The 1,010,584-nt window shown below is 38.3% G+C and overlaps 14 protein-coding genes, 2 long non-coding RNA genes and 1 pseudogene across 23 annotated transcripts in view; 9 read left to right on the forward strand and 8 right to left on the reverse strand.

The window, feature by feature from the left end:
- The first annotated feature begins 21,488 nt into the window (after nucleotides 1–21,488).
- On the forward strand, nucleotides 21,489–33,707 carry LOC137041800 (rho GTPase-activating protein 20-like). The gene is made up of 4 exons (XM_067418469.1): nucleotides 21,489–21,717; nucleotides 22,320–22,490; nucleotides 33,231–33,395; nucleotides 33,674–33,707. Exons 1-4 carry the CDS (start codon nucleotides 21,698–21,700, stop codon nucleotides 33,705–33,707), a joined length of 390 nt encoding a protein of 129 aa, XP_067274570.1. The 5' UTR covers nucleotides 21,489–21,697.
- Nucleotides 33,708–40,183: 6,476 nt separating this feature from the next.
- Nucleotides 40,184–49,204, forward strand: LOC137041238 (T-cell activation Rho GTPase-activating protein-like). Of its 2 annotated transcripts, XM_067417285.1 has the most exons (10): nucleotides 40,184–40,336; nucleotides 40,559–40,643; nucleotides 40,851–40,904; nucleotides 41,125–41,194; nucleotides 42,490–42,638; nucleotides 43,157–43,318; nucleotides 43,446–43,546; nucleotides 43,923–44,103; nucleotides 44,539–44,647; nucleotides 47,343–49,201. In XM_067417285.1, the coding sequence occupies exons 2-10, from the start codon at nucleotides 40,617–40,619 to the stop codon at nucleotides 48,551–48,553; spliced, it is 2,064 nt and encodes a 687-aa protein (XP_067273386.1). In that variant the 5' UTR covers nucleotides 40,184–40,336; nucleotides 40,559–40,616; the 3' UTR covers nucleotides 48,554–49,201. The 2 variants fall into 2 exon arrangements, with proteins under 2 accessions (XP_067273386.1, XP_067273385.1); XM_067417284.1 differs by lacking the exons at nucleotides 40,184–40,336; nucleotides 40,559–40,643 and adding an exon at nucleotides 40,653–40,758 and having other exon boundaries at nucleotides 47,343–49,204.
- A 5,366-nt stretch (nucleotides 49,205–54,570) lies between these two features.
- Nucleotides 54,571–72,543, forward strand: rsph3 (radial spoke head 3). Its single transcript, XM_067418548.1, has 9 exons — nucleotides 54,571–54,872; nucleotides 57,432–57,519; nucleotides 57,745–57,886; nucleotides 58,636–58,781; nucleotides 69,475–69,678; nucleotides 71,287–71,449; nucleotides 71,569–71,655; nucleotides 71,827–71,899; nucleotides 72,021–72,543. The coding sequence occupies exons 1-8, from the start codon at nucleotides 54,760–54,762 to the stop codon at nucleotides 71,895–71,897; spliced, it is 1,014 nt and encodes a 337-aa protein (XP_067274649.1). The 5' UTR covers nucleotides 54,571–54,759; the 3' UTR covers nucleotides 71,898–71,899; nucleotides 72,021–72,543.
- LOC137041875 (uncharacterized) lies at nucleotides 69,551–74,289 on the reverse strand. The gene is made up of 3 exons (XR_010898167.1): nucleotides 74,216–74,289; nucleotides 72,550–72,732; nucleotides 69,551–69,688 (listed from the first exon to the last, which is right to left on the reverse strand). It is a non-coding gene; the product is annotated as an uncharacterized lncRNA (long non-coding RNA).
- Nucleotides 74,290–74,376: 87 nt separating this feature from the next.
- ezrb (ezrin b) lies at nucleotides 74,377–116,663 on the forward strand. The gene is made up of 14 exons (XM_067417286.1): nucleotides 74,377–74,551; nucleotides 76,153–76,228; nucleotides 81,422–81,505; nucleotides 89,185–89,280; nucleotides 95,074–95,348; nucleotides 95,507–95,590; nucleotides 98,168–98,314; nucleotides 102,843–102,939; nucleotides 106,662–106,825; nucleotides 107,718–107,848; nucleotides 109,155–109,315; nucleotides 109,405–109,497; nucleotides 110,849–111,106; nucleotides 115,408–116,663. The coding sequence occupies exons 2-14, from the start codon at nucleotides 76,217–76,219 to the stop codon at nucleotides 115,570–115,572; spliced, it is 1,767 nt and encodes a 588-aa protein (XP_067273387.1). The 5' UTR covers nucleotides 74,377–74,551; nucleotides 76,153–76,216; the 3' UTR covers nucleotides 115,573–116,663.
- Nucleotides 116,664–118,071: 1,408 nt separating this feature from the next.
- On the reverse strand, nucleotides 118,072–137,279 carry sytl3 (synaptotagmin-like 3). Of its 2 annotated transcripts, none has more exons than XM_067418550.1 (16): nucleotides 137,154–137,279; nucleotides 134,614–134,818; nucleotides 134,253–134,468; nucleotides 133,436–133,503; nucleotides 131,902–131,956; nucleotides 131,728–131,794; nucleotides 131,561–131,633; nucleotides 131,328–131,446; nucleotides 127,141–127,263; nucleotides 126,776–126,942; nucleotides 126,529–126,628; nucleotides 125,922–126,092; nucleotides 122,526–122,631; nucleotides 122,278–122,371; nucleotides 118,943–119,136; nucleotides 118,072–118,290 (listed from the first exon to the last, which is right to left on the reverse strand). In XM_067418550.1, the coding sequence occupies exons 2-16, from the start codon at nucleotides 134,760–134,762 to the stop codon at nucleotides 118,196–118,198; spliced, it is 1,797 nt and encodes a 598-aa protein (XP_067274651.1). In that variant the 5' UTR covers nucleotides 134,763–134,818; nucleotides 137,154–137,279; the 3' UTR covers nucleotides 118,072–118,195. The 2 variants fall into 2 exon arrangements, with proteins under 2 accessions (XP_067274651.1, XP_067274650.1); XM_067418549.1 differs by having other exon boundaries at nucleotides 122,526–122,634.
- A 2,730-nt stretch (nucleotides 137,280–140,009) lies between these two features.
- On the reverse strand, nucleotides 140,010–222,246 carry enpp1 (ectonucleotide pyrophosphatase/phosphodiesterase 1). Of its 3 annotated transcripts, none has more exons than XM_067417288.1 (27): nucleotides 222,048–222,092; nucleotides 220,431–220,503; nucleotides 219,143–219,414; nucleotides 218,974–219,041; nucleotides 218,015–218,143; nucleotides 198,075–198,200; nucleotides 195,634–195,694; nucleotides 191,789–191,886; nucleotides 190,965–191,044; nucleotides 190,595–190,714; nucleotides 179,342–179,451; nucleotides 177,987–178,052; nucleotides 177,688–177,760; nucleotides 177,262–177,370; nucleotides 173,106–173,237; nucleotides 172,240–172,271; nucleotides 172,024–172,151; nucleotides 169,704–169,773; nucleotides 165,905–165,992; nucleotides 159,942–160,126; nucleotides 155,440–155,479; nucleotides 155,193–155,347; nucleotides 149,867–149,993; nucleotides 148,260–148,334; nucleotides 143,008–143,140; nucleotides 141,476–141,620; nucleotides 140,010–140,897 (listed from the first exon to the last, which is right to left on the reverse strand). In XM_067417288.1, exons 5-27 carry the CDS (start codon nucleotides 218,115–218,117, stop codon nucleotides 140,745–140,747), a joined length of 2,409 nt encoding a protein of 802 aa, XP_067273389.1. In that variant the 5' UTR covers nucleotides 218,118–218,143; nucleotides 218,974–219,041; nucleotides 219,143–219,414; nucleotides 220,431–220,503; nucleotides 222,048–222,092; the 3' UTR covers nucleotides 140,010–140,744. The 3 variants fall into 3 exon arrangements, with proteins under 3 accessions (XP_067273389.1, XP_067273390.1, XP_067273388.1); XM_067417289.1 differs by having other exon boundaries at nucleotides 218,974–219,065; XM_067417287.1 differs by lacking the exons at nucleotides 218,974–219,041; nucleotides 219,143–219,414 and having other exon boundaries at nucleotides 222,048–222,246.
- Nucleotides 222,247–224,593: 2,347 nt separating this feature from the next.
- kcnk3a (potassium channel, subfamily K, member 3a) lies at nucleotides 224,594–245,305 on the forward strand. The gene is made up of 2 exons (XM_067417290.1): nucleotides 224,594–224,987; nucleotides 243,493–245,305. The coding sequence occupies exons 1-2, from the start codon at nucleotides 224,705–224,707 to the stop codon at nucleotides 244,371–244,373; spliced, it is 1,164 nt and encodes a 387-aa protein (XP_067273391.1). The 5' UTR covers nucleotides 224,594–224,704; the 3' UTR covers nucleotides 244,374–245,305.
- A 32,134-nt stretch (nucleotides 245,306–277,439) lies between these two features.
- Nucleotides 277,440–314,362, reverse strand: ppp2r5a (protein phosphatase 2, regulatory subunit B', alpha isoform). Its single transcript, XM_067417295.1, has 13 exons — nucleotides 313,716–314,362; nucleotides 302,336–302,532; nucleotides 302,113–302,214; nucleotides 300,178–300,270; nucleotides 294,473–294,603; nucleotides 293,647–293,706; nucleotides 293,296–293,404; nucleotides 288,363–288,416; nucleotides 282,891–282,941; nucleotides 282,647–282,766; nucleotides 281,933–282,060; nucleotides 280,829–280,930; nucleotides 277,440–280,753 (listed from the first exon to the last, which is right to left on the reverse strand). Exons 1-13 carry the CDS (start codon nucleotides 313,870–313,872, stop codon nucleotides 280,537–280,539), a joined length of 1,521 nt encoding a protein of 506 aa, XP_067273396.1. The 5' UTR covers nucleotides 313,873–314,362; the 3' UTR covers nucleotides 277,440–280,536.
- A 1,023-nt stretch (nucleotides 314,363–315,385) lies between these two features.
- On the reverse strand, nucleotides 315,386–336,037 carry dtl (denticleless E3 ubiquitin protein ligase homolog (Drosophila)). 2 transcript variants are annotated; one of them, XM_067417292.1, is made up of 15 exons: nucleotides 335,891–336,037; nucleotides 335,689–335,814; nucleotides 335,499–335,591; nucleotides 335,357–335,418; nucleotides 335,116–335,236; nucleotides 334,165–334,230; nucleotides 333,968–334,068; nucleotides 330,549–330,622; nucleotides 330,270–330,373; nucleotides 326,043–326,147; nucleotides 325,792–325,904; nucleotides 325,618–325,707; nucleotides 318,711–318,849; nucleotides 316,678–317,285; nucleotides 315,386–315,765 (listed from the first exon to the last, which is right to left on the reverse strand). In XM_067417292.1, exons 1-15 carry the CDS (start codon nucleotides 335,943–335,945, stop codon nucleotides 315,649–315,651), a joined length of 1,974 nt encoding a protein of 657 aa, XP_067273393.1. In that variant the 5' UTR covers nucleotides 335,946–336,037; the 3' UTR covers nucleotides 315,386–315,648. The 2 variants fall into 2 exon arrangements, with proteins under 2 accessions (XP_067273393.1, XP_067273395.1); XM_067417294.1 differs by having other exon boundaries at nucleotides 315,386–315,761; nucleotides 316,674–317,285.
- Nucleotides 336,038–336,869: 832 nt separating this feature from the next.
- ints7 (integrator complex subunit 7) lies at nucleotides 336,870–357,440 on the forward strand. Its single transcript, XM_067418551.1, has 20 exons — nucleotides 336,870–337,117; nucleotides 337,260–337,389; nucleotides 337,514–337,660; nucleotides 337,823–337,960; nucleotides 339,042–339,088; nucleotides 339,181–339,380; nucleotides 342,601–342,723; nucleotides 347,326–347,443; nucleotides 350,066–350,200; nucleotides 350,309–350,406; nucleotides 350,752–350,991; nucleotides 351,085–351,222; nucleotides 353,364–353,570; nucleotides 353,691–353,885; nucleotides 354,014–354,117; nucleotides 355,772–355,840; nucleotides 356,035–356,167; nucleotides 356,280–356,378; nucleotides 356,624–356,809; nucleotides 356,956–357,440. Exons 1-20 carry the CDS (start codon nucleotides 337,024–337,026, stop codon nucleotides 357,244–357,246), a joined length of 2,892 nt encoding a protein of 963 aa, XP_067274652.1. The 5' UTR covers nucleotides 336,870–337,023; the 3' UTR covers nucleotides 357,247–357,440.
- A 12,942-nt stretch (nucleotides 357,441–370,382) lies between these two features.
- LOC137041243 (exostosin-1) lies at nucleotides 370,383–818,888 on the forward strand. Its single transcript, XM_067417291.1, has 12 exons — nucleotides 370,383–371,557; nucleotides 373,799–374,866; nucleotides 740,015–740,108; nucleotides 750,585–750,692; nucleotides 751,833–751,952; nucleotides 764,210–764,342; nucleotides 767,304–767,422; nucleotides 769,145–769,240; nucleotides 790,022–790,111; nucleotides 803,711–803,871; nucleotides 814,715–814,886; nucleotides 817,450–818,888. The coding sequence occupies exons 2-12, from the start codon at nucleotides 373,908–373,910 to the stop codon at nucleotides 817,633–817,635; spliced, it is 2,238 nt and encodes a 745-aa protein (XP_067273392.1). The 5' UTR covers nucleotides 370,383–371,557; nucleotides 373,799–373,907; the 3' UTR covers nucleotides 817,636–818,888.
- LOC137041246 (uncharacterized) lies at nucleotides 817,468–829,684 on the reverse strand. 2 transcript variants are annotated; one of them, XR_010898067.1, is made up of 3 exons: nucleotides 829,524–829,684; nucleotides 829,181–829,346; nucleotides 817,468–817,599 (listed from the first exon to the last, which is right to left on the reverse strand). It is a non-coding gene; the product is annotated as an uncharacterized lncRNA (long non-coding RNA). The 2 variants fall into 2 exon arrangements; XR_010898068.1 differs by having other exon boundaries at nucleotides 829,520–829,684.
- Nucleotides 829,685–887,154: 57,470 nt separating this feature from the next.
- On the reverse strand, nucleotides 887,155–930,716 carry gnpat (glyceronephosphate O-acyltransferase). Its single transcript, XM_067417296.1, has 16 exons — nucleotides 930,579–930,716; nucleotides 929,690–929,881; nucleotides 917,559–917,735; nucleotides 913,727–913,856; nucleotides 912,334–912,461; nucleotides 910,221–910,296; nucleotides 909,574–909,725; nucleotides 905,578–905,708; nucleotides 904,373–904,596; nucleotides 899,604–899,855; nucleotides 899,435–899,514; nucleotides 897,954–898,094; nucleotides 897,172–897,271; nucleotides 896,873–896,966; nucleotides 893,676–893,737; nucleotides 887,155–888,779 (listed from the first exon to the last, which is right to left on the reverse strand). Exons 1-16 carry the CDS (start codon nucleotides 930,600–930,602, stop codon nucleotides 888,736–888,738), a joined length of 2,007 nt encoding a protein of 668 aa, XP_067273397.1. The 5' UTR covers nucleotides 930,603–930,716; the 3' UTR covers nucleotides 887,155–888,735.
- A 696-nt stretch (nucleotides 930,717–931,412) lies between these two features.
- c15h1orf131 (chromosome 15 C1orf131 homolog) lies at nucleotides 931,413–949,553 on the forward strand. Its single transcript, XM_067417297.1, has 7 exons — nucleotides 931,413–931,614; nucleotides 932,652–932,902; nucleotides 936,674–936,733; nucleotides 947,006–947,101; nucleotides 947,939–948,025; nucleotides 948,108–948,145; nucleotides 949,287–949,553. Exons 1-7 carry the CDS (start codon nucleotides 931,482–931,484, stop codon nucleotides 949,408–949,410), a joined length of 789 nt encoding a protein of 262 aa, XP_067273398.1. The 5' UTR covers nucleotides 931,413–931,481; the 3' UTR covers nucleotides 949,411–949,553.
- A 339-nt stretch (nucleotides 949,554–949,892) lies between these two features.
- Nucleotides 949,893–1,010,584, reverse strand: part of LOC137041249 (E3 ubiquitin-protein ligase TRIM9) — a 69,208-nt gene continuing 8,516 nt past the window's right edge. Inside the window, exons 2-11 of one of the 2 annotated variants that reach the window (XM_067417298.1) lie at nucleotides 994,600–994,695; nucleotides 990,519–990,641; nucleotides 987,694–987,804; nucleotides 984,608–984,761; nucleotides 980,675–980,743; nucleotides 980,300–980,460; nucleotides 976,410–976,548; nucleotides 974,430–974,733; nucleotides 958,509–958,671; nucleotides 949,893–956,262 (exon numbers count right to left, since the gene is read on the reverse strand). In XM_067417298.1, coding sequence (XP_067273399.1) covers nucleotides 956,218–956,262; nucleotides 958,509–958,671; nucleotides 974,430–974,733; nucleotides 976,410–976,548; nucleotides 980,300–980,460; nucleotides 980,675–980,743; nucleotides 984,608–984,761; nucleotides 987,694–987,804; nucleotides 990,519–990,641; nucleotides 994,600–994,695 — 1,365 coding nt within the window. In that variant the 3' untranslated portion in view covers nucleotides 949,893–956,217. The remainder of the gene's footprint in view (nucleotides 956,263–958,508; nucleotides 958,672–974,429; nucleotides 974,734–976,409; nucleotides 976,549–980,299; nucleotides 980,461–980,674; nucleotides 980,744–984,607; nucleotides 984,762–987,693; nucleotides 987,805–990,518; nucleotides 990,642–994,599; nucleotides 994,696–1,010,584) is intronic. The other variant, XM_067417301.1, reaches the window with a different exon arrangement.
- LOC137042088 (5S ribosomal RNA) lies at nucleotides 1,008,632–1,008,748 on the forward strand (annotated as a pseudogene).

Genomic DNA, 1,010,584 nt, shown 5'->3' on the forward strand with positions numbered 1-1,010,584 from the left:
TAAACATACTGATAACATGTGCTTTCTTTCAGTGAGAGGGACACACAATAGTACAGGCAATATTCATCTTGAGTCTTTAGTGTTTCGGTAAAAGGAAATATAAAAGGAATAAAACATAATAAATTAAATGAAAGACAAATCCATATTTTATCTCTGAAAGCCGGGCTAAGTGAGCAAACCCTGTTACTGCACTCCTGACATGTTAGGGTTGTGTGATACCTCCAAAATCCAAACACATGCCCTTGTTGCCAGTGTTTAGTGACACATCACACATCTCTAGGCCAGACCCTCAGTCACTCCTCAGGGACCAAATATACACTTTAGAAAACAAGAAACTAAAAGCAAAATCATAACTGGATAGAATCATTATAATAATATAGGATAAATATTGATTAAAGTTTTGATTATGAAGTTAATTAGGATATAAATATATACAGGTATATTGAAGCGGCAGTGGATTTCAGAATCCCCTTCCATCCCTCCTGAGGCCAATTTTGGGGTCCCGATGACCCCCCTAAAGTTGGCCTACCAATTTAGGCCGCTTCATAATGTTCCACGCCCCCCTTTTAGTTTATAATCTTTGAAAATCAGAAAATCTCTTTTCCCCTAGGGTTTAACTTCAACCATTATTAATCTTATCTGATTTGGTTTTATCAATGGCTTGATTGATTACAACAAGCACATATTCATCCTCAGGAGGACTACATTAGCACCCCATGTTAAATACCACCCCATTATAAATACCAAGATATCTCATCTAAAATAGGGATTTTAAATACACTTCTTTCAAACACAGATCTTTTTCATCTTCAAAAAAATAGTGGTCTGAAATAAAAATAAACAAAATAAATAGGCAAAATAATCCATCCAATTGCATTCAGTCTCTGCATAAAACATCCTTCAGTTTGCAGTCTACATACATGTACCATCTTAATTACACATCCCCTTCATTTCTTTCCCAAACATGTTCATAACATCCATTTCAATCGCTTTTCCCTGATTTTACTCAAGAACCTTCTTTTTAAGCCCATTTTCATTACTCATCTTTTTTTTTCAAATAGATTTCCACATACTCAAACCTTTTTGTCAAACTTGCTATTTCCATCAAATCCAGTTTTCACTCATGATAGCCCGCATCATATTTAACTTATAATGAACATAACCATAAAATTGTTAATGTTGAAACTTCATCAAAATGACATAATTATCCAGGGATGTGCACAGGGGGGTTGCCCGGGCAACTGCCCATATGCCATTCTCGACTCACGTTGCCCTTCCGAGGTGGAAAAAAATAAATGAAAAAATCGTACAACGGATGCAGAATTTCACATAGGCCTAGATAAAAAAACAAATAAATAAATCGCAAAGCCTCGGTCACTTCCATATTCGGGTACCCGTCCGAAAGTGAAAGTCAAGCAATTGCTTGGGGCACCGAGCTGGCCTGGGGCCTCAAGACAACGACAGGTTAAGAATAAAATGCAACGACAAACTGCTTGAGCGCCCCTTTGATAGTCAATGCAGTAAAGTGCATTGACACTGTTATCGGAATCCTCCTCAAGGGGGCCCTCTCAGTCGTCGCTGGCAACAGCCACCCAACCACGCAATCTCTGCTGCCGGCAAATACAAAACCTCTTCGCGATCATGAAGCGGAATTATGCTTTAGAAAGCCAGTAAAGAAAAAAGAGAAAAAACAAGATAGTGGTAAGTGATAAATTACACTATATAAAATAGCTTTATTTGTACAAAAATGGTGTAATTTTGCAGCAGGTAGGCTAGCAAAAATATGTTAATGTTAGCTAACGTTACCTGCCTGGCAAATGCTGCTTGTAACGAACAGTTAGTGCAACTTTTTTTTTTCGAACGGATGGAATATGTTTACTTACGGGATAAGGAAGAAGCTTACGGGATAAGAAAGATAACTTTTTTTTAACGGGATAAGGAAGAAGCAGATCTGTTCCAGAATAACTGTTTATCGTATTTAATGACATAAAATTGCTAGCTTTGTAATAGGTTTTGATGAAAGTGGCATAGCATGCTATACTAACTATTTTTATGCTATGCATAAATAACCTGTAATAGTTAATATAGCATTAACTATTATTATAAACATTATTTAACCAGAAAGAGACAGAGGAACATGATTTTTTTCATAGCTTATCTTAATGTGCTAGTGTCGGGATATTTGGTAGTAACAGTTTATGCAAATATGATATTATTTTTATAAGTTACCAATGGATCTTGAACAGTTACTTTATTCGGTGTGGCAATTTTTACACTGTTGCATTTTGAAGTACAGTATCAGGACAACGCACAAGTTTTACTGTTACTGTTTATTAACTATTTAACAGGTATTATAGTCATCTGTTGCAACTTCATAATAACCATCCAGATAATGTTTATAGACAGTTTACAAACCAACTAGTAACCCTTAACAAAGTGTTCGGAATATTTGGTCTATCTATGTAATGTTTATAGATGTTTTAAAAATGGTTTCTTAAAGTTTTACAAACATTTTTTAATCATTACCCGTTTATCTGTAGAAAGTTAGCCATGTCCATTTTGCTTGGGGCCCCCAAAATCCTTCTAACTGCCTTGGCTGAGCCTGCATGAGCGGCACTAGAAGGGAGATTGTCGCCGTTGTCGGGTGAGACTTAACGTTGTCGGAAAGGTATAACAAATGGACGATCATAAACTGTTGATGGCAGTTAAATTAATATTGTCTTTTTTTATTAGACTATTGATATTGACTGGTTTGAGTTCTTTATTGGTATAGGCAAGGGAAATGGCCTCAAACGCACCAAAATGCAGGAAATCACATCTACGAAATAAAAAAAATTCTTGGGGAATTTTCCCAGACCCCCCTGCAAAAAAATAGCCCCACCTATAATATTTTTCCTGAGCAGAACATAAATACCACTAGGGGGCATTGAAATAATAATGATAATGGCAATAACAATAATATGTAATTGGACAGATCATGAGGGGTGGGGGTGGGGTGGGTGGTTTCGGTTGGGGGGGGGGTTCCCTTTTTTAGGTCAGAGCAACTGCCCCTCAAAAATCCTGTGCACGTCCCTGTAATTATCCATTTGTATTACATTCAATCAGCTTGTTCACATCTTTATCTTGTGAAATTGTGCTTAATCATCCTCAATAACCAATTATTTCTCAAAATAATTTTTCAAACTCATGTTATTTAGATAATCAAAATCTCATTCAAATCAATCCCATTCAAAATCTATTAATTAAGGATTTCCATAATCTCCCATATTACTTTATAAAGTATTCAAATTTCATCATCAATTTTTAAAAACTTTTTTAAAACAATCTGTATTTTGTTCAATCTATATTAACTTAATATGATGTAAAGTGTTCATAAATTCTGTCAGAAGTTTTATTTTCACAACATTAACTCTCTTGTTTTAACTTGTCACATTATTCTTTATCAAAAATAGTCAGTCTGCTGATGCACCATGTGATCATTATTGTTTTAGTCTTATCTCTACTGCTCTGCAAAAACCAAAATATTATTTTACTCATCTCTCAACTCCAGTCACACAGAAAAACTTAGTCACTTGTTCCTTTAACATTACAGTTTTTTACGATTGTTTACACACTAAAATTAAAATTTCCACACAATTAGCAAAATTTTACTCCAATGAGCAAATGAGCAAAACACCTCCACAGATTTGCACAACATTACACACAATGTCTGCTTCACCATTTGTGCAAAACATTACACACAGTGATTTGCAAAACTCTACACACATTTTCACACCTTAGACACAGATAAGGAGGTTACTTCCTTGTAATTACAAAGCACCGGATGGCCAATTACCACACTAAGAACGAATTGGATAAACACATCTACCAGGTGTGGAAGCACACATTTGCTAATTTGAAAACGCAGCACTCAGGTGTGCTATAAAAGGCAGCAGGTGAGTTTACCTGTCTTCAACAAAAATGGAAGGAGTTAGAAGAAGAAGAAGAGTGAGAATGAGAGGGGGAGCTCAAAGAGGAGATGAAGGCGGAAGAGGAGAAGGAGGTAGAGGAAGAGGCAAAGGAGGTAGAGGAAGAGGCATAGGTAGAGGAGAAGAAGGTAAAGGAAGAGGAGAAGGAGGTAGAGGAAGAGGCATAGGTAGAGGAGAAGGAGGTAGAGGAAGACACCTAGGTAAAGGAAGAGGTAGAGAAGGACTTGAAGGACTAGAACCTGAACAAAGAAGACGAGGACCAAATTTGACTCGAGAAATCCGTGCAACACTTATTGACCATGTTATCAACCATGGACTGACACTGATGGAAGCTGGACAAAGAGTTCAACCAAATCTCAGCAGAAATACTGTTGCGTCAGTAATTCGGACATTTCATCGAGAAAACAGGTAAGCTAACCACACAGTATACATTGAAACTGAAGCTTGTATAATCAATATTGTTTACTGTGACATTTGACAGTAGGCTGCATATATATATTTATTTATTTTTATCTTTTTTTTTTTTTTTTTTACATAGGATTGAGGGTCGAGGACACCAAGGTGGAAGGGGCCCCATGTTTAGTCGTGCACAAGAGGCCGCCATTGTGAACATGGTTTTGGCCAATAATTGTATCAGGCTACGAGAAATCCAAGCCAATATCATCAATGATGACAATATTTTCAATAATATCCAACGAGTCTCTCTGTCAACATTAGGTCGAATCCTAAAGAAAAATCAAATATACATGAAGCAACTGTATCGGGTACCATTTGACAGAAATTCAGAGAGAGTGAAACATCTGCGCAATGAGTTTGTGGAGGTATGCATTGTTCATCTGACTATGGTGTGGTATCATGCACTGCTCATAATGTTCTGTCACAAAAAAATACTGTGCTATAGATATTGAATAGCATCCTATTTTCTTTAATGTGTTTCAGAGAGTCTTGCAAATGGATGCTGTTGAAATTCAACATGAATTTATATATGTGGATGAGGCTGGATTTAACCTTGCAAAAACAGGAAGAGGGAGAAATGTAATTGGGCACAGGGCAATCACCAATGTGCCAGGGCAGCGAGGGGGTAACATCACCCTTTGCGCTGCTATCACACAAAATGGGGTCCTCCACCACCATGCAAATCTGGGACCCTATAATGCAAATCTGATACTTGCATTTCTTGACCGATTGCATGAGATTGTCACAGCATTACACCAAGTGGACCAGATGCGGTACATTGTCGTTTGGGACAATGTCTCATTTCATCGGGCTGCTCTGGTCCAGAACTGGTTCCATGATCACCCTGATTTTGAAGTTTTATACCTTCCCCCATACTCCCCCTTCCTGAATCCTATAGAAGAATTTTTTTCAGCGTGGCGGTGGAAGGTATATGACCTGCGGCCCTATGACCGTTTGCCCCTCATTCAGGCCATGGAACAGGCATGTGATCTTATTGAAGCAGCTTCAGTGCAGGGGTGGATTCGTCACACAAGGCGATTCTTCCAATGGTGCCTTGCCAATGAAGACATAGCCTGTGATGTGGATTAAATCTTATGGCCTGATCCAGCCAGACGGAGAGACGGATAGTTACAGTATTCTTGTTGCTTTTACAGTAGTTTTCTTTCATTTCTGTTTACTTTTACTTTACTTTTCTTCAGAGTTGAAGTGTATGTACTGTAATTAATGCAATATTTTTTATTTGTCTATAGATTTTATTTGTTTACAGTAATTGATATCATTATTGGTTGATTACTGTAACTGATTATGGTAAGAAATACTGTAAGTATTGAAATAAATACTTGAAATATTCAGTCTGCAGCATCAAGTGTTGTGGAGTGCTTGGTAAGGTTATAGTAGGCCTACAGTATTTGTCTACATTCTCCTTATTTCTCAAAACAAATCATGAATAATGTTGTGAGTTTCTCACTATTTTTTGTCACCTAAATTATCTCTTACATACAGTAAGAATGTCTGGCCAAAAATCTATTTTTTTTTTTATTTTTTTTTACAAATGTGTTTTTTTATTTATCACAGCAGTGTGATAAATAACTGGCTGCAATAGTGTATGATCATTGATGACTGTGTTGGTTAAATGAAAACAAATAGCATTTTCACAAATATGTGTATATGTTTTGACTGAAGTGTGTCATTTTGCAAACAATCTAGGAATTTTGCTAATTGATTGTGGTCTTTGGATAATTGTGATTTGTATTTTGACAAAAAGAACTCCGGTTTCAAAATTGCGTGTAAACAATTGGAAAAACCTGTACTCAGACATTATTACTAGACATCTAATGTCCTGCATCCATTTAAGGGATACAAAAATAAAACTTTTTCTTTTAGAAATTATCTTTTTGGTCGCCCTTCTGCCTTCATAAATATGAGGGAATCTCTCGATAATTTAGATACTGACTTCAGCCAATTTGTCACTTGGTCTCTGCCGTCAAGTTTCTAACATTTATATTTACCATTCCTAATCAATTGACATTAAAAAATTCAATTTAAACCCTCAGTTAAATTTGGAGATGGGTGTTTAACCCATTAAGAAACGGCAATCTTTAACTTTATAATTCCACTTAAACTAATCCAGATATTAATTCAAATCAACATCATAAACATGAACATAAACAAATTACAAAAGTAGTCATAATTACCAATAACAGACAGAGCTAGATACCAGTCCACTTAAAGTGCGTCCCATGTTCTGGATCAACTTTTCCAGATTCCTTCAGAATTAGCAGTTTCTTTAAAGGTTGTCATTTGCCTTAACCCATCTGTAATGATAAACACTCATTCTAGAGGTTAAAGACCCCATACACACTATCAGGACAGAACAGTCACAAAGCAACACATACAAAACACAAAGTGCAGTCATCAACAAACACGCACATTAAACATATAACTATGAATTGCTCATTCTCAAAATTTGCTTTTAGTGTTAACTAAAAATTATTTAAACTCAGTTCTTACATGGTTTCTTAACCAATTTCAAATCATGTCTGTTCGTTATTCCTTCGTATTTAGAGAAGTCAGCTGGGTTGTTTTGGTTCTGATATCATTGCTTTTTTGTTTCAGCTTTAGTAGGACGATAATAGACAGAGCACCATCACTGCTTCTCAAGCAGTCTCTCTCTCACTTACACGGATAGTCTCTTATATTAAATTCATTAACCTTTAACCTTCACAAAGTTTAAAAATGTAAATGTTTAACTTTCAAATTAGATCTATGTAATCATCTCAAAACAAGTTATGCTATGAATTTTTACAAGTGATCATTAGTTTGAATACCTTTTGTTATCCAGTCCTCCTCTTTAAACTTCAACAGCTGTCCTTATCTTTAGACACCACCATACTTTCAAATTCTCCTCTGCCATATCTAATGACCTGCCGGATTAAACTCTTGATATGGAAATATTAGTTCAATATCAGTTTTACTGATCTAATTAATACATTTTTGTTCTGGTCTCCACAAAAGTTAATGGCATGTCACCTCATGGTCTCAGCTGGCTCTTGAATGACCCTTACCATCATAACTTTCACTCAGGGTCTTCCCTGGGATTCACAAATAATGCGGTACTTGAGTGAGCGGTATGGAGGAGCCTGTCACAGGTTCAGGGTGTGACACTGACTACGTTTACATGGACAGCAGTAATCTAATTATTGACCTTATTCTAAATAAGACAATATTCTGATTAAGGTGTTTACATGAGTTGCTTTTAGAGTACTCCGTTCATGTTCCCGTTTTACATGTGATAGAACATAGATCGATTATGGCACGTCATTACGTCCCCATGCCACACTATGTTCTCCAACATCCAATCATAGCGTGACTTTGGCAGGTGTGTTAATTTTATGGGCTCAGTAAACCCGCTAACTTCACCTGCGGGTGTCGCTGTTGGACAGTGTTACTTTACATTAAGAAGTATAACAAAACATGCGTTTTTATAATGTTTTATATCTACATTTACGTTGATTTATTTTTGTAATATGTATTGCCTCTTTTTTTTTTTTTTTTTGAAGAGACACTGCCCCTCTTTCCTCCTTATTGACAGCCTACATTTAGAATAATAGCTTTGATTAATTATGAAAAAGGTTTAAAAATCATGACTCTTTGGATTGTTTTTCCTGCCGTCGAGCCACAGGCGTTCACTGAATGACCCATCTGGTTTGCGATTACAGATACAAATTTATTGTATTTTACTTTTACAATGAGCATAATAATTACAACAAAAATAAAAATAGAGAGAGAGGACGCAGTGTTCACAATGAACAGTCAAGTAAAACACACACCGCCCATAGCAACGACGTTTATGGCAACGACTTTTCAGACTGACAGATCCGTAAAAGATAAACGCGACTTTTCCACTATTTGTTACTGTTTTGTACACGTTGTTATATTAAGTATAATTCCAATTATGTTTTATTGGCCACAATATTATCGATGATTGTTGAAAGGGGCACTTTTGATTAATTTTCAAAAAGGGCAGAGGCTCCAACCCACAAAGCCTCCCCTCTGCACTCCCCTGTTGTGCGTAACGTTATGTGTCCTGTCACAAAATGCGGTGAAATCTCCGACACGACATTAATAGTTAGATTAAGGTGTGTACATGTCTCTGATAATGCGACTAAAATAGGCATACTCCACATGTCTTAATCCGATTTATGTTTAGTTAGATTATGACTTTAATCAGATTAAGGTAATTAGAAATCGCTGTCTACATGGTAGCCTCTTAATCAGAGTATTGTCTTAATCAGATTAATATCGGAGTATTGTTGTCCATGTAAACGTAGTCAGTGGCTCTTCCTGTTGTTTGTCTTGTCCTGTCATTTTCCTGCAGCTCGTGATTGGAGTAATTAGCTTGATCACGAGCTGATCTCCCACACCTGTCCCTTGTTCCCTCAACCCTTTATATACCCAGCTGTGTCTATCTCTTGTTGTCAGTAGATCACTTCTTGTCACGTTGATGTTGGATGTCTGCACTACGTTCTGTCTTGTGTCTTACCTGTCTTTTTACTCTGCATTCAGGACCCTTAGATGAGCAGTTGCAGCAAGTGTTGTTACCTTGCTGGCTGGGTCTCGTTTCTTCCTGCCTCCTGTATTCTCGGTGGCCTTTCCAGCCAGCGTGTCAGCTGTGGTGTGCACTGACACAGCGGGAGCACCAGACAGTCCTCTCAGACAGTTTCCAGTCTTTTTGTTGTCTTTTGTTTATTTTTTGGTGTCTCTGGTTGGCCTGAATAAACTTGTTCTTTCACCCGCTATTTGAGTCCTCCCCTTCATCACCATCACGACAGAATCTACTGACCAACGATGGACTCAGCGGAGGAACTAGAGTTACGACGAGCTATTACTCAACAGGGCATTCTGTTGGGACGGCAGCAGGAAGCGATGTCAGCTTCTCATCATGCCATTACAGAGATGTCACGCCAGCTTGCAGATATTACCCAGCAACTCGAACAGCTACAGCCACACCCTGCCGTGGTTCCCTCCCCGAGCCAACCTGACACTGAGAGAGTGAATACCCGCCAGTCTGAACCTCGCCTGAACCCACCAGCTCCATATTCCGGTGAGCCCAACTCATGTCGTTCATTCCTATCACAGTGCTCTTTGACTTTTTCACTACAGCCCTCCTGCTTTGCGACGGAGAAGTCGAGGGTAGCCTTCGTCATCATGCACCTGTCGGGGCTTGCGAGAGAGTGGGGAACAGCTATGTGGGACAATGAGCATGATTGTTGCAGTACATTTGAGGACTTCTCAGCGGAGCTGCGCAAGGTATTTGACCGTTCGGCACTGGGCACCGAGGCGGCACGAGCATTGTCGCTATTACAGCAGGGTGCTCGGTCCGTATCAGAGTACTCTATCGAGTTCCGTACACTTGCAGCATCCTGTGGGTGGAATGCTAAGGCTCAGTGGGACCATTTTCTTCATGGCTTAGCTGAGCACATTAAAGATGAGATTTACTCACTGGAGTTACCCCCTTCCCTTGACGGTCTGATGGATCTCGCTATGCGGGTGGACAACCGGATTTCCATTCGTTCCCAGCATCGAAGGGCGGGGCTCCCTCACAGATCCATCAACAACGCACAGAGCACGGGAATGACTGCATCACAGCAGTTCGGCCGATCTGAGGAGGAACCCATGCATCTGACTGTCGCAGAGCGGCATCATCGTCTCACCAACAACTTGTGCCTCTACTGCGGAGAGGCAGGGCACATGGCGGCGGTTTGTCCCTTAAAGGGGCAACGCAGATCTTTTGGAGGACGACGCATGGTGAGCGTTACTAACACGCTACTGCCATCTGGTGGTCGGTCCACACTCCCGGCTTTACTGCAGTTTGGAGGGGCAGCTCATCGAGTGTCAGCTTTAATTGATTCTGGGGCAGAGGGTGATTTTATGGATACTGGTCTAGCTGAGCACTTGGGCATTTCTAGCTCTCTTTTGCCTGAGCCGATTTCAGCCAGAACACTTTGTGGCACACCCCTCACAAGAATCACTCACTCCACAAGACTGGTTAGCCTCACCATCTCTGGGAATCATTCTGAGGAGATTCGTTTCCTGTTGATTCATTCTCCCTCTGCTCCAGTGGTATTGGGGCACACTTGGTTAACTAAGCATAACCCTCATATTGACTGGGCTCAAAGCTCCGTATTGGCGTGGAGCCCATTCTGTTCGTCTCAGTGTTTGGTGTCTGCTTCTTCCCCATTAATGTCTGTTTCTGTGTCACAGGAGGAACCGGTGAGCCTGGCGGATGTACCAGAGGCTTACCATGATTTGAGAGCGGTGTTCAGTAAGTCCCGAGCTTCATCTCTTCCTCCACACCGTCCGTACGACTGTGCAATAGAATTATTACCTGGCACTTCCCCACCCAAGGGACGCCTTTATTCGCTCTCCGGTCCTGAGAGGGAGGCCATGGAGAAGTACATCAGCGATTCTCTATTAGCTGGCATAATACGTCCTTCTTCCTCTCCAGCTGGGGCGGGGTTCTTCTTCGTGGGGAAGAAGGATGGTTCTTTGCGTCCCTGCATAGATTATCGAGGGCTGAATGACATCACGGTAAAGAATAGCCACCCTTTGCCGTTGATGTCCTCAGCGTTCGAACTCTTGCAGGGAGCAACCATCTTTACGAAGTTGGACCTGCGCAATGCTTATCACCTGGTTCGGATTAGGCAGGGGGACGAGTGGAAAACCGCTTTTAATACCCCGACAGGTCACTTTGAATATTTGGTCATGCCCTTTGGACTCTCAAACTCCCCAGCGGTTTTCCAGGCACTCGTCAATGATGTGCTTAGAGACATGGTCGACCGGTTTGTATTTGTTTATCTCGACGACATCCTGATCTTCTCCCAGAACGAGCGCGACCATGTCCAGCATGTCAGACGAGTGTTACAGCGGCTACTCGAGAATCGCTTATTTGCAAAGGTGGAGAAGTGCGAGTTTCATGCACGGTCGGTTCCGTTCCTGGGTTTCGTTCTGTCGCCTGAAGGCATCCGAATGGATCCAGGGAAGGTAAAAGCGGTTGCTGATTGGCCCACCCCAGAGAGTCGCAAGGCGGTCCAGCGATTTCTGGGGTTTGCCAATTTTTACCGACGATTCATTCGGAACTTTAGCCAGGTCGCCCTACCACTGACGAATCTCACCTCCACACGAATTCGGTTCTGTTGGTCAACGCAGGCTCAGGAGGCGTTTGAAAATCTAAAGAGCCGCTTTGTTTCGGCCCCCATTCTTATCAACCCTGACCCGTCTCGTCAATTCATTGTGGAGGTGGATGCGTCAGAGATGGGAGTGGGAGCGATATTGTCTCAAAGGTCACCTTCAGACGACAGAGTACACCCATGCGCATTTTTTTCTCATCGTCTTACCCCTTCGGAACGGAATTACGACATTGGGAATAAGGAGTTACTGGCTGTTAAGTTGGCGTTGGAGGAGTGGCGTCACTGGTTAGAGGGCGCGGGGGCTCCATTCTTGGTTTGGACTGACCACAAGAATTTAGAATATATTCGCTCCGCTAAGAGGCTAAATTCTCGGCAGGCTCGCTGGGCATTACTTTTCGGCCGGTTTAGGTTTGAAATCTCCTTTCGCCCCGGTAGTAAGAACGGTAAGCCCGATGCGCTCTCACGGATTTTTGAGGCTGAGGCTAGTCCCACTCCTCCTGCAACCATCGTGGCCCCCAGCCAGGTGGTCGCGGCGGTTACTTGGGGAGTGGAGTCCAGGGTCCGTGAGGCGTTGCGCGACGTCACAACTCCCGCAGGGTGCCCAGAGAGCCTGCTGTTCGTGCCGGAGTCGGTCCGGACTAGCGTTCTTCAGTGGGGTCACTCTTCCGTTCTAGCTTGCCACCCAGGAGTGGCTCGAACATGTGCATTAATCAAGCAACGGTTCTGATGGCCTTCACTGGCGCAGGATGCTCGGAAGTTCGTGTCGGCCTGTCCGGCGTGTGCGGTGGGTAAGGGCTCTAACCGACCCTCAGCAGGGCTACTCCGACCGCTGTCAATTCCTTCGAGACCCTGGTCACACATAGCCATGGACTTTGTCACGGGCCTACCCCCGTCTAGTGGCAATACCGTGGTTCTTACTGTGGTGGACAGGTTTTCGAAGGCGGTTCATTTTATCCCCCTCCCCAAACTACCTTCAGCGAGGGAGACAGCGGTCATTGTCTTAGACCACGTTTTTCGCATTCATGGCCTCCCGGTGGACGTGGTTTCTGACAGGGGTCCCCAGTTTGTGTCAAGATTTTGGACAGAATTCTCTCGACAGCTGGGGGCAACGGCGAGCCTATCCTCTGGTTATCACCCGCAGACGAACGGTCAGGCTGAGCGAGCCAACCAAGACTTAGAGAGAGTTTTGCGCTGTGTGGCATCGGCAGAGCCGTCGACTTGGAGTTCCAGGTTAACCATGGTTGAGTATGCACATAACTCACTCCCGGTCTCGTCTACGGGGTTATCACCCTTCCAGTGCTGTTTAGGCTACCAGCCCCCATTATTTCCCTCCCAAGAACCCGACGCCTTTGTTCCATCCGCGCACTCGTTTATTCAGAGGTGCCTTCGTACGTGGAGGCTCGCCAGAGAAGCCCTTTCCCGGACTGGTGAAAGGAACAAGGCGTTGGCGGACCGTCACCGTTCTAAGCCCCCACTTTACGTGTGTGGTCAAAAGGTTTGGTTGTCAGCCCAGGACATACCCCTCAAACTTCCCGCACGTAAACTGGGACGCAAATTTATTGGACCGTACATTATTACTAAGGTGCTTAACCCGGTGACGGTTCGACTCAAATTACCCCCCCCCGTTTTAAGAGAATTCATCCGGTGTTTCATGTTTCCAAGGTCAAGCCCGTTATTCGCTCCCCACTTCAGCCCCAGACCTCTGCCCCGCCGCCCCCCAGACTCATCGAGGGGTTGCCTGCCTACACGGTACGGCGACTCCTGGATGTGAGACGGAGGGGCAGAGGTCATCAGTATCTGGTAGACTGGGAGGGTTATGGTCCGGAGGAGAGATGCTGGATTCCGGCTCGGGATGTGCTGGACCGCGCTCTTATTGACCAATTCCATCGACGTCATGGTGAGTCCTCTGGGGACGCCAGGAGGCGTCCCTGAGGGGGGGGGGTTCTGTCACAGGTTCAGGGTGTGACACTGGCTCTTCCTGTTGTTTGTCTTGTCCTGTCATTTTCCTGCAGCTCGTGATTGGAGTAATTAGCTTGATCACGAGCTGATCTCCCACACCTGTCCCTTGTTCCCTCAACCCTTTATATACCCAGCTGTGTCTATCTCTTGTTGTCAGTAGATTACTTCTTGTCACGTTGATGTTGGATGTCTGCACTACGTTCTGTCTTGTGTCTTACCTGTCTTTTTACTCTGCATTCAGGACCCTTAGATGAGCAGTTGCAGCAAGTGTTGTTACCTTGCTGGCTGGGTCTCGTTTCTTCCTGCCTCCTGTATTCTCGGTGGCCTTTCCAGCCAGCGTGTCAGCTGTGGTGTGCACTGACACAGCGGGAGCACCAGACAGTCCTCTCAGACAGTTTCCAGTCTTTTTGTTGTCTTTTGTTTATTTTTTGGTGTCTCTGGTTGGCCTGAATAAACTTGTTCTTTCACCCGCTATTTGAGTCCTCCCCTTCATCACCATCACGACAGAGCCATTATTAGGGCAGGCCCTGCTGTGTCCTGTCTGGACTCTCGGCCCCTACAAACACAGCGTCCCCCCTTACTGATGCTGCTGGCCTTACAGACATCGGTTCAACTCTCATACACACCTCACATAAAAACACCTCCCTTCTTGGAAGTGCCTAATGCCGGTGACCCCCATGTCTTAGGTCGCCCCCAGCTGGCCAAAAGAGAATCTTATCCGTCTTCGGCGAATCACCCTCATGCACATTGGTCATCGCTTGAGATCTTTGACCCTTTAAAAGGATGGTTTTTTTGGAGCCTTGGGGAAAGTGCATTCAAGAGTCACCAGAGCCATTTAGTCTGCTTACTATAGGTAGAACATGGAGACAGGTTAATCATAACACTACTTAATCACTGATACCATTTTACATCCTTCAAACCGCAACATATTAGTGCGTAGATTATACTCCCGTGAATTTAGCCTTAACAACTGTCCATTCAATTTAATGTCCTGCATGTTGACTCTGACCTGATCCATTGGTCCTGTGCATGGTGGTGGCTAAGATTAGACAAAGATGTTACTGGTCATGGAATCATTTATTTAAAAAATAAATATATACAGGTATATTGAAGTGGAAGTGGATTTCAGAATCCCCTTCACACTCATACCACTAACAATAAACAAACATATACAGACCATGTGCCTTTTCGTGGGTGCAGTTTATAACTGGTAAATCTGTATCTGCAAGCTCTCCTTTTCACTCCCCGTAAACTATAATACCCATCAAAATAGTAGTCCCTCAACTATAGTAAGACAGATAATGTAGACCTTAAACATATTAAAGCTCACAGAATTAGTAAACATTTTTACAAAAACAAACTAAACGATAAAGAAGAATATGAGTAGAAGCCTCATTACGATCGCAGATGATAGCTAACATCCAGGATCAACACTGTTCATGTACCACAGGGTTAGGTTAAATTAATTACAATTGAACCATCTTAATATGGAGAAATGCACTGAAATGTAGACCATCGTTTATGTGTTTTTGATCTGACTTACACCGTTATGTGACGTGAGAACAGTTACCTATCACTAACTTTAATTGTAACAACTAAGTATGACAACCAAAAAAAATCCTGATACCTGGAATCAGTGTGACAGTACCCCAGGAACTTCGTTTTACCATTTTTGTAGCAGAAACACCATCACACCGATGAGAGCATCAGATTTTCCAATGCTTCTCTATGGCGCTGAAACCTAAAGATGTCTGAGTTCCGGTGCCCATGCAACTGATGCTCAACTGCCATTGGCTCATCTGCATTCAAGGGGAGGGGCTTAACAATAGGTCAGTTCTATGTGGCATTGATTCAACAAGGTGCTGAAAGCATTCTTTAGAAATGTTGGCCCATATTTTGATAGAATAGCACTTTGCAGTTGATTAAAATTTGTGGGATGCACATCCAGGGCACGAAGCTCCCGTTCCACCACATCCTAAAGATGCTCTATTGGGTTGAGACCTGGTGACTATGTGGGCCATTTTAGTGCACTATAAAAAAAGAAATTGTTGTTTTAACTTAAAAAGTAAGTAACCTGGTTGCCTTAAAACTTTGAGTTTATTGAAATTGAAAATTTGAGTTGATACAATGAAGGAAATTTGTTTAAAGGGGGGGGGACTCAGTTTCAGTCAATCTCATGTCAATCTTGAGTACCTATAGAGTAGTATTGCATCTTTCATATCTCTGAAAAGTCTTTAGTTTTATTATATTTATAAAAGAAATATAGGCTGTACAGAGTCTTTCCAAAAAAAAACGCGCGCCTGGAGGCGTATCGTGTGGGCCGAGCTAAAGAATGACGAGCGCACACAAAGAGGTGACGTCCTCAAGCGTGGAGAAGAAAACGCTACTCTAATAAACCCAAAATCAACTAATACATATATGATCCAGAATCAGATCCGGAGGATGAAATAAATTGAACAGGAGAAGGAACAACAGCAGGACGTCCATCTCTGTGGTATGTACAGTATTTTGTGGCCTGTCAACATTTGTGTGGGTTTACTCGTGGTATATGATGACATGATTTGGGACTTAATTGTATGCAACTTAACTTTAGCAGTAGCAAGCAAAACGGTTTTGCACGTCAGACTAGTGTAACGTTATACATAGAACAACAATGGAGTAACCGTTAGCGCATTTGAATGACGAAGCATGCTTTGTGAGAACACTAGGTTTATGTTTGGGTGGTTTTACAATAAACAAACTGACACCTATATTGGTCAGCTTAACAAATGTATTTAAACACACACCTAAGATCGCATGCTCCATTGATAAATTAACTAAAGTTATACACGATCGTGTTGTTTACTGATGTTTACTTACATATGAGATACACTTGAAAGCCAACAACACAGACATTTTAGTTTAACTCACCGCCTGTTTCCAAAGCACGACCATGAACCTTTATCGCTGGGACCACTCCGTCAAAAACACTTCTTTGGTAACTGTTGATTTCATGAAGACCTGTGACAGCAGTGACTGTGGAGATCCACTTTTGTGACACGACTGAAGCGTGATGTTGTGAAGCTTCCTGTCATTTCTGCATTCAAATTGGTTCAAATGCAGCGCTGTCTTCCCGGAATGCTGTGCTGAAGCGTTGAAGTCACTTGATGTCACCCATAGGAATAAAGTGGAGCGCGGCGCGACAGAAGTGTTGCACGGACGAGTGGATCTGCACCTTGAGAGCAGTGTTTATGGCCGTGCATTTATTCTCTCTCTCTAATTATGCGCACCCTTCCAGGAGAAGAGCCTGTACGGCCCATACAAGGACATTCCGCTCTGTCGACGTCAAGCAAAACCAACCAAAAAAAAAAAAATCCAGAAACTTGTGAGAAACCGGAAGGACTATTTTTGACACAGAAATACTCCATCAAACATCCAACTTAGTTTTTGAAACTTTGTATATGCTTAGGATGGGAATCCAAGTCTTTAACAGTGTAAAAAGCTCAGTATGTGTAAAAAGCCCCCCCCCCCCCTTAATAAATAGAAACTCAAAATATTATTGTAGCTGAACCACATAAAAAAAATGATAAATCATAAAAATAGCACTATTTGGCATGTTTCACTGCATCATCAAAAATAAAACACACACAGTTATCCAATATGCTTACAAAATATTTTAAATAATATTTTAATAAAGGTTGTCAAATCTCAAAAAATGTTCATTGTATTAATACAATTTTATTGTATTATTTAATTTCAATGAACTCAAAATTTTAAGGCAATCAGGTAACTTTTTTTCTTGATATTTTTTTTTACAGTGTTTAGTGAACTCATTGTCATGTTAAAAAAAAAAAAAAACAATTTGAAATGATTTGAGCTTAGTGACATGGTGCATTATCCTGCTGGAAGTAGCCATCAGAGGATGGGTACATGGTGGTCATAAAGGGATGGACATGGTCAGAAACAATGCTCACGTAGGCCGTGGCATTTAAACGATGCCCAGTTGGCACTAAGGGGCCTAAAATGTGCCAAGAAAACATCCCCCACACCATTACACCACCACCAGAAGCATGCACAAGTGGTAACAAGGCATGATGGATCCATGTTCTCATTCTGTTAACGCCAAATTCTGACTCTACCTTCTGAATCTCTCAACAGAAATTGAGAGTCATCAGACCAGGCAACATTTTTCCAGTCTTCAACTGTCCAATTTTGGTGAGCTTGTGCAAATTGTAGCCTCTTTTTCCTATTTGTAGTGGAGATGAGTGGTAGCCGGTGGGGTCTTCTGCTGTTGTTATATATATAATTAAATGATATATATAATTTCAACACAGACTTTGGTGCACAATCTTTAAAGTGTTTAATTTATGTTCTACACTTCTAGTGTAACCAAACTGAACTGCAAAAACATAATGATTGTTTTGTACATGCCCCTCTGGCTGTACCCTGAAAGTTCAGGTGGGGTTTGCTAGCTGGGTGGATTTAGTTCATTTTTGTTCTTTTGTTGGATTTTGAAACGCTAAACCAGTGTTGTTATTGTGAGAGCTGATCATCATTAGCTTGTAAACAGAGGAGCAGCAGCTTCAATTGTGTCAAGGCAAACATGGCTGAAAAACCCCAAAGAATAAGTGGCTGCCACAGCAGGAAGGTTTGGTCCAGGTCAAGCGGAACCACTCTCTCCTCCCATTTGTCCTCCATTGTTCTCAGGCTCATTAATTACTGCTGAAGATGCCAGTCAAGAGAAGCCAGCATTCATTTCAAACTGGATCGTAGACAGGGTGCTGAAAACTTTTTTCAAAGGCTCCAGTTTAGGAAAAGTATCTTCAGGATAAACAGTGTAAGACTCTGGAAGCGGCCGTGCTGTTAAAAGGTCGCTCAGAATGAGAAGAAGAGGAAGTTATGATGGCACCACTGCCCCCATACAGCCAGTGAGTACCTCTGGGGTGGAGATACCAAAGTTTTTTATTGCTTTTTAAAATGTATTAAAATATAAAATTATATGATTCTATATTTTATGGCTCTATAAACAGCTTACTGGGTCTATAATACTAGCTTTTTATTCTCAACATTTTCATTTCTAATAGGCTATTTTTTTTTTACAGTTTTACAAAAATATATTTTTATGTCAATTATATTTATTTATCTATCTACCATCTATTTGTGATTGTAGCAGAGAGAGAGGCTATTCAGAAACTAGCTTCTTATTCTTAAGTTTCCAATTTACAATAATATGGATTTGTTTTGTATAAATTATACAAAACATATGTTTTGTCAGTTATATTAACTTTAAGACTTCTCAATGTTCAAAATATTATATTGTGCCATGTTTTATGCATGATGTGTATATCAAGTTGTTGGATTAAGCGGCCTATTTTATTCTGAAATATGACCAACATCTGAAATAACCATTTACAAATAGGTACTTATTACTTATTAGCATGCTAATAAATACTGCTACCATAGCATGATTGTATCAGAGTGATAAAATATTGATTGATTAATTAATTAGTATATATATATATGTGTGTGTGTGTGTGTGTGTGTGTGTGTGTGTGTGTGTGTGTGTGTGTGTGTGTGTGTGTGTGTGTGTGTGTGTGTGTGTGTGTGTGTTTGGTGTTTGTGTAAGGAATACAGAATACAGAGAAATATTGTGTGTGTGTGTGTGTGTGTGTGTGTGTGTGTGTGTGTGTGTGTGTGTGTGTGTGTGTGTGTGTGTGTGTGTGTGTGTGTGTGTGTAGGTGTGTGTGTGTGTGTGTGTGTGTGTGTGTGTGTGTGTGTGTGTGTGCGTGCGTGCGTGCGTGCGTGCGTGCGTGCGTGCGTGCGTGCGTGTGTGCGTGTGTGTGTGTGTGTGTGTGTGTGTGTGTGTGTGTGGAATACAGAGAAATTTAATGTCATAGAATTGACTTTGCTATTAATAAAGTGCCTATTTCTCCTTTTTGAAGCCAGAGTCCTTTGCCAATCTCAGACAGACTGATAAATTGGCTCCATGCTATACAAATGACACAGATTTGTTTTTCACTGGCTGCGTGAACAAGTGATCATTGTTTGGGGCTGTATAATTGCCCCAGAATGCAATAGTGCGGAAGAAGGTTCCAGAAAGGCTCTGTAATTATGCCATGTTGCATTATTACTAAATAACTGATGCATGCTGTGCTTGAATAGTTTTTGCTTCTAGTGGGACTCATGTTGAGATTCTTGAACCCTTGTGAATATTAAAGCGCATACTAAAGGAATGCTCAGTTGTTCACATATGAATGCATAATTATATGCACAATGACATTTTACACAATCATTTTAGAAATGCATTTTCTTTATTCAACATGCATGCTTATGGCAAATTTTTGACAGATCTATTTGTGTTTCATAATGATCGGAAAAGGAAAAATGTCAAACAAATATTTTGTCTTTACAAAGTGCATTTTAATAACACTAAATTGAATTATATATAGTGTATCCACTGTTGTACAGTGGCCTCCAAAAGTAATAGGACATTTACAGTGCATCTGGAAAGTATTCACAGCACTTCACATATTTTATAATTAAAAAATAATAAAAAAAATAACATGTACATAAGTATTTACAGCCTTTGCCAATTGCACTCAAAATTGAGGTCAGGTGCATCATGTTTCCACTGATCATCCTTGATATGTTTCTAAATCTTGATTGGAGTCCACCTGTGATAAATTTGGTTGATTGGACATTATTTGGAAAGGCACACACCTGTCTATATAAGGTCATACAGTTAACAGTGCATGTCAGAGCAAAAACCAAGCCACAAAGTACAAGGAATTTTCTGTAGACCTCAGAGACAGGATTGTATCAAGATACAGATCTGGGGAAGGGTACAGAAAAATGTCTGCAGCATTGAAGGTCCCTGAGCACAGTGGCTTCCATCATCCGTATATGGAAGAAGTTTGGAACCACCATGACTCTTCCTAGAGCTGTCCGTCTGGCCAAACTGAGTGATCAGGGGAGAAGGGCCTTAGTCTGGTAGGTCACCAAGAACTTGATGGTCACTCTGAAAGAGCTCCAGCGTTTCTCTGTGGAGAGAGGAAAACCTTTCAGAAAAACAACCATCTCTGTATGGTAGAGTGGCCAGGCAGAAGCTACTCCTCGGTAAAAGGCACATGACAGCCCGTCTAGAGTTTGCCAAAAGGCACTTGAAGGACTCTCAAACCATGAGAAGCAAAAAATCTCTGGTCTGATGAAACAAAGATTGAACTCTTTGGCCTGAATGGCAAGCGTCATGTCTGGACAAATCCAGGCACCGCTCATCACCTGGCCAATATCATCCCTACAGTGCATGGTGGTGGCAGCATCATGCTGGGGATGTTTTTTTTTTTCAGCTGCAGGAACAGGGAGACTAGTCAGGATCGAGGGAAAAATTAATGCAATGTACAGAGAAATTAGTGTCTCCTCTGAATTTGTCTCACAAACATGTTTGTTTCTTCAACGCGCCATCCACAATAAACCTGTCTCTTGCGTGATACTTTGAACTTTTGAAAATTCCTATATCTAATATGTAATATATAATAGTATTTCTGACCTGTAAGGTTGCCAGAATAATAATCATACACTGTTTTTAAATAGGCCAGAGGAGAACTGGCACCCCGACTGAGCCTGGTTTCTCTCAAGGTTTATTGTTCTCCATTATGCCCTGATGTAGTTTCGGTTCCTTGCCACTGTCGCCAGTGAAACTTAAAACTTGTGTTAGTGCAAATGTCACTAAACAGCATTGTTAATATTGATTTTGGTCTGTTTTTTTTTCTTTTTAGATATTCCTCAAGATATGTGAATTGCTGGTTATGTTTGTGCTGCAGTATTAAACATATAAAGACATTTAAATACACAGTATCTGACTTCTGGAATCAGTGTTTATGGAACAAATGGATATCGAATATCATCTGTCTGCCTTTTTCATCTGCTCAGTACAATGTACACTTTTTTATGTGCACACAATGTACTCAAAAATATACCTGATTTTGTACCTATGGTTTGCACTTGAATTAATGAATGAACAAATAAACAAAATTAGTAAAATTAAAGAGCAATAAATACAATAATGATTTCTTTATACAGCACCTGCGGGGTTTGGCTCAGAGGAGACGTTCTGCACCAAACCTGGTTCTAGGAAAGGCTTTAGGAATGTCTTGGAGCCCAATAAGGTATGTGTCTGCATTTTATTTAAAATATACTGTACTAAATACATTAGACTGGATTAAATATTTTAACTGAGTTAGAAAATAGTTTGACTGAGTGCAAAGAATAATTCATTGATATTTTACAAAGCGCTTCTCACCTAAACCAACCACACACTTGTCTGCCTATCACCAGACCAAGCTAAATTTAAAATTGAACATTGGTCTGGGGAGTCTGCTCTGTATTTTCTACTGCGGCATTATTTCAAATAACTCTGTACGCAATTGGATAGTTCCTTAACCAATCAGACCACAAGAGGTGTGATCAACAATGAGCAACAACCAATCGTTTCTCTATATGCCATCGTGCTAAACCCGACAATAGCATGCCAGGTGGGTAAACCAGTCTGTGATTGCTTCCCATAAAAAGTGTAACAGAAGCAGTAGAAAGGAATGTACAGGTTTCCAGACTGAGTTGTCGGGCGAAATCAAATCACCGGCAGATCAGGCTGGGTTTATGTAGTCTAACCACACACTATTGGATTTTCCCTATTGTACTTTTATTTAATTAATCTGTGGTCAAAGTTGTTGCAAGTGTGGTTTACAGTAAGAAATTCTCTCATCTTCAGGGAAGAAGCTCAATGTTTGGTGGCTGTAGATCAGTGTCCCTTTGTGCTGGGATTGACCACTGAGAACTCAGAGCTGATTCTGGAGGAATGTGCTCAGCTCACTGAAGGACTGAAGACCAGGGAAAGACACCTGTTCCTCCTCAGTGATGCCCTGGTCATTGCCAAGATCAAGTAAGAATTGTGAATGCAAACATGCGCGTTAACTAAGGGCGCATGAACCACCCTCCTATATTTAGAGTTGCTTTCGTTTTGACATGAAATGGGAATCACCCAGCAAACTAAGATTGTGACGGGATTCCCCCACATCCATGTCTAATTTAGATGAGACCTTTATTCTTTAACCCATCCTTTAACCTATTCATACCACCAAACCAATCTCCAACCTTACCCATATCCCACTTCATAGTGTTTTGCAATACAATAAGTACAAACACACAATGCAAAGGCCAAATTCACTAAACCATTCATCACAATGAGTAAAACTAAAGAATATAGTTCTTATGTGCAGCAAAAGATTGTTGATCTTCACAAATTAGAGAGTGGATATAAGAAAATAGCTAAAGCATTGAAAATCCATCAAATTTCCAGTCAACTAAAGAAGTTTACTAATCTGCCTGGAAGACTACATGTGTCTATATCGTCCTAATGCACGGTGAGGATGAGTATTTGAGTGGCCAAAGACACTCCAAGGATCGCAAATTGAGAATTGCAGAGATTCGTCTTGGGGTCAGAAAGGCTAAAAACACAGCACATACCCACAAGTTATTTGGGAGGGTTTTTAAAAGAAATCCTCCTCGCTCATCCAAAAACAAATTCCAACATATTCAGTTTTCAGACACTTCAAAAGGGACCTGGTTCTGTGGTCAAATGACATTTTAAAAAATAGATTATTTTTTTTTTAGATGGGTTTGGTGCAAACAGGGACTGTACCCCATGCCCATGGTTAAATATATACCAACAAAAAACACTGACCGCCTCTGCTAGAACTCTTATAATGGGCTGTGGTTGGATCTTCCATCAGGACAATGATCCAAAACAAACTGTGCAGGGGCGTGGGACTGGGGGGATAAAGGGTACTGAGTAACCAGGGCCCGAGGCAGGGAAGTCCGTTTTCTATACATACACATACATGGTACGGGGGCCCAGCACGATGGTTTGTACCCAGGGCCCAAAATTTGGTGCTACGCCACTGCAAATGTGTCACTGAGCACAAAAGGAAGCTTCTGCCATGACCACTCCAGTTCCCTGACATGAACCCTATAGAAAATGAGTGGAGGGAACTGAAGAGAACAAGCGCCAACAAGGAGCTGGGAATCTGAAGAATCTGCAGGGATGTATGAAAAAATGTTCTTTGATCTCTTGTCAGGTGTTCTCCAAACTCATCAGGCATTAAAGAAAGACTCAGAGCTGTTATTTTGGAAAAAGTATGTTGTAATAATTGGGTTCCAATATTTGTGGCCAACGTGAACTACAGAAAAGCATTTATTTCATGAGTTTCCCCCACTTTTAATTGTTTTACTTCAATAAAAAAGTTTAGAATTTTGTATAAAAACAAACAAAAATGTTTTATGTTTAAAAATAAATAAATAAATAAATAAATAAATAAATAAATAAATAAATAAATAAATAAATAAATAAATTAGTGGTGGGCTGTTATCAGGATTAATGTGCTGCGTTAACATGAGACTCATATTGGACAATAAAAAAATAACGCCAATAATTTATTCTCAAAGTTGGGTTGGGAGCTGGTAGACTAGGGAGCTGGGTCTATACCAGCGTTCTGATGTGAGCAGGGGTGCCGTGTAAAAGGTGCTGGCACGCAATTGCACCGCGGTTCATCTCACATCTGATGACGCATATTTAATATGGGTTATAACTTGAAAATAATGCTTTATGTAGGCTATGATTCTGTCAATGGATACACGTGCTGGCTTCTCAGTGATAAATTACAACAGCGATGATAAAAGAAAAACGTGGGCAAAACTAGCTTGACAAGCCAGACCCACATCAAGATGTTTGGTCTGGAAACTCACCATTGACAGGGCTCAATCCGAGGGGCGGGATAAACGGTTGTCTTTTAAACTCCCTCTGCACGTGATAGGATAGCGCTACACCAACCAGGGCATTGTAAACATTCGCCGTATCCGGTCGGCAAAACTCCGAACACATCTTCCCTTTTTAAGAATGACTTCAGTGCCGTTCTTTGTTCTTTTCTCAGAGAAAAGCTTAACTCCAAGTCTTCCAGAGTCGCAGTCAAAGCTGATTCGAAAGACCGCCGTTTGCCAGCTTCTGTGTTAACTACTAGCACAAAAGCACAACTCGGCTGTCATCATGTGAAGCCCCGCCCAACGAGTCTATACACGATGTGATTGGCCCGACCAGAGTTTGTTTTTTACAGAACTGTATTAAGAGTTGCTAGACAACACTCGCGGAAGATTAGATTTTCTGCTGCTAGGGTGTGTCTAGATTTCTAGGCTAGGGCAAAACAGTCTGTCTGTGTAAACTGTTCATGCATGCGAGTGCTTCCGTATGTTCGAATATGACCAGTCATTTCGCCATCATCAGCCAGGTGTGTGTCGAGCCAGAAGACACGAACGAGAACAGTGCGAACAGAGAACAGAGAACTGTAAAAAGATCTGTTTCTGTGCACTCGTCTCAAAGTGCGCACACGTCTCACAGCGCGCAAATATTGAGTTCTCTTTCAAGTTTTGCGCTTGAACGGACAAACTCACACAAAAAATATGTCAACATGTCCATCTTATTGAGTATCCAAGCAGACATAGTCTGAATATGCCTTGAGTGAACTTTATACAGTCGAGAAAGACGACGCATATCCCTGCATTAGGTCTTAAAGGGGCAATAGCCTTTACCGCTCTGTTTAATGTCAAAGAAAAGATAAGGACATCACTCACTGCTCTTGATTTTGTGTAAGTTTAATTAGGATTACTCTTTAATTTTAGCAGTGAAATATGCAATTATTTTACATTTGATTATTTATTCAATTACTCTACCTAAAAACTAATTTTAGACCTACCTGAAAAACCTGAGAAGCATGGTTTATTTTATTAGTATCTTTGCTCAATAGTATTTATTTGTGCTGCTGCTTTTATTTAAATGATTTGTTCTTATTTTCTTTATTTTTATTTGACAGTAGTCCTAGTAAATACAGAACCATACCAAAACCTTGAACCTAAAACCGTGATACAAACCGAACTGTGAGCAATCTGTACCGTTACACCCCTAGCGTAACGTATGTGAGAGGGTAGCACACACATTCTGAAAGCCTTCGGCAGAATTCAGATGAGCCATTTTAATCTAGATTCATTTAAAAATTAATATAGATTAATCTATATTAAAAAAAAAGATCTATGCCCACCTCTAAAATAATTATATAAAATAAATAATTATAATTATAATAATTATAAAGCTAATTTGCTTTGTGAAATACTCATAGAGCAAAAACTAGACTCCTAAAATTAGAACAGACAAAGACATTTTTTTTAAGAGTTTCTCCTGAATCTGCAAGTTAGGAGCTACTTTTAGCTTTAAGAAGTTTTCTGAATACTGCCACAGGCATTAAGAATTTTCTGCCATCTTGACTTCAGCCCAAACAACTAAAAAAGTGATCTTCAAAACAAAACCGAAACTCAAAACCATATCTTTTGACACATACAGATGATACAGTATATTCTGAGACAGAGAATATGTGTAAAGGACTGTGGGTGAAAATTAGCTTTGAGCTAAATCCGGTACAATACATGAAATGGAAACATTTATGTTAAAAATTTTACATGGTCTTTTTTATAAATAAAGTAAAGCCAAGTAAGATACTCAGCTAAAAAAAAAAAAAAAAAAAAAAAAAAAAAAACATTGGAAACATTTTTCAAGTAAACAAGTATTACTACAAATCAGATTATTAATCTATTTACAAGTTGTCATTGCACTTCATAACGGCAAAGTCCAGGAATATTTTGCAGTTTATAGTGACAAGCAGGTGTTGGGGAAAGTACTGTAGTGATGTTGTGGGAGAAGAAAAAAGCACCTTTTCCTCCAGAGTTTCATATTCAGGTATTGTCCAGTTCAAATTTTAATTTAATGTTTAGTTTAGTTTAGTTTAGTTTAGTTTAGTTTAGTTTAGTTTAGTTTAGTTTAGTTTAGTGTAGTGTAGTGTAGTGTAGTGTAGTGTAGTGTAGTGTAGTGTAGTGTAGTTTAGTTTAGTTTAGTTTAGTTTAGTTTAGTTTGTATCGTTTTCTCTGTTACCATTTGCTAACCGTGACACAGGGGACATTTAACCCTGATGTATTTAACCCTGACGTTACCTATGCCCCGCAGTGCCTCCCCTTTCTTGAGTCCACTTTTTACCATGTCTGCTACCACAATGATGCATAAGGTATGTGTCATTTCACTGAATGAAACGAAGCACACTGCCCTCCTATTCCAGTCTCTTCCAGTCAGACAGCTCTAACCAAAAATAATAATCAACAGATGCATAATAACTAGAAATATTGTTGTACAGTTATAAAGATAACAAAAATAAAATGATACAATTATGATATAAATAACAATAACCAAAGATAAAAACAAAGGTAAACTAAAATGGACATTTGGTCATCACTTGAGTAAACTTCAATTTAGAAGCTCAGAAAGCTAATCTCAGGTGTAGTTAGTGAAGAAACAAATCAAATTCTCCCAAGAGTTTTAATGCGGTCAAAACCAGTGACCCAGTATCTAATGCTAAAACACTAGAAGCTCCTTTGATCTGCAGAAACCGTTGCTATTGCATAATGCAGGACCCATGATGAGGCTTATGCAATACCTGTTGCTTAATCTATCAGAGGTGCCGGAACAAAACAAAAATAGCAATTACAAAAGTGTTACATCAAACTTTAGCAATGCACAGATTGCATACAATGCTGAGTGAATTTGGTTTCCTAAGGCTTATTGTGAATTTTACTTTTCAGAGTTTTACAGCTTTTTAAACAGCGTCCTTTAGCTAAAATTAATGAAATAAAAATGTCTCAGAAATAGGGGAATTCAGCTACTTCCTTTTTTTGGTAAATGTGGCATGTAAAATAAATGCTGGTGCTGCATATGCTTCATTCACTATGCACTGGGTATATCTTATGATGATGATGATGATGATGATGATGATGATGATGATGATGATGATGATGATGATGATGATGATGATGATGATGATGATGATTGATACATCAGGGCTAAATGTCCCGTGTCACGGTTGCAGTGTAACTCATGCTGCAACCGTGCTATCGAAAATTTGATAATTTCAAATTTCTGAAGACATGATAAATTTGCTGTCGAAATGAATTGGAATTATGGAGGACACAGGTTTATTATTGCCTATTAATTAGGAACATTTTATTAAAAGCAAAATTATAGTGTAATAAAATTGTAGTGTCACATGCACTGACAACCATATAAACATTTCATTACAATGCTGTCCAGATTTTTGCCAATTCTGTCATTTCAGTCAAATGCAGGCTGTTTCGCTGTGTATAAAACATGCTTGAAATGATTACACCTATGTAAATATGTAAATATTCACTATATTAATGACAAGACAAGACAATCTAGTTTTGGGGGGAAAAAAAACTAAAAAGAAGTAGGCTAGTTCTCCCCGAAACCATGTTTAAAGTTTATGACACACATCTTGGAATTTGGGTATCAAGATTATTTCCGAACTTCCCAGGGGTTAACACGACATCAGAGGGCGTTTATATGCAATTTTTACCTGGGAAACTCGTATTTACAATCATTCTAATAGCACATGAAGGCAGCATTACTGTAATCCAAATTACCAGAATGATGCCTCATGCAGAATGAACAAATAGATACTTTTAATAAACACCAGAAATAACAAAACACACTACACAATAATACTGGGGAAAAAATAGAACAGAGAGAACTGAGGTCTATAATACACAGAGGGAATGATTAACGAAACAAGAAACCAAGCTCAATCAGAAACCATGGCAACAAACTATGAATAAGAACACAGGCAAATGGTGACTGGGAAAACGATGCAAATTAAACTAAACTAAACGGAACATGACTATTATATATGAACTGGACTAGACATGACTGTGAAACCCTGGACTAAAAGGTGCTTTTTTCCTCTCCCACAACACCACTACAGTACTTTCCCTAACATCTGCTTGTTACTATAAACTGTGATTATCAAAATCTCCCTGTACAGTGACAATGTGTAAAGTAATAATCTAGTTTATGATCATACTTTTTAAAATGGTGCCAATGTTTTTTTTTGTTTTTGTTTTGTTTTTGCGAGAATCTCTGTCTAAAAATATAGGTTACTGTGTGTGATAGTTTCAAAATATATGGTTATGAGTTTTGGTTTTGTTTTGAAGATGATCTTTTTTGTTGTTGTTGTTTGGGCTGAGGTCAAAAAGGCAGATAGGGAAAATTCAGAATGCTTGGGGCTGTATTCACAAAACATCTTGCAGCTGAAAGTAGCTCCTAACTTGCCAATTTAGGAGAAACTCTTAAAAAAATCAGCATATCAGCCCTAATTTTAGGACTCCTGCTGTAAGTGTAGCCTATTTCACACAAAATGTAAGAATTTTAGGGGTAGTCAAGATGACTCCTAAGTTACTAAGACCAAATCACAAACAATCCTAAAATGGCTGTTGTTGGCAGTCCACCTGACCACATCAGCAATCTGCCCACACATACTGTACACCACTGAGGCAATAGGCAATAGATCCGTAGGTGCTGAGCCTTTTCTTTAGCCTGACAAGCCAGACCCACATTAAGAAGTTGGTTCTGGGAACTCACCATTGACAGGGCTCAATCCGAGACACGGAATAAACGGTTGTCTTTCAAATTCCCTCTTTAGCAATTGGATAGAGCTGCAACCAACCAGAAAAACATGAAGCTCTGAACTCCGAACACATCTTCCCTTCTTAAGTATGATTTCAGTGCCGTTCTTTGTTCTTTTCTCAAAGAAAAGCTCAACTCCAAGTCTTCCAGAGTTGCGACCAAAGCTGCTTCAAAAGAACACTGTTCACCAGCTTCTTTGTTTACAAGAAGCACGACGAACCTCCTAAACTCTGCCGTCGTTATGTTAAGCCCGCCCACCGACTCTATACATGATGTGATTGGCCTGACCAGAGTTTGTTTTTTCCAGCTCGCAGGTCTATGGAAAGTTGCTAGACGACACTCGTTGCGAATTAGAGTTGCTGCCGCTATAGGGTGCGTCTAGATTTCTAGGCTACCTTTTCTTCAAAAATGCAATAAATATTTTTATTTTTAAATTTAATGTCATGATATATAACATAAGGGGTTCATTTATGTACAGGCAATATTCATTGAATGACAGAGAATAAAACATTGCGGTCAAGTTGAAAATAATGTCCCATTACTCCCGTTGTCTGCACTGATAACCTTGTCGGCAGCCCAGGTGACCCAAGTGTTTGTTTCAGCTCGTGGACATCCGATTGGACATCCCCCCCTTTATCTCTTTAAATCGGCTTCCTGTCTATTCACTGTCCTAACATAATAAAAAGACAAAAATTCCAAAATCAAATCTTTACATAAGTAAAGAAAGAAAGAAAGAAAGAAAGAAAGAAAGAAAGAAAGAAAGAAAGAAAGAAAGAAAGAAAGAAAGAAAGAAAGAAAGAAAGAAAGAAAGAAAGAAAGAAAGAAAGAAAGCCTATATTTGGCATGCTGTCCTAGGGAAGGTGTCCGAGGGTACTCCCCTGTATCCCCAGCTGGAAATAGCAACATTTTGATTTGAAAACCTTTAAATGAATATGGCAACAGTATACCTCATTCAACAATATATGATTAAATCACTGACAGAGATGTCTACTGATGACACAAAATAGTAAACCAACACATTCTCAGGTACCCCAAGATACCCCAAGACGAAACAAGACCCCAAGGTACCCCAAGACGAAACATGACGCCTTGGGGTACCTTTTGCGTCTTAATTGTGACGCGGAAGGCACTTGACCATGCTTCAGAGTTCTATAGAAGTCTATCGGACTACCCTGCACGTCGAAAATTGACGATAAAGGTACGCCCAGTTCATTGAAAAGTGACGACAAGGGGTCCGGGTCAAGTGTCCATATGTGAGGAGTTGGGTGTGAGAATGTGTTGAATAAACAGACAGAGACGGAACATTTCCATAATGACCAATGCAATCTACCCGTTAGCGTCTGGTTTAAGACATGGTTTTTTTGGGTGGTAAATAATGGCGCCAACACCATTAAATTGACTAGTGTAAACCATAGTAAATCACCTTGGATGATTCATTTTAATATTGTCCTGCCAAAAATGTTGGGAAACTCCTACAAATGCATAATGCAATAAGGTCAGCTGTCCACGCATTTGCAGCACAAATTTTTCACTGCGTCATTAGTAAATACTGAAGGTTTTTTTTTTTTTTTTTTACTCCTTCAGAGGTTTTGCACTGGTGCAAGCTGTTAGTAAATCTGGCCCTTAGAGGTAATATAAAATGTTTTGTGATTATGGAATACAATAAATTATTTTCCATGATTTTTAGGGAATAGATTTGTTGGTAGATGTGAAAAGTTGTCTTACAGAGTGCATAAATTAAAACAGTTTGAGCTTCAACAAGAACCAATAACCAATGTGTTCTTGCATATGAAGTACTGAATATTTCACGTTCCATTTGATGCGCTCTATGTATGGGCAATGATCAATGTTAAATAAAGCTTAGCCTAAATGAAATATGTTATCTGTTTAGTGTGTCTCTTTAGAAGGCTTGGAATAAATCACTTGATTGGATCACTTTCACAATCTCTGATCACCAAAGTTTTGATTATTTGGACTTTCAGCGGAGGGACAGTAATCTCTAAGGTTTCATAAAAAGTACTTTCTTTTTTGCTTCAAAGATGAACAAAAGGTTTTAATGTGTTTGGAAAGACATGAGAGTGAGTAAACAGGACAGACAGTGACAGGATACACGTAACATTCAGACATGAGTAGTACTAGTGATACTACAGATAGTGGGTGCAGGAATTGAGGATAACAAAATAAAAATAAACTGTGAAATATTATACCCAAATATACACATACAGTGGATTACCAGTAAAATTGCTATAAAGAAAATTGGGACGACATTTATTCAGACACTTTGACCTGACCATGTTTTGCTTAAGTGTTTTTTCTTTCATTTCTTATGTGACCTTTTACACCACAGACTGAAAAAAATAAGCATTGCTTGGTAAATGGTTGACCTAAATTGGGATTATCTAATTGTCTACTTAAATTTAACAGCTGACAGCTGATTGGTTGATCCATTACACACCTGTCACATGTCTGTTTGTGTTTGGACTTTCTGTTTGTATTGCACAAAACTAGGATAAGGGATTAAGCCGGGATATATTGGTGAGCTTGTCATCTGTATGCAAAATTTAGTACACCGCTGTCGTGTAAACGTACTCTGAAGGCAAACTCTAACCAGGAACAATAACGATAATGAAAGAAAACTAGCGGATAAATTGAGCCAGGATCACCAAGATATCCCGGCCTAATCCCTTATCCTAGTTTGTTCATGTGCTCCTTTGTTCAGTTTCCCGCCACTCCTTTGTTACAATAGTTACCTTAATTATTAGTTCATTCTTTTCAGCTGTGTTTGCTCATTGTGTTTGTGTTCCTAAGTGCTTCTTTTTCATTCTCTCCTTGCTTGTTTACTGTCTTAGTCAGTGTTTGTTGTTGCTGCCTGATTGTCTGTTTGCTAGAAATAGGCCAGGCCTACTTGTAGCATGATGATGTACGGGATCAGATCCAACACGTACTGGATGCGCATGCCAGGTGGTTTCATTCACATTTTGATGAAGTCACATACGCATGCACACAAACAATTATTAATAACATGCTCACGCCATCAGGACACACGTTTTTCATTTTCCCTTGAATGTGTAGGGCCTACTGGCATTTATTTACATTGATTTACCTTGAGGATTAAAATTACAGAGACAATTACTTGACTCATTTTTGCTTCCTCATAATTTAACTGTGTAACTGTGAGAGACAATAGGATAACTTCAGCGTCACAATGACTTATTCATCAATAATTGCTTATTACTATTTATTAGTACTACTACTACACCAGTTAGAACATCATATATACAAAATATTTAACTTAAGACTTGACATGCCTTCCTGCAACCACGGTGACAACCTTTCAAATAAATTCTTGTCATGTTTTATTACCATTTTCTAAACTATAGCAAATAAACTGTGATAAAGTTGAAGCTGTCTGAATAAATTGACATATTAAAGACAAAATTTAATGGCGTGATGGCATGTCCCGAAGCTTGTCCTACTCTTCTGCTACAAACTCAAAATGTATTTTATTTTTCTTCACAAAAAGAGTACATACTATAGTAGTATAGACAAATTTGGGAAGCAGCATGGGGAAAAGGGGAACAAAAGAAACAGGAACAGAACACATGAAAACAAGGTGATACAAAATACAAGTCCATTAAACAGAAAAAAACATCAACAGTATGGTTTACCCTTTAGTAGGGTAAAAGGCATAAGTGTCAGGTATTATAATATACATTTTTGATTGTATTTTGTGGCCAAACAACAACAAAAAAACAAATTCACTTTGCTTTAAGCCCTATTGTACCCATTTATTTTTTTTAGGTTAGTTTAAATAATTATACATTGCATCATATTATGTGTTTTTTATTTTATTTTTTATTTTTTATTGCTTTTGGACTGTTTTATGATATTGCAATCCCGTGTTACAGTATGTGTAATATGTACATTCAGCTACCTTGTCATTTTTATTGTAGGATAATAAGTTGACTGTACATTATGCTACCACACATTTTAAATGTTCTTGGAGATCCATATTGCAAAACATAAGCCAATATAACCTTGCTGTGTTCACAGGTCCAATGCAAGTTACAGACTGAAACACAGAATTGATCTAAAGCACCTGTGGGTGTGCAGCTTTGAAAATGAAGACGAGGAGGCAGAAGATGAGGATACAGATGTTGATCTAAGGACATCCATTGTATTGGCTTGGTCTGTCTCTCTGTGCCTGGTGTCATTCCGGTGAGTTTTTTGTTGTTGTTATTTATTGGGGGAAAAAATGCATTTATTGAATTGATTGAACCTTCATGAGAACATATTCACACAAAGAGCAAACCAGGTGGGTAGTCTGTGGGTATGTTGTCTGATGCTGAAACTAGGCTGCTAACCAAAACAACAAGTAGTCAGGATGCTAGAGTATGATGACAAGTGCAATTAGGTGTATAAGGACATTGCAGTCATTGTGAGATAACGAGTAGGTGTTATTCAGAAGCTGTGTCTCATTTCATTAAATTTCGAAGGCTGCATCCTCCGGAGGACACGTCCTGTGTATGATGCAGTATACGGAGCGTCCTCAGTCAGAATTAAATGAGACGTCCTTTGTAGGACACAGGCTGGAAGTATCACGTTGCTATGCCAACACGTTCAGCCTCGTTGCACACTCACGCCAGTTTATATGAATGAAAATGATTTATAACTTTAAAATTACAATGAAATGTTTCTTGTCTTGACAGCAATGTACTGTTCTAAACGTTTAAAAAGCACTAAAGCGTTGTAGTCCCACAACTATCTGTTTGAGGTAATAGAGCTAAAAAAACAAAAACAAGCTTGAACTTTTTTTTAACGCCACACCTACGCTTGCATATATATCTGGCATTGGTGCAGTTTTTTTTTTCATATAATATAAAAAATATATATATGACGGTTGTTAACGGCGACGCAAAGAATTGTGGGTTATCTCCAGCCACGAAGGCTACACCTCATGCACACTCCGAAATCCTGAGAAAGAAGGACATGTTGGAAGGTCACATTTGGAGTGTCCTACTCACTTTTTTGAAATGAGACGGCCTTATGACGTATGCAGACTTCAAATGCGACCTCCGGAGGACGCAGCCTTCTGAAATGAGACAGCTAAAGCTTCATTTGAAGTGGGGTATGTAGGTGTTCTCACAGGTGTTAGGAGTTGGTTGCACCACTTAGGAGTACGTTGTAAGACAAAGATAGCCTGACTTGAACAAGTAAGAACCCTTAAAGTCACAATATGTAAGATTTTTTTATTTAAATATCCAAAACCGCTACTGTGTACAATTGTTTACAAGAATGTTTAAATCCAGACAAATAAGCTATTTTAACCAGGGCATCCATCCGTGCTTCGCCTGTCAATGACATCATACCTGCGTTACACTCGATTTCTGTTTTTTTGTAGAAACCATGCAAAACACCAAAAGACGCAACTAATCAACACAGTTAATCTTATTGTTTAAATAGTTTTCTTGATTTACCTTGAATAACATGTTTTACCTTGCCTAATATCATTAGGCACACTGTGTGCAACATAGTAGCCATTGAGCGGACGCACAGACTAGCATTATAACTTTCAACACTCAAAATGTATCTAATATGATAAAGCAGCGCTGCGTTACACCACATATCCATGAGTGAATAAGCGGAAGCGTTCGTCTGCAGCATAATTAAAGCTACACTGCTCTCGTGTAGCAGTCGTGTGTCAAGTTTGTCTCTCATTAGCAATCGCTCCAGCGCCCTCTGTTCGCTCCCCCGGCTTTCAGTCCCACCCTGCTTCATGCTTCATCCAAGAATATGATTTCTGCCCGAGGCTTCGGTTTCTGCCTAACCTTAGACATTTTTTTCACCCGACCGAACCTAGGCTTGCATTATGCGCACTACTCTGGTCAACGTAATGACGCTGCCGTTGATTACGGGAAGGTGTTTGTGTCACGTTGCAACAAAGAAAAACTGAGAGCGAGGATTCAATTGCAAGAATGTTTATTTATTTGAAAAATAAATCAAATCAACAATCAATGTAAACAGGATTAGATTCCATCTTGGGGTGATACTTAAAATCTGTCCCAACCACTGCAACTTTATTACAAAAATTCCTTACTGAACCAGGGGCAATAATAATTTAAAATAATAATAATAATAATATAAAAGTTTATTTGAAAATAATAGTATAACGGTGTGTAAAAGGTGCATATGATACTTTAGACACAGGCACTTGATTGCGAGAATTATTTGTGATGGAATAATTACTTTATCGTGCATTAATTTGAGTTATGATGGATATAATGGGAGTGGCTTGATGGAGTGCAAGAGATGCAGATAATTTGATCTTGACCATTGAGAAACTTTAATTAATACTGCCACGTAATAAATCTGCTTCAAATAGTTAAAACTTACGTTTTTTATTCAAACATTAAAATAAAAATGTAAAGGCTGTACAAATACTATAAAAAATATAAATAATTGGGAATCATGTTTATCAAAACAGTGCACATTTAATTTATCTAACCTTTATGTTGGTTTGGTTGGCTTTCCTTATAAATGTCCTGAAATTTGTGTTGTTTTCTTTTCTTTCTTTTTTTTTTCTTTGTCAAGTTTTTTTTGCCAGGTGGCTTTTTTAATTGTTAATTTGTTAATAAAAAAAATAATATTAATAATAATAATAATAATAATAATAAAAAAAAAGCAAACAGGTTCCCTTTTTTCATATATATATATATATATATATATATATATATATATATATATATATATATATATATATATATATATATATATATATATATATATATATATATATATATATATATATATATATATATATATATATATATATATGAAAAAAGGGAACCTGTGAGCAGAAAATGTGTTTGTTTGGCAGTACTTTCAGTTAAAAGAAGGTGATTCAAGTCGAGCTACATATTCACTTTGCAATGTCGATTTGGCTCGTGGTTGCAAGGACCCTAAACAATACACAACATCGCTGCTGTTCAAAAATTTGCGCATAAAACATCCTAAGAATACGAGTTGTCTATGAAGGAAGACCATAGCCAAAATGCAGCAACGGTGGTACATATCAAAGTAACATCCACATGGAAAGCAGGAACCAAGGTCTCCCAGAATAACAGAATAACAGTGCATCCTGGTGCCATGTGTTCCCCAGGTAAACGACACACACGCACACGGCCATCCACACAATGTAAAAGAAAAAGTAATTCAACAGACCAGGCCACCTTCTTTCACTGCTCCGTGGTCCAGTATATGACATGAATGCAAGCAATATTACATTTAATTTGGTGTTTAGGTGATGGGTAATTTTATTGAATGTGCACTTGTAGTGGTGATATAGTTACATTGTTCTGTAACATTAAAGGGTTATTTTACCCAAAAATTAAAAAAATGTCAATGACTCACCCTAATGTCGAAACACATTCATCTTCGAAACATAGTTTAAGATATTTTATATTTAGTCCGAGAACTTTCTGTCTCTCCATTGAAAACATGTGTAGACCATAGACCGTAAACCACACAAGTTTGCGATGATGTTTATGGATGTTCGTTCGAATGATGATTTCGGGAAACACAGACTAGAACTATGTCGATAACAATGAAACTAATAATGCTTTTGGCTAACGATGATTTTGTATTTTCATTTAATCTAGCAAACAATATAAATTGGTATGTTTATAGTCATTGTCTGTTTTTTATATGTGCCTTATAAATACTTGCCCTTTGTAGTGAACCTTTAAGCTGGTCCATTAGCTAACTTAAGCCAAGGTAAAAAAAAAAAAAAAAAGTGGTAATTTATCGTTAGTAGTTAGCCGCAGGCTAGCGCCAACATTGTGACAATGACGGTATAGTTAAGCCATAAGTAAACAAAATATTTTCTGTAAACTGTAGCCTGATTCAATGGTTAGGTGAAGTTTGATATCTGGTAATTTGACCTGTGGCATGCTGCAGACTGTCTTTACATTAGCGCTTTCCCATATGACTACAGTAGATCGCGTTGCTTTTCTGACCCCATGCTGCGCACGCATCTGCGACGTTTACAAACACTGAAGGGGTCTATACTGTCCCTTTCCGGAAGGACCAGAAAGGTAATGAAAACATCATCAAAGTAGTCCATATGTGACACCTGTGGGTTAGTTAGAATCTCTTAAAGCAACAAAAATACATTTTGGTCCCAATATAACCAAAAACTACAACTTTATTCAGCATTATCTTCTCTTCCGTGTTTGTTTTCAATCTGTGTTCACGACTGCATCGTGACGCATTGATGCTGCGAACATGGATGCTGTGGTTTGAAAACAAACACGGAAGAGAAGACAATGCTGAATAAAGTCATAGTTTTTGTTATTTTGGGACCAAAATGTATTTTCGATGCTTCAAGAGATTCTAACTAACCTACAGATGTCATAAATAGACTTCTTTGATTATGTTTTTATTACCTTTCTGGTCCTTCTAGAAAGGGACAGTATACCGTACGTTCTTTTTTAATGGAGAGACAAAAAGTTCTCAGGCTAAATATAAAATATCTTAAACTGTGATTCGAAGGTGAACGGAGGTCTTACGGGTGTGAAGCGACATTAGGGTGAGTCATTAATGATATAATTTTCATTTTGGGGTTAACTAACCCTTTAATTAAGTATTAATGAATTAAGATCATTAGTAATGTGTAACTACATCAACATGAAATAAAGTTTAACCTAATTTTTGTCATCCTTTTAAAGGTTCACTGTAAAATAAATAAAAAATTAAATTAAATTAAAAAAATCAGGTCTCCATTGAACATTTTCTAGTAAATGGTTACATCTAATTTTTTTGTTGTTGGCCAAATTGAATTTCTGTGATTTAATTTTGTATCAATTTACAGAAATTCAATATGGCCAACTAAAAAAAATAAATGTAACAAATTAAATGTTGCCTCGTTACCATTTGTAATACTTTGGTCAGTTAATAAGAACAATTTATGTAGTTTTATATTATTTATTTAAATAAATTAAAAGAGCCGTTTCATGTCTATCCTTGAATCATTAACTAGTCGAGGTTGATATAGAATTTAGAAAGTAATTAAATGCTTTTAGGAAAGAATAATTTGTACAGTAATCTAATTACACTATTTAAGATATAATAAGTTACTAGTAATTCATTACTTTTTTAGAGTAACTTACCTAACACTGTTCATTTATAAAGTCCATAAAAGTGCATCTATCCATCATATAACTGCTCCACACGGCTCTTTAAAAAAAAAAAAAAAAAAAAATGTAGTCTATTAAAACTATATAGACTAAAATAACTAACTTCCGGCGGATTGGCCGGAATTTTTTTCATCTGAAAGAAAAATGTCCTATACTCTATACTCGGATTTGAGGGTGAGTTAATTACGGGCTAATTTTCATTTTTGGGTGAACTAACACTTAAAGAAGCTCAAATGTGCTGTGCAACACATAATAATGAACCTCATTGGTTCCTGCGGAAGCTCAAACATGCTGCCTAACACACAAGAATTAATCTTATTGGTTCTCGCGCGTTAAGCGAACATGCTCCGTTTACCACAACTGATTAGTTAATGAATGTGAGTCAATGAATGTTTAAATAAAAGTCTAAATGAGCAATTTTCTAATAATGCGATCGTTTCTCCAGATAGTGTTTGGACTAAACCACTCGATTCATATGGAAGAATCAAAGTAGTTGCTTAGCTGTCAATGGAGGGACAGATACCCCTCAGATTTCATAGAAAATATTTTTATTTGCGTTTCAAAGATGAACGAAAGTCTTACAGGTATTTGAGGGTAATTAATTAGATTTTTGGATAAACTATCCATTTAAATTAATCTAAAAAGATCCACATTTATTGCCTGAGAAATGTCTTATGTAATTAATCAAATTAGAATAATACATTATAATGAGCCATTGCCAAACAAATGAAATCACTATTACAACACTGTTATACTACGATTACAATATGATTGCTCAAGATTATTGTTAAAAATATATATATATATATGTATATATATACTGGATGTTTGTATAAAATCAATATCACATTTGCAGTCATGCTCATATATCTGATATCAGCTCTATTGCTCTTGTGATATTGCTTAATTATATCATGTTATACTATAAAAATCAAGATCTCATACAAGTACTTTTTTGCAATTATATCTTAAATTGGGCATTTGTGTTAATTATCGAGACATTTTTGACAGAAAATCAATCAATTTTATGGGGGATAAATGCCTGACCCTGCACAACAGTCACAAAAGAAATCAAAATAGAAATACGTTATTGATTGTATTTAAAGTAGTAAGTTGTACATCCAATCACATTAATGATGTTATCAAATAAAACAGACAATGCACTGGCAATTTAGCAATATCCTCGCAGCTGACCAGTCTTGAATTACAGAGTCCTCTTAGTCTGTGATCTGGACAAGACCCAATATGCGTGGTTGAGACAAAACCGAGACAAAACACAACTGAGAAATTGCACTGATGGTGTCTGTGACAGTGCACCAGTGTGCATAAAAGAAAAAGTCAAGGGATATTCCATTGCTAAATCTTGCCAAAATTATTAAAATTGCATATTTTTTTTAAATACTATATTTTTTAGTTTTTCTGTTATTACCACAATGTTAGGGTTTAGCATTTGGTATTTCATAAAACATATAGTGGATAATTTAGATATGTCATATTTGTGCACATAACCAAGTCTAAAATAAGATGTGATAAAGGAAGAGTTTAAAAATATGTAAGTCATCTTTTCTGTAGAAAGGGTCCATGGTTTACACTAGTCCAAAAATACACATGATTACATCCATTTCACAGTCATCCTATCACGTTTCCTTAGGCCTAATTTTACTTCGACTTCTAATGATCAAAATTTAACTGCAAGTCGTACAGCTAAACTTTCCACTTGTCACCTAGCCACACTCTGAAATGAGGAAGTGGTAGCTGTAGCTGTGATGCTGCTTCCTGTCCTCATGACTCACTGAGACTTTCCTGCCCTTTCTGTTGTAAAGAGGTTGAGCGTTTGCGGCCTCTTCATATTCACAACATAATCACGCGTGTTACACTCTCTGTGGATTACTAACTCACACCATGCTGTTCTCTCACTTGCAGTCTGCCTGAGCTAAAGGATCACTGGTTAGATACTCTACACAGGTGAGGTGTCATTTAGTACAAATCATACATACTAAATTTTAAAATTCAAGGGTAACAATGTATTATGCTAAAAAGTGGATTTAGACTCCAGTTAAGGACACAGAAGTCTACTAGCATGTTTAGCGGTGTTATACTCGGGAGTTGTTTTCAAACCCTTCTTGCTGTAAGTCACTATATATGTGTGCAGCATGACAGAAAATACCATTTCAAATGTCATTGCAGGAAAACTGCAGAGGCAAGATCGAGTACAGGCAGCAATTCTCCACCACCCAGCGTCCTCATGAAGGTGCTGAGTGGCAATACCACGGTACGCATTCTTCTGTCCCTGATTCATAAACATTAGTGATCAGATTTCCAAGGGTCTAACTGCATAAATGCTTGGAATGGGATATTTTTCTTCTATGCCTTTTATGTCAAATGATGTAAGTCTTCATTCTTGGTCTGTGTATGGAAATATATTTGGGTCTTGCAGTCCAGATAAACAACTAGCATTTATTTTGCTTATGTCTTGCAGAATAAAACTCTAAGCGGAGTTGGGATGGACTCTGGCGTAGAGTTGCCTTTTGATGTGAGCACTCAATTTTTTCTCATATTCACCACTTCAGATTAGATTTATACCTTTGGCTAACACTTTCTTTCTTTCAAAGACATTTGACTACAGCAACAAAAATAAGTACGCTAAAAATAATGAAAATAGTATATCATAGTTTTGACAGTTGCATGCGTTTAATTTAAAGTCACACCCTACTACTTCTTCATGCTCATGTCAAACATGTGCCTGTTTCCAGGGCGACGGCAAAATCTCCACCCTCTCAAAGCAGTTTCATAACCAGGAGGCACATGCACAGCAGCCCATTGGTGAGTTCAAACTAGTCAAAATGGCTGTTCAAAACCACATGTTTGGTTAGGTGCCCGCCAGAAGAAGAAAAAAAAAAACATTGAAACTGGGTGGGAGTGAGAAAAAAAGTACAAGAAAACAAAGGTGTGAAAAACACATTTTGAGGACATTGCTATACTCTTAAAAATAAACCGTTTAGTAACACTTGTACATGTACTTACCATTGTAATAACAATAAATTATGCATAATTACATGCAACTAACCCTCACCCAAACCCTTATCCTACCCTAACCCATAGTAAGTAGTTAATTGATACTATTCAGTACTTAAAGGGATAGTTCACCCAAAAATGAAAATTAGATGTTTAGCTGATTTCCCCTAGTGCATCCAACATGTAGGTGTGTTTGTTTCTTCAGTAGAACACAAATGACGATTTTTAACTCCAACCGTTGCTGTGTGCCATCATATGCCGTCATATAATCATGTGAATGGGTAAGGTTCTATGAGGGCCCAAGAACATAAAAAACAACATGCTTAGGCAACGTGCACAAAAACCCTGCTGCTCCTGATGACACATCGATTTCTTAAGACACAAACCGAACAGTATTTATGGTGTTTTTTGTTTTGTTTTTTTTTTACCTCATATCCAGGCGAGTCTCATCAAGTTTTCCCATCGGCTGTAACTTCCGTCTAGTGAGGTCAAGCTGCGGCGCGATCATAGGTATATACCATGTAGATTCCTCATTCGACCGATTTGCGCAGGCACTAATGAGGATTCTATATATATATATATGATCGCGCCGCAGCTTGACCTCACTAGACGGAAGTTACAGCCCATGGGAAAACTTGATGAGACTCGTCTGGATATGAGGTAAAAAAAATAAAATAAAAAAATAAATAAATACTGTGAGGTTTCTCACAGAAATCGATCGGTTTGTGTCTTAATAAACCAATGTGTCATCAGGAGCAGCAGGGTTTTTGTGCACGTTGCCTAAGCATGTTTTTTTTTTTTTTTTTTTTGCTCTCAGAACTTTACCCATTCACATGATTATATGACTGGAACACAGCAACGATTGGAGTTAAAAATCTTAATTTGTGTTCTACTAAAGAAGCAAACACACCTACATGTTGGATATACTAGGAGTAATCAGATAAACATCTAATTTTCATTTCTGGGTGAACTAACCCTTTAAATATATAATTACACTGTGACATCATAAGATAGTGTAACATAAACCTCTTTTACTATTGTTCAGCACAAAATTAAGATAATTTGAAGTATTGCTTATCATGTATTTTTCTTGGCTTCAATAGAGCATGGAGGCAAAAGGAACTTTTTCCCATTTAAGCTGAAGAGAAGCTCTACAAACCCAAGCGTTTCTGCTCATCCTGGGTCCAATGCCAAGAACTTGCTGTTTGGACGACATCTACAAGATGACACCACACTTCCAAAACCAATTACTGTACGTCAATGTATTATACAGATATATCACAGATATATCATTGTTTATGTCATGATTTTTTTTTGTCTAAGAGCAAGTAAATAGCAATCTGTCTTCAAAAACATCTCCACCACAGATGCATTTAGTATACATTAGATGTTTCTTTTGATATGTATCATGCAATTTCTTGCTAATCTTATCCAGACCTCAATCAATTTTTTTCTAGATCATTCTGATTTGAGCCAAAACAACAACCGGTTAGAAGTTTTTTGTAGAATCAGTCAAAACCCTTGCCGAACAAACCTTGAAAACTGATGGCATGCAAAAAAAAAAATTCAGACATGAGGTTATTAAATTCTGATGAGATTATGAAGACATTCATTTGTCTTCTTTGGAATAAAACACACAGCTCAATCATGCATGCACCAGAAAGATAAGTAAATATGACACATTTTTGATTTCAGGGTCAGTTTCGTGTTGACTTCTGTTTTTAAAACCGGTAGAAGATTCCTCAAACTTTGTTTTTGGTCCTCCAACAGGAAACACTCCTGTTGTTGTTCAGGAAGGGTCCACTTACTGAGGGTGTTTTCAGAGTACCATGCAACAGCAAAAACCTCAATGCTCTCAGAGATCAGCTGAACTCTGGGGCCGAGGTAGACATGGACGCCCTGCCTGTGACACTCCTGGTTGGATTGTTGAAGGTGAATAATACACTCAGTTTATGTTAGGCCCGGCCTTTGCCTGTGTGTGTCTCTTGTCAACGCCTCTTCCATTTCTGAGCTGTCTGTGAAACAGTGAGTCATTTCTTTAATTTTACTGAACTGACAGATTTACCTGAGGGAGCTCCCTGGAGGCCTTCTGGTGTTTGAGCACTATGAAAGCTGGATAAGTGCTCTGGAGAAAGAGGATACTCTGAGTGAGCTGACAAAGTGAGTAGGACTCTCTCTCTCTCTCTCTCTCTCTCTCTCTCTCTCTCTCTCTCTCTCTCTCTCTTGACCTAGCTGTAAACTCACAGTAGTTTCATGGTGAATGGTAGAGAGAAACTGTGAGCAGATGTGGGCTGTTTAAAAAAAGTCCCCCTGGCACAGACAGGGTGATAGTAACGGGACTTTTCTGTTGGCTTTCAATGTACTCTTCTGATATTTAAAAATAGGGAAATTGGAAGCTAAAGTCTGGCCACAAAATGTCAGAAATGTAGTTCTGTTTTTGTCCTTCCTCCCTTATCAAAATTAAAATGGGAGGGGTGATTAATAGAAAAATGACCTAATTGTTTTTATTTTATTTTCTGTTGCTCCCTGCTCTCAGAATGGCCAAGAAGTTGCCCAAAGCAAACAGTCTTCTCCTGCAGCACCTGCTGTGCCTGTTTCGCCACATCAGTCGGTGTTCAGAAACCAACAAAATGGATACCAAGAACCTGGCAGTGTGCATTGCACCAACCTTGCTGCATCGTGACAGCCAGCCCCTAGACAGGGATGATGTAGAAAAGGTCAGACACTTGGCTGCCCCCCCCCCCCCCCCCTTTTAAATAAAACTTCTAATCTATTATATCATGAAAGGGTTTCTTGAGGTCTGTCTTGGTGTTGAGTCTATAGCACTTATAACATATTAATACGTATTAATTAACATAACATATTAACATAACATACTAACATATAACTTAGATTCTCGATCTTTGTCTAAGCTAGAAAATATGTCAGAAGTGTCTGCAATTTTTTTTCCTCCTTTTTTTTCATGATACACCTCTGCAGTCTCGCTTTGACTAATGTGTTGATTTAAGATAAAAACATGGCAGTGTTGTATGCCTGGTGTGGTTTAGATACATAAGAAACCACAGCACCAAAAGCACTCTGGCACTGAGTTGCACACAAAACACAACACAATATTTAAGATAAATTAATGTTAGTTTTATTTTGTTTTCTAGGTCACAGACCTTATCCAGTTCCTAATTGAAAATAGCTTCGAGGTATTTGGAGAACCTATCAAGAAGCTTTTTGATGATTTAGAGGAACAGGACTCCATAGACAAGTCAGGTAAACAAATCTTAACTTTTTGAATAAGAACAGAAATTCCTAAATGTACTTTAAGATCTATGCACCATTGATAAGCCCTTTCTGATGAGATATGAGACGATCAATCAATCAATCAATCAATCAATCAATCAATCAATCAATCAATCAATCAATCAATCAATCAATCAATCAATCAATCAATCAATCAATCAATCAATCAATCAATCAATCAAATCACTCAATCAATCAATTTTATTTGTATAGTGCTTTTACAATCACGATTGCTTCAAAGCAGCTTCACAGTGTCAAACAGGACAATATTGCAACAAAATTTTATTTGACTGTAGAGTCGTTCTGGAGAAAACAATTATGTTATCAGCTTATTTTAATTTATCATAGAGCGAAAATGTTGGCAGATCAGTATTATATTTTATAGAATTAAATAAGACCTAATTAATTAATTTTATTTGTATATTTAGTTGAATAACTTGGATCATAATTTTAGTGTCCCCAATGAGCAAGCCAAGCCAAAGGCGACAGTGACAAGGAACCAAAACTCCATCAGGGGATGATGGAGAAAAATAAACCTTGGGAGAAACCAGACTCAGTCGGGGTGCCAGTTCTCCTCTGGCCTATTAACAAACAGTGTATGCTTATTATTTGGACCACCTTACAGGTCAGAAATCATATTAGACCGGAATTTTCAACATTTCTGGGTATCACGCAAGAGACGGGTTTATTATGGATGGCGTCGATTACACAAGAGTATGAATACTTGAAAGATCTGAGTTTTTGCGCCGGAGAAGGGTTTATTGAGGATGACGTGCGGTTGAGGCAAATTCAGAGGACACCAATTGACACGGCTCAGTAGACACTCCAGGATGTCACATATTATGTAATGTATTAAAACTAAATAAACAATATCCAACCTATCAAGAATCTCAACAAGATTTCCACCAAAATATTATTGTAAAGAGCATGAAGAGTTTGCATTTAGAAAGATGCCTTAAGCTGATTTTTCTGCACCACTAGTAGTGGGAAGTTCGGATCATTTTACTGACTGGAATCTTTGAATCTCGTTCAGAAAAAATAATGAATATTTTTTCAAGTTATTTCGTTAATTTAAGCAGAATCTAATTAAAATGTTACATGTTAGATTTTTCAACACATTTAGTACTTTTGGAATAAAAAAAATACACTATAAGCTAATGCAGTCATGGCCAACTTTTGAGAAAAAAATAATTAATTGCTTAGCTTGCTTCAGGCTATGCAGTCAGTTAGTTCACCTCACTTCCCGATCCAAATCGTTCTTTCTTTATTCACTTCACATCAAATCATGTCTGTACCCTAGAAAGATTAGTACAACTTTCGTGACTTCTGTTTCGAGCCGTTAGTTCCGTCATCATGTCTGATCTGGCCGTGACAGCCTCATATGTAATGCATGTGTCCGGAAACAGAAAAGATGAGTTTATCTCTCAAGTCTTCGAGTCATTGGTTCATCAAGTCCCAGCCCCATAGGCAAGGCTATGCAGTCACCAGAAACAGAAAAGATTAGTTAATCTCTAGAGTCTTCTCATTCGAGTCGTTCGTTCAAGTCCCCATAGGCTGACTGCAGAAACAGTTAATCTCTCAAGTCTTTGGTTCTGACTCTGAGTCTCGTTCTCTTGTTACATGACCACTTACCGGTTCAGTGTCTCGCAACAGTATGCAACATTGCAGTCGGATTATTGACTAATATATTTATTATTATAAAATCATCAGAAGATATGGGCAATAAACTTTTATTATGCCTATCCATTCTGACCAACCCAATGTGTACAGGATTCATATGAAAATCAATTATTATATTAGCTAAAAGAAAAACTGAACTTAAACAAAAAAAAAACAATGCACTTGTTTGTGAGGAAGGTTGTTAATTAACTGATTTCTGTATCCAATATGGCTGTCACGTGACAAAAGAACGAGACTCAGACCGAAGACTCAAGATAGAGTTTCCTTTGACTGCATAGCCTTATCTATGGGGCTGGGACTTGACGACTCAAACCCGAGACTCGAGAGATGAACTAATCAATTCCGTTTCCAGTACAGAACATATGGAATGTTGCGTATGCGCGGTCAACACAAAATGAACGGATCACTCTCTGAGACAACCGGTTGTTCTCAAGTCATATTAAAGATTCATTCAAAATGAACAAATCATTCATGAACAACACATCACTATGCACCACTAGTCTGGGCAAATGGAATTGCATGACCTCAATCCCTATTAGAAAATCCATCTTACGCTAGTGGCTGTGTTTTGCAACATGATAGCTAGTTTTTAACTAAACTGGTCAAGTGCTAGTCCTAAGCAATAGCTCCAGCTCAGGACCAGCTTAAACAAGATCATGATCATCTAAGGACCAGCATAAACCAGCTCAAACCAGCTGCCATGCTTCAAAACTTAATTTACCAGCATATGCTGTTTTTTCAACGGGATATTAGTTAGTTTGTTGCTGCTTCAAGATCTACCAGCTTGAAAAAGTTAATAAATAGCTTGGAACAGCTAAAGACCATATTAGGCCAGCTACCATGTCTCAAAATACAGATTAGGTTGGATTTTTCAGCAGGGAACAGAAGTCTCCCTTTTACCAATGGCAACACTGATAGTCTCAGTGAAGTCTTGGATAGCATGACAGAGCCACAAACACCTTTAACGCTGATTTATTCTCTACAGATTCAGCCTCCTTGAGGTCCCCCGAAATATCCTTTGATGTCCACCAGCATGACTCAGCGTATGACAGCACAGATCCTGATGTTGATTGTGACTGCATGGAAGCTGAGAGCCAGACTCAAGAGGACAACATGATGCTACATGGGAGCCCAGGCCTCAGCAAGATAGGACGCTCTGACATTCAGTCCTGTTCCTCTGATGCGATTTTTGATGCTTTCACAAAACCTTTCAATCGCCGGTGCTCTGAGCCCTCCATTTTCCCTTCTGCCTCCATGACGGGTTTAAGAGAACTTGCCCGCAGCCATGATGATTTTTCGACAGAGAAGGAAGAATTTGACAACCAACCACTCAAGAAGCAGAACTCAGATGACTCCTTCTTGCATCCCCACCGCTGTGAAAACAGAAGATCCAAAATGTCTCTCAAGAAAGTGGTTGGAAGTTTGAACATGCCCATCAGTGTGTCTTCTCCAACATCTAAGGCTGGTTCCTGCCCATCGTTTTGTTCCTCAGATAGCACTTCGTCAAATCTCTCAGAGCAATCAGTAACCTCGTCACCACTACCATCCCCTGAAAGCCCTCGCAAAAGCATGTCTACTAGGCATTCATCCTTTATGAGTAAGTCTAGACATAACCATGCGCAAGGTGACCTGGAAGTGACCAGACGATCCCTCTCAATGAAGGCCAAAAGCATTGGAAACTTTACATTTAACAGAGGCAGTCTGAAAAAGGGTGAGTCCCAGAAGGAAGTTGCCTTCTCTTGTGGAACTCTCCAAGAGGACTCACAAAATGAGACAGAGAACATTGATGAGCTTGTCCGGCGTCGACGGCCTCTCTCTGCCATCGAAGTTTTCCAACAGGTGGACAGTCGTTTGCCATGCAGCCCCCCATCCTATGAGCAGGCGCTGCAGACTGGAGCACAACCGGCCCCTCCGCAGTACAGGGCCATGACGGTCCAACATGCCAGAGAGCTGGGCAGGAAATCTCGCCCCATATCTATGAACGACTACCTACTGGACATTCACAAAGTTAACGAACCCACAGAATGCATAGAAACATTCACAGAAAGTGATCAATCAGTGGAACCACAGCCGGTATTATTCCGGCAGAGGGCAATGTCTGAGTCAGTATCCCAGACAAGGCACGAAAGAGTGTCCCGCAGGTGTAGTCAGCCTGTGTTTGAGGAATTCTCCTATGCTAAGGAATCTTATGTGTGAGTGCTTCTTTTTTAATTGCAATACTGAACTCCTGCTAAGATTTAAAGGTGAAGTGTGTATTTTGTGTGCCACTAGTATCTCCTTGTTTTCAAACAGGTTTCCTAAACACTCCTCCCATCAGTCAGACATCCCTGCCCCAAACTCGCGTCACTGGTTGAACCACTGTTGCTATGTTAGCTTGGTCAGAATAATCAACCAAACAGAGCAATGTTTTGATAGTTCCACAATGTTTACACTTTTCAGGTAAATCAACCCATAAAATGGCTTCCTTATAGTTGACTCTTATAGTTGAAGTTAACCTGGGATAGGAGAGCCTATTTTTTTTACATAGAACAATTGCACACTTCCGCTTTAAAATAACCTGCAACTGTTAAGCTCAACTGTTTGACTTAGTGACACATCAATGTGTTACAGTGATTTTATATGCTAATATTGAATCATTTTAAACTCTTGCCAGTATGAAGCTATGTAAATAGACATTTACACCAATTAAATTGTATAATATAATAAAATAGTTTATGGTGGTAACACAATCATTTTAATGTAGTCCCAATGTACAGCTGTAAATTACAAGATTTCTGTAATATTGCTACTCTTCATTTCACTACAATAAAGGATCTTAGAGGCCACATTGCTTGAACTCATCTCTGACAATCTCGAAAACTCAAAGCTGTTGAGTTTTATTAGGGTTATTTCACCCTTAACACTGGGCTATTGAGTAACATTATTTGCTTCCAAATAATAATTTGTTCCTAATTAATAATGTAGAGGTTGCTCTATTCCTTGCAATGAATGAATGAAATAATGAATGCTACCAAAAGATTGCCAGCTTTATAAAAGCAGCAAGTCACATGATAATATCAGATGATATGACTGATATTTCCATCAAATTTAAATCTAGCTTTTATGATACTTCGCTTCTTTGTTTGTCACTTTGCAGCTGTTATATTAAAAAGAGTGGCCTGAATAGAAATTAAAATGTATCTTTAGTGTTCCACAAGAATAAAATCAAATTCTTTGTGTTTGAAATGACATGAGATTTTTGAGATTACAGAATTTTAATTTTTAGGTGAAATAATTATTTTGAGATATCAACAGAAAATCCTTAAAAGAGGTCATGAGGAACTTTCAGAAACCATCCTTTCATACAAATGGCATTTTGAACAGCCCTGTTCCCCATCGCTGGCAAGGGGTTGCATAACATAGAGAACAAAATGTCATTGAGAACAGCGTGTTCTGCATTGGAGAGGAAGTCAGCGATCATGTGGACTGATTTGGTTTTTCGCTGAATTTGGTCTGTCGTCTCACATATCTACACATATACCCCTATTTCCTCCTCTGGCAGCCTTACTAAGAAAAAGGCTGCAGTGTGTCAAATGTCACTCAGCATGGATTCTATAGTAATGTGCACACACTAATATTAGTCTGTAATTAGTAGTGCTAGAAAATATTCTCAAGATCCGTATCAAGACACATGACATACAGTACAAGCAGCATGCTCTTAAGCATCAAGCTTTTAAGCATCATGCTCTATATTAATATATAATATAGTCAGTTTAATAGCAATCAACAACTGATGCAAACTTTTTTGACATATTTATAAAGTTCACCTCACAAAGTGGAAATGCCTTTCAGGTTAAGACGTTGTGTTTTCAAAAGTCACTAAATCTTGGCAATGCAAGCCACTAAACAGTCATTAAAGACAAAACAAGGGACAAATGTTACATAATGAAACTGTGAATAGTAGCATGTGTTCATGGACAGAGGTCGCTTAGTTACATAACACAGAGGTTCTTCCTCTTTGCTCATTATAGAGTGATGAATGGGAACTTTACATAATGAATGTTTTAAAGCTTAAAGTTAAATTAACAACCAATTAGTGACTATTCAGCGACACAAGGTTTGGATTACCAACAAATCCAAATAGGGTACATTCATATTGAATTTCTCAAACAATGCACACAAAACCAATGGCATAGTCTAAACAGGCAAACGTTAACAGCAATTACGACGACTGAAAAAGATGCTCTAAAAATAAAATGAGTAACGAGCAGAAAACACAACAGATCTCGCACACACTGTATTATGTAATGAGAAACCAAGATAAGTATGCATAAACAATGGAAAGGACTAATGGAGGGAGAACCAATCATGTCATGCTATTTTGTAGTAACAACAAAAAGATAGAAATATATGTTATAAAAATATTTTAGCGTGCAGCAGTAGCCACAATACCGTGAGATCTGCTGAAGTAATCAAGCTGTGGTAACCCATGATCGCTCGGTTCCGCTAAATATAGGTTTTTCCTTGAAGAAATAGTTCACCAAACTTGACCATTTTCATCTCATTTACTCACCTTCAAGTTGCTGCAAAGCCATAAGGTTTCATTGTTACAGTGTATAATATGAGGCAAATAATTTTAATCATGATTGTTATTTTGGGGGGATTTGGCTCATTCTGAACTGTTATTTTACGGAAAAAAATGTCTACTTTTGTGCTTCACGTTGTTGGGTAAACTATCCATATAGTCCAGTGACTAAATATATTTAAGTAGTTAGTAAAAGGTTGGGTTTTTTTACATATATTTTAGAAGGCACAAAAATATATTTATATAAGTGTTATTCAGTATCTGATAGTGTTCTTTCACAGGAAGTTCACATATTCAGATCCAGTGTTGGGGAAAATTACTTTTTTTAAAGTAAAGCATTACAATATTGCATTACTCCCTAAAAAGTAACTTTTGCATTACTTAGTTACATTTTATGGAAAGTAATGCATTAAGTTACATTTCTTACATGTGCTTGGCTTGCTTGTACTTGCAGAGGTATTTTTGGAAAATGTAAAGGCCCTTTTACACCAAAAGTGAAATGAATAAGCCTCCGGCTGTAGGAAATGCAAATTCACGCCTGTAGCAGTAAAAGTCGCAGCTCAAACAAACCTTTCAGCTGTGCTGCCAATCTGGATTGTATAATGGGCCTATAGGATCCATTTTTGCTTATTGGTATTGTTGAATTGGATCAGTGAAGGTCAGCAGCAATGACATTGGTTAAAAAAGTGAGATTGAATACACAAAGTATATTTGCGTTATTTAACAAGTAGTGCATTTTTACTCTTTATATTATTTTAAGGAATACTTAATATGTTTTGTACAGCAAGATGATTAAATGCCTGCTCACATTTAGTCTAGGACTACAATACACATCAAGTTCACTCAGTTCACACAAAAACAATAAGTACTCTCAATTTCTCACATGGGGACAAGAGAGTTGTCAGTCAATAAATGGGAAAACAAAGTAACTTGCGTTAGATGTTTGGAAAAAAAAAACTAAAATATTTTGTTGCAAATTTAAAAGTAATGTGTTACTTTATTACTTGAATTAAAAGTAATCATATTACATTACTCGTGTAACTCATATGATACCCCTAGCACTATCTGGAACAACATTTAGGCCTACTGTTACTCTAAGAATTACCTTGGTCCGTCCCAAGGTCTCGTTTATGCTCACAGGAGATTTTGGCTAAAAACAATGCTTTGTAATATTAATGTTAGAAATGCTTCAAAATGAAACAGAACATTTGAGTTTTAAAAAAATAACTAAAAATAAAAATAGTTATACACCACAGACGGATGTTTAAAGTTCACATGCATAAAAAGCATGGCAATCAAAATGCATCATAATGCTTGATAATGCACACTGTTGTAACTTGTTGTACAGGCTACGGTTTAATCATGGCCATGGTGTTGTTTACAATGAGCACTAAACCCCCAGTGTACATTTGCGGTGATTTTTGTTAGCACGAGCATCGGCCTTTTGTTTTTTCAGACTAAGAACCCAAAACCACTTCCTTGTGTCACACATTTGCATTTTTTTTAATTCAAAAACAATCACTGTAATAATAATAATAATAATAATAATAATAATAATAATAATAATAATAATAATAATAAATAGGAAGTATAAAAATAATGCTAAAAAAACAAACACTAAAAAGACTAAATGCTCTGAATGTTTCAGGCAGGCATGACCAAAATACACAAGTGAAAATGCCCCAGAAATCAGTGTGAACTCCATCTAAACATGGTGGATGGGACAAACGGAAAGTTAGAGGCCTTGAGTCCTACTATTACAACATCAAAAAAAGACAAGGTTTTTTACATCCAGTAGATCTACATATATTTTGCGCAGTGCATGCATTAGTAAACTTACTATGTTCACAATATTATAGCAACTGTAAACCTGCCTTTTTCTTGTCAGGTTCTGCAGCTGCTCCCGTGCTCCATCTGTTCAGTTTTGTTCTCAGAAGGCAATATGGTTTCTGTCTCCCCCTACTGGTTATTACGTTGTGCACATTATCAGATTTGAATTATTAAAGGGTAACTAAACCCTAGAACAACTTTTTTTAGTTAATGATCTGCAAGAATGGAGCTTTATTATTATTGTTCATTGAGTCGAGTAAATGTTTTGACAGTTGGGTTTAAAGTGTTTAAATTCTATAATATATGGTGTAAAAACGTCTTAGTGCTGCCCTCTTAAGGTTGAACGGTGGCTACTGCAGTTGAATTTTCCTATTGGACGTTATGGTACTTCGTTACGTAGGTTTGTACTTCCAACGGCTCACTACCACGCCCCTGGCGGGAACTCACAACGCCCCTGGCGCGAGCTCACCACACCCCTGGTATAAAAGCATCCTGTTTCAGTTCAAAACCTCTGTAGCGAGTCAGGAGTTGTAATTGCGAGTATAGAAAATTATCAGGATAGCATATATTATCATCTAGTTAGCACAGCCATTTGTATAGTTATTTAGATTAATTTGTGTAGCCTAGTTAGTTAATTAGCATAGTTGTTAGTGTAGCATTGTTAGAAGTTCTCTTCACTTGCTTTCAACATCCTAATTAAGAAAATACAGATATATAATGCAGTTGTAAGTACATGTTTAGCTTTTCTTCTGATATTTTTGCCGCCTGTCATGTCTACAGATAATTTTCATACCTCAGACGCTTTCAGACAAACCCTGACACGCAAATGGTTGCCGTGGTAACAAACAACAAATCCGTAACGTGCTAGACTGCTGGCGTATGTAGTCTAACTTTTATTTAATGCATGAGGAATATTTAATATGAGGAAATCGGTTGTAATAGGCTATTAGGTTTGAACTTATTGATCCTGCGCTTTTTTAGTGGCATTCAGTATAAGGATATGGCTGTTCAGTGTTCATAGATTAGTTAGTGATCTCATTCTCTCTTGCGCTGCTGCTTCGCTAGCATGAATGAATGAATGAATGAATGAATGAATGAATGAAAGCATCGTCCGCATCGGGAGTTAAAGGCAGTTTGAGCCTACAAACTCTGTGTCTACAGACATTTCACCCTCCTCCAGTCCACTTGGAGAAAAGTCCTCTAGTTTAGATGACTGCTCTGTTGCAAAACTACTGTCCTCACTCCAGTCACTATCCATCTTTGCGAGTCTGACAACTGTCAAACAAGTTGTCACTACGGGTCTCAGGTGCACGCCCCCCGCTCAGCGCCGCCCTCGTCTCGTCCCCTCTGCCTCCGCTGGGCTCTGCCCACTTTTGCAGCATTTTTCAAATATTGCCAGAGGGCGGAGTTAGGCTGTGAACAGGGGTTTAGTTACCCTTTAAACAGATATATTTTGTTTTCCCCCTCTGGTAAAACTTTAATTATTACACTTATGTGGTTACTGACACACACTGACTAATGACTTGTTTAAGCTTCTCTTAAACTTGATTTTTCTTCAACACGTTTTTTTTGTTAAGAGATTATTATGTAAATAAAGAGTTCATTGTTTTACGTTACACTGTTATGGGATCATTTTAAATACATTTTTGCTCTTTGTGCAAAATGTAAAACTTTTTTATTTTAATAATTACAACAACTAATTACAGTAAACTAAAAAGTATACTGTTCAAACTCAAAGCATTTGACCCTTCGCTAAGCCCCGCCCCCCGTAGTTACGGTTGCTAAGCCACGATTGGCCTGTGGTGGTATCCAGGCGTGGGGTCAAATTAAACCTGTTTATCCGAGCCGGAAGTAAACAAAGCGGACCGCTGTTGCTAGATTCAGTCGTCATGGTAACAACAGTAACAACAACTGTAGCAGCAATAGATGCCAGTCCAGCTCTCAACAACCAAAAGTTAACAATTTCAGCCTTCAGACACACTTTTGATATCACAGTTAAAAGGAAAAAATGGCATCTAATTTACAGCCACAACACGAAACGCAGAGCGGAGTTTACACGTTTTCCAGCCGTCCGCGTGCGGTTCCCAACCGCAACAAATACAGACAAGCCGATCCGCTGCTGTGAGTCATAACGTTACACCACATCTCACTTCAGCTTGCATATTTTGACAGTATAATAGTGTAAACACGTTGAATGTAATTTATAGACTGATACATTTAAGATGTTCCTATGTTTTGACGCAATAACTTCCTGACACATATCAATTGATTATTATTTTTTTCATAATTGTTAGTCCTTTGAAGTTTGAACATCGGTAATAAGCCATTTTGGGGGTTTTGTTCTGGCATTTAAGTTAGTTATTTTACTGTACAACACTAACGGTAGTAATAATTACTTGGATAGAGTGTTTGAAAGACTGGAAGAGCACAGTACTGTAAACCAGACATTACATTTAATAATAATAATAACCGGTAACTGTTATTGTAATATATGTTATATATATATATATATATATATATATATATATATATATATATATATATATATATATATATATATATATATATATATATATGTGTGTGTGTGTGTGTGTGTGTGTGTGTGTGTGTGTGTGTGTACTGTGTATAATTATTATGTAACGTTATATATAAATATACACACATGCATATATATATATTTCAGAAATATTTGCATGCATATACTGTATATATAATTTATCTTATAGATAAATATACATTTTTAGAAAAAAAAAATCTTAAATACATGCATGTGTGTATTTATAACGTTGCATAATAATTATACACAGTACACACACATATTACAGGGTATCCGCGGGGTCTTGAAAAGTCTTAAAAGGTGATAAATCAATTTTGGGAAAATTAAGACCCTTATAAAGTATTAAAAAGTCTTATCACGGCTTTATAAAGTCTTAAATTTTGAAAGTATTTTGTTCAAGCTTTGTCAAAAGAGTTTGACTCCAAAAAGTATTTATGAATATATTTATTTTCATCCCCATAAGTATTAAAAAACAACGGGGCGAGCAGTCTGAGATCGGCTCGGAGCGCGCGCGCCACGGATGGAAATAAGCACTGCCACCAGCCAAATGCGGCTGATTTAGAGTTGTGGCGGGTAAACTCGCTTCACCTACCGAGCTGTTTCACCTCTTTGTAAACTTTGTTCAATGCATGCCAGTGCTGCCGTATGTGCGCAAATGACCAGTCGTTTTCTCCGGCATCACTCGCGTGAAGACACGCTGTTAGACTCGCGCGCGCTGAGAAAAGATCTGACGCTGTGCATCATCCGAGAGCGCGCGCGAGTCTCACAGCGCGCAAATATTTAGTTTTCTTTCAAGTCTTGCGCTTAAAAGGACAAACTCACACAAGAAGTATGTCATCATGTCCATCTTGATGAGTATCCGAGCAGACATAGTCTGAATATGCCTTAAGTGAACTGTATAGTATGCACAGTCGAGAAAGACAAGCATATCCCTGCCTCAGGTCTTAAAGGTGCAGTAGCCTTTACTGCTGCCTGAGTGATGTCCTTATATTTAGTTTGACATTAAACAATGCTCTTGATTGAATAGCTTTTGTAAGTTTAATAAGGATTAATCTTTCATTTAAACAGTTAAATATGCAGTTATTTTACATTTGATTACTTCATTCAATTTCTGTACCTTTCTGCAGGCCAGTAGGCCTGTACATTATTATTTAATGTACACATGAGTGAGGTCGAGTTAAACATTCTAGTTTGAATTTTATTTTTTCGGTTTTCGGCTTTTGTTTCTTCTTTTTTTGTTTCGGCCAAGAATTTTGATTTCGGTGCATCCCATTCTGACAATGTTCTGCTCGGTGTGTTGTCAACACGCTTCAAAGATGCCAGAACGAATAGTTTCATTCTTGGGACTAAAAACCATAAAACTGGAAGCCATAAAAGACCACAAATCATCGTGAAAATGTCAGTATTTCATTGAGACTTGAGATTAAATAAACTGCCCAAGTATTGTAGAGCTTGTAGTATTAATTTGTTAAAAACAAAAAAGTGGCTGGTAAAAACATGGAGTGGTAGACTTTAAAAAAAGTTAATTTCCATCCCTGGCGAGCGCAGTCTACGGGTGACGTCATGTATTTGGCGAAATGCGCAGTTAGGTAATGTGTCGCCCACCATACGTTGTAAAACAGATAAGCAATATAAACAATACAACATTTTCCTATGATAGAGATTTTAAGTTTACATTCGACTACAACTGTTTATTAAAGGTTTGTTGCCGATTAGAACTTAAAAGTGCGATGAGGTCTTAAAATATTTTGAGAAGGTCTTTAAAAAGTCTTAAAAAGGTATTGAAATTAACTTCAGGACTCCTGCATATACCCTGTATTATGTAAACGCAACTTTTATTTTGTATGCGATTAATAATTTATTTAATTGTATGATACATTTCTCCCCAGCACTATTATATACACACACATACACACACACACACACACACACACACACACACACACACACACACACACACACACACACACACACACACACACACACACACACACACACACACATTAATATATATATATATATATATATATATATATATATATATATATATATATATATATATATATATATATATATATATATATATATATATGTATGTATGTTTTCTTCATGGTATGATGCAGAAATGAAGAACAGAGCAGTTATGGAAACATCATGTATGATCGACGTGTTGTCAGAGGAAATACATATGCTCAACATATCCTACCCACTGTAAGTATCAATGCAGATAGATTAGAAATCTCTCTTATAATACAAGAGTTCTTGTATATGTGTAGTCTGACTGACAGCATAATGTCAAAATACCAGAGAGTACAAACCAGCCCAAAAAGCTCATTACTATTATGAACCATAGGACAATGTATGTTTGTTTGTATGATACTGTGATAAGAGATGATGAATGAATGGAATATAAAAGGATATAAATGTGTTTAACAGACATCTCAGCCCGATCCAGTTGAGTTCCTGAGACAGCAGGAGGCCAGAAGAAGAGCTATGTCCAGAAAACGATTGAAGGAGCAGTTTGGCCCGAAAACACCAGAACCACTAGAGGGCAGAAAGAACATAGATTTACAGACAGGTATATATGAATGATTTTGCTCAGTGAGCAGAGCTTGGGTCAGTTCGCCCAAAAATTAAAATTAGCCTATGATTTACTAACCCTCAAGTCATCCAAGGTGTATATGACATTCTTCTTTCAGACGAACACAATCAGAGTTATATTTAAAAAGTTCTGGCTAATCCAAGCATTATAATGGCAGTGAATTGTTTCGTTTATGAAGTCCATAAAAGTGCATCTATCCATCACATAACTGCTCCACATGGCTCTGGGGGGTTAATAAAGGACTTCTGAAGAGAAGTGGCGTGTTTGTGTAAGAAAAATATCCATATTTATAAGTTTATAGACTAAAATAACCAGCTTCCGGTAGAAGGTTAGTACTAATTTCATTCCATAAAGTTTTAAATATGGATATTTTTCTTACACAAAAGCATTGATTTGCTTAGAAGACCTTTACTAAACCCCCAGAGCCATGTGGAGCAGTTTTATGATGGATAGATGCACTTTTATGGACAAAAATGACCCAACAGTCACTGCCTTTATAAAGCTTGGAAGAGCCAGGACATTTTTAATATAACTCTGATTGTGTTCGTCTGGAAGAAGATCATCATATACACCTAGGATGACTTAAAGGTGAGTAAATCATGAGCTAATTTAAATTTTGGGGTAAACTAACGCTTTAAGTGTAAATCTCAGAATGGACATGCATCTTCACATGCATGTAAGCCCAGAAATCAATTGATGAAATCTCTCACTGATGTGTTATTTAGAGACGTATCTGGAAGAGCTGAGTGATCGTATAGAGGATGTCAGTGTTGAATGCCAAACAGACATGTTCCTGGACAAACCAGCAACTCCCCTCTTCATCCCAGCCAAAACCGGACGAGATGCAGCCACACAGATAGAAGAGGGAGAGGTGCAGTATAGATGCTGCCAATTAGCTTTTTTCTAGATGCTTTTTCTTTAATCCCCTCATTAAGTTCGATGTCACCAGGGTCAAAACGATTTACCAGATGCCAAAAGCAAACAACAAATCACGATGTACTGAAAAACTACAGCAAAATCATGAACCTAACCTTTATATCAATACAAAAATGATTCATCTTTTATGAATTGTTAAAATATTTTATAACAGGTTTTATTCTGGGTTAGATATTGCAAACCAAAACAGGACCAATCAGTTGTGAGTAAAGTGACATGTATCTGAAGCCATTTGGTCATTGGTCTGGTCAAATCATCTGGTCCTTGGCAGGTCCTAAAATTTGGTAAATACAATCTCAGATGAACAACAATACATGACATATTAAACCGTGACATGGTTTATTTACAAAATCTAGACCAAACCGGAGAAGCAATGTGTGACAAACTAAGAATATCCTAATAAGTATACTGCTAATCAAATGCCTTTGATTAATTGATCATCAGCAGGTGTGTTACCTCTATAAAAGCAAAAGTTTTGGCAGTTTGCTGGTCTCATGCGTGTGCTAACACAATGCCATAGAGGAAAGACATCAGTGATGATTTTAGAGAACCAATTGTTACTGCCCCTAAGTCTAGGAAGGGTTACAAGGCCATTTCCAAACAATTTGAAGTCTATCATTCTTTAGTGAGAAAGATCATTCAAGGCTGGAAAACACTCAAGACCAATCTTCCCAGGATTAGAAGTCCCAGCTAATTCTCCCAAGATCAGACTGTGCAATGCTCAGAGAAATTGAAGAAACCCTAAAGTCAGGGCCGTGCACAGACATTTTGAGGGGCAGTGGCCCAAACCAAAAAAAAGGGGGCACTATAAAGGGGTTGAGTATCATCTTAATATAGAGAATGAATAACAGACCTTTTACCATCATACTGTAAATACAATTTTTAGGCTTTAGTGCTAATTTAATGTTGTTGTAATTATGCATCCAAAAAGTTTTAAGTTTTAAAAGTTAAGATTTAAGTAGCAAATGAGAATCACTAAAATTATTGAATATATTTTGAAACAAAGGTCTTGTTTATGATTTTTGTAAATATTACACAACAGTTTTTCAATAACAGAATATGTAAAAGTATGGGATGGGGTAAAAGGCATATTTAACATGATAATAAACAGCTGACTGACTTTAACATTTGTTGACATGACATGATTCAGATGGTAAATATAATATATTAAGTTGGGTGTCCAGTCCACCTTAGAGATAATCATCATATTTATAATAAATAAAACTATATATAAATAAGTAAAACTTTATTAAATTATTATGGGATCTCATTCATTCAGTGTTTTCAGATTATTTACTTAATAATAGTTTCTGTATTTTAAAAATATTTTTATATTAACATTTTATTATTTCCTGAACAATAATGAATTATTTTATTCATAAAAATAAAAAAAATACTGCAAACTTTGCTACAGAGAAGTATGACATTAGACATGATTAAAAGCAAATTTTTCTTAGGTTGTGCATTTAACCCCATTGTAGGCTACCCTATAACTTATTTATATTTATAATATCCTTTTACTTTTTTTAAAATTGTGTATACAATTAATATGGTCTTAATAAAATATCATAAATATGACGCATGTTATAGATACTAGTAATAACTCATAAAATGTATTAGAATCTGAAATATATTTTACAGGAGTTAAAGAGTGACAAACTGTCAGATAAATATTCAGTAAACAGTGTATGACGATATAGCCTCTGGCATGCTGGAGCTCTGAATCGATGTTTGCAATGTTGAAACAAACAAACAACTACCAAACTACTAATTCCGCGGTTCAACTACTGGATTGCAGCCTAGTTTGTCATATACCTGTTATTGGGATGACATTCTGGAACTGCAGTCTCAACAGAGAGCAGACACAGCAACAGACTGAACGATGCTGCGAAGCGAGCGGGAAAACACTGAACGGATTAGCTGAATTAGTGGATTTTTAGAGGGACAGAATGCTTTTATGGGAATCTTCTGGGGGTGAGGGAGGGAAGGGATACAAGCAGAGGGGCGCCTTAGCCGATGAGGGCAGAGGGGCAGTGGCTCTAGCCACCGGGCCACCCCCCGGTGCACGGCCCTGCCTTGAGTTACAACTCAGACTCTACAGGCTTCAGTTAACATGTTAAATATTAAAGTTCATGACAATACAATTAGAAAAAGACAGACTGAACAAGTATGGCATGTTTGGAAGGGTTGCCAGGAAAAAGCCTCTTCTCACTAAAAAAAACATGGAAGCCCAGGTTTGCAAAGTGGCATCTGAACAAACCTCAAGACTTTTGGAACAATGTCCCTTGAACAGACGAGACCAAAGTGGAGATGTTTGGCTATAATGCAAAATCACCTCATACCAACTGTCAAGCACACTGGTGGAGAGGTCATGATTTGGGCTTGTTTAGCTACAGGACCTGGGCTCCTTGCAGTCATTGGGTGCGTTTACATGCACGTTCTTAAGCCAATTATGCCCAATAAGCCACAATGAGCATGGTCATGTAAACGCCGTAACCCGTTTTTTTTTATCAGAGGAATGTCATAAATGGCGTATGCATAAACAGGTCGGGACAGCTAGTTTTCTTCCTCTTACCTCGATTTCGTTCTGCATGTAAACGCATTCACCTGCTTTCTGTCGGCTTATTGAAGTGCACTGATAAAAACAACTTGTAAGATTTACTTGATAAAATCTTTGTAACAATTTGCACTCAGTTTTTCTAAGTAAAATTTACTGCTGCGATATCAAGTACAACTTACTTGCCAATATCAAGTAAAATGTACTTAACTATAAATGTAACATTTGCAAAGACATTAAGTAAATGTTACTTAATTATATTTAACTTAGCATGTTGTATTTATTAAAAGTAATCAAGTAAATTTAATTTTAAAAGAAGCATAACTATTGTGAAAATTTTATAAATCTGTATTATTTACTCTTATGAAGTAATTAAGTAGATTTTATAATGTTTGTCCATTTGACATTTTGAATTACTTAGTTGAATTAATTTATATTACTCACTATTATTATGTAAATGTTGCTATTTTAAACCAAATAAATGTAATAATGTTCTCTGCATCAAATACATTTATCACAAATCACACATAAATACAATGAAGTTGAACAGTTTATTATGTCAAAATTTACAATTAACCATTAAATCAGTAATGTTCACATCAACTGATTAAGTAGTTAAGGTACATTCATTATAATTTACAATAACTGTAGAATTAACCATGTTTGGTTCAACTAAACATCAGCAGCCAACAGTGGCATAACTAACATTAAAGGGTTAGTTCAGCCAAATGTGAAATGTATCACATTTGAGTCCAAAAATAACAAAAACTACGACTTTATTCAGCACTGTCTTCTCTTCCGTGTTTGTGTTCAATCCTCAAATAAAGATTCAAACGCGGAAGAGAAGCCAATGCTGAATAAAGTCGTAGTTTTTGTTATTTCTGGACCCAAATGTATTTTGGATGCTTCAAGAGACTCTAATTAACCCACTGATGTCTCATATGGACTACTGTGATGATGTTTTTATTCCCTTTCTGGACATGGACAGTATAGTGTGCATACACTTCCATACGCTCTCGGACTAAATATTAAATATCTTAAACTGTGTGTGAAGATGAACGGAGGTCTTACGGGTGTGGAGCGACATTAGGGAGAGGAGTTAATGACACACATTTCATTTTTGACTGAACTGAACTAACTTAACCCTTTAATGACGAGCACATGCATTGTCCAGCTGAAACAGAATGGTCACTTTTCCTTAATGCTCATTCATCGACTGGATCCTCTCAATCAGCTCCATGGACGACCATCTTAAGGATATGTTCAGCAGCAACACTGCGACTGTCCTCCTGCATACAGTTTGTAAGAAAGAAAGAACACAATTCCATTTAAGAAATAGAATTACATTTATAACATTACATTTAATTTTCATTAAAAAGGTGACCGGACCTTCATGTCGTTAGCTCACTAAAATAGAATTGCTGACATTCATGCACTTGTTGCTAACGTTATACATCAATGCTTATTTGGTATCAGAGTTCACCTGCCATCCAAACTTTCCTTCTTTAGTGCAGAGTGCAGACTAACTTATGCTTTGATATAATAATTGCTGTGAAATTTTCAGTGGATATAAAAACAACTAACTTAGACACTTTTAAAAAATGCTAACATTAGCTAGAGGACACACACACAGGCAGCCAGCACTTAATCACGGCCAGCTAACATTAAATTATTTTGAAGTTAACCAGACAGGGTGACTTTTTCTACAAGAACGTGGCTAACTACATTTAATCCCCTCTATCTTTGACTAAACACCAGTCTCAACTTTATAGAAGTGGATAATGCTTTAGCTTTAGCTACCGTTATTGTGATTAAAACTCACTTTTAGTCAATTTTAAACCGTAACATCTATGCAATAATCAAACCATCAAAACGAAGAACATCGTTATCACAAATCTAAAATAGAAAGGTCAGAACTTACCGAGAATAAGTCAGCCATGTAAAAGCGACATCCCAAACCGACCGTCTCTGCCACTGAACCGGATCTTTTTGAGCAACAACAAAAACGGCCGGGCAGATTCAAACACACTTTGCTTTTCAGATTAAAATTTACTTAGTATTTTTAGGTGAATGTGCTGTGACTATAAAACATTAAATACTATTTGTAAATATATAGTAAAATGTACTCTTTCTTCTCAGTTAATTTATTACATTAATAAATTGTGTAAATTTTACATAAGATATATAGTTCCAACTTAATCTTGATTTTACTATGTATAAATTACATGAATTAATGTAATAGATTTTACAATACCACAAAGTCATTTTTTTCAGTGTGCGCATGTGTGATAGGTGACAAAAACGCAAACTTAGAGCAGATTTAAATTCATCCAGAGCGAGCTAGCGTTTTTTTTTTAATTAAATAAGGACATAATCACAAACGCAGACTCTTTTAAGACCCAGAAAATTATAAAGAGGTGTTCTCTTTTCTCATGCAGCAGAAGTAGCCTAGAAGAGGTTAAGTCAAAATGCTGCATAACTGCATAAGGGATAATATGAGCCGTAAATCTCCTGCTGACACTGTGCACGCTTTATTTAACACCACAACTGACGTAACATTTGAAAAACATTATTATTTTTGACGTCACTACAAGGAAATAACTCGGTTTATTAATAAAGTAATGTAAACGCGGTTTACTTGCGTTGTCAGTTTACTGGTTTGCATGCAAACGGGGAAAACTGGTTATTTCAATAAGCTGATTTTTTGGAGTTATCAGCTTACTGGTGTGCATGTAAATGCACCCATTGAGTCGACCATGAACTCCTCTGTATACCAAAATATTCTAGAGGCAAATGTGAGGCCATCTGTCCGACAGCTAAAGCTTGTCTGAGATTGGGTCATACAACAGGACAATGATCCTAAGTACACCAGACAATCTACAACAGAATAGCTAAAAAACAAAAGAATCAAGGTGTTGCAATGGCCCAGTCAATGTCCAGACCTCAACCAGACTGAAATGCTGTGGTGGAACCTCAAGACAAACAAACAAATGCCCACAAACCTCAAAGAAATGAAGCAATGTTGTAAAGAAGAGTGAGCCAAAATTCCTGCAGAACATGTGAGAGACTGATAAAGTCATATTGAAATCATGTCTTGTTGTTCATCTGAGGTTGTATCTATCTGATTTTAAGCACTAAAGACTTGGGGCCGTATTCACAAAAGATCTTAAGGCTAAAAGTATCTAACTTGCCTAATGGAAACTAATGGGCGTGTCAGTCCTAGGGCCCTATCTTGCACCCAGCGCAATTGACTTTGTACACCGACGCATGTGTCATTCCTATTTTGCACCTGCGCAAAGCGTGCTTTTCCCTCCACAGAAGCACGTCGCCAAACTAGTGAATGTACTTGCGCTCCCTGGGCGGTTCAGCGCAAAAAAGGAGGCGTGTTCCGGCGCAAACAATCCCTGGTGCTATTTTGCTGTTCCATTAAACAATTGCGCCACTGACCAGAAAAAAACCTAGTCTAAAGTCAGCGCATACACTTTGCTCATGTAATCTACACAGATGCAACAGTTATTTTTGCAAATCATAAATTGTTACACTAAAAAAATATTAACACATGAGATGACGGAAATCATTGTGGTGTGCCACGAAGATGTGAAAAAATAGGCATACATCTAGCTTACAAATTATTCAGGCTAATTGTAGTAATTAAGGATCAGACCTGTTTGCCCAATAGTGGCAAGACATATATGTATATAAGGACATCTGACAAATTGGTTTGTCCATCAAGAACCAGGAAAAAAAATCGACTGAAAAACTGAAAAAAACTGTTTAACTGTTTCTCCCATCCCCATACAACACAACTTCTCTGTCTTTCACTGCTCTTACAAGAACATCAGTCTCCTCGGCTGTGAACCGCTCCTGGCGTGCGCCTGGTAAATACGCCATAATAATAGCAATCCATAATGGAACTTGCGCACCTGCTTTTAAAGGAAATGTTGGATGCCGCTCTGATTGGTTTATTCACGTTACGCCCAAACCACACCTATGAATAATGAAGCTACTTCAGACCAACCCATTTTAGATTTGCGCAAGAGCCATTTATCCCACCGGGAAAATAGCAACAGCGCCGAGACCCACCTACAAAGTTACTTGCGCTTTGACACTTGCGTTTCAGATCGTTAAAATAGGGCCCCTAATGTTAGGACTTCTAAATTGCTCTTGGAGTATTTCACAACGCATTTTAGCACTAGAACTAGCTCCTAAACCTGTGAAATGCTAGGATTAGTCAAGAGGACTTCTAAGTCACTAAGGGTGCTTTCACACCTGCCTCATTTAGTTTGGTTAAATCGTGCTAGAGTTCATTTCCCTCTTTGGTGTGGTTCGTTTGGTCAAGTGTGAAAGCAACAATCACACTCGGGTGCGCAACAAAAGCGGACCAAACAAGCATACTGAGAACTCCTTGAAGAGGTGGTCTCGGTACGTTTTCAAACAAACTCTGGAGTGGTTTGTTTGTGGTGAGAATGTGATCCGACCTTGAACAGAACCAACTGCCAAAGTACTGATCATTTTTGGACTAAACCAGCTGCCATAGTCTGCTGCGCTGACATTATGTGCATGACACTACTTGATAGATCGTTGGCAATATTTTCAGAAGATGAGCATATCAGAGTTAAGAATAATTAATGCACGCCTTCACTTGAAGTGACGAGTGATTACCGTTCGCAGTGCATTTGAACGTTATTTTCAAGTCGCATCCGCACTTCATTTAAAGAAATGTATTGTTTGCATTCTGTGGTAAATACACACAATGTAGTAGATTATGGCCAGGGACAAAACCAGCCCGCGCAGTCGTCTCTCCATAGTTGTGTAGTTTGCTGGCTTTTCCTAGCCTAGAAATCTAGACGCACCCTAGCGGCAGCAAATCTAATCTGCCCGCGAGTGTCGTCTAGCAACTCTCAATACTCTTCTGAGCTGTAAACGCCAAACTCTGGTCGGGCCAATCACAACGTGAATAGAGTTGGTGGGCGGGGCTTAACATAATGACGACGGCCGAGTTGCTTCCATGCTTCTAGTAAACACAGAAAGTGGCGAACGGCGGTCTTTCAAATCAGCTTTAACCGCGACTCTGGAAGACTTACGTCGCATTCACACGGGGCGTAGGCGTTAACGCTTCCCATTTACTTTAAATGGGTGACATCATCCGTTGCCGAACTGAATTGTGGGTTCCATCGCGGCGCTTCACTCGCGTTGCAAGCGGCAGAAGTTGAAGAATTCTCAACTTTTCAAGCGCCAGCACAGGCGTCATCCAATCAGATCGCCGTATGCAAATATCCTACAGCAGACGCTAGCCAATTGCGTTCATTACTGCTCCGTGAACCATCCAGACCACAGACCGTTAAAAATCCAGACGCAGCTCCTGGACCACTACGTGATATTCTTCCCGCTGTCGGCGCTTTTTCAGGATTTAATGTACTTAACAGCTTCGTGCACCTGTGCAGTGCGCTGACAACAACTACACGGGCAATCGCACTCGCACATACAACCAAAAAAGGCGCTTTTTTGTGTTGTGTTTTGGTCCAAGCGGCAAGTTAATGTGATTGGCTGTTGTCACTATGACGATCGCGTCAGCACCCAGCTTCAGCCACGCCCTCCGTCAAGCGTTAACGCCTACGCCCCGTGTGAATGCGGCGTTAAAGTTAAGCTTTTCTCTGAGAAAAGAACAAAGAACTGCACTGAAGTCATTCTTAAAAAGGGAAGATATGTTCAGAGTTTTGCCGACCAGATATGGTGAATGTTTAATCTGTCAACTAGCTCCGCTTCACCTTCGTTGCTCTGGTTGGTGTAGCGCTATCCTTTCCCATGCAGAGGGAGTTTAAAAGACAACCGTTTATCCCGCCCCTCGGATTGAGCTGTCAATGGTGAGTTTCCAGACCAAACATCTTGATGTGGATCTGGCTTGTCAGGCTAGGCTTTTCCTTTTCTGTTGGAATTTTTCCACACGTAAATTCTGACCAATCGAAAAGCAGTTTAGGAAATACGGCATGACCAATGAGTGATGTAGATGTTGTGCCTGCATTTTGGTTTGTTTCAACTGGTTCGGACCAAAGCAATCAGTGTGGTGTGAAAAGGAACCAAAAAAGCTGAAAAATGCAACAATGTATAATTGTTTGCCCTTGGTTCGGACCAAATGAACCGAACTAGAGATGTGAAAGCACCCTAAGACCAAATCACAAACAATCATAGGGGCTGTTGCGAATCTTTCTCCCCTACTTTCTCTCTTCCACTTTGCATCTTGTGTACGCTGTCCTATCATAACAAAAAATCCAACAATAATACATATTTGTTTAAAGGGGTGGTTGCATGCGATTTCACTTTTTTAACTTTAGTTAGTGTGTAATGTTGCTGCTTGAGCATAAACAGTATCTGCAAAGTTACAGCGCTGAAAGTTCAATTAAAACATAAATATTGTATTTTAAAGTATTTTAGTTATGTCAGTTTATTGCCTACAAAAACGGCTAGTTTGAACTACAACGAGCTTCTTCACGGGTTGGTGACATCATAAACCCTTGCTAGTCCCCGCAGATGTGACTTCTGCCCGTAATGGTAAGGGGTGTGGTGTTTCCGGACAACCTGTGCTTGGCACTTCAGCCTATAAAAATACAGGAAACTACATTTGGCCATCTAACCAATCTAAGACCATTGCGGACCAAGCAGGAAGCAAACAAGCCGCTCAAAGGACAGTGGAGCCAGCGGTGTGGAATAAAGGTCAAATATAAGAAAAATACGGCGTATTAAGTATATATATATATATATATATATATATATATATATATATATATATATATATATATATATATATATATATATATATATATATATATGTATATATATATATATATATTTTTTTTTTATATATATAAAAAAAAGAAGTATTAAGACATGTTATACTGTGCCCCATAAACACAACCACCCTAGAAAAAAAACATGGAACCACCCCTTTAATAAGAATCTGTTTACAGCTATTTTAATCCGTCGCTTTAGTCCACTTTCAACCACTTTAGTCCTGATTTCTTCGAGGAGCGGGTCTATGGGTGGGTAAATGTAAGATCTTTTAATCTAATGGACAAAATAAGTTTGTGCAATTTACATATGAACAGTGATGCCAGTAAGTTACTTAGTAACGCAGTACTCTAATCTGACTACTTTTTTCCAGTAACGAGTAATCTAACGCGTTACTATTTCCAAACCAGTAATCAGATTAAAGTAATTTATCCAAGTCACTGTGAGTTACTATTTGAGTAATTTTCCTTAGTAAAAAATATATTTCCTCTTGCGTCTCGGGGAGAGTATTTTTTAAAGAAATATTTTTTAATTTCAACTTAAAATGTCAAAATGTCATTGTTGACGTTACTGTTAAAAATGTACTTTCAATTAGGTGAGTGTTGGCAAAACGGTTGTCATTTCTATGTTGAGGTGGCAGGGGTGTTGTCACAACTACTGAATGTAACTAATAAAGTAACTTGTAATCTTACTTAGTTACTTTTAAATTCAAGTAATCTGTAAAGTAACTAAGTTACTTTTAAGAGGAGTAATCAGTAAACAGATTACTTTTTTAAAGTAACTGTGGCAACACTGAATATGAACGAGACGATATGATGACGATCCAACATAGACAATGGAAAAATATATGGAGAGCATCAGATTTTTTTTCTGTTCTGACAGCTGCAAGACCACGCCAAAAACTGTGAGTGCATTTTAGAAATCACGAAAGGTGAGAGAACAATGTGCTTGTATCTCTGGCTCACAAGGTTTAAATCTGGCTAGGGCACTTCTCATAATGTTTACACATTAAGTCAGTCTGCCTTTCACGGCTGTTCGAATACATTCCACCACATGAGCGTCTACACTATGAAAGCAGTCTGGTCTAATGCATTTTGACTATCTCTGAAAGTAGTAGAAAGTGGAAAAGCTCAAAACGTTTTAGACCCTGTCTACGCCTGTATTTAGCGTCATCCACTTGTGATCTGAATGACCAATATACATCTTAACACCAGGTGTAAACAGGGCCTACATCTGCTGATCAATACCCAATGGTAAGATTTGCATTTGTTTGTCTTGTCCACAGCTGTTTGATTTTAATGTGGAGGTCCAGCCCGTGCTGCAGGTGTTGGTGGGGAAGACAATAGAGCAGGCATTGCTGGAAGTGCTGGAGGAGGAGGAGCTTGCCAAACTGAGGGCCCAGCAGCAGACATTCAAGGAGATCCGTGATGCTGAGCTGGTGGAGGTACAGAGGCTAGAGGAGAGGGAACGGCGCCTCCGTGTGGAGAAGGTGAGAATCACTAGAAACAAAACACCACATGATGCTCAGACAAAAACATCATGTTTGTGGTTTTAATTGAGTCAGAGGTAAAGACTATGGCAACAGAGAAACAGTCCAAAGAAACAAATGCGTTGTCTGGAAATAACGGTACAATTTAGTGGCTAAATGTAGGTGCATTGTGGCCTGAACTAGACTTTATTGTACTCCAGTTAAGTGTGAAGTATTTGTTCTTGTATTGGTTGCTAAACTAAAAACCGCATATTTAATTAGGTGATATAATGGTAATACATAAAATCTACTTGCACTCCCAAAAACTGCTTCTTGCCTTACTAAAAACAACTATGATAATACAGGTGTTAAATAACAAGCCATGACCAATACTCACATACGGTGCACAAGGTCAAAACACATCGGAGTAAAGGCCTGTTTACACCAAAAATGATAACTATAAACATAGCTATAACGAGAACTATATTAAAGGATTAGTTCACTTTAAACTGAAAAGGTCCTCCTGATTTACTCACTCTCAAGCCATCCTAGGTGTATATAACTTTCTTATTTCTGATGAACACATTCAGAGTTATATTAATAAATATCCTGACACTTCCAATTGCAGTGTCAGGGTCCATTGAGTTTGAAGCTCAAAAAGTGCATCCATGTATCATAAACGTACTCCACATGGCTCTGTGGGGTTAATAAAGGCCTTCTTGGGTGAATGGGGTTTTGTAAGAAAAATATCCATATTTAAAACTTTATAAAGTAAAATATCTAGCTTCTGCCAGACTGCCTTCCATATTAAACTTACGAAAAAGTGTAACACAACTTATCACTAGAACGTAGCGCAAGCGTTTTGACCCGTGAAAGGCGTATACGTTACACTTTTTGTATAAGTTGATTATGGATGGTGATTTGGTGAAAGCTAGATATTTTCTTACAAAACCCCATTGACTCGCTTTAGAAGGCCTTTATTAACCCCATGGAGCTTTATATGTTTTAAGCTTCAAACTCAATGGACCCCGTCACTGCCATTATAAAGCTTGGAAGCATCATTGTGTTCATCAGAAAGAAGAAAGACACCTAGGATGGGTTAAAGGTTAGTAAATCATGGGGTAATTTAAATTTTAAAGTGAACAAATCCTTTAATGTTCACATTATCTTTCTGTCTATTCTAAAAATAATCTTGCCGTTATGCCATCTGCCACTTTAAATTCTTAAGCTCTTTAAAGCAGGAATGATTCAATCTGGCTGTAAAAAATCTATCTGAAAGTAATTTTAACAATAATGTTTCTCTGTTCCCTTATCATTATATGTGTGGTGTGAACTCTGCTATTCTTTATATTTATATAATGATTTTAGAACTATTTTATTGTTATAGTTATTGTCCTTGGTGTGAACAGCCCTTAAAACATATGACTAAAATAATGCATAAACATGAATGAAATAAACCAGTAAAAAAAAAAAAATAACAGTATTTTACAGTAAAATTGCATATCATGTAAAACCATAACAGTTTTTCTTCATTTCTTGACCTAAACTAAGGAGGCAAAATATATTTTCTGAGTGGTAATATCAATATTTAATTGAATGGTATTTTCAATGTATTTTAATGCAATGCAGGAGAACCGGATAAAGCAACAGAAGGCAGTGCTGGAAAAAGAGAAGGAGACAGCAGATAAAATTGCTGCGAGAGCATTTGCTCAGCAGTACTTGTCTGATTTGTTGCCCTCAGTCTATTCCAATCTGAGGGATTGTGGGTACTTCTATGACCCTGTACAGAGAGGCAAGTGAATGAAAAACAGAGAAACTTAATCTCTGTATTAATTAACTTCTATATCATTAAATAATTAATACATGAATTGCCAGTATACTGTCTATGACAGTTCATTATCTCTGCTCCAGATATAGAGGCTGAATTCCTCCCTTGGCTGATGGAAGAAGTCAGTAATACTTTAGAACACAGATATGTAGCAAGAACAGTGCTTGACAGTAAGTGCATTTTTATTTTATTTTTTGTTTTAACTTTTTTTTATGATTTTCTGGTGACTAATACATAATACAGATTATCTAAACGATCAAGTCTGTTATTATCTTGGTGAGATCTGTTAGGCTGTGATAACAATATTTTGGGCATAATTTGAATGTCTTGTTCTTCCACAGTGCTCATTCAAGACGTCACTACCCAAAGATTTGAGGCCTTTCAGGTGAAAAAAAAAACTGATTTCCATTAGAGGTAAACATGATCAAAAATGGAATCACTTTATCACATTTGTAAAATAAAAATATGTTTTAAGTAATATCAGTTTAATTAATAGTTGAGGTGAAGAGTTAACCTTAGTCTATTCTCATTTCAGGTCATACCAAGAAACCAGAAAGACGCTGGAAAATATTAAAGGGTTCATGCATTCTTTATAAAAAATCTAATGAATTTTCATATTATTATACATATAGTATTCATGAATATTATCTGAATAAAATTGCGAAAAAGATACATTTTTATTTTATACTGCTAACTAGATTTAATCTGTCACTAAACTGTTCAAGATCTGCACTGTAGGAGGCGCTGCGGAGTCAAAAATACTTTCCTTCACTCAAACTAAAAATCTTGGCCACATTATTGCTGTAATGCAGGTGTATTGTATGGGAAACTTGTGATCGACTCTCCTTAATATTTAGAGTTTGTAAAAGCGGCATTATTTGAAATATATTAATGGCTCGTTTTTTTTGTTTGTCCTCCCCAAATGTGTTATGATGTACAAAGAGCTGTCCTCAAAAAATTGACCATGATATGTACTGAGATGATGTTAGCCCTCGTTATGACTTAATTAAACTTAATAAAAAAGATATATTTTTAGCGGAATGACTACTTCATTTTCCGCCTACCTGTCCCGTCTGGTCCTTTGACTACTAAACACCGTGAAGTGAACTGTTCGACGGTTCCGCTTCAGCTTTCATTTACCTCGCCTATATACGGCTCTATTTTAATCCTGCTTCTCCATTGGTCAGCTGCACCTAAGACCACGCCCACTACGTGAATCGGAGTTTCACTTCCGTCAGTACAGCTCTCTGCAACATAAATAGAAACAGGCGTGTTGATATAAATACATCGTTAAGGAAAGACCTCTGAGTCACATCACAGTGTACTTACTTATTCAGAACTCAACCGACGTAAATGTTAAAATGACCTAATTACTATTGTACATCATTCAAACATGAGGTTTCAGAGTAAACACGACATAAAAGCTGGACTGGGAGACCTTGTATGGGCAAAAACGCCATCTATTCTAGACAGTTTCTATAGAACTCTCTCTCTCTCTCTCTCAGATAAACGATTACCTTTAATAATTCAACAGTTTGCAGCAGTCATTTGAATGAAAGAGCTGAATAAGCTTGACCTCATGTTACACATACATTTTTGTGAGAAATTTAGCAAGCACAGGTGCAATGCCTCATCCTTTTCACATTGAGATGATGTAGTCTGTAGTTATGTAATGACTGTACTAATGGGTCTCTAGTCTAGTGAATAACTGATCAAATTACCTGTTTATCATTCTTGAGGTTAAAGCAGTGGAGAACACGTTTATTTAGCTAGCCTAATGATGATGTACTACGCAATGTTCTTATTTTGTACGATTTTGTTATCTTTGATTTAGTCTCCAAAGTAGCCTATAAGCACACACTCACATAGGGTGAATTTAGGTTGATTGGCACATTTTTTTGCCATTGCAATGACTGGGGAAATGTTCCATTCAACATATTAATCTATCTCTCTGTCAGACAAGCGAAAATTACAAGCGTCATTATATATTATTTGTAAGAATATGCTAATAGAAAAGCTTATGGATCAAATAATATAAGAAATGTGCAAATGTTTGAGTGATACAAGGGGAAAACAGCACAATATTCTCAACAGAGTATTGAAGAGCAGAATCAAGTAATGATTTTTTTTTAGCTGTCCTAGATAGCACATGGACTTATAAGAATGAGAGTATAACTCACTTTTTTACATTTGTGTATAACATGTTCAAGTTGTGTAAAGTGAATTGTGTGTGTGTGAGAGAGAGAGAGAGAGAGAGAGAGAGAGAGAGAGAGAGAGAGAGAGAGAGAGAGAGAGAGAGAGAGAGAGAGAGAGAGAGAGAGAGAGAGAGAGAGAGAGAGAGAGAGAGAGAGAGAGAGAGAGAGAGAGATGCTGTCTTGTAGCCATAAAGCCAGTTCATTGTATTCAACTGATGGCACAATATCTTGACAATATAAAAACTTCCAATCAACAAATAATAATGATAATAATAATATACAATATATCCTACAAAGAAGGTATACCTGTACAGAGGGGGAAATCTTATGTAGCCTAATATTCATTGCCAAATGTTAGATCTGATATAGATAGGATATATATATATATATATATATATATATATATATATATATATATATATATATATATATATATATATATATATATATATATACATACACACACACACAAATCGTACATGAACAGTGCCACATTGTTTTACCACCTTATAATATTTCTGAACGCTGCACTTACGTTTGCAAGGCACCTGTTCCTAGTACCCAAATACAGGACATTATTCTGTCTTTGAAATATTTTTTTTTTCCCCCAAGTAAACTTCTGACTCTTGATGTAAAAATGATGTAAAAGGCTTAGAAGCCATTTGAGCAAGGCGCGCTACTCATCGTATCCTCCGTTGTGGGCGTCGCGCTCGCGCCGCAGCGTGTCTCAAACAGGAACTGGAGTCGCTGTCATTCAGCCGCGCGCACAAAGGTGAGCGCACCGTCAGCCATATTACCACCGCCGGACTCATTTCCTTGGAGGGAGGGGAATTTTCGACCGAAGCTGGACTGAATTTACACAACGGCTCTGGTAAGATTTGCTCCAATCGATTATCGCCTGGGTCAAAGACCACAACACAGTTAATGGGTCATTCGCTTCTCTTTGTACTGACGCCGCCCAGTTCAAAGAGAAATCTCTACCAACAACAGGTGTTGCTCTGATTATGGGATAGTCTATATCTTGCCATAATGATGGGATGTTTTATAAATAATGAAAAATAAAAATAAACCTTATTTGAAGATTACCGTTACCACGCGGACAGTTAAGCTCGATGGAAGTTTTTAGTGAGAATACGTTTAGGAACCGGGGGAAAAACGCGCGGTTTTTACTTTAATTTAGTAAAATTTCGAAACCGGCTGGTTTTTATTACGCTCGATAAACGCTAAACGTGCGTTCTTCTGCCGGTGCGATTGGAACAAGTTTCCTGCACTATTCAGCAGCGTCAGTCTTTGGTGAAACCATATCGGTGTAATCCGAATCCCGAACGAATGACTCTTATGAGTCAGTTCCTTTTAGTGAATCCAAAACATACATCAGGCCTGATAAGGTTACCAAATGAATGACTCTAATGAGCCGGTTCTTTTTAGTGATTCAATAAATACAGTGCGAGCAGCACAATGCTTCCCGATATCAATATTTCCATGAATCAGATCTTTATTAGAGCATGAAAACATGTTAAAATCTTTCGGATATGTTACAGAATTAATTTGACTCGTTTACTGAATGTGTGGCATGTTGGCCTATTAACTTACTTGCGACTCTTGATGTCCGACTCTTGAACCGAAACTGCTATGCTAGTGTGCTATATATTGTAGCCTACAGTGTAGTTAGACACTGGATGGTGGTTGTTAATATGAGTATGCTACACATTTTGATGATATCCGTGCTATTTTATACACGCGCATGGAAGTATTTTACCGTATTGTTTTGAACGCTCTTAAAAATAAATGTTCCAAAAAGGATAGGGTTTCACAAAGATCCCTCTTGAGTGAACAGTTCTTATAAATAACGTTTTATTAAGAACACACACACACACACGTGTGTACAAACACAAACATGTTTTGCATTTAAAAGGTCCCATGTATTTTAGAGGAAGGTTCTGCATGGAACCATAAATGCAAATAAAGACCCTTTACTTTTAAGAGTGTACATAAGCGTATAACGTGAAGTAATTCGATGTCAAAGCATACTTGAAGAACTGTATTATTTATGATTCGCTACACCCTATAATCTTTTCTGTTGAAAATAAAATATAATTTAGAAAGACAGCTGGGGGGGGGGGGGTGCCTTAAGTGTCTTTCTGTAGATTAATCTCTTGACTCAGGTACCGCTAACTTACATTTTATAACTGAAATATTTGGCTGCATTCCCTATTAAGGGGTTGATCTTTGGGAAACAGAGACTGGAGCAAATATTTGCAGAATGGGGTGGGGACTGGGGTGGGGATCGGTGTTACCTATTTTGGGTGAGGCTGTTACAATCTTGAGTTCCAGTTTTTAATCGTGATTCATTTGGCTGTACATTGGAGTGCGTCAGGGTTTATTCTCACCGATGTTTAAATGACAGACCGACTGGTCGTGAGTCATTCTGACTAGCGCTGCTCAAACGCGTTTCTCTTCTTTCTGCTTCAGAGGGAGGCTCCGTGGAAACTCGCATTATTCTGACGCTTTGACGAGACCTACAACAGGATTCAAAATGCCTAAACCTGTAAGTATTCTTCGAGTCTTATTGCTAAAGTGTATTATTGTATAGAAGGCCGAGGTGTTAAGAGTTGTTTCAACTTGAAATGTTCTTTTCTGATAGAAAACGTGTGTATCTTGACTTTAACTTAACATGGAATGAAAGTTCTTATTATACATTAAAATATGTTGTAGCTAGTTTATAATATATTTATCTATAAACCTTATTACTCACTGTATGCAAGTTTTTGCTAGCAAATTCTATCAGTGCTTCTCACGGAGTTACTTCTCAGAGGCATCGTTTATAAGCTTTTGGATTATTTATACCTGCTTTTGGCTATTTTATCTTTAACGAAGTTGTAGTACTGAGAATGTGTGACTTATGTAGGCCTAGTTAAAATGTTTGAAGCAAACACCATATTGAATTTGCATATAAACGTTTAAAATAGCAAGTGCGGCGTGAATCATGTCAGTTTGTTTAAGATGGTAACAGCGTTGTCAGGAAGAACACAGAGGAAATGACATCATCTGCTGCTTCTCATTCATCCCTGGCCCTCAGCACTGCCTGCTGAAACACTGAATACAGAGGCTTGTTCTTAGTGCCATGGTCAGTTTGGATGGGATGGAAGTGGAGGATTTGGGTTGAACGGTCATGTTTCAAGATTCAGTCATTTAGATGCTTTTAAATTGAGATGGGTTTTCAGTAAAGTAATAATTAAATAATAACATTATTACACATTTGATTTGATTGTACTCTGAACCCCCCACAAAGAATATGAGGGTTTTAGTTTTCTATGTTATGTCTTAATATGTTTCATAGCATGTTTCAGGTGTGTCTATAATGAGCACTTTCAGAAGCTGAGGGTGTTTCCTCTCAAATCTTTGTTATCATTTGTTCTACTGAATAATTGATAACCAGACAATGCCTGTCACGCCCTTTGGTGATGTAGTACAAAAGCACATTGTGCTGTAATCAATGTGTTCATGTGGTCTCTTGCTTTCAACACTATTGGTTAAGTTTTGGTTTAGGGAAGGTTAGAGCTGCACAATTCTGGATAAATTGAGAATCACTATTTTTTTTTAAGTTTCAAACGGAGATCACGATTTAAAACAATGAAACAAAATAAATTAATTTGACTAGAGTTACTGTTAAAATGGTTATTGCTGCCGTTTATTTAAAAAAATTCATGTCATTTTGATTTTTAAAAAATGTATTATTCAATGACTCACTCATGAATACTTCCCTTTTTTCATTACTGAAAGAATCCTCATTTTTGAACGAATCTCTGAATGAATAATTCAATGAAAAATACATTTGTTTAGTTCACTTTTCGCCACCTACTGGTGCCACAATGTAATCGATACAATCTCAATTTGAAGCGCCAAGTTAATTTCAAGTGATATTTTGTTCGCTTTTATCATGGACCTCAGTGTTTCTATCTGAACTATAAACTTTTATCCCAGTACTTCTGTCATCATTTGAATATTTGTAACACAAAAACAGTGGGGTTTGAAAACACTGTTCGTGAAGCCGTTTTATACCAAAACATGACAACTGCGCTCTCTTGATCAGCTGCAGCACCGGCGCAGATTAGTACGGAATGTTCCGGTGGGATCGTATCAAAGGTTTAATAAACACGGATGAATCGTTGTCATTTTGTTATGATATTGCATATGTGTTTGAATAGAGTTCATGATCTTTTCTGGGGGCGGCAGTGGCTCAGTGGTTCATGTAGGTTGTCTACAAACCAGAAGGTTGGTGCTTCAATCCCCGGTTCCACCTGACCAAGTGTCGAAGTGTCCATGAGCAAGACACCTAACCCCAGTTGCTCCCGATGAGCTGGATGGCGCCTTACATGGCTGACATCGCCGTCGGTGTATGAATGGGTGAATGTGAGGCAAAAATGTAAAGCGCTTTGGATAAAAGCGCTATATAAATGCAGTCCATTTACCATATAAATGCAGTCCATTTATCCTTTAACGATTAATCGTGCGGCTCTAGTGAAGGTGGTTAAGTAAGTTTAACAACAGTACAGCATTAACCATTTAGTGCCACACATTGGACATTTAATTTCTCTCCTTCCATTACACATACAACACCCAGCATAAAGAAATGTTCCATCCATTTCATGCTGAATCCGCCTTTTACCGCCACTCATTGGACATTTCACCAAATTGTCGAGAAATGTGCATAACACAGCCTAATATTTGTCAGAAATGTCTCCACATGCCAGTTTTTCCAATGTTGCAACATTTTAGGATGATAAATATAGTCTTTAAATATTTTGATGGGCATCATTTTGATGATCTACTGTGTAATTCAGGACACTGTTTTAAAAATTCCAAAAATTAAAAGTTCCAAAAGGTGGTTTTCACAGCGATGCTATAGAAAAAAACATTTTAAGTTCTCCAATTAACCTTTCAGTGAATCGTTCTTAAATGTTAAGAACATTTTAATAATCTATAGATCCTATTTTCACTATTGTGCAAGGGAAATGCTCCATGGATATTCTTTGTGGAACCGTAGATGGCAATAAAAAACTTTTATTTTAAGATAATTGTTTGTAGATCAGCAGTAAATGTGTGTGATTTATATTTTTGCAATAAAATTTAAGCAATAAAAAAGGATTTTATCATGCATTCTAAAGAGTTTTAACCACCGTAGATAATTTAGTCTGATGACGTATATCACCCAGTGATGCTAATTGGAACCTGAGATTGGTGACTGTGCTTGATTTCGCCAGTCGGGCTGCTAAAACCTTTCTGAGAGCAATGCAGAGAAATGGTTAGACTATTAAAATGCAGCCTGATGCAGGAGGTGGACCAATGGGAGGACGTTTCTGAAAGAGATCCTTTGTTTTGCTGAGTAAATGGATACCCCTCCATCTCCCCCTCTTTGGCAATTTGGATGCCAGGCTTTAAGCTGAACTCTTCACCACTAGATTTCAGATGTACACCGCAGCCCTATGATTCCTTTTCCTTTATAATTCTTGTCGGCGGATAGTTTAGATCAAGTTATGCATTTGTGTTGTTAGTTAGTTGTGTATTTTATTTATTTAGCCTATTAATTAACACCAACCACGGATGTCCGTGTGACTGTATGATTGTGTATGTGAAGCCACTGACACAGTGCTGTTTTCAGGAAAGGTCCCAGCAGTCCTCTTTAAGCTTGGTACAGGAAGTTCTTTCCATATTATAACGCTTGTGGTGTTGATTGTGCACTACAACTGCTCACAGTCACTTTATATACTTGTATGCTGAGCAGAAATTATGATATTTTATAAATGTCTTGATATTAATAGCTATACATTTTTGATTTGGTGCTTTTATTCAAAGCACTGTACACATAAGAATAATGCAAAAAAGTAGTGCTTCCATTACCAGAGTAATAGAATGCTAGAGGTTGGATTAAGCTCTTCTAGCGAGAGTTGGTTCTTCCTCTAAAGTTCAGAGAATGCCTGTGGAAGTTCTGGAAAGTGACTTTGTTCCACACTGTGATGGCATCATTAATGCATTTGCTATGAAATGGCTTTTTTCACAAAGGAACTCTCAAAAAAGTAATTGTTTCAAGGAAAATCTTAATATTTATGTAATAATCATAAGAATTAAGACAAATTAGAAGTAGTGAGAGGATCAAGATATGTTCAAGATATGAAACAAGAGATGTACACATTTCTTCTTAGTTTTTTTGCTAAAAGATTCTGAAATATTGAATCATTTTCATTTAAATGCACAAATAAGCATTTATATTATTTATTACATTTAACAGTTTATTAATATTATAAAATGTCACGCATGGACCAAACAGTTTTCTGATTGAATAGCAGTGGTTCAATTTCGATTTATGACCTTTTAAAGGACTAGTACACCAATTTCAGCATTAATCAATTATTATAATAACACTTATTATTATTATTATTATTATTGTTGTTGTTGTTGTTGTTATTTTATATTCCATTCCATTATTGGTTCTTTTTTCCATAGCGTTGCAATACAAGCCACTTTAAAAATGACACAAAACTATAAAAAATATTTTAAAAATCATAAAAGTAGTCTGTATGACTCGATGCTGTAGTCAATCCAACTCTATGCCTTATTCCTGAATCCATCTACATTCATCATAATTGCTTGGAGAAAATGACATGTGCTTTCTTTAAAATGACCCCTTTTGTGTTGTAAAGAAAGTCATACAGCATTTGAAACAGCATGAGTGCAAGTAAATGATGACATTTTAGAATATATTTATTTATTCATTAGTGTAAAGAGTGGAATGTATTGTCTGCATTTTGTTTTGATCTGAAAACTTGTTTGAGTTTCTGTAATGCGTAGTTATGATTTCATAATGAAGCATTTGTTTTGAAGCAGTTAGCAGTTACATAATTAGAAGTTGTTGTTCTTTTTTTTTCTTTTTTTTAACCAGTCTGCACACACCCCAGTATGGTGTGTCTGATTCTCCACCAATATTCTTTTTTTCTCTCTCTCTCTGTCACCAGTGATGGTAATCACGTGAACATGAATCACTGAGTTAGAATTGCATTTTACGATCGTGCTTAGATGGGTCATTTTAACAATGGTGATGTTTGTCTGTTGGAAATTTCTCTTAGACAGCTGTTTTCTTTCCCTGGATGAGAACTGCATTTAATACTTTTTCCTCTAGATGTGATAAAAAAATGTATTGGCTCTCACAAATGAATCCTTGTTCCTTGATTCTGTGAGCCTGTTGTTGTCTGTTGTCTGAAAACGCCTCTGTTTCATGTTTCTTGGGAAATGGCTTAAAAGTCACTCTTTGTCTCTTAAAATGGTGCAAATTTGATTGTAGAGCTTTTGCTTGTTGACTTTGTCCTGTCAAACATTAACTGTAGAATAGATTGGCATTTCCCTTTTTCAAATAGTGGCGGAGGCACATTGTTCTGCCTAGCCACTCCTGCAGTTTCTTTCAAGCCATGTCTGCTTGAAGAATCACAGTCAGGGTCATCTGCTTACTGCACAGTCGGACTTCAGTTATCAATAGATCATTACTGTCTCCATCAAAGGGTCAATTATTGTGATTTAAAAAAAATTTGGTCAACATGGTTGTGATCTCATCATCATCAGATGGAAAATTGTTGTAACCATCTTGTAATAGACGCCCATTTGTTGACCAACTGTTTCTCTATTTAAAAACAGATGTCAACAGTGGTTGCTAATGAAATTTCTCTTTTTTATCTCTCTCTCTCTTTAGGTAAATGTTCGCGTCACTTCGATGGACGCAGAGCTGGAGTTTGCCGTTCAGCCCAGCACAACTGGCAAGCAGCTATTTGACCAGGTCTGTAATAAACCGCCACACAAGACATAACTGCTTTTAAAAAGTTCAGTGGTTACCAATGGTTTCCCTTCAAATAAACATATTATTACATGATAAGAAATTAGGGATTCACTGAAACATAATTTGCTGAAAATTAGAGGTCGATCGATTCATCAGTTTTGCCGATTAATCGGCACCGATAGCTGATTTGTGGAGCAATCGGTTATCTGCAAAAAAAATCCATCTGCAGCCGACAGAGATATAAACATGCATACATGTTCCTAGGTTATAGCTAAAGAAAGATTGATTGAGATCTAGTGACTGGAGGCCATTTGAATATATGGTCATAAAGGGATGGACATGATCAGCTGCAATACTCGAGGAGACTGTGGTGTTTATACGATGCTCGGTTAGTAGGGTCGCAAAGTGTGTCAAGAAAACATCCCCACAATTACACCAGCAGCAGCCTGAACCATTGATTCAAGGCAGTATTGATCCATGCGTTCATGTTATTTATGCAAAAATCCTACCATCTGAATTGTAGCCTCCGTTTCCTGTTCTTAGCTGACAGGAATGACACCCAGTGTGTGTTTGTTGCTGACCATCTGCTTCAAGGTTTGACATGTTGTGCATTCAGGGATACTCTTTCTTTCTTTTCTTTTTTTGATTACTGTTGCCTTTTTATCAGCTTTAAACACTTTGTCATTCTTCTCTGTCCTCTGGCTTCAATAAGGCTGTTTCGCCCACAGAACGGCTGCCTTCGGGAAATTCTCTTATTCAACCATTCTCTGTAAACCCTAGATGGTTGTGTGTGAAAATCCCAGTAGATCAGCGGTATCTGAAATACTCAGACTAGCCTGTCTGGCACCAATAACCATGCCACATTCAAAAAGTCACTTATACTTCCCCATTCTGATGCTTAGTTTGAACTTCAGCACATCGTCTTGACCATATTAGGTACATTCTGACAGGATCCCTACACAGTGTTCCCTGCTCTCTACTCCCTGAGCATGGGATATCCATTGAAGTAAACTTTGCTGACAATAAATGCTCGTTTGGAACGCCCTTCAACATCATCAAAGAAAGGCAACGGCAGGGTGCGGATTATGATGAAACAAATAAATACTGTATTTTAATTTTAGGCAAGGCAAGTTTATTTATATAGCACATTTCATACCCAATGGCAATTCAAAGTAAATTCAAAGTGCTTTATATAGAAATTTATTAAAATAGTGCTAACATATGCATGACAAATAAGAATACCATGTGTAAGAAATGATAATAAAAACAAGGATAATTAAAAAGGTTGTAAAGAAAATTTGAAAAATAACATGGTGATAAATAGATCTGCCTGATTCTCTAAATTCGGGGACCCCTATCTGAGATGGAAGAGATGGCAGGGTTCGCAATGTCTCCTGGAACTTATAAGTTAGTCCAAGAACTGCTTTAAAAAATGCATATAATATATACACATCAAAACTTATGTTTATTATATACATGTATATAAAATTGATGTTAAATTGATGCTATTGTAGCTATTAATTGACTATTAACAGATTTGAAGCTATCATGCTAAATGAAACTTAATTTTAATTTGTTTAATGTATACGTGTCAATCCATGATCGAGTAGTTTAGAATGTGTTTACACTTTATTTTAAGGTATTATTGTTTCAATGTAATTGTATTTAAGTACCGAGTAATATTGATTAACTACATGTGCTACTTGTATTATAGGATTAGGGTTTGGTTGAGGGAAATAATGCATAATTTAATGTTATTACTATAGTAAGTACATGTAATAAATGTAAAAATGACACTATAAAAAATTGGGACCTACTTTATATTTGATGGCCTTAACTACTAAGCAGTAACATTTTAATTAATCATTTAATACAATGCACTTATTGTGTACATACATGTTTTTACATTGTACTTACATTTTTAAAAATACCTGCATGTAATTAATTACATTTGTAATTACACAGTTGGCACTTCCCTTACACCTAACTTTACCCTTAAACTGACCCACAACACCACACCTGTTCCTAATTCTACCCGTATCCCACCTCAATATCAGCAAGGTGTTTTGCAATACAATTTGAACACAGTAAGTACATTGTACTTATTTTTTGATGTAAGTACATAGTACTTTAGTAGCCTGATGTCGTCATACTCAATTCTAGAGTCTGAAACTGCTCCATTGGGCTGTGATTATGGGGCGTGTTTCAACCGAACCAAGAAAGACATCAATTGGATAGACCTACAACCAATCAGAGCAACGAAGCGACACATTGTCAAATGTCAACATAGTTCATCTGCACTGTGTTGCCAAGTACGCGTTTTTTCCGAGGGTTGTTTTCTATGTCCGCGGGTTGAAGCGACTATTATGTGATATATAGACCCATGAGTGCGAATTTTAGCAGTTAACCTTGCCAAAATAACACACATTTTACCCCCTAAACGGCATTTCCCCCCCGGAGAACCCCCCCGAGAAGCTATTGTTTAGGGCTAGTAGTTGGCGGGTTTTGTTGTAAAACCCTGGCAACCCTGTCTGCACATGCGCTGGAATCAGGCTGGAATACACAATCTTTGCCGGTGTTGTAAAAAATAAAATAATTAAACGATATACAGAGTAGTGTTGTCACGATACCAAAATTATGACTTCGATACGATATCAGACTAAAATATCGATATATCGATACTAAAACGATACCACAGTAAATAAATAAATAAATAAGATAAGATGCTTAATATGACAACAGAACTTGTTATTATTCATTGTTATTTTTTACTAAAAATTCATGTGGCCAGCATGTTCCTTAGGGTTGGGCATCGTTTTGATTTGAACAATTATTGATCAATTACTATTAAAATTATCTCACAATTTTTTGCTATCTCAATGTATTTTTTACAATGGGGTAATTGTGTTGCAATAGCTTACACACAGCACAAGATGCTTGATTTCGAATGGTAAATTGAATTTAAAAAGACGAGTAAACGGTAATAAAATAAGAACAAATAAACAGATTACAAACAATAGCACAAATAAATGCAATAGAATAGAAGATACAAATTAAACAGACTGCTTTATTTTTTCAGGTAAGTCTAACATTAAGATAAGAAACTGAATTAAAAAAATGCATAGTAATTACATTTAAAACAACATTGGATAATGTTCTTTGGAAAAAAATTCAATAGCGTACAGATGAAACTATTAAAGTTACTCAAGTTGATCAGTCAAGAGCAGTTGATCGTTTGTCTTTTTGTAGTTTGAATAGCAAATGACTGCGGTCCCTTTAAGACTAACAGACGCATGGATCCTGCACTGTTCCTGTTACTCGTTCTTCCTGAACTGTTTGCGACTGTGTTTACGTTAATACTCTTCCAGATGTGCACTGATAATTCTTTGAGTGTATTTGACCAATAATAAGCTGGAAAAGGAAGCAAATGTTTGCACTTGTATCATGTCAGAGGCGGCTTTATTACGGTAGGCTATGTGTGTGTGCGCTTCAGATGTGGAGCACGAAATCTGCGGGGATTAGTAGAATTAATTTATGTGCAATCCCGCGCGAAATTCAGACCGATCACTCACTAACACTAACACACTGTCATGAGGAAAAAGTCCAGCAGAACGCGCGTTCGCCGTGCTCAGAGGTTAACCGGGCTGAGTGAGAATATGCCGGTGTGTGTGTCAACTCGCTGACGGTCAGAGAGGAGAGCGCAGCTGATATCGATACTGTAAAAACTGAGAATCGTATCGTTTCAGATATTCCAGTATCGATATATATCGAAATATCGATATTTTTGACAACACTAATACAGAGTACTTACCCAACATGATAATCATTTCTGAGAGAAATTGTGAAGGTGAATGCATATACAAACAAGCTCTCCATTTAGGATTCGAACAAATATAATCCAAGCCCCTTTGATGACGTGGATGATTACATTACTGTTGATCATCTGTCTGTCATCGTCTAAAGCCCACCCTGATGATTTCATTGGTCCGAACAGTTTCTGTTCGGGGATAATTACTCCTCTATGGAATAAGGCCAGACTGAACTGCCCGACCTAAAAAATTTGTGGGTGGGGCTAAGTTCGGCTGGCATCCAGGCTAGTACTTTAGGCCACCTAAAGTGGGGCCAAAATGTTTTACCTAATACGGAAATGTAACATTGATCGTCATTACCATTCATAAATGCTCAGTAGTTTGTATAAGAGTAGAAACATTTGAGCGACAACTCGATTTATCGATGTTCCCTTTTTCCCGTTAGCAGCACCCGTAAGTGTGTTTTAAAAAGAAATTCCCCCCAAGAGACAAAGCAGATGGAAAATATGATCCCAATCCTCAATTTAAAATGACTGACAGAAGTTGCCCTGGGTGTAAACTAGTGTACATGTAAAATATTTCAACCTATTTAATGTAAACACTGGCTGAGGGTTAAATGTTTGTTTACAGTTAGATATGCACTCCCTCTCTATGTCAGATAATGTCAGATTCATGCAGATAAATCCAAATTCAATCGCAAATTTTATTTTCCTAATCTAGCTTTAAAGGGTGTCCCTACACTTATTTGTATTATTGGGCACAAGCCCCAGTAAAGTTGTAATGCTAAATCTTGTCTGTCAACAAGGTTACCTTATACTGAGTACCCCAGTAAACATCAAATGGCAAATTCTCTTTTGTCTGATTAGATTTATAATCTGAACTAGTACAATTGACTTTGGATTGCTTCTTATCTAATTAATTAATTCAGTTAACGAACTGATAGAACTTTAGTTTTTTCAGCAAATATTTGACTGCAATCAATAAGTGTAATATATGAAAAAGAGACTATTTGATTTGACTCAGTTTTTTCAATTCCGGTTGTGTAACAGACAATGTATACCGGATATCTGCAATCCATCAATTTAATCCCTCAGTGACAGCTTCTCATTCTATTCTCATAATTCCACAATCTGAAACAAATTCATGTCATTCAGCTGAGAAACGGAGGAAAAAGTCTACAAACAGTTATGGAGAGAAATGTTAAAACGTAAATCAAGAATACAAATGACACATTTACATGTATTTTCATAGTAAAATACTTATTGCTTAAAAGGAGTGCAATGTTAGTACATGGGTTAACCACAAAAATAACTTGAATCCAACCTTAAAGTGGATTATTTGAATATAAAGTATAAATATAAAAAAATGTTTTAAATCATTTGTAATTTTAATTGTTTTAATTAACAACAACAACCAGTTAAGGACATCACAGGGCAAACTCAGACTACACTGGGCAACTGTCTGTCAGTAGCACCAATGCCTATGACCTAATTTAATTACCGGCTTGGTGACAGGGGATAATCCCCTGCAAATAGAAGGTCCCACTCACCGCGAAAACCTCACAGGAAGGTTTTTTCTTCTTTAAAAGAGCATATCCCTTGAATCGTGACTCATTGACCATTACACCAATGTGCTCATTGACTGCCAGCCACGACTGTGGAAACAGTGAATAAGGGGCGTTTCTCTCTGAGCACACTAGTTTTCCCAAGTGGAACAGAACCAGAACCCACTTCAGAGTAAGTGCTCTTAAAGAGGCAGTCATGAACTGTGGATGGCACCCAGCATAGATGAGAGATTTTCACTGAAGCCTCTGGGAGTCCAGCTGTCCATGCTGGCAGGCTGGAGTTAATTCCCGGCAAAAACATGGAACTCTAAAGTGCAAAGCCGTACATGACTCCAGACTACGACTAGTACATTTTCATTTTCCGACCTTTTTTCTCGCCAGTGCGAGTAAATTATGTTCGAGGTGGCACTGGTGCGACCAACACGTTGCCCAACTGACAAGAGCTGATATTTCTGAGCTGCGCGGTGCGGACCATTGATCAGCTCAGACCAACAATAGACAGCACAGCACGAGTTCAGAATAGGTACTCGATCATGTGACACTGTACTACACAGCACTGGGAGATCCAGTGAGAAAGCATTTGAATTTGCCACAATAGTAATAACAACTATGTGACATCTAGTGATGTTTATAGAAGGATTTTCAGTCCACAAATCACCAACATTTACCATGGATTAACACTACATTTAACCATGGTATTGTAGCAGAAATAGTCAAAGGTTTTTACATTTACTTTATATTAATTTCATGGTTCATACAACATTTTGAGAATGAAATTCAAACACTTTTCAAGGATTTTTAAGTGCTTCACATGTTTTCCAGCACTTTAAAGCTCTGTTACTAATAAAAGTAAATTGTATCTGTATCTCAACTCAAGCTCAGTGATTTGCTGGGCATTTATAAGAAATAAACGTGTAACATTATTAGTTACTGCACTTATTAATTCAAAACAATAGTTATTTTATGATTAAATGACCAAATCAGTCGCTCTACCATCTGTAGAACTGGATGCTATTGTCTGGATGTATGGTCTGGATGTTTTTTTTTCTTCTTATTGGGTTGAAGTATTTTATTGAAGCTGGTTATTGCTAATTTTATGTCCTATCTTTTTATTTATTTTTTAGTTAATGTATTTAATGTATTTATTATTATTATTATTATTTTACTTAGGTTGAATCCACTTTGTCGAATAGCTTTGACACTAAGCTTAGATATGCTTATAACCTGTTTAGCTGGTTTACAACATTTCTGCTACGTCCTTGTCACCAGTTTGGATCTTTTTTTTTCTTTCTGGGATTTAGTATGATTGTGTATGGTTCTAAAAGGTAACAGAAACTCTGATTGGTTGAAATTTTGTTTTGGTCAAAGGCAGATGTAAACAGTTGGTTTCTGTTTCGATTCGAATCTTGATTTCGATTCAGTTTTTTTTTCTTTTTCTAAAGTTCTCTTCAGCTACATTCCATCAGAAGAATATAATAAATACAGTTGTTTACATAAAAATTGTTTGATTGCTAGAGTAAAATGCTAATTTGTTTTGACCAAAAAGAGACTCCCTTATTCTACAATTTTAGGATATTTTTGCTGTGAGTGAGTTTGGTTGTGTGCTTTATAGACTGAATCTTATTAGGCAACTAATTTGTCTGTCATGTCATCGGCATGTGTATGTGCACATGCTTTGTGGGTAATTCTTTGGTGTCAATCACCATTACACTTGAGACATAGATCTGAGAGAATGAAACCTATTAGTAAATTTGTACCTAACGCTTCCTGCAGTGCAGTATGTGTGTCACAAAGTTATAGATGGTACGTGTTCTGTTGTTTTCATTGTATTTGTTAAACATTTTTGTTGGTTATACATACTGAATGTTTGACACATACTAGATTAATAGGCCTATATTTTATTTATTGTATACATTTATTATTCACAGTATCGCACATAGATAACATATCAGTGTATTAGCAAACCATTAAGTTGTGTCTATAAAGAGCTCAAGTTGAGAGAATGAGGCATTTAACCTTTGTGGCACATTAGTTGTGCCATGTCTGAAATGTACGCTCCCATTCAAGTTTTCAACGTGGTTGAATGTTGAAAAATGTTTAAAATTCTAAACTGTAGCATGCTTTCAAGGTCAAAATTGGTAAAACTAAATGGTCTATTTGGTGATGGAATGGTGGTAAAAATAGTATATTCAGTAATTACTGTTGTATTTCAAAGCACCAAACATAACAGTCATAAAGCAGCCAGTAACAGCTTAATTCATTCATCTCTTTATTGTGTATTAAAATGTGTCTTTTTTTCCTGACAGGTGGTGAAGACCATTGGGTTACGTGAAATATGGTACTTCGGACTACAGTATATGGACAGCAAAGGTTACCTTACATGGCTGAAACTTGATAAAAAGGTGAGAGAGTTTATTAACAACACCATAATATTCAGATTTTCACAACAGAATGTGTGTTTTAATAAACCTTAGTCAAGGTTTTCATTTTCATCTTTGTAAAATTCAATATGGCTTCTTTTCAATATGTTGTGCTCTTTTTTTCATAAATATATTTGAAATGTAAAAATCTGAATCCTCATGCGCACATTCCCTCTAGGGCTGGGCGATATGACGATATTATCATATATCGACGATGTCTAGCAAATATGTCGATATCGATAACAGTCAGTGTTATCAGACGATAATCGACATCATAAAAATGACGACTGATAAACTCACAGGACATTGCGTTGCCAAATACATTATAAATAGTAGTTACCATACACTCACCTTTTTAGTGTGTTTGGTGCATAACTACAGTAGCCTATATGTGTTAAACAGGGTATCCGCGGAGTCTTGAAAAGTCTTAAAAGGTGATAAATCAATTTTGGGAAAATTAAGACCCTTATAAAGTATTAAAAAGTCTTATCACGGCTTTATAAAGTCTTAAATTTTGAAAGTATTTGTTCAAGCTTTGTCAAAAGAGTTTGACTCCAAAAAGTATTTATGAATATATTTATTTTCATGCCCATAAGTATTCAAAAACAATGGGCGCTCAGTCTGAAAACGGCTCGGAGTGCGCGCGCCAGGGATGGACATTAGCGCCGCCACCAGCCAAATGCGGCTGATTTTGAGTTGTGGCGGGTAAACTCGCTTCACCTACCGAACTGTTTCACCTCTTTGTAAACTTTGTTCAATGCATGCCAGTGCTGCCGTATGTGCGCATATAACCAGTCGTTTTCTCCGTCATCACTCGCGTGAAGACGCGCTGTGAGACTCGCGCGCGCGGAGAGAAGATCTGACACTGTGCATCATCCGATAGCGCGTGCTCGTCTCACAGCGCCCAAAAATCGAGTTCTCTTTCAAGTCTTGCACTTACACGGACATACTCACACAAGAAGTATGTCAACATGTCCATCTTGATGAGTATCCTAGCAGACATAGTCTGAATATGCCTTAAGTGAACTGTGTAGTGTGCACAGTCGAGAAAGATGAGCATATCCCTGCATCAGGTTTTAAAGGCGCAGTAGCCTTTACTGCTGCCTGAGGGATGTCCTTATATTTAGTTTGACATTAAACAATGCTCTTGATTGAATAGCTTTTGTAAGTTTAATAAGGATTAATCTTTCATTTAAACAGTTAAATATGCAGTTATTTTACATTTGATTACTTTATTCAATTTCTGCAACTTTCTGCAGGCCAGTAGGCATGTGCATTATTATTTAATGTACACATGAGTGAGGTCGAGTTAAAAATTCTAGTTTGAATTTTATTTTTTGGTTTCTTCTTTTTTGGTTTCGGCCAAGAATTTTGATTTCGGTGCATCCCATTCTGATAATGTTCTGTTCAGTATGTTGTCAACACGCTTCAAAGATGCCAGAATGAATAGTTTAATTCATGAGACTAAAAACCATAAAACTGGAAGCCATAAAAGACCACAAATCATCGTGAAAATGTCAGTATTTCATTGAGACTTGAGATTAAATAAACTGCTTAAGTATTGTAGAGCTTGTAGTATTAATTTTCACATGCAGTTACACATTGTCGGTTAAAAACAAGAAAGTGGCTGGTAAAAACATTGAGTGGTATACTTTGAAAAAAGTTAATTTTCATCCCTGGCGAGTGCTGTCTACGGGTGACGTCATGTATTTTGCGAAATGCGCAGTTAGGTAATTTGTCGCCCTCCATTCGTTGCGAAACAGATATGCAATATAAACGATACAAAATTGGCCTACGATGTCTACATTCGACTACAACTGTTTATTAAAGGTTTGTTGCAGATTAGAACTTGAAGTGCGATGAGGTCTTTAAATATTTTGAGAAGGTCTTTAAAAAGTCTTAAAAAGGTATTGAAATTAACTTCAGGATTCCTGCATATACCCTGTTAAAGCAAAACATTGAATTATGGATAAGACGTTGGTTGTGTTTTCATTATACACGGGCAAAGAGAAGCACGTTGGCTTGGCTAAATGTTTTAAAACGCTCTAAAAATATTATTTCCTATTAGGCTAAATTATAAATATAATAGCCTATTAATAATACAAACATTAATCAAACATGGACACCTGGAAAACATTTAAAATAGTCTACTAACGCTAAAAATAAAACGAAAGAGAAACCCTTGGGGGAAAAAATAGCTCAACGGGAAAAAAAATAGCTCAACCTTAAACGGTTGAAAATGTCTATAAAAGCTAACCATAGGCCTGTATTTTAAATACTATAAAATAAAGGTGTCAGAATAAAATTATTATAATATAAAAAAATGAAAGAAAAATATATTAAAGTGATGTAAAAATGTGCGTTAAACTCACAGCTCGTGCAGTGACGGAGCGCAGTATTCTGAACAGAAACGCATGAGCTGCTCGCGTCAACACTGCACTTTGCTTCATTACATATTTTCGTTTCGAATGCTTTGTTTAAAAGTGGACATTTTAAGCTTTCTATGCGCATATTTCTCTTGTCTGTGAGGCAAGTAGCCTGCTGCGTTTCGGTTTATTTATGAGACGCGCTCAAGTTCATTAGAAATTAAAGCGATCACTCCCGCGACATAAACACGATTCATGTCTTCCATTTCCATATTATTTATTAAACCCAGGCAATTGGCCAAAGAAACCTTTATTAAAATTAAGATACAATTTAAACAAAACGAAAGAATGCTTTCTACAAAACAAAACTTAATATTAAACTAAATATAACCACCAAAATCATTTCTGACTCACTCGCATCTTTGCACTTATCATAATCAGATAAAATGTAAAAATACTATTATAATAGGCCTATTCAAACATAATATGTAAAAAGAAAGAAGACAAACATTGTTTAATGGCTACAACAAAGTGAGCTACAGATAAATGTCTGAGCTGGATTTAATTATTTTACAGGTGAGCGGTTCACGAGCGCGTCTGTGTATTATTGAGCTGAGTCAAGCCAAGTCAGCTTTATTTATTATATACTAGTTCTTTTACAATGACGATTGTTTCAAAGCAGCTTCACAGTGTTAAACAGGAGAATATTGCAGCAAAATTTGATTTCCAGTCGTTCTGGGAAAACAGTGATGTTATCAGCTTATTTCGTTAATTTTAGTTTTAACATGAGTCACACCGGTCCGCTTCGCTCATTACAGGCTCGTTCTCATAATTACAGTTAATGTGCCGGGCCGGGCAAGGCTCGGACAGAACGAGCACAGGCTCGGGCTTGATCTTTTAGGGTCGGGCTTGATTTTTTGAGCACGATCTAAGCTCTAATTGACATTTACGGTGCCATTGCTGCTCGACCACATATCCGTCGTCTTTGAGAAGCGGCTGCAGAGCGGGGCTCAAACGCTACTGCTGGGTAGTGTACGTGGATATGGCTGCGGAGATTAGTGGTTCACTTTCTTTCTTTTTTTTCTTCTTCTTTTTTTTTGCAAAGCCTGCAGATAGCTTCTGTAGAATCCACTGGTTCACCATTTGCATTTGGTTTAAATCCATAATACTGCCAAATTACTAATGTACATCTTTTCTTGGATATTAAGCGTTGTCCTCCATTTTATGCCTGGAAAATTTTGTGGCGCGCAGGGGAGTGGGCGGGATCAGTGCGGAGTAGATGATATTATCGGATATCGCGATATTTTTGAAGGCGATTATCGCCCCCCCAAAATTAACATATCGCCCAGCCCTAATTCCCTCTCCATATACATGCCTTTAACCTGTTGGCCTGTGACACAGTCAGTAGGTTAAAGATTGTAATTATGCGTTTCCTCATTGTTGTCTTTCTATAGCAATACACTTCAAAGCAAAGAAGAATTTCTTATATAGGAAAATTAATTACTTTTTGTGTTACTGATTTAAAGTTTTAAAAAGAGTCTTCAGAGTTGTCAAACATACCAATACGTCTGGTGTCAGTTGGTACAAAAAAAAGTTGACAGCACCAGCATTACTGCAGTACCCAGGTATATTCTCTGTTAAAAAAACTACTTTTAAACACACTCGTTCGTGTGTTTGTTTGTGGGCTCCATCAAAGGTCTCTATTTACAGTGTGTTTTTACAAGCGTTGAGCATTGTAGCCAATCACAATCATATCTGTTGATCTTTTGAATGCAGTGGCCAATCAGAGATGCTAGTAAGTAAGCTGGCCAGAATCCGCTTGACATCGATGAAAACATCAACACTATCCGCACAATCCTGAATCGTTTTAATTACAACCAACAACTGTGAATAAATTTTTTTTTTTTTTTTTTTTCAATTTCAGTCTATATTTCTAGTCACAGTTATCTAGTAAAATCAGTTTCCTAGAAGGACTGTTGTTCTAATAAGGTTTGAAATGTTTAAGCAAATGCAGGTCATAACTGAGGTTTTAACCCACCATCAATCAGGAGCAGTAAAACAAAGAGATTTTCAGAAGAAACTTGTTAGGCTTCATTCCTCTCGTAAATGCCTCACAGATCAGAGCTCAAATGGATGACAGAGCAAGAGAGAGAGAAAGAAAGACAAGAGCGAGCACTTGTTTAACCCTGAAATAAAAGAGATCATTTAAAGGGCTCCCTGCGGTTTTCCATCCAGGATGAAAGCTGCATGGTTTACATTTAAAAATGATTAAAGCAGTAAATAAAGCCATACAAATTACATTTGTGAAATTACAGTTATACTGTAATAAATTGGTAACCCTTTACAATAAGGTCCCATCAGTTGTTTCAACTTTCAATGAGCAATTCAGCAATTTGTCTCTTGTAACGTTGGTTAATACAAATACAACTGTTCATTGTTAGTTCATGTTAGCTCGTGTCCATTAAACAATATTACCATAATTCCTCAAATAAAAGCCTGTAGTCAATGAAACGTCGGGTCTCTGATAGTAGGAAAATTAGTGTGGGATAACCTTCTAAGTGCCTTTCATTTAATGTGCATTCAAGTTCATCATAATATACAGTAGGGCTGTACCGTGATGGCTGACCGACATCATGATGGAGCGCAACCATCCTGATGCCACGCGCCCCATTGTGAGTCTTGCCAGTGTGACACACACTTAATCCTGGTCTCTTCTATAGTTAACCTACAAACCTTTGCAGAGATTGCTCTGATAAAAAAAAAAATAATAATGACATCTGTCCACTGGAACTATATTGCATTTAATTTAAAGCGGTTTATTTAAAGCAATTTAAACAGATGGAATTAGAAATATAGGCCTGCCCCTATCAAAAGCCTGCTTCAAATAAAAGCCTGTTCCCTTCTGCAGTTCAGGTAAATAAAGACCCGGTCTTTATTTGAGCAATTACGGTAGCCTATGCAATTGTTGGTTTTAATAATGTATTACTAAATGTTGAAATTAACATTAATATATTGCCCAGCCCTATACTACACTCTGTTTTGTTTTCCATTTCTCACTGACTTAGAAACCCACTCTTGACTGGTTCTGGAGCGGGGGGCAAATATTTTGCTCTGCATCTCTCACATAGAATCTCATACAAATAGTGATATTTTACTGTATATAAGCACTCATGCTGTTTGGTCAGTCAGTTTTAAGGACCAAAATTAACTGGTGTATAGAGAGAACCATTCAAATTATGTCATGCTCTTAAAGATTTCGACATTTCTAAAGTATTTCCATCAATGATTGAAGTCCTAAATTCTGTTTGAGCTTCATAGACAACAAAGAAGGAGAACAACTGTCAATCGGATGTGGCCTAAATGTGCATATTTGGTTGATACATTCATGAAATCGACACATTTCTTGCAGGTCTCTTCTCAGGATATAAAGAAGGAGAACCCAATCCAGTTTAGGTTCCGGGCTAAGTTCTTCCCAGAAGATGTGTCAGATGAGCTGATCCAGGAGATCACTCAAAAGCTGTTCTTCATGCAAGTAAAAGACGGCATTCTGAGTGACGAAATCTACTGTCCTCCAGAGACTGCGGTGCTTCTGGCCTCCTATTCCGTGCAGGCCAAATTTGGTGATTTCAACAAGGAAATGCACAGGCCTGGATACCTGACGTCAGATCGCCTCCTGCCCCAACGGTGAGTCACAGAAGCTTGGGTTAGCTGGGGAACGTGCTCCTGGAAGTACATTATTTGAATTCTGAATTCATTTCTTGTTTCCAGATAACGAATGAATGTTTAGAAACAAAGCCTTGTCGCTCCTGTTTCATTGTACATTTCAACATTGTGTCCTGCAGGGTTTTAGACCAGCACAAATTGTCACGGGACCAGTGGGAGGAGAGGATTCAAGTGTGGCATGAGGAACATCGAGGAATGCTCAAGTAAGTTGACTTTCTCGCAAAAGCTATCACTTTTACTATGACATCATTTTATCCGACAACACATGCGGTTTTGTGTGTGTGTGTTTTTTTTAATTTTATAGCAGATAATGAGTTTATACAATAATAATAAGTTTATACAATAATAATAATCCGTTATAAAAAATAAAAAATACGTTTATACAATAATAATAATACATTGCAAGCATTCAGATTTTTCGTGGCCAATTCCAACGTTTTTTTTTGTTTAAAAACAAATGGACCAATTCTAAAACTGTCAAAAATAAGCGACAACCAATCACATTTTTTTTTTCTATACAGGCCAAATTGGCCTTAAACAAAAATATGTGTAGCCATCACAAAGAGAGACAAAGATCCTACACACAAGCATGAGGCGAGCAGTTTTTTTTTTTCTTATTTAAATTGGATTGCATAATTTACTACAAGATTTACAGCAAAATCAGCATGCTCTGACTTTGGCTTTGTGAAATTATGCTACATAAGACAAGCCTGTCCTTCACAAAACATAAATAGACCGACTGGATGAAAATGCGAATTCATTCTCTGCCATCAGGTAGCAATTAGGAAACGTTTCATTGGTTACCGCTGTACACAAAGCAGCGCTGCACTTATTAATAGGCTACTACTTTATACGGAGATAAGAGGAAAATAAAATGCCATTAAAACTTTTCTGAAGACCGTCAATTCACTTCAGTGAAACGTATTATAAACGGCAATACAATATTTATATTTTTCTTTTGTGAACAGTGAGATTGTTCCTGGTAGACTACAATATTTTATCCGCTGGCGCATCTGTGTTCTAATTTTTGTGTCCTTATTCAGCGTGTGCCTCTGTTAACGTCCTTTTTACAGACTCCCACACAAATGAAATTTTGGAAAATGTTTGCAAAGCAGTTTGTTTGTAAGTCTGGAATAGAGATCAGCCAAAATAAAAATAAAACCCATTTGAATGGCCGGTGCCTGTGGACTAGTCAGTGTATCTCTGTTTTATATTATTGTTCAAATCATACCCTGGGCCGGATTGGACACCTTTCTGGCCTGCAGGCCGTTTGTTTGACACCCCTGTCCCCTGCTATAGGGTCACGTGAGCTTTTCAATGTTTTTTTGTTTTTTTAATTAAAATTACTTTTGGTCTTTAACTTTAAATTTATTTCAGTTTTTGCATTTCTAATTATGATTTTTATTTTATAATTTAAAAAAATGGACTTTCATTTACATGACATGCATTTTGAGGGCCTGAAAATGCTAACTTTTGAAAAAGGGGTTCAAAAGTTTTTGAAAAATATTCTGATATTGTCTCTGTGTAAACTACAAAAACATGTGAGAGAATTTGTGAGAACGGTGACATCATGCGCTTGTGTACTATGTGTTCAGTCTATAGGTGCGTAGTGTTTTTTTACAGCATGACATTGCTAACCACTGGCCTGGCAGCAGAATACAGTGTTTTAGACATTTTCCCGGATCCTTGCGAACGGGGATAATTTTAATAACCGTGTCATCTGTACAAAGGGAAAAAAATCTGTTTTTAGTAGGGCTATCAAAATAAATGCGTTATTAACGCATTAATGCAAATTCATTTTAACGGCACTACATTTATTAACGCCCGATAAACACAGCGTTAATTTTCTGTTTGATCTGTGGTGTAGCATGTAGTTGGAGAAATTAAAGGGTTACTTCACTGCTTTTTCATATTAAACTATGTTATTCCCTTAACTAAAACGAGTTGATACATACCTCTCTCGTCTCAGTGCGTGCACTTAATCTCTCTGACGCGCGGTGATGATCTGATAGCATTTAGCTTATATTAGTGAACATAGTGAATGAACTGGGCTTAGTGGGCTAAGTTAAATGCTATCAGATCATCACCGCGCGTCAGAGAGATTAAGTGCACGCACTGAGACAAGAGAGGTATGTATCAACTCGTTAAAGTTAAGGGAATAACATAGTTTAATATGAAAAGGCAGTGAAGTATCCCTTTAAGATCAGCCATAGACGTAAAAGATGCAGCAGCAAACATTAATAGGGAAAGAAAAGGGTTAACATTAATATTACTATTCTAAACCAAAAGTGCAGTTATTGCCTACAAGCTACCATATTTTCTTTTTAAACTTTTATTAGACTCCAGGTCGAAAGAAAAGTGCGTTTTACACTGAGCACATTCTCTGCAGTCCGAGCGTGATGCACTGCAAGCTCACTCTCACTCATGTCTGAGGTAAATCATTAACACCATCAACACTTACAGTACGTGTTTTGTTGAACTAAATAAATTCCAATCGGCTAAAACGAATACGCAGGTTACTTTTCTGAACAAGAGCGCTCCCAAGTCTGTTTCTCACACTGTTCGCGTGAATCGCGGCACAGTTTTAGCGCGTGCACAAAATACCGGCAGTTAAGCATTATGGTAATGTATGAAATATTTAATCTGTAAACCCTAGTAATGACTACACTGTGATATACTACTACCATGTTATAACATATTGTGCTTAAAGATTTTTGTCATATCACCAGCCAGCATTACAAACCAAAGCAAATAATTTTGTTTGTTTTATTTGTTCCTAGAGAGGATGCAATGCTTGAGTATTTGAAAATTGCTCAGGATCTGGAAATGTATGGGGTGAACTACTTTGACATCAAGAACAAGAAGGGAACGGAGCTGTGGCTGGGTGTGGATGCCTTGGGCTTAAATATCTATGAGAAAGACGACAAGTGAGTTCAGCCTTTCCCCACAATCATTTGACATTATTCAAATCTGAAGTGCAATTTCAACTGCAGGTCACCTATCTTCAATGTGTTTTCTTCTTCTTTTAAATTCAACTACAAAAAAGCACTGCCAGTACCATAGTAAAATGATGGTATTGGTTGTACTGTATATACTACAAGTACTGTATGGGTTAATGTAGTACCATAGTATTTTGTGGTATGCCTAGCTACTTAGTAACACCTTTGCCTGCACATCCATCACCCCCTTTAATTTACACCAATCTGTAAAATCCAAGCTATTGAGGAGTGTTTTTTGGGGATTTAGTTTGCTTTGAGGAACATGATGTTCTTCTTTCAAGTAACATCCATTTTATTCCCATTGTTTCCATAAACAGAGATCTCTCTGTGTGTGTACATAAGTGCAGTGGCGACTAATGGCTTTTCCCCCACAATGCCCTCTATTTTAACCATAGCAACAAAGACTGGTTTTTCAAGCTGTGCAGTCCTTGAAAATGTTGGGCAAGGATTGTGTGTGTGAGTGACTGAGTGAAGGCTTTGCGAACACACATGTTGCACAACGACCTGTGAAATAGTTCACATTCATCGGATCCTTGCTCGTGTTTGTACGGTGTTAAGTGTTGTGTTAGCTGTGCTCTTTCAGCCACTGGCCCATATCTTTAGCTTCTCAGTCATAAGAAAAGATCTGTCTTAGAACTGCCAACATGTCAGTCTCCAAAAGCACATGTTCATAGTTCAACATTGAACGCTATGACATGAAAGTAGAGCTGCACAATTCTGGGTAAATTGAGAATTTTGTTTTCTTTTTTCAAATAGAGCATGATTCTTTCACAATTATAAACAGACAACTAAACAAAGTATTGGAATTTACAAGAGGTTGTTACAAAATGTTAATTTCTGCATTCTATTTAAAAATATTTCATTTAATCTGAATGAATAAATAAGAACATTATGAGTGAGTCACTAAATAATTAAAGACTTGTTCCTTTACTACTGGATGAATGAGTATTTTTGAATGAATGAGTGAGTGGCTGCGCCTGAAATCGCTTACTCTTGAGTAGTCACTTATTTTGAATAAGTAATTACTTTGCGACCACTAAAAAAGTATGTTCTGTAGAGTATGTGTAGTATGAATATAATCTGGATGTACCACATTCACCATGTTGTCATTATCATGTGACCTACCAGCGGCATTCGCGTTGCTTTACTGCCATTCACAAATCCTCATGGGATGTGGTAAAGTGTCCATCATATGCACACTTCAGAACCTCACAGAAGTTTAGTAGGTCATCCGGAGACTTTTTGCCTTATCTTTTATGATTACTGTGAATTGGGACATACTGCACGTCACACACTGTTTTTCGCCTAATTTAGTAAGTATGCGATTTCAGAGGCAGCCAATGATTCAATGACAAAAAAAAATATCGCCCACTAGTAGTATAACAACAGGGTATCCGCGGGGTCTTGAAAAGTCTTAAAAGGTGATAAATCAATTTTGGGAAATTTAAGACCCTTATAAAGTATTAAAAAGTCTTATCACGGCTTTATAAAGTCTTAAATTTTGAAAGAATTTTGTTCAAGCTTTGTCAAAAGAGTTTGACTCTAAAAAGTATTTATGAATATATTTATTTTCATCCTCGTAAGTATTAAAAAACAATAGTGTGCTCAGTCTGAGATCGGCTCGGAGCGCGCGCACCAGGGGTGGAAATTAGCACCCCCACCAGCCAAATGCGGCTGATTTTGAGTTGTGGCAGGTAAACTCGCGTCACCTACCGAGCTGTTTCACCTCTTTGTAAACTTTGTTCAATGCATGCGAGTGCTGCCGTATGTGCGCATATGACCAGTCGTTTTCTCCGTCATCACTCGCGTGAAGACGTGCTGTGAGACTCGCGCATCATCCGAGAGCGCGCGCTCGTCTCACAGCGCGCAAATATTGAGTTCTCTTTCAAGTCTTGCACTTAAACGGACAAACTCACACAAGAAGTATGTCAACATGTCCATCTTGATGAGTATCCTAGCAGACATAGTCTGAATATGCCTTAAGTGAACTGTATAGTATGCACAGTCGAGAAAGACGAGCATATCCCTGCCTCAGCTCTTAAAGGCGCAGTAGCCTTTACTGCTGCCTGAGTGATGTCCTTATATTTAGTTTGACATTAAACAATGCTCTTGATTGAATAGCTTTTATATGTTTAATAAGGATTAATCTTTCATTTAAACAGTTAAATATGCAATTATTTTACATTTGATTACATTATTCAATTTCTGTCCTTCTCTGCAGGCCAGTAGGCATGTACATTATTATTTAATGAACACATGAGTGAGGTCGAGTTAAACATTTTAGTTTGAATTTTATTTTCCAGTTTTTGGCTTTGGTTTCGGCCAAGATTTTTTATTTTGGTGCATCCCTACTGACAATGTTCTGCTCGGTATGTTGTCAACACGCTTTCTTTGTTGGGACTAAAAACCATAAAACTGGAAGCCATAAAAGACCGCAAATCTTCCAAATGCCACATCCAGGTAAAAAAAGAGCACACAGAGCCCTACTTATTTAATGAAATGTATATCAGTTCATGTTTTGTGTGTGTATAAGCGAGAAAGAGAAAATGTCAGTATTTCATTGAAACTTGAGATTAAATAAACTGCTTAAGTATTGTAGAGCTTGTAGTATTAATTTTCACATGCAGTTACACATTGTCAGTTAAAAACAAAAAAGTGGCTGTAAAAACATTGAGTGGTAGACTTTAAAAAAAAGTTAATTTCCATCCCTGGTGCGCGCCGTCTACGGGTGACGTCATGTATTTTGCGAAATGCGCAGTCCGGGAATGTGTTGCCCTCCTTATGTTGCAATATGCAGTATGCAATAAAAACGATACAAAATTGGCCTACGATAGAGATTTAAAGTCTACATTCGACTACAACTGTTTATTAAGTTAAAGGTTTGTTGCCGATTAGAACTTGAAGTGCGATGGGGTCTTAAAATATTTTGAGAAGGTCTTTAAAAAGTCTTAAAAAGGTATTGAAATTAACTTCAGGATTCCTGCATATACCCTGAACAATATAATGTCAATACAACCGTTATTTAAAGTCAAGTTACTTTCAAAAGGTGATTTACTTTTTAACTGTTTTCAACAGTGATTACAAAAATAAAATAACAATTTTTCATCATGAAATGATCATATTAGATAATGATTTCTGAAGGATCATGTGACACTGAAAACACAAAGAATGGAGTAATTATGCCGAAAAATCCGCTTAAAAAATCACAGGAACAATTATCTTTAATTGTAATATTTCACAATATTACTGTTTGATGAAGTTAATGCTTCTTTGGTGAGCATAAGAGACTTCTTGTAAATAAAAAATAAAAGATATATATATATATATATATATATATATATATATATATATATATATATATATATATATATATATATATATATATATATATATATATATATATATATATACATATATACATATATACATATATGCATGCATGCATGCATGCATACATACATACATACATACATACATACATGCATGCATACATACATACATATATGCATGCATACATACATACATATATGCACACACATACATACATATATGCACACACATACATACATATATGCACACACATACATACATATATGCACACACATACATACATACATATATGTATATATATATATATATGTATGTATGTTTTAATGTTTCCAAAATCTTGACAGGTGCTGTATGTAATAATATAATAGTATATTTATTTATTTACTTAGTCTAATATTTACAAATATAACATTTTCCTTAAATGGTAGGATAACCAATTAAAAATACTCCATGCCCTCTTTCCACATGAGTAAAAAAAATAAACAGGCACATTTTCACATCTTTAGCAGCTCTATTCCACTCTAGACCAATTCAGCACGACAATCTCTCTGGAACTCTATTCCCACTAGAGCCAAGCATGAGACGGACTGTAACAGTCATAGCACTACAAGGACAAAAACTAGAGCCCTAGGATCCAGGATTTTTCACACCTTATTTATAATCATCATTTATTTGAACCATTCCTGCCAATTGGTTTACGGAAGGTTTGTGGTGTGTCGTACAGGTGGGCCACAATAGCATTGTGCTCTCTTTGCTATGCATAGAGACAATCTGACATGTACCTTGGAAGGTGCCATTGTAACGACACTCCCATGAGCTCCACAAAGACATCTCAGCACACTCCTCACTGCAATGATGTCATTCGCTCACGTTAATCGCAGGCCCTTCCTTGTCTTTACATTCCTCGAGTATCTCAGTGATGGACCGCCATGCCTGTGGTACAACATTCTCACTGCATTACAAACTGATCTCAGTGCTAATATTTAGCTTTTTGCTCAGTCAGCAAGATCTGATAGCTGTTGTCCACTTTTTAAAGGGGGATTTCTGGTTTACCGTATGATGTTTGTTTTGCATGACTGTATGTTTGGAATGAAAAGATCTCATGATTTCATCATTGTCTTCACAGACTCACACCAAAAATTGGATTCCCCTGGAGCGAAATAAGAAACATTTCCTTCAACGATAAGAAGTTTGTCATCAAGCCTATAGATAAAAAAGCTCCAGTAAGTGAAACCAGTAGGCTAATTGTGACACAAGCCGCCTTTCATACCTCACAGTCCCAACTGAAACTGAAAAACTGCTTTGACGAGAATAAAACTTGTTTTTTATTACATTCTAATTGACAAACATTTTATGTCGCGCCAACATTACAATGTCTCAGAGTAGGGTTTTGGATAAGTCTAATTTAAGTCATTTTTGGATTTAAAAAAAGCAATGAACCATTATTATGATGGTAAGAATTGTATACTAATTCACTAATTATATATTTGAAACATTGAGAATTGTGAACTTTATGTAAAAGGCTGTTAAAGCACAAGATGCTCTTTAAAAGATAACATAATCATCAGGTTCTCACAAAAAGTGGAAATACACAAACACTTATGTAGAAACAACTTTCTCTCAGCTATTGCTGGTAAATTTCACAAAGAAGCGATAAGTAACATGCTGATTTTTATACGTGAAATCTTGAAAGAGTGAAATAGTATTTTCTTGTAAAACGTATAATAATCTTGGCTTTATTGACAACTTCAAAAATTCTATATGTGTAGATATATGTGCTTAATGCATCTATAAAAATATTAAAAACTGGTGTTTTACAAAAAAAAGTGCAATTAAATAAGTCAATTGACAATTGATGCCTTTGTATATATGCCATACTGTATAGATACTATATATATACACTGATCAGGCATAACATTATGACCCATATGATGGGTAAAGTGAATAACACTGATTATCTCATCATCACGGTGCCTGTTAGTGGGTGGGATATATTAGGCAGCAAGTGAACATTGTCCTCAAAGTTGATGTGTTAGAAGGAGGAAAAATGGACAAGCGTAAGGATTTGAGTGAATTTGACAAGGGCCAAATTGTGATGGTTAGACGACTGGGTCAGCATCTCCAAAACTGCAGCTCTTTGTGGGGTGTTCCCGGTCTGCAGTGGTCAGTGTATATCAACAGTGGTCCAATGAAGGAACAGTGGTGAACCGGCAACGGGGTCATGGCTCTTTGATGCATGTGGAGAGCGAAGGCTGGCCCGTATGGTCCAATCAAACAGAGGAGCTACTACTCAAATTGCTCAAGAAGTTAATGCTGGTTCTGATTAGAAAGGTGTCAGAACACACATTGCATTGCAGTTTGTTGCGTATGGGGCTGCATAGCCGCAGACCAGTCAGGGTGGCCATGTTGACCCCTGTCTACCGCCGAAGGTGCCAATGGCGTGCACGGAGCAATGGAAGAAGGTAGCCTGGTCTGATTGAATTTCTGTTACATCACCTCGATGGGCGGGTGCTTACCTGGGGAACACATGGCACCAGGATGCGTTATGGGAAGAAGACAAGGCGGCAAGTTGGCGGGCACAGTGTGATTCTTTGGGCAATGTTCTGCTTGGAAACCTTGGGTCCTGCCATCCATGTGGATGTTAATTTGACACATGCCATCTTCCTAAGCATTGTTGTAGACCATGTACACCCTTTCATGGAAACGGTATTCTCCTGTGGATGTGGTATCTTTCAGGAGGTGTTGACTTGGCCTCCAAATTCCCCAGATCTCAATCCAATCGATCATATGCGGGATGTGCTAAACAAACCAATCTGATCCCATGGAGGCCCCACTTCGCAACTTACAGGACTCAAAGGATCTGCTGCCAACATCTTGGTGCCAGATAGCACAGCCCTCCTTCAGGGGTCTAGTGGAGTCGGGATGGCTGTTTTTGCAGCAAAAGGGGGACCAACACAATAATCAGGAATCATAATGTTATGCCTGATGGGTGTTTGTATATTATTGGTTGACTTTACTGCGTTGCCATGATGCTTTGTTTGATGTCAACTAGCCACTGGTGATGGCCTATAGAGGGCGCAACTGGTTAAGACATTTTGAAGTCCAGTTTTACACCCTTTTTCCTAACAGTTAAAATAACAAATGCATATTCTGAGAGTGCTCAAGATATGATTATACCACCTGGATGCTCAAAATTGGTCATGTGAATGCATGTTTTAAACAGCTTATTGTTCACGCAAGTTAATCACCGTTCGAAATTAATGCATTGCTGAATTGTAGCGCACACATCGCACGATGGCATACACCAAATCATTCAGTAGCGCAGAAATATGTCAACACTGTTCTGTAATTATTGTTATTTTTTCATATCAATAAAATGGCGTAGAAACTGAAAAGTTCTAGCATATATTTCTTAGTAACTAAAACCCACAGCTTCACTATTAGCAGAGAGATACTTCCAGGTATAATGAATTCACATGCAATCGCTCTCACTAAATAATGTATTTATATAAATGTAATCTTTATTGTGCTACTTTAACTGTATCTGATATTAGCCCCTTTCACACTGTACGTCGGACCCGCAATATTCCCGGAACATTGCCGGGTCGCCTTCTGTGTGAAAGCAACCACGTCCCGGAATTGATTACCGAATTGAACCCGGGTCGGGGACCTAGTAACATTGCGGGGTTCGATCTGGGATGAGCGCAGTGTGAACAAAAGCCAAAACTAATGCCGCAACGTGTACGTAGTTATCGTGCGACTCCTCAAGCTTGTTTTTTCAATAATACAACCCTGCAGTGCCAGAAGAGCTAGTCGGTGTTTTAAATGCAGAGAGTTTTCGTATACAAAATAAACTAAAATTAAACAAGCAGAAATGTGCGCAAACTGGACACAAGTCGAGACCACGGAGCTCCTTACTATCCGCGCTGAAGCTGAGCTTGCTCGCCATTATACGACACATCCAGATGTCATGTGTCAACTCGATCCGGGACCGTTACGGGTTGTGTGTGAAAGCGCAGATATTACGGTATTTCGCTGGCTGTGTGAATGGACCAAATCGAGCGGCCCGGGAACAAATGCCGAGTCGCATTATCCGTGTATTTGCCAGAATCGCAGTGTGAAAGGGGCTTTAGAAATCTATGAGAAGTATAACCACCTGGTATATAAGCTGGTATATAGGAGCAATAGCCTTGTGGGCAGCGCTGTGTCATCATGGCATAGCTGTGCACAAGCCAACCCACATTTGAGTCTCAGCTAGAGGTTCAAGCTGATTTGTTCATTAATGATGTCCTCAGCGACCGCGATTAATCACACAAATGTTGACTTTTCGACATTAAAAAAACTAAGATTCTGAAGTCATTCTTCCCCTAGTACTTGGACATAATAAGATTCATGTACATTTTAATCTGGTCAGCTTTTCAGCACTGTGTTTCAGTGTGACTGTCTAAATTTTTTTATTGTTTTTATTAATTGAATATAAAAGGAATAATAATAATAAAAATATATAAAAACTAAATACAAATTATATTCATACATTTTCTAAAATTAAAAAGTCAAGGCTAATTCAAAATAGGTTTAAATAATGCGGTATAAAAAATCCTAAAATAACTGCAATGTGACAAAAAAAAGATGTTGCGATGACTATGGCTTTATTTTGACACACACAAACAGTAAATCACTGTAATGCATGCAGTTTCACAGTGACGAGTCATTAGTAGTAGCAGTGCTGTTTTAGCTGATAAACACCAGCTCTGACAGGCAGACCTCCATTGAGCGTTATCTCTGAGCGTCAGAGCAACTGCTTTCTGTAGGACTTACATTTATATTATACCACAACTTTATTATGCTAATACACAGACTTATCAGTCTGATCAAAGACCAATAAATTGGATGATTCATATTCCCTGCTTCTATATATCTTGTCTCTTCCTCCTTATCCCTGCAGGATTTTGTGTTCTACGCCCCACGTCTGCGCATTAATAAACGTATCCTACAGCTGTGCATGGGGAACCATGAGCTGTACATGCGCCGCAGGAAGCCGGACACCATCGAGGTGCAGCAGATGAAAGCACAGGCTCGAGAGGAGAAACAACACAAACAGATGGAGAGGTGAGAATGAATCACCATGGCGATGTGAGGACTGATGCCGTCTCATCAGCAGATGCTGCCGGATATGTAACCGACCATATTTTGTGTAGCATAATTTTTTTATTACAATTTTATAACTAGAAATTGTGAATTGGCAAAGCCTGCTATTTTTTTTTTTTTTTTTTGAAAGTGGATTAGCAAAACCTGACTTAATTGTATCTTTAGTTTCAATTTTGGTTTATTTATTTGGTTGTCACATTTTGCTTTAGTTTAGTTTAGATTTTTGTTTTGTACTTTTCAGTTTTGTTTTTTAAAAGTCTTGAAATTTAAAGGATGTATTAGTGGTTGCTAAGGTGTTCTGTGTGGTTGTTCGGTAGTTTCTAAAGGTTTTGAGGTTTGTGGTACCTTGGTCTTTTGAAAGATTGCTAGACAGTTTCTAGGTGGATAATTAAATAGATTGGTGCTGATTTAGCTGTCTCAAATCAGCATCAAATAGCCAACTTATGATATAACATTATGATAACCATTAAACTTTGTGGCATTGTCTTTAGTCAACTCCAGTTGCTTCGTTTCTGCTCAATCTTTTCCATATGACATTTAAGCAGTTTTATATGTAAATGACCTCAGTTACGATTGGCTAATAGTGAATTAAGGTAAATCGCTAAATACTGAATAGATGGTGATTGTGATGTGATGAAGCCAACAAGATTTCTGAACAAGCTAATCTTGCAGCAGGTCAAGGAGTTTTGAATTATTAACATCGGACTTTGAGCAAGGAAGATTTTTTAAGTTTTGTATTATATGAGCACTTTAATATGACTCCCTTGGCAGGTGAGAGATGACTTGTTTTTGGGTGTATGGCAGTGTCCTGAGCAAACGTCACCATGTCTCTTTGGTTGTGCCTTATCTGCAGAGCTCAGCTGGAGAGTGAGAAGAAGAGACGAGAGGCCATAGAGAGAGAGAAAGAGCAGATGGAGAGGGAGAAACAGGAGCTGATGATGCGACTTATCCAGTTTGAGGAGAAGACCAAAAAAGCAGAGAAAGGTAAGACTCCAGGGTCCAGCATGTTTGTCTTTAATTTGTAAAACAATGTTTTGTTTTGGTTAATATGTTCATACCTAATGCAAGATAAGCATTTCATGGCTGCGTTCACATAAGCAAATGAAACAATCAACATATAAGAGTTGTTTTGAATGCGAGGAAAATTTCCAGCTTTATCATGTTTATACTTTTAAGAAAAGGCCATTTTTAACCGTTTATTTTTATGAAACAACACAATATGGATTATAATAAAAGCAAATATATCAACTAATCCAATGATTGCTTTATTTGTGCTTTTTTTGTGACTCCATATGGAAAATGTGACTCATAATTAGAGACGTCAGGCCAGATACAGTCACTAGTCTTTTCAGTTTATGTAACCTTTTGGCTTGTTATTATATAAAAAGGAGACAATATACAAACACAAGGTGGTGTCATACTGCACCTGTTACTGAACTGCTGTTCACATGTCATGTTTCTTTTGTGCTTGCCACAAAGCTTGTCTTTTTGATATCCAGTTTGAGACTAGATTATTAGAAAAAATATTTTTTCATTCAGAAAGTTTTTCTTTGGATTAAATAATGTTCCTGAATCGTGTGTCCATACATGCCAAAACCACCCGCCATATCTGATTATACAAAGTCCAACAAAGCTTTCTGAATGATCTAAATGTATGGGGCTCTGTAACAAAATTACATCTCTTCTGCCTTTTCTGCAGACATCACTCAGCTTAAAGGACATATCTGTCATTATTAATGTCAAAATCCACTTTCTCTCTTTTAAAGAACACAAAAGGAATTATATGTAGCAGAAAGTCCAAGCTGCTTCACATACAATACAAGTAAATGGCGGCACAGCTGTCAAGCAAGAATTCAGTGAATAATAGCTTAAATTTTAGTTTGTTCCTCACAAAGCTATTATGCACTATATTCTGTATCTAAAGCTGTATGAGTTATGAGTATTAATTTTATGGTGCTTCAGACTGCTTTTTGAAGAAAAAGCAGCATAAAAATTTACTAAACTTCTCCTTTGGTGTTCCATGGAATAAAAGGTCCTACCATGACATGAGGTTAAATGAAGACTGAATTTTCGTTTTTGGGTAACATATCCCTTTAAAGTTGACTAATTAGAGGGACTGCTAAAGCATAATGTGGTCACCACTATTTAGTGTTGAATCTGTGAACTATTCATTAACATCACAGATGTGCAATCATGACGGAATCACCACCTTGCACAGTGAGGCCTAGACCCATATTTAGGATGTATTGATAGGTTGCACTTTAAATGAAATCTGGTTGTGTGTTTTCAGACTTGCAGGAGCAGATGCAGAGGGCCGTCCAGCTGGAGCATGAACGGAGACTGGCAGATGAGGAGGCCGCCAGATTGGAGGCAGAGAGGCAGGCAGCCCTGCTCGCAAAGGAAGAACTGGCCCGTCAAGCCCAGGACCAGCTGAAGAGTCAGGAACAGCTGGTGAGAGTTTAACACTGTTTCTCCAAAAATGACTTTGCAGCCAAAATAGTTATTTTCCATTAACAATCCTCCCCATTCATTTCTCTCAGGCCGCTGAGCTAGCAGAACATACTGCTCGAATTGCACTCCTGGAGGAGGCCAAAAAACGCAAGGAGGAGGAGGCTGTGACATGGCAGCACAAAGTAAGAGCATTAAGACATGAACCTATATGGGAATCATTTTTCACCCTTGATGAGTTTGCATTACTGCAAAAGTTTGTAGTCATAATCTTGGTGCATTCTTGAGTTCTTCATAGGGCTTGGCGATATGGCCCAAAAAAATTATCACAATATAATTTTCCATATCAGTCGATATCGATAAATATCACGATAAATGTAAAAATTTTATTTCTTTAAAGTTTAAAGGCATATTTTTGCTCCTGAGTGAAAGAAGGTTTTCAACTATACTTTATTGTCAAAACATGACAGACACTTCCCAAACAGGTGAACAATTTATTAAAACTGAGGTAGATTTATTTATTAAAATATTCATTGTGGTAAGCATTTTTTTGTACTCTACACTGAATAATATCATTACTTAATTGTGTAAGAAGTAAAACACTAAAAAAGGCAAACGGGCAAAAAAAAGCGTTTTAAGTTAAGAAAAATGTTGAGTTCCCCTTCTCTTGCCTCACCGTGCATCTCTCTCTCGCTCTCTCTCTCTCACACACACACACGCCCATCTCACCGACACACGCACACCACACCGACAGTGGGCTGGTCGCGAGAGGAAGGAGAGAGCAAAGTTCAGTATTTGTGGATTTCCAGTAAGGGCTGTCTAGTCTATTTTATTCATTTTAAACATCGAATGACATTATTTCTCTTTTGATACAGGCGATGCTGAGTCATTAATACATCACCAAAGACAAACAATTACGATAGCGATGTACAAGTCCGATATTTTAGTGATTATAGTTTGGTAACGTTAGCTTGCAAGTCATGCACTAAAACGAACAAGGTGATTAGCCTGTGCGTGAATGTAGTTATTGTAGATTTACCGCTGTGTTGGGCTTCATGTTATATGGAAGAACTTCGAAGAAGCACGATAATTTAATAATTAAATTCCGTGTGGTGAACCTATGATAAGCAGTCCACGTACGTCGCTCTGTTTTTATGTCGGATGGGATCACCAAACCACTGAAGTTAAGCAAACTAACTTGTCAACTATATCGGTGTCCTCCGAATTGGTTGTGAGCTCGGAGTTTTCTTCACTACTGCTCATTTTTATTGCTCCACTTCACTTCGATCCTCCAAGCCTGTCAGTCACTGACTGTAAACAATAGCGCATGCTGCACCCAAAAGCCCGGTCTGCAATACGCATGCGCAGCATTACGCATAGCGCATAAGCATTATATTGAGAATTTATCAAACTGTGTTATCATTTTATCGAGAAAAATTATATCATGATAATTATCGTTTTATCGCCCAGCCCTAGTTCTTCGGTAATTGGATTGGTTGAGTCTGATCTTTTTGGCGTTGGAATGTTTTCTTCTAGGCGAAAGAGGCCCAGGATGACCTGGTGAAGACCCGCGAGGAGCTTCACATGGTGATGGCGGCACCACCTATCCCTGTCTCTCTCCCTCCACCACCACCACCCGCCTACGAACCTTATGACAATGACTATGAAGATGGGGAGGAAAGCAATGGTAGCTACAGTGCAGACCTGCAGACAGGAGGATTCCATGACCACCGCAATGAAGAACAGAGAATCACAGAGGCCGAGAAGAATGAACGAGTTCAGAAACAGCTGATGGTAAGTTGCAGTAACAACTGGTTGAACTTTACTAGGCTTCAGGATTAAAGCCTAGTGCAGGGGTAGCCAATCCTAAACCTTGGAGGCTACCTTTCTTTATACATTTATTCCAACCCTGCTCCAACAAACCTGTTCTATTTAAGTAATCCTGAACACCTTGATTAGCTGGTTCAGGTGTGTTTGATTAGGGTTAAAGATAAAATTAGCTAGGCTCTAGCCCTTCTGGAGGAGCACAGTTTGCTCATATATATCTTTAAGTCTTAACAACGTTCTTAATGGGGTTTGGAGTTAGGGTAATCTTCATGCATTTTCCATGCACCCATCTGGAAGTTCCTAGGATGCCTATTGCTTAGCAGAGATGGTCTTATTTTTGGGAGATATGAAGGTATGCAGCTCTACCTTTGGAAAAAGCGTAACACTCATTGAATTTCATTCAGAGTTGTGCAACAGTCAGTCACTGTTTGCAGATACCATAGAAATGAGTGTCGAAGTGTCATAAACTGAATCAAACTTGTTGCACAATTATCTGATTTCTCTCATAAAACATGAGCAAACATGTTGAAGATTAGCCAATGGGCTGTCGATTCATTAAATAAGCCATTTCCTCACAAAAGCAGTTTATTAAGTGTAGTGAATACGCTGATTCGGGTGTGGCTGGAGCTAACTCTGCAGGACAGGAGACCTCCTAGAGCAGGAATGGACACCCCTGCTCTAATCCAATACCATTGAGCCAACTAATCAAAGTCTTTGGGAAATGTAAAACTCCTCTTGCGTTCTTCCTGTAAAGTATCATAAAAGAAAATTATTGCTCCTGGACCAGGGGTATTCAACCAATTAATCTTGAAGACCTTGATTAGATGGTTCAGGTGTGACTGATTAGGGTTGGACCTCAACTCCGCAGGACAGTGGGACTCCAGGAGCAAGGTTGAATGCCTCCTATACAGCCAATCCTATACAACATTCCTATCAATTAGTCATTGCTCTCTGATTTTATTTTATTTTTGTTCAGGGAGGAAGATCCACTTTCCTGCAGAGTTTAGTTCTAACTGTAGTCCCTGAACCATCTTATCAAGATGTTTTGTATTTAATTAAATCCAGATGTATAGAAGCAGATTTGGAACTAATATGTATGAATAGCTCCTTTCTCACTGCAAGAACTAATTTTTGTTTTAAGAACTAAGTAAATACTCACACATAAGGACCTATAGTTCCTCTTCACCATTTTAAGAAACTGTTTAACCTTCCCCTGCTGTCAGTTGGTAGTCTTCATTGCCTTTCCAACTCCCATATAATTAACATAAAACAAACAAAAGTATTTAAATAGTTTATTACACGGCTCTGTGGAATACTTGATTCTGATTGGTCAATCGCGCATTCCAGCAGTATGTTATTCTCAGATAACAACCACCAAATTGAATAACAAGCCGCTCATCAGGTACTACGAGTTATCTTGACCGGCACTATTTATATGCTATACGTGTCACTCCGCTGTCGTTAACTGTCTTGTGCCATCTTGAGACTGAAAAACAATTAACCACCACAGGTTACAATGGAAGACTTCAAGGACGAGAGCTAATCAAATATTTAAACTCCAGACAATACTTCATGTCTTACTTACAAGTAGCCATATAATAAGTGGAATAATGTAATCTCTTAACCCATTTAAGATAAAAATAAAAATAATGGAACCTCTTCAGTGACTCAAGTGATAACAACTGGCTGGGTGTACATTATCCCTGACATAAAAATGTGATCCATATCATGCCATCATTGTAGTTATGTTGTGCACAGAAATAATGTTAAACTAAAAACTGCAATAGATTGTCACTACGGGGTTCTCAATGCAAGAGAACAAACTCTCTTCAGGTGTGTAGGTCCTCTTAGGGCTAGACGTCTTCTTAGGCAGTACAGGAACTATATCAGAAATCAGCTAATGTAACTCTCCATTGGGGATTTTTACACAGGATGACTGCTTTCATAGTTCCAATAACTATTGGCCCACTTTTTAAAGGTCCCATTCTTCGCGTGTTTTCGAAGCTTTGATTATGTTTACAGTATGCAATATAACATGAGTTCATGTTTCGCCTGTAAAAAAACCCAGTATTTTTCACACAATTTACTTATCTGTATACCGGTGTTTCCTCTGTCCTAAAAACGGCCTGATGATTTCCTTGTTCTATGAAGTCCCTCCTTCAAAAATACGTAACGAGTTCTGATTAGGCCAGCGCTTCCCGTGTTGTGATTGGACAGCAGCTTAGTGCACGTTGCCCGGAAAGGTCCCGCCTCTTACCATAACGGGTAGATACGCGCGCTCAATGTTATTGCAAAAATGTCTATATTGCCTTATCAATTTGAGCCGGAATCAGACCCGGAGAATATCGAAGAGGATTGATTACAACCTGCTCAGGAAAGACTTTTGTTGGATGTTTCAGAATGGTAAGCTGTCTATTCAGTAGTTTAAACTGATCATTACAAACACCAACAATCGATGGTGTCTGAATGAATTACTACACTTTTATATGCTAAGTTTTTCAGATTAGTTTCAATTACCATCTAACGTTAGTTAACAAAGCTAAACAGCGTTGCACAAACAACTGTTAAACGGACCAACTTAAATAATAAAATACACTTACCGGTTGTGGTCCATAAACATCTTTTAAGAATAATCTTTCTGCGAATCCGGCATTAAACTGATTGAGATTGAAGAAGCAGTCCTCAGCAAAATGTGCTGCACATAGTTTTAGATTGTGATTATAATTTTCCGGAACCGAGTTAAACATAAACTGTAGCCATTGATCTCTACGTACAGCGTCTGTGTGAAGGCCAAACAAAGGTGATTTGACTCCGGGATGAAAATAACAGCGTTTCAATGGCATGGCGACAAACACACTCTACAAAAACAACGCTTTTGTAATTTGAATTTGCGTGTTCTTGTGGGCGGAGGGTTCGTCAACAAACGGTTTTAGTTGCGTCATTAAAGCAGGAAGTGCAGGGGTGTAGTCCAAACTGGCCGTTCGCTGTAGGCTTTGAAAGGGAACTTCTGTTAAATAAAATATCTCGCTTGGCATTGAACTTTGAGCTTTATAATTTTACTGGTATTATTTATGCTCTAACAGCAACATTACACACTAACTAAAGTTTGAAAGATGGAATCGCAAAGAATGGGACCTTTAATGTGTTCGCACCTCAGGAACTGAGAACATTTTAAGAAATAGGAAAAGCTTGTGGGGGGACTACATTAGCTCCTACTTTAGAGTAGGGTGACTGTCTAACCTAGAACAATAGAACCTACCAGTGACCTAAAGGTAGGCTGATTGGCTGAACACATAGGAAACATCAGCAACCACTCTACGAAACATGGAAAGTAAGGTACAGCTTCTCAATTGATCTGTGTCCTCCATCCTCCAGTTGTTGAATGCCGCACTTAAATTCCATCGCTGTCAGACATCTTATGTCACTTCAGAGTTCTTACTGCTGTTGCTAATGCAACCAGGAAAGTGGCCCTAGGAGGACATGTAGTTCTCAGGGGACCGCCCTGGTGGCTAGTTGCTATAACTGAGATCCTATAACTACTTATGAGTTGAAATGATTATCCCTGCGCTGAAACATCTACCAGAAAATTGCTTTTAAGAGACTGATTTTAAGAGAAAGTTGAGGTTAGGTTTAGGGTTGGATAGACCTTGAGATATGCTTGGTTGATAGGAAAGTCTAGCTCCAGGGATTCTACAAACATGTCCTTTGTTTGGTCCGTCAGGTTGTCTCATATGATTACTGTAGTACAGCCAACAGATCTTTGTTGGTCCTGGACAACATTCTTAACAAGCAGATTTTGGAAATAGGATTAGGCTTAGGTTTTAGGCTGGGGTTGGGGCTCGTCTTTTAAACCTATAATATCCCTCTGCCTTTGTCTATTCCTTACCCCAACTATTAACTACAGTTAATGTGATTCCACTAAGTAGGTCATTGTCCTGAAACAGCATTACTATCAAACAATCTAAACCCTAAACCACAATTTATTCCTAACTTAAATTGGAAGGAAACCAAGTCAATAAGAATGTCATTAACTAGATATCCAATTGGTATGGGTTAAGGGGTCTGACATTGCGGTTGTTAATCCAGAAACATGTCCTACTTGGTAAAATCACATTAACTGGTTTGGATAGGGTTTAGGAATGTTTGTTTGACACTGACAGGAAGTCCTACTTGACAATACCACATAAGATGGATTCAGAAGTGATCGTACTCTTCAGTCATAGATCAAAAAAGCATCACTAAATTTCTGACATTTATCTTCTTTACAGGCTCTGACCTCGGAGTTGGCCCAGGCTCGCGACGACACCAAGAAGACTGCGAATGACCTGCTGCACACAGAAAACATGCGCGTCGGCCGAGACAAATACAAAACTCTGCGGCAGATCCGCCAGGGAAATACTAAACAGAGAATTGATGAGTTTGAGGCCTTATAAAATATCTGGACCAGGAAACTTTGGGAAGGAGAGAAGGAAGGAGTCTCAAAGCCCTTGTCAGTTTTCTTTCTATCCCTACGTCTGAGTGGTCAATGCAAGAGGCACAACCTGCGCTCAAAACCACGACCAAGTGCGTGCACGTACATGCACACGGTAATGAAACAGATTTGAGGTGTGTGATATACAAATACTGGTTCAATATGCACAAAAAAATGAAATTATTTTAAAACAATTTTTTTGTGTCATTTACATTTATATATGTAAACACAAATATGATGTTTACCCCTTAATGGTGTACATCTAATTTCACAGCAACACTTCACAATAAGGTTCTATACTTAAAGCGTTAGTTTATGCATTAGGTATAATGAAAAAAGATGAACATTTATTAATGTCTGTTAATTTATTGTTCATTCTTGGGTTTTAATGCATTAGTTGACTAGTGATAACAAATAACTTGTAATATTAATGTATTTATATATGTAGCAATTCACATTAACCAAGATCAATGTGTTTGTGCAAGTATTGTTTAGTTAATTGTGATTAACTAATGTTAACGTATAGAGCCTTATTGTAAAATGTTACCAATTTCACAAATGCACACCACTGATTTTCACAGAATGTTCTGAAGTAAATCATTTTGCCATAAAAATAGGAAGCTGAATATGTAAACGCGTGCCAACAATGCATCCCCTTATGTTAATTATGTTATTAATTCAATAATCTGGCCAAAATATAACTAGTTTGGGGTTGTAATAAGGGGTTGTACTCATTTTTTTTTTTTTTTTTTTTGTGGTTTTTGTTTTCTTGTTAATGATCCACTCAGCACAGGGCTTGGCAGTATGATAATTTTATGTATTGTCTTATATTAAAACTCTTTCATTCATGTTGAATATGGCTTTTGCCAGAATATTTGTTATAGTGTTTATTTATTCTGTCTTTGGGTTATTTAAGGTTTTGGGGTAGATGCACTTTTGCTTCTTTACTAATGACAGATGACTGCAGATTCATTTGTTTATTGATTCTGTACTGACCTAAATGATGATTGAGTCCACATACTTAATACTTATTAGCTAACATATTTGAAATAGATCCATATACAAGTTTTATATTTATATTTATATATATATATATATATATATATATATATATATATATATATATAAACTTGTATATATTTATATAAAATAAATAAATTTAGATGCATGTTAAATCATTAGATATTCTGCATTAGATACAAACTGATTTTTATGGTTTTCAATTGAATTTGTTACTGAATGTTTATGCCATGACAGACAGTGGGATAAAGGATGTTTTTAAGAAGCTTTAATAACCTTTTGTAATCTCAGTTTACTGTATGTAACTGAATGGATTTTTATAAGTGCTGTGTTGGTGGTTCTGTGAGCCGAGTGTTTCTCATTGACTTCCTATAGCAGCTCTGGATATTTTAATTAAAACTTAAATAGCACAAATCAGGTAGTGTTAAGACACCTTTGCTCTGCTGTAGAGACCAAATGTAAAATATAATCACACAAGAAGAGACATTCAGCATTTTGAGTGATATACCCATAGGCAAATATGGCATTTTAGTCAATTGTTTCTATGATGCCTGTAACCATGCAGTGCCACTTTCATAAAAATAGGAAAGTATTTTTGTTGTTGCATTTTTTTTTCTTGCCATGTGGCAAGTTTGTAGGGCTTACATGTATTTGTTTCCTCCAAATGATGCTCATTATTACTGACTTAATCACTGTTAATTCCTTAATTGAGTTTCCATAATCAGCTGGTTTCATCATTTGTTTTAATTATTTTGACATCCATGCAAATAAGCTTTTCACACTACCATCCAGTGACAGGGCTTAAAGGGATAGTTCACCCAAAAATGAAAAGCCATTCACTCTCCCTCAAGTTATTCCAAAAGTTATTTTTTTCTGCTGAAGAAGACAAAAGTAGATATCAGTTGATGGTAGCCATTGATATTTCCCTCCCTATACTATGGTTTGGTTACAGATTCTTCAAAATAGATTTGGTGCTCAACAAAAGAAACTCATACAGGTTTGGAATAACTTGAGGCTGAGTAAATGATGATAGAATTTTTTTTTGATTAGTTCATCTTGAATTGTGGTACCAATGATATAAGAGTTACGAACTCATGGTAAAAACTAGTTGACCCCTGGTTAACAATATGAAATGTGAAAAGCCTGTACGTGTATAATATAAGAGTTGTTGTTATTATTGTATAAAGCAGTAGTAATATAAACTCAAGTATCATTAAGCTTCACAACAACTGGATTTATTTATTTTCCCCCAAAAGGTGTTTACTATTAGAAATAAAGCTTTATGATGAACAGATCTGGGTGTCTTATTTAAGAAGTTCCGTATATAATACTGTACTGCACGCCATTTTTGTGGATATATGCAGTTTATTCATTTATGAAATAATTTATACACATGTATTACATGAAATAAGAATAAAAATCTAAAAAAAAATACATCAATATGGTTAATGTCTGAAGAAATAGGCATGAGAATGTCAGGATTCTGTGACCTTTAAGCTCTTAGTGAGCATGTGCGCACAACTGCCAGGATCTGTGGGTTTATGGAAAGGATCCACATTCTTCAGTTATGACCTCATGCTTGTGCTGACATTTCCTTGAAGTGGAAGAACGAAGTCATGCCACTCTCCTGGCTTCTGCTGGAGACGTTGCCATGACGATTCTACCAAAATAAGGAGACAGAGTGACATACAAGCCCATATTTTGTGTGTTTGTACGTGTGCAGACAGTTTATTTTTAGAAAGTCTAACTGGTGCTCATTTATAGATGCAAATAAATGAATTCAAATACTGACATAACTGGAATCTTAATACCACTGAAAAGTTTGAGGTCGATAATTTTTTTTTAAATTCTTGAAGTCTTTTATGCTTACCAAGGCTGCATTTATTTGATCCAAAAAAAATACAATTTGAAATAACTTTTCTAACAGACTTTTAAATGTAATTTATTTGTTCAAAGCTGAATTTTCAGCAGCATTACTCCAGTCTTTAGTGTCACATGATCCTGATTCTAATATGATGATTTGATGATCAAGAAACATGATCATCAAGATAGTGTGCGATTTTTTTCAGGATTCTTTGAGAACAGCATGTATCTGAAATAGAAATCTTTTGTAACATTGCAGCTGTCAATTTTGATCAATTGAATGCATCCTTGCTAAATAAAGGTTTACAAAAAATCTGAAAACCTCAAACTTTGCATTTGGAGTAGATCATTTTAAAGCTGTCATGTACCTTTAGTTGTTAAACGTTAAGTTGTAAATACCTTGTAATGTTTTGTTTAGACAATGATGTTTGTGTGTGTGTGTGACTCACCGCCGGACAGTCTTGCCGATCTTAGAAAACGGTCAGCGAGGCTGAAGGTGTTTTTCTCCCATAGGTTGATCTGCAGCGTGGCCTGTTGGAGCTCCTGGTGCGTGACTCTGTCGAAGTTTATTTGGAGAGAATCAGCACTCTTCTTCAGTGAAGTTTTCTGCATCAGTTCTCTCTCTCCGGGAAGGCAAAGAATCCTGGGAAGACGACAAATTAATGCAACTAACATCAAGCCAAGTGCCACATATGCCTTCAGTCATAGCAAGTGTTCTTGGCACACAAAATAAAAAACTACATTTGTGGAGAGGAGATTAATATCCATTGTTTATACAATACCAATAAAAATTTGTAGTCAGTCTTTTCTTTATATCAATTATTATGCGATTGTTCCAATCCACAAGGAGGCATTAAAATAATAAATCAGTGTCAGTGAAGAATTTTAAGTGACGCTTTATTTTACAGTGTCCTTGTTTCATATGTTACATGTAATTATGCATAATCTACTGTTATTACTATAGTAAGTACATGCAACTAACCCTCAACCAAACCCTAATCCTGCCCTAAGCCTCTACTAAGTACATGTGGTTAATTAATATTACCCAGTACTTAAAATATATAATTACACTGTAACAATGACACCTTAAAATAAAGCATAACCGTGTATTTCTAATGCTACAAAATATTTCTGTTTCAAATAAAGGCTGTCTTTTGAACTTTTTTTTATCATCAAAGAATCCTAAAAAATTATGTTTCACCATTTCCACAAATATATTAAGCAGCACAACTATTTTCAACTGAGATAATAATCATAAATGTTTAGTGAGCAGCAAATCAGAATCAGGATATCAGAATGATTTCTGAAGGATCATGTGACACTGAACATTGGAATGATGTTGAAAGTTCATTTTTGATCACAGGAATAAATTACATTTTAAAAATATATTGAAATAGAAAACAATTGACACCTTTCGGCAGTGAACAGGGGTCAGCATGGGCCCCCTGACTGGTCTTTTGATAGATACTGACCCCTGCAGACCAGGAACACCCCAGAAGAGCTGCAGTTTTGAAGCTGCTCTGGCCTAGTTGTCTAGCCATCACTATTTGGCCCTTGTCAAACATGCTCACATCCTTACCCTTGCCCCATTTGCCTGCTTCTCATAAACTGACAAAATGTTTACTTGCTGCCTAAATATATCCACCCGCTAACAGGTGTGATAAAGAGATAATCAGTGTTAATAATTTTTACCTCATAAATGCCATGCCTGATCTGTGTATATTTTCTTTTTTAATATTTTGTTTATTAACATTCTGTGGTGGTATTTTTTTGGAATAAAATACATTTTATAGGCTAATCGTTTTTAGGCTAATTTGAGGCTAATTGTATAGCTAGCATTTTATGTAGGCTATCCCAAATACACACAACACAATTATATGCCCATATACAATTGAATAGACAATTTTTTTAAGTGTTAACTTTTAACATTAAATTAAATCATCTGAAATGTATAATAGTATTTTGTTTACATGTACAGTCGCAACGTATTAGTTAATTACAGTGAGGAAAATAAGTATTTGATCAGCCTGCTATTTTGCAAGTTCTCCCACTTGGAAATCATAGAGGGGTCTGAAATTGTCATCGTAGGTGCATGTCCACTGTGAGAGACATAATCTAAAAAACAAAAACTTTTTTTTTTTAAGTTAAAATGTAACTATTTATTTGTATGATACAGCTGCAAATAAGTATTTGAACACCTGTCTATCAGCTAGAATACTGACCCTCAAAGACCTGTTAGTCTGCCTTTAAAATGTCCACCTCCACTCCATTTATTATCCTAAATTAGATGCACCTGTTTGAGGTCATTAGCTGCATAAAGACACCTGTCCACCCCATACAATCAGTAAGAATCCAACTACTAACATGGCCAAGACCAAAGAGCTGCCCAAAGACACTAGAGACAAAATTGTACACCTCCACAAGGCTGGAAAGGGCTACGGGGAAATTGCCAAGCAGCTTGGTGAAAAAAGGTCCACTCTTGGAGCAATCATTAGAAAATGGAAGAAGCTAAACATGCATGGATTGGCAGTCCGAAGGAAGATTGACAGTCAAGATCTCACCTCGTGGGGTCTCAATGATCCTAAGAAAGGTGAGAAATCAGCCCAGAACTACACGAGAGGAGCTGGTCAATGACCTGAAAAGAGCTGGGACCGCCGTTTCCAAGGTTACTGTTGGTAATACACTAAGACGTCATGGTTTGAAATCATGCATGGCACGGAAGGTTCCCCTGCTTAAACAGCACATGTCCAGGCCTGTCTTAAGTTTGCCAATGACCATTTGGATGATCCAGAGGAGTCATGGCAGAAAGTAATGTGGTCAGATGAGACCAAAATATAACTTTTTGGTCCTAATTCCACTAAACGTGTTTAGAGGAAGAAGAATGATGAGTACCATCCCAAGAACACCACCCCTACTGTGAAGCATGGGGGTTGTAGCATTTGCTTTGGGGGTGTTTTTCTGCACATGGGCCAGGGTGACTGCACTGTATTAAGGAGAAGATGACTGGGGCCATGTATTGCGAGATTTGGGGGAAAAACCTCCTTCCCTCAGTTAGAGCATTGAAGATGGGTTGAGGCTGGGTCTTCCAACATGATAATGACCCTAAGGACACAGCCAGGATAACCCACAGGAGTGGCTCTGTAAGAAGCATATCAAGGTTATTGCGTGGCCTAGCCAGTCTCCAGACCTAAACCCAACAGAAAATCTTTGGAGGGAGCTCAAACTCTGTGTTTCTCAGCGACAGGCCAGAAACCTGACTGATCTAGAGAAGATCCGTGTTGAGGAGTGTGGACCAACATCCCTCCTGCAGTGTGCAAACCTGGTGAAAAACTACAGGAAATGTTTGACCTCTGTAATTGCAAACAAAGGCTACTGTACCAAATATTAGCATTGATTTTCTCAGGGTTTCAAATACTTGTTTGCAGCTGTATCATACAAATAAATAGGTTTTTTTTTAAATTATATTATGATTTCTGGATTTTTTTTTTTTTTAGATTATGTCTCTCACAGTGGATATGCACCTACGATGACAATTTCAGACCCCTCCATGATTTCCAAGTGGAAGGACTTGCAAAATAGCAGGGTGATCAAATACTTATTTTCCTCACTTGTATATGGGTAGCATTCTAATCAATGCAGGAAAACTATGAGAAAGGATAGTAACGTTAATTCATTGTCTTTTTAAAGGTGAAACTCTTTCATCATTTGTAGTGAAGTCGAATCATTTTTCAATGTCTAGTTGTGCAAAGTTTACAGGACCTTACTATTGTTATTGTAGACTCACCCCTCAATGTAAGCTGTTTTCGACACGGAGAGCAGCTTCCACACTTTAGTGATGATGGCAACTTTGAGCTGTCCTGAAGTTCCAATCATAATGTCTGTATAAAGATTGATTGCAAGTGTTTAATTGTCATTAATTTATATATGATAAGTGTTTATAACAAGCACTGAAACAAATATGTCATTAAAGGCCACAAAGTGTAGTATATATTTGTTTTTCTATGTGCTGTCCCGTGTAACAGAGTGTCGTACCGTCACCATGTTTATGTGGGTCAGTCTGTGGAAGGAACTGCAGTTGTGCTTTAAGCAGCAGCAGCTCTGAAGTGTTCAGCTCCACATCGCCATCCAGTGCATGTCCCTGCTATGACAGAACAAGCTTTAGCATTTGCCTCTGGTTTCAGATCAGCAGATAGTTTACCTCAGAACATGAGCAGACGTTTGCATGATCATGTTAATTTGCTCCTTACACTTCCTGGCAATCTATTTTACTTCCTTTTACATACTTGTTTCTGGTGCCATTAAAATTTGCATAGATAACCGTACTTTATTATATGCACTCCCATTTTCGGTTGAACTGATGTGCAAATTTCATTGCATTTTAGCTTTAGCTTTGCTACTCTAACCATAGTTTAACCATGGTATTTGTTGTAAAACTGTGGTTATATAAATGTAATCAATTAGCCAAATAACCATGTTACTACACTTTTACTTTGATAAAACCATGGGTAATTTTCCTAAGAGAAGGACAGTAATTTGGTCCCACAATATTTGGGTCAGTCAAGGCAAGGCAAGTTTATTTGTATAGCACATTTCATACCCAATGGCAATTCAAAGTGCGTCATCCAATCATTTAAAATATTTACTGCTCCTGATCACCCCTCTGCTTATTTGAAAGGTGTATGAAATAAAAATAAAAAATAAAATAATAAAATAAAATAAAATAATAAAATAAAATAAAAAAATATAATAAAAAAATCACTTGCCACATTTTGTATTGCTTTTTCCCCATAACATTTTTAATAATCATAAATTAATCATCATAAATAATCATAATCATTTAAATACGTAAATTCTCAGAATTCTTAAAATTTTAAAATTTTAAACCTTTTCTTAAATTTTGTGAGATCAACTTTGGAACAACTTGGTTAGGCTTTGATTTTCTAGCTATTTTTGAGCCATAACAACAACAACAACAATTGTTATTATTATTATTTTAGTACATTTGCTTCATAGCAAATTTAAATTTATATAACAATGTTTGCATTGCTTTAACTTCTGCAATAATCAGCAATTTTATTTAATTTCAATTAACAACAGAGCCTAAATAGCAATATGACTGAAAAAAAAGATTTACTTTAAAAACCATTTTCACTCAGAAATCTCTTGAAAATCTTACAAATAATTACATGAAATTGGCACATAATGATTTGACCATGAAATGTTGCAGTAGAAATATTATATATATATATATATATATATATATATATATATATATATATATATATATATATATATATATATATAATAATAATAATAGATTTTATTTATAATGCACTTTTCATTCCGAAGAATCTCAAAGTGCAACAAGGGGGGGGGGATAACAACAAAAAATGAATAACAAGTAAAAATATAGAATACTACAAACAATCAACCAACACAGAAAACAGAACAGAAAACAGAGCCGATGGTGAACAGAAACAGAGCTGATGGTGAACAGAAAACAGCTGATGGTGGAAGTCTCTGTTAGCTCCGCAGCACACTGGTCCACTCCATGTTTCAGATTTCTCCCAGCGGCAGTGTCCCGATGACATCGCCGAGGCAGGACAGCTGAAGACCAGATGATGGGTCTTCATGACGATTCAAACGATGGGGATCGCCGCAGCACCATGCAGGAGGCAGAACATTTTTTCGGGCACTTCTGTGGACACACCGGGGTCGGCGCAGAAGTCCAAGCCGCTCCACGGCCGCAATGCAGGGCGGAACAGCGGCGCAGCCGAGAAGCGGAACATCCCAACATCATGCCGGACGCCGATTACGATGGCCCAGATGACGCTAGCCCGGTGCAAACTTCAGCCACCATGCAGCTTAAGCCCAAGGGAGACCACCAGTGAGCAGTCGCGACGAGAAACATCAAATGTCCACCAAACCAGAACCAACCAACCGCAGCAATTCAAACGTAAACATTAGAAGCGGTGGAAAACGGCGAAACGACGAACAACGTCCTCTCAGTGGCTGCCAGCAATCAGCAACAGCCCCAATTGTAGCTCTGACTGTTAGACTAGTCACAAACATAAGGAAATAAAATAAAATCTAAATCTAATAATAGTACATTAACATGATCATTTGTGGGTGGAGAAGCGGCGAACAGACGACGCCAGCGTCCTCTCCCCCACGTTATTCTAATATATCTAAATGTATATATATATATATATATATATATATATATATATATATATATATATATATATATAATACTATCTTATAATATCTTCAATTATATTATATTATTATATATATATATAATTGAAGATATTATAAGATAGTATTATATATATATAATACTATCTTATAATATCTTCAATTATATATATATATATAATAATATAATATAATTGAAGATATTATAAGATAGTATTATATTACATATATATATATATATATATATATATATATATATATATATATATATATATATATGTAATATAATACTATCTTATAATATCTTCAATTATATTATATTATTATATATATATATATAATTGAAGATATTATAAGATAGTATTATATATATATATATATATATATATATATATATATATATATATATATATATATATATATATATATATATATATATATATATATATATATATAATACTATCTTATAATATCTTCAATTATATTATATTATTATATATATATATAATTGAAGATATTATAAGATAGTATTATATATATATATATATATATATATATAATACTATCTTATAATATCTTCAATTATATATATATATATAATAATATAATATAATTGAAGATATTATAAGATAGTATTATATTACATATATATATATATATATATATATATATATATATATATATATATATATATATATATATATATATATATATATATATATATATATATATATGTAATATAATACTATCTTATAATATCTTCAATTATCAGTAACACTTTGTCCTTGGTACATATTACATTTAATAACAGTGCATTATACATAATTACATACAACTACAACTGTAACAAGATATGTTTGTACATTACTTTAACAGTTTAAGTTTAACTCGTTGAAATAATGTGAGCAATTGCCACTTTTTTATATGAGATTCAACTAACTTTTCAGTCAGTCTTATATAATTTAAGTATAAAAAAACAGTGTAAAACCAAGGTGTGGAATTTAAAACCGTAACTGAACCATTAGTTTTGTGCCTTTTTGTGGGTTTTTTTTTCCTTTTTGTTTGCTTTTTTTTATAGTGCTGGCTATTGGTTTCCATTATAGTATGTTTGGTCTCAGTTTAAGAGGGTACACAACTTGCCCAGTAGAATTACAGAAGCAACTGACTCAGCTTAAGAGCAAATCATTTCATAATGCTTTAATGAGATCATATGAGTTTCATTGATCTTACCTTTGGACCGAGTGAATTCCAGACGGAGCGCTGACTGTCCGTGCTCTCCAGGCTCAAGTCTGCCAGACGGACGAGGGTCTCACCCAGAAAGAGCTTCCGCTTGAGTCCTCTGGAGTGCCAAACTGTGGCCTGAACTACACTGCTGACCAGCTGCTCGCGCTCAAGCACACACTGCAACACACAACACCTGCATGATGACCACTGCTCTGACAAACTCCACTGATAAACCTGCTACAAAGAAGTCATTAGAAACTGTAAAAACTATAGGCACGCTACTTAAAATGTGTACTAATGCTGAATGCTTACAATTAATGCATAACATTGACAAGAAAAAAAAAGGCAATTCAATTTTAAATTATTATAATATAAAAATATATCAAAACAAATGTCAGGTGTGATTAATCGCAAAAAAATGACAGAAAATGTGATTAATTAGATACTTTTTTAATCGATTGACAACACTAATATAAAACTAGCTGGCAAAATTTGCTGTACTATTTGATGTTAATTAATATACTAAAACAACTCAAATCAAACTAAAACTGACATTCAAAATTTAAAATAAAATCATATTTATATATGATAATTTGTGCTTGTAAATACTCACTGTAAATGTTTCGTTGTAAACCGGGTTATTTCCCCTCTTGACTGCTGTTTTCATCTTATTACTGTGATATTTCTTCGGAACCAAACGGATCTTTACATACCTGTTTGTTCAGAAAGAAACACCATTTCTTATCAGGCCAACTGTATATGAACAAAATATGTTGTAGCAATGTTCTCCTAATGTTTTTCAAACATTTATATTAAGTCTGTAATACACAGCTAACTTGCACTCCACAAAAAGAACTTACGGATGACATTTCTTCTTCATATCTCCAAGCATCAGATTTTTGCAGGCTTTGATAGTTATCTCCAAACAGGACGTCCTGTTGTTGTACCCAAAGGCAAACTCTATTTCTCCAGTTATACTAGTGTTTTCAAATAACCCACAATCCATTCCTGTGCTGCTGTTGCTGTCCTGTACAAAATATGTTTATGTTATATAATGATGTTGATGTTATGTTGATATAAAACTGTGAGCTATAATTAATGTGGCACACATGCACCTATAGTCTGTTAAACGTGATGCCTTAAAAGGCTATCTTGCAGACTTTTGCACATAGCAGTTATCTGATTAAACAGAAAAAATGATCAAATACTCAGATTGAATACTCACCCTCTGCTCATCGCTGTATGCGGATGTATACGAAACGTCGTCATCTGTTAGGTAAACTGTACTTGATGAAGCATACTGCTCCGTGTCCTGGGAAAGATCGGGAAGACTTGGAGCTTTGCACAGCTGTAAAAGGAACAAAATCAATTAGGACATCGCGCTAATGTCAAACTCAAGTCAGTGTCATTAGTGTCATAAATAATTTGAAACAAACATCTGAACATTTGAAAAAAGCAAGGTAATAAAGCAGGGTTCCTCAAATCGGGTCTTGGAGGCCCACGGCCAGACTTAAGAATGGACACTATATAAAGGGACACGTTCCTACAAATATTCAGTGAATGTACAGTGACTACTATTGTAGTGAACAGCACATTCCAGGGCCCAGTTTATGGCCGGGCCCCTCTTTGCCCATAACAGTGGACAAAGGTTTGCTACATTTTGATTGGATCTTGTTAGACTAGCACAAACAAAATGTCCAACGGCATCAGATAAAGATGCTTGGACAACATCCAGAAACCTCTTTGAGGGCAAGAAGAAGACCTCTAGTACCAAGCCCAGGAAGGACAGGACTTCTCATTGGTCCACATGCAGTTTCTGCCCTTTACCCATTTAGAGATGGATCCCTAATGACCTGATTTGTGACGGCCATAAACATTCCTCGGGACCTCAGCAGTAGTGGGTGAAACAAAGAAAGACCAAAACTGATCCATCCAAATCCATTCACAACTATGTTTGGAAACCTTAAGACTGATGCAAATTACACACATCCATTTCATACTTATTCAGAGAAATAAGTATTCTCAGTGACAGCTATTTGTAATGCAACATCTTCCACAAATTCAGCTGTTAATGAACAAATGAATGAACACATGACAGTTCAATCTTTTTCCATCATGTTTGGTGTCTATGTGTTTAGTATATTGCCAAGGGTATTCTGATGGTGGTTTGGAAAGTGAGAAATGCATTGATGAACTTTAAAGACCCTTTAAAGACTTCTAACTGTGTACAGTATGCAAATGAGTTCCACAGGGGAAAGAAGGGTGGGCCACACTGTGTGCCCTCTCTGATGCCAGCAGCCAATAGCAACACTGGAATGGAGAAGCGCCAAATTGCAATCTCCTCCTATTCGGAAAAGGATAAAGGTACCCTTTCAATAGACACACCAGGTTCTGAGTCTTCTCCATGTGAGAGACAAACAGTTCACCAAGTTCTGAGTCTGTCCGTTGAGGATTAGACTGTGACAGAGCAATCAAGTTCTGAGTCTCCACATCCGAGAGACAAACAGTTTACCAAGTTCTGAGTCTGTCTGCCGAGGATTAGACTGTGACAGAGCAACCAGGTTCTGAGTCTCCTCCACGCGAGACACAAACAGTTCACCAAGTTCTGAGTCTGTCCGCCGAGGATTAGACGGTGACAGAGCAACCAAGTTCTGAGCCTCTGGTTTAACCAGAGAGACAACACAAGATCCGAGGATCTGAATCTACAGATTGTGAGGCAGTGACAGATACGACAACGTTCTGAGCCTCCAGCCTGTGAGGAAAGAGACATTAACTAACACTACGTTCAGAGTTTTAGTCCAGCGAGACGACTACAGCATGTCTCAAGTCTCCATGCTAAAGAGATCAGAGCAGATTGACCAACTTCTGAGTGTCTGGTCCAAAGAGGCAGAAGACACAGAGAGACATTTGCAACAAGGTTAAGCTCAGGAGAGCAAACCTTTACTTCAAGGTTCCTTCGTCTGCGTGTTCCAGGTTAAGGACCTTCTGCACCTACTTCAGGGCCTCATCTGCGTGTTCCAGATTTTAGGTCCCTTTGGTGCCACAGGAGATCAGCATCCCACAGATCTTCGTGTTCAAGGCTGTTGAAACAGATTCCAGCTCCTTTCTTCACTGCACTGTCTCCCAGCAAAACCAGTGGAAGAAGTCATCACCATCGGACTGCTTACTCAACCACGTGGAACGTAAATATCACTTATCCAAACCTCTTTCTAGAGACCTTGGCATTGTTGTATATTATCAGTATATGATTTTCTAATTTACATTAGAGGTAATATAACTGATGCTAGTTAATAACAAATAATCTTTCGTTTATTTGTTTGATACATAATAAGGTTCTTCACCTTAATTTCAGAGAAACAGCAGTTTATCTTTCCATAAGATAACGTAACTCTTCTATAGCCACACTTAACTTACTCACATGTATTTTATGCATTTTACGCACTTTATTCCTTTATCATTCATTGTATTCATTTAGTAGTTGTGTTAATTGTTCTGTTTATCTTTTGTTAATAAAATCTATTTTATTACAATTGTGTCTTCCTTGTGCTGATAAGGCAGAAAAGGCTCTACAAGTTAGAAATCTCACCAATCTTTCAGATAAATCAGCTGACCAACTCTCCCCCCTTTACATTCATTATAAATGACTGGGCAGCCTCCTGTGCGGAGTGTTCTCATACAGCCAAGGTAAAAGACCTTGACTAGTGTCCCAAACTAAGAGGGGGGAAGGTGGTCATCTGATGTACTCATAACCACACATTAAGTGACGTGTGATCCAAAATTCACAACGTCAGCGGTGACGTGAGTACCAATCACTACCTTACTTAGTGTCCTTGGGTGGACAAAAGTAAAAATCACTACACTATAGTCGCGTTGGAACAGGAAAAGGCCCCTCCCCAAAATGTTCCCACAATGTTGGGAGCATGAAATTGTCCAAAATGTCATGGGATGCGGAAGCTCTTGAACTGAGCTCCTGAGAGCGACCCATTCTTTCACAAATGTTTGTAGAATCTGTCTGCATGCCTAGGTGTTTGATTTTATACCCCTGAGGCCATGGAAGTGATTGGAACACCTAAAATTCAATGATTTGGAGGGTTGTCCCAATACTTTTGCCAATATAGTTTAGGTGATATGTAACTACTGTTGTTTTAATTCTGGCTCCATCTGAAATGGGGCATAACATTGAGATTCGCTGAGAAGTCAAAGTAAATACGTAAGAAAACTACAGTTTTTCAAAGACGTGCATTTAGTGCATTAACAGAGTAAGGTAAGTGTTTGAATCACCACCTATGTGTACGGTTCAGCTAAATTATAAAGTTTAGCTTCGTTAACTATGAGGTCAAGTTGGCACGATCATAGATACATAGAAACCTCATTAGGGCCTGCGCAGATCGGTTGAATGAAAAATCTACATGGTATATATCTATGATCACGTCCGTTTGACCTCATCAGATGGAAGTTATAGACGATGGGAAAACTTGATGAGACTCGTCGGGATATGAGGTAAAAAAATAAATACTGTTCGGTTTCTCACAGAAACCAATCGGTTCGTGTCTTGATAAACCAATGTGTCATCAGGAGCAGCAGGGTTTTTGTGCACGTTGCCTAAGCATGTTTTTTTGTTTTTGTTTGTATGTTTTGCTCTCATAGAACTTTACCCATTCACATGATTATATGACTGGCACACAGCAACGGTTGGAGTTAAAAATCTTAATTTGTGTTCTACTGAAAAAAAACACCTACATGTTGGATGCACTGGGGTAAGCAGATAAACATCTAATTTTTATTTTTGGGTGAACTAACCCTTTAACTGCAGACCGGAGCGCTGCTTTAAGTGATGCCCATTTCACACATATTCCGTTTGCAGTGCGTATGTATTTTTTTCCATACCCATGTTAAAGCATTACAGCTCTCACACATGCAGACACGGTTCCAGGAGCGGTGCCTATACAGCAGTACGGCGATCGTTTCCGCAACATGTCTATTTTTTGCTGTGCTGGATGCGTTGAATTAAAGTGACAGCGCAATGTTCGCATGAAAATAAACATGTATTCACGCAGATATCTACTAATTTCGACACACACATATAATTTGGATCTAATTTATAATTCTACTCTGTTTCAAAGTCATCATGTGGCTTTTTACCCAGGGGAAAGCAAGAAAAACAACATCATACCTGCCATTTAGCTAAATGAGAAGACATAATGGATAGCACTCGTCCTTCCTCCTTTCTTGGAGGTGGAAAAACAAAGTTCTTTACAGCTTTTTATCAGACCACTTTTAAATAATGAGAGTAAATTTGAAGTGAATTGGCCACATCCCACATGACATTGTGTACAGATCATTTGTTTTGTTTGTTTTTTCTTAATTCAATTCGACATAAAAAATCAGTTTATGAACAAGGCCAGCTCTTACGTTGATGGCTTTCTCGAGGTTACCCTCTGATAGGCTCTTGCGCCTTGAGTTCATGCGTCCGTAATCCACAGTCAGCTGACCCGCTTCCACGCTCAAATCATTCTGAGACTTGGAGAGCTCTAACAACAGGAAAAGACAAAATAATCTGGATCAGGCTGTTGTAGACACTCTTGCGGATGTCTGAGTTATTAAAATGTTATTACAATTAGAAAGTTCTAGTTTTGTTCTCTTACTTTTAATGTGAGCACTGACAGACATCATAAGGTTCTCCATAGATTTAGTAAATGGCTTGGATGTTTTGAGATCCTATATACAAAGAAACATACACACAAACAAATTATGAGGTTATGAGGGGGGAAAAAAACAAAGAAAATCAAATAATGCATTTTATTCTTTTCACCTCCGATCTGTTAAATGATGGGACTTCTTTAAAGGGAGGAGGAGTTGGGGGAACGACTGCAATGAAGCTAAAACAAAATGACAAAACACTTTTAAAAGATTGATTAAAAACTGATTAAAGAATTGTCATAATGTAAAGGTGGTTGTTATAATGTTCTTAAAAGGAGTCTCCAACCTGAGCCGTTGATAAGACTGTAATAGTTTGTCTCCGGTGGTCTCGTGACTGTTTTCTAAAAACACAAAAAGACAGCACTCATGTTTTAATATTAAAATTTATATAGTACCACATTTATTTCAACACACATCATGCATACATTTTTTTTGCTATAAATTATGGACATGTAGCCTAGAAATCTAGACGCACCCTAGCGGCAGCAAATTTAATCTGCCCGCAAGTGTCGTCTAGGAACTCTCAATACCCTTCTGAGCTGTATTCCCCTAACTCTTGCCGGACCAATCACATCGTGTATAGAGTCGGTGGGCGGGGTCATAATGACGACGGCCGAGTTGCGTTTGCGTGCTTCTAGTAAACACAAAAACTGGCGAATGCCAGTCTTTCGAATCAGCTTCGACCGCAACTCTGGAAGACTTGGAGTTAAGCTTTTATCTGAGAAAAGAACAAAGAACGGCACCGAAGTCATTCTTAAAAAGGGAAGATGTGTTCGGAGTTTAGCCGACCGGATACGGTGAATGTTTAATCTATCAAGGAGCTCTGTTTCACCTTCGTTGCTCTGGTTGGTGTAGCGCTATCTTATCGCGTGCAGAGGGAGTTTGAAAGACAACCGTTTATCCCGCCCCTCGGATTGAGCCCTGTCTATGGTGAGTTTCCAGACCAAACATCTTGATGTGGGTCTGGCTTGTCAGGCTAATGGACATGGCATCTGAGGACTAAATCTTATTTTTCTCTTTTATTAAACCGTTTTTGAAACTTTTTTTTTTTTTACATTATCTCCAGATTAAATTATAGTTCTTACATACTAGAGGATGCACATGCACACTCTTCAAAAAAATGTGCTTAAAATCTCTTGACAAACTAAAAGACCGTTCGGAAGTCAATTGATTTCAGCAGTTTGCCAGTTTATTTAGTTTTATGCTAGTCGCTTCATAAAATTGTAGAGCCACTGTAGTGAGATGGGCTTTTTTAACAACATCTTTAGTGCCTTTTATGGGTCTTGAGAGAGGAAATGACATTGTTGCCAATGAAGGCCTGTCTGAGCCATCGGATTTCAACAAAAATATCTTCATTTGTGTTTCAAAGATGGGTGTCGAACGACATGAGGGCAAGTAATTAATGACAGATTTTTCATTTTTGGATGAACTAACCCTTTAAGTTCCCCTTTTTTATTCGTCTCTTAGGCTACAGATTATGTATCTGTTTGTGTCCATGGTTACCAATGGTTTGCAACTCTGTTTAGTTTCCCTTGTAGCCTATATAGCTCTGAGTTAAAGATTATTGAATTTATAATAATGAGTCATTCATGTGGTCATTCATTCATGTGTCATAATGTGACCGCTACTTTCCAAATATATGAGGTGAATTAGCATCATTATTCAAGCATTTTTACCTGAAGAATGTAGTGGACGAACAATCAAAATTCAGTAGGCCAGTGAGCCGTGTAAAAAATGCTCAGTGTTGAAGTGTACATTCAGTTTGTTCAACACGATTAACCTCAGCTATTGTTCCTAACCATTAGCTAAAGGAAACAAACCTTTAACATCTGGAAATTTATTTGCTTGCTGTTCCAGAAACCATTCACCAGATTTGATCTTAAATTCCCTGGAGGAAAAATAAACAAATATTAATTATTAAACCTAAGCATTGTTGCAGACCATGTACACCCTTTCATGGAAACGGTATTCCCTGGTGGCTGTGGCCTCTTTCAGCAGGATAATGCACTCTGCCAAAAAGCAAGAGGGGATGGTTTGGTTAGGTATGGTTTGAAGAGTGTTGACTTGGCCTAAAAATTCCACAGAGTGGGGTGTGCTGAACAAACAAGTCTGATCCATGGAGCCCCACCTCGCAACTTACAGGACTTAAATGATCTGCTGCTAACATCTTGGTGCCATATACCACAGCAACCATTCAGGGGTCTTGTCTATACACCATATTAGATTGTCATAATGTTATGCCTGATCGCTGTACATTAGTTAAAGTGAACTAACAATACTTCTACAGCCTTTATTAATCTTAGTTAATATTCATGTCAGGAATTGACCTAATACATCAAATGTTAACATTAGTTAATGCACTGTGAACTAAAATGAACATAAACATTGCTTAACTAACATTAACAATTTTACCACCACCGTCAAAAATAATTAATTATGTCTGCTTTCCTATAATACACACTAATTGCGACCACTTCACACTAACAGATAACACACACTCATTACGACTACTTCACACTAACAGATAACCCACACTCATTGCGACTACTTCACACTAACACGCAAGACACACTCATTCAAATTCAAATTATATTTGAAGGTTTAGGTATACACCCATGAGAGATGTATTGTTTTTACCTGAACGCATGACACATTGTGCACTTCCACTCTTTTGCAGACCGGACAACCCGACAGCTGTTACAGATGCGGTGGCTGCATCCACAGCACACCGAGCCACAGTCCCATAACTTTCCTAGAAGTCGCTGACAACGTGCACATGATCTCTGACCATATGGACGCACAAAGGTCTTGTCACTTTGTCGATAGATACTTTGAAGTTCTACCTTTAGCCTCCTAAAATAAATGAGATTTTACAGTACACATCTTATTTTTCATAGTACAATGCATATATGTTTTTTTTATGCACACCAACAAACAAGTTCTTAGGAATGTAGGGAAGAATAAGGACGTTAAAACTGTTCAACAGAAGTTTTCGGACCTGATTCTATCTGCTTCAATGGTTCGTAGTGCTTTGTCTCTCTGAAGAACCTCCAGGACTCGTTCTCTCTCCAGAGCCTGGAACAACCCGAGGTCCATAGGGCAGAGGTGATGGTGTCGGTTATCCCAGTTTTTTTCTTCAAGCTTCATTTTCTCCACAGTTCAGTTCAGTTCAGAAGATGCAGCTCTGCTCATATTCTGAAAAACTGTTCAATGACCAACATGTTGCGTTTTTTAAATTTGGCTTTTCATTATAAAATAATGTGCACAATTAGTACAATTATTTTGTGTAATACAAACACTTAAAAATAATATTTTTGTGAGCTCAGTCATTGTAGCCCAAGTTGCTACTAACCCATTGTGAAGTAAACTATTTGGTGATTTCATATTCATTTCTACGATATGATTCATATGAATACAAAAAAAGTATAATAATAAGCACGGTCCACCACTAAACCTAACGCTCAGCATGGTATACAAATACAGGCAGCAAAAAATAATTATATGAATATAAATCATATTATAACAGCATGAATATTAGGCTGCTGTCACTTTAAGACTGAATGCATGGACCGAATATATAATCGAATATACTTGCCAGCCGCAATTAAAAGCCAAGAAGAAGAATATACCGACACACATCCGGTTTCTTTCTCAACTGTACACTTATGACATAACCGAGAGAATACTTTCTAAGATGGGTATTTTGACAATTTTGTGTGTATGTGTCCATTCAAACTCAAATAAAAGAGGAATCGATTCGGCGTTGGAGTGCTGTCTAAAATGTACTTCTTTCTTTCTCTCTCTCTCTGGTGTATGTGGCTGTACGCACAGATAACAGCATGCAAGTCCTGATTTGCACGTGTAAAATCGTTTGAATGTTTAAATTGTCTAGATAAATACACATCCAAATGATAAACTTTTTCTCTATGATGGTTAAACTGCACGGGCCTGGTTTGTATGGATCATGGATCAACTGTGATCTGTTGCACCCCTATTAAAGGAACACGTTGACTTTTTGGGACTTTAGCTTATTTACCGTTTCCCCCAGAATTAGATAAGTCCATACATTCCATTCTCATCTCCGTGTGTGCCAAAACTCTGTCTGACGCACACACCGCTAGCCTAGCTTAGCACAAAGACTGGAGGTAAACGGCTCCATCTAGCCTACTGCAAAAAAAAAAGACAAAATACACTAACATTTTTGATAACGTTATACCGATATTTTGTCACTTTTTGAGAAGTAGGCTAGATGGAGCAGTTTACCTCCAGTCTATATAGTTCCTTCAGTACTATCAGCAGCTAACGTGTTTCTCCAGACCTTATTTACCCTTCTCCAGACCTTATTTACCCTTCTCCATCCCCAGCTCCTCCTCTTGTCAGTCAGGATTTGGTATTCTAAATTGAACTAGCCAAAATTCCTGAATTATTCTGTATATTTAATATCAATATTAATGATATCTGCAATACATCATGTTGGTTCTGTTCTGTTTTCCCTAAGAGGGGTTACCACTGCTCTCCCTGCTCTTATACATGCTAGGCTGCGTGGATGTGCAGGGAGTTCTTCCCCAGAACAGAACCTTACCAGCAATCCAAACTATATGCTAAAAGTCAATCAATCATCTTTGACGACAGTGGTCCTGACAGAATTGTCCTTCTGACAATGTGAGACAACGGTGAAACTGAGTCAGTAGACCTTCGAGTGTGGGAAGAGTCTGCTGTCATTTCCCACGTTCTTCATGAACTCATTTACGTGAAGTCACTTCATTGCAGGCTACTCATATCTGGCGAACAACGCTTGTCATGCAATGATGGGGTTATGCGGGAACCCACAATGTCTGGTCTCGAGAGCTCGGCGTGAAGGGCTTTTGCTGCAAGAGCAATTTCCAGGAAAGGTTTATCTAAAAAAATGCCACACGTATACGAAGATCTGACAACCTAGTTCACACTGATTAAATGCCCTAGTCAGAGGGCCTGTCTGACATCCACTTATTTTAATTATTAAACACTACAAAAAATAAAACTAAACATATCCACAGTGAATGGTAAATCTTTCAACTAAGCTACATGCATCACTCTAAAATTTTCAGTTTTTGTAGCCAATGATCCTTTAATATGATGATTATACACAATATATTGTCCTTACTGTTATTATACTATTTGTATCAGTTAACATCATTGTTTTCAAAATAATCTTTAAGCAGAATGAAACATGAATGTTTTCCAATTTAGTAAAACCGTTGTTTTGAACATATTCCATATTTAATTAATGTATTTTGCATACATTAGCATTGGCAACCTTAAAAATACATTGTCTTCATGGAAAGCTCAACATATTAAAATTGCAATAATATTTTGTAACTTTAGTAAACTTTGAGTAAATACTAAAACTTACAACATTAAAAAGTTTGCTGACATCAATGTACTTCTCTAAAACACCCTGCTGCTAATATACGTTACCCTTTACTCAAACAAAATTGTGCAGCTTTGCTAAAACTGCTTATAATCGCCACATTGATGTGGTATTGCATTCAAGCTTACCTTTCCAGCTGGTTTGAAGTGACAGCTCAGAGAGCTTCAATCTCAACTCTATATAAAGACACGACGCTGGTTGTCATGTCCACTTCCTTCCTGTTCACACGATGATGACATGTGCGTCTTTGAAACTGAATTAAACCAGCACAATTATCTTAAATTTAGAGTGCTGTGCAAGGCCAACATTTGATTTTCTTTAAAGTGAAAGTTTGGAGCTGCAAAATCAATTAAATAATAAACCAGATCATGCAGATTGCAGCATTCCATTATTTATTTATATTTTTTCTAACATGCTTTTTACCTTGATGCATTTAATGTCATCTTTTTTTAATCATGAGGAGTTAAAATGATATTTACCAGTGTTGGGCCAAAGTCATTACCTGATTGCCTAATCTTAACCTGATTTTAACCCCACTCCTAATCCAAACCCCTCCCCCACAATTTTGGCGTAATCAGATTACTTTTTTTAAGTAACTTGTAAAATAACAGATAACAGATACAAAATTACTTAAATTAGCTTCTTTTTTTTATAAGTAACTTTATCACATTTATTGACGGACACCTTGTAGCAACTCATAATATAATATCTGCACATAATTGAATAAGATAATTTACATTATGTACTCTGTGCAGTTAGAGTTGCTACACCCATCCTGTCCCCATGTTGAGAGAAATCAAATTCTCATCCGAATTAATTTTTTGCACGTTAAAAAAAAAAAAAAAGACCGTTATGTCAATCACGTTTGCACTGCCTCCGAAATTATCATCCATCATATAAAAAGTTCAGATCAGGTTTAATTTTCTTTGTTTTTCGCATTTAGCAAACATTTTGAGAGATGTTTTGACAATTCAGAACCATGGATGACGTGGATGTTGAATACAGAAAAAAACGACTCGTGCAAAGGACGTTATGTGCACTTTGTAAGCAAGCATGATGGTTATTGTAGTTCTAGGCTAAATGTGAGCAGGCATCATCTCACTTGCATTCCAAAATGAATAAAAACAGACATGTAAACTCAGAATAATTACACACACAGGGGCGTGGGACTGGGGGGATAAAGGGTACTGAGTAACCAGGGCCCGAGGCGGGGGGGGGGGGGGGGGGGGCCTTAGAAGTCAGTTTTCTATACATACACATACATGGTACGGGGGCCCAGCAAGATGGGGCCCAAAATTTGGTGCTACGCCCCTGTACACACATATAGCTTGATGTATTAATTAATAACCAAAAATGACTTTAGATAAACATCACATTTGTATTTAATTTTTTATCATTGCTGAAGTGAGTGTTGAACTTCATTCCCCTGCATCCTATTCTATATATATATATATATATATATATATAGGCTATATATATAGGCTATATATATATATATATATATATATATATATATATATATATATATATATATGCTGCATTTATTTAATAAAATAAATGCAGTAAAAAACGTAAAACAGTGAAATATTATTCTGATGTAGCCTACATCATCTGTTCGCTACGTGAATATAGTCATTTATTTCTGTGATCAAAGCTGATTTTATCATAATTTCTCCAGTCTCACTAATCATTCTCTTGAGGATTTGATGCTCAACAAACATTTATGATTATTATCAGTGTTGAAAACAGTGAACAATTATCTAATAATGTTTTGCATGTCTAGTCTACAGAACTGTAGACAAAAAAAAACCCTCTTTGATTCACGTAAATGACCCAATTGACCAAGAAAACGGCGATTGTCGCCGAAAAGCGACAAGTTTGCAGGTCTGATCCGTTTTCAATGTGGTGTCACTGTTCCCTCCTTCAGGGAACGGGGAGTAACAGAATATTGTAACACATTACTTTTAAATAACTTTTATTACTCTGTGATATCATTTCCTGTTGGTTGTCTTGCCACTTGACAGCAAAAATGTGTCTCAACTCATTCAGCCTTTTTAATATGATTTTTCTTAATGATTTTAAGATGGCTATACCTGTAAAATGTATGCAATGTCTTTCCTCATGACCTAGTTTCTCTGTGTTGTTGACGAGTCATTTTCACCTGTTCTCATTCATTACCTCATCAGTTCCCTTGGTTTGCGGCATGTATTTATACCTTATTTAGTAGTATTTCAGTAGTATTTATCCTCACACTCCGTTCACGTCAATTTTAGGGGCTGTTATTTTCAACAGCCGTTTTATGTATTTTGGCCATTCATTTACATTTGTGGGGCCTGAAAATGCAAGCTTTAGAAAATGGGTTTCAAAGTGCAAGGTTTGAAAACAATACCTTTATAGTTTCCATGTAAACAACAAAACCATGAATTTGGACATTTTTCACAACGTTGTCCGCTGTAACATCGTCGTCATGTAAACATACCCTGAGTTTTGTCATTATAAATACCATTATTACTGTTGTCCTTCGAATTCGTGAGGAATTCATGTTTTTGTTTAATCTCTTATGCTCACAAAGGTTGAATTTATTTGATCAAAAATACAATAAAAAACATTCTAATATGATATGTTCTAATATACGGCCATTTAGTGATCAAGAAACATTTATTATTATAGAAAATTCAAAAGAACAGAATTTATTTGAAATATAATTATTTTGGGTTACACTAAGGTGACATAGTTTTCTTTGACTTAATTAAATAAGAACTGAGTAATATTACTTAACTACATGTACTTACAGTTAACCGTTGGTTTATGCATAATTTACTATGGTAATTATATGTAGTAACGTATAATTATGTCACCTTAATATAAAGTATTAGCATCCTTTGTAACTTGTCCATAATGTAGTACAAATCTTATTGCAGTGGATAGTATTGACAGTGACACTTAATGGTATTTAACCATAACAAACTGCACAAAAAAATACATACACAAATATTAAATATTTAATCATTATTCACCAAATGAGACAACCTACAACATGCTAATCGCAACTTACACATTGTAAACCTTGAATAACAAAAGTAACATATAAATGTAATAAAAATGTTGATGCAGATTTATTAATATCAAAACTGACCTGAGAGAGTGAATCAATTAAATCATCAGAAAATTACAGTGACATCAATTTTGGTTCTTTTGTTGATGTAATTCTTCTTTCTGGCCTGAAGAGGGAATAAAAGCCACCATTATACTAGAGTAAATGCATCTTGAATTGACTTGGACATGTTACAAACAGCTGGAATGAGCATTTGCTTCAATTGTTGTAGAACAATTTAATAAAACCCTTTGAGACTGATTCCTGTGGAAAATGTGGCTTTCCTGTTGTTTGCGCAAAAACTTTTGATACAGTGTCTCTTTTAGATTCTTCTTTTTTTTGTTGAACAGGCTGAATGCAGGAACAAGTCCAACCACAAATCACTAACATATGTGTTTCTTTTTCTTTTCTGAAAAACAGAATTTCAGTTACTCTAAGATTGCTGGGCAGTTTCTAGGACAGTCGGTACTTCCCCAGTTATAAATAGCCTCTGAGAATAAAGAATTCATTAAAGCAGGGGTTTTATTTTTCCATTTTAGGAGTTCAAAGACTCTCTGGATGAACTTGTGTATTTGTTTCAGAGTTTGTTAAAGCTCGACTGCATTCCAATGTTGAAATATGGTTCCTAGAACGTCTTGAGTGCAGTCTTGAGCTGTAATGTTTCAGCAACGGATATACGATCATGGTAAAAGCTCAAGCCGGTCAGAAGCTCTACATCTCTGATTCGAGCCACATGAAGCTGAACCCAGTCCTGGAGCCATGAGTAGTCTGAGCCATTCTGGAGAAATAAATGGGGGAAAAAAAGTTAGTGTGTAAAAAATAATTGCATATTGACACAAGAGAGAGAAATCTTTACCCGTATTTGATTAATCTCCGGAAGTTTTTTTCAATACCATGCTTACAAAAGTACAATACATTTAAGAATACGTATTAATATACTTTAGAGCAAAATAAAAAAACATGCGTCTCCAATTACATGATACAAATGTATTTTTTGACCAGTTTTAAAGTAAATCCACCCTTTTGTTGGGATCCGTATAATCCTATTCAAATGTATTTCAATCTTTATAAAAAGTTTTGAAAAACAGAAGCCTTGTCTGTGAATCCAGGGCTATGGGTTATTAAAATATATAAATAAATATAAATATTTAAAATGATGATCAAGTACTTTACATGTGCATTACTACACACTAATGGATATTAAAATTACTTTTTAGTGTCTCAGGTTCACTTACACAAATGCATCGAAGAAGTTAAAAAAAACTGTTAACAAGTTACCTAACAAGCAAGTTACTCAACTAGTTCCTCAATATAATCTTATGGTCGCTGTGGTTTTGATCATGGGTGATTACATACATGACATGTTTCCAGATGATCAGGTCGATGAGGAAGAATGAAAGACACCGCATCTAGAGGGCCACCACACTGTCGAAAGGACAGGGACGAGTTCTTACAACTTGTAAGAATCACAAAGAAATGTGTAGGAATGGGCACCCCGTTCCTGAAAGCAGAAGATAAACATCTGAATAAAGAAGGAATTCAGTCTTACGCAGTTTTAAAATAAACATTTGGCCACCAGTGGGCAGTATGGCCATTTGTAAGGCACCATTAAAGAAACGAGATGGAAAAAGTTGCTCTAGGCCTAATAAAGCAATTCTCATTTCATATAAGCAGATTTTTAGCTGGGGTCCACATGCCATCTTATTCCATCCGCTTAGGGTGTTCACACTTGGCATGTCTGGTTCGATTAAAACAAACCCTGGTGCAAATGCTCTGTTAGTGCGTTTAACGTGAGAGTGCTGCTATCCAAACACAGGTGTGCACCAAACAAGCAGACTAGGGCCGCTGAAAAGATCGGTCTTGGTTCGCTTCCAAACTAACGCTGGTGCGGTTTGATTGAAATATGAACACAACATGGAATAAAGACATGTAAAGGAATCAAAAACTGGGAAGACGACTGGGTTTCTCCCAAGGTTTATTTTTCTCCATCATGCCCTGATGGAGTTTTGGTTCCTTGCCACTGTCGCCTTTGGCTTGGCTTGCTCAGTTGGGGACACTAAAATTATGATCAAAGTTATTCAACTAAATATACAAATCAAATTTATGAATTAGGTTTTATTTAATTCTATAAACTATAATACTGATCTGCCAACATTTTCACTATATGATAAATTAAAATAAGCTGATAACATCACTGTTTTCTCCAGAACGACTGTACAAATCTTTTGTTGCAATATTATCCTGTTTGACACTGTGAAGCTGCTTTGACACAATTGTTATTGTAAAAGGCTATATAAATAAAGTTGATTGATTGATTGATTGATTGATTGATTGATTGATTGATTGATTGATTGATTGATTGAAGATGAGACCCTAAATAAGGACAGAATGCTCAAGCATATTGTTTTGTTTCTTTCTCGTCATAGTCGCGATGTTGCCCATTACTGTTCGTTACAGGGATCAGAACCACATCTCCTCGCATCAGTTTGTGTGTGACAGAGGGTTTCCTGCCGCTGTTTTGACTCCTTAACACATTTTATAAGTTCTTCACAAGTTCTCAGCAAGTCAAAAATACCATCATATGCAGGCTCCGCATATACAATGAGCACATTTAGTCCAGCACACAGCAGTGTTTTGGATGTTTGGTAAGTTCCATAAAAAACAGTCAGGTTGTGAACATGCATCCTTTAGATTCGGTGTTAAAATGCCAATCTGAACGCTAAGCAGACCAGGACTAAACACACCAAGCGAATTGAACTATAAGTGTGAACATACCCTTAGACAGAAAGAGATCATGTGAAGTGAATGGTTTTACATAAGGCAAACCTGAAATAGTTGTATATAATTATAGTTTTTTATTTGTGAAAGAGTTCATTTTGCAAACTTACGGGGTACCCTTGTTCATGAAGTCATAGTTCCCATCAAAGTCGTTATCGAAGATTGGTCCGCTCACAACATTTAAACCGTTTAGCTCTTGTGAATACTTCAACAGCAGAAAATCGTGGAGGTGATTCCAAATATCTGTTAAAAAGACAGAAAGTATGGGGTTTATGTGACAATAAATTATATGATATCAGAAAACAATACCCAATACAGTGATAACCGAACATAATTAAAGTGGTAGTGCTGAATGCTGGCCACAATTCTGTTTATACAGGCTTAAAGTCGTTGACTGGCTCTTTGATACCAATCTTTCATTTGAAAGGCACGTTTCTAGCATCTTAAAAATATATCTAATTTACGGCACATGCTTTCGATGCAAAATGCTGAACAGTTAGTTCATGCGTTCATGAGCTCAAGGCTAGATTATTGTAATGCTTTACTGGGTGGTTGCCCTGCTCGCCTAATAAACAAACTCCAACTAGTCCAAAACGCAGAAGCTTCAGTTCTTACTAGAACCAGGAAGTATGACCATATTAGCCCGGTTCTGTCAACACTGCACTGGCTTCCTATTAAACATCACATCAATTTTAAGATTTCGCTTATTACTTATAAAACACTAAATGGTTTAGCTTCCCAGTACTTGAGCGAGCTCTTAACACATTATACTCCACGAGATCTATTGCGGCCTCAAAACTCTGGCCAGTTGATAATACCTAGAATATCTAAATCAACTGCAGGCGGTCGATCATTTTCCTATTTAGAACCTAAACTCTGGAGCAGTCTTCCTAGCATTGTTCGGGAAGCAGACACACTCTGTCAGTTAAAACCGAGACTAATAACGCATTTCTGTACTATGGCATACACATAGAATATTTTTGATTGATTTGATTAAAGTGGTCATGACATTCATTTTCTTTTTAAATTTTATTGTTCCTTGAGGTTCACTTATGATGTTAATCAAGTTTTTAGCTAATGATCCATTTTTAAGTAGTGGCTCCTTTAAGGCTTGTCACAGTCTAAAAAAAATTGGTTGGTTTTTGTTGGTTTAACTTAAAAAAGTAAGTAACCTGGTTGCCTTAAAATGTAGAGTTTATTGATAAATTATTTATGTGATAAATCATGAAAATAGCACAATTTGGCTGCTTCATCACAAATAAAACACACATTTACCCAATTTGCTTACAAAATCTTTTAAATAATATTTTAATAAAGGTTGTCGAATCTCAAAAAATGTTAATTGTATTAACTGAAAATTTTAATTTCAATGAACTCAAAATTTTAAGGCAACCAGGTAACTTTTTTTCTAAATATTTTTTTACAGTGCAGTGAACGGTAACTGTTATGATTGGCTAACATAGGAAACAGTATCAATGCCCACTCGCTATTGCACGAACAACAGTTTTGAAAACATTATCCATATAAAACCGTCATTTGCAGACAAGGCATTATGAAATAATGAACTTATGGTTTGTAATGCAGCTGCTCTCAGATCAAATACAGCTACTTCATCTTTTAACCAACGCTTCTTTGCGAACTATCATTACGCTGTGCCTTGCTGACAAAACAAAATGCTCCGAACAAACATATACTGTAACATCTGATGCGATCTGGGATGCCATTAAAATAAACCATCCACTTGTTTCTGACCGTGGTATCTTTCTGAAGTCTCTATAGAGATGCAAACAAGCTGTTTAAACTGGACGTGTCAAAGGGAATGTTCATTCACTCTTCCGTTTGTCCTGTTGTCGGCAGACTCAAGCGTGTGGAGTATGTCAGAAACTAAATGAGCACATGATCCAGTGTAGCCAGCGTCAGTGATGGTAATGGTCTATGTTTGCTTTTGACACGACACTCACATCCAGTGTAGGCAAATGTCAGCCGTTAAGCATCTATGATGTGATGATGATGATGTAAAACTATTCGTCAATGTCTTTTCAGTCATATGCAAATACAACTTACTTATGTGACATCACAGATCCCACAATATCAAAAAGACATTTTTGGAGGTTTTGTTTATAATGAGGAGGTCTTTTTTTAGATATGAAACTTACAGGATGTTTTAATGATACAAACACCTCTTATAAGATGCAAATTTATCCTATTATCCATTGTCTGGCCATTGCGTGCTGATCAGGCCCGGCTGGTATGCATATGTCTTCCTTTTTTTACTGCGGCGCTGATAACAGAGCTCTCTGTGTTGTAATACAAATGTGTCAGCCATTGCGGTATAATGCAAGAGTTTACATATGATATGAGATGTAAATAGCTACCGTGTTGATCAGATATTTCTTTAAATTGTATTATTAAATTGCCAGGCAATTGACAAATGACCAATCCTGAGTGGCAAAGTCATTCTCCAGGCCGAGAACGGTTTGTGATTGTGCTGTGTTGTACCAGGATCAAGTGGAAATACAACTGGGACTGTTCTTTACCGTTGGAACCGTTCACCCCGATGGTGGAAAAACGGCTTTGATTTCTCATGTCATGACCCCTTTAATAATCCTGATGTGTTTCTAACTTCAGCAAGTTACAAATTAAGCATTTTAACTGACTGAAACCAAACAAGTTTTTGCAAAAGAGCCACAAAGGAATGATGAAGAGCCATAATGAATCATGTTTACTTGGGTTCTTTTGTATAATATGCCTACGATAAATGCACAACGATACACTTGTGCAATCAAGCCATAACTGATAACAGATACATGTGTAGTGAAATACTGGTGCAACCAGTAAACACCACAAACGCATTCTGTTCACATTCTTTAATTGTCTCTGTAGATGCAATAAAATACATTCATAGTACTTAGTCTATCAGATGAACGATTTCTAATGGAATACAGATGAAGTTCTACATGAATGTCATGACGGAGGAGTTAGTGTGGGAATGAACTTGGTAATCTTAGATCACTCTGATCTAAACACTTGCACAACACAAAATGAAGAACGTGTTTACCACACAAAGGTGTTGCAGTTACCACTGATGAGACTCTGGTTAAAGCAAAACATTAATTAATTTGGCATATTGTGTAAATGACTCAATACTGTCTATAAATGCAGCAGATCTGCCTTCATTATGACTTGTAAGGATTGCCTGGATTAAACCTGAGATAGCCACTGGAATTTTACTACCGTCTATTACAATTGAATTTATCTGAAAAATCATTGAGAAGCACATTTTATATGTGGCAGGTAAAGAAAAGCAACCAATATTTTTGCTTTTTTTGTCCAATTAAATAGGATAATTTGTGGAAGTATGGAATGGAGGTATACGATATCTGGATCTCAACTAGAGGGTTGTAGCACAATAATGGGCTGCAGCTCTGTTCTTGTTTCGAAAAACAAAACAAAACAAAAAAAGAACCCTAACCCTTAATAATATGATAAATAACGAGAATTATATACTAACCATATAGATGCATAGATAGGATTGTCAATATTAATTTAAAAGGGAGGAGAAAAGTCAAAGTTGCAAGACAATGTTGCAGTTAACATCTAAGGCTGAGGATGCATAATTTTTTTAATTTACAGTTTGCTTTGTAAAAAAAATCTGAATTCCCCTAACATATAGTTATTGTAACCTCAAACTAAAACCATAAAAAATGTCATTACTCAAATTAAAATACATTGAAAACTTTATTTATTTCAGCTAGTTGCCAAGGCATCATTTCTCATTTTTGTTGAAGTTGCCAATATCTAAAAATAAATAACTAAACTAAATAAACTAAATAAAACGAAATAGCCTAACTAAAACTTAATAATAATAATAATAATAATAATAATAATAATATAAATATATATACACATACATACAGGCATATATTTAAAAAAATACAAAGACAAAAAATTACTACAACTAACGAAATGTAAAATTAAAAATAAAATATCACAATTTTATTAAATTTAAAACAATAACAAAGATAATAGTATATATCAATGATATACTATCATTGATATACATTGTATCATTGTATTGATAATGATAAAATGATTTTAAAAAATATATAATAAAATAACATATTTTATGTCACATAAAATCTCACTGAGAAGCCAGTGCTATGTTTGTCTACAGTCTCACACAAACAGAAAACAGAAAACAGCAGCTCTTTGGAATGTTCCTAGGTGTTTTTTTGGCAGGTCACATGCTCCTGTGGGACTCCTTTCTTTAATTTTGGTATAAATGCGGGCTGGCCTCAATTCAGCTGTGATCAACTGAATCTAATCATAGAGCAGCTTTTACTGGGCAGAATTTACCTTTCCAGGGAGTGTTGCATATCTTTATAAAATACAAAAAGCACAGCTTTTCAAAAGTCTAAATTAGTTCAAATACATTTTTACAATAATAGATACAGGTAGTATGTTGGCAAATATTTTTTACAGCACTATATAGATAATGTTTTACACCCATGCTAACAGAAAGGTTCATGAAACAATTTATCGTGTAATATCTGGCATTGTATTTGCTAAAAGTAAATGTGCATCATTCAAAAGTGTACATTATGGGTGGTGTCAAGTTGGACAATATCTTTTATGTTGTGATTTCAGCATGACTTTGTCTCACTTCTAGTTACACTTTTCCAAATAGAAAGTTGTTTAATTCTTACTTTATGAGTTGGAATGCAGAATTATAGCTGTTTGAGTAAATCAGGCAACATGTTTATTGCTATCTGGCAGCCATTCTAAATTCAAAGTTCAATTTTTTTTGATGATTAATGGCAATTGCACTCAAGACCCATATTTCTTAGTTTATGTTGATGTCAATGGCTGGTCATCTGAAAAAACTATTCAGTATTTTAGGATATATATATATATATATATATATATATATATATATATATATATATATATATATATATATGATGACAAAAAATATAGATAATAATGACTAAAACAAAAGCATTCCGAGAAGTCCATGATTGAATCCTATTAAAACCTGTGTTAAAACACAATCAAGGGGTCACAAAGGCTACAATTTAGTTTTTTTTGTTTGTTTGTTTTTTGTTAGTATTCCAGCATGCCAATAACTTTTAATTTACTTTTAAAGTACACAAGTCAACAGCAACTCTTTTGTAAATATTCATATGGGCAGTCATAAAAAAAATGCCCATGGTACCATGCAGTTCTTCCCAGAACAATAATGCAAATTGTATAACAAACCAAAAAATACTAAGCAAATAAGAAACAGCCCAGTTATGAGGTACTCTTTCACTGTAGTCTGACTGTGTGTTTTTCTATAAGTAGAATATAAAACACAACTTACCTTTGAAAGCTGGAAACATGGGCACCATGTTGCTTGTAATTAAGGAGTCTGGCTTAGTTCCTTTAGGACTGAAATCTGAGAACAAAAAAACATCTTATTAAATATCTATGTTTTTTTTGTGCTTAAAGGGTTAGTTCGTCCAAAAATGAAAATTCTGTCATTAATTACTTTCCCTAATGTTGTTTGACACCCGCAAGACATCCGTTCTAGCCTAGAAATCTAGACGCACCCAAGCGGGAGCAAATTTAATCTGCCTGCAAGTATCGTCTAGGAACTCTCAATACCCTTCTGAGCTGTATTCCCCTAACTCTTGCCAGACCAATCACATTGTGTATAGAGTCGGTGGGCGGGGCCATAATGACGACCGCGAGTTGCGTTTGCGTGCGTCTAGTAAACACAGAAACTGGCGAACGGCGGCGGTCTTTCAAATCAGCTCTGACCGCGACTCTGGAAGACTTGGAGTTAAGCTTTTCTCTGAGAAAAGAACAAAGAACGGCACTGAAGTCATTCTTAAAAAGGGAAGATGTGTTCGACCGGTTTTGCCGACCGGATACGGCGAATGTTTAATCTATCAACAAGCTCTGTTTCACCTTCGTTGCTCTGGTTGGTGTAGCGCTATCCTATCGTGTGCAGAGGGAGTTTGAAAGACAACCGTTTATCCCGCCCCTCGGATTGAGCTGGCTATGGTGAGTTTCCAGACCAAACATCTTGATGTGGGTCTGGCTTGTCAGGCTACATCCGTTCATCTTTGGAGCACAAATTAAGATATTTTTGTTGAAATTCGATGGCTCAAAGTTCATTGACACTAATGTCATTTCCTCTCTCAAGACCCATAAAAGGCACTAAAGACGTTGTTACAAAGTCCATCTCACTACAGTGGCTCTACAATAATTTTATGAAGTGACGAAAATAGTTTGCGTGTGCAAAAAAAGCCCCTAAATAATGACTAATATAGTGATGGGCCGATTTCAAAACAAAGTTTGGAACTTATGTTATGAATCAGCGCATTGATTAGTGATTCAGATTGCGTGTCAAACCGCCAAACTGCTGAAATCACGTGACACTGGCGATCCGAATCATGAATCAATACGCTGATTCATAACGTTGGAAAATTTGTTTTCAATTCGGCCCATCACTGTATAAGTCGTTATTTAGTTTTTTTTTTTGCACACAACAAACTATTCTCGTCGCTTCATAAAATTATTGTAGAGCCACTGTAGTGAGATGAACTTTTAACAACGTCTTTAGTCCTTTTATGGGTCTTGAGAGAGGAAATGACATTGGTGTCAATGAAAGCCTTTCTGAGCCATCGGATTTCAACAAAAACGTGTTCCGAAGATGAACGGAGGTCTTACAGATGTTGAACAACGTAAGGGTAGGTTATTATTGACAGAATTTTCAATGTTGAGTGAACTAAACCTTTAATACAGAATACAGCATAACACGTACTTAATTCAAAGTAAATTTTAAAACAGTTATAAATAATAATTTATATCACCCATTGCTATAATTACATTTCCCAAAAGCAGTAGAGGGCAGAAAGTGAAATGAATTGTGAGTTTTGTTTAAAGATCTTAACATAAATATAGATATCCTGTTGGACTCACTGGGCGGATACAGGAGGCCAAAGGTCAGAGTGGAATTGTTCTTATAGAATGAGCAGGACTGTCTCGCACTGGCCTGCACTCGCACATCAGCACGCACACACGGGTCCGCTGAGGGATGGATGCTGACCTTTGTTTGACAAAGACAGAAAGAAAATTAGCGATCAGAGGAAAGAGTGCTTACTTGAAAATTAAAACACTCATCAAGTGTATGACGCAAGTCTTGACAGAAACATAACAGAGAAAATGTCTTCATTGCTATTCAGTGAATAGGCATTACCACATTACATTTGAAACATCTTTGAGCCTCGTGAGAAAGGCCGGTTTGCTTTATGTTGAAGCAACACATCTCTAATCTTGGCTTAATAGTCTTAAATTGTGCTGTATACTTCAAAATAAATACTGTTTAGACAGCTTTACAGCTCAGATTAAAGTATTTGAACAAAAATACAAGCTTAACCTTTCAGCTTTTAAATCTGATTAGGCAATATTTTGTGAGTCAAGCTTGTCCTTGAAGTTACTCCGATACAAAACAACAAACACTTTATTGCAAGATCAGGCCTGAGGCCTACCACTCTGGAAAAATGTGTGATGTCATTTCACAATCCCATGTTGTGGCTTGCATTCTTTTTATGAGTCAAGAGCGCTAAATATAACGGTTTACTCTAAAGATGATTTAATTTAGTTCACCTAAAAGTAAATTTATATTATCATGCATTCAACCATAGGTCATTCCAAATCCATATTAATACAAAAATATATAAATAAATCCCCATGGAACATAAAACATAACTTTTTCTTTCCTGAAGAATCTATTCTATTATTCAAATCAGTTAAAATATTGTTTTAGGCTGGTCATTAAAGGGGTACTTCAGCGCTGGGAAGATGAATCTGTATTTAAACTGGGTCATTAATGTAGTAGAAATGTGAAATTATTTTTGAATTTGGTGCCTTCTAGACTGAGAAAAGACAGAAAATGTATTTTTGTCTCATGGGGATGAAAGACAACAGTTCCCAGAATGCTTTGCTGCCCTGTGAGGCCATTCCCAAAGCCACCGCTACTGGATTACAGTGACTGAGTTGGAGAAGACACTACAATTATACAGAGGTGGACAAAGTACACAACTCTATTACTTGAGTAAAAGTAAAAGTACTACTGGTCAAATATTACTCTGTTACAAGTGAAAGTTGTAAAAATAGATTTGTACTCAAGTAAAAGTACAGAAGTATTTGTTTTCAAAAGTACTTAAGTATTAAAGTAAATTTCCTTTTTTATGCCAATGCATTATTTTATTATTGTTGTATAAATGCACACTGTCATCATGGTTTAAGCCATTCAGTGATGCTCCATCTGAAATACTACCATACGACTAACTTAAACTAATTTAAATACTTGTATATAATTTACAAAGCTCTTTACAAAGCTGCTGTCACTTTAAGGCCAAATGCACGGATCCAATACACTGATACACATCTGATATTCTCCCAACTTCACTCATCTCTTTCTCACAGATGTATATATTTTTAATATTTTATAAGACATGCACCAAGTGCATGCCAACTAAACTAATCTTGATTTTTTTTTTTAACTGAAACATACTTTCAAAGTATGGCTATGGGTGCACACACTTGTGCCTAAGAACCGTCTTCTTCCATTTTGCTATGAACAGATCAGTGTTCAAAAAAAGTTGGGAAAATGTATATGACTCTATAAGAGCGATTCCTGACAGACTGTCTGAAACAACAACAACAAAAAAACCTTTAAAAGAAGGAAAAAATCATCCACCGACTTTCAGAGCTGCTGCAAAAAGACTTTCGACCTAGATAGAAATGTAGTGGAGTAAAAAGTACGATATTTGTCTTTCAAATGTAGTGAAGTAAAACTAAAAGTATCCTGAAAAAAATATACTCCAGTAAAGTACAGATACTCAAAAAGTGTACTTAAGTACAGTACTCAAGTACTCAAGTGTCTGATCCAGGCGTGTCTGATCCAGATCAGATGGTGGACCTGCTCCTAGACATGACCAAAACATCCCTGAAATGTCTTGCAGAGATTGTGTTAATTAAACTCCCACTGTAAATGCCTCATCAACTCAACATCCTCAATAAACCCGTCTCCGGCGTGACGACTCCAATCTTTCGAATAATTTTACGAATATATTTTGATCTAATATTACTTCTGACCTGTAATGTTGCCAGAATCATAATCATACACTATCAAGGTTTCTTTCTCCATTCTGTCACCTGAAGGAGTTTTGGTTCCTTGTCACCGTCGCCTTTGGCTTTTGGCTTAAATTTCAACTATATTACTGATCTGCCCACAGTGACAATTGAAACAAACTGGATGACATCATTTTCTCCAGAGCAGCTGTACAAACGAATCAAATCTGTTGCATTATTTTCCTGTTTAACACTGTGAAGCTGCTTTGAAACTATCTGCATTGTAAATAGCACTTTATAAATAAAATTGACTTGACTGAACTTATATGCTGGTCATTCCTTGGAAGACTGGCACAGTCAAGCTCCATAATGACAAAAACACCATAAAAATCTACTGAAAAATTCAGTAGCTTTGTTTAAAGAACAGGCTAAAAATGTAAAATGTTCTGCTGATAACAATTCTGTTTAAGTTAACTTATAACAAATTAAATGTAGGTCTATTTCTGTTTCTGTTTCTGTTTCTTTTCTGTTTCTGTACTGTGTGCTCATCTAGGCCTTGATTTGTTTTGCACTAATTAGTTTGTCCACAAGGTGGCAACATTTCCCCAGCCTCTTGAAAAAGAAACAGATGAGACAGAACAACAACAAAAACAAACTTGAACTGCATTTGAAGCAGTCCCAAATGGCACCCTAAACCCTCACAGTCTTCATACGAGTCTGCACTTTCATTACGCAACACCGTTTTGACTGTCGTGAAGAAGTCCGCTGTGGTACCCGCATCAGGGCAGGCTCTGCAAAAGTGTGCATCATGAGCACCCTCACACGGCAACCTCCCCCAATTTCTCTTGAAGCCAATACGAAAGTGACTCAAACTGCAATTCATCGACTGGCCGCTAGAGACAGACTCCAAAAGGGAGAGGAATCTCATTGAGTCCATATTGGGTAACAAATTCCTCATTGGGAAATTTGTCAAAACTCCCAACTTTACAGCAGAAAAAATACTTGTTTACAGCCTGGTAAAAATTGTGGTTTTGGTTCATATAGCTAATTTTGTCCTTTATGACAACTGAGAGGGGGGTGAATTTTTATAATAACTATATAAAGCCTTAAAGTTCTGCATAATTAAGGGCATGGCCACTTTGACAGGTGGATAGCCATTTGTCTGCAGTCTGTAACTGCTGAAGTCACTACTGAAGCAGATTTTGAGCTTAAGCTTTCACGTCAAAACCGAAGTAAACTTCCAGTATGATTCATGTTCATTATACGGAAAAGACTACATTCTTCAAAAACTCATCTTTTGTGTTCCATGGAAAAAACCAAGCAATTTAGATTTGTAAAGACATGAGTGAACGCTTGATGAGCAACTCGGTCACTGTCCCGTTGCGTCGAGTGTTAGCGAGTGTGATGATGATGATGATGCCAGAGACCGTGATTTACTCCGCGGTCGGACCACATAATGAGCAGCACATGCTCTGTGTGGTCAGAAAATATGACAGATGGCCTTCCTCTCCTCCCTTCAGCATCATCATCAAACCTCTGCACATTTACAACTTCCTTTTTGAATGCCACTACAAATTTCCCTTGTGAAAAATAAGTATTTAATTGTAGTGTAGGCCTACTTTAAAAATGTAAAAGTGTATTTTATATATATATATATATATATATATATATATATATATATATATATATATATATATATATATACACATTTTTTTTTTTTAAACAAGTAGTACTTGCAGATAACATAAATATGTACATATTATATTAAAGGGGTGGTTCCGGGTTTTTTTTTAGACTTAGTTGTGTTTATGGGGCACTGCATAGTATTACATGTCTTAATACTTCTTTTTTTTTTTTACGCCATATTTTTGTTATATTGGACCTTTATTCAACCGCTGTCTCCACTGTCCTATTAACGGCTCGTTTGCTTCCTGCTTCTATGAAGCCCATCCCTCCGAAAAACGCAATGGTCTTAGATTTGTTAGATGGCCAAATGTAGTTTCCTGTATTTTTATTGGCTGACGTGCCAAGCACAAGTTGTCTGGAAACACCACACCCCTTACCATTACAGGCAGAAGTCATATCTGCGGTGACCAGCAAGGGTTTATGATGTCTAAAACAAAGTAAAATATATGCTTATTTATAGCGTTTTATTCTATTAAAGTTAATATATTTTCAGTGTACTAAATTCCAAAATCATCATTACAAATGTATAATTACAAATATCAATAACACGATATTAAAGTATATTTTAGTAACCACAAAATCCTTGTCTATAAAATATTTGGCAGTACACATAAACCATATTTCATTGTAATGTACACATATTTCATATTTCAATGATAATATAATTTAAGTAATAATAGTAATTATGAAATTAAATGCAAGTTATAAATAAAGTTTAGCTATATATTTGACCTATAATACATGTATCATTTAGCTTGCAGCTGTCACAGTTATTATGTTCAGTTTGTTTTAGTTTTCATGGATATTCAGTTTGTTTTCAACAGTCACGTGTTCCTTTTTTCTATTTCCCGCCGCAATCTGTCACCATGGTATGCCAATGTGTACACCGTTAAATTTTTTTCAAAAATATTTTTGTTTTAAAGTTAGCCCTGTAATGATCTGAAAATGTGTAGTTAACTTAAATCTCATCTTATTACAGAAAAAAAATATATCAAATATCAAATATCAAAATAAAAAATATCAAATATCAAATTGATATGAAAAATATCAAAAATATTTTGATATTTTTGAAAAATATCAAAATATTTGATATTTAAATATTTAAAATATCAAAATAGAAAACCCCTGCTGTGCAAAATTGTAACAGCTTAAAATGAGCTAGTCATCCGTATGCGACCGTACTCCTAAAAGGTAACTCAATTAACTTTTAGCAGATAAACATGTACACATTTAAAATTTAAAGTCACTTTTAGGAGGATACTGTACACTACATGACTCGTCTTGCTTTCATGGGTGTATCCAGTTTATGTCAAATAATTAAGTGCGCTCTAGAAAAAGACTGTTCCTCACTTTTCATTATAAATAGCACCACTGACTAGCAATAGCCAGTCGCAATATGTACCAGCCTGTACACTTTATGTTTCAAATACGTCAACAAAGAAAGCCTGTGGATTGATAGTTGGCGTTGTAAGTCTAATCTCACCGTTGCATTCAAAGAGTATGAAACCCAGAGGGGCATCAGGATGTCTCTGCTGTATCCGCTGATGTACGCACTGTGCTGGAGAATACAGTAATCCGACTGCTCCTGAAGGACACGCGGGAGTCCGTAAGGCAGATGAAGAGGCTTGACACTGCTGTCTATTAAGGGATTAAAACAGAAAGTTTCACTGTATGATTTTGCCACTAAAACGATGTCGATATGAACTATTCCTGACAAACTGTTTACTTACCTGAGTTTGAGTTGATGAGACGTTGGTCCATGCGGCTAACCTGAAAACGTTTTTGGAAATGTATTTTAGCATATTTTTTACTGTTGAAATAAGCAAACATAAGCATACAAAAAACAAACCAAAAAGAATTGGATTTAAATAGGCCAGTACTTAAGAGCTTATGACTGGATCATTTTTGCAGTGATTTATATGTGTCTAGCATGTTATATGTTTGGAAAAATATGTTCTTCTAACCCTAATTGATGGAGTGTGTAGCTTTTCATTTCTTAAACAACCATGTATGAAGACATATAATGGCCATATTCCAGGTCAGGATGACCCTATCAAGAGTCATCATACTCAAATTGTGAAAGAATGGTTGGGAGAATCATTTTCACTCAAGAATTGGCACCTCTGAGTCCAGACCTTAAATTCATTGAATTACTTTTAGATGTCCTGTTGTAAACTTTACAGTTCTGACGTCAAAAAAAAAATGAGCCTAATGAATCTTGACATCTTCATCCTGGAATATTATTGAACATTTTGGAGTCAGTTTATATATATATATATATATATATATATAGAGAGAGAGAGAGAGAGAGGGCAGTGTATATACAATACTAAATCATTTAGAATGGTTAAGGACAAGTGACTTTACTCACTTCCCCTTCCAAAAAACTGGAAAGCTATGTGATTGTGACAAACCACAGGAAAAAATAAAGAAATCCATACAACACCACAAAGCCAAAAGTGAATATGTGATCTGGGTTAGCACAAAGAAACAAACAACAATCATAACTCAAAGAAAATTACACAGCAGAACACCCTTAAAGAGACTGACAAAACATCCACTCTATAACAACATTTAACTGGAAGATGTACTAATGCTAAAGGGCATGAGCCGGTTTCACAGACAGGGTTTAGCCTAAACCAGGATTAGGCATTAGTTCAAGTAGCTTTAATAAACATAGACTAGAAAACATATTACTGGTGTGCATCTTGAGACAAAACAATGACACTGACATATTTTAGGATAGGTCAGTAGAAGTTTCTTTTTTAGTTAAAACAGCTCAAACATGCATTTTAGTTTAGGACTAGCTTGAGTCTTTTCTGTGAAACCAGGCCGATATGAACCTCTAGCCACTTTTTCCATAATTGTAATAGGTAAAAGTAATATAATTGGCTTTCCACATCAATTAATCTCATGCAGCGCAACTGAATTTAATTTGCACAGCCACATGCTATACGAGATTTGAGGCTTAAATCCCATGTTAATTAACAAGCACTAAGCAACAATAGCAAGGAAAAACTACAAGAGTAAGGAGGAAACCTTGGGTGGAACGAAGAGGAAACCCAGCCTGCTGTTAGGAATGAGTCATCTAATAACAGCCAGTTCAAAGACACAGGATTATACCATAAAACAAGGCAGCCATTCGTTTCAAAGCCTCCGCTTGGCCTTTAAAGGGAACTAGTCTTAGCCTGGAAAATGTCTATTAAAGCATGCTCAAAATGTCCTTAAATAAAGCATCGCAATCTATTAATTATATCATGATCTGTATTAAAGTGCCCCTATTATGGTTTTTCAATATTACCTTTCACGCAGTGTTATATAGTTTGTTTGTGAATGAAAAATGCCAAAGTGAATGACAAATAATGTCGTTTTTGTGTCCTGAAAGAGGGGTTCTGAAATCCACTGCTGCTTCAATATACCTGTATACGTAAGCCTTAATCAGTATTTATCTTCCTATATTATTATAATGATTATTTCCAGTTATGATTTTGCTTTAGAGAACCACTGATTGTTTCTTGTTTTCTAAAGTGTATGATTGGTCTCTGAGGAGTGACTGAAGGTCTGAACTAGAGATGTGTGATGTGTCACTAAACGCTTGAATAGCAACAAAGTGTTGTGTGTTTGGATTTTAGAAGTATCACACACCCCTAACATGCCAGGTGTGCAGAAACATTGTTTGCTTAGCCCGGCTTCCAGATATGAAATATGGATTTGTCTTTCATTTTTATTATATTTTATTCATTTTATATTCCCTTTTACTGAAACACTAAAGAGTCCAGAAGAATATAGCTGAATAATGAATATTGTAATACTGTCAGTACCTCTCACTGAGAGAAAGCGTTATCAGTATGTTTTAAGAACATTTTAGTTAGAACTAGAGCTTAATCAGCTCCCACCTTGGAGAGACTGTGTATCTATGTGTGTGTGCAGTATTCTGTTACTGATCAGTGTACAATAGACATCCTAAGGCATGGATGGACTTGTTTTTCTGGGCAAGCTGGCGCCTGCTCCTGCTCCAGACCTGGAAGGTCACTACGGGCCTAATTATGGGGTTAAAGCATCAACAAGCGACACGTCTATGCATCTGTTTAACTGACAATGTGTGGAAATTTACCATGACTGTTAATTTGCTTGGAGCCAATCAGAATAATCCACCTTGCAGTAATGACGTGGATGAGACAATTGTATGTAAGACTATGGCGGGGCGATGAGACGGGGAGAGAGGGAGCGCGGCCTACGAACTCCTTTTGAGACTTGAAGCTGGCTTCTGCTGATCAAACTATTTTTCAGTAATTCTTTCTTTAATTAATTGCACTCCTGAGTCTTCTTTTTTTACTTCTGGTATTGGGTCATAAACTGTTTAACCCTAACACTCCTAAAAGAAAGAATCGATTCTAAACTGCCTAAATAAGTTGCCAGCATTTCCAGTCTCACTTCCTCTTACATACCTACATAACCATGTAAGAAATGTACATCATGCCAGTCTACAATCTTCATTGGCTACTGGCGAATGACGTCTACTTTGACCCTCAAAGAATGTAGTTGTAGCTGAGGCCAGGAAGAGTTTGGTTTGTGTTTTCGACATGTCGAGAAGATGCTGTTTTTTTCACTTTTCATGCACTTCAAAACCAATGGCATTGATTCGTATCACTGAGTATTAAGTGCTGGTGAAGCATCCAGAGCTGAAACTCATATATGGTAATAGGCACTTTGTTTCCAACATGCTCTGTAACCTGTAGACCATTCACAACAGATACTTGGATCTGACCAATCAGAGCAGAGCAAGCTCACAGGAAAAGAGGGGTTTATCTTTGAGCAAATCGTTTTCAGAATCTTTGATAAATAAGGTGACGATGTAATGTATATTATGAGAAAATGCAATTGTTTTTAGACCTTGGATGCATGTAGACCTCCAAAACAAAATTAGAAACCTATAGAGTCCAGACAGATATACATCAGTCTGCCCCAAAGAAAGGTTCCTCTATACCGCTCATCAAAAAGAAAAAAGAAAAAAAGAAACCCTGCATACATTGTGTGAATGCCAGGGAGCAGCCGAGGGAAAGTTATGATGGTAAGAGGCATTCATAATAGGGGCACTAGGGGTACATCAATATGCAAAACGATATAAGAGATAAAAGAGGTTCCAAAAGAGGGTTTAAGCAGCAATAGAAGAACCGTTTTTGCTTCCCCAAAGAACCTTTCAATGAACAGTTCTTAAAATAACCTCTTTTTCTTAGTGTGAAGAGCATATTAATAATCTAAAGAAACTTTTTCCACTATAAAGAATCTTTTGTTCAATGGAAAGGTTCCATGAATGTTGATACCATCTATACCAATAAAGAACCTATTTTTTTAAGTGTACATGGTACAGTACAGCAGGCTGAATAGGAAAACAAGCTCTTTAGAAGATGCATAAACAAATAGATTTGAATCGTTTCACAATCTCCTGATCACCAGTGTTGTCTGGACTGGCTTTCTTTTACCTTGTGTTGTTTTGTTCATGGTTTTTTGAGGCCAAGGGCACATGCAATCTCTACCTACTGGAATCTGCGTAATCTGACTTAGTGTGTAACTACTTAATACAACAGCATTTGTACTGTCATAAAGTAATACTATTCTTTACAAACAAATATCTTGGTTACTGAGGAACAAACAATGTAAGTGAATGGAATCAAATTTAATCAAGTTGAATGCCAGGGCCAGCCATCAAACACTGAACTGGACTAGATTTAAAAAGCAACAGTATGAACACATTGGGGTCTGATACCACATTCCTACTAAAGTGGACCTAAAGGATCTGAGTGCTCTTTCAGGGACAGTTTGAACGTAAAGAGAACTGGGTCCTTTTGCACTCGGTTCACTTCTTGGTCCACTTAAAGGAGTCTGAGTTCGGTTCTTTTAAAGAGGACCCAAGTGTGAAAACACCCTTAATCTTAAGCAACAAATGAAATTGTTTTAAACCACTATAGAGTTTGATTAGTTGCAAGGCCTTTTACATTAGCATCAACAGATATGAAAAGCACTTACTCCTTTTTTTAAAATTCAATAAGCCTATTTGTTCAGCTAACATAACCATGTACAATTATATAGTTGCATTTTAGTACAGTCATTTAGCATTGATTTTTCTCTTAGCTGTCTGCAACCCTTAAACAGATCCAGATAAACATGTTTTACATAACAAAATCACGGAATGAAAAATGCAGAAGACTTGAATAATGTATTTGATGCCAACCTCAGCCTCAGTGAGGGAGTCACAAGTGCAGCCTCGGGGGTCAAGTTGTTTCCCGCTTACAGGGGTGCATGTGGATGGAGCAGAGCGCTCTGCAGGGTACACCGGCTGATGGGGTGGGTTCTTCAGCAGATGGTTTAAACTGCCGTGAGTTCCATTATTGGGAGCAGGAGGAACGCCCAGTAAATCTAAAGAGAAAAAAGCACCCTCAGTTGATACTGTAATAATATTGGCAAACCAGATTTGGCAGATGTGCAAATTTGTGTCCGTGCTCTGGAGAGCATCAACTGCATCTATTTACAGCAAGTTTTTGCAGTGGTGAGTGATTTAGCTAATCACAGATAGTTGTTGATCTCTCAAACGCGATCAGAATCTCTGTTAAGCTATTAAGTGCAAAGTTAATGCAGGCTCGTGAAACCTGCCATTGACAAGCAAAGTCAAGACATGAAGTAAGTAAGAGATTTACTGTTGACAACTTCCTTTTTATAACTTTTTGAGACCACGATGAACTGACAGAGCAACAGCGTTTTAGTGATCGTAGCAATCTTGGCTCACTTTCAAGGCTACAGTCTATAGCATTCATTGAATAAAATGATTGTTGCTAAGATGACCAACGGCCAATTGCATGCTGCAGAGTTTCGGATGTGACATCTTGCCACTCTGCACAAGACAGAAATATCCCCCTGAGACCCAGAAAAGAGTTGGGTTTTGGCTCTGTAGAGGATACTTTATATATTATTTATATATTTTAGCGAATTTCTCTGACAACATACAAAGTTTTAAGTCTGGATATTCTTATGACATATAAGACATTCTTATGAAAATATTACATTGCATGTCTTTTTACATTACATATTGTCCCAAAACACATTAATATGCAAATTAGTTACAGTGTGTGCATTTCCTAAAATGGGAATGGCATTTATGTCTATGTTTACACACATATTGCTAAAGTAAAACTGTATAAAGATGATTCTCAAGGTTTTGAAAGATACAGAATAATTTGATATACAAAGTGTTTTTCTTTTTTTTTTTAAAGCATACAAATTGGCATACAAATCTTTTTTTTATTCATGTCTTTTAATTTTCTAAATAAATGGGTTCTAGTTTCCTCTACAGATCTGAGAGTATTTTTTTTGTTGCTCCAAACAAAGCTGACCAGAAAAAAGAAAAAAAGTCTAAATTCACAAAACCTTTTTTCTGGTTCTTAGGAAAATTATATGTTAAAATACTTGTAATGCATTTACGCAATGTAAAGACAGCCTAATGTTCTTGAAATACAAATTATTGGTAAAAGTGATGACCTGTAAGTAAATAATGATACATTTCTCCCTGTATTGCAATGATGGAGCCGTTACTTAGCCTGTACTTCACACGAGCACCCTCTGTAATTTCAGAAGTACCATCAGTTATTTGATTCTGGAACCGGGCCTGATTGGCTCATCCTCATGTCATCCCAAACAATAACTGACAGAATGACAGAATTTTCATTTTGTGTGAATTACCAGGAAGCAGCAACCATCTATACCATAAAGCTTGCCAAATTAGGTTGTCTGGCTGGAGTAAGATTTTGATGACATTGGTTGAAACAATGATATTCCCCTATTTGTGGTTTTCAGGATGCAATAAATCTTTTTTTAATTTTGTCTTAATGCAACTTACCCAAATACTTCAGCCTAATGTTGTACTAGATAGGCTTTTTTAGAAACTTTTTTTTTAGAAATTTGAGTGTTCTATATAAGTCCCCTAATCGATGTGCATATAAAAGCCTGTGTAAAAATGTTCATCATATAAACCATGTCTCTTCAGATGAGTTTGATTAAACCACTGGATTCATAGGGATCTCTTTACGAACACTTTGATGTGCTTTGAATAAATTGATTTTCAGTGGAGAGACAATTTTTAATAAAAAAAAAAAAATTATTCATTTGTGTTTCAAAGATGAACAAAGTCTTGTGGGTTTGGAACAAGATGAGATTGAGTAATTGATGACAGTTTTCATTTTCATTTTTAAAAGAGCTAACTTTTCCCCTTCATCATATATCCTGATGTTAACTAATAGTGGCATGCATAAAAATCAGTGCCCTGTTTCGTGACAGAAAGTCATATTTTGATTAGAAACCCCGTAATATGTTGATTTTTGTTTTAAAATAATCAGATTTAAATAATAATTGCACATTATTATAATATTTACATAAGAGTATTACATTTGATCACTAAATTAACGTCAGTCTTTTTAAACACCAAGGAGAAGTTGTTGTCCTGCTGCTGTTGTCCTGCATTTTTGCTGAAAAAAAAAATGTTAAAAGCCTTGAATGTGCGGTTTACATGACATCCAGACATTAAAACTGTGACATGTAGGGTGTCAGAAAAATTCACTTAAATATATCTAATTCCAGGGTCCCAAGAGGATATAAAGTCATCATGTCTCTTCAGAAGACTGTTTAAACCACTTGATTAATGGGGATCTCTTTACAACGTTTCGGGTCTGTCATAGAATTTCAGTGGAGAGAGAAATCTCTCAGATTTCATAAAAATTTGTTTGTGTTTCGAAGATGAATGAAAGCCCTGTGGGTTTGAAACGAGATGAGAGTGATTATTTTCATTTATGTAGTATATAGACCTACATGTTATAGTATACAAAAAGTGTTGTAGGCTATACAAAACTTTAAAGCAGAAAGAGTTTAAAATGACTAAATTACAATATGGAAAAACAAAATGCACAATCTAAGTGTACAATGTGTGAATGTGAACACACATTCAGTATACGAGCAAAAACATGGTACTGTCATTTATTTTTCCTGTAGGCCCTAAATCGAATGACTTTTTTAAGGATCCTGTTATAGTTACTGTAATAACAATATAATTTATTGAGTAAGTGTTATGATTTGAATGTAAATTATTGTGTTTATCTCTCTCTCTCTCTCTCTCTCTCTCTCTCTCTCTCTCTCTCTCTCTCTCTCTCTCTCTCTCTCTCTCTCTCTCTCTCTCTCTCTCTCTCTCTCTCTCTCTCGTCATGAATGTATGCACACATTTTGTAGTTATACCTGTAGTCCGGAAATGGTACACTATACATGAAAAATGGTAAAGTGTGCATAATTGTAATGCGAGTTGCATTGGTTGGGAAAACATCTCGCGCTTCCATTAAAAATAAAAGCTTGTTAGCATCCAAGCGGTCCAAATTAAACACAATCCCTTCAAAAGTTAAAGACAAACTAGGTCATGCTATTTTATTTTGCATTGTCTTGCTACTTTGCATGATATTTAGTTGGGTAGTGTGAGGCAGAGCCTGAAAGCCTATGTCTTACGCCTAAATATGTGAGAGCTGGCAACACTGTAACATACTGTCGATACTATTTGTGGCCTCAAATACCTTTTCAGGATGCTTGCATATAGTGTAACTAGAGCGAACAGAGAAGCAGAGTGGGTGATGAAACCAGACATTATGTAACAGCGTTGGGGAAGCTTTGAAAATGCAGCCTGTCAAGTTACAAGCTGGTCATAATTTAAAGTAGTTCATCAAATCGGCACTTTAAAAAGTACTTAGCTATGCCTAACTAGAATCTTTTTAAATACAACAATAAGATGAGATCAGAGCAGTATTTAACCGGCACAGAAACAATGAGGACATCAGACATTATTAAAAATGGCATGAAATGAATCTACAGTATTTTCCAAATGCATGTTATTAATCTCACTATGAAAGATTCATCATTAAATAAAAACTGACCTTGTCCTTTTTAATCAGAATGTCATCACTCAATCATTTAAACTGCCCCGTCCGACATTTATATATTTATTATTATTTTGATAATTCATTTCTCTGAGTACATCACAATACTGTCTTTACTTCTGTACCATAGCGACATTAGCTTTCCGACTGAATTTCCTCTAAACAATTAAAAGACATCATCATAGTTTTAACTCAAAAACATAGCTGGAAAGTAGCATTAAGATAAATATTACATTAGTTTGTATTTTTTTTGTGTGGAATAATAGAGCCCCTGAGGTGATTTTTCCCCACCATGTCCCTTTGAGGGCTCCGTAGGAAACAGACAGCTGGTAAAATACTTAAATGTCTTGTTTATTGACCTGTCATAAAAAAGTAATGTCACACTTGCAATCATACTCCTGTTAATATTGGAAAGAGACTCAAGCAAAACTGGTGAATAAGTGACTCGCTAAAAGAAAATGACTTGCTTAGTATAAGAGAAAGTGGATATTGTAGGCGAGTGAGTTTAATTATGACCTTAGTTACTTGGCTGTTAAGCTGTGGGTACAATTCAACTTGTAAATAGCAATTTAGCATTAGCAATTTTTTGTAGCGTCACTGACTTTTAGTTCCTCCCCAAATGTTGTGTCAGAGAATAATTTGCCAATGATGGCCACTTTGTTTCAAAGTGGGTCATTAAATTCGTTGCAGTGATTGTAAATGACGGAGGCCGTCGGCGGAAAAAGTCTCATTGTTCTGCACAATTTTCCACAAGGCTTCTTTTGGATTTAAACCAATATGAGACCATAAACATTACTATGCAAGTCCTGGCCAGTTGGCATTAGTATATGTCGCTAAATATAAAACCTTTTATACCTGCTAAAGACTGTGTGAATATACTGGAATCATCATCATTTAATCTCTTAAGTCCCACATTCTTTGTTCCAAATCAAAGAGGAAGAGAATGAATCATACACATACAAACTGCAGTACGCAGCATATTTTAGCATTAGCTAGGATAAGGACAAAATTCCCACCAGCGGTTACTCAGCCTTGTGAAAAGAAGTGTGATTGAATTATTGAATGTGCGCTTGTGGTGTACTTCAAACCTTAAAAGTCGCTTAAAAGACCCATAAGACTTTCGTTCACCCAAAAAATAAAATTATGTTATTAACTAACCCATAAGATTTCGTTCATCAATCGGAACACAAATTAGGATATTTGAAATATAAGAAATCCAAGGGCTCTCTGACCCCTCCATAGACAGCAATTTAATTAACACTTTCAAGGTCCAGAAAGGTCGGAAAGACATCAATAAAATAGTCCATGTGATTCTAGTGATTCAACCTTAATTTTATGAATACTTCTTAGTGCGCAAAAAACAACGACTTTATTCAACTATTTCTTCTTGTCGGTGTCATTCTCCTACGCTGTTGATGTAGTAAACACAGTGTAGCGCTTCTGAATTACGTCAGAGCTACGCCAAATGGGGCGGCTTACCATTGCAGGGCTCAACGCTAAGGATTTTTTCTACTGGCCTGGTCGGGCCAGTGGTTCACATTTTTACTTGCCCTGCCAAAATTTGTACTGGTCCAATCACAAAAAAAGTTATAAATGAAATAAAATAGGCCTAGTTATTGCTTTTGTTGTTTTTGGATCAATGTAACCTTAATAAATAAGGTTGACTCCAGAAAGCCTAACATATATAAATATTTTTTTTATATATTGTTAAAGACTAATAGAATTACGAGCAACAGCACAAATACAACAGCACAAACATACAAATGAAAAAGTTATTTACAGTTTTTTCATGAAGGTCTGAAACTAGATTTTCAGGTAGGCTACAGATGTAGTAATCAAATGTCAAATATCACTATATATGTATAAATTAACCCTTATTAAAGTAAATCAGTCAAGAGCAGTCGTCTTTTGTGAGAACCCTAAACTGTAGAAAAGAAGAAAACGCTTCCCTGCCATTAACGAATGTTTGTCGGATTTCCTTGTTGTCACGGTAGGGGGCGATATTATGCATCAAAGGCAGCGAATAAAACATGCCGCTTGCCAGAAAAAATTTGTTCAGAAAGGTTTTGACAATTGCTGTCAAAACCACCCTATTCCCCTTTATGTCGTAGGTTACGGCATCTACTGCGGGGGGCTAACTCCAGGAGGATGCACTTGACATAACACTTGAATATCCAATGAATATGATGAAAGGAATTTCTTTCATAAGTTCATGATACCAAACAGAACATACCGCATAGAAGGTTGTAGACTTCAATGTTCTCGAAGGGAGCCACAGTCGTCTTATAATGGATTCCTGGTCCATACCCGATAAAAATGGCCTGCAAACAGTAACATTTAGTTAATTAAATCAAACTTAAAAACAGAAACTTAGTTTACACTTGGCATTTGCATCCATCCATCTGTCCAGCCATCCATCCATCCATTCATCCATCCATCCATCCATCCATTCATCCATCCATCCATCCATCCATCCATCCATCCGTTCATCCGTCTGTCCATCCATCCATCCGTCCATCCATCCATCCATCCGTCCATCCGTCCATCCATCCATCCATCCATCCATCCATCCATCCATCCATCCATCCATCCATCCATCCATCCATCCAGATTTTAAAGTTAGTCTTTATCTAACTTATCTGGTAATTATTAAAGATGTTGTTTCAGAGAAAATATTTGTTTGCTGATGCCACTTACATTTTGTTATCTAAGGCAATGAAAATTAGACATTTTCAAACTGTGGCTTTAGTTTCCAAGTACTATTTGGGGCCCCTGGATATGTCAACAAAACACCCACAATAGTTCCAAAAATACAGACCACAGTTAAAAATAATGCACTTATTTTGATTTGTAGTCACAGAGAGACACACATTCCACTCGCCTCTGGCTGAAACATGGAACATTTGAGCTGTGTAAACTAGACTGATCTCATTTCCTTGACACTGAGTAACAAAGAGGAAAATGATCTTCATTCCGCCTAACAGGAGATTTCACTTTCACTAAGATGGCCTAAAGTAAAGCTCCCTGTCGGATAAAAACATCCCTGTGTTAGTGACTAGTTTTTGCAATTTACCTCAACCAGTTAGATCATTGCCTCTTAAGAGTTCCCGTAAGATGTTTTTGTAAGCCCTTCCAGCTGCATTAGACATTCCTAGACAACCACATAGACCGGGGGCACAGATGACTAGAAGTACACCCACGTCACAGACATAAACAAGACTCTGTCAAAGGTCCAAAGTGTGGCTTGATTGTGTGTTTAAAACTGCAATCTGAACACCTTCCAGTTTGAAGGAACTACAAAGTGTGAATTTAGCACAAGACTTCTCAAGTTCTTCTCAATGGACAAGAGTTCATTTAAAGGGCATGTCTGGATTTTTCTCAGTTTTTGTGGAGAGACCCAGGGTATCATAATCCCCTTCATGGGAATTTACCCAGATCCTTTAATATGAATTCAGTATAATCCCCATCTAAGTACTTGGTCTCCTAAACCTCATTACAATCCAGCACAGAAGCATTTGACTAGAGCCTCAAGAAGAAACTGAAAATAGAAATGTTTATTGGCATATATGACAGATTTAAGCAATATTTTCTCTGGATTTAGGGGATAATGCTTAATTTTGTGGATGAGGGTTTATGTGGATGGTGTGGAAGCTAAAAGAGAAGAAAACGCTAGAGCAGCCAAAAGTAGTAACGGAGAACTTATGGGGCAACTATCAACCATTTTCTTAAAATAATTAAATACTGACAAAAAAATACGGGGCACTGAGACTGAGAAGTAATAATTCATTAATGTAACAGTATTTAAAAAAGCTCTTTATTTCTAATATTAAGACATTATTTAATTGTATACAGAGGCCTAGCTCCCCTTGAGAAAGAAAGTGTGCTTAAGTGTATTGAATGTGAACATCAAATCTGTGTACAGTGAAAAAAAACCAAAAAAAAGTTTACGGTGTAAATAAAAAGTGTACTCACAGATAATATGTTAATTATAAAATAAAAGACAACCTAAATATACTTAATGGCCCTCATTTATCAATCTTGCGTAGAAACTGGTGTATATGTTGGCGTAAGATTATGCTTACACTCCTCTCATCGCCTGATTTATGAAGCTGTGCGTACCTCTGCAATCCAGGTGTACGCAATACCTGCCCTTGATAAATGTGGCGGCTGAAAACGATCATCATTAGAATAACACGCCCCTATAGATTCAAGTCTCCGCCTCTCCCTCGCCCTCATTTTACGCCATGGACAAACAGAAGACGGCAAAGAAGCAAAACTTCTCCAACGTGGAGATCGGGCGCGCTCAATCATCTCACTAGTCCACTAGTCAGGGCACTGATTAGGACAAAAGTCAATGGGCTGACTCCCTGATCAGTGCCCTGATTACTGAACTAGTGAGGTGAGGTGACGCGCCCATCGAGACCATCACCAGGGAAGTGGAAAAATGCGAAATTGTTTTATTTGGGAGTTTAAAGAGTGGGATTAAAGGCACCTACAAAAACAAAATATCAAATTCAACAAAATCAAAAAAAGACTCAAATTACGAGTACTGTTAATAGTGTGGAGGTTGAGAAGCGCACTCCAGCAGTTTTAAATAGCTGTTTGGATGAGAAATTACCTATGACAATGCATTATTTTTACAGCACATGTTTTGAAACAATAAGCATTTAATTTCGTATCATGGCACATGTATTGGGCTGTACAATAGTGATGATGATGTGATGTGGAGTACCATTCATTCACATTAATAATTACATGACAATTTGTAAGATTCTTTTCTTTATTATTTAAAAGAAGAAGGTCATTTTTATTATTTTGTCAGTCTGAATTATTTTAGTCCCAGTCCGTGCGCAGCTGCCGGGCCAGGCGGGCCTGAAACGTCAGATAAAGCGCACAGGCTCACGACTGGAGGAATACATATGCCTACAAATCAAACGCTTTGGTAAAGTCACACAAATTAAACATTGACGTTCTTGTTGCACAAAAATAAACACTGAATGTTGTGGTTTTTAAAAGTGGGTCATATAGCATATCTTGTCAGTGCCTTTTGTGGTGTTTGGAAGAGTTTTTCTGTGCATTTCCGCACTAACTCAAACGTGCGTACACCACCTCCTGAGTTGCCGTAGGATTTGAGCGTGCCGTACGCCAACGTCCATATTGATAAATCTCAAAGTCACCGTGGTTTTGGGTGTACGCAAGGTGTACGCTGGAAATTTTGTGTACGCTCTTTTGATAAATGAGGGCCAATGAGAGCACGCGTTCAAAAATGTAATAGAGATCACAGAAAACGAATCCATATGGTTTCTCTAGACTTAGACTTACAGAAATAGATTTTAAACTTCACTTATATTACTATTATTATATTGATTCCATTATATTCACTTTAATATAAACTTCACATAACTTCACTTTAATTTTAACAAATTGAAATTAGACTTTTATTCACATATAAACATTTTTCAGCTCACACATCAGTTATGATAAACAGAAGCTCAAACATGTTCGCTTGACGTGTGAGAACCAATGAGGTTCATTCTCCTGCGCTACGCAGGCAGAACATTTGAGCTTCCGCAAGAACCGGTTCAGTTGAGCATCTGTTTATGTTCACTGATCAATTTTGATATGAATAAAAGACTAAATTAAATATGTTCATCAAATAAAGCAATCGAGTCTCTTCAGAAATAGATTTGTTTTATGAACTTTTTGTGTAGCTGTCAACATCTTCATTTGTCTTCTGAAGTTGAACGCAAGTCTTACAGGTTTGAAACGACAAGTATTTTTCATTTTTGGGCGTACTAACCCTTTTACACACTTAAGTGCACTTCTAAAAAGTGCACTTTGTAATAATATCACATTAAACGTTTTACTTTACAGTACATTTTAAATCATGTTTTGGGAAGGAAGGCTTTTGAACCACATGTTTCAACACAATGGGCCAAGAAAATCTGCTAAAAACATCAATATCACTTGCAATTTTTTTTATTTACTTGTATAATATAAGTTTTGAATATGACAGTATTTTAAGAACCAACCTGCATGTTCTTGAAGACATTATCTGAACCATGGAAGCCACCGCTGCAGTATTTAATTTCACTCGGTTTGCTGTTGAACAAGGTGGGGAAGAAAAATACTTTACAAAAATATTAAAGTACTGAGTACATGCCAGCTTGAGAGCTGATAAATTAAAACAAATCTTCAGTAACACTTTATTTCGATGGTCCACTTCTACTCGTTCGCAACTACATGTCAATTACCAGTCATTAGAGTATTAGTAGACTGCTTAACCCTTAAATGCATACCTCGGGTCTTTAGTGACCCGGGACTTCATTCACTAACACAATGATGAAATTATGTTTCACTCACAGTTACCGCAGGCAGAAAACAAAAGAATAAGATGTATCATCAGCAAAACTTGAAATGGCTCATCGATTTACTGCAGAGCAAGTACTGAATGCTATTAAATATTAGTGTCACTGTCCCTTAATGGTGGGTCTGGTGAGAAAAGGTGTTAGTGAATATGAGGCAGATGATGAATGTACTGGGAAATTAGCTCTGACGAGGAGAGTGATGATGGTATAAAACATCTGCTCAAACCGAACCCTTCCAAGCTCCAAACGGTAACAATAAATGCTTTATTTTATTTGTCTTACTTTAATATCATAAGAGATTAATATTATCGTGACAGGTAGAGATCCATAATATCTGCTAACATTTTTTTTTGATCATCCCCAAACACAATCTACTGAATATAAGTAGCGTTCTTAGCCTGACAAGCCAGATTCACATCAAGATCTGGGAACAAACCATTGGCAGGGCTCAATCTAAGGGGCAGGATAAACGGTTGTCTTTCAGAATCCCTCTGCACGGAATAGGATAACTCAACAACCAACCAGAGCAATGAAGAAGTTGATAGATTAAACTTTTGTCATATCTGGTTGGCAAAACTCTAAACACATCTTCCTTTTTTAAGAACGACTTCAGTGCCGTTCTTTGTTCTTTTCTCAAAGAAAGGTTTAACTCCAATTCTTCTAGAGTTGGGGCCAAAGACGATTCGAAAGACCGCCGTTCGCCAGCTTCTTTGTTTTCAAGTAGCACACAGAACCTTCGTAACTCTGCAAACATGTTAAGCCCGCCCACCGACTCTATACACGATGTGATTGGCTTGACTAGAGTTTGGTTTTTACAGCTCGCAAGCCAACGGAGAGTTTCTAGATTAGTTTAGATAAATTAGATTTACTGCCACCAGTGTTGGGTATTATTTATAAAAATAATTAGTTATAGTTAGTAGTTTCTTCTCACAAATAATAACTGAGTTAGTAACTGAGTTACATCATTATAAAAGTAACTAATTACCAGGGAAAGTAACTACTGTTTTACTTTTTTTTAATTACATTTTCAAATATGTCAAATAACTTGGATACCACAATATTAAATATGTTAAAGTAATGATTTGGACGCTAAATAGAATAAATTATTATAAAACATTGTACATTAATCTACACTACTGTAATGTTGATGTGAGAGACACCTATTGAATTTAATAAATTATTGTAAATATTATCAGTACTATAGTAACATTATAGTGTAAATATTGCCAGTTCTATACTACTCCTTTGGTAGTCGATCTCACGTTATCACCTGGGTTCTTAGCCACTAATTTAGTGGCAGCATGTGACGATTTGTTGGGTCAATTCATTAGATTAGAATTACTTGCCACAACATGGAGAAACTCTTTTCTTCATGGGCATAAGTTGCACATAACATAAACATTCTTATCTTTCACCCCAACGAGGGAAAAGTAGAGCTTATACTCCTTTGAAGTCTTTGGACTTGCCATCGCTCTGACTCCTCCTAGTCATTGGTGTGTGAGACTAAGCGTGTGTGTGTGTGTGTGTGTGTGTGTGTGTGTGTGTGTGTGTGTGTGTGTGTGTGTGTGTGTGTGTTGCACATGTGTGTTGGAGGGTGGGCGGGGTGCACATAACTGATGATGATTGGTGGGTGGAAGACAACCACAACTGATGCTGTTTGGGATAGGTGGAGATCACACACACACACACACACACACACACACACACACGAAACAAAAACTTTGCAAGTCCAGCTGTTCGGATGAAAACCGCTTCAGCGATTACTTGTTACTGAAAAAATTAATTCTGTTAGTAACGCCTAATGAGAGTTAGTAAAATGTCTAAAGTGGCCTATCGAAATAAAGTGTAACCAAATCTTTAAATGCCTTCAATCAGATTCAAGTTACCATTTTAAAACGGAATAGTTCGCACATTAATCGGAAACTTCAAAAAGGTAAAACATATTTTTACAAACTCATTTTGACATGAAGAGTGCCAAACTCACAGTGCTGCTTGCCACTGTGGCTGCATGTAGAGATGCGCTCTCTCGATACGGATGCTGTTTGCGAAATGAAGGCGTTTGGGGAGGTGCTCTTTCAGGTACGGTCTCATCGGCTGATCAGGTTCTCTGCACTTCAAACAGAAAGAAAGAAATTCAGCAAGATTAAGAAGAAAATGCAGTTTATAAGTGAGGTGTGGGGATGCTGTGACATGATCATACCGAAAGGTTCTTCACCAGACCTTCATAATCAACTGCCAGATGAATACAGGGAAAGAGAAGAGATGGATGGTTTGACTTGCATTTAAAGGAAATAATACTTTTTATAAATGAGTGTTTCTTCAACTATGTGCAATTTAGGCCCGCTTTTTACACTCTCATGATATTTACGCTACTGTTTATTTTGGGTCAATAGAAAGAAGTCTCTTATGCTCACCAAGCCTTATTTATTTCATTAAAAATATTGTAAAATCTTATTACAATTTAAAATAACTTTTATATTTTAATACATTTTAAAATGTAATTTACTCTTGTGATGCAAATCTGAGTTTTCATCTTCATTCCTTTAGTCTTCAGTATCACATGATCCTTCAGAACTCATTCTAATATGCTGACTTACTGCTCAAGAGACATGTCTTATTTTTATACATTTTGAAAACAGATGCTTTGTCCAGGATTCTTTAATTAAAAGTAAGTGTTAATTTGACATGTGTGTATATAGATACTATTGTCTTCTTGTTAAACTAACTTTTGATAAAGTTTTATTAGGGACAAAATTGTTGGTTGCAGTGGAAATGACACCACAACTGTGGGTCAGTTGCAACTGTGTAAAAATGAATTCAATTTAATATTATATAAGTTATGTATGATTAACATGGGTATGTTTTTATGGAGGGTACAACAAATAAAGTCAGCATGTGGCATCTGAAAACTAGTAAACCTTAATGAATAATCCATTTTAAAGTTATAATGTGACCTTTATACTGCGAACTGGCAAGACGCAATTAAAAATTAATAAATCAATTGCTGCAATAAAGTCTATAGTTGAAGAAACACTCAAAGCAAGGACGCGTAATCTATCTGCTTACAGGAGAAGAAGTCATCGGGCAAATGTCTGGGCCGGACTCTCGCTGCAGGGCCCTGTATGACAGTGATGTCATCAGTGTTATCCAGATAATTGGAGACGTATGCAGCTTTCTTACATGATGCCTCCTCCATCCCTGCATGTTTTATAGACACAGAGCAAGACAGAAGCATTCAAAATTAACTTAATTTAGATTGAATTCATGATTTATTCACCCCCCTGTCAAGGCAAACAAATATGAATTATTTCACACACACACACAAAAAAATCTGTCAACTATCACAAACTTGCATCACTTGAAAGCTAAAACACTCAAGATTCATGTTCTGAATTCGTTTTTGCAATAAATACACCAGAGAGGAAAGGGTTAAATGAAATGCTGAAGCAGTGGCTATTTAAACATTAGCATAATAAACGGGGTCATCTTTCATCTCCTTTTGTGCAGATCAGATCGGACGAATCTACGAAACAACAGCATACATTTCTGTGTAAGAGTCCACTCTTCAAAATGCATCCCACTTTTTAATCTAAAACAACAACAAAATAAGGGAAAAAAACTAAAAATACTCCATTGTTTGCATGTGCGTTTTGAGTTAGAGTAATCAACCATGTCCATTTTCAATGAAATAGCGATTATAATAATTATTCTGACGATCTCCCCTGTACTTTGGACCGTTCCTGTCATATTAAACCCTCCCAGGTCTCTCTCCTTCAATCACAGGCTCTCTGATAACACATGATATAAACGGAGCATGTTACTGGCTGCTAAAGCTGTCAGTCAAATGTATCCATGGTTTTCTTTGGATAAAGCCAGTCAATGCCTCGCCAATGCATAGCCAGCATAGATTTGATTGATGGACGTAGTAACGAATCAAAAGACATTATTTTGCGCAGTGTTTGTAAGATATGTCTTAAAGGGTTAGTTCACCCAAAAATGAAAATTATTTAATTAATTCCTCACCCTAATGTCGTTGGACACCCGTAAGACCTTCGTTCATCTTCGGAACACAAAAGAAGATATTATTGTTGAAAGCTGATGGCTGAGAAAGGCTTCAGAAAGGCCTCCATTTGCATTCAGTATATTTCCACTCACAAGACCCATGAAGGCACTAAACACATCGATACAAAGTCCATCTCACTACAGTGGCTGTAAAATAATTTTACAATGCGACGAAAATAGTTATTGTGCGAACAAAAATCAAAATAACAACTTTATCCATGAAGTTATTGACGTGAACTCGACACATGCGTGAGAATATGACGCAGATCCGCCCTTCAGATCTATGGTTCAGAAACATGACCCGGAAGCGAAGAGGAGCCCCACTATCGTGTGAGTTCATGTCCGAGATGGACTTTGTATTGATGTCTTTAGTGCCTTCATGGGTCTTGTGAGTGGGTCTTGTGAGTGGAAATATACTGAATGCCAATGGAGGCCTTTCTGAAGCCTTTCTCAGCCATCAGCTTTCAATAATAATATCTTAATTTGTGTTCCAAAGATGAACAAAGGCATTCTCGATAGCATCCAATAGTGGCCTGCCAGTTTTAGCACACATACAATCGCACACGCGCAGACTATATGATAGACTGTTTTTATCAACTAACTATGAGTTTTTTACACTTGTAAGTTCTGTAAATAGTTGCTTTAGATTTCAGGGACTGCAAATGCATTATAATTAGCAATTTATTGCAGATTTATTTGAATAACAACTACTCTTTACAATTACAAATGTTCTAATATAATTGGCCTTCTTTTTGAAAGGACGCCTAGTCTTTTTTTGACATAAAAGCTAACAGAAGCTACATTTTTGAGAGAATCGTCCTCAAATTTGAATCAAAACATGATCAGACATTCAGTTTTATATGCAATTAAAATTTAAATCTCATATTTTTTTCATCCATAAGGAGAAAAAAAAAAAAACGTGAGTCACTTATATGCATATTTCCCCTTGTTTTACTCTGTTCCTATACTACTTTGAGTTATTATGACTTTTGGGTAACATAATTTCAAGTGTCTGTTTTAAATGGATATAGACCATAGGGTTTAAGAGCTGCTGACATTTTTGTTTGGGTATGTAGTTTTTTGAAAATTCTCAAAAACAGGGGCACAGATTAAGAGGTTAAAACAATAAACCCAACATAATGTGTTCACTGTAATATTGTAACATTCAACATTTTTATCTCTGACTGACGTGTCAAAGAAAGCATATGCAGTGTATTCAGAAAGTATTCACAGCACTTTTTCCTCACTTTGCTCAATACTTTGTTGAAGCATCTTTGGCTCCAATTACAGCCTCAAGTATTTTTGAGTAGGATGCTCCAAGCTTGCCACACTTATTTTTCGGCAGTTTCTCCTTTTTTGCAGGACCTCTCAAGCTCCATTAGGTTGGATGGGGAGTGTTGGTGCACAGCCATTTTCAGATCTCTCCAGAGATGTTCAATCGGTTCAATTCTGGGCTCTGCCTGGGCCACTGAAGGACATTCACAGAGTTGTCCTGTAGCCTCTCCTTTGTTATCTTGGCTGTGTGCTTAGGGTCGTTGTCCTGTTGGACGATGAATCTTCGCCCCACTCTGAGGTCCAGAGTGTTCTGGAGCAGGTTTTCATCAAGGATGTCTCTGTACATTGCTGCATTGATCTTTCCCTGGGTCCTGAATCGTCTTCCAGTTCCTGCCGCCGAAAAACATCCCCACAACATGATGCTGCCACCACCATGCTTCACTGAAGTGATTGTATTGGCCAGGTGATTAGTGGTGCCTGGTATTAGCCAGACATGACGCTTGTCATTCAGGCCAAAAAGTTAAATCTTTGTTTCATCAGTTAAGAGAATTTTGTTTCTCAGGGTCAGAGAGTCATTCAGGTATCTGTGGGACCTTGATAGACAGGTGTGTGCCTTTCCAAATCATGTCCAATCAACTGAATTTACCACCGGTGGACTCCAATCAAGTTGTAGAAACATCTCAAGGATATTCAGTGGTAGCCAGATGAACCTGAGCTTAATTTTGAGTGTCATGGCAAAGGCTGTGTACATGTGGATTTTACCTTTTTATTTTGAATAAATTTGCAAAGATTTCAAAGAAACTCCTTTCATGTTGTCATTATGGGGCATTTTTTGTCGAATTAAGGAAAGATAAATAAATACATGTAATCCCTTTTGGAATAAAGATGTAACATAACTAAATGTGCAAAAAGTGAAGCGATGTGAATACTTTCCAGATGCACTGTAATTCACTGACAGTAAAGGCTTCCAGCAAAACCACCTCTTCTCTTATTATATTCTTGAGCGAGTACTAATTAAACTTCAGCGATGCAACTGTGCAGCACATCAAAACATACAAGCTCAATATGCATTCACAATCATTTCAACCACAAAGGCAGAGCGGCACATACAATTAAAAACCCAAGAGTCAAAATAAGCATGCTAGCAAGCCACATGGCGCACTTCAAGGGCAGAGGACACATGTGCAATCCCACACGCCTTTAATTTACCCCAATCACAAATAAAAGACACACGTCAAACAGATGACGAATTGATGAACTTCTGTGCCCACCCAGTTAACCAGTGATATTTTAGCATCGAAATACTATTATAATTTTTAATCATATTTTGAATTGGCTTGATTTTCCCGGTTGCAATTTAGTTTTAGTTAAGGTTTTATTCATGTTGTTTTGTGTATTATTATTATTATTATTATTATTATTATTATTATTATTATGTTTTTTTAATGTCTGCATATATAGGTTGTATTATTTTTTCAGTTTTAGTTTTAGTTATTTTCGTACATTCGAAATTGATCTGAATTAATCGTAGACGTAGCCTAAAACAAATAATTTCAAAGGTTTGCATTACAAATAATCCTTATCTGTCAGTTTGGCTGAATGAGCTATAAGAAAGTAATTCATGTTCTATATCCAGATGTCAGGAGAATAACGTAATGCTTAATATTTGAATGTGATAAGAATATCTATGGCACAAGCTCTTAAGTCATAACCCCCCCACCACCACTATACATCCCATGAAAAATTCACTGGAATGCAATATGAATCTTGTTTTTCTCCCAAAATCCTCACATTTTTCCAGGTTACCAGTGTAACTGTTTGTTCATACACACATTTAAAAAATGTATGCATGACAAACACCCAAAAAAAACATTATAGTACTTACCATGGTCAGACAACAGAACCAGGTTGACACATTTGTGCAACTCTCTTTCCTTAAGACCCTCCATCAGCTGCCCTATAAGTCTGTCAACATTGAGCAAAGCCTCAATTACCTGCGACACAAAAATCAAATTACAACTCTGAATGAAAACATTTCACCAGCAGTACCATACTGATTATGTACAGTATTTGAGAGTGCTAACACCAAACAACATAAAATGCTGGCTTTTATGTGTCTTCTTTGCAGTCATGAGAGCAAACCATTCATAGTTTATATCAATCATTGCAAATTGTCATGTATTTCACTTCATCAACAAAAAAAGTAACAACGACTGTGTTCCATTTAAAGTTTCAAATCCTAAATCAATTGCCCCCAGACTCAACAGAAATTGAAGTTTGTAATTTTTTATATGTTTTGTCTTCTGTGTACCTGGCTACTCATTGGTCCATATCGATGACCTGCAGAATCAGGCTCTTCGAAGTATAAGGTGTAAAAGTCTGGCCTAAAACAGAGTATATACACTGAAAATTAACTGATTGTATTCAAATCGAAGATATTATTTAACGCCCCTAAATGCATACATTTATAACAACAAACACTTTTTACAGGTTACGTAAGGCAGAAATAGCTCTTTATGGTAAGAATTGCAGATTTTTACAGTCTAGGCAGATCAAAACAAATTTAAAACAAAATCACCAAAAGAAGATAATGAAAATAAATAGCTGTACCTTTCTCCTTCAGGTAAATGCAGCCATTCAAAGATTTTTGCCATCCTCTTTTCAAAGGGAATGTTCCTGAAAAAACACAGTGCATCTTTGTTTCAAATCACAATTGAAAATAATTATTATTATCTTGATCCCTATTATTTAAAAAAAAATCTGAACTTTTGATGGCTGTTACTAAAAAAATCTTCTATTGAGTTCAGCAGAATTATTCAGTCATAGGGGCCCTATTTTAACGATCTGAAACGCAAGTGTCAAAGCGCAAAGCGCAAGTAACTTTGTGGGCGGGTCTCGGCGCTGTTGCTATTTTCCCGGCGGGATAAATGGCTCTTGCGCCTGGCGCAAATCTAAAATGGGTTGGTCTGAAGTAGCTTCATTATTCATAGGTGTGGTTTGGGCGTAACGTGAATAAACCAATCGGAGCAACATCCAACATTCCCTTTAAAAGCAGGTGCGCAAGTTCCATTATGGATTGCTATTATTATGGCGTTCACAGCCGAGGAGACTGATGTTCTTGTAAGAGCAGTGAAAGACAGAGAAATTGTGTTGTGTGGGGATGGGAGAAACCCACCCAAAACAGCGTCGGTTAAACAGGCGTCAGTTAAACAGTTTTTTCAGTTTTTCAGTCGATTTTTTTTCCTGGTTCTTGACGGACAAACCAATTTTTTCAGATGCCCTTATATACATATATGTCTTGCCACTATTGGGCAAACAGGTCTGATCCTTAATTACTACAATTAGCCTGAATAATTTGTAAGCTAGATTTATGCCTATTTTTTCACATCTTCGTGGCACACCACAATGATTTCCGTCATCTCATGTGTTAATATTTTTTTAGTGTAACAATTTATGATTTGCAAAAATAACTGTTGCATCTGTGTACATTTGGCTACATGAGCAAAGTGTATGCGCGTTGTGCACGCTATACATTTTGGTCAAGCATGCGCCCTTAAAATAGCATAATGAACAACGCGCAATGCGCCACTGACTTTAGACTAGGTTTTTTCTGGTCAGTGGCGCAATTGTTTAATGGAACAGCAAAATAGCACCAGGGATTGTTTGCGCCGGAACACGCCTCCTTTTTTGCGCTGAACCGCCCAGGGAGCGCAAGTTCATTCACTAGTTTAGCAACGTGGTTCTGTGGAGGGAAAAGCGCGCTTTGCGCGGGTGCAAAATAGGGCCCATAGTGTTACCTGCTTCAAAGGTTTCAATAGGTTTTAAATATACTGCAATATAAAGTGTTGCTCTTAATTTTGGATGTGAATTATAGTCCTCACAGCACTAATGTTTTGTTTTAAAATGCAAAAATCCAGTTAGTAACAATGTTAAAACAATACCAATGCAGTATTGTAAATATCCACCTGTCATACTTCTCCCAGAAATTTGGGTATTTTCCGTTGACTTTCACATCGGATCCAGGCCAGAAGAAAGTTGCTGCTTTTAGCTTGTTTCTCATGGCTGTGAGCCAAACCTAAAAAGAATCACAGGAAGACCTGAATGAGAGTGCTGACAAAACACCTGCACAAGCAAAGCAAGACACGAGAGAGCCTTAGACAACTAAAAGTAAAGTTTAAACTAAAAGTTATTTAATACATATTATTAGTTACAAACCTGATTCCAAAAATGTTTGGACACTGTACACATTGTGAATAAAAACAGAATACAATGATGTGGACGTTTTAAATAAAATAAAAAAAAATCAGAACACAACATACGACATACATTTTTAAACTGACAAAAAGTATCATTTTAAGGGACTGAGCACTCATAACAACTTGGGTTGTCCTTGTCCTCTTTAGTCCGGATGACATGGCGTCCCAGTTTTCCAAAAAGAACTTCAAATTTTGATTCATCTGACCACAGAACAGTTTTCCACTTTACCACAGTCCATTTAAGTGAGCCTTGGGCCAGAGTTTAGAAGTCCACGTTTAGACATGCAACTTTTTTTTTTGACCTAGAGCGTTTTAGTCGGCAACGGCGAATAGCACGGTGGATTGTGTTCACTGACAATGTTTTCTGGAAGTATTCCTGAGCCCATGATGTGATTTCTATTACAGTAGCATTTCTGTATGTGATGCAATGCCGTCTAAGGGCCCGAAGATCACGGGCATCCAATATGGTTTTCCGCCCTTGACCCTTACGCACAGATTGTTCTAGATTCTCTGAATCTTTGGATGATATTATGCACTGTAGAGGATGATAACTTCAAACTTTTTGCAATCTTTCTCTGAGAAACTCCTTTCTGATATTTCTCCACTATTTTTCGCTGCAGCATTGGGGGAATTAGTTATCCTCTGCCCATCTTGACTTCTTTTTTGTGACTTACTTTTTATTAGATTTCCAAAAGAAACACACAAGAAACAAAAACAAACAAAAAAACAAAACAAAACAACAACAACAAAACAGAAGAACAAAACAAACATAAGAAACTAATTCTGTCAGCACTGCTTACATAACACATGAATATTTTAGAAGACATAGTTATTCCCTAGATATGAATACTTTACCATGCCAGGGAGATACATCTATATACTACTACCTAATGAAGAGGTCACAACTGCATTTTACAGCTCTTTGCCAGGCCTGTACCATTCTTGGTTTAGCTTTATTAAATCTAGATAAGGAGCATTCCATTGTAACTATTTGTTGCATATTCAGTAACCACAGTTTTGAAATGTCTGCCTTAGTGTCCAACCAAAGTGCAATTACTGATTTCTTTGCAGCAGTGAAACCCGAAAAAAGAATAATTTTGTCTACTATACCAAGGTTCAAGGAAGAGACATCATTCAGCAAGCACAGGCAAGGATCCGGAGTGATCTTATGGTTAATCAGTTGTTCTATGTCCCAACAAACTTGAGTCCAAAAATGATTAATTACTGAACATTAACAAAACATGTGATACATCGTACAAGTTACGGGAACTTTGACACATAGTGCAGTTAGGGTCAGATATTAATCCCATTCTGTATCGTCTATATGGCGTCGAATAGGCTCTATGGATAGTTTTAAAATGAATAAGTTGATGACTCCAATTTCGAGATGTTTCACTCATATTTGACCATACCGAGAGTCAATCAGGACAAAGTCCAGCCTGCTCTAAGTCTTTTTCCCAAACTATCTCAACTGATAAACATTTACACTGTGTTTTAAAAAAAGAGAATTATACATTTGTGAAACCAGGCCTAGACTCTTTTCCAGGATCGAACGTACAAATTCCAGCGTACAAATTCCCTTAGCAGCCCAGAGTGGGCATGTGAAAGGTTTCTTATCTGTCAATATGTTAGTATTATTCCATAAAGGGTAGAGTTTATGATATTTAGGTACAGTTTCAAACAGTTTCTCTGCTTTTTTCCAAACTGTGAAACAATTAGCAATTATAGTGCCAAATTTAACTTTAAATCTATTGCCTTTTAAATTCGTATATGGAAGATCTTGAAGCCTGTTCGGCTGTACCAGTGCGGTCTCTATGAATTTCCAAGGCACCTTGCAATTCTAGTCCATCCAGACCTTTAAAGCTCTTAGTTGAAATGCCCAGTAATACAAGTAAGTTAGGACAAGACAATCCTTGAACTGAAAACTATTAAATTAAGTGGAAGTCTTAATTCTAGCTTGTTTATTGTTCTATATAAATTTGGAAATTAAAGATTAGATTTGCTCAAGAGACTTAGGTGGGGGTGAAATTGGGATCAAGAAAAATAAAAAATTGAGACCTGGAAGAATGTTCATCTTAACGATGGAAATTCTTCCTCATAAAGAAATTGGAAGATTACTCCATCACTGTAAATCTTCTTCTCGCGGTCACCTTTTAAGAGATTTCCCTATAATTTTTCTGACAGCTTTGTGTATATTTGAATTCCTAAATAGGAGATTACATTGCTTACAGGAATGGAGGAAGGATATTAAACATTAGTGGCAGGTGAATTTAGTGTGGATTTATGCCAATTTATTTTATAACCTGCCAGATTCTTAAACTTATTGAATAGGACTAACATGTGTGAGATTGATATTTGGATTTTGGAAAGAAACAGAAGAATATCGTCTGCATAAAGTGATGTAGAATATTCTGAACCATGAACAACAATGGGATATATGGATTTGTGCTCTCTTATGGCTTGGAAGGGGTTCTAATGATAACGCGAATAATAATGGTGAGAGAGGGCAACTTTGCCGTGTGCCCCTCTGCAATGAAAAAGATGAAGACTGACAGGTACCTGTAATAACAGAGGCCAAGAGAGTTTCGTATAGAATTTGTATCATAGATCAAAATCTTGGACAGAACCCCAAATGTTTCATTACTTCCCACAGATATGGCCATTCCAGCCTGTCAAAGGCCTTTTTGGCACCCAAAGAGAACACAGCCAAGTCTTCAGTATACAATTCTGCCCTTTACAAAATGTGAAACAATCTATGGATGTTGTCTGCAGCCAAACAACGCTTAATAAAGCCCATTTGATCGGAATGAACTAATTTATCCATTACCTTTTCCAATCTTAGCGCAAGAGCTTTAGCGTATAATTTAATACCTCCACATATCAATGATATGGGGCAATAACTGGAGCATTCCATGGGATCTTTTCCATCTTTTAACATGGAAAAGATCCCATGGATCGATATGATATATGATATAATATCAATATATATGGCATATATATGCTATAGCATAGTTTATAGAATCTAATATTAACACTCCTACTGTGTCCCACAAGGCCAGATAGAGCTCAGGGGGGATTCCATCTGAGCCTGGGGACTTCCCTTTTTGAAGAGATTTTACTGCTATCTTTAACACTTCCAATGATGGGAGTCCTCAAAAAAATCTATATCTGCCAATTGTAATTTCTGTAAAGTAATGCTATTAAGAAAGGCTTTGCATTTATGCAAATCTACAGGATTATCAGAAGTGTATAAACTCTTATAAAAATCATAAAATACCTGGCATTTATTGAGCATTTTGCCTCATTTTGTTTCAGTTTCCACGCTAACAAATGAGAGGGTCTGTCTCCCTGAAAATAATATTTTATTTTAGTTCTATGCACGATGAACTCAGCCTTGTGCAAAGACAAAGAACTATATTCCCCCATCAGAGCGGATATAGTATTACTTCTTTGCTCCGTGAATTGTACTTTTTGTTGTCCCTCCAATGACTGCACTTCTTCTTCAATCGCCAACATTCTCCTCATTCTAAGTGCTTTCAAATTTGAAGAAAACGCTATACAAGACCTTATAAAACACTTGCAAGTCTCCCATAATATTTGTGGATTTTTACAATGTGATCTGTTAATCTCCAAGAACTCCTTAATCTGTTTTTTAATTTGCACCATAAACTCTGAAATTGTCAACAGACTGTCATAAAATCGCCACCTATACAATTTGGGAATGAAGGTAGTAATATTGCAAAGTATTGGAGAGTGATCAGAGATAAGAATGGATAGCTTTGTTATATATGGAATACTGTTAATCAAAGATGGCGAAACACATATCTAATCGAACCTAGAATATGTGTGGTGACGAGCAGAGTAAAAAGAGAAATCTTTCAAATTGTCATTTCTAAAGCGCCATAAATTAACTAAGTTTAAATTGGATATAAATGTTTTAAATGCAAGCGATGAGATTAATGGAGAGGATTGTCCTCCACATGAGTGCACCACCAACTTGAATTGCCTGTTTTGAAAACGATGGACATCTACAGATTTAAAATGCGACTCTGGAATTAATGCTATGGATACAGATTTACGCTGTAAAAATTCCAAGAATCTTGTACGCTTGATGGGAGAATTTAGCCCGCGTACATTCCAACTAATAATATAGAGCCCCGCCATTCAGACCGAGAGAATAAAGTAAGTCATACAGAATGGGATTTTGAAAGTGTATCTCCATGCAACCAAACATTATGATATCTTTTACGATCTTGAGTGAACGAACAGTTGTGCTGACAGTTATAACTATGTACACCTACCGTCAGGTCATATAGCGACCCCAAGGCTTGAAGAGAAAAAAGAAAAGCAAAATCACGAGCCGTGACTCTTTTTAGAAGGCGATAACTTGGTTTCCTCATTTTCCCTGATTTCTTCACATGATGTCCCGTGCGTTATAAATAAAATTACTTAAACTCAAGTAACCAGACCAAATACACAATGTCCAAACCCACATATCTTTCAGGGGGACGTAACGTTACCATAACTTCCAGCCTAGGCAGTCATCTCCTGTACATCATCTTTCCAGAGATTGCGTTGATGTCCAGTCATTGAAGCTGTTGCTGAAGGCTTCTTACCCGGAATTTCCTTGGTGTCGAGGAATTTCTCTGCTTCTTCTGGTGTTTTGAAGATTAGAGGTTGGCCGTGATTGGTCAATTTGAGCTCAGCTGGGTAAACGAGCAATGGAGTGAAACCATCTTCTTTCGCACTTGGTTGAATTCCATCCACTTCTTTGCCGTCTCGTTACTGAAGTCGGGATAGAAGGATAGGATTTGTTCCTTGTGTTTCACAGGGTAAGCCTCTCTCGCGCCTTTCAGAATTGACTGCCGATCCGCGTAATCCAATACTTTGAAGATCAAAGTGCGAGAGCGCAAAGTTTCAGTTTCCCTCCTGTTGTAAAGACGATGTGCTCTCTCAATTTTAATCTCACGACCAGCCAGGGAGAGAATCCACAACGGGTAATAACCTTCTTGAGAAACCCAATCGGATCCGATCCCTCCTCAGATTCCGGTAAGCCCACTAGCCTCAGATTCGAACAGCGGTTCCTGTCTTCCATCTCCGTTAATCTAGCAGAGAGGGATGCAATCTGTCTATCATGGTCTCTAATATCTTGATTTTGAGCACGGACCGTGGCATGGATGGAATCAAATCGAGAGGATTTACCCAGTTCTTCAACATTACGGGTGAGACCGCTGAAAGATTTGTTCGCCTGCTTGACTTGACATTTCAGATCTGTTAGTTGCGGTATCACCAAATTATCTACAGCTCCTTTAACCGCTCTCTGAACTGCCTTATCGAAGTGCTGTTGTTGCTCTGTCAAGGCCTGTTTAACAGCTCTTAAAATGGCGTCATCGAGATCCTCGGTTGATAGGCCTAGGATTTCTTTCGGTCTTTTCTTAATTGGGGAATCTGTACATTCCCCTTTTGTTGCAGATTTGCTAGTTGACATTAGTAATCAGATGAGTTCAATTTTTAGTACGGATTTCTCCAATACAATGACTTTATGGGGATTTGAGGACAAGCATAAAAACGTACAAACCGCATCGCTTGTCGGGGTCACGTGACTGTCAGAGACACTGGCCCTCATTTATCAATCTTGCGTAGAAACTGGTGTATATGTTGGCGTAAGATTATGCTTACACTCCTCTCACCGCCTGATTTATGAAACTGTGCGCACCTCTGCAATCCAGGTGTACGCAATACTTGGCCTTGATAAATGCGGCGGCTGAAAACGATCGTCATTAGAATAACACGCCCCTATATATTCAAGTCTCCGCCTCTCCCACGCCCTCATTTTACGCCATGGACACACAGAAGACGGCAAAGAAGCGAAACTTCTGCGACGTGGAGATCGGGCGCACTCAATCATCTCACTAGTCCACTAGTCAGGGCACTGATTAAGACATAAGTCAATGGGCTGACTCCCTGATCAGTGCTCTGACTACTGAACTATTGAGATGATTGAGACGCGTCCATCGAGACCATCACCAGGGAAGTGAAAAAAAAAAAAAAAAATTGTTTTATTTGGGAGTTTAAAGAGTGGGAATAAAGGCACAGACAAAAACAAAATATGGACCCAAATTACGAGTACTCTTAATAATGTGGAGGTTGAGAAGCGCACTCCAGCAGTTTAAAGCTGTTTAGATGATAAATTACAATGCATTATTTTACAGCACGTTTTGAAAAAATTAGCAATTTCGTATCACGGCACATGTATTGGGGTGTACAATAGAGATGATGATGTGATGTGGAGTACTACCATTCATTCACAATAATATTTACATGACAATTTGTAAGATTATTATTATTATTATTATTATGATTATTATTCTTAATGACGCTTGTTTTTCAGAAGAAGAATGTCGTTTTTATTGATTTTATTATTATTTAAAAGAAGGTGGTCATTTTTATTATTTTGTCAGTCTGAATTATTTTAGTCCCAGTCCGTGCACAGCTGCCGGGCCAGGCGGGCCTGAAACGTCAGATAAAGCGCACAGGCTCGCGACTGGAGGAATACATATGCCTAAAAATCAAACGCTTTGGTAAAGTCACACAAATTAAACATTGACGTTCATGTTACACAAAAATAAACACTGAATGTTGTTGTTGTGGTTTTTAACAGTGGGTCATATAGCATATCTTGTCAGTGCGTTTTGTGGTGTTATGACTTGTTTTTCTGCGCATTTCCCCACTAACTCAAACGTGCGTACACCACCTCCTGAGCTGGCGTAGGATTTGAGCGTGCCGTACGCCAACGTCCATATTGATAAATCTCAAAGTCACCGTGGGTTTGGGTGTACGCAAGGTGTACGCTGGAAATTTGGTGTACGCACTTTTGATAAATGAGGGCCACTGCCACTCTGAGAGGCTCTTTTTATACACAGTCATGTTGCCGATTGACCTAATAAGTTGCAAACTGGCCCTCCAGCTGTTCCTTATATAACTTTTCCAGCCTCTTATTGCTACCTGTCCCAACTTTTTTGGAATGTGTAGCTCTCATGAAATAAAAAATGAGCCAATATTTGGCATGACATTTCAAAATGTCTCACTTTCAACATTTGATATGTTATCTATATTCTATTGTGAATAAAATGTAAGTTTATGAGATTTGTAAATTATTGCATTCCTTTTTTATTCACAATTTGTACAGTGTCCCAACTTTTTTGGAATCGGGTTTGTTCCTGTGCATCAAGAGTAACACATTACAGTAAACGTTACTTGTAACAAACATTCTGCAAATCAGCTTTTTAAAATAATGATTCATGTTGAGGCAATTTTTATAATAAAAAAATTGTATCAGTGATAATATAGTTTCATTTCTAGCCTTCTTTTATTGTGGTTTAGTTATTTAAGTACTTTGTCTTCAACCTAAACAAAAATGAGAATTGTTGCCTGGGAAACTAGCTGAAAAAAGTTTACTCGGTAAATGTATATATCATTTCAATTACAATTTTTTTTTTTTTTTTTTTTTTAGACTGGAAATCCAGCTTCATTCATTCATAGTTCCTTTGGAAGAACAAAGGTAAAAACAAAAAATGGTCACTACTAAGGATGTCTAATTGTAGATTGTATTTTATTTGTGGGCATCAGGGAACCGCTATCAATATGCGGTGTATTCACTTTTTACTTTCACTTTCCAGTTCACAATCACATGCACCCTAAAGAGAGTGGCACAGCTGACAACACATTTTACACGATAAAATATTTGTCAATGGATCTGTTGCACACCAAATTCTCTGATATCATCCTGTCAGTCATCTCTCCTTGCCATCTTCACGTGATACGTGAAATAATGATGTACTGACGTAACGTAACCAACATTTCAGATTTAGGCTTAGGACACATTCCTAGCTACTATAGTTAAGTACATATGGTCATGAAGAAGCACAAAACAATTCAAGCATTCAGAAACCACAAAGCCATCTCTGTAATTACACTACAAGGCAATATATGGGATGGATTCTAACCCAGTCATCAAGGTAACACAGGCTACCACTGAATGTGTATGTCTTGCACATTTAAGAGACCAGTAGTTCAAATATTTAGTCTCAAATGGCAACAACTGCCACTTTCCCAAGCAAATCTATATCTCCTTCTAGAAGCCCTCACACTCCACATATTTCAGCACCATGGACGGGGCAAAACAAAGGCACATAGAATGTCGAGAATGAAAATGTATAAAAAGAACAAGGGTTCCCAGTGAAAAGTTTAAAGAAGTTCAGAAAGCTCTGGGCAGCAACAAACAGGATATAAAATACAGCCAACCATTTGCTTCTTGATTGCAAACATGAGTAGGTTGCAGTGTGTTTAACATCTGCGCACCATCCTTCATTACGCTCAAACAGCTATCTTGATGAACTCAACTCAGATAATGATGATAATGGTGGGAACAGAGGATGGGTGTGACTTTCCTCTTATCCCACACTGATACAGGAAGCAGTTTGGACAATTTCTACCTCAAGAGATTGAAGAAAGTTCCACTCTATATTAAATAAATAACAAATGTGAGATTTAAAATAAAAAATGATGATGGTCACAGTCCAAGCCCAATTGGGACGTACATAAAATTAGATGGCTTATTTTGCATTGGGTTTGGTGTACTGGTGTTACTAACTAATACTATTTAACAGTTTTGTTTAAATAGTATATTTGCTTTTATGCACATAAAAAATATGAATCTTTACAATAAATTACTTTACAATGAACTTAAAGGCCTTCTGAAGTGGTTTTAATTCACAGAATCTACACTAAATGAAACATTGACTAATTAAAAGGGTTTAGTTTAATTTTCTACTTCTACTTTTATATTATAGCTAATTTAACTTTTGTTTAAGGTGAAATTAAGTTGTAAAATACAGACAATTATTATATTTACCTATATTAGTATAAAATATATTAATTAGGTTAAAAAGTTTCTCTGGTTTTACTATTTATAGGTATGTGTTTGGGTAAAATTAACATTTTTATTTCATTCTATAAGCCACTGACAACATTTTTCCCAAATTCAAAATAAAAATATTTTAATTTAGAGCATTTATTTGCCAAAAGCAACAACTGGTCAAAATAACAAAAAAGATCCAGTGTTGTCAGACCTCAAATAATGGATAGAAAATAAGTTCATATTCATTTTTAAACAACACAATACTAATGTTTTAACTTAGGAAGTGTTCAGAAATCAATATTTGGTGGAATAACCCTGATTTTGAGTCACAGCTTTGATGAATCTTGGCATGCTCTCCACCAGTCTTTCACATTGATGTTGGTTGACTCCTGGTGCAAAAATTCACGCAGCTCGGATTTGTTTAATGGCCTGTGACCATCCATGTTCCTCTTGAACACATACCAGAGGTTTTCAGTGGGGTTCCGGTCTGGAGATTCGGCTGGGCATGACAGGGTCTTGATCTGGTGGTCCTCCATCCACACCTTGATTGACCTGGCTGTGTGGCATGGAGCATTGTCCTGCTGGAAGAACCAGTCCTCAGAGTTGCGGATCATTTCCAGAGCAGAAGGAAGCAAGTTTTCTTCTAGGACAACCTTGTACGTGGTTTGATTCATGCGTCCTTCACAAAGACAAATCTGCCCGATTCCAGCCTTGCTGAAGCACCCCCAGATCATCTGCATCCTCCACCAAATTGTACAGTGGGTGCGAGACACTGTGGCTTGTAGGCCTCTCCAGGCCTCTAATCTAACAATTAGACAACCGGATGTTGGACAAAGCTAAAAATTGGTCTCCTTACTCCAGTCCTCTACAGTCCAATCCTTATGGTCTCTTGCAAACCTCAGCCTAGCTCTTCTTTGCTTCTTATTGAGAAAGGGCTTTTTTCTCGCCGTGCACTTCACCCCAGCTGCCTTTTGCCATTCTTTTTTGTAGGTCACTTGATGTCATCCTATGGTTGTTGAATGACATTCGAATTAGTTGGCTATTATTCCGGTCAGTAGAGAGTCATCTTCGTCTGTAGCTTTGTTGTCCCAATACATTATTAATAATTGTTACGTCCCTAGGGCCATAAGAGTATTTTGTTTTTTTTTCTTTCCTGTTTCTTTGAGGTTTTCCTTCTGTCTCTTGAGCTGTCACTTTAACAGGTGGTGATTGGCTCTCTGACCTGTCAGTCATTCCTGCGGACATGATTGGCTGTGCTGCCATGAGGGTGTGCTCTTCTCATCCCATCTGATGCTCAACACCTGTAGAGTACTCTTCATAAGGGACGTGCTGCTGCAAAGCGACAGACTGCTTTTTGTTCTGATTATGATTTGTTATATCTGTTTTGGTTCGCTTTTATTTTGAACTTTGCTTGTGTTGCCAATTTGCCTTTTGTCATCTCTACCCTTTAAAACTTCTTATGTGAGAGATTTGAAGTCCTTTTGAATAATGTTAAAGAGAAATTCAATCTGGATGGAGACAAGGGGCTATGTAAGAAGTCACGTGACATATATGGGCACACGCAGTTTAAGGTTGATTGTTTAGACACACCAGGTCAGTGGGATTGTGCCACACCCTGTATTTTTGTTTGGCAGCTAGAGTAGGGAAGTGTAAGGGGTCATAGACGCTGAAGACTTTTTCTTTTCTCACTTTAGGATTAGTTTGAAACCATTTAGCAAGGCTCTTTTGATTATATTATTTTTGTTTCTTTGGCACAATCTATTTTTTCCCTTGGTTCTCCCCAGATCCTATTTGTATGTATTTTTCTTTATCTTGGGTTTATTTATTTGTGGTTACTTATTGGGTTTAATATGAATTAAACTGTTGTTTAAGAAGTTATTTGTGTGGTCTCATTTCCTCATCACACACAGTGGGCATCGCAGGCATTATTCTGAACTGGGTTTAAAATGTTACCCTCCTCCAATCCCTAGATTGTTACCAGTCAAAGGAGGATCATAACAATTTATTGTCTTTTTTTTTTTCATATGTGTGCATATACTCACTGGTTCACCCAGGTACCACGAGGGATTGAATTTCTCATCAGCTCTCAAACTGAAAGAGGCATTACGAGTGACATCATACATCTTATTGTCCACAATTCCATGTGATTCTGGATAAAGACCCTGCAAATGAAAAGCGCTTTATGAAAACTCTTTCACTCAGAATAAACTTGTCTGGTCTGTAAGCAACCACTGGAACTAACAGCAATTTAGTAATTTGTTAGTCTTACCCTGAGTGACGTTTATAGAAAATGATTCAAATCAAACATATAAACTATCTACTACAGAAATCAACAACAACTGTCAATACATTTTGATGCATATGTGTAGTTCCTCATGATAAATTGTGGATTAATTTCTACCTGTCACTTACTGTCACTATGGTGTAATGATTTGGGAAGGTCTTGGTGGGATAAGCAGGTCGCATATATGGCGTGGAAGTTCCACATTTCTCTGAGGAAATAAAACATAGCATTACCTCAACCACTTAAAATGGTGTACTAGTTGATATAGACCAGTCAACAGAGGAGGTTGGGGCCCACAAGGGGGCCTCAGAAAACTTCCAAAATCGTTTCAAGATGACAAGAATATCATGTATTATTAAATTGTATTCAAGTCATCTCTTGAATATAATTTATTAAATTATATTCACAATGACTTGAATATATTTTAATAATAAATGACAATCATTTAAAATAAGGCAAACAAGGTGAAAAGTAGAAATTGTGAGTAAACAAATTATTTTATTATTATTACTATTTAATTATTTATTAAATATCATCACTTATTTTAATTTATGGATTCTCCAAGTTTTGGTAAATAAAAAAAGTGTTCCAGAGGTATTAGAGGAAACCTATCAGTCTACATGGGGAATTGAATATTTTTGTGAACAATGGGGTCCTTCAAAAGAGTCGAAAACCACTGGTTTAGATTAACCACAGCCACAGTATCACAATTGATCTCTCTTGACTTTGTGAAGACGTGTTTCTGTTGGTTTTAATAGTTACCAACAATTTAGTCAATTCAGTTATTTAAACTGGCATTTGACTCATTTTCAGACTGCCAAATGTGAAGATATTTTAATCAAAATTGGATTAATGAAAGGAGTAAACATTTTGTTACCACAATGTTCAGTAGATGCTTGTAACAGATATGAGACATACAGCCAGGGTCAAACTTTGAGTTAATGTAACATACTGAGTTTGCTGATAACAGGAAGCAGACTGCTGTATGCGTTCATGTATCCTGCCCTGAATCCATCCAAAGACACCAGCAGCAATGGCGATTTCGAAAACCTGATGAAAAAGACGATGCATTTTTTAAATACTCATCATGCCATGGAAAAAAGTAGCTTCCTCTTTTAGTTGAAGTGCCCCTGCATAAGTAAAAATAGCAATAGGAAACACGAGCAGTTTCACCCAGAGAAGAGCAGATGTTGGTGTATGTCTACAGGCAGAGCCCAAAACACCATGTCACACCCAAAACGCAAAATCCAACATTCTCTGAAGTCTACTTCAATTGCTAAAAGATCTCAGTAAAAAAACAAGCTTGCATGCTCTAACGGTTGCTATCACAAAATGTATTATTTGTATTTGTTATCCTCTATTTGTTTTGATGATTTACATAGTGATTTAGACAGACTTTAAGTGCCAAAATATTACCAAGAGCGTAATATCCCTAACAATTGTTTTTGTCTTACTCTCTTATATAATGGCAACACTATTAAGTTACATTAGCATTCCCTTCTGCTTCAACACATCTCCTAAAAAACCCATCAGCTCCCCATAACCATATCCTTCAAAACTGAAAAGAAGATTGTGCTGTTATAAAGACAAAATTATGCATACAACATTAACTCAATTTGTTGTGACTACTCAATTTCAAACTATAATAAAATAGGTTAATACAATTAAAGGATGTGGCACGAAATGCACAAGCCTACTGTAAAACAACACACAATTTTCCTGAATATTATTTATTATGGCTTCCCACTACACCTCATAATGTGTTTTTATGATGAGATGCAATCAGCGCAAGAACTGTGTTAAAGTCTTCTCAACAGAGCATATGGCTCATTAAGTTGTCTATTTGTGTTTTTGCCAGTGGAAGTCATTACAGGCACATCTGGATGTGTTTCAGAGTGAGTTTATAATAGCTAATGGAAAAGACAACACTGACCACACAGTCCATTTACACAGACATAAACACACACGCCTAAACATCTCGCTCTGCATCTAAATAGATGCATTTATATACAGTGCCAGTCCACATGTGATTTAAAGCTAATTTAAATTAGCAAAGGCTGAGTAAGTTTTGGGATGATGAAAATGTAAAACAAATAATTATGATATACAATAACATACATGTTCACAGGTGATCTAAAAACTAGGAATTTCCAAAAGCATTTTTCCTTTTTCCTCTTTGATGCTCACATAATTCGTCAAGGAAATAACAACAACATTAAATTATTCAATAAAAAAAAATGAAACGGGAATGGGGGTCCTCTGGTGGAGTGTGCCTTCACTCCTAGGGGGCATGGCAGGCCCTGTACCTGGTAAGCCAGGAAAATTGTGTCCACTATCCAGTGAGACAACCTCTGCTTGGAGAGAGTCTTTGCTTTCTGCTGCCCTCTGGACAGACAAAGAGCTGGTCTGAGGTTCTGAAATACAGTGTTCTGTCTACTTAAGTGCACGTACTGGACAGAACAGTGCCAAGGGTCTGACTCCTCCAGTGGCAGCACTTGCAGGTTCACCACCTGATCTCTAAAAGGAGTGGTGGGAACCTTGGAGATACATCCAGGCCGGGGTCTCAGGATCACGTGATATTTAGCCGGCCAGAATTCCAGACACGTTTCATTAACCGAAAATGCCTGCAAGTCCCCTACACTTTTGATGGAGGCCAAAACAATTAAGAGTGCTGCCTTCATAGAGAGGAACTTAAGCTCAACAGACTGCAGTGGCTCAAAGGGAGAACCACTGCGAAGGCCCAAGAGGGCATCTGTAGAGGACGCTGTGGTTTTATCCTCCTCACTCCTCTAAGGAACCTGATGACCAGGTCATGCTGTCCTACCTTTTTTGAATCCACAATGTCATGTTGCACAGAGATCGCAGCCACGTAAACCTTTAGGGTGGAAGGAGACAGCGTTTGTTCCAACCCTTCTTGGAGGAAGGATAGTACAGACCCGCTCAGGCATTTTCTGGGATCTTCTCAGCGAAAAGAACCCCAGGTGGATGTGACCAGACCAGACATATTGATGTGGGTCTGGCTTGTCAGGCTAAATGGATGTGGCAAAGTTACTATATTTGGTCTTGACTTAAATAGATCTGCTACTATGCTGCTGCTGTTGAATTATGCTGCTGCTTCTCTAGACACCCAAAGCGCTTTACATAGAAGGGGGAATCTCCTCAACCACCACCAATGTGCAGCACCCATCTGGATGATGCGACGGCAGCCATATTGCGCCAGAACACTCACCACACACCAGCTTATGGCGGAGAGCAGACAGAGTGATGAAGCCAATCAGGAGAGGGGGATTATTAGGAGGCCATGATGTACAGGGGCCATTGGTCAAATTTGGCCAGGATGCCGTGGTTACACCCCTACTCTTTATCGAAGGACATCCTGGGATTTTTAACGACCACAGAGAATTACGCCTTTCGTCTTTCTCATCCGAAAGACGGTGCTCTTTGACAGTATAGTGTCCCCATCACTATGTTGGGGTGTTAGGACCCACACAGACCACAGGGTGAGCACTCCCTGCTGGCCTCACTAACACCTCTACCAGTACAGAGACTTGTTACTACCAATACATTTACAGACATTGCTGTGAGCCTGTAAGACATGCTGCTGTTGCACAAATAACATACATTAAATAACCCTGTAACAGATCTATACAGGTGGAGCAGGGGAAGGTGGAGGGTTTCTGAAAGTGACAGAACTGCTAATAGCAAAACAATGGCAAGTATTTTGAGCAGCAAGCTCATTGTCTGCTGATGTCACTGCAACCAATCAGCTGCACTATGTAGATAATGACTTGATCACTAAAAAATGCTCACATTAAACTCAAGAAAAACTGTGTAATGAGCACAGGCTAATTACAAGCTAAATGCAAAAATATGCAACGTTTTTGGTTGAATTTTATGTTTACAAAAATTAGTTCATCAAGCCCTCATCTAGAGATCCCAAAGCTCCAAATAGAAATATCTACAATTATATTTTTTGTATGTTTTCTGAGATTTTTTCTCAACAACTAGCCCTTCCCCTAAGCAGTGGTATTGTAATGAGCAGCATTCAACTTTGTGAACATCCATAGCAAATTCCCTATAGCTACTCTCTGTTCTCTGTGAGTCCAAAACAATGAAATGTGATTTCCAAACTCATGCTGATGTACAGGGATTTTAAGGTATGGTTGGTAGTGGATCTTGTTTTGGATACTTCAGAAAACTTGACTTTAGCACCCAAAATGTACTTTGCTTTTTCTGTTGCTTTCAAACAGGTGTAGCTATGTTTGTGTCTACTTACAACAAATCCTTTATAATTTTGAAGATTAGGGAATAGAATAGAGAAAATGTAAAAATATCAATAACTCATTTATGAAAATTTGCTCATCGTGAATAATTTTGCCAGCACGTCACATTTTTTAAAATATTAAGTTAAGTATTTGCTTGTTCATGATTACAGCTCACCTGAATTTGTTCTATGTCATTAGACAAGACAAAAGACTCTCTGAAAACAGTTTCCCAGTGATTTTCTTTTAAAATCACTGTCTGTGAATTATTTGGCTAACCAACAGTGGGCAGCTGTTTTAGCTTTCGATCATGCGAATCCAGGGATATAATTTTCAAAGGAAGCAAATACTGTTTTATCCCAAAAGTTGGTAAAAACATATTGTCAAAGGGACATGGTGGTCAACACACAATGTGTCGAAAGAAAACATTCAAAGCCTTATTAAATGAAACGATAATGTTAATTTCTATGTTTTGACTTAAGGATAATAACTTGATACAGAGCCACATATCTCATTTATAAACAAAGTCTGTTACCCAGCAGGACATTGAGCAGTCCTGATGTCCTCACAGTCCTCTTCAAGCCAAGTTTTTTCACCTGTGAAAAAAAGAAGGAAGAGAAAGCAAGTATCAGTAACTCGAAACTCTGGCCAGGTGTATTTGTTCTTTCAGTGTTCAATTGTCTAAAGTGTACTTTGACTTAAAAGTGAGAAGGTGAATTGAAAGGGCAATGAGGAATAATTCAAAAAGGTTTTGTTTAAGGGTCGAATACTTGTTTCCCTTGTTAAGATGATAACACAGCACACTGACTCTGAATGTTGTTGCCAAATCAAACAAGAAAGAAGCCAAAGTTAAAAAAAAAAAAAAAAAATACTGGAACTTCATCACAGCCTTCTAAAGATACAAAAAAATGACATTGTCCATGCACTTATTTTCAAGTGATAGTAATTAGCTGTCAGGGGCTAATGCACCCACAAGAACAAACATGGCTGTGATTGTGTACATAAGCGTTAGTGTAAGTGAGACAACTAGTGGAATTATGAGCGGACACAGCCAACATCTAAAAAGGTTAACACATACATCATACTGTATGTGAGCAATTTGTGTTTTCCAACTGTTCAAAGTTCAGTTTCAGTGTTTTAAATTCAGTTACAGTGAAATCTTAAAACAAAAGAAGGCAATGCTAGTTGTCACAAGGATTATTTCTCAAAAGGTTTTGAGTAAAAACTCCTGTTATTCAAAAAACTCTAACAGTGTTTTTTTTTTTTTTTTTTTTTTTGTATTATTATTTTCATAGTTTAGAATAATTTGTAGAAATACAGTTCTCCAAAGTAACATTACAGCATATTTTCCATGTCAGGTCAATGGGTGCGTTTATAGCATGCTCTTAAGCCGATCATGCCCAGAAAGCCGACAATGAAAATGGTCATGTAAACGCGGTAACCCGTTTTCTTTCATTGGAGTAAGGTCATAAACGGCGTAAGCATAAACCGGTTCGGACAGGTCGTTTTTTTCCCTCTTACCCCGATTTCGCACTGCATGTAAACGCATGAACCTGCTTTCTGTCGGCTTTTTGAAGTGCGCATGTGTGATAGGTGACAAAAACACAAACTTCGAGCAGATTTAAACGCATCCAGACAGAGCAAGCTAGCGTTTTGCATGAAATAAGGACATATATCAAAAACGCAAACTTTTTTAAGACCCAGAAATTTGTTAATATGTGTTTTCATCTCATGCAGCAGAAGTAGAAGAGGTTCAGTCAAAACGCTGCATCTGGAACTGCATGAGGGATAATATGAACTGTAAATCTCCCGCTGACATGGTGCACGCTTTATTTAACATCACAACTGACGTAACATTTGAAAAACTCAGAGTCAGATATGGACATTATTATTTTTGAGGTCAGTACAAGGAAAAAAACTTGGTTTATTAATAGAGTCATGTAAATGCGGTTTACTTGCGTTGTCAGTTTAATTGTTTGCATGTAAACGGGGAAAACTGTTTATTTAAATAAGCTTATATTGTGTGTAACCAGCTTACTGGTGTGCATGTAAACATGCTCAATGTGTGTGTTCATGTTTTTCTATCCCAGTGCCTTCAACCTGAATTCACCAACACCAACTCGTGTCACCGTGGGGACCAAAATTGAGGTCCCCATGATGAACAAGCTTATAAATGACACATCATTTGTTTTTTTGAAAATGTAAAAATGCAGAAAGTTTTGTTATATAGAAATAAATGTTACACTTTATTTCGATAGTCCGCTTTAGACATTCTACTATATATAAGTAACTTTGCGACTACATGTCAGCTAACTGTCATTAGAGTATTAGTAGACTGTCAGTAGACTGGTAGGTTATGGTTAGGTGTTAGGATTCGGGTTAGTAGAAAAAGTTGAATTGTAGTTGCCAAGTTGCTTATAGTCAGTAGAATGTCTGTTGGGGGACCGACAAAATAAAGTTTTAGTAAATATTAATCAGACAGTCTACAAATACTCAGTTACTAATGACAGTTAGTTGACATGTAGTTGCAAAGTTACTTAATAGTTAGTAGAATGTCTAAAGTGGACTATCAAAATAAAGTGTTACCTAACACTATTTGAAAACTTTTCTGTACATCACACCCGTAAATTGACCTAAAATAATCAGCTGAACATTTGTCAAAATATTTAAAAGAAAAACAACTGGCAATGAAACCACCATGTAGGGAAGCCGCACTGCTCTCTATCCTGCTGAGCGGAGATAGGCCCGAATAACTTCAGGGAAACCCTCCAGATCCATCACAACTTAACAGACGCTATGAGCCGTTCAACAAAACAGATACACGTCTGTTCAAATCTATGAAATAAACCTAACCAGCTTGAGGGTTTTATACAATCCTTCTGGGATTGTAGCAATCCAAAATGTCTTTCACTTACACAACATAAATGACAACTAATGAATATGCAGCTATGGAATAGAAGAGCAAATGCCATGTACCTTCACATGTGCTCTTGTAGTTCGAGCAGCAGTCACCCACTTTCACACAATCTCCAGAACAGGAGCAGAGGCTGCTCATCAAGCGCTCCTCACCGCAGCGGAATTTAGAACATGTCCAGCGTTTACCTGGAACACAATGATGGATGATAAACAGCATGACAGAGATGTGGGAAGATTATGATAATTTTTATAGTGATTTGCACAGTGCATTTAGTTTCAAAGCTGTTTGACAGAAAATGTGTTTCAGTGCAATATCAAGACATACACCGCTGAGGATCTGGTATATATGACAAGCCTTCAGAGCGGTATAGAGGAGTGTATAAGCATATTTAAAAGCAGACATTTGATTAAAAAATATCTTTATAACTATTTATAGTTAATACTATAGTAACTACATGCAACATGTGTAAGAAGAACACTGTAAAATGAAGTGTTATCATAATTAGTATTAAAACAACCGAAATTCAAATTAACTTTAACTTGAAGAAACTCAACGCACAAGGGAAAAAATGTTAATGCTGTTAAATCAATTTCAAATTTTGTAAAGTTTTTAATTTCAGATTTTTTTTCAAAGGAACAAATAGTGACACATGCTCAACCATTAAATTGTATGATTTTGTTCATTTTATTATGAAAATCTTCGACCATATGGGAATCAGTGCTATTTTAGTATCATTGAGGTACTTTTATAGTTGTTATTAATATTTTTAGGGTGGGTTGCACTAACAATGATTAATCTTAAATATAGATTAAATCAAGGTCTATCTAATAATTCTGCTGTATAAAAATAAGCAGCTTTACATTTAAAGGGGTGATGAATTGAGAAATCAACTTTCCCTTGAGCATTTGATATATAAAAGTCAATCGTTATATAAGAATATACTGCAAGTTTCAGAGTTGAAAACATACTTGTTAGTCGATGAAAAGCTTTTATTGACACCAGGCCCAGAAAACGGGATCTCTCAAATTGATCAATGACGTATAGAATGAGGAAAAGCTGCCTCAACAGATAAATATGTACAATATGCCTGCTTCCGTAGCCCTGCCCACCGACTCAGATTGTGTTACTGAGCAAAAAACATGCCAAAGATAGCAAGACACTGTGCTGTGCCTGGCTTGCTTAAAGGGTTACTTCAGCGATTAGCATATGGCTTTCTATCAGGAGAAACCCTGGAGTATATTCGAATGATCCCCCCCCCCCCCCCCCCCCCCCCGAGACGAGAGATATATGCATTTTATTTCTGGAAAAATTACTCCAGTGACGCAAATAGCACATCAATTTGCATAATCTGTAAACATTTTGGCCAGAGGCTAAAGACTAAAGCCAGCAGAGGGAGCTATTTCTGCATGTTTTCAACCCGTGCATGGGGAGTGGGACCGCACTCACAGCTCGGCTCGCAGCTGCAGGCATTCATGTAAACGGAGCGGCCGGCGGAGGTGCTTTAACTTCTCAAATTAATTCCCATTAAAAGTTAAGCTTCCAAAGGCATGAACTGAAAACGCACCAGACTGAACAAGCGTTGAGAACTACTGCCGCGAGTGCAGATGCGTTTACCTTAGCTCTCATCACGAGAGCTCTTACCTCAGCTCATTCATCATGATGAGTGTAATCTTACTCCTGTTGCGTTTGTGACACTCACTCAGCGGCTAAATACCAATATATTGAACAGACACGTTCAGTTTTTAATTGTAGTGTCTGTTCCCTAACTGAACTGATTTTATGAAGATGAACGCAGTGGTGGGAAAGTGATCAGTGATTCAGAAGGGGTGGCTTTGGGAGTGGCCTCACAGGGCCGCAAAGCATTCTGGGAATTGTTGTCTTTCATCCCCAATTAGACAAAAATAAATTTTCTGTCTTTTTTTCAGTCTAGAAAGCACCAAATTCAAAAATCATTTCACATTTCTACTACATTAATGACTCAGTTTAAATACAGATTAATTTTCCCAGTGCTGAAGTACCCCTTTAATTTCAGTGCAGAATCATTTATAAACAAGACAGGTCAATACTGGATTTGCAGACCTATTGACATTAAAACACAATGCTCTTCCTTCTATATTGGATCCGACAGGAATGGTGCAACACACTTATTCGAGTAAAATATGTTTTTTTATATGTATTGCCTTGTTACAGATCGTTTTGATTATGTGTACATGAACACACCTTAGCAGGCTGTCACAGGACATGACACACACAGGACATGACTCGGACATAGGGCAGGAAATGACAACCCCATACCGGACTACCAAAACGGAAGCCTGTCGGCAGGCCGGTGAATCTTAGATAGTGAAACAACATTAATTTCTTGATCTGTGTTGTTCACTCCCTTGACTTGATAGGGCGCATGTGCACCTGTTTGTGTGTGCGGTTCGCGCTTATATCCACCGATTGTGGGGGTCAACTCATGAAAAAAAGTATATTCCAATAAATCACGGGTGGATGAAAAATAAATAATTGTGTTTGTTTAATAAATACATTAAGAGCGTTGTCATAGAATCATTCTGGTTGCCACTTTTAAAACAATCCCTCCCTCATGTGAACTGAACTGACAGGGGAGCAGAACCTCATTAAATATGCAAATCTTATGCATATTTCCATGCTTATGAAATCGGAACGTGCTGCTGCAGTTTTCATTCTCTGCTTGATCAGTAACGGTCTCTCTGCGTAGCACTTTATAAGGACAGCTGGCATTTTACATGTTTATTTCCTTTATTGGCAAGAGCTACTTAGTCAGAGAGAGTTTGGTCAATGGAATATTAACACTGTTGCTGTCAAAGGCGAATCCATCATGGCGGCGAAAATGAATCTTTAATGGATATTTTAATCGCAGGTTAAATACTAATCCTGATTTGTTAATCTGGGTTTAAAATCCACCCAAAGAATGTTTTTAATTTTAGTTCAATAATTTAGTTTAAGCAATTTTGCTGCGTGTTGTCATTATATATATATATAAAATTATTATTTATTTAAGTTATAGTTTTAGTTATGTATCGTTATACTCAATGAAAATAAGAGGTTTTGAACTTTTTCATTTTTGTTCTTCTTTCTTAATAAATATTATTATTATTATTATTATTATTATTATTATTTAGTTCTAACTATTATGAAAGTTCTATTAAATATATATTATTATTTATTAGCTGTATCATAAAAATGACATTCATCAAAAACATGAGTGTTTTTCAATATATTCCACAGACAAAATGTAGAAAAAGTCATATATGTTTGGAAAGACATGAAGCTGAGTAAAACGAACAAATTCTTAAAGAAACCATCTTTTTAATCACAAACACTGAGGTCTAGCATCTGCTGGCAACATAATGATTATGTTCAGTGGTGTTTGTAGTTAGTAAAGGTACTTATCAACATCTGTGAATCTTTAGTCAAAGAAAGAAGATGTTACACAAGATAAAGCAACAAAAACTAGGTCTGTGGTTTTTTGTATGTATGATAGCAACAGCTGCAGATGCTTTACTGGCAGTTAAGTTCTATAGTATAGTAAATGAGAAATGAGACAGCGAGACAGGAAAAGAGTTGCTGTCAGCAAAGCGAAAGTCACTGATCCTTTATGTGCAATTCACCAAAAAAAAAGCAAAATCCACCCCTTCCGCACATGCAGTGCACACAGCAGGCGCCACAGAGATGACCGTTTGGCTACTGTGTTGGAAAATGGAACAGATTCAAAACATCAGGAGGGAAAAACTACAGGGAGTGACTTTGAATCCAAACTCAGAGACACCCAGTAACTCCACAGAGCTCTAACACTGTACTGAGGGAATTTCAGCAGGTGGGTGTTGTTGGTACAGACATTCTTGTTCCCAATGTTTGCAAAGTCAGACCTTTTCTGGGCTGTTCCAGACCTGCATAAATGGTCAGTGTCTGTACACACACTTTAAATAACTTAAATTTGCCTTTTTCTATCTCAGACACACAAACACAGATGGTTTTCAGGGCATAATTTAAGGCTTCCTGAAACTGAAGAGTGGGAGTGTGATGTTGCAGTACCATGACCCAAGGGAGAGTTTACACCGTCTCAGGTGATCCATTCATAAGAGAACAGCACAAAATACCATACAAGAGACACTTTACAAGACCGTTATATTCATACAAACAATGGCCCTCATTTATCAAAAGTGCGAACACCAAATATACACCTGGCATACACCTAAACCCACGGTGACTTTAAGATTTATTAATATGGACGTTGGCGTACGGCACGCTCAAATCCTACGCTAGTTCAGGAGGTGGTATACGCACATTTTGAGTTAGTGCGAAAATGCGCAGAAAAACAATTCCTAACACCACAAAACGCACTGACAAAGATATATTATGAACAACTGTAAAACAACAACAACATAGTAATTATAAACTTCAGTGTGTATTTTTGTGCAACACTTCAATGTTTAATATGTGTGACTTTACCAAAGCATTTGATTTGTAGGCATATTCCTCCAGTTGCGAGCCTGTGAGCTTTTGTAAGGCCAGACAGCTGTGCACCGTCTGGGACTGGAAATAATTCAGACTGACAAATAATAAAAATGACAGTCTTCTTCTTTTAAATAATAATAATAATGACATTTGTTTTCTAAATAACAATTAGCGTCATTATTAATAATAAAAATCATAATAATAATAATAATAATTAGAAGAAGAAGAATCTTACAAATTGTCATGCAATTATTAATGTGAATATACTCCACATAACATCATCATCACTATTGTACATCCCCCAAAACATGTGACGTGATACGAAATTAAATGCTAATTGTTTCAAAACACGTGCTGTAATATAATGCATTGTGATTGGTAATTTCTCATCCAAACAGCTATTTAAACTGTTGGAGTGCGCTTCTCAGCCCCCACACTATTAACAGTAGGCTACTCGTAATTTGGGTCCATATTTTGTTTTTGTGGGTGCCTTTAATCCCACTCTTTAAACTCCCAAATAAAACTATTTCGTTTTTTTCCACCTGATGATGGTCTCGATCTCCACACTGGAGACGTTTTGCTTCTTTGCTGTCTTCCGTTAGCCTAGAAATCTAAACGCACCCTAGCGGCAGCAAATTTAATCTGCCCGCAAGTGTCGTCTAGCAACTCTCAATACCCTTCTGAGCTGTATTCCCCTAACTCTTGCCGGGCCAATCACATCGTGTATAGAGTCGGTGGGCGGGGCCATAATGACAACGGCCGAGTTGCGTTTGCGTGCTTCTAGTAAACACAGAACTCTGTGAAGACTGCGACTCTGGAAGACTAGGAGTTAAGCTTTTCTCTGAGAAAAGGACAAAGAACGGCACTGAAGTCATTCTTAAAAAGGGAAGATGTATTCTGAGTTTTGCCGACCGGATACGGCAAATGTTTAATCTATCAAGGAGCTCTGTTTCACCTTCGTTGCTCTGGTTGGTGTAGCGCTATCTTATCGCGTGCAGAGGGAGTTTGAAAGACAACCGTTTATCCCGCCCCTCGGATTGAGCCCTGTCTATGGTGAGTTTCCAGACCAAACATCTTGATGTGGGTCTGGCTTGTCAGGCTAGTCTTCTGTGTGTCAATAGCGTAAAATGAGGGCGTGGGGGAGGCAGAGACTTGAATATATAGGGGCGTGTTATTCTAATGATGATCGTTTTCAGCCGCCGCATTTATCAAAGGCAAGTATTGCGTACACCTGGATTGCAGAGGTGCGCACAGCTTCATAAAACAGGCGGTGAGAGGAGTGTAAGCATAATCTTACGCCAACATATACGCCCGTTTCTACGCAAGATTGATAAATGAGGGCCCATTTCCTGGGGTCCAAGCTCATTTATAAAACAGTTTTTTTATAAGTTCATGCAGGAAAGTAATGGGTTTCCTTTTTCACATTCTTTCAAGTAATAAATAAAGTCTTATCTGATTGAGACCTTTCCTGCTCTTTTGGGGGAAGGTCTGTTATTTAGCATAAAGCATTTAAAGCTTATTTGTTAAATCTAACAAGTAAAATTGTGTGTCACTTTTGACTAACAAGGAAGTTTTCAGCTCTGAAACATATGTTCCCTTTCGGGGAACTCGAGCTGTGTCGAAACGCTGTGAGAACGCCTCTGCGTTAATGCGTTGTGAAGCGCCTGTAGAACCATTCCATCGGGAGATCGATCGTCGCCGACGTGATGACGTCGCCGACGTGATGACGTCATCAACCGGAGACTATAAAAGGTCCGCGAACACAAACAGGAACTAGCTTCTGAGCCTTCAGCAAGCGATCTGTGTGAACCTGTCTGTCTATTTGGTGTTTTTGTCTGTCTATATCCAGAGATTTTCCACCCTTTTGTTAAATATTGCAGTATATATTAACAAACAAAGAGAAAATAAAATAGATAGAGTAAAATGGCGAGTGAAAGCAGCTTTAAGAGGTGTGTTCATCCCTGCCCACGCTACATCACGAGCGGGGATACACACTCTCTTTGTGTAGCCTGCTTGGGAGCGCAGCATGCCCAGGCAGCCCTCGAGGGGGCTGCTTGCGAGCACTGTGAGCGTATGCCACTGAGAACGCTGCGCTCCCGCCGGGCACTCTTCGAGGAGGGTGCCTCGGCTCGTGTTCCCCGCGGCTCTGGTCCCGCTGCTGCCGAGGCAGAGCGGTGGCTTCAGTCGTGGGGTTCACACATGGACTTTACAGAGGGGTTTGAGACGGGCCCAGCCTTATCTCAGCCCTCACCTGTATCGTCCAGTGTCTCGTCTCGGGGTTTGGTAGCCCGCTCTGCGGTCTCTTCCTCCCTGGGCGGGGCACCGGTGCTCCAACTATCCAGCTCTGAGGAGGTGGACGTTGAGAGCATCGCGACTGAAGACTCGCCACTTCAGTCACCCGCTAGTGAGTTGAGGTTCTCACGAGAGCTGTGGCCAGGTTAAATATAAAAATAAGGAATGACTGGCTGGCTGAAATATCTGAATCCCATCGAAATCAGAGAAAACGAAATTAGATGAGCGATTCCTGCCCTCTCGTGCAAAGCATCAACGTCCTGCCATTCTTCCCTGACCTGCACACCGAGGTGTCTAGGTCATGGAGGAAACCGGTATCATATAGAGTGTTCAGCCCACATACATCTGCATATAGTAATATATTTGGGCTGAGACACTATGGTTATGGGGCGATGCCGAAGATCGAAGAGACGCTTGCGAGCTATCTCTCGCCTTCAGCTGCATCGTCCCTGGCATTTCCCCTCCGAAGGAAATCGGTGCTTACCTCAGCACACGGTACCCGTCTTCCTTCGGTGCCCACAGGGGGCCGCGCTGCTAACCCCGCCGCAATGTCAGGGCGCAGAGGGTCTCCGCGGGCCACCTGAGGGTGGTCCGCCCCCTCCTCGGAGGGCATGCGAGCAGTCAGGTCAGGTGTTCCCTGCCGGTTCGCCGTTTCAGGGCACTGCACTCGCTGCTCAAATTACACCAGAGGCCAGCCTCGAGAGGCTGGTTCCCTTAGTTTCCCCTCCGTGGGAAGACGGTGCTTACCTCAGCATACGGTACCCGTCTTCCTTCGGTACCCTCAAGGGGCCGCGCTGCCAACCCCGCCGCAATGTCGGGGCGCAGAGGGTCTCCGCGGGCCACCTGAGGGTGGTCCGCCCCCTCCTCGGAGGGCAGGGGAAACAAAAGGACGCTGAGGGTAGTCCCCTCCGAAGGGAAACGGTGTTTACCTCTGCCTACGGTACCCGTTGTCCTGCAGCGCCCTCTGGGGGCCGCGCTGCCAACCCCGCCGCAATGCCGGGGCGCAGACGGTCCCCGCGGGCCACTCGAGGGTGGTCCGCTCCCCCTTCGGGGGGCTCCCGAGCAGTCAAGTCAGTCGTTCCCTGCCGGTCTGCCGCTTCAGGGCACTGTGCTTGTTGCTCAAAATACACCAGAGGCCAGCCTCGAGAGGCTGGTTCCCTTAGTAGATTTTCTAGACGAGTGGAAACGTCTATCAAATATATCTCAGTGGGTCCTGCAGATAATAGAAAAGGGGTACGCCATTCAGTTCAGAAGTCGGCCACCTCCTTTCTGCGGTGTCCTACCTACAGAGGTGGGCCCGGAGCAGGCTCTGTTAATGGCACAGGAAGTAGAGACACTCCTGCAAAAAGGGGCTATAGAGAGGGTTCCCCCTCCCAGCAGGGAGTCTGGCTTTTACAGCCGTTACTTCATCGTGCCGAAGAAGGATGGGGGCTTACGCCCGATATTAGATCTACGGCTATTGAATCGCTCAGTGGCCAAGCTCAAATTCAAGATGCTTACACTCAGACAGATTGTAGCGCAGGTCAAATCGGAGGATTGGTTTGTCACCATAGACCTCAAAGATGCGTATTTTCATGTCTCCATCCTTCCACATCACAGGAAGTTCCTGAGGTTTGCCTTCGGGGGAGAGGCATACCAATATCGTGTACTTCCCTTCGGTCTAGCACTGTCACCCCGCACGTTCACCAAGTGTGTGGATGCAGCTCTGGCGCCGCTGCGTCTACAGGGCATCCGCATACTGAACTATATCGACGACTGGCTGATTCTAGCGAATACAGAGCAGATGGCGGTTCAGCATCGAGATGCTGTTCTCGGCCACATGTCGAAGCTGGGGTTGAGGCTGAACGCCAAGAAGAGTGTGCTTTCTCCGGCTCAGAGAACCACTTTTCTAGGTGTGAACTGGGATTCGGTAATTATGCGGGCGCAATTATCGCCAACACGCATAGCATCGGTCCTGGCAGCCGTCAGAGAACAGAAGCTAGGCCGGGCCGTCACTGTGAAACAGTTCCAGAAACTGTTAGGTCTCATGGCAGCAGCGTCCAACGTGATACCTTTTGGCCTACTGTACATGAGGCCACTGCAGTGGTGGCTCAAAACGAAGGGGTTCTCCCCGAGGGGAAATCCGCTCCGCACGATCAAAGTCACGCGGCGATGCCTACGTGCTCTGGTCATGTGGAAAAACCCGGGGTTTTTATCTCAGGGTCCCGTGTTGGGGGCTCATGTTCGTCGCGTAACGCTAACGACAGACGCCTCTCTCACGGGCTGGGGGGCGACCATGAGTGGTCGCTCGTCCCAGGGTCTATGGCAGGAACATCAGCGGCACTGGCACATAAATCGGCTAGAGATGCTCGCAGTGTTTCTTGCATTGAAACAGTTCCTGCCCGACCTCAGGGGCCACCATGTGTTAGTCAGGACAGACAACACGTCGGTGGTCGCCTACATAATCACCAGGGGGGTCTGAGGTCCCGTCCTTTGGACAAATTGGCACATCGGATCCTCCTGTGGGCCCAGGGGAAATTGCTGTCAATCAGGGCAGTATATATCCCCGGGGTCCTAAATCAGGAAGCAGACAGCCTGTCGAGACAGGGGCCGAGGCCCGGGGAATGGAGACTCCACCCAGAGGTGGTGGAGCTCCTATGGAAGGTTTATGGGAAAGCGGAAATAGACCTATTTGCTTCGGCGGAGAATTCCCACTGCCCGCAGTGGTTTTCTCTGACCCATCCAGCCCCGCTGGGGCTGGATGCCATGGTACAGGAGTGGCCGAGGCTACCTCTGTACGCCTTCCCCCCGATTGTCCTGCTTCCAGGAGTTCTGGAGAGGGTACGCCGGGACGTGGCCCAGGTACTTCTAGTGGTTCCGTACTGGCCGACCAGAGTATGGTTTTCGGACCTGATATCCCTCCTGGAAGGCTCTCCGATGGAGATTCCGACCAGGAGGGATCTACTCTCTCAGGCGGGCGGGAGATTCCTGCACCCACGCCCGGAGATGTGGAAACTGTGGGCCTGGCCTCTGAGGGGGCTAGGCTCATAGAGGAAGGTCTCTCGGCCGAGGTCGTAGAGACCATCCTTCACTCCAGAGCTCCGTCCACGAGGAAACTGTACGCTCTGAAATGGAAACTTTTCTCAGCATGGTGCAGAGAACGCCAGTGGGACCCAGTTAACTGCCCGGTTGGTACAGTGCTGGAGTTTCTGCAGGCAAGGTTCTCGGCAGGGTTGACCCCCTCCACAATAAAGGTGTACGTGGCGGCCTTGGGTGCCTTCCACGTCCCTTTCGGTGGAGTGTCTTTGGGAAGACACCCTCTGATTACACGTTTCCTCCGTGGCACTTTAAGGTTGAGGCCTGTGATGCACTCGAGGGTCCCAGCATGGGACTTAGCCATTGTTTTACGGGGCTTGTCCGAGCCTCCATTCGAACCCTTGGAGGAGGTTTCGGATAAGTTCCTTACCCTTTAAGACGGTATTTTTGTTGGCTATTTCATCTCTAAAGAGAATAGGAGATATTCAGTCCCTGTCTGTAGGGCCCTCATGTTTAGAGTTTGCGCCTGGGATGGTGAAAGCATTTCTGCATCCCAGGCCGGGTTATGTCCCCAAGGTTCCTACGAGCCCACGGGGCCCCATCACTCTTCAGGCATTCTGTCCTCCTCCTTTCACGACGTCAGACCAGGAAAGATTGAATCTGCTGTGCCCTGTCAGGGCGTTAGATACTTATGTCCACAGAGCTGCCCTGTGGAGGAAAACTGATCAGCTGTTTGTCTGTTTCGGGCCCCCTAAGAAGGGGCCCCAGTATCTAAGCAGAGGATGAGCAAGTGGGTGGTCGAGGCCATCTCACTTGCTTATGAAGCGGCCGGGCAGCCGTCTCCACTGGCTGTCCGGGCGCATTCAACCAGGGGTATGGCTGCTTCAAAAGCACTTTTGTCGGGGGCTTCCCTCCACGATATTTGTAACGCGGCCGGATGGTCGTCTCCTTTAACCTTCGTCAGGTTCTATGAAGTAGACCTGGCATCTACAGTTGGGGCACAGGTACTCTCGTAACCGTGTGCGCTTCGGCTTCACACATACGAGACACTTGGTCCTATGGCGATGTGGGTATAAGCGTTCTCACAGCGTTTCGACGCAGCTCGAGTTCCCCGAAAGGGAACGTCTCAGGTTACGTATGTAACCCTAGTTCCCTGAGGGAACGAGACGCTGCGTCGCCCTGCCATACTCCCGGCGTGCCCGTGATCACTTACTTCAGGCTTTATCAGAAGCTAGTTCCTGTTTGTGTTCGCGGATCTTTTATAGTCTCCGGGTGATGACGTCGCCGACGATCGATCTCCCGATGGAATGGTTCTACAGGCGCTTCACGACGCATTAACGCAGAGGCGTTCTCACAGCGTTTCGACGCAGCGTCTCGTTCCCTCAGGGAACTAGGGTTACATACGTAACCTGAGACGATATTCTTATATTACGATGACGTTTTATATATCAAAAGCTCAAGGGAAAGTTGATTTGTCAGGTCATCACCCCTATAAGATTCATCCTCACCTTTATTTCTAGTTTTATCCTATAAAACTAGACCCATTCTTTGATGTGCAAATTCACATGGAATAGTAAAGGAGCAGGAATGTAATAATCTGTTTAACTGCATCCTAACTTAAAGGGGTAATTTCTCCCCAACCAAAAATTGTATTACTGGTTATTTCAAGAGCTTTGAGGGTCTAGATCAGGGTTCCTCAAATCTTACCCTGGAGGGCCAACGCACTGCAGAGTTTAGCTCCAACCCTGATCAAACACACCCACTTGTGATTTTCTAAAGATTCTGAAGACATTGATTAGCATGTTCAGGTGTGTTTGATTAGAACTAAACTCTGCAGGAAAGTGGATCTTGTGGGCCAGATTTGAGGACCCTGGTCTAAATGGATAAGGATTCTAAGGTGCCCTGGAGATCCATAGGCCCCGTTCACACTGCAGGCAAAAGTGGCCCAAATCTGATTTTTGGGGGGTCAAGTGATCAGGTGAGACCTCTTCAGAGGTAGTGTGAACACTCAAATCTAGCCCAGATTTGATTTTTTCAAATCAGATTAAGACCACATACATATGTGGTCCTGAATCGGACCCAGATCTGATTTTTTCCAATGCGGGCGAAGTGTGAACCATCAAAGCGGATTTGATGCGGATATGATGCGTATTTTGCGTCAATCTATGTCGACATTGGTCACAATTATGCACCAGCGAGTTAGCACTAGACACAACAGACACAGACAGTAACTTTAAAAACTTGACTAGATATGGAGGACAGCGATGGAGCGAGTCAGTTAGGTGTTAGACCTAATTAGTATATGGGGAGATACTTCAATTCAAGCTTCACTAGAAGGATCCTACCATAACCGCTCCGTTTTTGAAAGCACACGAAATGGAAGAACGGGGACACAGAAAAACGTGGCTTCAGTGCCAAAGGAAGGCGAAAAAAGGCTAAAATAACCAACTTTGCTCTCTTTCTTTTTGTTGTTCTCCTCTTCAGCACCTGCTCATTAATGTTATGGCTTCCATTACACAAACATGTTTAAATAAAAGCGAAAATGCTTACTTCCTCTATAACCTCCCAAACTTTAGTGCAACAGCGTGCTGCATCTAATGTCATTGATATTGTTCTTTTGCACATGCGGGTTAGTTTGAAACCTGAAACAGTTCACACTGGAATCAGATTTAGGCCACATTTTAAAAGGTAATGTGAACAGCCAAACAAAAAATCAGATCTGAGCAAAAAAATCAGAATTGAGCATTAGGTATTGCGGTGTGAACCGCATAGAGATCTCGATGGCACAACCTAAAATACTCCAGGATTTTTTTATATTTACATTTAAAATGTAGAAAGCTTAAAGATAAAATGGTCTGTTTTTGTGTTGTTTTGAACATTTTTATAAAGAAAATCATAAAAAAAAAAAAAAGTATTGATGTTGTACAATGAGGACATTGCCATGTTACCAGTGCCTGAATTTTTGTACACAATATACTGATTCACAATCTAGGGAACTGATTGAGATGCACACTCTCTTTAAATGTCCTAATGTTCCTGGACTGAGGTGAAGGACTACCTACAGTACTGTCAATCAACTACTGCACTTGTTTTAAACTTTGCCTTAAAATATATATTTTTTAAAAACAGTCTGGTTGGAATAATGAGTCATTCCCTGCTGTTATGAGTTGAGGAACATAAAAGAGGAAGTTTAGCAGAATACGGCTGACAAGTGCCAAAAAAAAAGACAAAAAACATCATAAGTCATCCTTGTGACGTGTTCATTATATAAGCATTCCAAAGAAAAAAGAAAGTCTTAAAGATTTCGAAAGTTACTAAATTATTATTATTTATTTATTTTTGCTTTATTAGCAGGCAGTAACAAATTGACGTCATGAAGTCAAGGAATCAGACACCCTCTCCTTGAAATTTGAACAGTCAGATTAAAAGTATTGTTCAAGGAATGTCCAGTTCACTTTGCAGCCCTATTTAGGGCATCCATCTATTCGAACAAGAAAATCACATAATCTCAAATACTGCTTGCCATACTAACATTTAAATAACATATTACAAACAAACAACAAAATCTAAAATGAACTGTCCCATAAACGTTGTCTTCTTATTTCAGGCTGGACTGAGCGCATGTACAGTCCTAAGTCCTACGTTTCTAGAGCAATCGGAGCTTCTAATGGCAGCTGCAATGATGCAGCCTTTTGGAGATTGGCTCTTTTATTTAGAAGGCAGGACTTATTTCACCATAATACATGGTACACTTTCTCTCATTCATAGTAATATGAGAGCACCGTCTTGGTATCTAAAGCCTTTAGTCAGATGCATGTTAACACTAGGTGTGAACATGGTCTAAGAGACAGAGCTCGTTTGGACTCGGATTTTGTTTCTGGAACTTGAAACCGCTTCCTGAAAAGCCTGAAAAACTACCATTGGTCGGTGACCATATACAGATATTTTTACTATTATCTCATATTTTTTCGATAATTTGGGTTATTTTGTTGCAATATCTTACACAGAACAGGGAGGCTTGACATTTTACTGCATTTAAAAAAGATGCAAATAAACAGTCAGTAATAAATAAAAAAATTGAATAAAAATAAAAAAGAACAAATAAACACAAAGTTTTCAGGTAGGTCTAACATTAGTATAAAGGTACGAAATACAACACAAATGAAATGAATGAATAAATAAAATAACGCTGTATAGTCTTCATTGTAAAAATCAAATGTATTCAGTGAAGAACAGTACGTTATTTTCTCTGTCTTTTGTTTTTTGATTAACGTGACATCGCTTTATGATCATATGCAAGGATCCAACAAACTCAAACACAGTCAGGACTGTACTTACAATGGGAGTAGGTCACTTAAGCTGTTTCTTGCCCCTTTCTTTCTTTTCTTTTTTGAATAAAAGATAATACTTACAGCTGTGCAGACCAGACATTAGGGGGGGGGGGGGGGGGGGGGGGGGGGAGAGATGCTGTTTCATGCATACTGAGCTTTTTACACTGTTAAAGACTTGGATTCCCATCCTAAACATAGACAAAGTTTCAAAAACTAAGTTGGACGTTTGATGGAGTATTTCTGTGTCAATGCTCCTTCTGTTTTCTCACAAGTTTCGGAGAGTTTTTTTTCGAGTGTGGGTCCGCTTGACGTCGACAGAGCGGAAGGTCCTTGTATGGGCCGTACGAGCTCTTCTTCCGGAAAGGTGCGCGCGCTCGTGACTAGAGTGAGAGAGGAAATGCACACCCATAAACACTCTCTCAGTTGCAGATTCAGTCATCGTTATAGTCCACGCCGCGCTCCACTTTATTCCTATGGGTGATGTCAAACGACTTCAACGCTTCAGCACAGCATTCCGGGAAGGCAGCGCTGCATTTGAACCAATTTGAATGCTAAAATGACGGGAAATGGCACATCATCAACATCAAATTCACGAAATCAACAGTTACCAAAGAAGTGTGTTTTTGATGGAGCGGTGACGATAAAGGTTCACGGTCCTGCTTTGGAAGCAGGCGGTGAGTAAAACTGCTTCAAATGTCTGTGCTGTTGGCTATCGTTGCGTAAGTAAACATCAGTAAACAACACGATCGTGTATAACGTTATTTAATTTATCAATGGAGCATGCGATCTATGGTGTGTGTTTAAATACATTTGTTTAGCTGACCACTAAAGGTGTCAGTTTGTTTATTGTAAAACCACCCAAACATAAACCTAGCGTTCTCACAAAGTGTGCTTATTCATTCAATGAATCCGGATCTGATTCTGGATCATAGCTGTATTAGTTGAATCTGATCGATAGCCGTTTTCTTCTCCACACTTGAGGACGTCACCGCTTTGTGCGCGATCGTCATTCTTTAGCTCCGCCCACACGATACGCCTCCAGCCGCTCGTTTTTTTCCGGAAAGACTCGGTCCAGCCCATATTTCTTTTATTAATATAATAAAACTAAATACTTTTTGGAGCTATGAAAGATGCAATACTACTCCATAGGTACTCAAGATTGACATGAGATGACTGAAACTGAGTGCCCCCCCCCCCCCTTTAAATCGCTGGGGAAAGTGTTCTTTTCTCTATGCAGGGAAAAGGACACTGATTAAACCACATCCTCCCTGAAGGGAGGTTAACATATGGAGACTGCATCACATGGACTCAAGTACCACATGTGAAAAGAAGTCTCTAGTGCTCAGGAGGATGTGATCAGTTCGAACTTCCCAAAGGACTTACTATCCATGAAGTGCTGCTATAGCAGCCACATACACCTTTATGGTGGAGGGGAATAATAGCCTCTCCAGCCTTTCCTGCAGGAAAGAAGGCACTGACCCGACAGCCCATATATTTGCGTCTTCACTTTGGGAAGAACACCATTTCATGAGTTCACACTTTTACTATTTACATATAGTATATAATATGCATAACAGTATTGGGTGTGCTGTCTGAGGAGAGGGCTCCGAGCTCTGTATTTGGCCTGAACCCAGAGTACTCCCCCCATAGCTCTAGTTAGGAAAGTAACCAGGCAAGTGTGGAGGGAGACAGGGTGGTGGAGGGATGCTGAAAAACTGTTGAGGAACATTGGTGAGTTGACTGAGTTTATATGAGCCCCCACTTTTGCTGATTGGGTAGAGCTGTTGATTACTGACTGCTGACAGCTGGTTGAAAAGACATGATGATTGGATTGCATTTGAATGTGTTCCTCCCGGACTTTGTTAATAAAACATAATTTAGTTAAAAGACGTCACTTCAAAGCTTCGTAGAGGGTAATTAGGCTTGAGTGATAGTATCTGCCATTGGTGATAGTCCACTCAGGTCTTCCGCATCCTGTACAGGGACCAGCCATGGAGGTTCCAGAGATCTGAGCACAGGTGCCAAAGTGTGCCCTGTCTCTAAGTAAGAAGGTCCTTAGAGGAATTCTCCAGGGAGTGGACGTGAGAGCTCTGACTCCATTCGGATAAAAGAAATGAGAACTTGTTCTTTTCCCAGTTGATCCAACCAGCTGAGGTGCAAGCACCAGGTCCCTGGGTCTCCACAATAGGTTTCGAGATTGAGCTAGAATTGACCAGTCATTGAGATGAGAATGTGAATGTCCAATTTTCTTAACTGGGCAAGGGCAGCCTCTGTGACTTTCATGAAGACACAGGGTGACAGGGACAGCCTGAAGAAGAGGATCTTGTGCAGATGTGCTCATCCCTCAAAGTTCAACTGTAGGGACAGTCAGTGCTGAGGGATAATCAAGAGATAAGAGTATGCGTGCTTCCGGCCTATCGCTGTGAACCGATCTTGATGTTGAACGTCAAAATGCGCTTCTGCGTAAGCCTTTTGGACAGGAGCCCATGCACTCACAGATCAAAGATTGGCTGCAACCCACCACTTTTCTTCTGAATGATAAAAGGCTGTAAAACCCATGCCTCATTTTGGCTGGTGGGACAGCCTCTGTTGTGGCCTCCGCACACAGGAGAAAAATTGGAAAGGATGCCGTTGAAAATGGCAAACTGAAACGAGTGAAATTGTTCTGATGAGCAAGTGTGATGGGTTGGAAACACTAACTATGCACCAAGCTCTGCCCAGGGGGCACCAAGGGAATAGCAGTTTTTGATATACCTCTAGTGGATGCATCGTGACAAAGCAGAGCAGAGACCACCATGTCGGGAAGTTTTGCTTCCAGATCTCCTGGCTGAGGTTCTGAGATGTTGAGACACCTTCCCTGTTCGAAGAGTCCGCAATGGATTGGTCTGCAGGTCCTTCCTGCGGGGTGCGTACTTTCTCGACATATCTCTCTACAAAGTCGAGCCATAGCCAGGGTGGACATCACCCAACTGAATGCCTGGAATCTGACCCCCACCAAGCGCACTTACATTTTTTAATATAACTCTGATTGTTTTAGTCTGAAAGAAGAATGTCATATACACCTAGGATGGCTTGTGGGTGAGTAAATCATGGGGAAATTTTCATTTAACTATCCCTTTAAGTTCACTTTCAGGGGAACTGCCTAACTCATCTGCGAAAGAAACGAGCGTGCTGAGGAATGGAAGGCCCATGGGGATTCACCCGGTGGGAACACTTCTATTGGTACCCCCCCCCCAATTGCCCTCAGTGCTTGCCACCGCGTTCTCATACCAGCAGAAGGACCGGAAAAGTCACAACTGAAACCTTCCCATGGCCAAGCTATCGCAATGAGAGCATGTATCACCCACAAAGGCTGCTTCAGCAACTGATTCAGCGATTGTGACCATCTAATGGTCGAACACATCCAGAAACAGGATGTCTGCTCTTTTAGAGGAAATTCCTCTTTAATGGAAAAAAATTTATCTTGCTAGACAATGTGTTGATGTCACTACATTGACATCATTGAGTGACAGATAGGGAACACAAACACAGTAAGAGCTACCTTATAAGAAATTGACTGACACCTTTTTTCATGTTTATTACTATAAAGCTGTTTGCTGTTCAAAGCAATCTATTGTATAAAGTGGAATATAAATAAACATGACTATGTAACTTAACTTGAATTCCAAATTACAGATCTGGTGCAACCATCTATGCACATCTTGGCAGTAGAATTGCCATTGGCTAGTACATTTAGAAATCAAAAGAGTGACGGTAATAGATGAACGCTTGTGCATTAGTTCCACCCACTACCTAATGACCCGGCAGTGGCTTCTGCTTGTTCTTAAAGGCTGAATAATTCCAAATGAACTGCTGTTTTGAGAGGAAAATAGAACAAAGAATATAATTTACATGTAGCGTGTCAATTCTGCATGATATGTACGTCTCTCTCTCTCTCTCTCTCTCTTTCTCTCTCTCTCTCTCTCTCTCTCTCTCTCTCTCTCTCTCTCTCTCTCTCTCTCTCTGTGTGTGTGAGATAAAAACAAGTCTGGTGCCTTTACACTACAGTTTAGAGTGCATCAAATATATGCTGTGAAAAGTATGCATCCACTGAGTTGAATTGCAATAGTGAGAGAAAGTCTAAAGTAAAAGTCTCAAGGTCTCAGTAAGAGTGTTCAAGACGAGAGAAGGTGGGTGAAAATATATCTGTGCAAAACAGTTACTGCAACAGTCACAGATTTTTCAAACTTCTTTTTGCCCTTAAAGGGTTAGTTCACCCAAAAATGAAAATTCTGTCAATAATTACTTTCCCTAATGTCGTCCGACACCCGAAAGACCTCTGTTCATCTTCGGAGTACAAATGAAGATATTTTTGTTGAAATCCGATGGCTTAGAAAGTCTTTCATTGACACCAATGTCATTTCCTCTCTAAAAAGCATAAAACTGTTGTTACAAAGCCCAACTCACTACAGTGGCTTTACAATGATTTTATGAAGCGACAAGAATAGTTTTTGTGCGCAAAAGACTAAATAACGAGTTATATAGTGATGGGCCGATTTCAAAACAAAATTTGAAACCGTTATGAATCAGCGCATTGTTTCATGATTCGGATTGCGTGTCAAACTGCCAAAATGCTGAAATCACGTGACATTGGCGATCTGAATCATGATTCGATACACTGATTCATAACGGTTTAAAACTTTGTTTTGAAATCGGCCCAACACTATATAAGTCGTCATTTCGATTTTTTTGTGCACAAAATCTAATCTCATCGCTTCATAAAATTATTGTATAGCCACTAGTGAGATGGACTTTTTAACAACGTCTTTAGTGCAGTTTATGGGTCTTGAGAGAGGAAATTACATTGGTGTCAATGAAAGCCTTTCTGAGCCATCGGATTTTAACAAAAATATCTTAATTTGTGTTCCGAAGATAAATGGCAGTCTTATGGGTGTCAAACGACATTAGGGTAAGTAATTATTATTGGTAGAATTTTCAGTTGTGGGTCAACGAACTCTTTAAAGGGTTACTTCAGTGATTAGCATATGGCCTTGTATCAGTAGAAACCCTGGAGTATATTCAAATAAATGTGCTTTCCCCCCTCATATCCCCCTGAGACAAGAGATTTATGCATTTTATTTCTGGAAAAATTCCTCCTATGATGCAAACTGATAATATTTGCATCATAGGAGGAATGTTTGGCCAAAGGCTAAAGACTACAGCCAGCAGAGGGAGCCATTTCCGCATGTTTTGAACCTGCGCATGGGGGATGGAGATCACACTCACAGCTCAGCTGGCAGCTGCAGGCACTCATTTAAACGGAGCTATGGTGAGCAATGTAAGTCTTTTAACTTCTCAAATTCATTTCTATGAAAGTTAAGCTTGCAAAGGCACAAACTGAAACGCACCAGACTGAACTCTCGTTGTGAATGTATGCCGTGAGTGTAGTCGCGACTACCTCAGCTCTCATCATCAGCTCATTTATCTGACTCCTGCAGTTAGTGCTCAGTGCTGTGATACTCGCGCAGTGACTCGCTCATTACATTTAACAGATATGTTCAGTTTTTAATTGTAGTGTCTTCTCCAACTCAGGACCGTAATCAAGTTGGTGGCTTTAGGAATGGCCTCACAGGGCAGCGAAGCATTCTGGGAATTGTTGTCTTTCATCCCCATGAGACAAAAATACATTTTCTGTCTTTTCTCAGTCTAGAAGGCACCAAATTCAAAAATAATTTCACATTTCTACTACATTAATGACCCAGTTTAAATACAGATTCATCTTCCCAGCGCTGAAGTACCCCTTTAAGCAAAGAACGGAAAACAACTTTGCCATGAGTATATGATCTTTAGAAGGAGAGAGTTAAAGAAAGTGCAAAAGAATGAGAAATGTCACTTACTTGGTTCCAAACACACTTCCTCGTAGTCCTGGCAGCAAGTTCCTTCATTTACACATGCAGAATCACAGTGGCACGCTCCATTAGCATCACGACTTTTGGACATGCAGCGATTTTTACAGCTATCAGTAACTATCAGACAGAAAACACACAAAATAAAGAGCATGTAGACAGAATGATATCTCAAATATAACAATACAGGGCTTCATTACTATGATCAATGACATTTAAAGGTAATTACACAATGGATGAAATATTACTCACAGATTATAGATTATATACTTTTTACACTCACCGACTACTTAATTAGGTACACCTGTTTAACTGCTCATTAACGCAAATATCTAATCAGCTAATCACATGCCAGCTAATCAATACATTTAGGCATTTAGACACAATGGGTGTGTCTCATTTCGTTAAATTTCGAAGGCTGCGTCCTCCGGAGGACACGGCCTGTGTAGGATGCAGTATACGGAGCGTCCTCAATCAGAATTAAACGAGAAGTCCTTCGTAGGACACACAGGCAGGAAGTATTACGTTGCTATGCCAACAAGTTCAGCCACGTTGCGCTCTCACGCCAGTTATATGAATGAAAATTATTTATAACTTGAAAATGACTATGAAATGTTTCTTGTCTAGACAGCAATGTACTGTTCTAAACGTTTAAAATGCACTACAGTTGTAATCCTGTTTACCACAACTATCTGTTTGAGGTAATAGAGCTTAAAAAAAACAACAAAAAAAGCTTGATCTACTTAATTTAAACACCACACCTATGCTCGCATGAATATCTGGCGGTGGTGCCGTTTTTTCATATAATATTTAAAAAAATATGACGGTTGTTAATGGAGACGCAAAGAATTGTGGGTTATCTCCAGCCGTGAAGGCTGCACCTCAGCACACTCCGAATTCCTGTGAAAGAAGGACGCATTCGAAGGTCGCATTTGGAGAGTCCTACTCACTTTTTTAAAATGAGACGGCCTTATGACGTATGCAGCCTTCAAATGTGACCTCCGGAGGACGCAGCCTTCTGAAATGAGACACAGCTAATCTGCTGAAGGTAAAACTGAGCATCAAAATGTGGTTGAATGGAGGTTTAAATAACTTTGAATGTGGCATGGATGTTGGTACCAGAAGGGCTGGTCTTAGTATTAACTGCATATATTGGGATTTTCATGCACAACCATGCCTGGTTGATGCCAGAGCTCAGAGGAGAATGGCCAGACTGGTTTGAGCTGAAAGAAAGGCAACAATAAAGGCTTGGTATGCAGAAGAGTGTCTCTCTGAATACACAACACATCGAACCTTGAGGCAGATGTACAGCAGCAGATCATCACACTGGTGCCACCATGTCAGATAAGAACAGGAAACTGAGGCTACAATTTGCATGGGCTCACCAAAACCTGACAATAGAAGATTGAAAAAACAAATCTCGATTTCTGTTGCGACACTCAGGTGGTAGGGTCAGAATTTGTCGTAAACAACATGAAAGCATGGATCCATCCTTTCTTGTATCAACAGTTCAGGCTCTTGCTGGTGTACTGTTTAAACGCAACTGTGTACCTAGTTATTGTTGCACTGTAAAAAAAAAAATGTTGGTTTTTCTTGGTTTAACTTAAAAAAGTAAGTAACCTGGTTGCAAAGTAGAACAAGTAACCTTGTTAATAAGTAGAAAATCAAAATATTTTTGTATCTGAACCACATATAAAGTTTGATAAATCATGAAAATAGCACTATTTGGCATGTATCACTAGTTTCACTGCGTCATCAGAAATAAAACACACACTATTACCCAATATGCTTACAAAATCTTTTAATAATATTTTAACAAAGGTTGTCAAATCTCAAAAAATGTTCATTGTATTAACTCAAAATTTTAATTTCAATGAACTCAAAATTTTAAGGCAACCAGGTAACTTTTTTTCTAAATAATTTTTTACAGTGTGGTGACCATGTTCATCCATTTATGACCACAGTGTACCATCTTCTGATGACTACTTCCAACAGGATAACACACGTCACAGAGCTCAAATCATCTCAAACTGGTTTCCTGAACATATTTTTACTGAACTTAAATGGCTTCCACAGTCACCAGATGTCAATCCAATAGAGCTCCTTTGGGATGTGGTCGAACAGGAGATTCACATCATGGATGTGCAGCCAACAAATCTACAGCGACTGTGCAATTGTGTCATATCAATATGGACCAACATCTCTGAGGAACGTTTCCAGCACTTTGTTGAATCTTTGCCGCAAAGAATTAAGGCAGTTCTGAAGGTGTACTAGCAAGGTGTACCTATTAATGTGGCCGATGAGTATATGTAATAAAAAATTATTAAGGGTGATCTTTAATATTTCAGTCAAAGGCTGGCCTAAATTCATTTATGACCAGAAAAACAATAGCAAAATGATATTGTACCTTTATCACTGCAGCGGAGTTTCAGTATAAATATGATTGCGAGAATTAAAGCCAGCAAGGCGAGCAGAAGGACCTATAGAGAAACAAACACAAGAGAAAATGTGTTCCAAAATTATAATAATCTGATTTGACACAGAACCATTTCTTCTTATTAACAGCATTGAAAATGTGCTACTTAGTATTAATTTATTTTTCTTTCTTTTTGTCTTTCTTCAATTAACCCCAAATCTTTGAATGCTACTGTATACTTAAATACATTACACATCTTGACTTCTAATATCAAGCTTCTAATGAAATATGAGACCAGAATAAAATAATGATGCCTAAGGCTTAAGCAGCTTTGTTAAATTTAGAATGTTATGCTAAACAAAAATCAGGTATTTTCTGTCAATTCGTTTAGTATTCTTACAGTAATGGTTCTTATAACAGCAATGCATAACAAGTATTCAGTCTGTTGGTGACAACCATTTGCTTAAATGGGGAGAAAGAAGCATTCAAGTCAATACGCTCGTCTAACATTTAAAGTTTAACCTAAAGCTGCCAAGATCAGCTATAAGAATTGCACAAACCAGCCACTAATTAAAACTTGCACATGTTGAAATGTATCTATTAAACTAATTATTTGGAATGATAATCGTTTCGAAATATCAAAACAAAGGATTGTTACAACTTGCCGCCCTAAAAAGCCTCATAGGAAATAACCTTACGAAACCTCCACTAGCTTAACTCAAAGGGATGCTGTAAATCTACATTACACAGTGAGGTACACTGGCTTCAAGAGGCAGTTAATGTCCAACATTTCTCCAAAGCTCTGGTGCAGCCAGTTACTTGTTTTCAATGCTTTGCTGCACAGTAGAAATGTCCATGACCTTTAAAGATTTCATTCATTTCCGTGACTCCCTTATTTTTCCAGGCTTTCATCGACCGTGGGAAACCTCAAAAAAGATGATGAATGATAAGCTAAATCTCAGCCAGCTAAAAACTACATTTAACAGCACAAATGATTAAATATACTCTACAAAAACAAAGTTGAAATGACACAACAACTTTACATATAATATAATTTTCCTAAAAACATACATAAAAAAATACACATTTTTTATTTTCTTTTTTGATTAATTACCTCAAGTATCTATAGGCTACTCATGCAGCTTTACTGAATTATACTAGTTTACACTATACATTGGTCTCGTGGAAAGATACACTCTTAAAAATAAGGGTTACAACAGAATGCCATATTAAAATAACCATTGTTGGTTGTCTTTCAGTGAACATTAAGATTTTCTTTTCTTTGCTTTTCTTTCATTAGTGTAAAGAACATTTTAATCTTCTAAAGGAGCTTTTTTCCACAGGAAACTTCTGTGCAATGAAACTGGTTGCAGATGTCAAGGTTCATGGAACCAGATGCCAATAGAGAACTTTTATGTTTAAGAGTGTAACCTATTTAAACCTACTTCAAATAGGCTAAATAAGATATATAACAAAATAAAACATTTATCCTTACACAAACTATGAAAGTGTAAAGGTAATATGAATACTTTCAGTCATGAGTTGCTTGTTTAACCTAGTTTCACTGGCTTTCATTTCCCCCATACTGTCCCATGAGACTTCTCTTACCGCAAAGAGGATTTTCACGTATCTTGATTTTGTTTTTGCGGCGTTTTGTGTCCGCTTGGACCGCTGTCCTGTCCCCAGTAGGTTGGCTGCGTGCTCGCTCATGTGTTCATCCTGCTTGGTTGAATCCATTATTGATCGCGCGGTCAATGTGTGTTGCACAGGTTTGTTTGGCAGGGAATCATTTCAAACTTTGTTCTCTAGTGACTTTGTAGCTCGTGTAGTGAAAGGACCGCCCAGCTGCAGCCTACCAAAAGGTAACATGAGCAGCACATGCTTCGGTGTAATTATATTGCAACCCGGGAATAGGCACTCGACTGGGGCGAATAGGCTACTGTTTGCACTGAAATTGTTTTTTGTAGGCTAATATATCGATATAAAGTGCACCATACCGTCTTTGACTGAATTACTAAAGATTATTCTCATTATTACCGTAGCCTATCTGGTAAGTTACATCAGGCCAGCTATGCTTGTTTTCTGGAGGGAAAAAAAAACTTGTTTGGGTAAATTACACATAAATTGAAAGTAAACCAAGTGCCGCATTTTTCTTCTTACAGAGTGTGTTAGATTCACCCTAAGGTAAAACCATTGAACTGGTTTGGAAATGTGCTTTGCATTAAGTTTGTGATTTGAATAACATAACGGCTATAAACAAATCTTAATAAGTAAAATATGCTGCAAAGTGTCAAGCCTTTCTTTGCCCATAAAATAGCTGAATACATTCCACATGAATTGGTGCATGTTTTGTGATGACCTCAATATGCAAAAGCTGGAACTATTGTAGCCTACTGCGTGTAATGGATTTATTGCGCATCTACGCCCTCTCATGGACAGTCACCGCATGTACACTTATTCGTTCTACAGTCTTATTGTAGAGTGGTGGATAGATGACTTTGGCCCATCCGGTCATCAAAAGTATTTAACTTTCTGTCTTAAGGCTATATGACCTAACAAAACATGTGAAATGGTTTCGGCATATTAATAAAACATTTTTTTTTAATTAAATGAATAAGGTATAATAAGGTTTTTACCTGTAACCACTAGTTTGATTAGCATCTTGTTAGCAGTATTCCAATCCATATGAATATGGCAGTGCTTTACAGCTAATTATTATTATGGAATATATGTGATACATGTTGTCCGTATTTGGGCAGAGCCAGTGGGGCTGATTATCTGAGCTGACAGTATCACATTCCTAATTCATTTAGTCTCACTTACCGCATCCTTCAGGATACGGGGGAATCTAATTAGAATGAATACAAAGAGAGGTCATTACATTAAGCTCAATTATTGATCAACATCAATTTCTGTAGAGTGTTATTATTTTAAATGATATGGTGTGTGCCAAATTAGGGCAGTTTTTGATGCCTTTTTTTAGATTATGCCATTTAATGCAATTTTCAGGTGATATAGGCATAGTTAACTACCTTTCACCTGAAATGTTTTTAGAAGTAAAAAAAAAAAGGGATGGTGATTTTTAATGTAGCCTATATATGAAATACTTCAAAACAACCAAGAACAATTGCCTTATATGCATAATTACAATAATTATATAATATTGTTAAGTCCGTGGTCCTGCTGGAAATGCCTTTCGTATCAACTTCATGCTGCTGCTGTTGTTGTTGTTGTTTTTTGGAACATGGGACTGCTTTAACCAGCTCATTCAATATCTACCAGCTTGATTTCAGACGCACAACCTGGTAGTCCAGCTAATCCATTATCTAGAATAGCTTGGATCAGTTCATGACCAGAAATGACCAGTGTGTTGAAACCATGTAAAACCACTTATACTGTCCGTTTGACCTCACAACAGCAGATATCAGGAAATATACAGGCTAACTGTTGTATGACATGGTTCATAATGGCCTGGTTTCATAGACAGGGCTTAAATTAAGCCAGGATTAGGCCTTCGTTCAATTAGGATATTTAAGTAGCTTTTATAAATATGCCTTAGAAAAAAAAAAAAAAAAAAAAAAAAAATATATATATATATATATATATATATATATATATATATATATATATATATATATATATTTTTTTTTTTTTTTTAAACAGTTTTAAAAGCTTAACCTGAATGCTACTGTCTCACTTCAGTTATCTGTAAATAAAATGCAATTCTGCAACAATACATAGGCCTACATTTTGTAACGGATCATTCAGTCGTTGAATAATTGAATTATTTAAAGAGGCTTATGTTTAAGACGAGTTAGTGCTGGTGGATTTTTCATGTACTTTGTGAGATCAGTTTTAGCTTGATCACCTCCACTATGATGATGTCATGCAAATGTATTATTGTGATGAATCTTATTTGACCCACTTTACCTGATGTCTGTGGAAGCCACACTCGACAATGTAGCCTATAGCTACAATATTATAGATAATACTATTTTTTTTAATAAGTGCTACAGCATGATTCCTTTTGGAAATCCTCCATTTAAAAAAAAAAAAAAAAATCTATTTGTAAATGAACTGTCTGTTTTGTACCACTGGGAGGTTATGAAGATGAAGCAAGGCTGAGATCTGTTGACTCAACAGGCACATGTGCACCCGTGGTGCTGAAGGAACAGCTCAGTGAGCCCCGTCGCAATGAAACAGCCCGGTGCTTCCTCATCACCACCAGTCTTCAAAGTTTGTGGCTCATTTCGTTCGCTCTGACCATGAAGAGACAAAACATCAGGACCCTCGTGTTGATCATCTGCACTTTCACTTATTTGCTCGTCGGAGCGGCTGTTTTTGACGCGTTAGAGTCCAAAATGGAGATCACCCAAAAGAAGGTCCTGGACGATCGAAAGCGAGAGCTCATGGACAAGTACAACTTGAGCAAAGTCAATTTCGACGAGCTGGAGCGGGTCGTGCTGCAGCTGAAGCCGCATAAGGCTGGAGTCCAGTGGAGGTTCGCAGGTTCCTTTTATTTCGCCATCACGGTTATCACGACTATAGGTATGTCAGACCTTTAAATCTCGTCTCAATCAACTTATTTTTTAATGTATTTTTTTTTTCAACTTTTTTATTTCCAGGTTCCTCATACAGCGTTATGAACATAATTCATAAATTAGTTTTAGATCGCCAATGTTGTAGCTACAACATGCGTGATCCGTGAGCGTATTCATGTCAGTTTGATTGGTAAAACGGTCAATTTAATGTATAATAAATAACAATATTTAAAATACAACACATATTTTGTAGTCTACGCTGAACGAATCCAAAGTGTAAAGTAATTTCACAGCCTTATAAATAATAACAATGGTGAAAAATCCAGTTTAACCTAGCTGTGTGTGGAACAGGCGAAATTCAAGATGGTCATTGGCTGGTCAAACTGGCTGTTTGTCGCTCTTAATTGGTCATTAGCTGGTGTATACTTGCAATTAACTGTTCCATTGAAGATACTAGATGGTCTATGGTCATTTGTTGGTCATGGTTTGTCTAAGCTGGTCATTAGCTGTTCGAAAGCTGGTATATCATTGTGGACCAGGAACAAATCTTCTACCAGCTGGTCATACTAGCTTAAGGTTGCTGGTCAAGCAGCTAATGACCACCTTTCACTATAGCATGACAGGCTTAAACCAGCTAGAAGGCAACTATTTTGTTCCAATACACTGCAACCAGCTTAAACAAGATTTTCCAGTAGAGACCTGTATAGTTTGTGTACTTAAACTTACACAGCCTCAGAGAAAGTCATACACTTCCTGTAGGCGTACGTTTGACACTAGACAGCTCTTGAAGAAACAGACACTGCCGACAGAACAGGGAAGTTTTTTAATTCATCCAAAGATCATCCGACCGTGTTCAGTGACCATCCTTCATCTGTCCGTCTCAGTGTCTCAGCAATTGGTAGTGAAAACGCTACCCTACAGTGTGACTGGCTTCATTAATACTTCATTAATTAAACACATCTTTCTAATTCTTGTATATTACAGCTGCTTATGTATGGCCTCATTAAATATTTGTACTACATATATTAGAACTGTAGGCTATGACACCACAGCTAAAATGATTTTTTTTAAAATTCCTAAACATTTTAATACATATATTTGTATTATATATGCATAATACAAACATCCATTGCTACATTTTTAACTTAAAATTAATGTTCAACAACCCAATTGACTTTTTTTTTAAAATTAAATATTGTCCTCTTTGTCATTTTTAATCAAAGTTCCCCTTATCCCTAATTGTATTAAATGCTGTAGTGCACTTTAAATGAATATATGAATTTAATATTAATGAAATAAAAGGATACTTAAGTGTAAGAGAGTAGACTTTTATCTGTTTCTTAAAAAGTGCACTTTGTAAAAGTGGCAAATTATAAGGTTTATTTTAAAGTTAATATGTATTTGTGTTGTGCTTTAAAGAAGAATACTTTATTTTGATGTGTTGACTAATTTTTAAATCCCATGTAAAGTACTTAATTATCATTTGACTTGTTGTGTCTTATTTGATATTACATTTTAATTGAATATATTTTAAAGTACTAAAATGCACTTTAACTATTTCAAAGGCAATTATGAAATTAGAATTACATAGACACACTAAAGTCCTACGTAAGTGGGTTGCAAAAGAACTCTAAAGTCAATGCAAATGTATTTAATATCAATCTAAACAATACTACATATTCATTTTATTTTAAGTAATATGCAATTAAATATTGTGTTTTATTTCCATAATAAGTTCTACTAAAGTGTACTTCTTTTGCTAAAGGGTCCTCCCAGATTCAACCCAGATCATTATGTAATAGACTGTAAATCATAATAAAATCTCAACCCCATTTTAGGATCCACAAAAACTCAATTAATGTTTCCATTGTCATGTATGCTGTGTTTCCTCTTATCAGACACATCCATGGTCTGCTCTGTTTCATGTGTCTGCTATAGATCAGGTTTCTGTGTACACTTGCCATGAGTAATCTAATCATCAGTTAAGCAATCAGCCTGCCAGCACCTTATTGTCAATGCAGGACACTCTGTAAACAAGGAACTGTTTACTATCTGTGGTCTGTGGTATCAGCTTAGTACACTGAGCTAACCTGATCCATTAGTCTAGTGGAAGTTCATGCAGCAATTGTCAGCCCATTATTAAACAGAAACGTAACCACCATATATTGAGAAAGACATGTCCTCCCGAATATGAGTCAACAGGTCTCTTGAATATTTGATTACATCCTTATTGCCAACAGGCTAGTTTTCTTTTTGCATGGTGACCAGATCAATTGATTTAAGATAGGAAAACTATTATAACGAATGACTCGCCCACAAAAATAAATCTATAGATCTTTAAATGTTTTTAAAGATTTTCTAAATGTGGCCTGTACCTTGAAAATTCCGAACAAACTTAAAAAGCTTCAGCCTTCTTCAGCCAATGACTTTATCACAATTAGGAACTAACTTAAAGAGGTGAACATGTATTATTTGTATTGTTGACATTGAACTTCTGTTGATAATGATAGCATTTCTAGCTAACACTACAGTCGTGATTCATAGTTGTCCTAGAACCAATTATTCAATTAGTGAGGTTGACTCTTTTAGCATTTTGAATTATTTTAGTGGCTTTGCTGTGGGATGCTGATAGCATACTGGTAAGTTAAGCTGTTAAACCTAAAAAATACTCTATGCAAGTATGTGAACTCAGACGTCTGCTAACGCTTACATAGGGGTGTAATGTATCGTTAAACGATATATCCTGATATAAAAATTTGACAATATGTATAGTTGATGGAAACTATATGATTTGCGATATAGAGTTGTTTTCCCCTAGACTCCACTTGCTGTAGTAGGCCTATTTATAAGGTATAATTCACCCAAACACAAATATACCACAAATTTAAACTCTTTCATTATGTACTCACCATCATGTACATTTTTCATTTAACTTCCAAACCCAAATTAAAATATCCTTTATGAAACCTGAGGGATTTCTGTTCCTCCATTTAAAGTCCATTATACCTCTCAAACTTAAAAGATCCAAAAAATGTCATAAAGGCATCGTAAAAATAACTAATCAAGTTGAGTGTCTCATCCAAATCCAAGTCTTCTGAAGAGACACGAACGATGGTTTATGATGAACAGATTTACAATGATCACATACTGTAGTAAACATGGACTTGCAAATGATTGCGTGAGAGTGAATAAAAACGTAAAAACAACATGAGAGTGAGTAAATGCAGGATACAAATTACTGGATGAGCTAAACATTTACAGTTTGAGTGGTCATTTTGACATGTTTCTTGCTATTAGAACTGTGATTGATTGCATTGATCGTGCAAACAACATTTAAAGTGGCACTCCTTAGTGAAAGCGCAAACATCATTTAAATCACCAGATCACATTTACACTCACCTAAATGATTATTAGGAACACCTGTTCCATTTCTCGTTAATGCAATTATTTAATCAACCAATCACATGGTAGTTGCTTCAATGCTTTTAGGGGTGTGGTCCTGGTCAAGAAAATCTCCTGAACTCCAAATTAAATGTCAGAATGGGGAAAGAAAGGTGATTTAAGCAATTTTAAGCATGGCATGGTATGGTTGTTGGTGCCAGATGGGCTGGTCTGAGAATTTTACAATCTGCTCAGTTACTGGGATTTTCACACACAACCATTTCTAGGGTTTACAAAGAATGTTGTGAAAAGGGAAAAAACATCCAGGAGGTGGCAGTCCTGTGGGCGAAAATGCCTTGTTGATGCTATAGGTCAGAAGAGAATGGGCCGACTGATTCAAGCTGATAGAAGAGCAACTTTGACTGAAATAACCACTCGTTACAACCGAGGTATGCAGCAAAGCATTTGTGAAGCCCCAACACACACAACCTTGAGGTGGATGGGCTACAACAGCAAAAGACCCCACCGGGTACCACTCATCTCCACTACAAATAAGAAAAAGAGGCTACAATTTGCACTAGCTCACCAAAATTGGACAGTTGAAGCAATTCTATTGCAAGAGTTTGGTGTAAACAGAATGTGAACATGGATCCATCATGCCTTGTTACCACTGTGCAGGCTGGTGGTGGTGTAATGGTGTGGGGAATGTTTTCTTGGCACACTTTAGGCCCATTAGTGACAATTGAGCATTGTTTAAATGCCACGGCCTACCTGAGCATTGTTTCTGACCATGTGCGTCCCTTTATGACCACCATGTACCCATCCTCTGATGGCTACTTCCAGCAGGATAATGCACCATGTCAGCTTGAATCATTTTAAATTGGTTTCTTGAACATGACAATGAGTTCACTGTACTAAAATGGCCCCCACAGTCACCAGATCTCAACCCAATAGAGCATCTTTGGGATGTGGTGGAACGAGAGCTTCGTACCCTGGAGGTGCATCCCACAAATCTCGATCAACTGCAAGATGCTATCCTATCAATATGGGCCAACATTTCTAAAGAATCCTTTCAGCACCTTGTTGAATCAATGCCACATAGGATTAAGGCAGTTCTGAAGGTGAAAGGGGATCAAACACAGTATTAGTATGGTGTTCCTAAAAATCCTTTAGGTGAGTATATATATATATATATATATATATATATATATATATATATATGATATGTTGCAACGTGGGGGAGAGGACGCTGGCATTGTCTGTTCGCCGTTTCTCCACCCACAAATCATGTTAACTACTATTAGATTAGATTTTATTTTATTTTATTATGTTTGTGTCTAGTCAAACATTCATAGCCACAATTGGGATTGTTGCTGGTTGCTGGCAGCCACTGAGAGGACGTTGTTCGCCTTTCGCCATTCTTCACCGCTTCTCTGATGTTTATGTTTGAATTCTCGCGGTTGCTTCTGGTTTGGAGGACATTTGATGTTGCTCGCTGCGGGTGCTCTCTCTTCTGGGTGTCGGCTGCTCACTGGTGGTCTACCTCCGGCTTGAACTGCATGGTGGCTGAAGTTTGCACCGGACTAGCGTCATCAGCTAGTCAGCTAGCGTGATGTTGGGATGTTCCTGCTTCTCGGATGCTGAGTCTCGGCTGCGTCTCTGTTCCGTCTTGCACTGTGGCCGTGGAGTGGCTTGGACTTCTGCGCCGACCCCCGGTGTGTCCACAGAAGTGCCCGGAATGTCTGCCTCCTGCATGGTGCTGCGGCGATCCCCATCGTCTGAATTGTCATGAAGACCCATCATTTGGTCTTCAGCTGTCATGCCTCGATGACGTCATCAGGACACTGCCAAATTGGGAATATGTAGCAACAGAGCCTCTGGCGCTGGGATAAATGTAATACATGGAGTGGACCACAGTGTACTGTGGAGCTTACAGAGACTTCCACCATCAGCTCTGTTTTCTCTTCACTATCAGCTCTGTTTTCTCTTCACCATCAGCTCTGTTTCTGTTCACCATCAGCTCTGTTTTCTCTTCACCATCAGCTCTGTTTCTGTTCACCATCAGCTCTGTTTTCTCTTCACCATCAGCTCTGTTTCTGTTCACCATCAGCTCTGTTTCTGTTCACCATCAGCTCTGTTTTCTGTTCACCATCAGCTCTGTTTCTGTTCACCATCCGCTCTGTTTCTGTTCACCATCAGCTCTGTTTCTGTTCACCATCAGCTCTGTTTCTGTTCACCATCAGCTCTGTTTTCTGTTCACCATCAGCTCTGTTTCTGTTCACCATCAGCTCGGTTTCTGTTCACCATCAGCTGTTTTCTGTTCAACATCAGCTCTGTTTCTGTTCACCATCAGCTCTGTTTTCTCTTCACCATCAGCTCTGTTTTTTGTTCACCATCAGCTCTGTTTCTGTTCACCATCAGCTCTGTTTTCTGTTCACCATCAGCTCTGTTTTCTGTTCACCATCAGCTCTGTTTCTGTTCACCATCAGCTCTTTTCTGTTCACCATCAGCTCTGTTTTCTGTTCACCATCAGCTCTGTTTTCTGTTCACCATCAGCTGTTTTCTGTTCACCATCAGCTCTGTTTTCTGTTCACCATCTGCTCTGTTTCTGTTCACCATCAGCTCTGTTTTCTGTTCACCATCAGCTCTGTTTCTGTTCATCATCAGCTCTTTTCTGTTCACCATCAGCTCTGTTTTCTGTTCACCATCAGCTGTTTTCTGTTCACCATCAGCTCTGTTTTCTGTTCACCATCAGCTCTGTTTTCTGTTCACCATCTGCTCTGTTTCTGTTCACCATCAGCTCTGTTTTCTGTTCACCATCAGCTGTTTTCTGTTCACCATCAGCTGTTTTCTGTTCACCATCAGCTGTTTTCTGTTCACCATCAGCTGTTTTCTGTTCACCATCAGCTGTTTTCTGTTCACCATCAGCTGTTTTCTGTTCACCATCAGCTCTGTTTTCTGTTCACCGTCAGCTCTGTTTCTGTTCACCATCAGCTCTGTTTTCTGTTCACCATCAGCTCTGTTTCTGTTCACCATCAGCTCTGTTTCTGTTCACCATCAGCTCTGTTTCTGTTCAGTTTTCTGTGTTGGCTGATTGTATTATTCTATATTTTTACTCGTTATTCATTTTTTTTGTAATTTTTTCCCTTTGTTGCACTTTGAGATTGTTTGGAATGAAAAGTGCCTTATAAATAAAATATATTATTATTATTGATTATATATCGCACCAGTTCTGAAATTAAATTACGGCTAAAGTTTAAATGCTTTATCATGTTTGGAAATAATGTACCACCTACACTAAACCCTACCCTAAAACTAACCAACAGCTGACAAGTGCAGTGCTGTATCAGGGGAGCTACTGAGCAAGTTTACTATGTCAGAAAAGCCATATATGAAGCTGATAATGTCTGAAAAAAGTTTTCGCTTACAAATCATGCAGTATGGTAAAAGTGTATTGATTCAATCCTCTACAATGCCAGTAAATCACTCGTGTATGCGATTAAATCTTCACTCTGGGCAACTAAATAATAAAATAATAAATCTTTTTACTAGTGCAAGTGTGTTGTACCATTCCTGTTGGATCCAGTATAGAAGAAACTGCATGTTTTGTTGTTTTTGTTTTTCACTTCAAATCCAGTGTCAGAAGTAAGGTTATGCAGTGACTGTGTTTTTCCACAACATGGCACTGCACAACATTTTGCACTCTTCTAAGGCATGTTTATCACTTAGTTGCTCGATCCAGTGTTAGCATCACATTTTATTTACCTACTACTTGTCATTTTTGAATCATTGGGCGAGGCTACAGTGGTAATGATGTAGATGTAGGCGCTAATCTTCAGCGGAAGCTGTCTTTCACTTATCTATAGGCACATTCCAAAACGAGTCGTTCTCTGGCCTTGGTTCCAAAAAAGCTGTTTTTGGAATAACAAGCACGTTTTCAGTCCTGAAACTTACAGTATATTCTTTTAGTATGATGATTTCTTATATGTCAAAAGCTCAAGGAAAATACAATTTCTCAGTTCAGGACCCCTTTATCATAAAGTGATTTTGCAGTACTTCAAATCAGGGAATGAAATAAATATCCAACAGGAGTTGGATAAACCTGAAATCAGCTTAACAATACAGTTCCTGAAGATTGTGTATTCAACTGTTCAGCCAACCCATTGGTTTTAACAATCTGCAATTGAAAGATGTTCATAATATTAGTTTACACATCACTAATATCAATAGCACTGAGCAATATAATATGCTGAAAAAATATATATCAATTGTTCAGCACAGATTCTGAGGGACTTTTAATTCCAGAATGTTGATGTGAAAGATTTGGGATTAATACAGTTCCAGGGTCCAGCGACAGTACAGCAGGACACAAGCACCTCTTCTGCCCTCCTCTGCAGGGAAGGAGTGTTTTGGATGGAAAGAATGTGAACCGAAAAAATAAATACCCTCCTGGCCATCAGAGCAGCAGGTCATACATCAGTCGGAATCTGTGGCTTTTTGCCCTTTATACATTTTGGATGACTTTTCACATAGAGAATCTGTTGATCAGCTTGATAATGTCCCAACTGAAGTTTCAAAGGGACAATGAAGGAACTATGAAGGACTTTTATTTGCTGCATTTTTTATACGCCACTTTCCCCAAAGCATATTTATATTTTACCAGCCACCTGGTCAGACCTTTTTTATGACAACAGTGGTGCTAAAACACACTTATAAAGGAAGTTATATAGCGATTACAAAATGCAGTGCACTGAATTTCCTGCCTTAATACAAACAGAAAAATCATTATTTGCTGATAGCATGTACAATATTCAGTTTACGGAGATACAATATTTACAACTAACTTAGTTTTTCTTACAATCTAATCCATCAATATTGTATCCAAATATATTTGTTTTATGCTGTTATCTCACAGATGTTTCATTGTACCATAGATGTCACTAGATGCACAATATTTAAATAATGCAGCCCTGCTTTGGATGAGATACTTAAGATGCTGGATATCTGAGAAAGAGATGTTTAAGCACTTTAAGAGTAGAAAGACATGTCCTTGTGATGTTGTTGGCATAACTTTGTACAGTGCAAGATGCTTACGTATACTATGTGGATACATTTTCACAAAGTGACACATGGCCAGTTGACAGTGACAGCATTGCTGATGCCTTGCATGGACAATCACTGTCATTAAAGACCCCCAGCATTTCTGTATCTAAACAAAGCTGTGACCTTATATAGCATTATATGATATATCATATTATATTATTAATATGTCCTGCTAGGGGGGTGTAATACTGAAAAATAAAATAAATGAAATCTCAATATTTTGTGTGATTTTGTTGATAATTATCAGATTAGTGAGTCATTGTGATGGTACCTTGGCAGGTTTAGGACTGCTGTGGACAACTGACTCCTAAAGTTTTTATTACAAAAAATATACAGCTGCGGATGACATCTTATGACAAGAATTCATTCACTGCTCATTATTGTGATGCATTGAGGTATTAAAAGGTTAGTTCACCCAAAAATGAAAATTCATTTTTGGGTGAACTAATCCTTTAAATGAGTGCCCTCTGTAACATCCGCTATGGTTTTAGACACCACTTCAAATGGCTGTCCTCTTAAATAGCACCCTATTTAAGGGTATAGGGGGAGATATCAGACACAGCCTGTGTTGCTCAGGGAAACAAAACAGTTCTGCTGAGGCTTTAAAACTAGTTTCATTGGCGAAATGAAGCAAAAACAATATGCAATATAGTTTCTCAAATTAAAGTTACTTAGTGATGAGCCGAACCTGAGAAAAGTGTCTGACCAGGTGTGTGAAGTTGCAACATTAGGCATCATCAAGGAAATATTAGTGGAGTTTGATGGCAGGGAGGAAAGCCCCGCCCACAACCTTGCTGCTTTGAAAGTGGTGGAATTATTTGGAGGGTTTGTTAAATGCATTTTGAGGAGGAAAATGACCTGTTTCTCCAAACCCTGCTGGTTCCTCCCAGCCCTATGCTGCCTGTGATCCCTCCCAGTCGCTCCGCCCCTGTCTTCTAACAGCCCGTTCCCTGCCTCCACTGGTTCCATTCAGCCCCTCTGCATCTAATACATCATTATATAAGGATCTGCCTCAGTACTTAAAGTCACCAGCTCCGCCCTGTAAGGAGGATCCCCTGGCTCCTCCTTCAGCCTCAGTAATCATCACTCCACTGCGGCTTGTTGAACCATCGTCTCCACCTTGGCTCCTTCCTCTCTCGGCTCCACCGGAAACCATCATCTGTGTTCCTTCATCCCACGGCTTCACCTTGGTCAGACATCATCCTAACTGCCTCTTCGGCTCCATCTGCCCCCTGGCTTCGCCTTCGTCCTCAGTCTCACCCAAGGGGGTAATCTAGCGCTCGGAAAGCGTTCCACCCCTAGGGGCTGCCATTGCTAACCAAGCCATCACCTGCTGTTAGCATCCCATTGACTCCCATTCATTTTTGAGTCACTTTGACAGTGAATAACTTTACATCTGAGACGTTTAAAGACTCCATTTGTCCATTGTTTATTTCTAAAGAAACACGACAATGTATAAAAGGCTCCATTACCTTGTAAATGGAAATGGACTGCATTTATATAGCGCTTTTATCCAAAGCGCTTTACATTTTTGCCTCACATTCACCCATTCATACACCGATGGCGATGTCAGCCATGCAAGGCGCCATCCAGCTCATCGGGAGCATGCTGGGGTTAGGTGTCTTGCTCATGGACACTTGGTCAGGTGGAACCGGGGATCGAACCACCAACCTTTCAGTTTGTAGACAATCTACATGAACCACTGAGCCACTGCCGCCCCAAGATACCTTAGTGTAGTGTAAGATAAGATAAGATAGTGTAAGATACCTTGTATCTTACACTATCGCCCCGCAGAAGCTGTTTTTGTAAAAATAGGCTAACGACTGCGTCATAACCAACGCGACCCTGTCGCACAGTTGAGAAATTACCGTATAGACAGGAGGAGACGCTCGCGGGCAATCTTTTACTGTCTATGAGACAGTCGGGGGGACGTGGAGACATAAAGTCTGATAAAGTCAAGGAGGAAGAATGGGGAGAAGCCCATAGTGAGCCAAAAGCAACGGGAGAAAATATTTAAACAACGTGATTCAGCTTTCACTTTCCACATCTACTAGAAGACTCACAGCTGTCAGACAGGAGGCTCACGTCACATCTACGTCGTCAAGCTCAGCCTGAGCCTGCGCAGTTCGCTCAGCCATCAGGAAGTGAGTGCCCCTAGGTTGACTTCATTCTTTCGCCGTTGACGTCAATGGGGTCGCTGTGTCCATTTCTTTTACTGTCTATGGTCTCACCGGCTTCAGTTTTATCTTCAGTTTTCCCCTCAGTTGTTCAGTTGTTATTTTTCAACGCAAGGAGGGGGCGAACATTTGGTTTGCCAAAAATAGCGATTATCTCAGTAAACACAGTCGGCTTTGTCTTAACCGAATGTAAGCAGTTGACAAATGAAATCGGGTTTCAGAACAAAATAACATTTAAAAAAAATCACCCACTAAACTTGACAGAATTACTTTTGTATCTACAAATCCAATTCCAAAAAAGTCGGGACACTGTACAAATTATGAATAAAAAAGGAATATATAATATGCAATAATTTACAAATCTCATAAACATATATTTTATTCACAATATAATATAGATAACATATAAAATGTTGAAAGTGAGACATTTTGAAATGTCATGCCAAATATTGGCTCATTTTGGATTTAATGAGAGTTACACATTCCAAAAAGTTGGGACAGGTAGCAATAAAAGACCGGAAAAATTAAATGTACATATAAGGAACAGCTGGAGGAACAATAATTATTAAGTCAATTAGCAACATGATTGGCCAAGAGTTTGAAGTTATCATCACATACAGTGCATAATATCATCCAAAGATTCAGAGAATCTGGAACAATCAAACAATAAGGGTCAAGGCCAGAAAACCATACTGGATGCCCGTGATCTTCGGGCCCTTAGACGGCATTGCATCACATACAGGAATGCTACTGTAATGGAAATCACAACATGGGCTCAGGAATACTTCCAGAAACAGATCACAATCCACCGTGCTAATTGCTGTTGCCAACTAAAACTCTATAGGTCAAAAAAATAAACCATATCTAAACATGATCCAGCATTTTCTCTGGGCCAAAGCTTTTTTTAAATGGACTGTGGCAAAGTGGAAACCTGTTCCGTGGTTAGACGAATCAACATTTGAAGTTCTTTTCAGAAAATTGGGACGCCATGTCATCCAGACTACATAGGACAAGGACAACCCAAGTTGATATCAGCACTCAGTTTGGAAACCTGCATCTCTGATGTTATGGGGTTACATGATTGTGTGTGTGGCATGGGCAGCTTACACATCTGGAAAGGCACTATCAATGCTGAAAGGTATATTGAAGTCCTAAAACAAATGCAATCCAGACATCGTCTCTTTCAATGAAGACCTTGCATTTTTCAACATGACAATGCCAGACCACATACTGCATCAATTACAACATCATGGCTGCTTAGAAGAAGGATAAGAGTAATGAAATGGCCAGCCAGCAGTCCAGATCTTTCACCTATAGAAAACATTTGGCGCATCATAAAGAGGAAGATGCGACAAAGAAAACCTTAGACAGTTGAGCAACTAGAAGCCTGAATTAGACAAGAAAGGGGAAAACATTCCTATCCCTAAACTTGAGCAACTTCTCCTCAGTCCCCAGAAGTTTGCAGACTGATATAAAAAGAAGAGCGGATGCCATGAAATTTAAAATCAACTTATTTTTCCCTTAAAATTATTCATTTTCTCAGTTTAAACATTTGATATGTCATCTACAGTGAGGAAAATAAGTATTTGAACAGCCTGCTATTTTGCAAGTTCTCCCACTTAGAAATCATGGAGGGGTCTGAAATTGTCAGCGTGGGTACATGTCAACTGCGAGAGACAATCAAAAAAAAAAAAAAAAAAAACAGAAATCACAATGTATGATTTTTTTAACTATTGTTTATGATACAGCTGCAAATAAGTATTTGAACACACATTTTCTTCCTCTAAACATGTTTAGTGGAATTACGACCAAGAAGTTCTATTTTGGTCTCATCTGACCACATTACTTTCTCCCCTCCAAATGGTCAGTGGCAAACTTAAGACAGGCCTGGACATGTGCTGGTTTAAGCAGGGGAACCTTCGTTCCATGCATGATTTCAAACCATGATGTATTAATGTATTAACAACAGTAACCTTGGAAACGGTGATGCCAGCTCTTTTCAGGTCATTGACCAGCTCCTCTCGTGTAGTTCTGGGCTGATTTCTCACCTTTCTTAGGATCATTGAGACCCCACGAGGTGAGATCTTGCATGGAGCCCCAGTCCAAGGGAGATTGACAGTCATGTTTAGCTTCTTCCATTTTCTAATGATTGCTCCAGCAGTGAACCTTTTTTCACCAAGCTGCTTGGCAATTTCTCCGTAGCCCTTTCCAGCCTTGTGGAGGTGTACAATTTTGTCTCTAGTGTTTTTGGACAGCTTTTTGGTCTTGGCCATATTAGTAGTTGGATTCTTACTGTTTGTATGGGGTGGACAGGTGTCTTTATGCAGCTAATGTCCTCAAACAGGTGCATCTAATTTAGGATAATAAATAATAATAATAATAATAATAATGCGTTCGATTTATATAGCGCTTTTCAAGGCACTCAAAGCGCTTTACATAGAAGGGGGGAATCTCCTCAACCACCACCAATGTGCAGCATCCACCTGGATGATGCGACGGCAGCCATATTGCGCCAGAACGCTCACCACACACCAGCTGATTGGTGGAGAGGAGACCGAGTGATGAAGCCAATCAGGATATGGGGATTTTTAGGAGGCCATGATGGACAGAGGCCAATGGGCAAATTTTGCCAGGATGCCGGGGTTACACCCCTACTCTTTATCGAAGGACATCCTGGGATTTTTAATGACCACAGAGAGTCAGGACCTCGGTTTAACGTCTCATCCGAAAGACGGATTGGAGTGGAGTGGAGATGGATATTTTAAAGGCAGACTAACAGGTCTTTGGGGGTCAGAATTCTAGCTGATAGACAGGTGTTCAAATACTTGTTTAAAGCTGTATTATACAAATAAATAGTTTAAAAATAATTTATTGTGATTTCTGGATTTTTTTAATAGATTATATCTCTCACAGTGGACATGCACCTATGGTGACAATTTCAGACCCCTTCATGATTTCCAAGTGTGAGAACTTGCAAAATAGCAGGGTGATCAAATACTTATTTTCTTCACTGTATGTTGTATTCTGAATAAAATATTGAAATCTGAAATATATCATTAAACTATATTTAATTTATACAGTGAATAATATTTATATGAAGATTGTCATTAAGCTTGATTATTTAATTTCTGTAACTGAAACTTCAAGCACTTAATTCTTAGCACTCTTCTTACTTTATTGCTAACTGTTCACTTGTATTCAATATTTTTTTATGTATTTATATCATTAGGCTTGTAGTTTTTGGTGTGGAATATCAGGTGAGAATTGTGAAATTTCAATGCTATCTATTGTGGTTGCTTAGTTATTGTAACATATTTAATGTATTATTTAATATTTAATCTGTCAAAACAATGAAAAAAAGTATTTCACATGATATTCACAGTCTAAGGATCCACTCAAGTAGCCTTGGCCAACCCCCTGCCACCCCATGTATAAAAGTCTAGTTCATTCACTGCATTACATAGTTTATTCAAAGCAATGAAATAACATGACTGTACAAAAAAACAAAAAAAACAAAAAAAACATAACATTTAGAATAACGTTTATTAAAAAAATATATTATGTTCTGTGTGAACAGCTTGGTTACGGTTTTGACATAACCAAAATCTTTTCTGCATTGAGCTTCTCTATTCTGACAATGAACAATCATTTTTAAATATTTTAATATTTTATTTTAAATGAACAATACAGCAGGATTATGTGGATAGGCTAGGAAAAACATTGAAATGCAACATGACTTACACCATCATTACATCTCATTCAAACTGATAAGGCTGTCTGACACAAAAAAAGTTTTACAATAAAATATATAAGTAACTAATCAGAAACCATGATAACTAGCAATGAACTAGAACTCGAGACAAAATGGCAATGAAACAAGACAATTGAAACTAAACAGAACATGATAATGAAACTACGAACTGTGAGTGACATGTTTAAATCAAAATAAAACAAAGCATATGACATTTGAAAAAGTACATGATTAGGACAGGTTGGAAAACAATATCATCTTTAGATAAACTAAAAATCTCATAATTCCATTGGTCCAAATATGAAGCACAATGTAAGGAGACATTAAATTAATCAAACATGACAGTAAAGACAAATTCAGTGTTGCATCACAGGAATACATTACATCTTAAAATAGAAAAGTTATTTCAGAATATTTGTTATTGTATTTTTGATAAATGCAGCATTGGTGTAAATGTATTTCAAAATTGATTTAAATCAATTATATATATATATATATATATATATATATATATATATATATATATATATATATATATATATATATATATATATATATATATATATATATATATATAATATAAATGACTGATGCAGTAATACTATATATATATATATATATATATATATATATATATATATATATATATATATATATATAGTATTACTGCATCAGTCATTTATAATCAAGTACCCAAATTATTTTCTTACAGAAATGAGAAAAACAAATAGCATTATATAATAACAGTACGCTGCCGCACTGGTTAGCCTATCTTGTTTTTCAAGAAGATATGAAAGATTAAAAGTGACAGCAGCGGGATATCTGACCAGAGTCTTGTCAGCCCTTAAAACACTGCTAGAGTTACATATAGCCTACTAAACATAACTGTTCAGCACGTATAATTCTGCATATACCCGCAACATCAGTGGAGAGTCCTATAAAGCAATTTTATTTGTGCCATATGATGATCTGATTATTAATAATTTCATTAATCCTAGACATAGGGCTGGTGAGCTGACAATGATGTAATTCTAATAAAGGTGGATGCATCCCAGATCAGCCTTTGATTTTGCCTTTAACAAACACATGCACCCCACACACATACATACACATACAGGTATATGTAACATTTTTTTCCTTATATTTATTATTATTGTTCCTCATATATTTGTCCCTTAATATAGTTTATATTGTAATTTAAAGAATGGAAAACATCTTTAATCCTTTATTTCACACCATCCCTTCCCCCAACACCACACACTCATACTCTCACACCTTCTCTAAGTATTTAATCCCCAACCCCTTTATAATATGTGTTCAACTACTGAATGGATTTGCACTGACTGCAGCACATTTGATGATAAGGTGAAATAATAATTCAGAAAAAAAGGAGTTATTTTAGGAGATGTAAGCTGAATGGATGGAGAGAAACAGAGACATGAAGATGAGCTCTAAACAGCAGCCTGTATGTGCAGATGGCTCGACTGGGCCGCTTTCAAAGAAATAATTCATGCTGCTTCTATAATAAGAGCAACTGGACTCCATCATAGCGCAATGCAAATACAATTACAGATGGTCATTATGAGAAGAAGCAATGTGAATCTCAATTATAGAACATTAACAGGTGCAGGGAAAGTATAGACATTGTTATAACATCTCAGGTTACACCTGTAACCATGGTTCCCTGAGAAGGTGATCAAGACACTGCATCATGTAGTTGACACTATGGGAACATTCTTCGTGACCCTGTGTCTGAAGAATGTGTGCTACACACCAATCTTGATTGTTGTCTGAGGGTTTTTATTCTATTTTTTTATTCTCTTTACAACTGTTTCTATTTTTATTTGTATACATTGTATTCTTATGCATTTGTTATCTTCATTTCTATGTAAAGCACTTTGAATTGCCATTGTGTATGAAATGTGCTATATAAATAAACTTGCCTTGCCTTGCCTTGCCTTGCCTTGCCTTGCCTTGCCTTGATTGGCTACCACCATCAGGTGATATCACAGGGGTGCCTAGAGAGGATGTCCTCAACTTCAGTTGTCTGAAGAAAGACATACAGGCATGCCTGAACTATGCAACGTGACACAGTGTCTTCTTCCCCTTATAAGGGAACCATGGTTACAGTCCTAACCTGAGGTGTTCCCTTTTAACCTTCTTCATGGAGTTGACGCTATAGGAAAGAAATACCCACTACACCATACTGAACAAATGCCTGCTCACCATGCGTGTGAACTGCCCATGAAGTTAACTGTAGCCAAATCATTGCCACATAATGCACACGACCAAGAACAAGGTTATGCCTGCTGCTCAGTCTCTGCCGAGACTCAAACTGGGGTTGCCGCGGCCATCCGTTCAATGGGGAAACCTGTTCCAAGGGAGCACAACATTAAGCATTTTGTCCATAAGACCAGGAGAGGCCTCAAGAGAGAACAGTGTTTTTTCAACTGGATGCTCCACCTAGGTATATAGCAATGTTCTTCACACCAAACTTTACTTTTGAACCTAGGAAAGTGCTCTAACCAGAGTTGGGTGACATTTGTCTGTAACCTCTGGCTGAACTCAAGGGGCTACTGAGAGGGCAGAGTGCCATGGCGCTCTTGTACTTCCCAGACCAAGAAGCTCTTATGGGCTGATGGTTGTCCATTGCTACGGTTCCAGCGAACTACCACTAGTTGCGACAGAGTCCACTGTTATACAAAATATTATCATTAATAATAATAATAATAATAATAATAATATCTTTAATAATATATTTTATCCAAATACTCCTCGTGAACTGTTAGGAAAATATGCTATTATAGTTCCACTCTATGTCTGTACTTTTCTCCTCCAGGTATAGACTGGAAGGAAGACAAAGGGTAAGAGCCAGCCCATTACTCCAAAATGAATGTCATTTGACAAGAAGCAGATTAATGCTTCTCAGCCCCATGCCACCAAAGGTAACACAGGAGCAAGTGGGAGGCTAAAGTGGTCTTCCAGTGCTGTTTAGCCTAAAGGGATGCTGTGCCAGTGCTTAAACAATGTTAAAGCCCAACTCTACCAATTCAATATCCCACACAAAGCATATCCATATCAACTCCACAGCTCAAGCCTCCAGATAGATGAATACGAAAACAAGTATAACAATTACTGCATTCTAGCATTACTGCTACACTACAGAGATGTACGGATGCATCACCAATGTGTAAAAGGACCCAATAGACAGTAAGTTGGAATGCTAATAGTGAAATCCCATCACACCATTTGTGTGGGGCAATTCCTCTAGAGGTGACATACTCTATAGATGAAAAGTGGGCCACGAAAATATTCACACAGGACGGAGCAACTCAAGCTCAACCGCCGCTTCCCTGCATGTGTTAATCAGGCAAATTCTCCTGTAATCCCAGACTAATGCAGTTCCCCCCGGTGAACACACACTCCATGAAAAAGCCCAATATCAATCTCCTGCAGGCAGAGTGCTTCTCATCTCTAGAAGATATTTTACGCTCTCCTCTTTTTTCCTTTAAGTCCTCCTTTGGCTTCTTGCGAAGACACCACCTCGAGCCTCAGCTCCTCAAAGCAGGGGCACGGGCAGCAACTTTCTCCTTTTGACCATGTCTCCTGCTGCTGTGTGTGTGTGTGTGTGTGTGTGTGTGTGTGTGTGTGTGTGTGTGTGTGTGTGTGTGTGTGTGTGTGTGTGTGTGTGTGTGTGTGTGTGTGTGTGTGTGTTTGTGTGTCAACAAAAAATACTTATTAGGAACATGAAAAGGACCTTTCTTTGTGAGGGTTTGCCTTTCCTATGCTTCCTGGAAGAAGGGGTAGGAAGTTGGCAGCCTCAGGTGACAGGAAGGAAGTGGATACCTTTTTTGTAAATCCTGTAGTTGGTTGTTTTCTTGCATATCATTAAGACATAAAACATTGATAACATTTAAAAAAAAACTTACAAAAAGGATCTATCTATCTATAGTTGCCGATGGGCATAAATTTAATGATATAGAATTGTAGAATAACTCCATTTGGAGTGGGCTTTGCAGAAACAGCAACATTACACACTAAAGTAGAAAATGTCAATTATAATAGTTATAAAAATGAGTTATGTTCTTTTTATTTTCTAGGATATGGTCATGCGGCTCCCAGCACGGATGGTGGGAAGGTGTTCTGCATGTTCTACGCTCTCCTGGGCATCCCCCTCACCCTGGTGATGTTCCAAAGTCTGGGTGAACGCATCAACACCTTCGTCAAGTACCTGCTGCACCGTCTCAAAAAGTGTCTTGGCCTTCGGCACACCGAGGTCTCCATGGCCAACATGGTGTGCATCGGCTTAATATCCTGCATGAGCACGCTGTGTGTGGGAGCAGCGGCCTTCTCCCGCTACGAGGACTGGAGCTTCTTTCATGCATACTATTACTGCTTCATTACGCTCACCACCATTGGTTTTGGGGACTACGTGGCCCTGCAGAAGGATAATGCGCTACAAACCAACCCCCAGTACGTAGCGTTTAGCTTCATGTACATCCTCACAGGCCTTACGGTCATCGGGGCCTTCCTGAACCTGGTGGTTCTGCGTTTCATGACTATGAATGCAGAGGATGAACGCCGTGACGCCGAACAGCGTACGTTGCTGTCCCGCAGCAGACAGACTGGCTGTGGCGGACCCATGTCCGACCCACCGTCCTCATCTGGTGCGGCCCACGGAGGAGGATCCGGGAAAGGGTTGTGTAACGTCTATGCCGAAGTGCTGCATTTCCAGTCCATGTGCTCTTGTCTCTGGTACAAAAGCCAGGAGAAGATGCGCTACTCAATTCCCATGATAATCTCGCACGATCTGTCCACTTCGGACACATACATGGAGCACAGCGAGGCCTCCGACGCCCTTCACTCCAACGGCTGCGTGTGCAGTGCCTTGCAGGAGCACTCCGGCACCAGTTCAGTGTACACAGGCCTGCTCAGCCCAGCACATTACCAAAGACTCTCAAAACGCCGCAGCTCCATCTAGAGGGCTGGAGGATGTATTGCATGTGAATCTCTTTCGCCTTACAAAACCAACCACTGTTATACTTGGGGTTGAAAAACCGCTGCTTCTAAGCTGCTCGGATCCTCTGTCAGTCGAATAGATGTAATGTAGTGATAGACGGGGGAGGGCGGCCTGCCAGCAGGTGCTGCTTGAGGACCGGAGACAATGAAGCGTGCAATAAAAACAGGTTAAAGGCCTGTATTTTTTTTAAAGTACACTTTGAGGTTTTCGAGTAAAGGCAAAATGCAAACTGCTAGCTCTTCAGTGAGCTCAACGGTAAATGGAAACAAATGCTGGTCTTTCAAAATCAACAAGTCCCAAAGTGTCAGGATCTTCTGGTTTTGATTTGAAGAGATAGTTCTTGTGATGCAACCATTTCAACATTGAATACATTATTAACTTTGCAGGAGTTATAAAATAATCATAGTAATAAAACAAAATAAAATATTTTATAAAAACAAACAATCATCTTGAATGAGAACCTGGCTAATAATGAGTGTAGACCTTATTCAGGGTGGTGCAATATTTCCTTTCTGAGAGGAATAGAATTCTGCAGTGATGATGTATTTTTGGAGGAAAACTCGGAAGTTGTCATCATGCTGGCTCCCTCAACAAAAATCCTGTAGGTTGTTTTCACCGGCATTTGGATTATTGCAGAAAAATAGGCACTGTGACCAACAAAATTTTGGTTCATCAATAAAATCTTTACAAATTAAAGGGATAGTTCTCTCAAAAATGAAACTATCCCATAATTTATTCGTCTTAGGTGAGTTTCTTCTGTCAGCCAAACACAACTGAAGGTATATTAAAAACCGTCCTGGCTTTTAAAAACTTTTTAATGGGAGTGAGTAGAACCTGATATTTCGAAGCTCAAAAAAGTGCATCCATCCATCCATCATAAAATATATCCACACAGCTTCTGGGTGATAATAAAGGCCTTCTGAAGCAAAGCGATGAATTTTTGTAAGGAAAATACCCCTATTTATACCTTTTTAAACTATAAACACTGGCTTCCCGTAACGGCTGTACGTGAGTCTAGTTCCGACGGCAGAGTGACCTCTGACCTGACGCATGACGTACTGACGAACGCAGAAGCTCAGAGGATAGAGCAAAACAAAACACTGAGACGAATGAGAAGTCTAAAACAAGAAATTTTACAGAGAAATGTCAGAGGAGCTTAAGTTTGTTACCCAGCCCTATTTTGAAAAGCGAGAGGCGTCTACTCTCACCTAAGCTTACACTACTCCTACATCCTACGTCATGCTTCAGGTCAGGGGTCAGAGGTCAGCCTTCAGCCATAACTTGACTAGCATATGGCCGTTACCGGAAGCCAGTGATAATAGTTTATAAAGTTATAAATATCTATATTTTTCTTGCAAAAACACATTTCTTCGCCTTTAAAAGGCCTTTATTAACCCCCTGGAGCTGTAGGAGTACTTTAGTGATGGATGGATGGATGGATGGATGACTTTTTTGGGCTTCAAAATCTCAGGCTCTATTCACTGCCGTTATAAAGCTTGGAAGAACCAGGGTATTTTTAAAATAGGCTAACTCAGATTGTGTTCAGTTGAAGGAAGAAACTCATATACACCCAGGATGGCTTGAGGGTTAGGGTTAGGGTTAGGGTTAGGGTTAGTGGATAATAATTTTTTTTGGGGGTGAACTAAATCCTTAACACAACTAAAAAAACCTTAACACAACTATATACGGGTTCAGAAGCCTAAATAAAAGCCATAAAGTTAAGCGTAGGATATAAACAAACTACACTATGCTTGGATGACATTTTTATATATATATTTAATATATATTTTTTTATATTTAAAAATATTTCCCCTGAATTTTCAAATTATAAGAGTTAGAAAGAGCAAGATAATCACAAGCCACACATCACAATTTTTTTTATAAATCACAACGTGTGACCACCCTATGTATTTTAAGTTTTAGAATAAAGCATTAAACTATATTGAATTTGTGTTCACTGCAAACCTCTTTACATGCATTTAAGCAAAAATCCATAAAAAAAAATAAAAAAAACATTGAATTTGGGACATTGGAAACGAAAGTGCAAAAATGCTAATCGGTTTCCCGGTTTTAGCCAACAAAAATAATTTATCCCTGCAGCACTCTATGAAAACAAGACTGTGAGGGACAGATGTACAGTGAGTTCAATAGATGGTATAGCTGTTTAACAACAACCGCTTTCCGGAAGAAAAGAAGAAGAAAAACCTTTCAGTTGTCAAAAACTCCACAAAGACAGCCGTGAGTTGAGAAAATTACATAACCTTTATACAGCACAGGTCACTGTAAAGATGTAATATTATCCCTCACAGCTGTTTTTTCTGTATAAAATTCAATATGGCGCCTAACCTGACTAAGGTCTATTCGCTTTTGTTTTCTTCCACATTTAAACTCAAATTCACAATGAATTGTACTGTTCATCTATCCATGTGTTTTCTGTTTTTATATCTGCTATTATTTTAATGTATCACCATGTTTGTTTGTCTGAATAATTATTTGTTTGCGTTATTGTAGCTATTGTAACATCAGTTTTTTAAAATTATACTGGATTATATAACTACATAGGAATATATTGTACTTGCAGTTGCACTTTAGATGAAATCTATTAGTTCAGGGTTGTAACCAGGAGTGCACAGATAATCCCTTAACATGTAATCCAAATGGACCCTATTTACTTTCTTAAAACACATTCCTGGTCCTATTGTGCACAATTCATCAAGTTGTTCCAAAGAAAAAGAAAAAAATGCTTGTTTTTGTTGTAATATTTGATTAAAATGTAATAACTTGGTCTGCTTCTGAAACTATTTAAAAATTGTTAAAAAACGAAACCAAGCCGTGTGCCCAACAGCCGGACCGCCATTTAGGCCTCGTTTTGAACTGTTGTTATTGATAATGTTTATGCTGATTAAAATAAGCATAACAAAGGTTACATCCATAATATCAAACAATGATTTGAAGTTTGATCTTGACCTCAGGCCTCAGGCATTCTGCTATTGAATGACCACTTGTACAATCGAACATATATATATATATATATATATATATATATATATATATATATATATATATATATATATATATATATATATATATATATATATATATATATATATATATATATATATATATATATATATGTATATATATATATATATATATATATATATATATACACTGTATTGCCAAAAGTTTTGGGACATCTGCCTTTACATGCACATGAACTTTAATGACATCCCATTCTTAATCTGTAGGGTTTAATATGGAGTTGGCCCACACTTTGCAGCTATAACAGCTGCAACTCTTCTGGGAAGGCTTTCCACAAGGTTTAGGTGTGTGTTTATATGAATTTCTGATCATTCTTCTGGAAGCGCATTTGTGAGGTCAGGCACAGATGTTGGACGAGAAGGCCTGGCTCAGAGTCTTTGCTGTAATTCATCCCAAAGGTGTTCTATCAGGTTGAGGTCAGGACTCTGTGCTGGCTAGTCAAGTTCCTCCACACCAAACTCGCTCATCCATGTCTTTTGTGCACTGGTGTACAGTCTTGTTGGAACAGTAAGCGGCCATCCCCAAACTTTTCCCACAACGTTGGGAGCATCAAATTGTCCAAAATGTCTTGGTATGCTGAAACATCAAATGTTCCTTTTACTGGAACTAAGGGGCCAAGCCCAACCCCTGACAAACAACATCACACCATAACCCCCCCTCCACCAAACTTTACACTTGGCACAAAGTCAGACAAGTACCGCTCTCCTGGTAACCGTCAAACCAGTGGCAGCGTGCTTTACACGCTCTGTGATTTTACGTGGCCTACCACTTAGTGTCTGAGTTACTGTTGTTCCCAATTGCTTCCACTTTGTTATAAAACAGTAGACTGTAGAATATTTAGTAGTGATGCAATTTCACAAATGGACTTATTGCACAGGCGACAACCTATCACAGCGCTATGATTGAATTCATTAAGCTCCTGAGAACGACACATGCTATCACAAATGTTTTATAGAAGCAGTCTGCATGCCTATGTGCTTGATTTAAAGTTTTTGCCATGGAAGTGATTGGAACACCTAAATTCAATTATTTGGAGGGGTGTCCCAATACTTTTGGCAATATAGTGTACTTGCAAATCGTTTTGTGTTGACTGTAACTGAACAGCAATAGTGTTTTTAATATATTTTTATTAGTACACAATTTGTAACCTTGTATAATTACATCAGGTCTGATGGTGTTGATATTTGAAAATGTACTAAAAATTATATTTTTTAGCATCAGGTTTAAATGTTTTGTGTATACATACGTAAAATTATATATTAGGGGGCATAAATTGACTGCCATTAAACTGCACTTGTAAAATTCAAAATACTGAATATAACATCACTAATTTTTAGAAACTGGATATTTAATTGTGTAAGTGGAAACATCCGTGGCTTGTACTATACTACCATTGTACGCATTTGCAATTGTAGAGCAAATAATCAAAAGGTCACCACTTTCCCTTTAATGACCTTCAACTATCATCTCTGTTTTCTAATCCAAACTCATATCCAGTTCCGAATGTGAATTCAACAAAGATTTGGAAATATAAAGCGGAATAAAATGTGCATATAGATCACATGGGCCTGACATGAACTTACTAGAAATGTCAAGTGTGCTTGTTGTTGCTACTTTTAGCACATAGGAAATATAATCAAAGAAATATGTCAGGAGAACAAGTATAAATGTTTAATGTATTAACGTCTTAGTCACACATAGTTATGTGCATACAATAATATAAATAAGGCATCTTCTGGTGCTTGTCACATCATGTTTATAAGAACGAGTTTGACTGTTTGCTGGGTGCCTTAGATCGTTATTAATGTTTGTTCTGTAATGTACAGTTTGCACATCGCATGATAGAATTGAGTGTAATACCCAAAATTTTTATATTTTGCCTTGATCCTGTTTGTTCTTTCTTACTTTGCAAATCAAAGAGCATCCCTGCTAATGCTACTCTACCTCAGAGGGTTGAGTCAGTGTGGGTTTTTCCCGTCTTCCTAATCTCCCTTCTCCCTTTCTCCTGCAAAAAATAAAAAAATAAAAATAAAACGTCAGTTCCGATCATCTTCATACAAGCCTCTTTCTCTATTTGGGAATGAAGCTGCATAATATGTCCACCTAGGGGCAAAGAAAGTATTTGACAAGAGGTTGGGCGGAGAGCACAAATTAAAGATGAGAAGAGTGTTTGTATGCGTGTTGAGACATTGAAATGTAAAAATTTCAGTTGAACAATCATTCACTCGCTACATTGCTGTGTTTCTGCAGTTGAAGGAAGGAAGAAGAAATGTAGGTTTTAGAATTGGAAGAAGTTCATGTTAATGAATTTTGCTTCATTGTAAAGAGTTGCAAGAATCGTACTATTGGCCTTCTGTTCTCAAACATTTCTGGCTGAATTGATTGTGTTCAAACATTCATTTGAAATGGGCCTGTTAAATGCTATTCTTAAAGGATGTATTTTTAAAGTACCGTAATTATTGTATTTTGCGATCATAATAAACTGATGTCCCCAGCTGTCTGTTCAATAAATACATGATGTTAACTATGTATTAAGCTCTTTCGTCTTCTGTACTTCTGATTATCAGTCAGTTTCTGCATTTTAACAATTAAGGGTACATTTACACAACAATGATAATAGGCCCTTAAGTTTTTTATAAAAGAGCTATAACAATCCTTATGGGTCATATCCGCATCACCCTGATGTCAATACATCTACTTTTCTCAGAATCTCAGTTGCAGCTCTCTTAAATCAACAACAAGCAGGTGAAAACACAGCACTCGCTTTAGACACTTGCAGTGTTGCGGTGACACCACTGGGGACTATTCTGTTTTTAATTTTTAATTTTTTGTGTGTGTGTGCTTTAAGTGCTTTCTATGCCGTGCTTAGTAACAATTAAACTATGCTAAGCTGTGTTGTGTGTACTTGTACTTGTCCTCCGGTTCACCCAATTTCTATATGCCCCAAGCAAAATTAATCATTATTTTCATACAGGTTTCCTAAACACCCTCGCCCCTTCCCTTCAGTCATTTGTCGAACAAACATATAAACTACATTGCTGGTTTAGTTTGGTCCGTTTTACACAAGTAATTTGTCTGTTCTAACCAATGAGACAAATGGCTAAATGAAAATGCACTTTTACTTTCTTACAGTAGGGGGTGCTAATGGAAATAAGTAGCATATTATACTTCTGTACTTATCTAGCCAAGAAATCTAGACCTACCCTAGCGGCAGCAAATCTAATCTGCCACGAGTGTCATCTAGAAACTCTCAATACACTTCTGAGCTGCAAAAGGCAAACTTTGGTCGGACCAATCACATCTTGTATAGAGTCGGTGGGCGGGGCTTAACATAATGACGGCGGAGCTGCGTTTGCGTGCTTCTAGTAAACACAGAAGCTGGCGAACGGCGGTCTTTCGAATCAGCTTTGACCTCGACTCTGGAAGATTTGGAGTTGAGCTTTTCTCTGAGAAAAGAACAAAGAACGGCACTGAAGTCAGTCTTAAGAAGGGAAGATGTGTGCTGAGTTGCACTTTAGATGTTTTATTTTATGCAATCCCAAATTTATATCTAGCAGTTTCTTGCAATTATGACCTTTTATTTCAAATTTTGAAAATTAATCAAAATTCTAATTATTTCTCACAATTACTCAACAATTCTTCAAAACTTTTTTTAAATTTATTTTTTGCAATCCCGAGTTTATATCTTGCAGTTTCTTTCAATTGGGGCTATTTATCTCACAATTCGGCCTTTATTTCTCTGAATTGTGAATGTTTATCTCACAATTCTTACTTTTCCCCCCTCACAATTGAGAGTTGATATCTTGCACTTCTGAGTTGTTTTCCTCAGAATTGTAAGAAACAAAATCTGAAAAATCTGAATTGTATGTTAAAGCGATATATATATATATATATATATATATATATATATATATATATATATATATATATATATATATATATATATATATATATATATATATATATATATATATATAATCCATATTAAAAATCCATATTAAACCCCGTGGATCCCAAACCCAAAATCCTGGCGCGATTTTATATATATATAAGTCGCGCCAGGATTTTGGGTTTGGGATCCACAGAGTTTAATATGGATTTTTATGTTTATGTGTTTTTTACTCTCCTAGTGGCTCTCATAGAAATACACACCATTGACATGCATTATACAAGCAACGGCTGGAGTTAAAAATCTTCATTTATAGTCTCCCGACGAAACAAACACCTACATCTTGAATGCCCTGGAGGTAAGCAGATGAACATCAAGTTTTCATTTTTGGGTCAACGTGCCCTTTAAAGGTCGCAATTACTTCCATAAAAAAGAGATTAAACCAGCTCTCCATAAACAAACTGTGTTCCATTGATGGCATGGGAATGTTCATGTAGGTCTGAACTGACGCATTAACAGACATTCATTCAAATTCCAATGTTTATCTCACACCAACATTTTGCACCAAAACATGTTTTGATAGTGACACATATACCCAAGTGTGTTTATAAATTAACTGAAGTGATATGCACATTATTTTTTTTAGAAGTAACAGTATTTTAATTCTTTAACAGCCAGTGAACTGTCTAAGGGGCTGTTCACACAGAATGTGTTTTTGCATTCCACAGCGCTGACGTGTTTGACCTTTGCAACTTGCGCATAAAATGAACATACAGATTGACTTGTTGACGATGCAAGATGATTAACAACAAACAAATGATGAATAATGCAACCTTTAATGGAAAATATGTAGCTATCATATTGTGCAAACATTAATATAACTAAAAAAAATCGGTGCTGATTTAATACATTTTAAACACTTTAGAAGTCATGCGGAATCTAAAGCCTTGCTTCGCAAAGAGAGAAGAGTTTGAAAGAGTGGGAGAGTTTGAGGATTTGGGGGATGATTAAATAATACAAACACAGCTCACACAGCTGTGACATTCCTCTGTCACGTGAGGGACTCTGGGAGCCTCTTTTATGTCTCCAACTTCAGCTTCTATCAGCATCAAAAGCACGACTCTCTTTCCATGTCAGCTGAGATTAGATGCCCTCACGTTTCAGGCGAGGACAAATCTAAGATCATAAATTAAGCAGGCATTAAATAATAAAAAGTCTGTGACCGAGTTTATGATTTATTGAGGCGGCAGACAGAATGTTTAATAAATGATAAATTACGAGTATTTTACAACCTTTTCTTTCAGCATTGCACATTTAATGCTCTGTTGAGTGTTTGTGTAGCAAACCCCTAACAAAATCAAATATAGACACATATAAACACAGGCATTTACTGTCTTCAGGGAGAACTGAAATCAAAATGATTTTACATTATGTTGTGAATAAGAAATGCAGAATCTAATGAGTTCTAACATCTAAATGGCATAGTTTCCTCATTTTTTGTCAGCGCCCTAGACATCCTTTATTTAATCATATTATACCCATTTATACATTTGTTGACCATTTCACAGTGTAAGGGTTTCTGCTGATGTATGTGACAGAGCCCTCCGGCCCCAGGAGTCCTCGGCTCAGACTGTTACGTAACGCTGCGCCTGCACTTTTACTGATGTTTCAGCATGTGCTCCAGGATCACTTTGCACTACCCCGTTCATGCTTTCTACATCATTTCCTGTGCAATCAAATAAATACAAAAATGTTCTGTTCTAACCAATGAAAAAAATAGCTGGATGAAAAAGTGCACAGTCATTATTGTTAATAATAATATATTTAGCTTTACATTTCAATTAATAATTAATTATTTTTTATAATTTAATTATTAAATATTACAATTTGATTGTATGTATTTATTCATTAATTTATATTTTGAATGATATATAAGCCATTATTGAATGCCAATAATAATAATAATAATAATAATAATAATAATAATAATAATAATAATAATAATAATAATGTCATCATAATGATTAATTATTTATTTAGCTAATAATATTTTCATTAAATATTTCTAAAACATTTATTTCCATTTAATTTTCATTTGATTGAATTGATTAATAATAATAATAATAATAATAATAATAATAATAATAATAATAATAATATTAATAATAATAATAATAATAATGTTTCAATCATTAAACTTTCATTAATCATTATTCAACTTTTTAATTTATTAATATCAAGTATTGATGTAGCTCATAATTTATTTATGCAGTTTATTAATTAAGATGTATAATTCTTTCAAATTATTTATGTCCTATATATAATTTATATAATCATATATATATATATATATATATATATATATATATATATATATATATATATATATATATATATATATATATATATATATATATATATATATATATATATATATATATATGCAGATCAGGTATCATGGTCAAATACACATTAATGAATAAAGGCCTTGTGCTTTGAATGACAGCAACCTGTTTGAATGAGGTTGATCATGAGGCTCACCAACAGAACATTTCTGAATCAACATCCTTTGTTTTTTCTGGACCAGTCTGAAATACCAATCACTACCAAGAGCTTTTAGAATTAGTTATGACTTAAATCAACAGAAGGAACGGCAGGTGTGGCGCTTTAAATCCACTGATAATTTAGAGGAACAATTCCAAAATCATATTTTAGTCTCATAGATAGTAGAAGGAAATCTTCAAGCGACAGTCTCTTCTTGCCCCTTTTAACTGCAGCTTCAGGACTGTCTGTACAAACACAATTTATGGCACTATTAAAAGACCAAGTACAAAAAAGTCAAGCAGTACAAATACATAAAAAAAGAGATAAAGAGAGACAATAACTCATGGTTAGTCCTAAAGTAGCTCTAAATAACTACCTACGTGTATAGCCTACCAAATTAAGTCAGGAAATAAAGACTTGTTTAAGTGTATCATTTCCAAAAACATGTCTTATTTGACGTTACCATAGGACTAAGCGGTTAATCAGCATTACAAGCTGTCCAGCTGGATTTTATTACTTTTTATTACAAACAAACCTTGATGAAGCATTAAAATATCCTCTCATCTCGTTTGCTTTTGCGTCAGTGGTCTAAAGCAAAAGGTTAATTGAAAGCAATGGGGTTCCTGAGAACATCAATATAGCAACTCTGAGGGGAACGACTGACGTCTGTGGACTCACAGGGGTCCTGACTGTCCTTCAGTCGCTACTTGACATGCAGGGAATGAGAAGCAGATCCCTGCTAATTATACTCTATTTATGGCACTATAATATAGTATACAATATACAGTACTTTAATAATATAATAAAATGGGCAGATTACATTTTACTGTCCAAAGAGAAAATGGAGAGTTTTATATATTGCACATGGACAACCCTTACAGAAAAAACACATGAATTTCACATGTGATCACATGTGTCCACATGTGGAAAACATGTGTCCACATGTGCTCATGTGTGATCACGTGGAAAACATGTCACCACATGTTGCAACAAAACTGGCACAGGACGATCAGACGATGAAGACGATCAGAATGGGTAAGAAAGGTTATTTAGGGTGACTTTGAATGTGGCATGGATGTTGGTGCCAGATGTCAGCTGGTCTGAGTATTTCAGAAACTGCTGATCTACTGGGATTTTCATGGATATCCATCTCTAGGATTTACAGAGAATGGTCAAAAAGTGGTCAGAAAACATCCAGTGAGCAGCAGTTCCATGGGCAAAAATGTCTTGTCAGAGGTTAGAGGAGAATGGCCAGACTGGTTCGAGTTGAAAGAAAGGCAACCACTCATTATAACCAAGTTATGGAAAAGAGCATTTCTGAACTCACTGCAGATGGGCGAAAGTAGCAGAAGACACATCGGTTACACTCCTGCCAGCTAAGAACAGTTAACTGAGGCTACAATTCACACAGGCTCACCAAAACTGGACAATAGAAGATTGGAAAAACCTGATCTGTTGAGTCTCGACCTTCAGGTAGGGTCAGATTTAGATGTTTTGCTCATTATCTCATTAGTTCTTGTTTTTTAAGACCCGAGTTCGCCTTATTTCTTTATCTATTCTAATTTGTATTGGATACTAATTTTCCTTCTTCATGCACTTTTTACACACAACCATCCCATAACAGAACAACAGATCAAAAATAACGAATAATTGGCGTTACCTGCAGAATTACTGCTATGCTTGGAGCAGGGAATGAATTCACCCATGCATTCCACTGTCTTGAGGACCGATCACTGTTTTTTAATTTATTTTATCATACTAGCCTCAATGCACATCTGCCTGGTGTGGGTCCTCGGCGGAATTTCGTTGAGTTCGTCAAGTGGGTGCTGGTGAGCTGTGACTCTCCATACACTGTTAAGCTCCAATGAGGAAGAACGCTGCTCTGCTCCAGCGCCTCCAGAGACCAGTCTGCCACCATCCATGAGCGACACGACCGGCACAACAAAGTTGCATGAGCCCACCGCAGACTGCGATTGAGCATTCCGAGACTGAAAGGAGGACAAGTGTATACATTGTCCCGGAGCATTGTCCCGGAGCCTGAGCCCAGCGAAGTATCTGACCAAGTGCACGAGCCGGCAACACCATGGATCGTCACTGAGGGAGTACTAGAGGAGATTGAGGGGAGGGAAGTAAGTCCAGCCTAATACCCTGTGGCCATGGAGGTGATGAATAAAGTTGATGGGAGGTATTTGGAGGAATTAAAGAACTTATTTGAGGAGGACATAATTGACTGGTTTGGGGAGTAACATTACCCAATGTTCCTCCAGCGTTACCTGTATCTCCAGCATTGCCTGTGACCACAGAATGCCTGCTCAGCCTCCCACTTCCATCTCCTCAAATAGGCAGCTCCTCAGCTCCACGTTCACAGGTGTCCTTCAGATATGCTTAGTTTCTTTAGGCCTCAGCTCCATCCAGGTTAAATAATCCACTAGCTTTGCCTCCAGCCTCTGTGTTCACTGCTCCACCTTAGCCTCTAGACACATCGCTCTACCTTGGCTTCTCTCTCAGCTCTATCAGAAACCATCATCCATTAGGCTCCACTGGGCTCCCTCATCCGTCAGGCTGTGCCTTGGTTGGACATCGTTCTGCCTGTGTCTTCGTGTTCACCGGTTCCACCTCGGATGTTCTTCACTGCGGCTCCATCTCGGTCTCCAGTACCATCGGTGTTGTGTGGCCTCTTTGGCCGGTCAGTTCCACCAGTGTCTCCATTATTGGTGGCTGCATCTCCACCGGTCATCCCCAGGGTGCCTACCATCAAGTCACTGTCACCATGGCTCCTCCCTCATTCACCTCAACCCTGGGGCCCCATCCTGGCTGGCCTCTGGACCCCCACCTGGCCCATGGTCTGTATTATGTGCCCTGGACTGTTTTTTTTTTCTGTTGCTCTATTTCCCTCTCCAGAGTCCCCGTTCTCCAAGGATGCGCCATTTCGGGAGGGGCGTACTGTCTATGCTCTGTCTTAGTTTTCATTGTGTTTAAGTTCTGTCTTCCCTATGCTTTTCAGTTGACCCACTTAACCAGTATGTCTGATGTCTGTTTTGCTCTTTATTTCATTAGTTCTCCTTGTTATTTAAGCCCTGAGTTCTCGTTTGTGTTGGATGTTGTATTTTTCCACCTTCTCCTGAGTGTTATTAAAGTGTTATCATTATTTTGACTCTCATTCGTTGTGCACTTTTACGTGCAACTATCAACTTGACAGTTTTCACTTGTTGGTAAAAATGTAAATAGATTTTCATCATAGTTTGTCATTCAAAACTGTTTTTTATTAAGTTATTGTTTTTCGTCTATGAAAAAATGTTCTAGACTGAAAAAAATTAGGACAAATATTTGTCAACAGAATTAACTGACAACAAAATGCAGCCAACAAATCTACAGCAACTGTGTGTTGCTTGTCAATATGGACCCAAAATCTCTGATGAGTGTTTCCCGCAACTTGTTGAATCTATGCAACGAATAATTGAGGCAGTTCTGAAGGCAAAGGGGCCAAACCTGGTACTAGAAAGGTGTACCTAATAAAGTATACAGAGTAGCTTCAAACCTCTTAATTTTTTCACATTTTGATATATTGGTGCCTTATGTCAAACTACTTTAGGGGAGAGTGGGGTGAGACAGTTTTTACATTTGCTCCCATCTAAGCAAGCTAAAATGATATATCAGTAAAAATGTACACATTAATTCAGGATGTTTCCTACCAATGAAAATTATGAGAATGTATTCAGGATGAAGGTCAAAGAAAATGTGATTGTTTTAAAAAGAGCTGTCTGTTCTACTTTATAATTAAGACATGTTTGAGGATACAAGCAAAGACGATTTTAGTCCTGTGCAAAAAATCTAATGTCACTTTTCCATTTGGCAGGGCACCCCTGCCAAATTTAAAAGTGACATTAGATTTTTTGCACAGGACTAAAATCGTCTTTGCTTGTATCCTGCATTGTCAATGACAGAGGCTATGTCGTCACTGTCAAAGTCCTGGACACTTTAAGAATGACTGTCCTAAAGCAGGAAGCCCTGCGACTACCTCAGACACTGCACAGTTAAACCAAAGAGCACATGTGATGAGAGGGGTAGTATAGGAAATTTTAATGAAACTTCCCTCACAGATAAAGCAGATGTGCGAAACGTTTTTGTAAACAGCTGCAAGCTATTGCCAGAAGACAAAACTGTGTTCTATGTGGGGTCTCAGAGAGTTGATGGGGCAAGTGAGTTGTTTTATACTCCTGTGACAGGAGTCTTTGTGACCATTACACATTGAGAGTGTTATTGGATTCTGGTAGTATTTCCTGCATGCTTAGTGAAGAGGGTGAGTCCAAGTTCCAAGTAATGTGGTCCTGGTTGGCTATGGTGGCCTTACGATTCAGCCAAAATGCACTTACTACTTGGAGATTGAAGTCTATGGATTTAAGTTTGTTGTTCCCACTCTTGTGGTGCCTGGACAAAGAATTGAGTTCATTATTGGAAACAATGAGATCAAATGTGTTCTGCAGAAGATGAAATTGCATGACAAGTACTAGAAACTTAATTCCTGCAAAAACAGTAATCCTGAGTTTGGGCTTCCGAGCTGCATCTCCTGATGCTCTCTGCCTCAGCAGCCTGATGAACTTGGTTCTGTGAATCTCTGCCAGGCAATCACTCTACTTCCCAAATGTGAGTGTCTTGTTTGGGGCAAATTGCCTGCTAGTGTTCCCCTTTCCCAAGGAAGCACTGTTATTGTTGAACCTACCACTGCATGTTCAGCACCTAAAACATTCTTGTCAGACGAGTAGTAACACCAATGTGGGGTGATCGATGGGTGCCAATGAAGATACTGATCCCTAACCCAAATATCAGTGACACTTCACCGTAACACTTAACTGTCTGATATTTCTTCCTGTCTGGCCATGGAAGATTTCACTGTCATGCAGGGTCTGAGCAGAACTCGTTGTGATGTTTCTGATTCAAATCCCCTGATAATTGACTCATCCTTTAATCCTGCACAGTTGTTGAAGGATCACGGTCTGACGGACATTGACATTGATGGATGTGAAGTTTCTGAGATGTGGAAGGGGAAATTGACAACTCTTCTTGGTTCCTACAACAAGGCAATAGATTTTGTGCACAGGATCCATCTTCATGATGAGCGCCCTTTCCGTCTGCCCCATCGTTGCATGCCTCCAGCCCACGATAAAAAATTGGGAGAAGTGTCATCAGAGATGGAGAAGAAAGGCATAATCAGTAAGTCCGTCAGTGAGTTTACATCTCCTTTAGTGATGGTCTGGAAAAAAAGACGGTAACCTGAGGGTCTGCACTGATTTTCGCTGGCTAAAGGATAAAACCATGAAGGGCGCCCACCCTCTACCCCATCAAGCTAACTTTCCCGCAGCTTTGGGTGGTAATGCCCTTTTCAGCACCATGGACTTAACTTTGAGATTTTACAACATCCCACTCCTTCATGTGTCTGACCGACTATACACTGCATTCACAACACCAATGAAACCAATGACAATGAAACGCGCTATCCGCTCTTAGCAAAATTGGCATGCAAATACACCAACATGCTTCACCATGTACACGACCAGACCGGATTACTTTTGAGTGTGCGTCCTTATATGATGTAAGTTACACAGTGCGCGCCACGCTCACATGCACCGAGCTATAATGTTGACAAGAGAGGGATAAACTTTTTATTTCGTAAGAAGTTATGAAGATAATGTTGGCAAAATAACACTGTCCCTAAACCTACACATGTAAGCAATCAATCAACTACGTCAACTACGCCTGACATTAGGGGTTGAACGGCTTCCATTTTTTTAAAGTCGACATTTATTTGATGAAAGTCGAGTCGACGTCGACTAGTCGCTGATGACGTCATTAATAAACAAATAACCAGGTGCCTCGAGCTGAGACTCGAACTCGGGTCTTCTTGTGCACAGGACAGCTATGGCATATGACACAGCACTGCCCATGAGGTTATTGGTCTAACATGCTTTTGTATCAGTTCTTTTGTGTTATGGTCGTTATATTTCTCACAGAATTCTGCTCCTTCTGAATAAGATAAAGATAAAGTAGCACAATAAAGATATGAATGCATTAGTGGGTGATTGTGTGTGAATTAATTCTACCTGGCAGTGTCTTTCTACTAGTGAAGCTGTGAGTTATTATCAAGAAATATATGCTTTACAGTTCAAGCTATTTTATTGATAAATCACAGAACAGTGTTGATAATACATTTCTGCGCTACTGAATGTTTGTGTGAGGCGCGCGCAATCTCCACGTGATCAGGCTATGTGTGTGTGTGTGTGTGTGTGTGTGTGTGTGCGCGCGCGTGCGTTGCAATGAAGCACGCAGTTTAGCGCGATTAACTTACCTGTACAATAAGCCTGCATTCTCCCGATCAATTTTAAGCATCCAGATGGTATAATCAAACATGTCTTGTGGAGAGCTCACGCAGTATACATTTTATTTGTCATTTTTAACTGTTCAAAACAGAGCCTGCGTGTCGGGAAATTGTTTATCCTGTTGCGCCCTCTATAGGCAAGCGACTAGTCGACGTCAAGCTTAAAGCGTCATGACAGAGCATTAAGGTCGACTAGTCGATTAGTCGACTAGTCGGTGCAACCTCTACCTGACATTAGAATTTATTTTTTCTGAGATGATTATTATTACAATTTACAACAAATAAATAGCTTTTATAAAACTGTATAAGTCCTGGTGACCGTTGAGAGTTGCTATGGCATCCGTAAACCCATTCTAGCTGCTGGAGAGAACGGCATCGACATCTGATGCGGTAGACAAATTGAGAGCTGTGAAGATTGCATATAGTGGCACTTCATATCGATTACGTTGATAACCTGCTGTTTCAAACATTAAGTTAACAATTTAATCGATGTGACAGTTATGTTACGAACCGTCACATTTGACTCACATCATAACCGTCATCACCAATTCTAATACCGGCACACCCCTATTCATATATAACTGCACTTCCCATGAAACAACTAAAATTGCCCCTTTCTATCTGGGGCCGTATTCACAGAATATTTTATCTTACCACTAAGATTTCTAAATGGCAGTAAAAGTTCTTAGTTAGGAGATTTCTCTTAAATTCACAAAGCTTCTGAGAGCAAATTTTACTAAGGAATAGAAAGAAGTCTTAAGGCTTGTTCGACTTCACCTAGCGATGCGCAGACCGATCGGCGGCTGACTTGAAGCAGTGCATGCCGGTTAGAAATGTTGTCCGACTTGAGACAGCATTGACAGCACGTGACTGTGACGTATGTCAACAAAGTACCGCGAGAGCGATTCGAGAGCAGCCGGCTGATGCAACCACTGCAGATTCTCAAGGGGGACTGCAGGTGGATGCAAGAGCTCTGATGACGACACAGCTGATCCACGATTGGCCGATTCACCGCATGACAGCGAACACGTGCGTTTCGTGTTTATTCTAAAACCTTACGTTATGCTAATGCTCACAAATTATTTATTTATAACAGTAAAACCTCTTTTCGTGTAGCCGCGATGTTATATCATCATGCTTATCAAACTAAAACTGATAAAAACCGTTGGCAACACTTCATTGATAGTGTATGTTTATATGTTGAACATTAATCTTGTCCAAATAGACGCTTTATTAAACAGTACATAAAGTATTGAATGAAAATATCATTTGAAACATCTGTGTATTTGAGAAATATTGCATTTATTTAACTTCAGCTGTGATAAAGTTTGCAAACGCAGTGCAAGCGTCACCACGGGAAGCAGAAAGTGTCCGACTTCTCGTCTCCGTTTGCAGCTCCTCTCCGCCTGCACTCGGCTACTCTCGCCGCTCGCATGCATCCAGCCGCAGCCAATGTCGAACACACCTTTAAGCTAAGAGTAAGGGCGGGGTTGACCTTGTTGCAATGGATGATGTCATCACGCTAGCTAACTATGAACACAGTGATTGGCTGATAGGGGAGGAGTCTCTGTCAGTGATTTAATTATAGCTATATTTTGTTGAACAAGGTTTTATGTTGCCATATTCAAATAAAATGTTTAAAATACATTTTTTGCCATATTCAAATAAAGATTTAAAAAAGTAGGCTAAGTAATAATAGATTTTATTTATAATGCACTTTTCATTCCGAAGAATCTCAAAGTGCAACAAAGGGAAAAAACTAAAAATGAATAACAAGTAAAAATATAGAATAATATAAACAATAAACCAACACATAAGAGAAAAGCTTTTCTGAACAGAAAACAGAGCTGATGGTGGAAGTCTCTGTAAGCTCCACAGTACACTGTGATCCACTCCATGTTTTACATTTCTCCCAGCACTAGAGGCTCTGTTGCCACATATTCCCAATTCAGCAGTGTCCTGATGATGTCGTAGTGGCATGCCAGCTGAAGACCAAATGGAGGGCATCGCTGCAGCACCATGCAGAAGGCAAACTAAGTTTTACTAAGTGCCTAAGTTTTCCGGGCACTTCGGTGAAAACAGTGTTTCTGAGAAACACACCGGGGTTGGCTTAGAAGTCCAAGCCGCTCCATGGCCGCAATGCAAGAGGGAACAGCGACGCAACCGAGACTCAGCAGCCAAGAAGCAAAACATCTCAACATCATGCTGGACGCTGATGACGCTAGCCCTGTGCAAATGACACCAATCAACCGGCAACCTCAGCCACCATGCAGTTCAAGCCCGAGGGAGACCACCAGACAGCCGACACCCAGAAGAGACAGCAGCCGCAGCGAGCAACATCAAATGTCCTTCAAACCACCGTAACAATTAAAACATAAACATCAGACAAGCGGTGGAAAACGGCGAACGACTAACAACGCCCTCTCAGTGGCTGCCAGCAATCAGCAAAAGTCCCAAATGTAGCTCTGACTGTTAGACTAGACACAAACATAATAAAATCAAATCTAAATCTAATAGTACAGTTAACATGATTTGTGGGTGGAGAAGCGGCAAGCAGACAACACCAGCGTCCTCTCCCCCACGTTCAAAGTTAGGTGTCACTAATTAAACTAGTATAGGCTACTCACCTAATTGTCAGCCTCTTACATGTCTGCATCTTGAGAGATTGCAGAATTTAAGCGCTAATTATGTTTTATAAACAAAGTTTGTGAGGAGCACATTCAAATGGTCTATCTAATCAGTGCGAAAGGAGGCGTATATTTATATACTCGCCATACGTTAGTTAGGTCAACAGTTTTCTGCATCCCTTCCTCACTCTTGGTCTGCGATACGGGGCAAAACTAGGTTTGGGCTAAATTTACAGATCTGAGCCCTTAATCGATTCAGACATCACGTCAATTATGCTTATATGTTTTACTTTATTCAATTATTTAATTTGTAAGTGTCTTCTTTTTCTTTCAGCTGTTCCCTTCAGGGTACAGGTAAAAACGGGTAAATTCCCTTTTACACAGTGAATCATCTGCCTCCATAAAGTCCTACCCTCTGTATCTTCTTCTCTCAGACCGACTACCTTCATGTCCTCCTTCACTGTATCCATAAACCTCCTCTTTGGTCTTTCTCTTGACCTCCTGCCTGGCAACTCTAACCTCAGCTTTCTTTTACCAACATATTCACTCTCCCTCCTCTGAAGATGTCCAAACCATCTCAACCTGGCCTCTCTAACTTTGTCTCCAAAACATCTCACATGTCCTGTCCCTCTGATGTACTCATTCCTGATCCTTTCCATCCTCGTCACTCACAAAGAGAACCTCAACATCTTCAGCTCTGCTACCTCTAGTTCTCCCTCCTCTCTTTTCCTCAGTGCAACTGTCTCAAAACCATACAACATCGCTGGTCTCACTACTGGCCTGTACACCTTTTCTTTCATTCTTGCTGGTACACTTTTATCACACAACAGACCTGACACTTTTCTCCACCCATTCCAACCTGCCTGCACACGCTTCTTCACCTCTTTTCCAAACTCCCCATTGCTCTGGACTGTTGACCCTAAGTACTTAAAATCCTGCACCTTCTTTACCTCCTCTCCCTGTAACCTCACTGTTTGTGACGACTACTGTGTTAAGTGGGGTTTCCCTAGTTTGAGAAGACTGGTTGGCTGGCTCTGCCCTTAACTGGCTGTCTTCAGATGGTTTGATTCAGCACACCTGCTGCTAAATTCCTGTTGAGCCTTGTTAAAAGGAGTCTGTGAAAAAGACCCAGGAGGCGGCAGGCTGGACTTGATTATTGTTTTGCGTTTGTTTGACTTTGGTACATCCAACACTACAACAGCACATTACCATTTCATGCATTCCTAACACAACACACTGATTCCTGACTGTTACATTTAATACTGTTTCTTTTCTGTATAGTTCTATTTTGTTAATAAATTTCATATTTTATTTAGGCTTTCATGTGTGTCCCAATCTTTGTTGCGTCCCTTTGAGCCACGGGGCGTAACACTGTTCCACTTGGTTCCCTCTCATTTACACACATGTATTCTGTCTTGCTGCGACTAACCTTCATTCCTCTTCTTCCATGCAAACCTCCACCTCTCTAGACTTTCCTCCACCTGCTCCCTGCTCTTACTACAGATCACAATGTCATCCGCAAACCTCATAGTCCATGGAGGTTCCTGTGTGACCTCATCTGTCAGCCTGTCCATCACCACCACAAACAAGAAGGGGCTCAGAGCTGATTTTTGAAGCAGTTTCATCTTTACCGTGAAGTCCTCTGTCTCACCTATGGCACACCTTACCATTGTCCTACTGCTTTCATACATATCCTGTACCACTCTAAAATAATTCTTCTCTGCCACTCCAGACCTCCTCATACAATACCACAGCTCCTCTCTTGGCACTCTGTCATATGCTTTCTCTAAATCTACAAAGACACAATGCAGCTCTTTCTGACCCTATCTGTACTTCTGCATTAACATTCTCAAAGCAAATAATGCATCTGTAGTGCTCTTTCTTGGCATGAAACCATACTGCTGCTCACAAATGTCCACTTCTCCACTTAGCCTTGCTTCCACTACTCTTTCCTACAAATGCATTGTATGGCTCATCAGCTTAATACCTCTGTAGTTTCCCCAACTCTGCACATCTCCTTTTGTTCTTAAAAATCAGCACCAAAACACTTCTCCTCCATTCCTCAGGCATCCTCTCACCCTCTAAAACCTTGTTGAACAACCTATTTAAAAAACTCTACTGCCATTTCTCCTAGACTCTTCCATACCTCCACTGGCATGTCATCAGGACCAACTGCCTTTCCTCTCTTCATCCTCTTCAAAGCTCTCCTAACTTCACTCTTGCTAATACTTTCAACAATCAATCAGTAGAGTCAACAATATTTGCCTCTACAACTCTTCTCTCCCTGTCATTTTCCTCATTCATCAGTTCCTCAAAGTACTCCTCCATCTTTCCCTCACCCTCCTGTCACCTGTTAAAACACTTCCATCTCTATCTTTAATCACTCTAACCTGCAGCATATCCTTTCCATCTCTATCCCTCTGCCTCGCCAACCGATACACATCCCTCTCACCTTCCTTACTATTTAACATTGCATACATGTCCTCATACGCTTTCTGTTTGGCCTTTGCCACCTCTATCTTAACCTCACACTGCATCACCCTATATTCCTGTCTACTTTCCTTCGTCCTCTTACTGTACCACTTCTTCCTAGCTAACCTCTTCCTCTGGATAGTCTCCTGGACTTCCTCATTCCACCACCAAGTCTCCTTGTCTTCTTTCCTCCTCCCAGATGACACACCTAGCACCTTCCTACCTGTCCACATGATCACTTTGGCTGTAGTAGTCCAGTCATCCGGAAGCTCCTCCTGACCACCTAAAGTTTGTCTCAACTCCTCCCTGAAAACCACACAGCACTCTTCCTTTTCCAACTTCCACCACTTTGTCTTCTGCTCTGCCTCTACTCTCTTCATCTTCCTCACCACCAGAGTCATCTTACACACCACCATCCTATGCTGTCTAGCTACACTCTCACATACCACTACTTTACAATTGCTAATTTCCATCAGATTACAGCGTCTACATAAGTTATAGTCCAGTTGTGTGCTCCTGCCACCACTCTAATATGTCACCCTCTATTACTGCCTCTTCTGAAAGTACATGTTCACCACAGCCATCTCCATACTTTTAGCAAAGTCTACCAACCTCTGTCCTTCTGGGTTCTTTTCCTGAAGACCAAACCTGCCCATCACTTCCTAGTCCCCACTATTCTCTTCCCCAACATGCCCATTCAAATCTGCCCCTATCACTACCCGCTCTCACCTCTGGGAACCGTTTGAATCTTTATTTGAGGATTGAACACAAACAAGGAAGAGAAGACAATGCTGAATGAAGTCATAGTTTTTGTTATTTTTGGACCAAAATGTATTTTCGATGCTTCAAGAGATTCTAATTAACTAACTAATGTCACATATGGACTACTTTGATGATGTTTTTATTCCCTTTCTGGACATGGACAGTAAAGTCTGCATACACTTGGATAAATATAAAATATCTTAAACTGTGTTCCGAAGATGAACGGAGGTCTTACGGGCTTGGAACGTCATTAGGGTGAGTCAATGACATCAATTTCATTTTTGGGTGAACGAGCCCTTTAAGATGTTTTGTGAATACGGCCCCAGATGTTCGGGAGGTTGCCGAGATTACCTGTTGACCTTATGCTTCAAAGTGTGCTTCGTGATGAGTCAGTCTGTGATTATAATGACTATGTTCGATCACATGTCTATGATCTACAGTCTGACATGGCACTGGCTCAAAAGAACTCTACTGCAGAACAAAAGCATCAGTCTGATCAGTACAAAAAGAGTCAAGGGACTACCTCTGTCATTTGGCGATCAAGTCATCATTGCCAACAAAGGCTGTAGAGGTAAAAGGAAGCTTGCTGATCAATGAGAACCCAACATGTATTCTGTTGTTACTTCCAAACCCTCCCTGCACATTTATAAGATCTGTGACAGATCTGGCTATGAGTGGTACATCGGAACATCGGAAGTGTTCCAAAGTGGTACATCGGAATCTTTCTTTTGCCCGTTAATTTTCTCCCTTTGCCCACAACATAGTCTGAGTTTTCTGTTGGTAAAAGTGTTGGTGATGATCCTGTTTCCACACCTTCTCACTGATAACTTGTCACATGCAGAATCCATATCAAACATTTCCGATGTTGCTACATGTTGGGATGACCACAGCTTCATGGGTGCAATCTCAGTTGTCCAATCAAGAAGAGCCTAATGCACAAATTGCTGTGTCAGTAACTGATGACAATACTGTGGCTGGTGCTGGTGCTAATTCACCCCTTACTCATGTCCCTGCCAGTGAACCATTTAGGCAAGATCCTGTAGCTGATTTAAAGGTGTCATGAACTGGCTTTAAAAAAAAATGTATACTGGTGTCTGAGGTCAACTTATGATGTTTGTGTGGTTTTTACATTCAAAAACATCATAACTAATAAGTAATAGGCTATTTTCTAGACTGGTTTTGAGGCTCTCTCCAAAACGCTGGGTTTTGGTGCATGCAGCACTGAAGACTTGGAAGTAAACACCCACGGCTAGGATTGGATAAGATTTGCATATTTAATGAGCTAAGATTAAGAAGCAACCATAATGATTATCTCGATCATAGGGCTTGGAGCGTCTTTATCAAACAAACGCAATGTTTTATTTCTCATCGACCCGCGAATGATTGGACTATTATTTTTATATTACACATAGCCCACAAGATCGGACGATATAAGCGTGAACCGCGCGCACACACACACATGCATGTACGGCGCGCGCCGCCCTTCAGATGTCAACAAGAGAGAGAGAATAGCAGAACAAGGACGGAATATTAAGAGATTGATCGGCCTGCCGGGCTTTGCGAGCAATGACCCATACGTGTCTGAGTCCAGCGTACTAAAGGTATGCTCTGTTAGACACGTACACATAAGCAAAACGGTCTATAATAATGCAATACTATCACATATAAAAACACGTTTTACTCACGTGTGTTGCACCAATCCTGTCGGATCCAAATCCAGCATCGACCGGAGATTTGTTTACACACACGATCCCACAGTGAACTGAAGTGAATATGTCTTCCCCATGTGAGCTGGAACATTATAAAAGTTCAACCACTCATTCCTAATATTAGGATCAGAAGGAAGCTTATGCAGCGACTGTGTTCTTCCACAACCAGGAATAGCGCAATGTCTTAATCTTCCTCGATGTATTGTTGTTGACCAGCTGCTAGCACGAGCCCTCCATGAGTCGGTGAGCGGGGATACTGAACTTCATGTGCTCATTATTATGTATAGGCGGTGTTTCATTGCACACTGACGTCAGTAGAAGCACAGGACCGTTTGTTGAGCCTGGTGTCTATAAAAGCCTTTCTTTGACTAACAAGGAAGTTTTCAGCTCTTAAAAAATTCAGAGGATTTTATTATATTACCACAACCTTTTATGTATCAAAAGCTCAAGGAAAAGTTGATTCCTCAATTCATCACCCTTTAAATACAGGTGATCCCTACACTAACAGGCTTGTTAGAGTAATTAGACCTGTTTATAGGCTGATTGAGTCAATGGTTCAACTCGAAACGTTACTTGGTGCGGAGTCTATATCTATACTGATTTTATCCATGTTTAAATCAGTGTATTGTATAGTACTGTCTCTGATGATACTGTCATTACTTGTATTTTCTCATGTATATCCCGTTTAACTACCTGGTCTGAGATTGCTCAAAGAGTAATGGGCACTTTGTGTATGCCTACAAAATGTGTTGAAGTTTGGAAGTTAGAACTTTCTTTCCTCTTTTGGTGGCCTATGATGCTGTTTTAAAAGTGTGAACCATGTAATTCTAGTGAGAATTTTGTGTAAATTCTGGAGGGGTGAATGTATGTATGTTTCCTGTTAATTTTACATATTGTTTATTGGAATTCACCCAAAATTGCTTATATACATATACCTGAAAATTATAACCATATACATATACATAATGCACTGGAGAGGAAGATTATTTTGGGCTTTTGTTAATCTTTTTCAATCCTTAGTTTAATTAGTTGCGTTTATACTTTTCAGTCCAATTTATGTATGTATTATTAATTTACTCTGTGTGGGTATATTTGTCATTTTACTCTTTTGAGTGTTTTTTTGTGTGTCTTATTTGGAAACAAAGCACATGGTGACAGGTGTTAATATTAATTTTAGGAATTGAAGGTGACCTGCATTGCATTTAAGAGGCTGTTTTAATGTTCACTATCAGGTGTGTTTTCTGTTATATTCATTTCTTGTTAAATGTGATGTATCTCCCTCTTTGCATTGGTAATGCGCTGGAGAGGATTTGAAGGTGACTCACATTGCATTTAAGAGGCTGTTTTTATGTTAGTTTTCAAGAGTAAAAGATGAGCGAAACTGCAATTGCTGTCCTGTTCCTTATAACAACAACAACAACAACAACAACACAGAGAACAGACCAGTTACACTTGGAATACAACCATCCTTTCTAAGCATCGTAAGAATTGGGTTTTACTGCTAAGATAAAAGGGGAGATCCAAAGCCCTGCAATAAAACTCACTAATCTGGAGAGAAGATCTCACAGAAAGAGTGTGAATGCCCTGCCCTGCCCCTGCCTGTAAATTTGTCTCAATTTCACTGCAGTCACTAGTAGGATGAGAGATTGAAACGTTTAAAATTCTGGGCTCCTCTTTGACTGGTCTCTTCAAAGATATCTAAAGCCTCTCCCCCGGAACCAGGTGTTGTGTTGCAAATATTTACAATATTTTTTTCTGGTCTGAGTATTTATGGAAGGGTAGCAGAGCTGCCATTTGGGAACATTCTGTAGCCAGAACCCCCATGCCATGTTGTGTCTGAGTCCTAGTGGCACTCACACACATGGTATTGTTTGTGCCAGATACCATGACTCGTTGAAACTATTTTAATACTACTTTGTATATTTTTATCCTGACAGTTGTGTATCATGGATTCGTGTTTAATAATGTTATTTAAGCTCTGTCTGGCCCAAATAAATATCAATCTTGTATCAGTCTGAAATCATTATTTTGGTAGTGTTGCATGAGGAGTTTGTAGGAGTTTCCGCAAATCTTTCTGTCAGGACAAACTCATACGGAGGACCCCATGAACTGGAGCATGGCGCTAAGCATGAGGGGCAATCTGATTTCTGACTGTCGCTGTTATTAATAAGTTGCAGCTCTCGTGACTATGGTTTAAATTACACTTGTTGTTATGAGTAAGCATGTGCGACTCACTTAAAGGTAAAATAATTCACTCTGCAAACCTCTATAATAATAGAACTGACTAATTTGGATCCGTGAGGTAATGCAATTATTAATGGAGTCAGATTTAAAATTCGATATGAATAAATTCGATATGATAAAATAAAAAAGTGCATTGTCACCGTCCCACAGGTAGGATGCTTGGCTCTCTTTTTTTCTGGACTTTTTTCGTATCCTATATTTTAGTAATCATCATAAATTAGGTATCATTTGAAAGCCTACGAACTCAAAATTCATCCTATGAAAACCGTTTTGAAATCGGACGATGCTTTACCATGTAAACATGGCTCAAATTTCCTCCCCTAGTGGGCGATGTCATGTTTCATATTACAAAATTGAACTACTTTATAATCAAAATCTTTTCTAATCTTGACAAAACACATATCGTCGGAAAGATCAGAGTCTCAAGGTTCCATATTTGGTTATATTTTGTGATGGAAGTGATATTTGGACAGAACTTTACAGGAAAATGCATTAAAAAAAAATCACTGTACTGTGGATTACACCCGGTGGCTATTTTTAGTACTGCATCTAAACAAAATCTCATGGGAACTTCAGTTTTTGTGATATCAACTTCAAATTTGGAACACAACTTGGTTAGACATATGGTTTTGATTTTATAGTAATTTTAGAGTACACCATTTTTTGTAAAATATATATTCTATATTCTATATAAAATATGTAGTACAGTATTTTTAATTTACAGTTAATTTAAATTCTATAACTTTTTTATACTTTCATATTTTGAATTGCGTTCATAATCTGCTGAGTGCTATCTTTAAAACAAGACCAAACTGAGGTTTATATTCCAATGTATTCTTGAATTACATCCATTTAAGTTTGGAAGTGCATTTTCATGTCTATTTTCAAAAAGGGGGGTGACAGTTAAGGGGTTAACAGGAATACTGAAAAATCGTACACACAGAAGTCCTTTAACCAGGCTGTTAGATTCCGTCCTTGGGCGAACGGATGGACCTTACACAATTTGTGCGCCATAAGAGATGATGACTCCTCCACAGACCCTGAGCTGAGTGGCCTTTCATAATGCTCCCTAGACTGTAGGACCAAGACCAAGGTATGAAGGCACCAGTGCATAACCTTGATCATCCCACCACAGCAGAGGTTACAGCAGGCCAAAAGGTATCACGTTGGATGCAGCTACCAACAAACCCAACAAGTTTCTCTGAAACTATTTGACTGTGAGTGACACGAGCTTGCGACAGACGGACATACATCACTGATTCCCACACTCTACCCAGAAAAGTGGCCCGCTGTGCTGGAGAAAGCATACTCTCTTCTTGGCCTTCAGCATACGCTTGATGAAGGCCATCTTGATGCCAAACCACCATATGCTTTAAGTGGGCTAAAACTGACCAGTTGTCTAATACATTTAACATAAGGATGCCATTTTGTGAAAGCGCGAGGTGATAAAGCTAGACCAAAATGAAGAATCCGATACTGGTACGCTTTGCCCCCGAAAACAAACCTCTGGAACTTCCTATGTCTTTAGATCTATAGTGAAAAACCAGTCCTTGGATCTGATTTAAGTCACAATCACAAGATGCAACACACTCTTTCTGCTGCGCTCTGTATAAGGAGGTTGACAGTTGGGGCTGCTTCCGTTCAGCACCCTATCCCTGAGCCAGGCGAGAGATGTAGCAGTTGAGCACTTCGGCCTGCTTTTTATCATTCTGAAACCTCTCGATGCCCACCTCCATAGCGTCACTGAAGAGGCCAGGAGGAGAGAATGGAGCTTCTAAAAAAAGCCTTTGTAGGGGGTGTTTTTCTTTTTGTGGCGGAGTCATCCGAATAGAAGCAAATCAACACAGCAAAATATAGAGGTAGCCTTAATAAAAAACATAGTCCAGAGCATTCAGAACCTCGGACAGAGCAGAAGGTTCACCTTCGAACAGGACAATGACCTTAAAGGCTTCAACATACTCTACAAGAACAGAGAAAAAAGTTCTTGCTACCAGGGCAGCCTGGAGTTCTCGCAGCTTGTTCTCGACACGTCGTCTGAGCAGAACATTGTTCTTGTGGGGGTCCAAGAACTATTGTGTGATTGGTCACACATTTAAAGTGGGCGTGGTTAATGCGGAGAAACGCAGATGATCAGCACTCGCTTTTCTCGTGAAGTATGGAATGAAATGGCCAGAACAAACTTTGTTCTTGTTCTTACCACCTCAAAAAACAAACGTATTTGTTCTTGCAGAGTATGTCGCAAGCTTAAGTGCACAGCTAAGACAATGCGTGGCTTATGGACAACTCTGTGAATGTCCATGAGTGGCCCAGCCACCCAAACAGCAAGATGGTGTTGGCCCAGATCTGGCCCACAAGTGGTACGTGTGTAATCCTACACACACACATCCGCACAAAATTTTATTTTGTATAGTACAATTTGGAAACGTTGTCAGTTGTCCACACTCTGAATCTCTGAAATAAAGAAATGTATTTTGGAAAGACACTAAAAATTGTATTTTGGCAATCTCTTGAGTATATCACTTATTATTTTGCAGACCAGGACCCCAAAAGGAGGTAAATAAAATATTGTAAATGTAAATATAACTATTTACATTTTTAATGAATGCATGTTTTTAATTTGATGGTAGTTTTTCAGTCCTATAGTGAATAATAATCACATAAAATAATAACAACAACAACAAATAATAATAATAATAAATATTATATTTTGAGCATTAAGACTCAATTATGACTAATTAAGAGTATTATTATGTTTAATATAAAAAAACTTAAATACATTTGTAAAAATATCAGGATGGCATAATACATGGACACGTCCTGCTGTGCACCTTGACAAAAATAATTTAAAACAAATGTTTTTAATGTTCTAAATCTTTATAATAATGCATAATTAATTGAGGAGGTCATGGAATATGTACTTTTAATTCATTTGTCACATCACGCATGCTGATTACATGTGTGGGGAAATAAAAGTTATAGCATTTGAAAAAAAAAGTCAGTTTCATATTATGTTGTGTCTAGTCTAGAGTATCTTTAGTTCGTTTAATTTAACTGCACAAAGCTAGAGAATCATCCACATCACTGGCTGCCATGAGGCGGCCAGTCAACCTTTAGAGAATACGTTTTTGAGCCAGTATTTGTCACTGTTACCGCTGTAGTCATCTCGAGTGTGAGATGACCTAGAACTGTAGCCTTTGGTATTGCAGGAATATTTATTGGGCGTGAGATATGCATTCAACTCAGAGCTGCAGAGTAGCCTATCATTATTTATTTTTTGTGAGGCGTTGATCTAAAACGAAGCGGCTTTGCTTAGACGGTCCTTTCCTGAAACCCCATCATGTGGACACAATAGCAGGTTTGAGACGCCACCTTCTGGACAATTTTAGATAACAAAAATCTGGAGATACACTGCTTTATAGAAACGAAACTGGGTAAACATTGAGGAATGAGAGTCACATAAACAACAGATCATAATATAGTAATACATACAGTATTTCTCATGCAATTAAAACATTCTATTTGTTAAAGTTTCTATTTGAAATCCCAAAAGGGACATCCATCGATCTATCCATCCATCCATCCATCCATCCATCCATCCATCCATCCATCCATCCATCCATCCATCCATCCATCCATCCATCCATCCATCCATCCATCCATCCATCAACAAAATAAGAAATGTGGAAATCTGTATCCTGTTCATTATAAGGATATAGTTACTTCATCCTCTTCGGTTAAAGACCTGGGTGTTATATTAGACAGCAACTTGTCTTTAGAAAATCATATTTCATATGTTACAACAGCCTTCTTTCACCTCATAAAAATCGGAACATGCAATTTCTGATACAGAAAAGCTAGTTCATAAATAACTGGCCTTGTCTTAGATTTATATAAAGATTAGATAATTGTATTAATGAGAAATTTATACAATTATTTAATCAATCAATCACATGGCATTTGCATTTTCGGGTGTGGTCCTGGTCAAGACACTCTCCTGAACTCCAATCTGAATGTCAGATTGGGAAAGAAAGGTGATTTAAGCAATTTTGAGTGTGGCATGGTTGTCGGTGCCAGACGGGCCGGTCTGAGTATTTCACAATCTGCTCAGTTACTGGGATTTTCACACACAACCATTTCTAGGGTTTACAAAGACTGGTGTGAAAAGGTAAAAAAAACATCCAGTATGCGGCAGTCCTGTGGGCGAAAATGCCTTGTTGATGCTAGAGCTAAAAGGAGAAGGACCAACTGATTCAAGCTGATAGAAGAGCAACTTTGACTGAAATAACCACTCGTTACTACCGAGGTATGCAGCAAAGCATTTGTGAAGCCACAACATGCACAATCTTGAGGCAGATGGACTACAACAGCAGAAGACCCCACCGGCTACCACTCATCTCCACTACAAATAGGAAAAAGAAGTTACAATTTGCACGAGCAAAATTGGGCAGTTGAAGACTGGAAAAATGTTGCCTGAGTCTCGATTTCTGTTGAGACATTCAGGTGGTAGAGTCAGAATTTTGCGTAAACAGAATGAGAACATGGATCCATCATGCCTTGTTACCAATGTGCAGGCTGCTGCTGGTGGTGTAATGTTGTGGGGGAAGTTTTCTTGGCACACTTTAGTCCCCTTAGTGCCAATTGGTCATCGTTTAAATGCCACGTCCTACCTGAGCATTGTTTCTGACCATGTCCATCCCTTTATGACCACCATGTACCCATCCTCTGATGGCTACTTCCAGCAGGATAATGCACCATGTCACAAAGTTTGAATTATTTCAAATTGGTTTCTTGAACATGACAATGAGTTCATACATGGCATAAAGCTATATATATATTTATATTATCCTTTTTCTTTTTCTTTCTTTTTTTTTGGGGTTGGTTGGCAAGGGGGTGTAATGCGTTACTCCCAACACTGGTCTTGCGTCGCTCAACTTTCTCTTCACAATATCCCACAGATTCTCTATGGGGTTCAGGTCAGGAGAGTTGGCAGGCCAATTGAGCACAGTAATACCATGGTCAGTAAACCATTTACCAGTGGTTTTGGCACTGTGAGCAGGTGCCAGGTCGTGCTGAAAATAAATCTTCATCTCCAAAATGAACCAGGCTGGGAGTTTTTAAAAGCCTCAGGAATCTTTTGCAGGTGTTTAGAGTTAATTAGTTGATTCAGATGATTAGGTTAATAGATCGTTTAGAGAACTTTTTTATGATATGCTAATTTTTTGAGATAGGAATTTTGGGTTTTCATGAGCTGTATGCCAAAATCATCAGTATTAAAACAATAAAAGACCTGAAATATTTCAGTTGGTGTGCAATGAATCTAAAATATATGAAAGTTTGATTTTTATCATTACATTAGGGAAAATAATGAACTTTTATCACATATGCTATTTTTTTTAGATGGACCTGTATTTTTTTTATATATATATATATATATATATATATATATATATATATATATAGTAAATAATTATTTAAACAAATCGGCTGCTCATCATCAGAGGATGACATTTAGTGTTATATTTGTAATGAATTAATCTCTCGCTGCTAACTGACCTTTATTTCAAAGTCGCCATGATTAAAGCAGCTCATTGCTTCCATCATCCATCATGACAATAACTTACCAGATCATTAATAGAGCCAGTCGCTTCCGTGCATAAATAACATTTCAGGCCTTGCACTATTGTGGAGGAGTGAACAACACAGAAAACAAATATAAAGATTACTTGAAATGCTCTTGCCATATCATTTTACATATGCTAACACTTAACCAGCACTGGACACAAGCGAAGACAGGCTGCAACTTACAAACCAATTATCAACTGAAATAGAACTAATTAACTGAAAATAGAACAATGTTTTCCATGAAGCTAAAAAGACTGCACAAAACACTGCGCTCGCAATGCTCGTCTAATGTAGAAACGCCTTTAGTGTAGAACTATATTCTGTTAAGAACTTTTAAAAAAAAAGTATATTTTTTGCACAACTGAAATCTGATTGACAATTGTCTCTATTTCAGCTGACACACATTACTATCCTAGTTATGCAGCAAGATTCAAACTAGCTTTATGCCATGTAACCATAACATTTTTAAATTATATATATATATATATATATATATATATATATATATATATATATTTATAATAATAATTTAATATAATAATTTAAATAATAATGAATTCATAATTCTCAGTATTGATGTTTTACTGTATTGAGGAAAAATCCAATGTCATTGGATTTATTGTGATAAATGTCATTTATTCATGTGATGCAAAACTGAATTTTCACTGAATTGTCATAATGATCCATCAGAAATCATTCTATGCAAATTTGGCTCTAAAGAAACATTTCTTATTATCAATGTTGAAAACAATTGATATTAGCTGCTTAATATTTTGTGGAATCCACCATACATTTATTTCAGGATTTATTTTTTAAAGGAGAACCCTTCAACTGCATAAAAAAAAGGAATATTAACATTACTGTTGATTTTGATCCTACATCCTTGCTGTATAAAAGCACTTTCTTTTAGAAAGACATTTTGAATGTAAACTTTTGAACAGTAGTGTAAACAAGTTATCAAAGTATCAAGTAAATCACCTTTTGAATGTGACGGTGCTTCAAATAACGATTGCATAAACCATGTTCTACCAGTAGGTGGCGGCAAGTGACTGTTAAAAGAATAGTTCACCCAAAAATGATAATTCTGTCAGAAATGTACTTACCCTCAAGTTATTCCAAACCTGAATGAATTTCTTTTTTTTATGCTGAACACAAAAGAAGACATTTTGAAGAATGTCGGTCACTTAACTGTTGATGTCGATAGTATTTTTCTCCCCTACAATGGAAGTCAATGGTGTCCATCAGCTGTTTATTTCCCCACATTCTTCAAAATATCTTTAATTGTGTTCAGCAGAAGAAAGAAATTCATACAAGTTTGGAACACCTTAAGGGTCAGTAAATTATGACAATGTACATTTTTGGGGTGAACTATACCTTTAAACAAATTTAATTCATTCAGTAATTAAACAATAGAAGTCATTATAAGGGAGTCATTGAATAATTCATTAAACATATATATTAATTCAAATTAAAGTATTTTTTAATAGCTTGCAGCAATTAACTATTTGTCAGAACCTTAAGTAAATTGAATGTTATAAGAATCATTGGAGAAGAAGGAGAAAAAAAAAAAAAAACGATTTATCCAGGATTGTACAGCTCTACTATCTACTGATGAATCACTGAAATGATTGTGCTATGTTTGGTGAGTGCAATCATTAAGGGATAAAAGATAAGAGTCCCACAGTAAATGAGGAAGCGAAGGAGAGACCACCGCATACAGACCACTAATAGGACATGTAAAAATAAACAGCAGCCTTGCATTTTAATGCAGGATAGCACATTACAACAAGGTTACTTTACACACTCACAGCAAAAAAACAAACAAACAAAAAAAACATTGCTTTTATAACATGAACACCTATAATATCATACTGCATAGCAATGAGAACATATTTGGTTGAAGCAAAAGAAAACATAAAATTGAATGACGGAATGTCAGTGAGTCTCATTTATAATATTTTTTAACTATAGGTTCTTTACATATTAGGAATTATTATATTTTTTGGGGAAAAACCTGTTATCATTCTTATTATATGTGGGGAGTGTTAGTTATCCCTGAGTCAAGTTAGAACTACTATATGCTTGTTTTAATCCCAACATGAAAATGCATAGCCAGTGGACTGAAACGATACAGAACAAAAATATTTTTTTATTTATAAAATCTAGTATTTTAAGATGTTGCATTTATAATGCAAAAGCTGGTATTATGAGGAAAACAAATGAAACTTCCACAAAAAGAATAAGAAAAGATGATAAACAGATGCAAGATTTCAAAGCAGATTTCATGCATCAGGCAGATTCAGCTTGAATTGAAAGAACCAATGAATGTTCTCACAATTGGATGGTGTTTTGAGAGCAGGTTCACTACATATGTGCTTCTTTAAATAGCAGACGTTTCACTTTTTGTGCATTTCTAAGGCTATTTTTTGACACTTCCAGGGAGTATAACTTGTTTATCATGTGAACTAGGCATCATACATTAAAATTCAGCTCAGGTCACATTTATGGTAACAAATTTCAAACGCACAATTCATGGTAGTGTTTACTTGTTGGTAACATTGACATAAAGTCTTTATATATTGGATTATAAAATTATTTCCAATGCATTCATTATGCTTTGTAATGCACCTTATAATGCATTGTATGGTCTCATGAATAATTCTAACTAGTTACAATACTTTATAATATTCATCTTTTCATTGTTACACCTTCAGAAAGTATAATACATTAATACACATATTAAAATGCGATTAAGTTACATTTATTGTACTGACTTATGAAACTTATGAAAATATACAATGCATTATAATGTACATTATGCATTCCTTTATAATACGTTATATATAAAGACATTATTTAAAGTGTTACCCATGTTGACTAACAATGAGTAATGTATATTTTTTACACAATTAACCTGTTCATTAACTAAAAATGCTAACAGATACAATTTTTGACAAACATTTTTTTTTAGTAAATGTTGAGATTAACATTAATCAAACCTTACTGTAAAGTTGGACCAATAAATTAACTCAAGACATTTTCTCTAATAATATAACAAATAGTATTATATTTTTATATTTTTTATTTTGATTAATATATTATACAGTTTTGCTTTTGCTGTACATTTAAAAACAAGACAAAAGTACTGATTAAAAGTGCAGTCACATTAGCAAAATTTCATAGGCAAAAAAGATCCATAGTCTATGGTCAATATTGTCATTTTTAAAACCAAGCAGCTTACTGTTGGTCAACGTGGCGAATCCACATGACTAACTTGAAATCATTGTGAAATCTGTGGGGAAATCTTTCGTCCTCACACAAAATTTCCAGTTCCTATTGAAATTACTGAATTTCGCAAATTTAAAATTTGTCGCATAAATGTGACCACACCTTAAAAAGGTACACTATGCAACTTATTTTTTGTTAAAAATGAACAAATAATGAGTCAATACATCATTTATCCTTCTTCCAAAACATTTAGTCTTACCGTGAATTACTATGGCAAGTCTATAAAAAGTATTATATTTTTAAACCTGACAAAATGTTTTTTGTGGGAAATTGCGTACTTGCATCCCTCGCCCGAGTGTCTCGTCATATCCATAAATAAGGAAAAGTTGCTCCGGCTACTTGACGCGTGGCTGGTGTGTGCGTGGCATAGTTTAGTTATAACAACGAACGAGAAAACGTGACGTGGAGCAGCTAAAATCTCCAACCTCTGGGAATCACCCGTTTTAAACAGGTGAGAGTCTGCTGGTAATGCGACAGAGCTCGTCATAAAACAAGAACCAACATGGGCGTTGCTTTACGGAGATGGTGAGAACATTGGGATTTTAAATGTGTAAAAGCAACACAGAGATGGCCGTTTTATTACTCATCATGTAAGTAAGGTATTTTATTGAACAGATAAATTGCCATATGTAGCTCTCTAACAGAGTTCACTGGAAAGCATTATTTACTGTGAAAGGTCATTTCATTATGGTTGTTGTAGCGCTGTGCTGGAATTGATTAAGGAAGTCCTGTACCTATCAATGGGTTTAGCTACAGTTACATCTTAAGCTAGTCAGCTTGAGATCCTATCCATCTAAACTTGATAAATCTCTTAAAAGATTTATACTTAAATTTCTGTGTCCAGATGCGTCTTGTGCACAGTCGTATCCGCATAGCTTTCAAAGTATTCTCAACCGTGGATGGCTGAGTTAAAGACATGTGCAGTATAGTTGTTGTGACTCTTCTGACTTTCTGGCGCATAAACTGTTATAGGTGCACCGGTCACGCGGTCTCTCAAATTGGGCTGCTATTCTTGCATATGCGCTGTTATAAGCGCCCACTAACCCTTCTGGGTTCCGCTGCACGAATGCGGACACCCGAAGTATACTTTGGGCTTAAGCCTAGTAGTAAATGTATTATGAGCTGTAGGATTTAACAATGTTCATCCGCAGAGTCGCGCACCAAAACAATTTTCTTCCGCAAAAATGCAGAGTTTTGAGTTTTGAATAAAAGCTACATAGTGTACCTTTAAGAAAATATTTTTTTCTGAAGTGTAGGTGAACATCTTACATCTTTGATTAGACAAAAAAATATATAATATACTATAATCACACTTTACATCCAAAATAGACTTACATACATAAAATATATTACGCTTTACCAGGAGAAAATATCATTTTGATTTAGTTTTACATAGGCTTTCAGGGGGGCGGGGACACCTTTACATTTTCATGTTTAAAAATGTAAAGGTTATTGCTCAAGGTCCATATCCTTTACTGCTTTCTAGATTTGTTTACATTTGTAAACCAGCAAAATACTGAGTAAAGAAAGATACAAAAACAATTGGGCAGTGTCATTTGGCCCAGGGGTCGCTCTCACTTCTTTCAGTAATGACTGCTGCTGTGTTTTCATCCTTTTCATGAAGGAGGTTGTTGTTATTGTTGTTGTTATTGTTGCTGTAGGTGAACTGCATCTCATGCCTGTTATTCTGGATGGTTGATGTCTCTTGCAGTCTTAGTTCATCCAGCTTCCTCCACAGTTCCTCACGTTCTTGCTCTTTCTTCTTCTCTCTGAGGACAGAAGTGATAGTAATCATGAGCAGTGTCATTTTAAACAAAATGCAAAGAGCAAAGATGTATTCTTACCGCTGTCTGTCAGATTTGTATGAGGCCGTCAGTTCATCAAACAGTTTGCTGTTCATCTCCATCAGTGTTTTTAGTACATTGTACACCAGGGCCACGATCGTCCTTGAGACAATGTAGAGATAAAGAGTTTACAACACACCTGTACTGTACGTCATTTCTTTACTGTGAGACTTAAATGTACATGTAGAATTGAAGGTTCTAATCATTTAACATTTGACTTTAGTATATTAAGAAAATAAAATCTCATATCTACCATATTACAAAATCTCAGAGTACAAATATCTGTCCATTTAATCTGCATTTATATATTTTTGGAAACAGCAAAAGTTAACAATTGTATTTAACAAATATTTAAAATGTTACAAAATAATTTCTTCAAATAAATGCTGTATCAAAAAAATAATATTCAGTGTATTAGAATGATTTCTCAAGGATCACAGGAATAAATTACATGTTTAAATATCTATAGAATATATATAAAATAATTTAAAACCTGCTGTTTTTACTGTTCTTTTTAATAAATGCACCCTAGGTGAGTAGTTCTTTCAAAAACATAAAAGAATTCCATCAAAACCAAACGTATGAACTATTATATAATTTCTGTTCCACAGAAGAAGGAAAAAAAAAAGAGTCAGTTTGGGTTTGGAATGTCATTAAAGGCAAACTATGAAATAATTTTCACAGTAAAACTTTATAATAGAAAACATGACTCATTTCTAAAGAATTTATTCATCTTTGTTAATATAGATAACAATATTTAACAACAATAACAATATAAGTTGTATATGTATTTAATGGACCTGAGCTGAGTTGCTATAACTAATAGTTATATTTTTATTAACTAACATAAATATTAAAACAGTATTTATTCACATTAACTAACAAATACTATAACAAATGTATTGATCTTTGTTTGTTAATGTTAGTTAATGCATTAACTAACATTATGCAATGAAACCTGTAAAACGTTACCATTTTCATTTTTGGGAAAAGTATTCCTATATCTACATTATAAACATTTTCTTTATACATTCGATCCCAATTTGTGCCAGTATTCAAATGACAACAGCAAAGATTAAGCTAAAAAAAAAATCCCAAACTTACGGGTTCCAGTGTTCTTTGGAGATCCGGTACAAGTTTCCAAACATGATGGGAAGAATTTTGGCATTATTCTCCTCGATTAGACTCAAAATGTACTCATTGTTCCAGTAGTACAGTGCTCGTTCTGCTACCTGCAAATACCAGACAGCCAGATTAATAACGAGAGCCAATCGTTTATGCTTAAATGCACAGTCAAAAGATTTAAAAATAAATAAAAATAATAATACGTTAATTAAGCAAGGACATTAAATTGATCAAAAATGACAGTAAACACTTTGTTACAAAATATTTATATTTAAAATAAATACCTGTTCTTTAAACAGTAGACTTCCTATTCATTAAAGAACCCAAAAAAGCAGTTGATAATAAGACATGTTTATTAGAATGATGTTTGAAGGATCATGTGACTGAAGAAATGCATGTAAAAAAAGTTACTGTTTTTACTGTATTTTTGATCAAATAAATGCAGCCTTGTTGAGCATAAAGGCTGGAAAAGACTACATGACTTTAGCCCAGATTTACAGTCAGAGCCAGTTTGCAGATTCAAGTTGACAGATTTCACAGAAAATCATGTAGTATATGATGATCACAGACTTTTTTTAACTTCAAAGTTTGATTCCATCCAGTCAGCTGATATCAACCTGTTTTATAGTGTGTCATAGTGTGATAAATTGGACCGGACAGCTGACTGACCCTGATCAAAAGCTTACACTGTACCTGAAAATGAGGGCTGGCTACACATTTAGAGATTTGCTTAAATAAAGGCTCCTGAATCTTCTTGAACTGAGTGGGTTCAATAACATCCAGGATCTCTTCAATTTCCCCTAGAAACATGACCTAAATAAAGCAGAGAGACAGAACCCAGGAACTCATCAGACATGTAATTCAGCAAACATACACTGTTGTGCATTCATTACGGTCTGTAATTATTGTTATCAAGTCAGCTATCAGACGGGCTTACCTCTTTCTGACTACATGTCTTGGGCCAAATTTTCAAAAGGCCACGAACCACCTGAGGGAAAACAGAAAAGACCTGATAAATTTAGCAGTCCTAAAGAGTTACAAAACAAATATTTAACACACACACACACACACACACACACACACACACACACACACACACACACACACACACACACACACACACACACACACACACACACACACACACACACACACACACACACACACACACACACACACACACACACACACACACACACACACACACACACACACACACACACACAATGTTTAAAATAAAGAAATTCATAGAAATACAAATCCTTAAAAAGGTATATCTAAAAGGAAGTCTGGATACTCATTTGTGGCTTTTATTTGTTAAATCTTAGTATTATTTTAAATACATGCTCTATACTTGGAAACTATGTGTAATGTAACCTGTCCTCAGCATGTCACAATGAAAAACTGTCAAACAAAGTGTTTAAAAATGAAACAAATTCAAAAATGTAGTTATGAATAGTAGTGAATAAATGTTTTTTTTTTTTCATTACACGGTTCATTAGCGGAGAACTTTGTCTACAAATAAATCTGTTTCTAATAATAATTTAATGTATTATTAAATAATAAAAACAAACTTCTAAAACATGTTTTGTCCCTTATCTTAAGATTCATTCTGAAAAACAAGTGAGAAATAGAAAAAGTAAAAAACAAACAAACAAACAAACAAAAACCATATATAAACAACAAATAAAAACACAATTTATAAAAGTTTATCATTGATTAAAATGAATCTTAAATTAAATCTGGCCTTACCAAATAAACCAAAGGCATATAGAGAAGAAAAAAATATTTGTACATGTATATATTTTGCTTTGTATTATTATTATTACTACATGAGGTATTTTGCTTAAATTAGATTAAAATATAGAATATTACTTAAGACCAATACAAAGAAAGGATTTTTAGAAATCGTGGCCAACTGGAAAGTATGAACATGAAAAGTATGAGCATGTACAGCACTCAATACTTATTTGGGGCTCCTTTTGCCTGAATTACTCCAGCAATGTGGCGTGGTATGGAGTCGATCAGTCTGTGGCACTGCTCATGTATTATGAGAGCCCAGATTTCTCTGATAGTGGCCTTCAGCTCTTCCAGTCTGGCATATCGCATCTCTCTCTTCACAATACCCCAAAGATTTTTTATGGGGTTAATGTCAGGCAAGTTTGCTGCCCAGTTAAGAACAGGGATACCATGGTCCTTAAACCAGGTACTGGTTTCTTTGCTACTGTGTGCAGGTGCCAAGTGCTGTTGGAAAATGAAACCTGCATCTCCATAAAGTTGGTCAGCAGCAGGAAACATGAAGTGCTCTAAAACTTCCAGGTATACGGGTCTGTGTTGACCTTGGACCTCAGAAAACATAGTGGACCAACACCAGCAGATGATATGACACTGTGGAAACTTTACACTGGATTGCAAGCAACGTGGATTGTGTGCTTCTCTTCTCTTCCTCCAGAATCTGGGACCCTGATTTCCAAAGGAAATGCAAAATTTACTTTCATCAGAGAACATAACTTTGGACCACTCAGCAGTAGTCAAGTCCTTTTTGTCCTTAGCCAAGGCAAGACGCTTTTGATGCTGTCTGTTGTTCAAGAGTGCCTTGACACAAGTAATGCGACAGCTGAAACTGAAAAGCTGTCTGTGCGTAGTGGTTTTTGAAGCACTGACTCCAGCTGCAGTTCACTCTTTGTGAATCTCCCCCACATTTTTGAGTGGGTTTTGTTTCACAATCCTCTCCAGGGTGCGGTTACCCCTATTGCTTGTACACTGTTTTCTACCACATATTTTCCTTCCCTTTGCCTCTCTATTAATGTGTTGGACACAGAGCTCTGTGAACAGCCAGCCTCTTTTGCAATGACCTTTTGTGTCTTCCCCTCCTTGTGCAAGGTATCAGTGGTCGTTTTTTTGGACAACTGTCAAGTCAGCAGTCTTCCCCATGATTGTGTAGCCTACAGAACTAGACTGAGATACCTTTTCACAATATTCTAATTTTCTAAGATACTGAATTTGGGATTTTCCTTAGATGTCAGTTATAATCATCAAAATTAAAAGAAATACAATATAAAATATATCAGTCTGTGTGTAATGAATGAATATAATATACAAGTTTCACTTTTTGAATGGAATTAGAGAAATAAAACAACTTTTTGATAATTTTCTAATTATATGACCAGCACCTGTATAATAACTATATTAATAGTAAATTTCCACTATATAATAGTGAATTTGGCACCTTCCCGTCTTCTGATTGGCAGAATCCATTTTTCATTATTCCTTATTGGAGAATCCTGATAATGGAAATGTTGGTCATTTTGTCTACGTTGAGTACCCGACAGACAGATCAAGTTGCTGAGCTATTTTTTTATTGCGTCTGACAAACATCTCTCAAGGATCAGCGGTGCCATTTTTCCTGCTGTTTACTTGTGGTTTCTAAACCCAGAAACATGACAATCATTCATTGATAGCTCTGCCTTAGACATCACTAAGTTGGGGATTTACTGTATTCTTGTGCAAAGTCATGAGTTCATTCCTGCTTACAGGCAAACACAAGTGGTAATGAGCTCTCATCTACACTCATGAACACAGTGGCTTCCCTACGGTGGGGACCACGTCCTCAGAATCAAGTCACTGTTCACGCATGACTGTTCAACCAAACAGCAGCGGCCGTATATAATCACAGCTGAAAAACACACTCCATGGGAGTGCAGATGGCTCGAAAACCGAATGCCAAGCCAAACCTCCAGAAGCTCCTCAGCATCTTCACACTGCATGGTGTCTGAGGAAGTATGGGATGTGTACAGCTGAGGCTGCCGCAGCCTAGCGCTTTAACATCTGGCAAAGTTTAAATATTTAAATCCCTCCAGCGTCATCATTTTGCCATTGTATACTATCATTATTGTATCATAAACACGCTTAAAGTTACTCTAGAGGGATTTTCTCTGTAATAAGCACAGCACTGTAAGTCAAATTAGTAAGCCACTCCATATCAATTTCACTCACACTGGCAAAACATCGACTATAATATAATGAAATATCTGCCATATTGTGCAAATAAACAAAAAAAAAAAACACATTAACATCATTTACATCTCACAGATAGATGATCTTAGAAGTCATGAGTTCATCACATTGAGCATCTATAAATGGCACAAGTGCCTGTAACCCTGGAAGGAGGAAACCTTCATTCTAACCCTTTAATCCAATTCCGCTTCTCTGTTTGCCATCAGATAATTTGAAGCCGCTAAACTCCTGGAACGTTTTCAGTCCAATGATCCAGTAAGTGAATTCATACACATTCTTTTTTTTTTTTATCTGTCCAAAACAGCACAAAAACAGTACTGAAAATCAGGCTGATTACATCAGAGATGGCAGAAAGAATCAAGACCTACGTTGTGTTTACAGTGAATTATTCATTCCAGTGCGAGTTTCGAGCGTCATATTCTGTGATTGTTTCTGAGGAGCGTGAGCCCTCGTCCCACGCATTGTGGTGTTTGAAGTATAGTCTGAACGCAACGTCAAAATACCCCAGCTCTGTATGGCCAGATGATACACAAAACTACATATCTCGGGTGGATCAAGCAAACCAGCATATCGTTAGTAAAGATTTTAATGGATGAGGATTGCAATCAAGATAAAGAAGGCCGTAGTGATGCATTTATGTAGTGACACATTTCGGAACATTGTTTACACACACACACACACACACACACACACATGTTTGTTTTTGTGAATTGTGGGGACATTCCATAGGCGTAATGGGTTTTTACTGTACAAACCGTATTGTCTATCCCCTTACACTGCCCCTACCCCTAAACCTACCCATCACAGGAAACATTCTGCATTTTTACTTTTTCAAAAAAACTCCTCCTGTGGGATTTATAAGCATTTTGAAAAGTGGGGACATGGGGTAATGTCCTGATATGTCACCATTTTCTGTAATACCTGTGTCATACACATGTTGTTATACACATTTTTGTCCTGATATGTCACAAAAACAAGCACACACACACACACACACACACGAACACACACACACACACACGTTATGATTTGTCATTTGTTTAGTAACACTGAATGGATTTGTTTACTTCTGTTCGGTATTGCAACTTAACTAGTCTTAAATGTAAAAACACTCTTTGCTGTTGCACTGTACACACTGTGAATTCTGTTTTTTTTTTAATAACTTTTTATTGTTTTTTTTTATATAGGTGCTTTTTTGTGTATAAATGTATGAATTATATCTCCTTATATCATTTTATTATATGGTGCCCTTTTGGAGTCTCCAAGTGTCCCCTTGGTAAATATGAGCAAAGGCGGCTGTGAAGATAAATCTGGATTGCTTATTCTTCTGATCTTTCATTCAAAAAATTCTAACCTTTCATTGAAGTTAAATAATTGGAAGTGGGGGGGGGGGGGATCAAATTATGGAATACGTGTTTTACTCCAATGAATGTTGGCCACAAAATTATTATGAGTATAAAATCTCCAAATTATATTCCCATTTATATTTGTGTGTTTTTTTTGCACACCAGGGTGACCACAGGAGAATAAATATGAGGAAATACAAAGGGCAAATCCCCATTGATTATTCATCACAATGAGTAAAAACAAAGAATATAGTTCTGATAAAATATAGTTCTGATCACCTACATCACCACATGTTGTTTGAGAGGGTTTAAAGAAAAATCCTCCTTGCTCATCAAAAAACAAACTCCAGCATATTCAGTTGTCAAACACAACTGGAACTTTTAAAAGAAACCATGTTCTATGGTCAGATAAAAACATAAAAATTAAAAAATATATATACTGATAAACCATAATATTAACGTGACAAAATTACATAGTGTTAGGGGCCCACCCTTTGGTTCTGTGACCGAGATCCAACATTTGATGCTACACCCCTGCCCACAGTTAAATATACTGATCATTAATGTTGTCATAATATTTTTAGCTGGAGGTCTTGGACATCTTGTTCAGATACATGGTATCATGGATTCTAGCAAATAGGAATGGTCTCTGATCTTGTCAGGTGTTCTCTAAACTCATTAGGCATTATAGAACAAGACTGAGCTGTTATATTAGGAAAAGGACATTGTAATAATTGGGTGTGAATAATTGTTGCAAACGTGAACTAGAGCCAAACATTTATTTCACACTTTTAATTGTTTTACTTCAGTGCAAGGTTAGAATTTTGTATTTTTTTTAAATTAAAAATATAAAAAAGATGAGATTTATTTTCACAGCTTTCTTTTGCTCATATTAAGCAACCTCCAGAGTGCAGCTGTAGAAAATAGAAAGTGTATGGGTGAATGAAATCAATTCAGATGGGCTCAATGTGGGAGCTTTAGTTGGGTTGTAGTGGGGTGGTGTGAGGGTGGTGTGAGGGTGAAGGTGGGAGTGAGGTGAGCAGTACCACTTCAGTGAGGGTCGGGTCCTTTTCTAAGAACTGAACCACACAGTAGGCCAGCTGAAAGACAAGGTCAATGGTGAATGTGAATAGAAAGGATGGTCTGTGCAACAAAACAATCAACCTGCCAAAGATTTACATTTCAGCATACAAATGAATAGAAAATAAAGTTGGATGAATTGTTGTTGCCCAAAGCCAGTGTGCAGATTTTGGGCAGTTGAAGTTGAACGATTTTGCTTGTTGTGTGTGGTAGTGTGTAATCCTCAGTCTTTTAATGCAGTCATGGGGACCGACCATCCTTGCAAATTTTGGACGTCTCCCTTATCAGACACACCCAATTGACCATATGCATGGTTACTTCCTGGTTTTTCGATAAGCCAGCTTGGGAATTCGCAGTTAGTTGTTAGCTCTCATTCTATAATTGAATGTTATGATTAAAGAACATTTGTTCATCCTTCTGAGACTGTCCCCTTTTGAAAAACTGAACGTTTCAAGATGTAGGAAATACATCATTTAATAGAAAACACTTATTTAAAGGTCCTGTTCTTCGCGATCCCATCTTTCAAACTTTAGTTAAGTGTGTAATGTTGCTGTTAGAGCATAAATAATACCTGTAAAAATTATAAAGCTCAAAGTTCAATGCCAAGCAAAATATTTTATTTAACCGAAGTTCCCTTTCAAAGCCTACAGCGAACGGCCGGTTTGGACTACACCCCTGCACTTCCTTCTGTAATGACGTCACTAGAACAGTTTGTTGACTAACCCTCCGCCCACAAGAATACGCAAAATAGGGGGCGTGGCCTTGTTGCTCTCCCACGTGGAGAAGAGCGCGTGCATCTCCCAGTTATGGTAAGAGGCGTGACCTTTCCGGGCAACGTGCTCTAAGTTACGTATTTCTGAAGAAGGGACTTCATAGAACAAGGAAATCATCAGGCCGTTTTAGGACAGAGGAAACACCGGTACACAGATAAGTAAATTGTGTGAAAAATACTTTTTACACGCGAAACATAAAGTCATGTTATATTGCACACTGTAAACATAATCAAAGCTTCAAAAACACATGAAAAACGGGACCTTTAAAGGCCCGCTGAAGTGCTTTGGAACGCGCCGCATCATTCAATGTGTTGACGTGATATCCCCTGAAGCGGCTCCAGCTGTTAGCAGCTCCTCCCCTTTTTTGAAACAGCCAATAGCATTTCGTTAATAATATTACAGTTTGACTAGAGCCTTTCTTTGGTAAAGCCAGTTTCCTCTAACCGTTTATCATCATAATCTCCTCCATATCGCTTTGAAATGCAGCGTTCTGTGCAGAATTCAAATGGGTCGATATGTTTGTTGTCTACGTGGACTCGCGCATATGATCCACGCTGCGCTCTTGTGTCTGCAGTCTAAATTTAGACCAGAACCGTTGGTGTGTTTGTGTGTGTGCACTACTGTGGTTTCAACTAACGTGAAAACAGACTTCATTCACCTCAAATGAAAGTATATTTACACTGAATGGTTCCCTATCACATATAGTGTGCTATGTGCCTTTCACTATGTAGAAATTAGTAAATGTGTGTTAACAACTGACCGATTTCAGCCTTAGCTTTGGCAGTGTAGGGGGTGGGCTTTAGAATTTAGAGAGCATTTGATTGGACATAAGATTTGATGAGAAAGTGAAGTCTGCGATGATGTCATCAAAATCAGAGTTTTCTTTTAACGGAAGTGAGAGACTGTACATTTTGAATGCATATATCTCCTAAATGCAAATTTTGTCATTGTTTTGGAACATACCAGCTTATTCATAACTTTAAGGCTAACACAGTCATACTAAAAGCTAAACAACTTAAATTTTGATTTCAGTGGACCCTATAAAGATCAAAAAAGAAATGAATTACCACTATAAACAGGAGATGGCGACAGAGGAGCATTTATTTGCTCATATTAGCCATTTCCAATAATATTTTTTTCCACACATTTCGATTTTGAATAAATATTAAACTTTATAAAAATCACTAGGTTTAAAAAAATGCCAAGGTGACAAATAAAGTAAAGGTTTTTTTTCTTTTTTCGACTGAATTTAACGGAATTTAGCACTGCGCTCTCTCTTTATAATCACTGATAGAAGTTGTCAGTCAGTGTAGCGCAAGCTAAATTGTGTTTTGCCACGCTTCCCATTTTGTTCAATGAATCTAACTAAACAATAAATCTTTAAATTATGCTTTTTTCACACGAAAGTGAAAACTGATGGTTGAATTGAATTTTGCTGAGGAGGAACACCAAGGGACGCATCTTTTTAATGTTGTTTTTATGTTTGAATGAATAAATCTAATAAATTAAAGCTTGGCCTGACTATTTAAGTGCCTACATTCCTATTATAAGTTTAGTATTACACTATTGAAGCTGCTAAAGCTACATCAGGACATTGACAATACTGACACACCAACCTGTGAAATTTCACCTGAAGTTTTCCAGCTGGCTTATAATGTATATATCATTATGGAAGTTCTGTGCATATGGTCAATTCAAGTCTTGCATTCTGTATTAATGAGCCGATGAGTTGAATCAGGTGTGTTAGATGAGGGAGATATTCAAAATATGCAGTTGGGGTTGGATCCCCAGGACAGGTTTGAGAAGCACTGGATTAAAAGAAGATGGCCTTTTTTCCTCTCTAACCATTTACAAACTTGGCGATTGAGTGATGCCTAGTGTTTAAAAATCTGTTCAGATTTTAAAAGTTGTGTAGTGTGTTCCAGCTTTTATTATAGGAACGATATACTAAATAAACAAAATCAAATGGGTTTACACACTCTTTTTTCCTGCAACTGTATGCAAAAAATAGAATATGTAACATGTAATTTATAAAGAATATCTACAAAGCAAGTATTTTTTATATATATGTGTGTGTGTGTGTGTGTGTGTGTGTGTGTGTGTATGATATATCGTTTATGGCTCATACAGTATGATATATAAGAGAATGTGGTGCTCACATCCTAGGAGGAAAAATCACCAACATTTTATTCAGAAGAGCAAAAAAATTCTGATTGCTTGTAGTGTAAATCAATGAGATTTTTATAACAGTACAGTAGACTGCTTGCATAAAATGCACAAACATATAATTTGTCACTATATCTCACAATAATATGTTTTAGTAAGATTATATTCAAAGGTGCAGTAAGCGATTCCTGAGAAACAGACACGTCCCTTCATTGCTCCGCCCTAAAAATGCACGAACACACAATGCAGTGGATGTCTTTTTATCATAGCTGAAGTGAAGCAAAATAACGCTTTACAAAAAATAAAACGAAGATGACGGACAAACAACAAGCAGAAGTCAGTAGCACACCAGTTTCCGACTGAGATCTATACCATGAAGCCGTTTTAGGTGGCTAGCCAGGTACACTTAAAGGTACCCTTTAAGGAACTTAAAAAAGTTCACCCAAAAATTAACACAACCATTCACTACCATAGTAGGTGAAAAAATACTATGGTAGTGAATGGTTGCTCTATCTGCTTTGTTACAAACATTCTTCCAAATATCTTCTTTTGTGTTCAGCAGAACAGAGAAACTCCTACAGGTTTTGAACAACATGAGGGCAAGTAAATGATGACAAAAAATTTTTTTGGGTGAACTATCCGGGGTTTTAGGTACCATGAAAGTGGCAGGGCTTCTAGCGGTGTTCATCACCATTGAAACACAGCTAACCTGCATTGGGGCTGGTTGTGTTCAGGGTAAGAGATCTCAAACTGACACATGTATGATGCAATGTCACTTCCTCATTTTCTTCTTCAAATTAAAGGTTACTAATTAAAGATTCTTTTTTAAACAAAATCATATGATGATTATTTATTATATATTATAATTATTATGTAAACTGATCAGGCATAACATTATGACCATAAGTCAATAACACTGATTCATCACGGCAGCTGTTATGGGTGGATGCTACTTTGTCCTCAAAGTTGATGTGTTAGAAGCAGTGAAAATGGGCAAGCGTAAAGATTTTAGCAAGTTTGATAAGGGCCAAATAGAGATGACTAGATGACTGGATAAAAGCATCTCAAAAACTGCAGCTCTTGTGGGGTGTTCCTGGTTTGCAGTGGCCAGTATCTATCAAACGAGATCCAAGGAAGTGGTGAACCGGGGACAGGGTCATGGATGGCCAAGGCCTATTGATGCACGTGGTGAGCGAAGGCTGGCCCATGGTTTACGATCAAACAGATAAGCTACTGTAGCTCAAATTGCTCAAAAATCCATGTTTCAAGGCATGTGATTGACTCTTTGCTACCATGTCACTTGCATGTGTAAACTCCATAAATTCTGGATCAAAACCTCAAAAAAAATTGATGATAAGCAACATGTTACCAACAAAGCCAATATTACTAACATATGAAGCAGAAACAACACATCCGGCCTTCCTGCTTAGATCTTTCCAGGTCTTTTTCCAGTGATATTCCTTTGACCTTTTCTCTTTAACCCCTTTCACATGGCACATTGGTCCCAGAAAATTGCTAGAGTGAATGCAAACATGTCCGGGGAATGGGGCTCTAGTAACATTCTTCACGCTGTGGAGAAAATTTCACATTGATGTCACCTCTTTACAGGATCTTCAGGGGATAAAGTGTGAATAAGCCAATCGAACGATCGTGGAAAAAATCCTGATGAATCTCTGCGTGAAAGGGGCTTTTGTAATGTCTCTCGGCCATCTCTCTTTCTACAGTCGGCCTTCAAATCTCCCTTTTGCTTACTCTCTCTCCTCCCTCATCATGAGTGAGCACACCCTTTACTGCTGATTGGTGTGTTGTGCTGCTCAGTCTGTTCCACTTTCAAAAGCGTTTCTCAGAAATCCCTTACTGCACCATTAAATGCTAAGTTTTATGATAAGAGCTCTTGATCATTTAAATCATTAAAACTTGTTTAAGGCTTTATAGGGTCAAGCACCAACTCTTGGTGTACCTGTGCGTGGAACAGTGCTAGTCCTTTGGCAGTGTGCAGGGGAATGAGGATCTTCATGAGGAACTGCTTGTGTTCAGCCTTCAGCGGCAGAGCGAAGCCATTGATGATACTGCGATTACAAAAGCATGTGACACAACTGATGACATGGAGGCCTGAAGGTTTAACATTAGATGATTGAAGCCAGTAAACACAAAAACACTTCTGCTGCTGCCACAGGGTTCAGGCTGAACCTGGAGCCAAACAACTTTCTACGCAGCATGCATTCTGACTGCACTTGCGATTAGATGAACTATGTGAACAGAAAATTACTAAAGATGCATTAGCGTGGAAGAAAATGAAACAGAAACTCACCTGCCAAGAATCTCGAGGAATTCAGCAACTCCATTAAAGTGCTCAGTTTCATAGAGGTATCTGGGAAAAGGATTGGGGCATCCATGAACAATTTACATTTTCAATAAAATATCAACATAAATGTGAAAAAATTTTGATCCAAAATTCGTATTTCTCTGCACATTATTAGAAATTCATAAATCAGCAAGAAAAACTTTATATATTTTTTATTATATATTTTTTATAATTAAATATTTAACACATTTTATAGTCATATTTCCTGAAATTGGAAAGCTTACTATCACTGTAAGTTGAGAGACTGACACAGCTTACCCCAAAACATTTCACACACAGCTTTTTGGAAACATTATTTAATAACGCAGAGATAATCTTAAGCCAAATCATTTACATGGAAACATTTAGCTTAGATCAAATTTATCAACCTGCATTTATTTTTTACTTGAAAGCTTCACTGTTATTGTGGGGACATTATTGTGGGGAAAAACATAAAACTTTAAACATTAATATAGTCAAATATTGTTATTACAATTAAAAAAAAAAATTCTATTGTAATATATTTTTAATAGTAATTTATTCATGTGATCAAAGCTGAATTTTTACTCCAGTCTTCAGTGTCTAATGATCCTTCATGAATAATTCTAATATGCTGATTTGCTGCTCAAGAAACATTTATTATTATAATCAGTATTAAAAACAGTTGTGCTGCTTATATTTTTAGGACTCAAAAGAACAGAATTTATTTAAAGCAGAAATCTCCTGTAACATTCTAAACTTCTTTACTGTCACTTTAGATCAATTGAATGTGTCCATGCTGTTGTGTTCTTACCTCAGAAAAATGTTGTTGATCTGTTTCCGAATAAAGGCACGCAAACCCAGAAATTTCCCGTAGATGCGATGCAGAATCGTTTTTAGAAACTCTCTCTCACGAGGATCTTCACTGTCAAACAGTTCTAAGAGCTGAAGAAAAAATACATTTAGTATTTAACGAGTTACATTTTTCATAACAAAAAAAAAAAAAACATTGCTTTGCCATTTTCTCGTCTTGCTCTAATTCTCTGCAGTTTTTTTTCTGCCAACATCTTTGATAAATTGTTACACATTTGAAATATGTCGGAATTATTATCTTTGAAATGTATCATTACGCAAACTTTTACATGAGGAGAGTCTTAGCATGACAAAGGGACCTATCATACACCCATCGCAATGCAGCGGCAGGCGCAACGCAAGTGTTTTTTTGCTTGTTTCAGTCTGGCGCACTTATTTTCATGTCCTGTGCCACCTTGTTACACACACCAACAGGGACTAGCAGCACACAAACATTTTAAAAATATTAAAATGATTCCTCTCTAGAAAACTGTTCAGTCTTTCCGCTCGCAAATTATCGCCATGTAACTAGCCTTGGTGCGAGCAAAAATGGCTTTTAAAGGGAATTGGAGATGAGACTCTGGTTTATTGCACCTTTACACCAAAAACACAACCATGACTAATTAAGAGACTAGGGTAAACCCTTTTAGACCATTCACCTGTCATGCAGACCATATTTCCCTTTGTTAAACTAGCAAAAGTGGATTCGGATACGCCCTGAGTGCACCTGCGCCGTGTCCTTTAGACCATGTGATTAGATTGTTAAAATAGGGCCCAAAGCTACAGAGCAGTGGTATGTGCAGGACCTGAAATGAACACCTGACCACGCGCCAAATGTGGGTGCATTTTGCAATTGGTGGGTAACACTGTCAATCTTTTTGCTGCATTCGCAGGTAGCAAATGAGAATTGAGTTATTCATTAGGGAGCTTGAGGGGATGCGGCTGCTGTTTCGGAACATTCATGCTATCGGAAAGAAAATGAGGCCATTCTCCTACTACTTTGGATGTGCGAGTAAGTATTAAATTGTAGGTGAGATGGGATGATATAATGCAACGCTGACGTAGGCTACAGCACAATGACAGTTGCACAGATGTGTGTGCGTGTGCATGTTGGGAACCGGTGAGAAAATGTCTGGAACCTGGTAACGTTACCAGTAATAATAATATTAATTTAGTCACTGTAAATAACAGCTGCCAGGACCAGTCTACGTGACTAAATTAACCATCAACACAGCCACGTGTGATTTTTTTACATACAAGCTGTGGTAGGTCTATATCGGTGGACTCAGATCAATGGCAGACAATATATGACTGTCTGTGACATGGGAAATCAATGAATAAAAATATATTATTTATTTATATTCTAAGAGTTATTATTACTTATATTGATTTTGTTAAAAATACCTTTTTTTAAGGCATTTTTTTCTAAAATATGCCTTTATGAGGCAAAAAACAAAAAAAACAAAAAAAAAGTCACTGTGACTGGTTTGGTTAAGTCACTGTGGCAAGTTGAATTTGGTCAAAACAGTTAATTTCAGGTTCTGGGTATGTGCCAAAGCTTGCCTCCTCTTCTGCAAAACAAAAGTTTGTACCTTTTCTTAACAAAAACATTACTTTTAGGGCATAATATCAGTAGGAGAACTGGGATGCAACAGACTATTATATAGACTGACGACGGCACGGTTTGATCTTTAATTTATTTTGATAAATACAAATTCCCTCCCAAATGTAGAGGTTGAATATTCAAGTTGTTAATCCATTTTCTACCTCAGAATGTCAAAAACTAAAAAACTAGCCGCATACTTTTATGTTGTTGCCATTTTCAAATTTTCTGCTTTCAATATTTAATAATATGAAAAGCTAATGAACACAATGCAACAATCACTAACCAATAGTTATCTTGTTATTATTTTTCAAAATTTTGAAAGGTATTTTTATTTTCAAAATACAAAAAAAGTATCCAAAGAAAGTAAAAAACAAAAAACATGGTAAACCAACACAGTCTTAAATTCCTTTCAAAGCAGTTTGTTACCATTTGAAACTCTTAAATGGACCATTTCATAGAATGGTTTTGATCTGGCAGCATCAACTGTTATGTCACATTAGACTGTCTGCACAGGAATGTGTTATGTAATGCTACCTTTAGCCCCGAGACAATGAATCCCTGCCATGAGAGATGTATTTGACAACAGCCTTTATGCAACATCACATTATAAGTAAATGAGTCCAACCTCAATCACATTCATGAGACCATTAATGATGTCTAAAACATTACTGACTCTAAATCAAGATTTAAACAGAAGTAAAAATGCTCTTCATCCACACGCAGGGCTTATTTCAATAGATCACTATGAATAAGCTGGAATAAACGACAAGCTGACCATAACTTTATCACCCGCTAGTGTAAACTAAAGTTAATTGATCATTAGGACCACAGTACATGGTAAATATATGGAAAATATAATAATTTTAGATTCCATTCAAATATATATATATATATATATATATATATATATATATATATATATATATATATATATATATATATATATATATATATATATATATATATATATATATATATATATATTTATTTTTTATTTTTTTTATTTTTTTTTTATGTCATAGTTTCCATAAAAATAACAATTTTCATAGCACATCCATTTGGATGGATGGATGGGTGGGTGGGTGGGTGGATGGATGGATGGATGGATGGATGGATGGATGGGTGGGTGGATGGATGGATGGATGGATGGATGGATGGATGGATGGATGGATGGAAGGAAGGAAGGAATGTATCTTAAGCATCAAATCAGCATATTAGAACAGCAGTGTTTCCACCGCAGGAATTAGGAACTTTGGGGTGTACTCTCTGTGTTTTTACAGCAGGGACCAGGACCTAAACAAATTTCAGTGTAAAATGTCCCACTCAGAATGTCCCTGCTTGTGAGATAGTACTTTGTTCAGGAGCGGAAGTTGGGATTTGAACATGCTGATTGATTGACACCACACAGCATTTTATTTCACCTACCATTTTTAAAAGTATGTTGGGGCACGTGCAGTCAGAATTTCAGTGCAAGATGAAGTTCAGGCTTTATTTAGCTTATATGGAGAGGACAAAACCCAACAGGAACTAGAAAGTCGTGTGCAGTTCTAAGTCAAGCTTAAATGTGTCACTTCTGCACAACAGAAGAATGACTCTTTTTGTCTGCTGTCTGTTTAACCCCTGTCATTTTGTTATCCATCCCAGCTTGGACTGCAGTGCTGCCTCTTTCCTTCCTGTGGCGTAAACAGGGCACTATTTAAAGCAGCCCAGGAAACGCTCACATCATGGAAACTAGCCTTTACTACCTTCCACAGTGAATCTACATTCCAGAGCATTCAGTGCTCTCAGGGGGAATGACTGGGTCGATATGGACAGCTGATGACCCAGTGGTTCACACAGGGACAGGGATTGACTGAGGCAGATCCAAGAGAGGACGAGGCCAGGCCTGTCTCCCAAGCATATCATTTCATATTTCAAAATATATTCTAAAAATCCCCGAACCTAAAAATCCCAGAAACATTACACATTTACTTTAGGATCACAACTGATAAAACCGATGTGACTTGTTTTAAGAGAATATGTGTTGAATGATTTTTTGTTTTTTTAATTCCATTGAAGGAAGCCAGAGAAATATCAAGTTGTTGCATTTTTGCATTCCTTCCTTGCACAATACAGTTAGTCCACGGTTCAATTCATACCTCGGTTTTTAACCATGGTTTTTGGTTCGGTTTGTTTTTTTGCTATTCTGTTCTTAGGCGACAGGAACAGAAAGAGGTTAAGGTGAAAATCTTTTTATTGTAATATTCTTTTCTTTATTTTCCTTAAAAGACTTGAAAAACCTTACTTAAACTTAAAAATTTACTTAAAAAAAACCTTGTACACATTCCTAGTGTATTGTATAATATAAAATAAATGTATATAAAGATTTAGCTCAGAGATGTACAGAAGCAGTTAAGGATGAAATTGAATGAATAAATGTAGGCTAAAATTAAAACGACAGTCTTGAATATTGATTGAACGCTACTGTATTATTACTTTATTCAAGAGCAGTGAGTGATTTTTTTCTTTGTCTATTTTAATACCTCTAATACCTCTATAATTTTAGAGGTGAACTGTCCCTTTAAGGACAAGAGTTCACATTCACTAGTCTGTGCTGCTAAGACCCGCTTTCATCTCATTCAGACTTGCGATTATACTTTTACTTTAGACATATCCGACTGTGTTTATATATGTTGTGTTTGACAGTCATCACTTGTCTGACAGCCGCGAGTGCGCTCAGTGCATGCTAAATGCGAATGAAATGTTTAACCGGCAAGGCTTTAAAACGCAGCTAAACACCCTCTAACTTTAGTGCATATGATTGGATATTTGCTCATATCAGCGTGTAGACTTACAGGCACCCTCAAACAGAGTCGAAATAAACTGAGATAAATATTTCAAATGAAGAGAAATAAACATAATTAATTAAATGCAAAACCGAATTGAACCGTGAATGCCGTACCGACGGTTCAATATTATATTGAGTATTGTGGCATCCCTAGTATGTACGATTGTGGCCAAAACTGGTATTGCAATCACTTTCCGCTGTTACTGTTAATGAACATATACATATATATATATTCTAGGGGTGTCCCCGACTAAGGATTTACACATTTGAATCAGAATTGTCGATTCTTTCTGTTTACAGATTCTTTTTTAATAAAGCGATCAAAACTGCCTGCCAACTGACAGACGAACTGACAATGACTTTCTTATTTAGGTTTAAATAAAAGGTAATGTGGTGGATAAATATTCATAATCCCTTTTCTCATAACATTTTAAAGCCTCAATCGAAATACAGAACATCACACAGATATATAAAAGGACATTTTGATAAATAAACCTAAAAAAATACCAACCTAGAGAGGAAAAGAACACTTCCAAGAGTGAGGAAAAGAGTGTTTACATTCACGTTCTTAAGCCGATTGTGCCTAAAGCGGGTCGCACACCGTACGGGAAGCTCAGCACCGCGCCTCAGGTATCTCACACCGGACGCGCACATTATACACATGCAAGCTCAATTTTGAAACAAATTCTGACAGAACAGCTGCACGATGAGTGTATCTTGTAGCACAGGGTGAAATCAGTACATTGACAATTTGAGGTAAATAAAACATAAATGTAATAATAAAACCTAGAAATAGCGCTCTGTGGTGTGGCAGGATTTGCTACCTCTTCATGACAGGCACCAAATGCCGCCATCGGTGTATGTACACTCATTGAATGTGTTTGAATTTTAAAGCTGCGGCACGGGCCCGAAGCTCAGTGCCCTTAAAAGGGTTGCACACCGGACACGAAGCTCAGCGCCCTTAAAGGGGTTGTACACCGGACGCGAATTGTAACACCTGCGAAGATTCGACCGTGTGATCGGTGGTCGAATCTGGCTCCGCATATCGATGCATCGAATCTTCGACTATTCGAGGTCACCCCCAATATATTCTTATTGTATATATTAAGTCTTAATACTTGATGCAACATTGCTTCAGGTAAATGCATTTTCCTTGTTTTGAGAAAAAAATAATTTCTTTACTGCTACTTTAAAAAAAATGTAATTCATGAATTAACATAAAAAGCACATATACCTGTAGCACAAACTTCTGGTCAATGTAACGTTTGGCAGTACTTGGCTGGAAGTCTGGATTTTCTAGGAATCGAAGGAAAAACTCATACACCAACTGAAAAAGAGACACAAAAACAAGAAAACAAACAAACAATACACAATTTAATGCTTCCAAAATGTATTAAACAGATATTAGAACATATTAGGGATGGGCGATAAAAATGTGATATAATGTTTATGCGCCAAAAGTGGAACGAAACAGTGCTACTCATTTGAACTTGTGATGCATGCTATATCTGCCAACATTTCAGTGTTTACAGTATTTTTTGTTACTATCAAATGTAATATATATATATATATATATATATATATATATATATATATATATATATATATATATATATATATATATATATATATGGGCCGGGACTTTAAACGCGTTAATTAAGATTAATTAACTATGGGACTTCAATGAATGAGTTTCGACGGACCGATTATACTGGAACACCAACTAGCGCTCACCTCACGAGTCACGACAACAACACATGAACGAAGAAGCTGACGAGACCGCTTTGCTTGGCCCCCGGGGATGGGACATTTTGTTTTAAAAAACGAAAGGATGGAAGCGTCGACAAGAGCACGGTTGTGTGCAAGCTATACAACAAGGAATTTGCGTATCACCGCAGCACATCGAGCCTCAAATATCACAAATATGCTTTTGCTACACTTAATGGCAAACATTGCACTGGTCTGCTGGACTGAAATAAATAAATAATATTTTGTTGATTAAGCTTATGTATTCAGTCATTATTCAATGGTATACTAAAAATACATGTGAAAAGTTACTTCTCATTGTTCCAGGTCAAATATCTATATACAATTAAAATGCGATTAATTACGATTAATTAATTACAAAGCCTCTAATTAATTAGATTAATTTTTTTAATCGAGTCCCGGCCCGAATATATATATATATATATATATATATATATATATATATATATATATATATATATATATATATATATATATATATATATATATATATATATATAGTATAGTAACAAATTATATTACGTTTGATAGTAACAAATATATATATTCATACAAATACCATAGAAATCATATATTAACATTCTACCACAGTAGTGAGTGTTATATGTGTGTTTAAATCTAAATGCATGATACTATGGATGACCAATGGTTAATTTTAATAAAAGTAGAGTCCCAACTCAACCAAAATGATATAAGTTACCTTATTTGGGTATTTTATAGAGGTTATAATTGTTTTTGTTAATGAACACAAATCATCCCAACTCAAGCATCTGCTACTGCTACATAACCCTAATGTCAAATGTGGATTCCTAAGAGACAAAACAGAAGCCTGCACTGCAAACTGTGATGGAGACTCGTGTCAAATTCAGGCTACACAAACCTGTTTCATGATTTGAAACATCACCAGTTAGAACATGCAGAAAGAAACTGAGAACTTATTTTTTTCTATTAAGAAAAAAAGACAAAAAATGTTAGAGATTTTAAGATTTAAAATTTTTTTTAAATTTTTTAGATTTGTGACATATTAATCTATTTAGCAATTGCAATTAATACAATTAACTGTCTGGTTGCTACAATTTTCAATCGGGGTAAAAAAGCTTCCTTTAAACTTGAAAGAAAAAGGATTTGATATGTATTGTGATAATTATCTATATCAACTGATATGAAAAAGGTTATCATGATTCATGGTATTTTTCTTTGGCCATATCGCCCAGCCCTAGAACAAACTTTTCAGAATTTACATCGAAATGATATTCTTTATAACCTTCACAAAATGCTGGTCTTATACAGCAAGTCTTAAAGTTGACGGTTTAATTTATGTACACACTATGCTCTCTATGAGGTAAAATGAAAAATGCAAAAAAAGAGCCATAAAGTGTCAGAGCACCATACAACAGCTAACCTGCATGTGTGGCCAGGAAGGTTCTAGAGTGGGTTCATCTTCTTCTGGGTCAAAGTCTGGGTTATCACTGGGTGGAAGTGTTCTGAAAACATTTGTGCTAACCTGTAAACAGAAACAATTTGGACTTTGCTTTGGCTATAAATCACCAAGAAGGAGATGATTATTTTTACTAAAAACAAATAAATTAATTTTAAAGGTTGGTGGACATCATATAAATGCTGACCATGGTGGTGATCTCAGGGTAGACAGGCTCCACCAGAACGCCTCTGTTAGTGGACACATAATCCACGAGTTCACTGAGAGTGGCCCGTTTGGTCTCTTTACTCTTTAGGTCCGTCACTGTGTCGTAGAAGTCGAACATTACGCAGCACTGCTGTAGTTTCTGCATGAACAGCTCATGCTGCTCTGTGGAAGACGCATCTGAAACAATGAAGAAATCATGTATTTATTCTCCTGTACTGTCCAGTTCAATAAATCAACATTTTATGCACAAATGAAATGAGATCAATGGAAAGCTAAACAAAAGCAAAGCAAAAGCAAACCAAAGCAAAGCACAAAAACAAAAAGCAAAGCAAAAAAAAAAAAAAAAAAAAAAAAAAAAATCAAAACACAAAAACAAAGTGCAAAGCAAAAAAAAACTAAACAAAAACCAAGCTACAAAGCAACTCAAAAACAAAAAGCAAATCAAAAGTAAAAACAAAGCAAAGCACGACAAATATTAAAAAAACAACAAACATATGATGTTATGAACAGAGAAGTTATGCTTTAACGTAAATTCACACCCCTCCGACAGATGGCAACAGACACTTTGTCAGGTTTTACTCTTTTATTAGTGTTACACCCTTGTCGGAGTCTGTCAGAGCTTGTTTTTAGAATGTCTCAGAAAAGACGTGCTGTAATCAGGTGACTGTCGGCATTGGTGTGAATTGGCCTTTACAGTACATGATACTAAATGATCAAAAATATCTAGACACTTCCTCAGTTTTTGCCCTTTAATTTCAATGAAGACAAGTCTGGTTATAATTGTTTTTACCGGAATATGGTAACATAACATTTACATATTTAATAGAAAAAATTTTTATATGACATTTAAATCAACTTGAACTGACATTCTTAATAAAACATGGTTAATGTTGCAATATATTTTTTTCTACCACATCTTTTCCTTCCCATCGCCTCTCTATGAAAGGGGTGATGAGAAATCAACTTTCCCTTGAGCTTTTGATGTATAAAAGGTCATGGTAATATAAGAATACTCTGTAAGTTTCAGAGCTGAAAATTTCCTTGTCAGTCAAAGAAAAGCTTTCAAAGACACCAGGCCCAGAAAACAATCGTGTTCGCATCTTGACGTCATCGACTGATGAGACAAACCTCTACAGAATAATAAGCACGTGTAATTCAGTAGCCCCGCCCACCGACTCATTGGATCACACTTGCCAGCAGCAAAAAATATTGCGCTATTCCTGGTTGTGGAAGAACACTTTCGCTGCATAAGCTGCCTTCAGATCCTAATATTAGAAATGCGTGGTTGAACTTTATTTTTAATGGAGTTCCAGCTTACATGGGGAAGACAGTAGTGTTCATTTAATTTTACCGCGGGATCGTTTGTAAACAAATCTCACAATGCTATTCTTCTATATTGGATCCGACAGCAGGAATGGTGCAACACACTTATGTGAGTAAAACGTGTTTTCTATATTTAATAGTATTGCATTGTTATAGATCGTTTTGCTTATGTGTACGTGTCTAACAGACCATACCTTTAGCACGCTGGACTCAGACATATATGGGGCAGGGCTCGCAAAGCCCAACGTCTCAGTGCTGTGTGTTTTCCAGATGGGGTACAAAAACGGAAGCCCTTTGGCAGGCCGATGAATCTCGTAATATTCCTTTTTTGTTCTGCTATTCCCTATCTCTTGACTGGGCGTTTATATACTTCCAAGTCTTCAGTGTATCACGCCCATCAAAACCCAGCGTTTTGGAGAGAGCCTCAAACCAGTGTAGAAAATAGCCTATTACTTATTAGTTATGATGTTTGAATGTAAAAACCACACAAACATCAATAGTTGACCTCAGACAATAGTTTAACAAAATTTTAAAAAGCCAGTACATGACACTGTTAATGTGTTGGACACAGAGCTCTGTCAACAGCCAGCCTCTTTTGCAATGACCTTTTGTGTTTTGTCCTCCTTGTGCAAGGTGTCAATGGTCATCTTTTGGACAACTGTCAAGTTGGGGGAGGGGGCGACACCTATGGGTGATTCCCATGGACCACCCCCACTTCCCTCTGGTGGTTAAACCTCCCCACCCAAGAATCATGGGCACTCATAAACAATATGAATTGAGAATTACTTTTTTTTTTTTTTTTTTTTTTAAATCTGCATAAAATGATTCAGCTCAACCCAGCACATATGTTTGTAACAGCTGTGAGAAACTTGAGGCTGGTGTGGCGTGCAGGTGACGCTCATTAGCACTCGCACTATTGGCCTCGCCCCGTTCCCATGGCCCTCATTCCCTCCCAGCTTGCCTCAACATTTTATGAACATCTTGCCATTTCCACCCAGCATTTTTTATGCAGTATCAAAACATTTGCATAAAAATAAGTGGATGGAAACAATGTCACTGCTTGCTTCTTGTAGAGAAACAACACATTAAATCAAGCTACAAGGAGAAACAGTCCCACATGCATCCCATGCGCAGCAAAGAAAAACAAATCTCCTCAATTAAAATGATTAAAGGTTACATGCATAATTTTATCATGACTTTTCATGTGGCTTCAGAACATAGTGTACGAGTCATATGCCTTTATGGTCCCCAATCCACGTTCATTCCCCATATGTTGCTCTACCCTATTGCCTGCAACCCCTGGGCCACCGAAGTTCCTAGAAGTACTTTGAAGGATCTTATCTTACATAAGACACTATAATACCAGTGACCTCAGCTGGGTTAGTAACACATGAAGCGGTCACTCATAAAACTGGCTGCATTACTGTAGCATTTATTAAGGGTTAAAGCTTACTATCATCGATTTACTCAGTCCATCAAAACAATTTTAGCACATGCTATTAATTTATAATATTTCTTCCTTGAAATGTAAGTGCCATAGGTTATACACTTATTTGTAAGCTTTGATGGTCTACTTTCACATGGACTATGGAATCTTGACTGTAATAGACGGTAAATATAGTAAATACAACCCATGTCCAAACACTGTGTACACCAATAATAAATCAACAGTGCTCTACAAATACATAATGACATTTAGTTGAACTGAACTTTGACCGTGAACAGCGTAAATAATTCATAAGCCCTGACATTTGTGGCTCTATGATCAGAATATTAGGCTTAAAATGCTTCACCAAAACTAATTTTGCATTGTAAAAATGACCAATACAGGACATAGGAGGTTCACAAAATATCACTACAAAAGTAGTGTGGTATCATAGATAGGAAATTAAAACTTTTATTCAGCAATGATGCATTAAATTAATCAAAAGTCACAGAAAGATTATAACATTGTTACAAATGCTTATTTGAAATTGTAATAATATTTCACAACATTACCCCAAACATTTGAACAGTAGTGTACCATGATACCGTCACTAAACCATGGTACTGACACACAAGTTTTTTTGTTAGTAAATTCAATGCAGATAAAACACAATGTATAAACACTAAATAACGAAAAGAGTAGGGAACCGAAAATCAAAACCTAGGTCAGGAATCGGATACTGGTTATAAAATTAAAATTTCGATTCCTCATCGATTCCTTTTTATACATTTTAATATGGCTTTAAACTAATTAAGTGCAAGTAGACCCACATGCTGTTTTCTGTGCCACACACACACACACACACACACACACACACACACACACACACACACACACACACACACACACACACACACACACACACACACACACACACACACACACACACACACACACACACACACACACACACACACACACAGAGCCGCCTTTCATACAGTATAGTGCGCAATACATTCTTTAATTTTTCCTCATTTCTCTTACTGCATTACTTCATGGTCCCAAGCAGGAAAATCTACTCTTAGACCTTTACATAGTTTATCCAAACGGGCTATAAAAGTGTTTAAAAAGAAACCTGACAGACATCATCATTGTCTTATAATTCAAAAACAATCTTTTTTACCTATAATAACTTTGCAATATTCCACAATTGTAGTTTAATGTATAAAATTGTGAATGATAATGCACCTCCACCTCTACAGATGTTTGTTACATTGTGCAATGACAGTTTAAAACAAACAAGATCCTCGGTAAGAGGTGACTGAAGTGCCTTTTAGGAAGACAGATTTTGGTCGATCATCCTTTTCTGTAAAGGCTGTAAGTCACTGGAATAGTTTACCAAATAATATTACATAGTGTACTACCTGTGTCCAGTTTAAATTTCATTTGAAAAGATTTTTAAAGGCAAGTCAGGTTTGCGATCATTAATTTTACAAGGTAAACGATTCTTAACATGTTCTGTTACTGCGTGTATTCTATTGTATTTAATCTGTATGGTATGTTTTTGATGATTTGGTGTCCTCCTGCCCAGGAACAACAGATGAAATTAAGCTGTGTAGCTAATTATGGGGTAATATTTTATTGTCCACTGTCCCTGTCAAATAAAGAATAAATAAATAAAACAAGAACAAAGTTCGTTCTAGCCAATACATTCGATACTTCACGAGAAAAGCAGATGCCGATCATCTGCGTTTCTCCACATTAACCACGCCCACTTTAAATGTCTGACCAATCACACAATAGTTCATCAGACACCAGCAAGAAAAAAGTTCTGCTCAAGCGATGCGTCGAGAACAAGCTGCTAGAACTCCCGAACCAGGGCTGCGAGAAAAAAATTACGTCATTTTGTTCTTGCAGAGTGTGTTGAAGCCTTGAGAGGCTCTTTTTGTACCCAAACATGTTGCCAATTGACCTAAAGTCGCAAATTGGTCCTCCAGCTTTTCCTTATGTACATTTAACTTTTCCGTCCTCTTTTGGAATCTGTAGCTCTCGTGAAATCCAAAATGAGCCAATTGGCATGACACTTTATAATGTCTCACTTTCAACATTTGATATGTTATATTCTATTGAGAATAAAATATAAGTTTATGAGATTTGTAAATAATTGCATTCCTTTTTTATTCACAATTTTATAGTGTCCCAACTTTTTTGGAATCAGGTTTGTGTATTAGTTAGGCTAGTTGTTTTTGCTATGGTGTTTTTAAACCATAGGCAAAAGTTCCTTGTGTAAATGTTCTTCAGCCTGTTGATATTTGTTCATGGTATTCATATACAATGAAATATTTTTGCACTAAGACTTGTAAATGTGATTATCCAAGTTTTTTTTTTTTACCTTATTAATATATTTAAAAAAAAGGAATCGATAAGTAGAATCAGAATCGTTAAAATTAAAGCAACACCCAAACCTATAACAATACAGGCTAAAAAAAAGTCCCTTTATTAATGTCACCTAAAAGTTTTTCTTTGTGTCTCTTTTTATACTGTATTTCTTACTGTCACAGTCTATCTGCTCCAGGCTTCTGTAAACTTCATTTCATGATATTTTTACCACTCAGAGATGTTTTAACAGTGAGAGGACAGCAGTAGAAGCCACTCGCACTGGAGCTGGAGGGGTTCTAACACAACACAACCCCACTGTTGCTCTATTAATACACCTTATGCAACCGATCTAAAGGCCAGTGGCCCTGTCTTTCCCAGACCACTCCTGCTTATAGAGTCACTGTATTCATCAGAAAATGGTGCCAAGTGACCATATAAAATCGAGCGAACATCAAAAACGTTTTTATTGATTGCCTTACTTTTATTAGTCCACACACACACACACACACACACACAGAGGATGAGTCATTGAATTTATTGAGGTTCCCATCAACACCCCAGGCGACGTGTGGTTGCCATGGCTACATGGCCCATCCCTGGAGAGTTATAATGTCAGTATAAAACAACTGTACATTTGTTTTGCAGTCATGATTGTTCTTATCAGAAGGCTCATTAGAAGTTACAACTGCACTGATGCATAGGAACAACATTTGAATTTACTTCCCGAACATTAAAACAAGTATGTTCTCTAGTATCAGTAAGGTTACTAATCTATGAATGAAAAAATGTGTCATTTCACCACACTAGAGTGCTGCAGGTATGGGCGCCTCTTTGTAGGCCAACCAGCAGTTAGCGCCACACTACTTCCCTCAACAAAAACCTAATATCATTTTTTCATAGGCTTTTGGCTTATAAAAACAGCTCTGTGGTTAACAAAAGTTCATGATACTTTTGTGCATCAAGACCATTTTTCTCAGATAGACAACTTTAATGAAATTTGAAGCCTTCATGCAGTCACCAGAAGTAAAAGGTTAATGGTAGGTAGGTTATCAAAGAACTTTACCACAGTCCCATGACTTTAACGTCACCCAGTGGGAAAGGTGTGTGTAGGGGCTGATACAAATAACATTGTATCAGCAACACTACATCTGATATTACCCCCCAAAGAAGAAAAATATATTAAGTAAAATATATTAAGTTATGATTCATTGTTCAACTTATCGATTACATAAAGCAATGTTCAATTTTGGCATCCAAACACAATATTTCGTTAGTGCCAAGATTGTATGTGAATAAATGCATAGATCTGCAAACTTTGCTTGTATTCCCTAATGGTGTTTTGTTAAACGTGTCAGAAATTCTCAGTTCTAAAATGTCCTTGTATTTTTTTTCCCCTCAGTAAAACCAAATATCTTCAGTGATTGTATATCAAGAGCAGGGATTTTTTTATTTTATTTTGTGAATTCACAGGAATAAATAGAAAGTCTCTGCAATTGCGTTAAGCGATAGATTAAAGCAAAATAACAAAAAATGATGTGCTGCTAGTTAACTGGAGATGTTACGTATGAGGTCAACACCATCCCCTAGCTTCCAACAACTCTTTCAGCTTTTATCTTTAAAGCATTTCCCCGAAAGTTATAGTTAGAAAAGTTTATAAGAGCACAATAAGCATAACAAGGCTGTCAAGTCACCTTCTATAGCTCTTTTAACAATATATATATTTCAGAACAGCTTTACAGTGATAAGGAAATTAATGGAGGAGAGATTGCTTTGGGTACATGAACTATATAAATATATATTTCTCAGCTAAAGTAAGTTTTTGATTAATTGTTTTTTTACAATGGAAATTAATCAGTTATTCACTTTGGGGCCACTTGCATGACACCATTTTAAACCAAAATAGAAAACTCTCTCAGTGCGTTCTAGGCACTCATCCGCAAGGCAACCGCTCCCGGCAGGTAGAGCACGCAAACCTCGAAACAGGTTTTGAAATAGTTTTGAAATGATACCATCATAATCTTTGTGTAAACTTAAAAAATGAAAAATGAATAAATAAATCTGTGAGAATGGTGATGCCATGCATCGAAGCATTACGTGTTTAGTCTATAGGCAAATGTGTGCGCACATATTCAAAATAGGTTTGAATACTTGTACAGGCGCGTAGTTTTTGCTTTACAAAATGACTGCCAAAATACTGGTCTGGCAGGCATTATATAGTGTTTTGAGTCATTTGCGATCATTTTGATAACGTGTGTGGTCATGTCTAGGCGCAGGTCCACCATCTGATCTGGGTTCCGCCTGAATCCAGCAGACTACTGTAAACCTTGGGATTGACAAAAGCGTACTGAGCTTACCTGTTCAGCGTGATGATGTTTAATGTCCCAGACAGCATCAGTAATACCATTTAGCCACTTGTTGCCTTTTTCAAGACATGTAACCGCTTTAATTTAATTTAAAAAAAAAAAAAATAAAAAAAAACACAGACCTTATTTCAGGCATTTATTCACAAATCCTCTCAGTTCTCGATTCGGTGAGTCAGTCAGCTGTTGAACTGAGAATTGCTCGTGACTGGTAAATGAGTCATTCAGACAGGTTTTGCGAACTGGTTCAACCAATGGTTTGAAAATAACTTTTTTTTAAAGTGAATGTTTTGAGTAGGTTTTTTTTAGATGATTGAACTTTGTAGAACCCAAAATAAAAACTTTGCCATCAAATGACCAACTCAAGAACAGGCTCTGACAAAACAGACATTACATTTTAAAGGGTAAGTTTAACTAAGGTATAGTTAACCCAATTCATTGAATACTTACGCACATGCCGTTGCAAACCCATTAGACTTTTGTTAATCTTCAGAAAACAAATGAAGATCTTTTTGATGAAATCTGAGAGCTTTCTGTCCCTCTATAGACCGAAACACAACTAAAACTTTGTTTAGACGCTTCAAAAGATTTATAAAGAGATGTAAAACTAATACATATGAAACAAGCAGTTTAGTCAAAATTTTCTAAAAAGACGATTGCTTATAAAGAACCAATTGAATATAGTCTTTTATTCACATAAACATTGAACAAAGAACAAACAGAAGCTCAACCGTGCTTGACTCACAAGAACAAACCTCTTGCAGAAGCTAAAATGTGCTGCGTAACACAAGAATGAAAATTCATTGGTTCTTGCAGAAACTCGAACTTGCTGCCTTTACACATGAGAATGAACCTCACTGGTTCTTGCGGAAGCTTAATGGTCCCGTTCTTCGCGATTCCATCTTTCAAACTTTAGTTAGTGAGAAATGTTGCTGTTAGAGCATAAATAATACCTGTAAAATTATAAAACTCAAAGTTCAATGCCAAGCGAGATATTTTATTTAACAGAAGTTCCCTTTCAAAGCCTACAGCGAACGGACGGTTTGGACTACAGCAGGAAGTGCAGGGATGTAATGACGTCACTAGAACCGTTTGTTGACTAACCCTCCGCCCACATGTACACACAAAATAGGGGGCGTGGTCTTGTTGCTCCCCCACGTGGAGAAGGGCGCGCATTAAGTGCTTGCATCTCCCCGTTATGGTAAGAGGCGGGACCTTTCCGGGCAAAGTGCGCTAAGCTGCCGTCCAATCACAACACGGGAAGCGCTGGCCCAATCAGAACTCGTTACGTGTTTCTGAAGGAGGGACTTCATAGAACAAGGAAATCACCAGGCCGTTTTTAAGACAGAGAAAACAGCGCTGTACAGATAAGTAAATTGTGTGAAAAATACAGTTTTTTTACACGTAAAACATGAACTCATGTTATATTGCACACTGTAAACATAAAGCTTCAAAAACACGCGAAGAACAGGACCTTTAAACATGCTGCGTAACACACAGTGAACATCATCGATTATGGTGGAAGATCAAGCATGCTGCATAACACAATAATAAACGTCATTGGTTCTTGCCGAACTCAAACGTGCTGCGTAACACACAATAATGAACGTCATTGGTTCTTGCCGAACTCAAACGTGCTGCGTAACACACAATAATGAACGTCATTGGTTCTTGCCGAACTCAAACGTGCTGCGTAACACACAATAATGAACGTCATTGGTTCTTGCCGAACTCAAACGTGCTGCGTAACACACAATAATGAACGTCATTGGTTCTTGCCGAACTCAAACGTGCTGCGTAACACACAATAATGAACGTCATTGGTTCTTGCCGAACTCAAACGTGCTGCGTAACACACAATAATGAACGTCATTGGTTCTTGCAGAAGCTTGAACGTGCTGCGTAACACAAAAATGAACCTCATTGGTTCTTGCCTAAGCACAAACGTGCAGCGTAACACACAAGAATGAACCTCATTGGTTCTTCTGGAAGCTCAAACGTGCTGCGTAATACACAAGAATGAACCTCATTGGTTCTTGCGGAAGCTCAAATGTGCTGCATAACACACGAATGAACCTCAAAAGTGCTGAGTAACACAAGAATGAACCTCACTGGTTCTTGCGGAAGCTCAAACGTGCTGTGTAACAAGAATGAACCTCAAACATGCTGAGTAACACAAGAATGAACCTCACTGGTTCTTGCGGAAGCTCAAACGTGCTGTGTAACAAGAATGAACCTCATTGGTTCTTGCGGAAGCTCAAAAGTCCTGCGTGACGAATGAACCTCATTGGTTCTTGCGGAAGCTCGAACGTGCTGAGTAACACAAGAATGAACCGCACTGGTTCTTGTGGAAGCTCAAACGTGCTGCATATGCGTAACACGAGAAATAACCTCATTGGTTCTTGCGGAAGCTTAAACGTGCTGCGTGACGAATGAACCTCATTGGTTCTTGCGGAAGCTCGAACGTGCTGAGTAATACAAGAATGAACCTTACTGGTTCTTGTGGAAGCTCAAACGTGCTGCGTAACAAGAATGAACCTCACTGGTTCTTGTGGAAGCTCAAACGTGCTGCATATGCGTAACGAGAATGAACCTCATTGGTTCTTGTGGAAGCTCAAATGTGCTGCGTGACAAGAATGAACCTCATTGGTTCTTGCGGAAGCTCAAACGTGCTGCATAACACAAGAACGACTGACACTGGTTCTTGCAGAATCTCAAACATGCTGCGTAACAAGAATGAACCTCTTTGGTTATTGCAGAAGCTTGTACATACTGCGTAACACAAGAATGAATGTCATTGTTTTTTTGTGGAAGCTCAAATGTGCTGCGTAACATGATGAGAATGAACCTCATTGGTTTTCACAAATCAAGCAGACATGCTTTAGCTTCCGTTTATCACAACTGATGTGTGCTGATCAATGCGAATTAAAGCCGAAATCCAATCTATTCATCATATAAAACAGTCAAGGCTCTTCAGAAAATGTATTCACGGATTAGTTTTGCAATCCCTTTATATACTTTTTGAAGCGTCAAAGTGGTAGGTGTGTAGCTTTCAATCAAAAGATCTTCATTTGTGTTCTGAAGATGAAAAAGTCTTACGGGTTTGGAATGGTGAGCAATTGATGACAGAATTTTCAATTTTGGGTGGACAAACCCTTTAAAAAAATCTTTTAACCACAGGGGAATTGATTTTTACCATCAGCATGCAAATAATCTTAAATAATCATGTTTAACAGTGAAATTCCTGGTGAAAAAACTACATTAATGTGTGCCATTTTTTGAAAAATAAAATAAAATCCACCAATCAGAACACTTTTTTTTGTTGTTGCTTCAAATCAAAGTTTGTAATGTTGTGAACAATTTAAACTTATATGAATGTTATAACTCTTTAACGAAGACTTTCAAACTCCCTATGGGAAAAAAATACCTCTGGAACCATGGCCACCGAAAAAGTGGGCGGACACTGATGCCCTTTATTGACCGATTTTAAAGAACTGACAACCATTTGACTTCCAAAGGCACACAAAAATGACAGGAAATGTGGGAAACCACAGGTTGGACCATAAAATGAAGATGTTTCCGATGATAAGAAGAGAATCTGAGAAATAATGTTGACAAAATTTGTGCTTACAGTTTACACCCAAACACACACGATGAGTCTCCCAGAAGACAGCTGGGCCTGCTGTTAATACTTGAGGCTTATCAGAAATATAAATAACTTTCAGGTGTGCTTTATTATAGTTTATGTGTATCATCTATTACTTTTAGTAGCTTAGGCGCCCATGGCACCACAATGCAGTCTAGCTACTAGGCAGTTCACTAGAGTTTGAGACGGAGCCTGCGAGTCTATTTACAGCGCTTTATCCTCTTACCTTTGAGCTGTGGGAGCGCCGAGATCTCCGGAGGCGCAGGCCTGCTGCTGTTCGCCGCAAACTGAGACGAGCCCTGACAAATCCTCTGTCTTTGAGCCTTCCTCACAGATTTCCGCGTGAATCCATCCACTTTCTCGGACGCAGATATCGCCGACATTTCAAAGCAGGTCTATCCAATGAGCTGCGTTTACAGTGTCTGTATGTGCCCTAAACGTTTTCTATTCTGACTGACATCCCATTGATTGTGCTGTACATCAAACTCACGAGACCCCATCTAATGACACGCACTGTCGAGCCACTCATGAAGGCTGCATGTTCTCCGAAAAATCCACACGTATCCTCCGATAATTTGGTAACGCGTTAATGTAAAAACGTAACGTTAGTCAATTGTAGATTTGTATCATGCTGGAATGTTTAAACTCGTCAAAGACGTCAATAAACCTGTTACTCCACGTAACACAATTCAAACTCAGACGACATACAGCCAAAACACCGAGTCATGATTATCCAGTCGCTTGGCACAAGCTCCATGTATTACCGAAGCGAGCAAAGAGTTTAATGCGAATCAGCCGGGCCGTAAAATTCCTCGGATCCGCTGAACTTCATTCAGCTGCTGTTGCGTCTCACTGGGGTCTAAAAATAAAACCCCGTGGCGCTCTTGCGAGACAGAATATCCATCCAATGAACGCTCGCGAAGATAGTAAGCTCCGCCCCTTGACCAATCAGATTCTTGTTTTAATGGTATTTCGGGAAATACAAGTCAGGACTCAGGAGGAGGTTCTGTATCTTCGAACTCACAACAGGCAACACATATCCAGAAACGTTAAACCACTCAAAATAATAAATATACAACAAAAAACACAAGCAGATAAAGTACATGTCAACGAGAACGCACAAAATAGCAAGTAAGTAAGAGTTCGTGAAACTTGTATCTACGTCAAAGTAACGTTCACCCCAAAATGAACTTGAAATACAAAAACGCGGAGGAAAAAAAAACCAAGCAAACAAAAAAACATTGCTCATCGTTCCCAAACCTGTATGAATGTATTCATTGGACCATAAAGAGATTCACCTGTTTTTTTGACACTCATTTTACATAACATCTTCACAAAGAATAAAGGCACATAGGTTTGAACATTTTCATTTGGCGAATAAACAATTGAAGTATACAGAATGGGATAATTTGAAACTGGTTAAAACTGAACTTCAATCCAAAAATAGAATAGTCGATCAACCATGCTGAGGACCTCAGGCAACAACAAGAACAAGTAGGGTCAAAACACAGACTTGAACTATCAGGTCAAGTCACATTCCAGACAAACCTTCACATCATACAGTACGATGTAAAAGTGTTTAAACAATTTTTAAACTCACTGTAATATTGATAGTCAATACCTAAAAGGCACCGAGCTATAATTGGAAATTGATTAGTTATGTAAAGTGCTTCTTTACAATCAATATAGAGCTCTGAAAAATGTGACCTACGTTTAAGGACAGACAAGCTTGAATAAGCACCTTTGAAAAGCTAAAAAAAAAATATATATATATATGAAGTACAAACACTACACTTATTAGGGTTATGTTGAATTTATATAAATGCAAATGCTTTAAAATGCTGGTTAAATTCAGTAAAGTGTCTTTTTCAATGCATCACAGATAAACGTGGAAGCTTCAGAGGACATGTAGAGTTTAATTATGGTGCCAAATAACTTCATCTAGTTGTTCACAAATGATTATCAATTTGACCCTTCCCTAGAAAATGAAACTTGTAAATATATAAAAACTTACAACTAGATAAAAATATACACATCACATACATAAATACAAGTAGTATCTGCATATTTCTTCTTGGTTCGATACTTTTGTCTAAAGAAATCCCAGACTTAAACTGTGTGTCATGTGTTAGACACTTTAATCTCTCCCCACATAATATTCAGTCTTGGGTTCTTTTAATAAAGTAGCTAGAGATTTTTTTCATAGGTCTGGAGGGTGATGCTTTTTTTGTTGGCAGTGGAGAAACAACTGTCATGGGACGTGGTGATACTGCTGCCTAAAAAAAAGAAAAAGAAAAGTTATGAAGAGAACAATTCAGAACTACTAAAAACAATATGGTTAAAATTAATTATGGTGCAATTGCTGATAGAGTGGTTCATTTGAATAAGCGAATCTGAACCCTGGCATGCGCCAAACAAGCAGACAGAGACTAGGGCTGTGAGATATGGACAAATATCTTTAGGTTTACTTTTCTAAATGATAGTGATGACAAAGCAAACCAGGACTAAAAGTATAATTTTAATATACAATATAATATTTGGATGGATGGAGAATATTAAATATTTCTACAGCTCACTCAGAGCAAAAAAAAAAAAAAAAAAGTTAACCTTTTCTATTTGAATGGCTACATTTTAAAATCTTATTCCTGTGATAAAAGACAGCAAATATTCTTATCTCTGTGCTGCTTAATATTTTTTATATTAATATTTTTGTGGAAACGGAGATCATACCTTTCAGGACTCTCTGATATATTTGAAAGCTCAAAAGAACAAAATTTGCTTGAAATAATTAAGACTGTCATTTATTGCATCTTTACTGAATGGAAGTATTAATGCATGTATATAAAATCAATAGATTTTACAGTTGTATCCTTGTTTGATTGTGTCATGTGCAATGCTTCTTGGGATATGTAGTTAATTACCACAAAAAGACAATTGATAAAAAAAAAGTTGCTATTCATAAAACCTCAGAGTTGGTTTGTTTGGGTTATGGCTTAGAACGCTATTAAAAATTCAGGATCCAAGAGCACTATATTTGATTATCTAGAATGAAGACCTCAATATTACCTTCTTCTAATGGAATAAAAATCAACACATCTTGGTATCAGTTGTCATTTTAGACAATCATTTAGATGGACAATAGTTTTTTCTACTTTTTCAAAGTAATGCATTTTCATGCATATACTTACTGAAGCGCTGTGTGTTCTTGCATCCTGCCGTTTGCTGCTGCCATTCGGGCTTTTGGGTTGGGTCGATCCTTTAAATCTCTGGCTAATCACAGACAGCCAATCAGTCCTTCTCGGAGAGCTGTTCTCTTTGCCAGTGCCAACTTGATTAGTCAAGCAGAGCCTCTCATCTGTTTGCAAACTGAATAAGTCACCTTTCTCCTCAGAACAGTTCTCTGCATTCAATGAACTCCTGCTCCTCTTTATGCTGGGATATAATTCAGACACCCCGTCACTCTCCTCTCCCAAACCAGATAAAGCACAATCACCCGTTTCCAGTCGTCGCTTTGCACGCCGTTCCGAGGAAGGGCCCTGGAGGACAGGAGTGAGCACCGTACGAAGAGGAGACGTACCATTGACACCTGGGGAACTGCTGCGGCTGAACCATTGCTGGATAGACGAGGGGATTTTGGGGCTGCTGGGCTTGGCTGACGGTGCAGAAGAAGTGTTTGATGGGAGGGGTAAATCTGCACCCGTAGGTGCACAAGCAGCAGGCTGGGGTGAAGCCAGAGAGACGACCCTCTCTGAACCAGGACTTTTGGCTGGAGTGAGCTCAACAGGGCTGTAACGGCCTGAGAAGACAAATTATAACGCATAAGTACCAATTTAAACTCATCAAGAAACCAAATATTTGATTTATAAATTTATAAGAAGGCACTACTTAAAAAGTTTGGAATAATTAAGATGTTCAATGTTTTAACAACTGTTAAATCTACCTAAAAAGCACTGTTTATTTCATAGGTATATTTGTTCAGTTCTTTCAGTTTAGTCTTTCATTTATGTTGGGCTGCTGATTCAGTCTCTGGTCATTAGAAATGATTTGATAATGCAGCAATAAACTAGCTAGTAGGCTATAAGTTAATGTATGATTTTTTTTACTTAGCTGATTTAAAACATGACCAAAACACTATCTATTTAAAATGACAATTTTTAATTAAATAATTGACAGATATCGGCATCTGTCAATAATTATTAAAAGCAGTATCGGCCCCCCAAAAAAATCCTATCGGTGCATCCCAATTTTAGATGTAATTTATTCCTGTGATCAGCATTATTACAGTAGTCTTGTCACATGATCCGTCATAAATCATTCTAATATGCTGATTTGATTCTTAAATACTTAGCTCACCAAATTAGCATATTCTAAAGATGTCTGTGAAAATGTACTTTGCCATCACATGAATAAATTATATTTTTTAATATTAAAATAGAAAGCAGTTCTTTTAAGTTATATAAATTTCACAATTTTAGAATTTGTATGTGTTTTTAATCAAATAAATGTTGCCTTAAAAGGTCCTGTTCTTCGCAATTCCATCTTTAAAACTTTAGTTAGTGTGTAATGTTGCTGTTAGAGCATAAATAATACCTGTAAAATTATAAAGCTCAAAGTTCAATGCCAAGCGAGATATTTTATTTAACAGAAGTTCCCTTTCAAAGCCTACAGCGAATGGCCGGCACTTCCTACATGAATGACGTCACTAGAACAGTTTGTTGACTAACCCTCCACCCACAAGAACACACAAAAAAGGGGGCGTGGTCTTGTTGCTCTCCCACGTGGAGAAGGGCGCGCATTCAGCGCTTGCATCTCCCCGTTATGGTAAGATGCGGGACCTTTCTGGGCAAAATGCTCTAAGCTGCAGTCCAATCACAACACGGGAAGCACTAGCCCAATCAGAACTCGTTACGCGTTTCTGAAGGAGGGACTTCATAGAACAAGGAAATCATCAGGCCGTTTTTAAGACAGAGAAAACAGCGCTGTACAGATAAGTAAATTGTGTGAAAAATACTGTGTTTTTTTTACACGCGAAACATGAACTCATGTTATATTGCACACTGTAAACACAATCAAAGCTTCGAAAACACGCGAAGAACGGGACCTTTAAGTGAGAAAGGCTTCTTTCAAGAACATAAAAAAACCCAAATTATTCAAAGCGTTCAATGGGTTGTGTTTTAAACACACACACACACACACAAATAAATAAATATAAAAACCTTACCAGGTGTTCTGGTTGGTGACTGAACTTTACGAAGTGTCCAGCCTACGATGTTTGGGTCTTGGTTCAACGAGTTCTCTCTATCCGATCTGCGGTTCAGGCGCCAAATCCTAACGGTGTTGTCATCTGAACAGGAAGCGATCTGAAGAGAAAGTGATGGATGTAAACAATATGTAAGATGCAGTCTTAAATCACTCTGAAGGGGTTCTATTCTGCAATAACAACCGGCTGGATGTACATTATCCCACAGCTAACAGTTAAAATATTTTAGATTTTACGCAAAGCTTTCGCGAAGAAAAACAGTCCCAAACTACTTTAAGCCTTTATCTATTGCTGAAAAGATTTTAGTTTTTTTAACATACATGTTGAAATTAATGCTGAAACACAATGCAGTTCACCCATAAATTAAAATGAGCACATAATTCACTCACCCTCACATTATCCTTGGTGTGTATATTCTTCTTTCAGATTAATAAAATCGGAGTCATATTTAACCCCATGCCTTTCAAAAATCGCATTCGGCCCCATATTACTATTTTTCAACATTCACTGCTCGTTAAAACATCGCGCTCTTACTTTTTCTGGACAAACTCAGTATCATCAGTAGAGATGGGTATCGTTAAGGTTTTAACGGCATTACTACTATTACCAATACTGCTTATCGAGCCGGTACTTTAACGGTATCCTTATCGGTTCATTTTTTAGAGTTTATTATAATAAAAAGAAAACTTAAGAAAATAATTAACATTGCTGTTTATTTTTCTATAGATATTTTACATGTTCAGATTATAAAGCAATGTTTAAACAAATATTAAACATCTATCACTAGTGCATTTTTACAGGCATTTTTTTATTTATATATGCATACGATAAGAACAAGAAAAAGTACAAACAAATGGTCAAATAAATACAGTAAATATACAATAGAACAGATACAAATAAAATACGGTGCTTTAATTTCAGGAAGGTCTACTAACATTACTGTTTGGGTAATGACCTACAAAAGATATCTAATAAACAAATAAAATAACACAGCTTGGTTTTCACTGTACAAATTAATAGATTAATGCTTTTTAATCTTTTACTAGCTGCGAGTATCTTTCTCTTCGCCTTTTGTTTGATTCACATTAATGACACAATCGTCAGGGTTTATTAGACGCTGCCCCTTTAAGACCGAATGCAGATCTTAATATACGTAATATTTTGTCCCAACTATAAACGCCCATTTAAGACATAAACTGTGTTTAAGTGAATACTCTTCCAACGGTCATTTTGACATAGGCTATTCGTATTTGACATTGACGTGTATTTGATGGTTTAGACATGCGCGCACAGCCTAAAGTACTATAATGTGCGAGTTGCAGTCGGTTTCCAAGCGCACGCGCATAAGCTGCCTTGAAGTTGGAAACTCTTTCGTGGATTATTGTGCTTTTAATAGTTCTATCAATTTATTAACAAACACGTACCACAATTTAGCAACAGAGACTAATCAATAGAGACTGCATTTTACAATAATTACAGATTGTGTTGATTCTGACGTTAAGTTTAGGGTTTAGGAGGAACCAATGCTCACAGCTGTGAAGGGAAGGAAGTTACGCAAGACGGAACGTGGCAGTTTTAATAGTTTTACCTCATATCTATTTTTAATTCCTGGCAACCAAAATCGAAAATACAATAAGATTAATATCACAGACCTGAAGTGTAACCAGACTAGGGGTGGGCGATATCTCGATATTTAAAATATATCGAGATATTTTTTCAGCTCGATATGGATTTGGACATATCGTATATATCGATATATTGTTTATATTAAATTCTGATTCCGCCACTTTGCTTGTTTGCCTTCTCTGTGTTGTGCTCGCGGAGCCTCGCGCGCCTCCCGCCTCTTGCTTTTGTTCCCCCTCCCCTCGCGTGTTGTCTCATTGATCACGGCTGCTTCCACAACCAGGTGAGGATTAGTTATCATGTTGACAAGCGCGCACGCTGTTCAGGACTCAGTTTAGAGACCATGTTTTCCTTCTAACACAACCGCTTGCTAAAATTCATAAAGAAATATTAATGTTCATCATAGTTCAAATCGCACATTTCACCCACAGTCAGGTGATTGACACTACTGGTGCGAGACGCGGTCGCAATCATGCCAGTTTATGATCTGTGTCTAACTGATCGCATAGTTTTCGGTTAAAATGTCAAAATGATCGCATATCATTTGAAAACATTTAAAAAGTATTGCAATATCATTACTATTATTATTTTGTCAGCTTTATCACGGGATTATGATGAATAGGTCTATTCACGTTTTAACCAAGAGTGAAAAACGCGACATCCCCGGTGTCCTGAGACACAGTGCTCTTCTGTAAGTTGTACTGTATCATATTATCATATAGCCTACCTTCTGACATTCATATTTCCTTCTGTAACTGGAAAAGAAGTGAAATTCAGCTCATGTGTAGCCTACATGATCTGCATGATGAGTTTGAATTTTGTCAAACTCATGACAAACATCACTGTTTGAATTTTGATACAAATTTAACAGGAAGTGGTGTTATGACAAACAGTTTATTTATATCACAGTCATGCCCCCATCTTTCGGCAAAATGCTTACTGTTTACTTTAACTGTAAAAAAGGGAGTCTTTGATTCATCTTTTGAAAGCATGAAATAAATGAAAAGTCAATATTATTTATTTTCTTTTACAGTTAAATTATTATTATTTATGTAATCAGGGAGTTTTTTATTTTTTTTTAAATGTCGCAAAAGCACTTGACTACCTCTTTGCACTTCAATTAAAAAAAAAAGGTTTTTGTGGTATTTGGCATATTTGTTTTTGCTGTAGTTTTTAGGGGGTTATTTTTCCTGTAAAGATATCGAGATATATATCGTATATCGAGATATAGCAAAATATATCGAGATATATTTTTTGCTCCATATCGCCCAGCCCTAAACCAGACTAAACTTTTGTTGGCCATCATCGTTACTAACAAGGACTGTCGTTATTATTGTATAATAGAGACTCTCTCTCTATTATTGCTTATAGAAACAGGCAGCAATATAGAATCTATAAAGCAATTATAAATAGTATGTGTAATTTCGACATTGCTCCAGTACCGACAGCAGAACCGATAGCATCAGAGCTTATCGATACTGCGGTCTTTTATAATTTAGCACCGGGGCTGATTTAATACCGAGTTTCGGTACCCATCCCTAATCATCAGACAGATTAAAGACTCCAGCGTCGATATTTGAACACTGTTTATGATAAAACTGGGTTGCAGTGACATTATTTTCTTAACCCCATGCCTTTCAAAGATCGTATACGGGCTCAGATTACTATTGTTCAACATTCACTGCTCGTTAAACATCACACGATTACTTTATATGGACAAACTCATTATCGTCAGAAAGATTAAAGACTCCAGCTTCGATAATTGAACACTGTTTATGATAAAACCTGGTTGCAGTGACATTAATTTCTTATGTCAGGAGTGCATTATTATCGAGCTGTTATGAACGATAGATTATCAGACTAACGTTCATTCCCTCTCGTCTGCACTGGCTCATTTGTGTTCACAGAGATAGCAAAGAACAGCTTTCAGTTTAGCTCTTAGTTCAAAAGTGCTCATATGTGGAGAAATACTGACATTTCACGTTTGCAAAATATTTTGCCATACAGAATACCATTTCCATTCATTTCTCACTGAATAACTCGATATAAAAGAGTTAAAACATGCGGGGAGCTCTCTCTGGGTCTCTTAATGATATGCATCAAATAGGAGTCATCAGGTGTTCATTTGCTCCCTGAGCTGTCAGTCATCTTACTGCTCAACACCGCCCTCCGCATGACACACTCCTCCTGTGTGGACACTCATTCTGGCACTGTGAAGAACGAGTCTATTCTACATTTCTACACGTGAACTAAGAAGCTAATCAACACTAGTGATCGACCGATATATCGGATTCCCGATATTTTTCCCCATATTTAAGCATTTTCCCATTATCGGGTATCGGTTTTGTAATATCGGATTTTCCGATAAATGGCGGCATCTTGTGGACGTTTTGAGAATTGCATACAAGCGAACCATTAAAGAACTGCGTCTGAAGGGAGATTATCAACAGCTGTGTTCAGAGGTAAAATAACCTGCATCCCTTAATTAATCAACTTTGTTTAACATAACAGTTATGCAAAATTGACCTCAAATAAGATGTTGATATGTATAGGTAGTATAAACTTGGCGCTAAAGACAAACTCACTAACGGAGTCAGTCAGGTAATCCGTCATCATGTCACAATAAAGATGCAACTTCACATGAATGAAATAAAACAGCCATGAATGAGAGCATGTTGGAAATAAAAGCGCCAAACTTATTTCTCTGTGTTTATTCTCAGTCGCATTCAGCCGTTCTCTCACGGAGTTGTTGTTCCAGCATATAGGCTAGATCACCATGTAAACAAGACCGACTCGTTTAAAACTCCTTAAACTATATTAACGTCTGCTATAGGCTATAACATTTATATAATAAACATCTAATTAATTACAGCTCCGTGAAAATTAATTATTACGCCACGAATGAGCATGTTAGAAATAAAAGCACCAAACTCTTTCTCTCTCTGTGTTTATGCTCAGTCGCGTTCAGCCGTAGGCTACTCTCACCGAGTTGTTGTTCCAGCATAGGCTACTGTACATGTAAACAAGACCGACTCGTTTAAAACTCCTTAAATTATACTAACGTCTGCTATATGACATTTAACATTATATAACATTTCGTTGTTTTATAATAAACATCGAATTAATTACAGCGCCGTGAAAATGAATTATTAAACCTATCTCCGCCAGACGTGTGTTAAACGCAGAGATGAAAACAGCACCCTGTCATCAGCATAATTCAGAGACTGACACAAACATTCATTTTGATACCGTACTAGATGAGATTGACATAAACCAGCGAATACATCAGTTTTTACAATGTTTGCATAATCCAGAGAATATTCACCCTTTAGTCTATTAAACACTTTTAAAACTGTAGTTTAAAATGAATGCTTATATTTATGCTCATAGTTACGGGGAGTTGATAGACAACTCTCATTTATGTTCTCCATTTGAAAACATTAGACTTTATAAATGTATTTTGCCTGTTGTTAATATGGCTGTATTTATAAATAAAAAGGTAAAACAGCATTAATGTTAAAAAGACTTTGCACAGTATTGAAAAAAAAAACAATTCTGACTATTTATTGATGTAAATTGTTCTGTATGTAAGTGAAACTGCAAAAATTACAGTGTTTAAAAAGCTCAGTTCAGTTGCTTTAATTGTAAAAAAAACAAAAATAACACAATAAGTAAATATCGGTTCTATATCGGTTATCGGCACAAACATGCAAATAATCGGTATTGGTTATAAAAAAAATCAATATCGGTCGATCACTAATCAACACGATAATTATGGAATAAGGTTTTTGTGTGATTGTTCATGTGATTTCAGCTATTTTATATCAATAATGGATGTTTAGATTATGACTGCTAACAGGTGTAGCGATTAGCTCCTTATAAAATGATAAATATAACATGTTTTAACATCACCATTCGAATAAAATCCCCATTATATCGCAACAGGAAACTAATAAAAACACACGATTGTGGTCTAAAGTGAGATAAAGAATAAAGGTGTAATTGTAATGCTTTAAATTTTGTTATGTAGCTTGATGCTAACTGAAGCTCTAATGCACTTGTTCGACCAGGAGCTTTTGTCTATTTTGTTACAATAATTCACATAATGTGCTTTTTTAAAAGTTTTTTTTAGATAACTGTGGCTTACCAAAGGGAAATACTGTGCTGATAATGGGCCATTTAGGCAGGCATACATGTTATAATAGATTTGAATAATGGCTGTTACAAAACAAAAGATTCATAAAACAATAATGAGGATTACGTCTCAGACATTCAAAAGTGTGAAATGATCATCGAGTGAGCACATTGTAGCATTAATTGAGCTGTTCTCCTCGCCAGACAAAGTACTGCAAACATGTCTTCAGGCTAACAAACTTATTTGATAAAAAAACATCTAAAAAACAATCCAGACATGGTCTTAGATGTTAAAGCATGAGCACACTTGTGCCTTCAATTTAGTTGTGTTTATAAGTCCATATACTACGTTCACATTATATTTTTATACATGAAGAAACAGCTCTGTTTTTGAAGTCCATTAAAATGCATCTACCCATCAAATAACGTGCTCCACACAGCTCTGGGGGTTTCTGAAGCAAATCGCTGCGTTTATGTAAGAAAAATTTCCATATTTAAAGTGCCTTCTTGCAATTCAAGATGCATGCATGTATGTATGTACAGCCTTTTGAGCTGCGGAGGCACTTTCAACACTTTTCCCAGAAGTTGAATACGAAATGCAATCGGACGAAATGTGTGGAGCACGTTATTTGATGGACAGATGCATTTTTTATGGACTTCAAAAACAGAACTACATCTACGGTCATTAAAAAGCTTGGATTAGCTAGGACTTTTTAAATATTTTTTAAAGACTTTTTTTAAAACTCCGATTTTATTTGTCTGAAAGAAGAATGTCATATACACATAGGATGACTCGAGGGGGAGTAAATCATGAAACGCCTTTAAGTCTTCTTCATTGTAACTAGTGGTAGTTAAGTGTTTCAGTCACACAATGGCACCAGATAGTCGACGACAGTGCCAGCGGAGTGACAGGTTTAGCATATTAGTACCGGTGAAGATAACTCATAGTACCCGGATGAGCGGTGTTTTATTCACTTTTGGCGGTTGTTATCTGGGAATAACATACCACTGGAATGTGCGATTGTCCAATCAGAATCAAGTATTTCACAGAGCCGTGTAATAAAAAAACTAATCTGGTGGATGTATGGACAGTCATTATAAACGTGCTTACCTTGGTGAAATCAGTGGGGCACCAGGCCACTGATGTGACTTCCTGGCTATGGCCCTGAAGCATCATTGGAGCTTGCTTTGGGTCTGAAATCTGAAAAGTTGTGTGCAGACAGTGACCACAGATGTTCTAAGACTGAATTCACCTAAATTTCTAATCTTCTTGGTTCTTCATTACCTTCCATATGTATGCATGATGGTCACTCGAACCACTGGCAAGGAACTGGTCATCTGGGCTGACACTGGACTTCACATAAAACGAGGAGTTACTGTGGCCACTGAATACAGCAACTGTGAAAAGACCAAATGTAAAAGCTCAGTCTCATTTTGCATTAGCCTATAATGATCATTTTATTACACGCCTAACAAAAACAGATAGGCAGAACAATTATAACAGACAGAAAGTACTTAATTATAAATGTACATTACCTGGAGTGGTTTTTAAACCACTGACATTGAACATGTAGATATTGTCATCTGTGCAATTGGAGAACAGTCTGGAGCCAGTAGAGTCCAGTGACAGACCAGAATAACCTGCAGATCAAAACGTCAGTGAAGATTCAAATGCTAATTACTAATGCTCATTAATGGGCATGAGATGAATGGGAAACATTAGGGGGGCAAAAGCTGCCGAGTTTCCTGATGTGAGCCGTCAGCTCTGCTACAGGTAGGACACGATGAGAAACACCATGAAACAGGAGAGACTCTCGGACATTGCAGTTAACTACTGAACTGAATTGAATCATGCGGATCTAGATAAAACAGTTAATCACTTTGATGTTGTGCCTGTTAGCTCTTTAGAGTGGAGAAGCAGATGGCATGCAAGGCATATTCAATTATTATGATTAGGCTATTTTTATTATAAAAATGAATATTACAATTAATTTGGCCCACAATACACAGCCCATCAAAACATAACCTACACACAGCTAGGATATAAGGATTAGTTAATTGTCTCACTCATTGCAAAAACAACTTCTTTAACATTAAATACTGCTCAAAATAATGGCACAGAAGCGAAAATAAAAGTGATTTTATTCTCATCATCTCAAAGAGAACTTTTTACATTCAGTTTCTGTAGTAAATAATTATCTGCCGCTTGAGACTACTTAACCGGCATAACTCTTGCCCATGTGTGACCCTGGACCACAAAACCAGTCATAATAGTCAATTGAAATAGTATACATTCTCTGAAATTGGAATAACTAAGCTTTCCATTGATGTATGGTTTGTTAGGATTGGACAATATTTGGCCAAGATTCAACTCTTTGGAAACCTGGAATCTGAGGGTGCAAAACAAATTGAAATATTGAGAAATCGATTTTAAAAGTTGTCCAAATACAGAGCACTGATAGAAGAGCACCAATTGAGCACTGCTGCTCAATGACAGCCAACACATCTAACGTTATACCATCCGTCATGGCAATGATTTTACAATGATAACTTTTCAACTTTGAATCATGAACTGAACAGCGTGTAAATATGTTGTTTACAGTAACGTTACAGTTTGACAGATGAGTACTGATTTAAAAGTCGATTTATTTAGGCAAACACAGTAATGTAGAACCCACTCAAAATAGTCGGTATCATGTTTACTACTCACCCGCTGCAAAATAATCATACTTCAGTTCTTAAAATGTATACAGGTCCTTCTCAAAAAATTAGCATATTGTGATAAAGTTCATTATTTTCCATAATGTAATGATAAAAATAAAACTTTCATATATTTTAGATTCATTGCACATCAACTAAAATATTTCAGGTGTTTTATTGTTTTAATACTGATGATTTTGGCATACAGCTCATGAAAACCCAAAATTCACCTAAAAAAATTAGCATATTTCATCCGACCAATAAAAGAAAAGTGTTTTTAATACAAAAAAAGTCAACCTTCAAATAATTATGTTCAGTTATGCACTCAATATTTAGTCGGGATTCCTTTTGCAGAAATGACTGCTTCACTGCGGCGTCGCATGGAGGCGATCAGCCTGTGGCAGTGCTGAGGTGTTATGCAGCCCAGGATGCTTCGATAGCGGCCTTAAGCTCATCCAGAGTGTTGGGTCTTGCTTCTAGACCCAACAGATGAACCATAGATTCTCTATGGGGTTCAGGTCAGGAGAGTTGGCAGGCCAGTTGAGCACAGTAATACCATGGTCAGTAAACCATTTACCAGTGGTTTTGGCACTGTGAGCAGGTGCCAGGTCGTGCTGAAAAACAAAATCTTCATCTCCATAAAGCTTTTCAGCAGATGGAAGCATGAAGTGCTCCAAAATCTCCTGATAGCTAGCTGCATTGACCCTGCCCTTGATAAAACACAGTGGACCAACACCAGCAGCTGAAATGGCACCCCAGACCATCACTGACTGTGGGGACTTGACACTGGACTTCAGGCATTTTGGCATTTCCTTCTCCCCAGTCTTCCTCCAGACTCTGGCACCTTGGTTTCCGAATGACATGCAAAATTTGCTTTCATCTGAAAAAAGTACTTTGGACCACTGAGCAACAGTCCAGTGCTGCTTCTCTGTAGCCCAAAAGTGGCTTGACCTGGGGAATGCGGCACCTGTAGCCCATTTCCTGCACACGCCTGTGCACGGTGGCTCTGGATGTTTCTACTCCAGACTCAGTCCACTGCTTCCGCAGGTCCCCCAAGGTCTGGAATCGGTCCTTCTCCACAATCTTCCTCAGGGTCCGGTCACCTCTTCTCGTTGTGCAGCGTTTTTTGCCACACTTTTTCCATCCCACAGACTTCCCACTGAGGTGCCTTGATACAGCACTCTGGGAACAGCCTATTCGTTCAGAAATTTCTTTCTGTGTCTTACCCTCTCGCTTGAGGGTGTCATTGATGGCCTTCTGGACAGGGTTGGGTCGGCAGTCTTACCCATGATTGCGGTTTTGAGTAATGAACCAGGCTGGGAGTTTTTAAAAGCCTTAGGGATCTTTTGCAGGTGTTTAGAGTTAATTAGTTGATTCAGATGATTAGGTTAATAGCTCGTTTAGAGAACCTTTTCATGATATGCTAATGTTTTGAGATGTATGCCAAAATCATCAGTATTAAAAAAATAAAAGAGCTGAAATGTTTCAGTTGGTGTGCGATGAATCTAAAATGTATGAAAGTTTAATTTTTATCAGTACATTATGGAAAATAATGAACTATCACAATATGCTAATTTTTTGAGAAGGACCTGTATTTATGGGGCGGCAGTGGCTCAGTGGTTCATGTAGGTTGTTGGTTCGATCCCCGGTTCCACCTGACCAAGTTTCGAGGAGTGTATGAATGGGCGAATGTGAGGCAATATGTAAAGCGCTTTGGATGGCCATAGGGTCAGTTGAAAGTGCTATATAAATGCAGTCCATTTACCATTTAAAGGTGCACTATCCAAAAACCACTAGGCCAGTGTTATATATTTTGTTCAGTTGGAGTACCTACAATATCCCAAATGTTTCCAACTATTCGTAAATTGTGAGAAAATTGCTATTTTAACAAAGGACCGGGACGTTTCAGCGTTTGAGGAAGTCGCCTGTCAATTGCGTCATATCTGCGTTACCCTCGGTTTCGGGTTTTATTTTGCAGGAGCGCTTTACTCTTAGGAACGCACGGAGTAACGTCATATTTTCAACACACTTAAATGTATCTTATATGATAAACAGAGCTGCATTACCTCAATCATAACCGGAAGAGCGGATCAGTGCAGGCGCCCGGCGAATGTGTCTCGTCCCCTCATCATAAAAGTTCCGGTGTTCGCGAGGCGGGTATTTGTTTAACAATCGCTCCAGCAGCCGTGCTCAGCTCCACAACACTCGGTCCTGCTCTGCTTTACACTACAGTAACGTTAATAACCGCATTAATGAACACGATTTCTGCCAGAGTCCTATTTTCCTACGGCTGTGAGGTGAAGACCGCATGTCCCAAGATGCTCCGCTCACACTTGGCGTCATCAAACTACGCATTTGTTTTAAATAGACGCCCTCCAGTGGACGGAAAGCTGCATAATGCACCTTTAACAAATTGATTAGAAGCCTTGTCAAATTACTATCGTTTTCAACTTGAAACTGGTGAAGTTGTCTTTTAAAAACCATTTTAAATCCTGCATTACCTTTTCATACAAGGTTATAAATTCATATAAAAAAAATTAACCTGCAATATGCTCTTTAATATCCTAATAATTTTTGGCATAAAATTGATCATTTTGACCCTTGTTGGCCATTGCCGAAAATATACCTATGTGACTTGTTGCTGGTTTTGTTGTCCAGGGTCACATATGATATAAACTGGCTCCCCCTCATGGTTTAAGTAGTTATAAATATATAACTACATATATAAATATATATACATACATACATACATACATATATATGTGTGTATATATACTTTTATAACTATATATATATATATATATATATATATATATATATATATATATATATATATATATATATATATAAGTATAAGTAAATATTTTTAATAATTGCAAACTGGCATATAATAACCAGTTGCTTGCAAAATGATGAACAAACAATAATTCACACATTGGGTGCATCATTTCCTGAGATAAAGTTATTAAATTAAATAGGCTAAATGAGTAGCCTAAATAAAAAAAAGAAATGAAATAAACAAGTTACTTGACAGACAAATGCCACCCATAATGAGATGTTTACCTAGTTTACGTGTGCAGGAGCCTGGGTAAGGATAGGTCTGCAGAGGGAGGGGGTTGTGGTAGTATGCAGTGTAGTTCTTCCGCAAATCCCACATTTTAATGATTCTATGACGAGATCAGAAAGTTATTGGGAAATTCAGCTCACATCAGCATTTCAATTTTATTCAGAAATTAAATTAAAAAGTGTCACTATTATTGTGACATCCAGACAAAAAGTTCCGAATCATGAAAGTAAGTAGTAATAAGAAAACATCTGTACAACACTGCTTTGTGCACTCACCCATCTACTGCTCCTGAGGAGATGAGCTTGTTCTCATCACAGAACAAAACCACCGTCACACCCTGCTGGGAGTCCTGAAGACAGGGAAAGAAGAAGAAAAACAGGTGAATACCTTCTGTTGTATTGCATTTAATGAAAACACAGATGAGGTGTGATATTGACAAGAAAGTAACAATATCTTGATATTTTCTGGGATTTTGTTTATTATTAGACAATATTTTGCACGTTTTTGTGCTAGTACCCTGGCAGGTTTAGTATCGCTGTGGACAACTGACTCCTAAAGTTTTTGTTATTCATATTTTGTGCAGTGATTAGGGCTGTGCAATTAATTGTATTATGAATTTGATTTCTATTTTAGCTTCCAAGATTATGAAAATAAGAGAAAACAATTATTGTTTATCTGTCCAGCGCACCATATTCACAGCAGCACGCTTTCAATCCTCCTCAAGCCAAACTTAAAGGAACTGTTGGAAACTCAGAAGTGAAGACCAGGAGAACTTGGGTATATCTTTCGGGCAGGCGTTCCTCTTTATTGAGAACACACTCTGTCTGTGGCTGCAGTCATCCAAGTCTAATTCTAAACAGTATACATTGCAATTTATCCACATTTCAGGGGGAGGGATTTACACAGTAGCGGAGGACACAATCGAAACGAATGCCAATGTTGTATAGGTAAAAGCAACACAGCCCATGCACTTCAGTGTCACCAGTCCTAATCCTATCAGCATAACTCTGCCAATCAGATGCATAGATGCACATGTAATCACTCTGACAATGTTGCTTAAAGATCAGTAAGTGCATTAAGACAAAAGACTGATTAGCTTGATCTCGTTAGAATGTAGTCAACCTGTACCTCAAACCTGTAAAGCTTTAGTTTGTATACTATTACATTGGAACCTTGATATAACATTATTGATAACTGCATATTGACGAGTACAAATAAAAACAATGCAGATTAAGACTAGGCGATTTCCTAGGCAGATATTGACTTGGATAGGTGAAGCACAGACGAAGCACTGCTATTTGGGCGCAGAGATATGACCCAACACATTGCGATTGCTCAACAGCCAGAGGACGTGAGGATTGGAGACGTGATTTCTTTGCGCACAGGTAGCAGTTCTTTGCCTGTCCTTCCCCATAATATAGTCCCAAATCAATATATGTCTAGGAAATTGCCTAGTCTTAAACTGCATCACTATCTGTACTCGTGAATACGCAGGCCACAAGAAGTAATTAGGTGGGCGTTTCTTTTTTTGGATCACTTTTACTCAGGACATGCTAGCTGGCAATATAGGATTTCATTCATTATGCTAAGCTAACAGTGACACTGTCAAACTAAAACAATGCATGCACTAAGACAAAAATGCATTTGCCCACCTAAATGTAGGAAAGAAGTTGAATAAGCCCTATTTCTTAAAATGGTGGAGTGCTCCTTTAACATCCAAATCAGCCGAATAAAGGCGGACGTACACTGCGAGTTCGGACACTCAGGAAGTTGATTGAGATATTGCACATGCTATGAGTCAGTTAACTTGAAAATCGCGTCAAAGCAGCTGGTACACGGCACAAGAGTTTTCACGCTAAACACAGAGACCGGAGCTTTCAATGTTGCAGCTATCTTTGGATAGGAAAAAAATAAATATGCATGTGCAAATTATTTGTTGAAAAGCAGAGAAAGCAGCTATTTCTTTTAACAGAAACAGCCAAATAGAGATAGAGGAACAGTGTGGATGTGTGCATGACAGTGTACGCACGCTGTATGGTTGCAGCCACTGAGCTATAGCCTAATAATACTTGATTTAGCCTGTGTGACGTGGTTGTGTATGATTTGGCAATAGGGAACAGTCTATACCACTGTTGTGAATTTTTTAACACATCTGCGAGCACGTACAACAGTGTAAATAGCACTGTGTATGCCTGGCTTTAAGGAGTGATGTAAAATGTAGTCTGCTATAGTTCAACCTTTCCCCCTCTGAGTCCACTCATTAAAGGTTAGATCGGGCTCAAAAAAATCAAGCCCGACCCTACCCGAGCACGCTGTGTCCGAGCCCGGCCCGACACATTAACTGTAATTATGAGCCCGAGTCCGATTTAAACCCGACCATTGTTCAATACGTGGGCGTTTTGACGAGAATGAGCTTGTAATGAGCAAAGCGCAGCGAAGCGGACTGGTGAGGCTCATGATAAAACTACATTTAGCCGAATAACATTTTGTTGCAATATTTTCATGTTTAACACTTTGAAGCTGCTTTGAAACAATCGTCATTGTAAAAGCGCTATAGGCTATAAAGTTGACTTGACTCTGCTCAATAATCCGCAGGCGCGCGCTCATGATCCGCTCACCGGTAAACTGATGTTTGCTCAAATCCAGCTCAGACATTTATCTGTAGCTTACTTTGTTGTTGCCATTAAACAATGTGTTTTTTTTCCTTCATATTTATGTTTAAATATTATAATATCATTTTTACATATTTCATCTGATTATGATGAGTGAAAAGATGCGAGTGGGTCAGAAATGATTTTGGTGGTTATATTTAGTTTAATATTAAGTTTTGTTTTGTAGAAAGAATTTATTTCGTTTTGTTTAAATTGTATCTTAATTTTAAAAAAGGTTTCTTAGGCCAATTGCCTGGATTTAATAATAAAAAGCAAATAGCAGACTATAATCGTGAGGTGAAGTCATGGGAGTGATTGCTTTCATTGCTCATGAACTGGAGCGCGCATCTCATAAATAAACCGAAACTCAGCAGGCTATACTTGCCTCACAGACATGAGAAATATGCGTAGGCTATAGAAAGCTTGAAATGACCACTTTTAAACGAAACGATTTGAAGATATTTAATTAAGCAAAGTGCAGTGTTCACGCGAGCAGCTCCTGACAGAGCGTTTCTGTTTCTAATGCTGCGCTCCATCACTGCTCAAGCTGTGAGTTTAACACGCATTTTTACACTAATCCTGATTTGTGCAACTTTGTAGCCCTCACATTTCTTTCTTAGTTGTTGTATTAGTTCTTACTTTGCTAAATATGTATATATAATTTCTGATTATAGCATAGCTTTCTGCCAACCCAATTAGACTAGTAAAGTAGGCTAATGATTAAAAAAAACATACGCTTGATCACGGGCCCGGCCCTACCCGACCCTGTTGTTGTTGCAGCCCTCAACTGATGTTGATGTTGACATGTGTTTTAGCCTGCAGCTCCGCACTGCACCTTTCTACCAATCACGGAGTCGGTATTGTTTCGGCATCCGGGTTGCCATTTCTGCTCTAGTTACCACAGCTACAAACGTTCCTGCTGGATCCTGCAGCCTATCTGGAGACCTCAAGTCAGTGGGGAGGGGAGAGGGGATACACGTGCAGTACCAGTTTTGGCCACAATCTTACATACATTTCCTTTAATGTAAAGTTGTTTGACTCACCACAGGGGGCGCCATCCCACGTCTCTTCTTTGTTTGAGGTATATACCTTTCAGGTTTCATATGGGCACCGCTGATCTGTTTTACTTGCCTGTAGAAACCATCTGTGATGGAAGAAAACATTTTTGGTGAGCTTCAGAAAACATTGACTGCCCTGACTGCCCTATTATTAAGCATCAGTTGTCAGAATAATAAAGCACCTTTTTTACTGCATCTTGTATCCCAAATCATTATGTTCCCATCTCTGCCTCCAGTGCTAAACACAGCTGTAATGAGAGAACAAGCCATTAAAAAAAATAGCAGTAGCAAGTATGCAGTGCACATTAATTCATGCCAACCATTCAGGGTTATTTTAGTATTATTTATACACTATTATAATATTTAGGTTGGCTTTTATTCTTATATTTTTCATTTAATGTTTTAGCCATTATATGTGTGCTTCTGCTTTTTGTTTCTACTGAGATTTAAATTAGCACTATGTAGCACTTTTCCGTCCGCTAGAGGGCACCTATTTAAAAGAAAGGCATAGTTTGATGACGGCAAGTTTGATTGCAGAATCTTGGGACATGTGGTCTTCACCTCACTGCCGGTGGAAAAGAATCGGGATAGGGCTCGGGCAGAAATCATGTTCATTGATGTGGTTATTAACGTTACTGTAGTATGAAGCGGAGCAGGACCGAGTGTTCAGGGAGTTGAGATCGATTGTTACGCAATCTATGATGGGACACAGTTGGGGGACACATCACTTTTATCATGATGGAACACGGTTGCCAGTGCCATTTCTGCACTCACCATTCATCATCTTTACAATGATGAGTATGAGGTAATGCAGCTCTGTTTATCATCATAGACACATTTAAGGCTGTTTAAAATGATATGATGGGACTGCGTCATAAAAATCTACATAGTGCACCTTTAATTTTAGTACTTCAACTTTCAGTTAGTTGGCAGAACTAAAGTTCTAAATGCAAAGTTTTCAGAGTAGTGTCATCTAATAGGATTGAGAGCACTGTATTGTGGGTTACAGTATCAGTATACTACACATTGCAAAAATAGTATGTCATTCAAATATTTCATGCACAAATAATTTGCATTATGCATGGAGCGCAACTTAAACAGTTGTAAGTCTTGTGATGATCACCAGTAGTTACCTCTCTCTTGCTTGGAAAAAGCCACCGATTTAAGACTGCATTGATGTCCTTTAAAAGTTCCCAGCAGGTCACCAGATATAATATCCCACAGACGGGCTGTTTGGTCACCAGATGCCGTAACCTATAAAATAATATTCCCATTTAAAGCAATGCTTACCATTTATATAAAAAAAAACTGAGGATTTAATTTAGTCAGAAGCACTAAAACCATCTTCAAACAGAAGAATCAGGCAAAACTCACCAAACTTTGTGTACCAGGAACCCAGGCAATATCAAAAACAGCATTATCATGTGCCTGCCATTCTGCAAAACAAATTTTTAACATGAGTGATTTGTATGGCTTAAATAAGTAGCCAATCTTGAATCTAGGCAAACAAACCAACCTTTTAGGACAGAGCTCTGTTTTTCTCCAGTATTAAAGATTGTTACAAACCCTTCCTCATTTGCGACAGCAAGGTCGTTCTGCTGGCCAGGGGCTGGGCATTGCAAATAAACCATCGAACAGTTTAGTCATTATACAATAAGTTTCTGACTACATTTGAGCTCATTGTGAATGTTGAATTAACTGTGTACCAGAGGAAAATGTGCATCCAAACGGCGGGACAGCCGCTGCTGAGGCTCCATATGAAATGTGTTCATCCTGTCGAGCACACTGATATCCGTCCAGCAGAGAGGACAGCGGATAGTCCCGACGCTGACCTGGTTATTAAAGCATGCCTGAGTGTAAACAGTGTGATAACATAGATTCCCATTGACATATGTAAATGGCACTCACCACTGAACCTTCTTTTTATAACCCCTCGATCAACAACATGGTGAAAAAGAGTCATTGCTCCTGCTGGAAAGACGTTTCATTCAGAAGTGGTCGGTTTCCCGCGAACAATGAAAAAGCGCTGAAGACGAATTCCGCGCGAGAACGGCGTTCGCTGTTCTGATTGGTCAATACGCCAGAGTACCGGAACTGCTGGTTCACAACCGCTTACAACCACTTTGCCATGCTTGCCACCAGAGGCACTATGTGGCCCACGACTTCCCACTCTAACGTTACACCTCTTATTTTAAGCTTTTATTTTTACTTTTTATTATTTATTTTTTATCGGATGCCCAAATAAATAAATAAATAAATAAATCCCGAAGCTGCTATTGTTTTAGAACAAATATTTAGTTTAATTTAAATTTGACAACTGTTTATCACAATTTATGGAAACCCATTTCCGCAAAATAATAAAAAACAAAAAAACATGCTTTGGTAAATCATAATTTATTATGACTTAAAAAGTCGATATTATGACTATCGACTATTTCATTAAAATATATAAATAAAATAATAATAATTAATATTATTATCATTATTATTATTGTTATTATTATGACATACTAAAACCATAGACTGTAAAAGACTAAAACATACGAGATGAAACGTAACTAGCCATAAATGTAATAATAAAAAAAACGTTAATATATTTTTTTTTATGTCATTATTTCACCATTTTATGATCAGTTTTTATTTTTTGGCCTGAATTGGGCGTCGATACTGTTTAATATTCATTATAGGGGAAATCATTTCATGTAACTTGCTATTTATGTTATTTTTTTATTTATTTGTAAGACTGAGATAAATAAAGCAGAGCAAATTGATTTTTTTTATAAACAGAGACTGAGACCAATCAGAGTTCACGCCGACACATAGGCCCCGCCCTCTTCGGTACCGGACAAGTGAGCAGCTTCTTGTTGTTTTCGCTTCAACGGAAACTCGACGCAACATCGTATCCTGGCCACGTGACCTGCACTGCAGCCGGGTCACCCCCTTCAAACTTCATGCACCAAGTCTATCTAATCTAACGAATAAAATATTGATAAAAAACAGCATTTCGTTCCAAATTAATCGCAATCTTATAATATCTAATAATGTCGCTCTCCGCGGCGCGTTCTTTTTTGTCGGAGGCGGCTTACGGCGAGCAGGAGCTGGACGCCAATTCAGCGTTGATGGAGCTTGATAAAGGTTCTTTATAAACACCACACAGTCACACAAGTGAATTAATGTGTTTTGATTAAATGATGCACAACTTTGTTGTTTACTTTCAGAGAGAATGAAATAGATATCATGCAATGTAATTCCTATTGCTATTTTTGCACAACTAAAGGTTTAAGGTCTTGTAAACTGGGAGAGCAATGTGAAGCCGTGGTCCTTTTCCCCAAACTCTTTCAGAAGTATCCCTTTCCCATCCTCATCAACTCTGCCTTCCTGAAACTTGCAGATATCTTTAGACTTGGGTAACTGCGCATATTCAATAAAAATCAATATTTATTAGCTTTGAGGCTGTCTATATACAGCTATTATATATAAAGGGCTCTTTTTCTGAAAACGTATTCTATAAATTCACCCCTTATAAATTAGGAACAACTTCTTGCGACTCTGTGTGCTGAAGGTCACACAGCTGAGTGAGAAACACCTGGAGAAGATTCTGAACGTGGATGAGTTTGTCAAAAGAGTGTTTTCCGTCATCCATAGCAATGATCCTGTTGCTAGAGCAATAACTCTCAGGTACTTTCATTTTATTTGACAAAAGTCATATGTTTTTTGTCAGCTTCCTACTAATGTTTAATTAAATTTCGCTTATCAGTTATTCTGTCAAAGACCATCCCAGGGAAAATGTAACTGTACACACTGTCAATATATGTTTTTGAGTTTTGTCCATTTTGACAGGATGTTGGGAAGTTTAGCCTCCATTATTCCAGAGAGAAAAAATGCCCACCACAGTATCCGGCAAAGTCTGGACTCTCATGATAATGTTGAAGTAGAGGCGGCAATTTTTGCAGCTGCTAGTTTCTCATCACACTCTAAGTAAGTAAAAACCGGCTTCACACCACACAAACACAAATTATGACTTTTATGAAACTACTATTTTGGTCAGGTACTAGTTCATTATTGGCAAAATATTAAAAGGAATTAAGAAGCTTTTGGTGTGGAAATTTCTTTGAAATGTGAATATGTATATGAATTGTCTATATTTAGGTAATATTTCATTTGAAGAGCGGATCAACAAAGATAAGAAATAAATAAAAAGTAAAAAGGCAGTCACAAGAAGATGGTTTAAGACAGAGCCATCAACAGTGTAGGAATAGAATATATTACACAATCTATTTATTTGTATTTAAAGACCCAGAGAGGGGAAAGTAATTGAATAAATGGACCGAACATATCAAACCCATATGATCAGACTTTTATTGAACATGGTCTGTAAGGTAGTTCTTTTAAAAGTTAATAAACCCCACTGGTTATATTATGATGAGCTATTATCTGTACATTATAATTAGCTGTTATAAATAACTGCTGTTAAAGGGGAAAATGCAAAAGATTTAGAAAAAAAAGATTGATGCATGACATGCATATCTGACAATTGTGTAACCGTATTCATGTTTTTGTTTAATTTTAAGATAATCAGTGTTAATTTAGCATCAGTGAAATACTATTAGTTTTTGTATATATTTTGTATTTCATGTTTTCTTTTACATTTTTGTTAAATATTTAGTATTTTTTTAATATTAGGTATTGTTTTTTAAATGTTAGTTCATTTCAATTTTATTTAAGTTATTTTACTACAACAAAAAATGTAATAAACAAAACGAAGAAGATAAATGTAGTTGAAATAAAAAACTAAAATACAAAGAGATTTTTTTATTTCAGTTAGCTTTTATTTATTTAGTTTTAGTTTTGGTTAACTATAATAACCCTTGACATAATGAACAATCTTTTTCATTGAATTTGTTTTTCTTATATAACAGAAAAAATAAAATAGTGTTTTGATAAAAGAAAATTAATATTTAAAAAAGTTATTTAATGATTATTATATTAATCATATTATATAATAATAAAGTGGATATTAACAGATAGATAACATCTGAATTTTTGTCTCTTTTTCCAGAGATTTTGCTGCAGGGATTTGCAACAAGATTAGTGAAATGATTCAAGGTACGTGATCTCCTCATGTGAGTGATCTTCTTTTGATCGTCCTCATTCGTGTAAGTGCTCCCCGGTCTGATGGATTGTGTGTTTGATTGAAGGATTGGACACACCGGTGGAGCTGAAGCTGAAGTTGATTCCGATGCTGCAGCACATGCACCATGATTCTAGTCTAGCGTCGTGCAGCAGAGAGTTACTCCAGGAGCTGGTGTCCTCCTACCCATCCACAGCCATGCTCATCGTCACTCTGCACACCTTCACCCAGCTGGCCACCTCCTCACTCGTCGATATCCCTGAGCAGGTCAGATTATTCCTGATGTTTTCATACTGTCTTAAAGAGTTATTTCCCCAACTAATGAAAATTCATGATTCATCAATCATCAAACACCAGGTTTTTGTTGGACAATGATGCAGTTTAATAGCCTAGATATCTAGACGCACCCTAGCGGCAGCAAATTTAATCTGCCCGCAGGTGTCGTCTAGGAACTCTCAATATCCTTCTGAGCTGTATTCCTCACAATCTGGACGGGCCAATCACATCGTGTATAGAGTCGGCGGGCGGGGCCATAATGACGACGGCCGAGTTGCGTTTGCATGCTTCTAGTAAACACAGAAACTGGCGAACGGCGGCGGTCTTTCGAATCAGCTTTGACTGTGATTCTGGAAGACTTGGAGTTAAGCTTTTCTTTGAGAAAAGAACAAAGAACGGCACTGAAGTCATTCTTAAAAAGGGAAGATGTGTTCGAAAGTTTAGCCGACCGGATACGGTGAATGTTTAATCTATCAACAAGCTCTGTTTCACCTTTGTTGCTCTGGTTGGTGTAGCGCTATCCTATCGCGTTCAGAGGGAGTTTGAAAGACAACCGTTTATCCCGCCCCTCGGATTGAGCCCTGTCTATGGTGAGTTTCCAGACCAAACATCTTGATGTGGGTCTGGCTTGTCAGGCTAGCAGTTTAATTCAGTTGCCTCAAAATAGCAACTCGCCAACAATGCACCTGAACACCCTCTCGTTTTAAGACCATGGGCGCAAATGCATTTGATATCTAAACAACGTGACGCAGGACATGAAAATGATAATTGCATCAGGCTGAAACTAGCAAAAAACATTTGCGTGTATGATTGTATGATAGTATGTTATTCATCTAAATAATCCCCACACACTGAATACACGAAAAATGGACGAGACTTGGTTGAGTTGCATTAGCGATGCTATTTTTTTTTTTTTTGACCTTCCTAATGCTGACATACGTTACATGTATTTTAAACACTGTTGCTGAACATTATAGTCCCAACGTTTGTGTGCTGCACATTTTATAGATAGCTTCCAGAACCACAATGAAGGCTTCACACAAAAGCTTCTCCTGAAACGGAGCAGTACCCACTTTTGTTGGACAATCTCTTGAACTTGAAAACATACCAGTCTGAAACATCCTGTGAAATACATGCTTTTAAAGTCCCTGCATGAAATCTGTTCCTGATGATCCTCTTGTTTGTTAAAGCTACACTGTGTGATATTTTACCCCATCTAGTGGTGAAAAGGTATATGAGCATCCAGTGAATAATAGTTTCTTTTCCTCTCAATTCTGATTTTGTTTTAACTGCTACGGTGGCTGATTTAGTCCAAGATTAACATGGCAATCCCCCCTCTTCACATTTGACACGGTGCCATCGAGTGTTAAAACATTTACAGGGTGAATTTACAGGGTTTTTCCTGGGTCAGAAATGGTCTTCGGTGGTGGCTGACCAGTCATGGTCATCCACACACACGCATACACGCGCACACACACCCCAACAGTAAAAGTACCTACCCACGTGATCTGTGAGCCCAATACTGACAATAAATGTAAAATAAATGCAAACATTTTTTTTTTTGCTTTTTGTTGCTCATCTAATTTTGATATCTCGTTATGTATGATGTCTTGATGTTTGTTTCTTTAGTTCCTAATTTTTACACAGTTTGCATGGTTTACTGATTCATTATTTTGGCAAAAATGATTAAAAAGCAGCATTAAAAATGTAATAACAAATAGTCTAATTCTCTGCCATAAGCAATTTAACTTGCATTGTTCTGCTTTCACCTTATTCCAGTCGAAACAAATTTTTTTGTGATAATTTACTACACATTATCAATATAAATATTCAAAATAAATACATGAAAATACTGTGGATTATTAAGACTAATTCTTACTAACCCCTCTTGTTTAATGGGGTCACACTTAATTCTCATTTCAGAGGTGTTAATGGGGTCACACTTAATTCTCATTTCGGAGGTGTTGTGAGTAAATGATTATACACCGATTCATGAGTTCAGTGTTGGACAGATCAGTTCATTAAAATGAATCGGTTCAAATGAGTCATTAGTTAGCGAATCGGACAAAAGCAGACGCGTTATGTGTGAACCCAGACTCTTAAAACAACGCAAAAGATTGATCACAGAAAACACTTCATAAGGATATTTTTCCGTTTATTTGAAAGTATGGTTCATGTCAGCTGCGTGTGCAAAACGTCTGTTAAAAGAGGTGCACATTTTTTTTTTATTTTTTTTTTATTTTTATTTTTTTTTAGCTTAATTCACATCCAGCAGTAAATCAGAGAAAATATTGTGAGAACGCGCACGGATTCAGTCTTTTACCATTTTGTCAGTTCTGTTGATTTTGATTGAAATGCGCGAGTGAGAAAGAGAAAGAACGGTGATGGTTTTGAAGACAGAGAGAGTGCGCGGCTCTGCTCATTCTCCTTCACTCCGTTAATGAGGGCACGCGTTAACTGAGTGTCAGAACGAGCAGAGGCACGCTCATTAGTAATCTACATCAATTTATAAATCACAATAACCCATCAAATTAAGACTTTGGCGGGACAAAAATTTGCTTTGGCACCCGCCAAAAAAAATTAAATGTAGGAAAAACCCTGATTTATGGGTGCGTCCCTCTTTGGCAAATGTACTGTCAAGATGGAGGGGCAACATGGCGACCAGCATCCGAACCCCTCACCGTATGTATTTTCAATGGCATATTATAAACTTAAGAGAATACTTTATTGCTTGAAATAAGTAAATATACATTAATGAGCACATATATTTTTAAAGTGTTTTTAGCTAAGAATAAACTAAAAAAGATCTTTCTGAGTCAAACTTGAATCGTTTTGAAATTGACGCCATCTTTAATATTATTTACATAGAGCTTGTGGTTATGGTAAAAGGGCTTGACATTTTCCAAACGTGCTATGCAGTGGCAATCACAACACACTGGGCTTGGTAACCAATCACAGCACATTTCGTATTTCAGAAGGAACAGGAAATAAATGATTTGTTTGGGTAAGACTGGGAAGAGAGGTGCTGTAATAATGTAATATGTGAAGAAGAAAAAAAATCTCAGTAAGAGGGAATAATAGGACCCCTTAAAAAAAACTGCAGCAATTAACATTTGTCAGAACCTCTATTAAATGACATGTTATTTTGATTAGTTGTCTGTTCAGAATCATGGTCTCTGTTTGAAACAATGCCCCCTTTCTTGTCTTGTAGATTCGTCTTCTTCTCCAGTACTTGAAGGAGGACCCCAGAAAAGCAGTGAAAAGACTCGCCATTCAGGATCTTAAGCTGTTGGCTAAAAAAGCTCCTCACTTGTGGACCAGAAAGAACATACAGGTCAGAGAGTCATAGATTTTCATGGGACAGTCAGTTGGTTCATTTAATAATAATAATAATAATAATAATAATAATAGATCTTATTTATAACGCACTTTTCATTCTGAAGAATCTCAAAGTGCAACAATGGAAAAGGGAAAAAATAACAAAAAATTAATAACAAGTAAAAATAAATAGAATAATACAAACAATCAACCAACACATAACAGTTAAAAGCTTTTCTAAACAGAAAGCAAAGCTGATGGTGGAAGTCTCTGTAAGCTCCAAAGTACACTGTGGTCCACTCCATGTTTTACGTTTCTCCCAGCGCTAGAGGCTCTATTACTACATATTCCCAATTTGGCAGAGTCCTGATGACGTCATCGAGGCATGACGGCTGAAGACCAGATTGAGGGGATCGCTGCAGCACCATGCAAGAGACAAACAAAAGTTTTCCGGGCACTTCTGTGGGCACACACCGGGGTCGGCGCAGAAGTCCAAGCCGTTCCACGGCTGCAATGCAAGACGGAACAGCGGCGCAGCTGAGAAGCGGAACATCTCAACATCATGCCGGACGCTGATGACGCTAGCCCGGTGCAAATGACGCCAATCTACCGGCAACCTCAGCCACCATGCATTTCAAGCCCAAGGGAGACCACCAGTGAGCAGTCGACACCCAGAAGAGAGAGCAGCCGCAGCGAGCAACATCAAATGTCCTTCAAACCAGAAGCAACTGCAACAATTAAAACAAAAACAGCAGAGAAGTGGTGAAAAACGGCGAACGGCAAACAACATCATCTCGGTGGCTGCCAGCAATCAGCAACAGTCCCAATGGTAGCTCTGAGTGTTAGACTAATCACAGTCATAATAAAATAAAATCTAAATCTAATAGTACAGTTAACGTGATTTGTGGGTGGAGAAGCGGCGAACAGACCATGCCAGCTCAAGTTACTAAATTTCTTACTACAGTGAATGTTTATACAGTGAGGTATTTGATCACCCTGCTATTTTCCAAGTTCTCCCATTTGGAAATCATGAAGGGGTCTGCAATTGTCATCATAGGTGCATGTCCACTGTGAGAGACATAATCTAAAAAAAAATCAAGAAATCACAATATATGATTTTTAAACTATTTATTTGTGATACAGCTGCAAATAAGTATTTGAACATGTCTATCAGCTAGAATACTGACCCTCAAAGACCTGTTAGTCTGCCTTTAAAATATCCACCTCCACTCCATTTATTATCCTAAATTAGATGCACCTGTTTGAGGTCATTAGCTGCATAAAGACACCTGTCCAACCATACAATCAGTAAGAATCCAACTACTAACATGGCCAAGACCAAAGAGCTGTCCAAAGACACTAGAGACAAAATTGTACACCTCCACAAGGCTGGACCGGGCTACCGAGAAATTGCCGAGCAGCTTGGTTGAAAAAAGGTCCACTGTTGGACCAATGATTAGAAAATGGAAGAAGCTATACATGACTGTCAATCTCCCTCGAACTGGGGCTCCATGCAAGATCTCGTGGGGTCTCAATGACTACGTTTACATGGACAGCAGTAATCTAATTATTGACCTTATTCTAAATAAGACAATATTCTGATTAAGATGTTTACATGAGTTGCTTTTAGAGTACTCCGTTCATGTTCCCGTTTTACATGTGATAGAACATAGATCGATTATGGCACGTCATTACGTCCCCATGCCAAGCTATGTTCTCCAACATCCAATCATAGCGTGACTTTGGCAGGTTCATTTTATGGGCTCAGGAAACCCGCTGTAACTTCACCTGCGGGTGTCGCTGTTGGACAGTGTTACTTTAAAGTATAAAAACCACTTGTTTTTATAATGTTTTATATTTACGTTAATTTATTTTTGTAATATTATGTATTCTCTTTCTGTTTTTTTTTTTTTTTTGAAGAGACACAGCCCCTCTTTCCTCCTTATTGACAGCCTACATTTATAATAATAGCTTTGATTAATGATGAGAGAGGTTTAAAAATCATGTTTTTTCATGGATTGTTTTTCCTGCCATCGAGCCACAGCGTTCACTGAATGACCCATCTGGTTCGCGATTACAGATACAAACTTATTGTGTTTTACTTTTACAATGAGCATAATAATTACAATAAAAATAAATAAAAAATAGAGAGAGGACGCAGTGTTCGGAATGAACAGTCAAGCAAAACACACACCGCCCATAGCAAATCGTTATGGCAACGACATTTCCGACTGACAGATACGTAAAAGCTAAACGGGACTTTTCCGCAATTTGTTACTGTTTTGTACACGTTGTTATATTAATTATAATTCCAATTCTGTTTTATTGGCCACAATATTATCAACGATTGTTGAGAGGGGCACTTTTGCTCAATTTTCAAAAAGGGCAGAGGCTCGAACCCACAAAGCCTCCCCTCTGCACTTCCCTGTTGTGCGTAACGTTGTGTCCTGTCACAAAATGCGGCGAAATCTCCGACATGACGTTAATAGTTAGATTAAGGTGTGTAAATGTCTGTAATGCTCTCCGATAATGCGACTAAAATAGGCATAACTCCACATGTCTTAATCCGATTTATATTTAGTTAGATTATGACTTTAATCAGATTAAGGTAATTAGAAATCGCTGTCTACATGTTAGCCTCTTAATTAGAGTATTGTCTTAATCAGATTAATATCGGATTGTCCATGTAAATGTAGTCAATAAGAAAGGTGAGAAATCAGCCCAGAACTACAAGAGCTGGGACCGCCGTTTCCAAGGTTACTGTTGGTAATACACTAAGACGTCATGGTTTGAAATCATGCATGGCACGGAATGTCCCCCTGCTTAAACCAGCACATGTCCAGGCCTGTCTTAACTTTGCCAATGACCATTTGGATGATCCAGAGGAGTCATGGCAGAAAGTCATGTGGTCAGATGGGTCCAAAATAGAACTTTTTGTTCATAATTCCACTAAATGTGTTTGGAGGAAGAAGAATGGTGAGTACCATCCCAAGAACACCATCCCTACTGTGAAGCAGGGGGGTGGTAGCATCATGCTTTGGGGGTGTTTTTCTGCACAATGGGACAGGCAGACTGCACTGTATTAAGGAGAGGCAGACCGGGGCCATGTATTGCGAGATTTTGGGGTACAACCTCCTTCTCTCAGTTAGAGCTTTGAAGATGGGTCGAGGCTGGGTCTTCCAACATGACAATGACCCGAAGCACATAGCCAGGATAACCAAGGAGTGGCTCTGTAAAAAACATATCAAGGTTCTTGCGTGGCCTAGCCAGTCTCCAGACCTAAACCCAATAGAGAATCTTCAGAGGGAGTTCAGACTCTGTGTTCCTTAGCGACAGGCCAGAAACCTGACTGATCTGGAGAAGATCTGTGTGGAGGAGTGGGCCAAAATCCCTCCTGCAGTGTGCAAACCTAGTGAAAAACTACAGGAAATGTTTGACCTCTTTCATTGCAAACAAAGGCTACTGTACCAAATATTAACATAGATTTTCTCAGATGTTCAAATACTTATCTGCAGCTGTACCATACAAATAAATAGTTTAAAAAATCATACATTATGATTTCTTAGATTTTTTTAGATTATGTCTCTCACAGTGGACATGCATCTACGATGACAATTTCAGACCCCTCGATGATTTCTAAGGGGGAGAACTTGCAAAATAGCAGGGTGTTCAAATACATATTTTCCTCACTTTATATGTGACCTGTGCTGACAAAATGAGTCGGAATGCGCACAGAATAATTTCGAGCTACATTCAAAACAAGTTAAACATTTTGAATTTGAGGTTATCTCAAAAATGACTTAATTAAGCCCTCGTCTAGCAATCCCAATGCTCCAAATAACAGTTAAACATCTAAAAGTATCTAGAAAGAGAAGTACCTTTCCTTTTGGTATCATTTTAAAGTGCAGTATTCCAATTGTGAATATTCATAGCGAATTCTCGATGGCATGAGTCTGAATCAATGAAATGTGATTTTCAAACTCATGCAGATGTAAACAAAACGATCTTGCACGCTGACTGACAGATCAGAGGCATGTACTCAAAGATGCCTCAGTCAGGGTGTGATCCCGATATCCACATATACACAATTACAGCATTTCAAAATATCCATCTTGGCGAGTATTCACACAAACATTATCTGTTATGTTATGTCTTAAATTAATATTTGGTTAACGATTGGGGAAAAACATCTGATATGTAACATTATACTGTGCAAAAGAGATGTACTTTACAGTATGTCTTAATATATAGGCTGTCTGTCTCATTTATGTTAATCAAACAATTGTGCCATCATGGAAAACAAAAGTTGAATATATATTTTTCCAATATATGTGGGTTTTGACTTGATGTGTGCCACATTTGGTGGATTTTAAGATATGTTTGTTAGGTGATTTTGTTTTGGAACCTTCAGAAAACTTTAACTGGATTTTTCTCAAAATTGACTTTGTTGATTTTATCGACTTAAAACAAAATGGAATGGGGTAGACTTGTTTGGCCTGATTCCAACAAATCATACTTAATTTTGAAGGTTTTTTTCAACAGAGAATGTGAAAAGAACAACAACTCATTTTTGAAAATGTGTTTATTGCAACATCATTTCCAAAATATGTGCTTTTAGGTGCTATGCGAGTGCGCTCTCAGCACCCCGTACAACAGTCTGAAGCTGGGAATGCTGTCTGTCCTTTCCACACTATCTGGTACCATCGCTATTAAAAACTACTTCAGCCCTAATACAGGTATAAACTCAATCTATATCAAATATATTATGTTAACTTCATTAAAAATGCATTTATGCAAGTGTATGCCAAAGATTTCATGTATGTATTTTTTCAAATATGTATTTCTTATGTAACAACATGAGTTAAAAGAAACACAGCAACTCTTTGGGCCTTTAGCTTATTCACCGCATCCCCCAGAGTTAGATAAGTCCATACATTCCGTTCTCATCTCAGTGCATAGACATAATTCTGTCTGACGCACCCACTGCTAGCCTAGCTTAGCACAAAGACTGGAGGTAAACCGCTCAATCTAGCCTACTGCTCTAGCCTAGAAATCTAGACGCACCCTAGCGGCAGCAAATTTAATCTGCCCGCAAGTGTCGTCTAGGAACTCTCAATACCCTTCTGAGCTGTATTCCTCACAATCTGGACGGGCCAATCACATCGTGTATAGAGTCGGTGGGCAGGGCCATAATGACGACGGCCGAGTTGCGTTTGCGTGCTTCTAGTAAACACAGAAACTGGCGAATGACGGCAGTCTTTCGAATCAGCTTTGACTGCGATTCTGGAAGACTTGGAGTTAAGCTTTTCTCTGAGAAAAGAACAAAGAACGGCACTGAAGTCATTCTTAAAAAGGGAAAATGTTAGGGGTGTCAACAATAATCGATTTGGCGATGCATCGCGATGCAGGGCATGAACGATTGAGCATCGGTGCGGCAAAGTGCCATAATCGATTATGTCACTGTTTATTTTCTGCCGGACGATAAAGTTGTGAAGTTTCAAATACTTCCGGTTCCGGGAGAATAACAACAACAACAAGGAAGATGGCTGAGGCGGAGGGAGATGACCGCGATAGACGGGTTATTAAAAACGCGCTAACGACCCGAGGTGTTTAGGATTGTTCGTATATATATTTTGCACAATAATAAATTCATCTATAATGATATTTATTTATTATTTAATACGGCGCAATTCACCTTTATTCCACAAGGTGGCAATGTCTGATACCCAATGATGAAGTGACGTTTCACTCATAGTTACCTCTGACAGAAAACGAAACAATAATTATAATCTGCAAAACTTGAAATGACTCAGTGATTTACCGCAGAAAGCAAGTACTAAACACAATCATATGTTAGTGTCACTGTCTCTTGATGATGGATGTGGTCAAGAAGCTGTCAGTGATCAAAATATTGATTTTGAAGACATTGAAAATGAGTTTGGAGAATATGCTGGAGATCGCGAATATGAGGCAGATGCTGAATATACTGGTAAACGAGCTCTGACGAGGTCATTAAACATCTGCTCAAACTGAATCCTTCCAAGCTCCAAAAGGTAACGAAATAGATTTTATTTTATCCTTCTGTAGCTGTTACTCTAAAATCAGGAGTTTTATATATTATCACGACAGGTAGAGGTCTATCCATGTTAAATATAGATCCGGGTCGCTAACGACCTGAATATGTAAGAATGTTTGGTGAAACAGTCATGCATTTAAGGGTTAATTGCATTTTATTTAATTTGATTTAATTACATTTTATTTTATTTAATAACTTTTATGTCAAAGATACAGGAGATACATAGCAGCCAATACAATCTGTTGTTTAATATCTGCTTGTATTGCCTCATGACTGATGAAAAATTTGCTTTGTGTGCAGTAGAATTTTGATGCATCACAATGCATCGTAGAATCGAATTGAATCGAATCGTTACCTGGTGAATCGTAATCTAATCGAATCGTGAAGGCAGTGCCAATGCACACCCCTAGAAAATGTGTTTGGAGTTTAGCCGACCGGATACGGTGAATGTTTAATCTATCAACAAGCTCTGCTTCACCTCCGTTGCTCTGGTTGGTGTATCGCTATCCTATCGCGTGAAGAGGGAGTTTGAAAGACAACCGTTTATCCCGCCCCTCGGATTGAGCCCTGTCTATGGTGAGTTTCCAGACCAAACATCTTGATGTGGGTCTGGCTTGTCAGGCTACTACTGCTCAATAAGTGATAAAATAACACCAATATTTTCCTATTTACATGTTGTGATGTGTAGTTACATAGTGTACTAAGATTGATGGAAAATTAATAGTTGTGATTTTCTAGACTGATATGAATAGGAACTATACTCTCATTCCTGTGTAATAATCAGGGAACACAGTGCCTGAAAATAGTCCCCAGCACCCTCTCTGTGCAAGCAGGCTATCACGTTGATTATGTTGACGGAAGTTTGTCTATTTTTAGGCGCTGCGTAATATCATTGAGCTGCTGCACCCATGGTACGGCAGCAACGTTCGTTGATTATTACGCAGGAATGAGAGTATAGTTCCTAGCCATATCAATCTAGAAAATCACAACTTTTTATTTTCCGTCAGTCTTGGCACACGATATAACTATACAGATCACAACACGTTAATAAGAAAATGTTGCCATTATTTTGTCACTTATTGAGCAGTAGGCTAGATTGAACCGTTTACCTCCAGTCTTTGTGCTAAGCTAGGCTAGCAGTGGGTGCGTCAGACAGAGTTATGGCACACATGGAAATGGTATGTATGGACTTATCTAACTCTGAGGGATACGGTGAATAAGCTAAAGTGCCAAATTCCACTTAAGTCAGCATGTTCCTTCTACCACTCTCTGGATGACACAGGTGAGGCGTCTCCAGCACCCCGTCACACTGACCTGGTGAAGCTGGCACAGGAGTGTTGTTATCATAGTAACCTGTCAGTGGCAGCCCATGGAATCACTGTGTTGACCAGTATCGCAGTTTCATGTCCAGAGAAAGGTTGGTTTCTCCTCACCAATCATTTAATTTATATTCATAGCCTTCACTTTAATATAGAAAATGATTAGACAACAAATAACTTTGTTTTTAATCTAAATATTTTGTCAGAGGTCATCCAGCTGGAACAAGAAACAGTGATGGGGATGGAGTCTCTCATTCTGCTCTGCAGTCAAGATGACAGTAAGACTGCACAGGCAACACTTAAAGTGAGTGTCTTTATAAACTCATGTGCAGTAGTGAGTTGGTGACCAAATTGTGTTTTTCTTCTTCCAGGCAAGAAATTAGTTTAAACAAAGACAAAATTCCCACCAAAAATACATGCAATAAACAGAAAGAGTTTTTATGATTCAGTTAAATTTTAGTTTACTGGACTAAATGGAATATTTGTACGCTTAATATTGATTTGTCGCTCTTAACCCTTTAAGTGAACTGCCAAAAATCTAAAGGAATCTTTTAGAAATGGTGAAAAACTAATTCCACATCAAGTGCACCATGTTTCTCCACTTCAGTGTATGCTGAGTCTTGAACTCTTAACTTTTGTTTGAACTCAGACGGCGCTCACCTCTTTGGTGAAGATGTTGAAGAGCTGTCCTCATCTCAGTCAGAGCTCTGTCGATCTCCTGCTGGGGCAGCTGCACTGCGCATGTGACTCCGCACGGGTGCTCATGTGTCAGGCTCTGGCTGCTATTGCCACACAGCAGCCGGTGCTGGCAGAGGGAATGCTGGGAGATCTGCTGGACCTCTTCAGGGTGGCAAGCCACAGAACCTCAGAGAAACAGCAGGAGCTTCTGGTGAGCAAATACAGAAATGATGTCCAACTGTAGATTTTAAAATTTTAATTTTCCAAACCTGTCAAGAGTGATTTGTCTTGTTGCTTTTCTTAGGTTTCCTTGGCAACAGTATTATTTGTGGCCAGTCAGGCCTCACTCTCGGCTGAGGTAAAGACGGTGATCAGGCAGCAGTTGGAGAATGTGGCCAATGGTTGGACTGTGTACCGCATTGCCAGACAGGCCTCTCGCATGGTGAGCTAGGCCATGATGGGGAAGGAAACCCATTTTGACTTAATTAGCTAATGTCGATTATGAATTATTAGCCTGAAAAGGGTTTAAAGTAGTGCTGTCAGCGTTAACGCATGTGATAGATTTCAAAATCCTTAATGCGGTAAAATGATTTAAAGCAATAAATGTAGTCTTATGCATATGTAAAATAACGCAATAACCAACATTAAACGGCATATACATCAAAACTGCATAATGTTACTGAATGAAAGGTCATACTGGTTGTAGTCTTTGAGTAAAAAGCTGAGAAATGTAGTTTTTGTCAGTGTTGGTTTTTTATGAAACTTACCCATAGTCAAGTGTTGATAAAAATGTAAAAAATGCATGAAGCTAGAATATTTAGTTGTTTTTTTTGTTTAAAAACAGACGATCTGTTCTTTATTTTGATACATTGCATGTTCAGGTATTCATACAACCAATTATGATTTTTTTTGTGGAAAATGGAGAATGGAGGTGGCTGACAACTTAAAAAAAAAAAAAAAACTGGCAAACAGCTTTGGTTACCATTGACCTCCATTGTATGGACCAAAAAAAAGAATATACTAATGCATTACTCAAACTATCTTCTTTTATGTTCTTTTGTCTTTTTAAAGGGATACTTCACCGCTTTTTCATATTAAACTATGTTATTCCCTTAACTAAGACGAGTTGATACATACCTCTCTCGTCGAGTGCGTGCACTTAATCTCTCTGACGCGCGGTGACATTCAGATAGCATTTAGCTTAGCCCACTAAGCCCAGTTCATTCACTATGGTACCAAACAGAGATCAAGTTAGAAGTGACCCACACCTCCACGTTTTCCATATTTAAATAGTTACACAAATAGTTGAACGATCAAGTATGGTGACACAAAATAAAACGTGGTGCTTTTCTAAGTGGATTAAAAAGAAGAACTATAATGTATGGCCTTTTTACACATCTCACATCTGTGTAACATCTCACATCTCCCCCTCCCTCTCTCATTTCTCTCAAAAAGGGGGAGGGGGAGATGTGAGGGAGGATGTTTCAGCCGGGACTTTTTACTGCACCGAATTAAAGTACTCTCAGAGGTGTTATTCCGCCATACATTATAGTTCTCCTTTTTAATTTGTTTAGAAAAGCGGCACGTTATTTTATGTGACCATAATCGTCGACCAATTGATCGTTCAACTATTTGTGTAACTGTATTTAAATAGGGAAACCGTGGAGGTGTTTGGTACTTCTAACTTGATCTGTTTGCTACCATAGTGAATGAACTGGGCTTAGTGGGCTAAGCTAAATGCTATCAGAATGTCACCGTGAATCAGAGCAATTAAATGCACGCACTGAGACGAGAGAGGTATGTATCAACTCATCTTAGTTAAGGGAATAACATAGTTTAATATGAAAAAGCAGTGAAGTATCATTTTAACCCATGTAGTTACCTTATATTACCCAGTACTTTCTTAGATAAGTACACTGTATATACACCTACTGTAAAATAGTGCAACCGTAGTTTTGATTCTTGTATACGTCAATGATTTTATGATTATATTAATGTACAGACTACATGAAATATATATTACTTATACAAAATTAATGAACCCTTTAATGAACTGCCAAAAATCTAAAAAAGATGCTTTAATGTTGAAACACCTAATATATTATCTTTTACAAATAAAAAAAAGTGCAAGGACTTTTTTTTTTGTCTTACCCATTTATGTTTCTTTTTTTTGTCTTTTTTTTTTTTACATTTTGCTGAACCATGTGTTTACGCCAGATCTTGTTCTGGCATTTATTTAGCTTTTTCAGGATAAAATCATTTCAATGATGACAATGATACATACACTCTACTGTACTGTACAATTTAAATATATCTATTTTGTATTACAGTTGCCAGGCTTCTGATATTTGGGCCATTGTAAAAAAAAACAAAAAAACAGGCAATGCACAAATTCATTCTATTAAATATACATGTTTCTATATACATGTATTTCTGTTCTTTTTTATAATTTATTTATTGTGACCTGGATAGTTCTTGACAGTTTTCGTGAGATCCATCCAGACAGGTTTGTTGGTGCATTTGCGCTAGTAGCTGAATACAGGGTAAAATGGCTGCTTTAATTATTATTATTTTTGTCCACAGGGCTGCCACGATTTTTCCAGGGAGCTGTACCAGAGCCTCCGCACTCGCGTCGCCTCAGAACATTTCTACTTCTGGCTGAACAGTCTAATGGAGTTCTCTCAGGCCGAGCAATGCCTCAGTGGGCTTTCGGATGGAGACTACAGCGCAGCCATGAGCGCCATCTCTGAAGCACTCAAATCCTACCAGAAGGGAATCGCGTCTCTCATGGTCAGGACCTGCCAGTCAAGCTCTTGTTTTTTGCAACTGATTTTGTCCATTGTAGTTATTTAGATACTGAAGCACAGAACAGTTTTTTTGTGACTTATTATAATCATATTCTGCCTTCAGGCCGCCAGTACGCCGCTGAGTCCTCTGGCATTCCAGTGTGAGTTTGTGAAGCTGCGTATAGACACTCTTCAGGCACTGTCCCAGCTCATCTGCACCTGCAACAGTCTGAAGACCAGCCCACCTCCTGCCATCGCCACCACCATCGCTCTGTCTTCAGGCAGCGAGCTTCAGCGCTGCGGCCGCATTTCAACACAGGTGCTGAAGCTCATCTCCGTGTCTGTATTGTTTGTGCATTTTTATTTGTTTCTCTGATTTCCTCAGTATTTTACCTTAATCATGTATATGAATTGTTTATATGGATTGTATGTTTTTCATTTGATCAGATGAAATTATCCATGGATGAATTTAGAAGTCTGGCGGCTCGCTATGCTGACCTGTATCAGTCTTCGTTTGATGCCGACTACGCCACCCTCCGTAATGTTGAACTGTATCCTTTTTTTCTTGGGGAACGATCTGCAGCAGGCTGCATAAAATTCTTAGATTAGTCTTACAAGGTAAGGGGCTTTCACACTGAGCATGATAATGTGACACCAATGTATGTTGTGATGACGCTCTTGAATTGAAACAATAGATCCCTATAAATCTTTTCACACCATCCGTGATCAATCTCAGTGCATCAAAGTTTTTTTTGACCAGTGTGTCTATTAGTATGTGATTTGGAGAGCTTGATACAGTGTACAGAGCTCTGGTTTCTTCTGTGCGAGTCTGTTATTAAGTCGGGTGCATACTGTGGCCCACTGCACGATCTGGCTGCCTGAGGCATATTGTGCAAATCCTAAAATATTCCTCTGATCCTAGGCTAAAATCTGACGTCGTTGATCGTTAGTTTGACATGTTCACCGGTAGCCGATTAATGACCGCTGCGATACAATTTTACCTCAGATGAAATTCTGGCAGGGTCAGATTTGCTGCACAATCATGTATTGTGACTTCTCCTACGGCGACCTTCAAATATCTCTGTTTTTCAAGCCAAAATAAGACCAGAACGAGAGCTAGAGATTTCTTTGTAGCCACCATTTCAGTCCCACGTGTAATGCAGCTCTCTGTCACCAAATGCGTCATTGAGTGATGATATAAAACACGAGTTTTCTTGTGTGCGTTCGTCTTTAGCATGCCTTGACTATCATACAGTCTGACATTAATGAAAACTGAGATCTTACAGTGTGACATGGCTTACAGCGGCGATCATGATCGTACAGGATTTTGAAAAATCGCACCGTGCGCAGGACCGATTAGTCAAAGTAGTGTTAACCTATTAATTTGCTTATACTAACATTTATGTTGGACCTTTTATTTAAAGTAGCCTGATTTGACCAGTTGAGACATGCCTTCACCAGCACCTGTAAGAGCTGTATTTGTGACCAACTACAAAAACAAAGACAAACTACATTAAATAAATCTTAATGTTGAGAAAAAACATTCCATTTTAATAATCGCTGGGGTCAGGAGAAAATTCACCAGTATTTATTTTGTCGGAAACAACTGTTTATAAAGCATAACATATTTAGCTGGACTGTAATACTTCTACCCCTTGAGAAACTTGTTTTATTCTGATTATACTTTTGAAAACCAAGTAAATTTAGTTTAGGTTTTTAGAAAAAAAAAAAAAAAACTTTTTTATTTTGTAATAACTAAACCTCACTCTGATCATGAACATGGTCATACAAGCTGGAATGACGTTCAAGAAAAAAAGAAAGGGACGTAGACGTATAGAGTAGTATCGCATCCTTCATATCTCCGAAGAATAATTTTATCAGACTTCTAAAAGACAGGTACGCTGTAACGAACATACACACTAATTCGAATTCAAATCTGTAAAGAATCTTGGCTTGTTGATAAGACCTAATCAACTTAATGTTAAATTGCTGCATCTTAAATCGCACATTGTATAATATACTTATTTTGCTATGTAATGCATGAATGATTTGTTTAGATTAGTGATCAAGTTTATAATGTTTTATAATGTTATATTATGGTATAATATTTTTGAGCTGTTGTAAATATGGTATTTGCAGGGCCACAATAAATTAATCCTCAACTGCTCTGCCAAACATTTGTACTTTCCTTAAAACTTTTCTCAGACAACAGCAAAGCTGCCTGCTTGTATCTTATGTTATTGAGGCTTTAATAATTGATCCGCAAACGGCCAGGTAAGAATACTTTACACAAAAGTACATACTTTACATACAACTTAACATAAAACAGATGCTTTAAATATATAATCTGGGATATCAATGTTTGTGAGATTTTAGACAGAATAGCAACATGAAGGCTCGTAATATGTTTGTATAATAGTTTTTAGGTTTAATATTTCATTCGCATATCGTACTGACATATGGTTCAGCTTCCAGGAGTTTGGCACACATGGATCAGTTCTGGCAGAGAGCGAGTATGAACTGAGAATGCTGGCTGTGTTCAATCACGTCCTGGAGGAAGTGGAAAACTTAAGCAGGAAGCACCCTCCTGTCTCCTACCTGGTAATGTAGAAGTGTTTCCACTGCTTGACATTTTCCCTATCTGCAAATCTGTTTGGAATCACTTTTTTGTTTTTGCTTTTTAAAAATTAGTTTTTTTACTATCCGTTTCAAGCACACTGGCTGTCTGTGTGATGCTGTCATAGCCATTTTGAAGGTACCGCTGTCATTCCAGAGATATTTCTTCCAGAAGCTTCAGTCCACCAGCATTAAAGTAAGTACACCAGCAGCCATATCACCCTGTATCCCAAGATTGGTTTCCCACTGAAACTAAGCAGGGCTGAACAAAACATGTTTGCTATTAAGTAGATTATTAAAATTGAGTAGTATTTGAGTACAAGTCAGTTGCTCAAAATAATAGTAATAGTATTTTGTGTTCAAATCATGAATTTATTTAATACATTTCAAACTTTCTAAAAGCTTAGATCTTTATATAATTTTTTAATTATTTTGTTTTAGCTTGCTCTCTCTCCATCTCCTCGTACACCCAATGAGCCAATCCCAGTGCAGAACAACCAGCAGTTGACTTTAAAGGTGGAGGGGGTGGTGCAACATGGCTCCACTCCAGGACTGTTCCGAAAGATTCAGGCTGTCTGCCTTAAAGTCAGCTCTACTTTACAGACAAAACCAGGAACAGACTTCAAGGTGGGTTCAACCCAGAGTCCCAAGTTTGAACTCATTTTGTTCCTTTGGATCACATTGTTGATTACCTAAGGCAGTTTTTACCAGCTGGTATGTAATATCCCCCAGTAATAGGTTTCTCATTTGTGTACTTGTTCTTTGATTTTTAGATTCCTCTTGATTCCAAGACCAATGAGATTGAGCAGAAAGTGGAGCCTCATAATGATTACTTCAGCACACAGTTCCTGCTCAACTTCTCCATCCTGGGCACACACAGCGTCTCTGTTGAAGCCTCAGTTGTAGACACCAGTGGGATTGAATGGAAGACGGGACCAAAAACCACAGTATCAGTAAAGTCTCTGGAAGACCCTTATTCCCAGCAGCTACGACATCAGTTACAGCAGCAGCAGACCGGGCCTCAGCCGGGACCCCAGAGGAACATATGTGCCCGCTTCCAGTGAACTCCAACCTCATCACCTGTTTGCTGCCTTTATTTGACAGATTTATAAGCATTCTTGTTTGTGTTCTCCAGTGTTTTGTACACGTGAGTGAGTGAACTGCTATCTGGCTAGTTTTTCTTTGTGTAATATTAAAGGGTTACATCACACAAAAATGAAATTGATGTCATTAATGACTCACCCTAATGTCGTTTCACACCCGTAAGACCTCCGTTCATCTTCGGAACACAGTTTAAGATATTTTATATTTAGCCCGAGAGCATATCCAAGTGTATGCACACTATACTGTCCATGTCCAGAAAAGGAATAAAAACATCATCAAAGTAGTCCATATGTGACATCAGTTGGTAAATTAGAATCTCTTGAAGCATCGGAAATACATTTTGGTCCAAAAAAACAACGACTTTATTCAGCATTGACTCTTCCTTGTTTGTGTTCAAACCTCAAATAAAGATTCAAACGGTTCTGAATCAGTGAATCGTTCAATGATTCGGATCGCATGTCAAACTTTTGAAATCATGTGACACTGGCAATCCGAATCATTGATCGATTCACTGATTAACAACCGCTTGAACCTTATTTGAAGAGAAGACAATGCTGAATGAAGTCATAGTGCATATTATTTTTGGACCAAAATGTATTTTAGATACTTCAAGAGATTCTAACTAACTGATGTCACATATGGACTACTTTGATGATGTTTTTATTCCCTTTCTGGACATGGACAGTATAGTGTGCATACACTTGGATATGCTCTCGGGCTAAATATAAAATATCTTAAACTGTGTTCCGAAGATGAACGGAGGTCTTACGGGTGTGAAACGACATTAGGGTGAGTCATTAATGACATCAATTTCATTTTTGGGTGAACTAAGCCTTTAATAGGCTCACATGTTTCTTCTGTTGTATACCTCCATAAGTCTCTGTGTACATGCTTAGTAAAATAATTACACTAAAATTTTCCTTTTTCATTAATGGGTCTCCTTGCTTGGTTTCACTGTTATGGTGGATTGGAAAAATCCTAAAGAATGATTTCCTTCAGAAGTGGAATATTACTTCCTCTGTAAGTGTAATACTTTAACTTAGATTTTAGTTTTGTCAGGTACAAATTAGTCCATTAATTTTTGTGGTAGATATATTAAAACCCTCATATAAGGATGGCTTTGTCATCTTGGATTTTAGTGACCAGTTCATTTTGGAGCTACAGGGGTGAGTGAAATTAAGGTGCGGAAAGGGGAAATTGTGTGAATATACGATTATCACAATGTCCACAACTCAATTGTGATTTTTAGTTTAGCTAGCATACACCATGATCATAGCCACTAGCCAGAGCTGGACTTAATGAACCAGTAGGAGAAAGGAATGAGGAGAAAATTAGATTTACACTCCAACACACATTTTAAACTGCTTATTCAGTTTACAGTTATCAATTACAAACAGTCATGCAGAAACAAATTCATTCACACATGAAAACTAGCAATAATAAATTAGCAATATAGCAAACTCAGTATTCCAGCTATATGTTTACAAAATAGTTTGTGCTAAACATGGATTACAGATGGTCAAATGTTCTATTCAGTTCACATGTAAACTCCTTTTCACAATGATCGTAATATAAATATAATGGGAGCATTGCCATTCTAAATCCACTTGCACTTATTTCCATTGAAGCAGAAGATATTCTCTCCAATAATATAATACAACAGGTTTTACACCAATGGTGTCAGATGTTAAAGCAAAACAGGTATAAAGTAATCAAGACCAAACAAGACATTATCTCTCAACTAACTATTTATCATTTGTAATGGAAATATAAAATAACGCTTAAAGAAATGCAATATTTGTCAGCAGTATCAGAAAATATATTTCGGACAAAAAGTCTTCAACTTTTTCCCAGTAAAAATATCAGAAAATATTTTGAATAAGATACATTTATTTGAGAAGCAACACTGCATAAGATGTAAAGACTTGTTTTTCATAGATTGTAGCCTATCTTGAATTTAAGTATTTCATTTTACTGCACTGATTGATTTAAATTGTTTATATTTAAAAAGTAGAGAAAATACACCTGTATTCAAGATACATTCTCTGAAAACTAGTACTTACATTGTTCTATTATTTATATACACACACGCATGCACATGTCGCACACACACACAATGGCACTGTTTCATATTCTGTTTGAGTGAATTCAAAGTGTTGTTACTGCATGCCTGCCCAGAAGGAGAAAAAAAAAACATTGGAAAACAGCAGTGGACAGAGCCAGAATGGAGCCCAACAGAGGGCACGAGGGCAGAGGCCAGCAGGCCTTTTAATGTTAACTCAATTGACAAGATACAGTGAAGCACTGGAGATATGAAAATAAAAAAGGTAGAGAAAGAATAAGAGAGTTGGGTGTAAAGATGAAGTTAAAGAAGGAAATAAATTTGGAAGAACATAGAGAAACAGGTAGAAAGGAAGAGAAAAGGGTAAGGGAGAGGTGATGTGGAAAAATTAAAAACTAAGAGGAAAAGAGCAAGATCAACATGAATATGAGAGGGCAGGAAGGAGAGGTGAAAAGAAAAAGAAGGAAGAGTGACAAAAGGCCAACAAGATGAGGAGATGATGATGCAGGATGCAGGTGAAGATGAGAAAAAAATAGACAGGCTGAAGAAAAAAAGAAAGATGATCAGTCTGGGGAGAGAAGAAGTGAACATGAGTAGGATGTTAAAAAAGTTAAAGAAAAGAGAAAGAATGAAAAAAAAAGATGTTGAAAGTGGAGACCAAGTCACCATTTTGAGGTCAATCCTCAACTAGCTCCAGCCAAATCTCTGGCTGGTCCTTCATTCATAGTCATCAGTGAAAGAACTATTAAAGGTTAAAAGGGTCATTCGACACCTGGCTCCACTAGCCACCGAGACCAGACCTCCTTCATCAGGGGCAGAACCTTTGCAGGTTCAACGATTATCTCAAGACCCGACGCTACCAGCCATTGAGATGAAACCCCTGCCTGGTTCTTTCTTCATAAAGTCATCAGCAAAAGAACCATTGAAGGTTAAAAGGCTCAGTCAACACCTGGCTCCTCCAGCCATCAAGACCAGACCTCCTTCATCAGGGGCTGAACCTTTACTTTTGACACCTGGTTCCACCAGCCATCACAACCAGACCACTTCAATCAAAAGTTACGCTGTTGATGGTTCAAAGAGCCTTTAGACATTTTGCTCCAAAATCAACTGTAATGAAACCAGTTCTTTTATAGTTAAACCCGACATGGTTAAAAAAACATCTCAACACCAGGCTCAACCAGCCATAGAAACAACAGCAGTTCCAAATAAGCCAGCTTCAAAACTAGTAATATCCTTCTCCACTTCTACGTCCTCTGAATCACAAAAGGAGGAACCACTAATGATTAAAAGGACTTCTCAACACCTGACTCCACCAGCCACAAAACCGTAAAAGGAAGAAGTTGTCCTAATGGACATTGAATCTGAAGAGGATATGGAGAACACAGAGAAGACAATACCTCTTAGAGAACTGAGTAGGCTTAACACAAGCAATTAAATCAAATGCTGGAGACTGGGGTGAAACAGGATGGACTGATTGGTAAGTTGGCGAATGACAAACACCAAGCATCTAAGAGGCATATAGAAAAAAATTCCATCCTGTGGCTCTAAAACAGTCGGATGACTCTGGGAAAAGAAAATGTTTAGACTCCTGTTATAACCAGTTCTGTAAAGATGGAGTTGACGTGCACTTCTAGTTGGTAAAAAGGAAAACCTGCCCCAGTCGACAGATCACCGAAGACAACATTATGAATCCTAAAATGAAAAATTGAATTAACCTTGCCATAGTTAAATAACAAGAGTTCAGTACATGGACATCGCATACAGTGAGTCTCAAACATCATTGCATCCTCCTTTATATGTAAATCTTGTTTGTGAAAAACACCACGGAAAAACAGGCTATTTTCAACATAATGCCAACTGCGATGCAGTCGCTGGGATCATTAATATGTACGCCCCTAACATTTGCATGTCAGCCCATGTTCATTGTCAGGCGGAACTGTGCAGCCACTGGGAATTCAGCAGATAAACAAGTGTCAAGCGAGGATAGCGAAAACGGTAGATCATGGAGAAAAAAAAAAAAAAAGGTTATGTTCCAGGCTTTTTATACCTTTCCCACAGATAAAAAATGCCAGTCATGGTTAATGTTTATTTACAATCGGATACCACACAAATTTAATTCAAAGTTGTTCATTTGCTCGGCCAATTTCACCACAGAGTTTTTCTAAGCTGGGACAATATTAAGCAGGAGTCGCTCAGCATCTAAAACTGAAGAAAGGGTCGAATCCATATTCCTGCAAACTGTGTGTAGTGATTTTATCCACTACTTGACTGTCAAACCCCTTTCTGATTAAATAGAAATGTTCTTAGTAAGACTACTGTGTTGTCTAGATCCAACGCAAGACAGTAGCAATTGGAAACTCCAAGTAGCTCACATAACAGTTTGTCAAATGACAAAGGTTAATATTATTTCCTGCCAGCATTGTCATAAAATACAACAGTAGATATGCATGTTGATCCCTTTTGACGGATTGAAATCGCCTAAATTTCATCATCAACACATAACTCAGAAGCGAACTATGTTTACTACTACTGTTTAGTTACAGATCGCTCACTCGATCCTTGTAGCTAACGTCACCTTCTCCACCATCTAAGTTGAAATGATAATCATTTGACAAGGCTTCCAGTCAATTTGTTAAATAAATATACATTTTTGAGAACTGAACCCTGGAATACTGGGGGTGGCAGCACTGGGGCCTGGCTGGCCAGGGGACCTTCAGGGTGGAGCCATGGGCGGCCATGGCAGGTCAGGAGCCGTGGGCAGAGCTGGAACCTGGGGGCGGGGTCCAGAAAACTGGGAGCGGGCATGGGCAAGTCCCCAAATTCTATGAGCCACCGCTCCCTTGGCTCTGGCGTGGTTGCATCCATCATGGTCAGAGGCATGGGCTTCTTGGCGGCCCTCCTCTTTCGCCTCTTGGGCCTTGGGGCAGGCAGGGCTACACGGGATGGCCCACTGGAGGGATAGATGGCGTTGGCGAACTGGCCAGGCCACGTGTGTTTCTGATGGAACTGGACGAGAAAGACACACAGTCTCTGGTTTCTCTTCAATTTTGAACTCAGAACAATTTCGGAACAAAATCAGATTGATTGTCTCGACCAGGGAATAGGTACACGCAGGTTCTAGAAAACAAATTGTGTCCTCTTCCAGACCCATACTGCGTCCAACGGGGCATCTGGCCAGTTCACCAGATAGGCAAGCTCAGAGAATTCCTCCACATACCTCTCCAGCGGGCGTCCGCCCTGCCTGAGGCCCCACAGGCAATCCTCCGCTGCTGTATACGTAGCTGGGGACTCAGGAGACAGCGGGATCAAGAAGATGCCTATCTTAGAAAGGAAGTCTTGGCAGTTGGGTCCAGTCTTCTGTTACAGGTGTTGGATGCAGCAGAGACGAGGAGATCCAGGACTTCCAAACAAAACAGGCTTTATTTAAACCAGACTCAAAACAGATCATCAAACACCATTACCTTAACATGAGACCAGACAAAGAGTGACTGAACAGGGGAGAACTAAATACCAACACTGATGACTAACTAAACGAGGGGGACAGGTGAAAACGAGGACAATTAACTAAACACAGCTGAAAGGAACTAAACTGATGAAGGTAACTGTGACAACGGAAAAGTGGCAGGAAACAGTACATAGGAACATGTGACCAATTAAAAACAAGAAGCACAGGGAGAAAAACACAACCAAAACAGACATGGAGGCCTGTTGCATGAAGCTATCTGAACAAACTCTGAGTTTCAGAGTAGGTTTAGAGTTGACAAATCCAGATAAATTCAACCTGGTTTAGATCAAGTTCAACCGTTTCTCAAAGCTCTGTATAAACTTTCTCTGTCAACTCAGGTTTAATCCAGAGTTAGCGATCAACTCTGAAGCGCGTGCACCTGAAAGTGTGACACGTGCAGCAAACAGCCAATCACAGTGTCCGTTTGATTCATTTCTCTTCTGAAGATTGAGAGATCGTTTTGAAAATTACTATGAAATGAAATGTGTTTACAAGGCAGGAATAAACACTGCTGTTGCAGAGAAAGTTTGAGAAGCAGCTGAAATAATATCTGACTATATCAATGCATGATGTGAATAAAGAATAATGCCTAATAATTAGACGGATGGTATAGATGTGTTAGCTGTCATTGAGCAGCAGAGCCAATCAGAGCAGAACTCTGCATTAAATATTCGCGACCCTTCCAAATAAGGCACAAACAGAGCATTACATCCCATAGGGGCAATTTCTAGGGTTGTAAATGGACATATATGGAGCATATCGGGACAATTTTTGACCTTAAATAAATCACATACCCTCTATTTAGATATCAGAGAACAATTCGTAATATTATTTCAAATCATTAGAGCACCTTTAATAAACAAATCACAAACAAAGTCAAAATAAATGGCAGGACACCCCTACGCTCAAAAAACATAAAAATTAACTCAATTAAATCATCATAATCAAACAAACATAGTTAACTGAAAGATTTTGGGGTCTGTCAACGGGAGGAGGCATAAAGAACTCTTCATGCCACAAGAACAACGACAGAATGAGCTCCCCATCTTCGATTAGTGCCGCCCTTTTAAACCGGCTCATCCGTAGATTCACCAATCAGGCTCCTCCAACGACAGCCATTCCCTGCACACATGTATACAAAGAAAAAACAACCCATACAAAACAGATACCAAGAATCGTAACCCTCCAACGCTGACACTTTACAAAAAGCTAAGGAACTGGATGAACAAATGAGGAGGCTGTTCTGCATAGACTACAACCAAAGTCCCAAGAGACAGCAGAATTTGGGACACGAGAAGCCTAAAAACAAGATTTGGTCCTGTTTAGCTAGGAAAAAACACAAGAGCTGTTTGAATAAACCCCAAAGGAAGAACCCCAACCCCCCACCCCAGAATTCAAAGTCTGCCTCTCCAAAAGCAGCTACTCTTCACCTCTGAACTAAGATCGAGATGCTCTTCCTCTCGGACAAAACCTTGCTCACGGCAGGAGTTGAAGAAAAAATGATTTTCTGCTTCAACGCGATTCTTTCTTCAACAATTTTGAATCGATTCTGGGAATTTCAAAAGGATGTGCATTATTCTCGTGTGCTAAAAACTCTCAACTGTAAAGGAGTTTTCTAATGCCTTTACAGAGTCTTTATCAAGGTCTGTTTCGAAAGCTCCATCGCATTGCCACAACACTGAGGAAATGACTTTGATGTTTAATGAGACATGTACAAAATATTCTAGACACACTTGCACCACTGAAATCAAAGGTTGCTAAACTTTGCTTAGATCCATGGTTTAGCCATCATACCCGTGCTCTCAGGCAGGAGTGCTGTAAAAAAGAACGTAAATTGAGAAAATATATGCTACATGTCTCTCTGGAGATTTTTAGGAACTGCCTGTCAGCCTATCAACATGCAGTCAAAGCAGCTAAAACGGATTACTTATTGTATAACTATAAGTTTACATAATCCAAAACTGCTGTTTAATACTTTTGATAAAGTGATTAACCTCAAAACATCTTCCAATCCAGATGCTACCCCTAAGTTGTGTTTAGAAACTTCTAGATTTTTTTCAGGAATAAGACTGAGGTTCTATATTCTTGTAGTGCCTATAATGCCTCTAATTCTTCCAATCCTGCCCCTAATAATGTACAGCTAACACACTTTAAACCAATTGGTCTTAGAGTTTACTAAAACCAACTAGCCTACATCACCAGTGGCTATCATGCAGACATGTTTTTAGAGAGGTGTTAAGATTAGCCCATCTGTTTTAGTTCATTGAGCACTGGCATTATTCCATCCTGTTTTAAGCATACAGTTATTAGACCATTTCTAATGAAAGCCAAGTCTTGATCCGTCTGATTTGAATAATTTCTCAGCCGATCTCCATAATACCTTTTTTTGTTAAAGTGTTGGAGAAGATTTCTTCAACTCTCTGCATTCTTAACAGATGATCTTCATGATAAATTCCAATCAGAGTTTAGGGCTCGCCATTGCACAGAAACTGCCCTCCTTAAAGTGACAAATGGCCTCTTGCTCACTTTGGATTCAGGTAACTCTGCTATTTTAATTCTGCTCGATCTAACCACTGCCTTCGATACAATCCATCACAGCATTCGTTTAGATCGTGTAAAGCATGAGGTTGGGCTAAGCGGCATGGTTTTGCAGTGGTTCTATTTGTATCTCTACAATAAGTCTGTTTCAGTTAAAATTGGCATTATTCATCACCTTCAGTTCCTCTACCATTGGGCTCCCACAAGGGTCCATATTAAAGGGATAGTTCAACCAAAAATGAAAATTCTGTCATCATTTACTCACCCTCAAGTTGTTTCAAACCTGTATGAGTCCCCCCCACTTGGTTACAAACATTCTTCAAAATATTTTGTTTTTGTGTTCAGCAGAACAACGAAACGCGTACTCGCAAGTAGTTGTGCAGGGACAGAGCATCCAGGGTTATCAAGGACATTGCTTCTGGGCCTAGAGGAATTGTGGTAAGAAAGACTTGCCATCTGTAGGCAAGTATGCCAAATGCGTTTTCGACAACACTTCTAGCTCTTGATAGCCTGTAATTGTAGACACGCTGGTCATTATCAAGATGTCTGAAAGGGTATGGTTTCATTCATTATCCACCTCCTCTGCAACAAACATAAAGGATGACCATGGTTGAGTCAGAAATTACTTTAATTACTTCACAACTGCTAAGAAAGTTCATTGTATATAGTATGTTGATGTAATGTAGGTGTAATCTGGACATGATGATGCGATGTAACTGACGCTGTAAGTCACTTGATAATGACAGCATGGCAACTGACCAGTGTCAGTTACGTCGCATCACCTACATTCACATATCCTCTCCTCTGGCCTCATAGGCTAGTAAAGTGTCCATCATTTGCAAGAGATTCATACGCTAATTTAAAAGAAAACATGTTAGATGGACTTTTTGCATGGTTGGATGGATGGATGGTTTTTGCACTTGAACTCTTCGCATATACACTCACCTAAAGGATTATTAGGAACACCATACTAATACTGTGTTTGACTCCCTTTCACCTTCAGAACGGCCTTAATTCTACGTGCCATTGATTAAACAAGGTGCTGAAAACATTCTTTAGAAATGTTGGCCCATATTGATAGGATAGCATCTTGCAGTTGATGGAGATTTGTGGGATGTACATCCAGGGCACGAAGCTCCTGTTCCACCACATCCCAAAGATGCTCTATTGGGTTGAGATCTGGTGACTGTGAGGGCCATTTTAGTACAGTGAACTCATTGTCATGTTCAAGAAACCAATTTGAAATTATTTAAGCTTTGTGACATTATCCTGCTGGAAGTAGCCATCAGAGTATGGGTACATGGTGGTCAAAAATGAAAGGAGATGGTCTGAAAAAATGCTCAGGTAGGACGTGGCATTTGAACGATGCCCATTTGGCACTAAGGGGTCTAAAGTGTACAAAGAAAACATCCCCCACACCATTACACCACCACCACCAGCCTGCACAGTGGTAACAAGGCATGATGGATCCATGTTCTCATTCTGTTTACGCCAAATTCTGACTCTACCATCTGAATGTCTCAACAGAAATCGAGATTCATCAGACCAGGCAACATTTTTCCAGTCTTCAACTGTCCAATTTTGGTGAGCTTGTGCAAAATGTAGCCTCTTTATCCTATTTGTAGTGGAGATGAGTGGTACCCGGTGGGGTCTTCTGCTGTTTTAGCCCATCCACCTCAAGGTTGTGTGTGTTGTGGCTTTACAAATGATTTAATAATGTGTTCGATTTATATAGTGCTTTTCAAGGCACTCAAAGCGCTTTACATTGAAGGGGGGAATCTCCTCAACCACCACCAATGTGCAGCATCCACCTGGATGATGCGACGGCAGCCATATTGCGCCAGAACGCTCCCCACACACCAGCTGATTGGTGGAGAGGAGACTGAGTGAATAAGCCATTCAGGAGAGGGGGTTGATTAGGAGGCCATGAAGGACAGGGGCCAATGGGCAAATTTGGCCAGGATGCCGGGGTTACACCCCTACTCTTTTTCCGAAGGACATCCTGGGATTTTTAACGACCACAGAGAGTCAGGACCTCGGTTTAACGTCTCATCCAAAAGACGGACTGCATACTGCATACCGGAATTTACCGCATACCTCGGTTGTAACGAGTGGTTATTTCAGTCAAAGTTGCTCTTCTATCAGCTTGAATCAGTCGGCCCATTCTCCTCTGACCTCTAGCATCAACAAGACATTTTCGCCGACAGGACTACCGCATACTGGATGTTTTTCCATTTTTACACCATTCTTTGTAAACCCTACAAAAGGTTGTGCGTGAAAATCCCAGTAACTGAGCAGATTGTGAAATACTCAGACCGGCCCGTCTGGCACCAACAACAAATTGCTTAAATCCCCCTTTTTTTCCCATTCTGACATTCAGTTTGGAGTTCAGGAGATTATCTTGACTAGGACCACACCCCTAAAAGCATTGAAGCAACTGCCATGTGATTGGTTGATTAGATAATTGCATTAATTAGAAATTGAACAGGTGTTCCTAATAATCCTTCAGGTGAGTGCACATATAAATACATGTAGACCACTTAACGTGAACTGCAAAGAGTTTGCTGTACATTTTACAGTAACGGCAGCAGTTTGCTATCAGAATTTTAAACCAGCATAACAAAAATGTTCCTGGAACGAATCGCCTATACTCTGCCTTTAAGTGTGCTTGTGGCTGTTTATTACTTTTTGTACTCATGTTTAGAGGAATGACAAAGCAGTCTTACATCTACCACATTTTCCTTTAGGCTACTGCTACTATAGCCCAAGGACATACCTGTGATCCAGACAGGTCAAAACCTTTTTGAAATATTTAATATGAGATTCAGTACCTTGCTCTAGAAATCATATCTGTAGTTAAAAATACTGTAGTTAATTGCATTTATATTGTTCTATGTTTGAACTCTCAATTGCTGTGGTGGTCCTGATAAAACTCAACTGTGTTGAAAAAGAGAGAAGAGAGAAATATTTTCGAAATGTGGAAGCATGTGATTATAGATTTTTTTGTTTTTGTTTGTAAAAGTGGGTAATGGGGTTTTATTACAGGTAATTTAGTCTGCACATTAGTTCTGTTTGAAGTACTGATTAGTTTATGTATTTTATCATATAAAAAATTGCTACATTGAAAAGGCATATTTCATCTTAAAATCCTCACAGAATAGAATAAATAAATGTATATAAAAATAATAAAATAATGCATTCAAAATAGAATGCATTTTTATTAAATGCATTTTTATACTGTATAGCAAACAGGTACAGATCAATCAGAAAATACCACAAGGTCATAATGCATCAGAAAGGTTATTCCAAATATATATAAAATATATGAATAGACAAATAAGAATCTTCCCTAAGGGACAGTGTATGTGTTCATACATTTTTTTTTTTTTTACAGGGAACACAAACGTGTTGTGTACTCTGTTAAAATGGAGTATTTGTCAGGAAGTAACATCCACCACTAGATGGAAGCATTTATCTCACAATACACGCATCTGCTCATGAGAGAGCTCAGGGGTCTCTGGATGAACAAATGGTCCCACAAGCTGAGTGATTCCTGTCTTGTCAAATTCCTTTTTTTTCTTTTTTTTTTACATTGCATCTCGCTCTATCACACACCATAGACTGTAAAAACACACACACACACACACGCACACGCACACACATTTTTCCATTGTTTGATTATAAGTTCCTTACTTATTATAACTGCTGATTTTTTTTTATTTTACTTGTATTGGAGACGATCATCTGTTGTGAATATAATGGAACTTAGTTCAGACTAGCTTATTAATTTAGCACTAAATGTCGGCCAGATAGACTGACATCGTCTGATAGTGAATTATGAATATAGATTTATGATTTCTTTACAAGGACTGTAATAGTCTACATTGAAAATAGGTCTACTTTGTGCCCCCACAAGTTATGCATTATTTTACTATTATTTAACTCTTCTTTATTACAATGATACACAATCTCATTAATAAAGCTCTGTCATAATAGGGTCATCCTACTTTCAGGATGTGGGATTTCTTGAAAACAATCTTATGTAATTGGTTTCAACACTTTATCTTGTTACATTGTTACATTTAGATAAAGATGATTTTATAGTCAACTCTGATGATTTTATAGTCAACTCTTTTTTTTTTAAAGTTTTTTTTAATTATTATTTTACAGTAAACAATCAAATCTTCCTGAAAACTATATTTGAACAAACATTCCTTTTTGATTGCGCTTGTTGCATAGTGACCTTAAACCAAGTGCTAGCAATGGCTAAATTAATTTTAAAATGAACAATTCTGTTACTTTTTACACTCTTTTTAAAATAAAGTTTTTTTTTTTTTTTGTTTTTTTTTTGTTGTTGCTGGTTTTTTTTGTTTTGTTTTTTGCAGTTAAGTCATTAGAATAAATAGCAATTAAATAAATAAGGTTAGATAATTGGATTTACTGTAAATACAGCACTGTAAAAAAAGAGTTGGTTTAACTTAAAAAAGTAAGTAACCTGGTTGCCTTCAAATTTTGAGTTTATTGAAATTAAAACATTGAGTTGATACAATGAATTTTTAATTTCAATGAACTCAAAATGTTAAGGCAACCAGGTAACTTTTTTTCTAAATATTTTTTTTTACGGTGAGGTAACAAATATAATATTGAAATTTAATTAATTAATTAATTTTATTTTTAATTTTTTATATATTGCAGTGATGTCATTAGAAGAACCATTTTAGATTCCACAAATCATTTTTGAGTAAACATGTTTTTAACCTAGTGTGAAGGACATTTTATTTAAGAACCTGCATTGGAAAGGGAATGGCTTCTTCATTGAAGATGCCAAATATATAGTTTATCAACAATTAAACATGTGTGTCAGACAGTTAAAATAAATTGACTTAGAACACATTTTCAGAATGGAAAATACATCCTTTTTTTTTATTATTATTGCCGCGGTGCATCAGAAGAGGGTACCATATAGTTTTTCCATGAAGATGTTTGCAGACAGTCTCTCGGTTTGTCGCGCGCGTCATGCTTTCCTCGTGTCTACGCATCTGTCGGTACTACACTGCTCTTCTTCATGACCGTCCCTTCTCCCAGACAGCTTTCTCTGCTAAATAACAGTAAGGACAGGCTCGATGACGGTGGGAGGTTCAAGCTCACAGAGATGGTGAGCGGATTCGCCAACTCTCCTCAGAAGCTCGTGCTCCACGCCTGATGGTTCTGAAGAGGGATTGTTTATAGAGCCAGGCGTGCGATAGAAGGTGTGCGTGTTTTCGCGGGCTTGTCCCGGTAAAGATGCGCTGGAGTGAAGTGACATTCAACTGGCAACAGCGTTAACTTTAACGCCATGTGCTTGCATTTGTAGAGGTATCGATAAAGATGAATTATCACTGAAATGTCAAGCGAGCGAAATCGGGGTTCGTCTTGGACTCTATGCACGTGGTCCCACTGGATTGACTCCGGATCAAACTGTGAGTGACAGCTAACTTCAAATTAATCCAAACCGTCGGAAGGACCTCGATTGAAACCTGTGGTTCAGGCTAGATTATCCGATGCTGTCAGAGTCTCAAGGATGCTGTGAGACCACATGTGGCGTGATGAGAAGTTTCGCGTTGGGTTTGGAGAGTTGTAAAAGCAACTTGAGCGTTCAGGATGTCTCAGGAACTCTGCAATGGATTTTGCTCTAAAACCTGGACATTTGTCCAGAGAGATAGGGGTGGATTATCATCACGTTCGTAGAAGGGTCTCTTTCTTGATTCTGGAGATACGCAAATCTGCAGGTTGATTTCATGATGTATCGAGACTTGTGGATGGAATGTCATATAATGAAGACTCAATGGATTTTTTGAAGTTGCACAGTGACAGCCACGACAAATGTGAAGATATTTAGATCAAGAATGTAATGATATGAACAGACAACAACAAATATGTTGCTTTATCAGGGTAATAGATTCGGACAGCGTATGTTTTTCTGTCAATTTCACTTGTAATCGCATTATTATAAAGACTGACGCACAGAATCTTTGCTTTATGCATACAGAAATGGCTGGTAAATACTCGGCACAACTTATAATAATGCGCTGACTTGAAAGCGCTTTAATTTACTAGATAAAGTTGAGAATCATTGAAGTTCTTCTACTCATCAGTAGATGATTGACGCTTCAACAGGTGACAACAGGTAAAACATCTCTGTCTCTCTATATGAACGCACTTTCAGTTCAGCATGTGATATAGGCTATAAATCAATTTATAGTCAGCTAATTTTATTTTACTGTAGTTTATTGTTTTTAAATATTGCCTTAGTTTCTGGAGTTTCCAAGTGAGGTGAACAGTCAGTAAATGTTTTTGGTACTGGAATAGCTTCACTGACTAAATAGAGATTTTTTCTCTCTTTATATCATCTTTATAAAGTGGCTGCACATTTTTGTATGTTGTCAGTTTTTTTTTTCTTCATTTGACTATGTTCTTGCAGGGCTGGGGGCAAAATTCGGCACTGGGCAAATAAATCCCATCCGGCCCATGGGTTTCTCCGTGAATGCTTTTGCTGGGGATAGGGCCTTAGTAAATAAATGAATACATAAAATAGGACCAGAACAAATCTTGATAGGCCATCTTACAGTTAACAACCTTAATATTGCATTTCTGTCACATAGAAATGCACTTGACCGTAAAACACAGATTTTGAGCTAGGATGCTGCGAGGTACATTTACTGCTATTAAATTCTGTCATTATTTAATTACCCTCAGGATTCCGATCCTGTAGCTTACGACTTTCTCTCTTCTGTGAAATACAAAATAAGATATTTTGAAAAATGTTGGTAATGTTGATAACCAAACAATATGTAAAGAAAGTCATTTAGATCTGGAATGATATAGGGTGGGTAAATTAGGACATTTTGGTGTGAACGATCCCTTTAAAAACAACATTTGTAAAGAGTTAACTCCTAATATATTTAAGATATCTTTCACCAGGCTCTCACAATTTACTTAAATTAAAATTCATTAGAACTATTAAAAAGTTCATAAAACATTTAAAGAGAGAAAAAAAAGAAGCCTTGTCCTCATGGGGTCTAGGATTTAAAGCTGTTTTGTTAAATCATCCTATTGGCCTAATGAAATGTAAAGTTCTTGCATGGAATCCAGGGTGCTTAGGGTTGGATTTACTTCATAAATCCAGGCAAGATACATTGTACAAGACAAATACAACAAAAACCAGTGGGCCACTGTCACTGCATGATGGGCTAGTCCTTGGCAAAAAACTAAACAAAACATTGTATCAGCCCCAAAGTGCATCGGCCCACCGGGGAAATGCCTTGCATGCCGGATTTTCAATCCAGCCCTGAGGCTACAACTGTAAGTCCTTGAAGCCATGGCTCTTTAGTAGTATATGTGTAAATGTGTGTTACACTTTATTTCAAGATGTCATTGTTACAGTGTAATTATATATTTAAGTACTGAGTAATATTAATTAGGTACATGTACTTACTAGCGAGTTAGGGTAGATTTGGTTGAGGGTTAGTTGCATGTAATTATGCATAATCTATTGTTATTACTGTACATGTAATGTGTAACAATGACACTGTAAAAAAAAGTGTTACCTAAATATGTATATATTATATTGGTGTTTTCAAAAGTTTCAGTTACAACAAAGATTACCGTCCGAGTGCACTAAATAGACTAAATTCCCAAGCCTTTCTTAGGTGGTTATAGTGCTCACACTGTAAAAAAAAAAAGGCACATTTTGAACTTTTGCAGTACAATCAACTTGGATGTTTAAGTTATTTCAATTTAAATTATGGTAAACTGACTTTAAAAAATGAGTTACATCTTGTATAACTAATAAAAAGAAGTTTAACATTTCTTACCTTATTTTGATGAGTTAAAACAATGTAAAATGTTGTCATAACTTATTGAACATATTTTTTTTACAGTCCATAATTACTTATTACTTTATTATAGATAAACACATTACAAATACATGGCACAATACAAACCCCTTAAGATTTACTTTGAAAAGATAGACCTCCCTGTAAGTCGCTGAAGAATTTGCATACTGGTTAGCATAATTACTTCTCAAAACAAATTATAATAATTATTAAACATGTACAGTAGGGTCTAAAAGTCTTTTATTCCGTAGTTTACAATTTAATCTTTTGGAAATCAAGTTGGCTAAATCTTGTGCAAAAGAGCTTATTTAATTTAGACATATTTCTTCTTTTGACTTCATAACATCTTTTTGTGTTCAGCATTTTAAAATCTTCAAAATGTATGCTTTTTAAAAAAATCCCATATCTCAATTTGGACTTTTTTTTCTTCCAGAATACAGACTGTATTCAGATGTAGTTGCAATAATAGATTCTGGATTTTCATTCTGGTGTGTAAAGCTAACATGAGCGTCTCTGTATCTCTCTGTTTACAGTGGTCCGTGCAGTATCAGAATGCTCATACTGGTATGAGAGCTGGTCCCGTGGGTTTACTGTCGACCCTCTTTGCTTCCTTCTTTTCCTGCCCTGCTTCTCGCTGTCCACATGCAGGCGAAGAAGCGATACCTGCTGGTATCTGTGGGGGCCTGTAGCCTGCTACTAGCCTACCTGTGTGGCCTACAGATCGGTGAGTTCCAGAACCATGCAGAGCTTTATGGAGTCTCACAGATCCCTGGTGTCCCACCACGTCCGCCTCGCTGGCCAGAATGGGTTGATCCTCTGCAGACATACCTGGGTGAGGCAGAGCAGGAAGAGGACGGGCCGCTGCTTCTTCATCAACACACGTCTCCTCGCGAGAGGCGAGAAATCCAGAAGAACATCTACAAGAGCCGACGATGTCGTATGGACACCTGTTTCGACTTCCAGCGATGCGAACGGGGCTTTAAAATCTATGTGTACCCCCCTCAGAAAGGTGAAGCACCCTCGGAAAGCTACCAGAAGATTCTGGCAGCCATCGAGGAATCGCGGTTCTACACAACGGACCCTAATGAGGCCTGCCTTTTTGTACTGAGTATAGACACTCTAGACAGGGACCAGCTGTCCGCTCAGTATGTACATAATGTCCGAGCCCGAATTCAAAGCCTCCCTCTATGGTACGAAGGGAGGAACCATCTGATTTTTAACTTGTACTCTGGAACATGGCCTGATTATACGGAGGAACTAGGCTTCGATATCGGCCAAGCCATGTTGGCCAAGGCCAGCACCGACATGGACAACTTTAGACCACATTTTGATGTGTCCATCCCTCTGTTTTCAAAAGACCATCCTCAGAAAGGAGGGGAAAAAGGTTATCTGGTTCTTAACAATGTCCCTCCTTTACGGAAATACTTGCTGGTCTTCAAAGGGAAGAGGTATCTAACTGGCATTGGTTCTGAAACCAGAAATGCTTTGTATCATATACATAATGGGGATGATATCATTTTATTGACTACATGTAAACATGGGAAAGACTGGGAGAAACATAAGGATGCAAGGTGCGACAGAGACAATGAAGAATACACAAAGTAAGTCCAACATTTTCCTGTTTTTATCACGCTGGTGCAAAGATTGTAGCTTGTCTTTAAAGGAATAGTTCAGCCAAACATGAAAATTCTATCATGATGTTGTTCCAAAGCATTTTTTTTGTTTATACAATGAAAGTGAACAGTTGAAACATTCTTCAAAATATCTTTTGTGTTCCACATATTCTAGGTTTGGAAGGAATAATTTACTGAATCATCATTTAGTAAATCAATCATCAATCATTTAGTAAACAATGGCAGAATTTTCATTTTTTTGTGAACTATTCCTTTAATCTTTGTGTAGAATTTACAATGTCAGTCACGCTAATGAGGTGCAGATTGTTTGTTTGCTCGATTCATAAGAATTTTTTCAGTTTTGGCTTTACTTTTCTGTTTGGTTGTTTAAAGGTTTACCTGAGTAAACAGCATTGAGGATAGGAAAGCAAAATGGCAGTATTTAATGTCAGAGTGATTTAGACTGTTGCTTGTTTTGTACTCTAGACTGTAGTGTTCATGTAGTTATCATGGGAATACCGCTATAAATGGAAGTGGTGTTGCATTTGTCTAGCTCAGGAAAAAAGTACTGTGGAAAAGGACTCTAGAGGACTCTTAGGCTGAAACAAAGCCAGTCTTCATCTTTTTGTGACAAATAAATGAGAGTGGTTTGTGTAAATGCACCGTTTAGGTGAGATCTATGTTATAGTTTTTAATTCTCTTTGGTACAATGATAAAAAAGTGATTGCCTTATATTATAAGTACGTGTGTGCAATGCACATAGTTGATTTATTTTGCTAAGATGCGAACATTGATTGCCATGTGCAGCAATCAGTGGCAGTAATATAAAGCAATTTCATCTAGTTTTATTTGATACATTTTGTGTTTATGTGTTGTTCTGAATAATTTAAATGGGAACTATGCCCCTTTTTACAAGATGTAATATAAGTCTCTGGTGTCTCCAGAGTGTGTCAGTGAAATTTCAGCTCAAAATACTCCACATATAATTTATTATACCATGTTGTAAATGCCCATTTTTGAGTGGAAGGAAAAACATGCTGCAATTTTGTGGATGTATCTTTAAATGCAAATGAGCTGCTGCTCACTCAACCCACTTTCCAAAGAGGGCGGAGCCTGTACAGCTGGCAAAAACGAACTAATGATCTGTTTTAATTATCATCTCTGTCGCAGTCACGCTCACGTGACATTGCAGTTCTTCATCATCATGAACGTTTATTATCTGCATGTGTTTTAAAGCCATATCAGTCTAAATTTCTGATAAATGGTTTTCTAAGGGCACACACCTGAAGTATGCACACAGAAAGCTGTGTCAAATGGTGCATCTCGTGAGTATTAAATGTAGTTCGCCTTCACATCTTATTGTGCTTAAACTGTCAAATATACACAAGGTTATGTCAAAAACACAGAGTTCACATAAACACAGTCGGTAATGTCTGTGGAAGTGAAATCAGCGTAACACAGTACTTACTGCTAAATGTGCTATTAATATGAATCAAACAACAAAAGAGAAACTAAGAAACACTCACTGCTCTTGATTTAATAACTTTTATTAGCTTTAATAAGTATACATTTGTTTTACTTGAAGGCTGCTGTTGAATGCTCTGGCGAGGAGATAAACATGGTGGATTGTGTTCAGCTTAGGGTTGCCATTGTGATGTGCCTTTCCGAAGATTATGAAATATTATTTCATGTGTGTGTGTTGTGTGTGTGTGTGTGTGTGTGTGTGTGTGTGTGTGTGTGTGTGAGAGAGAGAGAGAGAGAGAGAGAGAGAGAGAGAGAGAGAGAGAGAGAGAGAGAGAGAGAGAGAGAGAGAGAGAGAGAGAGAGAGAGAGAGAGAGAGAAAATGGAAGCAAGCAGAATACGGGTGATGCAGCGCCATCGTGCACCTGCAGTTAAAATCTTAGCTCAGAATTGTCTTTTGAGACAGGATCTTTTCTCTGACCCCTATTGTATAGTATGACCAACACAATTTTAGATCGATTAAACACACACTGTTCTTTCCTGTAGGCCAGGCTGGCAGGCATAACATGCCAAGTTGGTGCTTCTTCTACAGACTGCTTTATGCTCGCGTGTCACATGAACGGACTGTAATCGCAGCTTTTGCGGTTACAAAATTGTGTTTATTCATGTCGCGATATTATCGCAAATGCAAGTAATCGCTCAGCCCTAGTTCAGCTCACTCAGGGCTGGGTCTTTGCTAATAAAGGCAACCGTCAGCAGTCATGGGCGGGGCCTAAGCATATGCGATGTCACATTGCATAGAAACTGCAAATGGCTTATTCTGAGACACTGTTTATGATTTATGGGGATTAAAAAAAAAAGCAGTGGGTGTATTTTTACCATTATAGGATGTTTGTGTCACACACACTGCCGACACACATTTATGTTTTTCAAATTAAGTTAAATTTTGCATAATAGCCCCCATTTAACAGATTATTTATTTGACTATGAGCTAATTAAGACACACACATCCCCTGGGTCTCTCACTGTGTTTATAATCAGCCTTTCAAAGAGCGGGCTGGAACTACATTTTACGTTTATATTAAGATATTTTCTCTAAAAAGGCATACGTATTATATCCAGCTTTGTTTTAGTTGTCCCTGTTTTTTATTGCAATGTTTGTAGTTTTGTTACAGTGTAATTACATAGACATATTTTCTGAATGTTGCAAGAAAAGCTGAATTACAAAGATGAAAATACTGTGTGTGTAATAGGTATGATGGTTTTTAATTGTGGCAGATGGCTGAGTGTGATTTTAAACTGTGCATTTTAAAGATTTTAAATGGTGCAAATAAAAACAGTGTCTAAGATAATTAAATGTTAACAACAGTCTATACACTACACAAATTTGGAAATTAAATTATCCCTCATTTTCACCTTATGCATTCATGACTCAATGATACAAAACAAGAGTTATAATTTACCCGGGGAGTATAACAAATAGGACAGATGAAATCAAAGAATTTTTGGACATTACATTCGATTTACTCACTGGTTTTGCAAATGTTCTTTGGGTGTCCGAAAGGTTTTGACAATTTAGTGTATTAAAGAGTACTGCATTAATGTATACATGTAGAGTATTAAAGAGTTGGCAAGATTTGACTTTTAAGTAATTGATGGATCATCAGACTGAAGAAAGTAGGGTTAGAAGGTCTTGCAGGCTCTGATACTGCAAATTAATTGAGAGGATTTCAGAGAGGCAGAAAAGTCAATAATTGGCCCTCAATTGAATTAAGCAGGAGCTTAGAGTTACAGAAAATATCCCACACACATACTTGAATACAGGTTCTCCATAGGTGTAATGGTTTTCATACTGTACAAACTATAAATTATATCGCCCTACACAAACCCTTACCCCTAAACCTACCCATAAAACAAAACTTAATAAAAGTAAAAAAAAGTATAAGATGTTTCTAAGCCATTTGATTAAGAAGGACACAGGAAGTGTCCTCATAAACCGTGTTTACATTGTAAAACCTGTGACATTATATTGCCTGCATTTGTGTCCTCATAAACCGCTTATACCTGTACACACACACACACACACACACACACACACACACACACACACACACACACACACACACACACACACACACACACACACACACACACACACACACACACACACACACACTTCTTCTGTGCCAACCTGGTCTTACTGAATTCTGTGAAATGAACACGGACCCTTAACTCAAAATCTGTGGTAGTTTCATGGAATCGCTGAAAATTCTGTGATGGGTCCACAGAAGGGATGCCTATGTAAGTCAAAGACAAGCAGTAGGGGTGTAAGAAAAAATCGCGATATTATGTTTGGCGATACTGTATCGATTCTCAAAAACGCTGTATCGATATTTATATATTTATTTATTTATATCCAAGATTCGCGGTTTTGTGTTCGGTTTAAACCAGACTGTATAACACCCAAGCGCTAGATGGCAGTGTTATCTCAGACCGTATAACTGACGCGGAGCTGGAGAAGGGCAAGGTAAAAGTGCGTGCATCGCTACTGTGTTTGCATTAGCAGACCCAGCTCTCAAGACGATAGCATTATTCCGCTCCTACAGTATACAGAGCTGAAGCAATGTGCTTCCCTCGCGGCCACTTGCACTGCTCGTGAACTGGAGCGCATCTCATCCTAATTTAACGAAACTCAGCGTAGGCCTCACAGACATGAAATATATCTTAAAGCCGCACTTGGCTACTTTTGCTCTCGGGGTCCCCCTACAGTTTGGAAAAAATAATGTCCTCAACTACTGTCGTAAGATCTGTCATCCTACAACAGGGGATGCCATCGCACGTGCATTTGTTGACATGACAACCCTGATAGCCCTGAACTAGTGATGCGCGGGTCGTCTCATAACCCGTGGACCCCATATGTCTATTTAATGGTCGCGGGTGCGCGGCGGGTTGTAAAAATATATACAGTGGTGCGGTGTGGGCCAAATAACTTCATAAAAGCGTCCCGCGGGTCGGTGCAGCACTAACAGTTCCCCTGAACACTGCAAGAGGAGTTCAGAGTTCTTCTGGCGTCGCGTGTGAAATGTCTTCATCCCAGGTAACGTTACAGTCAGTGGCATATGTTTCAGCATGTCATATGAATATAATTTCATGGGTTTTATTTTTTTCAAACACCAAATCATATCATTAACAATAAGCTTTTTTAGCGAAAAGGATTGAATATTCAGCAGCCCAAGCTTTATCATTTGTTCATCTGTATTATATCTGATGATTATTTGTTGAACATCAATTACATTTTTACTGTTGAAAGGTTTTGATGTTTTTTTTTATATTTACTATTTATTTTGGGGAACAGACACTAGGTGAAAGAGTCTATGTGTTGGAATGTATAGCCTATTTTATTAATGAAGTGCAATGTTATTTTACATTTGATTACAGTGTCTGTACCTAAATACCAGAAAATGTTTATTTCAATTGTATATTTGTTCAACTGTATTTATTTGTGCAATTGCTAAATTTGTTTATATATTCTTTTTTAATTACTGGGTGTTGACTTGTCTTTAATAATGCTTGAAATTTATATTAGTTAGTGTAGTTAGGGCCCGAGCAACGATGATATGAGGATCCTAATGGAATTGTTCGGTCTATTCTTCTTCGTTTAAAAATAAATTGCATTTTTGAGGGCCTAAACATGCTCGAAAACTTACAAAACTTTGCACATGCGTAAGAAAATGTGAAAATGTACATTTCATATGGGTTTCAGGATTAAGTGAGGCAAAATGGCTCGATGTCTCTTTGTATTAATTTTTCCTGTTATTGACATAATGCATGTCATTGACAAGATGCCCAAACAGATGCTCTAATAGTTTGAATATTCGTGTTTATTTTAGAGGGCCATTTCCAGATAGGGCTGAAACGATTAGTCGACATTGACAACAATGTCAACAATAAAAATTTGACGGCAAATATTTTTGTTGTCGAGTAGTTGTTTGATCTCATGTGACCTAATGCAAGGGCCTGCAATATCGCGATTTGACCGCTACGGCGCTGTAGCACTAGAGTGTCATGCAGCCCTTGCAAATGCTATCGTGGTAGAATAAAACAGCTCAAATTATGGCAGTGCAAACTAATCCGATCTAGCAAAGTGTGGGAAAGTTTCACAAAACTTCGAACCAAGAATATTGTTGTGTGCTATACATACAAGGGGCAACTTGCTTTTAACAGAAGCACGACGTGCATGTTGGAGCACTTAAAGATGAAACATCCCAGCACAAGAGGAGCTGGTGAGATGAGAGTTCTCCAGCTTAAGATAACTAATTAGCGGAAAATCTCTTTATTAGAGAAGACAATACTACTTATAATAGTAATAATATTAATAATAATGATTAAAGTATAAATAATAATTACAGTACTTTGATTTATTTTGGATAGAATAAAGCTTGATCAAGCTTAGGAGTCTTGTAACACTATTAGGTATTATAGTCTTATCACTTGCCTGTATTTTGTTCCACATGCATGATGACTTACAAAAGGAGATAGGTTCATTCATGTCAGTTCTGGTTTATACTGTTAATTAAAAGGTGAATGAGAATCTGTCAGCTCAATTGTCATGTAAAAAAGATTGTAATTTTTATACTTGTAATAATTGTTTGCAGATTAATATTCTTTGTGTCCTGAAGTAAATGTCCCGTTTAAGCAGCACCTATTATTGATCACTTTTTCGTCGGAGGAATTGCAGCTGTTTTTTGTTTGTTTTATTCAACTGGAAGAGAACAGAATATTTAAACAATGCGTTGAAGGCATTTGTGTGTGATTTTAGTTGGAAAAAAATCTGAGAACTTAAAGAAGGACCTGTTTAGTTGGCTCAAAGTTCATTAAAACAACCATTTCAAAAAGCTAAAGTGATTTTCTTTTTTTATATTATAGTTAGTATATGTATACCTCAATGTTTTAACTAATTGAATAATGGTGATGGCAATAATGGATTAGTCGATTAATCGTTCTAATAATCATTAGATTAAAGGTGCACTATGCAACTTTCCATCCACTAGAGGTCGTCTATTCAAAGCAAATGCGTAGTTTGATGACACAAAGTTTGAGCGCAGCATCTTGGGACATGCGGTCTTCACCTCACAGCCGTTGAAAAATAGGACTCAGGCAGATATCACGTTCATGAATGCGGTTATTAACGTTACTATAGTGTAAAGCAGAGCAGGACCGAGTGTTGTGGAGCTGAGCATGGCAGCTGGAGCGATTGTTAAACAAATACCCGCCTCGCGAACACCGGGACTTTTATTATGACGGGACGGGACACATTCGCTGGGCGCTTGCACTGATCCGTTCTTCCGGTTATGATTATGAGGTAATGCAGCTCTGTTTATCATATAAGATACATTTAAGTGGGTTGAAAATGATGTTATGACATTACTCTGTGTGTTCACATGTTCACACTGTTAAGAGTAAAGCGCTCCTGCAAAATAAAACCCGAAACCGAGGGTAGCGCAGATATGACGCAATTGACAGGTGACTTCCTCAGATGCTATGCTGAAACGTCCCGGTCCTTAGTTAAAATAGCAATTTTCTTACAATTTACAAATAGTTGGAAACATTTGGGATATTGTAGGTACTCAACTGAACAAAATATATAACACTGGCCTAGTGGTATTTGGATACTTTACTGCAAAAATACTACATAGTGCACCTTTAATCGATTATCAAAATAATCGTTTGTTGCGGCCCTATTTCCAGATGTTTTACTTTACCAAACTCCTCCTAGAGATTCAATCAGATCAACATCATAATTGGTCAGTGTAATATAAGGCTTTTATGACATTAAATTGTGAAGATCTTGAGTTTTCCCTGGAGGGCATGTCGTTGTTGGCCTGACAAATTTCGATGTTACGCCATGAAACAGGAAGTTGTTGAAACCCAGGCCAAGTCCAATCCGCCCCAAACTTAAAAAAGTGTATCCATCCATTATAAAAGTAATCCACAAGGCTCCGGGGGGTTAATAAAGACCTTATAATGTGAATTGTACTCCCGCAGTTCAAGATGCAGTATGTGTGAAACAGGCCTAAGTCAACACCACATAACTCAAAGAGGCAACAAGCACAACACTAAAAAATGACCTTGTAATTCACATGATTTATGAATGCCGCACTGCATGCAGGGAACCAGAGTTCTGCTGTGTAAAATGTGCAAATCCTAGAGTCTAATGAGGGATGAAATTTGAGAGAAGGCACTGAGAGCTCCACCAACTTCTTCTCACTGGTCTCACCACTGGACTCTTGATGGAAAGTTCACACCGACAAGTTTTCATTATCAAGTGAGCCAGTCAAAGAGAGCCACGTTTCGGAAGATGTCGAGTCTGCATTTGTGCCTACAGTGGAAGATGGAAGACAAGAAGGAGGAATAAGGTGGAGAAACAAGGGAGAACGAGCCCCCACTGATAAGATGTATTGATAGACTCTAAATTAGAGCAGCTCACGACTGGGTGCTTCCTAGAAATCCATCACACTCGAGAAAGAGAGACAGCATAAAAAGAGAAAGAAAGACAGACGTAGCGCGAGAGAGAGAGAGAGAGAGAGAGAGAAGAGAGAGAGAGAGAGAGAGAGAGAGAGAGAGAGAGAGAGAGAGAGAGAGAGAGAGAGAGAGAGAGAGAGAGAGAGAGAGAGAGAGAGAGAGAGAGAGAAGCCTGCTGTTTTTTAATTAGGGTGTGTGATTAACGTGATGTGTTGTTTTTTAGCCTCAGAATCACACAAAAGGGAAGTGATTACAAATCCCAGTTATACCTCCAAAATTAATCACCCTCTTCAATAAACACAGCTGCTCAAACTTTGAGAGCACACTGCTGTGCGGTATTGAATCCTAAACTTTTATGACAACCAAACTTGAGAAATTCGCCATTGCATGAAAATTACCCAATTTGTTGCAGTGTTGTCATCCCCAACCCATTCTCACTCCCAAGGCGTCAAAAACCGAAGCATGCTCAAGTGCCTTCTGCGTCACAATAAAGACGCTAAAGGTACCCCAAGGCGTCATGTTTCGACGCGCTGTGTGTTCCATTCATTTCAGTGAGAAACCTTTGGCGTCATACACAGACGCACTGGGTATTAGTAATGTTATCGTCATGGTGAAATTGTATTAGTTTATAAATTTGCCATTATGACATGTTAGAGTGTGTTTTTCAATTTAATCAGCAAGCATAATTTTATTTACATTTATTTTATTTACGCTATTTAGACATGCTTAACATATAACCCAACCCCATCCCATCCCTAAACCTACCCATTTGTCTGAACATGATATAAAACACAGGATATAACATACTACTGCATCCACGAGTTATTCAAAAAAGTTAAATAATCCAAGTTTTCCGAGGCCAAACGATTGATTTGCATGAAGAAAATCCCCAAAAGCGATCAGCATCTCCATCCGCAGAAGATCATCAACAAACACATCAAATTTCAAATATTGGCGCCGGTTACGTGAGATTTCATAGTGAAATTGCATTGGCTCTCGTATGTCTTGTGACCAATTGCGTCATTACGTCAGCATTGATTGTAAAATGTCATTGGCTCTCGTGTGTCTTGTGACCGATTGCGTCATGCTCAGGAGTCTTTTGAATTATTTGAATGAGTTATGAATGAGTTCGTTCACGGGGCAGCGGGATCATCATTTCAGCGATTAAAACATCAAGATCAACTCAGTTCTTCACATGAAGATATCGTATGACTTCAGAAGACTTGGAATGCAACATGAGTTAATACTTTTATACTGCTTTGGTCAGTTTTTGCAATAAATACTTGTGACTGTACATTTATTTGCCTGTTATGTGTTTTATATTGTTTAGATATGGGTAGGTTTAGGGTAGGAGTGGAGTTAGTTGCTCCAAAATATAAAAGTAGCCTTTAAATATTAATAAAATCATGTCTGCTTTTATAAATGCAAATAATTAAATGCGTCTGTTTATGACGCCAAAGGTTTCTCATTGAAATGAATGGAGCACCCAGCGCGTCGCAAAATGACGCCCAGGGGCACCTTTAGCGTCTTAATTGTGACGCGGAAGGCACTTGACCATGCTTCGGATTTTGACGCCTTGGGGGTGAGAACGGGTTGTCATCCCCTACTTGAGCAGGGCAAGTTTGCCAATTATTTATGTAACTAATCTACAAATTGTGATGTTTTTCTTCATGACATTTTCATTCATTTTAGTTTTTTTTTTATTATTTATGGCAAAATGACATCTTATTTCAGTCAACAAAATAATTTTAATTGACGTGCTATAACTTATAACTTCTTCAGTTATAACTTCTATTGCGGTCTATTTAATGTAATATCTCAGTTTTTTTAAATGTACTGCATATACAAAGGTTAAAGTGAAATTTTAAGTGCCTATGGCGACAGCATAATCAGGGCGGCAAGAATGAAAGAGAAGGTTTTTTAAAAAAAATCAAATTTATTAAAAATATATACACTGTAAAAAATTTCTAGTGCTTTCAACGAATTATTATTTAGTAACTAGTTCCACAGATTTTTTACGTTCACTCAATTTTGTTCAAGAAATTGTTACCTGAATTAATATTTTTTAATTGGCTCAAACTTGACTTCAACATTAAAATGTATCAATTATTTTTCAAGTTAACCTGATAACCGTCACGAGGACGAGGACGTGCTGAAACTCTCTTTGCTTAAATTAGCTCAAAATTACTATCAGATGTAAGTAATTACCTTGACAAACTATACATCATTAAAAAGATCTAAGACTAAAGTTTAATTTTGTTACCTCTGTTTTATTCTCAAAGTCTTATAATGACCGTAATGTGTTAATATGTGCCAGGAGTTATGAATATGATCTTGGGCGTCGCTACCTTTTGATTGTAATATGCGCGTCATTTGCTCCCATTCATAAAAAACTCTTCTCTGGTCGTCATGAAAACACTCGACAAAACAACTTCCCTCAGGGCTTTTACTTCAAATGTGTGCAGATGTGGAGAAATATTGATAGATTCTCACATGTTTGAGTCAAATTTCTATACAGAGAAGTATTTACCTGAATTAATAATTTTTAGTTGGCTCAAACTTGACTTCAACTTTAAAATGTACGTTTACTCAACCTGTTTTTTATAATTAATTCAACTAAAACGTTTTAATTAGGGGTTTCATTTTTAAATGGTTTTAATTGTTACTAGAAATTGCAGGTGAACTAGTTAAAACATGTTATAGTGAGGATAAAAACAAATTAAAGCACATTGTATCATATGCATTTATAACATTTGGCATACAAACAATACATTTTCATAAGAATTAATTTCACATTTCTTTAAATAATAAAAAAAAAAGACCAAAGCCCTTGTCACTTTTCTATAATGTCTTTAATGCACTTTTAGTTTTGAAAATACACACACAGTCAAAGTAGATCCAGTGGAGCATTCTTGCTACTTGTCAGTGTTTCAGCTGGAAAAGGGATAGTTCACCAAAAATTAAAATTCTGTCATCATTTACTCGCCCTCATGTTGTTCAAATCCTGTATAATTTTCTTTGTTCTGCTGAACACAAAATAAGATATTTGGAAGAATGTTTGTAACAAAGCAGATGGAGCAACCATTACCATAGTATTTCCCCCCCACTATGGTAGTGAATGGTTGCTCCATCTGCTTGGTTACAAACATTCTTACAAATATCTTATTTTGTGTTCAGCAGAACAAAGAAAATTATACAGGTTTGGAACAACATGAGGGTAAATGACAGAATTTTCATTTTTGGGTGAACTATCCCTTTAAGAAGAACTGACTGACTTGGATGAGAAACTTTGCAACGACAAAGCATCAATGGATATCTTGGTCACACCCTGTTGGAGAAAGAAAGAGAAAAATTAATTATAATAAAAAAAATATATTCTTTATACATTTTATCAATATTAAGAATTTACTTGCATGTGTGACTAAACTAAAGTTTAGAATTCGTCTCACTTAAGAGGACGATGAAATGAGCGTCATGGTTATGTTGTTCCCTTAATTTACAGGACAATTTCAAAAGTTATTCAACACAACCATGTAACCCTAAATAGCGTACATTATTTGGCCTACATTAAGTTACACGTTTGACATGTTTCAGTAAATTTGCACGTATAAAAATCATCACCACGGCACCTTGGCCTATAGCTAATGAGAGAAAGTTCAACAAACTATAGCTCAAAGCTAAATATATAACAACAAAACAAAACAAAAAAGATGTGAAAGTGCTAAATTAACCCAAATGTTCACATATTTTATATATATACAATTTAAAAATATTAACATTTAACCAAACCAACATGAAAACTATCCTTCTTGTTAAAATGTAAACACATAAAATAACCCAGACAGCACCATAGTGTCTAGGCAGACACTTTCTTGCTGTCTGAAAACATTGAATAACATAATACCATTTGGTAGGAAATTTGAACAATATTGTTAGTTGTATTGAAGTATTTGTACGCTGCGCTCACACCAAGTTAGGTTTAGCTTTGGTTTATCGTTTATCATGCGCTGATGTTGTGTATAATGAATTCATATGTCATATGTATGCGTTTGGATGACATAATTAACTCACTGTTGTTCACTGCTTAGCTTCATCTTGAGTCAATCTTCTATATTTGTTTGACTATGATAGGATTATTATTAGAATTTTCTCCTTCAAAACATTGTTAGTGCCTTTTCTAACGTCTTATGGTGTTATTTTTGAAGAAAGCTTAATTAAATATTCATTAGATATTTTTATGCATTTTTTTCACAGCTGCTCCTGTATCTAAAAATGATTATGCGATATAATATTCAGTTACAGCTACCTCTGGTTGACTCTTGTTGTGCGCTGAGCATGGAATGCTGATAAACAGTGACAACTGGAAATATATTTGATGAAAGTCAATGATGATCAAGGCTTTAGTCGGCTAATCAAACACAGAACACAACACTTCAACAGAGCCGAATTTCTTCAGAAAATTAACCACTGTGAACTTATTGATGTTGCTGAGCTCAAATTAAAATTATACCTCATCATCACTTCTACTTTTTCCATATACAAGAACAGCTGACTAAATGTGCTAAATTAAAGACATAATCAATATATAATACAGCTTTCTTCAGACATAAACATATAGAATTACAAGCGTGGGTGCATTTTAGCCAGCAAAGTAATCAGGATGTTGTGAGATGAAGTTTCATGATGCCTTTTGTGTCAGTGAATATGGCAAATGTTTCTCATTGAAAGCAATGGGGTTACTGGGAAAACATTGCACTATAAAATGGCGCTTTTGGTGTCGACATAGTTTGATTTCATAGCAAATCTTTTTAAAGTGAAAATCTGCAGGATAACAAATTAACAGAGTTACCAGCTTGGCCTGCTGGCGGCTGAGAGATGGATCGCGCTTCTAGCAGGAGATTTTTCGATACATAGAGACTTCTGAGATTTCAATAGGCATTCTCAGCTGTTTGGGAGAACGCTGCACTGTGGGAGACAGCGGAAAAGAATGAGAGATACAGCATGAAGAGGCATTCGACAGAAGAATAGTGTAAAGTGTTCTGAAATGTCAGTAACAAACCCACCTACTGGGAAAGAGCTGGTTTAGTTACTGTTTGTCCAGTAACAGAATATCTATCCTTTTTTCTCCCTAATAAAACTTTCTCAGCTCCTGAGGACCAAAACTACATGGAGAACATGGAGTCATATTTTATAGTTTTAGTTTTATTATAAATTCTCATTCTGACCTTCAATAATGCTTCAAAAATCTGAAAAGAATTGGTGGTTTTTGAGAAAGTGCAATTATGTTTCCACCCTCAGTTTACTCATTCATGGCCTCTCATACTATTTTATGTTTTGGCAAATTACTGGTTTATTCACATGAATTCGTACAATACAAATTTTCTATCGTTTTCTAATGTTCTATATTGTCGACAGGCTTCAGGGCTGGAGTGGTAATCTGGCACACCGGCATTTTCCCGGTGGGCTGACACACTTTGGGGCTGATACAAGGTTGTTTATTTATTTTTTTGCCATAGACTGGCCCATCATGTAGCGACAGCGGCCCATTGATTTGTCTTCTGAATTGTAAAGGCAAAGCGAGAGAGACCTCCTTTCCTCCATATTCATAGACTGTATCCATATTAGGCACTGTTTCATAAAGTTTTATTTTGTTATTTTTGAGCGCATGGGAAATTGCAATACGCGAATATCCATACAGTGCTGCCTCTGACGAACTTACGCTGCGTTTCTGCTTCTCTATGAAGTGATGAACTCAGAATTTGACTCAGAATTTTGTTTTATACAGTCATGTGATATGGCAACATTACAGGTTATATGGTGAATCTATGTAAATCCATGACAAGGTAAATTGGAAAACGACAATAGGCTACACACAACTACAAACTTGTCACTTTAGCACAGTCACAAAAATGTGATAACTTACTCACCCTAATGTCATTCCAAACCTGAATACAATTTTCTGTGTAACATGGAAGAAAATAATTTGAGTCTGTTATTTGTCTCTACAATATTCAATGTTACCTTAAATGGTTTGGTTGCCAACATTCATCAAAATATCTTCTTCTGTGTTTTACGGAAGAGAGAAAGTCCTTTAGGTTTGGAACGACATGAGAGTGAGTAAATGATGACAGCATTTCAAAGCAGTACATTTACTTTACTGCTTCCTAGTTTCAAAATCAGTGCTTTACTGTCAAGTGCATTTCTGTGTGACCAAAAGTGCAATATTAAGCACTCAATAATATCCATCATTATTTGTCCCTGTCCTAGTTTTATTTATTTACCTCAATTTAAGGCCCTAACCCCAGCAATTCGTTCATGGGGGAATTCAGCTGAATTTTAGCCCTGGCAGGCTTTCAAAGCAATTTCATATCAATGCCACGATCCGTTTTAACAGTATGCAACATTGTATATCGACATGAATTATTAATTCAAAATCAGCTACGTGCATATTTTTACCTGTTAATGCTATGACGTATTTCCTCAGCACATGGTGATTAAAGGTGGGGTAAGTGCTTTCTGGTAACAGTTGTTAATATTTCAAATCACCAAAACAAACACGCCACAACCCCCAAAAGGGTCTCGCCCTTATTTTGATAGCGCCTCCACACACACGTAAACCCAGAGGCATCAACAGCTATGGCAGAATCTCTGTGTATCTAATCCAGGTCGAATATTCAATGAAAAAGTCATCCCTTCTATCACAAAAACACAAACCATTCTCATGAACAACTCGATAGTACACAAGCACACAGTCCAGCTAACGACATATTACAATTATGACAAGATTAGAGTTACAGCGATCACAAAATCACAAACAAACCGTTCTCATGAACAACTCGATAGTACACAAGCACGACAGTCCAGCTAAAGACATATTACAATTATGACCAGATTAGAGTCATAGCGATCACAAAATCACAAACTGTTCTCATGAACAACTCTATAGCACGAGCCGACAGTCCAACTAACGACATATTACAATTATGACAAGATTAGAGATAGCGATCAAACTGTTCTCATGAACAACTCTATAGAACACAAGCACGACAGTCCAGATAACGATATATTACAATTATGACCAGATAAGGGTTATATAGATCATGAAAAGAGTAAACAAACATATTTTAGGAGTATAGTATGTTACTTGTCGGAGACATTTGCTGTGTCTCATTTCGTTAAATTTCGAAAGGCTGCGTCCTCCGGAGGACACGTCCTGTGTAGGATGCAGTATACCGAGTGTCCTCAGTCAGAATTAAACGAGACGTCCTTCGTAGGACACAGGCAGGAAGTATCACGTTGCTATGCCAACACGTTCAGCCTCGTTGCACTCTCACGCCAGTTATGAATGAAAATTATTCGCTCCGAATTCCTGTGAAAGAAGGACGCATTCGAAGGTCGCATTTGGAGTGTCCTACTCACTTTTTTGAAATGAGACGGCCTTATGACGTATGCAGCCTTCAAATGCGACCTCCGGAGGACGCAGCCTTCAAAAATGATACACAGCTATTGTGTGAGCTGATGCTTGAAGCACACAGTGAGGAGATTTAGATGCTCCATACGGTATGGAAATGGTCTTTATCATCGCTGAAGTGAGCCACAATACGATCGCAAATGGACTAACAAGTGAACATGACACACGAGCATAGTCAAGCAGCATATATTAGGCTAGTTGTCGGCTAATGTCCGTCATGTGTGACGCATGTGTTTTGAATAATGACATGCACTGAGCGAGAGCGAGCGCTCTTCTCACCATCAATAGCAGACACGCCCCTTACCTGCTGATTGGCTACAAGTTGGTTATTCCACTCGCCCCGATTCCTTTTTCTAAAACGGTTTTGAAATAACACTTACCCCACCTTTAAGGGAACATCTGCCAAATCCACCAAGGGTTAAAACGTATAATTTCTATTAATTATAATGACTTTTAACATTTAAAAACAGACATGTTCAAAAAAGTAATGTAATTTACTTTTACTCACAGTAATTAAAAAAAAAAAAAGTGTACTATACAAGCAAGATGACAGATGATCATATATAGTAAGTTAATCTGCCCTCTAGGCATTTACTATAACTTTGTAAATATAGTTCATTTGAATGACTGAATGAATTGACGTTGATATTTTTAAACTGTGAGTGGGATTTGTAGTCCCTTAAGCAGCCTGGCAAATATACAGCAAATATCAAACCTAAAAACAACTTTACTGTGCTATGAGTCAGGAGCATTTACTTTGTGGCTTGATTTCGTTGTGTTGAGTCTTGATTCTGTTGTGTTGTGAACTTATGTTTGCTTTTTAAATCCCGTTGTCTTGTGCACTACTGGACCACTGTAAATTATTTTATCATGGGATGCGGTTAAATATACTTTTTGGAACCCAAAAGAAGTTACCAAACAAAATGTCCAGGTTGCTTTTTTGCAAACAGCTGCGTGAGACTTTGCTAAACCTTTTGTTTTTTTTTATTTCCAGCATTAGTCATGTGGGTTGTGAACAATATGAGGATGAGTAAATGATGACAGAACGTTCATTTTTGGGTGAACTATCGTAAGCTTTTCTGGAGAGCTACATTTTGCTGCACCTGCATGGTCTGTGGCTAAATTTTGCTTTGCTTGGATTTTAGAGTGATCTGTTTCTCCAGACTGTGGTGCCAGCACTCTTAAACATGATTTACTCTGTCACAGACAGCCTGTGTTCACACCTTCATTTCATTGAGTAGCCACCTGAGCCCATTCATTGTAGCACAGCCTGCATAACTGCATGACTCCTTGAGAGGATTTTACCTAATCTGTGCAGTATTACAAACACTTGTATTTGTATCATGAATGCACAGAACATAGAAAATAAGTATGTTTTAACTGCAAGATAGAAACTATATTATTGTTCCCTTTCTGTGCCTTCAGCAAGTACTGCATGTGAACTTTGTCCTATATATTATGGGTGTCCCCGACTAAAGATTTACACATTCGAATCAGAATTATCGAATCTTTCTATAGTCGACTGATAGTCAAATCATCTATGTGTGTGTGAATGGGTTGGGAGGGGCACGACACTAGTCAGCAAGAGGGAAACACTTTTCCTTTACACACTGCACACAGCAACACACAGCAATTCAGATTTTAAAGACGTGACACGGCGCTGAGCTTCGCGTCCTGTGTGCGACTCCCTCAAAGGTGCTGCACGGCAGATGCGAAGCTCAGTGCCAGGCCACGTCTTTAAAATATTGAGCACCCGCATATTGCCAAAATGGTATAATCCTCGTTTCATAACACCTGTGAAGATTCAACTGTGAGATCGGTGGTCGAATCCAGCTCCGCATATCGATGCATCGAATCTATCGAATATATATATATATACACTGTAAAAAATTATATGTTCAATAAATGTTGAAAAGAAAAATGCAAATAGTGCGCCTTGTTGGCAAGTGTTATTCGCACTAGCGCCGCCTAACAGTACAATAAAAAACATGCAAATATCAGCATCTACAGTGGTGCAATCAGTAGAGTGTAAGGATCTTTGTTTTGACGCGATTGACCCGCAGTTTCGAATCTTCCTTAGAGCTTGCTCTTATCCCTTTTCCCATCATATCACACCGGAAAGCCATTTACTTTGAATAAGAATTAAGAAAATGTTTTAAAAGTGGAAATAAAGTGTCTAACGAAATGTTTAATATTAATAAAAGCATTTATTGGGTAGTGTATGTTTGCATTGCATCAGTTTTCCAGTCAACTCAGTCGGTGTCCAATAAAAGCAGTCCACATAATCTGTCTTCTTCATGAAAAATCTTCCTTTATGCCTGATCCATTAATAAACAAACATCATCTTAAAACTTAAAGGTGCCCAAGAATGATTTGAAACAATATGTTAAATTGTGTCTCTGATATCTACATAGAGGGTATGTGGCTTATTTAAGGGCAAAAATTACAACCCTATAAATTGTATAAATAGGATGTAATGCTCTGTTTTTGCCTTATTTGGAAGGGTCATGAATATTAATGTTGAGCTCTGCTCTGATTAGCTTATTTCAGAGCTATTCTGTGAAAAGAACACATATACTATCCAGTGTTTTACCCAAACATGTCCAATCTGGCAACCATATATGCACGTGAGCTCTCTCTCACGCGCCGGTGAACTGAAAACACCAATTAACTAGTAAGCTGCATTTTATCAATCTCCATTGACTATCGTTTTAACTTATATGGTGGAAAAGGTGACGTTTGCTAGAAGGATCACGTGAACGAGCAACGTATCTACGGTTGTATTTTGTAATACAAAATAATATTAACCTGTCATTAGACACACTATTTAGTTTGGTATGGTTCTTGGAGTTTCCTGTTGTTACTGTACTAGCATCTTGCGTTATCTAGACAGTGCTGTCTCTCTAAGAAACTTTCAATTTAATCAGAAATTGTTTAAACAGCTAGTCAAAGTGGATAAATTACTGCTTGCAGGAAAATAGTTGCCCCTTTCTTCAGTTTAAGATTCTGAGTGAAGCTCGCTTGAAATGGGATGAACAAACAAATGATTTGTTGTGGTATCCGATTATAATAAACTTCAACCATGTGTCATGAAAGCCGTTTTTGCTATCTTCGAGTGTCTTGTGTACCATCAGTAGATTCGGCTTGTTTGGTACAGATACAAATGTTGGGGGCGTGCATATAAATGATCCCCAACACTTACGTCATGGTTGGGTTTATGTTGAGAAGCACTTTTTTTTCGTTTTTTTTGAAGGACTTTTATGGTCCATAAAGGCAGCATCCATTTAATAATTTTAATAAATATAATAATTTACACTTGTTATTATTTCATCATGTTAATGTACTGAAGTGCAAATAGTATGTATTTGTCCAAATAAAGTATAAATTGCATGTTATTACTATTTACAAATATTACAAATAACCACTTTTATGTGGTGTAAATAGAATCTATTTTCGGTTAGTAAAACTATTTCACTTTGTAAATAGCATCCACGGCTATTTGCACTTCTAAGGTATTTACTATCTTAGAAAATATGCTATTTTTGCTTTGTGCAAATAGCCGCTGACTATTTTATTTTGGGAACATTTGGGCCCACCAGGACTGCCAATGCATAGGGACCTTGTGCTACGCCCCTGCTAGATCCAGATCAGATTCAGAACGATGATCAAACACAGATGGAGTATATCAAGTCCATCAACACCCCTAAAGCTTCAAAGTCCTGTAGCTCATACTGGGTCGACAATTCAGTCAGCACCATTAGGAAGTTTTGATTGATATTATTTTAAATGTTGATTATCACATTATTTGTAATATGCATCTGCTTTTTTGCGTCTTCTTCATCTGTGTTTTGATCAGGAGATTCTGTACTCATTTAGAAGGGTAATCGTGTTTGGCGTGAAAACGTTTTCTCACAAATAAAGGAAAAATCTGTGTTTGACAGAGAAAGAGTTAAAAATGTATATATTTATTTCAAAATTTTGACTGGTAGTGTACCTCAGGACCAGAATTGTACCTCAGTACCTTAAAATCAACATCAGGATCAAAGAAGCAAGGCCATAGGCATTGGGAGAGAACTATAAGGAAGACCGACAGACACACACACATTCACAAATGTGTTGTGTTGGTTCATCCTTTATCTCCACCTCCGCTATAGAATTAAATGCTTTGTTGTTCACTGAGAGTGTGTGAGCTGCTAACACTTGCACTCTTTTAAATGAACTGGCATTCTTGTCTGCACTGAGAGGTCAATCATTTTTCCTGTACAGTTTATGAAAAGTGACATCACCATTAATAAAATTTTACTCTGCTCAGCTGTGTCAATTCAAATTCATTCTCCTGTCCAAAAAACGAACAAACCTGCAGTTTCAGCCATTCTTCACACGACTAGACAGCAGATGAGTCAGGCACTTATTTACCTACATTACATTTTTATTTCTAACAGGTTTCAATCCTCAAGGAGGTCATGTGGCGATATACTAGCAGTGTTCTGATTATGGTGGTGCTTGTAAAAATGAAAGATCAATATGTTTGGATGGCTGGCCTCTGGTTTTTTTTGTTTTTTTGGTCAGAATATTAAAACATCAATAGAGCAATTGCAGACTTGATGAGTAGTTTCTTTAGAGAAGAAATAATACAATCTCCATGCTTGTCCATTAACTTTTATCAGTGTGTTAGGCTTGTATTTTTCAATTTCTAAAGCCATTACCAGTCACTATTCTTTTTTTTAAATTACATTTTACTTTTAAAGTTCAACATATTCATCAAACAAATGCTTAAATTATTAAATTAAGTACAAATAAACTATGTAATTCCACAATTAATATGAGAAAACTGAATGCGAAGAATAAAACAAGATTTAGAAAAATAATGATATAAGTATAACATGATTAAATATTACCCACATCTTCTTCTTTTTCTTTCGGCTGTTCCCTTCAGGGGTCGCTACAGGGAATCGTCTGCCTCCACCTTCCTATCCTCTTTTATTACCCTCATAACTATATAACATAACTATATAACATAAATATTACCCACATAACTGTGTATAAAGTTTTATTTAATGCAAGGAATCAACATTTTATTCTAAAAAAGTGAGCAGAACTTTAAGAAAAAGTGAATGCTAAAAGTAAATGCTAGTAAAAACATAGAAAATCCATGTGAAAAATGAAAATAAATGTTAAATAGTGTATTATAAAACATTGCTTATATATTTGGGTTATACGTAGAATCACAACACGTAATAAATATCAGCTCTTTGGAAAAATGTTAGTTATTTTGCAATTAATTGCTGTATATTTTCTGTGTGTGAGTATTTTCATTTCTTCAGCTGTGTCTGAATTATTTCCTAACATTTTTCTTGAGAAAACGTGACAAGACTTAACAAGCGTTGTTTCTGTCATCTAAACAGCACACACACACGCACGCACGCACGCAAGCACGCACGCACGCACGCACGCACGCACGCACGCACGCACGCACGCACACACACATTTTTTTATGTTTCAGTGGAATGCGACTATATTAAGGTGTGGAATATATAGATAATACTGTGACATAAACAGAATACTTGAGTTCACAATGTCAGTAGTGTCAGTATTTATCTGCTCATACTATGGATTTGCTTGCTGAATCCAGCATTATACCCCCATGATGTTGTAAACACACTAACAAGTACATTTAAACTTATTTTATATCTTTATAATAAAAAACTGAATGCTGACAATATAATCAAATTCACTCTGCAGGAGTCCTATTGTTGGAAAATTTTATTACGTTCTCTTTAGGTCCCGATTAACAGCATTTCCCCAAGAGATTATAAATTGATTTTCACGACTTAATAATTGGACTCAATAATTGGTAAGAAAATCCTATACAATATATTTTTGGAGCAACATGTACATTCATGAGCAGCTATTTTGCAAACAGACTGGCAATGACCCCGGGATTTTCTCCAAATGTGCAGTGTGTAAACTGAAAGCCCACAGAGCAATTTGATGTTCGGTCCCCTTTAGGATTACACAAATTCATAACCGTGTCTAAATAGATTTATTTCTCATAAGCCACTACTATGAAAATGTAATATATAACATACCCACATTCAGCTCAGTAAGCATTTAGCGCAAATGTTAATTTTCATAAATGTCCCTCACTCTTTCCCATGCCGTTTTTGAGTGCTGGCATTTATTTAACCACAACTTGATTTACAGGATTGTCCATGTGCCTTCACCCCAGAATTCCCTCAGATGAAAATGTGAACCAATCACCATCAGTGGTGCATTCATTACATCATCTCAGCTGTTATTTACCATGACATGGTTATTGATCTGTTCTTATTCTGAGTATATTCCTCTCCGGAAATCATTTCATCATAAATTGTATAACTGCATCACTGCCCCAAACTCTTCATTAAAGGCTGCAGTTAGTGAAAATGGTTGATAAATCAATGCAACTGCCCGCTACAGTATGTACAAGTTGGCTTTTCTTATAAATATTGCCAGTTCCATGTGTATGGATTCCTTTTTCCTGTATACATTCAGTTCATTCACAAAAGAAAACAGTAGTCTAGTTATAATCAGCCAGATTTGATAAGAAAATTACTATTTTACAAATTGACAATTTTGTATGAATTTAATATGACATGACTTGTATGGAAACATATAGGTTTTAGAAAAAAGAAAGCATGAAGGCCCACCCCTAAATGTAACTGTCTGTGGGGCGTAAGAAGATCATATGAAATAAGATCTTAACAATTCATACAAATTAACAACCGATTTGCCCAAATGGTATTTAAAGGTTGTAATAACCTTGTAACAAACTATGCATTCCTGAAGAAATGACAACCTTTCATAGGTGAGAATGTTTTGGAATGACGCAGGTTTTCCAAACAGATAGGTTGGACAAACAATCACTATCAGAGAAATAGTAAACCCCAAAATGGAAATTCTGTCAACATTTACTCACCCTTGTGTTGTTTTAAACCTCTGTGATATTCTTTGTTCTGTTAAACACAAAATAATTTTAGTTTCTGGTCCCTATTTTGGCAAGGGAAGGCAAAACAAGTTTATTTATATAGTACATTTCATACACAATGGCAATTCAAAGTGCTTTACATATAAATTAATTAAATAGTGATAACATATGCATATGAAAAAGAATACCATGTCTAAAAAAAGAAACAGTTGTAAAGAGAATAAAAAAAGAAGATAAAATGGTGATAAATAGATCTCTATCAGTTTGATACTAAATTCGGGTACTACTATCTGAGATGGAAGAGATGGAGCAGATTCACAATGTCTCCTGGACCTTACAAGTTGGTCCAAGACAGGCTCCTGTAGGGGACGTTACCTTTTCCCCGCAGGGCCTCCCCTTTCCTGAGTCCACTTCTTTATACCATTAACAAGCAGAATGAAGCGAAGCACACTGCTCGCCTTTTCCAATCTCCTCCAGTCAGACAGCCCTAACCAAAAATACTGTTGACCCCCTTTCGCCTTCAAAACTGCCTTAATGTAACATGGCATTGATTCAACAAGGTGCTGAAAGCATTCTTTAGAAATGTTGGACCATATTGATAGGATAGCATCTTGCAGTTGATGGAGATTTGTGGGATGCACATCCAGGGCATGAAAGTCCTGTTCCAACACATCCCAAAGATGCTCTATTGGGTTGAGATCTGGTGACTGTGAGGGCAATTTTAGTACAGTGAACTCATTGTTAATTGAACTTGTCATGTTCAAGAAACCAATTTGAAATGAATCAAGCTTTTTACATGGTGCATTATCCTGCTAGAAGTAGCCATCAGAGGATGGGTACATGGTGGTCATAAAGGGATGGACATGGTCAGAAACAATGCTCAGGTAGGATTTAAACAATGCCCAATTGACACTAAGGGGCCTAAAGTGTGCCAAGAAAACATCCCCCACACCATTACACCACCACCACCAGCCTGCACAGTGGTAACAAGGCATTATGGATCCATGTTCTCATTCTGTTTACACCAAATTCTGACTCTACCATCTGAATGTCTCAACAGAAATCGAGATTCAATTGGCCGGGCAACATTTTTCCAGTCTTCCACTGTCCAATTTTGGTGAGCTTGTGCAAATTGTAACCTCTTTTTCATATTTGTAGTGGAAATAAGTGGTACCCGGTGGGGTCTTCTGCTGTTGTAGCCCATCTGCCTCAAGGTTGTGTGTGTTGTGGCTTCACAAATGCTTTGCTGCATACCTCGGTTGTAACGAGTGGTTATTTCAGTCAAAGTTGCTCTTCTGTCAGCTTGAATCGGCCCATTCTCCTCTGACCTCTAGCATCAACAAGGCATTTATGCCCACAGGACTGCCGCATACTGGATTTTCCCTTTTCACAGCATTCGTTGTAAACCTTAGAAATGGTTGTGCGTGAAAATCCTAGTAACTGAGCAGATTGTAAAATACTCAGACTTGCCATCGTCTCCACCATCTACAAGAAAGTCCAGTCATCAGTCAGTTAAGGTTTCATCATGTCAAGATATCATTCTGTGTTCTGCCTGTGTCCATCATCTCTGATAATACACTGTTTCACGTTACACTTACCTCTGTGTCCTCGTCTGTGTCTGACAGCTGGCATCTTTTCCTGCATTATTAAAAATAAAAGACAATTACGCAATATGTTTACAAAATCTTTTAAAACTACACTATGTAACTTTTTTAGTTTATTCTTAGCTAAAAACACTTAGTTCTTTCAAAAATATATGTGCTTATTAATGTATATTTACTTCTTTCAAGTAATAAAGTATTCTCGTAAGTTTAAAATATGCCATTGAAAATACATACGGGTGAGGGGTTCGAATGCCGGTCCCCATGTTGCCCCTCCATCTTGACAGTACATTAGCCAAAGAGGGACATACACGTAAATTCAAGCTTTGCTTTTCGCATTTTAACACTTGATGGCACTCATTGACGAGGTCGACCTGGAAGCCATGTTAATCTTGGACTAAATCGGCCACCGTAGGAGTTAAAACGAAATCGGAATTGAGAGGAACAGAAACTAATATTCACTGGATTGTCATATACCTTTACACCGCTAGATGGGGGAAAATATCACTCAGTGTAGCTTTAATATTATTTGAATGAAGTGTTATGTCAATTTTTCAAAAGTGTTCATTGTATTAACAAAAATTTTAAGGCAACCAGGTAACTTACTTTTTTTTTTAAAAAACATTTTTTACAGTGTAGCTGGCTAACAATGCTTGCGGGAAACGCAGCCCAGGTCAGTTTGAACAATCTTGGGTATTTTCCAGTGTAAGTTAAAGCCTATGCAGACCTCTAGTACATGCATCACTTACCCGTGCATTTTTCGTCATGTCCGTAAATAGAGAAAAGTTGCTCCAGTTACGTTGTGTTTGGTGTGGGAGTAGCATAGTTGAGTTGTCACAACGAGTGAGAAAACTTGACATGGAGCAGCAAAACAAGGCCATCGCTGATCGTGATGGTGATTTCATCTGAGAGGAACCCACCATTCATACCCCAACTACGGCCCTAATGCTAAATCTTGAACCTCTGAGGAATCGGACACTTAAAAAAACAACAACTGCAAACTGAGGAGAGTCTGCTGGCAAAACTAGAACGCAACAGAGCTTATAATAAAGCAAGAATCATTGATTTGGCTTTTCTGAGATGGTAAGAACTGAGGCATTTGAAATGTTGTAAAAGCGACACAGAGATGGATGGCGTTTTTATTACTCAACAGGTGAGAAAGGTATTTCATCGATCAGATAAATCGTCATATGTAGCTCTCTAACAGAGTTCACTGTAAAGCATTGTGAAATATAATTTCATTATGGTTGTTGTATCGCTGTGCTGGAACAGAAGTAGCGTGTCTTATAATGGGTATAACTATAGTAACATCTTCAGCTAGTCAGCTTGCGATCCTTTCCATCTAAACTGATTAAATCTCTTAAGCCTAGTAGTGAATGTGAACAGATTTAACTATTCATCCACACAGTCACACAGAGCCATCCAAATCAATGTTCTTCCACAAAAAAGCATGCAGTTTAGTTTTTTTAACAGCTAGAGGGACAAAAATTACTTGGCGTACGTTTAACTATAGAACATAAATATTAAGTAGAACAGTGTGTATTTTGAATGTTTGTTGCATATATATGTAATAATAGATTTTCACAATACTAAGGTCATTAAAAAGCTGTCACACACATTTAAAATGGTCAGTTGTTTTTAGGGCTGTAATGAGTTTGTATTGAAGTGAGGCTTAATGGATTTTAATTACTTTTTAATTATTTACATTTTTGGCACACTGCAATGCTGGAAGAAAGGAGAAGCATTGGATGCTATAATGTTCTTTCTGTCAGCATTATGTTTCAGTTTGGTTACACACACGCACACGCACACACGCACAGTCGTGTTTCCATATTTTATGGGGACTTTCCATAGGCGTAATGCGTTTCATACTGTACAAACTGTACATCCTATCCCCTACACTGCCCGTGCCCCTAAACCTACCCATCACAGGAGACATTCTGCATTTTTACTTTCTCAAAAAAACTCCTTCTGTGTGATTTATAAGATGTTTTCCTCATGGGGACCTAAAAATGTCCCCACAAGGACAAGGATTTCGGATATTGCCATCTTTGTGGGGATTACCAGGTCGCACGCACGCACGCACACACACACACACACACACACACACACACACACACACACACACACACACACACACACACACACACACACACACACACACACACACACACACACACACACACACACACACACTTTTTTTTTGTGTGTGACATATGGGGACATTACATATGGCATAATGTTTTTTATACTGTACAAACCGTTTTTTCTATCCCCTTACTCTGCCCCTGCCCCTAAAACCTACCCATCACAGGAAACATTCTGCATTTTTACTTTCTAAAAAAACTCATCCTGTATGATTTATAAGCATTTTGAAAAGTGGGGACATGGCCAATGTCCTCATATTTCACCCTCTCCTTGTAATACCTATGTCATACCTATGTCATTATACACATTTGTGTCCTCATATGTCACAAAAACATGTTTTATGGGGACTTACCGTTGCATCCCATTCTCACTCTCAAGGCGTCAAAATCTGAAGCATGGTCAAGTGCCTTCTGTCACAATGAAGACGCTGGTACCCTTAGGCATCACTTTATATTGACGTGCAGGGTACTCCATTCATTTCAGTTGTTTACCCAATGCGTTTACCCAATTTCATTCTTTGCATTTGTAAAAGCAGACGTGATTTTAAAGGCTACTTTCATATTTTAGAGCAGCTAACCTAACTCCTACCCTAAACCTACCCACTTCTAAACAATATAAAACATAACAGGCAAATAAAAGTACACTCACAGGTAAAAACTGACCAAAAACAGTATGAAACTATTAATTCATGTTGCATTCCAAGTTTTCTGAATACAATGTTTCATGTAAAGAACAGTTGATCTTAATGTTTTAATCGCTAAAATGATGATCCTGCCGCTCGGTGAACAAACTCATTCACATCAAATGGTACACGACTCTTGAGCATGACAATCGGTCACAAGACACACGAGAGTCAATGACTTTTCACAACGAAAGCTGACGTAATGACGTAATTGGTCACGAGACAATGCAATTTCACTTTGAAATCTGACACAAAAGGCATATTTGAAATGTGATGTGTGCAGGATCTTCGGCGGATGGAGACGCTGGTTGCTTTTCTGGATTTTCTTCACACAAATTAATCGTTTGGCCTCGGAACACTTGGATTATTTATACTTTTTGAATAAATTGTAGATTCAGTCGTTTTTGCCTGTTATATCCTGTGGTTTATATCATATAACACACAAATGGGTAGTTTTAGGGATGGGGTGGGGTTGGGTTACATGTTAAAACATAAATAAAATTAGCATAAATAAAATTATGCTGGCTGATTAAGTTGAGAATCACACTCCAGCATAATGGCAAAATCATAAACGAATACAATTTCCATGACGATAACGTTCCCATGCCCTGTGTGTTTCTCATTGAAATGAATGCAGCACCCAGCGTATAGAAAAATGACACCTAGGGGACCTTTAGCGTCTTCGTGGAAGGCACTTGACCATGCATCGGATTTTGACGCCTTGGGAGTGAGAACGGATTATCCATAGACATAATGATTTTTAAACTGTACAAACGGTATGTTCTATCCCATTACACCTCCCCATCACAGAAAAAAGGTTCTGGATTTTTACATTTTCATTTTTTTTTATATTTCTAACTTATTTCTAAGCTGTTTTCCCAATGGGAACCAAAGATGTTCCCACAAGGACAAGGATTTTGGATATTGCCATCTTTGAGGGGACATAGGATTCACCTGGACCACACACACACACACACACACACACACACACACACACACACACACACACACACACACACACACACACACACACACACACACACACACACACACACACAAACACACACACACACACACACAAACACACACACACACACACACACACACACTGAACAGACAGAGCATGACAGTATATTTTCCCCTGAAAGAGGGGTGTCTGAAAGTCCATTGCTGTCTTCCTTAAAGTAAGTGATTCTTTTCTGGTGACCCAAACTCTCCTCTATCAGTTCATTGTAACTGAGATGTTGTAAGTGATAGTTTGTCCCTGTCAGTGTTTTCTAGTTACCTGCAACTTTGCGACTTGAACTACACTAAAGTCCCTTAGGTTCACTCAGCGGCCATCTTGGGCCATATTATTCTAGAGGTGGTTTTAGAAAATTGATTGGGTCTTTTAACTGAAAGGCAGGACTTCTATTAATTTTTCAGTAAGTGGTGGACTGCTCATACTGTCTGTCATGACACAGATAAAGTATCCTACTAATAACCATAAGAGCTTTTTTCCAATTTCATCGTCAACGACAATTGCTTCGGACTGTCATGTTGTTTTCTCACTTGATAATTTGAAGGTTCCAGTTGTTCCTTACGAAAGTGGCATTGTCATCTTCCAGGGCCACGGCATAAAACTGATTTAGAGGAAGTATTTCGGAACACTTGCTGTATAATCTGAGATCTTTTGCTCCCTCTCTCCCTCTGCTCTGCAATTTGAAACTCGCTGTCATGGGCATTAGAGCAGACTTCAATCCATCCTGGACTGGCGCTCAAAGAGCCAGGCAGACTGGAGGAAATTGATCAGCACTGTAGTTAAGATTGGGAAGTAAATATAGCAGTGTGTTGGAATGCTACACCATGAGATAAGCGTCTGAGTGCTGTGTGATGCTACCTGATGTTACAAGCTTTATTTTGGAGTCACGAGGACACGCACACACACATGCTCTGACAACGAATACATTGATCATGTAGTTGCTTAGCACAGTATACATGTATCTTTGCATGGATTTATCTGTCACTCAGGGGCATTGATTGACACAAATGGCATCCGGGGCTTAGGCCATTTGAGTCATATCAAAATGCAAAGATACCTAAATGTATAAATAATTCATACAAAATATACACTATATACACTATCATTCAATGGTTTGTGGTTGCTTTTTAAAAATGTTTTTAAAGTCTCCTGTATGCTCAAAAAGGTTGGATTTATTCGATAAAAACACAGTAAAAAATGTATGTGAAATATTATTACTATTTAAAATAACTGTTTTCTATTTTAATATATTTTTTAATTTAATTTATTCCTGTGATTAAAGCTGAATTTTCAGCATCATAACTCCAGTCTTCAGTGTCACATGATCCTTCAGATATGATGATTTGATGCTCAATCAATTTATTATTATTATTATTATTATTATTATTATTATTATTATTATTATTATTATTATTATTATTATTATTATTATCAATGTTAAAAACAGGTGTGGGCCAAACAAGATTAATAAAGATGTGAATATTTCAATGTCTTTATCGGTGTAGTCAGTAAAACGTTAGGCTCAAGGATGTAGGTTTTCACGTGATCGACCCAGGTTCAAATCCGTCTGCCGAGCTCGCTCTTCCCCCCTTTTTTCCATCACATAGCACACCAGAAACGCATTTACTTTCAATAAAAATTAAGAAAGCGTTCTAAAAGTGGAAATAAAGTGCCTAACAATAATAAAACCATTTATTGGGTAGGGTAGGTTCACATAAAAGCCAATAATATTTGTATTCCGTGCAGTATGTGTATGTTATGTGTGCTAAATGTTGCTCCTGGTACTGTCAGTGGAAGCAAACTTCCTCTACTGAGGACAATAAAGTATACATTTGAAATCTGAATCTGAAATCTGGGTTAGTGGTTGGTATAGGGAAGGCTTTTATTCTCCCATTAAGGCAGCATCCATTTAATGATTTTAAATAAATATAATAATTTACACTATGTTATTATTGCATTATGTTAATGTACAACAATACTGAGGTGCAAATAGTATGTATTCATCAAGTATAAACAGCATCTAATTACTATTTACACATAATTTGCAAAGTGCTACAAACTGCTACTTTTACATGTTGTAAATAGAATATATCACTATTTTCACTTATGTTATTTCACTTAGTAAATAGTGTGTAAATAGAATCTGTCAGTAATATAGTTGTAATTTAGATGTCCCCAACTGACCAAGCCAAAAGCCAAAGGTGACGGTGGCAAGGAACCAAAACTCCTTCAGGTAACAGAATAGAGAAATAAACCTAGGAAGAAACCAGGCTCAGTCGGTTGTGCCAGTTCTCCTCTGGCTAACGGACAGATAGTGTATGATTATGATTCTGGCAACATTACAAGTAGTCATATTAGATAGGGATATTCAAAAGATTGGAGTAGTCATGCTGGAGACGGGTTTATTGAGGATGTCGAGTTGATGAGGCATTTACAGTGGGAGTTTAAGGGTGCGTTCACACTTGTAGTTCGATTAGTTTGGTTAGTTTGGTCCAGACCAAAAAACAAAAACAAAACATATAGTCCTGGTCCGCTTAGCGTTCACGCTGGCATTTTTAAGAGCGACCCTAAAGTTACCGAACCAAAGTCATAGGGGTACGGTCACAGCCTGGGCTTATATGACATAGGAGCTTGCTTACCCATTCAGAACAATGCTGTGTGCTGGATTAAACGCGTTCATTTTATGCGTGTACATATGGCATTATTTTTACCCGCTGAGAACTCATGAAGAGCTCATAAAATGTTCAAAACATTCAAAACAGCACCAGGATTTCCGCCGCTGTATGGAGAGACAATATTAATATAGAGACGGCAGTTCCGTCGTCTGTACCGTCAAATGGGCAACACAGGTCCTTTTGATGAGTAGAACCAGGTATGCTTTTTGTGCATTTTTTTCTAGCATTTTCTAAACATGCTGGTTGGACCAAATATTGATGAGGCACTTCCTTGTTGCTCTACGTTTGCTCTCTAACGTTAACGTTATTCATTTTGGATACACGTTCTTTCCGCGTCATCAAATCAGCTGACTATGCGTCGCATCTTGTGACATTACCTCCTGTTTTTGGTTCGTTTACATGTCTTTGGTCCGTGTTGCGTCAATATATCAATCGAACCGCTTGTTGGGTGCGCACCAGGGTTCGGATGGCAGCGTTCACATATGTTCAAATGAACCGTACTAACCGAGCAATCGCACCATAGATCGTTTTAATCGAACCAAACATGACAAGTGTGAACACACTCTAAGTCTCTGAAGACATTTCAGGGATGTGTTGGTCATGTCTAGGCGCAGGTCCACCATCTGATCTGGATACGGCCTGGATACGGCTGACTGCAGTAAACCTCGGGATAAACAGAGAGACTAACATTAGCGTAGATGTCACTCTTTTTATGATGAAACGAGTGCATCTGGTGTTATGGGAAGTGTTCCCGGTTCCAGCTGACCTAGTTAAAGGAACAATATGTAAGAAATGGATTTTAATTAATCATAAAATGGCCCTGATATGTCACTAGACGTTAAGAAATCATGTTAATTTCAAATACTTATCACTGACAAAAGAAGTCCGGCCAGGATATGGTCATTTAAAAGTTGTTGTTGCAGCAGCCCTTAACTGATGTTGATGTTGACATGTTGTGTTTTGGCCTGAAGCTCCGCCCTCCACCTATCTAACAATCACTGAGTCGGTAGTGTTCGGCATCCGGATTGCCAGTTCTGCTCTAGTTACCACAGCTGTGGCTATAAACGTTCCTGCTGGATCTTGCAGCCTATCTGGAAAACTTGAGTCAGGGGGAGGGGGAGAGGGGATACACCTGCAGTACTAGTTCTGGCCACAATCTTACATACACTTCCTTTAATGCAGCCTAAAACAATCATTTACCTGATTTGAATAACACAAATTGATAATGTTATGCCACAGTAAAGAGATGTGTTTTTAGTCTAGATTTAAACTGGCAGAGTGTGTCTGCTTCCCAAACAATGCTAGGAAAAGGCTGTAGTAGACATGATGGAGCATAATGTGTTAAGAGCTTGCTCAAGTACTGGGGAGCTAAACCATTTAGTACTTATTAGCAAGATTTATACAATATTTAATAGGGAGCCAATGCAGTGTTGACAGAACCGGGGTAATATGGTCATACTTCCTAGGTCTAGTAAGAACTCGAGCTGCTGGTCAAATCGATCTCGCTCTTCAGTGGTTTGACTTTTCTGAAGGAGTAAATAAAGTTTAAGGTATGAGAGTCCACAGGCCCGAGTGATGGAAACTGGACTTTAACTGTATCTGTAGTGAAACTATTATACAGTAGTTCATTATGCCCTGGAAGAATATGATGACACAATGTACTGCTAGCTCATCTAGTATAAATGTGTGTGTATGTGTGTGTGTGTGTGTGTGTGTAGTGGGTCTGTGTGTGATATAACAGATGGTGAGCAATGTGTTTAGAGGCACTCTAAATTTCAGCAGTGAAAATAAAGCCCAGCTGCGGAACCCAAAGCAACTCTGCAATCACAGAGCATTGTCTCACACTGTCTCATACACGAAAGCTTCCTCAGCTCTTAATTCCTTTCACATGCAATTAAAATCGTTCCTTTTCTCTCACTCACACACAGCTTGTGCTTTGAAATGCGATCACAGGGTGGCTTGTTCAACAGAGGTCTGCTCAGAACAGTGTGATCTGCAAATGGTTCTCTATTTTTTGTTTTTTTGTCACACCCTATGGTCATAATCTGAGTGTCTGTCAGTATTGTTGACAACCTAATAATATTGAGTAATACAAATAAAATACAATTTATATGTATTCATATTGCAGATGCTTTTGCCTAAAGCAACAAATAATAAAGAAAAAACAAGCAATTTAATATGAAGGAGTATTAAATATTAAAGGGATGTTAACATTTTTTATTGATATATTTTATTGCCTTTTTTCACTTTATGCCTAGCCTGACGTCGTCATACTCAATTCTCTTGCTGTTTCAAAATCTCACCTAGCTTTCCTTAAAGACGGTCAAGTTCAGTTTGTGCATGATTACATGATATGACAATTTTTTAAATACTGTATCCTAAATTGTGGATAATTAAGCTATATATCATATTCTGAAGTATTTCTGGAGTGTTAACGATTCAAAGAAAAACAAAACAACAACAAGAGCCATATAGAACCTAAAACCGTGATACGAACCGAACCGTGGGATTTGTGAACCGTGCAGTTTTCATCCATTTTATTTGTTGTTTTTGGTACTTATATACAGGTCCTTCTAAAAAAATATCATATTGTGATGAAGTTCATTATTTTCCATAATGTAATGATAAAAATTAAACTTATCATGAAAAGGTTCTCTAAACGAGCTATTAACCTAATCATCTGAATCAACTAATTAACTCTAAACACCTGCAAAAGATTCCTGAGGCTTTTAAAAACTCCCAGCCTGGTTCATTACTCAAAACCACAATCATGGGCAAGACTGCCGACCCAACCCTGTCCAGAAGGCCATCATTGACACCCTTAAGCGAGAGGGTAAGACACAGAAAGACATTTCTGAACGAATAGGCTGTTCCCAGAGTGCTGTATCAAGACACCTCAGTGGAAAGTCTGTGGGAAGGAAAAAGTGTGGCAAAAAACGCTGCACAATGAGAAGAGGTGACCGGACCCTGAGGAAGATTGTGGAGAAGGACCGATTCCAGACCTTGGAGGACCTGCGGAAGAAGTGGACTGAGTCTGGAGTAGAAACATCCAGACGTGTGCAGGAAATAGGCTACAGGTGCCGCATTCCCCTGGTCAAGCCACTTTGGGCTACAGAGAAGCAGCACTGGACTGTTACTCAGTGGTCCAAAGTACTTGAATCCATCCATCCATCCATCCATCCATCCATCCATCCATCCATCCATCCATCCATCCATCCATCCATCCATCCATCCATCCATCCATCCATCCATCCATCCATCCATCCATCCATCCATCCATCCATCCATCAGGTTAATAAAGGCTTTCTAAAGTAAAATGATGCGTTTGTGTAAGAAAAATGTCCATATTTAAAAACTTAAATAACTCGCTTCCGGTAGACGGCCTATGCAAGTCGATTTATGTCAAAAAAGTAACCCCTGACATGATGTAGAAGTAGCGTAAGGCCAACAAACTCAAGCTCCTCTTCACTGATATCGAAATCCTCCATTATTTCTCTTTAAAAATGATCATTTTAGATTTCTAATTTGTGACCTGTGTTTTGTTTTGTTCTATCCTCTGCGTTTCTGCGTTCATCAGTACATCATGCGTCAGGTCAGGCGTTACTCTTTCGCCATAAATCGATGCGTACGGTTGTTTTTTTTATATTTCATAAAGTTTTAAATATGGATATTTTCACTATGCTTCAGAAGGCCTTTATTAACGCCTTGGAGCTGTATGGAATACTTTTATGATAGATGCGTGCACTTTTTTGGGCCATTCACTGCCATCATACTGTTCGGATTAACCAGGAGTAGGAATCCTCATATTGACCGTTTAACCGTTAAACGATAGTAAGATTTTGACCGATTAATACTAATCAGTTAAACGGTTAAAAAATATAATTATTATTTATTTTAAAAAAAATTACGCATGTTTGTTTGTTTGCATCATGGTTAGAAAAAAAACTGTATTTGTTAACTTTTGTTTCACAGTCTATGGTTAACTCACAGGGCGCGTTGAAAGAAGAAGCCTATGTGGGAACATTTCGACAGAAAAGGTGACAAATTTACTTGCAAAATATGCTACGCATGACTGTATGTGTTATGTCAAATTTTGCTTACACTTTTTAAAGTCACATTTTGTAATATTTGCGTTGTTTTATTTTTTGTAATATCAATTATCATATAGTTTTTCTAATCCAGTTTTTTGGGGAGACACTGCCTCTTTTGCCTCACCGAAGGAGGCACTAAAACCGACCTTCCCACCTGTTGCTGTATCCCACATCAGTATCAGCAAAAGTGTTTCGCAACACAATAAGTACATTGTGCTTGTTTTTTGATGAAAGTAAATAGTACTTAAAGACACCTAATATAAAGTGTAACCTTTTAAAAAACTTTTATTTACATATTTGTATGAATGTTGTGTGAATTTTTAAGTTTAACAAGTTGATATATTTCCACTATTATCATAATAGAGTGAAAATAGAGTTTTAACCGGCATGAAATCATCTCAGCTTACATTTTTGTCAGCATAAAGCAAAGAGGTGTGATACAGAAGCTGATTATATAACTGTCACACTGTGATTGGCTGAAGATGCTCTGACTGAATTATTGACATGTATTTGATATGCATTTTGTTGAAATTGCATTTCAGTCTTCTAGGGAGGGAAGTCTTAAATTGGAAGTGGCACACAACTAGCTCGTGTTTCTTGGTCTATCTGTCATTCTGTCAGTTATCTGCCTCTCTCTTTCTCTCTTTCACTCCATTGTCTATATATATATATTACTGGAGCGTTAGAGGCCAACTTTTGGTGAGACTTCATTAGCGTATAAGGTAAGATCTAGGGGAAAGGAAAATAGCTAAATCCGTGTGAAATGGAAAGGATTAGACCAAGTTTAATTGTCAGGTATATGTTCTGATTTATGGACTTTAGGGCAGCATTACCCCATTTTCAACTAAAAACTGATTTTTTTTGTGTGTGTTTTGGCTGTTCATTTATAAAACAATAGCGTGTCTGAGATCAGGCGGACAATATTTAGGCAAGACCTGGAAACTTATACAGGAAGAGAATTTAAAAGACATGTAAAGCAAATAAGTATCTTAATGAAGGCCTTAAATGTTTGTCAGGACAGTTTTAGGGGTACAGTTCATTAGAAGCCAGTAGAAGTCATTGGAAGGTCCTCATCATAAAAAGCAAAAAAACAAAACAAATGTGTGTGTGTGTGTGTGTTAGTATGTTTCTGTGGTAAAGTAAATATGCTTATATGGCAGCAATCTCTGTGTTTAATGGACTCTGCTGGAATAGTGTTTATACAGCATTGCTTAATGCCTCCAGCTGCTTTGTGTTCTGCATCTAGCAGATGTGTCGCTGTGTGTGTGTGTGTGTGTGTGTGTGTGTGTGTGCGTGTGTTTATGGGTATGTATGTGCTAGAACTGTACTATACAGCATGTTTATACATATGTGAAAAGGTAATGTAAACATACATTTTATTAGCACAGATGTATGTTTTTTTGCCAGTCATTTGAAGGATTTGTGGTTAATTTTACAGCCTTTACTGACAGATGTTTTTTTTTATTTTTTTATTCGGGGTGCTTTTGGGAAACACCCCTAAACAAGAATTTGCTGACTGACTGTGATTGAATGAAAGCCTTTTCAGTAATAAACCTGGTCAAATGTTTTTAGTGAACTGCAAAAAGAGACACTGGGATCAAAATTACACCATTACTGGTATATTCTTTTAGTACTTTGGCATCAGTTACAGTTATGTTGATATCAGTTAAATATTGATACGTTTGGCTTTTTGAAGACATCTCAAGTCTTAATTGGATACATTTAATAGCAGTTTTTGCATTGTAGTGTGGCCAGTAAAAGCGGATATATTATAAAATGTAGTTATTGTGGCACATTCTGTACCCATAAATATCTATGTTTATACCAGTATGTGTGCCTGCTATGTGCTATTCTCTCGCACAGTTTGTTAGAGATAAATGTACAAAATTCAAATGAGATTTAAAGCTGGGCGTACATGGTACGGTTTTTGCTGTCGTACGAGTTTCCAGGCAATTTTTTACATGCACAACCACGTCACGCCAAATAATGCACAACCACGTCACAGGCTAGATAGATGAGTATTTTTAGGCTATTAGCTCAGTGGCTGCAACCATACAGTGTGCATACACGCACACACACATTTGTTTTTGTGAAATGTGGGGACATTCCATAGGCATAATAGTTTTAATACTGTACAAACCATATTTTCTATCCCCCTACACTGCCCCTGGCCCTAAACCTACCCATCACAGGAAACATTCTGAATTTTTACTTTCTCAAAAAAAAAACATACATATTTTACACATATTTTATCCTCATGTCATACCCATGTCATTATACACGTTTGTGTCCTGATATTTCACAAAAACAAACACCCACACACACGCACACACACACACGTACACCTGCACTCTCGCTCTCTTTCTTTCTCTATTTCTGTTGAAAGGAATGACCGCTGTTCTCTGCTTTTCAACAAATCATTTGCACACAACACATTTTTCTTTCTTTTTTCTATCCGAAGTTATAACAGCAACATTGAGAGCTCCAGTCTCTGTGTTTAGCGCGAAAGCTCGTGTGATTGCCACGACTCGCTGTGCAATTCACTCGTGGCATGTACCAGCTGCTTTCATGCTATTATCAGGTTAGCTCGTAGCACGTGCAATATCTCACGGCTTCCCAAGTGTCCAAATTCGCACACTATACGCCCGCCTTTAAGGGCTCCATTTGAAAAGATCTGAGCACATGGTCTGAAGCGCATGTGGCAGTTGCACATAGGGCATGTGTGAATCCACTTGTGTTAGTTTAATGACGGGAGAAACGGTTGGCGTGCCAGACGCATGGTCCAAAAGGGTTGTACATAGTCTCTTAATGATTAATGAGTGTTTTAGGCGTAATGTGCAATAAACAAATTAGTGTCTTGTCTCCCATTCCCTTTAAAAGCGACTTGCACTTGCACTATGGTGGATTCACTATTTACGTGGCGGAATTTGTGTCCTCCAGAGAGGAATCTTTTATTTTTAATATTTAAAAATGTTTTTGTGCTGCTGTGCATCCCTGTGTGTGTGTTTGTGTAATAAGTAGAGTGTACGCACGTTGTGCACCGTCCTATAGGCACATACCACTAACATACCATTGAAATAATAAAAAAAAATATGGCGCTGTTTTTTGTTGGTACAAAAACGAGTGTAACGCACGTAAGCCAGTAAGAGCTGTGCGTATAAACCTCACTCCCCTGATCTCTGTTCTCTGCAGTCTTTAGCGTCCTTGTTTGCATGCCGGCCTCCCATGCTGGAGACCCCACTCGAAACAGGTAGGGTAGGACCTGTTACACCGTAACTCACCAGTAAGTAGCAGTGCTTTTTTGCTAATAAAATGATTGTGCCAAAAGAATAGCATGATAAATGTATTACATATATTCTCTTGGTATCATCTCAAGGAGCTTTTGTTACAGTATACACATGATTAAAACATTTTCAGATGTTTCAGTGTGGACATGCAACTTTAGAAAATTGCTTATATGTGCTAATATGGGAAGAGGGTTTTGAAACAAAACATTTTTCAAATGCATCTGGATTTATTCAGACATATTCTGAACACATAAATGAATAAAACAAGCACAATGAATGTCATTTAATATTATATACACTATATATATATTTTTTTCAACTGTACATATACAGTTGAAACACTTTTTTAACTGTATATATATATATATATATATATATATATATATATATATATATATATATATATATATATACAGTTGAAAAAAGTGCCAGTTGAAGAAATCACATTAATAATAAAGATTATTAGAGTTTAAGAATGATCACAATGCCCAGGGCTTACACCCAAAGACTTTTAGAAAAGTTGCTTGTGTTGTTTGACAAATGTGATGCATTTAGTAGAAAGAACACTGAATTCTAAAAGAGTGAGGTGAGTAGAGACAAGTCGATAACCATAATTGAAGGCAGCGGAAAGAGACGGATAGATGGTAGCACCTCAGCCAGCTGGAAAGGACAGAAGAGTCACGGTGTGTAGCGTGTACCAGAATATGTGCTGAGGTACAAGCGACAAAGGAAGTGAGATCTGGAACCGTCGCAGCTATTGCCCACAGATACGACCTCACGGTTGGGTTAGAAGCTGGAGGAAGGTCGGATGAGATGCGAAGAGGCAAAAGATCAGAGACCAAAGGGAGGAAAATAAGTAGAGAGTGACAGGTAGGACGTCCCGCAGATGCAGTGGAGGGCATCGAAGCTGCAGCGAAGAAAGACATGGAAAAGAAACAGAGCGGAAATAAGCCAAAGCAATTGCAGCCAAGCCATGGTGGTCAATTTCCCGCCTAGTGAGAAAGACAGGGTGTTAAAAGCGGCATGGCTATTGAGTCCCCAGTGGTTGTCGAGTTGGAAAAGGAAATGCGACTGGTGCCATGGTCACCGGTGGAGCAGAAACAGATGGAGACGGAAGGATAAAGCAGTTGGCACCAGTGGTGGTAGTTTTGATCTCATTGAATCTTTATACTTTTTTTGATCCTGTCACCAAAAGCATTTGTTCCGGTTCATTACTGAAAAGCTTTTGTTCATTTTCTGTCAGTCACCAACTATGCTTAGGCATCAGCAAGATAAAGGAGTCTGACATTTTTATTCCTAAATTCATTCGAAAATAATTTCCACCACAGAATTTTATCAAACAACCTTTAGGCTGCAAAATGTCATTTTAGAAATTGCCCTAAATGTCCAGGATGATGGTCCTCAAACAACCTCTCTAATATTGGACAGACTGAGAAAACCTCATTTCATGTGCAGTGCTTTTCAACATACCACTCAAACTCTCAACCTTAATTATAGTTCACAAAACTCATTTCCCATCATCCACATTCATCAGTGGATGTCCAGGGAGATTTTCAGACAATATGAATGTGTGTAAAAAGTCAAAATGATTAATATATCTATGGGCGGGAAATTAAAAGTGACCCTAAATGCTTATGGTTTACATCATATCAGCAAATGTGTTAGGAATCAATAATTCCTATTTCCAAAATTACTCTGAGGCTCCTCGTGTCTGCGTTTCCATTAAATTGGTCGATAATGTTTCATCAGAGATGAGGGCATTAGTGTTGCAAGCTACTCTTTATGATGAATATCACTGAAAAAATGACAGATATATCTCTTGTGTGTGCTGCCATATTGTTCCATTGTGTTCAACCACAAACTTTTAACAATAATAAACTCTAATAAATAGAGTTTTCAGTGTACTTATTTTGGGGTTCTTTAAAAACAAACCCAGGCTGATTGGAAAGCCATGCATATTTTTTTTTAATTAAGACTATATATCACACATACTTTTAGGCTACAACGGCCATGATTAGTTTTTTTCAGAAGTTGCATATAAATTAGAATTTGGTAGCCTGACAAGCCAGACCCACATCAAGATGTTTGGTCTGGAAACTCACCATTGACAGGGCTCAATCTGAGGGGCGGGATAAACGGTTGTCTTTGAAACTCCCTCTGCACGCAATTGGATAGCGCTACCACCAACCAGAGCAACGAAGGGGAAGAGGAGCTAGTTGACAGATTAAACATTCACCGTATCCGGTCGGCAAAACTCTGAACACATCTTCCCTTTTTAAGAATGACTTCAGTGCCGTTCTTTGTTCTTTTCTCAGAGAAAAGCTGAACTCCAAGTCTTCCAGAGTCGCGGTCAAAGCTGATTCGAAAGACCGCCGTTCGCCAGCTTCTGTGTTTACTAGTAGCACGCAAGCGCAACTCTGCCGTCATCATGTTAAGCCCCGCCCACCGACTCTATACACGATGTGATTGGCCCGACCAGAGTTTGGTTTTTACAGCTCAGAAGGATATTGAGAGTTGCTAGAAGATACTCGTGGCAGATTAGATTTGCTGCTGCTATGTTGCGTCTAGATTTCTAGGCTAGTATTTAGGTATATTTACAGACAAAAAAAAAAAGTTTGGTTACCAACATTCTTCAAACTTCTTTTATATTCCGCAAAAGAAAGACAATGGTGAGTGAATGTAAATAAACAGAATTATCAGTTTAGAGCAAGAATTTTCATTTTACAGAATTTTCATTTTAGAGCATGAATTTTCATTTTACAGATTTTTCCTTTTACAGAATATCCATGGCAGTAACTGTTACTTAAATTTAACTCAAAAAAATTAAGGCAACATTTTCAAACTACTTTTTGTAAGTTTAGTGAACTTCTTGGTATTTTGAGTTGGTAAAAATCAGTATTATGTATTTTACTGTATGCTAAAAAATTAAGTAAAGTCTAAAAGATAAAGCAAAACATTTGAGTTTAACCATTGTGTCAAAGAGCAGCATATTGACCAAATCGCACTTAATTAAAATAAGTAACATTTAAAATAAAATAAAAAATTAAAACTTTATTTTAATTAATTCATTGACTCCTGCATTAATGTCAAACAATTAAACAACATTTTACTTCTGTGAAGCTGCAGTTGAAAAATATGACAGTATTTTTTAAATCAAGTCTATACTAGCTAATGGAAGTCAAAAGGTTAATGTTGGACACTGGTTCCTGCACATACATTTGGGTGTTTGTATGAGTATTATTGAGCCAGACTAACCATTTACCCCCAATTAAATGACAAGACAAGCTAACAATCCTCAACTCCAGCTCCGTACTAAACTCAGACAGACATATGATTGATATCTGAGGAATAAGTGCTTTTCCCCAAAAAAAGTTGAACTATGCTTTTTAAACAATACGTACATATTAGTCAGAGATGAGCTCTTGCATCTCAGAGTCACGTCTCATCTTCACCACAGAGGTACTTGGATCCTATAGTTGGTAAGTGAATAATGAAAAACAGAATCTTGCAGGCAATATAACATACAATGCACTTATCAATTTGGATCTGTACTTATTCAACAGAGCTTAAATTAAATTAAAATTAATTAGGAGCTGTAACCTTTTTTGTTGCAATATTCACCCAATTAGGCAAGACAAGAGAATAAAGCACTTATTGTATTAATATTCCCCTGCAACATTGTTACCACTTTTGCCTCACCCGGATCAGTTCCAGTAACAAGTTCTTGATGCATTGACCAACCGCTCCACCCTTCGCACTAAACAGGTCGAGAAGTGTTGACATGGACTTGTCCATCTGGGACATAAACACTGATTCTAGTGGAACTGCAGCACACCTTTGGAATTCTTCATTTATCTGTAATACATCAATTGTTTGACTGTTATTTGGAACACTCAAAATGTGTAAAGAATTGGCCACCTTTCATTTGAATGCAATCCAATAAATAAACAACCTTGTTCACTATTATTTGCCTTTTTAGAAAAACTGAGTGAGCAGCATGTCAGTCATAAATCATTTACCTGGAATAGTTCAAAGAGAGCAGGTCATCTTTCTTTAAAATTTGCCACATCTGGGGACTGGACAATCACTTCCATTCTTCTCCAGCTATATGTCCTAGCCATCATGTCATTTATGTTTTTGACACCTTTTCTTGCTTTTCTTGTCTTTGCTGGTACAACAGCACTGCATTTTAGAGGCATTCTGACTGACATAACCTATATTTGTCACCTATGAACTGTATAATATGTAATATGGCCTAGGTAGTATGTCTAGGGCGGAGTGTCTGCATTAAATGCATTATTTTCCCACAGCCAATTAATTAAAATCAATTTGTTAAATCGATAGCCCTATTTTCACACAAATTATGATTGTGAGGGCAGACTGTTAATACAGACATCATTTGGATGTTTGCCTCATATAATCAGCTCCATATGTATGACTTTTCTGACATAGTCAGTAAAGATTACCGAGACTTTTACCTTCTGTACCTCAGGTAATACTAATCCCGTTCGAATAGACCTGCTGTAAAAAATGTATGGTAAAACTCCGTCATTTCCTGTTTAAAAGTTAAAAAAGCGCATTTCGCTACCTTGGAGGCACTTGAAGCATTCGGTTGCGTTGTAGGTGGTGGGACAAATCTGGAAAATGTCCAGTATTTTTCGCATATCATTTAAAGCAAAAAGAAGATCAAAAGCACTTATTAGAGGCACAACACATTTTAGCTCTAGGAAAGTGTCTATTACCAACATAATCCAATCAGAATCGTTAGACTGGACCTAACTGTTTATTAAAACACATATATATTGGAGACAGAGTTCAGACTGGCGCTCAGGTTGTGTGTTTGCTCACGGTATAACGCTAACGTCTTACGCACATGACGTCAAGGAGGTGCGTAAAGCGAGTTACTCCTCCCACTTCTGCTAGTTTTACTGAGATGTCTTATCCCGTGCGAATTGGCCATTAATATTACAGACGTCCTGAGGTAAAATGACTTTACCCCCATGTCCCCATGTTAATCTAATCCCGTCCGAATAGGGCTATAGTAAACTTGCTCAGCATCTAACAGCTCGGGTACAAGTTCTGTGAAACACGATAAAAGAGCTCAAAGAATTGTAGAAGCAAACTAAAATGGCAAGGCTTCAGCAAATGCATTTTCCCCCTCACATTTGCTTTTGTTAACACTATTTGTTAGGTTTAGGGTAGGGTGTAGTGTAGTGTAGGTTCTGTTTTAAATACTATAGAGCATTAATCTTTTACCGCCGCCTACCAGATATTTCCTTCCCGAACAGGCTACACAAGTACAACCAATGTATTACATTGCCAGATTCACATTCATCTGTTTAAGAAAAAACTTCCGCTTTAGAGACAATGTGCTACATAATCGACAGTACAGTTTTAGTGTTTTAATGACAAATTACAAGATGACAAGCTGAGGCAAACTCTCAGGTTTGAGAATAACAGTTTATACAAACATTTAACTGAAAATGACAACACATACAACAAATAAACTTTTCCAAGGCTTTTAAACTGTTGAGGTGATACGGTTGCTAACATTAAAAAAAAAACCCTGCTTTAATGTGTTTCTCATTAGCAGAATACCGGCCTGTTAATTCATCGAATTGATTTATTCATCTTGAAATGTTTCACCCTGGTGGCTTCACCAGTGTGTGTGTGTGTGTGTGTGTGTGTGTGTGTGTGTGTGTGTGTGCGTGTGGACTGGACAGGGCACATGGCCAGTTTCTCTGCTAAAAGAGGGATAAGTAATTAAGACTGCTATTCTGCTCGCCCACCATCTAAGACTGCAGCTAACTACTTTTTTGCTCTCTCTTGATATATTCATCAACACCAGCTATGGCCTCAACACATAGGTTCTAACCCCTTTTTTGCTCAGTTGGTGATCTAATCTATTGGTATGGGATTTTTCTTTTTTTACTTTCTCATTTACATTTACGTCTATGCTTTTGGCACAATGCTTTTATCCAAACCGCCTTACATTGCATTCATGCTCTATATTGCCACAGGAACTTTCATTCTTGTTTCTTGGGTCCTGTTTACAGCAGGGAGAGCTTTAGGGCCCTATTTTAACAATTTGAGCGCATGGCGCAGGCGCACATATGCCGTGTCCGAATCCACTTTTGCTAGTTTAACGACTGAAAAAACGGTCTGCACGCCAGGCACATGTTCCAAAAGGGTTGTCCCTAGTCTCTTAATGAGCCATGGGTGAGTTTTGGGCATAATCAGAGTCTCATTTGCCATTCCCTTTAAAAGCCAGTTACGCTTGCACCATGGTGGATTTGCATGGAATTGGTGAGCGGAAAGACTGAATGGTTCTCCAGACAGGAATCCTTTAATTTTGAATATTTAAAAGTGTTTGTGTGCTGCTGCACGTACCTATGTGTGTAATAAGCAGAGTGTACACATGCTGTGCACCCACTTATATGCACTTATAACTAACATACCCTTTAACCGCTTGAACTCCAGGACCATTTTTTGAGATTTCTCCCTGGATTTGGCCTACTCAAATTGAAAAGCTTCCCATACACACATACAGTGGTCTAAGTTAATTAAAAATGGCGTCATTTTACAGGAAAGCCTTTGCAGTTACATACAACACTACTAAAAGTGATAAACATGTAAGTGCATGTTGTCTAAGCTGTAATAACCCCCCCAAAAAGTAGGCACTTGTTGATTTAAAAAAAAAAAAATTCATTTTTGAAAGTGTGTAACTCAGGCTCTGTGTGCTCTAGGAACCTGCAGACAGTCTGTGCTATTTCCAATAAATTCCAGAAAATAGTGCAAAAAAGTAGTTTCTCTGTGCCATGTTGTATGCAAGATTTATTTAAATGGGTCTGAAGGGATGACCCCCCCCCTCTACCCTGCTACCACCCCCACCCACTCCCACCACCATATACAGTGATGTAAATGCAATATTACAGTATCATTACATTAATTATGTATGCTGGAAACATCCCAAACTGTCTGCAGGGTGCTAGAGCACACAGGGCCTGAGTTATACACTTTCAAAAATGAATTTATAAAAAAAAAAATCAAAAAGCGCCTATTTTTTTGTGTGTGTGTGTGTGTGTGTGTGTGTGTGTGTGTGTGTGTGTGTGTGGGGGGGTTATAACAGCTTAGACAACATATACTTACATGTTTATGACTTTTAGCAGTGTTTTACGTAAACAGCAGTGTTAAGTTGTGCTCTTAAATGTGCTCTTTAAGGGACATCCTGACTCAAAACTGTGATGTGTGTAATGTCACAGAAACTCAATAAAATATGTCCACTACGGTGGGCAAAGATCTATTACTGGGTCCCAGAACCTTTTCTTCTAAGAGTGTATGACTTCCATGAGATCTCGAGCTGTCAGTTACACTGCCCCTCATCTGTAAAACTTGCTCACAGTATATCCGAAATTGTGACACTTTTTCTGTTTTTATGTCTCGTCTCAAAACTTATGTTAATAGAAACAAACAAAAAAGAACACATTCATGTACTTTGAAACATTATGCTGTGCTAAACCCACATGTACAACTGTACAAGACTAGAGTCACATTTATGCATGGTTGAGATCATTTTGTGTGTGTGTGGATAACATGTGGTCCAGGACAGAAGCTGCAACAGCACATACATGCACAGACAATGGTGCTTCCTCTTATGATAAATGAGTCTGACCCTGTATCTCTCCGCTTGCACAACGGAAACACAGCATGCTGTCAAACTGGCGTGGCCATGCTGTAGATTCAGCAGACTCGCACACAAAGCCACAAATGCAGCCTCGCACACCAACACAAGTGCACTGTTCATCCACACACAGCCATCTGTAAATGAACAGCATCAACCAACCTTATTGTTTATGGCATGCAATAAGATGTTCCATTGTGGTGTTTTAACAGAATCTTAAGTTTTGCTGAATTTTCAAAGCTTTGCCTGGAGACACCCACATAATTTTATTTTTTCTCATTCACAGGTTTGCCTCTGTCATATATTTCTCCTACAGGGATTGTGATATAGAATTAACGTATAATATTACACTCTGGTCTACTTTATCTAACCGTCTCAAAAGCTATGTTTATTTCCTGTTTCGCCCAAGCCCCTCCTTCCAGAATACAAAATGTGCTCTGATTGGTTAGCTGGCCCAGTGTGTTGTGATTGACGCACGCACCTCTTGGATTGCGTTCCAGAAATGCCCAGGCCCTGACCATAACCGCGAGTTGCATCTGCTCAGGTGGAAATATCAATGATGCTGTACATTTTGCCACACAAATTCGAGCCAGATTCAGACCCTGAGAATCTTTACATACAAGATAATCGAGGAGAAACTTTGCAAGCACGGATTTTGCAGGGCGTTTCAGAGTGGTAAGTTCCTAAGGATCGGTGACCAATCTTATAAAAGCGAGAGCTTACAAAAGCGAGAACTAAACACTACATTGATTCTGTTAGCTAGCAGAGCCAAACAGCTCTGTTAATAAAAAGCACAATAAATAATGAAACATACTTACAGGTTGTAATCCATAAACAACTGATTGTCCTGTCAGAGTGGGAACTGCTTTTGTGGTCTGCCAACATTGTACTCTCTTAGGTTCTGGAAGCTGTCCTTCATAAAATGTGCAGCACACAGATAAACATTATAATGTTCTGTTTTATGTATTTGTCCACTTTAGGAAGGCAAAACAATAAGGTTTTGGAACCGGGGTAGAAAAAAAGCGTCTCTTTGACATGGCATAAACACACTATTAAAGCAATTCTTCTTCGTCTTCACTAACGCAGCTCAACCAGCCCTCTGTTTTTTTTCCCTTCTTTTTTTCGTATTCCGTGGTCAGGGATTATTTAAATTAGTGACATTGTGACTTCACAAGATCCGGAAAAAGGGCATTGTAGTCCCAACAAGCCGTTGGTTATAGTTCTTTAAAGGGGATAGTTGCCCTGTCCAACTACACACACTTGCGGTCTTTGCACTTGACCACTTGTAATTACATTACATATTTCCTGTATTTTATTTTTGGTCAAATAAATGCAGCTGGTGTGCGTACACCATTAAAATCATAAAAATAGAATTATTGGATTTAAAACTATGATAATCTAAACAAAAAGCCCAATACTCATTACCTATTTCAGTATTTATTGTGTGAATAAAAAAAAAAAAGAAGTCATTTACACAGATGTGTACTGTTACAATTTGTGGTCATTTCCACCATGTCCAACAATTTCGCCCCATTTCTTCAAAGGTTGGTGGACTGTTTACAAAGTAGACAATATTATCAGTTAAGAACTTTGCATTTTTGCATTGAAACAGGTCGACAGAGCGGAATGGAATACAAATCAGGTGGTCTCACAGCACCAATAGAACTGCTGTTCAGTAACAGGACCAAAGATACACTTTTCCTTACATATACATTTTAACCTCAAATCCTGATGTTGATCATAAAGTCAACTGACACGCTGTTCCACCAACTACCCTCTCCTTCTTCAACAGTCTTCCCAGCTACTTCAGAAACACACATACACTTACAGCACTTTTTTACATTGTATTTAAAACCACACACGGACAAGCTGCTTTTAGCAGTTACACACATGCTCATACACGCACAGACAAACTCACACTCTTTGCTGATGACAGCAGATGCGTCCTACAGCAGAAGGGTGAATGTAACATTTCATCAAGGAGGGAATATTTAATGCTTCTACATTCTCCCGTTCCCCTCTTCATCCATAAATAAAGCAGGTGCTCGCTGTACGATTTTTACCACCATTTTGCTGTACGAGACAAATTTGGACTCCACTTCTTTTTATTCCTTTCCAGGCCAAATATTGCTAACTTTAGTGCAAGTGTTTGCTTGGGTTTGTGTTGTGCCATGTACATTCCGCGAGATTGAAAATTCACAGCAGTTTAATTCCTTTTAAAGGTCCCATGGCATGTGTTTTTTGTATTATTTAATAATGTTTCCTGAGGTGTACTTATACTGTTAGAATGTTTTTGAGATTTGTATGTATAATTTAGAAATAAAAGGCATTTTTTCTATACTGATATTAGCCCTCTGGCTTGAATGCTCTGTTTTAAGGGGCATGTCTGCTGTGAGACTTCAATGAAAACACCCACTGTTGTGATTGGCTGAAATCTTTGCATTTGAAATGAGATTATGTAGCAGAGGGGGCGTGGTTTAACCTGACAAGCCAGACCCACATCAAGATGTTTGATCTGGGAATTTACGATGGACAGGGCTCAATCCGAAGGGCGGGAAAAACGGTTGTCTTTCCAATTCCCTCTGCATGCAATTGGATAGAGCTAGAACCAACCAAAGCAACATGAAGCAGAGCTAGTTGACAGATTAAACTTTCGCCCTATTCGGTCGGCAATACTCCAAAAAAATCTTCCCTTTTTAAGAATGACTTTAGTGCCGTTCTTTGTTCGTTTCTCAGAGAAAAGCTTAACTCCAAGACTTCCAGACTTTCAAAGCTGATTCGAAAGACCGGCATTCGCCAGGTTCTGTGTTTACTAGAAGCACGCAAGCGCAACTCGGCCGTCATCATGTTAAGCCCCGCCCACCGACTCTATACACGATGTGATTGGCCTGACCAGAGTTTGTTTTTTACAGCTCAGAAGTGTATTGAGAGTTGCGGCAGATTAAATTTGCTGCCCCTAGGGTGCGTCTAGATTTTTAAGCTAGGCACGGTTTAGTGAGGCGCAAGCAGCAGCTGTAGTACTGCCAGTCGAGAGAGAGACAGAGAGCTGGGGAAAGATTGCTGAGAAAGTGTTATTGTACCGAGTTGTTGATAGCGCTGTGAGTGCAAGTTTATTTTGTTTGTATCTGGGAGTTCTGAATAAATACAAGTGAACTTTGCAATGTTATTTCTCTCACGAAATGCTTTCACCACAGCTAACAACAAACACGATATCGACATGAATACAGTAAAAGCTTATGTTGGGCAGTTTGGACAAGTATGTGTGGTTGACAGGTCTGAACATTATAAAGAGTGTTCTTTGATCGCTCTCTGTAGTTTCATCATTTAAATAACAAATTTGTTTCATGCTACTAACAGAAACGACGTGAGTTGATCGTTTTAGTTACTGGTCACTGATTCACTGATGCATCAAGACGGCCAATGGCGGGACAGACAGTATTAAACGATTTAGAAAGAAAGAACTTGAATGATTAGCTACACATCAGAAATCACTGATCACAGATCAGGCATTAATGAACGCTGTTACTCACTGTTTGTGGCGGGGCTGTCGAATCCATATGGTAAAGCCTGTGCTGACATTGCAACTGATAAGTAAGGGATAATGTACACCCAGCCTGTTGTTATCGCAGAATAAACCCCGACAGAGTGATCAGGATCTTGCATCACTCTGAAGGGGTTTATTCTGCGATAACAACCGGCTGGGTGTAAATTATCCCTCTTATTACACGGCTACTAGTCACAAATAAATAATTATTAGACACAAAATATTGACTCGAGATTAAATATTTTATTAGCTCTTACGCAAAGCTTCCGCGAAGAAAAACAGTTCCAACCTGCTTTAAGCCTTTATCTATTGCTGCTAAATGTTGAAAATGAATGCTGAAAGGGTTAGTTCACCCAAAAATGAAACCAAACCTATGATTTACTCACCCTCAAGTTATCATAGGTGTATATGACATTCTTCTTTCAGACAAATACAATCAGAGTTATATTTAAAAAGTCCAGGCTAACGTTAATCCCAGCAGTAGTTGTAGTTGAAGTCCATAAAAAATGCTGCTGTCCGTCAAATAACGTGCTCCACACGACTCCGATGGGTTAATAGAGCCTTCTGATTCGAATCGATGCGTTTGTGTAAGAAACATATCCACATTTAAAACTTACTGTTTACTGCAAATACTGCAAAAAAGGAAACCTGCCTTGAAGTCTTCCATTGTAGCCATGGCTGTTTAAGTATTTAACAGCCACAAGATGGCGCCAGCGTTAAGCATAGACGTAGTACCGGTCAAGATAACTCGTAGTACCCGGGTGAGTGGTTGTTATCTGGAAATAACCTACCACTGGAATGCAGGATTGACCAATCAGAATCAAGTATTTCACAGAGCCGTGTAATAAACTGAATTAATTCTCTACTAATTCTCTGGGTGGGCAAAGCAGAGGAAAGGGAGGAAACTTTTCCGGTTATGACGTCATAACAGGAGAATTCAAGACCAGCTCGTCTGAGCTCTCATTTTCTCAAAGGCAGAGAAAGACAGCCAGAACTCTGTTTACAAAATTATCAATGTCTAGCTACTTGAGGACAATATTCAGGCAAGGGAAAATCTTAGCGATAGTTCACCATCCTCTGCTTACCCCCAGGGCATCCAAGATGTAGGTGTGTTTGTTTCTTCAGTAGAACACAAATTAAGAACTCCAACCATTGCTTGTATAATGCATGTCAATGGGGTCTTGATATGATATGCATTATACAAGCAACGGTTGGAGTAAAAAAACTACAAAAAACAACACAAATAACTCACAAAAAAAGTCAGGAATATTGGTGTGATTTAGAGTCAGATCTTCGTTTCTGTAGTCATGTAAAAGCAATAACTAAATCAGCATAATGTCATCTCAAAAATATTGCAGGAATTAGATGCTTTGTTTCCAGTCAAGACTGGAACGAGAAACGTGTTCATGCTTTTATGAACCAGCAGGGTGGACTATTGTAATGGACTCCTCACCGGCACTTCCCACAAAAAAACATGAGAGCTGCAGCTCATACAAAACTCTGCTGCCAAGATTCTGAGCAGAACCAAAAAATATGACCGTATCACACCAGTCTTTGCATTGGCTTCTATCTAACATTTAGGAATGCTGTTACTTGTTTTTAAATCACTCAATGGCCTAAGATTTCAATACAGACATGTTCATTGAATATAAACAGATCACTGAGATCATCAGGAGCTAGTCACTTAGAAATACCAAGGGTTCAATCAAAGCAAGGACAGTCCGTTTTTAGCTATTAGGCCAGCCGCAGCTGGAGCCAGCTTCCTAAACAGATCAGATCAGGTCAGATCTGATGTGATCCAACTGTAGTTACATTCAAATCCAGACTCAAAACTCATCTGATTAGCTGTGCATTTACTAAATGAGCACTGTGCTACTATACATCCGACTGACTGCACTTTATCTTATCTGTGTACCATCTTTTTATTTTATTCCTGCTTTTACTTCATCCTTGTTATGCTCTGCTTTTATTGTTATTTTTATTTCATATGCATGCTATCCTTATATTCTATATCTTTCTGAATATTTTATGATTATTTTACTTTATTTTCTATGTAAACCACTTTGAATTACCTCTGTGTGTACCTTGCCATAGTAAACTTTTTTAGTAGCTCACAAACTAACAAACAAACAAATTAAATGTGTGTGTGTGTTTGTTTGTGTGTGTGTGTGTGTGTGTGTGTGTGTGTGTGTGTGTGTGTGTGTGTGTGTGTGTGTGTGTGTGTGTGTGTGTGTAATTTTAACACAATCGATTAGGTAGGTCTCAGGTTGTCACAGTGTGTAGTGCAGCAGAGATGAGGAGATCCAGAACTTCCAAACAGATAGGCTTTTATTATAAGATACACTGGACAGACCACCAAACACCACTAATCAGACTTGAGACTAGAACAAGGACTGACTACACAAGAGGAACTTAAATGGCAAACAGAAATGAGATCATTAACAAGACACAGCTGAACTAAACTAGACTAACAAGGGAAACCATGGAGACAAACAAGACATGTGGCAAGTGCAAAAACACAACAGAAACAGACTACACATGTGACACAGGTAGTGTACGTGGTACTTTATTTTCAAACGCAATAGAGCATTAACCTTTTTGTGCCACTCACTGGACATTACAATAAACCATTGCCAGATTCACATTCATCTGTTTCGGATAAAACCGAGCATGCTTTTAGTGCCACTCACTGGACATTTCATGTTGAAAGTGTTGCATGAAGCAATGTGATATTATTCAGCAGAAATGTTGCCACAGGCATGTTTTTCCAATGAGTCTGAGTTGCAATTTCATGTTTCAATGAGAATGTCAGAACGAGACTCGATTGATAATGCAAAACGCCCAGTCAACACTCTTGTCTTAAGTTACACAATTTGACGTCTGTTCATGTCGTAAAGTCTTCTTGAACTTTTAGCTATTTCAGCTAATAAAAAATCTGTTCTTTTATGTAGACTGTCAGATTATATATTATGAGACTTACAACATCAACTATTTAGGCTATAGCAGCTTGTAACTAAGACCAGGGCCCGTATTTATCAAGCTTCTCAAAGTGCTATTTTAGTCTTAAGTGCTGAAAATTCATGAAATTTACTCCTACTTTCAAACTTAAGTATACAAGCAAGTTATCAAATTTCTTAAAGCTAAGACTCACTCTTACTCTCCCAGTTAAGACAGCTCGAGAGGTCTCTCAAGTGGTTAGGAGTTGCCAGGGGCTTGTGATGGCGCTGACGTGCGCAAATCTTTCAATAGAGGGAGAATGTGTTCGAAATGTTTGACGACAAATAGTTAATCAAACCGTATCGTTTGGACAGAGCAGACATCATCTTTTTCAGTGCTGGTTAATGTTGGGTTTTATAAAAAAAAATTAAATAAAACACTTTTCGAGTAATTCAGCAAGCAGTAGCGATCGCTTCTTCCTCCTGCCATGTCGGTTTTCTTTTGGAATCCATGGTGGCTGATTATATATATAAAAAAATCTAGGCTATGTATAGGCAGGTCATTTAACAGCACACCAGTTTAAAAAAATTAATTAAATGGATGAAAACATTTAAAACATTTAAAATTTGTATATTATAATGTATTCTCTTGAAAACTTTGTGTATTGTGTATTGGATGTAAACTCCTTTTAGGAATTTCACCATTCAATGTGAATTTATCTGAGGATATTCATAAATAAGGACATCTATTCAGTGATTGGTTCATGCCTATGACTAGCCTAGAAATCTAGACGCACCCTAGCGGCAGCAAATTTAATCTGCCCGCAAGTGTCGTCTAGCAACTCTCAATACCCTTCTAAGCTGTAATCGGCTAACTCTTGTCGGGCCAATCACATCGTGTATAGAGTCGGTGGGCGGGGCCATAATGACGACGGCCGAGTTGCGTTTGCGTGCTTCTAGTAAACACAGAAGCTGGCGAACGGCGGTCTTTCGAATAAGCTCTGACCATGACTCTGGAAGACTTGGAGTTAAGCTTTTCTATGAGAAGAGAACAAAGAACGGCTCTAAAGTCATTCTTAAAAAGGGAAGATGTGTTCTGAGTTTTGCCGACCGGATACGGCGAAAGTTTAATCTATAAACAAGCTCAGTTTCATCTTCGTTGCTCTGGTTGGTGTAGCGCTATCCTATCGCGTGCAGAGGGAGTTTGAAAGACAACCGTTTATCCCGCCCCTCAGATTGAGCCCTGTCTATGGTGTTTCCAGACCAAACATCTTGATGTGGGTCTGACTTGTCAGGCTAGCCTATGACATTATCCAAAATTCCATTTGTGGGACAGCAAAGTGTCGTAAATCCACAAGACTAGCACTTAAGATTTAGTCCTACACTTTACTTAAAGTATGATTGGGACGCTTGATAACTAACTTTTAAGCGCAGCTTTGAGCCAAGAATTTTTTTACTCTTAAGTCAATTCTTAACAGTGTTCTTGTGAGTAATTCTAAGATGTTTGATAAATACGGGCCCTGGTCAAGATTGACAGCATTGGCTGGCCTTTTCACATTACAAATTGTATCACATTCTGACATCCTCATTGATGCGTGAAATACTGCAAAACCTAAATTGAGAATGTGTGCAAATGATGTCAATGTTTTGCCTGGAAACGGAAAAAGAAAAGAAAAAAGTCTTAGTTGATTTCATACAATCTGACAAGCAAAAATCATAAAGGATAAAAAAACAAAAAACACCTGGTTTAAAGAGCTAGAGGAGCAGGAATGGTGGCCAAATGGTCTAATGAAAACTCCAAACTGTGGCTGTTGCCTGTCATTTTGACAGATTTGCATCTGATTTTGCTGAAAATGAGTAGGGCTGATTAGTAGAGATGAAACTGAATAAGCGCTAATGATTGACGTAAGAGAGGGAGTTCGGCTAGAGAGTGGAATGAGAGACAAACATATACGCGCAGCACGCGAAAGCGCAGATCATGTGCTGAGGTACAAAAGAAAAGTACGTTAAACGAGGTCAGGTGTTTATTTATTTAAAAACATTCGCTCCAGGAGAGCTCCATTGGTGGTGTGGTTCATTCTCAGCTGCTGCTCAAGGGGATTGTCAGCACATGTGAGATGGCCCAAATAGCAGTGACACTTTCTTTAAAACATACATGCTGTGACACCATCTTAAAAACCTGCATGATGTGACACCGTTTTTAAAACAGGTTTGCGGCATGAAGCCTCATTCTGAGCTGTAGTGGGTCTATGGGTTGCTTATAGCAACAGTATTAAAATGATCTTTACTGTTTCAAAAATAATAGCAGTAGATGTCTGAAGAACTTGGTTGATCGAGCTCAAAAACGATGCAATGTGAAGTCTGTAAAATGTAAATGTTTTGCAAGAGTAAAAACTGTTGTGCCAGATGTGAACAGGAGGAGATTTTACACCATTACCTTTGTAATCATTCATTGTCATCCTGCCAAACAAGCTGCAGAAGACAAATGATGCTATGCAGTGCTGGCATTTGTTGACAGAAGGATAACTTGCTATGTTTTACACAACTGAATTTGCAAATGTTAGATAAAGAGGTTTAATTATCATGGCATATGCGACCCATTTAACGTTTTCTTTGCCTAAAAGTAAAGTTTATCCATAAATTTGCACATCCCTTTGGGTGTCACCATGTTTGTGTCTTTGGGAAATTAAAGGTGCAGCATGTAAGGATGGCAGCTAGTGGTTGAAATGGGTCCAAATTCATTCCGAATTAAAAACAAAAATCCCCGCCCACTCCTCCAAAGACCCAGCGCTCACACAGATTGCCAGTTTGAGGACACACAACAGGAACGAGCACAAATGACAATGGAAGGCGAGGAGACTTACACACTGTAAGTTGATGGGTTGATTTATCTGCATTGTAAAGTGCTTCCATTCATAAAGATTTTAAGATGGATGCCAAGGCTGGCAACGTGCATTCTCGCACAAACCAAAACAAAAACGTTCTGACATGGAATGCATATTTTAAAGTAAAATAACTTTTACCATGCTAAAACTTTAACTTTAATCATGCTGCAACATTGTTCAGCGTGTTTCCTAAATATCAGTATGTTTGTGCTTTAGTACAGTCAAAAACTTTTGGCACCTTTATGTTGGATTTGAGTTGTGGCCTGAAGCCTGATGTAATTTATTTTAGTTTCCAAAAAGGAAGTTGGAATTTCAAACTTTCTGAATTAAATAAAAGTATTATAGTACACCCTTAAAAAATAAAGGTGCCAGGAAGCACCAAAAATGGGGTTTCACAGTGATGCCATAGAAGAAACATTTTTGGTTCCCTAAAGAACCGTTTTGTGAAACCATTTTTTCCCCTAACCATTTTATTGTCTAAAGAACATGTTTGCACTACAAAAAACAGTTTGTGCAGTGGAAAGGTTCTTTGGATATTAAAGGTTCTTCATGGAACCATACACCCTGCCAAAGATCCATTTAAGAACCTTTATTTTTAAGAGTGTAGCATGCTATTATGGTTTTATTGGCCATGTTAAGAACCAGATATACTCTGAAGTTCTTTTTCTTTCTTCTCTTAGTAAAGAAGAAATACCTGAGCATGAAGGTGTCACAATACAGTTGCAAAAAAATTGTGAGATAGGAACCAAGTACAGCAGAAAAATGTTTATTAACAAAACAACTAGCAACAAAGCACTCCAACAAGAACAACCAGTAGCTTAAAATGTGACGACAACAGACAACTGAACTGGACTAAACACAGGACTTATAAAAACTGGGACTAACGAGTTAATTGACAAACCTGAAAAGAATACTAAATCGATGAATGACCGTGGTGATAAACAGGCAGGGAAAAGAGAATGGTTGCGTCCGAAACCTGGAAAATGCTGCCTCCGTAGGACACATTTCAAGGCAGGAAGGCATCAAGCCACGTGCAAATCGAATGTTAGCTTCACTTCCTGTCTCCTGAGATAACTTCATCTGATTGAATTTTGAAGGCAGGATAGATTAGTGGTAGCCTGACAAGCCAGACCCACATCAAGATGTTTGGTCTGGAAACTCACCATTGACAGGGCTCAATCCGAGGGGCGGGATAAACGGTTGTCTTTCAAACTCCCTCTGCACGCGATAGGATAGCGCTACACCAACCAGAGCAACGAAGGTGAAACAGAGCTTGTTGATAGATTAAACATTCGCCGTATCCGGTCGGCTAAACTACGAACACATCTTCCCGCTCTTTGTTCTTTTCTCAGAGAACAGCTTAACTCCAAGTCTTCCAGAGTCGCGGTCAGAGCTGATTCGAAAGACCGCCTCCGTTCGCCAGTTTCTGTGTTAACTAGAAGCACGCAAACGCAACTCGGCCGTCGTCATTATGGCCCCGCCCGCCGACTCTATACATGATGTGATTGGGCAATCCAGATTTTGAGGAACACAGCTCAGAATGGTATTGAGAGTGCCTAGACGACACTTGCGGGCAAATTAAATTTGCTGCCGCTAGGGTGCGTCTAGATTTCTAGGCTAGATTAGTGGTGTAACGGATCACAAAACTCATGGTTCGGATCACATCAAAGATCACTAGTCATGGATCGGATCATTTTTCGGATCAGAAAAAAAGGGGGAGGAGACGATTGTTATTTGCTTTCCATTTAGTGTATGAAAAATTTGGGTGTTAGCATAACCTAGGTTATAGTTTTAACCAATATAAAATAAATAACCAGCTGAATAAATCACATTTTACGTTGTTAAAGTGTAACATGTGAAATACAACCTGTGATGTAAAAATGGGCCTGAGCATATAATGAAAAAAACAAAAAACAAGATTAGGATGTCAACATTCTCAGGGGAGAGAGAAGACCTCATGCCTGTTTAACAAATAATCATTATTTTTATTTACAATCCAGAAGTTGGTACTGAACATGGCTCGTCATCAATGCAATTCTCTTTCTAGGTCTACACTTTAAAGATATCATGTTTAAACAAACTACAATTAAACAATGTTTTATTCAATGCATTACTTTATATTTATATAACCTAGTACCTTAGAAACTGGCTAGACTATGTTAAAACAACAAACATTTTAAATTAGAACTTACATTAGACAATAACAGCCAACTCGTTTTTTCTTTCATTTTTTAAAATAGTTTTAAAAGAAATCCTGCTTTTTCCACCTTCCACCTCCTGCTTTTTCCACCTCCAGAGAAGAGTGCTCTCCATTATTTCACTTGTTTACCTAAAGCTAAAAGCCATTTTCCTTGCTTTACCCAAGGCAAAAAGCCATGTGTTGACTTTGAAACAGAGTACACTTTACATTATACAGTATACATACGTGGGGAAATTACTAGATTTTCACATCAATACATGTTTGTTGCGCTGTCCCTTTAATTCAGCGCGTTCACAGACTCGGTGCAGAAACGATTGCCGCACTTCGCACTGACTGACCGAAACTGCGTGCAGTGTGAAAACTCTAATCTTTTAACATGGTACGGAAAAAACACGCACCGCAAACAGACTACGCTGTGTGTAAAACGGGCATTAGCAGGTGTCGCTTCAGATAGCCATGCTCGATGTAATACCACTTTAATTCATTACATTTATATAGAAATCAGTTTGGTGAGGTGCCTTCGTGCTCAAAACACCAGGTTTATGCTTGCCTATTTATTGGTAAAATCGTATTAAAACCACAATGCACTGTTAATCATAAACCTTTACGATGCCAGATTCTGTAATTTTGGTCAAATGCAGGCAATTTTCACTGTCTGCAATACATACAATAGCCTACACTTCAAATGATTACTCGTGTATGTAGATATGCGCTAGATTATAGAGACAAGAATGGACGCTCTAGCTGTTTTGGGGTAAAGACTGAACACAGACATGAACAGAACAGAAAAGCAGAAAAAAAAAACTCTAAATATGAACAAACAAATGCAAAATGTGACAAAAGAGGAAGCCACAGAGCACACCTACCTTTTACATCATCACCACAGACTTATTAGTTTGAAGGTGTTTACCAGCAGGAGTGGACTCAGATTTTTTTTTTTTTTAATATATTTTTCTTTATTGATATCAGGGCATTTAGCCTCTGCTGGTAGATGTTGTAACTACACCATCTGGTTGCAAAAAACATCTCTCAATTAACAGCCTTTCAAGATTAGCAATGTGTTCTGCCGGGAATTGTTTTTTTGCAAGCAACATATACATTGCAAATGTTTATGATATTATTGTCAATTTTTTTAATCATGCTGTAGGCATAAAATGAATATTCCCATCAATCAGCACCTTGTGCAATAGTTAATTTTTTTTCAGTGAGATTGAATGTAATTACCATTCAAATATACCAAGTATAGTATATACTCATATTTACAAATAGTATATAGTATACACATATAGTATTTCTATACAAATATAGTATGGAAAATGGAAGAATATTTCACACAAAATTGAAATTTCTGTCATTAATTACTCATCCTCATGTCGTTCCAAACACGTAAGACTTTTGTTCATCTTTGGAACACAAAGGAAGATCTTTTTAATGAAATCTGAGAACTTTCTGTCCTTCTATAGACAGCTACACAACTAGCAAGTTCATTAATAATTATAAAACTAATCCATATGAATATAGTGGTTTATACCAAATTTTCTGAAGAGACACAAATGCTTTATACGATAAACAGTTTGAATTTAGTCTTTTATTCACATATATTTTATTCACGTTCATCAAAGCATGCTTCAGCAGTGGTAAATGAAAGCTCAAGCATATTCGCTTGATGTGTGAGAACCAATGAGGTTAATTATTGTGTTACGCAGCACGTTTGAGCATCCATATTCTCATCCCTTGAAGATAAAACAATAACATATGGTCATAATGCACTTTAAATTTATCTGAAATAAATATATATTATGTGAAGATAAATTACAAAATTACAAGGTGTTGATGTGTGTGTGAGAGAGAGAGAGAGAGAGAGAGAGAGAGAGAGAGAGAGAGAGAGAGAGAGAGAGAGAGAGAGAATTTTTTGAATTTGGCAATCCATTTATTACAAAATTCTCAAACTCCAGTCACAAAATCAAATATATAAAGAAAATACAATTAAAAAATTAAAAATAAGATTAAAAAATAATAAATAAATAATTACATCAACACTTCTGAAATGGCAATTTCATTATCAACTAATGCACATAGCACATTTTCACAGCACCACTCAATTTCAAAAACATTCAACGCACCCATTAATTTATAAAAGTTAAACTCAATTACAAGTCGGGATTTTACCATTTTTTTAAAAACTGGTACAAGTTCTTTGTCCCCTTTCTGTTCGATTTTATTCCTCCTAGTTATATAGATGGCTAATTTTGCAATACCAACAATAAAATTTAGCAATTGACATTTCATTTTTTCCTTCATACTATACCTACAACCAAGAATAAAATCCTGCCTTGTAAAACATACTTCAAAAGATTCAAAAAGAAGCTCTAAAAGGTTAAACAAAACAGGAAGTCTCTTACAAAACATAAAACAATGAAACACAGTCTCCCTTTCATTGCAAAAAGGACAATTCTCACTTACATTTGGGTTCAACATTGCCACAAAAGAATTAACCGCTACAGCTCCATGGAGTATCCTCCATTGAAGATCACCAACTCTTTTAGGTAAGGGAGGTTTATAAAGAACCCTCCACACTGGTTTTGTTGTTTCAGTCATTTCTAACATGTCTCTCCATACAGTATCACTTCTGTTCTTTAACCACTTAATATTTGTCACCTTCACAATACTTCTGTACAATATTTTGCCTTTCGCTGCAAAAAAGTCTATTTGCTCATCAAATTCCTTTAACAAGGGATTTGTGTAATTTGATGAAATAAAATCAGGTACAATACTTATATCTGGGAAAAAATCTTCACAGTCTGGAAATATACCTTTCTTATTATACTCCTCAAGTAAAGATCTTTCTTGTACATTCATGGCCCCCTGCAGTTTATCTAAAAAGCGTTTAATAAAACGTGCAGATTTTACCTTTAAAAAGGCTGAAACTGCATCTACATCTTTGAAATCAGGACCTGCATTATTTATGACGTGTTTCAGTTGTAAAGATCCATTTCTGTACAGCAAATCTTTAAGACCAGGTATTTCTTCACCAGATACATCGAGCCGTGCTCCACACACGATAGGCTCCTCAAGTAGCCAGTATAGGGACGTTAATGGTTCCATCCACTGATGTTTAAACAGACTCCATACTTTAAAGAGACTTCGATAAAAAACAGGAACTCCTCTAAAATCAAGTTTTTTGGAATCCATTAAAAACAAAGCAGTGTCCAGGCCAAGTCCACTTATTCTGCGTAAAATGCATTGAGCCACTGGTCTCCATACCAGTCTTTCAGATCCCAGCAGAAACTTCTGCAGAAACTGAAGACGATAAGCAGCACATCTACTTGTCAAATGTACTAAACCTTGGCCTCCATCTTCTTTAGCAAGGAACAAGACACTTTGAGGGATCCAATGTAAATTGTCCCAAAAGAAGTCCACCATTTCTGCTTGAATTTTAGATAAAAAACCAACAGGAGGGTCACCGCATGCAAGTCTATGCCACAGGGAGGAAGCCGCAAGATTGTTGATAACAAGTGTGCGTCCTTTTAAAGACAATTGAGGAAGCAGCTATTTCCATTTTTTCAAACGTCCTGTTACTTTATCTGCCATCCCTTCCCAGTTCTTCTGTATGAAAGAGTCATTGCCTAAGAAAACACCAAGGTATTTTAACCCATCTTTTCGCCATAGTAAACCTCCAGGTAGAATGGGATTTCCTCCCTCCCAATTCCCAAGCAATAAAGCATCGCTTTTTCCCCAATTTACAATTGCTGATGAAATATCTTTAAAATCATTAACAGTTTGTTGTAAAATTTGAACATCATCACTGTCATTTATAAAAACAATAACATCATCAGCATATGCAGACAAGTAAAAAGCAGTGTTACACAGTGGCAATGTCAAACCCTTTAACTTGCTTCGTAACATAAAAAGCAGGGGTTCTATAGCCAGCACATATAATAGCCCAGACATGGCACAACCTTGTCTGACCCCTCTCTGTACTTTAAAAGGGGTACACAGACCACCATTGATTTTGATCACACTCTCAATGTCACAGTACATTGTTCTGATCATATCAATAAAATTTGAATTAAAACCAAAGGCTTGTAATGTATGCCACACATAAAAGTGTTCAACGCGATCAAAAGCCTTCTCTTGATCCAAAGATATAAGGCCAGTATTAATTCCAAACAGTTTTGAAACCTCTATTACATCTCTGATTAGAGTTATGTTATCAAAAATTGATCTATTTGGTATGCAATATGTTTGATCGTATTGTATCACCTTCCCAATTACTTTACTTAGTCTTGTAGCCAAAGTTTTAGACAGGATTTTGTACTCCGAGCACAAGAGGGAAACAGGCCTCCAATTTTTTATATTCTGGAGATCACCTTTTTTGGGCAATAGAGTGATAACTGCCCTTCTGCAACTTAGAGGAAGAAAACCTTTACTCAGGCTTTCATCAAACACTGTTAAAAGATCTGCACCTATGATGGGCCAGAAAGTTTTATAGAATTCAATGGGTAAACCATCAATTCCAGGAGATTTCCCATTCTCCATGCTCATCATTGCTGTATAAAGTTCTTGTACCGTCAAAGGTAATTTCAAACTTTCATTACTCTCTTCATCAAGTTTTGGCAGACCTTCAAAAAAACTAACAGTCATTTGTTCATTTGTTAAATCAGCTGTATATAATTTTTCATAAAACTGCACAGCAACCTCTCTTATCTCTGAAGTTTCAGTCACTTCCTGTCCTGTGTCAGAAAACAAAGAATGAATTATTCTACTTTGACTATTTTTTTTCTCCATACTGAAGAAAAATTTGGAAGGTGCATCCATTTGTGTAACTTTCTGGAAGCGTGAGCGAACTAACGCTCCCTGTGCCTTAATGTCCAACAAGTTTGACAATAAAGTTTTCTTTACTGTCAGAGCTTCAATATATTCTTTTTTGCCTGTAGATGCAGACAAACTGTACAGATCAACTATCTCAGCCTCCAACGTATTTAATGATCGTGTTATTTCTCTTGTAACATTAAGAGTGTATTGCTGGCAAAAACTTTTAATTTGTATTTTCCCGCAATCCCACCACTGTTGTAGAGAGCTATATAAATGCTTTTGTTGCTTAAAAAGTCCCAAAAATAAATAAAAGAATCTTTAAAATTTTTATCATCAAGCAAAGATGTGTTAAAATGCCAATAGGCACTATTTGACTTAACATTTCTCACTAATACAGAGGAAAGAACCGCACTATGGTCAGAAAATCCGACAGGATTAATCTTACAAGATTTAAAAATATTATACTGGTGCTTGAAGGTATAAAAGCGATCAAGACGTGCCAAAGACAATAAGTTATCCTTACAGTGAACCCATGTGTATTGTCTTAACTTTTTATGCATATTTCTCCAAATATCACAGAGATCAAAAGTTTCCACTAATTGCTTAATAACCCTTTGAGATGCAACATGTGGTTCCAAATGATTTCGATCTACTTTATCATTCTCCGTACAATTAAAATCTCCACCTAAAACTAAGAACTCTTCTGTATTCAGGTTTTTCAGAGTAGTGTTGATTAAATTTAAAAACAAAACTCTTTCTGCTCCACTATTAGGAGCATAAATATTTAAAAACGCCATAACAATCTTTTCAAATTTAACAACAACTTTTAAAAAACAACCTTTTTCAATTTCCTCAAAATCATAAGAAACTGGAGTCACATTTTTAGAAAATAAAATTGCCACGCCTCCACTAATAGAGGATTTATGACTAAGGAAAAGTTGACCTCCCCACTCTCTTTTCCAGTCCACCTCATTTCTTTGATCGCTATGCGTTTCCTGTATGAACATAATATCAACAGACTTCTGATTGATAAACTCATACACCATCATCCTTTTCCGAACATCTCTAGCTCCATTTATATTTAAAGTTCCCATTCTTAGCTCACTCATTGTATTATTAAAGTTCAACAAGAAGCTAAGAGGGAAAAGAGCTGAGATCAAAAACACCAAACTCGGGAAATTAAACCATAGCGTTCTTCTCATCTCTAAAAATTTGTTTTTTTACCTTGTTTACAAACTTTCTTAAACGATACACTTCAAGATCAGAAAAAGCCCCTTCTTTAATCAAATATCTGGTGTCCTTCACAAACTGAGCACGGTTAGGAAAGTAATCCTCAACCTGTACACCTTTTACCCCCTTCGTTTCCTGAAGAAAAGCACTAATATCTTCAGCTTTATACAAAAGGGTCACATTTTCAGTTTGAGAACAAGCAGAAAACTCTGAACAAACAGAAGCACTAGAGTCCGAATCATCATCAACCGAACTATGATCATTACCACATTTTTTTACTTGTTTACTGTTTTTATCATTTCGACCTTTTTTCCTTTTAATAGGAGTTTTAAAAGTCGATTCAACTTCCATGTCCAGTTCACAGTCATTCAATCTGAAGTCTGCAGTTATAACTTCACTGTCTTGTTCTTCAAGTACAGATACCGCATTACTCAAGCCCACCGCGATCTCTGCCGCCACGCACTCGGACTCGGACTCAACCACCACACCTCCATCAACCGCAGCAGCAGCAGACACCGGCGACAACCCCGCATTACTCGCTCCCGCGAGCGGCTCGTCTAACGGTATAGCTGCGCTAGCTTCGACCTCTAGCGGAGCGGCCGCGGATGCGCTAGTCTCACCGACAGCGCTCCCCGCTTTATCTGCGTCAACCTGCCCTGTGTTTTTGTTAACTTTATCAGGGCAGCTACGAATGAGGTGCCCGATCTTTCCACAGCCAAAACATTTGATCGTCGTATCAGATGATGCAAAAACGGCATAATCAAACCCATCTATTTTGAATTTAAAAACCAGCTCAAGTTCATCTTCGCCATTTTTTAAAATCATAAACACCTGTCTCCTAAAAGACACGAGATGTTTTACCAAAGGCGATTTACACCCGAGCGGAATTTTTTTGATAGGGGAAACAATCTTTCCATATCGTGACAATTCCTGCACGATAATCTCATCTTTTACAAAAGGAGGAACGTTTGAAAGTATTATCTTCTTGGCTGGAGTACTCAGAGGAAACACCGGCGTGAGTGAACCTTTGATTACAACACCATGTTGTACTATTTCATTGGCCTTCTCGATCGTGCTAAAAAAAAGCACAAGCGCATTGTTCATTCGCGAAGCTGACACGATAGCTTCATGACCCACAACGTCCCCTACGGCCAAACAAACATCTTCCACGTTGGCATTAGAATCTATTTTCACTCCATGACGCCGAGTTAAATGTTCAAAACCCATTATGTTTGGAGTCGTCATGCTTCCCAGCAAGAAGCGGGAAGCAGACTATCCTCACAAGGTTTAACCAACAAAAAAACAAACAAACACAAACAAAACACTTACAAAGAAAAAAAGTTTGAGAACTCACTCTTACCAGCCACAGACGGCTACCACTCTCACTCACACTCACCACGCTCCGCCCACACACTCCCAGCATGCACGCGAGAGAGAGAGAGAGAGAGAGAGAGAGATGGGAAAGGAAAATTGAAGTGAATGTGCAATTTAAGAGAGAAATGTGATTTTTATGTGATGGCCATACAAAAATGGGTGGTTACACAGCACGTTTGTGATTCCACAAGATCCAAATAGGTACATACTAATGTGTTAATGTGTTACGTACCACGTTTGAGCTTCTGCAAGACCCAATGAGGTTTGTTCTCGTGCGTCAAGCATGTTCGGATGAGCTTCTGTTTATGTTCGCTGATCAGTGTTTATGTGTGAACAAAAGCCTGAATTAAATCTGTTCAGCGATACAGTTTCTTTCGTTAATTTTGAACTAAACCACTCAATTAAAGGAACTGTATGTAAGAAATGTATTTCAATTAATCATAAAATGGCCCTGATATGTCACTAGACATTAAGAAATCATGTTCATTTCAAATACTTATATCACTGACAACAGTAGTCATTTAAAAGTTGTTGTTGCAGCCCTTAACTGTTGTTGATGTTGACATGTTATGTTTTGGCCTGAAGCTCCGCCCTCCACCTAACAATCAGTAGTGTCAGTAGTGTTTCGGCATCCGGGTTGCCAGCTCTGCTCTAGTTACCACAGCTACAAACGTTCCTGCTGGATCCTGTAGCCTATCTGGCAACCTTGAGACAGGGAGGAGGGGGTGAGGGGAAAGTGATTGCAGTACCAGTTTTGGCCACAATCCTACATACACTCCCTTTAATATGGATTAGTTCTACAAGCTCTTTTTGAAGTGTCAAAAGTGGTAGCTGCATAGCTATCAGATGAGAGAGAGAGAGAAATATCTCAGATTTCATCAAAAAGATCTGAAGATGAACAGAAATCTTACAGGTTTGGAACGACATGAGGGTGAGTAATTAATGACAGAATTTTCATTTTTGGGTGAACTATCCCTTTAACAGTTACTTCCCCAGGCATTATACCTCTTTAGTTGGCACTAAGAAGGTCTATGAAGCAAACAAATGAGTCGATCCACCCCTGCCCTCCATCATGCTTGTAGGATTCTGGATGTTGTTTTTACAGTAAGTCATGCTCTGGGTGAGGCAATACGCTAATTCATTAACACCGTTGTTTGCTCAGTGTGCCTGACTGACAGCAGTAGATAGTTCCTGTTCTCTCTTTCATTCCCTCACATCTCATGCCCTACTCGTTTAACCCTCCTCCAAGAGCTTCTTCAGTCAGGTGAGACTCTCACCTCTCTACAGTGTGCGAGCGAGACAGCGAGGTCGAGCAAACAGCTTGGGTCAAAATAACAAGCATGTTTCCGTGTGATGCGTTGTTCACCCTCAATTTCACACCTTCTCTCTTTCTTTCTTTCCTTCTCTAGCAGCTGAGTTGAATGGTTGTCAAGGCTGTAAGGTGGAGGATTGTGGGTAATTATACTGAAGCAGCTGAACAAGAAAGTGAGTGAGGGATAGAAAGGCACGTACAATATGTAGTATGTGAAAATAACTGTATGTGATAAGAGTAGTGTGTCTAAATTCATAGTATTCATACAAAAGGTACTAAAGACAAAAAGTACCTGGATGACAGGTGAGAATTTTTATCCCATGAGGCCACAGGAGAGAAGTTGTGAAGGACAGTGCTGTAATGCAACACTGGTAATCACATGATAATGACAACACAGCGGATGTAGTACATCCAGATTAAAGTCATACTACGTACATGCATAGTATATCAGGTGGTGCAGGGGTCACATGATACAAGCAGGACATTTAAGAAAAATCCCAGTTTACATGTTGTAATTACGAGTTCTACAAGGACATGAACAATTTTTACAATTCATCATATTCCAACATGATGTGAATGCCTTATTTGTGTGTAAAATTACAAATTGGTGGTTTTATTTAAATTTGTACTGTAGAGTTTGCATTAAAATGTCCAATGTGTTGAAAAAAGTAAACATGAAGCTCCACCCCTACACTGTAAAATTATTTAGAAAAAAGTTACCTGGTTGCCTTAAAATTTTGAGTTCATTGCAATTAAAATTTTGAGTTAATAATGAAATTTTTTTGAGATTCGACAACCTTTGTTAAAATATTATTAAAAGATTTTGTAAGCATATTGGGTAATTGTGTGTGTTTTATTTGTGATGACGCAGTGAAACATGCCAAATAGTGCTATTTACATGATTTATCAATTTTTTATGTGGTTCAGATACAAAAATATTTTGAGTTTCTATTTATTAAACGAATTTCCTTCATTGTATCAACTCAAATTTTTAATTTCAATAATCTCAAAATTTTAAGGCAACCAGGTTACTTACTTTTTTAAGTTAAACCAAGAAAAAACAACCAATTTTTTTTACAGTGTACACGCTGTATAGGATGTTAGCATATCACACAAGATTGTACGAATGAAACTGTACAAATTAATTTACCAAAATGTAAAATAGTCTTGATGAGAGTGTGTTGGATTTACGAAAATATACTGAAACCAAACAATCACCCAAAAAATAATTTGTTTAGTAATTTTTAAAAAAATCTTTATTATTAGATACGTTTTTTAAGCGAGAGGTAAGGAAATATGGGAAAGCCCTTATTTGGGCATGATTCGGGCGTGTTTTATGCAAACTACTTTTTATAGCATGAATCTGAATAAATAACGTAATGTCTCCACATTAGAACGAGGGTAAGAACAAATTTTTGCACTTACGCATCCCTTGTGATGCCCAACCGATATTTTGTGTCAGAACAAATTGTGCAAACTTAATTCATGAATGAGGCTTGGTGTTTTTAATTCTGTCTCTGACATTTCTGAGAAATATGTATTATGAGTTAGGTTAGCGCACCAAAAAGTATGTTAGTTGGGGATTTGAACCTTCACATAGGCAAACACTTTGCCACAAGACTAAGGCCCGGTCCATACAAAGCCAGAGCTTTCCCTATCCAATCTTTTTTTTTCTCGTTTCAAGAAGTATGTGCATACATACGAAAGCAATAAAAACGACTCAAAACTATGTCGTATGTATGCCGGTGTTACCCCTCCTGTTTGAACCGCCCGCTCCAAGCGGGACTCAAACCTGGGTCTGCCGGCATGAGAGCCGGACACTCTAACAAGGAGGCAAAAGGTTGCAACCTCTAGTGTCAGTCACTAGAGCGTCTCAGCCGCTAGAGCATCCCTTGAGGTCAGAGGAGTGAGGTTTACGTGCACAGTGACTACTAGCTGGCTTCTGTTACCCTCATCCCCTTAAATCTCACTCCCATCCAGGTCACGACACCAATGTAACCCCTCCTGTTCAAACCACCCGCTCCAAGTGGGACCAGACCCAGGGTCCGCCGACATGAAAGTCGGATGCCCTAACAAGCAGGCTAAAGGCTGCAACCTCTAACGTCAGTCAGAGGAGTAGTGACTACTTGCACAGTGACTACCATTACACCAGGCCAGTATGTGGTGCTGTAATTCTGCCACAGAAATACACTAAAAGCGGAGAAGAAGAGTTATGGGTAGAAAAGGTAAAGCAATGGTAGGAAGTGAGGCAAAAATTGTACGATAAAATAACAATAAATAAATGTAGTACTTAAAGGTGCACTATGTAGTATTTTTGCAGTAAAATATCCAAAAACCACTAGGCTGGTGTTATATATTTTGTTCAGTTGAGTACCTACAATATCCCAAATGTTTCCAACTATTTGTAAATTGTGAGAAAATTGCTATTTTAACTAAGGACCGGGACGTTTCAGCATAGCGTTTGAGGGAGTCGCCTGTCAATTGCGTCATATCTGTGCTACCCTCGGTTTTGGGTTTTATTTGGCAGGAGCGCTTTACTCTTAGCAGTGTGAACAAGTGAACGCACAGTGTAAAGTCATAAAATCATATTCAACACACTTAAAAAATTTATCTAGTATGATAAACAGAGCTGCATTACCTCATAATCATAACCGGAAATAGTGCAGGCGCCCAGCGAATGTGTCCCGTCCCGTCATAATAAAAATCCCGGTGTTCGCGAGGTGGGTATCTCTCCAGCTGCCATGCTCAGCTCCACAACACTCGGTCCTGCTCTGCTTTACACTACAGTAACGTTAATAATCGCATGCATGAACATGATTTCTGCCCGTGTCCTATTTTCCACCGGCTGTGAGGTGAAGACCGCATGTCCAAAGATGCTGCGCTCAAACTTTGCGTCATCAAACTACACATTTGTTTTGAATAGGCAACCTCTAGTGGATGGAAAGTTGCATAATGCACCTTTAACAGATGTTGTTTATTAATGCCTACATTTACCCCAACCCCTACCCCAACCCTAAACATACCCTTACAATAATGCAAATACGGTAATTAAATGACGCAAATATTGATGTGTGCATGCCCAGTGCCCGTAGTCGTATCCCTTTCTAATCTTTCACCGTGCCAGACGTGGTGGGATGACATCGCAGATTCACAAAATATACAAATTGGCTGTACACACAAAAGCGCAAAGGTATCGTTTCAGATTTATCCCCTCTGGGACCACTTGGTTTAAAAAATATCAAATTCATGCTCCCAAAATGCCGGATCTGTGTGGACGAAACGCTGATACGGTACAAAATGTATACGTAAACTGCTAAATGCGTCTCCGTGTGGACGGGGCCTTAGACATATTTATGTCATATTAAAGGTGTAGTTCACCCAAAAATGAAAATTCGGACATCATTTAGTCACGGTCAAGTTGTTCCTGTATACATTTCTTTGTTCTGTATGAACACAAAGGAAGGTATTTGGAAGAATGTTCAGAAGCAGATCTCGGCAGCCATTGACTATCACATATGGAAGTCAATGGCTGCCGAGATTGAGATTATCTGCTTGGTTACATTCTTCCAAATATCGTCCTTTGTGTTCAGTTATAAATAAGTTATTATGATTGCTTCACAGACACACAGGGGAATTATTCAGTGTTAAGTTAAAAGGCATTTCATTGAATTGCTTGGTCTGCGCTTGGAGAATAGAGTGGGATGAGTGAAAATACGGTGTCCTAAATATACGTCTAAGATCCAACACATAGAAATCTTTTATTCTCATGTTTTTTTCCATCTTTCTCTTATTCTGCTTCATGCCACTTGTATCCGCACCGCTCTCCTCCATTATTTCTTGCTTTCTCGGAAAGAACAGGCCCGAGGAAAACAACATCCAAGCAGTCTTCAAACCCTGTAATGAGAGAACAAGCAAAGCTCAGGGCTTAGAGAAACAGACACCTGCTCTCCATCATTCTGGTGCTTCTGTCTTTGATTCTGCCTGTGAAGCACTCTGATTTCTGTTGGGGATTTCACGCATGTTTTTTGAATGTCAAATCCCTACAGAACTACAAAGTGAAGTGACTATTCAGATCCCATTAAATAAAGATGCGGGACCACTTAAGGGCCTCTTCAAGGCTCAGGTAAGATCCTGACTGACTCATTCAAATAGTCAAAGTGAATAAAAGGTAAAATACACCCTACAAAAGAAAAGTCTTTATTAGATAAATTGCACAGCTTCTGTAAACTATAGACCACTTAAATGGTTCATATAATGAGGAATTGTTTTTTTTCTTCTCTTGATCTCTTGAGATAAAAGTGTTCACTGTACTGTGAAAATATACTGTAACTTCCAGAACTCAAAACAACGATGAAACCAAGCTGCAGCAATGACTTGTTCTGCACTTCTGCAACTTTCTCCAGTCAGACAGAAGAATATTTCAACATTTATAGACATGAGAAGACTTATTTAATGGGTCAAAGACATGGTGCCGATTTTTTCTCCTGTTAATCTGTTAATTTATTCAAATGTACATTACAAATCACTTGGATACACCTCATTTATGATATTCATGTTTTTAATTATTTATTTATTTACTTTTTATTTATTTATTTATTTTTTACAAAAATGTCCAGGTGATACAAATGACCTATTGATAAGCCCCTCCCCTCGAATGGCGATGCGTCAATAGCAGTTGAGCATCACTTGCACGGGCACCGGAACTCGGACATCTTTAGCTTTCAGCGCCATATTGAAGCATTGAAAAATCTGATGCTCTCATCGGTTTGATGGTGTTTCTGCTACAAAAATGGTAAAACGATCTTCCTGGGTTACTATAACACTCATTCCAGGTCTCCTGGGAGGATTTTTTTTTTGTGTGTCTAAGTTACGATTAAAGTTAGGTAACTTACTGTTCTCACGCAACGGTGTATGTTAAATCAAAAACACATAAACGATGGTCAACATTTCAGTCTCTCCACATTAGATGGTTACATGTAAATGAATTTAACCTAACCCTGTGGTACATGAACAGTGTTGATCCTGGATGAGATCGTAATGAGGGTTCTCCTCATATTCTTCTGTATCGTTTAGTTTTTTGTTTTTGTTTTTTGCAAACATTTTTGATATTTCTGTGAGTTTAAATATGTTTAAAGGGTAAGTTCACCCAAAAATTAAAATGATTTCATTAATTACTCACCCTCATGTCGTTGGACACCTGTAACACCTTCATTCATCTTCGGAACACAAATTAAGATATTATTGTTGAAAGCTGATGGCTGAGAAAGGCTTCAGAAAGGCCTCCATTGGCATTCAGTATATTTCCACTCACAAGACCCATGAAGGCACTAAAGACATCGATACAAAGTCCATCTCACTACAGTAGCTGTACAATAATTTTACTAAGAGCCGAGAATAGTTTTTGTGCGAAAAAAAAATCAAAATAATGACTTTATCCACCAAGTTATTGTCTTCCGTGTTGGTCTCTGACGTGAACTCACCTGGAACTCATGAGATAGCGGCGCTTCTCCTCTTCCGGGGCATGTATTCGAACGGTGGAGGAGCTTCATATTCTCGCGCATGCGTCGAGTTCACGTCAATAACTTGGTGGATAAAGTCGTTATTTTGATTTTTGTCCGCACAATAACTATTTTTGTTGCATTGTAAAATTATTGTACAGCCACTGTAGTGAGATGGACTTCGTAACGACGTCTTTAGTGCCTTTATGAGTCTTGTGAGTGGGTCAGTGGAAATATACTGAATGCCAATGGAGGCCTTTCTGAAGCCTTTCTCAGCCATCAGCTTTCAACAAAAATATCTTCATTTGTGTTCCGAAGATGTGCGAAGGTGTTACGGGTGTCCAACGACAGGAGGGTGAGTAATTAAGGAAATAATTTTCATTTTTGGGTGAACTAATACTTTAAGGTCTACATTATCTGTCTTCTTTGAGGGACTCCTATTTTGATGGGTATTATAGTTTACGAGTAGTGAAAGGTAGAGCTTGCGTGCAGTTTATCGGATTTGTTTTGCAGACAGATTTACCAGTTATATACTGCACCCACAAAAAGGCACATGGTCTGTATATGTTTGTTTATTGTTAGTGGTATGAGTGTTTGTGTCATTTGCTGTGTATGTTAATAATAATGCAACAGTGAGAGAGAGAGTTTGTAAATGAGATGTTAATGCGCACGCTTTGTTTGTTCAGCTTTTACAGTGTTTTTTTGGAGTGAAAAACGATGTAATAAACTTTATAAAAGTAAAGTTTGGATCAGTAAAGTTTGGTCACAATTCAGACAGGGTATACGCTACATTTTGTGTCCAAAAACAGTGCTGTATGTAAGTTTTTCACTTTATGCAAAAAAAAAACAAACAAAAAAAAAAAACATAATATGCTTGCAGATATTAAGGAGAACATGCTATAATTCACCTATACTTGTTTCTCAGAAAACCAATGCTCATTGGCTTTTTAAAAATGACATGTCTATGAGTGTACTACTTGTTTTAAGTCTTATTATTACTTATTATTATTACTATTTTGGTCTACTTAAATTGTAACTATACAGTGCTACATAAATAAACATAAACAGACAAAAACAAAAAAGCCTAATAAAAATCCAATTCTTAAAAGGAAAATAACTTTTGTTTACAATGTTTTTCTCTTTCTTTTTCTTTTGTTTAAGAATCTCTATTAAAAGTTATTGTTATTTAATGGACATGAGCCAAAGACTTTATATATAGGAAGACAGTGCACTCTGATTGCTTATGAATGGGAGAAAGTGCAACGCCAAATATGGTGAATAAGCCACGCCTTCCAAATGAAAGAGCCAATTGTTGATTAGTAGAGTCATCATCAGTCATTACAGCTGCTGTTAGAAGCTCCAGGTTGCTATAGAAACAGGCAGTGTTCTGAGACGCGCGCTAAGGATTGTGCATGCGCATTAGCTTTGTCCAGGCTGAAAAATGATTCATGATTCCATGATTCAAGTTTTTAAAATTTATGAGACAGTGTTGTTCTCAGATTTTATTGGGAATTTCAAATATAAAATGTATCCGTAAGCTTGGTAAACAGTTTTGGAGAATTTTATGTTTCCCCATTCAAAGAGATAGGAGCTACACAAAGATGGCCGCCGAGTGAAATGACGTAAAGTTACTTTGCCTGAGCTAACATGAACTAACAATGAACAGTTGCATTTTTATTAACTAATGATCATCTAACAGTTGTATTGTTCATTGTTAGCTAACTAAAGAGACCTTGTTGGAAAGTGTTACCCATACATTTGAATTGACTTGATTACAATGTGCCTTTTGTGGTGATAAACAAGTAAAACTTCAAACTTCATTATAGCAGCCTAAATGAAATTCTCTTTCAGAAAATATTTGCATAGTTAGTGCAATTTAGTATCTGTTAACAATACAGCAATTGAACATGCATTAGACCAGAATGACCATTGGATGAAGTGGAACTGTTTACCATATCTAAAACAATAAATAGGTGTCAGACAGCATGCTAGGTATCGATTTGGAGTGTGTGCCAGTGTATACATTGAGTATAACCTATAGTATAGACTTTGTGTGTGTGCGTGTGTGTGTGAGTGTGTGTGTGTGTGTGTGTGTGTGTGTGTGTGTGTGTGTGTGTGTGTGTGTGTGTGTGTGTGTGTGTGTGTGTGTGTGTGTGTGTGTGTGTGTGTGTGTGTGTGTGTGTGTGTGTGTGTGTGTGTGTGTGTGTGTGTGTGTGTGTGTGTTTATTGATTGCTTGGCCCAAGGGTGTATGGATAAAGGGTCTGGTCCATAATGAAAATGACTGGAATGGAATGAGTCACACAGTAAATAGTGCGAAGCTGATACATGACTCCAAGTCACTAATGGCACCGACATAAATCCATTGCCAAAGTTACCTATAGCTTATGCTCTGAAAGCACCTCACATTCAGCCTTTGCCTGTCCCAGAAATCCCAAGACATTTTGTGTGCATCGCATTATTTTAACTCAGAGGAAGCTGTTCCTTTCATTTGTCCTTTATATGATCCGCATTATGCAGTAATGATATCATCGTTTTCCCATTAGATATTAAACATAAAATAGCTGTGATAGTAAAATTAGAGAATTTTGAAGAAAGAAGGGAGAAAATAATACAACTGCAAATTGTCTGTACCAAAAAAGCTTTTCTTTAAATATGATAATTTCTCTTTTTATCCATTTAATGCTTGTTTAATGAATTCATATTTTATTCATTTGGAATTCTACAAAGTACTTTTGAGTGAATCATAATAATTTATCTTCGATGTTTTTCTTGAAAGCATAACTGTTCCTAACTATTAAAATCTATTATATTAAGCTTTAATGCCATTATTTTACCATAATCATTGACTAAAATAGAGAAATAATATAGGCTTACTTGTCTCTGTCTATAAAATTCTAAAACCATTCCTGTAAACTTATTTTACAGAGCTGCCATATGGAAACATGCAAAGTTTCTAAATTTACAGTAAAACTAAGCTGATTTGTCAAAAACAGCAAACAGAAAGCAACATCACATTTCAAGTGAAATACAGACTCACCATGTATTTTCTTCGTAAACTGAAGCAGAGGCTGCTATTTATAACAGATTAGTTTGATATTGGAAATGTGACATGTTGCCTGATGTTTTGTACATGCACATATGCTCGGCTAAAAGTGTCACCTACACAAATTGCACACAAAAAAAAAAAAAAAAAAAATTAAATATGAATTTCCTCTTCATTAAAGGCAGAATTATCTTTTCAAATACCTCCTCAAGTACCTGGATCTGGGTTACATTCCCCCTGAGCAAGACACACACCTGTGGTTAGGAACAGGTTTGCCAAGCCTGTGCAACAAAAGTAGCCCAATGGCCACATTTAAAAGTAGCAAAAAAAAAAAAATAGCCCAATGCAATTTTCTCCATCAGGAGGCCGAATTCTCCACTGAATTTGTACATCTGTGGGGTGTTTTAAAGCAGTGAAATCATATGTACAGAGCTGGAAATGAACCCATGGAAACAAAATTTACCCGCAGCAACAATTTAAATTAGCCCAATTACTTGGGAAAACCGCAGACTTGGCAACACTGGTAGGGAATCGCTGCATGTCATAGAGGGGGAATTCTCTTTGCTTTTCAAACCTTAACCTAAAAAGATGCCATCAACACCAACTGATACTGATGTCTGCGAACAAAAAAAGAGGAATGTTAAGAAAGAAGGAGGAAAAGGCCATATAGGGGTAAAAATGTTAGCAAAAAAAGACAGAATGTGCTTTCTTATCAAAGCGCCACTGCAATGTGTCATACAGGATTGAGAAATATGCATTGAATGGAGGCAATTATTTGAGCCAAATGTGTCTATTTTGTAGGAGACAATGCAGCACAAATCATGCTGCAAGATGAATGTGTCTCTCAAACCAGTGAAGTTGAAATATTTCTGTTATGAGAGCTCTGTTTCTCAAATACAAATTCTCATTGAGAACTTCACTCCAACATTCTCCCTGGAAATTAAATACTAAGCGGTGAATGGTTAACAATAGGCTTTCAAGGACTTCTATTTACAAAAAGTGATTTGTTTGTGATGTTAATAGGTAATAGGTGCGTTTGTCTTCATGCTACGCAGGCCGATTGTGGGTTCCAGTTGAAGGCAGAATGGAAAACGGAGCTGTCAAGTCAGACACTTTCTGCTTCCCCTATTGTGCCGATTGTGCTCTTTTTGTGTACTTTATCACAGACAAAGTGGATTAAATGCAATATTTGTCAAATACACAGAAGTTTCAGACCAAGGCCTAAAAACACGTGCCAAGCACCAAATGTGAGTAAAAATTGCTGCTACGAGTAAATGCAACTCTGTCACTCGCCAGTTGGCTAGTAACATTTTTATGAATTCTAACAATGCTTGAACATGAACAAATGTGAATGAAGCTTGATCAGACAAATTCACACAAAATTATATAAAACTAAATGAGCAAGTATCCTAGTAAACATAGTCGGTCATGTCATAAAAAGTTAACAAAGCAAACAAATTAGTAAGTGACAGCAGCCTAATTCCCGTTGCTGTCTGTTTTTAATGTTAATCTATGGAGCCCCACACATGACATGCAGGAAAAAATAGTAGGCTAAATAGTACACACGATTTACTCATTTGTTCCCTTAATTTATAGACTGTGTACACAGTTTACTAGGCTAATTCATTCCCGCAATTTGCTAGCCTGACAAGCCAGACCCACATCAAGATGTTTGGTCTGGAAACTCACCATTGACAGGGCTCAATCCGAGGGGCGGGATAAACGGTTGTCTTTCAAACTCCCTCTGCACACGATAGGATAGCGCTTCAACCAAACAGAGCAACGAAGGTGAAACAGATCTCCTGGATAGATGAAACATTTGCCGTATCCGGTCGGCAAAACTCAGAACGCATCTTCCCTTTTTAAGAATGACTTCAGTGCCGTTCTTTGTTCTTTTCTCAGAGAAAAGCTCAACTCCAAATCTTCCAGAGTCGCGGTCAGAGCTGATTCGAAAGACCGCCGCCAATCGCCAGTTTCTGTGTTTACTAGAAGCACGCAAACACAACTCGGCCGTCGTCATTATGACCCCGCCCACCGACTCTATACACGATGTGATTGGCCCAGCAAGAGTTAGGCAAATACAGCTCAGAAGGGTATTGAGAGTTGCTAGACGACACTCGCGGGCAGATTAAATTTGCTGCCGCTAGGGTGCATCTAGATATCTAGGCTAGCAATTTGCTAAATCGGGCGCACAATTTAGTAAATCGAGGGAACAAAATAGTAAATTATGCGCATGATTTATAAATCGAGGGAACTAATTAGTAAATCGTGCGCACATTTTCCTTTTTATTTTCTTGCACGTCATGTGCGGTGCTCCATATTAATCAAACAACAAAGGACAAAGAAAAAAAAATCACTTGCTGCTCTTGACTGAATCATTTTGGTAACTTGAATAAGGATTAACAGATGTTTAATTTATACAGTGAGGACCATTACATTTCTGGACCTGGAAACTGCTGTTAGACCTTCATGGAAAACCTGAAAAACACTGTTTATTTCATTTCTATCTTTGTTATTGTTGTATTTAGAGAACAGATTGTGAATTTGCACTGTTATCTAAAATGTTTTATTGACAATAAGAAAATATTGGCCGGTACATTTTCTTAAGTTAGTGTTAGTCCCTGTTTCATATGTTTTTATGAAACAACAGAAACATTTTTCATGTACTGCTTAATACAGAGCCATCTGTACAGGAATAACGTTATTTAAATATAAATAAAGTGTGTCTATATATTTTTTATCAGCGTTATTTTGATGAACATGACACAATATAACATTATGGTTACATGAAAATAGCTTTTAATGTTAGAAAAGTATGGATTTGTAAGCATTAGTGGTAAGCATAAACACAAAACACGCACACTTTATCTTTATCATTTATCATTGTTGTCATTTATGTTGTCAGCGGTGAATCCAGAATCGTGAAACATTGCATACGTCACAGTGAAGTGGTGTCAGCGTTGTTCTAAGTCGGACATAATTTCTAAGTGGCATGCACAAATTTAGATGCGATCAGTCTGCACAGTGCCGCATGAAGTCGAACACGCCTGATGTTTCCTTTGCTTGCTATTTGCAAGTAGTAATTTAGGGACTGGGGAGGGAAATTATCATTTTAGAGGGCGTTTGATTGACCAAAAATCTGTTTGAGGGGATGACCTTAACTCTAACTGTCATGGGCTAAAATGCACAAAACCAATTTTGATTTCATGTTTTTTTTTTTGTATAGAAAATGTACTGCTATTGAAACCTGGGCATGACTGTGAAGCCTTACTCAAAGTGGCTGTCTTTTATAATTTAAACACCCATCCGTTTATTCTCTTTAGTAAACTTGTTTATATCTAGGACTGAGCAGAAGCTCCGCCCCACCACCTCTTTTAGCAGCTGATATATTAATGTAACTCAAACAATGTCTTGTGTATGACAGATAAATAAATGATGAATTTTGCTGATCTAATGCATCATTCAGGAAGACCAGAGAGAAACGTGAGATAAAGCAACTGTCAGATGGAGAGGATCTTGAAGAGAGAACAAAATTACATTTCTCTCTATTCTTTTTGAGTCTTTGTTGATTTTATGATTAAACAATGACTAGCATCTCGCCTCTACCTCATCGCCCCCCTATTTTTTCCCTCCCGTCCTTCTCTTTTTCTGCTTCATTCTCATCAGATTGATCATCATTTATATGAATTTGGCTGGCTAACTGGATGTCACATTGTACTGACATGATGAGTGTTGCTGTGGCAATACAGCGTGTCCAATCAAATAAGCTTGTATCATCAGGACATTGCACGCAGCAGAATAAATAACACAAAAGATTCCAAAAATAACCTCTGATATCATAATTTTTTTTAAAAAGACAGTGAAATTTTCACGGGAACTGCAAGCACAACACATCTACCAGAAACATATATATATATATAGCCACATCAAGTCTTAGTTTTTTTAATACAGGTCTAAAAAAATTAGCATATGTGATAAAAGTTCATTGTTTTCCATAATGTAATGATAGAAATTAAACTTTCATATATTTTAGACAACTTAAAAACGTGAAAATAAAGACTACAAGAAACAGAACCAAATACATCAACGGAACTCTGCAGACGCGGACCCGGGTCCAAAATTGCATCATTAAGAATATACTTTAAATTTAAAGTATGTGTGGAGGAGCTCTGACTTCATATGTGGTACCATTTTAAAGCTTAGAATGTCTACTTTCTGTGAAAACACTCTCCAACTTTCAAAAATGGTCTGTGTATAAATGTGTGTTGTAACATTAATTAGTAAAATTCTAATACCAAAATTAACATTGTAAGAAAGAATGATTAAGTTAAGTTCTGGTTGCCTGGTAGTACTTGCTAACCTTAACCACATTTCAAGATTGTTTTTGAATCAGAATTAATTGTTTGGTGTAAATTAGCTACAGCTTTCTGCACTAACTGGAATTCGAACAGGAGACAGGTAGTTAGCCGACATCAATGCACAAGCTATTATGCTGATCTATAGACAGTGAAGATGCTGAAAATCTATGAGCCTGAGGAAATGTGTGTCTGAGTGAGGAACTGCAGTTCCTGGAGAGAGAGAGAGAGAGAGAGAGAGAGAGAGAGAGAGAGAGAGAGAGAGAGAGAGAGAGAGAGAGAGAGAGAGAGAGAGAGAGAGAGAGAGAGAGAGAGAGAGCGTGTGTTTCTTTGTTTGTTTATGTGACATATTTGGACACAAATGTGTATAATAATATGGGTATGACATAGGTATTACTGGAGAGGGTGACTTATGAGGACATTACCCCATGTCCCTACTTTTCAAAAGGCTTGTAAATCATACAGAATGAGTAAAAAAAGTTAAAATGCTGAATGTTTCCTGTGATGGGTAGGTTTAGGGGCACGGGCGGTGTAGAGGGATAGAAAATACAGTTTGGACAATATAAAAACCATTACGCCTATGGAATGTCCCCACATTTCACAAAAACAAACATGAGGACAAAATATTTAGTTAGTTTAAAGCTGCAGTCCGTGACTTTTTGCACTCTAGTGGTTAATAAGCAGAACTGCATGCGTCTTGCGGAAGAACATTGCAACCGGAGCTACTTCTCTCTGTTTATGTCTATGGCGGATCACGCAGGGACTGTGCTCCTCCGCACCGGTTCCTACCAGTCTGGCCTGAAATAGTCCCAATATAAATACTTATTATAAGTGTACCATAATGATTCAGGGTAAGACAAAAACACGGTTTGAAAAATGGATTAATGTTGTACATTCTCATTATATAATTTTTAATAATCTTGGAACACAAAAAAAGTTACGGACAACAGCTTTAAAAAAAAAAACAAAAAAAACATATATATATATAGAGTACATTTCTACTGCCTCGTGTGCAGCCCAAAGTGGAGTACAAAGCAATTAAGGAAACCAAACAAAGACAACACAAACAACAACATAAAATTAATATTAGTTATCTCCTGGGACAAAATCAAACGGCAAAAGTGTTTCTTTAAAGCCGTTCACAGTGGAGACAGCGCAGATGTCAAATGGTAAATTATCATGTAACCTAGGACGAAAAGGCATGTTCACATTTTCGCTTGAGTCCGGACCGCTGTACTTAGAGCATTAATTTATCTGCCGATTTCAGATTCTTTACTGGCTGGTGTAGAATAAATTGCTAGACCATTTAAAATAAAATAAAAATATTGATAGGGCCTTGAAGTTGATCCGATAACTGATAGGTAACCATTGAAGGGATATTAAAATCTGTGATCCAGTTCCTCTTTCTCATACCGGTCAATAGTCTATCAGCGACATTTTGAACCAGCTGCAATCGATTCACCAATGCCTGAGAGAGTCCTAAATACATGACATTACAATAGTCTAGTCAGGATGAAATAATGAATGATCGTCTCCAGATCTCTAGATGAGGGCATAGGGTTCATTTTAGCTATTAATCTTAAGTGTTAGAAAGAAGTTGTCACCACAGCAGAAAAAAAATACACCCAGATTTTTTGTGTATAGGTGAACATTTCTGGAGAGTGGCTCCAGGTAGCTAGAGATAATTGACAAAGTTGAGGGCCAAAAACAACATCAGTTTTGCTCTCATGTAAGTGGAGAAAATTCTTACATTCTTAACAAGAGGATGTAAAGGGGCATACAATTGAGTGTCGTCAGCAGCAGTGGTGTGTAATCTCATATTTTCTGAAGATAGACCCCAAAGGTAACATATACAGGGAATAAAAACCAAAATAAAATAGGACTCAATAGGGACCCTTGTGGGAGCCCCCATGATACATGAACCGATCAAGGAAAGGTGATGAATGGTTACCAAATGTAACTGAAACAAACCTGTTGGAGAGATACGACTGGAACCAGCACAAGACCATGTTGTTAAGCTCAAACTCCTGCTGTAGACAATCTAAACGAATGCTGTGATGGATTGTATCGAAGGCAGTGGTTAGATTGAGCAGAATTAAAATAGCAGAGTTACCTGAATCCAAAGTGAGCAAGAGGCCATTTGTCACTTTAAGGAGGGCAGTTTCTGTGCAATGGCGAGCCCTAAACTCTGACTGGAATTTATCATGAAGATTATCTGTTAAGAATGCAGAGAGTTGAAGAAAGAATCTTCTCCAACACTTTAGACCAAAAAGGCATTGTGTGGATAATTATTCAAATCAGGCGGATCAAGACTTAGCATCTTCATAAATGGTCTAATCAAAGTATTATTAAAGGTGGATGGAATAATGCCAGTGTTCATTGAACTATTCATGATAGTTAAAACAGGTGGGCCAATCCCACTTAACACCTCTCTAAAAATACCTCTTATTCTCTGGTGATGTAGAGAAATTAGCTCTATCAATTTATTAAGATCTATTGGATTAAAATTTGTTAGCTGGGCCTTATATGCATATGCACATGTATATGCACAAGGAATACAAGTATATATAACCTCAATCTTATAAAAAAACAAACAAAAAAAAAACCACACATCTTATATACACATATATATACACGTTATACACATCTCGAAAATGCCTTGGGGTTAACCACTTTATCAAAAGTATTAAATAGCAGTTTTGGATTATGTGAATTTTTAGTTATAAAACCTGGGAAGTATTCAATTGTTGCTGCTTTGGCCGCACACTGATAGTGAGACAGGCAGTCCTTAAAAATCTCCAGGGAGACGTGTAGCATATCTTTTTTCCATTTACATTCTGCCTTTACTCTCCTGCCTGAGAGCACGGGTATGATGGTTTAACCATGGACGTGAGCTAAGTTTAGAAACTTTTGATTTTAGTGGTGCAAGTGTGTCTAAAATATTTCTATGTCTCATTAAACAACAATGTCATTTCCTTCGTGTTGTGGCTTCCAAAGCAGTCATGGCTAAGGACTCTTTATAGGCATTCGAAAATCCCATCACTGTTGAGGGCTTTATCACATGAGAATAATGCGCATCCTTCCGAATGTTCAGGGCAGGGGCCAATATGGAAGTATTACATCAAATGTGACAGGCATATGATCAGTATCGGTGTTACATATTAAGGCCACCCGACAGAGATCAATGGTATGTATGTGTTTGTGTGTAGGATGATTCATATGTTGAAGGAGGTCAAATGAGTCAGTGGGGGTGTGTTTACATGCACGTTCTTAAGCTGATTATGTCTAATAAGCTGACAATGAAAATGGTCATGTAAACGCGGTAACCCGTTTTCTTTTATCAGAGAAAGGTCATAAACGGCATAAGCATAAACCGGTCGGGACAGGTAGTTTTTTTTACCCCGATTTTGCGATGCATTTAAACACATTAACCTGCTTTCTGTCGGCTTATTAAAGTGTGCATGTGTGATAGGTGACAAAAACACAAACTTTTTAACACATTTAAACACATCCAGACCAGAGGTGGTAAAAGTACTCAAAAGTTATACTCGAGTGAAAGTATATATACCTAAATAAAAAAATACTCCAGTAAAAGTAGAAAGTCCTCCATTCAAACATCACTTGAGTAAAAGTACAAAAGTATCAGATTTAAAACTTACTCAAGTACCGAAAGTAAAAAGTAAATATTCAAATTAACTGTAAATATCAATAATTAAGCAGATAAAATCTTTTGGGACTGATATGCAATGCTTTAATTGAACAAATGATAAGATTAGATACTGCAATTAAGAATTTGTTAGATTTGCAATTAATAGGAGACAATGAAGCACCTTAACGCAGTATAGGGGTTAAACTTAAAACAGACATGTTCCATAACATTAGCTCCATAAAACAGATGAGGAGCCAAATATTAAATAATTCAAAATTAATTCAAAAGCCATAACCACAATGACATATTACGTAACAATTAGTTAATAGTCATGTGCCACAACAAGTAAAGTCATACTATAATTTGCAAATTGTTATGATAAATGATTAATTAAACAGACAACTGAGAGTCGGAATGCATGGCTTTGAATACATGAATTTACATTATTAGTTCATGTAATATGCTATTAGGGAATTAATGATGTCATATTTAATTAATAGCAATTCATATATTACTTAATCTATTAATCATATCGAATGTTCATTAGTTGCTGATGCAGTAATCATTAATAAATGGTTTAGTTCTTCATTAGTAATACATTAACTCATGCTTATCTGTGCATTAGTTAGGCATGAATTATAATAGTGCACCTGTATTGTAAAGTCTTACTGATGTTTTACTAGTAAATTGTGTGCCGCAAAATAAAAAAGTTGGGGAAACACTGAGCTAACGTTAGTGTGGCAAACCTGACTTGTCAGCTTTTCCAAGTCTATACCCGACTGGCAGGGCCGGCGCGTGCCTATAGGCGAACTAGGCAGCCGCCTAGGGCGGCCGCTCAGCCAGGGCGGCAAGAGAGAGAGAGAGTGTAAGCGAGAGAGAGAATTTTAAAAAAATGTATTTGTTAGTTTTACATTAGGTAGGTTACAATTATCGCACTTATATCAACAAAATGTTTTCCCACTCCATTAGTATAAATTTAAAAATAAAAATTCCCGCCCGGCCACGCCCCCACCTCACTTAGAGCGGCATCGATTAGTATATGCGTGCAAAATACGCTCGACTGGGCCATCCGTTCCGTGAAAGAGCGCTTTCCGCTGCTTCGAGACCATGGGCGCGTATTTGGATTTTTGTATGACATCGCATCTCTCAAAGAAGAGAATAGCCTACAATAGTTCTTCAGGATTGCTTAAGACTGGAAAAGGCCCTGACTCATGGAGACTCACGGGATGTTGATAGGCATAAATAGTTTGAAGAGCTGACTGCTTTGGGTAGACGCCTGGTTGCTGGATCTAAACCACTGGATGCACTTAAATTCATCTGTGAAAAAGGGATGGAATACATTTTTCTGAGCCCGATCTCACGAAAATGCGTATAAATAGTTTGCAATCTCGTGGAATGTATACGCCAAAATGAGTTTTGGCATGCATATGGTACGTGGTTTTTCGCGTGCTATGATACGCACTTTATGGCGTATTATACATATGAACCGTATTATTAGGGTTATGGCGTATAATACATACGCATAAAGTGCGTATCATATGCACGCAAAAAAGATTTTACACTCTTACTATTTATACGCATGACCATGAGATTGTGTTGATTTTTCCAAATGGAAATTGAGGAGATTCCCCCCTTCTATATGTAAAGCGCTTTGGGTGTCTAGAAAAGCGCTATATAAATGTAATGAATTATTATAAATTATTAATGAATTAAATGTTTTTATAGCATTGAGATTGCTTCTCACTCTCCCCGTCACTGTGAGCTCAGTTTCTCAAAGCTTAAACTGATTAAAAATCATCTCCGACGTACAATGACACAAGACAGACTCAATGGACTAGCAACAATTGCAATTGAGCACGAACTTGCTGAAAAAGTTAAACTCGAGGACGCAATCAAAGCCGTTTGCCGCTGCGAAAGCCCGACGAGCACGCTTCTGAAATGTAGGCTATTATGTGAATGTGTGTTTGTGTGTATCAGTCAAGAAAAAAATCGAAACCTCCAATGAGCTAAAAAGTTGTTTGCATATGTTTAGTTTTATTCTGTACACTGTCTATTATAAAACAGAAATGATATGCAGCTGTAGCACTGAATACTTTTTTCACGTTCCAGAATGAAAAATAAAATCTGAAAGCATGCCTGCACGTTTTTATTTTAGTGTAATTTTATAGATAAATAACATATTAACTTGTATGTACATGCATCTTAAGGATATCTAATTGTGAGTGTGAGGTGGGGGCGGCACGATCGTGCTCTGCCTAGAGCGGCATTTGAGCTAGCGCCGGCCCTGCCGACTGGATCATCCATGACCGACCAGACCGGTTTGTGTAATAAATACTTAATACTTGGAGCGGGCATGGGGAAATGTATTGGAGTAAAAAGTAAACTTTGCCTTTAATATTGTAGTGGAGTAAGAGTAAAAGTAGATGCAAATAAAATATACTCAAGTAAAGTACAGATGCCCGAAAAAATACTTAAGTATCAAAGTATTTTTACTTGATTACTTACCACCCCTGATCCAGACAGAGCGAGCTAGCGTTTTGCATGAAATAAGGACATATATCACAAACGCAGACTCTTTAAAGACCCAGAAAATTGTAAAGATGTGTTCTCATCTTATGCAGCAGAAGTAGAAGAGGTTCAGTCAAAACGTTGCATCTGTAACTGCATTAGGGATAATATGAGCCGAAAATCTCCAACTGACACAGTTCACGCTTTATTTAAAGGGGTACTTCAGCGCTGGAAAGATGAATCTGTATTTAAACTGGGTCTTTAATGTTGTAGAAATGTGAAATTGTTTTTTAATTTGGTACTTTCTAGACTGAGAAAATTTTTTGTCTCATGGGGATGAAAGACTACAATTCCCAGAATGCTTCACTGCCCTGTGAGGCCATTCCCAAAGCCACCACTACTGGATTACAGTGACTGAGTTCAGAAAGTACAATTAAATACTAAACGTGTGTGTTCAATATAACGATCGAGTTGCCACGTGAGTCTAACAGCACTAACTCAGATTAGGAGTCAGATTACATTTAATGTCATAAATGAGCTGATGAGCTCTCGTGATGAGATCTGAGGTAATTGCGACCACATTCGCGGCATACATTCACAACGCGTTTTCAGTTCATTCCTTTGGAAGCTTAACTTTCATAGAAATTAATTTGAGAAGTTAAAACACTTACATTGCTCACCATAGCTCTGTTTAAATAAATGCCTGCAGCTGCCAGCTGTGCTGTAAGTGTGATCTTCCATTCCCCATGCGCAAGTTGAAAAAGTGTGATAATGGCTCCCTCTGCTGGCTGTAGTCTTTAGCCTCTGGGCAAACATTCCAAAGATGACGCAAATATCGTCAATTTGCGTCAGGAGAGGAATCCCCCCCCCCCATTGCATTCCCCCCCCCCCCAAAAAAAAAATGCATAAATCTCTCGTCTCAGGGGGATATGAGGGGAGAAAGCACAATCACAATCATTTGAATATACTCCAGGGTTTCTACTGATACAAGGCCATTTGCTAATCGACATTTGAAAAACTGAGTCAGATATGGACATTATTATTTTTGACGTCACAAGTCACTGGGCTGGTGTGTGTTTCCCGTACAACGGTGTAACTCACTGCTTAACGACCATAGTACGTTGCATCGTTGAAGAAATCAACTAGTTAGTCACCACTATTTACCAAAACCGTATTGTCGCAAATCTGTCATTCAAACACATTGGTTAATGATGTCACACAGGTAGCGGAGTAATAACTGCTTTTAATGAATTCTTTTGAGATCGAATTCATGCTAATTTTTTTTGCTATAAATTATGAACATGGCATCTGAGGACTAATTCTTATATTCTCAGTTCTGTTGCTTTATTTCAAGATTTAATTGGATCGTTCTTACATACTAGAGCACGAACGCACATGCACACTCTTCAAAAACTGCACTTTAAAAGACATAAATTACATTTGTGTGTATTCGAAATATGTACTAATTGTCAGTGTGCTAATTTTGCTCAATATAAGGATTTATTAAGTCCACATGTTGTGCAAACAATAAACTCTGCTTCTAACCACAGCTCGAGATCTGTCGTTGCAGCCCCATAAGTTTGTGACGCTGTTTGCGAATGTTCGTTGGAACGATGGTTTCGGGAAAGACCGACTGGTTTAACTCTTTGATAATGACGGAATTTGCGACCATGGTTGGCTATGATGCTTATGGGAAACACACCCCTTGATAGTTGAATTGTCAATAATTGTAACTCAAGTGCACGGTATCGTGTGAAAGGCAAGAGATGTTTGTTAATGTTATATACGTATATATATATATATCTTGCCTCCGTCAAGGTCCAATAATCTGGGAGAATTCAAATAGCCACAATCCACTGGAGATGAATCTGCTAATGGCTCCAACTCTCCAGCCTTGAGCCAGGTTTCCGTCAAAAATAAGAAGTCTTGAAATATAAAAATTATCTTTTAAAATAAACGATTTGTTACAGATGCATCTCACATTTACAAGTCTGCATGTTGTGAACTAGTGTCTGTTAGCACAGGAGGTGGTTTATGTCCCCACAAAGATGGCAATATCCAAAATCCGAAATCCCCCCAAAAAGGGGAAGACACACTAACTAAAATACTGGAGTTTAACAAGATGATTAAGATGCAACAGTTGTCATTCTGACTATTTGGAAATGCTACTGAAGCTCTATGATTTTATTTTATACTGTATGAAAGCAAAAAAAAAAAAAAAATGTTAACAATAATTGGGAGTTAATTGTCTGTGACAGTTAACAACCCATAAACACAAAGGGAGACATTTCCTCTCCCCTCAGCTATTGCTGCTAAACCTAACAGTAAGGTTTTGTTTGAGCTATCAGATGTGTGCACCTGTTTTAATCACTGTATACCAGATGAACAGATTTCATTCCCACTGATGTAAAAAATATGAAATGTAAATTGCAACTCAGCTTGTTGTATGCATATTAGTTTGTCCATGTGGCTGTGTGTTACGCATCACGTTTGAAAGTATTATGGGTTTGGAAGAGCATTGTACATGACAGATTTTTATTTTTGGGTGAACTAACCCTTTAAATAAAGACTGAAATACTCGTATCTATAAATCGTAATGGTTATGCGACCATGGCGTAGTTCGTTTATAGCATACATTTAGCTTTTTACTTGGCCGTTCGTATTTGGCTGTCAAAATTCATAAAAGTTCGGTTCATTTGTGAAGATCATTTTGATGAACGAAATGTGTAAGAATAAGGAAGATACCGTCTGACAGGCAAACGTTGTGACTAAGCTCAATTTTAGTTTTTAGTTTTTTCTATAGCGTCCAACAATTTTTTTTTTCTATGTCGTTATCATTACAGTTGTAAGTTTACTTCATGTTTAGTTATCGTTGTATTTTATTCTTGTTATTTTTTCATTGTACTGTATATATCCTGGAGGCAGATGATTCGCTGTGGCGACCCCTGATATAAAACAAAACTGCCTAATGATAAGATATAAAATAATTTAAACTGTGTCCCGAAGATGAACGGAGGTCTTACGGGTGTGGAACGACATTAGGGTGAGTCATTAATGACATCAATTTCATTTTTGTGTGAACTGACCCTTTAAGAATAAATACACTATAAAGCGGGGCTGACTTCATTTTTGTTGAAGTACACACAAGTCTCATGAAGTTGTGTAACAGACATAGATGCAGTTCTATGACATTAATGAGGCAGACTTGTATGATATTAATGAGGGAGAAGTATGAATAATAAAGACTTGCATGTTGTAGTTGTTGCAGTTGTGCCCTTATTCTGTCTGATCCCTACTCTTGAACTCTGAGCAAGAGAGCATGCTGGGATATTAACCACTCAGGAACACGATGAGGTTATCCCTCTGGACAGAGCCCTTGGGGCCAACAACATGATTGGTTCTGACAGCCCCCTGGCCCACTGGGAAAGAACTCATGTCCTCCGGTCCTGAAAGAAGAGCAGCGGCTTGGCTGTGAAGTCCCAAGATGATGAAGAGTTTGTCTTCTGACCCTGACTGAACCTGTCAGAAGAATGATTTTTGAGGATTTAAAAAGAGATATAAAGCTGTTTGAATGACTCAGGTTTTGTGATAAAACGGAAGTAATCTTCTTATATTTACATCATCTAAATACTGTATTTTTTTTCAAGTAAAATTTTTAAACAAGTCATGGAAAAAAATGGTGTAAGATTAAATAATATATTAGCATGAACAGATTCTGTTTAAGACCACAACAACAACAACAACAAAAACCTTTTATCTTCAGAATAAGGTGGCTGAGAATTTATAGACTATGATTTGTGGTCTTCTCTGTGATGTTCTGCAGATGTTGCTTCTTTTTTATGTTTGGAAGTGTCTCATCTCCTCTCAATTTTTTATTTTTAATTTTCAGACCTAGCAGGGTACAGTTTTAAGGCAGTTTGAGGAATGTCATGTTTCTCCGAGACATCTTTACTAACATCCATTTAAATGTATGAAGTTGCTTCCTTTTTCAGAGCCGTGATTCAGATCAGACCTTGAGTGTAGGAGATTTCCTTATAAATCTTTCATTTTTTACAAACACCGGAAACATGATCTTTACTTAGCCATGGTTTTAATGCAACTGTATTATTTTGATTGGAATTTCCTGGTAATGTGTCTGTGTCTGTATCTTTTTGCCTATATAGGTTTTTACATAGCTTTGTAAGGGTGAGCTGGTGACCATGCCAACAATGTAACATTGCGTGATTTGGTTAAAGGCCTCATGCAATCAAATTATAAGTTTTGCAGCTTTTAGTTTCTGTCTATTAACATTGAGGTAATATATGCTAATTAGCAGAAACAGACTTTTATAAACTACTGTTCAGAAGTTTGGGGTCATTCAGATTATTTGAAAAAAAAAAAAAAAAAATTCTGAGTTGACCAAAGCTGCACTGTAAAATTCCGAGATATTATTACAATTTAAATAACTGTTTTCTATTTGTATATATTATAAAAATATTTTTTACTCTAATGACAAAGTTGAATTTTCAGCATCATTCCTCCAGCGTTACATGAGCCATCAGAAATCATTAATGATTTGGAAAATAGAAAGTTTAAAAGAACAGCATTTATTTTGAACAGAAACATTTCTGTCACGTTATAATCTTATTGGTGATCCTTTTAATGCATCCTTGTTGAAAAAAACATATAGTGACCCGAAAATTTGGAATAGTGTTTATGTACTAGGAAAACAAATTAAAGATAGTCATGACTCATCATGCACTACACAGATTTTTGTCCAATCAAATTTTCTACAAAATGAGAATGACCCTTCCACTGCAACCAAATATACTATGGTGAAAATGACACCAGGTTTCTTTCAAATGCACATACACAACCTTTTGCCATAACGTGTGTTTTTTTTTTTGTTGACTGATGGTCTTTTTTTTTTTTAGAAGGTGTTCGATAGTAGTTGTAGAAGTCAGTGTAAAGACTGTCCCCTGTTGGCACCACTTCTTTGTGAGGTGTGGTGCTTAACCTTTTCCTTGCCATTGATGGACATTACCTTCATTTATGAGACGCTTCCCCATCATTGATGGAATTTTGCACCTTTCCGTGTTTTCAATCTTAAATGGTAGGGGGTGTTATTACTCATCTAATACACATCTTCTAAAAGAATAATAAATCTCCTAAACAAAACACAGACGAAAAAGAAGCAAAAACGAGTGATAGCATATGTAAGCAGATGCATATATATAACATTTAACAGCATATGCATCAAAACTGGCTTTGTTACTGAATGAAATGTCAACCCAGGATGAGCTATTGGACTGTGAAGCTTTGGGAGTGTTGATGGACTTGATCTACTCCATCTATAATTTGATCATCGTTCTGAATCAGCTTTTGGTTCAAATTGTAGCTTTTTTTAAACATGAAACTTACCCACATTCAAGTGTAATAAAAAAGAATGCATTAAGCTAGAATACAACTCTGTTCTTTCTTTTGATATGTTGCATGCTTATAGATATTCATACAACAAAATATTCTGGGGGCCATGCAAATTTTGTGAAAATTCTGAAAATGCTAACAGTGGCTGGCAACTTTTTTTAAACAACACTGGTGGAAAAAAGGGTTAATTACAACTTTTCAGTTGTAAAGTGAGAGCTAATGGGCTGTGGGCTACTTGTGAGAGTTATTTATCCCGTTTTTTTTCTCTGATTCTGTCACGGTCAGAGTACTTTATCCAGAGTGTTTAAGAGCCCTGACTCCATTAACTTTAATTGGAGCTTTATGGCTAAATTAGCCAACAGGGGCTTAAAAGATAGTAAAGAGAGGTCATCTATGTTAGAGCCACCTGCTAAAAGGGGATACGGCTCTTGATTCTCTTGGTATGTTCAGAATAGCATACAACAAATTTTAAAGTATGTATGCAATATGCGATTTCTCTGTAACCTTAAATTCCAATAGCGTCTTGCCTAACACGTTCTCACTCCCAATGCCTGCTAGGACCCATCTGCATCCATTTTGAACACACAGGGAACCCCCAAAAATGCATAAAAGTATTTCAGTCAGGACCACTTTAAGAATGAAATTTATTAACAATCTTTAATTTGGCGAAAGGCTTAGGCCGAAGATGCTCAAGCTGCCTTACTAGACAGCTCAAGATACATCCTTGAAACATAATCCCCCAGCCTTCATAATAACCAAAAGTTTCTTAGCATATATTACAGAAGAAAGATACAATGGTAACAATAAAGTTCCACACTTAATCCAAAACTCGATAATGAAGATACTAGGAGGTGAAGGGGTGGAGGTGGGTGTAAATGTCTGAGCAACAGACTGAGGAACGTGAGTTTGAATGAGCTTAAATACTAAAGCTGATTAGAGTAGGTGGAGTAATAAATCAGCTGAGCATCAGCTGATATTTTTTAGCGATCAGTGTTCTGCCTGAACTATGCTTGAATTCCATACTAATAACAATTTAATGATTACTTAATCTATTAAATAAGGAATAATTGACGATGGGCCCTTGAATTATTAGAAAAATAATGCACACCGCTTAGCGTAGTGACCACATCACAACCTCGGGTTTGTATTATTTTTCTAATAATTCAAGGGCCCGTCATCAATTATTCCGCTTATACTATGGTTACCACACCTCAAGACATCGATCCGATTATATATTTAAAGGGATTAGTCCGGTTTTTGTACTTAAATCGCTATTGTGGGACTATTTCTTCCGCATCTCATCCAAGTTGAGCCGTTTATAGCACTCTACTGCAGTTATTAATGAAGTTTTTAGAGAGAGAGAGAGAGAGAGAGAGAGAGAGAGAGAGAGAGAGAGAGAGAGAGAGAGAGAGAGAGAGAGAGAGAGAGAGAGAGAGAGAGGTTTAACAAGCACTTTATTACTCTATGAACCTTACATCATACTACAATCACTGACCATTATTTTTTAAAAAAAGTTTAAATAACATGAAAATTTTACAAATTCACAATAAGCATATCATTTTGTACTATACATAGTACCTCATTAAAACACCATACATCACAAAAGAAAACCACATTATTTGTAAGTCTATAATAAGCAAATTCAATTTTCAGTCTTCCCTCTACCAACCGTCTAAACATTATTTCAGGATCTATTGTAGCAAGTTGTAGGCCTTTGTTCTTTCTTGTTTTCCAAATTGCCAGTTTAGCCACTCCAATAAGATAATTAAGTAAACATATTTTCCTCCTCATTGAAAAATTGTATTTCATTCCCCCAATAAAAACTTTATCAGAAAAATCCTCATTAAATCTTATGAACAAGGTCTCAAGTAAACTAAACAGATCTTGTAATCTACTACACCTTAAAAATAAATGTTCTAGGTCTTCCTCCAACCCACAAAATCGACATTCCCCTACTACTGCTGGGTCCAGGTGTGCCACATGTCGGTCTGTAGCTATGGCCCCGTGAATAATCCTCCACTGTAGATCCGCAGTGCGCTTCTCTACAGGGGGTTTATACAGGGTCCGCCACCTGTCCCGGACCAGAAAGTCTGGTTGTAAGAGCGCTGACCATCTAGAGGCTTTTTGCTTCTTCAAAGAAACTTGGTGTGTGGTCTTAACTGTAGTGCAGTAGATTGCTTTCTTAGATACCTCTTTAAAAAAGTCCAGCTGAGGGGTCCTGAAAGATAAAATCGAGTCTGCAACTTCACCGTCTTCATCTTCATTTATTACAGGTGAAATTTTTATTTCTGGGAAAAACTGCCCAGTTCTCATGTCCTCCGTTTGTCTCAGTCCTATCCAAGTCCGGCAGCTGCTCGGTAGTGCATCACAGATTTCGTCTTTCAACTTTGAAACAAGACGCAAAGACTTTAACCCCGTCATCTCTCGAAGTGTCTCAATGGATTTCCAACCCCTCTCATCCAGAAGATGTCCAAGTTTCTGAATCCCATTCCTCAGCAAACATCTCCTCACACTTATGGAGGACAGCAGTCTAGACTGGATCATTGGGTTGAAAAACAAAGGTTCCTCTGGAGTCCACTGTCCTTGATCAGCCATGTCCCGCTCCACTCTAAAAACAGTTCTCCATGTCTGTATCATAGACTTATAAAAGGGTGGAAGCTCTGACAGGCTCACTTCCTCAAGATTCATTAAAAACAAGTGTCTATCAAAACCAAGTCCTCCTGTCTGCTTCAAGAAAGCACATGCAGTTTTGGCCCATACCACATCTTTGTTGTAAAGAAGTCTCTGCACAGCTTGTATCCTAAACGCCCGGATCCGACTCCTCACATCCACCAGGCCTTGACCGCCCTCTTGGACTGGTAAATAAAGTGCAGCTGCACGGATCCAGTGCTGTCCATTCCAGAAAAAATTAACAAATGTCCTTTGAATCATAGAGATAAGTTCCTCAGGAGGCTCCATAGTTATAGTCCTATGCCACAACATCGACGCAGCGAGCTTATTGATAACCAGAGCTCTCCCCCTATAGGACAATTGTGGCAATAGCCATTTCCATTTCGACAATTTAGCACACACCTTCTCCAGCAGACCCTCCCAATTTTTCTTTTGAAACTGATCATTCCCTAAAAAAACCCCTAGTGCTTTCAAACTATCCTGTCTCCACTGCAAACCACCCGGAAGTTGAGGAAAACCCGTACCTTCCCATTTACCAATAATAAACCCTTCACTTTTAGACCAGTTTACTCTAGCAGAAGAGGCTTTTTCATATATTTCAATAGTTTGGTCTAACCTTAAAATGTCGTCTTGGCTTTTGATAAAAACAGTTATATCATCTGCATATGCAGATAAAAAAAGTCTACAATGGTCATTTGAATTAGGAATTACAACTCCTTCAAGACTCTTCCTCAGCCTGCACAACAAAGGTTCAATAACCAAACTGTATAATTGACCGGAAAGTGGACATCCTTGTCTAATGCCTCTCGACACAGTTATTGGTTCACTTAATCCACCGCCTGCTTTGACCAGAACAGAAACATTACAATATAACAACCGGATATAGGATATAAATCTGTCACCAAACCCAAAATATTTTAACACATTAAAAAGATACGCATGATCAACCCGATCAAAAGCCTTCTCTTGATCCAGAGATAGAACTCCCAGATCAACATGATAAAACTGATTAATGTTAGTTATATCCCGTAATAGAAAAAAGATTATCCATTATAGATCTTTCCGGTATACAATACGTTTGATCATTGTGAACCAACAAGTCTAAACAATGTTTAAGTCTATTTGATAAACACTTGGAAAAAATTTTGTAATCTGAGCATAACAAAGATACTGGTCTCCAGTTTTTGAGGAATCCCAAGTCCCCTTTCTTTGGAAGCAGCGATAAAACTGCTCTACGAAGACTTATGGGAAGAGTTTCATTTCTTATACTGTCCAATAACACTTCATAAAAATCATGTCCTATTATTTCCCAGAACTGTTGATAAAATCTATAGGTAGTCTATCAATTCCTGGGGAACGGCCAATTTTCAACTGACGCATTGCTTCTGTAAGTTCTTTAAAAGTGATTAGATTGTCCATTGCCTTTTTCTGTTCATCTCCAAGCTGAGGTAAGTCCTTAAGCAAGTCATTAACACTTTCAGCATCACAGCTCTCAGCACTGTATAACTGCTTATAAAAGTCTCTTGATAAATTCCTCATTTCAACTGGGTTTGAGGTTACCGACCCATCCTGACGGCGAAGGTGACACATTTGTTTTTGATTAACAGTTTTTCTTTCAAGATTAAAAAAGAAAGCACTTGGAGCATCCATATCTTTGATAGTGCAAAACCTTGCCCTTATCAATGCTCCCTTGGCCTGCTCTTGTAAAAAAGAATTCAGTTCTTGTTTTTTTCCTTTCAACACATCACAATGTACACCATTATTGTTTACAAGATTATTTTCCAACAACTCAATATCCTTTTGTAAAGTTTTTACTGTTGTTTTGATCATATTTGATGTATTAAAAGAATAGTTCTGACAAAATAATCTTATATTCGCCTTTCCCACATCCCACCATTGACAAAGAGTCTCGAACAAAGACTTTTTCAACTTCCAGTTACTCCAAAACACTTTAAAACTTTCACAAAAATAAACATCATGCAATAATTTAACATTTAAATGCCAATAATAATTAGCTCTCAGTGTCTTCTTTACATTTAAATCCAAAAACACCATATGATGGTCTGAAAAACCATTAGGATAAATACAGGCATCCATTACTCTATTGTTCCACATTTCTTTCACATAAAACCTATCCAATCTTGCACCACAAATTCTGTTGTCACACACTTTCAACCATGTATATTGTTTCACACTGATATTTCTTGTTCTCCAAACATCTATTAATTTACATTCATGTATAACTTTTAACAGTGTATTACTTGATTGACTATGAGGCTCTTCTCCATTTCTGTCCAGAGTAAAATCTGTTGTGCAATTCCAGTCCCCACCAATTACAAGACACACACTATCATCATACTTCTGAACTCCATTTCTTAATTTCATAAAAATATCCTGGCTCTCAGGACCACTATTAGGGGCATAAACATTAACAAACACAAACATTTGTTCATCATATTCAATTTCTATTAACAATAATCTACCTTCAACAATTTGTTCTACATTTAAAATATTAACATTCATGTTTGCAGAAAACAAAATGGCTACACCTGCACTATTATATGTCCCATGGCTCAAAACAAACTTGCCTTTCCACCACATACCCCATTCAATTTCATTATCCTTATTAGTATGCGTTTCTTGTAAAAAAGAAACATTAACCTTTTTGATTTTGAGAAATTCTGAAACCATCGCTAATTTACCCCTGTCTCTTCCCCCATTGATATTTAGAGAACCCACCCTCAAAACATCCATATAAGAATAGAAATATAGAGTGAGTAGGGACAGGAAAAAACAGCAAAGTGTAAAAGTCACCATGTGATATTTAATCATCTTGATGTCTTTGAGAAACAAGTTTATCCTTTCGCAATTTTGTTACCATCTTCTTCAATCTAAATCTCTTTTTCTTATCCAGGGCCTCATAGCTGACTGTTCTTTGTAACAACACTACTGTCGCGACGAATTTCTCAGCATCCGGAAAAAAGTCTGACACATCAACGGTCTTACCAAATGTCGAATCTAGAAAGTCATTTATCTCTTGTAAAGTATACACATCTCCCATTAACTGTGACCCCATATCAGAAATCTCAGAAAACGTGTCATCATCTTTTATCTCTGTGTCACAACTTTCTTCATCCTTTGAAGGATCAACATTAGCACTCTCCAATTCACCATATATCTGGTCACTCACAACATGGTTCATTACATCACTTTCACTTAATTCTGTTTCAGCAACCATATTTTCATTTTGACCATCATCGATAACACTTTCAGCCTGTTCAACAACTTGAGTGTCACGTTCCTCCACAACTGGAGGCAGCGTGTCCTCTGAGGCATTCGCCATGACGACCGCAGCACTCGGCCCGGCGTTTGCCCCACTAGTGCCAGCTTTATGTGGGCATGTTAGTCTCTTATGACCAACATCCCCGCATTCAAAGCATTTCATGCTTCCAGCGTTTGCATAAATCATATATGCCTTTCCCTCATACATCACTCTAAAGGACACGTCTAAATTCGGTTCATTCAAAAACATGAATACCTGTCTTCTAAAGGACATTACGTGTTTTAACGCTTCGTTTTTACAGCCGAGTGGAAGCGTTTTTATTGCACTAGCAAACTTTCCATAACGTGAGAGCCCTCGCTCAATTTCATCGTTCGGAATAAATGGAGGTACGTTTGATACAGTTACCTTAGTAGTTGGCGCAACGAGTGGCGAAACAATAACAAACTCTCCACTTACCACAATTCCATTGGTTATCAGGCGGTTAACTTGAAACTCTTCCTTCACAAAAAGGACTACCGCCTTGTTCATGCGAGAGGCTGATACAATATTCTCGTACCCGATCTCCTCTCCAACAGCCATCAACACATCCTCCACAGTCACACCGATCACAGGAACGCACCTGACGCCGTGACGAAGGGAAACAGGTGGCGCTACCCCTTCAGAGAGGGACGCCATCCTGATCCCAACCAAAAACTACACTAAAGTCTCACTGAAAAAATATGTAACTATCTTTTTTTCCATTCAAATGTTTTATTATTTTAGAAAAAACAGGGTGGGGAAAAAAAAGATTAAATAAGTTTAGTATTAGACAGAAAAGCCCAATAAGTCACCCTCTCCACGTGGGAAACCCTCGACGCCCAAACCTCTCGCGAGAGAGAGAGAGAGAGAGAGAGAGAGAGAGAGAGAGAGAGAGAGAGAGAGAGAGAGAGAGAGAGAGAGAGAGAGAGAGAGCTTGCGTGAGTAAGGCTACCTCTGTGCGTCTCTAAACAGGGCTGTTATTAGATCGATAGTGAACAAATGTAATGTGTAGCCTTTAAGTTGCTTTATGTTGTTGTTTTTTTTAGTCCTGTAATTTCCGTTATAACTGTTAACTATGCGAAGTGATATGGAACTCAACCTCAGAATGTTCATCAGCCAATCAGATTCAAGCATTCAACGGCCCTGTAGTATAATCATTGTAGAATCTGCATTATAGTTACTGATGCACTAATCATTAATAAAGGGGTTAGTTCACCATTAGTAATACATTATCTCATAATTATCTGTGCATTAATTAAGCATGAATTAATGCATATTAGTGCACCTGTATTGTAAAGTGTACACCCTTTAAGCATATTTTCGGACACTTAATTGCATGTTAAAAGGTATTGTAGTTTACATTTATAATAAAGCTGAACTTTGGAGTGTTTTTTTTGTGGACCCACTTAAAAGACAACTCAGACGAATTTTTAAGTTTATCTTGATCGTTATATCTTTGTGAGTACAGTCTATATATATATATATATATATATATATATATATATATATATATATATATATATATATATATATATATATATATATATATATATATATATAAAAACAAACCGGATTGGTGCTTGCAACACAGAGTTATTACAGTTAATGCCCAGAGCCCCCCTCAGCTAAAACGGCAGCTTTGGGGGCATACACGTAAAGGGTGTCTTTGTGCCTCTTAATAGACACAAAATGCAATTCAAATGTCTGTCCAACATGAACAGGACCCTTACATGACAACGAGATGCTTTTAGCCACTTAGCCATTGTTTAAATTCACCTGTTTTAGGCGGCTAGCTGTGTTTCGTGCTGAAGTCCCGTGGGAACGCCGTTGTAGCCAGAAAAAGGCAAATAGTCCAGTCGAGAAGAGCATCGTGTGTATGAAGAGGCTCTGCTCATTGGCTCGACGGTTCGACGGTCCGCCGTATCGAACGTGTCTGAGAGAAACGGTTTTCGATTCTGTACTGCTGATCTGAGGTTGCTGCTCGTTCAGTTACTCGCGCATACTCAGTATCAGCGGCTCGTGAGTTCATCAGATCTCTCAGCAAAACATGTCTCAGTTCAGTGAACGGTTGGAGTTACAACATATAATTCAAGACATTAGTTTATTTATATTCGGAGGGACTGTCACTCATGTCAGAAAGTGAGTAACTAAAGTAACGTGTGTGATCAGCGCTGATTTGAGACGCAAACCGTTTAGAACGATTCAGTCTGATTTGGTGAAATGGTTCGCCCGGTTCACTAAAAAGAACCGGTTCAAAAGAACGATTCGTTCGTGAACCGGACATCACTAGAGTGATGATCCGATCGGGCTCACGAGTGAAGAAGAAATTGTTCGCGTTTGTGCCTTTCCGAATTGTAAAAACTTGCAGCAAACACTTGACTAACTTACACAGAAACAACACAGCCGGGCCAGTTGAAGAAAAATGCCATTCCGTGGTTAAAGACGGGTGCAACCACTGTGGAGGTCATGTAAACTTGATTTATCCTTCCATTTGGGCACACACGGCTTGAGGAAAGATGTGCAGTAATTTAAAATAATAGTGCTTTACACACACAATGCTCTTCCCAACTGGACTGCCTTTTTTCCGAGTCCCCACAGGACTTCAGCGCAAGACACAGCTAGCCGTCTAAAACAGGTGAATTTAAAAAATGGCTAAGTGGCTAAAAGCATCTCGTTGTCATGTAAGGGTCCTGTTCATGTTGGACAGACATTTGAATTGCATTTTGTGTCTGTTAAGAGGCACAAAGACACTCTTTACATTATGCCCCCAAAACTGCCTCTTTAGCTGAGGGGGGCTCTGGGCATTAACTGTAATAACTCCGTGTTGCAAGCACCAATCCAGTTTGATTTTTTTTTCTCTATAGACTGTACTCACAAAGATATAACAACCAAGATAAACGTAAAAATTTGCCGCAGTTGTCCTTTAAGTTCATCTTTTAATGTCATGTCATAGATACTTCTATGGTCTTTGAAATATGGTTTGTGCACTGCCGAATACTGACAAGCATGGTAAACTAAATAAAACATACTTTAATGTCACTCAGTTGGACAGCACTGCTTTCAGTTACATCTGAATCAAAATGAATGAGAAATGATGATCTGTGAGTAAAAAAAACTTAAAGAGGAATTTAAAGAGGGCCTTTCCATTTCAGAAGCCAACACACTACTGCTAGATAATATCAGCTGCCATCGCAGACCTCTCTCGTCCCTGTCTGTGAGGAGATGAGAGCGAATAGATGATTGAAGCTTGAACAGTAATATCAAGGTGTCAGTTTGAGGTCTTGCACTCATGTCTGTAGTTATGGTGAAGGCTCTGAGCATGAGTCTGTCTGGGGCTGAACTGCAGTAATTGGGGCTCATCAACAGATTGCTGTTGGTAGAGTCAGTTAGTGCAGAAGTGTGATTGAGGAAGGACTGGAGCTGTAATACCAGCTAATTAGCAGCTGTGTAAAACAGTTTCTCAAACATCAGCAGCCCTCTACTGTACAGTTATAGAGCTACATTTAACAGACCCTCCAGGCTCTTCATTAGCTCCTCTCACCCTGACAGGGAGATAACGCAGGGTCATGTCTTGTAAAGCAATGACTGTAAAGATGTCAGTCTCAAAGTAGGAAGAATGTGAATATGTGTGAATGTTCGCTCTCAACACATACTTAATGTATTGTTGCGGTAGCTCTTTATTTTACAGTATTGTTCCGCATGTACATACTATGTACTTATTGTAGCAATTATAAAACATGGGTTATTACTAGGTACTAAACCTAAATCTACCTGTAAATAAATGTAAAAAAAAAAACATTACCTACATAACTTTAACCCATGTCGTTACCTTATATTACCAGTACTTTCTTGGGTAAGTAGTACACATACTGTAAAATAAAGTGTAACAATTGTTGCATCGCGCTCAGACTGCAGAGAATGTGCTCAGTAAAAAACAAACTTTTCTTTCGACCTGGAGTCTAATAAAAATCAAGCAGAAAATATGGTAGCTTATGTAGGCTATAACTGCACTTGTTTCAGAGCAATGTTATTGTTAACCCTTTTCTTTCCCTATTAATGTTTGTTGCTGCATCATTTACGTCTATGGTTGTAGTTTCTCCAACTACAGGCCATGGATCAAACAGAAAATGTGCGCTGCATTAATTGCGTTATTTTTGACAGCCCTAATATTAATACTGTTCGTTTCGTGTTTTAAGACATAAATCTGTCGTCAAGAGCCACAGTGTTTGATATAGATTTGTATGTGCATGTTTTTATTACTCTCATAGTTCTCATAAACTCATGTGTCACCAAGCATTATATGACTGACTGCAGCGGTTGGAGATAAAAAAAAAAAAAAATTACTACAGAAAAAACGTCTCGGTTACGTATGTAACCCTCGTTCCCTGAAGGAGGGAACGGAGACGTACGTCAGAACTGAACCGACGAATGGGATCTTACTTTAGAGACCAATCCTACTTCGAGCATCTAACAACGAGCCAATGAAATTTGGCATGCGATCACGCATTCCACGCTCCGCCCCGCAGCGCGGGTATAAATAGGAAGTGGAATGGTAGATCAGCGCTTTCTCCTGCTGAGGAGCCGAAAGGTGACCGGACTCCCAGCGGAAGCACAGCATCTGGCGACGGGACGTACGTCTCCGTTCCCTCCTTCAGGGAACGAGGGTTACATACGTAACCGAGACGTTCCCTTTCAGTCGGTCACGTTCGACGTACGTCAGAACTGAACCGACGAATGGGATCCCTATGGAAAACGCCAGGATGCTGGCCCTTCCAGCGTCCTGCTTGAGCGCACTGCACCGTCTAGTATGGTACGGAAGTCAGGGCTCCAAGCAGGGAGTACAGTCACTGCTGTTTCTGCAAGACCCACTCAGAATGACTATTGGATAACGCTGGGAAAGCGTGCCTACCTCGTTCTTGAGAGAGAGGGTACGCTGCGGGGCCACGTCCTTCAGGGAAGGAGAGGTGGCAGAATACACATAAGGACTAACCTGGCAGGGTAGTGCAACATATGGCAGTCTCTGGGGTGGTTCCAGCCTGATTGAAGGGGGGGAAGAACACGCCCAGAGACGACAGAGCGGGCTCTGTCGAGGGAAAGACACGGGGCTAGCCCGAAGGGTAGCTGGAACCGTGGAAGAATACACATATGGGGTTGCCGTGAGGGAACCGCTACATATGGAACCCAGCCTACAGCCACGTTTCACAAGCATACGGGTGCAGGCCTGGCGTTAGACGGTCCGCAAAGTCTGACACCGGAGGGGTGACGGAGGAGCTCGACAGGGTTAGCCGGTTTCCCGGGGAACACAACTGGAGACAATAGACGCACGTATCCGGCCCAGAGGGCGGGAGTGGCGTTTCGCAAGCCGACACTTAGAACGGGCACTTAGCGCTCCTGGCCCCTGGGGGCGAGGATGCGGGAAGATACCGGCTCTACACGTAAGCTATAGAATCTAGCAAACGTGTTAGGTGTCGCCCAGCCCGCAGTTCTACATATGTCTGTCAGCGAGGCGCCTTGAGCCAGCGCCCAGGAAGAAGCAACACTCCGAGTGGAGTGAGCTCTTACACCGAACGGGCAAGGCACGTCTTGGGACTGGTAGGCCAAGACTATAGCATCCACTATCCAGTGGGCTAACCTCTGCTTGGAGACAGCCTTTCCCTTCTGCTGGCCTCCGTAACAGACGAAGAGTTGCTCTGAGGTCCGAAGGCTTTGGGTCCGGTCAACGTAAGCGCGAAGAGCGCGGACCGGACACAGCAAAGCCAGGGCTGGGTCTGCCTCCTCCGAAGGCAGCGCTTGCAGGTTCACCACCTGATCCCGGAAGGGAGTGGTAGGAACCTTGGGCACATATCCGGGCCGGGGTCTCAGGACAACGTGAGAGTTACCTGGCCCGAACTCTAGGCACGATTCGTTGACCGAAAGTGCATGCAGGTCCCCTACCCTCTTGATCGAGGCCAATGCCGTCAGGAGCACTGTCTTCATTGACAAGATTTTCAGCTCACAAGACGCCAAAGGCTCGAAGGGAGGGCTCTGAAGTGCTCGGAGCACTACAGCTAAGTCCCAAGAGGGTATCGAGGATGGACGAGGAGGATTTAGTCTCCTCGCACCTCTGAGGAACCTGACGATTAGGTCGTGCTTCCCCACGGACTTACCTTCTACTACATCATGGTACGCTGCTATTGCTGCAGCATATACCTTGAGGGTGGAGGGAGACAGCCTTCTCTCCAACCCATCTTGCAGGAAGGAAAGCACGACACTGATCGAACACCTTCGGGGGTCTTCCCGGCGGGAAGCGCACCACTCAACGAACAGGTTCCACTTCAGAGCATAGAGGCGCCTCGTAGAGGGGGCTCTAGCTGAAGCGATGGTATCTACGACAGCTTGTGGTAGTCCATCTAGAACCTCCGCGTCCCGTCCAGGGACCAGACATGAAGATTCCAGAGGTCTGGACGCGGGTGCCATAGCGTGCCCCGTCCCTGAGAAAGAAGGTCCTTCCTCAGGGGAATCGGCCAAGGAGGGGCTGTCGCGAGGAGTGTGAGTTCTGGGAACCAGGTCCGGTTGGGCCAATACGGCGCAACTAACAAGACCTGCTCCTCGTCCTCCCTGACCTTGCACAGAGTCTGTGCAAGAAGGCTCACTGGGGGAAACGCATACTTGCGTAGGTCCCGGGGCCAGCTGTGCGCCAGTGCATCTGTGCCGAGGGTACCCCCGGTCAGGGAATAGTACCACTGGCAATGGGTCGAGTCCGGAGAGGCAAACAGGTCGACCTGTGCGGCTCCGAACTGGTCCCATATCAGCTGGACCGCCTGGGGGTGGAGTCGCCACTCTCCCGGAGGTGTCGGCTGACGAGAGAGCTCGTCGGCTGTCTGGTTCAGCACACCAGGGACATGAATGGCCCGAAGCGACCTCAGCTGCTTCTGACTCCACAGGAGGAGGTGGCGGGCGAGTTGGAGCAGACGACGGGAGCGTAGACCACCCTGACGGTTGATGTACGCAACGGCCGTGGTGCTGTCCGTACGGACCAGTACATGCTTGCCACGCAGCGGCCCCTTGAGGCGGCGGAGTGCCAGATGTACTGCCAGTAACTCGAGGCAATTGATATGCCAATGCAATTGCGGCCCCGTCCACAGACCAGCAACTGCATGCCCGTTGTACGTGGCCCCCCAGCCTGTGGTGGAGGCATCCGTGAATAGCACAGCATGCCTGGACACTTGTTCTAGGGGCACCCCGGCCCGGAGAAACGAAGTGCTGGACCACGGGCTGAAGGTTTGGCGGCAGTAAGGAGTCACTGGGACCCGGTACTGACCGCTCTGCCACGCCCACCTCGGGACTCGGCCATTGAGCCAGCGTTGAAGCGGTCTCATATGAAGCAATCCGAGCGGCGTGACCGCGGCTGCAGATGCCATATGCCCCAGGAGCCTCTGAAAGAATTTCAGTGGGACCGCTGTCCTGCTCTTGAACATATTCAAGCAGTTCAACACCGACTGGACTCGCTCCTCGGTGAGGCGCGCCGTCCGGTTGACCGAGTCCAGCTCCATACCGAGATAAGAGATCCTCTGTGTGGGACAGAGTTTGCTCTTCTCTCGGTTGACCCGAAGGCCCAACTGGCTGAGGTGACTGAGCACCAGGTCCCTGTGTTCGCACAACTGGTCCTTCGACTGGGCTAGGATCAGCCAATCGTCGAGGTAGTTGAGAATCCGAACGCCGCGTTCTCAGAACGGAACAATGGCTGCCTCCGCGACCTTCGTAAAGACGCGGGGCGACAGGGACAGCCCGAAGGGCAGGACCTTGTACTGATGTGCTTTCCCCTCGAACGCCAAACGTAGGAACGGTCTGTGTTGAGGGAGAAAGACACACGGAAGTACGCATCCTTCAGGTCGATCGCTGCAAACCAATCCTGGGGACGGATGCATTGGAAAAATGCGTTTCTGCGTCAACATCCTGAACGGGAGCTTGTGCAGGGCCCGATTCAGAACTCGCAGGTCCAGGATTGGTCGTAACCCACCCCCTTCTTGGGCACAATGAAGTAGGGGCTGTAGAACCCCGTCTTCATATCGGCTGGAGGAACCGGCTCGATCGCGTCCTTCGCCAGTAAGACCTCGATCTCTGACCTCAAGACCTGAGCATCGCTGCTTCGCACGGAGGCGAAGAGGATGCCCCTGTACTTGGGCGGCCGGCGCGCGAACTGAATCGCGTAGCCGAGTCTGATGGTACGGATGAGCCAGCAAGACGGCCCGGGGAGACCTAGCCAGGCCCCCAGAGACCGTGCAAGCGGGACCAACCGCACCACAGACGTGCCCGGGGTGGGGCAGCGAAGCGGAGTACTCTGGCCCGACTCGGGAGGCCCGGGGGCGGCCCGAAGTGTTGCCTAAGCACTCCTGGTTTGGACAGAGAGTGGGTGAGAAGGCCCGGGGGCGTCCTCTGAGCCCACTCTGCTGCCCACTGCCCGGAGGCAGGAAAGTGAAGCACTCAGCCCCGACCCGGGAGGCCCGTGGGCGGCCCGGAGTGTTGACTGAGTGCTCACGAGAGAGGAAGTGTGTGGGTGAGAAGGCCCGGGGGCGTCCTCGAGGCCCACACAACTGCCCCCTGGCGACGGGAGGGTAGGAAAGGAGTGACAAGGCCCGTGGGCGTCGCACACTGTCAACCTGACCCTCTTGGGACCCAGAGAGAGAGGAAACTGCTCTTAAAATGTGGGTACCGCTGGACTCCGGAGAGCCAGTGGCAGAACCGAAACCAGTCAGGGCCCCCCGGTCCTCCTCCGGGGGGGTGGGGGAGGGATGCGAACATCGTCTCCCCCGAGCAGCTCCTGTTCTCCCTAGCCGGCCCGTCTCAGGGCCGCGTCCCCTACGCTTGCCTGCCGGTTAGCGGGCCCTGGACGGGTTGGGCGTCCCTCGCGTCCGGCACCCTGCTCCTCCAGTGGAGGCTGCTGCTCGGCTCTAGCAGGGTGGAGGCGGACGCAGGAGGGAATGCCCTCGGCGACGAGCCGGCAGAGGCGCTGCGACCGACGACCGAGCAGCTGGTCGTCGGCACCCTGGTGCAACGCCTCCGTCTGCTCTTGGGCCACCAAGAACTGCTGGGCAAAGTTCTCGATGGTGCCGCCGAGGAGGCCAGCCAGACAGACAGGCTTTTCTTGCGCATATCTGCCAGGTTAGCCCCCTATTCCTGGACCACTAGTGTGGACATCGCCTGACCCAGGGAGCGTGCAGTGATTTTCGTCGCCCATAGGGCGAGGTCCAACACCGCACGCAGTTCCTGCACAACCCCTGGGCTGGGACTACCCTCGTGCGTGCAGGGCAGAGGGCAGTGAGAGAGGGAAAACAATGATACTTTTTTTTTTTTTTTTTTTCATTTTTGGCCCTTTTGACCCTCCATATTTCCCTCTCTCCGATGCAGCAATTGACATCTGTCCTCTGCCAGAGCCAAAAATGAAACGCTAGCCCTTTTTGTCTTTAGGATCAGCGATTCCACCTTCAACTACCAGCAGGCATGCGAGACAGTGAACGTGGCCGTCAGAACGGCACACAGCGCACTGAGCGCTCAAGCCTCTATGAAGAAGGCAAGGCGAACAATGCCCTGACGTGGTCGTGTTCTCATGAGAGAATCCGTACCACCCACGAACAGAGTCTCAGCATGCTTTTGATGCGATAGAGGAGTGGGGGCCCGAGGGGATTTACCCGGCGGGGAATCCCCACTGTAATCCTCAGGCCACCAGCGCTTATCAGCCAAAGTAGCCCTTTTCCAGTAACACTAGAAATGAACTAGATCGGGGGATAGGCGAAGGGACTCGACCCCATCTGAGGTTTCATAGTCTCGACCGCGCATCTAGAGCGCCGACTGACGCGCGCCGGTTGTCGTGACAACCACCGCTGTCAGCCGGCCGCTCGACGGCACACGGCGCGCTGAACACTCGAGCCCTTTATGAGAAGGGGGAGACGAACAACGCGCCGACGTGACCATGTTCTTTTACCAGAACATGAATCACCCACGATCGCAATCTCACATGCGCTCGTGGCCGTCAAGAGGACAGGAAACAGTTGCATACCAGGAATACACGGTTTGAATGACATCTTGAAAAAGACGCAGGGTCAAACCGTGTTGCTCTTTTGTGAATGGAAAGCTGCTCTTTTAGTGTGCTGAAGCACTCAGGGAGATGACCGCGGCTCCACACAGTTCGTTCTGCAAGCCTGTGTGAGCTCTCAGTGATGTGTATTTGTGTGTGTAACGCCCAGCGAACCAACAGTTTGTATAGGAAACGCTCAGCGAACCAACAGTTTGTATGGGAAACGCTCAGCGAACCAACAAGCTCCTTTAGATCGCTTGATCACTGATCAGACGGTCTCTCACTGATGCGCCGTATCACCCGCACTGGCAGACTCTCTCACTCAACACTCTTTGACTCGTAGTCAGACACTCTTCGTAGGAAACAGTAAGCACTGCTCGGCTCCGAAGTAGAAAGCGCTGATCTACCATTCCACTTCCTATTTATACCCGCGCTGCGGGGCGGAGCGTGGAATGCGTGATCGCATGCCAAATTTCATTGGCTCGTTGTTAGATGCTCGAAGTAGGATTGGTCTCTAAAGTAAGATCCCATTCGTCGGTTCAGTTCTGACGTACGTCGAACGTGACCGACTGAAAGGGAACTCAACTATATCTTAGATGCCCTGGGGGTACGCAGATAAACATCTGATTTTTTGTTGTTGTTGGGTGAACTATTCCTTTAAGAAGAAAGTCTACTAATACTCTAACCACTGCAAAGCAACTTGACATGCAGTTGCAAAGTGAACTATTGAAATAAAATGTTACAGTAAAATTAAGCACACCTAGACATGGTCGAAATACAAACAAAGTAAGTACAATGTTCATGTGAGTGAGACAAATTGCAGAAAAGAATGGCAAACCATATTAATGTTTTACATGAAGCTGTTTCCCTATTGCCCTATCTGATGTAATTTAATGTGCCTGTACTACTTGTACACATTTATTGTAGATAGTCTCGAGATATCGTGCTTGACGAAGAATAACGGAATAAATGCTACGTTTATAACAGCTTGCAGAATAACAGAAACATTACACTTTATTTTGACTGTCCCCTTTAGATATTCTACTTACTATAAGTAACTTTGCATGTCAACTACCACTAAATAAAGTATTAGTAACTGTTAGGTTAGGTTATTAAAGCCGCACTTGGCTACTTTTGCTCTCGGGGTCCCCCTACAGTTTGGAAAAAATAATGTCCTCAACTACTGTCGTAAGAGCTGTCATCCTACAACAGGGGATGCCATCGCGCGTGCATTTGTTGACATGACAACCCTGACAGCCCTGAACTAGTGATGCGGGGGTCGTCTCATAACCCGCGGACCCCGTATGTCTATTTAATGGTTGCGGGTGCGCGGCGGGTTGTAAAAATATATACAGTGGTGCGGTGCGGGCCAAATAACTTCATAAAAGCGTCCCGCGGGTTGGTGCAGCACTAACAGTTCCCCTGAACACTGCAAGAGGAGTTCAGAGTTCTTCTGGCATCGCGTGTGAAATGTCTTCATCCCAGGTAACGTTACAGTCAGTGGCATATGTTTCAGCATGTCATATGAATATAATTTCATGGGTTTTATTTTTTTCAAACAGCAAATAATCACGATGCTCACGTTTACAAGCCAGCATCATTATAGTAGTCTATTGGTTACCGTTTTACAGAATCTATATGATACTTCAGTTCAATGTTTGAGTGGTAGCTCACCGTAACAAGCATGACAGCATCGGTCGGGCACGCCTCCTTCAGCTCACGCCAACGAGCAAACGCTGGTCACATGTTGATCCTCGTCCTGCCTTTAATCCCATCACTTTTTCGTTTCCTCTTATTGCGTTCCTCCAACAAAACCTTTTCTTTCTTATTTGTCTCTGCTGTTTCGGACATGACTATATTAGCCGACGAACAATGTTGGGCTTGCACGTCCGAATTTAAGGAAGTGTGTGTGTTGGTGGAAGTGACGTATATGCCGTAAAGCTGTCGAATTTTGTAGTTCTTTTTGTTCTCGGGTTACTACCCGGACCCGAAGTTTAAAAGTACGATTAAAAACGATACAGACCCCATCAGGCTATGGCAGACGTGTCATTCAACCTATTGTAAGTCGATTTATCATCACAAGAGTCTTAAAAAATATATTATGAAGGTTGAAAAGTTACCTAGTGCTGCTTTAAGTAACTGTTAGTTTATTAAGCAGACAGTATATTAATACTCTAATCAGAGTTAGTTGACATGTAGTTGCAAAAAATGTCTATAGGGGACTGTCAAAATAAAATTTTATCGATTTATCTGTGCTGCTTTTATTGAAAAAGGTATACAAGCTGTGCCAACTGCACACTGTACATTCACAATACTGTCTGTAAAAGCCTGTTCATGCAGTTCTGTCCTGTGCTTTAATACTGCCTCCCTGCAAAAATCCCAAGTGCCCTTCTTCAATTCAACACGTTATGAATGAAATCACTTTCTCTTTGCCAAAACCTATTTGTGAATAGTTTCGATTAAATCCCCACTCCCATACGGATTAAAGATGAGAGCTTTTCAGAAGGACAATAGCCAAGAGTCTCCAAGAAGCTGAGAGAGGCCGTGCATTTTTCAGCTCAAACCGCCATGAATCATGTTAAATATTACATGAAGGCTGAGCGTCTCTCTGGCAGCCTGAGAGTGGTTCAGTTTCAGTGAATCCTGCTTATCTGCATACTGGGTACATTGAGACGCTGCCTCGGTTAAACACCTCTAAACAGTTTGAAGAAATCCAGGTTAATTGCACTGCAGACTGTCAGAGAGATTTTACAACTGGTTTTAGGCCAATGATGTGGGTGATACAAACTAATAACCTGAAGCTTCTGGTTTAATATTAGGCTGGAGCCCAGATATTACATAATGAAGACCAATGAGTACAGCAGCATGATTAATTGTTAAAAGATTGCGATCTTTATCCAAACACCCATGCAATCTTATTCCTAAATGACTGCGATTCTGTGTCTCAACCAGATCTTTCAGATCTGTGTTGGGGCTGCTGCTGACCTATACAGAGAAGTTGTAATGTATAGGAATCAAAAAGCTTCACAAACAGTGTTTTCAACCACAGTTTATTTATTTTTATTTTTTTCAAAAAGTTGCTGTTAAACAAATCCATGTCATTGTGTCATTCATTCAAGAGATTTGGTTAAATAAGGTTTATTCATCCAGTAATTAAACACGTATTTATGAGTGAGTCAGTGAATCATTCTTTCAAACCATTTAAAAAAACATCTTCCACTTAAAAAACATCTTCCATCTGTCCACTTATCATAAGCATTTTGGGCTTGTTTAAGCTTGGCTCAGAGCTATTGAGTTAATGGAGTTATTAAAGTAAGCAGGTGTGACTCGTGATATTTTTGTCTTATTTTCAGCACAAAGCATTTTGATTTATTTAATTTTTTTATTGGATTGAATTTTATTGTTCTTGTTTGCCAATTTGCTTATAAGATCTGGCAACACGAGCGAGTCAAGGCATGCGTCCCTTGATTTCTTGCGCTGCACAAACAGACGAGAGATAGCCTACATCTCTGCTGCACGTTAAAATATGTGTATTTTAACATTTATCAAAGATGTATCTTTCGCCTGTCATTTGTTATAAATCTTGTCATACGTCACTAACACCCGTTTCACACATACTCCGTCTGCAGTGCGTGTGCGGTGCGTGTTGCGTGTGCGTTGCAGGATCCGCGCGCCCTGTTGTGCTTTCACATATGCTGCGTTTGCAGGCCGCAACTGATCCGCTGTTACATACCACAAACACAGCATTTATTCATTATTTTTCTAAATGAATTCATTATTTATCTAAAAGTTGTTACTGAACATGGCTCATCAGAATTGCAATTCTCTTTGTTTACTCTTTCATAGAAGTCAGGTTAACGTAGCCTACTACATTTAAACAACATTTTATTAAATTCATTAATTCATATTTATATAGCCTAGGACATTAGATTTAGCTCACATAGGCGGCAAAACATAGGTTATGGCCTAAAATCACAAACATTTTAAATTAGAAACTTATATTGGCTAGTCAAAAACAGCCAACTCTCGTCTTATCTTTCATTTTTAAACCATTTTAAAAGAATTCCTACCTTGTTTTCCACCTCCAAAAAAAGAACGAGTGCTCTCCATTATGGCACTTTTTTTTTAACCTAAATGCCAGTAAGGTGTCGTTTCCTTGCTTTACTTGAAAAAAAAAAACACATGCTGACTTTGAAATGAGTATATTTTAAATTATATGCATCTGTACATGTTTATTTTAATGCGAACAATCTTCTATCGCTTTAATGCAGCAGTGCAGCACAGCAAAAAATAGACTCGTTACGAAAACGATCGTGACACGGCTGCAGACGCAACGCACCCGGAACGGACTGACGGACCGCATCCGCGTGCAGTGTGAAAGCTGTAATCCGTTAACATGGGTACGGAAAAAATACGCACCACACTGCAAACAGAGTATGTGTGAAACGGGCGTAACAACTAGTTATTGAGTTTGGCCGTGTGTATGTGACCATTGTGTTTTTAGTTCTGTCTCCCTTGATCCTTCCGTGACCTAGTTTTTCTGTTTGTTTAGTCATTCTTTTCACCTGTTTTCTCATTAATAATCATATGAAGCTCCCTTTGTTTGTTATTCTTCATTCTCTGTCTATTCTTCTCAGTGTTACATGGTAAGATGGTTGTGATTCAGTTTCCCTGAGCATTGTGAGTTTTGAATTAAAGACTGTTTCTGCTATTTCCTAGTCTTTTTGAGCTTCACAACCATACCATAACAATATGAATGTGATCATACACACACACACACACACACACACACACACACACACACACACACACACACACACACACACACACACACATATTATGAATCTGCCATCAATTTGCCAAAACGTAAAGTAGTTATTATGAAATGCCGAGCCAGATCTAATGGTAATGCATATAAATAGTACGAGTGTGCAATCTTGTGGAATGTATACGGCAAAATGAGCGTTGGCGTGCATATGGTACGCTGTTTTTCGCGTGCATATGATACGCACTTTATGGCGTATTATACGTACGTACGAACCACCCACCCCACCACCCAACCTACCCAAGAGCGTGTCATATCCATGCCCTAATGTCCGTATCATATGCACGTGAAAAACTGCGTAGCATATGCACGGCAAAACTCATTTTGCCGTATACATTCCACGAGATTGCACACTCTTACTATTGATAGGCATTATCATGTGATCATGTTTGAAATGCCATAAGAGTTTGTTGATATACATGCTTTCATCCAAAGTACAGTATTTTTAGGGTGTTTTCACACCTATAGATTGTTGTTTTTTTCCCGAATTTGTTAATTTGTTACAATGTTGCATTTTCTTGCAACATTGTAACAAATTAACAAGAATTGACAATAATGTAAAATGTGTACCTTGACTACAATGTAAGTCGCTTTGGATAAAAGCGTCTGCCAAATGCATAAATGTAAATGTAATGTAAATGTTCTTCTTGGTTTGGTTCGCTTTCAAGGGGAAATCTTTCAATGCTTACCGAAATGTGTTAATGCAAGTCATATCTCTCCTCTCCTCAAGTCACATCTATCTTTTCCTCAAGTCACAACTCTCCTCTTATTGGTCAGAGTTTCCTCTGTGCCATCCATCAAGGTGATTGACAAGTTTGCTCCATGAGCTTATTGTGGCTTTATTTGTAACTGTCGAGACAGATGCAAACACTATACAAATACAGCCATCATTCCAGCTGTTAAGGTGCAGTGTGTAATATTTATGAGGATCAATGCAATACAAATGCATATAATATTTTGACAGAAATGCAATATACTAATATACATAAATGTTTTCAGTGGTGTATAAAGACTTTACATAATTCACTTTTTTTTTTCATTACCTTAGAGTGAACCATTTCTATCTCTATACACTGCGGGTCCCCTTACAGTGAAGTCACCATTTTGCGCTGCCATGTTTCTACAGTAGCCCTAAACAGACATTTTAAACAATGTTGTTAAATTTCTAGTCAAAATAATTATCATAATTTAATTTTTTTTACTGTGATTTAAAATTTTAGATTTAGGTCATTCTGTCCACCTCTCCAGGCATTAAACAAGCAAAAATTCCCTTACCAGGCTTTAACTTTACCCACTACACCTCATTACTTGTTGAGCACAGGTTTTACCCTGCAGGCATTAGGCCACAGGCTGAATGCTGTACACAAGTATAGGGGATAAAGGATTGAGGCCGCTGACTAAAACATTCTAAAGCTAACCAAAAACAGGTAGACGAATAATTCATAAAGCCGTGGTATTTAACAATGTTCCCGGGAGCTCCTGGTAGCCCACATGGAGCCTGTCACCCACAGAGCACATCCTAAAAACAAGCCTTGAATTTATCCTAATTTTGTCTTTACATCTTTTATAATACTGGTATGACATTCTAAAAAAAAAGTGCTTAATATTTCATATAACATTGAAAATATTTTAGAATTTTAATCATGTTTTCACACTTCACATGAGTTTTATGTCCTTCTTCTCATTGGCTACCCAGCAAACTTGTCCGAAGGTGATGTTTTCGGTTCTTATATATGGATTAAGTCAAGTCACCTTTATTTATATAGCGCTTTTTACAATGCTGATTGTTTTGCATCACAGTGTTAAACAGGAAAATAATGCAACAGAATTTGATTCGTCTGTACAGCTGCTCTGGAGAGAACAGTGATGGCATCCAGCTCTGTTCAGTAATCATATAGTGTGAATACAGGCAGATAAATAATATAGTTGAATATTTAGTGTTCCCAACTGAGCTAGCCAAAAGCCAAAGGTGGCAGAGGCAACGGTGTCAAGGATCCAAAACTCCATCAGGTGACAGAATGGAGAATGGAAAACCTTGGGAGACACTAGACTCAGTCGGGGTGCCAGTTCTACTCTGACCAACAAACAAACAGTGTATGATTCTGGCAACATTGATCGGAGATCGGAGCCATCACGCCGGAGACAGATTTATTGAGGATGTCGCTTCGATGAGAAATACAGGGGGGGGCCTAATTGACATGGTATCTGCAGGGGTGCGTTGGTCATGTCTAAGCATCCTCCATCTGATGCGTCCTATCTGCATGTGCCCCAGAGCTCAGTCATATAATAGACATACAGAAGTCGTCTGAGTCATATAAAAGACTGTCATATAAAAGACTATCTTTTGTACAGCTGCAGAAATTGCCATGTTTTTCATGGTGATTAAATGTAATTTAATAATTAACTGTTACTTATCCAGTTTTTTTTTTTTTTTGTCTTGTTCTCATTCTGTTGCTTTAGTATATGTCTTTAGTATATAGCACAATGGCTCGTATCAATTGTTTTGACTGTCCCTTATGAAAAAACAACAACTACTGAACACTTTAGGATACTTTAAAAAAAATATGAATTATGTAAATGATATACAATGATTTATTAAAATATACTTTTAAGGACCTGTTTACACCTGGACACTTCATGCATTTTCACTGAAAAATGAAAATTATGTAATTTACTCACCCTCAAGTTGTTTTCAAACCTGTATGAGTTTCTTTATTCTGTTGAACACAAAAGAAGATATTTTGGGGGGGGGGAAATACTATGGTAGTCAATAGTTGCTTTATCTGCTTTGTTAACGACATATAACGACATAATTTTCATTTTTGGGTGAACTACCCCTTTAACGGCTGTACATAGCATTCCAGACTAGAGGCTGACATTTTTTCGGGAATCCCACGGGTCACGGGAATCCTGCGGGAGTCCCGCGGGATGGGAAATAAAATCACTATTAATCACGTGATTGGGACGGGAGCAGATTTTTTTTTTTACAGGGAGTGGGCGGGACTGGGAATTGTAATAATATGATACCATCTATACAAATATTGTTTATATAAATTAACTATATCTTTTAATTTTTAACTTAATTCGGCCACCCAAAGACTTTAATCACCGAAATACGTCCAAAATGTTGTGATGACGCAAACAGAAACCGCGACCTGCAGGTGCTTGTCTAATGCAACATGTCTGCGGCGTGGACGTATGTGGTTCATCTCACATCTGACGCATCTATGGTGAACTTTTTTTCAATGCATGCTAGTGCTTCCATATGTTTGATATTCGACCAGTCGCTTTCACTTTCATTACCCGCGTGAAGAGCCAGAAGACGCGAATGAGAAATCGCGTGGGCTGTGACTTGTGAGAAGCGCACTGGTCTCACAGCACGCAAATATTTAGTTTTTTTTCAAGTCTTGCGCTTGATTGAATGGACAAACTCACTAAAATAGTATAACAGCGTGTCCATCTTGATGAGTATCCTAATAGGAGGCATATTTTGTATATGCCTTAAGTGGACTGTTACTGCATACAGTTGAGAAAAACGACACATATCCCTGCATCAGGTCTTAAAGGGGCAGTAGCCTTTACTGCTGTCGGTTTAATGCAGAGCCGAACAGCCTTATACGCTCACTATGCAAGCTACGTAGGGCCCCGCAATTTACTCAAGGCCCCGCCTCCCCCTCGTGTCAAAGCACGTCAATCAATGTTGTAAACACTGATGATAAAATTAAGTGGAATTATCCTTCTGGCCATGAAAAGAGGGAACAAACACCACGAGAGTGAATTGCAGGAACAGCAATCAGGTAAACTTGTGTTCTCTCCTCTCCAAGTTTGATGTCAGTAAATAACAGTAAAGTTAAGTTGATGTGCATCTCTTCTGTTGTCTTGCTAAGCTGGACAGGCAGGCTAAGCATCTCTTGGTCTGTCTAGCTAGCTAATGCCAGCCGCTTTCAGGGCTGTGTTCTGTGTCTTTGTGCCTCAGAAATAAAAATAAGTTTCTTTTTTTTTTTTTTTTTTGATAAACGGCAACGGTCTTTGTTTACTGCAGCTCGGAAAAGATCCACGTCGCGCATGAACATGCGTTCATATGCGCGTGCACGAAATGAAACGTGTATTTTCCAGCAGAAATATCTGTGTGGATACCAGACCGACAGAACAATATATGGGCATGATGGTCCTCCTCCTCATCATAAGTGCACATAGGCTACATAAGACAATGATTATCTAGTCTTAGTCAATGTTTAGTTACAACTCTAAACTACTGCACAAATTATGCAAGATGGAAAGCAATGTATTGACAATTTGACATTGATTGACTATTGATTTATAGGCTATACTGAATGTAAAATGGAAATAAAAATATTAATTAGCTGGACATACTGGTCAATATGGATGCACATCCCTCAGTAAATAATAACAATAAATCAAAATGTATTTTACATGCATAATATAATACACAGTAGCATCCTATGGCAAGCCATTTTAGCTTTTATTTATTCACAATTTATGCATTTTTAATGTCAATAAATGTTCACTATTTACGATATGAATTCTTGATATTAGGTATGGAATTTTTACTAGTAACAATGTCTTTTTGATGTCAGGGATTACATGTTCACTTGTACAAAAGTGAATTCTTGATATCAACAATCATGTCATCACTCACAGATTCTTGATATCTGAATCACTAGTTTGTTAAACATTACAAGAGCCAAGCCATAGTATAAATAGTATTTTATTTGAAAATGTATAAAAGGAAATCTGGGGGAGCCAGTTTGAATGGGTCTGATGCTGTTTATAAAATGTATCTATAATTTGCAAGTGCTATACTTAAGTTTGTACGTAGAGGAGATGATGGATCATCTGCCACTACAAGCACAGACCTAGATGATCCACATACATCCTCAGCCAGTACTAGCACAGAGCCAGATTCACCAACAGTAAAGCCGTCTTCAGTAAGTACTATCTTAAGATTCTATAGAAAATACTCTTCAATAAATATTGTTTGTTTGAACCTCATTCTTTGACTGCTTTGTTCAAAGGAGGGAGGATTGTATTGGGAGCACTAAGGTGTCAGGTGTAACTGCATGGCAATGGCAAATGGTTTAAATAGCTTACGGGTCAGGTAAGTGGGCCCCTTAGCAGAATTTTCCTAACCAGGATCGGCTCTGGTTTAATGTCAAACAAAAGATAGACATCCCTCACTGATTGAATTGCTTCTGTAAGTTTCATAAGGTTTATTCTTTAATTACAGTTAAAAATGCAGTTATTTTACATTTGATTATGTTATTCAATGTATGTGTCTTTCTGCAGGCCAGTAGCCTTACATTAGTATTTAATGTACACATGAGTGAGGTCAAGTTAAACATTTTATTTTGAATTTTATTTTATAATGTGCGTTGTCACAATGTGCTAAATAAATATTTGCATAATTTATAATTGATTTATTATTTGAAACTTTAATATTAATTTGTGAAATTGCATTGCCTTGGTTTTAGTGCATAAAATCTGTCATAGCCCTAAATGCAATGGTACTAATAGGTGGCATAATTTATTTTGGTGTTTTGGTTTCCTCTTTTTTGGCTTTCGTTTCGGCCAAGAATTTTTGATTTCGGTGCATCCCTAGTCTGAAGTAACCAAAAAGATGGCGTGAAAATGCATAAGCCAGCTGCAAGACATTTACTGTGTGTGTTTGTGTATGTGTGTGTGCCTGTGTTTGCATAGATGATTTATGTGGAATTTAATGTGTGTGCATCATTATTATATTGAACTGAAACCCATATTAAATAAAATTACATTTTGGGTTTTTATTCAACTGGGCATGGGTAAGCTGTGATCAGTACTGAATTTTTAACTTTAACTGACAGATTCTGGCCAAAAAACAACAACACGGGAACGGGAGGGATTGGGAGTCATTCTTCTGGTATTGGGATGGGATGGGAATTTCCCCCCGTTTTTTCGTGGGATTGGGATGGGACGGGATTTTTTTGTGGGAGTGGGATGGGAGAGGTTTGAAAATCCACTCCCGTGTCACACTCTATTCCAGACCAGAGAATGTGTGGAGTGGAACAAAAGCAAGGAGGAGGTTTTACTTTTTTACAGTCTGTATTTTTTCTCTCTCCGTGATTGCTCGGAGAAGGTTCCACTAGTGTTTGTTGAGAGAAGAAATGGAAAATCCAAGTCCAGCTGGATTAATCAGTACCATGGAATGAATGTCTGATCCAGTCAAAATCTAGAATGTAACTCTGAGAGAAAATTAACAATATTTCACTGATTCAGTAACTTTACATTATTATTATTACACAGACATTCATGCCACTAGGGGTGCTAGTACTCTAGCCTTCATTTACAATAAGTTTTCTCTTTAAATGTAACTACTGTCAACGTTCAAAGAGAATCCTGTTGAAATTTGGTGCATAAAAACACATATGGTTTAATGGTATATAGGTCACAATCACCCTCTCGAGGACCGAAATCTATTTCTGAAGTATATATGAGCATGTCAAATGGGACTTTCCATTATTTGGTACAGTTGTAAGGTGTGATTGTGGCCTTAGAATTCATCCCTTAGGTGCTGGGTTTGTAATATGGCATGATAATGTGTTTGGCCTCAAAGCACCACTTGGTGTCTGTCATTTTTATAACCTTGTAAAACATGACAGTCTAATTTTCTCTCAGCCATGTGACACAGCAAAACCTGCATGCGTGTGACAGAATGAGGTGTCTTAAAAACATTAAGCTGACAGGTTTAGATACAAAAAAAACAAAAAACTGCAAAATAGATTGCTCTTAGATAGAGCAAAACAAAAAGTGGCATCGGGGATTACCCTTTTAGCGTGAGTTGACTCGCGTACCGCTGACCGCTGGAGGCTAGTTATTTTGGTCTATACAGTTTTTAAATATGGATATTTTTTCAGAAAAAAAGCAGAATTTCATATACACCTAATTGAGGTTGAGTAAATCATGGGCTAGTTTTGATTTTTGAGTGAACTATCCCCTTAAATAGGAAGGAGAAACCATGGCTATGTCCGAAAGCTTAAAAATGCTGCTTTTTAAGCTAGGAAGGCATCAAGGCATGTCCGAATCGAATGTTAGCTTTACTTCCTGACGCCTGAGATACCTTCATCTGATCAATTTTTGAAGGCAGCATAGATTTATCCTTCACTGCCTTTGATATCCCACAATCTGGTGCTTTCCATTCTGTTACAGTTGAGCTATAATAATACAAAAATTTGGTGTCTGAAAGTTGCGGTTGGTGGTCAATTTGTGTGTAAATGTACGTTTGTTGAACGTTTTCCACTTCTGCTGTAATTTCTATCGAGAAATTACTACTGTAGTGATTACATGTTTACTTAGTTACCAAAGCTCGCACTATTTTTCCATGGATCATATAAAGCAACAATATGTAACTTTTCCGTCCGCTAGAGGGCGCCTATTCAAAACAAAGGTGTAGTTTGAGGACGTCAGGTTTGAGCTCAGAATCTTGGAACATGCGGCCTTCACCTTACAGCCGGTAGAAAAGAATCGGTATAGGACTCGGGCAGAAATAATGTTCATGAATGCGATTGTTAACGTTACTGTAGTATGAAGCAGAGCAGGACCGAGTGTTGAGGGAGCTGAGCAAGGCCACTGGAGCGATTGTTGCCAAACACAAGGCTCGTGAGCAACGGGACTTTCATTATGACGGGACACAGTCGCGGGCGCAATTTCTACTTTTCCAGTCATGAGGTAACTCAGCTCTGTTTATCATATCAGATACATTTAAGTGTGTTTAAAATGGTGTTATGACAATACTCTGCTGATATGATGTTATGTCAGTGGCTGCTGACACTTGTTGCACACTAAGAGTAAAGCCTTTCTGCCAAATAAAACCGGAAACTGAGGGTAACACAGATATGACGCAATTGACAGGCGACTCCCTCAGACGTCCCGGCTCCTTGGCAAAAATAGCAATTTTCTCACAATTTACAAACATTTGGAAACATTTGGGATATTGTAAAATTTCAACTGAACAAAATATATAACACTGGATATTTTGCAGGATATTTTACTACAAAAATACTACATTGTGCACCTTTACAGTTCAGTATACAAGAGAGGGCGCCCTCTGGCAGTTAGGAGTGGGAACATCGGACCAGGATGTTACAGCAGTTAAGATTTATTCCTAAGAAGTACTTTTAAACGTTCATATTAGCGCTCCCCGCAGTCGCCACCTGTTTCACACAGCGCTGTGCTCAAACTGCGCACCACCTCATTCACTTACATCTATTTATTGCATAAATTGTTTTTCTTTTCCTCTCTCTGCCTAATGTAAACAATCAGGCTTTACACCACATTTCAATATTGCCTCCATTATCTCATCTCATCTCAGAAGCTCCACATATTTTCTTCGGTTACCGTGGTGATCCGTCCTTCGTGAGGTTGTCATCACAACGGTTGTTGGTATTCCACCTGTGGTTCTATTCCTGACTAATGGCCGCCCCCCTGATGGAGCCTCACACAATTATACACCTCAAGCACGGTAGCTTGCCTTCAGCAGCTGCATATAGAGGAGAGCTCAGCGTAGATGACTGTGTCATTGTGACAGGGCTTATGAGGACTGTGCTGATTGTTGGCACCAAGGAGGTCCATAACACGTGACAAAAGCTATCCGGCAGCATTCCCATTCATCTCAATGGCACAGATAATATAATATTAATGAAATAATGGGACACTTAAGTGTACTTAAAGAGAGTACACTTTCATGACTGTCTATTAACACACTTAGGGTGTGTTCACACTTGGCATGTCTGGTTCGATTAAAACAAAACCTGGTGCGATTACTCTGTTAGTGCAGTTCATTTCAATAAATATGTACGCTGCTATCCGAACCCTAGTGCGCACCAAACAAGGGGACCAGGGCCACTGAAAAGATGAGTCTCGATTCACTTCCAAACTCCACCCCGTTGCGATTCAAATGCAACATGGAATAAAGACATATAAAGGAATCAAAAACAGGAAGACGAGACCCTAAAAAGGATAGAAATGCTCAAACATATTTCTTTTTTCTTTTTTTGTCATAGCTACGATGTTGCCCATCACTGTTCGGTACAGGCATCAGAACAGTCTCCTCGCATCAGATCTTTTAAATGTGACAGAGGGATTCCTGCCGCTGTTGTGACACCTTTTCACATTTTATAAGCTCTTCACAAGTTCTCAGCTGGTCAAAATACCATCATATGCACATACAATGAGAGCATTTATTGTAGCGCACAGCACTGTTTTGAAAGTTTTGTCTAAAATAGGCAATACATCATAGAAGCTGCCCAATCACGTATTGTGAACGTATCCCTATATGCCTTTAGGTTCGGTGTCTTTTGGTTTGGGGATACAAATGCCAATCTGAACACTAATCGGACCAGGACTAAATGTTTCTTTTTTTTGGTCCGGACCAAACGAACCAAGTGAACCAAACTACAAGTGTGAGCACACCCTTAAGTACAAAGATAAAATAAAAAATAAAAAATAAATAACGTTCTTGGTAATAATGTCAAATAAAGAAATTTTACTTTACAGAATCAAGTTTTAATCAATCAATCAATCAACTTTATTTATATAGCGCTTTTACAATCACGATTGTGTCAAAGCAGCTTCACAGTGTCAAACAGGACAATATTGCAACAAAATTAGATTTGGCTGTACAGTTGTTCTGGAGAAAACAGTGATGTTATCAGCTTATTTTAATTTATCATATAGCGACAATGTTGGCATATCAGTATTATAGTTTATAGAATTAAATAAAACCTAATTCATAAATTTTATTTGTATAATTAGTTGAATAACTTTAATCATAATAATCTTTTGTTGTACTTAAAGGCCCGCTGAAGTGCCTTGAAACACGCCGCATTATTCAATGTGTTGACATGATTTCCCCTGAAGCGGCTCCAGCTGTTAGCAGCTCCTCCCCTTTTTTTAAACAGCCAATAGCGTTTTGTTAATAATATTACAGTTTGACTAGAGCCTTTCTGTTTGGTAAAGCCAGTTTAACAACATTTAACAAATGTTATAAATACTGGAAACCCTTTATTTTACAGTGTCCTTGTTACCCATGTGACATGTAGTTACTATTGTAACTATAAAATGCATAATTACATGCAATTAATCCCACAACAAACCTAATCCTAACCCTCTAGTAAGTACATGTAGTTAATTAGTATTACTCATTGCTTAAATGTATAATTACACCATAACAATGACACCTTAAAATAAAGTGCAACCTAAATACATGGACATTTGGCAGTACATTTTACCAGTTCACAATGACGACAGTTAATTATGAAATTAAAGATGTACTGTTGTTGGGGTCAGTTTATTTGAACTATAATACATTTTCATTTAATTGCAATTTGCACGTGTCTGAAAATATTATCTTCAGTGTGCACTAAAAATATATAATTGCCATAATAAATAATCTTTTTAAGAGTATGCTAAAGTGGAAGTGACCACACAAATGTGCAAACACTGTGTTAAATTTGGACATGAATGGCAACATATTCTGTTCTCTGTATTTTATTTATTTCCATCACTTTACTTAAATCTAAACCATAAAATGTTAAAATTAACAAATTCCTTAATATAATATCAAACATATCGATTAGCCTAAACTTTGATGGATAGATTATGTAAATAGATCCCATGTTGCAGTTTAGGAACCATGCAGTTTGAGAAAATTGGTAAGATGACGTGTGTTATGTTAATGTTTTGTTCTGTTAGCTTGGGCCATTTTTAGCAAACCTTTGTTCATTTATTTTCAGTTGGCTATTTGATTGGGCTCTGTGTAACGTTTGATGCCCCATGTGCGTGCTGATGCGCTCGTCTGTAAACATTTCAGAATGCCTTCCTAGTTGCTTGATTAAAGCGGGCTTTCCAAACAAAAAAAACAGACGTGTCATTGGTTTATGAGAAAAAAAAATAGATTTCAACTGTCGGGCTCGGGTCAGGCTCGGACATCAATATTTTAATGCCTGTCGGGCTCGGGTCGGGTTCGGTTACTGCTCTGGCGGACGCGGGCCGGGCTCGGACAGAAAAATGCTGCCCGATCCGCACTCTAATATATATATTGAGATGACTTTGAAAAAGTGTTCCTATCAACCTGAAATACATATCCTCTGTAATGCACTTTTAGAATGTACTACTGTTTATGTATTTTGGAAAAAAATGAATACTTTTATTCAGCAAGAATGCATCAAATTGATTAAAAGTTACAGTAAAGACATTCACAATGTTATGAAATTTCAAATAAATGCTCTTTTGAGGATTTTACATATGTGCTACAGACCAAATCTTGTTAATATCATCCTCTACTCCATCTTTTCATAACATTAAATATTTAATATGTTTTTTTCCCCCCTATTCCTTTTCTTCTAGACATGTCAAGAGATTGTAAGTCTAACCTTCTCAAATGATCATATCGATTGAACTGTTCCCTGGAAACTCATTTTGAAACTTCTTCCAACCAACGAGAACCTTTTCCGTACCTGAGTCAGAACATGAGCTGTCCAGAACACAGAGGGTCAATGTCACACAGAATGTCTCACCAGATTATTGTAAACTGCCGAATAAAGTATCCTGCTGTCTTAAAAAAAAAGCATTTGTTAGTCCAAACGGCAACAATTTCCATCTGTATCAACCAGGGGGGAAAATATACTTAACAATTTTTTGTGAGAATATGCCCCGATAGCAGGTGTATGTCACATAGGGTAAGCTGTCACAAAGCTGTTTTTGTATTTTAGTCTTGTTTTCCAGTGCAAATATCATTAATGAAATGCATATAGATTTCTTAAATCAAGATACAAAGAAACAAAATGACTACCTGCTGTCAATCAATGAATAAAAAAACAATAACATTTTTTATTTGACTAATTATTTTTTGATTAATCACAATTAAAATAAAATATTTTATAATGTAATAATTTCACAGTTAATCTCCAAATTAATGTAGAAACATAAATATTTTAAAAACATGTTTTATTTTAATACTGAGGTCTCAATTAAATTAATTTTTGTTTTGAATTTTAAACATTAATTATAGTCATTCAACATTAGTGTTGAGAGCTATCATTTTTAACATTGCTTATGCTCCAAAAAATATAACAACTTTTAATTCAAGCGAACTTAAAACAATCTTCACATAAACCCATAATATATGTGTCCCTCACACCTTTGTATCAGGTAGGGAATATACAGAAATTGAACAATTAACAGTCTACAGTGCATAAATTATAAATTAAATATAGATTATGCCTTATTAAAACTGCAAAAGTTCTTTGGCCAAGAGCAGTAAGTCATTTTCTCTATTACATCTATAAATACGTTTATTTAAGACTTCTATCTATCTATCTATCTATCTATCTATCTATCTATCTATCTATCTATCTATCTATCTATCTATCTATCTATCTATCTATCTATCTATCTATCTATCTATCTATCTGTCTGTCTGTCTGTCTGTCTGTCTGTCTGTCTGTCTGTCTGTCTGTCTGTCTGTCTGTCTGTCTGTCTGTCTGTCTGTCTGTCTGTCTGTCTGTCTGTCTGTCTGTCTGTCTGTCTGTCTGTCTGTCTGTCTATCATTTTTATCATGTGTGTTTTAATAGCATTTACATGCGTTAATTGGGTTAAATATTTTAATGCATTGAAAACAATTCCTCACATGTTAATGTGTTAACCTTGACAGCACTAAAAATTACATAAGATAAAAAGTAACAAAATTAAGTGACCTTATGCTTAAAATGATAATAAAAACATCTGTCAATGTTGTGCATTTTCCCCCTTAAATTCAGTACATTTTTCTTATCCCATCCTATTGTCTTTATTTCTGATAGTAAATTATTATGGTATGCTTTGGCTCATTTCGACTCATGTACAAACCCGATTCCAAAAAAGTTGGAACACTGTACGAATTGTGAATAAAAACAGACTGCAATGTTGTGGAATTTTCAAATTTTAATATTTTATTCAGAATACAACATAGATGACATATCAAATGTTTAAACTGAGAAAATGTATAATTTTAAGGGAATAGTTTAATGAAAATAAGTTGATTTTAAATTTCATGGCATCAACACATTAAAAAAGTTGGGACAAGGCCATGTTTACCACGGTGGGGCATCTCCTCTTCTTTTTATAACAATCTGCAAACGTCTGGGGACTGAGGAGAAGTTGCTAAAGTTTAGGGATAGGAATGTGTCCCATTCTTGTCTAATACAACCTTCTATTTGCTCAACTGTCTTAGGTCTTCTTTGTCGCATCTACCTCTTTATGATGCGCTAAATGTTTTCTAAGGGTTAAAGATCTGGACTGCAGGCTGGCCATTTCAGTACCCGGATTCTTCTTCTACACAGCCATCATGTTGTAATTGATGCAGTATGTGGTCTGGCATTGTCATGTTGAAAAATCCAAGGTCTTCCCTGAAATAGATGACGTCTGGGGCCCTGTCCACACGAAGCCAGCGCTTTCCCAATCCGATCTTTTTTTTTTCCTCGTTTCAAGAAATATCTGTGTCCACACGAGATTACAAAAACGGACTAAAAACGATGTAGTTTGCATGCCAGGCCAGTGTGTGGCGCTGTAATTCTGCCACAGAAATACACTAAAAACGGAGAAGAAGAGTTGTGGCTAGGCAGGGGTATAGCAGTGGTCGGAGGCAGCGGCGTAGCACCAAATTTTGGGCCCTGGGTACAAACCATCTTGCTGGGCCCCATACCATGTATGTGTATGTATAGAAAACTGACTTCTAAGGGCCCCTTCCTGCCTCGGGCCCTGGTTACTCTGTACCCTTTATCCCCCCAGTCCAACGCCCCTGGTCGGAGGTGAGGCAAAATCTCACAATAAAATAACAATAAATACATTTGCTACTTAACAGATGTGTTTTATTAATGCCTACACCTACCCCAACCCAAAACATACCCTTACAATAATGCAGATACGTTAATCAAATCGCGCGATATTGATGTGCGCATGCCCAGAGCCCGTAGTTGTATCCCTTACCTCTTTCACCGTGCCGGACGTAGTGTGATGACATCATCGTTTCAGAAAATATACGGATTCGCTGTACACACGAAGACGGAAGATGATCGTTTTCAGATTTATTCGCTTTGGGACACGGTTTCGAAAAATATCGGATGCATGCTTCTAGGGCTGTACTAGAATAATCGAATATTCGAATATTTGTTCGGTGAGGTGGCATTCGATTTTCAGTTTTGAGATTCGAATATTCGTTTTTTTTTTTTTTCAACATGTGACTTCCGTAGCGGATTCTCACTCATGCTTGAAATAATAATAATAAATAAAAAATAACACCGCAACATGTTTTCAATAAAAGCATTGCGCATTTTAAAGATTTAAATTAACAAAAAGTCAGAATAAGACAAAATAAATCCCTTATATAGAATAAAACTAATTGTAATAGATTTTACATTTTGTGTCATTTTAAAAACAATTCATTTATTCTTATTCAACTGTTTATAAGCATGCTACTGTGTTCTTTATTTATTACAGTTTGTTGAAATCACTGTGTGTTACTAATTTAATTTCTGTTTTGGGATGCTTTAAAGAAAGGTTCGTTATTAATACCTTATAAAGTTCTTGCTCTCAACAGACTTTGTGTTTTGTATCACTTGTGCACTGTCCGTTTTCGGAGCATAAACCTGCCCGTGTAATGCGTACCGGAAACTGTTCTATTTAAAAGATTATTAAATGTTTATTAATATTTAAAGAATGTGTGCCACCTGATCATATTGCACCAAATGCAACACTGCACTCCACTGGGTCTGCCGCAACGCATTTACAATGCCAAAGAGTGAAACGTGAAGTCGTGAAAGATGATACAAATGCAAACCGACACTATTATTATATATTTAGCCCCACCCACCGAAGCTTCGAATATTCGATATTGATTGCCACCTAAGCTTCGAAGCTCAAAAAATGGCATTCGAAACAGCCCTACATGCTTCTAAAACGCTGGATCCGTGTGGACGAAACGCTGATACGGTAAAAAATGTATACGTATACAGCTAAACGCGTCTCCGTGTGGACGGGGCCTATATGGGGGCATATGTTGTTCTATAACTTAAATATACCTTTCAGCATTGATGGTGCCTTTCCAGATGTGTAAGCTGCCTATTCCACACAAACTCCATGTCATTAGAGATGCAGGCTTCTGAACTGAGTACTAATAATAAAATTTAGAAACATATAAAAGCATAGAAAACAACATTTGATGATATCTATATTCTATTGTGAATAAAATATAAGTTTATGAGATTTGTAAATGATTAAATTCCTTCTTCTTTTTTTTTTTTTTAACAATTTGTACAAAGTCCCAACTTTTTGGATTGGGTTTGTATGCATGTATAAGCCAATGCTTATTGCTAAGTGAGTTTATGACTTTCTCATATAAGCCTATTAATCAGTGTACCGTTTAGCAAATCATGCAGGTTGTTTTGCCCATCATGACTATAAGTGGACCCATAGGAAAACCATAGGGTTCACATTTGATTAGCGTTATATCATATGCTAAAAATAAGCCATAGAGAAGGAATCCATGAGAGAGCCATGTTTCTTTCCACAGCGAGTTAATGAAAAGAAAATATTTTTGTCTCAGCAGAATTTTCGCTTATTAGGACTGAAGCTGGTAGACTGGGTGTTATAGTATTATACAATGTCTAATGGTTGTTCTTAAGCACAGAATAAAGCGGAGAGACTAAAACCTTGCTTGTTTTCTAAAAGTTGGAGCTACAGGGATATGGCATAAGGTGGATCTTAGTAACTTTCCAGTTTATGGGTCACAACAATCTGTTGTGTTTGCCACTGCAAGCTGCTTCTGGAACTGCCATTACAAACAAACTGAAGCAGCTGAGGCTTTGAAATGTGGCTTTCTGAGTTGTTGTCACTATTTTTCAGGACATTGCAGAGATATGCAGACAGTTACCTCCATTAGTGTGCTGAGCCTTCTGATTTACAGGGAAAGAGTGTAGGCTTGTGTATGTGCTTGCTTTGTGTAGTGTTAAGTGTCATTTGATTTATATTTTACAAACCCAGGCACAATGAAAATACGTGACTTTTTGCAAAACTGCTAAATACCTTTACATACATTTCAGTAAAACACCAACAACCTTTATTCCATTTCGATTAAAGGCACAATATGTATGAATTTGTGGATTCAAATATCTAAAAAAATGTTTTATACATTTTGTTGACTTGTGTACTTACATTATCCCAAAAAATTCCAAGAATGTTTAAGTGAGATAAGCTATTTTAACCAGGACACGGAACGTTACCCTCAATTTCCAATATTATTTTGGAGAAACCATAGAAACACCAAGACGATTTAATATATGATGTGTTTTATTAGACAGATGAGCAACTGATTTTATACATTCATCGACAGAAAACAAATCACTGTTATACAGCTCAACACAGTTTGCCTTATTGTTTAAATCACGTTTTTAATGATTTACCGTGAGTACCATGTTTTACCATGCCTAATATTAATCTAGCAGTGCGCAACAATTGTCTCATAGTAGCCGCCGAGCTAATGCACAGGAGCATTATAATATAACTTTCAACACACTCAAAATAATGTCTAATATGATAAAAGTTCTACGTACACATTACCAGAATAACAGAAACGGGTTTGTCTGGCTATCACCAGACTTAGCTAAATTTAAGATTGAACAATGGCCTGGGGAGTCTGCTCGGTATTTTCTACTGCACAAGAGGCATAATCAACGAGCATAATTCAAATAACTTTTGGGACAATTGGATAGTTCTTCAACCAATCAGACCACCAGAGGTGTAATCAACTGGCAAATAAAAATAATTTCTCTTATATTAAACCCGCCAATAGCGCGCCAGGTGGATATGCCACTCTATGATTGGTTCCTGCAAAAGTGTAGCAGAAGCAGTAAAAATGTATGTTAAAAATTAAATTTAAAATTTTCCAAACTGAGTTGCCGGTCGAAATCAAATTGCCAGCAGATCAGTCTAGAAATGGATGTCTACAGCATAGTAAAAGCTCCGTGAAATCCAGGTCTCATCAAGCTACGCTTTTGTTTTAAATAAGCGACCTCTAGCAGAGAAAAAAAGATAACATATGGTGGCTTTAAAGGTACAAATTATAGATAGATAAAGACTTATTTGCTTTCAGTTTCTTGCACAATACTGTGTTTTGATCATAATACCATGATTTATAAACTAATACATTTGGATGTTTGCATCACATAACCAGCTCCATATGTATGTTTTTTTCTGATATAGGAAACTTGCTCAGTAGCTCCCTTGATACATCATTGCGATGCAGAGCGCTCGAGTACAATTCCCATGAAACATGAGTCACGACGCTCAACAAAAAGCTCAAAGAAGCAAGCTAAAACAGCATGTTTTTTTTTTTTTACACATTTACTTGATTAACACTATTGGCTAGCTTTATGGTAGACTTTAGTGTATGCAATACATTATTCTCAAATTAAATAGAGCATTAACCTTTTAGTGCCACTCACTGGACATTTCATTTCCTATAGGTGAAATGTAGCCGACATCAACTAAAATAATACAATTTTGCCACAGTTTTTTAAATATGCATATTAATGGAATATTTACATTTTCCTCCGAGATAAGAGAATGTAAATTATCACTGAAGAAAACATATATACTAAGCAGCTTTAATTACATGCAATTCTCAACTCTAAATTACAGGCTTTGCAACATGTGTTATGTACAGTGCTATTGTTTCCTCACAGATTAGTATCATCAGGATGTTCATTGAGGCCATGCTGTGAAAATATTCATTAACTCCACATGTGTTTTAAAGGTTTTTGCATCGGTATGTAAATAGCTTCATTTAGTGAGAGGTCCCATGCGTTGAGGTGTGATCTTTGTTCTCTGGGTTTACTTATGCTTCCATAAGACAAGGAATGACTCACTAACAATGCAATATTTATGTGTATCTACAAATGTGAATGACTCAGCTGACTTATTTTCATCACAGTTGTCCAAGTGGTGTACAATATTTAGCTAAAGCAGTTCCTGGTAGATAAACAGTAAACATATACACATATGAAAACAATACCCAGCTTTCTTTAAAAATTGCTTTTTTTCGCCTTGTCAACCATTATCATTGTAACATATTAGACAAAAGTTATCTTTTGTCTAAAAACAAGAGTTTTCTATGGAAGCTTGTTTCCGCCACTGATTAAACAAAGTAATTGTGACTTTTTCGTAAAATCTTATTTAATCTCAAATGAGAGTTTACATCACACAATTTTGACACTTTTTTCAGAATTGCATGATATAAACTCACATAAAGTCAGAATTGTCAATTGTTATACAAACTCACAATTGTGTCAAAAAGTCAGAATATAAACTTGCAATTCTAACTTCTTGAATTGTAAAATTCTGAAGGAGAAAATGAGTAGCATATGTCTCACAATTATGACTTTATAACTTACAATTTTGAGTTATAAAGTCTTAATTGTAATATATAAACTCACATTTGTAAGTCACATTGTGAGTTTATATCATACTATTCTGCCTTTATAATTCACAATTGCGAGTTTATATCACACAATTCTAAGAAGAAAAAATCTAAATCACGAGATAAAAAGTCAGAAATACCTTTTGTACCGTATTGTTCTCAACATAAGATAATATTTTAGTCTTAAGCCCTATTCGCACAGTACTAGTATTATCTGGGGACCTCTGGTGATTTGTAATAATTGCAGAGAATGTCTTTGATCTTAATCCCGTGCGAATTGGCCATGTCTGTAATTTGTAAAGTAAAAATTCCCCCGCAAATTACCTACCATATTTCGCCGAACACCGATATCCTGTGATAATAGTAGTCCCGTGTGAATCGACATCCCTGTGATTTGGCCAGGATTAGGCGGATCAAATAATTGTTATTGCAAGTTTTTTTTTTTTTTTTTTTTCTGTGAGCATTTCTATCTTTATCTTTCTCAAAGAATGGAGTCTGCATTCATAATGCGCACCATAATGAATTCCCGTGCAGCCACACAGATTATACTTTCACTTTAGAATGAGGATCAATTTGGGAGTAAACTGATTGAAATGGTGTGTTTAATATTAACATTAATACTATTCTTAATGAAAAACAGAACAGAACAGTACAATGACAAGCTTGTTTAAATAGGCGCTTTTACATTTCGCTCTGAACCTGAATCTTCCGCCGTCTATTGTCAGCTTCTCACTCGCGATAAATGAAATCTGACTCCTGCCGCCAGTCTGTCCTCACTTCATGGCGTCTGTTCTCTAACTGAACGAAATTATGTTTATTTATTACTATAAAATAATCAAAACGATGCCTGTTTATGATTTCATACAGCTATATCTATAACAAAGTCTTGACATTATATCCGAGAGAAGTCAGTAAATTTGAGAAAAATCCCAGGCTTTGCTTATCTGGTGCGAATGCGCCACGCAAAACTCAGATGTGGAGGAGTAATTTCTAAATCACAGATAATACTAATCCTGTGCAAATAGTGCTTTAGAAATACTCGGGTATTCTAAAAAAAATTCTTTAAAAAAAACGGGTTTGTCCACACAAAGCCAGAGCTTTCCCAATCCGATTTTTTCACTCCTTTTCAAGAAATATCTGTGTACACACGGGATCACTGAAACAGTATGTTGGATAGTTCTTCTTTATTGCCAGTATGTTGCGCTGTAATTCTGCCACAAAAGTACACTTAAAACAGAGAGAAAGAGTTGTGGCTAGAAGGGGTACAGCAATGTTAGGAGGTGAGGCAAAATCTCACGATAAAATAACAGTAAATACAGTTGCTATTTAATAATGTGTTGTATTAATGCCTACACCTACTCCAACCCTAAACCTACCCTTACAATAATGCAAATACGGCAATTAAATGACGCGATATTGATGTACGCATGCCCAGTGCCCATAATTGTATCCCTTTAGTCTTTCACCGTGCCGGACATAGTGTGATAACATCACCGTTGCACAAAATATACAGATTGGCTGTACACACGAATTTACTGTACACACATATTTATCCACCCTGCGACCTGGTTTCAGAAAATATCGGATTAAATACGGTAAAATACTGATACGGTAAAAATGTATACATATACAGCTAAACGTGTCTCCGTGTGGACGGGGCCTTATATTCAGGGTCTAGACTTTAACGCCAATAATACACCCGCGACAATAGGAGGTGCCCAATATGTCCAAAAAGACTCTGCCAAGAAATATAATGTGTCAGAGTGTAATGTTAGAAGATCGCGACCGCAAAAAGATTAAATATGCAAACAGTCAAAGAAAAGCTTACCATCTAAGAGTCACATGACTGTCATGTTTGCGTGCCTCACTGGCGGGACCAAACTTCCCACATATGTGATTTTAAAACGTTAGTGAACTGTTGATAGGCTACATGGTTTTCACTATGAGATGGGTAGACTAATTGTTACTTTCAGATGGTCTACAGGTTATTTTAATGGTATGCCAAAATACATTTTAACAGTATTTACCATACTTTCAATACTAAATAAGATATAAGATACAAATTTTGGTCTTTAAAAGGCCTTTTCCGAAAGGTACATTTTGAAAAAAGGGGGGTCGTCTTATAATCAGGGTCACTGAACAATATGGTATTTTTTTATTCTGTGGCGGAAACAAGATTCCATAGTTTTCTGCAAATTTCTCGACTGCCACTTTTTATTATGGCTCTGGGGCTCAAACCGCGCCTATTCCACTTAAATGGAGAAACAGTCCTACTTTTCATCATAAATGTTCCACATGCTGCAATAATGTAGCTGAGCAGAGATATCTCATAGATAACAGACAATGGAGTACAGATACAGATAATGCATCACCTTACTTAAATATGCACGTTTAATAGGAGATGCTCCCAGAAAACGCTCCATTAATTCAGGTTTCGGTTACAGTTGAACCGGCCGAGCTTTGGCGCGCTGCTCAAACTCACTGTAATCAATCATTGGAGAGCTCTGTGGCGTAGATTAATGCAGGACTCAATAGAGCTCTACTGTAAAAGCATCTGTGTAAATCAAACCCATGGCTGATATCCTGAGCACCACACACACTCCCAGTCAAACACACCATGCATTTTCTGTCAATATCACATCTAAACCGGATGGTACCCTGATCTTGAGATGCTATTCTTAAAGGTTGCACTCTTACTACTTGATACAACTGCAACTAAAATAAAAAGCTAAATGCTACTTAAATACTGCATTTTGCTGAAAATAATAAAGAAAAGAAGATGACGAACATTACAGTGTAAGCTACAGTTAAGTTCCTGTTAAACACTTATTTTGCTGTGCATCTTTAGTTTAACTGCAGTACCGAGAACTGAGTTCCAGACAGGTCAGCAAAAGGCGGTGTGTGTATCAGGTTGATAAACACTTGAGTCTTGGATAAGTCGATGTACAGCAGTCTTCCAGAGTCAAAGTGTGCAGACCTCTCGACAAACACACTGCTGACTGGGTCTATTCACCGAGCTGCCAGAGCGGAACACTGAGAGAGTATCGCCACATGTACACAATGCAGAAAGAGGAAGCACTTCAGAGCACTTCTCGTTCTTACACTCTTCATGAGTCTAGAGTACCTCTTTCTCTTCCTCATGTATACGGGCACAGTTCGTAAAGAGTGCTTATCATGAAAAAATTGTACGCATAAAAGTATGTTTTTTTTTTGTTTTTTTTTCTTCATATGGCAGGTGCCCCACAATACATTAACTGGTGCTTTAATTAGTGAGAGCATGCAATAAACACTTTTTTTTTTCTATTTATGAATCTTTGGTGTGGTGTTTTTTTATTTTGTGTGTGTGTGTGTGTGGGGGGGGGGGGGGGGCATGTTTTTGTGACATATCAGGACACAAATGTGTATAATGACATAGGTATGACATAGGTATTACAAGGAGAGGGGGAAATATGAGGACATTGGCCATGTCCCCACTTTTCAAAATGCTTTTAAATCATACAGGATGAGTTTTTTTAGAAAGTAAAAATGCAGAATGTTTCTGTGATGGGTAGGTTTAGGGGCAGGGGCAGTGTAAGGGGATAGAAAATAATGTTTGTACAGTATAAAAACCATTACGCTTATGGAATGTCCCCATATGTCACAAAAACAAACGTGTGTGTGTGTGTGTGTGTGTGTGTGTGTGTGTATGTGTGTATGTATGTGTGACCTGGTAATCCCTACGTTATGGGGACAAAATGTGCCCACAAAGATGGCAATATCCGAAATCCTTGTCCTTGTGGGGTCATTTTTAGGTCCCCATGAGGAAAACATCTTATAAATCACACAGAAGGAGTTTTTTTGAGAAAGTAAAAATGCAGAATGTCTCCTGTGATGGGTAGGTTTAGGGGCAGGGGCAGTGTAGGGGATAGGATGTACAGTTTGTACAGTATGAAATCCATTACGCCTATGGAAAGTCCCCATAAAACATGGAAACACATGCGTGTGTGTGTGTGTGTGTGTGTGTGTGTGTGTGTGTGTGTGTGTGTGTGTGTGTGTGTGTGTGTGTGTGTGTGTGTGTGTGTGTGTGTGTGTGTGTGTGTGTGTGTGTGTGTGTGTGTGTGTGTGTGTGTGTGTGTGTGTGTGTGACTGGTGCTTTAATTAAACAGAAATGTGGCCAGACAGATGGAGTAAGCACACCCTGTTACATATTGTATAAAAATGAGTGCTGCATTTCAAGCTTGGCTTATAACAAAGTGTATAGTTACATTTTAATGTGTTTACATGCTTTGTTATGATGCTTTGCATGCGAACTGCAAAGTCATTAAAATATAATTTTTGAGTGACAGAGTCATTTTAATGTGGGAGGGGCCATGGAGATTTTAGCTGAGCTGTATAGCTAAACAAGTTGAATTTATTATTTGAAGTCATTTCATTTGATTTTATATGTTATGTTTTATATTTATATATTATTCAATAAAAGTTGGAGGGGCGATGAAGCATTTAGCTGACCTTTAGCTTATTTGGTTTTGTTTGAAGTTAAACTTATTATTTCAAATTACTTTTTGAAGCTACTTAATATTTTATTTTATTTTAAATATTTTATATTTGGCATATTTTTATTCATCCATCATCCATTCTACCACTTATCCTAGGGCTGCGGATTTCAGCAAAAATGTGGAAGGGACCGTGAAGCATTCATCTAAATTTAGTTTCGGTTCAAGTTGTATTCTTTGAAGTTACTTTTTGAAGTTACTTAATATTTTTTCCCACATAGCAGGTATTTGCAGTTGGAAAAACAGGGTCTAGGTCTATAAGTAGTCCACTATAAATGACCTTTATGTGCATAAACTACTAATAGAGATGTAATCGAGGGTAATTGAACTGTCACGCTCACAGATGTGGTTTTAACAGGTGATGTTGATGGCTGCAAGTAAAACAAGATGAAAATGTAGCTAGTATTTCTTCAAATGGAGAGCTCAAATTCTATTCATGCATGTTAAGTTATATTTATGCTTCATCCCTGCCACCTTATTAATGGTGATCAGTTCCTCAGGGGGAGCAGTTTGATTTTAAAGGCATTTAAAACTCTGGGATTTTACTGCCCAGCATCTCTCATATCTTTTACCTGTAGTTCAGTAGGAAACTACTCAGTAGAGCAGAAAATCACTGGTAATATTACCCCCTGCTATTTTTAAGCACACAATTATTTACAATGCATAAAAAAAAAAAAAAAAAATCTATATATTTTCCATTTTCATTACATGAAGCAGATTTTAAATCTTTCAACCCGCAGTGAGATGTCAGCAGCAACCTCACAGTCGGTTAATTCTAAAATGGAAATGATATGATCGCATAACAGCTTTGTGAAGGCCCTTGGGTTTATAAATGCGATTTCTCCTCTGTCCGTAAAGGAGATCGTACACACATCATGAATAAAGCTATATTTCCCAAATGAATTGGTGAATATGTTTGGAATGGAGTACTAATGCACTTAGAGGTTATGTTCACTGCACAGTGTGTAGAAATATATGTTTCAAAATGTAGCATGATGCATTGTCACATGGTTTCACTGCTTTGCATGGAGTTATGTTGGAAATAAGTTCATTGTTCAATTTCCGTACCTTTTTTTTGTTGTAAAAATGTCAGTCAAATGGCAGATGAATTCCATGAGATACCTCTTCATGTCTTAATTGTGTCTGTCATTTCTCTATGTATCATGTTTTTGTTTTTATGTCATACATCCATTCAAATTGGATTGATTGGATGTGATTTGATCAAAATATCTAATTACATTTCTAAATACTTTTTAACTTTCTATTTATCAAATAATTCTGAAAAAAGTCAAAGAGTTTCCAAAAACAATTAAGGGTATTTGTTACATGTATTTACCATAGTAATAACAGCAGATTATATATAATTACATGCAACTAACCATCAACCAAATCATAATCCTACCCTAACCCTCCATTAAGTAGTTCATTAATATTACTCAGTACTTAAATATATAAGTACACTATAACAATGACACCTTAAAATAAAGTGTAACCCAATTAAGCAGCAATATTTTCAACATTGGTAATATTAAGATGTTTCTTAAGCACCAAATCAGCATATTAAATTGATTTCTGAAGTTTGGAGTAAAGGCCAAAGTATACTTTACTTTTTTACTTGTGCACAAGGGTAAGCGCGCAGTAAGTGTGACTTAAATTTCGTCAAGCAGGTCACACATGCATTTATTAATTTTTTTGCAGTATTTACAGGGGTTATAACTCGTGCCGAGAGATTGCTCAAGAACGCCTGTGTATGCGCAATAGTCAAAAGAAGGGTACACCCCTGCAACCCCTCCAGTTCGAACCACCTGCTCCACGCGAGACTTGAACTCGGGACCACCGGCATCAGCTCCAACTAGCAGGCTAAAGGCTGCAACCTCTAGAGTCAGTCGCTAGAGCGCCTCTTGAGATCAGAGGAGTGAGGTTTACTCGCACAGCAACTACTAGCTGGCCTCTGTTACACAAGCAATCACATCATTACCACATGGCACAAGCTGATTGGCCTCTACTTATCCTGCAGCCAATGAGATTGCTTTCTCAACAATTGAATATTCTGGTTCAGTGTTTGTTGCAGGCTAGTCCTGCGCTACCAGAGTTCCCCTGAAACCTTCCACTTCCCCCAACTTCACCTGCCTATCTGCTACCAGTTTATGTACTGTATATCAATTTATGCATCATCAGCATATTTTGCATGCTCACAGCAGCATGTCTGTATATCTAGCAGTAGCATATATACTAGCAGTAGCAGTCTATACTTGCTCTGCATCTAGTCAAATATATTAAAGGGATAATTCACCCAGAAATTTGAATTTGATGTTTATCTTCTTACCCACAGGACATCCAATTGACTTTGTTTCTTCAGTAGAGCACAAGTGAAGATTTTTAACTCCAACCGCAGCAGTCTGTCAGTCATATAATTCATGTAAATGGTAACACATGAGAGTATAAGAACTATGCAAGTTAAAAAAAAAGTGCTCATACAAATCCATATTAAACCCTGCGGCTCGTGATGACACATTGATGTCTTAAGACACGAAGCGATCGAAGTGGGCTAGAAACCGAACAGTATTTACCTCTAACAGTATTTACATCCATGTTTTTTTTACCTCAAATACACTACTATGTCCAAACAGTCTTCAGCCATATCATGTACAGACCTCACTAATCGAAAGTGAAGGCTGTTGGACATTGTGGTTTATTAGAGGAAAAAATATATATTAATACTGTTTGGTTTTGCGGACAAACCGATTGTTTTGTGTCTTAAGATATCAATGTGTCGTCACGAGCCACAGGGTTTAATATGGATTTGTCTGTGCATGTTTTTTTTATTTTTTGTTATTTATTTTTTTACTCTTATATATTTTGTTACCATTCTCATGCATTATATGAGTTAAAAATCTTCCTTTGCCTTCTACTGAAGAAACAAAGTCACCTAAACAAATAATGTTCATTTTTGGGTGAACTGTCCCTTTAACATTGCCACATTTGAGAGTTGTCATGATTAAAAAATATATAAATATATTCAAATGTATATACGTTTCCTTAGGTTTTCAAATTACATTATATAAATTAATTTTATATAATTTTTTTACACAATATAAATATATAAATATATATATATAATATACTTTTAAACAAATTGAGACTATGAGTATCATCCCTTCCACATGTCAAGTGTGGTGCAGTGGATAGTGGGATACTCAGTAATCCATGCAGATTATTCCTTCATCTTTGATAAATCCATTTTTATTCAAATAAAAATGTGCATACTGCAGACATATTGCATACTGTTAACATTTCTTACAATCATGTGTTCTATTTAAATGTACTTTTATGTCTGAAGCTATTTAATTTTCTAACATTTTTTTTCATTTGTATGTGTTTTGTCTGTGTGAAGCACCGATGTATCCATAACTAATTGCCCCAAAGGGAAAAATAAAGCTCTAAACTGAACCAATTAGTACTTAATAGCATACAGTATATACTGTGTCTGTCTGTCTCCAGGAGTTGAACCACATTGTCCTATTAAATGCATTTAACCCAGAACTGTTCTTTCAGAGTGGTGCGGCGTGCGACCTAATAACCAGACAGCAGCCGCTGCTCCTCGTGCCCGCAACCCTGCGGTCGCTGTCTTACATCATAAGGTTTCGAGAGAGGCAGATCCCAATTAGTGTGTGAAAGAGAACAAGCAAACTCAGGTCCCTCCTCATTAACCTTTGTCTGTAGCTTCCTTATTACTAGGCCAGACCTTCTCTCTGAATCCTCATTACAACAGAGCGAGACCCGGCAAAAGTTCAGCTGTCGGGATGTGACGTTGTAGTTTGCCTTTCTGTCTTTCTTGTCCTCCACTTCCACCTCTCAAGCCTCCCTCCGTTCCTTTCCGTAGTTTTCTCTCTCTTTCCGAGGCAGACTAATAAAAGCCTCTCTGAGAATTTTAATGTTTCTTTGCGAGTGTATGCGTGACATTTAAAGGCTGTAATCATGGAGGGAGTGAGGTGGAGTGGGTTTAATGGGGGAGCCAGTTGAGGGCAGGCGATAGATTAGATTAGGTTAGGTTGGGTTAGGTTGCCGTGTTTGCATTAGAGGAGTCATTGTCTATGACATTGTCTATGAGATGTTCTTTTTCTTCTGCTGATCCTTTTATGAAATTTTTAGGAGTAGCTCACTCATAAATTAATCTTCAGTTATTATTTACTCACCCTCATGTCATCTCGAACCCGCCAGGGGCCAAACACAGAATGCCTTATGAGGAATAATAAAAAAGCACTGCACACAACAAATAGAATTAAAAAGCTTCTAGTTTGGAGCCCCACGCATGTCATGCAGAAAAATAAATGGATGTTGAAGCCTGACATTGAGCACTTTTTATTAAGAAATTGTTAATTTATATTTTTTTTTCTTAAAATTAGGGAAATAATCAATATGGAAAAAAATCTTTTTGGAAAAAAATCCAGAATATCTTGTTGTTTTTTCATGCGCGGCGCTCCATATATACTGTCTGTTTTTGATTGGCGGATTTTTGAAGCTGACATTTGTGAGCTGCGTTGTGTGTCAGCTGTTAAACTTCTTTTAAACTAATGCATTGTCTTTAAAATCACTGAAAAAGCAATGTGACCTGAGATTATTTTCCACAGCAGAAATAAACGATGGGTTTTGTAATGACATGAAGAAGAGTTCATTGCAATTTTGGGTGAACTACTCCTTTAAATTCTGCCCAGTTTCATCTTTTTTCAGCCTTAGACCTTTACAGATCTAACCTGACATGGTCATACTCAATTCTAGTCAGAATATGAGTCTGAAACTGCTCCATTGGGCTGTGATTATGGGGCGTGTTTCAACCGAACCAGGAAAGACCTCAATTGGATATACCTACAACCCATCAGAGCAACGAAGCGACGTCAACAGAGCTCAACTGCACTGTGTTGCCAAGTCCGCATTTTTTTCCCGCGGGTTGTTTTCTATGTCCGCGGGTTGAATTGACTATTATGTTATATATAGACCCATGAGTGCGAATTTTAGCAGGCAACCTTGCCAAAATAACACACAATTTACTCCCCAAACACCATTTTTTTCTGGAGAATCCCCCGCGAAGCTATGGTTTAGGGCTAGTAGTTGGCGGGTTTTGTTGTAAAAACTTGGCAACCCTGTCTGCACGCGAGCTGAAATCAGGCTGAAATAAACGATCTTTGCCGGTGTTGTAAAAAAATAAAAGAATTTAATGATACACATTGTACTTACCCAACATGATCATCATTTTTGAGAGAAATTGTGAAGGTGAATGCATATACAAACAAGCTCTCCGTTTAAGATTTGAACAAATATAATCCAAGCCCCTTTGATGACGTGCATGATTACGTTACAGTTTATCATCTGTCCGTCATCGTCTAAAGCCTGCCCTGATGAGTTCATTGATCCGAAAAGTTTCTGTTCGGAGATAATTACTCCTCCATGGAGCGAGACCAGACCGAACTGTCCGACCTAAAAATGTGGGCGGGTCTAAGTTCGGCTGGCATCCAGGCTATTACAGATCAGTGTATCAGGATAAACAGCTTGACTTTATCATAGTGGAGAAAGTGGAATAGTCAGAAGTATGTTCCCCTCACTTTTCTTTACAGATTCAAATATACCCTAGTCGTCATTAAATTACTTTATCTACATATGAAGCTTTTACTGTATGTCAGAAAAAAGTGTACATCATTAAACATTAAGTAACATCTAGTCTCTGGATTTGATCTTTGAAACATAATAAAGGGATGGGCGAGACACAACCTCATGCTTTTTGACTGTTTCAGTTTGTGTAAATCTACTTGGGGTTAAGAGTATTTATGGTAACACTTTAGAATAATGGTCATTATTAACAGTAGTTACGGTAATGTATTAACTAACATGAACTAACCATGAAAAGTTCATTTGCTACTGTATTTGTTCATCTTTTTCTTTCCATTTTGGCTTTCCGTCCAAACTCAAATCACATTTTAAGTCAACGAAAACATAGCTCCAAAGCGGATAAATTTGAATACGCATCTTCGCGTCATAGTGTGGACTGTGAAGACGGAGGTATTTGAAACTGATGATGCCTGTTTAGTCATGTAATGCATATTGTACCAAAAGATATGTATGTTTATACTGCTATTGTGCCAGTTATGTGCTATTCACTTTTAACACAGTTGCTAAAATACATAGTTTGCACACTTCATATCACAGTCTATATAAGTACCTACTCAAGAAAGTATGTGATTTCAGATGCAGCCATTTTGTTCCTTTGAAAAACCCACAACCTTGATGTAGTAAGTACCATGATCTGCCAGCTAGGCTACAGAAACACTGAGTTTTGTTTGAGAATGAGTATTAAAACCTTTTTGCATTTCTGGCTCTTTCTCCCCGAAGTCAATGGGAAAATTGCCCGACACATGGTTTGTTATTAACAACCACTCAAGATATTTCACGCTTTATTCAACAGGTGGGGGGCAAATCCTATTCCCGGAGATATACCTACCTGTCTGTAATTATCAAGGGCTTCTGAAGAGATTATTATTATTATTATATCTTCTAATTTTGACAGCACTAATGTATATACATATATATGTGTCTGTCTATCTATCTATCTATCTATCTATCTATCTATCTATCTATCTATCTATCTATCTATCTATCTATCTATCTATCTATCTATCTATCTATCTATCTATCTATCTATCTATCTATCTATCTATCTATCTATCCATCCATCCATCCATCCATCCATCCATCCATCCATCCATCCATCCATCCATCCATCCATCCATCCATCCATCCATCCATCCATCCATCCATCCATCCATCCATCCATCCATCCATCCATCCATCCATCCATCTATCTATCTATCTATCTATCTATCTATCTATCTATCTATCTATCTATCTATCTATCTATCTATCTATCTATCCATCCACACACGTATATACATATATACATTAGTGCTGTAATTAAGGCTTAGATTTACTCACCTAAAGGATTATTAGGAACACCATAGTAATACTGTGTTTGACTCCCTTTCACCTTCAGAACTGCCTTAATTCTACATGGCATTGATTCAACAAGGTGCTGAAAGCATTTTTTAGAAATGTTGGCCCATATTGTAGGATAGCATCTTGCAGTTGATGGAGATTTGTGGGATTCACATCCAGGGCACGAAAGTCCTATTCCAACACATCCCAAAGATGCTCTATTGGGTTGAGATCTGGTGACTGTGGGGACCATTTTAGTACAGTGAACTCATTGCCATGTTCAAGAAACCAATTTGAAATTATTCAAGCTTTGTGAAATGGTGCATTATCCCGCTGGAAGTAGCCATCAGAGGATGGGTACATGGTGGTCATAAAGGGATGGACATGGTCAGAAACAATGTTCAGGTAGGCCGTGGCATTTAAACGATGCCCAATTGCTACTAACAGGCCTAAAGTGTGACAAGAAAACATCCCCCACACCATTGCGCCACCACCAGCAGCCTGCACAGTGGTAACAAGGCATGATGGATCCATGTTCTCATTCTGTTTACACCAAATTCTGACTCTACCAACTGAATGTCTCAACAGAAATCGAGACTCATCAGACCAGACAACATTTTTCCAGTCTTCAACTGTCCAATTTTGGTTAGCTTGTGCAAATTGTAGCCTCTTTTTCCTATTTGTAGTGGAGATGAGTAGTACCCGGTGGGGTCTTCTGCTGTTGTGGCCCATCCGTCTCAAGGTTGTGTGTGTTGTGGCTTCACAAATGCTTTACTGCATACCTTGGTTGTAACGAGTGGTTATTTCAGTCAAAGTTGCTTGTGGTGTGGCAAGCAGCGGGGCGAGGGACAGCGAGAGCGGGCCGGTGACGAGTGGTAATGAGTACCAGCTGCGTGACACACCGGTCTCGTCTCGTGGCCAATGTGACGGGAGCATAAAAGTAGGAGCCAAGGCAGCGGAAGACGAGAGAGGACCAGGCCTGGACTTTACGTTATGTTTTGTTTACGTTTTATTGATGTGTGTCTGGGCAGTCGTCCGTGAGGGTCTGCCCGCGGTTTAGTTTTGTTTTGTTTATTTAATAAAAGTTGTTGAATGCTCGCCGGTTCCCGCCTCCTTACTTCCATCTACGAACTTTATTACATTGCTCTTCTATCAGCTTGAATCAGTTGGCTCATTCTCCTCTGACCTCTAGCATCAATAAGGCATTTTGCCCTTTCTTTGTAAACCCTAGAAATGGTTATGCGTGAAAATCCCAGTAACTGAGCAGATTGTGAAATACTCAGACTGGCCCGTCTGGCACCAACAACCATGCCACGTTCAAAATTGCTTAAATCACCTTTATTTCCCATACTGACATTCAGTTTGGAGTTTAGGAGATTATCTTGACAAGGACCACACCCCCAAATGTGATTTTATATATATATATATATATATATATATATATATATATATATGTGTGTGTGTGTAATTAAGGCTTCATAATATATGAAAGTTGTGTTCATTTGTGAAGATTATCATGATGAACAAATGTGGAAGAATCATAAACTTTTGTTGGTCACAGTGATTTTTTTTCCTGCAATAATCCAAAAACTAGTTGAATTTTTTTTTTTTTTTTTGTCAAGGGAACCAGAGTGATCCGATCTTTCAGGTTGAAAACCAATAAAAACATCAAAACTTCACAATTTTGCATACTTTAGTTTCTAAAGAATACAGCTAAAAAGAAAACAGACACATAATTCGAAAATGAAATGAACCATGATGAAGGTCTCTACAGTGGAGGAGTGTGATATTTCCGTATGCTTTTCTTAGTTCATAAGGACTGAAGTGTTTAGTGATGCTGCCCATGAGAACAGTGTTTTTCTCTGTAATAAGCGTTTGCGTTGAGACCAGAACCCCTGCTGTGGAAATATTTACTGGTGCATTAAAGTGCCCCCCACACACTCCTTTTTCTCTCTCATTTGCGCTCCCTCTCCCAAATGCACTTACCGTTAGAGCGATCACAGGAGGAGGTCTGCGAATGGGGGGTCGCCGGTAAAACCAAGCGGAGTCTCTGTCAGTTTTATTGATTAAAGCTGCACTGAGTAAAAGAGGCTAGTCCAACCCCTTAGAGGGAGATCTATTCAACCTGCCGTCCAAGAAATGCCCGCGACACAAAAGCTACATTAAAAAGAATTCTGTGACTGCCATGTTCTTCTCTCGTGAGGTTTTCCTCTCTGGCCCCACCTATCAAAAAGGGGGAAAGTAATTCTAACTACAAAAGTACATGTTAAGACCTTTTTCTGAAACTGAAGCACCAGTGGAACAAATAAGTCCTCACTGAAGACCATGCACAATGATGTAGTGGATTATATCATGTATGCTATTCATGTCAAATCTAATTTATTTGTATAACACATTGAGTCAAAGCAGCTTTACGGGAAAATGTGATGTTAATGTTAATAATATCTTAAAGGGGCCATGTGTATATATATATTAGGGGTGTCCCCGACTAAGGATTTACACATTCGAATCAGAATTTTCGAATCTCTCTATGGTCGACCGATAATCGAATCATCTGTAAACCATAGACCGTAAAAAATAAATGGTATAAACGGGTTGGGAAGGGCAGGACAGTAGTCAGCAGGAGGCTAAGACTATTTTTATTTTACTTTACACACGGCACACAGCCACCACTTTTAATAAAGTGATCAAAACTATACACTACACATTCGTAAATGAACCGTTCTCTCATAATATTTAAAAGCCGCGATCGAAACACAGAACATCACACAAATATATAAAAGAACATTTTGATAAATAAACCTAAAAAAATACCTGCCTAGAGAGGAAAAGAACACGTTGAGTGCGTTTATATGCCTAAAGGGGGTCGCACACCGGACTGAAGCTCAGCGGCGTGTCTCAGGGATCTCACACCAGGCAGACGTGAATATAACGCGCCGCACGCAAGCTCAATTTTGAATCGATTTCTGACAGAAGAGCTGCACGATGAGTGTATCTTGTAGTAAAGGGTGAAACCAGTATATATATATTCACGATTTGAGGGAAATATACATTTAATCGCCGCGGACAGGCGTTGAATGCCGCCGTCGGTGTATATGTATTCGAATTTTAAAGGCCGCGAGCCGCGACACGTCTTTATAACACTAATATCGAGCACACCCATATTGCCAAAATGGTATGATCCTCGTTTCATAACACCTGCGAAGATTCGACCATGAGATCAGTGGTCGAATCCGGTCCTGCATATCGATGCATCGAATCTTCGACTATTAGGGGTCACCCCTAATATATATTTCTTTGTAAACCCTAGAAATGGGTGTGCGAGAAAATCCCAGTAACTGAGCAGATTGTGAAATACTCAGACTGGCCCGTCTGGCACCAACAACCATGCCACGTTCAAATTTTATTTATTTTTTTAACCCACATTCTGACCCTCTCTCTTAAATTATCTATTTTACTCTTAAAGTACGAAACCAGGCTAAAAATAACTATCGTTCTAAAACGTTTAATAACTTTTAAACCACAAATCTAATCTATATGCTATAAACTCCACCGTAAAGAGGAGAATCTCCGCTTTTCAGAAGCATTCAATTTCTTGCGATTGATCATTCAGAGGCTCCTTAGTCTGTTGGGTGCATCATTAAAATATGCAGCGTCAAGGAAACAACACTGAGCCAAAAATAAATGATTTTTTTATCATTAGTTCCACCCCATGTGCCCAGATTCGTTGAAACTGCCCAGATTCGTTGAAACTGTCATCAACTCAACCAATAAACACAGTGTTTGGTCTTTTGAACCACCAATCACCAGTTTCTCTGAAAAAATAATGTAAAAGTGAGTGTGAATTTGCATGCATGATAACAGAATTAAACGTGTGCGGAGCAATCTCTCACATAACTCAACACACAAAAGTCAGTATTTGTTTGTATTTGTGTGTTTTACACTAGCCTGGTTAAAACCAAACCATTCTCAGTAGTAACTGACTTATGGTCTGGCAAAGCTTCATAAATAAATAATTTGCAAAAGGGCGTCACCAACGGACATCGCTCAAATGCCTCTGGGTGTAATTGGATAGACCTAGAACCAATCTTAGCGATGAAGGAGATGACGATTGCAGAGATGGAGAAACAACTGAGACTCTGACAGCAATCTCTGTTTGTGATTTCGAGGAAGATGTTGCAATGACTTCTGACGACTTTTGCAGTTGTTGAAAAAGAAATATGATAATAGCTGGTGTCCACCGCCACTCTGTCAACATTTTAGCCAAATTTGGAACACCTAATAGCATTTCAGACTGACTGAAACATCTCGGATTGATGGTAGAATAGAAAACATCAAGCTCTGATCGAGTTTTAACAAAAAGGAAAAGTTTAAATCACTTAAAACAGAGTGGAAAGTTATGTGCGTTATCTACTGACGATGTGTAAATTAAAGAACACAGACACAGATGGATAATTTCTATTAATGACTAATGCAATTTACCAAGAGCAGCACAGATTAGCATCTAGTTTAAGCAGTGGTGGGCTGTCAGGGCAATCAGGGCCCTGTCAAAATAAAAATTAAATGTTTTTTCATAATTAAATTAAATGAATGGTTGTCTGTATGTGTCTAAATGTTATTATTGTCTATTGAAAGGAACAATATATGTAAGAAATGTATTTCAATTAATCATAAAATGGCCCTGATATGTCACTAGACATTAAAGGGGGGGGTGAAATGCTGTTTCATGCATACTGATCTTTTTACACTGTTAAAGACTTGGAATCCCATACTAAACATAGACAAAGTTTCAAAAGTTAAGGTGGACGTTTGATGGGAGTATTTCTTTGTCAAAAATACTACTTCCGGTTAGTCATAAGTTTCGGCAAGTTTTTTGAGATCATGCGTCCCCTTTGACGTTAATGGGGGCGGAATTTCCTTGTATGGGCCTTACGGACAATTCTACCGGAAGCGCGTGAGAGAGAGAGAGGGAGAGAGCGAAAGTAACAGGCTACGCCCATCAAAGCGCTGGCTCGTAGGATGCTGGACAGGTGATGTGCACAATTACAATGTCACCAAAAAAGTGCGTTTTTGGTTGCCAGACCAAGACAGTCCTGCACAGATTCCCCAAAAACCCCGCGTTAAGGCAACAGTGGATGTAATTTGCTTTTCCGGATCAGCAACTGAGTTGCGCGAATGTTTATATCTGTTCGCTGCATTTCGGTGCCGACTGTTTCATAAACAAGGCCCAGCTCGACGCCGGATTTTCCCGATCGCCTAATGCTGAATGATGGAGCAGTCCCAACGTTAGAACCGCAGGCGGTGAGTGAGACTGCTTCAAATGTCTGTGTTATTGCCTATGCTCATCAAGTAGCCCAAACATGATCACGTATAGTTAATTGATCAATGGAGCATGCGATGTGTAGTGCGTGTACATTTGTTTAGCTGGCCACTATATGTGTAACTTTATGTTTGTGTATTGTAAAAGCACTCCAAACAACAATACACAAAGAGGGGGGAAATATGTTGAACTAAATAAGCGCGCTTCTTCATTCAAATGCGCTACTATTCCGTGTCTTTCTATGTAAACACTAACTTAACCTGCCGTGCAAAACCAGTCCGCTTACTGTCTACACAAACCACGCGTAAACACACAAACACACGTGCACAACTGCACTTCCCACATGTACACCTTCAAAGACAAAAATACGACGATATAATTCAAGTATAAATATGTAAATAACACAAGCCGCTAAGCATATTATATAGTTAGTGTATAACTTGTACCACATAGAGACGTCCTGCTCTAGTCGTTTTTGTTGCTGCTCCTGTTCAACTGCAGCCTCTGGGTCTGATTCCGGATCATAGATGTATGGCTGTATCTGATTAAAAGCCATATTTTTATTTTGAATAAAGTTTTTTTCCCGCTGTTAGGGATGACACAGCTTTACGACGCACTCGACTCAACACAATAGCAGCAGCGAGCACACGTCATTATTTAGCTCCGCTCACACGACACGCCCCCACCCGCTCGGCTTTTTTCGGAAAGACTCGGAACAGTGCATCTTTCTTATATAATTATAAAAAAATAAAGACTTTTCGGAGATATGCAGGATGCAATGCTACTCTATAGGTACTCAAGATTGACATGACACTGACTGAAACTGAGTGTTTCACCCCCCCTTTAAGAAATCATGTTAATTTATATCACTGACATAAGAAGTCCGGCCAGGATATTGTCATTTAATAGCCCTCAGCTGATGTTGATGTTGACATGTTGTGTTTTGGCCTGAAGCTCCGCCCTCCACCTTTCTACCAATCACAGAGTCAGAAGTGTTTCGGCATGGATCTTGCAGCCTATCTGGCAACCTCAAGTCAGGAGGGAGGAGAAGAAGGGATATACCTGCAGTACCAGTTTTGGCCACAATCTTACATACACTTCCTGTAATTATGTTATAATTATATTTCCAGAAAGAATTTCGATGTGAAATAAGCTATGGCCGCTGCGGATGATGGGCTGCGTGAGCTTCGTGTGCATCCTGATGTCAAGCCCCCTTGAAGCCGGTAACGTTAACTGACAGGCAGTGTTTTTTCTGATATTCTTGTTGGTCTTGTTGATTGTTAGTGAAGGCCCTGACTGAAACCCCATGCTATGCTACTGAGTTTAAGACTTAAATAATGAAGCAAATACCAGTTAATTAACTAGCGCAAACCTTAGTTATTCACCCTGCATTATTCATTAAAATACTCTCCTCCCATACATTTTACGTCTGAAAGGGAAACTCCAAAAAAATGAATATGCAATAAGGTCAGCCGCCAAAAAAACCCTGCCCATGCCTTTTCAGCGCATGTGTCTTTAGTAAATCCTGACAGTAGTTTTTCAGTAGCGCAAGCTGTTAGTAAATCTGGCCCCTAGAATGTCACCAAAATTCACTGCAGTGGATCAAATTTAAAAAGGTAACTTTGAGATAATGTTAAAAATATAAAATAATGTTGTGCTGTTGTGTAAAAACAGTATAAATCTCAAGTGTGAGAAACAAATCCACATAGATTTAAAATCACACTGCGACATTTAAGCCTACTGTGAGATATATCACATTGTAAGTTGTAAAATTGCCATTAGGAGAAACAAAGTCTTGATTGCGATAATTGCACTGAGACATTTCTTCAAGCTTGAGTACTCCCTCCATCTTCCATGGTTTGGACAAACGGTCCCTTTTGTGTTATGGTTTCTGACTGAGTTTTAAAATTGAGCTGTGGATCTTCTATAATGGATTTTTCTGCACATCTGTCTGCACTTTTGCTCTCTTGTGAATGTGGTGGTGTGATTTGCTGTTGCTTTTTGCAGACAATCTAACGTTGTCTCTACCTCACAGCTTTTTGTTTATGATCTTTCACTTTGTCGCTGTGTCTTTCTCTCCCTTCTCTTTCTGCACACTTGCTCTTGTGATATTCTTTTTCCTCTCCTGCTTTTAAGTCTTTCTCTCTCAGCAGGGTTTTGAGGTTGTATCAGGTTGAGCTGGCAAAATGGAATGTGTTCTATTTTTTATTATTGTTTGTCTGTGATTTTCTGTGTTCCGCCCTGTTCTCACATTCCCAAACTCGACAAATCTACAGCCGTTCTGTACTTTGTTAAAAGTACAATTTCGTACAAAAAAGTACAAAATCGATTTCTTACTATAAAATTAATTATCTTACTACAAAAGCATTTAGAATTAAGACTCAATGAATATAGAATTTTTGATTTTGTGACTATTTCTGTTAACTTTCTGTTTACTCCTAAAAGTTGGCAAAACTGATTTTTGCAAATTTTCAATTGATACATTGTCTTTAGAATCTATAAACAAAATTATACAGATTTATACAAATTATATACAAAATGATACAGAAAATAATAATTTAACAATGTATCAACAATGAATATGCCTAAATAAAAAACTAAGATGCCACATTAATAACATATACTGTATAACATATTTATGCAGATATGTTTTAGCACACTAAACGCTTAGTATGGAGGCAAAAAGGAAAAATCATGATTAAGTGTTCCTAAGTAAGACTCTTGTTCTATTTACTACGGTCACGGTGTTACGGTCTACAGTGTGCATTGTTGTAGTAAAAGATAGGAGCGTCCCAGCAGGAACATTTATAGCCGCAGCTGTGGGAACTAGAGCAGATCTGGCAACCCGGATGCCGAAACGCTACTGACTCCGTGATTGGTAGATAGGTGCAGGGCGGAGCTTCAGGCCAAAACACAACATTTCAACATCAACATCAGTTAAGGGCTGCAACAACAACTTTTAAATCACAATATCCTGACTGGACTACTGCTGTCAGTGATAAGTATTTGAAATTAACATGATTTCTTAATGTCTAGTGACATATCAGGGCCATTTTATCAGAGATGTATAAAATACTAGAGACCCAGACTTGAGTAAAAGTACAAGTGCTCTATCAGAAAACTGACTTGAGTCGAAGTGGAAGTGCTCTTTAAGCAACACACTTAACTACTTGAGTATTCAACATTTTTTGTACTTAAGTATTGCAAGTAGTTTATTTAAAATTGTACTACTCAAGTACTGAAAGTAAATGTATTGTTAAAAGTAGTATTGTTTATGTAGTTATTAAAGAAAGTTTGAACATCATATTTCAAGTTTGTTTTGACTTTTTGACAAAATTTTGTCTAATTTTCTACCATTTACAATTTAATAAAATTAACATCTAGCTAACAACAACTTGCTTTGCACTTTTTTCTGTTTTCACCTCACTCCAGTCTAAACTAGGCTACATTTTTTTTGTAGGTAATTTTTCTACACAACACATTGAATAACCTGAAAATACTGTACTTCATTAAGATTAAATTAATGATTAAGAAAAAAAAAAAAAAAAAAAATGGGGTAAGCACACATATTCTTATTTCAAGAGTAAATTATTTGTTTGTAACACTTTACAATATGGTACGATTTGTTAACATTACATTAGTTAATGTATTAGACTAATAACTAACATGAACTAACCATGATCCATACATTTATTACTGCATTTATTATTCTTTGTTAATCTTAGTTAATTAAAATACAGCTGTTCATTGTTTATATGTTACGTCACAGTGCACATTAACTATCTAAACAAATAGAGAGCAAGACAGCGCTCATGTTGTTGTTAGATGGCGCGCGGCCGGGAATTATAAATTTTATAACTATAGGCTACAAATTAACAATAGGTGAAATTGTGTGCTTGAATTTGTTATCATTATCATATGTTGTCATATATATGTCATTTACAGGTCCTTCTAAAGAGTCCCTCAAAACCACAATCATGGGTAAGACTGTCGACCCAACCCTGTCCAGAAGGCCATCATTGACACCCTCAAGCGAGAGGGTAAGACACAGAAAGAAATTTCTGAACCAATAGGCTGTTCCCAGAGTGCTGAATCAAGGCACCTCAGTGGGAAGTCTGTGGGAAGGAAAAAGTGTGGCAAAAAACGCTGCACAACGAGAATAGGTGACCGGACCCTGAGGAAGATTGTGGAGAAGGACCGATTCCAGATTCCAGACCTTGGGGGACCTGCGGAAGCAGTGGACTGAGTCTGGAGTAGAAACATCCAGAGCCACCGTGCACAGTCGTGTGCAGGAAATGGGCTACAGGTGCCGCATTCCCCAGGTCAAGCCACGTTGGGCTACAGAGAAGCAGCACTGGACTGTTGCTCATTGGTCCAAAGTACTTTTTTCGGATGAAAGCAAATTTTGCATGTCATTCGGAAATTAAGGTGCCAGAGTCTGGAGGAAGACTGGGGAGAAGGAAATGCCAAAATGCCTGAAGTCCAGTGTCAAGTACCCACAGTCAGTGATGGTCTGGGGTGTCATGTCAGCTGCTGGTGTTGGTCCACTGTGTTTTATCAAGGGCAGGGTCAATGCAGCTAGCTATCAGGAGATTTTGGAGCACTTCATGCTTCCATCTGCTGAAAAGCTTTATGGAGATGAAGATTTTGTTTTTCAGCACGACCTGACACCTGCTCACAGTGCCAAAACCACTGGTAAATGGTTTACTGACCATGGTATTACTGTGCTCAATTGGCCTGCCAACTCTCCTGACCTGAACCCCATAGAGAATCTGTGGGATATTGTGAAGAGAAAGTTGAGAGACTCAAGACCCAACACTCTAGATGAGCTTAAGGCCGCTATCGAAGCATCCTGGGCCTCCATAACACCTCAGCACTGCCACAGGCTGATCGCCTCCATGCCACGCCGCATTGAAGCAGTCATTTCTGCAAAAGTATTGAGTGCATAACTGAACATAATTATTTGAAGGTTGACTTTTTTGTATTAAAACACTTTTCTTTTATTGGTCGGATGAAATTTTTTTGAGATAGGAATTTTGGATTTTCATGAGCTGTATGCCAAAATCATCAGTATTAAAACAATAAAAGATTTTTTGAGAAGGACCTGTGTGCATATATATATATATATATATATATATATATATATATATATATATATATATATATATATATATATATATATATATATATATATATATATATATGCTATCTTAATATAAAAATGACTTAAAATAGAATAAAGCAAAAAGACAAAAACATTGTTGGTGACTAAAAATGATCATTTCATGACTCTATACATTACTTTCTGAAGACAGTGGCATAATACAGTGACATATTACGTTTTTTAGCCGTATTAAAACAGTAATCATCTGTATGGGTAAATTTTACCTGCTGGCAGTTTTAGGTATGCGACCCCTGGGGGTTCTAGTGTTAAAAGCCAGTTGCTCTTGCACCATGGTGGATTCGCTATTTACATGGCGGAATTTGCAAGCGGAAAAACTGAACGCTTCTCTACCGTGGAAACGGATCCGCATCCAATGACGCCACAACTGCTTGCTCGTCATTACTGCAAATAGGTAAACTAATTCTGATACATCCACTGACTATCCTTTATGACATGTAAACATTTTTATATCTATGTACACAATAATCTTTTACATTTTAATCCTTTCATTTTTCTTATTCAATAATGTTTGTGTGCTGCTGCACGTTTGTGTGGTGTGACTGTGTAATAAGCAAACTGTGCAAACGTTGTGGACCCGACATAGGAACATATTACTAATGCGGCCTCTAAATAACAAAACAAATATTGCAGCGTTTGCTTTAGATCAGGTTTTTGTTGGTCAGCTTTGAAATAGCAACGCACCAACTATGCGCCTGAACACACATCGCTCTCAGACAAGCACACCCATGGCGCACAAATGGGTGCAAATGCGTTTGCTATATCAACAACGTGGTGCAGGAAATGACAATGATAACTGCGTCAGGCTGAAACTAGCAAAAAAAAGTTTCAGCCTGGTGAAACCTGGTGCCTGGTGCCGCATTGGGTCGGGTGTATGATAGGGCCCTAAGTGTGTGTGAATTACCTGCATTTGTGCTTCGGCAGCATCTCTACTAATAGCAAAACTGTACGTTTATCGTACTGAGAAATGTCATGTAGCTTTTAAGTTGCTAAACTATTTTACTGATTCTTTTTATTGATTCTACTAGGGGTGACCCCGAATAATCGAAGATTCAAAGCATTGATATGCGGAGCCAGATTCGACTACCGATCTCAAAGTCGAATCTTCGCGGGTGTTATGAAACGAGACATTCAATGAGTGTAAACACACCAGTGGCGGCATTCAGCGCCTGTCCACGGTGACTCAGGAAGTTGTCTAAAATCCTGCCGCGCCACAGAGCTCCATTTCAAGGTTTTATATTAAATTTAATTTTCAGTCAATAAACTGGTTTCACCCTGTGCTACAAGATACACTCATCGTGCAGCTGTTCTGTCAGAACTCGATTCAAAATTGAGCTTGCGTGTGTATAATGTGCGCGTACGATGTGAGATACCTGAGGCGCGGTGCTGAGCTTCACGTCCGGTGTGCGACCCGCTTTAGGTACAATTGGCTTAAGAACGTGCATGTAAACGCAATCAATGTGTTCTTTTCCTCTCTAGGTAGGTATTTTTTTAGGTTTATTTATCAAAATGTCCTTTTATATATCTGTGTGATGTTCTGTATTTCGATCAAGGCTTTAAAATGTTATGAGAAAAGGTTTATGAATGTTTATCCACCACATTACCTTTTATTTAAATCTAAATAAGAAAGTCATTGTCAGTTTGTCTGTCAGTTGGAAGCCAGTTTTGGTCGCTTTATTAAAAGTTGTTGCTGTGTGCAGTGTGTAAAGGAAAATAAAAATAGTTTTACCCTTCTGCTGACAGTGTCGTGCCCCTCCCAACCCATTCACACACACATGATTCGACTATCAGTCGACCATATAAAGATTCGACAATTCTGATTCAAATGTGTAAATCCTTAGTCGGAGACACCCCTAGATTCTACTCTTTTTGATTCTTTAACTATTTAACACGTTTCTGTGCGAGTGTGTGTCTCCATACTGTATGCATGTTTTGAGTGGGAGAGATAGTGGGAGAAAGAGTATGTGCTGTCCATTCATCATAAAATGTAATTATTTAAAAAAACGTTATAATTTGTAATTTGTATCCTATTGTTTACTATATTTATTTGCTTGGTCAGTGTTGTTGTGGGTTTTGGTTCTTTTGCTGTTTTAGTCTTTGAGGACCTTTGAAATAACTGAAATCATTTGCCGTTTTGATACGGAACTGGTATGTAGTAAAGACCTGCCTGGAACTTCTTAAGCCATCTGTTTCCCTGAAAAAGAATTGCACGCCTAAGAGCACTCGTAAACCATATTCAATTCAACGGCCTCGTAGAATAAATATATATATAAAGTGTCCTTTCTGTCCTTTCCACCTCCGCTGTGGATCTGTGGAAGGTGTGCAGTATGTGGTGTTTTTTTTCTCTCTGTGCTCTGTAACCAAATCAGTGACCCATGGTGAAAATTACTCACCCGTCCGCTGACATGGATGGAGTTCCACAGATGCTCTGTGTTGCTGCGGAAACATCTCTCTTCCTTTTCGTCCACAGGTTGGATTCGGTTATCACTATGCCACTTAACTTCCCAGCTTGAAGTGCAGGGAGGATACATCGCAGTTGTGTTTTCTGGTTTGTTGGTTTAAATGGCACTTTTTGTTGTGTTGTAATGTTCAGAGTTTATCTAAAATTATATTCGTTGAGTTGAGTTTTCTATGCTGTGTTGTTGATGCTCTTTAATGCCATACACCGATTGGTCTGTGCAACGCCAAAATGATCTGTGTCGCTGCATGTTGATATTTCTGTGAAGCCATGTAGATGAATATATGCACATTTGCAATAGTTTGGATGTTTCGTTTGAGCTGCACATTGAACATTGTGGTGTTGGGTGACATCGGGGGCGTTTTCTGTATAGAGCTGCTGCAAAAACACTGTCCATTGTTAAAGCTCGATGCGTGTCTGATTTTTTTAGTAACAGCGATGTATTGTAGGATGTGTGAAACAGGCTTCAACTTGATGCTCTGCAGCTCCATGCTCCATTGTTGGATGTCACCTAAAAACTGAGGATTTTTTTCACACCTTTATTCACACCTGTCTTCAGCTCTGAGTTACACCTGTGTTCCTCTAAACCTCTCTAGACCTTTAAACCCTTTGAAACATCTCAGCTGCTAATAGAATCTAGACAATGTATATATGCCTGTGTGTTCACAAAGGTGTTTCAATTCCCTTGTGGAGAAAAAAGTACACTTTAGTCCCATAATTTAGTCACTTTGTCCCATAATTTCCTAAAAAGCTTTAAAGAGCCAGGATTTTTTTTTAAAATTATTATTATCTTTTTATAATTGTGATAATTGTTATAATTTAGTATAATTGCCGGTTGTGTTGTTTGGATGAAAGAAGAAAGCCATATGCACCTAGGATGGCTTGAGGTTGAGTAAATTATGGGATCATTTAAATTTTGGGGTGAACTAACCCTTTAAGTGCATTAAGCCTATAGGCAATTTCATAGTTACTGATTAAGCCAGGATTAGGACATCGTTCAGTTAGGACATTTAAGTACCATTTTTTTTTTTTGTTGTGTAAATATGCCTAAAAAATAAAATAAAAACATATTGCAGCATTTGTACACAGAGTAAATGAGGTCATTAACAAGGCACAGGTCAAAGACATGACTAATTAGACAGACTGTTGAAAACCCGGGCTGAATCCAAAACTGGACACTATTTGTGGTGTCCGAAACCATAGTGGACATGTTTGAGTGAACTCATTCAATCCCACATTGCGTTGCAATAACGAATGTACAGCCGATCTACACACAGCCATATCTGACCTCACACACTGGTTTTTATTCACTCCTTCAAGTGAACTGTATTAGTGGACTAAAGTAGGGAATAGTGATTGAGGGTTTAGGAGACGATCGGATTCAGCCCAGGTCACAGAAACTCACAAGCACAATGAAAGAAAAAAAAACAGACAGAGCATAGTGGAGAGCGGGGGACAACCTAACATTTTTTGTCTCAGTTTGTGTAAATTTACTTGTGGTTTAGAGTATTTGTTTTTCCCCACATTAATTGCACACATGCCTAGTACAATTATTTGATTTTGTTTCATTAATACAGTGTATACTTTTTTCTCGATTTACCCTGAAAGTATGAAAGTGAAATGTGACAATATGCCTCATAGGTGAGGTACATTGCAACATGTGAGGGGCACATTGTAACATGACCAAATGGTCGATTTGTCTTATTTTAAATAAGCAAACAAACTGAAATGTAAAATAATTCACATCCCATTTCTGCTATGGTTAAATACTATGTATAATAAGTAATAAATATATCTTCATAATTGTGCAGATTTTTCTCTCTCAACAATATTGATATGGCAACTAGTAAATACACAAAGTTTCTTCATCCTGGCATGTGTGAAAGGTTTTAAATCTTGTGGGTTACAACTAACCATGCATTAGGTTATGCCATGCGCTCCCCTATATTCATGTAACAATAATGTCTGTGTCGGGGTCCACTGAGTTTGAAGATCAAAAAACATATCCATCCATAATAAACATACTCCACACAGTTGAAGTTGAAAACGGATGGCGGTCTGGCAGAAGCTAGATATTTACTTTATAAAGTTTTAAATATGGATATTTTTCTTACAAAAACTGCATTGATTCGCTTCAGAATGCCTTTATTAGCCCCTTGAAGCCGTGTGGAGAATGTTTATTATGGATGGAAGTGCTTTTTAAATCTTCAAACTCAATGGACACCGTCACTGCCAATAAAAAGCTTGGAAGCTTCAGGATATTTATCAATATAACTTATATATAACTTATTTAGAATATATCTTCTTCATCAAAAGAAGAAAGTCATATACACCTAGGATGGCTTGAGGGTGAGTAATGAGTCATGGAATTTACACATAAGCATTTGATTTTAATAATATTATGTTCTGCATAAAATATAAAAAAACATAAACTATGCTTTTAAGATTTGTAGTATACCACTAGTGCACATTTAATACAATTAAGTGTACTTTTTTCACAAGCATCAAATCACCTATAACAATACCTTAAAACCTAACAATTTATGAAATAGTTTTGCTTGAAAAAGTGTGCTTGTGCTATTTTTCTTTATAATGAATAGCACTTGGTTTAATGCTTTGTATATAATGCAAAGACATTCAATAAATGTCAACGTGTATTGGCATTATATACTGTCTCCCATTTCTATCGATATAGGCAATAGCATCAGCCACTGAAAAATGCATATTGGTCAACCAAGAAGAATTGATCAGACTCCTGTTGTGGCCAGAAAGGGCACAGCCAAACAGACATTGTGACCTCAGTTCTTCTAGTTTGGCGAATAGAGACAAAACGATATAATGTTCAAACATGATCCTCATGAGAGGGAGGAATTGAAAGGGCCAGACAAAGTGAAAGTGTCATAACAGAGTCTGTGTTTAAGCCTTAAGTTTTACAATATATTTCAAGTTAAATTCTTGCTGTGAAATACAGTAAATCAAAATATATTCATTTAATTCCCAACATGGCATTTTTCAAACTGCAAATCTGTAAAAAATGTTTCTCACTTACGATGTTTTACCTCTAAATAATACTTTATGTAACTTAAAATATTTCTAAATTCACATTTAATGAACACTCCAGTCATCTAATAAAAGCTGTTTGATTTTAAAGGTCCTGTTGTTCGCGATTCCATCTTTCAAACTTTATTTAGTGTGTAATGTTGCTGTTAGAGCATAAATAATACCTGTAAAATTATAACGCTCAAAGTTCAATGCCAAGCGAGATATTTTATTTAACAGAAGTTCCCTTTCAAAGCCTACAGCGAACGGCCGGTTTGGACTACACCCCTGCACTTCCTTCTGTAATGACGTCACTAGAACCGTTTGTTGACTAACCCTCCGCCCACAAGAACACACAAAAAAGGGGGCGTGGTCTTGTTGCTCTCCCACGTGGAGAAGAGCGCTCATTAGCTGTGTCTCATTTTAGAAGGCTGTGTCCTCCGGAGGTCGCATTTGAAGGCTGCATACCTCATAAGGCCGTCTCATTTAATAAAAGTGAGTAGGACACTCCAAATGTGATCTTCGAATGCGTCCTTCTTTCTCAGGATTTCGGAGTGTGCATGAGGTGTAGCCTTCGTGGCTGGAGATAACCCACAATTCTTTGCGTCACCGTTAACAACCGTCATATATGTAATTGTTATATTATATGAAAAACACTGCCAGATATACATGTGAGCGTAGGTGTGGTGTTTAAAATGTAAGTTCAAGCTTGTTTTTGTTTTTTTATTACATCAAACATAGTTGTGGTTAACAGGATTACAACTGTTTAGTGCTTTTTAAACGTTTAGAATAGTACATTGCTGTCAAGACAAGAAACAAGTTAATTTTCAAGTTATAAATAATTTTCATTCATATAAACTGCCGTGAGTGCGCAACGAGGCTGAACGTGTTGGCACAGAAACGTGATACTTCCTGCCTGTGTGTCCTACAAAGGACGTCTCATTTAATTCTGATTGAGGACACTCCGTATACTGCATCATACACAGGACGTGTCCTCCGGAGGATGCAGCCTTCGAAATTTAACGAAATGAGACACAGCTATTGAACGCTTGCAAAATACTGAGTTTTTTTACACGCGAAACATGAACTCATGTTATATTGCACACTGTAAATACAATCAAGGCTTCAAAAACACACGAAAAACGGGACCTTTAAACGGAGTGGATTGCCTCGTGCTGAGATCACATGACCAGATACTTCTTGTTTAATTCCAGTAACCTGTTGTTATTGGACACTTACATGTATACGGTATTGGGGAAGTTACTTTTAAAAGTAATGGATTACAATATTGTGTTTCTCCCTAAAAAAGTAACTAATTGTGATATTTAGTTTGGAAAGTAATGGTTACGTTACTTTTGCATTGCTTTTTGTTACCTGGGATGGGCTTGCGTGTTTGTTTGTTTTTTATAACAAATAAAGTTCTATTTTTGTTAAATGTAAAAGGAAATGCTCATTAACGCAGTACAGTAGAGTGCACAGCTCAAACAAACCTTGCAGCTGCCATTCTGGATTGTAGAAGAATAGGATGCAGAAGAAAATTCAACACTCGTACTTCAGCTGTAAAAAATAAAATAAACAAATACAATGTTTGTAACACTTCATTTTTTTAAGCATAATTACCTAAAGTGTAACCATAATGTTTATCTAACTTTGCTCATTAGTATGGTTGAATTGGTTCACTGAAGGTCAGCAGCAAAAAAAAAAAAAAAAAAAGTGTTAATAATGTGAGAATAAATACATAAAATTAATACCGGTATGTGCGATTTAGGTGTTTAATCAATTATTGATTAATTGATTAAACTATCTTTTTACCACTATGGTCGACCATTATCATTTTGGAATGCTGATATGGTTCCGTTCTGGGCAAGAACTCCCTGTGCATCCATGCAGCCTAGCATGGATAAGAGCAGGGAGAGCAGCGATAACTCCCCTTAGGGTTAACAGAACAGAACCAACATGACGTATTGCAGATATCATTAATGTTTATATTAAATGCAAAAAATAATTCAGGAATTTTAGTCTGAATCAAGGGGAATTAGAATACCAAATCCTGACTGGACGAGAGGAAGAGCTGCCCTTACAGAAAAACCACATGTACTTCACGTGTGCAAAAACACATGTGGTCACTTGTGAAATTCATGTGTTTTTTCTGTAAGGGTGGTGATGGAGGAGGGTAAATGAGCTCTGGATAAATCAGTCAGCTGATTAACATGACCTGCCAGAACTGACGCTATATACTTGATGTGTGCAAGTGGGATGTGTAAATGCACGCTTACATTTAGTGTAGAACTACAATAACCATCATGTTAAAGGGTTAGTTCACCCCAAAATGAAATTGATGTCATTAATGACTCCCCCTAATGTTGTTCCATACCTCTGTTCATCATGGGAACACAGTTTAAGATATTTTATATTTTAGTCCCAGAGCATAATGCAGTCAATGCTCACTATACTGTCCATGTCCAGAAAGGGAATAAAAACATCATCAAAGTAGTCCATATGTGACATCAGTTAGTTGATTAGAATCTCTGCACTTGCTTCCCATTTCTCTCAATAAATAGAAAAACAAAGTAAATAATTAGAAAAACGAACTCAGATATTTTGTTGTAAATTAAAAATAATGCATTACTTTAATAGTTTAGAGTCATTTGATTGTGTAACCTACTTTTATTTTAATGTGTTACCCTCGAAACTGATTATATAATAAATTAATCTTAAACTACAAACACTCTTTTATAAAATGACAATGGTAATAGAAAACGTTTTCTTTTTATCTGTGAATTCTCTTTTGTTGACATAACTAACTTGGCAGTGGATCTGTAGTTCACAGCATGCTTTGCAAAGGACTGCATTCAAATAATAATTTTAAGGATTGAGTGTTATTTTATGTGCTTTTTAGTAAAGGGAAATCTTCTGTGGATTCCCTGTAATGTGTTTGTGTGTACCGTTGTACTGGAGAATGGTGCTTGCACTTAGACTATGCTAATGTCAGTACTGACACCAGTATTTTCTTTATTTGTTCATGTACATTGCTTATAGTGATGAATAAAACTAAATTAAATGATGTTAACTTTCTTCTATCATGAAATCATTTAATGAAGTGTATTATTAAAAACTGCACTTACAACAGTTATTCTTGCTCATTTTAATTATTCAAACCTGAAGTACAATTCATGTTTGGCATTTCAATTTCAATTCAGTACTGAATGGAATTCAATTATGAATGAATATATAGCACAATATTTTCATTTAGAAAATATGAATGAAAATACCCCCCCCCCCCATCTTTTTTTTTTTAATGTAACACTGTAAGTGGTTTCTTCAGTCTTTAAATTGTGGACGATTCATCCAGATGCTCCTTGATAATTGAATTCACCCAGAATAGCCTGTACTTGAGCATCTTCATAGATTAAATGGCATATAAGCGCACTCAGAGCCTTTCACACACACACACACCGCTTAGATTCCCTCAATTGAATTGTCATTGTGACGGAGGCTCCTCTGTGGATTCTCTGTGTGTGGTGATCCCCATGTGGCCCTCAGAAGAGCTCGCAGCATTATGTGTGTGACAAAGGCAGTTAGTAGAGCCGCTCAGCCCTCGGTGAAACAGGGAAAAGCTGTGGGATAAACTGCACTCTGACAGAATGTATCTGCTTTGTTAATGGGACAAGCAGGATCACAGAATGAAGAATGAAAGCGCCTCTATCTGTCTGTCATGGCCATTCGGCCTGGACACGTACACTTAGACTGATTTCCTCTGAGAGGAAGGCCGAGAGCGATAATATGCATTGAGGATTAGCTGACATAGTTACTGTATGTGACAAACGGGATTTGGGTTATCTCTCTTTGGATTGTCTCTTTGAAGTGAAGAGTGACTAGGACTCAGTGATATAACTCAACAACAATATTAGGCCCACAGTATAACCTAATATTTATTCATCACTTTGATTATATTTACTGTGTATATTAATGTTTATGCTTTTGCTCTGCAATGGCTCAAAGGTAAACCCAAAGTATAATTTCCGCTAAATAGCACTGAAGCCAAGAATAATCAAAATATGTAATGAATCAAAAATAAAAAACAGTAAAAAACCGTTTAGCATTAAACACAAACAGGAAGAATAATTCATTATTTTCATTAATATCCTTTAACATAACATTAAAAGCCTTATTAACCCACAGATATGTACTAACACATTTTAAATGTGTCAGATCTTGCTCACTGTCTTGCCACAGTTGGAGCTTAAAAGACACTCAATATTCACTATTATTGATTTAGCTGCGCATGGACACAGATGAGATGAGAACACAATTTAAAATGAACTGAGCAAAATGAGAACAAAATTTGAACAGAATTTAATCAACATTGAACTCAATTAACCTGGGTGATCACATTATTGTCTTCTGTAGAACTGCTTTAAAGAGGACCTATTATGCCCCTTTTTACAACATGTAGTATAAGACCCATTTCTAACCCTTAGCCAATCCCTACGGTGGCCCAGTAGTGCACAACACAACGGAATATTAAAGCAAACATAATCGCACAACACAAACAAAATCAGGCCACAACACAAAGATAAAAACACAACACAACAGAAATGCTCCCGACCACTAGGGGGCTTTCGGAGTGTGGTAAAGTTAGTTTTTCTTTCCATTGTTCTATAGATTTGCTTATATCTTACAAAGACTTAACAATGGTTAAGTGTGTAACAATTGTATATTGACATGAAATATCAATTATACTCAATTATACTTTATACTCCTGAACACTTTTAATCGGTATCACAGCGTTTGATGCCCAAGGGAACATTTACAAATTCCACCACTCAGTTGAAACATGTAGTTTGTATTAATTAAAATTACTTTTAAAATTTAAAAACAGACATGTTAAAATTCCATAGCTTGGTTGTATTGTTGAAAACGACTCAGTATTGCACAACATTGGAATTTTAAAAAATAATAAAATAAATTCATTTTAATTTATACAAATTATACGTTTCCCAAATTTTAAATACATTATACAAATTAGCAGACGTTCGAGCCGGATCTCAAGAAAATGCGTATAAATAGTACGAGTTTGCAATCTCGTGGAATGTATACACCAAAATGAGTTTTGGCGTGCGTATGGTACACGGTTTTTCGCGTGCATATGATACGCACTTTATGGCGTATTATACATATGAACCCCCCACCCCACCACCCTAAACCTACCCAAGAGCGTGTCATATGCACGCCATAAAGTGCGTATCATATGCACGCAAAAAACTGCGTAGAATTTGCACGCCAAAACTCATTTTGGCGTATCCTTTCCACAAGATTTCACACTCGTACTATTTATACGCATGACCATGAGATCGTGTTGGACGTTCCCTTGGGCACTGTACGCTGTGATAGCGAGTAAAAGCGTTCACAAGTATAAATATTCAGCTATAATGCATGTAGGTGATTTTGAATTGATATTTCCTGTCGATATAAAATGGTTACACACCGTACTTCCCTGTCCCATACCCCTTTTTTTCTGTGCGCTCACATGAAGGGGTAGGGGTGTCTTGATTCTCTTTTGGCTGGAGTGGTAGGGGTAAGGGGAAAGGCCAGATAACCCTTCAATGACATCACAGAAACTGCAAACAGCTTATTCTGAGACACTGCTTATGATTTATGAAGCTGAATGAACTCAAGTGATGAACTTTGAGACTTTGATAAAGTTATTGAACTGAATTGAAATAACTTTCATATAAATTGCGCTGAATGACACTACACATATACAATTACAGCTGCAAAGCAGCTCTATGGAAGTTAATACGTAGTGTCATTCAGCTCAATTTATATGAAAGTTAAAGGTAAAAGGTTATCTGGCCTTTCCCCTTACCCCTACCACTCCAGCCGAAAGAGAATCAAGACACCCCTCAGAAAAAAAGGTGCAGTGCTGTCTTTGAGGCAGTACCCTAAAGCCGGGTGCACACTGTGCGATTTTGGCAACGATTTGGCCGTCTGAGACAAATTTAGGAAATCCTAAAAGATTCCTCAGATCCTAGGCTAAAATCTGACGTCTTTGGTCGTTAGTTTGACATGTTCACTGGCCGCCGATTAATGAACTCTGCGATCAAATTTTACCTCAGACGAAATTCTGGCAGTGTCAGAAGATTTGGCACAGAATCCTGCAGTGTGACTTCTCCTACGACAACAGTACAATTATCTCGGTTTTTCAAGACAAACTATGACCAAAACGAGAGCTAGAAATGTATCTGTAGCCAGCATTTCAGTCCCACGTGTAATGCAGATCACTGTCACTGAACGCGTCATTCATTGATGATATAAAGCTCCGGGTGAGATTTCTTGCGCACGTCCGTTTTTAGCGCGCCTAAACTATCGTGCAGTCTGACATTAATGACAACTGAGATCTTACAGTGTGACACGGGGATCATGTTCGTACAGTCTGACAAGGGACATTCGCAAAGGATTTTGAAAAATCGCACAGTGTGCAGGACCCATAAGGTACAAAAGTGAAAAGGTCCATTTTTGTACCTTACTTAGCCCTAAATTGTACATTAATACCATAAATGGTTAGTTCACCCAAAAATTTAATTGATGTCATTAATGACTCACCCTAATGTTGTTCCACACCCGTAAGACCTCCGTTCATCATGGGAACACAGTTTAAGATATTTTATATTTTAATGCAGTCAATGCACACTTTACTGTCCATGTCCAGAAAGGGAACAAAAACATCATCAAAGTAGTCCATATGTGCTCCAAAAAGTTTGGCGCCAAACTGCTGAAATCACGTGACATTGGCGACCCGAATCATTGATCGATTCACTGATTCATTACCCGTTTGATTCTTTTTGGAGGCACATGGAGGAGAAGACAATGCTGAATAAAATCGTAGTTTTTTATATTTTTAGATCAAAATGTATTTTCGATGCTTCAATCAACCAACTGGTGTCACATATGGACTACTTTGGTGATGTTTTTATTAGCTTTCTGGACATGGACAGTGAAGTGGGCATTGACTGCATTATGCTCTGGGACTAAAATATAAAATATCTTAAACTGTGTTCCCATGATGAACAGAGGTCTTACGGGTGTGGAACGACATTAGGGTGAGTCATTAATGACATACATTTTATTTTTGGGTGAACTAACCCTTTAAAGGTACATATCAGTACTTTAAGAGTGCTTATTAGTATCTTAAAGGTATTAATATGTACAATTTAGGGCTAAGTAAGGTACAAAGATGGACCTTTTCACTTTTGCACCTTAGGGTACTGTCTCAGAGACAGGACTGCACCTTTATTTTCTGAGAGTGTATGTACAGTATATTTTTCATTACCTGTCTTTGTTTATGGATGCTGTTCCTCATTTGTATTTCATTTTTGTTTGGGAAACATTAGGGACCTGATCTGTGATCTGACTCTATTGCTATTGCTCTATTGCTGAGCACTGCTGGAACTGCTAATGCTTATTGAGCCACATCAGCACTGCCATAAATCCAACATTGACATCCACCCATTGAGTCATCCAACATTCAAATATGACCAGTGTTGGGGAGAGTTATTTTTAGAAGTAATTAATAAAAGTAACTTATTGCATTACTTAGTTACTCTTTATGCAAATCAATGTGTTACATTACTTTTACGTTACTTTTTATCACTTGGGCTGGGCTTGCTTGTTTAAAGAAAATAATAATAATAATAATAATAATAATAATAATAATAATAATAATAATAATAATAATAATAATAATAATAATAATAATAATAATACTATAAACATTTATGTTAGGTGTGATTAATCACAGTTAATTACAGACAAATATGTATATTATTGAAATATATTATTATATAAATTATAAGTTTCATCGAGTGAAAATAAGGATGTCAGGCACCTGGCAAACTTTATGTACAGGTACATATTTTAAATAATAGATTTTTGCTTGAGTTATTAAATAATGCATGCATAAAATTAATATTACCAAACCAGATTTTACCTACAATAATCATTGCAACTTAATCAATACAATACAATATATATTCTTTTTGTATTTGTATTACTTTTGTATTAAAATATTATTACATTACATAATATTATTTTTACACATAAAAAAAAAGACTTAAACCTAAACTACCTAAACTTAACACTTCCCCTGTGCTGTCTTGCAAATATATTATCATGACCACAAGAGTTTCAGGATTACAGGATGCTTTTAGATTTGTGACCTGTTTGGCCAGACATGATGGAAAGATTCAGAGAAAGAAAGGGACGAAAAGATAAGCCTAAAAAAGACTCCCTGGTCTGCCACTCTGGGTTTGAACTGGCCAGATGATGGGATTATCAAGACATCCGGCTGCCAAAAGAGCCTCTCTCTCCTGCACTCTGTCTTTGCTCTCTCTCTCTCTAATGCATCTGTACTGGGTACATCAATGCCAGAAGATCCATTCCCCTACCAGACCGGTCTGAGAGACACAGCCAACACATACATACATACAGTGAGTGAGAAGTATTCCTGAGAGGTTGTTTAGCTAAAAAGCTTGTTTCATTGAATCATCAGTGAAGCCCAGCCAGCAAATAACACTGACTTAGCAATAACCAAGCCAATACAGCCTTCATCTGCTTCAATTATTATTAATTTACTGAACGGAAATAATATGTGTGTGTGAGAGAGAGAGGATTGAGGTAATTGGGAAACTGGGCTGTAAATATTTGGCCATCTTGACCATATTACTTAAAGGTGTCATGAACTGGATTGTTTATTTTTTGATACTGTTTTCTGAGGTCAACTAATGACGTTTGTGTGTTTTTTTACATTCAAAAAAACACAATATATACATTATAACATTATACATTATAACATAATAATGTATAAGTAATAAGCTTTTTTCTACACTGGTTTTGAGGCTCTCTCCTAAACACTGGGTTTTGATGGGTGTGCCGCACTGGAGACTTGGAAGTAAACGCCCACGGCTTGGATTGGATAAGATTTGCATATTTAATGAGCATCTGCTCCCCTGTCAGTTCACGTGAGGAATTGTTTTGAAAGCGGCAACTGGAATGCTTCTCTCGACCACAGGGCTAACAAAACCTCTTTATCAAACAAACACAATGATTTATCTCTCATCCACCCGCAAATGATTGGAATATATACTTTTATTACTTGGCCTGCTTGTTCGGTGGATATAAGCATGAACCACACACACACGCACACCTGCCCCTCAAATATCAAGTAAAGAGAGTGAACAACGCAGATCAAGAAAGGAATGTTATTTCACTATTTAAGATATTTAAGAATCACCGGCCTGCCGACATGCTTGCGTTTTGGTAGCCCATCTGGAAAACACATAGCCCTGGGACATTGGGCTTTGCGAGCCCTTCCACAACCAGGAATAGTGCAATATCTTGCTATCTTTTGCAAGTTTATTGCTGCTGGGGATCCAAACAGCTTCACGAGTTGGTGGGCGGGGCTACTGAATTTGGCGTACTTATTATTCTGTAGAGGCAGTGTTTCGTCACCCTCTGACATTAAGGTGTGGCATATTCTGAGATTGCACATCCTACGCAGTTTTCCTTTAATAAATCACAATCAATTCTAAATGTAGCGTAGCTTTTGTGAAATCTGTGAAAAGTTAATATTCATCGATTGCGAAATCATGGCAAACAGAGAGGAAATTAAAAAAATGTAACTTCACTCAATGTGAAGTAGAAGTTATTGTTGGCGAGGTGGAAAAGAGGAGAAAAATGTTGTTGGAGGGCACATTGTGGGCATTACTAATGCCAAAAAGGCACTTGAGTGGCAAAAGGTTGCAGATGCCATAAATACTGTCACCTCACAATAAAAAAAGAAATGGTCGGACATCAAAGTCGAGGCAAAAAAGCATCTAGCGCTCCATCGGCAGAGTGTGTGTGTGCCACGGGTGGGGGAAAGGGAACACTGGAGCTGACCCCTGTTGATGAGAACTTCTCATTTACTGTCTGTCTGTCTGTCTGTCTGTCTGTCTGTCTGTCTGTCTGTCTGTCTGTCTGTCTGTCTGTCTGTCTGTCTGTCTGTCTGTCTGTCTGTCTGTCTATCTATCTATCTATCTATCTATCTATCTATCTATCTATCTATCTATCTATCTAATTGCATCTATATCTATATCTGCCAGATTGACGCATCACATTGAATATCAGTTTTGTACATTATTTTGTTCTGTTTATTTATGAGGATGAATTGCATAACATGCCAATATTATTGCAGAACATATTTCACTTTTCTTTTTGCAAAAGATAGATGTTTTGTAATTTTAATTTGATTTAGTTAGTTTTACACTTCAGATCAATCAGGACCACACATTTTCCCGTCAAGTTTGCTTTTTTATAAATACCAATTGACCAATTTTGTACATACGCAACATTTATAAATGAGGCCCCTGGTGTCTATAAAAGCTTTTATTTGACCAACAAGGATGTTTTCAGCTCTGAAACTTACAGGATATTCTTATATTACCTTGACCTTTTATATATCAAAAGCTCAAGGGAAAGTTGATTTCTCAATTCATGACCCCTTTAAATTGTCTTGAGAAAAATACATCAAAATGTGTAAAACTAAAATATACCTCACTTTATTCACCAAGCTCTCTCTTTCTCTGTATCTGGTCTCTAAGGCTATGGTCACACTCATTTTTTGGGATTGACAACTGCATTTACTTACAGGTGTGCAGAGGTGAACCTACATTAAGTGGGGGCCCCAGGCAAAAATAATCAATAAGGCCCTTTTAAAATATGATATTTTTAATGTATCTTCTTCACCTAGATTTATAATTATATAACCTACAAAAAAGTCAGAACAGAACATATATTGTTTATTTTTTACAACAATAACGTGCTTATTTTTTAATTAACAAAATGTCAATTTTGCACATTTATAATAGAAGATACAATACAATACAATCTTCAAGATACAGTACAATCTTCATATTTATAACGGATTGTCACCTTAAAAATGTAATAGACACAGAGACGGCAGAGACGTTTTTTTTTTTAATTTTACAAAAGCACAACTTTCTGTTGTTATTTTGAGTTTACACAAATAAAAGTAGACTGTTGATGACAAATGATGCATTACTCTTATTTGTGACCATAAACTGAAGTTGTTTCTGCTGTTATCTGGCAAATATGAAAGTGATCGCGGTCCACACTCCTCACAAACACTTGGATATGCGACTGATATAGCGCACATTTATCTAGTTTAACATTAACACAATTAACATATCCGTTTGTTTGAATAATTAGCCCTCAGGGGCCCCCTCAAAATTGCCGGAGGCAACTGTCTGCCCTATTGCTACACCTCTGGGTCTCGAAATGTCCCGTTCACTCAGCAACTTACAGTAGCGTCTTGAATACTGTCTATATGAACATGCAATGGGAGTCCAGCCCGTCTTAATTACCAGTAACCATAGTGACAGCGACCAAAGTAATATTAAAGAGAGTGACGTCCATAAATCATAAATCCTAATCTTGTAATCTTGTCACTTTTGACAAAATCCAATCGAGCCACCAGTACATGTCAATTCTTCATTAACCGACAGCCGCATTTACACCTGGGTGAGGAGTGGAGCATTTGATAAAACTTATGGAAACAGCTCCAGTGGAGAACACTGATGTAATCTAATACCTTCAGATGACACAAAGCTTATATCCATCTTAAATAACCAAACTGTGTTTGAACGTAACTGTATCAAGGACTCAAATACAGCACTGATAACCGTATTTAAATTTGACTATCAATTAAGTGAAGTTTTCAAAATGAGTTTTATTCAGATGATTGTTTAGATTAAAACTTTATTATCTCGTAAAGATTTGGAGAAGGTTATTCATGTTTTAGTTTTTTTAGTTTTTTATTGGCACTCAAAATTGTTTTTTTGGACAAAAAAAAGATGGTCAAAGACTTGAAAATATAACCATATTACCCTTGTTTTGAACAGCACTGGTTACCACTATCTTACAGACTTCATTTCCTAAGACCCTAACCTTTATTTAAAAAAAATTGCATGAGACAGACCCTCTATATCAACCCGTTCTCACTCCCAAGGCGTCAAAATCCGAAGCATGTTCAAGTGCCTTCCGCGTCACAATGAAGATGGTAAAGGTGCCCCTAGGCGCCATTTTTCGACGTGCTGGGTGCTCCATTCATTACAATGATAAACCTTTGGCGTCATACACAAACGCATTTAATTCTTTGCGTTTGTAAAAGCAGACATGATTTTATTAATATTTATAGGCTACTTTTATATTTTGGAGCAACTAACCCTACTCCTACCCTAAACCTACCCACATCTTAACAATATAAAACACATAACAGGCAAATAAATGTACAGTCTTGCAAAAATTGCAAAAACTGACCAAAGCAGTATAAAAGTATTAACTCATGTTGCATTCCAAGTCTTCTGAAGTCATACATGGGAAGAACAGAGTTGATCTTGATGTTTTAATCGCTGAAATGATGATCCCGCTGCCCCGTGAACGAACTCATTCATAACTCATTCAAATAATTCAAAAGACTCCTGGGCATGACGCGATCAGTCACAAGACACACAAGAGCCAATGACATTTTACAATCAATGCTGATGTGATGACGCAATTGGTCACAAGACATACGAGAACCATTGCAATTTTCACTATGAAATCTGACGTAACGGGCGGCTATATCTGAAATTTGATGTGTTCATGATCTTTGGCGGATGGAGATGCCTATTGCTTTTGGGGATTTTCTTCATGCAAATCAATGGTTTGGCCTCGGAAAACTTGGATTATTTAACTTTTTTGAATAACTCGTGGATACAGTCGTTTATCCTGTGAGTTATATCATGTTCACACAAATGGGTAGGTTTAGGGATGGGGTGGGGTTGGGTTACATGTTAAAACGTGTCTAAATAGCGTAAATAAAATAAATGTAAATGAAATTATGCTTGCTGATTTAATTGAGAAGCACACTCCAACATGTCATAATGGCAAAACTATAAACCATTAATAATTTTAATAAATAAATCAAAAAATACATTTCACCATGAAGATAATATTCCCATACCCAGCACGTCTGTGTATGACACCAAAGGTTTCTTATTGAAATGAATGGGGCACCCAGCGCGTCGAAAAATGACGCCTAGGGGCACCTTAAGCGTCTTCATTGTGAAGCAGAAGGTACTTGACCATGCTTCGGATTTTGATGCCTTGGGAGTGAGAATGGGTTGTCTATATATTGCTGACCTGATTCATGCTCAGGAGTAAAAGAGATTATTAACTAATGCGCAAAATCGTCGAGGTTAAAGTTCTGAGGTGACTGTGCTCACAATTGTTGAGGTCTTGTTAATTGTGTAAAGGTTTATTCTGGAATGTTTTTTTTTTTTTTTGCAGATATTTTTAAGTTGTGGTTATTCATTTTATAATACTTTTAGAAATAGACTGACACTGCTATCACATCTTAGCCTGACAAGCCAGACCCACATCAAGATGTTAGGTCTGGAAACTCACCATAGACAGGGCTCAATCCGAGGGGCGGGATAAATGGTTGTCTTTCAAACTCCCTCTGCACGCGATAGGATAGCGCTACACCAACCAGAGCACCGAAGGTGAAACTGAGCTTGTTTATAGATTAAACATTCGCCGTATCCAGTCAGCAAAACCCCGAACACATCTTCCTTTTTTAAGAATGACTTCAGTGCCGTTGTTTGTTCTTTTCTCAGAGAAAAGCTTAACTACAAGTCTTCCAGAATCGCGGTCAGAGCTGATTCGAAAGACCGCCGTTCTCCAGTTTCTGTGTTTACTAGAAGCACGCAAACGCAACTCGGCCGTCGTCATTATGGCCCCGCCCACCGACTCTATACACGATGTGATTGGCCCGTCCAGATTGTGAGGAATACAGCTCAGAAGGGTATTGAGAGTTCCTAGAAGACACATGCGGGCAGATTAAATTTGCTGCCGCTAGGGTGCGTCTAGATTTCTAGGCTAATCACATCTAATAACGTACCACAAACTAACTAAAAACTTAACTCTGAGAAACGTCCTGCTCCAGTCGTGCTAGCGATGGAGTTTCTGGTTGATTGACTAGTTCTTTCAATGTTTCATCATTAGTGTAATGACTGCTCTGAGAAAGGTTAGGAGATCCAAATGCAGTATTTGATGAATGAAAGGGTAATCCACAAATGTGGTGCAAAAATAGGCAAGAGGTCATAACAGGTAATCAGTCCAATAAAACAACCAAAACAGAAGGGACAGACAAAAGGGTAATCTACAGAAAAGGCAAGAAATCCAAGACCATTAAACATGAAACCAGGGAAATGCTCAGAAAAGCAGTAGTTACACAAACAAGACTTCACATTGAATGACAGAGTGCACATGGTATAAATAGGCAGAGGTAATGAGGTAATGAGGTAGTTAACACATGTGTAAACATTGAGTGCTAATGAGTCCGGGCAAAGGATTATGGGCAATGTAGTCTCTGAGAGAATGATAGTCCGGGTTGGAGTGTCCTCTGGTGGTGATCACACTGGTGAATTGTGGCAATTAGACTCAGGCTCAAATTGGTAAGGTAAAAGCAACACCATCTTATTGTGTGGACAATCTCTGAAGATTTGAGGAAGCCTCCAGAGCTGAAATTCAGTTATGGTAATGGGTGTTTTGTTTTCAGAATCTTTGAGCTGCTTCGATCATTCAGGCTCTTTGAGAAATTAGATTTTAAAAGTATATTATGAGAAAATTAAAGTGTTTTTGACTCATATGCATGTAAAGCTGTTGTAGACCTCCAAAACAAAGGTATAAATCTTTAAAATAGCATAATAAAGGGACTTTCATATCCAATTAAAACAATACATATATTAAGGAAATTCTATATTTATTTTATTTAGGAATGTAAATGTAAACACAAATATAATGTTATTTCAAGTGCAAACTCAACAATGACAGAATGTATGGTGTAGAATCTCCTCAACCATTAAATGTATGAAAATATTTCCTCTGTTTCTGCCATATTTTTCCAGCCATGGAAGTATGCAAAGTAACCATTCCTTGGTGAATCATTGTGTGCGCTTGAGTTCAGTGCAATGCATATGCGAGTGATGTCTGGAAGGTCTCCAGGAGCAGTCCTGGCCGAAGTTGAAGGTGCAGATGGAAGCTGACTGTAACAAGCCAAGCAGTAAATTAGCCTGCTAACATTAGCACACATCTTAATGATTCACTCCAGCACTTAACCTCAGGGTTAAAACTTTAGCAAAGACATAGCCAAAATCAGTGCGCTTAGGCCTATATGTTCTTTTAGATTTTTAGGTTAGCAGCCATAATAACTTCAATAAAGAAAGAAATGTTACACTTTATTTTACCCAATTTTTCCCTAACACACATATGTTATGCCTTCTTTGAATTTATGTTGGTTAATTTAGTGAAATATTAGGTTTTATACTCGGTCACAATAGTGACCGGTGGGAAACAGCATCAGACAGACAGACAGACAGAAGTATAGATAGACAGACAGAAGTATAGACAGACAGATACAGAAGTATAGACAGACAGACAGAAGTATAGACAGACAGACATAGAAATATAGACAGACGGACAGACGGAAGTATAGACAGACAGACATAGAAATATAGACAGACGGACAGACGGAAGTATAGACAGACAGACAGAAATATAGACAGAAGGACAGACAGAAGTATAGACAGACAGACAGAAGTATAGATAGACAATGGTATAGACAGAAGTACAGATGGATGGATGGATGGATGGATGGATGGATGGATGGATGGATGGATGGATATAGATAGATAGATAGATAGATAGATAGATAGATAGATAGATAGATAGATAGATAGATAGATAGATAGATAGATAGATAGATAGATAGATAGATAGATAGATAGATAGATAGATAGATAGATAGATAGATAGATAGATAGATAGATAGATAGATAGATCAGTTCAGTTCAGTTCAGTTCAGTCTTTAAGAGAGTTCATATGAATAACACAGAATGACATAAAGAGGACATATTCTGTGTTATACTACCGGTCACAATTGTGACCATCTTCATTTATCTGCAGCCTGACAACAGAATAAACCATGTATGAATATAATTTCAACATGCATAATAGATAACCCTTTCATGATGATGTGTGCAAAAAAAAAAGAGCTATTCAAAAAGTAACTTTGAAAATGTACCTGTCATTTCTGAGCTTTCATTTTGTCATTGTGTTCAGATAGCAGTACCAAGAAATAAGTGTGTGTGATCACATGACAAAACTACCCAACAATGGTAGACCTGCCCAGAACTCGTTTAGACATCTTAAATGTGTATTATAATTTGCTTCATAATAGAAGTTGCTTTTAAATACCACACTAAATATGCTAGGAAAATTATTTACACACCAAAGTGGAAATTACCCCCCCCCCCCCCCCCCCGCCTCCCCACACACACCCATTATACAGTTTCCTGAGGTCTTATGTGGGTGCTTATACATTCAAAAATAGTAATAGTAATTGGGTATTTTCTACCCTGGTTTTTAGCCTAGCTGCTGAAACAAGGCAAACGCCCACAGCTGATTGTAAAACATTTTTGAATATTATAATGAGTTTCGACTCCTTTTGTCAGTACATGTGGGGAATTGTTTTGAAAACTTCCAATGTGAAAAACATCGGATCCGGAATGATTCTACCACACATGATTGACCCAGAGTCTGATCCCGAATCGCAGGACATCGAACCAACAACACCTCCATTTTAAGTTATTATTGGTAAGTTGGACCCTTCTGTGACTGGTTAGGCATGTACATATAGTCAGTAGAAATCAAATGATCTGTAATAATGCAATACTATCACATATTACGAAAAAACATTTTTACTCACATAAGTGTGTTGCACGCTTCCTGTCAGATCCAAATATAGAAGGCACAGCATCATTTTTTTAAATCTCATTCCATCTGGAAATCCATTCTCGAACTGTGTTTTGTTTACAAAATAATCTGCTGTGAAATGAAGCGATCAAACATGAAATGTCTTACCCATGTGAGCCGGAACTTCATTAAAAATAAAGTTCAATCTTGCAGTCCTAATATTGTAATCCAAAGGAAGCTTAAGCAACGACCGTGTTCTTCCACAACCAGAGGCTGCACAATATTTTGTAATCTTCAACGGCGTGTTTATTCGGTTTAGCGCAACGCACAGTAGGCCTTTGTTATTTACCTATTACATGTTGTGCGAATCGGGTAATCAGGTCAAGTACACCTGTCTGCAGAATTACCCCTGTTTCTCACCGCAAGCGTGAGCAGTGCATGAGCTGCACGTCAGCGTAACTACACCGTGACTGCAGTTGCAGACGCGCAAGAGTATTCACACTAGAAGCGTTGGTGCAGCGTCACAGAAGCGGCTCCCACAACGCTAAAGCCTATAGCTGTCTGAGTATATACTAAACTAAAATATTTTTTATTATATTTTCTGGGTAGCTTACTTTACTTTTTTTAATACTTGCACCCAAACTGAACAATTAAAACAAGTTGATTGATTGATTGAACAGATGATTTTTATTTTTCGTTTTCTTTAATGACATCCAGTTAATGTTAAAATACACTACACCTGCTTCTTGCGTGCATTTTAGGCACTTTTTGTGCGAAATCATATTTATTTTGTCCATTAAATGTGTGCTTTCACTTTAATTGAGCGCCAGGAGCGTCAGCAGCGCAGCAAAAATAGGGTCGCCGCCGAACCCCCCCGCTTCACTGCTGCTCACGCGACGCTCCTGCTCGACGCTCACACACTGCTCCTGCTCCCGGTGTGAATGCACTCATTGATTAACATGGGCGCCGGAAAAAATATGCGCTGCTCACGCGCCGCTCACGCTTGCGGTGTGAAACGGCCGTTAGACTAAATCAGTCTTCGCTGCTCTCTGGGAGGCAAATTTGCAGATCCCATGTTTGGGAAGCCAGCCAGCTGTCTATAAAAGCATTTATTTGGCTAACAAGGAAGTTTTCAGCTCCTAAACTTACAGGATATTATTATATTATAATGACCTTTTATATAAATCTCAAGGAAAAGTTGATTTCTCAATTCATGATCCCTTAATGTTTGTAGAGTTGTGCTAGGTAACATGGGCAGTTATACAGATGTAACACTTTGAGTCTTAAGTTTGAACCCTTTGGGAAGATTGAGCAGTGGAGCACAGGAACTGTAGTTGAGAAAGGATAAGGTGTGTGCGCATGCCTCTGTGCTTCAGAAATCGTCAGAAACAGGTGAGAGACCTGTGCTGTACCCCACTGTTCACTGCAGTTGGTTGGTAAAGCTCTGCAGTGCAGGTGTGTTCTATTCTGGGATGCGGCATGACTCTGGCTCCAGGCCCACTGTCAGATTTGGCTCTGCTGTCAGGAATATATCTTATGGGAGGGTCTGTGACATTTACAATAGTGTCAGTGAGAGGAACAGGTGTGTGGTGCAGCTGTACAGGTAAAGATAGAGACAAAGAGATTTAAAAAAAAATATACAAGAAAAATTACACAAAATATGTACTTGTTTTGAAGTTTATAGTGATTAACAGTGCCTGCACCCTTTTTCAGCTGTGCTGGTTCCGGAAGTATTTATTTTAAAATATATATAATCTTCTTTAAAGAGTTACAAGCCATGAACCAAGCCAATCAGTTACGATGTGAATCGTAATACTACAAACTAGTGCTGGGCGGTATACCGGCGGTTCATACCGAATATCGGTGTTTATTTATGTTATGATATAAACTTTTATTATACCGCAATACCGATGCTTAAACAACGTTTGGAACACAGTGCAGAGCGACACTGTTTGACAGGGGTCAATTTTCACTGTTGCACTAGTGACGGCAGACCCAAGATGGCATTACAGTGGAGCAAACAACACACAGCGCGAAAGAGAGTAGTTTCTGTGTGTATATATATATATATATATATATATATATATATATATATATATATATATATATATATATATATATATATATATATATATATATACATACAGGTCCTTCTCAAAAAATTAGCATAGGTGATAAAAGTTCATTATTTTCCATAATGTAATGATAAAAATTAAACTTTCATATATTTTAAATTCATTGCACACCAACTGAAATATTTCTGGTCTTTTATTGTTTTAATACTGATGATTTTGGCATACAGCTCATGAAAACCCAAAATTCCTATTAAAATTAGCATATCATGAAAAGGTTCTCTAAATGATCTATTAACCTAATCATCTGAATCAACTAATTAACTCTAAACACCTGCAAAAGATTCCTGAGGGTTTTAAAAACTCCCAGCCTGGTTCATTACTCAAAACCGCAATCATGGGCAAGACTGCCGACCCGACCCTGTCCAGAAGGCAATCAATGACACCCTCAAGCGAGAGGGTAAGACACAGAAAGAAATTTCTGAACCAATAGGCTGTTCCCAGAGTGCTGAATCAAGGCACCTCAGAGGGAAGTCTGTGGGAAGGAAAAAGTGTGGCAAAAAACGCTGCAGAACGAGAAGAGGTGACCGGACCCTGAGGAAGATTGTGGAGAAGGACCGATTCCAGACCTTGGGGGACCTGCGGAAGCAGTGGACTGAGTCTGGAGTCATCCAGAGCCACCGTGCACAGGCGTGTGCAGGAAATGGGCTACAGGTGCCGCATTCCCAGGTCAAGCCACTTTTGGGCTACAGAGAAGCAGCACTGGACTGTTGCTCATTGGTCCAAAGTACTTTTTTCAGATGAAAGCAAATTTTGCATGTCATTCGGAAATCAAGGTGCCAGAGTCTGGAGGAAGACTGGGGAGAAGGAAATGCCAAAATGCCTGAAGTCCAGTGTCAAGTACCCACAGTCAGTGATGGTCTGGGGTGCCATGTCAGCTGCTGGTGTTGGTCCACTGTGTTTTATCAAGGGCAGGGTCAATGCAGCTAGCTATCAGGAGATTTTGGAGCACTTCATGCTTCCATCTGCTGAAAAGCTTTATGGAGATGAACTTTTTTTTTTTTTTCAGCACGACCTGACACCTGCTCACAGTGCCAAAACCACTGGTAAATGGTTTACTGACCATGGTATTACTGTGCTCAATTGGCCTGCCAACTCGTGGGATATTGTGAAGAGAAAGTTGAGAGACGCAAGACCCAAGACTCTGATTCACTTGATTCCCAACCAAGTATTGAGTGCATAACTGAACATAATTATTTGAATGTTGACTTTTTTTTGTATTAAAAACACTTTTCTTTTATTGGATATCAACATTCCTATCTCAAAACATGCTAATTTTTTGAGATAGGAATTTTGGGTTTTCATGAGCTGTATGCCAAAATCATCAGTATTAAAACAATAAAAGACCAGAAATATTTCAGTTGGTGTGCAATGAATCTAAAATATATGAAAGTTTAATTTTTATCATTACATTATGGAAAATAATGAACTTTTATCACATATGCTATTTTTTTTAGAAGGACCTATATATATATATATATATATATATATATATATATATATATATATATATATATATATATAGGCATACTTTCAGCCCCTTAGTGCCAATTGGGCATCGCTTAAATGCCACGGCCTATCTGAGCATTGTTTCTAATCATGTCCATCCCTTTATGACCACCATGTACCCATCCTCTGATGGCTACTTCCAGCAGGATAATTCACCATGTCACAAAGCTCGAATCATTTCAAATTGGTTTCTTGAACATGACAATGAGTTCACTGTACTAAAATGGCCCCCACAGTCACCAGATCTCAACCCAATAGAGCATCTTTGGGATGTGGTGGAACGGAAGGTTCTGATCAGGAAGGATGTGCATCCCACAAATCTCCATCAACTGCAAGATGCTATCCTATCAATATGGGCCAACATTTCTAAAGAATGCTTTCAGCACCTTGTTGAATCAATGCCACCTACAATTAAGGCAGTTGGGAAGGCGAAAGGGGGTCAAACACAGTATTAGTATGGTGTTCCTAATAATCCTTTTAGTGAGTGTATACACACACACACACACACACACACACACACACACACACACACACACACACACACACACACACACACACACACACACACACACACACACACATATCAAATAGATCAAAATCATCCGCAGTGCTTCATGAGAGTAAGTAGCACCGTTGCTTTTTTCATCTTACTGATTGGTATCATTATCTGTACAGCATCAACAAATAAGCGGAAATAATGCAGGCTGATGGCTTCAGCAGAAGCAAATACCATTGATTAACAACCTTGTGTCTTTAAAGGTTTAAAGTTATCATTCAAACTCAATTTCTTTATGGAGAAAATGGATGCGTTTTTTACTTCCGAAGCCCAACTGTTGCACTCTATACTGTTTAAAGGGATAGGGATATTCCACAAAAAAAAAAGAAAAAAGAAAATTCTAATTATTTACTCACCCCCCACATTGTTTACCAAATGATGTGGTATCTCAGTTTCAGATGGAGTTGATATGACTGAAGTATTTCAGTCATATCAACTCTATCTGAATATATATATATATATATATATATATATATATATATATATATATATATATATATATATTAAGGTGGGACTATACTTTTGGACCCAGTGTTGGAGTGAGGAAGGAAGAGAGCAGGTGTATTCCAGATATTGTGTGTTTTCTAGGTCAAAGAATGGATAGTTGTTGGCTTTTCCAACAATTATGTTAGTATATATATATATATATATATATATATATATATATATATATATATATATATATATATATATATATATATATATATATATATATATATATATATATATATATATATATATATATATGGTGCGTTGGCGCCATTGAACTTTGCAAACTTTTGCCACATTTCAGGCTTCAAACATAAAGATATAAAACTGTCATTTTTTGTGAAGAATCAACAACATGTGGGACACAATCATGAAGTGGAATGAAATTTATTGGATATTTCAAACTTTTTTTAACAAATCCAAAACGGAAAAATTGGGCGTGCAAAATTATTCGGCCCCCTTAAGTTAATACTTTGTAGCGCCACCTTTTGCTGCGATTACAGCTGTAAGTTGCTTGGGGTATGTCTCTATCAGTTTTGCACATCGAGAGACTGAAATTTTTGCCCATTCCTCCTTGCAGAACAGCTCGAGCTCAGTGAGGTTGGATGGAGAGCATTTGTGAACAGCATTTTTCAGTTCTTTCCACAGATTCTCGATTGGATTAAGGTCTGGACTTTGACTTGGCCATTCTAACACCTGGATATGTTTATTTTTAAACCATTCCATTGTAGATTTTGCTTTGTGTTTTGGATCATTGTCTTGTTGGAAGACAAATCTTCGTCCCAGTCTCATGTCTTTTGCAGACTCCATCAGGTTTTCTTCCAGAATGGTCCTGTATTTGGCTCTATCCATCTTCCAATAAATTTTAATCATCTTCCCTGTCCCTGCTGAAGAAAAGCAGGCCCAAACCATGATGCTGCCACCACCATGTTTGACAGTGGGGATGGTGTGTTCAGGGTGATGAGCTGTGTTGCTTTTACACCAAACATAACGTTTTGCATTGTTGCCAAAAAGTTCAATTTTGGTTTCATCTGACCAGAGCACCTTCTTCCACATGTTTGGTGTGTCTCCCAGGTGGCTTGTGGCAAACATTAATCAACACTTTTTATGGATATCTTTAAGAAATGGCTTTCTTCTTGCCACTCTTCCATAAAGGCCAGATTTGTGCAGTATATGACTGATTGTTGTCCTATGGACAGAGTCTCCCACCTCAGCTGTAGATCTCTGCAGTTCATCCAGAGTGATCATGGGCCTCTTGGCTGCATCTCTGATCAGTCTTCTCCTTGTATGAGCTGAAAGTTTAGAGGGATGGCCAGGTCTTGGTAGATTTGCAGTGGTCTGATACTCCTTCCATTTCAATATTATCGCTTGCACAGTGCTCCTTGGGATGTTTAGAGCTTGGGAAATCTTTGTGTATCCAAATCTGGCTTTAAACTCCTCCACAACAGTATCTCGGACCAGCCTGGTGTGTTCCTTGTTCTTCATGATGCTCTCTGCGCTTTAAACGGACCTCTGAGACTATCACAGTGCAGGTGCATTTATACAGAGACTTGATTACACACAGATGGATTCTATTTATCATCATTAGTCATTTATCAACATTGGATCACTCAGAGATCCTCACTGAACTTCTTGAGAGAGAGTTTGCTGCACTGAAAGTAAAGGGGCTGAATAATTTTGCACGCCCAATTTTTCAGTTTTTGATTTGTTAAAAAGTTGGAAATATCCAATAAATTTCATTCCACTTCATGATTGTGTCCCACTAGTTGTTGATTCTTCACAAAAAATGACAGTTTTATATCTTTATGTTTGAAGCCTGAAATGTGGCAAAAGGTCGCAAAGTTCAAGGAATACTTTCACAAGGCACTGTATATATATTCCCAAGCTCATAAATAAAGACGTTTTTTTTTTTTTCAAACGAATGCAACTGGGTTATATACTCTTCTGTCACTTATTTGTACAAGATGTCTCTTTTTTTACAGTGCGGGTTAGTCCCCCCCCCCCACCCCCCCTCTCTCAGCAGTGAATCTCCCAGCGGACACCTCAATAATTTTCCTCAAAATCGTCTTGTGTAATTGGTCTCTGTGGTCATAGTTATTGTGATTTGCATATGCTGCTATTCTCTGGAAAGTTTGTCAGCAGTTAATCACTACCATAATGACTTGTTTAAACCCGTGACCGCACCGCTGCCATGGAATTTAAAGGTCACATGTACCTTTTTCTGTCCAACTTGGTTTTAGCAATCCCAAAACACCCTCACCCAAACTCCGTCATGCCAGTTATATCTCATTTTTTTCACAGCTCATTGCTCTTTCATTCTCTGCCATGTTAAAGGATTTGTTCACCTAAAAATGAAAATGCTGCCTTCATTTACTCACCGTCATGTCATTCTGGATGACGTTCATGACTGCATGGATAACAAAAGGTGCTTTTAAAAGCAAACAAACAAAATCCTAGCCATGTCCATGAAATAAAAGAAACAATGTTATATAGTTTAAAATGACAGTTGAGTAAATTATGACATTTTTCCTTTGCCGTAATGGCCAGGTAAATCTAATCCAGGCTGTCAGTTCCCCCAGATTTTGAGTGGTATTTTAGTCCTGGTACTCTCGCTCACTCTCTCTACATGCTCTTTATTTTCCCTCCTGCTTTGGAGTGAAAGATTGTACCAGAACTACTGAACAGAGCAGAACAGATCTCTGACTGTGTGAGCTGGGGTTATGATATGAGCTAGCCTGAAGCACAGGAAGCTCATGAATACCACAATACAGCATGCAGTTTTTCCTTCCCTGCTCATATCATCATTCCATGGACAAATTACAAACAAGCAGCACATGTGCAACAGATTTGCCCAACAGCAGCTAGATTCTTGAAGAACGAACGCACTCCATGAAGTGTTACAGGGCTTCGGGTGGAAAAACATAGCAGGTCTTTAATCAGGACGATTTTGCTAATTGACTTCAAATTTTCAGCATACTCAACCCATTGATGGATTTATTCCCACAGAAAATATCCTCCTTGTCTTGTTTGGTGTGCAGTTGTTGAGCAATTTTTCAATGTATTTTACAATTATTATTTAAATATTATAAATTTAGTAACTGGTTAGATTATTTAGTATCTTGGAACTCCCATAGAGACCTATGCAAGGGGTTGTTGTCACTACTTAAGGTGTCACAATTAAACACAGAAATTGCACTATGAATTAAAAACCAACATAATCAGATGAAGTGTTCAGATCACAGGTTCTTCTTAAGGTCGTCTACTTGTACACCAGGGGGCGTATTAAAGAACAATCTTAACTTTAGGAATCTAATCTTATCGGTTTGGTAACCATCGCAATTTCAGTTAGGACTGCATTTAGGACAAAGGCAAAATACATTTCTTAGGTGTATAATCATATATTAACTATGGAAAGGAAATGGGTAGGCTAATAAAGAAGCATTCTAACTCTACAAAAAATCATAAAAGCTGTGTTAACTTTAAGACAATCCCACTGGTGTCCTAACTTCAACATTTTTGAAATCCAATTGTAAAAATCATAGTACAAAAATTATTTTTCGGGAGAGTGTTATATTTATTAAATATAAAAGATGAAGAGAAGCAACATTTTGATGGTTTACATACTTTTGGAGGACCCAGAGGATGTGCTGCGCTTTGATGATAAAATGCTTGTAAAAAATTACAGACTCCCAGGACACATGATTTTGCAGTTAGTTGATAAATTGCGACCAACATTACAAAGGCCAACGAGCAGTCATAGATTATTAGTCTACCGGTCAGTCGTTCTTCACTGGCATTAGTTGCTTTGATGCTGGACGTTCGATATTCGCATATGTAGGGACCATCTCTAAAGTTCATACGACATTGGTATACCTACACATTTATAACTTCAATAGCATTTGAACTTAAAATGTAAAAGGTGTGCATCATGCTGACACCTAGATGAACACTTTAGTTGGTTTTGATACTGCAAGTCATTCCGTTTAAATGCTATTGAAGTTACAAATGTGTATACCAATGTTGTATTTAACTTTAGAGATGGTCCCTACATTTGTGAATATCGAACGTTTTAATTTCTTTCTTTTTTTCTTTTTTTCTTTCTTTCTTTTTATTTTTTTATTTTTTATTTTTTTGCTAAAGGCGATTTATAAAACAGGCTTTAACTTTTCAATGGAGCTTATCAAAGTACAAACTACCAAATTCCACACTGGAATTACAACCACACTGTCGTTTTAGGTTTACCTCAGTTTGTGAGTTGTTGGTTGCTTGGTAACAGACCTGACAGACAGTTGATTACCAAACTCGATTGAGTGGTTTAAGATTTCCTAACTACAGATAAGAGGAGATTTTATAAGATAGGGTACAAATCCTAAATCAAGTTAAGATTTGCTTCTGTAATACGAAATTGTGAAAATCCTAAATTAACTTCATATCATATCTTAAGATAAGACCTAAGAACGTTTCTGTAATACACCCCCTGGTGTTTCTAAAACATTCAGTTAAGAGAGTGGTCAAGCCTTCAGCAACTGTTCTTTGGCTGGACGCTAAAGGGAAAGGCTACATACAAATTATCATGTCCATAGAAAAACCTACTGGTTGCTCTTTTTTTCTTCAAATAATTGCAATGATTGGGGATTAGAGATTTCAAGCTTCAAAAGTGTAGACACCAAATCAGGAATGTCATTCTCCTCTGATTCCTGAGTGACTTGGTACGGCTCAGTGACTGTATCCGAGGACTGATCTTGTGTACCTATGTTATCATCCTTAGCTGATGCTTGCATTGGCACAATATGGTGACAGTTACGTCTCACAGTCCCATGCTGCATGTTCACAAGTTAAGACAGGGAGGAGTGACTAGCAACAATATTTCCTAATTCTTTAGCATCAGACTTGTTCTCCTGGCTGTAGTATGCTGATTTTTTTACCTCTGTGATACATCTGCACTCTTTCTTTCCTTCTCTTTTGAGAAAATTGCAACAGTATCATGGAGTGATGGCACAATGCACTGATGTTCGCAGCCTTCTGCCCATAAGAAGCTGAACTGGGCTGTATCCATTCTGCAAAGAGGGTAGCTCGATATGCTAGGAGAGCAAGGTAAGGGTCACTGGCTTTCTTGAGAAGAGCCTTTACTGTCTTGACCACATGTTCAGCCTCTCCATTGCTCTTGGGAAACGTAGGGCTTGGGAAACTTAGGGATACAAATTAGTGCCCAGAGAACTGTGGCCCGTTATCTGTAACCACAGTCTCTGGAACTCCGTGACGTGTGAATATGGATTTCATGTGGTCAATGACATGAGTAGAGCTGTTGGGTGATAACTGAGCAATCTCCACATACCTTGACTAGTAATCCACCTTAAGCAGATACGTCTTAGTTCCCAGCATGACTAAATCTTCCCCTAGTCTTTGCCAAGGTCTGTCAGGAAACTGTGGTTCTTTTGGGTTTTGTTTCTCCTTAAGGCATGTCCTGCAGTTAAACACTATTTCCTTTAGATGATGACTTAACCCTGGTCACCATACCAATTGTCTTGCCTCCACTCTGCTTTTCACAATTCCTAAGTGCCCTACAGGCAACTTGCTAAATATGCTGTTTCTCATGGCGGCTGTAACGACCAGCCTTGTGCCTCTCAGCAACAGTTCAACCTGCACAGTTAAGAGAGCACGTTCTGTCCAGTATCGTCTCATTATTGAGTCACTCTTGCTGTGCTCTCATGTTTCATCATGCTGGAACATACATTGTCACTCTTAAGGTTCACTCTCAGCTGCCCCAGGTAAGTTGTGGTTGCTGCATATTTCCCATTATAGAGTCAACATATATGCTTGTGTCCTTCTAAAACTCTCTCTTCTCTTGTAGCTCACACTGCTTTACGGGAACACGTGACAGGGTGTCATTTTCCTGGCACATGAACGGTGGTGTAGGAGTAACAAATCAGTCGCATTTTGAACGTCTGGATTCAAGGAGTGAGAGCATCCAGAACTTGTGATCCCAAGTGTCTAAGCAATGTCTTATAGTCAGTTTCCAATTCAAAATGCTTGCCAATAAGAAAGTCCTTGAATCTTTCGTATGCCCATGTGAGACCCATGGCCTCTTTCTCCACTTGCACTTATTTCTGCACGGTCTGAGCAAGAGATCTCGATGCATAAGCCAATGGCTACCGACCTTCTTGCCACCTTTGCATAAAGACGATTCCCAGTCCATAGGATAAAGCATAAGCTGACATCTTTCTGTAACCATTCTATTCTGAAAGTGTTGAGGTTATTCCGAAAGTAAGCCGTTTGAAGAAGTAATGGCCAAATGGGGTTATGAATGTTAAATACTGTGCAGAATCCTCTGACAACGGTATCTGCCAGATTCCATATTGGCATCTAACTTGCTAAAGATCTGCACTCCAACAACCATTCCCAATGTCTGTTCAACAGATGGCAGGATGTACTTTTTTCCTGCAAATGGACTCATTCAACTTGGAGAGGTCTTCACATATCCAGACAGCACCTGACTTCTTTGGGAATACAACCATGCCAGCACACCGGTCTGTTGGTTCTTCCACCCTTCTAATTACCCCTAATGTCTCCATACGACCCAGCTCCTCTTTAACTTTGTCAATCGATTAATCTTGGGGTTTTAAGTGATAATGGCGTAGCCCCTGGTTTTAGCCATAACATATGACTGTTGTACTTCTCATAGACAGCTGCTCAATTGTGGATAACTTAACTTTAGTGTGTTACATATACATCTTCCCCAAACTGTTAAAGAGAGGTTTTTCCCCTCTCTTTAACAGCAGACTGGTAACCCTAACAACATCTAAGGGGACTTGTCCAGGACCCAGCAACAGCCTTGATGTATCCCTGAGGGAAGGTAAGTCCTTTTTAAAAATATTCTCAAACACATCTACTGGAATGACAGTTCTGCCGGAAAGATTCGGGAGAAATAAATACTGTGACAATTATCCATTTATTAACAACCCAGCAAGCAATAAAGTACTTTGGCATAGGCCCCGTCCGTAGCTCGCAATCAGAGGGTACGGACCCTGCATATCCTGCCTGAAGGCGAAGGCAGAGGTGCAGCCGACCCCCCCATGAGGTATGGAAGGGACCATCCTGGTGGTGGTGGGGTGGAGTAGGGAAGGATTTGACTTGGAGGTGGTGGGGAGGATGGTGGTGAATTGGGGCGTCAGCATCTGCGAACTCAAACATGAGTAAGTATCTTTTATACCCAAGTATTAGAATGTGATTGGATAGATAGAAGTTGAAGTGACGTAACAATTAAGTCTTCCCGGCAGAACTTATGCTAAAGCTTTCATTGACCTCCGTGCGGGTATCAGTCTTAAACGGCACGCGTTTGTGTCCAATGTCCAAATCCACTATCCATGGTTTGCCTGTTCCTGTGATGCTGCCAAGAAATATAGGGTTGCCCTCCCACACATCATGCGCAGTTTTTGATGATGCGCACACCTGTTTGTAGTGGCCTTTTTCTCCACAGGAGTGACATTTTACAGAATTTGTGGACAGTCATGCTTTGCATGTGCTGGGTAGCTACCGCACTCATGATACTTTTTGCAATTCATCTTACTATAGTGTGTGGTATATGTGATTTTTGTTTAAGGCAATTCTCTTTTTGGGGCCTCCCCACATTATGCTTTCCTTTGTACACTCTGTCGACAAAGTCAGCTTCTGCTGCAACAGTGTCTGTCACACTTCTTAGTGCAGCTTGCTGTCGTTTCACCTCCTCACTTTGCCTCACCATTGCAACATTTTTTTTCCAAGGTCAGTTCATGTTCCAGCTGCATATGCTCAAAAAGCCGTCCAATCCCATGACAAGCCTGTCCCTAATCAGCTCGTCATGCAATGCTGAATAATTACAATGTTCGACCAGAGCATACAAAGGTGTCACAAATCAATCAACAGTCTTATTTTCTTCCTGTTTACACATTGAAACGTGCTCGTTTATAAATTACATTTCTCTTACCAACTAAATGTGCCACAAAACTTGCTTTTACCATGTCATACTTCATACATCTGGCAGTGGTGACCATTAATAGCCTGGAATAATAGCCTCATCTCCCATGAAGTAAATTCATGTATTCACCTGATTTTCATTCAAGTTTTCTTGCAAGTTGCTCACCAATTTCTTTCCTTTTTAGACAAAGGAAGCCTAAGTTTAGGTTTCTCCTTAACTACACCTCAGGCATGACATAAGTCTTTGAACAAGAACAAGAGTCCATACTAGAAATCGCGGGTCAGCTCTAATGTTTTTTTGCGCTTAGCTTTAAGAACATTTTAATGGTGTACATTTCAGAGATACATAGTAGAACGCATTTTTATTTTTCTAACCGCAGTTTTATTGAACATTAAATGCTAAATAAATACATGATGAGAACCAAATTATAACTTGACTTAAACTTGACATGAACCGATTTGAATTTGAACAAAAATCATGTAGACAAAAATGAGGCCCTATAAATAAACATGAAATAATACATCACGATAATTAACATTTAAAACAGGAAAATGATAATAATAATAATAATAATAATAATAATAATAATAATAATAATAATAATAATAATAATAATAATAATAATTGTCAAAGAATAAAAACTTTCAATACTTTTCAAAATTTGAATGCTTAAAATTTCCATTACCACAGTTTGAAATACAAGCATACGAGTTGAATGGAGCACTGCTTTTATGATTTTCTTGTCATGCTTTTCTTGTGAGGAGCTTAACAGTTCCAGTTGTCACTGTTCTTTATTATATTAGTGTGGGCAGGATATCCAGCACAGATCATCATAATGTGTTTGCTTTGCAGTTGTGTCATCTTTATTTCACCAATGTTTAGCAAAATAGATAATTGTTATTTCAGATGGTTAAAGTACTTCCCAAAATGGCCACATGTTTTTGGGTAAACAACTTGGAGCATTGCATTTCAGTGTGTGCAAAAGATGAAGACGATATTTATTGGTAGCATGATGAATGTGTGAGACTGTTAGAAATTAAATAGTGACTATGCATCATTTTTCAATATAACTTAGTTTTTTTTTTCATCTGTATTTTTGGCTCTGAATACCTTCTGTATATAAAAGCGGCAATAAATGAAACAGATGGCTGAATAACACCTTGAGCATTTATAATAAAAAATAAACTTTTCAAAGATATGAAGGGAGTTTACATTACCAGTAATTTATGTATAAATATAAGGTTTGAGTTGAAACTGTAATGTGCTTCTTATAGTTGATTCGAATCCAAACTATGCAGCTCTGTGTATTCATGGACTCACATACACATATATTTGTCAATTTCCATGTCTATGCCTTGTTGTTTTACTTTGAAAGTTCCAGGTGAAGTTGAGTCAGAATATGAATGAATTCTAGTCAGAACTGGGTCTGGTCTTTACAACATTGCTAATGCATGTACAGCTCCAATGCTAAAATGTCACTGAGATTAGCATACAAATTGCATATTTTGGAATGAGAAAGGGCATTTTGTTGACTATATTTAAGGTGTGAATTTGTCCTTTAGCCAGAATCACATACACCACTGCACAAAGGGCATCTCTGATGGAAGGTGAAATCCCTTGTTTCCTTATAAATGTTCCTAATAACCAACACTAATGTTTCAGATCCGCCTTCAGCCCAAGGGCCAAACAATGGCCATAAAGAAATATGCTGAACATAGACATTTTTTTTAACTTTCTTTCTCTTTGTATGACACACACACACACACACACACACACACACACACACACACACACACACACACACACACACACACACACACACACACACACACACACACACACACACACACACACACACACACACAAACACACACACACACACACACAGTAGTTTTATGGGCTTTTCTTTCAACTATAGACCCCTTTGGTACTTTGAAAAAGTACCTTCTCTTCTTTAAAAAAAAAAAAAAAAGTTAATTGTATTGAATTTGCACTTATAATGTATAATGCGCTTTTCATATTGCCTCACATTCACCCATTCAGTCATTCACTCATTCATACACAGACAGCAATGTCAGCCATGTAAGGCACCATCCAGCTCGTCGTGAGCTTACTCATGAACACCTCGACACCTGGTCAGGTGGAACCAGAGATGGAACCACCAACCTTTAGGTTTGTAGACCACCTACATGAACCACTGCCGCCCCTATAATGTACTTCAAATCTTAAAAGAATATATTAAGTGTTCTTGCAGATAATTTTAATGAAATAAAATGTCACTTAAATGGATAGTTCACCCCAAAATTAAAATTACCCCATGATTACTCACCCTCAAGCCATCCTAGATGTACAGTCTTGTTCAAAATAATAGCAGTACAATGTGACTAACCAGAATAATCAAGGTTTTTAGTATATTTTTTATTGCTACGTGGCAAACAAGTTACCAGTAGGTTCAGTAGATTGTCAGAAAACAAACAAGACCCAGCATTCATGATATGCACACTCTTAAGGCTGTGCAATTGGGCAATTAGTTGAAAGGGGTGTGTTCAAAAAAATAGCAGTGTCTACCTTTGACTGTACAAACTCAAAACTATTTTGTACAAACATTTTTTTCTTCTTCTGGGATTTAGCAATCCTGTGAATCACTAAACTAATATTTAGTTGTATGACCACAGTTTTTTTAAACTGCTTGACATCTGTGTGGCATGGAGTCAACCAACTTGTGGCACCTCTCAGCTGTTATTCCACTCCATGATTCTTTAACAACATTCCACAATTCATTCACATTTCTTGGTTTTGCTTCAGAAACAGCATTTTTGATATCACCCCACAAGTTCTCAATTGGATTAAGGTCTGGTGATTGGGCTGGCCACTCCATAACATACATTTTTTTGGTTTGGAACCAAGACTTTGCCCGTTTACTAGTGTGTTTTGGGTCATTGTCTTGTTGAAACAACCGTTTCAAGGGCATGTCCTCTTCAGCATAGGGCAACATGACCTCTTCAAGTATTTTAACATATGCAAATTGATCCATGATCCCTGGTATGCGATAAATAGGCCCAACAACCATAGTAGGAGAAAGATGCCCATATCATGATGCTTGCACCTCCATGCTTCACTGTCTTCACTGTGTACTGTGGCTTGAATTCATAGTTTGGGGGTCGTCTCACAAACTGCCTGTGGCCCTTGGACCCAAAAAGAACAATTTTACTCTCATCAGTCCACAAAATGTTCCTCCATTTCTCTTTAGGCCAGTTGATGTGTTCTTTGGCAAATTGTAACCTCTTCTGCACATGCCTTTTTTTTAACAGAGGGACTTTGCGGGGGATTCTTGAAAATAGATTAGCTTCACACAGACGTCTTCTAACTGTCACAGTACTTACAGGTAACTCCAGACTGTCTTTGATCATCCTGGAGGTGATCATTGGCTGAGCCTTTGGCATTCTGGTTATTCTTCTATCCATTTTGATGGTTGTCTTCTGTTTTCTTCCACGTCTCTCTGGTTTTGCTCTCCATTTTAAGGCATTGGAGATCATTTTAGCTGGACAGCCTATCATTTTTTGCACCTCTTTATAGGTTTTCCCCTCTCTAATCAACTTTTTAATCAAAGTACGCTGTTCTTCTGAACAATGTCTTGAACGACCCATTTTCCTCAGCTTTCAAATGCATGTTCAAGAAGTGTTGGCTTCATCCTTAAATAGGGGCCACCTGATTCACACCTGTTTCTTCACAAAATTGATGACCTCAGTGATTGAATGCCACACTGCTATTTTTTTGAACACACCCCTTTCAACTAATTGCCCAATTGCACAGCCTTAAGAGCGTGCATATCATGAATGCTGGGTCTCATTTGTTTTCTGAGAATCTACTGAACCTACTGGTAACTTGTTTGCCACGTAGCAATAAAAAATATACTAAAAACCTTGATTATTCTGGTTAGTCACATTGTACTGCTATTATTTTGAACAAGACTGTATATGAAATTCTTCATTCTGATGAATACAATCAGATTCATATTTAAAAAAAAGACTCTGGGAGGTTAATAAAGGCTGTCTGAAATGAATCGTTGGGTTTGTATAACAAAAATATCCATATTAAAAACTTTATAAAGTAAAGCTTCATCTAGCTTCAGCAAGATCACCTTTCGTATGTACCTTAAAAGGACTTTTTTCAGAATTTAAACGTTCCGGTTTCAAACGCTTGTTCAACGTCACACAATTACGCTTTTTTTTGGTCATATATGTCACATTTATTTTTGGATGTCACCTTTAAGTGTACTTAAAGAGAGTACTCTTTTGTGACATTTCTTAACACACTTAACACAACTTTGAAAAGTAAACTTTAAAATAACGAAAAATTAATGTTTCACAATTTTAAATCATAGCTTTAAGAATATTTTGTTATGTTTTAAAAGAAGTACACTTCTTTTGATGTTGACTAATGTACCAAAGCACATAAACAATTTTTTGTACAGTATAATTTATGGTGTATTCACAAATATGTTTACATTAATGACACTGCAGTTCCAACAGAAATGACTTGAATCCATGGCCACATCAATGAATTCAGGTGTTCCAATGATCTCCAATGATCAATCACCTAGGCATGCAGACTACTTCTACAAACATTTGTAAAAGAATGAGTCGCTCTCAGGAGCCTGTGAATTCAAGTGTGGTACCATGATAGGTTACCAACTGTGCAATAAGTCCATTCGTGAAATTTCCTCACTACTAAATATTCCATGGCCAACTGTATGGGGAAAAAAACGTATTATAACAAATTGGAAGCAATTGGGAACAGCAACTCAAGGCTATGTAAAATCACAGAGTGGGGTCAGCGCATGCTGAGCCACACAGTGCCCAGAATTTCCCAACAGAGTCAATAGCTACAGACATCCAAACTTTGTGTGGCCTTCAGATTAGCTCAATCTGAATCACCACTGGATTCTAGAGCATTGTAGACATCTTCTCTGGAGTGACCCATCATGCTTCTCTCGCTGACAAACCAATGGATGAGTCTGGGTTTGGCTGTTGCCAGGAGAACAGTACTGCCGTGCAAAGGCAAAAGGCCGTAACTTCGTTTTTGGTCGAAAATGAGTTATTGACATTTTTGGGACTTTCAAGACCTCCTTTATCATGTGGATAAATATCGTTAGTCAATTATGTTGTTTTTTCGAGAAAATTATGGATTGTCTGAACAGTAACTTCCAAAAGCCCAGGAGAAACCAAGGCAGAAAACCATAACAGCAGTTACCGCTCTTTGCCTTTGTTTTAGACCGCTCAAACTGAGTTACGGTACTCTGCCTTTGTTTAGCCATGCGTCTAAATTAAGTTACGGTACCGACATGCAGTTATGGTGTTCCGCCTTTGTTTTACTGTCTATTAAAGTTTGCTGCGTTTAAGTTACGGTGTAGCCTGTGTACTGTCATACATGTTTTCATAATGTAGAATATTCTCTCAGCGTGCTGTCAGGCAGTCTGGGGCTGCCCACTGCACGAGTGTGTGAACTCGAATGCAGTGACAGCGTGCGATCACGCATACAATCAGTCGGCTAGTAACAGTTCGCAATTATATCCATATATCCTACCTTTTCTTGTAAACCCGATAAAATCCATGGCAATGAACGTCATCGGAGATGTTTAATCCAAAAGCATTCTGAGAATTATTCCTACTTGTCGTTCACATCAATCTAAAAGTTGTCCTTTTAGGCTAGGCGATTTTCATTCAAAGATGTAAAAGTAATTAAGCTATGTAGCCTATTGTATCTTTTTTTACTAGATAAAAACATTAAAAACATATTGCAATAAATAATTACTCTGTTTAGCCTATGAATGGGCAATCCGATCCAGTCAGCGCTGTCATTAGAGTGTGATAGCCAAACTTAACCCTTGATTAACCAGCGGCACTGTTTGCTATTTATCTTATTCCAATCCCATGCATTTTTAGATTTTTTTATTTTAAGATTTTTTATTTGTTCTATTTTTTATATCTTTGCATTATATATGCAAATGTTTACTCATTAGAAATAATCTTATCTTGTTCATATAATTCAGTGTCACCTATCAACCTGTAAGTTTTGCTGCACACCAATGAAGATTCTCTTTACTAGAGGTATTGTGTCCTTAATAATAATAAGATGGCTATAATTAATTGTAAATCATCCAAAATAAATGCCATGATCATTAGATTTTATAAAGGTGTTACTATATTGATTTTGCAAATGGTGATCAGCAACCAAATATTGATAATATGGAAGTTACTGCCTTTTGCCTTGGCATGACTCCTCATTTTTTGCAAACAATACAAAGGCAGAGTGCCGTAACTTCAAAATAGGGGTCAAAAGTCAAGTTTGAGTAAAAAAAAAGTGTATGTAGATAATTGTCATTACTAAAACATCTAAATGCCAGATTTCCAGTGTCCTACCTATAACTAATTTGGCTGGACAACAAAAAATCTTTAAAGTCATTTTTCTCAGTTCCACACTCCAGTGAGTTAAGGTCTTTTGCCTTTGTAGGGCAGAGTACTTCCCTGACTGCATTGTCCCAAGTGTGTTTGGTGGAAAGGGAATCATGATGTGGCATTGTTTTTCAGGGTTCCTTATTTCCAGGGAAATTAATTGTTAATGCATCAGCATACTAAGACATTTTGGACAATTTCTTGCTCCCAACTTTGTGGGAAAAGTTTGGGGATGGCCTCTTCCTGTTCCAACAAGACTGCACACCAGTGCACAAAGTGTTGGTCAATAGACATAGACATAGATGAACAAGTTTGGTGTGGAGGAACTTGACTGTTCTGCATAGAGTCCTGACCTCAACCTGAACATCTTTGGGATAATTTACAGTGGAGACTCTGAGCCAGGCCTTCTCGTCCAACATCAGTGCCTGACCTCACAAATGCGCTTCTAGAAGAATTGTAAAAAAATACCATAAACACTCTCCTAAACCTTGTGGAAAGCATTCCCAGAAGATTTGAAGCTGTTATAGCTGCAAAGGGTGGGGTAACTCCATATTTAACCCCATGGAATAAAGATGGGGTACATTTCATGTGCTTGTAAAGGCAGGCGTCCCAAAACATTTGGCAATATAGTGTACTTTTAGAGCTATAATTTGGAACTAAAAATAAGGTGCTACAGATACCGGCTTCCTTCTTTCCCTTCGTGGGAAATTGTGCACAAGTATAATTTGATGCTTTGAAAACCAAGTGTGGTTTTGAGTGATTTCCTGATTAGAATACTTATGGACATGAATTTACACATCTGCTGTTACATTTTTCTCACTTTCTCAAGTGCACAAGGCTAAATTCTCCAGCATATAATCTAAGAAGGCAATCTGTTATTTACATCTCACCTGATCAGTTCTTCACAGCAGATGGTATAGAGACAGTCTCTCTACAGAGCAAAGTCAGTTAAAAACAACTGATGCTGTTACTTTGAGTACTTATGCATAACATTATTATTATGATATTGGCAGTGAGTTTCATACTGTAATTAGGAATGGGCTTTATTTATCTGTAGCTTTTATTTATTTGTTAATGCTATTGTTGTTTTATAATTCATTTAAAGGAAATGAATGTGGGTTGTATTTCAGTTGATAAAGGTGTGGTATTTTTTCCAGTCTGAAAACAGCTATTGTTTTACCTTTAGTTATATTAATGGTGTGGAAATAAACACTAGTGTTAATTTTTTTTATCATGTTATTTTATATAGAACTAAACATACTAATTAAAATGCACTTATTATGATTTTTGGATATTACCTATCAGGTAGTGTGTAATATAGCTGTTTGTAAATGTAAAAGGTCTGCATATTTTTAAAGATCAAAACGTAGAAGGAATCGATTCTGACCTGCTTTTAAATGAGCATTAGCAATTCTAGTCTTACTTCCTGTTGGTTTTTAATACATTTGCATAATAGCAGCATATGGTCTACATTGGCTGCATGTGAACAACTTCTACTTTACTCGCCCTCATACACTGTAGCTGTAGCCGTAGCCGTAGCTGAGTCCTTTAAGGATTTGGTTTGTGTTGTCAAAATGTTGAGAAGATGCTGAATTTATTTATATGTATTGGTTTCTGTCTCTCCTCGTTATCTTATCAGTTGTTATGGTTACTTTCATTGTACACACCGGCAGTCAATCTACTCATTGTTTTGTGTATTTAAGGTCTTGGTTTTCATGTAGGGTCTGGCTGTTCTGACCTGCGTTCACTGGTCCCTGGTATGGATCGTGTTTGTTTTCCGGTTCTGATGTCCCTGTACTTTTCTGAGGAGTCTTGAAATTAAATGTGCTTGCAAATGGATTCTCTCTCAGCTTCTTTTCTCAGTGATCTGTTATTTTATATATATATATATATATATATATATATATATATATATATATATATATATATATATATATATATATATATATATATATATATATATATACTTCCCTGTGAGAATACCAAACTTCTTTTAAAAACATTAAAACAATTGCAATTATTCCAAACTTTTGAAAGCACCTTTCCAGAATGGAAAAGACATTTGTTTCATTGAATGTCTGCTTACCTTTCAGAGAATTATTCACTGTAGATATCTTTCTGATGAAACCCTTCTCTGCTTCCAATATGTATCACTCTTCTTTATGTTTAATTCTTGCTAAATTGCACAGCTATAGTTTACACTGTGGCATCAAAGAAAAGTGAGACGTGAATGAATTTCACAACACTTATTGATCATTTGCTGGACTGGATGCATTTTTGCTTGCAGCTATGGTTGATTAATTGTGTTCAATTATTAATTATGCTCAATTATATTTAAAGCAAGGGGGGGGGGGGGCGCTTGGGGAGCAGGGCAATCATGTGTAGCCAGAAATATTTAAAGTAATGCATTTTTGGGTTGAATGCCCCTTTATGTTTCTGTTGAGTTCCATTAAAGTCTTTAAACCAGTTCATTTGGAGGTCATCTAAAGTCTCATGCATGCAAGAGCTCCTGAATGTCTGAAATATCCCAAATTTCTGGCTAAACCTTTATGATGTAAAATAAGCAATACAATAGAAACACTAAGAACCATAAATGTTGCTTCTTTATTCAAAATGTATATTCAGAATCAAATCTTCAGATTTAAAAAAAGCTTGTTTTAGAGTAATAAGATAACATTTGTAGAGAGAGAAGGGACTGTACACTTTTAGAATACTTTTAAAAAATAGTACTTACTATTGAAAAAATACTTTAAAAATATATAAGTATGAACTGAATGCAGTGAGGTAGCAATATTTTCAGTTTCATGTTATTAGTTGCAATTGAAAAAAAAAAAAAAAAATTACCTGTATACATAGGGCTTTTTGAGCCCCTTAAGTAGGACTTAACTCCCGGACGAGCCCCCAATTCTGTTACAAACTCCCCTGTCTAGGGTAAAGGAGAAAGAACAGAACATATAATTATGATAAACGCTTGCGTCTATAGAACCCCCGTCTCCATCCCAGCACTGATTTAACACCAACACAAATCAAGCAAAAAATATGTATTTAAGGAACATAGGAAAACAATAAAGACCAAAGATCTTATTTAGGGGCATGTCTTTGGGAGAGGGGATCAGCCAAAAATAACAACCAAAACCAAACTAACTATTTTAACCAACGAAATAACCTATGCACAAAATGATGCAAACAACATAAAAACGAAGCCCTTCCTCTCTTAACATAAACAGGAGAAAAAGATATACAAAATAAATGGCACCCAACTCCCTACAGCCTCCTTAACTCATACTATAACATATTTAAGTGAAGGTGAAACAATGTAACTCAGGGACTAAAAGGAAAAGAAAAAACTCCTGATATAATCAAAATAACATATCCTATACACTATAGCCTCCTGCATCTCCCACACTGCAGAGCTGGACGTCTTTTTATAGCAGAGCACATGGTTGCAGAAGCAAATCAGCAACGGGAAACACTCAGGGCACTGATTAACAACAGGTGTCACTCATCCTAGGAGAGCAGAGGGAAAAAAAGAAAGACACACACCTTTACAAGAATATGTACAATTATGTAACAACATCTTAATGTGTAAGTTCTTAATTATGTATATGGTCTTTGAAATATTGTTAATGTGTACCACTGTATTTAAATACATTTGTAATCATGAAGTTGCAATATAGAAGTGGGCTAGTTACATGTAATTTGCATTATTTCTTATATTAATTACTATACATGTAACAAACTGTATGTAACAATGACACTTTCAAATAAAATGTGAAATAATACATTAATGTTAAAAACCAAGTACTTTACATGTACTTTAGTATGTTAGTTAAAGGGATCTAAAGGGACCCAAAAATAAAACTACAGTCATTATTTACTTACCCTCAGTTTGTTATAAACCTGCATAAAGATATTTCTTCTGTGAAAATTAAAGGTGGGGTAAGTGTTATTTCAAAACCGTTTTAGAAAAAGGACTCGGGCCGATTGGAAATAACAAACTTGTAGCCAATCAGCAGGTAAGGGGCGTGTCTACTAATGATGGTGAGAAGAGCGCTCGCTCTCGCTCTGTGCACGTCATTATTCAAAACACACGAGTCACACATGACGGACATTAGCCGAGTACTAGCCTAATATATGCTGCTTTTGCTTGACTATGCTCGTGTGTCATGTTCGCTTGTTAGTCCATTTGCGATCGTATTGTGGCTCACTTCAGCGATGATAAAGACCCGTTCATTTCCACACCTTATGGAGCATCTAAATCTCATCACGGTGTGCTTCAAGCATCAGCTCACACAATGTGTCCGACAATTAAGATACTATACTCCTAATATATGTTTGTTTCCTTTTTTCATGATCTATATAACCCTTATCCAGTCATAATTGTAATATAGCTGGACTGTCGTGCTTGTGTTCTATAGAGTTGTTCATGAGAACGGTTTGTGTTTTTGTGATCGCATGGGTTACGCATGTGTGGGATGGAGCTATCACAATAGGGCCGAGACCCTTTTGTGGGGGTGGTGGCATGTTTGTTTTGGTGATTGGAAATATCAACAACGGTTACCAGATAGCACTTACCCCACCTTTAAGGAGTAATGTTGATGATTAAACAGCAACGGGTCCCAATTGATTTGTATGAAAAGAAATAAAAAATAAAACATTCTTTGGAAGTAGGGCTGCACGATTAATCGAAATCGAACCGCAATCGCGATTTGGCTTGTGTGCGATTATGAAAGCTCAAAGGCTGCGATTTTAATTAAATAAATAAATGCCCAGTGCGTTAGCGAAGAGCGGTGATCTGTGATAAACGCTGCTCCGTCTGAAAGACTGCGAGTTTGAGTCTGTTATAACGTGCCTTTGAAAAAGCAACACGAGTCAAACATTTTCACAAACTAGTGAAGCATTCATAAACCTGTTCAACAAAAGACAATGTTTAATAGCTAACATGTTTTACCTCACTTCATATCGTCAGTCGAGTGTGTGTGAGCTGATGTGGCTTCTCATCACAGTGAGGCAGACGATCGTTATTTTATAGTATTCTATGTCAATAAGCACTGCATTATAATACACTTTATTAATATGAACATACCCTTGACTGCTTGAAGAACTCAAATACACCATATTTTGCTGCAGTCGTGTTTATTGTCGTCATGTTTAATCATAGCGTCTCTATCTTTTGTTTACACTGCGTTAGTTTCACATCAGGGATTTCCTGAAAATGAACGTCAATTACTTCTCTGACGCAAAATGTGGCGTTTTCCGCTCGAGGGCGCCCTCTGGCTTTCAGTATGAATTAAAAACGTTTGGGTAATCAATAATAAGAAAATAACGCTTAATACAATTTAAAACTTAATAAACTTAAAAAATTATAAATTTGTTGGACAATCCATGTTTTTCTTCAATGTACAGGAGTTTGTTTTCCCCACAGTGGATGCACAAGAGGTTCATATTTCATATTAAAGACAGACTTTAAGAATAACTCCTTAGGCTTAGACCTTTCTAATGTTTTTAGTCATAGGCTGTCTGCATATTAATAGGTAACCCAGCAGTTTTTTTTTTTTAAATAAGTTTTCTGTAAAATATTACAAAAATAAAAATAATTAGTATTATATTGTTATATTCTGACGTACTCTTTTTTTATTTGTAATTATGAAAATGTTATTGTAATGGTACTTTTTGCAGTATAATAATCATAATAATAATTATTAGTCACATTAATATAAAAACACAAAATGTTATATACACACACTTTTAATTTGTAAAAAATTCTAATAACAATAATCGCATTTTAAATCGCAATCGCAATTTTACCCAGAATAATCGCAATTATATATTTTCCCCAAATCGTGCAGCCCTATTTGGAAGTCAGTGGGGATCAGAAACGGCTTGGTTAACAACATTCTTTAAAATTTCTTATTTTGTGGTTAACAGAAGAAAGAAACTCAAGATGGCCGAGATGCTATGGGAAAGACTCCATAATCCATGCGATCCTATAAAGGACAAAAGGTTTAGAAATGAATGGATGGGTGAAAGATTATTTCAATGAGCATGTACTTAAATGTCACTCAACATATATCTTTCTATATCAAAAGTATTCACATATGGTGGCAGATCTAGACATATCAACTGCAGCTCCCTGCAGGCCTTATATTTACATGATTTTCAATAAAAACTAGTTTATTTTATCTTTTTTTATTTACACATATTGTGCTACTCTATCAATATCCAATATAAAGAAATGCATTTATTTTTTTACACTTATTTTATATACTTTGAGACCAGGTGACAGGATTCACAAGTTCACAAGTTTTTCAAATGCTTTCCAGTAGTGTAATTGTGGTAAGCGAATTGAATACATCAATGTCCCTTTTCATTCTCTCTCTCTCTCTCTCTCGCTCTCTCTCTCTCTCTCTCTCTCTCTCTCTCTCTCTCTCTCTCTCTCTCTCTCTCTCTCTCTCTCTCTCTCTCTCTCTCTCTCTCTCTCTCTCTCTGTCACTTAGAAAATAAATAATTGCCTGGCTATGTCCTAATTCTCTCTTCAGAGCCCCATCGCTCTGATTGGTACACACCCACTCTGACCTAATAATAGCCCTCAATGACAGAACGGCTTGCTCGTTTGTTGAGGTAATTGTTTTAAAAGTGGAGGTGTCACCGTATGAATAGACTGTTTGATATATGACAGTGTAGATGCCAGTTTTCTCATGTAATGCAGCCGTCTAGCTTGCGAGTGCGGGGAGGCAGATTGAGACAGACTCAGTGAATCAGAGTCAATCAAATCAAATATTTGACTCATTCATTTGGAGCTTTTTATGTCCCTGTGACGGGTGCGCAGCCCACCTCACATTTTTGGCCTCTACCATTGTTTTGTTTGATTTTGAAGTTTACATGAATATGGTTGTTTTTTCTACTTTACCTAAATTTCCTTAATTAATATAATAATAATAGAATCATGATAAGGATATAACAATTTATTGATCTTTTATAGATGCAGTGTTTAATATTTATGAGGATATTTTGACAAAAATGCAATATAATTTTCATAACTATGTCTTCAGTGGTGTATAAAGTAGTGGTCGACCGATTCATCGGATTTGCCGATTAATCGGCACCGATAGCTGATTGGTGGAACAATCTGTTATCGTCAAAAATCAATACCGATAGTTTTTCAGGTTTGCGTCCATTGTGGGAACGGTTGAGAAGGGTGCTGTCATTACACAGTAGCCTAAGAGAGCTCTGAGAAGGTATTATATATATTATATAGCGCGAGAGCGGCCTCTAGAGGCCAAATAAAAACCTATCAGTGTTTACATTAACATGTGAGGACACTTGAGGCTGCGCGCTTCACTGAACGCTGCACAGAGCGCTGACACATCTGACGTGCGTTTAAAACGGCGAAAGGGAAACGGTATAAATACAGAACACTTCAGTGCATGTTGCCAAATCATTATAAAGTAATTTTTTTGGTGACTAGATGCTTTAGCAGCGAAAGAACAGCAGTATAGTTTATTTTGTCGTCGAGGCTGAGAGGACGCTAACATTAGCAGTAACATTTACCTCAAGCAGTTAAAGCGATGTAACAACTAGTGATATAAGAATCCAGACTGTATGGCCATCCATCCGACAGAAATATAAACACATCAGAAACGCATTCGATTTTAATAGATATTTTGTTATTTTGATAAGAAAACCGTCAAGTGTTCTAAAAAAGCAAACTGTTTGGATTTATAAATAAATATATAAATGTATAAATAAATATATAAATGCTAAAAGTATTATTCATTGTTAGTTTTATTTGTTAACCGTTTTATGCACTAAGAACTAACATGAATGATTAAGATACAATTGTATTGCTCAACTATTACACAGTGTAAAATGTATATTACATATCATTCATGTAAGCTAGCTAAATAAGCTAATAAATCCTTGTTAACAAATGGGACTTGCAGTCTGTTACCTGACATTCACTTACATGTTTCTAGGTTATAGCTAAAGAAACATTTATTTGTAATATTTTAATGTTTTAGTTATTTTCTATAGATTTTTTGTCTGTTAGAACTTGTCATTTTAATATATTCATATTTACATATGCAATTTAGAATTGCATATGTAAATATGATTAATTTATTATTATTACTATTATTATTATTATTATAATTATTATTATTTTAAACTAGTATCTTTTTAAAAACTATCGGTCGATTAATCGGTTATCGGCAAGCGTGGTCCAACCTAGCTATCGGTATCGGTAAAATCCACTATCGGTTGACCTCTAGACCTTACATAATGAATTATGTTTTTATTACCTTCGAACGAGCCATGTCTATCTAAATACACCATGAAACCCCTTACAGTGAAATCACCATTTTGCGCTGCCATGTTTCTACAGTAGCCTTAAACATACCAACTGTTTTACAGAGCACTAGCAACTCTGTGCTGTCTCAGATGACGATATCTTTGTCCTGTGCTGGCAACCGCAGCTTCTTTGTGCTTCGAAGGGGAGGGGTGAGTGGTGGGTGGTTGTAATTCGCAACCTCACCCCTAGATGCCACTAAAATGTACGCAGTGCGCTGCAATAGGGTGCACACATCTTATATTCCTTACTGTTTACCTCTACATAGATTCTAGATTTCTTTGTTCTTCGGTTTTATTTAGATTATTGTATTATGTTAGTTATAATAAAGTGTAATTTTGTTGTTGTTGTTGTTTGGGATTTATTTGGGGAAAGTATTATTTAATATTTATATCTGTTTTTGTTGGGTAGAGGCTAAATGAGTATATCTAGCAGTGGTGAAAGTATCAGGGTTAGTAAGTTCTGTTCAGCCATAATAACATCATTACCTGCTGACCTTAGTGTTCTTTTTGTTTGTTTGTGTTGTTACTTTGACTATACTGCCAATTTATTTCAGTGCCTTCACCCTGATTATCTATCTAAAGTAAGAGGAAAAATATTCTCAAGCGTATATCCAGTCATTCATGAAGCCTTCTGTCCTCCACTTTTCACTTAGATGAAGAAAGAGGGGAAACTTCACTGACTGTGTCCAGTCCGCACTAGCCAGTGGTGGAATTCAGAGCAACTATGCATTTGCTATCGGGGTCGTAACTAAGAAGCAGCCACCACCAAGCAAATTATATCACACTAGATGAAGAATGCTTCCTCCAAAGTTTCTGCAAGGGGCACCCATTGTCAAATAACCCAAGACGTTTTCACTGTTATACGGTAGGGAGTACAGAATCTCTGGATAAAAAACACAGGTGAAAAAGAAGCGGAAACAAGCGATAGAAGTATTGCTTATGCAGATAGCCTTTGACAAAAACACGATTTTGTTTTGTTTATGAAATGTACCCCAATTCATGAAGCTGTTATTTCTTTTGAAATGTTGCATGTTTAGATATTCATACAACAAATATTCAGGGGTCCCTGGAAGCTTTGTGAAAATTATCAAAAATGCTGGCAGTGGCTGGCAACCTTTTTTTAAAAACACTGACGGGGAAAGAGTTAATATCTGCCTTTATTTTGACACTCCCCAGCAGCCATTCGACTGACTGTAAGTAACTGTGCCACTACATGTACATCGTTCTACAAACCCTACTAACCTAACCTACTACAGTGAGGAAAATAAGTATTTAACACCCTGCTATTTTGCAAGTTCTCCCACTTAGAAATCATGGAGGGGTCTGAAATTGTCATCGTAGGTGCATGGCCACTGTGAGAAACATAATCTAAAAAAAAAAATCCAGAAATCACAATGTATGATTTTTAACTATTTATTTGTATGATAAAGCTGTAAATAAGTATTTGAACACCTCAGGCAAACTACAGGAGGGATTTTGGCCCACTCCTCCACACAGATCTTCTCTAAATCAGTCAGGTTTCTGGCCTGTCGCTGAGAAACACAGAGTTTGAGCTCCCTCCAAAGATTCTCTATTGGGTTTAGGTCTGGAGAGTGGCTATGCATGCCAGAACCTTGATATGCTTCTTACAGAGCCACTCCTTGGTTATCCTGGCTGTGTGCTTCGGGTCATTGTCATGTTGAAAGACCCAGCCTCGAACCATCTTCAATGCTCTAACTGAGGTTGTTCCCCAAAATCTTGCAATACATGGCCCCGGTCATCCTCTCCTTAATACAGTGCAGTCGCCCTGTCCCATGTGCAGAAAAAACACCCCCAATGTTTAAATGTTGCTACCCAGGACAGGTGTCTTTATGCAGCTAACGACCTCAAACAGGTGCATCTAATTAGGATAATAAATGGAGTGGAGGTGGACATTTTAAAGGCAGACTAACAGGTCTTTGAGGGTCAGTATTCTAGCTGATAGACAGGGTTTTAAATACTTTTTTGCAGCTGTATCAAAAAAAATAAAATAAAAATAAAACGGTGGACATGCACCTACAATGACAATTTCAGACCCCTCCACAATTTCTAAGTGGGAGAGCTTGCAAAATAGCAGGGTGTTCAAATACTTATTTTCCTCACTGTAACTAACTAACTAATGTCTCGATTACGTAAGTAACCCTCGTTCCTTGAAGGATGGAATGGAGGTGATGAATAGGAATGTTGTTAGTGAGAGCCAATCTACTTCGAGTGTAACTAAAAGAGCCAATGCACATTGGCCTGCAATGATTGCACCAGCTGCTCATGCCAATCAGTGTGGGTATAAATGAGGCACTGGTGCTTGCATCAAATTAGCCAACTAACTTTTCCTACTAACCACTAACCTAATTCTCTAATGAAAGTTTTTAAGCTGTCGTTCCAAAGTTAATTATAGTTAGTCGAATGTCTAATATATGCTATCAAAATAAAGTGTAATCCCTTTGTTTAGGTTTCTGTTTCATTTTCATTGCAAAATGTCACTTTAGTAAAAGAATTGCCGTTTGCTTTGAGAAATGGGAGCTGCTTATTCTTCTACCAGAAAGAGCAGGATACATAATTGATACGTCATTATGTTCTGCTTTTAAATTTGTTCAAAAATAATTGAAATTGTTTTGACACATTAATCTAGGTGAATCCTATTATCCAACAAGTTAAATGCATGTCATTTTTTTCTATCTCTATGCAGCTCTATAGTGACCAATAGTTTTTTACATTTTTTGATCAAAGAAGCAACTAAAAGTTACTTTGAAAACTATTTAATCAGGGGTCGACATATGATAATCACTAACACGTGACTAGCTAAAGTTGTATGTATTTGATTTTAATAAAGTCACACAGCTTGTTTTATTAAGCTAGGAGGAGCTATTAAAATGTGAGATTTTAGAGATGAACAGAACTGAGTTGAGTTGAACTGAAAGCAAGACAAGAGATTAACAAAACTGAGCTGTTTGAAGATGATTGAGTTGAACTGAATCGAATACAAAATAGATGAACAGAACTGAGTTGAACTAAACTGAAGACCAAGAGATGAAATAAACAAATCCCTGCTCTGCCCGCGCTGAACCGGCGCCCTGCTCTGACAGCGCCGCCCCGGCACCCTGCTCTGCCCGCGCCGCCCCGAGCTGACCCTGCCGCCCGGCTCTGCCCGCGCCCTGCTCTGCCAGTGCGGTCGAGGCACCCTGCTCTTCCCACGCCGCTGAGACGTCTGGCACTGACCATGGCATCCTGCTCTGTCTGTGCCGCCTGGAGCTTGAACTTTGTTGTCCACCATGGCTGCCTGAATGTTGTGTCTTCCCCATGTTTCCCTTGTTGACCCCTCCCTTGTCTGTTCCTTCCTTCTCTGTTTCCCCTGTCCTTCCTGTTCGGCCCTGGTCAGTCCCTCCCGCCCCGCCCTGGTCAGTCCCTCCCATCCCGGCTTGGTCAGTCCCTCCTGCCCCGCCCTGGTCAGTCCCTCCCGCCCCGCCCTGGTCAGTCCCTCCCATCCCGGCTTGGTCAGTCCCTCCTGCCCCGCCCTGGTCAGTCCCTCCCGCCCCACCCTGGTCAGTCCCTCCCGTCCCGCCCTGGTCAGTCCCTCCCATCCCGGCTTGGTCAGTCCCTCCTGCCCCGCCCTGGTCAGTCCCTCCCGCACCGCCCTGGTCTGTCCCTAGTGGAGCGTCCGGTAGCCGGTAGTCCGGTCTCCCACCTGTCCCCTCTTGATTTCTTCCCTTTATAAGTTCCTTGTGTTTGTCAGTCAGTGTCGGATTCTTGTTTCATGTCTGTGTCTCTCTCGTTCCCCCTGTAACTTAGTTTGGTATGTTTTGAGTTTTTCTATTATGTGTTTAACCTCCTCGTGGGTGTTTTGTATTTATGTTTTATTTTGTCAATAAATTATCATTTTACCTGCACTTGAGTCCTCGCACCATCTTCCTTTCTCTGTGACGTAACAGAATTTAACCGAATTTGAATAAGACCATAACGTAGATGGACAGATTGAATTGGAATAATGTTCTTGTCTCAGTAAATATCACTGCCAGTGGTGCATCCTTCATGATCTGATGTTACCTTCTGGCATGGCTGTAATGGTTCTGGAACAAACTGCATGTAGTCTAAGCTTTTTTCTTATCTGATTATTCCTGGCCATGGCAAGCCAGTAAGGTCTGCATTGATAAATATTTTGGCAGTGGTACTTTGAGGAGGGCTGGGGATCTGGAGACCCACTCAGGCCTTGGCATGTGTGTGTGTGTGTGTGTGTGTGTGTGTGTGTGTGTGTGTGTGTGTGTGTGTGTGTGTGTGTGTGTGTGTGTGTGTGTGTGTGTGTGTGTGTGTGTGTGTGTGTGTGTGTGTGTATGTGTGTGTGTGTGTGTGTGTACTAATTAAAGCCGCCTGGCCTCAGAATGCACTGTCCATGTTTGTGTGTGTGCATGTACTAATTAAAGCAGTCTGCTCCCAGTGTGCACTTGTGTTCAGTGTTTTATGGTTGAACAAAAGATCTGATGTTATTCAAGGACAGATGAAAGAAAATGAGAGAGTGAGTTGGATGGGAGGAGAGAGAAAAATAGATATCACAGATAGAAAACGCCCCTCGAGCAGATGCATGGCATGGCAAGCATTTCTGACAAGTTATGATGATTGAGCATCAACAAATGACAGATTTGATGGAAAGATTTAAAGGTCTTGTGCTTTCAGGGTTTTAACCATTTTGAATTATTAAAAGGACAGATATGGTGGTAAATTCTGAATGGATGAGCCATGCTGAATGGGATGGGAATTGTAAAGAATTCAATGTTTCTAATTCGATTCCTCAATTCTTAATGTCTATGTAGTCCTTCTTTACACATACATATTAATGACTTTTCACAGTCTTTTTAGAAGTGGAATAATTGCAATCTGTATCAATTATATATTGTATAATGATACTAAACCAAAAAAAATAGCATATTAACATAGTCAGTATTGTTTTCTAAATATTACAACACTGTATATCTAATCAGCTCCTGATGAACACATTAACTATTATTTGAATTATCACTCAGTGAAGCATTTAATCATGTATTATTGTCTTTAGAAGGATTTTGTCTTTTAAACACATTTAAACCAACTTTTTTGTTAATTATTTCTATTTCTCTTTGTTTGAAATATTCCTCAGTTTATTTTGGCTCTGTTTGATTGTGCCTTTGAGTCTATGCGCTGATATGAGCAAATATCCAATCATATGCACTAAAGTTAGAGGGTGTTTAGCCTCGTTTTACATGTGCTGAGTGTGCGCGCCTGTCAAACACTTGATTACTGGACTAAGTCTTAGTGCACTAATACTGTCAAACACACACAAGGTTAACATAAATAAACACAGTCGGTTGTGTCTAAAGTGAATGTAAAATCGCGTGTGTGAATGTGTGATAGCGAACAGGTCTAGCAGCGCAGCTACTGTGAACACTGGTCCTTAAAGGGACAGCTCACCTCTAAAATTATGTAAATAAAACATCTAAAAACAAAGAGAAAAATCACTCACTGCTCTTGAATAAAGTATACAGTAGCTGTCAATCAATGTATATTGCATATTGAAGACTTTAATTTTAGCCTACATTTATGGACTGTACCACTGTACTGGTGTACTGCTGCATCCCTAATATAATATAATATATATATCATTTTTTGTCATTAAATGTGTAATCAGTAACTGACTACAATTTGTAAGTAATTTGTAAATATTCAAATAGTTTACATTATTCTACCTATTGTCATCAATAATCTATTCAAATTGACTTTTAATATAAATGTAGTGCATCATTAAGTCAGCTTCTCTGTGTGTTGTGTATAGTCAGACACAAGGCTTTACATTTAAATGTCATGATTTGCCTCAATCAGATAAGACAGATAGGACAAGAAGACAGCGTGTGGATTTTATATTACAACACCTTGCAATGATTGCTGTTACAAGCCATATTACAATTCACTGAGGTTTGTCATTATGACTTGTTTTGAGGTTTGACAGTGTGGCAGAGAGGTCACAGTGTGCATGATGCTAAATGATTTTCTGCCAAGCTGTGGAAGTCCAACCTTAATTTGTATCTTTTTTTTCAGTGTCATATTTTTGAATAAGTAGGATGGATGGCAATCATGAACTGTTGTAAACAATTTCAGGCTGTTCGTGTAAAAAAAAAAAAAAAAATCTTTTTTTTTTTTATTCTCCCTATTTCTCATGCTGGTGAATGCCATTGTGTTGTGTGTTAAATGTTTAGAGGTCTTGATTGTTGGGTTTTGATTCAGGCATATCAGACAAACGTCACCTCACAGACTTATTGTTCTGACAAACACACATGCAGAGCACTGGTTATTGTATCTCAGATTGCATGCCAACATACAAAATGCATTCCAGTATCCATTAAGTGCAAATAACAAATAAAGCATATTTATGACAAATTTTACGTGCTCAGTTGGGGATGGGTGATAGAGATACAATTATTATATCGAAATATTTTTCCAAATAAAACGTATTATATAACACCAGTTTTTGCTTAAAAAGTTGTCAGCCAGCACCAGCATCTTTCATGGCCTCCAGAATAGTTTGTTGAATATGTAAACAACTTATATCTGATAATATATATAATCTAATTTATTTCTGGGCTGCATTTATGTCCTTCCTCACTAACTCGCCTCCTTCTCATTTACTCAGATGGACCCCTGCAATGGGTTTAAATGGAATGCCCTAAGCCCGTGATCACTTGTGGGTAAATTAAGTATGAGCATTGTGAGTTCCTGTTGTGATGTCACAATCGTGTTGCATTATAGTCTGTGGATTTGCCCAAAATGTACATACAATTAAATACTGGCAAAATATTGCCAAAAATGTTGGGACCCCCATCCAAATCATTGAATTCAGGTGTTCCAATCACTTCCATGCTACAGGTGTATAAAATCATGCACCTAGGCATGCACAAATTTGTGAAAGAATGGGTCACTCTCAGTGAATTCAGGTGTGGTTCTGTAATAAGTTGCCACCTGTGCAAAAAGTCCAAATTAAGTGAAATTTCCTCATCACTAAACATTCCACAATCAACTGTTAGGGGTATTATAACAAAGTGGAAGCAATTAGGAACAACAGCAACTATGCCACAAAGGGGTAAGCCACGTAAAATCACAGAGAGGGGTCAGCACATAACACCGATATTGGTGACTATGGATCATAGAGGAATGTCTTGGCCAAAAAATGTAATACAGGTTATGGTGGATGATCTTATCTGATAAGGGGGACCAATGGGGATGGCTTCTGTCTTAGAGCTTTTCAGCTGGAGAACGTTGTAGTTCATCCATGTCCTTATCTCTTCCAGACAGGCAGAAAGTGTTAATAATGATGACAAAGATGACTATAATGATGAATGACTGTCTATATTCAGATAGAATTGAGTATCATCAGCATAGCAGTGAAAGTAAATTCCCAAGCATCCGATGACTTTACAGAGAGGAAGCATGCAGAGATTGAATAAGAGCAGATCTAGAACTGAGCCCTGAGGTACCCCACAACCAACCGCATGTGAAAGGGACTTTGGCCACAAATTCAGATATGTCTATGAGGTATGACGCAAACCATTATAAGACAGTGTTATCAAGTCCAATAGAATGAGACAGTCTTTGAGAAGTATCCCATGGTCAACCGTGTCAAACACTGCAGAAAAATCCAGGAGGACAAGAAGTAATGGTGACCCAGCATCAGCTGTCGTTAGCAGGTCATTTGTAACCGTCACTAAGGCTGTTTCCGTGCTGTGGCCAGAACAGAAGCTAGATTGGAACTTTTCAAAAATGTTGTTGTCATTGAGATGGTCCTCGGGGTGCCTGGCAACTACCTTCTCCAAAACCTTGGAAATAAATGGCAAGTTGGATACATGCCTATAATTAGCAAGAGTTTGAGGATCGAGGGAGGGTTTCTTGAGTAATGGTCTGATTAAAGCCGTTAAATAAATTGCAGCGGGGATTCCTCCAAAGGGAAGTGCTTAAGTGTATATCTAAAAGTTGGACTGCGTTTAAGTCCATTTTTTTTGCCTTTCCCTTACTAACTTCTCTCCATCTTGTTCACTTGGGTGTATACCATTGCTTAGGTTGCATGAGTTCCCACTATTGCTGAAACCCTTGCAAAATATAGAAATACAGAAATCCAAATATAGAAATCCAATTCAATATAGAGTTAATTTATTATTTTTATATATTTTTTCCTTATGAATTTATTTTACACCATTTTATAGACCTGTATGTATGCTTGGGCTGGTGGGAAAAAATATATAACAAATTACACAAATGAAAATAATAACAATACAATAAACTATAACTGTAGTACAAGTACTATGCATTTAAAGATCAAAATAACTCATACACAAGAATTATGTGGGGTGGGGGTAAATAATAGCACGACCATGTTGCATTGTGGTCTATGGGTTTGCCTGAAGTGTACATGTTGGGTACTCACTCTCTCTGTCAAAATCGAGGGGGGCGAGGGTCAAAATAAACTTCCCTCGTCCATTGATGAAGTTGAATGCTCTTCAAAATGGCGGCAGGGATTCCCTCGCGGGGAATTTCACCAGTGTATGTCTAAAAGTGGAGTTAAACGCAGCCCTAGTTTACACAAATCTTTTTCTTAGCTTGTTTTTGGCTCTGGAGATGCTGTACTAGTTCAGAAGTTCAAAAACAGCGCCCCCTAAGCAGTGAAACATGAGAAAAATTGCAGAGCGGTGTCAATGGCGAGCACATATACAGTATATTGCCTTGGCACTTACCACCCACTGAATACACAACTGCAAAAATGCACTCTGCATGCTTACATCCACCTGTTCCTGTAAATTATCGAGCTCTCATAAGCATTTCTCAAGTCAGCAGACCAAAGGGATTTAGACACAAATGGATAATGAACACACTTACATACAACCAAACCCATCCACTTTAAAATGCTTACACAGGTGTGTTATGTCTTAAACAGCCATCTGTTTAATGAGACATATCCCTTTCTCTCATTCACATACACAATATAAACCAGATGAGGACAGACAACCATCTTTCCTCCCAGCTGTTCCTTCCTTTGCTGCAGTTTGCCAATGTTTATATCCTGACCTTAAGAACTGGCAAAGACATACACTTGTGTTCATACAGTATGTGTTTTTTTTATAATGAATATAATATAGTCAGTATATTCTGTGCAAATGTAAATATACAGGTTCATGTGTGTTTATAGTAGATTCACATAGGCCGTGTTCTGAAAGGGATCCCCTGGTGTTGAGATTTGTATGGCTTAATATAACATAAATGATGTCTCTTACTGAATTATGTAGTAGAAAACCCATGAAAGATCTACGTTATTTTAAAAAATCGATTTTATATTTGGACCATGGGCGGCGCCATTTTGTTTGCGTTCTAGGTTGATGACGTAGAGTAGTTGAACTCCTCAATCAGCTGGCATTACCCGTAGCTATTTTTACCACAACGCAACTCGAAAATTGTTTCAGAGTTAAACAAAACCAATGAATTGCTTTGTAATTGTACTTAAAACACACTCAAAAATACATGTGCAAACAAACTCACCTACACAAGTCACAAACAGATCGGCGGGCGGGCACACACACCTGACAGACTGCGCTGTCTCAATCGAGATGTTGGGCTGCTCAGTCTCCACGACAGGGGCTGAATCCGAAATCGACCCCCTATACCTTGAAATAGGGCATTATTTGAAGGGACGGCCATTTGTAGTGTTGTCCGACATCATAGTGGACATGTTCAAGTGCAGTCATTCAGTCTCACGTTCACCGCAATAACGAGTGTACAGCCGATTTACACACAACAGCTGTCCGACTTCACGCACTCGATCGTCTTCATTAACTCCTTCAAGTTGTATTAGTGAACAAAAGTAGCGAAAGTAATTTGTGTCTTAAAAGTGAAAGTTTAAAGATTGAGGTTAATTCACTGAGCTTGTGCTCAAACTTTAATGCACAAACCAATCCCATGCATCATCACCAAAACATCCTGCCTCTCTTCCTCACGTTAACTTATCCCATCATCCTACCTAGATATGTCCCTCTGCTGGATACATTAGGCATTACAGTTAATCTACTGCATATCAACAGTCTATCAACACAGGGAATAGTGATTGAGGGTTATGTATGCGCGCACACAGTGTGTTTGTGTTTGCGCCGATCTGTTGGGGTGTGTGTGTGTGTGTGTGTGTGTGTGTGTGTGTGTTCGCGCCGATCTGTTGGGGTGTGTGTGTGTGTGTGTGTGTGTGTGTGTGTTCGCGCCGATCTGTTGGGGTGTGTGTGAGTCTGTGTGAGCAAGAGAGTTTGTGTGCACGTGTATGTTTGGGTGCGTGAAGTCAGACAGCTGTTTGTAAATCGGCTGTACACTCGTTATTGCGGTGAACGTGAGACTGAATGACTGCACTTGAACATGTCCACTATGATGTCGGACAACACTACAAATGGCCGTCCCTTCAAATAATGCCCTATTTCAGGGTATAGGGGGTCGATTTCGGATTCAGCCCCTGTCGTGGAGACTGAGCAGCCCAACATCTCGATTGAGACAATGCAGTCTGTCAGGTGTGTGTGCGCGCCCGCCGATCTGTTTGTGACTTGTGTAGGTGAGTTTGTGTGCACATGTATGTTTGAGTGCGTTTTAAGTACAATTACAAAGCAATTCATTGGTTTTGTTTAACTCTGAAACAATTTTCGAGTTGCGTTGTGGTAAAAATAGCTACGGGTAACGCCAGCTGATTGAGGAGTTCAACCACTCTACGTCATCAACCTAGAACGCAAACAAAATGGCGCCTCCCATGGTCCGAATATAAAATCGATTTTTTAAATAACGTAGATCTTTCATGGGTTTTCTACTACATAATTCAGTAAGAGACATCATTTATGTTATATTAAGCCATACAAGTCTCAACACCAGGGGATCCCTTGAAGACTGAAATAATGATACTGATAATTCAGCTTTACATCACAGAAATAACTAGCTTTCTAAAATATATTCAAATATAAAACAGTTATATTAAAGGTGCCCTAAAATTATTTGAAACAATATGTTAAATTGCTCTCTGATATCTACATAGAGGGTATGTGGCTTATTTAAAGTAAAAAATTATCCAGATACAGTTTTACAGGTCCATTTACAACCCTATAAATTGTCCCTAGGATGTAATGCTCTGTTTTTGTTAGCAGCTTTTGTTAGCCGCTCGGTCCGCTCGGCTAACAAAACATAAACAAAACTCAACGCAAATTCCAGGCCTGGTCCTCTCTCGTCTTTGACTGGTGTTGCTCGTCGTTAAATGCCTCCAAACTCCCTCATGAGAGGACTCGAGACCGGTGTGGCTCGCAGGTGATGCTCCTTCGCAATCACGTCCCCGGTCTCACTTGCTCCTCCCATGTCCCTTGCTCGTTCACCTCGCCAGTGCTATGCGATGGTGCTGGACGCCCGGTGGACGGCCCAATCCTCCTTCGCCCCCTGGCGGCCGGTGGTGGCTCCTCCGATTGAGGGCAGTCGGCAGCGAGCCCCGTGCTCCCTGCTCCTCCCCATCATGGCGGCCGGCAGCAGGCTCCGGCCCACGGCAAACACCGGCGACTCCTCCGCTCCCTCCCGGACAGCCGCCACCCCACCTCGACCCAGGGGCACGGCAGCGAGCGCTCCATCCCACCGGTCTTCACTCGCTCCAGCACCACCGCCTCGGGAAGCCTCTCGCGGTCCTTCTCCATCCGCGCTGCCCGAACTCCTCAGCACCGCGATCCCCCTCAGCTGCGAGGGTTCTTCGACAGCGTGTGCCCTCCTTCCTCCCGGGCTTTGGCACCAATGTAATATAGTTCGTAGATGGGAAGGAAGGAGGCGGGAACCGGCGAACATTCAACAACTTTTATTAAAGAAACAAAACGAAAGTAAACCGCGGGCAGCCCCTTACGGACGACTGCCCGCACACACATAACAAAACTCAACATAAAGTCCAGGCCTGGTCCTCTCTCGTCCTTAACTGGTGTCGCTCGTCCTTAAATGTCTCCGAGCTCCCTCATGAGAGGACTCGAGACTGGTGTGGCTAGCAGGTGACGCTCCTTCGCAATCACTTTCCCGGTCTCACTCGCTCCTCCCATGTCCCTCGCTCGTTCACCTCACCACAGTTATGATTATTAATGTTGACCTCTGCTCTGATTGGCTTATTTCAGCAGCTCACAGCAGTTCAGTGAAGCGGCTCGTGAGTCCTGACCGTCCTGACACAACACAGACCGACTAAATGAAACTTTAAGCAAAACATCTCAAATGGAGATTGATAAAATGCAGCTTACTTGTTTATTTGGTGTTTTCAGAACATCCACGGGCGAGAAAGAGCTCACGTTCATGCGGTTGCCAGATTTCAGTAATTAAATCCCCCAAACAGAGCTTTTCTGTGAAAAGAAACCCGTATACTCTCCGGTTTTTACCCAAACATGTCCAATCTGGCAACCATATGCACGTGAGCGCTCTCTCACGCACGGACGATCTGAAAACGCCTATAAACAAGTTTGCTTGAAGTGTGTCATTCAGCCTACATTTTAGACATGTCTTTTTTCATCAACGATATTGCATATCTATATAACGTTAGTCACAATGTAGGCTAACGTTACGCAGTGACTGTGATGTAGCCTAATCTGAAATACAAATAGGCAAAACCATCATAGGAAACACCATACTTCAGCTCTCAAAAATATAAATATATCTTATATTTTTACAAAATGAATAGCTTTGTCAAATGATTGTCGTTTTAACTTATATGGTGGAAAAGGTGACATTTGCTAGAAGGATCAAGTGAATAATCTGTAAGCAACGTATCTACGGTTGTATTTTGTAATACAAAGTAATATTACCCTTTGTCATTAGACACCCTTTTTAGTTTGGTATGGTTCTTGGAGTTTCCTGTTGTTACTGTACTAGCATCTTGCGTTATCTAGACAATGCTGTCTCTCTAAGAAACTTTCAATTTAATCAGAAATTGTTTAAACAGTCAATAAGTGGATAAATCGCTACTTACTGCTTGCAGTTGCCACTTTCTTCAGTTTAAGATGCTGAGCGAAGCTTGCATGAAATGGGCCGAACAAACGAACGATCTTGAATTAAATTGTTGTGGTATCGGATTATCAACATCAACCATGACTGTTGACATTTTTTATCTGGGAAGGGTAGACAAGTCTCCTGAACAGCCTGGAACATTAAGTGTGTCCATGTGAGCAGCTTGTTTTGATGATTCGCTCCATTTCCGCCTGACAATGCACATGTTTGGACAGATGCAAATGTTGCGTCATGGTTGGGTTTATGTTGAGAAGCACGTTTTTTTCCATGTTGTTTTGGATTCACGAGATTTACAAATGACAAATACAGCAAAGTAGGAGGCAATGATGTTTGAGACTCACAGTATGTGATGTCCATGTACTGAACTCTTATTATTTCACTATGGCAAGGTTAGTTCACTTTTTCATTCTAGGGCACCTTTAATTATAAAAATATCTCACAAAACTACCTTTTCACTGTATTTGTCACCAAATAAATGGTGACCATAAGGCCATGTGTCCACCAAAGTGTTTTAGCCAGCTGAAAACACCTTTTTTCAGTTGAGACTCATTGCTTGTTATTATACAGAATATCAGCAGATGTGTTACTAGTATCTCATTGGATATGGATATGGAGTCTATATAAAAAAATACAGATACAATGTAAAGTATTTGATCTGGCTCTTGTTTTAAATTATTTTGTTCTGTTGATTTTTATGATTTTGTTCTTGTTTTCATATGTTGGCATTGTACAATCAGAATGTGGCGGTTGGTTGGTGTTGTATTTGCCCTGCCCCTCCTTCCCTGTGATTGGATGGCTGGGTGAAAAGTGACAGTGATGAGCGCTGTGTTTTATTCAAAGTTAAACATTCTTCAACTCTCTGCGACGCAGAGAAAAACGCAGAACGCTCTGTGCTTGAATGTGAAATACTCGCTCAGCACCTCGTTAAACTTATGGCATTCTAAAAACGCAGCACTCCTATTGAAAATGATTGGATACACCAGCCAGCCGTGTGAAAAAAACACTTTTGGTGGACACAAGGCCTAAGAGATTTATTAGTGCAATTACACCGTAGCAAAACCGCTTTTCCATCGTCTGGCCAAACCGTTCTCCTGCCATTCCATGCCAATCCGGCCGATCATTTTCCACTCCAGTGCTGACAATGGAGCTCTTTGGAATATAATACAAATGTGTAAGTCATTTACTTGGTAATGCAAGTGTTTAAAGATTATATGAAATGTAAATAGTGACCACATCATGGAGGATGATCAGATATTTCTTTCAATTTTAATATTAACTTGCGTTAACTTTGCTCAAATATAGCGTGACCAAGTGACATCACTCATCACATGCATTGTACCAGCTACCAGAATTTTGTGCTGAGAACAGTTTGCAATTGTGCCATGCCAAACCAACCGTTCCTTAAAGTTTTTAAGAACCCGAAAGTAGAATTGTTTTTGGGCCCGACAATAGAAGTGTGGCAGTTGCTTAAAATAAAGTGTACGATCTTGTGAACTTTAAATCCACAAACTACCGTGTAGAAAGCCTAAAGTGATTTATCGATGTACACGTTTCATATGGCATTTGCAGTGCCCTTTTGACTGAACTTGTATGCTATCTATATGTTTTGTAATCTCGCAGATGGTCCACTTCACAGGGCACTATGAGCAATAAGGGTACCTTACAGTATATGTAGAACTGCATGTGACTACACATTCACATCACATACATAAATGCGATTAAAGCACATACACCCTCCTTTTTACAAATAAAAAAATCATTTTGATCTTTTTTTCTTTCCAGTCCCAGATGTGGGTGGTGATACTCAGACTTAATGAGATTTGGACGTCTTTTTCTTTTCCTCTTTTCCACAGCTGTGCTGCTCTCAAGGACGTCCTCTCATCCCCGTCCCTCTCTATTCCTCAGCAGGGCCCCCAGGGGCCGAAACACTCTGCCTGCTGATGCTGGTTGTTACAATCTGAGAAAAAAAAAGCAGGGATGTGTATGACACACTTCACCTAATGAGACTGACAGGTTTTTTGTAATTTTTATTTTATTTATTGTGGGAACATACAGAGCTGCTCTGTAATATTTATTTGTGATAAATACAATTTTCAGTATTTAGCTTTACCCATGGATGGATGGATTTAAATCTGTTTTAAAGCAGCTCTGAAAAGACAACGGTAAATAGTCATTATTTAGGTGAAATCAGTTCAGTGTTGTTTCATTTTGTTTAAAAATCTGTGTAATGTTCATCAATTATGAAATTCAATTCCGCTATGCTCATGAGAGTGATGTCATCGTCCAGCTCAGCTCAGTTCAGTTCTCATTTAATTGTGTCAGTGCAGTCAATTTCTGTTGAGCATAACAGCGTTATTTATTACAATGGCAGTTTGGACAACTGTGCAGATACACTCTCGATGTGTGATTGACAGCTTCAGACATTATAAAGAGAGTGTTCTTTGACTGCTCTCTGTAGTTTAATCACTTAAATAACAGATTTGGCTCATGACTGAAAAACAGACTTCTGTTTCATCTGTACATCCAAACACTGAGCAACTGCCATGCTCTCTCGAGGACAAACAAATATAGTGCTGGCATGGGCGTGCCAAATTCTCTAAGCGGAGGAAAGGGAGGTAACCGTTCCTCCTATGACATCATAACAGGGAAATTCAAGATTGGCTCATCTGAGCTCTCATTTTCTCAAAGGCAGAGAAAGACTCGGTTTACACCGATCACAATTTCTAGCCACTTGGGGACAATATTCAGGCTAGGGGAACTCATATTAATGTCGAAAAACCTTGAGACCTTTAAAGTTAGAGGCTAGCATTTCATAGACGCTATTAATAGCGAGATAGCTTTGAAAGAATACGTTCCCAGCCTCCCTTCAGAGCGTATCCAAAGCCATGCATTCTTCAAAACACATAAACGCATACAGCAGTGTGCAAAGCGTCACAAGACGAGAGATGCCATTTAATTACCTCATGTCTCAAAGCACATAACATTACAATAATAATTAATATAAACAAATTAAAGAGTACTGACCTGTGCCACTTGACTGTAGCAGATTCATTTCACTGTTGCTATTGAAATGCATAAATTCGAGTCACGTCACAGGTTTCCATTTATTCCATATTACAGTAGTTATGGTGTGAACACAACATGAGCTCATTGTTTTGGTTCAGGAGGAACTGTAAAGTGTGGCTGCTGTTTCAGTTGCGGTGCTCAGTGATTTGCGTTTGTCTAAAGCCTAGTTCAGACTGCACGATTTTCAAACTCGTCGGGTCACTGCTCTTTTCACACTGCATGACTATCTGGGGTGGCATTCAGTCACTGCTGTGTTCACACTGCACGATGGATCGGCGACAGGAAGTTTCACACTACATGACTATACAAGAGGAACAACCGCCGATAACTCACGCTCTCTCCAGTGCGCAAACTACGTTCCCCAACATTTCCAACCAAACACACGTGCGATGTGACAAGTGAACAACGCAAGATCACACGTCGGACAGGAGTTCTCGTGCGAGACTGGAATTTTTATTACAAATAATAAAATGCAGAAAGTTTGCGCTCCAAATTGTCTGTGTGCTGATTTGCAGTGAAAAGGAGAAAGAAAAAAAAATATTATGGAGGAGGAAATTGTTGGGAAGACAGCTGGAGCAAGGTATTTGTTCTTCAAATAGAGTTTGAAGTAAATAAATAATTTTGTATTGAGACTTTCAACAAGCATAAAAAATGTTTCTGAAATAAATCGCTTACCCTGCCTTTAAATCGGCAATATCACTTTAACTAGATTTTATCATAATACATTTCACAAGATCTGAGAAATATGTTTTAATATTTTATTATATTTAATCAAGATCAAGATAAATCTTTTGACAGCTCCTCTACCTTGTTTTTCATGTATGCTATGCAATTATGATGAATATATATATATATATATATATATATATATATATATATATATATATATATATATATATATATATATATATATATATATATATATATATTTTTTTTTTTTTTTTTTTTTTTTTTTTTTTTTTTTAATGTGGTCAACAAACCTAGGCAACTATAAGATATGAATATAGTCATAATAGGAAATGAGTTGGGAGGATATCAGATTGATTCATGGAGTAATATTTTCAGAGTAATTATTTCCAAAGGTGCGTTTCTGCCTTAAGCCTGGTTAACAGTAGCTATGTGGGTTCTGGCCTGATTAGCATACAGATCTAAAGGTTATTCCGTCACTGAACGCAGGTCACACAATTCCTTTGGGGTATGAGGGAAATTAATTTCTGATATCCTGCATTCACTGACTTGCCGCTATAGGTTCATTAAAAAAAGAAAAGAAAAAGGACTCCAGAGAGACAAATGCAAAGGTATAGGACACATTTGATATGTGAAAAATGTATCAATTGCAAAAGATAGCAACAAATAAGCAAGTAACATCTGCAAACAAATAATGATAGAACTTTACTCAGAACTATAACTTAATTTTTCTAAGTCCCTTTTGCAACACCAACTAGTGTTAAGCTGATTTTTGTGGATACATGTCAGTAAGGATACAGGTGTAGTTCATTAAATCATCTATTAACGTAAATTTTGCCATTTCTTTCTAATGTTGGCAAATTCTATACTTCATCAGAGTATTTTTGTTTAGCACATTTTTAATTTTAATTCTCAGTATTTCTAACTGATATCGCCATTTCCTTTGAGATGCAGTGATGTCCAATTCAAGCTGATTCTTTCCAAAGAAACTGTTGAATTTGTCCACAAATCACACTGATCCAATGAATCAGACTCGATTGCAACTGTTCTTGAGTCAACAACGCACTGATTCAATGATTCGGTCAAAAAGAGCCAAGAACCGGGATATTGTGGGAGCTTGGTTGTGCGTGCAAGTGATGGTGTGAAAAGTTACTAATGCCTAATTTTAGTACTGGTTATAGTAAACGAAAATGAAAATGTAGGTAATGACTGTCAGCTATTTGTGGACTGCAGAAGAAAAAAATGATAATAAAATAAAAAGAGCAATTTAAGCCAATGCTTGAACATGGAAATGTCCACATATGTGTGTCACGGTCTGTATCTCCGAGGTTTAATTTAGGCCATCTGGTCAGTGATTTGAGAGTTGTTGTTTTTTTTTTTTGTCATCTCCCCTCACTCTCTCTCGGTTTCTTTCCTCTTCTTCATTTTGTCCTGGTTGTTATCCATGTTTTGGTAATAATAAGGCAGTATTTTTGTGATGAGTAATATTCTGGCTTCAGTCCACTTGATCAATACAAGCTGACATTCACAAACAATGGAAAGCACTGTGGTCATTAAAACCATATGGATTATGTTTAAAGCACATAGACAGGGAGTGAAAATGGATGGGAGGGAAGGTGGAGATGGGAAATATTTCAACAGTGCTCACTTTGTCACCAAGGAGATGAGTGTTTGGCCTGAAAACAAAAGCTCATGAGAAACTTTTTTTTTTGACCTGTGACGTTTTCTGTCAGTCTTTCTCTGTCTGTTTGTTGCTGAACTGAAGCCAGGCAATCAAGAATGGCAGATCACACTGCTGACATACCCCCTTCAGTTATTCAGTTATTCATGATGGCAGATCCTGTATATTTCTATAAAAACATGCATACAATGGACATATTTGACCAATGCAATGAGCCTTATGCCACAAGCAGTGTATTTTTTATTTTTTTTTAAAGCCATATTGTGCCATTTTAAAAAGTCTTGAGTTTGATTTTGGTGTCTACTAGAGTAGTTTACATGCTTGATTGTTCAAAAACGTGTGCAGATGTGAACGTTTGTTTGTGGACGTGTTGTTTGGAGGATTCAAATGATTAGTCATTGCTTGCACAAGAGCAAGTGACTATAACTATAGTGAGCATGAGGAAAACACTTTGACAGTGGGTGAAATAGTACAATAAGGGAAAAGTGCCCATAGTAACACTGAAAAAAATAAATGCTTTTCTTACTTAGTATTTTTGTCTTGTTTATAGTCTAAACATCTAAAAAATAATCTGCAGTGGGGTAGGCAAAATAATCTTTAAACATATTCCTTAATGTAAGAATTTTTAGACATTTTGTCTAGAAACAAGACAAAAATACTAAGTAAGAAAAGCTTTTTTTTTTTTTTTGCAGTGAACCAAATTATCATTAATAGTGTTCAAATATAGGCGTCACTGTGACACTTACCGCTACACATTTTTTCAGGTTGGAGCTGAAATTGTCTTTTGCTGAGATGTCAGTTAGTTTTGGTACAAACAGCATGCATCACATTATGAAACTATTGTTTTTGACATCTCGGAGTGAAAACATAGACTGAACTTGAGACCACGGGTGATCTCTCTCCCGTAGCTCCCACACATCTTCCTCTGCTTCTGCCATCATCTTCCAAATAACCGCAAGATAATTATAAGCGGGTGATGTGTAGCCACCACTCGAGAAGCAGTCTCTCCAACGTTTTGCAAACAAGTCATGTTAACTTATTAAAAAATTATATAATTTGTTTAATTAATTATTACCATGCGACAGTAGCGGAGGAATACCACCAAATGTAACAAAGTAAAAGTACAGTTTTTTCACAAAAAATGTACTTGAGTAAGAGTAAAAGTAGCCATTTTAAAATATACTCTAAAAGTACAAGTTACCAAAATTTACTAAAGTAAATGTAACAAAATGTAATTCGTCACTACCCACCTCTGCTGATAGGTCAACGCAATCTGCTTGCAAACGCATCATTCAGTATATGGCACAGCTAATTGGTTCCTGCTGTATCAGCCAATGGGCTTGCAGCTCAACTTCAAAATACTTTGTCATTTGTGTGTAGCTGTTTGCAGTGTGCTTTCAGAGGCCACCTCCCCAGCTCCACCTGTATGGATCTGCTATGGGTAATTCATGCTAAGAAAACTCATGACTACAATTTAGGTATTTCAGAGAGTTCAGAAACTTAGTGATTTAGGAAATAACTCCCTTTATGCTTTGTAACTTTGCAGGGTTTTTTCATGCTAAAACAGCAACATTCCACACTAAAGAAACATACAAATGTAAAATAAAATAAAAACTTAAAAAGAAGAGAAAAAAGGAAAATATCATGTTTTTTCGAATATTAAGATGACTCTGATTTTAAGATGATGCCCCTTTTTCAAGATGTACCTGTATTAAAAGTATGGTAAATACTGGTGATGTACCAACAATCACATTTAAAAATAAACACTTTTTGGCATTATCATAAAATAGCCCATCTGAATTATATAACAATTAGGCTATTTCTCTCATTGTGAAAACCATGTAGCCTAACAATCTAATTCACAGTAGAAGTGACATTTTATTGTAAAATTAAAAAAATAATAATAATAATTGTCTTGCACAGGTCCCATTCCTGGATTCTTGAGCAGTAAATACAAAGACAAACTTGTTTGATATGATCTATTATGCAGAGTTTTGAAGTGTAATTTACAAATACTCTCAGCTCCTTAGCTGTTATTGTCATAACAAAATTATATCTTACGTTTACCAGCAAATGCATGTCATTCGCGATCATATTATCCAAGTCAGATGCACCAAGTCAGTGGTGCAACCCTCTTATGACATTAACTCTTTCCCAGTCAAGGTTTTTTTTTTTTTTAAAGTTGCGAGCCACTGCCAGTATTTTTTATAATTTTTACAAAACATTCATGGCCCCCAGAATAATTTATTGTATTAATATCTGGACACGTAATATATCAAAAGAAATAACAGATCCTCAGCTTAAAACAACACCCCCAAATCGTCACAGTCCTATAGCTCATCCTGGGTTGACATTTCATTCAGTAACATTAGCCAGGTTTTGATTTATCTGGTGTTTAATGTTGATGATTGTGTTATTTTACATATGCAACTGATTACATTGTATTACATTACATATGTTATCGCTTTTTTCTGCTTATTTTTTACCTTGACAGTTGAGATTCTGTAATCTTCTAGAAGATGTGTCATAGCACCCCCCTACTGTATAGCAGTGAAAACATGGAAAGCAGAAAATTTCAGACAATTGCGGAGAATCTTTAGCCTGACAAGCCAGACCCACATCAAGATGTTTGGTCTGGAAACTCACCATAGACAGGGCTCAATCCGAGGGGCGGGATAAACGGTTGTCTTTCAAACTATGAACAGTTAAATCATTATGCTGAATGCCACGAAAAATAGATCAGATTCATGTGATCAGTTAGTTCATGTAGTTATTTATAGACCTGAGGGAGGAGTTCTGGCAGACATGTAGTTACATTTTTGGAAAGGTGCGTGTCAGGGTACGGCGAAGAGTATGGCGTATGTAACGCATCTATGCATATGGTACGTCGTACCTTCTGCGTGCACTTGACGCAAAAGTATAAATTGGGCTTTACTTGCCTGTTCTGTGGATTATTACCCTTTTACTATCTCCCCTGCCTTGTTTGCCTGTTTGGACTGCTTGCCTGTGTACAAAATTTAGCCTGTTTTTGACTACGATTGTGGATTACCCTCTGAATAAATACTACACTTGGATCCTCAACTTTTGAGTCTCGGAGCAGTTACGATACAGTACCCTAAAGTTCACTTGAGTTTGTTCTGTGTTCATTAGATGTGACGTTATGGTGCCTTTGAAGATTGTCTGAAACCTTCCATGGGAGGTTTTCAGTCCTTATTTGACTGGATGGTTGCCTTTGGTTTCAGACACAGCCCTTATTTGCTTAAGTCAATAAAACAAGACTAAAAAGTAAAACGTATTTGAAAGAAAGACGGAGAGAGATGTTGAAGTTAAAGTCTCTTTCTTTTGTGTGTCTCTATTGCCCTTCATAAATATTACACATCCTTTGCATTTTAAATTTCTAATGAGGACTGCCATGTTCACTGCCATGTCAAATTGTAGGTTTTAAGCTCCGCCTGTCCACTGGCAGATCATGAATAATTGATTAGTATGATAATTAATCTCTACAGAAATCACTAGGGAGGCGGACCTGTCCAAGGAAGACAGGCTTACACTTGGGTTGAACGTGTCATGTGAATGCAGTACTGTCTATGTTTATAGATTGATATTCATCTTAACATACACCGAGTAGCCATTCTGAAATCCTGAAGTCAGGCTTGTGCAAAATTCAGAATTTCAGAATTGGCCTCCATTCAATTCATGAATTGGAATTTGAATTGAAATGACTCCGCCTGACAGGAAATTTGAATTTGAATGGGAATGACAGGAAGTATAATTAAATTCATGACAATTCAAAGAAATTCCACAGTCACACATAAGAAAGAATGTGTCGATTCTCACATGCATTCAGTGTTAGGAAGGTTACTTTGGAAATGTAATCACTTACTGTTATACAGTAAGTTACCCATTATAAATGTGGTTTGGATTACTTTATCAATGCAAAGCAATTTCCTTTTAATATACTAATTAAATTATTTATTTACCTAAGTAATACAACAATTACATTAATTTTATAATTTAATAACATAATTTCATTACATGTATCTACACTTCTTTCAAATGTCAAACATAAATGAACATTATACATTAACAGATGTTTCCCTTCACTCAAAAACACATTAAACAACACTTCATTTCAATATTAATCTAAATTTAGCAAAGCATGCTGGGAACTAACAATGGTGTCTCTAAATAAAACTGCATAATTGAGCAAATTTTCTTAAAATTAACAAGTAACCTTATTTTCCTTTATTTTATCAGCTTAACCAGTTCCTGAATTCAGGCCTCAAAATTGCTTACATTTCCTAAAAAAAAAAATAGGAAAGTGTATCTCTTATATACACACTATTTTTAATTATTACCTTATTTTTTGTGTGAAAATTACAAGACCCACACTGTGAGGAAAAAAGGTACAGTGCTGTCACTGGGGCGGTACCCTAAGGTACAACACTGAAAAGGTACTAATATGTACCTCTAAAGTACTAATTTGTAATCTGAAAGTACTGATATACACCTTTTAAGGTACTTATATGTACCATTTAGGGGTGAGTAAGGTACAAAGATGTACCTTTTCACTTTTGTACCTTAGGGTACCGCCCCAGTGACAGCACTGTACCTTTTTTTCTGAGAGTGCATGATTACTTTGTGTCACTCCTCAACCCTGCATACATTTTGTTCTAAAATATAGATAATGATCAATTGAAATAAATTACCCCCTCCATGTTGTGCACAAGCCTGCCTGAAATATTATTGTGTTTCATAGTCAGTGCATGGCAAGCTACTTATAAAATACAACTAGCAAAGACACCAACTGACCTAAAGAAAAATGTAAAAATGTACCAGTCTCCACAATATTCTTTGGACAAATATACACATATAAATCAAAACTGCCTAAGGTTACTGAATAAAAATGTTGACTCAGCATGAGCTATAGGACTGTGAAGCTTTGGAGGTGTTGATGGACTCAATCTATTCCATCTATATGTTGTGACCATCATTCTGATCTGGATGTAGTTTTTGACGAAAACATGATTTCCTCAGGTTTTGGCTTAAAAAGTGCCCCTATTATTCTACTTTAAAGTTTCCTAATTTAGTTTTTGAGGTCTCCAGCATATTTAACAAACCTGTGTGTGTGTGTGTGTGTGTGTGTGTGTGTGTGTGTGTGTGTGTGTGTGTGTGTGTGTGTGTGTGTGTGTGTGTGTGTGTGTGTGTGTGTGTGTGTGTGTGTGTGTGTGTGTGTGTGTGTGTGTGTGTGTGTGTGTGTGTGTGTGTGCGCGTGTGTGTGTGTATTCCTGTGTTTATGTGCATACGTTAGCATGCATAACGTGAATGACTGATGGAACATTAAAGTTTGTAAAACTGATTTCATATATATATATATATATATATATATATATATATATATATATATATATATATATATATATATATAGTGTTGTCACGATACCAAAATTATGACTTCGACACGATACCAGACTAAAATACCTCGATACTGATACTAAATCTATACCACGGAAAAAAACAAACAAAAAACAGATAATATGAATATGATACCAGACCTTGTTATTCATTGTTTTATTTTTTTACTTAAAATTCACTTGGCCAGCATGTTCCTGCCCTGGTTTTTGACCATTCCCTTCTGTTATTGCTATAATAACTACATGCCAGTGTGAACATCCTTACAGAGATCACATTATCAATCATGTTATCATTCACTAACATGTCACTTCTCAACAGGTTGGGATGACCAAAATCTTATTTTATGATACGAGTAATTTAATATATTTTTTTAAAGTAATCTTATAATTATAATATAGATTTTTAATTGTATCTGTTTTTAAAAATAAGCAAAAATGCAAATTCAAACAATATGACAAAAAGAGTGCTTTATTTTTCAGCTTCATTAGGTCTATTTAACAGCAAGTCAAGAAAGAAATTAAATAATCAAATATAAAACTACTTAGTCTTCACTCTATAATTTAACTATACACTGATTCTTAATAAATATATTTTAGTTATTTAGCCAAGCATGTGGTGGTTTTCGATTTTTCATTGGTGTTTGATTAACATTAATCACACAGAATATTAGGTCTGGCTTGAGACCTGCACGGATCTTATTACCTCTGTACAAGTTCACAAAGACATATCCGACTGTGTTTACCTGAAGACTCGCCAGACCGTGCATTTTTACATATTTTTGACCATTCAAACCCAAATAATAATCCGTGAAAGAAATGAATGGCGATCGCAGCTTCAGGTCAGAGGAGTCTGGTAGTTTTTCTTCTCATGCGCATATTTCTGTTGCTTTCTGTCTTGTTTTGCGTGCATATAACTCTTCAATGTTTAGTGAATGGAGGAAGCAGTACTCTGCACACACGTCCTGACACCAGCTGTCACACATCCATGCAAATTAAGAAATACAGCTCATATAGGCACAGTCCTCCTTAAAGTACCGGTACTACTAAAAGTCCATATCGTACCGTTTGTAATAGCAGGGTATCACAATATATATATATATATATATATATATATATATATATATATATATACAGTCTTGTTCAAAATAATAGCAGTACAATGTGACTAACCAGAATAATCAAGGTTTTTAGTATATTTTTTATTGCTACGTGGCAAACAAGTTACCAGTAGGTTCAGTAGATTCTCAGAAAACAAATGAGACCCAGCATTCATGATATCCACGCTCTTAAGGCTGTTGGGCAATTAGTTGAATTAGTTGAAAGGGGTGTGTTCAAAAAAATAGCAGTGTGGCATTCAATCACTGAGGTCATCAATTTTGTGAAGAAACAGGTGTGAATCAGGTGGCCCCTATTTAAGGATGAAGCCAACACTTGTTGAACATGCATTTGAAAGCTGAGGAAAATGGGTCGTTCAAGACATTGTTCAGAAGAACAGCGTACTTTGATTAAAAAGTTGATTAGAGAGGGGAAAACCTATAAAGAGGTGCAAAAAATGATAGGCTGTTCAGCTAAAATGATCTCCAATGCCTTAAAATGGAGAGCAAAACCAGAGAGATGTGGAAGAAAACGGAAGACAACCATCAAAATGGATAGAAGAATAACCAGAATGGCAAAGGCTCAGCCAATGATCACCTCCAGGATGATCAAAGACAGTCTGGAGTTACCTGTAAGTACTGTGACAGTTAGAAGACGTATGTGTGAAGCTAATCTATTTTCAAGAATCCCCCGCAAAGTCCCTCTGTTAAAAAAAAGGCATGTGCAGAAGAGGTTACAATTTGCCAAAGAGCACATCAACTGGCCTAAAGAGAAATGGAGGAACATTTTGTGGACTGATGAGAGTAAAATTGTTCTTTTTGGGTCCAAGGGCCACAGGCAGTTTGTGAGACTACCCCCAAACTCTGAATTCAAGCCACAGTACACAGTGAAGACAGTGAAGCATGGAGGTGCAAGCATCATGATATGGGCATGTTTCTCCTACTATGGTGTTGGGCCTATTTATCGCATACCAGGGATCATGGATCAGTTTGCATATGTTAAAATACTTGAAGAGGTCATGTTGCCCTATGCTGGAGAGGACATGCCCTTGAAACGGTTGTTTCAACAAGACAATGACCCAAAACACACTAGTAAACGGGCAAAGTCTTGGTTCCAAACCAACAAAATTAATATTATGGAGTGGCCAGCCCAATCTCCAGACCTTAATCCAATTGAGAACTTGTGGGGTGATATCAAAAATGCTGTTTCTGAAGCAAAACCAAGAAATGTGAATGAATTGTGGAATGTTGTTAAAGAATCATGGGGTGGAATAACAGCTGAGAGGTGCCACAAGTTGGTTGACTCCATGCCACACAGATGTCAAGCAGTTTTAAAAAACTGTGGTCATACAACTAAATATTAGTTTAGTAATTCACAGGATTGCTAAATCCCAGAAAAAAAAATGTTTGTACAAAATAGTTTTGAGTTTGTACAGACAAAGGTAGACACTGCTATTTTTTTGAACACACCCCTTTAAACTAATTGCACAATTGCACAGCCTTAAGAGCGTGCATATCATGAATGCTGGGTCTTGTTTGTTTTCTGACAATCTACTGAACCTACTGGTAACTTGTTTGCCACGTAGCAATAAAAAATATACTAAAAACCTTGATTATTCTGGTTAGTCACATTGTACTGCTATTATTTTGAACAAGACTGTATATATATATATATATATATATATATATATATATATATATATATATATATATATATATATATATATATATATATATATATATATACTCTGAGGTTTTTATTCCCTTTCTGGACATGACAGCTTCTCTTGCCTTATGCAATTTTTTCTCCTCCATTTCCTTCAAAAAAGTAAGGAGTAAGCACCTTTGGCTATATAAATTATTGTAAACGGTCCTAAGCCCCATACGGTCCGCCATGATTTGTTTATGTTTATCTGATCTCGCTAACAACTAGTAGTTTGGCGTGAGTTTGCCTGGAATGCTACAAAGTCGTGAGTCCTAATTTATTGGCTTAAAAATGTGCCTGGAACGCAGGCTCTTTATACTATTTCATAGATCAATGAGACCATGATAAAGACATGAAGACCTTATTGCTATGAGCAAAATAAAGTTCTTACAGAGTTGAAATAGTAGACTGTGCACGTGTATGTGGTTTATAAGTGGTGCTTCTATCTGCACATTGTGCCAAAAGTGTTTGTGTATGTGTGAGTTTGGTTTGTAAGTGGTTATTATTCAAGCATTTATTTACTGACAGGCACCCACTGCCATGAATATTTCATATTTGATGTACAGCACGATTTCATCTGATAAAAACGACTGATTAAAAAGAAAGAAAATCAATAAGACTCTGATGGGACGAGAGCGGTGGAACGATAGAGTGTTAAGCCATGAAAGACGATCCCCTCTTCTACTGCTGAGGAGTATGAAATCTCATCAGACAAGCTTACTTCTGTCAAGGTCAAACACACGTGGGATCCCAGCTCTCGTTTTCCGTCGTTTTTCCATCCTTCTTTCTGCCTCTCTCTGTTGGTTGAAAGTTTTATTTTGTTATGTTCTAATTTGACAGGTTTGTGTTGCCTGACACACTGTGATTTGTCTGCAAACTCCTCTGTCTTCTTTTTGTGGGACAGCAGTATGATGGTCTTTTTGCCTTTGTTTTCTAAGATTTTGTTACAGAAGTTCCTTTCCTTCAGCTTATTGGATTCAATAACAAAATGCATTTTCCAAAGCATCATCCGCAATTATGAATAATCATTGTGGTCTAATTGGTAATGAGATAGTTCACCCATAAATTAAAAATACTGTCATCATTTAAAGGCCATTCACAATAAGGAAGAAAATAATAATAATAATTATAAAGCTTTAGTAACTCTTTCTAAAAGAAGTCAATCTGCTTTTAAACAACAACAAAGCATACGTGTATGTTTTTGCTTGTTTCTGCTTCTTTTTTACCTGTGTTTTGATCTAGAGATTCTGTACTCTTTCTGAAGATATATAGTGCCCCTAGTTTAGCGTAACCAGACCTTCAGGCTAACAGCAAAAGGTCTGGACTCTATCGCAGCTTTCATTGGCCAAGGACCTCCCAAGAGGACATTTGACTGACATGTAACACATCCACATCACATTTGCTTGTCACGTTTACTTGATCCTGGTAAGCACTAATGCTTCCATGAGGAGGCTTGGCGTCATGATATTTGTTCCCAGCCGGACCATTAAAGAACAAAACACACACTTCTCATGGATATCCTGTAAAATTCAACCAATCAGGTGACAACTTCGAAACTCCAAAAACAGAAAAAAAAAATCAGAAAAGTGTGTCATATGCATCAGACATTCAGCCAACGGCTGAGACTACAGTGCACCCTACCGTATACCAGTTATTTTTGTTACCGAAATTTTTGTAAATGGCGGGAAAATAGTTAAATGTTGTAATATTTTTGAGAATAGAGATGTCTACAGGACAACTGTAATGATGCTTTCAGAACAAATTTTACAGCTGATTTTTACCAATCAGATTCCATCCTGCTATAAAACGCTTGAGCATTTAAAGCATCAGGCGATATACAATAAACTTTGTTGTCTGTAGTTGTGGACTCTTTACCTAGTTATCGTTATAGTTATCGATAACCCGATCACACCCGATTTGTTGACGAATCAGAAAGATTCAGATTCCAGAAAGCGAGGTACAGTGTTGACACTCAAAGATGGAATTTGTAGTAGTGAAAGAAGTTAAAGTGCTATGAAGTTTTGTACACATTCATGTTAAATTTGACATGACTGTCAAATGCCAATGTTAATGTATTCAGTATTAAAGCTTAAAGTCAACTGCACAACTTACTCTAAACAAACACTCTAAATTTCAGTTATGAGCACAATAGTCACTCCATTCTTTTAATCTACTTTGTAGTAGATTCCTACACTCACTTATTGCTAGCCGCGATATGTGTTGTGTTGCCACAAAATTGTCATTTATGCTTTGAGAATTGTATCACCAAGTAGCTAAATCAAGTAAAGGCAAATTGTTTATGTGATATAGCTTTAGAAAACAGAATTACTGCTGTTTTCAAACAGGTTTCCTAAACACCACCCTGTCTTCTATTGATCAGACAAACAGCTAGCCCGGCCCCAAACTCACACCTTTGTTTGAGACAATGTTGGGTCAGGTGGATTACGATGCTCAAACAAACAAAACAATATTCTGATAGCGCCACAAAGGTATTTACACTTTTCTGGGTTCACACTAGACACTAAACTTTTAAAAAGTCTCTAAACTACAAATCAATCTGAAATGGGCTCTACCCTCAGATGTATATTTTAGAAGAGAAACAGTGAAGTACAGCAAAAGGCAAGAGAGACCATATTAAAAACAAACAGAGCAAGATGTAGGAACATGTTCACAAAGCTGTGTTGCTTTCGCGGCAAAGAGTTTCTCTTGTTGCCAATTTCTCTTTCTGAGCCCAATTCTGTCATAATTTACTCACTCTCATATTGAACCAACTCCATATTACTCTCACTCACTCCCCCCTCCCCCATATTTTATAGAATGTGCTGGTCTGTATTTTACACACTCTGGAGTCTGGAGATTTAATGTATCAAAAAGGATGCAAAATACCATAAAATATCATGAAAGTTATTCAATATACAGATCTGGAAAAGCTTTTTTTTTTATATATTTTTAATTTTTATATTTTATATTATCGGCCATCAAAAAATCCATTTGGTCAATCACTATCTTGCAAGAATTTTTGAGCATCTGTTTAATCTAGCTCACAATACCAGTCCTAATCGTTCATTCACATATTAGACTGGTCATGTTCTGGAGTGACTTGACTGACTCGTTTCAATTGCAGTGGTTAACTGCTCCTTGAACGAGACTATCAGTGATTTACTGAATACTGTGGCTCATGCTTTATCTAGATTTAGTGTCCTTTCTGAGGTTTGAAAGGTCTCGTCAGCATTAATTATAACTGAATGGGATAAAACGACCTGTTCCTCGGTTTTCATCCTTTCATGGTTCACAGAAGTCATACTGGTTAGAAACATGAGGGTGAGTAAATAAGTGCATTCATTCTTGAAAATTAGTCTAAAAACTAAAAGTAATTAAGTAGAAATAAAGCAGGTGAACATTGACATACTTTTTAATTTATTTACCGACATGACCTCACAAATTATAAACTGACAAACAATGGAAATTGGAAAAAAAGATTGCTTCACTTTGATAGCAGGAAAGTTAAACACCTCTGCATCGCTGCAAGTTATTTTTTATTTCTTTTGTATTTTTAGTAAAGTACAAATAATGAGGTACCAGCATATCGGCATATCTTCTCTAACCCTTAATAAAAGAGCTGTTCTTTTGTTGAAGACTCTTGAGAATTCTACAGTGTGAGTTTGATACAGATGAGTTCATGGTTAAGTGCTGTAATTTAGCCATCTGCTTTTTTTTAGTTCTTTCCTGTTAAATATTTCATCCCAACCAATTATAAATGATATACACTGCAGAAATGATACAGTCACTTGTTGCATTGTACAGCACTTTGATTGTGGTATTTGAATTTCTTCACAGTTTTGTGTGGTTTTGGCTGTGTATAAATTTGACAATAGAAGTAACTGTTGAGCAGAGACAGTATGTAGCACTGCAGAGATGGGCAAGTTGAATTACAATGAATGATAGAAATTCTTGATGTGGAGATTCTAAGGGGAAGTCCCATCATATAAATAGCATACTGATTGGTGTGGTGAAACTTGCGTTTACTGTTTGCTCTACTCTGTACCTGCGCATTGTCTGGTCCAACCTGATATTGGCTTTTAGCCCTATTTGAAAGACAGTAAAAAAAAAATTTAAAAAATTGATTGGAGCTTCTGCCATATTGTCCAATAATATTTTGTTGAGTTTACTTGGATAAGTGTTAATATTTGCTTTCTTTATAAAAAAATTAATACATTAAAAACAGCCGTGCTATTAACCAGCGTGTGTTGATGAGGGTTTGCCCTGACCTAGGTATAAAACTTTCCGTAGATTTCGTCCTAAAACTTTGCATGTGCACAAAAGCTGGATCAACCTGCACAAAATTCCCTTTATAAAACGGAATCAGCAAAAGATGATGTTGAATGTGTGTACATGCATCTCCCAAGGTTTATTTTTCTCCATCATGCCCTGATGGAGTTTTGGTTCCTTGCCACTGTCGCCTTTGGCTTGGCTTGCTCAGTTGGGGACACTAAAATTATGATCAAAGTTATTCAACTAAATATACAAATAAAATTTATGAATTAGGTTTTATTTAATTCTATAAACTATAATACTCATATGCCAACATTGTCGCTATATGATAAATTAAAATAAGCTGATAACATCACTGTTTTCTCCAGAACGACTGTACAGCCAAATCTAATTTTGTTGCAGTATTATCCTGTTTGACACTGTGAAGCTGCGTTGACACAATCATGATTGTAAAAGCGCTATATAAATAAAGTTGATGGATCTCCAACCATCTCCTCCCCAAAATAAACCATATACAATGCATCCGGAAAATACATATTCATAGCACTTCACTTTTTCCACATTTTGTTATGTTACAGGCTTATTCCAAAATGGATGAAAAAAAGTATTTAAAAAAATGTATTTGTACATGTACATACGTATTCACAGCCTTTGCCATGACGTTCAAAATTGAGCTCGGGTACATCATGTTTCCACTGATCATCCTTGAGAAGTTTCTACAACTTGATTGGAGTCCACCTGTGATAAATTCAGTTGATTGGACATGATTTGGAAAGGCACACACCTGTCTATATAAGGTCCCACAGTTAACAGTGAATGTCAGAGCACAAACAAGCCATGAAGTCCAAGGAATTGTCTATAGAACTCAGAGACAGGATTGTATCGAGGCACACATCTGGAGAAAGGTACAGAAAAATTTCTGCAGCATTGAAGGTCCCAATGAGCACAGTGGCTTCCATCATCCGTACATGTAAAGAAGTTTAGAACCACCAGGACTCTGCTACAGCTGGCCATCCAGAGAGGTCGGTGGAGAGGGGCCCTAATCAGGGAGGTGACTAGGGTTGGGAACCGAACTCAGTACTTTTAAGGGCACCGACCAAATTACGTCGGTACTACAGAGTACTGATTCACATTAAGTCAATCAGTACCAAATTTCGGTACCTGAGAATGCATCTGGTGACGTTGACGCACATTTCTATGCTCTTTTTGTGCCTGCGCAAAATTTATACATCAGGCCCCAGAGGTATGTTTCCCAAAAGCAAGTTCTGTTGGTTTTCAACATATAGTAGTTCAATAATTCAGTGTTATCTAAAACCATAGTTCTGGTGAACAGTTTCAAACATTAAATGTTTCCCTAAACCATAGTTCCAATGAAAATTCACAAACAGCAATGCAGGTTGGAAGTACAGCTTTCAACCTGTGGTTAGATTAACACGTTCCTATGTCCCTTTCACGTCACAATGAAGGCGCTAAAGGTTAGGGGTGTCAACAATAATCGATTCGGCGATGCATCGCGATGCGGGGCATGAACGATTCAGCATCGATGCGGCAAAGGGCCATAATCGATTATGTCACTGTTTATTTTCTGGCGGACGATAAAGTTGTGAAGTTTCAAATACTTCCGGTTCCGGGAGAATAACAACAACAACAAGGAAGATGGCTGAGGCGGAGGGAGATGACCGCGATAGACGGGTTATTAAAAACGCAATTTTATAAAAATTGTACGTATATATTTTTTTGCACAATAATCAATGAATCTATAATGACGGAAAACGCCGCAATTCACCTTTATTCCACAAGGTGGCAATGTCTGATAAGCAATGATGAAGTGACGTTACACTCATAGTTACCTCTGACAGAAAACGAAACTATAATAATTATAATCTGCAAAACTTGAAATGTCTCAGTTCAGAGAGCAAGAACTAAACACAATCAGATATTAGTGTCACTGTCTCTTGATGATGGATGTGGTCAAGAAGCTGTCAGTGATCAAAATATTGATTTTGAAGACATTGAAAATGAGTTTGGAGAATATGCTGGAGATCGCGAATATGAGTCAGATGCTGGATATACTGGTAAACGAGCTCTGACGAGGTCATATGATGATGGTATTAAACATCTGCTCAAACTGAATCCTTCCAAGCTCCAAAAGGTAACGAAATAGGTGTTATTTTATTCTTCTGTAGCTGTTACTCTAAAATCAGGAGTTTTATATATTATCACGACAGGTAGAGGTCTATCCATGTTAAATATAGATCTAGGTCGCTAACGACCTGAATATGTAAGAATGTTTGGCGAAACAGTCCTGCATTTAAAGGGGTACTTCAGCGCTGGGAAGATGAATCTGTATTTAAACTGGGTCATCAATGCAGTAGAAATGTGAAATTATTTTTGAATTTGGTGCCTTCTAGACTGAGAAAAGACAGAAAATGTATTTTTGTCCCATGGGGATGAAAGACTACAATTCCCAGAATGCCTCGCTGCCCTGTGAGGCCATTCCCAAAGCCACCTACTGGATTACTGTGACTGAGCTGGAGAAGACACTACAATTAAAAACTGAATGTGTCAGTCTGTTCAATATAATGAGTGAGTCGCCGCACGAGTCTCACAGCACTGAGCACTAACTGCACGAGTGATGAGAGCTGAGGTAATCGCGACTACACTCGCGACATACAACGCGAGTTCAGTCTGGCGCGTTTCATTTCATGCCTTTGCAAGCTTAACTTTCATAGAAATTAATTTGAGAAGTTAAAAGACTCACATTGCTCAACATATCTCCGTTTAAATGAGTGCCTGTAGCTGTGAGCTGAGCTCTCCCTGCAAGCTGAGTGTAATCTCCCATCCCTCATGCGCGGATTCAAAACATGCAGAAATGGCTCCCTCTGCTGGCTGTAGTCTTTAGCCTTTGGGCAAACATTCCTCCTATGATGCAAATATTGTCAATTTTGCAATGCATAAATCTCTTGTCTCAGTGGGATTTGAGGGGGAAAAACACGATCATTTGAATATACTCCAGGGTTTCTACTGATACAAAGCCATATGCTAATCGCTGAAGTAACCCTTTAAGGACTTATTGCATTTTATTTAATTACATTTTATTTTATTTAATAACTTTTATGTCAAAGATACAGGAGACACATAGCAGCCAATACAATCTGTTGTTTAATATCTGCTTGTATTGCCTCATGACTGATGAAAAATTTGCTTTGTGTGCAGTAGAATTTTGATGCATCACAATGCATCGTAGAATCGAATCGAATCGAATCGTTACCTGGTGAATCGTAATCGAATCGAATCGTGAAGGAAGTGCCAATGCACACCCCTACTAAAGGTGTCCCTAGGGGTCACTTTATTGACGTGCAGGGTACCCCATTCATTTCAGTTGTTTACCCTATGCATCAGATCAAGACACATTTAATTTTTTGCATTTGTAAAAGCAGGCATGATTTTTAATTAAATTATTTAATTAAATGGAAAGGCTACTTTTATATTTTGGAGAAACTATCCCAACTGCTACCCTAAATTATGTTTTTGTTTAACAAGGTTCAGGAGGAGCATGATCAAATAATTGACACAGGTGGAGAGTACTCAGCTAATCAACAAAAGAGTATATAAACGCAGCCGTCTTACCTCCATTTTGTTGATAGTTTATCAGCCTCCCTCCACCCCCCCTTCTCCCCATGTTGCTCTTTTTAGTCTTAAACCACTTACATATGTACTCTGGGTTCAGGCCGAATTCCGAGTGTCGAACCCCTTCCCCCGAACAGCACGCCAAATACGCATTTAAATTTACTCTCTATAAATTATATGTAAGTGTGAACTTGTGAAACCTAACCCACTTCTAAACAATATAAAAAACATAACAGGCAAATAAAAGTACAGTCACATGTATTTATTGCAAAAACTGACCAAAAACAATATATAAATATTAACTCATGTTGCATTCCATGTCTTCTTAAGTCATACAATATCTTCAAGTAATAAAGAGAGTTGATCTTAATGTCTTAATCGCTGAAATGATGATCCTGCCACTCTGTGAACAAACTCGTTCACATCTCATTCAAAAGATAAACACGACTCTTGAGCATGACACAATCGGTCACAAGACACACAAGAGTCAATGACATTTTACAACGAAAGCTGACGTAATGACGTAATTGGTCATGATACATACCAGAGCAAATGCAATTTCACTCTGAAATCAGATGTAACAGGCGGCAATATTTGAAATTTGATGTGCATGATCTTCGGTAGATGGAGATGCTGATCACCGATTGGCCTCGGGAAACTTGGATTATTTGTACTTTTTGAATGAAAACTTTCAATGAAACTTTGCGAAAAATGATGACTAGGGTCATCTTTAGCATCTTCATTTCGACACGGAAGGCACTTGACCATGCTTTGGATTTTGACGCTTTGGGAGTGAGAATGGGTTGTATTTTTCGTTTTGTTTCGTTAAACCAATGTGGTTCAAATGACAGAAGTGTAATCATGATGCTAGACATCCTTGCTCAATCAGCTTGATCAGAAATGCCTTGTAGATTGACCAGCATCCTTTGGACAGCATTACTAGACTTTTTCATTAAAGGGGGGGTGAAATGCTGTTTCATGCATACTGATCTTTTTACACTGTTAAAGACTTGGAATCCCATACTAAACATAGACAAAGTTTCAAAAGTTAAGGTGGACGTTTGATGGGAGTATTTCTTTGTCAAAAATACTACTTCCGGTTAGTCATAAGTTTCGGCAAGTTTTTTTCGATCATGGGTCCACTTGACGTTAAAAGGTCGGAATTTCCTTGTATGGGCCGTACGGACAATTCTACCAGAAGAGCGTGAGAGAGAGAGAGCGAAAGCAACAGCCTACGCCCATCAAAGCGGGGCTCGTAGGCTGCGCTGCACAGGTGATGTCACTTCAAGAAATTAACAATGTCACCAAAAAAGTGCGTTTTTGGTTGCCAGACCAAGACAGCCCATTACAGATTGCCAAAAAACCCCGCGTTAAGGCAACAGTGGATGGAATTTGCTTTTCCGGATCAGCAACTGAGTTGCGCAAAGATTTATGTCTGTTCACTGCATTTCGGTGCCGACTGTTTCATAAAAAAGGCCCAGCTCGACGCCGGATTTTCCGATCGCCTAATGCTGAAGGATGGAGCAGTCCCAACGATAAAGGTCCCAACGTTAGAACCGCAGGCGGTGAGTAAGACTGATTCAAATGTCTGTGTTTTTGCCTATGCCCATCAAGTAACGTTAGCCCAAACATGATCACGTATAGTTAATTGATCAATGAAGCATGCGATGTGTAGTGCGTGTACATTTGTTTAGCTGGCCACTATATGTGAAACTTTATGTTTGTGTATTGTAAAAGCACTCCAAACAACAATACACAAAGAGTGGGGAAAAATGAAATACTAAATAAGCACGCTTCTTCATTCAAATGCGCTACTATTCCATGTCTTTCTATGTAAACACTAGCCTGGCGTGCAAAACCAGTCCGCTTACTACAATTGTCTACACAAACCACGCGTAAACACACACACACATGTGCACAACTGCACTTCCCACATGTACACCTTCAAAGACAAAAATATGACGATATAATTCAAGTATAAATATGTAAATAACACAAGTCGCTAAGCATATTATATAGTTAGTGTATAACTTGTACCACATAGAGACGTCCTGCTCTAGTCGTTTTTTGCTGCTGCTCCTGTTCAACTGCAGCCTCTGGGTCTGATTCCGGATCATAGATGTATGGCTGTATCTGATTAAAAGCCATATTTTTATTTTGAATAAAGTTTTTTCCCGCTGTTAGGGATGACACAGCTTTACGGCGCACTCAACACAATAACAGCGGCGCGCACACGTCATTATTTAGCTCCGCTCACACGATACGCCCCCACCCGCTCGGCTTTTTTCGGAAAGACTCGGAACAGTGCATCTTTCTTATATAATTATAAAAAAAATAAAGACTTTTCGGAGATATGCAGGATGCAATGCTACTCTATAGGTACTCAAGATTGACATGACACTGACTGAAACTGAGTGTTTCACCCCCCCCCCCCCCCCCCCCCTTTAACTAGATTAGTACCAATTCAGCACTTACCAGCATTAGCCCTGGCCAGTCTTTTCATTCAGAAGTATATATTCTTCAAATATATGGGGACTTTTATTTAAAATAAATGTTGGTGTTGCTATCACTATTCTTCAATGTTTGATTCAATGAAAACATGAACTGATTTAATTGAGTGCATTGTAAGTCTCTTCGGATAAATGTCTGCCAAATGCACATATGTAAAGGCTGGAGCGAGTGGAACATACGAGGTTGCCAAAGTGGAGCTGGAGAAATAAACTGCGAGGTACAGTCTAACAGTGACAGCTTTTCCCATGGTGTTTGTAAGTGCTCATGGGAGAATACACAGAAGATTGTCCCATGGGTAGGTGATGGAGCTGGCAGAACAGTCAGAGGATCAAACTAAAGTTTGCCCTAGCCAATAAGTAAAGGGCAGGTGGCACCCTATGATGTAAATCAGTATATTCCATGTAGACAAAACAAACATATGCTGTTTTTTTTTCAACAAATACCTTGATCCACTAAACATATGGACACAAAAGACTAAATTACCTAAAACACAATAGCAAGGATGCACACTGAAGCAATCAACCACATTATCTACACTAATGAAGGTAATCAAGGAATCATGGAATATCTAGGTATTTTTTATACTAAGTGTTAAGCGGAACTGAGATTACTGCACTCTTACTGGTAGCTAATGGAACTCAATTCAATTCTCTAGATGGACCTTTTAAACTCCATTATGAAATATACTCTAGCGCTCAAATTCTGATGACTTGAGAAACTAAAGAAGACATTTCCTGTGAGTGAATAGAGTAGCTGATGCTCACTGGTTTGCACCATGTATTTTGAGAATTTTGCCGGAGCAAATGTTTCAATGCCCTAAATTTCCAAAATTCCTATGTTGCACGTCACAATCACGTTTGTTGGGACTCTGTGGGTTTCATCATCGTCCAAAAGTTTTTTACGCGTGCACGAGCGTACGTGCACATTCAAACACCTTGTCTTGCAATGTATACTTCTTTTGACTTTTACATGTACAAAGGCATTCGACGCATGGCAGTTTTGTGCAATCTCTCGCCATGAGTGACAACCCATATAAATACCGCAAAAACATGAAATATGGATGTGGACACAAAAATCCGGCGCTGCACATTCAGTACGTGCATACTTTTCGGATGACGACATTCGCGTCACACACATTGTACACTGACCCTCGTGTGTGCATAAAAACTCTAGGCTTGTTCGACTTCATGCGGCGATGCAAAGGCTGACCGACAAAAGCAGTGCATTCTGGTTAGAAAATGTCTGATATTCAAACAAAACACAAAACATTAACAAAAATTATATATTATGTATACATACTCACCTAAAGGATTATTAGCAACACCTGTTCAATTTCTCATTAAAGCAATTATCTATTCAACCAATTACATGGCCGTTGCGTCAATGCATTTAGGGGTGTGGTCCTGGTCAAGAAAATCTACTGAACTCCAAACTGAATGTCAGAATGGGAAAGAAAGGAGATTTAAGCAATTTTGACCGTGGCATTGTGGTTGGTGCCAGACAGGCCAGTCTGAGTATTTCACAATCTTCTCAGTTACTGGGATTTTCACACACAACCATATCTAGGGTTTACAAAGAATGGTGTAAAAAGGGAAAAACATCCAGTATGCGGCAGTCCTGTGGGCGAAAATGCCTTGTTGATGCTAGAGGTCAGAGGAGAATGGGCAGACTGATTCAAGCTGAGAAGAGCAACTTTGACTTAAATAACCACTTGTTACAACCGAGGTACACAGCAAAGCATTTGTGAAGCCACAACACACACAACCTTGAGGCGGATGGACTACAACAGCAGAAGACCCCACCGGGTATCACTCATCTCCACTACAAATAGGAAAACGAGGTCACAATTTGTTCGAGCTCACCAAAATTAGACAGTTGAAGACTGGAATAATGTTGCCTGGTGTGATGAATCTCGATTTCTGTTGAGACATTCAGATATAGAGACAGAATTTGCCATAAACAGAATGAGAACATGGATCCATCATGCCTTGTTACCACTGTGCAGGTGGTGGTGGTGTAATGATGTGGGGGATGTTTTTCTGGCATACTTTAGGCCCCTTAGGGCCAATTGGGCATTGTTTAAATGCCACAGCCTACCTGAGCATTGTTTCTGACCATGTCCATCCCTTTATGATCACCATGTACCCATCCTCTGATGGCTACTTCCAGCAGAATAATGCACCATGTCACAAAGCTCAAATAATTTCAAATTCGTTTCTTGAACATGACAATGAGTTCACTGTACTAAAATGGCCCCCACAGTCACCAGATCTCAACCCAATAGAGCATCTTTGGGATGTGGTGGAATGGGAGCTTCGTGCCCTGGATGTGCATCCCACAAATCTCCATCAACTGCAAGATGCTATCCTATCAATATGAGCCAACATTTCTAAAGAATCCTTTCAGCACCTTGTTGAATCAATGCCACATAGAATTAAGGCAGTTCTGAAGGTGAAAGGGGGTCAAACACAATATTAGTATGGTGTTCCTAATAATCCTTTAGGTGAGTGTATATTCTTATTGGATAAGAGTAGAAGTTTTGTATGAAACATTCTGGTTGACCAATTGCTTATATTTGGAAAAAAATCATGTGGTCTGCCATGAATGACATTGGTTCAGCACACTATGAAAAGCATGAAGTGTCTGACCTGACGGTCGTCTCTGTACTCCTCTCCAGCCTGGCAGGCTGCTGTGTCACGGACACTAATTATGTTCAGCTGTGCACTCATCTACTCATCCATCATCATCATTATCACCTGTATAACTGTTCAGTTCTGTTTCAGTCTACCTGTCCTATTTAAAAGAAACCAGTATAATATCTTTTCTTTTTTAGTTAGTTAGTTTTGGTCATGATGTTAGTTTAGTTTAAGTCATGATGTTACACACTCTGGTAAAGTAGGTGGTGGTATGCACCTTTAAAGTTGGTCTGTAGCCTACCAGTAAAATAAAAAAGAAAGAAAGTCTAGCCCTGCATCCCAATTCACATACTATCCATACTAAATAGCATTCGAAAATAGAATTAGTATGTCCCGAAGTATAGTATGCTGAAAAGAGTATTCCAAAAACACCTGGATGGTCTACTATTTCCGGTCAGAATTCGAAGTGCGGATCGAAGCGCATTCTTAACGGCTGATATTGCCCACAACCCATTACGAGAACTACAAACGCTGATAAAAAAAAAAAAAAAAAAAAAACTACAAACATGACGGATGTGGAAGTCCGACGGCTAGTAGAGAGGTTTAGATAAAGGTTTGAGTGATCATTTATAAGTATTTAACCTGACAAAAATGTATTTATTCAGTGCTATCTACATCATATTTCACCTGCAGCAGCATTGTGAACTTTTGTAATGACACGTTTGGCCACTTGATAATGAAAAAATTATGCATCATTATATTTAAACTGAAAACACACGAGGAGAGTCTCTGCATTAAAGACCCACACACGGGTCTTTAGGTAGGAGATTAATCTGAATGTGGAGGAGTTGAACTGTGACGAATCTGACGATGAATGACAGGGGAGTAAACGGTGATGGGATACACGTAACTAAGCGACAGAGTCCATTAAAGATGACGAAGTAGTATGTCCCAATGCTTGCATACTTTTCTGCTAATAAACTCAAAGTATGTACTTTTTCTTTACAAAAAGAGTACATACTTTTAGAACGTAGTATAAGAATGTGAATTGGGACGCAGGGTAGCTGTCCGGTGTCATCTACTGTATGGATGTGTTAATGTGCTGCTCTCCTTGTATGGGTTTACTGGGGATTTATTAAACGACTGCCTACTATCTTTATCTTCGCGTTTGTGTGCATTTACATAGCTCAACTAATGACACTGTGTACTTACTAAAAAACTATAGGAGTGAATTGAGATCCCTCTAATAAAATCTGTATCCTTTGAACATCCAGTAAAAAGGCTAGAAGGGGTCACTTTTGGAATCATTTTAAGGAGTAGCTCTTGTTTGTTAGAGTAGCACTTGTTACATTAGGGTTAAAGGAATGGGCTCTGAACGGGCTCTTTCTAGTCTGTGACATTTACCAAGGACAAATTTGAGATTCAGTTTCAAGCGAAATCTCAACCGCTCCTGTTTTTTTGGGGGGGGTTTTCTATAAAAGAACATCTGTCCATGCCTTCTGCTTTCTTTCTTTCCCTCTCTTGCTCTATATCTCATTATAGTGGTAACTGTCAGTATTACAGCAAGCCAAATACGTTTAAACCTTATCAGCTAAAGAGTATATGGATAAACAAACTCGTGAACTAACGTTAACAAATATTAGCAAATACAGTAACAGATGTACTGCTCATGGTAAGTTCACTTTAGTTAGAACACATGAAATAATGTTAACTAATGAATGAAAAGGAAGTAATTTTAACAAATTCAGTCAAAGCAGTCATACATTCACTTGGAATCTCAATCTAAAAAAAAAACACCTTGACCCTGGAAATTACACACCACCTCTTAAAGGGATACTTCACCACTTTTTCATATTAAACTATGTTATTCCCTTAACTAAGACGAGTTGATACATAGTACCTCTCTCGTCTCAGTGTGTGCATTTAATCGCTCTGACCCGCGGTGACATTCTGATAACATTTAGCTTAGCCCACTAAGCCCAGTTCATTCACTATGGTACCAAACAGAGATCAAGTTAGAACTGACCCGCACCTCCACATTTTCCATATTTAAAAACAGTTACAGGAATAGTTGAACGATCAAGTATGGTGACAAAATAAAACGTGGCGCTTTTCTAAGCAGTTTAAAAAGGAAAACTATAATGTAAGGCGGAATAGCACTTCTGAGGGTACTTAGACTCAGCGGAGTAAAAGTCACGCCTGAACAATCCTCCCTCACAGCTCCCATCAGAGAGAGGAAGGGGATGTGATGTGATGAAGATGTGAGTTTAGTTTAGTTTAGTTTAGTTCTAAAGTCCAATTTTAGAGGGAATGCTATACAATCCTGTGGGTGTGAATGTTCTTTTGCAGGTTTTGAGCATAATAGCTTTATTGTAAGGGCATGTCCTGCAGGTGAAGGTGTCAGTCCTGTGATTGTTATGGGCTATTTCTGTCTACACAGGGATTTATGGCATATCTAGCCTTATTGATCCATAAATATACTCACACATAGATTTTTTTCTGTCCCCTTATTGTTCTCCCTTTCTCTATCTTTCTCTTTATGGGTTAACCAGAAATAAAAGTCACCTTCATGACTGTACTTGTCAAGAACAGCTGAAGGGTGAGCTTTTACAAACTTTATCTTCAATAAAAAAGTGAAAGACACAGGACAGTTAACGTAATTGAATGTTTTTAAGTTTAACCAGTTTACACATTCAAGTCATTTTAAACCATTCAAGTGTAAAGTAATGCAAAAGAGAACTCACTCTGATGCTTTCGCGCTGTTTCATGTTTTCTGTATATGCACAAATAAAGTCTCTTTTGTGTCTCATTGTGCTTGAACAGAAAAATAGGCTACACACAAATTTGTGGAAAAAAACGTCCATTTCGAGTATCCCAGTAAGCACAGTCCTAAATTAGTTCATTTTAAATGGAATGTAATGATGTGTAAAAGTCTGTCAGATGCATTAGGTCTTAAAATGACAGTAGAATACCTGCTGCAGTCTAATTAATGTTAATAAAAGATCAAAATCATACAACTTGACTGAAAAACTAATTTAGGTTAAATGAGGATTCATCTGTACTAAATGTATACAGTGAAGACTATGTATTGCTATTTTACATTTAATTACTCTAATCAATTTATATTGAATGTCTGTATTAATATATGTAAATTAAGGAATTTAGAAATTCGATTTCAGTTTGGCAGAGAGTGGTATGCATGCTGCTTATGTACTCCAGGTGCTTCGCGGCTTTAACCACCTTCTGCACCTTTTTGAAGGAGCGCTCTGAGCGCATGAAGTTGGAAAAAAAAAAACACTGAGCAGTAAAATGCCTGACGTCATCGCGTTTGTTTTTCTTTCTATTGTACAATCTAATGAATGAAGAGGCGGGCCTTCCGTTGTGGTGACCGTTACCTTGATTTAACTGACAGCACAGCTGATTCGAGGGTAGCAACTCCAAAAAAACAACAACAAAAAACCTACTAATTATATAATACATCTGCATTTTTTGTATTCCCACCAACAGACACTCAGATTGAGAGAGGGTTTATTAACAAAGTTACAAAAGTGCAGACTAATACAAACGGTTATTGTAAAAGTAGGTTCATCTGTGAAAAATGTATCATAGTTTGTCTACTCTTTAAATAGCATTATGCTAAAAAAAACACAAAGTTATTGTACATGTACATTTCAAAACAGTCATTTTGACTGTCATGGCAGTTCTAGTGTTAATAATGGTGCTTTTACAATGACGATTGTTTCAAAGCAGCTTCACAGTGTTAAACGGGACAATATTGCAACACAATTTGATTTGGCTAGTTTGATTTAGATAGATTATAGAATTGATTATGACCTAATTAATAAATTGTATTTGTGTATTTAATTGAATAACTTGGATCATAATTGATCATAATCGTGTCCCCAACTCAGCAAGCCAAGCCAAAGGCGACAGTGGCAAGGAACCAAAACTCCATCAGGGCATGGTGGAGAAAAATAAACCTTGTGAGAAACCAGACTCAGTCGGGGTGCCAGTTCTCCTCTGGCCTATTATTAAACAGTGTATAATTATTATTCTGGCAACCTTGCAGGTCATAAATCATATTAGATTGGAATATTCTAAATTTTGGGTATCACGCAAGAGACGATTTCGGATGGTGTGTCGATTACACAAGCATATAAATACTTGAATAAAACTTTATATTAGTTAGGCTAGTAGTTTTGTTGGGGTATGAAAATTAGAATTGAGAATTATGAAATATCACTAGTATTATAACTGTTGGTGTCATAAGTATCTTAATTACTAAGCTATATGGTTACATTGTTCAAAAACAAAGAAATATGTTTCTTATATTTAATGGTGGGGCCAGGGAAAATTTTGCCAGTGCAAGTAAAATTCTGAACGACTGTCCCAACAGTAGAAAATATGCTTGTTTGAGAGAAGATGGCTCTGTATGCTTTTTAATCGCTCATTTTGATGTCATACACCTGTCTGTGCACTGCTTCATGTCGAACAAGCCTAAAATCCTCAGGGCTGATCATTGTTTAGTAAAGCATAAATGGAAAGTGCTGGTCTAAATGAGGAAATGAGTTACAGTTGAACTGTTCATTTATCGTGGATGATAAGTCGGCGTTTCAGTTGGATCTTCTCTCTGATGAAGCGGCCCAGCCCACTTCACAAAGGCAGGGCCGTTGACCCCTGGTCTGTATCGATAACACATCAATGTTTGAATTGCGTTTCCTGTTTCATTTTCTCCCCGTTTAACCTTGACAGGGCCGGATCACAAGGCAAGAGTCAGAGAGAGCGAGAGACAGATGGAAGATAGAGCCCCGTGTGGCTGTTTGATCCAGTGTTGTTCCTCTTCCATTATTCAGCACACATCTCCAGGGGGGGATTTCAGACGAGGCATCGATAGCCCAGCAGTAAACAAACGCTAGAAATGACACAAGCGACCCGTCACGACCTTCGTTCAGTCGCGCTTTCTCTCTGCTTGTCAATTACTTACACCAATACGCTTAAGAGAAGCTCCTGCCGCCTGGGCACGGCTGTTTGTTTTTGTGATGAGGAAGGAGCCATGCACAGCCGAGTCATGTTTGTAAAGCCTTGATTCGCTGTCATTGGTAGTTTGTTGTTTTAATTGAGCTTGTGTCAGATGGGTATGTGGCTTTATGGGGAAGCAGTGGTCAAATGCATAAGTTCATGGTCTGTGAATACAAAATATAGTGTTTTTCACAACCTTGAACATGAATGAAACATTTGTGTTTTCCTGTGAGGTTCAACATTCAAACAATTAAATATCTCAGTATATCCACGTTGAAAAGCAGCAATGCTTTTCTCTCGCTTTCTCTCTCTCTTGCATGCAGGAAAATTGCATTTTATCGAAAATGTAAAAATAAGTTGTGAAATCCCTTGTGAAGTACACTAGCATACTTAGTTTATTATCAAAATAATATACTCTAAAATAATATGTAAACTGAATACAATTTAATGATTTTTTTGTAATAGTTTAAGTGTGAAGTGATTAGGTAATTTTTAATATATATATATATATATATATATATATATATATATATATATATATATATATATATATATATATTAGGGGTTTAACGATACGCGTATTCGTATTGAACCGTTCGGTATGAGGCTTTCGGTTCGGTACACGGTACGCATTATGTACCGAACGGTTCTTGGACTAATTAATTAGATTTGGAAAATAAAAAAGTGTGTGAAATATAATAATATGCGCTCAACAAGGTAGCCCAATAACCAAAACGACATAACAGCCAATGCACCTGACACCGCCAAAGTGAAAGAAAAAAAAAAAACACCAAATATGTTTTAGGCTGCTCAGTCAGGTGCTCGCTTACTCAGTAGGCTACGCGCTGAATGCTCGAGGCAAAATGGCAATTGCGTTTAACAAACCAGAAATAGAAGATCCTCCAATAACCAACAGGTCTGGTGTTTGGGTGAACTTTGGATTCTTTGTAAGCTATGATGGTGTTGGCAAGAGTGATGGATTAAAAAACAACGGTATGTCGCATTTGCTGATGGTAGCCTACAGCAGCGGGAATAATTCATGTCATGTCAATCAACTCATTTACGCCGACAACAAAACGATAAAAAGGAGAAACAGCCACAAACTATCCCACAAACTATCCCCGCAGCATTTAGACAGACATTTCTAACTTATTCAAATGGCAAAAGACATCACCACGGCGAGTGGTCCATTTATAGCCGCGGATATGTTTCACACATACTCCGTCTGCAGTGCGTGTGTGTTGCGTATTTTTTTCAGTACCCATGTTAACGGATGACAGCTTTCACACTGCACGCGGATGCTGTCCGTCAGTCCGTTCCAGGAGCGTTGCGTCTGCAGCAGTGCACGGATCGTTTTCGTACCGAGTCTATTTTGTGCTGCGCTGCGTTGCTGCATTAAAGTGGTAGAACATTGTTAGCATTAAAATAAACATGTACTGACGCGAAAATCTAGTAATTTTACCACAGATGCATATCATTTAAAATATACTCTTGTTTCAAAGTCAACACATGGCTTTTTTTCTCTCAAGTAAAGCAACAAAACGACACCTTACCTGGCATTTAGGTTAAAAAAAACACTCGTACTTTCTTGGAGGTGAAAAGCAAAGTTCTTTTTGACCTGCAGGATTTCTTTTAAAAGCTTGTAAAAACGAAAGAAAAGACGAGAGTCGGCTGTTTTTGAATACACTATTGTAAGTTTCTAATTTAAAATGTTTGTGATTTAAGGCTATAAACTATGTTTAAATGTTTTGCCACTTGTGTGAGCTAAATCTAAAGTATATAAATTTATCTGCCAATTTTTTCTTTTTGCTGTATCTAAAACATACTGAACCGTACCGAACCGAACCGTGACACCAGTGTATCGTATCGAACCGAATCCGTGAATTTTGTGAACCGTTACACCCCTAATATATATATATATATATATATATATATATATATATATATATATATATATATATATATATATATATATATATATATATATATATATATATATATATATATAAATTGTATACATATATGTACACTATTAACTCATTTACCAATGCATCTGGAATACGTAAATGGGGCAAATGTATTAGCCTGGTCCTATCAGACTCTCATACATTTCATTTATACAGATAGTCTGGCCACTCTCACAATTGACAAACATTAACTTCCTTGAAGGATCTGCCCACACTTTAAAAAATTATGTAGAAAAAAAAGTTACCTGGTTGCCCAAAAATGTTGAGTTCATTGAAATTAAAATTTTGAGTTAATACAATGAGCATTTTTGAGATTCGACAACCTTTATTAAAATATTATTAAAAGATTTTGTAAGCATATTGGGTAATTGTGTGTGTTTTATTTCTGATGATGCAGTGAAACATGCCAAATAGTGCTATTTTCATGATTTATCAATTTTTCTTTATGTGGTTCAGATACAATATTTTGAGTTTCTATTTATCAAACAAATTTCCTTCATTGTATCAACTCAAATTTTTAATTTCAATAAACTTAAAATTTTAAGGCAACCAGGTTACTTACTTTTTTAAGTTAAACCAACAAAAACCAACCTTTTTTTTTTTTTTTACAGTGTAGAGCTACTCTGGATCTGCCATAACCAATCGCTAACATTAATTCATGACGCATGTAACCTCAAACTAGCGCACAACATCAACGTCATTGTTCTCAGCCTCAGTTCGCTGATTGGACCATTTAAATTTGACCAAAAACCAGAGAAGATATCTGCAATCCCAGACGGAGTACTGAAGGAAAATTAAAAATGAGAGGAAGTATGCAAGCTATCTGTTCATTAGAGCTGGGGCCCGTTCTTCGTATGTGGCTATAACTCAGTTAGCTGGATTTGATTGTTGACGATTTGACATGATCTTGGATTGTTTGGTTCTTCAACGCTCATCCTGGACGCTCGTCTATGAGCCTAAACCTGCTTTGAAGCAGGCTTACTTCATGTAAACAGGATTAGATTGCATCTTGAGGTGATACTTAAAATCTGTTCCAGCCACTTACACGAATTCCTTTCTGAACCAGGGACAATAATAATTTAAAATAATAATAATAATATAAAAGTTTATTTGAAAATAATATTATAATGTTGTGTAAAAGGTGTGTATAATAGGCTACTACAGACACAGTCACTTGATTGAGAGATTTATTTTTGATGAAATTATTACTTTATAGTTGCATTGGAGGTTTACACACATGTTGTGAGGTTAATCTGCATTGTGCATTAATTTGAGTGATGACGGATTTATGGGAGTGGCTTGATGCAGCGCAGATGCAGAACATTTTATCTTGCTCATTAATACATTTTAATGAATACTGTCACATAACAAATCTGCTTCAAATTCAATAAAAAATGGTATTACAACATTAAAAATGTTAAGGGTGTACAAATACTATAAAAATTGTGAATATAAATAATTGGTAATCATGTTCATCAAAACACATTTAATTTATCTAACTTTTATGTTGGTTTGGTTTTTGGCTGTTTCCTTAGGCTATAAAGGTCCAGAAATTAGTTTTCTCTTTTATTTTTTTCTTTGTCAAGTTTTTTTTTTTTTTTTTTCAGCTGGCTTTTTTAATTATATGATGACATTACGTTGTCTTTATGCCAGCCAATCGCTTCATTGCTGATCGTGGTTTCGAGTATCGATGCATCTGCCCTCTGCAGAAACACAAGAACGCACAGTGATAACTTAATCCAGATATTTTAATCCAATCCGCAAATTTGTTTGAAGAACCAAATTAGCCAGAGATCAGTTATCACCATTAGAAGATCTGAAATTTGTCAAATGGTACGAAGAACAGACCCCATGTGTTCTTGACATACTGACACGTTGTACTTCCTGTTGTGTGTGTATTAGATCACTGAGAATGCCAGGTAATTGAGTTCTGGTCACTAATAAGATAATGATCAGGTAATGCACCAGTTTCCCTTCTCTGTGACTCGTCGCAGAGTAACATATGCCAGAGCTTGCCGGAGCGAGTGCAGGCTTTCATTAAAGGCAAACACCACTTAATGTTCCGCTGATAAGAAACCCCACAGGATGTACAAATATCCACCAGCATGCTTGCTGAATTATTCACATGGAGGGAAATAAATAACTGAGAAAAAAAGAGAGAGACTGATAGAAAAGAATAGAGCCACTTTTTATGTAGTCAACCATCAAGCGGACACAATGCATGGCACGAGGTTCACCACACTATCATAGTTTCATGGGTGTAGATGTCACGAGATTGGATGTAATATAATCAAAGCATTAGTGGAAAGCATTTTAAGTAGCTTGACCTGAAAATGCAGATGAAAAATAACACTGACCCCATGTCTGAGATTCACATTTACTATTAAGTCTTATAAAAAAATCTTGCCTTGTGTGAACAAAAGCGGACTTAAAGGTGCAGTAAGCGATTTCGGATATAATAAACACACCCCTCCCTTCATTGCTCCGCCCCCAAAATGCACAAACATACAATTCAAAGGTGGATGTGTTTTTAACATAGCTGCAACAAAGCAAAATAATGTTTTGCAAAAAAATAAATAATGTGAAGATGACGAACAGACGACAAAGAAGAACAAAAAAGGAACAGAGTACACAAGATATAAATATAAGCGAGAGAATGCAGGCCCTCTTCTCCTGATTGGCTACAAGTGTTTTGCTGGCCGGTCCAATTCACTTACAATAGCGTTTCTCTGAAATCACTTACTGGACCTTTAACTAGAGTAAACAGTAGCTGAGAAAAGTCTTTCGGAGGGCCCAAGCAAAACCTTTCTTGTGTTCCTTTTATCTTTATTTCATACATTTACATTGCATTTGGATCCTGCTGGCTCAGCTGGGAAACAGCGACTCTCTCTCTCTCTCTCTCTCTCTCTCTCTCTCTCTCTCTCTCTCTCTCTCTCTCTCTCTCTCTCTCTCTCTCTCTCTCTCTCTCTCTCTCTCTCTCTCTCTCTCTCTCTCTCTCTCTCTGTGTGTGTGTGTGTTTGTTATTATTAACATTATTTCAAAATGACAGATATTTGACACATGCCCACCTCATCATTTTGTTGCCCACATCCACATGCTGGCTTGAGCCTATAGGGAGGATCTTGCAAACGTCTTGAAGCGATCCTGGTCTCCAGTTTTTAATTTCCTGTGGACACGAATAATGGTGCTCTCCTGTTGAAAAGCAGAAAATCTTCAATAAAACCACCACTAAGCACACCATGCTTGTGCTATCCTTAAACCAGACTTGAAACCCTGCTGGGACGGCGCTAATAATGCCCAGCGCCTTTTCACCCTCCACAGTTTGTAGTGTGACCCAGACTTCTCTCAGCAGCCTTTTCAAGGACTGGCTTCCTGGCAGACCTTTAACAAAACCACAGTCAAATTCTTCGAATTCTCACTCACGCACTCATACGGTGCTTCTCAGAATACAGCTATACGGACTTTTGCTCATATAAAATTTTCCTTTCACACATATATTATCAATCCATCCAGCTTTAAAAAAAGTCAATCTGTTCACATCAAAAACTATAACTATAAAGATAACTATAATGATAGCTAAATTACTGTGTACTGTTTCATTCCATTTATGCACGCACTGCAGTTTTGTCATCTACCACTTTAAAGGTGCCCTAGAATGAAAAATGTAATTAACCTTGCCATAGTTGAATAACAAGAGTTCAGTACATGGACATCACATACAGTGAGTCTCAAACACCACAGAAAAACAAGCGATTCTCAACATAACGTCACATGTGACGCAATCGCTGGGATCATTAATATGTATGCCTCCAACATTTGCATGCCAGCCAATGTTCATTGTCAGGCGGAACTGTGCAAGCCGAATCATCTGCGTTCTGCAGGTAAACAAGCGTAATGCGAGGATAGCGAAAACAGCAGATAATGGAAATAAATGTTATGATCCAGGCTGTGCAGGGGACGTGAGGACTTTTCATACCCTTCCCACAGATAAAAAATGTCAACAGTCATGGTTGATGTTTATTATAATCGGATACCGCAACAATTTAATTCAAAATCATTCGTTTTTATTCGGCCCATTTCACCACGGACAGTTTTTCTAACCTGGACAATATCAAGCAGGATTCGCTCAGCATCTAAAATTGAAGAAAGGGCCTATTCCAACCATATCCCTGCAAGTAGTAAGTAGTGATTTTATCCTCTTCTTGAGTGTCGAACCCATTTTTACAAAATTAACGATAATATCCCTTGTGCTGTCTATATCCAATGCAAGATGCTAGTAAAGTAACAATTAGAAACTCCAAGTAGCTCACATAACAGTTTGTCAAATGACAAAGGTTAATATTATTTCCTGCCAGTGTTGTCATAAAATACAACAGTAGATACGTATGTCGCTCTCTTTTGACGCATTGAAATCTAAATTAGCCTACATTTCTTCATCAACACATAACTCTGAAGCTAACTACGTTTACTACTACTGTTTCGTTTCTTACAGATCGCTCAATCGATCCTTGTAGCTAACGTCACCTTCTCCACCATCTAAGTTGAAACGATAGTCATTTGAGAAGTCTTCTAGTCAATTTGTTAAAAAAAAAATACATTTTTGAGAACTGAAGTATGATTATTTTGCAGCAGGTGAGTAGTAAACATGACACTGACTATTTTGAGTGGCTTATACATTACTTTGTTTGGCTAAATAAATTGACTTTTAAATCAGTACTCTAGTGTCAAACTGTAACATTACTGTAAACAACATATTTACGTGCTACCCAGTTCAGTTTGTGATTCTTAGTTAAGAAGCTATCATTGTCAAATCATTGCCATGATGGATGGTATAGATGTGTTAGCGTTCACTGAGCTGCGCAGTGAAACAGCCTTGGAGAAGAACTCTGCATTAATATTCACGACCCTTCCAAATAAGGCAAAAACAGAGCATTACATCCTAGGGATTTCTAAGGTTGTAAATGAACCCTTAAATGAGCCACATACCCTCTATTTAGATATCAGAGAACAATTTGATCAAGCTCAAGCTCTTGGTTCCGATTTGCTTTATCAATTTATGGTGAATTTTATCAGTATAAGTTTATTTGTAGAACCTTTCACAGAGATCCAGTATGAACCTAGAATGATGATTCATAATTTTTATTTCAAATGCACTGATTCACCGATAATGATTGAAATCTAAAGAAGCATTTTGGAAAGGAGGTGTTCCAACCCTTACAAATAGCCCATTTAGATAATTTTTAGTTCATTATGATTATGATTTTAGTTCATATATCTTAGCCAAGAGCAAAGTACAACCCATGACCATCCTGGGTGGAACCTCTAACTGAATGCTGACCTGTGTTCCCTGTCCTAAGGCCTCAATATGTCCACAATCTCCTTATGAAATTCTGCAGTTCCGCCACTTCAATCTCTAAAGGTTGCGATAGACCAAGAAATGCTTCTTGTAACTTTCTGAGGTGATGTGAGGTCTGTAAACACTTGGAATGAGTTCACCTGTCACTTCCTGCCCTATAAAGCACTAGTGGCTTCTAGTTTAATTTCCCTGACAACATTTAAAACTAGCTCTTGTGACATTGCATTATGTTAATCAAATATTTTGATAAGTCTAATATGTATTAAAACTATTATTACAATTCAAAATAACTGTTTTCTATTGTAATATGTTACATTCATTCCTTTGATTCCAAAAGCTGAATTTTCAGCATCATTACTCCAGTATTCAGTGTGACATGATCTTTCATAAATCTTTGATGAAGATCAGCATTTATTAGAAAGATTTTTTTTTTTTTTTAAACATCATACATTTTTTTCACAGTCTTTACGGTCCTGTTTTGATCAGCTTAAAGCATCCTTGTTGAATAAAAGTATTAATGTGGATTCGGTGTCTCTTGGTGAAGATACAGTAGTGAGCAAGAGACAGAACTCAATTGCATGTTCCTCTCAGCATTTCAAAGATAAAGTTCATGTGAGCACTCAAGATTCAAATACCGTCTCTACTCTGCTGGCCTCAGACATGCACTACATGACATCTTTAATTCATACTGGAGATTAGAAGACTGACTGACAGGAATATGGAGTCAAAGTGAATCAGCTGCTCTAAAGGTCTGTCAGTATCAGATCGGGACAAGCAGCAAGGCTTGTTTTGGTTGTTATTTGTTATGGATTCGATAGGATGATAAAATCAGTGAAGCGCGGAAAAAAAGCTAGATATGAATGCTAAACGTGTTTTTAAATGTGTGGGTCTGTCTGCTATTTTTTTGAGTGAGTTCTATGTATGTTGGAGATGGTGGGCTCAATTTGATATCGGGAGTGTATGTGTTTGATTTGATTTGATTTGCATCACTCTCTGCGCTGACAGCAAGGGAAAGGAATATGATTCATTGCAGCAGTAATAAAATGAAACTATTATTATCTTAGATTCCCTGCAAGGTCATCAACAAACCATCAGTACAGCAATACACCAGCAGCCAATCAGCATTCGACAATAAAACTAGGGGAAAATTGCATAGATTTTTTAAATAGATTTTCTAATGTTATATTTAAGTGTGTACTGCTTAATAATAACAAAAAATATATACAGTATGAAATAGTGATGGAAATCACTTAACTGATGACTAATGACCCCAAGAAAATTAATAGTTTGAGGTCATAGTGTACTCCTGACAGTCTTTCACTTATGCCTCCTAATATGTCCCCCCTCAGCTTCCTTTTGAAATTTATGAGAAAATTGTTTTATCATGGCCACTCCATGAGTCTTTAAAGCGGTTGTGAACTGACTTTTTTACTTTTTTATACTGTTGTCTAAGGTCAACTTATGATGTTTGTGTGGTTTTTACATTCAAAAACATCATATGAATAAGTAATAGGCTATTTTCTACACTGCTTTTGAGGCTCTCTCAAGAAACGATCAGTTTTGATGGGCGTGCCGCACTGAAAACTTGGAAGTAAACGCTCACGGATAGGACTGGATAAGATTTGCATATTTAATGAGCTTCAGCTCCCCTGTGGTCCAGTGTCAACTGGAATTAATCGTGCAGACACCCACAGGGCTTGCAAAATGTCTTTATTAAACAAACACAATGATTCATCTCTCCTCCACCTGCGATTGATTGGAATGTAATTTTTTTTTTCTTAAAGCTACACTGTGTAACTTTTTTAGTTTATTCTTAGCTAAAAACACTTAGTTCTTTCAAAAATATATGTGCTCATTAATTAATGTATATTTACTTCTTTCAAGTAATAAAGTATTCTCGTAAATTTATAATATGCCATTGAAAATACATACAGGTGAGTAGGCCTGTCGCGATAGTCGATAAATCAATTAATCGCACGATTAAAAAAACAAGCTCGATAATTTTTCCGGCCGCGATAATTGCCATATGCATGCTTTTTTGTTTTCCTCGTCTCTCTCATTGACTGCGCGTGCCTCGTCCGTTTGGGGAGGTGTTTATACTCGACGCGCAGACCGGGTGCGGCGTGATGAGACGTCTTTCTCGGCCAGCAGATTCGTCTGGAACTCATGGCTCTTCGGTTGCGGAGCCACACGCATAGTTACAAAGTTTGACGTGCACAATGGCGAGTGAAATGGGGTCTGGCACACTCCGCGTCGACGTCGTTTTTGCCGCGCGCATCCTCGTGCTCGAGCGGACGCGCCGTGTATAAACGAGGCTTAAAGCTACACTGAAGTGTGCTAAAAAGGCACATAAGTTCCTGTAGAGATAGCAAGACACATTCTCCTCTCTTTTTTTTGCCAAATAAATGAAAAGCATGTCATCAATGTCTTCTCTCTTGCTGTATCAAAATATCACTTCCCTCAGAGAGTTTGTGCATGATTAGGCTATGATATAATTTATTTTAAATAATGTATCCTAAATTGTGGATAATTAATGTATCATATGCTGCAGTACATTTCTGGATAAAAAAACAAAAAAACAAGAACCGTACAGAACGCAAAACCGTGACCCTAAAACCATGATAGGAACCGAACTGTGGGTTTTGTGAACCGTTCTGCACCTAAAACACATTCATCCGTTGCAGTTTTCATCCATTTTATTTATTGTTTTTGGTACTTATTTAAATGCATTTTTTTAAACAGACTGAGGGTCCATGCTTTTATTGTTTTTGATTGTTTTGTTCATTTATTGTGGTTATTTAAAATGTTTTCCATTTTTAGTGTTAAATTGCCTTTAGAAATTAAAGTTTATTGATCTTTGAAAAGGTGTACCTGCATTTTTATGCCATTATCATTATTTTAGATGAAAATGGTCTCAAAACGACAATATTATCGTTTATCGCAATAATTTCTTGGCCAATTTATCGTCCAGTAAAATTTGTTATCGTGACAGGCCTACGGGTGAGGGGTTCGAATGCCGGTCGCCATGTTGCCCCTCCATCTTGAAAGTACATTAGCCAAAGAGGGACATACCCGTAAATTCAAGCTTCACCTTTCGCGTTTTAACACTCGATGTGAAGAGGGGGATTGCCATGTTAATCTTGGACTAAATCGGCCACTGTAGGAGTTAAAACGAAATCAAAATTGAGAGGAATAGAAACTATTATTCACTGGATGGTCATATACATTTTCACCGCTAGATGGGGGAAAATATCACACAGTGTAGCTTTAGCGTTACTTGGCATGCCCGATCTATCAATATAACCACAAACCCTTAAGATAGCCCGTCGGCAGATCAGGCTTGCGTTTTGGTAGCCTGTCTGGAAGACAAATAGTCCCAGGACATTGGGCATTTGCAAGCACTGGCCCATATACATGTCAGAGTCTGATCCCAACACTACACATAAAGGATTTTTCAACCTTTGATGTATGTATACCGTAGCCAAATAAAGGAACAGATGCGCAATGTCTTCCTCACAAGAGCTGGATATTCATTAAAAAAATAAAAATAATCAATGCATTCATAACATTAGAATCAAAATGAAGCTTATGTAGTATGTTTACTGCTTAGTAATTAATTGCGGTTTAGCTCTATGTAGGCCTATGTCATCTTAGTAGCATGAGACAGTGGGCGGGGCTACAGGCAGGCATTGTTCTTTTTCTGTTGAGGCAGTGCTTTCACACACAATGACGTCAAAGGGTGGCATATTCTGAGATTGATTGTTTGCTGGGCCTGTTGTTTATAAAAGCTTTTCTTTGACTAACAAGGAAATTGTCAGCTATGCAATTTACAGGATATTCTTATATTACTTTAACCTTTTATATATATCAAAAGCTCAAGAGAAAGTTGATTTCTCAATTCATCACCCATTTAATTAATGAGGTCATTTAATTAATGAGGTCTTAATTGGGTCATGAACCATTTTTTTTCCCCATTTGTTTCTGTTGTTGTTTTTTGAGTTCCACTGAGTAAACAGTTTTACATCAAAAACATTCTAATTTAGGCGTAATAGGCTATACTATCCTGTTTTTTACCCTCTCTTTGTAATACTGCTTTGATGGGTGTGCCGCATTGAAGGCTTGGAATTAAACACCCACTTCTATGATTGGGTAAAAGTTGCATATGAAAATAATATTCAACATCCCCCACCATTACACACGTGGAACTGTTTTGAAACTTCCAATGTCCACCATACACATATAAGCCAGAGTCTGATCCCAAATCAGAACACAAACCTACATGTCAGATATCAAGGATACTCCAGTCTGTGACAGCATGGTAATTAAACACCTTTATTTATATGTATTCCCTATGTATTTTTGAGGAAGGGTTGAATTTTTTTACATTATATTAGTAATGTAATAAAGCTGTTAGAAAGGTGTTCATATTGTTACACAGTTTGCCAACTGTGAAACATTTATCCATATTACATATAATGCATTATAAGTCTTGGTTGTGGCAAGAAAATGTGAAGTACTTAGTGTTCCCACCGTTATAGTTGACAGGATAACTTGCAGTGTTTTGTGTGCAAGAATTGTGAATACATGTCGTATTGTTATCCAGATTGTGGTTCTTATAGTCATTGTTCATCCTTTTCAGTAAAGTGAGTACATATCCAACGATCTGTAACAGAAAAAGCAGTATAGATCCAGTATCGTCTGCACATTCATATTTTATTTTCAGTTTCTTTGAAAATTTAGCATTGAACTTTCTTGTTTAAGAATGAATCCGCTGTAATATTAAGTGAACTAATAAACACTGTTTTACTCATGTAATCTGGAACTTTGTTGAAAGTCCATCCACGCTCAGGATCACAGCTTGGCACTGCAAAATGTCTTGTAATCCGTAGATGCATCTCTATCGTGTTGCTCAAATAATCCTGTGTTTGCTTCTCTCGTACATGACATGCGAATCTGTGGGCAGGACTAAAGAGGTAATAATCTAGAAGTAGGCTCATTCAACCTCCCCTCCACTAGATGGTAGACATGTCGTACTTCATCCCCGACTCATAAAAACATCATGATTCTATACAAAATCTACGAGCAAGAGCACATTGAATTAGTGCAAACAAACGCGTGCGAGTGAGCAGTTTTATCAGAGCATTGTCAACGTCAGCGAGTATTTGAATTAGATTATTATTACTATTATTAATTTCTAATGGCATCAATAAAGCTAACCCACAATGAAGTGTTGGGTCTTCTATTTGCGGACCCTGATTCTGAAGGGGAATATGAGATGACGGTGATTCTGTAAGTGAAACTAACCCTAACCTTACACTAAGCACCAACGGTGGATCATTTGTCCAATGTAGATGGTACTTTGCCCATTGTGTTCATAGCGAAGTAAGCAGGTGTGTTAGTGTTGGGAACGAGGCGGCCGCGGGAGATTTTTACCGCGCTCACCATGAAGTCTGCGATTGCGGCGACGGTATTGTGGTGGAGACTTTATCTAATGCCACTGGGTATGTTAGATGAGGTCGAAGAAGAACAGTTTGGGGGCAAAGTGAACTGCTTTAGTTGTTTTCACAGATTTCGCAAACGGGGAACCTTTTGACAATGTTTTTTTTCTTTTTTTTTCTAGGCTTGGTTGTGTTTACGGGGCGCATTATACTTACTTACTTCTTCTTTTGGATGTTCCCCTCAGGGGTCACCACGGTGAATCATTTGCCTCCATCTAGTCCTATCCTCTGTAACTTCTTCTCTCAGACCGACTACCTTCATGTCCTCCTTCACTGTATCCATAAACCTCCTTTTTGGTCTTCCTAATCTCCTGCCTGGCAGCTCTAACCTCAGCATCCTTTTACCAACATATTCACTCTCCCTCCTCTGAACATGTCCAAACCATCTCAACCTGGCCTCTCTAACTTTGTCTCCAAAACATCTCACATGTGCTGTCCCTCTGATGTACTCATTCCTGATCCTTTCCATCCTCGTCACTCCCAAAGAGAACCTTAACATCTTCAGCTCTGCTACCTCTAGCTCTTCTTCCTGTCTTTTCCTCATTGCAACTGTCTCCAAACCATTCAACATGGGGCGCAGTATAACATGTCTTAATACTTCTTTTTTTTTAAACGCCATATTTTTGTTACATTTTACCTTTATTCCCCACCGCTGTCTCCACTGTCCTTTGAACGGCTCATTTGCTTCCTGCTTTTATGAAGCCCATGCCTCCGAAAAACGCAAATGGCCAAATGTAGTTTCCTGTATTTTTATAGTCTGAAGTGCCAAGCACAGGTTGTCTGGAAACACCACACCCCTTACCATTACAGGGAGAAGTCACATCTGCGGTGACTAGCAAGGGTTTATGATGTCACCAACCCAGGTAGAAGCTTGATGTAGTCCAAACTGGCATTTTTGAAGCCAATAAACTGCCATAACTTTAAAAGAAAATATCTCCCATTGCATTGAACTTTCAGCGCTTAGCTTTGCAGATACTGTTTATGCTCAAGCAGCAAAATTGCACACTAACCAAAGTTAAAAAAGTGAATCGCATGCAACCACCCCTTTAAATAAAACAGAAAAGGAAAACTTTACTGTTTTCAGTAAATCGTTGTCATGTAAATTTACACGTGCGAAGCAAGTCGGGGCCAAGATCCATGGGAACAGAGCGAGGCCAGTGGCAAAATTGCTAATGAGCATTACCCACGTGCCTCACGTCTCATGGACAAGCTCTGAGGGAGTGATAGTAAGGACAAGAGGACCAGGATATTTATGTTGGTGTTTTGGTTTAGTTTATGTTGTCTGTGAGGGGCTGCTACTTTACTTTCGTTTTGTTGTTTGTTTATTTTATAATTAAAGTATTAAGTTGAACGTTTGCCAATTCACACCTCCTCATTTCTGTAACTTAGCTACAATACCCATACTGAGACCTATTTTAATGATCTGTGCACATGGTCTGAAGCATATGACACTGGTGCACTTAGATTGTATCTGAATTTAATTTTGCTAGTTTAATAATGGCAAAATGGTCAGCGTGCCAGGTGCATGGTTCAAAAGAGTTGTACCTCTCTTACTGAGTCATGGGGGTGTTTTGGGCATAACGTTTAATAAACAATCTAAACAAAACGTGTAATCTCCCATTCCCATTAAGTACAAATAAAAACCTGACACTGCTGAATGTTAAGTTCTCTGATCATATAATTCACATATTAAAGTATGGTAATAAATTAAATGTAACTATTAAAATCTAATTATAATGATACCAATAGAGTTGTTTGATGCAAGTAAATACTTACTTGTATGGTTTTTATACTGTTTAGCTATATGACAAAATATATGTTAATTTAATTTAGGCTATAGGCTTACATAATAATAATAATAATAATAATAATAAATGGATTTCAACTTCTAAAAACCGGTAGAGTTGGTCTGGGTTCAAACATGCAGACACGCAAAGGGAAGCATTCGCGTGACTGGAAAGAAAGTGAGGCTTTGTTTTTGTTTGATTATATGTTTATCTGAAAACAATGCGTACTCCAAAACAGAGCTTCATGTGAAATTGTGCTGTGTATTCGATACGCATTTGAAGCTTCAGTGTCATATGAAACATCACTAGTTTCCACTGAGCTTGGGATTCCAATCACCCAAGATAAAACCATGGGTCAAGTTGAATTCTGGGCATTTACTTGGATACAGTTAATTGTAGGCCTCACTGCAGAATGAAAAGTTCAATAAGATATTTCTAGTTCACCTTCCCAGACAGTCCAAACTGTTGTAAACGCAAATGGCTATCTTTGCTCGGCCTCTTAAACTAACTAACTTAGCGTGAGTTTGCAGCCTCTAGTGGAACAAGCTCACCTGTCTCAGCCATTTCATCAAGCTATCTCAAATCATTGACGTTGTCCGGGTCTGCAGCTCATAGGTCGAGGCTGCCTCAGATAGCAACGTCAGCCCAGAAAAAAACTACCTTCTCCTCACGCTGCCTGAAACCTTTTACCCTACCAGTCACCTACAGCCCCTTCAGTCAACCCTAGCTTGAGGATGCCTCTGTTAGGGTTACAGTCATCAGTTTAAAAAAATTAGTCTTTTGTCCTTGGCCTACAGCGCCAACTGCCAACCTCAGAATGAGCCTGCCTCCACTTGCGGAGCAGGCCCAGGTGGCCTATTTTCCACCCCAGCTTTCCTCTTCCTTTACCTTCCCCTTTACAACCCAAGTCCCAGGGTCAGAGCATGCCTACGCAAATAACTTTTGCCCCAGAGCATTTCCCTCCTAACTCTCTTCTCCAGACTAGATTGCCATTTACCCTCTTCTCACCCCCCATTGCCAGCAAAGTCAGAGCACAGATTTGATCAGGAATTTTCCATCAAAGTTATCCAAGAACCCAACCCACCTGCCTAGGCGCCAGACATTCAATAACTTTAGCAATACTCACCAAATGTATCTCCACCCTCCGCCAAGGCTACCACCACTCCATCAAACTGCCCTCACACTTAATGCAATGTTCATATTGGCTTTTTCAGTTTCCTCAGATGAACAGAACATCATCATCATCATGTCCAGCTTCAATCCAAAGTCCATTCCACAATCTCAAATTTGGCAGTGCTTGACAACAAAACCATCTCTCACTTCAGAAAGCAAAGCAAACAGATCAAATGAAAAAGGCCATTTTATCTACCATCATCAATTCAACTATATCAATCCCTCTAGTTGTGCGTTCACACCAGACATGAATGAAGCGCTAAGTGCAAATGTGAGTGAGGAAGTCGGGCAATCTGGTAAGTTGTAAAGAATGTTCTTTACTCACTTTTATCTATACATTGAGATGACTTGGAAAAAGTTCCAATCACCCTGAACTCACCCCATTGAGACTACAAGCTATCAAATTGCGCTTAGCATATTTTGAAACAATCTATGTCAGCCATTTCGCAATGACACGAGCCACCTGGTTGAAGCCCCTCCCATGACGCGAATTTGCGTCTGTTGTGAAGTGAATGTCACATGCAATTGAAAAGCGCATAAACTCAAAATGAGAGCGTCCAAATTTAGAGCGTCCAACTTCGCGCAAATAGCCCAATTTATTTGCACAAGTCGCGTCTACCTTCGAGTCGCGTCTACCACCTGCGTGCCTACCTTCTTTTCAGAAGTGCGCAGGCTAAATTCCCATTTGACCCACCTTCACAGAAGACTCCATCCTCCCCATCACACGTTTCTGGTTCCAGAAACATCTCAAGTCCACATTGATTCACATTGATCCCAGCAGACAACTTTTCTAGTCATTCATTCTGCCTGAAACTAGCAAAAACAAAAAAAAAACAAAAAAATACATTTGAGGATGGCATTGTGCCGGATGTATGATAGGGCCCAGAATCTGCAATGAGTCATTTTGGGAACTTGGTTTCAATAGGGTTCAATGTTTTTTTGACTATCAATGAAGTTTTAAGTTCTGAAACTTACAGGATATTTATTTTTATTTTATTTTTTATATCATACCTGCAAACTTGTCGCTTTTCGGCGACAATCGCCGTTTTCTTTGGTCAATTGGGTCATTTACGTGAATCGCGTAGAACCAAAGAGTTTTTTTTGTGTGTGTGTGTGTGTGTGTGTGTGTGTGTGGGGGGGGGGGGTCTACAGTTCTGTAGACTAGACATGTGAAACACTATTGGATAATTCTTATAACTGACATTTCTCTGGGCCAATCGGAATCTTAGCTCACTTGCGTCAGAATCTTGAAGCACACAGTGTCAACTGAGCTCCCCATTGAATGAGATGCCTGGCTATCGAGATACCATGCGAGTCTGACGGATGGAAGTAAGCAAGCTTAGTGTTCAATTCAAGCATGGGCGTAGATTACGGGATGTGTCCCCTGCACTTTTAATAAAGTGTGCTTTCATCCTCCGCACGTTTACTGGGTCTCCCCGATCGTAGTCAACCCGCTCCGAGCGGGATATGAACCGGCGTTACCTGCGCGAGGGCGGGCAAGTTAACAGGGACGCTAAAGAGAGCTTTCTCTACCTCGATTGCGCGCTTCTTGAGGTCACAATCAATACATGAATACATGATAAATACATCAAGATTTAAATTCAGAGACAAAAAATAATCTATGCATGACCTGTCATTTTATTCGTATTTAAATATGAGGAGGGCGCTCTCACAGAAAGTCCAAAAGCGGATTCGTAGAAACTTTGTCACTGGAGCTGCAGCTGAAGGAAAACAATCGTTATGAGTGATGAAACGTGACGACGACAATCAGACGATTGCAACAATATATATGCTTTATGTGTGTTTTTCAAGCCATCTCAATGTAGGCTATTTATTGACTATAAAGTAGGCCTATATCATATGAATAATGCAGTGCTATGACAGCTTTTGAAATGTTTATCTTCTGCTCACCAAAGCTGCATTTATTTAATCAAAAATACAGTTAAAACAGTAATATTGTGAAATACCATTACAAATGAAAGCAGCCTTTTGCTATGTGAATATAGTAAAGTGTGATTTATTCCTGTTATCAAAGCTGAATTTATCATCATTACTCCACTCTTCAGTGTCACATGATCCTTCACTAATCACTCTCATATGAGGATTTCATAATCAAGAAACGTTTTTGATTATTATCTGTGTTGAAAACAGTTGTGCTGCTTAAAAATGTTGTGGAAACCATGATAGATTTTATTTTTCAGGATTCTTTGATGAGAAGGTTCAATGGATAGCATTTATTAAATAAATTATCTTTTGTAATATTAAAAATATCACTTGTGATCAATTTAATGTAGCCTATGTCTGATCAACAAAAGTATTAATTTCTCTCTTTTTTAATTTGACCACAGATGTTTGAATGGTATGGTGGTTTCCGCAAAAATGAAAATCCGCATGATCATGAGCAACAAAACTGTTTTCAACACTGATAATAATCATAAATGTTTGTTGTGTATCAAATCCTAATATGAGAATGATTAGTGACACTGAAGACTGGAGAAATGATGATAAATTCAGCTTTGATCACAGAAATAAATGACACTTTACTATATATTCATTTAGCGAACATATGATGTACATCAGAATATTATTTCATTGTATTACGTTTTTTACTGCATTTTTAATTAAATAAATGCTATATATAGTCTATGACAGAGCCCTGTGGGCACTGTCACCTTTTTTACTCTGAGGAGTTTGCAGGTCTGTTATATATATAGTGGAAAGACCTCTTATGTGTCAAAAGCTCAAGGACAATTTATTTTCTCCATTCATGACCCCTTTAATGTTTACATTTGAACTTTATAGGTTACATAATACACAGAGTTTGAATGGTTAATTTTCATGGAGCTTAGCAGGCTTCTATCTATATCTGTCAATCAATTTAGAGAACATGTATAAGACATATAACAGGTATAAGAAATAACCATGCTCAAATATGAGTATATAAATAGTCTGCTGCTGAGTCAGGTTGCTGATCCTGTTGTTAGTGTCTTAAGGAATATTGCAATACTGAGATTCTGCTCTTTTCTGCTCACACTGCACAGTGAAAACAGTTCTGTACTTGCCTATGTTGACATCAGATAGATAAATATGTAAATTAAAATTTTTCCAAAGGATCATTGCGATTTTCTTGTCAATGGAATTACTGATAAAATGTTATGAGATATATGTTATATGTTTTCATGAAATATGTGTATAATGACAAATGTGTATAATGACATGGGTATGACATAGGTCTTACAAGGAAAGGGTTAAATATGAGGACATTGGCCATGTCCCCTTTTTCAAAATGCTTATAAATCGAAGTTTTTTTTTTTGAGAAAGTAAAAATGCAGAATGTTTCCTGTGATAGGTAGGTTTCAGGGCAGGGGCAGTGTAGGGTGATAGAAAATACAGTTTGTACAGTATAAAAACCATTACGCCTATGGCATGTCCCCACATTTCACAAAAACAAACGTGTGTGTGCGTGTGTGTGTTCGTGACTCTTTAGCCTCACCCACTGCATGCCTCCACGAGTGTGGCTGTTTTCAGAAAGAATCTTTTATAAATATGATAAAACTCTTCTGAGATATGAAGTATGTCATACTACTCTAGGTACTCAAGATTAACATGAGATTGGCAGAGACTGTGTTATGTACCATTTTAAATATTGTAAAAGAAGGGTAGTATTTACAACAGGATTACTAAATTTTATTTTTATTTATTGTGTTTTTTTTTTTTTTTATGATTAAGCCAGCACTATATGATCTAATTGTCCTGCGGCTCAGGAGTGATAGGCTCAAAATGTTATGACCTACTTAAAGCTACAGCGTGACTTAAGTGTATGATAAAAATTGATTAAATGATCTGGTGCTATACAGCTAGCAGAATATATTTGGCAAAAGGGGCTTATCTTGAGAGCAGGGCTTATCTACACCCATCACAAGAGGCATCTAATGACATTTATGTGCTTCCAAACTAATTATACTGGAGTACACCACCGACAAGCAAAAGAGAAATTAAATTAGCACTCAAGCATTTATCAGTATGTTAAACAGTCTTCTAATCCTTGAAGAGCGCGTGTGAGCGCTATTACTCGACTCTAATGAGGGCTGGCCTGGGCGTTGTACGGCACGCCGGGAGGAGTTTATCACTCGTCTTCTGAAGATCTGACTGTCACTTTGGAATGAAGCCAAGACAATCGTCCCATCTGGACCCTTACGCATCTGGTGTCATCACTCTCTCTGTTCACTTCAGTTCATTGTCTATTTGACTAAAGGACAAGCGGGAGAGAAATTAAAGAGAGGAGCACCAGATGTTGTTCATTTCATGCAATCTTCATACTGTGTGGATCATTGTGTGCCAGTATATTATGTGTGGGTGTGGTTTATTAAAGTGCAATACATTTTAAATCCTGACTTAAGCTTTCTGACACTGTTTTTGACACTTATATATTTGTTACAATTATTTTATTCACTTTAGTATACTTTAAGTCAAGCATACTTTATTAAGTTGAGGAATGTCAGAGGAAGTCCCTTTGTGAGGCTATTGAGGGCTTTGCAGGACTTTTCAGAAGTGTAGTATTTCGTAGGGTTCACCTACCCATGCTGGTCAGCTAATTTCACTGTCCTTAAAGCTTAAGGATCATGTAAAAAAGTTTAGGGGTAATTATGGACTCATCACTAAATGTTAATAAACAGTTTTTGTTGTTAGGTGGGACCTGGTTGGTTGGTTACGCAACGGTCAAGGGTGTTGTCCATACGGACCAAGACACCTTTGTATCCCATAGCGGCTCGATGCAAGACGTACTGCTAGCAACTCGAGGCAGTTGATGTACCAATTTAGTAGGTGTGGGCCCATCCAAAGCCCTGACACTGCATGCCCATTGTACGTGGTCGTTGTTAAAGGTAGCTTTTTAAACCTGAGATCAATTGCTTAAGTCAAGCACTTTCTTTTCAGGAAGGATTTGGAAATTAGAAGGAAGGATTTTGGTAATTTCCTTATCTCTTCAAGGATAGACTACTGTAATTCTGTATTGGTCTCTCACAGACTCTGTTAGTCCACCTGTAGTTGATGCAAAATGCAGAAGCAAGGCTTTTAACAGGTGAGAGAAAAATGGAACATAATGCCTTTTTTTGTATCATATATTTGAGTAATTATCAATAATAAATTAGGTATCATTTGAAAGCTTACAAACTCAAAATTAAAAAAAAGTATAAGTATAAGTGTAATGGAAATTATTCTTTAAATTTTTCTAGGAGGCTCCGCCTCGAGTGGGCAGTGTCATGTTTCATATTACAAAATGTATTTTAACTACTTTATAATCAAAATCTTTTCTAATCTTGGCAAAACCCATATCGTCTGAAAGGTCTGAGTCTCAAGGTTCCATATTTGGTGACTGTTTAGACAGAAATTTACAGAGAAATGCATAAAAATGCATAAAACATTATCAATTTAATGTGGATGATACTCAGTGGCTATTTTTGGTATAGCTCAACAAAATCTCATGGGAAATATAAATTTTGTGATATCAACTTCAAATTTGGAACACAACTTGGTTAGACATAGGGCTTTGATTTTATAGTAATTTTACTATAAGTACAGTAGTACTTTAGTACAGTATTTTTCATTTACAGAAAATATTAAACCATAACTTTTTCATAGTTTCATATAAAAGTAATAATCAGCAATAATCTGCTGAGGGAGTAATGGATAGTGCATTTTCATGTCTATTCTCAAAAAGAGGTTCCCTCACTGTAATTTTAAAATGAAAGAAGATCATGCTTTTTCTGTTACTTTTAAGTGTTATTTCAAAATTGATTTATTTTATTTCGCTTTTGCATAAGTTGTGTTTGCTATGTTGTATGTAATATTAACCCTTTCACAAGTAAGTCCCTAGCATAATTTTTTTAAGGTGATTATTAATATTTTAGAACGTTTCAACTTATTGTTTCCATTCTGTCACGTGACCCCAGACAATGTCTGTATGACAGACATATCGCTTTTATTTGCTTTTTCCTTTTTTTATTAAAAAATGCAAAAACTTGTTAGTTATGTCATCATTCAACTTGTTAGAATGTCAAAATTCTTCATAATGATTTAAGTCGATCTATTGTGCGCGAAGGGCACCGCCATGTTAGTTTGCACCACAATTCAGGGGATCTGATCTTTCGGATTTACGATGTAAGATATAAATTCATCAACTTCTCCCAAAATACATGAAAGTAATGCCGAGTTCACACTGCCCGATTTTAGCCATGATTTTGACTCGCTGACAGGTTTTGTGGTCATGATGACAGATAGAGAAGCAATGGGTCGTTGGCCGTTGATCACACCTCTTGTGGTCTGATTTTAAGGACGATCCAATTGCGTACACAGTCATTTGAATTATGCTTGTTGATCATGCCAAAAATGATGTATGTAATGTACATGGTATGTAATTGGTGTATCCTTAAATTCTTTGTAACAACACCAGTAAAAGATCATTGACGCTCATCTTTTACTTCTTGCAGCGTGCGTGCACTTGAGTTCAGGTGACAACTATGCGTTGCTCAACAAGCATCACTTACTCCGTTGCTCTGATTGGTTGTAGGTCTATCCAATTGAGTGCAAAGGCATAGTCTTTCCTGGTTCAGATGAATAACGCCCTTAAACAAAGCCCAATGGAGTCGTATCAGACTCATTTTCTGACTGGAATCTGAGTATGACGACGTCAGGCTAAGAAAGTTTGAGCTTCTGCAAGAACAAGATATTACTAAATATACCCTATACATTTTAGCAGATTATTATTTTATTTTGTTTGTGTCAATATCAAGATATCAATAACTACAAAATGTGTTTTTAAACTAGCTAGCCTCTACTGAGTGACATCTTCATTTATGTTAAATTTGCAACCCTGTTACCAAAAGGAAAACTAAATTCCACGGGAAACATATGTGACCTGTACTGGCGAAATAAGTCACAATGAGCACATTTTCAAAAATGTGTTATTGTTATTAAACCCATCTCCGGCGCAATAACTCCGATCTTTCAAGTATTCATACTCTTGTGTAATCAACGCACCATCCTAAATCGTCTCTTGCATGATACCCAAAATTTTGAATATTCCTATCTAATATGATTTATGACCTGCAAGGTTGCCAGAATAATAATTATACACTGTTTAATAATAGGCCAGAGGAGAACTGGCACCCTGACTGAGTCTGGTTTCTCCCAAGGTTTATTTTTCTCCATCATGCCCTGATGGAGTTTTGGTTCCTTGCCACTGTCGCCTTTGGCTTGGCTTGCTCAGTTGGGGACACTAAAATTATGATCAAAGTTATTTAACTAAATATACAAATAAAATGTATGAATTAGGTTGTATTTAATTCTATAAACTATAATACGGCTCTGCCAACATTGTCGCTATATGAAAAATTAAAATAAGCTGATAATCATCACTGTTTTCTCCAGAACGACTGTACAGCCAAATCTAATGTTGTTGCAATACTGTCCTGTTTGACACTGTGAAGCTGCTTTGACACAATCGTGATTGTAAAAGCGCTATATAAATAAAGTTGATTGATTGATATTATCACAATTGATAATAACATTATTTAAATGTGTGGAAGAAAAACACATCACATTCTAGTATTTAGAAATGTGCATCATAGCTATGTACAGATCATATTCTGTTGTTGGTGTGCTCTGTCCTTCAAGCCCAAACACGCTCCCGATTGTCATGCTAGAAAACTGCTTCATTATGTAATTAGCATGTGATTGGGTAGGCGAGAGAAAAAGCACTTTGATTCCACGCCTTAATCATTTAGTCACAGCGCTGTGCTGTCTGTGATGGGCTTGAAAGGGGAACAGCCACTCTGTGTGAGGTTTCTAATGTGACTGATACTACGTTTGAAGTGAAAGCCGCGGACAGCGAACAACTACTGCACTGATTTAACAGCATGTGTCCAATCCTTGTTGATTTAAAGAGCCTGGACTCAACCTCTGGTGTGCATAGAGGGTCGATTTTGATTATGTTAGATTTATGATATTGGATGATAAAATGGTACAGAGATTTGATATTGATGAGGTTATATTGGATCATACTTTTGGGTCAGTGGTGCTGAGATTTGATATTGACAGGGCTAAATTTGATCATATTATGGGTGAACAGTGCAAATATGCTGTTTATTGGATAGTGGAGTGAGATTTGATTGTGCTGGTGTGTGCTTAATGATTTTATGATAGTATTTAGAACAAAAGTGATTATGATGTAAATAAAAAGGAACGTTGTTGTGTTATTTTGCAATTTCATTCACACTTAAATAATGTTTTTATTTCTATTTGTACTGGTGGATTTCTGCAGGGAATTCAAGCATATCTTTGCGTCACTATGTCACATCTGTATACATAAAGAAGGAGTCCCGGCTGGTAGGCTATATTGCGTGCGAGGATGAACGTTTTCTAAACAGTAGAATACGTGATTCCGAATGACAGTATCACACCGGCGTGGTGACTGACAGCCGCACATTCTCCTCAAAACATTAGATTAATCCTCGAGAGGCACAATTCACTAAAGTTGATAATTCCGTGAATAAATGCAATTGCAGATTTCGACAAAGATGGCGACAAAGAAAAAAGAGGTCTAGCAAAACCTATTGCCACCACTACACGTCAGATGAAATAAAAGAAAGTGAGAGTGTTTTTTTTCCAGAGGCTATTTTTCCCAAATGTTTTAAAGAGGTGCTGAGAGTCTCATCACTTTGCTCATATACAGTTATCATTACTGGGTGCGTAGTAAGCTGATATCTCCAAAAAATCAGCTAATTGAAATAACCAGTTTTCCCCGTTTACATGCAAACCAGTAAAATGACAACGCAAGTAAACCGCGTTTACATGACTTTATTAATAAACTGGGTTATTTCCTAGTAGTGACTTCAAAAATAATAATGTCCATATATCTGACTCTGAGTTTTTCAAATGTTACGTCAGTTGTGATGTTAAATAAAGCGTGCACCATGTCAGCGGGAGATTTACAGCTCATATTATCCCTCATGCAGTGTTTTGACTGAACCTCTTCTACTTCTGCTGCATGAGATGAGAACACATCTTTACAATTTTCTGGGTCTTAAAAGAGTCTGTGTTTGAGATGTATACCCTTATTTCATGCAAAACGCTAGCTCGCTCTGTCTGGATGCTTTCAAATCTGCAATCTCTAAGTTTTGTGTTTTTGTCACCTATCACACATGCGCACTTCAATAAGCAGACAGAAAGCAGGTTAATGTTTTTACATGCAGCGCGAAATCGAGGTGAGAGGAAGAAAACTACCTGTCCCAACCGGTTAATGCTGATGCCATTTATGACCTTACTCCGATAAAAGAAAACGGGTTACAGCGTTTACATGACCATGTTCATTGTCGGCTTATTAGGCATAATCAGCTTAAAGGGATCCCCTGGTGTTGAGACTTGTATGGCTTAATATAACATAAATGATGTCTCTTACTGAATTATGTGGTAGAAAACCCATGAAAGATCTACGTTATTTAAAAAATCGATTTTATATTTGGACCATGGGCGGCGCCATTTTGTTTGCGTTCTAGGTTGATGACGTAGAGTGGTTGAACTCCTCAATCAGCTGGCGTTACCCGTTGCTATTTTTACCACAACGCAACTCGAAAATTGTTTCAGAGTTAAACAAAACAAATGAATTGCTTTGTAATTGTACTTAAAACACACTCAAACATACATGTGCAAACAAACTCACCTACACAAGTCACAAACAGATCGGCGGGCGCGCACACACACACACCTGACTGCTCTGTCTCAATCGCATGCATCATCACCAAAACATCCTGCCTCTCTTCCTCACGTTACTTTATCCCATCGTCCTACCTAGATATTTCCCTCTGCTGGTCACATTAGGCATTATAGTTAATCTACTATCAACAGTCTATCTAGGGAACAGGATGTGTTGAACAGGATATCAACACAGGGAATAGATTGAGGGTTATGTATGCGCGCGCAGTGCGTGCGTGTGTGTGTGTGTTCGCGCCGATCTGTTGGGGTGTGTGTGTGTTCGCGCCGATCTGTTGGGGTGTGTGTGTGTTCGCGCCGATCTGTTGGGGTGTGTGTGAGTCTGTGTGAGAGAGAGAGTTTGTGTGCACATGTATGTTTGAGTGCGTGAAGTCGGACAGCTGTTTGTAAATCGGCTTTACTCGGTGGAACGTGAGACTGAATGACTGCACTCGAACATGTCCACTATGGTGTCGGACAACACTACAAATGTCCGTCCCTTCAAATAATGCCCTATTTAAGGGTATAGGGTCGATTTCAGATTCAGCCCCTGTCGTGGAGACTGAGCAGCCCAACATCTCGATTGAGACAGAGCAGCCTGTCGTGTGCGCGCCCGCCGATCTGTTTGTGACTTGTGTAGGTGAGTTTGTGTGCACATGTATGTTTGAGTGTGTTTTAAGTATAATTACAAAGGAATTCATTGGTTTTGTTTAACTCTGAAACAATTTTCGAGTTGCGTTGTGGTAAAAATAGCTACGGGTAATGCCAGCTGATTGAGGAGTTCAACCACTCTACGTCATCAACCTAGAACGCAAACAAAATGGCGCCGCCCATGGTCCAAATATAAAATCGATTTTTAAAATAACGTAGATCTTTCATGGGTTTTCTACTACATAATTCAGTAAGAGACATCATTTATGTTATATTAAGCCATACAAGTCTCAACACCAGGGGATCCCTTTAAGAACGTGCATGTAAACACACCTACTGTCACTTTTTACCCAGCCATCCAATCACAGTGTTGGAGGGGTGGGACAAATACTACAGCGACCAACCGCCACATCCTGCTGGGACAACAGATGAAAACAACAACGGAACAAATTAATTGAAAATAAGAGCCAGAAAAAAATACATTATATTGTATATTCAGAAACAAACTATCAGATACTAGTGATACTTTTGCAGATATTTCATAAATAGCACAACTAAAAAAAAACGCTGATGGGAGTGGAAAGTTCTGTGCGTGATTTACTGGTGATGTGCAAATTATTGAACACAGACGCATCCGGATCATTTCCATAATGACCAATGCAATCTACCCATTAGCGTCTGGTTTAAGACATGATTTTTTTGGGGTGGTAAATAATGGTAAAAATACCAGTAAGTTGAAGAGCACAACCCTAAATCACCTTGCATGATAGATTGAAATACTCTCCTCCAATACATTTTGGGGAAACTTCTACAATTGCATATGCAATAGGGTCAGCCGCAAAAATACACGTGTCCGTGCCTTTTCAGCTAAAGTTTTTAACTATGCATCTTAAGTAAATCCTGACAGTCTCTTAATGCCAAAAATAGGCATTTGTTCTGGTGCAAGCTGTTAGTAAATTTGGCTCCTAGAGTCTCAATTGAAGGAAAAAAAAAACTAAAAACGCCTCGGTGGACACAGCCTTAAAGCCAAGAGAGTTATTTCTATTGATTTCCCAGATATTTCAAACTGCTTGATTTGCATCAACTGATTTGCCTTTCCCTGGTTTGGCAGTGTTGAAAGCAGACATTCTTTGGAGTCCTTTTCAAGATATAAATGCCTGTCCTTCTTTTATCCCTTGTGGACAAGTATTGATAATGAGAATGCCTCTGTAAGCTTCTTTTGTCTGTTTAGTATATATTTAATGCCACTTTTGTCAGCGGTGATTAAGCTAATTGCTGTTTGCTAATGTATGTGGAGCCTGAGTGACAGGCTGTCATGGCCGGCTATTCTTTAGTAATTACTTGTACCTTTCAGGGAGCTTTTTAGGTTTCTAAAACACATATCCAAAGCATTGTTTCAGTAATGGCACCGTGAGTGCTGTCAGACCAAGCTGTGTGGTGTATTTGTCAGGGTTTGACAGATAAACTGGTTTGCAAATCTCCACAATCAACCATCCTAACAAAATTAAAATTGCCACCCTATTCCTGTCCAATGTCCTTGTCTTTGAAAGTGGCTAAAGTATCTGTGTTGTTTGAGTTATTGTGTTTTTCACGAGTGATCCCTTTTGAAAAAGAAGTGTACTTAACTATATTAATTGTGCACTTGTCCTACTTCAAATCTTAAACATATAGTTTGTAAACCTGTACTTGCAGATAATATTAATGGAATAAAAGACCACTTAAGTGTACTTAAAGAGGTTACATTTGAGTGACTGATTCATAATACACTTTTTGAAAGGTTTTGTAATTTGCACCAATGTCAAATTAAAAGAGTACACTCTCGTGACACTTTAGTATACTTAAGTGCACTTTGTAATAATAGCAAATGAAAAGTTTTACTGTGCAACAGGGTTGTCCCCTCTCACCTGCCCTTTTTGCCATTGCGATAGAGCCTCTCGTCCTAAATATTAGGCGTCACACTGGTATCCTGGGTCTTGAAGTGGGGGGCAAGGAAGCTCTTATTAGTTTGTATGCTGATGATATGAAACTGTATTTGCGAAACTCTGAGAGATCAGTTCCAATTCTCTTAGATTTAATTTCTTCTTTTGGGAGACTATCTGGATATACAATACATTTGTCAAAGAGTAACTTTATGCCTCTCTCCAATATGTATAGTCCTGTTTTTTTGGAGAATATACCGTTTAAGATAGTTAGGGATCATTTTACATATCTCGGACTGACAATCTCCAAAGATCCAAAATTAATATTTAAGTTGAATTTTGTGGAGTTTCTTTTGAAACTCAAAAGTAATATTGATAAATGGAAAATTTTACTTTTGTCTATGATTGGGCGTATAAATTCAATTAAAATGGTCTCTCTTCCTAGATTTTTATATATCTGTCAAAATCTACCTATTTTTCTTACCCCTACTTTCTTTAAGGAATTTGATTATATAATTCTGTCTTATGTTTGGAACTATAAGACCCACCGGATATCCAACATCTACAAAAATCCAAATCTGTAGGTGGTCTAGGTATGCCAATATTTAGGCACTATTACTGGGCCGCCAATATTAGGGCTTTAATGTTCTGGCTGAAGGGGGAACCAGGTAATCTGACCCCAGAGGGCCCCTTGTGGGTGCAAATTGAGAATAACTTGGCTGTTGGCACATCCTAAACGGCAATGCTGTTCTCAAAGTTGAATAAGCCAAAAATGTTGAATAAACTAAGCTTTGTGTTAAAAAATTAAGTTAAAATTTTAAATCAGGTCAAAAAAAGTTTGTCCCTACCAGAGACCTCTTTACGCCAATTTGCTACAACATGATAGAACCTATCGTCTTTGGAGGGAGAAGGGTTTATCTTCCATTAACGATCTTTATGTGGATGGGCGGTTTGCATCCTTTAGTCAGTTGAGAGAGAAATTTGATTTGCTTCATGCACACTTTTTTCGTTATTTACAAATTAGACATTATGTGAAGTCCAAAATGTGTAATTTTGAAATCATTCCAGAGAAGCCTTTTCGATGTTTTTTTTTAACCCTCCGGACTCTAGGCATCTTATTTCTAAATTTGCTTGTTTATTTGAAAGCTGTGTCACAGCCAACACTGTAAATTCAAAGAGGCTTGGGAGGAAGACTTGGGAGTTGAGCTCGCAGAGGTTATGTGGGACAAGTGTCTGGCTACGATACAGGCCTGTTCAATCAACAGCAGACACTAACTGATCCAGTTCAAAGTTATTCATCGCCTACATTACACTAAAGCCAAACTGCATAAGATCTTCCCTGCTGTTTCATCAATGTGTAACACGTCTCACGCCTTTTGGTTTTGCCCTTTACTGTCTGTTTTTTGGTCAAGCATTTTTGACTGGTTTTCCAAGGCTTACAATAAGCCTCTTCCACCGGATGCTGAACTTGCCATTTTTGGCCTTTCACGGCGCACCTCTTGCCTCTCAGGACCATTACAGCATGCTTTAAATTTGGGTATGATTGTGGCTAAGAGACTTGTGCTCAAGAACTGGAAATCACCCTCACCCCCTTCTTTCCAGATGTGGATTACTGACATGATCTCAAATGGGAAGGCTTTTGAAGATTGATTCCAGTGAAACGTTGTCTGTCGCCTGGGGTCCATTTATTGGACATTTGTACAAGACGGCTGTCCAGCCAGCCCCCAGTGACTCCTCTGAGGCTGAGGCTTAAGTTTATTATAATGTTAATAATGTTAACAAAGGCGTTAATATATTTTACAAAAATTCAATTACAAATGTATTTACAAGTTACAACTCAAATGACAATGTATTTTATTTGACCCTAAATGCTTGTCATTACATTCGGCTGTACACTTTCACCATATTTCAAAGAAAACAGAGTAATTATTAATAACATATAAAGGTATAAGTCCTACTTAAATGGATCTAAAACCCTCTCAAGTTCAACTAATTGCCTTTTATATACATTTTAACTATAACATTTTTAAAAACCATTCATAAGGGATAAGAGTGTGATGTTATAGGGTCTTTGTGAAAAGTTAGCTCATTTATAACATGGTTAAACTGGATTTCAGGTGATTAGGGAATATATTTTTTTGCTGTAATGGCACAACTGTTCAGTGAATATTCAACAAAAAAGTTTAATATGAGGACATAGCATATGGAATTGATTCAAAAAGGCTTTTTGGCATTAATTGACTGCATGTTGCAGTTTCTACTACACTGAGCCTGTTAAAGCCAATTTAATTATGATGTAATATCCATAATTAATCCAGTAATTAATTCTCTAAGGGAATTGTCCTAAAGTAAAAGGTATAGCTTTGTGGTTTGAAATGGAACATTATACGCATTTCAAGTTTTCGTCCATGTCAGATTTCCATTGCATTGCTTGTTGAATTTTACCACACAACAGTGCACTCAAACATGTCCTGAGGACACATGTTGTCTCCTTTATCAGACACACCCGATTTAGTTCTTGCACTCTCTACTAACAAGCTGATTAGTTGAATCAGGTGTGATAAATGAGGGAGACACACAAAATGTGCAGAGCTGGGGTGCCTCCAGGACAGGTTTGAAAACCACTGACATACAAGACTCAATCCTCATATTAATGAAGTCCATCTATATCACAGAATGTCATATCTCACAAATGATTAAAGTGATATCAGCCCTCACAACGGAGAACAAGACAGGGTAAACCACATAGGATTTGGACCAAATGCTTCAATATGAACACTCACACCAGTCCAAATCTGAATCATAAATTGTTCACATTTGGTGCTTTTATCATGTAAAAGGGCTTAATTTGCTCATCATTTCTGAGCTGACTCACAAAGAAAGAAAGCAAGGCATAAATGTAAAACAGTCCATCATTGGTAAGACATTTTAGCTGCAAACAAAGATTTTGTCATTCCATTACCACCTTTAAATTAGTAGTCTTGAACATGTTAGACTTCTCACATTTGTTAAATTGCAGGCCTTTTTTTCCCAGCAACAAGGAGTGAATTGACATTTTAACACAATTAAAATAATCGAAGACAAAACTTAGAAGACTGCACTGCTTTATTGTTCCAGAAGTATGAAAAAGGCAATGCTGAGTAAAATAAGTACCTTTTGTAGTAATTAAATATTGATATGTTTTCACAAACATGGATTGTGTATCAAGTGCAAAAAAAGCTTCTTTTTTTTTTAAATGGAGTTTGAACTGATGGTCATTATCATTATTGAGGGTCCTTTTTCTAAGCATTTCATGTCTTAATTAGCCTATAACTATAGCGTTGTCAGCCTAATAAAAGTATAAAACAAACATAAATAACAGTAAAGAATAGTTCGCAATAATAAAATGTATTAATGACTTACTAAACTAATTAAACTGTGAGATTTACCATCTTGGGCCTTCATCTGAATGCAAGCTCAAATTTAAAAAAGAATTTGTTAAACATTATTATCTAAAAGCATAGAGTTTATTGTGTGATATCAATACATAATCAAAAAACTTTGAATATTATAACACATTATGTACAGAATACCTATGGAATATAATTCCTTTATGGAACAGAAAATATAGGTAATTGCTACATTTTATCTCACAATTCATAACTCAAAATTGTGAATCTTACAATTCTGAAAAATAAACGCTGAATTGTCTTTGGGAGTTATGAGGGTGGAACTGTGAGATATAAACTCACAACTGCAAGATATAAACTCGTATTTTAGAAAAGTTAACTTTTCAAAGTTAAAAGTTTAAAAAGTTAATCTCACAATTGTGCAACTTTTTTCCCTCACAATTCCAAGTTTAAATCTAAAAAATCTAAGAAAAAAGGTAATAAATTACGAGATATAAGATGTCTCAAATGCAAGTTTGTTTCTCAATTTGTTTCTATTTTTTTTTTTTTTTGATAGATATAAACTTTCAATTAAAAGTTACAACGTTTGAATTGTGAGCTATAAACACAGTGGCATGAAAAAAAAGTCAGAATGATTGGGGTGGAAACAAGCATCCATAAATACCTCTGCGTTCACAAGCAGAAAAAAGGAAAACATACATAGCATTTGAACATACTGTGACTATTTTGGCTTATACTTGCACACTAATCCTGAATAAATTATCTGTCATTCTGTGGTCATTGTCAAGGGTCAACAATAGACTGCTATGTCCATGTGTTCATTGCTAAAATAACACAGTTCATGTCCATTCTCTTGCTGTTTTTAAAAAAAGCCTCTTATAGTGCCAGTGGCAGTTTTGAGCCAAACTCCACATCTGCTTATACACAGCTGCTGTCTATGCTGCCTATTGGATTATTGGATAGAATCAGTGGTTTTAATGGCTTATAGAGGATGGATGTGAGTTCCACTACAAGATTTACATCCATCTCAGGGGCTGTTCACCATTTTCAACTGAACACTTTTTATGCATTTTGGCCAATCGTTTACACAACATCTGTGTTTAGTGGGCCTGAAAAAGGCAGATAAGGGGAGGGGCTCAAACTGCAAGGTTTATACAGTTACAGTTATCGTCTCCGTGGAAACTACAACTAATTTGTGTAAATGGTGACATAATGCGCATGTTAAGTCTAAAGTGTTTTTTTTTTTTTTTTTTTTTACAAAGTGACATCACCAACTACTGGCCTGGCATGAAGTGTTTTTAATAGTTTCCATGGAGCCATGATAAGATAAAAACTTTCCATTTTTAGTGCATCGCTCTTGTATAGATGTGCCCTCAAAAGATCTGTGGAAGGATATTCTACAAACTACACTGTAAAAAAAGTCTGTAAAAATAGGGCACAGTGTTGTATAAATATGAAGGTTTTATACAGGTGTTTTACTTTTATTTTGAATTAGTTTGTGTTTTAAGGGTTTAACGGAAATCTCCGTAAAATTACTGGATAATGTACTGGCAGAAAATTACCAGTACATTTTCCGTTTTTATTTTTTACAGTGTACTGTATATTCCACAACCACAACACATGCAAGAAGTGATAAAGGAAATATTTTAAGATCACGTGTGAGACTAGCCTAGAAATCTAGACGCACCCTAGCGGCAGCAGATTTAATTTGCCCGCAAGTGTCGTCTAGGAACTCTCAATACCCTTCTGAGCTGTATTCCTCAAAATCTGGACGGGCCAATCACATCGTGTATAGAGTCGGCGGGCGGGGCCATAATGACGGCATCCGAGTTGCGTTTTGTGTGCTTCTAGTAAACACAGAAACTGGCGAACGGCGGTCTTTCGAATCAGCTCTGACCGCGACTCTGGAAGACTTGGAGTTAAGCTTTTCTCTGAGAAAACAGCAGAGAACGGCACTGAAGTCATTCTTAAAAAGGGAAGATGTGTTTGGAGTTTAGCCGACCGGATACGGTGAATGCTTAATCTGTCAGCGAGCTCTGTTTCACCTTCGTTGCTCTGGTTGGTGTAGCGCTATCCTAGCGCGTGCAGAGGGAGTTTGATAGGCAACCGTTTATCCCGCCCCTCGGATTGAGCCCTGTCTATGGTGAGTTTCTAGACCAAACATCTTGATGTGGGTCTGGCTTGTCAGGCTAGTGTGAGACAGGAGTACTCATGCAAGGCTGGGTTTCTTCCTGTTAAAATGCCCGCAAAAAGCTAGCGATAAAAGTTGTTTGTTGTGTGAAAAAAAGGAGAATATGATGGAGAGAATGGTTGATTGCAAAAGCCATGCTATGCTGATTTTTGGTTGCGGGTCTATGACTCCTACCCTTGAATGTTCCCTTCTGTATCTTGCGCTCTTATTGGCTATAGGTTGTCGGCGATTTAATTTCCAGTCAAAGAACATTTCATTCTGCAGGATTCAAACAGGTCTATATTTGGCATGCTAAATATCTCACAGGCATCTGCGACACATTGGCACTTTTCTCAGATCAGGTGGTTGATAATACACACTACACGATTGTCACTTATGGCGCTGATTTGCAAATCAGATACAACTGATTTGCCTCAGATTTTGGCCATTTGTTGGCAATTTCCACAAAGCTGTCTGTAACTGAAAATTGTGGCTAAAATTGTGCAGTGTTTAACTGGCATAAGAGTAAACATATACAAAATAATTTAACTTAGATGGACATGGACATGAAAAACTGTTCAAAATAGCATATACACATACTCTTACTATTGCTGCAAAATGTATGAAAAACCATACATACTGTGTACTGTAACAATATACATATTTTCTGTATAAAAAACCTGGATGGCTTGCTAGTTTAAAATGTGCTGCAAAAGCCTAACTGTGCATTCATACCGCCGGCAGCGAAAGCGTCAAAGTGGCTGGAAGTCATTAATTTTAGATGTGAGCCAGTAGCAAGCAGAAGCACAGCGCATCTTGGACGATTTGGGTGTCGAGGAGAGTTTAAATTTGGTCAACTTTATGGTAACGAGCTATGACGTGGTTCAGTGGCAACCAATCGGAATATCCTGCTAGAGAGGGTGCAGTCGTTTAAACTTTGGTTCCGACCACATTAGTTCCCAAGCAGAATGGAGGAGAAGTCGATCATTGCTGTGGCAAATTTGATAAGAAGACACGCAACACTATTTATAGGCAACATTTTCCCTCTAGAAAGCTTGTTTTTGAGTGAAAATACAATGAATTTGCTCAAAACAACACAGATTCGACCAATTGAATAAACGTTACAACAAATGAGCAGGTTTTGTCGGAAATGTTCAGGTCTCACAGGAAAAAAGTACTAGAATGTTAAACCTATACCTACTGAGATTCTGGAGTGTACAGTCAAATTAATTAAAATAGTAGGCAGTATAAGTATAATTAGTATGAACAGTATAAAGTTAATTGACTGTTAACTTTAAGACTGTTTTGGGGATTTTTTTTTTTTTTTTTTTGTGCAAGAAATGCATAACATCCTACCGTGCTTTTGTGCCTCATTCAATGAATCCAGAAACTAATAATTAATTGGTATTTTCTTATTATCCGCTTAAACTCCATGGACCCTGTACAGGGACGGGAATGACATCGTCATGTATATACTTTCAATTTTAAATGTCTGTGGAGGAGCTATGGTGTCATATGGGATATGCATCACTTTGGCATTTGTTTTACACAAAGTAATGTATTTACACTAAATTAATCCAGTGCCATTTCTGCCTGGATTTGGCCTACCCAAATTGAAAAGCCTCCCATACACATACAGTGGTCTAAGTTCAAAATGTTGGTGTCATTTTACAGGAAGCCCTTTAAAGTTGCATAAAACACTGCTAAAAGTGATACATGTAAGTATATGTTGTTTAATCTGTTATATCCCCACAAAACAGTAGGCGCTTTTTGATTTGTTTTAATATAAATTCATTTTTGAAAGTGTGTAACTCAGGCCCTGTGTGCTCTAGGACCCTGCAGGCAGTTTGGGTTGCCAGTCATCGAGGTTGAGAATTTAAGAATGCAAGCACCACGCTCTCTCATGGGAGCAATGGCCACCTCCGCAACCTTCATAAAGACACAGGGCGACAGGGACAGCCCGAAGGGAGAGCCCGAAGGGTAGGACTCTGTACTGATATGCCTGCCCCTCGAGCGCAAAGCGTAGAAATGGTCTGTGCTGAGGGAGAATCGAGACAAGAAAGTACAGGATGTGCTTGATGACCTTTTTCTGCTTCTTGGCGGCCGAAAACTGCTGGGCGAAGCTCTTGACCACGTCATCTCATAGCCCAAAGATCTCCATGTACCCCATATCTGGCCCGCCATCAAGGGTAGTGAGGATTTACGAGGACATCAAATAAATGCAGCGTTGGTGAGCATAAGAGATTTTGGTAACACTTTATTTTAAAGTGTCTTTGTTACACATTTTACCTGTACTTTCCAATATTATTATTATTATTATTTATATACAATAATCAATGTCACATTTTAGTTAGTACTAGTTTATTTAGCACCCTGTTTCCTATCTTTGTGTATTGGCTGATCTTGTTCATCACGTTACACAATACATGTCTTTAATGATATTAATTTTTTATATATTTGGGTGTAGCTTGTCATTGTTTATTCATAACATTACATTTTAATTAGGAAATGTCAAGTGTTGTCTTTATAATCAGTCACTTTTAGCTTCTGCAGCCATCTAAATGTGCATTTATCAATGTATTAGGACACCAAGAGGAAACATTTATCATTTATAACTGACAAGAAGAGAATGAAACATTTTACAATATCAGCTGCATCTTGACCAGGCTCTATTCACTGACCTTCACACTCACATATCACCTGAAACAACAGCACTTGAGTGTATTTGATGACCTTCTACCATGTCTGTTCCATGTGTGAAGGACAAACCACCCAGCTACAACAGAACAGGGAATTTTTTTCTCATTATCTTTCTCTCTCTCACTTGAAAAAAAAGGAAGAAAGCTCCATCTAAATGCAGCTTATCCCTGTTGGAGAGAGCTTATCTTTGTACTGGTTTTATCCAACATATATGCTCACTGGAAAAATGTGCCTCTACCTACATTTCTGCAAAACTCCACAACACTTTTTTTTCATAAGAATTATAGTTACAGTATATGATTGCTAAAGACTTATTTGTATGTTATCGTTGTGAGTCAGTGATAAAAGAGCTCAAACATTTGTAGACGCAACTTAAAATGGCGTGGTCCAGAAAATGTACTTGTATCACGTTTGTTTCGGTAAAACAATTGTTTAGGTTTGGGTAGGGTTTTATATAAGTGGTATGTTGTTTTCAAGCATGATGGTGTAGTTGTCTCAAACTGAGTTCCTGGATGGCCACTGGCCTGCAGAGTTTAGCTCCAACTCACCTGCTTGAATGTTTCTAGCAATCCTGAAGACCTTGATTAGCTGGATCAGGTGTGTTTAATTAGATGGAAGATGCACTTCCACTCTCTTTCATTGTAGGTTACATTGTATATGGTGCTGACATCTTGGAGCTAGAGTCTGCGGGGTAATGAAATGAGAGCCTGAGTCTGCACGGTAGTGAACGTGAAGTGGTTCCGCCCATTGGTTAGTACACTTTACTGCAGAACAACTCATAATGCCGGTGTGAAATAAAGTAAATCCAGTTATGGAAATATAGAAGTTAAAGCTACAATCTCTTCCCCCAGATCCCCCAAAAAGTAACTTAGTGCCTCAGTGACTACATTGCTCAGAGAAGCTGTTCATCTCAGCTGTCAATCATGACATAACACACCAGTTTTTATAGCAAAACTGCAACAAAAAAAAAGAAAAAGAAAAGAAAAACACTTACAACTTACATTAGTGTGATGAAAACTACCTAAAATGACAGAAACCATCTTTAGAAATTTATTTGAGGTGTAATTTGATTGTTTCGTTTATTGCACGTCCCATTAGCTTACATGGAGAGGGTGGGGTTTATGACCTATACTGCATCCAGCCACCTGGGGTAATCAAAATGTTTTGGCTTCACTTTTCACGACTTGTGTAGGATACTTTGTTGGAGCTAAACTCTCCTGGAACTGAGCTTGAGACCACTGTGATAGAGCAAACTTCATTTTCAAACTGCTGTGAAACGTACAACAACTAATGGAACAAAACGTTGGCAGATTCACATTCATCTGTAAGAGATAAAGCTGAACACGTTTATAGTGTTCACTATAAACCAATAGCCACTTGCTGGAATTTTCACTTTGTAAGGCCCCTGTCCACACAAAGCCAGAGCTTTCCCAATCTGATCTTTTTTTCCCCTTGTTTCAAAAAATATCTGGATACACACGAGATACCTGAAACCGACTCAAAACGATGTAGTATACATGCCAGGCCAGGCCAGGCCAGGCCACTAATTCTGCCACTAAATACACTGAAAACTGAGAAGAAGATTTGTGGCTAGAAAGGGTATAGCAGTGGTTGGAGGTGAGGCAAAATCTAACGGTAAAATAATAATAAATACAGTGCCTTGCGAAAGTATTCGGCCCCCTTGAACTTTGCAACCTTTTGCCACATTTCAGGCTTCAAACATAAAGATATATAACTTTCATTTTTTTGTGAAGAATCAACAACAAGTGGGACACAATCATGAAGTGGAATGAAATTTATTGGATATTTCAAACTTTTTTAACGAATCAAAAACGGAAAAATTGGGCGTGCAAAATTATTCGGCCCCTTTACTTTCAGTGCAGCAAACTCTCTCCAGAAGTTCAGTGAGGATCTCTGGATGATCCATTGTTGACCTAAATGACTAATGATGATACATAGAATCCACCTGTTTGTAATCAAGTCCCCGTATAAATGCACCTGCACTGTGATAGTCTCAGAGGTCCGTTTAAAGCGCAGAGAGCATCATGAAGAACAAGGAACACACCAGGCAGGTCCGAGATACTGTTGTGGAGAAGTTTAAAGCCGGATTTGGATACAAAAATATTTCCCAAGCTTCCCACCACTTTCAGACCACTGCAAATCTACCAAGACCTGGCCGTCCCTCTAAACTTTCAGCTCATACAAGGAGAAGACTGATCAGAGATGCAGCCAAGAGGCCCATGGTCACTCTGGATTAACTGCAGAGATCTACAGCTGAGGTGGGAGACTCTGTTCATAGGACAACAATCAGTCGTATACTGCACAAATCTGGCCTTTATGGAAGAGTGGCAAGAAGAAAGACATTTTGTTTAAAGTTTGCCACAAGGTACCTGGGAGACACACCAAACATGTGGAAGAAGGTGCTCTGGTCAGATGAAACCAAAAATTGTACTTTTTGGCAACAATGCAAAACGTTATGTTTGGCGTAAAAGCAACACAGCTCATCACGCTGAACACACCATACCCATTGTCAAACATGGTGGTGGCAGCATCATGGTTTGGGCCTGCTTTTCTTCAGCAGGGACAGGGAAGATGGTTAATATTGATGGGAAGATGGATGGAGCCAAATACAGGACCATTCTGAAAGAAAACCTTATGGAGTCTGCCAAAGACCTGAGACTGGGACGAAGATTTGTCTTCCAACAAGACAATGATCCAAAACACAAAGCAAAATCTACAATGGAATGGTTTAAAAATAAACATATCCAGGTGTTAGAATGGCCAAGTCAAAGTCCAGACCTTAATCCAATCGAGAATCTGTGGAAAGAACTGAAAACTGCTGTTCACAAACGCTCTATATCCAACCTCACTGAGCTCGAGCTGTTCTTCAAGGAGGAATGGGCAAAAATTTCAGTCTCTCGATGTGCAAAACTGATAGAGACATACCCCAAGCGACTTACAGCTGTAATCGCAGCAAAAGGTGGCGCTACAAAGTATTAACTTAGGGGGGCCGAATAATTTTGCACGCCCAATTTTTCAGTTTTTGATTTGTTAAAAAAGTTTGAAATATCCAATAAATGTCGTTCCACTTCATGATTGTGTCCCACTTGTTGATTCTTCACAAAAAAATACAGTTTCATATCATTATGTTTGAAGCCTGAAATGTGGTAAAAGGTCGCAAAGTTCAAGGGGGCTGAATACTTTCGCAAGGCACTGTACATTTGCTACCTAACAGATGTGTTTTATTAATGCTGGTAGACCAAATAGTTGCACCATTCTGCTGCTAAAAAGCCTCTTTCCCCATTGACGATGATTAGCCATGTAATTCAGGTGTGTCACTTGGTATTGTGCAAATTCCTACAGAATATGTTACACTGGACATAAATCTGTGGGCATTGTTGACAGTCAACAATAGACTGCTACACTTCCTTGTGTTCATTGCAAAAATAATATTGAGGTCATGTCAATTTTCTTGCTGGTCTTAAAACAACCTCTTCCTCATGCCGGCGGCAACTTTGAGTCAAACTGAAAGCAGTGATATAACTCATCTGCTCATACACAGCTGCTGTCCGTGCTGCCCATCGGCTGTTATCTGAGGGGTCGGCGCTTTGACTGCTGCTAGAGTCCAGAAATGAGTTCCACCCCATTAAACTTAGCCAGTAAAAACCATAATAAAATGCATAACCTTCAATGCATATAACCTGATTTTTTTTTAAAGAGTTTTTAAGTATTTAATTGTTTTTAAGGGTAATTGTATGCGAGTGCTTAATATATTGAAATATTTGTGTTGTTGTCATTGTTATTAAAGAGGATCTTTCATTTATAAATGAGTTTCTGAGTTGATTGTCCGTGGAGGTTATTACATATATTTTATTCATTTGAGTTTAGTTTTAGTTTCTGAATATTTAGAATTGTATTGTATCCTCAGATTCCAGTCTTTCAAGTAGTTGTATCTCTGCTAAACAAACCATACATTAATCAATGAAAAGTTTTCATATGATGTATAAATCTCAATTTAAAAACTGGTTTTGACTGGATTCGTGGTCCAGGGTCACACATTTTTAGGATTGGGTAGGGTTTAGTGTATTCAAGCATGATGGAGCAGTGGTCTCAGTCTCAGTTCCTGGATGGTTACTGGACTGCAGAGTTTGGCTCTAACTCAAATGCATAACCATCTAGTAATGCATTAACCTGATGTTTTTTTAAAGAGTTTTTAAGTGTTTAATTGGTTCCCAGGTGAATTGTATGTGAGTGTTTGATATTATATTGAAATATGTTTACTGTTGTCAGTGTTATTGAAGAAGGCCTTTCTTTTAGTTATAAATGAGTTTCTGAGTTGATTGTCAAGTGGAGGTTATTTATGAGTTGAGTTTTATTTATTTTTTTAGTTTTTTTTAGTTGAGAAAACTTTATTTGATTTGGGGTTTGTTCCAGAGACTGCTGTTGCAGCAGTATAAGCTGTGTTCCAGCTTTCTCCTCTGAGTCCTCTTCAGAATGGACAAGCCGTCTGGATTGAGCAGAAATAGATTGGTGTGAGACAAAGAGCAGGCAGGTGGGAGTTTTGTGCTTAGAGAAACTCAGAGCTATGGGGGGGGGGGGATGATTAAAAACACAACCTCTTAAACCTCCTGAACTTTAGACAGAGGCCGCTGAGCATACATTTTGAGTACAAATTAGATTTGACTCATTTGATCGAAGCATGCTTTTTTTCCCCTCAATCATACAACAATTTTACTGCTCGGTGGATGAATTTGGTCTTGCTTTAAACCTGAAGTTGTTTTTTGTTGCCCCATAACCAAATGGAAATTACAAAAATATATAAGGGCAGTGTCGTGTTGCATCTGTTGTCATAAAATGACGTAAGACTGCCGTTACCAATTCAAATTTTTATGGACTTTTTATTTGTCATATCCATGTCTCCATGTAACAAAAAATTATTTTTATTAACAACTATATGCAACTCACCCAGTGATTTATATAGTGCATACACACGTAATGATCACATGCATTCCCTGGGATCGAACCCACGGTTGCATGATCACATGATTGTATGATGTTGTATTTTGCAATGCTCTATCAATTGAGCTACCCAAACACAAAATAAGACACAAAAAAACAAAACAAAGCATTAAAATGAAAGTGTCCTGTTGTCCATAGGGTCACAACTTTAGTAAACGCTCGTATGGGTCGTATTTCATGAATTAAAATGAAAGTGTCCTGATGTTGATAGGGGCGCACCTTTAGTAAGCGCTCTTATGGGTTGTATTTCAGGGAAGTGACAAACAACCTATATAGGTGTATTGGTTGGAGGATATGTTGAATTAACTATGATCGCATAAAATGTGTTGATATTATGCCGGTTAAGCACAAAATCTGCTCAATTCTAGAATTCTTAGGTCACTTGCTGATTTCCTACAAAAATGCTGAAACGAATACTAACTTTACTATTCCTTGGTGGCACATTCTGTATTACTGTTTGTCATGATTGGATCCATCCGTAATATTTCTGATCTCTGCACTGAATCCATGAAGTCTGAACTTTTCTTTACAGGTGACTGTGTGATTAAGTCGACCAAAGAAATCAGGTAGCGCTTAAATGGTTTGGGGAAAATAATGCTTCATAGATTTTGAAATATTGTCTTAAGTACTTAAATGTTAAATAGTGCTCTTGTAAAAATGTAATCACTTATTTAAGAATGATTTAGCATTGTTGATAGCAGATACACAGCAAACAGCCACACAAAGAGCTGAGACTCAGCACACACGGGAGGAATGCTTGAAGCAGTCAGCTGTTTCTGTCTCAAATTTGGTTACTTGGATACAATAAATGTCAGTTTTCATCAGCTAAATTTATGAGGTAAATGAGTGCTGATGTTGCGACTCTTTCCTTATGGTCATCAAAACCAAAAGCAGTAATTGGTCATCAAAGATCTAACGTTTGCAGTTTGAAACAATTAGTCCCATCAGCTCCAGCTTGTTGAAAAAGCTTTAGATGGTAGTAAATAATGTGCCTAGGCAACAAATGTTGATTTGCATTGCTAATAGCTCTTTTAAATTGACACTGATTTGTTTTATTTGAAGAATGTGTTTACGCACACGGTTTCCATCCTTCATGGAATGCAGATGAAATAACTCCATGCTCTGGCAGCCAATCAGAGCAGACCACTGAAGTGATGTGTGTAATTTCCTGTTTTGTGTAGGTATATTGTGGTAAGATATGGTTGTTGCATTCTTTCTATGCCCTGTTTTATTCAGTTTTCCAAAATGTAATAGGAAAACTGCGACTTTTTGGGACAATAGCTTATTCACCGCACCCCCCAGAGTTAGATATGTTCATACATTCCATTCTCATCTCAGTGCGTAGACATAACTGTCTGACGCACCCACCGCTAGCCTAGCTTAGCACGAAGACTGGAGGTAAACCGCTCCATCTAGCCTACTGCTTAAAAAGTGACAAAATAACACCAACATTTTGCTCTTAACATGTTGTGATGTGTATAGTTACATAACATAATAAGACCAATGGAAAATTCAAAGTTGCGATTTTCTAGACCGATATGGGTAGGAACTCTCTCATTCCTGCGTAATAATCAGGGAACTTTGCTGCCGTACCATGGGTGCAGCAGCTCAATGATATTACGAGTGCCTTAAAATAGACAAACTTCCATCAACATAACCTACGTGACAGCCTGCTTGCACAGAGAGTGTGTTGGGGACTATTTTCAGTTTTTTTTTTGTCAAACTGTCACTCACCATTTTCTTAGTACACTATGTAACTACACATCACAACATGTAAATCGGAAAATGTTGGAGATATTTTGACTATTCACTTTTTGAGCAGTAGGCTAGATGCAGTGGTTTACCTCCAGTCTTTGTGCTAAGCTAGGCTAGCGGTGGGTGCGTCAGACAGAGTTATGGCACACATGGAGATGAGAAAGGAATGTATGGACTTATCTAACTCTGGGGGATACGGCGAATAAGCTAAAGTCCCAGAAAGTCAGTGTGTTCCCTTTAAGATAAGACAATAATAATATTAAATAAATTAGGGCTGGAAAAATTACCATGTGGTCTTGTTTAATGTATTCAAAGATTTGAATGCAATTAATGCAGCTCTTTTTCACTTAAATGTCCTTTTCTTTATTTCCTATAATTGTGGCAATTCCAGATCTAATTCATGCAAACAAGCACCAACATATTCATTTATAATAATAATCTGTATTAAAAAATAATTTCAAAAAATGTCATAGCAGTACTAGCATCACTACAATTGAAAGGAAAAAAAATAAATTTTTGCTTGTCTAGAGCTGCCTGTAGATACATGTGGTGGTTGTTATAACATAGTAATTACATCTAATAATCTAAAATGTGTTAATTCAATAGCTAATGCATGCAAACATGCTCTAATGTGCATTTATAACAATAATCAGTCTCAAAATTAAATGTTATTAAACATATATTATGTAAATGTATTTATAATATAACACGTTAATATTGTTATTAATTATGTTTAAACTTACCTAACACAATTAGCTCTTTCCCCGCCATTGACAGAAATGTTTGTTATACAGAAAGGAGGCGCTATTATGCAAATTCTGAAAGAGTACTGATTTTTGACTCATGCGGAAAAGAAACAGAAACAAACAATATGTAAGCAGATGCATTATTAAAATAACGCTATCATCAACATTAACCCTTAAAGACTGAGACAGCTGCCCGTGGCTAACTATCGTTCTAAAATGTTTAAAAACTTTTAAACCGCTGATCGAATCTATATGCTGTAAACTGCACCTTAAAGAGGACAATCTCTGTTTTAAGAAGTGTGAAACGCATGTGGGTTGTTCCCCTGAGCCAAACAGAAATTATTATTTTTATCATTAGTTCCACCCCCCCATGCCCAGATTCGTTGAAACTGTCATCAACTCAACCAATAAACACAGTGTTTGGTCTTTTGAACCATCAATCACACTGAAATATTAATGTGAAAGTGGGTCTGAATTTGAGTTCATGAAAACAAACAGTTTGTTGCAGAATGCATACACTCTCTCCTCTCACAGAGCACAGCACACAAAAGTCAGTATATTTCTCTATTGGGATGTAGTTTGTGTTTTACACCGTTTTTACTCCGTATATTTTTCTCATTTTGTGTTTCAGAAGATTATTTGCACCATTTGTTAATTTACTCAGTATATTTTATTGCACAGTTTGTTGGTCACAACTTGTTGCATTGTTTTATGTTCATATTATAATATATTTCTCTGAAGAAAAATGTCAGTGTTGCTATTATATAATAAGCTTTATATTTACTTTACTCTTTTTAGGACACATCTAAATTTTCAGTAAATTAAATACACCTGTTTCACTCAAAAACCTAGAAATCCCTAGAATAATATTATAACAAATGGCTATAACTTGCTAAAGGATTGTTACATGTTTTGAAAACAAAATTTCATCTGGAAGTCTAAAACAACCAAGTCTAACTTTCTAAAGGAAAAAAAATCCAAACTTCATGAAGTTCTGTTTGAGTTCACAATAAAAATATCACATTTTTGCTGCCATTTTTCTTGAAAATATATTAATTTGATCCATTCTCAGAATAAATCAATGTAAAATTGGGACATCAAATGAGCTAGATGGAAACTTCAGGTTCTCCTGTTTAAAATGGTATGTAGCACTTTATGCTAACTGCTAGAATGGGGAGAAAAACAAAGAAAAGTAGAGGCATGAACGCCCCAAAAATGTTCTAGGTCTTTAAGGGTTGAACAGTGTATAAATCAAAACTGCCTAGTGTTATCGAATTAAAGGTCGACCCAGAACTTTTTGCTCAAAATGGTGCTTTTTATTTTTATTTTTATTATGAAACTTACCCATACCCAAGTGTTGATTAAAAAAAGGAATGTATGAAGCTAGGATATTTTTTTTATTTTGTTTAAAAGCTGAGGCTCTGTTCTTTCTTTTGATATATGGCATGTTTCTGGGGCCCATGGAGTTTTTGTAAAAATTATCAAAAGTGTTGGCATTGGCTGGCAACATTTTTCAAAAACATTGGCGTTGAAAGAATTCATGATTACAAAAACAAGAATTTAAAAAAGGTTTCATCTTTTACGTACATTTGCTGGACAAAGTATGTGAATCTGTTCACTCTGAAAACTCTGAATCTAAACTCTTTTATTTGATGAATGTTCACATAAATATAAACTTTGGAGTGTTTTATAGGACAGTCTCTGAATAAACCCTCCAATCTGTTCTTGATAGGAGTTTGTTTGAATCAAGGTTCGTAGTTAGTGACCAGGTTAGTGTCTCATTAGTCCAGAAGTTCGAGTTCACTTCAAGCATGCACTGTGAATATTTACAGAGTGCATTTAATAAAGACATAGCATAGCATAAACATATCATTGTAGATTAGTTGTTCAACCAGAATGTTCATCTATTAGTGTGACTTAATGAATATCAGATCCAATTTTAGAGAAATGAACGCAGAGGTCCAGGCAAATCCAAAGATTAAAATAATAATAATAATCTAAAACTTTATGATAAACTTTACTTTAAAAAAATACTTTGCTAATTAACAGTTAATTTTATGTAAATGTGTGAACATATCTTAGCAATTGGCTGATGAATATTTATGAATAGGGTTGATTGGATTGATTGGTTCTCGGACGTGAATTGGACCACGGCGCTCCAGGTGGTGACTAAATTTACAGGCTGAAATTCTCATGTATATATGCAGATCCTTTGTGCAGTAAATGAGCAGAATCAAAAGGATTACTCATTCGATGTGTCTTGCCATTGTAAGTCACTCTAAATCAATTAACTCTGAATATCTGTCAAAGAAGGTAGAGAATTAAACAGCACTACATATCCCATTAAATGTTATCTGAGTCTGTTCACTCAGGAGTGTAGCAGTGGCTTAGCTCTCCACACTACTGAGTCTTCGATCTAGATATTTTGCTCTTAAAAGTAATGTTGGTACACTAAAGGCCTTTATTATGTGACAGTCACCTTGCTTGTGTGTTGGGTTTTAAACACATTTCCTCGAGCACACAATAGCCATTGAATAATGAAGTGAATTGAATCCAAGCTCTTTTCTAATCCCCCGTGGAGAGAGATGGTTCCCTTGGCTCTGCTGTTAAACCTCTCATAGAGAAGAGATGGGATTTATGCTCTTAATGCTTATTCTAGCCCAAGAGTCTTGTGACTGAATGTGAATATTGTCTTTGACTTCAAGGAGGGTCTCTTATATGTGCAGGTGTAACATCAAAATGAATGTGTCATTTTGTAACCTTGCATTGAAGGAAAGGATGACAACTTTTTTTTTTTTCATTCAGTGATAGGTCATAGACTACAGCTGTCAAGATTAAAAAGAACAAAAATGTAGTATTATGAAATAGATCATACAACGTGTGTGGTTTTCAAGAAATTTCAAGACATTTGAATCATATCTGTGTCAAATGAACGGACTGAAAATTTAAGTCATAAATCATTAATAACCCTAACCTTCCAAAGCTCCAATTTTGGTGGAGCTGAAGAAAATCAATTTTCTATACTGGTTTTGAGGCTGAACACTGGGTTTTGATGGGCGTGCCGCATTGAAGACTTGGAAGTAAACACCCACGGCTAGAATTGGGTAAGATTTGCATATTTAATGAGCTTCAGCTCCCCTTTGAGTGCGCGTGGGAATTGTTTTGAAAGCGTGTGGAGGAGCATCAAACTAAATGATTCTTCCCACAGGGCTAAGAAAACATCTTCATCAAACAAACACAATGATTTTTCTCTTATCCGCGATTGATTGGAATGTTTTTTTTTCATTACTTGGCCCATCCGATCGGTGGATACAAGCATGAACCGTGAATCACACACACACACACACACACACACACACACACACACACACACACACACACACACACACACACAAATTTCCTTTTAAATATCAAGTCAAGATTGTAAAAAACCCACATCAAGAAAGGAAAGTTATTTCACTTTTTTAAGATAGCCCATCAGCAGGCCAGTGATGTATTTTGGTAGCCCGTCTGGAAAACACATAGCCCGGGACATTGGGCTTTACGAGCCCTGGCCCATACATATTCGAAACTGATCCCGAATTACAACGAACCAACAACAAAAGGATTTTTCAACCTAACTAACTTGCATCCATTTTTTGACAGCATGCTAAAATAAATGAAGAGGAGGGTAGTGAATGATGTCCCGGGTCACTAAAGACCTGAGGTATCCGTTTAAGGGTTAAAAGCTAATGGGTTTATGCCAAGCGGCAAACTCCCCAAGTTTCTGTTGAAGCCAGTAAGGAAGCCAGTAACTTAAACTGCAATTCGTCGACTGGTCACTAGGGACAGGCTCCATAAGGGAGCAGAACCTCATTGAGCTTCATGTTAAAATTCCCAACTTTACAGCTGAAAAAAACATATTTACAGCCTGGTACAAATCGTGGTTTTGGTTTATAAGGCTAATTTTCCCCTTCATGACAACTGTGAGGGGGTGAATTTTTTAATAACTCATTTGTTTACATTATATAAAGCCTTAAAAGTTCTGCCTAATTAAAAGTGTGGTCACTTTGAGTGACAGTTGGATAGCCATTTATCCACTCTCTGTTAGTCATTGTGTCACCTCAGCTCCGCCCACATCCCGCCTCTTTGCACATTTTCTGTTATCCAGGCGTAACGCACAATATCTCGCTGGTAAGATGGTGATGGCCAGCTCATCTCTACCTTTACGCTTCAGAACTGCTCTATTAATCATATTAATAGAATCATATAGGTGACGTCACGGACACTACGTCCATTATTTTTTTTTTTTACTGTCTATGGTTAATGCCTGATTTTCCTTTTTAGGTGAGCTATTGCCTTTAAACCCTGCAGTCCTGCTTAATTTGTATTGACTAGTGTTAAATATTTTTGTCCACTTGATAACTCAATGTTTCACTGCCTCAGAGTGTCCACACATGATTAACCAAGTGTGTGAGATTAAGCGTGGTGAGCTAACAAGGTTTTTCCACAGGGAACCACACAGAGATTCTCTGCAGATAGATGCAGTTGTTTTCAGTCAATCAATTTCTCATCCTTTTAATCTGAATTTATGAATCAAGTTATCATTTATAAATCAAATGTCACCATTAATACTTAATTTTAATGAAATCAAGGATTAATTAGAACCATCAATCATCAACCACAAGGATCCATGTTGGGCTTTATGTCCTTCGTTCTACATGGTACAGTTTATTGAGTGTCCTTCCTTTAAGTTGGAGCAGGTTTAATAGAGTGCTGCTTGCCTAGATCTCTGTAGTAATTCCCACCACATTTTGGCGCCTGAAGGTTGTAGGTAAATCTGAGAGAAACAAACTGGGGCTCCACAGGAAAAACATTGCCATGGTGATGTGTAACTAAAAAACGGGGATATACTGTTGACATTGTGTGCTTGGAAATATTCATGTATTTGTCATCTGTGTTTTGAATAACTGTGTCATCACAGGGACATATGATCAAAGTTAACTAGTTCCACATTTGGAGAAGAAATGATGTATATTGCTTTTAACAATATACATAATTTAAATAAAATAACTAACTTGCTGTGTGACTGACTGAGTAACTGACCAACTAACTGGCTGACTGATTGACTAACTTGCTGGATGGCTGACTGATTGACTAACTGGCTGACTGATTGCCTAACTTGCTGGCTAACTAACTGGCTGACTAGCTGTTAGGTTTTTGCCCCTTATTTGTGTCTAATCCCACTAGCTAACTAACTGGCTGACTGACTGACTAACTAACTAGCTAACTAGCTAACTAATTGGCTGACTGACTAACTAATTTGCTGGCTGACTGACTGACTAACTAACTTGCTAACTAATTTGCTGGCTGACTGACTGGCTGACTAACTAACTTGCTAACTAATTTGCTGGCTGACTGACTGGCTGACTAACTAACTTGCTAACTAATTTGCTGGCTGACTGACTGGCTGACTAACTAACTTGCTAACTAATTTGCTGGCTGACTGACTGGCTGGCTGACTAGCTGACTGACTGACTGGCTGACTAACTAATTTGCTGGCTGACTGACTGACTAGCTGACTGACTGACTGACTAACTAATTTGCTGGCTGATTGACTGACTGGCTCGCTGGCTGACTAGCTGACTGACTAGCTAAATTGCTGACTGACTGATTGACTTGCTGGCTGACTGACTGACTGACTGACTGACTAAATTACTGACTGACTGAGGGACTGACTGACTGACTGACTGACTGAGGGACTGACTGACTGACTAACTTGCTGACTAACTAATTTGCTGACTGATTGAGTGAGGGACTAACTGACTAACTAACTTGCTGACTGACTGACTGACTGACTGAGGGACTAACTTACTAACTAACTTGCTGACTAACTAATTTGCTGGCTGACTGACTGACAGACTGAATAAAATAACTAACTTGCTGCTGGCTGACTGACTGACTGACTAAATAAAATAACTAACTTGCTGGGTAACTGACTGACTGATTAGCTAACTAACTTGCTGGCTGACTAACTGACTAGCTGACTAGCTAGCTAACTGGCTGACTGACTGAATAACTAACTGACTGAATGAGCAAGTGAGTGAGTGAGATGAGGGAGTGACTGACTGGCTGGCTGACTAAATAACTAATTTACTGGCTGACTGACTGACTAACTAAATAACAAACTGGCTGACTAGGTAACTAACTGGCTGACTGACTAACTAGCTGACTAGCTGACTAACTGGCTGACTAGCTAACTAACTGGCTGACTAGGTAACTAACTGGCTGGCTGACTGACTAACTAGCTGACTAGCTAACTAACTGGCTGGCTGACTGACTGACTGACTAACTAACTTGCTGGCTGACTGACTGACTAACTGGCTGACTTACTGACTGGCGGACTTGCTGGCTGACTGACTAACTAACTTGCTGGCCTGCTGATTGGCTGGCTGACTAACTGACTAGCTGACTAACTAACTAGCTGACTAACTAATTTGCTGACTGACTGACTGAGTTACTGACTGACTGGCCAACTAACTGACTGACTGACCGACCGACTGGCTGACAGACTGACTGGCTGGCTGGCCGGCTGACTGAGTGAGGGACTAACTGACTGTCTGACTCACTGACTGACTAACTAACTTGCTGACTGGCTGGCTGACTTACTGACTGGATAACTACATTATACAATATTTTTTAATATTAAAGAAATGCCGTGGGTCTTTATTATTATTATTCACAGAGCACATTCAGTGAATCACAGATCCAAATAATTTGTGATGTATCCTAATGAAATTTTATAGAGTATAAGAAAGCTGCTCAGAGATAACACACTGAAGATTCGGCCATTGACTTTACAGATACTTTGTTATAGAGGTCAGTGTAACTTCCGTGTAAGCCTCTAAATATGCATTTTCAGGTATTTTGTAGATGGTCAGTAAAGTTTAAGGATATTTGAGGATCATGAAACTTCATAGAGTGTCAGATGAATACTTTCAGATGAACATATCCAGAGTTCAGCGTCCTAGCTTGCTGTAAGACTTCTGGAGAACGTTAAAGCATGTGCTTATATATTATGACAGTTTAGACATTTTACAAGAATTTTCCCACATTCACACCAAAATATGTTTTAGCCTCTGAGGGTTAGGTTTACATTATCATTTAAAATGACTTGTCATTTTAGATTTGTAAAAAAGGTATAGAATAGACGAACAGATTAAATGGCTATAAAGGTCCAGTAATGAATGCAGCTGAAAACTATCTTGAATTTTAAATAATTTTGTAAGAACAGAAGATACTGTAGTTAACTGAATCAGCACATGTTCTTTGTCTCACTTCATTTATCTCTGTCCATCTTTTTATCCTGCTGTAATTAGCTTCAGCCTGGCTTTACTGAGGTGAAAATTAATGTTAAAAGATATATATTTCTCCACTGAACAATCTGTGGGTTTCACATTATTGGAACACAGTGAAATTTCACACTGAGCTGCTCTACTTCTGCCTGACTAAAACATTCTCAACAGACCATGGGTCCAGTTCTGTGTTTCTTATCTGGTTTTACTTCAGGACCCAGATTTCACAAATACATTTTGGTTGAAACAGACCTAATGGCAGTAAAAAATTTCAGACTCTCTCCTGAACGCTGGGTTTTGATGGGTGTGCCGCACTGGAGACTTGGAAGTAAACACCCACGGCTAGGATTAGATAAGATTTGCATATTTAATGAGCTTCAACTCCCTTGTTGAGTTCACGGGAGGGATTGTTTTGAAAGCGGCAACTGGAATAATTATCTGACAGGGCTCTCAAAACGTATTTATCAAACAAACGATTTACAAAATCAAAAAATGATTTATCTCTCCTCCACCTGTGATTGATTTATTATTTTATTACTTGGCCCGCCCGATCGGTGGATATAAGCACGAACCGCACACACATAAGCGCGCGCGCTCTTCAAATATCAAGTCAAGAGAGTGAACATTAACAACGCAGATCAAGAAATAAATGTTATTTCACTATTTAAGATTCTCTGGCCTGCTGACATGCTTTAGTTTTGGTCTAGAAAACACATAGCCCTGGGAAGTTTTGTGAGCCCCCTGGCCCATAACATATCCAAGTTTTCAGATCAGAAACTTACAGGATGTTCTTATATTACCATGACCTTTTATATAGCAAAGGTTCAAGGGAAAGTTGATTCCTCATTTCATCACCCCTTTAAAGATTCATTTTGCAGTCATTTTAGAGATTACAATGTTGTGTTGTCATGGCGACAAAGTTGTGAAATTTGTTTTTACATCAAATCATGTTATCATACACTCACTTAAAAATATCATCAGCTTGCGTTAATGACTCATCAGACTGTGCCATTTACACTCACCTAAAGGATTATTAGGAACACTTGTTCAATTTCTCATCAATGCAATTATCTAATCAACCAATCACATGGCAGTTGCTGCAATGCATTTAGGGGTGTGGTCCTGGTCAAGACAATCTCCTGAACTCCAAACTGAATGTCAGAATGGGAAAGAAAGGAGAATTAAGCAATTTTGAGTGTAGTATGGTTCTTTGGTGCCATGTCAGACGGGCCAGTCTGAGTATTTCATATTTCACAATCTGCTCAGTTACTGGGATTTTCACACACAACCATTTCTACATACATACATACATACATACATACATACACACACACACACACACACACACACACACACACACACACACACACACACACACACACACACACACACACACACACACAACCACACAACCACACACACACACACACACACACACACACACACACACACACACACACACACACACTCATAATTCGGATCGCCATTGTCACGTGATTTCAGCAGTTTGACACACGATCCGAATCATAAATTAATCAGCTGTTAGATTTTAATAGTTTTTGCTATGTTTGGACCAAAATTTATTTCCGATGTTTCAAGATTCTTTCTAACTAACTAACAGATGTCACATATGGACTACTTTCTTGATGTTTTCATTCCCTTTCTGGACATGGACAGTAAAGTGTGCATACACTTGGATATGCTCTCGGGCTAAATATAAAATATCTTAAACTGTGTTCCGAAACTGTGTTCTTACGGGTGTGGAACGACATTAGGTGACATTATAATGACATAAATGTCATTTTTGGGTGAACTAACCCTTTTTGAACTAACACAATTTGTTCCTTTAATGTATTTACTCTCACGTTGTCCATGTTTATAATGATGGGGCATATTACATAATCTGTCAGCAACTGTTTGCAGTAACTTTATACAAGCAAGTTTCTACAAAAAAACAAAACAAAACAATAATAATAATAATATTGCACCAAAACACTGTACATTTTATTTAAATACTCAACCTTTAACATCAACAACAAGATATAAAGTCAAACCAAAATTTATACAGACACCTTTAAACATTTCTCACATTATTTTGCTAGAGTTTATTCGCAGTGTTAAACTGTGTCAGAATAAATTAATCCCGAAATTCTCAGGTAACTTTTACAATCAACCAATCAGCTGTTAAATTTAAGTACAAAATTAGATAATACCAATTTAGGTCAACCAATTGCCAAGCAATGCTTTATTTTGTTCAGTCTGTGGTGTAAAATGTCACATTAGCAATTAAAGAAAAAACACTTTAAACATGGCAAAACATGGTCAGGTCAAAGTATCTGAATAATTTTGGTCCAAAATATGTATAAATGTGGTAGTCTACATCATGAAGTGTTTGGGTATAATATGTCACAATTTTCTTTATTTTGCTATCCACTCTTGACATAAATTAACTATAGTGTCCTGCACTCACTAGTAAAAAAAAAAATCTGCCGTCTGAATAACTTTTGGTTTGACTAGTATTTTATCCTCTATTTTATGCTCGCACAAAAAAATGTTGGAAATTAGGAAATTTATAGGAAATTTATTTCCCTATAATGAACGATTATATGTTACGTTGCATTTTATTATTTGCATTTACAACCACTTTTTTTGTTGTGACCCACCAGTTCAGAAATGCTACTGAGCTCACCGCTATGCATTGTGGGCTTTGCTGATTAGTTTTTATGGTCTAATTCTCTAAATCCAGCAAACATCAACAAATCTCCTACGGTTGATTTTTTTTTGTATTTAAATAGAGAAACAATAGAGTGTTTGGCTACACTGCAGCGTGAAGCAAGCACATTAACAGCGTCATTATAATGGAAGAGGGGAAATCGATGTGCCCCCATGTGCCTCACAGGAACCACAGAAGGAGCGAACAAACGCACTAGCCCATGCCACACACACTGTTGCGCAAACAGCACTGAGCGTACAAGAGAGCTCATTCACAAGTGTCTGTGCTTCTCCAGATAGTGTTTGCTATGTAAATTGCCATTGTTGTTATTACAGTGGTAATTAGCTAGAGCAGAGAGTGTGAAATAAAAGCTAGAGCCACAAACACGGAAGACTGACAACTGACAATATTCTCAAACCCTCCAGTTTATGACTAACACTCTTATTTGCAGTTATGCATCCCTTTGCATTTGAACCTTTGCATTTATAGAAGTAATAAAGAGAGGATTTGCTTGTGCTTACACCTGTGCTTCTCACATTTGATAAGTGGAATAGCCTATGTGCCTGACATTCTCACTGGCATGCACGCGATACGTGACGTACATCTGCCTGTTTTTCGTTTTATTTATTTTTTAAGGTCATTCGATCCATTTAAGGAAAAGTCTTGTAGGTTGTGACACTTTCTATTATCAGCAGGGGAGAGTGTGTACACACACACAGAGGCAAACACACATACGTCTTCCTCAAGGCTTGCAATTTTATCTGCCGTTTCACCCACAAGCCCTCTAAAACACTGTCATCACTGACATTGGATAGTTCCTATCAGTCTCTTTGCTGTAGCGAGGTCATCCTAGGTGTGTTATCGCACGTCTTCTGCACATAAGTGTTGTGAATCATTTCAGTGACCATTTTATAGGTTGTAGCACTTATATTGAGTGCATAAGCTTTACCAGCCAGGCTCATTAATATCAATTGGATGGCATTCGCTCCTAACATTCGCACTGTTTTTGTTAAAAACTGTCTTTTTAAATGGCTTGCTGTCAAATACAATATTTTACATTTTTATTCTGGGCAGTACAGGCAGAGGGTTATGAAAGGGACTTCCTGGCCGATACTGGACACATGAAAAGCCTAAAAATAGCCTCCTTTGTCAATATAGGACAGGCAGATAGTGGCCTCTTTGGCTGACGCGAAACAGGCAGACAACTCAGGAATGGCCCTCTTGAGCGACGTAGAACAAGCAGATATCTCTGGGACGGCAGAACTAAGCATTGCACCAAGTTGTTTCTGAGTTGTCTGTGTGCCTGTCTGCCTGGCCGCATTACTTTCGGTGGGAATTGAATCCTGTACACTCCTCTCAAAAGAGACGGCACAATTCACTTCTTTGTTGAAGATGAGACTGTTATGAAAAATATAATGTATTTATGCATTTACAAGAGTTTAGGAGGGCAGCCGAAAGAACCCAAAAGTTAACAATGTATTTATTTTAGTAAAAGTGTAGTAACCATTTTTGTTTAACATTTGTATAACCACAGTTTAACTACAAAATACCATGGTTAAACTATGGTTAGTGTAGTGAAACCGTGGTTAATTTGTGGAGCTGTGTAAAGAATTTGAGTAAATGTTATTAGTTACTTTACTTTAATATGATTTTTGGCTACTTTGGTTTTACTGAGTATCAAATACACTATAATGCCAAAGGATTTGAGATGCCTGCCTTTTCATGAAAATGAACTAACTATTAATCTGTAGAGTTTATTTGGATTTAGCCCAGCCTTTGCAGCTATATCTCTACTAGGAAAGCTTTTTGGGTATTATATTATATATATTGTTTGTGGGTATTTCTGACCATTCTTCTAGAAGCGCATTTGTGAGGTTAGGCAGCACTGATGTTGTATAAGAAGGCCTAGCTTTTAGTCTCTTTAATTTATTTAGCTTCAATTCATCCCAAAGGTGTTCTATTGGGTTGAGGTCAGGACTAAAGTTGCTCCACATCAAACTCACTCATCCATGTCTTTATGGACCTTGCTTTGTGCACTGAAAGGAGGTAGGTCTAACATTCAGGTAAGAAACTGAATAAAAAAATGCAAAGTAATTACATTTAAAAAAACATTGGATAAAGTTCTTTTTTAAAAATTAAATGGCCTACAGAAGAAGCCATTAAAGTTACACAAGTTGATCAGTCAAGAGCAGTGTGAGGGTTTGTCTTTTTGTAGTTTGAACAACAAATAACTGCTGTCCCTTTAAGACCTAACGCACACACGGTTCCTGTTACTTATTCTTCCTGAACTGTTTATGACTGTGTTTACTAATAATGTGTTTATTAATACTCTTCAAGATGTGCAGTGAGAATTTTTTTGAGTGTATTTGACCAATAATAAGCTGGAAAAAGAAGCAAATGTTTGCACTTGTATGTCAGAGGCTTTTTTACGGTGTGTGTGTGTGTGCGCGCTTCAGATGTGAGCGCAAAATCTGCGGGGATTAGTAGAATTATGTGCAATCTCGCGTGAAATTCAGACCGATCACACATTAACACTAACACGCTGTCATGAGGAAAAGTCCAACAGAACGCGCGTTCGCCGTGTGCAGAGGTTAACCGGGCTGAGAATATGCGGGTGCGTGTCAACTCTGTCAGTTGGAGAGGAGCGGTGAGCACAGCTAATATCGATATTGTAGAAACTGAGTATTGTATCATTTCATACGTTCCAGTATCGATATTGAACACACTAGGCACAATACAGTCAGACAAGTACTTCCTAGTAACAGCCAAACCCAGACTTTTCCATCGGATTTCCTGACAGAAAAGCGTGATTCATCACAACATAGAACATGGCATGCTCTACACCACTGCATCTGACACTTTGCATTGCACTTGGTGATTTAAGGCTAAGATGCAGCTGCTCAGCCATTGAAACCCATTCCACAAAGCTCTCTACGCACAGTTCTTGAGCTAATCTGAAGGACACACAAAGTTTAGAGGTCTGTAGTTATTGATTCTGCAGGTGACTTCTGTCCACTGTGTGCCTCAGCATGCGCTGACCCCGCTCTGTGATTTTATGTGGCCTACCACTTCGTGACTGAGTTGCCTGTTGTTCCCACTTGCTTCAGTTGATCGTGGAATATTTAGTAGTGAGGAAATATCCTCCCATTATCTTTGTCCTCTGTACATGAGTTTAAATCTAATTGAAAGCTCTATCTTCTTGCCCGGGCATTTAACAAATCTTAATTATGTTTTTATTTTATCTTTCTATCTCTCTCATGTATTCTAGACTTGTGTTTTTTAAAGCACAATGTTTATTTTATTTGTGCTATGTAAATAATATGAATGAAATTTCACAAATTTACTTATTGCACAGGTGGAAAACTATCACATTATCACTCTTGAATTCACTGGGTTCCAGAGAGTGACCCATCATTTCACAAATGTTTATAGGCCCTGTCCCAAATGGCACACTTCATGTCCTATGGACACAATGACCGCTGTATGCGTGTGTCCATGAAGTCCACAAGGGATGTCCCATTCATCATTTAAGCTTAAAGAAGGGTGCTGGCAAGTTCGCGAGCTACAAAAAGGACTTCTACCCGGCAGTCAAAATAGCATTATGTTGTGAAAGTGCGGAGGAAGAGTGTGAGGGTTTAGAGTACCATTTGGGACAGGGCCGTAGAAGCAGTCAGCATGCTTCTATTTCATCTCTGCTTGATTTCATTGACCTGTGGCCATGGAAGTGATTGAAACTCAATGATTTGGAGGGGTGTCCCCAATACTTTTGGCAATATAGTTAGCAACTTTTACACTCTACTTGACCACATTAATGAATAAGTAAATGTGCTTCTTACTTCGATACATTTGTGAGGAGTAATGCAATTACACATTACATTTTCTGCAATAAAGAAGCGATATTGCTATCTAATCTTAAAGGTACTACATCTTGAAGGTACTATGCCTATACCTACCCAAACTTATCAACAAGGCTATTTTGTGTGAATGTGAGTGCATTAGCAGGTATTTGCTGATTCTCAGGTGTGTGCTTTATGAGATGAGGTCAGGACTGCAGCCGATGATAAGGCCGAAACCAGCAGTCCAAGTAGAATTTGACTATTTAGTTTTATTTATATTAATTCTATTTATATTGTATACCTTTTTTGAAGGATATTGATTTATGTATGGCCTTTTTTGTGCACTTGAGCTTAAAATACTTGCTGGTGTGTTGACCTTGATTTGTTGCAATAGAAAAATAAACATGAGTTCTCATCTTACAAATCCGTTATTTCTTATTTTTACTGGCATATCTTTTGGGTTTTGAGCATTTGAGTGTACATTCAGTATGAGTAAAATACTTACAAACTATCAAAAAGGACTTGTAAGTTGTCAAGATGTATTGTAATTGCAACTTGTAATTGAGAAATTGTAGCAGTAAGTTATCTGTACTTTTACTCATGTACAGTCACCTCTGAATGGTGGTTACCATGGTATGACTATAGTGACCATGTTTTGTTTTTTGTAGAAAAACCAATAAAGATATTTATTTATATATTCCTTGTCTTCTTTGTGTGCTGCTACCATCACACAAGCGACACCAACAAGCTTTTATAATTTAAGTAATTTGCTACTTAAAGTAATTTTATTTTTATTTTTTTGTTTTTTTAATGATGATAAAATATTGTATCATAAAACATGAAAACAAAAAAAAACGTTTTTTTTTTTTTTGCCCATTTTTTTTTTTTCCCCCACCATATTCCAACTGTGAAATATTCTAATATTGCATTTAAACATCATTCTGAAATCACTTTTCAGAATGGAAAACATTACTCATTTATAATGCAATTCTAAAATTGAATCAATATCCTAAAGCACTGGAAGTAAGTCTGGTAATAATATATACAGGTTTCTCTCTGGTCTGTGGTTTAGTCCTTGAGGTGCTTTTTTAGCAATATGAGTATTATAAATTGAAGGTATGAATTTAATGTAATAGCTGGGACACGGACACACATATAAACATAAATACGCACACATACATACATACATTCACTCACTCTCTGTAATGCATTATGATCATTTGTTCCAGACCCCAGGCACTGAAACACATTATAAAAGTCCTGAAAAAAGTAATGTGAAAGAAAACCTTTAGGTCACACAGTTTAGGGATAGAGAGAGAGAGAGAGAGAGAGAGAGAGAGAGAGAGAGAGAGAGAGAGAGAGAGAGAGAGAGAGAGAGAGAGAGAGAGAGAGAGAGAGAGAGAGAGAGAGAGAGAGAGAGAGAGAGAGAGAGAGAGAGAGAGAGAGACGGAGGGGGGGCATTTTTGTCTGATACTGAAAAGAAAAAAGGTAGAGACAGATTAAGAGAAAACACAATAAAAGAAATAACTTTCATACATTTATGTAAAAAAAAACCTAAGGACACAAACTTGAAGAGACAGTAGACCCCATCCAAAACTATAACACACACATACAAATCAATAAAGAAAATGTAGATATATTTTGGTAACTATGTAGGCCTATTAAAATTGTAAATATATAAAAATGTAGACACATAAACTAAAAAACTGTCACTGTATAATTCAATTTTAAGTTCCCTTTCAGTCGGTCACATTCAACGTTGTCACTGTCACTGACAAATTTGGATCACTTCTGGGAACCCTATCATCTTCAAGTGTATACAAAATAAGCTAATGCACAATGACTTGCGGGATTTGGGCCTGCAGTGTGGATATAACGGAAGTAGATGTAACGCACATTTGTTCTTCCCTGTGGAGCAGAGACTGATTTGTCTACACCATAGAGTGTCACTGCATCCCAATTCGCATACTATCCATACTAAATAGTACTCGAAAATAGAATTAGTATGTCCCAAATCATAGTATGTTGAAAATTTTACTATTTTCCAGTCAGAATTCGAAGTGCAGATCGACGCACACTCTTAACGCCTGATATTGCCCACAACCCATTGCGAGTTGGACGAGGATTCGGTTAGAACTACAAAGTGGATAAAAAGTGTTAAAAAACGACAAACATGGCGGATGTGCGAGTCCGACGGTTAAGTAGAGAAGTTTAGATAAAGGGGGTTGAGTGACCTGACAAAAATATATTTGTTCAGTGTTGTCCACATTATATTTCACCTGGAGTAGCATTGTGAACTTTTGTAATGACACATTTGGCAATTAACTTTTAAATGCATCAGTAGGCTATATTTAAACTGCTAACACATGAGGATAGTCTGCATTAAAGACTAACAAATGGCAGATCAACGTGCGGCTACATTTCTCTCCCATACCGTAGGAGATTAATCTGAATGTGGAGGATTTGAACTGTGACGAATCTGACGATGATTGACGGGGCAGTTAAACGGTGACGGGATACACGTAACTACGCGACAGACTCGGTTAAAGATGACGAAGAAGTATGTCCCGAAGCTTGCATACTTTTCTGCTACACACTCAAAAGTATATACTTTTTCTTCACAAAAAGAGTACATACTTTTAGGACGTAGTATAAGTAGGCGAATTGGGACGCAGCATGTGTTACCTCTCTGTGTTCGGGTTTTGGAGTGATGGCACGTACAGTGGTGGTCGCTGCATTTGTGCCAACAGCTGCTGCTTTCACAGCACATTGTACTGCATGAGGGAGCATCTTCAAAGAGTTGCTGATTTGCACCACTGTGGGAACATCACTATCTCGGAGTTAAGATCGAGACTCACATATCTCTGAGAAGGTGGAGACCGATCTGATACCTCCTCGCCCCTCACTAACCTCTATGGTGGAGAAGCCAAGTGCTACGTGGAGATCCCCCCGGTGGAGCGGGCCGTCACGATGCAACTGTGTCCGGTGTCAGCTTCCTCCTGGTGCGGTAATACACATCTCTCATTCAAGGCCTGTATGTTCTCGTCTGTTCTCACAGCACATCTTACAGAGCCTGTGGACAGGTGACTTCCGCTCTGCATGCCATGGCACTATTACAGGTGCATCAGACCCAGGTGCTCATGGACATTCAGACGTTGACCCAGAGCTCTTGCGTGAGCTCTGTGCGGAAACGGACCTCGCCCTCCAGGCAACTTGAATCACTGCACGTTTGGACAGGCGATGTCCACATAAGTGGTCCAGGAGTGCCCTCTCTGGCTCAATCTGGCCGACATGAGGGAGACTGATGAACATCAGTTCCTGTACTCCCCTGTGTTCCAGGCTGGACTTTTTTGAGCATTTTTTGGGATTTTTGGAGCAGCTTTGCCCAGCAGTTCTTAACCGGCCAGAAGTAGACAGAGGTGACTGAGCATATGCTGTCCTGGCAGGCCTCTGCTGCTTCCACCCATTTGCCGGCTGCAGATCCTCTACCTGCTCGTCACTGAAAGTGGCCTCCAGCGTCTGCCTCCGCTCCCGTGAAGGCCATGCAGCAGCTTCCACCTGGGCTTCACCGTGGAGCTGGTTGTAGGATAGCCATCCAACCTATCCTGAGCGCTGCCAAACCAGATGGCAAGCAGTGAATAGCTCTTCAGGAGATGGTGACGGCACCACTCCCTCCCCCGGAAAAGGGCCATGTGGAAAATCCTGTTTTCTTTTGTTTTTGCTCGGCTGCTTGCTGGCTTGTCAATAAAAAAGCTGTTTCCTATATCTCTGGGGAATATCAGGTCCAATAAGTATTGAGCACTCTGAAGGAAGGTTTTCATCAAGGATGTCTCTGTACATTGCTGCATTCATATTTCCCTTGATCCTGACTAGTCCCAGTTACTGTCGCTAAAAAAGCATACCCATGCTGCCACCACCATGCTTCACTGTAGGGATGATATTGGCCATGTGATAAGCGGTGCCTGGTTTCCTCCAGACATGACCCTTGCCATTCAGGCCAAAGAGTTCAATCTTTGTTTCATCAGACCAGAGATTTTTCATCAGACCAGAGACCATGTTTCTCATGGTCTGAGAGTCCTTCATGTGCCTTTTAGAAAACTCCAGACGGGCTGTCATGTGCCATCTGGTCATTTTTACTAGAACCGAACCCACCATTTAGATAGAAGCTCTTAACTTTAATGTTACATTTACCATGTGAACTATACTTATATACAACATGTTATACGCATGTGTGTTTGGAACAGAGGGGAACACGGTTGCATTTGCTGCAGATATATGCTTCCCATCATAAATCATAGCAGGAGAATGTCAGTGTCAGAGTAGAACACCAGAAAATTTGACAGAATGGACGATATTCGTCTGTATTTGCAATACACCGCGGTTCAGCTGCGCGAGACAAAAGCTGGCGGTGTGAATGCACAACTGGCGTGCACGACTCCCGCTCTCCATACAAACTTCTTCTGCCCTGCCAACGCTGCTTGCACGTGTGGTGTAAAGCCGGCATTATACGACGTTGGCGCATCCTTCCAAGTCTGACCAGCCTTGCTTATCTCACCCACCTGCCATTTCTACACATGACATGACCTGCAGCACTCCACTTTTACTTCTTTTACAGTGTGTCCACACAGATTTCTTATTTTGTGCGAAAAGTACACCCACTGTCTTAGGTACACTGTCTAATTTGGGCCTTCTCCCCCAATTGCTCAGTTTGGCTGAGCAGCCAGTTCTAGAAAGAGCCCTGATGGTTCCAAACTTCTTCCATTTATGGATGATAGAGGCCATTGTGCTCATTGGGACCTTCAGTTCTGCCAAAATTATCTGTACCATGCTCCAGATCTGTGCCTTGATACAATCCTGTCTACAGACAATTCCTTGGACTTTATGGCTTGGTCTGACATTCACAAATTCACAAATTTTGGAAAAGTAAAGCACTGTGAATACTTTCTGGATGCATGATAAAGAAAGATTAGATAGATCTGTCTACATCTGTAAATTATATTTTATACTGTATCTGTATGTATTTATGTTAAATGAGCATAGGGCTGGACGATATGGCCAAAATTTCACGATATATGTTCTGCTCTTTCTGACGGCTATGCCCTGAATGTCAGTCAGTGAGGAATGATGTAATATAAATATTGGGGGTTGAACGACTTCCAACTTTTTAAAGTCGACATTTATGTGAAGAAAGTTGAGTCGATGCCGATTAGTCGCTGATGGCGTCATTAATGAACAAATAACCCTCAACCCCTTGAGCTGAGATGCGAACACGGGTCTTATTGTGCATATAAGGTTATTGATCCTACATAACAGCTTTTGTTTTAGTTCTTTTGTCTTATGATCATTATATTTCTCACAGATGTCTGCTCTTACTGAATAAGATACGGATAAAGTAGCACAATAAAGATTACCTATGAATGAATTAGTGAGTGATTGTGTGTGAATAAATTCTACCTGGCAGCGTCTTTCTACTAATAGTGAAGCTGTGAGTTTTAGTTATCAAGAAATATATGCTAGAACTTTTCATTTTCTAAGCTATTTTATTGATAGATCACAGAACAGTGTTGACAATACATTTCTGCGCTACTAAAAGATTTTGTGTGGGGCACGCGATCTCCGCGTGATGTGCGATCAGCTGTGTGTCAGCACACATTAGTTTAGCACGATGATTAACTTACGTGTACAATAAGCATGCATTCTGCCAATCAATTTTGAGCATCCAGATGGTATAATCAAACATGTCTTGTGGAGAGCTCTCGGAGTAAAATTGTTTATCCTGTTGCGCTCTCTATAGGCCAGCGATTAGCCGACTTCAAGCTTAAAACGTCATTACAGAGCATTAAGGTCGACTAGTCGATTAGTCAGTGGAACCCCTAGTATATATCGAAATATCACAAATGTATTTAAAAATCATATCACCGTTATTTATATATATATATATATATATATATATATATATATATATATATATATATATATATATATATATATATATATATATATATATATATATATATATATATATATATATATATATATATATATAGGTCCTTCTCAAAAAAATTGCATATGTGATAAAAGTTCATCATTTTCCATAATGCAATGATAAAAATTAAACTTTCATATATTTTAGATTCATTGCACACCAACTGAAATATTTCAGGTCTTTTATTGTTTTAATACTGATGATTTTGGCATACAGCTCATGAAAACCCAAAATTCCTATCTCAAAAAATGAGCATATCATGAAAAGGTTCTCTAAACGATCTATCAACCTAATCATCTGAATCAACTAATTAACTCTAAACACCTGCAAAAGATTCCTGAGGCTTTTAAAAACTCCCAGCCTGGTTCAGTACTCAAAACCGCAATCATGGTTAAGACTGCCGACCTGACTGCTGTCCAGAAGGCCATCATTGACACCCTCAAGCGAGAGGGTGAGACACAGAAAGAAATTTCTGAACGAATAGGCTGTTCCCAGAGTGCTGAATCAAGGCACCTCAGTGGGAAGTCTGTGGGAAGGAAAAAGTGTGGCAAAAAATGCTGCACAACGAGAAGAAGTGACCGGACCCTGAGGAAGATTGGGGAGAAGGACCGATTCCAGACCTTGGGGGACCTGCGGAAGCAGTGGACTGAGTCTGGAGTAGATGCCTGAAGTCCAGTGTCAAGTACCCACAGTCAGTGATGGTCTGGGGTGCCATGTCAGCTGCTGGTGTTGGTCCACTGTGTTTTATCAAGGGCAGGGTCAATGCATCTAGCTATCAGGAGATTTTGGAGCACTTCATGCTTCCATCTGCTGAAAAGCTTTATGGAGATGAAGATTTCGTTTTTCAGCACGACCTGGCACCTGCTCACAGTGCCAAAACCACTGGTAAATGATTTACTGACCATGGTATTACTGTGCTCAATTGGCCTGCCAACTCTCCTGACCTGAACCCCATAGAGAATATGTGGGATATTGTGAAGAGAAAGTTGAGAGACTCAAGACCCAACAGTCTGGATGAGCTTAAAGGGTCATGAAACCCCAAAACACTTTTTTTTGAGATATATGTATAGGCTGCACTAGGGGTTGCACCGACTAGTCGACTAATCGACTAGTCGACCTTAATGCTCTGTCATGACGCTTTAAGCTTGACGTCGACTAGTTGCTGGCCTATAGAGGGTGCAACAGGATAAACAATTTCCTGACACGCAGGCTCTGTTTTGAACAGTTAAAAATGACAAATAAATGCATACTCCAAGAGCTCTCCTCAAGTCATGTTTGATTACCATCTGGATGGTCAAAATTGATCGGGAGAATGCAGGTTTATTGTACACGTAAGTTAATCATCGCACTAATCTGCGTGCTTCATTGCAACACGTACACACACACACACAGTTTTATCACGTTTGCAAAATATTTCGTCATGCAGAATAACATTTATTTTCATTTCTCACTGAATTATGCTGGTTTGAAGAGCTGAATGATTTGCGATCTCTGCTGCATGCCACTCATAGCTCTCTCATTCGCTGTACTCATCCCTCATTTAATCTCACTGTGGTAAACAATGCCAACGTGAACCAAGAACGTGTCTCAGAACCACTGTAACTGCTGTTGTTGGTATCGCTAATCTTAAAACACCTAATGACACTCCCCTATTTATGCAAACCATTCCCTCCTTCCACACAATACCCATACCACCTTTTCACAGTCGACCACTCCCCTTTTAACAAGCCTTTTCAAATCGAAGGTGTGAAAAAACACTGCTGCAGCAGGGGGGTTTCATGACCCTTTAAGGCCGCTATCGAAGCATCCTGAGCCTCCATAACACCTCAGCAGTGCCACAGGCTGATCGCCTCCATGCCACGCCGCATTGAAACAGTCATTTCTGCAAAAGGATTCCTGACCAAGTATTGAGTGCATAACTGAACGTGATTATTTGAAGGTTGACTTTTTTTGTATTAAAAACACTTTTCTTTTATTGGTCGGTTTAATTTTTTTTAGATCATCAGTATTAAAACAATAAAAGACATGAAATATTTCAGTTGGTGTGCAATGAATCTAAAATATATGAAACTTTAATTTTTATCATTATATTATGGAAAATAATGAACTTTTATCACATATACATTTTTTTTGAGAAGGACCTGTAGATAGATAGATAGATAGATAGATAGATAGATAGATAGATAGATAGATAGATAGATAGATAGATAGATAGATAGATAGATAGATAGATAGATAGATAGATAGATAGATAGATAGATAGATAGATAGATAGATAGATAGATAGATAGATAGATAGATAGATAGATAGATATTGAATTATTGTCCAGCAATAATGAGCATTGTTGAATTCTTGTATAGTTCTGGTAGTGATGATGTGATGGCTAATATTTCACTGTATTTTTAAAAGTTCATTATTATGCATACAGTATATTTCTTTTGCAGTAGTATAAAGACCACAGAGGTATAAGTACCTCAGGAAACATTGAATTGTGTCTGCTTGCAACCTCACCATACATCACCTGTCTCACAAGCTTGGGGCGTCACCATCGAAAAGCCATCAGTGTAAGAAATGAAGGGGAACTACTTTCCCTTCTTAACACAGACCTCAATTACGTCCCCCTATCCACCCCAATTAACCATCCCAACAGAAACATCAATACCAGACTGATGTTCTAGCAACAAGCATCCCTCACCAAACACTCAAATAATCTCACCAACCACTGCAGGGTCCATCAATTTGACAGAGATTAATAATTCTCTACATTAATCCATCTCTAGTTTGTTTTTGTTCAAGCTATATTTGTTCTATTGGGTTGTTCATTTTATTTTGTATTATCATTTAACCAGTATACTGTCTCTTATTCTCTTTCTGTTTAGAGTGCGTTCTAAAGTGCAGTACACACTGAAAATTATTAAAATGATGCTAATTTACTAATAATGATATGCATCATAAAATAAAAAAAACACCAGAAAAATGAATAAAACCCACAGTAATAAGTAATGCTAGCAGTACATGTTCAGCACTGGTGTCAAGCAAAAATACTATAAAAAAAATGGTTTCTTTAATAATTTTTTTATGGGGAGTGTTATTTTTTAGACAAACTGAGCAAAACTATTTGACCAATATAAAAACGTATTTTAAGTGAATCATACATCCATTTCACTTTTTGTAGTGCGATGTTCTAGCAAGCACACATCTGACTAGTGTGAATGGAGGTGTGTTTATTGATTCTGAACTCAGAATGACCTTACTGGAGGGCTGTGTGTGTGTGTGTGTGTGTGTGTGTGTGTGTGTGTGTGTGTGTGTGTGTGTGTGTGTGTGTGTGTGTGTGTGTGTGTGTGTGTGTGTGTGTGTGTGTGTGTGTGTGTGTGTGTGTGTGTGTGTGTGTGTGTGTTCATTAGAGGATCTAAAGAAACATAATGGAACCTTGAATAGCACAATATCTTATTTGAAAATTTCAATAATTTACTAAGATTTGTCATAGTAGTGAAGTCAAAGCAAAGTCTCTGTAATATAAATCTCAGCCTCAAACATGTCTAAGTGTCTTTATTCAAAATATACCACATATAATTTTTTTATTGTAAAAAAAAAAAAAGTGTCCTCTATGGCTTTCCATATTCTATATTCTTGTGTACAGGTGGAAGGTCATTGGTTCATCAGTTGTTGTTGTCGTTTTTAAGTTTCAGAAGGCTCTGCATTAAATATATATGCTTATAAGCGTATATGCATATACAGCTGCTTACATGCCCAGCAGCCATATCACCTTCTAGCCCAAGACTGGTTTCCCCATGAAGCTAAGCAGGGCTGAACCTGGTCAGTACCTGGACGGGAGACCTCCTGGGAAATCTAGGTAGCTGCTGGAAGAGGTGCTACTGAGGCCAGCAGGGGATGCTCATCCTGTGGTTGGTGTGGGTCCCAAGCCTGTAGCATTCCTCTCAAAAACTGAATAATCTACTCCTCGATCGCCGAACTGTAGGCAGTTTTTAAATCACAATGATTTAATTTCAAGTGTTCCTTCTTTAAATTAGTTCGTTATTTGATGCTATAATTAGTTCATTATTTGATGCTATTAAAAACGAGGAACGGGGAACGGAGGTACAGGGGAACGGGGGGACATCTGAGATTGACGGCTTCTCTGAGGCACTAATAGACTTTTTGGGGATTTTTGGGAGGTGATTGGAGCTTTAGCTTTAATTTCTAAATTTCCATAACTGTTTATTTCACACCAACAATGAATTTTTCTGCATCTGCGAGAGTGTGGGCAGGCTTTTGATATCGCGCCTCTACTTCCTTCTCTCTACTGCGCAGACTCAATCCCAAGATGTCAGCGATTATACTTTATTCAGCGATTAAATCATTAAGATCAACTCTGTTCTTTACATGAAGACATCGTATGATTCAGAACACTTGGAATGCAACACGAGTTAATACTTTTATACGGTTTTGGTCAGACTGTGTTGTCTATGGCAGTGTGAAAACCCATTTTTGGTTCTTTCAGGAACCTTTATTTTTAAGTGTGTAACACCCCAATATAGTGACGGGGACACTATAACAAGCACCGTCCTTCGGATGAGTCATTAAACCGAGGTCCTGACTCTCTGTGTCATTAAAAATCCCAGGATGTCCTTCAATGGCCAAATTTGCCCATTGGCCTCTATACATCAAGGCCTCCTAATCATTCCCATACACTGATTGGCTATCTATCTATCTATCTATCTATCTATCTATCTATCTATCTATCTATCTATCTATCTATCTATCTATCTATCTATCTATCTATCTATCTATCTATCTATCTATCTATATCTATCTATATCTATCTATCTATCTATCTATCTATCTATCTATCTATCTATCTATCTATCTATCTAACCTTAGCCAAAGGATTTCAAACATATTATTATCATAAACATTATGCAGCAAATTTTGTGTTTTTCTGATTAACAAAGAAGAATGCAGCTCTGAATGACTTTAATAGTGACAAACAATGACCAGGCAAGAGCACCATGGTTAAGACAGAGTTATTAAAAAAAAACATCTAAAGCTTTACTAAAACCATTCAGGACTTAATGGGCCCTATCGGTGTCCCATGTATGTATGCAGTGGCGTGAAGTGATTCTGGAATTGTGCATTTGCAATTCACTCCCTAAAAGTGCTGAGTTACAAGCTCATGCTGGGGATTTAGGGGATTGAGAAGAGAAGTTAAGAAATCTCTAACATGCAGACAAAAGACGAAACATTGTGTTTCTGTCAGAAGTTGTTCTGGTTGCTTCTGCACTAGGTGAATTCAGTGCTTACATTTACATTGTTACGTATGACTGCATTTAATTATGATTTTACATACTTGCGGTTTTGCTGAGTTAACAAAAGTGAACAACACTGTGTGCTTTATGTATGCCACATTCAGTTTCTGTGTTGTGTGGCTGTCTGATTGAGATGGAGTGCTATAATCAGTGTCCTGTCAGTAAAGTGTTTAATGGCACAGGAAGAGAAGAGAAAGACAATAAAGAGAGAGACAAATGGGTGAGAAAGACCAACTAGAGAGATTGACTTAAGTGCCATTCACATCCCTATGTGTTCTCCTGAAGGATTTGTTTGTTATTTTCTTCATTCAAGTTAATCTGTCTCACAAAAACACTTTCTTTCATTGTTTATTATCTTTGCTTCTCTGTCTGGGTCGGCACACGTGTTTTAAATGCTGTTTTGATCTTGAACGGAAATTATATTAAATCCTAATTTAATTTAGGGTAAAAAAAAAAAAAAATAAGAGTCTGCTGAGCGTGTGTGTGTGTGTGTGTGTGTGTGATATTTGCATTCTTCGTTCAACAGCTGTATTGCTCTAGGCTGTTCAGTGGGGGACGAATTGAGCAATTCTCTCTCCTTCTATCTTATTGTTTTTTCAGTTACTTCAGTAAAAATGAACTGTACTCAATGATAGTGCTGTTTAATGGCACACACGCTCTGTGTTTACTAAAGGAATTCGCATTTCAGGTAATTGCACAAACATGTTTAACCCTTACACATACATTGGGTCTTTATTATTACAGGACGTCCTTCACAACCCTCTCCCTAATTCATCTTTTAAAGATTACATTGAGGAATGGTTTCACAGACCTGGCTTAATCAAAGCCCTGTCTATAAAACCAGGCCCTAATGTCCAACTTTAAAAGATGAATGAGGGAAAGGGTTGAGAATGACTTGAACTGAAAGCAACAAAACAAGGCACTGACATATTTTAAGATATGCGTTTTAAGACAGCCCAAACACTAAGATTAAAGGGTTAGTTTACCCAAAAATTAAAATGCTGTCATTGAATTCACATGTTGTTCCAAAACCGTAAGACCTAAGTTTATCTTCGGAACACAAATTAAGATATTTTTGATGAAATCCGAGAGCTCTCTTACCCCTAGATATCAATTTAATTAACACTTGCAAGGTCCAGAAAGTTATTAAAGGCATTGTTAAAATAGTCCATGTGACTCCAGTGATTCAAACTTAATTTTATGAAGCTATGAGAATACTTTTTTTGTGCACAAAAAAACAAACAAAAACAACAGCTTTATTCAACAATCTCTTCTCTTCTGTGTCAGTGTCCTGTGCTGTTGACGTAGAGTTCTATGGCAGAATGGCGGATCACCATTGGCTAACTCCTGAGTCAGCATCACATGCATGTGTCATGCTCACGTGAACAGCACCGGCCAATAGTAAGCCAGTGTTCTGATGTAGCGCTCCAGAAGTGTTGCAATGTATCCACTACGTCAACTGCTTGTTCTTGTGGCTTCATAAAATAAGGTTGAACCTCTGTAGTCACATGGACTATTTTAAAGAAGTCTTTCCTTTTTGGACCTTTAAACTGGTAATAAAAAAACTAAATAAATTTAAAAAACTATCTATGGTGGGGTCAGAGAGCTCTCTGATTTAATCAAAAATATCTTGATTAGAGTTCTGCTGCATTTCCCAAAAACCTTCTTAACACTACGTCATTCTTAAGTTATACCTTAACTCTTTCCCCGCCAGCGTTTAAAAAAAAAGTTGCCAGCCACCGCCAGGGTTTTTGACAATTTTCACCAAAATTTTATAGCCCATAGAATGTTTTGTTTAATGAATATCTGAGCATGCAATATATAAAAATAAAGAGCTGACCCTCTTCTTTAAAAAAAAAAAAAAAAAAACTTTTTTTCTAGCTTCATGCATTCCTTTTTTATCAACACTTGAATATGGGTAGGTTTCATAAAAAAGCAACATTTTGAACAAAAAGCTGAGAAAATTACATTTTTTATAAAAGACTTTAGATTGAGAGCGATGATCAAACACAGATGGAGTAGATCGAGTTCATCAAGACCCCTAATGCTTACACAGTCATGTAGCTCGTCCTGGGTCCACATTCAATTCAGTAACATTAGGTTTTGATTCATATGCTGTTTAATGAGGATGATCAGGTTATTTTTCATATGCATTTGATTACATGCGATTACTCGTTTCACTGCGTCTTCCTCACGTGTGTTTTGATCAGGAGATTCAGTACTCTCATTCAGAAGATGCGCAATAGCGCCCCCTAAACCCGGAAAATTCAGTTTTTGGCCTGGAAGCGTTTTCTCACAAATAACGGAAAGTTCCGTGTTTGGCGGGGAAAGAGTTAAGGTATCCCTTAACATTAATATGTTTCCCGAAATGAACCTAGTAAAGAATACCTTCTGTAAGTCATACTTTCGTAAGGTTGGTCTAGACCACTCTTAGCTATACCTTATCACTATTAACAGTTAATTCCACTAGTGGCCACCACTGTGCAAAAAGCTTCTTTATATACGAATATATTTCCGAAGTTGTAATATACACCCAGTGTTCAATTAGGCTAGTTGAATTGTTTTTTTGTTTTTGTTTTTTGTTTTTTTTTGTTTCTGTTTTGTTTTTTATGCAAGGATTTAAATTGTCATAAAAAATGTCATTACAAACACTAATGGTTGTTAGCTTTTTAATGATATTATCCAAAGGTACATCAGCTGGCAAACTCTTCGAGAAAAAGCTTAGGAGCCTATTTAAAGGGAATGATTGTGGAGGGGAGTTTAGTCAAACTATGGCAGCGAGGCAGTGAATAGTTCTGCTAAAACAAAGATGGCGCCATCCGCAGAGCCATTTAGTGTATGTGCACAATTTGATATGTGAAAACTTTAGACCCCTGGCTACCATGTCAGAAGCTGCTATTAAAAATAAATTTTGCCTGCCACAACAGCAAATTCAGCAGCTTTTAGATCTTGTTGGACCAACTTTGTCGAGACAAACTGGACTGAGCTACCCCCTCAGCCCTGAAATCCACCTGCTGGCGGCTCTCCTCTTTCTTTCTTCTATGTGTTTTGCGCATTGCGTTTTTTATTGACTAGGCCATTTAATCATATAATGAGTTATTTACACAATAATGTGATGCAGCTGCAAAATGGGCAATCATCATCATCACACTATGGAAAATATATTGTAATATTTTAAATGACGCGTGATTCTCATGATGCAGATGAGCATGAGATTGCTGGTTTGTGCACTCATTTCAGAATTATGTAAAATGTAGGTGCAATTTTGTATGATAAATGAAAGTTCAACTTTTTCTGAAGTGTTTCTTTTATAAAGATTATTTTTTTCTTCCGCATAAAACAGTGAAAAAGCCCCTGCATAGAGTAAATAAACAATTCTTGATCCATCTATATAAGCCAATTCAGCACCGCCGCCACAAACAGTACCCGCTAACGTCGCACTTAAGAAGGTATACCTTAAGCGACCTCCTAAGGTATAGTTCGGGGAACATGCCTAGGAATGGGATACCTTCAGTTAAGTGTTCAATTATACTTTGTATGTACCTTCATACAAAACATACCTTTAGCGTCTTCGTAGCGCGCTAAGAGACAACGTTATCAGGAAAAGCAGCCCTGAAGATGAACAAAGGTTTTACGGGTTTGGAATGAGGTTGAGATCGCAAATATAAGACATGCTGAATGTACTGGGGAAATAAACTCTGATAATGACAGTCATGATGGTAAAAAAAATATCTGCTCAAATTGAACCCTTCCAAGTTCCAAAAGGAATTGGTATTTTATTCTTTTCTAATTGTTCTTAAAATATCAGGAGGATTTTATACTATTGCGGAAGTTACACTTTTCCACAGATTTTTGTTGGTTTAATTTAAAAAAGTAAGTAACCTGGTTGCCTTAAAATTTTGAGTTTATTGAAATTAAAAATTTGCGTTGATACAATAAAGGACATTTGTTTAATAAATAGAAACTCAAAATATTATTGTATCTGAACCACATAAAAATTTTGATAAATCATAAAATAGCACTATTTGGCATGTTTCACTGCGTCATCAAAAATAAAACACACACAATTACCCAATATGCTTACAAAATATTTTAATAATCTTTTAATAAAGGTTGTCGAATCTAAAAAAAAAGTTCATTGTATTAACTCAATGAAATCAAAATTTTAAAGCAACCAGGTAACTTTTGTTCTAAATATTTTTTTACAGTGTAGAGATCCATCTGTGTTATAGAGATCCGGGTCACTATAGGCCCAAATATTTAATATTCATGCATTATTTGGACCTTTTCTGGCAAGAAAATGTACAGGCTGGACCACAAGAAACTTATAAATATAACTATATTTTGTTTTTCAGTAATCATTTGCCATAATATAACAACATTCATTTAAGGCATGTCAAATTGTAAGTCCTGTAATAATGCAGTGGCATTCACCGGATTCAGCCTGCTGAAGGTCAGTCAGTGTCTAAAGGGAACAGCTGAAATTAAAACAGGCATAGTCTGTCACATTTTCAAGAGTCACTCAAGAGAATGATGCTATTTCTGACAGCAACAAAACTATAACATTAAAGAACTGCTTCACATATTTCTTCTACTCTCTTAGACTCTCACTTGCAGGGCCACAAACGCCACATGCAGAGAAAAGTGAAGTGTTTGTGCATTGAAGAGAAGCATTTAAAGAAAAAATCTCCCTGAAACCAGAGTAGTATGAATGAGTATGTGGACTAGGTAGGACTCCTTAAAAATAACCTTTCATAAAAAGTCCTTAAATGTGAAAGAACTTGTCATTCTAGAATGAAAATGGTAAAGCTGACATGCTATTTATAAATAGCTCTTGGGATACTAACTCTTGTATAAAAAAAGTTATCTTTATTGTATAGAATGTTCAATTATTCACTTCACATCCTAAAAGTATTGTATTTTATATATATATATATATATTAGGGGTGACCCCGAATAGTCGAAGATTAGATGCATCGATATGCGGAGCCTGATTCGACCACCGATCTCAGGGTCGAATCTTCACGGGTGTTAAGAAACGAGGATCATACCATTTTGGCCATATGGGGGTGCTCAATATTTTAAAGACGTGTCGCGGCGCTGAGCATCGGTGTGCGACCCCTTTAAGGGTGCTGAGCTTCGCACCACGCCTTTAAAATTAGAACACGTTCAATGAGTGTACACACACCGGCGACAGCATTCAGCGCCTGTCCGCGGCCACTCAGGAAGTTGTTTAAAATCCTGCTGCACCACAGAGCGCTTTCGTGCAGCTCATCTGTCAGTCAATTCAAAATTGAGCTTGCGTGTATATAATGTGCGCGTCAGGTGGCGGTGTGAGATCCTGAGGGGTGCGGGGCTGAGCTTCGCGTACGTCTTCACCCGCTTTAGGCATAATCGGCTTAAGAACGTGCATGTAAACGCACTCAAAGTGTTCTTTTCCTCTCTAGGCAGGTATTTTTTTAGGTTTATTTATCAAAATGTTCTTTTATATATTTGTGTGATGTTCTGTATTTGATTGTGACTTTAACATGTTATGAGAAAACGGTTTATTAATGTGTATCCACCACATTACCTTTTAGGCTATTTAAACCTAAAAAAGAAAGCCATTGTCAGTTCGTCTGTCAGTTGGCAGGCAGTTTTGGTCGCTTTATTAAAAGTTGTTGCTGTGTGCAGTGTGTAAAGGAAAATAAAAATAGTTTTACCCTTCTGCTGACAGTGTCGTGCCCCTCCCAACCCATTCACACACACAGATGATTCGACTATCAGTCGACCATAGAGAGAATTCTGATTCGATTGTCTAAATCCTTATTCGAGGACAGCCCTAATATATATATATATATATATATATATATATATATATATATATATATATATATATATATATATATATATAATCCAGAATTTGGGTTGATTGGGACATTTTTCCCCAGTCATTTCAGTGGCAGAAACGGTCAGAATCATGAAATGAGTTACTCAACAAGGGTGCATTATTGTTACTAGCAACATCATTCTTTGACAAAGCTGTCCAATCCGTTACAATGAATGTTTTAAGTAGTAACCAGTAAAAATATGTTTTACAATTCACCCACCTCTGTGGCTGGTATACACACCAAAGTCACCCGCCACTTTGAAAAAGTGCTAATTTCCCACCCTGATATATATATATATATATATATATATATATATATATATATATATATATATATATATATATATATATACAGTCTTGTTCAAAATAATAGCAGTACAATGTGACTAACCAGAATAATCAAGGTTTTTCGTATATTTTTTATTGCTACGTGGCAAACAAGTTACCAGTAGGTTCAGTAGATTCTGTGCAATTGGGCACTTAGTTGAATTAGTTGAAAGGGGTGTGTTCAAAAAAATAGCAGTGTGGCATTCAATCACTGAGGTCATCAATTTTGTGAAGAAACAGGTGTGAATCAGGTGGCCCCTATTTAAGGATGAAGCCAACACTTGTTGAACATGCATTTGAAAGCTGAGGAAAATGGGTCGTTCAAGACATTGTTCAGAAGAACAGCGTACTTTGATTAAAAAGTTGATTAGAGAGGGAAAAACCTATAAAGAGGTGCAAAAAATGATAGGCTGTTCAGCTAAAATGATCTCCAATGCCTTAAAATGGAGAGCAAAACCAGAGAGACGTGGAAGAAAACGGAAGACAACCATCAAAATGGATAGAAGAATAACCAGAATGGCAAAGGCTCAGCCAATGATCACCTCCAGGATGATCAAAGACAGTCTGGAGTTACCTGTAAGTACTGTGACAGTTAGAAGACGTCTGTGTGAAGCTAATCTATTTTCAAGAATCCCCCGTAAAGTCCCTCTGTTAAAAAAAAGGCATGTGCAGAAGAGGTTACAATTTGTCAAAGAACACATCAACTGGCCTAAAGAGAAATGGAGGAACATTTTGTGGACTGATGAGAGTAAAATTGTTCTTTTTGGGTCCAAGGGCCACAGGCAGTTTGTGAGACGACCCCCAAACTCTGAATTCAAGCCACAGTACACAGTGAAGACAGTGAAGCATGGAGGTGCAAGCATCATGATATGGGCATGTTTCTCCTACTATGGTGTTGGGCCTATTTATCGCATACCAGGGATCATGGATCAGTTTGCATATGTTAAAATACTTGAAGAGGTCATGTTGCCCTATGCTGAAGAGGACATGCCCTTGAAACGGTTGTTTCAACAAGACAATGACCCAAAACACACTAGTAAACGGGCAAAGTCTTGGTTCCAAACCAACAAAATTAATGTTATGGAGTGGCCAGCCCAATCTCCAGACCTTAATCCAATTGAGAACTTGTGGGGTGATATCAAAAATGCTGTTTCTGAAGCAAAACCAAGAAATGTGAATGAATTGTGGAATGTTGTTAAAGAATCATGGAGTGGAATAACAGCTGAGAGGTGCCACAAGTTGGTTGACTCCATGCCACACAGATGTCAAGCAGTTTTAAAAAACTGGTCATACAACTAAATATTAGTTTAGTGATTCACAGGATTGCTAAATCCCAGAAAAAAAAAAAAAATGTTTGTGCAAAATAGTTTTGAGTTTGTACAGTCAAAGGTAGACACTGCTATTTTTTTGAACACACCCCTTTCAACTAATTGCCCAATTGCACAGCCTTAAGAGCGTGCATATCATGAATGCTGGGTCTTGTTTGTTTTCTGAGAATCTACTGAACCTACTGGTAACTTGTTTGCCACGTAGCAATAAAAAATATACTAAAAACCTTGATTATTCTGGTTAGTCACATTGTACTGCTATTATTTTGAACAAGACTGTATATATATATATATATATATATATTTGTGAAATAAAAACTAGTTTTAAAAGTCTACTAAAGTGTACTTCTTTTTTTCAAGTGACATCAGCTGAAAAGTGGATTCAGATGAACAATTACAAATGCAAATGTCTTTTCTTCGTAATAGTTTGCAGTGATCAATCATTCACAAGTAAATGGGGTCAATTTAGATTTGATATTGACAGTAAATGGATGGTCAAACACTGAAACAGTGCTGCATGCTGGGAGTATATGCAGGACTCTGCTGCATGTTTGAAGGAACAGTGTGTTATGTTCGATGTGCTCGGTCTGCCAGCACTGAACACATTCTGTATGATTGACAGATCTGCTTCTTTGTTTCTCACCCTCTAAAATGAGTCAATTTGTTTCTCACTGAGTGACAGTACTCCTGACAACTATGCATGAGTCACATTTTCATCTACATGGGTAGTTGATGCATAACATGGACATTTTTTATTAACTTTAAAATTTGAGGTTTCAAAGTGAAAGGGTTTGGGCCCTATTTTAACGATCTTAGCACATGGTCTGAAGCGCATGGCGCAGTTGCAGTGTGTCCGAATCCACTTTAGCGAGATTGACGACAGAAAAAAAGGGTCAGACCAGCACACCAAATGGGTGAACAGATGGGCTCGAGTGCATTTGCTATTTGAAGATTATAACTGCACTGGATGTGAAAATTATAACTGCGTCAGGCTGAAACTAGCAACAACAAAAAAACACTTGCGTTGTACCTGGCGTCACATTGCACTGGGTGTATAATAGTTCTCTTAATCTTGGGTTCTATGATTGGTCACCACGTTTTTCACCAATTATTATCGACATTTTTCATGTTTCCCCTCACTAGTCAATTAAATTGTCTGAAGGTGCGGTGACATTTCCTCAACAAAATTTCACAGGTGAAAGAAAGTGGGACAAGATGTGACAAATAATACAGTGAACTAAACAATGAAACAAACATCCAAAGCTATTTTGCTGGCTAGCATACCACCCAACCCTTAATAACTACTTTCCAAATATCTTTTGTATGTCTCATTTTATAATACTGACACGTAGGGCCCTATTTTAACAATCTAAGTGCATGGTCTAAAGTAGGGATGTCCCGATCAGGTTTTTTTGCCCTCGAGTCCGAGTCAGAGTCATTTGATTTTGAGTATCTGCCGATACTGAGTCCCGATCCGATACTTCTATAATACATAAAAAAAGAATAAAGAAGAGCGAAAAAACGAACCAGGATGTTCCTTATTTTTTATTTTATTCACCTTATTTTAACATTCAACAACTCTAACAAACAGAGCACTTCTGTGAGGTAGATTGAACAATCAAGTAATAAATAACATAAATTCTTCACTTTTGGATTTTAGTGCAACAGTAAATATAAAAAAGTCCGGGACCGGAGTTGCGCAGTAGAGGAAGTACAACGGCGATATCAAAAGCACACCCATACTCTCATAGATGCAGAACAATTAATTATGTTGGTGTGAAATAAACAGTTATGGAAATTAAATTAAATTAAATAATCTGCTCCCAAAAATCCTGAAAAAATCTGTTAGTGCCTCAGTGACAACTTCACTCAGAGAAGACGTCGATCTAAGCTCTCAATCATGACATCACACAGCCATTTTTATAGCATCAAATAACTAACTAAAAACTAAAAAACAAACACTTGAAATGAAATCATCGTGATGATAACTGCCTACAATGATATAAATCAACTTTGGGGAAAAAATATTTGAAGTGTAATTTGACTGAAGTGTAATTAACAATGCTTTTCAGGTTTTTATAGGTCTAACATTAGTTCCCTTTCGAGAGAGGTTCCTCGTATTACGTATGGGAAAACTCCTTTTCTCGAGAATATGAAGCAAAACTTTAATAAAGGTATCCATGTAAAGCGCAGTGCCGCTGAACGGCCATAACTCAGCGCGAGGAGCGCTCTGATTGGCCGGGCCACGGCAACTGCATGAACCTATGGTGAGGCGGCTGAGAGGAACGAGCCAATGGGGGGCGTTCCAGAAGCCCGCCGAAAAAAGGTGCTTATATTTGCATACAGGAGGCTATATAAAGCCCTGATTTCGCCATAGGTGTCAGATTTTATCTCCTTCAGCGATACCTTCGCTGACCTCCGGAAGAAGCAACCGCCGTCGAAAAGGCACCAGCGGAACCTGCAGCTGAGGACGACGGACTCCCTCTCCGCCTTCTCTGCCGTTCCAGCTACGCCATCCGGCGATCGTATCCTTTTATACTCTCTTCTCCTAAAAGAGCGCGGGGCGTTGTTTCAAATGCCTCGCATTTCCTGCGGCTCTTGCAGAGCTCCTCTCCTTGGCGGCGACCGTCACGTCATCTGCGTGGCATGCCTTGGACGGGACCACGCGCAGCTCGCACTCTCTCAGGGCGGCTGCCCCGAGTGCGATGAGATGGCGCTGCAGACCCTTCGGGCTCGCCTCGCCACCTTCGACCAGGTCCCTCCTCCTGCCGCTGGGCCGCGCCGCAAGAAACGCCGCGACCAGAGGCTGCCGGAACGGTCTGGCGACTGCACGCCGGATGACTCCCCGCGTGCCTCGCCATCGCCGGTCACCTTCACCCAGGAGGAACAGCGTCCCTCTCATGCAGCGGCCTGTTCGGTTTCCTTCGGTGGCCCGTCGCCAGAGGATGATGAGGACAGCCTCTCCACAGCCGCTTCTGGTAGCGAGTGGTCAACTTCTGTCTCGGAGCCCCCCGCTTCGACGCAGACCGCCACGAGCGCCAAAACTAACGTCGACGCGGAACTCATCCGCGTGCTCTCCAGGGCCGTGGAAGACCTCGGGCTCGAGTGGTCCCAGCCCGATGAGCCAACGCGCAGCAGACTGGACGAGTGGTTCCTGGAAAGCCGCCGCCTCTCTTCTCCTCAGAAGCCCGCGCCTTTCTTCCCTGAGGTACACGACGAGCTTACGAAGTCGTGGAAGTCGCCCTACTCTGCTCGCGCCAGATCCGCTTTTTCCCCAGCGCTCTCCGTTGTCGACGGCGCTAAGGAAAAAGGCTATGAGTCTCTTCCACCCCTCGAGGAGGCTGTCGCCGCGCACCTCTGCCCGCCCTCCTCCTCCAGAGGATGGCAGTCCAGGGCTCAGCACCCGTCCAAGCCCTGCCGCACCACTTCTGCTCTCGCTGGCCGGGCATATGCCTCCGCTGGCCAGGCTTCCGCGGCCCTTCACACCATGGCTATCCTTCAGGTGTTCCAGGCCAGACTTCTCCGCTCCTTGGATGAGTCTGTCCCCGACTCCGATGTTTTGAAGGACCTCCGCAGCGCGACGGACTTGGCCCTTCGCGCCACTAAAGCCACTGCACAAGCCATCGGGAAAAATATGGCTAACCTGACGGTCTTAGAGAGGCACCTTTGGCTGAATTTGACCGAGATGAAGGACGCGGACAAAGCCTCCTTTTTGGACGCCCCCATCTCCACTACCGGTCTCTTCGGCCCGTCAGTCGTGGGTTTCGCGGAGCGCTTCACCGAAGCGCAGAAGGCTTCGCAGGCTATGAGGCATTTCCTGCCTAAGCGCTCCAGCTCGTCTTCAGGCCAGAGACGCTCTCGAGGTAGACCCCCGCCTTCTCAACCCGCTAAGCCGGCAGAGCCACCTTCCCGGCCTCGCTCCTCTTCTGGACCGCGCCAACGTTCCCGCTCCGCGAACCGCAGCAGTCGGCCTGAACGCCGGGGACCTCGACCCAGGATTGTGTTGAACCCCGAGCCTCCGAAGCCGTCCTAGCCGCAGGGATAAAAAGGAGATGGTCAGGTCTCGCCTCGGCCGGACCCCCATCTCTCCCTCCCGGTCTCCCAGTTCCCCGCACCCAGGTGACTGCCGACCTCAGTTTAGCAGCCAACGAGCCCGTTGTCAAACGCACTCGCCTGCACACAAACGCCGTTATCACGGCGACCCAAATAAATCTCAAAAAGAGCTTTTTCTCTGTAGTAAATGTGCCCACACATCAGTCTGCACTCCTACACTCATTCACCCCTCCCACCCATGCTATAAATGTCCCGGCGCCCACTCCACAGTGCACGCCGCCACACATAAGCACTACCCCCTCTATGTCTCAAGCACAAAATGGCAGCGCTACCGAGTTCCCTCTAGTAGGCGACCCTTATCCGCGCCGGCTCCAGCCGCTATCGTGTCGGGCTCAGGCCTGGCAAGCCATGCCCGGGGTATCAAATTGGGTTATGAACATAGTAAAAAGGGGCTACTCGCTACAGTTCGTTCGCAGGCCCCCGCGCTTTCGCGCCGTGGTCGAGACCTCGGTGAGAAGCAGCGTCAGTCACGTGCTTCGCACCGAGATTTTGAAACTGGTAAAGAAGGGAGCGGTGGAGCCCGTTCCCCCTTCCAAAAGCGAGTCGGGCTTCTACAGCCGATACTTTCTCGTTCCGAAGAAGGACGGAGAGCTCAGGCCCATCCTAGATCTAAGGCATTTGAACAAAGCTCTAATGACTCGCTCGTTCAAAATGCTAACGGTGAAACAGATCCTCGCGCACATTCGCCCTGGGGACTGGTTTTTCACGATAGATCTGAAAGATGCGTACTTTCATGTGCAGGTAGCCCCCCACCACAGGCCATTCTTGAGATTCGCCTTCGAGGGGCAGGCTTATCAGTACACGGTCCTGCCATTCGGCTTATCCCTGGCGCCCCGCACGTTTACGAAATGTATGGACGCGGCATTAGCCCCGCTCAGGCTGAAAGGGATGCGGGTGCTCAACTACCTCGACGACTGGCTAGTGATAGCCCAGTCTCGAGCAGAACTACTAACACACAGATCCTGGCTCCTCAACCATTTAGACTGTTTGGGTCTCAGGATCAATATCGCCAAGAGCTCGATGTCACCCACTCAAAAGATATCTTTTCTGGGCTTTGTTCTAGACTCGAGACTCATGAACGCGCGGCTGACGTCACAGCGCGCGCTATCCGTCCAGAACATGGCGACTTCATTCAAAGCCGGAACTCGCGTTCCCCTGAAACACTTTCAGAGAATGCTCGGCCTTACGGCCTCGGCATCGTCAGTGCTCAGGCTGGGACTGCTACACATGCGTCCCCTCCAGCGTTGGCTACGCGCCCGTGTCCCTCCTTATGCATGGAAATGGGGCCGTTTTCCCGTCAAAGTGAGCCACAGCGTTGTCAAAACTTTGGCTCCTTGGACGAGGACAGAGTGGTATCGGAGGGGCGTGCTTATGGGCACAGTCACGAAGTTGAAAGTGGTCTCGACAGATGCCTCCACTCGGGGGTGGGGAGCCCTACACGAGGGCAAGCCGGTCTCTGGCCTGTGGGCGGAAACAGAGAAGCGGCTGCACATAAACTGTCTAGAGATGAAAGCGGTCGCCTTATCGCTGAGAGCTTTCCTTCCACATATAAAGAACCACCACGTCTTGGTTCGTTCAGACAACATGTCGGTGGTAGCGTACATAAACCGCCAGGGTGGCCTGAGATCATATTCCCTTCACCGCAGGGCGAAGCATCTCCTTTTATGGGCAGAGCACAACCTGAGCTCCCTGAGGGCGGCTCACGTGCCAGGTATTCTGAATGTGGGTCCGGATATGTTATCCAGGAGAACCATTCCCCCAGGGGAATGGTCTCTTCACCCGCAAACGGTTCTCTTAATTTGGAACACCTTCGGCAGAGCGAAAGTGGATCTCTTCGCCTCAGAAGACAACACTCACTGCCCAATATTTTTCTCCAAACGCAGGGATGCCCTGGCCCATGTCTGGCCCAGTCTCCCGCTGTATGCTTTCCCCCCGATCGCGATGCTACCACAAACCATCAAGAAAATCAGGGAGACAGCATCCGCGGTGCTTTTAATAGCCCCGCTCTGGAGGAACCGAACGTGGTTCTCCGATCTGATCCAGCTGTCAGACACAGCCCCATGGCCCATTCCGCTGAGGAAAGACCTCCTCACGCAGGCGAAGGGGGGGATCTGGCATCCCAGTCCCGAACTATGGGCCCTCCACGTATGGCCCATCAACTGGTATCGGGAAACCTCTCTGACAGAGTTATGAACACTATAGCGGAAGCTAGAGCCCCCTCGACGAGGCGGCTCTATACTCTGAAGTGGTCAGTGTTTTCTAACTGGTGTGCCGTCCGAAATATCGACGCACGCTCATGCGAGATAACAGAAGTGCTCGCTTTTCTCCAAGAGCTACTGGACGCGGGTCGTTCCCCCTCCACGCTCAAAGTTTATGTCGCCGCCATAGCAGCTAACCACGCTCAGGTCGCGGGACATTCACTAGGGAAAAGTGAGCTCATTGTACGTTTTCTTAAAGGGGCCAGGAGATTGAACCCCCCTCGCCCCCCTTCGGTCCCTATTTGGGACCTCGCGGTGGTTCTAGACGCTATGAAGGGTCCCCCCTTCGAGCCTCTCCAGACCGCGACCATAAAGCTTTTATCATTCAAAACTGCGTTTCTGCTGGCTCTGGCCTCGGTTAAACGTGTGAGTGACTTACACGCACTCTCAGTGAGTCCGTCCTGTCTCGAGTTCGGGCCCAACAACTCCAAAGTTGTTCTTAAACCGAGACATGGTTTTATACCCAAAGTGCTTTCTACCCCTTTTAGAGCACAGGTTATTACTCTGCTTCCTTTACCCGTATCTCAGGGTGAACAGGACGCGAATCTGCTCTGCCCGGTCAGAGCTCTGAGACTGTATCTGGAGCGCTCCTCCCCCTTCAGGCAGTCGGACCAGCTGTTTGTCTGCTTCGGCGGCCGCACTAAAGGTTGTGCTGTCACGAAGCAAAGACTCTCACACTGGATAGTGGACGCTATCTCGCTGGCATATGAGTCTAAAAACCTGACTTGCCCTATAGGCGTTAAAGCCCACTCCACTAGAGGCATGGCCTCATCTTGGGCTTGGTCGTGTGGCATTTCTTTGGAAGATATCTGTGCGGCGGCAGGCTGGGCCTCTCCGTCCACTTTTATCAGATTCTATAAATTGGAGGTTCCAGCTCTACAAGCAGGGCTTCTCTCCATTTAGGCTCTATCTTGACCCTGGTAAACAGATTGCCTTTAGTTTTGGCCTGTACACTTCAGTCCTTAAGCACTTTCATTTATCATAAGATCCGACTATGTCCGATCAGCCGTTCAAATGAACCGACTCTTCCGGTTCTTCATCCCCCCTTATAGCCGCCTCTTCGGTGTCTCGGGGGTTATTTACATGTGCTTGGGTATACTGGGTCAGTCAGCACACACGGCGCTTTACATTGTGTTCCCATACGTAATACGAGGAACCTCTCTCGAAAGGGAACGTACTCGGTTACTTTCGTAACCTCGGTTCCCTGAGAGAGAGGAACGAGTATTACGTTCCGTGCCGTGTTTATGCTTCTCAGGTATCGCTTCAGTCGATCTAAAAACCTGACACCTATGGCGAAATCAGGGCTTTATATAGCCTCCTGTATGCAAATATAAGCACCTTTTTTCGGCGGGCTTCTGGAACGCCCCCCATTGGCTCGTTCCTCTCAGCCGCCTCACCATAGGTTCATGCAGTTGCCGTGGCCCGGCCAATCAGAGCGCTCCTCGCGCTGAGTTATGGCCGTTCAGCGGCACTGCGCTTTACATGGATACCTTTATTAAAGTTTTGCTTCATATTCTCGAGAAAAGGAGTTTTCCCATACGTAATACTCGTTCCTCTCTCTCAGGGAACCGAGGTTACGAAAGTAACCGAGTACGTTTTTAGGTAGAGAAATTGAATAAAGTAGGCTAATGAAATGTAAAATAGCTGCATATTTAACTGTTTAAATTAAAGAATAATCCTTACAAAAGCTATTCGATCAAGAGCAGTGAGTGATTCCTTATCTTTTGTTTGACATTAAACAAACAGCAGTAAAGGCTACTGCCCCTTTAAGACCTAATGGAAGGCTCTGCGTCGTCTTTCTCGACTGTATAAAGTCCTTTTAAGGCATATTCAGACTATGTCTGCTTGGATACTCATCAAGATGGACATGCTGACATACTTCCTGTGTGAGTTGGTCCGTTTAAGCGCAAGTCTTGAAAGAGAACTCAATATTTGTGCGCTGTGAGACAAGTGCGCGCTTTCGGATGATGCACAGAGACAGATCAGCGCGCGCACTCTCATTCGCGTCTTCTGGCGAATATACACGGGTGATATTAGCGCTGTTGTAATGTATCACCGAAGAGCCAGCACGTGTATCCATCTACAGAAACATACATAAAGCATTATTTTCAAGTTACAACCCTTATTATTGATGCGTCATCATGCTCAGCTCACCCCAGAATATATACATTATATCCGAGTCCTGATCGGGATGTAACGTCCAATTCCGATCGAGTCTGAAATCACGTGATCGGGCCCGATTTCCGATCATGTGATCGGATCGGGACATCCCTAGTCTAAAGAGCACGGTGCAAGTCAGTGCACTTTGGCCGGTTACTTTAACGGCGGGAAAAATGGTCGATGTGCCCAGTGCATGGTCTGAAAGGGTTGTAGCTAGTCTCTTAACGAGTCATGGCATGGGTGTGTTTTGTACGTAGCGTGTCCCTTTAAAAGCCAGTTCTGCTCTCACCATGGAGGATTAGCTTTTTACATGGTGAAATTTGCGAATGTAAAAACTGAACGCTTCTCTAGCGTGAAAACAGATCTGCGGCTCCAATGATGCCTGCTTGCTCGTCATTACTGCAAATAGGTAGACTACTTCTAATACATGCAATGACTGTCCATTATGACATGTAGGCATTTTTATATTTATGTACATAATGATTATCTTTAAAAATATATAAATATTTTTAAAACTGTTTGTTTTCTGCTGTGCGTCCCTGTGTGTGTAATAAGAAAAGTGTATGTGCAATTTTGACCCGCCTATATAGGCAGATATTACTAATGCGCTCTTAAAGGGTTAATTAGTAATGAAAATTATTTCATTAAATACTCACCCTCATGCCATTGGACACCCGTAACACCTTCGTTCATCTTCGGAACACAAATGAAGATATTTTTGTTGAAAGCTGATGGCTGAGAAAGGCTTCAGAAAGTCCTCCATTGGCATTCAGTATATTTCCACTGACCCACTCACCAGACCCATAAAGGCACTAAAGACGTCGTTACAAAGTCCCTCTCACTACAGTGGCTGTACAATAATTTTACGAAGCGACGAGAATAGTTGTTGTGCGCAAAAAATATCAAAATAATCACTTTATCTGCCAAGATATTAACTCACACGATAGCGGCACTTCTCCTCTTCTGGGTCATGTATTGAACGGCGGATCTGCGTCATATTCTCGCGTCGAGTTCATGTCAATAACTTGTTTTTATATAAACAATAATCTGATTTTTGTGCGCACAAAAACTATTTTCGTCGCATCGTAAAATTATTGTACAGCCACTGTAGTGAGAGGGACTTTGTAACGACGTCTTTAGTGCGTTTTATGGGTCTTGTGAGTGGGTCAGTGGAAATATACTGAATGCCAATGGAGGACTTTCTGAAGCCTTTCTCAGCCATCAGCTTTCAACAAAAATATCTTCATTTGTGTTCCGAAGATGTGCGAAGGTGTTACGGTGAAGGTGTCCAACGACATTGGGGTGAGTAATTAATGAAATAATTTTCATTTTTGTGTGAACTAACCCTTTAAATAACAAAAAATATATATATTGAGCCATTGACTTTAGTCCAGGTTTTTGTTTGGACAATGGCTCAGTATATTTCAGTTGCCTCAAAATAGCAACGCACCAACAATGCACCTAAACACACCTTGTTTTCAGACCAGCATACCACGGGTACACAAATGGGGCAAATGCATTTGAAATTTAAACAACGTGGCGCTGGACATAAAAAAATAAAATAAAATAAATATGCGTAACATTGCATTGCACTGGGTGTGTAGAGCCCGTAATGTGACACAAAAGCAGAGTAAGTGCCTTGTCCATTATGGATCTTCAGTTTTGCTTTGTTGCTAAGTTAAAGTATGAGTCTTCGCTCTCACAGAAAAATGCTGAGCTAAGGGCCATGATATTGGTCAGCGTTGCGAATTTGTGTGTCAAAAGTCACCAAATTGGCTCACCAAAAACTCAATTTGAAATTTGCAGTGGTGGACGAAGTACACAAATCAATTACTTGAGTAAAAGTACAGATACCCTAATAAATATTACTCCAGTAAAAGTATTAACTACTCCTTTTCTATTTTACTAAGTACAGAAAAGTACAAAAGTACAAGATTTTTTTTAATGTACTTAAATATTAAAAGTAATGCAAATTAATGGAATTTAATTATTGGAATTTTTTATTAAAATCCATATATATATATATATATATATATATATATATATATATATATATATATATATATATATATATATATATATATATATATATATATATAAATATATATATATACACCTTTTTATTTATATTATGTTTTTCTTTTTGTGGCAGAGTGAAAATATTGGAAGGGCAAGCACAAACCTGAATTACTGGCCTGACTGTAAATAACATGCATAATAAATCTTTATTGTTGAGCTGTGCATGGTTATTCTAAAAAATAAATAAATATATTTTGATGGCATGCAGCATATCATACCGCAGGGCATGTTGACTTCCCAGAAGTATTTTGTTAACTAGCCACATAACGACATAGAGGAGCTATTCTCAAGGTGGCACACAAATAGAGAAAATTCTACATAGATAGAAATGCATAAAGCTATGAAAATAATTCTCTCAGGGGGAATGAGGACACGACGCTCCTCTTCTCTGATGTTTCCCGTTGTTCCAATAAATAGGGGATTGGATAAGAGCGTCTCCTCTCACCTTAAGCCCAATAAAGATTTCATTACTCTTCCCTGATCTCAGAGCTGCAATTAAAACCAGACGTCTCGTCAAAGAAAGAGAAAGTGAAAAATCCAGACGAAAAGGAAGAAACGAGTGTGTATGTCTGTGTAAACTGCCATATGGATGTCCTATCTGTGACTGTCTGTTAAATGAAACTTCTCTACATGTGTTCACCTCCCATGGCAACAGCACATCATAAAATAATAACACTGAAAGGCTTTGATTTGCGGTGAATGGCTGATGCTGCTTCCTGTTGTGAGAGAAAGTACATTTAAGCCTTAGTGCTGCGTCCTGCTGGGCAGAAATCACAGGGGTCAACTTCAGTCAAACATCCCTTCAGATGTATTACACACAAAACACATATATATTGAATAATAGTGATATTTAAACAGCAGGATCTCCATTTTCAAACAGATTTCATACACTGCTATTTTACTAAAAATGGTAGTTGGCCCTTTTCCAGAATGCCGTTTAAACATGAAAGGATTTATGTTGTTTAGCTTTGTTTATTAATGATTACAGAGAGAAGCGATGAATAGCTATTTTATGATAGAACACTGTGATTTCGAAGTATGGCTCATTTGATTGGTGCGAAAGCAATTTTCCAGCAATCTGCACCTGTGCTGCACTTGGAAAGGTCTGGTTTGGGATATGACTAAATGAACTTTGGTATGGTTTGCAGTTAGTATGAAATCTGTGAAAACTCAGAATGTGACTGCTGTAGACTTTAGTCAGGGTAGTGCAATATTTAAAGTCTTGGTTCACTGAATTTCAAACTGCTTTGTATTGTTACAGCGTCAGTAGTGTATTTATGTGTTCTCTGTATTGTCTGTTATGATTTAAAAACACTTTTAACATAGTGAATGATTTGTAAACAATAATACATTTTCATATTTGCATCACATAACCAGCTCTATATATATTGTAGATGCGCAATAAATTGCCATGGTTGCTTCAGCAAATGTGTTTTTATCAGACATTTGCTTTTGTTAAAGCAAATGTCCCTGTGGTGAAAATCAAGTTTTTAATGTTGTCTATGTGGTGTTTTTAACATGCTTTCTTTTGCAAATATATTGCAAATTTATAAGTCAACACCATTGCTGAGTATTTGTTCCTTAATAAAACTGCAGTTTGAAATCGTTAGTGTTTTTTAAGTTACAAACTACCTTGTATTAAATCACATCAACGTGATGATGCACTAAGACACATCAATGTGTCCTCTTGGACCATGCACTTAGACACATCAATGTGTCCTCTTGGTGATCCACTGGATAAAGATCCTCCAATTGTCTGAGCAGTTGATGACATTTATAAGATCTTCAAAACTCAACATCCAACTGCTGATTTTGGTATTTTTCCTTCTCCATGTTCCTGTCATTATTTCAAACATGACAGTCTTTCTTATGGAGCATTCTCTCCTCATTAAATAGCCAATATAATTGCGCATCAGTTTGATTGTTGCTGCAAATAACTACTGAAGAAGCTTTATTTTCTATAGAGATCTGTGAAACTGTAGGGCACTATAAGGCAACAAGGGACAACTAACAGGTTCCGATGCATTATGGATTTTGAAGTTGAATATAGTTGGGTTGCTATATTTGAGCAGGTCAAATTGCACAGTGTGACTTGTTTTCTGCATTTATGGGCTGTTTGCTCCAATGGACTACAGAGCAACAAAAAACTTTTACAAGCTTTTAAAGGTCCTACAGGACGACCACAACCTTCTGCTGTCCTCTGAAACAGTAGAATGAAGCAAACAAGCTGAATAAAGAACTAGCACTTACTGTAGGATAAATGTTTCAACTACTAAGAAGTGGTGCAACGATTGCACATTGTATTTTAGAGTTTTATGCACTAACCACCCATGGTCCAGTTTAACCGAAGAACTAATAGGGCTGTGAAATTAGTATTTAAATAATGTGGATGACTGTGAACTGCATTTGATGATGAACGTCTCATTTGTAATTAAAATATGTTCTCCTTCCCATGGTTATATGGGAAATAGTAGTGTCCATCTGATGTTCTCTAATATCTGCTTAAAATAGTGTAAATGCACAAGGTAAACATTTTTTTTTTTCATACCAATGCACTAAAAACATTTACAAACAATGAATAACTAAAACATATAGAACTCACAAAATTATAGTATATTCATCGTGTTGTTTCAAGATCTCAACAAGTAGACGTACAGTGCACCTCCTTTTGTTAATGTTGATACTGCATACTCACAATGCAACCATAAACAAAAATACGCTTCAAATATCAGAAATGTACTGCAAACTCACAACACAACCAAATACAAAAATATGCTGCAAATACTCACAACACAACCAAATACAAAAATATGCTGCAAATACTCGCAACGCAATAGGGATGGGCATTTTTGTCAATTTTTCATTTCGATCTTCGATAGGTCTCAAAAACGAGTAATCATTTAACCATGGGCGGGGCTTGTGCGGGGGGCGGGGCGTCTCCGTCATGGAAATATGAAACTATTTTAAGACTATTATGAAAATGTATGCGACAAAAACATGAGATGTCTATGCAAATATGAACATTATGATGCATAAATGTCTTAAAGAAAAATAAACTAAATAGGCCTAACTGTCTCAAATAACCCAGTCAATGATATCGGGGATTGTATTTGAACTGCAACTGTGAATACACCACCCCGCAGAGCTTTGCTAGAGAATTAATAAACTCAGTCAAACGCATCCTATATGAGATTAATCAGATATATGCCTGTTACAATTTACATCTGCCCAAAAGGACGCAAATGCGCACGTGAACTTGGCCAACAGGCTTGAAAACGAAAATCATTTTGAATGCGCTCTTCAACGCTAAAACACGGGCAACGAAACCACAGATAATTTACAACACTTTAATCGTGTTCTTATTATAATTCTATGTAGCCTACATGACAGATTGGCGCTGCACATAATTTTATTTTTTATGATCAAAGTGAGAACAGCATCAGTGCGCGTTTTTGAATCCATGAGAAACATTAAAACAGATCGACTGTTAAAAAAATGAGTAATACTGCTGCATTATTCATATCATCAATGATTTTGAAAAAGAAATAGCCTATCTAAAAATAATATGACCGTCTTAAATAACCCAGAGTCGATAATGTCGGGCTGTTTGCATTTGAGCTGAAGCTGAAGAGAATGAACACCAGCCGAAATAACGGCAGCGCAAGCTTCGCTAGCTGGTTATTAAACTCAACCAAACGCCGTCCTATATGAGATTAATCAAATATAGACAACATATAATCAAGTATAAAACAAGTAATCTTACAACTTGCATCTGTGGAAAAGGACACGGATACGCAGATGAACTTGACCGCGCTCGGACTCTCGTTGGGGATTTCCTTTATTAACAGCGCGCGCTGATCCACGGGGAGCTAAACACGGAGAATACAACATTATATGACAATCGTGCTCTCGTTGTAATGCTGTGTAAGTGACAGATTGGCTGCCGCACATCTTGCAGTGTATTTCATGATCATTCTCAGTGCTTCAGGCATCACTGCGCGCTTCAGTTTCACTTTGTTTCGCGGCCTGGAAGGCGTGCTGTCTAATGCTAACCAATCAGACCTCAGTTACTGTCCAAAATGCCGCAACAACCAATCCGAGAAATATACAAATACATTTTTTAAAGTCAGGGCGATCATCGTTTTCATGATCGATCGTCGCTGTCACGTTCGAGTAATCGAGTACTCGACCACTGTTGCCTATCCCTACAACGCAACCAAATACAGAACTTACTGCAAATACTCAAAACACAACCATATACAGAAACTTACTGCAAATGCTCACAACACAACCATATACAGAAACTTACTGCAAATACTCACAACACAACCATATACAGAAACTTACTGCAAATACTCACAACACAACCATATACAGAAACTTACTGCAAATACTCACAACCAAATACAGAAACGTACTGCAAATACTCAAAACACAACCATATACAGAAACTTACTGCAAATGCTCACAACACAACCATATAGAGAAACTTACTGCAAATACTCACAACACAACCATATACAGAAACTGACTGCAAATGCTCACAACACAACCATATACAGAAACTTACTGCAAATACTCACAACACAACCATATACAGAAACTTACTGCAAATACTCACAACACAACCATATACAGAAACTTACTGCAAATACTCACAACACAACCATATACAGAAACTGACTGCAAATGCTCACAACACAACCATATACAGAAACTGACTGCAAATGCTCACAACACAACCAAATACAGAAACTTACTGCAAATACTCACAACACAACCATATACAGAAACTTACTGCAAATGCTCACAACACAACCATATAGAGAAACTTACTGCAAATACTCAAAACACAACCATATACAGAAACTGACTGCAAATGCTCACAACACAACCAAATACAGAAACTTACTGCAAATGCTCACAACACAACCATATACAGAAACTTACTGCAAATGCTCACAACACAACCAAATACAGAAACTTACTGCAAATGCTCACAACACAACCATATACAGAAACTTACTGCAAATGCTCACAACACAACCAAATACAGAAACTTACTGCAAATACTCAAAACACAACCAAATACAGAAACTTACTGCAAATACTCACAACGAAACCAAATACAGAAACTTACTGCAAATGCTCACACCACAACCAAATACAGAAACTTACTGCAAATACTCACAACACAACCAAATACAGAAACTTACTGCAAATGCTCACAACACAACCAAATACAGAAACTTACTGCAAATACTCAAAACACAACCATATACAGAAAGTGACTGCAAATGCTCACACCACAACCAAATACAGAAACTTACTGCAAATGCTCACAACACAACCATATACAGAAACTTACTGCAAATACTCACAACACAACCATATACAGAAACTTACTGCAAATGCTCACAACACAACCATATACAGAAACTTACTGCAAATGCTCACAACACAACCAAATACAGAAACTGACTGCAAATGCTCACAACACAACCAAATACAGAAACTTACTGCAAATACTCACAACACAACCATATACAGAAACTTACTGCAAATACTCAAAACACAACCATATACAGAAACTTACTGCAAATACTCACAACACAACCATATACAGAAACTGACTGCAAATGCTCACAACACAACCATATACAGAAACTGACTGCAAATGCTCACAACACAACCAAATACAGAAACTTACTGCAAATACTCACAACACAACCATATACAGAAACTTACTGCAAATGCTCACAACACAACCATATAGAGAAACTTACTGCAAATACTCAAAACACAACCATATACAGAAACTGACTGCAAATGCTCACAACACAACCAAATACAGAAACTTACTGCAAATACTCAAAACACAACCATATACAGAAACTTACTGCAAATACTCACAACACAACCATATACAGAAACTGACTGCAAATGCTCACAACACAACCATATACAGAAACTGACTGCAAATACTCAAAACACAACCATATACAGAAACTTACTGCAAATGCTCACAACACAACCATATACAGAAACTGACTGCAAATGCTCACAACACAACCATATACAGAAACTGACTGCAAATACTCAAAACACAACCATATACAGAAACTTACTGCAAATGCTCACAACACAACCATATAGAGAAACTTACTGCAAATACTTAAAACACAACCATATACAGAAACTGACTGCAAATGCTCACAACACAACCATATACAGAAACTTACTGCAAATACTCACAACACAACCATATACAGAAACTTACTGCAAATACTCACAACACAACCATATACAGAAACTTACTGCAAATACTCAAAACACAACCATATACAGAAACTTACTGCAAATGCTCACAACACAACCATATAGAGAAACTTACTGCAAATACTTAAAACACAACCATATACAGAAACTGACTGCAAATGCTCACAACACAACCATATACAGAAACTTACTGCAAATACTCACAACACAACCATATACAGAAACTTACTGCAAATACTCACAACACAACCATATACAGAAACTTACTGCAAATACTCAAAACACAACCATATACAGAAACTTACTGCAAATACTCACAACACAACCATATACAGAAACTGACTGCAAATGCTCACAACACAACCATATACAGAAACTGACTGCAAATGCTCACAACACAACCAAATACAGAAACTTACTGCAAATACTCACAACACAACCATATACAGAAACTTACTGCAAATGCTCACAACACAACCATATAGAGAAACTTACTGCAAATACTCAAAACACAACCATATACAGAAACTGACTGCAAATGCTCACAACACAACCAAATACAGAAACTTACTGCAAATGCTCACAACACAACCATATACAGAAACTTACTGCAAATGCTCACAACACAACCAAATACAGAAACTTACTGCAAATGCTCACAACACAACCATATACAGAAACTTACTGCAAATGCTCACAACACAACCAAATACAGAAACTTACTGCAAATACTCAAAACACAACCAAATACAGAAACTTACTGCAAATACTCACAACGAAACCAAATACAGAAACTTACTGCAAATGCTCACAACACAACCAAATACAGAAACTTACTGCAAATACTCACAACACAACCAAATACAGAAACTTACTGCAAATGCTCACAACACAACCAAATACAGAAACTTACTGCAAATACTCAAAACACAACCATATACAGAAAGTGACTGCAAATGCTCACACCACAACCAAATACAGAAACTTACTGCAAATGCTCACAACACAACCATATACAGAAACTTACTGCAAATACTCACAACACAACCATATACAGAAACTTACTGCAAATGCTCACAACACAACCATATACAGAAACTTACTGCAAATGCTCACAACACAACCAAATACAGAAACTGACTGCAAATGCTCACAACACAACCAAATACAGAAACTTACTGCAAATACTCACAACACAACCATATACAGAAACTTACTGCAAATACTCAAAACACAACCATATACAGAAACTTACTGCAAATACTCACAACACAACCATATACAGAAACTGACTGCAAATGCTCACAACACAACCATATACAGAAACTGACTGCAAATGCTCACAACACAACCAAATACAGAAACTTACTGCAAATACTCACAACACAACCATATACAGAAACTTACTGCAAATGCTCACAACACAACCATATAGAGAAACTTACTGCAAATACTCAAAACACAACCATATACAGAAACTGACTGCAAATGCTCACAACACAACCAAATACAGAAACTTACTGCAAATGCTCACAACACAACCATATACAGAAACTTACTGCAAATGCTCACAACACAACCAAATACAGAAACTTACTGCAAATGCTCACAACACAACCATATACAGAAACTTACTGCAAATGCTCACAACACAACCAAATACAGAAACTTACTGCAAATACTCAAAACACAACCAAATACAGAAACTTACTGCAAATACTCACAACACAACCAAATACAGAAACTTACTGCAAATGCTCACAACACAACCAAATACAGAAACTTACTGCAAATGCTCACACCACAACCAAATACAGAAACTTACTGCAAATACTCAAAACACAACCATATACAGAAAGTGACTGCAAATGCTCACACCACAACCAAATACAGAAACTTACTGCAAATGCTCACAACACAACCATATACAGAAACTTACTGCAAATACTCACAACACAACCATATACAGAAACTTACTGCAAATGCTCACAACACAACCATATACAGAAACTTACTGCAAATGCTAACAACACAACCAAATACAGAAACTTACTGCAAATACTCAAAACACAACCATACAGAAACTTACTGCAAATACTCACAACACAACCATATACAGAAACTTGCTGCAAATACTCACAACACAACCATATACAGAAACTTACTGCAAATACTCAAAACACAACCATATACAGAAACGTACTGCAAATGCTCACAACACAACCAAATACAGAAACTTATTGCAAATGCTCACAACACAACCAAATACAGAAACTTACTGCAAATGCTCACAACACAACCATATACAGAAACTTACTGCAAATACTCAAAACACAACCATACAGAAACTTACTGAAAATACTTAAAACCCAACCATATAGAGAAACTTATTGCAAATGCTCACAACACAACCATATACAGAAACTTACTGCAAATACTCACAACACAACCATATACAGAAACTTACTGCAAATACTCAAAACACAACCATATACAGAAACTTACTGCAAATGCTCACAACACAACCATATACAGAAACTTACCGCAAATACTCACAACACAACCATATACAGAAACTTACTGCAAATGCTCACAACACAACCATATACAGAAACTTACTGCAAATACTCACAACACAACCATATACAGAAACTTACTGCAAATACTCACAACACAACCATATACAGAAACTTACTGCAAATACTCACAACACAACCATATACAGAAACTTACTGCAAATGCTCACAACACAACCAAATACAGAAACTTACTGCAAATACTCACAACACAACCATATACAGAAACTGACTGCAAATGCTCACAACACAACCATATACAGAAACTTACTGCAAATACTCACAACACAACCATATACAGAAACTGACTGCAAATGCTCACAACACAACTCACAACACAACCAAATGCAGAACGATACTGCAAATACTCACAACACAACCAAATACAGAAAGATACTGCAAATACTCACAACACAATCAGATATAGAAACATACTACAAATGCTCACAACACAACCAAATACAGAAACTTACTGTAAATACTCACAACACAACCGGATACAAAAATACGCTGCAAATATGTTTACAAAACAACCAAATTTTTATAATTCAGGCAAGTGTTATGCATCATTATAATCTGTTAAGTTTCTATTCTTTTTTAATAAAGTCACAATAAAAAACAAATTGTTGAGCTTGAACAATAATGAAAACAAACATGATGCACAATCTGCAGCCTCCCTGTCAAAGATGTCTAATCTGATTCTCTTCAGAAAATAATCTCTAACTTGGTGAAAACGTATCACACAAACATAAGCATGCGTCTAAAGAAATGTTAAAATGTCTGGTTTTAAATAATGTAAATCAAATGAAAAACAAATATTTTGTGTTTATGTAATCTGTTTGAAAAGGGAGAGATGACCATAGACAGTAAAAGAAATGGACAGAGCTAACCCATTGACTTCAACGGCGGAAAGTGAGGTCAGTAAAGGAGCACTCATTTCCTGATGGCTGAGCGAACTGCGCAGGCTCAGACTGAGCTTGACGACGTAGATGTGACGTAAAAGCGAACTGTCTGACACCTGTAGGTCTTCTAGTAGTTGTGGAAAGTGAAATCTGAATCACGGTGTTTAAATATTTTCTTCCGTTGCTTTTGGCTTACTATGGGCTTCTCCCCAATCTTCTCCCTTGACTTTATCAGACTTTATGTCTCCATGTCCCCCCGACCGTCTCATAGACAGTAAAAGATTGCCTGTGAGCGTCTCCTCGGGTCTATACGGTCATTTTTCAACTGTGCGACAGTCGCGTTGGTTATGACGCAATCGTTAGCCTATTTTTACAAAAACAGCTTCTACGGGGCGATAGTGTAAGATACAAGGTAATGGAGCCTTTTATACATTGTCGTGTTTCTTTAGAAATAAACAATGGACAAATGGAGTCTTTAAATGCCTCAGATGTAAAGTTATTCACTGTCAAAGTGACTCAAAAATTAATGGGAGTCAATGGGATGCTGACAGCAGGTGATGGCTTGGTTAGCAATGGCCGCCCCTATGGGTGGAACGCTTTCCGAGTGCTAGATTACCCCCTTGGAGATGACATTCGTTTGCGAGTGTCTCATTATCCGCTAATGTGCCACGCCCACGGAGCGCGTGTTCTTTTGAGATTCAAATACTGAGAGCGTGAGCACAGTCACGCCCACACCAACGCAACATACTCGAATAAACACATTAACACTTCACATCAGTTTGAGACGTTTGCAATTTCTATTGAAACTGATATGACATGTATTTTAATATATTTGTAATGATGACGTTGCAATTTAATATATACAGTACATGTAAAAACGAATAACACACTACAGTTAAAATTGTAATCAATCATAAAATAATGCAGGCAGATTACCCCAATCGTATTTATAAGAAACAGTTTCCTTATGTGTGTGTGTGTGCCGTAGTCTGTAATATGGGTCAGGCTTTGGTATGTCTGCTGGCTGTGGTTTGTTTAAAAAGAACTGTGAGGGAATTGTATTTGGTGTGCTGGAATAAATTGGTGTTAGAGCACACTATAAGCTAGGCTAGCTTTAGCTGATAAGCAGGCAGTGTTTGAGCAGATGAGATCGAGCAAAGCGTTGATGCATATCTGCGATGGTGAGTGAACGGGATCCGGCTCAGACCTCGCTGTAATGAGTTCTACAGCACCACGGCCTGGCTGCAGTGTTTGATCAAAGACATGGAGCGGCCTACACCACTTTTTAGCATCATAATGTCATGCAGTTCTTAAAGCCAGACTACCAGCACTCCACACAGATACTGTTTAGGAACAGATAGATTCTATATTAGATATGGCAATTTTCAGTATGGGCTTGTCACAATCCCTCCCGAGGGTTATTAATATAGTGCCATTTCGGAACCAGGATGAATGCGCCTATATGTATGATAAAATTATGTTTAGCTTTGCACTCTGTCTATATATTTTTTTTTATTAGACCTCAAGCTTTATCGGAGTCTTCAGCTACAGTGATTTTTATCTCAGTCAAGGACTGAAGCCACAGTCAGTTTAACATGTGATACCATCAAGTTCTCACTTCTAAAGATGCCATTACTTCATTTCTCTTTCTGTATTAGAATGAAAAGCTAGTTTTTTTATTTGCGCTCTCAAGGACCACAGTAAAAACGTCAATCTGATTTAAATGAATATGTGATACCATGCCTCTATTATATTTTTAAAAAAAAGAAAGAAAACATTTATACACACATCCACCAAGCTGAAAACTTAAGTGTGTGATTTGTGCCATGTTATTTGTAAATTGTACTTGAAAATTATCATCACTGTGGTACAAATGAAAAAAAAAATAATGGAAGTTTTGGAAGATAGGAAGTCAAAACAAACCAAAAAAGGTTTGTTTTGCCTGGCGGCGGAGAAAAATGCCAGCAAAGCCATTCAGTCCGTTGTGGCAACGCTGCCGAATATCTAGAAGTTAAAGCCGGAGCAAGAGAAATATCTTTTTTGAGAAAAAGTTTGATTTTCCTGCTTTCGCCGAGAGTGGTGAAGGAGTTAGCTAAGGTGAACGCTAGCGATACGTCACAACCAAACTGGCAGATCCAATAGTTTTAAACTTCAGCAGAGTGCCACCTTCAAGGAAGTTAACACTTGTCAATGGAGAGTGTCCAGACTCTGTATAAATGAAATTTCTGGTAGGACCAGGCTACATGTACACAGGAAGTCAATAGACTCCAATGTTGTTTGGTCCACAAAAAAATTAAAAAATAAAAATGCTTAAACTCCCAACACAAACTTTTGCTCAAAAAGTACAATTTTATTTATAAGAGTCTTTATAACATTGTGACTAAATTTAAATAAACTTTTTTTCCATCAAAATATGAAACTATGACTATAGAACTGTAAAATTAAACCCCCCAAAAATAAATAAAAAAATAAGAAATTAAGTTGAATTAAACGGGACTGTCTGTTCTGACAGATTTCTTATTTTTTGCAATTAAGCTGAACTATACAATTCAAAGCTCACAATTCAACAACAATTTTTCTGTTGTATTTTCTGCCTTTGTTTTGGCCTAAAAAAAAACCTTTATAGAAAGCATTTTGTGCTAGCCACAGTGGAGGATAGTGACTAGACAGCAGTAGGGTTTATGTTGGAGAGGGTTTGGCGTGAGTCCGCGTACCCTGACAGCTGCTCAATTAGACGTTTCAGATAACACACCCTTAAACGGGAAAAGCTGTTTCAGCGTGTCAAACCTCTTGTAAACTGTCTGAATGGATTATGCTGGCTACATGGTGGTACAGCCTAACCAGAGTGAAGGAATTAGCTAAAGCTGTCAGAGTTTTACATGGGTTCCAAGTGAACTCATAATTAGTCATGTTCTAGTGATCACCTGATTTTTGCCTGAGAGTAATTGGATGATGTCAAATCAGATGATTCTCAGACAGACAGTTGGAATCATTTTTGTCTTCACGTACCCCCTTTTTTGAGAAGGTACATTTCATTTTTTTTTTTTTTGATGTCCACTTATAAAGTTAGCCCTGGTTTCTTGCACCAAAACTTCTATTTTTCTGACCCTTAGAACTGAACAGACTGGGTTTGCTAATGAGCCTTTAAGAACTAAACACATTACAAATTACTTCTTTATGGCTTTGGGTTAGTTAACCCAAAAATTAAAATTCTGTCATTAATTACTCACCCTCATGTTGTTCCAATCTGTAAGACTTTTGTTCATCTTCTTTTTGATGGAATCTGAGAACTCTCTGACCCCTCCATAGACATCCTACGCCACTGCAACTTTGAACCATGAACAAAAAGTATTTAGTAATCAATAATATGCCCCGTAATCATAATGTGTGTGGAGAGAAATTAGTTATTTGTGTTTTTCTGCATCTAGTGTTAATTTCAAAAGTAAACTGCAGTAAATCGATATTGAAGTTCTTCAAAAATGTAAGTAAAGGCACGTTTCTCCAATGACTCTAGGTTGCGACATTCTAAAATCGAACTGAAATATGGTTAATTATTTCAATTCATTGCATTGTTAAAAATTAAATTGTTGTTGAACATTCATTTATTCTTTGAAACTGGATCAATTGTCTAGGAATACATTAGGTCTTTTTTATTTTATTATCATTCAGTTTACCAAGGACAGAATGTGGTCCTGAATATCAAGGCACTGTAATAATCTAGCCCTGCTTTATTTCACTACAAGCACCATACAGGGAATAATAAATCATTTGTTAAAGTATGAGATGGCTGCACTAGGGGAAATGTGGCTAATGTTGATATTTTCCTCAGAGCGCTCTTTATGCACCCTGACAGGAGCTTTCACCTCCTCCTTTTTTAACTCATTTTATCCAAGTGACATTATACAGTGTATTGCAAGATACCTTTCCAAGGGTAATCAATGCGTTTCTCCCTGAGTGAGATTTAACTCAGTGCCAGCATAAATAATCACAGGTGAGCTTGAACATTAAGTATTAATAAGCCTATACTGAGAGAGACTCTGCTTTGAACTTAGCTGTAGTGTAGGTTCAATGCAAAATGACAGCATCTCCTGACAAAAAGCTCCTCCAGGAATAAAAGTAATTGTACTCCTCATAGTAACATTTAAAGGCTCCTTCTCGTACAAGCCTGTTTAGACCTAAGGGGTCAATGTTTGGATGGTTAGCATGGCCCCATTAGCCCCTGCTGGTGGCAGCGCCAGGTTTTGTGCTTCCAGGATGTCACAACAGCTAAGTAGGCTAACTACCATTGAGATGAATGGGAGGCTAACAGATGGCTTTATCCCTATATTATCCAAGGCTTTGTGGTAGTTACTTAGCTTAGGTGCAGTGTTTTAAATGATAGTGTGATTATCACTGTGTCATTTCCTGCTAAAACCATTCGCTGTGGGGATGCACCAACCGCTGCCTTATTAACAATAATAGTATCACATTTGAGAGTTACACTGTGAATTAGAGTATGAAAGGACATTGATGTGGACCTATTAGTAATCTGATCCCAAATTACATTGATCCATTTATGCTCTACTCTTTTGCAGAGCAAAATGTTCTAACGTTACCCTGACTAACACCTGATTCTAACCATGTGGAATGTGTGATAAAGCTATCACTTTAATGTAAATCTTTTTTGCCATTGCACAGGCCAAAACACTTTTACCATGGTACATTACCTGTAAACGAATACCTTTTGACGTTTGCTTCGCATAACCAGTCTACATATTTATGGCTTTTCTAACATAGTCAACTTGCTTGGCAACTCACCTGATACAGCAATGCACGAGGAGTGCTTGGGTATGAGTCCTGTAAAAGACGTCAAGTTGTCATGATAAAAGTAAAAAAAAAAAAAAAAAAAAAAAAAAGTTGTGTAACTGTTAGATGTTTTTATCTCACATTTAACGTTACACTATTTTTTAGGTTTAGGGTAGTCAGGGCTCACATTAAAAGGTTTTTTCTCCCAAAAAAAAAAAAAAAAAAATGTCATTAATGACTCACCCTAATGTCATTCCTCACCAATAAGCCCTCTGTTCATCTTCAAAACACAGTTTAAGATATTTTATATTTACTCCGAGAGCGTAAGTGTAACTTGGCACACTATACTGTCCATGTCTAGAAAGGGAATAAAAACATCATGAAAGTCCATATGTGACATCAGTTAGTTAGTTAGAATCTCTTGAAGCATCAAAAATACAATTTGGTCCAAAAATAGCAAAAACTAAGACTTTATTCAGCATTGTCTTCTCTTCCGCGTTTGTTTTAAAACCTCAATAAAGATTCAAACGGTCATGATTCAGCGTATTGATTCATGATTCGGATCGCAAATGTCACGTGATTTCAGCAGTTTGGCAGTTTTTTTACGGTCTATGTTTGACACACGTTCCAAATCATGAATCAATATGCAGATTCATGACCGTTTGAATCAGCAGAACCACATCACCTCTCGCGGAAACACTCAGCCATATATTGAATTAAGAGTTTTGAACGAATTGGTTGAACCAAAGATTCATAAACATTTGCCTCATTCCTGAATAAATAAGTAGTTTAAACGAATCGTTTGAACGAACGACTCAATGACTCACTCATTAAGAAGGCACATGCCGCCACCTACTGGGGGTTTAGTTTCATGTCTAAAAGCATCATTCTTTCCAATATTTCGTATTCCTACATTTAAAAAAATAATAATTTACATATTTAATGCAGTAGTAATTTGTCAGTGTAAATTATTTGATTTGATTGGAAACTATCAAATGTATATGGTGTCCTATTATTCAAATTTAATTTATTGATCAAATTTAATAAGAAAATGAAAGATGAAGCATATATTTAAAAACATTAAGGGAAAATGTCCTTAAAGGTAAAAATATCATTAATATACAGATTTAAATATGTCAAAGCTGATAAAACACTGATCAGAATATTGCTTCAGCATAAATTACAATTAATTACAATACATTTGCAAAAAGATTTATGGACAAACAATTGTTTTTACTCAGAAAAGTCAAATCAAATCATCCTTTATTTATAGTGTTACACCCTGTCTGTGGTGTTCTTTGTGTTTTGAGTTCAGCCCCCGTGACCCAATCTGCGTCCCAATTCACTATCCATTCGAAAATAGAATTTGACAAGCCGAAGCGCGAGAGACCTCCCCTCCATATTACGCGGGTTTTTTTACGCTCTATACGGCACTTTGACTCCGACTTTTGTTTCATACAATCGTATGATATGGAAAATAACAGGTTCTGTGTTGAATCAACTGAAAATAGCCGCGAGCAAGTAAGCCTATTCATGAGGTAAAGTGGAAAACGGCAACACACAAACGTTTCACTTTAACAGAACCACAACCACAATTTACATCGCAACAGCAAAGAAATATGGTAGCCTATTTTGGAAGAAACATTTATTAAAAATGTTGCTATATTACTTAAATTAATATTGCAGAATATAAATGACTTTTATAGAGGCTGTTTTCGTATTTTTACAGGTGCTTACATTTTTATACTTACAAATATAATAGTTTATTATATATGTTTGATATAGGCTAGCCTATGACGAGCAAGGTTTGTACAGTCTATGTTTTTTACCCCGTGACTACCATGATCTTACATTTAAATGAAACTGGCCTACAGTTAAACTATAGTCTATAAAACTGTTTTAAAGTCTGGATCCCATGAATTAAGGACAAAGCTTTTTTTCCTCTTTAAAAGTTTTATTAACTTTTTTTAGTAGATGTATTGAAATTGAATAGCCTCATGAAAGATAGATATCAGTGTCTTACTTAAATTATGCGTTAACTCTTGAGAAATATGATTGTTCAACCCAAAAATGTGATAATTTACTCACCCTAATGTCATTCCAAACCTAAATGAATTTATTTCTGTGTAGTATAAAATAAAATAATTTGAGTCTGTTTTTTTGTTCATACAATATTCAAATGATAGCCTAACCAAAATGGCTTGGTTGCCAACATTCTTCAAAACATCTTCTTTTGTGTTTCAGTCATACAGGTTTGGAATGACACGAATGAGTAAATGATGACAGCATTTAAAAGAAGTAAATTTACTTTACTGCATCCTAGCTCAAAATCATCAGTGCTTTACTGCCAAGGGCATTTCTGTGTGACAAAAAAAGCTATATTACGTGTATCTGCATTTGTAGCAAAATCGATAATATATCATTATTTGTCCCTGTCCTAGATTTATTTATTTACTCCAATTTAAGGCCCCAACCCCAGCAAAAACATTCACGGGGAACTCATGGGCCGGATGTAATGGGTAGGCCAGAGCCGAATTTTAGCCCCAGTCCAGCCCTGCCTGTGTCTTGTTTATCACCTCGTTTACCCTGTGAATTTAGTTCTCAGTTTCTTCTCAGTGTTGGTCCGTTGACGTTCGTCAAGTGGTGTGTTTGTATGTTCCTGAGTTGTTGCTATTAAAAAGTTACCTGTTCCAAGTTCTCCTTCTCCTTCGTGAGCTTCAGCTACACACTACGCCTGTAACCTATAGCGCTTTTTATTGGTGTTATTTTCAAATGCAATGAATCATAAACCTTTTATTGTCACTTACTGGACATTTAATTTTCAAACTGCTGCGATCCCTACAACAATCAACATATGTTGCCAGATACATATTAAATTCACTTACTAGATATTTCACTTTGAAAGTGTCATGAAATGTGCAAAAATGAACTTATCATTAAATACATTTATTATTATTCATATTTTTATTTTTTATTAGCCTGGGTTGGATAAATAACGCTAGCTTGTCAAATGGTGCATTGTATTTAAAATTAATTCTGTGGTTGAGATTTTTGGGGTGAAAAAAGTATCTTTCATCTTGCTCATACTAATGGCATGGCTTACATTTGTGTTTTGTTTTTTGTTTGTTTTATAGCATATATACGAATGATTGAATAATATTGATTATTTGAATATGTGTGAGCTTTATTAAAAATGACTCATGATTAAAATTTCTGCTCACAAGTGATACAACATTTGTGATGCAAATAAGGCATGTTGTCTGACTGATATCAGCTGATTAGTTAGATTTTCACCCGATTAAATAAATACTTAAAAAAAAAAAAAATGAAAACGAGGAATATGCAGTGATATTTTGATTTCTTGGTTTAGGACAAGGGTAAAACTATTAAAACTTCAATTAGATACATTTAAAGCTGTGGTAAAAATTTGATTTTATATATAAAACCTCTAGTGTAATCGACGCGCCACCCTAAATGAACCCGTCTCTGCGTGATACCAAGAAACTTTTAATATTCCGATCTGATATGATTTCTGACCTGTAAGGTTGCCAGAATAATAATCATACACTGTTTGTTAATAGGCCAGAGGAGAACTGGCACCCCGACTGAGTCTGGTTTCTCCCAATGTTTATTTTTCTCCATCATGCCCTGATGGAGTTTTGCTTCCTTGTCAATGTCGCCTTTGGCTTGGCTTGCTCAGTTGGGGACACTAAAATTATGATCAAAGTTATTCAACTAAATATACAAACAAAATTAATTATTTATGTCTTATTTAATTCTATAAACTATAATACTGATCAACCAGCATTGTATGATAAATTAAAATGAGCTAATAACATCATTGTTTTTCTCTGGAGCGACTGTACAGCCAAATCAAATTGTGTTGCAATATTGTCCTGTTTAACTCTGTGAAGCTGCTTTGAAACAATCGTCATTGTAAAAGTACTATATAAATAAAGTTGATTGATTGATATAACATGAAGAAAATACCACTTCAGAATAATAGTTATTGGTTAATATTAGTTAACTTCATTAGTTATCATTAACTAATAATGACCTGCACTTATAAAGCATTTATTTATCTTTTTTCAACATTTACTAATACATTATTAAAGTCTTGTTAACATTAGTTAATGCATGTGAAGTAACATGAACAAACCATGAACAGCTGGATTTTTTTATTAACTAACATTAACAAAGATTAACAAATACAATTGCATGTACTGCTCATGGTTAGTTCTTGTTAGTTACATAAACTAATGTTAAAGCTACACCGTGTAACTTTTATAGTTTATTCTTAGTTAGAAACACTTAGTTCTTTCAAAAATATATGTGCTCATTAATGTATATTTACTTCTTTCAAGTAATAAAGTATTCTCATAAGTTTATAATATGCCATTAAAAAATACATACGGGATGAGGGGATCGAATGCCGGTCGCCATGTTGCTCCTCCATCTTGAAAGTACATAGCCAAAGAGGGACATACCCATAAATTCAAGCTTTGCCTTTCGCGTTTTAACACTTGATGGCACCTTGTCGTATGTGAAGAAGGGGATTGCCATGTTAATCTTGGACTAAATCGGCCACCGTAGGAGTTAAAACTAAATCAGAATTGAGAGAAACTATTATTCACTGGATGGTCATATACCTTTTCACCACTAGATGGGGGAAAATATCACACAGTGTAGATTTAACTAATGACCATTATTCTTAAGTGTTACCAAAATAGTTTTGCTTTGATAAGTATACACCCTTGGGATATAAAATTACCAGTAATTGAAGAAACAATACAACATCAGTGTACAAAACTGTTCACTCCTTTTGTTCACATTTTCCCCATGGACAATTTGTGACTCGCCATCACCATGTCGTGAATAACAGATAGGCTTAACTAGCTAAATAATCTGTTTTTCTTTTCCTAGTAATTGCTACCACAAGTATGTCCAATCATGTCTTCTCTGGTCATTGAATAAGTGGCGTTCACCTGCCAGTGACGAGCAGAAAGCACAGCCGTAAATACAATGTCACTCTTTACTTTTTCCACTTTAAAAGAATGCGGCACCTCTACAAGCCACTTTTCCATCTAATTACTGTAGTCACTGACAGCATGGTAGGCTAGTAATTTGATTTATATTGAGTTACACAAGGAATGGATTAACAGCTAATAAAAAATGCATAGCACCACCCTTGCAGTCACCGCATTTGTCACAGGCCTTTACTTTCCTTCATGTGCCCTTTATGCTGCGCTTTGGGCAGAGAATGAGAAATAGACCTGCATATTCATTCGTATTCTGTCTTATTCCCACTCTCTTCCCAGGATGCTCTCAGCTGGGGAAAAATAAATAGATTTACAGGCCTCCGTCGGTTCATGTTATAGTTGTAAATTGCTCCCGATGCTATGTGTTTTTGAGCTACCAGGGAGCTAAATGTGCACAACTCATATTGTATTATTAATAAATGTGTAATTTTTGTTCCCTTTCGTTCAGTCACTCCGACGTAACGTCAGTGACTGACGAATGGGGGTTTCGCCTAGAAGCCAATCATCTTCAAAATCTTAGAAAGCGCCCAATGGCAGTGCCAATGCCATGGGCATGCGAAATTTGCATGCGTAACTCCGCCTACCCACCTGGGTATATAAGGAAGTAGCTGGCATGAATCGCATTATGTTTCTGCTTCGGAGCCAAGAGCATCTCTTCACTCCGGCAAGCCTGAATTCTGAAGTCCTCTCTTCAGTCTTCGAGACGAGCGGTTCTTCAGGGTGTTGGTGTAACGGCGCGTTCCAGCGATCTCACATTGCCTGCCTGCTGATCTGTGCAGTGATCTGCAACAGCTGTGTGTGTTTTCCCTGGGCGCTTCGGCACTCTGTAGAGCTTCCTCTCACAAAAAGAGCTTGCGTGTGGCACGTCTTTTTCAAGACGGGTTGCCCGCGCACTTCCGGGTGCGGTCGATATCTGTTGCTGTCTTTGGGACGCATTCACTGCTCGACGTGTTTGGGCCCAGCACGTTCGGACAGTGTTTGTGGATGTGCTGTGTTCCCTCTGTGGGAACATGACCATCGCGATGTTGTGGTCGAGACTCAATGATCTCTGTAAAGAGAGAGAGTCCCCTCTGCCACACCCCGATCTACCATCTCCGAGAGAGGTGGTACTTTGGCTGGTGGCCAGGGTGACCTGAGGGCGGTGCTGTGGTATTAAGAACCCCGACGATCATTCCTCGGGCCACTCCCGCCCTCTTGCACATCGCTTCCAGTGAGTGTTGAACTGAAGCAGCGGGACCGTCTGCTGACGCCCCGTTCGTTTCGTTCATACTCCAGATAGCGGCGAGAGGTCGATTGCCGCATCTCAAGGTGGGCTAGAGTCCTTTGGGGATGACGATTCGGCTATGCTCCGCCTCCGGGTGTGGTAGCACTGTAGAATCTGACCTAGAGTTGACAGCCATGTTATCTCGGGCAGCCGCGAGCCTCGGGCTGGTGTGAATCTCCACCCTGTCACGAGTGCTCGCGGTTGGGCGATTGGTTTTTGGAGGTGGCACCCGACAGCTGCGGGCCCCGCCTCCAATGCCATTTCGCTCCCGAGATGCATGAGGAGTGCACGCGGTCCGGGAGATCTCCGGGTCTTCCCGCGACCGTTTGGTGGTCTCCTCCGCCTTCTCTGCCCTCGAGGGGTCGCGGCCTAAGGGTACACTGGGGTCCCTCCCCCTCAGTCAGGTGCTCTGTTGCGCACTACGGTGTCCACTGAGTGCTTTGACTTGACGCGGTGAGGCTATCCTAAGCGCCCTCCCAAGCCTGCTGGCTCGTCTACTTCGGTGGCGTAGTCCAGCAGTGCTATGGGGTAAGCTGCCGCCCCGATGCGTATGCACGAGGACAGAGCTGATCCAGGGCTTACGAGCCCCTCGCAGAGCAGACCCCAGTGGAACGCGAGTCCTTCCCTGGTCTCCTCTGTCAGGGCGCAGTCGTTACCAGTGCCTCGACACCGGGCCGCTATGCCACCCGAGTCCGGGCCGGTAACACTGCCTCGAGAAAGGCGTGCCGCCACCGATCCCGCCCAGCGCGGCATAGGTGACCACACGCCCCCTGGGTCAGGAGATGTCCACAGCTGTGGTCCGGGAAAGACAACTGGCCTTACTTGGCGATGTGGGATGGCTGAGTGAGCCCGCCTCCTCAGCTCGCCCATATCCCAGGCCGGCCTTATCGGCGGCACGGTCAGGGACTGCGCCCAACAGTTCTTGGCTGTCCCCAGAGGCAGACTGAGGCCATCTGCCCCGGCGGCCCGCTGCTGCACCTAAGCGCCACCGGCACAGTTGCCTCAGCCTCCTCGCCAGGGCGACTTCCTGCGACCCCCTCCCGCGTGGCCACAGCAGCAGCCTTCACCCTGGCCACGCCACAGGGCGCGCTGCAGGAAGCCGTCCCAGTCCGCGCCAGCCCCGCAGCCTGCTGAAAATAAGGCCAGCGGCGCTCCGGACGCGGACAGCTCTGGGATGGGCAGTTCTTTCATGGGGACGGTGGCAGGTCCGCCCCTTCCCCCGGTGAGGGCCGGGGGAGAATCCTTTGTCCAGCTGCTGGCCCACGGGTCAGCAGCAACCTTTCAGAAAGAACTGATTAACCCATCCCTGAGCACCCAGAGACCGGTAACGGCAGTGTGCGCCGCCCCCGGGCCACGCCGCTCTCGTCCCTCTCTGTCGCCAGCCCCCTCTCAGAGCAGACCCCAGTGGAACGCGAGTCCTTCCCTGGTCTCCTCTGTCAGGGCGCAGCTGTTACCGCCGCCCCGACACCGGGCCGCTACGCCACCCGAGTCCGGGCCGGTAACGCTGCCTCGCTGCCCCACCGAGGGTACGCCGGTGCTCCGCGTGACCCCGTTGTTACACTCCCTGGGAGCGTGGCTACAGCTGCCGGGACTGTCCCGCTGGGTCGCACGGACCATCCGGCTCGGCTACGCGATTCAGTTCGCGCGAGCTCCTCCCCGTTCCGGGGTGTCCGGTACACCATGGTGGGGTCCAATGCCCCAGTCATGCGTGCGGAGATCGCGACCCTACTGGCGAAGGGTGCGGTCGAGCTCGTCCCTCCAGCCGAGATGAAGTCCGGCTTCTACAGCCCTTACTTCATTGTACCGAAGAAATCCGGTGGGTTACGACCGATCCTGGACCTTCGCGTCCTGAACCGATCTCTGTACAGGCTTCCGTTCAGGATGTTGACTGCGAAACGCCTTTTCGAATGCGTTCGTCCATGCGATTGGTTTGCAGCGATCGACCTGAAGGACGCGTACTTCCATGTGTCCATCCTTCCGCGACACAGACCGTTCCTGCGGTTTGCGTTCGAGGGGCGGGCATATCAGTATGCCGTACTACCATTCGGGCTAGCTCTGTCCCCTCGCATCTTCACGAAGATTGTCGAGGCAGCCCTTGCGCCACTCAGGCAACAAGGGGTTCGCATCCTGAACTATCTCGACGACTGGCTCATACTGGGCCACTCTCGGGACCGGGTGTGCGAACACAGAGACCTGGTTCTCCACCACTTAGCTCGTTTGGGCCTTCGGGTCAACTGGGAGAAGAGCAAACTCTGCCCCGTGCAGAGGATCTCTTTTTTCGGTATGGAGATCGACTCGGTCGCCATGTGCGCGCAGCTTACCGGCTTGCGCGCGCAGTCGCTGCTGACTTGCCTCAGGAGATAAAGAGCAAGAGTGCGGTTCCACTGAAACTATTTCAGAGGCTCCTGGGGCATATGGCATCTGCAGCCGCGGTACGCCGCTCGGATTGCTTCATATGAGACCGCTTCAGCACTGGCTTCGCGATCGAGTCCCGAGATGGGCATGGCGGTCTGGCACGCTCCGGGTCCCAGTGACTCAGGCCTGCAGACAGACACTCACCCAGTGGTCGAACCTCAGCTTTCTACAGGGCAGGAGTGCCCTTAGAACGAGTTTCCCGGCATGTTGTTGTATCAACAGATGCGTCCACCACGGGTTGGGGTGCCATGTGCAATGGACATGCAGCCGCCGGTTCTTGGTCAGAGAGCCAGAGCCGCCTGCATATCAATTGCCTCGAGTTGCTGGCAGTACGGTTCGCCCTGCACTGCTTCCGAGCGTTGCTGAAGGGTCAACACGTACTAGTCAGATCGGACAACACGGCCGTAGTAGCGTACATCAACCACCAGGGCGGTCTACGCTCCCGCCGCATGTCTCAACTCGCCCGCCATCTCGTTTTATGGAGTCAGAAGCGCCTGAGGTCCCTTCGTGCTGTCCATATCCCGGGGATCCTGAACCGTGCAGCCGACGAGCTCTCACGGGTTCAGCCAATCCCTGGGGAGTGGAGACTCCATCCCCAGTCGGTCCAGCTGATTTGGGATCAGTTCGGGGACGCACAGGTAGATCTGTTTGCCTCCCACGACTCGTCCCACTGCAGCCTGTTCTATTCCCTGACCGAGGGCACGCTCGGCACGGATGCACTGGCGCACAGCTGGCCGCGGGGCCTACGCAAGTATGCGTTTCCCCCAGTGAGCCTTCTTGCACGTTTTCTGTGCAAGGTCAGGGAGGACAAGGAGCAGGTCATCTCGGTCTCCCCGTACTGGCACGGCCGGACCTGGTTCCCAGAACTAGTGCTCCTTGCGACAGCCCCTCCCTGGCCAATCCCTCTGAGACAGGACCTACTCTCTCAGAGACGTGGCACCCTGTGGCACCCGCGTCCCGATCTTTGGAACCTCCACGTGTGGCTCCTGGACGGGACGCGGCAGGTTTGAGTACCCTACCACCTCCGGTGGTGGCTACCATCACTTCCGCTCGGGCCGAGCACAAGACAGGCCTATGCGTTGAAGTGGAACCTCTTCGTCAATTGGTGCTCTTCTCGCCAAGAAGACCCCTGGGAATGCCCGATCGGGTCTGTGCTCTCTTCCCTCCAGGAAGGGTTGGATCGAAGGCTGTCTCCATCCACCCTGAAGGTTTATGTGGCCGCTATCGCCGCTTACCATGACCTCCTGGACGGGAAAACGGTAAGTAAGCACGACCTGGTCGTCAGGTTCCTGAGGGGTGTGAGGAGACTACATCCTCCTCGTGCTCCTCTCGTACCCTCTTGGGACCTCTCAGTAGTTCTAAGTGCTCTGCAGAGGGCCCCATTTGAGCCTTTGCGGTCAGTAGATGTTAAGTTCTTGTCTATGAAGACAGCGCTCCTGACCGCACTGGCCTCCATCAAGAGGGTAGGGGACCTGCAGGCATTTTCGGTTGACGAAGCGTGCCTGGAATTCGGGCCGGCCGACTCTCACGTGATCCTGAGACCCCGGCCTGGATATGTGCCCAAGGTTCCCACCACTCCGTTCAGAGACCAGGTGGTGAACCTGCAAGCGCTGCCTTTGGAGGAGGCAGACCCAGCCTTGGCATTGCTCTGTCCAGTACGCGCTCTTCGCGCTTACGTAGACAGGACGCAGTGTTTCAGGACCTCAGACCAGCTCTTTGTCTGTTATGGTGGGAAGCTGAAAGGGAAGGCTCTCTCAAAGCAAAGGCTGTCTCACTGGATAGTGGACACCATTGTTTTGGCTTACCAGCAGCAGGGACGCCCATGTCCCCTTGGGGTCAGGGCCCATTCCACCCGGAGTGTGGCCTCCTCTTGGGCTTTAGCACATGGCGCTCCGCTGACAGACATCTGCAGAGCTGCAGGCTGGGCGACACCAAACACATTCGCCAGGTTTTTTAACCTCCGAGTGGAGCCTGTATCCGACTATGTACTCGCCTCTACAAGTGGCCGGTAATGGATTGGCTCAGGTGTCTTCGCTTGCTCGCCATTCCACTCCACGGACTGGATACGTGCGATATTCTTCTCAGGTGAGTTCCCCGAGAGCCCTGAGCTCCTCCAGCACTGACGACGCCGACGCCAGTAAGTCTGCCCTTAGCCCAGACACTCGTGTCCGGCCAGGTGCCCCATGTGCATGGTTCCCCTCCGGCGACCCCCACATGTGTATTTCCACCGTAAGCCTCCCTGAGCGGGTGTATTCCCTTGGCAACCTTGCCACCTCCTGGGGTTAAAAATCCACCTTCGGCTGGTACCCCAGTGATCTTCCGTATGCAGCCCCCCGGGGTCATACGTGTATCCCTAAGTCCTCCCTACGGGTAGGCATCTTGGCGCATATCTCCTCCTGGAATATGCCTCCCAGTGTACCTTGGTATTCCTGCGTTAAGTAGAGGCCTTTGACCGTCTAACTTGCATCAGGGTTCTCACGCTTGCGCAGGGCACTGGAAGACAGCTGAGTGGCGTTATTGTATTGGGACCCCCATTCGTCAGTCACTGACGTTACGTCGGAGTGACTGAACGAAAGGGAACGTCTCGGTTACGTATGTAACCCTCGTTCCCTGAGGAGGGAACGGAGACGTAACGTCCCGCTGCCACTTCCGCTGTACCGCTGGAACGGCCGAGAGTTCAGTCTTGGCTCCTCAGCAAGTAACATAATGCGATTCATGCCAGCTACTTCCTTATATACCCAGGTGGGTAGGCGGAGTTACGCATGCAAATTTCGCATGCCCATGGCATTGGCACTGCCATTGGGCGCTTTCTAAGATCTCGAAGATGATTGGCTTCTAGGCGAAACCCCCATTCGTCAGTCACTGACGTTACGTCTCCGTTCCCTCCTCAGGGAACGAGGGTTACATACGTAACCGAGACGTTTTTCTTTGATGAAGACATACAAAGAGAGTAGGATGCAGTCAGTATAATAGAATTACCCACTAGAACTTTAACAGATAATTAACACATTTATCATCATGCATCTACTTGAAACAATAAAAAAAATATCGATATACGTGATTATTTGCAATTTGATTAATTAATTAGCGTAGTATGGTGAGTATGGGGAAAATCATCCCAAAATCCATGGCTAGTTTATCAATTTTATACAGCTGCATATTATGTAAGCATTATTGTGCACCTGAATTTGTGTCTTAGTGTTGAACCTGAATATATATCATGTTCTTTCACTGTTATTGAGAAGTGCCTCTCAAGGCCACGGCTGTGCCTGATCAGAATGGAACACACAGACGCCTCAAGAAATACATACATACATGCATAAATAAATAAATGGGAGTTTATTAACTCTTTTTTTGCGTTGGTATAAACTATATGCTGTGTATATATATACTGTATATATATGTATGTGTGTGTGTATGTGTGTGTGTGTGCCTAGTTCTGTCATGAGACTCCCTTTCGCCTTCAGAACTGCCTTAATTCTACATGACATAGATTCAACAAGGTGCTGAAAACATTCTTTAGAAATGTTGGCCCATATTGATAGGATAGCATCTTGCAGTTGATGGAGATTTGTGGGATCCACATCCAGGGCATGAAGCTCCCGTTCCACCACATCCCAAAGATGCTCTATTGGGTTGAGATCTGGCAATTGTGGAGGGTCAGGAGTCAGGAGGTCCTTCCTCAGAGGAATGACCTTGCACAATGTCTGTGCAAGAAGGCTCACTAGGGAAAACACATATTTGCGTAGGCCCCGGGGCCAGCTGTGCGCCAGAGCATCCGTGCTGAGGGTCCCCTCGGTCAGGGAATCAAACAACTGGCAACGGGCCGTGTCCAGGGCGGCAAAATAAGGTCTACCTGTGCGGCCCCAAAGTGATCCCAAATCAGCTGGACCACCTGGGGATGGAGTCTCCACTCTCCCAGAAGCACTGGGGACCGCTGTCCTGCGTTTGAACGAATTCAAGCAGTTCGACACCGACTGGACGCGCTTTCGGTGAGGCGCACTGTCAGGGCGACCGAATCCAGCTCCATACCAAGAAAAGAAATCCTCTTCGTGGGGCAGAATTTGCTCTTCTCCCAGTTGACCCGAAGCCCCAACTGGCTGAAGTGCCTGAGCACCATGTCCCTGTGTTCGCACAACTGCTCTCGCGACTGAGCAAGAATCAGCCAGTCGTCGAGGTAGTTGAAGATACAAACACCACTCTCTCTCATGGGAGCAATGGCCACCTCTGCGACTTTCGTGAAGACACGGGCTAGCCAGGCCCCCAGCGACTGAACCAACGGGACCAATGGTACCACAGACGTATCTGCAGCGGGGCAGCGCAGCGGCATGCAGGGGCCCGACCGGGACAGCGCGGTGGCGGTCCGCGGCGGGGTCTGCGTGCGCGTGGCAACACTTACCCCCCTGCTGGCGATTGGAGAGGCGCCTGAGGGTGACAAGGCATGGGGGCGTCGAACACCGCCAAGCGCACTTGAGGCCAGTGAGGCCAGTGGCAGGACAGATGTTAGACACACAAAGGATCCCCCTGGCCCTCCTCCGGGGGGAGGAAGTGGTGCTGCTGCCACTTCCTGTAGAGCAGACTCCTCCATCTCTGGGTGGCCTGTCTCAGGGTCTCTTACGACGGCGCTTGCCACCTGGCTTTGCAGCGGCCTGAGCGGGCTGGACGTCCTTCCCGCAGTCGGCTCCATGCCTACGCCGGCGGCAGGTTGGAGGCAGCAGCGGACCGCCGGGCAGGATGTGCGGATGGCCTCCCTCTGCTTCTGGGCGGCCGAGAACTGCTGGTCAAAGCTCTCGACCACGTCGCCAAACAACCCAGCCGACGAAATAGGGGAGTCCAGGAACCGGGTCTTTTCGGTCTCCCTCATATCAGCCAGGTTGAGCCAGAGATGCCGCTCCTGGACCACCAAGGTGGATACGCATGGCCAATAGCACGGGCGGTGGTTTTCGTCGCGAGGTCCGTTGCTGTCCCTCCTCCTGGACCACCTCCTGGAGGAGCTCTGGGCCAGGACTACTCTCGTGCATGTCCATGAGTACCTGTGCTTGGTGCACCTGAAGCAACGCCATGGCATGCAAGGCGGACACGGCCTGGCCACAGGACCTGTAGGCCTTCGCGGTCAGACCGGAAGAGAATCTACAGGCCCCGGACAGGAGCTTCGGGTCCCCACGCCAGTTGGAAGCGGTCGCCGGACACAGTTGCATCGTGACGGCCTGCTCCACCGGCGGAAGACCCTCATACCCCCTGGCCTGCCTGCCGTCAAGGGTAGTGAGCCTGTTTCTGCTCTCACCAGAAAAGGAACACGCCCACCGAACCGACTGTGTGTCGTGTGTGTGCGTATGTGTAGTGCAATTTGCTCAGTTTCTCAGTTTTGCTGTTAAAACAGCAGCTCTCTCAGCAGCAGTGAGATTGAGCCGTCTGGCCAACACGAGCGATTTCCCCCTGCACACACTTTCTCTCTCTCCCGCTGTTTAGGATGGCAGTCAGATGCTTCATCAATGTTGTTCGGCTCCGAAGTGAATGACAATAGTGCGTGGCGATCGCTTCCGCTTTATATCCGCGCGATATGCAAAGCACGCACGCCAATGTTCATTGCCCGTTTTCTATATCTCGAAGCTGATAGGGGCTCCCAGAAGTGATCCCAATTCGAAAGGGAACTCATACTGGGGGCTCAGCCAGAATATTTTAAACTTACGTGTGAAAGTTTTGGTTTTAGTAATTTAGTTTGTTATTTTAATGCTTCAATTGAAATGTATTTATGCAAAAAGAAAAAAAAAAGCTGCATACATTTTGCGGAAGAACATTGTTTTGGTTGTGCTCAGCTCTAAGTGACTGTGTGGATGAATCTGACCCTTTGCAATAGATAATGCTTTACAGTGAACAATTATATCCATAGATTGCAAGAAAAATAAGGGCGAACATACAGGTTTACCATAGTGAGTCAAAGACAAAACAATTTGATGATGTATTGACTTTGTTAATGTGGAAGAAAAATGTTACATAGTGTACCTTTAATTTAAAAAAAGTATAAATGATGCCTTGACAAATAACTGCTTTGCACAATAGAGAAAATGAAGTTCAAAAGAAGAACAACATATGTTCCACTTATTGGCTGGATTGGTGATGCAGGATGGAGATAATATAGAGGAAAGAAAATGAGAGAAAGAGAGTGAGGCAGTAATTATAAGAGAATTAAATAGAAGAGAGTGAGCTCTAGCCAGATTAAGGCTGACTGTCAGAACAGAAGGAGAGAGCAAATAACAGGATCCTATCCCTCCACCTTCAGCTGGATCTTGGATCTTTTTCTCTCCCAGGATGTTTATTGTGTTGTCCTAATATAATACGCCTGAACAAATATAATATAACAGATCAGTCTCTAAGATTTCTGCATCGTATTAAATAGCCATCTACACCTGTGCTGTGACAACTCATCCGATATTATTGCAGCAAGTTGCAACAATAAACATAATATCAGGCTAAATAAGTAAATAAATATCACATGAGCAAGTGGGATGTTAAATATCAGCACAAATTATATTTGGCTGTAGTCAGAACAACAGCACAATTGTGAGTGTAATATTACTTAATTAGCCTGACTGATGTTACTTTTATATATAACAGTTCTATAAACAAGAAGTTAGTACTGAGTAATTTACGTTTCAGAAAATGATACTGTATGTTTTATCTCTGTTAAAACAAGTGTTTTTGTTTTTTAATGATTTTCATTTTAGTTAACAATAAATAACCCTGCTTTACATGAGCAGAGAGAGAGAGAGAGAGAGAGAGAGAGAGAGAGAGAGAGAGAGAGAGAGAGAGAGAGAGAGAGAGAGAGAGAGAGAGAGAGCGAGAGAGCGCATGTGTAGCGGATGGATTGAGTAGCTTTTCATTTCTTAAATAACCATGTATGAAACCACATCATGACCATATTCCAGGATGACAGTGTCAAGATTCATCAAGCTCAAATTGTGAAAGAATGGTTGGGAGGGAGTATGAAGATTATTTTTCACACATGAATCTGCACCTCTGAGTCCAGATCTTAAATTCATTGAGAGTCTTTGGGATGTACTGGAGGAGACTTTACAGAGTGCTCAACTCTTGCATTGTCAATATAAGATCTTGACCAAAAATGGATCGTTCAGTTATCGTTCAGTCTTGTCAATATTAATGTATAGCATCCTTGTTTATTCAGTATATAAGATTGTTCATTCGAGTCTACTGTGCCATACGTGTTGTAAACCGTTTCGTGACTACAATATAATGTATACATATTTTTGCACAATTTCTACCTGATAAAACATCTTATAACTCTTTATAAATTATGATTTATAAGATTTTCTTGTTTGTTTATTTATTTATTTAACTTCATTTTTATCAACCTAGTTGAGAAACTGAACTGAATATATCATTGTGAATATACACACACAGTTGTGTCAAAAGGCTGTTTTTTATTAATGGGAATTAATGTAAACTCAGTCGGTTATGCTTTAAATGAACGATATCAGTTGAGGAAAATCTAAAGTCTAAAGGATCTGTGCATTAGTTCTTAAAGTGACAGCCTGCTAATACAGTAAAGCTGCCGCTGTCTATCAAACAACAGAAGAACGAAAAAATCACTTTGGATTGTCACTTGTGCTTTTGGTGCTTTTTGTGCTTGTGCTTTTTTTTGTCACTTGTGCTTTTATTAACTGTATATTTAATTTATGTGAAGACTATTGTTTTTAGTTCTTATTTTTAATAACAAAGATAAATAAAAAATTATAAAAAATAATCGTCAACCCCTAGATCAGGCGTCTTTTTTATCTGGATGTTCCTAATATTCAGTTTTAGGTTGATATAACTATATGTTATCAAGTCAAGCAAAGAGTTTTTGGTATTTAAATACTGGCATTAAATGTTTTGTTTGTTTACATTGATGTTAAAATTATATTGTCAGATTTATGACATACATTTTTGCTAAAATGCCAGTTGTAGCGATGCTTTCTTTTCCCAGAAAGAATGTGAAAAACATAAGTGGTATCATTTTCAGTTTTTAAATATGTTTTTTTATATATATATATATAATTGAAATAGATTTTACACACTAATAGAAATATTGTGTTGCATATTGAATATGGCATTAACAAGATATTGCATATCGCTTTTTTTTTTTTTTTTCAGTATCGCACAGCCCTATATGTATATAAATATTTGTATTGATGTGGACATGCCCATGCTTTCTGATTGGTAATTAAAAGAAGGATCTTACCATTAGCTAAACCTGCATGTAGAATTGTTCACTTCTTTGAGAATGAAGTACCAAATGTTAAACTATAAATATATAGTATATTATATTATAATAGCAGATTCTAATGTTTTTTGGCATTCTGTGTTTATGTTTGTGTCCACAGGTTTGATTACCAGGAGCTGCTGCACAACTCCAGTTTTTGCCTTGTTCCTCGAGGCCGGCGGCTTGGGTCCTTTCGCTTTCTAGAAGCCCTGCAGGTTGGTGACTCTGAAGTTTGCCAGTCTAAAACTCTTTCACAGCATGCTTCCTTTCATAACAGGTGTTTTTGATAGGCTTGGATGTTTTTAGGGCTCAGCCATTTGAAGCCCTGAGGTTACAATACACTGACGTATGGGTTATTGATATTGACATTCTGTCATCTCTTCAAAAACACCCAGAGATGCTTATATTGAAGAGGAGAGGTGAAGTGAAGTGAACTATTAATAAATCTCTCTCTCTCTCTCTCTCTCTCTCTCTCTCTCTCTCTCTCTCTCTCTCTCTCTCTCTCTCTCTCTCTCTCTCTCTCTCTCTCTCTCTCTCTCTCTCTCTCTCTCTCTCTCTCTCTCTCTCTCTCTTTCTCTCTCCTCTGATTCATAATCATCTAGATCAGGGATGGGAAAACTCGGTCCTGGAGGGCCTCTACCCTGTAGTTTAGCTTTTTTATTGTTATTTATTTAGGGCTATTTGTAATAGGAAATAATTACAGTTCAGTGCCTCTACCACATTACTTTTGTGCATTATATTATATTTTGATGTTCCCAATACCAATTAAGCAACACTGTTAATCTAAGTTTGAGGTGATGAGCTGTTTTGTGAACAGTAGTCAAAAAGTTTGTCAAAAGTGGGCTATAAGCCAGAAGTGCAGAAGATGTCATTGTCACACATGGAGGATTCTAAGATGAACAGAGATACTGCATAATACATAATAATATAATTAATTATACTACGAGGCTGTTGAATGGAAACACACAGCAAAAGTAGTAGTTCCAGGCAGGTCTTGACCGCATTACAGTTCCATATGACTTCACCAAATTATCTCAGCTATTTTAAAGGTCCATAATAAATATAGTAAACAATAGGATAAAAACAACCAATTATTTTCATGTTTTTGCCTCAAAATTACTTTTTTATGTATGGAAAGCACTCTCTTTCTCCCACTATCTCTCTATCTCACTCAAACATAATACTGACACACACTGATCATATTACCACCAAGGTGTGCATATTTTTCTAACAATCCAACTGCCCGTGGTCAATTATTCCTCACTTAAAGCTGCAGTCCTTCCCTTTTTTTGGTTAAAAATTATTCCAAATCAATTTTTGAGCAAGTACACAACAAGCCAATATCAATCTATCTCCTTACCTTAGCCCCATCCACAATAGTAAGCTTGTAATAATGTGTTATAATTAGAGTGGTATAGTGGATATGTGGTATAGGTATAGATATAGATAGTGATATAGAAGTCTTTGCCTCATTACGTCATGTCTGTATACATAAAGAAAGAGTCCAGTAGTAGCTACACGCACGTGAGGAGCATGTTCTTCAGCGGATCATTTTTAGCCTTTTCTCATAGCAACTGGAGTAATTAAGGGTGCGTTCACACCTGTAGTTTGGTTAATTTGGTCCGGACCAAAACCAAAGACAAAACATATAGTCCTGGTCCGCTTAGCGTTCACACTGCCATTTTTAACAGCGACCCTAAAGTTACCGAACCAAAGTCATAGGGATACGGTCACAACCTGATTGTTGGGTTTTATGACCTATATTTCTCTTATAGCTTACCGAACATTCAAAACAATGCTGTGTGATGGATTAGATGCGATCATTTTATGAGTGTACATGTGGTTTTATTGTTACCAGCTAAAAACTCACAAAGAGCTCATAAAATGTTCAAAACAAAACAGCACCAGAATTTCCTCGTTGTATGCAGAAACGAAGCTCTGCTACAAAAGAGACGGCATTTCCGTTGTCTGTACCGACTAATGGGCAACACAGGTCCTTTGTTGAGAAGAACCAGGTATGCTTTTTGTGCGTTTTCTAGCATTTTCGAAACATGCTATAAAATATTGATGAGGCACTGACCTCTGTGTTGCTCCAAGTTTGCCCTCTAATGTTAATGTTACTCATTTTAGATAGACAATCTTTCCGCGTCATCAAATCAGCTGACTTGTAGCGTCGCATCTTGTGACATTATGTCCTGGTTTGGTTCGTATTGCGTTCATATATCAATCGAACCGCACCTAAGTTAGTTTGAAAGCAGACTGAGACCCACCTTTTTAGCGGTCTCGGCCTGCTTGTTTGGTGCGCACCAGGGTTTGTTTTAATCGAACCAAATATGACAAGTGTTAACACAGCCTAAATGTATCATTTTGATGGCGGATGGCAGAAAGGCCTAAATGAAATCATCAGTGAAAAGTGGAAATTCACCAATAGTCAAAAGCAGAAGATTAGACTGTACAGAAATTGAAAACTACAGGTAATGTTAATATACACTAAATACATGTAGTCATGCAACACATATAAAAAGCATGTTTGTTAAGTTTTAAATGATAGACCAATAGACAGTACTGAAAGGTTATTTTCCACAAAAACAAAACAAAAAACCTTGGTAGTATCATTAAGCTTTGTGGTTCTTTTTATGTGTATTTATATGTGCTATTAAAACTGTGTAGAATGTAATACATAAATGAAAAAGGCTACATTTTTTCCCCAGATAAATGGTGTGTAATAATAATTCAAATGACTCTTTATGCAATTGGATAGTCCTTCAACCAATCAGACCACAAGAGGCATGATCAACAGACACCAACCCATCGCTCTATCGGTCATCATGTTAAACCCGCAATAGTGTGCCAGGTGGATAAGCCCGTCTGCAATTGGTTCTTACAAAAGTGTAACTAATAATAACTTTATTTATTGTACACTTTCGGCTTTACTACTTTGCAGAACGTTTACATTCACAAACAGATATATTACACACTGCATGAAAGGGAATATTTGAAAAACCATAATAAGGGAACTTTAAAAGAAAGCATCTTTACATCTTTATATACGGAGGTCACTTTATGAGAAATATTCCATCCTCCATTAAGTACAAAGTTTCATAAAATCAGAAAGTGGATTAATAAAAAAAAGTGTGCATAGGCTGCCAGTGAAGACACTTTTCTGTCCAATCTAGCCTGTCAAAACCGATATTTGTCCGTCAGATTTCGGATGTAAACACAGTGTGTTTGAATTTCCTCAATATTTTTCACATCTCTCCAGCAGTTCAGTGAGGCAGTGGCTCCCTGTGTTGTGCTCTCTGATGGGAGCACTTTGAAAAGAGACATCAAAAGGCTTTTAGATGCTGGTGCATGTGGGGCAGTCCTTCTGTTGTCAACCATCCCCATTAAAAAAAAAAAAAAAAAAAACACGGAGGGAGAGAAGGCATGTGTATGCGTGTGACGGAAGGTGTCTGTGTGAAAGGTCAGGTGGGATTACCAAAGCGGTGGTCTCTGCCTCACTCCTGATATCTGGCACAAACCTCCTTAAGTCTTCCATATGACTGTCACCTTTAAAAGCTGGATGGTCAGGTGCAGTCTTGAATTTAAAGACTGCTCACCCAAAACTAAACCCACAGACAAAAGCCTCCCTGAAGACCAATTATAGAAATCTATAATTGTATTGGTGCATAAACAGTTTTTGTTTGATTGGAAGGCAATTTTTCTGCCTATGAGAACAAACAAAACAATACAATCTCATTTGTAAGTTTCCGTATGATCTGAACATGCCCCACTGAGTTTGGCCAAAAAAATCTAATTCATACAAAAACCCTAATTTGTACAATATTTCAATCATGACAAAAAAACAAAACAAAAAATGTGTTATTGAATATGGTAATGTTTATGTACTTGGTCTTGGAGGTGGAAGGTTTCAGAGGAAATCTGACAGCAGGCTGCAGGACTAGCCTTCAGCAAAAACTGGACCAGACTATTTATTAACAAAATAAACAAATCAAAAACCACAACAGAGAACAGAATAAGTAGCGCCAAAATTACATCCATGTAGGACAATACTAAACAAGGAGCACAAGAAACACTGGAGTTGAAATACTAGAGTGGTAATAGGCAAACACCTGAGAATGATCACAGAACTAATCAACAAAGAAACTACAAAAGATAAAACAAAAATGACACAGCACAGGGAACAGAAACATGGTAAAATGCAAACTAAAAGTCCAATTGACAAAACACATGAAACAAAAAGCCAGGGAATACATAACAGGTTTGTTCACACGACAATGATGTACTAAAAACATAAATGTTTTTGATTTGCGTTTTTGCGTGTACAGACAACAAATTTGTCAAAATAAGCCCCTTGCATAGACTGGGCAAACCCAGCCTGATCTCAGTCTGGAAACCTATACATTCATTTCTACTGCTTCTGTTACACTTTTGCGAGAACCAATCACAGACTGGCTAATCCACCTGGCACACTATTGGCAGGTTTAACAAGATGACATTTAGAGAAACTATGGATTGTTGCCATGGACAGTAAAATAAATGGACACAGCGACCCCATAGACTTCAACGGCGAAATGTGAAGACAATTAGAAGGACTCACTTCCTGATGGCTGAGCGAACTGCGCAGGCTCAGACTGAGCTTGAAGACGTAGATGTGACGTAAGCAACCTGTCTGACACTTGTAAGTCTTCTAGTAGTTGTGCGAAGTGAAATCTAAATCACGTTTAAAGGTTTTGTCCCATTTCTTTTAGCTCACTATGGGCTCCTCCCCATGCTTCTCCCTTGACTTTATCGGACTGTATGTCTCCATGTCCCCCCAACTGTCTGATAGACAGTAAAAGATTGCCTGCGAGCATCTCCGCCTGTCTATGCGGTAATTTCTCTACTGTGCGACAGAGTCGCATTGGTTATGACGCAAATGTTAGCCTATTTTTACAAAAACAGCTTCTACGGGGGATAGAGTAAGATACAAGGTTTTGGAGCCTTTTATACATTGTTGTGTTTCTTTAGAAATAAACTATGGACAAAGGGAGTCTTTAAAAGCCTCAGATGTAAAGTTATTCATTGTCAAAGTGACGCAAAAATGAATGGGAGTCAATGGGATTCTAAAAGCAGGTGATGGCTTGGTAAGCAATGGCCGCCCCTATGGGTGGTATGCTTTCCGAATGCTAGATTCGTGATCTGATTGGTTGAAGGACTATCCAATTGCGTACAGAGTTACTCTAATAATACCAGTTGATTATGCCGCTTGTGCAGTAGAAAATACAGAGCAGACTTCCCAGGCCAATGTTTCGTCTTAAATTGAGCTTGGTCTGGTAATAGCCAGACAACCCCTTTCACACAGATCTGCAAAAATGACTAAAACACTGTATTATTCATGCCAGACCAGTAGTTGGCGATGTCACTTGTGCTCTGTACCAGGCAGGTTTTTGAGCCTGTAAGTTACGACTTCAAACCACGACAAAACCACGATTTTCAGGCAAAGTAATAATAAATAAAAAAACGCCTGAGCGTGAGGAATTGCGGTAGCTATGTAAAGTATCGCCAAAGGTGCTTACTCCTTGTTTATTTGACGGAAACAGAGGAGGAAAAAACTGCACATAAGGCAAGAGAAGCTGTTATACCTTTTTTATGTTATTTGTATATTTTGAAATGTAGGCTATTTGGTCATTTATTCTTCTACTGAATGGACTGGAAACTAGCTCACACACACACAAAAAAACTACTGATAATTCATAGAAATCTGCGGATAAATAACATTAGAGCAATAACTTATTTTAATAAACAATTTGGTTTTTAATGTACGACTTTAAAAAACACTGCATCCGTAGGGGCTGCCATAGTTGTTTCGCGGGCTGTGACATTAGAGCTCGTAACTGGGAGTACATCGAAGGTTGGAAAAACACGGGTTACGGGTTGCCCCGTTAATGCGTGGTATTAGTAAAGAAACACTACACACATATATGGATGCGCATCTCGTAACTGTTTTCACAAATTCACATTTTTTAAAGTTTACACGGTATTATTTTCAAAAATGTGCATTTAAAAAAAAAAGAAGTGTTTTCAGGCCCCCAAAATGCTGTTGTTTTATAAATTAATGGCAAAAAAACATAAAAAGTGGGAAAAGTTTTGAAAACTGTGTTAAAATATCTCCAGATGACGCAGGCTAATAGGTCCTTTAAATGCAATCTGAAAGCAATCACACCTTTTATTACACGGCACAAGCTGACTGGACTCTGCTGATCCTGCACCTATTAAGATTGCTTGCTCAACATTTAAATTAGTTTAATTCGGCTCCTGCAAGGCGACCGTTCCCTCGAGGACCTCACCAAAGATCTTTTGGATATTGCACAATTCATAGCTTAGAAGGATGGAAATAAATGTAAACATTTGTATAAGGGATTGTGGTGTTGACCATTTCACCCTCTTCTAAACATATTGTATATGTATATGTAATTTATATGTAAACATTTTGATTGACCAGTCGTGGCATACCGCAGAAAAGTATTTCTGGAATAATAACCATGGCAATGCTCTAAGAGATCTGCCAAAACGTTACAATTACCAACTGATTGTACATTTTGCCCTAATAGGTTAAAAAAACGCCAGAACACAACGGAATTGCCACAACACGACGGAAACAATCCACAACAGAACAAAATCAGCACAGCACAATGGAAACAAGCCACAACACAACACAATCGCCACAACACAACGGGATTAAACCACAACATAACGAAATCGCCACAAGACAACAGAAACAAGCCAATACAAAACGAATTTGCCACAACACAATGGAATTAAACCACAACACAAACAAAATTGCCACAACACAATGGAAACAAGCCACAACACAACGAAATCGCCACAACACAATGGAATTAAGACACAACATAAAGAAATCGCCACAACACAACAAGCTAATACACAACGAATTAAACCACAACATAACAAATCTCCACAACACAATGGAAAAAAGCCCCAGCACAATGAAATCGCCACAACACAACAAGCCAATACATAACGAATTAAACCACAACATAACAAATCTCCACAACACAATGGAAAAAAGCCACAGCACAATGAAATCGCCACAACACAACAGAAACACGCCACAACACAACGAAATTGCCACAACACAATGGAAACAAAATCGCTACATCACAGCAGAAACAAGACACAACACAACAAAATCACCACAACACAACTGAAACAAGCCACAACAGGATTAAACCACAAAATAACGAAATCGCCACAACACAATAGAATTAAACCACAACACAACGGAATTAAACCAAAACATAACGAAATCGCCGCAACACAATGGAAACAAGGCACAACGCAATGAAATTGCCACAACACAATGTAAACAAGCCGCAACACAACAAAATTGGCACAACACAACAGAATTAAACCACAACATAACAAAATCGCCACAACACAACGGAATTAAGCCACAACACAACGAAATCGCCACAACACAACGGAATTAAACCAAAACCTTATGAAATCGCCACAACACAACGGAATTAAACCAAAACATAATGAAATCACCACAACACAATGGAAACAAGCCACAACACAACGAAACTGCCACAACATTACGGAAACAAAATCGCTACAACACAACGGAAACAAGACACAACACAACGAAATCGCCACAACACAACTGAAACAAGCCACAGCACAAGGAAATCACCACAACACAATGGAAACAAGCCACAGCACAACAAAATCACCATAACACAACGGAAACAAGCCACAGCACAACAAAATCACCATAACACAACGGAAACAAGCCACAACACAACGAAATCACCACAACACAATGGAATTAAACCAAAACATAACGAAATCGCCACAACACAATGGAAACAAGCCACAACACAACGAAATCACCACAACACAATGGAATTAAACCAAAACATAACGAAATCACCACAACACAACAGAAACAAGCCACAGCACAACAAAATCAACACAACACAACAGAAACAAGCCACAACACAATGAAATCACCACAACACAACAGAAACAAGCCACAGCACAACAAAATCAACACAACACAACAGAAACAAGCCACAACACAATGAAATCACCACAACACAACAGAAACAAGCCACAACACAATGAAATCACTACAACACAACAGAAACAAGCCACAGCACAACAAAATCAACACAACACAACAGAAACAAGCCACAACACAACAAAATCAACACAACACAACGGAAACAAGCCACAGCACAACAAAATCAACACAACACAACGGAAACAAGCCACAACACAACAAAATCAACACAACACAACGGAAACAAGCCACAACACAACAAAATCAACACAACACAACGGAAACAAGCCACAGCACAACAAAATCAACACAACACAACGGAAACAAGCCACAACACAACAAAATCAACACAACACAACGGAAACAAGCCACAACACAACAAAATCAACACAACACAACGGAAACAAGCCACAACACAACAAAATCAACACAACACAACGGAAACAAGCCACAGCACAACAAAATCAACACAACACAACGGAAACAAGCCACAACACAACAAAATCGCCATAACACAACGGAAACAAGCCACAACACAACAAAATCGCCACAACACAACAGAATTAAACCAAAACATAACGGAATTAAGCCACAACACAACGGTGTACCATGTAGCTGTTATGCGTGTTTACTCACATGAGAGATCCTGCTACATTAAACTCCATTTGTGATTTGAATCTGTTCTCCTTCGTCAGTGTGAAGCCTGACAGGCAGTATAGCCCCGTTTCCACCAAAATTACCCGGAACAATTTGTACCAGGAACTTTTTTACAGGAACTTTTCTCCCCCCCCAGACCTGCAGCTGTCTGTGTTTCGACCGCGATAAAGTTCCGAGAAGATTAGGCAGATTAGTCCGGTGATGTAGGACTGCGCGCGACTGCTCCTCCAAATCAGTGAAGGACAGTAATCATTTTTAAGTGTACCGATTGAAAGATTTAGTGAACTGTTTACATGAGACGTTATCTAAACCGATCTGGTGTTTACATGTGATGACTTTCAATCACAATCATTTTGTCACATGCAGTTTGTCTGCCGCACCAAAAATGTCAACGCTGTTTTCTCCAGCAGCTGGAGTGTGTTAACTGTAGCCATAGCAACTCTTAACGGCCACCAGGACTAATACAGTATTATTTATAGCTATTTGTTGTAAAGTGTAATAATCATCTCAGAAAAAAAAATCTTCTGTCAGGCGCAGTTAAAGTAAAAACTGCCCGGGGCAATATACGCTGTGTCATTATCTTCATAACTTACGAAATAAAAAGTTTACCCCTCAGAAAAATGTACTTTTCTCTCTTGTCAACATGAGCGCGGCGCGCGCCGTCACGTCATGTAAGGACACACACTTAAAAGTAATCGGTCAGGTCGTTTACATGGTGAAAAAAAATTAATAACGAGTATGGAAGAGATTCAAGCTGTGCTGCTTTTGCTGGTTATGTATAGGTTTACTAAAGAGGTAATTAACAACGACAGAAAAGAGCACTAATATGCAGATTCAGCAGCATGCAGCATATTCAGAAAGCTTGTAAAGCTAGATTTAAAATGACAATGTATATTATTATCAGCTATTACGGACATTGAACGTGAGATGGCTGAGACGACCGCGCGCCACCAGACAGAGAGCAAGACTGATATTTACTGAACGCAGAACGAACCTCGCAAAAGGCTTTTAAAAATGCCGGTTGAACTAAAATGCTGCGTGAGCTCAACCAATCAGCATGTTCAGCGCCCAAGTCCCGCCCTCGAAAGTTCCTGAACTTTGAAAAAGTACTACCTCGCGAGCAGGGCCGTTTGGAGGGGGAAATATTTACCCGGAACTTCATTTAGACCCTGGTTCCTGCGGTCTAAACACACGAAGTACCACCCAAAGTTCCTAGTTCCTGGGTAAAGTTCCTGTGGTGGAAACGGGGCTTATGTTAATATAATAATTTCTTAATTCCGTGCTTTTTCATGATAAAATAAATATTATTATAGGCTTATTAATTTCAGGATATTCCAAGTTGCTATGGTCACGCAGAATATTTAAACTGCAATATTTATTCATCTCATCGCCTTTTAAATAAATTCCCTGATATGTAGGCTTTCTTAATCTTGTTTATTATTTGTGCATGTATAGCCTAATATATTATATTATAGGCCTATTCTTTTGATCTCGAGGCTACGATTTTACACCGCATGCCCAAGAGTTAATATGACGTTCCCACGAATTGATATGCCGTGACCACGACAAAACTAACTGAACCAAACTCCCCTCCCGGTCACCATACCTTGTTTGAAAATAGTGCTGAAAAAACTTTTATATGACCGTTTTAGAATCTTGTAACTATTGGCAAATGAAAAAAGTCCACAGAGAAAATGACATTGTTTCAAGGTGTCAGTGTACATTTGGACAACAGTTCATCGATTGAAATGAACACTGTGAAAGTGTTGTACAGTTGTTGGTGGCAGTTGTGTAGAGGAGTGAGGATTTGATATCTGTGTGTGTGTGTGCGTGTGTGTGTGTGTGTGTGCGTGTGTGTGTGTGTGTGTGTGTGTGTGTGTGTGTGTGTGTGTGTGTGTGTGTGTGTGTGTGTGTGTGTGTGTGTGTGTGTGTGTGTGTGTGTGTGTGTGTGTGTTTTCCACAGGCGGCCTGTATTCCTGTGCTGCTGAGTAACGGATGGGAGCTGCCCTTCTCAGAGGTCATTGACTGGAGTAAAGCTGCTATCATTGGAGATGAGAGATTATTACTGCAGGTACACACACACACACAACACAAAACACACATTCACATCACACCATCAGTGCACAATCCCCCCAAAACACTCAACAAACACATCGTCATAGTTTTTTTTTTAATGATAATGGGATAATACATTAATGAGAAAACACTGCTATATAGAATTAAAATTCTTGCTTTGTTCCACATCTGAAGTGACCACTCACTGCACTGGGAGCTTTAATTAAATATTTCTGAAATCCTCGTGAGGAACAATCTGAGCTTTTAATCCCAGGACATTTTAAGTGTTTTAAGACATTTCCCCCAAAATACAGAAGAAGAAACTGACATCTTCAGTTAATTAGGTCTCTTCTAACTTTTAAAAATATTGGAGTTTTAAGATTTTGCTGGTATTACATATACAATACAGGATAGTGAATTACATTTTACGCTTGCAAAAATCCAGCTCATGTATAATGTGCAACTTATACACTATATATATATATATATATATATATATATATATATATATATATATATATATATATATATATATATATATATATATATATATATATATATATATATATATATATTAAGCACCATATTATAAATACACATTGTTATTATATTAAGTCTGTATATGTTCACTTTGTTCACTAGAGCCAAGGCAACTAATTAAAATATTATTTGGAGAATATTTTCTATATATTCATTTTAGATTTTTAAACCTTAAAATAAAACTTGTTTGTGTATTCCTTATACTGTTAAAAAATAGTGCTTTCAATAAAATAAAATATTTGCATATATGTTCTATATATGATATACATGTTCTAATCCCTCTCCTATCTCTAAACCTAGCCTTTACCCTTTCTTAAAAAAATATATACAATAAAAATAAAAATAAATAAAAAGGCAGTTTTTTTTTTCTTATAATCATAATATTTTTTTCCCCACAAATGTCAAAAAAGTAGCCCAAACGACATTGCGTTGTATTTGAAGTGCTCTCTGGTGGTATGCGTTTTGTGTGAGGTACAGAGTAGAATTTTAGTTGTTAAGCACTACAGATCTTACCCATATCCTCTTTGTGAAGAATTAGAGACCACTAATGCATCCTTGAACACACAAAATGCACCGTACATCTGAAAGCAGATCTTGCTCTGTCTCACTCCTTCAGGTTCCATCTATCACCAGGTCTGTGGGCTCTGACAGAATCCTGGCACTGCGGCAGCAGACACAGTTCCTGTGGGACGCCTACTTCTCCTCCGTCACAAAGATAGTCTTAACCACATTAGAGGTGAGTCCTCAGTTACAGCAGGAAGAGATTTGCTTCGTCCAAATGAGTCATCCTGGGGAAAATGTGTGAATGAGGGACTGCCAGTTGGTTGATGTCATTTGTACAATGTTTTTTTTTTAAGGGATAGCTTGCCCAAAAATTAAAAGTATGTCATCATTTACTCCCCCTCATGTCAATCCAAACCTGTATGACTTTCACCAACAAAGATATTCTGATAACAGAATTTTCTTCATCACCACACCAAAAGGGATAGGTATAACGCTATAATGATAACAACAATATATTAGCGTCCACAGCAATGGATGATAATGTTACGTTTATTTTAAGTGTGCACTTTAGTTATGTTCTGGGAACATAAGAGCCACACATGCTTTAAAGTAGGAAGTAATTGGATTGACTATCCATGTTTTATCAGTCATCAGCTGACAAAAAATCACTCTGACAGTATCATTCCTCATAGATGAAGTTGTGGACTCAACTATTATCTTATATAGTTAGAACGAAAAACTTATGGCTGTAAATGTCATTATAGTTAGACTTCTACAGTGATTTTAAATTGAAAGTCATATGATGACCCAACAAAGTATCAAAATTGTTTATAATTTCATTATATCATGTCATATCATATCATCATATTATATATTGTACTGTACTATCGTGTCGCATCGCATTGTATTGTATCTTATTGTATCATATCCTGTCGTATCTATTCATATCATGTAATGTTATTTCATATCGTATATCATATCATAGATCAATCATATCATATATCGGACCATACTGCACCACACCGCACCGTGCATCGCATGTTATCGTATTTTATTTTATTGTATTGTATTGTATTGTATTGTATTGTATCGTAGCGTACTGTACCGTATCTTATCGTATCTATTCATGTCATATCATATAGCATATTGTACCACACAATGCAACGTATCGTATAGTATTGTATTGCATCATATATATCGTATAGTATTGTATTGTATCTATTCATATCATATAATATAATATCACATCACATCACATCATACGTCATCATTTATCATATCATATCAATCTGTTTAGTTTTTCCTTTCCAAATAATTTATAGTTTTTACTAGTAACTTTATGTAACGTGTAACAAAGGACATTGTGTGTGGAGGACCAACTCTGCATAAATTAAAAATAAATGAATGAATGAATGAATAAGTAAATAAATAAATGAATAAATAAATATGCACATATTTAAATTAATAAACAGATAAATAGATACATAATTAGGAAAATATATGACTTGATAAAATAAATATGATTCATTTTTAATCTTATTAAATTTTGTATTATCTTTCCCTTCATTTATTATTTTCTGCTTTTATAAAAAAAAATATTTTTAACTTTTATTTAGTTGTTAATTAATTTTAACATTTATTTTTATATTTATGTTTACATTTATTTTTATATTTATTTATTCATGCGTTCATTTATTTTTTACATTTATTTATTCACACATGTATTTATTTTTACATTTATTGATCGATTGATTGATTTATTTTTATTTTTCCATGTGCAACATAGAAAAATAGTGCTGATCATGTGTTTTGCTTTGTATATACTTTAGTGCTGATCATGTGTTTTTCTTTGTATGTACTTTGTTTTGTCTCTATCTCTTTCTTACACTCACTCATTTCTTGTTCTATCTATCTCTATACCTCTCTGACGTCTTCTGTTTTCTTCAAAAGCTTTCATCATGAGTTGCTGTCATACATAAGAAGATGATACCTGCCATGATCAAACGTACTTGGTCTTTTCCAGACCTCTCCAACACACATAAATATGCAGACGGATTTGTACAAACATTCCCTCCCACTCACTCTCTCTTACTCACTCACTCACTCGCTCGCTCACTCGATCATTCACTCAGTCACTCACTCACTCACTCACTCACTCACTCACTCACTCACTCACTCACTCACTCACTCACTCACTCACTCACTCACTCACTGGTACAGGCCTGCCTTGGTCAGCTACTGTAGATGGAATTGAAAGTTTGTGCTTGGTTTCTCTTCATCTCAGGAAGGTGTTGGACAAGTCTTTTAATAACAGGCCCGACCGAGAACTGCCAGACGTCACTGCCAGAAATATGACTGACTATAAATGTATTCAGAAAGCAGGAATATTTCAGCCAACTTCACCAACATGCCACAGTGATCAGAAACACAAATGTAATTCTTAAAACTGTATAAAGCAGTGGAAATTAACTGATTTGGCTTCAGGACCCAGATTTTACACTTGGCATTGAGTGATTACCCCAATAGTACCGAAAGTATCTTTAAATTTTCAAAAATGTATTTACAATAAACCTTAAATTGTACCTTACATGAAAATGGACATTTTTTATATATATATATATATATATATATATATATATATATATATATATATATATATATATATATATATATATATATATATATATATATATATATATATATATATATATATATATAAATGTGTCATGCTCCCAGCTATGGGAGGACTAGATGTGACATTTTAAAATAAAATACATTATTAATATATTCGTTTAAAAATAAAAAGTACCACTTTTCAAAGTGAAAAATAAATACAAATGTAAAATGGTATATTTTAATGATGTTTGTAATGTAACAAATAAATATGATTTTTTTAATTGCATTTAAAAAAGCACTGCTTTTCTTAATCCATTTGTCAGCTGCTTTTAAATGCATTTAAAGCATTATCCCTGCTGTCTCAGATGAGAACAGAATTGTGACTCATTTTTGGTTGCGACCCACCAGTTTAAGGACCAGTTGTATCTTAATTGAACCTCACTGAAATCTGCCACAGATTCTGGGAATACAAGTAAACAATATTTTAGCTGTCACTGAACAGACACTTTTCCATGCTATGTTTTCCGGCCCTTGAGGCTGGTCTCTTTCAAGAGCTATCCTAATCCCTTCTACTGTTCCGCTCGGAACGTTTTGAACGGAATGACGGTGTGTGAAATTTTGAGCCCAGAATCTGGATTTTCCCTCTTCCCTCTTCCTGACCGAACCTCAGACAGAGAAACACAGAAAAATTGTTACTTAGAAATGAAAAGGTTCTAAGTATTAAAAGGTTTTTCTTTTAAAGAAATGATTTGCACTTCAGACAAATGTTTTAAAATGATTAGGACTTCAGTTATACCAATGGATTTAAAAAAGGAAGAAAAAAAAGAAAAAAAACTGAAAAAAGAAACAGCTTGTATTCAACATTGATGGTAGAGCGTGTTATGCGAAGATCACATGTAAATCCTTGAAACAAATAAAATAACAATCACAATAAGCAGTTTTGGGGTAAGGCATTATAGTAACATGAGCTACATAATCCTGTTTTAAAGTAACGCATTACTTACAAATTTACAACAATGTATCGTAACTTTTTCAACTGTTAAACGTTACTTTGTTTTCTTATTTATTGACTGACAGCTCTTAGTCCAGGCAAAGTAACTCATTTTGGAGCCAAAAATAGAACTAATTGTAAAAGTTTTTTTTCAGCTTAGATCTTTTCTATGAGATGTCCAGAACAACATACTAAAAGTCCTAAGAAATCCTAGTTGAGGAAATATGTTAAATTCTCATCAATCCGAGATATGCCAAATTACTAGAGAGAAGTGCAGCACCAGCCCAGGAGGGATGAATGCCGTCTATCTTCAACAGGTCAGGTCTGCCCCAAAAACCTTTCCAATTGTCTATGAACCCTATGTTATTTTGCAGACACCACTTAGACAACCAGCCATTCAGCGATGATAATCTGCTAACTATTTCATCACTCCTTTTAGCAGCGAGGGGACCAGAGAAAAATACTGCCTTTGACATCGTACTTGCGAGTTTACACACCTTTTTAATGTTAATTTTGGTGATCTCCGACTGCCGAAGTCGAACATCATTAGTGCCAACGTGAATAATAATCTTAGAGAATTTACAGTTAGCTTTAGCCAGCACTTTTAAATTTGCTTTGATGTCAAGCGCTCTGGCTCCTGGTAAACATGTGACTATGGTGGCTGGTGTCTCTATTTTCACGTTCCGTGTAATAGAATCGCCAATAACTAGGGCACTTTCAACAGGATCCTCAGTGGATCTTCTGAAATTCAGTTTGGAGTTCAGGAGATTGTGACCAGGACCACACCCCTAAATGCATTTAAGCAACTGCAATTTGATTGGTTGATTAGATAATGGCATTAATGTGAAATTGAACAGGTGTTCCTAATAATCTTTTAGGTGATATATATGCATACACACATGCAAACATACATACATACACATATACACACACACATAGCTGACTCACCTCTGTTCCTCTACAGTTTTTTGAACCCCATCACCTCCCCGTCTCCTCACACTTGCCTGGTTACTATCCTAACCAGGAATACAAGCGGAGTACTCTGGGTTCGGGCCGAAATTTCGAGCTCTGATCCCTCCCCTCGGACAGCACCCCAAATAAGTTAAATTCTATTTGATTATTTGTAAGTGTGAACGTGTGAAACTATGAGTCTTTCAACACTTGTGCATGCGTAGTGTGTTTGCACGCAGCAATAAATGCTGCCTAATTAACCACACAGATCAAATGCCCTCTCCGTGGACTCGGTTTTCCTGGCACTTCCTCTAGAACATATGCCATGTTAAGTTCATTTCCCTGCTCAACAGCACAAGAGCTGAGAGATACTTCACTTGCTGTGTGGATCGGACAAAACTGCTACACTTACAGCGCATCAAAACATCAGCTTGTTAATGCACAGAGATACACAAACACACATGCTACCTGACATGAGGGTTTTAGTCTGTAGTTGACTGTAATTGGCTTGTGCATTTCTAGACTCTGGAGAGCCAGAACAAATCAAGCCCAGTTGAGAAGGAATCAGGACACATACTGTAGTAAAAAGTGTGTGTGCGTGTGTGTGTGTGTGTGTGTGTGTGTGTGTGTGTGTGTGTGTGTGTGTGTGTGTGTGTGTGTGTGTGTGTGTGTGTGTGTGTGTGTGTGTGTGTGTGTGTGTGTGTGTGTGTGTGTGTGTGTGTGTGTGTGTGCGCGTGTGTTTTACAGGTTATTTTTGGCATAAAGATCTCACACACCCTGTTGTGATGAGGGTGAGGCAGATTGTGATTAATTGGTCTTGTAATAAAATGAGATTAATGTGTTTAATTTGAGTAATTAGGCCTGTGTGCATACTGTTGAGAATGCTGTCTGGGTGTTGGCTGTGAAGACTGATAGGATGGTCAAACCATGTTGATTTTTTATTTTTGAGGCATAATCACACAAAGCTGGCTTCAAAGACGTCTAGTTTGAAAGGTTATATTTTTATGTTGAGATCTCTTTTTTGGGAACACTTTATAATAATGTTATATTTGTTTATGCATTGGGTTCGTGTGAACTAATAATGAACAATACTGAGTTCATGTCATGGATGGTCAGTCATGTTTTTTCCTATTTTTTATCATCTATTTTTGATTCTGAATATATATATATATATATATATATATATATATATATATATATATATATATATATATATATATATATATATATATATATATTTAAGTAACATTTTATACACGTGACTAGAGCGAGAGAGGAAATGCACGCCCATAAACACTTGCTCAGATGCAGATCCACTCGTCTGTGAACACTTATGACGCGCCGCGCCCCCGCTCCACTTTATTCCTATGGGTGATATCAACGCTTCAGCACAGCATTCCCGGAAGGCAGCGCTGCATTTGAACCGATTTGAACGCAGAAATGATGGGAAGCTTCACAACATCGCGGATTTCCACGGTCACTGCTGTCACAGGACTTCACCAAATCATACCAAAGAAGTGTGTTTTCGACACGATCGCATGCTTCGTCATTCAAATGCGCTAACGGACTCCATTGTTTGTATAACGTTACACTAGTCTGACGTGCAAAACCATTTTGCTTGCTACTGCTAAGGTTTAGTCGCATACAATAGTCCATAAACCAAATCATGTCCTCATAAACTGCGAGTAAAGACACACAAATGTTGTCAGGGCACTAAATACAGTACATACCACAGAGACGGACGTCCTGCTGTTGCTGTTTCTCCTGTTCAATTTATTTCAGCCTGATTCTGGATCACGTATTAGCTGAATCTTGGGTTTCTCCACGTTTGAGGACGCTTTGGGTGTGCTCGTCATTCTTTAGCTCCGCCCACACGATACGCCTCCAGGCGCTCGTTTTTTTCCGGAAGGACTTGGTACAGCCTATATTTCTTTTATAAATATAATAATACTAAAAACTTTTCGGATATATGAAGGATGCAATACTACTCTATAGGTACTCAAGATTGACATGAGATTGACTGAAACTGAGTGTTTCACCCCCCCTTTAATATGAAATGACAACAGTTGGGGCATCAGCCTTAGTCCTAATGGGTTGTTATCATAGCTATCAAAATCCAGTGTTCTGTATTTTCCGTACGTGAGTATTTGTTGTAGCTGGCTATATAAAAAAAAAAAAAAGTTGTGTACTGTGCTAATTAATTGAGATTTCTTACAGCTCTTACAGGTTGTTGGGCTTGTTTGTTTCGTTGCTTCTATTGCTCTACCCTTTTTTGTAAGTCGCTTTGGATAAAAGCGTCTGCTAAATGATTAAATGTAAATGTAAATGTAATATGTGCTTTATAAGTACTAATAAACAGCCAATTTCCTAGTAATATTCATGCTAATAAGCAACTAGTTAATAGTTAAATCAGCACTAGGTAATTTTCAACCTTCATAATATATTTTCAAGACTCTTGTGATGATGCATCGACTTACAATAGGTTGAATGACACGTCTGCCATAGCTTGATGGGGTCTGTATCGTTTTTAATCGTACTTTTAAACTTCGGGTTTCGGGTAGTAACCCAAGAACAAAAAGAACTACAAAATTCGACTGCTTTAGGGCATATACGTCACTTCCACCAACACCCACACTTCCTTAAATTCGGCCGTGCAAGCCCAACTTTGTTCGTCGGATAATATAGTCATGTCCGAAGCAGCACAGACAAATAAGAAAGAAAAGGTTTTGTTGGAGAAAAGCAATAAGAGGAAACGAAAAAGTGATGGGATTAAAGGCAGTACGAGGATCAACATTGGACAAGCGTTTGCTCGTTGGCGTGAGCTGAAGGAGGCGTGCCCGACCGATGCTGTCATGCTTGTTATGGTGATTACCTACCACTCAAACATTGAACTGAAGTATCATATAGATTCTGTAAAACGGTAACCAATAGACTACTATAATGACGTTGGCTTGTAAACGTGAGCATCGTGATTATTTGGCGTTTGAAAAAAATTAAACCCATGAAATTATATTCATATGACATGCTGAAACATATGCCACTGACTGTACCTGGGATGAAGACATTTCACACGCAACGCCAGAAGAACACCTGCATGTGAACTGCTGCAATGTTCAGGTCAGGGTAACTGTTAGTGCTGCACCAACCCGCTTTTATGAAGTTATTTGGCCCGCCCCGCACCACTGTATATATTTTTACAACCCGACCCGCACCCGCGACCATTAAATAGACATACGGGGTCCGCGGGTTATGAGACGACCCGCGCATTACTAGTTCTACCAGAAAGACTCGGGGAGAAATATATTAACAATAGTGCATTTATTAACAGCTCAGCAAGCTGATAGTGTACAGAGTCATTTTGGCGTAGGCCCCGTCCGAAGAGCATAATCCGAGGGTCTCGGATCTGCAATTCCTGCCTGAAGACGAGGGCAGGGGCGCAGCCGACCCCCCGGTAGGGTATGGACAGGGCCATCCTGGTGGTGGTGGGGAGGATGGGGGTAATCGTCACTTCAGTATCTGCGAACTCAAACATGTGTAAGTACAGAGCCTTTATACCGTGAGCATGAGAATATAATTGGATTAGAGTGAAGGCATTAAGTGACGTAGTAATTGAGTCTTCCCAGCAGAACTTATGCTAAAGCTTTCATTTCAGGGCTATCAGGGTAGTCATGTCAACATATGCACGCGCGATGGCATCCGCTTTTGTAGGATGACAGATCTTACAACAGTAGTTGAGGACATTATTTTTTCCCAACTGTAGGGGGACCCCGAGAGCAAAAGTTGCCAAGTGCTGCTTTAATAACTGAACCTTAAAATAAAGTGTTACCAAAAATCCTAACTTGCAGCTTTGAGCCTAGATGAATGAATGAGTTTAAAGAAGATAGACATTTAAAGGATAATGTGCAGTGGTATCCCTTATTACACAGCTTTTTACAACATACAATAAATAAGAAAGGGGACATGAAATATTGATTTGAGAAGAATCTATTTTAAAATCATAACTTTATTATCTTATAATCCATGACAGTGTACAAATCAACCTGTAACGAAGTTCGGGAACCGGCAAACATTCAAACTAACTTTAATCACCAAATAAACACACACACACACACACACACACACACACACACACACACACACACACACACACACACACACACACACACACACACACACACACACACACACACACACACCTAAAGGATTATTAGGAACACTAATAGACTATTACTATTATATTGTTTGACCCCCTTTTGCCTTCAGAACTGCCTTAATTCTACATGGCATTGATTCAACAAGGTGCTGAAAACATTCTTTAGAAATGTTGGCCCATATTGATAGGATAGCATCTTGCAGTTGATGGAGATTTGTGGGATGTACATCCAGGGCATGAAGCTCCCGTTCCACCACATCCCAAAGATGCTCTATTGGGTTGAGATCTGGTGACTGTGGGGACCATTTTAGTACAGTGAACTCATTGTCATGTTCAAGAAACCAATTTGAAATTATTTAAACTTTGTGACATGGTGCATTATCCTGATAAAAGTAGCCATCAGAGGATGGGTACATGGTGGTCATAAAGGGATAGACATGGTCAGAAACAATGCTCAGGTAGGACGTGGCAATTAAACGATGCCAAAGGGCATTATAGATCCATGCTCTCATTCTGTTTATGCCAAATTCTGACTCTACCATCTGAATCTCAGCAGAAATCAAGACTCATCAGACCATGCAACAGTTTTCCAATCTTCGACTGTCCAATTTTTGTGAGCTTGTGCAAATTGTAGCCTCTTTTTCCTATGTGTAGTGGAGATGAGTGGTACCCGGTGGGGTCTAATAATCCTTAAGGTGAGTGTATATAATAGGAGTATTAAGTATAGTCACGACCTAAGAATGAACAATACAATGCTAATTTTAACGTTAATTACACACACACACACACACACACACACACACACACACACACACACACACACACACACACATATATATATATATATATATATATATATATATATATATATATATATATATATATATATATATATATATATATATTTCCATGATCAGTTGTTCACCTTATTCATCACTCATTAGAACTTTCAATTTGTATTATTATTATTATTATTATTATTATTATTATTATTATTATTATTATTATTATTATTGGTTTGTAGGCTAGTTGAAATGCCTGTGATTGAACAACGCATTTATGTGCACAGCAAAACTGTGACTGGTTACAATTTGTAACCAAGTCAAAAACGGGTCCTTAAAGGTGCACTATAGTATTTTTGCAGTAAAATATCCAAAAAACACTATATAGGCAAGTGTTACATATTTTGTTCAGTTGAGTTCTTACAAGCCCACACACTTCTTGAGCCCAAATGTTTCCAACTGTTTGTAAATTGTGAGAAAATTGCTAATTCTAATTAGACCCCATTGGCATGCATTATACTAGCAACGGTTAAAAATTAAAATCAGTTAAAAATCTTAATTTGTGTTCTACTGAACAAACAAAGACACCTACATCTTGGATGCCCTGGGGGCATGGGCGTAGGTTTAGGGGGGGACGCTAGGTACTAGTCCCAATCAATATTTTAAGATGGCAAAATTGTCCCCAACAATATTTTAGCAAACTCCTTTGTGCTGCTATATGGATAGATTCCGTATCACCCCGTATTTACAAGCAAAATGACGCATCCCGCTGTATCAAACCAATACGGGACGCGATGCACAAGATTGCGTTTTAGCGGCTTGCCATAGCGACGGAGTCTCTAGAACATGCGCTGTAAACTTGCGTGTTTTTTAAAAAACATGGCGAGCTCACGTCCACCGTTTAAACGCAAGAGGATTTCCAGATATAGGGCTGAATAGAAAAAAAGGTATCAGTGGGTCTGTCCAGTAACTAACAATGAACCTAAGACAAACTGCAACCTTTGCAGAGAAGCATTTCAGTGTCTCAGACTGTCTGACTGAAAGCAGCAGCGATGACGGACACATCCGTGCTTCTAGGTAGGCCTGTTGTTTTTTTAATGGATAAATATATTAATGTAATGTTCCATACAATATCAAAGCTTGGCAGACTTATTTTTCTAGACATTAGACCGGTTAATTAATAGATTATAGCCTAATTAATGTTATTAATTTATCATTTAGCTATAGGCTAAATTAATAATAAATAATCCTGTCATATAAAGTTTGACATTTAAAAAATATTTAGATAAAAATTGGACAAATAATTGCATAATAATATAGTCATAATAGTAAATTAATAAAGAAAATGTAATTTAATTTTTGAATTTCAGAACATTTTTGTCAGTAAAGTGGTTACTGGTTCAAAATGACTGCTTAAAGAGACAGTGCACCCAAAAATTAAAAATCTGTCAATTTCCTCACCCTCAAGTTGTTCCAAACCTGTATACATTTCTTTATTAAGTTGAATTCCTACCATGGAAGTAAATGGTGCCCCCAAAGCAGCCTGGTTACAAACTTTCTTCAAAATATCTGTGTTCAGCAGAAGAAAGCAACTCATACAGGTTTGGAACATCATGAGGGAGAGTAAATGATGACAGAATTTTTATTTGTGGGTGAGCCATCCCTTTAAAGTGCACCAATTTAGGCTACTAAAGAGTTCTTTAGAAATAAATAAAATAATCAAATGTAAAATAATATAAAATGTGTTCTGTTGCAAGCTTGCATAGGCCTACTTGATTCCATGTTTATTGTTGAGCCGTTGTCATTGTTTAATTGTCACTCTTATCAATACTATCACTCTTTAAATGCCAAGTTCATAAATGATTTTCAAAAACTGATTCAAAGCTGATTTGGGAAAAAAAACGTACACAAAATAACATATTTTCAATATAAAAGTGATTGTGCATGATTCTATAGCATTATGGCTTTACAATCAAAAAATGAGGTTATAATGGAAGTCAATAAGGGCAAAAACAGCCACGAACAGTAAATGAGGGAGAAACAAAAACTGATCCTGTACAAAAACTAACAATGCATCAAATCTAAAGTTGTTACTAATCTTTGACATGTCTTTATGTGATAAGAGGTAAAAAAAATATCCAGGCCACAATCATTTTTATATTGAAAATAAGTAATTTTGTGTGCATGTTGTGTTTTTTTCCAAATCAGTTTTGAAAATCATTTATCAACTTGACAATTAAAGAGTATTTTGTTTTATTATTATTATGGTACTTGATTGGGCTGAAAAGCCTCATAAATTAATAATCGTATTCATTCCTAAACTATGGTGCATTTCCATACTCAGTAATAAATAATAGACTATAATCTGGGTAAACCTGGTGGGATGTCCCCACCAAAGCTGAGACCAAACCTACGCCCTTGACTGGGGATAAGCAGATAAACATAACATTTTCCTTTTTTTTGTTGATCTATCCCTTTAAATGTATCTAATATTATAAACAGAGCTGCGTTACCTCATACTCATGACCGGAAAAGCGGAAATGGTGCCGGCGACTGTATAATGAAAGTCCCGCTGCTCACAAGGTGTGTGTTTGCGTAACAATCGCTCTAGCGTCCTTGCTCAGCTCCTCAACACTCTATCCTGCTTCATACTACAGTAACTTTAATAATCACGTCCATGAACATGATTTCTGCCTGAGTCCTATCCTGATTCTTTTCCACTGGCTGTGAGCTGAAGACTACATGTCCCAAGATTCTGAGCTCAAACCTGGCGTCATCAAACTATGCCTTTGTTTTGAATAGGTGCCCTCTAGTGGACGAAAAAGTTACATAGTGTAGCCTTAATGGGAAATTATGACAATGAGAACAGACAATCTCAACACTTTTTTTGATAAGTTAATCACAGCATCTATAATGGAAATTGCCACTTGTAAATACTGATGTATATTAATATTTGAATGTATATATTAAAGATTATTTATGTGCTTTTTTTTCAGATTATCCATGACAGGATACGGACGCACATGTCCAGGAGCAGGTTGATGTGGAATTCTTTGCCTGGAGGACTCTACGCACTTCCTGAGTTCTCTAGTGACCTCACCCTCTTCCCCTTCTACTACTCGACACTCGGTGAGTGTGTGTGTCTCTTTATCACCTCCAGCTCATTGCCGTAAAACTTTGTTGCAGTGAAAATGAAATCATAACTCAGAGAGATGTTGGTTCCCCTCCAAGCAGTCTGTGTGTGTGTGTGTGTGTGTGTGTGTGTGTGTGTGTGTGTGTGTGTGTGTGTGTGTGTGTGTGTGTGTGTGTGTGTGTGTGTGTGTGTGTGTGTGTGTGTGTGTGTGTGTGTGTGTGTGTGTGTGTGTAATCTCATAGTGGATGGTGAACATATGTGTCCACCATATTCCTCCCTAAGTCTGGCCTGTGTGTGCTTGCATGCACATGTAGGGGGTTGTGATGGATTTGTCCCTGGGCTTCACATGTCAGCAGTAAATTTGTATTGCAGGATTGATAGATGGCCTATACTCTGCTGTCACAGGCGTTGTTAGTCTCACTTTCCATAATTTTGATGACAGGGCAGTTTAGACTCCCTGTCTGTGGCCATAACTTGAGAGAACTTCACTGTGCCATGATATACGGTGTGATTCGCTCAGCCAGGGCAACACTATAAATCCGGCTACCTGCGATACATGCTGTTTATTAGGCAATGAGATATCATCCAACATGACCAGTGGATTGCGCCAATGGTTTGCTCTGTCCCTGTCTTTCTTTGAAAATGTTATAGATGTTGTGACTTGCATACATAATTACACAGTTCTTGATTCCTTCGTACACAGTTCTGCAATTTATAATACCATTTCCTGTCACATCAGGGTGGTTGTCAGTGAGTGGTCACTTAAAACATGAGCTTGGAAAGGCTTGTACGTAAATGTACTATTTTCAATGGTATTGTATTTCAAATTTATATTAAATGCATTTGCACTTTATTTTACAGTATGTGCACATGAACTTATAGTGTACTTATCTTAGAAAGTTCTGGTTAATATAAAGTAACTACATGGGTTAAGGTGAGGTTTAAGGATAGATTCAGGGTTAGTACCTAGTTATTACACTGTAATTGTGTTTACTATAATAAGTACATGTATGTATATGTGGGACAGGACAATGGTTTAATTTAAAATAATAGGGATAAAATGCATTGCTGAATGTACTGACACGCACTTATGGTAAACTAAAATATAAGTTAATGTCATGTAATTAAATATGTTTTTAATTACACATTTCTAAGAATGCAGTTGTGATTTAGAACATCTGAAATGGATGAACTTTTAATGTAATATTGAATTAAAGTTTGCAGTAGTTTGCATGTGCTTTTAGTGTGTTAGTCAACACATCAAAATAAGAGTATTTCTTGACAACAGCTTATTAAAATATAATGATTTAAAATGTACTTCAAAGTAAAACTGTTATTTTATACTTAATTGTTAAGAAACAGTCATTAATGTAAACTCTCTTCAAGTTAACTTAAGCTGCCTTTTATTTAATTAACATTATATTCTCTACAAGTACAGCATTTTTTATGATTTGAAGTTCACATTCAAGTGCACTTTTTCAAAAGAGGTCTCCTCTAACTTTCTTGAAGTTTATATTCTCATATTATAATAATTATTTCTTTGCTCTGAAGTAATAAAAAACCTTAAGATGTTTTCCTTTGAGATTTAATAATTAATGCATCAGTAGGTTAATGGTAGGGCAAATGAGATGGTTTTCATCATAATTAGTGTTCATTATGTGACAATATTAATACTGTGGTGTTTTTCGAGCACAACGAACAAATCAAAAGAAAAATGTGATACATTTCAAGCTTTTTTTTCATCATTATTACTTTAATTAGTCGTGCTGAGAGAGCCTGTTTCATTGTGTGTGTGTGTGTGTGTGTGTGTGTGTGTGTGTGTGTGTGTGTGTGTGTGTGTGTGCGTGCGTGCGTGCGTGCGTGCGTGCGTGCGTGCGTGCGTGCGTGCGTGCGTGCGTGCGTGTGTGTGTGTGTGTGGGCACTGGGTGTATCCTGAAATATCAGGACACAGATAATGGGGTATGGCATAGGTATTACAAGGAGATTGGCCATGTCCCCATATTTCAAAATGTAAAGTGTGTGTGTGTGTGTGTGTGTGTGTGTGTGTGTGTGTGTGTGTGTGTGTGTGTGTGTGTGTGTGTGTGTGTGTGTGTGTGTGTGTGTGTGTGTGTGTGTGTGTGTGTGTGTGTGTGTGTGTGTGTGTGTGTGTGTGTGTGTGTGTGTGTGTGTGTGTGTGTGTGTGTGTGTTTCAACAGTGAACCAAATGGCCTCTTATGAGTGTTCTTCCAGATGTGACCACAGTCCGGATGTATCATTAACAATAGATTCATGTAATGCATTTTAGAATCAAACCAAAAGTACTTGTGTGAATAGGCTTATTAGTGGTTATCTATGTTTGTGTGCAGCTTGTTTCTGTGTGGTCTGTGTGTGTGGCCTGTTTGTTCATATCTTTCAGGCTGTGCGTGTGTTTGCATGTTCTTGTTTTGTTCTGTTTTATAGAGTTTGAATCCCTGCAGAGAGGAAATAGGGATAATAGATGTTCTGTCTAAACGTAATTACTGTCACTGTGATATATTATGAACTTCTCCTTTTGTTTATTGCTGAACCAGAAAAGCTTCAAAGCTTTGATCAATTCATTTTACTAGTTTTATCCTCTCTGGTTCTTTTTCGTTCTTTGTAGTAACCTTTATTGTGATGTAATAGAGACTTAATGTTGCTGTCGGCTTTCTGGAGTCGCAGTCGCAAACGTAGATAAATGAAGCGAATCCCTGCAGAGGAACAAAGATAAACAGGTGCTCTCTTTGAACAGCTGCCATAAAGCAAACGAATACCAACGCAGAGAGATGTTACACACCGGAGACTGATGCCGTTGAAGACTAATTTCATAAAGGCTACTCTGCAGTGTGTGAAAATTAAATTTTCTTGTGGTTCATGAATTACGCACAGAAATGCACAGACAAATATAGACGATCCAAAAGGACTAGTAATTTCTGCCATTCACACTTGTATTTCTGCAGGTAAGAGTCCATCTCAGGAGTTTACAGCCGTCATTCAAGCGGTCACACCTCTACAGTCCCAACAGCAGCCCTTATTCAAGCTGATCCATGCAGTCGCCAAGTCCAAGTTCTGTGCGCAGGTGAGAACATAAGAGAAAATAATGAAAGAAAATGACAACTCTACCATTATATATATATATATATATATATATATATATATATATATATATATATATATATATATATATATATATATATATATATATATATATATATATATATATATATATATATATATATGGCTGTGCTGTTCCTTTAACATTCTGGAGGGGAAAGTGTTGGTATATTAATTGCAGCAATGCCTAATGCATCATCTCATGAACAAGATGAATGATTATCAATGCATAACTCATTTAGAATGTCCACGATTTTTTACATGGTTTTCCACACATCATTTTTTATTATGTCCCTCTATGTTGGTAAAGACTAATAGTGTGAAACAAATAAAAGTCTGGATTTCCAAAACACTCGTATGATTGCAGTATCTGACGTGGCAGATAATGTTAGCTTCACTCTCTTTACTCCTATTTACTCCTATAGCAGAAATCTGTTTAATTCATATTAGATAGATGCTAAATTGTATAATAGTCAGTGCCAAACAGTGTTAATGATCATGTGCACCCTTAAAAAAGAAGTGTGAATAATGTGTAACACTTAATTGCATGTTATTTACAATTAAAGGGATAGTTCACCCAAAATGTAAATGTTATGTTTATCTGCTTCCCCCAGGGCATCCAAGATATAAGTGTGTTTGTTTCTTCAGTAGAACACGAATGAAGATTTTAACTCCGAACCGGAGCTCATATAATGCATGTCAATGGGGTGTTTTTCTATGATTAAAAAGCACATGAATCCATATTAAACCCTGAAGCTCGTGGCGACACATTGATGTCTTAAGACACTAACCGATCAGTATTTTGTTATTTTTTTTACCTCATTTCAAACAAATTACTTTAATGTCATTACTATATGGAAATATGCTTTTAAGTAGGGCTGTCAAAATTAATGTGTTAATAACCGCATGACAGCTTTCACATTACCAATTTTTCCTACGAACTATGCCCTGTTCTGAACTAAACTGCCAGTGTAAAAACTCCCTTTATTTATATTCTTAAAATGAGAGAAATCACTGCTTATTCTGAATTTTTCAGCTTAGGCTTAAGAGACATTAACAAGTTCTTTGATAAACATCTATGACCTTTGATACATGTCTCGTCTTCATGCTGTATTATTGATTATTATTGAATAAATAGGGTTTCACTAATAATAAACGCACAGTTGCATAAAGCACGCATATTTGCCTATAACCATGTTGATTAGAGTGTTAAAAATGTAATTTAAACTTAATTCAAGATACATTTAGAACTGATCCAAATGTGCGATTAAGTTACGATTAATCACGAGTTAACTCATGACAATCATGCGACTAATCGAGATTAAATATTTGACTCGATTGACAGCCCTACTTTTAAGATTTGAAATAAACTATAATTGCACATTCAGTACAACCAAGCACACTTCTTTTTCACAAGGGCTAAGGCTAACATTAGGCTTTATCTCCAAATGCTTTTAATTAGCGCAGTTTCTAAAAATGAAAGGTCTCTAGATCCTTTTTTGTTTGTTTGGAGGCTCTCACACCTATATTTTCTGCACTAATAAATGAGTATGGGTTTTGTTTTGATTACTTTCAGCATGTAGGCAGCAATAATTCACACCTGCATCTACAAACATTTGTACAGCTTAAAGCATAATCATGTTTTGCGTGTGTATTGAAGTGCTTGTGTGTTTTAATGTGTTTTCAGATTTTAGTGCTGTGGAACTGTGAGAAGCCTCCACCCCCCAGAAACAAGTGGCCCTCCATCACAACACCCTTCTCCATCATTGAGGGCAAGAGAAAGGTGAGCTAGATGAGAGAAAATGAGGAAGATGATGAAATACTAAGAGAGGAATTGCATGTTGCATACAGTTGCACACTTACTCACACCTAAAATATACAAATAAATAAAAATACTTTATTTTAAGGCAAGACACAGCAGTTGAACTTTCATGCAGTTTTCAAGTTTGAGATTTTGAGCCAGTTTGCTCCTTTAACATGTAAGCTTTCATGTCAAAATAAAAAAAAATATGTCAACATTAGACATTTAGGTGGTTAGTTTGCGCCTTTAGGTTTCTACCTGAAATCACCAAAAGTTTGTATCCTAACACGAGCTCCCGTGCTGGCTTCATTCACAGAAGCATGTCATGCCTGGAATCATTGTATAGCTCTGTCTCATACACAGCACTGTCTAATCCAAATATAGGGATTTCCTTTTTAGAAATAACCAACAGCGAAAGTTTGATGGGGAATCTGCAGCTGGAAACCACATCTGATTGGACAATGTGAATTTCCGACGTGATTGGTTCTCACGTTTGATGTGATACGCGCTGCAGCTTCCTTGTTTATTCTCCACCTGAGAGAAAATGCAGACAATGCCGAAATCAGCTCCAAAACGGCAACGGCTGTCAATTGCACGAGCTAGTCAAAAGAAAGTAAACAACAACAGATTAGACGATGAAACCCCGTCAGCAAATTAGATTCAATTAGTTATAAATGGACATACAAATAACAAGGACAGTTCGTTTGCAGTTTTTGTGATTTGTGTTTACAAACCAACCGTCTCCGTTGACTCTGTATTGTGTGAAGCAGCCTCCTTGTCTTTTCTGACTTATAACAAAAAACAATGTGTAAAAGCTTATGTGACAATGTGTACAGCAAGCTAAAAAAAAAAAAAAAAAAACAGAACCAAAAACCCAGAATTTTTTTATAAGCTGTTGACCCAAAAAACAAATGCGACATCAGGTCCGGCTCTAGCGCTTTGGTTGCCCTAGGCGAGATGGAGTTTTGCGCCCCGCAACCCACTCATTTTTATCATCTCTAATTCAGCACATGTCTGTTTAGTTTACCTACTCCTAACTGAGAAATACTTATTATTAAACACATGCTAGACGCTTTTCTAATATTTTCTCAATTTTTATTGAAAATAAATGCCTTTCTGATCTGATATGTGATGGGAAAAGGGAATAGAGCGAGTGTAGCAAAAGACGGATTCGAACCTCTGATCGATTAGCATCAAAACCTGAAGACATGCGTCTTACCCCTACACTCTAGACACGGTAAAGAACTAGGTGATTTTGTTTGACAACTTATTGGCTGAGATAAGAAGACTAACCTCTATACAGGGCTTTCTTTTGATCTTATTCCTTTCTCTTTTTCCATCCCTGTGTATCCGGTTTAGACTAATAATCAGGTTGATAAATAATTAAACATGTGGCTGAGGGGGCACCCTATGATGATCATGTTTAATAAACATTATGCTGTGTTTCGCTTTGTTCCGATTAATGGGAAGTAATGGGTGGCACTAGAGGGCGTTTGCGCTCACAGATACGTATACATATCTATGCTTGCGCCCCCAACACAATTGTCGCCCTAGGCAACCGCCTAGCTCGCCTACAGCAAACGCCGGCCCTGCACGACATGTTATATTACACTAAGAACTACGCCCACTGGAGGGGTATGTAATCAGTGACGGGATATATAATATATAAAACTAACATTTGGATATTTGACTTAACGGTTACAATATTTTTTCTCACACTCACAGTCTGATGTATTCACTTCAGTAGCACCTTCAAGTACCAAATTTTCAGGACTTATACTTAACTATATTCTATATTAAGGCTTTTACAGAGGGATTTGTTGATATATCATTCCTATCATGAGTTATAGGTCCTTTTACTCCAAAAAACATGGTGAAATTAGATTTTTTTTAAAGGCTATTCATGGGTTTCAGTCACGTTCAGTCTTGCAGACCGCAGACAGACCCATCTGAACGAGATGTACATAATAATTACATGATTACATTATTATGTAGGCTATATCTATGATCGGAAAGATTTCACACGCCAAAATAGCACTTCTCACCACTGACGAAACGTCAATAGCAACGGTATTTACATACTTAAAGAAAATAGATACTTGTCTTTAGGATTAGATCCTTATTTACTGCCAAACGAACTGCTGACACCCAGTGGCGGAGCCAGAGGGATGCGGGTGGCATTGGACACCTTGACATTTGACAGGCCACCCTGGGTGCCACCCCAAAATTTAGATCGCTATTTCCATTTCACTCACATCCTGTTGAAAGCAGCATGTATTGACGTGCGGTCATTTGACGCACGGTACATTTTTCATGTACCCTACTATAACCGTTGAATATTAACCTTAGAGAATAACGTTGCCAAACATATGATTAATCAACAAAATTTGTGTTTAAACGTTGTTAATCACTTCACCGTAGGTTGGAGTAAGTAGCTATTTTTCTTTCTGTGTAAAGTCTGTGTTTATGGAAGGTTAAGTAGCCTATTTGCGCTTTTGTTGTTGCAGTTTTACAGCAACACATCGATGCCACTTCTTTCATTCTTGAAGAAAAAACGTTTTGCCTGTATGGTTATTAGATTTACTGTTTACTGTGCGGCATATGGCGCTTCATCAATAGCGCAAACACAGGAAGCATGGCTTGCACTTGAACGAGTAAAATAATCATAAAGGTATGCCAAAAATATAATAGTAAACACAGTCGGCTATGTATACCGACTACCGAATGTAAGCTGTGAAATCGGATGCATGTCTATTGGATTCAACATTGTGCATTTGGTCTTAATGATTGCACGAGCTCCTTCAGTCCGTCATTAAAGTTAATCACAGAACAAAAGTGAAACTTAATTCTGTTCTCACTTGGCTGATCTGTTCACTTGTATTTGATATTGTTTTAAATGTTTAAATATTGCACCTGTCAGTAGCCTTCATAACGAAATATTCTTTGCCGTGAATACTGCCGACGATGTCTTTGCGGTCTCATTTTAGTACTTTATTATTATAAATGATTGTTAAAAGTTAGCAGAAAAAGAGCAAAGTATTTCTGACGACGCTCAGGGTTTTTGTGGATATTGTAAAACGTTAATCCATGTTTATTTTATTTGCTGTTGTCACAGCCCACAGCACTGCAGATAGACGCATGTTGCAATTCAGTCCTACAAATGGCGGCCGCGCCACTGTGTGACGTCACATGAAATCTAAGAATTGTTAGTGTTCTCTAATTTACTAAAGCACAAAATAAGATATCCAGAATCCCCTTTGTTTTTAGTATGACTGTGTCAGCCTTAAAGTAATAAATAAGCTGGTGTGATCAAAAACAATGACAACATTTGCATTTAGGAGATATAAGCATTCAAAACTTACAGTCTCTCACTTCCGTTAAAAGGAATTACAGATTTTGGTGACACCATCACAGACTTCACCTTCTCATCAAATCTTCTGTCCAATCAAAAAACTCTCTAGAATCTAAAACCCGCTTCTTACACTGCTGAAGCTGTAGCTAAAATTAGTCAGTTGTTCACACATTTACTAATTTCTACATGGTGAAAGGCACATAGCACACTATGCGATAGGAAACAATTCAGTGTAAATCCGCTTTCAGTTGAGGCGAATTAAGTCTGTTTTCATGTTAGTTTCACGCACTGCAGCAGCGCACACACACCAATGGCTGTGGTCTAAATTTAGACTACAGACACGAGAGCCCAGCGTGGATCATGTGCGTGAGTCGGTGCAGACAACAAAACATATAGGACACATTTGAATTCTGCACAGAATGCTGCATTTCAAAGTGATATGGAGGAGATTATGATTATAAATAGTTGGAGGAAACTGGCTTTAGCAAACAAAAAGGCTCTAATCAAACTTTATATTAACAAAACGCTATTGGTTGTTTAAAAAAAGGGGAGGAGCTGCTAACAGCTGGAGCCGTTTCAGGGGAAAATCACATCAATACATAGCCTAGAAATCTAGCAGCAAATAGTGGCAGCAAATTTAATCTGCCCGCAAGTGTCGTCTAGCAACTCTCAACACTCTTCTGAGCTGTATTCGCCTAACTCTTGCTGGGCCAATCACATTTTGTATAGAGTCGGTGGGCGGGGCCATAATGAAGATGACTGAGTTGCGTTTGCGTGCTTCTAGTAAACACAGAAACTGGCGAACGGCGGCGGTCTTTCAAATCAGCTCTGACCGCGACTCTGGAAGACTTGGAGTTAAGCTTTTCTCTGAGAAAAGAACAAAGAACGGCACTGAAGTCATTATAATAATAATAATAATAATAATAATAATAATAATAATAATAATAATAATAATAATAATAATAATAAATCCCTATTCACCTGTATCTCGCCTTAAATTATTATTATTATTTTTTTTAATGTAGATGTAATTATATATATATATATATATATATATATATATATATATATATATTTGTTTATATCAATTTATCAATTTATATAATAGAAGTTTATATCAATTAATATTTGTTTATACAATTTTTGAATTTAATTAATAATGTTCAGTTAACTTCTGGGGACAAATTTGTGAAGTTACACACAAACTCTAAGGAAGCAGAATAACAGATAACAGGACAGATGTCACCATTTAAAATCTCTAAAATGAAGAAATCGTGTGTATGTGTGATATCTGCACAGCTGTGTGTGGGTGGTTATGTGAATATTCTGAATGTATCTCATCATTTGCACCTTTCAGACTTTGTCTGTCTGCTCACCGTCTTCCCTCTTTGCACATGTTTTACTCATTTACATCTTCTTGTCATGTTACAGTTAGCTTATTATGAGCAAGTTAATGTGATGGATCACTCTGTCTCCTCACTTATCCCTTAGTTGTTTTTATCTTGGATGAAATTGTAGCTATTTAGGCTTTAGGGTTTTCAAATTGAGTCCATGGAAAATATGTATAAATTATTTGATTAACTAAACACTGCACAAAACACAACATGTTTATTCAACTATGGCCACATGTAGATTTCTGGGTTTTTGGAAAATAACTTTCTAGAATACTGCAGTCTTTTATTATAAAGCAGGAGATTGTTCCCAGCACATTACAAATAAACAATGACAGAAAAAATGACTAAACTGAATAGAGAGTATATATATATATATATATATATATATATATATATATATAGGGAATAACAATGAACTAAATAGGAAACACCCGATAATAATTAACCACAGAAACAAACTGTGACAAGGTGGCGGTACAAAGCAAACAATGACAGAGAATCCAAAGAAACACTTTAATATAAAAGAAAACAAACACATATGAGTTCACAGTGAAACAATCATTCATCCATAAACGATAGAGGACAAAGAACTCAGGACATGTTAATCAATGTAGAAACAGAACAAGTGTGGAAACAAACTAGTGGTGGAAAAATTAGAACAAAGGAAACAGGAACTAGAATAAAACCAAACCGGAGCATCACTATGTCCGATGTTAGTCCACTAATACAGTTCACTTGAAGGAACTATTTTTGACCTAACCACCCTATTAGGGGGCGAAACCATGGAAACCAAAACTTTTGGGAAACAGTAGGGAAACAGTAACTATGTGAAACACAACAGAACATCAAAATAACAGTCCAAAACTGTGACAGTGTGTATACACCAATCAGGCATAACATTTTGACATTATAATAGTTATGAAGGGAATAACACTGATTATCTCTTCATCATGGCACCTGTTAGTAGGTGGGATATATTAGGCAGCAAGTGAACATTTTGTCCTCAAGGTTAATGTGTTAAAATGAGGAAAAATGGGCAAGCATAAGGATTTGACAAGGGCCAGATTGTGTTGGCTAGACGACTGGGTCAGAGCTCCAGAACTGCAGCTCTGGTGGGGTGTTCCCAGTCTGTAGTGGTCAGAATCTATCAAAAGTGATCTAATTAAGGAACAGCGGTGAACCGATGAGAGAGTCATGGGTGGCCAAGGCTCATTGATTCTGATTCTGATTCTGATGCTGGTTCTGATTTTTTTTTTAAAAAGGTGTCAGAATACACAGAGCATTGCAGTTGTGTATGGGGCTGCATAAATGCAGACCAGTCAGGGTGCCCATGCTGACCCCTATCCACTCCCCAAAGTGGCAACAGTGGGCACGTGAGCATCAGAACTGAACCACCATGCAATGTAAGAAGATGGCCTGATCTGATAATCACATTTTCTTTTACATCACGTGAATGGCCGGGTGTGTGTTTGTGTGTGTGCATCACTTACTTGAGGAAAACACGGCACCGGGATGCACTATGGGAAGAAGCCAAGTCAGCGGAGGCCCTGTGATGCTTTGGGCAATATTCTTCTGGGAAACTTTGGGTCCTGCCATTAATGTGGATGTTACTTTGACAGTACAGTCATGCTGTAATAGAAAATGGCCTTCCCCAATATAAATAAAGTTGACTTGACTTGACTAAGATGCCTAAGTATTAAGATTTCCAAGTATTAAGATTTCCATTCACCTAGCCCAACCTCTGATGTCCATTATCCCTAAACCACTATAACATTCTTTTGGCCTCTGCCAAACCCAGACTCGCCCATCAGACTGACAAACAGTACGAGGCTTGGCATTGTATATGTTCATGTGTGACTTACATGCAGCTGCTTGGCCATGGAAACCCATTCAATCAACCAATCAATCAACTTTATCTATATAGCGCTTTTACAATGACGATTGTTTCAAAGCAGCAGATCAGTACTAGTCTATAGAATTAAATTAGACCTAATTCATTAATTTTATTCATATATTTAGTTGCATAACTTAGATCATCATTTTAGTGTCACCAACTGAGCAAGCCAAGTCAAAGGCGACATTCCATGGCGACAAACCCATTCCATAAAGCTCCCGCCACACAGTCTATAGATTTAGTCGACTAAGACGAAAAACAATTCAGGTGACTAAACTGACTAAAACTACACATCAAAATTAGCTATCAAAATTAACACTGGCAGGGATGAAATTTTAATAACTGACTTAGAGCAAAGGTGCATCCTATCATGCTACCACGCTTGAATTCACTTAGGTCTTCAGAATGACCCATAAAGTGTGTATCATATGCACGCGATCATTTTTGTGAGTTCGGGCTGTGTGTGTGTGTGTGTGTGTGTGTGTGTGTGTGTGTGTGTGTGTGTGTGTGTGTGTGTGTGTGTGTGTGTGTGTGTGTGTGTGTGTGTGTGTGTGTGTGTGTGTGTGTGTGTGTGTGTGTGTGTGTGTAGAGAGAGAGAGAGAGAGAGAGAGAGAGAGAGAGAGAGAGAGAGAGAGAGAGAGAGATAAACCCACAGGTATGATATAAATCAGGATGCTCTTATAATAGAGATTCTTAAACTCTGTTTGCTTCTTTTCCTGCTAAAATAAAGGTTTTATAATAATAGATTAAATTATTAAATCTATTAGATAGATTAATAATTTAATCTATTATTATAGATTAATTCTATAATCTATTAATCTAATAGATTAATAGATTATAGAATAATAGATAAATAAAAATGTTAGCTAGATATATAAGATAACAGTTTTTTACTAAACACTCCTACCATTATTTCCACACACATCTGCCAAGGTTTGCTAGGTTAATTGCATCAAATATATGAAATATAAAATATAATGAGAATCATATCTGTTATTGTAGTATGAACTATTTCCTGCATCTAAAATGGCCTCTAAAATGTATTCATGGACAGAATAAGCTGCAAAATTGAACCATTATGCTGATAGTCAAAAGTTTGGCTATTGGAGAGCAGCATCTAGTCAGACAGGAGAAACAGCAGAGGATTAAGTTCAAGGGTCATCTAGACCACTTAAAATTGCCTTTCCATTGGGGGAACTGAAAAGATCTGATGCACACACGTCAATGACCCAACAAAACAATTCATCATCTCAAGAGATTCATTATGAGAATGACATTTCAATTACCATCATCATGGCAGGAAGATCTGAGTATCATTCATCAAGATGTTAACAGCTTTTTGATTTTACTTTAATGGATTTTACTCCATAAAGTTTACAGGAGTCCGTTTGTGTGGTGAGGTTTGGATTATAAACAATCCAGGGCTTTTTTGTTTTTTATGAAAATTTAAAAAATGTATTGCACAAAATGTAAATAGGATTTATACAGGTACTGGGTATGTATATTACACACACATACATATATATAGTATGTTTTTATATCATTTCATCTTGTAAGAGTTGGTTATGTCTTTCTATCCACCTGAAAGAAGAGTAAGACCCCTGCCCTAATTTAAGTCCAAGTTTAGTCTTTGCTGATATTGGTTATACAAAAAACAATTTATGATTTTAGCATCTAGATCATAATCATAATCACAGAGTCCAGAGCTCTGAATAAAATACAGCAACTTTCTTTGAAAGGACTGTGAATTAATGTGTCAAACAAGTGTGAAATAGATCATCACAATTTTAATCAAAAGCTATTTGTCAAAATTAAATCATATTGTGACTAATAAGCTATCAAACACCACATCCAAATCATAACACACTTTTATCTGAGTCCAGATCAAGATAAATTGGAATTGTTTAATACTAAGATTAAAGCTTAACAGAGAAACATGCACTTGGTTTTCACTTGAACTGCAATCTCTAGAGGTCATGCGAGGGAGAGGTTTCCCTGTGTGTGTGTGTGTGTGTGTGTGTGTGTGTGTGTGTGTGTGTGTGTGTGTGTGTGTGTGTGTGTGTGTGTGTGTGTGTGTGTGTGTGCGTGTGTGTGTGTGTGTGTGTGTGTGTGTGTGTGTGTGTGTGTGTGTGTGTGTGTGTGTGTGTGTGTGTGTGTGTGTGTGTGTAACATATCAGGACACAAATATGTATAATGACATGGGTATGACATAGGTATTACAGGAGAGGGTGAAATATGAGGACATTACCCATGTCCCCACTTTTCAAAAGGCTTATAAATCATACAGGAGTTGTTTTTTTTTTGTTTTGTTTTTTTGTGAAAGTAAAAATGCAGAATGTTTCCTGTGATCGGTTGGTTTAGGGGTAGGGGCAGTGTAGGGGGATAGAAAATACGGTTTGTATGGTAAAAACCATTAGCCTACACCTATGGAATGTCCCTACATTTCACAAAAACAAACGTGTGTGTGTGTGTGTGTGTGTGTGTGTGTGTGTGTGTGTGTGTGTGTGTGTGTGTGTGTGTGTGTGTGTGTGTGTGTGTGTGTGTGTGTGTGTGTGTGTGTGTGTGTGTGTGTGTGTGTGTGTGTGTGTGTGTGTGAGGGATTGAAAAATAAAATAGAAAACAAAACAATGGTGTTTATACCATGGTCTGTTTTATTACTCGATTCTGATTGGCTGGAAGGTGTGCAGTAAAACCGTTTAATGCACAGGTAGTTCCAGTCAGTTGTGTGTGTGTGTGTGTGTGTGTGTGTGTGTGTGTGTGTGTGTGTGTGTGTGTGTGTGTGTGTGTGTGTGTGTGTGTGTGTGTGTGTGTGTGTGTGTGTGTTAAGTCACCTTTATTTATATAGCACTTTTTACAATTCAGATTCAAATCAGCTTCACAGTGTTAAACAGGAAAACAATGCAACAATATCTGATTTGGCTGTACAGCTGCTCTGGAGAGAACAGTGATGTCATCCAGCTCATTTCAATTATTATATAGTGACAATGCAAACAGATCAGTAATTAAGTTAAATATTTAGTGTCCCCAATTGAGCAAGCCAAAAGCCAAAGGTGGCAGAGGTAACGGTGGAAAGAAACCAAAACCCCATCAGGTGACAGAATGGAGAGAAAAAACACTTCAACATTGATCAGAGTCATCATGCCGGAGGCGGGTTTATTGAGGATGTCGTGTCGATAAGGCATTTATTAGATCGAAATATTGAAATGTGTGTGTGTATATATAGGTTTTTTTCCAATCAAGTAACAGAGCAAATGTGTCATACTTTACTGCATTAAGGGAAGCTACTTTTAAAGTGGAAAAATATTTGGTATAGGATTTCCTTTGAAACAATTTTCACTCCGAAATTAAAAATTACATTTAAGTAAATTATTATTTATATAAACTTAATATTTTCACAAATAATTACAAAGAAATGGAACACTGAATTAACCATGACATTTTGAAGTAGAAAGACTGAAATAGTATTTTCTTGTAAAATACACTCCGGTAATCCAGTAATCTACTCCAGTGTTTTTTTATACAGTTAAGAAAAAAACTTTTATATTTTATATATTATATTTTATATATTTATATATTCAATAATATATCTAATGATGTTATGAATCAAATATATCTAAACTATTAAATTATATAATTAATAAATTAACCACAATCATATTTTGTTTGCACAACAACAGTGAACTTGAACTTGAAGTTCAGATAAATATTAATATATCTGAGTAAAATGGATTATCATTAAAGGAAAAAAAGTAAGCTGAAGACTTGGTTTCAATCATAATTTTTTGATTGGATGGAGGCAGATGTGAATGTGAGTTTGCAGCCGATTGTAAGAAAGGGGTGGGATTTATGCATACTAAATGATTTGAGGAAGTCCAGCAAACATCAGACAGATGTTTATCATTTCAGAATATGATTAAGTTGTGAAATTTAACAAAACAAACAATCAATACTTAACCCTTTAATGCACAAATTGTTTGCCATTCATTATTACATATTTATATCTAACATCGATGGATCTCTACTCGCGATAATATAAAACTACTATTGTAGTAACAATTACAGAAAAATTAAATAAAGCATATTTTGTTAAATCTTGGAGCTCGAAAGGGTTCGGTTTGAGAAGATGTTTTATACCATCATCACTGTCTTTTCCCAAGCTAATTTCCCAGCATCTGGCTCACATTCGCCATCTCAAACATATTCTCAAAAATGATAATTGTCAACATGTTAAAAATCAATATTTGAATCCTTGACAGCTTCTTCACCAAATCCGCAATCAAGTGACGGTGACACTGTTAATTGACAGCATTCAGTACATGCAGTCTGCAGTCTTGCTCTGTTAAATTGCTGAGCCGTTTCAAGTTTTGCTGATGATACTTGAGGAGAGAGCTTGAGGAAAGCTGGAGCGGGCTCTAGAAGAGCTGGAGATGGCTTGTGGAGACTCGGAGAGAGCTTGAGGAAAGTTGGAGCTGGCTCTAGAAAGGCATGAGAGGGCTCAAAGAGACTTGGAGAGAGCTTGAGGAAAGCTGGAGCGGGCTCTAGAAGAGCTGGAGATGGCTCGTGGAGACTCGGAGATAGCTTGAGGAAAGCTGGAGTGGGCTCTAGAAGAGTGGAGAGAGCTCGAAGAGACTTGGAGAGAGCTTGAGGAAAGCTGGAGTGGGCTCTAGAAGAGCTGGAGAGGGCTCGAAGAGACTCGGAGAGAGCTTGAGGAAAGCTGGAGCGGGCTCTAGAAGAGCTGGAGAGCACTCGTGGAGACTTGGAGATAGGTTTAGGAAGGCTGGAGTGGGCTTTAGAAGAGCTGGAGAGGGCTCGAATAGACTTGGAGAGAGCTTGAGTAAAGCTGGAGCGGGCTCTAGAAGAGCTGGAGAGCGCTCATGGAGACTCGGAGAGAGCTTGAGGAAAGCTGGAGCAGGCTCTAGAAGAGCTGGAGAGCGCTCGTGGAGACTCGGAGAGAGCTTGAGGAAAGCTGGAGCGGGGTCTAGAAGAGCTGGAGAGCGCTCATGGAGACTTGGAGAGAGCTTGAGGAAAGCTGGAGCAGGCTCTAAAAGAGCTGGAGAGTGCTTGTGGAGACTCGGAGAGAGCTTGAGGAGAGCTGAAGTGGCAGGATCGCTCCAAAAGTCAATTAGCCACACATCTCTTACATGTGTGGCCGCGGCCACCTATCCTTGATCAAATAAATAGTTTTTCTTTCCAAATGTTATCAATTACAAAACAAATATTAGAAATATAATAAAACAAATAAAACACACACACACACACACACACACACACACACACACACACACACACACACACACACACACACACACACACACACACACACACACACACACACACACACACACATATATATATATACATACTTTTTCCCATTTTAGGTCAATTTTATGGTGATTTGCAAATTTGTCCAATGTCGTGCAATGGGTATTCTGTATAAGGGGTGGGGTGTTGGGGGTGAAGGGTGAAGGGTGGATATCAATTTAAAAGGCTATTTATGTAGTCAACAATGACATAAATGAACTGAGACACAAATCTTTGTAAAAAAAAAAAAAAAAAATCATATTCTGGAGGTTTAAATTTCTGACCCCAGTGGGTAAAAAATGTTGTCAAATTTGAGGATAACAGGAGGGTTAAATAAGCCACATACCATCTATTAAGATATTAAAGATCAATTTAACATATTGTTTTAAATCATTCTAGGGCACCTTTAACAAATGAATGAGGAGGATGGTAGTAAATGACATCCCAGGTCACTAAAGACCCAAGGTACCCATTTAAGGGTTAAATGAAACATGCATGGATTTATTGTTCACATTAAAGGGTTAGTTCACCCAAAAACGAAATTGATGTCATTAATGACTCACCCTAATGTCGTTCCACACCTGTAAGACCTCCGTTCATCTTCAGAACACAGTTTAAGATATGTTATATTTAGTCCAAGAGCATATCCAAGTGTATGCACACTATACTGTCCATGTCCAGAAAGGTATGTATCATCAATGACATCAATTTCATTTTTGGGTGAATTAACCCTTTAAAGCTACACTGTGTAACTTTTTTAGTTTATTATTAGCTAAAAACACTTCTTCTTTTTTTTTTTTAAATATATGTGCTTATTAATGTATATTTACTAGGGCTGTCAATCGATTAAAATATTTAATCACGATTAATCACATGATTGTCATGAGTTAACTCGCGATTAATCACACATTTTTAGCAATTGTAAATGTATCTTAAATTAAGTTTAAATTACGTTTTTAATACTTTATCAACATGGGGATGGACAAATATGCTTGCTTTATACAAATGTACATTTATTATTAGTGAAACAATACTTTTTCAATAATAATCAACAATACACCATGAAGACTAGACGTATCAAAGGTCATAGATGTTTATCAAAGAAATTGTTCATGTCTCTTAAGCCTAAATTAAAAAAATTAAGAATAAGCAATGCCGGAGCAGGGCACAGTTCGTATGAAAATTGGTAATGTGAAAGCTGTCATGCAGACCTGAGCGCACCAGAACCACACCATACCTGGAGGAGGCCTGTATTCCACCAGTAGGAATATAGTGCAGCCCCTTTAAGAGATCTGCGTTCCCTATTGAACTGCCGGTATTTTGTGTGTGTGTGCCGAACTGTGCCGCGATTCACCTGAACATTGTGAGTAACACGGACTCGGGAGCGCGCTTGTTCAGAAAAGTAACCTGTGCATTCGTTTTAGTAGATTGTAATGTGTGTAGTTCAATAAAACACATGTACTGTAAGTGGTAATAGTGTTAATGATTTACCTCAGAATGAGCTAGAATGCTAGGACTGCAGAGAATGTGCTCAGTGAAAAAACGCACTTTTCTTTCTTATAGACCTGGAGTCTAATAAAAGTTAAACAGAAAATATGGTAGCTTATGTAGGCAATAACTGCACTTTTGGTTTAGAATAGTAATGTTAATGTCAACCCTTTTCTTTCTCTGTTAATGTTTGCTGCTGCATCCTTTGCGTCTGACTGCTCTCACTTTTTCCAACTATGGGCTATGCCACGGATCAAAGAGAAAATGCGTTAACGTGCGTTAATAAATTTAGTGCCGTTAAAATGAATTTGCGTTGAACTTTGACAGCCCTAATATTTACTTCTTTCAAGTAATAAAGTATTCTCGTAAGTTTATAATATGCCATTGAAAATACATACGGGTGATTGTTTCGAATGCTGGTCGCCATGTTGCCCTTCCATCTTGAAAGTACATAGCCAAAGAGGGACAAACCTGTAAATTCAAGCATCGCCTTTTGCGTACCTCTACCTCTCCCTCGCACCTCCGTCACATCAACAGATATCTGCTCACGATTGGATTAATGATATAGCCTACAATGTAAACTTTGCCTTATGCTAGTGATGTTGTACAATATACAGAATAATGATAGCACTGATAAAAGTTACTTTACTAAGATTAGCTTGCATTCGTCTTGGAACCTGATAGCTGATGTTAGCAATGAAATGGTAAAAAAATTACGAAAATGTAAAACTATTATTCATTTTACATAGATGTCATAACTTACATGCTAACTGACAAATTAAATAACTGCAAATTATAATAGTTTTCTAAAGTAACCTCATCACTTGAAGGAACACTCATGGACGAGATCGAACTGGAAGCCATGTTAATCTTGGACTAAATCGGCCACTGTAGGAGTTCAAACGAAATTGGAATTGAGAGGAGTCACCTTTTCACCGCTAGATGGGGGAAAATATCACACACCGTAGTTTTAAGATAAATAACATCCATTTAGAAAATAGGGTGATATTTGAATTAAAATTAAGTCACCTTTATTTTTATCGCACTTTTTACAATACAGGTAGTTTCAAAGCAGCCTTACAGTGATAACAGGAAAATAATGCTACAAAAAAAGTAACCATCCAACCAAACAACTTCACTAGAATGATTTAGTAATTTCAATTTCACTACATATGAGCGAGCATCATTTAGGTGAGGATGTTTGATAAATCCCTCAGCTCAGCCATTAAAAACAGTGATGTTGTGTATAGTTGCGCTACAGTGCTACTCATTGGAGGTAGTTGTTGTTACTTTCATGCAAGTGAACAATGTGGTTAAGTTAATAGCGTCACTATTTTTATTTATTTACACCCCAGCATTGCTTTGCTTATACTTTTGTGGAAAAAATATAAATACATTTACATAGAAAGAATTCGCATTTGCATCATAATGACTTCTTTTAAATACATACGCCACAGAGGTACCAGTTAAGGGTAAACTTTCATTGTTTACTTTAGCGGCGGCGCTTTAATTAGCATGCTAAATGGTGTGCTTTAACTGTTTGTTTAGTAAAACCTTTTCAGAGAAGTCTTACAGCACTGCTGCCATTCCATGAGTCTTTGCCTGTATATTGTCAAAACTCTGAAATTTTTTAAGTGTCTTGTACCGTAAGCGCTACATTTGTAAAATGCTTGAAACCCTTTGTTCCATTTCATTTCATTCCACTGCTTTACAGCTTTTACATGTTTTATGCAGATTTCCCCTAAGAAACATGTCTGGTTTAGGGTCAAGTGCTGAAACCAACCAGTGTTTCAGGGCTTCTTCAAAACTACTAATCTATTTTTAAAATATGTAATATTTACCATCTATATATATATATATATATATATATATATATATATATATATATATATATATATATATATATATATATATATATATATATATATATATATATGCAGGAGAATAAGCGAAGAAACGGAGAGAGACAGTAAAGGGCAGACAGTCCCTGTGGAAGATTATGTGAGCTTTACAGTTAAATAAACCGTGTCTTGAGGGAAAAGGAGTGATATCAGAGGAAGGAGCCATGTGTCAACAAAGACAGCTGGCCTCCCAGATAACTACATAGTCCTTTCCAGAACATATATGAGAAGAGACCCGAATGAAAATGCAGTGATATGCATATATTATAGGCTGTGTTCATGACATCTGTGACACATAATAATACACTTTTTTAATAATAATGCACATATAAAATTGAATTATATATGGCAGGGCATGTTTTAAATATACACTAAGTATGTTTTATATGCCTTAAGCAAAATACTTTTACAAATTTATATTTACCAGATAGCATGATATTATGATATCATTTTGTTCAGTTGAATGATTTACTCGGCTTGTGCACTTTTAAAGATCTTCACTTATGACACAAACTCAGCAGTCAATTTATTCTATTCCCTGTTTTTCTCTGAATCTATATCTGCTCCTCTGGTGGTTTGGAGCTTGTTATGCTAATGAGAATACAATCCTGAACCAAGGGTACTTGTACAGTTATTTTGTTTAAAAAAAGGAAAAACTCTTTTCAAATGAACAGTTTTATTAATTATTCAGAGGTATTAATGATTACAAGTGTCAATAGTGTAATTCGTTTAGCCTTCATTTACTGTAATGGATTAAAGCAGTGTCATCCTAATGATGCGGCGGATCGATTGTGGGATTTTTTTAAGCTACTAAGTGTTAATTTCTAGAGAGCTCTGTTAATTAAAGGCAGCTGGACTCACAGTTGGTTATTTGCAGAATTTGAGTCAAGAATCAGACCAAGACTAATAACTTTGTCTTCAACAGAGACAACTTTCCTTTTGTTTATATCTGTCACTGATGTCGCCTTTGGCTTGGCTTGCTCAGTTGAGGACAATTCCGATCTAAGTTTTCAACTAAATATCCAAATAAAATGAATTATTAAATGGACTATATCAACTATATTACTGATCTGCCCACATTGGCGCTATGATAAATTGAAATGAGCTGATGACATCACTGTTTTCCCTAGAGGAACTGTACAGCTGAACAGTGAGATATAAACTTTGTCAACTGGAGACCCAAATTTAGTTTGAAGGCAAAAAACGTACCAAGCATAATGTTCTCTCATCATTCCTGATTTCTAACACGCACTCAAGCCGCTCAGTGTGGTGTTAGGGCAGAAAGAAAAATGTTTTTTCATCATTTATATGCAAATTGCAAGCTTATTTTGTCCATTAGATTGAAAGAATTAAACAACAACAACAACATACATTTACCCATAGACCCTGCCTTGAAGAAATCAGGACAGAAGTGGTTGAAAGTGGACAAAAGAGACACTTAAACCCTCTGATTTCTGATCGAAAAATTTTCTGTTTAAAATGTTTTAGAATGATATATCATATAATATCATCGGAATGATATGAAACTTGGTGAATTTTTTAGCATTAGGTATGTAAACACACACAAAAAATGAGGGCTTGATTTGGGCATGCTAAGTGGTTGAAAAAAATTACTTTCACTTGTGCTCTTCGGTCAAAAAATTACCCATAGGAAATGAATGGGAAATCTGCAAAAACACAAAAATGTGCAGAATATTTGTGTACACTCTACAAATTGGCCACAATGCTGAAAAAAGTACACAGCAGGGATGACACAATCTAAAACAAATTAAGAGTGTGATATTGACACATCCACTCACACACACACACACACACACACACACACACACACACACACACACGCGCGCACGCACATGCACACGCATACACACACACACACACACACACACAAATGAAAAACTGAACCTACACTGTCAGAAAAAAAAAGTACATTTCTGTCACTTGGGCGGTACCCTAAGGTACAAAACTGGAAAGGTACTAATATGTACCTTTTAAGCTACTTATATGTACCATTTAGGGGTTAGTAAGGTACAAAGATGTACCTTTTCACTTTTGTACCTTAGGGTACCGCCCCAGTGACAGAACTGTACCTTTTTTCAGAGAGTGTATGAACCACATTTTGAATTATTAAATTATTAATTCACACAAAAAAATGAGGGCATGATTCGGGCATGCTAAGTGGTTGTAAAAAAAAATACTCCCACTTGTGCTTTTCGGTCAAAAATGACCACCATAGGAAATTAATAGGAAATCTGCAAAAACACAAATTCACAGAAAAAAAATCATCATTTCTAAAAAAATAAAAAATAAAAATAATAATAATAATATAAAAATAGTATTTGATATTTTTTAAATATATATATTCAAATCCATCTAAAAAAATGAATTAAATGTGTTGAAAAGTGAACTATGGAATTTTTTTGAAGGCCTAGTCTCTATTTTAACCTAAAATTCTGCAATAAAAAAAATATAATTTTCAATAGACAATAAAAATATAAAATCATCTCAAAATACAAAATTAAAAAGAAAAAATATTATTAAAGAAAAAATAAATTGCATTGGTTTTACTGAGGTGGAGGAAGTTAAATTGTTAGCTGTCCGGTCACTTATGACCGGGAAGACAACCAATACAACCCCTAAACGAAGAGCACCAGAGGGTTAAAATACCAGGTGTAAACAGGTATGTGTCTCCCTCATCTACTTGTGATCCAGCCAACCATAACTTATAAGTGGCATAAACAGAAAAGGAAAGTTGCCTCTGCTCTGTTTACGCATGGCATTGAGATGCATTTTGGTTGATCAAATCCCAACGACGACGCTTAATACAGGTCTAAATATGGTCTAAAACAATTTGAGCTTGTCCACTATCGACCACTTCCAGAGGTAGTCGAAAAATGCTTTTGAACTAGATTGCTTTCGCAGTGTAGACGTTCATGTGGTTGAATGGGTTCAAACCACAAAAGCTCGCCTGCTCTCCGCCTACTAAGAGTCGAGCATAACTTATAAAAGGCATGAGCAGAAAAGGAAAAGGCTTTGTTTACACATGGCATTAAGATGCATTTTGGTTGATTGCATCTCAAGTGAACAATGCTAAACACAGGTCTAAATGGGGTCTAAAACATTTTGAGCTTGTCCACAATCGACCTTTTCCAGAGGTAGTTTCTTACCAGATTGTTTTTATGTGGTCGAATGCATTCTAACCACAACAGATCGCCTACTCTCCACCTACTGACTTACTGTAATGCGTAAACACTATGGGAGGCACGCTAGCCCGATGGCATTGGTTTGAAGGCAAAAAAAAACTATGCAAAAGCACTATGTTCTCCTACCATTCCAGGTTTATATGACTTTATATAAAATGTTATGTCATCCTCTCTCTTGAGTGTTGTGGCATTGATGAATGGCTAAACACAGAGAGAATGATGGGAAAACAGCCCCCCTGCTCTCTTTCACTGATATCACAAAATCTCACTGTTTGCTAAACATGACTTGCTATGACAGTGTCCTATGGTTAGTCAACCTTTCAACGACTTGGCAGTTTTAACAGGACATTAGAAAAAACTGTAAGATGTTTGAAGACCGAATCGAGCGCCCTGTTTAAATCCCTTTTGCTGTGGAACTGACTGCCTAGAAATCAGTCATTCTTTTCGGTCAGAACTCAAGAAGCGCTACTATGTACAGGTTCATAATTAACATGAATAATGCATTATGTATAATTCATTCTAAAGTGAAGATCATAGTATCTTTATAATAAAATGTATTTTACTAACCCAAACCTAACTCTATGGCTGTGTTTACACGGCAAGTCTTAAAGTTTTAGTTCACCCAAAAATGAAAATTCTCTCATTAATACTTACCCTAATGTCGTTCGACACCTGTAAGACCTCCGTTCATTTTCAGAACACAAATTAAGATATTTTTGTTGAAATCCGATGGCTCAGACAGGCCTTCATTCACACCAATGTCATTTACTCTCTTAAGACCCATACAAGGCACTAAAGATGCCGTTAAAAAGTCCATCTCCCTACAGTGATTCTACAATCATTTTTTGAAACGAAGAGAATAGTTTTTGTATGCAAAAAAAAAACTAAATAACGACTTATATAGTGATGGGCCGATTTCAAAACAAAGCTTTGAACTGGTATGAATCTGCGTATTGATTCATGATTCAGAATCTATCACTGTATGTGTTCACAGGTGCTTTATAGTTTACAGTCTATGGCGTTACGTCTCTCCATTGGACTGTTTCTACATGTGCTTCACGACACAAACATTTTATGAATGTAATTTTTTTTATTGAACGAGAGAGAGAGAGAGAGAGAGAGAGAGAGAGAGAGAGAGAGAGAGAGAATAGTGAATAATAGTGAAGCATGTTGGTTAAAGCTGCATTATATAACTTTTCCAACCGCTAAAGGTCACCTATTCAAAACAAAGGCGTAGTTTGACGCCAACTTTGAGCTCATAATCTTGGGACATGTGGTCTTCACCTCAAAGCCAATAGAAAATAATTGGGATTTGACTCTGGCAGAAATCATGTTCATGGATGCGATTATTAACGTTACTGTAGTATGAAGCACAGCAGGACAGAGTGTTTAGGGAGCGGAGCAAGGCCGCTGAAGAGATTGTAATGCAAACACATGCCTCGCGAGCAGCGGGACTTTTATTATGACGGGACAAAGTCACGGGCGCCATTTCCTCTTTTCTGGTTATGAGTATGAGGTAACACAGAGCTCTGTTTATCATATTATATACATTTAAGTGTGTTTAAAATGATGTTATGACATTACTCTGTGCATTCGTTCAGCAGCTGCTGTGACAATATTGTTGTGTGATATTTGTTGCACACTGCTAAGAGTAAAGCGTTTTTTCTAAATAAAACCGGTAACCGAGGGTAACACAGATATGACGCAATTAACAGGCGACTCCCTCAGACGTCCCGGCTCCTTAGTTAAAATGTTAATTTTCTCACAATTGACAAATAGTTGGAAATATATTATATATATATATATATATATATATATATATATATATATATAAATTGATGATAAATTGTTGAACAAACTGTATATTTGAGGACACAATTAGAATTGTTACATTTGCAGTCCATGTTACAGAAAATTCGAAAAATTTCACCACGCCCTTTTTTTGTCCTTTTTCCAATCACAAGGTGTAAATTAACATAATGTTCTGGCAGATGTTCAACTATTGTGACGTTCACTTGGTGATAAAACACAAACAGATGTCACAGGCGATGTAGGCGATGATTGACAAGGATGTCAAAACAAAGTTCTATTAATAAATACATCATTAAACAGTGTTAAAACAAAACAAGTACTGCAAAACAAAAAGGAAAGTATATTAATGAATTAATTTCAACCTGAACCTGTAGTGAAAATCTATGAAACACTAATGTCACTTCCTGTTTCCTTTCAGACGATGAGTGGCCGGTTTTTCCCTCATCAAGCTATCAAAACTGATGCAGTTCTCAGCCTGGACGAGGACTCGGTTCTGTCCACCAATGAGGTGAGAGATCACACATTCATTCCTTATAATAAAGGTTAAGTGAAATGTTAAGGAATGTCATATGATATGGATGGTTCTGTCATCCAGAATCCCAACTGACAAACTAACATACATTTAGAAAATTACATTACATTTACTACTAATTTCAATGGGGTTTTAGCATGTTTCTAAGCTAATGATGCAACACTTTAGTAGTCTATTTCTCTCTCACACATAAACTTTTACTCTCTCAATTTACTTCCTTTGCCCTGTCCTTTAATTGTCACCTCATTATTTTTTCTCTTTTATTCAGTGGTATTTGTGATGCTGCATGTATTGTCCAATGCTGGCATATTTTGTGTTTGTACTGCACTTTGTTAATGTCAAATCTCTGTCTTCATTTTCCCTGAGAGAAGAGATGATATTTGCACACTGCAGCATCAGCAGCCTGCTGGGCTCATTTTTAATTTCTCTCAGCTGTATAATTTAATCAGACAATAATATGTTCTAGACAAAGACAAAGATATAGAGAAAGAAGGATCTCTGCTCTGATGTCCAAACTTACAAAAATATGTTATCTGTTCCCTGAGAGGCAGGCCTGAGTCATTTTTAAAATATGGTAAAATGCTGACTTACTGTATAAAATGATTTTGATTTCAGTTTTCTTTCATAAAAGCTAATGGTAGGTATTTGTTAACATAATGCACAACTGAATTTATTACACCAAATTGTGACGGCTAGAAAACTGGGTCAGAGCAGCTCCAGAACAGCCGCTCTTGTGGGGTTGTTCCTGGTCTGCATTGGTCAGTATCTATCAGAAGTGGACCAGGTCTAAGGAAGGAACAGTGGTGAACCGATGGCAGGGTCATGGGGGGCCAAGGCCCATAGATGCACGTGGGGACCGAAGGCTGGCCTATGTGGTCTGATCAAACAGATAAGCTACTGTAGGTGCCCTAGAATGAGTTGAAATGTAAAATTGTTCTCTGATATCTACATAGAGGGTATGTGGCTTATTTAAAGGGTTACTTCAGCGATAGCATATGGCTTTCTATCAGTAGAAACCCTGGAGTATATTCGAATGATAGTGCCCCACCCCCCCCGCCCCCGTGTATAGAAGGCACCTAATTCAAAAACAATTTCACATTTCTACTACTTTAATGACCCAGTTTAAATACAGATTCATCTTCCCAGTGCTGAAGTACCTCTTTAAGGGCAAACATTGTCCAGATACAGTTTTACAGGTCCATTTACAGGTCCTTCTCAAAAAAATTGCATATTGTGATAAAGTTCATTATTTTCCCTAATGTAATGATAAAAATTAAACTTTCATATATTTTTGATTCATTGCACACCAACTGAAATATTTCAGGTCTTTTATTGTTTTAATTCTGATGATTTTGGCATACAGCTCATGAAAACCCAAAATTCCTGTCTCAAACAATTAGCATATCATGAAAAGGTTCTCTAAACGATCTATTAACCTAATCATCCGAATCAACTAATTAACTCTAAACACCTGCAAAAGATTCCTGAGGCTTTTAAAAACTCCCAGCCTGGTTCAATACTCAAAACCACAATCATGGGTAAGACTGCCGACCCGACCCTGTCCAGAAGGCCATCATTGACACCCTCAAGCGAGAGGGTAAGACACAGAAAGAAATTTCTGAACGAATAGGCTGTTCTTTTCACAGAAAAGCTCTGATTGGGGAATTTAAATTACTGAAATCTGGCAACCGCAAGCACGAACGCTCTTCTTTCGCCTAGACACAACCAAAACCAGTGATTTTAGAAGCATCTTTTTTCGTCAAAGATATTGCATGTTCATATAACATTAGTCACAATGTAGGCTATGCAGTGACTGTGATGTACTCTTAAATACAAGCATGCAAAAACATCATACTTAAGTTCTCAAAAATAAAAATATGTATATTTTACAAAATGAATAGCCTTGTCAAATAATCATTTTAACTTATATGGTGGAAAAGGTGACGTTTGCTAGAAGGATCGAGTGAGCGATCTGTAAGCAACGTATCTACGGTTGTATTATGTAATACAAAATTTACATAAGAAGTAGGAGGTAATGGTGTTTGAGACTCATACTATGTGATGTCCATGTACTGAACTCTTATTATTTTACTATGGCAAGGTTAATTCAATTTTTCATTCTAGGGCTCCTTTAATACTGGTTCTAATAGAAAGGTGTCAGAATACACAGTGCATTGCAATGTGTTGTGTATGGGGCTGCATAGTTGCAGACAGTCAGTCTGCCCACATTAACCCCTGTCCTCCACCAAAAGCGACAACAGTGGGCAAATGAACATCAGAACTGGACCACAAAGCAATGCAAGAAGGTGGTCTGGTCTGATAAATCACATTTTCTTTTACATCACGTGGATGGCCGGGTGTGTTGCTTACCTGGGCAACACATGGCACCAGGATGCACTTTGGGAAGAAGATGCCTGATCTGTGTACATAACAATATAGAGTGCATTTTCTATTGTTTAATAAAGTGTTGTTTAATTTGTTAATAGTGTATCATTTTTATTCTATAGGATGATGCCTTTTATTTGTAATGTAATTTGCACTTGCTTTAAAAAATCAGCTAATTTAAACTGATTTAATTTCCTGTTTAATTGAAATTGTTAAGGGCAGATTCACAAATTGCACCATGCTAACTGTACTGGTTCAGCAGCCGATTTACTAAAGAAATTAAATTAACCAGACAAATGGCATAAATACAAACATACTGTATATGTAAATAGAATATTTATATTATTCTCTTTTAATAATAATCAAATTTTGATATTTATTATGTATCTTTAAAAATTCTGTCTGTGACTGTAGTCTACATTTATTTGCGTGTTAAGTGTTTTATATTGTTGAGTGGGTAGGTTTAGGGTAGGAGTGGAGTTAGTTGCTCCGAAATATAAAAGTAGGCTATACATATTCATAAAATCATGTCTCCTTTTACAAATGCAAAGAATTAAATGTGTGTTGGGAATCCGCGTGTGGACCACGGATGCTGCCTGTCATTAAGTTACATAGGCATCACTTCCGTGGACCCATCACGGAATTTTCGGCGATTCTGTTAATTTTATTTTTTATTTTTGAGTTAACCCTAGTGAAAAAAGTATACTTTATTGTATTTCAAATATATTCTCTTTTCCGATAGTATATTAGAAATATACTTACAAAAAATGTACAATTTCTAAATATATAAAAAATATATTAGCATCATATTTCACAATACAACTTTTAACACACTTTAAGATAATTGTATTTTAGTATATTTTCTAAAAATATATTTTAGAAAAATATACTTTAAATGAAAGTTCAGTGTACTTTTGTAAAGTGTACTTATTTGAACATTACTTTAAAATATATTTTTTATATATTTTAAACGTATGCTCAAAATTGTCATTGTTAACAATGCACTAAATGCATATTTTAAAAATACATAATTAATATCATTAAGCTGTATAAAAAGTTATAAATACTGTTTAAGGTTATTTATTCATGCTTAACTGTTCAAGCTTAAGCATGAATAAATAAGTGATAATAAATTATTATTATTATATAAATAAATTATTATATGGACTAAAAGCCCATTTTTAAATATATGCAGTGTATGCTATAAGCCGTACTTTAGTTGTGATTTAAGTGTAAATATGTTTAATTAGTTTACACTGGCAAAGATGAATTCAACAGCACACTTAAAATAAAACGCAAGAAAATATGGCCGCAAGTATACTTAGTATACTTTTTTTTTCACTAGGGAAGGGTCTGTGTTCATTTCACACAATTCTTTGAGACCAGGTTGTTTATGAAACAATGAAATTCTTGTTCAACCGATCCTTTTGGGCACTAGCAATTTCTTCACCTTGCTATAGTTACCACTGCCATGATCACTATAAAGTGCACTTAAACTCTTATTTTATTTTGTTTTGGTTTGGGGGTAGTAACAGTTTAGTTGTAGTTTAATGTTGCGAAGACCTATTCCAGTTTTCTAGCAAATTGGCCAAATCTGGAGTGATTATTATTTAAAATGATTATAAATGTGCAGTTAACAACTATCATTCCTCGAGCTGTGATATGCAAATCTGTCTGGCTGCAGTGCCAATCCACAAAACATGGCTGCACCATCTGGCAGAGATGTTTCAGGCAATGTGAAGTATTCTGGGATTCATTAATTCTCAGAACAGAGAGGGTGCTGTGATGGTTAGGGTGTTGTACATCTAAGTTTGATTAAGGCAGAGATGATCCAAAGGCCAGGAAGGATTTGTTGGCAATGCAAGGATAATTCTCTCTTTGCAGTTTACAGAGTTGAGGGCGTTTTCTGGTTAAAAACAAAAGAACCCCATTTTTTGGCCTGCTTTCCTGGCAGAGTCTATGGGAATACGAAGCTTGTTTGTAAATTCCTAGGCAGGGGTTAGAGGAAAACAATGTGGGAATTAATCTTGTTAGGGAATGTACTGTTAACTCCATCGCAGTTGGATCTTGAAAGATTTTGTTTATCCTCTGATGGTGCAAGTTTGAAAATGTCGCACCATCCAACAGTAGAAGTTAGCAAAAATAATCAGATCACGACTGTCTGACTCTATCCTCATTTTGAAATTGGGGTCAGTTTCTTTGAAGGTTCCGAGGAAGATCTGAAAAGACAAACCCACAGTTCAAAGAAAATGATCATGGTTTTTCTCACAATAAGCTAAAGAAGCTCCCTCAACCTCGCAACATTTAATTTTTCCTTGCAGCCTTGGTGGTTGAAATGTGGAATAGTAATGTCTTAGCAGCGTCAGTTCAACATAGAATTGTTTTGTAATTTTTCAAGAATTATTTTATTTTGTAAATCTTTCTAGAAATTTAGCTTCCAGAATATGCCAGTTTTTCAATTAATTTAATATTCTAATTGTATTATATTTAATTTATTTACCCCTGTAGTCTCAAATTTGTCTCCTCCCATATTTCAGAAGGGATCTCAACAACACACACACTGTGTTCAAACTTTTCTTTTTTGCTAGAAACACGGGAGATTTCATATTTGCCTCTTTTAAAGTTTAGAAGAGACCTCAACAACATCACATACTGTGCTCAGATTTTTCTTCTAATCTAAAAACCCCTGTGGTCTCATGTTTGTCTCCTCCAAAGTGCCAGACAAGATCTCAACATCACACACCGGCTCAGATTTTTCTCAGCTAGAGGAGCTCTTACATTTACCTATTTTAAAGTTTAGAAGAGACTGCAACAACTTTAGCACCAAGTGAAAGTACTTGAAAGGTACAAAAGTAAAAAGAGAATAAAAAATCTCGAGTGCAGACAGGACAGAGTTCTGGAGCGATTTCACAGTATTGTATGATCTGACTGTAACCACATACATGGATATGATAAAATGATGCGTGGAAAAGAGTTTCATTCATACTTTGGGTGCGTTTACATGCACACCAGTAAGCTGATAACTCCAAAAAATCAGCTTATTGAAATAACCAGTTTTCCCCGTTTACATGCAAACCAGTAAACGGACAACGCAAGTAAACTGCGTTTACATGACTTTATTTATAAACCGGGTTATTCCTTGTAGTGACAGCAAAAATAATAATGTTCATATATCTGACTCTGAGTTTTTCAAATGTTACGTCAGTTGTGATGTTAAATAAAGCGTGCACCGTGTCAGCGGGAGATTTACGCCTCATATATCCCTTATGCAGTGTTTTGACTGAACCTCTTCTAGGCTACTTCTGCTGCATTAGAAAAGAGAACACCTCTTTACAATTTTCTGGGTCTTAAACGAGTCTGCGTTTGTGATTATGCCCTTATTTCATGCAAACGCTAGCTCGCTCTGTCTGGATGCATTTAAATCTGCTCTAAGTGTGCGTTTTTGTCACCTATCACACATGCACACTTCAATAAGCCGACAGAAAGCAGGTGAATGCGTTTACATGCAGCGCGAAATCGAGGTTAGTGGCAAAAAACTACCTGTTCCGCCCGGTTTATTCTTATGCCGTTTATGACCTTACTCCAATAAAAGAAAACGGGTTACAGCGTGACCCGGGTTACAACATGACCATGTTCATTGTCGGCTTATTTGGCATAATCAGCTTAAGAACGTGCATGTAAACGCCCCCATTGATAGTTTGTGTTGTTAATTATATGATGCAGTGAGCAGTTTAGCGTTGCTGCAGTTCATATTACAGTTTCCCCTGCATTATGTTGATTATTAGGAACAAGAAAATGTATTATTTGTCAAATTCGAATGACATTTTAGTCATTTTTATGAGTGAGTTGAATTTGTTTATAGATTGATCGTTTATTTAATTCATGATTAAATGCACTTAGCACTGCTGTGGTTCATACAACAACCCTCTCCTACAGCAGAATGTCACTTTTAATTACTTTAAACATAATTCCTAGTCAAATTAGAATTATATCTTAGATTTATATATCATTTGTGATTGTGTTTTCTAAAGAAATGGTCAGACGTGCAGTCTACCAATAAGTCAAGTCAAGTCAACTTTATTTATATAGCGCTTTTACAATGACGACTGATTCAAAGCAGGTTCACAGTGTCAAACAGAAAAATATTGCAACAAAATTTAATACGGCTGTACAGTCCTTCTGGAGAAAACGGTGGTGTTATCAGCTAATTTCAATTTATCATATAGCGACAATGTGGGCAGATCAGTAAGTTTATACAGTTAATTTAGTAATTAATTTTATTTGGATATTTAGGCTAATTAAAAATTTTGATCGAAATTGTATTGTCCCCAACTGAGCAAGCCAATGCCAAAGGTGACAGTGAAAGGAACCAAAACTCCATCAGGGCATGATGGAGAAAAATAAACCTTGGGAGAAACCAGACTCAGTTGGGGTGCTAGTTCTCCTCAGGCCTATTAACAAACAGTGTATAATTATTATTCTGGCAACCGTCAGAAATCATATTAGATCTGAATATGTGTACATTTCAGGTATCACGCAAGAGACGTGTTTATTGAGGATGACGTGCCGATAAAGGCAAATTCAGAGGAGACACCAATTGACACGGTCTCGGCAGACACTCCAGGGATGCGATGCATTGGTCATGTCTAGGCGCAGGTCCAGCATCTAATTTGGATACGGCCCGGATCCGGCCGACTGCAGTAAACCTCGGGATAAAGAGAGAGACAAACATTAGCGTAGATGCCACCCTTTTTATGATGTAACAAGTACATCAAGTGTTATGGGAAGGGTTCCCGGTTCCGGCTGACCTATCAGTCAATTGATTTGAATAATTACATTTACATTTATGCATTTGGCAGACGCTTTTATCCAAAGCGACTTACATTGCATTCAAGGTACACATTGTAAATTTTTTTCAGTTCTTGATTTCCCTGGGAATCGATCTCATGACCTTGGCATTGCTAGCGCCATGCTCTACTGTTTGAGCTATAGGAAAGCTATAATATAGGAAAGAATATAGGAAAGAATAATATAAGTTAAAAAAAATTGAGTATGCTATAATGAGATGCGTTTTTAATCTAGATTTAACTGACAGAGTGTGTCTGCTTTCCGAACAATGCTAGGAAGACTGCTCCAGAGTTTAGGTGCTAAATAGCAAAAAAGGATCGACCACCTGCAGTTGATTTTGATATTCTAGGTATTATCAACTGGCCAAAGTTTTGAGACCGCAATAGACGTGATGGAGTATAATGTGTTAAGAGCTCGCTTAAGTACTGGGGAGCTAAACATTTAGTTCTTTGTAGGTTATAAGTAAGATTTTAAAAGGTAAATAACAGAGTGACAACATAGGAACGCCCACAAGCATCTCACAGTACAGAGAGCGACATACAGTGAAAAAGTCGCTGGCGGTGTGAACGGCGCTTTAGCCTTGTGGGCAGCACATCGACATTGAAACACAGCTGCGCCTCAGACAGCACAAGTCTGAGTGCCAGCTCCTGGTCCATTCTCGCCTCTCCCATTGTTTCCTGTCTCTCCTCCTACTGTCCTGTCCATTAAAGGTGATAAACCCCAATGTCATAAAAAGACTAAGAGTAACCACTGCAAAACAATAAAGACATCACCCCTTGTTTTACACAGCCTATTCTTATTTTGGAATCCTTTCTCTCAGAACTTTCTCATGTCTCATCTGTCTACTGTTATGCCTCCTAAGCAATTTTAAGAGAGACCTTTGAGATGCTGTTGAAAATATTGATGATACTACGATTGATACTAAAATTAGATATATTTGTGAAACACAATTAAGTCTTCTGAGCTTAAAAAGAGCAACAAAATATTCCTTTAATGGAGTCTTGAAAGAGACTGCAGCAAGGCAATAAAGAGATGCTCTATGTTTCTACTTTCTTGTTTTTTTTAAAACTCTTTTTCTCTCAAATATTTCTCGCCTCATTTGTATCTATTTGTATTTCTCCTAAGGGATTTTAGGAGAAACATCTGAAATGATGTTGATGGTAAATTGAGAGATATATGAGAATCACAACTAAGTCTCCTGAGCTTAGGGAAATTAATCCTTTTTCCAGTGTGATGAATGAACTATGTTGAATCTTTGTAACTTAATTTTATTTTTAAACTTCTAATAGTACAAAAATTGGTCTAATAGAAAACTGAAAAAACAGACAGTGTTCAGCATTTAATGCACTGTATTCAATATGTTGTAAGGTATTATTCCATTTCAGACATAGCCATAATTATTTCAAGTGTCTCAAGCGCTGAGAATTCAGATGGTCAGATAGCTTCTAATTTCTCAAGTTTATTACATGTGGCGAAGCTCAGTGTGTGTTTGAAACCTGCTATTCATAATTCATCATACTGATGTTTTATTAACTGCAGCTAGTACATCTTTACCTCTGCCTGGCCAGAATATCCACTTAACTTTTATAGCGGTACAAGATTACAGAACCCGTATTACAAAAGTTTAATGAGTCTCGGTTTCAGTGAGGGAGCTCTTGTGGCTTTAAACAAATCCAGCAACATTTGGAGAGAAGCTTCTACTCATTTCTCACAGTAATCTGCCCCAGTAATTGCCCTTTGAGCATTTGAGAGGGTTTTAATTGAAAAGTGCTGAGAATGTGAGAATATGGCATATTTAGTAGCAGTAGCAGTTTCATTTTTTTAAGACTGTGCAGCACTATGGCTCCACAGAATTGATAATTGCATTGTTTCGACTCATTAACTGGCTTATTAAAATGGGAAATGTAATATAAGGGTTGAGTTTTTCTTGTGCGGCAAGCATCATTAGACTGTAGGTACATGTGTGGCATAACAGCGGCACAGCAGAACCCATGGGTTATGATGTCTGTGCTGCAGTTAATGGCCTGAAGAATTGACCAGAAAGGGTAATAATTGTTTTAGTACGATGACAGGGTAATATAAATTACAGCATTAATCTAGTTTTTGTGCATATTTCCTCAGGTAAATTCGTGTCTTCATCTATTGTGTATTCCCATTTTGTCTTTATTGCACATCTGACTGTATGAATGTACGCTTGCCACGGATGTTAGCATTCCCATTCATCTCAATGGAAGTTACTTGGCAGGTGCAGAATCCCCAATTTTGCCTCTGGGACATGTTTGGGCAGTGTTTTTTAATTTTTTAATTTTAAATTTTTATCTGAGCCACAAATTCAATGTGACTTACTCCTAATCATTCACTCCACCCCTTTCATACATTTGATTACAAACATTCGGATCTGACTCCATCCAATCAACAACCGATGGATTGAACCATCCCCCAACCTAATTAATTAATTATAATTTATTTTAAAAAAAAATATTTATTTATTTATTTATTTATTTATTTATTTATTTATTTATTTATTTATTTATTTATTTATTTATTTATTTATTTATGTATTTGTGTTTCACTTGGCTGTACGTCACAATATGGAAGAAAAGATCCGTTCCACCTTCTGTTTCATCACGACTTCAATTAAATCATTAATTTAGCTTAGAATGCTAGTTTTGTAGTCTAAAAAGTACAACATGTTCCAATTTTGCTATGTTTATGTACCTTCTAAACCCTGCAAAATACATAATTTTATATATAAGTATGCAAATTTAGATGCAGCTGTGGAGACTAACCATTCAAGTTTTGTTGCATCATGTCACCAGCTGGTATTGTAGACAGTATTTTATTCTTACATATCATTGTAAATTCAGCATTTTACCACAACGCCCCATCACATTTTAGAGGCCGCAAACTGCCTAGCGTTGCAATCACATTTATTGCTGCTCAGGCAAAATCAAATAATTTCAATAGGAAAACATGCATTTGGGAATTTAGTGTGAGAGATTTTGCTTCGGGTTCACAAATTTGCCACATTTACCAACAGAAATCTACGGAGCCTCGCACATGACATGCAGGGAAAAAAACGATTCATTTTGTATTGCAAACCCCTTTTGACCATATTGAGGTGGGATACGGGTAAAGTTTGGGACAGGGTGAGTGGTATGGGAAGAGATAGGTGTAAGGCAAGTGTCAACAGTGTAAGTCAATTCAAGTTATATTTTTACAATGCGATTGTTTCAAAGCAGCTTCACAGTGTTCACAAAATAATGCAACAGAATTTGATTCGGCAGCCGCTCTGGAGAAAACGGTGATGTTATCCAGCTCATTTCAGTTATCATATAGTGACAATGCAGGCAGAACAGTAATATATAGTTAAACAATTATTTGAATATTTAGTTGAAAATGAAGTGTCGCCAGCTAAGCAAGCCAACAGTGGCAAGGAACCAAAACTCCATCCGGTGGCATAATGGAGAAAAAAACCTTGAGAGAAACCAGACTCAGTCAGAGTGCCAGTTCTCCTCTGGCCATCATGCCGTGACGGTTAGGCAATTATTAGATCTGAATTTAATTTTAGAAATTAATTACAGATGTAATAACATGCAGGTATGTAAGTACAATTTAAAAACATGTATGTACACAATAAGTGCATTGTATCAAACTATTCATTAATATGTTAGCACATGGTAGTTAAAGGGTTAGTTCACCCAAAAGTGCAATTTATGTCATTAATGACTCACCCTATGTCATTCCACATCGTAAGACTTCTGTTCATCTTCAGAACACAGTTTAAGATATTTTATATTTAGTGAGAGAGATTCTGTCTCTCCATTGAAAACGTATGCACAGTATACTGTCCCTTTCCAGAAGGACCAGAAAGGTAATAAAAACTAGGGGTGTGCATTGGCACTGCCTTCACGATTCGATTCGATTACGATTCACCAGGTAACGATTCGATTCAATTCGATTCTACGATGCATTGTGATGCATCAAAATTCTACTGCACACAAAGCAAATTTTTCATCAGTCATGAGGCAATACAAGCAGATATTAAACAACAGATTGTATTGGCTGCTATGTGTCTCCTGTATCTTTGACATAAAAGTTATTAAATAAAATAAAATGTAATTAAATAAAAAAAAAAAAAAAAATGCAATTACCCCTTAAATGCATGACTGTTTCACCAAACATTCTTACATATTCAAGTCGTTAGCGACCCAGATCTATATTTAACATGGATAGACCTCTACCTGTCGTGATAATATATAAAACTCCTGATTTTAGAGTAACAGCTACAGAAGGATAAAATAAAACCTATTTCGTTACCTTTTGGAGCTTGGAAGGATTCAGTTTGAGCAGATGTTTAATACCATCATCATCTGTCCTCGTCAGAGCTCGTTTTTCTAGAGACTCATATTCGCGATCTCCAGCATATTCTCCAAACTCATTTTCAATGTTTTCAAAATCAATATTTTGATCACTGACAGCTTCTTGACCACATCCATCATCAAGAGACAGTGACACTAACATATGATTGTGTTTAGTACTTGCTCTCTGAAGTAAATCACTAACCCATTTCAAATTTTGCAGATTATAATTATTGTTTCGTTTTCTGTCAGAGGTAACTATGAGTGAAACGTCACTTCATCATTGGGTATCAGACATTGCCACCTTGTGGAATAAAGGGGAATTGCACATAATCGATTATGGCACTTTGCCGCATCGATGCTGAATCGTTCATGCCCCGCATCGCGATGCATCGCCGAATCGATTATTGTTGACACCCCTAATAAAAACATCATCAAAGTAGTCCATATGTGACATCTGTGGGTTAGTTGGAATCTCTTGAAGCATTGAAAATACATTTGGTCCCAAAATAACAAAAACCACGACTCTATTCAGCATTGTCTTCTCTTCCATGTTTGTTTTCAATCCTCAAATAAAGATTAGAATGGTTATGAATCAGTGGATTGATTCATGATTCGGATCGTGTGTCAAACTGCCAAACTGCTGAAATCACGTGACACTGACGATCCGAATCATGAAGTGATACACTGACTCATGACCGTTCGAATCTTTGTTTGAGGATTGAAAACAAACCCAGAAGAGAAGACAATGCTGAATAAAGTCGTAGTTTTTGTTTTTTTGGGACCAAAATGTATTTTCGATGCTTCGAGAGATTCTAATTAACTAACTGATGTCACATATGGACTATTTTGATGATGTTTTTATTAGCTTTCTGGTCCTTCTGGAAAGGGAGAGTATACTGTGCATACACTTTCATTGGAGAGACAGAATCTCTCAGACTAAATATAAAATATCTTAAACTGTATTCCGAAACTGTGTTCTTACGGGTGTGGAACAACATTAGTCATTAATGACATAAATTTCATTTTTAGGTGAACTAACTCTAATATGAAGTGGGTCCACAATTTGTAACTCTTAACTTGTTTCCCCCACATCATGTATGGTTTGGTTAGAAAGTGACCTGTGTGAGTGATCCTTAATGTATCACTTAAGTATTGACCTTTTTTGCCCTAAGTTTTTGGCAAAAATTTCACACAAAAAATTGTTTTAGACGATTATTGACAGTCATGATAATAGAGTGTCGTTCTTCTTGGACCAAGCAGCCATGATTCCACTTGCCATTCATCTTTCCCACTCGCTCAGATCCATAATCAAGGTCTGGTGCACATAATGAATGCAGAACATTTCTGTGTGTCACCCACAATGCTTTGCTGGAATGATGTGCCTTAAAGCCGTAATTCCTTAAGGCCACGTTATTTGCATGATGTCATAAATCTGGCTCAGAGTCCAGGACCAACGCAGCGATTAATCTAATGTAACATTAAGGGGGACGTTTGAAACCTTTTCCTCTGATTTGAGGGTTCATTTTTTAATATGTGCGCACACTGACTTTGACAGAGCAAGAACGGCTCTCATCCCCTGCATGCAGACAAGTCAGTTGTGTTGACGTTGAAGCATGTCTGAAGGCATTCGAAAATCCTAGGCTATAAATAAAGAGCTGAGTTAAAAAAAGGGTTGTTCTCTTTTAACTCTCATTGGCTCGTTTGATCATTTATCTCACTGGAAGTGAGCCCATGTCAGTTCTTTTAACAGACTATCAAGAGAGCTAATGTTGCTTTTGTTAATTCTACTTCTTTAATCTCCTCTGATGAGTTTCTTAAGCAATGTGTTCACTTTGGTTTTATCTTAAGTCTGAAGAGATAATGGAAAGGAACACTATGTCTTAAAGGAATAGTTCAACTAAAAATGAAACTTCTTTATTTACTTTATATTATTTCAGAACTGAACTAAATTTTGCACTTTTGTCTTCTCTGTTTGCAGGCGGATTTTGCCTTCATTGTATGGCAAAGTTTTCCGGATCGGATTGTAGGCTACCCAGCACGCAGCCATTACTGGGACAATGGGAAGGGGAGGTGGGGTTATACTTCTAAATGGACCAACGAATACTCCATGGTGCTCACAGGAGCTGCGTTCTACCACAGGTAATCTCTAGAGAACACAATCCAACACAGACAAAACTGACCTAAAGATGTAATTGTTTCTGTTCTATTTTGCAACATTTACTATATAATGTAGTTGGGTTTAAAGTTGTTATTATTCTCTCCCTTTGTAAAACATAGATCTGAACTTATAGTAAATGGCTGTAGCTTTGTTTCTTTTTAAAGAAGACACTCAGCAGAAGGGAATCCCTTTTAGAAAATTAAAATGTACAAATATTTTAGAAGATTAAGTTTACTGTGAAGCAAATGTTGTTATTATTATTATTATTATTATTATTATTATTATTATTATTATTATTATTATTATTATTATTACTACTACTATTATTATTTTCATTAGGTGAATTTACGATCTTTTTTTATTCCAAGTAGCTTCCCCACCATTGATAAGCACCGGCTGTGATTGCTTAAAAAGTGCTTGGGAAGTGGTTGAATTTAACAGTATTATTGATTTTAAATTAAATACTTTCAAACAGTACAATTGCAGTAAAGCCACCGTTTTACCATCTCCAACATTCACGTATGGTTTTTGCACTTTACCCGTTAATGGCAGCAGCACAGAAATTTCAAATTGTTTGTGAATCCCTCTGCTTATTAAATGGATGAATAATGAATGTATGAATATATCCACATAAAATAAAATCGTATGATTTCAAGGGCTAATCAATAGTTATGTTGGTCAGTGTTGCAAGGGAGGACGGAATAAAAGAAAGAAATACATTTATAAAAATAAAAATATTGCAATGAAATGTTATTTGTTCCAGTTGTCTCTGAGACCCAAGCACAGCTGTGGATTAAAGTGTGTGTCATCTGAAAATATCCGGAGTCAGTTTGCCATAGCTAATACAACCTGATTAGCTGAGTTTACTAATCCTTTACAAAAATAAGCAAAATCCTTTTTTAATCTGCTTTCTTGCTTATCTTCTTCACAGGGCATTACATACACAATAACCAAAACAGTAACTTGCATATTCATCTATTGGTAAAGATAGAGCCGGGTTTGACTTAAAGCTACACTGTGTGATATTTTCCCCCATCTAGTGGTGAAAAGGTATATGACCATCCAGTGAATAATAGTTTCTGTTCCTCTCAATTTCGATTTCGTTTCAACTCCTACGGTGGCCGATTTAGTCATGGCTTCCAGTTCGACCTCTTCGGTGAATGTTGCTTCAAGTGATAAGGTTACTTTTGAAAACTATTATAATTTGCAGTTATTTAATTTGTCAAATGATCTATGATCAAATTAATCTATGTAAAATGAATAATAGTTTTACGTTTTCGTTATTTTTTTGCATTTCATTGCTAACATCAGCTATCAGGTTCCCAGACGAATGCAAGTTAATCTTAGTAAACTTTTATCAGTGCTATCATTATTCTGTATATTGTACGACATCACTAGCGTAAGGCAAACAAATTATAATGCAATTAAAATATTAATCTCATGTTATCCGTCATAGACCACGGATTTATGTTATAAGGTAAACAATACTTTTTCATCATTGACGCGAAGAAAACTATCCTGTCGTTCTAGTGTTATTCCCAGCACACCATGATATAATTAGCCAAGCAACAATAAAACTTCCAATATACACAAATAGGCTGAATTAATATTACCTGTCGAGAAGAAAGCAGGCAACGTCGGCGATGTCAAGTGCTATGTATGAAATGCTCTTTAATGACGTACGTTCTCAGTCGACAGTCTAAGCAATCGCTCCGCTCTTCTCCACTATGGTAACCCAGTATAATTTAAATGGTTTTAATTATTCCAACATAATTAAACATTAAACACTATTAAACAATCTAAAGTCTCCCCCTTATAATTTTGCCCAAAAAAACACATAAAACATCACTTAAGTTCAACAATTTTACTCTTCTCATCAAGTCCCAACCAAAGCATGCTGGGAAATACAGTTTCAGCAAAAAAATCATGTTCGAGTTCTTGATTGGTTTACATTAATCCCAAATAATGTAATCTAGTAGATTGCACATTTAAGAGAATGACATTAATCGAAGGCAAAGAAATCACGTTTTGAGGAGAAACACAATATTGTTGCATAGATCGCAAATAATAATATTATGTAAATTGGACAATGTTTTTTTAATTTTTTTTAGTGCATGTTAATTGAAAATGCATATTTTTCTCTCCATTTTGGCCTTCTGTCTACTCTGAGACCACATTTTAAGTCAACAAAAAACTTAGCTTTTTGAAAACGCTCTCCAAAGCAGATACATTTAAAAAACGCTGTCTTCACGTCGTAGTGTGGACTGTGAAGATGGAGGTATTTGAAACCGATGACGCATGTTCATATTGTATCATATTGTACCAATAGATAGCCATGCATGTTTATATCACTATTGTGCCGGTTGTGCTATTCACTTTCACACAGTTTCTAAAATATGTGACTTTGCACACTTCATATCTCAGTCCTGCAAGGATGACAGAAATGTACTCACATGTGCTGACCTTTGGGAAAGCATGAAAACAAAATGCATTTGTGTTTTAGACCAAACATAATGGTTGACCAAGTGCGACCTGGATGCATCAGTGAATGGTGTGATATTTTACTAAATAAAATGATCCTGCCAGAAAAAATGTGTGATAACTTTATGTCTGTATCATCTCAGTGAGCTTTTATGAGGTTTACGCATAGACCAGTTAGTTGAATTTGCCGTTTACTGAGGGATGAGATCATTCAGTGTGGATGAGAAACTTTTGGAAAGCATGTAAAAAAAGCTACAGTACCATATGACTTCCGAAGGCTTGAAATATGTAGTGCAGGCCTAATGGTATGTTATGATACATGTGTTTTTCGAGCTTGACAATCCCCCAGTCACAGAAGGTCCTGACCATGAAGAAAGTGTTGATCTATTCTCTTATTATATATTCATCCTCCTTTTCATGTGTAATGGCACCTCACTTCTCAGCGAGCTATATGTAGAAGGAAAAATGTCCAAACAGTCACACGTGCCGTTAACACATGCCTCTGAACCTGTGACGTGCACTTATGAAATTGAATTTATAAAAAGAATTGTAGCTGGACCATCATTCAGAGTCTTGAAGACTGAATTCCCTTTAAAGAAACCACAAAAAGCTTTTATATAATAGCCTGATAATAATAATTTTGAAAGATTTGTTTCTTTAGCTTCTTAAATTTTACTCTGAAATACAAGTTATATACCAATAATCATCAAGCTACACATACAGCTAGATTGAGAAAAGTCGTTTCTCAAATATCTAGCACATAAATATTTAGTTACCTCTCTCTAGTGATGTCTAGTCTTTTAGTCTTTTTTAGGACCTAAAAGACTAGACATCACTAGAGAATAAAGAATATGGAAGATATATATAATTTGGTATAAGAAACATTGTTTTTGGAATTACAAAATTACTTGTGGTTAATTTATATATCAACACTCCCAGTTTCTATTAATAGAAAGAAGGAAAACAAGCAGCTTTGTTATAATTACAGCAGAAATACCCAATTTTTTTTCTTTAAAAAAGAACCGTTTTCAACTATACCATAAATAAACTGTATTCATTAAACAACAAATCCATACAGAAACGCTGTAGTAACCACCTACAACAACTTAATAGCAGAAAGGCAAGAATCTAAAAAAAACACTCAGAGTACCTTTGTATTCGCTTAGAAACACTGCAGCAACTATCCACCACACCCTAGCAACCGAAAGGCAACACTCTAAAAACACATAGAGCACCTTAGCAACCACACAGAAACACCTTGGATACCATCCACATCACTCTAGCAACAGTATAAGTATGTGAATTGGGACGCACTTTTACAGCACCTTCATCATCAATCATTTAGAAAAACTGTAGCAAACACAACACCTTAGCAACAGCATACCAGAAGTCTAAAAACACCAAAAGAACCTTAGCAATCGCATAGAAACACTGTAGCAACAATCCACAACACCCTAGCAACAGCATAGCAACAGTGTAAAATACTCAGAGCACCTTAAAAATCGCATAGAAACACTTGTGTAAACTCAACACCTTAGCAACAGCCTAAAAACACCAAGAGCACCTTAGCAATCGCACAGAATCACTGTAATAATTATCCACAACAGCATATCAACAGTATAAAAACACAACGCCCTATAGCAACAACAACACTCTAAAACTTTCAGATCATCCAGGACACCATCCATAGTAACAGTCTAAAAACACTTAGAGCACCTTAGCAATCGTACAGAAATACTGTAGTAACCATACACAACACCCTCGCAACAGCACAGCAACTCTAAAAACACTCAAAGCACCTTAGCAATCACAAAGAAACACTGCAGTAACCATACTCAACACCCTAGCAACAGTCTAAAACACTCAGAGCACCTTAGCTATGGCAGAGAACTTGTAGTGACCACAACACCCTAGCAACATAATAGGGATTCACATCTTGTTGAATCGTGAAGCACTGTTGTGGGTTCTCACTGAATTTGGACAAGAGGCTGGTATGAGGTCAGTGTCAGACGCTTGTAAAAGCTGAATGCGAGACCTGCTGAGATAGAGATCGCTCAGAGACAGGGTGATATTAAAGCAGGTAATAAATGTTCAGTCTGACAGCTTCACTGGCCATATTTTAACGATAAATGGCACAGGTGAGATGGAGTTCACAGTTTGTTTTAGCTGAAGGTCTCTGAACTCATCACTCACAACACACACACACACACACAGACCTTCAGACTGACACATCACACAGCCGACACACAGATTAACCGCTTTGCTACTGGTCAGCGAGCTGACACACCACCTGCAAAGTGACCCCAGCTTAAAGTGTGCAGTAGAAAAAGACATAAATAAACGTGTGAAGAGAGATAAGCCACCTGCAGGGCTGAGAGGAACGTTCTGACGGCTGTCTCTCAAAGAGAAGAAGAAAAAAGAGAGGGAAGGAAAGAGAATGACAGAAAAGACGTCTGCAGGCAGGATAGGAGATTCGGTTTAATAAGAACGGTGGGAGAGAGAGTAGGTGTCACTCATAGAAATTAAAACATCTGTCTTTTTGAGGTTCTCACTGCGGGGTGGCCTCGTACAGTCCCACCCAGAAGGACATTTTATTGCTCATAGGTTGCTCTTAATGGGGCACTAATTTATTTTGTCACAGATGTTTCTCCTAAAAGAGTATATGAAAAATAATTATAAGATTGCTAAAGGGATAGTATTTATTTATTCTGTGGGACATAAAAAGACATTTTGAAGAATGTTGGTAACTAAACAGTTTCAATTCCCATTGACTTTCCACTGTATGGGCAAAAAAATACATTGGAAGTCAATGGGAACCCAAATGTTTTGGTTATGAACATTTAAAATACTATGACTGTCAATATAAGATTCAAATAATTGTAATTTGGTCAGATGTAACATATTAAGGGCCTGTAATGTCCAATTTAGGGTGTTTTTCATACAACTAACGTCTCAGGTTACGTATGTAACCCTAGTTCCCTGAGGGAACGAGACGCTGCATCGAAACGCTGTGAGAACGCCTCTGCGTTAATGCGTCGTGAAGCGCCTGTAGAACCATTCCATCGGAAAAAAGATCGATCGTCGGCGTGATGACGTCATCGACCGGAAGCTATAAAACGTCCGTGAAAACAAACAGGAACTAACTTCTGATAAAGCCTGAAGTAAGTGATCACGGACACGCCGGGAGTATGGCAGAGCGACGCAGCGTCTCGTTCCCTCAGGGAACTAGGGTTACATACGTAACCTGAGACGTTCCCTTTCGGGGAACTCGAGCTGCGTCGAAACGCTGTGAGAACGCTTATACCCACATCGCCATAGGACCAAGTGTCTCGTATGTGTGAAACCGAAGCGCACACGGTTACGAGAGAACCTGTGCCCCTACTGTAGATGCCAGGTCTAGCTCGTAGAACCTGACGAAGGTAGAAGGAGACGACCATCCGGCCGCGTTACATATATCATGGAGGGAAGCCCCCGACAAAAGTGCTTTAGAAGCAGCCATACCCCTGGTAGAATGTGCCCGGACAGCCAAAGGAGATGGCTGCCCGGCAGCTTCATAAGCAAGTGAAATGGCCTCGGCCACCCACTTGCTCATCCTCTGCTTGGATACAGGAGCCCCCTTCTTAGGGGGTCCGAAGCAAACAAACAATTGTTCAGTTTTTCTCCACAGGGCAGCTCTGTGGACATAAGTATCCAGTGCCCTCACCGGACACAGCAGATTTAATCTTTCCTGGTCTGACGTCAAGAATGGAGGAGGACAGAAGGCTTGTAGAGTGATGGGGCCCCGTGGGCTCGTAGGAACCTTGGGGACATAACCCGGCCTGGGATGTAGAAATGCTTTCACCATCCCAGGCGCGAACTCTAGACATGAGGGCCCTACTGACAGGGACTGAATATCTCCTATCCTTTTAAGAGATGAAATGGCCAAAAGGAAGATAGTTTTCAGGGTGAGGAACTTATCCGAAACCTCCTCCAAAGGTTCGAACGGAGGTCCGGACAAGCCCCTCAAAACAATGGCCAAGTCCCATGCCGGGACCCTCGAGTGCATAACTGGCCTCAACCTTAATGTGCCACGAAGGAAGCGTGTAATTAGAGGGTGTCTTCCCAAAGACACTCCACTGCAAGGGACGTGGACAGCGCCCAAGGCCGCCACGTACACCTTAAGTGTGGAGGGGGTCAACCCTGCAGAGAACCTTTCCTGCAGGAACTCCAGCACTGTACCAACCGGGCAGTTAACTGGATCCCACTGGCGTTCTCTGCACCAAGCTGAGAAAAGTCTCCATTTCAAAGCGTACAGCTTCCTCGTGGACGGAGCTCTGGAGTGTAGGATGGTCTCTACGACCTCGGCCGAGAGACCCTCCTCTATGAGCCTAGCCCCCTCAGAGGCCAGGCCCACAGTTTCCACATCTCCGGGCGTGGGTGCAGGAATCTCCCGCCCGCCTGAGAGAGTAGATCCCTCCTGGTCGGAATCTCCATCGGAGAGCCTTCCAGGAGAGATATCAGGTCCGAAAACCATACTCGGGTCGGCCAGTTCGGGGCCACTAGGAGTACCTGGGCCCCGTCCCGGCGTACCCTCTCCAGAACTCCTGGAAGCAGAACAATCGGGGGGAAGGCGTACAGAGGCAGCCTCGGCCACTCCTGTACCATGGCATCCAGCCCCAGCGGAGCCGGATGGGTCAGAGAAAACCACCGCGGGCAGTGAGAGTTCTCCGCCGAAGCGAACAGGTCTATCTCTGCTTTCCCATAAACCTTCCATAGGAGCTCCACCACCTCTGGGTGGAGTCTCCATTCCCCGGGCCTCGGCCCCTGTCTCGACAGGTTGTCTGCTTCCTGGTTTAGGGCCCCCGGGATATATACTGCCTTGATTGACAGCAATTTCCCTTGGGCCCACAGGAGGATCCGATGTGCCAATTTGTCCAACGGACGAGACCTCAGACCCCCCTGGTGATTTATATAGGCCACCACGGACGTGTTGTCTGTTCTGACTAGTACGTGGTGGCCCCTGAGGTCGGGCAGGAACTGTTTCAATGCAAGAAACACTGCGAGCATCTCTAGCCGATTTATGTGCCAGTGCCGCTGATGTTCCTGCCATAGACCCTGGGATGAGCGACCACTCATGGTCGCCCCCCAGCCCGTGAGGGAGGCGTCTGTCGTTAGCGTTACGCGACGAACATGAGCCCCCAACACGGGACCCTGAGATAAAAACCCCGGGTTTTTCCACATGACCAGAGCACGTAGGCATCGCCGCGTGACTTTGATCGTGCGGAGCGGATTTCCCCTCGGGGAGAACCCTTGTGTTTTGAGCCACCACTGCAGTGGCCTCATGTACAGTAGGCCAAGAGGTATCACGTTGGACGCTGCTGCCATGAGACCTAACAGTTTCTGGAACTGTTTCACAGTGACGGCTCGGCCTAGCTTCTGTTCTTTGGCGGCTGCCAGGATCGACGCTATGCGTGTTGGCGATAATTGCGCCCGCATAATTATCGAGTCCCAGTTCACACCTAGAAAAGTGGTTCTCTGAGCCGGAGAAAGCACACTCTTCTTGGCGTTCAGCCTCAACCCCAGCTTCGACATATGGGCGAGAACAGCATCTCGATGCTGAACCGCCATCTGTTCTGTATTCGCTAGAATCAGCCAGTCGTCGATGTAGTTCAGTATGCGGATGCCCTGAAGACGCAGCGGCGCCAGAGCTGCATCCACACACTTGGTGAACGTGCGGGGTGACAGTGCTAGACCGAAGGGAAGTACACGATATTGGTATGCCTCTCCCCCGAAGGCAAACCTCAGGAACTTCCTGTGATGTGGAAGGATGGAGACATGAAAATACGCATCTTTGAGGTCTATGGTGACAAACCAATCCTCCGATCTGACCTGCGCTACAATCTGTCTGAGTGTAAGCATCTTGAATTTGAGCTTGGCCACCGAGCGATTCAATAGCCGCAGATCTAATATCGGGCGTAAGCCCCCATCCTTCTTCGGCACGATGAAGTAACGGCTGTAAAAGCCAGACTCCCTGCTGGGAGGGGAAACCCTCTCTATAGCCCCTTTTTGCAGGAGTGTCTCTACTTCCTGTGCCATTACCAGAGCCTGCTCCGGGCCCACCACTGTAGGTAGGACACCGCAGAAAGGAGGTGGCCGACTTCTGAATTGAATGGCGTACCCCCTTTCTACTATCTGCAGGACCCAATGAGATATATTTGATAGACGTTTCCATTCGTCTAGAAAATCTACTAAGGGAACCAGCCTCTCGAGGCTGGCCTCTGGTGTTCTTCGAGCAACAAATGCAGTGCCCTGAAGCGGCGGACCGGCAGGGAACGACTGACTTGACTGCTCGGGGACCCCCCGAAGGGGGTGCGGACCACCCTCAGGTGGCCCGCGGAGACCGACTGCGCCCCGGCATTGCGGCGGGGTTGGCAGCGCGGCCCCCCGAGGGTGCCGCAGGGAAACGGGTACCGTAGGCAGGGGTAGACACCGTTTCCCTACGGGGGGAACCACCCTCAGCGTCCTGACGCTTCTGGCGTCAGGAACGCTTCGACGAGGCCTTCTTGGCGATCAGGACTGTCCGCAGATCAGCCCTGCCCCTCGAAGGCCTCGTCTGAGAGCGCCGCCCCTCGTCCCCGCGCTGAGGGGGAGCCCGAGCGGCGACGCTCTGCTTTTGTTGTGCCCTGTGAGCTGAGCTCGTACTCGGCTTGGGCTGCCTGATGTCAGCGGCAGCCCCAGGGACCTGGACTCGGAGAGGGAGAAACTGCTTCAGCGCCGCAGCTTGTTTCTTTGACTCCTGGAACCTCTCGGTGACAGTGTGTACTGCGTCACCGAAGAGGCCACCAGGAGACAGCGGCGCGTCGAGCAGAAAGCTCTTCTCCCTCTCTTTGATTTCGGTGGGGTTGAGCCATAAATGTCTCTCCGTAGCCACCAATGCTGCCATCGAGCGGCCAACACATCTGGCCGTCTCTTTGGTGGCCCGGAGAGTTAGATCGGCTGCTGTTCTAAGCTCATTTATGACGTCACCCCCCACTTCATCGCGTCCATCTAGATCCCTGAGCAGGTCAGCCTGATAAGCCTGCATAATTGCCATGGTGTGAAGGCATGCAGCAGCCTGACCTGCCGCCGAGTACGCTTTGCCCACCAGTGCCGACGTTGTTTTCAATGGTCTGGTGGGCAAAGTCGGGGCCTTTAGGGACGATGCCGAGGAAGGCGAGAGATGGCTCGCAAGCGTCTCTTCTACCTTTGGCATCGCCCCATAACCGTAGTGCTTCAGCCCCATGATGTTACTATAGACCGTAGTCTGAGGGCTGAACACACGGTATGATGCCGGTCTCCTCCATGATGTTGCCACCTCGGTGTGCAAATCATGGAAGAATGGCAGGCCCCGCCGCTGAGGTTCTGAAGCGCGAGCGGGCAGGAATCTTTCGTCTAATTTACTAGAACGTCTCTTTCCTGCCTCAGATCTTTCTACGGGCCAGTCAATATTTAATCTGGCCACGGCTCGCGTTAGAACCTCAACGAGCTCATCACTCGCAGGAGACTGAAGTGGCGAATCTTCAGTCGCGATGCTCTCAACGTCCACCTCCTCGGAGCTGGATAGTTGGAGCACCGGCGGCTCTCTCGGGGGGGAAGAAACCGCAATGCGTGCTTCCAAGCCCCGAGAAGAACCGCTGGATGGAGCGGGTGAGGGCAGAGATAAGGCAGCGCCCGTCTCAAACCCCTCCGCAACATCCAATTGTGAACCCCACGACTGCAGCCTCCGCTCTGCCTCGGCAGCAGCGGGACCAGAGCCGCGGGGAACACGAGCCGAGGCACCCTCCTCGAAGAGTGCCCGGCGGGAGCGCAGCGTTCTCAGTGGCATACGCTCACAGTGCTCGCAAGCAGCCCCCTCGAGGGCTGCCTGGGCATGCTGCGCTCCCAAGCAGGCAACACAAAGAGAGTGTGTATCCCCACTCGTGATGTAGCGTGGGCAGGGATGAACACACCTCTTAAAGTTACTGCTTTCGCTCGCCATTTCACTATCTATTTTATTTTCTCTTTTTTGTAAAATATATGGAATATTTAACAAAGGGTGGAAAAACTCTTTCAATAGACAGACAAAAACACCAAATAGACAGACAGGTTCACACAGATCGCTTACTGAAGGCACAGAAGCTAGTTCCTGTTTGTTTTCACGGACGTTTTATAGCTTCCGGTCGATGACGTCATCACGCCGACGATCGATCTTTTTTCCGATGGAATGGTTCTACAGGCGCTTCACGACGCATTAACGCAGAGGCGTTCTCACAGCGTTTCGACGCAGCTCGAGTTCCCCGAAAGGGAAATATCTTTTTTAATATATTATATATTTATTTTGGACAGGTATTATCATCACCTGTACACATACTACCTGCCGATGTCTCTGCTATCGATGGTGGACCAGTTGGCCAACTGTGAGGATATCCTCATGAATTTCCTCATCTCTGCAGTAACCAAACTCCCGCCAATCAAAGTCACACAGAAAAAACAATACAAGGAGACCATGATGCAGCAGGTATGAGACTGTGTGTGTATGGGTTGTAAATAGATGAGTGTGTGTCCAGGGTGATTCCCTATTGAGATCAGAAATGTCTATGTAGTGTGTGATGGATGGAGCGCTCCAGGGCTGTGAGTGTGTGTGTGTGGATCTGATTCAGCAGTATTGGTCCGTTTGATGAATGTCTTCATGGTAAGGCAAGATTAATGATTGACAGCAAGGTTGCTGTACTATCCTTCTCTCTGTTTGTCTACCATACCCAATTCCCTCCTTCTCCTTCTCCCTTAATACATTTCTACATTATTTCTTTATTTACAATTATATAACTCCTATATGTCTTTTTAAAACTCTGCATTAGTGATTAGCCTTTTTTTAGAGCACAGTGACCAATGGCCAAAATCATGATAGCTAATATAGGCTATATATAATATGTTCTTTGTCCATTTTGCTTTGAAGTATAGATTTTCCCCCTATTTCTGCCCAACACAGTACAGGTTTGCAAATGCCAATATAGCACGGCTTCTTATACCTCACTGCTTTAGTAGTAACCCTGTTATCTACATTTTTCAGCTTGACTTTTAAGCAATGCAGCTTCAGTAACAAGCTTCTTTTTCTAACAAGGAGTATTACCACAAAATGCTACATCCTTGCTTTTTGTCACATTGTTATGATTTATCTCTAGTACCATCATTATCGTTCATTTAATGTCATCACCCATATTCAGATACTGTTTGTGGCAGAAATGTCCTGCTCTGATTTAAAAAAAAATAAGCTAGTGTACCTTTAAATACTGTAGGTATGTAGTTAGCTATGTTTTGTTATTAGCTTGTAGCTTGGGCTTGCTAAAGCCGCGTTTCCACCGCAGGAACTTTCCCCAGAAACTAGGAACTTTGGGGTGGTACTCGGTGGGTTTCGACAGCAGGAACCAGGGTCTAAATGAAGTTCCGGGTAAATATTTCCCCCTCCAAATGGCCCTGCTCGCGAGGTAGTACTTTCTCAAAGTTCAGGAACTTTCAAGGATGGGACTAGGGCACTGAACATGCTGATTGGTTAAGCTCACGCAGCCTTTTATTTCAACTGTCATTTTTAAAAGTATTTTGCGAGTTTCGTTCTTCATTCAGTAAATATCAGTCTTGCTCTTTCTGTCTGTTGGCACACTTTCAACTCAACTCAGTGTCCGTAATAGCTGATAATAACTACATTGTCATTTTAAATCTAGCTTTACAAGCTTTCAGAATACGCTAGTGCTGTTTTCCGCCGGTATGTTAATTACCTTTAGTAAACCAATACATAACCAGCAAAAGCAGCACAGCTTGAATTTATTACTTTTGAGTGTGCATCCTTACATGATGTGACAGCGCACGCCTTCACCACTAAAGAGCGTGCGCCGCGCTCACATAATGCTGACGAGAGGAAAGTACATTTTTCTGAGGGGTAAACTTTTTATTTCGTAAGAAAGTATGAAGGTAAGGTTGGAATAATGACACAGACATAGCCTGGCTACACCCTCTCATCTTGACAGCGTATATTGTACCAGGCAGTTTTTACTTCAACTGCGACTGACAACATTTTTATTTTTTCTGAGATGATTATTACACGTGATTGTTACGTGTAACAACAACAAATAAATAGCTTATATAATACCGTTTTAGTCCTGGTGGCCTTTAAGAGTTGCTGTGGCTACAGTTAACACATTCCAGCTGTTGGAGAGGACAGCGTCGACATTGTTGATGCGGCAGACAAACTGCATGTCAAAAAATGATTTTGAAAGTCAATCACATGTAAACACCAGCTCGGGTTAGATAACGTCTCATGTAAACAGTCCACTAAATCTTTTAATCGGAATGATTTCAACCGGAATGACAAAAAAGTGTGCAGGTAATCTTGGCTAGTGCCACGCAAAAATGATTACTGTCCGTCACTGACTGGGAGGAGCAGCGCAGTCCTACATCACCGGACTAATTTGCATTAATCTTCACAGTACTTTAGACCTGGAAACGCAGACAGTTAGCAGGTCTGGGGGCAAAAAAGGTCCTGTAAAAGAAGTTCAAATTGAGTAATTTCGGTGGAAACGGGCTTAACTAGTTTTTCTAAAAGGGCATTTTTATTGTAGTTTAAATACTTTATAAATAGTTGGAGTTTGGGAACTTTATGGTTTTACCCAATATTTGCTAAAAATTCACTTGAACTTAAACTATAAGCTAACGCTAGAAGCTAAATTTGCTGATTATAATTTCAAAATGGTAAAATATCAGTCATGCCAGTATGTCTAAAAATTTTGTAATAAAAATATTGGTATGTTCCTCTCAAAGGACTGGGTGCATGTAGCTCTGTATTAGCGGATTGTAAGTTTCTTTAACAAGGAGCTAGACATACTTCCAAAGTGTTTCTCATGAATGTAAGGCCATAACTGTCGTCTATCCTCTGAGTCGTGAAATGAACACTCCGTGTTCGCTCTGTTTGTCAGTGTCTTTTAAAGTGCTGCCCAATTTCAGTAACATGTTCCTACCCTCATTCATAATCTGCCTGGTGAACCATACACAGACCTCGCTCTCCCTCTCTCTCTCTCTCTCTCTCTCAGGGCTCTAAGGCGTCTCGATGGGCTGACCCAGACCACTTTGCACAGCGTCAGTCCTGCATGAACTCTTTCACAAGCTGGTTTGGCTTCATGCCTCTCTTTCACTCTCAGTTGCGTCTGGATCCCGTCCTCTTCAAAGACCAGGTCTCCATCCTACGCAAGAAATACAGAGACATCGAAAGGTTGTGAGAGGCTTTCTTCCCCTGCACACTCCTGTGAACTCACCCGGACATCCCGAAATAGACCTGCAGTGTTTGATTCGCCTGGACTAATTACAGACCAGATACAAATACTATATATTCCATCTACAGAATAAATTATTACAAAATATGCAACACTGAATGGTTTTATCTGCGGCTGAAGGTTTTGCGGCAGACAGCTGCTCAGAATGGAACCGGTCTTTGCGTGTTTGAATTTGTCGTCGTTGTCTGTGTTGTTGTTTGGGAGGGCAAGTGTTCGCTGCACACGTATAAACAGGCGTGTGAATGGAAGAAAATAGCTCAAAAAGTCGCCTATGCCTGCAATATGTATTTTAATTTCAATTATTTTTTTTAAGAAATTATCTTTTTTTTAAAGAAGTTAAAAAATAAAATCTATGAATGCAAAGTGGGTTTGCACCCTAAATATTCATTTCTGTTTCATTTGAGTGTGTTTCCCCACCTTTAATACACCAATTTTACTTTATCAAATATGAATAGTATTGTTTATGGTGTTTTGAGAAAATCAGCAGTACGTTTCTGCAGTTCAGGTTGGAAAGCTAGCATAGTGCACTTGAATAATTTGCGAGAAGGGTGTGAATTATGGGGGATGGGTGTTAATTAAGGCATCAACTCCCTTAAATGGGTAATTAACTGCTGGTAAAATGGGCTTTCAAGAAAACTTGGCTGCCTGCACAGTAGAAAAGTGGAGAAAAATTAAATCGGTGCTACCTTACTAGAGAAAACAATGAAAAAATGGCTGTTATATTTCCTTGTACCAAATAGGTTGGAAAACTTCAGCACCCATAATGCACTGGGCATGGCCACTCCCACCAGTTTGCTATGGATACGCTTACCACAGTATTACGCTATACGGCGGACTTTACGACAGACAACTCAGAGTATGTTCCCGGTTAACACACAAGACAAGACAGAGCGACTAATCGATTATTCACCATGGAAACAGATGCTAAGAAAAAGCATACAATTTTACTTTCTTCTTCTTCTTTTGTTACTTTGCATGAATGTGAGTGCATTTGCCGGTAGATGTAGGTCACGACTGCAGCCGGTGATGAGGCTGAAAGCAGCACATCCAGTGCAAGAAGGCTTTGACTATTTCATTTTACTTAACATTGTTATTTATCTGCTGTTTTAACAAGACCATTCTGAGGAATACTGGTTTATTCATGGCCTTTTTGTGCACTTAACTGAGACTTTTGTTCATTGTTTGTAGACATTTAAGAGGCTGTTGTGTCGACCTTGATTTATTGCCAGTTTTATTTAGATTTTTTAGAAAATAAACAAGATTTCTCATCTTACAAATCAATTATTTCTTATTTCCACTGGTATGTCTGTCAGGTGTTGAGGATTAGTGCATTGTTGAGCATATATATTTAGTATGAGTAAAATACTGTTAAAAATCAGGGGCCCTATTCACAAAACATTTGATCTTAGCACTAAGAGTTCTCCTAAATGGCAGTAAAAGTTCGTAGTTAAGAGTTTTCTCTTAAAACCTATTCACAAAGCTTCTGAGAGCAACTTTTACTAAGGAATAGAGAGAAGTTTTAAACTAAGAGTAAGGGCGGGGTTGACCTCGTTGTTATGCATTAGTGATTTAATTCATAGAAATTTGATTTATTTATAGAAATATTTAATTTAATTATAGAAATATTTTGTTGAATGAGGTTTCATGATGCTATATTCAATTTTTTAAAAAAAAATAAGAATATTGCCATATTCAAATAAAGAAAAATGTTGTCATATTCAAAGAAATATTTTAAACAGTAGGCTAACTGTCACTAATTCAACTATGTTCAGCTAATTGTCAATCTCTTACATGTCTGCATCTCCGGAGGCTATCTAATACACAGAGAGGAGGTATATACACATCCAAGAGCCAACATTTTGCAACAGTTTTCTGCATCCCTCCGCCACCCCGTTCCTCACTCTAGGACGGCGATACGGGGCAGAACTCTGGGTTTGGGCTAAATTTTGAGTTTAGAGCCCTCGATCGCTTCAAACAGTTGAATTGCCTCAATATTGTATAGGGTCTTTGGGCGGATTGCGGCAAGAGCCATTATGATTGTTTGTGATTTGGTCGTAGTGACTGAGGAGTCCTCTTGACTATTCCTAGCGTTTCATGGATTTAGGAGTTCGTTTTAGTGCTAAAATGCATTGTGAAATACACTTAGACTAAAAATTCAGGAGTCCTAAAATTAGGACTGACGCGGTCATTATTTCTCCTAAATTTGTAACCCCTCCTTTTCAAACCACCCGCTCCAAGCGGGACTTGAACCTGGGTCCACCGGCATGAGAGTCAGATTTTCTAACAAGGAGGCTAAAGGCTGCAACCTCTCAAGACAGTCACTAGAGCAGGGGCGTAGCACCAAATTTTGGGCCCTGGGTACAAACCATCTTGCTGGGCCCCCGTACCATGTATGTGTATGTATAGAAAACGGACTTCCCTGCCTCGGGCCCTGGTTACTCAGTACCCTTTATGCCCCCATTCCCACGCCCCTGCACTAGAGCATCTCTTGAGGTCAGCGGAGTGAAGTTTACTTGCACAGATGTCTACTAGCTGGCCGGTAAGTTAGGAGCTACATTTGGTCTTAAGATGTTTTGTGAATATGATCATTGTATTAGAATTGGTAACTTGTAACTTGTAATGAAGTCATTTTTGCTGTAAGGAATCTGTACTTTTACTCAAGTATGGTTTTCAGGTACTATTTACGCCTCTGCAAATTTAATTATATTAATATAACTAGGCCTTATTTATTATATACCATGCATCTGAATACCTCTTAAGCAAACTAACCCTTGAACATAATCTTCTCCAGAGCAGGTTATGTTCAGAGAGTAAGTTGTTATGGTTACTTACATATCCTGAAAGTTACCTCTGTTTTTGGAACCGAAAGAGGAGGTTATCTTACTTTTAAACACACCCAGGTATGTCACATAACCTGCTTTCTGAAATACCCCCCAGAACAAATAAACATGGTTTATTTACATATAGCCTACTACCGAGTCGTACCGACATAGTAACACAAAAAATGGGCTGGGTTACACTTTAAAGTGTAACCCTGAGAAAAAAAAAATGTGTGCATTAGGGGTGGGAATCTTTTACCATCTCACGATTCAATTTGATTCCGATTATTGAGGCCACGATTCGATTCATAATCGATTTTCGATTCAAAAAGATTTTCGATTCAAAACGATTCGATTTTGAAAATATCAAAATTAAATCCGCACCCGCCCAGACCCTTTAATATGTGGCCCGTGTAATACCCGACCCGTGCCCGCGATAAAATCACACGCTAAAATCATTCAAATTAAAATGCTTTATTTTTTATCTTGCACCTCTCAACATCAACAGCGTCATGAATGGGCTAATGAAAGAGGCTCTGCCTTTAAAGACTCGTTGTCAACAATTTCATATACTCCACTCACCAACTTTACTTTTACAGCGAGCGTTGCAGGAGTAGCAATGGTAAAAGCGCTGCAGGAGTAGCAAAGTAAAAGTTTTACTTCATCCATTGCTACACCTGCAACGCTCGCTCCGACTGGGTTACGAGAGGCATTAACAAAAGTTGCACTGTCGCAGTGGTGATGACGTAATGGTTCAAATGGCATATCGTTGTTGCGTGTATGTGTAATGGTAATCTGGACATAGAAATTGTAATAGCCTACAATATGTTCGAGGGGGAAGAAGGAGGTGGGAACCGGCGAACATTTAAAAGACTTTAACCAAACAAAACGAAAGTAACGTGGGCAGCCCCTCACGGACAACTGCCACACACACACACATAATAAAACGTAAACACAACTCAACGTCAAATCCAGGTCTGGTGATCTCTCGTCCTTGCCTCCGAGCTCCCTCAGAGGACTCGGTGTGGCTCGCAGGTGACGCTCATTCACAATCACGCCCCGGTCTCGCTCGCTCTCTTGCTCGTCCACCTCGCCACAGAAATATTGCACATATTTTTCATCCGCGCTACTACCCGCCCGCACAGAGTTAATTATCCGCCCGCATCCCCGCCCATGATTTTTATAAATGTCTCAATTTGCCACATTTATGCCGTTGCAGGACTCTACGTCGCGTATAGGCTAGTTACAAAATGAAGACGAACAGCCAGCTGATTTTAGTAATTTATTAAATCGATTATTCGATATTTCAGATCGATTCTGAATCGTTGCAAATGAGAATCTAGATTTTTCTCATTTTTTGGCACACCCCTAGTGTGCATGTTATCATATTTGTTCTTGTATATCTGAGGCATGGGTTTCGTCTAAAATCCCCCTTATACCATTATATAGAGCACTGTTTGAGCGGACAACCATGGGTCTGTCCCAGCACACACTCTTGTGGTCTTTGCACTTACTTGTCTACTTACATGACGTGTTTGCTGTATTTTAGCCAAGTAGGCCAAAGTTGGCGTGTAGAACTTTTGATTTACAATGCATGGGACACTTACAACACACTGTTTTTACAGACCTTTATTCACATTTTTTTTTTTTTTGAATACTTTGCACAATACATGTTCAGTAGGCCCTATGCAACAGAGGACCCATTTTCTTTCTAATTTAATTTCTTCTAATTACAGTAAGTGATAAAAAGTAGTTGTAAATATTTTACAGAATGCACATACTCCTCTATATACCAATAAAATGTGCAAACCTTTGTTTTACTAGCAAATTATATGTAATATCTAATTAATTTAAAATTCTAATTCATTTTCCTCAACATTGCATGATCTAGGGGCATATGAGTTCCTGAATATAATGAGTGATGGGATACACTTAGCTTTAAATGCTGCTCTGAAGCAATATTAAAGATTGTGTGGATTCACTGGCCCCACACTCTCAAAAAAAAAGGTACAGTGGAGGTACAGTTTTGTTCCTTGGGGAACAAACCATTTAACTGTTGTTTTAAAGTTACATAATTGGTCCTTAGTTACAACATTGTTTTTCTCAGTTTGGTCCTAGTGAGTTGCCGTCCTGCAGAGTTTGGTCCCAACCCTGAAAGATGTCTATAGAAGCTCTTATATTGAGAATTAACAGAGGTTTAGATGATGTTTTATTGAAAATTTTTGGTCACCATTATGGTGATCAGTGTTTCCTTTATTTGGGCAGTTTGACTTGGATTTTTGGAGTTTGTGGTTTTTGTTACAGTGCAAAAACAAAACAAATAATTGTTCAAAAGAAAAGAAGCCATAAACAAAATGTATCATGAACAATAATGTTTGAGTCATCACTGAATATACTGTAAATATTAATAAATAATATTCACAAACAATACTTTCTTGCCACAGATCAGATATTCTGAATTCTGATTATTAAAAACAGGCTGGGGCTTTAGACACACAATGATATAAAGAATCAGCATATAAATCTCAACAATGGTGAGCTTCACCAATGCATGCATGGCTGCATGGGAGCCATGAGTTTTATACTGTGGTGGCTTAGAAGGGTTAGAGCTTAACTCTGGAGAACATCAGCTCTCAGGACTGAACTTGCCTATCCCTGACTTAGCGGTACAAAAATGTACCCTTAATTGCCACTTGTACCTTAAAAGATACAAATACTTTTTTTGACAGTGCATTTGTAGTTCTTTCGAGTGCACTCATTCAGTCCCATAATGTAGTGCAATAACGAGTGTACAACACGTGCACTCTGTATTCTAACACAACTGCATTTTTCTCAGGTTGTGCAGTGTCGCTTATGCTGCCTCATGGTAAGGATGAGTCAGGGAAATCTAGTTTTTTTTACTTTGATTTTTTAGCTTTAACATTTTTAACATAATTGAATAAAAGCAGACAAATTATGAAAAGCTTCTCATATCATTATCCATATGATGAAACTGTCTGAGAGAAGTTGCATCTCTGCATTCATTCCCTTTAAAGTCTGTGACTATAGCTGTCAAAGTATTACTTGTATAACAAATCCACCACCTTCAACAATACATTTCAAAACAATTACTGTCCATCCTCAAACCTCCTGCTGTGAGCAATGTTTCTGTTGTTATGCCTAGTCTGTACTGTTGGTCTTGCAAGGACTATAGCTTTTTGAGATATGTACTCTATTTTGTGTGAAATATCTTCCAGGAACTAGAACATTCCTTGTTTCGGAAGATCGCTTGCAAAGCTGTTTTATTGCAGACTTAACCTCTTCGTTTTTGAAGCAATAACCATTGGAAAAGTATCATTTAATATATTAACATGCAATACAACAGATACACTCTACTCTATGGATACATTTATGCATGTAGTGAAGGAGGACATGAAGGTAGTCGGTCTGAGAGAAGAGGATACAGAGGATAGAAATAGATGGAGGCAGATGATCCCCTGAAGGGAACAGCCGAAAGAAGAAGAAGAAGACTCTACTCTGCTTTTGTCTTAGGTCTCACCAAATTAATTCCAGCATCTCACTCAAAGATAGTGTCCACAGCGAAAATCATTTCCTTCCTTTTTAATTAACTATTAAATTGTTTAATCAACATTTGCACAAGGTTTATATATATATATATATATATATATATATATATACACACACACACACACACACACACACAAACACCCATCAGGCATAACATTATGACCACCGACAGGTGAAGTGAATAACACTGATTATATCTTCATCACAGCACCTGTTAGTGGGTGGGATATATTGGGCAGCAATGTTTGTCATCAAAGTAAAAAAAAAAGTGGACAAGCTTACGGATTTGAGCAAATTCGACAAGGGCAAAATTTTAAAGGCTTGATGACTGGGTCAGCGCAGCTCCAAAACTGCAGCTCTTGTGGGGTGTTCCCAGTCTGCAGTGGTCAGAATCTATCAAAAGTGTCCAAGGAAGGAACAGCGGTGACTGACCCAACACAATCTCATGGTCATGCGTATAAATAGTACGAGTTTGCAATCTCGAGGAATGTGCGTATGGTACGCGGTTTTTCGCGTGCATATGATACACACTTTATGGCGTGCATATGACACGCTCTTGGGTAGGTTTAGGGTGGTGGGGTGGGGGGTTCGTATGTATAATACGCCATAAAGTGCGTATCATATGCACCCGAAAAACTGCGTACCATAACCACGCCAAAACTCATTTTGGTGTATACATTCCACGAGATTGCAAACTCGTACTATTTATACGCATTTTCGTGAGATCTGTCTCCAGTGAGGGTCATGGCCAAGGCTCATTGATGCATTCTGATGAGGCGTTTGTGGATAGTTCATGTTTTCACTGCGGGAACAAAACTATCTTGGAGCTTAGATCGAGACTCGCCTACCTTCGGGATGGTGGAGTCCCCCTCCTCATACCTCAATCTAGAGCTATCCTTGCCCAGCGGGATAGACCTACTTCAACAAGACAATAGACCTAATGCCCGAGGTGATCTGAGGATTACGTTCAGGGTAACCCGCCAAGCGAGCCTCCACGGACCCCTGATCCCTCACAAGTCCTGCAGCTGGTGGTGCTTCCGCGAGAAGCTTCTGGCCCCTCCCATGGGCATCCAGTTGGGACTTTTGGGGCACCAGCGGATGAGCAGATGTTGATCTCTGCATCGGAGGGGGAGTTTCTAGGGGCGGGTCGCACTGGTTCTCAGCGTCCCCCCACGGTGATCAGTTACATATTTTACATACTTACCGCAGTAATAATTACATTTAGCATATTACATGCAACTAACCCTTCAGCCAAACCCTATTCCCACCCTAACCCTATATTAAGTGCATGTTGTAAATTAATATTACTCAGTACTGTAACAATGACACCTTATAATAAAATTGAGTTTTACTACAGTATTTATTACACTGAATGTAGATGTAATTACATGAAGGATTTTTTAAGATATAAGTGCCCTAAATGAATGCTTAAAATGCTATCAAGTGGTAAACATAGTAAAAGGTTTTTTGTTGTTGTTGTTTTTGTTAGTATCAATATCAGACAGTAGGCACATCTGCAAAACATCTGTTATGCAAATATGCTATTTATGTTATGCAAATACAATACTGAAACTAGAAACATTTATTAACCAATTTTATCTTCTCATGAAGGCTGAAAGTGTATATCTGACTGAATCCCAAATGTAAAAATTAAGGTATGTTTGTGCAAAAAAAATTTGTAACAGCATCTATGTATTTGGGCATAGTTTTATTTTATTCATATTTGGTTTATGTTACACTGTCAAAATAAGTTTTTGCATACAACAAGCCTAATACAAACTCATGTCTTCTAAATCCATGTGGATGTGATACTGGATCTGACCTCCCCATGTGACCCCATACCATCTGTATATCAGCATATTAGCATATGTTAGCGGGGCTGATGTAATTTATACACACTCTCTTGAAGTTTTTGTCTCACAGGTGATGTCTTTATTAGAGCTGCAGTGATGTGCGTGTATGTATTGACAGGCTTTGATATCTGTCTGAAGTTTAAACTCTTTCATCTTTATGACAAACAGACAGAACAAAAAAAAGAATGGTGATAGGTGGAGATCTGCCCTTTCACAGTATCTCCTCTCGCTCTTTCTCTCTCTCTCTCTCTCTCTCTCTCTCTCTCTCTCTCTCTCTCTCTCTCTCTCTCTCTCTCTCTCTCTCTCTCTCTCTCTCTCTCTCTCTCTCTCTCTCTCTCTCTCGTTAGTCTGTGTTCTCTTCTTGTTCACCTTTTCCTGTCGGCTCTCATCAGGATGATATCTTCACTCCACAACCACGGAGACTTGCAGAAATGATGCTCCTCTCACTGTTGAACATGCCGTAGATGTTTCAAAAGCTTCAACATAACTAGTCCAACAAAGTTAAAATTTTTATAAAGGGATTCTTCAACTAGACATTAATATTATCTTATCTAATCTTTACTCACACTCATGTCTTCGCAAATACGTATTTCTTTTTTCAGATGAACACTAACACTAATACATTTTTGTTAATTTAATGCAAATTTACTGCTCTTCATATATCACACCATGTTCTTTCATTTGGACAGAGGAGAACTGCCTCCCCAAATGAGTCTGGTTTATCCCAAGGTTTTTATTTTTTCCTCAGGGAAAACTCTCTGGTCATGAGCCACTATAGGTGCCACTATGTACAGCAGGCAAAATGTATTATGTTAGAAGCAACTGCCAAAAGTTTCACAGTGATGAGCTGGTCTAGCTTGATTCTGATTGCTTCTAACAGAACCGACTTGATACGTGCGGGAGACAGATGTAGCTGCATCGTAACCATGTTCCAAATTACTCCTGGGAAAGTATTTATCTTGAGACTTAAGCTTGGAACATACTCTGCAAGAACAAAAAAATTAGTTTGTTTTCTCGAGGTGGCAAGAACAAGAACAAAGTTCATTCTGGCCAGTACATTCCATACTTCACAAGAAAAGCAGGTGCCAATCATCCGCGCTCCTCCACATTAATCACGGCCACTTTAAATGTATGACCAATCACACAATAGTTCTCGGACACCCGCAAGAAAAAAAATTCTGCTCAGACAATGTGTCGAGAGCAAGCTGCGAGAACTCCCAAACCAGGGCAGCCCTGGGAGTGAGAACTTTTTTCTCTGTTCGTGCGGAGTGTGTTGAAGCCTTTAGGCAGAATGGAAGAACCAGATATTGCTATTCTTCTCCCCCGAATGTGAACCTCTGGAACTTAATGTGCCGCTGAAGGATGGAAATGTGGAAGTATGCATCTGTCAGATTGGTTGTGACAAACCAGTCCTCGGACCTGATTTGAAACACGATTAAAGGAATTGTCAGCATCTTGAGCCTTAGAGACTGGTTTAAGTGACAAAGATCGAAAATGGGATGTAACCCCTATCCTTTTTTGGAACTATGAAGTACCAGCTTTTCTTCTCTCTGCTGGAGGAATATGTTCTGTGGTCCTTTGTCAGAAGAGAATTTACTTCTTGTTCCATAACTCAAGCCTGCTTTGAGATGCAACATTGTCTTTTTGCTACTGTCTGTATGAAGAACCTGAAACACATGGCTGGGACTGCCCTTTGGCAGCATCCCCATTGGGCCGATGGAATGAACCTCTGGAATGTTGCCACCTGCTTCTTTGCTTCCTGAAACCGCTCAACAACCCTGCTCACAGAATCACTGAAGAGGCCAGGTGGCAACAGCGAGGCATCAAGGAGGAAAGACTTGTCCTTCTCCTTGATACCCGAGAGGTTCAAACAGAGGTGTCTCTCCATTACCACCATAACTGCCATGAAGCAGCCGATGGTGGGCCCTCTGTGGCATGGAGAGATAAATCAGTGGCTGGCTGCAGCTCTTTAATAGTGATGTGCCCCACCTCTTTGGCTTCATCCAGGTTTCTGAGAAGGTCAGCTTGGTCCATTTGTAAAATACCCATAGTGTAAAGACAAGTACCAGCCTGACCCGCTGCTATGTATGCCTTGCCCACCAGCAAAGAAGTAATACGGCAAGGGTTGGTGGACAATGTCTGGGCTTTAAGGGAAAATGCAGCTTCATGGGAGAGATTAGCAGCCAATGTCTCTTCAACCCTGGGCATCGTCCCAGTAGACATTTTTATTAAGCCCTTAAATCGATGAATAGTGGTGGAAAGTAGGACTAGATAGGTAGGAGGAGAATGGCTTTTTCCATGGTCTCAACAACTCAGACTGGAGATTTGGGAGGAAAAGGTCAACTCAGACGTGGAGGTTCTGACTGTGTATGCAGGAAGTGCTCATATATAACTTGCTTTTTCAAAGCGCTTTCCACTTCTCAGCTGGACAGTCATTATTTAGTTATTTAGACACAGCACGAGACACAACCTCCATAAACTCTTCATACTGGGCGAATATAGCTGGTGAATCTCTAATATCACTTACTAGCATCACTTAGGGTGGAATAAGCCACAGAATGGGTTTTCGTATCCTGAGATTGAGCAGATGAACCAGTGGAACCAATCACAAAATCAGATATGAGGGACGAGTACAGTTTATGCCAAGTATAGGCTTAGAACCAGGGTAAGATGCTTCTACGTCAGTGTACTCTGATTTTAGGGATAAGTTATGGATAGGGTTTGGTTTAGGGGAAAGGATGTGGTTAGGATTACATTTTCAGAATAGAATGTTGTTCCAGGATCAACTAAATATGTTGATCCAGGAACATGCCTTACTATGCCATACATGCAGAATAACAGTGACCAGGTGGCCACAAATGACACTGTGACTGAGTCACTGAATTATTCACTCCGCCAATTCATGATAAAACAATGATTCTTTCTGGAATTAAACTATATACACTATACTCTATATAGATCAGAACAAGCAGCGGTTGATTTTGCATTGGCTTTGTCTGGAACTATTTTCGTTGGGAAAGCAAAAAAGATAAAGTAACTAGAATTTTGTCTAAATTCAGTTGTTTATTGGATTGTTATATAAAATAAAAAGCAGACTTTCAATTAGGCTGTTGCTCTTAAAATCAGCATTGTTGCTTAAGTGACAGTGATTAACTGACGCATACAATATACTAATATAGTATTATGTTGTGCTCATGGCCAGCACATGTGATTTTCTCCAAAAGTCTGAACAAAGAAAGTTAACCCCTTTACCTCAGATTTTGATTTAACTTCCAATTTCTCTCTTTAGCAGACACTTGTATTTCTTGGCATTAGCATCCTTGGAACTTCCTCTCCACTGAACGACTTCTGACTGACAGGCGCTATCAGGGATGGTGGGAATGAAGGGTGTGTATGTGTGTGTGTGTGTGGCCTGTCCCTGAAAGGAAAACAGGCAGCTGTCAGAAAAGTGAAAAGTCAATAACTACAGACATCAGAAAGCCCATCTCTGGGTGTGCATGTGTGTGACATATCTCTCCTGCTTAATCCACACAGGACTGCACATCAGAATCAGTTCAGTTCTCCACACATCAAACAGTGCAGCATACTTACACACCTCCAGAGAACCTGCCGCTGCAGTTCAGTTTACTCCAGTGTCTCTCTCTCTCTCACTCGACAAACACCTGTTCAGACGACTGCCACATCTCTGGAGACTCTAATCCGCTTCCACCGTCCTCTCTTCCTTTCACCCTCCATCCATATCTCTCTCTGGCTTTCTTTCTCTGCCTGCTTTCAGTTCAGTGGAATTAGATTTGACTCAATTCAATTGAGTTCAGCTCCATCAAAGGATGTTTGTTGGCAGGATCAGTTTGTTCTCTTTTCAATAGAGAGCGTCATAAAGCCTATTCCTCTTTTAGACTGTCTCTCTCTCTCTCTCTCTCTCTCTCTCTCTCTCTCTCTCTCTCTCTCTCTCTCTCTCTCTCTCTCTCCTTCCCCAGGGTCTTATTCCCTGCATCACTGCAGTGTTTGTCCACCGAAGTGCATGTGTGGGAACCTAATACAGAGTGTTATAAAATGCTGTGTCATAAAGTGTATAATGCTCCAGGGCTTTTTGACCCCCTCTGTGCCACACAATAATTATAATAATTACTATACAAGTACATTTTTTGAACAAAATGTGAGCGATGCTTGCTGGTGCTAAATTCACAATCAGGCTGCTGTAGTCAAATAAACCAAAACCCACGTGTCTATGATATTCTACTGCAGGGATATGATTAAGGGGGGCAAGAGCCCACCTCCTGTGATATTCTCATGCAGAGATATGACTGAAGTCCCTAGGGGCATTTGAGGGCCCACATGAGGATTCTATACTACCCTAAGAAAGAAAAACTAGCACGTCTAGCATGTCCTTATGACAGAGATGGGAAACTTTGGTACTGGAGGGGCACTGTCCGGCAGAGTTTAGTTCCAAGCTCAATCAAACACTCCTGCTTGCAATTGTCGATCAATTCTGAAGACATAGGTTAGATTTTTCAGGTTTTTTTTGATTAAGGGTGGAAATAAACTTTGGATGACATTGGCCCTCAAGGACAGGGGTTGCCCATCCCTGTTCTATAATATTCTAGTTCAGAGATATGGTTCATTTGATTGGGGTTGGAGCTAAACTCTGCAGGACAGCGGCCCTCCAGGACTGAGTCTGGGGACAACCTGCTCTATGATATGCTGGTGGTAGTCTGGGATCCTAGTCTCTGCACCAGAATATCATAAGCCACATTTCCACTGTCACTTTGGGGGCTTGATCAGGCCTTGTCGGGGCTTCCTTGGGGCCAACGGCCAGGATTTTTTGGCCCGCCGAATACCCACCAAATACTCATACTCCAAAGAGGGCCAGCTCAGGCTTAAGGAGTGGTTACGAACAAATGCAGTTAAGTGAGTCTAGAAACGGCAGGGCCGGCGCCACAGAAGATTTCATATACCCGCTAACATCAGTAAAGACTTTTAAAATCATTTTTGCTCAAAACTCACTTTCAGACAGCAGTAAGTGTTTGAAATAACTGTTTGTGATTCAATGTGGATTTTGATCACTGTAAGGCATAAATATTGATGCAAAAGACTATTTGTGCTAACCATTACCATAGAAAACAGTAGGGGTGTCCCCAGGGTTGCCAACTATGTATTTGGCGTATCTCTCACTCTGCCCAACTTAATCTCATGGCAAATTGCCAAACCTGCTTTTGATATTAAACGATGTTCTATTAACAAAGATTCGGGAGGAGGGCTTTCAGATAATTGACACAGGTGGAGAGCACTCAGCTAATCAACAAGAGGTGTATATATACACGCAGCAGTCTTACCTCTGTTCTGTTGACAGTTTATCAGCACCCCTCCTCCACCCCTTCTCCACATTTTGCTCTTTTAGTTCTAACCACTTACACGAAAGAGGGGGGGGGGGGGGGGTACTCTGGGTTCGGGCCAAGTTCGAGCTCGAATCCCTCCCCCCGGACAGCATGCCAAATACGCATTTATATTACTCTATATAATTATATGTAAGTGTGAACTCGTGAAACAAGCTACGCTTTTAATTTTTTTCAAAGTGAAATTCAAACAATAAATAGCGTTTTGGCGCTAATGAGACATAATATTAAAGCGTTAAAAAACATGTGGGACATGTGGTCTTCACCTCACAGCCGGTGGAAAATAAGACACGGGCAGATATCACGTTCATGCATGTGGTTATTAACGTTACTGTAGTGTGAAGCAGAGCAGGACAGAGTGTTGTGGAGCTGAGCACGGCCGCTGGAGCGATTGTTAAACAAATACCCACCTTGCGAACACCGGGACTTTTATTATGACAGGACGGGACACATTCGCCAGGCGCATGCACTGATCCGCTCTTCCGGTTATGATTATGAGGTAATGCAGCATATTAGATACATTTAAGTGTGTTGAAAATGATGTTATGGCGTTACTCTGTGCGTTCACTTGTTCACAGTGCTAAGAGTAAAGCGCTCCTGCCAAATAAAACACGAAACCGAGGGTAACGCAGATATGACGCAATTGACAGGTGACTTCCTCAAACGCTATGCTGAAACGTCCCGGTCCTTTGTTAAAATAGCAATTTTCTTACAATTTACAAATAGTTGGAAACATTTGGGATATTGTAGGTACTCAACTGAACAACATATATAACACCAGCCTAGTGGTTTTGGATATTTTACTGCAAAAATACTACATAGTGCTATTAAACTTCCATTTGTTGGTGAAATTATGGTTTGTGTGACGTTGTTCCAGACAGGCATGTCAAAGTTGGGTTTTAGTGAAGAGCTGCAGAGCTTCTAACCCGATGGTGGATATGCAGTGTGGTTTGGGGCTCCAAGGATTTTAGCCCAACCCGGCCCGTTGAAAGCCCTGGCTTGTACTGGTCCGTCAGTGGAAACTCGGCCAGAGAGTCACATAGGGGACCACATGGGATCTGGCCAAATCAAAAGAGCCCACTCCTGTCTCTAAATTATATTTTGGGGAATGGGGTATCGGAAGAATTATTATCGGAAGAAGCCTTACTACTACAAATGATAATAATGAGCATAGATTACACACAAAAACATTATGCAAAGAACAATTTAAACAACTTTTATTTAATACCATTTTAATGGTGCTAATATTAATATTCATATTGTCTATTTGAATAAATTTGCATGTATTGGGGTTAGAATTAGTTCTGTTCTGCTGGCAGTCAAATAGCTAACAATTCACATTCTCTCATGCATATCTGTTTGAGTTTTACAACTAACAAATTGAGTTTAGGCTCTGAAATTATTGTATTACTTGAAACATCTCTCATGTCTCAAATATGCTAAAATAGTTTTTTTTTTTTTTTTCGTCCTGTCCACAATCATTGTTTTGAAAGACTAGAAATGAATTAACTTAATACGTGATGTGATTTCCAACAGTGTCATCTAATTTCACTCTTAAAGAATCTGAAAAGGAGAGATGTGATTTTTTTTCTGTTCTTCATTTTTACGTCATTAATCATTCTGCTATAAACAGCCCGACTGTGTTATGCTTGCAGACGTGGGAGAGAGCTTCCATACTTTAGATTAAATTTATTAAGGCTGATTTTCAGAAAGATGAGAGAGAGTTATAGAGTCGGCAGGACTCTTTATCGGTTTGATTAGATTATAAATGAACATTAGCATTGAATTTTTTCTCTCTATCAATCATAGCTGTGTAAACAGGTGCATTTAAAGCAAAGCTTATGTTGAAAATCCCTGGACTTCTATTTCCCAAAACCAGAATGTATGCAAATAAGGTATGCTATATTATGAACTATAATCATAAATATTTATTGCAGTCATATGTTAGTCTTTTAGGTGAAACATATGGCATTTCTGGTACTTTCAATTAGAATATAAGGTGACCTGGGCTCAAATACCATTGTAATACATAATTCTTTACATAATTTTTATTTTTTTATTTTGGAATGGAATGAAATTGAAAAGGGCAGCTTTTATTATTTTATGTTCAATAAAGAAAATTTCATACAGATTTCAAGCTAAGTAATGTTAGTGGATGATGACATTTATTATATTGAAACAGTATGCTTGCATAAGTTGTGACTTGATTTCATTGACCAAATCGAGACGTGAATGCATGATTTCATCAACAGTTCTTTAGACAAGCACTTTGTTTTACCTACAATATTTGTTGACTTAATTATCAATGATTCAAAGGTGCATGAGATGTCAAATTACAAGATTCACACAGAGAGAGCGTCTTGGAAAGACAACAGTTGAAAATACTATGCTCAAATCTGCACCTCTCTGATCTCAGTTGTGTTAACAGGCTTTGCTAATAACCATCCTTAGGCTGATTCATTTGCATGTAAGCTAATCTAGAATCTTCAATGTTCCACTTCTGCATTCCATGTGATCAGATGGGCAACCCTTTTTTTTTTTTTTTTTACTTATTTTATTTGCTGGTTTTTGCACACAGATTTTAAAACAATTATGTAAAATATACTTTACTAAGTTAAGTGATATTAACAATGAAAATAGCTATAACTTGGCCAGTTAAAGTTTATTAAGTCATTTCTACTTAGTTGAAGTTTACTTTGCAATACTCTTTCAAAAACATTTTACTCAAACAATATAACACTGAATTAAGCCATGCTTTTAAAGTGTATGCCTTACTTAGAACACCTAAGTAAATAATACAGGAGATATCTACATAATAGTATATGGTACCCACCTGAATACAGAGATCTCATTACTTGGTACACAAAGGTAACGGATAAATTGAGTATGAATGTTTCATTTTTTTCAGATTCACAAAACAGCAATTTATTCTGAATGATTCAAGTTAATCATTCATTTCTTTCAACAAATTAATTGTTTTATAACAATACAAATTAGTGATGGATAATAATTTACAGTACATGTATTGTTCAGAATATACACTCACCTAAAGGATTATTAGGAACACCATACTAATTTTGTGTTTGACTCCCTTTCACCTTCAGAACTGCCTTAATTCTACGTGACATTGATTCAACAAGGTCCTGAAAGGATTATTTAGAAATGTTGGCCCATATTGAAAGGCTAGCATCTTGCAGTTGATGGAGATTTGTGGGATGCACATCCAGGGCACAAAGCTCCCGTTCCACCACATCCCAAAGATGCTCTATTGGGTTGAGATCTGGTGACTGTTGGGGCCATTTTAGTACTCATTGTCATGTTCATGAAACCAATTTAAAATGATTCAAGCTTTGTGACATGGTGCATTATCATGCTGGAAGTAGCTATCAAAGGATGGATACATTGTGGTCATAAAGGGATGGACATGGTCCGAAAAAAATGCCCAATTGGCACTAAGAGGCATAAAGTGTGGCAAGAAAATATCCCCCACACCATTACACCACCAGCAGCCTGCACAGTGGTAACAAGGCATGATGGATCCATGTTCTTATTCTGTTTACGCCAAATTCTGACTCTACCATCTGAATGTCTCAACAGAAATCGAGACTCATCAGACCAGGCAACATTTTTGCACTCTTCAACTGTCCAATTTTGGTGAGCTTGTGCAAATTGTAGCCTCTTTTTTCTATTTATAGTGTAGATGAGTGGTACCTGGTGGGGTCTTCTGCTGTTGTAGTCCATCCGCCTCAAGGTTGTGTGTGTTGTGGCTTCACAAATGCTTCGCTGCATACCTCGGTTGTAATGAGTGGTTATTTCAGTCAAAGTTGCTCTTTCTTCAGCTTGAATCAGTCTGCCCATTTCCTCTGGCCTCCAGCATCAACAAGGCTTTTTCACCCACAGGACTGCCACATACTGGATGTTTTTCCCTTTTTACGCCATTCTTTGTAAACCCTAGAAATGGTTGTGCGTGAAAATCCCAGTAACTGAGCAGATTGTGAAATACTCAGACTGGCCTGTCTGGCACCAACAGCCATGCCACGATCAAAATTGTTTAAATCACCTTTCTTTCCCATTCTGACAATCAGTTTGGAGTTCAGGAGATTGTCTTGACCAGGACCACACCCTATTGAAGCAACTGCCATGTGATTGGTTGATTAGATAATTGCATTTAATGAGAAATTGAACAGGTGTTCCTAATAATCCTTTAAGTGAGTCTAATTAATGAGTTTTTGCCCATTTAATCTTAAAATATTTAGGTTAAGGTTATTTAGCTAGCTGTCTACTGATGAGGGGCCCGATAAAGCAACTTTAACTCTAGCTGTGATATGCCCCCACAGTGACTAAATTATCATGTAGGGCAAGGTACCTAAGATAAATGTGGAGTTTGGGGAGGTTGTGGGATGCTGGAACATCTGAGACTGAGGAGAGGTCAGCAGCTGTTTATATACTCTGGCTGTTGGTTGGAAGATTAGATGGGCTCGCTCCTCCCTAAATTGCGTTTAGAACTTCACTTACTTTTGTTTTTCAGATGTTCTGGTGCTAAAGTAACTATTACTTTGTTGGCCAACTAGTAAACCTTAAATACCTTCTTCAGGTCCCGAGAGGGCAATCGGTGTAAATATGTGCTTACAGGTTTATGCTCTTGAGTGATTGTAGCAGTGTAGGCTCTTGGCTTGTAATGAACACATTTCAAAAGCAGTCCCTTTTGAGGGAAACCTTAAAAACCAGATAATTCCTAAAAGCTCAATCTTGTCTATGGGCATGTAGGCTCTTGATGCCCTTGTAACCTATGATGCCCTGGGGAGCTTTGCAGAAATGTGTTCACAAAAAGTCAGGTACCATGGGCTTGTTTTGCTTTTGGGTCAGCTCAAAAGGTTCACTCCTAAATTTTTCTCAAAGATTCATTGGTGCAAAATATTTTCATAAAAAAACATTTTTGGTCTTTTTTGTATGGTCTTTTTGGAGTTTTTTGGAGATAATATTAGACTTCAAGCCAATAGAGGGTATCTCATTAGACTTCAAGCCAATAGAGGGTATGCATCGATGTCATTCTACCGCCGGAACACGCCCCCCTCAGCCAGACTGAGTGGCAGAAGAGCTGCTGCATGACTGAATATTTATCACTGTCATTCATCCCAATTTTGAAAGTGAATACCCCATGTACATGCAGATGGGCCTATGTACTGAAGCATGCATGTGGCCGCTTATCAAAAATGGAAAACCATGCCTCTCAGTCTTTTTGCCACTCAGTGGGCGTAATGGTGATGTCATGTGCATATCCTCAGGGTTGGGCTCCAGGGAACATGGCTAAAAAACAGGCAGCAGCCGAGACTAATTACACTTACATACTTATATAAATTATTTTATTTTTAACTACATCTATCTGTGTTTACAGCTCTAATGAGGTCTGGCTGAACTCAAGGTTTGAATAAGCAGGTAAACAGCAGAGATTCTTCAATGACAACAGTTTGCTTATAAAAAAGGGAAGGCAAATTCAAGCCTGAACACTAGTGATGGGTGCTTTCAAAATCCTGCTTCATGAAGCTTTGAAACTTTTATAAATCTTTTGACATTTCAATGGTTTACCTTTAGGGCAGCATAGATCTAGTGAGCACATGATCCAATGTCGAATAAGGTTTTAACTGATCTTGTGTCAGTTTTATAAACTAGGTTCACTTATAATGACAAACATTGTGTTGATAATGGAAAAATAATAAAAAGCCATATACAAATATTACAAATCATGAAAAATGGAAATAATTGGGAATCGTGTAGCAAACATTTACACATTTCTTTCATTCATTAGAAATGTTAAGTCATTTTGCCTTCTTGGCTGTGTCCTTTTCATTTATCACGATGAGGCATCCTTCAAATAATCTCAGATGTATTAAGGAAAGTATGAAGAACGGACCCCGTTTTCTTTAGTAATGCTTGAAAATTGCAGGCAGGTGTGTTGAGGCAGGTTGGAAATAAACTTTGCTGGACACTGGGTCTCTAGGAGCAGGAATGAAGACCTCAGCCATTATTGTTCTGAATCAGCATTTCTCTCAGTCAGGGACTTTTGTTTTGCGTCTTATCTTTAGAAACCTGTCTCCCTCATGCAAAGAACATCTGCAATACTCTCATAGATTCCCTATTCGCAGATAGACAGTGACCGTCTCTCTATCTGGACTAATGATTATAACACCTCCACAACAATTCACCATCTGAGGGACACAAACAGCCGTGCTGCATTCCCCTGGCAGAAATACGCTTGAAAACTCATTTTCTTTCAGCTTTTCAATTTCGCTGCACATTCTCCCCCCTACACTCCTTTTCTTTTTCTTGTTGTTTTCTTTTTGTTTATCCAGACAGGCACTCTAAATAGAGAGCATTGCTGAGGAACGGGATACGCTGTCTTCCTGTAAGCACCAATGGTTGAAACAGAACCAGAGATGACCTCAAGAGTCAACACTCAATCCAGGAGCCTGAGAACCTGTCGAAAGCCATTAACAGTGAATTAACATCTTTGGGAGAAGTGATAACAAGCAAGATTTTTATCACTGACATATGGTGGGACTCGTTCGGGACTTGATCTGAAGGTCCCGTAGCAATGTGGGAGTATGAGATATGATGAGTCCAATCACACCTCACCTTCGCAAGAAACAACAACCTGATTGCTCTAATTTGAGCTGCCTAAAAATGCTTTTATTTTCCACACCTAAAACTGAACCTTAGTTTACTTACCCACATAGAGAGGTGCAAATTAACATAATTTCACATTTATCTGCTTACTTGAGAAAATGGGGACTAGACTACTAATATCAACCTCAGAAGGCACATCCATATGGAGCCCTACATTGGACTGTTTTTTTTTAATCACGCTCCCATGAATTTCTGACCATTACCTCCCACCACTGCAACCTCAAGTCACCTTTATTTATACAGCACTTTTTACAATACAGATCGATTTAAAGTAGCTTTATTGATAAAGCAAAATAATGCATCTAATCTTATTTTTTGGATGCACAGCAGCTCTAGAATTTTTATTTTTTGTTTTGTCATTGTTTAGCTTGAGTAAGTTTGGTGCTAAAAATCATTAGTTACTAATTTAGATAATTTATTTCTACAGCAGCTCTGGAGAAAACAGTGATGTCATCGTCCAGCTCAGTTGAGTTCTCATACAATGAAATAAATAATATAAAATAAATAAATTAAAAAATATATTGTAACAAAGTTCGATAGTATGAGGAAGGAAGAGGACACGGGGGTCGGCTGGACGGTTGATGCTTCTTTTATTATAACTCAAAACTTCAACAACACACACTGCGGTGTGGATTCACATAAACACACGATCACTTCCGGGTCGGCACTTCCGGCTTCCGGTTACTCAGTCTCTGTGGGGGTTTGGCATCAACCGTCCGATCTCTCTCTCTCCCTGGTCTCCGGTTCCATCGAGGTTTTATACCCTCTCCGCGCTCATTACTGGAACAAGAGACAGGTGTTATTAATCTGCGTCCAACCCACTCACTTACCGCTCGTCCCGCGGCTCTCTCTCCCGCTGCAGACCTCGTTGAACCACGCCCCCCTTGCCACATATATATATATAAACAAAACAAGGAACAAAAAACTTTATGTAGCCTGGATATTTATAACATAGAGCAAACATATATACATATACATATAGCAAAAAGAAAATAAATGACTAACTCAAACCTCTGTATATAAGGGTATGCTTACACGACAATGGTGTACTAAAAACTAAAAACCTTTGACGTCCTACCCAAAGCTGTTCATGTCGTCAGACTCAATTTTGTGCATTTCTATTACAACGATATCAATGCCAAAATGAATCTGCAGCTGTCAGGGGGTACAAGTCTGAGCTCTGTAAAAACTGAAAACCTGAGACATTCTATCAGGAGCTGTTCACATCATCAGACTACATTTTTTGCATTTCTATGTCAACGCTATAAATTCAGAAATTAATCTGCAGCAGTCAGGTGGTACAAGTATGAGCTCTCTAAGTTGTTTACATTCATTATTATTGTAACATAGACTGATGTGTTTTAAAACATGGAAAATGTAACACTGTCTCTCTTGATGCTCTAGCTGTGTGCTTTGTTTTGTGTGTTTTGAAGTAGATCTGGCTTTGGAGACACCCTGAAGGGAGGGAGAGATCTTATGCTTTCAAAGCTAGCTTGCTATTGCTAGCCTGTCCCGAAATTGCATACCCTAACTTTAACCTCTCTGATTTGCATATCCGCCACGTTTGTAGTTTTCTTTAACCCTTAACTGAATGACTGTTTCGCCAAACATTCTAACATATTTGATTCATTGCAACCCGGATCTATATTTAACATGGATAGATATCTACATGTCGTGATAATCTATAAAACTCCTGAAGAGTAACAATTACAGAAGAATAAAATAAAACATATTTCGATACCTTTTGGAGCTTAGCAGGGTTAAGTTTCAGCAGATGTTTTAAACCATCATCATATGTCTCCATCAGAGAGCTCGCTTACCAGTACATTCAGCATCTGACTCATATTTGCAATTTCACACATAACTCATTTTATTTCAAAGTCTTCAAAATCAATATTTTGATCACTGACAGCTTCTGGACCCCATCCATCATAAAGAGACAGTGACACTTATATTTGATTGCTCTCTGCAGTAAATCACTAAGCCATTTCAAGTTTTGTAGATTATAATTATTATTGTTTCGTTTTCTGTCAGAGATAACTATGCGTGAACTGTCACTTCATAATTGCATATCAGACATTGCCACCTTGTGGAAAAAAGGTGAATTGTGCCCTATTTTGTCATAGATTAATTTATCATTGTGGAAAAAAAATAAAAATAAAAAATACTTACAATCTTACACACCTCGGGTCGGTAGCGACCCTATACAATTTTGACATAAAACTAGTGGAAAAACAGGCATTTAACATAATTCTAGCATAATTCTATTCTTTCTCTATTGTTATATTGTTTAAAATGGATAGATTGAGGAATACTAAGAAGGCTGATGTCTAACATGAAAAAAAATGAATGAGGAGGAGGGTGGGCAATGACGCATTTAAGGGTTAATCAAATTTTCTCTTTTTCTTTTTTTGGTGTGGATAGTTTAGTCTCTATCCACACTAAAAGCAAAGCAATCTGTGACAGCCAATCAGGGTTCCATCGTTACCAACACAATTCAATGGAACTTTCGACATAGTTGGCTAACAATGCTTTTGAAAACACTCACAACACATATTATTCAAATAAAGTGTGTAAATGGGATCTAAACGTTTTTGAGCTTGTCCACTTTCACTTTCAGAGGATTGTTTTCGTAGTGTAAAAGTTAATGCGGTCAAATACGTTCAAACAGCCACAAAAAACTAATGCGTAGACATTATGGGAAGTTTGGTTTGAAGATGGAAAACGTACCAAGCACAATGTTCTCTCACCATTCATGATTTCTAACACACACTCACAGCGCTCAGCTTGGTCTTGCGGCTGTCAGAGCAGAAACAAACGTCTCCAGATGCATTCATATGTAAATTGCGTGAGCTTATTTTGTCCGTTACATCGATAAGTCAGGGGAAAAAATATATATTTACCCAATAAACCCTCCCCTTGAAGAAAGTGGTTAAAAGAGGACAAAAGAGACAGATTAAAACACCAGGGGTAAACGGTATGTGTCCCCCTTGTTTACTTATGTTCGACCAAAGCGCATCTTAATACAGGTGTAAACAGGGCCTAAGACAGCTTGTATTTTGTTGTAATGCTGCTTTAAATTAAATTTGAGTTGATACAATGAAGGAAATTTGTTTAATAAATAGAAACTCAAAATATTAATGTATCTGAGCCACATAAAAAAATGGTTAAATCATGAAAATAGCACAATTTGGCATGTTTCACTGCGTCATCAGAAATAAAACACACACAATTACCCAATATGCTTACAAAATATTTTAATAATATTTTAATAAAGGTTGTCGAATCTCAAAAAAATGTTCATTGTATTAACTTCATTGTATTTAATTTCAATGAACTCAAAATTGTAACTTTTTTTCTAAATCATTTTTTTCAGTGTGGTTCAATTTTTTATATGTATAAATTGATATACTAACATACATTTCGAAGAAGTAGGGTTAAGTGGTTAAGCTATCACCAGACCGAGCTCAATTTAAAATTGAACATTGGTCTGGGGAGCCTGCTCTGTATTTTCTACTGCACATGGGCTGTGATCAACTGGCATTATTCAAATAACTCTTTGCGCAATTGGATAGTCCTTTAACCAATCAGACCACAAGAGGTGTGACCAACAGGCAATGGCCCATCGTTTCTCTATCCGTCATTGTGTTAAATCCGCCCATAGCGTGCCAGGTGGATAAGCCTGTCTTTGATTGGTTCCTGCGAAAGTGTAACAGAATGAATGTACTGGTTTCCAGTTGCCGGGCGAAATCAAATCGCCGGCAGACCCAGGCTGGGTTTACCCAGTCTAGCCAGATTGCCCTTCAAACAAAGATTTTTCGGGACCACACTTCAAATAAAGAAGTATGAGAAATGTCCCTGTATACACAAGTATCGTGCTGGTAGAATGTGTCTAGTGATTTTGCTACTCGAGATTGAACACTTTGCCTGGCTGTCAGTTTCTCTGTAGCTTTATTTGTAACGAGCTATTTGAGTGACGTAATCACAAATTAATAATACAGGTAGATTATCTGGCCATCTTTCATAACGCAGTCACTATTTACATCTTGTAATTGTCTCTAAACTCTTGCGTTTCCAAGGGCAACAACTGACTTGTTGTGTATTACATTGCAAAGAGCTCCGTTATCACAGCACCACAGTAGAAAACAAAGCTGGCCGGCTTGGATTGGCAAGGAATGGAATGGTTAAACTAAGAGAACAGTTTGGCTCGATAGAAAAGCGTCTCCACCAGTCTTGTATGTTTTGTATCCTTATAGTCTAAGAACTTGAAGGTTCATACGTTTTCAAACTGAAAATGAGCACCGTTTTCTTAGTCCAAATACAGCGCAAAGCATTGTTGGGAGTGAGTAATCTGTTAAACATGATCTTGCCTGATTTCTGTTAGATATGCGCGCTTCATTGCTGTGCATACTTAAATTTAACAGGACACTAATAAATAAAATGGGGTATTGATGACGTGTAATGGTGTAGTTGTGGTGTCCCATTTCTTAGGGGAAAATGCTCGCCCCTATGCCTTGCCACTCTGTTTCAAGGGGCAAGGGGTAGGAGAAGGGGTATAAAATAGAACTGGAATTTGGCCTTAGTCCTAGAAATCAAATTACTCAAATAAATGTACTGCTGAATGGAACAAATACTCAAATTAGCATGGCAGAGATGCCTTATAATGTTAGTCTGGAAAGGACATGGCGAGTTATGTAGTTACAACGTCCTTTACATCATGTTAAGCCGGTGAAATTTGCATATTAAATCTGCATATAAAAACATTTTTATCAGTCCAACAGGAAACAGCTGTGACAAGTTTCCAGCCTCTTACAATAAGCACTTTTTAGGAAAAACTAATCTCTGGATTTGTGGCATCAAATCTTTTCGGGAGCTTCTTTTTCTGTAGTAGCGAGTAAAAGGGATATTCTTGAGCATCTTTATAGGCCAGTATAAGCTGCAATGTGCACTAGTAAAGTCTGGCTACACGATAGTACTACATTGCTAATGCAATCTCTGAAACTTTACTCAAAAAAACTTAAACAACACTGAGGGGGTTTGACACAGGTCTGCAGAGACACGGATTCCACCTTAGGATGGGAATGAATGCTTCACGACAACATTTAAATAGAACATGTTTGTCACTGGTGTAATTCATATGGAAATGTACCTATAATGGCATTAAGACACACACAGGGGAAGTGGTTGAGGGTGTATTGTGGTAATTTACAGTTCAATTTAAGAGTCATCTGTTTAAATTAGAGCACAGAGATGGGGTGTGTGCGCACAGGGAGACACCAATGTAAGTATTCATCAATGTCGAGCTGTGTGTGTGCAGATGTGAGAGAGAGAAGAGGAGGGTGTGTGTTCATCTGTCCCTTGTTTGATAGAGCTGCCACGTCTTTAAGATAAAACATGAAGTTCAGAACATTTCATTCACCAGATGACACTGAAGATTCTGTCACAAACACTGCCTGAAGTGGAAAAAAGACCTAAGTAATTGGTCTTTAAGCCTGGCCAATTTGATTAGGTGGCTTTGAGATTTTTGGCTCTGGAGACCACTTGGCCAACCAGTTAAAGTCCATAAATGTAGTCAATAATTGTATCCCTTAAAACTAATCTTTGATCATCAAAATTACATATTTAAAAGTTTTCTCCTTTTATTTTATTTTTTATTGATGCCTTAAAATAGCTAAAAGATAACTCTACACCCATGCCTCATTTAGAATACACGGAACCATTAATATGCAAATTAGCCTCGTCTCCACTCACTCATACCAGCTAAGAAATCAACTCACTCAACTTTACTCAAAGTTACCGTAGTAAACCCTGTACAATGGTATCACACTTTACAATATCTGACACATAACAGTAATTAAAGGTAGGGTAGGTAGGAATGATCTAAAAAACATTTGTCCAAATTTGTTTAAACTTTCTTTATATGTCAATACATAATTAAAAAGTAAGTACTCTGAAAAGGAGAGTACCGGTATAAAAATTGAGTGACTAGACTTTTTAATCTGCAATAAACACCGCTTATTATTTTCGTTCGGGACGAATCAAGTGATTGGCTTGGGCAACTGTCACTCTCTCTCGCTAGCATGGCTATATACCACCGCTTTCGCTACAGGATCTGCCTATGTCGCACCCGTTTGATTCGAGCAGTTCAGAGTCAACGAAACCTAAGCAAAATAATGGCAGAGAAAGAGCATTCAAAATTCACAGTGCCGGGTTTTGCAGTCAGCGAAGGTAAACAATGCAACAAAAAAAAAAGGAAGACAGTACAAGAAAAGGCAATGCACAAAGAAATCAAACGCGGCGTGGCTTTACAACGATGGCGAGAACTGAGGGACCTCAAGGGGCTGAAAAATGACTGCTTGCTGGCTGTATTTCTGCTGGACTGGTAATCTTTCATTTTGATTATACTTTTTTTTTGGTTTATGTTTTCATGAAGCATATATCACTAGCACATGAAGCTGCCTAATATAGCTAACATAACATTACATAAAGCATTACATAGCATAAAGTTACAATGTTATACTCTTAGCCATTAGTAGAGATGATAAATACTCATTATGCTTAGCTCAGGTTGATCGCTGCCGTGATGAATTTCGCAAAATTTAACTTTAGATAGCAAAATGCATGTGTAAAAGCTAGTACACCGCATCCAGGAACTTTTTTTAGAACCAAGTTAGCTTTAGCTACTAATCAACAATGCTTTCATCATGAAAACTCTTACATGCAAAACACAGTGTATGTTATGAATCTTACACGAAATTCATCTTCATCACAGTATAACTGATGTTATTGGAAAAACATGTATCGATGCTACCCATTTTCTTTGCCTTATAAATATAACTAGCTCGTTACCGAATCAAACTAAAATATATTTTAAACTTTACCAGTATCGGTATTCTAGCTTGATAGTAAGTACTAAAAGACATCTTATTTGTTTATATTCATACTGATAAAGTTAGATTTTTTATTCCATGTGATTCTGACATGATGTGACTACATGCATTTACCGCTCGTACCCAGGTAAATAATGCGTCTTCCAGCTGAGCGGCCGGTGAGGCGCGTTCATGTATTTTGGGGGCGTGGCTTTGGAAAGAGCCCAGAAGAGAGAAGGTGGAGTGAATGGAAATGACACAAATTTTTATACTTTCTTTTTCAGAGTACTTACATTTTAATTATGTATTGATATATAAAGAAAGTTTAAACAAATTTGGAAAAAACGTTTTTTAACCAATTCTTACCTAGCCTCCCTTTAATATAATAAGCCTTTCGCTTGACTACGCTATCCAACAGCTAATAATGTGTTTCTAATGTTACACAAACCATGTTCCCTTTCACCATCGCTGTCTGTCTTCTAAAAACCAATATCCTTAGAAAACCTTTGAACATCATAGTACATTACGCATTTACGGACAGGAGCCATCTTGAAAACAGTCTCGAAGAGTCAAACCACGAACGCTGTGCTAAGTGATGAATTGTGACTTGGAATCTCATAGAGTCCGTTGTTTCCGGATGAAAGCACTGAACGCAACAGAGAAAATAAATAAATAAAAATGTCCATGTAATTCGATTTCACAAACTTAATTCCTATCGACCAGCTCACTTAGCACAGTGTTCATCGCTCGACTAGTCAAGTTTTCCCAGATGGCGCCTGACCGTAAACGCGTAATGCACTGTCTTTATAAAGTATCTTCTTATTAAACATCCCATGTTTGCTTAATTTCCTGTTTCCTGAGATACCTTCATCTGATCGATTTTTGAAGGCAGCATCTTCACCTGTCCTTTGCTGCCTTTGATATCCCACAATCCTGTGCTTTCCATTTAGTGACAGTTGAGCTGGGGAAAAAAGATGGCGTCCAGAAGTTGCGCTTGCGGGTCAGTTTGTGTGTAAATGTACGTTTTTTTACCAACATATTCCACTTCTGATATAATAAGAAATCACTACTGTAGTAAATAAATATGTGTTTAGTTATCACCAGAGCTCTCATTATTTAGCTGTAGATCATTAAACTGTTACACTGCCTTAGAAGTCTGTCCGAAATTAGTTTTGTGAGGTGCCTTCATGCACAAAACACTGCCTGCAGAGTCATTGTCTGATGAGGCAGTGAGGCAACGAGTCAGCTGCCTAGGTATTCGGACGCAGCCAATGGGTCTGATACTGCTCCATTGGGCTGTGATTATGGGGCGTGTTTAAACCGAACCAGGAAAGACCTCAATTGGATGACCTACAACCAATCAGAGCAACGAAGCACTGCATTACGTTAGTTGTCAAATGTCAACAGAGCGTTTTTTTCCACGGGTTGTTTTCCATGTCTGTTTGTTTGAAGCGACTATTATGTGATATATAGACCCATGGATGCAAATTTAAGCAGACAACCTTGCCAAAATAACACACATTTTACCCCCCCCGCACATTTTACTGCCAAGTTTGCTTTTTATAAATACCAATTATTGCGTAGAGCGCCGTACGCCTTCTTTTGTGCGTATGCAACGTTTATAAATGAGGCCCCTGGTCATGACAGAATGTGAGGGTGAAGTTAGAATATAATATGCTATTCACAGAGTTCGCACTTTCACAAAATTGAAAGTGAAAGTCAGCATTCAGACGTGATTTCAATAAGTTACTGCTTTTTGAAAGCAGCTTCATGAGGCATGCTAGTATATCCCGATATCATAGCTATAGTTGTAACCATCTCTAAGCCCTCTATGCTAAATTTGGTCTCTATTTGCACTTTAAATATTGAGTACTTTGATTATGGTTATTGTTTGCACTCAATTTCTATGATCAATTTGTGGGAAGGAGTTCAGTTAGGAGGTCAAAAGAAGCTCATGTGCTGGTCTGAACAGGAAAGAAGCCAGTCAGTTGAGTTTTTGGCAAAACCTTAGTGATTGTTGCATTTTACTGCATGATAATTCATACTCAGAAAGTAGAACTGAAATGACATGCATTACTAGATGATGAGTTAAAACATTTCACAATGCACCTGAAAACAATCTTTCTAGTCATGTATTTCATCATTGAGGATTTCTTAATAATACTATGGAAAAATCTTGTCTTGTCTTGTTCTCATGAACCCAATCTCGTGTCTCGCCACAGCCCTATTACATAGTAATAGACATCATATACATAATTCACCCGCTATATTACTAATGCACTGGATTTCTCATATCAACAGAAATATATCCCAGGATAAACTGGCTTATTTTGAGACTTTGCAGCATAGTAATAACAATATGCTAAAGGCCGCCCTAATTTTTCATTGCAGTTTTACGGAGTTTTAAGGGTAAGGCACTCTTAAACTAGCACAATTGTCCCCTTCCCCACTCTCCCGATGGCCTGCACTCACACTTGCACTCAACGTACCAGGCCGGAGCACACTTATGTCATTCATGATGCAACTTTTTGTTTTGAAGAAGACCGGAAGATAAGCACTTTCGCTAATAGACTGCCTAATAGATTTATCAATTATGCCACTCAGCGATTTTCACTTGATTGCATTGCACGTATAAGGAGATTATTACCGAGGCAGCTGACTTTGATGGAGGAATTTGCCGCTTTCCTGCAAACTCCAATTCATCAAGGTGAGAACCAGGCCTGTTATAAACATAAATATACTTGAAATAATTGAAAAGTGAATCTAAGTAGTAATAGTTTGGTGTTTGCTGTCATAATGATGAAAGTAGTGCATAGGTGTTCCTTGCTCTGGCACGGTTAGCGCTCAGCATGCATAGCAAGTCCGAGCCCAAACAAACCATACTCTGGCCCCCCTCTTCCAAGCAGGCCAGGGCTGGTTAAATGAACTGCACCCAGGCACAGTAGAGAGCAATCACACTATTCAACCAAACCAGACTTTGGGAGTCAAAGGCACCCTGGCACGGTTCAGATTGCCTAGTGTGAGTACTCCCTAACTCAGCAATGATGTTCAAATTTGCACAGGGGTTATCTCAAAGCATATTACAAACATCACATAGACATTTAAACCACATTAAATTTTAACTTTTTTAACATTTAAACTTGATCTTCACAAGAGGTGGTCCAGGTAAAACAGTTTGTACTTTAATTCAATTTATTACACTGGATGTCAATCTTCCTTAACATATAGACCTAGTAGTGTGGTGTAGTGACACAAAAGCTAAACATTTAAGTTACCAATGCTATTGTAGAATATATATATAAATCTGTCAAGAATGATTCTGTGATCAAAAGTGCCCAGCAACAAGACAGATAGAACAAGATACAGTATGTTGCCAAAAGAATTGGGACACCCCTCCAAATAATTGAACTCAAGTATTCCAATCACTTCCATGGCCAGAGGTGTATAAAATCAAGCATCTAGGCATGTAGACGCTTCTACAAACATTTTTTAAACAATGAGTCACACAGTTCTAAAAGTCTATTCGAGAAATTTCCTCACTACTAAATATTCCACAATCAACTTTTGGTGATAACTCAGCCATGAAGTGGTAGGCCAGGTAAAATCACAGAACGGGTTAAGCACATGCTAAGACGCACAATGTGCAGAAGTCAGCAACTTTCTACAGAGTCAATAGCTCGGACCTCCGAACTTTGTGTGGCCTTCAGATAAGTCAAGTCAACTTTATTTATATATTGCTTTTACAATGATGATTGTTTCAAAGCAGCTTCACAGTGTTAAAAACACTGCAACAAAACTCGACTCGGCTGCATAGTCGCTCCGGAGAAAACGGCAATGTCACCAGCCCACCTTAATTTATCATACAGCGAAAATGTGGGCAGATCAGTGATATAGTTGATATAGTTAATTTAGTCATTCATTTTATTTGGATATTTAGTTGAAAACTTTTTGTGATAAGCTAAAGAACAGTGCGTATAGAGCTTCATGGGATGGGTTTCCATGGCCGAGCAGCTGCATCCAAGTCTTATATATCACCAAGTGCAATGCCAAGGGTCGGATGCAGTGGTGTAAAGCACGCCGCTACTGGACTCTAGAGCAGTGGAGACGTTCTCTGGAGTGACTAATCACACTTCTCTGTCTGGCAATGTGATGGATTAGTCTGGGTTTGGCGGTTGCTATAGAATGGTACTTGCCTGGCTGCATTGTGTCAAGTGTAAAGTTTGGTGGGGGTGGCATTATGGTGTGGGACTGTTTTTCAGGGGTTGGGCTTGGCCCCTTAGATCCATTGAAAGGAATTTTTAGGCTTCCGAATTCCAAAACATTTTGGATAATTTTATACTCCCAACTTTGTGGGAACCCCTTTCTTGTTCCAACATGGCTGCCCCAGTGCACAAAGCAAGGTCCATAAAAACATGGATGAGCGAGTTTGGTGTGGAGGAACTTTACTGTCCTGCACAGAGTCCTGACCTCAACCCGATAGAACACCTTTGGGATGAATTAGAATTAGACTGGGATCCAGGTCTTCTCATCCAACATCAGTGCCTGACCTCACAAATGCGCTTTTAGAAGAATGGTCAGAAATTCCCATAAACTCCTAAACCTTGTGGAAAGCCTTCCCAGAAGAGTTGAAGCTGTTTTATAGCTGCAAAGTGTGGGCCACCTCCATATTAAACCCCACGGGTAAAGAATGGGATGTAATTAAATTTCATACACAAACTTTTGGCAATATATAGACCCTTAAAATAACCAGGTAAGCCTTTTTTCAGTGTTCATTTTAGTGTTCCACCCTAGAATTTTTCTTTGCTCCCACAGTCACCCCATCCAAACTTTCTTACAGGCGCCACAAAGTCAATGCCATTGGAGACATTCAAAATTTTGTCAGCCATAAATAATCTATTCTCTAAGCAAAACGGCCCAATAAGTGAGGTTACATGCATAAAAAGTATTTGCTGATTATGTCTGAACCCAATGAGGAAACTCTTTATTCATTTCTTTGAATGCATTAGGAAAAAAGCATTTTTTTCATTTCATCAGCAAAATTCAGACACCAACTTGTTTAAACACACATTACCCACATGCACTCACAAAAACGTTCATGCGCACGAGGTTCAGTCTCCTGTTTTCTCCATTACAGACACCCCTGACCTGTCGCCTGTCGTTCTTGTCTGTGCTGTGAGATTGATCAGAGGTCTGTAAACAGGAAATGAGTTGGCATTTCGCTGTAATGAAAAATACAGTTTCCAGCCGCATTCGCTGAGATTGACATTTTCCATTATGGCCTAAAAATGTACATATGTTTCTCCATCAGAGCGCCGTGTGGCTGTTCTGGCATCAGTTTTTTGGTCAGGTCATCAATCTCAGCCTCTCTCCCTCTCTATGCTGTGCTGCACCACTCACCAGCGTGATTTATTGAAACAGAGGTGGCGGAACCCAATGGTGCTAGGGGCCGGTAAATCCTGATAAAAACTTGGATAAAAGCAATTTAATGCTATCAGTCATGTAATACTGGCCTCTGTCATGAAGTGTATTCATTGGAGAGGGTGTGCGTATGTATGCGTATGTGCTTACATCAGTTAAAATAATTAAATAAATTACAAACAAAAGAAAAACACAAAACTGCACACACACACACACAAAACTCTATTTCTCCAATTGATGACATCAACCTCTACAGAAATGTCACTCGGATGAACCTAAAACCTATATGAATAAATTAGTCCCTATATGAATTACAAGCAACACAATTGTTTAAAATGTAAAGATTATGCATATTAAAAATTGGAATTTCCAGCAGGGATATAAACTCTTCTGGGTTTGGAAAACGTAAATAAACAATAGCCGGGTATAGGCATATGTAGTAAATGGGAGACCATAGCAAATGCAATTTTTGTGTTTCAGTTTGTTCCAACAGCTAAAAAAAAAAAAATCCATTAATGTATTTCCATGACTTCCCAAAAGAGAAAAAAATGATATAGAGATTGATTACACCAGTCAGAAGAGAGAAAGAGGGCCATTGTCTTTCCCTCAGCAGTAGCAACACACTTGCAGAAGTATTACCTGTTTTTTTTTTTTTGTTTGTTTTTTAATGACTAAGGTAAATAATTCAAAGTATATAATATAAATAAATATGCACTACATTTTTGCCTGTACTTTGTATAAAATAAGATTTTAAAAAAATTATGTTGTGCTACATCAAGTAATTCAGCAGAAAGATCCTTCACACAACTAGGCAAATTTAGACTCTATTTAGAAGATTTTGTTACAGGTTAAGTAAGCACATTGTTTACAGGTACATTTTGACCTACTAAACACATTTATGTACATTTTGTGTACGTTTTGTGTACATTTTTTACTTTTATGTGCGTTTTTTGTGTAAGATGACAACATTTGTCAGGTCCTTGAAAATGGCTAAATAGACTGTATTATTCATGCCAGGCCAGTGGTTGGCGATGTCACTTTGTAAAGAAACACTATGTGCATATTGACTGAAATCATATAGGGCCAGACTTACTAACATTTTAACAGCGCTGAAAAGGCGCAGACATAGTTATTTTAGCGGACTGACCATATTGCAAAGGCGTTTGTAGGAGTTTCTATTTCAGGAGCAAAATTCATGGGAGAAGAGTATTTATATGAATTATGCAAGGTGATTTATAAAGGTTTGCATTGTACTGGTGTTTGCGGCATTATTGACCACCAAAACAAGCGTGCCTTAAACCAGACGCTAATGGGTAGATTGCGCTGGTTAGGATGGAAAGGATCCGGCTGCGTCTGTGTTTGCACATTGTCTGTAAATCTCACGCAGAACTGTCCACTCCCATCTGCGCTTTTATGGAGGTATGCTCTCATGCTAATTTGCCCATTTAGTAAAATCTGGCCCATAATATGTGTTCGCATGATGTCACAGTTTTCACAAATTTTTGCCATTTACACAAAGACAATAACATTTTTTAAAAAATCCTTTGAATCCCATCTTCAAAAGTTTGCATTTTCATGCCCCCAAAACCGTTACTTGGGTTGTTTAAATAAACGGCCAAAATGCTAACCTGGGAAAACCCAGATAATTTCCGGCAAATTTAGATTTGCTCTAGGAGGCTGGCAAAGAGGCCATTCAAGCCCATTTCCAATCCGTCGAAATCGCGGCACCAATCAGAAATGTAGGGGCGAGCTCTACACGATGATGGCAGCTCAGCAACGGTGAAGCAGGATGCCGCTGTGGAACATCACTCATTTAAATCAGCTATCGCGTCTGTTTTAAGCAACACTTAAACTTTTCCTTTTCGTTAAACCCGAGCAAAGAACAACACTCGGCTACCAGATGTGGATTAGAACGGCTACTTTGATGAGGAGGATGGGAAGTGTGATATGTGCTGACACTGACCACACAGCAGCTCTGGATCTGGCCTTTCTGTGCTTATTTCCTCAGACTAAATCTTGTAATCATGTAAAAAATTGTAAATAAATAACAAGCTTAACTATGCTCAAATCTGAAAATGTTCTAACACATCTGAAATGACCAAAGACCAAAAAGAAACATTTCCAAAGACTCCTCAATATTATTATTTTTTTCAAAATATTGCAAATTCGCTTTCTAATCGCAATACAAATGCCTTACAACAGGGGCAAATGCGATCAGAGCTTGATGTTTTCTGTTCGACCGTCAACCTGAGATGTTTCGGTCTGAAATGCTATTATGCTTTCCAAATTTTGCAAAAATGTTGATGGAGTGGCGGTGGACACCAGCTATTATCATATTTCTTTTACAACAACGGCAAAAGGCGTCAGAAGCCATTTCAACATCTTCCTCAAAATCACAGACAGAGAATTGCTGTCTTAGACGATTCTCCATCACTCTGCTACGTCATCGTCCGTTGGTGACACACCTTTGGAAAGGATTTGTCTATGAAGCTTTGCCAGACCATAACTCTGAGAATAGTCTGGTTTTAACCAGGCTACCAAAATGCATTAAAGGGATAGTTCACTTTAAAATAAAAATTCTGTCATCCTTTACTCAACCTCAAGTTGTTTCAAACCTGTATGAATGTCTTTCTTCAGCTGAACACAAGGGAAGATTTTTTGAAGAATGTCAGTAACCAAACAGTTAACTGGAGCCATTGACTTTCATTGTATTTTTTTTCCTACTATGGAAGTCACTGGCTCCAGTTAACTGTTTGGTTAATTGAGATGTCTATTGAGAGTTTCTAGACTACACTCGCGGCAAATTAGATTTGCTGCTGCTAGGGTGCGTCTATACTTCTAGCCTAATCAATCCGTGCAATGCTTAAAAATTGTGCGGTTGTGGCGATTCTAACAATGATATTTATAATTTTCATAGTTTCAATCTGATGAAGTATGTAAATGATATGACAACTAATTTCAACTAATTAGTTGTAGCTATAGTTTTCTCACTTTTGGCAAGGTAGCACTTTAGGTGACACGAGTTTGATTCCTGGCCTGCTTCCTCATTATCCTTCATTTGCAATCTGTTCACTCTTACACTATTATGTCAAAAAAATAAAAAAATATAAAATAAATAAATTAAACTATCACTTTTTTTTTTCAATCATGACAAAGCTGAATGGTTTTAGCATTTGTTAAATGGATATGACAATGTAATTTGACTAGATCTGCAGAGCAAGGACTTGCCAGTACCAAAAAAAGACAGATATGTTCCATAAATAGGCATACACGAATCCCATAGCAGATCTTGGCAGGTGGAGCTGGGGAGGTGGAGGGTTTCAGAGGAACTCTGAAAAGATCCTGTAGTACCAGCTTTCAGCAAACACTTTACCAGACTATTTAAATGAGGAGCAAGCAATCTCACTGGTTGCAGAAACAGCCGTGGCCAATAAGCTTGTGCCATGTAGTAAATGATTGCTAGCAAACTGCATAAAAAGGTCCTATCTGCTTGCGCCATCTAGAGTTTCATGACTGAAACTCACATATTACACATTTAGAAAAGGTCAGAAGTTTCAAAGGCATGCTGAAGGTAAAATTCTTGTGTTGTTGTGAGTGTGTGTAAAGTATGTGCAAAAGGCCTTGGCAGGCCTCAGGGGAACATTTAATTCAGCATGGCAGACATTGTGCATAGAAGATTTACGATTATTGGAAATCTAGCTGTGTGGTGTCATGTTTAGGTTTTCACATTTATCCTGTATATGGGGGTAGAAGATCCCCATAGTACAGGATGAATGTAGAAACCTTAACATGCTGCTTACACACCACACACACACACACACACCACACACACACACACACACACACACACACACACACACACACACGTTTGTTTTTGTGACATATGGGGACATTCCATAAGCGTAATGGTTTTTATACTGTACAAACATTATTTTCTATCCCCTTACACTCCCCCTGCCCCGAAACCTACCCATCACAGGAAACATTCTGCATTTTTTTTAAACTCCTGTATGATTTATAAGCATTTTAAAAAATGGGGACATGGCCGATGTCCTTATGTTTCACCCTCTCCTTGTATTACCTATGTCATACCCATGTCAATAAATGCCTTCTGATGTTAATGATGAGATCTGTTCATTTCAGCTGTGCAGTTCAGTTCCATCTTCCTAAAAATAAACTCCTTAATTAGATTAAATCCACTGCCTTTCATATTTACTTTAAAATTCGTGAATGTTAAAGAGAATATTGTGATTTAGCCAATACATTTGCTTTTACTGTTTTTACTTACAAATGATCTAAATGAACAGAAGACACAACCACAGGATTTTTCTTGTCACTTTGTTGAAGTGGCATGCCATCTGGCCACCTGTTATCAGTGTGATCGCACAAAATCACACCAGTGACACCAGAGATAACACCAAGATAATTAGCATTAAAAACAACACTGCTGTTTCCAAGAAGGTGAAGTGTGCAGTTGCCACATCAGCCTCACTGTTCCCTCAGAACTTGGCTGGGATAAAAGGAATGAGTGGGGGGTTTTGTAAGCCACTGGTTTTTGTCAAGGGTCCATTAATGGAGTATTCAAAAACAGCGTCAGAGTTGAACGTGACCATTGCAAGGAATTGTGGTTACACTTTATTTTTCAGTGCATGTACTTACAGTGTAGTTACCAAAGAATGTAGTGGTAACACAAGGTAACTACATGGGTTGAGGTTAGATGTAGGGATAGGTTCAGGGTTAGTACTTAGTTATTAACCAGTTATAGTAAATGCTCTAATAAGTACATAGCATTTACATTTGGACTTATTTGAAGAAAAAAAAATACTCATTCCACACTGAAAAAAAAAAAAAAAAAAAAAAAAAAAAAATATATATATATATATATATATATATATATATATATATATATATATATATATATATATATATATATATATATATATATATATATATATATATATATATATATATATATATATATTTGTACTGCTTTTTCAAATTGCTTAGTTAAAATGAGCTAAAGCAACACAGTTGCTATACATTTTGTCCTAAATTGATTTAATTGTGTTCAGTCCACTTAAATATAAGTCAAATTGAAGTAAAACCTAATCCATTTGTGTTGAGATGAATGATTTATGTTGCATTAACTGAAACTATGTTGCATTAAACAACATAGTTATGTTGCATTAACTGAAACTGTGCTTGTTAGTTCCCAGCATGCTTTGCATTTGGCTAAATCAAGAGAGAGTAAATGTTGTTTATATATATATATATATATATATATAAAATTGTTATTTTTTATGTATTTTTTAGCAAGATGAGAATACTTCATTGTGATTTATTATGTTTAGTATGCAATTGGGTTAGAATTTTTAGAACAGTTAAATTACAGTGGGTGACTATTGTGGAGAAGAGTGGAGCATTTGCTTAGGCTGTGTATTGATACAACTAATGTCATAATAACAGCTTTGCTGAAGGAGCTTTTAAGATGCTAATGTGTGCTATTGCTAGCTAAAAGTTTGTCAGCTAGTTTGTACAGTATTATATTTCAGTTGTGTAACATTAAAATATATGAAATTTAAATGTATGAATGCATAATTGAATATATAATTTTGAATGCCTGCATCAGGTCAGGGAGCCATTTTAAATTCATTTTGAAACTGCTTAATTGAGTCACTTAAAAGGTATTGTAAGTGACTCAATATATACGGTATATGTTGAAGTTACATTAACAAACAACTTAATTGATTCATCTGGGACCGATGTGCACAATTAGATCATGTAAATCCAACACCTTTTTTTCAGTCCAGATGATTCATTTGTCTTGCTATTCATAAAATATAGTTGACACACTTTCTGCTTGATTTGAAATAATTCACAATTCTAATATTCTCTTAAGAAGTATGATTTTTAGAGAGAAGTGATTTTTCACACATCAAATGTCTCATACTTCATACTTCACTTACACTGCTGCAATTCTTTGTAAACAAGCACATTACCTTCATCAAGTGTATTTATATAGCACTTTATACAATAGATTGCTTAAAATCAACCGTATTAACTTGAAAAACACCAGAAATACAACTTCATTTTCAACTATAAAACAGCTTTCCAGAATATTCCCGTTTCACTTGACATCTAACTTCGGACTCAACAGGGGAAATTGGCCTGAAAAGATTTCCCTGTGAAAGAAGGCAGGGCCTTCGCAAGTACATACCCATTACATAATCGCTATGGATCAATGGTAGTACGAAGGTGTGTACCAGCCGTAGCAAACCTTTCTGGAAAGTTCACTTTGGCAAGCCTTTTCGAACTCCCAAAATGAATTCCAAACAAAGTTAGTTTTAGCCTGATTTTGTTCGAAATTACGTCACATCAGTTCGTTTTTTTATTTCACAAAGTTTATCAGGGCCTTGAAATGTAATTAAAGAAAGTAGTCTTCATATAAAAAATATAGTTTTAAATTTGAAATCTGTTAAAGCATTAACAGATTTTATATCAACTCATAATCCAAACCCCACTCCTGAAGCTGAAGAATCATGAACAATAACAATAGTGCCAAAGCAAGTATCACTAAATAAGCCATAACAGAACCTTAAGAAATATATCAGATGTCCAAATAAAATGATCATATGAACTTAATACAGAACCAGTGGCAAGCTATGGAGTTTTTTGCTTCTGTTGTAAAATATCAAAGTTTGTCTTTTTGACAAACCTTATCTTGATATTGGTTAAGCAAATGGAATTGGCCATCATTGAATACACGTACTGATTCATGATTCGGATCGCGTGTCAAACTGCCAAACTGCTGAAATCACGTGACAATGGCAATCCAAATCATGAATCGATACGCTGATTCATAACCGTTTGAATTTTTGTTTGACAATTGAAAACAAACCAGGAAGAGAAGACATTGCTGAATAAAGGCATAGTTTTTTATTTATTTTTTTGACCAAAATGTATTTTTGATACTTCAAGAGATTCTAACTAACTAACTAATTGATGTCACATATGGACTACTTTGATGATGTTTTTATTCCCTTTCTGGACATGGACAGTATAGTGTGTATACACTTCCATACGCTGTTGGACTAAATATAAAATATCCTAAACTGTGTTCTGAAGATGAACGGAGGTCTTACGGGTGTGGAACGACATTAGGGTGAGTCAATGAGATCAGTTTCATTTTGAAGTGAACTAACCCTTTAAAAGAAAAATAAACTAAAAGAACCTAAACCTTGAAAAATATTGTGATGCCCACACAATTATGCATAACCAAATGCATGAACAAACACATTATGATTATTTGAGTTAAAAAAAAACTCTGTCCTCAAGAATGAACGTACACACACATACAGATGGGTGCTTCCTGTCAAAGCCGCAGGTATTGACAGATCCCTCCGACACCTGTCACACACATCACTCCACTCTCCCTGTGGACAAGAATCTACCAATGTCAAAGCCCTTCTGCTGATACACACACACCTTTAGGAATAACGGTTTGTTTACAAGTGTCACTGGTACTCTCTACAAAAGCTAAAAATGGTGGCACTTCATTAAACGTGCAAGTAAACATGTTTGGTGACAACAAAATATAACAATATTCAAAATGGAACATTTCAACAAGTTCTTCCACATACCTGCATATTGCTACCATAGCAGTGTTGATTTTGACTAGTGTTTGTTCATTTTCGATAATTGCATAATTGTGAAGGAACTTCACTGCAAGCATAAGGAGTGATTTAACTGATTTCCAGGGGGAAGCCATATAAAAGAAAGTTATAAATGAAGTATGACAGAGTTTTCATATTTGAGTGTACTGTTGCTTTAAAAGAATAAAAATAAAAAAGAGGATTTATAAAAAAATAAAAGCATATCATGGAATTTCATACATACACCCTAAAGTTTTCCAGTAAAGAACAAAGTGGAAAATGTAATATAAGGTTCTTGTGTAGGTTGTAATGGAAAAAAAATTGAGGGAGAAAGGGGAATGAAGGGAGAGTTATGTGGGAGCACCTCTGCAGCAACACCAGCCAAATTCTTATGAGCTGACCTCTCAGCTCTCCTCTGAGGCCAGAGATGCTCATGGATTCCATCTGTCTTCTCTCCCTCTTCGCATTTCTTTCGCCTGACATGCTGTACATCTCATTTCGGTCTGACGCTCTTCCCCAGGGCTGTGGCAGGACTTGCCCTCTGCACTCAGTAGGCGCTGAAGGACCAGATTCAAACCGATAACCTTCGGCCCCTCTCTCATTTTATATCTCTTCTGCTCCTCTCTCTCTCTCTCTCTTGCTTGGCTTGCTCTGCTATATTCATTTTAACTGTAGATATATTTATATTCCAGAGGGACTACGGTAGACGTAAACAAGAACATATGCAATAACACACACATGGGGGTAATGTGCCGAATAATAATTTGTGATCATTACTGGCGTATTGCATAGTACTTCACTTATTACACTGCTAATTAAATAAATTGAATGAAATATTGATTTTGTTTTATTAAAATCTACATAAAATCAAAATGAACCCATTTTCTTTGTTAGTGCACTAGTCTTGTGGTACAGTTAATCCATGAAAGTTAATCCTCAAGAAAAACAATTTTGTTTCTAATTTTTAATCAATATAAAATTTTCTTCCCCTCTTGGATGCTGTAAGTTTGATGACTAGGGCAGAACATCCTTCCAGAACACTGCCCTCCAACTAGTTTCCTTGTCAGTTTCCTGCAAGTTAGGGATCGAGATGAGTTGTCCCAGGGGTGATATAGCAATTCAAATGATTAATTTATATATAATTATTAATACTAATTATTTGGATCAGTTTTCTAAAGTGAAAAACATGATAACTCTTTATTAATAACTGACGTCATTTGGGTAAACCCAGAATGATCTGCCGGCGATTTGATTTCGCCCTGCATCAGTCGGGAAACATGTATTTTTACTGCTTCTGTTACGCTTTAGCGGGAACCAATCACAGACTTTAACTAATCGATTAAGTAATATGTGATTGTGGTTTTGGGTTTTGAATTAATTTTGTATTAGTTAATAGTTATGTGCCCCAACAAGTAAAGTTATAACATAATGATACCTTTATAAATCATTAATGATTAATTAAAGCAGACAACTGAAAGTTGAAATGCATGGCTTTAACCCGTTGTGGTAATTAACACATTAATTTACATTATTAGTTAATATAATATGTTATTAAGGAATTAATACATTATGACACATTTAACTAACCTGTCAACCCGATCACACATAAATGCGTATAAATAGTACGAGTGTGCAATGTCGTGGAATGTATACGCCAAAACTCATTTTGGCGTGCATATGATACGCTGTTTTTCGCGTGCATATGATACGCACTTTATGGCGTATATATGACACGGGCTTGGGTAGGTTTAGGGTAGTGGGGCGTATATATGACACGCGCTTGGGTAGGTTTAGGGTGGTGGGGTGGGGGGTTCGTATGTATAATACGCCATAAAATGCGTATCATATGCACGCGAAAAACAGTGTGCAATAGACACGCAAAAATGAGTTTTGGCGTATACATTCCATGACATTGCACACTCGTACTATTTATACGCATTTTTGTGAGAATACCCTGAACGCGTATTGTAAAGTGTTACCGACTAAGCTTTCAAAAGGTACCACATATGAGGTTAGAGCTCCTCCAGACATTTAAAATGTAAAGTATATACTTGGTGATTTCATTTCAGACCCTGTAGGTACGGGGTTCATAGAGTTTGAGAAGTTAATAGTGCATTACTCATTTGTTCCTGTGTATTTATTCAATAATGATGGATCAGTATTATAAATTGTTACCAACCTATATTGTTCATGCCTACCTTAGTACACAAACAATAGCCTATATTAAAAGAATGGGTTTTTAATGTTTTTTTCATTCAATATTCCATTTCACTAGGAAATGTACCAGTAAAATTGGTTGCAACTTCTGGTTCATTAAAGTCATGATCGGAAGGTCCAACAGTATTTTCTTCCCTATGATGTATTGCCCTTATTGAGTTTTTTTTGCTCAAAAAAGAAAAAAATGTAAGATGGGTCTCGATTTTGTCCATCACATTTAGCAGTCACTATGTAAGGGATAATGTACACCCAGCCGGTTGTTATCGCAGAATAAACCCCGAAAGCTTGGGTTTATTCTGCGATAACAACCGGCTGGGTGTACATTATATTATTATGGGTGTACGGCTAAATGTCTCAAATAAATTAGACACAAAATATTGTCTTGACATTAAATATTTTATTAGCTCTTACAAAAAGCTTCCACAAAGAAAAACAGTTCCAAACTGCTTTAAGCCTTTGATTTGTTTTTACCATATGCTAAATGTTCAAAATTAATGCTGAAAGTGTTACTTCACCAAAAAATGAAACCAAGCCTATGATTGTACTCACCCTTAAGTCATCATAGGTGTATATGACATTCTTCTTACCGACTAAAACAAACAGAGTTATATTTAAAGGGGTGATGAATTGAGTAATCAACTTTCCAAGCTAATCAAAGGTAATATAAGATTATCCTCTAAGTTTCAGAGCTGAAAACATTCTTGTTAGTCAAAGAAAAGCTTTTATAGACACCAGGCTCAGCAAATAGTCCTGTGCTTCACACTGAGGTCAGTGAGATGAAACATCGCCTCTACAGCGCGTCTAATCCAGTAGCCCTGCCCACCGACTCATGGAGGGCTCGTGCTAGCAGCTGGTCAACAACAATAAACATGCAGAGGAAGATTAAGATATTGTGCTATTCCTGGTTGTGGAAGAACACAGTCGCTGCATAAGCTTCCTTCTGATCCTAATATTAGGAATGAGTGGTTGAACTTTATTTTTAATGTTCCAACTCACATGGGGAAGACATATTGACTTAATTTCACTGCGGAATCGTTTGTAAACAAATCTCCGGTAGATGCTGGATTTGGATCTGACAGGAATGGTGCAACACACATGTGAGTAAAACATATTTTTATAATAGTACTGCATTGTTATAGATTGTTTTTGCTTATCTGTACGTGTCTAACAGATCATACCTTTAGTACGCTGGACTCAGGGCTCGCAAAGCCCGGCAGGCCGATCAATCTCTTAGTATTCCGTTCTTGTTCTGCTATTCTCTCTCTCTCAAGTTGATATCTGAAGGGCTGCGCGCGCACCGAATATGTGTGTGCGGTTCGCACTTATATCGTCCAATCGTGGGGGCTATGTGTAATATAAAAATAATAGGGTAACACTTTACAATAACAGGACATGAATAAGCATGTATTAATACATGAATTAATAGTTTATTCGACATGAACTCATGATTAGTTAAGATATGAACTAATCATGAACAAATGGGGAGCTATCATGAACTAAGACATGAGTCATAATGATTCATGCATGAATACAGCAGCATTAATTACATGTTAGTACATGTTTGGTAATTAATGCATTAATTAACAAGTATGGGTAAACTAAATCAAACAGGTTCCTTAAAATAAATAAGAAGTACTCTGACTTTTAATTAAACATGTGATTTAATACTGTCATAATTTAAACTGTAAACTGTATTAAAATCTGCCATCTGCAGCTTTGTGACAAATAACATGATTATTTAGCCATCAATTTCACAGTTTTGTCTAATCAAACGTGGAAAATAGCACTTTCTATAACTACCACTATTAATTTTCATTTGATATATAAACCGTTTTCGGATTTTTATAGTTCAATTACATTTAGTCTTTTTTAGCTATAGTTTTCTTCCCGGAACTACATTATGTAGGGTTTGTTTCTGGTGGGACATTCATTAGTGGCGCTCTCGGTGCTCCTAGCATGTTAGTTGTGTTCCTTCGGTAATGCTGGCATTTTATCAAATAATAATGTCGACTAGACAAAAGAGAACTGGAGCGCTGCTGGAATCCCTTTCACCCTATGGTGCTCTTGGAAGGGTTAAATGTTGAAAACAAATTTGGAAAAAATCCAAGTCCAGGCACTCAATAGGATGCAAAAAGTTAAAAAGCCTTTAATGGTAGGGCTAAAACATTAAAACACCAACGCGTATCGGCCCATGGGCCTTCATCAGGGTGTTGGTAACAAACAGACAGGATCAAGCACTACTTAAAGTTGCATTGGTTTCAGGTGTGCTACTCTGGCACTTGCAACACAACTTTTTGCCACTAGAGGCAATAGTTCGGATACTGGCTAATGTCAAAAGTTAAACCATACAAATACAAGGAAAAATAAGAGATCTCCAAGTGGAAAAAATAGGAGTGACACCACTACAAACATCTTGTGTACTCTATACAGTTATGTCCCCAAAGTCAATAAATGTGAATAGGCTAGTTACCCATCTTACTTCTGAATTCAATTGTCAAGATAGTTCTAAAACAACAAAAGAAAAATGTTATGGGCATTACAGTACATTAAAAGAATAGTAAACATTCACGGACCACAATACACCGCCCCTATAGAGACACAACCATTACAAAAAAGGCTACAAAAAAGGTGAGAGGTCAAACTCTTCATTGAGACCTGGATGACTGGTGGCCCTCAAAGAATAGATCCAATATGTCTCCCTTTGTTTAAGGCGTTTGATAATATCCCCACCCCTGGCATCAAGGCGAATAGCCTCAATGCCCACTACTCTTAGGGTCGAATCACTCCCATGTTTTGCATCTATATAATGTTTGGCCATTGGATAGTTCATATTTCCAGTCCGAATGGCATATCTATGTTCAGATACCCTGTCTCTTAGTCTCCTTTTAGTTAGGCCTATGTAAAAACAGCCGCAAGTACACTCTAAACGATAAACAACATGGGTAGTATTGCAATTTATAAAACTATTAATAGTGTAGGTCTTATTGCTAAAAACATCCAAAAATTTGTCAGTTTTAGCAATATTCTCACAATAATTACAATTACCACAAGGGAAGTTACCCTTGGGTTGACGAAGCCAAGTTTCACGTTTAGGAGCAGGGAGGTAACTTCTTACTAACTTGTCTTTAAGTGTGGGGGCCCTCCTAAAGCTGATCCCAGGGGGTTCCGTGAATATTTCCCGTAAAGTCGGGTCACATTCAATAATGTTCCAGTTTTTCTTTATAATGTGTTTAATCTGGACAGCCTCCTTGCTGTAACGAGTGACAAAATAGGGTTTCTGTGTTGATACTCTTTTGGGTCTAGACTGAAGCAGGCTCTTCCTTTCAAGTGATTGGGCTCGATTATGAGCTTGAACGAGAGTTTGTGTTTGATAACCTCTTTGTCGAAAACGCTGCTGCATATCCATAGATTGATACTGGAAATCCTGATCTAAATCACATATACGCCTTAGTCTCTGGATCTGTCCAAAAGGTATGTTATCAATGAGCCATGAGGGATGAAAACTATTAGCATGCAATAAGGTATTACGATCTGTTGCCTTTCTAAAGATAGATGTATGTAAGAATCCCTCATTATCTTTTGAGATCCGTAGATCCAGAAAGTTAATAGCGTGTAAATCATAGTCCAGACTAAATTTTAGGTTCTCATTCAAGGTATTTACATATACATGGAAGTCTACAAGTTCTTTTTCTGAGCCTGAGAACATCAAAATCACATCGTCAATGTATCTACCCCACCACAAGACTTTATCTTTAAAAGGGTTAACTTGGGAAAATATATAGCGCTCCTCCCATAAGCCTAGAAAAAGATTGGCATAATTGGGAGCAAAACAAGCACCCATTGCAGTCCCCTTTTCTTGTCTATACAATTTGTCTTGAAAGAGAAAGATGTTGTTCTTTAAAGTCCACTCAGTAAGTTGCACTATAAAGTCACTGGGAGGCATCAAATGTTCAGGTCTAGATGAGAGATAGTGTTTTAAAGCCTCTAGACCCTCATCATGTACAATATTGCTGTATAAAGACTCCACATCCATTGTAGCCATAATACAAGAGCCTATATTACCTATTTGTTCAATTTTCTTTAAAACCTGTGTAGTATCTTGAATGTAGGAAGGTAAATCTGCCACAAATGGCTTGATAAAATAATCCACAAACTTGGAAGCAGGTTCTGTTATGGAATCATTCCCGCTAATTATCGGTCTGCCAGGTGGATTTTCCAGATCCTTGTGGACTTTGGGGAGCATATAAAAAGACGAATAACGTGGGTGTTGACAAAGCAAAAACTCATATTCATTCTTAGTAATCCAATTACGTAATTTTGCCTCATTAAGCAATTGCTCCAGTTCTCTTCTTATAGTGTCCATTGGGTTGGATGAGGGCTTTGAGTAATACTGAGTGTTGTCTAGTTGGCGAAGAGCTTCACTTATATACTTCTTCTTGTCCCACACACAGACAGCACCACCCTTATCAGCACTTTTTATGATTATATCATCCCTCTCCGAAAGCCACTTAAGTGCTTGAGATTCATTTTGTGTGAGGTTATACTGGGAGATCTTTTTTTGTTTACTGTAAAGCTTTTCTACTTCATAGGACACCTTTTTGGTGAAAGTAGTCAAAATGGGATTCGTGGTGCAGGGTGAAAAAGTAGACTTAGGCCGAAAGGAAGAGTTTACCGTGGTGGTTGAGTAGGTAGCTGAACCCTGTGCGTTCTGAGAGTACCAGGCCTTCAAATGTAGACTTCTATAGAACCGAAAGAGGTCCACTTTGGTGTCGAATGGTCTACCTGAGTTTGTAGGAGAAAATGAGAGACCCTTGGACAAGACAGAAACGCAATCATCAGAGAGGGGGAGGTCTGAGATATTGATTACTACCGATGTTTCAACCGGCAGTTCTACAAGCTCAGATTGAGGGATTGAAATCCGAGCTCACTCAGACAGAATCAGAGGAACACAGGTTGCCTTTTGAAAATAAATTAAAAGAAGATCTTGAGAGACTATCAACAAAATTGAAACAAGGCAAAATAATCAAGTTTAAGCGAGACCGTAATGACTACAGTAATGGTTCTATATACGGCTGGGGTAAGAAGGGACATCTGACAAAAAGAAGAGTGTCTTTTAATCTTCCAAGCACTGATGATGAGAACTATGATGAAATTCATGTCACTAATGATCGTGACAAAATTGCTGATGTGTATGACAGAAATGCTTTTTTGGAATCTCGCCCCAGACAGCACAACCAACCTTACAAAAGAGGAAGAGGAAAACGCGGAGGGGTGGAAAACGGCGGAACCCACTCTCAGGAACCACCAATCACAAGGAGCCGGTTGAAACATCGGTAGTAATCAATATCTCAGACCTCCCCCTCTCTGATGATTGCGTTTCTGTCTTGTCCAAGGGTCTCTCATTTTCTCCTACAAACTCAGGTAGACCATTCGACACCAAAGTGGACCTCTTTCGGTTCTATAGAAGTCTACATTTGAAGGCCTGGTACTCTCAGAACGCACAGGGTTCAGCTACCTACTCAACCACCACGGTAAACTCTTCCTTTCGGCCTAAGTCTACTTTTTCACCCTGCACCACGAATCCCATTTTGACTACTTTCACCAAAAAGGTGTCCTATGAAGTAGAAAAGCTTTACAGTAAACAAAAAAAGATCTCCCAGTATAACCTCACACAAAATGAATCTCAAGCACTTAAGTGGCTTTCGGAGAGGGATGATATAATCATAAAAAGTGCTGATAAGGGTGGTGCTGTCTGTGTGTGGGACAAGAAGAAGTATATAAGTGAAGCTCTTCGCCAACTAGACAACACTCAGTATTACTCAAAGCCCTCATCCAACCCAATGGACACTATAAGAAGAGAACTGGAGCAATTGCTTAATGAGGCAAAATTACGTAATTGGATTACTAAGAATGAATATGAGTTTTTGCTTTGTCAACACCCACGTTATTCGTCTTTTTATATGCTCCCCAAAGTCCACAAGGATCTGGAAAATCCACCTGGCAGACCGATAATTAGCGGGAATGATTCCATAACAGAACCTGCTTCCAAGTTTGTGGATTATTTTATCAAGCCATTTGTGGCAGATTTACCTTCCTACATTCAAGATACTACACAGGTTTTAAAGAAAATTGAACAAATAGGTAATATAGGCTCTTGTATTATGGCTACAATGGATGTGGAGTCTTTATACAGCAATATTGTACATGATGAGGGTCTAGAGGCTTTAAAACACTATCTCTCATCTAGACCTGAACATTTGATGCCTCCCAGTGACTTTATAGTGCAACTTACTGAGTGGACTTTAAAGAACAACATCTTTCTCTTTCAAGACAAATTGTATAGACAAGAAAAGGGGACTGCAATGGGTGCTTGTTTTGCTCCCAATTATGCCAATCTTTTTCTAGGCTTATGGGAGGAGCGCTATATATTTTCCCAAGTTAACCCTTTTAAAGATAAAGTCTTGTGGTGGGGTAGATACATTGACGATGTGATTTTGATGTTCTCAGGCTCAGAAAAAGAACTTGTAGACTTCCATGTATATGTAAATACCTTGAATGAGAACCTAAAATTTAGTCTGGACTATGATTTACACGCTATTAACTTTCTGGATCTACGGATCTCAAAAGATAATGAGGGATTCTTACATACATCTATCTTTAGAAAGGCAACAGATCGTAATACCTTATTGCATGCTAATAGTTTTCATCCCTCATGGCTCATTGATAACATACCTTTTGGACAGATCCAGAGACTAAGGCATATATGTGATTTAGATCAGGATTTCCAGTATCAATCTATGGATATGCAGCAGCGTTTTCGACAAAGAGGTTATCAAACACAAACTCTCGTTCAAGCTCATAATCGAGCCCAATCACTTGAAAGGAAGAGCCTGCTTCAGTCTAGACCCAAAAGAGTATCAACACAGAAACCCTATTTTGTCACTCGTTACAGCAAGGAGGCTGTCCAGATTAAACACATTATAAAGAAAAACTGGAACATTATTGAATGTGACCCGACTTTACGGGAAATATTCACGGAACCCCCTGGGATCAGCTTTAGGAGGGCCCCCACACTTAAAGACAAGTTAGTAAGAAGTTACCTCCCTGCTCCTAAACGTGAAACTTGGCTTCGTCAACCCAAGGGTAACTTCCCTTGTGGTAATTGTAATTATTGTGAGAATATTGCTAAAACTGACAAATTTTTGGATGTTTTTAGCAATAAGACCTACACTATTAATAGTTTTATAAATTGCAATACTACCCATGTTGTTTATCGTTTAGAGTGTACTTGCGGCTGTTTTTACATAGGCCTAACTAAAAGGAGACTAAGAGACAGGGTATCTGAACATAGATATGCCATTCGGACTGGAAATATGAACTATCCAATGGCCAAACATTATATAGATGCAAAACATGGGAGTGATTCGACCCTAAGAGTAGTGGGCATTGAGGCTATTCGCCTTGATGCCAGGGGTGGGGATATTATCAAACGCCTTAAACAAAGGGAGACATATTGGATCTATTCTTTGAGGGCCACCAGTCATCCAGGTCTCAATGAAGAGTTTGACCTCTCACCTTTTTTGTAGCCTTTTTTGTAATGGTTGTGTCTCTATAGGGGCGGTGTATTGTGGTCCGTGAATGTTTACTATTCTTCTAATGTACTGTAATGCCCATAACATTTTTCTTTTGTTGTTTTAGAACTATCTTGACAATTGAATTCAGAAGTAAGATGGGTAACTAGCCTATTCACATTTATTGACTTTGGGGACATAACTGTATAGAGTACACAAGATGTTTGTAGTGGTGTCACTCCTATTTTTTCCACTTGGAGATCTCTTATTTTTCCTTGTATTTGTATGGTTTAACTTTTGACATTAGCCAGTATCCGAACTATTGCCTCTAGTGGCAAAAAGTTGTGTTGCAAGTGCCAGAGTAGCACACCTGAAACCAATGCAACTTTAAGTAGTGCTTGATCCTGTCTGTTTGTTACCAACACCCTGATGAAGGCCCATGGGCCGATACGCGTTGGTGTTTTAATGTTTTAGCCCTACCATTAAAGGCTTTTTAACTTTTTGCATCCTATTGAGTGCCTGGACTTGGATTTTTTCCAAATTTGTTTTCAATAATGTCGACTACTTTGGTAAACCGAAATAATAATTTAAGAGATGTTTGTATGATTGTTTTATTGGGATATTTCTGGAGGTGTGTAAAGTAATTAACTGTATTTTTTAATTGTTTAAATGTTTATGATTCGATTAGCATTAGCCGGTGGATGTGCTCTGCTTTACATGTAAACGTGCCTTGTGTGTGTCTTTACAGGTATGTTTGGGCTTTATTTTAAGTCCATATAAGTTTAATTATATAAATAAAATAACTAGCCTACAAATACTTTGTATATATATATATTTTTTTTTGTACCAGGGGTGAAAAGGAATAAGGTTTATTTGTGTATATGTTAATTCATTTTGTAATTAATGAATAATTAGTGCATCATAGTGTCATGACTTTACTTCAGGGGGCACATCATTACTAACTCATGGTTAACTAACCATGCACTAACATCAACTCATGGCTTGTTAATGTATGACTATGTCATGACTTTACTTGAGGGGGCACATCATGATTAATTCATTATTAACTAACCATACACTAACATCAACTCATAGCTTGTTAATGCGTCCTTATGTCATGACTTTACTTGAGGGGGCACATCATGATTAATTCATTATTAACTAACCATACACTAACATCAACTCATAGCTTGTTAATGCGTCATTATGTTATGACTTTACTTGAGGGGGCACATCATGATTAATTCATTATTAACTAACCATACACTAACATCAACTCATAGTTTGTTAATGCGTCATTGTGTCATGACTACATGATTAATTCACTATTAAAGGGGGGGTGAAATGCTGTTTCATGCATACTGAGCTTTTTACACCTTTAAAGACTTGGATTCCCATCCTAAACATAGACAAAGTTTCAAAAACTAATGTTGGACGTTTGATGGAGTATTTCTGTGTTAAAAATACTCCTTCCGGTTTCTCACAAGTTTCGGCGAGTTTTTTTCGAGTATGGGTCTACTTGACGTTAAATAGAGCGGAAGGTCCTTGTATGGGCTGTACGGGCTCTTCTCCCGGAAGGGTGCGCGCGCGCGTAACTAGAGGGAGAGGAAATGCACGCTGTAAACAGTCACTTATGTCGCGCCACGGGAAGGCAGCGCTACATTTGAACCGATTTGAACGCAGAAATGACGGGAAGCTTCAAGGCATCGCTTCAGTCGCGTCGCAAAGTGGATTTCCACGGTCACTGCTGTCACAGGACTTCACCAAATCATACCAAAGAAGTGTGTTTTTGACAGAGCGGTCCTGCTTTGGAAGATGCCGGTGAGTAAATCAACTTCAAATGTCTCTGCTATTGGCTACCGTCGCATGAGTAAACATCAGTAAACGATACGATCGCGTGCTTCGTCATTCAAATGCGCTAACGGTTACTCCATTGTTGTTCTGTATAACGTTACACTAGTCTGACGTGCAAAACCGTTCTGCTTGCTACTTCTAAGGTCTAGTCGCATACAATAGTCCATAAACCGAATCATGTCCTCATACACTGCGAGTAAAGACACAGAAATGTGGAGAGGCCATTAAATACAGTAACTTACATACCACAGAGACGGACGTCCTGATGTGGCCGTTTCTCCTGTTCAGTTTATTTCAGCCTCAGATTTGATTGTGGATCATTATCTGTATTAGCTGAGATAGATGGGTTTCTCCACGCTTGAGGACGTCACCGCTTTGCGCGCTTGTGATTCTTTAGCTCCGCCCACACGATACGCCTCCAGGCGCTCGGTTTTTTCCGGAAAGACTCGGTACAGCCCATATTTCTTTTATAAATATGATAAAACTAAAGACTTTTCGGAGATATGAAGGATGCAATACTACTCTATAGGTACTCAAGATTGACATGAGATTGACTGAAACTGAGTGTTTCACCCCCCCTTTAACTACTTACCAAATTCAGCTCGCTCATGATTTATCATAAACTTACTATAAAATTCACATGTAACTAGTATAACTAGTATTCAGCCCAGTTAAGAGAACAGAGGTACCGAATCATCATGGCCAATGTCTGGGTGGAGAGAGAACTGTACGGATCCCAGCAGACGTTCCCTCACTTCCGGAGATAACTGCTTGTTTCCTGTCTGGTTATTTTTTGGGGACTGATTCCTCAGAAACTGTTATAAGTCACAGTAGGTTTAGTTTGATAAGAAAGAGATCACAAAACAGACTGAGACCTTTTGAGATGAAATATAGCAGATTTAGATGATCAGTGAAATTAATGAAAAACTAATCTTGGCTTTCAGTAATATTTATGATGAAGCTTCTGATAAAAAGGGTTTAAATTATGACAATAATTCATTTGAAAATGTATTTCAAAGTCAAAATATTTGTTATTCCTTCTTAGAGAGCCTGTTTAATTTAGTTTACCCATACTTGTTAATTAATGCATTAATTACCAAACATAAACATGTAGTTAATGCTGCTGTATTCATGCATGAATCATTATGACTCATGTCTTAATTAAGGATAGCTCCTCATTTGTTCATGATTAGTTCATATCTTAACTAATCATGAATTCATGTTGAATTAACTATTAATTCATGTATTGATACATGCTTATTCATGTCCTGTTATTGTAAAGTGTTACCAATAATAGTCCAATCAGTCGCGGGCCGATGCGAAATTAAACATTGTGTTTGTTTGATAAAGACGTTTATGAGCCCTGTGATCGAGAGAATCATTCTGGTTGCTGCTTCTCCCCCATTCTTGTCACTGAACTGACAGGGGAGCTTAAGCTCCTTAAATATGCTAATCTTATCCAACCCTAGCCGTGGGCGTTTACTTCCAAGTCTATATATATATTTATATAAAAGCCAGTTCACGACACCTTTAAAAACTCCAGGCTAATTATAATCCAAGCAGTAGTTGAAGCTGTTTTTGAAGTCCATAAAAATGCTAGCCTGACAAGCCAGACCCACATCAAGATGTTTGGTCTGGAAACTCACCATTGACAGGGCTCAATCCGAGGGGCGGGATAAACGGTTGTCTTTCAAACTCCCTCTTCACGCGATAGGATAGCGCTACACCAACCAGAGCAACGAAGGTGAAGCAGAGCTCGCTGACTGATTAAACATTCGCCGTATCCGGTCGGCTAAACTCCGAACACATCTTCCCTTTTTAAGAATGACTTCAGTGCCGCTCTTTGTTCTTTTCTCAGAGAAAAGCTTAACTCCAAGTCTTCCGGAGCTGATTCGAAAGACCGCCGCCGTTCGCCAGTTTCTGTGTTTACTAGAAGCACGCAAACGCAACTCGGCCGTCGTCATTATGGCCCCGCCCGCCGACTCTATACACGATGTGATTGGGCCGTCCAGAATCTGAGGAATACAGCTCAGATGGGTTTTGAGAGTTAGTAGACGACACTTGCGGGCAAATTAAATTTGCTGCCGCTAGGGTGCGTCTAGATTTCTAGGCTATAAAAATGCAGCTGTCTGTCAAATAACATGCTCCACACGGCTCCGATGGGTTAATATAAATGCCTTCTGATTCAAATCAATGTGTTTGTGTAAAAAAGATATCCATATTTAAAACTTAATGAAGGAAACCCACCTTGAAGTCTTCCATTGTAACCCATGGCGGTTAAGTATTTAACAGCCACAAGATGGCGCCAGTGTTAACCATAGAAGTAGTACCGGTCAAGATAACTCGTAGTACCCGGATATGCGGTGTGGGAATAACATACCGCTGGAATGCGCGATTGACCAATCAGAATCAAGTATTTCACAGAGCCGTGTAATAAAGAAAAATAATTGAGTGCAGAATATCACTATTGAATCGTATTAAAATAACCCAGAGAGTCTGTTTTTTATGCACATTTTCAGAATTGATGTGCATCTTACCCTACCTAGGAAACAATAGGGAGCTTAGTGAGACAACCCCAGTTTATGAATCAAATGTGCCTATGTAGAGAGCTCACAAGGTTTTTAGAACAGAGCAATGAACGGAACAGGTAAATCTATGTAGTGCTTGTTGAAAAAAAATTATCTAAAGCACTCTGAATTCTCCTGCTGGAAAGAGTAATGATTACACTAAGCTTGTGCATGTGTGCTACTTAAGAACCAGGAAATAACCTAGATTAATAGAAACTGTCTGCTCATTTTGTGTAATTGCTTTAAAATGACCTCTCTTATTCTCTTATAAGCCCATATCAGAAAGCCTTTGTCACTTCTGGCCTTCGGTGAAGAGAGATATTGTAATTATGAAAGCCATCCTCGCAACGGCGTGCCCTGCTGATGCTTAGGTATGTGTTTATCAATACTTTTTTAATTATACGTGGCTCACCATTCCCATAATGAAAAGTTAAAACCTAGTGAACGTCATTCGGTGATGCTAATTGCCTCTCGGTGCTTTCAGTAAGGTTAATGCTGAACAGTAAAACACAGGCAGCAAGTCTCATTTAAATACTGCGGCTCTAATTTCCTAATTTAATTTCCTGGGCGGTACAGCCACATTACCCATGGGGCCGGGAGGTGATGTTTCATGACTAAACCCTGATGAAATGCACACCTTCATACAAATCATGTGTGGGGGGAAATCAATATAGTCTTGGGTTTTCAGACCTTCGTTCTCTGTGTGAAAGCATAATGATCCAGTCCTGTTATCCAATCTGACTTATATATCACACAACTTCATTATGAATCAATGGGCTCTGCTTTGATTCAATACATCCTTTTCTCGTAAGTTGACAACATCTCTAGCTCTCTCCCCTCCGGGGAATTAGGAAATGAATATGAAATGCTTTCTTGTAAATGTTCTCAATTAACAATTAATCAGGCACATATATATAGTGGGAGATGGTGGGAGAGGAAAAAAGCAAGATATTTCGGTACATTGCATTGATTAGGTTTGTTCTGTGGCTGTGAAATGACCTTGACATGCCCATCCTGACCTCTAGACCCTTTGTCTACTAAAAACAAACAAAAGATTATATGATTTCTGGTGACCTAAACCGGCTGAAACAAGCTGTGACCTGCAAACCAACTTAAGATCATTCACACTAAGGATGATAACTATAATGATGGCGTTTTAATAATCATTCTAATTCTAAAGTGGATAAAAGCTGAAATGATAAAAACATTGATACACAATCAGAATCCGAACATTGAAAGCCCCAGACGACATAACTGCAGCATATGCTATTGTAATAAACAGAACAATATTGTCCATAGCTATTATCAATGTAGTTATTGTTAATGCAAATAGGTCTTAACAATTTAGGTTAAGTTTTAATAATCATTATATCAATACATTTAGAAATATTTTTCTAGCTGAATATTTAAAGCCAATCAGAATCTACCTATTGTAAATAACTTGAGCATTTATTGGATTCCCAACAGAACATTGCCCAAAGTGCAATCCCATAGTGCATCCTGGTGCCATGTGTTCCTCAGGTAAGCGACGCACACGCACCCGGCCAGCCACGTGTAAAAGAAAACATGATTCACCAGACATGCCCACATTCTTCCATTGCGTCAAGGACCAGTTCTGATGCCAACCAATACGCCTATATAGGTTGTTTGTCACTTCCTTGAAATACAACCCGTAGGAGCGTTTACTAAATTTGCGCCCCTACACTGTAAAAAAATTTGGTTGGTTTTTGTTGGTTTAACTTAAAAAAGTAAGTAACCTGGTTGCCTTAAAATAAGTAAGTTTATTGAAATTAAAACTTTGAGTTGATATAATGAAGGAAATTAGTTTAATTAATAGAAACTCGAAATATTATTGTATCTGGACCACATAAAAAATTTGATAAATCATGAAAATAGCACAATTTAGCATGTTTCACTGCATCATCAGAAATAAAACACACACAATTACCCAATATTCTTACAAAATCTTTTAATAATATTTTAATAAAGGTTGTCGAATCTCAAAAAATGTTCATTGTATTAACTCAAAATTTTAATTTCAATGAACTCAAAATTTTAAGGCCACCAGGTAACTTTTTTTCTAAAAAATGTTTACAGTGTATCGACAATATTTTGATTAATTAAATATGATGCACAGGAGCTTTTCTAAAGTTGTGCTCCTATACTGACAGTAGGACACTTTCATTTTAAAGCATTTTTCCTTTTTATCTGCTTAATATTTCAGGTTTTGCATAGCTCAGTTGGTAAAGCATTGCATTACACAGCAACATGTGATCATGCGATCGTGAGTTCGATCTCAGGGAACACGTGTGCTCATGAAGTGTGTATGCGCTATAAATCACTGGGGAGGTTTAGGGATGGGGTGGGTGTAGTTGTAAATTAAAATATATATATATATTTGCTAAATGGAAATATGACAAATGGTGGTAAAAAAAAAGTCCACACACGTCATTAAAATGAACACGCATTTTGATTGGCAACGACAGTCATACGTCATTTTATGGCGTCAGACGTAACACGACACTGTTATTATTTTTACGCCAGCTAGAGGGCGCATGACTTTAAAATGTAAATATATGTCGTAATAAGGTGCTTGAAAAAACGACCTATAGAGTCTTATTTTTTTGGAGGACAGGTTGTCTGATGCTCACATGCCCACTGATGGCTCCTTCGGTGGTGGACAGGGGTCAGTGCACCCTGACCTGATCGGAGTATATAGAAATTGCACTTAGTTTGATATTTTGTTTTGAATGCAATGACATTAAGACATTTTAAAGGCTGGAATACACTATACAAATTTTGCCCATATTTTTGCTCAGTTTAACAGTCCATAGGACTCAGCGCTAGTTGCTGAATGTCTGCAGTCAGTGTTGACTGATTTCATAGACAATCGTGCATACTGGGCACAGACTGCGCTTTTTGTTAGCGTCTGACTACGATTCCATCCAGTGGAGGATATTAAACATATTCGATATTTTGAGCATATCTTAGAATTGAGGCACATGTTTGAAATCATGTGAGTTTGTTGTGTTAAATCTGATAGTATGACTCATTTGTTTATGCCTAGCTTTTCCTTTGTAACCATTTCAAACTCGGCAAGTGTGTGAGTGTTCAGTGTATTAAAATGTCTAAATACTTCTTGCATTCACCATGTTTTTTGTTATGTAGCCTACATAGCACTCCAAGGCATTCAAAATAATGCTTTGGTATTTATGTCTGAAATCTATGAAACTCCCAAACATGTCCACAAAAACCTGTTGGGAGTTATTGTGGTCAAGGTAATTTGTCAATAAAGAGTTTATCCTAAGGAGTTTCGTATATGCTGAGGGCAGGTGTAAAGTGTGTGAACCCAGTTAAAGTTCAGTAACCACCAGCTGTGCGGTTTATCCATGTGTCTCTCCCACAGCGATAATGCGCACTTCAAGGGTTGTGACAAATCCAGAAAGGGATCGCTCTCAAGAGGCTTTCGCTCACAACTTCAATTAGATTGTATTGAACTTTATTAAATCATCTGCAGGCTGTCACGTCGTTGCGGTTGCCATGTGAGAATCATTATTTATTTCACTGTCAGAAGCGCACCGACGGAGATTCCCACGGCGCTGACACTCCTGAACACTCATCTGACGGAGCCGCTTCCCGATGGAAGAGGAAACAGCGCGTCCGACGACAGGGGGCCGATGAATTATCCCCTGAAGATTCAGTGACTGGTGGTGCCGACTGTGGGAGGCTGCTTTAACAAATCCTCTCATTTCCTCAGTATTGAAATGCAAAGCAAAAAGCAATTATTTTTTTTCTGTTTCAATTTTTAACTGTGAAAATGAAACAGAGCGACGTAAAAGCCAAGAAATTGATATAACAAGTTCCTATGGACCTATTCACACCTATTCAAACTACGGAGAGGAGTGCACAGAATGGACTTCAGTCATCTAGATGACATATTTGATCTGATGTGAATGAAAACGTTGTGAGGGATAGAAATACAGTACATTGCCCTTGATGTCTACACTCATTTGCCAGTCAGTCACAAGCTGCGTTACATTTTTTCTAGAATGTAGGCGTACTGCATTTCATAAAGTTCCTTTCATTGAAGAACCATTCTATAGTAAGCATGTGTGTAGTATGAATACAAACTGCCGATGTGCAAGATTCCAATCAGGTTGTTAAGATCTGATGTCATACATCACATTTTACAGGTACAAACGCTAGATTGGATCCCAAAAGCAAACAACAAACGGCGCTAATATCAGAGCTGGACTTATTATGGGCAGATACCAGACTCTCAAATTGGAGAAAGTCTAAAGGCCAGTTCACACCAAAAGCAATAACTATAAAGATAACAATGACAATAATATTAGCATCCACACCAACTCACGATATCGTTCTGTTTATTCTAAGGCATGGCCACAGACTTGAAGATTTTAAGCCCAATTTTAAGCCTGATTTCCACCCTCCAAGCATTCGGGGTCGTAGCAAACAATTCAATTCCAACAACTCCAAGCCCGATTCAAGGCTTGTTGCAAACAATTTTTTGTCCAAAAAAATCCTCTGTGTTCTCCTAATTGCATCGTAGCCCACATGATCCCAAATCGTAATCAAGCATATTTGATTTTTACGACTCTTGATCGAACTGCTTCTGGTGTGTGGTCACGATAGCCAATGAGATCGCGAGCAAGCTTCATCAACCGGATGCTTCTATAGCTGAAACTTGGCAGCCACAAACATGCCATGAAAGCGGAGTACTGAAGCGGAGTACTCTTTCTTTTTTTAACAAAACTCATGCCTGGGGAGAACCAGCTGTGGCTTTTATCCTTATCCATTTGTTTTTCTTCTCTTTTTTTTTCTTCTCAAATGTTACCTAGGTGTGTGGACTCACAGTCCGGACGAATCTTCTAGTTTGGGCATCTGAATGATTATAATGTTAAAAACTGGTTGAAACTGCCCTTATGTCTCCCACAGGTTTAAAATTGGTTGAGATTTAAAATCATTCAGTGTGTCCCAGTGCGCAGCATTTTTGTCGTCTGGCTCTATAAATGCTCTTTAAAGTACGATTGATTATTATTATTGTATAGTTGTGGTCTGAACGCTGCTAATCTTTTATATTTAGTTTTTTAGATCTACTGTATTTCTTTATCATTATAGTTATCATTCTTGGTGTAAACAGGCCTTAACAGTCAACTTGGTTAAAATGTGCCTTCTGCGACAGTCAATCACTTCATTTTATTTGTACCATAGAAATGATTGAGAAGTGCTATAAACTGAATCCTACCTTCTGTAAAAAAGCACTTTTCTGTGTAAACTCTAAACATAGATCAGTTCGAAACCGTTTTTTAATGACAAACATTTTAACGTCATTTTCGACAGGCTGTCAATTAAAAGTCGACATGAAACAGATTTTCTTCCTTATTGTGGTGTATATCTGAGGGCGGGGCTTGTCCATGGGGAATTGATTGGATGGTTGTGGTTTTCTATTGGTGGATCTCATGTGAGTGACAGTTTACCCCGCCCTCACATTGGTAAACATGGTATGAGAGAAAAGAATGAGGTGCAAAAGGAGAAGTTGTATTGATTAAAGATTATGAGGGCAAAATCATTGTTTTTTGTTTTGTTCGATTTTTTTTTTTCATGTCTACAGTTATTTTATTTATAATTAATACTGCAATATTCTAATATTCCGCCTCTTGTCTCCTTTCTCCTTTCTTACAGCAGTTAGCTTTTTGCTAACCTTGGAGGCTTAAAGCAGATTATACCAAAGATAATATACACAAGATAGGACACAGTGAGCATGAAGACTGTAGTGCATATCATGAATTTTTAAACGTTTAACTTAAAGATTTGCAATAAATAAATAGCGCTCATAAATGGCTTTTGAGAGAACTGAGTAGAAGAAAAAGTATATTATGTCACGTCTTAACAAGTGGTTAATTCTTTACTACTCCTTTAATGCCTGATCAATAAGGAAGTGCGCTAACATAATATCTTCTTGCTAAGCTAGTATGCTGTAGGCTAACTGAAAGCACTCTGCACTATTTGTCATCCAGCATGGAAATAAGATGACATTTGTATTTTCTACAAACCACATGCACAGTATTAAGAGAAAATACTTTATACAGACTTGATTTGCACATCAATTCTTTATATACCTAATATATATCTGCAAAGTAAATGTAAATCATGGTCACTTATTTGTTTGTAACCTTTTAAATATTCATGAGCCTAGCCAATGCCACTTCCCAACATCACACCCAGCATGTCTGTGAACCTCCACTGTCTTCACCGAATGTGTTTGACACCATCAGACCAGGAAACATTGAAAATATGTCTTTCAGAAAAATCTACAGTGGACAAAAAGTCTGGGTTGTGGCAATTGGATGTGACCCTAAGGCAATATGACACTGAACAGACCTCACAGTCTGGGTTTCATCAGAGTTTGCTGCTAGAGCTGGACATGGCAAACCCTGAGTGTGTATCTTTGGAAAAAGTTGGTCAAGTTGAATGAGCTTTGAAAATCAATCATGTACAAGCCATGATGTCATATCAAAGTTTTGCAAAAGGCACCACTGCTTGTTAGCCACTGCGGCTAAATGTATCTCTCTTGCAAATTTGTAATTTATTTTTTAAACAGCTAATTTTGAATGAACTCATTACCAAATATGGCATGCAAAACAAATTAATTAGTTAAATTAGAGGCGCAAAACTTATTACCAAAAAAAATCAGTTTATTCTGTGTATTTCTGCCGCTGAATTCTATTCCATTCTGTCACATGCCTGTCCTGTCTTGTGTGCACATGTGGGTTTTGTCATGTCTTGCATGTGCTCCTGTCATTGTCTGATCCCTCCCCCTTGTTATCTGATTAGTGTTGATTTCTCCCACCTGTTCCCTCTTGATTTCTTCCCTTTAAAAGCTCCTTGTGTTTGTCAGTCTGGGTTGGATCCTTGTGTATGTCTCGTCTACGTCTCCCAGTTCCCCGTGATTCCTTTGGTTTGAGTCTTTGGTTTATGTTTTATGATTATGTGTTTTTCCCCCTTGTGGGTTTTGTTTTGAGTTTATGTTTATTTTGTAATAAATTATCTTTCTCTGCACCTGAGTCCTCGCACCAGTTTTACTTCGTGTTTAGACGTGACAGAAGGATCCAACCATACAATGAGGACTCAGCAGAGAAGTTCTCCCTCGGTGCCAGTCCCGGGGGTCCCGAGTCCAGACATGGCCTGGAGGGCTGTTATGGGAGGCTTTGTGGTGGCAGTCCTGCATGCTTGGGAGAAGCACAGGGTGTCATCCACAACTCCGGTGGTCCCAGTTCCGGTGGATCGTGTTCCGGTGGTCCCAGTGCCGGTGGATCGTGTTCCGGTGGATCGTGTTCCGGTGGTCCCTGTGCCGGTGGATTGTTTTCCGGTGGTCCCTGTGCCGGTGGACTCCGTTCCGGTGGTCCCGAGTCCGGAAACGGCCTGGAGGGCTGTGATGGGATGCTTTGTGGTGGCAGTCCTGCATGCGTGGAAGGAGCACAGGGCTTTATCCGAAGCCCCGGAGGCAGTTCCGGTGGTCCCAGTTCCGGTGGATCGTGTGCCGGTGGTCCCAGTTCCGGCGGATCGTGTTCCGGTGGTCCCTGTGCCGGTGGATCGTGTTCCGGTGGTCCCTGTGCCGGTGGATCGTGTTCCGGTGGTCCCTGTGCCGGTGGATCGTGTTCCGGTGGTCCCTGTGCCGGTGGATCGTGTTCCGGTGGTCCCTGTGCTGGTGGATACTGCTGGACTGGAGAAGTTTCCCCAACGCCCCGCCTGCGCCGCTGAGGCGTCCTGCTCTCCGTGCGCCGCTGAGGCGTCCTGCTCTCCGTGCGCCGCTGAGGCGTCCTGCTCTCCGTGCGCCGCTGAGGCGTCCTGCTCTCCGTGCGCCGCTGAGGCGTCCTGCTCTCCGTGCGCCGCTGAGGCGTCCTGCTCTCCGTGCGCCGCTGAGGCGTCCTGCTCTCCGTGCGCCGCTGAGGCGTCCTGCTCTCCGTGCGCCGCTGAGGCGTCCTGCTCTCCGTGCGCCGCTGAGGCGTCCTGCTCTCCGTGCGCCGCTGAGGCGTCCTGCTCTCCGTGCGCCGCTGAGGCGTCCTGCTCTCCGTGCGCCGCTGAGGCGTCCTGCTCTCCGTGCGCCGCTGAGGCGTCCTGCTCTCCGTGCGCCGCTGAGGCGTCCTGCTCTCCGTGCGCCGCTGAGGCGTCCTGCTCTCCGTGCGCCGCTGAGGCGTCCTGCTCTCCGTGCGCCGCTGAGGCGTCCTGCTCTCCGTGCGCCGCTGAGGCGTCCTGCTCTCCGTGCGCCGCTGAGGCGTCCTGCTCTCCGTGCGCCGCTGAGGCGTCCTGCTCTCCGTGCGCCGCTGAGGCGTCCTGCTCTCCGTGCGCCGCTGAGGCGTCCTGCTCTCCGTGCGCCGCTGAGGCGTCCTGCTCTCCGTGCGCCGCTGAGGCGTCCTGCTCTCCGTGCGCCGCTGAGGCGTCCTGCTCTCCGTGCGCCGCTGAGGCGTCCTGCTCTCCGTGCGCCGCTGAGGCGTCCTGCTCTCCGTGCGCCGCTGAGGCGTCCTGCTCTCCGTGCGCCGCTGAGGCGTCCTGCTCTCCGTGCGCCGCTGAGGCGTCCTGCTCTCGCCGCGCCGCTGAGGCGTCCTGCTCTCGCCGCACCTCCCTGGCGCTCCCTGCACTGGCCGCACCACCCAGGAGTTCTGCTCTGCCCGCGCCTCCCTGGCTGCCTGAACTCTCCGGGCCGCCCCGGCCGCTTGAACTCGGTGGCCCTCCCGAACTCGGCGGGCCGCCCTGGCCATTCGAACTTTGTGGGCCACCATGGCCTCCTGAACTTTTTGTTTTCCTTGTCCCTCCCTTGTTTACCCCTCCCTTGTCTGTCCCTCCCGTCCCACCCTGGTCTGTCCCTCCCGTCCTGCCTTGGTCTGTCCCTCCCGTCCTGCCTTGGTCTGTCCCTCCCGTGCCCCCCTGGTCTGTCCCTCCCGTGCCCCCCTGGTCTGTCCCTCCCGTGCCCCCCTGGTCTGTCCCTCCCGTGCCCCCCTGGTCTGTCCCTCCCGTCCCGCCCTGGTCTGTCCCTCCCGTCCCGCCCTGGTCTGTCCCTCCCGTCCCGCCCTGGTGTGTCCCTCCCGTCCCTAGTGGAGCGTCTGGTAGCCGCTCCTTAAGGAGGGGGTAATGTCACATGCCTGTCCTGTCTTGTGTGCACATGTGGGTTTTGTCATGTCTTGCATGTGCTCCTGTCATTGTCTGATCCCTCCCCCTTGTTATCTGATTAGTGTTGATTTCTCCCACCTGTTCCCTCTTGATTTCTTCCCTTTAAAAGCTCCTTGTGTTTGTCAGTCTGGGTTGGATCCTTGTGTATGTCTCGTCTACGTCTCCCAGTTCCCCGTGATTCCTTTGGTTTGAGTCTTTGGTTTATGTTTTATGATTGTGTTTTTCCCCCTTGTGGGTTTTGTTTTGAGTTTATGTTTATTTTGTAATAAATTATCTTTCTCTGCACCTGAGTCCTCGCACCAGTTTTACTTCGTGTTTAGACGTGACACATTCCTAGAGTTCTAAAAATATAGATTTTACATAACATTTTAATCCATTTTCATGCCACATTGGTTTTCCATGCATAGATGCACCATGTTAACCAAACATCATATTGACAAGTGGAATAAAAAATAACAACAATAAAGAAAGAATCAGAATTGTTTTATTGTTTTGAGTTTTATGAATTTGTTTCTTTTAATAAGACAAACTTAAATTTAACTGAAACTGGGCTGGGATTTCCATTTCCCAGCATGCTTTGCCATGACACTCAAAAGGGACCACTAAATGCCAAAATGATGTTATATTATGTTTTATTCTTCTTCTTTCACTCTAAAAATGCTGGGTTAAAAACAACCCAAGTTGGGTTGAAAATGCACTAACCCAACAATTGGGTTGTTTTAACCCAATGGCTGAGTTGTTTTAACCCAGCAATTGGGTTGTCTTAAGCAACATTTAACCCAACCGCTGGGTTAAAACAACTCAACCGTTTGGTAAAATCAACCCAATTGTTGGGCTAGTGCATTTTCAACCCAACTTGGGTTGTTTTTAACCCAGCATTTTTTAGAGTGTTCTGTGCAGGATTAACGTTAAGTGGGAGATTTAGTAATGTTTAATGTTTTGTTATGCTAGTTTAGAAGAGTTTCATATTGTTTGTTGTTTGTAAAGTGGTGGTCATCATGGTGACGAGTTGAGCATGAGCTTAGTTTGAGAACAGATTATGATGTGTTAAGTGTATTATTTTGCTTTTCTTATTCAGCATATCTTATGCTAATGCAACCAAAACATTATGTAACCAATTAGCTAATTGACGCTAGCCAGAAGTTTCCACTACTAAAAATGTAGATTAATAAATGTGCTCTTTGATACCAATCTTTCATTTGAAAGCCACGTTTTAAGCATCTGTAAAACTGCATTCCTCCATCTTAAAAATATATATAAATGCTCTCAATGCAGGACAGTTAGTACATGCGTTCATGAGCTCAAGGCTAGATTATTGTAATGCTCTACTGGGTGGTTGACCTGCTTGCTTAATAAACAAACTCCAGCTGGTCCAAAACACAGCAGCTCGAGTTCTTACTAGAACCAGGAAGTATGACCATATTAGCCTGGTTCTTTCAACTCTGCATTTGCCCCCTAATAAACATCATATACATTTTAAAATCTGGCTAATTACTTACAAAGCACTAATGGTACTTGAAAGAGCTCTAATGCATTATCTGCATTATGTATCGATTACGATTAGTGATGCAAAGTCCGATTTATTTCCGCGAACCGGTTCTCAATGACCCGGATCAAAAAGCCGATTCATTGGTTCCTGACGTCATCATGCAATGATGTCACTATGCATTTCTTTTATGCGTTTTAATACATTTCTCTGTGTCATGTTATATCAAGGAAACATTCAAATAAAGTAATAATCATGCATCAATGCATATTGAAACAATCGATATAGTTATTTGCGTGAGTACATTTTCTGATTATTGCCTTTCATTCACTTAATGGTGTTTGTGTTGTGTTCAGTTAATCAATTTATCCTTCGCGTCGGATTCGACTGAAAATTGTGCAACTACAGCAGCCTACACATTACAGGCACTGATCAACAAACGCGGATATGTTACATGTCAAAAGTAGCTGTATAGAAAAAGTCTTCTAAACTTATACATTTCTTTTAACAATAATCTGCATGCATAATAAATTACAGTAAAAAATGTATGGTTTTTGAATGTTTTACGAAAATGTTATTTAATAACAGTAGTCATAATACGCATATTTACAATAGTCTACGTGCCTCAGACTTGCGTCGTCAACTCAATCACCCTCGCCTCGGTAATCCTTGGCAAACGTCAACAGATGTTTCGACAGATGAAATGCATAAATCGGCTCTTTTTCAGTCGGACGTGCTACTTCGGCTTTTGCGTCTTGCGTCATCAACACGGAACTAAAGTTCGATTCAGTTCGATTAGTGAACCGGCTCGAGCGGTTACTTGCTGAGAACCGGCTCAAAAGAAAGATTTGTTCAAGCACCTAACATTACTAATTATGATCTCAAAACTCTGGCCAGTTGATAATACCTAAAATATCAAAATCAACTGCTGCCGGTCGATCCTTTTCCTATTTGGCACCTAAACTCTGGAACAGTCTTCCTAGCATTGTTCAGGAAGCAGACACACTCTGTGAGCTTAAATCTAGGCTAAAAACACATCTATTCACAATGGCATACACATAGAACATTATCATTTTTTATTATTCAAATCAGTTAAATGATTGTTAGGCTGCATAAACTAAGTCAGCTGGAACATTTCCCATAACACGATGTACTCGTAACATTGTAAGAAGAATGGCATCTACGCTAATGTTAGTCTCTTTGTTTATCCCGAGGTTTACAGCAGTCTGCCGGATCCGGGCCGGATCCAGATCAGATGGTGGACCTACGCCTAGACATGACCAACACATCTCTGAAGTGTCAGCAGAGACCATGTCAACTAGACTCTCCCCTGTGATGGCTTCCTTCACTTCGCTTTCCCTCTGTACAGATGAAAACATTATAAAAAACTATTGGAAACGACAAATAATTTAGCGGTCTTTTTGCAAAAGAAAACTACGCACCTGTCCACATTTACATTGAAACACGCTTGCCTGTGGACTAAACATGTAACGCTTAGATGCATGCCATCACCGTTCTCATGGATTCATGGGGATGATAGTGGTATCTTTTCAAAACTATTTTAAAACCTGTTTCAAGATCTGTGCTGTCTAGCTGCCGGGCACTAGACTGACAAGCCAGACCCACATCAAGATGTTTGGTCTGGAAACTTACCATTGACAGGGCTCAATCTGAGGGGCGGGATAAACGGTCTTTCAAACTCCCTCTGCACGGCGTGCACGCAATTGGATAGCGCTACAACCAACCAGAGCAACGAAGGTGAAGCAGAGCTCGTTGACAGATTAAACTTTCACTGTATCCGGTCAGCAAAACTCCGAACACATCTTCTCTTCTTAAGAATGACTTGTTCTTGAACAGTGCCGTTCTTTGTTCTTTTCTCAGCGAAAAGCTGAACTACAAGTCTGCCAGAGTCGTGGTCAAAGCTGATTTGAAAGAGCGCCGTTCGCCAGTTACTGTGTTTACTAGAAGCACGCAAGCACAACTCTGCCGTCACTATGTTAAGCTCCGCACACCGACTCTATACACGATATGATCGGCCCGACCAGAGTTTGGCTTTTACAGCTCAGAAGTGTATTGAGAGTTGCTAGATGACACTCGCGGCAGATTAGATTTGCTTCCGCTAGGGTGCGTCTAGATTTCTAGGCCAGCCGGGCACTGTTGCCATGTGAATGAATGGCCAAAACGCATTTCTTTTTTTGGATGAAAATGGTGTTGTGTATATGCCCAAAGTAAATAGCTAATGATCTCCTACAACGGAAATTAATCAATCAAAAACTTGCTTTACAGATGTGCAATAACATTTTGTTCTAGAGCTGATATAGACATAGCGATTTATTTTTCATTCATTTCCTATGATCAAGCTACTTTGAAACAATCTATATTGTAAAAGCGCTATTTAAATGAAGGTGACCTGATTGACTGACATGATGTTAGTTAAATGTATGAATTTGCTTACAAATTTAGTTCAGAGCAATTAAAATGTATGATTAAAAATTTCAGATTACTTATATTTTACAAATCTTAATTAAAAAATGTTGAGGCTGATTGCCAACTTGCCAACTTATCTGTGATCACAGAGTAGATTTCAAAATTAGCAAGCTTGAGGCTTATTAGTGTAAACATTTACTTATTCTTTTTGATAGAAAATACATTTATCATGTTATATATTTATTATGTTTAAAAATTAATATATTAAAAATTTAATATATATATATATATATATATATATATATAATATAAAAATTCTTCCTAATTGCTAATCTTCTGCTAGGTTATTTCCTGGCTAGTAATGGGCTTTATTTGGTGTAACTTCTACTCTCTTAAGGTCCACACTGCATTGTTAAAAGGGCATGTAACAGAGTGGATGTTCTACAACACGTGAAATATTTGGTCAGGAGAATTATTAGGTTATAGCCTGGGCTTGACCAATGTGTTTTCTTCCTCTGATAAGGCTAAAAGTAATTGAATTTTTAATTTTCTTTTTCAACAAATCTGGTCATTCCAAAATCCACCAAACTGTAAGAATGACCCTAATACATTTTGCACATCCCAGTTCCACACGGCTGAATAAACAGTAGGACTTTGCTGTTAAATCTTCATTTGTGGGATGTGTTCTGCTAAACGAGACCGATCAATCAGATAAAAATAGGATATATTAATAAGCAAAAAATACAGGATCTCAGTCATTCAAACAGATAAAATTACAATTTGCTGAACTGTAGCTAGAGCATGAACACTGTGTCAACAGAACAAGCAGTAGGCTAGATGTGTCCTGTATCCTGTGTGCTCAGTGGAAGAGATTGCTGGCATATTGATTGATATCTTGTTGACAAGAAGAATGAAATGGGAAGGAAATATGAGTAAAAGGTTTTGCTTGACTGCACAAATTTGGTGAAAGGATCAAACTGTCCGAAATACAGGCTGCTAATATGACCTGGTAAATCTAAATCCAAGTCTGCCATCTAGAGGACCGCACTGATAAAACCACAACAACGCCAAGACCTTCTGTGATGAGGAAGGAATAAAAGTTGTCTAAACGTAAGACTCTGCATTGTTTTTATTTGACTCCAATTCAACTTGTTTTGTAAGATAATTGTTTTTGTATTAACAAAATCATGAATTATTTTATTAGTAAATAAGAGTTCAGCATGAATGCAAACTCCTTAATAGATAGACTCACATCCAATGATGCATTTCATTAGTTTCATTAGGCCAAAATCATCAGTATCAAAACAATAAAAGACCTGAAATATTTCAGACGGTGTGCAATGAATCAAAATATATGAAAGTTTCATTTCTATCATTACATTATGGAAAATAATGAACTTTATCACAATATGCTAATTCTTTGAGAAGGACCTGTATAAACATAGCGCCAATTTGACAATTAGTTTAGACGTTTTCAGAGACAGGCCTATTTCTTTCATCACAGGGACAAGTTGCATATTAAAATATATTACAATAGAAAACAGTAATTTTAAATTGTAACAATATTTCATAATCTTAAAGGTTTTTACTGTATTTTTGATCAAACAAATGCAGTTTTGGTGGGCATAAGAGACTTATTTACAAATATATATATATATATATATATATATATATATATATATATATATATATATATATATATATATATATATATATATATATATATATACATATATATATATATATATATATATATATATATATATATATATATATATATATATATATATTCATAACACATGAAAATGCAGGGAGAAATATCCTTAACTTAGCTAATAAAACGACTAGAGAACCTATAATAAAAACTACATATAAAAACACAATATCGGCATTTGGGTTTTACTTAGCTTTAATGCATATTTAGTCTTTAGTGCCATTTTTTTTTGTTGAAAAATTAATCAGACACGATCACTGTTCAATTAACATTATTAGAAAGACACACAATCAATATTGATATAAAACAAAATGTCCAAAAGTCAAAGGAGTGCTTTTTCAAATTCTGCCAATACCATTTCAATCCACAAGACAAATTAATCTAATTATGTAAAAAGCTGCTGCAATATAAACATAAATATAGTACCAGCTTTTATACTTAAGTCAGTGAACAGTACAAGAATCAACCCAAACCCAGGGCGGATGAGCACTATTCTTTTACTTATGGCTTGAGTTTTATAATTGCACCATGCACGCAGAGACCACAAATAATGCCTGATGATCAGTCCAAAATAGAAAATATTCCTCAATTCCCATTTAAATCCACACAATGTTTTTTTTTTTTTTCCAGAAAGAGTGTGCAGCACATTAATGTATCTAAACTTAGAATATAGTACAGTTTTAGGCTGCAGTGTGAAAATTCAAAGACAGGAACCCGAAACTGACATGCATAAACTTCACACCATTTTAAAAACTTGTCTTTGTAATCAGGGTCAGTACGACTTATTCTTAATTCATTCATTCTGAAAAAAGGATGTAATACTTAGAAATAAAAACACTTCAAGGGTGTTCAAATAGAGCAAACAGAAATTCAGCAGTTTGACGCGACATGCCTCGGCATCGTCTGAACATTTTTAATAATTCAAAAAAGTTCTCATGATAACATTACTGAAAGACTGAAATATGCATACGACACAGTGATATGTCTAAAAAACAATTGTTGCGTCACTATGCATTATTTTGTATTAGTAGAAAAGCTGTTTAGTTTACCAGGCACATAAACACTGTTATGGCAATACCATATCTCCATATTTGGCTCATTAGAACAGTCTTTCTGAAAAAGTTTCCCTTATGAGAGAAGACGCTTACTTTTACTACATTTTTCTTTAGCGCCCAAGGAGTTAACACTTTTGAGTGACCTATTTCTGTAACATGATCCCTAAAAATCTTGATCCACAGCAAAAGCAAAAAACCACATCTAGAGAGCAAAAGAAAATAAAAAAAAATCAAACAAGCCACAAAGAAAAGATAACAGACCCTACAAAAATCCAGTGAGAACAAACAGTAACAGTGTTTCAAATCAAAGCAAAGGCTCTATAGTGCTGACATGGATTAAAACGAACACAAACGGCAGTAACAGGATGTTCAAACAGGGGAAAAAACATCAAAAGTGTCACTGTCTTCATATGCTTGGCAACATCAGAGCAGTTAAAAACTCGTCTGATAAAGACACGGTGAAGATGGAAGGCCGATCACAGACACAGCAACCTGCTGTCAAGTTTGTCGAAGAGGGAGAGAGATAAAAAGAGTGCTTCTAGCGTAGCAGGGGCGTCCCAGATGGCAAACCCGTGACGTCCCTTTAAACCTCGATGACAGGTAACCTTTGTAGTCAGCGAAGCCGTGCCACCTTGCAAAATTTGGCATTATGTTAATGAAGGCAGTTAAGTTTGGTTTGGCCCTCCAGAGACTCTGCATGTACGTGTACGTCTACAGTCGAGCGAGGACGGGCTTCTGGGTAGGAATTTTACCTCCTGTGTGACAGAGGAAAGAAAAGTAAACAAGTTAAGATGAGCGGAGCTATAAAATCGAACAGAGAAATAGGAGGTCATGGCAGAACGGTACAGCAACGCAAGAACTGGGTCACAGTAGCTATGTTTCCATCCATCTATTTTTATACATATTTTGGGATATCGCATAAAAAAACTAAATGCTGGATGGAAACGTCAAGATGTGCATAAATACTAAAAATGTGCATTAAAAAAACGCATGCACTCAATTGAGTCGGATAAACTTTTTTCAATAGGAAAACATGAGCATAATCTAATCTACAATGGAAACACATTTATTATGTACATCAAAAAAAGTTATGCGACTTTGCGATGGGATAATATAACTGGACTAACCAGTGGAGCGATCTCATTGCACAACATCTGAAATGCTGTTTTGGTTGTTCTGAAATGCCTGAGCAAAGTCTGATGTAAAAGTGGTTCGGTTTAATTAACTTTTACACTGTCTTACATGACTGTGTTCCCAAACAGCAGCATCTGCCTCAGAAAGCAAGGTAAGTTTATTGTGTTTTGTCTTGCATGCTCTGAGATGCAAGTCATTTATTATAACAAGCAACAAAATGATTATATACAGTGGCTTCTCCTACTGTGCAAGTTCCATTTATCTTATTGAAAATTAGCACTAGTTTATTAGGAAGTTGACAATTTTTTTCTCTTTGACTCTTTGGGTTGAAACTGTGCTTTATTCGCAAATGTTTTACAGTCTTGTTCAAAATAATAGCAGTACAATGTGACTAACCAGAATAATCAAGGTTTTTAGTATATTTTTTATTGCTACGTGGCAAACAAGTTACCAGTAGGTTCAGTAGATTCTCAGAAAACAAATGAGACCCAGCATTCATGATATGCACGCTCTTAAGGCTGTGCAATTGGGCCATTAGTTGAATTAGTTGAAAGGGGTGTGTTCAAAAAAATAGCAGTAGTGGCATTCAATCACTGAGGTCATCAATTTTGTGAAGAAACAGGTGTGAATCAGGTGGCCCCTATTTAAGGATGAAGCCAACACTTGTTGAACATGCATTTGAAAGCTGAGGAAAATGGGTCGTTCAAGACATTGTTCAGAAGAACAGCGTACTTTGATTAAAAAGTTGATTAGAGAGGGAAAAACCTATAAAGAGGTGCAAAAAATTATAGGCTGTTCAGCTAAAATGATCTCCAATGCCTTAAAATGGAGAGCAAAACCAGAGAGACGTAGAAGAAAACGGAAGACAACCATCAAAATGGATAGAAGAATAACCAGAATGGCAAAGGCTCAGCCAATGATCACCTCCAGGATGATCAAAGACAGTCTGGAGTTACCTGTAAGTACTGTGACAGTTAGAAGACGTCTGTGTGAAGCTAATCTATTTTCAAGAATCCCCCGCAAAGTCCCTCTGTTAAAAAAAAGGCATGTGCAGAAGAGGTTACAATTTGCCAAAGAACACATCAACTGGCCTAAAGAGAAATGGAGGAACATTTTGTGGACTGATGAGAGTAAAATTGTTCTTTTTGGGTCCAAGGGCCACAGGCAGTTTGTGAGACGACCCCCAAACTCTGAATTCAAGCCACAGTACACAGTGAAGACAGTGAAGCATGGAGGTGCAAGCATCATGATATGGGCATCTTTCTCCTACTATGGTGTTGGGCCTATTTATCGCATACCAGGGATCATGGATCAGTTTGCATATGTTAAAATACTTGAAGAGGTCATGTTGCCCTATGCTGAAGAGGACATGCCCTTGAAACGGTTGTTTCAACAAGACAATGACCCAAAACACACTAGTCAACGGGCAAAGTCTTGGTTCCAAACCAACAAAATTAATGTTATGGAGTGGCCAGCCCAATCTCCAGACCTTAATCCAATTGAGAATTTGTGGGGTGATATCAAAAATGCTGTTTCTGAAGCAAAACCAAGAAATGTGAATGAATTGTGGAATGTTGTTAAAGAATCATGGAGTGGAATAACAGCTGAGAGGTGCCACAAGTTGGTTGACTCCATGCCACACAGATGTCAAGCAGTTTTAAAAAAACTGTGGTCATACAACCAAATATTAGTTTAGTGATTCACAGGATTGCTAAATCCCAGAAAAAAAAAAAAATGTTTGTACAAAATAGTTTTGAGTTTGTACAGTCAAAGGTAGACACTGCTATTTTTTTTAACACACCCCTTTCAACTAATGGCCCAATTGCACAGCCTTAAGAGCGTGCATATCATGAATGCTGGGTCTTGTTTGTTTTCTGAGAATCTACTGAACCTACTGGTAACTTGTTTGCCACGTAGCAATAAAAAATATACTAAAAACCTTGATTATTCTGGTTAGTCACATTGTACTGCTATTATTTTGAACAAGACTGTATGTGGCGTTCCAATTTTGCGAATAAGTTAAATTCGCAATTTTGGATTGAAGTCTGTGAGCGAAAATGTCCCATGGACTCATGGGATATTAAAGTGTCAACAGAGTGCACCAGAACTAGGAGTAGGTTTTGCGTACTGTTTTATGAAAACTATGAATTTAAACACACCACTCTGTACTGTACGGTACTGCAGCATAGCGTTTTCCCAGTTTTACGGAAGGGGGTTATTAACAATCTTCTGAAAGAGAGCAGAATCTCTGGATCAAAACACTGCTGAAGAAGAAATGCTGGAAGGGAAAGAGTTGAATAGCACTTTATTACATTTTAAAAGTAAGTAAAAAAATATCTGCTGAACAGCAGAACCAAAAAGAAAGTCTCTGGATTTACTATCATTTACATTTAGTTTATTTTAGTTTATCCATACTTATTTTTAATACATTTAAATTTATCCTGTTATATATTTAGTTTATGTTGTATTTAAATGTATTGCCATATCAGCTTCACATGCTATTCAATTCAACCAATATAATAAATACTAGTATACTGCTCAACACCGTTCACCCTGAATATTGCCTACTATTATTTATATATTTTTTCATTTTAGTGCTTCAACTTATAACTTATTTTATTTGGATAGGCAACAGTTCTATTTTTTAACATTTTTAATCTAACAATTACAATGAGGAAAATAAGTATTTGAACACGTGGTATTTTGCAAGTTCTCCCACTTAGAAATCATGGAGGAGTCTGAAAATGTCATCATAGGTGCATGTCCACTGTGAGAAACAATCTAAAAAAAATAAAAAATCCAGAAATCACAATGTATGATTTTTTGACTATTTATTTGTATGATACATCTGCAAATAAGTATTTGAACACCTGAGAAAAATCAATGTTAATATTTGGTACAGTAGCCTTTGTTTGCAATTACAGAGGTCAAACGTTTCCTGTAGTTTTTCACCAGGTTTGCACACACTGCAGGAGGGAATTTGGCCCACTCCTCAACACGGATCTTCTCTAGATCCGTCAGGTTTCTGGCCTGTCGCTGACAAACACGGAGTTTGAGCTCCCTCCAAAGATTCTCCATTGGGTTTAGGTCTGGAGAGTGGCTATGCACGCCAGAACCTTGATATGCTTCTTACAGAGCCACTCCTTGGTTATCCTGGCTGTGTGCTTCGGGTCATTGTCATGTTGGAAGACCCAGCCTCGACCCATCTTCAGTGCTCAAACTGAGGGAAGGAGGTTGTTCCCCAAAATCTTGCAATACATGGATACATGGCCCCGTTCATCCTCTCCTTAAAACAGTACAGTCGGCCTGTCCCATGTGCAGAAAAACACCCCCAAAGCATGATGCTACCACCCGCATGCTTAACAGTTAGTGATAGTGTTCTGGGGATGGTACTCATCATTCTTCGTCCTCCAAACACGTTTAGTAGAATTATGACCAAAAAGTTCTATTTTGGTCTCATCTGACCACAAGACTTTCTCCCATGAATCCTCTGGACCATTCAAATGGCCAATGACAAACTTAAGATAGGCCTGGACATGTGCTGGTTTAAGGAGGGAAACCTTCTGTGCCATGCATGATTTCAGACCATGACGTCTTAGTGTATTACCAACAGTAAACTTGGAAATGGTGGTGCCAGCTCTTTTCAGGTCATTAACCAGCTCCTCCCATGCAGTTCTGGGCTGATTGCTCACCTTTCTTAGGATCACTGAGACCCCATGTGTTGAGATCTTGCATGGAGCCCCAGTCCGAGGGAGATTGACAGTCATGTTTAGCTTCTTCCATTTTCAAATGATTGCTCCAACAGTGGACCTTTTTTCACCAGTCTGCTTGGGAATTTCCCCTTAGCCCTTTCCAGCCTTGTGGAACAATTTTGTTTGTTCTCAGGTGTACAATTTTGTCTCTAGTGTCTTTGGACAGCTCTTTGGTCTTGGCCATGTTAGTAGTTGGATTCTTACTGATTGTATGGTTGGACAGGTGTCTTTATGCAGCTAATGACCTCAAACAGGTGCATCTAATTTAGGATAATAAATGGAGTGGAGGTGGACATTTTAAAGGCAGACTAACAGGTCTTTGAGGGTCAGTATTCTAGCTGATAGACAGGTGTTCAAATACTTATCTGCAGCTGTATCATACAAATAAATAGTTAAAAAATCATATATTGTGATTTCTAGATTTTTTTAGATTAGGTCTCTCATAGTGGACATGCACCTATGATGACAATTTCAGACTCCTCCATGATTTCCAAGAGGGAGAACTTGCAAAATAACAGGGTGTTCAAACACACACACACAAAAAAAAAATTATATATATATATATATATATATATATATATATATATATATATATATATATATATATATATATATATATATATATATATATATATATATATATATATATATATATATATATATATATATATATATATATATATATATATATATATATAATTTTATTGCAGATCATATTTCAATTAACAAAAATATTGCCAAACTTGAACATGACATCACTCTTACCCATTGTATCCTCCAGTGAATTCACTGCAATCTTGTTCACCTTCAACGTCACCTGATCTCCTCTGTGAGAGACAATTAAACAAACATAACATTCCAAAAGCCCATAACATATCATAACATATAACAAGACTATTAGGGGAAGTGAGAGAATGAAGAACCGGATCGGAAACAAAGGAATGAAGCTATGAAAACACCTGGGAGAACCATCAGTGACTACAAGCTCCTTCATCTGAACAAAGGGGTTTACAGCCTTTACTAACCACACAGTGATTTGTATATCATACGTTACTTGCATTTAGCCTAAGCTGTTGAAGAGAATCCGATGTAAAAATCACAGGAGAAAGTCTTGATAGTTTGGTCCGATGGTGTTGAAGTTGCAATCGATTTCTGTGCCCATCAATCGGTTTGTGCCCATTTATACTCCATTTAATACAACAAACACATACTGCCTCCTATGATGAAGTGACATACACTAAAGTGTAAGTCCTGAAACAAACATTTATTTTATAGTAGACATGGCATATATGAGGTTACATGAACTAGTATTTTGCTCATAAGATATGCAAAAAGTGAAGTACCATTAAAGACACTTTACAATTATATTCATACATAGAATGTCCCGGGGTGCATGTTAATTTATAGAACAGTTTTTCTATAAACTAATGAAGGAAAGTCTGTTTAAGGGCAATGGGTCTCTATCTGGCCCTTTTTCCCACATTCTTTCAAGCCCTAAACAAAGTCTTATCTGATGATAGCCCTGGTAACGGAGACCTTTCCTGCTCTTTTGGGGGAAGGTCCGTTACTAAGCATAAAGCATTTAAAGCATATTTGTTAAATGTAACAAGTAATTATGTATCTGATTAGTCTCAGTCGTTACAATGCATATTGTGCATGACACTGTGTGTATTAGTACTGTTTTGTATATTGCCTTTCGTATTGTATACCGTTTTATGCCCAACTTATTATTATTAGATAATGTAACTTCAGCGATAGACAATGTAACCTTAACCTTATCATGTTTCATGTAAAAATCCTCCTTGTTTAAATTCCTACACACTGGAGTACATCACATCCTCATAATGAACACTGTATTCTATATATTATTCAGAGTATAAAGGGAAATAAAACTGCCAGCCCACTCATGCAAAAAGAGTCCAAAGAAAGTAATGAAATTACGCCATTTTCATAGGTCAAGCCAAACTCAATTAACTTGATTAAAGGTGCCCTAGAATGATTTGAAACAATATGTTAAATTGTTCTCTGATATCTATATAGAGGGTATGTGGCTTATTTAAGGGAAAACAAAATGTCCAGATACAGTTTTACAGGTCCATTTACAACTCTATAAATTGTCCCTAGGATGTAATGCACTGTTTTTGCCTTATTTGGAAGAGTCATGAATATTAATGTTGAGCTCTGCTCTGATTGGCTTATTTCAGCAGCTCACAGCAGTTCAGTGAAGCGGCTCGTGAGTCCTGACCGTCCTGACACAACACAGACCGACTAAATTACCCTTTTAAGCAAAACATCTCAAATCGAGATTGATAAAATGCAGCTTACTTGTTTATTTAATGTTTTCAGATCATCCACACCCGAGAAAGAGCTCGCGTTCATGCGGTTGCCAGATTTCAGTAATTAAATCCTCCAAACAGATCTTTTCTATGAAAAGAAACCTGTATACTCTCCGGTTTTTACCTAAACATGTCCAATCTGGCAACCATATGCACGTGAGCTCTCTCTCACGCACGGATGATCTGAAAACAACAATAAACAAGTAAGCTGCATTTTATCAATCTCCATTTGAGATGGTCTGCTTAAAGTGTCATTCAGCCTACATTTTAGACTTGTTTTTTTTCATCAACGATATTGCATATCTATATAACGTTAGTCACAATGTAGGCTAACGTTACGCAGTGACTGTGATGTAGCCTAATCTGAAATACAAATAGGCAAAAACATCATAGGAAACACCATACTTCAGCTCTCAAAAATATAAATATATAACTTATATTTTTACAAAATGAATAGCCTTGTCAAATGATTGTCGTTTTAACTTATATGGTGGAAAAGGTGACGTTTGCTAGAAGGATCGAGTGCACGATCTAAGCAAAGTATCTACGGTTGTATTTTGTAATACTAAATAATATTACCCTTTGTCATTAGACACACTATTTAGTTTGGTATAGTACTTGGTGTTTCCTATTGTTACTGTACTAGCATCTTGCCTGTACTAGCACTAGTATCTAGACAATGCGGTCTCTCTAAGAAACTTTCAATTTAATCAGAAATTGTTTATAAAGTCAATAAGTGGATAAAATCGCTACTTACTGCTTGCAGGAATATAGTTGCCACTTTCTTCAATTTAAGATGCTGAGCGAAGCTTGCTTGAAATGGGCCGAACAAACGAACAATCTTGAATTAAATTGTTGTGGTATCGGATTATAAACATCAACTATGACTGTTGACATTTTTTTTATCTGTGGGAAGGGTAGAAAAGTCCTCAGGTCTCCTGAACAGCCTGGAACATGAAGTGTGTCCATGCGAGCAGCTTGTTTTGATGATGATTTGCTCCATTTCCGCCTGACAATGAACATGTTTGGACAGATGCAAATGTTGGGGGCGTGTATATAAATTATCCCCAATGCTTGCGTCATGGTTGGGTTCATGGTGAGAAGCACTTTTTTTTTACACGGAGTTTTGGATTCATAAGACTTACATAAGAAGTAGGAGGCAATGATGTTTGAGACTCACAGTATGTGATGTCCATGTACTGAACTCTTATTATTTCGCCATGGCGAGGTTAATTACATTTTTAATTCTAGGGCAACTAGAAGTAAACCGAGGTTTAGTATAAACTGTAGCCCCTTTAATGTGCTTTAAAACTGAAACTGATGTTTTTTTTTAGGTGGTTAACTGACTCCTACACTTCCATAGCTTCATTCCCCTTTTCCGCTTAATTCTAAGTCTGTTTTATTGATGTCCTTCTGGAGTTAAAACACTTATTCAGCGATTACATGAGATATGATTAATTTCAGTAAGCTTTAATGTCTCTTTCAATGTACCGTCTGATGTTCATTCATGTATATTTTATGCGATAATTAGTAGTAAAGGATTTCAGTTCATCAAAATGAAAATCGATTAAAATCGAGAAATCAATATTTTCAACCCAGCCCTAAAGACTATATGAAGATACTTACACTTTGACCTTCCTCACAGCTTTGAGCCTCACGAGAGCTGCTAGAGTGTTCTTCTGCAGGTCTGAGGATAAAGCTTCATAACACTTCAGACGGCCTGATGCATTGATGACAAACACAGAGAGAAAAAGATTTCAACTCAGCTTTCAAAATCAGCTTTTTATGGACTGAGACAATTTCACCTCTGAGAAATCATTCACAGCACAGGAGATGCATAATCAGATCACCTGTGATGGATGTCAATACCAAGTGTAAACAGGACCTGATATGTAAACAGCCAAAACACTGTCATCCTGTATTACCTGCTAATATGAGTTTCAGTGCAAAGTTCCTCACAGCAGGAATAAACTCCTTCTCCGTCAGGTTCTCATTCATCTCCTCACACAGATAGCGGCACACTACCTGCACAAAGACACACAAAAACGTAATGGATGTAAACACAAAGATGCACATAAATTCTACAAATGAGCATAAAAAACATATTATACATATTATAACATGGACATTTTTAACTGATAAAAAGACATGCAAATAGACTATAATGGAAACACATTTACTGAATAAATCTCTCAAAGCTCAACAAAAATGCTGGTTTGGTCATTCTGAAATCAATATGGTTTAGTATAACAACCTCCCAGAACCAACTCACACAGTTACATTATCAAACATCAGACATCTGCCTCCGAACGCTGAAAGTGGCAGCAATTAATGCCTTTCGTCTATGTGCTCTGATGGTGCAAGTGGTGTATAATGGGCTGTATGCCAATATATCTTAATTATACAAATTAAAATACAATAAAAACAGTAAAATTGTGAAATAGTATTACAATTTAAAATAACGGTTTTCTATTTTAATATACATTAATATGTAACTAACTTTTGATCATTTTAAATCACCCTTGTAGAAAGGTTTGGTGATTTTGGTGATACAGGTTTGGGGTAAGTAAAAAAAAAAAAAAAAAAATCTTTTTTTTTTTACTTACCCCAAACCTGTATCACCCAAATCACCAAACCTTTCTACAAGGGTGATTTAAAATGACCAAAAGTTAGTTTGCATACATTTGCAATGTTTGTTAGGTCTCACCTGGTATCCTTGCAGGAAGGGGTCCAGAACTGCACACAGGAAAGCAATGGTGCTGTGACCGCTTGCTGACATCACAATCTCATGCTCCAATACCTGCAACACTCCCCTCTTCGTGAGCAAATAACACGCTTCTTCAAAGTCCTACAAAAACACACATATACATATAATAATATGCCATAGAAAGATTTTTCATTTCACACAAGAGCTGAGAATCTTTCATAATGTGATTTGATTTCATACAACGGAGCCAGGATTTGGTTTTCATATGATTCTTACACCCGGTTTCACAGACAAGGCTTAAATCTAATCCCAGACTAAACTGTTTTAACTGAAAGCAACTTGAAATAACATACACTATATTGCCAAAAGTTTTGGAACGCCTGCATTTATATGCACATGAAATTTAATGGCATCCTATTATTAATCCGTAGGGTTTAATATGGTGTTGGCCCACCTTTTGTCGCTATTACAACTCTTCTGGGAAGGCTTTCCACAAGGTTTAGGAGCGTGTTTCTGGGAACTTTTGACCATTCTTCTAGAAGTGCATTTGTGAGGTCAGGCACTAATGTTGGACCAGGATGCCTGGCTCACAGTCTCCACTCTAATTTATCCCAAAGGTGTTCTATCGGGTTGAAGTCAGGACTATGTGCACGACAGTCAAGTTCCTCCTCACCAAACTCGCTCATCCATGTCTTTATGAACCTTGCTTTGTGCCCTGGCACGCTGTCATGTTGGAATAGGAAGGGATCATCCCCAAAATTGTTCCCACAAAGTTGGGAACATGAAAATGTTTAAAATGTCTTGGTATGCTGAAGCATCCAGAGTTCCTTTCATTGGAAGAGTCCAGTGGCGGCATGCTCTACACCACTGCATCCGGCGCTTTGCATTGCACTTGGTGATGTAAGGCTTGGATGCAGCTGCTCGGCCATGGAAACCCATTTATGGAGCTCTCTACATATTGTTTTTGAGCTAATCTGAAGCCCACACAAAATTTGGAGATCTGTAGCTATTGTTGTTGTTCCCAATTGCTTCCACTTTGTTTTAATACCACTAACGGTTGACCATGGAATATTTAATACTGAGAACATTTCACGAATGGACTTATTGCACAAATGGCAACCTATCACAGTACCAAACTTGAATTCTGAGAGCTGAGAGTTCATGAGAGTCACCCATTCTTTCACAAATGTTTGTAGAAGCAGTGCCTAGGTGTTTGATTTTATACATCTGTGGCCATGGAAGTGGTTGGAACACCTGAATTCAATGATTTGAAGGGGTGTGCCAATACTTTAGTCAGTGTATGTTAAAATATGTAATTGTAATTGTTTTGTCCCAAGATGCACACCACGTTTATAAAAGCTACTTAAATGTCCTAACTGAACTAAGGCCTAATCCTGACTTAGTCTGTGAAACCGGTCTCTAATGTTCAAACTAAAATTTTCAGCAGCAAATCAAAAAACAGTTTGTGAATGTGTTCAAACCTGAACCGAGTCCCCAGGGCAAAGAATAAATTCGTTGGAAAACATGTTCCTCAGGAAGCTGAAACAGTTGTAGATGTCATCTAAAACACAAATTACTCTGTGATAGGTAACATAAACTAATCCAGAGTAAAACAAGTGAACTCATTTATGAAAATTAGTTCTCTCACACCTTTTCTACTGGAGTTTGCGCTTTGCATGGCCACTGCTAACAGAGCAGGTCTCAGAAACACGTGCAGGATCTGGTTCCTGTAGGAGGCACAAGAGAGCACAATGACGGCTCGGTGAAACACCGCTTCCTCTGGTGTGGACTCGACCTGCAGCGCCTCCGTGGCGCTCAGCTGAACGTGCCCTGTGGACACAATCAGCAGGTGTCTGTGCAGCGCTAAACTACAGCTGATGACTTCACTGCACGCCGTGTGATCTAGAGAGAGACAGAGAGATCATATAATTGGGGATTGTTTAAATTAAGGTCAAGTAAGCTTAGATTAAGCTATTGGATTTATCTTCAATGAATTATTCATCAATCACATTTTCTTAAAGGGATACTTCACTGCCTTTTCATATTAAACTATGTTATTCCCTTAACTTAAACGAGTTGATACATACCTCTCTCGTCTCAGTATGTGCACTTAATCTCTCTGACGCGCGGTGATGATCTGATAGCATTTAGCTTAGCTCCCTAAGACCAGTTTATTCACTATGGAACCAAACAGAGATCAAGTTAGAAGTACCAAACACCTCCACGTTTCCGCTATTTAAATACAGTTACACGAGTAGTTGAACAATCAAGTATGGTGACGGTGTCAATCAAGTATGTGACTTACTTCATGGTGTCACCATGAAGATGTTTCGGCCGGGACTTTTTACTGCGCCGAGCCGAAGTACTCTCAGAAGTGCTAATCCGCCATACATTATAGTTCTCCTTTTTAATCCGATTAGAGAAGTACCACGTTTTATTTTGTCACCATACTTGATCGTTCAACTATTCGTGTAACTGTATTTAAATAGGGAAAAGATGGAGGTGTTTGGTACTTCTAATTTGATCTCTGTTGTTTAGTTCCATAGTGAATGAACTGGGCTTAGTGGGCTAAGCTAAATGCTATCAGATCATCACCGCGCGTCAGAGAGATTAAGTGCACGCACTGAGACGAGAGAGGTATGTATCAACTCGTTTTAGTTAAGGGAATAACAAAGTTTAATATGAAAAAGCGGTGAAGTAACCATTTAATCTAAGCAGTTTCTGCATATCCTTAGATATGCATGATAATTTTTGCCATACTGAGAAAATATGAAGAACATGATATATGAGAATCAGATACAATTTCAGATGACTAACTGCTAAACTTTCAAATTTAGAGATCTTTATTCAATGATACAGTTTAACTGTATGTAATAAAATATTGTATATGATTTTATATAGGACTTTTGGTCAATAATCCGAGTGAATATTTTGTGAATGCAATTTTTATTTACTGTTTTTGATTGTTAATTCATGTTTGTTTATAATACAAGAACTATTTCTCATTTACACAACAATAACCAAGATTGATAATGTAATAACGCTATAAATGTACAGTGCTGTTCAAAAGTTTGGGGTCAGAAAGATATTTTTGGCGACACTTAACTAAAAGCCTTTATATACATTATATACATGTATGATACAATTATGTTTAATGCATTAATTATGCTTTGTAATACACCTTACAATGGATTGTATGTTCTCATGAATAATTGTATCCACAGACTTTAGAAAATATGATGCATTAAAACACATGAAATACAACAAATTTCAGATGTAACAAGGAATTTGCAAATATTATAATGCATTTTAACTATGGTTATAATTATTTATGAAAATATATAATGTGTTATAAATGTACATTATAGATGCCCTTATAACGCATTATATAATACATAAAGGCTTTAATTAAAATGTTACCAATTTCTTTCTTTTTTACTTTGTATTCTTGAAAGATTCCTAAAAAATATGTATCATGGTTTCAAGAGAAATATTAAGCAGCAAAAAAAAAAAAGTAAAAACAAACAAAACAAAAATAGACATTTGCAATCACATAATATGTAGTTTAACTCTTTCCCCGACAGCGTTTTTTTTTTTAGTTACCAGCCAGCGACCGCCAGGGTTTCTTATCATTTTTACCAAAAATAATGGCCCATAGAATATTTTGTTTTATGAATATATGAGCATGCCATATATCAAAAGATATAGATTCAGATCAGATTCTGAACGATGATCAAAAACACATGGAGTGGATCGAGTCCATCAACACCCCTACTGCTTACACAGTCCTATAGCTCGACATTTCATTTAGTAACATTAGGCAGTTTTGATTTATATGATGTTTAATGTTGATGATCACGTTATTTTACATATGCATCTGCTTGCATACGATTGCTTGTTTTTTTCCATCTTCTTCATCTGTGTTTTGAGAACCTCCCCCAGTTTCTCTTGAAGCCAATACAGAAGTGACTTAGACTACAATTCATCGACAGGCTCCAAAAGGAAGCATGTTAAAATGCCCAACTTTACAGCATTAAAAAACATGTTTACAGCCTGGAACAATTTGTGGTTTTGGTCAATATAGCTATTTTTGCCCTTCATGACAACTGTGAGAGGGTGAATTTTTTATATCTAATTCGTTTATATTATATAAAGCCTGCATAAAAATAAAATATAAATAAATAAAATATAAAACTCTGCATAAATATGGGCGTGGTCACTTTAAGTGACAGGTGGATAGCCGTTTGTCTGCTGTCTGTTAGTCATCACGTAACCTCAGCTCTGCCCACACCCCGCCTCTTTGCCCATTGTCAGTTATCCGGGAGTGATGCGTGATGACGGGTTGCCAAGATAGCAGCGGCCAACTCGACCCTACTTTACTCTTTAAAAATGGTCTTCAGAATCATATGGGTGACTTCATGGACACTACGTCCATATTTTTTTTACAGTCGATGGTTTTGATCAAGAGATTCTGTACTCATTCAGTAGATGCGTAATAGCGCCCCCCTAGCGTATAACGGTCAAAATAAAGAAAATTACAAGGTCGGCGGGGAGGCGTTTTCTCACAAATAACGGAAAATTCTGTGTTTGGCAGTCCAAGTGTTAAAGGTCGGAATCAGTTTCAGTCTGAAAAATACAAACATTTTTCACTTGGGATGTGCAAAGTCATAAATTGTGTCTGGAGCTGTGTCTAAACACATGCATTTTTTACTTTCCTAATATAACAAAATATGCCATATTTACTAGGGTATGCAGAGAATGAATGAACGAGTCTGCGGAAATAATTTGTAGAGGTGGACAGTAGTGAGTTATTTTTACTTTACTCTACTATTTTTACTTTAAGTATATATTTGTTTAGTATCTGTACTTTATCAGTGTTTTTCTTTGAACATTTTTGACTTCACAACATTTCAAAGCATACTGTTGTACTTTTTACTGCACTACATTTCATGAATAAAAGTTTTTTTTTACTTTTATAGTTAAGTACATAAAAATGTAGTACTTTCTTGTACACAAGTAAAACTTTTAATTACTTTTATTGAGTATAAAGAAAGTACTAGGATTCTAATGTAATTACGTATTAAATGAAATTTAATGTGAAAAGTAGTGCAGTAAAAAGTATAACATCATGCTTTGGAATGTTGTGTTGTGAAGTAAACTTATTTAAATAAAAACTCTCTAATAAAGTACAGACACTTGAAAATGTTACTTCAGCAGAATAAAAATACTTCACTACTGTCTGCCTTAATACATCTTATATTATATCATGGGCCTTGTGAGTTTAGTACTGCAACGAGTTATCATGAGAAACAAACCGAATCAGATTTGTGTGCAGTGTGTACATAGTCAAAAGGCCCCAATATACTTCAAGCAAAATTGAAGCATACACTGGTGTGACATAATTTCGAACAAATTTATGCCAAAATTAAGTTAAATTTCTTACTGGAGTTTCTAGAAAAGTTTGTTCCAGCTAGTAAACACCTTCAAACTACCATTGGTCCGTTGTGATTACAAAATAGGTAAATGTGACTCTGAGGCTCCAACTTCTTCTGACATGTAAATCTTCTCTGGTTCATTTATTCTGGTCAGTCCATTGAGGTCAGACATGAGTAAAAACATAAACACACTGGAGAGCCACTTTATAGTAGAAATTAAAGTTGTAATTCTATGTTATGTTTCACACTCTAAAGTTGCTTGCTTTAAAGCAATAGTAGCATGAGGCAGGGTGGGGCCAAGAGCCATGGGAGCGGAGCCAGGCCGGAGGAGTGAATGTTAATGAGCCTCGAATCCCACAGAGGAGCTACAGAAGGAGCAAAGGAGGAGTGACAAAAGTGAAAGGCGAGAGACGACCAGGCCTAGGACATTTATGTTGTTGTTTTTATGCTTACTTTTTTTTTTCTTTTTTTTACTATTTAAGAATATTTTGATTGTTTGCTGTTTCCCCCCTCCTTTTCTGATCTTGAACTTTGTTATAGCAATGTATCGTATAAAGTGCTATATAAATACAGCAAACGTGACGTGAGTAAAGAACAAAAAACAACTTCGCTGTAGTATATCAGGGCCTTAAAGGGTTAGATCACCCAAAAATGAAATTTATTAATTAATTTATTCATTCTAATCAACTAACTGATGTCACATATGGACAACTTGATGATGTTTTTATTCCCTTTCTGGACAAGGACAGTGAAGTGGGCATTGACTGCATATGCTCTGGGACTAAAATATAAAATATCTTAAACTGTGTTCCGATGATGAACAGAGTTATTACGGGTGTGGAACGACATTAGGGTGAGTCATTAATGACATACATTTCATTTTTGGGTGAACAAACACTTCTCACACTAGCTTTGGCTGATCCAGTGATTAGTTCTTCCTTATAAAGTGGTCAGCCTGAGGTTTTCACTAGGTACTTCTCTTACCAGGCCAGTCCAAGAATGCTCCAAATGCCAGAGCCAGGTGCCTAAGCCAGTCTGTCTGCTCCGTGAGAGAGGAAAGGTCCAGCCCATCAGGGTTCTGTAGCAGCAGTGTGGCGATGAGAACCCAGGGCTTTAGAACCATATTCTCCTCCTGTATGCGGACCAGACGGAACGCAGCATCATTCAGAAACTCATGAGTGTCTGTGCTGGGTTTCTGAGGAATGAACCTTGATAAAAATAAAAATAAAACACCATCACTTAAGTCAGTCGTGAGGTTCAACAAGATATCTCTATTCCCCACCAGGGGGGCATGCCCCACACTTTGAGAAACGCTGCTTTAGATGGAAATTAGGGTTTAACAAATAAATAAACCTCGTAACTCCATTGATTCCACAAACTGTCAGTCGAACCTCATAACTCCACCCCGCCTCCATTTTGAATGTGGCGTGCACAGTTTGGAGATCTCTGTTTGTTTGCAATGCAAGGGTAAATAAAGAACTTATGTTTTAGTAAGTACAGAGTTGTACTCAAGAATAATATAGGCTAACGTTTTTTTTGTATCTGAAGAGTGGATAATAGTTTTAGAGGCATATTTAGCAAATTAAAGAACACAGACACAGCTGGATCATTTTCATAATGACCAGTGCAATCTACCAAAAGCAGCACAAATTAGCATGTGGTGTAAGACTTTTTTTGGGCAGTAGATAATGGCACAAAACACCCGTAATTGATGAGCGCAAACCTTAGTAAATCACCTTGCATTATTCATTTAAATCCTCTCCTCACAAAAATTTGCCCTCTGAAATGCATATGAAATAATATTTTTATTTGGTTTTATTATGCCATTTTGAAGTAATACATGTTTTGGAAATTTTGTTATAGTTTTATATTGTGGTGTTCCATGGGATTGTTTACTTGTCAAAACTGTGCCGAGGCAAAAAAAGGTTGTGAACCACTTTTCTTTCTACAATTTTCTATACTTTCTACGAATATATATATATATATATATATATATATATACACACACACACACAAAACTATAGATACACAGTCTATTTTATATTAACTTTATTAAACAACGTTCAGAAAACTCTGGATGCCATGGCGTATGAAAATCACGCTATCTGTATGCTAGCATGCTTCATGTGAATAATGTTGAACTTTAGTGTAAAACTGTCTAAGAGTGGCTGATTGCAGGTGTTTCATACCTTGGCAGCAGGTTGTGTTGAGAGCGGTTTATTTTTCCCTCTGCCAGACTACGCACAGATACAGGATGACCAAAGTACACATGCATACTGCCATAGTCCTCACTCAAGACCCGACGGGCCTTCAACAGGCCCTGAGAGAAACAGAGTTGAGAAATGGATGTCAACAAAAACAGAACAATTAACTTTCTGAGGTCTGTCTTTCTAGTAAAATGCCTGGCTCCAAAAAACAAACAAAAACTAATCCAGTAAGAGCCTAAGGACCAGACTTACTAAACAATTCCATAAAAGCGCCGATTGGAGTGGACAGTTCTGTGCAAGATCAACTGACGACACACAAATGAATGAACACTGGATCATTTCCATAATGACCAGCGCAATCTACCCATTAGCGTCTGGTTTAAGATTTAAGATTCTAGCTTTTTTGGGTGGGAAATAATAGTGCAAATACCAGTACATTGTCAAGCGCAAACCTTTGTAAATCACCTCGTATGATTCATTTAAATACTGTCCTCCCATGAATTTTGTGCCTGAAAGGGAAACTCCTACAAATGCATATGCAATAAGTTCAGCCACAAAAATAACCCTGTCCTCGTATTTTCACCACTAACTTTTCACTGCATGTCTTAAGTAAATCCAGAAAGTAGTTTAACTGCAAAAGAGGGTTTGCGCTGGCACAAGCTATTAGTAAAGCTGTCCCTTAATATCCAAGCACATATTTAAAATCATTTAGTGAGGTTTTATGCCTGAAACACAGAAACAATGTTTGCAAATGGGGTGAGGAAAATCAATACTTAATTCAAGACATATTCTATGATTTCTTTAGTTTTTTTTGTTGTACACATATACATATACAAGGCCTAAAATTACCACTCTTCAAGCGTCAAATGAGAGTAAAAATTGCCGTTGGCGAAATATCTATAACTGTTTCAGTCACCAGTTGGCCCATAACAATTTTTAAAATTGTAGCATTGCAATGTTGTGAAAACATAAACATAAGCAAATGGGACAGTTGATGGTTTAGTGCTGCATTATCATGAAAGTTTCAGCCTTTCCAATGTATATATTCCCACTGGAAGACTCGAAAGTGAATTTGTTACTCACCGTTTAATTATCTGAATTACATGCCATGAAAGCAGCATCTCAGACAGTCTGCAAAGTTGAGCCCTCTTTCATGCCTTTTTGCGCTGAATGGACAAATTCACTCAAAATTAAAAATGCCCGTCTTGGCTAGTTTTCTAGTAAACACGCAAACGCAAGATCCGTGCAGGCATTCGGTCTTAGTGATAGCATCCTAATCATCCTGCAACTGTCTGCATTTTTAATGTTAATCAAACAAAGGAGAAATAAAAAAAAATATTCACTGCTCTTGAACTTTAAAAAAGGATATGAAGACTATGCAGTGTGATTTATTTGATTAGCCTACTTTATTCTAGGGATGGGCAACAATTGGTCAAGTACTCAAGTTCTCGATTAAAAATATTAAAACAATGTATTATTTCTAGGTACATACTTTCATTTTCTGCACTAGGGATGCAACAATACAGTTAGTTCACGGTTCAATACATGTCTCTGTTTTTTACCACGGTTTTCGGTTCGGTTCGATTTTTTGCTTATTTTTTATTCTATTCTTAGTCGACAGGAACAGAAAGTTATTAGTAATACTCTTTCTTTATTTTACTTAAAAGACTTGAAAAACCTTACTTAAACTTAACTTAACTTTTAAAAAAAACCTCTTGTACACATTCCCAGTGTATTGTAGAATATATATATATATATATATATATATATATATATATATATATATATATATATATATATATATATATATATATATATATATATATATATAAAGATTTACAGTGGCAGCCCAGAGCTGTACAGAAGCATTTAATTATGAAATTGAATGAATAAATGTAGGCTAAAATTAAAACTACAGAGTATACAATATACAATATACATTGCTTAAAAGCTACTGTATTATTACTTTATTCAAGAGGAGTGAGTGATTTTCTCTTTGTCTTTTGTTGTTTTATTAAAGGTGGGGTAAGTCTTATTTCAAAACCGTTTTAGAAAAAGGACACGGGCCGAGTGGAATAACAAACTTGTAGCCAATCAGCAGGTAAGGGGCGTGTCTGCTATTGATGGTAAGAAGAGCGCTCGCTCTCGCTCTGTGCACGTCATTATTCAAAACACTAGGTCACACATGACGGACATTAGCCGAGAACTAGCCTAATATATGCTGCTTGACTATGCTCGTGTGTCATATTCACTTGTTTGTCCATTTGCGATCTTATTCTGGCTCACTTCAGCGATGATAAAGACCCGTTCATTTCCACACCGTATGGAGCATCTAAATCTCCTCACTGTGTGCTTCAAGCATCAGCTCACACAATGTCTCCGACAAGTAAGGCTGTAAGTTAGTAACTGTCGTGCTTGTGTTCTATAGAGTTGTTCATGAGAACTGTTTGTTTTTTGTGATCGCTATATCTCTAATCTCGTCATAATTGTAATATGTCGTTAGCTGGACTGTCGTGCTTGTGTTCTATAGAGTTGTTCATGAGAACAGTTTGATCGCTATCTCAAATCTTGTCATAATTGTAATATGTCGTTGGTTGGACTGTCGGCTCGTGCTATAGAGTTGTTCATTACAACAGTTTGTGATTTTTGTGATCGCTATAACTCTAATCTTGTCATAATTGTAATATGTTGTTAGGACTGTGTGCTTGTGTACTATCGAGTTGTTCATGAGAACGGTTTGTTTGTGATTTTGTGATTGCTGTAACTCTAATCTTGTCATAATTGTAATATGTCCGTTAGTTGGACTGTCTTCCTTGTGTACTATCGAGTTGTTCATGAGAACGGTTTGTGTTTTTGTGATAGAAGGGATGACTTTTTCATTGAATATTCGACCTGGATTAAATAAACAGAGATTCTGCCATAGCTGTTGATGCTTCTGGGTTTACGTATGTGTGGGGCGGCACTATCAAAATAGGGGCGAGACCCTTTTGGGGGTAGGGACGTGTTTGTTTTGGTGATTTGAAATACCAACAATGTTTACCAGATAGCACTTACCCCACCTTTAACATAATTTTAGAGGTGATCTGTCCCTTTAAGGACAAGTTTTCCCAATCACTGCGCTACTAAGACCTCCTCGCATCTACAGAAACACACGATTTTACTTTAACTTTAGACATAACCGACTGTGTTTATATATGTTAACCTTGTGTGTATTTGACAGTATTAGCGCAGTAAGACTACTAAGTCCAGTAATCACGTGTTTGACAGGCGCATGTAAAACGCAAATAAAATGTTTAACCGGCAAGGATTTAAAACGCGACTAAACACCCTCTAACTTTAGTGCTTATGATTGGACATTTGCTCATATCAGCACGTAGACTTACAGGCACAGAAATAATTAATTAAATGCAAAACCGAAAAAAAAAAAAAAAAATTCACAAGCGCGTATTGAACCGTGAATGCCATACCAAGCGGTTCAATATATTGAGAATTGTGGACTTTTGAACTTTTCATTTATCAAAGAATCTGAAAAAATGTGTCACGTTGTCCACAAAAACATCAAGCAGCACTATCATTTTCAGCATTTATAATAAAAAATAAAATAAAATTGAGCATCAAATCAGCATATCAGAATGATTTCTGAAGGATCATGTGACACGACTAGAGAACGATGTTGAAAATTCAGCTTTGCATTTCATTTAATGTATATTAAAATAGAAAAACAATTTTAAATTGTAATTATATATAAAAAAAAAATATTACAGTACTTTTTATCAAATAAATGCAGGCTTGGTGAGCATAAGAGACTTTCAAAAACATTAAAACGACTTACCAACCTTGTTTTATTGTCCAAGCTACATTTTGTTTTTTATTGGAAAACAAGATACTGATTAAGAGAATATTAATTGCTGCTTAAATTTTGTTGATATATGTCTGCTAAATATAATGAAGGAATGCGTAGAAGAAGGTCACACATACTGAGGTTGACTCTTTGGGCTTGGGGACGCCAAGCAGCTCACGGGCGTACAGAGATTCTTCCAGAATTCTCTCATAGCTGATGCTGACAGGAACCAGGTTCACGTCAAAAAGCTCTCCTTTAAAAAAAGGCTCCATCACAATATTCAACAACCCTGAGGGAAAAAAATAAAGAGTGTGGGAGATGAAGCTGACACAAAACGATGTTCAAAGAGGTGGACCATTTTGTTTCTCTCATTCATCTAAATTTGCTTTTGTTCGGTTTGATTGATGAGCTGCCACCGCCAGGCTTTTTCAGGTCTCAAGCTGTCGTTTTGAACCTTTGTGCCATAAATTAGTCAGGGGCGCTATTTCATTCTGGGACTATGATTCAATTGTGAAAATCCTGTGAAATTTCATTTAGCTGGCATCTCACTTCCTGTGAACAAGCTATGCAGACCAAAAACATTTTTCCTGTCACCTTGAATTTATTTGTGCAGCAATAAATAAAGGCAGAAAAGTGGAGAAAAGCCTTGACTCTGCACAATACATGCAGAAGTCAGCAAAGAGCTTTTATCAAAATGAAACACACAAAAGAAGTCACAGACAGGCTGTTTATAAAATTGTATAATAAAATTAAAAATACAAATCGATAGTCGATGTATAATTACCTGTCTTTGGTGTAAGAGATTTGCACGTCCTGCTTCTAGTTCCTTCCAAGAAGAACTCAATTGGGGCATAACCATTCTGAATAACCAACATATAACAGGTTATAATTGTTCAAAAATGCATATTTTCAACTGTCAAGAATTCATACACATTAAGTATATACATTAAAAGGGTTAGCTTACCCAAAAATGAAAACTAATACATAATTTAAGCCACAAAAGAAGTTTGTGACTTCTTTCAGCCAAACAGAGTTATACTAAAAAAATATCTTGCCTCTTCCAAGCTTAAAGGAAGTGTATGTACGATTGTGGCCAAAACTGGAATTGCAATCACTCTCCCCTCCCCCTTTCCCATTCCCCCCTGACTCGAGGTTGCCAGATAGGCTTCAAGATCCAGCAGGAACGTTTGTAGCTGCAGCTGTGGTAACTAGAGGAGAGCTGGCAACCCGGATGCCGAAACACTACTGACTCCGTGATTGGTAGATAGGTGGAGGGCGGAGCTTCAGGCCAAAACACAACATGTCAACATCAACATCAGTTGAGGGCTGCAACAACAACTTTTAAATTACAATATCCTGGCTGGACTACTGTTGTCAGTGATATAAGTATTTGAAATTAACATGATTTCTTAATATCTAGTGACATATCAGTGCCATTTTATGATAAATTGAAATACATATCTTACATACAGTTCCTTTCATAACGGGACTGAGTGGTACCATTTATTTTGAAGCCCAAAAAAGCACACCCATCCATTATAAAAGTAATCCATACGGCTCCAGGGGGTTAATAAAGGCCTTCTGAAGCAAAATGTGAATTTTGTATTTTTTATTGTTATTTACAAAATTTTCTAAGAAAAATATTCAAAACTATTTAGAACCTATAATCACTGGCTTCCAGTAACGGCTGCACGAAAGTCTAGTTCCGGCGGAAGAGTGACCTCTGACCCAACAAATGACGTAGGATGTAGGCATAGGAGTTTAAAATCAAATGATTTTTTTTAATATAACTTATATAATTAATTGTGCTTGGCTGAAAGAAGAAAGTATACACCTAGGATGGCTTGAGGGTGAGTAAATCTTAGGCTAATTTTCATTTTGGGGTGAACTAACCCAATAAGTAGTCAGTTTGCAGATACTTATATCCAAACCTACTTACAGTATCAACCTGAACAATGTCTTGATCAAAGTTAAAAAACCCTTCCAATACATGTTTATAAGATGGTTAAAGGGTTAGTTCACACAAAACTGAAATTTCTGCCATTAATTGCAGGTAACACCTCATCTCCGGAACACAAATTAAGGGGATAGTTTAGTTTAGTTTAGTTAAAATTTTAGTTTAAAGAAATGTTTGATGAAATCCAAGAGCTTTTTGACACCACATAGACAGCAACCCAACTACAACTTTCAAGGCCCCAAAAGGTAGTAAAGACATCTGTAAAATAGTCCATGTGACTTCAGTGGTTCAACCTTAATGTTATGAAGCAAAGAGAATCATTTTTTTTGACCAAAAAACAAACAAAAATAACTCTCTTATGTGATTCACGTTGCTGGGCCATTCGCAGTGCAGCACTTCTAGGTTCTACGGCAGAACGGCGGCTCAGTATTGGCTGAGCACCACATGCATATGAGAATTGCGTAAGATAGTGACACAGAAGAGAAGAGATTGTTGAATAAAGTCGCTATTTTTGTTTGTTTTAAAGTATTCTTGCTGCTTCATAACATTAAGGTTAAGACTATGCTGTGTTTTATGTGACATTTTATTATTCAATTTCTGTAGTAGGCTTGCAAAAAACTTTTTTCTATTGTATTGTATGACTGTTTAATTATTTTCAATAATTTTTGGTGGCCTTTTTACCTACATTATATATATATATATATATATATATAACTATAATTAAATAAACTACTCATTTAAGGTATTGGTCATATCGTCCACTTGTAATTGTATTAAATAATAGTCATTACAATATTGACCAAAAAAATTGTGATTGTGATTTTTGCCATAATAGAGCAGACCTAGTAAAAAGCCTTAAATCCACTGCAATATGAGGCCTGTATTTCAACGGACAGTCTAATTTGCTTATTTGTTCAGTTGTTTGGATGAAGGGTCTTACCCTCAGCATGGTCTTCACATACTCAGAAAACACAGCCCAGTAAAGTTTATCCCCTCCAAACGACCGACGGATGAAAAACGCTCCCGACATACGCAGCATCTCACCAATAAACTTCATGCTCATAAAATCTGCAGGAAACACCATGACATAAGTAAACATTACAGATAATGAATATGATTTACACCAATTTACACCAATTTGATTTACATTTTCATATAACAGTGTTTACAGTTCTCCAAACCATGATTTTAAGTATTAAAAGAAAAAGAAAACGTAACTTTCACAATTAAGGATTTTTATTCAGATTATGAATCTAAGGGACAGCTGTAAAAAAGACTAGGGATAAAGCAAATGTAAAGATAATACAGGAAGATTTTAAAATGTTTAGATGTACCAGCTGACATTTTTTGAAGAAACTACATCAAATCGAAACTCCCTGAGAAAACAAGAAAAACGTGATATAAAACAAAACAACAAAATCTTCTGTTGAATCCAAACGCTCCTTTCAAGCAAATCAAACGGGTATGGACTACATGGGAGGCTAGCATAAAAAGTTATAGTAAGACCAAAAAATTGTGCTCAAATAAGCATAAGCAAGTTTTGACCAAATCAAAATATGATGTGTGTACACAAATGGTATTTGAAATATAGATTTTTCTAACATTATAAATGTCTTCATGTCTGTCAAGTCTGATCAGTTTAATCATACTTTACATAATATGAATGAATATAAGTAGTATGCATTAAAATACTTTAGGGGTTGCTTACTGGCTCAAAAGTCTGAATTTTATATTCAGTCCGAGAGCTTTTCTGTTCCTTCAATGAATGTGTATGCACAGTATAAGTAGTCCATATGTGACATCAGTTGGTTAATAAGAATCTCTTGAAGCATCGAAAATACTTTTTGATCCAAAAATAACAAAAACTACGACTTTATTCAGCATTGTCTTCTCTTCCGGGTTTGTTTTCAATTTTATGTAAATTTTATATAATCACAAAATAATGGTTTTATTACCTTTCTGGACATGAACAGAATAGTGTGCATACACTTGCATACGCTCTCGGACTAAATATAAAATATCTGAAACTGTGTTCCGAAGATGAAGAGAGGTCTTACGGGTTTGGAACAACATTAGAGTGTCATTAATGACATAATTTTCATTTTTGGGTGAACTAACCCTTTAATTCAAATGAGAGCAAGTCTAATTACGTTTGGAAAGTGTGCATCTACTTGTATTCATATATCAGCTACACTGAATATAGTTTTCAGACTGGTACAAAGCAGCAGTGCGACCTCAAACGAATCTGAAGATACTGTTATGTTCAACATAGATTTGAATGGTACAAACATTTGCATCATTACAATTTTGATGATTATCCTGTTCACACCCACCCATTCCAGCTGCAATCACAGGCAGGGGAAGGTCGTACATGTAGAGTAGGTATGACATCATCAGGAAGTCCATGTAACTACGGTGACTGGGCAGAAGAACCACCGGGTGTTCCTGTACAGCCTGCTGGAGCTGGAGAGAGAAAACATCATCAAAACTATTTTGACATCAAACTCTATTTACATGGCATCTTTATTAAACCAAACTGCAGAACATTATGATTTTTTTAAATGTTTTTGAATGAAGTCTCTTCTGCTCATCAAGATCAAAATAAGATAAAAACTATTGTGAAAAGGATATTGTGAAATTGTGAAATATTATTGCATTTAAAATAACTTTTAAATCTCTATTTGAATATACTTTAAAATGTAATTAATTTGTGTGGTAACAAAAACATCATTCTAATACATTGATATGCAAATAAATATTTCATATTATTTGTAATGATGAAAACAGTTTTTGCTGCATATTATTTTTGTGGAAACTAATACACTACACTATCATTCAAAAGATTGAAAATAATAATGATAATAATAATAATAATAGTTATTAATCTTAAATATTTTATTAAACGATTTCTATTTAAAATAAATGCTGTTCTTTTGAACTTTCTATTCAAACAGTTTAAAAACATTACATTTTTTTCGGAAATATTGTTGATATTCATTGGTTGAATTTTGAAGGAAGATTAGCTGTGGGTATACCATTGTTCTGCTAGCATGTTTTACAAAATACCAAGGTACTACAACAAAAACCTTTATTTTGTCGAAAACACAGTGATCAAAATTAGAGAACAATAACCAATCCAGCACAAAATAAAAAAACATTAAAACTAAAATTTGATGCTTACAGCAGTCAAAAATTAGTAGGAGGTATAGAGGCCCTCGCTTTGAATGATCTCAGCACATCTGCGGCCAGAGGACATCACTATATACTCACACTGCTACAGTGGGATCTTGGTCCACTCTTCTTCCTGTCTCTTACACAGTTCGGTAACTGTAGTGGGTTTCTTAGCTATAACTTTGTCGCCAATGATTTTTACATAGATTTTCAATGGGGTTTAAATCAGACTCTGGGCTGGCCATTTCATTATCTCAATGTTCTCAAGTTCAAGGAACTGCTTTACCTGTTTTTCAGTGTGATAGGGGCAATTGTCTTGCATAAAAATTGCGGGCTGATTGAGAGATGTTCACAGTGAAGGAACCACATGTTGCCGAAGGAGGTTCTGATAAACAGGTTCTGAGGTTCTGCCATGTAGCTGTATAATAGGCCCAACTCCTGCTGCAGAAACATCCCTAAAACCATGCCACTTCCTCCTCCATCTTCTTTGGGCACTTTGTCTTCAATCTTTCCCCAGTTTGATGCCGAACATAATGTTTCCCATCGGACCAAAATAAATTAAACTTGCATTATCACTAAAATTAACTTTGGACCAGTTCTCCTCTGTTCACACAACATGCTCCTCAGCAAAGGTTAGTCTAGCCTTTTGATTCTTTCTGCTGATGAGAGGCTTGGTCACTGCAGAGTGAGCATTCAGTCTAAATTCTCTTAAAATGACAAGACACTATATGGCAAAACAGATCCTTACTGTGTTAAGTTCTGAACTGGAGAGTAATTCCAGCTGCAGTGTTAAACCGATTCCACACTGAAAGTCTCTGCATTGTCCTGTCCTCTTATGCATTGGTCTTGCGTACCTTTTGGGTACTTGAATGAATTGGTGTCTTTGTAAAGCTTCAATATTCTAGAAATTACAGATTTGGAATGACCAACTTCTTTTGCAATAGCTGAAAGGGTCATCCCTTTGGCCTTTATCTAGCCTGGTGTCGTAGGGTTTCAGTAACCTTAGAGCTGCTTTCCATCTTGCAACATCAGTGAAAATGGGAAAATTTGCTTCAATTAAATAAGGTTTTCCAGATTATTATGGAAATTAGCACCAAGTGCCAGATTAATACCCATAGTTTGAAGGTATTTGAAAGTGTTCTCTAATTTGACAAACGTTATTTTTCACTGCCCTTCTGCTCCTGTTAGGATAATTTCAAAAAGGACTAAGCAGTGACCATGTAATTTAGGAAATTGTATTTTGTTCTCTAATTTTGATCTCTACTGGATATATATATATATAATTATACAAATTGACACAAATTGACCTAAAGTGCCGCTGAAATATATTTCTAATCAAGATTTTTTTTACAAGAAATGGCTCATTTTAATCCCACCAGCTTTTGTGATAATGTTTCAGTGAAAAACTAAACTTTCAAAAAGTATTCTAATATTCACAGCTTGGTAAAGCCCATTGAGTCAATTTTTGCAAAGACATAAGTGTTGTCACCTTGTCATATCACCTGTGACTAATAATGGATCAATTAGGTCTCAAGTGTGTATAAAAAGAACCCCAGTACGCTAGACCTTCACATCAACTGCAACTAGACCTCTGCAAACATGCCTAAGATTCACCCTGAGACTAAAGTTTTGATTATCAAGAGGCTGAAGACCAGATCCACTGCTGATGTGGCAGACACCTTCAATGTGTCTCAGCGTCAAGTACAGAGGATAAAAAAAAGATTTGAAGAGACTGGAGACGTTTTTGACAAGCCCAGGTCAGGCAGACCCCGCAAGACAACTGCTCGAGAGGACCGTTTGTTGGCTCGAAAATCCAAGGCCAGCCCATTTTCCACTGCAGCAGAGCTCCACAAGACCTGGTCACCTGAAGTCCCTGTGTCAACCAGAACAGTTTGTCGTATTCTGTCTCGAAATGGCCTCCATGGTCGAATCAGTGCCCAGAAGCCAGCACTAAACAAAAGACAATTGAAAAACCGTGTGGCATTTGCCAAGGCCCACAGCCTGCTTAAAGGATGGACGCTGGAAAAGTGGCAGAAGGTGGATTTTTCAGATGAATCTTCTGTTGAATTACACCACAGTCGCCGCAAATATTGCAGGAGACCTACTGGAGCCAGAATGGATCCGAGATTCACCCAGAAAACAGTGAAGTTTGCTGGTGAAAAAATCATGGTCTGGGGTTACATCCAGTATGGGGGTGTGCGAGAGATCTGCAGGGTGGAAGGCAACATCAATAGTCTAAAATACCAAGAAATCTTAGCTACCTCTTATATTCCCAACCATAAAAGAGGCCAAATTCTGCAGCAGGACAATGCTCCATCGCATACTTCCATCTCCACATCAAAGTTCCTCAAGGCGAAGAAGATCAAGATGCTCCAGGATTGGCCAGCCCAGTCACCAGACATGAACATCATTAAGCATATGTGGGGTAGGATGAAAGAGGACGCATGGAAGACGAAACCAAAGAATATTGATGAACTCTGGGAGGCATGCTGCTTTCTTAGCTATTCCTGATGACTTCATCAATAAATTGTATGAATCCTTGCCAAACCGCATGGATGCAGTCCTTCAAGCTCATGGAAGTCATACAACATATTAAATTTAGATCTCACAGCACCACAACTTAATTTGCTGACATATTTTTGTATTTGCAGTAAATTTGTTCAATTTCTGTATAGGCGACAAAACTTTTGTCTTGCCAAAATTTGACCTTTCTGTCTTGATTAAATGATAAATATTTTTTCTATGAAAATTATTTATTTCAGTGCATTATGTCGCTTAGAAAATAGATAAGCGACAAGACTTTTGTCAGGGACTGTATATATATATATATATATATATATATATATATATATAAGCCCCACCCTCCCATCTCAACCAAATTAAGCATTAAGGATGATGATTAAATTAGGACAAGTTTCAGTACACAGTATAGAAGCCAGGTGTTTTAGCAGGACTTTCACGCATGTATTTTGGGGACAGTAAAGAGTGACTTACTCTCTGGATGCCCTCCTCATTGACACAAACACTGCGGAAGAGTCTCTTGAAGGCTTTGCTGAGCGCAAAGGCGAAGAAGCGTATGGTGCTGAGCTGCAGGCGGTGAGCCATCTCATCCAGAATCAGAGACGCTTCCTCCGTCACACACTCCGGACTGTCTCCTGATTGTAATGAAACCTGCACACACACACACACACACACACACACACACACACACACACACACACACACACACACACACACACACACACACGCACGCACGCACACACAAACACACACAATTCAGTAGCCATTAAAACATTTAGGGTTTGATCTGTATTGTTAAATACAGTTCAAGAAATTATCTTAAGATATTAAAGGCATAACAATGCCCTGTCAACTCCCTACATGGACAACAGCTTTCGGAAAACATAATTGTAATATTGACATAATTATTTTAGTTGCAATACTGGCATTCTAATAATGAAAATGAATAAAACAAATACAATACAGTTCCACCAACTGACCTTAGTTGCTACATTTAGGGCTAACATTCCTTAGTGTGTAATGTTGCTGTTTGAGAATGAAAAAGCTCTGCAAAGTTACAAAGTCACTCCAAAGGAGTTGTTCTCTATATCGGTAAGCGCTGTTTCTGAACACCCTGAAAAGCCTTGTTTGTAGTCTTGAGTTTTTTTCAATGAATGTACACACACAGTATTCCTCATTTGAATAATTATCGATATGCATATAAATCTGTAATTCTAAGGCATATGCAAAAAAATGGGAAGAGGCTTGGTTGAGTTGCGTTAGTAGTGTGTTGAAACACAGAAACACACTTAAAGAGGTTGACTAATCTCAACATACTGATCCAGTAAACCAATCAGAGCACAGTGCGCTTTTCAGAAAGAGAAGCTGTGTCAGAAACTGCTCACTTGTTCACTAATAAAACCTATGGCCTCTTTAAAGGGCCATTGAAGTGTCTTGAAACGTGCAGCACTATTTAGTGTGTTGCATGGAATCCACAGTCTGGTGGATTGTGAGATGGAAAAACCAAACTCTGGTCTGGCCAATCACATTGTCGGTGGGTGGGCTTAACATAATGACGGCAGAGTTGCAGAGGTTCCGCATGATTCTTGCAAAAATAGAAGCTGGCAAACAGCGGTCTTTCGAATCAGCTTTGGCCACAACTCTGACTTGAAGTTCAACTTTTCTTTGAGAAAAGAACAAAGAACGGCACAGAAGTCATTCTTAAGAAAGAAAGATGTGTTCTGAGTTTTGCTGACCGGATATAGCGAAAGTTAAATCTATCAACTCTGGTTGGTTGTAGCGCTATTCTAATGTGTGCAGAGGGAATTTGAAAGACAACCATTTATCCTGCCTCTCGGATTGAGCCCTGCCAATGGTGAGTTTCCAGACCCAACTTCTTGATGTGGGTCTAGCTTTTCAGGCTATACAAGTGTATAATATGATATAAAACACAGGATATAACAGCCAGATATGACTCCAGGCACAATTTATTCAAAAAGTATTCCAAGGCCAAACAATTGATCCCTCATCCACTGAAGACTGTACACATTCAAAAATTGTCGCGTGAAGAAACGTTACTTCAGCTTTGATAGTTAAATTGCATGGGTTCTCATTTGTCTGAAGAGTCGGTGTATCTTTTGAATGAGATATGACATCATTTAATTGATTTAAACATTAAGATCAACTCGGTTCTTTACATAAAGAAATCATATGACTTCAGAAGACTTTGAATGCAACATTAGTTACACCCCGCAAAGTCCGGAAAAGTTGGGACGCTTTTTAAATTTGAATAAAATGACAACTGAAAGACTTTCTAATCACATGAGCCAATATTTTATTCACAATATAACATAGATAACAACAAATGTTTAAAACACTTTTAAACACTAAATGAGCTAATTTCTAATTTGTTGGCACAGGGGCAACAAATGGCTGAAAAAGCAAAAAATGTGGAAAATATTCAGCTGGGAGAACATCTAGCAACTAATTAAGTTAATTGATGTCAGGTCTGTAACATGATTAGCTATAAAAAGGATGTCTTAAGCCCTATTCGGACAGTAATTGTTTCTTGTGGGGTCCTAAGGTATTTTCATCATTTACGAGGGCTAATCTGTGATTTTATTGCCATCCGAATTGAGAATGACAGTGTTTTTCTGAGTTTTCAAGAAGAGATCGCTTCAAAATTAACTGTTTATCCTATTTGACCCATGCGGAGCACCGTATCGTTGCGCTTCGCTGTAATTCGGATGCATTGTAAAGATCTATAGCCTACACTTTTATTACTAAAAAGCAGAAAATATTTACAAGAATAATCATTCATCACCGCTCAAAAGAGAAGTAAAACACGTAAACATTTAAAATGAGCCGTTATTACGGCAGTAATTATCGTAGGTTCAATTTGCAGCATTGAATTACCTTTTTTTTAAACAGGAGATTTAAATAATTCATAATTTCCTATTATTAAATTAAATATGATTTTATTCCAAGCATATGACATTTTTGCAGCAGACAATTATTCGACTGACCACGTGAGCAGCCGTTCACATGTGCGCAGGATAACAAAACTAGCTCCTCCACCAGGAATAAATCACCATCTGAATGCACAAGTTTTATCACGGAGGTGGCATGCAAATGTATTTTTACAGAGAAACAATTACCGTCCGAATAGGGCTATAGAGAGGCAGAGTCTCTCAGAAGTAAAGATGGGCAAAGGCTCTCCAATCTGTGAAAGAGTGCATAAAAAGATTGTGGAGTACTCTAAAACAAAGTTCCTCAACGTCAAATTGCAAAGGCTTTGCAAATCTCATCATCCAAAGTGCATAACATCATCAAATTCACGATTCAGAGAAACTGGAGAAATCTGTGTGTGTGAGACCTTTATTGGATGTGAGAAGGCTGAAGACCTTTATTGGATGCCCGTGGTCTTCGGGCCCTCAGATGACACTGCGTCACTCATCGGCCTGATTGTGTCAATGACATTACTAAACGCGCCCTGGAAAACTTCCAGAAACCACCGTCGGTAAACACAATCCGCTGTGCCATCTGCAGATGCCAACTAAAGCTCTATCGTGCAAAAAGGAAGCCATATGTGAACATGGTCCGTAAGCGCCGTCGTGTCCTGTGGGCCAAGGCTCATTTAAAATGTACTATTTTAAAGTGGTAAAGTATTCTACAGTCAGACGCCATGTGGGCTAAAGAGGAAGGAGACCTTCAAGCGTGTTATCAGCATTCAGTTCAAAAGCCAGCATCTCTGTTGGTATGGTGGTGCACAAGTGTATACGGTATGGGTTTAAGCTTCATATAGCTAAAGGTTTTAGAGCAACATATGCTTCCCTCCAGACAATGTCTATTTAAGGGAAGGCCATGTGTATTTCAGCAGGACAATGCAAAACTACTAAGGCTTCGTCGTAGTGGAGTCCGGGTGCTGTATTGGCCTGCCTGCAAGTCCCAAATACAAGTCCCAAGCTGTAAAAAAAAGTTTGGCAGCATCCAATGGTAGGACGCCTAGCTCAGAGCTTATGATATCACCTGTGGCCTATTGCACAAAGCTGGTTTCAGTTGTTCCCCAGGTAAGTTCGAGATTAGTTTGAGCAAACTCTGGTTTTTCGGGCTCAAGAAGGTGGATTGGTTTTTATCTTTTTATCTGTTCATTACCATGGTAACTGACACTACACAGCTAACCTGCTCTGGAGCAGGTTTTATTCTGGGTTTAAATTCTTTTAAATTCAATTTCAAACCCAAACTGGACCAATTAGCTGCAAGTAAAGATGCAATAAAGCCATGAACAGGCCTCTGAAGGAAGCAATTAACAGATTGATATTTGTCATGATAATGCCACCCATGTAACTCCATCACTTTCCTCTGTTGCTGAAGACTTTCTATCCTCGCCTGTGACCGCAAGTAAGCCTCCAAAAACAAATGTGGTGAAAATATTATATCCACTCTCTGACCTGATTAACACCAGGGCAGACAGCATGAAGAAACTGATCAACAGTAATGCAATGGAGACTGTTGACTTTTCTAAAAAAGACTGTTGACTTTGTTTCCTCAGAAATAGACTTGACGATAAAGGTGACTAATGAAAAGGAAAACATAATTTATGATGCTCGAGAAACCACAAACAGGAGCTGGAAGAGTACCACAGGAGATGGAATCCCAAAGAGGGAAGATCAGAACGTACGAGCTACGAGCTGAAGTTATTCAGTTTGTCAGAAGGTGCAACCTGAGAAAAAGATCAAGCATCCAGATGTGATCAACACTGTTCACCACTTAGGATAAAGGAAGCACACTTACAAGCCAAAGCCTGTAATCCTTCAGTTCACCAGCAGAGTGCACCGTGATGCAGTTTGGAGAAACAACTCGTACCTGCATGATAATGAATTACGCTTTGTTGAAGACTTCTGTGAGGGAGAGCAAGAGCGGAGAAAAAAAGCTGTGGCTAGCATTTAAAAGTGTGAGAGACACAGGAAAAAAGGCTTACTAAATCAGAGCCCGAACAAGGTAAAGAAAACATTCTTTATATTTAATGGCTATCATTTGTCATCTTGTGGCTGGCTAATTCCGGATCTCTTGTTGGAGGTCTGCCCATGTACTTTGGTTCTTGTCCCTTATATCCTTTAAAGTTTAGTTCACATCTGTTTGTCTGGGACTTGTCCAGGTTATATGATAAGTTGGTTTACCTAATAACACTGAATCTTGTTTTAGGTGCACAGTTTTGGAGTTCCCCTTTCTGCTCTATGCTTTTGACTTAGGGTTATTTTTGCTTCTACAATTCTTATTACATTATTTTTATTTAAAGTTGTTGTCTTTGTTTTCATTAAATGTCAGGGGTATACAACATACTGTAAAAAAGGTAAGCTTTGTTTTTGTTTGCAAAACAACTGAAGCCTGATTATTTATTTATTTTCCAAGAATCTCATTCATCTATTAATGATGCAAAATTCTAAAAATCCTTAGGTTTTCCAATGGAGCTGAACACACTGCAGGAGTTACTACTCTATGGAATGCATTTAAAGGGAATATATCACATTCTGACTTTGATTCATATGGATACTATTTTTGTGTAATGTCATTGACTTTATTATTAGGGCCAATATTTATGAATTAAGCTCTTGACTTGTCTTAATTCATCACTTAATTCACAGTTTAAACAATTCATGGAGAAACAATGTGATTGATGTCTGGAGGACCAAATTCCCTAATACTAAAGCTTTTTACTGGAGCAACAAGGCTGCTTCTCATCTCTCTAGTAGAGACTTTTGGCTGATCTCTAAAAATCTATTGATATTCTTCCAACACCCCCTAACTGACCATAAGGCTATTTATATTTTTTTAAAGAAAGCTCTCTGCTAGTACTTTAAATTCTATTAAACCATTAGCCTGGATGCCAGCCAAACTTAGCCCCGCCCACAATTTTTTTTAGGTCGGGCAGTTCGGTATTTGTTCGAACGGAGAGCTTGTTTGTATATGCATTCACCTCCACAATTTCTCTCAGAAATGATGATCATGTTGGGCAGGTACTCTGTGTATCATTAAATTATTTTATTTTTTTACAACACCAGCAAAGATCGTTTATTCCAGCCTGATTCCAGCACGCGTGCAGACAGGGTTGGCAAGTTTTTTACAACAAAACCCGCCAACTGCTAGCCCTAAACAATAGCTTCTCGGGGGGGGGGGGGGGGGGGGGGGGGGGGGTTCTCCGGTTCTCCGGGGGAAAAATGGCGTTTGGGGGGTAAAATGTGTGTTATTTTGGCAAGGTCGCCTCCTAAAATTCACACTCATGGGTCTATATATCACATAATAGTGATATCCTGCTTCAACCAGCTTCAACCTGCAGACATAGAAAACAACCTGCGGGGGGGAAAACGCGGACTTGGCAACACAGTGCAGTTGAACTATGTTGAAATTTGACAATGCGTCGCTTCGTTGCTCTGATTGGTTGTAGTAGGTCTATCCAATTGAGGTCTTTCCTGGTTCGGTTGAAAGATGGCCCATAATCACAGCCCAATGGAGCAGTTTCAGACTCATATTCTGACTAGACTTGAGTATGACCACATTAGGCTATTAAACCATCATATTGGAAGTTAAATGACTCTCTATTATCTCATAATACATATAAGCTTAAAATTAACTGCAAACCTGGTTCCAAAATTTGGGAATAAAAAAGGAAAGCAAAAATTTACAAATCTCATTAACTTATATTTTATTTACAATAGAATAGAGATAACGTGCATCAAATGGTGAAAGTGAGACATTTTGAAATGTCATGCCAAATATTGGCTCATTTTGGATTTCATGAGATTTACACATGAGAGTTACACAGTAAATATATATGGAACAGCTGGAGGACCAATTTGCAACTTATTAGTTTAATTGGCAACATGATTGGGTATAGAGGGAATGCACGTGACGTCATCGTCAGCTGGAGTGACTGTGATTACGCCCCGCTGAGTGGCAGAAAGACTGAGAGGCAGCATTGGTTTACAGCACGAATGCAGCGAAAACTCACAAAACCAGGCCCGGCGCCAGAAGGGGGGTAGGGGGAGGCTTGTCCACGGACTGCATAGTCATCGCTGTTCTGAGCTTGAGACGGACTTGATAATAGTGTGTAATTTTCCACACCACTGCCAACTGCTGCAGCTTCTGCTTTTAGAGTGAAACGCTGCACATAACTGCTTGTCTAGGATATGTAATCCTCTGTAAGAATTTGTAATAATTGCATATTATCAGCGAAAAGGAGCTAGCAAAAGATCCAGTGTGTATCTGTATTTGCACTGGTCAAATGATTACATTTCCAACGTGTTTTCGCCTCGGTGAGTAATGTAGCCAATCACAGACATGTTTGTAGACTTCTACAACGGAATTGGCCAATCACAGGTCTTCAATTTGGAATCACTCACCGTTCAAGCGTTTGTCCAGGCGCTGAGTTCAGTTAAACACGCAGCAATCCTCTGTAAGTGCAGACAATGTGAAAATAACGGAACTTTGTGAGATTGCGTTTATTGAATGAGTGACAGCTTTTAGTGAATATAAAGTATTACCACCACTACACGCTTCAAAACACAGACCCATCCACATATACATGCGGGATTCACTTGAAAAATGTGATGAATGACAGTTATAAACATTCTTGTCGAAATGAGGCTCCTAAAAATGTCAGGAAAACGCGATTCCTGGCTGCATATCATTATCCATGGATCACTGAATCTTTGGTAAGTTGTAAGGATCGTTTGCTCTACTCGTGTTTTCCTCCATTAACTCCAGTCACGCAGCAGCTCTTCTGCCACTCAGCCCCGGCTGAGGGGGCGTTACGGCGGGAAAGTGACGTCGATGCATTCCCTCTATAAAAAGAGCCTCTCAGAGTGGTAGTGTCTCTCAGAAGTCAAGATGGGCAGAGGATCACCAATTCCCCTAATGCTGTGGTGAATAATAGTGAAGCAATATCAGAAAGGAGTTTCTCAGAGAACAATTGCCAATAGTTTGAAGTTATCATCTACAGTGCATATTGTCATCCAAAGATTCAGAGAATCTGGAACAATCTCTGTGCGTAAGGGTCAAGGCCGTAAAACCATACTGGATGCCCGTGATCTTCGAGCCCTTAGACGGCACTGCATCACATACAGGAATGCTACTGTAATGAAAATCACATCATGGGCTCAGGAATACTTCCAGAAAACGTCTGTGAACACAGTCCACCGAGCCAATCGCCTTACCGGCTAAAACTCTATAGGTCAAAAAAAGAAACCATATCTAAACATGATCCAGAAGCGCTGGCGGTTCCTCTGGGTCAAGGCTCATTTAAAATGGACTGTGGCAAAGTGGAAACTGTTCTGTGGTCAGACGAATCAAAATGTTAAGTTCTTTTTGGAAAACTGGGATCCCATGTCAACCGTACTAAAGAGGAGAAGGACAACCCAAGTTGTTATCAGCGCTCAGCTCAGAAGCCTGCATCTCTGATGGTATGGGGTTGCATTAGTGAGTGTGAAATGGGCAACTTACACGTCTGGAAAGGCACCATTAACGCTGAAAGGTATGTCCAAGTTCTAGAACAACATATCCTCCCATCCAGATGTCATCTCTTTCAGGGAAGACTTTTCATTTTCCAACATGACAATGCCAGACCACATATTGCATCAATTACAACATCATGGCTGTGTAGAAGAAGGATCCGGGTACTGAAATGGCCAGCCTGAAGTCCAGATCTTTCACCCATAGAAAACATTTGGCACATTATAAAGAGGAAGATGCAACAAAGAAGACCTAAGACAGTTGAGCAACTAGAAGCCCGTATTACACAAAAATGGGACAACATTCATATTCTTAAACCTGAGCAACTTCTCCTCAGTCCCTCAGTAACAGACGTTTGCAGACTGTTATAAAAAGAAGAGGGGATGCCCCACCGTGGTAAACATGGCCTTGTCCCAACTTTTTTGAAATGTGTTGATGCCATGAAATTTAAAATCAACTTATTTTTCCCTTAAAATTATACATTTTTTTGATATGTACATATTTGATATGTCATCTGATTTGTATTTTGAATAAAATATTGAAATTTGAAACTTCCACATCATTGCATTCTGTTTTATTCCCAATTTGTACTGTGTCCCAATATTTTTGGAATCAGGTTTGTATTTAATTAACCATTACTGCAAAAAAAGCTGTACGGGAAAACTCTTTTAGTAATAATTGGGAGTTAGTCAAATTTGACATTGGTAAATTAATGAAAGCTATGGGAGTGTGCTAACTGAAGCTGCAGTTTGCTTTGTAAATTACAAAACCAGCTTGACTAGACGCCTTTGTGTGATCTAGGAGGAGATGGATGGAGCAAGGCACAGTTTATTGGAATGCTTTTGTTTCTGATATTGCCTAGACTAGAGGAAACTTTGGCTGATTCCGAATAGTTGCTTAATTACTATTAAGATAAAATAAGTTTCCTTTCTAATTGTCCATCATGTAATATCCTCCTCGTAATCCATTTTATTATTATTATTATTATTAAAAAAAAGATAAAAACTGTTCTTTTTGTAAATGGCACTCAGAGACTGTAAAGTGGTGCAGGTATGACGTCACATTGCATGCCAATGAATCGCACTGGTTCCCCAATAGGATTTTCCCATAGGCTTTTGGATTTTCACAAAAAATAAGGTGTTATCACCAAAAGTTGATGATACTTACATGTTTTTTCCATCAAAATAATTATCACAGATGGACACTACTTTTATGAATTTTGAAAGGTACAAACGGACTACACCACGGTTGTAGCCACCATATACGTTGGCGTCGTTATCACTTAGCTTCCGACAACTCTTTCAGTTATCTCAAAACATTTCCCAGAACTTCTGAGTTAAACTAGTTTATAAGAGCACAATTATGAGCATAATTAGGGTTGTAAAAGCGGACTGAGTTTACTTGTTTGGTGTAATGACGGTTAATCTTTCCGACAGCCTATGTAGTCCCATTTCCCACTTGTTAGCAACTGCTTTTTTCAACACATGTAACAATGCCAAAGACGCTTTAATATATTATATATTTTATTAGACAAGGGAACAACTGTTTGGATATATTTATAGACAGAAAACTAATAATTGTACAGTCCCTTCCCAATTCTTTTTCATTGACTGTGAGGTGAAGACAACAAAGCTCCCAAAGCTACGCCTGTTTTGAATAGGTGACCTCTAGCTACGAAAAACTACATAGTGTGCATTTAAATGAGTTACATAGTTACAAAGTAAGGTTGTACTTAAGCAAGCGAAACATATAAAAGTGTTTTCAGACCTAAAAATTTTGTTAACAAAATGAAAAGATTAAGTGCATTTTGCTTTTATGTAAATGGTCTTTCTCCAATTAACAATTCCAAGCAAAATATTTTTCCCAAATAGAGAAAAGACGCTCCTTAATAATTTAAAGGTCCCAAGGCATGACATTTTTATTTTATGAGGTTTTTCAACATTAATATGAGTTCCCCTAGCCTGAATGTTGTCCCCAAGTCGCTAGAAATGTTGATCAGTATAAAACGAGTTCTGGCTGTCTTTCTCTGCCTCTGAGAAAATGAGAGCTCAGATGAGCTGATCTTGAATTCTCCTGTTATGACGTCATACCAGGAAATTTTACCGCCCCTTCCTCTGCTTTGCCCGCCCAGAGAATTAGTAGAGAAAGAATTCAGTTTTATCAGCGGATGTCAGCAGCACAGGCTTTACCATACGGATTCAACAGCACCGCCACAAACAGTGAGTAACAGTGTTCATTAATGCCTGATCTGGGATCAGTGATTTCTGATGTGTAGCTAATCATTCAAGTTCACACAAACTTTCTTTCTAAATCGTTTAAAACTGTCAGTCCTGCAGCTGGCCGTCTTGATGCATCAGTGAATCAAGCCAGTGACTAAAACCATCAACTTCACGTCATTTCTGTTAGCAGCATGAAACAAATCTGTTATTTAAATGATTAAACTACAGAGAGCGATCAAAGAACACTCTTTATAATGTTCGGATTGGTCAATCACATGTTTGAATGACGCTGCTCATTATGCTCAACAGAAGCTCTTACTGTATTCATGTCGATGTCGTGTTTGTTGTTAGCTGTGGTGAAAGCATTTTGTGAGAGAAATAACGTTGCAAAGTTCACTCGTTTTTATTCAGAGCTCTCAGATTCAAACTAAATAAACTTGCACTCTCAAAAACTCGGTACAATAACACTTCCTCAGCAATCTTTCCCCAGCTTTCCCAGTTTCTCTCTGTCTCTCTCTCTCGACTGGCAGCGCTGCAGCCATAGACATCATATAGATAGACGCCTTATTGGCTGCTGGGCGCCGAGATTTGCGGCGGCCATTTTGAACCGGTCCTACTCCTAGTTACGTTGCATAGCAGCCGAAGCACTGTGCAGCATTTTCCTGTTCTAATCGGCGGACCATTGAAGGTAGGGCTCGGGATTACTTTTCACAAGTAAGATTTAACATTGCTATCGTACTATTGGTTGGATTTTGTTCTTAAATCCAGATAATTGAGAAGGAGCAAGGATCTTTGATAGTACTGTACTGAAATAGCAGCTAGCTAAGCTATGTATCTGTGTAAGTGTTTTCCACATAACTTAAGTTACTATTCAGATCAGAAAGATGTTCAAAAGCACTTGTTAGATGCACGAAACTTACTTTTAGCGTTTAGTAACGTTAAGTGCCTATTACCAACACAATCCAATCTGAAGTTAATACATACATTGCTGACTGGGCGTAATAACTGTCGTTGTGTTGCAGATGAAGGCGAACAGAACAATCCCAATCACAAAGGCTGATGCCGGAACTTTACATTTTTTGTACAACTTGACATTTTTTGATGTAAAAACCATACTATCAATAGAAGTACACCCCAGGAGACATTATCAAACAATAAAACAACCCATCCCATGGGACCTTTAACATTTTAGCACATTTAAGTCAATAGGTATTTTGAATGGGGTTTTGGTTAAATGGCTGAAATAAGGTCTGTGGTGAACACAAGCGTAAGACACAATCACATTTTATTCTACGGTATAAAATAGGCTACATCAGTACTACCCCACTCATGAATTTTGAAGCTGATACATGCGTTGAAAAAGGCGGTTGCTAACAAGTTAAAATTGCTTATTTCTCTGGATTTAAACATTCTTGGAAATATTTGGGATAATGTAAGTACACAAGTTAATGAAATATATAACACTGTTCTATTGGTTTTTTGATATTTTAATCCAAAAAATCTTACATATTGTGCTTTAAAAACAATTAAAAATAGGTAAGTATTTTTATCTTTTCTTTTAATATGTGATCTACGTATTTCGTTTTTTTTCTTGTTTATTTGTTCTATATTGTGACTTCTTCCTTTGTTTATATAATGTTCTCAATAGAAAAATAATCCATATTGTCGGAAGGGAGAGACTGTAAGTTTTGCATGCTTATATATTTTAAGTTCTAAATGCAAAATTCTTCATTTTTTTGTTTTACACTAGCTTATAGATAACAGTAAGGCTAACATATTGCCACTAAAAGCCCAATTTTTTTTTAATTTTGATGTCATGGCAACTTTAAAAGCATAAGTAAGTTTTTGCTTGAAAGTGTGGCATTGAGGGAATCATGGTGCTCTGTGTTGCTTCTGTACCTGTTTAATGACATACTGCAGGTGGTCAGACTGCAGAACTATGGTTTTCAGCATGCTGGCTTTGCAGGGCACTAGTCCTTTATAAAGTGAGGGAGTGTAACATCTCAGTGCGTATCTCAGATCACTGGAACGCCGCCTCTCCTCCAGGACGTCTTCAAAATCATCCCGCTTCTTCAGCATCCGTTGCCTAAACTGTATGAAGACAGAAATTTAAATTGTTAAAATTAAATTGTTTTTTAAATTGATAAGATAGTGGTTATCTTTTAAATGTATGGGCTTTTTTTGTTTTTTAACTGTAATGCATTACAGTTACATAAAAAAACGGACTAATAAAATTACAATGACCGATATACAGTACACATGCACAAAATATTACAGATATTTAACTGAATTATGAGTAGCTTGCTGTATTTCTATTTCTCCTTGTTCTTTAATTTTTTTTGATTTGCTTATTCTTAAATGCTTTCAATTAATTTATATATGTTTGTTCAATGTTTGTTGTCACTACACAATTCCTATTCATTCATTTCTGTTATTTCATTGCTTTGATGACTTTCTAAAATGCAGTTCACTACCAAAGAATTGTCCATTTTTTTTGTAAACAATGTAAAAAATGTATTCATAGATTACAATTATTGTATCTTACATACTGTATACTGTAAACATGTGTTTATTAATGTTATAATTAATCAAATTACGCCCTATTTATTAGAAATTGTACATTTTCTTCTGGTATGGGGCTTCATTTTAAAAACCAATGACTTATATGCCTAATATTTATTTTAAGTAAAATATTAGAGGAAGCTTTATGAGAAGATTCACACTTCAAGTGTTGTAAGCATGTGATACTTTGTCCAGAAAGCTTGCCAAAATGTTCTAAAACACTTACCGAATACAGTGGTCTAGACGCCATTTCTGTTTAATTCCTGTCAAAGCATGAGTGTTGTAGATCAAATGAATTCTGTACGAGAAAGTTTGTATCAAGGTTGATCGCTAAGCCCGTACTCATTCCTGTCATAGAAATACAAGCGGGTGAAACGACAAGCCAGTATGAAACAGTAGTTACTGGGTGGGCGGGGTTTGATTGGGATATGTAAACATAATAATTTTATTTATTATTATTATTTTGGTGCACGTGAAATATTCATATTACGTAAATCACCGTGAAATCGCCTCTCTTTACAGTCTTTAGTAAACAGCAACAAAAACTAATCGAAAGCTGATTGACTAAACTGCCAGATTTCGAAGAAATGCCCTCTACTCATTTTGTGAGTTTGAGTTTGCTGGTTTAGGGTTAATTGATCAGTTTTTGGAGAGTGAGCTTTTTACAGAGCTTTTCTGAAATAGGCAAAACGGATGAATTATCTTATAATATCTATAACATTTCGCAAAATATATACACACATGGTACCATTTACATTTCTCAACGCTATTCGGATAGGCCAATCACTGACGTTTGTGATGACTAACGTTAGATTGCTGTTTTCATTTAATCTCTTTATTTGAACAATCTGTACGAAATTGTATTACAGGTAACACTTTTTGAAAGTAATAGATTTAAAAGATTATACTTTGTATCTTACAACTCTCTCAATTAAGACGAAACCGCCGTGAGATTTTAATGCGATTTAATGGAGGTCTAAGTTGTCTGAACCTCAACGCGCCCACTAGCGGAAAACAGCCGCTTTTCGATAGAAGTTAGAAGTTCTTCCTTCTCATGGGCGGTGTCAAAATTGTTACTTCCGGGACGAAGAACAGATTGACGGAAAGTGAGGAAGGACAATTCGCGTGCATGATGCACGCACGTGAAACACACGACAGCAAGGTTTTCAAAAAAATGAGCGTAACAAGAGATCAACACAGCGGAGAGGTGGATGATGATCGTTTTTTCCTCGACCAAGTTCTGGACAAATTGTATGATTTCGGTAAGAGTCAATGTTTTGGCTAACACACACATTTACTGCTCTTTTGCAGATGCTGATTGACGCCAGTAATAGCGCCATGTGATAACTTCACCCTATGTGTTGTGTAACGTTAGTGTGTGAACACTAGTTCTGCATAAAGTGGTGTGTGTGTGTGTGTGTGTGTGTGTGTGTGTGTGTCTCTGTCTGTGTCTGTCTGTGTGTGTGTGTGTGCGTGCGCGCGCGCGCGTGTGCACGTACAGTCAAAACTAAATATTCAGACACCCGATATCATTTACTAGTGGGTGCAGGACACTATAGTTATTTTATGTAAGTTAGTATAGCAAATAAACTGGCATATTATACCCAAAAATTCTTCATACAGTGGACTACCAGTTAAATTGATAAAACATTGGGATCACACTTTCACCTGACTGTGTTTTACTTAATTGTTTTTTTTGTCTTTAATTGCTACTGCGACCTTTTACACCACAGACAGAACAAAATGAAGCATTGCTCACAGGTAATTGGTGGACTTAAATTTAACAGCTGATTGGTTGATTGTAATCCATTATATAACTTTCTAACAAAGTTATCAGACATTATCAAGATGAATTTGTTGATTAGTTTTTGTCATATTTTATGACCATTTTTCTAAACTATAATGAATAATCTGTGATAATGTGAGGAAATGTTGAAGTTGGTGTCTGAATAAATTTTTATTTGACTGTATATTCCAAAATAATTACTAAAAAAGTACTTAGTATGCATTGATAAACATTTAAAACAATAGTAATCCTAACACTGTATAATTGCCTTCTGTGTGAAGAGTAGTCAATAAATAAAAAGAAATAATAGGTTGTTATTTATTCCAACTAATTTGGAAATGCTATGCATTGTGGGACACTGTATTACACACTATGCACTTTGGGAAATGTTATTTTTGGTATCCTATGCATTCAGTAAAATTTGCACACAATTAATATAGTCATACAATCTATGTATGCTAATGCCACTATTAATACTGGCTATCATATTTGTTGTAATGTTTCATGTTTTAGGTGATGGAGACCACAAAAGATTCAAGAAATCTCAGAAAAGGAAGAAGAACTTTGCTAAAGATGAGATCAATTCTGAGGAAAACACAGATCCTGTCGAACATGACACAGGCTCAGAGCAGCCCATGACAAACTCAACAGTATGTGATGAAAACATACTATCTGGAACTAAAAAATCCAATGTGGAAGTTGTTACATTTATCAATCCTCTGAAGAAGAACAAATTATCAAAGCCTGTTGAACTAGGGAAAAAGGTAAGAAGAACATGCAGCCTCAGAACTATATGATCTGCCTCTTTGCTTAAAGGGTTACTTCAGTGATTAGCATATGGCTTTGTATCAGTAGAAACCCTGGAGTATATTCGAATGATCATACTCCCCCCTCTCATATCCCCTTGAGACGAGAGACTTATGCATTTTATTTCTGGAAAAATTACTCCGGTGACGCAAATATCGTCGATTTGCGTCATCTGTAAAATGTTTGGCCAGACGCTAAAGACTACAGCCAGTAGAGAGAGCTGTTTCCGCATTTTTCAACTCGCACATGGGGGATGTGGTCGCACTCACAGCTCAGTTCGGCAGAGCAAAGTGAGTATTTTATCTTCTCAAGTTAATTCCTATGAAAGTTAATCTTCCAAAGGCATGAACTGAAAACGCGCCAGACTGAACGCGCACTGAGAAATACTGCCGCGAGTGTGGACGAGTTTACCTAAATCTCAATATATTGAACAGACACGTTCAGTTTTTAATTGTAGTGTCTGTTCCCTAACTGAACTGATTTTATGAAGATGAACGCGGTGGTGGGAAAGTAAAAGTGATTCGGTAGCGGTGGCTTTTGGAGTGGCAATCAAGTGCTTTGTTGTCTGAAAGAACAGGAATCATGGAGGACAGCAGGTTCATTCTTGCCTCTTTATTGGGGAAATCTTATTAAAGCCAAAATTATATTTATGGCATCCCATTCATTGACAACCATAAAAACATATATAATCTTCACAAATGAACACAACGTTTATGATTTTTTTTCAGTCTAAATACAATTCCCAAAATGAAAGCTAATAAACAGACTACACCACAGCCATACCTATTATGTTTAAGGCAACTTTATTTACAAATAATTAGTTAGAGAATAGTGCAAGAGTGCAATTATAAACCCTACATGCCTGTAAAAGCAGACTAGTTAGTAGATAAGTTTACCTTTTCGATGTTTAATGTCCCCGACATCCTCTGTAGTCCCATTTAGCATTTAACCACTTGTTAGCAAGTAAACGTTTTTTATGTATTTTGTCATAAAATAAATTGTGAAACGAGAATATTGTGCATTCACTACAGACCTTATTTGAGACCTAAACAGAAGGGCTAAACAATGCTAATTTGTTACTGTGCGTTCACACCGCTGGCAACGAGAGCGTCAAGGTCAAGGAGAGAAATCCCGAGAACGCAGGCCTGTAAACTTTGGTTCCGACCACATCAGTTCCCAAGCAAAATGTAAGACAAGTTGATCATTCCTTAGCGGGTTTTCCTATCATTTGTGATGTGATCATTCGTAGTGATGTGTATTGTAATTTGTTAAGAAGTCACGTAACACTATTTTATAGGTGCTAGAACACTCGTTCTTCAGCGGGAATGCAATTCATTCTTACTTTCACATTTAAACGATTTCATGAGGTTAATTTATACCCTTTTTGTGGTCAGTCTGCCCATCAACATGCTTGTTTGCTTTGCGGCCCCTGTAAACACATTTTTAAAAAAGACCAAGCATTCGATCTACGTCAGAGCGGCAGCAAGTCCACAAAGCTTTCTACAGCGTCGTTGGCATGGCAGCCCGAGCGCATTTTGACGCTCTCGCTGGCGTTGGTGTGAACGCACGGTTAGTTACTAGCTAGCCTACAAAAATGTCATTCCTGCAGCACTCTATATATATACACTACATAAGTCATACTGTTAAGAGCCCTAGTGAAAAATGTGTGTCTGGTTAAAGATCTACATTAATTGCATATTAATAATTGCAAAAAAATATTGTAAATAATTATATATATAAATAAATGTGGGCAGATCCTGTAACAAAGGGGTGGTAACCATGGTAGTGAGAGAGTGACAGTCGTCCAAGCCAATCACTTGTTTGTCCCGAACGAAAATAATGAGGGGTGTTTATTGCAGATTAAAAAGTCTAGAGTCACTCAATTTTTATACTCTCCTTTTCAGAGTACTTACATTTTAATTATGTATTGTAGGGATGTCACAAAACTCAATATAATATTGAACCGTTCGGTACGGCATTCACGGTTCAATACGCGCTGGTGAATATTTATTTATTTATTTATTTATTTTTCCTGGTTTTGCCTAATTAATTATTTCCATTTCCCTCCGTTTGAAATATTCCTCTCAGTTTATTTTGGCTCTGTTTGAGTGTGCCTGTGAGTCTACGTGCTGATTTGAGCAAATATCTAATCATATGCACTAAAGTTAAGGGTTGTTTACCTGCATTTTAAAGCCTTGCCAGGTAAACGTTTCATTCAAAATGTTTAACCGGCAAGGCACGGACTGTTCAATGCATGCACTGTTTTGCTATGAGCGCGCGCCCTAAACGTCTGTCAAACACACATGATTACTGGACAGTCTTACTGCACTAATACTGTCAAATACACACAAGGTTAACATATAGACACAGTCGGTTATGTCTGAAGTGAAAGTAAAATCGCATGGGTCTATATATGAGATGCGAGCAGGTCTTCAATTGACAGCAGCAGCCTAGTGAATCGCTTGTCTTTAAAGAGACAGTTCACTTCTAAAATGTTAATAAAATAAAAAAAGACCTTTAATACAGTAGCTTTTAATAAATGTTTTATATTGAAGACTGTTGTTTTAATTTAAGCATACATTTATTAATTCAATGTTATACTTAAATGCTACTGTACATCTCTAAACTGCCACTGTAAATCTTTATATATATTTATTTTATATTATACAATACGCTGGGAATGAGTACAGGGGTTATTTTTGGTAAAGTTTTAAGTTTAAGTAAGGGTTTTCAAGTCTTTTAAGTAAAAAAAAAAGAAAGAGTATTGCAATAAAAACAGAGCCGAAAAACCTTTTCTTTTCAGAAAAAGTCTTTCACAGTGAGTGTTCAGTCTGGCGCGTTTTCAGTTCATGCCTTTGGAAGCTTAACTTTCATAGGAATTAATTTGAGAAGCTGAAACACTTTCTCCACTTAGCTCCGTTTCCATGAATGCCTGAGGCTGCAGACTGAGCTGTGAGTGTGATCTCCCATCCCCCATGTGCGAGTTGAAAACGTGGAAATGGCTCCCTCTGCTGGCTGTAGTCTTTAGCCTCTGGCCAAAAAAATTCTCAGATGACGCAAATATCGTCAATTTGCGTCATTGAAGAGAATTTTCCAGAAATAAATGCATAAATCTCTCATCTCAGGGGGATATGAGGGGGTGGAGCAAGATCATTCGAATGTACTCGAGGGTTTCTACTGATACAAAGTAGAGTAACCCTTTAACTAACCTTAACAAAGATGAACAAATACAGTAACAAATGTAATGTTCATGGTAAGTTCATGTTAGTTAATAAATTGACTAATGTTAACTAATGAAACCTTATTTTAAAGTGTCACCCTTGTTTCTGTCACAGAATTAAAAAAGGTAACTTTTTATCTCACAATTCCGACTTTGTATCTTCTTATTCCATGGCAGAAACAAATAAAACAGATTTGCGAGATGTAAACTTGCAATAACGGGTTCAGAAAAAAAACCTGAATTGTGCAATTACAGAAACAAACTTCCATAAGTAACATATTCCAGCAGGAGCTAACTGCTGTCAACTGCTGCTTTATCTTCTGGGTAAATCCATGTCTAGCTCAAGTGCTCATGGGAATTCAGAGGCTTTGTATTTTAAGAAGTATGTGCATGAAATAATGAATGGACCCTACAAAAAGCAACAGTTGACTGCAACTGCATTCACATTCTCATATGTTTCATCTGTCTCATCGGTTTTTCATCCTTCTGAACTGTTTTTCATCCTCAGGCTCCCGATGTCAAAGAAAAGAAGAAAAAAGTCTCAGATGAGAAACTAACGATAGAAAAGGTGAGATTTTTCAAAACCTAGTCAGATGGTTATGTAGTCAATGAAAATTCACAAAAGGCATAATGGTACCAAAAAATAGGCAACTTCCTCGCTATAAGGAAATGTCCTTCTTTAATCCTGCTGACAATTTAGTTCCTTTAGCATTTCACTGAAGTCTTTGGGCCTGTCCCAATTAGTGTTTAAAATGATGACCTCGATACGAATCCTGACTAAAATACCTCAACTATTCTTTCCCCTGGTTATTTATTTTTAAAGGTGCCCTAGAATGATTTGAAACAGTATATGTTAAATTGTTCTCTGATATCTACATAGAGGGTATGTGGCTTATTTAAGGGCGAAAATTGTCCAGATACAGTTTTACAGGTTCTCGCATTCACTTGCGTTAGTGCGGTTGCCAGATTTCAGTAATCAAATCCCCCAAACAGAGCTTTTCTGTGAAAAAAAACCTGTATGCATCCGGGTATTTACCTAAACATGTCCAATCTGGCAACCATATGCACGTGAGCGCCGGTGAACTGAAAACGCCAATAAACAAGTAAGCTGCATTTTATCAATCTCCATTTGAGATGTTCTGCTTAAAGGGTAACTAAACCCTAAACCAACTTTTTTTAGTTAATGATCTGCAAGACTGGGGCTTTATTAATGCTGTTTATTGATTAGAGTAAATGTTTTGACATTTGGGTATAAAGTGTTTTAATTCTATAATATATGGTGTAAAAACGTCTTAGTGCTGCCCTCTTAAGGTTGAACGGTGGCTACTGCAGTTTAATTTTCCTATTGGACGTTGTGGTGTAGTGCTGCAACGAGGGTATGTAATATGTTGACGTTCATGAAATGCGTCGCATCACACATTCATCTCGCGTAATGTTGGCTTCTGCTCTATCACAAAAACCTAGACCACGAATATCAAAAGTATGGGAATAGGCCTACTTTAAACAGAGGCCAAACAGTGTTTCCCACACATAGACTAATTTGTGGCGGACCACCACATAATCAATACCAGTGTCATGACAAATCCTGTCCCCCTGTGAAATCGTGTCCGCAAGGACCCCCAGAGCGATTCTATTGGCTGAAATAAATTTTAATAGGTAATCTGTTCAGAGCCTGATTACAATTCTTACACAATCGCATTTTGATTTTTGCTGTTTAAATTGTGTTAAACTAGTCTTTAATGTCTTGCAAAGCATATGTTTCATATATTAGTAGTATATAACTGAAGCTATAAGTGCTTATATAAGTATATATTTCAGAACATGTTTTTGCTCCCATTATAGCAATCAATTACATATTTCAAATAAATGTTTTGCGTGTGTACTTAGTATGGCAATGAATTCATAGTTTATTAGTTTATTATTTAGTTATTTTTAAACAATTGATTGTCCAGAACCATGTATAACAACTTTTGATCAGGCATTTAAAACCGCTACCAGCGGACACGATTTCACAGGGGGACAGGATTTGTCATGACACCGGCCGCCACATATTGTTTCATCATTCATTCATTTTTACGCTATTTAAAAGACGCACGCATATTCGTTTAGCTGCATTTCCTTAAGTTCTCTCTCCCCGCCCTCTTACTCACTCACACACACACTCGGAGCGTTGCATTCGACCGTAAATCTTAAACAAGTTTTATTGCATTTTGGCGCATTCAGTGTGACATAGCTTTTAAAACCAGAGCAGTTGAATAACAGGGTTGAGACACGCCTTCATCACGCGGCAGCGCGCCGTCACAATGCTTATTATAGTTCTAAACAAACCAGCGCTGTGTCAATCAATACAGACCAGTGTTTCCCAACCGGGATCCCGAGTAAAAGGTCCCGGGACGCACTTACGAGGCGGTTCATCTCACACCTGATGACGCATCTTTAATATGGGTTGTATCTTGGAAATAATGCGTTATGTATGTTTCTGTCGATGGATACACGTGCTGGCTCCTCAGTTATACATTACAACAGCGATAATAAAAGAAAAACGTGTGCAAAACGGTCTCTCTTTGTAAACTTTGTAAAACGCATGCGAGTGCTGCCGTACGTCCGAATATGAGCAGTCATTTTCACCGTCATCACCCCCTTGTAGCCAGGAGACGCGAATGAGAAGATCTCTGTGCACTCGTCCCAAAGCGCGCAAATATTGAGTTATCTTTCAAATCCTGTGCTTAAACGGACAAACTCACACAAAAAGTACGTCAAAATGTCATAGCCTACTCTGTATATGCCTTAAAGGGTTAGTTCACCCAAAAATGAAAATGATTTCATTAATTACTCACCCTCATGTCGTTAGACACCCATAAGACCTCCGTTTATCTTCGGAACACAAAGGAAGATATTTTAGTTGAAAGCTGATGGCTGAGAAAGGCTTCAGAAAGGCCTTCATAATTTTCTTTTTTGGGTGAACTAAGCCTTTAAGTGAACTTTATACAGAAAATACTATCCTTGGGTCTTAAAGGGGCAGTAGCCTTTACTGCTGTCTGTTTAATGTCAAACAAAAGATAAAGACATCACTCACTGCTCTTGATTGAATAGCTTTTGTAAGTTTAATAAGGATACATTTTTTAATTTAAACAGTTAAATATGCCATTATTTTACATTTGATTACTTTATTCCATTTCACTACCTAAAACTAATGTTAGACCTACCTGAAAAACCTTAAAAGCATTTTTTATTTTATTCTCATCTTTGCTCAATAGTATTTATTTGTGCTGCTGCTTCTATTTAAGTTATTTGCTCTTATTTTCTTTTTTCATTTGACAGTAGTCCCTTTTCCCCTGAACATAGCAAATACCAAACTGTATTGAAACGTGAACCCAAAACTGTGATACAGATCGAACCGTGAGCAGTCTGTACCAAGGTTATTTTCGTAAACGAAAACTGAAACTAAGACTAAAACTATTAGTCAAAAAACATTTTCGTAAACTGAAATAAAATTAAAAAATCTGAATAAATAAAAAACTAAAACTAAACGAAACTAACTACTCTTACTAAAAAACTAACTGAAATAAAATAATAATTAGCAAAAATAAATATTCGTTTTCGTTATTAATAAGACTTTTTACTGTGGTGGAAAATCTGACTGTGGCGTTTGGGGGGGGTGTCTGAATATTGCGCTACTGCACGTGAAGTCATCTGAGGAGATTACCGCTGTCCTGTGACGGACGCGTGCAGACAGGCAACACATGGCTAGTCCTAAACGGCAGTTCACAATTAATCAATGCGTCCGTGGCAGTGAAATGGGAAATAACACAAGGTAATGAGATGCACGTTGAACTTCTTTTAACTTAAGCTCACTGTTTTAGAATGCCGTTTATTACGCGACGAGAGACGCAGGCGCAAAAGTCAGCAACTATAGTAGCAAGTACTAGCCTACTGTGCGTTTGAGATTTCATGTTTGCATAATATTGACAGGCTCAAAGGTGTTTTCATATTCATTTACTACTAATAAAATTATCTGTGTGGAGACATTTCCCCACAAAGTAGGGAATACCAGGACACACATACACACACGTTAGTTTCACTATATAAGTGAGGACATTGCATGGACTTCCATTGATTTTATATCAGGTTAATGATATTTTATATCCCCTAACCCTATCCCTAAACCTACCCATCCCAAGAACATGCAAAACAATAGATTTAAATAAAAACATGTTTTGGCCGATTTATAAGCCTTTTTAACTATTGAGGACCCGTCAAATGTCCTCACTAGTCAGTTATCATAATATTTTACTAGATAAGTGAGGACATTGGTCCCCTTTACAATTATAGCACAACAAACACACACACACACACACACACACACACACACACACAGAGCACAACAGTGTGTGTTGGCTGTATTCAGATGACTTTAGCTGTGGTCTTACACTGCTAGCCTACATTGTACTACTGAAGAAATTAAAATAAGCTTTTAATTGTTTAACAATATTTCATCTTTGCTATGAATGAGTTTGTCTGGAATATATAATTTTTACTTATATATTTTACATTGCATAATTTATTTAATTTTTAATCTCCAGATCGTTGTTTCATAGTTTGACTCAAGCTTTTTTGCTCAAAGGTGAAGACCCAACTTTATGCATGTTTTGTATTACCGTCCTGGGTATAAACAATAATGCTTGTTTATCAAGTTATTTCACTTAAGGATGTTTAGTAAGATTAAACTCTACACTTCATTATGGTAAATCTGCTAAACTATAATTACTAAAACTGAAACTAAATAAATAAAAACTAAATAGAAATGTATTTGCAAAATAAAAACTAAACTAAAACTAGCAAAACCATTTGTAAAACTAACTAAAACTAAACTGAAATTTGTAGCAAAATTGAAAACGATAAAATAAAAACTAATTTCAAAAAGCAAAACTATAATAACCTTGGTCTGTACACCTCTAGCGTAACTTATGCGAGGGGGTGCCACAGAATTGTAAAAAATTTCAAAGGGTAAAAAAAAAAAATGGTTAGATTAGTCGACTTATCGAAAAAATAATCGTACTAGGATCTTGCGTTATCTAGACAATGCTGTCTCTCTAAGAAACTTTCAATTTAATCAGAAATTGTTTAAGCAGTCAATAAGTGGATAAAATTGCTACTTGCTGCTTGCAGGAATACAGTTGTAATTGCCACTTTTGTTCAGTTTAAGTCGCTGAGCGAAGCTTGCTTGAAATGGGCCGAACAAACGAACGATCTTGAATTAAATTGTTGTGGTATCGGATTATAAACATCAACCATGACTGTTGACATTTTTTATATGTGGGAAGGGTAGAAAAGTCCTCAGGTCTCCTGAACAGCCTGGAACATGAAGTGTCTCCATGTAAGCAGCTTTTGATGATTCACTCCCATTTCTGCCTGACAATGCACATGTTTGGACCAAGCCTGCAGTCTCCCTCTCATTTACTGAAGCTTTCGCGCCTCGATCGCCCCCCGGTGACCGGTCCCAGTATAGCCGCCCCTCTGTGTTTTCTAATGGACGCGAGGCAAACTAAATAATAAAATTACACTTCAAAAATTTTCCCCCAAAGGTAGTGTATGTCACTGAAGGCAGTTATCATCACGATGATTTCATTTCAGGTGTTCGTTTTAAAAATAAGTTTAGTTTGAGTTAGTTATTTGATGCTATAAAAACGGGGGGTGTGACGTCATGATTGACAGCTGAGACTGACGGCTTCTCTGAGTGAAGTTGTCACTGAGGCACTAACGGACTTTTTCCGGAATTTTTGGGAGCAGATTAGAGCTTTAGCTTTAATTTCTACATTTCCATAACTGTTTATTTCACACCAACATAATTAATTGTTCTGCATCTGCGAGAGTGTGGGCGGGCTTTTGATATCGCGACTGTACTTCCTGCTCTACTTCCTGCGCTCTACTGCGCAACTCCGGTCCCGAAATCGCTACTGCGCAGACTCGGTCCCAAGATGTCCGCGCCGTGCAAGGCTGCCTGAAAGCTTCAAATATGGCAAGTGGAAACGGATGATGTCGAGTCGTCCATATTTTTTTACGGTCTATGGTTTGGACAGATGCAAATGTTTGGGGCGTGCATATTATTAAATTATATTATATTAAATGATCCCCAACACTTGCGTCACTGTTGGGTTTATGTTGAGAAGCACTTTTTTTACCGGTGTGTTATGGATCAGGGTGTCCGCGGGGTTTTAAAAAGTATTAAAAAGTGATAAATCAAAATTGTCAAATTTAAGGCCATTAAAAGTGTTAAATTTGGCCTCAGAGGTATTATTTTTTTCCAAATTAGGTATTATTTTTTCAGACTATCAGGTGTCCTATTATATTGAAATTCTATCTGCGTTCGCGTTAGTTCGTTTAAATATGGGCTTCAGCATATCTGGGCACATAATCAATGATCTTTCGTCTCCGTCTCAACGTATGTTTGATGCTGACGTCATATTCAGTGGTCGTTCGGCATCATCTCAGAGCACAGCGCGCTCAACAGAAGTGGCTGGCTTACGTTTTATTTTAGACTTGCTTCAAGGCATATCTTCAACGACTATCCTCATAAGAGCAATCTTAAACGATGTATATATATATAGTCTAAAATGAACAAAGAGTTGTGAGAGAATGAGGCGCGATCCATAGATCCGCGTGTCTGTCTGCTCTTAAAGGGACCGCAGCCAATAAAGCTTCCTGTCAGTAAAGTTAAAGAACAAAGGGAACAGAGAAAATGACTCGCTGCGCTTGACTAAATAACTTTTGTAGCTTTAATAAGGATTAACTATTTAATTTATAGTTTATGCAGTGCAGACTACATATAACTTTGATAACTGTATTAAATTTCTGTATATTTCCTTACTGTTAAGACAGGAAGGGCTGGAATAAACATGACATTTGTTATGGATTTATGTTAGCATTGTTTTAAGTTTACTTAAATTAAAAACTGTTATATTTTTGAAATCCTAATAATGAATGTAAAAAAAAAAATCAGTAACTGTATTGATATCAGTAATACTGGCCTTCATTCATAAAAAGATGCCATTTAAACAAGTATTTAAAATATACTGTCTTTATGTTGTTTCTACATTAATTTGATTAACTGTGAAATTATTATATTAAAAACGTACAAAAACTTGTTTTATTGCGATTAATCACAGAAAAAATGTGTGATTAATCTAGTTAAAGTTTTTAATCGATTGACTAGTTTTTAGTATTTTGTTTAATTCAACAACTTATCACAGTTATAGAAATGTAATATTTGGCTCAGGTTTTGTTGTTGGGAAAAAAACACTAAATAATTTAATTGCTGAATTACCAATTATTAATTGAAATCAAATGTGTATTCAGTAATGCTTCTCCTCAACCAACTTTTGTGAATGTTGAGATGTATTTTACTGTGTCTGAATGATAACTTATAACAGATTTCCTCCTGGTGTCGATTCTAAATCTATTCTTTTTTGTTTGTTATATATGTCAAAATCTGTGTAAATAATAGAAAGGTCGCTGATTAACACTTGCAATTCAGTGTCGTGATGGTTTTAAAAAATATTCTGAAGGTAGTAAAAAAGGTATTAAAAAGTAGTAAATTTAACTTAAGGATTGCTGTATATACCCTGTGGATTCACAAGATTTACATAAGAAGTAGGAGGCAGTGGTGTTTGAGACTCACAGTATGTGATGTCCATGTACTGAACTCTTATTATTTCGCCATGGCAAGGTTAATTCAATTTTTCATTCAATGGGAACATATACTAGTTAAAAGCCACAGTGTAAACGTATAGAGATGTTTGCATCAATCACGTTATCAATCATTTTAACTGATATGACCAAATTCTTATTTCATGATATGTGATTTAATATATATTTTTAAATATAAATGTATAATCACAATATAGTTATTTAATTTTATATTTGTTATAAAAAAAAGCAAAGATGCAAACAATACAATGAGTACTATATAAGAAAGATTCAAGTGAAATAAACAGTGCTTTACATTTTTTAATGCAGACTACAGTAGGTCTATTTAAAGGTGCTCTGCCACACAAAACCATTTTTACGTTTTTTTTTTTTTTTTGTAAATATGTTAGGTCCATATATGTTTGTTGTGGGTGTGAAAATCATCATCATCCACCTCCTCTGTCAGCTTTAGCCACTGAAAAGAAATAAGCAGAGAAATCAGGCCATTTACCAAAGCTGGTCAGTCTGACGTGTCGTTGCCTGAGCTCATTTCTATTCATGAGCTCGCCCAGTTGAGACCGCGCCCACAGATTTGGTCTAGCTCAGTGGCAGTTTTCGTAAACAGCAAGGATGGCTGAACATCATATATAAATGGCAATATACCTGAAGAAGCCATTTCTGCAGCGATTCCAGATGATGGTAAACAATGTTGCTCTCTTTTTGCGCTGGGTAAAGGGTGCTGATATCCAGGCTCTCATTAGCTAGCTGTTAGCCAATCAGAGTTAAGCATCTTAGCTCGTTGAATATTAACGAGAACTGAGAACAATTAACTTGCAAATTTATGGAAGTGACCACCACAAAATAAAATGCATTCTGCATTTTGCAGTTTCATGCATTCTGAGCTTTTTACACTGTTAAAGACTTGGATTCCCATCCTAAACATAGACAAAGTTTCAAAAACTAATGTTGGACGTTTGATGGAGTATTTCTGTGTCAAAAATACTCCTTCCGGTTTCTCACAAGTTTCGGAGAGTTTTTTCGAGTATGGGTTGGCTTGACTTCGATAGAGCGGAAGGTCCTTGTATGGGCCATACGGGCTCTTCTCCCGGTAGGGTGCGTGCGCGTGACTAGAGCGAGAGAGGAAATGCACGCCCATAAACACTCTCTCAGCTGCAGATCCAGTCGTCCGTGAACACTTATGTCGTTATAGTCCGCACCGTGCGCCACTTTATTCCTATGAGAGACATCAAGCGACTTCAACGCTTCAGCACAGCATTCCGGGAATGCAGCGCTGCATTTGAACCGATTTAAACGCAGAAATGACGGGAAGCTTCACAACATCGCGGATCTCCACGGTCACTGCTGTCACAGGGCTTCACCAAATCATACCAAAGAAGTGTGTTTTTGACGGAGCGGTCCCAGCGATAAAGATTCACGGTTGTGCTTTGGAAGCAGGCGGTGAGTAAAACTGCTTCAAATGTCTATGTTGTTGGCTATCGTCGCGTGAGTAAACATCAGTAAACGACACGATCGTGTGCTTCGTCATTCAAATGCGCTAACGGTTACTCCATTGTTGTTCTATATAACGTTACGCTAGTCTGACGTGTAAAACCGTTTTGCTTGCTACTGCTAATGTTTAGTCGAATACAATAGTCCATAAATCATGTCCTCATAAACTGCGAGTAAACACACACAAATGTTGTTTTACCACTAAATACAGTACATACCACAGAGACGGACGTCCTGATGTTACCGTTTCTCCTGTTCAATTTATTTCAGCCTCCGAATCTGATTCTGGATCATTATCTGTATTAGCTGAATCTGATCGATAGCCATGGGTTTCTCCACGTTTGAGGACGTCACCGCTTTGTGCGCACTTGTCATTATTTAGCTCCGCCCACACGATACGCCTCCAGGCGCTCGTTTTTTTTCCGGAAAGACTCGGTACAGCCTTTATTTCTTTTATAAATATAATAAAACTAAAGACTTTTTGGGGAGATGAAGGATGCAATACTACTCTTATAGGTACTCAAGATTGACATGAGATTGACTGAAACTGAGTGTTTCACCCCCCCTTTAAGATATTTTATATTTAGTCCGAGAGCGTATGCAAGTGTATGCGTATGCAACTGTTTTATTCCCTTTCTGGACATGGACAGTATAGTGTGCATACACTTCCATACGCTCTCAGACTAAATATAAAATATCTTAAACTGTGTTCCGAACATAGACCGCAAAAAAATATATGGACGACTCGACATCATCCGTTTCCGCTTGCCATATTTGAAGCTTTCAGGCGGCCTGCACAGCGCTGACATCTTGGGACCGAGTCTGCGCAGTAGAGATTTCCGGACCGGAGTTGCGCAGTAGAGAGCAGGAAGTACAGCCCCGATATCAAAAGCCCGCCCACACTCTCGCAGATGCAGAACAATTAATTATGTTGGTGTGAAATAAACAGTTATGGAAATGTAGAAATTAAAGCTAAAGCTCCAATCTGCCCTCAAAAATTCAGAAAAAAAAGTCCATTAGTGCCTCAGTGACAACTTCACTCAGAAGACGTCGATCTCAGCTGTCAATCATGACGTCACACGCCCCGTTTTTAAAGCGTCAGATAACTAACTAAAACTAAACTTATTTTAAAAACGAACACTTGAAATGAAATCATTGTGATTATAACTGCCTTCAATGACATAAACTAACTTTGGGGAAAAAATTATTTGAAGTGTAATTTTATTGTTTAGTTTGCCTCGCGTCCATTAGAAATCACAGAGGGGCGGCTATTCCTGGACTGGTCACCGGGGGGCAATCGAGGTGCGAAAGCTTCTGTTTCTGAGAGGGAGACTGCAGGCTTTGTTCTGAAGATGAACGGAGGTCTTATGGGTGTGGAACGACATTAGGAGGGGGTCATTAATGACATCAATTTCATTTTTGGGTGAACGGTTAGTTGACTCACCTTTAACTTGCCTCATGGGTTTTGCTTATGTCTCTTTTGTAGTGTTTGAAATTGGTTGTGAGTTGAGTCTCTTGTTCTCCTTTTATAACGGGATATTCTGCTTTTGTATACAAGTCAGTAATGTCCATGGCTTAAACTCATTTACAGTGTGATGAGCCAGTTATTTCTTCAATGTCCCATGAACATGTTGTGTGTCCACAGGCCCGGTTTGAGGTTCACAGCTTTGGACTGTCAGGGTATGAGAAGCAGCAGCAGAGGGTCTTTGAGCAGGAAAGAGCCATCATGCTGGGAGCCAGAGTGAGTTAAACACTTATCCAATAATCAGATGCAGCACTGGTGGGTCTGAAACATACTCAAAGCCCTTCTATCTGCTTTGTGTTCAGAAATGTCTCAGAATGTAATTCATAGCACATCACAAGTACATAGCATTGCCACAAGGGATAGCAGGTGAACAGGGATATTACATGGTTCATATAGAAACTCCTAAATCCGAGTGGATTCAGACATTTTTTTTGTCCCAATACTTCCACAGAAGATATATGTACATGTTTTAATAATTTTACAACTTCTAGTATTGATTGCTATCAGGATATGAAGAGATTCAACCAGTATAACAGTGTTTATAAAACTAAATTGCCTACCCTACCTTTAAACTAAAATTAAAATAGAATCGAATCGAATTCAAAATGTTAACAAAAACTATAATAGGATGCCAATGATGATATACTATTACAGCCAATAATACTGGTTAGCAAAGCATTTGTGTCTGGGTTTGCGTACTTAGTTCACCCAAAAATTAATATTCTGTCATCATTTAATCACCCTCCAGTTGTTCCAAACCTGTATGAGTTTCTTTGAAGAAGATATTCTGAAGAATGTCGGTAACTTAAAAAGTCGATGGGCCCCAATGACTTCTATAGTATTTCCACCCATACTATAGAAGTCAATGGTGCCCAACAACTGTTTGATTTCCCACATTCTACAAAATACAGGTTCTGAAAAACCTGAGGATGAGCAAATGACAGAATTTTTGTTTTCGGGTGAACTATGCCTTTAACAGTGTTAACAGCACATTTTTACAACACTCATGTCTTTCCTATGTGTGTGTTTTTTTTTTTTTTTTTTTTTTTATAGCCCCCTAAAAAGCAGTATGTTAACTACAAAGTATATCAACAAAACATAAAAGAACGGAAGATGAAAGAGAAAGAGGAAGCAAAATCCGTAAGTTCAACATTAAAAAGTGAATGGTTATTATATGATTCATCTGCAGCATGTAACGTTCCATCTGTTGTTCTTTTGTCAGGAATCACAGAACAAAAGGAGGAAAGAAGGAAAACCGAGGTTTGTTTTTGTTTTGAGCACACCTTAATTTGATATTTTTATTTGAATTATATTGGTATTAGTTTTTTTATGCTTGATTAGCACCAGCTTAAAGGAACACTCCACCGTTTTTAGAAACAGGGCTTATTCAACTTCTTCCCTATATTTAGATATGTGGGCAAATGCATTTATGTCTCAGTGCATGCATTGTTATAGTTTGGCTGGGTCACCGCTAGCTTAGCTTAGCATAATGAATGGAATCCAGCTAGCATGTCCCGAGTAAAAGCAATAAAATAAAAATAAAAAACACCCACCTAATTACTTGTGGCCTGCGTATTCACGAGTACAAAATATGCAGATTGCAGATGCAGATTAAGACTAAGCAATTTCCTAGGCAGATATACATAGGATTCCATTCATTATGCTAAGCTAAGCTAGCGGTGACCCTGCCAAACTAAAACAATGTATGCACTGAGACAAAAATGCATTTGCCCACATATCTAAATTTAGGAAAGACGGTGGAGTGTTCCTTTAAGACCATGACACATCAAGCCAGTTTTAAAGAACTAGCAACGACAACCAAACTATGTTGTCACCTCACAATCAACTGCGTCTCGACCAAAAAGTTGGACTGAGGGCGATGGTCATGTAGCATGTGCTTTCTGAAACTGCATGTATGGACATAACTGTCTATACAATGTAGCAAGGACTGCAGATATACAAACTAAACAAAGCAGCACTTGCTTACCATTTTGAACATCAAATATATTGAGCACTGTCTTCATTCCAGACAGCTCATGTTATGAAAATATGCTGCTTTCCTCCCCTTCATCACATTTGTTTTCATGCACTGACTTGTGACGTTGGCCGACCATTGGCTTGGTGTCTCATGACCCTTATAATGCATATTAGTGAAATTTCTGCAATAAAAAAGTGTCTTGTTAATAGTGTAGTTATGTATGAAGCACTTTAAAACCAATTAATGGGGCAATGTGGCGAATTTGGGTGACCAGTGAACATAAGTGAAATTTGCATGGGCACCTTTTTGCCTTCTTGCGAAACTCAAAATCGTGCTAATTTTTATTGAAATAACTGGATTTTTCCCACAAAGTTTGTAGAGTGCTGATAACTTTTGCTATTTTTTTTCTTTTTGATTTCCCAGGACTGAGAAAAGTAAATCCTCCTCTAGCGGAGAGCTTGGTGGACAAGTCGGACGCTTCAAAAATGGAATGCTTGTCTTGAGCTCCAAAGACATTCAGAAATTAAAATTTAAAGGCAAAAAGTAAAAGTTAATTAGCAACAGAAAACCCAGACATATTAAAAATGCAAGGGCATTTATACTGGGAATATGGAATATCTCACTTTGACTAAACTGAAATTGAAATATGCTTTATTTTTACCTACAATAATATGTACAACACATTTACAATGTCCGGTAAAAAACGCCATCATCAAAAATAAACGCCATATGAATCAAAACGGCCTAATGTTACGGAAAAAGAAGCGTCGACCACGCAAGCAAGGACTGTGAAAGCTTTAGACAGTTGATGGACTCAATCTACTCCATCTCTGTTTGTTTTGGGTGTAGTCTTTGACAAAAAAAATAAAAAATAGAACAGGAACACACTGTTTCTTCAAGAAGTGTAAAATTGTAGGTTTGTTAAAAAATAATGCTGAAACACTGATTTTTGGAGCAAATGATAACATGCCTTGACGGCCATAGTTATGTAAAAAAGAAACAAAATCAGATAGACTCCGAATAAAGACGTAGATCTTTCATCACAGTTTTATTGTTTATTAAAAGGGAAAGACACTGTTTTTCTTCCACACTAAGTAGTAAGAAAAGAATGTCATATACAATGTATTTGATATACAAACCACGAAGACGTACAAAATATCACATTATAAGAGGAAATGAGAGCTCAGGATCACATACAGAAGAGCAGCAAGGACTCCCGCACCCACGCGTTATTCCGTCGAGGATGACGAAGATGTCACAACAACAACAACAGGGCTGTGTACATGTGTCCTGTGTCTGCAGATCAATGGAAAGATGCGTCTGGGGAAACAGCTTGTCTTTCCCTTTCAATGGGACTCTTCACAATGAGATAAGCGGAGGCCAAACACCTGACTAGCCTACTGTACATCCACATAGGCAATATGCTGTATAAAAATAAATCCTTAAACGCTTGTGACAGTGACAGATTTCAGTGAATGGACTAAAGAATGTTTTCTGATGATGGTCACACTCGCAGGCATTCATTTTAAGTATAAACCTGTATAACAAACACCTTTTGTGATCATTTCATTTTGTGCGTTTTCAAAAGAATCATATAAAGCTGTGATTCCTGTTCTTCTTTATGGAAAAATCCAATGTATGTGTTGATGGGTGTTTCTTCAACTTTGGACACTTTGGGATTTTATGTAAACTTTTTTGTTAGGTCACATTAAAACTATTATTATTATTATTTTTTGCCATATCTTAATTTATTTAGGTACTTTTACAATGCCATTTAAATACATAGATTGTATTGTTTTACACTTGTCCAGACTTTCAAACTTTTTATTTTTATTCATAAATTATATTTCTAAATCATCAAAATGATGATCAAAAGAAAAGAAACTATTTAATTATTTGTTGTGTAAAAAATTATCACCACAACCAAAAACTCTGTCTCTTACAAAGTTGTGCTCCAGATATTTACATGTGACGAGGTAGGAAAAGTAATATCACTTGTGAACAGAATATTTTATTGTGCATTAAGCAATAATGCAAAAAATATGAAAATATTATCTTCAATTATGTGTATTTAGGATATATAAAATGGTAGCTATGAAATTAGCAAGAACAAATGAGTCGGCTGTTATATTTAAAGACATTTTTAATATTTAATTTCTGATGGTTAATTTTTTTTTTTTTTTTTTTTACTATAAGCACTGTTAGACATTATTAATTGGTACAATTTAAGAGTTTATTTTCTAAAAATTTACCAGGCAAAAAGTGTCGTAGTTGAAGAAGCACCCAGCTGAGGATGTAATTTGTTGGTTTCCAGCTTGAGCGAAAACAAACCACATTCCCAAGCCGTTGCTAATTTTGGCAGATTTTCTGTGCATGAGGCACAGCACGAGGTTAACTTTTTCAGCCTAATGAATATTTAAGAAAAGAAAAGAAAAATAAGTCGGGAAAACTCGATATTTCTGGTCATTAGGATGTTTGTTGAGGAAGTAAACTTGATTTCACATATTTTTCAACCATCCTTATAGTAGGCTACATAACCCTCCTTTCTAAGGTCAAATCCATATTTGGCTTTACACATGAATTTTCCATTACAGTTGCTTTATCACACATACAGTGCACTCTCGAGTCTTGGCAAACTTTTATGACTGCGTTTTCTTTAATATTCAGTATGTGGCCAGTGATTCTATTAACTATATTGACATAAACTTTTAAATATACTTTAATACAAAGAAAAAAAAGTCCATTGTGTATTTAAAATTACACTGTAAAAAAAAGTTAATTCAGCAAGATAGATTCTCTTAGACAGACGGCAGATGTCTCTCACACCACACCATAATTATACATTGTTTTTAAAGGAATGCTCAAGGTTCAGGTTCAGCTATTACTTTGCCCCACTGATGCTCATGGTGGATGAGGCGATAATAAGTCACGTGCCTAAGAGGCATATGGCATATATCGTCACAGTGGGTGTCTGTAATGAAGGTGCACAACAATGGAGTAAACAAAATAATCTTAACTCTACATGCAAGCAAGAAAACACACAGAAGATAAACAGAATAGAACAACCACTTCAGCACAGATGTAAAACCACATAGCAAAAGGACCTGAATGAAACCGAGGGCTTAAAGGGATAGTTCACCCCAAAAATGTAAATTCTGTCATATTGTATACTTCCCCTCATATTGTTCCAAACCTGCATGAGTTTCTTTGTACTGCTGAACACAAAAAAAAAATTATATTTGGAAGAATGTTTGTAACCAACCAGATAAAGCAACTATTGACTACTATGGCATTTTTTCCCCTTACTATGGTAGTGGATGGTTGTTCTATCTGTTTGGGGTAAGTAAATGATAACAGAATTTTCGTTTTTGGGGTGAACTATCCCTTTAAGTATAGAGAGCCAACAAAGGAGATAAGTTAATTAACAAGGGACAGGTGAATGAGATTAATCAATTAAACACTTCCAAAAACAATTGGGTCAATGGAAAACAAGCAAATGGAAAGTGAACATAATGAAAACGGACAAAACAAAACAACCCATTACTTTCCCCTCCCGCAGTGTCCTCTGGAGTGGGCTATGGAAATGCTTTCTCTAGAGTGGGTTCTGGACTTTCAGCCTCTGCAACGGATTTCCTTCACTGAAACTGACTCTGTGATTTCACTCACTGGAACAGACTGTGGAATTTCTCACTGGAACGGACTCTGGAATTCCTCTCTGAAATATCCAGTGGCAGTTTTGACCTCTTAGTTAGAGCAGGGGTTAGCAATTCCAGTCTTGGAGGGCCACTGTCCTGCAGATCAGGTTTTGATAAGTTTGTTTAGGGTTGAAGCTAAATTCTGCATGACAGTGGCCCTCCAGGACTGAAATTGCCCACCCCTAGGTTGGAGCCTAGGTTGGAGAGTCAGACTTGTAACCCAAGGTCACAGGTTCAAGTCTCAGTACCAGCAGGAGTGAGGGTAGTGAATGAATTTACCCCCTAATCCACACCACACAACTGAGGTGCCCTTGAGCAAGGCACTTCATCCAATCACTCCTTGGGCATCACAGCATAAATGGCTGCCCATTGCTCCAGGTGTGTTCACTTTGATAGGTGAAATGCAGAGCACAAAGTAAGTATGACACCATCCTTAGCTACACATCACTTTCACTTTTTCCACTTTCAATTTCGCTCACTGGAACAGACTCAGGGATTTCTCTCAATAGAAACGGACTCTATTACATCCACTACGTTGACGATGAACTGGGATTCACAGCAGGCCAACACCTACTCTGCAAAGGTCCCAAGTAGGGCTATCAACGGACAGGTGTGACCTCACCTGCTCATTAAGACTGACATGGTAAAATGCCTTTAATAAGCAGTTGGGAAACTATGTCAGGCGCAGCAGTTGTAAAAAAAATAAAAAATCCCTTGTGTGATCCTCAAGGGTTATTCCTTGTGGTTCTAAACAGAATAATTGGACTGATGGCAAGTCCATACCTCAGTCTTTGTCTATGTCCTGGATTCTGTCACAGTGGGTGGCTGTAATGAAGGCACACGACGATGGAATAAACAAAATACTCTTTAAATTGTAAATGCAAATAAGGAAACACATGATAAACTTAGAGACACGGAATAGAACAACCACTTCAACTAGACATAAAACAATCCAGAACAAGGAACAGACTGAAACTGAGGGTTTTAAGTAGAGGGCAAACAAGTTAACAAGCTAATGAGTAAATTAACAAGGGACAGGTGAATGAAATGAAACACTTGGGAAAACTGGGTAAACGGAAAAGAGCAAACAGAAAGTGAACACAATGAAAACAGAGACAAAACATAACCCTAAAACATATTTGGCAATTAACACAGATAATTTAAACTTGCAACTTACTCTACAATGGAGTCCAATTGTATTGGAGGGTCTAAATGTAGGAATATGCAGCTCATATTTTTGCCAAAACACTTATTCTTTGTAAAGATGCAAATGACTTGGTACAACATTCCCAGACATGGGACAACATAACCAGAGGATGGGCTTGCTTCACTGAACCCCAAACATTCCTTTAAGCGTAGCTTTTCACATTTTAATTTCCTTAATTTTTTTTTCACTCACAATGCACTTGTTTAGCACCAAGACCTGCTTATTTTTATTTTGGTACTGCAAAGTTCTCACTCCCAGATAAAAGCATCGGAACAAGCTATTTACATTAATTAAACTTCATGTGTTATAAATATCAACAACATCCCATGCTTTACATCACCAATGGGTCAATATCTGCTCTTATAATCCGGTAAATTAATGTCTGGATAAGATAATAAACATAAATATCTTCCATTTATCTCTTAATACTCCCTGAAACCATTGTAATTTAAACAGAGGTATAAGCTGAAAATAGGCTTGTATCTCCTATTGTGAGGTCCATAAGTGGCTCTTCATAGCATTTAATGTGACATGCACCAGATTTATGAGAATAAGAGAACTGTTACTGTATGCAGGTATATGGCTTTTGGGGGGGGGGGGGGGGTGTTACTCAAAGCTGCATTATCAGAAAATAATTTTACACAACAAAAACTAGGGGACAGACTGCAGCTGTGCATCTATACTGTATTCCTGTTTTATCCATGTCATCACTGTGCAACACAAAATCAATATAATGAATACGTAACTCATGCGCGCTTCAATGCTTTGACCATATTTACAGCCTATACAACATGCAAATGCAATCATCTCTCCCGACTACATAGTATGACTTGCTATTCTGGCATTGTCTACAAAAAAAGCACAGAAACCGTGAGAGGGCGCGGAATGGAAATATACTGATTAACTGAACCAAGAAGTGCTCATTTCTTTGTTATGAGATGTATGAAGCTTGAGTCTGTCTTTAAGAATACGAAGTGTGTAATTTCCATGTCACTACTAGTGTCAATAAAATAATATACAAAAATTGTAATTGTTTTCAAAAGGGTTTCTCAAACACTCTGCTGTCATTAGTCAGAAATACAGATAGCCCCGCCCCAAACTCTCACCATTGGTGGAGTTGTTGCTAGGGGTACATCAAACTAACTGAGCTGAGCAATGTTTTGAAAGCACCACTCTGAAATCAACCTAAAATGGCTTACTTACAGGTGCCTCTGCATATTAAGCTGGGATCTGAACAAAATTACACACTTTATGTTCATGACTCTTGAGGATAAAGTGTCACAGTGTAAGGAGACCTCAGAGTTGAGATTCTGGCTAAATATCCACGACTGTGGCTCGTAAATCACCAAGCCCAAATCTACTTTGTGGTGAGGGTAAAATCTATCTCTAATGGCAGGTATTAGTTCATTTCTGTAAACCAGAACCGTGTGTGTGTGTGTGCATGTGTGCGTGTGTGTGTCTGTTTGCTAAGACTAGCATCACAACTGTTCATATGATAACTATTATACACTTCAGCACGTAACATACTGCAATTTGTGCAACGATCATGAATGATACCTCAAATTGTGCAGCTAATTCAGCAGTAGTGTGCTCTTGGGAATCAGACCTACTTTTTTAAGTTTTGTAGTCCATGAGGTGAAAACTGAATGTAACCACCTAGCAACAACCCAGAACACATTAGAACTTTACAACATCCGGTTTTAGCCATTCAGAACACTCAGCAACTGCATAGCAATGCCCTAAAAACCTCCAAAATCACACTATCCCCCATATGAGGACTATCTGTTGTGTTATTATACAAGAAAGATCTAAATCAAATATAAGGACTGGAATTTGTTGAAGTAAAGAGATTGTAAACTTCATTCTCTGATGCAGGGCCTTTGGCTTGACTGGGGCTTTTTCAATCCCAGCAACCCAGATTTATGGTCTGAGTGATGAATTTGTTGAGGCCTTTTGAAGTCTGTGCTTTGATCACATAGCAGATTAAAGGTGTGTAAACCTGAGATCCATGTAGCATGTGAGATTAACCTGAATTGATTTCAAATTCACTTTTAGTCTCACAGTTGTTTGATTACTATCGGTTGTTCTATTCCATTACTAACATATACATTTTAATTGTTTTAAAATTCAATTACATTTTTAGAACTGTGCTAAATTTTCATTGGAGGTATGAAAAAGAGGCTGCACTCTACTTCAAAGTGCTTTGGGGTCCGACTCCAGCGTCAGCCCTCATGGGGACATCCAGTGGTTTGTTTTTCTGTAAACATGGGAATGATTTGTAAACACTGAAATGCAAATCACCCAGATGACCATAAGGGGGAAAAATATTATTCCAAAATATATTCCAAAACATAATTTTCCCCTCAAAGTTTTATCAGCTTTATATGTTAGTATAAGAGCACTGATTCGTTTGATAAGCAATATCTGGCTTGTTGTCATTGGTTAAAGATGATCACATGATGCTCTTTGGGACTTCCAGACCTGTGATCAGAGTCACCTGTAAAAAAGACAAATGTCAGTTATTAATGCTGCGTGATGTGATGTGCTGATGGGAATCATGAGGATTGATTCTGATTCATATTCTGATTGACCTTAAATTATTCTAGTTCTATCCATTAACAGTTCTTAGTACTTTTGAGGAAGGATTTAGGGTGTGTTCACACTTCCAGACCATAAAAAAACAGTCCTGGTCCGCTTAGCGTTTACATTGGAATTATAACACCGAACCTAAAGGCATTGGGATATATTCACAACCTGATTACATGTTATTACTTTTATTACGTGTATTTCACAACTTACCGAATATCCGAAACAATGCTGACCATAGAGCTTGTAAAGAGCTTATAAATGAGCAAACGAGTCAGACAAACAGACAAAAGAATATCTGCTGCGAGGAGACGCAGTTCTGATGCCTGTACCGAACTGTGATGGGCAACATCGCAACTATGACAAGAAAAAACTGGTATGCTTGAGCATTCTGTGCTTTGCAGTCCGTAGTTTTTCCTCTTTGTCGCCATCTCTGTTAGAAAACTGCAATTGCAGTTATTCACGGAATTATCAACTCTACGTGAGTAGTGCCCCAGTCGGCACAACGCGGAGGAATCAAATGTGCAGCTGTCAGGAGAAGCGCTGTCAGTCACCCGGTTTGGATACAGTCATTCACAATCACAGACTTTACTGTTTGAAAGTATGACCGACATAAGAATGTCATCTGAACAAGTAAGTAGCTCATCCTCTTTTGTTCTGAACAACTAAGGAGAAAAAAGCATTGCAATACATCGCAATGATTAATCTAACGATCGTTTATCATATTACGTCAAACTGCAAATTATACTTTTTCAAACTGTTAATGTTATCAGGATTGCGTGACTGCATTTTATGTGTATTAGGGCTACCTGTAGTACAGTTTCCATTTCTGTGCAGTCTAATTTCTAATCGTCATATACCAACACATTAATGTGGAGTAGAGGTGAAGCTCCCTCTCATAGCAAGCACAAAATAACTGATGTTACCATAATGCACATAGCAAAACGAGAAAGGCACAACAAAGAAAACTCCTTAACTGCATGAATTAAGCGAACGTTTAAGCAGCTTTAACGTTACATTTTGTTACATCATGTCCTGTTTTTGGTTAGTTTACAAATCTTTGGTCTGTGTTGCGTTCATATTTAATTTGAACCTTCGTTTGGAAGCAGACTGAGACCCATCTTTCCAGGAGTCTTGGTCCGCTTGTTTGGTGATTGGCTACAATGATCAACGCTTTAAAAACATCTTTGACGTTATTCACCGAGCAATTAATGCGCTAGCACAGATACACCCGGGAGTGTTTGAAAGCAGGTGTCCTTCAGCGGATCCGTCTATCAGCGGATATATTAGGGATCCTCTGATAGATGCCTGCTTTCAAATGCTCCAGTGTTTATCTGTAAGCGCTCAGTGATGAGCGTCAAACATGTCTGTTTACAACATGTTTTTGAAACATTAATCATTGTAGCCAATCACAGACATATATGTTGAGCGCATAAACACAAGGGCGATTCAGAGGTGTTTTAAAGGAAGTGTATGTAAGATTGTGGGCAAAACTGGTACTGCAATCACTTTCAAATTACTGTAGAGTGGTGCATCCTCTCTCCCACTCCCCCTGACTCGAGGTTGCCAGATAGGCTGCAGGATCCAGCAGGAACGTTTGTAGCTGCAGCTGTGGTAACTAGAGCAGAGCTGGCAACCCGAATGCCGAAACACTACTGACTTCGTGATTGGTAGATAGGTGGAGGGCAGAGCTTTAGGCTAAAACACGTCAGCAACATCAGTTAATGGCTGCAACAACAACTTTTAAATTACAATATCCTGGCCGGACTACTGTTGTCAGTGATATAAGTATTTGAAATTAACATGGTTTCCTAATGTCTAGTGACATATCAGGGCCATTTTATGATTAATTCAAATGCATTTCTTACATACAGTTCATTTCATTTTAAATTTAAATTTTCATTTGGTACCAAAGTCTGTACTTTTAACAACACTATAACAGCAATCGCACCAGGGTTCATTTTAATCAAAGTAAACATGCAAAGTGTGAACACACCCTTGTAGTACCATTTATTACAATGCAACAAACCAGAAGAATCCAGGCGTTTGATCAAGAAACCTGAACATCATGAGAATGAATACGAATAAGAAATAGTTTTTGTTTTCTAACACTAGCAATCACTGAGTAGGTTAAGTCAGTTTGAATCCGCTGCGCACCTGTACGTTGCGGTTGAGGCTAACGGCGGGCATGAACACACCCTCCAGGTTCTCGAAAGCCACTGGTCCATGCTGCTGTTTATTGATGAAGAAGGTCAGTGTATGTTTTGTTAGGTCTAACAGGATCCCCACAGTCGAACCCTTTGTGATTCCACCCTCAGCCCTGCAAGAATCAGGCAGAAGAGAAAAGAGAAAAATGAATAATTGGTGACACAATTTTCAAATCTAAACTCTTTACTCGATACAACTGTATCAGAGAGGGGGAAAAATCTTAATTCCACTCATTATTTCAACTATTTACTTTTGTTCTATACAATATTATGCAACTGTAAGTTCTGATATTTAGTAGAACAGGTACTGGAATGTTTCACTCTGCTTGTCTCTGTTTGTGTTGTTCTAAACCAGAGTATGTGTGTGATACAAAGTGGGGAGTAGATTTGAGAGGCGCAGGATTTTAAAAAATTCAGAGCCTTTGAGTTTTCTTTTGATCCAAGATCAATGGAATGAGCGGGATGCAACCAAAAGAAAATTTGGAGTGGAGCTGAAGCAAAGAGGATAAACCCTAGGAGGGGAAACTACTGTGGCTCCACTCTACTTACAACTCCAGTCTGTATGTAATTTCTGAATCACAGCAGTGCTAATATTTAGTCTGACAGGATGACTGCTAAAGGGATTTAATGTATAGAGGGGTAACCAGTGGTTCAAAAGTTTTGAAAGGAAGGAAGTTAAGGAAGTTCTACATATCATGTACACTCACCAAAAGGATTATTAGGAACACTTGTTCAATTTCTCATTAATGCAATTATCTAATCAACCAATCACATGGCAGTTCCTTCAATGCATTTGGGGGTGTGGTCCTGGTCAAGACAATCTCCTGAACTCCAAACTGAATGTCAGAATGGGAAGGAAAGGAGATTTAAGCAATTTTGAGTGTGGCATGGCTGTTGGTGCCAGACGGGCTGGTCTGTATTTCACAATCTGCTCAGTTACTGGGATTTTCACGCACAATTACTTCTAGGGTTTACAAAGAATTGTGTGAAAAGGGAAAAACATCAAGTATATGGCAGTCCTGTGGGTGAAAATGCCTTGTTGATGCTGGAGGCCAGAGGAGAATGGGCCAACTGATTCAAGCTGATAGAAGAGCAACTTTGACAGAAATAACCACTCATTACAACCGAGGTATGCAGCAAAGCATTTGTGAAGCCACAACACACACAACCTTGAGGCGGATGGGCCACAACAGCAGAAGACCCCACCGGGTACCACTCATCTGCACTACAAATAGGAAAAAGAGGCTACAATTTGCACAAGCTCACCAAAATTAGACAGTTTAAGAGTGTAAAAATGTTTCCTGGTCTAATGAGTCTCGATTTCTGTCGAGACATTCAGATGGTAGAATTTGGCGTAAACAGAATGAGAACATGGATCCATCATGCCTTGTTACCACTGTGCAGGCTGGTGGTGGTGGTGTAATGGTGTGGGGGATGTTTTCTTGCCACACTTTAGGCCCCTTAGTGCCAATTGGGCATTGTTTAAATGCCACGGCCTACCTGAACATTGTTTCTAATCATGTCCATCCCTTTATGACCACCATGTACCCATCCTCTGATGGCTACTTCCAGCAGGATAATGCACCACAAATGTCACAAAGCTTGAATCATTTCAAATTGGTTTCTTGAACATGACAATGAGTTCACTGTACTAAAATGGCCCCCACAGTCACCAGATCTCAACCCAATAGAGCATCTTTGGGATGTTGTGGAACGGGAGCTTCGTGCCCTGGATGTGCATCCCACAAATCTCCATCAACTGCAAAATGCTATCCTACAATATGGGCCAAAATTTCTTTCAGCACCTTATTGAATCTGTGCCACGTAGAATTAAGGCAGTTCTAAAGGTGAAAGGGGGTCAAACACAGTATGTAGAGCACAGTAGTACGGTTTTCCTAATAATCCTTTAGGTGAGTGTATTTCTAAACATTGGCCATGGTTCCATTTGGTATTAAAGGGTTGGTTCACTCAAACATATTTTCTTTCATTTACACACCCTCATGCCCTTCCAAATCCATAAGGTTCCCAAAAATACATATGTTCATTGAAGATATTCACTCATCAAATATGGTGAAGGGAAGTTTTGCGTAAGAACCAATGAGGTTTGTTCTCACATGACAAGCAGACACAGTTGAGCTTCTTTTCCCCATAATGATGTGTATTGATCAACATTCATATATGTGAACCAAATTCTGAATTAAATCTGTTCCTCATATGAAGTGACCTCTGTTCAGAAGACTTGGATTGAGCTGCTCAAGTCATTACTTTTGCAATGTCTTTATGAACTATTTGAAGCTTGAAAATGTTGGTTGTGTGGATGGACAAAATGTTGAATGTACAAAAACTATGAGTGAATGTTAGAAAATATCTTCATTTGTGTTACGAAGATAAATGGAAAAACTAACAGCTTGAAAGATAATGGAGCGTAAATGATGACAGTAATTTTCTAACATGGATTTCAAATGCATGTCCTGTGACATCTTGTGTTTTGATTTCTTCAAGACATTCCCCTGTTTTTCGGCATAAACTGCATCACTTTCATGTGAGAGGCAAGGAAGTGTGCAATGCAAATACTACTTAATGAAATAACCCATGTTAAGCATCTAACAAATATGGATGCTTGTTTCCAATAAAACATTAAAATAGAATATTTTAAAAGATTATTGTGTCTTTTTATCTCACGATAATTGCAAGTGCAAAATTGTGTGATATGCAGTCGCAATTGTGAGTTATAAAATAAAAAATGTGCAGTTAAAACTTGCAATTCTGACTAAATAACCTTTTGACTTTACTTCTCAGATTTCTGACTTTATAACTTGCAATTGCGACTTTATATCACGCAATTCTGGAAATGTACCCATGATATAGCCATTTCCCTTTTCAAATTGCATGTGATGAACAAATGAAACTCCTGTGGCTGTTGCTGACTATTTAAATCTAGTGGGTTTGGTGTCTCGTGACGCAAATCCAGAGGCTGGTAGTGATGATTCTCTCTGACCAATTAGTGATCTGTTCTGCAGTGTTTACTTGTCAAATGTTAGTATTGGTACAGCTGGTTTTAAATCCTAGGCAAGGTGGTACTAAGAAAAGTACCAGGTAATGTACACAGTGGAAAACCCCCCTAAAGTGACCCATACCGAGCCATACCATGCAGTGCAAACCTGCCACAAGTGCCACAAATTCCACTTTTTGGCCTTCTGATTCCCCTTCGAATCAGGCTAATTTCTTGAATGATGTAGTACATTAAATTATTGAACATTAATGATATCTGCATTTATGTACATTTAAGTTGATTCTGTTGTTGACCCTAAACAGGGTTTATTTCTGCTCTTATCCAGGCCAGGATGCATGGATGGGTAGGGAGTTCTTTCCCAGAACAGAACCATACCACCAATCCAAACTATATGTTAATTGTTAATCATCTTTGATAATACTTTAACAATAACTATATTAGGTCTGATTTCTGTCAGTATTTTTATTGTTTATCAGCTGGAGAGAGAAAAAATCTTAAATTGATTTCAATGATATCTTACCTCTGTGTTGTTTTTGTTGTACCTGATGTCTGGAATTCTCTGTTCTTAACAATTCAAACGATTATTAAAACTTCATAGTTAATGTTATAGGTGTAGTCCTTGGTGTGAACGGTCCTTAGAATGGGTTTGTTGACTCAATAATATGTGAGTGATAAAGCAAGAAAGTGATAAAGCAAGTCTTTAATAAACCTGTCTCCAGCGTGATGACTTCAATCCTTTGATTGTTCCTATTTAATAATTGTTTAATCGACACGTCATCCTCAATAAACCCGTCTCCGCCATTGATCTTTCGAATATTCCGATCTAATATGACATCTGACCTGTAAGGTTGCCAGAATAATAATCATACACTGTTTGTTTGTTGGCCAGAGGAGAACTGGCACCCTGACTGAGTCTGGTTTCTCCCAATGTTTATTTTTCTCCATCATGCCCTGATGGAGTTTTGGTTCCTTGTGGCCTTTGGCTTGGCTTGCTCAGTTGGACACTAAAATTTCAACTAAATATCCAAATAAATGTAATTACTAAATTAACTATATATTAACTAAATTAAAGGGGTACTTCAGCACTGGAAAGATTAATCTGTAATTAATGTAGTTGAATTGTGAAATTATTGTTGAATTTGGTGCCTTCTAGACTGAGAAAAGACAGAAAATGTATTTTTGTCTCATGGGGATGAAAGACTACAATTCCCAGAATGCTTCGCTGCCCTGTGAGGCCATTCCCAAAGCCACCACTACTGGATTACAGTGACTAAGTTCAGAAAGTACACTTAAATACTGAACCTGTTCAATATAACGATCGAGTTGCCGCGTGAGTCTCACATCACTAACTCAGATTAGGAGTCAAATTACATTTAACGTCATAAATGAGCTAATGAGCTTTTGCGATGACAGCTGAGGTAATCACGACCACATTCGCGGCATACATTCACAATGCGCTTTCACTTCATGCCTTTGGAAGCTTAACTTTCATAGAAATTAATTTGAGAAGTTAAAACACTTACATTGCTCACCATAGCTCCGTTTAAATTAATGCCTGGGAAGTGTGATCTCCCATTCCTCATGCGCGAGTTGAAAACATGTGGAAATGGCTCCCTCTGCTGGCTGTAGGCTTTAGCCTCTGGGCAAACATTCCAAAGATGACGCAAATATCGTCACGAGTGGAATTTTTCCAGAAATAAAATGCATAAATCTCTCATCTCAGGGGGATATGAGGGGGAAAGCACAATCATTTGATTATACTTCAGGGTTTCTACTGATACAAAGCTATATGCTAATCGCTGAAGTAACCCTTTAAGGATCTGCCCACATTGTCGCTCAATGACAGTTGAAATGAGCTAGATGACGTCACTGTTTTCTCCAGAGCAGCCATACAGCCGAATCAAATTCTGTTGCATTATTTTCCTGTTAACACTGTGAAGCTGCTTTGAAACAATCGGCATGTTAAAAAAGCGGTATAGAAATAAAGTTGACTTGACTTGACTTTTTTACTTAACTTGAGTGCTGCAAGTGATGAAGACTGTTGTGAAATAAAAGGGGAATGTCTCAATGAAATCCAGACACAATTGGTCACAGGAGATGCAGGAGATTTGAAACACATTATTACATGCTGGAAATGGTAATGCTTCCTGGTACTTGTGAACGGATTACCGAAACGGATTTACCCGTCTTAAATGCCAGGTGAAAACTGATCCCAAACATTTTAGTCCCTGCATCCACCTGTATTTAGTGCCGAACACTTGTGATCCAATCACCAAAAATGCATCTTATTACAAACAGGAACACTGTGTTTCTGGAACATTCTCTCATCTAACAACCATCACAGAGCTGATAAAAGTACAACTAATACTAGCAGAGCTCTACTGGAGTGTCTACTAGAAACTACTTTCACCTGAATGCTTTACCTGCTTTGAGCCCCTGGATGATGGAGGGACAAAAGAAAGGAAAAAATATATATATGGGAATATATTAAATATTATAAACATTTATAATAAAAAAATTATAGTAAGAAAGAAGATTTAAGCATGGATGGATGCAAAGTCACGTTTCCGCAGTGGGAACTTTCCCCAGGAACTACAGACTTTGGGGTGGTACTCTGTGTGTTTCGACTGCAGGAACCAGGGTCTACCCAGAGGAAAGGAAAATCAAACATGAGATCTCCTTCTCAACTCAAATCTTTCTCCTAGACAGAAATTAGCAAGTGAACATCAAATTGAGACACAAGGCTTACTCTCCTGCTTCTCACATGTTTCTCCTGAGACAAAAAAATTACATTTTCTCATGTTTGTCTCCTCTAAAGTTTCATAAGAGATCTCGGTAACATTTTGCACTGTGCTCAGATTATTCTCCTTAACCAGAGTAAGAGGTTAAGCATGTGAGGCTAAGTAAGAGGTTCTCCTTAACCATGTGAGAGTCACACTCTCACATTTATCTACTATAAAGTTTCATAAGATATCTCAGTAACATCACTCACTGTGCTCAGATTTGTCTCCTTAGCTAGAGAGACTGGATGGCTTATATTTGTCTCCTTTAAAGTTTTAGAATAGATCTCATCAACATCACATACTGTGCTCGGATTTGTCTCCCTGGCTAGAGAGACTGGATTGCTCATATTTGTCTCCTGTAAAGATTCAGAAGAGATCTCAACAGTATCACACGATGTGCTCAGACTTTTCTCCTCAGCTACTCTGGAACTCTCCCTTTTGTCAAACAAATGATGTGCCCATATATACACATAAACAGTATAGCTTTCTTGTTGTATCAACAATTAACCTTAAGATTCTCTAGCTGAGGGGGATTCATCTCTTATGAATCTTCAGAGAAGACAGGTGTGAGAGCTCCAGTGTTTCTCGCTAAGGAGAAAAGTCTGAGCACAGTATGTGAGGATGCTGAGATCTCTTATGAATCTTCAGAGAAGACCGATGTGAGAGCTCCAGTGTTTCTGGCTAAGGAGAACAGTCTGAGCACAGTGTGTGATGTTGTTGAGATCTCTTCTAAAATGTTAAAGGAGACAAATATGAGAATGTTAGAGTTTTGTCTCAGGAGATAAGTGTGAGAAACAGGAGACCTAAGCAAAAGTCTCTGTTTAATGTTAATGTATCCTCATTTATGTCTCGCAGAAACATTTTAATTGTTAAATGTTTTTTCCCCCCTCTGGGTAGCTGTAGCTTATATGTGATTCATCCATGCCATTTTAATCAAGCGCCATACATGCAATGAACAAAACAACCTATGTTTACATTCATGAAAAATGGGTTGTACAAGATAAACGTCGTAATGTTAAACGAAGAACAAAAAGGTTAAGCAGCAACCATGAAGCCCTGGTACACTATAGTATTACATTTGTTATAAAGAAATAATTTATCTAGGCTAAACACCATACACTTGTCTAATCCTTGTTTGGAATAAGCACTGCAAATTAATGTCACATGCCTGTCCTGTCTTGTGTGCACATGTGGGTTTTGTCAGTATAGCCTTTGTGCTTCTGTCATTGTCTGATCCCTCCCCCTTGTTATCTGATTAGTGTTGATTTCTCCCACCTGTTCCCTCTTGATTTCTTCCCTTTATAAGCTCCTTGTGTTTGTCAGTCTGTGTTGGATCCTTGTGTAATGTCTGCGTCTCCCGTTCCCCCAGTGACTTCTGTTGGTATGTTTTGAGTTTTAGTTTATGTTCTATTATGTGTTTTGCCCCCTCGTGGGTGTTTGTTTTGTATTTATGTTTTATTTGTTATAAATAAATATATCCTTTTCTGCACTTGAGTCCTCGCACCATTTCCTTTGTGTGTACGTGACAGAAGGATCCAACCATACAATGAGGACTCAGCAGAGAAGTTCTCCCTCGGTGCCAGTTCCGGGGGTCCCGAGTCCGGGAATCCCGAGTCCGGACATGGCCTGGAGGGCCGTAATGGGAGGGTTTGTGGTGGCAGTCCTGCATGCTTGGGAAAAGCACAGGGTGTCATCCACCACTCCGGTGGTCCCAGTGCCGGTGGATCGTGTTCCGGTGGTCCCTGTGCCGGTGGATCATGTTCCGGTGGTCCCTGTGCCGGTGGACTCCGTTCCGGTGGTCCCGAGTCCGGAAACGGCCTGGAGGGCTGTGATGGGATGCTTTGTGGTGGCAGTCCTGCATGCGTGGAAGGAGCACAGGGCTTTATCCGAAGCCCCGGAGGCAGTTCCGGTGGTCCCAGTTCCGGTGGATCGTGTGCCGGTGGTCTCAGTTCCGGTGGATCGTGTGCCGGTGGTCTCAGTTCCGGTGGATCATGTTCCGGTGGTCCCTGTGCCGGTGGATCGTGGTCCCAGTTCCGGCAGATCATATTCCGGTGGTCCCAATGCCAGCAGATCGTATTCCGGTGGTCCCAGTGCCGGTGGATACTGCTGGACTGGAGAAGTTTCCCCAACGCCCTGCCTGCGCCGCTGAGGCGTCCTGCTCTCCGTGCGCCGCTGAGGCGCCCTGCTCTCCGTGCGCCGCTGAGGCGCCCTGCTCTCCGTGCGCCGCTGAGGCGCCCTGCTCTCCGTGCGCCGCTGAGGCGCCCTGCTCTCCGTGCGCCGCTGAGGCGCCCTGCTCTCCGTGCGCCGCTGAGGCGCCCTGCTCTCCGTGCGCCGCTGATGCGCCCTGCTCTCCGTGCGCCGCTGATGCGCCCTGCTCTCCGTGCGCCGCTGATGCGCCCTGCTCTCCGTGCGCCGCTGATGCGCCCTGCTCTCCGTGCGCCGCTGATGCGCCCTGCTCTCCGTGCGCCGCTGAGGCGCCCTGCTCTCCGTGCGCCGCTGATGCGCCCTGCTCTCCGTGCGCCGCTGAGGCGCCCTGCTCTCCGTGCGCCGCTGATGCGCCCTGCTCTCCGTGCGCCGCTGATGCGCCCTGCTCTCCGTGCGCCGCTGAGGCGCCCTGCTCTCCGTGCGCCGCTGAGGCGCCCTGCTCTCCGTGCGCCGCTGAGGCGCCCTGCTCTCCGTGCGCCGCTGAGGCGCCCTGCTCTCCGTGCGCCGCTGAGGCGCCCTGCTCTCCGTGCGCCGCTGAGGCGCCCTGCTCTCCGTGCGCCGCTGAGGCGCCCTGCTCTCACCGCTCCTCCCTGGTGCCCCCTGCACTCACCGCGCCACCCAGGAGTCCTGCTCTCACCGCGCCGCCCTGGCCGCCTGAACTCTGCGGGCCGCCTGAACTCGGTGGGCCGTCCTGGCCATTCGAACTTTGTGTGCCACCGTGGCCTCTTGAACTTTTTGTTTTCCTTGTCCCTCACTTGTTTACCCCTCCCTTGTCTGTTTCTTCCTGGTCTGTCCCCCCCGTGCCCCCCTGGTCAGTCCCCCCCGTGCCCCCCTGGTCAGTGCCCCCCTGGTCAGTCCCCCCCGTGCCCCCCTGGTCAGTCCCCCCCGTGCCCCCCTGGTCAGTCCCGCCCGTGCCCCCCTGGTCAGTCCCGCCCGTGCCCCCCTGGTCAGTCCCGCCCGTGCCCGCCCTGGTCAGTCCCGCCCGTGCCCGCCCTGGTCAGTCCCGCCCGTGCCCGCCCTGGTCCGTCCCGCCCGTCCCGCCCTGGTCCGTCCCGCCCGTCCCTAGTGGAGCGTCTGGTAGCCGCTCCTTAAGGAGGGGGTAATGTCACATGCCTGTCCTGTCTTGTGTGCACATGTGGGTTTTGTCAGTATAGCCTTTGTGCTTCTGTCATTGTCTGATCCCTCCCCCTTGTTATCTGATTAGTGTTGATTTCTCCCACCTGTTCCCTCTTGATTTCTTCCCTTTATAAGCTCCTTGTGTTAGTCAGTCTGTGTTGGATCCCTGTGTAATGTCTGCGTCTCCCGTTCCCCCAGTGACTTCTGTTGGTATGTTTTGAGTTTTAGTTTATGTTCTATTATGTGTTTTGCCCCCTCGTGGGTGTTTGTTTTGTATTTGTTTTATTTGTTATAAATAAATATATCCTTTTCTGCACTTGAGTCCTCGCACCATTTCCTTTGTGTGTACGTGACAATTAATTTCTGGGCATTGAAGTTTTAATGAGTAACCCTTGATATTCTGAAACACATAATGCTTTTTGAATGATAGTTTCAGTATTTACAATATTCATAACAATTTAAAATGTAACAAGTTTATCCTAAAATAATATTTAAGACATCTGCGGTTGGTTGAAAACTACTTAGACTAGTCTTAAAAGGTAGTCAAAAATTATTTTTCTCCCTATTTTTCTCTTTGGTTTACTACTACATAGCATAGTTGCATAGTAACTTAGGAGCATCTTTGACAAAGTTTATGCAACTGGCACTATAAGACAAAGCTGATACCTAAATGAGACCTATAAGAGATAATAAGTCATAGCCTTGTGGACAGCACAGCAACATTAAGGCACAGCATCACCCAGTAAAGGTATACTTTCCTGCTCCTGTTCCCTTCTCGCCTCTCCCATTGTTTCCGGTCGCTTATCGTACGGTCATGTCCATTAAATGTGAAAAACCCAGATGTCATTAAAACAAAACAGGAAAAAAAAAACAGCAAGAAAATAAAGAGAATGCCCTTGTTTCTCATTTTGCACTCCTTTTTCTCAGATATTTCTCATGTCTCGGTTGTGTCTACTCTTATTTCTCCTAATGGATTTTAGAAGAAACATCTTAGACATTGCTGATACTACAACAAGAGCTAAATAAGATTCTCAATTAAGTCTCAGATATTTCTCATGTCTCAGTTGTGTCTACTCTTATTTCTCCTAATGGATTTTAGGAGAAACATGGGAAGACAAAGCTGACACCTAATTTAGACAATAACAAGATTTTCCAAGCTTCTCTCACCACAATCTCAGTTTTGACTCTCTAAGACATCTCTCATTTGTGTCTATATTTGTTTCCCTTAAGGATTTTTAGGAGAAACATCTGATAAACAACTGACACTTAATCAAGAAACATAGGAGAATCACAACTTTGTCTCCTGAGCTTAGAAATAGCAACCAATGAGCAAATATTTTTTCCTCCGGGTAAATAAAGTTCCGGGTAAAAAGAATTCCCTCAAAATAGCCCTGCTTGTGAGGTAGTACTTTTTCTAAGTTCAGGAACTTTCGGGGGTGGGACTTGGGTGCTGAACATGCTGATTGGTTGAGTCCATGCAAAATTTTATTTCAACCTAAAAGTCTGCTGCAGTCCGTGCGGTAAGTCTCTTGCTATTCAAATCAACAATAGAATTTAAAAAAATACGACCGTGGACCGACGACGAGATTCTGCTTTATTAAGTTTATTTGCGGAGGACGAAATCCAGTGGGAGCCGAAAAATCATGTGCAGTCCTACGTCATCGGACTAATCTTCAAGGTACTTTAGACCGCGATCGAAACGCAGACAGCAACAGGTCTGGGGGGAAAAGAGTTCCTGGGAAAAAAGTTCCTGGGACAAATTGTTCCGAGTAATTTTAGTGGAAAAGGGGCTTAAGAGTGACAAAGAAGTAGAACAAATTTGGCTTCAGGCTACATTTAAGTGGGTTAACATACCAAAGGCACAGATTTCAGGGATTAAATTTAACATTAGCAGCAACTGTTAAGTGTGTCCTCTCAGTCACCTCAGTATCCATAAACAGAGACAGAATTTGTAATTGTTGCATTAGTATTCAAGTGTTATAATCAGCCTGCCATTGATACTCACATGAGGGCACTACATCAGCATAAGTGTGACATTCACCACATTTACATGCACTACATGTTTCCGTTAAGCTTTATATTCTGGTTCAACCAAAGTTGTTCAAAGTTCAAGTTTAAAGTTGTTAAGAGTTGCTGAGTTGTGACATAAGAAGTGACTTGTCGATTTGAAACATGGTAGAAACACTGACCTTTAATAATAATTATTATTATACTAATAATATTATCATATAAAATGTATGTAACTTATATAGATCAGTGAGTGATAAAGCAAGTCTTTAGTGAATAGTGTTAAAGAGGCCATATTATGTTTGTTTTATTCAGTCTTAATTTCGATTTTTTTTGGCCTATTAGATTAGATTTTATGTTGGATTATTAAAAAAAAAAAAACATATTTTACATTGTAGCAGCACCTCTCTTCCCAGTCTGTCCGTAACACTCTAGGCATTTCTCAATACCAAATACACAGACTTTGCAAGCTAGAGGACAGGAGGATGAAAGTATGGTAACTCTGCAAATAGAACAGAAGTGTACTTGATAATAATAATAATAATAATAATAATAATAATAATAATAATAATAATAATAATAATAATAATAATAATAATTCATTACATTTATATAGCGCTTTTCTAGGCACCCAAAGCGCTTTACATAGAAGGGGGAACTCCTCAACCACCACCAATGTGCAGCACCCACCTGGATGATGTGATGGCAACCATATTGCGCCAGAATGCTCACCACACACCAGCTGATTGGTGGAGAGGAGACCGAGTGATGAAGCCAAACAGGATATGGGGATTATTAGGAGGCCATGATGGACAGAGGCCAGTGAGAAAATTTGGCCAGGATGCCGGGGTTACACCCCTACTCTTTATCGATTGGGATTTATCGATCGATTGGGATTTATCGACCACAGAGTCGGGACCTCGGTTTAACATCTCATCCGAAAGACGGTGCTCTTTGACAGTATAGTGTCCCCATCACTATACTGGGGTGTTAGGACCCACACAGACCACAGGGTGAGCACCCCCTGCTGGCCTCACTAACACCTCTACCAGCAGCAACCTAGTTTTCCCAGTTGGTCTCCTGTCCAGGTACTGACCAGGCTCAGCCCTGCTTAGCTTCAGTTGGAAACCAGTCTTAGGCTACAGGGTGATATGGCTGCCGGCAAGATGTTGGCTGATGTTGGCTGATGGCTGATGTTGACAACATCACTCACCTCGCTCTGGCTACTTCAGATCACCTCATTGTATATTAACAATAAAACAAAATATGATATAAAACACAGTGTCTCGTTTCTCATAAAAACAATCCCAAACATATTAATAGCCACAAAAATGTGGTTCAGGCAATGTACACTTGGCCATCTTCACTGCATGTATATCTAACCAAACTAAATATAAAACATAACACTATATATAACAGTATATATAGACTCACCTAAAGGATTATTAGGAACACCATACTAGTACTGACCCCCTTTTGCCTTCAGAACTGCCTTAATTCTATGTGGCATTGATTCAACAAGGTGCTGAAAGCATTCTTTAGAAATGTTGGCCCATATTGAAAGGATAGCATCTTGCAGTTGATGGAGATTTGTGGGATGCACATCCAGGGCACGAAGCTCCCGTTCCACAACATCCCAAAGATGCTCTATTGGGTTGAGATCTGGTGACTGTGGGGGCCATTTTAGTACAGTGAACTCATTGTCATGTTCAAGAAACCGATTTGAAATGATTTGAGCTTTGTGACATGGTGCATTATCCTGCTGGAGGTAGCCATCAGAGGATGGGTACATGGTGCTCATAAAGGGATGGACATGATGAGAAAAAATGCAGGTAGCCCAATTGGCACTAAGGGCCCTAAAGTGTGCCAAGAAAACATCCCCCACACCATTAAACCACCACCAACAGCCTGCACAGTGGTAACAAGGCATGATGGATCCATGTTCTTATTCTGTTTACGCCAAATTCTGACTCTACCATCTGAATGTCTCGACAGAAATCGAGACTCGTCAGACCAGGCAACATTTTTCCAGTCTTCAACTGTCCAATTTTGGTGAGCTTGTGCAAATAATAGCCTCTTTTTCCTATTTGTAGTGGAGATGAGTGGTACCCAGTGGGGTCTTCTGCTGTTGTAGTCCATCCGCCTCAAGGTTGTGCGTGTTGTGGCTTCAGAAATGCTTTGCTGCATACCTCGGTTGTAATGAGTGGTTATTTCAGTCAAAGTTGCTTCTATCAGCTTGAATCAGTCGGCCCATTCTCCTCTGACCTCTAGCATCAACAAGGCATTTTCACCCACAGGACTCCTGCATACTGGATGTTTTTCCCTTTTCACACCATTCTTTGTAAACCCTAGAAATGGTTGTGCGTGAAAATCCCAGTAACTGAGCAGATTGTGAAATACTCAGACCGGCCCGTCTGGTACCAACAGCCATGCCACGTTCAAAATTGCTTAAATCTCCTTTCTTTCCCATTCTGACATTCAGTTTGGAGTTAAGGAGATTGCCTTGACCAGGACCAAACCCCTTAATGCATTGAAGGAACTGCCATGTAATTGGTTGATTAGATAATTGCATTAATGAGAAATTGAACAAGTGTTCCTAATAATCCTTTGGGGGAGTGTTATGAAACGTTGCATGCCCGATGATCGTCTGGATCATGATGAACTCTAAAATTGCACATTTTCAAATAGGCACTGCCTTTATAAATAAACTGCAGATATGAGCTTCAAAAAACTACATTCTTGCCCTGGGAAACTCTTAAAACTACATAACACAACAGCAGTATTATATATATTTTTTTAATTATGTAGGTTTTCCCCTCCACCATTGACACTTACGTTTCACAAGTCCACAAGAACAAGTACAGACTAGAATACAAATTGAGAAACAGCCAAGAACTAAACAGAAGCTGTTTCTCAATATGCGTACTTGACTGTTCTAGTGAATCAAGTGAGTCAAAATTCACATCTAGCCAAGTACAGCTCAAATCTATGCTCTTGCTCTACCTCTTTTATCGAGGATGCATCAGGAGGTGACTTGCGAACTTGAGACAAGTATCCCAGAATGTATCTCGCACCAGCAAGCGTCATTAGCGGATGAGAAAACTGTGTAACTTTAAAATACTACTTTTATTGTGTAGTGAAATTTTAAGGGTGTTTTATGGTGAGAACTTAGTTGTTTAATTTTCAAATAAAAAATATGATCTGGTGTTTTTGGAGTTGTGATATCCAGTCAATCACCAGGAACTCAGCGCTCATTAACCCCGCAGAGAGCAGCCTTTCCTCAGCTAGTCCTTCTGACGTTATCTACTGGCTCTGATCTCTCAGTAGTGGTTAAACATGAGACATAATTCTTCTTGTGTAGATCTAACAGGCAATCTTTGGTCTCATGAATCTATAATTTGTTCCCTGGCAAGTCTTTTCATAACTTTATATATTAAGGCTTTAGGTTTAAGATTTTTTTCTTAATGAAAACGAAAAGAGGAAGAGTGGTGTTTTATAACATCAGTTTTTTTGCTGCCTAACATATACATGCAGAGATAACTGGGGTAGAGTGAGCTGAGTGGCGCTATCAAGAACGCTGCAGAATTACTGGACTTACGACATCCTGTCTTTGGTAGTTTGTTCTCCTGACTGAGTCAAACTTGGCAAGTCCGAACTATCAAGGATGCAAGTCCGAAGTTTGCATACTTGGTATTAAGAAATGCCCCTTGTCTCTATGAAGCCCCTTCTTCCGAGAAGCACAATGTAATGTGCTCTGATTGGTCAACTGGATCAGTTTGTTATGATTGGTCAGCTTCAAGCATGTTTTGGAAATGTCACGCCCTTTACTATAACAGACCCTTATCATCAATATCGTAAATGCTTGTATTTTCATTTTTATGTACATTTATAACACATACTTTGTATTATATAATTTTTGCATAAAAAAGTCCTTCCTCTCTTTTATATCCCACTATCAATTTCACTCTATTTTTCCCCTCTTTTGGAAGTTGTGAAATTACTATTGTGGTTTTCTTTTGCTATTTGAGCAAATGGGGCCACAAAATATATATTTAATGTATTCTCTCATTCACCGTTATAAAAACTAACCCAACTATGACAACTTTCACTTCTAAGAAACCCGGAATACTGTGAGTTTCAACACACTACTAACACAACTCAACCAGACCTAGCGCCTTTTGTTACATATGCCTTAATTAAATGAGGAAATGTCCGTTCCCAGAAGAAAACTCAAGACTACAATCGAGGCATTTCAAGGAGTTCAGAAACATTGTAATAACAAATGCCTGATTTGGAAGTACAAATTTCCCAGGTGCAGTTAAAGGCTAGACTGGGTAAACCCAGCCTGATCTGCCAGCGATTTAATTTTGCTAGGCAACTCAGTCTGGAAACCCGTACATTAATTTCTACTGCTTCTGTTACACTTTTGCGGGAACCAATCACAGACTGGCTTATCCACCTGGCACGCTATTGGTGGGTTTAACACGATGACGGATTGAGAAACGATAGATTGATGCCTGTTGATCATGCCTCTTGTGGTCTGATTGGCTAAAGGACTTTCCAATTGCATACCGAGTCATTAGAATAATGCTCATTTATCACACCTCTTGTGCTGTAGAGAAGACACAGAGCAGACTCCCCAGACCAATGTTCAATTTTAAATTGAGCTTGGTCTGGTGATAGCCAGACAAGTTAAAGGCAGCATCCAAAAAAGAAAATCACAAAACGAGCAAGTTAAGGTGCGTACCGGTTGGTGTGGGAGTTGTTGTGCATGAACCAGGAGCGATTGTTGTCCACATACATGGCCCAGGCCTTATCGTCCTTTCCTAGCATCATGTCCTTCATCGTATTGATCCGTGCCACACCGAATGCGGGGTCGGGGTGGTTGTCATAGCGATCCACGCTAAGTTCCCAGTAATGCACACCCTTGGAGAAGGCAGCTGTCCCGAGCACCACGCGATCATCGTAACTGTTACAAGTCACAGTCTGGTTTTCGTTGGACAGGACAATGTCTCTGTGAGCTGACGTAGGGTCAAAGGAGAACCACGCCACTGCAAAGGAAGATAAAAAACTAAATATAATAGCAAAAATTATTAAATGTGGTTAAAATATATATATTTATGACATAAAAGGCTGGCTTTGACTGGCCCCTCTTTTTTGCTGTCTACAGAACCCAATGATTTTTTTAGAACAGTCATTTTATGTGAGACAAAAATTTTATTTCAGCACCTTTAGTAGGATATAAAAGACTGTAAGTATAGTCATAATTTGCTGATCATACAAACATATTTACAGCATATTCACTCCTTCAGTGACACATGAATTATTAAAAGAGTTAAAGGGATGAAAAATTAAAGCTGGTAAGCTCTCTTAGAGGAGTTTCGGCAGCAGAGTGCCTGTAAGGCAAATCTAGCATTAAATCCTTGCATGTTCTGTGTTAATTAAACATCTCCTCTGGGACCATTGGTTTATGTAGACATGCTCATATTCACATCCAGGTCCTGCCAAAATTTACAAGGGGTGCTTCTCAATATCCCTCGTTTCCTCGCTACTCCGTCCTCCATCCTATGACCCGGAAACCGATGGAGCTCAGCCATCTTGCAGAAGATCTCAATTCTCTAATTGCACCGCGAGGATGGAGGAGTGAGGAGGCTTCCTGAGGAGTCATGAGCCAGGATACACTGGAGTATCCTTTGCGGAAGTGTTTTATCGACTAAACGTGACGCAAGCATTAATTCTCCTCCCCCTTCACATCGTGCCACATTTGTTTATTAATTTATTATTATGTTTACATGTACAAGACACAAATGTTTGTCAAATAACAACACCTGACAGTTGCAGAATTATATCAAAGCACAAGAAAATGAAAGAAACAAATAAAAACTAATATTATACAATGAAAAAGCAGTTAATAACTGCAATTCGTTGTTAATAATAACTGGTAATATTGATTAAAATATGGACAAATGTGGTATTTTGTGGAGGCTAAAGCTTACAATATAAATAATTATCTCTAATGTTCAAGAATCCCGACTAAATCCAGCGGTGTCATCATTAATTGACGCCGCTTTGAAGTAACGTTAAAGGGAGCGAGGACATATCAATTCCCTTGATTCAATTCCTCCGCACTCGTGCCTTTCCCTCGCGTCCTGAAGGGGCGGAGCTAAGGCACGAGGAAAGGAAGCTAGGAAAGGAAACGAGGATACACAAATAAGAATTGGGAAGCTATATCTGGGGTTTTGTCTCAATTCTAAAAAATATGTTTTACTGATTATTTTACTGTTTTGAACAAATCAGTTGTGCTAATGATTCAGTGACTCACTCTTAAAAACAGTCACTCTACTGGTTCAACATAGTAACGATTGGAGTGATACAAACAGTGTAAAGTCCCAGTGCTGTTGATATAAATATTAATATTAATATAAAACACTGATCAGTCAAAAGAATTCAAGGACTGAAATGAACTAAAAAAACAGTTGAAGTCTCTGTGTACCTGAAGTTAAAGTTAAAATAGCTAAAGAGTGATGAGAGGAGTTTCCCTAAGACACTCATTAAAGAGAAGCATGCACAGCAGGGATCCGCTAAGGAAAGGGAATATATAATGTGAAAGCTGTATGTGTGTATGTGCATACGCGTCATAGATAGAAAAGAAGTTTTAAGAACTCTCAGAGACACCATTAAAGGTGAATGAAAGAAGCTGTGTGAAGTAGATGACCAAAACACCCACCATCAGATGTCTTCAGAACAACAACCTTGCTGTACGCTCCCACGCCAGCAGAATTGTACGCTTTGACTCGAGCGTTGTACGAGCTGTTGAAATGAAGGCCGTCCACTGTACAGACTGTCTCTTTACCCACGTATACCTCCTGAAACATGAACAGGACAAGAAGGAAAAAGGCAGAGAGGAAGTAAAGCATCTAGAGAAACATGATCTAGCGTCAGATAAGATATAAGACAAATTACATGATTATCGTGAATTATAAGCTGTAGATGTTTCAGAGGAAGGAAGGAAAGAAGGAAGGAAGGAAGGAAGGAAGGAAGGAAGGAAGGAAGGAAGGAAGGAAGGAAGGAAGGAAGGAAGGAAGGAAGGAAGGAAGGAAGGAAGGAAGGAAGGAAGGAAGGAAGGAAGGAAGGAAGGAAGGAAGGAAGGAAGGAAGGAAGGAAGGAAGGAAGGAAGCTTTGCACTAGTTCGGACTAATGTGTTCCCTACTTTTTGTTAATTTTTGCCCTCCAGTAACAGGAATGGACACCCCTGTTCTAAATGCACAATGGTTATATATGTGTTTTAATATTTGCATTTAGAATTTGTGGCTTCTATTCCATGGCTGCGTCCGAAACCTGGAAACCAGGAAACCTGGAAAATGCTGCCTTCGGAGGACACATTTGAAGGCAGGAAGGCATCAATCCACGTCCAAATCTAATGTTTGCTTCACTTCCTGTCTCCTGAGATACCTTCATCTGATCAATTTTTGAAGGCAGGATACATGAATCCTTTGCTGCCTTTGATATCCCACAATCCTGTGCTTTCCATTGGGTGACAGTTGAGATGGGAAAATAAGATGGCGTCCGAAAGTTGTGTTTGCTGGTCACAGTGGTCAGTTTGTGTGTGAATGTATGTTTTTTACTAATATTTTCCACTTCTGATGTAATTTCTAGCAAGAAATTACTAATGTAGTAATTAAATGTGTTTAGTTCTCACCAAAGCTCACTATATTGTGGTAGAGTGTAGATCATTAAACTGTTACACTGTCTGAGAAGTCTGTCTGAATTTAGTTTCGTGAAGTGCTTTCGTGCTGCCTTACAAGCCATTGCCTGATAAGGCAGTGAGGCAGCGACTCAGCTGTCTAGGTTTTCGGACCTTGTCATGTTAGCTTTAAAGGGGTGGTTCCGTGTTTTTTTTTCTAGGCTTGTTTGTGTTTATGGGGCACAGTATAAAACCAGTTTTTAAAACACAGTATGTTCTTATATTTGACCTTTATTCCACACACTGTCTCCACTGTCCTTTGAATGGCTTGTTTGCTTCCTGCTTCTATAAAGCCCATCCCTCCGAAAAACGCAATGGTCTTAGATTGGTTAGATGGCCAAATGTAGTTTCATGTATATTTATTGGCTGAACTGCCAAGCACAGGTTGTCCGGAAACCCCGACCCTAACCATTACGGGCATAATTCACAGTGTTTATGTCAATAGCAAGGGTTTATGATGTCACCAACCCGAGAAGAAACTTGTTGTAGTCCAAACCGGCCATTTTTGTAGGCAATAAACTGCCATAACTTTAAAATACTGTTTATGCTCAAGCAGAAGCATTACACACTAACTAAAGTTAAAAAAGTGAAATCACATGCAACCACCCCTTTAAGGTCATAACTCTAAATAGCAGGAACAAATGTAATTGGACCTTATTCTGAACATTATACATTATAACATTATACATCCTGGTCACAGCACCAATGTAACTGGTCATACTCACTGCTTCAACCAGCATTGAAGGCAGGCGTGCTAACAATAACACTAGTGTTAGTACTTGAGACTTAAGGCAATATTTTGATATTTTGAATATTTTTGTCTTGGTCTTGTCTCGCCTCGACCACATTTGTACTCGGTCGATCTTGTCTCGGTCTCAGACTTGGAGGACTCTGGATTCTGATTCACTGCTGGGATATCACTAAATTGTCAATTTATTAACATCATTGATGTGATTGGATGTAAAAAATGACTGCTTTCGATGCAATCAATAATTATTTCTAATTTTATATTTTTATTGTGCCAGTGCATGGTTCAGAAATTAATGAGGGGGTGTGTCAAAAATCTCACTAAAATCAATGCAAACGCTCACAAAATTCAAGATATTGTTGCCAAAAAAGTACTTGTATGAGTTTTCACAAATTTGAGCATGACTGCAAACATGATATTGCTTTTATAAAAAATATTCAATAGTTTAAAAAAACAACATTATTCTCAACATTATTTATGGATTTCTAAATCAGATGCATCTTCTGTACCATCTCTGCAGTGCAAAAATGAATATTGGTAACAACTCTATACAGTGTCTTATTCTACATTTACATTACATTTACATTTATGCATTTGGCAGACGCTTTTATCCAAAGCGACTTACATTGCATTCAAGGTACACATTTTACATGTTTGTCAATTCTAATTATTCTAATTATATTTACTGAATAAAATAAGTAATTTCTTATGGATCCTGCACACTGTGCGATTTTTCAAAATCCTTTGCGAATGTCCCTTGTCAGACTGTACGAACATGATCCCCGATGTAAGCCATGTCACACTGTAAGATCTCAGTTGTCATTAATGTCAGACTGCACGATAGTGAAGGCGTGCTAAAAACGGACGCGCACAAGAAAACCCGTCCGGAGCTTTAGATCATCAATGAATGACGCATTCGGTGACAGTGAGCTGCATTACACACAGGACTGAAATGCTGGCTACAAAGAAATCTCTAGCACTCGTTTTGGTCATAGTTTGACTTGAAAAACGGAGATATTTGACTGTCGTCGTAGGAGAAGTCACACTGCAGGATTGTGTGCCAAATCTGACACTGCCAGAATTTCGTCTGATGTAAAATTTGATTGCAGTGCTCATTAATCGGCTGCCGGTGAACATGTCAAACCAACGACCAAAGACGTCAGATTTTAGCCTAGGATCAGAGGAATCTTTTAGGATTTGCTAAATTTGTCTCAGACGGCCAAATCGTGGCTAAAATCGCACAGTGTGCACCCGGCTTTAGGTGGTTATGTGGATCTTGCCTTGCCTTGCCTTGCCTTGCTTTGCTCTTGTCTTGGTCTCAACACACATTAGTCTTGGTCTCGACTTGGTCTCGGATTAGGTGGCCTTGACTACAACACTAAAGGACACTAAAGACCATAGCCACTGGCATCAGTTGTTAGTGTGCCTCTTGAGGCCAGGCAAGTGAGGTTTACCTGCACAGCTTTTACTAGCTGGCCTCTGTTACACTCACCCCCTAAACCCTACTCCCATCTGAGGTAGTCGCTGTTACCAGTTTTACACAACTGTACACCGATTACATTACTTGGCCACTGTGGAAACACTCCCACTGTTTTTTTTTTTTTGCATTTTTATAGAAAAAAAACCCCTTTAGTTCAGATGACGGATGCTACAATTATAAACTGAAAGCCTCTGCTCTGCTCTGCTCTGCTCCATACAGCACAAGCTGCAAAGTCACAGCACAGTGCAGCAGGAGTCAGATTTCACTTATCACATGAAGAAAGTATGGAGAGATGACTGACAGGACGATGCTGGGGTATTTAGTGCGTAACAGATCCTGAGCATCATTGACATCTTGTAAAATATGCGGCCAGTACTGTCATTCCCTATGCAAAGTGTATGTATGATTCCGAATTTTTGATTTCAATACCCGTGCTCCCTGAAGTTTATATACCAGTGTGAAAATGTCCTTACCGTGACATTCTGGTGATAATGTCTTGTTTAATAGAGAAATGCCTCACCACAGGAATGAAAATGGTACTAATCAGTTGATTTTAGCATTCAGAGTACAAAATAACCAAAAGATCTATTTGTTTTCCTGACTGATGAATGATGTCAGTGTGAAAATAAAATGTTGACCCGGTACCCGGTAAGGCCCGCCATTCCCGTCATCCAGCTCCAGCACGTAACCCTCTACAGGCAAGGCTTGGACTGTAGTTATCCTCCAGGCCAGAGTGGCGCTGTTGTTCCGCATGCAGCATTTTTCCAACTGCAACAGCGGTGCAGGAGGCACTGTCGGGGTCTCCGCTAAAACAAAGTACAAAGCACTCATGTAAGCATCAACTATCATCCATCAAGGCATCAGAAGGTTAAACAGGGGTAAACGTGGAGTGACATGCATGGGAGTTAGCACTTCCTGAAAGTCACTATTGCCTCTAAAAAACATACAGAGGATAAGGGGCTGTGGTTTGGGGTGGGGTTGAGTATTAAAGGGGAACAGTTTGTAGCAGCTATGAAATACCTCCTGTGTTCTCCTCCTCTTTCTGGTCACCTACATGCATTTGTTTCAATGATGCAGCCTCCTGACCATCTGAAAGATGATATCGGACAAAGGAAGTGTTGCATGTATGAGTCTAGAAGTAAAACCCTGGGTGGGGGGTGAGGGGGTAATTTGCCTCTGAACCTCTGAATGATGGAATTTGTGTTTGTATTGTGTAAAAGGCAGCCTAAATATTAATCAAGACAATGATGAATTTGATATATTGGTTTAAAGGTGCCCTAGAATAAGTTGAATAACAAGAGTTCAGTACATGGACATCACATACTGTGAGTTTCAAACACCATTATTTCCTCGTTCATATGTAAATCTTGTTTTTGAAAAACACCACAGAAAAACAGGCGATTCTCCACATAACGGCAACTGTGACACAATCGCTGGGGATCATTAATATGTACGCCCCCAACATGTGTATACTAGCCTGACGTGGTCATACTCAATTCTAGTCAGAATATGAGTCTGAAACTGCTCCATTGGGCTGTGATTATGAGGCGTGTTTCAACCGAACCAGGAAAGACATCAATTCGATAGACCTACAACAAATCAGAGTAACGAATCGACACATTGTCCAATGTCAACATAGTTCAACTGCACTGTGTTGCCAAGTCCACGTTTTTTTCCCCGCGGGTTGTTTTCTATGTCCGCAGGTTGAAGCGACTATTATGTGATATATAGACCCATGAGTGCGAATTTTAGCAGGTAACCTTGCCAAAATAACTATTGTTTAGGGCTAGTAGTTGGCAGGTTTTGTTGTAAAAACTTGGCAACCCTGTCTGCACCCGCGCTGGAATCAGGCTGGAATACACGATCTTTGCCGGTGTTGTAAAAAAATAAAATAATTTAATGAAACACAGAGGACTTCCCAACATGATCATCATTTCTGAGAGAAATTGTGAAGGTGAATGCATATACATACAAGCTCTCCGTTTAGGATTTGAACGAATATAATCCAAGCCCCTTTGATGACGTGCATGATTACGTTACTGTTGATCATCTGTCCGTCATTGTCTAAAGCCCGCCCTGATGATTTCATTGGTCCGAACAGTTTCTGTTCGGGGATAATTACTCCTCTATGGAGCAAGGCCAGACCGAACTGCCCAACCTAAAAAATTTGTGGGCGGGGCTGAGTTCGGCTGGCATCCAGGCTATGTGTATACAGCAGCACAAATGCGTCACACGAGTATAGCGAAATGGCAGATCATGGAAATAGATGTTATGTTCCAGGCTGTGCAGGGGACGTGGGGACTTTTCATAGCCTTTCCACTGAACAAAACTGTCAACAGGCATGTTTATCTATAACCGGATACCACAACAATTTAATCAAAAAGGTGTTCGTTTGCTCAGCCCATTTCACCGCGGACAATTTAGCAGGCTTCACTCACCGTCTGATACTGGAGGAGCGGCAATTCAAACTATATCCCTGTGAGCAGTAAGTAGTGATTTTATCCACTTATTGACTGTCTAAACAATTTCTGATTAAACTGGAAGTTTCTTAGTGAGACAACATTAACGATCATATCCCCCGTGTTGTCTATCCAACGCAAGATGCTAGTACAGTAACAACAGGAAACTCCAGGTAGTATACACCCGTATGACAAATGTCAAAGTTAATATTATTTCCTGCCAGTGTTGTCATACAAATCTACAAAAATACAACCATAGATACATATGGCAATCCCTTTTGTCGGATAGAATTATAATTTAGCCTATAGGCTATTTTCATCAACAACACATAACTCGGGAGCTAACTATTTTAGTTTAGTTGCTTACAGATCGATCACTCGATCCTTCTAGCTAACATCATCTCCACCACTTAAGTTGAAACGGTAGTAATGTGACAAGGCATCTGATTGTAGTTTGTGATTCAAAGTGAAGAAGCTATCATTGTAAAATCAAACAGTGACACATTACAGTGATTCAAGTGCTAAAAACAAAGTTGTGACTGCGGACTATGTTTATAAACTATATAAAGTTAACCTGTAATGTTATATGCTAGTTCACGTGTAGGCTGAAGTTATAGTACTGATGTTACGTTTTGCAGATCTAACTGAAAATAAAGACTAAACTTACCACTCAAAAGTGTCCATTTCCAATCTCAAAACAATTTTTATCTTTATCTTTATCTTTGTCAGAAACAGGATCAAACATAAGGTTGGATGCATAATCTCTTCATGATTGACAGTATATGGTAGATGTGTTTCTGTCACTGAAATGATTTGAGCCACACAGTGAAATAGCCAATCAGAGCTGAACTCCACATTTATATTCATGACCCTTCCAAATAAGGCAAAAACAGACCATTACATCCCAGGGACAATTTCTGGGGTTGTAAATGGACCTGTAACACCGTATATGGACAATTTTGACCCTTAAATAAGTCACATACCATATATGTAGATATCAGAGAACAATTTAAAATATTGTTTCAACTCATTCTAGGGCACCTTTAACTGCCAGTTTTATATAGTACTAGTCCGTGGATTCTAAATCGATGGGTAACATTCAAAGAAAGCAAAATCAAGAATCACATTGCAACAAATATATGAAACAATATATTATTGGCCTTATTAAAGTGACCACCAGTGTTGGGGGATGTTACGGTCCCACTTCATATTAGGTGGCCTTAACTACTATGTACTTACATAATAAAATAAGTACAATGTACTTATTGTGTTCATTTTGTATTGCAAAACACTTTTGCGGATATTGAGGTGAGATACTGTTATAGTTAGGGACAGGTGTGGTGTAAGAGTAAGAGTTTAAGAGGTGTAAGGGAAATGTCAACAGTGTAATAATAAATGTAGCTACATAAATTATTAAAGATGTAATTACATCCAGGTTATTAAAAAAAATTAAGTACAATGTAAAAACATGTATTTACACAATAAGTGTATTGTATCAAATTATTGATTTAAAGGTTAGTACATAGTAGTTAAGGCCACCTAATATAAAGTGGGTCCAATGTTACTTAATAAAGTAATGTGTTACATTACTGCACTACTCAAGCAAGTAACTTTGCAATAATTGCGCAAATGATGTTGCGGTATTAATTTTGATTGAAATCTACATACATTTCAGCAAATATTTATGAACCATCCCTACTGAAAAAGCAATATCTATGTTACTCTAAAATATATCTTACCCTTTTTTATTAGAAGCAGAGCGGCCATTACCATGACATGTGCAACAACAATGCAATGTCGAATCAATGTTGAAAAGTTAATATTTTTGTGGAAACCGTGATGCATTTTTTCATGATTATTTGATGAATACATTTTTTTAAAGAAAAGTGTTTATTTGAAGTAGGAATTCATGATTCCATGACAGTAATCATTTATTTCCAAACAAACTTTCCAAACCCAAACCTTTGAATGGAATTGTATAAATGCACCTTCTGTTCAATTCTGCTGTGCATCTGTTTTAATGCAAGAATATTATGCCAACTTCCAAAATCATTGCTTCCAGGTGACCACAAACAGAGAATGTGGACCCACTTTATATTAGGTGGCCTTCACTACTATATGTATAGGTAGTAACATTTTAATTAATAATTTGATACAATGCACTTATTGTGTACATACATGTTTTTACATAGTACTTACATTTTAAAAAATACCTGCATGTAATTACGTCTGTAATTCATTTCTGTAGTTACATTTGTAATTACACAGTTGGCACTTCCCTTACACCTAACCCTACCCTTAAACTGACCCTCACCACCACACCTGTCCCTAACTCTACCCGTATCCCACCTCAATATCAGCAAAGGTGTTTTGCAATACAATTTGAACACAGTAAGTACATTGTACTTATTTTTTGATGTAAGTACATAGTACTTAAGGCCACCTAATATAAAGTAGGGCCGAGAATGTTAATTTGTTAGGTGTGTCACGTTACCTTTATTCTGGGTGAAATCGAGCTGGAGAATAGACTGCATCAGAGGGTCTGTGTTGACGGTCAAGGCAAATTCAGGGCAGACCTTTGGCTCCAGTGCACCTTTTACCCACTGATCCTGAGAGGCCTGAACACGCTTTATCAATGCATCTGAGATCTGGAAGAAGAAAGAAACGAAGAGTAGAAGAGAAACGATAATGAGCACCCACACACTACAAGATAGTCGGGTGATTTTGGGCCCAATTCTCCCCTTCTCCCCTGCAATTGCAGGTAAAGTCCCCATTGTCTTGGTGGTTCTACAGATAATCTTATCAGATTTTCCTGTGCCGTGATGTGTGTGTGGTGGCAAGCAGCGGGGCTAGGGACCGCGAGAGCGGGCCGGTGACGAGTGGTAATGAGTACCAGCTGCGTGACACCACAGTGTGTGTTAAAAAGGGTATTGAATCTGCTCGGATGAACGCCGGGGCCCTTGCCGATTCCAAATCATAAATTTCCAACTAGTTGAATATTAGGTCAGAAATAATTTTGTGTTGGTGAACTCGGATGACAAATGTCTGCACGCTCTAGAGATTGTCACTTGGAAGAACGAAATGATACCCAGTCAGAAAGTGAGCTGATGGAAGATGGAAGCAAAACACAACTTTATCCAAACCTTTTCCTTTGTTTGTGTAAATTTTCTGTAAAAAGTAGTCCAAGGCTTGCGTGCTACACAAGCTGGCTAACGGCGGTCTTTCGAATCAGCTTTGACCGTGACTCTGGAAGACTTGGAGTTAAGCTTTTCTCTGAGAAAAGAACAAAGAACGGCACTGAAGTCATTCTTAAAAAGGGAAGATGTGTTCAGAGTTTTGCCGACCGGATACGGTGAAAGTTTAATCTATCAACTGGCTCCGCTTCACGTTGCTCTGGTTGGTTGTAGCTCTATCCATTTGTGTGCAAAGGGAGTCAACCAATAAATGGTTGAAAGACAACCATTTATCTCGCCCCTCGAATTGAGCCCTGTCTATGGTGAGTTCCCAGACCAAACATCTTGATGTGCGTCTGACTTCTAAGGCTAGTGAGCTATTCCTTTAAGGACACATTCTGAACAGTTGTGGTACTGTGGTTGCCATTCATGCACAGTATAAAAGATTTAGTCCATCCAATTTTACAGTGTTTCTGGAATCCCCACTTCTTCTTTGTATTATGAGGATCAAGAAAAACCAATGTATAGTACTGTCTTCCAACTGCCTCTCACTCTGCATTTATCAGAAATCTCAGCTGGACAGGTGTCCATGACTCACATTACATGCTTTGTGAAGGTACTAAAAGAAACATCACAACTGATACTTCATAAACAATTCAGTAAAGAGGCAGCTTTGCACCTCTGGAGCAGTCTTCTCTCTCTATTGTACACTCGCTTCTATGAAATATGAATTATTGAAAGAGTTTAATGGCTGAGGGCCAGTCTAAACAGCAGGCAAACGCTTTCAGAGGAAACCGCCGGATACCTATGAAAGCTTGTTTCCGTTATGGAATGAAAACATAAAAAAGGTAATTGTGACTTTTTCCTCACAATTATAAGTTTAAATCTTGCAACTCTGATTTTTCAGGATTGTTAGATATCTGAATTAACATAGACAGAAATTAGGGACGGTACCTAGCCTGACAAGCCAGACCCACATCAAGATGTTTGGTCTTGAAACTCACCATTGACAGGGCTCAATCCGAGGGGCGGGATAAACGGTTGTCTTTCAAACTACCTCTGCACGGCGTGCACACAATTGGATAGCGATACAGCCAACAAGAGCAACAAAGGTGAAGAAGAGCTAGTTGGAAGATTAAACTTTCACCGTATCCGGTCGGCAAAACTTCTCAGAGAAAAGCTTAACTCCAAGTCTTCCAGAGTCGCGGTCAAAGCTGATTCGAAAGACGACGTTCTCCAGTTTCTGTGTTTACTAAAAGCATGCAAGCGCAACTCTGCCGTCACTATGTTAAGCCCCGCCCACCGACTCTATACATGACGTGATTGGCCCACCAGAGTTTGGCGTTTACAGCTCAGAAGTGTATTTAGAGTTGCTAGACAACACTCATGGGCAGATCAGATTTGCTGTCGCTAGGGTGCGTCTTGATTTCTAGGCTAGATGGTACCAGTACTCCTGTCACAATATCTAATTTTACATGATGCCTTATAATGTGATAATAATGAGATCTAGGTCAATTCAACTTTGAGTGTGTTCACACTTGGCATTAAAACGAACCCTGGTGCGGTTGCTCTTTTAGTGCGGCTCATTTAAATAAGTGTAAATGCTGCCATCCGAACCCTGGCGTGCACCAAACAGTGTTCCAAATGAACTGTGGTACGGTTTAAATGAAATCTTAACGCAACATTGACCAAAGACATGTAAACGAACCAAAAACAGTACATAATGTCACAAGATGCGACTCTAAAAAGCACAGAATGCTTACACATACCTGTTTTTTCTCGTTCGGTACAGTCATCAGAACTGCGTCTCCTCGCAGCAGATCTTCATTTGTTTATGAAGGAGGGATTCCTACCGCTGTTTTGACTCGTTTACACATTTTATAAGTTATTCACGAGTTCTCAGCTGATCAAAATACCATCATATGTAGGCTACACACGTACAAGAAGCGGATTTAGCCCAGCTCACAGCTTTGTTTGGGATGTTCGGTAAGTTCCGTCACAAAATAGTCTTAATTAAAGGCAATCAGATTGTGAACATATCCCTAAGCCTTAAAGTTCGGTGTTAAAATTCCAATGTGAACGCCAAGTAGACAAAGACTAAATGTCTTTAGCCAAGCGAACCGAACTGCAAGTGTGAACACACCCTATACCTTGATCAAATTGGTGCGATTAAGCTCACAATCGTTGTAGACATAATCGTAGTAATATATGTATCCTATGCCGATCAAAATCCCAATAAACATGCATGTAACACTTTAACCATATCTAATGTATTGCATTTGATGCATTTGATGTTAGAAGATTAAAACAGTGGACAGTAACACACCTACTTTATGTGAGTTCATCATTATTATTATTATTTTGGATCTTTGACTGTGTTTCTCTCTGGGTTTTTATGTCTTTGTACCTGTAGGAATCCACTGGGATCGTTCTCTTTAATAACCTCCAGACAGAATTCCATCATTCCTGTGGTCTGTCGGAGCTTCATGGTGCAGTGAGTTATCTGATCCTTTACAGTCTGAAACAGAAAGGCCATTGTTTAATTCTCATCACACACATGCAGTCTGAGCAGCAACATAAGAGACATTCAATCAAAGACAAGCTCATAGTGGTGAGTGTCACATCAGACAGATGCTTCAAAGAGATATGGAGGCACTTTAAATTTAAAACAGTAAGAGTGATTATCCTTCATTGATTGCTCGTTGGACAAACTGGCATAGTCTTAACTTAGAGGCTATTTATGCAACTGGTCCCAGGCCAGATTTGAATGGTTGTCAAGGATCTTCAGTCTCGGATGATTAAGGGAATGTTCTGGTGTTTAATACAAATTAAGCTCAAATGATTATGACAGATAATAATTTCAACAGAAAATAATTGTACAGTAATCCACATTAAATAGAACAAGGCAGTGCAATAAAATTAACGTTATGATATGTGTCTAGTGTGCAAATATTGCATATATTAATATGAGACTAGTGTGAAAAAAAAGGGATAGTTCAACTAAAAAAATAAAATAAAATAAAAACTAAAAATACTAACTGATGTTGTTCCAAACACTTTACACAAAGTATGTTGTGAACAATGCTGATAACCAAACATTTTTGGCTTTCATTATATGGACAAAAAACTACAACACTTGAAACATTTCTCAAAATATATATTTTTATGGTCCACAGAAGACAGAATACTTTAAAAAATAATTACGTTTTGGAACGTCAGGGGGACGAGTGAATGATGACGGATGTTTCATTTTGAAGTGAACTAACCCTATAAGGTTGTGCTGTACTGCAAATATAGTATTTGCTAATGTAATCTATTTAGTAGTATTAAATATGGATTCCTTTTAAATACTGGAATAATAAGCTCTGGTGAATAATACTGCATGAATTCTACTAATATTTGTTTTTGAAATACAAAGAACTGAATGTTTGATTTAATTTATCAAACATTAAATCATCTATCCTTGTCTAATTGTGCAGATAATCTGATCAAATCACTCTTTAAGTCACCCTTTATTCATTCTACATTAATTATAATGCTTAATTATTTAATGATGCGCTTGTCAAGCACTCTCTGAAATGAGACGAATGGCTGTATAATTATAACTGACAAAACAACCGTTAACCCTTTCGAAAGGAAAATATATTTACGAATATATTACTGGAAACATATTGTAATATATTATTTTCCAATATATTATATTTTCAAAATACATGTAATAGTATATTGATGGTATTATGCAATATATTATATAGTCATGTAATATATTGCAGTATATTGCAAAATATACAAATGACTGCCGCTGTCAACATATTGCAATATATTGGGAAATATAAATATTAAATCCCATATATGTGAATATATTGCCTAATGATATTTTCCAGTATACTGCAATATTTTGTTTTGTTTTTGTAAGGGAATGTATAAAAGAGTGTTTAAACTGAACAGAACTGGCATCGAACGAAACAAATGAATAATGCTTAAAGACATTGTTAATGTGCGGTTGTGAATATGGAAATATGAAGAAAAATAGATGACTTTCATTTCTAATTTCCCATTTTTTTGTCTGCCTGCCTCTTTGTGATTAAAATCGCAGAGTAAGCCTTCTGTCTCTAATCTGTATCAAATGAACTGATGTTTAATGTGAAGAGCGATAGATGTACCTGTGCAACCTAAATTCTTCTGCTTTGCCTTCTGATTTTTTATTTTACAAACCCAAGTTAATTTCAGTGCTCTTGAAGCACAATATAATCTTACATCGCTTCAATCTATAGAGCATCATATGGATTTACCATACATTTTCTTTTCACACACCCCACCCCCATCATCCTCTGTTCATCGTGGTGAAAGAGGGCATGTGTAAAGCTCTGTTGTCAGACTACTGGCGTGGAAGAAAAGAATTAGAGTAGAAAATGACGTCTCCTGACGCTGCAAACACAACAACACTACATCTGATTAACTGCACCCATACCGCGGAAGATGGAGGAACAAAAAGCATATATCACTACCCTAATTTGAGGTTAATAGTATAACCATTTGTTAAAGAAATGCTAGCCTACTCATAGACTGGATTGCAGCAGTGATTGCAGGTAGATTAAATAAATCTCACTTTGTTCTGAGCATATGGAGCCGCACAGATGAGACAAGAAGTCAATCTGCTTTCCGTATGGTCACGACGCTAATAGTGTACAGTATTACAGAAACTCTTTCTCCCTCTATCTCATCTGTGTGGTGAAGCAGCAGGCTACATTATCATGTGACCAAAATAATCTTGCTGCTGCAAAATTTACTCTCGGTTTGACGGGCAAGGATTAAATCTAGTCCCAGACTAAAATGTATGTTTGAGCTGATATCAGCTTGCACTGGCATATCTTAAGTAGTATTAAGTCAGTGCCATTTTTTTGTCACCAGTAATGTTTTTGTTAAGGCATCTTAATAAATGTTACTTAAATGTCCTAATTAAACTAAGGCCTAATCCTAACTAAATCTAAACCTTGTCTGTAAACCCAGGCCTTGAAGTAGTTAAATTGAACTTTTGAGTGGTTTTAAGCTGATGCTAAAATTACTAAGTGCAACTACAAAAAATGTAATACACCTAATTTTAGGTTTGTGGATCCTGAGATGTCAAAACGTGTTTAAACTAGGAATGAGTTACAAGAGATGTGCGTGTGTGTGTGTGTGTGTGTGTGTGTGTGTGTGTGTGTATGTGTGTGTGTGTGTGTAATGACCTACCTTCAGTTTGCTCTCTTTCTCCTTTGTGACCTTGGTGAGCAGTTTGGCCTTCTGCCGAGTGAGCGCTTCAATCAGAGAGTCACACTGAGCGACCAGACATGCCTCAAACTCAACCCCGTTCTCCTGTTACACACACACATACACACACACACACACACACACACACACACACATTGGGTTTCCATGTTTTATGGGGACTTTCCATAGGACTTTCAAATATACAATACAAACTGTATAGTGTATACCCGTAAACCTACCATCACAGAAAACGTTCTGCCTTTTTTGGCAGTTTTAAGTTTTTTGTTTTACAAGGAGTGTTACACAGGAGTGTTTGTGTTGTAATACATTTGTACTGTAAATCCATTTGTACTGTTGTCTAGTAGCACAAGCACAGGGAGTTAGGGCTGTCAAATTAAAATTTCAAATATTGGTCGAATTGAAAATCAAATCCAATCCGAGCTGTGTGTGAGGCAGCCTTATCAGTGGCGCATGATGTGATGATGATCCAGTCGAACCCACTTGATGCAACGCTGCTGTATGATTCATTCAAAATAAGTTATCTGTTTTCTATGCAAACGAGCATTAGACTGACATATCTCATGTCTCGCAACAGAGAGCCGCATGATTAGAAAGTTAAAAGAAGTTCAACTTTTAAAAAACATGTCTTAAGACTTTGTAATGTTTGTTTTTTTCCATTCTACTGTTTCTCATATTTTATTGCATATGCATTTGTAGGAGTTTCCCTTTCAGACACAAAATTTATGGGAGGGCAGTATTTAAATGAATCACACGAGGTGATTTACAAAGGTTTGCGTTTGTCAGTTTACTGGTTTTGCGGCATTATTTCCCACCTAAAAAAGCATGTCTTAAACCAGATGCTAATGCAACATGTCCTCCAACCAATACGCCTATATAGGTCGTTTGTCACTTCCTTAAAATACGAACCGTAGGAGTGTTTACTAAAGTTGTGCTCCTACTGACAGCAGGACACTTTTATTTTAAAGCATTTTTCCCTTTTATCTGCTTAATATTTCAGGTTTTGCATAGCTCAATTGGTAAACCATTGCACTACACACTGTAAAAAATTATTTAGAAAAAAAGTTACCTGGTTGCCTTAAAATTTTGAGTTCATTGAAATTGAAATTTTGAGTTAATACAATGAACATTTTTTGAGATTCGACAACCTTTATTAAAATATTATTAAAATATTTTTTAAGCATATTGGGTAATTGTGTGTGTTTTATTTCTGATGATGGAGTGAAACATGCCAAATAGTGCTATTTTCATGATTTATCAAATTTTGACTATGACTATGCTCATGTGTCATGTTCGCTTGTTAGTCCATTTGCGATCATATTGTGGCTCACTTCAGCGATGATAAATACCCGTTCATTTACACACCGTATGGAGCATCTAAATCTCCTCACTGTGTGCTTCAAGCATCAGCTCACACAATGTGTCCGACAAGTAAGATACTATACTCCTAATATATGTTTGTTTACTCTGTTCATGATCCATATATCCCTTATCATGTCACAATTGTAATATGTCTTATGTAACGTGTTCTATAGAGTTGTTCATGAGAATGGTTTGTGTTTTTGTGATGGAAGGGGTGACTTTTGCATTGAATTTTCGACCTGGATTAGTTACACAAAGATTCTGCCATAGTCGTTGCCTCAGGGGTTACGTATGTGTGGGGCGGAGCTATCAAAATAGGGGTGAGATCCTTTTTGGGGGTAGGGGTGTGTTTGTTTTGGTGATTTGAAATATCAACAACGGTTACCAGAAAGCACTTACCCCACCTTTAACAACAACTTTTTAAACATGCACGTCCCCTTCAAATATTGTAAATATGTGAAATATATCAACTTTTATCTGAAGGTGAATATGTAACCCCTTCTGTTCGGACCGGGACTTGAACCCCGGTCCGCCGGCATGAGAGTCGGACGCTCTAACAAGGAGGCTAAAGGCTGCAACCTCTAGCGTCAGCCGCTAGAGTGTCTCTTGAGGTCAGGGGAGTGAGGTTTACTCGCACAGCAACTTCTACTAGCTTGCCTCCGTTACACTCACCCCCCTAAACCTCACTCCCATCCGGGTCACGGCACCAATGTAACCCCTTCTGTTCGGACCGGGACTTGAACCCGGGTCCGCCGGCATGAGAGTTGGACGCTCTAACAAGGAGGCTAAAGGCTGCAACCTCTAGCGTCAGTCGCTAGAGCATCTCTTGAGGTCAGGGGAGTGAGGTTTACTCGCACAGCAACTTCTACTAGCTTGCCTCCGTTACAAATACGCCAATTTGTATACAAGTATACAATTTGAATGTAGTTTTCCAGCCATTTTGACAGCCTTACATTGTTGTTGTTGCAGCATCAGGCAACAATTACATTGGAATATCATCCCTCAAATAAAATCAACAAAGAAAATAAACACCATATCATATCCATCAATGGGCAAGAATGCTTCTATAGTCATCAGAATGGTGTAGCTATGACATCCACCAGAAGTGGCAAACCATGCAAACCAGCCTTGGGCTCAACCAATGGTGTGAGTTTGGTGCTGGAAAACTTGTTTGTGTAAGCAATAAAAGACAGAGGGAGTATTTGAATCTTTTGCTATTCTGTTTTATACCCCTAGTGGCACAGAAATTACACACTTCAGCACTAAAGTTAATTTACTTCAACTGGCACAGATCAGTTTGAGATCATCTGTGGTGTAGGAGTTTAGAACTGAACTAATCGTTCATTCACTTTGAGTATGGATGTGACTCAGATGTGAGACATACACCCACACACTGACACTAGAGCTGGTGGGACTGAGTCATTTCATCTTCTACACAAAGATGATGAAGAGGAGATGTTTGATATGAGAGAGTGTGACTGGTACATTTTAAAATAAGAGGTCAGACTTGAAAGCTGACTATAGTCCTTCTGCAGGACTTGTCTTAGTGTGTGCCTGTATGTCACATCACATTGAAAATCACTGATCACTCTATAGCACTTTATTTCAAAGTCTACTTATAGAGGCTTTCAAAAAAAGAAAAGCTCTCTCTCTCTCTCTCTCTCCCCCTCTCTCCCTCTCTCTCTCTCTCTCTCTCTCTCTCTCTCTCTCTCTCTCTCTCTCTCTCTCTCTCTCTCTCTCTCTCTCTCTATCTCCCCTGCTGGTCAGTATATAAAGGCATTAAACTCTCCACTTGTAAAAATAGCTCAGAGCTTATAATCTGGTGGTCACCAGGCAAAATACAATTCAAAACTCATGACATTCATAAGCATGTATGGATTGTATGCAACATTAAAATGAATTTGTATTGAATGCTGATCAATGCAATCTTCATCAGTTTGAATTCTCTAGACTAGTCATGGTTTTTCCAACACCTGCTCTGGGGACGCCCAGTAAGATTTCTCAAATAGCATTTTATTTCAACATCACATTGCGTTCTGTTGTGCTTAGTAGTTAATGTTTCAAACCTGTCACATATAAACTATTTGTATAGTATGTTTAATCCTCTACATTTTCTCGGTCTAAAGTCTCCCTTGCACAGACCCCCCTGGAACTCTGGTTGAAAACCTTTGATGTTCAGTGCAAAAACATACTAACAAAATTCATGTTAACATCTAACATATGGCATGTTTGTTGGATACATGCTGAACATCATAATTACCCCACTTCATTTTTAACGAGATATTCATTTGCATCTTTAATGAGACACTCGCAAATCAAAGAGGGCAAGCTTATATTTGAGTGCTGCTAGCATGGCTGTTTTGATGTGAAAGCTATTTTTTATTCATAAGTGTTCAAAAAATAGTGATACTTATGATATGAAACTGGAAGGAAGACATTCAAAACTTCCAATCTATACACTCTAAAAAATTCTGGGTTGTTTCAGCCCATATTTGGGTAAAAAATAAACAAACCCAACCGTTGGGTTTAAAATGTACTTTAAAAATTGAAACCAACAAATTGGGTTTGTCCATATTTGAAACAAACATGGGTTATTGAGTGTATGTAAACATTTATTATTTGTACATCATGTTCATATTTCTAATAAAACATAACACATAAAGCCTGTTGAAGATCTATATACCTGTATTTGCTGAAGCAAATTTTTCAGTTGCACCAGGAACTCCTTGGCCTCCTTGGCTTTGTCAGACACTCCATTCAACGCCTGGGACAGATGACACTGCACACAAAAACACAGGCCAATGAATTCATTTGCTTAACATGCTTCAAAATCTTTTCATCTAAAATAATTTGTTGATAGAGCTGAATATATGTTTTGTAATTCAATAAAATTAATCTATTCATTCAATACAGACAAATATTCTACAAAATAAAATAAAAAATGTAGTCCAACTTATATCCATGTTGCACAGTAACATCACGCACAACTTTAATTACACATCCATGGCCACTAGATACCATCCTCACATGCTTGCACAAGTTCATATAGCTAGCACATTCACCAACTACCTCCTACTGAACATTTCCAGCATTCTCCAACACTGTCCAACATTAAAAAGAATCATTAAAAACTAACATTCCACACTTTCTAAAATACATCATACCATTATTTAGAATTCTGATCAACCCAACATTACATGACATCCTCAGATGTCTATCAACATTGGCACCATTCTGAAACATACCCCAGATTCCCAACATCTTCAAACTCAGGAGGTCAAGGTTTGGCTGGTTTTAGCATAGGCAGTTAGTCACTTTTGGTACATTTCATAGCTAAAATATTATGTGGGCAAGAAGTATCACCCTTGACATCCATTCAAAAGGAGCCTTTTGTTCTAATAAATAAGACCCACTGCCCAGGGATCTCACAGGACCCTGATTGGATCATTCTAATCCAACATTACTCAGCATCATAAAATGACACCCAACAATACCAATATCCTCAAACATCCAACATGAATGAGTATTCTTATAACAAGCAGTTCCAAGGAAGTAAGAGAGAACAATGGATCCAAATGCAGATATTTAATAAAAACTAAAAACAATAGCCTGGATGCCAGCCAAACTTAGCCCCGCCCACACATTTTTTAGGTCAGGCGGTTCGGTCTGGACTTGATCCATAGAGGAGTAATTATCCCCGAACAGAAACTGTTCGGACCAATAAAATCGGCTTTAGACGATGACGGACAGATGATCAACAGTAACGTAATCATGCACGCCATCAAAGGGGCTTGGATTATATTTGTTCGAACGGAGAGCTTGTTTATGCATTCACCTTCACAATTTCTCTCAGAAATGATGATCATGTTGGGTAAGTACTCTGTGTATCATTAAATAATTACATTTTTTACAACACCAGCAAAGATTGTTTATTCCAGCCTGATTCCAGCATGCGTGCAGACAGGGTTGGCAAGTTTTTACAACAAAACCCACCAACTACTAGCCAATAGCTTCTCGGGGGTTTCATTTCAAGTGTTCATTTTTAAAATAAGTTTAGTTATTTGATGCTATAAAAACAGGGGATGTGACGTCATGATTGACAGCTGAGGTCGACGTCTTCTTAGTGAAGTTGTCACTGAGGCACTAACAGACTTTTTTTGGGATTTTTGGGGGCAGATTGGAGCTTTAGCTTTAATTTCTACATTTCCATAACTGTTTATTTCACACCAACATAATTGTTCTGCATCTGCGAGAGTGTGAGCGGGCTTTTGATATCGCAGCTGTACTTCCTGCTCTACTTCCTGCTCTCTACTGCGCAACTCCGGTCCCGAAATCGCTACTGCGCAGACTCGTTCCAAGATCCATGCCGCCTGAAAGCTTCAAATATGGCAAGCGGAAACGGATGATGTCGAGTCGTCCATATTTTTTTACGGTCTATGGTCCTAACACTTTCACTAGCCCAATATGACATCACACTCTTCAATCTCTCACTCAATCAATCAAATATAACTTAATTTTTTTTATATTTTCCATAATTATTTTCCTAAATAAAACTCAACTGTCAGGATTTTTAATGATTTTGTATTTGAATGATTTTTGAATGATGGGTGGTATCGGGTCTGTGCAAAACCAGCTTAAGATTATTGAAACACGCCTACTTAATACTCAGTCACGAGAAGCTCTGCCCAGAGGTTTACCAGACCTCCATAATCCATAGGCAGCAGAATAGAAATAATTTGTAAACAAAAGCTTTGCATTATGGGTTCTTTATCATTAAAACTTTAGCCTACTCTATTGTGTGTGCCAACTATCTAATTCTCATCTGAGCTCTAATAAAACCTTCAGCTTGAGCTCAAGTCCGGCCGACATTTGACAGCAGTTGGAGTGAGAACCAAGATGCACAGCTCATTAATCCAGATTTAGTATTAACACTGAAATAGCACTCGTCACTAGATCAGGAAAACCAAAAACACTGTGAAAGGTTAAATAAATGTGTTCTATTAAATAAAGTTCTATTAACGTTTTAATACTAATAATATATAATACTAATATATAATATGTAATAATAATATATAATACATTTTAATACTAATTAATGATATAATTTTTAAAGTTTATAAGCTTGTTATACAGTTTCCAAGTCCAAGTCTCCACTAGTTTAAGTTGAGAATACTATCTCAGCAGGCATTTATAAGCACTATTTAGTGAACTGAGATTTTTGTATATAGTATTAGTATTAGAGCACACCATAATTATATACCTTCGTGCAAAGTATGTAAATACTAAAAAATATAAGCACTATGGCTACTGCAAGGCATAACAGACTAAGTTTTATTAAAAAAAAAAAAATCTGAAACCTGCAGCTGCTGTGACATCCGCACGGTGACTCACTCATTATATTGAACAGACACGTTCAGTATTTAATTGTAGTGTCTGTTCTTCAACTCAGTCCCAGTGAGTCAGTAGCGGTGGCTTTGGGAGTGACCTCACGAGGCAGCAAAGCATTCTGGGAATTGTTGTCTTTCATCCCTATGAGACAAAAAATAATTTTCTGCCTTTTCTCGGTCTAGAAGCCACCAAGTTCAAAAATAATTTCACATTTCTACTACATTAATGACCCAGTTTAAATACAGATTCATCTTCCCAGCGCTGAAGGGCCCTTTAACACACCCCTTTAACACAATTCACAAAACCACAAAATTCCTCATATATCTTGCAAAATGAAGCACTGAAACCAAAACTATATATAGCATTATGAAAATCAAACTTTTGCATGAAAAAGCACACACTTCATTCATATTACCAGATTTTTGTCTGACCAACTACACACTGTTGGGCATAATGAAAAGCACTCTCCTCTTTAGTATGCTTTGCCATACTAAAATATGTTGTTCAAATTGTTGAAAATTCTTCAGATTGTTCACATGCACAGAAATATTTGCAGATACACACACATGCTGTTAAAACATTTGTTATTTAAATTTTTATCAAACAAGCCAGTGCAATACATTGCAACATATGCACAGCAGATGTATTTACATTGGATTGAACAAAAAATATGCTCACAAAAAAACAGTAAACTGTAAAACATACACGCGCACACACACACGCACACGCACGCACACACACACACACGCACGCACGCGCACGCACGCACGCACGCACGCACACACACACACACACACACATGTTGGTCTATGTGGTTTACAGGGACTCTCTAGGCGTAATGGTTTTTATACTATACAAACCGTATTTTCTATCCCCTTACACTGCCCCTTCCCCTAAACCTACCCATCACAGGAAACATTCTGCATTTTTACTTTCTCAAAAAAACATAATTTAGTATGTTTTTAAGGCCGTTTGAATTATGAGGACATTTGATATGTCCTCATAAACCACATTTATAGTGTAATACCAGTGTAATACCCATGTAGTTATACAAATTTGTGTCCTCATAAACCACATAAACAGGCTCTCACACACACACACACACACACACACAAACATGTTGTGTTTTTGTGAATTGTGAGGACTTTCCATAGGCGTAATGGATTTTACACTGTACAAACTGTACATTCTATCCCCCTACACTGCTACCCCTAAACCTACCCATCACAGGAAACATTCTGCAGTTTTACATTTTCAAAAAAACATGATTAAGTATGTTTATGAATCCATTTACATTGTTTGTACCGCTGGCTGGTCCCCACAATTTGTGATCTCAGGTCTATATTACATTGTGAGGACATTGCGGGGACAAGTACACACACACACACACACACACACACACACACACACACACACACATATATTATGCAGTGTTTTGAAATGGCAAACATGTGACTTTATGTCCGATTGTTGTTTCTTATGCAGAGAACCGTGTTCATTGCATTTTAAAACGTGTGTAAAGCTAAACATTTGTTTAGACTTTAAGAGACTTGAGTAGAGGTTTTGCTCTCTGTGTTTCAGTGTAAATAATTGTGCTGTGCATGTAATTTTAGTATGTTAGCAATTGAAAACAACTGTAACTGAGTCTCCTGACCGCCAGCACCAGATGCTCCCTGACTATCCCTTTCTCCCTTCTTCTTCATCCTTTCCCTGTTCATCCCTAACTTCTTCAATAAATAATTATCCAGCATTCATGGTTGTGGCATGGTCCTTGCTCGTGAAAACTGATTCTTTTAAAACAATGCTTTCGTAATGCACACAATAGAGGATAAAAATCTTCTGAACATGTGACTCTGCCTTGATGAATGATCACTCAAGTCTGTGGAAAAGACCCTGGCTCCAGTCCACACAGATACACACACACACATTTCCTTCCCACCTGCTCCTTCCTCTGGGCCTTCCCTGGCCATCTTCGATCAGCGGGGTCTTAAATCAACGAAAGAAACACACACACACATAAACAAACACAAGCATACACACAGACGTATCTCCTCGCTCTATTAATGTGCCATCTGCCCGGGCAAGCTGTCCAGCCTGCTAACAAGACTCTGACAGATACCCCTCTCATGGCCCACTTCTCCCAGTATGTGAGCCTGTGTTTTCGAGAAGAAGACACCAGGACACTGCTGGGGTCAATGATGCATAGGGGTCACCGTCCCACCCCTGGTTTTATGTCGATAGACTCTCTACAATCTGGCTCTCCTTCACACTACTCAAACTAATTTCCCCCCTAGAATCAAACAAAGAAATTGGTTTGATTTTTTTCCTCCCATGCTTTGTTAAAATAGTGTTAACACACTTTAAAGTGCAAAATGTCACAGTCGTGGTTGTTGTTTATTGACCAAAGTCAGTGCAATGGTCAGGTGGTCAGTCACTTACTAAGATGATGTAATATATATATAGTTCTACAAACCCGATTCCAAAAAGGTTGGGAACCTGTACAAATTGTAAATGAAAAAGAAATGCAATAATTTACAAATCTCATACACCTATATTTTATTTACAATAGAATATAGATAACATATCAAAAGTTGAAAGTAAAACATTTTGAAAGGTCATGCAAAATATTGGCTTAATTTGGGTTTCATGAGAGCTACACATTTCAAAAAAGTTGGGACAGGTAAAAATAAGAGGCTGGAAAAGTTAAATTTAAGGAACAGCTGGATGACCAATTTGAAAGTTATTAGGTCTATTGGCAATATGATTGGGTATAAAAAGAGCCTCTCAGAGTTGTAGTGTCTCTCAGAAGTCAAGATGGGCAGAGGGACACCAATTCCCCGAATGCTACGGCAAAAATAGTGGAGCAATATCAGAAAGGAGTTTGATAACTGAAGTCTGATAACTTCAAGGAGTTTTGAAGTTATCATCTACAGTGCATAATATCATCCGAAGATTCAGAGAATCTGGAACAATCTCTATGCATAAGGGTCAAGGCCGTAAAACCATACTGGATGCCCGGGACGTCACTGCATCACAGGAATGCTACTGTACTGGAAATCACAACATGGGCTCAGGAATACTTCCAGAAAACATTGTCGCTGAAAACAATCCACCGTGCCGGCTAAAACTCTATAGGTCAAAAAAGAATATCTAAACATGATCCAGAAGTGAAGGCATATTCTCTGAGCCAAGGCTCCTTTAAAATGGACTTTGGCAAAGTGGAAAACTGTTTTGTGGTCAGACAAAACAAAATATGTGTAGAAGAAGGATCCGGGTACTGAAATGGCCACCCTGCAGTCCAGATCTTTCACCCAAAGAAAACATTTGGCATATCATAAAGAGGAAGATGTGATAAAGAAGACCTAAGACAGTAGAGCTACTAGAAGCCTGTATTAAACAAGAATGGGACAACATTCCTATTCCTAAACTTGAGCAACTTCTCCTCAGTCCCTCAGTAACAGACGTTTGCAGACTGTTATAAAAAGAAGAGGGGATGCCCCACCGTGGTAAACATGGCCTTGTCCCAACTTTTATGAGATGAAATTTAAAATTAACTTATTTTTCCCTTAAAATTATACATTTTCTCAATTTAAACATTTGATATGTCATCTATGTTGTATTCTGAATAAAATATTGAAATTTGAAACTTCCACATCATTGCATTATGCTTTTATTCACAAAATAGTTTGGTGGTGGTTGAGGAGATTCCCCCTTCTATGTAAAGCCCTTTGAGTGCCTAGAAAAGCACTATATAAATGTCATGAATTAATATTATTATTAATATTAATATTATTATTTTTAATTTGTGCATTGTCCCACCTTTTATGGAATCAGGTTTGCATAATTTCTTTTAAATAAATGAATACTTTTATTCAGGAAGGATGTGTAAAATTGCTGAAAATTAACAGTAAAAACATTTATAATTTTACAAAAGATTTCTATTTCAAGTAAATCCTGTTATTTATTTTATTTTTATTTGTTTTACTTTATATTCATCAAAGAATCCACAAAAATGTTAAGTTTTTACAATCAATATTACAATGATTTCTAAAGGATCATGTGACCCTGAAGACTGGAGTAATGATGCTGGAAATGCAGCTTTAATCACAGGAATAAATTACAGTTTAAAATATATTAGAAGAAAAGTTATTTTAAATCCCCCCCCCCCCCCCAAAAAAAAAAAAAATAATAAAAAAAATAATAATAATAATTAATTAATTAAATGCTTACCGACGCCAGACCTTTAAAGGAACACTCCATTTTTTTGAAAATGGGCAAATTTTCCTATTCCCCTATAATTAAACAGTTGTGTTTTACTGTTTTCAAATCCATTCAGCGGATCTCTGGGTCTGGAGGTAGCACTTTTAGCATAGCTTAGCATAGATCAATGATTCTGATTAGACTGTTAGCATCTTACTCAAAAATGACCAAAGACTTTCGATACTTTTCCTATTTAATACTTGACACTTCTATAGTAACATCTTATACTAAGACCGAATGAGAAAGAAAAGATGTGATTTTCTAGGCCAATATGGCTAGGAACTAGCCTGACAAGCCAGACCCACATCAAGATGTTTGGTCTGGAAACTTACCATAGACAGGGCTCAATCCGAGGGGCGGGATAAACGGTTGTCTTTCAAACTCCCTCTGCACGCGATAGGATATCACTACAACCAACCAGAGCAACGAAGGTGAAACGGAGCGAACGTTAGTTGATTAAACTTTCCCCGTATACGATTGGCAAAACTCCAAGATGAAAGACCGCCAATTCATGTCTGTGTTTACTAGTAGCACGCAAGCACAACTCGGCCGTCATTATGTTAAGCCCCGCCCACCGACTCTATACACGTGATTGGCCTGACCAGAGTTTGGTTTTTCCAGCTTAGACGTGTATTGAGAGTTGCTAGACGATACTAGCAACTTTTATTACCTGTTAGAAAGGTAATAAAAACATCATCAAAGTAGTCCATATGTGACATCAGTTGGTTAATTAGAATCTCATCGAAAATACATTTTGATCGAATGAAGATTCGAACGGTCATGAATCAGCATATTGATTCATGATTCGGATCACCAATGTCACGTGATTTCAGCAGTTTGGCAGTTTGACACGCGATCCAAATCATGAATCAATACGCTGAATCATAACCATTTGAATCTTTATTTGAGGATTGAAAAAAAAACGGAAGAGAAGACAATGCTAAGTAAAGTAATATTTTTTGTTATTTTTGGACCAAAATGTATTTTCGATGCTTAAAGAGATTCTAATTAACTAACTAATGAAGAATAAGATGAAGCAGAAGAAGCAGAGAATCAATGCATTGATATACTGAAACAGTAAGTCTGTGATAATGTGCACAGCTCTAAGAAAAAGGCTGTGCTAATAAGAAATCGCATGGAAAAGTGGAGCTTCTTCATTCAAGCTTTCAATCCTGTTAAAAGATGGAGCACTATTATCCCATTATCTACTTCAGCAGAGCAAATGTGATGAAGAGCTGATGAGACGTGAATTGAATTGAATTTATAGACAGTGAAAGATGAGCTGTGTGTGTGTGTGTGTGTGTGTGTGTGTGTGTGTGTGTGTGTGTGTGTGTGTGTGTGCGTGCGTGCGTGCGTGCGTGCGTGCGTGCGTGCGTGCGTGCGTGCGTGCGTGCGTGCGTGCGTGCGTGCGTGCGTGCGTGCGTGCGTGCGTGCGTGCGTGCGTGCGTGCGTGCGTGCGTGCGTGCGTGCGTGCGTGCGTGTGTGTGTGTGTGTGTGAATATTGCAGGAGAATGCAAAGAGCAGGTAAACATCATCTGGTCAGGGTTTGTTTCCAGGCTGGACTTGATAGATAAATGTCCATTGCCTCTGACCATGAAGCTAGAGGCTATTAGACAGGTGGCGCTGTCTAAAGTACAACATCTGTTCTCCAATGTCCATATCCAGCAGAAAGTGCTGAGGGACATGAACAGTAAGACAGTGAGTTTGGTGCGGAAGTGGTTTGGACTCAACACACACAGCACCCGTGATGTTATTTTTCATCCTCAATGGGAAGGAGGGTTGGGACTTGATCTGAACGTGGGGACTTGATCTGACTTGAACGTGATCTGGATTTACACCAGCATGCGGATTTCCCATCTTCTGAACATGCTGAATAATGATGACAGAGACGTGAGGCAGCTGGCTTGATCTTCCCTGTTCCTGGACCTAAGGAGGCTTTCCTTTTGGGTTTCAAAAGGAAACCCAGTGGGAAACTGGACACCCATTCAGTTGGCTTTGGTGTGTGGTCAGGCTGGCCGGACCTGAATGATCTTCGTGTCCGAGCTGGAGTAGCACTGGAGTGGGTGCGGTCTGACTCTGGGACTGTGAGGGTCTCAGAGGATATCATCTGTGACCCCCTGGTCCATGTTAAGGCAACAGCCACATACGGTGGCCACAGCTATCCGCTAACATCTACAGGAGCCCGGAGAACTCTCCTGGACTTACACCAACATCACCAGAAACAACACTGGACTGCCCTGAGACTCCAGGGGAAGCTGGCATGCCTCTCCTGTGCTGATCACTCTGTCTCGCACTCTTTCTTTAAGAACACTGCACTCAGTGAGGACATTGTCACCTTCACAGTAAAGGCAAGATTGCAAGTTCTTCCTACCAGACTTAATCTTTCCATCTGGTTTCCTTTAACCCAGGTCCCTCACTGTCTACATCACACCACCGAACAGATTACTGAGACACTTCCACATATCCTGAATGGCTGTCATGTTTACAAGGGAATGTACATCGCACGCCACGACAGAATAGTGGACCTTATAGTGAAGGACGTATCAAAACATCTCTCACCCTCAGTAAAAATATACAAACACTCTAGCGTAAAAGCATCCATGTTCCAGCATGGTAGTAGTAACTCTGATGCTTTCTCACATCTGTCTGCTAACACACCAGATGTTATTGTGGAGTCTTTAATGTTATTTAATGAGGAGCTCAGTGAGGTGTTCATTCTGGAGGTGGCATGCACCTTTGACTCTAGCATGGAGGAAGCCTTTATGACTAAGGTCATTAAATACCAGCCGCTCTTAAACTCCATCTCAGAGATCGGTTATCGAGGCAGACTACTGGTGTTCATATTCGGCAGCTTAGGACACACTCATAGGCTGGTGGTACGAGGCCTTCAGCAACTTGGGATGCCCAAGAAAAGGGCCAAACAGCTAGCGAAGTATTGTGCCCTGTCTGCTATTATAGGCAGCCGCGATATATGGAGGAGACGCTGCTACTTATACCCATAACACCTGAGAGATGAGCTTTTGTGAAGATCTGTGTATGCCACTGGGCCATGATTTTGTACATTGCATGATTTTAACTGCACCTATAATGTTTATGTCCCTGTAAATTATTTCTTTTAAAGTGGACTTAAATAAATTGTTAAAGTGTGTGCTGTGTACAAATCTGTGCTGATGGTGTAGTGACCTTGATCCTCGGGGAATATGCACTAAAGAGTGGGTCGTTTTTACCATACACATCCAAAACTATCTTACTTTCTGACTCTGTTACAAAATGTAGTGAAGTACCACATGGTAGGCAGGGACCTTTTTTAAGGCAGAATCCAAACTGATATAGTCACCCATAAATAGTCACATACTTTAGCCGAGGCACATTTTCCCTTTATTAATTTCGATTTTCAGTAAAACTATTGACCACACTCCAAAAAATAAATAAATGTGAAGTCACAGAGTACGCCTGCAGCTCTGTGTGTAAAGCTATAAAAAGGACAAATCACTACTTGAATGATCTAAGTGCTGAATGCACTTGAGATGCAATCACTTTGACTTTGGCTCACTGGCATACTACGGCGTGCCTCGGTTTTAAAAATAAACATATTTAAAGGGTCGCGCCTAAGCACATTATGAGATATTAACCAAACATAAATATCCGATGAACAGTAACAATTAAACTTTGTCGTTTAGATCCTGTTATTAGCTTAGCAAGAAATATAGTGAAACAAATGTGCACCAAGGAAATTATTCAGAAACGGACTTGTAAAAAGTCAACAAATATAAGTCAGCTAATGCTAGCTGCGCTCTCCTGATCCTCCTTGATCCTTCCCCTGCTGTCAGATTCATCAGAGCTCTCATACAACTCTCATTCTTTCACATCCATTTTTATTTTTCCATTGCAATCTGTCATTTTTGAGATTGATATGTGTTAAACTGATTCTAATAAGAAAATATCTGACCAAATGGCGTTTTCATATGTATTCCTATGGGGAACAAACTAAGCATGAACCTTTAAACTTGGTTTAAAGGTTTAGTTCACACAAAAATGAAAATTATTTAATTGATTACTCACCCTCATGTCGTTGGACACCCGTAAGACCTTCGGTCATCTTCGGAATACAAATGAAGATATTTTTTTTGAAAGCTGATGGCTGAGAAAGGCTTCCGAAAGGTCTCTTTTGGCATTCAGTACATTCCCACTCAAAAGACCCATAAAGGCACTAAAAACATAGATACAAAGTCCATCTCACTACCGTGGCTGTACAATAATGTTACAATGCGACGAAAATAGTTATTGTGCGCACAAAAATCTAAATAACGACTTTATCCACCAAGTTATTGACCTGAACTCGACACATGCGCGAGAATATTACGCAGATCAGATATGTTCGAGATCTACATGGAAGACAATAACTTGGCGGATAAAGGCGTTATTTTGATTTTTTTGCACACAATAACTATTTTCGTCGCATTATAAAATTATTGTACAGCTACGGTAGTGAGATGGACTTTGTATCGATGTTTTTAGTGCCTTTATGGGTCTTGTGAGTGGGAATGTACTGAATGCCAATGGAGGCCTTTCTGAAGCCTTTCTCAGCCATCAGCTTTCAAAAAAAATATCTTCATTTGTGTTCCGTAGATGAACGAAGGTCTTACGGGTGTCCACCGTCATGAGGGTGAGTAATTAATTCAATAATTGTAAAAAATTTGTGAACTACCCCTTTAAAGGTGTGGTGAGATTAGATTAGTAAAAGATTTTTTTTTGCTGGCAAAAAAAGTAGTTGTCAGTAATAGTACAGCTCACACAGAAGTGGCTTTCAAACCAAGCCATGTGACCAACTGAAACTGTTGTGGAATCTGCATCTAGTGTGTTTATTATGTTTATTTGCGGCAGTCGTCTGTGAGGGGCTGATTTTGTTTTGTTGTTTGTTTATTTTGTCATTAAACTTTAAGCTGAAAGTTCATTGGTTCCCACCTCCTACCTTAAGCTTGAAGCTTGAACCCTTGTTCAAAAACGCACAAATGAGACAAATTTGCCACCAATATGCCAAAACATAAAATAATTGCAAATTAGTGCTCCTCGTGCATATAAAAAAAACAGAGGACAGAGGAGTTTGGTGTCAGCATGTTGCTAAGCTAACAACATGGTAGGCTACAATAATAAGGCATGGCATTTCATTCATAATCATAATTCAAAGTGCTTCACATAGGCATAATAAAGATTAATTTCTGTATTGATGGAAATATATTTATAATCAACATTTCTCTCACTTAATTTTGCATGGATTTTTTTAACTAAGCTTAGCACATTGCATTATGGGATTGCCTTACCTGTGGAAGATATATTTGATACTGTTAGAAGCTATTAGAAGGCATCAAAGCAGACTATCTAAAAGGCTATGTTCACACTGTCAGTCCAAAATCCAATTATTTGTGTATCTGATTGGAAACTGATCCAATGGCTCATTTTCAGCGAGCAGTACAGTATAGTACAGTGCGATTCGGGCCGGCAAACCCTGATCCGGCTTGCGTGTCCATTGCCAACACCAACAGTTACTTGACAGGCAGGCGTGGTGTATGCACAAAGAAGAGCGACACAATAAACAACAATGGAGGACATACAGCAGATCTTGTTCTTGCTTGTTTGTTTGTCACAAGACAAACAAACATTGGGTTGCAACGGTATTGTGTTTCAACTGTATATTAAAAAATGCTGCCTCTTGTGTTGTCATTTTCCTTGCACTGCATGCAAGTGATGATTCTCTGTCAACCAATCAACTATTTGCAGTGAGTCTAGCTTCAACCTCTTAGATAGTGGACTACTGTGCTTAGTACCCCAATGGAAGGGTCCCAAAACAATCGTAAACCATGTGAAATCCAATCAGAGCGGTCAAATGGAAACAATTGCAATTTGAATAGGATTTTAAACCTATGGAAGGTTGTTTCCACCCATGAAAAAGAAAGGTAATTGCAAATATTTATCTTACAATCCTTGTTTTGTTTTTTCTCGCAATTGTGTTTGCATTTCATTCGATTTTTTACCATTCACGCTTGCTAAATAAGATCAGATTTCAATCGGATATTGAAAACTTGACTAACTTGCACAACTTGAAGCTTTTGTTATCATATCTCAAACACAAAAATCTGATTTGGCCTGACAGTCTGAATGAGGCAAAAACAACTTAAAACTAGATTGATTTACTTGGGAAGAATAATAAAGTAAGATATTAGGGATTAAATAGAGAATGAATTAAATCAAGATATTCTTTGAAAACAGTATCTTAATATCTTACACAATTTTTAGTTCTTCAAGTAAAGTCAGTCAAAATGACTGATTGAGAAAATGATTTTTGCAGCGCGAGCAGCTCATTAGGTTCTGGAGCAGAGCCTTTGTCTCGGTCTCTGTCTCTGTGGAACGCTGTGTGATTAATGCTCTACATCTGGAGGTCAGCAGAACCAATCACCATCTGACCTGGCTCACACAAATCTCCCTACTGATGACAGCATCCCTCTCTGCCCCTCTCCTCCGTTTATCTCCGTGGTTTGATGTTTGAAACGGAAAAAAGAATGTCATTGGCATCATCATTTTTTAAATGAATATTTGGCAGAATATTGTAATCGTGCCAAGAAATGTGGAGCAAATCTTGCTCCGACATTTAAATCACGCACGCACACAAATGTCAATTCTTTAGCAATTTTTCCTGATTCTCTGCTTTTCCCCATGAGCTTTTTGTTCCTTCTGTGATGCTGGACTGCAGTCAGAGGGAATCTGCAATGTGTGTTATATCCCGAAGACAGTAAGGGAAGCCCTGAGGTTTGTTTATACTTCCACTCCAATATATTTAAAGAAGTAAGTGATGAAAGTAGATCAGAAATATTTACAAATAAACTAAAACTAGCAATTATGTCATTCCAACCCATATTTTTGTCATGGCACACAAATATTAAGTGTATAGTACTGGCAGGTCAAGCTCGCATCAGCGGACTGTCAGCGTCTATCTATAGGAATGCGATGCTTATCACAGCATACATATATAAGCTCCTTCAGTATTATCACAAGAAAGGCTTCAGTTATTCACCAGCAGCCATATCACCCTGTAGCCCAAGACTGGTTTCCCACTGAAGCTAAGCAGGGCTGGGCCTGGTCAGTACCTGGATGGGAGACCAACTGGGAAAACCAGGTAGCTGCTGGTAGAGGTGTTAGTGAGGCCAGCAGGGGGTACTCACCCTGTGGTCTGTGTGGGTCCTAACACCCCAGTATAGTGATGGGGACACTATACTGACAAAGAGCACCGTCTTTCGGATGAGACGTTAAACCGAGGTCCTGACTCTCTGTGGTCGTTAAAAATCCCAGGATGTCCTTCAGGAAAAGAGTAGGGGTGTAACCCCGGCATCCTGGCCAAATTTGCCCATTGGCCCCTGTCCTTCATGGCCTCCTAATCATCCCCCTCTCCTGATTGGCTTCATCACTCAGTCTCCTCTCCACCAATCAGCTGGTGTGTGGTGAGCGTTCTGGCGCAATATGGCTGCCGTCGCATCATCCAGGTGGATGCTGCACATTGGTGGTGGTTGAGGAGATTCCCCCCTTCAATGTAAAGCGCTTTGAGTGCCTTGAAAAGCGCTATATAAATCGAACAAATTAATTATTATTATTAGTGTTGTCTCCACCATGTTGTGAAACGCTATGTGTTTCTATCATATGCTAAAGCAAATGCAGCACTTTATTTGGCCTTCCGTAATTGGACACAATTAGGAATCAGTGGTTAAGATTTGTTTTACTGATCTAGAACAGTACAACCCAAATGTTAGTGTGCGAAGTGCATTTTACAGATGACAGAACCTGGCCCTGAGAGAGTGCATTTCCAGAATCTGACTCAGACTCAAACTGATATGGTAAAGCTGATGACATTTTTGGAATAGCTTTGGAAGCTGATGCTCGCAATTATTTGTCTGGCTTTCACCAGACCAAGATCAATTTAAAGGTCCCGTTCTTCGCGTGATTCCATCTTTCAAACTTTAGTTAGTGTGTAATGTTGTTGTTAGAGCATAAATAATACCTGTAAAATTATAAAGCTCAAAGTTCAATGCCAAGCGAGATATTTTATTTAACAGAAGTTCCCTTTCAAAGCCTACAGCGAAAGGCCGGTTTGGACAACAGCAGGAAGTGCAGGGATGTAATGACGTCACTAGAACCGTTTGTTGACTAACCCTCCGCCCACAAGTACACGCAAAAAAGGGGGCGTGGTCTTGTTGCTCTCCCACGTGGAGAAGAGCGCGCATTCAGCGATTGCATCTCCCTGTTATGGTAAGAGGCGGGACCTTTCTGGGCAAAGTGCGCTAAGCTGCTGTCCAATCAAAACACGGGAAGCACTGGCGCAATCAGAACTCGTTACGTATTTCTGAAGGAGGGACTTCATAGAACAAGGAAATCATCAGGCCGTTTTTAGGACAGAAAACAGCGCTGTACAGATAAGTCAATTGTGTGAAAAATACTGTGTTTTTTTACACGCGAAACATGAACTCATGTTATATTGCACACTGTAAACATAATCAAAGCTTCGAAAACACGCGAAAAGAATGGGACCTTTAAAACTGAACATTGGTCTGGGGAGTCTGCTCTGTATTTTCTACAGCACAAGAGGCGTGATCAACGAGCATAATTCAAATGACTCTTTACGCATTTGGATAGTCCTTCAACCAATCAGACCACAAGAGGCATGATCAACAGGCAATGACCCATTGTTTCTCTATTCATTGTTTCATCATGTTAAACCCGCCAATATATTTCCGCCAGGTGGAAAAGCCAGTCTGTGATTGGTTCCCGCAAAAGTGTAACGGAAGCAGTAGAAATTAATGTACAGGTTTCCAGACTGAGTTGCAGGGCAATTATGTTAAGGGGGTGTTACATTTCCGACATACACTTGAGGTGTTGTTCGGCCAATCACAACGTGCTAAGTCAGATGGCCAATCAGAGCACATTATGCTTTCTGGAAGGAGAAGCTTTGTAGAAATCGATGTTTTAGAAATACT

The sequence above is a fragment of the Pseudorasbora parva genome, chromosome 15 (assembly GCF_024679245.1).
Source record: "Pseudorasbora parva isolate DD20220531a chromosome 15, ASM2467924v1, whole genome shotgun sequence".
Lineage (NCBI taxonomy): Eukaryota > Metazoa > Chordata > Actinopteri > Cypriniformes > Gobionidae > Pseudorasbora > Pseudorasbora parva.

What these genes read in the sequence shown, in the direction of transcription:
- LOC137041800 (XM_067418469.1), top strand. Translation starts at nt 21,698, where the DNA reads ATGTCTTGGAGCCCAATAAG. An exon ending in CTGGTCATTGCCAAGATCAA is followed by an intron (nt 22,491 to 33,230) that starts GTAAGAATTGTG and finishes CTGTGTTCACAG; the next exon opens with GTCCAATGCAAGTTACAGAC. An exon ending in CTGTGCCTGGTGTCATTCCG is followed by an intron (nt 33,396 to 33,673) that starts GTGAGTTTTTTG and finishes TAAATTTCGAAG; the next exon opens with GCTGCATCCTCCGGAGGACA.
- LOC137041238 (XM_067417284.1), top strand. Translation starts at nt 40,711, where the DNA reads ATGCTTGGAATGGGATATTTTTCTTCTATGCCTTTTATGTCAAATGAT. An exon ending in ACATGCACAGCAGCCCATTG is followed by an intron (nt 41,195 to 42,489) that starts GTGAGTTCAAAC and finishes TGGCTTCAATAG; the next exon opens with AGCATGGAGGCAAAAGGAAC. An exon ending in GGACTCCATAGACAAGTCAG is followed by an intron (nt 44,648 to 47,342) that starts GTAAACAAATCT and finishes TATTCTCTACAG; the next exon opens with ATTCAGCCTCCTTGAGGTCC.
- rsph3 (XM_067418548.1), top strand. Translation starts at nt 54,760, where the DNA reads ATGGCATCTAATTTACAGCCACAACACGAAACGCAGAGCGGAGTTTAC. An exon ending in CACAGATAGAAGAGGGAGAG is followed by an intron (nt 58,782 to 69,474) that starts GTGCAGTATAGA and finishes TCTTGTCCACAG; the next exon opens with CTGTTTGATTTTAATGTGGA. An exon ending in CTATGACCCTGTACAGAGAG is followed by an intron (nt 71,450 to 71,568) that starts GCAAGTGAATGA and finishes TCTCTGCTCCAG; the next exon opens with ATATAGAGGCTGAATTCCTC.
- ezrb (XM_067417286.1), top strand. An exon ending in GAACATCGAGGAATGCTCAA is followed by an intron (nt 95,591 to 98,167) that starts GTAAGTTGACTT and finishes ATTTGTTCCTAG; the next exon opens with AGAGGATGCAATGCTTGAGT. An exon ending in CAACACAAACAGATGGAGAG is followed by an intron (nt 106,826 to 107,717) that starts GTGAGAATGAAT and finishes CCTTATCTGCAG; the next exon opens with AGCTCAGCTGGAGAGTGAGA.
- sytl3 (XM_067418549.1), bottom strand. Translation starts at nt 134,762, where the DNA reads ATGAAGCTTGAAGAAAAAAACTGGGATAACCGACACCATCACCTCTGC. An exon ending in ACAATGTGTCATGCGTTCAG is followed by an intron (nt 133,504 to 134,252) that starts GTAAAAACAATA and finishes TTTTTCCTCCAG; the next exon opens with GGAATTTAAGATCAAATCTG. An exon ending in AAAACAGCTTACATTGAGGG is followed by an intron (nt 119,137 to 122,277) that starts GTGAGTCTACAA and finishes TCGTCTTCCCAG; the next exon opens with GATTCTTTGCCTTCCCGGAG.
- enpp1 (XM_067417287.1), bottom strand. Translation starts at nt 222,176, where the DNA reads ATGGATTCAACCAAGCAGGATGAACACATGAGCGAGCACGCAGCCAAC. An exon ending in ACTGCTCAATGTCCTGCTGG is followed by an intron (nt 191,887 to 195,633) that starts GTAACAGACTTT and finishes CTTTTTCATCAG; the next exon opens with GTTTTCGAAATCGCCATTGC. An exon ending in ATGGACCAATGAGTAGCCAG is followed by an intron (nt 177,371 to 177,687) that starts GTACACAGAAGA and finishes TTTGTGTCGCAG; the next exon opens with GTAATTGAGGCTTTGCTCAA.
- kcnk3a (XM_067417290.1), top strand. Translation starts at nt 224,705, where the DNA reads ATGAAGAGACAAAACATCAGGACCCTCGTGTTGATCATCTGCACTTTC. An exon ending in CACGGTTATCACGACTATAG is followed by an intron (nt 224,988 to 243,492) that starts GTATGTCAGACC and finishes TTTATTTTCTAG; the next exon opens with GATATGGTCATGCGGCTCCC.
- ppp2r5a (XM_067417295.1), bottom strand. Translation starts at nt 313,872, where the DNA reads ATGTCGGCGATATCTGCGTCCGAGAAAGTGGATGGATTCACGCGGAAA. An exon ending in ATCAACAACATTTTTCTGAG is followed by an intron (nt 293,707 to 294,472) that starts GTAAGAACACAA and finishes TCCTTTTCCCAG; the next exon opens with ATACCTCTATGAAACTGAGC. An exon ending in TACAAATCTGACAGACAGCG is followed by an intron (nt 280,754 to 280,828) that starts GTAAGAATACAT and finishes TTCTGTCCTCAG; the next exon opens with AGAGAAGAAGAAAGAGCAAG.
- dtl (XM_067417292.1), bottom strand. Translation starts at nt 335,945, where the DNA reads ATGACTCTTTTTCACCATGTTGTTGATCGAGGGGTTATAAAAAGAAGG. An exon ending in TACAAGATGCAGTAAAAAAG is followed by an intron (nt 334,069 to 334,164) that starts GTGCTTTATTAT and finishes CTTCCATCACAG; the next exon opens with ATGGTTTCTACAGGCAAGTA. An exon ending in CAAGAACACACAGCGCTTCA is followed by an intron (nt 315,766 to 316,677) that starts GTAAGTATATGC and finishes TCTTTTTTTTAG; the next exon opens with GCAGCAGTATCACCACGTCC.
- ints7 (XM_067418551.1), top strand. Translation starts at nt 337,024, where the DNA reads ATGTCGCTCTCCGCGGCGCGTTCTTTTTTGTCGGAGGCGGCTTACGGC. An exon ending in AGTTTCATGTCCAGAGAAAG is followed by an intron (nt 350,201 to 350,308) that starts GTTGGTTTCTCC and finishes ATATTTTGTCAG; the next exon opens with AGGTCATCCAGCTGGAACAA. An exon ending in ATTGATCCGCAAACGGCCAG is followed by an intron (nt 355,841 to 356,034) that starts GTAAGAATACTT and finishes CATATGGTTCAG; the next exon opens with CTTCCAGGAGTTTGGCACAC.
- LOC137041243 (XM_067417291.1), top strand. Translation starts at nt 373,908, where the DNA reads ATGCAGGCGAAGAAGCGATACCTGCTGGTATCTGTGGGGGCCTGTAGC. An exon ending in GACAATGAAGAATACACAAA is followed by an intron (nt 374,867 to 740,014) that starts GTAAGTCCAACA and finishes TTGTGTCCACAG; the next exon opens with GTTTGATTACCAGGAGCTGC. An exon ending in TCATTGAGGGCAAGAGAAAG is followed by an intron (nt 769,241 to 790,021) that starts GTGAGCTAGATG and finishes GTTTCCTTTCAG; the next exon opens with ACGATGAGTGGCCGGTTTTT.
- gnpat (XM_067417296.1), bottom strand. Translation starts at nt 930,602, where the DNA reads ATGGCGTCTAGACCACTGTATTCG. An exon ending in ATGTGAAGACCATGCTGAGG is followed by an intron (nt 910,297 to 912,333) that starts GTAAGACCCTTC and finishes TTGGTTATTCAG; the next exon opens with AATGGTTATGCCCCAATTGA. An exon ending in ACTGAAACTCATATTAGCAG is followed by an intron (nt 896,967 to 897,171) that starts GTAATACAGGAT and finishes TCAATGCATCAG; the next exon opens with GCCGTCTGAAGTGTTATGAA.
- c15h1orf131 (XM_067417297.1), top strand. Translation starts at nt 931,482, where the DNA reads ATGATGCACGCACGTGAAACACACGACAGCAAGGTTTTCAAAAAAATG. An exon ending in GGACAAATTGTATGATTTCG is followed by an intron (nt 931,615 to 932,651) that starts GTAAGAGTCAAT and finishes TTCATGTTTTAG; the next exon opens with GTGATGGAGACCACAAAAGA. An exon ending in AGAAAGAGGAAGCAAAATCC is followed by an intron (nt 948,026 to 948,107) that starts GTAAGTTCAACA and finishes TTCTTTTGTCAG; the next exon opens with GAATCACAGAACAAAAGGAG.